Raw genomic sequence first — 1111624 nt, forward strand, 5'->3', positions numbered from 1 at the left:
AATCCAGGGAGGATCTCAAGGGAGTCCTGGAGAAGGAAAGTCCTTGGAATGAGGAAATCCAGGGCAGGAATATTTGAATTATACATCGAGATTTAAATATGGATGGGAATAAATCCAGCAGGAAATGGGAGGGGAAGGAAAGGGGGATAAAACCAAAATTTTTAGGGAGGGGAGACCTCCCCCCGCCAGGTACCCAACGCATCCCAAAATTCCTTCTTTTATCCCAATCCATTGGGATTTTAGCCCCATCTTGGAGCCTTCAAAAAAGAGAAATTCCCTTTTTTTGCCATTATTTTTCCATATTCCTTTTTCCCATTATTTGCAGCTTTTCCTTTTCTCCCTTTCCCCGTAAGGTCCTGGTTCCCAAATTTTCCCAGAAAAGGGGGGAAAAGGCCCAGGAGCTGTTCCCAAATGAAGAGACAACGTGGAGTGGAAAATCTCACCATTCCCTCTTTTTTTCCTCCCATGAAAGGGTTAATCCAGCTAAGGAAGCGAGAAGGGAATAAAAATCCACTCGAGCCAATCCATCCCATCCCTCCCGGCGGATAAATGCGGGAAAATTACCCGGAGCAGCTCCACGACCCCGAGTTATTTCCAGGCAATTTCGGGGGATAACGGTGATTTATGGACAAGAACAAGGAAGGGCAAACGATCGCGGATCCTGGATCCTGGATCTTGGATCTTGGATCCTGGAACTTGGAGCCTGGATCCTGGAACTTGGACCCTGGATATTGGATCCAAGATCCTGGAACTTAGACCTTGGATCCTGGGATTTGGACCCTGGATCTTGGACCCTGAATCCTGGATCCTGGATCTTTGGTCTTGGATCCTGGATCTTGGATCCTGGATCTTGGATCCTGGATCCTGAATCCTGGATCTTGGACCCTGAATCCCAGATTTTGGATCTTGGATCCTGGAACTTGGACCCTGAATCCTGGATCTTTGGTCTTGAATCCTGGATCTTGGATCCTGCAGCTTAGACCCTGAATCCTGGATGTTGGATCCTGAATCCTGGATCTTGGATCCTGGTGGGACACAGAGGAGCTGCCGGGCCTGGAGCTGAGCCGCTCCTTCCACAGGGAATTCCAAACCTCTGGAATTATCCCCTCCATTTAGAAACCTGGCACAAAAACCGAGCCTGGGCCATGCAAGGGGGAATTTCTGGAATTTGGGGGGTCCAGAGTGCTGGGAATATGTTCCACTCAGCATTCCCTGAGTGTTCCTTGGCCTCTGCTCCAGGCCCAATTCCCACTTCCCATAAAAATCAGCATTTATTTCAAATTTTCCTGGAGAATTGAAGATATCAGGGTTTGGGGGTTTTTTCCCCTGGAAAACCCCACTGTATCCAAGCCCAAGAGAATGGGAGAACGCTGGGATGGGACAGGAATATGGGAAGCCAAGAAAAACCTGGAATTTTGGAGCACTGCCCCCTCCCCGCTCCTGCTTCCTCCATGTCCCCCACAGGGCCTCTCCTTTGGATGGTGGAATTCCCTCGTCTCCCTATCCGAAGAATAATTTAATTAACTTGGAGAAACGTAATTAATTTTAATTGTGGGCGATAATTCATTGTTTCATGGGATATTAATAATTATATTTGGGAAATCTGAGTGCCTGGGAAGTGCCCTGGAACGTCCTAATTAACGGCTCGGATGGGAAGCGTTTAATTGGAAACGTTGGGAAATTGGTTCTGCTCCCCGGGGCCGGAATCCATGACCCGAGGACATGGAAAAGGAGGAAGGGAGGGAGATTGGGATTCTCCTGCTGTTTCCCAAATCCCAAATCCACCTGGGCTGGGTAATGATACACCTGGATATTCATTTTTCCTGGGATTTTTGGCTCCCAGCCCGCTGGCCCCCAGGAATTTTGCAGGTGGGAAAGGATCTTTTTCCATGTTTTCCGCTATTCTCGTAGCCATCTCAAGTACCTGAATATCCCATTTCCATCAAGGAATTACCGGCTCAGAATTTCCAGCAGCGTCAGAAAGCCGGGAAAGGACCCCCTGTGGAAGTGTTTGCGTTCCTGGAGTGGGATCAGCCCCGGGAAGGATTTGTGCTCTAATTGCTCCATCTGTGCCTCAGGAAGACGCGATCCCAGCCTGGCCTTGGCTCCCGTTTTCCCGTTTCTCCTTCATTTTTCTCCTGCCTGGGAGGAAAACTCGGCAATGTCAGGTCCTGATGTCCCCCTGGTCCAGGACTGGGATGCTCAGAGTGTCCAAATCCTGATGTCCTTTAATCCAGGGCTTGGATATTGGGACAACTCCACATCCCAGTATCCCCCTGGCCAGGACTGGGATGCTCAGAGCCCCCTGATCCAATGTCCCCACAAAATCCCACTGTCCCCACAATCCAGGACTTTGATGTTTGGACAACCCAGATCCCATAGACCCCCCCTGACTGGGACTTCGATGCTCGGAGACTCCTGATACAATGTCCCCCCAAATCCCAGTGTCCCCCCAAATCCCAGTGTCCCCCCAGTCCAGGACTTGGATGCTCAGATCCCCCAGTCCCAATGTTTCCCCTCAATTCCAGGACAAGGATGCTCAGACCCCCATGTCCCAATGTCCCCCCAAAATCCCAATGTCCCCACAATCCAGGACCTGGATTTTTGGACAACCCAGATCCCAGAATTCCCCCCCAGGCTGGGATTTGATGCTCAGATCCCCCCAGGTCCCAGTGTTCTCCCAAATCCCAATTTCCCCCCCATCCCAGGACATGGATGTTCAGACCTAAATGTCTGAATTTGGGTGGCTCCACCTGCTGGAAGAGGCTCATGGACATCTCCCAAATCCTCATCCCTGAGCAGGAGCGGTGGGAATGGTCCAAATCCATGGAATATTGCAGGGATGGGGTTAAGGAAGTGGGAAAATCCCTTAAAATCCAGTGACTCTGAAATAATGAGGGGGATTTTTTTCCTTAGGGAATGGGAGGAAACTGGGAGCAGCTGGACACTGAAGGGACTCAAGCCTTGTCCTCAAGCTCCTTGAGGAATTTCGACGTCCGCGGTGGGGATTGATGGATCCTCCAGCATCCAGACAGGCTGATTGATGCAGGACCAACCAGTGGCTCCCAACCCTTGGGAATTCATCAAGGAAATCTGGCAATTGCTCCATAAACTTTTGGAGCCCGCAATAAAAAAATTAACCACGGACGGCTCTGCTGTGTAAACACAGCCAAGAAAACCGGGATTGGGAATGGGGAGGGGGCAATGATCCCACAATGCTTTTGTTTCCCTGTTTTTTCCCAGAAAACTGCACCAAGAAACCCAGGAAAGCAGCGACGCCTTCCAGCCGCATTCCCGACTCATCCAAGGACCGGTGGCTCCGTCTCCCGCAGGAGAAGGGCGAGGGGGGTTTATTTTAAATCCCTTTCCTGCCCTAATCCATGTGACGCTAATCAGGGATCCGGCCCCTCGGGAATCAATGATTAATGGAGTTAAATTTAGCGGGAGCTTGCCGGAGTAAAATTAGGCGCCATGCATAAAACATCACAGCTCCTCGTTAGCACGGCTAATTACGCTAATGGGGGGCGCTCACGCGGGCCTGGAATTAGGGATGGACCTCCCGACCTCCTCCCAGCTGCCCAATTCTGTGGTGGAGCTGGGAAAGAGCCCGGCCTGGAGCCTTAATGAGAAGGTAATTAGCACACAATTAACGCTCAAGGGTGGGGGTGAAGGGGGGCTCGGGCATCCTGGAGGTGCAGGGTGTCCTGGGGATGGGTTTGTCCCACCCCAAGGGCTTGGGGGACTGAGGGTCCCCATGGAGCAACATTCCCAAGGGTTGGGATGAGGGGTTGGTGCAGCACATGGCCCCTTATCCCAGTGGGGTGGTTGGGATTGACATCGTTAGGGGTTTCCTCCACTGTGGGATTGCCATGGGGTCAGGCACCATGGTGGGCTGGGGTCTGGTCACGGATCCGGCATTCCCAAGGATTGGGATGAGCGTTTGCTGCAGCACGTGGCTCCTTATCCCAATGGGATACTTGGGATCAGCATCACTACGGGTTTGCCACGGGGCCACCATCATTATGGGTTGGCTTTGCCCAGTGGCATGGTCATGATTCCAACATCTCCTTCCAACGTGGCTGTAATTCCAACATCCCCTTCCAGAATGGCCACCATTCCAACATCCGTCATTCCACTGTGGCTGTAATTCCAACATCCGTCATTCCACCATGGCTATAATTCCAACATCTCCTTCCACCATGGCCATGATTCCAACATCTCTTTCCACCATGGCCACCATTCCAACATCCCCTTCCAGAGTGGCCAACATTCCAATATCCATCATTCCACCATGGCCATAATTCCAACATCCCCTTCCACCATGGCCACCATTCCAACACCCATGGTTCCAACATCCCATTCCACTGTGTCCATCATTCCACCACGGCCATCATTCCAACATCTGTCATTCCAACATCCATTATTCCAACATCCACCATTCCAACACTCATCATTCCACCATGGCCATCATTCCAACACCCATCATTCCAACATGGCCACCATTCCAACATGGCCACCATGCCAACATCCATTATTCCAACACCCATCATTCCAACATGGCCACCATGCCAACATCCATTATTCCAACATGGCCACCATGCCAACATCCCCTTGTAGCGCGGCCATCGCTGTTTCCTCAGCCCAGCTTCCCAAAATCCCCGGAATCCCGCAGCTGCTTCCCCATCATCTCCCAACCTCCTGGTCACTCACCAGCTCCAAGGGAAGCAATTCCAGAGCGCAAATCTGGTGGGAGAAGGAGGGGGAAGGCGAAGCCGTCATCGTTTCCGAGCGGTTCCTCCAAACCCGGCGCAGAGAACACAAATCCGCCTGTAATTAATCCCATTATCTTGGGAAGAGGGAGCCGCCGAGCACTGAGGGGGCTGTCAAAAACCAGGAATCCGGCCGGGATAAGCCTCTGGGGGAGTTTAAGCTCGGACAGGCACCAGCTCTAAGCTGGTTTTGGGGGAGATCAGAGTGACAGGGAAATAAAGAGCGCAGGACTCCGGCCTGGAGTGGAAAAATCCAGGAATTATTAATCCACTGCCCTTTTCCTTAAGGAATGAGACAAAAATAAACCCAAAAGGCCTCAGCAGCAGCTCCGTTGAGTTCCCTGCAAAGCCCAAGCCAGCGGGTGGGAATGGCATGGAATGTGGGATATCTGATGGAATGCGGGATACCCGATGGAATGCGAGATGTCCGATGGAGTGCGGGATGTCCGATGGAGTGCGGGATGTCCAATGGAATGCGGGATGTCCGATGAAGTGCGGGATGTCCGATGGACGTCCGTGTATCTCCCACCCAAGGATCCGCACCCTGCCCCACGGAGCTGCTCCACATCCAGAAGATCCTTCAGGAGAAGCGTTTTGGGGCAGGAAAGGCTTTCCCAGCGAGTCTGGGAGATGAGGTTGGATTCCAGAGGTGGAGCAGGGTCTGGAATATTCCCAGCTCCCTCAGCTTCTCCCTTGGCACCCTTTGCTGGCAGAGCCCAACTCCCAGGAAGAGCAGGGAACAATGATCCCTGATTGAGGCAGCTGCCTCGGACCTGGAAACTTGGAAAACTCTTCCCAGGAGCTCCAGGTCCCAGGAACAAGACCTGGAATGTTCCATGCCCATCTTTTCTGTCCCCAGTTCCCACCACACCTGGAATGTTCCATGTCCATCTTTTACATTCCTAATTCCCACCAGCACATGGATGGAGCCAGAGAGGAATTTGCATGTAAGTGGTTCCTTGGGAAGAGCAGCCAGGAGGAAAACGCTTGGAATTTCCTCTTTTTGGAGTTTTCCTCATGCCTGTTTTTAGCCCAGGAGAGCACGGAGAGCTGGAGGTGAGTTGGGATAAACGGGACAGGGACCTCCTCAGTAGGGACTGGAAAACATGGGAAGGGCAAATCCTGCTCAAGGAGGGGGAAAAACACATGCGAGGGCAAAATATTCCTGGATTTCTCCCATGGAATTGCCTCTGCTCCCTAGGAACCCATACTGGAAATCCTGGGAAGGTTTTCCAAATGGGATAAGCCCCCACGAGTCTGAGGTTTCCAACCTCTCTTTGTATGGAAGCTATGGAAGTTCTTCTGTAGCCCATTTTGGGGTGAAAGATTCCCAGATTTTTCCCCTAAAATTGGCTCTGCTCCCTGTTTACCCATACTGGAAATCCAGGGAAGGTTTTCCAAAGGGGATGAGCCCCCATGAGTCGTAAATTCCAGCCCCTTCTTGCATGGAAGGCAGGGAAGCTCTGCCCACCTTGAGGGTGAAATATTTCCAGATTTCTCCTCTCAAACTGGCTTTGCTTCCGGTGAACCCACACAGGAAATCCTGGGAAGGTTTTCCAAAGGAGATGAGCTCCCACAAGTCATGGACACTCCGGTTTCCAACCTGTCCATGCATGGGAAGTATGGAATTACCCATCCTTCCATGGAATACTCAGAAGCTCTGCCCACCTTGGGGGTGAAATATTCCTGGATTTCTCCCCTAGAATTGGCTCTGCTCCCTAGCTACTCATATTGGAAATCCTGGGAAGTTTTTCCAAATGGGATGAGCCCTCACGAGTCCCATTTCCAACCCCTCATCCCACGGAATTCCCAGGAGCCGCTGCCGCCTGCGGAACTCGTCAATCAGCCCCGAATGCAGCCAACGTTGATTATTTTTAGCCGGGGCCGCTGCAGTGTTCGTGCGCAGGAATCAGACCATGAAATCCCTGGATCCGGAGCATTCCCAGCTCTCCAGTGCCCGGAGCAGCTGAGCCGTGCCGGGATGAGGCGTTAAAAGCCTCCGAGTGTCACTCGATGCCACCTGATGTCCCCAAGGCGGCGACGCAGCCGGTGTCGAACACGGGACCCCCGGGGCAGGCGGGAGCGGGGCCTGCCCTGGAATCAACCCCCTGAGTCGAATTCCCAGCCTGGAATGGGAAATGTGGGAAAAGCACCGCTGGCCTCGGACAATCCGGCTCGGTGCCTGGCTCAGAGAGAGTGGGAGCAGCAAATCCGCTTTTCTTTGGGATCGTTTCGGCCGCCGGAGCTGGATCGGCCCCGCGGGGGCGGCGGATGCTCCGTGGATTCCAAGGATGCAGCAAGAGCTGGGACGAGGAGAGGGGAATATTCCTGAGAGGGTTGGGATGAGGAGGGAATATCAGTTGGGATGAGGAGGGAATATCCCTGAGAGGTTTGGGATGAGGAGGGAATATCCATCAGCACCTCCCATTCCAGGGCTCGGGAATATCCATCCTGTCACTGGGATGCTCCCCATGGAATTCCTGCTACAGGTGGGAATGGATCCAGTCCTGGGATGAACTCCCCACTCCCTGGGCTGGGATTTCTCTGGTGCCAATGGAAAGAGCAGAAGTACAGGAACAAGGGGTGGATTTTTCCTCCATCCCATCCCATTCCCAGTAGGAAAAGAGGAAATTTTGGGGGTTTTTACCTGATTTTTAGGATGTGCAGCTCCAGGGGGGTGCATCAGAATCCTAGGATTCCAGGATGGGCTGGAATCATCTTGAAGCTGATCCCATTCCATTGGAAACCTGCATTCCCAGGCTGCTCCAAGCCCCATCCCAGAGCATTCCCAGGGAAGCAGAACCCTTGGAATGCTGCCCCCAAATCCCAGAAAAGCCCCGAAGCCACAAACCAAGGAAACCACGGCCATTCCTATGGGATTTATTTCCACACTTCCCCTGTTTTCCTTTCCTCGGGAAGCCGAGCGGGCTCGGCTCCCAAATCCAGGGGATTTCAGTACCTCAAATTCCAGATCCTCAAATTCCCAGTCGGGAACAGGAGTGGATATTGCAGCCGGAGCCGCTTTTTCGGGAGCTGCTCCCGCTCTTCCCAGCATTCCCAATATATACAGATTCCTTCTTTTTACAGGTAATAATTTACAGCCTATTTATAATCCAGGGATTTCTATCTCTAGGGATTACTCACACACACACACACACACACACGCAGGGAAACCGGGAAAACCCCGCCGCTCCCAACTCCAGATCCGCTGGATCTGGGGGAGAATCCCGCGTTTTTCCCAGTTTTTTCCTCGCAGTGGCTCAAGCGCCCAGGGCGGCGCCGCTCCCGGGAATTCGGGGGACTCCTGAGGTAGGAAATTCGGGAATTCCGGGCGGGCTCACAGCGCCAGCGGGAGCTGCCAGATGAGCAGGGAGCTGTCGGCAGCTCCGGAGCGGCGCGCGGATTCCGCCCGGAAATCCCGGTACCCGCGGCCTCCGGAGACGATGGCCACGGAGGAGATTTCCTTGCGGGAAGAATCCCGGGAGCAGGGCCGGCTCCGCACCCACACGTCGGGATCATCGGCCAGCTCGTAGATGGATCCGTCCTCCTCGGCGTGTCCCGGCGTTCCCGGCGTTCCCGGCGCCGCTTCCCGCACGGAGAGCAGCTGGCCGGGCAGGTGGGCCGTGGAGCGCAGCCGGTATTGTAACAAAATCCCTTTTTTCCGCATTTCCCGCGGCTGGAGCCCCTCCGGATCCGGGGATTTCTCCTCCTCGGCCTCGTCGGGCTCGTCCTGCTCGGCCCGGAGGGCGTCGGGGGCCAAAGTGCTCAGAGCCAGCGCCAGGAACTGCACGGGGCCGGCGTGGCCGTTCAGGGACACCATCCCCTTCCCTGGAAAACAGCGGGATCGGCTGGGAACGGGCCGGGAACGGGAACAGCGGGATGGGAACAGAAACAGCGGGATTGGGACGGGAATGAGCCTGGGAATGGAAACAGCAGGATCAGGATGGGAATGAGCCTGGGAATGGGCTAGAAATGGGCTGGGAATGGAAACAGTGGGATGGGAACAGAAACAGTGGGATCAGGCTGGGAATGAGCCTGGGAATGGAAACAGCAGGATCAGGATGGGAATGAAACTGGGAATGGGAATGGAAACATCAGGATGGGAACAGAAACAGCCTAGGAATGGGGTGGTAATAGGAACAGTGGAATTGGGATGGGAATAAGATGGGAATAAACTGGGAATGGTTGGGAATGGGCTGTGAATGGAAACAGTGGGATTGGGATGGGAACAAGCTGGGAATGGGATGGGAATAGGCTAGGAACAGGCTGGGAATGGCACTGTTTTTTGGGAATGGGCGCTGTTTTTTGGGAACAGGTGCTGTTTTGTGGGAACGGCGCCGTTTCTCCAGGAACGTTGCCGCTTTCCTGGGAACGTTGCCGCTTTCCCGGGAAGGCTGCGGGGCTCACCGGTGATTTTCGGGATGCCCTCCAGGCGCGGCACGGGCAGCAGGACGATGATTCCCAGATCCGTCCCCACCCAGAGCGAGCCCTGGCACAGCAGGAGGCTGGTGACGCGCACGAGCTTCTGCCCTGCAGCGGGAAAAGCCGGGATCAGGGAGAACCCCGCGGCCCAAATCCCAGCCGGCCACGGGGTTTCCATAGGGATCGGCCTCGGGAAGATCCCAGCAGATCCGCACCGAGAGGGAGGCACTGGGAATAGAAAGGAATTAAAAAAGGGGAAAGAAAAAGTGGGAGAAAAGCGAGATTCCAACAAGAAATAAGGATTTTATGGGAAGGAGCTAGCAGGAGTTGGGAAAGTGATAAATCCAGGGAGAGAAATCCAGGGAAAGATTAACTCAGGGAAAGAGAGAAATCCAGGGAAATCGATAAATCCACAGCGCTGCGGCTCATAAAGGAGCTGCCACATTCCAGAGGGTTTAGGAGCAGGAGTTCAGATGGATTTAATCCCAACACTCATGCCCGGGAATGCAGGGATGGGAAAGACATTGGGATATTGGGTTAGGGACATGCCCAGAAAAAGAGGGAAAAGGGGAAAAGACAGGGAATTACACGAGTCTGGTGCTTGGAACCAATGAAGGAATTATGGAGCTGTGGAGTGGGAATGAGGCTGGGATAACCCAGAGAGAGAGTGGGAATGAGGCGGGATAACCCAGAGTGGGAATGGGAATGAGGCAGGGATAACCCAGAGTGGGAATGGGAATGAGGCAGGGATAACCCAGAGTGGGAATGGGAATGAGGCTGGGATAACCCGGAGTGGGACAGGGATGGGGGACAGGCATGGGATCACAGAACAAATTTGGGATCATGGGACACAGTTCCTGCCCAGTCCATCCCTGCCCTGCTCCTCGGGAAAGCCGCGGATCCTGGTGGGACCCCTGGGCTGCCCCATTTCCTAATTCCCCCTGCATCCTTTAATTAACCCCCCACATTAGCTGTTAATTAGGATCCAGCTGGGCAGCAGGAAGGTCCCATTCGCTAATCCCCCCTGAATCCATTAATTAATTGCTCTCATTAGTTATTAATTAGGATCTCACCAGGCAGAAGCAGGGTGGTCCCATTCCCTGATTCCCCCTGGATCATTAATTAATGACCCTAATTAACGGTTAATTGCTCACCGGGCAGCAGCAGGGTGGTCCCATTCCCTGATTCCCCCTGGATCCATTAATTAATGACCCTAATTAACGGTTAATTGCTCACCGGGCAGCAGCAGGGTGGTCCCATTCCCTGATTCCCCCTGGATCCATTAATTAATGACCCTAATTAACGGTTAATTGCTCACCGGGCAGCAGCAGGGTGGTCCTGGTGGCCACGTTGATCTCCTGGAGGTGCTCCTGGGTCTCGGTGTGGAAGAGGCGGATGGAGGAGCCCTGGGCGAAGGCCATCCACACGCCGCTGCCCGCCCGCACCATCAGCGTCACCGCCGCCGCGGGGTCGGGGTGCGCCTCGAAACAGTGCTGGGGATTCCCAGCATTCCCGGGGTTACCGACATCCCCGGAATTCCCAGAATTCCTGCTCTTGGAGTGCAGAGCTCCACCAGACATTCAGCTCCCAGCCCTCCCTGCCGGAATCCAGCTCCACTCCAAGCCCTTTCCAGGGCATTTTCCTATTCCTCTTCCATTCCTGTTCCCATTCTCCTTCCCATTCCTGTACCCGTTCCCAATCCCATTCCCATTCTCCTTCCCATTCCTGTACACGTTCCTGATCCCATCCCCATTCCCATTCCCACCCCCACTCCTGTACCTGTTCCCGATCCCATTCCCACTCCCTTCCTCTTCCACTTCCTGCTCCCATTTCCGTTCCTGTTCCCATTCCTGATCCCGATCCCCATTCCCGTTCCCGATCCCATTGTTCCCGCTCCCATCCCCATTCCTGATCCCGGTCCCATTCCCGTTGTTCCCGTACCTGGCTCTGCAGCTCGGGTGTTCCCAGGACGCTGACGAGGTTCTGGGAGCTGGCCCAGAGCGACTCCTCCAGCGCCAGCAGCGCCCGCACGGGGCCCGGCCCCACCCGCAGCACCCGCACCGAGCCCGCGTCCCACAGACCCTCTGGAACGGGATCACCGGGAATGGGGTCAGGAATGGGGTCAGGGAAGGGCCCTGATCCCATCCAGATCATCCGCACCGAGCCCGCGTCCCACAGACCCTCTGGAACGGGATCACCGGGAATGGGGTCAGGAATGGGGTCAGGGAAGGGCCCGGCCCCACCCGCAGGATCCAGACTGAGCCCACATCCCATAGACCCTCTGGAATGGGATCACCGGGAATGGGGTCAGGAATGGGGTCAGGGAAGGGCCCCGATCCCATCTGGAGCATCTGCACCAAGCCCACGTCCCATAAACCTTCTGGAATGGGATCATCGGGAATGGGGTCAGGAATGGGATAACAAGGAACGGGAAAACATGGAACAGGATAATGGCAGCAGAATAACAGGGAATGGGATAACGGGGAATGGGATAACAAGAGGGAAGGGGGATTGGGATAAAAGGGAATGGGATAACTGGGAAAACAGGGAATGCTGAGCACACATGGAACAGGATACCAGGGAATGCTGAGCACACATGGAATGGGATACCAGGGAAAAGAAGGAACTCGGCACACCCGGGAAGCTGCAGGTGCAGCTGAGCCCCACAGGGTCACCAGGAGGGTCATTCCCACTTCCCAACATTCCCAAAATTCCCTTTTCCCGCTGCACACGGCACTGGAGCAGGGAAGGAGTGGCCACCTCCACCGTGAGGGCTCCCTGGAAAAGCCCTAATTCCCTTTTATTTAACGGATTCGCTCCACTCCAGGCCAATCCCAAGGATCCGGGAGCAGCTGGATCGGGATGAATCCACGGCCAGAGGCTCCGATCCATCAGCACTTTCCTTCTTTTTATTCCCAATCCATGTTTTTGTATCCAAACCCTCGGATCCCAGGAATTTGGAGCCTTTGGATGCTCCAAGCCCTGCTCCCAGCAAATCCCAATTTCCAGGGAAAAGGAGTGATTCCAGGGAAGCTCATTCCTCCCAAAAAATCGGGATGAGGTTAAGAACTCCCCCCCGTGGCTGCTGTTTAATCAATTAAATTAATTAAATCCCTTTAATTGGCTCCCAGCGTTGCCATCATTTGGGAAAGGGGATGGGCACAATCCCAAAAATCCGTGTTTAGGGGGATTTGGTGGCTCGGGATTGAGCCAGGTGCTGCTTCCTGCAGCTTTTCCTGGAGACAACCCGGAATGGTGTCCGAAAATCTCGCAGGATTCCCGGCTCTTCCCAACCCCCTAGCGATGAAAACGGGGAATTTCCCAACCCAGGAATTCCTGCAGAACAGGGGTCGCAGCAGGATGGGACCACAGCCTGAGCCAAATCCCGGGAAAACGACCCCAAAATCCCGGGAATAAAGGGAATTTTCCACCTTGGGGGAGGGGGCTGGAGGGGACCAACGCCATTTCCAGCCCCAACATCGGGAATTTTGGGAAGGCAAAAATTCCCATTCCTTGTGATCCCACCCTGGATCTTGCAGCAGCCCCTCTCCACAACCATTTCCCCAAGGTTTTCCCCCAAAATGAGTTTGTTTGGATCCACCACAGGAAAATGGGATTTTCCTGCTCTGGGGCTGCCAAGGGAAAGGGAAAATATTGGGAAAATAAAGGAAAAATGGGGATTTATCCTAAATGAGGATTTATCCTAAATGGGATTTCTCCAGAGGGGACATCCTAAATGGGAATTTACCCCAATCCCAATGGGATATCCTAAATATAGATCCTATATATGGATTCATCCTGATGGAGTAGCCTAAATTTGGATCCTAAATACGAATTTATCCTGATGGGATATCCTAAATGAGGAATTATCCCAATGGGATATCCTAAGTGGGGAGTTATCCCAATCCCAAGAGGATATCCTAAATATGGATTCATCCTGATGGGATATCCTAAATGGGGATTTATCCTAAACGGGGATTTATCCTAAACGGGGGATTTATCCTAAACCAGGATCCATCCCAATCTTGATGGGATCCTAAAGGGATCCTAAATGGATCCTAAAGGGGTATTTACCCTAAATGGGGATTGATCCCAATCCTGACAGGATATACTAAAGGGGGATTGATCCCAGTCCCAATGGGATATCCTAAAATGGGATTTATCCTAAACCAGGATCCATCCCAATCCTGATGGGATATCCTAAAGGGGGACTGATCCTACATGGAGATTTATCCTAAATGGGGATTGATCCCAATCCTGATGGGATATCCTAAAGGGGGATTGATCCCAGTCCTAATGCGATATCTTAAATGAGGATCCATTCCAATCCTGATGGGATATCCTAAAGGGGGATTTATCCTAAACCAAGATCCATCCCAGTCCCGACGGGATATCCTAAAGGGGGATCCATCCCAGTCCCGACGGGATATCCCAAAGGGGGATCCATCCCAGTCCCGACGGGATATCCTAAAGGGGGATCCATCCCAGTCCCGACGGGATATCCCAAAGGGGGTTCCATCCCAGTCCCGACGGGATATCCTAAAGGGGGATCCATCCCAGTCCCGACGGGATATCCTAAAGGGGGATCCATCCCAGTCCCGACGGGATATCCTAAAGGGGGATCCATCCCAGTCCCGACGGGATATCCCGGGTCCCGGGGGATTGCGGGCGCGCTCTCACCGTGGTTGCGGGGGAAGGCGGCCACGCTCCCGTCCTGCAGCCCGGCCAGCAGGAAGCCGGGGCTGTTCCGCAGGCACAGCACGGGCACCGCGCCCGGCACGCGGCAGCACTGCAGCACCGGCGTCCCCGCCGCCACCGCCCCGAACACCAGCAGGCTGCGGGACAGCGGGACAGGGGGTCAGCGGGACAGCGGGACAGGGGGACAGCGGGACAGGGGGACAGGGGCTCAGCGGGACAGCGGGGTCAGTGGGACAGCGGGACAGCGGGACAGCGGGACAGCGGGACAGGGGGTCAGTGGGGTCAGCGGGGTCAGTGGGACAGCGGGACAGCGGGACAGGGGGACAGCGGGACAGGGGGACAGCGGGACAGGGGGTCAGCGGGACAGCGGGACAGCGGGACAGCGGGACAGGGGGACAGCGGGATCAGTGGGACAGCGGGACAGCGGGATCAGTGGGACAGCGGGACAGGGGGTCAGCGGGACAGCGGGACAGGGGGACAGCGGGACAGGGGGACAGCGGGACAGGGGGACAGCGGGGTCAGCGGGACAGCGGGGTCAGCGGGACAGGGGGACAGCAGGACAGCGGGACAGCGGGACAGCGGGACAGCGGGGTCAGCGGGACAGCGGGACAGCAGGACAGGGGGACAGAAGGACAGCAGGACAGCGGGACAGCGGGACAGCGGGGTCAGCGGGACAGGGGGACAGCGGGGTCAGCGGGACAGCGGGGTCAGCGGGACAGCGGGACAGGGGGTCAGCGGGACAGGGGGACAGCGGGGTCAGCGGGACAGCGGGGTCAGCGGGACAGCGGGACAGCGGGACAGGGGGTCAGCGGGACAGGGGGACAGCGGGACAGGGGGTCAGCGGGACAGCGGGACAGGGGGACAGCGGGACAGCGGGACAGCGGATTCAGCGGGACAGCGGGGTCAGCGGGATCGGCCCCGCAGCACAGGGACAGAACCCAGGATCGGCATCGGGATTGGCCCCGGAGCACAGGGACAGAACCCGGGATTGGGACTGGCCCCAGAGCACAGGGAGAGAATGGGGTTGGGATAAGGATTGGGATTGGCCCCACAGCGCGGGGAGAGAGCAGGGTCGGGATCATCGGGATCAGTCCCGCAGCGCGGGATTCAGGATTGGGGCTGGGATTTGGGATTGGAGCCAGGATTTGGGATGGGAGCTGGGATTCGGGATCAGAGCTGGGATCTGGGATCAGAGCTGGGATTCAGGATGGGATTCAGATGGGAGCTGGGATTTGGGGTTGGAGCTGGGATTCGGGATCAGAGCTAGCATTAGGGACAGGAGCTGGGATTCGGGATTGGGGCTGGGATTTGGGATCAGGGCTGGGATCTGGGATCAGGGCTGGGATTCGAGATCAGGGCTGGGATTTGGGACGGGAGCTGGGATTTGTTATCAGAGCTGGGATTCGGGATGGGAGCTGGGATCTGGGATGGGATCCAGATGGGAGCAGGGATCTGGGGTTGGAGCTGGGATTTGGGATTGGAGCTGGGATTCAGGATGGGAGCTGGGATCCAGATGGGAGCTGGGATTTGGGATGGGAGCCGGGATTCGGGATCTCACCTCCCGTCCTGCAGCCCCAGGCACACTGCGGGGTGGGGGGCGTTGGGGGCCGGGTCCGGGGCCATTCCCTGCTCCGCGGGATCCTCGGGCTGCGGCTCCGGGATGAATTCCATGCACAGCACCGGGGCCGGCACCGGGAAGGATTTGACGGTTCGGGGCACGGAGCGGTTCAGGGAGAAGATCTCCACCTGCCCCCCCGCCCCCTCCTGCCCCCCTCCCACCTGGAGGAAAATGGGAAAAGCGGGAATGAGCATCTCGGGATTCCAGCAGAGCCATCCCAAATCCCAGTCGCAGATCCCAAATCCCAAATAATCCCAAATCCCGGGATCCATTGGGGTTGTGCTCACTCAGAGAGCCCCATCTGCCCCCCACCTCCTCCCACCCTCCTCCCACCTGTGGGGCAGGAAAACCAGGAATGAGCATTCCGGGATTCCGGCCAGAGCCTCCCCAGATCCCAAATAACCCCAAATCCCGGGATCTCTTTGGGGCTTTCTTCACCCAGAAATCTCCTGGCCCCGCCTGCCCCCCTGCCACTGGCAGGAAAAATGGGAAGAGGATTCCAGCCAGAGCCATCCCATATGCCAAACCCCAAACAACCCCAAATCCCCAAACCCCAAAGCCCAAATTCCAAATAACCCTAAACCCCAAATCCCAAACCCCAAATAACCCCAAATCCCAAACAACCCCAAATAACCCCAAACCACAAATAACCCCAAATCCCAAACAACCCCAAATCCCAAATAACCCCAGATCCCAAATAACCCCAGATCCCAAAACCACAAATAACCCCAAATCCCAAACCCCAAATAACCCCAGATCCCAAATAACCCCAAATCCCAAAACCCAAATAACCCCAAATCCCAAAACCCAAATAACCCCAAATCCCAAAACCACAAATAACCCCAAATCCCAAACCCCAAACCACCCCATATCCCAAATCCCAAAGCCCGGATCCCCAGCGGGCTCTGCTCACCCACAGGAAGCCCTGGGGCAGGGAGGTGCTGACGGCCGAGAACCCCAGGAGCGAGGAATGGACGGGATTGTGGACAGCGGCTCCGAGCTGGGGGTGGGAACCAAAACATTGGGATTGGGACCCAGCCCGGCTGCAATTCCCGATTTCCCCCTCGGAATGCCCCAATTCCTGCCTTTTCCAGCCCCTCCGCTGAGGGGTTGTGGGATTTGTGCTTTTCCACCCCAAAATCACGGATATGAAGGGAAAGGGGATGGAGAACCCAAATCACCCCAAGCAGGCAAGGAATCAGTCAGAACCCCAAAATTTGGGATCCAGCTGCCATTCCCAACTTCCCCCCTTAGATTCCATCAATTCCTGCCTTTCCCAGCCCCTCCACCAGGGGATTTGTGCTTTTCCACCCCAAAAATCATGGATATGAAGGGAAAGGGGATGGAGAACACAAATCATCCCAAACAGGCACAGGATGAGTGGGAATCCCAAAACTTGGGGTCCAGCTGCCATTCCCAATTTCCCCCTTGGAATGCCCCAATTCCTGCTTTTTCCAGCTCCTCCGCTGGGGGATTTGTGCTTTTCCACCCTAAAATCATGGATATGAAGGGAAAGGAGACGGAAAACCCAAATCACCCCAAGCAGGCAGAATGTCAGTACATTCCCCAAAATTTGGGATCCAGCTGCCATTCCCAATTTTCCCCCTTAGATTCCATCAATTCCTGCCTTTTCCAGCCCCTCCACTTTGGGATTTGTGCCTTTCCTCCCAAAAATGCTGGATCAGAGGGGAAGGGGATGGAGAACCCGTTATCCCAAGCAGGCACTGCAGATCCCAAAATTTGGGATCCAGCTGCCATTCCCAACTTTCCAGGCTGGATTGCCCCAATTCCTGGATTTTCCATCCCCTCCAGGGTGGGATTTGTGCCTTTCCCACCTGGATTTGGGGTTTTCCATCCCCTCCAGGGTGGGATTTGTGCCTTTCCTGGCTGGATCCAAGGTTTTTCCAGATGCTCCAGAGTGGGATTTGTGCCATTCCCACCCAGATTTGGGGTTTTCCATCCCCTCCAGGGTGGGATTTGTGCCTTTCCCACCTGGATTTGGGGTTTTCCATCCCCTCCAGGGTGGGATTTGTGCCATTCCCGGCTGGCTCCGGGGTTTTTCCGGCTCTCACCTGCAGATCCAAGGCTTTGGAGGAGAAGGCTGGAATGTGGCAGGACAGGATGGGGCACCAGAAGGGAGCTCGGCTCTTCCTGTCCTCGTCGGGGCAGAGCCAGCCCGGCTGGTTCTCCTCCCCTGCGGAAAACCGGGAGCGCCGGGATCACCCCCACCCCAAACTCCTCCTCCGGGATCCATCCCCACCCCAATCCACCGTTTTCCATGGATTTGGGATGTGCCTCATCCCCTTCTCAGAATTACTGCAGCGTGGAGGAGAAAAAAATCCAAAAAAAACCAAATTTACAGGAAAAAATTCCGTCTTAAGGCGTTCCCCCACATCAGCCTGGGATGGGGTTGGGGTTCTGGCTCATGGATATGGGATTATCCCAGATTTCAAAAAAAAAATCGGGAAAAGCAAACAGGATTATCTCACATCTTTAAAAAAATAGGGAAAATCAAATGGGATTATCCCACATTTAAAAAAAATAGGGAAAAGCAAACAGGACTACCCTAGATTTTTTAAAAATGGGGAAGAGCAAACAGGATTATCCCAGATTTAAAAAAAAATGGGATTATCCCAGATTTTAAAAAAATGGGGAAAACCAACCCCGAAGTGTTAAAAACTGGAGAATCCCCAAAGATTCCAGCCCAGCGCTCCACGAGAATTCCAGATTTTTATCCAACATTCCCCAAACTTCCCCAAAACTTCCCAAACCTCCAGAACCTCCCCAACCTTCTCAGAAAATTCCCAAACCTCCACGAGCTTCCCCAAAGCCTCCCAAACCTTCTCCAGAACCTCCCCAAACCCCAAGAACCTCCCCAACATTCCCCAAACTTTCCCAAACCTTCTCCAAAAACCTTCCAAACTTTCTCCAGAACCTCCCCAAAACCTTCTCCAGAACCTCCCCAGCCTTCTCAGAAAATTCCCAAACCTTCTCCACAAGCTTCCCCAAAGCCTCCCAAACCTTCTCCAGGACCTCCCCAAACCCCAAGAACCTCCCCAACATTCCCCAAACCCCAAGAACCTCCCCACCATTCCCCAAACCTTCTCCAAAAATCTTCCAAACTTTCTCCAGAACCTCCCCAAAACCTTCTCCAGAACCTCCTCAACCTTCTCAGAAATTCCCAAACCTTCTCCATGAGCTTCTCCAAAGCCTCCCAAACCTTCTCCAGGACCTCCCCAAACCCCAAGAACCTCCCCAACATTCCCCAAACCTTCTCCAAAAATCTTCCAAACTTTCTCCAGAACCTCCCCAAAACCTTCTCCAGAACCTCCTCAACCTTCTCAGAAATTCCCAAACCTTCTCCACGAGCTTCTCCAAGACCTCCCAAACCTTCTCCAGAACCTCCTCAACTTTCTCAGAAAATTCCCAAACCTTCTCCACGAGCTTCTCCAAAACCTCCCAAAACCTTCTCCAGGACCTCCTCAACCTTCTCCAGGACCTCCCAAAACCTTCTCCAGGACCTCCCGCCCCCCTCCATCCCCTGGCTCCCGGTTTTTCCGCCTTTCCCGCTCCGGGGTGTGCGGAAGAGCAGGACTCACGCAGGCCGATCTTGGCCAGGTGCAGCCGGTTCACCCAGGAGATCTTGCTCAGGGGGCTGGGCGTGATGAACACCACCATGACACTGATGGGGCGCCCGGACCTGCGGGACACGGCGGCCTTCAGCCTCGTCCTCATCCTCACCCCCGTCATCATCGTTATCCTCATCCCCGTCTTCGTCCTCGTCCTCATCATTATTGTCCTCATCACCATCATCCTCCTCATCTTCATCCTCATCCCCATCGTCCTCCTCATCTTCATCCTCATCCCCATCATCCTCCTCATCCTCATCATCTCTATCATCCTCCTTCTCTTCATCCTCATCCACATCCCCATCTTCGTCCTCCTCCTCATCATTGCTGTCCTCATCACCATCATCCTCATCTTCATCCTCATCCCCATCATCCTCCTCATCCTCATCCCCATCCTCCTCCTCATCTTCATCATCCTCATCCCCATCATCCTCTTCCTCCTCATGATCTTCATCCTCATCCCCATCATCCTCCTCCTCCTCATCTTCATCCGCATCACAATCATCCTCCTCATCCCCATCCTCCTCCTCCTCATCTTCTTCTTCATTCTCATCCTCATCACCTTCATCCTGCTCTTTTTCCTCCTCCTCCTCATCCTCCTCCTTTCTCCTCTTTCTCCTCCTCCTCTTCCTTATACTCATCTTCCTCATCCTCTTCTTCCTCGTCATCTTCATCCTGCTCCTCCTCTTCCTCCTCATCCTTCCCCTCATCCTCTGCATCTTCCTCCTCCCCCTCTTCCTCCTCCTCCCCCTCTTCCTCCTCCTCCCCCCATCTTCTTCTTCCTCTTCCCTATCTTCTTCCTCCTCCTCCTCCCCTTCCTCCCCATCTTCTTCTTCCTCCTCCTCATCCCCATCATCCTCCTCCTCCTCCTCTTCTTCTTCATTCCCATCCTCATCATTTTCATCCTGCTCTTTTTCCTCCTCCTCCTCATCCTCCTCTTTTCTCCTCTTCCTCCTCCTCATCTCATCTTCCTCATCCTCTTTTTCCTCATCATCACCCTCATCTTCATCCTGCTCTTCATCCTGTTCCTCCTCTTCTCCCTTATCCTTCCCCTCATCCTCCACATCTTCCTCCTCCGCCTCTTCCTCATCCTCCTCTTCCTCTTCTTCCTTCTCCTCCCCATCTTCTTTTTCCTCATCCTCATCTTCTTCATCCTCCTCCTCCCCCTCCTCTCCATCTTCTTCCTCCTCCTCCTCCTCCTCCTCCATCCCACATTCCCAGGCTCACTTGTCCGGTTTCCCGGGCAGCAGCAGCCGCAGGCGGCACTTGTTGGCCGAGTGGATCTCCTCCTCCTTGACCTTCATCATCCTCTGCAGGGCCAGGCACCAGTCCTGCGCCACCGTCATGTTCAGGTTCTGGAGAACATCGGGAACGGTCCCTCAGAGCCGGGATCACCGCAGATCCCAGATCCCGGCCGGAGGAGGCTCCGGCGGCTCCCGGGAGCGCGGGCGGTACCTGGTAGGTGCCGTGCAGGGTGCTGACGAGCAGCGTGATCTGCTCCACCACTGCCAGGTCCTTCTGCAGGTCCTGCAGCTCCTGGAAGAGCCGCGGGGGGCCCAGGTAGACCTTATCTTTTGGGGGGAAAAAAACAGGATTTCAGGCACACGGAGCGCCACGGGATCCACCGCGTTGGAGAAGACTCCGAGATGGAGCCCAGCCCCCGACCCAACACCACCAGGGACGGCACCGCGGCCGCTGTTCCTCAAACATCTCCATGGGCGGTGAGTCCCAGAGTGGTGAAATCCCCTAAATCCAGCCCAGGGAGGTTCTCCTGCCAGGAATGAGGCTGGAGCTCTGCAGCCGTGACTCCACCACCTCCCAGAGCGGCGAAATCCCCATAACCCCTCAAATCGCATCCCACCAAGGTCATCCCGTCAGGAAGGAGGCCCTGACCACCTCCCAGAATGGTGGAATCTGCCTAAAATCCCCCAAAATCCCAGCTCAGGGAGGTTCTCCCACCAGGAATGAGGCCCCGAGTGCTGTGTCCATGACTCCATCACCCATCAGAGTGATAAAATCCCCTAAAACACCCCAAATCCCCTAAAACACCCCAAATCCCAGCCCAGGGAGGTTCTCCCACCAGGAACGAGGCCCCGAGTGCTGCGTCCATGACTCCCCCACCCCTCGGAGCGGTGGAATCCCCTGGCAGGCCCCGGGAGCTCACTGTGCGCGGCCTGGCCGGCGGGCGCGTGCCGGCGGGCGCCGGCGTTGGCCACGGCCGCGGCGCTGTCCTTGTCGCCGGCGCCGCTCTCCTGGCCCACCTCCACCACCTGCACCTGCGGGAGGGCCGTGCTCCACTTCAGCACGTACTTGGGGCCCAGGGGCACCAGGCTGCTGATTTCCAGCTGGCCTCTGCCAAGGCAAGAATTCCAGGTCAAGAGAACCCCCCGGGTTTTCCCAAAATCCCCGGGATTTTCCCCCCGCCAAAAAAAAACCACCCCTGTTTTTTTCCCCCAAAAATACGTGTCCTCCAAGCTGAGCACCCCACACCATGCAGGAACCCCCAAATGTGGGGCTGCTGATTTCCAGCTGGGCTCTGCCAAGCCAAGAGCTCCAGGTCAAGAAAACCCCAGATTTTCCCAAAAAACACGGATTTCGCCCCAGAAAAGGCGTCCCGCAGGCCGAGCACCCCACACCGTGCAGGAACCCCCAAAGCTGGGGCACACGACACAGCACAGCACGCCTGGCACCTACCCTGCAGGCACTGGCCTGGAGAGGGGAAAAAGGAGGGATTCAGTGGGATTTGGGGAATTTTAGGATGTTTTCCCGCTTGGAGCCATCAAATTCCGCCAACTCCACCCCAATCCCGGATCCCACAGCGGCTCTGAGACCCCACAGCACCAGGGAGGGAGACGGGCCAAAGGTGGGCAGGTAAACCCAAAACTCGATGGGATTTCCCAAAAAAACCCAAACTTGATGGGATACCCCCTCCCAAAAACCCCAAACTGGATGGGATTCCCCCCAGAAAACCCAAACTCCATGAGAATTCTCAAAAAAAAACCCAAACTCAATGGGATTCTCACCAAAAACGCTAGACTTGATGGGATTTCCCCCAAAAACCCCAAACTCGATGGGAATCCCCCTTAAAAACCCCAAACTCAATGGGATTCACCTAAAAACCCCAAATTCGATGGGATTCCCCCCAAAAAACTCAAACCCGATGGGAAGCCCCCCAAAAACCCCAAACTGGATGGGATTCCCCCCAAAACCCCAAACTCAGTGGGATTCCACTCAAAAGCCCCAAACTGGATGGGATTCCCCTCAAAAATGAGGATGAGGAGGATAAGGAGAATAAGGAGGATGAAGAGGATGAGAAGGATGATGAGGAGGACGGGAATGAGGAGGAGGATGAGGAGGACAAGGAGGACAATGAGGAGGATGAAGAGGACGGGAATGAGGAGGAGGATGAGGAGGACAAGGAGGACAATGAGGAGGATGAAGAGAATGGGAATGAGGAGGAGGATCAGGAGGAAGAGGAGGACGAGGAGGAAAGCAAGGATGAGGAGGAGGAAGGCAAGGATGAGGAGGCTGAGGAAGAGGAAGAGGAGATCTCCTGAGGCTTCTGGGGCCAGGAGGTGCCCGGCACGTACTTGAAGTTGACGTTGGCGCAGACCAGGAGGTCGCTGAGCAGGAACACCTTCCTCTCCTTGGACTTGAGCAGCTGCCCGCGGTCCCCGTACACCGTCTCGGTCAGCGTCTCGCACAGCAGCAGCTGCCGCTGCCCCGAGCTCAGCAGCTGCAGGACAACCCCAGATGGTGACTCCAGGCTGGAGACGCCACCCTGGAGCGGCCAGTCTCACCACGGAGCCGGAATCGCCAATTCCCAGCATCGTCAAAAGGTCCCAAATCTCCTCCAGAACCTCCCAAAAACTTTCTCAAGAACCTCTCCAAACCTTCTCCACTGCTCCCCAGAACTTCTCCAAAAGCTCCCGAACCTCCTCCAGAACTTCCCAAAAACCTTCTCCAGAGTCTCCCAAAAAACTTCTCCAGATCCTCCCAAAACCTTCTCCAGAGTTTCCAAAAGAACTTCTCCAGATCCTCCCAAAACCTTCTCCAGAATCTCCCAAAAACGTTCTCCAGATCGTCCCAAAAACCTTCTCCAGAACCTCTCAAAAAAACGTCTCCATATTGTGCCAAAAAATGTCCCCAGATCCTCCCAAAATCCTTCTCCAAAAGCTCCCAGACCTTCTCCAGGAATTCCCAAAAACCTTCTCCAGAACTTCCCAAAACTCCAAAAGCTCCCAAACCTCCTCCAGAACCTCCCAAAAACCTCCTCCAGAACCTGGAGACACCCTGACATGGAGTGGGAGCTCCAAATCCAAACCCAGCAGATCCCTGGGGAGGAATTCCCAAATTCCACCTTCAAGGCTCGGTTTGGATCAAGATCCTCTGGGACCTCACAGGGATCCTGCTTCCCAAAAACCCCGATGTGGAGAGGGAGCCACAAATCCCACCCAGCAGCAGCTCCAAACCCCGCTGAGGATGAGGATGGGGATGAGTTGGAGGACACCAACTCAAGGAAGATGAAGATGAGGAGGAGGAGGAGGAGGAGGAGGATGATGATGAGAATAAGGATGAAGAAAAGGAGGACGAGGAAGATGAGGTGAGGATGAGAAGGATGATGAGGATGAAGAAAAGGAGGATGAGGAAAATGAGGTGAGGACGAGGAGGAGGATGAAGATGAGCAGGAGGATGAGGATGAAGACGAGGGTGATGAGGAGCCCCCACCTTGTTGAAGCTGCTGCGGTCGCTGATGCTCTTGCTGAGCTGCTGCATCTCGGCCACCTGGTCGGCCAAGCGCTTCTGCTCGTTGAGCTTCTCGGCCAGCGTCTCCAGCTCGGTCAGCGCCAGCTGCAGGGACAGGCGGTCGGCGTGGCCACGCGGGGTGTTCTTCAGCATGTCCTGGGACACGGAAACACCGGGAATGGCCCTGAGGAACCGCCACGGCAACGCTTACGGAGCCTCCAACGCTGAGGTTTGGAGGATGACCCTTGGGTGGATCCAAAAATCCAACCAGGGTGTTCACTCCCAAGTGTGTCCCTGTCCTGCAGCTCCCAAAAAGGTGCTTCTCCAGAACCTCCCAAAAACCTCCTCCAAAAGCTCCCCAAAAACATCTCCAGAACCTCCCAAAAAACCTCCTCCAAAAGCTCCCCAAAAAGCTGCTTCTCCAGAACCTCCCAAAAACCTCCTCCAAAAGCTCCCCAAAACCTTCTCCAGAACCTCCCAAAAAACTTCTCCAAAAGCTCCCCAAAACCTTCTCCAGAACCTCCCAAAAAACTTCTCCAAAAGCTCCCCAAAAACTTCTCCAGAACCTCCCAAAAACCTCCTCCAAAAGCTCCCCAAAATCTTCTCCAGAACCTCCCCAGGACCTTCTCCAGAACCTCCCTGATGTCCTCCAGAACCTCTCCCTGCTCTCACCTGCAGGAGGAGGATGAACTGAGGGAACCTCTGGATGGGCTTCACCATCAGCCCGTAGAGCGTGACGCGGTCAGCGCTGGCCATCTGCCGCTTCTGCCACAGGGGAAACACCACAAAAACGGGGGTTTTGGGGAAATGCCACAAAAACGGGATTTTTGGGAAAAGTGGAGCCTGGAGGGGCCGCGCTGACCTTGAGGAAGTCCAGGAAGGCAGGTTTGGTCAGACAGGCCTTCTTGATCAGGGACATGGCCGTGGTGAAGTTGTTGACGTAGTCACTGTAGACGTCCAGCACCATGGACTTGGAGAACTGGGAGAGGACAGGAGAGCAGGAATGGCGTGGGGCTTCAAAAAAAATGGGATGGGGCTTCCAAAAACTGGATGGGGCTTCCAAAAAATGGGGTGGGTGAAGTGCTGGGGGTGTCCCATCACTCCAATCCTCCACCCATCCCTGGTGGGATCCCAAGGGACGTTTGCGGCCAATTCCCGGTTTTTCTTCCTACTGAGGTCGCAAGTCCAGCACCATGGAATTGGAGAACTGGGAGAGGATGGGAGAGCGGGAATGGTGTGGGGCTTCCCAAAAACCAGGGTGGGCAAAGTCTGGGGTGCTGGGGATGTCCTAATTTGGGTTCCATCACTCCACCCATCCCTGTTGGGATCCCAGGGGATTTTGGGGGTGATTCCCGACTGATGAGATCCCAGGGGGGTTTTGGGGGCAATTCCCAATCTCTAATGGGATCTCAGGGGAGGTTTGGGGCTGATTCCCAATTCCTGGTTTTTTATGGGATCTCAGGGAGGTCTGGGAGTGATTCCCTGTCTCTGATCCCAGGGGGGTTTTGGGGGAAGGTTCCCAATCTTTGTGGAGGTTTGGGGGTACGTCCAGGTTTTTGATGAGATTTTGATGAGATTCCAGGGAAAATTCCCTGGGGGAATTTTGGGAGAAATTCCTGTTTTTTAATGAGATCCCAGGGAGTTTTGGGGGTGATTCCCAATCTCTGATCCCAGTGGGATTTGGGGCCATTCCTGGTTTTTGCTGGAATCCACACAGGATTTAGGGCCATTCCCAGTGTTTGCTGGGATCCCAGGGGAATTTTGGGGCCATTCCTGGATTTTTATGAGAGGAGGTTTGGGGGTGATTCCCAATCTCTGATCCCAGGGGGATTTTGGAGGCTGTTCCCAGTTTCTGCTGGGACCCCAGCGAGATTTGGGGCCATTCCTGTTTTTTTATGGGATTATGGGGGCCATTTCTGGTTTTTGCTGGGATTCCAGTGCGATTTGTGGCCATTCCCCGTTTCTGCTGGGACCCCAGTGGAATTTGTGGCCATTCCCAGTTTTTGCTGGGACCCCAGTGGGATTTGTTGCCATTCCCAGTTTCTGCTGGGACCCCAGTGGAATTTGTGGCCATTCCCAGTTTTTGCTGGGACCCCAGTGGGATTTGTTGCCATTCCCAGTTTCTGCTGGGACCCCAGTGGAATTTGTGGCCATTCCCAGTTTTTGCTGGGATCTCAGCGGGATTTGGGGCCGTTCCCGGTTTCCCCCGCACCGAGGCCACGAAGAGGTCCCCGATCTTCTCGTTGGAGTCCCACTCGGCCACGCGCGAGGCCAGGGCGATCTGGAACATGGAGTGGCACTGCAGGATCTCCTTCAGGCGGAAGAACACCACCTGGCACTTGCGGGCGCTCAGCACCTTGGGCTCCATCTCCAGCAGCGGGTTCCGGTAATCCTGCGGGAATTGCGGCGCTGGGATCCCGGCATCCGCGCCGGGGGATCCCCATCCCACCCGAACGGGGCCCCCACCTGCAGGATGCGCTTCAGGGAGTCCACGTAGCTGCGCTCGCTCTGCACGATGGAGCCCAGGATGTGCCGGCGGAGCACCTGCGGGGCACGGACACGGGTCCTGATCCCAAAATTCCCCATCCTGGGATCCGGAAATGCAGGCACAGCCCTGATCCCAAAACCCCCAATCCCAGGATCCAGAAATGCAGGAACAGCCCTGATCCCAAAACCCCCAATCCCAGTATCCAGAAATGCAGGCACAGCCCTGATCCCAAAACCCCCAATCCCAGGATCCAGAAATGCAGGCACAGCCCTGATTCCAAAATCCCCAATCCCAGGATCAGGGAAATGCAGGCACAGCCCTGATCCTACAAATCCCAAATCCCAGAATCAGGGAAAGGCAGGCACAGTCCTGATCCCAAAATCCCCAATCCCAGGATCGGGAAATGCAGGAACAGCCGTGATCCCCAAATCCTAAACCCCAGGAAAAGGGAAAGGCAGGCCCAGCCTGTGGGGCTCAGCCGTGATCCCCCAACCCCAAATCCCAGGAAAAGGGAACCAGCCCCAGCCCTGCGGAAGCGCTGACTCAGCCCTGCTGGTTTTGCTGACTCAGCCTTTCCTTGTTCCTCAACCACAGGGCCCAGGGGACACCGTGAGCCCCCAGATCCCAGGAAAGCCCCAATCCCAAACCTGGGAAAGCCCCTATCCCAATCCCAGGAAAGCCCCAATCCCAAACCTGGGAAAGCCCCTATCCCAGGAGATCCCAGGAAAGCCTCGATCCCTGGAGATTCCAGGAAAGCCCCAATCCCCAGAGATCTCAGGAAAGCCCCCATCCCAGGAAAGCCCCGATCCCCAGAGATCCCGGGAAAGCCCCGATTGCCAGGGATCCCAGGAAAGCCCCGATCCCCAGAGATCCCGGGAAAGCCCCGATTTCCAGAGATCCCAGGAAAACCCCGATCCCCAGAGATCCCAGGAAAGCCCCGATTGCCAGGGATCCCAGGAAAGCCCCGATCCCCAGAGATCCCGGGAAAGCCCTGATTGCCAGGGATCCCAGGAAAGCCCCGATCCCAGCCGATCCCAGACCTGCTGCGGGCTCAGCCCCTCGGGCGCGGGGCCCAGCTCGGGCGGGGGGTGCCTCATGTCGGACACGGTGACCTCCAGGAAGCCGGTGTCCTCCTCCTCCGAGTCCCCTGCCACACGGGAACACCAAAAACCCCAAAGTGACCCCAAACTGCGCCTTCCGGGGCCAGAGGCGCAGCCCGGCTCTCCTGGTTTTCCCGGTATCCCGTGTCCTTCCAGAGCGGACACCGGGATGAGCCGGGCAGGAGCGGGGATGGGACCGAGAGGGGACGGGGAGGGTCCCCATCCCAAAAATCCGCCCGGAAACAGCGGGAACAGCGCCTCGTCCTCGCTCCGAGATAGCGGAAAACGGGAAAAGGAGCCGGGAAAAGGAGCTGGGAAAAGGGGAAGTGCCGGAGTGGGGACCAGGACAGCGCCACGGGGAGGGGACAGGGAGGGTCCCCATCCCAAAAATCTGCCTGGAAACAGCGGGAACAGCGCCTCGTTCTTGCTCCGAGACAATGGGATACGGGAAAAGGAGCCGGGAAAAGGAGCCGGGAGCGCAGGAAAAGCGGGAAGCGCCACAGCAGGCAGCCCTTACCCGAGGTGGAAGCAGCCGAGGAGGAGGAGAGCGAGCGAGCCAAGGAAAGCTCGGGATAAGCCAAGGAAAACTTGGGATGGGAGCGCGGCCGTCGCCTCCACATGGCCCCGGCCCCATCCCGGGCCAGAAATCCCGGGAAAGGGACGGGCTGGGGGGAGGGAAGGAGGAAGGGAAGGGAAGGGCTGCGGGGACCTTTTTCCTTCCCTAATTTCGGCTCCTCCTCCCCGGGGATGCTCTCCCGGGATTGCCGCGCCCCAAAGCCGCGCGGGCCATGCGGGAATGGCGGGACTGATCCCACGGGAATGGTGGGAATGGCGGGAGCAATCCCATGGGAATGGCGGGAATGGCAGGATACACTCAGCAAGCCCACAGGAATGGCGGGAACACACAGCCGATCCCATGGGAAGCTTTGGGAATGCTCATGGAATGGCGTGACACATGCAGCCAATCCCATCCCATGGGAAGCTTTGGGAATGTCAGGAACACACGCAGCTGATCCCATCCCAAAAGAAGCTGCAGGAAAGCCAGGAACACACAGCCAATCCAATGGGAATGCTGGGAACACACAGCCAATCTCATGGGAATGCTGGGAACACGCGGCCAATCCCATGGGAATGCTGGGAACACACACGGCCGATCCCATGGAAATGTTCTGGGAACACAAGCAGCTGATCCCCTGGGAATGCTCTGGGAGCACGCGGCCGATCCCATGGGAATGTCAGGAAAACGCAGCCAATCCCATGGGAATGCTGGGGACACACGCAGCTGATCCCATGGGAATGCCAGGAACACATGCAGGTGATCCCATGGGAATGCCGGGGACACACGCAGCTGATCCCATGGGAATGCTCTGGGAATGCTCTGGGAGCACGTGGTTGATCCCATGGGAATACAGGGAACACACACGGCTGATCCCACAGGAATGCTCTGGGAACACACAGCCAATCCCACGGGAATGCTCTGGGAATGCTCTGTGAACACACGCAGCCGATCCCCCGGGAAGCTCCAGGCGCTGGGATCCAGCGGGATCGATCCTACCTCCCCTGGATCCTACCTGCCCTCGGCTGCTCCAGGGAAACCCGGGAGCTCCGGCGGGAGCGCGGCGGCTTCTCCGCCTCGGCCGCGCTCCTCCTGCGCTCCCCATCCCCTGCGGGACAGGGAAAAGCCCCGGGAATTGGGAATTCAGGGGAAAACCCACAGGGAAAACCCAAGGACAGCCCCGGCGCTGGAGTGGCTGTTTTATCCCAAAATTGCGAGGAGCGAGTTGGAGTGGGAACAGCCGAAGGAAAGCTTCAAATGCAGGGAATAATCCAGGAAAAACGGGAAAGGGGAGCGGGATGAGGATTCCCTAAAAACCATCCTCTCCCAGGGCTTTGCTGGGCTGAGGGGTTTGGGTTTCCTGCTCCCCGTTCCCTACTGCTCTCCAGGCTCCTGGAAATTGGGAATTCGGGGGGAAAATCCTGAAGGGAAAAATCCAAGGGAAAGTTCCTGGAAATTGGAAATTCAGGGAAAGAAATCCTGAAGGGACAAAATCCTGAAGGAAAAGGGCAAGGACAGGGCGGGCGCTGCTGTTTTATTCCCGAAGGATAAAAGGAGGGAGGTGGAGCCTGCAGAGATCCTGGGAAGCTCCAGATCCATGGAATGAGGTGGGAAAAGGGGAAGGAGGTTCCATAGGGATAGGTTCCCCGGGGTTCCGGAGGGATGGGGTTCCCTGGGGATGGGATCCCCTGGTTCTGTGGGGATGGGATCCCCGGGTTCCAGAGGGACGAGGGACGGGATTCCCAGGGTTCCATAGGGATGGGATCCCTGGGGTTCCAGAGAGATGGGATTCTCTGGGGATGGGATCCCTGGGTTCCCTGGGGATGGGATTCCCGGGGTTCCATAGGGATGGGATCCCCGGGATTCTGAAGGGACAGGATTCCCTCAAGGACAGAATTCTGGGATGAGATCCTGGAGGTTCCCCGGGTATGGGATCCCCAGGGATGGGATCCTGGCAGGTTCCATGGGCATGGATCCCCAGGGTTCCAGAGGGACAAGATTCCCTGGGGATGGGATCCCGGGAGGTTCCACGGGCATGGGATCCCCGGGGTTCTGGAGGAATGGATTCTCTGGAGATGGGATCCTCAGGGATGGGATTCTCGAGGTTCCCCAGATATGGAATCCCCAGGGTTGGGATCCTGGGTTCCCTGAGGATGAGATCCCGGGAGGTTCCATGGGGATGGGATCCCTGGGGTTCTGGAGGAATGGGATTCTCTGGAGATGGGATCCTCAGGTCTCTGGAGATGGGATCCCCAGGGATGGGATCCTCGAGGTTCCCCAGGTATGGAATCCCCAGGGATGGGATCCCAGGTTCCCTGAGGATGAGATCCCGGGAGGTTCCATGGGGATGGGATCCCCGGGGTTCCAGAGGGACGGGATTCCCTGGGGATGGGATCCTCAGGGATGGGATCCCGGAGGCTGCCCGGGATCCCCGGGGATCCCCGGGTGCCGGAGCCTCACCTGGGCCGTCGCGGCGCTGCAGGAAGGTGACCCTGCGCAGCACGGCCATGCGCGTGCGCTCCAGCCCGTCCTTGGTGCCGCTGCGCGCCGCCCGCATCAGCTGCGACACCTGCAACGGGAACCGCCGTCAGGCGGGGATCGGCACGGGATCAACGGGATCACAGGGATCATCACCGGGATCTCAGCGGGCACAGGGATCACAAGGATCAACGGGATCATCACAGGGATCACCAGGATCACTAGGATTGCAGGGATCACAGGGATCATCACTGGGATCACTGGGATCATCACCGGGATTACAGGTGTCACCAGGATCTCAGGGAGCACAGAGATCACAAGGATCAACGGGATCATCACAGAGATCACCAGGATCACTAGGATTGCACGGATCACAGGGATCATCACTGGGATTGCAGGGATTCACTGGGATCATCACCAGGATTACAGGTGTCACCAGGATCTCAGGGAGCACAGGGATCACAAGGATCAACGGGATCATCACAGGGATCACCAGGATCACTAGGATTGCACGGATCACAGGGATCATCACTGGGATTGCAGGGATTCACTGGGATCATCACCGGGATTACAGGTGTCACCAGGATCTCAGGGAGCACAGGGATCACAAGGATCAACAGGATCATCACAGGGATCACCAGGATCACTAGGATTGCACGGATCACAGGGATCATCACTGGGATTGCAGGGATCACAGGGATCATCACTGGGATCACTGGGATCATCACCGGGATTACAGGTGTCACCAGGATCTCAGGGAGCACAGGGATCACAAGGATCAACGGGATCATCACTGGGATCGCAGGAGTCATCACCAGGATCCCTGGGATTGCAGGGATCACCAGGATCATCACCGGGATTACAGGATCTCAGGGATCACAAGGACCAGTGGGATCATCGCTGGGATTGCAGGGATCACCAGGATCACTGGGATCACTGGGATCATTGCAAAGACCACAGGAATCATCAGGAACACCAGGATCACAGGGATAACAGGAACAACATGGATCTCAGGGATCATCACCAGGATCACAGGGATCAGCAAGCTGCCCCGGGATCCCTCCCGGATCCAGCCCCTCAGGAAGATCCCTGTAGCGCCATTCCCTGTTTTTCCATGCAGCTGGGAGCAGCAGGCACACAGCCAGGGCTTCGGGATCCCCCCTGGATCCCCCCAGATCCCTCAGGATCCCTCCCGTGGATGTGCAGCAGCCGGAGCGGGATCGGGCAGCGCAGCCAAGCAGGGGCGGCTCCGGCTCTTCCTGAGCCGGGATGGGATGTGCGGGGCAGGGAAAGGGGGATCGGCCTTTCCCACCCCAAATCCTGGGCTTTTACCCCAAATCCTGGCAGTTCCACCCCAAATCCCAGAGTTTCTACCCCAAATCTGACAGTTCAGTTCTACCCCAAATCCCAGCAGTTCTACCCCAAATAACATCGGCCAGGATGGGATGGGGTGGGAAAGGCTTTGCCCTGAGGTTCCACAATTCCCAAAGTTCTCCTTCCTGAATTCCTGAATTCCTTCCTTCCCTCCCTCCTGAATTCCTTCCCGAATTCCTGAATTCCTTCCTTTGCAAATTCCTTCCTGAACTCCTGATGATCTTCCTGAATTCCTGAACTTCTTCCTGAACTCCTTCCTGAATCCCCGAATCCCTGAATTCCGATGGCTCGGGAAGCCCCGGGAGCTGCAACACGAGCGGCACCTCAGCAGCTCCGGGCTGATTTTCTGGGACAGGAATGGGATGGGCCCAGCCTGGATCCACTCCACGGGGGAATTTTATCCCCCCAGGCTGGGAATTTTGGGAATTTCGGGATGCGGGATGGGATCGGTACCTTCCAATCGGATTTGTGCTTCAGCTCCTGCATTTCCTTCCCCCCAACTCTCAGAGCCAGGAGCTCCCGCTTAGTCCTGGCGCATTTTTCCTTGAGTTTATGGAGGTCTGGAGAGAGCTGAGCCCAAAGCAAAGCGGGAGAGCAGCAGAGCAGAGATCCCAGGAAGCAGCAAATGCAAAAAAACAGGAGAGATCATCCCAAAGGAGCAGGGAACAGCAGCAGCAGCCCGGAATTCCGGCCGGGAGCAGGCAGGGAGTGCAGGAACAACAAGAAAAGGCTCAGAAACAGGAGGAATCATCCCAAAAATCCTGAAATGCCGGCTGGGATGGAGCAGGGAAAGGCAGGGAGAGGCTCAAAAACAGAAGAAATCGTCTGAAAAATCACGGAATTCCATCTGGGATGGAGCAGGGAGTGCAGGAACAGCAGGGAAAGGCAGCGAGAGGCTCAAAACCAGGAGAAACCACCCCGGAATTCTGGCTGGGATGGAGCAGGGAAAACAGCACAGAACAGGCAGCAGCATCCCAGAATTTCAGATGGGCGCAGGCAGGGAGTGCAGGAACAGCAGGGAAAGGCTCAGAAACGGAAGAAATCATCCCAAAAAATCCCATCTGGGAGCGAGCAGGGAGGGCAGAAGCAGGGAAAGACAGGGAGAGGATCAAAACCAGGAGGAATCATCCCAGAATTCCAGCTGGGATGCAGGAGAAGGGAAAGGCAGGGAGAGCCCCAAAAGGAGGAGAAATCATCCCAAAAATCCTGGAATTCTGGCTGGGATGCAGCAGGGAATGCAAGAGAAGGGAAAGGCAGGGAGAGCCCCAGAAGCAGGAGGAATCATCCCAAAGTGGCAGGAATGGGCAGCAGCATCCCAAAATTCTGGCTGGGATGGAGCAGGGAGTGCAGCAGGAGCGGGGAAAGGCAGGGAGAGGCTCCAGCAGGAGGAAAATTAAAAGGGAAGGAGGAAACCGGAAAGAAAATTCCAGGAAAAACGCAGCAGCATCTGCAGGATGCTCCGGTGCCTCCACGCAGCAGAATTCCGGAAAAAGCCAGGATGAGGATTCCAGGGGAGGAATGAGGATTCCAGGGGAGGAATGGGGGTTCCAAAGGGAGGGATGAGGGTTCCAAAGGGAGGGATGAGGGTTCCAAGGAGGGAGAGATGAAGACTCCAAGAAGGGATGAGATGAAGATTCCAAAGGGAGGGATGAGATGAGGATTCCAAAGGGATGAGATGAGGATTCCAAAGGGAGGGATGAGATGAGACTTCCACAGGGAGGGATGACACGAGCATTCCAAGGAGGGATGGATGAGGATTCCAAGGAGGGTTCTAAGGCGGGTTCAAGGAGGGATGAGGATTCCAAGGGACGGGTACCTTGGGCTGGAACGCCGCCCGGAGCTTGGCCGGCTCCGCGTCCCGCCGCGATTCCGGCCGGGATTCCTCTCCGGACTCGCCCTCGCTGTAGCTCTCGAACTCGCTGGAGCTCCAGCCCAGGTCCTGGCCCAGGCGCGTCCCCTCCCCGCGCTGCACCTCGGCGTAGATCAGCCCCGCGCCTGCCAAGCCGGGAATTCCCACTCCGTTCCCATCCCTGCTCCATTCCCATCCCTGCTCCATTCCCATCCCTGCTCCATTCCCATCCCCGCTCCGTCCTCGTGCTCCCAAGCCACGGGAATTCTGGCTTTTGATTGTCCCGAAGGGAGCTGGGAGCACGCCGGGATGCATGGATGGATCCAGGGGGGATTGATCCCCTGGGAGTGGTGGGAATGAGGAGGATAGCGGAAGGGAAAAGGGAAATTTTGACAATTGGGGAATCCTAGTGTAGAACTCCAGAATTCCCATTCTCCAGAACCCCATTCCCATTCTGCAGCCCCTCTGGGAGCGGCTCCATCCCTCCCAAATCCCAGGATCTCCCCAGTTATTCCCACCCACAGCCTCCTGGAGGATAGGACTCTCCTTCTTGATAGAAAATGGGATGGGGGGGCCCTGGAAAACTGGGAAGAGGCAGTTTCCTTATAGAAAATGGGATTGTGGGCCCTGGAAAAATAGGAAGAGGTGATTCCTGCTAGAAAATGGGATGGGGGGGCCTGGAAAACTGGGAAGAGGCGGCTCCCGGCTGGAAAAGCAGGAAGAGTGCTCCCATACCGTCCTGCTCCACATCCAGGCCCTCGCAGGGAACGTCGTCGTAGATGACCTCGTCCTCCACCTCCGGGAAGGAGAAACGCTCCCCTGGAAACCCGGGATCGGGACTGGGATCAGGACTGGGATCGAGATCAGCAGCCCAGGATCCCAACGGGATGTGGAAACCTTCCCCAGCCCAGCAGGGGCTATCCCGGAGTCATCCCGGCTTTTCCGCACCTTGGCAGATGCTCTCCCTCTTCCAGGTGCGGCTCCGGATCTGGGAATCTCCTCCGGCCTCGCCGTTGCTCACCTGTGGCAGGATCCTGCGGGAGCATTCCACGGAAAAATCCCTCGGGATCGGGTGCAAATCCCCTGGAATCGGGGGTTCCCAGAGCTCCCACCCGCTGTCGCCCCCATTCCCACGTCAGGAACAAAATAAGGAATTTTTTAAAAGGAATTTCCCCCCATCATCTGCTTCTTGGGATCCCAGGATTTAGGGTCATCCCAGATTTTTAGGGATGTCCTGCCAAGACGCTCAGGGATGATGGAAAAAATCCCAAAATCCCAGAGTTCTCCTGCTTGGAGCTCTTTGAAATACAGGGAAGTTGGGGGAAACTGAGGCACGGCAGCAGCTGTGACACCAAGCAGAGGGGATGGATCCCAAAGATCCACCACGGGACCCCAGATCCCACCAGAACTCCCAGAATTCCCACCAAAACCTCCTGAAGGCCCCCAAAATGCCAGGAAACTCCCTGAAATCCCACCAGAACCCCCCAAATTCCCTGGAAATCCCACTCACCCTTCCTTGGTCTCTGGCTCCAGCCCCTCTGCAAGGAAGGAAATCAAAGAGAAACGGCGTCAGCATCCCCGGGATGCACCAGGAATACCGGGAATTCCACACGGGGAATGAGCGGGAATTCCACACTGGGAACAAGGAGAATTCCACACCAGAACAGGAATTCCACACCGGAACGGGAATTCCACACTGGAATGGGAATTCCACACCAGGAATGAACAGGAATTCCACACGGGAATGAGCAGGAATTCCACATGGGGAATGAGTGGGAATTCCACATGAGGAACGAGCGGGAATTCCACACTGGGAACAAGGAGAATTCCACACCGGAACAGGAATTCCACATGGGGAATGAGTGGGAATTCCACACTGGGAACAAGGAGATTTCCACACCGGAACAGGAATTCCACATGGGGAATGAGTGGGAATTTCACACAGGGAATGAACAGGAATTCCACACTGGAACGGGAATTCCACACCGGAACGGGAATTCCACACCAGGAATGAACATGAATTCCACACGGGAATGAGCGGGAATTCCACATGGGGAATGAGTGGGAATTCCACACCAGGAACAAGTGGGAATTCCACACTGGGAAAGAGCAGGAATTCCACACTGAGTGGGAATTCCACACCGGGACGAGCAGAACGCTCCTCACCGGAGCTGGGCGGGCGCCGCCGGCGCGGAGGCGCCTGGAGAGCGACGTCGGCACCGGGATCAGCTCCGGGATCAGGGCAGGGATCAGCTCCTGAATCCGAGTCCTCGTCCTCCCCCTCCTCCTCTTCCTCCTCCTCGCTGTCCTCGAAGGCGAAGGCCTGGCCCAGCTCCTCCATCCCCGCGGGGCCGGGGGGATCCGGGGGAGATCCTGAGCGGGCACGGAAACATGGAATGGGGCACGGAGAGTGGGAAACGGGGATGGGGTGGGGAAAAGGGGGATGGAGGAAAAAAAGGGATGGAGGAAAAAAAGGGATGGAGAGGGGAAATGAAGACAAAGGAGGGAGAGGGAGGATGCAGGAGATGGAAAAGGAAGATGGAGGAAAAGGGGGTGGAGATGGAATAGAAGGGGGACGGAGAGCGGGAGGGAGAAGGGCGTGGAGGTGGAGGAGGATGAAAGGGGAGGGAAGAGATGGAAAAGGGAGATGGAGGAGGAGAATGGGGATGGAGCAGAACAGGGATGGAGACGGAGGGAGAAGAGGGATGGAAATGGAGGATGGAAAAGGGGACGGAGGAGAGGGAAGAGGAAGGGGATGGAGGAGGAAAAGGGGGATGGACGTGGAGGAGGGAGAAAAAAAGAGAACGGAGAAGGAGAATGGGGTTGAAAAAAACAGGGAAGGGGGATGGAGGGGAAAAGAGGGATTGTCACCGAGGAGTCAGGAATGACACGGACTCTGCGCCAGAAGTTAAGAGGCCCAAAGCTCTGTTTTTATTGGAACCCAAAGCCCCGTTTTTACTGGAACCCCAAAGCCCTGCATTTATTGGAACCCAAAGCCCTGCATTTATTGGAACTCCAAATCCCTGTTTTTACTGGAACCCCAAAGCCCTGTTTTTATCGGAACTCCAAAGCCCTGTGTTTACTGGAACCCCAAATCCCTGTGTTTATCAGAACCCCAAATCCCCGTTTGTACTGGAACCCAAATCCTTGTGTTTACTGGAACCCAAATCCCCGTTTTTACTGGAACCCCAAATCCCTGTGTTTATCAGAACCCCAAATCCCTGTTTTTACTGGAACCCCAAATCCCTGTGTTTACTGGAACCCCAAATCCCCGTTTTTACTGGAACCCAAATCCCTGTTTTTACTGGAACCCCAAATCCCTGTGTTTACTGGAACCCCAAATCCCCGTTTTTACTGGAACCCCAAATCCATGTTTTTACTGGAACCCCAAATCCCTGTGTTTATCAGAACCCCAAATCCCCGTTTTTACTGGAACCCAAATCCCTGTTTTTACTGGAACCCCAAATCCATGTTTTTACTGGAACCCCAAATCCCCGTGTTTATCAGAACCCCAAATCCCCGTTTTTACTGGAACCCCTTCTCTTACGCCCCCCCTATGGCTGGTCATTCAATCAGTGCATTTCACCTGAGCGGTTAATTAAGGTGACCTGGGGTAAACATCTAATGAGGAGAAGAGCTCGTTAAAACTCCACCTGCAGACAGTTCACCACTGCTGCAAACAAACAAACGGCACCCGCACGTTTTCTACCATTTGTTTATCGTTCCCTCTCTCTTTTTGTTTCTCATTCCCTCTCTCTTTTTGTTTCTCATTCCCTCTCTCTTTTTGTTTCTCATTCCCTCTCTCTGGCTCCCTAAAACTCCCCAGACCAATCCATGGGGAAGCTCGCCTGGCTTTCCCTCTCTGACCAGGCTGTGACACCCACAGGGGATGGACAGGGAGAGGGAGAAGGGACACAGGAATGGAGGAGGAAGGGATGGAGATGGAGAATGGGAGGGAGAGGGATGGGAACCAGAGAACCAGGGGACAGGGGAATAGGGAATCAGGGAAATAGGGAATCAGGGAAATAGGGACTCAGGGAAATAGGGAATCAGGGACAGGGAAATGGGGAAGCAGGGAAATAGGGAATCAGGGACAGGGAAATAGGGAACCAGGAAAATAGGGAATCAGGAAACCAGGAAAAGAGGGAACCGGGGAAATAGGGAATCAGGAAACCAGGAAAAGAGGGAACCGGGGAAATAGGGAACCAGGGAACAGGGAAATAAGGAATCAGGGAACCAGGGAAATAGGGAATCAGGGAAATAGGGAATCAGGGACAGGAAAATAGGGAATCAGGGAAATAGGGTAAGAGGGAATCAGGGACAGGGAAAGAGGGAACCAGGAAAATACAAAACCTGGAAAATAGGGAATCAGGAAACCAGGAAAAGAGGGAACCAGGGAAATAGGGAACCAGGGAACAGGGAAATAAGGAATCAGGGAACCAGGGAAATACAGAATCAGGGAAACAGGAAACAGGGAGCCAGGGAATCAGGGACACGGAAATAGAGAACCAGGGGACAGGGAAATACGGAACCAGGAAAATAGGGAAGAGGGAAATAGGAAATCAAGGACAGGGAAATAGGGAACCAGGGACAGAGAACGGGACCAGCACCCCCCAGCCCCCAGGATCCAAGAGCCCTCCATGTTTTCCCAATCCCAAAAGGTTCCAGCTGGGATATCCAGGCTCCCCAGGGCTCCCTCCTTCCCACCCCAGGCTGGCTGTCCCCTTCCCAAAATTCCCCAAATCCCCAAATTCCCGAAGCCCAGGCTGACAGTACCTACTGCGGGTGGGGGGGGCGAGGCCATGGCGGGGGGGGCTCAGCTGCTCCAGGGGCGTTCCTGCAGAAAACAGGGAATAAAGGGTTGGGAAAGGGGGAAAAATGGTTGGAAAAGTGTTGGGAAAGGTGGGAAAAGGGTTGGGAAAGGCTTGGGAAAAAGGGGTGGAAAAGGGGAAAAAAGGGCTGGGGAAAAGGATTGGAAAAGGGGGAAAACGCTTGGAAAAAAGAGTTGGGAAAAGGGCAAAAAGGGTTGGAAAAGGGTTGGGGAAAAGGGTTGGGAAAGGCTTGGGAAAAAGGGTTGGAAAAGGGGAAAAAAGGGCTGGGAAAGGAGGATCAGCCCCAGTCCCAGCCCTGGAAAGCACCGGGAAGCTCCGGCAGGATGGATCCAACTCTGGCTCCAGCTCGGCCAGGGAGCTGGGAATGGCTCAGGGAGAATTTATCCCGGGAATTGCGGCTCCCGCTCCCAGGGAAGGGCGGGAAGCGCCGGGATCCGGCCGGGATCGATGCAGGGATCGATGGAGCATCCGCCCGGAAAGCGGAGAGCGCCTGGAGGGCACCGGGAAGGGCGGCAAGGTCGGAGCCGTGGGATGGTCCCAAGGGATGATCCCGGAAAAGGCTGGGATCTTCCCTCCTGGAATTCTTTCCCTGGAGTGGGAACCTCTCCTGGGTCACCCAACCTGGAAATTTTCCCTGTGGATGCGATGCCGAGCGAACCCGAAATCCAGGACAAGAATCCACCGGAAACCAGGAGATCAACCCCCAAAAACTGGGAGAGGAATCCCCAAAAACCAGGAGGTGAATCCCCCAAATCCGGGAGACAGATCCTCAAAAACTGGGAGAAAAATCCCCAAAAAAACCAGATGAATCCACAAAAAAACCAGGAGATCAATCCCCAAAAACCAGGAGATGAATCCACCAAAAAAAAAAAAAAAAAATAGGAGATCAATCTAGAAAAAACTGGGAACTGAATCCCCAAAAACCAGGACAAGAATTCCCAAAATCCCAAGAGAAGAATCTCCAAAATCCTGGGAGAAGAATCCCAAAAACCAGGAGGAGAATCCCCCAAAAAGCCAGGGAAGCTCCGGAGCCGGCTGTTCCCAGGACACCGAGAAGTCCCCGTTTCTGCAGCGCCAGCTCCAGAAAAAGCTGCAAAGTTGGGAATCCTTGGGAAAAACAACCCCAGGATTGGGATTGGGATGAGGATCCGGCCCCTTCCCGATCTGGGTCCCTCTCCTGGCGGGAATCGTGGCCCATCCCAAATTTATCCCGGGAAAAGGTCATTCCCGTTTGGAGCGCTGAGCTCAGCCCAGCCCAGCCCAGATTTATCCCAGGCCTCCAAAATAATCCTGGGATTGGGATGGATCCAAGGGAAAAAGGGATTTTTCCCGAAGTTTTCTGCGCAGTCAGGGGTGGGAACATCCCAGGAGCGAAATGGATCCCATGGGATGAGGGAAAAACGGGATCTGTGGGAATGCACGGGGAGAGAAAAGAGTGGGAAGTGGGAAAATCCAGGGGTGGGGGAGGGGAGATCATCCCTGGGAATGGGGATTCCCAGGAGCTGCTGGGGATCCATGGAATGAAGTAGGAGAGGAAAATCGGGATTTAGGATAATCCAGGGATGTGGGGATGGGGAATCATCCCTGGGAATGTGGAACTTTGGGAGCTGCAGGGGATTCATGGAAATAAATTAGGAGACAAAAAACGGGAAGTGGGAGAGGAAAACTGGGACTCAGGGATCCAGGGAAATGAAGTGGGGCAGGAAAAAGGGGATGCAGGAGAACCCAGGGATGTCGGGATGGGGATTCCCAAGGAGGCCCCGGATCCAAACCCCGGCCCAGCCCGGCTCTCCCGTCCCGGGGTATTTTTATCCCGGGATATTTTTATCCCTGGCACCGGAGCTGCTGCCTGGGGGAGCTGCCCAGGGATCCGCCCCGGGATCATCCCAGGGATCCGGATCCATCCCAGGGATCCAGATCCATCCTGGGATCATCCCAGGGATCCGGATCCATCCCAGAGATCCAAATCCATCCCAGGGATCCAGATCCATCCTGGGATCATCCCAGGGATCCAAATCCATCCCAGGGATCCAAATCCATCCTGGGATCATCCCAGGGATCCAGATCCATCCCAGGGATCCAAATCCATCCCAGGGATCCAAATCCATCCCGGGATCATCCCAGGGATCCGGATCCATCCCAGAGATCCAAATCCATCCCAGGGATCCAAATCCATCCCAGGGATCCAGATCCATCCTGGGATCATCCCAGGGATCCAAATCCATCCCGGGATAATCCCAGGGATCCAAATCCATCCTGGGATCCTCCCAGGGATCTGGATTAATCCCAGGATCATCCCAAGGATCCAGATCCATCCAGGGATTGATCATCTCAGGGATCCACATCCATCCAGGGATCCTCTCAGGGATCCAGATCCATCCGGGGTCATCCAGGGACCATCCCAGGGATCCGGATCCATCCCAGGATCATCCCAGGGATCCAGATCCATCCCAGGGATTCAGATCCATCCTGGGATCATCCCAGGGATCCAGATCAATCCCGGGATCATCCCAAGGATCCAAATCCATCCAGGGATCCTCTCAGGGATCCAGATCCATCCGGGGTCATCCTGGGACCATCCCAGGGATCCGGATCCATCCCATGATCATCCGGGGATGATCCCAGGGTTCTGAATCCATCCTGGGATCCTCTCACGGACCTGGATCCATCCTGGGACCATCCCAAGCCCTTCCCAGGGATCCAGATCCATCCCAGGATCATCCCAACCCACTGGGATGGGATCAGGGATTGGGAATAGCAGGGGGAAATCCAGGAAGGATCCATCCCAGCAGGAAATCCGGGATCCATCCCAGCAGGGAATCTGGGATCCATCCCAAGGAAAAACCCAGGATCCAACACTGTGGGAAATCCGGGATCCCTTCCAGCAAGGAATCCAGGATCCATCCCAGTAGGATTGGCAGGGAATTGGCCCCGCCCCACTGCTAATCCCGGCAGTAAATGACTGGGAATAAACAACTGGGAATAAATAAAGAATCTTTTTAAAAAATCCCTTTCATTTGCCCCAAATTCCCTTCATTTGTCCCAAAATTCCCCTTTAATTGGCTCCGAAATCCCGTTTATTTTTCCCCAAAACTCCCTTTCATCGGGCCCCAAAATTCCATTTATTTACCCCAAAGAATTCCCTTTATTTGCCAAAAAATCCCCTTTCTCTTCCTCAAATCCCCCTTCATTTGGGCCCCAAGATTCCCTTTATTTTTCCCCAGAATTCCCCTAATTTTCCCCAAAACTCCCTTTCATTAAGGCCCCAAAACTCCTTTTATTTACCAAAAAAAATTCCTTTCACTTGTCCCAAAATTCCCTTTATTTGTCCCAAAATTCCCTTTATTTTTGTCACCGATGGGAATTTTCCATTCCCGGCTTTTTGTGAGTTTTAAATCCAATCCTTAGAGAAAAACTGGGAATTCTCGAGCGGGAATAACAGCGGGAAGAGCCGGGGCAGCGGGGAGGGAAGGGAAGGGCTCATCCCAACGGGAAAACCTCTGAATTTTGGGATTTGGGGGTGGGAGTAGGGATTTGGGGTGGATTTTTGGGAAGTGGGAGCAGGAAAAGAAGGAATGTCCTGACCTGGGCAGGGGGAGAGAAGGGCGGGCTCTTCCCACCGGGAAAACATCGGGATCCAGGAATTTTGGGGTGGGAATGGGGATTTCTGGGCAGATCCATGGATTTTGGGGTGGGAATGGGGAATTCCAGGGGGATCCATGGATTTTGGGGTGGGAATGGGGATTTCTGGGTGGATCCATGGATTTTGGGGTGGGAATGGGAAATTCCAGGGGGATCCATGGATTTTGGGGTGGGAATGGGGATTTCTGGGTGGATCCATGGATTTTGGGGTGGGAATGGGGATTTCTGGGTGGATCCATGGATTTTGGGGTGGGAATGGGGATTTCTGGGTGGATCCATGGATTTTGGGGTGGGAATGGGGAATGCCAGGAAGATCCATGGATTTGGAGTAGGAACAGGGAATTCCAGGGGGATCCAGGCACTTCCGGATGGATCCATGGATTTGGGGCTGGATTTTTGGGAAGCAGGTGCAGCAGGAAAAGCGGGAATGGCTGTGACAGCAGGGAGCACCGGGAGGGCTCTTCCTGCTGGGAAAACCTCTGGATGCGGGAATTTGGGGGCAGAAATGGGGATTTGGGGCTGGATCCGGGGATCTGGGGCTGGATCCGGGGATCTGGGGTGGATCCAGGGATTTGGGGTGGATCCAGGGATTTGGGGCTGGATCCGGGAATCTGGGGCTGGGTTTTTGGGAAGCAGAAGCGGCAGGAAAAGGCAGCAGGGAACGGCTGGGGCCGAGGGCAGCCGGGAAAAGCTCTGGAAGTTTGGGAAGGGGGGCGGTCCCGGGCTGCGGGGGTGGATCCCGGCCGGATCCCGGGATTTTGGGGAACCGGGAATGCGCTGACCTGGGCAGGCCGCGGCCGCCGCTCGGTGTCCGCATGGGCCGCGGGCCGGGAATCGCCGATCCCGGCGGGATCCGCTGTCCCCGGGATCCCGGGATCGTCCCGGGGCTCTCCCGGCTCCCGGGGCTGGGCCCGCAATTCCCGAATCCCGGCGGGGAGCGCCGGGCCCGGCCCGGAGCCGCTTCCAGCGGAGCGGGGGATGCCGGGATTTGGGAATCATCGCCGCTCCTCCTCCCCTTCCTCCTCCTCCTCCTCCTTTTCCTCTTCCTGCTTTTCCTGCTTTTCCTGTTTTTCCTTTTCCTGCTTTTCCTCCTCCCGCTTCTTCTGCTTTTCCTGCTTTTCCTTCTCATTTTTCCTACTTTTTTCCCCCACCTCCTCCTCCTTTTTCCTACTTTTCCTCCTTTTCCTGTTTTTCCTGCTCTTACTTCTCCTCATTTTCCTCCTTTTCCTTTTCCTCCTTTTCCCCCTTTTCCTGCTTTTCCTTCCCGGGATTCCCAGCCCCAGAAATTTGGGATTTCTCCCTTCAACCCCAGCCCGGAATTCCCGAGAAAAGTGGATTTTTCCCCAGAAAATTCCTTTTAAAACTCCCAAAATCCAGCCGGGAGCCGAAACCCCCCGGGATTTAAAGCGTCCCATGCATGGATTCCATATTTTTCCCAAAAAATCCCTTTCACTGGGCCCCAAAATTCCCTTTCTTTTCCCAAAATTCCCCTTTAATTGGCCCTAAATTCCCCTTTACTTTGCCCCAAAAATCCCTTTCATTCCAAGGCCCTAAAATTCCATTTATTTGCCAAAAAAACCCCTTTATTTAAAAAAAAAAATCCCCTTTCTCTTCCCCTAATATCCCTTTATTTTTCCCCAGAAATCCCTTTCATTCGGCCCCAAAATTCCCTTTATTTGGCCAAAAAAAAACCCCTTTATTTTCTCAAAAATATCCCTTTAATTTGTCCCAAAAATCCCTTTATTTGGCAAAAAAAAAAATCCCTTTATTTTCCAAAAAAAAATCCTCTTTCTCTTCCCCAAATTTCCCTGTATTTGGATCCCTCCCATCCCGGTTTTTGGGAGGGAAAACCTTTCCCAGATTATTTTTGGGAAGCGGCAAAAGCGTCTGTGGGGCTTTGTGAATTAAAGGGAATTTTCCTGGCTTTTTTTGGGATTAAAGTGAATTTTTATGGCAATTCAAGTGATTTTTCCTATTGTTTTCTTCCAAGAATTAAAGTGATTTTTCTGGAGTTTATTTTTCCTGGAAATAAAGTGAATTTTCCTCGGGTTTTTTAGTGGTGGGGTTTTTTTTCCCCAGAAATTAAAGTGATTTTTCTGGAGGTTTTTCCTGGAATTTACAGTGATTTTTCCTGGGAATTACAGCGATTTTTCTGGAATTTGAAGCGATTTTCCCAGAGATTTTTGGGAATTAAAGTGATTTTTCTGGAGTTTTTCCCTGGGATTTACAGTTAATTATTCTGGGAATTACAGTGATTTTTCCTGGGAATTTACAGCGATTTTCCCAGAGGTTTTTTTGGGGAACTAAAGTGATTTTTCTGGAGTTTTTTTTTCCTGGAATTTACAGTGATTTTTCCTGGGATTTACAGTGATTTTTCCTGGGAATTACAGCAATTTTCCCAGAGTTGTTTTGGGAATTACAGTGATTTTTCCTGGAGTTTTTTTGGGAATTAAAGTGATTTTTCTGGAGTTTTTTCCCTGGGAATTACAGCGATTTTCCCTGGGAATTACAGCGATTTTCCCTGGGAATTACAGCGATTTTTCCTGGGAATTACAGCGATTTTCCTGGAGTTTTTTGGGAATTAAAGTGATTTTTCTGGAGTTTTATTTACAGCGATTTTTCCTGGAATTTAAAACGATATTCCCAGAGATTTTTTGGGAATTAAAGTGATTTCCCCAGGTTTTTCCAGCCCCTATTCCCAGCCCAAAGGCCGGGAATGGCTCCTGGGCTGCGGGAACGCTCATCCCAAAACTCCTCCTCCGCAAAGGGCCGGGACTTTTGGGATCAGCCCCGATTTTGGGATGGCTCCTGCCCCTTGGGAATTCCAGACCTTGGATCCTCCAGCCCAAGGGATCAGCCTTGGGACCCAACCTTGCCCGGTGCTTTTTTGGGGTTTTTTTGGGATCCAACCCTTTCCCACCGTTTTTTTTGGGATCCAACCCTTTCCCACAAGTTTTTTGGGATCCAACCCTTTCCCACAGGTTTTTTTGGGATCCAACCCTTTCCCACAGGTTTTTTTGGGATCCAAACCTTTCTCACAGATGCTTTTTGGGATCCAACCATTTCCTGGTGCTTTTTGGGATCCAAACCTTTCCCGCAGGTGGTTTGGGGTTTTTTTGGGATCCAACCCTTTCCCACAGTATTTTTTGGGATCCAAACCTTTCCCGCAGGTGGTTTGGGGTTTTTTTGGGATCCAACCCTTTCCCACAGTTTTTTTGGGATCCAACCCTTTCCCACAGGTGTTCTTTTGGGATCCAACCCTTTCCCACAGGTGTTTTTTTGAGTTCCAACCCTTTCCCGCAGCTTTTTGAGGGGATTTTTTGGAGGGATTTTTTTGGGGTCCCAGCCTTTCCCACAGCTTTCTTCGGATCCAGCCATTTCCTGGTGGTTTGGGGTTTTTTTGGGATCCAACCCTTTCCCACAGTTTTTCTTGGGATCCAAGCCTTTCCTGGTGCTTTTTGGGATCCAACCCTTGCCCACGGGTGTTTTTAGGGGATCCAACCATTTCCTGGTGGTTTGGGGTTTTTTTCTGAGATCCAACCCTTTCCTGCAGCTTTTTGAGGGGACTTTTTGGAGGGATTTTTTTGGGATCAAACCCTTTCCCAGAAGTGTTCTTTTGGGATCCAACCCTTTCCTGGAGGTTTGGGGTTTTTTTTTTTGAGATCCAACCCTTTTCTGCAGCATTTTGAGGGGATTTTTTGAGGGATTTTTTTGGGATCCAACCCTTTCCCACGGGTGTTTTTAGGGGATCCAACCCTGTCCTGGTGGTTTGGGTTTTTTTTCTGAGATCCAACCCTTTCCTGCAGCTTTTTGAGGGGACTTTTTGGAGGGATTTTTTTGGGATCCAGCCCTTTCCTGGTGGTTTTTTTTTGGGATCCAAGCCTTTCCCACGGGTGTTCTTTTGGGATCCGACCCTTTCCTGGTTGCTTGGGGTTTTTTTGGGGCTCCAACCCTTTCCTGCAGCTTTTTTGGGGCGATCCAACCCTTTCCCACAGTTTTTCTTGGGATCCAACCATTTCCTGGTGCTTTTGGGGATCCAACCTTTTCCCACGGGTGTTTTTAGGGGATCCAACCCTTTCCTGGTGGTTTGGGTTTTTTTTTTTTGGTTTTTTTTTTTTTTTTTTTTTTTGGTTTTTTTGAGATCCAACCCTTTCCTGCAGCTTTTTGAGGGGATTTTTTGGAGGGATTTTTTTTGGGATCCAACCCTTTCCTGGTGGGTTTTTTTGGGATCCAACCTTTTCCCACAAGTATTTTTTTGGGATCCAACCCTTTCCCACAGGTGCTTTTTTTGATCCAACCCTTTCCCGGTGTTTTTTTTTTTTTTTTAGGATCAGGGATGTGCACACCCCAAATCCGCCCCTCCAGAGCCCCCCCCGGGCGCGCATTCCCGACCCATTCCCGGTTTCCCAGCCTCCCCCATCCCAAAGAAGCTCACCTGGGCTGGGAGAAGCGGGAGCGCGCCGGGAATTTCCCCGCGGAGCGGCCGCGGGGCCGGGCCGGGCTCGGGCGGGGCCGGGCGGGAGCGGGGCCGGGCTCCAGCCGAGCCTGAAATTCCAGGGGATCCTGCCTGGGGATCCTTCCGGGGGATCATTCCAGGGGATCCTTCCGGGGGTTTGTTCCAGGGGATTGTTCCAGGGGATCCTTCCAGGGGATCCTCCCGGGGGATCGTTCCAGGGGATCCTCCCGGGGGTTTGTTCCAGGGGATCCTTCCAGGGGATCCTCCCGGGGGATCGTTCCAGGGGATCCTCCCGGGGGTTTGTTCCAGGGGATCCTTCCAGGGGATCGTTCCACAGGATCGTTCCAGGGGATCTTTCTGGGGGATCCTTCCAGGGGATCTTTCCAGGGGATCGTTCCAGGGGATCCTTCCAGGGGATCCTCCCGGGGGATCCTTCCGGGGGATTGTTCCAGGGGATCCTTCCGGGGGTTTGTTCCAGGGGATTGTTCCAGGGGATCCTTCCAGGGGATCCTTCCGGGGGATCCTTCTGGGGGATCGTTCCAGGGGATCCTTCCAGGGGATCCTTCCAGGGGATCCTTCTGGGGGATTGTTCCAGGGGATCCTTCCAGGGGATCCTTCCAGGGGATCCTTCTGGGGGATTGTTCCAGGGGATCCTTCCAGGGGATTGTTCCAGGGGATCCTTCCGGGGGATCCTTCCAGGGGATCCTTCTGGGGGATCGTTCCGGGGGATCCTTCCAGGGGATCCTTCTGGGGGATTGTTCCAGGGGATCCTTCCAGGGGATCCTTCTGGGGGATTGTTCCAGGGGATCCTTCCAGGGGATCCTTCCAGAGGATCGTTCCAGGGGATCCTTCCGGGGGATCGTTCCAGGGGATTGTTCCAGGGGATCCTTCCAGGGGATCCTTCCAGGGGATCCTTCCAGAGGATCCTTCCAGGGGATCCTTCCAGAGGATCGTTCCAGGGGATCCTTCCGGGGGATTGTTCCAGGGGATCGGCCAGGTGTGCGGGGATCCACACCGGGAATTGTCCAGCTGGGATTTTGGGATGGAGAATTCAAGGGAATTGTCCAGATTGGGATTTTGGGATGGGGAATTCACAGGAATTATCCAATCTGGGATTTCGGGATGGGGAATTCACGGGAATTGTCCAGATTGGGATTTTAGGATGGAGAATTCAAGGGAATTGTCCAGACTGGGATTTTGGGATGGAGAATTCAAGGGAATTGTCCAGACTGGGATTTCTGGATGGGGAATTCAAGGAAATTGTCCCAACTGGGATTTCTGGATGGGGAATTCACAGGGAATTTTCCAGGTGGGATTTTGGGACGGGGAATTGTCCAGCCGGGATTTCTGATGGAGAATTCACGGGAATTGTCCAGATTGGGATTTTGGGATGGGGAATTCATGGGAATTCCCCAGCTGGGATTTCTGGATGTGGGATCCCCCCGAGAGCAGCTCCATGGCCAGGGCAGGGCAGAACCAGGAAATGATCCCAAAAAACCCTCGGGAGTGACTTTCCAGGGGTTTTCCAGGTGGGTCAGGGGGGTTTGACAGCTCCTGGCTTGGGAAAAAATTCCCAAAATGCTCAGCAAGGTTGGATCAGCCTGGAAAAATTTGGGATGGGGTCAGGCCACAGGGGTCAGATCCAGCCCATGGATCCTGGATCCAGGGAAAATTTGGGATACAGAGCCTGGGATCGGATACAGGAAAAAACTGGGGATGGAGAGCTTGGAATGGGGTCAGGTCACAGGGGTCGGATCTGGCCCGTGGATCCCAGATCCAGGGAAAACTGGGAATTCTCAGGCCAGGATGGGGTCACAGGGGTCAGATCCCACCTATGGATCCTGGATCCAGGGAAAATTTGGGATGCACAGCTCAGGATGGGGTCATTCCACAGGGATTGGATCCAGGGAAACAGCTGTGGATCCTGGATCCAGGGAAAGCCGGGAATGCTCAGGCCAGGATGGGATCACAGGGGGTGGATCCCACCCATGGATCCTGGATCCAGGGAAAACTGGGAATGGGATCGCATTGGGAATAGGGCTCCAGGGGCTGGATCCCACCAGTGGATCCCAGAACTCCCTGGGATGCTGGGAATGTGGAGTTCCCCAGGATGTTGGGAACAGGGTCCCAGGGCTGAGATCCTGGAGTTCCCCGGGATGTTGGGAAGGGGGAATTCCCAGGATTTTGGGAATGCGGGACTCCCCGGGATGTTGGGAACGGGGTCCCGGGGCTGGGCTCCCGGAACTCGCCGGGATTTTGGGTTCCCATCCCTGCCCAGCCCTCTCGCTCCCCCAGGGAGCCAATCCATGCAGACGAATGCAAATATATGCAAATGAGGGGCGGGGACCGCCCGGACCGGTCTGGGCGGGATCCGGGCGGGGCCGGGAATGGGAAACATCCGGGCGGGACCCGAACCGCGCCCCGGCTGACCCGGGACTCACCGGGACTCACCGGGACTCACCCGGGACTCACCGGGACTCCCCGGGATTCACCCGGGACTCACCGGGACTCGCCCGGGATTCACCCGGGACTCACCGGGACTCGCCCGGGATTCACCCGGGATTCACCCGGGACTCACCCGGGATTCACCCGGGATTCACCCGGGATTCACTCGGGATTCACCCGGGACTCACCCGGGATTCACCGGGATTCACCCGGGCCTCACTCGGGATTCACCCGGGACTCACCCGGGATTCACCGGGATTCACCCGGGACTCACCGGGATTCACCCGGGATTCACCGGGATTCACCCGGGATTCACCGGGATTCACCCGGGACTCACCCGGGATTCACCCGGGATTCACCCGGGATTCACTCGGGATTCACCGGGACTCACCCGGGATTCACCGGGATTCACCCGGGACTCACCCGGGACTCACCGGGACTCACTCGGGACTCACCCGGGACTCACCGGGATTCACCCGGGATTCACCGGGATTCACTCGGGACTCACCCGGGATTCACCGGGACTCACCGGGACTCACCGGGATTCACCCGGGACTCACCCAGGACTCACCCGGGATTCACCGGGATTCACCCGGGGCTCACCAGGATTCACCCGGGACTCACCGGGATTCACCGGGATTCACCCGGGACTCCCCGGGATTCACCCGGGATTCACCCGGGACTCCCCGGGATTCACCCGGGATTCACCCGGGACTCACCGGGATTCACCGGGACTCACCGGGACTCCCCGGGATTCACCCGGGATTCACTCGGGATTCACCCGGGATTCACTCGGGATTCACCCGGGATTCACTCGGGACTCCCCGGGACTCACCCGGGACTCACCGGGACTCACTCGGGACTCACCCGGGACTCACTCGGGACTCACCCGGGACTCCCCGGGACTCGCCCGTTCGGTTTTTCCCTCTCCACCTCTGCATTCCCGCTGCGTTTCTCTTCAAATTCCGCTCTGTGCCGTGATTGTTGTGTTTGTGTTTGCACGTCCACATTTCCACTTACAGGCAGAGCTGTCTTGGTTTGTATTTATTTTTATTTTTATTTTTGTTTTTGTTTTTATTTTTGTTTTGTTTTTATTTTTAAATTATTTTTATTTTTTTATTACTTTTATTTTTATTTTTTATTCCTATACATGCTTACTGTTATATTTATATTCGTACTTGCACTAGTTTGTGTTTATATTTGTATTTGTATATTGATTTTCTGTTTATATCTACATGTACACATTTACATTTATTATCTATAATTTATGTTTTCTATTCCTAGTACTGTTATATTTATAATTTATATTTGTGTTTGACTCATATTTATATTTATGTTTATATTGATATTTATTTTTATTATTTATTTTTTAATGTTTATATTTATAAGGTTATATTTATATTTATATTTATATTTGCATTCATATTTATATATAATATTCCTGGTTATACTTACAGTTATCTTTATATTCATATTTGTGTATTATTTCTATTTGTCTTTGTCTTTATGTTCAAACTCATCTTTAAATTTTGATTTTTGTGTTTAAACTTGTATTATACATGTAAAATTCTATTTCTCTTTACATTCCTATTTACACTTACTGTTATATTTATATTCCTATTTGTGTTTATATTCAAATTTATCTTTGTATTTTGATTTTGCATTTAAGTTTATGATCATACATTCGTATTTATATTTATTTTAAAATTTACATTTACAACTTTGCATTTATCTCAGAGATTATATTTGTCCTTTGTGTTCGTGTTTATATTTGTATTTCTATATTTTTCTTATATTTCTGCTTTATATTTCTATTTCTCTTTTCATTGTATTTATATTTATATTCCTGTTTAAATTCATACGTTTATATTTCTATTTATTTTAAAATCTATGTTTACAGCTCTACATCTATTTAAAAAATTCTATATTTGTGAATATTAAAATATGTTAATATTCAAATTTCCTCATTTAAATACCCATTGTAATTAATCCTTCTGATCCACCCAGAACTTTCACATTTATTAACGCTAATCATGAATATTAATTACCTGTGTTAATAGTGATTAATAATTCATGTTAAGAATTACACGGAACGTTCTCCATTCCCAGAAATTCTGGATTTTCCCGGGATTCCCGGGATGGGAGCCTTGGATCGCTTTCCCAGGAATATCCCAACTTTTCCAGAGGCTTTGGGATTATTCCCTAATTATGACTGGGATTTTCACAGAAATCCATGGAATTTATTGGCATCATTCCCACCTTTCCCAGGAATATCCCAGCTTTTCCAGAGGCTTTGGGATTATTCTCTAATTAAACACCGGGATTTGGACAGAAATCCATGGAACTGTGGGGTTTTAATGGTGACATTCCCACTTTCCCCAAGGAATATCCCAACTTTTCCAGAGGGTTCTGAAAGTGTTTATCAACTAAACACCAAGATTTGGGCAGAAATCCATGGAATTCTGGCATCATTCCCCCTTTTACCAAGGAATATCCCAATTTTTCCAGAGGGTTTGGGATTATTCTCTAATTAAAGACTGGGATTTTCACAGAAATCCATGGAATTTAATGGCATCATGGAATTGTGGGGTTTTAACAGCATCATTCCCACTTTTCCCAAGGAATATCCCAGCTTTTCCATAGGCTTTGGGATTATTCTCTAATTAAAGACTGGGATTTTGGCAGAAATCCATGGAATTGTGGGGCTTTAACGACATCATTCCCACCTTTCCCAAGGAATATCCCAACTTTTCCAGAGGCTTTGGGATTATTCCCTAATTATGACTGGGATTTTCACAGAAATCCATGGAATTTATTGGCATCATTCCCACCCTTCCCAGGAATATCCCAGCTTTTCCAGAGGCTTTGGGATTATTCCCTAATTAAACACTGGGATTTGGACAGAAATCCATGGAATTGTGGGGTTTTCATGGTGACATTCCCACTTTCCCCAAGGAATATCCCAACTTTTCCAGAGGGTTTGGAGAGTGTTTATTAACTAAACACCAAGATTTGGGCAGAAATCCATGGAATTCTGGCATCACTCCCCCTTTTACCAAGGAATATCCCAATTTTTCCAGAGGGTTTGGGATTATTCTCTAATTAAAGACTGGGATTTTCACAGAAATCCATGGAATTTAATGGCATTATGGAATTGTGGGGTTTTAACAGTGTCATTCCCACTTTTCCCAAGGAATATCCCAAGTTTTCCAGAGGCTTTGGGATTATTCTCTAATTAAAGACTGGGATTTTGGCAGAAATCCATGGAACTGTGGGGCTTTAACGACATCATTCCCACCCTTCCCAGGAATATCCCAGTTTTTCCAGAGGGTTTGGGATTATTCTCTAATTAAACACCGGGATTTGGACAGAAATCCATGGAATTGTGGGGTTTTAATGGTGACATTCCCACTTTTCCCAAGGAATATCCCAACTTTTCCAGAGGGTTTGGGATTATTCTTTAGTTAAACACTGGGATTTTCACAGAAATCCATGGAATTGTGGGGCTGGAGCCACTCCAGGGATGCCCTTTCCTGCCGTCATTCCCTGGGAAGTTTCGGAGCAGCTTTCCCAAGGAATATCCCAACTTTTCCCAAGGATTTGGGGCCGTTGAACAGCTGGAATTGGGCCCTGGAGCCCCCTTTCCTCCATCATTCCCTGGAAATCCCCGGAGCCCCGTTCCCAAGGGCGTTTGCTGGAATGGCTCCCATGGAGTGCCCGGGATCTGCTCCCCGGGAATTCCCGGCCTGGAGGAATCGAGGTGGATCCATGGGATCGGTGGGATCAGGGAGAGGGGCAGGGCCGGGCCTGATCCCTGATCCCCAATCCCCGATCCCTGATCCCCAATCCCCGATCCCTGATCCCCAATCCCCGATCCCCGATCCCTGATCCCCAATCCTGGATCCCTGATCCCCAATCCCTGATCCCCAATCCTGGATCCCTGATCCCCAATCCCCGATCCCCAATCCTGGATCCCTGATCCCCGATCCCCAATCCCTGATCCCCAATCCCTGATCCCTGATCCCCAATCCCCAGTCCCCAATCCCCAATCCCTGATCCCCAATCCCCAATCCCTGATCCCCAATCCCTGATCCCTGATCCCCAATCCCCGATCCCTGATCCCCAATCCCTGATCCCCAATCCCCAATCCCCAATCCCTGATCCCTGATCCCCAATCCCCGATCCCTGATCCCCAATCCCCAATCCCCGATCCCCAATCCCCGATCCCTGATCCCCAATCCCTGATCTCCAATCCCCAATCCCTCATCCTTGATCCCTGATCCCCAATCCCTGATCCCCAATCCCCGATCCCTGATCCCCAATCCTGGATCCCTGATCCCCAATCCCCAATCCCCAATCCCTGATCCCCAATCCCCAATCCCCAATCCCTGATCCCCAATCCCTGATCCCCAATCCTGGATCCCTGATCCCCAATCCCCAATCCCTGATCTCCAATCCCCGATCCCTCATCCTTGATCCCTGATCCCCAATCCCTGATCCCCAATCCCCGATCCCTGATCCCCAATCCTGGATCCCTGATCCCCAATCCCCAATCCCTGATCCCCAATCCCCAATCCCTGATCCCCAATCCCTGATCCCCAATCCCCAATCCCTGATCCCCGATCCCCAATCCCCGATCCTGCTTTTCCAGCCCCAAATCCCTCGGCACAGCTCAGAAGTTGTGTGGATCCGGAATCCCAGCTCAGCCCTTGCTCCATCCAAAGAAATTCCCAGCAAATTCCCAGCAGAACCCTACAAATTCCCAGGCAGTTCCCAGCCAGGCCTTGGATCCGGCCCATCCCAAAGAAACCCCCGGGGAAATCCCGTCTGTGTCACCCCCGGCCTCTGCAGCTCCTGGAAAACCTCTGGAGCTGCGGCCTGGCCGGGAAAGGAGCCTGGGAAGGGCCTGGCGTGGATCCCATCCCTGAGTCCCACGGATCCACAGATCCCATCCTGATCCCATGGACCCCATCTCTGAGTCCCACAGATCCCATCTCTGAGTCCCACAGATCCCATCCTGATCCCATGGATCCCATCCCTGGATCCCATGGATCCCATCTCTGAGTCCCACAGATCCCATCCCCATCCCACAGATCCCATCTCTGAGTCCCACAAATCCCATCCTGATCCCATGGATCCCATCCCAATCCCACAGATCCCATCCTGATCCCATGGATCCCATCCCTGAATCCCACGGATCCCATCCCTGAATCCCATGGATCCCATCCCTGAATCCCACAGATCCCATCCTGATCCCACGGATCCCATCCCAATCCCACAGATCCCATCCCTGAATCCCACAGATCCCACGGATCCCATCCCAACCCCACAGATCCCATCCCTAAATCCCACAGATCCTGCTCCAGCCCCATCCCAATCCCAGCCCCCATTCCCAGTCTGTTCCCAAGGTCTCTCTTTTCCCAGGATTTCCACACAGGGCCCTGCTGCAAATCCCCTTTCCCAGAGATCCCAATCCCATGGATATCCCAAATCCCATGGATATCCCAAATCCCTGAATCCCAGAGATCCCAATCCTATGGATATCCCAATCCCACGGATATCCCAAATCCCCTTTCCCAGGGATCCCAATCCCATGGATATCCCAATCCCATTGATATCCCAAATCCCATGGATATCCCAAATCCTATGGATATCCCAAATCCCCTTTCCCAGAGATCCCAATGCTATGGATATCCCAATCCCATTGATATCCCAATGCTATGGATATCCCAGTCCCACGGATATCCCAAATCCCACGGATATCCCAAATCCCCTTTCCCAGGGCTCCCAGTCCCACGGATATCCCAAATCCCACGGATATCCCAAATCCCCTTTCCCACGGATATCCCAAATCCCACGGATATCCCAGATCCCCTTTCCCAGGGATTCCAATCCCACGGATATCCCAAATCCCCTTTCCCAGGGATCCCAGTCCCACGGATATCCCAAATCCCCTTTCCCAGGGATTCCAATCCCACGGATATCCCAAATCCCCTTTCCCAGGGATCCCAATCCCATGGATATCCCAATCCCATGGATATCCCAAATCCCCTTTCCCAGGGCTCCCAGTCCCATGGATATCCCAATCCCATGGATATCCCAGATCCCCTTTCCCAGGGATCCCAATCCCATGGATATCCCAATGCTATGGATATCCCAAATCCCATGGATATCCCAAATCCTATGGATATCCCAAATCCCCTTTCCCAGAGATCCCAATGCTATGGATATCCCAATCCCATTGATATCCCAATGCTATGGATATCCCAATCCCATGGATATCCCAAATCCCCTTTCCCAGGGATCCCAATCCCATGGATATCCCAATGCTATGGATATCCCAGTCCCACGGATATCCCAAATCCCCTTTCCCAGGGCTCCCAGTCCCACGGATATCCCAAATCCCACGGATATCCCAAATCCCCTTTCCCAAAGATCCCAATCCCACGGATATCCCAGATCCCCTTTCCCAGGGATCCCAATCCCATGGATATCCCAAATCCCCTTTCCCAGGGATCCCAATCCCATGGATATCCCAAATCCCCTTTCCCAGGGATCCCAGTCCCAGGGCTCCGTCCCAGCCCGGGAGCTCCGGGGTTATCCCGGGTGAGCCGTTCCCGCTCCCTGGGAGCCGCAGCAGTTCCAGTTTTTCCGGTTCCAGCCGGCCTGCCCCGGCCTGCCCCGACATTCCCGGCTCCCTATAAATCCCGGCCGGCCTTTTGGGGCAAAATCCCCTTTTTAGGGACCCCGTTCCCATGGAAATGCTGGAAAATCCCTGAACAGGCCCCGATTCCCTGGAAGTGCTCCCGGGATAATTCCGTGAGTAAGGAATTCACCTGGGGGGTTGATCCCTTTTCCCTTCCTTCCAAGGCTTTCCTTGGGATTTATGGGGTTTTTTCCATCGGAATTCCGCGGGCTCGGGGCCCATCCCAAAACTGCAATAAATTCAGAGACATCCCAAATTTATCCCAGTGAAATATCCCACATAGATCCCAAATCTTCAAAATTTTATCCCAATTATCCCAAATTTAATCCCAAATTTGTCCCAGTGAAATATCCCAAATTTTCCAAATTTAACCCCAATTATCCCAAATTTATCCCAGTGAAATATCCCAAATTTTCCAAATTTAATCCAAAATATCCCAAATTTATCCCAGTGAAATATCCCGAATTTAGGCCAAACATCTCCAATTTATCCTAGAAAAATATCTATCCCAAATTTTCCAAATGTAATCCCAATTATCCCAAATTTAATTCCAAATTTATCCCAGTGAAACATCCCAAGTTTCTCCCAAATTTTCCAAATTTAATCCCAATTATCCCAAACTTATCCCAGAGAAATATTCTGAATTTATCTCAGTGAAATATCCCAAATTTATCCCAAATTCCCAAGGCACCACAAATTCCCCTCCTTGCTCTCATGGAAATTTTCTCCTGGTTAAAATAAAAACTAAAACAAGGGGAAGGAGCACCTGGAGTAAAGGGAATAATTCCATTTATTTCCTGGAAAAATGCACTTTTTCATGTGTGCATTCAGTTTTGGGCTGGAAAAGTTGGAATAGAGGGAATATTTCCATTTATTTCCTGGAAAAATTCCACTTTTTCATGTGTGCATTTCTTTTCGGAGTGGGAAAAACCTTTGGAATAAAAGGAATAAATTGATTTCTTAGGGAATATTTGCAAGATGAGCTTTTGTTTTGGGGGGAAATATCCTTGCTTAAATGTGACTTATTTTTTGGGGAAAAAAATTCTTGGAATAAGTGAATTTAATTTTGGGAAGAAAATCCCTTTGGAATATGTGAATTTATTTTTTGGGTGTAAAATCCATTTGGAATAAGTGAATTTTTTTTTATTTTTTTTTTTTTTGAGGGGAGAATCCATTGGAAGAAGTGGATTTAATTCTGGGGAGGAAAAAATGCTTTGCTAAATAAATATTTATGTTTTGGGGAAGAAACCCCAGGGAATCCCTGCATTTATTATTTATTATTTATTATTTATTATTTATTATTTATTATTTTTGGGAACAAACCCCATGGAATCCGTACATTTATTATTTATTATTTTTGGGGAACATAACCCATGGGATCTGTGCAATTCATATTATTTTTTGGGAACAACCTCCATGGAATCCATGGAATCCATTTCTCTTTTTTTTTTGGAACAAACCCCTTGAAATCTGTGCATTTATTATTTATTATTTTGGGGGGAACACACCCCATGGAATCCATACATTTATTATTATTTTTGGAAACAAACCCCTTGGAATCCATGCATTTATTATTATTTTTTGGGAACAACCCCCATGAAATCCATACATTTATTATTTATTATTTTTTGGGAACCATCCTTTTGGAATCCATGCATTTATTGTTTTTTTGGGAAACACAACCCATGGAATCCATGCATTTATTATTTATAATTTTTTGGAGATTACATCCCTTGGAATCCATACATTTCTTATTTTTTGGGGAACAAACCCCATGGAATCCATACATTTATTATTATTTTTGGGGAACAAACCTTTTGGAATCCGTGCATTTATTATTTATAATTTTTTGGGGATTACATCCCTTGGAATCCATACATTTATTACTTTTTGGGGAACAAACCCCATGGCATCTATACATTTATTATTTATTATTTTTGGGAGCCAACTTTTTGGAATCCATACATTTATTCTTTTTTGGGAAACACACCCCATGGAACCCATGCATTTATTATTTTTTTGGGAACAAACCTTTTGGAATCCATACATTTCTTATTTACTATTTTGGGGAACAAACCCCATGGAATCCATACATTTATTATTATTTTTGGGTGGCCAACCTTTTGGAATCCATACATTTAGTATTTATTATTTTTTGGGGAACAAACCCCATGGAATCCATACATTTATTCTTTTTTGGGAACAACCCCCATAGAATTCATACATTTATTATTTTCTGGGAACAAACCTTTTGGAATCCATACATATATTATTCATTATTTTGGGGGAACGCACCCCATGGAATCCATACATTTATTATTTATTATCTTTTGGGAACCATCCTTTTGGAATCCATACATTTATTATTATTTTTGGGGATTACATCCCATAGAATCCATACATTTATTATTCTTTGGGAACAAACCCCTTGGAATCCATACATTTATTATTTATTATTTTTGGGCAGCCAACCTTTTGGAATCCACACATTTCTTATTTATTATTTTTTGGGGAACACACCCCATGGAATCCATACAGTAACCCTACAGCCACTTCTCCTCGTGTGGATTAAAAACTAACCCTAAACCTAAAGCATCCCCTTTTAAAATTAAAAACTAACCCTAAACCTAAAAAATCCTCTTTTAAAATTAAAAACTAACCCTAACCCTAACGCATCCCCTTTTAAAATTAAAAACTAACCCTAAACCTAAAAAATCCTCTTTTAAAATTAAAAACTAACCCTAAACCTAACGCATCCCCTTTTAAAATTAAAAACTAACCCCAAACCTGACGCATCCCCTTTTAAAATTAAAAACTAACCCTAACCCTAACGCATCCCCTTTTAAAATTAAAAACTAAACCTAAACCTAAAAAATCCTCTTTTAAAATTAAAAACTAACCCTAACCCTAACGCATCCCCTTTCAAAATGAGAAGCTAACCCCACCCTGACGCAGCCCTGTCCTGGCCGCCGGGATGGCGGATTGCCTGTCCCAGCCGCGCGGGGAGGACGCGGGGCCGGCCCGGAGTCTTCCAGCCCTAAAGATGGAGCTGCTCGGCGCCGGGGCCGCTCCCTGGCGCCCGCCGCGCTCCGGCCTCTTCTCCCTTTCCCCCTTTTCCTGCCCATCCATGTGGTTCTGTTTTGTATTGTCCCGCTCGCCCGCGCTCCCGCTTCCAGGGGATTCGGTGGGTGGGATTTGAGGAGGGGGAAAAGGGGAAAAGAATAAAGGGGGGGAGAGGGAAGGGAATTTAAAAAAAAAAAAAAAAAAAAAAAAAAAAACGAGGAGGAGGGGAAAAAAGCGAGAAAAAAAACCCCCAAATTTACCTTTTTTTTTTTTTTTTTCCTGCAACAGGAACCGCCACCAAAAATAGTGCAAAGGCCCCGCGCCGCCGCTTTCTTTATGCTGCACCTCTCGCCCTAAAATCAGGTTTGGAATTGGGGGGCTCAAAAAAAGTGGGATTTGGGGGGAAGGGGAGAGGGATTTGGGGAGGGACGGGGGGGGCGGAAAAATGGTTTAAAAAAAAAAAAAAAGGCAAAAAAAAGAAGGCGGATCCACGTGGTGCGAGGGGGGCAGACAGAGATCCCATTGTTCCAGGGAAATCTGGGAATGGGAACGCGGGGGGGGGGGCGGGGGGATGGATACGGGGGAGACCCCCGGGGGGGCCCTGCCCCCTCCCCAATCCACAAAATCGCCCCCACCCCAAAATCCAGCGGCAGCGCCCCGAGAGCGGCGGGGCTTTGGGGTTTTAGGGGTTCCGGGAGGTTCGGGGTGGGGATAAAGGAGGGGGGACCCCAAAACCCCCCCGGTGCTCCCCTTGCCTTTTGTCTCCGGGCCCTTTTCCTGCCCCGGATCCCCTTTGGGAACCCCCCGGCACCCCAAAGCCCCGGGATCCCTCGGTGCACCCCCAAATCTCCCCGAGACCCCCCCGTGTTCCCCCTTTGCACCCCCCGGGCCCCCCTTTTCCAAACTGTCCCTTTGCACCCCCCTTTGAACCCCCTTTTCCAGACCCCCTTTTCCAGCCCCCTCTCTCCCCTCCCCCCGTGTCCCCCAAATCCCCCCGTGTCCCCTCACTGGGGGTCACCCGTGCCCCATGTCCACCAAATCCCCCCATTTTCCTCATCCCGTGTCCCCCAGATCTCCCCGTGTCCCCTCGCTGGGGGTCCCCCACGTGCCCTTGTCCCATGTCCCCCGAATCCCCCCATTTCCCCCATCCTGTGTCCCCAAATCCCATTTGTCCCATCCCGTGTCCCCCAAAACCTCTGAATCCCCTCACTGGGGGTCACCCATGTCCCCCTGTCCCGTGTCCCCCCAAATCCCCCCATGTCCCCTGGCTGGGGTTCACCCTTGTCCCCACATCCCCCACGTTCCCCCCAGTTTTCCCACACTGAGGTCCCCCCGTGTACCCCTCTCTGTCCCCATCCCAGGTCCCCCCATATCGCCCCCACAGGGGGTCCCCCATTTCTCCCCCATGTCCCCCAGTGTCCCTGTCACCGGGGGGTCCCACCTCCTATCCCCCCATGGCCACCACCGTGGGTCCCCCTTTTGCCCCGTTCCGTGCCCCCGTATCCCCCATTTCCCCTCATCCCGTATCCCCCATTTCCCCTCACCCCATGTGCCCCACAGCCCCATGTCCCCTCACCCCTGTCCCCCCATGTCCTTTCTCATCCCCTCTGCACTCCCCCCACAGCGACTCCCTCTGTCCCCATTTCCCCTCACTGTCCCCCCCTCACCCTACATCCTCCATTTCCCCTCACTCCATCTCCCCTCACTGTGTCCCCTCACCCCATCTCCCCTCACTGTGTCCCCTCACCCCACATCCCCCATTTCCCCCTCTGTCCCCATCTCCCCTCACTGTGTCCTCTCACCCCATTTCCCCTCACCCCATTTCCCCTCACTGTGTCCCTTCACCCCACATCCCTCATTTCCCCCTCTGTCCCCATCTCCCCTCACTGTGTCCCCTCACCCCACATCCCCCATTTCCCCCTCTGTCCCCATCTCCCCTCACTGTGTCCCCTCACCCCATTTCCCCTCACCCCATCTCCCCTCACTGTCCCCCCTCACCCCACATCCCCCATTTCCCCCTCTGTCCCCATCTCCCCTCACTGTGTCCTCTCACCCCATTTCCCCTCACTGTGTCCCCCCCTCACGCCGTGTCCCCATCTCCCCTCACCGCGTGTCCCGGTGTGTGTGGGTGTGTGTGGGTGTCTGTCTGTCGCTGTCTGTCTGTCTGTCTGTCTGTGTGTCGCTGTCGGTGCGGCGGCTGACGCGGCCCCGCAGCCATGCCCCGCAGGAAGGCGGCGGGGCCGCCCTGGGACGCTGCGGGCCCGGGCCCTCAGGGCGGCGGGCGGCGGCGGCCGGGCCCTCAGGGCGGCGGGCGGCGGCGGCCCCGGCCCAGCGGCGGCAGCAGCGGCGGCAGCAGCGAGGAGGAGGCGCCCCGGGAGCGGCGGCCGCGGGACGGCAGCCCCGGGGCCCGCAGGCCCGGCAGGCCCGGCGGGGCGGCGGCGGCGGCGGCGGCGGGGCCCGGAGGCCCCGGGACCCGCGGGCAGAACGTGGTGATCTGCGAGCCCGAGCACAGCAAGGAGCGCATCGTGAGCTCGGGGGGGAGGGCAGCGGCACCCCCGGGAGCCCCTGGGACCCTGGTGTACCCCCGTGCCCCACTGTGCCCCATTGCACATCCCCCCGTGCCCCCTGTGCCCCGTGAGACTCCCCCCAGTGCCCCCACTGTGCCCCATTGCACACCCCCCAGTACCCCCACTGTGCCCCATTGCACACCCCCAGTGCCCCCATTGTGCCCCATTGCACACCTGCACTGTGTCCCACTGCGCCCCATTGCACACCCCCAGTGCTCCCGTTGTGCCCCATTGCACACCCCCCGTGCCTCATTACACACCCCCCATGCCCCACTGTGCCCCATTGCACACCCCCAGTGCCCCCATTGTGCCCCATTGCACACCCCCCATGCCCCACTGTGCCCCATTGCACACCCCCCTGTGCCCCCATTGTGCCCCATTGCACACCCCCCATGCCCCACTGTGCCCCATTGCACACCCCCCTGTGCCCCCATTGTGCCCCATTGCACACCCCCAGTGTCCCCACTGTGCCCCATTGCACACCCCCCAGTGCCCCCATTGCACACCCTCACTGTGCCCCTACTGTGCCCCATGAAACACTCCCTGTGCCCCACTGTTTGCCCATTGCAAACCCCCCTGTGCCCCATGAAAAAATTTATTATTTATTATTCTTTGGGAACCATCCTTTTGGGATCCATACATTTATTATTATTTTTGGGGAACAAACCTTTTGAAATCCATACATTTATTGTTTTTTGGGAACGAACCCCATGGAATCCATACATTTAGTATTTATTATTTTTTGGGGAACAAACCCCATGGAATCCATACATTTATTCTTTTTTGGGAACAACCCCCATAGAATCCATACATTTATTATTTTCTGGGAACAAACCTTTTGGAATCCATACAATCCCCCACTGTGCCCCGTGAGACACCCCCATTGTGCGCCACTGTGCCCCATTACACACCCCCACTGCACCCCTTGGACCCACTGCGCCCCCGTTGTGCCCCATTACACACCCCCCATGCCCCACTGTGCCCCATTACACACCCCCCATGCCCCACTGCGCCCCATTACACACCCCCAGTGCCCCCATTGTGCCCCATTACACACCCCCAGTGCCCCCATTGTGCCCCATTACACACCCCCCATGCCCCACTGTGCCCCATTACACACCCCCCAGTGCCCCCATTGTGCCCCATTACACACCCCCCATGCCCCACTGTGCCCCATTACACACCCCCCATGCCCCACTGTGCCCCATTACACACCCCCAGTGCCCCCATTGTGCCCCATTACACACCCCCAGTGCCCCCATTGTGCCCCATTACACTCCCCCACTGTGCCCCCGTTGTGCCCCATTACACACCCCCAGTGCCCCCACTGTGCCCCATTACACACCCCCAGTGTCCCCATTGTGCCCCATTACACACCCCCAGTGCCCCCATTGTGCCCCATTACACACCCCCCATGCCCCACTGTGCCCCATTACACACCCCCAGTGTCCCCATTGTGCCCCATTACACACCCCCACTGTGCCCCCGTTGTGCCCCTTTATCCCCCCTCACTGCACCCCCAGGACCCCCTTGTACCCCCTGCACCCCCACACTGCCCCCCTGACCCCCATCCCGCCCCACTGCACCCCAAATTCCACCCCACTGCCCCCCTGACCCCCATCCCGCCCCACTGCACCCCAAATTCCACCCCACTGCCCCCCTGACCCCCATCCCACCCCACTGCACCCGAAATTCCACCCCACTGCCCCCCTGACCCCCATCCCGCCCCACTGCACCCCAAATTCCACCCCACTGCCCCCCTGACCCCCATCCCACCCCACTGCACCCCAAATTCCACCCCACTGCCCCCCTGACCCCCATCCCGCCCCACTGCAGCCCTTCAAGCACCCTGTCACTGCCCCCATGTCCCTGACGGCCCCGTGTCTCCCCATGGCCCTGATGTCCCTCATGTCCCTGTGTCCTTGATGTCCCCAATGCCCCCCATGTCCCTGATGTCCCCGTATCCCTCATGTCCCTAATGTCTCTGTGTCCCTCATGTCCCCAATATGCCCATGTCCCTGATGTCTCTGATGCCCCCCATGTCCTCGATGCTCCCGATGTCCCTGGTGTCCCCTGATGTCCCCAATGCCCCCAATGCCCCCTGATGTCCCCAGTGCCCCCAAGTCCCCAATGCCCTCCATGTCCCCAGTGCCCCCCATGTCCCCTGATGTCCCCCATGTCCCCGATGTCTCTGATGTCCCCATGTCCCCGATGTCCCCCCATGTCCCCAATGTCTCTGATGTCCCCAGTGCCCCCCATGTCCCCTGATGTCCCCGTGCCCCCCATGTCCCCTGATGTCCCAGTGCCCCCCATGTCCCCTGATGTCCCCAATGTCCCAGTGCCCCCCATGTCCCCTGATGTCCCCAGTGCCCCCCATGTCCCCTGATGTCCCCAGTGCCCCCCCATGTCCTCTGATGTCCCCAGTGCCCCCCATGTCCCCCCATGTCCCCGATGTCCCCTGATGTCCCCGTGTCCCCACAGAAGCTCGAGGGCTCCAAGAGCCGGGGGCAGCTCCTGATCTTCGGTGCCACCAACTGGGACCTGATCGGCCGCAAGGAGGTGCCCAAGCAGCAGGGTAGGGCTGCTAATTAACGGCTCTTAATTGGTCATTAATGAGTGGTGTGGGGCAGGGTAGGGCTGCTAATTAACGGCTCTTAATTGGTCATTAATGAGTGGTGTGGGGCAGGGTAGGGCTGCTAATTAACGGCTCTTAATTGGTCATTAATGAGTGGTGTGGGGCAGGGTAGGGCTGCTAATTAACGGCTCTTAATTGGTCATTAATGAGTGGTGTGGGGCAGGGTAGGGCTGCTAATTAACGGCTCTTAATTGGTCATTAATGAGTGGTGTGGGGCAGGGTAGGGCTGCTTAATTAACTGGTTAATTAGTCATTAATGAATATGTGGGGCAGGGTAGGGGCTCATTAATGGCTCATTAATTAATTGGTATTAATTAGTAATCAATGAATGATTTGGGGCAGGGCAGGGGCTCATTAATGGTTCATTAATTAATTGCTATTAATTAGTAATCAATGAATGGCTTGGGGCAGGGTAGGGGCCCATTAATGGCTCATTAATTAATTGGTATTAATTAGTAGTCAGTGAATGGTTTGGGGAAAGGTAGGGGCTCATTAATGGCTGTAATTAATTGCTATTAATTAGTAATCAATGAATGGCTTGGGGTAGGGTAGGGGCTCATTAATGGCTGATTGATTTGGGTTAATTAGTAATCAATTAATGTTTGGGGCAGGGTAGGGCTGTGTTAATGGCTGGGATTAATAGGTATTAATTTGAGGTTTATTAGTAATTAATAAATGTTTTGGGGCGGGGAGAGGTCCTTAATAGCTGATTAATTAATTGGTATTAATCAGTAATTAATGAATGGTTTGGGACAGGATAGGGGCTTGTTAATGGCTGGGATTAATTGGTATTAATTAGCAATCAATGAAGGGTTTGGGACATGGTAGGGGCTCACTAATGGCTGGGATTAATTGGTATTAATTAGTAATGAATGTTTTGGGACAGGATAGGGGCTCGTTAATGGCTGTAATCAATTGGTATTAATTAGCAATCAATGAAGGGTTTGGGACATGGCAGGGGCTCACTAATGGCTGGGATTAATTGGTATTAATTAGTAATCAATGAAGGGTTTGGGGCAGGGTAAGGCCCCATTAGCAGGTGATTATTGCTATTAATTACGTACTGGGGCAGAGCAGGGCCCTCATTAATGGCGGTGTGATTAATTGGTGTTAATTTGTAATTAACTTTGGGTCTCCAGCAGAGCCCAAAAACCAGGGCTTGCCTTGGCTTTAATGGATTTATAGTTTATTAATTTTCCTGTTTATTTGATATGCTTTATTTCATTTAATTAATTAATTAATTAATTACCCGGAGATGGAGGCACAGCTTTATTGCCCAATTTGGGGTGCACTGGGTCTCCAGCAGAACCAAATTAGGGCTTCATTTATTCCTGATGTATTTATAGCTTGTTAATTTTGCTGATTGTTTTTGTTTAGTTCTCATTAATTAATCAATTAACTGGGGGAGGAGCCAGAGGTTCACCCCTTAATTGGGGCAGGTTTGAGGGGCGCCAGCTCTGCTGCGAAGCCAAATTAAGATTTTGCTCATTTTGGATTCATTTTTAGTTCATTTTTATTTCTCCTTATTTCATCTAGTTGTAATTAATTAATTTAACTAATTAACTGGGGGAGGAGCCAGAGGTTCACCCCTTAATTGGGGCAGGTTTGAGGGGCGCCAGCTCTGCTGCAAAGCCAAATTAAGATTTTGCTCATTTTGGATTCATTTTTATTTCTCCTTATTTACTCTAGTTATAATTAATTAATTTAATTAATTAACTGGGGGAGGAGCCAGAGGTTCACCCCTTAATTGGGGCAGGATTGAGGGGCGCCAGCTCTGATGCAAAGCCAAATTACAATTGTGCTCTTTTTGGATGCATTTCTAGTTCATCAATTGATCTCCTGCTTTTCATGTGTTTATATTTAATTAATATTAACATCTAATTAATTTTGAAGTTGGCTAATTGGGGAGGAGCCACAGTTTGATACACTAATTTGGGGTGCACCAGACCTGTGGCACAGCAAAACGAAGGCTCGCTTTAATTGGAGTGCTTTGATAGCTCATTCATTTCCCTGATTATTTTTAGCTATTTCTAATTAATTATTTTTGTTAATTACCGGGGAGGAGCCACAGTTTCACCCCTTAACTTAATTGGGGCAGGTCTGAGGGGCGCCAGCTCTGCTGCAAAGCCAAATTAAACCCTTGCTTCATTTTTAGTTCATTAATTATCTCCTTCTTCTACGGGATATTTTTAACTAATATTAGAATTAGTGTTTCAATTAATTAATGTTTCAAATTAACGAGCTGGGGGAGGAGTCACACTTTCAGGTTTGCACTGGGGGGCTCCAGCTCTGCTCGTTTGGGATGCCTGAAAAGTTCATTAACTTGTCTGCTCTCAGCGGAACAGGTTCGTTAATTAACAGCTCGTTAATTGGGGCAGCAGGCAGGGCTGGCCACGCTCATTGGGGCAGGTTTGGGGTGCCCATTATTCCCCTGGCATTCCCTGATTTCCCAGATGATTTTCCCAAATTTTCCGGGATGATTTTCCCAGATGATTTCCCTGATGATTTTCCCGGTATTCCCGGTTTTCCCAGATGATTTTCCTGGATTTCCCCCAATATTCCATAATGATTTTCCTAGATTTTCCCAGTATTCCCAGATGATTTTTCCTAGTTGATTTTCCCAGATTTTCCTGGATTATTTTCCTGGAAGATTTTCCTGGATGATTTTCCTGGATTTTCCTGGATGATTTTCCCAGATTTTCCTGTATTATTTTCCTGGATTTTCTCAGGTGATTTTCCCAGATTTTCTGGGATGATTTTTCTGGATAATTTTCCTGGATTTTCCCAGATGGTTTTCCCAGATTATTTTTCCAGTATTCCCAGATGATTTTTCTGGCTGATTTTCCCAGATGATTTTCCTGGATGATTTTTCCAGATGATTTTCCCAGATTATTTTTCCAGTATTCCCAGATGATTTTCCTGGATGATTTTCCTGGATGATTTTTCCAGATGATTTTCCCAGATTATTTTTCCAGTATTCCCAGATGATTTTCCTGGATGATTTTCCCAGATTATTTTCCTGGATTATTTTCCTGTGCTTTCCCAGATTATTTTCCTGGATTCTCCCAGATGATTCTCCCAGATAATTTTCCTGGATTTTCCCAGATTACTTTCCCGGTATTCCCAGACGATTCTCCTGGCAGATTTTCCGGGATGATTTTCCTGTATTTCCCAGATGACTTTCCTGTATTTCTGGGATTGTTTTCCCGGATTGTTTCCCCAGCTGCTTTTCCCTGCCCGTTCTTTTCCCGGTGCTGACCGTGGTTCCATCCCGGTGTTTTCCAGCGGCGTACCGGAACCTGGGCCAGAACCTGTGGGGGCCGCACCGCTACGGCAGCCTGGGCGCGCTGCGCGTGCGCTCGGTGGTGTCGGGGCCCTGCGCCGCGCACAGCCTGCTCATCACGGCCGAGGGCCGCCTCTGGAGCTGGGGTGAGCTGGGGAGCCACGCTGGGGGAGTGGGAGCCACGCTGGGGGAGCGGGAGCCACGCTGGGGGAGCGGGAGCCACACTGGGAGAGCTGGGGAGCCACGCTGGGGGAGCGGGAGCCACGCTGGGGGAGCGGGAGCCACGCTGGGGGAGCGGGAGCCACGCTGGGGGAGCTGGGGAGCCACGCTGGGGGAGCGGGAGCCACACCGGGGGAGCGGGAGCCACACTGGGAGAGCTGGGGAGCCACGCTGGGGGAGCGGGAGCCACGCTGGGAGAGCGGGAGCCACACTGGGAGAGCTGGGGAGCCACGCTGGGGGAGCGGGAGCCACGCTGGGGGAGCGGGAGCCACACTGGGAACAGAACTGGGAGAGGGGGAGCCAAACTGGGAACAGAACCAGGGGAGCGGGAACCAAACTGGGAACCCGGCCAGGAGAGCGGGAGCCAAACTGGGAGAGCAGGAGCCACACTGGGAACAGAACCAGGATAACAGGCTCTGTCCTGGTAACAGAACTGGGAGAGCGGAAGCCAAACTGGGAACCCAGTCGGGAGAGCGGGAGCCAAACTGGGAACAGAACTGGGAGAGCGGGAGCCAAACTGGGAGCCCAGCTGGGAGAGCAGGAGCCAAAGTGGGAACAGAACTGGGAGAGCGGGAGCCAAACTGGGAACAGAACCGGGAGAGCGGGAGCCAAACTGGGAACCCAGCCGGGAGAATGGGAACCAAACTGGGAACCCAACTGGGATCCATCCTGGGAACCCCCCAGGACAGTGGGATCCATCCTGGCAACCTCCCCTGGGATAGAGGGATCCACCCTGGAAACATCCCCTAGGATAGCGGGATCTGTCCTGCAAACCCAGTCGGGAGAGCGGGAGCCAAACTGGAAACAGAACCGGGAGAGCGGGAGCCAAACTGGAAACAGAACTGGGAGAGCGGGATCCATCCTGGGAACCCAACTGGGATCTGTCCTGGGAACCCCCCGGGACAGTGGGATCTGTCCTGGGAACCTTCCCTGCGATAGCAGGATCTGTCCTGGAATCCCCTGGGAGAGTGGGATCTGTCCTGGGAACAGAACTGGGATAGCGGGATCCATCCTGGGAACCTCCCCTGGGATAGAGGAATTCCCCCTGGGAACCAAACTGGGATAATGGGATCCGTCCTGGGAACCCAACTGGGAGAGTGGGATCTGTCCTGGGAACAGAACTGGGATAGAAAAATCTGCCCTGGGAACAGAACTGGGATAGTGGGATCAGCCTGGGAACCAAACTGGGATAGTGGGATCCATCCCAGGAGCATACCTGGGATAATGGGATCAGTGGGAAACAAACTGGGATAACGGGGTCAGAGGGAACCCCTGGGGCAGCAGGGTCAATGTGAACCCCTGGGATACCGGGATCAGCGGGACCCCCATGGATACGGGATTTCGGGGGTCTCCCGCAGGGCGGAACGAGAAGGGGCAGCTGGGCCACGGCGACACGAAGCGCGTGGAGGCGCCGCGGCCGATCGAGGCGCTGGGCAGCGAGGCCATCGTGGCGGCCGCCTGCGGCCGGAACCACACCCTGGCACTGACCGGTACGGAGCGACGGGACATGGGCTGGATCCCGGGAAATGGGGCTGGATCCTGGGACATGGGCTGGAGCCCGGGACATGGGCTGGATCCTGGGACATGGCTGGATCCCGGGACACGGCTGGATCCTGGGACATGGGGCTGGATCCTGGGACATGGGCTGGATCCTGGGACACGGCTGGATCCCGGGACACGGCCGGAGCCCAGGACATGGGCTGGATCCCGGGACATGGGCTGGATCCTGGGACACGGCTGGATCCCGGGACATGGGCTGGATCCCGGGACATGGGCTGGATCCTAGGACATGGGCTGGATCCCGGGACATGGGCTGGATCCCGGGACATGGGGCTGGATCCCGGGACATGGGGCTGGATCCTGGGACATGGGCTGGATCCTGGGACATGGGGCTGGATCCCGGGAAATGGGGCTGGATCCTGGGACATGGGCTGGATCCCGGGACATGGGGCTGGATCCTGGGACATGGGCTGGATCCTGGGACATGGGGCTGGATCCTGGGACATGGGCTGGATCCTGGGACATGGGGCTGGATCCCGGGAAATGGGGCTGGATCCTGGGACATGGGCTGGATCCTGGGACATGGGCTGGATCCTGGGACATGGGCTGGATCCCGGGAAATGGGGCTGGATCCTGGGACATGAGGCTGGATCCTGGGACATGGGCTGGATCCCGGGACATGGGGCTGGATCCTGGGACATGGGCTGGATCCCGGGACATGGGGCTGGATCCCGGGACATGGGGCTGGATCCTGGGACATGGGCTGGATCCTGGGACACGGCTGGATCCCGGGACATGGGCTGGATCCCGGGACATGGGGCTGGATCCTGGGACACGGCCAGAGCCTGGGAAATGGGGCTGGATCCTGGGACATGGGCTGGATCCTGGGACATGGGGCTGGATCCCGGGACATGGGCTGGATCCTGGGACATGGGGCTGGATCCCGGGACATGGGCTGGATCCTGGGATATGGGGCTGGATCCCGGGACATGGGCTGGATCCTGGGATATGGGGCTGGATCCCGGGACATGGGCTGGATCCCAGGACATGGGCTGGATCCTGGGATATGGGCTGGATCCCGGGACATGGGCTGGATCCCGGGACATGGGGCTGGATCCTGGGACACGGCCAGAGCCTGGGAAATGGGGCTGGATCCTGGGACATGGGCTGGATCCTGGGACATGGGGCTGGATCCCGGGACATGGGCTGGATCCTGGGACATGGGGCTGGATCCCGGGACATGGGCTGGATCCTGGGATATGGGGCTGGATCCCGGGACATGGGCTGGATCCTGGGATATGGGGCTGGATCCCGGGACATGGGCTGGATCCCAGGACATGGGCTGGATCCTGGGATATGGGCTGGATCCCGGGACATGGGCTGGATCCCGGGACATGGGGCTGGATCCTGGGACATGGGGCTGGATCCTGGGATATGGGGCTGGATCCTGGGATATGGGGCTGGATCCCGGGACATGGGCTGGATCCTGGGACATGGGCTGGATCCCGGGACATGGGCTGGATCCCGGGACACGGCTGGATCCCGGGACATGGCCGGATCCCAGGACACGGGGCTGATCCTGGGACACGGGACTGGATCCCGGGACATGGGGCAGATCCCGGGACATGGGGCTGGATCCCAGGAAACGGGGCTGGATCCCAGGAAACGGGGCTGGATCCTGGGAATAGGGCTGGATCCTGGGAAACTGCACTGAATCCTGGGAAAACTGCACCAAATCCAACCCTTTTCCCCAAAATCTGTCCCTTGCCCCAAAATCCTGGGAAAACAGCCCCAGATCTGTCCCTTTTGCCCTCAAATCCGCCCCTTTTGGCCCCGAATTCTGGGAGAACGGTCCCAAAATCCCAGTTTTCCCCCCCAAAATTCCCGTTTTCCCCCGCAGAGAACGGCTCCGTGTTCGCCTTCGGGGAGAACAAGCTGGGCCAGCTGGGGCTGGGGAACCAGACGGACGCCGTGCCCAGCCCCACCCAGGTACGGACCCCAAACCCCGGGATTTGGGGGAAATCCGGGGATTTTGGGGCTTTTAGCGACATATTCCCTAAAAACCCCTCGGCGTGCACAATTCCCTCTCAGCCGGGAGCCGTTCCCAGCTGCGGTGGGAGAGGAAAAGCCAGGATTTGGAAATGGAAATTTTGAGGATTTTTAGAGATTTTCTGATGGAAATTCCTTTTTTTTCCCCCGTTTCCCAGATTTTTTGATCCTGTTTTTACAGCTTTTCATGCAGGTCAGGGATTTCCTGTGGAAAATTCCCCTTTTTTTCCTTTTTCCTGTGTTTTCTGATCCAGTTTTTCCTGCTTTTCCCACAGATCAAGGGTTTCCCATGGGAATTTCCCTTTTTTTTCCCCTTTTCATGAATTTTTTCAATCCCAATTTTTTTGCTTTTCCCACAGATCAGGGAATTCCCATGGAAATTCCCCATTTTTCCCTTTTCCTGGGTTTTATATCTCGTTTTTCCTGCTTTTCCTGTGTTTTTTCAATCCTGTTTTTCCAGCTTTTCCCACGGATCAGGGATTTCCCCTAGAAATTCACCTTTTTACCGTTTTCCTGCATTTCTGATCCAGTTTTTCACTTTTTCCCGTGTTTTTCAATGCCATTTTTCCTACTTTTCCCACAGATCAGGGATTTCCTCTGGAAATTCCCCTTTTTTCCTTTTTCCAATCCTGTTTTTCCTACTTTTCCCGTGTTTTTCTCATCCCTTTTCATCTGCTCTTCCCCTGTTCTTGATCCTGTTTTTCCTGCCTATCAGGGATTTCTATGGAAATTCCCCATTTTTCTCTTTTCCCAGATTTTTCTGATCCCATTTTTCCGGCTTTTCCTGTAATTCTGATCCCCATTTTTTCTAATCCCATTTTCCCATCTTTTCCCATGTTTCTGATCCCATTTTCCTCTTCTTCCTGGCTTTTCTAATCCTATTTTCCCAGCTTTTCCCATGTTTCTGATCCCCTTTTTTCCAGGCTTTTCTGATCCCATTTTTCTGGCTTTTCCTCTGTTTCTTATCTCCATTTTCCAGGCTTTTCTGATCCCATTTTCCCAGCTTTTTCTGTGTTTCTGATCCCCATTTTTCCCGTTTTTTTTCTAATCCCATTTTCCCATCTTTTCCCATATTTCTGATCCCCATTTTTCCCTTTTTCCTGGCTTTTCTGATCCCATTTTCCTGGCTTTTCCTGTGTTTCTGATCCCCATTTTCCCCCTTCTCCTGCATTTCTGATCCTGTTTTCCCATTTGCCTGTTTTTTCTGGTCCGCTTTTCCCGGATTTCCTGACCCCATTCCCGGTTTTTCCCAGATCCTGTACAATGGGCAGCCGATCTCCAAGCTGGGCTGCGGGGCCGAGTTCAGCATGGTCATGGACTGCAAGGGGAACCTGTATTCCTTCGGGTGCCCCGAGTACGGCCAGCTGGGTACGGGATTTGGGATCTATGGGATCACCCCATGGGATCGGGATTTGGGATCATCCCATGGGAACCTGTATTCCTTCGGGTGCCCCGAGTACGGCCAGCTGGGTACGGGATTTGGGATCACCCCATGGGATCGGGATTTGGGATCATCCCATGGGATATTGGCTGGTTTGGGATCACCCCATGGGAACCTGTATTCCTTCGGGTGCCCCGAGTACGGCCAGCTGGGTACGGGATTTGGGATCTATGGGATCACCCCATGGGATTGGGATTTGGGATCATCCCATGGGAACCTGTATTCCTTCGGGTGCCCCGAGTACGGCCAGCTGGGTACGGGATTTGGGATCATCCCATGGGATATTGGCTGGTTTGGGATCATCCCATGGGATGGGGTGGTTCAGGATGACCCCACGGGATAGGGGTAGTTTGGGATCACCCTATGGGATCGGGGCGGTTTGGGATCACCCTGCAGGATCAGGGTGGTTTGGGATCACCCCGCGGGATGGGGCAGTTCAGGATCACCCAGTGGGATCAGGGCAGTTTGGGATGATCCTGCAGGATCGGGGCAGTTTGGGATCACCCTGTGGGATTGGGGCAGTTGGGGATGACCCCACAGGATGGGGCAGTTTGGGATGACCCTGCAGGATGGGGCAGTTTGGGATGACCCTGTGGGATTGGAGCAGTTCAGGATCACCCCGTGGAATGGGGCAGTTTGGGATGACCCTGCGGGATCGGGGCGGTTCGGGATGACCCCGCAGGATGGAGCAGTTTGGGATGACCCTGCAGGATGGGGCAGTTTGGGATGACCCTGCGGGATCGGGGCGGTTCAGGATCACCCTGTAGGATCAGGGTGATTCAGGATGACCCCACAGGATGGGGCAGTTCGGGATGACCCCACAGGATGGGGCAGTTTGGGATGACCCTGCAGGATGGGGCAGTTTGGGATGACCCTGTGGGATTGGAGCAGTTCAGGATCACCCCGTGGAATGGGGCAGTTTGGGATGACCCTGCGGGATCGGGGCGGTTTGGGATGACCCCGCAGGATGGAGCAGTTCCAGATGACCCCACAGGATGGGGCAGTTTGGGATGACCCTGCGGGATCGGGGCGGTTCAGGATCACCCTGTAGGATCAGGGTGGTTGAGGATGCCCTTGCAGGATGGGGCAGTTTGGGATGACCCTGCAGGATTGGGGCAGTTTGGGATGACCCCACAGGATGGGGCAGTTTGGGATGACCCTGCGGGATCAGGGTGGTTCGGGATGACCCCGCAGGATGGAGCAGTTCCAGATGACCCCACAGGATGGGGCAGTTCGGGATGACCCTGCGGGATCGGGGCGGTTCGGGATGACCCCGCAGGATCGGGGTGGTTCGGGATGACCCTGCGGGATCGGGGCGGTTCGGGATGACCCTGCAGGATCGGGGTGGTTCGGGATGACCCTGCGGGATCGGGGCGGTTCGGGATGACCCTGCAGGATCGGGGTGGTTCGGGATGACCCTGCGGGATCGGGGCGGTTCGGGATGACCCCGCAGGACGCTCAGGCAGGCTGTGCCCCGTTCCCGTTCCAGGACACAATTCCGACGGGAAGTTCATCGCGCGGGCGCAGCGCATCGAGTACGACTGCGAGCTGCTGCCGCGGCGCGTGGCGCTCTTCGTGGAGCGCACCAAGGACGGGCAGGTGCTGCCCGTGCCCAACGTCGTGGTCAGGGACGTGGCCTGCGGGGCCAACCACACGGTACGGGAACGTGGGATAATGGGAATATGGGATCAGGATAACGGGAATGGGTCAGGGACATGGCCTGTGGGGCCAACCACACGGTACGGGAACGTGGGATAATGGGAATATGGGATCAGGATAACAGGAATGGGTCAGGGACGTGGCCTGCGAGGCCAACCACACGGTACGGGAACGTGGGAATGGGTTCATGGGATCAGGAGTGGGATCGGGATAATGGAAATGGGTCAGGGACGTGGCCTGCGGGACCAGCCACACAGTATGGGAACGTGGGAATGGGATCATGGAATTGGGAAGGAGATTGGGAATATGGGATAATGGGAATGTGGGATTGGGATCACAGGGTCATGGGATTGGGATAATGGGAATGGGTCAGGGACGTGGCCTGCGGGGCCAACCACACAGTACGGGAATGTGGGAATGTGGGATAATGGGAATATGGGGATGGGTTAGGGATGTGGCCTGTGGGGCCAACCACACAGTATGGGAATATGGGAATGGGATAATGGGATTGGGAATATGGGATAATGGGAATGTGGGATTGGGATAACAGAAATGGGTTGGGGATGTGGCCTGTGGGCCAACCACACGGTATGGAAATATGGGATTGGGATAACAGGATAATGGGATCGGGATAATGGGATTGGGATAATGGGAATGAGTCTGGGACATGGCCTGTGGTGCCAACCACATGGTACAGAATGGGATTGGGAATGGGAATATAGGATCAGGAATGGGAATATGGGAATGGGAATATGGGATCAGGAATGGGAATGGGAATGGGTGCACGAATGGGACAGTGGGGAGTGGGAATGAGACAGCAGGAATGCAATGGGAAAGGGGGAATGGACAGGAAAGGGAGAGGGCAGCTCTCAGCCCCTGCTGCCCCATCCCAGCTGGGGCTGCATTCCCAGGAATGTCTTTTCCTGGGATTTGGGGTCTCTGAGGCTGTTTTCCCCTGTCCCAGCTGGTGCTGGATTCCCAGAAGCGCATCTTCTCCTGGGATCTGGGATTTGGGGTCTCTGAGGCTGTTTTCCCCCATCCCAGCTGGTGCTGGGATGATCCCAGAAGCACTTCTGATACCAGAAGTTTCTGATCCCAGAAGGACATGTTCTCCTGGGATTTGGGATTTGGAGTCTCTGAGGCTGTTTTCCCTGTCCCAGCTGGTGCTGGATTCCCAGAAGTGCATCTTCTGGGATTTGGGGTCTCTGAGGCTGTTTTCCCCATCCCAGCCGGTGCTGGGATGATCCCAGAAGTGCTTCTGATCCCAGAAGTGCATCTTCTCCTGGGATTTGGGATTTGGGATCTGGGGTCTCTGAGGCTGTTTTCCCCGTCCCAGCTGGTGCTGGATTCCCAGAAGCGCGTCTTCTCCTGGGATCTGGGATTTGGGGTCTCTGAGGCTGTTTTCCCCCATCCCAGCTGGTGCTGGATTCCCAGAAAGGCATGTTCTCCTGGGATCTGGGATTTGGGATCTGGGGTGTCTGAGGCTGTTTTCCCCGTCCCAGCTGGTGCTGGATTCCCAGAAGCGCGTCTTCTCCTGGGATTTGGGATTTGGGATTTGGGATCTGGGGTGTCTGAGGCTGTTTTCCCCGTTCCAGCTGGTGCTGGATTCCCAGAAAGGCATGTTCTCCTGGGATCTGGGATTTGGGATCTGGGGTCTCTGAGGCTGTTTTCCCCGTCCCAGCTGGTGCTGGATTCCCAGAAGCGCGTCTTCTCCTGGGGCTTTGGGGGCTACGGGCGCCTGGGCCACGCGGAGCAGAAGGACGAGATGGTTCCCAGGCTGGTGAAGCTCTTCGACTTCCCGGGCCGCGGCGCCGCCCAGATCTACGCGGGATACACCTGCTCCTTCGCCGTCAGCGAGACGGGTGCGAGCCGGCATTCGGGATTCGGGATTCGGGAATAACGGGGGGGCTGGCAGCGGGACGGGTGGGAATGCTGGGATCTGGGATTTGGGAATGCTGGGGGCACCATCAGTGAGACAGGATTCAGGATCTGGGAATGCTGGGGCAGCTGGCAGTGGGACAAGTGGAGATCCAGGATTTGGGAATGCCAGTGGGGCCGTCTGCAGGACAAGTGGGAATGCTGGGATCTGGGATTTGGGAATGCTGGGGGGGATGGCAGCGAGACAGGTGGGAGCCTGGGATTTAGGATTTGGGATTTGGGAATGCTGGGAATGCCAGGGGAGCTGGCAGCAGGGTGGGTGGGAATGCTGGGATTTGGGATTGGGGAATGCTGGGGGCACCATCAGTGAGACAGATGGGGATTCGGGATTTGGGAATGCTGGGGGGTGATGGCAGCGGGACAAGTGGGAATGGTGGGATTTGGGAATGCTGGGGGAGATGGCAGCAGGACAGGTGGGAATGCTGGGATTTGGGATTTGGGAATGCTGGGAATGCCGGGGGGGCTGGCAGCAGGACGGGTGGGAATGCTGGGATCTGGGATTTGGGATTGGGGAATGCTGGGGGCACCATCAGTGAGACAGGATTCGGGATTTGGGAATGCTGGGGCGGCTGGCAGTGGGACAGGTGGAGATCCAGGATTTGGGAATGCCAGTGGGGCCGCCTGCAGGACAAGTGGGAATGCTGGGATCTGGGAATGCTGGGGAGGATGGCAGTGGGACAGGTGGGAATGCTGGGATCCGGGATTTGGGAATGCTGGAGGGCAGCTGGCAACGAGACAATTGGGAATGCTGGGATTCGGGATTTGTGAATGCTGGGGGGGGTGGCAGCGAGACAGGTGAGAACCAGGATCCAGGATTTGGGAATGCTTGGGGGCAAGTGTCAGTGGGAGAGGTGGAACTCCCAGGATCCCAGGATTTGGGAATCTCAGGGGAGCCTTCAACGAGACAGGTGGGATTCCTGGGATCTGGGATTTGGGAATGCTGGGCAGGCTGTGGGATTCCCAGGATCCTGAGATCTGGGAATGTTGGGGGAGCCATAGCCTGACAGCTGGGAATCCCAGGGATTGAGATTTGGGAATTCCGGGGGGAGCTGTTACCTGACAGGTGGGATTCCCGGGATGGGGAATTCCAGGACCCATGCCCTGACAGGTGGGATTCCTGTGGATCCAGGATTTGGGAATTCCGGGGGTTCCCTTGCAGGTGGATTGTTCTTCTGGGGCGCCACCAACACCTCCCGGGAATCCACCATGTACCCCAAGGCCGTGCAGGACCTGTGCGGGTGGAAGATCCGCAGCCTGGCCTGCGGGTGAGTGCGGCTCCGGGAATTCCCAGCCCAGCCCGGGCCTCGGGGCGCTGGGGCACTCGGGATCAGGGATCGCCTCCCTTGCAGGAAGAGCTCCGTCATCGTGGCGGCCGACGAGAGCACCATCAGCTGGGGGCCCTCGCCCACCTTCGGGGAGCTGGTACTGAATGACACCCCAAAAACCCCAAATAAAACCCCAAATCCCCCAAATAAAACCCCCAAAACCCCAAATGGAACCCCCAAACTGACACCCCAAACCCACCATCAGCTGGGGGCCCTCGCCCACCTTCGGGGAGCTGGTACCGAATGACACCCCAAATAAAACCCTAAAAACCCAAAACTGGCACTCTAAATACCCCAAGGAACCCCAAACTGACACCCCAAACCCACCATCAGCTGGGGGCCCTCGCCCACCTTTGGGGAGCTGGTAGTGAATGACATCCCAAAAACCCCAAATAAAACCCTAGGTGACACCCCAAATACCCCAAACCCTGGGACCCCACTGAGTGTTCCGTATCCATGGGATGTTCCCACAGGGATATGGGGACCACAAACCCAAATCCCCCAAAGGGACACCCCAAAACCCCAGTGACCAATCCCTGTCCATGGGATGTTCCCACAGGGATATGGGGACCACAAACCCAAATCGTCCACGGCGGCGCAGGAGGTGAAAACCCTGGACGGGATCTACACCGAGCAGGTGAGGGGACCCCACAGGGCTTGGGGTGGGGCTCATCCTGCCTGTGGGGTGAGGGGGGGACATGGGGGGAATCATTTGGGGTGGCTGAGGCCATACACAGCGCACCCCACCTGTGGGGTGAGGGAGGGCACCTGTGGGGAATCATTTGGGGTGGCTGAGGCCGTGCCCAGCTCATGACACCTGTGGGGTGATGGAGAGGGCACCCAGATTGCCCCTAAATAATTTGGGGTGGCTGAGCTCACCCCAGCTGTGGGGCCCTTCCCCTAAAATGAGCAGGGACACTGAGGCCATACACAGCTCACCACACCTGTGGGGTGAGGGAGGGCACTGTGGGGAATCATTTGGGGTGGCTGAGGCCGTGCCCAGCTCAGCACACCTGTGGGGTGATGGAGGGAGCGCCTGGATCCCCCTTACACCAGCGGGGACACTGAGGCTGTGCCCAGCTCATCGCAGCTGTGGGGCGGTGGAGCCAGGGCACCAGGGGCCGTGCCCTAAAATAATTTGGGGTGGCTGAGACTTCACACAGCTCATCACACCCATGGGGTGAGGGAGGGACACAAGGGGGCTGTTCCCTAAAATAATTTGGGGTGGGCGAGGCCGTGCCCTGCTCGTGACACCCATGGGGTGATGGAGAGAGGGCACGTGGGGGCTCTTCCCTAAAATAAACAGGGAAACTGAGGCCGTGCCCTGCTCGTGACACCCATGGGGCCCTCCTCTAAAATAAATAGGGAAACTGAGGCTGTGCGCGACTCATCACATCCATGGGGCCCTCCCCTAAAATAAACAGGGACACTGAGGCTGTGCCCAGCTCATCACACTGGGTCCATTCCCTAAAATAAACAGGGACACTGAGGCTGTGCCCAGCCCATCACACTGGGTCCATTCCCTAAAATAAACAGGGAAACTGAGGCTGTGTCCAGCCCATCACACTGGGTACATTCCTAAAATAAACAGGGAAACTGAGGCCATGCACAACTCCTGACACCGGGGTGCATTCCCAAAAATAAATGGGGAAACTGAGGCCATGGCCAGCCCATGACACCGGGGTCCATTCCCTAAACCAAACGGGAACGCTGAGGCCGAGCCCAGCTCGTGACCCCCGTGGGTGCCGGGCAGGGGGTGCAGGGCCCATCCCTAAAACTCCCCTGGGATGCTCCAGCCTGGACTGGATCCCGGCAGGTGGGAGGGATCCTGGGAGGGATCCCCAGGAAGGCTCCAGATCCCCTCAGCTCCCCATTTCCCTTTTCCATGGCCAGTGTCCGCTCCCGGGTGTCCCTTCCCAGTTCCATGGCCATTCCCAGTCCCAGCTGCCCCATTCCCAGTTCCATGGCCATTCCCAGTCCCAGCTACCCCATTCCCAGTTCCATGGCCATTCCCAGTTCCATGGCCATTCCCAGTTCCATGGCCATTCAGATTCCCAGCTGACCCATTCCAGGTGGCCATGGGCTATTCCCATTCCCAGCTGACCCATTCCCATTCCAGGTGGCCATGGGCCATTCCCATTCCCAGCTGACCCATTCCCATTCCCGTTCCAGGTGGCCATGGGCTATTCCCACTCGCTGGTGATCGCCCGGGACGAGTCGGAGGCGGAGCAGGAGAAGCTGCGGAAGCTCCCGGAGTACAACCCCCGCACCCTCTGAGGGGCCCCCATCCCGATCCCGATCCCGATCCCGATCCCGCTTCTCCATCCCGGCCGCCGTGCTCCCTCCCCGTTCCCGCATTCCCAGCCCTCGGGGGGGTCATTCCCACCCCCATTCCCAGCTTTTGGAATTCCCGACCGCAGCCGGGCCTCCCGGCACGTCCCGCCCCGGCTTTTGTAGGGTCTGGCCTTGAATTGTTTTTTATTTTATTTGTATTTTTCCGCAGCTTTTTTTTACTGTTTCCCATTTTTCCAGCCCCAAATCTCCGTGGCTGCTGGCTCAGGATCACTTTGGGGATCTGATCCCGGCTTGGGATCCCTTTAGGGATCTGGGATCCCTAAGGAGCAGCTGCCAACACCTGGTTTTTCCCCTGTATTCCCATTTTTCCCCCCAATATTCCCATTTTTTGCTGGTTTTCCCTACTTTGGGTGCTACAGTTTCTGGGATTTCCCCCTTCCCACCCCTCCAGCATCCGCAGGGATCCTGGATCCCATCCCAGCAGCATTCCTGGATGCCATCCCAGCAGCATTCCCGGGCTCCCCGCCCTCGCCCACCCCGGGGACATCTCAGGGATCACGAGGGGAGTCCCAAAGGAATTTTTTTCCCGGGAATTCGGGGTTTTTTCCTTCTGGCGGATGGTTTGGCCCGGGATCAGCCGGAATTCCCGCGTTCCCAGTTCCCTCCGTGCCAGGTCACTGTGCTGGAATCTCGAGGTGCCTTCAGGAGCAGAGCCCGGCTCTGCCCCGCGCCATTCCCGCTCCCTTCGGGCCGTTTTTAGGGATTCTCCTGGATTTTTCCATGGATTTTTGCTCCTTCCCATCTCCCCCGGGGCGGCGCTCGGGGAGTTTGCAGTAAAAAGAATGGGTTTTGGTCAATTCTTGGGATCGGGGCTCGTTCTCCAGGGGGTTTGGAGAGGGGAGATCCCAGCCGGCGGGAAAATCCCAAATCCCGCTTTTTTAGCAGTGTTTAGGATTTGGGGGTGGGGAGTCGGCAAAACCCCGCTTGGAGCCCCCCAGGCTGCGGGAGGGTCGTTCCTGCATTCCAGAGGAATTCCCAGGAAAGATCCAAGGGTGCCATTCCCACATCCCCATGGGATCATTCCCGAGGGCTTCCCAGCTCAGGAAGGATCCAGCGGGGTCATTCCCGCATTCCCAGGGAATTCCTGAGTTTGGGAAGGATTTAGGGGGGCCATTCCTGAATCCCTAAGGGTCATTCCCACATTCCCAAGGAATTCCCAGGTTCGGGAAGGATCCAAGGGTGCCATTCCCACATCCCCATGGGGCCATTCCCACATTCCCAAGGAATTCCCAGGTTCGGGAAGGATTTTGGTTGGGAGAGGTTCATTCCTGCATTCCCATGGGGTCATTCCCGCATTCCCATGGGGCATTCCCGCATTCCCATGGGGCATTCCCGGGGAATTCCTGAGTTTGGGAAGGATCTAGGGGTATCATTTCCATGGGGCCATTCCCACATTCCCGAGAAATTCCCAGGTTTGGGCAGGATCCAGGTATGCCATTCCCACATTCCCATGGGGCCATTCCCACATTTCCGAGGGTTATTCCCGCAATCCCAAGTTCCCAGGTTTGGGAAGGATCCTGGATGGGGAGAGGGTCATTCCCATGGGGCCATTCCCACATTCCCGAGAAATTCCCAGGTTTGGGCAGGATCCAGGTGTGCCATTCCCATGGGGTCATTCCCACATTTCCAAGGGTCATTCCCGCAATCCCAAGAATTGGGAAGGATCCTGGATGGGGAGAGGGTCATTCCCACATTCCCAAGGAACTCCCAGGTTTGGGAAGAATCTTGGATGGGGAGAGGGTCATTCCCATGGGACCATTCCCGCAATCCCAAGGATCATTCCCGCATTCCCATGGGACCATTCCCGCAATCCCAAGGATCATTCCCGCATTCCCATGGGACCATTCCCGCAATCCCAAGGATCATTCCCACATTCCCATGGGGCCATTCCCACATTCTCGAGGAATTCCCAGGTTTGGGAAGGATCCTGGATGGGAACAGAGTCATTCCCGCATTCCCATGGGGCCATTCCCACATTCCCATGGGACCATTCCCACATTCCCAAGGAATTCCCAGGTTTGGGAAGGATCCTGGATGGGGACAGAGTCATTCCCGCATTCCCATGGGACCATTCCCACATTCCCAAGGAATTCCCAGGTTTGGGAAGGATCCTGGATGGGGACAGAGTCATTCCCGCATTCCCATGGGGCCATTCCCGCAATCCCAAGGATCATTCCCGCATTCCCATGGGACCATTCCCACAATCCCAAGGATCATTCCCACATTCCCGTGGGGCCATTCCCGCATTCTCGAGGAATTCCCAGGTTTGGGAAGGATCCTGGATGGGGACAGAGTCATTCCCGCATTCCCATGGGGCCATTCCCACATTCCCAAGGAATTCCCAGCTCAGGAGGGCTCCAGGACGGGCCGGGGGAGGATCCCGGGATTTTTGTATCCCTCGGAGCCGCCCTCGCCTTCCACTGGTTGGAGTTTAAAAAATTCCCATTTCCCGCTTTCAGTCCCGGATTTTTGGCAGTTTTAAGTCTTTGCTTCTTCATTTTTCAATGTTTAATTTTTATTTTTACTTTTTTGTTGTTTTCTTACCTTCAAGTCTCATTTTTATTTTATTTTTCATTCTGTTTTTTGTTTCGTCAAAGTCTCCTCATCTTAATTCCTAATTTTTTATTTGGTTCTCATTATGGATTCAACCTTGAGCTTCATTTTTTCCTTTTTATTTCCTATTTTATTCCATCAAAATTTCTTCATTTTAATTTCTGCTTTTTAATTTGGCAAATCCAGCTTTGAGCTTCATCTTTTCCTTTCTATTTCTCCTTTTTCAATTCTATCTTTTAATTCATCTTTTCATTTCTATTTCTAATTTTAATTGCTTAAATTTCAAATTCTACTTTTAATTTTTTTAAATTCAATTTTAACATTTCTTTGATACTTCTTACTCTAATTTTCCATTTTAATTCAATTTTAATATTTATTTCTATTTCTTACTCTAATTTTCCATTTTAATTCAACTTTAATATTTATATTTCCCCTCTAATTTTTATTTTTATTTCTCTTTTTATTCTACTTTTCATTTTCTAATTTTAACTTTGCTACTTTATTTTACCTTCATTTTTTAACATTGGTATTTAAATTTGAACTTCAATTTTTTTCCCTATTTTTTCCTTATTTTTCCTCTTTTTTTTTTTCATTTGTAACATTTCATTTCTATTTTTTTCACTCCGTATTTTTCAATTCTCAGGATTTCCATCCCTTTTTTTTTTTTAATTCTTTTTGACTTGAAATTTTCATTTTTTAAATTTTTTTATTCCATTTTCTGTTTCCCTGTTTTGTTCCCAAAGGGCACTGGAGATGACGCTGCATTTTCCCAAATCCCAAATCCCAATCCAGACTCCATCCCACAGCATTCCCGCTCCTGTTCTGTTTTCCCTCTGGAATTCTTTAGGGACACAACTCTGGGATCGGGGGTTCCTGTCCTGTTTTCCCTCTGGAATTCCATGGGGACACAGCTCTGGGATTGGGGGTTCCTGTCCTGTTTTCCCTCTGGAATTCTTTAGGGACACAGCTCTGGGATCGGGGGTTCCTGTCCTGTTTTCCCTCTGGAATTCCATGGGGACACAGCTCTGGGATCAGGGGTTCCTGTCCTGTTTTCCCTCTGGAATTCTTCAGGGACACAGCTCTGGGATCGGGGATTCCTGTCCTGTTTTCCCTCTGGAATTCTTTAGGGACACAGCTCTGGGATTGGGGGTTCCTGTCCTGTTTTCCCTCTGGAATTCTTTAGGGACACAGCTCTGGGATCAGGGGTTCCTGTCCTGTTTTCCCTCTGGAATTCTTTAGGGACACAGCTCTGGGATCGGGGGTTCCTGTCCTGTTTTCCCTCTGGAATTCCATGGGGACACAGCTCTGGGATTGGGGGTTCCTGTCCTGTTTTCCCTCTGGAATTCTTTAGGGACACAGCTCTGGGATCAGGGGTTCCTGTCCCTGTGTGGGGTCGCTCCAAGGGAACAGCTGTGGATTCTGTCCCTCTGGAATTCCAGCAGGGCTCGGACACGGCCCCGTCTGGATCCCACTCGAACAGGGATGGATTCCAGGGGTGGGATGGGAATGGGAAATGGAAATGGAATGGGATCAGCTCCTGGGCTGGAGGCGCTGATTCCCACCGGGAATGAGCCAGGGATGGGGATGGGAATGGGAATGAGCAGGAGAGGGGGGATTGTGCCCCAGCCTGGGCCCGGCACAGGGAGGAGCTGGAGCCAGGCCAGAGGAGGCTCCAGGGGGATCAGAGGATGGAGCAGCTCTGCTGGGAGGAAAGGCTGGGAGAGCTGGGAATGTTCACCTGGAGAGGAGAAGGCTCCAGGGAGAGCTCAGAGCCCTTCCAGGGCCTGAAGGGGCTCCAGGAGAGCTGGAGAGGGACTGGGGACAAGGGATGGAGGGACAGGACACAGGGAACGGCTTCAAAGTAAAGAGGGACAATTTGGATCGGGATATATGGGATAAATCCTTCCCTGTGAGGGTGGGAAGGGGCTGGGATGGAATTCCCAGAGCAGCTGTGGCTGCCCAAGGCCAGGCTGGATGGGGCTTGGAGCAGCCTGGGACAGTGGGAGCTGTCCCTGCCCCTGGGAATGGATGAGCTTGAAGGTCCCTCCATCCCAACCATCCCATGATTCCGTAATTCCATGTTTCCCTGATTCCATAATTCCCTGATCCCACATGGATTTTGGCACGGGGACAGCGGCTCCAGCGCCCCACCCGCCCCCATTCCCCACCAGTTTAACCAGTCCAGCGTTCTCCCGGTGCCGGGAGAGCCCCGCAGAGCCCCCGCGGCCGCAGCCCGGATTTATTTCCGCCACCGAAGGCACTTGGCAGGGACAGGGCGGGGATTGGGGCGGGAGGGGACGCGGAGGGGCCGGGGCCACCTCAGGGCACCGCGTGCCACCACTTGAAGGCCAAGGGCTTGCGGCGCACGTTGGTGCCGCAGTGGACCTCGCCCAGCAGGACGTGGTAGGAGAAGAAGTCGTCGATGAAGGTGCAGGAGAGGCCCAGCGGCTCCAGCAGCTCCCGCACGCGCTGCTCCAGGCAGCAGCGCCCGCCCACCACGGGCCCGAAGGGCTTGGGGATGCCCAGGTGCCGGCCCAGCACCAGCATGTTCACCTGGAGCAGGGAGCGGCCGGGGACGTCCCCATCCCATCAGGGGACAGCCCAGCCCAGGGACATCCCGGCCCTGATCCCATCAGGGGACATCCCGGACCTGATCCCATCAGGGGACAGCCCAGTTCAGAGACATCCCGGCCCTGATCCCATCAGGGGACAGCCCAGCCCTGATCCCATCAGGGGACAGCCCAGCCCTGATCCCATCAGGGGACATCCCAGCCCAGGGACAGCCCGACCCTGATCCCATCAGGGGACAGCCCAGCTCAGAGACATCCCAGCCCTGATCCCATCAGGGGACATCCCGGACCTGATCCCATCAGGGGACATCCCAGCTCAGGAACAGCCCGGCCCTGATCCCATCAGGGGACAGCCCAGCCCAGGGACATCCCGGCCCTGATCCCATCAGGGGACATCCCAGCCCTCATCCCATCAGGGGACATCCCAGCCCAGGGACAGCCTGGCCCCGATCCCATTAGGGGACTTCCTGGCCTGGGGACAACCCAGCCCTGATCCCATCAGGGGACATCCCAGCCCAGGGACAGCCCGACCCTGATCCCACTCCAGGGAGCATCCCTGCCCGGGGAGTATCCCAGCCCCCATCCCATCAGGGGACATCCCAGCCCCAGTCCCACCCCAAGGAACTTCCCGGCCCTCATTCCATCAGGGCATATCTTGGCCCAGGGATATCCCAGCCCCGATCCCATCAGGGGACATCCCAGCCCCGATACCAGCCCCAGTCCTGCCCTAGGGACATCCCAGCTCCAGTCCCACCCCAGGGATGTGATCTGATCTCACCCAGCCCTGATCCCAATCCCATCAGGGGGCATCCCAGCCCTGGATCCCGACCCAGGGACATTCCAGCCCCAATTCCATCAGGGAATCCCAGCCCCGACCCCGATGCCAACCTGGGGACATTGCGGCCTCAATCCCATCACAGAACATCCCAGCCCCAGTCCTTCCCCAGGGACATCCTGGCCCCGACCCCGATCCCATCAGGGAATGTCCCAACCCCGATCCCATCAGGGGACATCCCAGCCCCAATCCCGGCCCCGATCCTGGCCTGGGGATGTCAGGGGTGCCACTACCATGTCCGGGAAGAAGGCCTCGGCCCCGGAGGCGGCGTTGTTCTGGAAGAGCTGCGGGATGTCCAGGATGTCCGGCTCGGCCAGGCCCAGCGAGCGCTTCAGGATGTCCCGGTTCCAGCTGATGCAGCTCTGGGGAGGGAGGGACAGCACAGGGACAGTGGGATGGGGACATGGAGGGACAAAAGGATGGAGAAATGGAGGGACAAAGTGGGGGAAAAGGGATGGAGGAACAAGGAGATGGAGAGTGGGATAGAGAGATGGAGGGACAAAGAGATGGACATTGGGATGGGGAGATGGAGGGACAGAGGGATGGACGTGAGGATGGACAGGCAGCTGGAGAGATGGACAGATGGATGATGGATGGATGGATGGATGGATGGATGGATGGATGGATGGATGGATGATGGATGGATGGATGGATGATGGATGGATCCATGGATAGACGGAAGGTTGGACAGAGGGAGGAATGGACGGAGGAGGGACAGAGCAATGGGGAGATGGATGGACAGGAGGGTGGTGATGGAGGATGGGTGGAGGGATGAAGGAGAGGAAAGAGGGATGGGGGGACAAAAGGAGGGAGCGATGGGTCGGAGCCTCCTGCTCCCGTCCTCACCTGGGCGTACTCATTGAACTTGCGGAGCTCCTCGTTAGCCAGGATCTCATTTATGGTTGGCTTGGGCACCCTGTCCAGCCCTGCCGAGAGGGAGCCAGGCTGGAATTCTGCCCCAGCTCGGCTGGGATCAGACTCCAGCTCTGACCCCGGAGCTCCATCCCAACCCGGAAATCCAACCCCTGCAGCTTTTAATTAATTAATTAATCAGTTCTGCACCATTCTACCGCCACTTCCCAGCCGGCTTTCAGGGTCCATCCACCTCCCCCATCACATTTTGCAGGAAAAAGGGGAAACCAACCCACGGAGCCCCGTCCTGCCCTACCCTGGAACATCGCGGCCTCGCCGAACCCCTCCTCCTGCTTCTCCTTCAGGAGCTGGTAGCAGGCGCTGGGGCTGGCCAGGAGCAGCCGGAATCCCTGCGGGGGACGAGGAGGACGAGGTCGGGGAGGGCTCTGAGGGTCTCATCCCGCTTTTTCCCACTCCCGGGATCCGTTACCTTCCGGTCGGGCGCGGGGACGAAGCTCAGGAACTCGTCCACGTGCCCGACGCTGAGCCAGTCCGAGAAGAGCTCCACGGGCGCCTGCACCTTCTGGGCCACCAGGAAATCCCGCACGGCCTTGGCCATCCTGCGGCCGCCCACCCTGGGGGAGCGCCGGGGGTTGGGGGCCCGCTCGGAGCCCACCCCGCTCGGAGCCCACCCCAAACGGGGCCGGGAAATCCTTTTTTTTTGGGGTTTTTCCTGCTCCTGGCTCACCTGGGGAAGCTGCTGCCGATCAGGATGCGCCCCAAGGGGTACTCCTTGCCCTGCACAGTCACGGGCGGGCTCACCTCCAAATTCCCGAAGGAATCCAGGCTGGAAGCGCCCTCTGCAGCCTGTCGGGCCACGTAGCCAAAATCAGGGCCCTGGGCGGGGAGAAAATGCTTTTAAAAATGCAGCTGTCGGCAGCGAGGCACTGCACCCCCAAATCCTCTGTGCTGGAGCTTCCCACGCCGAACATGCAGGAAATAAAGGGATTTATCCCAGGTTTAAGGGGATTTATCCCAGGTTTTAGGGGGATTTACCCCAGTTTTGAAAGGGATTTATCCCAGTTTTTTAAGGGATTTATCCCAGTTTTAAGGGGATTGCCAAGCTGGGCAAGGCAGGAGGAAGGGGTTGGATACCAGGATGCTCCTGACAGGAAAATCCTTCAGGCCACGGTCCCGGGGCGAGTCGAAGACCACGGGAAGTGTCTTGTGGGGGGCTTGGATGTAGCCGAACTCCACCTCATCCTGGAGGAGGGATGGAGAATTTTGGGACCCCCCCCAAAAGCGCTGCTGCGGCGAGGAGGGGCCGGGCGCGCCCTGCTCCCACCTGGATCCAGCGGTCCTGGCGGTTCTGCGGCGCCGGGCACACGGTCAGCGGGCACTGCGCCCGCTCGGCCAGCGCGCCCACGGCCGCCACGAACTCCTCGTTGCCGTCCACGCTGGGGGCAAAACGGGAAAATCGGGATTTGGGAGCGGATCCGGCAGCGAGGAGGGTGGGAGCACCCAGCAGCACCCACCTGCAGACAAAGACTTCGAGCGGCGCCGCCGTGTTGGGCGTCATGATCCAGGGAGCCACGCGGAACACCACGGAGTCCGTGAAGATTGGAGACTCCAGGAGGCCCTGGGATGGTGGGGATGGAGTTTGGGATCTGTCCCCATTGTCCCACACCCTTGGGACGACAGGGATGGAGTTCGGGATCTGTCCCTGCTGTGCCAGCCCCCTCTGGGGGACAAAAATCGAGGGAAAAGTGGGAGAATGGGAGTTCTGGGCAGTGGTAGAAATGGAAAATTGAGGGGAAAGTGGGAAAATGGAGGTTCTGGGATGACAGAGATGGAGTTGTGGATCTGTCCCCACTGTCCCAGCCCACCCTGGAGAGAAAAAATGGAGGGAAAAGTGGGAAAATGGGGGTTCTGGGATGACAGGGATAGAGTCTGGGATCTGTCACCACTGTCCCAACCCACCCTGGGAAGGCGGGGATGGAGTTTGGGATCTGTCCCCGCTGTCCCACCCCCCCGTGCCCCCCGGCCCGACCTTTTCGGGGCTCTCGAGCAGGGTGACGTGCAGGGACACGAGGCCGGAGAAGGCCACGTCGGGGAAGGCCAGGCCCTCCACGTAGAAGACGCTGTCGTGGTGCTGCCGGCTGGGCCGCACGGTGTAGGCCAGCTTGGAGCCCCCCAGGACGGGCTTGAACTTCTCCAGCTCCGCGCCGCCTGCGGGACACGGGCACCTCAAACCCAAACCCAGCCCCGTTCCCGCAGCGTTCCCCCTTTGTCCCTAAAGCCGCCCCAAACCCCGCGGGGACCAAACCCCGCCTGGATCGGCTCAACCCCGCCCGGGGCGCTGGGGAAGCAGCGCAAGGATTTGGGGTCGATCCCGGTGAGCCGGGGGTCCCAAATCCCCCCCAGTCCCCCAAGTTCCCCCAAATCCGGGCACTCACTGCCGCCGTAGAAAACCCTGATCTTGTCGGCGTCGCCGAAGTCCAGGTGCAGCAGCAGGCGGTGCCCGGCGAAGGTGGCGCGGGGGCCGCGCGCCCGCAGCACCAGCTGCGCCATGTCCTGCAGGTCTGGGGAACGGGCACGGCTCAGGGGAAAGGGGGAAACCCGGGAAAACTGCGGGAAAAGGGGGAACTGGGGGGAAAAGGGGAAAACCAGGGAAAAGGGGAAAATTGGGGGGAAAGGGGGAAACCCAGGGAAAAGGGGGAAACCAGGGAAAAGGGGGAAACAGGGAAAATGGGAAACTGAGGGAAAAGGGGGAAACTGAGAGAAATTGGGGGGGAAAGGGAAACTGAGGGAAAAGGGGGAAACCCAGGGAAAAGGGGAAAATTAGAGGGAAATGGGGAAAACTGAGGGAAAAGGGGAAAATTGGGGGGAAAGGGGGAAACTGAGGGAAAAGTGGAAAATTGGGGGAAAAGGGGAAAATTGGGGGAGAAGGGGAAAACAGAGGGAGAAGAGGGAAACTGAGAGAAAAGGGGAAAATTGAGGGAAAAGGGAGAAACTGAGGAGAAAGAGGAAAACTGAGGGAAAAGGGGGAAAACTCAGGGGAAAGGGGGAAAACTGAGGGAAAAGGGGGAAATTGGGGGTTCTGGGCTGGGGTGAGAAGGGAAAACTGAGGGAGAAGTGGGAGAAAATTGAGGGGAAAGTGGGAAAATTGCAAGTTCTGGGCTGTGGAAGAATGAGAATGTTGAGGGTGAAATGGGAGAATTGAAGGAAGAGTGGGAGGACAGGGATTCTGGGCTGTGGTGGGAAGGGAAAACTCAGGGAAAAGTGGGAAAATTGCAAATTCTGGGCTGTGGAAGGAAGGGAAAATTGAGGGAAAAGGGGGGAAATTGTGAGAAAAGTGGGAAAACAGGATTTCTGGGCTGCAGTAGGAAGGAAAATTTGAGGAGAAAGTGTGAATTTGGGCTCTACGCTGTGGTAGGAATGGAAAATTCAGAGGAAAGTGGGGAAACTGAGGGAAAATGGAAGGAAAACTCTGGAAAAGTGGGAAATTTGGTGTTCTGGGCTGTGGAAGAAAGGGGAAATGGAGGGAAAAGTGGGAAAAGGAGGGAAAAGCGGGAGCCGGGGGCTCGGGGCTGTCGGGACCGTTGTAGGAGCGCACGGCGCTGTCCTCGTTGTCCAGGCCCTCGGCGTCGGGGTCGTCGCGGTCGCAGTTGACGAGCAGCACGGCCCCGTGGCCCTCGGGGCCCCACGTCCAGCTGGCCTGGGGGCACAGAGCGGGCCGGGCTCAGCCGGGAATTCCCAATCCCATCGGGATCTGGGGCTCAGCCGGGAATTCCCAATCCTATTGGGATCTGGGGTTCATCTGGGAATTCCCAATCCCATCGGGATCTGGGGGTCAGCTGGGAATTCCCAATCCCATTGGGATCCGGGGTTCAGCCGGGAATTCCCAATCCCATCGGGATCTGGGACTCAGCCGGGAATTCCCAATCCCATTGGGATCCGGGGTTTATCTGGGAATTCCCAGTCCTATTGGGATCTGGGGTTCATCTGGGAATTCCCAATCCCATCGGGATCTGGGACTCAGCCGGGAACTCCCAATCCCATTGGGGTCTGGAAGCTCATCCAGGAATTCCCAATCCCATCGGGATCTGGGGGTCAGCCAGGAATTCCCAATACCATCAGGATCTGGGACTCAGCTGGGAATTCCCAATCCCATTGGGATCTGGGGTTCATCCGGGAATTCCCAATCCCATTGTGGTCTGGGACTCAGCCAGGCATTCCCAATCCCATTGGGATCTGGGGCTCATCCAAGAATTCCCAATCCCATTGGGATCTGGGGCTTGTCCAAGAATTCCCAAACCCATCAGGATCTGGGACTCAGCCGGGAATTCTCAATCCCATTGGGGTCTGGAAGCTCATCCAGGAATCCCCAATCCCATCAGGGCCTGGGGGTCATCCAGGAATTCCCAATCCCGTGTTGTTCCCGGCCCCTCTGGATACCTTGTCCAGCAGTGTCCGGCTCACGGCCCCGCTGCGGGTGACGTCAGCGTCCAGCGACACCTCTGTGGGACAGGGGTGAGATGGGAAAAGGGGAAATCCCGGGAATGGGGGTTGGGAATGGGGGTTGGGAATGGGGATTGGGAATGGGGGTTCAGGAATGGGGGTTGGGAATGGGGGTTGGGAATGGGGGTTGGGAATGGGGGTTCAGGAATGGGGGTTGGGAATGGGGGTTGGGAATGGGGGTTGGGAATGGGGGTTGGGAATGGGGGTTGGGAATGGGGGTTCGGGAATGGGGGTTGGGAATGGGGGTTGGGAATGGGGGTTGGGAATGGGGCATTTGGGAATGGGGGTTGGGAATGGGGGTTGGGAATGGGGGTTGGGAATGGGGGTTGGGAATGGGGCATTTGGGAATGGGGGTTGGGAATGGGGGTTGGGAATGGGGGTTGGGAATGGGGGTTCAGGGGGTTGGGGCTGTCCCCCCTTACCCACGCAGGTGAGGTAGAGCAGGGCCCGGCCCACGGGAACCCCGCCGGCCTCGCGGAAATAGGAGATCCTGACCTGCAACGAGGAGCGGGGCTGGCACCGAGCCAGCCGGGCGGGATCCCAGGATCCGCTGGGAATCCCGGCACCCACCCCAGCACCCAGCGGGAATCCCGGGATCCATGGGGATCCCAACAACTGGGGATCCCTGCAGGAATCCCAGCAGGGGATCCCAACACCGAACAGGAATCCCAGGATCCGGTGGGAATCCTGAGATCCAGCAGGAATCATGGGATCCCCAGGACTCCCAACACCCCGTGAAAATCCCAGGACCCAGTAGGAATCCCGGCACCCATCCCAGCACCCAGTGAGGATCCAGTGGAATCCCAGGACCCAGAGGAGATCTCAACACCCAGAAGGAATCCCAGCACTCAGTGGGAATCCCAGGATCCAGCAGGAATCCCAACAGCCAGCAGGATCCCAGGATCCAGAGGGAATCCCAACACACAACAGGATCCCAGGATACAGCAAGAATCCCAACACCCAGCAGGATCCTGGGGTCCAGAGGGAATCCCAACACCCAACAGGAATCCCGGGATCCAGCAGGAGTCCCAACACCCAGCAGGAATCCTGGGATCCAGCAAGAATCCCAACACCCAGCAGGATCCCAGGATACAGCAAGAATCCCAACACCCAGCAGGATCCCAGCACCCAACAGGAATCCCAAAACCCAACAGGAATCCTGGGATCCAGCAAGAATCCCAACACCCAGCAGGAATCCCGGGATCCAGAGGGAATCCCAACACCCAGCAGGAATCCTGGGATCCAGCAAGAATCCCAACACCCAGCAGGAATCCTGGGATCCAGCAAGAATCCCAACACCCAGCAGGAATCCTGGGATCCAGCAGGAGTCCCAACACCCAGCAGGAATCCTGGGATCCAGCAGGAGTCCCAACACCCAGCAGGAATCCTGGGATCCAGAGGGAATCCCAACACCCAACAGGATCCCAGCACCCAACAGGAATCCCGGGATCCAGCAGGAATCCCAACACCCAACAGGAATCCCGGGATCCAGAGGGAATCCCAACACCCAGCAGGATCCCAGGATCCAGCAGGAATCCGGTCACCCATCCCGGCACCCTGCGGGAGCGCCGGGATCCCGCGGGATCCATCGCGCACCTTCTCGTCGCCCACGTCCTTGCTGGGGCGGTCCATGGCCAGCAGCAGCTCGGGGCCGGGCGCCAGGGGCCAGCGACAGACGCTCGAGGGCAACTTCACGCTCTGGGCCTCGTGCAGCACCCAGAGCTTCACCCCCGGCGTGGCCTGGGCCTGGAAGGAGGCGGCGCCGCGCGGGGCCGAGCTGGAACAGGGAGCGGGGTCAGGCAACGGGAATTCTGCCAACATTCCCGGAAAACGCCACCTCAGCAAGGGCTGGGATGTGGAATTGGGGTAAAACCTTCCAAAGGGAACAAAGCCTGGGGTTTGGAATATCAATGAGTTGTGGAAAATTCAGATATTCCTGGGAAATTTAAATATTCCCGGAAAATTCAGATATTCCTGGAAAATGCGACCTCAGGAAGGGCTGTGCTGTGGAACTGGGGCAAAACCTTCAAAAGGGAACAAATCCTGGGGTTTGGAATATCAACAAGTTGTGGAGAATTCAGATATTCCTGGAAAATTCAAAATATTTCCAGAAAATTCAGATATTCCTGGAAAATGTGATTTCAGCAAGGGCTGGGATGTGGAATTGGGGTAAAACCTTCAAAAGGGAGCAAAGCCTGGAGTTTGGAATATCAACGAGTCGTGGAAAATTCAGATATTCCCAGAAAATTCAAATATTCCCAGAAAATGTGACCTCAGCAAGAGCTGGGATGTGAATTTGGGTAAAACCTTCAATGGGAACAAATCCTGGGTTTTGGAATATCAACGAGTCATGGAAAATTCAAATATTCCTGGGAAATGTGATTTCAACAAGGGTTGAGATATGAAATTGGGATAAATCCTTCAATGGGAAAAAAATCCTGCCATTTAGAATGACAGCAGTGGTGCAAAATGCAACGAATCCTGGGAAATGCAGCTGCAATAAATCCTGCAATATTCAGTTGCAGGAGATCCTGCAATATGGAACAAATCCTGAAACTCGGAATATCAACAAATCCTAAAAATTGCAAATAATACTGGAAAATGCAAAGGCAACGAGTGCTGAGATGTGAAACTCTGACAAATCCTTCAATGTGGAACAAACTCTGAAATGTGGAATTGTGAGAAGTCCTGGAAAATGGAAATAATCCTGGAAAATGCAACTGCAGCAAGTCCTGCAAGATGAAATTGGGCTTAACCTGTCAGTATGCAACAAATCCTGCAGTTTAGAATTGCAGGAAGTCCTGGAAAATGGAAATAATCCTGGAAAATTCAACTGCAGCAAGCCCTGAGATACGAAATTGTTATAAAATCTTTAATATGAAGAAACCCTGAAATGCAGAATAGCAAGGGGTCCTGAAAAACTGAATTAATCCTAAAAAATGCAGCTGCAGCAAGTGCTGCAAGATGAAATGGGGACTAAATCCTTCAGAGAGGAACAAATCCCGCAGCAAGTCCTGCAACTTGGGATTGCATCGATTCCCGGGATATGCACAAATCCTGCAACTTGGGATTGCATCGATTCCCTGGAGGTGCAGCAAATCCTGCAACTTGGGATTGCATCGATTCCCTGGAGGTGCAGCAAATCCTGCAACCTGGGAATGCATCGATTCCCGGGATATGCACAAATCCTGCAACCTGGGAATGCATCGATTCCCGGGATAGGCAGAAATCCTGCAGCCTGGAATTGCATTGATTCCCGGGATATGCACAAATCCTGCAACCTGGGAATGCATCGATTGCGGGGAGAGGCACAAATCCTGCAGCCTGGAATTGCATTGATTCCCGGGATAGGCAGCAAATCCTGCAGCCTGGAATTGCATCGATTGCGGGGAGAGGCACAAATCCCCCAAACGTGCGGGCAGCCGCTCCTGGAAGAGGCAATTCCCACAAATCCCCCAAGGCGATTAAAGCAAATCCCGCCCGAGGCTGCGAGCCCGGGCAAGGCGGCGGCGCCAACCCCGCGGCAGGAATCCTCCAAAAACCCCAAATCCGCGGATATTCGGGGTGCAAAGCGCGCCCCGTCCCGCCACGGGAAACGGGAATAAACGGGAATAAATCCCACAAAAAGAACCGCGGTCATCGCTCCGAAACGCCCCAAATCCTGGGATAGAACCCGCGAACCTCCCGAGGGCAGCGGGGACGGGCCGCGGCCGCGGTGCGATGGATGCCGGCGCTGCCCGGGAGGGATTTGGGCACGGATCTCCCCAAAATCGGCATTTCCGAGCGCTGCGGGGCAGGCCGGAGCTCGTCCCGCCCCGCCCCCGCTCGGGAGGCCACGGGCGATGGGCCCGGAGCGGATCCGAGCCCGGGAGAAGGGAAGGCGGCTCCGTGCCCGGGGAACGGGGGAATCCCAGCCCGGGGCAGCGGAGGGGACGGCGATGAACCCGGGGGCAGCGGGGGCAAAACCCCGGAGCTGCTGCGGAGCGAGATCCGGGAGCCGGGCCGGGGGCTCGCTCTCCGCCGGCCCCCGAAAGTGGGAAACATTCCTGGTTTCATCCCGCAGGGATGTGGGGCGGAGCGCTGAAACCCCAAAAATGCCCTGTGGCACCCCAAACCCGGCAAAATCCCGCTGGGAGTGTTGCAGTCCCGCTGCTGTGAAGATGTTCGGAGCGTCTGTGAGGGACAGTGGGATGGACAGAGGGATGGACAGAGGGATGGCCAAAGAGATGGACAGAAGGATGGACAGAGGGATGGACAGAGAGATGGACACAGGGATAGACAGAGAGATGGACAGAGAGATGGAGAGAGGGATGGACACTAGGATGGACAGTGGGGTGGACACCAGGGATGGACAGAGGGATGGACAGCGGGATGGAAAGAGAGATGGACAGCGGGATGGACAGTGAGGATGGACAGCAGGGATGGACAGTGGGGATGGCCAGCTGGGATGGACAGTGGGGATGGACACTGGGAAGGGGCACCGGGAATCCCACCCCTCCCCCCTCCCGGGACAGCATCCCCTGGGAAAAGCCCCCGGAGCAGCAGCATCGCCCCCGCCCCACCGCGCGCTATTTTGGGGCTGTGGTTAATGGGATCAAGGGGAAAGCGGATTGGTGCCCCGCGCTCACCCGCACACGTCCAGGGCCAGCTCGGTGCCCAGCACGCACACGGTGCTGCCGGGGCGCTGCGTGGACAGCTGGACACGGCGCTGCTGCGCCATCGCGGCCGCCCCGGGCACCCTCGGGTGCCGCGCCCGGCGGCCGCGGGGGATTTATAAAGCCGGGCTGCTGGGAGGGGATCAGCCAAAGCCCGGCCTAATCCCACCTCCGGGCTGGGTGTGCGGGCTGGGCGGTCGGAGCGGCCCGGGACGCCCACGGGATGTTCGGGGCTCCGGGGGGGTCCGGGCTCCGGTCAGCGCGGAGGGACGCGGGGGGAGCGGTCACCGTCCGGCCCACGCCGTGGAACATTCACCGCGACACCCGAGCCGCGCTGGGCCCGCGCCAGCGCCGGGCCCGGCCGGGTTTGATTTCTCCTTCTGTGAAAGGTTTCATTTGTTCGGCCGGGACAATGCGCTGGAATTCTTCCTCCGGGGAGGGCCGGCGGTGCGGGGAGGGCGCTCGCCCGGCTCCGCGGGCGCTGCCGGGGGCTGTCACCTGCGCTGGGGACAGCGGACCCCCGGGGGCTTTAATCGCCTTTGTTTTAATTAAACCCTGGGCTGCGCGTGGGAGCGGAGAGCCCTTTGTCCCTGCAGCTGTTCCCAAACCCCGTCCCCGCCGGGTCACGCGCGGCACGGATTTAATGTCGCTCCTCGGGGCCCGGGAATATCAGCAGGGACCCAGCCCCGGGGAACGGGGTTGGGAAATGGGGTTAGAAAGCCGCTTTTGGGGCAAAAAGAGGGCGGGGGAGTGGGATGTGTGGGAGCATCCCCCCGCCGGTTCTCCAGCGCCGCAGGAGTTCGAGCCGCAGGTGCAGCTGCACCTCAGAAACGCTGCCAGGAAAGCAAATTGCCCAAAATGAGCGTGTCCGGCCCCAGAACAGCAGCGGGGCTGCGCAGGGCCGGGCCGTGCCCGGGGCACGGGGCGGGTTTCGGTTCCCGGGGCGGTGCCAGGCGGGTGCCAGGCGGGCACGGGGAAGTGTCTCGCTCCGGTGGAGGCGAAGAGCAGAGGGAGGTGGAAATTCCCTCCTGGGGAATGCGTGAAAAGGTCCCGAGGAGGGCAGGAGGGGCCTCCTGCAGCCTCAGAACCAGGTTCCCCAGCAGGAAGCGATTTTTTTTTTTGCCGAAACAGGAAATTTTGGGGGTGTCACCAGCTGCAAAGCCGCGGGCGGGGACTCCGTGACCCCGCGGCCGTGGGATGGGCCCGCACCCCCCCAGAGCAGCCTCCCCACCCGCGCTGACCCCACCAGCCCCAAACCAAACCCCCGTGCCCAAAACCAGGCTCCAAACGACACCTTCACGCCGGGAGCGGAGGAAGGGAGGACGAGGGGCAGGGAAGCGCTGCCCCCTCATTGTCCGTGAAGCTTTATTGGCCAAACCCGTGCTTTCGGTGCTTTTCCAGCGCAGGAAATGCACCTTCCCCTGGGCTGCAGGAAATGCACCTTCCCCTGGCTGCAGGAAATGCACCTTCCCCTGCAGGACCCGGCCCGGGGGGGGGGTCAGGGCACCACGTGCCACCACTTGAAGGCGAAGGGCTTGCGGCGCACGTTGGTGCCGCAGTGGACATCCCCCGACAGGACGTGGTAGGAGAAGAAGTCGTCGATGAAGGTGCAGGAGAGGCCCAGCGGCTCCAGCAGCTCCCGCACGCGCTGCTCCAGGCAGCAGCGCCCGCCCACCACGGGCCCGAAGGGCTTGGGGATGCCCAGGTGCCGGCCCAGCACCAGCATGTTCACCTGGAGCAGAGCGGGGAGTCCAGCAGGGATCGATCCCGGGGGAAGCGGGGATCGGGGCAGGGTTTGCAGGGTCGGGGTCTCACCATGTCCGGGAACAGCGCGTCGGCGCGGGAGTTGGTCAGGATGAAGAGCTGCGGGATGTCCACGATGTCCTGCTCGCTCAGCCCCAGCTCCTGCTTCAGCAGGTCGCGGTTCCAGTCGATGCAGCGCTGCGGGAAGGACCCGGAACTGCCATCCTGGACCTCCACATCCCAGCCACGGGCCCTGCTGGATCCCATCCCTGTGCACAACCTCCCATCCCATCCCATCCCCATCCCAAATTCCCACCCCATCGCTGTGGACATCTCCCACCCCACCCCATCCTCTCTCTCCCTTCAGCTGCCCCCTCTGTGTCCTTTGGGGTATCTCCCTCTCCTTGCCCCCTCCGGCCATTCCCCAGGACCCCAGATCCCCTCGCTGCACCCCGGAACCGCCCGGAATGAGGAGGGGGAGCCCCCGGGTCCCACCTGCACGTGGCGGTTGTCGCTGCGCAGGGACTCGTCCGCCAGGATCTCGTCGATGCTCTTCTTCTCAGTGCCCTTCAGCCCTGGGGTGTGCGAGCGGTGAGGGACAGCGGGGGGGACAGAGGGGTGGACAGCGGGGTGGACAGTGGGATGGACAGGGATGGACACTGGGATGGACAGAGGGGTGGACAGAGGGATGGATGCAGACATGGACAGAGGGATGGACACAGGGATGGACAGAGGGATGGACAGCGGGATGGACAGAGAGAAGGACAGAGGGGTGGACAGAGGGATGGATGCAGACATGGACAGAGGGATGGACACAGGGATGGACAGAGGGATGGACAGCGGGATGGACAGAGAGAAGGACAGAGGGGTGGACAGCGGGATGGACAGAGGGATGGACAGGGATGGACAGCGGGATGGACAGAGAGAAGGACAGAGGGATGGACAGAGGGATGGATGCAGAGAAGGACAGAGGGATGGACAGCAGGATGGACACAGGGATGGACAGCGAGATGGACAGTGGGCGGAGACAGTGGATGGACACTGGGAATGCCGTTCCCTAGGGATGTCCTCAGCCAGCCCTCACCGATGAACTGCGTGGCCTCCCCGTGGCCCTGCTGCTGCTTCTCCTTGAAGAGTTTGTAGCAGGCGTTGGGACTGGCCAGGAGCAGCCGGAATCCCTGCGGGACAGAGACCGGGGGTCACCCCTGGTGTGGGGGGATAAAACACCCCAGAGTCCAGCTGGGAGGCACCATGGCCATCCCAAACCCAGCCCCGGGCCATGGGATGCCCATGGAGATCCCAAACCCAGCCCCAGGCCATGCAATGCCCATGGAGATCCCAAACCCAGCCCCAGGCCATGCAATGCCCATGGAGATCCCAAAACCATCCCCGGGCTATGGGATGCCAACACCAATCCCAAATCCATCCCCCTGGGCCGCCCCAAAGGGGCTGCATCCCCCAGAGCCCCCGGAAGGACAGACAGCTGGCAAAGGGGATTCTTGGGGCACTGGAAGAGCCCTGGGCAGGCTCCAGAGCCGGCACCTTCCTGTCCAGGGCAGGGACGAAGGTGAGGAACTCGTCCACGTGGCCCACGCTGAGCCACTCCGAGTAGACCTCGAGCGGCGCCTGCACCGTCTGCGCGAACAGGAAATCCCGCACGGCCCTGCACATCCTGCGGCCGGCCGCCCTGCGGGACACGCACGGGTGGCCACCGCTCCCCACCCCAAAACCCGCTCCCCAAAACCCCCTCCCCAAAACCTGCTCCCCAAAACCCCCTCCCCAAAACCCCCTCCCCAAAACCCGCTCCCTGCCCCAAAACCCGCTCCCCAAAACCCCCTCCCCAAAACCCACTCCCCACCCCAAAACCCGCTCCCCAAAATCCCTCCCCAATCGTCACCACAAGGCTCATTTTTATCCTGCTTTTCAGGGAAAATGGCCCAAGCTACATTAAAGACATCCACGTCTTTAAATACATGTAATACTACAAATTATAGATTGTTCTACTTTAATATAGATTTATCTGTCTAATGGCCCTATTATGTATCATTATATCTGTTATATATTAATATATCCCTGTGTTATATATAAAGTATGTTAATATCTACACGTTATTTGAATATATATTGCTAAATCCCTGTATGATATAAATATAGCAATATAAATACATATTGCCAGATCCCTAGCTTATATAAATATATATTACTAAATCCCTAGCTTATATAAATCTCCATTACTAGATCCCTAATATTACATAAATATATCAAGGTATCTCCCTGTATTTTAGATAAATACATCAATATATCCCTATATTATATATAAAGTGTGTTAATATACACGTTATATAAATATATATTGCTAAATCCCTATATTATATAAATATATATAGCTAAATTCCTATATTATATAAATATATATTACAAAACCGCTCCCTGCCCCAAAACCCCCTCCCCAAAATCCCTCCCCGATCATCACCACAAGGCTCATTTTTATCCTGCTTTTCAGGGAAAATGGCCCAAGCTACGTTAAAGACATCCACGTCTTTAAATACATGTAATACTACAAATTATAGATTGTTCTACTTTAATATAGATTTATCTGTCTAATGGCCCTATTATGTATCATTATATCTGTTATATATTAATATATCCCTGTGTTATATATAAAGTATGTTAATATCTACACGTTATTTGAATATATATTGCTAAATCCCTATATGATATAAATATAGCAATATAAATACATATTGCCAGATCCCTAGCTTATATAAATATATATTACTAAATTCCTAGCTTATATAAATATATGTCACTAGATCCTTATATTATATAAATATATCAATAGAAATATATACTACTATATATTATATATAGTATATATAATAAATATTTTGTAAATTATATATATATTATATTATATGTATTATATGCATATTATATAATTATGTATTGCATATAATATATATATTATGCATTATATATTAATACATTCTATATATTAACATATATAGTAATATTACTTATCTCCCTGTATTTTGGATAAATGCATCAATATATCCCTATATTATATATAGTGTCTATACATACAATGTTATATAAATATCAACTGCTAAATCCCTTTATATAATAATATATAAATACATATTGCAAAATCCCTATCTTATATAAATCTATATTACAAAATCCTTATCTCATATAAATCTATATTACTAGATCCCTAATATTGCATAAATGTATCAGCGTGTCTCCCTGTATTTTGGATAAATACATGGCTATATCCCCACATTTTCCATAAACACATCTGCCATCCATAGGATGGGATCATTCCGTGCCTGGCTCCGCTCGGGCACCTCTGGGTTGAGTTTTTCCCACCCCTGCCATTCCCAAATCCCGCCTCGCTTCGGTGTGAGGCCAAGTTTTCTTAGACAGAGCGGGCTGGGAAGAGGTTAATTAAATTCCTGGTAATGAGGGACAATTCGGGCCGCAGTGGGGCTGGGAGAATCCCATTTCCCTGCCTCTGGAGCGTCCCGTGGGTTTTTTGGGATCGGAGCAGGCGGGATCGGGCGCGGGTGTTGTTTTTCCCGGAAAATGCCCTCCTTTGTGGAGGCTTGGCAGGAGCTTTGTTCGCGGGGCTGCCAAGCACCGCCTGCCCCGGGCACAGCAACCCCGGCTGGTCGGGATTTCACCCTTTCCTGGGCTCCCCGCTCCTCTCCCAAAGAACAAACCCCGGCCCGGTCCGCGGGACAGGGGCAAAAGGGGTGAAAACGGGAGAAAACGGGAAAAAACGGGAAAAGGGGAAAAGGGAAAACAGGAAAATGGGAAAAAGGGAAAATGGGGAAAATGGGAAAATAGGAAAAAATGGGGAAAAGGGAAAAGGGGAAAAAGGGAAAAGGGGAAAAATGGGAAAACATGAAAATGGGAAAACAGGAAAATGGGAAAAAGGGAAAAGGGAAAATGGGAAAAATGGGAAAATGGGAAAAAGGGAAAAAGGGAAAAAGGGAAAAGGAGGAAATGGGAAAAGGGAGGAAAGGGAAAATGGGAAAATGGGAAAAATGGGGGAAATGGGGAAAATGGGGAAAATGGGGAAAATGGGGAAAATGGGGAAATGGGAAAATGGAAAACAGGAAAATGGGGAAAGGGGAAAATGGGAAAACAGTGGCCAGCTTTTGTGAGGGTCGGAGGAGCAGCTGAGGAGTTTGCCTGTAAAATCTGGGATTTGATGGGGATCAGGTCCGGGTTTTTTCTCTGAGAGGTTCCCGAGGGCGGGTTTTGGGATCTCCCGAGGAGGGGATGCTCACCAGGGCAGGGGGCTGCCGATGAGGATCCGCCCCAGCGGGTACTCCTTGCCCCGCACCGTCACCGGCGGGCTCACGTCCAGGTTCCCGAAGGAATCCAGGCTGGTCACGCTCTTCCCGGGGGGCTCCCGGGTCACGTAGCCAAAATCCGGACCCTGGGAAAGAAGGAAGAGGTGCCAAGGACCTCCCGTGAGGGGATTTTGGGGAGAAAAAGGGGGATTTCAATGCAAGGACACACCAGGATCTTCTTAAAAGCAAAATCCTTCAGGCCTCTGTTCCTGGGAGAGTCGAAGACCACAGGGAAGGTTTTGTGTGGAGCTTCCACGTAGCCGAACTCCAGCTCATCCTGTGGGAAGGAGACGAGGAGGAGGAGGAGGAGGAGGAGGAAGGCTCTGAGGAGTGATAGGAATCTCCACCAGGGATGTGGAGAGGGTGGGGCAGGAAATGGGGCGAGCCTGGCAAAGCCCAGCCTAAACCATTGGGGAGGCTCCTGCTCGGCCCTCCCGGGGTGACACCACAGCCACGGTGTCCCCCTGGGGTCCCCCTGGCAGTGGGACCCTCCTGCACAGCCCCACGGGGCCCCCTTTCAATGGGGTCCCCTCTTGCAATGAGGTCACTCTCGAGGTGTCCCTTGGGTCCCCTCTTCCAAAGCACCACGGGGACCCTTCTGCAAAAGGGGACCCCTCGCAGTGTCCCACAGGGTCCCTTTTGCAGCAGGGACCCCTTGTAATGTCCCACGGGGTCCTTCTTGCAATGGGGTCCCCTTTACAACGTCCCATTGTGTCCCTTTTGCAGTGGGGTCCCCTTTGCAATGTCCCATGGGGTCCTTCTTGCAACGGGGTCACCTTCGAAAGCCCCACGGGGTCCCTTTTGCAATGGGGTCCCTCCTGCAGCGTCCCATGGGGTCCCTTTTTACAATGTCCCCCACTGGGATCACCCTGCAGTGGGGCCCCTCTGGCACAGCCCCACGGGGTCCCTGTCCCAGTGCCCCTCTGTGTCCCTGGTGCCAGGCCATTGTCCCCATCCGTGCCACCCTGGCAGCGTTCCCTGTGCCTCAGTGCCCGCTCCCATGCCCGTCCCCTGGCTGTCCCGGGCTGTCCCGGGCGGGGCCGGGCGGGGCCGGGCGGGGCCGGGCGGGCTGACCTGGATCCAGCGGTCGCTGCGCGTGTCCTGCTCCGCACACACGGTCAGTTTGCAGTTGGCTTTCCGCAGCAGCGCCCGCAGCCCCTCCAGGAAGGCCTCGTTGGAATCCGAGCCCTGCTTGATGCTGGGGGGACAGCGGGGAACTGGGGCTGCGAGGGGGATCGGGGGGAGCCCCCAAAACCCCGACCCTGCAGCTCGCACCTCATTCCTGAACACCCTGAGCAACATTCCTGTGTGGGATTGGAGCTGGAGAGGGAGCTCCAGCCTTTGTGGGATTGGAGCTGGAGAGGGAGCTCCAGCATTTCTCCTTGGGATTTAACTGCCCTGGGCAGCATTCCTGTATGGAATTGGAGCTGGAGAAGGTCTTCCAGCATTTCTCCTTGGGATTTAAATGCCCCGGGCAACATTCCTGCATGGGAATGGACCTGGAGAGGGAACTCCAGCCATTCTCCTCGAGATGGAAATGACTCCCACAGCAACAGCTTCCCAAACATTCCCAGGCGGGACTGCCTAAGACTGGCTCATGTAGGGCCCCACACAGCCAGGAAGGGTCGGGAACTCCTCCCTGGAGAGTGCCCCAGGGCAGGGGACACCCCTGTGCCACGGCGGGGACACCCCTCCTACCTGCAGACAAACACCTCCAGGGGCTGCTGGGTGTTGGGCGTCATGATCCAGGGCGCCACACGGAACACCACGGTGTCCGTGAAGATCGGCGTGCCCGGCGAGTCCTGGCGGAGCCAAAATGGAGTTTGGGACCTCCACCATGGGGGGTTTGTCCGGGGAGGGGTGGGGCCGACCCCCCTGTACCTTATGGGGCACCTCCAGCAGGCTGGCGCTGAAGGACACGAGGCCGGAGAAGCCCCTGTCGGGGAACGCCAGCCCCTCCACGTAGAAGGTGCTGTCCCCGTGGCCAGCGTGGTCCAGCACGTAGGAGAGCTTGTCTGGGCCCAGCACGGGCTTGTAGAGCGGGTGGCCATCACCACCTGGAGAACCCCAGATCCCCACCCCAAACTCAGCAGCCTGGAGAACCCTGGACTCCCACCCCAAACTCAGCAGCCTGGAGAACCCACCCTGAGTTCAGCAGCCACCAAGTTCATTCCCACCCCGAGTTTAGCAGCCTGGAGAACCCCAGATCTCCACCCCAAACCCAGCAGCCTGGAGACCCCCAGATCCCCACAGCCTGCCCACAGGGGGACACGCCAGCAGCAGGAGGAGGAGGTGGCTGGTGCCCAAGGGTGGCAGAGGAGCCTCCTCCTCCTCCTCCTTCCTGGGGAACGTGCTTGATCTTCCCGGGACAAAGAGGGCTCCGTCCCCTCGGGTCCAGCCCTTTCAAGGTGTGTGGCTCTGGCTGAGGATCTAATGACACCCTTGGCTCCCCGGACCTGATTTTCGGCGCGGAGCTGCCGGGGATCCAACCGTTCAAAGGCAAAGGGCGCTGCCCAACGGGATGGGCTGCTTGGCTGCTTGGCTCCCTGCCCGAGCCAAAACAGCGCTGGGAGCCACGTGGGGATTCCCTTGCCATGGGAATGTCAAAATCCCAGCCCTCATTGGGAAAAGCCTCTTTGGATCCTTGTTTTTTCCCATATAGCCCCACCCTGTGCAACGGCAGAAGAGCTTTGGAGGTAAAAGGGAGATTACAGCAAATGGGGCACCCCAATGAACTAAACCTGTGGGGCTGGCTCGCCCTGGGGTCACGCAGGGGTGCTGGGGGCAGGGGAAGGCAGAGGTACTCACGGACGGCGTGGAACACCCGCACTTTGTCCGCGTCGCTCTCGGGGACGTGCAGCACCACCGGGTACTCGGCGAAGACGGCGCTGGGGCCCTGGGTCCGCAGCAGCATCACCGACATGTCCTGGAGGTCTGGGGGACACGGGGGACATGGAGGGAGGGCATGGCAGTGGGGAAGCCCCCAGGGAGCCCCTCGGGGTCGCAGCCCACCTGCCAGGGTCCGTATGTCCGCCTGGCCGCTGTCCGTGCCCCCCGCGCCGGGGCTGTCCCGGTCACAGTTGACCAACAGCACGGCCCCTTGTCCGTCCGGGCCCCACGTCCACTTGGCCTGGAGGAGAAGCACTGAGAGGGGACAGGAGCAGGAATTCCCCCCTCCTGGGCCGAGGAAAGAACCGCGCTCGGAGGAGAACCCGACCACGCCATGAGGAGACACCAGCGCCGCTCCAAACCGCCCCATCCCAGCGGCAGCTCCAGCAGGGCCTGCACGGACTGCTCCGAGATTTTATCTCCCAGCCAGGCTGGAAGTGCCTCCAGCCTCACCTGGACACGGCTGCAGCGCCTCTGGAAGCTCAGCCCATCTTGATCCCAATTTGCGCCGCCGATCAGGCTGAGGTTAATTAGCCGGGCTGGGCTGCGGTTAATTAGCCTGGCTTAAGGGCCAGGGCACAGGCAGATGTGTGGCCAAAGGGGGAAACCTCCTGCTCAACTCATACAGTGGCACCTTTAGGGCCCAAAAGGGAAAAGAAAAAGAGAAAGAAGATGGAAGAGAAAGGGAGGAAAAGGGAATAAAAAGGGAAGAAAAAGGGAAGAAAAAGCTGATAGTTTTCTCCTACAAGATCCTCAGGACCAGGCTGGAGCCGCAGGAGGTTTGGCGTGGAATAGGAAAATAAATCCTTTTCCTGCTCAATTAGTAGGCTGAGGATCTGCCGGGCTGTTTGCCCTCATGCAGACTCCACCCAGGTCCCTGTCCCTCCTGGAGATTTTCCAGGAAGAGGCCAGTGATGGATCCGCCCTCCCATGACGATCTCCTCACCTTGTCCTTGCCCTTGCTCTTCACTCGGCCGCTCCGGCTCCAGTCCACGTCCAGGGACACCTCTGGAACAGCGAGAGGGAAGGAAGCCAGGCAGGGGATGAGCTCTCAGGGCCATTTTGGACTCCTCCTTGGCACCCCACACCAACCCCACCTCACCCCCCCAAAAGCTGCTCCAGACCCAACAATTCCAACAAAGCAGGAGAAGAAAACCCAACCCAACGGCTTTGCCATGACTTCCCCTCTTTGATCTCCAGCTGTCTCCTCTCATTCTGGTTTCCCCCAGCAGGGACATCCCCACTTCATGGTAGATTTTACATTTTCATAGCATTTTTCTCATGGCAGATTTTGTTTTCATGCCATTTTTTAACTTTTCATGGCAGATTTTATGTTTTCTTGGCAGATTTTATGCGGCATTTTTTATGTTTTCACCCATTTCCTACTGGCTGTCCTGTTCTCCACTAAGCCAAAACACAGTGGAGGCACAAAAATATGTTTTCACTGTGGTTGAGCAAACACCCAAATAATTTCTAGGAAATCTGGACTTCTCCTCACAGAGCTCTTCTTGCCCCAAATTTCTGCCTCTGCTGCAGAGATTTACTGGTGACCTCATCCAAACCCCACCTCAGTCCTAACCCAAAACCTCCTCCAGATGGGACACACAAGGTGTGGAAAACACAGGGACTGAAGCAGAGATTGCTCTCCTTGGGGCAGAAAGGACAACGTGGAAAAGCCGGGAGGGAAACTCGAAATCCAACCAAGACAAGAAACATTTAGAAGGCAAAATCCCTGTGGCCAGTGGTGGCCCCAGCTGGCTCCAGCAAGGCCCAACGGCCATGGCACACGGGAAACCTTCAGCCTCTCCAGGGGCAATTTTGGGAGGCGTAGGCACGACTTGAGGACACAAGTCAGACTGTCATGTGAATGCTTCAGAAAATCCCAAATTTAGGGTAATTAATCCATCCAAGTGGAGACTTCTGCACCCAGACTGGTTGTCTAGACTCCCTTTGTAGTCAGCAGGGGAGAGCAGGCATTTGGAGGGAATGATTCACCTCACCCTAAACTCCTGAAACAGGTCAGGCACTGCTTCGGTGCCGATCCCTCTCCCCTCGCTGCCGCGGAGGAGGCGCCGGCCGGAGCCGGGTGAGGAGATCTCCCGTGGATCCTCTTTTCCCGAGGAATCACCTTGGCAGGCACAGGAGGATGCTCCTGGGTGGGGACACGGCCCGGCCTCCATCTCTCCCACACCATATAAGGCAGTGTTTAATTAATCATGGTTTAATTATTTCCCTCTTGCTCATCAGCATCAGTGAACACCCAAACCTTTATTGCCGGTGGCCCCCGAGGAATTCTGGCCTCGTGGATCCAGCCAGATCCCAAGAGACCAGGAATTCCCAGAGTCTTTGTGGGCACCTACCGACACAGGTGAGGTACAGCCAGGCCACCGCCAGCTCGCGGCCCTCGCGGTTGTAGTAGGAGATCTTCACCTGCAGAGACATCCCCACACCGTGACCCACACCCTGACCCACACCCCACCGGGCTGGTGGGATCTCCATCCCCACACCCTGACCCACACCCCACCGGGCTGGTGGGATCTCCATCCCCACACTGTGACCCCGCTGGGCTGGTGGGATCTCCATCCCCACACCCTGACCCACACCCCACCAGGTTGCAAGTTCTCCATCCCCACACCGTGACCCTGCTGGGCTGGTGAGATCTCCATCCCCACACCCTGACCCACACCCCACCAGGTTGCAGGATCTCCATCCCCACACTGTGACCCACACCCCACCAGGCTGCAGGTTCTCCATCCCCACACTGTGACCCCGCCGGGCTGGTGGGATCTCTGCCCTCCCAGGATCGTGTGATGAGCTGGGAAGGGCCCCACAAGGATCCCCAACCCAACCCCTGCCTGCCCACCCAGCTGGGCCCCACGAGGTCCATCCCAGCCTTTCTCTATTAATCCCGGTTTGTTGGAACACTCTGTGTCAGCTTCAGCCAAAATTGGGCATGGAAAAAGCCAAACTTGGGGTATTTTTTGCTGCCTGGCACCGACTTTTGCAACTGCTGCGATGTCGTCGTTAAGGCACCAAATGGGACCTTCTCCTTCTGGGTTTCATTTCTTGTCAGTGCCAATTACCCAACTCTGCTGGAGCTTTTCCATGAAAAACCACCCTGGTGTCAGCATTATTCGCAAATCCTCGAGTTTTCCTAGGAAATTTCACTTATTTCCACCAGTTTGGGCACAGGAACAGCGCCTGACCTGGTTGTCATCGACGGTCCTGCTGGTGACGTCGATGGTCACCACCACCTCGATGTCGGGATCCAGGGGCCACCGGGAGTCCAGGGTGGGCCTTGTGGCGGGGCTGTGGATCATGTGCACCGTCACCGCCGGCGTGGCGTGCACGTCAAAGGACGCCGCACCTTTCGGGATGGACCTGGAACGGAGCAACCTCGGGTCAGAGACCACGGGAGCCAAATCCCCAAACCTGGAATTAAACCCAGCCGTGACTGGGTGGGAGGGGCCCCGAGACCATCCCTGGGTGATGAAATGTCCCTGGAGTTCCACACGTGGGACCTCTGTGGCAGCATTGGGCAAGCCCAGCTCCTGCTGCAGCTCCGGCACGTCCGGCCGTGGTTTATCCCTCTGCAGCCACGAGAAATTCCCTGAATTTCAGCATCCTGTGACAAAACCCCAGCCGGGGAAGAATCAGGATGGTTTTCATGCCAACCACGCGTGGAGCTGGGGGTTGTGGAACCATCCCGTGACCTGAGGGATGCTGGGGCTGGAGCGGAGCCTGGATCCCGGCACGCAGCGCCCGCGCCCGGCTCCGTGACATCCTCGGGAGCCTTTGAAGTGCTGCTCCCTGCTCATTACAGCCCCGGCCGCTCCATCCCGCTCTGACCTGCTCCCGGCTCCCCCGGCTGCGTCCCAGGGGGAGCCAGGTGGGAACTTCAGCAGCGAGAACGTAAAAACCACAACATCAAAACCCCGCCACAGCAGGGATTTATCCCCGGTGTTGCTCTTGGCGCGGCATCCCCGGTGCCTCCAGCAGCTTGTGAGGAGATTAAGGCATTCCGTGGGCTTGGCATCCCCATCTGGAACACCCCATGAAGCTGCGGATTTGGGGAATGCTGGATCCCATCCCAAACACCCTGCAAAGCCATGGATCTGAGGAATACTGGATCCCATCTGGAACACCCCACAAAGCTGAGGATCCAGGAAATGCAGGATCCCATCCAAACACCCCGTGAAGCTGTGGATCCACGGGATGCTGGGATCCTGCAGATTTGGGGCTGTTTGCCGTGGGTTTGTGGCACTCCCACCTCAGCAGCGCCGCCCGATTCCCAACGAGCTCCACGTTCTGCCCCAAACAGCCCAAAATTGGTGCATCCACCACTAAATTCCCCCAGCCAGTGCTCCCGGGAATAAAATGATCCCATTTTTCAGCTGGAAGAAACAGCTCCACCATCTGCTGTTTGGGGCCACGGCTCAAATTTGTTACCAAGAAGCCAAATTACCCCATTTGGGGGCTCTGGCTCCATGTTTAAATAAGACTGAGAGGGCTCAGAGTCCAAAAGCAGGACAAAAAATTGCAGTTAATAGGTTTTCTACATTCCCATCTGAATGGGGGGGGGAAACGAGGCTGTTTTAGGGCAGCCAGCACTCTCTGAGGGGACGGCGGCACATCCTGGCCCAGCTCCAGCGCTCCATCCCAATAATTGCCTGGATGCGATGCCGACCGGCTGGGCCTGCGTTCTCTGTCATTATAAATGTGATTTATTAAATAATGACACTGTGACAGCAGGGCAGGGACAGCCACCTATCTTCCCAATAAAGCCACCCCCTATTTAATGCTGCAAAAATCCCTTTTCCTGACATTGCCTGTGCACGGCTGCCGCTGGATTTTTTCTGCCTGAGCCACACATTTTATTCCTCCTCCCGTTTTAGTTCCGAGTTGCTCGTCTTGAATTGCTCTTGCCCAATGTTCTTAGAGCCAGAAATAGACCCGGGGTGTGCTCGGGCTTTGCCTCCAAACCATCCTGGCCTGGCTCCGCTGCGATGCCTCGAGCCAACATCCCACCTTTGGATGAGCTCCCTGTGGGATACTGTCCCCAAAAATGAGCTCCCTGTGGGATATTGTCCCCAAAATCAGAGTTTTGGGGTGAGGTCCCCGTGGGACATCATCCCCTACAACACACACAGTGGGACATCATTCCCTAAAAAACACCTTCATGAGCTCCCCATGGACATCATCCCCTAAAGCACACCCAGCGGGACCCGTCCCTCCAAACCCTTGGGTGAACTCCTGACGAGCTCCGAGTCCCGCACCACCCGTTTCTCCTCCAAACACATCCCAAATCCCAGCAGCTCTGTGGAACATGCCAGGATGCCCCAATCCTGAGCAAACCCATCCCAAATCCCTGGCCTGGATACCCTGATCCTCAACAAACCCATCCCAAATCCCAGTGGCTCCATGGAAAACACTGGGACCACTCAATGCTGAGCAAATCCATCCCAGATCCCAGTGGCTCCATGGAACAATCTGGGATGCCCCAATCCTGATCAAACCCATCCCAAATCCCTGGCCTGGATGCCCTAATATGGAGCAAACCCATCCCAAATCCCTGGCTCAGGATGTCCCAATCTGGAGCAAATCCATCCCAAATCCTGGTGGCTCCATGGAGCAATCTGGGATGCCCCAGTCCTGATCAAACCCATCCCAAATCCCCGGCTCAGGATGCCCCAATCCTGATCAAACCCATCCCAAATCCCTGGCTCAGGATGCCCCAACCCTGATCAAACCCATCCCAAATCCCTGGCTCAGGATGCCCCAATCCTGATCAAACCCATCCCAAATCCCTGGCCAGGATGCCCCAATCCTGATCAAACCCATCCCAAATCCCTGGCTCAGGATGCCCCAATCCTGATCAAACCCATCCCAAATCCCTTACCGCCGCATGTCCAGGAAGACCTCGGTGCCCAGCACGCAGACGCCGCGGGCGGCGTGGCTGGTGGACATGGGCACGACGTGACGCGGGGCCATGGTGAGCCGGGCACGGCCGCATGGGCAGGGAGCTCCAGGCTGTGCCGGGAAACCAGCAGGACTGGATTAAAAGGCTCGGGAAGGTAACTCCTCCTTCCCAGGATGACGGGGTTCGGCCGGGGGACCCTGGTTCCACCTCCATCCCAAGATGAAGGTGATAGGGCAGCCCCGGGGCGGCTCCAGCAGGGACAGCAAGTGACAGCCAGCCCTGCTGGATGCTCCTCAGCGGGGCTTTGGGGTTTATTCCCTCTTTTTGTTTCTTCCCAGCTCCATCTCAAACCCCGCAGCTCATGCATTAAACATTCCCACTCCCCGGCAGCGCAGGGTGGTTGTTTGGGGTTATTACAATGCTGTCATTAAAACCGGGCATTTTCTTTAAAACACCCCAAATTTTCCAGCCGGCCTCTCTGGGCCGGGTGAGTCACGGCCCCGGCTGCAGCAGCAGGGCCATGCCTGAGTACAGCTGAACAAAAGGAAATGTTTGCTCAGGTCGGTCCTTCCCATCCCAACCATCCCGAGGACGGGAGGGACGGGCAGGGAGAACTGGTTATGGGGCAGGCGGGGAAGGGGAAAACACCAACAGCCAACAACCAGAGGCTTCCCAAGGAAACTCCAACTCCTCCGTGTCTCCTTGGACCTCGAGCTTCAGGGGAATGGAGGGTTTCCAGGCCGAGATCCCATGGGAAAAATCCCCTTTGCTGGAAGCTGTACCGCAGATATCCATCGCTCTCAGGGCCATCCCATCCCGGAGAATTTGCCTGCCTGGGAGTGGGGAAAGCCGGCTGGAGCAGGAGGGAGGGAGCCCTGCCTGTGGGGATGGAGGCAGCAGCTCCAGAGAGTCCCTTTTCTTTTACTTTATATATATTACTATATTTTAAAACTTTAAATTTTAAGTTTTCTGATCTGTGATATTATACACTTTTAATTAACTACACACCTGTAATCTTAGTGTTATTAATCAACCTTGGAAGCTTTCTTTATGGCTTTGGGTTAAATGCAGTGTTTTCTGGAGTTAGAGTTTGTTAGCACAAAAGTTTAAAATTCTCAGCACCTAGAACTCAAACATCTCATGGCTCATCCCCCAGGAACCGGGTGGGATGTGCCTGGGACAGGGAATGGGAAGGATGGGATGTGCCTAGGACAGGGAATGGGAAGGACAGGGCTGGGAAGGGCCAAACCCCTGTGGGGAGCAGCAGGAGAAGGCCCAGGGGAGCCAGAGCCAGCACTGCACTGAGCTGCACGTCCCCAGCTGTGGGAGCAGGGAATTCCCTGTGGGATCAAACTGCTGGGATGAGCCCAGACAGGCTCCAGGAAGGGGCTCAGGGAAAGGGATCCAGGAAAGGGATCTGGCAAAGAGATCCGGGAAAGGGATCTCTCCCACTTTAAGTGCAGCAACCACTCCCAGGTCCATGTCTCGTCCCCCAGAACAGCTTCAGGGATTGGAGGAACCCAGAGGAGCAGCCAGGATGCTCCAGCAGGGAATCCTGGTGGCATTTTCAGGCTCTCCCCAGCCTCACTCGCTGGAGATTTTGGATAAAAACCCATTTTCCACAGCCCAGCACCACCCAAATTCCTGCTGGGAATGGTGTTGGCTCTCCAGGCCTTCCTGGGGAGCACGAGCCCTGATGGATCCCTGGACTGGGAGCCGGAATGGTGGAGTGGCCCCGGAGCAGCGTCCCCGCAGAGCTGCAGGCCGGGCTCCCCACTGGAGGCTGCTGGTTGCACTGGTTTGTACTGGGCAGGGGCTGGAGCTGTGCCCCGAGCCTGCTCGGCTGGTTTGGGTCGAGGGATGGACAGGAGCACACCTGGGCTGTACAGGAGCACACCTGGGCTGGACAGGAACACACCTGGGGCTGGGACAGGAGCACACCTGGGGCTGGACAGGAGCACACCTGAGGCTGGGACAGGAGCACACCTGGGGCTGGACAGGAGCACACCTGGGGCTGGGACAGGAGCACACCTGGGCTGGACAGGAGCACACCTGGGCTGGACAGGAGCACACCTGGGGCTGGACAGGAGCACACCTGGGGCTGGGACAGGAGCACACCTGGGGCTGGACAGGAGCACACCTGGGCTGGACAGGAGCACACCTGGGGCTGGGACAGGAGCACACCTGGGCTGGACAGGAGCACACCTGGGGCTGGACAGGAGCACACCTGGGGCTGGGACAGGAGCACACCTGGGGCTGGGACAGGAGCACACCTGGGGCTGGACAGGAGCACACCTGGGCTGGACAGGAGCACACCTGGGCTGGGACAGGAGCACACCTGGGGCTGGACAGGAGTACACCTGGGGCTGGACAGGAGCACACCTGGGCTGGGACAGGAGCACACCTGGCTGGACAGGAGCACACCTGGGGCTGGGACAGGAGCACACCTGGGCTGGGACAGGAGCACACCTGGCTGGACAGGAGCACACCTGGGCTGGGACAGGAGCACACCTGGGCTGGGACAGCGGGATTGGGGCACTCTGTTGTCTGCGGGGAGGGGAGCTCAGCGCTGCCGGAGCACAGCAGGAGTTGGGACGGCTGTGCTCCCCAAAATCCAGCGGGATCGCACCCCTGGGCAGGGAGGGCCCAAACCTTTCAGGGCTGGGTGGGTTTTGCAGCTCAGTCCCAGCCCGTTCTGAGCCGCTGCGGATCTCGCCCAGCCCCAAGCACCGGCAGGTTTTGGGTGGAACCTGCGCTCCCTCCTCTTCCTCCTGCAGCGGCCACCAGCTCCGACGTGCCGTGCTCGGGGACAGGAGGGTTTGGAGCCACCCGGCGCGGCCGGAGCTGATTCTCCCTAATTACAGCCTGTCCTGGGAAAGTGGCACATGACAGAGGGATCCTGCCTGTCCATCACACCAGGGAGCTTGGGCAGCCTGCTCCGGGGGTGCCTTTGGCTTTCCCCCAATCCCAGACTCTTTCCTTCCCCAGTCCCAGCCTTTCCCCAATCCCAGACTCTTTTGCCCAATCCCAGCCTCTTTCCCCAATGCCAGCCCATCCCAAGCCCCCCCGAACGCCCCAGGAACCCCAGGAACAGCCGGATCCCTCCGGGGCGTTGCTCCCCGCCCATCCTGCAGCACCACTCTGCCAAGGAAAGTTCGATAATCTCCCTAAGCCGATAATTACAGCTCGTTAATTACAGCTGGTTAATTACCCCGCATGCAGAATTGCAGGCAGGAACCTTTACGAGCCGTGTCAGCCTAATTACCCGAGCAGGGCGAGACATCGAACCAGTTATCAAACCCCGCCGGGCTCCGCAGGGCTTGGGCTTCCTGAAGGTTTCTTCAGGTTTTCTTTAGGGTTTTTTTTAGGGTTTCATTAGGTTTTCTTTGGGCTGCAGCACCCCAGTCAGGCAGGGAGGACTTGCATCCCCCATTCCTTGTGAGCCAGGGAAAAAGGGTAGGAGGCAGGTTCGGGGCGGGAAAAAATTCTGGGAAAACCCGGACTTTGGGTTAGTATTGAGTGTGGAAAACAGCCGGGACTGCCCAAGCACCCCGTCCCTTCCTCTGCCGCAAACCAAGGCGGCTGCCCGCAGGGAGGCTCCGGAGCTGCCGATCCCAGAGCGAAGCATCCCGGAAAAGCAGAACAGCGATTTTCCCTGCGGCTGGAGCTGGGCACGGCCCCGCGCCCGTCCTGCCCCACAGATCTCCCGTCCTGCCCCACAGATCTCCCGCTCTAACCCAGCCCTGCCCCACACACCTCCCGCCCTGCCCCACACATCTCCCCCTCAGCCCCAGCACAGCCCCGGCTCTGCCCCAGCGCCTCCATCCCGAATTCCCGAATTCCGGGCAGGAACGGGCAGCGCCCGGCCGGGCACGGGCACCTGTTGGCACCTCCTGAAAGCGAAAGGTCAGCCCGGAGCGCTCCGGGGAACATTCCCCTCCCACCCCCGGAATTCCGAGCCTGCAGCGTGGAGCAGGAACGACCCCCGGAGCCCCGAGCGGGGCACCCGCGGAGAGCAAATCCCCGGGGAAAGCCTCGGGAACGGAGCGCTCCCAAACTCCAGGCTGGGACCTGCTCCCAGCTCCTGGGAATTCAGGCGGGCAGCGTTGCCCGGCAGAGGGAGGTTCGGGCAGAGCAGCTCCCGGTCCGGTCTGGGCGTTAAAAACCCCCGGGAATCCTCGGAGCGGCCCGGATTCACCGGGAAACCGCGAGACAGATCCAGGGATAAACCGGGATCCCTCCCAGTCCCGGCATAGCCGCGGGACAGATCCATGGAAAAACCGAATTCCAATTAAATTATCCCAATTCCAGTGGAAACGATCCCGATTGACTCCGATTCCCTACTTTCCCACCCCTGAACGTCCCAGCTCCTGGCCCGGATGCTCATCCAGGATATTCTGGAATATCCCGGAATATTTGGGCTTTAAATCCCACCCCATTCCCACTTCATTCCATGGGGGGATTCCAGGGGAAGGATGATCCATAAAAAGTCCAGGAATATTAATTCCCCAGCCCTTCTCACCCCTCAATTCCAATGGAAATTATCCCAATTCCAATGAAATAATCCCAATTCCGGTGGAAATGTTCCCAATTCCAGTGGAAATTATCCCGATTTAGGTCAGATTCCCTGAATGTCCCAGCTCCTAGCCTGGATATCCACCCAGGATATTCCTCAACACAATCCCGGAAATATTTGGGCTGGAAGGGCTTTAAATCCCACCCCATTCCCCGTTTTTCCATGGGGGAATGGCAGCGTGGAGATGATTCCTGTAAATCCCAGGGACTCCATTGCCACGGAGGGAAGCCAGGGCTGGAAAAGGGAAGCCCGAGAGGGATGGAAAGAAGGAACATCCACCTGAGCTCTGCTGCTGCTCGCTAATTGCTTGTGGCTTCCAGAATCTGGGGCAGCAGTTTGGGCTGGAAAATGAATATTTAGCTGGGTGTTAATAAACGATGCAAACCCCGCGTGGGCGGGAACCGCTCCTGACGCGCTCCGGAGCGGCCCGGGGGGACAAAACCAGCTCCGAGCTCCCTTCAGCAGCCACTGCTCCCCAGCTTCCCTTTGAAAATAAGCAGGGAACAAAAAAGGAGACTTCTGCTCTTGCCTCAGGGCTGGGAAAGCGGCAGCAGGCAGGAATTTTCCCTAGAAAGCAGGAGAGGGTGAAATGCACCCCAGGGTTGCGGCCAGGTCCCAAAACGCCGCAAATTCACGTTGGGGATCCCAGGCTGGGGTCAGGGGGGTGAGGAGGGACCGGGAGCTGGGGACAGCTGGGGGAGCTCCTTGCCCAGGACTGGGGCCAGCTGCCCTCCCTCCCTCGCTGTCCATCCCTCGCTGTCCATCTTTGTACATCCCTGCCCTCCCACCGTGTCCATCCCTCCCTCCCTGTCCATCTCTGTCCATCCCACCCTGTCCATCTCTGTCCATCTCTGTCCATCCCTCCCTGTCCATCTCTGTCCATCCCTCCCTGTCCATCTCTGTCCATCCCTCCCTGTCCATCTCTGTCCATCCCTCCCTGTCCATCCCTCCCTGTCCATCTCTGTCCATCCCTCCATGTCCATCCCTGTCCATCCCTCCCTGTCCATCCCTCCCTGTCCATCCCTCCCTGTCCATCCCTCCCTGTCCATCTCTGTCCATCCCTCCATGTCCATCCCTGTCCATCCCTCCCTGTCCATCCCTGTCCATCCCTCCCTGTCCATCTCTGTCCATCCCTCCCTGTCCCCCGCTGTCCCCCCGTCCCTCCCTCCCCCGGATCACTTTCAGCGCTCTCACAGGTCCAGCCCAGCCGCCCCCTCGCTCCCATTGCCATCCCAGCCCCGCGAGCCCCGCGAGGAGGAGGAGGGCGGCGGGGCCGGGGGAAGGAGCAGCAGCGGCCGTGAGGGCTCCGCGGGGCAGCTCCCGGTGCCGGTGCCGGTGCCCATGGCCGGGGAGATGCCGGGGGAGCCCCGCACGCTGCGGCTGCAGCACGGGAACCGCATCGAGGCCCTGTGCGTGCTGGGCGGCCACGTCCGCGCCGACGTCTTCGGGTGAGAGGGACCCCAAAACTTCCCTTCCTCCTCCTCCTCCTCCTCCTCTTCCACCTTTTCCTTCTGCAAATCCCTGCTCCTCATTTCTCCTCCTGCTTTTCCAAACCTCACGGCTGCTGGGCAGCCACATCCACGCCAATGTCCATGGGTGAGAGGGACCCCCACAAAACCTCCTTTCCTCCTCCTCCTCCTCCACCTTTCTGCTCACCTTTCAACCCTGTTTTGCCCTCTGGGAATCCCTGCTCCTCGCTTTTCCTTCTGCAAATCCCTGCTCCTCCTTTTTCCTCCTGTTTTCCCAAACCCCACACCCACATCCACGCTGATGTCCATAGGTGAGAGGGACCCCTAAAATTTCCTTTCCTCCTCCACCTTTCTCCTTGCTTTTCCCTCTGTTTATCCCTCTGGGAATCCCTGCCCCTCCTTTTTCCTCCTGCTTTCCCAAACCCCACAGCTGCTGGGCAGCTACACTGATGTCCACAGAAGAGTGGGACCCCCCCAAAACTTCGTTTCCTCCTCCACCTTCACCTTCCTCCTCACTTTTCCCTCCTGTTTATCCCTCTGGAAATCCCTGCTCTTCGTTTTTCCCTCTGCCTTCCCAAATCCCACAGCCCCAACCCCGTTTTGATGCAATTTGTGGGTAAAACCCTCCCTGGGCTGTGCAGAGCTGCACGAATCCCTGGAAAGCTTTGAACATCCCTGTATTTACCCCAGCCCACAGTGGCTCTGACCCGCCGGGCTCAGCAGATCCAGGGGCACCTCGGGGAGGTGAGGAGAGCAGAGGGACGAGCAGGAGCCCAGGGAGGGACTGCAAAATAAGGGAAGAACACAAAATCTCTTGACCAAAACCTTGGGAAAGTGGGAAATCCCCACAGTGCCAACCCCACTTCCCTGAAACAAACCCAGTGCTGAACTTTGGGATAATCGTTCTCCCTAAGGGAAAAAGAAGGTGAAAAGCTCATTCCAGGCTCAATTCTGGTCAGTGCTGCTGTTGCAAATCCCAGCCTCGATATTCAAGCCAAGCAGCGCAGTTCCAGCTCTCCTGGCACCTCTCCAAGCCAAATCCCTTCCCAGTGGGATCCCCAGATCCAAGGAACCAGGAAACCAAACCAGTTTTTCCATGTGTAATTAAAAGCAATTGAAGGATTTAAGGAACACCCAGGCGCGAGCAAAGGAGCGCTCGGATTTCCTCCCCCCTCGCCAAGGGTGCGGGTTTGGTGGGACCGGCGGCATCCGAGAAACCTGATCAATGCGAGGTCTCGGGTGTCGGGGCAAAGAGCCCAAAAATAATAACCTGGAAAGGCAGGGAAATTCAGGAAAAGGAGCCAGGAGAGGGAAAGAGCAAGGGCACATCGGACTGGGAGCAGGGCAGCACTGACAGCTTTGGGGCTGGATAAAATCTCCCAAAAATGAGAGTTTCCCATGGAAAACCCTCTCAGGGGGATGGCCACAGTGTTTTGAGGAGTTTAAACACCGTGCTGGAAAAAAACAGGGATTTCCCCAGGGAAGTGCGAGCCCAGGTGATTTGGGATTATTACAGATCCTTACCCACAGCAATGGCTGCAAACACTCACGAGGCTAAGCTGGGCCTAAACCCGGGGTAATTCCAGTTCCCAGGCAGGAGCAGGGCAGCAAGGTGCCAGCGGTGAGCGTGGAGACGCTGGCGTGCCCAGTCTTGGCCGCGCTCGGGGCAGTGGAATGAATCCCGGTGGGAACGCCGCACTGGCCCTGCACATCCCTGAGAATTCCCGGTGTTTTTTGGCAGAGCGGCCCCCGCCGGGGCCGTGGCCTTTGGCGTGAAGCACACGGAGGGGGTCAGTGTGGACGTGCTGTTCCGCGGCCGCGCCGAGCCCGAGGCCGTGTCCGGCGCTGGCGCACGGTGGCCGCTGGACGAGGGGACGGTGCTGAGGTTCAGCATGAGCCGGGCCAGCTCCGAGGTCAACGACAACAAGGTGAGGAGCGGGATCCCGGGAGCGGGACCTCCACGGAGGGAGAATGTCCTGCCCCAACGTAGGGTTTGGGGTTTGCAGGTCACCGTCAGCTTTTACGCAGAGGGAGGGAAGCCCATCAACCAAGCCGGGGTGTTCCTCACTGGCGTTGGTGAGTCCGGAGCTCGGGGAGTCCGTCCCTGTCCCCTTGTGCCTGGAGCGGGGGCAGGGATGGGGACAGCAGACCCAGGTCTGCTGGCTCTGGGGGTTTGGCACCCGATCCCCTCGCCGTGCCCGGGGATGAGGCAGCTCTGCCCCCACAGGAATCTCCCTGGACGTGGACGCGGATCGGGATGGAGTGGTGGAAAAGAACAGCCCCAACAAGGTACCCGGCCTCCCCCACCCACGGAAAATCCACGGGCTCGGTGAGTCCCGAGCCCGCTGAGCCCCAGGGGTGCTTTAGGCGAGCTGGGCCTGGGGACCAGAGGGACACGGGGCCATCCTGCTGGTCAGCTGTGACAAGGAATTCCCCTTCATCCCGCCCTCCGACTGCGACAGCGAGCAGGTGTTCAACAGGGAAGGTAACGGCTCCCCAAATGCCCTGTCCCCAAAATCCCCCCTCTGTGACCTTTCCTGAGAGGGACCCAGCCCAGGACACAGCCCAGGACCCAGCCCAGGACCCAGCTGCTCCCCACCAGCAGCTGAGCAAGCTTTCCACGTGGGAATTTCTGTGGAATTAACACTGCGCCGACCCACTGGAGCCAGGCAGGGCACGGTGGCCGGCCTGGGGAAGGGCTGAGGTTCCGGGGCTGGCACGGCTGCCCGGCAGGCTGGCACGGCTGCATGGGCCGGGGATGCTCCACGCAGGTGAGAGGAGCGCGCGGTGAGGCGCGAGGCCGGCAGCCAGGAATCCACCCACCCGTTCCTGGAAAACCCAACCCACGCGGGGCCGGGCCCGGCGGCGCTCCGAGGTCACGGCCCAGCTGTGCCAGGGCGCACAGGGAGAAGGGACGGGAAAAGGGCATTGGGGTCACAGCCCACGAGGCACCAGCTCTGGTTTGCCAGGGTGCCCGGGCTGGTGGCGAGGGAGGAGCAGGTGTCTCGGGAAGGAGATCCAAACTCCGGGAGGGAATGTAGAGAGCCCCGCCCGATTTGCTTTGCTTGCCCCCAGATTTGCTGGACATGGCTCAGATGGTGCTGAGGACAGAGGGGCCCCAGCGCCTGCCCCGGGGCTACGAAATCGTCCTCTCCGTTTCTGTCAGTGACGCCGACAAAGTTGGGGTCTTCCATGTGCAGAGTAAGGCCTTCCTCACCTCCTGCTCTGCCCCTTCCCCCTCTGCCCCTTCCTCTCCCCCTTCCTCCTCTTCCCCTTCCTCCTCTGCCTCTTCCTCCTGTTCCCCTTTCTTCTCTTCCCCTTCCTTCTCTCCCCCTTCCTTTTCTGCCCCTTCCTCCTCTTCCTGTTCTTCCTTTGTCCCTTCCTTTTCTGCCTCTTCTTCCTTTTCTTTTTTCTCTTTTCTCCTCTTCCCCTCTTCCTTCCTTTCCTCCTCTTCTTCCTCCTTTTCCCCTCCTTCCACTTCCCCTTCCCCCTCCTCCCTGATGATTTTGAGGTCCCCACAAGCCCTTTCCTTCCCATCTCTGACCTTGTCCTCTCCATGCTCCTCACACCATGCCCCAACGCTCCTTCCCCATTTACCCCCCATTTCCTCCCCAATTTCTCCCCCATTTTCCCCCTATTTCCCCCCATTTCCCCCATTTTTTCCTTCTTTTCCATCCTGTGGAAAACTCTGGGGATGGACAAGCAGAGGGAGGGGGACACAAAGCCATGCAGCAAAGGGGTGGCAGCCCGGTGTGGTTTTAAGAAGAGGAGGATTTAAATACAAATAACGTTTGTTTGGCTTCCTGAGAACCGAAATCCTCAGCTGCAAGAACTGGGAAGTGAAAATGGTGAAAGAGAATGCTTTCACCAAGAGAATGGTGAATGCTTTTGGCTCATTTTCCTCCCGCTGGGTGAGTTCAGCTCCATCTCCCGGCTCCAGGAGCGCCCAGGGATGTGAGGCTGTCCCTGCCCAGGCAGCTCCAGCTGCTGGCTCTGTTTTGGGGTAAAAAGAGGGAGAATAAATCTCAGGAAGTGCTGGGACACGGAGCCCACTGCTGCAAACTTCATGTGGTTTGGGTTTCTTTCTTTTTTCCTCTGTTTTTAAATTATTTCTCTTCCTGGTTCCTGCTTCCCCAGTGTTTCTTACTCCTGGTGGGTTAAACAAAGAGGGGGCAAAGAGATTAATTGGGATGGTTTTTCAGAAAATTGAATAATTTCTATTAAAAATAAGGATAAATAGAGAGAAAAATTGGGATATTTTCAGAAAATGGAATAATTCTCAGCTGCCAGCAGGGCTGGAGTGTTAAACCAGGGGTCATTCATCTGCTTTCTCCGTGTTGGCATCACACTCCAGAGCACACCCCCTCCTCATTCCTCACTGTGGCACCAGGATTTATTTTCTGGGAATGAAATCCCTCACCCAGCCAGGAATGTGCTGTGGAGAAGCTCGGGCTCGTCCCTCTGTGCAGGGGGAGCCTGGGGCATTGTCCTCCTGTGGAGCAGCAGAAACTCCATGAAAACACTTCCGAAGGCTGCTCCAGCCGAGGAAAGGCTGAGACATTTTCCCTCATCCCTCTTATCCATGACAAAATTTCAAGCCCCTCAACTCCTGCCTCAAGGTGCCTGTCACAGCTGGTTCTCCTCTGGGATCTGAGGGATCTGATCCTGGCCATCCCCCAGAAGTGCACCCCAAAAACACATGGGGAGCCTCAGGGAAAGCTGTGCTCCCTCTCCCCCGGCATCTCCAAACACCCTCGGTCTAAAAAGGGAATTTCTGCGGGGAAGCACGCCCAGGTTTCCCTGCTCACTTTTCGACCTTTATATTTGGGTTATCCCCATGGAAACCCAGCCCTCTTTCCCCGGGCACAGCAGGAGCGTGGGAGCTCCTTGCCAGAGGAAACAGGCGGGAATCCTGAGGAGAGAGGTGGGAATCCCGAGGAAATAGGCAAGAATCCCAAGGAAACAGGTGGGAATCCCAAGGGAACAGGCACAAATCCGGAAGAAAGAGGGAGGAATCCCTAGGAAACAGGCAAGAATATCCTGAGGAAAGAGGTGGGAATCCCAAGGAAAGAGGCAGGAATCCTGAGGAAAGAGGTGGGAATCCCGAGGAAACAGCCGGGAATCCCGATAAATGGGATTTTCCTGTTTCCTGTTCCCTGCAGATCCCTTCTTCGGGCAGCGCTATGTGCAGGTGCTGGGCCGCAGGAAGCTGTTCCACGCCGTGCCCTACCCAGGCGGGGCCGCCGAGCTCCACTTCTTCGTGGAGGGGCTGCGCTTCCCCGATGAGACCTTCTCTGGGCTGGTGTCCATCCACGTCAGCCTCCTGGAGCCGCTGGCAGAGGTCGGGAATGGCCGGGAATTCTGGGAACTCCCGGGAACGGGGAGACGGGAGGCTGCACCCAGCAGATCGGGATGGTGCCGGAATGGAGAGCGATCCCATTAACTGATCCCAAAAATGGCCTCAGGGGAAGGTGTTTGGCTGGAGTGGTGTGGGGAACGTCCCTGATTTCTGCTTGGCTCCCTCAGGGCATCCCCCACTCGCCGATCTTCACGGACACCGTGGTGTTCCGGGTGGCACCGTGGATCATGACCCCCAGCACCCTGGCCCCGGTGAACCTCTTGGTGTGCAGGTACAGGTGGTGCTTCCCCAGCCCTGCCAGCCCTGGGGTTGGGCTGGGAACAGGGAATTTCCATCCTTTCCATCCTCTCCTCCAGCATGAAGGACAACTACCTGTTCACCAAGGAGATCCAGAGCCTGGTGGCCAAGGCCGGCTGCAAGCTGAAGGTTTGCTTTGGCTACATCAACCGCGGAGACCGCTGGATGCAGGTAGGGGGGCTCCAAAAACCGGGAAAACCCTTCCCAGCCGATGCCCCAGGCGGGATTTCCTCCCTTCCTCAGGATGAGATCGAGCTCGGCTACACCCAGGCTCCGCACAAGAGCTTCCCAGTGGTGCTGGACTCCCCTCGGGAGAGAGGGATGGAGCAACTCCCCGTCAAGGAGCTGCTGGTGAGAGAAGGTTCCCTGCAGAGCAGCTCCTGGGGTCACGCCCAGCCCACGTTCCCATTTCCCAAATCCTCCTTGCCCTTGGCTCCGTGCATGGAATTATTGCCTGGGAAATGAGAGCAGAGCAGCTCCACGTGGAGATTCCCTCCCACCCAGCTCCAGCCTCATGCCCTCATCCCTCATCCAGCCTCACCCAATCCCAGCCCCCCAGGAACCCTCTGACCAGGGGGAAAGGAGGAGCTGGCACCCCTGGAAGTGAAAGGCTCCAGGCAAGCTCTGGGATGGGATTTCTGCCCCTTGAGCATCCCAGGACAGGCTGCTTTTTCCTTTCCTCCTCTGTGCCTGGGAATATCCGGCACCTTCTGAGGAGCAGGAGAGAGAAGGGAAGCAGGAGAGGGTCATTTTACTTCCTTGGAGGAGAACCGGATCCAGCCAGCGCCCAGAACATCCCTGTGGGCTCCTTGGCCGAGGAAAAGGGCCAGGGCAAGAAGGAGATGGGGCGTTTTGGGAGAGCCCAGCATGGGAAAAAGCTGGATTGGGCGATCCCTTGGAAATTCCCCCATGGGAGAAGGGCAGGACACCCCAGGCAGCCACGGAGTCGCCGTCCCCGACTCCCAGCCGGGCGTTGGAGCAGCCCCAGCCCTGGCAGGAATGGGAGACGAGGACAAATCCCAGCTTTTGTCCCTTTGGGGAAGGCTGGGGGCTTTGGGAGGGCTGAAATCCATAATTTATCATGCCTGGCATGGGAACATCCAGTCCCGGATTCATCCAGCGAATCCGCCGGGCGGCCGTGCGGATCTGCCCTCTTTAGGAATTGCTTTGCCTCATATTTAGAGCAGCAGTCTCAGCCTTGAGCTGCTAATACATTATCCTCCAATTTCTGCTTTGAAGCCTGCCCTAATCCCCAGCCCGACCTTTCCAATCTCATTTTCCATCTAGGAATACTTAGCCCGACGCCAAGGGCACGGGTCAAGCCCTGAGCCCCTGGAAGCCCATGCCAGGGAAAAAGGAGATGGGAGGGAATTATCCTCTCAAAATCAGTGTGGAACTGATAGGACTTGGATGTGACCTGCAAACCTGGGATGAACCAGAGCCCTGACAGTTGAAACCGGGCGGGCTCCATGATTTTATTAAACTGAAATTAGTTGGGAGCAGGTGTTTGGTGCTCAGGCCCTCCCTCAGCACCCAGAGAAAAAAGGATCTGATCCCGGCCATCCCCCAGAAATGCACCCCAAAAACGCATGGGGAGCCTCAGGTAATGCTGTGCTCCCTCTCCCCCAGCGTCTCCAAACAGCCTCGGTTTAAAAAGGGAATTTCTGGGTGGAAGCACCCCTAGGTCTCCCTGCTCACTTTTCCCGACCTGTATATTTGGGTTATCCCCATGGAAACCCAGCCCTGATAAGTGACTGGGGTTTAACTCAAACCTCTCGGACACTTGATCTCATCCCAGGGGCTGCGGGACCACATCAACTCCAACCAGAGAGAGGGGAAAGTGGGAATTTGGTCCCATCCCTGCCGGTTTTGCCCTGTTTTTAACCCTTCCTCTGGCTTTGGCACACAGAGCCGAGCGCTAATTACCCCTGCAGGCACAGCTCCTCCAATCCCAGATATGGTAAATCCTGGAAATGAGGCCTTAAGCAGGATTTAAGTGCCCTGCAGCCCTTGGGGTGGCTCTTAGCCCAGGGCAGAGCCACCCTCAGGGGCTGGAGTTCACCTCCCTCCCAGAGCCAGCCAGGAACTTGGCTCAGGGCTGCTTAATTAGCTTAATGTGGACACTTAAACCTTGGCTTAATGTGGATACTTAAACCTTGGCTGTGGGAGAACAGGGGAGATCTGGTCCTGCTTAATGTGGGCACTTAAACCTTGGCTGTGGGATAAGAGAAGATCTGGTCCTGCTTATTGTGGGCACTTAAACCTTGGCTGGGAAGAACAGAGGAGATCTGGTCCTGCTTAATGTGGACACTTAAACCTTGGCTTAATGTGACACTGGAACCTTGGCTTAATGTGGACACTTAAACCTTGGCTGGGAAGAACAGGGGAGATCTGGTCCTGCTTATTGTGGACACTTAAACCTTGACTTATTGTGGACACTTAAACCTTGACTTATTGTGAACACTTAAACCTTGGCTTAATGTGGACACTGGAACCTTGGCTGTGGGATGAGAGGAGATCTGGCTCCGGCTCCAGGCCTGGGCTCTGCTCCCGGGTTGTCCCAATTATTCCTGCACCTCCGTGACCCAAGACCTTTCTCCTGTCCCCTTTCCTGTCCCCTTGCCCACCCTGCAGGAGGATAACACCATGGCAGCAGTGGGGGCTCAGGGCATTTCCTCTTTCCCAGGGCCCCGATTTCGGCTACGTGCACAAGGAGCCCCTCTTCGAGGCCGCGGCCAGCCTGGACTCCTTCGGGAACGTGGAGGTCAGCCCGCCCGTGTCCGTGGCTGGCAAGGAGTATCCCTTGGGAAGGATCCTCATCGGCAGCAGCTTCCCCGCGTAAGAGAGGGGGGAACACAGATTTGGGAAAAACACGGACTTGGGAGCAGAGCCTCAATAAGCGCCCTGAAATACCACCAAAATTGGGGTAATTGGGTCAATCAGACACTGCCTGAGCAGCTCCTCCACCTCAGAGGCAATTTATACCCGAGGGTCCAGGCAGATGTTGATGGAATATCCACCCAGTCCCAGTGTCCAGGCAGATGTTGATGGAATATCCCCCCAGTCCCAGTGTCCAGGCAGATGTTGATGGGAATTTTCCCCCAATCCCAGTGTCCAGGCAGATGTTGATGGGAATTCTCCCCCAGATCCGCGGGCCGCAGGATGACCAGGCTGGTGCGGGATTTCCTCTATGCCCAGCGTGTCCAGGCCCCCGTGGAGCTCTACTCTGACTGGCTGGCCATGGGCAACATCAATGAGTTTGTCACCTTTGTCCCCACCTCTGACAAAAAGGTACCCCCAGACCCCTCGTGCTGCCCCAGGGTTCCTCCTCCGGGACACCGATCCCTCTGGGAAAACCCTGGAGCTCGTTCCTTTGGCACCCCCAGCCAGTGTTTGCTTGGGTTTCATTCCCCACCCCAAAATGATGGATCTGAGCACAAAAAAAGGGATTTGCTGGGCTATTAATGAACACAAATAGAAGGCAAAAAGTGCCTGTAAAGGTATCCAAGAAATTCCAGCCTTAAGATTCCTGGGGGTTTGCAGCAGCTCAGCATCTCCCAGAGGTTTGCAGAACATTTCTTTTCCCTTTGTTGTGGCTTTTCCTGGTTCCTGACATGGATTATTCCCCTCAGGGAAACCAAGCCTTGACCAGGATAGTTCAAAAAAACCAAAAGGAATATTTATGCCCACATGTTTTCAGATAATTTCTCTTCCCTCTATCATGCTTTTCCCTGCTTCTGACATGGATTTTTCCCTCAGGGAAACCAAGCCTTGACCAGGATGGCTCAAAAAAAAAGGCATATTTATGCCTACATCTTCCCAGATCAGTTCTCTTCACTCTATCATGGCTTTGGCTGCTTCTCACATAAGTTTTTCCCTCAGGGGAACCAAGCCTTGACCTGGATGGCTCAAAAAAGGAATATTTAGGCCCACAAACCCTCCATGGGTTAACCGAAACACTAGATAACAGCAAAGACTCCCAATGTTAAGAGTTTCAGCTCAGGTTTTTGCAGAAGTGAGTCCCTGGGGCGCTGCAGGGCTGCAGCTGAGCCGGCCGTGTTCCCGCAGCGATTCCGGATGCTGCTGGCCAGCCCGGCCGCCTGCTACCGGCTCTTCCGCGAGAAGCAGAAGGAGGGACAGGGAGAAGCCACCATGTTCAAAGGCAAGGGGACAACGCTCGGTGGCACAGCCGGGGCCACGCGGGGACATTTCCCCGCTGGGTGTCCTTCAGCGGGATGCCTGCCCGCCGCCCCCGGCCTCCTCCGGCCCTATTTCGGGAAAGCGAGTGGGATGGGAGAGATAAGGGCCTCTGCGTGGAGGGGATGTTTGCTGCCAGGGATGGAGCCTCTGGAAATGCCAGCAGAGCTCCAGCACGGAGCAGGACAACTGGCAGCTCTCATGTCCCCCCAGATTAGCACCAGGTTTCCCTTTCATTGTGATTTTGATCCATGGCAGGGATGGGAGAAGGTCTCCGTATCTCCAAGGATATGGAGCTCCTGCACGGAACAGGACAACTGGCAGCTCTCCTGTCCAGATTAGAACTGGGTTTTTTCCCTTTCATTGTGGTTTTGATCTGTGGCATGGCTGGGAGAAGGTCTCTGTATCTCCAAGGGTTCCTCTGGCTGTCCCCAGACCAGAGGTGACCCCATGGAGGGGGACACTCTGGAGAAATCCACTGGAGTCCCCTGGGCAGGAAGACGGATGACAGGACTTTTCTAATGCTCTTTCCAATGGGCAGAGATTTCCTCCCCTCAGCTTCCCAAGCTTTCACCCCAGCCTCAGGAAATTGGGATTTGGGGCTTTGGGGGCTTTTTTTTTGGGCTTTTTGGGCTTTCTCCATCTCTATACCCCACCTCAAGCCAGGCTCCTGCCAGCGCTGCTTCATTTTGAGGGCGTTTCGTGTGTTTAGGGTACTCGGGGACAGACACCAAGCGCGTCACCATCAACAAGGTGCTCTCCAACGACGTCCTGGCGCAGCAGAACCAGTACGTGCAGGTAATCCCCATACTCAGGGTCACAGCCCCCATTTCTGGCAGGGACCACCCTGGCGTGGCACAAACCCCACAGGGAGCGGTGGGATTTGGGCCCCTCTCTGCTCTGCTCCGTCCCCTGCAGCGCTGCATCGACTGGAACAGGGATATCCTCAAGAAGGAGCTGGGCTTGCTGGAGGAGGACATCATCGACCTGCCGGCCCTCTTCAAGCTGGACAAGCAGGGAAAAGCCGTTCCCTACTTCCCCAACACGGTAAGGGGGGGTTCCCACCCTGGGGTCCTCCACAAAAAACAGTTCAGTCAGCCAGGATGAGTCCCCAAAGTTTTCTTGAAAAAGAAAAATCAACACAGGTCTAACACAGCTTGGTGGCTTTGGGGTTTTGAGGCAAAACCATTTCAAAGCAGTGAAATTGCAAGGTGAGAGGCATGTTTAGTCCAAAGTTTTCCCAAAAAAAAACCCCAGCTGTCTAGCAAAAAGAAATATATCCAAGCAGGCATGGATAAACACTAGTCTAACACAGCTTTGGTGGCTTTGTGGTGCTTGCAGTGGGGTTTTTTAAAAAAGTGGTGAAATTGCAAGGGGTGAGGCGTGTTTTAATGATAAAAAAGGGGGAGTTCTGTTGGATTTGGATTTGCCCTGAGGGAGGGCAGCTCCAAAAAGAGGTGCTGGGAAGGGTAGAGGAAGGTGATCAGTGTCTGTTCTTTGTTTTCATCCACCCCGACACTGGTCATGTCACCCACAGGTCACCATGATCTGGGCATCCCCAGGTGTGTCATCCACTTCAATGCCAACATCCTCTTGGTGTTGCCCCACGGGTCACCACAGGTCCTGGCCAGGGACTTGGGCATCCCTAAGCCCTTCAGCGTCACCCATTCTGACACCACTGTCCCCATTGGTGTCACCCCACACGTCACCATGATCGACCTGCACATCCCCAAGCCCTTGGGCATCACCATTCTGATGCCACTGTCCCCATTGGTGTCACCCCACACGTCACCATGATCAATCTGGGCATCCCCAAGCCCTTGGGCATCCCCCATTCTGACACCGCTGTCACCGCGCAGGTCACCATGATCGTGCTGGCCAGGGACCTGGGCATCCCCAAGCCGTTTGGCCCGGTGGCGGGCGGCGAGTGCTGCCTGGAGCGGCGGATCCGCGCGCTGCTGGAGCCGCTGGGGCTGTGCTGCCGCTTCCTGGAGGACGTGGCCTCGTACCACGGCAGCCTGGGCGAGGTGCGCTGCGGCACCAGCGTCCAGCGCCGGCCCTTCGCCTTCCAGTGGTGGCACTTCACGCCGTAGCCGGGCCTCTTCTTCCTCCTCTTCCTCCTCTTCATCCGCTTCCTCCTCTTCCCCCTTCTTCTCCCTCCACCTTTTCCCCCAGTGTGTGTTGCTTGCAATTCCCTTAATAAATGAATTTGCTGTGAAGAAAAAGCTGGGGAATTAAATAGCCTAATAATTAATTATTAATTAATAATTCCATCAGTAGTAACTGGGAGTGAAAGAGAGGGAGTGCTCAGAGGGGTGGGGGAGTTACCAAAATCCTCCAAAATTTTCTCTACCACTGTTTTTGTGGTGTTGGCTAGTCAGGCGTCACGTTATTTAAACTCAGCCAGGGTTTGTGTGTGGCTGACAGAGCTCCAGCCTCCACATCAATACAAAATGTTTTCATTTATCTACACGTCTTTACCAAAGAAATTAGTGGTCATGGGTTCTAATAATACTCTTCATTGATTAGCATTCTGTCCACTATTGGTCATGGATTTCTTACTCTTCATGCTAAGCTGGGCCACCTTCCTCAGTTCTTTTATCATCCTTTTCTTGTCTTTTTCAGGCCTCAGTCTCCTCTCTATCTTCTTCTTACTCCAGGGTCCTTAAAGGGCCATAAATTTGAGATCCCACATGTCCAATCTTCAATTCCCTTTGGCTTTATTGAAGCTTGTCAGGGTCAGCTTTAACAAACTCAAGGTTTCAGTGATTTCATGATCAAAATGGAAGTAAGAGTCTGTGAAGAAGTTTTAACTTGTGCTAGCTAAAAGTTGGCACTGCTTACAAGTAACTATCATAATTAATTAAAAAATAATTAGGAAAGTTACATCATTTCTGTGCAAAACGCCAATCACTTGTTTTAAAATTTTAAAAGTTTAATAGTAATAGTTACAAAAATAGTAGTAAAAATTAGAGCAATAAGAATTTGTCAATCAGAGTTAGAAAAATAAAAAGCAAAGAATTATGGACGTCCAGCTGCTCTTGGGCACTAAGCCACAAAATCACACCTTGCTAACAAAGGATTACCCCTTAAAAGCAATAGCCTGTTGCATATTCATATATCTCATACATGATTCAAAAATTCTTTTTCAAACAAAGGATGTCTTCCGCTTAGTTTCTGCCCCTCCTTCATCTTATAAATCAATTTCTTGGCTCCTAGAAGTCTGGAAGAAGTCTGAACAGACCCGATAAGGAGGCAATAATTCTCTGGATTTTGGTGTCTTGTTGCTGTTATCTGTATATGAAGAATTTCTTGGTTCTCTTATCCATTCCTCAAGCTAGTTACAAAAAGTATCTTATATCACATAGTTTCTATTTTAATATTATGCTAGAGCCTAAAAACTATATTTACCGCACTACTTAAAAGTGATTAATACAGCATAACTTTCTAACATAACACATACAGTATTCATTTTAATATTTGCAAAAACCCAATCATATAATATGCATTTATAACAATTTCCAAGAGGGGGGCATTTTTTTTGGCAGGGGCTGCCCAGGGAGGTTTGGAGTGCCCATCCCTGAAGGTGTCCAAGGAAGGGCTGGATGAGGCACTCAGTGCTCTGGGCTGGGGACAAGGCGGGCATCAGTCACAGCTTGGACTTGACGGTCCTGGAGGGACCTTGGAGGGCTTTTCCCACCTCAGTATCTCTGGGATTCTTTGCTCCCCAGCGTCCACCATTTGCCCCATTGGTGTCGGGGCAGGTCCATTTGAGGAGGGGGGTGGCAGCACAGGTACCTCCATGCAAAATAACGATGCTGGAAATTAACGGAGAGAGAACAAGGGGAATTTAGGAAAGAAAAAGGGGAATTTAGGCGTCCTGCCCCCGCCACTCCGCTGTGTCCCACAGGGCGCGCCACACCCAACATGGCGCCTCTCCTGAGGGCGCCGCCACACTCAAAATGGCGGGCGCCCCTTCCCGTCAGCGCAGCAACATGGCGGCGGCGGGGGCGCTTCCGGGGCGGGCGGAACTGCGCAGCGCCAAGATGGCGGCGGCCGCGGTCGGAGTCTCCTTGAGGAGCGGAGTCCCCGCGCGGCTCCTGCGGGCCGGGCCGCGGGCGGTGAGGGGCCGGGGCGGCCGCGGGGGCTGGCAATGGAGGGAGGGGAGGCGTGGCAGAGGCGGCCGGGGGCTGCAGGGGTCCGGGATGGGCGTGGAAGAGAAGGGCGGTGAGCTGAGGGGGAGAGGAAGCTGTGGGGAGGGGGCTGCAACTGGAGTGCGGGGTCTGGAATTGAAATGTGGGATCTGGAATTGGAGTGCGGGGCCTGGAATTGAAATGTGGGATCTGGAATTGGAGTGCGGGGTCTGGAATTGAAATGTGGGATCTGGAATTGGAGTGCGGGGTCTGGAATTGAAATGTGGGATCTGGAATTGGAGTGCGGGGCCTGGAAGGGGCTGTGTGGGAATTGGGGCTGGACAGGAGGGCAGGGCTGGGGAAGGGGCTGGGGGCAGGAGGAGATGAGGTAAAAGGTGGGAAGAGTGGGTGGGAGAAGAGGGGGGAAGGGGCTGTGGGGAGGGGGCTGGAGAGGGCCTGTGGGATCTGGAAGAAGGAATTGTGGTGGGCAGGGTGAAAGGGTGGGAGAGAGGGTGTTGTGGGATCTGGGAGGGGCTGTGCGGGATTTGGGGTGGGCGGGGGGAAAGTTCCAGAGGGGCCGGGGGGACTGGAATGCGGTAAAATCTGGGAAGAGTGCGTGGAAAAATGGGGTGGGGTGCGAGGGAATAGGGTCAGCGGCTGGAGGGGTCTGTGGGGTTTGGGAAGGAATAGGGTCAGTGGGAGAGGAGCTGTAGGATTTGGGAAGGAATAGGATCAGTGGGAAAGGAGCTGGAGGGGTCTGTGGGATTTGGGAAGGAATAGGGTCGGGGCTGGAGGGGTTTGTGGGGTTTGGGAAGGAATAGGGTCAGTGCAGAGGGGCTGTGGGGGTCTGTGGGATTTGGGAGAGGGAAGGAGGAGCGGGAGAAGGGGATGGAGGGAGGGGGCAGGAGGGGCTGGGGGCAGCAGAGATCCAGGAGGAAGAGGTGAAATAGGGGAAGAATGGCCGGGAAAAGGGGGGGGCTGGGGGCAGAGAGCAGCTGCAAGGGTCTGGGAAGGATTTGGGGGAGATAAAGGATAACAGGGAATTTGGGGAGTGGCTCGGGAAAAGGCTGGGAAGAGCAGGGGGAACATTCCCGGAAAAGGCTGGGAAGAGCAGTGGGAATGGGAACATTCTAGGAAAAGGTTGGGAAGAGCAGAGGAACTCTCCAGGAGAAGGTTGGGAAGAGCAGAGGGAAGGTTCCAGGAGAAGGTTGGGAAGAGCAGAGGGAACAGTCCAGGAGAAGGTTGGGAAGAGCAGAGGGAACACTCCAGGAGAAGGTTGGGAAGAGCAGAGGGAACACTCCAGGAGGAGGTTGGGAAGAGCAGAGGGAACACTCCAGGAGGAGGTTGGGAAGAGCAGAGGGAAGGTTCCAGGAGAAGGTTGGGAAGAGCAGAGGGAACAGTCCAGGAGAAGGTTGGGAAGAGCAGAGGGAACACTCCAGGAGAAGGTTGGGAAGAGCAGAGGGAACACTCCAGGAGGAGGTTGGGAAGAGCAGAGGGAACACTCCAGGAGGAGGTTGGGAAGAGCAGAGGGAACACTCCAGGAGGAGGTTGGGAAGAGCAGAGGGAACACTCCAGGAGGAGGTTGGGAAGAGCAGAGGGAACACTCCAGGAGGAGGTTGGGAAGAGCAGAGGGAACACTCCAGGAGGAGGTTGGGAAGAGCAGAGGGAAGGTTCCAGGAGAAGGTTGGGAAGAGCAGTGGGAGCAGGGCCAAGGGTGATCCTGGGAAGAGCAGGAGCTGCTGGGGAATTCTGGGATAACTGGGCAGGGAGAGCCCTGGGGGTTGGAATTTCAGGAATATCGATCTGGCTGCGGGCAGGGGCAGCCCCAGGATAGATTTATATAAAATTTAAAAATTTATATATGAATACATTTAATTTATCTGTATATATAATTATGTACATAATATATGTAAGTCCTTATGTAACTTTATGTATTTGTAAATTTTATGGTTTTATATTTATCTATAAATTTATTCATATAATGTGTACATACACATTTATCTACAGACATTATATATAGACATATATATAGACAGACATATATATATAAGTAATGTATATAAAAGTGTACATAAAGATATATAGAAAGATATATAGATGTAAAATTATTGTAATTACACATACAACACAATGTACAAATACTTACAATTTACAAACACATCTATAAATACATGTAATTTATAAATATGCATAGAATATATAAATTCATCCCATATAAATGGCATTGTGTACTTATATATACATATATATGTGTATATATATAAATACAAATATGTGTTCCATGCAATATGTAATATACACTTTATAAATACATAGACTATATATAGAATCTATAAATATAGAAACTATAAATATGGAAACTATAAACGTAAACAGAACATATAAATAAATTAAACATGTGATTACATCATTATAATGACAAGTCAGTAGAATATACAAATACATACATATAATTTATAGACACATACATATAATTTATAAATAAAATCCACAATGTACAACGTGTTTGATACTATATAATGCAATATATAAATAGAAAATAATAATAATAATGTGAGTACATGCAGCACAGTGTGCACATATATATCCACACGTAATTCCAAACATATATATCATGTTTGTATATAGAGCTGAGTGGAAATATAAATGTGGTTATTATCTTTTTGTGTCTTTATGTACGTGTATATACAGCCTGGTGGCATCCAAGGCTGTTTTTCCCGGGATCCAGGATGGATCCAGGCTGGTTTTCCCCGGACCGAGGGTGGGATCTGAGTTTTTCCAGGTGGATCCTGTTTTTCCCCGGATCTGAGGCTGTTTTTCCCTGGATCCAGGCTGGGATCTGAGGCTGTTTTTCCCTGGATCCAGGGTGGGATCTGAGGCTGTTTTTCCCTGGATCCAGGGTGGGATCTGAGGCTGTTTTTCCCTGGATCCAGGGTGGGATCTGAGGCTGTTTTTCCCTGGATCCAGGCTGGGATCTGAGGCTGTTTTTCCCTGGATCCAGGCTGGGATCTGAGGCTGTTTTTCCCTGGATCCAGGCTGGGATCTGAGGCTGTTTTTCCCTGGATCCAGGCTGGGATCTGAGGCTGTTTTTCCCTGGATCCAGGCTGGGATCTGAGGCTGTTTTTCCCTGGATCCAGGCTGGGATCTGAGGCTGTTTTTCCCTGGATCCAGGTGTTCCGGCAGGCACAGACAGCGGCGGCGGCGCCGCGGCTGAAGAAATTCGCCATCTACAGATGGGACCCCGACAAGGCCGGGGACAAACCCCGCATGCAGACCTACGAGGTGGACCTGAACAAGTGGGTGTCCCTTGGGAATGGGGCTGGGAGCAATCCCAGCTCCAGGGAAGGGGCTGCTCACCTCTGGCACAGAGCAGCTCGTTGTGGGCACAGCCACTGTGGGCGTCATCCCAGGAAAAAGCAGATTTAAGCGGATTTTCCACAGGCACCGTGGGTGTTATCCCAGGAAAAAGCACGTTTTCCACATTTCTGGACCATCCCTGGGATGGGTTAAAGAGGTGCTGGTGGCTTTAATAAACTTGATTTATTTGGGAAGTTTGGGGGCTGCCAAAGAAGAGGGAGAGCAGCTTTTCCCAAGGCCAGGTGGTGGCCTGGCAGGTGTCAGGAACAGTGACAAGGGATGGTTTGAACTGAAAGAGGAGAGGTTTGGGTGGGATACTGGGAAGGAATTCTTCCCTGGGTGAGATTTAGATGGGATACTTGGAGGGATTTCTTCTCCATGATGCTGGCACAGAATTCCCAGAGAAGCTGTGGCTTCCACATCCCTGGCAGTGTCCCAGGCCAGGCTGGATGGGGCTTGGAGCCACCTGGGATAGAGGAAGGTGTCCCTGCCCCTGGGAATGGAATGAGAATGTCCCTCCAGCTCAGCCTGTTCTGTGATTGTGTATTCCAGAATGGAATTCCATGTGCAGCTCACAATTCCCAGGGAGAGATGGTGGGAGCTCTATCCACCCTTCCCGTGGTTTATCCACACCTGGCTGTGGTCTCCCAGAACAGCTCCTGCTTCCCTGGGATCCTGGGAAGGGGCTCAGAAACCTCCCTGTGGATGCTGGCCCTGGATTTCCCTGAGTTGCTCCAGAGGGATCCACCCCAAAACCTTCCCAGGAGCTCCTCTAGAGGAATCCACCCCAAACCCTTCCTGAGGGATCCACCCCAAGCCCTTCCAGGAGCTCCCCCTCCTACCCAGCCCCTACTCAAACCCCAGAGGAGCCACAGGTCTGTTTTTTGGGGTGGCTTTGCCCCAGTGAATAATCCCTGGGTGTTGCCCCGGGTGTAAAATGACAGAAATTGTCCCTGAGTGTTTGTCCCGTGTCCCTGACTCACGGGGCCAGGCAGGGCTGTCTCAGCCTGACCCAGGGAGGGGAAAAGGGGCCAGCACAGGTCACTGGGTTTGGGTCGGCCGAACCCTCAGTGCTCAGCACAAGAGTGTGACCCAGCCTGCCCCTGGGCTGCCCTGCTGGGCAGAGATCCCTGCTTGATCCCTGGCATTCACACAGAATTCGTGGGAATTGATAAAAACCCTTCTAGGTGCTGCTGAGCGTGGGTGCAGGGGTCAAACCCTGCCTTTGGGGGCTCTGCAGGGTCGGTGATTTGGGATTTCTGCCTCAGGTGTGGGCCCATGGTGCTTGATGCCCTGATCAAGATCAAGAACGAGATGGACTCCACGCTGACCTTCCGCAGGTCCTGCAGGGAGGGTAAGGACAGCACATTCCCACCTGGAATGCCCTTGGGATGCTGTGTGTGCTGTCTGTGGGACCCAAACAGCTCAGAACCCCTCCTCTCCCACATCTGGGGATAAAACACCAAGGAGTCACACTCCACAGAACCCCTCCTCTCCCACATCTGGGGATAAAACACCCAAATGAACCAGGGACTAAAATGGCTCAGAACCCTCCCCTCCCACCCATGGGAATAAAACACCCACATGAACCAAGGAGTAAAGCTGGAGTTGGTGCTCCCAGGGTGTAATGACACAGTTCTGAGCTGCCAGCTCCAGTAATTCCTTCCACAGCTCCCAGTTGTTCCAGTTTCTCTCCCAGTCTGGTTCCTGTGCTGCCTCCCAGTGCATGGGGAGATCAGGGAGAGATTCCAGCGGCGAGGCTGGGAGGGCAGGGCTGGAGTGGGAGCAGCAGGGGCTGTGCCAGTGCTGCTGTGGGAATCAGACTGGGTGAACTGGGAGAGAGAGAGCACTCAGGACTTCGAGGAACAGCTCCAGGAATCTTCTCCTTGGCCCTTTGGCCGAGGGCAGGGGTGGATTGAGGAAAAGGGCACTGGTGATTTGGGGTTGTGGCTGCTCCCAAATCTGGTCTGGGGCTGCTCTCAGACTTCCCCTGGGAAAAACTCCTGAGTCACGGGTCACGCTGGGCTGTGGGATTGCATTCCTGGCTGGAATGACTCTGGATTTAGGGTTGTGTTGAGCTGTGGGAGTGCATTCCTGGCTGGAATGACTCTGGATTAGGGTCCTGCTGGGCTGTGGGAGTGCATTCCTGGCTGGAATGGCTCTGGATTAACGAGCTGGGTCTGCAGGCAGGGGCAGTCTCAGGGCAGGCAGTGCCTGGGGATGTTTTGTCTGGGGTGTGAATGGAAAGCAGCACTCCCGAGGCACCTTTTCCTCCGGAATCTGCACGGCAGGGCAGGAATTCCACACGGAGTGGGGCTCCCAGACAGCCAGAACTTTGCCCCGAATATTCTCCCTGGACAGGACGGGTTTTCAGGCCGGGCTGGTTCCATCCTGCCCCTCTGTGGCTCCCCCGGTGCCACATTCCCGCTGCAGGCGCGTGCTCCCGGCCCTGCTGCCCTCCCCACCTGACTGGAAAATGCTTGGCAGCCTTTCTGCAGTGGGAGGAAAACCTCGTGGCAGTTCAGGGGCTGGGACACCCTCAGAGGTGTCATTTCATCCCTTTGTTGGGCTATTTTTGTGGCCCTGCTGCCTCCTGTCACCTTTGGGAGGGCAGTTTGTGCCCTGGGAACCGGCACAAGGGGAGGGGCCTCCTGCCTGGGGGGATGGGGTTACATTCCTGAATTTCAGGATGCTTTGGGCTGTTTTATTCCCCTTTTGTGAGGAGAGGCTGTGGAAGCTGGGCCTGTTTGTTTCAGAGATGGGGAGGCTGAGAGGGGATCCTGTCAGTCCTTACAAATATTTCCAGGGGGTGTCAGGGGATGGTGCCAGACCCTTCCCAGAGGTGCCCAGAGACAGGACAAGGAGCAGCAGCCACAAATTAAAACACAAAAATTCCATTAAAACACAAGAATTCCAGCTGAACCTTTAGGAAAAAGTTCTTTCCCTGGAGTGGAACTCCAGCTTTTAGAGGAAAAAAGGGTAGAGTGAGGTTTGTGAGTTTGCTGTCACTTGGATCCATCCTGTGACCTCCAAGGGTGTGGAAGGAAGAGCAGTGTCAGCCTGGATTCCAGGTTTTAGGGAAAAAAAAAGGGGGGATTAGCACCTCCTCTGACAGCTAATCCTATGAGTAGCAACATACTTGTGGGTTTACTACAGCTTGGATCTGTCCTGTGACCTCCCAGCACAGATAGGAAGGACAAAACCAGGCTGAATTGGGGCTTTTAGGGGCAGAAAAGGTTGGACAGTGCCCAGGGAGGTCCCAGATCTCCCTCTCTGGAGATTCCCAAACCTCCTGGACACATTCCAGTGCCACCTGCTCCAGGGTTGGACTGGATGATTCCCACAGGTCCCTTCCATCCCTGCCAGCCCCAGGATTCTCTGGCTGAGGAGGCTGCAGCAGTTTCCCACGTTTTAATGCCATTTTTTGTTGTGTTTTTTTATTTTTTATTTATTTTATGCCTCTCTCAGCTCCCACCTCGTGCCCCAAGCCTGAGAGTGAGGCTGGATGTTCTCCCCTCCCCGAATCACACCCAAGCCCCCTCATTTGCTGCTGGGGAAGGAGCTGCCCCATGGAAAAAGGGGTTTTGGTGCTAATGGAAGCAGCTCCTGTGTTTGATCCTTGTTAAAGTTAAAAAACATCCGACCCCGGTGGCGAATTCCAGCCTTCTTCTCGTTTGGGGCATTTGTGGGATGGATGAAGACCCTGGTGGAGCAGGAGGGGTTTTTTGGGGGGAGTCTGGTGGATTGGGAAGAGGTTTTTTGGAACCCTGGCAGGTTGGGAAGAGGTTTTTCCAGGGCAGGTGAAAACACTGATAGAACAAGAAGGGATTTTTGGGATGGGTGAGGCCTCTGGAGGAGGCTTTTCCAGAACTTGTGACAAGGTTTTCTGGGATGGGTGAGCACCCTCGTGCAGTGAGAAGAGATTTTTTTGGGGTAAGTGAGGATCCCAGAAGGTTGGGAAGAGCCTTTCCAGGAGCTTTTCTGGGATGGGTAAGGACCCTGGTGGGTTGGGAAGGGGTTTTCCAAGATCTTGTCAGGTTGGGAAGAGGTTTTTTGGGATCCTGGTAGATTGGGAAGAGCCGAGTAGAGTTTCCCCAGGACATCCCAGGGGGGTTTTTGGGGCCAGGAGGGAGAATGCCACACTTGGCTCTGCTTTTCCCCCTCAGGGATCTGCGGCTCCTGTGCCATGAACATCGCTGGCGGCAACACCCTGGCCTGCATCAAAAAAATCGACAGTGACCTCAGCAAAGTCACCAAAATCTACCCCCTGCCCCACATGTACGTGGTGAAGGACCTGGTTCCGGTGAGTGCAGGGCTGGCAGCGGCCAGGGGACACCCTGGGCTGGGACCAGGGCGTGGCAGCTGCCACCAAGGTCAGGGCTCGGGGCTCACGTGTGCCTGGGGTGGGTCCCAGTGACTAAAGGTGTGCTGGCCTGGAATGTGGCAGGTCTGGGGAGGGAATGGCACCTCCTGGCCGGGTGTTCAGGTGTGAATTTGGGGTGAAGCTGTGCCAGGAGGGGATTTGGGTGGGATTTTGGGAAGAGGCTCTGCCCCTGAGGGTGGGGCTGAAGGGAGGGGTCCAGGGCCCCAGGGCTTGGGCAGCAGGGGTGGGATTTGGGGTGGATCCAGCTGGGGATGTTCCCTGATTCTCCTCAGCCCCATAACCGGATCCCTGTGCTTTCCTGCCCCAGGACCTGAGTAACTTCTACGCCCAGTACAAATCCATCGAGCCCTACCTGAAGAAGAAGGACGAGTCGCAGGAGGGCAAGCAGCAGTACCTGCAGTCCATAGAGGACCGCCAGAAACTGGTCACTGCAATTTCAGTGCTGAAACCCCTGCCAGAGCAGCCCGGGCTCACAGCTGAGCGCTCAGACCCGACCCCGCAGTGTGGGACACGGCCCCACAGCTGGGGCTGCTGGCTCAGGGCAGGGAGCTGGGCTTGCCGGGGCGGGCTCTGATCCCATCCTCCCCCATCCCATTCCCCTGTGGAATTCCTGCTGCTGGGAGCACTCTGCAGCTTGCAGGCTGGAGCATTCCAGTGGGGAGAGGGTGTCTGGCTGTGCTCCCTGCTCGCTGGGGTTTTGCAGCCTAGAAATCTCCTGGGAGAAGCCAGAGTGCAAAATCTGGGGTGTCTGTCTTGAGCAGGGGGGATTCTGAGGGGAGCTTTTTGAGGGTGGATGAGGAACAGCTCTTTACAAGGCTGATGGTGTGGCCAAGGTTTGGGTGGATTTCCATGGCTGCTGCAGGCATTAGCAGCAGAGCAGGAGGGATTTTTCCCCTGAGCTGCCAGGATGGATCCATCATTCCAGGATTCTGAGCTCAGCCTGTCCCTGCTCTGCTGTGGAAGCACCAAATCTCTATTTTGGGGAGGGAGAGGTGGATGTGAACAGCAGGAAGGGAGGCTGAGCAAAGGGGATTCAGGGAAACGCTGCAGGTGTCTCCTGGGTGTCTGCAAGCTGACATCCCATAATAGCCCCCAGTGTGACACCTGAGCAGCCCCAGGGTTGGACAGGCTGCAGGAATCTCTGTCCAGAGGCTGCAGTTTGTTCTCCTGCACCACTTCCAGCTTCTCTGATCCCTGCGAGCTCTGAAGGGACTTTTCCCTGCCCTCGGAGTCCCTTTCTCAGCCAGGTGGGAACCAGGAAGCCCAAAAGCCACACCTGGAAAATGACCCTTGATCCCTTTGCTGCAATTCCTCTCCCTTTGGGATCAGCCTGTGTGCAGGAGAAACTTGGATTTGGCTGAAGAATTCCTTTAAATCCTTGAGTGTTTGGAGCAGTGCAGTTAAAAATTAGATTTGGAGTGAGGAGAGGGAGCTCTGCCCTCGGGGCTGGGAGCTCTTCCCTAAGGCTTGTTAGGAGCTGCTGGGAGTTCTGGCACCAGGAATCTTCCTGAACTCAAACTTTTATCCCAGAATAACTTTCAGGAATGTGAATTAAGCCAGGTTGGGCTCTGTCTGGGAGAAGTTGCTGGGCCACAGGGAGGCTCGGGGGACCCTGAGCTGCCTGGATCACTTCCATGTAGGACTAAACTCCTCCTGTGTCTGGAAGGAAATCTGCCCATAAAAAGGGGGAAGTGATCCAGGACCAGCCCCGTCCAGTGCCAGGGTTGCCCTCAAGGACAGGCTGCACCCTGAGCTGCCTCAGGGCTGCCAGGCAGACTCTGTGCTCCCTTCCTGCTGAGCACACCTGGGATGGTCCACTGGGGACAAACCCCTGCCTGTCCTGGCTGGGACGGGCTGGGAGGACGTGGGATGGAGGAGAACCGAGGTGGGAGTGCAGGAGAACCCGAGGTGGGAGTGCAGGAGCCCAAGGTGGGAGTGCAGGAGAATCCAGCAGCTTCCCCTTCCTCTCCAGGCCGTGCCCTTCCCCTGCTCTCGCAGATCCTGGTTCATTGTGTGGCTCCTGGAACCATGGAATACCCTGGGAGGGGAGGGGGCCACGAGGACCGTGGGGGCCGCTCCTGGCCCCAGTCTGGAAGGGTTGGGATTGTTCCCCTCAGGAATTGCTGCCCCACAGGCTCACATGGGAGCTGCTCACAGGGGTGGAGCCCCTGTGTCACCAGCCCCGCGGTGACAGCCTGCCGTGTCCCCTCCCTCGCAGGACGGGCTCTACGAGTGCATCCTGTGTGCCTGCTGCAGCACCAGCTGTCCCAGCTACTGGTGGAACGGGGACAAGTACCTGGGCCCCGCCGTGCTCATGCAGGTGAGGACAGACCCTTTGTCACCTGCCCGGTGTCACCTGCCCGGTGTCACCTGGCTGGTGTCACATGGCTGGTGTCACCTGGCCAGTGTCACCTGGCTGGTGTCGATGCCTTGGGGTGGCTGCCTGGAGCAGAGGCCAGACAGGGCTAAGAGAATAAAGTGGGTGTTCACTGAAGGCCTTCCACAGATACACCTTGGGCAGTCAGGAGCCTCCGAGGCCACACCCAAAATGGACGATGGGCACAAGTTTTTCAGACAATTATAAATTTTTAACCCCTTTTACCTATCAGGGGTTAATGCTCCAATTACAGCTTCAGGTAATGAAGTCATTTACCCCCAGTTTGCTGCCCCCGACTCATTTTGTTTATACTTTTCAGGGCCTGAGGCTGGGGGGTGTCTTTGAGTTTCAGGTCCAGAGAAATTGCTGTGTCTGCCCAGAACGGGGGAGCAGCAGCTGACAGGCTGTGTGGAGTTTAGAGTTAGGCACTAATGCAGCACAGGATCTGAAAAATACAAAATATAAAATCCTGGCCCAGCACTCCTGGGTGGGTGTTGCTGTGGGATCCCCAGCTGGTGCCAGCAGTGTCCCCAGCAGTGTCCCTGTCCCCAGCAGAGTTTGTGGTGTCCCCAGCAGTGTCCCTGTCCCCAGCAGTGTCCCGGTCCCAGCAGTGTCCCTGTCCCCAGCAGTGTCCCAGCAGTGTCCCTGTCCCCAGCAGTGTCCCTGTCCCCAGGCGTGTCCCTGTCCCAGGCGTGTCCCTGTCCCAGCAGTGTCCCAGCAGTGTCCCTGTCCCCAGGCGTGTCCCTGTCCCAGCAGTGTCCCAGCAGTGTCCCTGTCCCAGCAGTGTCCCTGTCCCAGCAGTGTCCCTGTCCCCAGGCGTACCGCTGGATGATCGACTCCCGCGATGAGTTCACGGAGGAGCGCCTGGCACAGCTGCAGGATCCCTTCTCCCTGTACCGCTGCCACACCATCATGAACTGCACCCGCACCTGCCCCAAGGTACGGGGGACACGGGGACACGGGGACATGGGGGCACGGGCTGCCATGGAGGGAGCGGTCAGGTCACGGTGGCAGTGCCAGCCCTGCCGTGGCACCAGGACATGGCGCTGCCCCAGGCTGCTCCAGCCAGGCCTGGGCACTGCCAGGGATCCAGGGGCAGGCACAGCCTCTCTGGGAATTCCAGCCCAGGGCCTCTCCCTGCTCACAGGGAAGGATTTACCCCAATATCCCACCCAAACCTCCCCTCTGTCAGTTCAAATCATGTCCCCTTATACTGTCACTGCCTGTCCCCATCCCTCCCTTTCCCAGGCTGCCTTGAGGTGGCAAGGCCACAGTGAGGTTTCCCCATCCCTTTTCCATGTCTTTTCTGAAATTCCTGGTGGTTTCCATAGGAAAAGATCCTGTTAGGCCTCAGTTTCCCCAAACTTGCCCCATTCTGCTGAGCCTGGAGCTCCCCGGTGCTGGGATCAGCTTTTCCTCCTCTGACCCCAGGATTTGGGAGCAGGGCCCTGCCAGGAGAGCTCCAGGGAATTTCTGAGCCCTTCCCATGGAGAACAGAGGGAGCTTTCCCAGTGTGGCTGTGCCTCTTCCCAGCCTCGCTGCTGGGAGTGAGGAGCTGCTCCCTGTCAGGGCTCCAGCCCACAGCTCTCATCATCCCAGAGCAGGACAACCCCTCAGCCCTGGAGCCAGGCTGTTCCAGGCTGCCTGCTGCCTCTGGAAATCCAGACGGCCGTAAAAACCTGGAATTGTGTCCTGTGTCTCCCTTTGATCCCGATCAAAGCCCAGCTCCCCGGGAGAGTTTGGCTCCAGGGGCAGGAGGGGAGCTCCAGCTCCGCGTCCTGCTCCAGGCTGGGCCGCTCTTCCCAGGGAAACTGAGGCTGGGAGGGAGCAGAGCTGCATCTGGACCCTCTGGAATTCCCAGCCTGCCCCCAAAGTGAGGCTGGGATGAGGCAGAGCTGCACCTGGAGCCCCTGGAATTCCCAGCCTGGCTGGAGTCAGAGCTGGCCCCAGGCTGGAAATGAGGGTTCATGTCAGGCTGGACTCGGATTTTTAGGGAAAAAAGAGATCTTGAGCAGCCCCTCTAACAAATATTTTTGTGAGTTTGCTACGACTTCAATCTGTCCTGCAGTCTCCCAGCACAGAAAGGAAGGACAATATCAGCCAAGTTCCAGCTTTTAGGGGATAAAAGGTGGGGTAGCAGCAGATTTGAGAGTTTGCTGTCACTTGGATGCAGCCTGACCTCCCAGTGTTTGGAAGGAAAGACATAACCAGCTCAGCTCCATCCAAAAAAAGGGATGCTGAGCACCTGCTCAGTGCAGAGAGGAAGGACTACAGCAGCTGGATTCCAGGTTTTAGGGGGAAAAAAGGTGGAGTAGCAGCAGATTTGGGAGTTTGCTGTCACTTGGATCCAGCCTGTGACCTCCCAGGGTTTGGAAGAAAGGAGAATATATGGCTGGAATCAGGGTTCTGGGGGAAAAAAGGGAGTGCTGAGCACCTCCTGTACTGAGTGTTTCTATGAGTAGCAACTCCTTTGTGATTTTATTGTGACTTGGATCCCACCTGGGGCCTCCCAGTGCTTGAGAGGAAGGACAGCATCAGCTCAGTTCCAGGATTTAGGGGGAAAATGGTGGAGTAGCAGCAGATTTGGGAGTTTGCTGTGACTTGGATCCATCCTGTGACCTCCCAGCTTTTTTAAAAAGGACAGAATTAGCTGAATTCCAGCTTTAGGGGGAAAAGGTGGAATAGCAGCAGATTTGGGAGTTTATTACAACTGTAACCCATCCTGTGACCTCCCAGGGTTTGAAAGGAAGGAGAATATCAGCTGAATTCCAGGTTTTAGGGGGAAAAAGATGGAATAGCAGCAGATTTGGGAGTTCAGTACGGCTGGGATGAGGAGGAGGGAGGGAGGGAAAGGGATGGAGAGGGAGGGAAGGTGGGAGAGAGGTGCTCCAGCCCCCCCAGGCTCTGACCAGCCCCTCCCACAGGGGCTGAACCCCGGCAAAGCCATCGCAGAGATCAAGAAGATGATGGCGACCTACAAGCAGAAGGCGGCGACTGCCTGAGGGCAGAGTGGCCCCGGAGTGACCCCGGAGTGGCCCCGGAGTGACCCCGGAGTGACCCCGGAGTGACCCTGGAGTGACCCTGGAGTGACCCTCACACCTGGGTGGCTCCAGCAGGGCGTTGCCTGTGCACCTGCAATAAAGGCTGTAAAGAACAGCTCGGGCTCCATCCTTTATTATTCATTTCTTATTCATTTCTTATTCATTTATTTATTAAATCCCTTCATGGAGCGTTTTGCCATCCCAGAGCTCTCGGGGCTGGGAGGCTCTGGGAATCCTGGGATCAGCTGGGAGCAGGGAATGGTGGAGGGATCCTGAAATCCCTGAGGATTTGGAGGGTTTGGAGCTCTTGGGGTGCAGGGTGGGGGCAGATCCACCAGGAGCGAGGTGTCCTCTCCCACCCCGTGGGATCCTGGTTTGTATTCCTGAGTTCTACTCCAAATCCTAAGAAAATTTGGTTTCTTAGGGGTGGGTCTTCCTCTTTTCTCCAAAACAAGTGCATTTTTTTACCTCCAAATCCACCAGGAACAAGGAGTTCTCTTCCCACCCCGTGGGACCCTGGTTTGTATTCCTTTTATTCCAAATCACAGGAAAATGGGATTTTTTTTTAGGGATGAATCTTCATTTTTTCCCTGTTATTTTTACCTGCAACTTTCTCCAGTTTGGGCTGTTTGGAGCAGCTCCTGAGGCTGAGAGAAAAGAGCTGCTCCAGCCTTGCTGATGAATTCGTGATTTTGGTCTGAATAATTCAAACCTCCTGGAAATGGGATGCTGCTCCTGTGAGGTCACAGGGACACCACTCCTGGGGTGTCACAGCCGGTTTTGGGGTGCAGACTCCAATTCCCAGCATCCCCAGGGTGCCACACTCCGGTTTTGGGGTGCAGACTCAAATTCCCAGCATCCCCTGGTGTGTCACACCCCATTTTGAGGTGCAGACTCCAATTCCCGGCATCCCCTGGGGTGTCACACCCCATTTTGAGGTGCAGACTCCAATTCCCGGCATCCCCTGGGGTGTCACACCCCGGTTTTGGGGTGTGGATTCCAATTCTCGGCATCCCCTGGGGTGTCACACCCCGGTTTTGGGGTGCGGACTCCAATTCCCGGCATCCCCTGGGGTGTCACACCCCGGTTTTGGGGTGCGGACTCCAATTCCCGGCATCCCCCGCCGTTCCGGGCCCGCCCCTTCCGGCGGCTCGCGGGGCCGCGCCATGAGCTCAGGTCAGGAACCGGCACCGGCACCGGGATCGGGATCGGGATCCGGGAATGGGATCGGGAATGGGATGAGGGGTCCAGATCAGGGACCGGGATCCCCAGAGTGGCCGGAGCCTCTCGGGCCCCAAAAGCGCCGCCGGGGGCTCCCGGAGCCGCTCCAGCCCAGCCCGGGGGGGGCGGGACCGGTGCGGCTCCAGTCCCATTTATTCCCGTTTATTCCCATGCATTCCCATTTATTCCCGTCTATCCCCATTTATTCCCGTTTATTCCCATGCATTCCCATTTATTCCCGTCTATCCCCATTTATTCCCGTTTATTCCCATGCATTCCCATTTATTCCCGTTTATTCCCATTTATTCCCGTCTATCCCCATTTATTCCCGTTTATCCCCATGTATTCCCATTCAGTCCCATTTATTCCCACTGATTTCCCTGTATTATTTTGCCTTTCTTCTAAAATTTTACTTTTTAAATTTGCCTTATTATGCTTTATTTTTTAAATTTTGCTTTATTCTGTTGCCATCTTTTAAAATGTTGCATTTTGATTTTGCTTTTGTATTTTGTTTTAATTCTCTTTATTATTCTGCTTTATTTGACTTAATTTAATTTTATTTTGCTTTTTTGCTTCCTTATTTTCCTTTCTTTTGTGGCTTGGCTTTTTACTTTCATTTTTTTATTTTACATTTGGCATCATTACTTTGCTGTAGTTTTGTTTCCTAACTTTGTTTTTCTGCTTTTTAATTGTGCTTTAATTTGCTTTTTTTCTTTGATTTGTCAGTTTTTTCACTTCATTTCTCTTTATTTTTTTCCTTTATTTTGTTTTTTAATTTTCATTTTTCTCCTTTTTTTACCCCAATTCATTTTGCCTTTTCTCTTTTGCTTTATTTCACTTTTTATGTTCCGTTTCTCTTTTATTTCACTTTATTTTGCTTTTTTATTTTGTTCCGTTTCTCTTCTATGTCGCTTTATTGGGCTCCACTTCCCTTTTTTATTTTGCTCCACTTCCCTTTATATTTCGCTTTATTTCCCCTTTTTTTATTTTGCTTCATTTCCCGTTTTTATCCCACTGTCTTTCCCGGTTTCCCGGCCCCTCTCCCATCCCAGGACCTCCTGGCTCTGCATCCCTCGGGAATTTCGGCCCTGGGAACGCAGCCGTGGGTCCGAGGGGAAGGAATCACAGGAAGGGCTGTGGGGTGCTCCAAACCCCAAACCCTCCAAACCCTCCAAACCCCACACCATCCAAACCCCCCAAACCCCCCAAACCCCAAACCCTCCAAACCCTCCAAACCCCAAACCCCCCAAACCATCCAAACCCCTCAAACCCCAAACCATGCAAACCCCAAACCCTCCAAACCCCTCAAACCCCAAACCTTCCAAACCCCCCAAACCATCCAAACTCCATAAACCCCCAAACCCTCCAAACCCCAAAACTCTCAAACCCATCTAACCCCCCAAACCCTCCAAACCCCTCAAACCCCAAACCATCCAAATCCCCCAAACCCCAAACCCCCCAAACCCCTCAAACCCCTCAAACCCCAAACCATCCAAATCCCCCAAACCCCAAACCCCCCAAACCCCTCAAACCCCTCAAACCCCAAACCATCCAAACCCCTCAAACCCCAAACCATCCAAACCCCCCAAACCATCCAAACTCCATAAACCCCCAAACCCTCCAAACCCCAAAACTCTCAAACCCATCTAACCCCCCAAAACCTCCAAACTTCCCAGACCCCAAAGTCTTCAAACCCCCCCAAACTGTCCAAATCCTTCAAACCCCAAACCCTCTAAACCCTCCAAAGCCCCCAAACCCCAAACTCTCCAAACCCCAAAATCCCCAAACCCCACAGCCGGATCCCCTTGGCCCTCCCAGAGCTGCTTCCCGTGCGTGGATCCCACCCAGAATTTGGGAACGCTTCCATCCCTCTCCCATGGGATTGTTGAGAACGGGGGTGGGGTTTGGGGTCGGAAGGACCCGTCACCTCTCAGATCCCATCCCGGAGCAGTCCCAGGGTTTTTTTTCATGGATGAACGGCGGGATGTGGTGCTGGGTGGGAAAAGGGCACCTGGGTTCTGGATCCTTCCGGGGCTCCCGGCTGGGATTCCCATTCCCGGGAATGCAGGAGCGGCGCTGCCGAGTGACCTTTGCCCCTTTCCTGCTCCAGGAAGAGCAGTGGGGCAGGGGGGACATCCCTGGCTGCTCCAGGGCTTCCGTCCCTGTGGGGATCCCGCTCGGATCCCCAGGGATCCCCCTCGCCCGCCCCAATCCCAATCCCGATCCCGATCCGCAGCCGAGCAGCGCGCGGGGTCAAAGCTCCCCCTTTTTTCCCTGAGTTCCTAATTCAAGGGTTGCAGGAGATGTTCCCACCCTGGTTCCTCACTTCCCGAGGGGAATGCCAGGAGCACAGCTCCTCTTCCTAAGGGAGGGAGGAGCCCTCATTTACCCGGAACTGGGGGAAATGTGGGATTGGGATGTGAAGCCCCTGTTTTCCCACTCACACCGTGATGTTCCCCAAGCCAGGATGTTCCTGGCACTTCCCTCCAGACTGGCAGCTGGGTTTGGGTGCCGGGGAGGATCCCCCTGTGCCAGAAGGGTTGGAATGCCGGGATCTCGGCCGGTATCGCCGGCACACGGCACAGCCAGCACTGCCCCGCTCCTCGCAGAGGATCTCTCCCAAAAACCCAAGCCACAACTGCTGCAGGCGGACAGGGCTGCTGGGAATTCCCAGGAATTTGTTCCTCAGCTGTCTCAAGGGTTTGATGCCCAAGCGTGGATTTCCCAGCACTGTGGAGTCCAAATCCCAGTTTTCCATGTCCCCAGCTTGGATCAGGCCCTTCTCAGCCTTTGTTCCTCCAGCCTTGGCCTGTTTTTCCAGAAGGACCCGACCGCCCGGTCAGGCGCATTTGCTCCGGAGGCACAGCATCTGTGTGTGGGATCCATGGGAAGGGCAGAGTGTCCTTGTCCGGCTGGGATCCGTGTGTGGGATCCATGGGAAGGGCAGAGTGTCCCTGTCCGGCTGGGATCCGTGTGTGGGATCCATGGGAAGGGCAGAGTGTCCTTGTCCGGCTGGGATCCGTGTGTGGGATCCATGGGAAGGGCAGGAGAATCGCCAGGATCTCAGCCTGGCCCCGCGCTCGGCCGCAGGATCTCCCATCCCGGAGCCAAAGGCTCTGGATGATCCTCCTGGGTTCAGTCTCACCCTCCATGACCCAAACACTTCCTGACGTTGTCTCTCCTTCCTGGCTTTTGCCTTATCCTGATTTTCTGTGTCCCCATTTCCCTGAGTTGGCCTTGGCAACCCCATCCCATCGGCCTCAGTGGTTGGAACGGAAACTTCCAAGGATGGAGCTTCCTGATCTTGTGTGCAGCTTCCAGCCAATGTGAAGGGATGGATGGATGGATGGATGGATGGATGATGGATGGATGGATGATGGATGGATGGATGAAGGCATGGATGGATGATGGATGGATGGATGATGGATGGATGGATGAAGACATGGATCCATGGGTGGATGGATGGATGGATGATGGATGGATGGATGGATGGATGGATGGATGGATGGATGGATGGATGATAGATGGATGAAGGCATGGATCCATGGATGGATGGACAGATGGATGGTGCTGCCCAAGGACTGTCCAGCAGGAACCATGGGTGCAGGAGGTCTCCAGGCCCCCTTGGGGTTTATTTGCAGCCAGAAAGGGGCTTGGGAAGGGCCAGGGCAGCCGGGGGAGCTGATGGAGGAGCCTCTGGGAGCAGCATCCTTCTGTTTTCCATGTGCATCTCCGCTGGGGAGGGGCTGCCACTCGGATCCAAACCCTGGGACAAGGACCCAGCATTCCCAGCTGATCCTCAGCTGGATCCCGATCGGGATCGTGGATCCCGATTCAAGATCTTGGTTCTCTTCCGGCTCTGCGCTCTGGAGTCCAAGGGTTCACCCACCCTGCCAGGATGTCCAGTGGCTGTGGGAGCATCCAGAGCAGCCTCTTCCCAAATTTCCACCAGAGAGGAGAGGGCAGGGCCTGGACTCGGAGCCGGGCAGCTGCAGGGAATTCCAGGTGGGATTTTGGCCATGCACATCCTTCATCAGTGCGGGATCTTGGCTCCCCTCTTCCCGGACCAGCCGGGCCGGTGCATCCTGAGCCCTCTCCGGGATTCCAGCCTCTCCTGGCCCTTATCCTCCCTCCTAATCCCTGTTTTAGTGGCGGAGAGGGAAGCAGAGAGCAGAGCTCTGTGCAGGGCTCCGGGGAAATTCCCGGGATCCGGAGGCAGAGAAGGAACATCCAGCAGCCCCCGCGCCGTGTTTGCCGACAAGGAGTGGCCTCGGGGCTGGGATTGCGGCGGCAGCGCGGCCGCTCTGCTCCGGATCTGCCCGGCCACGGCCGCGGGGCCGCCGGGGATGGCGGCGATGCCGGTCCCATCCCGACCGATCCCACCTTTCCCGACCCCATCCCGGCCGATCCCATCCTGACCGACCTCATCCCGACCGATCCCACCTTTCCCGATCCCATCCCGGCCGATCCCATCCTGACCGAGCCCACCTTTCCTGATCCCATCCCGGCCGATCCCATCCTGACCGAGCCCACCTTTCCTGATCCCAGCCCGGCCGATCTCGCCCCCACCGGGAGCGGCTCCGCTGCGCTCCCGGCAGGATGAGGCGGGGTGAGTCTGTGCCAGGGCTTCTCCTCACCTGCCGAGCTTTGGGAACAGCCGGGATGGGAGCGGGAGGGGAGGAACCCCACAGGAACGGGGCTGGAATCCCGCTAGGACGGGGCTGTGCGGAGCCACTTGGTTTCTCCCAAGGATTTGTTGCTTTAGGATCAAGAAAAGCCGGGATAGTTCCGTTCAGGAGAGGGGCGGGCCGGGCTTCCCATTGCAGAGGCTCCAGGAAGGGAACTGGGCTGATTTCAGGTTGTTGGATACTTTCCCCCCCCTCCTGCAGATCCCGGGAAAAGCCCTTGTGTGAGACCCATCGCCCCTGCCCTGTCCTTTGTCCTTCCCTTGGGAAGGGCAGCACTCCCGGTGTCCCTGCAGCTGGAATTCCCAATTTTTGCAGCATTTGCGGCTGGCACTGGGGACAGCTGACCCCTCCCTTCCTTTCCTTGGCTTCTGGGACAGCTTTTGTTTTGCTGAACCATCCCTCAGACTCATTCCCCAATTCCTCCCCTCCAAACTTATCCCATGGAGCAACACCGGCTGTGCTGCGGGAGCTGGAGATGGATCCCCCCCACCGGGATCACCAAAAACAGGGAATGGTTTTAATGAACGGCTTCTGTCCCCTGCAGAGGACAGGGAGCAGCAGGAATCCAGCCGGGGTGGTTTTTCCAGTGTAAATCCATGAGCTGGTCTCAGTGCCCTCCTGGAAACCCAGCCCTGGCCCAGGCAGGAAATATCCACGTGTTCCAGGAGTGGGAACAGCTCCCGGCTCTGGCTCCGTGCTTGTGCCACGTGTTGCCTCCCCGCTGCTGCTCTGAGATCCCAGCCTTGGGAATGCCATGATCGTAATCCATCCTGGATTTAGGGAATGAGCAGGCTCACTGACTCGTGATCCATCCTGGATTTGGGGAATGAGCAAGTTCAGCTTCAGGCAGGGAGGGTGATGGTTGAGATCCCACCTGGGGGGATCCCAGGGATGATCCCTGATCCCAGTTTCCAAGGCTGGGCTTTGGGGTGCAGCAGAGCCCGACGGGAATCGGAGCATGGTTAAAACTGGGAAATGCCAATTTTTTGGCAGCCAGGAGCAAACCCAGGGAGCAAACAAGGAGCAAACGAGCTGGAAAAGTGGCAGGGAGAGCTGTCCTGGCTCAGGCCCAGGCCTGCTCCCTTCCCGTTCCCGCTGAGCTCCTGGGGTAACGCCAGAAATCCCGGGGTTGCTCCGGCGTCGTCCCCGTGACCGTCACGTGCCGGGGGGGATGAGGGGGCAGCAATCCCGGCTGGATGGGCCAGGAGCCACCAGCTCCTCCCGGGGCTGGCCGGGGATGGCATCGCCGGGAGCCTGGCCCCAGGGATAACTGGCCCCTCTCCTGACCCTTCTCCGTGTTTCTGGTGGATTTGCAGACAGCAGCCGGCTGCTGGGGGCCCGGCGCCTGGGCTACGGGACGCTGCAGCCGGACACGGACCCGGCCCACATGGTAGGTCTGGCCTGGGGGGTCCCCCACACCCATCCCGGTGCTTCCCACACCCCCAGGTGCTGCTTTTCCAGCCCCTTGGTTTGCCCTGCCTGGGGTTTGGTCACGCTGGGATTTTGGGAGTTCAGGGTTTAATGGCTGGTGATCGATTTTAGCTGATGTTATGGCTGAGCAGCCCAGTGCAGGTGATTGATTCCCAGTGATTGATTCCCAATGATTGATTCCCAGTGATTGGTTCCCAGTGATTCCCAGTGATTGATTTACAGTGATTGGTTCCCAGTGATTCCCAGTGATTGATTCCCAGTGATTGGTTCCCAGTGATTCCCAGTGATTGATTTACAGTGATTGGTTCCCAATGATTGATTCCAAATGATTGATTCCCAGTGATTGATTCCTGGTGATTGATTCCCAGTGATTCCTAGTGATTGATTCCTGGTGTTTCCCAATGATTGATTCCCAGTGATTGACTCCCAGTGATTGATTCCCGGTGATTCCCAATGATTGATTCCCAGTGACTGATTCCCAGTGATTCCCAGTGATTGATTCCCAGTGATTCCCAGTGACTGATTCCCAGTGATTCCCATTGATTGATTCCCAGTGACTCCCAGTGATTGATTCCCAGTGATTCCCAGTGACTGATTCCCAGTGATTCCCATTGATTGATTCCCAGTGACTCCCAGTGATTGATTCCCAGTGACTGATTCCCAGTGATTCCCATTGATTGATTCCCAGTGACTCCCATTGATTGATTCCCAGTGACTCCCAGTGATTGATTCCCAGTGACTGATTCCCAGTGATTCCCAGTGACTGATTCCCAGTGACTCCCAGTGATTGATTCCCAGTGACTCCCAGTGACTGATTCCCAGCGATCCCCTCCCCTCCAGGAGGTGACGGGTTACCAGCGCAGGACGTGGCGGGTGCTGCTGTGCCACGCGGGCTCCGTGCTGAGCGCGGGGCTGCTCCTGCTGCTCTTCCACTGGAAGCCCAGCCTGGAGGTGCAGGCCAAGTGCCAGCCCTGCGCCCTGGGCCAGGCAGACTGGGTCATCATCAGGGTGAGTCCCCGGGGATCCCGGCCAGCGCTCCCAGGCTGCGAGCCTGGGAGTCTGGGGTGGGGTTCTGGGAGACTGGGTTGGGTTCTGTGGGTCTGGGGTTGGATTCTGTGGGTCTGGGGTGGGATTCTGTGGGTCTGGGGTGGGTTTCTGGGAGTCTGGATTGGATTCTGTGGGTCTGGGGTTGGATTCTGTGGGTCTGGGGTGGGATTCTGGGGGTCTGGATTGGATTCTGTGGGTCTGGGGTTGGATTCTATGGGTCTAGGGTGGGATTCTGTGGGTCTGGGGTGGGTTTCTGGGAGTCTGGATTGGATTCTGTGGGTCTGGGGTTGGATTCTGTGGATTGGGAATTGGAGTCTGTAGATCTGGGGTTGGATCTTGTTGGATCCAGGGTTGGATTTTGTGGATCTGGGGTTGGATTCTGTGGGTCTGGGGTTGGATTCTGTAGATCTGGGTTGAATTTTGTTGGATGTTGTGGATCCAGGGCTGGATTTTGTGGATCCGGGGTTGATTCTGTGGGTCTGGGGTTGGATTCTGTGGGTCTTGGGTGGGACTCTGTGGGTCTGGGGTGGGATTCTGTGGGTCTGGGGTTGGATTCTGTGGGTCTGGGATTGGATTCTGTGGGTCTGGGGTTGGATTCTGTGGGTCTGGGATTGGATTCTGTGGGTCTGGGGTTGGATTCTGTGGATTGGGAATTGGATTCTGTAGATCTGGGGTTGAATTTTGTTGGATCCAAGGTTGGATTTTGTGAATCTGGGGTTGGATTCTGTGGATCCGGGGTTGGATTCTGTGGATCCAGGGTTGAGCTCTGCCCCAGGTTCCCAACAGAACCCTGGGAATGTTTTCTCTCCTTGTCCTCCTGCCTGTGTCTGGCGTCTCGTTTCTTCAAGCACCAGATTATTCCAGGAATTTATTACCATTATTATTATTATCATTCCTAGAATTGTCCCATTCCAGGAATCATTATTATTCCTAAAATAACTCCACGTTTCCCCCTTCCATCCCAGCCTACCCAGCTCAGAATTTCTCTTCATTGTCCCCAGATCTCAGCCACCACCTGGGATGGGTGGCCAGGGCCTTCCCGGGTTCTGGAAGGAGCTGGGAACACACCGGGCGTTCCCAGTCCCCCCTGCCAGCCCATCCCTGTGTTTCAGGACCGTTTCGGGCAGTGCTTCACCACCAAAGTGCTGACGGAGCCGCTGGGCGAGGCCGGGTGAGCCGGGCTCTGTCCCTGAGGGCTCCGGAGCCGCTCTGGGGAGGGGGACTGGGCCCAGGTGGCCCTGAGGGAGGGTGACAGGCCATGGCTAACCCCCAGTGTCCCTGAGGGAGGGTGACAGGCCATGGCTAACCCCCAGTGTCCCTGAGGGAGGGTGACAGGCCATGGCTAACCCCCAGTGTCCCTGAGGGAGGGTCACTGAGCCCGAGTGTCCCCAGGAGAGGGTGACTGAGCCTGAGTGTCCCTTAGGAAGGGTGGCTGAGCCCAGGTGTCCCTGAGGGAGGGTGACTGAGCCCAAATGTCCTTTAGGAAGGGTGACTGAGCCCGGGTGTCCCTGAGGGAGGGTGGCTGAGCCCAGGTGTCCCTGAGGAGGGTGACAGGCCATGGCTGAGCCCCGATGTCCCTGAGGGAGGGTGGCTGAGCCCGGGTGTCCCTGAGGAAGGGTGGCAGGCCAGGGCTGAGCCCAGGTGTCCCTGAGGGAGGATGGCTGAGCCCAGGTGTCCCTGAGGGAGGGTGGCTGAGCCCGGGTGTCCCTGAGGGAGGATGGCTGAGCCCAAGTGTCCCTGAGGGAGAGTGGCAGGCCAGGGCTGAGCCCGGTTCCCCCAGCAGCCTGGAGCAGCACCCCGGGGCCCAGCCGGACCGCAGGAGCAGCATCGCCGTGGCGGTGCCGGACGAGGAGGAGAGCCGTGACACCGTGCGGCTGCACGACAAGGACGAGGTGGCACCGGGACCTTCCCCACCCCCCAAGCCCTCTCCCTGTCCCTGGACACCCCACTCATGCTTCATTTTCCCATCCCTGTCCAGCAGAAGAACCTCCTGAGGTATTACCTGTTCCAGGGAATGCGCTACGTGTGGCTGGAGCGGCGGCAGGCCTTCTGCAGAGTCAGGTACTCCCAGAGCCTGGCATTCCTGCTCCCTCAGGATCCTCCTGGATCCCAGCATTCCTGGCATTCCTGCTCCCTCAGGATCCTCCTGGATCCCAGCATTCCTGGCATTCCTGCTCCCTCAGGATCCTCCTGGATCCCAGCATTCCTGGCATTCCTGCTCCCTCAGGATCCTCCTGGATCCCAGCATTCCTGGCATTCCCAGCTCCCTCAGGATCCTCCTGGATCCCAGCATTCCTGGCATTCCCAGCTCCCTCAGGATCCTCCTGGATCCTGGCATTCCTGGCATTCTCAGCTCCCTTAGCTCCCTCAGTACCCTCCTGCCCCGGCAGCCCCAGCACCACCCATCCCTTGGTGCCTTTTCGGGGCTCCCTAAAATCAGACTAAATTAAGGGAATAAAATCACTTGTATTGTTTGAAGGCCTTCAGTCAGGGCAGTCAGAAGTCTTCGAGAGGGGCTACACCCAAAAATGGACCATGGCTCACGAGTTTTCACACTTTGATAACTCCGGTCCATTTGCATATTGGGGGTTAATCCTCCAATTCCAGCTTCAGCTAATGAAGTCATTTACCCCGAGCTTGCTCCCCCATCTCCCTTTTGCTGAATTTCTCGGGCCTGAGGCAGTGAGGTGTCCTTGATTGCCAGGCCTGGAGAGGAATTGTTGTGTCTGCCCAAAACGGGAGAGCAGCAGCTGACCCTGCGTGTGGAGTTTGGAGTTGTTCACTACAGAACCGCAGGGTTACAAACACACGGAACATAGAAAAGCTCAAACCCTCAGGCATCACCCTCAGCGCTCCCAGGCCTCGGGAGCCATCCCTGGTGCCCTCGGGGTGCTCCGGGCACGGGAACCGGCCGGGGCAGTTTGGCAGGGCCGGACGCTCCCGGCTCGCTCTCGGACTGTGCCCCTTTTGTTGCCTTCCCTTGGCAGCCGTGGGCCGCAGAGAGGCCAAGGAACAGGGCACTCTCCCTTTCCAAAGGGATGAGTTTGTCCCGAGCCCTTGGCCGGGCTGTTTGTTCCGCCGTTCCCGCTGGGTCTGACTCTCTCCCTGTTTTCCTTTGCTCCCCAGCGTCCTGGACGAGGGCTGGACCTGCGCAGAGCTGCACCTGTGCCGGGCCGGGCTGGATCGGCAGGAGCACGGCGCCAGGTGGGGGCTGGCAGCTCCTGGGAACAGGGACAGGGCTTTTCCAGGGAGCAGGGAATCCCAGAGCCTCAGACCCCAAACTGCCGGGCAGGATGGAATTCCTGGGATTGCTTTCTCCGCATAACCTGGCTCCTCTTGGGGGTCTGGGCAGCACGAGGGGCCCTTGGGTTGGAAATGCAGCTTTTCCCAAGGATCAAACTCCTTCCCTCTTTTCCCAAGGATAAAATTTCTTCCCTTTCTTTTCCCAAGGATCAAACTCCTTCATTCTCTTTTCTCAAGGATGAAACTCCTTCCCTCTCTTTTCCCAAGGGTGAAATTCCTTCCCTCTTTTCCCAAGGATAAAATTCCTTCCCTTTCCCAAGGATGGAACTCATTCCCTCTCTTTTCCCAAGGATGAAATTCTCCTTTCCCAAGGAAAAAACTCCTTCCCTCTTTTCCCAAGGATAAAATTCTTTCCCTCTCTTTTCCCAAGGATAAAATTCTTTCCCTCTCTTTTCCCAAGGATAAAATTCTCCTTTCCCAAGGACCAAACTCCTTCCCTTTCCTTCCCCAGGGATAAAATTCCCTCGCTGTCCTTCCCCCCCTACAGGAGGAAGATCTACGGCCCCAACCTCATCGAGGTGCCCGTCAAGTCCTACACCAGGCTCCTGGTGGAGGAGGTGGGTTCCGGGCTGGGCTTCCCAAGCGGATTTTCCCAGGACAGATCCCTCCCTGCTCCCTGTCCTTCTCTGGAAGTGCTTCCCAGGCCTTGGGAAAAGGCAGAGCCATGGAGGGGACCTTTCCTGACCGCTGGGCTTGGACAGGAGCAGCCTCTGGGGGCTGTGGAGGTGGCTGAGGGTCCTCAGGAGCAGCATCCATAGGGAATTCTGGGGGGGATGGGGGTTTGGATGCTGCCAGCCCCAGGGAAGGGCCTGGGGAAGGGCCGGGTTCTCCTCTGCATCCGGGAGCCTGGAGGGCTCACGATGGGCTGGAGGAAGCTTTTCCTCCTGCAAGGAGCCTGGAGAAATTCCTCCCACCTGGAAGTCCCATACTGGGCTGGGGGAAGCTCTCCCCACCCCAATGAGACTGTAAATCCCATACTGGGCTGGGGGAGGTTCTCCCCACTTCCAGGAGCCTGGAAATCCCATGATGGGATGGAGGAAGCTCTCCCCACTTCCAGGAACCTGGAGGTTCCATACTGGGCAGGAGGAAGCTCTCTCCACTTCCAGGGAGCCTGGAAATTCCATACTGGGCTGGGGGAAGTTCTTCCCACTTCCCGGAGCCTGGAAATCCTATGATAGGATGGAGGAAGCGCTCCCCATTTCCAGGGAGGCTGAAAATCCCATACTGGGCTGGAGGAGGTTCTCCCACCCCAAGGAACCTGGAAATCCCATGATGGGCTGGGGGAGGTTCTCCCACCCCCAAGGAGGTCTCCCAGTGAGCTCCCAGAAGTTCCCCCGCTCCCGAGCCTGTTTTTTCTCCTTGTTGCAGGTGCTCAACCCCTTCTACCTGTTCCAAGTGCTCAGCATGGTGCTGTGGGTGTGCGATGCCTATTACTACTACGCCGCCTGCATCTTCCTCATCTCCACCTTCTCGCTGGGGCTGTCCCTCTACGAGACGCGCAAGGTGGGTGGCGGCGGCTCCTTTGGGGTCACAGCCCCGCTCCGGGTGGGGACAGCCCTCTCCCAGCTCTCCCTGTCCTCTGTCCCCGCTTCCGAGCCCCCGAGGCTGTTTCAGGGGAGGGTTTCCCGTGGTTTGGGTGGATTCTGACCGCTCCCTCCCTCCCAGCAAAGCACCACGCTGCGGAACATGGCCAGGATGTCCGTGGGGGTCCAGGTCCGGCGGCCCGGAGGAGGTGAGAGGAAGGATTTTGGGATGGTTTTGGGATGACGTGTCCTTTGGGATCCTGGTTCTGCACCAAAGTAGCGTTGGGATAGCTGGGAATGATGTTGGGACACACCAGAATAATGTTGTTATAAATGGGAATAATGCTGTGACACACCAGAGTAATGTTGGGATATGTGGGAATAGTGTTGGGATACGCAGGAATAATGTTGGGATACATAGAAATAATGTAATGATATATGGGAATTATGTTATTTTACATGGGAATAATGTTATGAGACACCAGAATAATGTTGGGATGTGCGGGAATAATGTTGGGATACATGGGAATAACGATATGATATATGGGAATAATGTTATAAGACAAATGGTGTTGGGATACATGGGAATAATGTTGGGATACATAGAAATAATGTTATGATATATGGGAATTATGTTATTTTACATGGGAATAATATTATGAGACACTGGAATAATGTTGGGATACATGGGAATAACAATATGATATATGGGAAAAATGTTATAAGACAGGAATGGTGTTGGGGTACATGGGAATAATGTTGGGGTATGAGGGAGTAATGTTGGGATACATGGGAATAATGATATGATATATGGGAATTACGTTATTATGCATGGTAATAGTGTTGGGATACATGGGAATAACGTTATGCTATATGGGAATAACATTATTATACATGGGAATAATCTTATGAGACACTGGAATAATTTTGGGGTAAATTATTAGTAAAAGATGCCTCTGCCCAAATGAAGGTGCAGACAAGACCATATTCCAAAGCTGATACGGATTTGATTCAACAGAGGATTTCAGGGAAAGAGAGACATTGATTATAAGGATAATCTCCCCATGAATCCCTGCCCTGTCCCAGCAGCCCTTTTCCTCCTGCTCTTCCCCGTGCTGGGAATCCCTGGGGTTCCTCCAGAAGTTCCATTTGTCACACAACCCAAATCCTGGCTGTGCACAGGCGTTTGTGCCATTCCCAGTGCTCAGGATGCCTGGGAATTCTGGTCTGGATCAGCTATCCCCAGGCCTGGATCTTAATTTCCCACCTCCAGGGAATTAACCCCTTCCTGTTTGCTGCCTTATCCCACAGGGATTCCTTCCCTGGTGCCTGAGGATGAGTGCCCCCATTCCCCAGTCCCTGAGCAGGGTTCTTCAGGTGCCTGGAGATGAGTGACCCTGTTCCCAATCCCTGAGTGGGGCTCTCCACATGCCTGGAGATGAGTGCCCCGTTCCCCAATCCCTGAGCAGGGTTCTCCAGGTGCCTGGAGATGAGTGCCTCATTCCCAATCCCTGAGCAGGTTCTCCAGCTGTCAGGAGATGAGTGCCCCATTCCCCAGTCCCTGAGCAGGGTTCTTCAGGTGCCTGGATATGCATGCCCCATTCCCCAATCCCTGAGTGGGGCTCTCCAGGTGTCAGGAGATGCGTGCCCCGTTCCCCAATCCCTGAGCAGGTTCTCCAGGTGCCTGGAGATGAGTGCCTCATTCCCAATCCCTGAGCAGGTTCTCCAGCTGTCAGGAGATGAGTGCCCCGTTCCCAATCCCTGAGCAGGTTCTCCAGGTGCCTGGAGATGCGTGCCCCCATTCCCAAATCCCTGAGCAGGGATGTTTTCCAGAGGAGCTGGTGGTCAGCTCGGCGGAGCTGGTGCCCGGGGACTGCATCCGGCTGCCGGCGGCCGGGGCGCTGCTGCCCTGCGACGCCGCGCTGCTGACGGGCGAGTGCATGGTCAACGAGAGCCTGCTGACCGGTGAGAGCCCGTCCCTGCACACTGGGGTGGCTGCCTGGAGCAGAGGCCAGACAGGGCTAAGAGAATAAAGTGGGTGTTCACTGAAGGCCTTCCACAGATACACCTTGGGCAGTCAGGAGCCTCCGAGGCCACACCCAAAATGGACGATGGGCACAAGTTTTTCAGACAATTATAAATTTTTAACCCCTTTTACCTATCAGGGGTTAATGCTCCAATTACAGCTTCAGGTAATGAAGTCATTTACCCCCAGTTTGCTACCCCCCAACTCATTTTGTTTATACTTTTCAGGGCCTGAGGCTGGGGGGGTGTCTTTGAGTTTCAGGTCCAGAGAAATTGCTGTGTCTGCCCAGAACGGGGGAGCAGCAGCTGACAGGCTGTGTGGAGTTTAGAGTTAGGCACTAATGCAGCACAGGATCTGAAAAATATAAAAGCTAAAATCCTCAGGCATCACATTCCCACGGGATTCAGCCAGAGTCACCTTCCCACCCCGGCTGGCTGGCCCCTGACCCCCCTGGGGTGACAGTCCCCTGGGAATGTTCTGGGCAGGGGAGAGTGTGCCGGTGATGAAGACGCCGCTGCCGGCGGGCGGAGCCGCGTACTGCCCCGAGGAGCACCGGCGGCACACGCTGTTCTGCGGGACACAGGTCATCCAGGCCAAGGCCTACGTGGGCGGGGAGGTGCTGGCCGTGGTCACCCGCACAGGTGAGGGCAGGGGGGATAATCCCGGGATGAATCCCGGGTTAAATCCATGCCCTTGGGAGCGGTGCCATGGTGACCTCCTGCCTGTCCTGCAGGGTTCTGCACGGCCAAGGGGGACCTCATCAGCTCCATCCTCTACCCCAAACCCGTGAGCTTCAAGTTCTACAAGGACGCCGTGAAGTTCGTGCTGTTCCTCGCCATCCTGGGTAGGTGTGGGCCCGGAGGCGCATCCTGGAGCAGCCAGATTCCTCGGAATGGAATTCCATTCCTGCTCCCCTCTGTGCCCTGCTTTGTCACCGAGCTCCTTCTCCCCCGGCACAGCTCTCATCGGCACCTTGTACAGCATCCTCATCCTGGTTAGGAACCAGGTAGGGCTGGTGGAGCGAGCGGGAGAGCCCGCAGGGATCCATCGGGGGAGGGATGCCCACCCCTCTGCCTCCTCCTCCCCTCCCAGGTCCCCGTGGGACAAATCATCATCCGCGCCCTGGACCTGGTCACCGTCATCGTGCCGCCGGCGCTGCCAGCCGCCATGACCGTGGGCACCATCTACGCCCAGAACCGGCTGAAAAAACAGGGAATCTTCTGCATCAGCCCCCCGCGGATCAACCTGTGCGGGAAGATCCGCCTGGTGTGCTTCGACAAGGTGAGGCGGGGCAGCCGGGCGGGACGGGCGGGCACCGGGGCTGCCCGGACCCACCGCGCTGCGCCCGCAGACCGGGACGCTGACCCAGGAGGGGCTGGACGTGTGGGGCGTGGTGCCCCTGGAGCAGCAGCGCTTCCTGCCCATCGTGCACGAGCCCCGCTGCCTGCCCGCCGGCGCCCTGCTCTACGCCCTGGCCACCTGCCACGCGGTGTCACCGCTACAGGGACAGCTCATCGGGGACCCCGTGGACATCAAAATGCTGGAATCCACCGGCTGGGTGAGGCGGGAGCTGCGGGGCCAGAGAGGGAGGTGTTGGGAGTCTCGGCGGTTCTGGGCCCTCTGTGGGTGCATGAGCTCGGCAGGGTTTTGCCCTCTCGGTTTCAGCGCCTGGAGATGATGGAGGAGGAGGAGGAAGGGGAGCTCCCGGCAGCGTTCCAGCAGTTCGAGATGAAGGTCTTGGCTGTGGTGAAACCTCCACCAGAGGAGGAGCAGCCTCGGGACAGGGTAACGCCATGAACAGCTCCCCACCCTCCTGCCTCCTGGAGGAATTCCTGCCTCCTGGGGGAACTCCTGCCCGGCCCTGATCCCACTCTCCACAGAGGCACCAGGCCCCACTGGGGATCCTGCGGCGTTTCCCGTTCTCCTCCTCCCTCCAGAGGATGAGCGTCCTGGTCAAGCTACCTGGAGAGGCCTCGGCCCACGCCTACGTCAAGGGCGCCCCGGAGATGGTGGCCAGTCTGTGCAGGAAGGAAACTGGTTCGTACTGGGAGGTGGGCTCACCCCCAGTCCCGCTGGCTGCATCCCTGAGGCTCATCCCCCAGGGAATTATGCTCAGGAATGCCGTGGGGCAGATCCCAAAGGCTTTGGGGTGGCTCCAGCCACAGGAGGGAAAGGAAATGGGAGCCAGAAGATGGGGAATGGGGTTGGGGGCTTCCCCCAGCCCATGCTGGCATCTCCAGGCTGCCTGAGGAGCAGCTGCTTGTGAGCAGCCAAGCCAGAGCTCCGTGTCCCCTTCCGGAGCCAGGCTTCCCTCAGGAGCTGTTCTGGCCTCGCTATTCCAGTGCCCCCGGATTTCTCCCAGATGCTCCGGCACTACACCACCGACGGGTTCCGGGTCCTGGCTCTGGCCTGCAAAGCCCTGGGCACGGTGGCCACCTTTGAGGAGGCCCTGCAGCTCCCCAGGTCGGTGCCAGCACTCCCTCTCTCCATCTCCTCACTCGCTCCTGCGTTTCCGGGATGCCCTGCAGGGAATTCAACCCTAATCCATACAGAGGGAATCCCTGGTTGGTTCCCAGATGGGTTTTAGCTGCTCACACCCCTTGATCCTTTGTGCTGGTTTTGGGGGTGATGAAAGGCTCCATGTCTCCCACCAGGGACTCTGTGGAGAGCGGCCTGAACTTCCTGGGGTTCCTGGTCATGAAGAACGTCCTGAAGCCAGAGTCTGCCCCGGTGATCCAGCTGCTGAGGAGCGCCAACATCCGCCCCGTCATGGTGACAGGTGACCCTGGGAGGGAGCGGCACGCGGAGCTTGGGGTGGGACGGCACACAGACAGTCCTGGGCAGTGTGCAGGGAGAAAGGGCTTTCCCACCAGGAACCCCACCCCAGGAACCCCACCAGGAACCCCACTCCAGGAACCCCACCAGGAACCCCACCCCAGGAACCCCACCCTAGGAATCCCACCAGGAACCCTACCAGGAATCCCACCAGGAAACCCATCCCAGGAACCCCACCAGGAATCCCACCCCAGGAATCCTACCAGGAACCCTACCAGGAATCCCACCAGGAAACCCATCCCAGGAACCCCACCAGGAATCCCACCCCAGGAATCCTACCAGGAAACCCATCCCAGGATCTCCACCAGGATCTCTACCAGGAGTCCCACCAGGGTTCCCAGCAGAAACCCCAGCATGACCCCCAGCAGGAATCCGTGCCTGAAGCAGCTGTTGGGGCACCATGTGGATCCCTGGCTCCTGGCTCTGTGCATCCCTGCCCTCGGGATGCACGATCCGCTGCGGGGCTCAGGCCGTGGACATGTTTTGGGTGGAAGAACTCATTGTTCTGCTGTCCATCCCCCAAATATTGCTGTGTTTGACCTCCCAAATTCCGTGCCTAATGCAGGGGGTGTAGGGTCATCTCTGGGTGTTTTCCAGGCAGGAGAGCAGGGGTTGAAGCCACATTTCTTTGGGGCAGGGCAGGCAGGAGGTTTTGGAGAAAAGAAGAGGGAAGCAAAGCCACCACGTGGCTGTGGTGGCTGGGAGAGGGGACACGGCAGCTTGGAGCTGCTCCTCTTGGCCTGCACACCCCAAAACCTCCTTGCTGATGGCCCACGTGTCCCTGGCAGGGGACAACATGCTGACAGCCATGAACGTGGCGCGGGGGTGCCGCATGGTGGAGCCCAGGGAGGGCGTGATCTTCGTCACGGCCTCGCCGCCCGGCCACGACAAACCCGCCGCCCTCAAGTTCGTCCTGGCTGAGCATTCCCAGGGCGAGGAGCAGCCCGAGGTGAGAGCCCAGGACACCTTTTGGGAGCCCAGACTGCCCAGGCACCCTGCAGGGCTTGGTTTTTCATGGAATCCCAGAATTCCAGCACAGTTTGGGTTGGAGGGACCTTAAAGCTCATCCCATCCCACGGGCAGGGACACTTTCCACCATCCCAGGGTGCTCCAAACCCCAGTGTCCAGCCTGGCCTTGGGCACTGCCAGGGATCCAGGGGCAGCCACAGCTGCTCTGGGCACCCTGTGCCAGGGCCTGCCCACCTCACAGGGAGGAATTCCTTCCCAATATCTAAGAAATAGAGTCCCTCAAATCTGTTTTCTCTGCAGTCCTGGGAATCCCGGAATCCCAGAATGGGTTGGGTTGGAAGGGACCTCAAAACTCATCCCATTCCATGGGCACCTTCCACTATCCCAGCCTGGCCCTGAGCCTTCCCAGGGATGGGAAGGGGTTTTCCAGCATCGTTATCCTTAGAGGCAATTAAGGCTGTGATCCCTTTCCTCATAAATCCATCCTTCGGGAGAGGCTCAGCTGCTCCTGCCTTTCCCTGGAGCACATCCAGGGATCCAGGCTGGAATGGCAGCTCCAAACACCTGCCCATGGATGCTGCCGGATCCTGCTCCAGGCTGGGCATGGATGGTTGGGTCAGCCCAGCCCCGCACCCCAAACAGCCCCACTGGCGTGCCTGGAATTGGGATTTTGGGGAGCCATTCCCTGCTGCTCCAGGTTTGGCTTGGATAGCTGAGTCAGCCCAGCCCGGTACCCCAAACAGCCCCACTGGGAACTGGGATTTCGGGAGCCATTCCCACTGCTCCAGGCGGGTCCTGGCTCGGCCTGGGGGCCCTGCAGGGATCTGGGCTGGAGCTGGAGCTGTTTTCCTGGCAGGGCCTGCAGCAGCAGGACGGCTCCTCCCTCCCACCCCGGCACTGCCACTTCGCCCTCAACGGGAAATCCTTCCAGGTGGTCTGTGAGCACTTCTCCGAGCTGCTGCCCAGGGTGAGTCGGGCAGGAAGCCTTGGGGAACCTTCCAGTGCTTTGGGGAACCCTCCAGTGCCCCAGGGAACCTTCCAGTGCTTTGGGGAACCTTCCAGTGCTTTGGGGAACCTTCCATCCTTTGACCTCTGTGGGGTTCACCACTGCAGCCCCACAGCTCCAAACCAGAGCTCCCTGCGAGTGTTTCTTGGGCTGCTGTGAGATTCTCTATTCCCTGCTGGACATTCCCAGTGCCCCGTTGGACATTCCCAGTGCCCAGCTGCACATTCCCAGTTGGACATTCCCAGTGTCCTGCTGGACATTCCCAGTTCCCTACTGGACATTCCCAGTGCCCAGCTGGACATTCCCAGTGTCCTGCTGGACATTCCCAGTTCTCTACTGGACATTCCCAGTGCCCAGTTGGACATTCCCAGTGTCCTGCTGGACATTCCCAGTTCCCTACTGGACATTCCCAGTGCCCAGTTGGACATTCCCAGTGTCCTGCTGGATATTCCCAGTTCTCTACTGGACATTCCCAGTGCCCAGTTGGACATTCCCAGTGTCCTGCTGGACATTCCCAGTTCCCTACTGGACATTCCCAGTGCCCAGTTGGACATTCCCAGTGTCCTGCTGGACATTCCCAGTTCTCTACTGGACATTCCCAGTGCCCAGCTGCACAGTCGCAGTTGGACATTCCCTGTTCCCAGTTGGACATTCCCAGTTCCCTGTCCCCCGGGAATGCTGACGGATGCTCCCCGTTGGCAGATCCTGCTCCGGGCCACCGTGTTCGCGCGCATGCTGCCCGAGCAGAAGACCCAGCTGGTGTGCAGCCTGCAGGAGCTCAAGTAAGGCCAGGGGCTGGATCCCAGGGGATGGACCCCAGGGGAATAATCGTGGAATTACAGGGTGGGCTGAGTTGGGAGACACCTCAAGCATCACCTGGTGGCACCCACGCCGTGGGCAGGGACACTTCCACCAGGTCCAGCCTGGAATGGGGCACCCACAGCTTCTCTGGGCTGAGCCAGGGCTTTTCCCTGTTCCTTGAGGAATGTGGGATCCCTTGCCTGCATTCCCTGAGGAATGTGGGGTCCCTTTCCTGCGTTCCCTGAGGAATGTGGGGTCCCTTTCTCATTTCCTGAGGAATGTGGGGTCCCTTTCCCATTCCCTGAGGAATGTGGGGTCCCTTTCCCACAGCTACTGCGTGGGGATGTGCGGGGACGGTGCCAACGACTGCGGGGCGCTGCGGGCGGCCGACGTCGGCATCTCGCTGTCCGAGGCCGAGGCGTCGGTGGCCTCGCCCTTCACGTCCCGTGTGGCCACCATCGAGTGCGTGCCCAGGGTCATCCGGTGAGCGGGGGAGTCCCGGGAATGCGGGGGAATCCCGGGAACTCGGCACAATCCCGAGAAGAGTGCCGCAGTCCCCTCGGGATCGCTCCCGGGGAGGGGTGGCCGGTGGTGACGCCGTGTCCCCCCCCAGGGAGGGCCGGTGCTCCTTGGTCACCTCCTTCGGGGTCTTCAAGTACATGGCCCTGTACAGCCTGGTCCAGTTCGTGTCCGTGCTCCTGCTCTACACCGTGAGTCCCACCCCGAATCCCTGCTTTTCTCGGGAATTCCTGGGGCACCGATGCCTTTTGGAGCTACCTAAAAACAGAGGCCAGACAAAATTACGTGAATAAGAAGCACTTGTATTTACTGAAGGGGCTTCAGGTACATTTAGGGCAGACAGAGCCCTCCAGGGGCTACACCCAAAAATGGACCATGGCTCACGAGTTTTCACACTTTGATAACTCCAGTCCATTTGCATATTGGGGGTTAATCCTCCAATTCCAGCTTCAGCTAATGAAGTCATTTACCCCGAGCTTGCTCCCCCCATCTCCCTTCTGTTGAATTTCTCGGGACCTGAGGCAGTGAGGTGTCCTTGATTGCCAGGCCTGGAGAGGAATTGTTGTGTCTGCCCAAAACGGGAGAGCAGCAGCTGACCCTGCGTGTGGAGTTTGGAGTTGTGCACTACAGAACCGCAGGGTTACAAACACATGGAAAATATGAAAGCTAAAACCCTAAAGCATCAGTCCCACTGGGTCTGAGCCTGCCCCTTCCCTCCTCTGCAGATCAACACCAACCTGAGTGATTTCCAGTTCCTGTTCTTCGACCTGGTGATCACCACCACGGTGGCCGTGCTGATGGGGCGCACGGGGCCGGCGCTGGCGCTGGGCGTGCGGCGGCCGCAGGGAGCCCTGATCAGCGGGCTGGTGCTGGGCAGCCTCCTGCTGCAGACAGCCCTGCTCATCACCGTGCAGGTCCTCAGCTACTTCATCACCGTCTCACAGAGCTGGTGAGGGCCCCAAATCTGGGAACGGTGGGATTCCAGGGTTGGAAGAGGTCATCGAGTCCAACTGCCCGCCCCTGTTTGCCACTAAACCCCAAGTGCCATGTCCAAAGGGTTTTTGGACACTTCCAGGGGTGGTGATTCCACCCTCCCTTGGACAGGCTGTTCCAGGGCTTTGCAGCCCCTCCCATGAGGAAGTCTTTCCCAATATCCCACCTGAACCTGGCCTGTGTTTGGTGATGAGGACGGCGCCAAGGTTGTGGCAGAGCCCAGGGTGTGTCCTGGGATTTGGGGTGTGGCAGCAGACAGGGAACCATGAAATGTCCTCAGCTGGAAGGGATCATCCAGTCCAACCCCTGGCCCTGCACAGACACCCAACAATCCCAGCCTGTCCAAAGGGCCCTGGAGCTCTGCCAGCCTCAGGGCCGGGACCATTCCCTGGGGAGCCTGGGCAGTGCCCAGCACCCTCTGGGGAAGAACCTTTCCTGATCTCCAACCCAATCCCCCCTGGCCCAGCTCCCATTCCCAAGGGATCTGAGGATCCCAAGGGAGCAGAGATTGGAGCTGCCCCTGCTCTTCCCGAAGTTGTAACCAATGGAGAACAAGGGGTGGTGTCCAGCCCCCCTTGGCCTCTCTGCTGACCCTGTCCCCTGTCCCCTGTCCCCTGGCTTAGGTACGTCCCCCTGAACAGCACGGTGACAGCGCCCCAGAACCTGCCCAACTACGAGAACACCGTCCTGTTCTGCGTCACCGGCTTCCAGTACCTCATCCTGGCCGTGGCCATGTCCAAGGGCTACCCCTTCCGGGAGCCGCTCTACACCAACGGTGAGGACACGGGGACACCCACGGGGACACCCACAGGGACACCCATGGGACACCCACAGGGACACCCACGGGGACACCCACAGGGACACTCACAGGGACACCCACGGGGACACCCACAGGGACACTCACAGGGACACCCACGGGTACACCCACAGGGACCCATGGGACACCCACAGGGACACCCATGGGGACACTCAGAGGGACACTCACAGGGACACCCACGGGGACACCCACAGGGACCCATGGGACACCCACAGGGACACCCACAGGAACACCGAGAGCCACCGGCCCTCCCTCCCCTGCCCCTCACCCCGCCCCCTCTCACCCCCAGTGCTCTTCCTGCTCGTCCTCATCCTGCTCTTTGGCCTGATGATCTGGCTGACCCTGTACCCGCTGGGCTTCCCCAAATCCCTGCTGAAGCTGCAGCCCATCGAGGATTTCAACTTCAAGCTGCTCCTCTTGGGCATTGCTTCCCTCAACTTCTTCGCTGCCTTTGTGCTGGAGGTGGGTCGGGGGAGCTTTGGGTTGGAGCATCCCCCTGGAGCTTCCCCAGGTGGGCACGGGGCTCTCCTGTCCTCCCCCAACCCCATTTCCCTCCCACTCTGGCCCCAGACCGCCCTGGATCACGGCTTGCTCGGCTGCTTCCGAAGGCTGCGCCGGAAAAAGGCCTCCAAGAAGCTTTTCAAGAGGCTGGAGAAGGAGCTGAGCCAGCAGCAGCCGGCCTGGCCACCCCTGGACCAGCCCCTGTTTGCCACACCCAGAATGTCCCTGGCCGTGAGATAGCAGTGCCAGCTGTGCCTCTGCCCCAGCCCTCGGACACCTCCTTAATTTATTTATCCCGGAAAAAGCAGGGATGCGGCTGGCGGGATCCCTCAGCATCGCAGATGTGAATCCCATGGCCATGCTGATCCCACGGCCACGGTGATCCTGTGGCCACACTGATCCCACAGCCATGGTGGTCACATGGCCACACTGATCCCACGGCCACCCTGATCCCACAGCCACCCTGATCCCACGGCCACCCTGATCCCACGGCCACCCTGATCCCACGGCCACAATGATCCCACGGCCACCCTGATCCCACAGCCACAATGATCCCACGGCCACCCTGATCCCACAGCCACAATGAGCCCACAGCCACAATGAGCCTATGGCCACCCTGATCCCATGGCCACCCTGATCCCGTGGCCACAGCCCAGAGGAGCAGGAGGTGGAGGAGGAACGGGCGAGAAGATCCAGAGGAGGAGAAGGATCCGGCACAGCTCTTCCTGCAGGACTCCACCCACTCCCATGCTGGCCACCGGGGCCGTTTGAGCCTCTCGTGGCCAGCCCAGGCCACCAGGAAGGGGGTCCCTGATGTCCCCAGCGCCCCCAGCTGTGACACTGTGAAGCCCCAGTCCCCTCTAGATGTGTAGGGAGTTTACAGTCCCCGTTCCCAGCTTGCCAAGGCTGCTGCTCCATCCCCAGCGCCCAGGCCCCTTCTCCGCTTGGAATGCTCGGGCAGAGCACCTCTGCTTGGGGTTGGGACCTCTGTAGCGTTACAGACCCCACAAATTCTCTATTTTTTAACTCTTTCCCCGTCGGGAAGGCGATGGCGCCGCTCCCGGGTTCCGGACGGGGCTGTCACGGGTCTTGTCCAATAAATTAACACTTATTTTCTTGGCTGCTCGTCCGTGCTGCCCGCTGGGGGTGGGTTTGAGATGGCACGGGTGAGTATCTGTGGAGCAGGAGGAGGTTTCGGGGTCACCTCATTCCCAGCCGGGCTGGGAAACGTTTCCATCAGTGCTCGAAAGCAGGGCCTGGAGCCAGGGATGACACCGCTGGGATTCCTGCAACCCAAACTGGGCTGAACAACCTCTCTCCAGCTGGAATTTCCTAGAAAATAACAATAATCGCTGGAAAAGCCCAGGTGTCCTGGCTGAGACTCTGAAACCTCACTCCTTCCACCGAGAAAAAGCCGGGAGACAGACACCACATCCCCCAGGGAAGGAGCAGCTTCCCGGAGGGTCTGTGCTGCCCCGGCCCCTCCCGGGGTTTTCCAGCTGCCTCCCAGGATCCTGGGCTGCTTCCTGCAGGGATTCGCTTCCATGGAAAGTCTGAACCCCCTCCGAGCGCCGGCGGCGCCTCTCTGCCCTGGGGAGCCGGGATTAGGTCAGGAAATGAGGCACAAGCAGAGGTAAGAGGTTTCCTGAAGGCCCGGCCAAGGCTGCGGTTGTTAACCCAGGCTTCCCGAGCCTGGAAAAACCCTCCCCGCTCCGAGCCCTCGGGAGTTCTGCCCGTTCCTGGCAGTACCCAAAGCACAGGCACCCGGGAGCCGCTTCCCCTTGGAATTTCCGCGCGCTCCGGGCTGTTTGGCTTGGATGAGCCGGGAGGGTGTTCCCGGCCCCGGGGGGTGGAAAAGTTCATTTAATTATTGACAGGCAGCTCCTGCCCCGGATGGAGCTGAGCAGGGCTGGGATGAGGACAGTGCCGCAGCTGGGGGCGGCAGAAGCTCGGTGGGAGCAGCTGAGGTGGTTTTGGGGCCCTTCGGGTGGTTTTACCCATCCTTCAGCCTGGAAACTGAGGTGCTTTTTGGGCCCTTCGGGTGGTTTTACCCATCCTTCAGCCTGGAAACTGAGGTGCTTTTTGGGCCCTTCGGGTGGTTTTATTCATCCCTCAGCCTGGAAAACCAGAGGAGAGGAGATAGGAGCATCTTCCAGCCCCGTCTGCCTCTCATCCTGCTCTGAAAATCCCTTTTTTTTCCTGCGTTTTGCAGCTCTCAGAGCCTGTCCTGGTGCTCAGCCCTCGGCACAACCCAGCGTGAGCTGCTGGGAATCCAATCCCACGGGAGAAAATCTCCTCTGCTCACCCCCATTCCGGTCTCCAGAGACCTCCTCTTTCCACCCCAGCGCCCTCCCTCCGCTCCTTTCCTGGGTTTTCACCCCAAACCTGCAGGATTCACCCCCCAGCTCTGGCTCTGTGTCCCTGCCGAGCTCGGGGGGTTTGGGATCATCCCGATCCCGCTGGGATCCTCCTCCAGGAGCGGGGAAAGGGGCCCCACTCCGGCACCGGGGGCTGCAGAGCCTCCGGCAGCCCCGGCCTGGGTGGGAAAAGCGGCATTTGGGTGATCTGGGTCCTTTTCCCGCTCCGTCCCGGGATAAATCCCCCGCGGGGCTGCAGCATCCCCGCCTCTGGGGGGGAGTCGGAATCCACCCCTGCATCGGGAGGGATGCTGTCATCCCAGGATCCCAGATTTTGGGGGTGCAGTGATTTTTTTCCCAAGAGCTGTCCCGAGGTGACAGAAAAATCCCCGGAGCTGCTTCCTCCATCCCTCCCTCCCTGCAGCCCCACAAACCCCGGCCCGCTCCGCGCGGGATCCTCCCCCCTCCTCGCTTTTCCATGGATTTTAAACTAATCCCGCCGGGAAAAAAAACCCAAAAAACAACAATGCACCCCGTCCCCGGCGCCCCTGGCAGCGGTGCGTTCTCACGGATGGTTATTTGGGGTTATTTGTGGGTTTTGCCCCTCCCAGGCCGCGCGGGAGGAGGAAGGGGCCGGCTCAGGTGTGGCTTTAGGACCCAGCGGATCCCCCGTGCTGGAGGTAGGAGGTTTTTTGGGTTTTTTTTGTTTTTTCTGACTCTCATTTCAAGAGTTTTGGGGAAGCAGAGAGAGGAGACCGAGGCGGTGGGCGAGGGCAGAGCCGGCACTCACTGGTAAGGACCAGGCGAGGGAAACCCCCCCAGTTCCCGGGAATTCCGGGGACCCCCCCCAGCAGCAAACGGGGCTGAATCCCCATTTTGGGGACTTTGTGAAATCACCATAAAACTCCATCGGTTAAGAGCTTGGAAAAGTTGTTTTCAGCTTTTTAACCTCAAAACGCCAAACCCCCTTGATTTTTGGGGTGCTGAAGGAACGGCAGCCGGGGGGGGGAGGTGGCCCTTCTTTGAGGCCTGGCAGTTGTTGGAGATTTTTAACCACTTCCAAAAAGTCTAAAAATACCCCAAAGCCTGGAGGAAGCCGTGGGTTTGTTGGTTTTGGTTTTTTTGGTTTTTTTTTTTTTTCTTTTCCATCATGGAGAGAGATTGTAGAAAAGGGGTCTTTTATTCCAATTTATTTTGGGGGATGGGTCCCTGAGGAAAAAGTGATGTGTGAAAACAGGGATGGGGGCACCAAGTTCTTTACCTCTGGTTGGGGGCCAAAAAAATTAGAATCCTTTATTTTTCCCTTTGTTCTCCCACTCTCTGGCAACGGGTGAGCTAAAAAAAAAAAAAAAGAAAGAAAGAAAAAAAAAGTAAGAAAGAATGATAGAAAAAAAAAAAAAGAAAAAGAAAAGAAAATGGGGAAAAAAAAAAACGCTGAGGGAGGGGGGAAAGGCTGGAGGAAGGTGGGGTTTAGCAGAATGAAAGGCACTGTGGTGTTCTTTCTCCGGGGTTGATTGTTCCCAGATGTGCAGTTGCAAAAACATCTGGCGCGGTCGGAGCCGCCGGACCCCTGCACGGAGGGAGCGGAGCCTGGGGAAGGGAAGGGGGAACAGCGGGGCCCTCCCGGCGGGGGAGCGGCCGGAGTGGGGGAGGACGGGGGGGACGAGGGTGGAGGTGGCTTCATCCCCTCCTCGGGGCCTTGGTGAAGGGGGGACATCGTGGGGACATTGTGGGGACATTGTGGGGATGTCAGCGTCGCTCCGGGGTCGCCGTCAGGGGCCGCCGCTGGCGTTGCCATCGGGGCAGACGTGACCCGACTGTCCCCATCCCGCGGCCAAACCCTGCGAGCTCCGGCCAAGATCAGGGGAAATTCAGGGAACTGGAGCGCGGGAGAAGCTGTGCAGGCTGGAAACGGGGCTGGCAGGGAGGGCACTGCCGAGCCCTGGCCTTGGGAGGGTGGGAGGATGGCGGGGGATGGTCCAGAGATGGTGCCTGTCCCTCATCCATCCATCCATCCATCCATCATCCATCCATCCATCCATCCATCCATCCATCATCCATCCATCCATCCATCCATCCATCCATCATCCATCCATCCATCCATCCATCCATCCATCATCCATCCATCCATCCATCATCCATCCATCCATCCATCCATCATCCATCCATCATCCATCCATCCATCCATCCATCATCCATCCATCCAACATCCATCCAGCATCCATCCATCCATCATCCATCCATCCATCCATCATCCATCCATCCATCCATCCATCCATCATCCATCCATCCATCCATCCATCCATCATCCATCCATCCATCCATCCATCCCTCCATCCATCCATCCATCCATCCATCCATCCATCCATCCCTGTGTCCATCCATCCATCCATCCATCCATCCATCATCCATCCATCCATCCATCCATCCATCCATCCATCATCCATCCATCCATCCATCCATCCATCATCCATCCATCCATCCATCCATCCATCCATCCATCCCTGTGTCCATCCATCCATCCATCCATCCATCCATCCATCCATCCATCCATCATCCATCCATCCATCCATCCATCCATCCATCCATCCATCCATCCCTGTGTCCATCCATCCATCCATCCATCCATCCATCCATCCATCCATCCCTGTGTCCATCCATCCATCCATCCCTGTGTCCATCCATCCATCCATCCATCCCTGTGTCCATCCATCATCCATCCATCCCTCCATCCATCCATCCATCCATCCATCCATCCATCCATCCATCCATCCATCCATCCCTGTGTCCATCCATCATCCATCCATCCCTCCCTCCCTGCTGGGCTCCAGGCTCTGAATCAGGATGATTTGGATCCTCAGGATGCCGGCGCTGGTGTCCCACGGGATCCCGACACCTCCTGAACCAGCAGGGCTCGGGATGGGCACCCCCAGGGCTTGGGATGGGCACCCCCAGCCCACCCAGGCCCCAGGTGCCATCCCAGCTCCAAGGTCTGCCAGCCTGGCAAAGCCTCTGCAGGCGCCGCTGGTGCCGCTCATCCCCCGGTCCCTTTAATCCCGGGACATTCCAGCCCAGCTCAGTCCGGGGCCTCCTGGGCCGTGGGGAGCAGACAGGAAGGACCTGTCCCACCAGGGACAGCCGGGGCTGAGCGTGGTGATCCAGCCCAGGCAGGGACCGACTTTGTGGATTCCCAAAGCCGGGGAGGGTCTGGGGTCAGCACCTCCAGCAGCTCCGGTCTGGAGTGGGGAGGATGAGCTTCCCATGGGATGAGCTCTGTGGGGAAGGGGCTTTGTTTGGTGGGGCTGCAGGACGCGGTCCTGAGGGTGCTGTGATGGTGGTGGAGAGGACCTGGGGACCAGAGGGTGCCACACTCTGGGTTCGGGGCAGGACAAGGTCCCTGGAAGGTGCCTTCAGTGACTTGGGTGGCTGGGAAATGGGACTTCGGTGACGGAGTGGGATGGGATCCCTGGAGGATCCCACACTGGAGCTGGTGCAGGATGGGATCCCTGGAGGATCCCACACTGGAGCTGGTGCAGGATGGGATCCCTGGAAGGTGCAGGATGGGATCTCTGGAGGATCCCAGACTCCAGATCTGGTGCAGCCGGTCCCACTGGCCCCTCCCAGGTGCTGGAGCTGCGTTCCCTGGGATCTGGGCCGGGAAGCTCTCCTGACACGGGGAGTTGATGCTCCTGCTCTGCAGGGATGAGAGGGCACCTCCAAGGGCACCTCTCCCCTGTGCCTCAGTTTCCCCAGTCCAGCAGCAGAGCCTGGAGAGCCCGGGGAGGATCCCCCCCACCCGAGCGCCGGGAATGCCAGCGGGATTCATCCTCAAACCCCTTCCCCTGGATTTCAGAGGAGTTTTGGGGGAGAATTTCTCTTTTTTACCCCGATTTCCCCCTGGAGCTGGCTGGGGATGGGGGAAGGGCGGCCGGCATTCCTTCCCGGCCTTGGCCTCTCTTCCCACCGGGAGCAGCAGGCTTGGAAAACGCCGGGAAGCACCCGAGGCCGCCAAACCCCACGGGATTCCTCTCAAAGTCCGGAATCTTCTCCTCAAATCCGCACATTCCTTTGGATTTAGGGGATGCCCGAGCAAACGCAGCATCCCCTCAAAACAATTCCTTTCCCAAGGAATTGAAAACCTCGGGAAAGAAGCCCCAAAGTTCCACTCCGGGGGGTCCGGGCCTCTCCTCCCTCATCCCGGGGGTGATCCCAACATCCCAGGAATGGTTCCACATCCTGGGAGCGATCCCGCATCCGCATCCCGGCGTTTCTCCTCCCTGCTCTGCCCTCGGGATATTCCAGGGCTTGCAAATCCCCTGGGAACGGGCGGGAAGCCTTTTTGGGGAAATTCCTTGACTTCTGAGGATTGGGAGGGGGAGATGTTTTTGGAGCCAGCTCCCGGGGACACCTCGGGGCGGGGATGGGGGCAGTGTCCCCATGTGTCCCTGAGTGTCCCCTCCCTCTGAATTCCCTCTGCTCACATCCAGACTCCTCCGGCTGCATCCCGGCCGCGCTCCCGCCCTTTCCCGTCATTCCAGCAGGATGAGAGCGGCGGAGCTCCTGGTGCTGTGTCTGCCAGGTGAGTGTCCCCAGCCCCAGGTGACACCCCCAAACCCCTGGCACCGTTTGGATCAGCCAAATCCACACTTTCCAGCTCTATTTTTACTGGTTTTCCTCATTTTTAAACCCCAAGACGCATCTAGGAGGTCCAATCTCTCATTTTCAGGGTCTAAAACACATTTCTAGAGCCAAAACCCTATTTTTTTTTTCTGTCCCCAAGCCTCATCTTTGCATCCCAAAGCTTCATTTTTATGTTCCAAATCCTAATTTTTAAGTCCCAAACCCTCAATTTTGTGTCCGAAAACCTCATTTTTACATCCCTAAACCTAAGTTTTAGGTCCCAAATCTTCACTTTTGGAGCCCAAAGCTCTGATTCTGTGGTTGAAAACCCCATTTTTTTATGGTACAAATCCTCATTTCTAAGTCCCAGGCACCCTTTTTGAGGTCTAAAGGCTCTTAACACCCAAAACCTCATTTTTAAGGCCCAAAGTTCGGTTTTGAAAGTCCAAAGCCTCTGATTTAGAGGCCAAAGTTTTGTTTATAGCTCAATGTTTTGGCCCAAAGCCTCATTTTTACCTTCCAGAACATAATTTTGGGGATCAAAGCCTTCAAAAATACATTTTTAGGGTGCAAAGTGTCAATTTTTGGTACCAAAGCATCATTTGAGGGATGATCAGGGGGAGGTGGCCACAACTCCCAGTGATTTTTGGGAGTTCACTCATTCCCTGTTATTTCCCAAAATTCCCCAAAATCCCACTTCGGGCTCATCTTTAGGCTGGGAATGGCTCTGAGCTGGCACCAAGCGAGTCCCTCCAGCCATGGGGATGTGGAGGTGGCACAAAACTGGAACAAAATCCAGGGAAATGAGATTTATCACCCCCTCCAGGGGCTGCCAGACAGGATGGGAACGAGCAGGGAGGGGACAGAGCCGGGGCCAGGAGGAGTTCGGGTGAAAGCAGCTCCACACAAAGCTGTGGAGCATGTCCAGGAATCCCTTCCCGGGATGCTGGTCCCTTCCTGGGGATCCCTTGCCAAGGATTCTGATCCTTTCCTGGGATTCCGGTCCCTTCCCGTGGATTCTGATCCCTTCCTGGGGTTCCAGTCCCTTCCTGGGATTCCAGTCCCTTTCCCGGGGTTCCAGTCCCTTCCTGGGGTTCCAGTCCCTTCCTGGGGTTCCAGTCCCTTTCCCGGGGTTCCAGTCCCTTCCTGGGGTTCCAGTCCCTTCCCAGGGATTCCGGTCCCTCTGACTCTTCCACGCTGGATTTGGAGCCCTTTCCCTCCGGATCCGCGGCAGGATGAGCTCCCAGGGGATGGAGGGGCTTGGAGCATCCCGGGATCAGCAGGGCCATGACAGCCGGGATCCTTTGGGGTCACCTCTGGGGTCACCTCTGGGGTCACCTCTGGGGTCACCTGGATGCTGCAGGGACCCTGGGCTGGGGCTGATCCTGCATCCCTGAGCATCCCAAATCCTTCTCCTGCTCTCCTGGGGCCACGCAGCCCCGAGGACAGAGGGGTGGGATTGGGGATGGTGGGAGCAGGGCTCAGGCTGGGGGTGTCTGTGGGAACCCCAAATCCCAGTTTGGGGTGTCTGTGGGAATCCCAAATCCAGGTTTGGAGTGTCCCTGGAAATCTAAAATCCCAGTTTGGGGTGTCCCTGGGAATCCCAGATCCCGGGTTGGGGTGTCACTGGGAATCCCGGACCCTGGTTTGAGGTGTCCCTGGGAATCCCAGATCCCGGTTCGGGGTGTCCCTGGGAATCCCAGATCCCTGTTTGGGGTGTCCCTGGGAATCCCGGATCCCGGTTCGGGGTGTCCCTGGGAATCCCAGATCCCGGGTTGGGGTGTCCCTGGGAATCCCGGATCCCGGTTCGGGGTGCTGTGCCCCGCTGATCCCTGCCCGTGTCCCGCAGCGCTCCTGGTGCAGGGACAGTTCAGCCGGTTCGAGGGCATCACCTACCCCGAGCCAGTCCAGTACTCCCAGTACGACCAGCAGGCAGGTGAGAGCCCCGCGCCTCTGCCCCAGCCGCGGCTCCGGGACAGCACCCAGCCCTCCCATCCCCGGCTCCTTCCCCCTCTCGGGGCGCTCCATCCTCTTCCTCCCGCCCTGGAATTCCCAACCTTCCCAGCTCCTCCCTCTGCTTTCACTGACAATCCTTTATTAACCCTTTATCCAATTCCTTATTAACCCTTTATCCAATTCTTTATTATCCCTTTATCCAATCCTTTATTAAACATTTATCCAATTCCTTATTAACCCTTTATCCAATCCCTTATTAACCCTTTATCCAATCCTTTATTAAACATTTATCTAATTCTTGATTAAACATTTATCCCATCCTTTATTAACCCTTTATCCAATTCTTTATTAAACCTTTATCCAGTTGTTAAATCTTTATCAAATACTTTACTAACACTTTATCCAATTTCTTGTTAAACCTTTATCCATCTATTTATTAAAACTTTATCCATTTGTTCTTTGAACCTTTATTCATCCCAAATCCCCACCTGTGGGAAGTGGCCCAGGCTCATGCCTGGAGGGGCTGGAGGGAGTTTTCCCAACCCACCACAGAATTCCAGGGATCCCATTTCCCACTCCCAGTCCCCACAGGATGAGTTTTCTTCCTGAAGCCACCCTCAGCCTGTTTCTGTTTTATCCCCAGAAATTCAGGATTACTACGACTACCACGGTGAGTGTTTCCCTGTGGGATGCCGGGGTGGGGAGATCAGGATTTTGGGGTGTCCCTGCACGGGGTCTCTCCTTGCAGATGTCACCCCCCGAGCCCCAGAGGAGCAGTTCCGGTACCAATCCCAGCAGCAATCCCAGCAGGAAACCGTGCCAGCCCCGACCCCAGGTGGGTGACAGCCCCCCGAGGTGGGTGACAGCCCCCGGGATGAGTGACAGTCACCAGGATGGGTGACAGCCCCTGGGATGAGTGACAGTCACCAGGATGGGTGACAGCCCCCAGGATGGGTGACAGCCCCTGGGATGAGTGACAGTCACCAGGATGGGTGACAGCCCCCGGGATGAGTGACAGTCACCAGGATGGGTGACAGCCCCCAGGATGGGTGACAGCCCCCCGAGGTGGGTGACAGCCCCCGGGATGTGTGACAGCCCCCAGGATGGGTGACAGCCCCCCGGGGTGGGTGACAGTCCTGGGACTGGGGTCTCTCCGTCCCTTCCCTGCCCCCCAGCCCAGCTGTGCCCTCCCCCGGAGCAGCCAGTGGGTGCCAAGAGTGCTCCAGCCCTAAAATCCAGGGAAAGGGCAGGGAGGCGCTTCTCCCCCATCCTGAAATTCCCTCCCCCGTCCCCCTGTCCTCTGTCCCTCTGTACCCCTGTCCCCCTGTCCCCCTGTCCCCCTGTCCCCCCTCAGCTGCGGTGCCCGAGACGGAGCCCACGGAGCCGGGACCGCTCGGTGAGTGCCGATCCCATTCCCGTTCCCCGTGCCTGGATCCGCCCGCCCGTTCCCCCCCGGAGCCGGGCTGTGCCGTCGGGGGGGACAGCCGGGGCGGGGGGAGGTGACAGCCGGGGCGGGGGGAGGTGACAGCCGGGGTGGGGGCGATGCGGGTGAGGAATTCCCGGGAGTTGCCGGTTCCGCTGTCCGCAGACTGCCGGGAGGAGCAGTACCCCTGCACCCGGCTCTACTCCGTGCACAAGCCCTGCAAGCAGTGCCTGAACGAGATCTGCTTCTACAGGTGCGTGAGGGAGGGGAAACATCCCCTGATCCCTCTGACCTGGGAGTTTGGGAACCCCTCCGCTTTACATCCCCTTCCTTTCTATCCCAAAAAATCCCAGCCTCCGCCGCGTTTACGTCATCAACAAGGAGATCTGCGTCCGCACCGTGTGCGCCCACGAGGAGCTGCTGCGAGGTGAGGGGGGCACCCCGAGAAACCGGGACCGTCCCCATCCTAATCCCCCTTTGCCCTGCAACTCTGGGGAGGGAAAATCCCGCGGGACCGAAGCTCCCGAGACCCCCGGAGCAGAGCGGGGTCGCGCTGCGGGGTGGGGCTGGGCTGGGGGGCTTCCCTCGCTGCTCTCCCGGAGTTTTCCCGACATCCAGGGATAATCCCTCGCTCCTGCAGCCGACCTGTGCCGGGACAAGTTCTCCAAGTGCGGGGTGATGGCCACGAGCGGCCTGTGCCAGACCGTGGGCGCGTCCTGCGCCCGCAGCTGCGGCGGCTGCTGAGCCCCGGCCCCGCTGCGGCCCCGCTGCGGACCCGCCCCGCGCCGCTGCAGCTCCCGTGCATGAACGAGCAGCTCCCCGAAGCCCCGGGATTCCTCTTTTCTTTGTGCACATAATAATTAAATCGGGGGGGTTTGTTATTTCTGTGCCTTTCTCTGTTCCGCGGGAGGGGGAGCCCCGGAGGGTCCCGCAGAGAGCGGCTCCCGGCTCCTTCCTTTGGGATTATTCCGGATTTTGGGGGGCGTTTCTGACAATTTGAACAATTCCTGGTGCTGTACACGGTACGTTTGGGGGTTTTAGGCAGCTTTGGGATGTAAAATGGTCGATTTTAGGTTGGGGGATGTGGGGGCTCAGTTCGGGGCAGCTCCTACAGAAAGATGCACAGTATGGAAATGTTTGGGGTAAAGTCTGGGTCACTTACAAAGGGGTTTGGGGTGGGTTTGGAGCTGGCTGTCGGGTGTTGCCCGGTTCCCCTTTAGGAAGGTGGTGGGTCTCACAGTGAATCTCCCCTCTATAGGATGAATTTCCCCTCCATAGGGTGAATTTCCTCTCTATAAGGTGTATTTCCCCTCTATAGGGTATACTTCCCCTCTATAGGGTGAATTTCCCCTCCACAGGGTGAATTTTCCCTCTGTAGGGTGAATCTCCCCTCTATAGGATTATTTTCCCCTCCACAGGGTGAATTTCCCCTCCACAGGGTAAATTTCCTCTCTATAGGGTGAATTTCCCCCCAAAGCTTCTCTCTTGTCTTTATCCTCATCATTATTTGCTATTTATTACGATTCCTCATCCTTTACTCTTCATTATTATTAATTATTATTTTGGAGGTTTAAATATTGTTTATTTCTATTTATTATTCATTATTCTTATTATTCATTATTATTTAGGGACCTCATTCAGCCCAGCCCAAATCTGGGCATTCCCAAAGAGCCAACTTCCCCCAGAAAAATCCCTCAGAAGTCCCAGTTTGGATTTTCCACATTTATTTCCACGGAGACTGGGCAGGGGGGGTCAGACCCACCACCTCCCTTCCCACCCTCAGGCTGCCCCGGAGCACCAGTAAAAACCCCCATTCCCAAAAATTCCATATAAAACCCCTGCTAGTTCCTAAAAAAAATCCTTCAAAAACACAAATCCAGGGAGGTTTTTGTTAGAAAAAGGGGGAAAATTAGGATGAGGTGAGGGCAGGGCTTGGAAGGCTGGAAGGGAATAAATCAGTTGGGTTTTCTGGGGCTAAAAAAAAGGGAATATTCCCCATTTTTCCGTTAAAAACTGCAACAGGAAAATGGGTAAACCCTCCATGAGGTCCCAAATTGTATCAAAAATAGACAAATTTTGTCGGCTGGTGGGAAAAGTGCAGCTTTTTCCTGGAGAAAAGGGAATGAGTAAACAAAAATCGCTGTGGATTTGGAGCACAGGGATGGGGCTGGATCCCCCTCACCCCTGAGTGGAGCTGCTGTGGATTTCAGGATCGGGGATGGGGATGGATCCCCCATGCCGGAGCTGTGCCGGTCCCTGCGGATGTCCCGGAATTCCCGGAATTCCCTAAGTTCCGGGGGGATGTCGCTGCAGCTCCTGCTCCTTGAGCAGCGCGATCTGCAGGAGGGAAGGACGGGAGGCTGTGGGGTCGGGCCATGTCCCCCCGGGGCTGTCCCTGTGTCCTCCTGCGCTGTGTCCCCGTGTCCCCAGGGCTGTCCCCGTGTCCCCCCCAGCCGTGTCCCCGTGTCCCCCCTGGCCGTGTCCCCGTGTCCCCCCTGGCCGTGTCTGTCCCCCTGCGCTGTGCCCCCGTGTTCCCCGGGGCTGTCCCCATGTCCCTGCAGTCTGTGTCCCCATGTCCCCCTCCGCTGTGTCCCCCGGGCTGTCACTGTGTCCCTGCGGGCTGTGTCCCCGTGTCCCGCAGGCCGTTTCCCCATGTTCCCCGGGGCTGTCCCCGTGTCCCCCCCGGCCGTGTCCCCGTGTCCCCCCGCGCTGTGTCCCCAGCCGTGTCCCCTCACCTGCTCCTCCAGGCCGCCGCGGCCGAGCCGGAGCCGCTCCAGCTCCCGCTGCAGCTCCGCGGGCGCCTCGGGGAGCGGCCGGGCCCGGAGCTCCAGCGCCGACACCTGCGCCTGCGGGAGGGGTGCCCGGCACCCCGGACTGGGCACTGCCTGCGGCGGGCACCCCCAAAACGGCCCGGAGCCAGCGCCAGCACCTCCCCGGTGTGAGCCAGCGCCAGCCTCCCTGCCCCTGGAACGAGCCCGGCCCCTTCCCAGTACCAGGACCGTTCCCATTGGGATGAACCCAGACCCATCCCAGTACCAGCACTGGGACCATTCCCCTCAGGATGAGCTCCGAAAGGATCAGCTCCATCCCGTGGATCAGGATCAGCCCCATCCCCTGGATCGGGACTGGCCCCATCCCATGGATCAACCCCAGCCCCATCCCATGGATCGGGATTGGCCCCGGCGCAGGGACCCACCCGCAGCACCTGGATGCGCTTCCGAGCCTCCTCCAGCTCCCGCTCGGCCGAGCCCGCGGGGGGATCCGGCCCCGCGGGGGGATCCGGCCCCACCGGGAGCCGCGTGGATCCAGCCCGGCCAGGAGGGTCCCGCTCCTGCCCAGACACACAGATAAATATCTATGAAAGTATGTATAATAGATGGAAAGACATAGATAAACCAAAAAATATATTAGAGTAAAATATATATCTTTACATATATTTTTATATCTATAGCAATATATCCATTATCTAATCTAGCATCAGATAATTAGATGATTATATAGATATTAGATGATTATATAGATATTAGATGATAATTAGATAATGAATTAGCCCATAACAGTGCGGGGCTCAATGGGGAATCCACAGGGTCCTGTCTGGGGTAAAAGGTCAGCGATTTTGGGGTGTGGCCCCACTCACCTCCTGCTGTTGGTCCTGGGGGGGCATTCCCTGTTCCGGTGGCATTCCCTGCTCCGGCAGCATTCCCGGCTTCCGCGGTACTCCCGGTTCCCACAGGAACCCCGGCTCCCGCAGCATTCCCAGCTCCCGCAGCATTCCCGGCTCCCGCAGCATTCCCAGCTCCCGCTGCTCCCGCAGCTGCTCCCGCAGCATTCCCTTCTCCCGCCGCGCCTCCGCCAGCGCCCGCCGCGCCTCCTCCAGCCCCTCCTGGGACACCAGGGGACAGCCCCGTGACACCCGGGGACATCCCCGGGACACCGAGGCCTGGCAGGGGGCTCAGGGGAACTGGGAATGGGTCCAGGGAGAACTGGGACAGGATTCAGGGGAACTGGGGGAGCTGGGAATGGCTTCAGGAGTAGCTGAGGGAACTGGGAGGGGGATCAGGGGGAAGAAGGAGGAGTTCCAGTGGGAACTGGGGGGACTGGGAGTGGTTCAGAGGGAACTGGGGGGAGTGGGAAGGGGTTTAGGGAGAACTTGGAGGATTGGGAGGGGGTTCAGAGAATGAGGGGATTGGGAAGGGGCTCGGGAGGAGCTGGGGGGCACTGGGAGGGGGTTCAGAAGGAACCGGGGCATTGGGAGGGGTTCCGGTCCCACCTGGAGCAGCCTCCGGTCCGTCTCGCCGGCAGCCAGCGCGTTCTGGAGCTGCAGGAGCCGCTCGTGGAGCAGACACCCGTCCGGAGCCTCCCCCTTGGAGCCGCCCCCCGGCGGCACCGGGAGCGGCCCCGAGCGGGACTCGGCCTGAGCCAGCTGTGCCCGGAACGGTAACGGAGAGTGGGCAACGGGGGGGACTGGGATGGGGCTCGGGGGGAACTGGGGGGGCTGGGATGGGGCTCGGGGGGAACTGGGGGGACTGGGATGGGGCTCGGGGGGAACTGGGGGGACTGCGATGGGGCTCGGGGGGAACTGGGGGGACTGGGATGGGGCTCAGGGCGAACTCAGAGGAATTGGGAAGGGTTTCAGGGACAGATGGGGGACTGAGAGGGGTTTTGGGGGAACAACTTGGGACAACTGGGATGGGATCCAGGGGGAACTCGGGGGAACTGGGAGAGGGTTCAGGGAGAACCGGGAAGGCGTTCGGTAGGAACTGTGGAAAACACAAGGTGTTCGGGGGAATTGGAGTGGGTTCAGTGGGAGCTGTGGGACCGGGAAGCGCTTCAGGAGGTGCTGGGAGGGCGCTTAGGGGGGAACTGTGGGGCTGGATCCATGGAAAGCCAGTTCAGCCCCTGGAATTCGGCGGGAGCGGTGCCGGTACCTGCGTGCGGAGCCGCTCCGCTCGCTCCCGCGCCTCCCGCGCCTCCGCGTCCCGCTCGGCCAGCGCCCGCCGGGCCCGGCCCAGCTCCGCCTCCAGCGCCCGCCGCTGCAGCTCCAGCCGGGCGCTCCGGCTCTCGCACACCTCCAGCCTCTGCCGGGCCTCCTCCAGCTCGCCCAGCTTCTCCTGGAGCCGCCGGAACGCGGGCGTGGAGCGGGGCTGTGCCGGGCACACCGCCGTGCCCACCTGGACTGCCCCACGCTCCCACCCGGGCGGCCCGACACTCCCCGCGGGGCTGCCCGGCATTCCCACCTGGACTGCTCAGCATTCCCACCCCACGGGGCTGCCCGGCATTCCCACCTGGACTGCCCGGCATTCCCACCCCACGGGGCTGCCCGGCATTCCCACCTGGACTGCCTGGCATTCCCACCCCATGGGGCTGCCCGGCATTCCCACCTGGACTATCCCACATTCCCTCCTGGACTGCTCAGCATTCCCACCCCACGGGGCTGCCCGGCATTCCCACCTGGACTCCCTATTCCCTCTTGACCCCTCCGTTCCCCCCGGCCCCGTTCCCTCCTGACTCCCCCATTCCCCCCCCGCCTCATTCCCACCTGATCCCCCCGGTTGCCCCCTGGCCCCGTTCCCCCCGACCCCTCCCGTTCCCCCCATACCCCCCATTCCCCCCTGGCCCCTCCATTCCTCCCTGTCCCCGTTGCCCTGTCCCCGTTGCCCCCTGTCCCCGTCCCCCGGCCCCGTTCCCACCTGTCCCGCCCGCCGCTCCCTCTCCAGGGCGCTCAGGCGCTGCCGCAGCCCGCGGCATTCCCGCTGCGAGCGCCGCAGGCTCTCGTCCTGCAGCAGCAGCGAGGCGCGGGCCCCGCTCAGCTCCCGCCGCCCTGCGGGGTTCGTGGAGGTGCAAGGGTGTTTTACTGGGGTTTGTGGGGTGCAGAAGGGTTTTACTGGGGTTTTATTGGGCTTTGTGGGGGTGCACTGGGGTTTGTGGGGGTGCAATGGAGTTTATGGGGGTGCAGAGGGGTTTTACTGGGGTTCTATTTGGGTTTGTGAGGGTGCAGAGGGGTTTTACTGGGGTTTGTTGGGGTGCAAGGGGGGTTGTACTGGGGTTTTATTGGGCTTTGTGGGGGTGCACTGGGGTTTTACTGGGGTTTGTGGGGGTGCAGAGGGGTTTTACTGGGGTTTTATTGGGCTTTGTGGGGGTGCACTGGGGTTTTACTGGGATTTGTGGGGTGCAGAGGGGTTTTACTGGGGTTTTATTGGGCTTTGTGGGGGTGCACTGGGGTTTTACTGGGGTTTGTGGGGGTGCAGAGGGGTTTTATTGGGGTTTATGGGGATGGGAGGGGGTGTTACTGGGCTTTGTGGGGTGTTACTGGGGATTATGATGTTGCAATGGCATTTTCCTGGGGTTTATGGGGGTTTATTGCGTTTATGGGGGGTCACTGGGGCTTATTGGGGTTTAGGGGGGATACAGGGGAATTGCAGAGGGATTTACAGGGTATGGTGGGCGTTACTGGGATTTATGGGGGTTTACTGGGGGTTTTGGGGGCGCAGAGTGGTTTATTTGGGTTAATGGGGGATGCAGGGGAGTTACTGGGATTGATGGGTTTTTACTGGGGTTTTAGGGGTGTTCACTGGGGTTTAAAAGGATGCTGCAGGAGTTGACTGGGGTTTACTGGGGCAGCAGGGGGAGTTACTGGGGTTTAAGGGGGATGGATGCACAGGGATTTGACCACTTTCCCTGGGTTTCCAGAGGATCCACTGGGGAGTTTCCCAATTCTGCTGGGGTTTATGGGGGATGCAGAGGGCCTTTATCCATTTTATTGGGATTTATGGAGTTTACACAAGGGGGTTCCCAGTTTTACTGGGAATTACAGGGGATGCAGGGAGGTTCCCAGTTTTACTGGGGTTTCTGGGAGATTCGGGGGTGGGGTTTACCCACTTTATTGGGATTTATGGCATTTGCTCAGGGCATTTCCCAGTTTTCCTGGGGTGGTTGTGGGAGGTTTTGCCAGTTTTATTGGGGTTTTGGGGGACAGACTGGGAGGGGTTACTGGGTTTACTGGGGTTTAAGAGGGATGCACAGGGGTTTTACCCCTTTGTTGGGATTTATGGAGGCTGCACAGGGAGTTCACTGGTTTTACGGGAGTTTATGGGGAATTTTTTAATGGGTTATTTTTTTTATTACTATTTTTTAATGTTTTGGGTTTTTAATTTAATTTTATTGGGATTTCTGCAGTTTGCACAGGGTTTTTTCAGGTGTTTTATTGGGGTTTACAGGAACTACACAGGGATTTACCAGTTTTACTGGGATTTAAGTGGGGTGCAGTCAGGTTCTGCCCCACTTTATTGGGATTTATGGAGTTTGCACAGGGGGTTTTACCAGTTTTACTGGGTTTTGTGGAGTTTACCAGTTTAACTGGTATTTACATGGGATGCATAGGGGAGTTTACCAGTTCCAGTGAGATTTATGGGCATCCATGAGGGTTTTACCAGTTTTACTGGGATGTGTGGGGAACGCAGAGAGGGCTTTTACCCATTTTATTGGGGTTAAAAGGCTATATGGACGTTTTTACCGCTTATACTGGTGTTTAAAGGAGGTACAGAAGGGTTTTACTGGGATTGATGAGGTTTCCCACCAGGATTTTGGAGGAAATCCCGGGGAGCATCCTCTGCTCTGGGCAGCACCGCCCCCCTCCCTGTGCCTCAGTTTCCCTCCGAGCTCCCGCTCGCTGTGGCGGCTCCAGCAGCCGCCAGACCACCCCGAATCCCGCCGTTCCCAAAAAGCCCCATCACCTTGCTCGCTCTCGTCCAGCAGTTTCTGGAGCCGCTGCGCGCGGGCGCCGGCGCTGTCCCGCTCCGCCTCCGCCTCCGCCAGGCGCCGGCCCAGGCTGCCCAGCTGCCCCCGGAGCTCCTCCTGCCGGGAACAGGGCTGGGAACGGGCCGGGAAGGGCCCTCTGGGGATAACGGGGACGGGAGGGACAGGGGCACGCACCCGCTCCCGCTGCGCGTCCTGCAGCTCCCGCAGGAATTCCCGCAGCGCCGCCCGCAGCGCCTCGGGATCGGCGTCGGGATCCGGGAACGAACCGGGGCTGCTCGGCCCCTCCGGGCTCCCGCCTGGGGGGGACAGGCGGGGTGGCATGGGGACACCAGCCCGGGGGGAGGGGACAGAGCAGCGGGGGACACCAGGGAGGCAGGGGGTGGAAAAATGTGGGGATGCAGGGATGGAGTGAAAGGGGCCCCAAGGGTGCAGGGGGTGGAATAATGGGGTTTGGGAGATCCCTGGGCTGCAGGGGATGGAATAATGGGGTTTGGGAGATCCCTGGGATGCAGGGGATGGAATAATGGGGTTTGGGAGACCCCAGAGATGCAGGGGATGGAAAAATGGGGTTTGGGAGACCCCAGAGATGCAGGGGATGAAGCAATAGGAGACCCCAGAGACGCAGGGGATGGAAAAATGGGGTTTGGGAGAATCCCGGGATGTAGGGAATGGAGCAATGGGAGACCCCCAGAATGTAAGGGATGCAATAGCGGATTTTGGCAGAATCCAGGGATGCAAGGGGTAGAATAATGGGGTTTGGGAGACCCCCAGGATGCAGGGGATGGAATAACGGGGTTTGGGAGAATCCAGGGATGCAAAGGATGGAATAACGGAGTTTGGCAGAATCCAGGGATGCAAAGGATGGAATAACGGGGTTTGGCAGAATCCAGGGATGCAGGGGATGGAATAACGGGGTTTGGGAGATCCCTGGGATGTAGGGGATGGAATAACGGGGTTTGGGAGAATCCAGGGATGCAGGGGATGGAATAACGGGGTTTGGGAGAGCCCCGGGATGCAGGGGCCGGAGCACCGGTGCGTTGGAGATGCCCAGGGCTGGATCAAGGGGTGACACCTCCCTTCCCCTCAGCCCCCTCCGGTGCTCCCGGGGCCGCTCACCCTTGGCCCTGGCCACGGCCACGGTGCGGCGCAGGGTGGCCTGGAGGCCGCCCAGGCGGGACTCGGTGGCCCTGCGCTGCTCCTCGCCGCGGGCCAGCTCCGCCTCCAGCCCCTGCGCCCGGCCCTGCGCCGCGCTCAGCCGCAGCCCCAGCTCGGCCACCTCGGCCCGCGCCGCCTCCACCTTGAGCTGCAGGTTCCGCGCGTCCGCCAGCAGCTTCTTCTCATTGCCCCGCGCCTCCTCCAGGCTGCGGGACAGCTCCTGCTCCCGCCGCCCGAACTCCTGCTCCGCCGCCGCCAGGCGCTGCTGCAGCTGCTGCAGCTGCGGGAGGGCCGGGAACGCGAGATGGGAATGGCGGGTGGGAGGGATGGGAAACCGGGCATGGGAGACGGGAATGGTGGGTGGGAGCGATGTGGAACGGGGGATGGAGCAATGGGGTGATGGGGGACCCCATGGAGACAGGGGATGGAGCAGTGGGGCAATGGGAACACCCAGAGATGCAGGAGATGTAGCATGGGGTCACAGGGAACCCCAGGGATACAGGGGATGGAGCAATGGGGTCACCCGCTGGGACACAGGATACCACGGTGATGGCAATGATTTGGGACAACAGGCACCAAGCTACGGCCTGAGGGGACAGGGACACCTCCAGACCCACAGGATAGCCAGCTATGGGGGGCCAGGGACACTTCAGGATGTGGCACACCCACAGGGAGTCTTAGGGACCTTTGGGGACACCCTCACCTCCTTCCTGGCAGCCTCGGTGCTGGCCTCGCTCTCCACCACCTTCTGCCTGAGGCCGGAGGCCTCGCGGCGGCTCCGCTGCTCCCGCTGCTCCTCCAGGGCCACCCGCGCCTGCAGCTCCCCCAGCTCCCGGCCCCGCCGGCTGTTCTCGCTGTCCAGCTCCTTCACCTGCCCGCGAGGGGACAAGTGGTTCGGGGACACCCCGACGGCCGGGGAGGCTCCGTGCCACCCGCTGTCCCCCCCCGTCCCGGCTGTCCCCGACCTGGCGGCGCAGCTCCTGCAGCTCCCTGCGGCTCTCCAGGCGGGCGTGCTCCAGCCCCCGCAGCGCCGCCCGCAGCTCCGACACCTCCCGCTCGGCCGCCGCCCGCGCCGCCTCCAGCAGCGCCAGCCGCTGCTCCTTGTCCTCCCCGGAGCGCTTCAGGCTGCGGGCAGCGGGGGCTGGCAGTGCCCGGGGGGGCAGCATGCCCCCGGCCCCAGCCGTGCCCATCCCGGGTGTCCCCCCAGCCCCAAATTTCCATCACCTTGTCCTGAGTGTCCTCCTGACCTGGAGCATCGCCCCATCCCAAACTGAGCCCCCCTGTGTCCCAACACCGCCCCCAGCCCAGGCATCGCCCTCCAGGGTGGGGGGATCACCCCTGTAATCCCCAGCTTCTGCTTTCCCGAATCCCGAGCATCTCCCAACGCCTGCATCTCCCAACCCCTGCATCTCCCAGCCTGTCCTTCCATCATTGGAGCATTTCCCAACTCCTGCACCTCCCAATTCGGGCAGCCCATTGTCCCACCCATCACTCCGACTCCTGCATCTCCCAGCTTGGATATTCCCTTACCCTGAGCATTCCCCCAACCCCGAGCATCCCCTCCAAGGCGCTGCAGCCGCGCCCTGCACGCCCCTGTGAGGCCATCCCGCGTTCCCAACCTGATGCGCTCTCCCTCGGCGCGCCGCAGGGCCGCCCGCAGCTCCTCGTTGGAGCGCTGCAGCGCCTCCTTCTCCCGGGCCGCATCGCCCAGGGCCCTGCTCGCCTCCTGCGCCCGCCGCCGCTCGGTGTCGCGGCCCTCGCGGCTGTCCCGGGCCTCTCGCTGCGCCTCCAGCAGCTCCCGCCGCGCCGCCGCCCGCGCCTCGGTCCCCGCCCGCAGCTGCGCCCGCGCCTCCTCCGCCTGCCCGGAGGGGGAACTCCAGGGATTTGGGGATTTCAGGGGGCCGGGAAGGGGTTTCTGGGGGGCGGCTCACCTCCCGCAGGGCGCCGTCCCGCTGCTTGGCCGCCGCTGTCACTTGGTCCCGGAGCGTCCTCGCCTCCCGCTCGTGGCTCAGCGCCGCCTCCTCCGCCCGCGCCCGCAGCGAGCGCAGCTCCGCGGCCAAGGCCTGCGGGGCCACGGCACCCTGAGACCCCCCTCCCTCCCCTCGGGGGTCCCGGGGGGCGGCACCACGGGGAAGGGTCCCGGAGAGAGGGGACAATGGGGATGGGGTCCCAGAGACAGGGGGACAGTGGGGATGGGGTCCCGGAAAGAGGGGGGCAGTAGAGGTGGTGCAGGGATGGGGTGAGGGGGCTCAGGAACCACAGCTGAGCCCCACTGATGCACGAGATGGGGGGTGAAGTTGGGGGCTGCAAGAAAAGGGGACACTGGGGGGTCTTGCAATGGTGGGGGTGAGGCTCAAGCAGGGGTGTGCAAGGTGGGGGTACCCAGGAATGGGGAGCTGCAGTGGGGGGGGGGCACAGGGGATATTCAGACAGGAGGGGCTGCAGTGGGGGACGCCCAGGAACTGGGGGGTGACAGGGGGACACCCAAGCACGGGTGGCTGCAGTAGGAGGGGACACTTTGGCAACGGGGGTTGCAGTGAGGGGAGACACCTGGGCACAGGGGCTGGAAGTGGGGGCTCTGTGCCACCCTGGGGGGGTTCTGGGAGCCCCCCCAAACCCACCTGCTCCTTCTCCTGGTGGCCGGTGACCTCTCGGCGCCGCTGCTCCAGCTCGGCCGTGGCCTCGTCCAGGCTCCGCTGGAGCCCTGCCAGTGTCCCCGCCAGGGCCACCCGCTCCTCCTCCTGCAGCGCCAGAGCCTGGGGGACATCGGGGCTGGCACAGGGCTGGGGGACAGAGGGGTGGCACAGGACTGGGGGACAGGGGGGTGGCACAGGGCTGGGGGACAGCGGAGTGGCACAGGGACAGGAGGACATCTGGGCTGGCACAAGGCTGGGGGACAGGGGGGTGGCACAGGGAGAGGGAGGTGGCACAGGGACAGGAGGGTGGCACAGGGCTGGGGGGACATCGGGGCCACCACCTGCTGCTTCTCGCTCTGGCGCTGCTGCCGCGCTGCCGCCAGCTCGGCCACCAGCTCCTCGTGCTCCTGCACCATCCGGCCCCGCTCGGCCTCCAGCTCCTCCTGACAGCCCCAAAATTACCAGTGAACCCCAAAAATCATCAGCGAACCCAAAAAATCCTGCACCCCAAACACAGTTTCCCAACAATCAGTGGGAATGTCAGAAATCAAGGTTGCACCCCAAAAATCACCGCCATGCCTTCAACAATCAGCATGTGCATAAAAAACCAGCTCTGCACCCCAAAAATCTACATGTCACCCCAAAAATCACCACTGAGCCGCAAACCCCAACATTTCACCCCAAAACTCAACATTTCACCCCAAAAATCAACACTGTGCCCCAACAATCACCCTTAAAACACCCAAAATCACCATCACACCCAAAAAATCACCACCACACCCTAAAAACCTCCACCACAGCACCCCAAAATCCCACCACCGTGCCCCCAAAATCCCTCCCGCACCCAAAACCCCCAGGCCCACCTTCTCACGCTGGAGGTGCTCCATCTGCTCCCGGTGGGCGTCGCGGGCGCTCTGCAGGGCCGCTGTCACCGCGGCCGCCTCGGCCACCGCCACCGCCTGGCGCCGCTCCCGCAGCTCCTGCGCCCGCTCCCGCTGCGCCACGCCCAGCTCCGCTGGGGGACACGGGGACAGCCTCGGTCATGGGGACAGCCCCAGGCATGGGACACACCCGGTCATGGGGATACCCCAAGCATGGGGGCACCCCCAGTCATGGGAACACCCTGTCATGGGGACACCCTCCCATCAGCGGGGACACCCCAAGTCATGGAGACACCCCCTGTCAATGGGGGATGGAGCTGAGGATGAGGATGGAGATGGACAGGGATGAGGATGGGGATGATGGATGGGATGAGGATAAAGATGGGGATGGATGGGTGGGAGCTGGGCATGGCCGGGCTGATGGGACACACGGGTGCCTGGGACCCCTCACCCTCCAGCGCTTCCTTGGCTTGGGCCAGTGTCCGGCCTTGGGCCTCCAGCTGCTGATTGCGGGCCTGGAGCTGGGCCAGCTCCTGCTGCAGCTGGAACACGCTGCTCTCCAGCCCCTCCTTCTCTGACCTGTGGGACGCCAGGCACGGGGCTGGGCACGGGGCTGGACCCACCTGAGCCCGGCACCCCCCGCCCCAGCACCCACCTGAGCCCAGCACCCACCTGAGCCCGGCACCCCCCGCCCCAGCACCCACCTGAGCCCAGCACCCACCTGAGGCCGGCAGCCTCGCGGTCGCGGTGCTGCTGCTGGCGCTGGGCAGCCGCGAGCTGCACGGCCAGTCCGGCCCCGTCCTGGGCCAGCGCCGCCTGAGTCCGGCCCAGCCGCTCCTGCTCCGCCCGGAGCCGCTCCTGCTCCGTCCGCGCCCGCGCCAGCGCCTCGCCCGCCGCGCTCTGCTCCTGCACCGCCTGCGGCACACCGGGGACCAGTAGTGACAGCCCGGGGACCAGCAGTGACAGCCCGGGGACCAGCAGTGACAGCCCAGGGACACCAGTTACTGCATGCCCCCTCCCAACCCCTCTCAGTTACCCTTCGCACCTGCCTCACCCCTCCCAGTTACCCCAGACACTCCCCACCTCTCCCAGTTGTCCCTGGCACTCTCCCGTTTACCCCTGACACCCTCCCAGTGGCCCCATGCCCTCTCCCCACCCACCTCAGGTACACCTGACACCCTCCCCACCCCTCCCAGGTGCCCCCGTGGTGCCCACCTGGCCCAGGCTGTGGCGCAGCCGCTCGTGGAGCCCGCGCAGCTCCCGCAGCTCCTCCCGCAGCCCCCGCCCGTCGTCCCGGGGGTCCGCCCGTGGCCGCTCCAGGCCCCGCCGCTCGCTGCCGGGGCGGGGGCCGCTCTCCAGGCGCGCCCGCAGCAGCGCCAGCTCCCGGCACAGCTCCCGGCTGCGCAGCCGGCCCCGCTCCCGCTCCTGCTCCAGCCGCTCCAGCCGCCGGCCCAGCTCCGCCTTGTCCCGGGCCAGCCCGGCCGCCAGCTCGCTGGTCTTGGCCAGCGCGTCCCGCAGCCGCGACTCCTCCGCCTCCGCCGCCCGCCGGGCCTCCGCCAGCTCCCCGCAGCTGCCCTGGGCCTGCGAACGGCACCGGCTGGCACTGCGGGCACGGCGGGACGGGGGCAGGGGGAGTGCCTGGGGCAGGGGGACACGGGGGGCACCTGGGGCTCACCTGAAGCTTGGGGGCACCGGCTAGCACGGGGCAACAGGGGCATGGGGGCACTGGGGGTGACTGGGGCTTGGGGAGTACCTGGGGCATGGGGGTACCGGGGGTCACCTGGGACTTGGGGAGTACCTGGGGCATGAGGGGCACTTGGGGACACCTGGGGTATGTGGGGGCACCTGTGGAACCAGGCCATGGGGGCAGCTGGAGCACAGGGCTGCACCCACAGCAGGGCTGGCACTCCTGGGGGAGTGCACGGGGGTACACCTGTACCCACGGGGTTGCACCTGTATCCGTGCCCGGCCCCGCTGTGGGGCGGGTCCGGGTGCCCACCTTGCCCAGGGCCTCTGCCAGCGCCTCCTGCTCGCCCCGGGCCAGCTCCGCCTCCAGCAGTGCCCGGCTCAGCTCTTCCCGTGCCTCCAGCAGCTCCCGCTGCGCCTGCACCCGCTGCGCCTCCAGCTCCTGCACCTGCTGCTGGCTGGGCAGGGACAGCACAGCCCGCTGTGCCCACCTGTGCACCCATCTGTGCCCACCTGAGCCCCCCAGCACCTACCTATGTCCACCTGTATGCACCAGAGCCCACGTGCACCCACCTACACCCACCTGTGCCCCCAGACCCACCTGTGCTCCTCTGAACCCTCTTGGACACCCCCGCACACCCTGTAACCACCCTGACCCTGAACCCACCTGCACACTCCTGTGCCCTGTGCCCACCCGTGCCCCTCACACCCACCTGTGCTCCCCACGCCCATCCGTGCCCACCCGTGCCCCATGCCCACCTGTGCTCCAGCTGCTGGCGGGCAGCCTGGGCGTCGCGGGCAGCCTGGTCCCAGGAGTCCTGCAGCCCCTCGCTGCGGCGCCGCAGCTGCTCCCGCTCCTGCTGCAGGGCTCCCACCCGCTGCTGCTCCTCCGCCAACGCCGCCTCCGCACAGCACAGCTCCCTACAGACACACGGACGTGGGCACACGGACACATGGACAGGGACACATGGGCACACACACACACCGACACATGGGCACACAGACACATGGACACATAGACACATGGACACACAGACACTGGGAGACACGGACACATGGACACACAGACACATGGACACATGGGCACACAGACACATGGACACACAGACACAGACACAGGCATGGGTATATGGACGCATGGGCATGGACACACGGACATGGGCACATGGACACAGACATGGGCACATGGACACAGGCATTGGCACATGGACACGGGCACACGGACACACAGACACACGGACACGGGCATGGGCACACGGACATGGGCATGGGCACACGGACACGGGCACATGGACACACGGACATGGGCATGGGCACACAGACATGGGCATGGGCACACGGACATGGGCATGGGCACACAGACACAGGCACATGGACACACGGACATGGGCATGGGCACACGGACACAGGCACATGGACATGGGCATGGGCACACGGACACACGGACACGGGCACATGGACACACGGACATGGGCATGGGCACACGGACACGGGCACATGGACACAGGCATAGGCACATGGACACACAGACACACGGACACGGGCATGGGCACACGGACACACAAGCACACAGAAACATGGACACAGGCACACAGGGACAGAGGCACATGGACACATGGGCACAGGGACACACGGACGCACAGGGACAGATAGACACACAGGGACAGACAGCTGGGGCGGGGCCAGTACCTGCGCAGCCCCTCGGCCTGGGCCCGCAGCCGGAGCTCCTCCCGCCGGGCCTCCTCCTGCGCCCGCCGGCAGCTCCCGGCCTCGGCTCCCAGCTGCTCCAGCCGCTGCTCCAGCATTCCCAGCTCCCGCCGCAGGCTCCCGGCCACCTCCCGGCCCGCCTCCACCTGGCTCCGGGCCTCCTGGGGGTCAGCCTTCATCAGATCCCATCCTTATCCCCATCTCCATCCCATCCTCCTCCTCCCAGCTCACCTGCAGCTGGAGCTGGCGCCGGCTCAGGGCTGCGTGGACGGCGGCAGCGGCGGCGCTGGCAGAGAGGCTGCGGAGAGGGGACACGGCGGGACACGGAGGGGACACAGGGGGACACGGAGGGGGCACAGCGGGCGTGGGGGCCTCGGGGTCATCTGCCAGCACCGCCTGTTCCCAGGAAAATCCAGGGGAAAGTGAGGCATGGAAGGGAATGAAGTCACTGAAGGGGGGAACCAAGGTGAGAAAGGGGAAATGGAGTTCAGGGAAGGGGAAACTGAGGTGGGAAATGGGAAATCAAGTCAAGGGGGAAAGTAAGGGAAAAGGGAAACTGAGGCAGGGAGGGGAAAACTGAATCAGGGAGAGGGGAAACTGAATGAGGCAATACAAAAATTAATCAAGGAAGGGGACAGTGAGGCAGGGAGAGGACACTGAGGCAGAGAAGGGACACTGAGGCATAGAAGGGACACTGAGGATGGCAGGGGACACTGAGGCAGGGAGAGGCCCCTCCTGGCTGTGGGGGGCCCCGGGGTGTCCCAGCACCTGGGTGATCTCGTGCAGCGTCCGGCGCAGCAGCTCCAGCTCGGAGCGCAGAGCCTGCACCTGCTCCGACGTCGGCTCCCGGGTGCGCACGGCCTCCTGTGAGCCCCGGGACGGGATCAGGCCGGGAATGATGGACCTGCATCCCCAAACCCCCCACACCCTGCACCCACCAGCTCCCGCAGCTGCAGGGTCAGCGTTTCCACCGCCCGCTCCTTCTCCTCGTCCTCGCTCTGGCGCCGCTCCAGGGCCGCCGTCAGCTCCTCCAGCCTGCCCGGGACACGGCCAGCATCCAACATCCAGCACCCAGCATCCAACATCCAGCATCCAACTTCCAGCACCCAACATCCAGCATCCAAAATCCAGCATCCAACATCCAGCACCCAGCATCCAACATCCAGCACCCAACATCCAACTTCCAGCACCCAACATCCAGCATCCAAAATCCAGCATCCAAAATCCAGCATCCAACATCCAAAATCCAGCATCCAACATCTAACATGGATGCCTCCTGCTGCCTTCCCATCTGTGCCACAGCCCCAAAACCTTCCCCATGAAACATCCCCCGTGTCCCCACGGGGGTGCATCCTCCCCATCCTGGCAGTCCTGCACCCCTCCTGGCGCTCCTGCACCCCATCCCTCTGTCTCACTCCCTCCCCATCCTGTGCCACGTCCCCTGCACTTCCTCTCCTCCCCCTCGCCCACCGCGGTGCCCCCCAGCCCGCTGTACCTGGCTGCCAGGGTGGCTTTTTCCAGCTCCGCGTCCCGTGCCCGCGCCGCCAGCTGCTCCTGCAGCTGCTCCAGGCGCAGCTCCTGCCGCTCGCGGGCCGCGCCCGCCTGGCTCTCGGCCAGCCGCAGGTTGGCGGCCAGGTGCAGGCAGGCGGCGTGGGCGGCGCGGCCCGTCCGGGACACCTCGTGGCCCAGCTCCGACAGGTCCCTGCGCGGGCGGGAGGCGCAGGGTGGGATCCCCAGGGATCCCCGGAGGGAGGGATCCCGCCCCGCGCCCCGCTGACCTCTCGGTGGTGGCCTTCATCTCCCCGAAGTGGCGCCTGAAGGCCACCAGCTGCCGCCAGAGGGTCAGGAGCCGGCTGTGCTCGTTGCTGAAGTAGGTGTTGAAGGACTGGGGTGGGATGGAGCGGGATCAACTATCCACTTTTGGGGTCACCAAATTCCCAAATATCCCTCCTGGCCACACACATCACCCCCACAGTCCTCCACAGTCCACCCCAATTCTTGAGGGCACAGAGAGGGGTGGGGGGGTTGACACATCCCTGCCTCACATCCCCTTCCCATCACATCCCCCAAAACTCTGAATTCCTCTCCATGCAATATCCCCCATGGCCCCACATCCCTCCCATGGGTCCTGTGTAATTGTCCCTGACACGTTCCTGCATCCCTCTGCCTTATCTCCCTTTCCCATCCATGTCACATCCCCAAATCCTTCCCCATGGAACATCCCCTGCATCGTCCCTGACACATCCCTGCATCCACCTGCCTCATCTCCATTTCCTATCCCAAATCCTTCCCCACAGGACATCACCCATGGCCCCACATCCCTCCTCAGTGGCCCCACATCCCTCTGCCTTGCATCCTCTTCCCATCACGTGCCACACCCCCATACTCCCCAAATTCTGCTCTTTGCAGCATCCCCCACAACCCCACATCCCTCTCCATGATCCCACATCCCCCTGCTCACACCCCTCTCCCCACTGCTGCTCCCTGGTGTCCCCTGTCCCCGCCCGGGTGTCCCCCACCTCCTCCTCCCGCCTCCACTCCGCCTCCCGCTGCTCCAGCTCGTCCCGGGCCCGCGCCCAGTCCGCCGTGAGCTTCCGGATGTCCTCGCTCAGCGCCGCGTTGGCCACGTTGGCCTGTTCCAGCTGCTCCCGCAGCATCGAGTTCACCTGCACCAGGCTGCTGCTCCTGGGATCCGGGGGATCACCGGGGTCAGAATCCCCCAGGAATGCTGACATTCCCACCCACCTCTGCTGCTCTTGGGATCCCAGGGGATCACCGAGGTCAGAATCTCCCGGGAATGTTGATATTCCCACCCACCTCTGGTGCTCCTGGGATCCCAGGGGATCACCAGGGTCAGAATCCCCTGGGAATACTCACATCGCCCTCGGGATTCCACCCACCTCTGGTGCTCCTGGGATCCCAGGGGATCACTGAGGTCAGCATCCCCTGGGAATCCTCACATCCCCCCAGGTCCTGCTCACCTCTGCTGCTCCTCCTCCAGCCGGATCAGGGCGTTCTCCAGCTCATTGCTGCTCTCCTCATCGGGCTGGGAGCTGCTGGCATCCAGCTGGATCTGTGGGAACATCCCCCCGCTGGCCATCACCCCGATTTGGCATTTGGGGCAGGGCACCCCCAAAGCCTCCCTCACCGTCAGCCTCTCCTGCTCCAGCTCTGTCGCCTTCTCCAGCAGCTGCTGCTCCACTTCCCCGCATTTCTTCTTGTACTGCAACACCTGGGGGAGAGACAGGGGGTGACACCGATGGGGGGGGGACCCCAGATTATCCCAGTGCCCCCTCAGAGAGGATTTACCTTGGCTTGGAGCTTCTGCACCAGCTGGGCCTGGCGCTGCTGGCCCTCCTGGTAGGCCTGGAGCTTCCTCTTGTAGGCAGCCTGCTCCTCCTCCAGCAGCCTCCGGAGCTCGATGTTGTGCTGGGCCAGGCTCCGGCTCTCGGCTGCTTCCTCCGGCTCCAGCCGCAGGCTCTGCTCCAGCTGGGATTGGGGGGAACCCAGGATGGCACCCCCACACCCCTGAGCATCCCCCAGCCCAGGCTGGCACCTCCACACCCCTGAGCATCCCCCAGCCTCGCTTCTGAGAGTTCCACAGCAAATCCCAACCAGCCAAAGGCCCCGACTCCCACCTTCTCATTGCTCCATGCACAGGGAGGGGATGAATGGAAAATTTCGGGGGTGCTTTTAAGGATAACTCAACCTCCAGTCTGTGGGTTCAGCAAAGCCCCCTCCCAGTTTGCATGGAGGGGCTGATGGATAAAAGATCCTTGGGCACAGGAGTGGAAACTTGCCTGGGGATATTTTCCTGATATTTGCTTTTTTTTTAATAATGAGGGATTCTTCCAGTATGCCACCAGTCTGGGGCACACTCAGCACTGGGAGGGCCAAAGCCCTTTGGAATTCCTGGTTGCCAGGGCAAAGTGCTGGAAAACTGAAGGATTCCCACAGGGAGGGGGAGTTCCTTCCCAAAATCTAGTGGGACAAATGCAACAGGGATGGACAAGCCCTGGCAAGCCAGGACTGGTCTGGACAATTCCCACCACGGGGACACCACAGTTCTCCTTCCCCACATGGAGAATGCTGGGGCTGGAGCTGGCACCACCTGGAGTTTGGGGCTGAAAAGGGGATTTGGGAGAGCTGGCTGGGGGTGTTGTACTTGATGGCCAGCTCTGGATTTTGGGTTAAAAAGGGAGATTTGGGGGGGCTGGCTGAGGGTGTTGTATTTGATGAATAACTCTGGATTTTGGGGTTAAAAAGGGGGATTTGTGGGGGCTCACCCACTCGCTGAGGGCATTGTACTTGATGGCCAGCTCTGGATTTTGGGGTTAAAAAGGGGGATTTGTGGGGGCTCACCCGCTCACTGAGGGCGTTGTACTTGACAAACAACTCTGGATTTTGGGGTTAAAAAGGGGGATTTGTGGGGGCTCACCCGCTCACTGAGGGCGTTGTACTTGACAAACAACTCTGGATTTTGGGGTTAAAAAGGGGGATTTGTGGGGGCTCACCCGCTCACTGAGGGCGTTGTACTTGATGGCCAGCTCATCGCGCTCGGCCCGGCTCTGGGCCAGCAGGTCCTCGACGCGGGACAGCTCCTGCTGCAGGATCCTGTTCTCCTCCTGCAGGGACAGCAGCGAGGCCATGGCCCCTGCGGGATGGGATGGAAAGAGGTGGGATGGAATCTGGGATCCAGGATGGGATCTGGGATCTGGGATCCAGGATGGGATCTGGGATCTGGGATGGGATCCAGCCCGGAACACAGCCAGGGCATCCTTTGCCAGCACAAGCTGCTCTGTTCCCCTTGGGAAGGGGCCGAGCCCTCCCCAGGTGCAGCATTTGGATAAAGGATCCTCAGGGATAGGAACAACAACCTGCCTTGGGATCCTTCTCTGATATTTGCTTTGATTTTAATAATCAGGCACAAACAGGGGAATTTCCACCTAAATCCCACCACCCCTCAATTTGAGTCTCCTCCACCCCACGAGGAGCGTTCTGTCCCCTGGCCCAGCTGGAAATGCCACCTCCCACACTCAGACATTCCAAGGAATGCCTTTGTGAGGGAAGAGCTGCTGGAAATGCACAGTTGTGGTCAAAAACCCATGAGAAGTTTGCAGTTGTGACTGCAAGGACGTTCAGATCCACGCTCACAATCACAAAGCTGCCAGGGATTTGCAGCTGCAACCACAAATGGCCAAAATCTGGAGTTTGGGATCACAAAGTGCTGCAGATCAACGGCTGTGAACCCACTTCATTTTGCAGCTGCAACATAAAACCTCTGTAAATGTGTGCTTGGGATCATAAAATCACGGCAGGTTTATAGCTGCAAGAGCAAAACTGCTGCAGATTTGTAGCTATGATCCCCAAACTGCTGCAAATCTGTGTTTGTGATCACAAAAACCCTGCAGATTTACAGCTGCAGTCATAAAACTGCCACAAATTTGCATTTTGATCCCAAAATTGCTGCAGACTTCCAGTTACAATCCCAAAACATGCTGCAGATTTACAGTCGCAACCACAAAATGACTAAAAACTCATGTTTGTGATCCCAAACCTGCTGCAGATTTACAGTCACAATCCCCAAACTGTTGCAAATTCATAGTTGATCCCAAACACTATGTAAATTCGTGTTTGTGATCCCAAAACTGCTGGAGATTTCCAGTTACAACAACAAAACTGTTGCAGATTTACAGTTGCAACCACAGAATCACTAAAAATTTGTGCTTGTGATCCCAAACCCTGCTGCAGACTCTCAGCTGTGATCCCCAAACCGCTGTAAATTCTCATTTAAGATCCCAAACGGCCGTAGATTCGCATTTGCGATCCCCAAACCACCGTAAATTCTCATTTAAGATCCCAAACCGCGGCACTTTTCCATTCGCGGCCACAGACCCGCCCCCGATTCTCCGCCGGGATCGCGGAGCCGCCCCGATCCGCGATGTTCCCACCACAAACCCCCTTTGCCCTCCCAAACCCGCTGCCCCAGCGCCATTCCCGATCCCATTCCCGGTCCCGGTCCCATTCCCGGTCCCATCCCACGCTCGCCCCGCCGGGGGGAGGCGGTGGCCCCACCTCAGCCCCGGGAGCATCTCCCGCGCCCCGGGCACCCCCTTGCCGCGGCCTCCTCGTCCCCAGCCCCTTTTCCCCGGATTTGGGGCGGTTCGGGCTCGGTGCCCGCCCGCGGGAAGCGGATGCGGGGTCAGGATTAGCCCGAAATCCGCATCCCCTCCCCGCGTGACGGCGGGAGCGGGGACCCTCCTCTTCCTGGAGGTCCCGACAGCGGCACGGCCCCATCCTCCCCCAGAAATCCCTCGGCATTCCCGGGCTCTGCCGACAAACCCACCCCGAGGCTCCCGGCGGGAGCGGAACGAGGAAAAGGAAGGGAAACAGAAGCAAACGCCAGCCCCCGGCGCCGGCCGTGCCCGGAGGGGGTGGGGAGGTCCTTACCCGGGACGGAGCCGCTCTCCAGCGGGCACGGCGCTCTCGGAGGGCCCTGGCCTTGAGCCCCGTGCTCCTTAAGCTCATTAACCCCGGGAGTTGGCTCCGGCAGGAAAAGCTCCGGGGTGGAGCGAGCCGGGGTTGCCAAGGGGTGAAGCGGCTTTAACACCCCCGGGATGCGGGGATGGCCCCGGGACTCCGGATCATCCCCCCCGCCGGAGCTTTAATTAACCCCCGAGTAATTAAAGACTTTCTGTCCCCACCCTGGTAGGGAAAAGTGGGCTTAAATCCCCAAGCCGGGCCCCAAATCCCCCAGGACGGGGGCTGGAGGCGTCCCTGCCCCTGAAACAAGGGATGGATCCGGTCCCAAGCCACGCTCCGGGCAGGAGGGGCTCGCCGGGCCGCCCTCCCCTCGCCCCCCCCCCGGCAGGGAAAGTGCCCTTTCTCCCCCGGAGAGCCGGAGATTACCCGGGCTGGGGAGCAGGCAGATAGGATGGAGGATTTACGGCGTCTTGGATGCCAGGGGGCAGCTGCCTCCGATTCCACCCCCCAGCACTTGTGTCCCAAAACCCCTCCTTTTCTCCTCATTTCCTCTCTTACCTTCCCCTCCTGGTGTCCTTCCCAACAGAAACCACTGCTAAGCAACAGGTTCTGTTGTGCTCCGTGTCCAATCCCATTCCCTGGGCACTGACAAGGAATGGGAATCATCAAAGCTCATCCTGGCTGCTCCGAGCCCGCCCAGGGGAGGAAAAAAACTCCAGTCTGGCATCAAAACCGTTTTATTGTTCACTTGGAAGCGTTACATTCTCACCTGGGTTTGCTGCCAGGCCCAGGGGAAAGCTCTGAAAGCAAAATGCCCGTCATCCAGTTGGAAATGGAAAGGAAAATCCAAAGGGTTGGATAAAAATAAGTGGGATTTCGTACTTGAAAAAGCCTTAATATAAATAGGTAAGAAAATATTTATTTGTTTCAAGAGGAATCTCAACCCCAGCTCTGTCTAAGAGCCTGACTCCATTCTGTCCTTAATAAAATGTCCATGGAATTGAGTAAAAAAATCGTGTCTTCAAAATAAAGGAGGAGTAAAACAAACTTCCCAGAGTAAGAAACAAGGAATTTCAGCATGGAAATGCCAGGATCAGGCTCTCCACATCCCAGTTAAGTGCTCAGAAAAAAAATCCAGGCGGTGCTTGGCATCCTGGCAGGGACAGGTTTGAGTGGATCTGGGAGGTGAGATGGCTCCAGGAGGATGCTCCTCGCTGAGGGAAGGATTGATCCAGCCCAAAAGCACGAGCAGAAGGCAGAAGGAATCTCTGAGGAGACTCCAAGCTCTCCCTCCTTATCAAGGAGAGGGATGGAGCTGATGGTTTTTCCCAAAGGAGAAGCCTCCGAGGTCTCCCACGATCCAGGCCCTGGATGTGGAGTGTTTTAAGGCACGTGGTTGTTTCTTTCCAGCACTTATTCCAGCATTTCGAGGCCAGGTGGGTTTAAGGGCAGGAGTGAGGTGTCCTGAGGCTGCTTCTTTGGTCCCACAGAATCCCGAGGGTTCCAGCACCCACGTGGGGAAAGGTGGATCAAGGCTGGGATCAGAACTGAACCCAGCCAGTGTTCCCCTGAGCCTGGTTGGAAGACGACCTGGAGAGAGGGAAAAACAGGGAAAAAAGGGTGTTTAGAGATGGTAAAGGCATCCAGGGAGGAAAATGGGTCATCCAGGGGCACCCCAAAACTCTCCTGGAGCAGCAGAGCAAGAAGTGCCCACGGGCCCAAACTCAGGGAATTGGCAGCACAGAGGCAGAGCCAGAGGCAGAGCTGCTTCTGAACACCAAAGTTGGGACTGGATGGAGCAGAGCCCCCACCCCAGCGGGACTTTCCAGCAAAACCAGGTGGTTTTGGGGCATCCACATCCCCCCCAAATCCCTCTCCTGCTCACCCTGAAGCTTTGGCAAAGTCTCCCCAGACATCAGCAGCAGGAGCAGCAGTGGGCTGAGGCCAGGACAACAGGGAGTCTGTCAGAAAGTCGGGAAGAGAGAAAACAAAACAGCAGGAGTGATTTCCCACTCTCATTCCCAGATTCCCTGCTTTGATGGATGAAGCAGCCCCTCAGGAACTCTGTGTGAGCACAGACCTGTGATGGGGGTTCCCGGGAGCTGGGCAGGCGTGGGGAGCGAGGCTGGGCGCTCCCCAGAGCTGGATTTTCCTCCAGGGGGTGGCGGGAGCAAGCTCAGGCCCCCAGGCCCTGCAGGACGTGGCCTGGTGTTCCCTGTCCCTCCTTCTTTTTTCTTCATGTTCTGAAAGGAGAGCAGGAAGTTTGGGTGGGATCGCATGTAAATCCAGAGCTGGAGGGTGAAAACTCTGGAAGCCAAATTGTTTTAATTTGGGAATAAAATCCTTCACCACTGTGACACCCCACTGCTGGTGCATCCTTAGGGGTCACAGCAGGGGTGGATTTTACCCCAGATCCCACAGGCCTGGTTTTGGCAGCAGGAATTGATTGCACCACAACCCCGTGCAAATCCCTGCAGGCAGCATTATCCCCACGGGCTCTGCCCTGAGTCCACGCCCAGGGATTTTGGGAAAGAGCTGCTGCTTCCTCGTGCCACGCAAAAGAAGAGCTGGGATCAGCTGGGAAAGGCCCTCACAGCGATGTTGAGTTTGATGGTTTGTCCCTCCTTGAAGCCCAGATCCAGTTTGGGTCCCTGCTCCAGGTCCTGGGCCTGCCGGGCCAGCTCGCTCTGCTGCCTCACCCACCTGTGGGAATTAAATCCATGGAAAAGGAGACACAGCCCGCCCCAGGCTCCCCCAGACAAATAAATCCTGCTCAGGACCATCCCTCTGTGGCAGCAGCTCTGCAAAGGCCAAGGTGTGAGCCGAGACCTCACCTGAGGGAGCACCCAGGGGATGATTCCCAGCAGAGGCTGTTGGAGCCCCAGGGATCCCCCAGCCAGCACCACGTCCATCCATCCCTCCCCAGAACCCCAAAATCCCACCATCCCCAGCACCTGGAGCAGCCCCTCAGGGCACCTCCTTACAGGAAGCAGAGGAAGTAAATTGGGGAATCTGGATTGGGAATCTGGACACCCAGTTTTGGACTTGGGAAGCCCAGACCGGGACACTGCTGATCCAGGCTGGGAAATCCTGGAGAGAGAAGAGCTGCGAGTTTCTTCCTCTGCCCACACCTGCCCAGCCCAGCTCCCACTTCTCCACCTCTCCTAGAGGAGACCTGACAAAAACGGAGCTGAGAGGACCCAGGGAGAGGCAGAAACTCACTTGAAGTGGTCCTGGAGAGCCACATTGAAGTCAAAGGCATCCCCTCGGTCCACAAAGCCAACCCCGATGAACGCCCGGCGGCCTGGGCAGGAAGGAGGAGATTGGGATGGGATGGGATGGGATGGGATGGGATGGGATGGGATGGGATGGGGATGGGATGGGATGGGATGGGATGGGATGGGGATGGGGATGGGGATGGGGATGGGGATGGGGATGGGGATGGGATGGGGATGGGGATGGGATGGGATGGGGATGGGGATGGGATGGGGATGGGGATGGGGATGGGATGGGATGGGATGGGATGGGATGGGATGGGATGGGATGGGGATGGGATGGGATGGGGATGGGATGGGGATGGGGATGGGGATGGGATGGGGATGGGGATGGGATGGGGATGGGGATGGGGATGGGATGGGATGGGATGGGATGGGATGGGATGGGGATGGGATGGGATGGGGATGGGATGGGGATGGGGATGGGGATGGGATGGGATGGGATAGGATGGGATGGGATGGGATGGGATGGGATGGGATGGGATGGGATGGGATGGGATGGGATGGGATGGGATGGGATGCTCCATCCTGCACAGCCCCTGCCTGGCGCTGCCTCCAGAGGGAGCTGGGACACTGGAGACTGAGCCACAGGACTGGGGATCACAGAATCCCAGAATGGTTTGGGTTGGAAGGACTGTAAATCCCATCCCGTTCCACAGGCAGGGACACCTTCCACTGTCCCAGGCTGCTCCAAGCCCCTTCCAACTTTGGACACTTGCAAGGTTCCAAGGGCAGCTGCTCTGAGCATCCTGTGGCAGGGTCTGCCCACCCTCACAGCCAGGAATTCCTGCCCAATATCCCATCCATCCCTGCCCTCTGGCAGTGGGAAGCCATTCCCCGTGTCCTGTCCCTCCAGCCCCTGGCCCTTGTCCCTCTCCAGCTCTCCTGGAGCCACTTCAGAGACTGGAAGCCACAATTAGGTCACCCCAGAGCCTTCCCTTCTCCAAAGACATCTCCAGGTGTTTCACCTCTTTGGCTGCATCTAAACTTCAGTACAAACAAGCTTTTTAATTAACTGGCAGCAGGGGGGGGCTCCTGCATCCTGCTGCCAACGCTGAGCAGCCAAACCCAAGTGTTTTTGTTCCTGGCGAAGGTCAGAGCCGTGGGAGGGAGGGAGGCAGCTCCTCCCTCTGCCCTCCCCGTGCAAGAATGGAAAGCAGGAATCCTTCCCGAACGGGAGCAGCGAGGGCTCCGCGGGGCGTGCGGGACGCACCGTTCCCATCTTCAATCCGGATGACAAAGTACCGGCTGGAGTCCGTCACGCCCTCCACAGCGATCCCGGGGAACTGCTCCACAGGAGCCTGGGCAAAGAGCTCTCCTGGAACACAGCAAGGGGCCGGGTAACGCCGGGCCCAGCCCGCGCCGCTGCTCCCCGGAGCCCCGCGATCCCCCCTCACCCGAGGCCTTGTCCTCCAGCTTGATGAAGGCCGTGCTGCCCTTGGCCGTGATCCGCAGGCGGCCGCTCCAGGCCGGCTGGTCCAGCTGCCACTCCGCGGCCCTGGGGAGCAGGAAGGAGCCTGAGCCCTGTGCCGCCCGCAGCCCCTGGGCTGCCCCGCAGCTCCTGTGCCTGCCTGCTAACAGGGTCACGGTGGGGGCAGCGGCATTTGCCGTGAGATGGCTCGTTTCACCCCAAAACAGCTGCTGCGTTGGGGCGGGGAGCAGGCAAGAGCTGCGCGGGAGGTTTCGGTTCCCTTTCCGCGGAGTTTCCAAACCCGAAGTTGCGTTAGGGACAGGCGGCTGTGCCAGGACGGGCTTCGGCTGTGGGTCACTGACGGGATGGGAACCCCAAAACACACGGGGGGACGGAGACTGCCCTGTGGGGTGGGGATGGGGGCAGAGACACCTCCCGAGGGAACCCACGGGGGGCTGAGGTTTCTCACGAAAGGGCTGAGACACCCCATGAGGGGCAGTTCTTGCTGCCCCACGGGGAGGGAGAGACCCCAAACGCCTCCTGGGAACCACAAATCCCACACACCTCATGAAGAGGGGACCCCACAAACCCCGCAGGGAGGGGGCGAGCCCCCCCACGCCAGGAGGCGCTGACACCCCGCGGGCGGGCGCGGGCCCCACCTGTAGCCGCGGTTGGAGGCCCGCGGCGGTACCCGGTACACGAGCACCGCCGGCTTCACGCACAGCACCGACTCGTACTCCTCCTCCGCCTCCGCCGCCATCGCGGCCCCGCCGCCGCTCTGTCCCGCCGCCTCGATGGTACCTCGGTGATGCCTCGCTGCTGCCTCCGCGGCCGCCCAGGAGCGGGCGGGGCCCGCCGAAGAGAGGCGCTTCCGCACCCGCGGCGCCCCCTAGCGCGCGGGAGGACCCGGTGCAGGGCGCTGCGGGAACTGGTCCCAGTTCACTGAGGGAACTGGAACCGGCTCTGGGCTCCGAGCCACGGAACTCCCAGGTTTCACTGGTTTTATAAATCAGGTAATTTCATAAATCAGATAATTTATTAGAGTCTATTATTTCTATTTATTTCTATTATAGCGCTATATACTAAATATTATAGTATTGTATATGTTCTATAAGGTAGATACGGTATGTAAAATATATGTATTAGATACTGGGTTGTATAATATATATAATTATATTTTTATTCTATATTAATTTATGTATTGATATTTCTATATTATATATTAATATTATATGTTTATATTATTTCTATTCTAAATAAATAGTTAAAAGGCATCAGAATTCCAAGGGAGCTGCCAGCGCTCCCAGATTCCTCACCCCAGGAGCCTCCAGCAACTTCTCTGGATATTATGGAGCACAACACCCAGGGGGGAGCCCAGCATGGAGCAACAAAATAATCACATTAGATTAAATGAGTTCAATTAACTGATTTGTGTGTTCTTCTCCAGGGAGAGGCAGCACTTACATCACACTTGGGATCCACATCTCCCCTTGGAGCACTGCCCTTCCCACCCTCCTCGGACTACTCCTCTCAACCATCCTAAAAATGGGGTAAAATCCCCTGGTTTGGGGTAAAACTATGGGCAAAATCTCCCAGATTTTACCTTCCTGGCGGACTTTTACACACCTGCCACCACAAAGCCACCCCTGGCAGACACGGCGAGAAAAGGAGGGAGCCGTAAAGCCGTGAAAAGTTTAAAGACATTTATTTAAAATACAATTTATAAAACGTTTTCTTTCCGGCGCAGGTTTGTTTTTATTTTTTTTTTTGGGGGGGGGGGGGGCAGAAACACGCGGTGCCGCGTCCATCCTCCCCCTCCTCGGGATGAAGGCGCTTCCCACAGGAACGCCGCCGAGCCCTGCCCGCGGGCGGGACGTGTCCTGGGCACCGTGTCCTGGGCACCGTGTCCTGGGCACCGTGTCCTGGGCACCGTGTCCTGGCGCCGGGATGCAGCAGGAGCAGCCGGAGAAGGAGATTTCAGTGCTGGAAAAGGGGATTTCGGTGCCAGAGGTGGAATTTCGGTGCTGGACACGGAGGAGGCAGCGATGCGGCGCTGACCGGCCGCTCCAGAAATCCGGTGGATTTGGGAGGTTTTTGGCTATTTGAGGCTATTTTTAGGAATAATTAAGGAAAGGCGCAGTGACTACAGTTATTGCTGATGTCCTTCTCCCTCCTGCTCCCTCTCGGAGCTCATCCCGGCCCCCAGGCTGAGGGGGATGAGTGAGATCCTCCAAAAGTGCCCAGGATCCCAGGGGGAATCCCGGGGGAATCCCGGCCCACCCGGAACCAGCTGTGAGGAGCTCATTAAGGTTCCTGGGATCACTTGGATACACAGGTAGTTTCTATTTTCCCATTTCTGTGGGATTTCAGCCTCATTTTCACACAGGGCTTTTCGTTCACATCAAGATTGGCTCGTTCCCCCTCGAACCTACTGAAGGCAGCACCGGATGCAGGAATCCATCGGGAACCACCCGGGCCTCCAGGTCCTGGCCCCTCCAGGAAGAGCTTTTAGTGTTCATCCAATCCCTTGATATCAAGTGATCCTCAGCTTCATCCAGGGGGGAACATCTCCGTTCCTGGGGAGCAGCAGCCTCCCCGTCCTCTTCCCGGGAGCCTGAGCAGGACGATCCCTTCCCTGAAGCCTCGCTGCCTCCAGGGAGATGGGGGGATCATCCAGGCTTTCCCCAAGGCTGGTCTGGTTCCTGGTTCTGCCATTCCAGGAGAGCTCCTACCGTCCCTGCGCCGCCAGGCCGGCCCCTCGGGATATCCCACTGCCCGACGTCACGGCCGCAGCAGCGCCGGAGCCTCTCCTCCTCCTCCTCACATCTCTAATTCTTCACTGCCCGGCCCTCCACGGCCGGACAGCAGGCATTTGCACGGGGTCACTCTGCATTCCCTTCTCCCCAAACACAAAAGAACCCAAAAAGGATGTATTTTAAGCTTCTCCTCAAAGCCAGCAGGGAATCGGAGCCAAGCTTTAACAGGAGCAAGATGTGAACTGGGTCTGACTCTGAGGTACCTGGGGGTATCCAGGAGTTCGCTTCCATGGCAGTGGAAATGGAGAAGGAAAAGCATGAGCTTGTCATCCCCAAGCCATCACATTCATGGAAATCCATTGGAATTCCCTTTGTAACACTCAGCTACCTTTCTGGATTCAAACAAACGGCTCAAACCCTTCCCATGCACTCCGCCGATCCAAGATACAGAAAACAAAGAGAAAATCAAATAAAAGAACCTAAAATCCTTGGAAACAGAACTCGTTCTGGAAGTGATGAGGACAACATGCGCGGCTGGGGAGGCTTCCCATCTTTTTTTTTTTTTTTTTCCTTAAATGCCAGGTTTCGAGTACAACAAACGTTATTGCTGGCGCTTGCTCCGACCCGAGTGGGACACGCACAACTCCCTGCGCCCGGCCGAGTCCGGCACGGCCCCTCGTGTCCCCCGGCCGCGGGGACAGCCCTGCCGGGACGGCCGCTCACAGTGGGTGGAGAGGGGAGGTCACAGTGCGTGGGGCTGAAGGTCACAGTGGGCAGAGCAAAAGGGTCACAGTGCAAATCACCCCGGGAGGTGCCCTGGCCCGGGTCCGTGTGTCCGTGCCGGCGGAACGGCGCCTCCGCCTCTATCTGCGCTGCTTGAAGCCCTGCGAGCCATCGGGGCCCAGCGGCTGCCGGATCACGTTGTTGGGCTGCCGGCTGTCCTCGGGCTGCGAGATCCGCGGCGGCCTGCGGGGACAGAGGGACACAGCTGAGACTGGGGACAGAGGGACACAGCTGAGCCTGCGGGGACAGAGGGACACAGCTGAGCCTGCGGGGCACAGCTGAGCCTGGGGACAGAGGGACACAGCTGAGCCTGGGGACAGAGGGACACTGCTCAGCCTGCGGGGCACAGCTGAGCCTGCGGGGACAGAGGGACACAGCTGAGCCTGGGGACAGAGGGACACAGCTGAGCCTGCGGGGACAGAGGGACACTGCTGAGCCTGCGGGGCACAGCTGAGCCTGGGGACAGAGGGACACAGCTGAGCCTGCGGGGCACAGCTGAGCCTGGGGACAGAGGGACACTGCTGAGCCTGCGGGGCACAGCTGAGCCTGGGGACAGAGGGACACTGCTCAGCCTGCGGGGACAGAGGGACACTGCTGAACCTGGGGACAGAGGGACACAGCTGAGCCTGGGGACAGAGGGACACTGCTCAGCCTGCGGGGACAGAGGGACACTGCTGAACCTGGGGACAGAGGGACACTGCTGAGCCTGCGGGGACAGAGGGACACTGCTGAGCCTGGGGACAGAGGGACACTGCTGAGCCTGTGGGGACACTACTGGGACCTGCGGGGACACCAGGAGCAGGGCTGGGGCTGCAGGGGCACGCGAATGAGGGTGTGCAATTCCAAGTGCCTTGGGGAAACCCCTGCACCACGGGAATCTTGTCACGTGCTCTGAGGTCCCCAGCACAGGAAGGACATGGAACAAGTCAAAAGGAGCCTGCCAAGGGGATCAGAGGGATGGAACAGCTCTGCTGTGAGGAAAGGCTGAGGGAACTGGGAACTTGTTCAGCCTAGAACAGAAAACCTCTGGAGTGACCTAACTGTGGCCTTCCACTGCCTGAAGAGGCCAACAGGGAAGATGGAGGGACTCTGGACAAGAGCCTGGGGGAACGGATTCCCATTGCCAGAGGGCAGGGATGGATTGGATACTGGGAAGGAATTCCTCCCTGGGAGGGTGGGGAGGCCCTGGCAGAGGTCTCCCAGAGCAGCTGTGGCTGCCCCTGGATCCCTGGAAGTGTTCCAAAGGCACATGGATGTGGCACCTGGGGACACGTTTAATGGGGAACACAGCAGTGCCAGTCAATGGCTGGACTCTGTGATCCTGGAGGGCTCTTCCAACCTCACTGGTTCCGTGGTTTACGGCCTTACCAGGCACTTCCCTCGTCCCCACGCAGCTGAGGCTCTGCTAACAGAGCCCTCCTCTCTCTGTGCCAGCCCCGCTGCACTCCCCAAGGAACCCCCACCAGTGCCAGGCAGGAACTCCCCAGGCCCACGGGGCTGCTCTCACCTGTCCAGGATGGGCTTCTCCTGCTCCTCCTCGGGGCTGGCGCTGCCCAGGATGCGTTTCCTGGCCTCGGCGTACTCGGCCTCGCGCTGCGCCAGCGATTTGACGGGGAAGGCGGGGCGGCTGGCCGAGTGCGGGCTGCTGAGGACGCCGTTGGTCGTGGGCCGCTTGAGGATGCGGATCTGGGGCGGGGGCCCCGCGGGAAGGCTGTCGTCCTGGATCACGATCGGCACTTTGGGAGGAGATTTGGACTTTCTGCTGTTGGGAAGAAAAACATGGGGTTGGTGCTTGTTTTCCACGGGGGTTTGCTGCCTGGCGTGTGAATTCCTCGTGCTCGGATGGCCTTCCTGTGATTAAGAGCAGCCTGGAATAATTAAAGGCCTCGTTATAGTTGTAACTCTAAACTGGAGCAGTGGATTAGCTCGGAAAGAGATGGAAAATCAGTCCCTGCTGTGTGTGGCACCATCAAACTCTGCTGAAGGAAAGGAACAGACACTGGGTAAAGCTTTAGCATTTCTAGTTGAAGATATTGGTATAAACACCTTGATTTCATTCCTTGCATTCCCTCTCACCAGGACACCCAGCCTGTCACTGCCATTTCACTCCTCAGAGCCAGCCTCGGCCCCAGCTCACCATCTGAATGTTTTACAGTCCCTTTTCTGCATGGAACTCCCAGAGGATAAATCCCATGACTCTCTAATAATCAAAGGAGAAAAAAACCCCCAACAACAAAGGACTTGTCAGCAGCGATTAAAAACGTTTCTGGCAGGAGAAAATAACACAGCCCTGCCCAGGCCCAAAGGAAGCAGGAAAAGAAATTCTCCCTGATGCAAGACACAGCAAGTCAGTCCAGAGCCAGGAGCTGGGATTACCTGACTCACCCATTTCTTCCCCTCTTTCTCACACAGCTTCCCCCAAGCTGGAGCTTCACGCAGTCTGGAGGAGCCGGCTCTGAAATCAGAGCACTCTCAGCTTTCTGCTGCCCTCCCGCGGCTCCAAAGGGCCACCTAGTGGCACGGAGCCAGGGATTCCCCGATTCTCAACCCCAGCCCGGCGCTCCCTGCTCAGTTTGAAGCTGTTTCCCCACTGTTCCCACTCCCTAGGCCTTCAGCTGTCCAACAGCACCTCAGGAAAATCAGGATTTTACCTTTCCTTCTGTGTGATCTTCAGCTTCTTTTCCAACCGTCTGTCTATTTCCTTGAAAAAAAGGAGAGAAAAGTAAAACCACTAAGTTTTTAATAAAATGAAGACCAACGGAGGTTGGAGTTTGAGCCTCTCTGAGCACACATTTAATTTCACTCTTCCGAATACCAATCTATAAAGGGGGGAGGGAGTGTGTGATTCCATCTGAGGATGACTTGGGAATCAAGAGGCAGGGAAAAGCAAAGCCACCATGGATAAACCACGAGAAAAGCAGAACCACCAGGAGTATTTTGCTGTAAGCAGCAGCACACCCACAGCAGGCCGTGGATCCAGCACAGGGCGCTCATCGCTCATTTTAACCACTTCAGCAGGCAAAAAACCACCTGTGAGGGTAAAACCCCACCGATTCCACAGCGATTCCACAGCAAGTATTCCCGGATCCAGGCAGGGAGCAGGCCAAACCTGCCGGGCAGAGGAGCAGCAGTGGCCACGGCCGGGGCGATCCCGGGGGAGCTGAGCCCCGAGCCAGGGGCAGGGCTGGCCGGCAGGGCCACATTCCTGCCAGGAGAAGGCCCTGCCCTGCCCCACACGCACCAGGGAGCCTCCCTGGGCTGCTCCCTGCCTTTCCACACGCTGCAGTCACCCATGGAGTCACCCATGGGCACCGAGACGCGTTCATCACTGAGCGTGGCAGCCTCTGCCCGGGGCTGGCCTCCGCCTCAGCCGAGCTGGCCACGTGCTGCAACTGGAGCAATCAGGCAGAGAAACACGGCTGAGGAGGAGAAGGAAGCCAGCTTGCAACCCTCCTGCAGGTGACCTGCCCCAACCCCGCCAGTATTTTTAGATCCTCACGACAGCTCCCTTAAAAGAGGCTCCGAAACAGCTTTTTGTGTTTGATTTAATCATCAAGGAAGGGGAGAAAACACTACCTGAGAGTGTCCTAGTTTAGCCAGCTGATAACTGGCACTACAGAAGGAAATTCCAAACTTGTGGCAGGAGGCAGCTGCTGTACTTTGAGGCCTGGCTGCTTCCCCCTGCTGCCAGCAGGAACCACAGCGGGCACAGCTCGGGAGAGGAACGGGTCTGGACAGAAATTCCCTGCCCCTGTGAGCAGGGAAGGAGCACAAGTCACTACAAGATGCCAAACCACAGTGTTGGCTGTTGGTCATACAGGCCACGGCAGCCTCCACCTAGAAGGGAATAAATCATTTCAGGAAGATAAAAGGTGGGTGGGAGGTTGAGTTTCCTACCCAACCCTGTCCTGGGAGGTAACAAAACCAGGCAGAGCTTCACAAGGCAGGTCTCAGGCAGAGCCTCCCGGGGAGGGCAAACACCTGCAGCTTCCTTCCTCTTCAAGGGGACTGGGAGGGAGGAAAATCCCATCCAGCACTGCTCAAGAGAGAGGGAAGTGTGTAAGAGCTGCCTCCTGCCCTCCGAGAGCAGGGGGTGGATATCCCTGAGGATATATATCCCTCAAGATATTCCTGAGGATGGAGATGCTGTGGAGCAGCTGGTGGCAAACAATGGAACCCAAGTGAGGGGAAGGGGTTGGCTCCTCACTGAGCCAGCCCAGGTGACATCGTGGTTTGAAATCGCATTTTCAGCCTCCAAGAGTTCACCCAGGCCCTCCTGGAATATCCCCTATTAAATACTACAGCACACGGGGGAGAGAGACAACAGAAAAACAGGATGAAAAGGGGGCAAACACACTCAGGAGCTTCTGAAATCCTTTCACTCTGAGTAGAAACAGGGCTGCTGAGCCCCCAGGTGGCACCATGGGCACGGAGGGGTCACAAGCCACAGAGCAGCCCAGGGAAGGCTCTGTTCTGCTGCCTCCTTCCTGGCAGGGGAGAGGTGACTGGCAAAGGTCACACTCCTGCACTGCTGGGGGCTCTGAGCTGAGCTCAGGGCTGTTCCTGCACTGCTGGGGGCTCTGAGCTGAGCTCAGGGCTGTTCCTGCACTGCTGGGGGCTCTGAGCTGAGCTCAGGGCTGTTCCTGCACTGCTGGGGGCTCTGAGCTGAGCTCAGGGCTGTTCCTGCACTGCTGGGGGCTCTGAGCTGAGCTCAGGGCTGTTCCTGCACTGCTGGGGGCTCTGAGCTGAGCTCAGGGCTGTTCCTGCACTGCTGGGGGCTCTGAGCTGAGCTCAAGGCTGTTCCTGCACTGCTGGGGGCTCTGAGCTGAGCTCAGGGCTGTTCCTGCACTGCTGCTGTCTCTGAGGTGAGCCCTGGGGCTGCAGCCATGGTCTGACTGCGAGATGCTGCAATTGCAGGGCGTCACCTCCACCTCAGCACCCCAGAACAGGTGATTCATGGCACTGTCACCGAGCCCCAGTGCTGCCAGACAGCCCCACACACTCCAACCACAACCTGCAGCCTCCCCTGCCTGAGAAAAATGAAGCTCTTTGATCAACACAAAAACTTATTCCAAGGAACGCTCCAAAACCATCCCACCTCCTTCACAGCCTGTTTTGCTTTTCCCACTCTGGGGCAGGTCATTTCAGCAAAATTCTTGGTATCTGTCTCCAAGCCCCCAAAACTGCCAGTGGTCAGGGAGCAAACACGTGGTCCTGGACCATAAACCAGTGCTCCGTGCTTGGGGAGCTCCTCACCAGGGACCATACGGGGTCATGGAGGCTGCAAAAGACCTTGGATCACTGAGCCCACCTGTGCCTGATCCCACCTTGTCCCCAGCCCAGAGCACTGAGTGCCACGTCCAGGGATGGGCACTCCAAACCTCCCTGGGCAGCCCCTGCCAAGGCCTGAGCACCCTTTCCATGGGGAAATTCCTCCTGGTGTCCACCCTGAGCCTGCCCTGGCCCAGCCTGAGGCCGTTCCCTCTGCTCCTGTCCCTGTTCCCTGGAGCAGAGCCCGACCCCCCTGGCTGTCCCCTCCTGTCAGGAGCTGTGCAGAGCCACAAGGTCCCCCCTGAGCCTCCTTTTCTCCAGGCTGAGCCCCTTTTCTGCTCCCTCAGTCCCTCCTGGGGCTCCATTCCCTTCCCAGCTCCATTCCCTGCCCTGGACACGCTCCAGCCCCTCCAGGTCCTTTTTGCCACGATGGCCCAAGACTGGAGACAGGCCCTGCCCTGGGCCTGTGCCCACACCAGGCTGGCACAAGGAGCACAGCCAGGTGCAGCTAAAATATCCCCTAAATTCCAGCCTCAGCAGCTGATGGAAGCTCTGTGCTCTCTGCAGAATACAAGGCTTCCTCCACACATAGGGATCTTGGCAGAGTAACAGAAACCAACCATTCCCACCAAATACACATGAACTCCTCCCACCCACCCCAGCCACTGTCAGTCGTGCAGGATCCACGGAATTCCTGGTGCTGCTGAGGGGATTCCAGCTGCCTCCAGACATCCACTGATCTTTTGGGTACAAAAGTCTCCCTTTGTGTTTAAATAGATGGCCAAAAGCAGCTCCCCACCTCACACACCTCTTGGTGTGTCAGAAATTGTGTTTTCTTCTAAACACAGGGACTGACTGTGCATTTTCCAGGAAGCTCAGTGTTCATTACTAGGATGTTTGGAATTATAGGAATGGAGCGTTTGAACACCACGTGCAGACACAGCCCCAGCCCTGAGCAGCCTCACAGCTCGTGACAGGGATCACTGCACCAATTTAAAAGCAGAATCACCTTGGCACCGCTCACTTTTAATTAAAATCAAATCCCTGCTGCTGCTCCGCACGGATCCATCCGTCTGCTGATGTCACTCCTCTCCTCTGCTGTGTCACGCTGTCACCGTGTGGGTAAGGAGATAAAATTAGGAGCTGACTCGGAGGGCAAATGCCAGAGGCACTACAAGCACCACAGGCATGAGCTGCCTGCAGAGGCAGCTGGATGTGGCATCCGAGGACCTGGACAGGTCACTGTGGACAAACCCCAGGTGTCCATCACCTGAGGGGCTCTTCCAGCTCCCCCTTCCCACACAAACTTATCTGGATCACCAAAAACGAAGCCTGCTTCACGTCCCTGTGCAAAACCCCCTCCCCAAAGATTAGTAAGGAATCTCACCCACCTATTTTTAGGGCTATTATTTGTGGATGCCAAGCAGGACCCAAACAAACAGCCTGAAGAAGATTCTGTTCTCTGACATTTAGGCTGCATTTGTGGACAAGGACGTCATGGAAACTGAGCTCCAGGCCCACCACAGCCACCCCTCCTACCCCTACCCCTGAGGAAAACAGCCAAGAGGATCCATAACCCCCCTTGGAATGCAGACACGGACCCCAGGACACGAAGCTGCTGCTCAGATCCCACATTCCCGTGGCTTGGCATCCCAAAGAGCCACCCCAGCCATTAAGCTGACACCTTGGGGGTGCTCCTGGTGAGCTGGAGACCCTCAGCACCCCAGGAACGTGTCCTTCAGGAAGGGACTGCCCTGCAGAACCTCCATGGGATGGAGGCACATTCCCAGGCAAAACCAGAATGTTGGGAAGCACAGGGGCCCGAGCCAGCCACACTGTTGGCCAGAGAACCTTGTGGGAATAAGTGCAGCACACTGGGCACGTACAGAGCCCTGTCCCCCATCCCTGCCTGCAGGGACTCTCCAAACAATGAACACCAGCAGCTCCCAGCCCAGCTGATCCGGGCAAGGAATAACAGGATGGCTGGCTTGGATCCCAAGGTGAGTGACCATGACTGAAGGTGTGAGGAAGGCAGAGACTTTGTGTGGATCACTTATACTGGTGGCTATTTCCCCCTCTTCCTCCAAAATGCCTCTGCAGAAATCCAGGGGAGATCCCTACTGCAGCACAGGGCAGCAGTCCCAGTGCTCTCCTGGATCTCTGGTAACATTCCAAAGCCCTGGAAAACCATTAACCACATTCTCTGATCCCAGCACAACCTTCTACCCCTTCTCACCCCAATAACGTGGAATGTCAAACCCCGGAACGAGCAAATTTTGGCTGGAGCTGGATTCTAACAAAACCACGGCCTTGTCTGCTCCTTACAGCACCACTGGATGCTCTGGCAATTCCAGACAGAGACAAACTCCAAAGCCTGCCTGATGTTCTCTTCTTTAGGAAATAAAAACAAGTTTTAAGATCTGAGGTCACCAGAGCTGTTGATGGGGACCTGAACCTGGAACTGCTTCCCCAAAACACCCTCAGGAAAGAGCAGATGTGGGCAGTCCCTGACCTCCTTGTTATCCACCTATTTCTCTCCTCCAAAGAGAAATTAATCTATTAATTACTGCAACATTGCAATTCCTGAGGCTACTGGGGATCAGCCTGCTGCATTAATTAGTCCTCTCAGTCACTCTGCCACGCTCAGGCCTGGCAGAGGCAGGCCAGGACAGATCCTGCTCCTTGGCACCAGGCATTGAGGAACAGGACATGGAGTATTTTTGGGAACAAGCCTGGTGGCGCCACAGGACATTCCCAGCATGGATGTTTAGGGGTGAGGGAAGCACTCAAGGGGGCAGCAGCTCCTTCTCTCTTGCTGCAGTATCCCCAAACCAACCCTCACTTCCCACTGTTCATTCCCAAACTCCAAACCTCCCATTTCTAAACAAAAAACTTCCCTCTGCCCAAGCAACACCAAGCAGCAGAAACAGAAACTTCCATTCCAAGTTTGAATACTTTTTTTGACCCATTACAACACCTAAAGCAAACTTTAGGTTAAAGTTTGTCCAAAATCTTTTTGGTGTGGGAAGTTCAAATCCATCCTGGGCTCATGGCAGCACAATGGCAGCAGGAGGGGGGGGGGGATTGTGCCCCTCTGCCCCCTCAGGTGAGCCCCCACCTGCAGAGCAGCCCCAGCCCTGGGCCCAGCACAGGGAGGAGCTGGAGCCAGGCCAGAGGAGGCTCCAGGGGGATCAGAGGATGGAGCAGCTCTGCTGGGAGGAAAGGCTGGGAGAGCTGGGAATGTTCACCTGGAGAGGAGAAGGCTCCAAGGAGAGCTCAGAGCCCTTCCAGGGCCTGAAGGGGCTCCAGGAGAGCTGGAGAGGGACTGGGGACAAGGCATGGAGGGACAGGACACAGGGAATGGCTTCCACTGCCAGAGGGCAGGGATGGATGGGATCTTGGGCAGGAATTCCTGGCTGTGAGGGTGGGCAGGCCCTGGCACAGGGTGCCCAGAGCAGCTGTGGCTGCCCCTGGTTTCCTGGCAGTGTCCAAGTCCAGGCTGGATGGGGCTTGGAGCAGCCTGGGACAGTGGAAGGTGTCCCTGCCCATGGCAGGGGGTGGAGTGGGATGAGCTTTAAGGTCCCTCCAATCCCAACCATTCTGGAATTCCATGTCCCTCTCAGCTCTGACACCAAAACCCAGTTTTCCTCATGGACACAGCTCCTGCACACCCCAGCCTCGTTAGTGTGGCCTCTGACCACAGCAGTCATTAGCAGAGGGAGGTCACAGTGTCACACTCCAAAACGTTTCCCTTCTGACTCTGCTGGACTTCAACCCCATTCAGCACCTCCAGGTGACAGGAGGGGACACCTTCGGATCCAGTGACCCAGAGCCTTTGCTGGCAGGTGACACCCAGGCCACCCTCATGGGCTCATGTGGGTGACACACAGGAGACATTCAGCCACCTCAGGCACTGTGACACAAGCAGGGGACGGCCCCCAGGCCAGGCCAAGGTCCATCCCCAGCCTTTGGCTGCTCCGTCCTCCCGGGTGGCCGATGACCGCACACGGGGCAGGTTTTCCCCTCCTGGGGACACTGCTGAGGCACGGCTGGATCGCTGGGGGCACAGGGGAGGCTGCAGGCAGCAGCTGGGAGCTCAGACTGCAAACTCCAGGGGGAGAAGGACACGCAAGGAGGTTCATTCCATGGGGTTTTAACCTGTTTTGGATTGCCAGAGTAGAGTTTGACCTGCAGGGAACCAGGGAATGTCCTGAGCTGGAAGGGACCCACAAGGATCAGAGTCCAACCCCTGGCCCTGCACAGACACCCAACAATCCCAGCCTGTCCAAAGGGCCCTGGAGCTCTGGCAGCCTCGGGGCTGGGACCATTCCCTGAGGAGCCTGGGCAGTGCCCAGCACCCTCTGGGGAAGAACCTTTCCTGATCTCCAGCCCAAACCCCCCTGGCCCAGCTCCAGCCCTTCCCTGGGTCCTGTCCCTGCTCACAGGCAGAGATCAGAGCTGTCTCGCCCCTCGGGATGAAGCTGAAAGAGATTCTGACCTGAAATCAGTTATTAAGAGTCTGACACACTCAAATCTTAGTTGGCAAAGGAATAACCAAAGAATCCACCTGCCAAGCACCAATTCCAAGCTGAGGATCACCCACGACCATGGACACACTCCAGTTTTGGAGCCCAGCTTCCCACCTAACATTTAATTATTGGTTTAGCCAGGTAAGCAGGCCTGAGTGTCACCAACTGACCTCTGATTTGTGTTTGCCAGCTGGGCCACACAACAACACAGAAAAACAAACCAGGAATTAAGGCTCATTAGTGTTTTCTGACCCACACTGGCCTTGGAAGGCCTTTCCACCCTTACTCCTAACTCAGCCAACTCACACGTTACTCATGCCCTGGTTTTCCATCTGTAACTCCCATTCCACAGACATTCCAGGGCTCTAATTAGACACCAGGGAGGTGACAGGGACCCAGAGGCCCCACAGAGCTCTGCTGCACCCTGTGCCCCCTGTGATAGGGGACACTGCCAGAGCAGAGGGCACTGCCTGCCCTGGTCACCCAGGGGTGGCACATTCCCAAGGAGCTGCTCTGTTTCTGGGGCAATTCTGATGGCACAAGAGCAAGAGACAAACGGAGGCCACGTTAAACACCCAAACAATCACCTGAGGATTGGTTTTACAGCTCCCTGAGTGACCAAACCGAGCTGTGTGGGGTTTCTGGGGGTTTTCTTCAACCTAATGAGATTTTCCTGGTGCCTGTTTTGGGAGAGCTGCAACAGAGAAATGAGGTGAATTTTAATTAGGAGGCCAGGGGATCTCTGCTCAGCCCAGAGATGTCTCTTGCTGACAAACCTTCTTTAAGGCCTTGAGCAAAAGTTCTCAGCCTCACCAAAAACTACAAACAAAAACGCCCAGAACTAAAAATCTGATGTATTTGCTTTCCCAAGGAACACCCTGTGGGTGGAATATTAAAAAAACTACATGCTAGGACACAGATAATGTATCCCATAAAACCCAAAATCCTGCTACATCTCTACTGTTCCCTCATGTGCTGAAGGGTCTAAAAAACAAAGTAAGTCAGGTTCTCAGCAGTGTGAAGTATCAGCATCACAGAATCACAGATGCTTTGGGCTGGAAGGGACCTTAAAGCTCATCCAGGGGCATCCCTCCAGGGGCAGGGACACCTTCCACTGTCCCAGGCTGCTCCAAGCCCTGTCCAGCCTGGCCTTGGGCACTGCCAGGGATCCAGGGGCAGCCACAGCTGCTCTGGGCACCCTGTGCCAGGGCCTGCCCACCTCACAGGGAACAATTCCTAATTCCCAATATCCACTCATCCCTGCCCGTTCCCTGTGTCCTGGCACTGTCAGAACTGGGGGTGTTTGGAGCTGTTCCTTGGTGTCTCTGTTCTACTGCAGCCTCCTCCTGAGCCCCAGCCAGGACTGCCAAGCCCTGTGCTGTATGCTGGGATCCACCTTGTGCTGCCTTGGATGGAAGAAAACCACAGAACCAGGGAATGTCCTGAGCTGGAAGGGACCCACAGGATCAAAGTCCAACCCCTGGCCCTGCACAGACACCCAACAATCCCAGCCTGTCCAAAGGGCCCTGGAGCTCTGGCAGCCTCGGGGCTGGGACCATTCCCTGGGGAGCCTGGGCAGTGCCCAGCACCCTCTGGGGAAGAACCTTTCCTGATCTCCAGCCCAAACCCCCCTGGCCCAGCTCCAGCCCTTCCCTGGGTCCTGTCCCTACTCACAGGCAGAGATCAGAGCTGCCCCTTGGGAGGAGCTGCAGTTGCTGCTGGTGCTACAGCAGAGCCCCCTCCTGCCTCCGCTGCTCTGTCCCCACCTGCTGCCTCCTCTGGCTGTGACTTTGGGACACCTGAACGTCCCCAGCTGCACCAGCATCCATCAGGACCACAAGAACCACGGGACAAGGGGCGGCTGGGCTCTCCTGTGCTCGCTTCCTGTGGGTACCATCAGCAGCTCCAGGGCTCCTTCCTGCCAGGCACGGAGTGAAATCCCCTTCCTGCCCCCCAGGGATGGCCCAGGGCAGCTCCTGCCCCTCTCCCAGCTGCACAGGCAGCTCACTTCCCACACCCCTCCAACTGCTCCACAGGTATCCAGAGCCCAACAACTGCAACAGCAGCTGCTCCTCCTGCCAGGCCTACAGGAGCAGCTGAGGGAGCAGAAAAAGGGCTCAGCCTGGAGAAGAGGAGGCTCAGGGGGGACCTTGTGGCTCTGCACAACTCCTGACAGGAGGGGACAGCTGGGGGGGGTCGGGCTCTGCTCCCAGGGAACAGGGACAGGAGCAGAGGGAACGGCCTCAGGCTGGGCCAGGGCAGGCTCAGGGTGGAGACCAGGAGGAATTTCCCCGTGGAAAGGGTGCTCAGGCCTTGGCAGGGGCTGCCCAGGGAGGTTTGGAGTGCCCATCCCTGGCGGTGTCCAAGGAAGGGCTGGGCATGGCACTCAGTGCTCTGGGCTGGGGACAAGGTGGGGACTGGGCCCAGGGAGGACCCAATGATCCTGGAGGGCCTTTCCAACCTCAAGGATTGTGTGATTCCCCAGGGAATCTCCCTGCTCATCAGCACAAGCACCACTGAGGTTATGAGCACGAATTCCCAGCAGTTTGGACTGGCAAAGGGTGTGAGAAAGGACAAGTGACAGGGATTTCTCCTTCTAAGGAAAAGCACCTGGGAGGTACCAGCAGGAAGGACAAACTGGGAGGACGCTCCATGGCAGGATTGGAGCATCAGGACCGTTTTAAACCATTACTCAAAGCCACAGTCATGGGCTCCCGAGGCTCCAGCCGTGTCCCTTCATGGAGCGCTGTTATTAACTCCGAGCCGGGCACGAGCTCCCGCTGGGCGCAGCCCCCGGCCTTGGCAGGAGGGGCGGGCGAGCGGCTGCGCTGCCAGCCTGGCACTGGCCCCTCTCGGGCGTTCTGTTACAGGCTCTATTTTGCTCCCCTGGCTCTGGCCAGGTGTAACCCAATCCCTTGCCCACAGTCCCGTTCAGGCTCCTCGCCGAGGCCCTGTCCGGAGGTCCGTGTGCCCTCTGATCCCCAGGACCTCGCTGAAAGCAGAGTTTGCCTGCCGGAGTTTCCCCTCGCTGCGAGCAGCCCGCAGAGCACCCGCCCACACTCCGCCTGTATCTGCAAGCACAGCACTCACAAACGCTCGGGGTCCCCGAGCGTGACAGACACGATGCCAGCCGAGCTGCGGAGCCGCTGCTGAAGCGGGGCCGGGCCCCAGGGGCCGGGCCGGGACTCCCCGCGTTGTGCCCGAGTGACGGAGCACGTTCCGACCGGGGGAAAGGCCTTCGGGTGCGCGCCCGCAGCCCCCGCGCTGTGCCCAGAGCCCCGCCAGGGTCACCGCCACGCTGGGCACGCACATCGCGGCTCCGCTCGCCCCTCCTGCTCCACCCCCCCGGCAAGCGGAGCTTTGTGCGGGGCTGGGCCGCGACCCCGCTGAGCCCCCGCGGCCGCAGCCCCGCCGGGCCGAGGGGGGGTTTGGACACCGAGGAGCACACGGGGGGGCGGAGGACGGGCAGGGAGCTGCTCCGAGGACGGACCTGAAGCGGGACTGCAGAACCGGCGAGCAGCGGGGCTGAGGGCGACCCGCAGCCCCCCCGTACCGAGCGAGGCCGCGGTCCCTTTAAGAGGCCTAGCAGCGCCGCGGGGCCGCCGCGCCGCCGGACGCGTCCCGCCGCCTCCTCAAGCAGCGCCGCGCTGCGCCGCCCGCCCGCACCCCCCCGGCGCCCCGGGCTCGCCGCGCCGCCCCGCGCCGCCGCCCTCACCCCGCTGTCGGCCGCCTCCTCCCAGCTCTCCGCGACCTCCTCATCTTCCATTTTAATTCCCGTCCGCCGCCGGGCCCCGCGCCCCGCGCATGCGCGCGCCGCCCGCCGGCCCGCGCCCGGCAACGCACGCGCAGCGCGCGGAAAGGGCGGGAAGCGGCGGCGGGGCGCGGCACCACAGCGCCCCCTGGCGGCCGGGAGGACCGGGCTCAGGGCGGCTGGTGAAGACATTTTCTTTTAATTTTTGTTTTCCTTAAATTTTGAGGTGTTTTCCCTTCGTTTGGGCGTGCTTTCCCTTTGAGATATTTTCCCTTAATTTTGGTGTGTTTTCCCACAATTTTGAGGAGTTTTCCTTTAATTTTTAGGTGTTTTTCCTTGATTTTGGTGTGCTTTCTCTTAATTTTGGGGCCCTTTTTTTTGTTTGTTTTTCTATAGTTTTGGTTTCCCTTAATTTTTTGTGTCTCTCCTCTTAGTTTTAGGGTGTTTTCTCTTAATTTTGAGGCGTTTTCCCCTAATTTTGGGTTATTGGACAAATCTCTCCCCAAATTTAGGCTATTTCAGCCACCAATCCAGCCTCTGGTCCCTCCTGCAGACATCCAGGTGTCCGTGTGTCCCTTCCATCCAATTTGTGCCTCTTCATTTAAGCCCAAAGCTGCTCTTATGGAGCGCAAGGCTCAGCTCCAGCCTTCAGAAACATCCAAAATTCCCCAAGTCCCCATCATTTCTCTAAACCTTTCTCATCTCTATCCAAGATATTCACCACTCCAATGCTGTCCTTTGAGCTCCGAGCCACACAAAGGTTTTTGGGGTGGGATTTGCTTTTCCTTTTCCTCGCTCAAAGATTAACTGCCCCTTCAGCATCCTAAAAACCCCACGATTTTTGTGTGAGAACCTGCCCTTAAATCCGGAGCTTTTCCCCAGCTTCCCGCCCAAGAGCCAGAGTTTGCCGGCAGATGGCGACTGGACTCCTAAAAATATCCCAATAATCCTCCAGCTAAAACAAATCCTGATCCCTGTGCTCTGCCCTGACCCTGAGTCTCCCGCTCCTCTGCCAAGCCCAAAATTTGGGCAGGGAACCTCCGGACACCCCGCAGGTGGATTTTTGGGGGGCTGTTTATCCAAGGTGGAACTGCTGGAGGGGGTTGGGGGTTCTGCAGTGCTCCACGGGCATTAAATCCTTGGATTTGAGCTCCTTTGGCAGCTCAGCGGGGCGGCACTCGGCGTTTCCCCTCCTTGGGAATGCTGCCCACCAGGAGAAGCTGCAGCAGCCTGGGGCTGCTCCTGCCCATCCTCTGGGGCTTTCCCAGAAGCAACAGGAACTGAGTTTTCCAGCAGCCAGAGCCTGGCGTGGTTGGCTCGATCCCTTCCAGTGTTCCAGCGGCGCTCCCTGGGACGTTTCCTTCCATCCTGCTGTAAAAAATCCCCTTCCCAGCCATGTCTGGCGCCGAGCAGCGCAAAAAACCAAGCGGGATCCGTTGGGAATGAGGCATTGATGGCTGTGTCACACCCCAAGGGGGCTCACCTGGGGGGGGACAAACCCCACGTGTGTGCCCAGGTTATCCCAGCCCTGCACAGAGCTCCTGGGACATCCCACAGCTCCTCCTGGGTTATCCCAGCCCTGCACAGAGAGCACCTGGGACATCCCACAGCTCCTCCTGGGTTATCCCAGCCCTGCACAGAGCTCCAGGGACATCCCTCGGCTCCTCCCGGGTTATCCCAACCCTCTACAGAGCTCCTGGGACATTCCATGGCTCCTCCCGGGTTATCCCAACCCTCTACAGAGCCCCTGGGACATCCCTCGGCTCCTCCCGGGTTATCCCAGCCCTGCACAGAGAGCACCTGGGACATCCCACAGCTCCTCCCGGGTTATCCCAGCCCTGCACAGAGCTCCAGGGACATCCCACGCTCCTCCAGGGTGATCCCAGCCCTGCACAGAGCTCCAGGGACATCCCACGCTCCTCCAGGGTGATCCCAGCCCTGCACAGAGCTCCAGGGACATCCCACGCTCCTCCAGGGTGATCCCAGCCCTGCACAGAGCTCCAGGGACATCCCACGCTCCTCCAGGGTGATCCCAGCCCTGCACAGAGCTCCAGGGACATCCCTCGGCTCCTCGCCGTGGATCCCGGCTCCCCACGCGGCTCCTGGAGCACGCCCAGGGCAGGGCGCGGGGCCGGGATGCCGAGCAGGCTCCTCCATGCGGGATGCGGCTCTGTGGGACAGACAGGGTGGCACTGATCACCTTTTCCCTGGAGAATAATGTCCCCACACAACCCGCCAGCGGGATGTGATGCCAAAACACAGCCCCGCACAGGGCTGTGCCCGCAGGGAGTGGGCTCCATTCCCTCCCTCCCTCACCTCCGTGGGAAGAGGGGCGCCACAGCCCGGCGGGCACAGGTCACCTCCCGCCTCCCTGCTGAGCCCTCAGACGCTCCACGTCTCTGAGGGGTAGGCAGGGACATGGCGGGGCTGCAGCAGGCGCTGAGGAGCGCCCCTGGGCAGAGCGGGTCCCCGTGGCCCAGCTGCGCCTCCCGGGGCTGTGGGTGAGGGTGGGACACCGGGAGGGAGCGCGACAAGGAACGGGACCCGCCCTGGCACCTCCGCCTCAGCGCCGACCTCCCCAACATGGCTGCCTCGCCCGCCCGCCTCGTCCAACATGGCGCTAGGACCGTCCCAACATGGCGGCGGGCCCATCCAAACATGGCGGCCCCCGCGCTCCGCCGCGAAGAGAAGCCTTGACCTTCCCATCATGGCGCCACCATAACACCACCCCATGCCCGCCCCATCGTCACGTGGTGCAGGGGGCGGTGCCGCGCCTGCGCAGTGCGCGGCCGGCGCGGCCGGGGCAGCGGCGGGAGGGCGGGGAGGGAAGATGGCGGCGCCGGTCGGAGCCGTCACCGGGGCGACGCAGCGGCCCCGCCGCCCGCAGCCCTGAGGGCCCGGCCCGGCTCGGCCCGGCCCGGCGGCAGGTGAGAGCGGCCCCGCGGTGCGCCTTCCCCGGGCGAGGCCCTTCCCCGGGGAGCGGGGCGGCGGGACGGGCCCCTCGGGGCGGGACAGGCCTGGTGTGGAGGGGACCACATTTGAGGGTGGAGGGTGGGGAGAGCCCCTGTGCCAGCCCCTGTGCCGGTCCCTCACAGCGTTTTGGGGGTCGCTGCGGAGGGCAGAGCCCATGGGGGGGCTGTAGCCCCTTCTGGGATGGGGAAGCCCCTTCCCAGCTCCGGGGTGCGAGGGGAAGGCGGCCCCGGGGCTCCCTCAGGGCGGGGAGAAAGCAAAGCCTGCCCCCTGAAAGCCGGGTTGCCCTCTAAAAAAAGCCGTATTTCCCCGCTGAAAGCCGTGTTTCCTTCCCAAAAAGCCAAGCTTCCCCGCCGAAAGCAATGCTTCTTCCCCAGTATGTTGTGCTTTCTCCCTAAAATACATGTTTCCCCCCAAAAAAAGACATTTCCCCAGAAACCTCGTGTTTCCCCAGAAAAGCCGTATGTTTTCCCTAAAAGTCATGATTCCCCAGAAAACCTCGTGTTTCCCCCAAAAGAGCCACGTTTCTCTCCTAAGACCTCTATTTTCCTCCCTTTAAGCCATGTTTTCCCTCAAATGCCATGTTTCCCCTCTAAAAGCCAGGTTTGCCCCCCAAACGCCATCCTTTCCCCCAAAAAAGCCATATCCGCCCCCCCTGCCAAAAAAAAAAAAGAAAAGAAAAAGAAAAGCTCCATTTTCCCCCTAAAAGCCCCGTTACCCCAAAATTCAGTGCTGGCATGGGGCAGTGCCAAAGCACAGGCTGGCAGTGCCGGCGGTGGAGGGAAATGTTTTTTTTGGGGGGGAAAACACGTCTTTTAGGGGAGAGCATGGCTCTTCGGGGAGGAAACGGCTTGGAGAGGGGGGAATATGGCTTTTTTTGGGGAAAATACGGCTTTTGGGGGGGGTTAGCGCCTCTTTGCGGGGCAGACGTGGGTGGGGGGTGCCCCCCAAACCTCGGCTCGCGTTGGGTTCGTGTGAAAACAAAGGTGAGGCTCGGTCCCCGCTCGCTCTCGGCGTGAAGCCGCCTCTCCCCTCGCTCCGCGGGCCGGTTGTGTGTCCGTGCCCCGGTTCCGGGACGGGATCGCGGTGTGGGAGCAGCCGAGGTGCCCAGCCCGGCACCCCCGGCGGCTTTGGGGTGTCGCTCCCCGTTGTCTGCGCTGCCGGTGTCCGCTCGGGGCTTTGGGATTGATTTGGGGTGGTGTTCTTGTCGCGGCGGGGCTGGGCTGGGCTGAGCAGCGCTGCAGGGCTCGGCAGGAGCGTTGCATTATCTCATCCTCCCCAGCCTCTCGGCTTTTCCAGTCGCCTTTCCCGGTCACTGGGGCCGGGCATCACTCAGGAGGAGCGGGAGCAGGGCCGGGGTGTCTCGCTGTTAATGACCCGAACTCCAGGGAATGCTCGGAGCAGGAACAAAGGGGAGTCGGGAATGGGAGATAACCCCGGGATCGCCGGGAATGTCGTTTGTGCTCGGCTGGCTTTAATCATCCCTGGGAGCCGGCTCGGGTCAGCAGCTGGAACTCTTCCCCCGTGGCTGGAAGGGTCGGGAATTGCGGTAAATTCCCGTGGAGGAGCTGCTGACCTCAATCCACGCCCTGGATGGAAAGGGGCCTTTCCCCACCTGTCCTCCAGGAGCGGAGCCTCCCAGGGAAGCCGCGGCTCGGGGGCGGTGCCACGGTGTCCTGACAAAGTGCTTTATATCGCGACATAGCCCCGCAGCCGAGGCTTGGCCTTTCTGGAGAGCAAGTGCCAGAGTGGGAGGTTTCCTCATTCCCACAGCCCTGGGTGTTCCCACCACCATCTCTCCTTCCTTTTCCTTATGCTGATGCCAGAGAAGGGATGAAAACTGGGATTTTTCCCTCAGGTTATGTCCTCCTGGGCTTGGTATTTCCTTGGTGTCACAAGTGGGAGAGAAAAGAGCCAATTCTTGGGCAGAATTCCAGCTGTTTCATAGAATCCAGAAGGGTTTGGGTTGGAAGGGCTTTGCAAACCATCCCTGCCACGGGCAGGGGCACTTTCCCCTATCCCAGGTCCCTCCAAGCCCCGTCCAGCCTGGACACTTTTTGCAGGGCAGGGTTGTGCCTGCCTTGCACACGTGTTGTCCCATGGTGTTGGGCTCCATGCTGTTCTGCAGGAGTTCTGTGTCTCCGTGCTCGGGCGGCGGTAGAGCCACATCCCGTGGTTGTTTTGGCGTGGCAGGGATGTTTGTGTGTGTTTTTCCTGCTGTGCTCCCCAGAGTGTTCCCTGACAGGTGACTCCACCCTGGCAGCATTGCTTTTCCAGGGTGGCAGGTGAAGTTCTGGGACTCAGAAAGGCTCCGGACAGTTTTATCATTTTCTCTCGTGGCCTTTTACAGGCAGTGTGTATGATTTTCAATTTTAATTGGAGTTTCCTCCAGCCTTTATTCCTGGGACTCTGTTTCTCCCTGCGTTTGGCTGCGGGAGCAGCCCCTGAGGGGAGCTCGCCTGCAGGACACGTGTTCCTGCCCTGCCTGGGCTTGGAATGAAGGTGGGGTTGGTTTATTCCCACTGCTGAACGTGGGTGACCTGTGATTTGGGGATTGCAGCCACTGCGTCGGGCACCTCTGCAGAGGTGTTGGGATGTGCTCTTCATCCCAGGAAATGCAGTGCATGCAGCAGTCTGCACATCTGCCAGGAGTGACAGGTTTGGAGTGGGAGCTTGGGGATGGTGTGGCTGTGCATTCCCAGCTTGGGGATGGTGTGGCTGTGCATTCCCAGCTTGGGGATGGTGTGCCTGTGCATTCCCAGCTTGGGGATGATCTGGCTGTGCATTCCCAGCTTAGGGATGGTGTGGCTGTGCATTCCCAGCTTGGGGATGGTGTGGCTGTGCATTCCCAGCTTGGGGATGGTGTGGCTGTGCATTCTCAGCACAGGGATGGTGTGGCTGTGCATTCCCAGCTTGGGGATGATCTGGCTGTGCATTCCCAGATCCATGGAGTTGTGTTCCCAGGGCTTCCAGGAGGCACTGAGTTTAGACACAGCCCGCTTCCATCCCAGCCACTTCCACAGGATGTGAGCGAGGGCTGCTGGAAAAGGCTTCCCACTCTCTGTGTAAACAGAGCTGCGCCTCCAAGGGAAGTGATTTTTCCCTGTGTCTTCCGACAGGGCAGGCTTTGTTGGAAAACATCCAGTCAGGATTTTCCTAAGGCTGGAGGTGGGTAGGCTTTGGGCTTTGACATGGGAAAGGCAGCATCACCTGGAGATGGCTGTGAGGGCTTAAGGAAGGTGTTAGAGCTGGGAAGAGGCCTCTGGGAAGTGCTGGTGTGCTCCAGGGGTGTTTCTCCAGGTAGGGGCTCCCTCCAGAGCACATTTCCTGCCGAGTGGTTCTGCTGGCGTCTCCCCGGGCTGTCCCCAGCAGCATCCAGGCTGTGCTGCCAGGAGCAGCCAGCACAGCTTGTGATGGAATTGGGAAATCCAGGTCAGAATTCCTTTTGAACTCGCCTGTGTTGCTGGATCAAAGCAGAGCAGGGGTGACACATCCACGTGAAAACCGTGGCTCATGTCGAGCAACCTGCAGGAATTAGGGCTCTTCCCGTCAGGAATTTGCTGTTTCAGGAGCTGCTCTGGACTGCGTTCTCTCCCCCATTTCTATGGCAATCTTTAAATATTTATCTTTGCTTGCTGAACTCCCACTGCAACATCCGTGACTGAGGATCCTCTTTTTCCCCCCATGGGAAACGTGGATGCAGTTCAGGCACCAGCAATTGGCAATTCTGATGCACTGCATCTCTCCCTGGGTTCCAGATTCCTTTGGAAGCATTTCCCTGCCTCATTTTGTCTTGTACCTGTGCCAGTTTTATCATAATTGGGGGTTTTGGAGGTTTAAGGTAAGTTGGCAGAGCTGCTTTTATTTATTTGGAGCTTCTCTTTCCAGGCCAGGTTGGATGGGGCTTGGAGTAAGTCTAGAAGGTGTCCCTGTGCATGGCAGGGAATGGGATGAGCTTTAAGGTCCTTTCTAACCCAAACCATTCCATGATTTTGACTCCCATTAGGTTTCAGTCAGCAGAAGTTCATCTCTGGTTTGAGGAGTGATTTGGGGTTTTCTGGGTAAAAAGATCTCTGGTTTGAGGAGTGATTTGGGGTTTTCTGGATGAAAAGCAGCTCAGAAATGTCAGAATCTCGCTGTGAAGTCGGGGTGGCTGCAGGAAGAACTGTCCATCCCCAAACTTCTCACATCAGGGAATCTGGGACACAGATTAATCATTCCAGCTGGGTTTTTATCACTCTGGAGAGCCTGCAGTGTGATTTATTTGTGCTTTAAAAGAGACTCATGAACCCTTTGGGTGCCGTTATTCTCACGCTGAGCTTCCAGGGAAGGGGCTGGCCGTGGGAATCTCTGGCTTTTCTTGTCCCTGCTGCTGGATGCACACCAGAGCCTTTTGCCAGCTGCCCAAAACACCTGGAAGGAGAGAACCAGGTGCAGCTCCCTCTGAAGCAGCATCACTGTGGAATTCCTGCATTCAGTTCCTCTGAGCAGCCACCTTTAATCCGTGCTGCTCTTCCCAGGGCTGGTTTTGGGCCGGGCGTTTCCTTTCCCAGTCCCAGCAGCTGCTGGGAATTCCTGAAAGCTCCCAGACTTTTGGGTTTCTGCAGACACAGACTCGCTGGGCACAGGGGATGCTGTAGCCTGCTCTGAGCAGGACTCCTGGATGCTTTGAGATCCCAGGGTTCCGTAATGTGTGATGAGCAGGGATTTGCCCTGTTCTGCTCGGAATGGTGCCGGTTAATGGTGATTGTTGTGGTGACAGGATGGTAACAAAGGAGCATACTGGGGAGCTCATTTTGTCATTGAATGGTACAGATGAACTTGAAACTTGCACAATTTCCCTGAATTTTTGTTTGCTGGTGAACATAATATGGATTTGATTGCGCTTTTTTGTTGTGTCTTTCTTAGTATTTGATATTTAAGTCTCCCTAAGCACCCAGGCTTGAGGCATGGCACAAAGGATGGCAGGATAGCTCCTGCTTTCCTCATCCCCAATATCCAGTGCTTCTACTTCTCCATGCTTTGCCTTTCCTATTAGCTGAGGAATAAGAAAATCCTGTACAAAACAAGAACAAATGCTCTTATTTATTCTGCTCAAATCAGTGGAAACTGCAGCAAATCCTCCTCCAGCCCACTGGGTGGGTCAGACTCATGAAATCTGTTCCAAATGGAATCCCTGGGTTGTATTTTCTGGTCCTGGCTGAGTTGTAGTTGGGGTTTGCCTGGTGATTTGTGGGTGCTATTCCCAGCCCCTCACACCTCTCTGTGCCCAGATTCCCTGTGGATTTAGTCCCATTTCTCCCTCCTTTCAAGCCTGGGCTCCAAGGGCATGCAGAGCAATCTTTCCAGTTCTGTAATAACAGGGTTGCACTGCCACCACCCAGGGCTGGTCTGCACCTCACATCTGTCCCTTCCCATCTGCTTTACTCCCTCAAAGATTTCAGGCAATCCTCTGTTGCTCATTGCCTGCTGTTTGCTGGGAACTGCTTGAGATTTCCCCCCACTGAGGTGCTGGTTTTGGAGGAGAAATGTGGAGAGGCAGCTCTGATCTCTGCCTGTGAGTAGGGACAGGACCCAGGGAAGGGCTGGAGCTGGGCCAGGGGGGTTTGGGCTGGAGATCAGGAAAGGTTCTTCCCCAGAGGGTGCTTTCACTGCCCAGGCTCCTCAGGGAATGGTCCCAGCCCCGAGGCTGCCAGAGCTCCAGGAGCCTTTGGACAGGCTGGGATTGTTGGGTGTCTGTGCAGGGCCAGGGGTTGGACTCTAATCCTTGTGGGTCCCTTCCAGCTCAGGACATTCCCTGGTTCTGTGCAGTGTGTTTAGCAGGAGTGGAGCTCCAGGAGAGCAGCTCCCAGCTCCACTGACAGGGAATCCCAGGGATGCTGTCTGCCTGCAAAGCACCAAGTTCATGCCAGCTCCCTGGGGTTCTGAGCAAGGAGTTGGGATGCCACAAGGTCAGTCACATGGTGAAGGCTATGATTCCCTCTTTCCCAGCCTCTGACACTGCCCTTTGCCCACACCAACATCACCATGGACCTTTGTGCTTGTAGATTCTCCTCTCCATCCTCATTGCACAGCACAGTGCGAGCTCCACAGTCTGAAAGTTGCAGAGGCTGGTGGGTGTCTGCCCTCCCTAATTCACATTTTCTGCGAAAAAAGCCCAGCCATGAATTCCAGCACCTTTGGACTCCACACACTCCAGCACCTCCATGGGGGTCAAGGACACACTGTTTGCTTTTCAGGAATATAACATTTCCCATCACCTTTTGAGGTTTTGATTAGGGCAGCAAAGAATCATGGAATGGTTTGGGTTGGGAGGGACCTTAAAGCCCACGCAGTGCCACCCCTGCCATGGGCAGGGACACTTTCCACTGTCCCCGGTGGCTCCAAGCCCTGTCCAGCCTGGCCCTGGACACTGCCAGGGATCCAGGGGCAGCCACAGCTGCTCTGGGCACCCTGTGCCAGGGCCTGCCCACCCTCACAGGGAAGGATTTCTTCCCCATATCCCATCTGAACCTCCTGTCCCTCAGTGGGAAGCCAATCCCCCTTGTCCTGGCACCCCAGGCTCTGGTAAAAAGAACCTTCCCGTGTTTCTTGTCAGGTCATTTCTGTTTCCAGCTGTCTGCACATCCCTCTGAACTCTGGAGAGGCAGCAGCTGAGGACAGGGAGCTGCAAACCTCTGCTCCCTGAATCCTAGTGCTGCTGTTAACTCCAGCTTCTTGTGGCTTTTGTTCCTTTACCTGCAAAATGGGGTTAACTGTGGAATGTGGAAGGCTGGAATGTTTGAGGCATTTCAGGTTGTGTCTCTGTGGCCAGACCAGGTGTCTCTCTGTGATGGAAACTCCTTTGTTCCACCTGAGAGAGGGAAAATACCTTCCATATTGTTTTGCTGTGTTTAGCAAACAGATCTGCCTTTAAACCTCCTGCTCCTGGGCCCTGCTGGGGATGGTTAATCCCTGCTTGGGAGCTTCCATCAAAGGCCTCACCTCGGGAATGGCAGGGCTGGGTGTGGAGGGGGAGCACAGACAGGTTTGGTGTGAGACACAGACAGTGTGCATCCCAAAAGCGCTGTGTGGGTGTGTCTGACACATGCTGTGTCCCAGGAGTTCAGATCAGGAGGGGAGGGCAGTTTGGGGTGCTCATCCCTGGTAATGTCCATGTGGAGGTGGTGGTGGTGGATGTCCTGGTGTCCTGCTTGCTAACAAAGACATTGCATCAGTGCTGCCAAGTCAGCAGTGTGTCTGAAAGCCCTGGGCATCGATTCCAATCAAACCTTGGCCAGCCAGGATGCAATAAAATGGGTTTTTTCCAGTATGTCTTTCTCTTTTTATGGCTTGAAAGTAGCCTTGAGCTCATCTTTGGTTTGGGTGCAAGGTCTGGGGGCTTTCCATGACTTGTGTGTTTTGGGAGAGGAAAGGTGTAGCTGGTGAATCTGGGCTGAAGAATAACTTTATTTATTGCAAGAATAAAATTGTTACCACCCCCAAACTTCTCATTTGTCACTGCCCAGAGCTGGACATGAGCCAGGTGTGCCCAGGTGGGCAAGAGGCGGATGGCCCCTGGCTGGTCCCAGGATGTGGCACCTGGGGACATGGTTTAGTGGGGACATGGCAGTGCTGGGGGAGCAGTGGACTCGGCGATTGTGTAGGGTTTTCCCAGCCTTACCAATTCCATGATTCTGTGATGGATGTGTGAGTGCCAAAGACCACATCATGATGGAGAACTAGAGGTTGGAGCATGAGCACCCACAGCAGGAAAACCCTGACTTTGACCTGGCTGTGCTGGACTTCATTTTCCTGAAACTCCATCCTTTGTTCCCACTGCGAAAACGTCCAACCTGAGTTTGCAACAGTGTTGGACACCGGAATCCTGGTTCTCCCACCCGAGATTGCCTGGGTTCTGTGGACAGCACTGCACTGAGGTGTGAATCCTGGTTGTTCCCAGCCTCTGGAAGTGCTGGTGGTTTCTGAAGGGAGTCCTCTGTCCAGCCCTCGATGGATTTCTGGAAGCAAGGCTTAGAACCTTTGCTTTCCCTCTCACTGATTCCTGATCCTGCTGCCCCCTTCTGCCTGATTCAACAGGGGCAGGAAGGTCTCAAGAATCCTGCTCCAGGATCCAGTGGGTTCAGGTGGGATACTGGGATAAATCCTTCCCTGTGAGGTGGGCAGGCCCTGGCACAGGTTACTCAGAGCAGCTGTGGCTGCCCCTGGATCCCTGGCAGTGCCCAAGGCCAGGCTGGACACTGGGGTTTGGAGCAGCCTGGGATAGTGGAAGTTGTCCCTACCATGGAATGAGATGTGCTTTAAGGTCCCTGCCAACTCAAACCATCCCATGATTCCACGATCCTCAGTTCCCTCAAGTTCCATAAGACTGGAAAGGGACTGGGAGCATCCTCAGCAAAGGCAAGAGAGCCCCAAATCCCAGAGGCAGAGGAGAAAGAGGCCCGATGCTGCCATACCGAGCAGAGCAGGGTAGGAAATGCCATTTTCCTGCTCCCCAGCTGCCCGTGGGCTGCAGGACACGTGGGGACCGTGGCGTCCCTGGGAATGGCACTGGGAGATGCCCTGGGCATCCTCCAGTGTGCTCTGCAGAGAATGGACTTTAACAAAGTAATCCCACAAGCCCCTAGCACAGCCTGTCAGAAAATCCGGAATGAAGGCATTCAGTATCTTTGGGTGTTTTGTTAACAAGCCCTTTCCTAAGATATGTCCACATTTTTCATTTGGTTATTCTGCTTGGGCAGTTGGAACTGGGCATTGGGCTGGATGGAAATCCAGAACTTGCAGGAGATGTGTTTTCAGGCTGCTTTTTCAGCTGAGCAGAAGTGGGCTGGATTTGCGTCAGTAGCCGTGTTTTCCTTGTGGTTCCATTATAAGTTCCCTCCGTTTGTGCAGATGAACCAATTTTGGTGACTTTGGGAGGTTTCAGGTGTCGTAGGACTCAGAATGCTGTGACATTCTCACAGGCTGTCCTCCAGGCAATTCTCCACAGCTTTCCAAGAGCTTGTCCAGGAGCTCCTGTGCTCTCCTGGTGACAGCAATTCCCAGGATCTCCCAGTGTTCCCAATCGGGAATTCTTGCCAATAAATCATCCTGAGCAGGTTTGGAGAAATGTTTTTATCCTGTGAAGTTCATCCTCCTACAGCGGATGTTGCACCAGGAGGAGTAGCTGCCCTTTTCCTTGGAAAAAACTCAATTTTCCAGGCCCAAAGGCTTCTCTTTGCTTGGCTAGGGGTTATTCTGGGTTTTAGGACTCACAGGGAGTTCAGTTTGCAAATGGAGCAGGATTTGTTTGCTGGGAAAAGCTGAGGTGAGGATAACTGGAATTCAGGGCTTGGCGGGGGCCGGCAGAGGGAGTGTGTGAGCCCAAAATCCTCCTCATTTCCTACAAAATTCAGGAGATTTCGGGAGCACTGGAAAAGGGAGCAGCCGATTATTGCACCCGAGCAGCTCCTCTTGTGCTGCCAGGGCTTGGCAAGGCAGATTTTGGCAGGTTTGAAACAAATCCAACTCTTTTAAGGGTAATAATATTGTCCAAAACCATGGAAATTCTCCAAATCCATACATCCATAACAAGTGGAGGGTTTGGTGGATGGTGGAGATTTTGGCTTTTTTCATTACTTTCTGCAGGGATATTTAGGGATTGTCTTTCTTGGTGTGGAAAGGGAAATACAGAACTCACAGGAATTGTCTTTTTAAGACTTGTTTTTCGTGTGAGCAAAACCGGGCTGGATTTTGGGTCAGTTGAAGTGTTTACCTCATGGTTCCATTTTAAATTTCCTGCATATTACTTCATATTTATTAAGTTGTTTTTTTTTTTTAAGCTTTGGAACTATTGATGAGGTTTTATAGTAATAATAATAATAATAATAATAATAATAATAATAATAATAATAATAATAGTAATGAGGGTTTCCCTACATACACCTCAAGTGTGGTGTCATTAAACTCTGCTGCTTCCCCTTTTCTTGTGGACTCCACACCAAAAAGTCCCTCAGACAGCAGCTCCCTGATTTGTATTCCACCAATAAATCCAGGATAACCCCCCACATTTTCATTCTGGTTTTCAGTGCATTCATTTTGAGGGAAAACAGATTCAGCAGGATTTATTTGTAGGTTGCTGTGCTGTTTGTGCAATAAATCCTGCTGTGTAATGTCACACTGTTGCTTATTTTTTTAACTGAAGCCTCGGGAAAAAACAAGCAGGAATCTGGAATAGCAAAGGGTCAGCTCATCACTGGGCTGGGAGGAATTTCTGAGATCTTGGTACCTTTTTATAACAGAAATATCAACCAAAATTCAGCTGCAGTGGTGCTGTTCCAGGACAATGGGCAGCAGTAAAAATGATGTAATATGGAATTTTTTCCCAAAGCCCACTGTTCTAACAGGCAAAACCATCACAGGGAGGTTGTGTTGACAGAGAAATGGTGGAATTTTCAACCTTGCAGATGGAGTTTAGGAAGCCTTTCTTTTCCTGGATGACTTGTATGAAAGAAAAACAATTTTGTGTGTTATTTGAAGAACCCTTGGAACTGCCTGTTTTGCAGGGATAAGGAGCGTCCGTGGTGCTGATATTCCCGAGGTCTTACTCTGCACAGACAGGATATTGCTCATCCCATAGCTTCCCAGAGGCTGTATTTTCTTTTTTTTTTTGGACTAAAATCTGCTTTTTTCCCCCATTGTTGAGCTTGCCCAGCAGTTGATTTCCAAAAGGATCGGTTGCAGCTGCTGCAGGTTAGGGAGGACTGGGAATGTTGTTTTATTTAATGGTGTTTATCCCAGTCCTGAGTCCCGCGGTTCCCACGGACCTTTCATTCCCTGTGTTGCTGCTTTTATAAAATATCACGCTTCTCCTCGGAAATAGTGCTGAATTTTCCTCTTTTCACCCCAGAAGAGGTCTCAGTGCTTGTTTCAGGGCAAAACCAGGAGCAGAGAAAGCTGCAGGTGAAGTCCTTGATGGCACAGCTGGAGAGACAAACATGAAAACACTGAAAATCCTTCCCATAGAGATAAGATTTTTTAAAAGGAAAAACGAACCGTTTCTGTCTGATGGAAGAGGGTTTTTATTTGAACTGGGGCAGAGAATCAGCCAGAGGTGTGGCTGTCCCCAGAGTGCCCCCCTGGAGACGCTGGCATGCAGAAGAAGCCATTCCAAAGTATGAGGAAGAGTCTGGAGCAGGTTGGAGACAGTTGCTGCCCTCCACCCCTACATTACCACCAGGGCTCCTGGTTGCCAGGTGCAATGAAATCCCTCTCTCCTGGCAGCCCAAGCCCTGGGCAAGCCGGGCTGGGTCCTCTCACACACCTGGAATGTTTTGTTCCCGGCGGGAGCAGCACCGCGGCTCCTCCGCTGCTGTTTGGAGAGAGCATTCCTTGTGGCCTGTGGAAAGGAGCATTCCCTGTGTGTGCAGTGCTCTGACTCAGGACTGGTGCTCAGCCTCTCATTGCCATTCAACAGCTTGCCCTTGGAGGCTTTTTTCCATAAAATCCATAAAAAGAGGGAGGGAAAAGGCAGGTTAAAAACCCTGCAGGTTCAAGCACTTTCCTGAAGCAGCTGGAAGTTGTGGAGAAGAGGAGGCAGCTCGGGAGGGAATCACCAGTGCCACTCACACCCCTCTGATCAGGAGAGGGGCCTGCAGGTAGGAAAAGCTCCTTGGACCAAGAAGGGATTTGCAGGAGCAGGTTTTGAGCAGTGCTTCAACCCAGTGGGGTTATTTTTGCCTGCATTTAATATTCCTCATCTGTTAGTTCCAGATAATTACTTTAGGAATAAATAGCAGGTTCTTAACTAATTTCAGGAGGGGAGAGAGGGAAAATTGAAGTGCTCTGAAAGGAGGAAAAGGATTATGAAATGTTTTGCCAGCTGGCAGAGACACAGCTTTTAGGAAAGGGCAGGCAGATTCCATCGGCGCCGGCAGAGCTCCGCTCCCGCTGCCCTTCCAGCGCTTCCTGTCAGGCTGCTGGAGCAGCTGCCATTCCTCCTTGCTGCAGCTCCAGGCTCATTCCTGAAGGCCCCAAAACCTTCCTAGTGCTGGGATATACAGGCATTTCTCTGGGACCAACAGGGCTCTGGGGTGCAGAATATCATGGAATGTTTGGGGGATGTGTTGGTGTTTTCAGGGCTCAGTCCAATCCCGGAGTTAATTGGATTGCAGTTACTTTAGGATGAGATAAAACCGCTTAAATCTCTTGGTTGCAGCTTTTTGAGTGCTCAGAGATTCATTTTAGCCCAGGTACAAAGTGGAGCCAAGGATGGTGCAAGCAGAGAGCACCTGGAGAGGCAGGATGAGAGAGAAAGCACCTCTTGCATCACCCCAAAATGCAGGAACATTCAGTTCTGCTCCTGGAATAACTAGTAAAACCCTAGGTGTGGAGGTGTGGGATTTTCCCTCATGGATCTGCTGAATAACTGGCAGCAGGAGCTGCTGGGATGCTTTAGCTCTTTCTTGCCAGCTGCCTGGGTTCTTTTTCCTTTTTCTGTATTGGAGCAGGGTTTTGCGACAGGGCTTTGCTTTGCATTCCAGGGGTGGTTATTCCCAGCTCTGCCTTTCCAAACAGAATCCACATCCGTGGCAGGTCAAGCTTGGAGGTTTATTTTGACAGTGAGCTACCTTTTGGGAGCTGAGTTTATTGCTGGCCTTGTTTTCCTTCCGAAAAAGAACACGGCGTGGGTGTGAAAACTCTGAGGATGGTTATTCCTTATGCTCAAACGTTTAGGAAACAAGAATTTACCAAAGGAGATGCTTTGGAATATTTATAATATTATCAAGTGGCTTGAGAAGAGCAGACAAAACTCAGTGGAGCTTCTCCATCCTCAGATATGTTATTTGAGGCTCCTCCCGCTGTTTTAAAATTGGCCTTAAAGATGATTTTTGTTGTTTTGTGCCTGGGATCAGCCTGACATGTTGGGTTATTCCTGAGCCTGCTCCAGAGGATCCAAATTGGGATTTACTAGCTGGAAAACACCTCTTTCTAGTGGGTGTGCATTCCTGCACTTCCCATGACTCTCTCCAGCAGGATTTGGATATTATTTAGAGCACAAATAAAGGACAAATAAAAGTAGTTGGGATCACACAAGGTCTTGACAACTCCCCAGCCCATCACCATCTGCAGGGTCCTGCTGTCCCCAGGCCAGAGGCAAAAACCCTCCTGCTTGGGATTCTGGCAGGGCCTCAGGGTGGGGATGGAAACCTCTGCCTCCTGGGGAGCTGCTCCATGATCCCAGGCTGGGAGGAAGGGAGGGACAGACCCTCCTGCCCTTCTGTATCCTGAGCAGGAGCACGGCCCCATCCTGAGCAGGAGCACAGCCCCATCCTGAGCAGGAGCACGGCCCCATCCTGAGCAGGAGCACAGCCCCATCCTGAGCAGGAGCACGGCCCCATCCTGAGCAGGAGCACAGCCCCATCCTGAGCAGGAGCACAGCCCCATCCTGAGCAGGAGCACAGCCCCATCCTGAGCAGGAGCACGGCCCCATCCCAGACTGGAGCACGGCCCCATCCCAGACTGGAGCACAGCCCCATCCCAGACTGGAGCACGGCCCCATCCCAGACTGGAGCACAGCTCCATCCCAGACTGGAGCACGGCCCCATCCCAGTCTGGAGCACAGCCCCATCCTGAGCAGGAGCACCAGCAGCGCTGGCTCCATGCTGTGTCAGGATGGAAACCAGCAGAGGCACTACCCAGCCATGGATGCCTTTGCTTGGAAAAGGCCCAACCTTCCATTATTTCATTATTTTTTAGCTCAACTCCGCTTTTCCCTTCCCTCAGTCCCTGGGAGTTCGTGCCTGCTGGGCTGCGTGAGGCGGGTTCGTGGCAGCAGCAGCAGTGCCCGTGTCACAGTGTTTGGGTTCCAGCCTCCCCTGCCACAACAGTGACTCCAGCAGGGATTTCTGACACGGGAAATGTGCTGGCTTCTGCCGTGGTTCCTCCCACAGATTGACAGCCCTGTGGATTTTCCAAAGCTGCTTCATCAGGGAACCTGACAGCAGTGGGGACTGGTGCTGTCGCCTGTCATTTTCCTGGGCATGAATTGGTTGCCATGGAAAGCTTTCCCACTCCGTGTCTCCACCACCTGCCATTCCCACGGCATGAGAAAACCCTGGATTAGTAACAGCAGCTCAAGTTATTCCTGAGAAATGAACCTCATTTATAAATCAGGTCAATGACCCAAGTTGATGGTTTAACATGGGGTTTGTTACCAGGGTATTTCTGTATCAGGATATTTCTTTATCAGGATGTTTCTATATCAGGATGTTTCTGAATCAGGATATTTATCCTGCTAAGTAATCCATGTTAAACAATGACATCAATAACTTCAAATCCTTCCAGCTGTATTTTCTGGGTTAGGGTTTGGAAAAAATAATTATAATATTCTTATATTGGAGGATGTTAGGGAAAAGCTGTCTTGTCTTCCCTCTTGAGGAGCTAGTTTGCTTCCTGGCTTGCTGCAGGTTGGATTTATCCTATGGACTGTGTGGATCTGCCTCCAATAATCCTGGTCAGTTCAGGGCTGGAGGTGGCTGGGCAGCCTCTGCCTTGTGGACTTGTGAGGAACCCAGGCTGAGTGATGCAAGAACAGGGAGCTCACACTGGTTTGGGTGCTTTCCTCGTGCTAGGAAAGGATAAAAAGGGAATTTCTGGAAAAGAAAGCCCCGTGTCATCCCTGGGAGCTGTTACTGTGGTTTGGGCTATGGATCCAGGAGCACTCAGGGAGCAGCTGCTCCCTTGGTCTCCACTCAGCCACCTTGGGAGGGAAAAGTGCTGCTGCTCTGCTCAAGATAGGCTGGCTGCTTCCTGGAAATGGAGCCCAGGGGTTTGCCTTGCTGTGGCAGGCATGGATTTAACCTCACACGGTGCCAGGTGCCCAAACTGGACACAGCCCCTTGTTAAGGTGGATTTATGTCATGATACTTTTCTGTCGTCGAGGTGTCACCTTACACTTGGGATGCTGGGAATAGCTGGAGATACAACCTCTGCTATCCCAGCCTTCCCAGCAGTAAATCCCGGGGGGATTTGCTTTCTTCACCTACTGCCAGCCAGGGCTGTGTGCAAGTATTTCACAAATAAAAGGAAAAGGGTGGTGAAAACGAGGCAGGGCATTTTTCCCCCACAAGGAGTTGTTTGGGCTAAAACAGCCTCGCTGGTGGAACAGGTTCCACAGGGCGGAGGGACTGTAAATGTCACTGTGATCCTGTCTCACCTCGGGTGAGATTCCACAGGGATCCTTTCCCCATCCCAGCCGGGCCCCACGGTGCAGGGCAGGGCAGGGCGATGTCTCCTCGTGCCCAGCGAGGGAGCAGCAGCTCCAGGGGTTTGGCTTTGGCTCTCTGCTTCCCACTGGAGGCAGCAGCAGGGTGGGGAGAGATGGAGTGAGCTGGGAAAGCCGTTCCTAAACCCTCAGCTGCTGCAAAACTGCAAAACCACATCCTGCACTCGGTGATTGCTGTGCCAGAGCCCTCTGGTGTGTCACACACCTCTCGGTGCGTTCCTGGTGCTCCCTGTGACCTCCCCATTGTCCCTTTCCCAGCTGTGACGTGGGATGCCATGGCCAGCTCCTCGGACAGTGACGATGACGGGTTCATGGCCGTGGATCCAGAGGACGCCGCGGTGGAAGGGACGATGGAGCAGGAGGATGAGCCCCACGCCGAGCTGGAGGTGGAGGAGCCCAGGCCCAGCTCCAGATCAATGCTGGAGCTGCCAGAAGAGGTTTTGGAATACATCCTGTCCTTCCTCTCTCCCTACCAGGAGCACAAAACCGCCGCCCTTGTCTGCAAACAGTGGTATCGACTGATCAAAGGTACAAGTGATGGCAGCAGTGTCTAACTGTGGGGCTTGGAACCCAGATCTCTTTTACCTTTGCCTCTTGTTTTCCCCTCAAACTCTGAAATCTGGCTTCTGCGAAATCCTAGAGAAATCCTAACAGCCATGGGGTCCCTGGCTTTGCTCAAAGAGGCCCTGTAGCTGTGCAGAATTGAACCCCTCAGCCTCTCTCAGTGTAGAAAACCCAGAGAGGCCATGAATTCCCATCCTGGAAGTGTCCAAGGCCAGACTGGACAGGGCTTGCAGTGGTCTGGGGTAGTGGAAGGTCCCACCCTTGGCAGAGGTTGGAGCTGGATGAGTTTTGAGGTCCCTTCCAGCCCAAACTAAAACAAAGCCCAAGCCCCATGACAGAGCAGCTCCTTTGCTGCCTTTGGGTGCTCCCAGTGCTGCACTGGTGAACTTGGATTGCAGCCTTCTCCCCAGAGCCCCTGCCAGTGTCCCATGGCTGATGTGGCTTTAATTGCGCTTCGTTTGTGTCTTGCTCAGTAATTAACATTCCCAAAGCTGCTGCTTTCAACAGCCCTGGCTCTGGTTCTTACAGCTCTGCTGGAGATAAGTGCAATATAAAATCTGCATGAGTAGAGATGTGCATATTCCAGCTTCCTGGAAGAGTAGCCCAGAGACACAGATCCTTCCTTTGCCTCCGCACATTCATTCCAGAGCCTCGTGGGGGTATTTTAATGCTGGAGAAATATGATACAGCAAATAAGGAGGGAAAATTTGGACAAGGATACAAGCAGAACCTCCTGCTTCATTTTATTTTAATACACTGGGTGATTTCTGGTATGATTCTGTTGGGTGCATGCTTTAATCACGAGCTTTATTTAAAAACAAGGAGTTTCAGAGGAGAGCAGTTCAATCCTAGGGAATGGGACAGGTTGCTGCACAATGGGAATGTGTTCCTTCTGGGAAACAGGAGTGGGTGTCAGGTGAGGAATGCCCTTGGCAGATTGTGGGGTGATGGCTCATTTATGGACTTCTCATCTGAAGGATTCCAGGCATTTCCCACTTTGCCCAGAGCTGAACAGGCTGGGGGTTAAAAAACCACAGCTACCCCAGCAGGGACCGTGGCCCAAAAGAACTCTTTTTGTGCATCCTTTTGGGGCAGCAGCTGCCCACAGCCCTGGGGAAGGGCCTTTTCCAAGTGCTGCAGCCCCAAGTGGCTGCTTGGCTGTTTCCTGGAGTGGCCTGCAAGGGATGCAGCTGGGATGGACAAACACCTGGGATTCACCCCAAAGGGATGTGGGAAACATCCCTGGAGCCCAGGGATGAGCAGCCAGGGGCACAGCATGGCTTTGGGCTGTGTCACCTCTCAGGGGACAAGTGGTGCTGGGCAGCTGGGCCCTTCTGGGGCAATTCCAGCCAAAAAAAGGTCTGGAACCACCACCTGTGAGCTGTGCCCAGAGAGGTCACTCGAGGTAAACAATTGATTCGTGTTCTCCTGGTTAATTTTTCCTGTTTGCCAGGATACATCTGCCGTGCACTGCTGGAGCTCACATTCCCTTTCCCGTGTGACTCTCAGGGATCAGCTCCTAGAGGACTCCAGGCTTTATTTTTTTATTTAAAAAAACCCTTCCTGCTTTATATCCCGGAGTGGGATTTCTTGCTGGGGGTGTTCCTGGCACAGGGCTTGGGGAAGAACTCTTGGCAGGTTGTGGCATCCTCAGTGCAGGTGCCACCAAGTGTCTGCTGAGCTGCTGCTGCTGCCAGAAACCTTCTCCAGACCCTTTTGTCTCCTCAGGGAGCGGCCTCTGGCCCCTCCCAGCACCCTCACACAGAATTAGTGGCAGTCTTGGAGCATCCCTGCTGATTTTTATCACTGATATCTCCTTTCCGACTTTGTTCAGATCCCTGGCCAGTAGCTGCATTCACACTCTTAAAAATTGATTATTGCACTGAGCTTCCTCGAGGGAAGGGAAGCTGCCCCTCGGGGTGTGCTGAGGGAACAAGGGTGCAGCACAGAGGGCTGAACACAAGCTCTCCAAAGCATCCCAGTGCTTCCTTCCTTTCCCAAAGGCTCTGCTTCCCGAGCCGGAGCTGCCGGGATGTCATGACCCAGCCGGTGCACGCTGCTGACTTCCCCATTTGCAGAGTTCCCTTGTCTTTATTCCTTTAATCCCCTGCATTCCCAGCGTGTTTCTAACCCAAACACAGGGGTTTGCAGCTGTCCCCGTGCAGGCACAGTTTGTTCCCAGCCTTGCTGACAGTGTTGTTCTCTCCCCAGGTGTGGCCCATCAGTGCTACCACGGCTTTATCAAGGCAGTGCAGGAAGGGAACATCCAGTGGGAGAGCCGCACTTACCCCTACCCCGGCACCCCCATCACCCAGCGCTTCTCACACAGTGAGTATCCCAGGAATGTCCTCCCTCAGGGGCTGGAAGTGCCATTCCTGGGGGCTGGCAGTGCCACACGTGCCTCCCTCGGGGCTGGCAGTGCCACACGTGCCCATCGCCGCCAGTGTTCAACCCACGGCTGTGCCAACACTCGGCACAAGAGCAGGGATTTGGGAGCTGCTGGTCATGGTGGACTCGTTGGTCCTAGGAAATGTTGATGGAGTGGAAGGGGGGTGGGATTGTGGCTTTCTGGTTGTGCAGGGATCTTTCTGCAGCTCCCCAGGCTGGAAAACTCTCCCAGATCATGGAGTCAGCCCTTGACCAAAATGTGTCCCCAAGTGCCACATCCAGGGATGGCAACTCCAGCACTGCCCTGGGCAGTCTGTGCCAGTGCCTGACCCCTATTCCATGAATGGTTTTTCACAATATCCAGCCTAAATCTCCCCTGGCACAGCCTGGGGCTGTTGCCCTTGCCTTGTCCCTTCCCTGTTCCCTGGAGCAGAGCCCGACCCCCCCCGGCTGTCCCCTCCTGTCAGGAGTTGTGCAGAGCCACAAGGTCCCCCCTGAGCTTCCTTTTCTCCTGGCTGAGACCCTTTCCCAGCCCCCTCAGCCTCTCTTGGGGCTCCAGCCCCTTCTCCAGCTCCATTCCCATCTCTGGACACGCTCCAGCCCCTCAGTGTCCTTCATGTCCTGAGACACCCAGAGTTATCCCCAGGATTTGGGCCCGAGCTTTGCGTCCTCCCCAGCAACCCCTCCCTCAGCCCCTGGACTGGAGTCATTCCCAGCAAAGCCAGTGGGTTTTGGAACGTGCAGCACTCAGGGATGTGCACCAGCTGCTCGCACAGGTCCTCTACATCTGTGAGGAAAACTGGGAATTGTGCAGTGTGCTGGGCTCAAGTCGAGCAGAGCTGCAGGTGGATTTGCTGACAGAAGGGAGCGATTCAGTCAACAGCACCACTCAATGTTTGGGTGAATTCTTCCCCTGCTTCCAAGATTCTGGAAAAGAACAGAGGATAAAAGATACCTAAACACAGTGCCTTTGAGGGAAAGTTATTGAAATAAACCCTGTTCTTTGGAGTGCAGTAGCATTGAGCTGCCTCGGCTCCAACAAAAAAAAATTCCTTCCTGTGACTTCAGCACGGGGTCTGAGCCCTCTGGGGGACAGCTCTTCCAGGAAGCAAATTGCATTTTTCTGAGGGAAGATAAACACGGTGCAAGCCCTGCCATTCCAAGAGCAGCAGGCATCACATTTTCATCTTCCCAAGCAATAATTTATGAGGCAGCCGCGACGCTGCCTCCTGCCAAGACAAGCCCGGGAGACGCTGCGGGGAGCTCTGGTGAAGTCATTGTGCTCTGCCGAGATACCCTCGCCTTCCTGAAGGATGAAAAGGCTCCGCAGTTCACAGCTCATTTTTAGCAACGTTAGTGAAGTGCTTATTAACGGCTTCACATTTGCGTGTATTTCCCTTCAATTTTAGCAGTTTTTGCGACTGCTGGGTGCTCAGGCCAGCTAGAAATTGCCTGGAAAAGGCTCAGAGCGCTCTTTCCTTTATCCTGCTGCCTACCACGGGCTTCCTGGCTGCAAAGTGAGTTGTCTCCCTAAATCCACTGCCCTCGGAGCGTGTAATCCGTATTAGCCTCGCTCGGTGACAGGGCCCCGGCTCTGCCCGGCCCCGGTGGCCACGGCAGCGTTATTAATGCACTTTGTGGGCACAAAGCTAATCTGGATTAATTTGTTTGCTGACTTAAACGGATTGGTTTGTGAGCAGCTGCCCAAATCTGCAGCCTCTGCTTTCCCTGCAGCAGCATTCCGTGCCTGCGGGCGAGATTCCAGCGTTAAAGCCGAGCTACAAATCGTCAGTTCCGGAAAGTCAAACTCTGAACCGTCACCTAAAATCCCAAGGGATGACGGTGAGCTGAGGTGGAGGGAACAGGATTTTGGGCAGTGGGGAGGGAGCAGGCAGGACTCACAAAGCCCTTCTTGAGGGATGAGTGATTTGCTGTTTTTTTGTGGGAAGACGTCACCGCCCAGGCACGAGTCAGTGCTGCTATCAAAGCTCTGTCTGGGGCTCGCTCTCGCTTCCAGGAATTATTAGAACTATCCCAGAAGTTCTCACAGGGAGCACAAACGGCTAAGGAGGGGAATTCTAAGCAGCTGGAAGTCAACCTGTCTGCTCTCAGTCCTGAAGGGAGGAATGGCAGAAGTGCTTGATAAGGAATAGTGAATGGAAGGAGCTGCCCTGGGGAGGGAGTGCCTGGCAGGGATCACACCGCTGAGAGCAAACTGTGGATGGGCTGTCGCTTTTCCAAAGGCTGCAAAACTGCAGGACATGAAACATCAATCATGCTGGGTTTTAGGGGCAGAAATCCCCCGTGTTTGGGGTTTTTTGGATGATGTTTGCAGGAGTCACTGAGCTGTTTTATGTATGAACCTGCGAGGTCACAGCAGGGCGATGAGTCACAGGGTGAAATCACTGCCCGCAGTCGGAAAAAGATGTCAGGAGGCTCAGGAATGCAGAAACGGAAAAGCAGCAAAGGAATGCCGACCCTTCTGCCAGGGATATTGATCCTTTGCTGGAGGAGTGACTAATTTTAAGCACTGATTTATTGTTTTTGTTTCCAAGGAGCCTGGGGTTGGTGGCACCACCGGGATGAGTAATTACAGCAATTTGTGGGTTTGACGAACCGTTGGGAGCGGTGAGAGCTGGAATGTTTGTTTTACAGGATGGGCTGCTCCTGGAGCAGAGCTGCAGCTCCTCCCAGCACCCAGCCTTGCTCAATATCCCCGGATTTTTGGCTGCACCCAGGCCCTGCGCTGCAAGGAGCAGGACAATGGCATTTTAGAGAGTGAGGAGATAGAGGTGGAGATGGAGATAGAAAGAGATGGGAAACATGGGGCTATTCACCTGGAGAAGGCTCCAGGGAGACCTCAGAGACCCTTTCAGGGCCTAAAGGGGCTCCAGAAGAGCTGGAGAGGGACTGGGGACAAGGGCTGGAGGGACAGGACACAGGGAATGGCTCCCACTGGCAGGATGGATGGGATATTGGGCAGGAATTGTTCCCTGTGAGGGTGAGCTGGCCCTGGCACAGCAGCTGTGGCTGCCCCTGGATCCCTGACAGTGTCCAAGGCCAATACCAAAGGCTGTCACCCTCCAATCCATGTGGGAATGGGATTGACAGCCCAGCCAGCTCCTTCCCATCTCTCCAGTGGGAAATACAGCCCTTGAACTTGGATGGGTGAATTTATTTAATGTTCTCTGAGTTTCAGAAGTCCATGCTCTTGTTTATGGTGAAGGGAATGTGCTTTCCATTTGGTTGTCCCTCCCCAGTCAGCTCTGCTCTGGCTGTCGGCTGCTCCGGGTGAAAATCTCTTGCTCAGGACAGAGGAGTCAGGAGTGTGCTCAGAACCAGAACCTCTGCTCTTCCTGAGCATCAGTGTCTTCAAACACCAGAATTCCTGGTTCCTTTCCAAAGATAAGCCACTTCTGCAGTGCTGAAACTCTGGGGGTCACTGAATTTTGCTGAGACATAAAAAAACCCCAACTAAATCCATTCAGTGTTTTCCACCCAAAGAAACCCTAAAACCATCAGGGACATGCACAATTTCCCCCTGATTTGTTCTACACCTGGTATAAACTATATATAAACATATCATGGAATCCCAGAATATCCTGAGCTGGATCCACAAGGATCATCCAAGTCCAGCTCCTGACCCTGCACAGAGCAGCCCCCGCAATCCCACTGTGGAATTCCCACAAGCTGGAATAAACTCCACTTTTCTTTGTGCTTGCTTTTTCCTGGGTTTTCCTTTTTTTTTTTTTTTCTCAAGCTGCTCTGCCTTCCTTATCTTCAGCAGCTTAAAATTACTCTTAAAAGAAGTAGGAGAGCATAATCTCAGTGATTTTGCTGGGGAAGCATTCCTTGTTGGGAATGTTATTCCACATGGAATTTTACAGGAAACCCGGAATTCTGCCCAGCCTCTAAGGCAGACAAGCTGAGCAAGCCCTCCCTGCTCCATCTCTCAGTTCCCTCTTGCCAGAGGTACCTGGCTGCTGCAGACACTCCCTGCCAAAGTCAGACACTTCCATGGGTTTTGTTTTGCTGCAGAGCTTTTTTGGGGCCAAAAGCTCTTGGGTATCTTGGAGGAGTTGTCAAACGTGGTATTCCCTCCCTGTTCCCCACCTGGCTGCCTCATCCTTCCCCATGGGGAGCAGAGGGAATGCCCGTGATTGATCCTGAGTTTTAGTGGGACATTTAAATGAGATGGGGTGAAATCCTGAAGAGAGAACAAAGCCCAGGGCTGGGTGCACAGAGGGGTCTGTGAGCTGTGTGATCCAGCTCAGGGCAGGTCAGGGAGCTCAGTGCCTTAATCACAGCTAAGCTCATTAATTACAGGCCTCTAAGGCAGTTTTCTCTGCACTTTGAGGAGTAGCTCTGCCTGAGGGATAATCCTCTTGGGAAGGTTCTTGCTGGAGCTTCACTCTGCTCAGGGGTGTCCTGTGGTTCTGGGGAGCTGGGGCAGCCTGGCTGCTGTTCTCCAGGGAGGAAAGGGCCTGGCCTGGGGGTGGGACACAGGGCAGTGACAGTGCTGTGGGGACAGCAGTGACAGGCTGTGGGGCACAGGGCAGTGACAGGGCTGTGGGGACAGCAGTGACAGGGCTGTGGGGCACAGGGCAGTGACAGGGCTGTGGGGACAGCAGTGACAGGGCTGTGGTCACAGGGCAGTGAGAGGGCTGTGGGGACAGCAGTGACAGGGCTGTGGGGACAGCAGTGACAGTGCTGTGGGGACAGCAGTGACAGGGCTGTGGTCACAGGGCAGTGACAGTGCTGTGGGGACAGCAGTGACAGGGCTGTGGTCACAGCAGTGACAGGGCTGTGGGGACAGCAGTGACAGGGCTGTGGTCACAGCAGTGACAGGGCTGTGGGGACAGCAGTGACAGGGCTGTGGTCACAGGGCAGTGACAGGGCTGTGGGGACAGCAGTGACAGGGCTGTGGTCACAGCAGTGACAGGGCTGTGCTCTCTCACAGGTGCGTGTTACTACGACCCCAACCAGTCCATGTACGTGTTTGGGGGCTGCACCCAGAGCAGCTGCAACGCCGCCTTCAACGACCTCTGGAGACTGGACCTCAACAGCAAGGAGTGGATCCGGCCCCTGGCCTCAGGTGAGCCCGGGAGCTCCCCCACGCCCCTCCCTCCTCCCCACGGCTCGGGCTCGTGGTTCTGGATGTCTGAGCTTATCCCACCGGGATTGGGCTGCATCCCAGGGAGATGTGGGGCTTGTGGCAGAGTCTCAGTCCTCAGCCCCGCCTTGGGGGTGTTTTTGGGGAGCAGCAGGTCCCTGTCATGCAGGGTGAGGGACATTCCCTGCAGCCACCAGAGCCTGCGGTGATAAGGCTGAGAAAATCAGGATTGTTCAGCCTGGGAAAGGCTGAGAGAGTTGGAATTGTTCGTGCTGCAGTAGGCTAAGATGTGATGATTGTTCAACCTGAGGAAGGCTGAGAAAATCAGGATTGTTCAGCCTGGAGAGGAGAAGGCTCCAAGGAGAGCTCAGAGCCTTTTCCAGGGCCTAAAGGGGCTCCAGCAGAGCTGGAGAGGGACTGGGGACAAGGGCTGGAGGGACAGGACACAGGGAATGGCTTCCACTGCCAGAGGGCAGGGATGGATGGGAGATGGGGAAGGAATTCCTGGCTGTGAGGGTGGGCAGGCCCTGGCACAGGGTGCCCAGAGCAGCTGTGGCTGCCCCTGGTTTCCTGGGAGAGTCCAAGGCCAGGCTGGAGCACCCTGAGATAGTGAAGGTGTCCCTGCCTGTGGCAGGGGGTGGCACTGGGTGTGTTTAAGGTTCCATTCCGTGATTCCATGGTGAGAGTCATTGTCCCAAAGCTGAGATTTTCTTTGCTCATTCCAGTGGCTCCCACTCCAGTTATTTTGGTGGGTGGAGCAGACAAGCCCATGCAGGTGGGAGAGCGTGGGAAAGCAGGTTCATTCCTGCTGTCCAGGCACCCTCAGCCGGGCAGGAAAACACCACAGATGATTTCCCACACTGGTTTTTGTGCTGGAAATGTCACCCACAACAGTTTGGTTTTTTCCTTTTAATTTCTGAATTCCACTAAAATAACTTTGAGGAAAGCAGAAGAATTGGGGGAAGCTCTTGGGGCAGAGGGGAGAATGCAGTGTTAGAGCAGCTGTTTTGGCAGGAGGAGGAAGGAGAAAAGGAGCTCAACATCCACCAGCATTCCTTGTTGGGAACAGAATTCCCTGTCATGTGCCCCAAGTATTGTGGACTGCTCAGATATTGTTTATAAAGTATTTTCTTTTCTGGCACTTGAAGTACTCCAAAATCCAGGGAATAAGGAGATAGAGGTGGAGAAGGATATAGAGGGAGATGGGAAACCTGGGGGTGTTCACCTGGAGAAGAGAAGGATCCAGGGTGACCTCAGAGCCCCTTCCAGTGCCTGAAGGGGCTCCAGGAGAGCTGGAGAGGGACTGGGGACAAGTCCCAAGTGTTGGTATCACCTGGGAATTTCCAGCTGTGAACACCTCCCTTGGTGCTTGGACATCCACCCACACTTCCTTCGTGCTCTGGTTTTGTGCACACAGCCCCTGTGGGACTCCCACAAGGGAAGAATTAGGGAGTTGTGGATTTAAACAGGGAAAATGAACCCCAGCCCTCCAAAGGGGCTCCTGCCATCCATCCTGCCCTGCTGGGGCTGGAGAGGGGAGGATGCACAGCTCCTGGGCTCTGCAGAGCTCTCCCTGCCCCAGGGCACGGATTCCTGCAGCCCGGGGAGCTCTTTCCTGTCCCCAGTGCCAGGCACACAGAGCCCGGCGCTCCCGAAGAACGGCTCCTGTGGGAATGCCTGGCAGGGCTCGGTCCCACGGGAAGATCCCCCGAGGAGATGTTCCTGCACCCTGTCATGGGCGAGATGGGATCACAGCTGAAACTGGAGGCTGGGCCCGGGGAGTGCTCTGGTTCCTGCTTTTCCAAAGGGATGAGTCAACCCCGGTGGGATCCCACAGCTCCCGCTCTTCCTTTGGATGCCCCGAACTGGGGGTGGCACCGCCTGCCTGGGAAAGGAGAGCGGCTGGAGGGGGCAGAGCTTTGAAATGCTGGGATGTAAATAAGGCAGGAGAGGGCTTTTTAAAAGAAAAACCGAAGAGTTGACATTGATTGATTACCACTCATTGTGTGTGCAGGCTAATTGCTGTGGAGGAGTTCCCACACCTGCCCCACAGACTCCAGAACTATGGGATGAGACCCTGGCTCTTTCCCAAGGCCAGTCTTGCTCAGAGAGGTTCCCTCACACTCCACGTGTGCCCTTGTTAAGCATCTTATTTAACGAGCCCCGGGCAGGGAATGGGAGCACAATGTCTTCATCCCTTCCTGAGAGGCTTTTCCAGGAGAAGACACCCTTTTGTTGTTGTTGTTGCTGCTGTTTGTTCCTACCTGTTTTCATCCGAGTTTTCTGGCTCCCAGGCATGAGATGACATCAGAGCTGGATAATTCCCCTCCAGCCCAAGCTGCTTCATCTGGGAGTAAATATTTAGCCTTCAAAGAAATAATTGGCCTGGGTTTCTTTCGTCTCAGAGACGGAGGAGGGAGATAATTACTTCAAAAAACCCTAATTTTTGAGGTTTCAAAGTATTTTTTTGCTTAGATCTGAAACAATGGCTTTGACGTGTGACTGATGGGGCTGGAGCAGCACAAGAGAGTTGGTGCCTGGCTCTTCTGGAGAGCTTTTGGTGGGATTGGAAGCTCTGGAAAGGAGGGTGGCAGGCAGCAGGATCTCTATTTTCAGAAGGTGCCTCCCAGCTCTTCTCCCTGGAGCTCTCCTGGCCATTGTGGAGCTGCTCCCACCCTTCCCATCCCACGCAGGATCTGCTGGAGCAGGAGCAGGATAATTACCAGCCCCACGTGTGGGATGCTGCAGTGCTGTCCCAGGGTAGGTGGTCTCTGGCAAGCAGAGACCTTTTCCATGTGGTGGGGGTGCTTTCTTTGCCCTCATTTGCACAATTTACCTGGGCAGTTGTTGGAATTTGAGCCCATCTGTGCTCAGGGCATCCTGATGGAGGGCTGGGGGTGGTTTATTCTGGAATCTGTTTATCCAGCTGGAGGCCAGGGTGAGGCCCCACTCCTGTTGAGTCCAGCTGGAGCACACTGGTTTCAGTGGTGAGAGTCCCTGGTGCTCCCCAAAAATGGGCTGAACAGTCAGGAAAGAAACCAAACCTCATTTGAAACAGAGAGTTGCAGGACATTCAGTACCTGGAGGGGCTCCAAGAATGCTGGAGATGGACTTTGGACAAGGGCCTGGAATGCCAGAGGGCAGGGTCAGATGGGATATTGGGAAGGAATTGTTCCCTGTGAGGGGGATGAGGCCCTGGCACAGACTGGAAGTGTCCAAGGCCAGGCTGGACAGGGTTTGGAGCACCCTAGGACTGTGGGAGGTGTCCCTGCCCATGGTGGGGCTGGGACTGGGTGGGCTTTAAGGGCCCTTCCAACCCAAAGCACTCCATGATTCCATGACTTCATGCCATGGGAGCTGCAGGGGGTTGTGGTGAGGCCTTTGCTGATGCTTGGATTCATCCCTGGATCTGCTGCCCTGCTGGCAAGGAGGGTTTGTCCTGCTCCCATGCAGGTCTGTGTAACTCTCCTGGTGAGCTCCCACCCCTCCCTGTGCAAGGAAAGCTGCTGGAGGCTCCCAGAGGAGCCCCAGGAACTTTGGCACCATTTGAGCCTCCTGTCCACACATCCTGCAGGGACAACTCACAGGCAGAACAGGGAGGGTCCCTGGGCAGGCTCCTGCTGCCCCACCTGGGCTGTTCCAGGCTGTGTCCCTGCAGGCTTTGTCCCTCCTGGCATCCTTGGTTCCAGTTCCTCAGAGTCCTGCACTTGGCCTCTCTCGGCCAGAACCACACCAGAAAGTGCCTTTTTGAATTAGGGAGGAAAAGGCCAGGAACTCTGCTCTCCCAGGGGCTCATGGCACAGAGGTGAAGAGCTTTTCCCTTTGAAACTGAGCCTGTCGTGTTTGTAAAGCCAGGGATGGTGCTGGAACGACCAGGGCTTTGCAGGGAGAGGCATTCCTGTAGGATATGCACATCCTCCTCTCGGGTCTGTTTTCTCATCCCCCTTCTGCTCCCAGCTGGGCAGGCAGGAGGGCTGGGAAGGGCCCTGTCCCTCCTGTCCCTGTGTGGTTTCCCTCTGCCAGGCTGGGATATCCCTCTCTGATCCCACAGGGGTTCAGGAGCCCCGAGGCTCCACTTTTCCTGTTGCTGGGAGGAGAATCCAGCTGCTGCTGCCCTGGGCCATGCTGCCCCGGCACGGGCACCTCCCCAGGACCTGTTCCTGGTGTTTCCTGTCCCCTGCGGTCACCCTGGGGAGAGGGAAAGCTTCTCATCTTCCTCAGGACTTCGGGATCAAACCGGGCTTGGAGGCAGTACCCCTCCGTGTGAGGCTTTGATCCCTCTGTTCTCGGGCTATGGCAGATCCTCCCTCCTGCTCCAGCCTGGAGTTTGTGCCTAAACCTCCTGGGTGGCCTTAGCAGGACGCAGTAAAACCCCTCTGCCAGCAGCTCCTCGTGGCTCAGCTCTTCCCCCAGCCCCCTCCGTGCCCGGAGTGGGAGGATCAGTTTCCCTTTGTGACTGAGGGGAATGTGCCTTTGATGGTGTTGTGTCAACAAAAGCAACAGCCCCAAGGAGGCAGGAGAGGCTCGGCAGAGACTCCTGGTGTCAGATGTGGTCCTGGTGGAGAAACCTCCCCGTCGCTCGTGGAGCAGAGAGGTTTGGCCTTGACAAAGCTGTGCAAAAACCTTGCTCCGAGCTAAACAGCCCAGCCTTGTTTTCATCTGCCCCTTCTAGAAAACAGCGGCAAGTTTTCAAAACAGATTTCCAAATAGTCGCTGGAGTTTCACGGTGCTGAATTCCTCGGTTGGGATCTCCTCAGCTCTGGGAGATTTGTGGAGCTGAAGGAGACACGGGGAAAGGACTGAGTGGGCTTCCCGAGGAGGGGGGTGGTGCTGGATCCCACAGGATCCCAGAGGATCTCACAGGATCCCACTGGATCCAGCTATGCACGGCCACAAACCAGAGCCACACTTGGCACTCAGGGAATGAATCCCACTGGGACAGGAGCAGGGCTGTCCAAGGGCTCAGGGGGAATCTGAGGAATAATCAGAGGTGTGGGAATAGTGGGGAACTCCTCACGTGTTGATTTAAACCCTCTGTGACTGCAGACTGTGCAGCTCATTCAGTTCAGGGTCATGTTTTGCATCAGCTGTGTCCAGTCCTGGGCCCCTCAGTTCAGGAAGGACCTGGAGGGGCTGGAGCATGTCCAGGGAAGGGATCAGAGCTGGGAAGGGGCTGGAGCACCAGGAGCAGCTGAGTGAGCAGAAAAGGGGCTCAGCCTAGAGAAGAGGAGGCTCAAGGGGGCCCTTCTGGCTCTGCACAGCTCCTGACAGGAGGGGACAGCCAGGGGGGGTCGGGCTCTGCTCCCAGGGAACAGGGACAGGAGCAGAGGGAACGGCCTCAGGCTGGGCCAGAGAAGACTCAGAGTGGACACCAGGAGGAATTTCCCCATGGAAAGGGTGCTCAGGCCTTGGCAGGGGCTGCCCAGGGAGGTTTGGAGGTGTCCAAGGAAGGGCTGGACGTGGCACTCACTGGGCTGGGTGACAAGGAAAGCATTGGGCACAGGTTGGACTCGATGGTCCTGGGGGGCTTTTCCAACCTCAGGGAGTCTGGGAGTTTTTTCCTGCAGAGCAGTAACTGAGGTGCTCTGCCCTCACCCCAAACTGCAGCTCTGTTCCCCTTGCAGTCACTTCCCTCACAGGGATCCCAGGCACAGCCTTGCTTTGGGCATTAAAACCCCCCAAAATCCTGACCTGACCAAAACTCTGTCTGCAGAATACTCTTGGTGTCTCCCTGACCTCTGAGCTCACTCCGTGGTGCCCCACGGCCCCGTGTGACTGACAGCAAAGCTCAGTTTTATGAAAGGCTCAGGATCACCTTGAGGCCCCCAGCCATGTGTCCCTGTTGGCCTCCCAGGAGCCCGAGGGATCCAGGAGCTGATTCCTGGCACAGAACAACCTCCCTAATTATGGCTGAGTGCCTGAGCCTGCAAAGTGGAGCAGGTTAGTGGCCTGGATGGAAATCCTTCGTGCTGTGAGCAGTCTTGGTGAGCCTGGAAGAGAGGAAAGCTTTTTCCATCTCTTTTCCTGATCTGGGTGTTTTTTTCCTCCTTGCCCTTTGAGTTTGGTGGCAGTAGGGCCCGCTCCTGCCTCTGCAGAGCTGAAACATTCCATGTTATCCTCCAAAAATCTGTGGCTTTCCCACCACCATCCAAAGGCTCTTGGAGTCCTCAAGCTCAGAGTGACTTGACACCTTTTTCAAGCTAAGCTTTAATCCTGTGAACCTCCTGCCTGGAGCTTCCTTATCCTGCCCCTGATTTCTTCCTTTTCACACACCCAGTTTCCTCCTGATCACACACCTAAAATCTTCCTTACACACACTTCATTTCTTCCTTATCACAGCCCTCATTTCTTGCTTATGCCACCCCTCATTTCTTCTTTATCCCACCCCTCACTTCTGTCCTTCTGGAACAGAACCAGGACTTTCCAGGCTTTGTCCCATGCCCTTTGGGGCAGAGGCTTTCCCAGCACAGGTTGCTTGGTATTGCTTTCTCCAGTTTAAGCATATTGATTGTTTTCCTCCTTTTTTGGACTCCCAGTTTTACAAGGAGATGAGTGACCACTTCTGCCAAGCCTTTGACAAACAAACTCTCCAGCAGTATCCCTGGATATAGAGTTTGGACTTCATTCCTGCCCTTGCAGAGGGTGGCCTGGCAGCTCCAGGGTGGGAGCAGGGCTGTTCCCAGCCCCTGGATCCATCTGACGTTCATTTGTTCCTCTGTTCCTCTCTTTGCCTGGCTGGTTTTGCAGAAGGCCTCTAATGGAATTTGTGGTGTTCAATATGAAATATCTCAAGGGCAAGAGATGAAAAGTCAACCCAGATCAAGTGATGGCTTTTTGATTTTTTTTTCTGTGTCAGCTGACACCTGGTTGGGAAGGTGCTGCTGGTTTCCAGGAGATTAATCCATGGTTTAGGTTTACAGCACACACCTCCCCTCCCTTTGATTTGCCAGGCTCTGTCCTTCTGCAGCTCGTGGCATTGCTGGCTGTGTTCATCCTCTGGAAGGTTTTTGTTGTCTGGATCCAAACCACATTCCACTGGCATCCATCCTTGGATGGCCACCCCACCATGCCTGGCACGGATCAGTCCCAGGGAGTGCAGGTACAAAACCCACGAGCAAACTGAGCGCGTGGTGAGCTGTTTGCAGGGATTTATCCCCCAGGGCCCATCACTGAACCAGGCAGGAAAAGCCAAAAGATCCCTGTCTGGCATCCCTCCCCTGCCTGGGGATCTGCTCCCTGCAAACAAAGGCACGTGCTTGGAGAGCCCAGCGGGGTGACTGGTCAGTGGGATGGGGAATGGGTGAGGATCACCACCGCCAGGGGAAAACATCCCTGTGCCTCCCGGTCCTGAACCCTACATCTGAAATGTGGGATTCCCACATTCCTCCCTCCCCCCGACCCTACCTGGCTGCATCCTGCCCCTCCCTCCAGCTGGCAGCGGCTTATCCTTATCAATGCCGTGTTCCCACGGCTTTTCCAGCGCTCCCAGTGTCCGCCAAGGTCACCGAGTCACCCCGTGTCCCCTCTCTGCTCTCGGAGCTGCCGGCGAGGGGCAGAGGCAGCTCAGCCATTCCACTGAGGTGTGCCTGGGCCTCCAGGAATGCAGTGCCCGAGGCAACCGGGAATGGCTTTGAAGGAGCCATGGATCACCCGCCCAGGGAGGTGGGAATGTGCCCAGGAGCAGGGCTGGCTCTGTCGGGGGAGCTGCCGCGGGGCTGGCACAGGGGTTTTACCCCAGCAGGCCAAAGCACTTCCCCTGTTCCATTCCATGCTCTCCCTGCACTGCAGGACTTGGAAGTTCAGCCAGATTTTACCCGTGGGCAAAACGTGGGGGAAAAGCATTCCCTGCTGTGGGAAATGGGCTCCTGGGAGCGGGGCTGGGCTGCCCTGGGCAGCAGGGCAGGGAGGCAGCGGCCGGCTGTGGCTCTCCCTCAGGGAATGATCCCTCAGCCTGCGGATGCCCTCCTGCCCTGCCCGGACAGCTCAGCCTGACGTGGCAGGAGTCCTGTGGGAAGGGAACAGAGGGAAGGGCTGAGGGGGCTGGGAGAGCAGCAGCTCGAAGGGAAGTGGATGCTGGAGTGGGGATCTGGATTCCCTTTTCCCTCAGTTCCTCTGGATTCCCTCTTCCCTCAGTACAGTTTTGGGATCTCACCTTGTTCTACTGGCAGGAACACCTTCCACTATCCCAGGGTGCTTCAAGCCCTGTCCCGCCTGGCCTTGGACACTTGCAGGGTTGAGCAGGAATCCCTCCTAGTAGTAGAAGTAGCAGGTAGTAGTAGTAGTAGTAGTAATAGTAGTAGTACCTGCTACTCTCTCTTCCACCTTGGAAAGCTAGCACTTGGAGAACAATTTGCATTTTAATGATCCCAAAGTGCAAGACTGTCATCCCTTTAACCTAGGCAGAAGTTAGGCTGGATTTTCTAAGAGTGTTTTATTCTATCAGGATTTTTTTTTCTTTTTTCCTGGCATTTGATTTCCCAACCCTGCAGAGAATTTAATTTCTCGCTTGTCCGAGTTTGGTTGGAGCCGAGGAATTTGCGAACTGTGGCTCAGACAAAGCATCTCCAATTTATTTCCTTTTCAGGAAAAAGGCTCAAAAGCCCGGAGCCACACACGGGGTTGTTGACACTGGTGGTGTCTCACATCTCATGAATGTGTTGCACCCCAGAGGGAGCCGATCCCTCCTTCCCGAGGCGTGGGAGGCACCCAGGGGTGATGATTTCCCTGGACACAAATTCCCTGATCATTTCACACCCAATTATTCTGCTTTCCTGGGTCTCTGACAGGCCTTCCCTCCTGGGCAGGTAGCTCCCTGTCCAGTGTGGGGTCAGCGGGATAAACCCCGCTGCACTGTCAGCTGGGAAGGAAAGGTCCTCCTGGGAATTTCGGGCAGGCTGTGCTGACATCTATCGGCAGGAGCTCCTTCCAAGGCAGCCCAGCCTTTGCCTGGAGGACTCAATCCAGCAGGATTACGTGTGTAATCCTCGGGATGGAGCATTCCTGGGGCAGTGTAATCCGCACCCAGCACCGTGTGCCTTCCAAGCCTCTCGCATCCCGGCGCTCCGTAGCCTGATTGTAATCTTTCCCCAAAGCATCTGCTGTAAAACTCCTGGAGAATGGAGCAGGCATGCAAAATGATGGAGCCCTCGCTCATGCTTGCCTGCAGTCCAAAGGTGGATTTTGGTTCCTGCCATGAAATATTCAGGAGTTTGGCGTTCAGGGCTGGAATTACTGGAATGCAGGAGAAAAGTGCTTCCCTGGCTTGGAGGGAGCAAAGTTCAGGAACCAATGGGTTGAAAATGGGAGTGAAGGGGGAGACAGCAAGGGAGGGGAGTGTGGAGAGCTGCACTGAATTTCCCTTCCTGTGCTGGAAATTGCAGCGGGAAGATGCTGGGGTTTCAGTGAATTAACTGTTGTCCTTGCAGCAAATACTGGGAACAGCAAAGTCCTGGCTCTTCCCAGGCTTTTTGCACTTTCTCCCTCTGACTGCATCCAGAAGGGTTGTGGATTCCCCATCCCCAAAAGTGTCCAAGGCCAGGCTGGACAGGGCTTGGAGCAACCTGGTCAAGTGGAAGGTGTCCCTGCCCATGGCAGGGGTTTGAATAGGACGAGATTTAAGGTCCCTTCCATCCCAAATCATCCTGAGATTCTCTGGCTGTGCCTACAGGGTGCTCTTTAGAGGATAGTTGAGGTTTGGAGACCCGTGGTAGCTGTAACCTCACCAAATTACACAGCAGCCATTTCCTGGAACACCACTCATTTTGAGATTCTCCAAGGCTGGGGCACCTCCCTCGTGCTGTGGGAAACGATCCGGGAGCGAAAAGTGCGGAGCTCAGCAGGGCTGGACACAGCCCCGCTGTCCCACCCCCCTGCCCTGCAATTACCCCCTCCTCGGGGCTGAGCAGCCCGAGCCCAATTCCCAGCTCTTCCCTTGCCTCCTGCAGGGAACGCGAGCGGCGGGAGCCACTCAGCCCTTTCTGGGAGCGCTGAGCTCTTCAATTGCACAGGGGCTGATTTTGGGAAGGTGTCAGGCTGTGAAATCACTGGAGAAGTCTGCAGGGCAGCGTCACTTCAGGGGGAACAAAAACACCAGTGTGTTTTTACCAGGGCGAGGTAGATGCTGGGGATTCCGCCCACGGAGAGAGGGAACAGCGGCTTTTGCAAGAGCAGCTCCCCATGTGGGGCCAAATCTGCCTTTCCCAAAGGATGGTTGTGGAGGGTGACCTCACCCCGCGGAGCTCCCGGCACCTTGGGGTGCTGCTGCCAGGGAGAGGGGCAGGGTGTATCCCAGTAAAGCCTCTCCTGCAGTGCAGCTGCAGGAATTTGCGGCAGGAATTGCAGCGATCCCATCCGGGGCTGTTGGGAGATAAGAGGCCGAGCCCGCGGCGTTCTGGCGCGGTTATCTCAGCATTGTTTGCTCAATGCTGCATGAGGACATTTTTGCCAGGCATTAGCACAGAGTGACTCAGTAAATCCAGTTGCACGGGGTTCAGAGGGCATTGCCTCTCCTTCTCCACGGCTTTATCGGAGTGGCAGCACCTCAAAAATGCCGGGGTTAAAAAAATACCCACGGGCACCTTGCAACAGCGTGGAGGTGACTGATCCTCCCCGGGGCTTCTGCCTGCACCTCCCAGGGATTGCGAGAAACCAAACTTTGCTTCCACACCAGGGTTTGACTGGGCTTGTACCACAGTCTCGAGTCACTGCAGGGTGGAAATCCCACACTGGGAATTCTGTCTGCATGTCAACATCAGGGGGTTGCTGACCTGCCCCCCAAAATTGCACATAAACTCGGGATATTCCCCCGCTTCCTTCCCAGGAGGTTATTTGTGTCTGCAGAGGTTTTGTCTCTCTGCTGAGGAGACAAATCAGCAGAGATTTGTTTGGTTTTTCCTTAGGACTCCTGCAACGCTGAATTCCTGTCTGCTTCCCAGCATGGAATTTGGGGTTTTTCTGGAAGGGAACACTAAATTGCCTGTGGTTTTGGTAACAGAAGATGATACTTCTGTGGATTTTAGAGGCTCTAAGGTTTAGGCAGACCTGATCAGAACTAGTCTAGATCCCAGTTCGTAATCCCAGTGCTCTGTTTTAGACATTTTGGGGTTAAAACCAGGTGAATGTCAAATGCTGGAGCTAAGCCAGCTGAGCAGAGTGCTCAGTGTTGGGTTTGACTTCGTGAATGAGTGGGTGTGCAACAGGGATGTCTGCTCTTCCCATAGGATTGCTCCTTTCACATCTCCCCAATCCAGTGCTAGTGCTGGGATTGCTGGGATGCTCATCCTCTTCTGGCTTCTGGACTGCTGCTCACCAGCTTGTCCTCTTCCCTTTGGGAAACCTGGCAGGGATCTGGATGAATCTGCTGACTGCTGGCCTGGGAAGCAGAGGGATTTATTGGTTTTTTCCTTCTCTGGTTTTGCTTCTGGTTGAAGGGGAAGGATTTGGGGATTTCACGCTGTCACACAAGTTTGGGATGGAACTCTGTGGGATGGGATGTAGTCGGGGCCATCCCTCGTCTGGGATGGATGAGAGTTCCAGGTTGGAAACTGGGATTTGAAAATCCAGCTCCAGCCTAAAAGCCAGACTGAAAACCAGCCCCTGGATGTGGCTCTGCTGCTGCCCTGAGCATGGAAACACAAAACTCATGGTGGGCAGGGCTGGATCCAATTTGGGACAACTCAGAGTGCAAAACAGGCACCATCCTGCCTTGGGAAGAAGTGTCCAAGGCCAGGCTGGATAGGGCTGGGAGCATTCTGGAATAGTGGAAGTTTCCCTGCCCATGGCAGGGGTGGAATGGGATGAGCTTTAAGGTCCCTCCACCCAAACCATTCCAGGATTCTTGAGAAAGGACAGCCCTGAGCCCTTCCCAGGGATGGTTTCCTGTACCTCTGGAGTGCAGATTGCAGGTGGCATTTGAACCTGGGAGCTTGAATTCCTTTGCACCTTGAATTCCATGGGTTGTTGGAGCAGCTCCCTTTAATTTCTCAGGTTTGAGATGGGACACATGGCTGTGGTTATCCGGGTGTTCCGTGGAAACCTGATCGGCCGCGATGGTGGGAGTCAGCTCCCTGCAGGATCCACCAGATCCAGCAAAAACAGTTCCTGGCTGCAGCTCTCCTCCCATCCTTCCCCAGAATTAAAGCTCCTCAGTACCGATCCCCCGTCACAACTCTTTCCATGTGTTCCCTTCCCCCGGGTCAGTGCAGACCCACAAGCTGATCCTTCCACCTGGGCAATCCCAGCAGATAACCACGGGGTGATCATTGCTCTTCCCCACTCCAGCTGGTTTTTGGAGTCTCTCAGGACTGCCCCTTCCAGAGGTAAAAGGCTGGTCTGGCACTCTGTGTCCCAATGCCCTTCGAGCCAGGCTTTTCTTTTGTTCCCGTTAATCTACGCGTGTGCGGCTCCGGTGGCTTTAGAGGGCTGGATAACTGGGCTTTAAAAACTGCTTATAAGGACAGATCCAACACAGATAAAACAGCCAGAGCTCGTGTTGGGAGCGATCAGAGGCTGGCATTTCTTTTCCAAACATCTGTGGAAGCCGGAGATCTTTGGTTGGTTGGTGTTTTGGCTTTGCAAGCCAGGAAAATCCATCAGCTGGGAAAAAAATAGCGCAGCCCAGCTTTTAGCTCCTCATCCCAGCCAAAAGAACAGCGTCAGCTGTGCAGGGATGGAGCCTGCTGTGCTTAGGAGGAGTGAACTGTGCTACACCCTCAGCCTGTTCTAACCTTTATCCCCAGGAAAGATAACCTGGATGTTGGGCTGGGCAGTGTTATGCAGGGATAGCCTGGATATTGAGCTGAGTGGTGTTATGGAGGGATAACCTGGATGATGTTATGGAAGGATAGCCTGGATGTTGGGCTGGGTGGTGTTGTGGAGGGATAACCTGGATGATGCTATGGAAGGATAGCCTGGATGTTGGGCTGGGTGGTGTTACTGGGGTGAGGAGCTCGGGATCGCAGCATTTTCCCCACTGGGGCCAGTGGGAACCAGTACAATTCATTAATGAAGTTCTGATGGCTCCTCAGCCCGATCCATGTGCGATCCCAGAGAGGATCCTGTATGTTCCTGGGAGTCTTTGAAGGGCCGCTCCCACCTCCCACATCCTCCAGAGGGCTGGACTTCGAGCAGGTCCTCGGTCCCTTTGATGTCCCTCTGTGCTGGGCTGCTCCGCATGCCTGAGTCCTGAGCTCACAGAGCTGCCGCTGCCTTCCCGTTCCAGCAGCTCCCTTGGGACGTTCCTGCCCTTCCCAAGGACCCAGCACCCAGCAGCTCTCCCCTGCTTTAGGGATAAGCAGCATTAGTTCTCCAAATTTCCACACATTCCTGCTCCAGCACAAGGTCCTAGAGATGCTTGTGGTGCATCTCATTTGTGGAGAGCATCCACAGATATCCCAGTTTTGCTGTTGAAGAGGCTTTGAGAGGCCAGCACTTCTTTGACTTGTAAAATGCAGAGTTTTCCTGCGTTGCAGAATGAAACTCAGCTCATTTACATCCATACAATGTCCAATAACAGGCAAAGCTTCCTGAAAAACCGGGGCTGGCCTCTGCCCTGGGCTGTTTGCACGGCATTGACTCACTTGGGAATTGTCTCCTTGGCTGAGGCTGGGGTTGACCTTCAGGTTACAGCAGTGGGAGGGTGACTTTCCTCACTGCTCCATCCCAGACCTTTCCAAGCAAGGTGCCAATGTTTTTCCATCCTGGAATGACTCTAGCTGCCCCTTTTGGTTAAAAATAACCCAATTTAACCCCAGCACCTTGTGGCATCCCTGGTGATATCACCCAGCTGGGATTCACCAGCTCGGGTACAAATGTTTTATTGTGGTGCCAGGCTTAGGAGAAAAACTTTCTGCACTGCCAGGGAATTATTTAGGCTGGAAGCCTGCTGGTGTGGGTTAATGAATTGCACACATGGAACGAGCCAGGAAAACTGGAATTCAGGAACAAGGAGTAACCAAATGTGACCTTCACTGGCATCTTGTCCTCACGGAGACCTTGGTACAGCTCTGGCTATACGTTACCTTGCATTAAGTGCTTCTGCAGAGCTTTATTCCCATTTTTCCCTCATCTCCACGAGGCTGAGGGCAGCAGAACACTCTGTCCCTGGGGAAGGGCTCAGGGACGCCATGGCCATCTCTGCATCAGGCCAGGGGCTGCTTTCTGCTGGGCTCTTCCCTCCGCACCTGGAACCCATCACGATGGAATTGCTTCCCTCAGCTGTAGCATCCTAAAATAGCTGCTCTGGTTTCTTTTAAAAATAGTCTGTTCTGGGTGTCATTCCCTGCTAAAATTGTGTCTCTGAGTCCTGCTGGGACAGGGCAGGGGACAGGGGCCAGGTGGGAGCATCGGCTGTTTCGGAGAGGTGGCCACATGTGAGCCGTGCCCTTGAGCTGCCCTGCTCCTGGAGCCAGGCTCAGAGCCGTGAGGCTGGGCTGGGCATTCCAGGATTAACTGGAAAGGGCGGCTGTGGAGGTGGAGCAATGTGCTGGGTGCTGGTGGCCACCGTGGGAAGGAGGATGCTCAGAGTCAGCTGGGCTTCAGAGGCTTTAGCTGTTCCTGGGATGCAGCTCAGCACCTCACACATCAGCAGGGTGGTGACACAGACACAGCACCTCTGGCTCCAGGGCCAGGCAGGGATTGGGCTTTTGCAGCAGATCGTGGCCGATTTCCCAACACAAATTCAAAGCAATCGAATCCTTTGGTAGTTGCTCTTGCCAACAAGGTTCCTGCATTGAGGCTGCTCCTGCTCTAAGCGGGTTAAGAAACATAAAATCCCAGAATGGTTTGGGTTGGAAGGGACCTTAAAGTTCATCCTATTCCACCCCCTGCCATGGGCAGGCACGCCTTCCACTGGATCAGGTTGCTCCAAGTCCCATCCAGCCTGGCCTTGGATGCTTCCAGGGATGGAGCAGCCACAGCTTCTCAGGGATGTGGTGGCTGGGGGCCACAGGAGCAGCAGTAGGTTGAGAGGTGAGCTCAGGAAAGCCCTCAGGATCCACAGAATCATCTGAGCACAGCAAATCCCCACGGCACCAAGGCCAGGAGGTCACCTGGTCCTTGTGCAGGTCATCCTCAGGAGGCCCCTCACCCCTGTAGAGCCCTTTGAACCTCAAACAGGCCACACAAAAAGGTTTTCCACGATTTTTAGAGCAGAACTGTATCCTGCAGACTCGAGGAATGACTTCATTCACAGCCAGAGCGTTCAGGGCTTCCCTCTCAAACCTGGGGTTCAGTGAGTGCTGCCACTTGTGAGCACCCCACACATCTGCACGAGCCACTCTGGGTGCCTTGGAATTGTCTCCCTTCTCCCTCCCTCCTCTGGGAGAGACGTTAGGAGGTATTTGGAGGTAATTATTGCTTTTATTCGGCGCTAAAGCAATAATTTGGAGGGATAGCTGGAAAACCAGCAATTTCCTGCCAGTGAGTGACAGATGTTTTGCTGTGTTTGAGATGTGCTTTCAGGCTCCTACTAATTACCATGACATAAATTGGCAGGAGTTTTCTTCCCAGGCTCCCAGTTCTAATTTTGCCTTTTTTTCTTTTTTTCTTTTTTTTTTTTTTTCCCTGTTATTTTCATTTTTTCAGAGAGGTGGAGTCTCCACATTGTGACACTTGAGGAAGACACGATGCAGAGTTGGGGGCTTGTGCTCAAACGTGGTTTTCCTAACTTCTCCTCCCTCCCTGCCAGGTTCCTACCCCTCTCCCAAGGCTGGGGCCACGCTGGTGGTCTACAAGGACTTGCTGGTGCTTTTTGGGGGGTGGACCCGGCCGAGCCCTTACCCCCTGCACCAGCCCGAGAGGTTCTTCGATGAGATCCACACGTACTCCCCCTCCAAAAACTGGTAAGAGCAGGCTTTGATCCCGGAGAAATGGCTCTGGAATGCAGCTGGAGGAATGCCTGGGAAGCTGTGCGTGGTCCCGGTTTCCCAGGTGTGTCTCTAATGCTCTTTCTGAAACAAAAAAAAAAAGCCACACAAGCACAGCAGAGCTGAGGACAGGGTGCTGCCAAGCAGCTCGTGGGTGCTGTTGCTTCCATATAGTTCTGGACTTGTACCTAAATATTCCAGGCTGCCTGAGCATCCCCATCCAGATGGGAAACCTGGGTGTTTTAAATGCCTTATCACTTTGGCTGGGAGCACTGAGGTGTTTCTGAGATAAGCTTGAAGTGCTGGAGGTCTTGTTTTTAGTGATGATCCAAAATTCAGCTCCCTCAGGGAGATGTGATAAATCAGATTTCTCCATCATTTCAACCTCTGCCTTTACAGCTCCAGGACTGGAGCATCCAGCAGTGTCCATGGAGCTGGCAGGAATTTTCCTTTTCCCTTTAAACACCATTTGGCTGATTTTAGACCCAGCTTTTTCACTGATGGTGTGTGTGAGAAGGAGAATGCTGTATCAAAGAGACAGTTCCTGCTCCTCTTGCACTGAAAACTTTTCATCCTCCAAAGTATCAATTATCCAGTGCACTTTGGGCAGTGTTGTTACAACTCTGTAATTAAGATTTCCAATTCTCTTGGAAAGAATTTGAGGCAAACTTAATTGGAAGGGGAGCTGTTCCTAACTTGGCCATTAGACTTGGTCATGCCTTAAAAATGTTTAGCACATTGGGATTTCTAATTAGTTTCGTTGCTATTTGGATATTTGGAGGTTTTCCCTGTGGTTTTCCCCCTTGACATGTTCTTGAGGAATTTGCAGGCCACTGGGATTTTTTGTTTGGCCTTTCATCCAACATTTTCCTTCTCTGGGGCATGTGTTCCTGCCTCTCTTCCCAGGTGGAACTGCATCATGACCACCCATGGCCCCCCTCCCATGGCAGGACACTCCTCCTGTGTCATCGAAGACAAAATGATCGTTTTTGGGGGCTCCCTTGGATCCCGACAGATGTAAGTTTGGGGTCAGAGTGTCTGACAAGCACCCCTCTGAGCCACGAGGGGCTTGGGATGGTCTTGGGGTCCCCCATGATGAATTTTTTGGAGGATTTTGGGGTCTGCCTGCTGCCTTAGCACACCCTTCGCCTCTTGCAGCAAATCCCAAAGCTCTAGCCTGCAAAAATCCAAATTTTTGCCATAAAACCCAGCCCTGAGCCTGAGTTCCATGTCCCTGGTTGTATCCTCAGCCCATGTTGTCTCATCCCTGCAGGAGCAACGACGTCTGGGTGCTGGATCTGGAGCAGTGGGCTTGGTCCAAGCCCAGCATCTCGGGGCCCAGCCCTCACCCTCGTGGGGGCCAGTCCCAGGTGAGCTCAGCCAGAGGGAGGCCAGGCACAGCCTCACTCCCAGCTGCAGACAGCTCTGCACAGGTTCATTCATTCCCAAGTTATCTGTGGAGCCCTTGCCCGCCAGGCCCTCTCCCCCAGTGACTCAGAGCCCTAATGAACCCATCCCTGCTTTCCCCCACTCATGCCCCGTGGCACCTCAGATCAGTGGAGAGGCAGCACAGCCGGGTTTGGCTCCGGGCCCTTGTGACTGCTCCTCTCTCCCAATCCTGGGATTGACTCGGGATCGCTCCCGCTCCAAGCACGGCTCCGGCAGCCCCTGCCCAGGGCAGGGAGCTCATGGCTGTCACCTGGCCTGAGGCAGCTGTCCCCATGTGGGATGGTCAGTGATTCCCAGAGTGTGGCTGGTCCCACAGGGCACCCAGCAGGGCTCGGCTGGCTCGTGCTGGAGCGTGCCTTTCCATGCCTTGGGAAAGGAGCCCGCGGGGATCCCTCGCCCAGCAGCAGCACTGCTCAGACACTGCTGCCAGCACCTGCCCTCCCAAATAATTCTTCCCCCTTGCCTTTTTTTGCAGAGGAGTGTCAGGGCTTTGGTGCTTTGGGAAGGATGATTGTTCTCCTTGGAGAGAGGAACTGGTTTGGGACAAGGGGTTGGATGAGCCCTGCATCCCGCTCTGTCCCAGGCCCAGCAAAACCAGCTCCACTCCTCATCCCGGGGCACTCAGAACCCAGCAACACCCATGCAGCGAGAACCTGCCTCTGTCTGCCCTTGGAGGCCAGGCCAAAAATCCTTCCCAGGCTGAAACTCTCTTCTGTCCCCTCCAGATCGTGATAGACAACGAGACCATTTTAATCCTTGGAGGCTGTGGGGGTCCCAATGCAGTGAGTACCTGAGGGAGCAGGGACATCACCATCCCCCTGGCACCTGGGGGCTGGATTTGGGATGGGGGGGACTCTGCACGTTGGTGGCATTTCATTCTTCAAATCTGGGCACCCACCTGGTAGATTTTCCAGAGAAGCTGTTTAGCTGTTGCTGGAGCTGCTTTAATTAATACAAATCACCCCAGGAGCTCTCTGAGCAGCTCCCTGGGTTCACTGAAGCTCGTCAGGATGAGCCCTGAGTTTGTACTGGGATAGCAGATGGCAATGAAGGGATTTATCCATGGCCATAGTGGGGTGTAGTCACTCATGGGGGATCAGCTCCTGCTCTGGGTCAGCATCCTCTGTCTGCAGCAGCAAAGCACTGCTCCCACCATGGCCCTGATGAGCTGAGCCCAGAAGTAAACTGGGCTGAATCTCAGCCTGGGCTCCTAAAACTCAGCCTGGGCTCTTGAATCTCAGCTGGGCTCCTGAATGCCAGCCCGGACTCCTGAATGTGACCCTTCCCTCCCCAGCTGTTCAAAGACGCCTGGTTGCTGCACATGCAGGCCAACCCCTGGACGTGGCAGCCGCTCAAGGTGGAGAACGAGGACCACGGAGCCCCGGAGCTGTGGTGCCATCCCGCCTGCAGGGTATGGACACAGCGGGGTCCCTGCTCCCTCACACACATCCCTCCCTCTTTATTCCCTGCCCAAAATGCTCTGTAACCGCTTCTCCCCAGCACCAAGGCTCCTCCTGATGCCTGTTCCCTGCTCTCCCACAGGTGGGACAGTGTGTCGTGGTCTTCAGCCAAGCTCCCAGCGGCAGAGCCCCGCTGAGCCCCAGCCTCAACTCCCGCCCGTCTCCCATCAGCGCCACGCCGCCCGCCCTGGTGCCCGAGACGCGGGAATTCCGCTCCCAGTCCCCCGTCAGGAACACGGACGAGGCTCCCTGCGTCAACGGCCGCTGGGGCACCCTGCGGCCCCGCAGGCAGACGCCGTCAGGCTCACGGGAGGGCAGCCTGTCCCCAGCCAGAGGGGACAGTTCCCCGGTGCTCAACGGCGGCACCGTGTCGCCCGGAGCGGCGCCGGCCGGCGGGGCCTCCCTGGACAGCCCCGTGCAGGCCCTGTCCCCCAGCACCCCCTCGGCCGCTGAGGGATTCGACCTCAAGGTGGGGCTGGCCCTGGCGCCGCGCCGGGGCTCGCTGCCGGAGCAGAGGGATCTGCGCCTGGCCTCCGTGGAGCTGGGCTGGGAGCAGAAGCCCACGTCCCTCCTGTGCCAGCTGGACGGCGCGGAGGGCAGGACAGCGGGCACGCGGAACCCCCCGGAGCACACCAACGGCATCCACACCCCGCCCCACGCCGCCCTGCCCGGGGCCGTGTCCCCCGGCGCGCTCCGCCGCAGCCTCGAGGCCGTCAAAGCCCTCTCCTCCAAAGCCGCCTCGGCCTCGGCCGCGCTGAGCCCTCCCCTGGCCTCGTCCCCGGGGTCCCCGGGTGCCGAGCCGGGCTCCACGCGGCCGAGTGGCACCCAGGGCGAGGGGCACTCGCTGCCCCCCATCGCCCGGCGCCTCGGGCACCACCCGCCGCAGTCGCTGAACGTGGGCAAGCCGCTGTACCAGAGCATGAACTGCAAACCCATGCAGATGTACGTGCTGGACATTAAGGACACCAAGGAGCAGGGACGAGTCAAGTGGAAAGTGTTCAACAGCAGCTCCGTGGTGGGGCCGCCCGAGACCAGTTTACACACGGTGGTGCAAGGCCGAGGGGAGCTGATCATATTCGGTGGCCTGATGGACAAGAAACAAAACGTCAAATATTACCCCAAAACAAATGCCTTGTACTTTGTGCGAGCAAAGAGATAATGCGGCCCCCGCCCGCCGCCCGTCCCTCCATCCCTGCGGCTCTTCCTCCTCCTTCCCCAGCCCCTTCCCGACACGCAGGCGTTCAAACTGTGAATTAGGGAGCAGGAAACCAATAAAAGTCCAAGCAAACCCTCCAGCGCTGCCCCGGCAGTTCCCAGTAAGACCCCAGGCGAGCAAGTCGTGTTTACAGGCGGGGAAGGACCCGAGGATCTGAGGATTCGGGGTGAGCAGCCAGGGAATTCTGCCAGCCAGGATCCTCCTGGGTTCATTCTCCAAGTGTTTGCGAGTCTCAGTCTCTCCGAAAATCCTCGTGGGTTGTGAGTAGAAGTGGTTTTATAGGAATAACCCAAATTGCAGCGGGCAGGAGGCTGTTAGCTTGATTAATTCCATGCTTGACTCCGTCAGGAAAACAGCAATATCCCTCTGGGAATCTCCCAGCGCTGCCAACCTTTGCTCGACACAAACACGATGCCTTTTTATTTTGCCTCTCACCTGCCACTCTCGTCCCTGTCCTCCAGGCAGGACCAAAAGAAGGAGGAAAGGACATTTTTTTGTGTCAAAATGCCAAAAATCTTGATTGTTAGCATCCCACCTCTCCCTACCCTGCTGGATCAGGCTTCGGGATCAGCCCTGATCCCCTCTGACTAGCAAAAGTACTCTGAAAATCCCATTATTCCCCCAAAACTGAGATATTTGGCTGCCAGTTCCCTTCTGGACTTAAAGATTTCATTTCATTCAACGGCCCAATCCCGTTCAAGGCCGAAGCAGCCCCTTGGAGCCCGGGAGCAGGGTGGGTTTTCCAGGGAAAAGGACAGATAGTGGTAAATGTGAGGGCAGCCTCGATGCAGTAACTTCACCTCATCTTTGCACGTGCCTCCTTCCGCAAAGATTAAATCCAAATCCGAAGGGATTGAACCTGAGCGTCCTTCTGGGACAACCCCCTCCTTCCCTGTCCCCTCCATGGGGGGGAAACGGGGCGGATTCTGCCAGGTTTTGGTCAACCACCTCCAGCACCCTAAAACCAGGGAGCCCTTCCCAAGCCGGCAGCGCCATGACGTGGTCCCCTCTTCCCTGAATTTTTGCTCTCCATTCCCACTGAGCTTTTTGCCGGTCGGAGCCTTAAATCCCATCCCAGCCGCGTGGGGATGGGGAGGGATTTGCTTCACCCGCGGCGTTTCCACCTCTGTAAATAAATCCCTCGTCGAATCCCACCTGTCCCGTTCATCCCAGAATTATTTGGTTTGTCCTAAGGGAAAGCAAAATGCAATTCTTTCCTCCCAAAAAATCCCCAGACCTCAGGAGCACCTCGGGTGAGCTGTGGAATTTTCCTTCTCCACACGTGGCCGCGGGGAAGGCAGTCGAGGCTTCGGCATCGATCCCCACGTCCCCCTTGCATGTTTTCTGTCATCCGTCCCCAAAGAAGAGTCAAAGCCGGGGATGGATGGCGCCTTGATGTCCTTCTCCCTGCGGAGCATCCCTCCAGGGCTGCTCTCCCAGTTTACATCCTGCCCCGCTCTCGGGGTGATTCCCCGCCGGGAGACGCATGTTCTGTGCCCTTCAGAGAGATTCATCCCAAATTTGGGTCCCTGTCCCCGAATCCGGCGGGAGCTGCTGGTGCTGTGAGCGAGGTGTCCCCCCCCGCGACTCAGGTGTCCCCCCCGCCACTCCCGGGCCGAGCGCAGGAATGGGAAGCGATTCCGGTGATATTTAAAATCTTGTGTACACTTTGGGGGGGTTCATGGGGGTCCCTCCCCCCCCTTCCCGACGAATTTTTAGTGGTTTAACAAATAAAAAGGAAAAGAAACGGATGGTTGGTGCTTTTGGGGAGGGGAAGGGTGGGAGTGACCTGGAGGGGAAGTTCCTGCTGCGCTGCCACAAGTTTGGGGATGAAAGGGGGGATTTGGGATCTTTTTGGGTAAGAGAAGGGAAATACTTGTGCAAGGGGATGTTGGAACAGTAGAGGGAGGCAAAGGGGATAGAGGGAACTGGGGACACTGAAGCCTCTTGGAGCCACAAATTGGGGATGGGGACCCCAAAGCCTGTTGGGGTTGGAAACTGGGGCTCCCAAAGCCTGTTGGAGCTGGGAATTCAGGGATCCCAAACCCTGTTTTGAGATGGGGACCCCAAAACCTTCCAGGGCTGGGAACTGGGGATGGGGAACCCAGGTCCTGCCTGTGCTGGAAATTGTGGACCCCAGGTCCTGCCAGGGTTGGGAATTAGGGACGGGGACCCAAAGGCTCTCAGCACTGGGAACTGGGCACACCAAATCCTGTTAGGGATGGAAATTCGGAATGGGGATCCCAAAGACTGCTGGAGATGGTAACTGGGGATGCCAAAGCCTCCCAGAGCTGGGAATTGGGAACCTCAAAACCTGTTGTTGGGGCTGGAAATTTGGGATAGGGGCCCCAAAGCCAGTTGAGGCTGAAAATTTGTGATTTGAGGACTCCAAATCCTGCCAGTGCTGGGAACTGGGGATCCCACAGCCTGCTGGAGATGGGAATTGGGGGTGGGGATCTTAGGGCCTGCTGCGGCTGGCAACTGGGACTCCAAGTCCTGCCAGTGTGGGAGATGCTGGACCCCAAAGCATTCCAGTGTCAGTGATGGATGAGTGAGGGCTCCAAAACTTGGGAAAACTGGCCGTTGGGAACGCCAGATCCCGCCAGTGCTGGAAACTGGGGATGGAGACCCCCAGATCATTCCAGTGTCAGTAATTTGGGATGGGGACCCCCCAAAATCCGCAGGGTCACTGCACGTGTCCCCACAGGTCACCGCGCACGCGCAGCTGTAATCGGGCGTGGTCTTCACGGCGCCCCGCCCCTTTTCGTGACGTAACGGCGAGGCGGAAGCGGCCTCAGGTGAGCGGCGGGGCCGCGTCTTAAAGGGCCCGCGCGGGAAAATTGGTGTGGGGGGCAAGACATGGGGGGGGGTTTGGGGGGCAGCGGGTCCGGGGGGGGGACAGGGGGATGGGTCCTCCCCCTTCGAAATGCTGTGGGGGCACGGGGGCAGCACAGACCCCGCGGGGGTGGCAGGGACTCCGTGTGGGGCTGTGAGGGGCCCTCTGGGAGGATGAGGGACACTGAGGGGGGCAGGGACCCCAGGGGTGGGGGGACTGTGATGGGGTACTGGGCTGGCAGGGGGGCACAGAGACCCCCATGGTGGGGCCAGGAACCCATGGGAGGGTGCTGGGACCCCATGGAGGGGCGCAGGGACCTCAGAGAGGGCTTTGGGACCCCAGAGAGGGGTTAGCGACCCCATGGGAGGACGCAGGGACTCCATAGGGAGGGCACAGACCCCATGGAAGGGAGTGAGGCACCCCACAGAGGGGTGTCAGGGACCCCAGGGGTGGTTTTGGGGATGCATGGGTGGATGCTGGGATGCAGGGCGGTGTTTTAGGGACCCGATGGAGGATTTAGGCACCCTCGGGAGGGTGCCTGGACCGTGGGGTGGGGTCAGAAGGGGACGCCAAAGCTGCGGATGCAGTGACCCCATGGGGGAAGGGGGGCTCCTCCCTGTCCCCCCCCAGGTTCGGGGGCCCATGGCAGAGCAGGACCGGGCGCTGGAGCCGGGCTGGCTCCTGTCCCCCGCCGGCCGCCCCTACCTGGACTCCATCCTGCACAAGAACCAGCGCAGAGTGTTCGGTGCGTGCCCCCCCCGCGCCCCCCAGCCGGGGTCTCAGCCCCCACAATGACCCTGAGCCCCTCCCCAGGTCTGCTGGAGCGCCCGGCGCTGCCGCCCGCGCTGGCTGTCCCCACTGTCACCTACAAACTCTTCCTGGCGGGCAGGAGCGGCGTCGGCAAGACAGCGCTGGTGGCCTGGCTGGGGGGGACCCCCGCGCCCCCCGCCCACCACGAGACCCTGGGTACGGCCGGGGGGGAGCCGGGGTGACAGTCCCGCTGTCCCCGCAGGCATCGAGGCCACCTCGGCCACCTCGAGACCCTGGTACGGCCAGGGGCGGGCCTGGGGGTGACAGTCCCGCTGTCCCCGCAGGCATCGAGGCCACCACGGTGTTCTGGCCGGCCAAGCCCCGCGGCAGCGGCCGCCCGGTCCTGTTCCAGCTGCACCTCTGGGACTGCGGGGACGGAGCGCTCCGGAAGTTCGAGCACCTGCTGCCCGTGAGCGGGGGACGCGTTTTGGGGTGGGGGACGCGCTCTGGGGCGGGGGACACCCCCAGGACCCCGCGGTGAGGGGTGTCCCGTGCCCAGGCCTGTAAGGAGGAGGCGGACGCCGCCCTGTTCCTGTTCTCCTTCACGGACCGCGCGTCCTTCGAGGAGCTGCCGGCGCTCATGGGCCGCGTGCTGGGCCCCGAGGACCGCCACCTCGTCAGGGTGGTCGTGGGCACCAAGTATCCTTTCGAGGGGTCCCCAAAAGTCACCCCATGGCGGGGGCATTGCACCCCCGGGGCTCTCAGCGCTTGGCATCACAGGCGCTAAGAACGGGCACGCCTCATTGCACCGATGGATTCCCGACCCCTGCTGATTTTATCGGGGTTTTGGTTTTTTTTAGGTGTTCCTTGATCCCCCCCCCTCCACCCCAAAATGGGTTCGCACCCCCAGATCTCTCAGCATTTGGTGTGTCTGCAGGCTGAGACTGTGCGCAAATCATGACACTGATGGGTTCACAGCGCCTGCTTATTTTTAGGAGGTTTTGCTGCCCTAAAGGAGATTTTCAGGGTGTTGGTGTCTCCCTTGACCCTGTGTCCCCCCCCAGTCAGGTTTGCACCCCCAGATTTCAAACCACTCAGTACCTTGTTGGGCTGAGAACGTGAATACACCGATGGGTCCTCAACTCCCATTGATTTTTAGGGGATTTGGGAGCGGTTCTTTGGGTCACAGCTCCCACTTATTTTCAGGGGGATTTGGGGGGATTTTCTGGGTCTCCCTTGACCCTGTGTCCCCCCCCACAGTCAGGTTTGCACCCCCAGATTTCTCAGCACTTGTTATCTCAGCAGGCCGAGAACATGCAACACTTCATTGCACCAATGGACTCACATTCCCCATTTCTCTTTAGGCGTTTTTGCGGGGATTTTTCCGGGTGTTGGTGTCTCCCTTGGACCCCGTGTCCCCCCCACAATCAGGTTTGCACCCCCAGATTTCCAACCACTCAGTCCCTGGGCGGGCAGAGAACACTCCCACCTGGTTACACCGATGGGTTCACGAGTCCCGATGAACCTGGGGTGCTTTTGGGGGATTTTCCGAGGCATTGCTGTTTCCCTTGACCCCGTGTCCCCTCCCCACCCCAGATTCGACCTGGTCGCACACGCGGCCGTGACGGAAGGGGACGTGCGGGCCTTCGAGGGGACGCAGGGGCTGCGGGTGCTGCGGGCGGGGGGCACCGCGGGGGCCGGCGGGGCGCGGGCGGGGCTGGCCCGGGTCGCCCCCGTCCTGGACGCTCTGGTCGAGGAGCTCTGGCGGCGCGACCAAGTGACCGCCGGCGTCACCCCGGGGGACACGGGGGACACCCCCACATGAACCCCCTCTTGTGGGGGGGGTTGTGGGCGTGGGAGGGATAAAGGCGTTCTTTTGTTAAAATCAGCGATTTTCTATGAAAAAAGATCCTGGGTGGCCCGACTTGTCCGATCTGGGGGTGGGGGTTTGGGGTGACGGGTACTGGGGATTTGGGGTAATGAAGATTTGGGAGTACTGGGGGATGTGGGGTGCAATGGGATCATCAGGAGGCGGGTGCTGCAGGATTTGGGGTGCTGCAGGTGCTGGGGGATTTGAATTTCAGTGGGATCATGGAATGAGGGTGCTGCAGATTTGGGGTGCTGCAGGTGCCGGGGGGTTGGGTTTCAATGGGATCGTTGAATGGGGTGCTGGGCCTATTGGCAGATTTGGGGTGTTGTGGATCCTGGGGGTTTTGGGTGCTGTGGGATGTTGGGGGATGTGGCTGCAGAGGGATTATGGGAACAGGGGTGCAGCATTTAGAGTGCTGTGGGATTTGAGTTGCTTTGGGGTCCTGGGGACTTGTGGTGCTAGAGGTGAAGGGATTGGGGTGCTGTGGGTGCTGCAGTGGTTGGGGGTGCGGTGGGATTTGGGGCGCCATGGGTGATGGGATTTATGCTATTGTGGGATTTAGGGTGCTGTGGTGATGAAATTTGGGGTGCCGTGGGTGATGGGATTTGGGGTGCTGTGGGATTTGGGGTGCTGTGGGATTTGGGGTGCCGTGGGTGATGAGATTTATGATGCTGTGGGATTTGAGGTGCTATGGGATTTAGGGTGCTGAGTGATACAGGATTTGGGGTGCTGTGGGATTTGGGGTGCTGTGGGTGGTGGGATTTGGCGTGCTGTGGGATTTGGGGTGCTGTGGGTGGTGGGATTTGGGGTGCTGTGGGATTTAGGGTGCTGGGTGATACAGGATTTGGGGTGCTGTGGGATTTGGGGTGCTGTGGGATTTAGGGTGCTGTGGGTGATGCAGGATTTGGGGTGCTGTGGGATTTGGGGTGCTGCGGGATCATGAGGACGGTGGTGCTGAGGATTTGAGGCGCTGGGGCCCGAGGGGGCCGGGCAGCCCCCCCGAACCCCCAAAATCGAACTGGTGGGTGGGGGGCGTGGCCGGTAGTAACCGCGTGGCCCCGCCCCCTGCGGCCATTGGCTGCCGCCCCCCCGCCCTTCCCACGCCGATTCATGAATGAAAGGGGAGGGGGCGGGAGGGGGGACTCGTTCACCCCTTCGGGGCCGGCCCCGGGGGGTCCCCGCGAGGCTTTGGGACCCCCGAACCCCCTCCAGGGCCGTTCCCCACCTTGAGAGGGCTCCCACACCCCCCCTCCCCTCCACCCGGCCGCGTCCCACCCTGGGGCCCGCCCCCTCCCAGTGCCGTACTGGTGCGTACTGGGAGCGGCTCCTGCGCCTTTAAGAGCGGGCGTGGCCGGTGACGTCAGCGGGGCATGAATGAACAGGAGCGGGCGCGCGGCCCCGCACCCCACACCCCCCGCACTCCCCGCGGGGCCGCCGCTCGTGGGGCGCGCCCGGGACCCCCCAAAACCGCCCCGCCATGGCGGGCAGCCCCCCGGCCCTCACCCTCCTCCTCCTCACCGCCCTCAGCCCCCTGGCCGCCGAGGAAGGTGAGTCCCCCACTTTGTTTTTTTAGGGGGGGAGCACCCCGAAACTCCTTTATTGCGGGCACCTCCAAGGGTGGGGTGGTTTTGGGGTAAATTCGGGTGGCTTGGGGGGAGCTGAGGAGTTTGGGAGCGCTCTGAGGGTAAAGGGTGATGTGGGATTCCCCCTTCCCTCCCCACCAGTTTGGGGTGCGGTGGGGAAGCCGCAGGTGCCGGAGCGCGTTTTTTGGGGGGAAAAGGTTAAAATTAGGGGAAAAGTTGAAATGAGGGCGAAAAAGTTCAAATTAAAAGGGGAAAAGTTAAATTAAGGGGCGAAAGTTAAAGTAAGGAGTTTAAAAAGTTGTATGAGGGTAAAAAATACAGGGGGGCTAGCTAAAATGGGGGGCCAACTAGAATAAAGGAGAAATTTAAATGGGGAGAAAAAAAGCAAAAATTAGGGGAAACCCAAGAGTTTGGAGCAACTTTTCCCATGCCGAGCGTCCAACTGATGCATCGGAGCCGAGCCCTGCCGGGAGCCCCCAAAAGAGGCTGGCAGAGGGGTGAAGGAGGGGGGGATTAAAAAATAAACCCCCTAAAAAGGGGAAAATCACCTTAAAATGGAGCGTTTCCCTTGGGTGGTGCAGGGTCGGGTAGGATCCGGCCGGAGAGCTGGAAAACAATGTCAGGAAAATCCCAAAAAATTGCTGGGAACAAACAAGCAGCGTCTCGGCCTCCACCTCACAACCCTTCCCCCAGTGGTTTTGGGGCTTAGTTTGGGAGGGTTGAGCAGAAGAAAAGGGGGAAATTCACTTTTACGTGTATACCTGGAATTTTTTTAGTATTGAGTTTCTATAAACTCTGACGGCTTTAATCCGTCACTTTTCAAGGGTAAGGTGGAAGAATCCAGCCCCAAACGCAAATAAATCAGAGGCTGGGATGGAAAAGACTCCATAAAAACTAAAACGGGGTAAAAAACCCTAAAAGGAGGATTTTTGGAAGTGCTGGGGGTACAGCAGAGGGGGTGACCCTGTGGCAGCTGTGGGATTTGGGGTGTGTTCCCAAAGTGCTGTTTTCCCGGGAGGGAATGTTGGGATTTAAGGTTTTAAAAGTGCGTGGGGGGAAAGGGAAAGTGGTGGGATTTGGGGATTTTGGGGGGATTGGTTCCCCTCGGTGAGATCCAGTGGGATTTGGGGTGAGCTGAGGTGGGAGGCAGTTAAAGAGGAGGGAATGGAGCAGGATTGGGACTGGGATGGGATCAATTTTGGGATTATGGCTGGGGTTCAGATTGAGATTAAAGAGGAGATGAGGATGGAGAGGGGATGGGATTCATTTTGGGATTGAGATTCTCGTTAAGATTGAGATGGGGATGAGATTGTGGAGGGGATGGGATTGGGGTTCGCTTTGGGAATGGGATGGGATTCGCATTCAGACAAAGATTGGGATCGGGACGGGGTTAGGGCAGGGCAGGGGACTGGGACAACGCTGCAGCTGGAATGGGATTGGGACGGGGGTGCCGCTCCGGAGCGCGGGGGTGGCGCTGGGGGTGGTGGGGGCGGCCGTGGCCGGGTGACGAAGGCGACGGAGAATTTGATGATGATGATGATGACGGTGGTGGTGGCGGCGGTGGGTACAGGTGACTCCCGGGACGGGGCTGCGGCCCCGGCGCTGTCCCGGGAGCTCCCGCGGCTGCTGCGCCCCTGGAGCAGCCCCAGCCCCGGGACTGTCCCCAGAGCCAGCCCCGGGGGCACCGGCAGGGAACCCCCGCCCGCTCCGGCCCTGGCTCCGGCAGCTTTCCGCTCTCCGGAGGCTCGCGGGGGGGATTTCCAGCCTCAGGAAAACCGGGATATCCGCCCCAGCATCCTTCCTGACCCCGGGCACGGCGCGGGGGGGACGCTGCAGCCATCCGCGTCCCCCCAAGGCAGATTCTGGGGTTCCCCCCAGGCAGGTTTTGGGGTCCCTCCCAGACATGATCCTCCCGGGACACGCACGAGCCCGTCCGTGCTCAGCCGTGGGAGCTGGGGGGGCCCATCCGTCCCGAAATTGCCCCGTCCCGCCGGACCCATCTCGCCGCTGAACCCTGGCGTCCGGGCACATTCCTGGGGGGTGATTCACCGGGGGGCCCCGCTCCCTCCTCTTCCTCCTCTTCCTCTTCTTCCTCTCTCGGCGCTGGATCCGGCCGCCGCCCTCGGCGTGCCAGGGCAGGTCCCGCCGGGCCCCGCGGCTTCCCCGCCTCTGGGGGCGGCCCCGGGGGGCTTCGTCCAGCGGAGTCTGCCGGGAACGGGGGGATCGGTGGGTCCAGGGGACACCGCTGGGGCCTGGGACTGTTTGGAGGTCCTGGAGACGTCTGTGGGAAGGGGGTGGGTCCATGGGTCTTGAGGACATCCATGGAACCTCCTGGCATCTGTGGGTTCCAGGGATATCTGTGAGTGCCCAGGACATCCAGGGGTCCTGGTGGGATATCTGGGGATGGACACACAGGTCCCAGGGATATCCGTGGGTGCCCACGGCATCCATGAATTTTGGGGACATCTGTGGGTCCCAGGAGTGTTTGCACATCTGGGGGACAGGCATCCAAGGGCCAGAGGGGTGTGTTGGTGGCACCTGCAGGTCCCGGGGCCATCCCTGGGTCCTGGTGGCATCTGCTGATGTCCCTGTCCTCTCTCCTCTCCCACAGTGGTGCTGCTGGACTTCGCCAAAGCACACGGGGAGCTGGGCTGGCTCACCCATCCCTACGGAAAAGGGGTGAGCACCCATGGATCCGGGATTGGGAATGGGGACCTCTCCATGGGGATGGGGACAAGGACATCTTTGGGGACCTCCACAGGAATGGGGATGAGGACATCCATGGGGATGGAGAATGGGGACCTCCTTGGGAATAGAGACATCCATGGGGATGGGCCAGGGGGCATCCATGGGAATGGGGACAAGAGCATCCACAGGGAGGGACCTCCACAGGAACATCCCACAGTCATGAGGATCTCTATGGGCATGGGGACAGGGACACCCGACACCCATGGGGATGGAGACCTAAACTGGAATTGGGCTGGGGCCCTCCATGGGACCAGGAACATCCATGGGGATGGACATGGGGACATCCTTGGGGTTGGACACCTCTGGGATGTGTCTGGGGACACATGGGGATGTGGACAGGGGGAACGAGATGGGGACGAGCCCATCCCTGGGGACAGTGCCTCAGTTCCCCGCCATAGCCCCGTTTCTGTCTCCGGGGACAGTGGGACCAGCTGCAGAACGTCCTCAACGACTCCCTGATCTACATTTACTCCGTGTGCAACGTCATGGAGGGCGAGCAGGAGAACTGGCTCCGCACCAACTGGATCTACCGCGGCGTGGCCCAGCGCATCTTCATCGAGCTGCAGTTCACCGTGCGTGACTGCAACAGCTTCCCCATGGCCGGCGGCGGCTCCTGCAAGGAGACCTTCAACCTCTACTACGCCGAGTCCGACGTGGATTACGGCACCAACTTCCAGAAGCGGCAGTTCAGGAAGATCGACACCATCGCTCCGGACGAGATCACCGTGCAGGAGGATTTCGCCGCCCGCAACGTGAAGCTCAACGTGGAGGTGCGGTCGGTGGGGCCGCTCCGCAGGAAAGGCTTCTACCTGGCCTTCCAGGACCTGGGCGCCTGCGTGGCGCTGCTCTCCGTGCGCGTCTACTACAAGCGGTGCCCGGCCGTGGTGCGGGGCATGGCGCGGTTCCCGGAGACCGTGGCCGGCGCCGACTCACAGACCTTGGCCGAGGTGCGGGGCTCGTGCGTGGCCGAGGCGGTGGCCGAGCAGGCGCCGGCCCTGCACTGCAACGCCGACGGCGAGTGGCTCGTGCCCATCGGGGAGTGCCTGTGCCGGGCTGGCTTCCAGAGCCTGGGAGACACCTGCCAAGGTATGGACTGGGCTAAGCTGAGGGGGTGTCTGAGGATGGGGCATCTTAGTGAGTGCCTGGGGCGGGGTGGGAGGGAAGAGGATTGGCCCCAAAATTCCCAGTTCTGGATCCTCAGCCTTGAGTGGAGTGTGGAAGGGCTCAGCTGGGAGAAGGGTGGGGCAGTGACTGCAAAAATGAGGTGAAATGCCCTAAAAATTCCCAATTTAGAGTTGGAGAAATGAGGTTTTGGCTCCAAAATTCCCAGCCCTGAATCCTCATCTTTCAGCATCACCAGTGTAGTAAGAGCTCAGACAGGTGAAGGGTGGGCTGGGGGGATCCCAATAAAGTAGCAGCTGCAATATAAGATTAAATACCCTAAAATTCTCCATTTGAGCTGGAGAAATGAGATGTTGGACCCAAAATTCCCTATCCTGGATCATTCCCCTGCAGCATCACTCACACAGTGAGTGCAACAGGGCTCAGCCAGGAGGGGGTGGTTTTGGGGGGGCTCCCCAATAATAAATAAGCAGGAAAATGAGGCGAACCCCCCTGAACTCCTCACTGGGTGCTTGAAGGTGCTTCCCTGCCACCTGCCAGGTGCTGATCCAATGGATGGCGAGCAGGATTTGTGATCTCATGAGTGTCACTCTGTGTGTCCCCCCCAGCTTGTCCCCCTGGCACCTTCAAGGCTGCAGTGTCCTCGGGGGACTGCCAGCCCTGTCCCCCCCACACCCTTCCCGCCCCGGCTGCCGCCGCTGCCTGCCCGTGCGAGGATGGATTTTTCCGGGCCCCTGAGGACCCCCCGGAGCATCCCTGCACCCGTAAGTCACCTCCGGAGGGGGGACACCGCAGTGTCACCTCGCTGAGGTGACACGGCACCGCCCTGTCCCCTTACCCTGCCCTGTGTCCCCCGCAGGTCCTCCCTCGCCCCCCCAGGCTGTCACAGCCCTGGGGCTGGGGGCCGCGGTGCAGCTGCGCTGGGCCCCCCCTGCTGACCCCGGTGGCCGTGAGGACGTCACCTACAGCGTCACCTGCGAGCAGTGCTGGCCCGAGAGCGGCGAGTGCCGGCCCTGCGACGGGGGGGTCCGGTTCTCACAGCCCCCCCGGGGGCTCACGGGGACGGAGGTCACTGTCACCGACCTGGAGCCGCACGTCAACTACACCTTCACCGTGGAGGCCCGCAACGGGGTGTCCCCCTCCAGCCACCAGCGCAGCGTGGCCAGCGCCACCATCAGCGTCAACCAGACAGGTGAGGGGACACTGGCAGCTCCCACACCTTCCCTCCTTGGTGGGGACACATCTGTGGTGACCCTGTCCCCTGTGGGAACGCCTCAGTGACGTCCCTTTGTGTCCCCACGGCAGAGCCCCCCCGGGTGACATCGGTGAGCCTGGATGGACGGACGGCCACCAGCCTGGTCCTGTCCTGGCCGGTGCCACTGCGGCAGCAGAGTCGGGTCTGGAAGTACGAGGTCACTTACAGCAAGAAGGTGACACAGGCTGAAACCTTCAAACCCACCCCTCCATCCGTGTCACCTCCATCCGTGTCACCTCCATCCGTGTCACCTCCATCCGTGTCACCTCCATCCGTGTCACCTCCATCCTTGCCCACAGCTGTGTCACCTCTGTCAGTGCAATCTCCATCCACATCAACCCTCCATCCTTGCCCTGACCCACATCACCTCCCCATCCCTGTCACCTCCCCATCCCTGTCACCTCCCCATCCCTGCTCCATCCCTGTCACCTCCCCATCCACGTCACCTCTATCCCTGCCCCATCCATGTCACATCCCCCACATCACCTCCATCTTTGCCCCACCCTTGCCACTGGTCCCTGCACGTCACCCTAACGTCACCCTGCCGTGTCCCCAGGTGGATGAGAACAGCTACTCGGTGCTGCGCTGCGAGGGCACCTCTGTCACCCTGCCCAAACTGTCCCCAGGCACCGCCTACGTGGTTCGGGTCCAGGCTCTCACCGCCGACGGCCACGGGGCCTTCAGCCCCCAGCATGAGTTCGAGACCCTGCCTGAGGGTGAGGAGAGGCTGAGGGTGTCAGGAGTGCGGGGTGGGGGCTCCAGGGGGTGTTGGGAGCGAGGGCTGGGGGCTCCAGGGGGTGTCAGAAGTGCAGGGTGGGGGCTCCAGGGGGTGTTGGGAGCGAGGGCTGGGGGCTCCAGGGGGTGCAGGGCTCACCTGGGCGGTCCCCGCAGGTTCCGAGGCCATGGCATCGACCACCGTCATCGCTGGCAGCATCGCTGGCGTCGTCTTCGTCGTCCTCCTCTTGGTCATTCTCCTCTACGTCCTCCGGCGGTAAGGGGACAAACCCCCCGCCCCCCGAGACCCCCAGAAAACCCCAAAATGTTGTTGTCCCACCACCAAATATGGGTGATGGATGATCTTCTGGGACTAAATGCTCCTTTTCTGCAGGAGGAGGAGGTCACAGCCACGCCAATCCGCCGAGGACGTCTACTTCTCCAAGTCAGGTGAACCATGGGAAAGTGGGGACAACAGGGATGGGCAGGGGGGTGTGACAGGGGTGCTGACCCCCTCCTTGACACCCTCAGACCAGCTGAAGCCCCTCAAGACCTACGTTGACCCCCACACTTACGAAGACCCCAACCAAGCCATGCTCAAGTTCACCACCGAGATCCCTCCATCCTTCATCACCCGCCAGAAGGTCATCGGTGCCGGTGCGTGGCGTTGTCCCCCCAGAGACACCCCGAAATCGGGGTGGGACAGGGGGGCTAAGGGTGCCCACGTTTTTCGGAGCAGGTGAATTTGGGGAGGTGTACAAGGGCACCCTGAAGCGCGGCCGGAAGGAGGTGCCGGTGGCCATCAAGACGTTGAAGGTGGGGTACACGGAGAAGCAGCGCGTGGACTTCCTGAGCGAGGCCACCATCATGGGACAGTTCTGCCACCACAACATCATCCGCCTCGAGGGCGTCGTCTCCAAGTGTGAGTGGCCTCTATGTCCTGTCCGTCCCCCCCAAAAAAACCACTCCAATTTCCCAGCAAAACACCCCCAAAAAAGTGATACAAAAACAGGGTGTTTCTATAGAGCAACAGCGCAAAGGGGAATTTGGGGGATGAGGTTGGGGATTTTTTTGGGGAGGGAATTCAGGTTTATTTGGAAGGTTTTACAGGGAGGTTAGGGGATTTTTGGAGGAGTTGGGGGAGTTATTTTGGGGTTTTGGCTGTTGTGCTTTATTGGAGTCTGTAAGGGGCTCAAATCTTTTTTGTTGTTCTGAGAATGTTTAATAGAGCTGATTTTGGGGGAGTCAGGGGTCTGGGGTTTTTGGGGGAATTGGGATGGTTTGGGTTTTTGGGGGTGGTTGGGGTTTTTTGAGGGGCATTGGGCATTTGGGGATTTAAGAATTTTGGGAGGGCTTGTGGGAGGTTTAGGGATTTTAGGGGGGTCACTTTTTTGGGGGGATTGGAGGGATATTTTTTTGTATTTTTACCTATTTTGGGGGCTTTCTTTTGTACAGACAAGCCCTTCATGATCATCACGGAGTACATGGAGAATGGGGCACTGGATAAATTCCTGAGGGTAGGTGACACGTGGTGGGAACAACCACGGGGTGGTGAAACGTCCAACACCCACCAGAGGAGGTGAGACAACAGGTGGATTCCAGGCTGGATTCTCCTATTTTCCCAGGAAAAAGAGGGCGAATTTGGCGTCATCCAGCTGGTGGGGATGTTGAGGGGCATTGCTGCTGGCATGAAGTACTTGGCCAACATGAATTACGTCCATCGGGACCTGGCTGCCAGGAACATCCTGGTGAACAGCAACCTGGTGTGCAAAGTGTCCGATTTCGGGCTCTCAAGGGTGCTGGAAGATGACCCTGAAGCCACCTACACCACCAGCGTGAGTGTCACTGCGGCGGGGCGGTGGCCAGGGAGGGGTGGCTGCTTGGCCATGGAAGGGTGGCTGGCCGAGGTGAGGGCACGATTGGTTTTGTTGGGGTGATTGTCCATCACGGTGGCCATGTTGGGGTGGTTGAACACGGTGAGGTGGATTTTTGGGGGTGCAGGGTTGACCCCAATGTTGCTGTAGGGCGGGAAGATCCCGATCCGTTGGACAGCACCCGAAGCCATCTCCTACCGCAAGTTCACCTCTGCCAGCGACGTCTGGAGCTACGGCATCGTCATGTGGGAGGTGATGTCCTACGGCGAGCGGCCCTACTGGGAGCTCTCCAACCACGAGGTGAGTGCCCACCCTCCACCATCACCAGTGTTTTGGGAGACGTTCCAGGCCAGGTGGGACAAGGCTGGGATCAACCTGGGACAGCAGAAGGTGTCCCTGCCCAGGGCAGGGGCTGCAATGAGATGAGCTTTAAAGTCCTTTAACCCAAACCATTCTGGGATTCTGTGAATGAACACCTTTTCTGGGGGGACCATCCCTGACCCTTCTCCTCCTCCTCCTCCTCCTCACAGGTGATGAAGGCCATCAACGAGGGCTTCCGCCTCCCGGCGCCGCTGGACTGTCCCTCGGCCATCTACCAGCTGATGATGCAGTGCTGGCAGCAGGAGCGCTGCCGGCGCCCCAAATTCACCGACATCGTCAGCATCCTCGACAAACTCATCCGCGCCCCCGAGTCCCTCAAGGCACTGGCAGATTTCGACCCTCGGTGAGTGCGGGGAGCGCCAGGATGGGGTGGGGGGCAAGAAGAGGGAAGGGGGCAGTTGCCCAGAGCAGCTGTGGCTGCCCCTGGATCCCTGGCAGTGTCCAAGGCCAGGTTGGACAGGGCTTGGAGCAGCCTGGGACAGTGGAAGGTTCCCTGCCCATGGCAGGGGTGGGATGGGATGAGCTTTAAGGTCCCTTCCAACCAAACCAGCCTGGCATTCTCTGATTCTTGCACATCTTTGCGTCTTCTGTCATTTTTTTGCATAATTTTGTTTTCATCTTTGCATTTTGCACTCTCGTGTTGGATTTTGCATCTCTGCACTCCCACATTGCTTCTGACATCTCCATTTCTGCATCATTTTTTGATATTTCCCCATTTTCACGTTTCCACTCTTTGCAGTGTTTCATTTTCTGCATCATAATTCATTATCTCATTTTTACATTTATTTTTTGGCATCTTCCCAATTCTGCATTGTTTTTCCATCCTTCCATTTTCATATAATTTTTTGCATCCTTCCATTTCTGCATCATTGTTTTAACCTTCCACTTCCACATCATTTTTTGCATAATTTCATTTCAACACTATTTTTGCATCGTTCCAGTTTTCTGCATTATTTTTTTCACCTTTCCATTTCCACAGAATTTCTCATCATTCCATTTTCAAGTTATTTTTGCATATTTTCAACCCTGTGTTATTTTTCCATCCTTCCATTTTCACATCTCTATTTGCCTCCCTTTCATTCCTGCACCATTTTTGCACCTTTCCATTCCTGCATCATTTTTTGCATTGTTTCATTTCTGCAATATTTTTGTGTCCTCGCCTTTCTGCATCGTTTTTTGCAGCCTCCCATTTTCACAGTTTTTTGCACCTTCCATTGTCACATAAATTTTTTATACCCCTCCATTCCTCCATCATTTTTTGCATCGTTTCCTCTCTGCATCATTTTTACGCCTTTCTGGGTTTTTTTTACGCCCGTCACTTTTCCAGCCTTGCATTTCTGCACCACTTTTTTTGCATCTTTCTAATTTTTGCATCATTTTTCTGCCCTCTCTGCAGGGTGTCCATCCGGCTGCCCAGCACCAGCGGCTCCGAGGGCGTCCCGTTCCGCTCGGTCCCGGAGTGGCTGGAGTCCATCCGCATGCCCCAGTACACCGAGACCTTCATGGCCTCGGGCTACAGCACCATCGAGAAGGTCCTGCAGATGACCAGCGAGTGAGTCCCTGTCCCCCTGCTGTCCCCTTGATATTCCCAGACTGTCCCCACACCACTCCCCTGCTGTCCCTAGGATGTGTCCCCACACTGTCCCCAACCCTCCCCTCCAACTCCCGAGGGACAGGGATGTGCTGGGAACGGAAACCGCTTCTGTGGCCTTGGTGGCCTGAGGGACGGGATAAAATTAGATGTTCCTTGGCTGGAGAGGCCGGGATGAGCTGTATCCGTCCATCCGTCCCTTGGGATGAGCCATGTCCATCCATTCCTTGGGATGAGCCGTGTCCGTCCATCCATCCATCCCACCCTCAGGATGAGCCATATCCATCCATCCATCCATCCATCCATCCATCCCCCAGGATGAGCCATGTCCATCCATCCCCCAGGATGAGCCATGTCCATCCATCCCTCGGGATGAGCCATATCCACCCATCCCTTGGGGTTAGCTATGTCCATCCATCCATCCATCCCTCGGGATGAGCTGTGTCCATCCATCCATCCATCCATCCATCCATCCATCCATCCATCCCTCAGGATGATCCATGTCCATCCATCCATCCCTTGAGATGAGCCATGTCCCCCATCCATCCCCACCCCCAGGACGCTGCTCCTGGGTCCCCCCAAGCCCAGGGTGTGGCCGTGGCTGGCTCCAGCCCCCCCAGCCCCGTTCCCCCACTCCTGACTCCATGTTCCCCTGTTCCCATTTCCAGCTCCAGCCCCCCCAGCCCCGTTCCCCCACTCCTGACTCCGTGTTCCCCTGTTCCCATTTCCAGCTCCAGCCCCCCCAGCCCCGTTCCCCCACTCCTGACTCCGTGTTCCCCTGTTCCCGTTTCCCAGGGACATCAAGCGGATCGGGGTGCGGCTGCCGGGCCACCAGAAGCGCATCACCTACAGCCTGCTGGGGCTGCAGGAGCAGGCGGGGGCTGGGGGGGCCCCGGGGTGACCCCAAACCCCCCGAACGCCACGTGAACCCCCCCCTCCTCCCCGAGGGGTTTATTTATTATTTCTGTAATTATTAAGGGTTTTTTTATAGTGTTATTGATGTTGTCCCCATGCCTGGGGATGAAACGGGTGCTACCCCTTCCCTCCCCCCTAAAAAATGGAATTTCAAGCTTGTTTGGAACTGGGGGAGGGATTTTTCTTATTATTTTTCCCCCACATTTCAAGAAAAAAAGGGCTCAGTCCCAAAACTGATTTATTTTTGCTTTTTTTCTCCCTATTTATTCCTCTCCCACCGGGTTTTTGGGTGGTTTTTTTTCCCCTTTAACGCTGATCTGCCAGTGTTGCCTTGTATTTTTTAACCTAATTTATTCTATTTTTGTATATTTATTGCGAGAAATTAAAGGTCGTGTCAGGTTTGGGAGAGAAAAAAAGGGGGAAATAAAAAAAAACACAGCTCAGATATTTTCCCCCTTTTTTTCATGGATTTATGGGGATTTTTGTGGGGTTTTGAATAAAAATATGTGCTTTTTGGTTTTCTAGAATATTGTGTTTTCCCACTGGTTCACAGAGATTGAGGGAATTTGGGGGGCAAAGAGAGGGGGTTTCCTCTAGATTTTAAGGGTTTTATGGGCATTTAAAGGATTGTAAGAGGGTTTTAAAGGTTTTTTTTAAGGTGTTTTAAAGGTTTGGAGGGACATTAACAGGGAGTTAAGGAGGTTTAAAGTTTTGGGGGTTTTTAGGAATTTTAAGTTTTTTTTAAGGAGTTATCAGGGTTTGTAAGAGGGGTTAGGGGCTTTAAAGGGGTTTTAAGTTATTTTTTAGGGTTTAATGTTTTTTAAGGATTTTATTTAGGGATTTTTAGGGGGGGTTAAGGGGATTTTAAAAGTGAGGGGGTTTAGGTGTTTAATGGGGGTTTAAATGGGTTAAAGAGGATTTTTAAGGGGGTTTAAATGAGTTAAAGAGTGCTTTTAACAGGTTTACAGTTTTTTAGGGGGTTATCAGGGATTTTAAGGGGTTTCACACGGCTCCGGGAGCGTTTCCCATCCAGGGCCCCTTTCCCCGGCAAAACCCAGGAGGAATTTGGCCTTTTCATCCCCCGCCGCTCCCCCGAAGCCAAAGCCCGGCCGCGCCGGCTGCCCGGAGCCTGCAAATGACTGGGTAGGAAAACGCCGGAAAAAGGGGTTTGACATTTTTTTTTCTGCCCCAAACCATAATAAGGGACGGGTGGGAGCTGAGGGCGGGCCAACAGCGTGCTGCGAAAGCCGCGGGTTTGGGGGACTTTCACCCCGTTTCGGGCATTTGGGCCTGTGGGTGTCACGAGTTCTCGGGCTCAGCCCCGGCGCCGGCCTCGATCGCGGCTCAAAGTCCAGCGGCGCCCGGGAGGGGCCGGATCGGGGGGGACAGCCCGGGCTGGGCCCTGCAGCCCCCGGTCGCCTGTGTGCCAGGGCGGGGCCGGGCAAGGAGCCCACGGGCTGGGGAAACTGAGGCACGGCGACAGCAGGGCTTTTGGGGTGACGGGGGAAACTGAGGCACGGAGACAGCGGGGCTTTTGGGGTGACGGGCAAAGCTGGGAACGCTGCCCGCTGACCACCCCCCCCCCCCCGGGCGATCGGGGGTGCTGCGGACCCTTCCCCTGCTCCCCTCGTCGTCCCGTGGGTGCCGCAGCCCAGCCCCGCTCCCAGCGCCCAGCCCGGAGCCCAGCCCAGCTCCTGCCCCACTTTCGGGGTGTCTCCCTGGCGCTGACCCCACTTCACCCGTCCTGCGCCGGGCCCGGGCATGCCCGCCCTGCCCAACCTGCCCCGCCGCACCTCATTAATCCCCCAGGCTTAATTACGGCTTCGTTAGCGCCCGATGCGCCACCCAAACCCGCTGCGCCCCAGTCCGGGGGGCACCAAAGGGCTGGGGGGACTCGGCCCCCCATTCCCCCCGGATTTCGGGGTCACTAAACACCCACCCCCTGATTAATTGCAGTAATGAAAATGAGGATAATTATGTGCTGGTAATTTTAGAAGGAGGGCACAGGGGGGCTGTCGCAGAGACTGGGGCACTTCAGTGCATGTCCTGGGCAGTTTCGGGGTGATCTGGGCGGTTTTAAGCGTTGTTGTTGGGTTTGGGAGGGGGTGACCCCCCCTGAAAGAAACCGGCGGGGCTGGAGAAAAAGGAGGTGGTGGGGAGGAAGCACTGATGGGTCGATGTGTTTAATGCACAACACGCTCTGCAGGAGAACTGGCGCCCCAGCCCAGACCCCCCACACCAGCTGGGGGGTCAGGACTCCCCCTCTTTTCCTGGGGGATGTCAGTGGGGAGGGTCCCCTGTGGTCCCAAAGCGTCATCACTTGGGGTTGGCGAGGTCCTCAATGGCTCTCCGCAGCTGGAAGGAAACAGAGGGGGTGGGACAGGGGCTCTCCCCCCACTTTCCCTTCTCCTTTTCCCCCCTTCTCCCCCCATTGCCCCCCTTTTCTCTTCCCTTTTCCAAACCCATTCGCCCCTTTTCCCCTTTTCCCCCTTTTCACCTCTGCCCTGCTCACAGCTCCCACCAGCTCCCCGGAGCGGGTGACGAAGACTCGCTGCAGCTTCAGCAGCTGGAAGAGGTGATAGGCCTGGGAAAGGCACAACAGGGACACGTGGGGACAAAGCCACCTTCGCCGTGTCCCCTCAGTGTGACACAGACCGGGGGAGGCTCCCAGGACCGGGGGAGGCTCCCAGTTCCAGCCCCTCAAACCTGGTGCAGGGAGGTCCACGGGGAGAACTGGAGCATGATGGGCTCGATGGTGCAGTCGTCCCCAAGTGTCCCCATGGTGGCCAGCTTATGGAAGGTGACATGTTAATCTTGGGGTGGAAAAGCAGCTTTTTGGGTGTGGTAGGGTGTCCCCCACCCTGTTTACCTTCTCCCCTTGGGGGGCCTGAGGGTGCTCGTGGCTCTGGAGGAAGGTGACCAGCTGGGACCTGCTGACGGTGCCCACCAGAGTGGGGGACCCTGGAGAGGGGACAGTATGGGGACAGTGTGGGAGTACCAGGGGGACACCAAGGGAACAGTATGGGAATAACAGGGAGAGGTACTGGGGACACCAAGGGGACATCCCAGGGGGACAGCAGGGTGATGGTAGGGGACAGTATGGGAATATCGAGGGGACACCCCATAGGGACACCATGGAGACAGAATGGGAATATTGAGGGAACAGCATGGGGACACCAAAGAGGATGGGGACACCATGGGGATGGCATGGGGACACCATGGGGACAGTATGGGAATACTGAGGTGGCACCATGGCAATATTGAGGGCACAATGTGTGGGCATCAATGGAAACAGGACAGCCTGGGAATAACAAAGGACACCGTAAGAGCAGTATGGGGACACTGCAGGAACACCCCACAGGGACAGCGTGGGCAAGGCATGGAGATAGCGTGGGAATATCAGGTGGGCACTGGGGGGACACCATAGGGACAGCATGAGGAGACACAGAAGGGACATCAGAGGGCCAGGGACTGGCCACCCCCCATGGTGACAGTGACCCCCCAGGTCCCACATCCCACCTGTGCTCTCCACCACGGGGTACTCGGCATCGGCAGAGGCGTCCAAGGCCACCAGCACCTCCTGGAAACCGTCCCCCTTGGCCAAGGCCACCACCTGGTGCTCCATGAACTCCTCCACCACCACTCGGTAGGAGCTGGCGAGCACAAAACCACAAAACCCCCCAGATTTCCATCGTTTCCTGGAGAATGCCCCAAAAACGTGGGGTTTTGGGGTGGGGGCTTACGCGATGTGCCGGCTGCGGATGGGGGGCAGGTAGGGCAGCTTCTTGACGATGATGCCGGCGTCGTAGAAGGACGGTTGGTTCTTCTGGCTGATGGCGTTGGCCACCAGCACGGCCAGCACGGTGGGCAGGAGGTGGCCCAGGTGCCCGGTGGCCTCGCACACCAGCAGGGCCGTGGACACCGCGTGGGTCACCGAGCCCGCAAACGCGGCTGCGCCTGGCAGGGAAGGGGGGGGCAGGGGCTGGGGGTGGGTGTCCCCCACCCATGGGTGTCCCCCTGCCCGTGGGGGTGTCCCCCACCCCCAGACTCACCTGCCAGGGCATAGCCAGCAGGAAGAATGGGCCGTGGGGGTCCATCTGGATGGAGCCCCTGTGGGAAGAGCAGGGCCACCACCTCCCCCATCAGGCGCCCGATGGCTGCTCCTGAAATTGGGGGAGAAGGGAAGGTGGGGAGATCCCAGAAGCCCCCCCCAAAAATGGTGGAGGTAGGGGTGACCACCCTCCTGCAGCCATCCTGGAGCCAGATACCTCCCCTGTACCCCCCAGACTGGATGTACCACCCCTCCAGGGCTGGATACACCCCCAGTGTCCCACTCCAAGGGCTGAATGAGCCCCCTGAACCCCTCCCCCAGCCTGGCTGTCCCTCCCATGTCCCCCCAACCCCCAACTCACCATAGATGAAGATGGGCATGAAGTACCCGGCTGGCAGGGGCAGGGTGGTGGCCAGGATCAACATCCAGAACTGGGGGGACACAGGGGGTCACCCCATGGGGACACCGTGTTGGGAGTCACACCCAGAGATTGGGGGTCCATGGTTACCTTCATGAGCAGGAAGAAGGTCAAGGTGCCATAGATGGTGGCAGAGGGATGGTCCCACTCCTGCCAGAGCCCCCCAGGCTTGGCCACCCCTGAGGCGTTGGCAGCCAGTGAGCCCCACGTGCGGTTGTCAAAGAGGGAGATGAGATGTTCCTTCATGGTGAGCTGGACAGATGGACAAATGGACACCCTGAGCCCCTGCTGCGAGGTTTTGGGGTCCCCCAGGCAGCCCCATGTGTCCCCACTCACCCTGGAGGCCATGAACTGCCCCAGCCCGGGCGGGAAGGTGATGGAGGCGAGGAGCAGCACCGCCAGCACTGTGTACACGGGTTTGCTGCAGGGGGACACGGGGGCTGGGCATGTGGGGACGGACGGACGGACAGGGGGACCCAGGGACACCCGGGGTGGATGGGCAGTGTGCATGGGGGGACATTGGAGCACCCAGGGTCAGTGGAGGGACATGTGGATGCACAAGGTGGACACATCCATGCACCCAGGGTGGATGGGGTGGGGTGAGCAGGGTGCATGGGGGGCATATGGGGACACTCGGGGTGCAGGGAGGGGACACAGGGACACTCGGGGTGCATGGGGTGCATGTGGAGGGCGTATGGAGTGGATGTATGGATGGCCAGAGTGCACAGGGTGGACATACAGACACTGAGAGTGGGTGGGCAGGGTGCAGGGGGGGGACACAGGGACACGCAGGGGGGACAGGGGAGGACAAAAGGACACCCATGGGAAAGACACAGGGACACGCAGAGCCTGCACGGCATGGACACACGAACACAGAGGGTGCAGGGTGCAGACAGACAGATGGACGAATGCCCAGTACAGACTCGGTGGCCAAGAGCTTGGCCGTCAACCAGTTCCTCTTGACAGCCACCATCATCCAGCGCTGGCAGAAGAGATAAGCACAGGCCACGATCCCACAGATGGTCCTGTGAGGAGAGGGCAGGTAGGGAACAGGCAGGGCACAGGCAGAGCACAGACAGCACCCCAAAACCAGACCCTCCATACCCCAGAATTAGAAAAAAGAAGGTCTCCAGGAGGTCGAAGGGAAAATCAATCTTGAGGTCACTTTTAAAAACAGCGGCGATGGTTTCTGGGAGGGGGGACAGGAATGAGGGTGTGGGTTTGGTGGTGAGCACCCCAAAAATGTCACAGGGGGAGGGTAGAGGGGGCACATCCTGCCCGCCCTGCCTTGCCTTGCTCGCTGTTGAACACGGCCAGGAGCCGAAACATGAAGGCGCCGCAGGTGGCAGCAAAGAAGCCGCGCCAGTAATCCCGCACGGCGAAGTGGGGGGACATCACCTCGATGCTGAAAAGCACCCCTGGAAAAACGGGGGAAGGGATCAGGGCGAGGTTTGGGGGTGCCCAGGGTGGGATTAGGGGGGTCCTCACCACTGATGGGTGCCCCGAAGACTGTGGCCACCCCGACAGCTTGAGCTGCCACCAGCATCTCGTGCTGCTTGAACTTGTTCTGTAAGGTGGGGGGGGGGAGAGGGGGTTAGGCACGACCCCAACTTTTTGGGGGTAAAATCAAATCCTTCCATTCATTTTTTGAGCGGTGGCACCCCCACCTCATACTCCCTCGTGACCGTGGTCCTCATCTTCCCCAGATAGGCTGCGGCCATGGCGGAGAGGTGGACATAGGGACCCTGGGGGGACACAGTGCTGAGCGGCCCCCCCACCCCGGCACCAGCTGAAACCGCCGGGGATTTTGGGGTTCAGAAGGGGATCCCTCACCACTTTCCCAAGGAAAACGGTGCTGCCGCACGTCAGGGTGCAGGTCAGCCCCACCACCTTGGCTCCGAAGTTCTGGATGGCCAGGTAGTCCTCCAGCACCACGCCCATCAGGATGGTCTTCAGCTCCGGGATGCCGGAGCCTGGAGCAGGGGGAGGGGCAGGATCCAAATTTTAGGGGTCCCCCATTACCGAGGGGGCATTTTAGGGAGCCAGGGAGGTCGGGGTAGCTGGCTCACCTCCAGCATGCGGGGTGATGCTCTGGGAGAAGCCGGTGGAGAAGGCGGCCATTGCCGTGGGGAACAGGGTCCACGAGAGGTACTTGAGCACCCCGATGTCCCCGATCTCTCGGTACAGCCACGTGTGGGCTGGAGAAGAGGTGTCAGGAGCGGAATGCACCTCCCAGCACCCCCTTTTGCACCCCGAAAGACCCTCCCGTATACTCGGTGAACCACCAAACGCCGGTGGAGCCCCCCGGGCGCCCCTCGTTTACCCGCGTGGAGCCTGGTGGTGATGATGTCCATGGTGAAGCTGATGGTGGCCATGAGCACCCCCAGGATGAAGAGGAAGTACCAATCCTCCCCGACGCGGAACAGCTGCCGCCTCACCCACTCCAAGCACCCTGCGAGGGGGGAAACAGGGTGCTGACCCCCCAAAACCCCAGCCCCCAGAATCCCCCTTTTTGAGTGGGGGGTCTCACCTCGGACCCTTCTCCGGGCAGTGGGGCAGGGTCTCCAGCTGTGCTCCGACACCAGCACCCTCTCCTCCTCCTCCTCCTCTTCCTTCTCCCCCCGCAGCCCCCCGGGGACGGGGCGCTCCATCCCGGGGACGTTTTAGGGGACCGCACCCCCTTTTTTGTAGCACCCCCTGACCCGTCCTCCCGCCTCGGCCTCCGCTGCCCGACTGAGTTTGCAAACGAGCTCATTAAAAACGACCTTGACGAATCCGACGGACCCGCTCGGGCCGGAGCGAGCCGGGTTTCCTCCCCCCTCCGCCACCCTCCAGCTGCCAGTCCCAACGTACATCCCGCGGCGGGGACGATTTAATAAGTATTTTAATTAATTATCATGATTATTCCTTAATAATAGGCATCGCATTCCATGGCGTTGAGCTGGGGGGGTGGGGGGGGAACGGAGAGGGGAAAAATTTCCACCGTCTCCGGCGCAAGACCTAAATTTAGCCGGTTTTACGAGAGGTCTGGCAGGCGGCCGGGAGCCTTAACGAGGCTTTAAAAAGCTCGTCAAGTCGAAATATCCCGAAATAACCGATCCGGCGTCGCCTTCGCCGGGAGGAGAACGAGGAAGGGGGTTCCGCTCTTCCCCCCGGCGGGAGCTGGGGCTCGCAGGTGGGGGCAAGCGGTGGGTGAAGGGGAAATCCTCTCCCGCCGGCACCATGGAGCTTTTCGGGAGCTTTGTCCGGCCCCACGGGGAGACCTTGGGGTTCCCAGGTGAGTTTGGGGCGCACCCGGGAGGTATTTGGGGGGGATCCTCGGCAAGCCGTGGCTGTGACCCCCCAAACGCTGCCCAGCAGCTCGCCCCGGTAACACGGGCGTGGTGAAGACCCTGGGGAACACTTATCAGTTCACGGTGGACGTCAGCGACTTCGCGCCCGAGGACATCATCGTCACCACCTCCAACAACCAGATCGAGGTGCACGCTGAGAAGGTGGGTGCTCCCCCCTTTCCCTGCTCACCCCCAAAGCGAGGGACCCCAAAATCCTCACCGGCTGTGCGGGGACCACCCAGCTCCCACTCAATTCCCAAACAGCTGTGGCCACAACCCCAGTGGGGTTTAATTCACCATTAATTAATGGTGACCGCAGGGAATAATGAGTCCCCATTCCACTTGCACCCCAAAATCGCCTCTTTTCACACATTTTTTTTCTCCCAGTTGGCCACGGATGGCACCGTCATGAACACCTTCACCCACAAGTGCCAGCTGCCCGAAGATGTGGACCCCACGTCGGTGTCGTCCTCGCTGGGGGACAACGGGATGTTGACCATCCGGGCTCAGCGCCGGCCGGCCAAGCACTCCGAGCACGTCCAGCAAACCTTCCGGACTGAGATCAAGATCTGAGGGGTCGGGGGGCTCCTTTCCCCCCTCTCCTTTCCCTCCCTCGCTAATTAAATGGGTGATTTGGGAAGGAGGCGGGATGTGGGGTAGGGAATGGGAAGGCTCCCTCCAGAGTGGGGTCAGACCTGTGCTGAACGCATCCCGTCACCCACCGGAGGAACGCCGGAGGGGAGTCCCAGCTCCGGTGATTTTTAGCTGGCGCGTGTTGAGGGGAGAGATCCAGCGTGCCAGGAGTCCTGCTGGGAGCCAGGTTCCCTTCCCAACCCTCCGCCAGAGCTTGTCTTTGTATATAGAGCTTGGGATAAATTATTGAGAACGTCTGACTGCCGCCTTCTCCATTTTTTGACGTTTCCCTGATGCTTTACCCTCAAAAAGGGGTGTGGGTTCACACCGGGGGGGGTGCCTCGGTAAGGGATATTCCACCATCCCGACAAAAACCCGCACCAGGAGCCGCTCGGGCGCCCGCTGCCCTGTTTATTTCCAGCCCGGGGTGACTCATTTCTTCCCCGAAGCTCTATTTCGGAGCCATTCCCTCAGCTGCCCGGCTGCCGACCCACCTGGAAGGGTACCAAGCCCTCCTCCTCCCCTCGCCCACCCTCGCCCACCACCCTGGGGATGCCCCAAGGCCGGCACGAGCCGGGATGACGGCCCCGAACCCAAGGGCTATTTTTTGGGGGAGGAAGGGCCCGGCTGTGCGTCCCCTGTGTGTACCCACAACAGCGAGGCAGCAGCGCCTGTTTCTGGCTGCCCAGCCCGGCTCGTGTTGCTGCTCCGCCCGGGCAGCCCCGGCCACTCGTGACTGCCATCAGCACCCTGGCAGCGGCCCAGGCACGGCCGCTCCGGCCGGCGCTCGGGGCAGTCCCCCTGCGGGAAAAAGGGTTAAAAGCGATGGCTGAGGTTGGGAAGGCTCGGGGAGCTCGGAGGGGCAGCGGCCGTCGGGCCCCGGCCGTGGGACCGTCTGTCCCCATGTCCCCAAAGCCACCCCGGCACGCAGCGCCGGTCACTGGTTGCCATCTAGTGGCCCTGGCCCAGGGAGGTGCGGAGAAAGGAGGAGGGAAATGGGGGAAAACCGCTCTATTTCTGCCCCCATCGCTTTGGGACAGGGGAGATGTGCAGAGGGCGAAGGGCCAGCTCAGCCCGGCCCCAAACACACCCCACAGCAGCTCGTTCGTGGCAGGAAAGCTGGGGGGAAAAAACAGGTTTTTGAGACGTGTTAAACTCTACCAGTGGTCTGGACAAGGGGATCGAGGGTACTTTTGTAGCCAATACAAAACTTTTTCACTTAGTTATACATTGTCAGCAAACAAATAAATTAATGTTCATTGGTTCTAAGTCACATAATTCTCCTCATTAATTAGCATACTGTCCTCTATTGCTAATTGATTTCTATAATTCTTTTATCATCTTCTTGAAATCTCCAGTTTTCCAGGCCTTAATCTCCTCTCTATTTTCTGGTTACTCCAATGTCCTTGAAGGACCGTAAATTTAGGATCCCAGATGTCCAATCTTCAAATGCCTTTAGCTTTATAGAATCTTGTCAGGGTTAGTTTTAACAAACTCAAGGTTTTGGTGATTAATGATCTGAGTAACAAGAGTCTGTGTAGAAACTTAACTAGTACTGGCCGAAGGTGGGTGCTGCTTGCAATTAACTAAAACAACTCATTAAAAATTAGTTAGGAAAGTTGTATTATTTCCAACAACCGGGAACCTTCTCCCTGACAGAAGGATGGAGCCAAGAGAACAAGTGACAGGAAAAGAGGAACGGCATCAAGTTGTGGCAGGGGAGATTTATGTTAGATATACAGAGAATTCCTTCATGGAGTGGGTGGTCAGGCACTGGGACAGCGGCGGATTCGCCACCTCAGGGGTGTTTAAGCAGCGGTGATGTTGTGATTTGGAACACGGTGAGCGATGAACGGTGGCGCCGGCACCGGGACCTTCGAGCCTCACAGCTGTGCTCGGCCTCCTTTGGCCCCTCATGGCCCCTCATGGCTCCCCTCAGTCCCTCACAGCTCCCCTCAGCCCCTCTGGGTCCCTCATGGCTCCCCTCAGTCCTTCATGGCCCCTCTGGGCCTCTCATGGTTCCCCTCGGCACCTCATGGCCCCTTACAGCTCCTCTGGGCCCTTCACGGCCCCCCTCGGCTTCTCATGGTCCCCTGGGCCCCTCACGGCTCCCCTCGGCCCTTCTGGGTCCCTCATGGCTCCCCTCTTTCCCTCATGGCCCCTTTGGACCCCTCATGGCTCCTCTCTTTCCCTCATGGCCCCTCTGGACCCCTCATGGCCCCTTTGGACCCCTCATGGTTCCTCTCTTTCCCTCATGGCCCCTCTGGACCCCTCATGGCTCCCCTCTTTCCCTCATGGCCCCTCTGGGCCCCTCATGGCTCCTCTCTTTCCCTCATGGCCCCTCTGGGCCCCTCATAGCTCCTCTCTTTCCCTCATGGCTCCCCTCTTTCCCTCATGGCCCCTCTCTTTCCCTCATGGCCCCTCTGGACCCCTCATGGCTCCCCTCTTTCCCTCATGGCCCCTCTGGACCCCTCATGGCTCCTCTCTTTCCCTCATGGCCCCTTTGGACCCCTCATGGCTCCTCTCTTTCCCTCATGGCCCCTCTGGACCCCTCATGGCTCCTCTTTTTCCCTCATGGCCCCTCTGGACCCCTCATGGCTCCTCCCGGCCTCTCAGCACCGCCCCCCCACTGTCATGGCTGCGCCTCTGCGGCAGGAAGGGGCGGGAAGGTGACCAGGCCCCGCCGCGCATGCGCAGTGACGCCGCCGCCGCTGGGCGGGCCGGGGCGACGCCGCTTCCGCCCGGCGCCAAGATGGCGGCGCCCTTTGTCTGGTCGGTGTCACGGTGAGGGCCGCGGGCCGCGGGTGAGGCCCCGCCGGGCCCGGCATGGCAGGTGCGGCATGGGGGCCCCGAGAGAGTGCTGGAGGGGCTGGGGAGAGGGCTGAGTCGGACACGAGCGCTGAGAGGGGAGGAGGCTGCGGCCTGGCTCGCTGCCTGTGCGGTAACGGAGCCGCTTTGGGGGTCACCCCGGTGCGCGGCTCCCGGTTCTCTGCGGGCAGGCTGCGGTGGGTGCGGTCCGGCTGGCGAGCCCTGGGAAACGGGGGGCTGCTGGCTGTCTTGGGGGGGACGGGAGTTGTCGCGGTAGGAACGAGGGGCTGCCGGATATTGCCAGGGCTTGTTGGCCGCTGTGAGGGGAGCGGGGGGCTCCTGCTTGTCATGAGGGGAATGGGGGTCGGTGGCTGTCGTGAGGGGAGTGGGGCTTCTGGCTGTCATGAGGGGAGCAGGGGGCTCGTGGTTGTCGAGAGAGGAGCGAGCGGCCGCCGTGAGGGCCCCTGCCCGGGGTGTCCCTGTCCGCCGTGTCACCCCCAGCCGTGAGGTGCCTCGGGGCCCGGCCATGGACGAAGCCATGTGTGCCCCGGGCTTGGGGCATCGCCGTCCCCTCGGGCCACCCAAAGATCCTCCCGCTGCTGGGGAATGGGGGTCACAGCCCCGAGCCAGCTCCAGACACATCCCTGCCCCTCAGGGACGGGGAAAACCGCAAGGAAAACGGGATTTTCCCTTGTTCTGGCGAGGTGACAGCCCCTCCTGGCTGTCCGTGCCCTCTGCGGGCCGGCACGGGTGACACATTTCCTGCACCGGCCGCGTTTCCTTAGTTTTGTTTCTGCATCAGAGGCTTCTCCCGAGATTCCAGCCCTCAGCCAGCATTCCAAAGGGTATTTTTCCCCGAGGAGACAAGGGTTGGTCATCCCTGGGCGCTGCAGACACAGGAGGGGTTTCAGGGCAGATCTCAGGCTCAAGTGACGTCTTGGGGTCCAGAGCAGCACCAGCACATCCATAAGCCTGAAATCCAAATAGCCAAGGCATCCTCAGGATGTCTGTTCCCTGTGAGGCATCCAGGACGTCCCTCTTCTCGTGTCTTTCTCACTTTATATTTCCTTTTCACCACATTTTTTCCTCTTTGTGCTCATTTCCCCTCTCACAGCTCGCCTTCCGCTTCCGACCACAAGCTCTGCAGCCCTTCCCTTGTCCATGATCCATATTATTATTATTATTAATATTATTATGATGTGGAGCTGCTCTGCTCAGATCAGCTCCAAACTTTATTTTTTTCATGAAAACCGTTGCAGGATCTGTTCCTGGAAATGAGGACAGAGCCCTGTGGGCAGAGGCAGCGAGGGTTGGGGCCACGCTGTTCCCCGAGCTGACGCACGAGGCGGGAGATGACGGTGGGTAGGAAGCAAACCCCCTCTTCCCTTTCATCTTCCCAGCATGGATGGCTGGGTGGTGACAGCCTGGAAAGGCAGTGTTTAACTCACTGTTTTTTTCTAATTTAGGGAGGTTTGGGGGTTTTTAATAGGTAGATGTTCTTGTGGCAGGGAAGGGGAGAGGTAATATTGCTAATTAGCGAGAGTGCTTAGCAGAGCTCGCGTGGGAAGCTCCCTGGGACTGCAGCTGCTGTATTTATCTGTGTGGAGGACGTGGGTGGGCTCATAATGAACTTCTGCATGATTAATTGGATAATGAGAGACTCAACAACCTCGTCGGGGGAGAGGTCGGGAGGGGAATCGTCTCCCCTGAGGGGAAATCAGAGGATGCCCAGTCCTGCATCAGGGGTTTTGCACCTTCAGCACCCAAGACTGGAGGTTTAAAATTGAATTTTTCCATCCCATTTTTCCCAGGATGGCTGCATAGAGACTGACCTGAGCACTTGGAAAAGGGAAATCTCTGGAGGAGAGACGCAACCCTCTGGCCCTCGATCCTCCGGGTACCTCTGCTCCCCACAGCACAGGGGTGAGCTCGGGCACCACTCCTGGGGCTTGGGTCCAGGTGTTTGGGATTGTCAAACCTCAGAGTCAGGGGTTTTAGTGGGTAAAGGTAACATTGGCTGCTGGGCATAGGTATAGAGAGCTCATCCAAGCCTCTCCCTGCTGCGCTTCCAAGGGGAGCTGGAACATGACATTACAGGGGAGACTACAGAAAATAGGAAGTTTTTTTGGGGAGGAGTTGAGTTTCCTGGATTTTTACTTCCTTCTCAAAGCTGGGGAGCAAAGCTGAGACAAGTCCAATCCTGGAACGTTAAAAATCATCGTTCAGATGCAAAGTGCCTCCCACAAATTCCCCAAAATACCCTTTTAGTGCATGGAACTGTCAGGATTCCTCAGGTTCTGCTGCGCAGAGAGCTCTCCAAGCACGGACCACAGCCTTGTTTACCCTATAGGGAAAATGCTCCCCCTTTTCTCCAGAGCTTTGCAAACCACACTGGGCCATGCTGTGCAGTATCTTGACCCAAGTACTGTTTTTTCTGGCTGTCAGGGATGTATTTTGGGACAGGCTGGGGGAGTTTGGAGAGCTGGGGGAAAGCCAGGGCAGGGAGTTCATTGCAATGACAAAATGGAGTAGAACTTCCTCTCTGTGCGTGATCCGATGCTGTCAGAGAGGTCCTGGCCTCTCATCCACACTGGGAATGCCCATGGAAGCTGAAGGAATCCCGGGGAGGAAGATCCTTCCCCAAGTGTTGCTGGCAGTCACAGCTGACAGGAGGAGGCTCCCTCTGACCACTGATCACTGGAAGGAACCAGAGCTGGAAGTGCCTGGTGTTGTGGATCCAAACCTCTCGCTTGTTCCTGACTGGAAACTCCTGATTTAAGAGGTGATGAAATGGAAAAACAACTTCCATGGGCTGGAAACTTTCAGAGACACCGAGCATGGAATCCTGGAGTCCTTCCCCAGCCATAACCTTCCTGCTCCAGTGTCCAGAGCTTTGGAGACTTCCTGCATGAACAATAACTGGATAGTCCCTGTTTCCTTTCTGCTCCCTCCTTGCCAATCCCTTGAAACAATTCCCAATTCCCTTCAGCACCAGAATCATTGTTGGAAGACAAAGCCAAGTGAAAACCCTTCATTCACCCTACGGATGCAGCTCAGGAGAAAATCCACAGTGTGGCACTTTGCTGACAAGGACCTGCTGGAAAATTGGGGTTTTGCCATGTTTCCAGCAATTTGCAGCATTCCTTAGGCAGAGCTGTGCTCCAGGCGTGGAGAACTCCCTCCAAACACATAATAAAATATAAAAATTCCTCGGTATCGTGACGTGAGCAGCTGTAAGAGCAGGAGCTGGAAGGTTTGGATGAGCACTCCCATGCTGTGGCTTTGGCAGGAGCTGTGACACAGTGGAGGGACGATGGCACTTGTGTCTGCAGAGGTGACAAGGCTCCTACTCGCTGCTTGGACCAGCTGAGGAGCAATAGCTGTGTTCTGAATATTGTCATGGTTGCTGAAACCATCGTGGCTGTTCCATCAACTCCTCCTAGCCCAGTGCTGGAGTCGTGGCTGTTCTAGGAGAGGGTTTGGGGTTGGATTTAGCCAGGAGAGGAGCTGAAATTCACCTTTTCGAGCTGTATTTTAACCACGAGGGCAGTGTTTTGTGACCTCTCCTCCTCCACAAGCCCTTCAGTGGTTTCACCACACACCTCACCCCCACCCCTGTGGTGTTTTTTCCCTCCCACAGCCATGGATTTCCCGCAGCACAGCCGGCAGGTGCTGGAGCAGCTGAACCAGCAGCGGCAGCTGGGGCTGCTCTGCGACTGCACCTTCGTGGTGGACGGCATCGACTTCAAGGCCCACAAGGCCGTGCTGGCCGCCTGCAGCGACTACTTCCGCATGCTCTTCGTGGACCAGAAGGACGTGGTGCACCTGGACATCAGCAACGCCGCAGGTAGGCCTGGGGTTTTTATCCAGGATCCCTCCCAGCTCCTTAAACAACACAATTCCTCGCTCGGGTTTTGAGGGAGGTTCTTCAGCCTGTTATTTTGAGCATTTCAAAATGAAAGAGTGAGGGGTGAGGACTCATTTTTGGTTGTGTCACCTCCCCTGCAGGCCTGGGCCAGGTTCTGGAGTTCATGTACACGGCTAAGCTGAGCCTGAGCCCCGACAACGTGGAGGACGTGCTGGCCGTGGCAGGTTTCCTGCAGATGCAGGAGATCGTCAGCGCTTGCAACGCACTCAAATCTCTCTCTGTGCCCCCAGAAAATCCCCCTGGGGTGAACCAGCAGCAGATTGGTATGTACCCTTCTGGCTTCCCCTCACCCAGGCAAAGTCAAGATTTACCCACTTGTGCTTCATGCAGTCCAAAATTTATCCACTTATGCTCCTTGGCCACCTTGCAAACCCAGTTCCTGGGTGCATCTGGTGCGCGTGGATGGGGTTTGATCCTCTTGGGCAGCACCAGCAGTTGAAAAATTGCTACTTCTGTGAATTTTGTGGGATTTGGGAATCCTGCTGGCAGCAGCAGCTGGATGGTTTCGCCTGTTGCCTCGCAGGAGCTGACAAGGTGGCGGCCGATGACAAGACATCGGTGGTGGCAGAAGCTCTGGGGGAGCCTGACAAAGCCAAAGCAGCTGCTCCCGACACCGAGGGGAAGGAGGAGAAGCCAGAGGCCGCGGCACAGCCCGAGGCGCCTGCAGAGCAGCTGGCTGGCCAGGAAGGTGAGCCAGCGAGGGGTGACAGCCTGGGTCCTGCTGTCACCCCCAGCACACCCTGTCCTGACACTCCGGTGCTCACAGGGACTGGTGCTGCCATCCAGGAGGACCCCAAGGCCGACGCTCCCGGGCTCCCGCAGCCGTCGGAGAGCGCGGTGGGCAGCGACAGCCTCGCGGCCACGGACACCGCCGGGACAGGAGGTGCGTTGGACAAAGGGGCTGGGACAAAGCTGGGCGGGGCTTGAACCCTCCTTATCTGTGGAATTAATTGTGTGAGTTTTGTGAGGCATGGATCCTCTGGGAGCATAGTGAGGAGAGTTGGGAAATTCTCTTCTGCCTGCACAGGCTTTGGGAATTCAGGGCTAATCCCCTGCAAATGCAAAGTGATTCCAATCAAAGGTGATGATGGATGAGCTTTCACTTCCCTTCCAACTCAGATGTTTCTGTGATTTCCCTGGGGACAAGGGATACCTAATCCCAGTATTCTTAGGTTAGGAAATACAGGTGGATTTTGTGCCTCTGCCGCCACTCCCAAATTTGAGCATCCCCATTTTCTACCGTCCTGCAGAGATGAAGCCGGAAGGGAAGGAGGAAGAAGGGGAGATGATAGTGGAGGAGGAAGATGAGGGTAAAATCCCCGAGGAGGAGCCCACCCAGCTGGAGAACGGGGAAAACACTGAGGATAATGAGTCAGGAAGCACGGATTCCGGGCAGGAGAACACAGGGGAGCCACGCCTGCTGCGCTCCGGCACCTACAGCGACCGCACCGAGTCCAAGGCCTATGGCTCCGTCACACACAAGTGCGAGGTGAGGCAGCCAGGCTCCTGGGCAGCAGCTCCCAGATGCCACCAGGTGCCTCGGGGACAGCAGGGTGACAGTGCCTGTCTTTCCATCCCTAGGACTGCGGGAAGGAGTTCACCCACACTGGGAACTTCAAGCGGCACATCCGTATCCACACCGGAGAGAAGCCCTTCTCGTGCAGGGAGTGCAACAAGGCCTTCTCCGACCCGGCCGCCTGTAAGGCCCACGAGAAGACACACAGGTATGGGTGGAGCCAGGGAAAGACACCTGAAAAATGTGAGGTTTGCTGGGAATGGTTGGATCCTTTGCAAATTCATCGGTGTGTTGGGGTATCCGGGAGGAGATTTGTCTTTCTGCCTCTTCCACAGTCACAGGATAGTCCTGAGTTGGAAGGGATCCACAAGGATCAAGTCCATCTCCTGGCCCTGCACAGACACCATCAGAATCCTATCCTGTGTCTGAGAGCATTGTCCAAATTGTGCTTCCCTTTCGTGTTGTTTCATGGACTCCCCATCTCTGGAAGTGTTCAGGGTTGGATGGGGCTAGGAACAACCTGGTCAAGTGGGCAGGTGGGGTCTGGTGGAACAAGATGAGCTTGGAGATCCCTTCCAACCCAAGCCATTCTGTGATTCCTGGATCTGGCTGGGGCTGACACTCAGACTGGGGCAGCGAGACCCTGGTGCTGGGTGTAACGTTCCCCCCTGGTCCCAGCCCGCTGAAGCCGTACGGCTGCGAGGAGTGCGGGAAGAGCTACCGGCTCATCAGCCTGCTGAACCTGCACAAGAAGCGGCACACGGGCGAGGCCCGCTACCGCTGCGAGGACTGCGGCAAGCTCTTCACCACCTCGGGCAACCTGAAGCGGCACCAGCTGGTGCACAGCGGGGAGAAGCCCTACCAGTGCGACTACTGCGGGCGCTCCTTCTCCGACCCCACCTCCAAGATGCGCCACCTGGAGACGCACGACACCGACAAGGAGCACAAGTGTCCCCACTGCGACAAGAAGTTCAACCAGGTGTGATGGGGAGCGGGGAAGCTGGGCCACTGTGGTCCTGGAAGGGAGATTTGACCATGGGATGCAGTCCAGGGCTCCCAGAGCTGTCCTGGGATAGTGGTGTATCCATGAGGTGTAGCTGGGGGTCCCAGAGTGGTCCTGAAAGGGTGGATTATCCAAGGGATGCAGTTTGGGGCTCCCAGAATGGCCCTGGGATAGTGGTGTATCCATGAGGTGTAGCTGGGGGTCCAGAGTGGTGCTGAAAGGGTGGATTATCCATGAGATGCAGCTTGAGGGTCTTGGAGATTGGGAAGAGTGGTTTATCCATGAGGTGAAGCTTGGAGGTCCCAGAGGCCACTCCAAAAGGGATCCATGGGGATTTGGGTTGCTCCAAAGGGAGACGAGGTGGTTTTGGGCTCTCTCCATCCTGTTCTCCATCCCCAGGTGGGGAATTTGAAGGCTCACCTGAAGATCCACATCGCAGATGGGCCCCTGAAGTGCCGGGAGTGCGGGAAGCAGTTCACCACATCAGGTAACATGGAGGAGGGGGGCTGAGGGGCTGAGTGACAGGACTTAGATGGTCTGGGGGGAGCAGGGAGTATTCTGAGGCTGGATCAGAGCCAGAGGAAGGATTTCATCCCGGCTTTACAGTGCCATGGTTGTGCTGCATGAATTCCTGGTTTTCTCCATGGAGCCACACCCTGGAAAGGGGATCCTCATCCAAATGCTGGAGATAGGAATGTCTCCTCCCATCTTCTCTCAGCCTGCTGCAGAGCCAGAGGGTTGAAATGATCCCAGTGGAGTCTTTTGATCCCCTCAAACACTGGGTGCTTGTTCTGGCTGTCTCCACTTCCATGGTGTTGCCTGATCCCAAGCATGGTTCAGTCAACTTCCCTTGATCCCTGCGTGGTCCCTGCTCCCTGAATAGCACCATGCTTTCCCGAGGGAGCTTCTGGGGCTCTGGGAAGGAGGAAAAGGGGAGGGGGATCCGGTGTCCTTCAGCCTGCCCTGCTCCCAGGTAACCTGAAGCGGCACCTGCGGATCCACAGCGGGGAGAAGCCGTACGTGTGCGTGCACTGCCAGCGCCAGTTCGCCGACCCCGGCGCGCTGCAGCGCCACGTCCGCATCCACACCGGTACGGATACGCTCCTGCCTCCCCGGGGGTTCTCCTTCCCCTCGTGCTCCCCACCCACCTTCTCCTGTGGTTCCCCAGGAGAGAAGCCGTGCCAGTGCTTGATCTGCGGGAAAGCCTTCACCCAGGCGAGCTCCCTCATCGCCCACGTGCGCCAGCACACCGGGGAGAAGCCCTACGTGTGCGAGCGCTGTGGGAAGAGGTGAGGATTCCCCTTGGGAATACCGGGAGGGGCACTTCAGTGGTGGTGGAATATCAGGGGGCACCTCCACTCGCCCTCTGCAGCCAGGTGCTGTTCTCTGGAGGGAGGGTGGAGGTACCATGGATTGTGGTGACCGTGGCCTCGTTCCCCAAGGTTCGTCCAGTCGAGCCAGCTGGCCAACCACATCCGTCACCACGACAACATCCGGCCCCACAAATGCACCGTCTGCAACAAAGCCTTTGTCAACGTGGGTGACCTGTCCAAGCACATCATCATCCACACGGGTGGGTACCTCCCAGAACCCTGCACCGCCCCCGGGCATCGCCCCCTCACTCACACCCCGTTCCCTGTCCTCTCCCAGGGGAGAAGCCGTTCCTGTGTGACAAGTGCGGGCGCGGCTTCAACCGCGTGGACAACCTGCGCTCCCACGTGAAGACCGTGCACCAGGGCAAGGCTGGCATCAAGATCCTGGAGCCCGAGGAGGGCGACGAGGTCAACATTGTCACGGTGGCGTCCGATGACATGGTGACATTGGCCACCGAGGCGCTGGCTGCCACCGCTGTGACGCAGCTCACAGGTGAGCTGGGGGCCCGTGGGGTTCCCAAAGGGAGTTCATCCATGGAGGGCAGCTTGGGAGCCATGCAGAAGGGAAGGTTAAGAGACCTGGGAGATCTTGGAGTTGTCCTGAAATAGAACGTTATCCATAGGGAGCAGCTGGCTGGTCCCAGAGTTGTCCCCAGAGGGAGGTTCATTTATGGGGCTTCAGCTTAGGGGACTCAGGAGGCATCCCAAAAGGGAGATACCCATGGGAATGCAGCTTGGGGTTCTTGGAGGTGTCCTGTAAAGGAGGTTTAATCCATGGGGTGCAGCTTGGAGGTCCCAGATGCCATCCCAAAAGGGAGATTTTATTCCTGGAGAGGAGCTTGGGTGTTCCATGAGTCAGCCTGAAAGGAAAACTTGTCTGTGGGGAGCAGCTGGAGGGGCCTGGAACTGTCCCAAAAGTGAGGTTGATTTATGGGGGTGCAACTTAGAGGTCCCAGGAGCCACCCTAAAAGGGAAGATTGTCCATGGGATGCACCTTGGGCATCCCAGGACTGCCCTAAAATGGGGGTGGATCTCCAGGAAGCAGCTTGGGGTTCCAGGAGACACCCCAAAAATTAGATTTTTCTGTGAGGGGCAGCCTAGGGGATCCCTGGACCCCTTCCAAAGAGGAAACTTATCCCTAGGGAGCAGCTTGGGTGCCTTGGGGCGGTCGTGAAAGGGAGGTTTATCCATGGGGTGCAGTTTGAGGGGCCCGAGAGTCACCCCAAAAGGGAGATTCATTTGTGGGGGGACAGTTTGGGGCTTTTCCACGGGGTGCAGCTTGGAGGTCCTGGAGCCCCCAAAGGCACTGCAGATTTATCCAAAGGCACAGCACCCAGGTCTGGGCAGCCTCACATCCCACTGGAGACGCTCCCAACCTCGGCACTGGGCAGGATCCACGGCCAGGGGGGAATTCCTGCCCAGCCAGGCCCCCTGATGTCCCTGTCCCCCTGATGTCCCTGTCACCCCCGTTCCCACAGTGGTGCCCGTGGCAGCTGCGGTGACGGCCGATGAGACTGAAGCACTTAAAGCCGAGATCACCAAAGCGGTGAAGCAGGTGCAGGAGGCAGGTGAGACCGGGAATACCGGGAATACCGGGCTGGCTCCTCCCATCCCACCACCCCAGCACCTCTGGGAGTACCAGCACGGCCTGGCAGCTCCCATCCTGTAGAATTTGCAGATTTGTAGAATTTTCTACAAATCTATTTCCTACACCATCGCACCACCCCAGCGCCTCGCCCATGTTGGTGTGTGTTTCTCTCTCCCCCGGCAGACCCCAACACGCAGATCCTTTACGCCTGCGATTCCTGCGGGGAGAAGTTCCTGGACGCCAGCAGCCTGGCGCAGCACGTGCGCATCCACACGGCCCAGGCGCTCGTCATGTTCCAGGCGGAGCCCGACTTCTACCAGCCCTACGGCGCCGCGGGCTGGCCGGCAGAGCAGGTCATCCCCGCCGGGGAGCTCCTCTTCCGCCCCCGCGACGGCCCCGAGCCACCGCCGGCCGCTGCCCCGGCCCCCCCGGCCGAGGGGCCGCCCCCGCCCCCCGAGTGACCCCGCTCCCGCCCAGCCTTTATTTAAGAGACAGCTCGGAAATGGTGTAAAAAGTGTATTTCTGGAAGGAAAGAGATGGAATAAAATGCATTATTTTGTAAGGGTTGGTGCTCGGGGAGGGGGCTGCAGCTTCCTGCCCAGGGGATGTTTTGGGGTTCCTGCAGAGCTGGAGCCCAGTGGGGGGGACTGAAAGACTCCAGTCACTGCTGAGAGTGTGATGTGTTAAAAGAGATGAGAAAGGATTAAAACGGTGGTTTAAGGTTTTCAACCCCACCCAGAGCAGCAGATGGGGATTTCTGGGGTAAAGCCCAGGAAGACCCTCACCTGCTGACCCCCACCGAGGGAGGGGTGTGGAGGCAGGGGAGCTGCCCCTGTTTGGGGGTAAAAACAGGAAAAAAGGTGCTGCTGGATGGAGGTGAGGCATGGAAGTCTGTCCTGCCCCACCTGGTGTCTGGGGCACGGCTGGGCACACCCACAAGGTACCCCCCCAGGCCCTGCAGCTGGGAGGGGGGGCTGGGGGTGTCAGGGGCCATGTGTCCATCCTTATCCCTGTCTGTCCCTATCCCAGGAGGGAAGTGCTGGCTCCAATCTTGTCCCCCCCTGCTGGGGCTGGGGGGCTGCAGGACCCCCAGCAGGTGGGAAGGGCAGGAGCCCCAAAATCCGCCCCTGTCCGAGTGTCCAGCTGGACACTCCTCCCCTGCTCCCCAGGGTGGGGAGGGAAGGGAGACACGCATGGACAGGGGCACGTCCAGCCAGGACAGACGGACACAGAGATGGCTGCAGGTCCAGCTGCACACATGGAAAGCTCCGTGGATGGTTGGACAGTGGCAGAGACACATGGATGGGTCACCTTTGGGCTGGACACAGTTTCATGTCCAGTTGGACACCTGGACACGCGTCTGTCCATCCATGTGCCCACCTGTGCCACCATCCATGTGTCCATCTGTCCTCATCCCTGCTCCCCAGCCTGGGGGGGGCTGGAGGATTCAGGACAGGCTGCGCTGCCCAGCCGGACACATGGACAGGGCTGTTGGTGGTTGGATGTTCAGTGGAAATGGCTGGACGGACAGACAGACAGACAGACAGACAGATGGACACAGGGATGGTTTGACAGGCAGACACAGACAAGGACATGTCCAGCTGGACACATGGACAGTTCTATGGATGGACTCACGGCTGGTTACATTCACAGCCAGACAGAGGGACCATTGCATGTCCAGCTGGACAGACAGTTGTACATCCAGCTGGACACACAGCCATTGTACAGACAGACAGACACCTGCTCAGCCAGACACCTTCATCCTCCACCCATGGGCATAAATGCCCCAAAAATGCACTTTTCACCCCAAAGACCTCTTTCCAAAACCAGCAATTTCACACCCCACAGCCCCATGTCCGTCTGTCCGGGCCCATCCCTGTGTCTGTCTCCAGCCCAGGCTCTGAGAATGGGGAAGGCTCCGGCCCGATCCCGACTCCAAACCCATGGACGGGGGAATGGGGTGGGGGCGGGGCAGGGGCGTGAGGGGGGCGGGGCAGGGGCGTGAGGAGGGCGGGGCAGGGGTGTGAAATCGCTGGTTTTGGAGCAGGGCCTTGGGGCAAAAAAATGCATTTTTGGGGCATTTATGCTCATGGATGGAGGAGGAAAGTGTCTGGCTGGGCAGGTGTCTGTCCATCTGTCCAGCTGGACGTACAATGTCCGTGTGTCCGGCTGTACGTACAGTGTCCAGATGGACGAACAGCTGGACACACTCATGGCCCTGGGGATGGATGGACATGCAGCTGGACAGACAGACAGGAGCACATTCAGCTGGGAATGGGGATAGTGGATTTGTCAGATGGACAGAAGAACAGAGGAGTGTTCAGATGGACAGATGGACATTGTACATCCAGTTGGACAGTTGGACATTGTACATCCAGCTGGACAACTGGACATTGTACGTCCAGATGGACAACTGGACATTGTACGTCCAGATGGACATTGTATGTCCAGCTGGACAGTTGGACATTGTGTATCGAGTTGGACACACAGACATTGTACAGTCAGTTGGCCAGACAGACACCTGCCCAGCCAGACACTTTCCTCCTCCATCCATGAGCATAAATGCCCCAAAAATGCATTTTTTTGCCCCAAGGCCCCTCTCCAAAACCAGCGATTTCACACCCCTGCCCTGCCCCCCTCACACCCCTGCCCCGCCCCCCTCACGCCCCTGCCCCGCCCCCACCCCATTCCCCCGTCCATGGGTTTGGAGTCGGGATCGGGCCGGACCCTTCCCCATTCTCAGAGCCTGGGCTGGAGATGGACAGAGGGATGGGCCCAGACAGACGGACATGGGGCTGTGGGGGCAGGGCAGGGGTGTGAAATAGCTGGTTTTTGGAGAGGGGCTTTTGGGGTGAAAAGTGCATTTTTGGGGCAATTATGGCCATGGGTGGAGGAAGGTGTCTGGCTGGGCATGAACATATCCAACTATCCAGAAGGAAATACATTTGTCCATTTACATTTGTCCATCTGTTCGTCCATCCATCTGTTCATCTGTCTGCAGTCCAAGCCTGTGTGTCCAGCTGGATGTACGATGTCCGTGTGTCCAGCTGGACACTCCCCTGTTCTGTCCAGCTGACAGATCCATGGGACGGGTGGGTGAAGGGGATGGGCCTGGATGGACGGGCAGGTCCAGGCCCAGCTGGGTGGAGGGACATTGCATGGACAGCTGGACACACAGACAGTTCACACCTGGCCAGACACACAGGCAGTGCCCCCCAGCCCTTGCAGAACACCCCAGAAATGCCCCTTTTTACCTCAAAGGCACCACTCAGAAACCAGCAGGGTCGGACCCTTTCCCTGTGCCCTGGTAATCCTCGTGTCCGTCTGTCCAAGCCCCATCCGTGTCCGGGGTCTGTCCATCGGTCCTGCCTCAATCCCCCCTCCCTGGGGGAAGGGGGAAAGTCCAAGGCCCCACCCTGACCCCCCCAGTGGGACTTGGGGGTCACTGTGGGGTGTCCCTGGCCAGGCTCCCAACACCCACCTCCATCTTGGGGCACCAGCAGCCCCTTTTTGTCCTGGTTTTACCCCAAAACAGGCTCCATTCTGCCCCCCCACCCTCAGCCTGGGGGTGCAGGGTGAGGGTCTACCCTGGTTTTGGAGGCCACCCCCCAAATTCTGTCCTAAATGTCCTTTTTTACCACATCTGCTTGATTTTAACCCATTTACACCAGCCTTGATTAGGCTTCCCACTTGCACCTGGCAGGGATTTGGGTGGAAAAGCAGTGAAAAACATCAAGTCTGGCTCTTACATTTCCACGCATGATGAATGTCAGTAATGCAGGGATTTCAGTGAAGAGTTGGTGAGTGGTGAGATTAAAAGTGGGGGCAAACCCCGTGATTTCAGTTTTCACAAGTATTTACAAGACGGGAGGGAAAATCAAGAGAAATTGGATTTAGTGTGGTGAAATGACCGCTGTTCCCGGTTGTTTTTGAAGGAGGTGGGTGACCCCTCCCCGGCAGCCCAAGCTCCCCTTCCCCGCTCCCCCTCCCCACGCCGAGGGACGAGGTCGGGGCGCCGACGTGTTTTGTATTTTTTAATAAAGTTCGTAATCCAATGGACACACAAAACAAAACTGCGCTGAGAAAAAAAAATAAACCAAAAATAAACCAAAAAAAAACCAAGTTCCATAAATTAATTAAGTGTTAGGGGAGGCGAGGGGGGCCAGGGCAGAGTCTTTGTACAAGTGTATAACACTTCCACAGCTGATGAGACGAGGGGATGTTTAAATGAAGCGCACTTACAAATGAGTGACAATACAAAGTCTGAGTATGAAAATAAGATTTTTTTTCTCTGAAAACACATTTTTGGCACAGATTAAAAAAAAATGTATGTTGTGGGGATTTGATTTTTTTTTTAAAGTCAGTATTATATATATTTATATATATTATATATATATTTATATATACACACACCCACTGAGTTCTGCATATCCCACCAGGAAGGAAAAAAGCTCTCCCTTTTGTTTTGTTGTTTTGTATTCTCTTGTTTTTCAGTGTAAACTGTACATCCCAGATGAAGAGAAGACGGCTGCAGCAGGGGCAGGTGGAGGAAGAGGAAGGTTCACATCCGGAAAAAATAACCCCCCCCCAAAAAATAAACAACCCCAAAAGAAGGAAAAAAAAACCAACAAAAAACCCAACGAAACAACCAATAAAATAAAAAATGACTGTGAAATGCTCCTTGACCCACAAATCTCAGCAGAGTCCCTGCGGAACGTCCACGGCGCGGTCAATGTGTGTCAAGACATCCAGAACGTCACAGCGTCTCCAACTGTGCAAAGTCCGAGTCACTAATTTAGTGCAAAGGCAGTTCAGGTTCTTTTTTATTTTTTTCCTTTTTTTTTTGTTAAAAAAAATAAGCCATCCTTTTCTCTTTTTTTTTTTTTTTCTTTTTTTTCTTTTTTGTGTGTTTTTTTTCCCCAAAAAGGAGGCACGGGAACCCAAGCCCAGTCCACCTGCTGAGTGCATCAGTTGTCCATAAGCTAAAGCAACATGTAAACATCCAAGGTTTGATCGAGGCCGGTCGGGCAGGAGGCTGGTTTCTGGCAGCATATTTCTTGTTTCATAACCTTCTCTCCTTCTTTTGAATTAGTTTTATTTTAAAATTAATTTTTTGTGTGGTTTTTTTGTGGGCTTTTTTTTTTTTTTTGTTGTAGTTGTAGTTGTTTGTTTTTTGCTGCAGGGCCTTGGAAAAATTAAAAAAAATTAAAATTAAAATAATAAAAAGTCAGTAACTGGTAAACAGCTCATACCGACGCGATGACAATCATCAGGTGAGGAGAGATGTTGGAGATGCTGGCGAGGAGGTCTGGGGCCAGGCGGGACAGGTGGCTTTCCGAGAACTCGCAGGGTGGGAAGATCTGCAGAACGTAGGCAGGCTGCAGGGAGGGAAAAACCACAGATCAGAGACAACCCATGCCCACAGAGGTTTAAAAATGGGACATTTTGGTGATGTTAAAGGATCCTAAATCTTGTGTAAGGAAGAAGCCGTGGGTTTTGTTTCCCAGGTGAGGAGTTTTCCACACCACATGCTGATTTTTCTGGGAAAGGCAGAAAAATTGCCATTAATTATCATTTCAGTGGTTGCTCCAAGCACTGGGCTCATTCTGGGCTCTTTACACCCAGAATTAAATTACACACAGGTTAACTGCAATCAGTGCAGCAACACACCTGGAATAAACCCTCCACGGCACCAAATGCATTCTGCAAGGAAACACCAGCTGTCCTGGAAAAATCAGGATATGGGGAAGAGACCAGGACTCTACTTCAGAGATAAAAAGCTGGGAAATGCATTTGGGAAATGCTTTTCAGCCCAAGATGATGAACTGGGAACACACCAAACACACATTTGGGGTTCTTTTGGCTTTGGGGTCGTTTTCATAGATTCCATCAATGAGTATATTGATCCCATCAATAATTTATGGATCCCATCAATAATTTATGGATCCCATCAATAATTTATGGATTCCATCCATGTGTTTGATGGCTGATGGAAATGTGGGGGTTGTTTGACCAATAACCCCAGGCAGCTCCAGCAGAAGCCTGAGCTGCCTGTGCCATTAGGGACTGGTTGGTGTCCCTGTGGCACTGCAGGGGTTCTGTGCCCGTGCCTTTGGGACTGGTTTGGTGTCCCTGTGGCACTGCAGGGGTTCTGTGCCCGTGCCTTTGGGGGTGGTTTGGTGTCCCTGTGGCACTGCAGGGGTTCTGTGCCCGTGCCTTTGGGACTGGTTTGGTGTCCCTGTGGCACTGCAGGGGTTCTGTGCCCATACCTGGTTGGAGCCGGGGTTGGGGACGTTGATGATGCCTGCAGCCTGCTTGGCCTGCAGGTAACTGATGAAGGCGGCCTTGAGCGACTCCGTCTGACTGACCACGTCCTCCTGGTCCCGGCCGCAGGGCAGGGCCAGCAGCAGGCAGTAATCGCTCTCCACCTGCAAGGGAAGGACACGCTCAGGGAAATGCTGATGAGGGGGTGTTTTCCAGCCATCCATCCACTATCCATGGGGGAAAACCCTCACATTAAACTCCTTGATGTTACAATTTGTACCCCATCCCCAGAAGTGTCCAAGGCCAGGGCCATGCTGGACAGCGCCTGGAGCAACCAAAGATACTGGAACGTGTCCCTGCCCATGGCAGGGGGTGGGATGGGCTTTAAGGCCCCTCCAGTCCAAATCAATCTGGGATTCTGTGATTCCAATACTTGCTGAGAGCTCAGCCATGGTGGAAAAGACTAAAAATGGATTTTCATGGCCACCTGAACTCCCTACCCTACTCAGGCACACTGAAGCCAGGAGGAGTTTGTCCCCAGGCTCAGGGTGACTCAAAGGTTTCCCAGCTCTCATTGCCTTTTCCCTAAGTGCAGTCTAAGAGCTATTGTTCATCACGTGCAATCTGTGTTGCACTCCCTGGGTTGAAGGGATCAGTGTTAATACTAGGATCCCAAAACAGAATCATAGGGATCTCCTGGATTGGAAGGACTCCACATGGATCAAGTCTAACTCCAGGCCATGTACAGGATCCCAACAATCCTTCCCTGTGCATCCCTGAGAGCGGAGTCAAAACGCTCCTTGGGCTCTGGCAGCCTTGGGGCCGTGCCCATTCCCCAAGGAGCCCACATGACAGAACCCCGGGTTTTGGGGAACCCTGGTGGTTTCCAGCCCCACAGCTGGTGAGCCAGAGATTCCCAAACTCCGGCTCTGAGATTCCCAAACTCCCTCCCTGCCCCAGCCCGGGCCCTCACCATCATTCTGCGTGCGACGCCCTCGAGCTGGGAGGCCTCGAGCCGCATGCGCTGCGCGATGCGCAGGGGGGGCCCTCCCTCGGGCGCCGGCAGCGACCGGTGCGCCAGGACGTTGTTCCCGGACACGAAGTGCAGCTGCACGGCCGCCGTGTCGTTCTTGAGAGCCAGCAGACCCTGCCAGACAATGGGGTATTTCTGGGAAGAGAGGGAGAGAGTATTACAGGCAAAGCAAGGAGAGTGGGATCTGAAATGCTGAGCTGCTCAGCTGCCACCAATACTTCCACTGGAGGTTAAAAGGCTCAGCAGAGATGTAGCACCAGATCAACCCTCTACAGGCCAGGCTTGGGTTACATCCTGCTAAATCAGGAATTCAGTCCTTTTCCTTCCAGCTGGGTGATCCCATCATCCCAATTCCTCGGCCGCCCACCCAGCACAAGGCTGTTCCTGAATGCTGTGCTCCCTTTTACAAATGTACAAATTGAGAAATAACAGAAGAACTGCTCGAGGTTATATGGGAGACATTTGGTGCTGAACAAAACTCTCAGCTCCTTGTTGGCACCTGTTCCTCCCTCCTGCCTCCCTCCTCTTCCTCATTTTCTACACTTGAGTGTTTTTTCCTTTTTATTTAAATGAAATACACCAACACTCTCCTCTGCCTATGAGGAAACACTTTCCAGGAAAATGCTGACTTGTAAAACTAACTTGGAACACTAAACATGGCTAAAATCCATCAAGGACAAAACAACCCAAAACCCAAACAATGCCTTTCCTGCATCTGAATTTTTTGATGCAAGAAAGGTCAGATTTGGTGCTATGGCCGAGACAGAACCAGGTAATTTCCCCCTGGATCAGGGGCATGACACTCACTGTCAGCAGCTGGACCATGTCCACAGGTCTCTGGGACACAGGGTGAGGGGATGGCTCCTGCTTGAGCGTGGACTGGGGCTCCGGGCGGCTGAGGGGCGGCCCCGAGGTCGTGGGGATGAACATGGATTGCTTGGGAACTGCCTGCGGCTGGTGCGGCGATGGAAGCTCCTGCTTCATGGAGATGGCGACGGGCGAGGGGTAGGAGGTCTGGCTCGTGTCCCCTTGTGCCCTCTGCAGGTGGACGTGGGGGTCCATCTGTGCCGTGTGCCTGTTCACAGGGGCGTGGTGACTCTGCTCCGGCCCTGCTGCCGACGGGCCCTTGGGATCCTGTGGGATCTGAGGGGTCTTGCTGCGGACTGGCTGGCTGGGGTGCGAGTGCTCGCCCTCCGGCAGACCCTGGGAAGCAGGCAGCGGGGAAAGGAAAGATGTTTAGGCTGAGGGTGCATTATAAGGCTGCCAGGACACCATGAGATTCCTGGTGGAGCCATCCGTGCCACAGCAGCAGCCCTGCTGCCGCAGCACCTGTGACAGTCTCCCACTTCCAAGACCATCTGAGCTGAAACCCCACTCCTTGAATCCTACCCCAAGCCCATCCTTAGCCACACCATCCATCCAAGGACACCTGAACCAAGCACTACCTTGGTACTGACAATTCTCCCCGACACCACATACAGAAACCTGTGGGCACCCTCCCCCCTCCTGGGTGGAGCTCCAGAGTTGTTCAGGAAATGGGTTATTTTGGATTCCTCTAAGTAGCATTTGAACCCCATTTCCCATAAGAAACAGTTCAAGCCCCTCCAGATTCCAGGCAGACAGGTAAAGGGTTTTCCTTCTCACCTGGGACGGGGTCATGCTCCGGGAGGGCAGCCCAATGGGCGAGGCGCCCGGGAACTGCGGATGCCCAAGCTGTGCCGTGTGGTAATTCCTCATGTCGCCGTACACGGAGCGGTAATCGTGGAAGGAGCTCCCGGCGGGATGCATGATCTGCACCCCGTGTGGGACCACCACGGGCTGCGTCAGGGGCAGCCCGGGCAGCTGGCTGCCCGAGGGCACGCTGAGCAGCCGTGGCTCGCTGTGGGGAGAGTGGGCCATCTTGCCTTCCGAGGATTTGGGAGTCTCTTTCCCGGGCTGCGGGGTCTTACTGACCGGGGGAGTTTTGACGGCCCCTTCGGGCGTGCGGGATTGTCGCGTTTCCGAGTGGTGCTCGCCCACGGCGGCCATGTGCGGGTGCATGATCATCCTGACGTCCCGCGGGACGTTGTACTGCTCCAGCCGCAGGCTGCTGGGGTGCATGCGGTAGTCGGGCTGCATCACCAGCACGTCGGACTGCACCGGGGCTGGCCCGCGGCACACCGCGGTGTGGTGGAAGTGCAGCTCCTCCTCGGGGGGATGTTGGGAGGACAGCGGGGGCATGACGATGTCTCGGATGGGTGCTGGCTGGGGCGTGCTGGATCGCTGGGGTTTCATCTCCATCTGGGGTTGCAGAGCAGCTCGGGGGGAGTGGAGCGCTTCCGGGCGGATGCCGTAGAGAGGAGGGGTGTTCATCCTCACCTCACCTTGGGATAGATGGCCCAGGGACACAGTCTGTGTTACGCTGTGGGGGGGCATGATAACAGATTGCTCGGGATGCATGCTGGATATGTACTGAGGAACGGGAATTCCTGGCGCCAGCATGACTGGGGTGCTGCTGGACAAAGCCGGAGATGAGGTACTGCCGGGATGACAGGCCCGGGGAAACGGCGACGGCGAGTGCCCGCTGGTACGCGGCGAGTGCGGCTCCTGTTTGGTGACCCCCAGGTGGGAGATGGCCCGGTCGGTCGGGGTGCTGGGGCCCGAGCTGACGTGGTTCGCTTCCGAGTGCATCTTCCCTGAGAGGGAAGGGTGGTGAGGACTAACCCCAGGACTCAGGTTGGAGGGTTGCAGAGTCTTTGTCTCCACTTTCAGAGAAGCTGGGTCAGACAGTTTTTTGTTCACGACCATCTGGTTATGGACCAGCACAGGTGGAGTGTTCACGGTCTGTGTCAGGACCTTGCCAGGCTGTGATGCCGGGGTCTGGACAGCGAGGTGGGACGAGTCGGGCTTGTCCAGCACGGTGCGCTCCTGTTTGACGGAGGAGATGACGGGCGAGGTGTTGTAGGGCTGTGTTCCGAGTACCAAGGAAGAATGGGTGGAAACAGTCCCGTAGCCCGTCGAGGTCTGGGAGCCTTTTGGTGCCGGCTGGGATGGCGTGATTGGCTCCTGTTTAATCTGAGACTTGGATACAGACTGCTGGAACTCAATGTCCACAGCACTGGCTGGGGGAATCTGGCTGATCTTGGCACTGATTCGCTGAGGGCCTTCTGTCTTCTGCCCTGAGTAACTCAGGAGCACCACACCCTCCGAGGTGTTTACCCGCAGCCCTGGACTGGACCCAGTCTCCACAGGCCTCTCCTCGATAATAGACATCGATCCTGGATGAAACCTGCTGTTATCATTTGTACTTGTCCTCTGCTTAAATTTTGGCGAGGGAGCATTGACAAGGCAGGTCTGGGTTTGGGGAGCTTGTTTCACCAAAGTGATCCTCGGAGCCTCCTCCAGATCCACGCTGTGAGGCATCCTGCTGATGACAGAAGTGGCTTTGGGAGCAATCACAGTGTTGACCTTTTCCTTCTCACTGAACACTGGCGCTTCGGCCACCGGTGGGTCCAGGGCGTTGGTGACAGGAACAGCCGGCTTCTCCTCGGAAACCGGCTTGATGGCCTCCACGGCAGGGTGGAGAGGTGCCTCCTCCAGGCACGGCGCGCTCACCGGCTCCGTGTGCGTCGTCGTCACGTGTGTGGAGGTTATACTCGTCGCTGAGACGTATTTGGGCTCCATGAGTATCTTCCTCAAAGTGCTGGAGTTTGTGTCAATATCTGACGCCTTCGTGTCCGGTGGGAGAGCGGGTGGGGGTGTGGAACGGGCACGGGGCTCCTCGTGCCTGACCATCCACTCCGGCACCTTGGCAGCACCGGAGTGAAGGGGGACGATGGCAGTGGGCACTGGGGTGGGCAGCTTGGCTGCCGCCGCAGGGACAGCAGGAAGGGCTGCATTTGGGGCACTTGGTGGCGTAATGGCAGCGTTCTCCAGGGGCGACCGGATCTTAAATCCGCTCTGACTCCCCTCGTCGAGGGGGACTGGTGGGGCGCCCAGGTCCAGAGGAGCCGGAGTGGGCACCTTTGGAGAGGCGCTGCTCTCAGGGACAGCCTCATGTGCAGCCACGACATCAGCAGCCACAGCCTTGGTGACATCAGAAGCACTTGGCTCCATGGATGCTGTGGGTTTGATTTGCTTTTCCTCCTTTGAGACTTCTTCAGGTTTTGTCTTTACTTCGTTGGCCGGGGGTGATTTGCTCTGCACCCTCTCCGGCTCAAAGGTGTTGACTTCGGTGGCGTCGCCCTTCCTGCTTGTGCTCTTCTTGCGTCTCTGCCGCGTGGTTTTCTGACGGCCCTTTTCCTTACGAGCAACTTCGGCCTCCTGCAAGGTCTCAGCCTCCTGTGCAGAGTTGGAAGATTCACTGAAGCTGACTTCAGACTCCTTGCTCTCAGTCTCCAGCGCTGACGGGACAGAGCCAGGCACAGGCTGCACCACAGGCTCGACAGCAGCCTCAGTTTCTAGGATATTGTTCACTGCCTGATCTGTCTCAGGCTCCATCTCCTCCTGAGGGGACTGCAACACCAAGGGCTCTGTGGGGATTTCTGCCTCAGATTCAGCAGGATATGTTGGTGGTGCAGGGAAGCTTTCTGTCTCCCCAGAAATGTCATTGATGATGGAGCCGATGGCTGCTGCCAGCTCCGTTTCACTGGCCTGGTGTGCGGGTTTATCTGCCTCCTCCTCCTGACGGACTTCAGCCACATCTGTCGTTGGCTCTTTGTAGGCAGCAATTGTCGGAGGAGTTTCAGTGAGTTTTGCAATGTTCTCCACTGCCTGCTCGAGCTCAATCTGCTTTGCTAACTGGGCAGCTTCAGGCGACTGCTTGGGTTCCCGTGTCACCTCCTTTTCCATTTCTGTGAATGAATCTTCTACCTCATTCTTAGAGAAGTGGGGTGGCAGGATGTCCTCTTTTGGAGGGCTCTTCATCTTGGGTGGTGACACTGCCACTGACTCTGCCTCCTCTTCGGTGGGCCGCAAGGCACCCTTGACTTCATCGACGTTGAGGCGTATTTCTACATTTTTGAGACACACGGATGCCTTATCAACAACGGTTTTGGTATTTTTGTACCTTCCCCTTTTGGATTTCGTAACCTTTTCCGGCACAGGCTTCTTCTCAGTGATCTCAACTGTGGGGATTTCTAGCTGATTTTTCTCCACATCCAGTTCCTTCCGATCACGTTTCTGCTCACTTGCTGCTGGCTCTTTCTCAGTGGCTTTTGCTTTATTGTTGTTGTCACTGATGCTTGATTCCTGACCGCTTCTTTCAGCAGCATCTTCAGATTCAGCCGTGGTATCGGCTTTCGGTTCATTCTTCCCTTTCTTCCCCTGTTGGCTGGCAGCAGCTGACGAGTGAGTGTGCGTGAGCTTCTGGGATCTAGGAGACCTCCAACCCTCTGCAGGTTTAGGAGCTTCCACAGTATCTTTAGTTTCAGCCTCCTCCACCTCTTGTTGTACCGGTTCGGCCTTTATTGGAGAGATGTCCTCCTCTGGTTTACGGCGGGTTTTGGGAGGTCTTCCCCTCCTCGGGGTTGTGGGAACAGTTGTCACTGTTTCCTGTGGTTCCTTTTCCACTCTCTTCCTGGTGGATCTAGTGACCTCCATGGAGTCCTTCACTGGAGATGGGCCTTCGTTGTCCCCTGTGGTAGCATAGACTGACCTCACATTTCTGCGCCTGGTCCGGCCTATCGGCAAGCTCAGTTCCACGTTTTCTGGCTCTGCAGCAGAACTCGGGGATTTAGCAGCATTCCTAGAAACCTTTTCTGCCTCCACTTTCAATTCGGAAAGCTTCTGGGTCTCCCCACGAGGAGAGCTCGACCTTTTCAGTTTCTCACGGTCAATTCTTTCACTCTTCCTCGTGACGGGCTTTTCTGTGACATTAGCTGCAGCCGACTGCACGGGAGTCTTGGACCGTTTACTTTTGTAGGACTTCTTATCTTTTACAACAACCGGAGGTTCCACTTCCATATCATTGTCAGAAACGGGCGGCAGGACCTCAGCAGCCGCCTCCACCTTTTGACTCACACCAGCATCGCTGTTGGCAGAGGGTGGAGGATTTTCCTCTTTAGGTTCTGCAGCCTCATCTGACTTCTGAACTAGCTTGGGCGGAGGTGGAAGCAGCTGGGCAGCCTCAGGTTCTGGATCTACACTGATGTCTGCATCGGAAAACGAGGCCCCAGGAGTGGGAGGTTTGGTATCCAAGTACGAAGGATGCTCTGTTGCCACAGCATCTTCCTCTGGTGCCAGGGTTGTAGCAACAATTTCTTTACTCGCTTCTACAACTGGCGGAGGTTCTGTTTGCTCAGGAGGTTCCATTTTGACAGGAGCAGCAAGGTCAGGAAAAGGTTTTTGTTCCTCTGCTGCAGCAGCAGGTTCAGAAGGTTTCTCTTCTTTGACAGAAGCTGGTTCCGCCAGGACCTTTTCACTCACTATCTTCTCGGGAGCGATGGGAGCTGGTTCCTGTGGGAGGACGGTGACTGAAGAAGGACCAACAACTGAGGAAGGTTTATGTTCTGTTTCTTTACTATCAGGAACCATTTCTGGTGTTTTCGGCCGGTTTTCTTTATCTTCCTGTTTCTCCACTTCTTTTGGTTTCTGATCTTTCTCCTTTTCTTTCTGCTGCATTCGTGTCAGCTCAACAAACCTACTGTGGAAGAGAACCACCGGCTCTTGCACCAAATCAGCCGAACTGTTCGTCCCATCAGAGGAGGACTGTCTCCCATACAGCCTTCCAGAGATGAAGTCCAGATCATCATCCTTCCTCTCTAAATGCTGCAGGCGTTTGGAGTCCTGTTCAAAGATTGAACTGTGCAAAAACCGAGAAGCAAACAGTTCCTGCCGCTCTTGTTCCTCCTCTTTATGATCTTCTTTCTTATCATCCAGTTTTCCACCTTCGGAATCAGTTCTGATTTTTTTCTTTTTCATATACCAGGATGGAATAGGTCTTGGAGCAGAGTCAACCTTCTCTTTGTCTTTATTGTTTCTGAAACTAGCAAATCTTGAATCCCAGTCTAGAAAGGACCAGTTTTCCTCTCTGGAGGAAGAGAGGGATTTAGCCCTTTCAAGCAAGGCCTTTGTGTCAGGTGTGATTGTCTTGTCCAATGCAAAAGAGTAGAATTTGTTTCTTTCTAAGGAACTAGACTGGAGTCTTTCCTCTCTTTCACGGAACTTCTCTTCTCTGTCCCTTAATAAAAAAGACAACCTGGAACTCTCTAACAAGGACGAGGCTTTTGGGGAATGGGGTTTGTTTTCACCATCGTCATCTGAATCCGAAGGCACCTCCCCAGGTTCCAGGTCTCGGACAGACCGTTTCCGTATACTGTCTCTTTTCACAATGCTGCTTGGAAAGCTGATATCGACTCTCCCAGGCTCTTGTTTCACTTGGGTTTCCCACCTACTCGAGTCTTCCTCAGAACTCAGCACAGAGAGTTTTATTTTAGCCATTTCTGCCATCTGCTCCCTTCTGCTGGAATCATAAGGATTGAATTTCAGCGAGTCCTCCCTCACAGTCATGTTGGAGTATGAAAGACTCTTTTCTTCTATTTTAGGTGACTCTTTGGTTTCCTTCAATGGCATTAACCTTGGAGAATCGAGCGTGTCATCATCCTCATGGAACGGGAAGTGCCTGATGCTTGGGGAACAGGACATCCTTTCAGAGTCCTCACTCACCTGACGGGAACTTCTGTAGTTCCTTTCTCTCTTAGTGCTGATTTCGAAGTCAAACTGGTCAGTCTTTTTCCTTTTACTTGGTGGAGAGTCATCAGTGACGTCTTGTGGAGGCTTTCCCACCTCGTGAACCAGACTCCGCTTTTCATATTCATCCACATCTTTCTTTGGACTGCCAAACTTCTCTGACTTCGCTATCTCCATTTCCAGCTGCTGTTTCAACCTGCGACTTTGCTCCATCTGTTTTCGGTAGCTCTGCGTGTGGTCAATGTCGATGCTGATTTTCTCCTCCGTATCAGCTGACTGAGGTTTCTCTTGGCCAAGTTTATGGTCTGGTGTTTCTTCAGGAAGGCCGGTGTAGTTCTTCCTTGCGTCCTCTCTCTCCGTTCCCTGCTCGTCCAGCAGCTGTACCTGTTTATGCTGAGGTTTTCCTGGGTTCAGTTTTTTAGGAGGGAGTTCCTGAACTTCCACAGGTTCCTCAGGTGCCTCCATGAGCCTTGCCTGCAGATCTAGGGTGGGACGCATGCCAATCCCACCAACATTAAGAGTGTCCTGAATTTCTTTGGGACTAGTAACAGGAATAAGTCTTTCCAGTTTGAGTTTTTTAGATTCCCTTTTAAGCATCTCTTTCCTCAGGGGTTTTCTCTCCAATTCTCCTTCCCTTAACACTGGTGCTTCTCTAGACGATGCTGTTGCATCAAGCTGCTTTTTCAAAACCATGCGTGCATCCTCCTCATCTTGACTGCTCCGTTTTACATCCAGTTTTTGCCTGTCAGGTTTTGGATTCGCATCAGCAAAACGCCTTTTACGAGCCTCCAACTTGTCTAAATCCACTGCGTTGGCCCCCTCGGAAGTTTGCTCTGTCTTCAAGTGCTTTTTGGGTTTCATTTTTCCCTCCTTGTCCACTACTTCGATATGACTGGCAAGGGCTTTCTCCTTCTGTACCTTGGTTCTGACAGGTTCTAGTTTAGACTGCTCAGACTTGGCTTGCTCAGCCTGGGATGTCTGGGTTTTCTGTTCAAGCAGTGGGGATTTCAGAGTGTCGTTATCCAGCTTTGCCCTCAGTTTCTCCAGTGCAGGCTGATCGATCACTTTCCCCTCCTTTTCCTTCACACGGGTCAGCACAACACAGGGCATCAGTTCCAGGCGGTTCTTTGCTGTCCCTTCTTTGTCACCTCTCTCTTTGCTTTGTTTACTGTTGCCCTTCAATTTTTCTGGGCTGGGCTCTCTCTCATTCTCCTGATCCGTTTCCGAGGACTGAGAGCTGGGCGAATGGATTTTCGCTTTTCGTTTCTGCTTATCTGTTTTCTCCTTTTCTATTTTTTCCAGCTTTTCCTTCCTCACCAAGCGCTTTTCCTTGTCCACCCTCTCCTGCTCGAAAACACGCTCTTTCTCCACTTTCTCATTTTTTGCATATCGTTCCACGCGGGCTTTGTCCAGCTTGTCATATCGTGGAGGAGACAGCGAGCTGCAGCTGCCGCTGCGATCTGAGGACCTGCTGTAAATCCTCCTCTCCGAGTCGCTCTGCAGCCGTTCCGACTGCGAGGGGGACGCTCCGGGGCTCTGCGGGCGCCGGGAGTGCGTCGGGCTCTGGCTCCGCTCGATCGGTCTCCGCTCGTGGTCTCTGTCCCGATCGGATTCGAACCGTTCCCTCTCCCTCTCCCTCTCCCGTTGCCTGTAGCTGTATTCCCTGATGTCCTGCTCGTACGGATCTCCCCGGTAATCCCGGTACTCGCGAGGGTCGTCGTAGTATCGTGGGTCGTAGTAGTCTCCTTGGTAGGGATCCCACTCGGCATAGAATTCTCTGCCCCGAGCTGGGTATTCCCGCCGAGGATCTTCGGGATACGTCCCTGGCGTCCGAACGGTCTCGTAGTAAGTACGGTCAGGGGCGTACTCGTAGGATCCTCTTCGCTCGTCTCTGCTAAACATAAGAATAAACAGATTCTAGGTCTCCTTCTCAACCAATGTACTCTGTTACCATAGTTTTTTCTTAAGTAAAGAAACCATTTTCTGATCTTTTTTCCTACGTGCATCAAGGCAGCTGCACACAGAGGTTTGGCAAGGAATCTGTGTGCAGTGGACTAAATACTTTTGTTAATTTATCAAATACCAAATGTACTTTACGGGCAATGTCATAACAGCTCTTTCAAATATTGTTTCACCACCCTCACTCCTTTGTTTTTGTTAAATTCAAACCTTGCATGAAATGAAGGAAAAACCAACACAGCACCTGTGCACCCACACAAGGCTGGCAGAGTGAAGAAACCCCCTTATCCAGAACCTGTGACCTTCATTTGATTCTGGAAACATGAGTAAAATCAAAGTTCAGGCATGGAATCTCTCCATTACTAAGCAGCAAAGTGATGGTAAGATTTCTTTAAAAATCCTAAGCCCTGCAAGTGATCTTTTAATTCCAAAATTAGCTCTTTCACTGCATGTGACTTGCTGGCGTTGCCTGTTTACAGTAAAACCAAGTCAACAAATATCAGGCTGTTTATAAGATCAGGTGAATTCATTCAGCAAAGCAAGTCAAGCAATTAATGTTGTTATTTCAATACCTCCAAGCAGTAAAAATAAGTCATTTGTAAGAGTGAACATGGCAGGGAGGTGGAATAAAGCTGGAGTTCCAATTCCTCACCATTACAGAGTGTTTTGCACACTCTGTACTACGGTGGGGCTGGGCTCTGCTCCCAGGGAACACGGACAGGACAAGAAGAAACGTCCTCAAGCTGTGCCAAGGGAGGCTCAGGGTGGACATCAGGAGGAATTTCTGCATGGAGAGGGTGGTCAGGAAATGGAAGGGGCTGTTCAGGGAGGTTTGGAGTGCCCATCCCTGGAGGTGTCCAAGGAAGGCCTGGATGTGGCACTCAGTGCTCTGGGCTGAGGACAAGGCGGGGAGGGGACTGAGGTTAGACTCGAAGACCTTGGAGGTCTTTTCCAACCTAAATGATTCAGGGATTCCTCATAGGTTTATCTGGCTTCACAGACTATGTTTTATGTTAAAAGCTGGCAACTTGCAACTTCCACCTTTTAAGAAAAGTAAAAAATTGAAAAAGGGACAAAACACGGAAGATGAAAACCTGCAAGTGAAATGGGATGTTGTGAAAAGCAGCTGTGAAGTTAAAAATATTTATCAGGGATTTTGTTTGTTTTTTCATGTTTTTTTCCCCTTGGGTCCTATTTAGACTGGCTCTGACTACAACCTCGAGAGAAGGTGGTTTGTGCAGATCTCAGCACCTCTGCAAGGAGGAGCTTGGAGGGGCACCAGAAGCTGCAGAATTACAGGAGTCACTGCAGAGCTTGCTCCACTGCTCCATGATCCATTATCCCTATGGATCTCCTAATGACTGTGTGAGCAGAGTGACAGAGAAGGAAAAACCAGACTAACGTGTGCCCAAACACCAGAAATCAGGGTCCTGCTCAGGATCATTCCATGGGAAAGACAAGCCCACCTGAGTCCTGGGTGCTAAAGAACATCCAAAAATGCCCTTCTCTTGCCTGAATCCAAGTAAGCATTTCCCAGTTCTGAGGAAATGCTTATTGCTGGCACATCACAACATCTGGCAAGGCCTGGGGAAAGCACACTTGTATTTCCATTGGTCACCAATGTCCAAATCCTGCTTGCTTTTAAATCTGCTCATTTTGCACTATATCAGACCAGTTATTTTGCTGCAGAAAACTGTTGGGTATATCCAGCTCCCAGGTACACCCAGCATCATGCTGTGCTGACTCCTGGGCAGGCCAAGCCCTAACCATGAGCCAGGCTCTGGAGGGAATAAAACACACGTGTTTTTTCAGTCAGTGAAGGTAAAAAAGCCCAAAATGTGGAGTGTTTCTGTACCAGGTCTTCAGGGATAAACAAGTGGCTGTGCAGCACGTGGTGCCAGCTGCTGGCAAGGGGCAGCCACATGGGACACAGCTTTATTCAAAATAAAAATGCATCCTTATTCAAAATGTATTATTTTATCGAGTTACAAAAAAAAAAAAAAAACTATTGGAAAGAGGGAGATGGAGGATCAGATTTTACTCTCTGCTCAAGGGCTGAGCAGCAGTTTATCAGACTTTAGGTACACCCACCAACACACACATTTTTCTGTTACAGATAAGCTGCTCTTTGCATTCCTAAGACATGATGAATGACTCCCAACTGTGTCCTGGTGACCCACCAGAGAAACAGGATACTTAAATATGGATCACGCAGACAACTGAAACCTCCACCTCAGCAGGAATTCCACTAACTGGCTACGCCTCAGATGTGTGAAAGCCTGCCTGCTCTGATCTGCACAGCTTAAGTTTGCTCACCTATTTTAAAAATAGTGAAGAGGTTAAAAAAAATTAAAATGCAGAGGTGTTTTTAATGAAACTTAAAAAATAAGGATAAAGTTGAGAGGAAAAAACTTGTTTAAGAATTATGGCCTGAAGAAAGTTTGACTGTATGATGAGGAGGACAATGATTGTAAAAGGACTGTGTAAGGTGATGCTGGAAAACAAAAAATGAATAAGAATATCGATACATGCCTTCTTTCTGCCAGCATTTCGTAGAAGTCTCTGATATCTTGACCCGTTTTCTCCATGGAATGATAAAATGCCAACTGACTCTCCCGATTAGCAAAGTCCACCTGAAAAAGAAGAGAAAGTCACATTCAGTCACAGAAACATCTCACTCTGCTAACATTTCCCTGTCTGCTGAAGGTGGGAGCAGAACTGAAAATAGGGGTAAAATTTAACAAAAAATGTCAAATGCTTCCCAATTCTGGCCCTGCACTTCCCCAGGAATAAAGATGCTTCTCAGTAGAGCTGTGTAACTACGTCCTTACTGTGTTGTTATAGCTGCCATCCCAGAGGCTTCTGTTGGGCAAAGCAGCAGGAAAAATACACATTATTATCGTGGTATTGATGTTTTTACTGCCAGGACAGTTCCAAAGTCCCTTTTATCTCAGGGCTTTGCTACAGAGGGCCAGGATAACGAATCCATTCTGGACTCCACGGTGTTTGCCTGGGGTTATAGAGCAGGGAAAGAACCAAGCCTCCTGAACTGCAGCTCCCTGTTCCAGCTGCTCCAAGAATTGATGCTTTCTAGTACTTAGAAGTGAATGGCATAGTGAAAAAAATTAAGGATTAGAACAGATTTCATTATGTGTATGCCACACAATGGAATATTTTTAACATTCTAGTTCCTGTTATTTTTTAAATCAGCCCAGTCCTGTGTGTAACCACAGCAATGGAACACAGTCCCACATCGGGGTGTTGCTTATTCCAAAGTCATTAAGCAACAAGATCCACACAAATTGTGAAACTTTTAAGGGACCACACACTTTCCTGCACTGGAAGGTGACTGATATCCAACACCACACTCAGAAACTACAGAATATCCAACTCCCAGCCCTGGGTGAGGTAGGAAGCTGCTGAAACCATGCCTGACATCACTGCTGACTCTTTAGGAGAGGAGAAAGGAGGAGGAGGAAGATAATTCAAAGGGTTGGCTGACACCTCATGTCCCCAGTTAGTGGGACTGATGGGACAGTCAGGACAGGTATCACCACATTCACCCAAATCCAAGATATCCCTGTAAATGTTGCTCCAGGAAGAAAAGTACTTTCTGTGTGTTTTTTAAAGTGGTGTTTTCAATTATTGTTCAAAATCTGTTGCAAGGAAGGACAAGATATTCTTTAAGGTCTATTCCAACCCAAACCATTCCATGATTCCATGACTGCATGTTGAGGTTACTGTACCCCAGAGCCTGGACATCAGCATGGGGCAGCTGGATGCAGCCATGTGTTTTCCTGGAGGAACTCACACCTTCAGATTTCCCTTTTTTAACACAAAAACAGACAAAAGTTTGCCTTGGATTGGGGTAAACGAGGCAGTGACATGGAGACCAACACTCAGGAGCTCAGAGAGACAAGTTCAGTGAAACGAACAGCAGAATACTGGAAAAGGCTTTATAAGTAACAGTTCAGGATTCCCTGACATCTTGATAAGCCGAGCATAAAAATATAATTTAAGCCTTTGATATGTGGGACATGTGTGTCCCGCCAAGTATTCCTTGAGTCTGGCAGTCTGCACTGCCAGCATTTAAGGGGGAAGGCCTAAACACAATTTGTTCCTCTTTTTTTTGCCTGTTTTGCTTTGGTTTGGAGGTCATTCTGCACACCTTAATTTTATTCCCACCGATTTTCCTCCCCTTGGTCTCTTTTACAGCTGCTTGTGCATATTCAATCTCATTGTAGAGAACCAGGGCCATGCCTTTTAAGCGGTCAAACACCACCTGTAAAAAACAAAAAAACAAAACAAAAACCAAATAAGAGCCTCATCCACAGGACTTAATGTCAGTCCCAACAAAATCCTAAGTCATGAGGATACCAGGAAGGAAATAAATTTTAGCAAGGTGAATTTTCAGGCTTTTCTGATGAGGCATATTGGAATGAAGAGACAATAAAAGGACACGGGACTGCTTTGAATTGTGGATATTGTGGCTTGAGGTATATTATGCCTTTATTTTGTTTTTCTGTATTTTACTTTGAATATTTTTTCTTTGCTGACTGAGTTTTGTATTATTTCTTTGTTAAGGGTTTTTTGGTTTTGTTTTTTTTTTTTTTTAAATTTCCAGTGCATTTTAGGGGGGAAAAAAGGTAAAGGAAACATTTAATCCCAAAGTGGAACCAGCTTTTGTTATCAGTCTGCAGTACCACTCACCAGTTGTTAAACACCCAATTTCCAAATACTGCCTTCCTTTAGCAGCATAAAGGTATTATTCAAGCAACAACAGCTACAATAAAGAACGTCAAAGCTGCAACACAAACCCACAAAAATCCTTTGGAGAGGCCAGACACTGATCCTGCAAAGATTTATACACGTTGCTTAATTTTAAGCACATCCATGTCCAATAAAAATACACAGGACAACTCCCACACTGAAGTTTAAGCACGTGATAAATCACTTGCATGGGAGAGGCTCCCGCTGCGTGACAGGGGTGTGTTGCACCATTGTTGACTTTCTCTCTTCTTCCATGTACTTTTGATTGTCCTGACTGCTTTTAAAAAGTCTTTTTTTTCTCGGTCTGATGGAAAAAAACATAGTTATGTCTAATTATGTAATTAGCAAGTATGAGTAATTACATAATTAGACCGCTGTTCTTCCAAATAACATTTAAGAAGTTTTGCTGGGGAGAGACTGTACTGCACAAGAGCAACAAATGGTTTCCAATACTCAACATCTCGGCTCACTCAAAATAACTTCTTTCTGGTTGCTGTCTATGTTGACAGAGCCCTGTCAGCCGAATTCCACCCCAGGGAGAATTTTTTCTACCTGAGCTATAAAGCCCTGGACAGTGGGGTTGAAAGGACAGGATGGGAAGAAAGGAAGACAGTAACAACTTGGAAGCATATGCCAAAGCCTCCCACCTACCTTCACCACAGGCCCGTATCGGCAGAAATGTCGGGTCAGATACTGATCCGTAACGTTTGTGGAAAGCCCATCTAACCACACGCAGTTTGTAGGCATGCTCTTCCCAAAACCCAGCTGGACACAAAAGGGCAAAACTTCCATCAGTACAGTGCACAAGGGTTAAACTCACTGAACAGAGCCTGACTGATGAAAGACTTATTTGGAGTTTGTATGGATTGTCTAAAATTAGCATCTGGTGCAGGTGCAAGACAAAAATCAAAGAGCAATTAATGAAAATAATTCTGCTTGTTTAAACAAATACAGTGTTTGACAACATTGGGTTCTTCTACAGTTTGAATGTCTGAGAAGTGACAGGTTGACAGCTCTGGGGCCTGACAGGCCCCATTTGCCATGGGGAATGAGACAGATTCCCAGCACAGCCCTGCCAGATATGGCCCTTCCAGGCCAGGGAACGTCAGTCTCTGAGTGCTCAATCCCAGGACTGTGTGTGCACAGAGCCAACAAAAATGCTGATTAATCCCAATCAGGTGGTGGTTGAAACCATCACGCTCTGATACGATCTCGCATTAAAAACCATTTTACTTCCATAAACTACCTCGCTGTGAAACATCCCACGATGCGGCAGTGGAAGACACAAGAAGGATACAGTCCAGGGGAGGATTTCTTTACCTTGAGCCGGTTATTTCCAAGATATTCCCCATCCATCTTCTTAATGGCTTTGCAGACGCTGGCGATGTCGCAGTACTGCAGGAACGCGTACTGAGGGACACCGTTCACCTTCTTAATGTCGATGTCCTGGGGACAAGCACAAAACACAACAGCCCACAGTCAGCGGTCAATCCCATCTAAGAGGACTTGGCTTTTTTCAGGGACACGTGGCACAGCAAGCTCTTTAATTAATATTTTCTTCAGAGGGAGGATTTAAACAATAGTAGACAGTTAAAACTTTACTGTTCTGCTGCATCTCAAAACCAAATCCTTACTGAGCAGGGAAAGCTCTTTATCCCGCAGATTTAAAATGCAAGCCCGCAGAACTAAGCCTGACCTGATCAACAAACACCAGCTTTAGGCTGTTAATACTATATCAAGAAGAGACAATTCAGGATCAAAGAAATACAGATTAATTTTCCCTCACAAAGGCTCAAGAGAAAACAACCTGCTCCGATCCTCATCTCTGAGCCAAGCCGGGCTTCTTTTCCAAATAATCATGATCCATCCTGTTCCTAGAAACACAAAGTGATGCTGGACTCATCTCTTGAACCAGTCTGACTCATGGCAGAGGCAAAAAAGATTCTCAACTTCAGTTGCTGTTGCTCTTTAAAACCAAGCCACCACGGGCCCATTCACAAGTACAGCCAGAGGCTCAGAAAGCCAAATAAAGGCTGATTTTAATCGATTTTAAAAAGCCCAGCAAGCCACGAGCTGACATTTGGTTAACAAACAAGCTCAGCACTAGCACTGGAAATGTACCCAAACCCTCTGAACAAAGTCATGATACTGTGATTCATTCCAAGCTGAAAATAGGAGGTGGAGGGTTTGGCTTTATTTGTTGGAATAGCAGGAGCTGCCTTTGTGAGCCACACACGGATCTAAGCACTAATGTTCCAACATCCAGGACAGGCTAATTTCATGGTTAATAAATTTAGGGACAAGGCAGCAGTTTGACACAGTCTCACCCAAGAGCTCTTTATCTGGGAAAACAGAAGTAAACAGGGAGATTTACACAACTATTAGACTCCTACAGCCCTGGCCTAATGATTTAAGTGGAATATTAATAGAAAACTACACTTCCAAGTGTTTGAAGTAGCATGACTGCAACCACGGCAAATTATACTTGACCACTCACCCTGGGCAAGCAATTCCTTGTGACAGGCAAATAAAGTATCATTATTGTGCTCATTACCCCTCAGAAAGGTTATAAAGCTGGTCCCTTCTGCACCTGAGCTTGCAAGTTTTCCTGGAAACAGCGAGGCAGCGCTGCCTCCCAATTCTGAGCCATTAATAATGCTGACAGGGAGCACCACGGCACACAAAAGCCAATTTACACTAGCACTGATAAGCATCTTTATCAGGAGAGCTCTGCTGCTCTAACACTGGAAAAGGGTTCAAGCTACAGACATGGCACAAATTCATAAATCAGTATTGATGTCAAGGATACAGCAGAGTCTGCATACACAAGGGCTGCCAGACATCTTAAAATGGGGATTTTATATTTGTTCACATTGTACATGGAAGCAACCTCCTCTTCTTTTGGGGAGTAGCAGGGATGGGGTTCCTGGAATGTGTCACTGATTCCTCAGCAGTGATAAAGACATGTCAGAGCAGAGTGAAGGAGGCACAGCACATTCACAAGCACCCACAGCTGACAAGGAGAACACGAACCGTCTGAAGCCCAGACTCAACAGGAATCACAGAATGAATCCCAGAATGGTTTGGGTTGGAAAGGTCCTTACAGCTCATCCAGTTCTACCCCCTGCCATGGGCAGGGACACTTTCCACTATCCTGGGCTGCTCCAAGCCCTGTCCAACCTGGCCTTGGACACTTCCAGGAATAAGGCAGCCACAGCTTCCCTGGGCAACCTGTAAGGGCCTCCCCACCCTCCTGGGGAAGAATTCCTTCCCAATATCCCACCTAACTCTGCCCTCCTTCAGCTTAAGGCTTGTCCTGTCACTCCATGCCCATGTGAAAATTAATTAAATAGGATAGTTGCATGATTTTCGTGGAAAATCTCCCTTAAATATAACATTGCTGTGAATTGATAGAAAGTCATGAGCAGAGGAGAGGGGGCTGCTCTACCTCGTCTGGATACTCCCCCTCAGCTGAAAACCCAAATCCCTCATGTGCCATCACTGATCCATCTGCTCCAGTCCCCTCTGCCTGGGCACGGAGCTGCTTCCACACGCACTGACCAAGTCCCTTGTTTCAGGAATCGACAGGAAACTCGGATTCACACAGTTGCAGGAGTCAACACGAGAATATCACCTGGCACATTCATATGCCAAACACCCAGTCACCTTTGGAGCTACCAGGAGAGAATTACCAGGAGAAAACAGCAGGAGAGACATTTGTTGTAAACACTCCTAGGACCGTTTTTCCTGCTAAGCTACCCCTCAGCATTCATATGCTGAACTCTGAATACAAAGAAAAGCTTTCAGGTATATTCCAGCAAGATGAGTGACTCAGATTATTACAGAAAGACTGGATTATCTGTCGTTGACAGATTTAGCACCACTCACAGCATTTCACAGGTCTGTACAGAAAGGGGGGCAGCGCCACCCCACACAGGACACCATTCACGTACCACTATTCCCCCAAAGCGCTGGAAGATGTTGCGAAGGTCATGGTAGGTGGTTGTTTTCTCCAGGTTGCCAATGAACAGAGTTCTCGTTGCCTTTGGGTGAAACTCATCTATCCTTTCATCCAAAGGACGAAATTCATTCTCACTTTCGGTTTCTAGGATAAAAGAGAGCAGGAAATTTGTAATGACTGGAGTTTTGGTGCATGTTGGTTTATTCAGGTCTCCTTCTTGATCTGAACAAGAGTAACCACTGTTTTTGAGAAAAACACCCAATACTGCACCCATGACTTGTTATTTATGTGGGATTGGGAATTTTTATATTCCATGGAGGAATCTGAGCATCCTCAGGTGAAAGGGAGCTGCAACTGCTTCTCTGGAAATTTACTCTTACCAAGTATCAATGCTTGAGTGCATGAATTCCAATAAGGCTTCCCTGTGCTTGGGGAAGAGTACGTGGCATGAGTTTGTTTTCAGGAATCAATTTTTAAAGAAGCCATTGAAGTGCAGTCTGAGAACTTCACCACGTGCTCAGGGCTGCAGCTCTCACTGGTCGGTCACGTGGGCTGTGCTGCCACAGCCTCAAAACGCAGCACTCATTGGCTGTTTTAATTAAAAGGAGACGAAACGAGGCTGGGAGGACTCAGTGCTGTGCTCACACCACCCACTGGCAGCTGCTCCACCGAGACGTGGCAGATGAGATCGTTCCTTCCAGCAGATCCCACTCTTTGGGAGGATGGCAGCTTTCCTTCTCTCTTGCTGTTTGATCCAAGACCATCCATTCTTTTTGCTCTGGAGTTTATTGTAGCATTTTTCCCAGTTTCTTTCAATGTTTCTTATTTCTATTCTGCCTCTTTACAAGAGCTCCTGAACACACCCAGAGCAGTCCTGTGGGAGAAGGGTATGGACCTTACCTGGTCCTATCCAGGCTGTGACTTCAATCTGCATGCCAAAGAAGAGCTTTCCTTTGGAGGCATTCAGTGCTTTCTCCTGGTCCTCCTGCTGCCGGAAGAACACGAGCCCGTACCGCTCCTCGGACGCGCCGTGGATCTGCACCGACGTCACCTTCCCGTACTTCTTGAATTCGTGGAAAAGTCCATCTTTAAGGCTTGTATCTAAACCAACAAATAAACATTAATATTGCAGAATCATCACTTCTACCAGCTCAGCAGCACCATAAAGGACATGAAGAACTCTGACTGTCTTTCAGTTAAATGTGACTTTATCCCATTTAACTCTGTGCTTACACGAGTACCCTTTTAAATTTGGGGTGTTAATTTTGCCAATGTCCAAAGTTTCTTGCTGATCTTTCTCTTTTAAACCCAAGAAAATACACACATGAGGTTTTACATTGCTAAAGCTGGCAGTGGATGGTTTCTGCTTCTAAGAGATACCCAGTTCCAGGCAAAGAAGAAATAACAGGGATACTCAATTAAAAATCCCACAGGAATACTGTGCACAGCTGGGATGAGGTGTCTGGAGTGGAGGCTGGAGTCACACAGCGTTCAGTTCAGTCAATTCAGAAATATAACCAGGCAGATTCATCAAATTTTGCAGAATCTGACTCAGCCCCACACAATCTGTCTGAGATTTGTGGGATATCGACCTCAGCATCGTGTACTTTCAAGGAATATGACAGGCATTAAATCTATAGGAAGATACCAATACGTGAGGTACTCTGCTCACAAGATTAACAGACATTATTTTAGCTCAGCCAGTGCTTCTGCATCCATGAATTCTGTTAAAACTGTTTCACAAGTGATGCCATGCTAGTTTTTCCTGTGGGATCTCTCCTGTGCTCAGCACAGGGAACAGGGAGTAATCATGGGCACTCCTCAGCACATGGTTTCCTGGGTTATTTTCCATGCGATTATGCATTGCCTTTACAAATATGCTCAGGGGTGTTTTAAAGCACTCAAACTGCAACAAAAAACCCTCAACTTTTTGGATTAAAAAAGAAATTTAAGCAGGATGAGATAAAACAATCGAAGTTTTAAATTAAAAATGGAGATGTGTCAGTTTTTTCCCTGGGAAAGCCTACATTACTGTTAGAAGCACCAGTTCCAGGAGCTGGAAATGCCCAGTACTTGGAGCTGGGACCAGCAGGGTTTCTCACAGATGGTCACTAATTAAGCAATTTTCCCACTGTCACACAAGAACTGAGGCAGAAGCAGGGAGAGAATCCCGTCCTCAGAGGCAGCACGTGGCTGCCATGTGTCAAAGACTCACTACAGGTTATCCCACCAGTCCCACCCCCTTTTTCCCCTGTTGCCCTTTCCCGAGCGAATTTACCTGTTGAGCGCACTGGAAGATTTTGCACCTTGATCCCAAAACTCTTCCGGGGCTCATCCTTCTCCAGCGACGGGAGCAGCTGGGACGCGGGCGCGGGCACGGCCGTCGACTGCACCGAGCGCGCCGGGGACTCGTCGCTCGAGCTGCTGCTGGAGTCACTGCTGGGAATGGCATGGAGAGAAGGACAGGTGAGTGCACGGGGCCAAGTCACCCAGGAAATGGTTATCTGATTACAAAAGCAAAATTCCAGAGTTTCTGCTCGCCCACAGGCCTTCCTCCCTTTTGCGCCTGATTCTGTTTCTGTGCTGCCGCCCACTATTCACACGGATTTAAGCGTCTTCCTACCAATATCCCCCTCCAAAGCCCCCAGAGGAGACAGGCAGGGAAGTGGAATGTGGGTAAAATGTCAACGAGATCCTGTTACCCACACTGACAATGGTGGAGATTTAATTAAGTGTAATGCAATGTTGGACCAGCTCAGGAGCTGTGTAGAAGAGTGGAGAAATAGAGGGAGGATGCACAGGTCTGACAATGCCTCAAAACCCCTCCCAGCACTCTCATGTACAAGAAAGAAATGTTATTGTGCTCTCAGGCATCTTCCCTGAAAAGATCTGTATTCCAAAGAGACCACGTGTGAAAATCGTGGCAAGCATTTTGGTCAACTGCTTGGGAATAACCTGGATAGGTGGGGATGTCCATGTCCCTGTCCCAGCCCATGGCCCAGGGGGGAACAAGATGATCTTTAAGATCCCTTCCAGCTCAGACCATGCTAGGATTCTCTGTGAACCAGCAAATACTATTTCCAGGCTCAGCCTCAACCTCCAACTTCAGATACGAAGAATTCAGACCCAAGAACTCCTTTTATAAACAATAATTACAGCGGAAGAGGTTTTGCATATTAGATCACAGAGGGAGTCAATCTAATCCACAGACCCAGGATCATCTGATGCTTCGAGGAGAGGCAGAAATACAGAGAATATAATGTTATTAAAGCTTGCCCAGTGGGGACACGTCATCCTGCTTCAGTGGCTCATTTCTTCCCCGAGGCACGAGGGCTCAGAACAGCGCTAAAAATAATTTTGTCTGACATAACCCCGGAGACTCTCATTCTCCATTACACGAGCAGCCTTCGAAAAAATTCTGCTGGAATTTTAACTCGGAGGCTGGAGGGGGGGAGATGTGCCACATACTAAAATAATCCTGTCAGTCTGAAATTTGCTGCTTGATTGAATTTTTATATTCCTCTCCACATCGTATTAGAAAAACGATATGCAAGTTTATCTTTTTCTTATCTTAAATATTTCATACCCTTCTTACAAACCTTCTTGCCATTAAACCACTTAACTTTTCCATTTCTTTTCTCAGGGAAACCATTTCAGGCTTCTAGTAATTTCCAAGATTTGATTTTGTGAGCTCTTCTACTGCTTTTTTGTTGGTGTATTTCTTCAAATGTTCAAAAACCCTGGTTTTCTTTCTGAACATCTTCGTGTATGTAACGAGGACCGTGGCACATTCCCAAAAGCCCTTGGGCTCTGTCCCCATTATATTTGGAGGCGCAGAAGGGAAGACAATCTCTGTCCTAAAATACTTACAAATAATCCAGAAGGATATAAAAACAGGCCAGACCAAAATAAAATACAACAAAAAGGGTCAAAAATGCAGAAGTAAAAATAAACATGAGAAACTCTGCTGCTGGTCTCACCCTCTCATTACAACCCTCCCATCCCCATCCAGCCACTTCACACGTTGGTGCCTTTCCCACACATTCTCCTCCTACTCCTCTGGCCCTGGAGGAGGAAGTTCAGCATCACTTTGGGAGAGGAGTGAAAATAAAGCCATGCCAGGAGTGGAGTGAAAAACTGAGCCCTTCCCCCTGCCCTGCTCTTCCCAAGGGCAGCTGCCCTGCACCACCCAACCTCTCACTCATGGATAATAAATAACATTTCCCTTCCCAGCGACAGTTCCTTGTGCTTTCCAGCAACAAATCTCCCACCATCAAGATGTCCCTCACAGCCTCATTTTTCTACTAAATTGGTAAACTGCCTTTATTTCTGTCTCACCTGTGCACCCTCCTTTTGTGCCCTCTTCATTAATGAATTATTTAATCACTGAACGTGAAGAGTGAAGCATTTCTTCCTCATCTTTATTCCAATCCCCCTGCCTTTCCACTAAATCACCAAACTGAAGTTCTTCTCTACAGCATTTTGGAAAAAAACCAAACCTGACCCCACACAAACAGGCCCTCAGTGCTCTCTAGGGGTAACATCAGCCATCACCTGCTACTGGGAAATAAACTGGCAAAGAATAGAGGAACTTCTTTAAACACACAAATATAGGGCAGGGAATGTGTATGGGGAGAAACTGAAAATAATTCCCAAGCTGCCAGCAGCTCCACATGGTTCAGCAGCCCCTGGGGAAGGCTAAAATAGGACTTTAGGGATGCAGAACCCTCAGCCCTGTGCACATTTCTACTTTCCCTTCTCACATCTTGATGCTCCCAAAGCCTTTAGAATTCCAGTGTGCTGAGATTGTATCTCTAGAGCAAGAGGCAGCACTGAATTGATTTGAGCAGTGCTTTAGAATGGAGACAGGCTATTTTTACAGTTTGGGGTTTTTTTATGAAGAAGTTAAAAATATGGAACATACTGTTGAAATCACAGCATTCCACTAGAGAAAAAATATTATCTCGGGATAACACCGTTAGATATCCAAGTGATGACACAGCAGTGCAACAGAGTGATAATTTCTACAAAGCAGCCTGAATTCTGTGCAGCCTTGGGAAACAAGGATCATACTGGTAACTTCCACTTCCCCAGGGAGTTTTAAGGATATGTGTCCCTTAGCAAAGCAAGACTTTCTGAAACATTGCAGAAAAAAAAAAGAACACATTATTTCCTATTTTTAGACAAGAAAATAAAATGATTGCAAGAACAGTCCCCCCTTTCTTTAGGGAAATCCCCATCAGTTTTCCAATTGAAGAAACATGGATATAATAATTCAAAAGTAAGTCAAAGGTTTGATGTTCTGTGAATGGGAGAATGATGGAAGAGTTAATTATAGCTGCTGTGTCACCCAGTTATAGCTCACAGCACAATCAAAATAAAGCATCTGACAGGGAATTATGTGGAGTCTTGAGCAGCAAAATACAACTCTTTTTAGCTTTAAAAATATACAGATCTGAAGCCTGAAAGCTGCTCAAGGACAAGTTCCCAGAATATTAAAATGAGAATATGGCTTTGCTTTTCCCTGTGAGTAATTTTGAAAACAACCACCCGTTGCCAATGCAGAAAATAAGTTATTAAAAATTCTTCTGGCAAAAGTGGGTTCATAAAGCTTTTAGAATGAGCTATGGAAATTTTAACACGGGAGCATAAAAGGATAAAACAACAGCTCTGATAATCTCCTCCTTAAAAGTATTCCAAGTATCAATAGGTTTTGGGGCAGGTCAAAAATGGCACAAAACTTATTAAGTTCATTTTGGGTTTCCACTAGCAGCATTAAACCCAGGGTGATTTTTTCCAGAAGCAGAGCGTGCTCTGGCACTCAGCCTTTTCCCAACACGGGAGAACCTGCTCTTCCACATCGCTGTGAAGTCAGCGGAGCAGAATGCCAGCACGCCGAGGAACTAATCTCCTGAGCTGTCACAACACACGCGCGGCGCCGGGAGGGAGCTGGGAACCAACGCTCCTCCGCGCTGCTCCCGGAATGTGGGATCGCTGGGGAACAGTTTGAGTACTTAACCAGCATTTCAGATGCTCTTTTGTCCAGCCCAGATACTTCTAAAATCAGTTTCACTCTACGGCATCACAGCATTGAAGAAAAATGATTTTTGTATTTTACTGTCAGCAAAATCAGATGGGAAAACAGAGGAGTAAGAGAGATTGTTCTTAATTAAAAAAAGGCTGGACATAAAATCTTTCTCTTACACATGCACTTTACTACAGGTGTAGTTTACAAGCCCTTTTAAAACACTTATCTGCAGTCCATAATTACCTATGAGTATATAAGGATGTGTGCTCTTACACTATTTATGTACCCATTTTTCATCAATCATGATAAAATCTATTAATAACTTAAAAAATCTATTAATAACTTACAATATTTATCTATGTATCTATTTTCCATTAATCAAGATTAAATTTATTTATAATCCAATCTCAATTTCATCCACATGGGCTGATTCCCAAAGACTCAACACATAATAATCCAGCCATGGGGTTCAGACTCAAATACACCTGCTGTCATGGAATCATGGAATATCCTGTGTTGGAAGGGACCCACAAGGATGATGGGGCCCCATTCCTGGTCTCAGTACATTGCAGCTCATTTAGCACACATTTCCTTTGCTCAGTTCTAAATGCAAAGATGACAATTCAAATCCTGGTATCCCAAAAACCACTCCTCATTTCCAGAGAAATTTCTCATTTTCAGGCAATTACAGTTTGCAGGCCTAGTGGCGAAGAAGTTACGCTGGGTTTACGTGTGAGAAATGAAAGCACTGAGCGGAGAACACAAAGCCAGCTGTCCTTTGTTCCCACAAAAGGAGATAAAAGAGAGGCTCCAAGCCCATGGATGGAACCGGAGACCCGCTGCTTCCCCTCAATGGCAGCGGCGCTGAATCAAGGGATCTCACAACCTGCCCTGCACCCTCCTGCAATTCTAAAATGTGGCACAATTGTAATTTCTGCCCGTTGATTTATTTGAGAGCGGTGAGTCAGCTGCAGGCTGGGGACTCCCCACAAGCGGCAGGCGGGAAACAAAGCTGGAAACACGGCTGGAAACACGGCGGCCGCCACGGAGGATAAAGCAGAGGGAAGCTTTAACGTCCCGCGGGCGCCGAGCTGCCAATGCAGGTTTAAAAATGCAAAACAAAACCAATCTGCTGTTGCCCAGAAAAGCTGTGATTGCCCAGTTCCTGGAAGTGTCCAAGGCTAGGTGGGACAGGGCTTGGAGTAACCTGAGGCAGGGGTGGAATGAGATGGGTTTTAAGGTGCCTTCCAACCTAAACCATTCCATGATTCTGACCTCTGTTGCTGGAGCAAGTTAAAAACAAAGCCACCTAAAACCAGTTTAAAACCTTTGCATTTTTCATGCCAAATTTCAGCTGTGAAAAATGTAAAAATTAATACTTTAGAATTTTTTTATAGCTGCCTTCAAAAACTGTTTCACCAGACCTGGTGAAGCATCCAAGATTTTTTTTTATTTTTACAGGAAATATGCAGAATGATCACTTTTTCCCTGCCAAAATTAACTTGAAATCAGGAACTCTGCCTGGCTCAGCTCGACTCAACACCCTGTCAGAATAATCTCCAAGTGAAGATTATCTCCTAGAAAGATCTACTGAGGACAGGCTCCATCCCTGCTGATGGCGGGTTATTCTCACGGCTGATGTCAGCAGCAGATTCCCAAGCCAGGTCAGGAAATCCAAAGTTAACATACAGTCATCTCTGAACGGAAGCAAGAGAACCCTCGGGTTTTCTCTCTGTCCCTCCCTTTCCAGATTCGAGTTAAGTCACCGTAGGTGATCTCCATGCACAGAACACCAGCTGTGACAGTGCTGTATGATCAGCTCTATCCAGAAGACACAAATCCTTGGGATACTTTATAGGCTTTGGAAAAAAAACTGTTGGTTACATTTCCTCAACCTGGGAAAACAGCACCAGAAAATTGCTCCAAGTTTCCTGCATGTACTGATGTGTTGTTTGGGAATAAAAAGAATTAAAAAGACATGATTACTGCCAGCCAACACCCACAAAAATTTGATTGCAACTGCTTAAAATAAAAGCTTAAAAAATTCAATGTATTGCATTCTAGCAATGGACTAAAGGATCGTTGCCTGTGAAACACTTCGACTTCTGGATGGAGAATTATATATTGGAGCAATATACGCACAGGGCTATTACAGACTGGTATTTCTGACCTACTGATAACTATTACATGAACCTAAGAAGATATTTAACCAGAATTTCCCCTGTTCACACAGACGTAAGTCAAAAATGCACATCAATTCACACTTTCCTTCTAAAGAACAGCAGGCCGTTCCCACAAAACTCCTGACACCACCCTGTTAATCCAACAATCCAGGTGGCTATTCTGCCACACTCAAGCAGGAATCATAGAATCCCAGAAAGGGACTGAAAGAGACTCTAGAGATCATCTCACTCCAACAACCTGCTACGGGCAGGAACAACCACAATGAAAATTACAGAGGTCAGGGCACACAGACCTTAACTCCTTATCAGAGCTGATTCCAACACTGACCTAAATATCCGAGCAAGCAGCAGGCAGTTGTTCTTTACACATGACGTGTCCCACACCAGGGCATTTGTATGGGAAAAAAAACATTTCACACACCTGCGGAAATAAATACAAGGGGTTTTTCCCTCCTTCAAAGGAGTTGTTGAACCTGAAGACGTCAGAAAACCCAGTCCAACCTCTGAGGTTGGTTTGTATGAAGAGATCAAGAGGAAACAAGCCGTCGCCGCGTTTTGCCAAATGCAGGCAAGCGCTGAAGGGGCTCAGCCCACACAGGGAAACCACGAAGAACCTGAACCCAGCTCCTCCATGTGCAAACAAGGCTTTCCACTGGAAATATGGATATAAGAGGAAGGGCAGAGAAAGCCACCTAAACATTCCCTCAGTGTAATTACCCTGTGCCCATCACCCCAGCCTCGGCCCCTCAGGAGCAAAGCTCGCTGGGATGTGATTCTGTGACATTCTTGGCACCCGTTCAAGCGGCTGAGAACTTGCCACCCAAGGAACTTTGGTTTGTGCATGTCACACATTCTGCAGTATTTAACAGCACTCAGCTATGATACAACAATCCACTGAGAGGGGGGAAAGGCCAGTGCTGCACGGAAACAGAAACAGCCACAAAAAGCACGCAACAGATAAAACCAGCATTTACAACTCTAAAGAGAGATCATTAAATACTGCAGACTGATGAAACAAGGACATCCTCCTTCCCTTAACTTTTTCTGCTTTACCACAGCCAGAGAGAAGACTTCAATGATCTCCTGCTGGGCTGGAATCCTAAATCCAAAGAAATGAAATTAAATGATGTTTAAGGGCCATGGGAAAGCAACACAACTGTGACAACTCTATGTCCTTTACGTGGCCAACTAACACACACTACTGCTGTATTTATTTCAGTCTCTGACCAGCAAGTTTTTGAAGACACAGCCTCCAGGTACTATTTACCATATATTTATCCCAAGTCAAGTGAGTGGCTTATTAACATTCCATTTGCATTTCTGTGACAGGCCATGTATAAATATATATAAATGTATCTATGTCAGTTATTTTATCCTGATGTCTGACAACTGATCTTTGATGAAAGTCTGAAATGAATCATGGAGAAAATGGAGATGTAGCTCAGAAGGACAGACTACTCCCACCCCCAGAACCACCTTCCCCTGCAGCCCTCAGAGTTTCCAGACAGCCTTGGGCTCCTTTTAATTCTTCCCTGCAACTAAATAACCCATTATGATTGCTAAAAATATGTATGTTTATATTAGTAGCCGTCTGGCTGAGTACACTGCCCAACCCACAGTCGGTGTTGCCACCTCGCTCCCTGACCTACGTCCCCCTGTCCTTGGGCTTGAACTTCGTACAGCCAAGAATTAAAAACATTAACCTAGGGGAAAAAAAGTGTTGGTTACAAACACACTGGCCTATCTCTGGAGCAAAGAGCTGACTCAGCACTGACAACAGCTTCCCACTGCTGGGAAGAAGCTGCACAATCCCTGCGCTCCCCACGCTGGCTGGGTTTGGTGTTGAATTTGGGAGCAGCTGAGTTACCTGCCTGCCCAGCCAATGCCTCTTTGAACCATGGACGCTCCCTGGGAACAGTGGGATTGCTCATGCTCCAAAAGAAACCCTGGGAAGCTGGAGGAAATGCTTTCTCAGCAAACGGCCACAGTGACAGAGCTCGGTGCTGGGAAAGATAAAAGTCATCGAGGCCTTGAGGGTGAAGTACAAAGCAGCTCTTCAGCTCTGCTTTCCCACATTTAAACTTCCACCAATGCAAAGAGGGAAGAAAGAGGGTGGGTGTGAGAATGGGTGAGCAGGATGAGCCTCTGTTTAACATCACCTTCACAGAGCGAAGCCCTGGGTCAAGATCCCTCGTGAGAAGTCCTGCTGCAGCCACCCAGAACTCCCACCTCCTTCAGCCATGCTCCAAATAATTCCAAGCACTGCCAGCACATGCCTGAGGAAGAGCTGCTATTCCAGGCGTGGATCAGACGAAAGTTGGCCAAAAGCAGAGTAACTTTGTTAAAGGGAAGAGCTTTTGCCACCTATCTGCTGACGATCTAAATTAGTATTTTGTAAATGACACCTGAGAGCACATGAAATCTTTGGACAAAAGCCGTATTTTAGTACCAGATTCATGGGAGGCTGCCTTAACATCCTCTGCAGATGGGAAAGGAAGGTATGAAGAGGCCAAGGCTTTGCCCAAGGTCATTCTGTGAATCACAGAGGGAACGGGCTGAGGAATTTGATCTCCTGGCTCACAGGTGGCCAAGTCTTTCACAAAATACCAAGAAAGCAACACAGAATAATTTAAGCTGGAAGAGAGCTCCATGATCATCAAGCCCAACATTTAAAAGCAGCTTCCTCAACAACAGCACTGCTTTCATGAAGGGACCTACTCAGCATCCTAGAAAAAAACACCAAACTCTACTCCAAGTGCTGCCTATGAGCCAGGAGAGTAAAATGCCATTGAAAATGCAACCACCACTGCATCCAAGTAGGCTACTACGCATTTACTCAAGGAGCAAAAAGTAACCTCTTTTGCCTTAAGAGTCCTGTGAAATGAATTCCTGGGAATAAACACTTCTAAGTACAATTTTAAAACCATTTGGCATTGACTAAGTGTTGAGCACTGGGCATCTTTCAGAAGGAAAGCCTTTTTCAGACATATGCTAGAACAAAAAAAAGCTCTAGCACTGATTCACCTCCAGGTTACTGCAGTTACTTTTTAACATAAAGCTGCCTGAAGATCACAGCAGAAAGCCCCATAGAATTAATTCTGTCTTCATGTTTTAGAAAAGCATCAAACCTTGCCTTAAAAAAACCAAGCCAGGCACTATTTGCATGCACTGCCTCCTCCCAACCCAAGGCACTGGGTTTTTTTAGCAATACACAAAACACCATTTGTTGAAATTCCTGATTTGGAGCAGTTTTGAAATGGTGCATCCTCTCCTATAAACAGAATTGTTCCTGGGATGGGAGCTGCAATGGAAGGCATGCCAAGATACACAGCTGAGCTACAATGCCGCTTAAGTAAATTTGGGAACATGCAAAGCTTAATATAGAAATTCCCTTTATGGCAGATAACACCGTGGAAGTTTAGTGCTTCTAAAAATGGTCACTATTGTCCAAAGAGAGACATCCAAATGGAAATGGACAGAGCAACTCTAGCTCTCCATTCAAAATAAATCCATTTATCAAGGGTGTTTTTCAAAGAGAATTTCTATTCCCTTACATCTTAGAATCATAAAATACTCCTTCTGATCTAAGATTCTAATAGAATCTTCTACAGCCTTTCAAAGAAACACCAAAGAGATGAAGGGAAGAATAATTTTGGAGGCTTTTTTTTTCAATGCCCCCTTTTAGACCGACAACAGTGACTGGAGGAATCACAGGAGAGATCTGTAAAACCAGAATGGGAGCTGCTGTTCTGGAGTAAAGGACTACTTAAAATGGAAGGCCTGGGAAAAAAAAAGTCATTTCTGTGATCTCAGGCAGCATAAATTATAGAGAGAAGACATTTGATGAGTTCTATGCTAAGGATTAATTTGCCATTTAAAAATGCAGGGAACAGATGGATCTCTTGGCTAGGACTATATTTGGGAATTACTTCATTTTGCTGCCCACATGCAAATAAAAATACAACTAAAAGTAGAACTTTTTGTGAGCTTTCACATGGGTAGAAAACACTGAAGTAATGAAAATAAAACCAAAAAAGAAAATGTCTGTATGAAATAGGTAAAGTGACACAGCACCTACTGTGGATCTGCAGTAGGCTGGGGGAGAGAATGTGATTTTACTTTGTTGAACAATTATGGAGAGTAATGCCAGGCTTAGAAAGTAAATTTCAGAGAAAAACAATCCCAAAACCAACCCAGCAAAACCTGTATTACATGAAAGTGTTTGCCACTTAAGAGTAACTTCTGAGAAGGCACCTTGCTGTAACTTAATTCCACAGAATTTGCTAGGATTTAGCGATTACATCTCCACACATGGTCAGAAGTCCAGGGATTCTCTTTCCCAAAAGCCTGGGCCAGTTCCATCCAACTTACCAGGGATAAGCACGAAGCACGGATGAGAACTTAATTTGTGAGAAAAATGCATAAGTAGGGGAAAATCCAGAAGAAAATGCCTTACACCTCCCTGGACCGAGTGCCTGCACAGCCCTGGCCTCCACCCTGCATGGCAGCGGCTGGGAAAGGAGGAGCAGCGCGAGGCAATTCCGCTGGCACAGTGGAGAGGTCGGACGGAAGAAAAGTCCTCTGAGGAATTCCCACAGGCAAAGCCTGTGCGCTTCCCTTACGGGAGCCAGTGCTTTCAAAGCCCCAAACCATGGCAGCCACACGTACAGCGTTAATTAAGCACCTTCCTTTCTTCCATGTGATTTCTCCGAGTTCGAGGGAAACTGCATGTTAAGAAGCAAACCCAACATCAACTCCGGAGACAGCTGTTCCATACCATCTCTGTTTCTCCTCTAGCAACACAATGAGCCTTTCCTCCCTCTCTCCAGCTCAAAAACAAACAAACTGCAAATTTCACCCAGTAAAGCCCTGACTGATGCAGTATGTCCTCGGCGTATTCCCAGACTCTGGAACAGGGATAAGCACAGCTCCGCACACGTTTAGAAAACGAAGAGGAACAAAAAATCTGTACTAACCCGACAGCTTCCTTTCTGTGACTATTCATCCTTCACAATCCAACAGGACACACCAGGCAGTAAACAAACATGGAAGGGAGGGACCAACTTCAAAGCAAGTCTGTAAATCTTACATAATTTGAGGGTTTGAGATCTTGCAGCAACCTCTTACCCAACTAGGTGTCAGATGATCCAAGGAGGTCAGACCTGTAGCAGCCACGGTAAGTAGGACACTCTGCATCTCACTCAGCCCAGCCTGGCACTGTTTGTCCACAGGGACCTGGGGCCGGGCATTCTTGGGAATTCACTTTCAGGAGGAGGACAGTGCCTTTCTTTCACATCTTATCATGCCAGAAAAGCTCTGCTCTCAAACGGATGAAAGATAATAAATACGTGAATGCCCTTAGAGCCGAGATGTGCTGGAGATATGTCTTAATTAGTCTTGATTTTTAAACTGTTTGATGAGGTTCTCATATTTTTGCCCAGGTATAAAAATGATGATTTCTGGACATCTGCAGAGAACATCCCGCAACCATGGAAGAAATGAGGCTACAACCCTGAAAACCACTTCCCCCTCATAGAAAGGATTCTCTAAGAGGTACTTTTCCTGCCATCCATGGATTTCCAAGTGTCTTCTAGCCAAAATCATCGCTTTGAGCTAAATAAAGCAGCTGAGCACTGAAGCCCAGACATTTCTCAAAGAGAAGGAATTAAAAGGCTCCACGTCTCGCTTCTCCAGACAGCAGAGTGCACTCGTGGCTGGAAGGACCAGGAAACAAAGGAACAGGTCCCCTACCTTTGTTATGGGCCTCTTGCCAGGAGGGATCACAGAGAAGTCCTGTTTCTTAATGCCAAAGCTATTTTTGCTCTCATATTAGGCACTTAATGAATAATTATGCAAAGACTTTATTCACATGGCATCTACACAGTGCATGTCTCCCTGCTCCTCCTTTTGGAAACTCAGCTTCCCTTCAAGATTTAAACAAAATTTGGATCACATCCCAAAACATACATTTTTTTCTCCTCTACAGAACACATCAAAGCCCTCACCTCTCTGCCGAGCCTGTGATTTTCCACTCAAGAGCCAGGCTGCCCTCTCCTCTCCGAGCAGCATATGGAGCTGACCGCAAGGATCTGCAGTGGGATCCCTAATCTCCTGCTAAGAAGCTTTTGCATTTAAACCCTAGATGCCATCATTAGTGGTTTCGGCACTCGCGACGTCACGGCCGGACTGCGCTTGATGCTGGGATGATGGGGACAAAGCTAAGCGCATCAGGTACATGGTTAATTCAATGGGCAAAGATTAGGGGATGATACTATTTTTTATTTTTTCCCCAATAAGGCTTATTTACTATTAATTCCCATCCCTGTGACCTTATTTAAGTACAGCGTGTTACACCCAAGATTGTTTGTAAAGTTAACGCCCAAGTTGCATTGCTACGCCTCAAGGAGACCTGTTCTCCCAGCACTTAGGTTTTACAGGGAAGGTCCTCCTTCTGCATCCATGCCTCTGGCAGAGCCAGAAACATCCTCTTTGGGAAAAAAACAAAACAAAACAAAACCAACAAATCACTGTATTTGCAAGTCTGAAGGGATGTGGTGTCTAGGCTTTAATTGGAACATGTATGGCTGAGCCCAGGCAGTGGCTGGATTTTTCCTTTGATCACTGTAATGACTGGTATTTTTTCAAGAAGCGTTCAATACAGCCTTCCTCTCTCCTGCTATTCATCCCTCCACGTGAATATTCATCACAAATTATCAAACTGCCCTTTATTCCAAAGTCTGTGGACGGGGATGCTCTCCCCAGGCTCTGGTGCCTGTGTCTCTATCTGAGCTGTCTGACTCCACCATTGCTGCAGATAAGCACTTCCAGACTATGATCTTCCAATCTATTTTAGCCATGATTCACATCCGAGCTGTGTGTGTCTCCCAAAGAAAGGGAAATCTGGACCGCTCGTGCAAAGGGAGGCAGCCACCACAGCCCACGGCACCACACATTTCCCTGTTTTCCTTGGCTTTCTCGGGGCTGGTTTCCCCTTGCTCTCCCAGTGTGCAGCAGGAAGAGAACACATTTCTCTTCCTGCCTCCAGGATCCCTCAGACTAAGCCTGACTTCTGAGCAGCAACACGGGCAGCTTCAACTTCCCTGACCTCAGCTAATTCTTTCCTTCCCTCAGCCTACTCAAGATGATTAAGCAAAATACTTGGAAGGAAATCAAAGCCTTAAAAATGCAATTAGAAGTGACCATTTTGTTAATACGCACACGCACAACCCCAGAGTCAAACCCAATCCAACAGCACCTGACCTTTGGGAAAACAGCAATTTTTAGCAGCTCCCACGGACTTAAGGAACAGCCTAAAGTCTCCCACAATGCTGGTGGGAGCAGTGCTGTCCACATAGCTCAGGTTTTTCCCACTATTCCTAAAAAAGGAGGTTAAGAAGACATGAAATTGTGAATTCTCACACCAGACGCTGGCTCCCACAGACCTACAGCTGTCCAGGGGTGACTTAAAAATATCATTTTTAACACACATCCTTCCACACACCCAGATATTTCTCCCCCAGCTGAGGAAAAGACAAGTTTACCGGAGGTTGTGGAATCAGCTGCCACAAATCCTCATATTCTCTAGCAAAGATTCTGATCTCATTGCAGGAAACCTTTAAAGCATTGAAATAATAATAATCTCTTTAACAACAATAAAGTCGTTTGAAATCATCAAAATAGTTATCATAGTAATAAAACAGAAATGTTTTTCTTGGGCAATTTCCACTTCACCCATCCACAACATGTTATATTTTTAAGATTCCCTTCCTGAAATTAATTTGAAAAAAAATTTTTTTCTTCCTCTGCCTGTAAAGAAACAAATGCTCTTTGAGAAAGCAGCAGTTGAGCTTCTGGGCCCTGACACAGAAACAAAGCCTGACAGCCCAGATTTAGATAAACACCTACTTCTGCACATTTAGGAAGAGGCTTAATTGCTTTGTCATTTAGAGCCAGCAATTACCAACTATTACTGGAAGTGCGGCGGTGGTGGGGGGTATTAATTGCAGCCAAATGTCCACTCTTTTTTGGGCAGCTCATGCCAAGAAAATTAAGTACTAAATAAAAAAGAAATTTAAACCCCTCTTCGTTATAACGTTTTAAAGTATTTTATTGTCTATTCATATGTGAGGGGTGGGGGGTGGAGGTGGGTTCTCCCAGAGGGGCCAACAAAGATAAAATTTCTATTTAATTTTGAAACTGTGTCAAATCACGGCAGAGGTGATATCAGGATGTTGGGGCAGGCTCCAAAATCGCCCTTTTGGGGGATTTTTGGGGCTGATTCCTCCAGCGAGGAAACTAGTGCTTAACTTCTAGAGCGAGAAGAGCATTTAAGGTTTAAAACAAATAAATAAACAACCTAAAATAGGTTGAGAGGGTGGTTCTCCCCCCCTCAGAGCCGGCTCTGACACAGGCGCTACTTCATTTCTCTGCGCTGTGTGAGGGGAAAACCTTCACGCAGGAGCGAGAGCTGCTCCAGTGCTACGGTGGGGGAGGGATTCTCTCTCTCTCTCTCTCTCTTTTTTTTTTTTTTTTTTTTAATTTAAAAGGCTTTTTTGTGGCAATGGCGGTGTTTTTCCGCGGGGCTCGGGCGGCCCCGCCTCGGGGGCGGCGCGGCAGCCCCGGCCGGCTCCCGCCGGCTCAGACCGGTTCTCAGCGCAAACAACCGCCCCCCGCCCGGCGGGGCACCGCGGCGGCGAACCCCCCGCTTTCCTCCAGAAACACCCGCCTTTCCCCCGCAAAACGCCCGCTTTTCCCTCAGGAACACCCGCTTTTCCCTCAGGAACACCCGCTCTTCCCTCAGGAACACCCGCTCTCCCCGCCCCCGCCAAACAGCCGGGTCAGGCGACTCCACGGCCGCGCCGCCATTACAGCGGCGGGCGCGCTCCGCCGGCTGTGAGGCGAGAGAAAGCGGCGGGGTTTCGGAGCGAGATAAAAATCTTATTATGCAACGCACATTTTTAATAGATTATTGCCGGGTCCAGGGCTGAGGTAACGCGGGCTGTCAGCAGCTGGGGCGAGAGGCTGAGGGACAAGCGGGCTGCGGCCGCTCCCTGCCAAGGGCGCCGAGGCACCGTTTCTTCACCATCCGTGAGGAGAACTCAGACATATCACGTTATTTTTTTTTTTTTCCACAGAAGGATCTGTTTATGTGGTTACACATGCACAGGTACGTATTTTTCGCTATATCTCGAGCATAAAGGTTTGCTTTCTGTATTATAATCTTTCCAAAGCCATCTGAAAACGTTCTGCCTGTGCTCAATCTCAAGAAACCCGATACAGTCCCAAGGGTAAAAAAAAACACGTTTAAAGGATGGTCTCAGTTATATTTAGCTGAGCAGCAGCACCGGCTGACACGAGCAGAAACACAAGGAAGAACAAAGTGAAAACGCTCGACAGTTGTTAACAAAAACCTGCGAGTATCTGAGGTGGAATTTTTTCTAAATTTTCCTTTCCCTAATTCACATTTTGCAGCACATGGGTTTATGTGAACAAAAGGTAAGGATGAGGTGTTTCACCTGACTCTGAAAGGATTTACTGTTGCCTCTGTATAATGGAAAAGGCCTCTTATTCTAAGAAATTCTTTAATTTTTTTTTATAATTCTTAACCCAATTCTTTTCCCATACAAACACGAGCCTGCTCAACCCTGTTGTTCTACCAGAAGAGATTAAAAATTTTCAGCTCATCTCTACAGTACCAAATGTATGTGGAATTACTTAACCTCGAGAAAAGCCATCTCACAGATACTTCAATAAAGACTAAACAGCTACATTTAACCTCATTGTTCCTGATTTTCATCAGTCCTCAGCACAGGCATCTCCAAACCCACTCAAAATCCCAAATCCCAGCTAAATCAGTGATTCATCATTTCTGGCAGCAAACAACACGGGAAGGAGGAGATGAAGACAATGGTAGAGAAAGGTTTGCATTATGTAATGAAACTAAAACTCACTTTTTTCTACTTTCACTTCAGTTGCTGAAACAGGGTAGGAAAGTCCCTGACTAAATAAAATAACCAGGAGGTTTCAGGGAGCCTGTTTTTCCCATGATTAAAATTCTCTTGGCAGTATTTTTCATCAGTTTATTTCAATATTAAGACACACACATATTCCATTCCAATGGTAATTCCTTGCTCCAGAAAGAATTTCATCACAGAAAAATCTAAAATTAAAACCAATCTCTAATTACCTTATGCCTTGCCCACTTGTCACGAGAACTTTAAATATAGTTATCAGAATTACAAAAAAAATTCCCTTTTCAAATATCTGTAAGAGCAACTTCTTCCCATTTCTTGATTTCAGGAAGGCTAGAATAACTGTGCTGACACAGATCTTGGTGAATATAAAACCAGTGTTGTATCTAAGCTGAAAATGCTCTTTTAATTTCCCAGTATCTATTTCATATTACAATCTAAGAGAAATAGTCATCTTAGTAATTATTCATCCAACTCCAGCATCCTGGAGATGAGACAACCAAATAAACACTCTTAAAAATAAATTAAAGGTGACTACATTAGACATTATAGGAAATTATTCATTTAACTGGCAAATCCCCCAGCATCCTCCACATCAGACAACTGAATAAACACTCTTAAAAAATAAATTAAAGGCCAAGGGAAACCTCAGGTCGCTTATCTGCAGATAGAACACATGGGGTGTTCACGCTTTCACAGCCTGAACATCACCTACAGGAAATCAAACACTTCTGCCTGGGTTTTTGTAAATGAATTCAAACCCCATCCCAACAAGGATTTTAGGAACGAAACGCTCCGCTCTCAGTGCCGGGTGGTTCAGCACGCTGCTGCAGCAAAGCTTTAAGAATAATCACTAACACATGGAGCAGCAAGAGACATGTCAGACCATTTGACGTTACAAAACTGAATCAAAAAGGCCAGAAATTATTTTTAGCGCATTAGAGCACCTCAACAAGCAGCCTAGAAAACAGCTTTTGCTACAAAAGAAAAAAAGCAGGGGGGTGTTTCCAGGAGGTTGGGTAGGGCACAAACAAAATCTTGTTTGCTTCCTATGGGATCACCCAGCTTCCATCCAGAGCCAGCTTCTTCCATGACACAGTACAAAAATATGTTTGCTAATGTATCATTTGTAGTGCGTGTCTGAATCACCAGAACAGAGACAATGAAGCTTCTGGTGGTGGCAAATTATCATTTTCAAGGGCTTTTTTATACTTTCAAGGTGATAAAAAAATTCCATCAACCCTTTTCCACTACATAGGTGGGGGATGACCAATCTCACACTAAGAAAATTTCAAAACACAAATTCATCCTCAAATCCACGCAGGAACCATCCACATCCACCAGCTTCCTCAGCTCAGCAGGCGACTTCTGAGAGGCTACAAAACACCCCAAATAAAGCCTGGCTTCAGAGAATACTGGTTAATTTTAATGTGTTCTTTCCGGTTTTAGTTTCTAAATTACTCCCTTGCAGCAGCATTACCTGCAAAGGCCTCCAAAACAGCAATTTAAAGCAAAGTTGAGTGGAGACCCAACACAACAAACTCTGAACCTTTACGAGATAAAGGCTTTTTCAGGTTGTTTTTTAATTTTTAAGCAAGCAGAGTTTCTTCAGTATTGACCAGGAAAATCAGCTCCATTTAATCAGTGTTACTTACTTCACACAGGTCTTGAAAACCACAAGCAAGGAAACCCAGACTTCTCCTTCACCACCTTTCTGCTTTTTCACGGCTTCTGAAGGACAGTACCCAGCACAAAGTTCCCACGAGTGCTGAACACCCACCGTGTGCCCCAAACACCCCCCAGGGCAGGGAACACAACTCTGCCAGCTGAGACCAACAGGATGAGACTTGAGTGACCACGTTCTTAAATTTCAGAAGAATGCAGTGTCATAAAGACCTTAATAATACCATGGCCCCTCAAAATTGGCCATTTCCACTTATAAAAAAACTGTAAGAGAATCTCCAGTTGCTAAAATCCTCGAGACCACGGAAATTGCAGGCAATAATTATTCTCCAGACAAAAGAAACTGGATATATTACACAGCAAGTGGGAGCACCGAACCAGGAAAAAGGGGGTGAGGCAGCTTTCGCTCACCAACAGTATATGAGGGGCTTAATATTTACATGGCTAAATTTCAACTGTGTCGAAAATTAAATACTTGTGCTTTGAAAGACTTCAAGGCCCGGTGGGGTTTTGCTTCCCAAAGTAAAGAGAGGGTTAAATGTTTATTATTATCTAACTGATTGCTAAGAAACATGTAAAACTCTTTTCTGATCCTTCAAAATTAAATATACAATCCACCAGATTCCATTACTTGCTCGACTGAGTTTGATTTTCTTGTATTAATAAGAAAAAAAATGTTTTATTTCCTCCCAGAGTATCGTCTACTTTTTCCATTACTACAACTAGAAATTGCCAAGAAAATGAAATGCTCAAGCACAGCAGACGCTGCTTTTCTTCTCATTAAATCTTAAAACTTGGTTCCAGTGGGATCATATTTAGTCCTCTCAAATTCAGAACAGGATTTCATCCCGCCTTGACATCCCAACAATGACATTTTATAAATATTACGAGTTTCTTGGACGCCTTTCTCATTCCACAAGGAGCAGAGAAGCACCAGTAGAGATTTTTTTTCTTCTTCCCCTGCTCAAGATTTTTGTATTAAAACTTAAATGTAACCAGCCCTCCTTTCAATCCATTTTCTCTAGGATTTTTTTGAGACCCCTGGAAGTCTCAGAGATCTTTCTGAGCTGTAATAACTGTGAAAAATCTTTGACAAAGGATTCTCTTTATTCAAACATTAAGCTCTCATTGAGAGATGCTGGAAATAAACAAGTGCTTAAAAGCAGCCTAAAAGTTGTCTTAAATCTTCACCTGCTGTCCAACCAAGACAGGACCTGGATTTCTAAATCCAAGAAGAGAAAACAATAATTAAAAGAAGTAAATAAATCCTTGCATGATTCTTTAGACATGAGGGGGTGGGGCAATCAGAAGAGGAGACACTGATTTCCTCATCTTCCGTACACTCTCCGTGGGTGTCAGCCCATCTCACCCTTCCAGAAGGTTCAACATTCAAGGTAAGACTTTGTGAGAATAATTCCCTTGGTCACAGAGTTCTGACAGTGGTAAAATTCTATTCACAGTGATAAACACAGAATCCTGGAACGGGTTGGGAGGGACCTTAAAGTTCACCTAATTCCAACCTCTGCCATGGCCAGGGACACCTTCCACTGTCCCAGGCTGCTCCAAGCCCCATCCAGCCTGGCCTTGGACACCTCCAGGGATCCAGGGGCAGCCACAGCTGCTCTGGGCACCCTGTGCCAGGGCCTGCCCACCCTCACAGGGAGGAATTCCTTCCCCATATCCCATCTAACCCTGTCCTCTGGCAGTGGGAAGCCATTCCCCCTTGTCACTCCAGGCCTTTGCAAAATCGAACACTCTACTGATACACTTATTTACTTAATGAATATTTTCAGTTTTAGAAAAGACCTGGTATGCAAAGGAAACGCTGCCAACTCTGCAAACCCTCCCGAAGAGCAGAGATCTTGGCCAAAGAGCATAAAACATTTATGGGTGCAACGGTAGCTTTGTGGCTTCCACTCTTAGGGTGAATTTAATCTTAAAAAGCCAAATATCAGAGAGGCACTTCAACATGAATTTAAAAACTATTAAAAGAAATCAGTCATTTTCTAACACCTTCTTTTCTCCCCCATATGTATTTTGTAAAGCCATGCAAATACAGAGCTATTGCAGAACCAGGGCAACGCATCCCCAGGAATCACAAACTTGGATTATTTTCTTTTAATTCTTCCAAGTCTACAAATTTTGCTGTGAGGCAGCAGGGCAAGAAATAGGAAGGCGACAAATCAAACTCATGAATGTCAGCAGTGTCAGGGAACAAGAAGAAACAGAACAATACCACTCATCATTTCCCAAACTATGTTGAAGTGTGGTCTGTAAAAAGTAGCTGACCTTAAAATTTGCATTGTCTCTCACTGAAGCAAATAAAAGTGACCCTGTTCTCCACGCACACAGGAAGCAAGGCCTTGTGTTTGTACATCCCTGCTCTGCCCAGCCACCATCTTACACATGCTGCATGGATCCACCATGGAAAATGACAAACAACAGCACCAGCGTTCCCCTTGGAACCCTTGGTGCCAACTGAGCCTTTTGACATTTCACTGCAGTTCACTTCTACCTCAACGACCAAAGCTTCACCACGGAACAAGACCCGCACAGCCCACGGCACAGGGACCTACCTGTCGCTGCTGGTACTGCTGCTGCTGCTGAGGGAGTCGCTGCTGGACGATCTGCTCCGGGAGCCGCTGCCGCTGGGGGAGCGGGCGGGCCGGGCGGCCTGGCTGGCCAGGCGCTGCGGGGACTGCGTCCTGGACTGCGACGAGTGCGGCGAGCGGCTCCGGCTGTGCTGGTAGTTCCGCTCCGGCCTTCTGCCTCGTACCTCCCGTGTAATGTCATCCCTGTAGATATCCCTGTGTACCACACTGGGCAATGTAAACTGCTCCCGGGCCCTAGGTTCGTATCGGGGGTCGTGAGCGTCAAAGCGGTTTGGACTTCGGCTCCGAGAAGTGTAATAGAGCCCGTGTTGTAAGGTCCGCTCCCGAGGGTCTCTATAGTAATCCTGATCGTAATGTCTCGTCCGATCAAATCCGCCCGTCCCCCGCTCATGGTGTCCATAGGCACTATGTTCATAAGCACGCTCCCTGTTATCTGAAGCCCTGCATTTGGGAAGGGGGAAAAATATCGCATCAGAAAGGGGCAGGCACAACTAAAAGCAAATCATGCAAACATTCATGGCAGCACTCGACTTATTGTAGCGACTGCTTCTCCACTAACCAGCAATAACCTATCAAGCAAACAATGACAAACTTCAAAACATTTTACTTGACTCCAAAATTATATTTGTATACGATCAAGCTGAGCAATCATTTTGGTTTAATCACAATATGGGGCTTTCATGACCAGCAACTTGCCTGCACAGGAAAAAAAAATTCTGCTTTCCCATGCAGAATCCTCATTTCAATTGTTCTTTTTCTTTTAAATTCTGTAAACAAGAAAAACTTCATGTTTGTGGACATCATCAACTTCTTCCTTTTCTCTCCATTTTTGCTTAAGAGCTTCAAAATTATTTTTTTCAGAATTTGGTAATTACTGGAGCTCTTATAATTATCCTTCTGCAAAAATGGCAACAAATTGGGCTGTAGCCATGAAAGCCTCCATGCAAAGCATGACCCAGAGGTAAGAAGCTGCTTTCAAAAGGGGTGGCATAACCCATAGAGATTTCCCAGAAAATTAGGGGGTTTCTTGTTGCTGCTCTAAAATATTTCACCCTCTTAGAGGGAATTTTTGCTTTGACCAGATTGCCAAAATAATTTCTTGTAAAAGTTGTGGATGCTAAAGAAACATCTCCATTACTAATGCTGGAACTGCAAGGATGCAGGTCCCCAGAACATATTAAGACCCTACACAAGGACTGGGAATCCAATTTTTAGGCAGTGTTTTTGTATCGACAGCTGCAATCACAGAATTTCTATCTGCACAAACTGCTGCTTTCCAGCAGCTACAGTCCAGTTCATTTCAGTGTTTTGAACATTTTAAATTGAGAAAGGCTTGGTGATGTTCTGAGTTAGTGTGATCTCTCAAATAAAGAGATTGACAGATGAAGGAACACCACAAATAGTTGAGTATTCCAATTTAGACAAGTACCGGGATGGTACATCGTGGTTACATCCACAAAATGGAAGATCCAGAATGGTTACTTTGAACATTTAAAAAATACTTCTAAAATTCTAATTATGTCAGGGTAGCCAAAATTAATTTAAAAATTAATTAGCCATCTTACAAGGACATTTCAACCTTTTTTTCAGCCTTCTCTCTCATATTCTTCCTTTAGAATCTGCTATGAGTCACTTCAGTCCCCTGAATCCTGATAACCCAATTCTGCCTTGTGCCTCCTCCTCCTCTCCTACATCACAGCTCTAGTTCAAATGGCAGAAATATTTCAGGGATCTTTTATAAACTGAAAATGGGATTTGAATATTTTTTCGATTAGCATCTCAGGAAGTTCCTTCCATTCCTTCTCCAATGAATCACCAGACCCTTAATCTTCTCAATATATTCACTCTCTGTTGTTAAATTGTAACTCATATCAAGCTTTCTATAGGGCTCCCTCACATTTTGCCTGCAGTTTTTTTCTCTCAAATGATATATAAAAAAACTACTTAACAAGTGCAAGAGAATGTCATTATCTTCGACATCTGTTTGAAATTCATTGTTGCATTTCTATTTCCATTACCTCTTGCTCGCAACAATGAAATTTTGAAAGCTATTTCAGCATCTGGCACAGAAATGTGTCTCTGTTTTGGTTCTTTTTTCCCCCCTTTTGAAGGACCAAGATCAACAATTTTACAAATTATTGCATTTAGCATCCTACAAAGTGTTAATCAGTGAGAGCTGATTTAATGAGGTCAGAGAAAAAGCAGTATTTTCTAGCAGGTTACTGCTACAGAGCTGACAGAAAAACAAATCCTTATCCATGAGAAGGACACAGAAGACAGACAGAGGAAGCAGAGCTGAACAGCTACTGGCTACAGTGCTTTCTTCATTTATCTATTAGTACTAAGTGCTACTGGAGTTAGTGGAAAGAGAGGGTTTGACTTGGGTTAGGAGAGGGGCTAATATACACAGGGCAGGACATACCAACCTTTTCCAAGTGTGGAAACACGACCTATATTCCCAATTAAATCTAGGGAGAGAATTGTGAACATAACTTCCCCAATTTTGGCCCCTCTTACAGGGGTAATCCACCTTCTTAATGGGCAAGGGTGTCAAATGATATTTTAGATGAACCAACAAGAAAAAAAAAAATCTTAGTGACAAGACACAAAAAAAAAATTCCACTGGACGGAAGTAGTCCCAGACTGAAACCGTAACTCTGAAACCCCCAGACTTCTTTCTTGAGACAGAAGGCACTTAAATAGATCCATAATTTTAATTTCCAGCCCTAAGTCTGAATCAAGCAGCTGGTAGAAGATCCCCCGAGGCCCGAGGGCCCTCACGCTGCTGCCAGCAGGCATCCTCTGGCCGCCTTGGTAACCATCCAGCCCAGTCACTTCTCACTGGTGTATCCACAAACGGGTATTAGCACCACGTCCTTAAAGCTAAAGTATGTTTAATGTGGAGCAGCAGAGCTTTTTAAGAGACTAGATAGTAATCCACTCCCCATGGCTACTGGCGTCTTGACTGTATACCATCCAATAAATTCAAGGCAGTAGTTCTTATCCCAGCTTTAAAAAAAATAAACTATAATTTCCAAAATTTAGTAATGTCCGTCATCTCTTTTTGCCAATACCATCAGAAAGAATAATCCCAATAACTTGGAAATGATGTAGATCCAAAATGGAACCATCACAAGCTGCCTTCGGTCTTCTCCATCCAAGCGTTATTTCCATGGCTAAGAGTTGTCGGTAGAATCCAAGGGGCTGCATCATTAAAGTCTACTCTGAATTTTGTGGTGACAATCCAATTAACATACCCGCTGCATATAGTGAGAACTGAGAGCTAGGCATCAAGCTTTCACCGAATTCTAGGTTCTAGTATTCCGAAGATACTCCACAGAGAACTTCACCACATGTTGTAGAGTAAGATAGCTCCATCTGGCAGCAGGGATACATCCAGCAAGGCCTTAATATTATCCAAGAAATGGGATCGCTACTTCTAGAAAAGAGTAACTCCAATATCGATGCTGGCCAAAGGAAATCTTCCATCTTAAAACCACCTTATTTCAAGTGTAGGTAGATATCCAACCAGCTGCAGGACACATCCTCTATGGATCCACAAGGTACCAGCCACTGGGATAGAAATCACTTCCGTTTCCAACCCAAAATAGGAAACATAGATAATTCCCAAAATTTTAAATCCATCTGGGGGCCCTAGATACGAGTTTGTGTTTCTCACCATATCAAATACAAAATACCTGCCTAGAGAAACCTTGGAACTTACCCATCAAGTCTCCGCTCATAACGTCCTTCCCGTGCATGAAGTGATGGTGGGGGGCCATAAGTGGGCCCCCCACCACCTCCTCTGAACCCAGAAACCTCTCTACTACGAGATGCTATGGAAACTGTATCATCCAATCCCCGCGCAGCACTGGGAATGGTTCCTGGCTCATTATAATCCGTCCGTAGGTCTCTATCTCCCATTTTGTTGACAGAGTTGTGTGCCTTCTGGGCACTTTTGATGTCCACAAAATCCACAAATGCTGCCACTCCGCCTTCCGACCCCCTCTTAGGGAGGATTTTGACACTTTCGACACGTCCATATCTGGAAGAGAAGCAAAGCAGAGCACACATGTTAGTGCTGGTGGGAAAAGACCATGTTTAATAACATTGCTTCCTGCAAAATCAACATCCAACCCTTCACCCTTCCCCTGTGCCAGGAAAATCAATCACTGGGAGACACCAAGAGAGGAAAAGCCATTTGGAGAGGGAAAAAGCCATTTAAACTTTCCATGGTTACATTTAAACACCTTTCTGGAAGTGTGGGGAGCCTACTATGGGATCACCCTTTTTATAGCAACAGAGCAGCAGCAGCTGAAGAAATAGAAAGGTGTTCACAACCAGAGCACCCTGCACATCATTAGTCTGACACAATTAAAGAGGCACAATTAAAACAAAACCGTGTCACGAGGAAAAATACAGACAGCCAACAATTTTCTTAGGAGACAAATGACCTTGACACAGCAATTCCACTACTTCGATCTGTATTTAACCCGGAGTGATCCTCGCTCCTGATCCCAAACCCGTTTACTTCCATACTTGGCAGGACACACGGACCCCCAGACCCAGGTACCGCTGGGGTTCAGCCTCCCACCCCCACTGCAGACCCAGCTGCCCAACAGGAGCTGAGAAATGCTGGAGGGAATGTGACACCACCCTACGTAATGTATGTTAAGTAACTGCAACACTGGCACTTACGGATGAGTAAATGTCTATGCAAAATAAAAATAAACCCAAACATGTTTGTGTACACAAGGAAACAAGATGTAAAAACATATTTAAATAACTTGCATCCACTCACAGTAGAAAGGACAAGCTGGGCGGGATGAGCACAGTGACATTTTAACAGCCAACAACTGCAGGGTTTGGGTGCTCAGTTCTCTCTGCCAAAAGATTCTGAGCGAACCAGGGAAAAGCTTTGAACTGCAGTTGGTAATCCAGGACAAGAAAAGGCAAAAAGTGTATTTCTGAATGTGCCGACATAGAGGAAAGGGACGCACAAATAAAAAACCTAATCAGGAAGTATTTGTAAACTCCTTGAAGAATCATTGTGAAAAAATTTCTATGCACAAAGGCAGCACAAGGCCGGGCAGATGTAAACAGACCTTACGCAGGAAAAACTGTTCTCAGCCACACACGCAGGGAGAAGGGAATACAACCGCCAGGCTGAGGCACACACGCTGTCAGATCCCCGAGCTGCCTCGGTTTCATGCCTGGCTTTTCCTACACCTTACAATTTCATCATTGTTGTTGGATGACTAATCCTTAAATACGATCTGAAAACCTGCCTTGCTGACTGCTGCCTTCTCATTCCAGCCTGACCTACTACACTTATATATAACCTGGTTTGGATTTAGAGCCCTTTTTTCCCTGGTTTATACTCCACTGAACGTGGCTGTGCGCACAAACAAGAGCATCTTCCAAAAAAAAAAGAAAGGCCTTGTTGGGCATAAAGAGACACAGTCACACGCAAGACACGTTCCTGCCTCTCAGCTGTCCAGGGCTGAGCTTGTCACCTTTGTGCCCCTGGGTACAGGACAGGGATGTTAATTCTTGGGAGTTTCCTAATCTGTAATGCTCTGTTGGTTTTTTTTTTTTTTAATTGTTTCTTTGTATTTTATTTAATTAAAAGCTTTAAATAATGACAAATGGAACTGCAGGAAAGCTGCTTCTCAAAGCATGCTCTCTTTGGAAGCTGGGTTTGGTTATCTTGCCTTGCAAGTAAGATTTAGAAAGCCCAGAAGAGTAGATGAGATGGTTAAAAAAAAAAAAAAAAAAAGGCCTAATTGGATGTGGCAGATGTAGAGAGAGCAGGAGAGGGAACAGGAAAGGAAGGAGAGGGAAGGAAAACAGGAAAGAGCCTATTTGTGAAAATGTTCGTGCCATGAATGAACATGACAAAAATATGGAAAGTAATTAGGAATGCTAGTGAGGATCACCCTTTAACAAGTTTCAGTGCCAGTTTTCTGCAAAGATGGACTCCAACCCTCACATCTAAACCATGTAGCTCCCAAACTGACTGCTTAGAACACCCGCTTTCCTTGCTCATTGTGTTTACATGTTCAGTTTCTGCCAACATGAGCCTGTACTTGCCTTCAGTCTTCAGGGGGGGACAGGATTAAGATACTGTTGATAATGGTATCAATCTCCCTAAAATCCTAGCTGTCCTTTGACTGCAGCCACCATGGCCCACCTCACATGAAGCACTGCCTACCAGTGACATCAGAGCTGGCCTCTGAACGACTGCCTGCTCCCCACCTTGACAACTACTGCCTAATTCTGAAATCCTAACACATACATGTTATTATACATACACAGTCAGAACTGTCATTCTTTTGCTGCAGAAGATGCAGAATGTGTTTAAAATGTTCAAATATCTAAGCTCATGCTGCCCAGAAAGCAGACAGGATACAAAACACCAGTGTAATAAGGTCCCCATCTACCACAAAACCCGCCTAGCAAAGGTGTGACTCTTCCCAATATGAATTTTTATATGGGAAGAAGTGTATTTTGGCTATTAATTTCTTTTTCCTAAATAAGAAATGGATGGGGGAGGCTACTACTGTATTGCACTGCAGCCATGGTGCTAAATCACTCCACTCCGAGACGGCGCCTGTTAATCCCCCGTTATCCAGATACATAAATATACACTGTGCTTTGGTATCCTGCCCCGTACCCTTGACAGGCCCTGAGGATAATCTGTGGCAATCGCCTTTGCTGAAAGCAAGGGAGGCAGGCGGGAGAAGGAGAAAGGGAGCAGAAGGAGATGAAAGAAAACGGAGGAGGACAGAGCCCTGAGTATTGCAGGGGAGCTGCTGGAAGAGGAAGGTTTGCCTCGGTCCTGTGACTGCAGGCATCCTTCGATCCCACCGCCAGGATCAATGTGCCGAGTGATCTGGCCTGGCCGCACCCATTGGCGTCTCTCCGAGCTGCTCCTGTCTTGGCAGATGCTGCCGGGAGGAGAGCAGGGGGAGAGGAGGGAGATCTGCAGTGCTGCATCACCACACGGCTTCACTGCAGCACAGTAACGTTACAAGGAAAAAACCACGACACTTTCTGAAGGGCCGGGGGAGGAGAGGCGGCGAGAGCACCGCGCTTCCTTATGCCAAAGCAAGGCAAAATGGAGGTGAACATGCTCCGAGAAGCAACCTTTGTCCCGGCAGAGGGCTGGGAAGAGGGGACAAAAGGCCAGGGGAGGCATGGCCGCAACCTTTGGTAGCATTGGCAGAACAGCTCCTTTCAACCTTCGCCTCATATCGCTACACCTGTGCGTCAGCCCTTCCCAAGGCTGCGTTTTGCAATCGCTGCCAGACCAACAGAAACAAAGAGGTGCCTTCGCTCGGCTCCCACTCCGCAGACTCGAATGAAAACAAGGCCTTTTAGTGCCTCTTCCCATCCACAACTCCTGCTGATTAATCATTAGCTCCACATCGTAAAGAAGGCGGCCGAGGCCGTGTTTTCGGCAGGGTTTACAGTTCAACCTGAAGCGGAGGAGACAAGGACGTGCGGGAGCTGTTATGTCACCAAGCACCTCCAACAGCACACCACGACCAAAGCACCCGGCTGTAAACATACATTGAGCAGCCCTTGCAGAAAAAAGTTGCCCAATAATCACTGCTCGAACAAAGCCACGCTAATCCAGCTTTTCAGACAAAGAAAAGGAATTCATAATTTAAGCATTATCGGTTTATTCACTGTAGATCAAAGCACCTCTACATTCAAGCAGCTGAAATGTCTCTGGGCTCTTGGCACGGCTGCTCAGCATGTTTCCCTCACTCTCCAGCCCTTCCTCCTCCTCAGCTCTTCCTCCCAAACCAGGAGGCAGCACAGCCGGGTTGTGAAGCGCAGCATCTGCCAATGCAGGGCTGGGCTGGTTCCTCCTCCCCAGGAGCGACGTGTCACCCAGGCACTGCCGAAGTCATCCTGCAGCCTAAAGCCTTCCCTACCCCGGGGATCAGCACCTCAGCTTTCCAGCTCTAATAAACCATTCAGCTCGGCTGCTCACTCTGAACATTCTTCCTGCACGGTCCCTGCTGCTCCAAGCAGAAGCATTCTAAACAAAGCATGGGCTATAAGAACACCAGCCACTAACTGTGTAGTGAGCAAACCTTACTGTTTAGTTGCAATATTTTATAAACTGATTAGGATCTTTATAGGACGATCTGTACATGATAAGAAAAGGAGGGCTGAAGTGAGGGAGATTTGTTTTTAATATAAACCAAATCCCACTTTAAATCACGGTATCTTCCTATTTCTCTTGCTGTACTTCCCACAGGTTTGTGAAGACCTTTCACACCCAACTATCTTCAGCACTGCAGAGGTCTGCAGGTCAGCTACATTCCAGCCAAAGGAACTTCATCACATTTTCATTTATAAGCTGGTGCCATGCTCCATTCCTCCACATACTACTAAATGTAACAGACACTGCAGGACCAAAATAACGCAGGAGCTTTTTCTGTTTCTGCACCGCCCATTACCAGCATGATTTGACAAGCTGCTCCGATACAGCAGAACATCCCAGTATTTTGTATTCGCTCAGGTTCCCTTTGACTGCAGTCAGGTACCTTCAGCCATCTGAAAAGGTCGGCTGATTTTGCTGTGCCACACTCAAACTCCTTCCTCCTCTGTGATTATATAACCCCAGCAAGCCCCAGCCTGCATTATTCAGTAAAACACTTGCACAGCTTGAAGCTTTCCTCGGCCAATCACATTCCTCTGGCTTCGTTGTTATTTCATAACAAAATAATGTGTCCTGAAATAATACTTCACCAGATGTTTGTGCCTCTTCTGCCTCTTCTCCTTACCCCTGACACCAAATCAGTCCAAATACCCCACACTAGGGGTACTCCGGCTCTGCATTCCCCCTGCACAAAGCAGGGCTGCTCTAGGTACAGGGAAATCCAGGATGTGCAGCTACTACACCTCCATAAAGCAGGATGCCATCATCCTCTATGGGGGTTTTTAGCCAGGCTAATGGATGTCTGTTGAGTCCAGGAACATCAATTCTGGGTCTTCTGCTATCACGGATGCTCATTTCACAGCCTGAGAGACTTGGCCCACCACAACAGCACGTGCAGCCACTTCCCAGCCATAGAATACACAAAATAACACAGCAAATAGCAGCACCGACCACACTGGGATCTTACCAGCAGCAGGACACCGAGCCACAGGGACAGCTATTCTGCAGAAATCCTGTTTGGAGTTGAGCACCAGCCTCCAGTTCCACCAGCTCCCAGCAGGAATCGCACAGTGAGCGTCTCCCGCCCGCACCACTCACAAAAGGTGTTTAATATTCACCACTGAGAGAGTTCCTGAGCCAGCAACACAAAGGGAACTTGTGTCTCTACACGGGCGTTTGCAAAGATTACAGCACTACAACTGATCACAACAAGGGCAGCGATACAATAAATGAAATACACAGCAGTTCCAACACACTTATCCTAAGGAAATGACATCCCGCCATCTTCCAAGCTTCATATGCATTACAGCCACCTGCTTTACTGTCATAAAATTTATATATACATTTATAATGTTTTTTAGAAAGGCAATTTCATATGTAGAGCGATATAAGATGGTATTTCACCATCTTCAGACCTGAGCAGCACACGTCTTTGGAATTAAGCTGTGCCTCAAGTAATGCAGAGCATTACTCAAAATTTGACAGTATCATCACATGCCTAGCATGGAAGGAGACTGAAGACTGAGAGACACAGAAAAATCAAGGTATCTAAACAAAAACCACTCAAAATTGCACTGACTGTTTCATAAATACAGTAACTAATGTGCAACAGACAGCAAATCAGGGACAGACCATTGAGGAGAGTGTGCACAGGGCAGGGATGAAAATCATTCCAATTCACTGAGATGAATCTTGACAGAAACAAGCAAAATTCCACCATCCTGGAAAACTACACTTAATTTTAAGTCTAACAAATGTGGGGAACTGTCACCTGTTGAGCCACAATCATTTCACTTGGCAGGACTGCCTGGGTTGCAGCTGCACTCAGGGCAGACCAGGAAGAAGTATTCACTATATTCACTCGATACCAAGTCCTGGTTGGCTCCCTCACCAATTGTGTCCTTCACACACTCCAGGAACCTCCCAGACTGCTTCCTCTCTGCTATATTTCCAGCAGACATGTGGTAGGTTTAAGTCCCCCACATGAACCCCCCAAGACCTCTCAAGAATGATCATGAGACTTCTCCCAGCTGCTTAGAGAATATTTCATCTGTCTCTTCAGATGAAACTGCTCTCCTGGCTGGGTGGTTTAGAACAGGCTCCCATTGGGATATTTGCCTTGTTAGCCTTCCCACCATTCTTTCCCATAAACACTGAACCCTGTCATCACTATCATTAAGCTTTAGACAATCCAAACACTTCCTAACACACAGGGCTACCCCACCACCTCTCCTTCCTTGCCAGTTCCTTCTAAAGAAGTCACAGCCATTCACTGCAGAACTCCAGTAGCGTCAGCCATCCCCACCATAATTCCATAATGGCAACTCATACCATCATCTCCTGCTGTGCAATGGTTTCCAGCTCCTCCTGTTTCTCACCTGTGCTGGGGGCACTGGTGCAGATCAATTGCTGTGTCTATAAAGATAAGACACAGCAAGTGGCTGGGACCACAGTCCGGACCATCACAAATAGGAAAGCTCATATATGAGTGATAAATCCAGGAGATGTGCAGCTTTGAAATCCTTCATCTTCCCACTGCCAAGCAAAATAAAAGAGCTCCTTATATCACAAGAAGCTCTGGTTTTCCAGCCACACCAAGAACAGCCCTTGTGACAACAATGATTCAGAAATATGCCCTAATTACCAAGCTCCCATCATTTTCTAGATTACAATCTGAGATCCTTTAAAACCTGTTTAGAGTGATCTTTATTAGCTCTGTGACCTTTGGGGGGAGAAAAACAACGTTCTTCAGGGCATTCTCTGCAGCTCTTCTTCTAGTAATAAAGATCTTCAGGGAAACGTCAAAATCCAGGAACAGAAACAATCAACCAGGTTACAGAGCTCAGCCAGACAATCCTGGGGTGAATCCTGAGCACAATGCTCATACTTCTATGCTCCTGCCCCAACACCCAAACCACTCAAACCCGGACCCCTCTGCACTTTGCAGCTCCCTCTGGCCCCCAGCAGCACTCAACGGGAAATCTCCTAACTCCCAACTACAAACGGGGGTTTTGTTAATGAGATACAGCACGCGTTCCTGCCACGCACAGAAAACAGCCAGGGCTTTGTCTGCACTCGTAATCCCTCCCTAAGAGATGACAAAGTAGGAAATTAAAAAGCTAGCATAGGCACATTCACTGATACTCCTGATACCTCTGTATTTAGGAGCAAACACTCAACAGATCAGACAGTCAGAGATAAAGCCATGCTGGAACAAATGCTTGCCTCTTTCTTTACAGCTCAGCCAAATGCTCCATTTTAAGACCCCAAGTAAGAGTGATTCCTAACGAAGACATTTTATTTATGTCTTTACTGCAAAGTGACCTTTTGGATAGTGCTGAAGTATTAATATACAAATGGAATTATTACATACCATAGAGGGAAGAAACAGAATATTTAAACCTGGTTTTTCATAGTTCCCACTTTCAGTAGCAAGGATTTCATCCAAGAGTCAATACACCCAGAAATTTTTCTGCATCCCCCATGACAACCAGTTCTGCCACAGATCAGCTGTTGCAGCCAACACACATCAGGTCACATGTGAATATAGGTGCATCCATTCCTTAAAATACTGACCAGTTCCACTGCAAGACCCCAGGACACAGAACAGCCTCAAGGAGGAGTCCCGGCAACCTTTCAAACCAGGGCGAAGAGGAGGGCGGGGGAGCTGAACCCGTGCTTTGGACATGGGGATTACATGAAGCTGGATGAATAAAAATGCCTCTCAGCACTCCATGCAACATCTCACTGGGCTACATTTAATATCCTCCCCATCCTAGTCAGCAGTTCCGCTGCCAGCAGCACCAGGAGAACCCGGCATTGCATCAGCCCAGCCAGAGCTCCACCGTGCTGGAGCGAAGGGCCTGACACAACATCAGCCACTTTCAGCTGCCAGGGTAACCAGACAAGGCACAGCCACCTCAGCCAGCCAGGACAGAGAAAGTCCCTTAGTAAGGCACTTTTCCTAGTTGTTTCTTTGGAACAATCAAGGAAAAGCACAAAAGCACCCATAGCTTATTGGTGTATATATATTATTAAAAAAAAATAAATCAAAGCAGCTTTGTGAGCAGAACTAATGAAGACTCATTTCTTACAGATGCATGTCTTGAGGTCGAATTCTCTGGCGTCCAATAACTGCCAGTTCCCACTGCAGCTTTTCCCACGGTCAGGAACACCTCTCTCCCATGTGGATTCTTTAATGTCTAATAAGGGCTGTGCTCTCACTGCAGCTTTTCTCTCCATGGGGTCGCTAATCAGGTCTCTCTCCTCTATTAAAACCGCTTGTTTTCACAAAACTCAAAGGAAAGTCATGTCTCCAAGACTGAATATCCCCTTCGCCCTCAGGTTTAGCTGAAACTGGCAAATGGGTTCAAAATTGATTAGGGAAGATATATATACACATGGCAGGAATACCTCAATCTGGCTCTCCAAGCAGATCAGAATAAATATCACTATTTGTAGAAGCACAGAAAGGTTACAGAAATATGTAGGAACTCTGCATGTTCAGCTGTGTTGTCTCAAGCACGACGAGCTGTGGTTCTTTATCCCCAACCTACACAGATGCGCACCGTCACGTTCCTACACGCTAGACACAGAGCTGCCAAATACCATCTCCAGGGCATTTTTTTTCTTCCAGCTTAAAGCATAATCTGCAGATTTGCTTCAAAAACACCAGTGGTGATAGGCTACGTTCAACACTTTCTGCAGGGGAATTGCTCAAGCCTGTTCTTTTGCGTGACTGATTTTAGGATTTGTTTGGATTTGATGTTAAGAACATGCTGCATTGCAACTGTAGGGGAATCTCTTGATTAATCAAGTTTTTTTCATTCTTACATGAAAGGGTAATTCCCCATCTCACTTTTGCTTCTCCAAGCTCTGTTTTGCATGTATTTGGCAGCAGATGGAGGAAAATGCAGAGTCACAACATTATGGTCTCCCTGCCATGCTGCAGAGCACTTGAGATGTGGATCATCTTGAAGTTTAGAAGTCTTGGTCCCACTGGTACAGACTTCTCCAGCAACAGACATTTACAACCTCTTCTCCAAGGTTTTGCATACTTTCCAGAAAATGCTACTTCAGAAGAAAAAAAAATGTTTATCTGTCTGCAGTCTCTGAGACCACCTCAAGTGATGGAACTCCTCTCCCCCCTCAAACTTCAACTGGGTTTGAACAAGTGACTGGTATCAGTTCAGCCCACAGGTCTGACAACTTGAAATTCATTTCTGACAGAAATCAGCCACAGATCCAAGGACTCCCAGTCAAATCCCTAATCACAAAAGCTCACCAATGCTAAGAGGTTGTGATCTTGACATGAGGGAGGAAATCCAGCCAGTTCCCAGTCAGTCCAGCCACTCCCGCTCTGCCACACCAGCCAGTCACCAAACGCAGATGTGCAAATGTTATTTCATTGCTTCATGACTCACCGCTTCCATTGCCCTGGAGAAAGTGCTTGTCCCTGTGACTAAACCAACTGGCAGCACAGTCCTTGGCGTGAGCCAGGTGTCAGCCCAAGGAAAATAATATTCCCCACTGACAAGCGCCCGGCAAGAGCCTGGCACACACTCGGGTGTGTTTTGTCTGCAGTGACTACCTGCGCTCCAGGCACTTTCTCCACAGGCGAGAGCCTGGGACTTTCCAGAGCCGAGCTCCTGAACCAGCCAGACTTTACTGGCTTTCTTTTTAGTGCAACTCAAAGTCGAGGTTTTGCAAAGCTGAGCTGGAAACTTGAGTTTCATCACAACAACAGGCGAGGTTTCACACCTTGGCTTTATGAGCTGACTTAAAGGAGGCCTCCCCACACCAAAGACATGAGCAGAGCTGAATCTGGAGGTGAACATGTACTACCAGACCAAGAGGGCTCCTTCTGGTGTTCAAGGATACACCACACAACCAGATACACCAACACAACTGCTGGGAAAGCTGCTCCCTCATTTTATGCTGTTTCAGTGATGAACTTCACCTTTAAGCTGAAAAATCAGACTGACACAAGCTAGGCAAGAGCATCAACTGCAGCCAACCCAGGGGCTGTAAACTCTGAAAGGATGTAGAGGAAGAGATGCTTCCTGAGCTCAAATGCCGCCAAAAAATGGTGTATCCCACCATACCCACAACCAGCGTTATCATCTACAACATCAATCTTGAAGCCACTTCTGTTTTTTAAATGTGGCAAAGATTCTCTGCTACTAATTCTTCCAATAGGTTGTTTCAGAGTTAAGAAAAAGACCAAAGGTTTACTGAGACTTTGATTACAAGGAGGTGACTGTGCTGGCCATTGGCTGTCAGGATACATATCCAGCTGCCTTCCTAAGAGCAGCAGCTCACAGATCCCTTGAAATTAAATCAGATGTTGATTACACATACAAGGGAGATACTCATCCACCCTGAGCTTTTATTCCCCTCACAGTAAGGATGCTAATGAGGCCGGAAGACTTCTTTCCCCTCCAAAGATGACTTCTTTAAACATACAACTTGGCAATTTATTTTTCTTATTTTGCCCTATTAACTATTACAGGTCACCCGCAGCTGCCACAGAGAGCCTAAAGAGGGACATTTAAACGAGCCTCTGTGATCTCTTTGGCAGCCATCACTGTTAATGAGGACGGGAGGTATTCACCCGGCAGCAGGAGCAGATGGACCACGGCGAGGAGCTTTGTGCCGTGCGGAAGCCGTGAACACCTCAGCAAAGACACAGGGAAAGCTGTGACAGGAACACCAAGTTACTCTCAATGAATCCCATGGATAGCAAACACAACCAGGTCAGTTTTCTTCCTGGAGAAAAACTGTAGGTGATGCACCACTTGCTTAAATAAAATAATTTACAATCTGGCCTTTCTTTGTTGAGCTAAAAGACAGTTTCAAATCCAGTTCTGATTGGGTACCTGACCACCTTCATGACAGGAACTTGGTCTGAACATTGCTCTCATTTCCTACCACACTGGGAATAATAAAAGACATAGAAGCTCCTCCATTTGGACAGAGGGGCATGCAAGAGGAACACACACAGGTCAGAACTATCTCACCAGCAGTATCCAACAGACAGCCCTGTAGATCATCCATTCACCCTGCTTCCAGAGACATCTGGACTTCTCTGGCTTCTCAGTGGAGAGATGAGAGCACTCTCACAGGGCATTCTGATCAGATGCGGAAGCTCACGCTCCAGATCTAAGTGTGTTTATACAAAAAAAGTGCTTTCAGTTTTAAGTTGTTGAGCCTGATTAAAAAGGGGAAGAAAAAGGAAGCAAAAAAAGCACCCTTTTGTTCTTAAAGATGTCCGAGCTCTAACCAGTCTTGCAAAAGACTGCTGCTCTCCTCCCAAGATTAGTTTTTCTGAGCAGAAAAAACGGATGCTCCTTTTGCATCTGAAGTCTTCTCACCCAAGTCACCCCCAATGTCTGCACCTCGCACAAGGCACAGACACACAAACTCCAGTCCAGAGCCAGCCACACGCAACAGCTATAGAACACATTTCCAAAAAATCCATCCCAGGAACAATGTTGTTTCCACCAAATTCAGAGGTGCTGCCTTCAATCTTTCCTGCTGACAGACCAGACTGCAGCAGGCCCTGGGATGTATCTGGTGTATTTATAAAAAGCCTGGAACAATGTTTGTTCTTTTACTGAAGGATGTTATCGTCACACTGCAGGATTTTACAGATTGCAGGAGATGATTACAGCAGGTTAAACAGTAACTACTGAAATGCACAAACCAAAGCACTTGCTCTGTTTTATTCATGGTCCAGGAGCCTTCATCACCTCTGAATGCACTGCTGCAGAACAGTGATGGAGATGGGTTTCAGGAGATCTGAGCTGCCATTACTCCCCAGGCAGAAAGGTGAAACCTCCAAATAAGTGTGTGTGTACAGTCACCAGGAGGGAAACACTGCAGACTTGTAGCCTGAGCGATGAAAAAAGCAACTTCTGTCTGATTTTCATTAACTGTCCAAGGAATCTTCAGAACACCACAAAAACTTGAGCAAAGGAAAGCAGCAAGGCTGGTTGTACACTATGAATTTCCATCCTCAGGCTCCTGTTCCTCCCACAAGATCCCTAAATCAGCATGCCAAAGATGCAGTTAAACTCAGAATCTTATTATGGAGAGCAATCATTTTTCTAGTTTATTCCTCAATTCATTGTTTAGGAATGTTTCTCCTTGCAATCTTTGGTTTCAGGGCGTTCTCAGACCTCAGCAAGTTCAATGAACTTAATAAAAAACACAAGGGAAATATCTCACTGGTTCTTATTTTTGGTAGCTACAAATCCAGAGTGTATCCAACACAGTGGCAGCTTCACAACTCACACCCAACAGCAACTCTCCCAAAACCTTCAGCAGCCTAAAAGCAGCCAGGAGGGGTGACCCTCAGTTCTACCCCTTTGCAAACATCCTCAGAAAACAGTTTTGGTGTTTGTCATTTCTCATCTGCCTCTTCACACGCAAAAGTGCATCTCCTCCCCTTCCGCACAACCCAAGAGCAGTGTGAAACCACCACAACAGCAAGATGAGCTGCAGTTGTGACACATCAGCTCACAAAAACAAAGCTCCTGAGGAGTCCCAGGTCCACCCTGACTCATCACCTCATCCAGTATCTGCCTTCCACTCATTTGGATATTTACTTCCTTTTTTTTATGGAAAGCCAGCGAATGCCTCTTCGCTCTCAGCAAAGACAAGGACCTAATTTTGAACACGCCTTAAGGTCATTTGCCAGGGAACTTGGCATGACTTTCTGGCCTATGAAAAGCAAGGAGGAATAAAAAAACAGTAAACAAGGCTATCACAAAGTGAATTTAAGCCTTTATCATCTCCTGTTCTGACAGGATGAATGGATTTAATACCTTTGTATGCCTTACTGGACTGGGAAAGTTCTCAACATATGAATCTGTTTCCTTGTACTCTGCAGGGATTATTTTCCTGTTGTACCAAATGAATTTACAGTAAGGACATGAAATACCAAAAGCCAACATCGCTCTTGAACAGCTCAGCAACAACAGAAGCTGCTCAGCTGCTCACATCAAATCACAAATAATCACAACTAAACACAGCCTGGACCTTTGAAGAAACTTCAAGAAGAAACAATGCCAGCCAGGCTCAGCAGATGACAGAAATTTGTGACCAAGTGTCATCAACTTATCTTTCTACTACAGCTCAGCGTATAAAACCACTTAATAGAAGCTTAGTCCAAATCTACACTCTTTGTGGCTTTTCATTAAGTTTCTTTGAATAATTATCCAGCCATTTCCTTGGCCAGCGTGGCGTCAACCAGCTGCCACCTCAAGTGCAGGCACAGAGCAGAATGCGGAGCAGCCGTGGATCTCAGCCTGCTCAGGGGCCACCCTCCAGACTCGGCCTGGGGGAACCAGGAGGCAGCTGCAGGCAGACAGCGCTGGGTGCCAAGCCACGATGCCACTGAGGTGGTGCCTGTACTGCTTTAGGGCACCTGGGATCTGTACTAGGAACAGAATTATTAAAGATCTGATGGCAAACCACCACCAGAACTGCCACCACCGTCACCCCAATGAGCCACCTGAGTGACCAACCTTCGCTCCATGCGAGGCTGCCTTTCACTGGAACCCACCAAAAGAACTTGCCTCATGTACTCCCCTTCTGATTCTGGGCAATCCCCCTGCCCAGTCTCCCAGCCAAACATCCTACGGTCTCTGGATTATGTTACTGGAAGTGTTTGTAAAACCAGCACCAACAAGTTCTGACGCCGCCCATTATTCCAGACATCACACCAGTAAAACACAAGTGTAAACTGTACCATCCCCTCCCTCACAGCTCTGAGCTGGAAAAGGCAGTGCCTCATCTGTGAAAATACCTAAAGTGACACAAACCCAGCGACAAAACAGGAATAGTTCTGCAGCCTTACTTCTGTATTTTCCTACAATAAAAGTACACCTGGATAGAGATCTGTATGGGCTGAGCTGAGTTAGGATAACCATCCATGTGTTTGCATCCCAAGTGACATCCAAGGACTTATCAGTGATCACCAAAATAAGCCAGGGAACACATTTAAGAGCTTTACTAGAAAACCAGGAGCACCGTTCCTTCTGACTCAAGCCAATTCTTGTGGAAAAGCACTGCAAGACCTGCCAGTGTCTGATGTGAGAAGTTTTTCCTCCAAGTATTCAACACCAGCAGTGGCCATCACCGTTCTTGCCAGGTCACCAGAGCTACCAAAATTCCCCTACACCACCTCAGTCCACAGCAGTGACACGGAGCAGAAGGCACAGATTCTACCCTCCCAGGCTGAATTTACACTCCAAACCATTGAGACAAAACATTTACTCACAAACTGACCAAATATTCTCTAGGAATTACTGAAAACAGACACTTGCTGTCACAGCACATTTTTTGCAGTTCTGTATAAAATGCCAACCACTTCTCCAGGAGGTATCCAAAGCATCTCCTGAGAAACAGACACTGGAACACAGCGAAGCCACACAAAGCCCATTTCCCACCCCCAAAAAAAAACCTTAAAAGTTATTTATCTTCTCCTAGATTCCCTGATCTGCAATGTATCTGATTTTCATTCATTTCACTGATTTTCAAGGAACACTTTTGTTTCCTGAAATACAGGGTTTCTCCTGGACTTGGTTGCCACTGTGAATGTCTTAATTCTCCCCAGCACAGGAGATTGCACACAACAGTCACATGGTCCATCATTAAGAAGCTTTTACTCCTCTTTGCCCTTTAAAACACCAGTAAAGGGACAAAGCCATGTTCTTTCAGATAACTGGAAGAAAACACAGGGAGGAAAAAAACATGGAAGGGCAGCACTTGTGTTGGGGACAAGTGTTACTATATTTAGTCGCCTTGTTCTGCAAGCTGCTGAGCATCTGTTTCAGTGATGGTAAACGACGGGTTTTTTCCAGCATTAATTAGGTGAACCCAAACCACTGCTCCCACCACTTCCCCAGGCTCACATCTCCCAGATCATAGCTCGGATTTGCTACTTATTCCACCTGAACAGTGGATCTCCAATCCTGGCACTGGCTGCATTTCTATTTCAGGGTGCCTTAATAGCTCAGTTGAAAGGAAATATAGAGCATGAGTTTTTGAAAAGGGAGTATTTGGGTAAGAAACTAAAAGACAATTTCAATACATTGAATTGCATGGAAAATCTCTCCTTTGCAATCCCCTTTAATATCAGGGAAACAGATTTTAAAAAGGGCTTCTAAGGAAAAAAATAGCACTGCTCATGTAAGCCAGTGCTTCTCCAGACCAGCTTCAGTATTCTCTAATTTGAGAGAAGAATCCATAGCAGGGAGTGTTATTTCCATTCACCTCAATAAACTAAACAAACCAATCAGGAGCAATTGGGGAAAAATAATGAAAATATACATTTCTTCGAAATTCTTAATTCATCCCTTTATAGAATTCCTTGTGAGGCTGCAAATCCCAGCAAGGTTCCCACAGTCGGTGGTTAAGTGAAGGGGGGAGGAGAGGCAGCAAACCCTCCATACTCCTGCCGAGCTGTAAGTTTTAGGAGTTTTCCCTGAATTTTTGCTGCTTTGGAAACAAGATGGCTGTTTCTCAAACTCGTGCCTAGCAGAGACCGTGCATCAGCCCAGCGAACGGGCTTCCATCTGAGAAGGACAGCATTTCCCAAGCCCAGTGGAAAAACAAACACTCGGGTGAGCTGCGCAGAGGCTCCGGGGGCAAGGCGATTCCCGGCCGCAGCCCAGTTGAGGTTTCAGGCGGTTTTCCCCCAAACCTCGCCCCGCTCCCATGGCTCAGCCTCCCCGCACGCGCTTCGCCCTATTCCCAGGCTGGGGGATGGGTGGGAACTGGGCTCTGCCAAGCCCCGCTCCATCCGAAAAGACTTTCTCTCCCGACTACAGCGTTCTTTCCAAGAAGGGAGCCTTCCCCTTCCCACCTCCACAGCCGGGCAGCCGCTTCCCTTCCCTCTGGAGAAACCCACCACGCCGTGCAAGCCTTGTGCAGCGCCTGTCCCTTCCCCCAGGCGAGCACGGGCATACAAAGGAAGCCTCGCTCCATTGTCCACCTACAGCACCTACACACCGAGCCTCGGACCCGGCTCCCTGCTCACCCCCTCGCCCCTTTTCCAGCCACAAATATTCCAGTGGTTACATCCCACTAGCATTGGGAGGCGGCGTGTCATTCCCTCCCCTTGCTTTAGTACCTGCAGCCAAAGGGCTGAAGCGTGTTTTAACTGTTTACTGCCGTGAGATCAGCCTCATCCAAGCACACAAATCCCGGGCAAAAATCACTTTGGAAAAACGGGGGAAAATGCCTGGCTACAAGGCTCCTTCCCAAACCTCCGATCGCAATTTGCCGAGGTAAAAACCAAAAAAAGGTAATTAATTCAGCGCCTGCCATTTTTCCCATCCATCTCCAAGCAACAGTACCATGGCAACTTTTTCCCTCCTTTAATACATCTTATAAAAGGAGGAGGACTGGACAAAATAAAACCAAGGAATGTCAGACTGCCACTGTGGAGCACCTAGTCCCTTAGCTAGTTATGGCTGGAATTAACCAAATAACCCTAGAGCAAGGTTTTCCCCCCAAAACCTGGCTTTGTAAACAGCACTGGGTCACGTAACCTGGACTTGAGGGACACGACAAACCACCCTGAACACACATCCACCATCCCGCACCTTCACCAGGCGGCGAATTCTTGGCTCAGGGGGATAATAAAAGTAAAAAAAAGGTGAAGCTTAATTAAAACAGGGCAATTTCAGAGCGATGAGGATGCAGAGATGGGGTTTGGCTGCTGCAGCAGCAGCTGAGGCCAGGAAGATGGAGGGGGATGCGAGACCCCCAGTCCTTCCACAACAGACGACCAGAAACCAGGGAAGAGGCGCTGGGACCTTCCCTTCTTCCCCTCGGTGTCACTGCATCTATTTTTCCCATGGTGACTCATTATTAAGGACGCTCCGTCATTTTTCCAGCACAGGAAGATTAAAGGAAGCTTCAAAATCCATTTTTTTCTGCTGTTGGTGGGATTAAAATAAAGCGCCTGTAGGGGCCATGAGCTGAGCAGGGCTCGTTGCTCTCTTTTTCTTCCTAAAAACCAGCTTCCAGCGTGGGGTGCATCAACGTGAGAGCATTTCCACAGGAAAAAGGTGTTGCTGAGGCGGCGGGGGAGAAGCCTCTTCCTCCTCCTCCTCGCAGGGAAAGACGGAGGGAGGAGGAAAAAACCCAACCATGCAAACAGCTACTACTTCCTTATGAGCAGGATTAACCTATGCAATAAAAAAAAAAAACAAAAAAACCAAAAACCAAGGAAAAAACAACCCAGCATGATATAAAGAGTCCAGAGTGCTTCCCGCGTGCAGGATCCCGTGTTTTCTCCGTGGGTTTGTGTAATTTTTTTTTTTCCCCCAGAGTCACGTTTTCGCAGCTGCAGGCGCTTCGGTTCCCACAGCTCGCTGCACCTCGGGGGGACACGCAGCATCCTCCACGGATCCAGGTGGGAGGGAAACGCAGTGAAATGGGCAAAAATAAATAGAAAAAAGTCCGAGCGCTGAATAATTAAAAAAAAAAAAAAAAATGGAATGGAATGGAATGGAAAACAAGTCGGCCAGGCTCAGCGCTGCCTCCCGACATCCTCGGCATGGGATCCGCTCCGGGACGATCGCCGAGCCCCACTCGCTGCTGCTCCGTCGTTTCGGGTCCATTTTTAGCCATTTTTGTATTTCCCCGCTCCGGCCGCGCCGCCGATCCCGCCATGGCGCGGGTTATTTACAGCGCTGTTTTCCTCCTCCTCTCCACGGGAACCGCCGTCTCCGCGCACTCCTCCCCCCCTTTCCCACGTTTTTCCCCCCGTTTTTCCCCACACCGCGGGTCGGGCCGGACGGGCCCCGCTCGCCGCTCCCCACTCACCGCTTGAAGTGCTCGATGATCTTCTCCTCGCGCACGTTCTCCGGCAGGTTGCCCACCCAGAGGTGCCTGGTTTCCCGGACCATGCTGCGCGGCGCGGGGCGAGCCCGCCGCCCGTGCCCCGGCTCCCGGCCGCCGCCTGCCCCCGCGCCGCGCCGCCGGCCGCCGCTCGCTGCCCGCCGCCGCCTCCGCCTCGCCCTCCGCCCCTTCCGCCGCGGGGCCCGGCCGCCCTCAGCGCCACCGGCCGCCGGACCGCACCATCCCCGCCGGGGGGGCCCCCTGCCCGCCGGGCCGGCTGCCGGGCGCCGGGCTCGCTCTCCGCCGCGGCTGCGCTCCCTCGCCGGCTCCCCACGCCGCGCCGCCCGCTCGCTCGCTCCCGCTGCCTCCTCCTGCTCCTCCTCCGGCAGCGGCAGCGCGGCGCCCCCGCCGCCGCCTCCTCCTCCTTTCCCCCCCCCCCCGCGCTCCCGCTGCTCCGCCGGCCCGGCCGCGCTCGCTCGCTCGCTCGCCCCCCCTCCCCTTCCCTTTTCCCTTCCCTTGCCCGCGCCTCGCGCAGCGCCACACGGGGGCCCCCGCGCAGGCGCACTGCGCCCCGGGGCGCGCGCCGCGGGGTCGGCGGGGGGGCGGGGCGAGAGCGCGCACCGCCCCGCGCGGGGGGGGGGCGAGCTGGAGTGCGCGTGCGCGGAGCGGGCGGGGGCAGTGGGGGTGTGGGAAACGGGGATGAGAGAATTGGGGTGGGGGTGTGGGAAATGGGGGGGTGAGAGAATTGGGGTGGGGGGTGTGGGAAACGGGGGGATGAGAGAATTGGGGTGGGGGGTGTGGGAAACGGGGGGATGAGAGAATTGGGGTGGGGGTGTGGGAAATGGGGGAACAAGAGAATTAGGATTGTGAGACAGTGGGAGACTTAGACACACAGTGGGAGGTTGTAAGACAATGGGGGGCTCTGAGAGTCTTATTGGGGGGCTGTGAGGATCATTACAGGAGCTTTGAAAATTGCAATGGGGCTGTGAGAGTTGTGATGGGGGGCTGCGAGAGATTTAACAGTCTCTGCAAGAATTGTCATGAGGGGCTGTGAGAAATGTCCTGGGGCTCTGCAGGTTGTGATGGGGCTGTGAGAAAAGGGGCTGGGAGACTTGCCATGCTGGGCTGGTGGAGTTGGAACAGGGAGCTGTGAGAGACAGAACGGGTTGTACTGCAAGGGCAAGGTCCTGCTGGCACGGCTCAAAGGGGCTTCACCCAGCCAGGGGCCCCAGCTGACCCCCAAACCTACAGCTCCCCCAAATCCCATAAGGATTCCAAAATCCTGGGGCACAAGCTACCTTCATCCCCAGGTGAGCACACACCCAGCCGTGGCCACCAGGCAGAGAAGTAAAAAGTTAATTGAGGTGGTGGCAGGGAGGGCCCTGTGCTGCCCTGGCTCTGGTGTCTGCAATGGCTCCAAAGGCCAGAGCAGCAGGAACCGCGAGTGGGGCTGCAGGGGGATCCCCAAACCCCCCCTTGGCTGCTCCACATGCTCCCCTCCGCTGACACAGGGAGGATGTGTCACCCTGAGACACTCCCTCCACCCAAGCAGGGTGGCCATGTTGTTCTGAGGCACTTCCTCCAACAGAACACAGACCAGGCTGCCCTGAAAACCACACAGGAGAAACTCCCGCTGTGGGAAGGAATCACCTCCCACTCCCCCACGGGGGCTGGCACAGCTGCTCCTTAATTAACCTGGGGTGAAGAAATTGCCCAGTGCCAATATCACCCGTCTCTAGTTGCCTGGCATGTCACACCCCAGCTCTGCAACGTAGAACTAAACATTTTTTAACCCACAAGAGCTTCTTTTCCACCGAAACATGCCACTGCACTGATAAAACACCTATTTCTATGTCCCAAAAGGAAAATGCCCAACCAGTTCTCGCTGTGAGACTCCGAGCAGCTTGAGGTCAGGATAAAACACACACCCACAGCCACAAGTGTTGGTATTTAAAGCCTTCACTGCTTTCACCACAGCAAACCCGTATTTCAGTATTTTCCATGGCCAAAGTCTCCTGATGACGTTTTGGTATTGATCAAACCCATGTTTTATTTGTCAGAGCTGCCTTCTGCCACCCAGTCTGGCCGGACACCGTAACCTTCCGGCAACAAGTCCACCTCGCTACTGGTCAAAGTCACCAAGCAGTAGTTCCTTAACAAACATGCAAATCTCCTGATTTAATCAGATCTCTGACGCACGTGGACTCGATCCGTGGTGGCCCCGAACCTTATCCCCGACTCCAGCGGCTGCAAGCCCATCCTTTGGCAGCCCCGTGCCTCAGTTTCCTCAGCGATGATGGGCTCTGCCAAACTGGGATCTACTGATTAATTAAAAACCCCAACAACTCCTTGCACGCAAACCATCTATTATTCAAAACGTGTGATGGAGCCACGTGCGCAAAGAAAACGCGCTGCCAACACGCTCCACCGGCGTTTCCAGTGTGGAACTGGGCTCAGCTTTCCATTTTACCTGGTGGGAAGCCCAAGGAGCAGTTTGTACATGTCTCTACCTTTAAGGGGCTCTCCATTTCAGAGAGGAAAAACCCAAACCAAAACTGCCAAAAAATCAAACAACTTTTCCATGACAAATTCTCCCTCTCTGATGGAGTGTATTTGCTGTAACTGCAATCCCAGCTGTTCTTTCTCCTGCTGGGGTGGCATCTCCAAGGGACACAAGGAAACCACACCAGCTCCCAGCTCCTTCCAGGGAATCTCACACACCGATGGAGTCACTGCTGTCACCCGGCCATCTCACAGGACATGCAGGGGCTGGGAGCTGTCACAAACAAAGCCATTGACTCTGTTGACAGGAGAGGGTTCAGACAAGTGCCAGGAGGGTTCCATTTACACAACAGCCAGCTGGAAGAGGAGCACAAAGCTCGGCTGGTGACGCAAAACAAAGCTCTGGACCATGGTGACACTCTTCAAATGCTTTGCAGGGAAGCTGTTCCTAGTTGCAACTGCACCAGCAATGCTGCTGTAACCAGATCCCCCAGCTCAGCTGAAGATTTTAAAGAACACAGTCTCAGGCTGGAGAGCAGAGCAGGTATAACCCTCCCCTCAGCAGGCCAGAGGGGCTGTGACGAAGGACCAACACCATCCTTGTGTCTGCAGAACAGACACACATTGTGCCAGCCCAGTGTCCTGCCACAAGCGACAGCATCATGAGCACCCAGGGGTGAGACACGGCTGCACTGCCCTGTGTGCTGCCCTTCCCGGGGGCCAAACAGCTGAGCACAAGGGGACTTGAGCTGTTCTCCATGACCCGATGGCCCTTGGCCTTTGGGACACACACTGCAAGGAACAATTTATATTACTCCTGGGAGGGTGTAGCCGAGAGCCCAGCTATCTCTGGACAACTCAGCCAGCCCCACAGTTAAAACATTTGGATGTTTCTTATCAGTACCTGGAGAGGATTAAAGTGCCAGGCCATTTACTAGTGAGGGAGCAGGTTATAAACCCATCTCAGCTTGAACACCACCTTCACATCAGGAAAAGCAAGGCAAGAATAGGACAGATCAAAAGAGAGCCATTAAAGGCGTGAGAAAATGGGGCTGCCATATAAGGAGCTAATAAAGTTAGCAGCTCTCCAGCTTGAAGGAAAAAAAAAGGGCAGGAGAAACAGAAAACATCCTTGGGTCCACACAGCAGCCTCTCTTTGAGGAGGAAAAACCAATAAATAGGAGTGGGCAGACACAATGCTTCAAAAGGCAAGTTTATCCTTTTTGAACACGGCGCCTTTCCGGAGCGGCAGAGCTGCCACGCATCGCTGAGACTGCTCATAGAACGTTTCAAAAAGCAAAGATTAGATACTGAACAAGGACAGCAACCAGGACTCTGTTGGCTCAGACCATAACTTCCTACCCTCAGGTCTGGCTCAGCAACATCTCTGTGTGGTGTGCTGGGAAAGGGGGACATTACACCTCTCCCTGGCTACATCAGCCGGGATTCATGGGGATCTGAGCGGGAACACGAGGGTTCTCCCCACCACCAGGACACAGCCAGTTCTTTTGCTTTTTGTAAAAAAGCAGGACGTTTCCCAGCAAAGAGCCCCAAGAAACACTCAGAGTGTTCCTTTGTTTGAGCTAGCCAGCTCCAGCCACCATCTTGTCAGGATAAAATGTATTTACGTGTCTTCCTCGCTCATTGATAGTATTTATTAAAAGAACACTATGACAACTGAATATCAAATTCCCAGCTAGGCTTTTATCTCCTTTTTAAGACAGCCTGAATTATTGGCCTAATTTTATAACTTACCCATTCTGCTTTATGCTCGTTTTCTCCAATAAAGAATTGGTGCTGTTTGATATTTAGGCCCATTTGTTGCCAAGACAGAGGCTATCAGCTTAGGTGCTGAAAACACTTGGAGCACAGAGCTGAGTTCTGGAGCCTTAACCAACACAAAGCACAGGATTTATATTAATAGAGGTCTTGATTTTGGTTCTTTTCAAGGGTTAGTGCTCCAAATCTTCCTGATGAGATGACTCTGTGCAGAAAACTCCCTTCGCGTTTTTGAAATGCAGTATTTAGTAATTTGTTTTCTGACGCTCTTCCCCGTGGTGTTCTTATCCACAGTGCCAGGGACAGGAGCTGCCACAAAATGCCATCATTTTAGCCAGTGGCTTAGCACCAGTCACATCCCACAGCCCAGTATACAGGGGCCCCTGGACCTCAGTTGACATTGAACCCATTATTATCTCTATATAAAAGCACATTTCTGTTTTTAAAATTCCTTCTACAAAGAACCAGAGGTTTCTTCAGCAGCAGAACCCAGTGTGATGGTTAAGCCACACAACTAAAACCTACATGCCAACATAGGACTGCAAAAGAGTTTACTCTTGCTTATGGTACAGTAGATATATTAGAAATAATACTTTTTCTTTAGCTTGTTGTTGGGAAACAATCACAGGAATATCACAGTGCCAGCTTCTGCCCTGCTTCACCTTGCCCCCAAACTCCTGTATAACCACGTGCCAGAGAGTTGTGTCTGCTCACCTCACAAGGGTTCTCCCCAAACACAGGGCTTTCATCACTAGACAGGACTATGGCTTTCCAGGCTGCAAAAGATTACATTTTAAGGGAAAACTAAAGAAACCAAACATAAAAAAAGACAGTTCCATGTAATTTGATACCCAAACAGGACAACTGCAAAGGATATAAATCTCCTAGGACTGGTTACATCACCGAATCCTCTACTTTGCCATTTTTAACACCTAATTGTTGCATTAACTCTACGTCCAGATGTGATTTTTACCTGTGTGCAATGCCCAGGAGAAAAAAAAAAAAAATCTCAGAAATTACACTGGAAATGTTACAGGACAAGGCTTTAGCACAAGCCCCAAAGTCTAAACCTGCAAGCTACAGGCTGCTTTTCCCACATTCCTCATTGGATTGAGCAGCATACCCAGCACAAAATAAACACCGAGCCACCACCATCTGAGCTTTAGTTTCATCAAACACCATTTTGATACCACAGCAACATGAGGGTGTTTAAATGAAAAGGAGTGACCCCATGTCTGTGGAGTTACTGCTCCTTCACTCCAGAGAAAGCACAAAGAGAAATATTTGTGCATCAACACCTGCTGCGCTCTAAGCCATGGCATGGGACAAGTTCCTCATCTGCCTTTGGCTTTTATTTTCACCTCTGCAGATCTCACAGTGCAGCTTTTTAACTCCTTGGGCTAAGAGCAAAGCTTGAAAGACCATGGTTTTCTTCTGAACAGAGGAGGAGTGGAAGTTTGTATTGCTTTTTGGCACTGGAAATTCAGGTTTTGTTTAGCTTGGAAATATCATGGATGTAGCTCGAGTAACTCTTCAGGGTGGTAAAAGTTCAGCACTCACAAGGCAATTCTCAGTCATTTATCCTAAACTGCCAAAGGAAAGTAATTTAGAGTCCCACAGGGTGTGCCAGCCTGAAAAATGTGGAATCATCCCAACAGGCAGCTTCTTGCTCCTCCAAACCTCCCTGCCAGCAAAGGCCTATGAAGAGTACAAGGTGTATCTCCAGACCAACACAGCCCTAATGAGGGAATAAAATCCAAATCTCTGTCCACACTGGCTTATTCCAAACAAGGCTCTAGGCACACTGTTCACACATCTACCACAGGGAGCAGGGTATGAAATGTGGCCTGGACACCTCATCCCCACCCTGCGCTTAATTTTGGCCAAAAAGAAGGATAAAGCTGTAGCTGTGCTAGAAATCCCTACAGCAACCAGTCAGTGAAATAATTTCTCCTAAGGGGCTTCTCCAGGGCCGGGTCAGACAGTGGCATCCATGGAATCCTGATGCAATATCCTCATTAAGAGTAGCTAACGACCCCCCAGCACTCCCACTGCACTAATGACTGCGGGAAGCTGCGCCTCCAAGCCATGTGTGACCTGGCAGAGACCAGCACCAGGTCTCTGGTTATTACCTTTGCAACACAACAAAAGAAATGACACCCAGTAAGGAAGCGTTTCCCTTCTTCCCCGCGAGTGAGCAGGACTCTGAGGAATGGAGTAATAAACCAGCTGCATCTCACAGGAGCAAGTTCACAGAGGAAAAAAAATATTGTTCAAGGGGACCCCGATCTTCTTCAACACCATTTAAGATGTTCAACACTCCCTCCAACCTCCACTGCCTTTGCCTGAGCAAAATTAGGAGGAATAGACTATCCCACATAGGTCTGTGGGCTTGGAGGGAAAGGGGCCCCACAGTTCTGCTCCCTGGAGGCACCCGCTCTCCCCACCCCTTTTGTGTGTATTTTTTTTAACGTGCCACACATCAGCACAATGCTGACAAGGGCTTTGTATGTTTTCTGCCTATGCAGCAGTTCAAGACACACAACTCTGGATTTTTTGAAAGGGAAAGGGGGAGGGAGCTGCCCTTTGCTGTACTGTTTAATTGCACCGCTTGCTCTTCTGCATGACCACAGGGAAGGGAAAAAGCACCAAGGTTTAAAAACAGAACCATTTTTAGTAGCCAAAAGCGTCAAATTCAGTCTTCTCACAAGATACAGTGGAGCTCAGAGTAAAATCTACCAGAGACAAGAAAAAAAATTATAATTCACCAGGGTTTCTTCTCTGGAGTTGGATGTGACCCCAGAAAACAGCTCATCCATCCTCACTTGCTGCTGTTACAGTCTCCACATTTGCACACCTGCCAATGCAGATTCCAGCACTGAAAAAAAAAGGAGGGAAAGGTCTGGAAAGCTGGACTGTCAGATTTTCCACCTGCCAGGAGCAGATCAACGAAGCTCGGGTGGCTGAGCTCCAAGGAGCAGCGAGCAGAGCACGTTACCAGCCTTCTGGAGTTCCCATCTCACACGCACATGCCTGATTCGGACAGCGCTGGCAAACAGCTTCCTTCAAAAATAAGGATGACTAATCCACAGCAGCGCCACTTTATTTATTTATTTTAAAGGCCACAAGGCAGAGCTTTTTCCAGAAGCATCAGCCTTTGTGAACCAGCAAGCAGTGGGAAGGGGAAGCCCTGGGACCCACTCATGCTCTGCAGACAGAAGTAACCACAGGAACACTGTGGGTTTGTGTGGCCCGTGTGTGACACATGCAAACATGGCTGGAGTCTTGTCCCTCATGGTTCTGGCAAGGCCAGATCCCACTGCCTGGGTGACTCCTGGATCCCTGCGTGGTTTGTAGGGATCTGCTGGTGAGAGGGGTTACATAAACAATACAACGTTTCCCGTGGAAAAAAACAAACAAACAAAAACAGAGGACAAAAGGCATGAAACAGCTTCAACCCGTAACTGCAGCGTGAGGGGATGTGCTGGGAAAAAACGGGGTGCAGGGATTTGGAATCAAAGCAGAGCACCTGAATCACTCCGTGGGCCCAGTCCCCCCAGCAAGGTCACTCTGGCTCGCAGGGACACACATTTAGTGCTCCAGTGCAAGGCTGCGCTGGAACCGCAGTGGAGGCAGCGCTGCAGGAGGTCACTTAGGGACTGCACAAAGGGAATGGATTAAAAAAAAAAAAAAAAGCCTAAGCAGATGTTTACTGACATGCAGCAAATCCACAGCTCGGCTCTGGAAAGCTGCGTGGCTGGAGGGAGAACAGCCCAGTTCCCAGGACACAGCAAATACTCTGCATCTACAGATTTAGGTTACAGCTTTTAGCCAGCCCCACACCCGCTACCCCACCCACCACCCCCCACCAAAAAAAAAAAACAAACCAAACCAAATTTGTCATCTTTTTAAGCACTCAGAAATTGAGGTTTGCCACCGAGGTGATTTTGGGTGGTGGCATCATTAAATACTTACCCACCTCACAGCCAAGGGCTGCACAATCTGAAATTTTTGAGTGTTTGCAAATGGTTTGGAAAGCTTTCCAAGGAAGGTGCTGTAGGATTGTAAATCCTTCCCGTTATTAATAAAAGGGAGCTATTGTTCCAGCTCTAATCAAGCCTTGTCTCCAGCTGGGCAATTTTAAAATGCAATTCAAAACACACACAGGAAAAAAATAAAAGATCATGAGGAAGCTTCGGGGTAAAAAACAAAACAAAACAAAACAAAACAAAAACCAAAAAACAACAAAACCAAACCAAAACAGTGAAGGAGAAATGGAAGGAAGGAAAATAAAAAATAATACTCCTGCTATTTAAAATGAATTCCGAGCAGGAGCATGCTGGGGCCAGGGGGGAATCCCCTCTCCCATCGCCTGGGAAAGGTCACTTATGCCATCGGTGCCATGGCCACGCCGGAGCAGAGCTGCGGCGCTGCCAGCCCTGCCTCATCCATCTCCATCAGCGACAGCTCTGCTTTCCATTTATTTAGAGGAAAAAAAAATAAAAAAACAAAATACACAAAAAAAAAAAAAAAAAAAAAAAAAAAAAAAAAAAAGGAACAACCTCCAAGTTGCAAACACCTCCCAGCGCTCTGTTTTCAAGGCTGGGGGAACGAACGAAGCAAGGGGGAGCGGCTTGGAATAAGGCTCCCAGTCAGGGAGAGGTGGCGCATCCTCCGCATCCTCCTCCTCCTGCCCGGCGCTGCGGCAAAGGCGCCGCAGTGGGGGCTCCCCGCCTCCGTGGAAACTTCTGGAACAAGCAGCCAAGCTGGAGAGAGGAGAGAAACCTTTATACCCGCAGAGGGGAGAGGAAAAAAACAAACCCATGTAATAAAAGGGAGAGAACTGCACAATGCCGGGGGGAAAAAATAAGAGATCTCTCTAAAAGTGAAGCCCCCGAGCGGCTCCGGCAGCCCCGGCTCGGGGGGTGGTGCAGCCGCGTCGGCTCGAAACAAAACGCCCCAACAAAGCGTATTAAAAAAAAAAAAAAAAAAAAAAAAAAAAAAAAAAAAAAAAAGAAAAGGAAAAAAAATGGTGGTGTTTGTAGCGCGAGATGGTGGGATAAAGGAGCTGATCCCTCCTCCTGGATCTACAGCAAAGCCGGCCATTGCAGTTCCATTTATCCTTCTTTTGTGCAATGAATTGTCTGATCCGGACTATTCGGTTGCATTTGCAGCTTCACTTACTGCGGTTTGGTTCTGTCGTGCTTTTTTCCTTTTTGTTTCTTTTTCATTGTTTGTTTTGGTTTTGAGTTTTTTTTCTGGGTGTATTTTTTCCTCTTTTTCATTAAAAAATAATCCTTCCCAAATCTCCCAAGGAAAATCTACATCTCTGTGGAACAAATAAAACATTCAGGCACAAACTTCCATCATGGACTGTAAAAAAAAAGAGATGGGTTGGTTTTTGTAATTTTTTTCTTCTTTTATTTTTATTTTTGATGGCATTTTTTCTCCTGCTTTTAGGACACATTGTAGTAGGAAACCAATGGAGGAAAACAAAGGTAATATATATATATATATATATATATAATCAAATATATATATGGGCCAAAGTTATAGTGATTATATATAATTAAATTATAGTTTTTAGGTATGTGGGCTTATTTTATATTTTAAGTAGTCCCTAGGAAAAGGTCATATATATAAAAATCTGAAATATATAGCAGTATTTATATATTTACATTTAATAAATACATACAAGTATTTTTGTATCCATAGAAGTAAAAGAGCATCTGTATGGGCCTAAATCTGCAATTCTATGGGAAAAAAGCAGTATTTTTGGTACGTAGCTTTTAAGAAATAAGAGGCAATGTTATAGCCTGTAACAACACTCTGATGCATGAAAAAAGGGTAAGGCAACATTAAAAGAATATTTAAAACAATAAAAAAAACCAAACTAAAAAAAAAGAAAGCATGGTACCTTGGCTACAGCCTCCAACAACGAGTGTGTGGATGTTAGGGTATTTGAGGGGTTTTTTTAATGGTATTACCATGTCTGATCACACCAATGTATGATTTTAATTACGTGAATGGCAGGCGAGCTGTCGTGGGGAGCAGGCGAGCAGCGATCGCTTCTTCCCGTACCACTCCGGCTCCGATGATATATCAATCCTTATGCGTTTGGGATTTTTTTTTTTTTTTTTTTTTTTTTTTTTTTTTGTGGTTTTATGGGTTTTTTTTTTGTTTTTTTTTTTCTCCCGTAAGCATTTTTGGGGATTTTCCATGCCGCGATGAGACTGAGAGATGGCGGCTTCAACCCCTGCGAAGGAGAAAAGCGGTGGAAAAGCAAAGAATTAGGCATAAACTACCCACCTTGGGGTTGCCTGTGGTGATCATGAAGGAAGGGGTGGGGGGCATGTGGAAAGCGCAATTCAGAGCCAAAACCCCTCAGCTGTGAGGGGAAAAAAAAAAAAAAAAATTATTAGGGGTATAACTGGGGGAGCGGGGGGGGAGCTGAGGTGAGAAAACCGGGGGCTCCGCCATGGCCGAATGAAAATGCGCATTTCTGGCTATTTTCACATCCTTTCGCAAAGGCGGCGAGAAGAAAAGGGCAGGAGGGAGGGGGAATAAGAAGAAGGTCAGGTTTCACCCGCAGCGCTTTCGCCGCCCGCCCGGAGGGGATTCCCACAGGATCAGAGCCCCTCCGCCGTGCCCACGCCGCTCCTCGCCCGTCCTTCCCCCCGCTCTTCGCCCGCCGCCATTTTGTCGCCTCAGAGCCGCTCCCGCGGCCCCGCCGGGCGGCCATTTTGTGAAGCGAGCGCGGGGGGGGCAGCGCCTGAGGGGCCGTGAGGGGCAGCCCCGGCCGGCGCCGCCTTCTGTCACCCCAAACCCTCCTTTTACTCCTCATTTAATCTTTTTTCTTCACGAGTTTCTCTTTTTTTCCCCTCACGAAACACTTCGTGCTTAACTCCCCGCCTAGAGCCCCATCGCTTCAGCAAAACAAACAAACAATAAAATAAAAACACCACTATACTCAGACGAAGCAATCCAATAAATGAGATTAAAGCATATTCCACAGCTTGGCTGTGAGGAAAAGTTTAGCTGCACGGAGAATTAAGGGATATATTATTATATTTTATATATTTATTCCCCATCTCCACTTCTCTCCCCCCCCACTAATAAATCCCTGACATCAATAATCCACCTTGACAAAGAGGATAACCTCTTCAAAAAATATCTACGTTTTTATTTCAATAAAACACCTCACTCACACTGCTTTACTGGACATTCCATCAAAATAAAGATATAACTTAAACCACTCAAAGCCAAATCTGGATGAAAATTGTTAATTTTCAGGAAACAGGGCTGCAGGATGCTATAATCACTGATTCATGAAGGAAATCTGGGATATGAAATAGCAAAACCCTGCTCACAGGTGTGTGCTGTGCGTCTGTTTTCAGAAATAGGGTGGGTTGGGCTTTTTATCCTTTATTTTATAAAGAAGCCAGTATAGCACTTGCAGCCTGGTAACGCGCTTGCGCACTTGCCTCATCCCTTTCCTCTCATGCTATCAAAATCAATGTGTTTTAAAACTACATTGTGGCAGTGGGTGGTTCAGTTTTGCCAGGAAAATTGGGGATAAATGAGAATATTAGCATGCAAATTGTTGCTTTTTTTTTTAAATATATATCTCACCTGTGCTGCATGACCTGGAGAAATCCACACTTGGCCTGTTCCTTGTAGAATCCCTGCTGGTTTTTGCCTCTCCCAGAATCAGCAGGATCAGACTGCTTTTCATTTAAGAAATATATATTTTTTTTTAGGCTGTGTCAAAGGAACATGCAGAAAATAGGTCTGAATGCTCTGTGGGGAAGAATAACGCTGCAGGGAGCTGGCTGGGATGTGACTGCCATTAACCTGGGATCCAAAGGAAAAAAAAAAACAGTTTTCCTGCAGTTCTTTCTATCTTATTTGAGAAAAAACATCGCCAGCACCCAACCTTGCTCCCACCACTTTTTCCAGCCCCTTTATCATCCCACTTTCCTTGCACCACACTACAAATCTTGCATTTTCCAAAGAAACCTGCAGAAAGGGTTTTTGTTGGTTTTTTGGGGTTTTTTTTGTGAAGCAACACTTTAACCACTGATTTAAAACCGCTACAGCTGTGCCTGGCAGCTCCTTCTTCAATTTAAAACCTCTTTTTAAAAACCAGGCAGTCCTTTGAGTTGTAAAAAGATAACCTTTAGGCTTTTTTTATGGGACGCATGGTTGTATTCCTGGGAGTAAGTTGGCCTCGCAGCAGAGCGAGAGATCGGATGCCTTCTCTGGGAAAGCCCGAGGAAATTTTATCCGCGGGCCGCACCCAGCCTGAAGTGAGGAAATATTTGCATTTGCTGCTCCTTGGAAGGCAGCCAGGTCCTTCCCGCTCTCCTCAGCCTGCCAAGAGGGATTGCAAGAGCTGACAGGCGTATTGCAGCAGCCAAGGGAAGGGCTGGAGCCATCCGGAGCGCTGCCATCCTCTCTGCCCTTTGCTGCTGCCACAGGGACAAGAGGAGGGACTTGGAGTGGGGTTTACACCTGGGTGGTCCGGGGGGGGCTCCACAAAGCTGTGGAGCCCAGCCCCCCCCAAATGTTATTTTTCAAGGCAGGATGCGTGGTTGGTTTATTTCTGCAGACCTGGGTGCCTGCAGAAGTGCTCGTGACGGGGTGAGGAGCCCAAGGACAGGCTGAGCCTCTGCAGCCGACCTGGGTTTGCTCGGCAGTGGGGGCAGTGGGACAGGATCCAGCTCCTGTGGCCTCAGCCCTGCAGGATCTCCTGCATTCGGCTCAGAATTCCTCGAGCTCCTCCCAAGGGAAAACACGGAGCTGTGCTTTTCAGGCAAAGCAATGCTCCCCAAGCCTCAGCTGGTAGTGCTTCTCCCTTTATCCGGGAAGATGCCTTAAATCAGCCTTTTTGTCCTCTTACCTGTGTCCATTTATCCCCATCCCTTGTCACCCTCCGCTCCTGAAATACCACGTCAAATCTGACCACGCCACATCCCTTCACCATGCTGCCAAACTCTCCAGCGGTGCCTTTCCTTTCTCCTTGCTTTCCAGGACCTTCTCCAAGGCTGCCTGTAAATAAAAGCATTTCCCTGCCTGTCTCCGGCCAAAAATTCTGCAGTCCCAGTGCCAACAGCCCATCCTGGAAGGCTCCAAGGGGGAAATACCCAACTCCTTCCCACCATTCCTCTGTGGAAGGGTAGTGCAACTTGCAATAACACATCCAAAACACTGCTCAGCATTGCACTTCCATCCTCCCCAAAAACCTTGAGTGGAAAAATATCCATATTACAAAATGCAAACAGTCCTTTGCCCTCTGGGCCTTCTTTTTCCTGCTCCCTTTGGCCACTGCCACATCCTTTCACTTTTTTAGCATTATTTTGGTGCCAGATTTTCCTCACAGTGCAAGAAGCTTTGGAAAGTGAGAGCTGACTTGGAGCTCAGGAATTCCTTGGCATGGGACAAGGAGTTCCCACCCAACTGGACCCAAAGCCACCAACTTACGTGTCCGGGACAGACTACAACTTATTTATAAATACGTTTAAAGCAAGTTATGATCTGATTGATGGCCCAGAGATGCTCATTAAAAAACTAAGTAATCAGCTTTGTAGACAGGGAAGAGTCATCAGGAAATAGTTATTGATGTGATTAATTAACCATCATTAACCCCTTCACTCATAAACACAGCACACGCCGGAGCTGTTGTATGTGATCCAGGAGCTGCTGGTCTGGTGGTTTTTTCTTTGTTTACAGCTCACATTTTCCATCAGGAAATCATTAAACATCATCTCACATGCTCATGCTATTTTCTGCTCTTGATTTGTGGCTTTTTAAACACTTTCGGTCAAAAAGAAAGTTACAAAGTTTCTCCGCCTGGTTTGCAACGCCCTCGCAAACAAAACCACTAAGCACCGGCAACATCAGTTGTGCAGATGTTGGGCACGCCGAGAAATGGTCTAATTTCTGCTGGTTTGAGGCCTGGACTGAGAGGAGATCAAAAAGCTTCCACTGGCAGAGCGATATAATCTTGGATAATATGCAGAAAGTGGGCTGTCGGTCTTTCCCAGCGTTCCGGCCCTGCGGGATGCTTTTAGCTGGAGTTTTACTGCCTGATGGAGGAATCTGTGCTCCGGCTGCCCTCTGCCGGCTCCGGATAGATAGTCAGCAAAAAAAAAACCCCAAACCACACCAAAACCCCTTTTACCAATACCACAAAACATCGCCAGATCCCATATCCACCCCAAAAAACAACACTCGGCTCTCCCCAGGGTGACAGCAGCATCTGCCATATCGCTACACCCTAAAATCAACTGTTACGGACCAACTCTCGCCATGCCTAGAAAATCCAAAACCGGCTTTTTTCCCCTTATTTTTAAACTTGGATTTTATAGGTTTGGAATGCAGGGTGGATTAAAGGAATGAGAGTTTAAAAACTTGGGGTTTTATTTAACTGCAAGTAACTAAATCAGTGCCCGCTCTCCACAGAGAGAAACATTTCAGTGAAATCCCAAGGAAGCTTGAGAAGAAAGAAGCACCACCCAAGAAAACCAAACTGGCCTTTGGAAAAAGGAGTTTAAAAAAAGAAATAAGGAATAAAACCTCCACTCCTCATTGCTGCTCTGTCAGGGCATTTTATATTCATGATGAGTGCAGAGCTGTGCCAGGACATATCCACAGTTCTCCACCCCACCAACCCACCGGGTCAGGGTCCTGGGGACATTTTGGTGATGAAAACCCAGTTCTGCAGTAATCTGGGGGTGCAGCAGGCACCCAGGGTTGGCCACAGGGTACATCCCACTGGGGGCACTCCCTTTTTGGTGCCTGGCACTGGAAGAGCTTGATGAGCTGCAGGGTCTCAGCAGGACGACTCGTTGCGCCAGTGGATGTGGCAGGACTTGCAGAGGAGGTGGTCATCCAGGGGGTAGCACCCATTCTCTGTCAGCTCCGGTGACAGGGGCATCCTACAGCTCTGGGGGGCAGGAGGGGAAAAGGAGCTACCTTTTAGGGGTCCCTGTGTGTGTTACATCCTATTTTCCCTGCAAAACCCTCCAGCACTCTGAAAAAGTGACAAACTACATCAAAAGCATGCAAAGCTGAAGTTCTCCAAACACATCACCACCACCCAATTTACTTATTTTACCCCTCCCCATTACTCATAAGATAAACTGGGGGCTAAAAACCAGTCGTGGGGGCTGCCATCCCTGTGTCCATGCTCAGCTAAGGCTCAGTGCCACCCCCTTGGCTTTGGGGACCCCCAGGGCCGTACCTCACAGCGGTAGCAGCTCTCGTGGAAGCTGCGTCCCAGGCACTCGATCTTGTAGGTGTCTTTGTCCTCGTGGGGGACAATGGGGCACTCGCAGGCGCTGCACACTGCGGCGTATTTCCTGATGGGAGCCAACGGGAGCGGCGTGAGCCCTGCGGGCTTGAGGGGACGAGCCAAACCCAGCTCCCAGTGTGGGAGACACTCCCCCATGGCCAACCTGTAGTAGTCGGGCACGCAGTACACATCACCCTGTTTGTCCACAGCAAAGCTCTCAGTGCCCATGGCCCGGCCACAGGCAGCGCAGGAGAAGCAGCTGGGGTGGTAGCCCTTGCCCAGGGCACGGACAATGTGCTCTGTGATCAGCCCCTGGCACTTGGCACATTTCTCCAGCGTGGCCTGGAATTTAGGGAACACATGCCATGAGACACCAGCCCACGCCCCAAGGGATGTTCCGAGTGTGCTGGTTTTCCCTGAAGGAGGATGGGTACCTGGAAGCAGGTGTCACACGTGGGGCACCCATCTCTCTGGAAGTAGCGCTGCCCAGCCAGGAGTCGGTGGCATGTACGGCAGGTGAAGCAGTCAGGGTGGTACTGCTTCCGCATTGCCTCCACCGTCGGCTCCCGGGGCGCCAGCGCTTTGTGGCAGAAGGCACAGATGTCTGCAAGAAGCAGGGAGAGTGGTTGGGAGCTGCGTACCTCAGTTTCCCTAAGTGGGGATGAGACTGTGCACAGCTGGGTTTCCCCTTACCTCTGGAGTTGTCCCTCCCCGGGTGCCCATTCACATCCTGCCACTGCCTCTTGCCTGCGTGCTCCTGGGAAAATGTGGGCAGCTTCAATTCAGCAGGGATGGTGGAAGGGGCCTGGCAAGTGGGGAAGGGCAAAGCCATGTTAGTGAGGAAGCTGAGGCACTGGGGGAGGTGCACTCTTGTTATCCTCACCTGGAGGGTGGCAGGTGCTGCAAGGTCCAGTTGCTGCAGTGCCAGACCCAGCGGCTCCACAGACAAGGGCTGGGGCACTTCAGAGAGGGGCAGGACTGGTGGGGATGCAGGTACAGGGGCCGCCGTGTGGGTTTCTGCAGCAGCAGACAGATGTGGGGGATTTAGGGGATCAATAATGTCCAGTAGCACCCCATCACAATAACGCCCTGTCACAATAACACGCCAACAGCTTTGCAGCAGCACTCGCTGACCTGCCCCAAAAGCAAACGCCATCAAAGCAGGAGGGGACAAACAGCACCGATAAGCACCCAGCAATGGAGAGCAAACACAGCCCGTCCCCAGGAGCCGGATCCATGCCAGGATGTGTGCAGGGATTTGGGGAATAACTCCCCAAAACATACCCCCACGTCCCCTTCTGCATGCACATCCTTTAGCAAAGCATCTCCACAGCCTCCTCTGCCCCATCACCATCCTTCCACATCGCTCGCAGCCCCCCATGGACACCCCTCACCTCCGTAGGGCAACGTGGGGGGTGACAGCAGGATCTGGGGGTGATGAGTGCCGGGGACCTTGGCATCACCTGGCTGTGGCTCCCGTTGGGTTTTCTCCTTGGTAGCCACGTCCCTCTGTGGTGGCACGAGGGTGATGAAGATGGATGAAGCAATTCTCTTCTCTGCTTTCCCTGGCAACATTGCTGAAGCCATGGAAAGGCCAGATCAGGGGTTGATTCTAAGGAAAATAAGAAAGAAAGAGAGCAAAACTCGCAGGCACACTGGCAGCTCCTGCAGCCGTGCTGCCCTTCGGTATCAACCCGCCTCCCTCCTCCCGGAAAGGGAGAAGGAACAAGCGTCCCATCCCACGTCACAGCAATAAATGGTCTCATGCCTGGGAGGACACAGGGTACAGAGTCCTGGCAAGGCAGCAGCTGATATCTCCCATTTTCACACCTCTGTGGCCATATTGCACCTTTTCATAAGCATTTGAATCTCCTGTATTTCCTCTTATTGCTCCTACCCACCTGGGATTAAACTCCCCATGGGCAGCAGGAAGTACCCACCTTTCCTTTTAAAAAACAGGGCAGCTATAGGATTTTGCTTTTGCAACCCCTTTTTTGAAATCTTTCTACATCCCCATTCCCTCCCTCCTTACCCTCAATTCCCTGCCAATCACTTCCAGCTCTGCACATCCCCCTTTTTACTTTTCCAGGTGGGAAAACTGAGGTGTGGTGCTGTGAATCACCACATCCCCGACACTGACACATCCCCTGAGCAGCACCCGGCAGCACAGGCAGGACGCACCCGACCCCGAGAAACCCTGCTCAGGAAGGAAAAGGGCTGTTTATCCAACTTCCCAAGGGGAAAAGCAGCTGGGGCGAAGCTTCCCCTTCCCAAATGGAATGGATTGAGGGGGGGAACCCTGAGGCTTTAGTCAGGGCGCTGTGTTGGTGAAGCAGAATTCATCCCTGAGGTGAATTGGCAGCTTGAAAAATACCTGTGTGATGAGTTCCCGGTCTCATGCGGCTCTGCTCCCCCAAAATCCCACTCACAGGAGTCAGCACATCCTTTGAGGGGCAGACAGACTCCCCGAGGTGGGCAAAAAGCTTCGCGACGTTCCTGCCGGTGACTTCAGCCTCTGACTCAAGGGATTAAAGAGGAAGGGATTAAAGAAGAAAAAGAGCCCCGAGCACTTCGCTCCCTCTTTCCCTCCCTCCCCGCCGGCTACTGGCGATACCGGCCTTCGCCCAGCTCCTCACCCGCCGGAGCCGCCGCTTTTCCTCCTCCCCAGCAGAGCTGCGGAAAACTTAGGGGGAAAAAGAAAAGAAGAATCATGAAAAAAAAAAAAAAAAAAAAAAAAAAAAAGAAGAAGAAGAAAAAAAAGAAAAATAAAAAAACAGCCTAAAAAAAATTTCTCCGGGGTTAATGGGAACCATGTGCTCATCGCATTCCTCTTTGTGCCGGGGCTGACGGGATCCCGGCGGCCCCGTGGCGGCACCCCCCAGATGATCCCCCCGGCCCAGGGCTATCAGGCTGGTCGAAGCTCGAGGGGTGCATTAATGGGGTCTCCCCTCCCCATGTAGCTCCATCCTGGTTTGGGGTGGCAGAGGCCACACTGGAAAGGAACCCCCCTCGTTTCCCTGAAATCTCCTGGGATGGAAGTTCAGGTGGGATTGATAGGAATAAGGTTACTTATGGGGTATCCCCACAACCCCCAAAACTGGCATGGGACACAGCCCTCTAGAGCTGCACCTCAACTCTGCCCCAGGGACCTCTCAGAGGGTGCTCCGAGGACGCCCAAGGAAAAAGGGATGGGATGGGGGTACATACCGCTTGGTGTCCCATCTTCCCTCACCCCAAGTGGTCCCACTGTCCTCTTGTCCCTCACCTAGGGGTGGCCTTGCAGCCCCCCGGCATCCCCTGTGTCCCACCGTGCAGCCCCACCGCTTCCTGTCCCCTACCTGGCAGTGCCCTGTCCCCTGTGGAGCAGTGGTCCCACCGTGTCCCCCTGCCTGGGAGCCCCCATGCCCTCCCTGGGAGAGTCCCCAGTCCCCTCCTTGGGGGTGGCTCTTGGTCCCCTTGTCTCACCCAAGGATGACTTCGGTCCTTATCCCATCACGTGGGGGGTCCCGTGTCCCATATTGGGGTGTCCCCTGACCCCTCCTGGGGGGGGTTCCAATCCCACATCTGGGGCGGTCCCTACCTGAGGGTGGCCCCTGTTCCCTACCTGGGGGTCGTACCTTGCGGGCGAGGTTCTCTGCCCGGTGGGCGAGGGGTGTCGCCTGCCCGGAGGTGGCTCTGCAGCCTCTCGGGGGGTGACCCTGTCCCCGTCCGTGTCCCCTACCTGGGGAGCCGGTGCGGGTCCCTCCGTGCGCTCCGCGGGCGCGGCGGGGGCAGTGGGAAGGCAGAGCCGCCCGGCATCACCGCCCCTTCCTCCCTCCTCCTCCTCCTCTTCCACCTCTCTTCCTCCTCCCCCCTGCCTGCCCCACAGCCCCAGGCGGAGGAAAAGGGGGACACGTGTCCTTAGGGTGTCCCGTTCACCTCCCGACTGCCCCACGCTCCCCAAAGTGCTCCGTGGGGGCCCCATCTACCCCAGGGTGCCCCATATGCTCTGGGATTACCCCCTCCCAGGTTTTCCCACGGACCCTCTGAGAGCTCCACACACCCTCAGAGCACCCAACCCCAAAGGGTGCCCTGTGAGCCCCCCATACACCCCCGGGGTGCCTGTGTACCCCAATACAGCCATAATATCTCCATATACCCCCAGGATAACCCCTATCCTCCAATACAGCCCCAGTTACCCCCATGCAGCTCCATCCCCAAAATGCCCCATATTTCTTCTATGTACCCCCAGGACACCCATGTGCCCTCCTAGAGCCCCAGCATGCCCCATAAACCCCTACAGAGCGCCCGGTGCCCCGAACACCCCCAGACCTCCTCCTGCTCCCCCCTGCATTGGGGGGTCCATGCCCAGGCAGCCAGAACCCCCCCTCCCCACACTGCACCCCACCTTCACAGGGCCTGTTGTCCCCTGGCACAGCACAGCAAGGTGCAGCCAGGGGGAAACTGAGGCACTGGGGCACTTCCCAGCCAGAGGGTCAGCCCACTCAGTGCCTCAGTTTCCCTTCCCAAGAAGGAATTCTACCCACCTCCCTCAAAAATCTGCACCACCACCATTCCAAGTGCCTTTCCAGCACAATGGGACCCCAGCTTGCTCTGCCCATGGATTTTGCTGGAAAAAAACCTTTATTTTCTGAGATTTATAATCCCCTGGATGCCCCTGACAGTGTGGCCCAGCTGCCAGCAACGATGGGACATCCATCAGCATCCTGCAATCCCACTGGGACCAGAGAACAAACCCCAGCAGTGCTGCAACCTCACGGGATCCCCCCAAAAACCAGGGGCAACATGAGCCTTCCCCCCAACCTCCTCCATCCCTTGGGATGGGGTTGGACGCCTTCCAGGAGCCCTTTTTCCCTTATTCCCCATGGGAGATCTGTGATGGGGGGGATTCTGGGGTGCCCAGCGAATCCACCCTGAGTTTCCACTGTCCGGTTCCACCCCGCGGCTCATCGGGGCGTCTCCTCCGATCCGGATCCCGACAGACTATCCACGCGAGGCTGCTGGGCAAAATCCTGGGCGGGATGGAAGAGAGAAGCCGAAAGGCCTCTCAGCGTGGCCCAGCGTGCCGCCGGCCCTCACCCCGCGTGGCAGGGAGGTGTCCCCCCTCTCACCTGCCTCCAGCAGGACTCCAGCAGGACGCCGGAGCGGAGCAGGCACCAGAGCTCCCCCAGCAGAGACACGAAGATGTGCAGGATGTCGGTCCATCGGCCCACGGTGAGGAGGAGGATGAAGAGGCCGCCCATCCGCACCACCACGGTCCGGAACGCCGGCCCCCTGCCCGTGCTCTGCCGGGACTCCTCTGCGAGGACACGGCATTGGGGAGCCACCGCGGGGACGCTGGGACCTCCGCAGCCCCACAGTGGGGACACCAAGCATGGGGTGGCTTTATGTATAGCCCATGTAGCCCCTATACACCCCCAGTACATCCCTTGTACCTCTCATACAGTGCCAGGGTGCCCCAGGTACCCCCAGGACATCCCATGTACTCTCTGTACCCCCAATACCCTCTATGTACACCCAGGATATATATACACACACCCCCTACAGACCCCCAGGATGCCCCATATACCCCTATACACCCCAGAATGTACCATATACCCCCTTACAGACCCCCAGGATGCCCCATATGGGCCCTATACACCCCCAGCACATACTATATATACACCACCTATACAGCCTAAGGACGCCCTAAGTACCCCCTGCATACCCCCAGTACACCCCATATACCCCGCACTCCCCATCTGCCCCTATGCAGCCCCAGGTGGCCTCTAGTGGCCCCACACACCCCGAATACATCCCACATACCCCCACAGCACACCCCACTCGCCCCTCAGAGCCCCCCGTGGTGGGCCAGCCCCACCCACCCTGCATGTAGACGACCAGCAGGGTGTAGCAGATGGTCAGCGGGGTCCAGAAGCGCACGGCCTCGCCCGTGGAGAGGAAGTCGCGGTTGATGAGCTCCACGGCGGCCAGGTCGGCCACGGCGAAGGTGAGGGCCAGGGCGTTGCGCAGCAGGCGCGGGATGCCGTGCCCCGAGGCCAGCAGCAGGATGCAGACGCCGCAGTAGCGCTGCCGGCTGTGCAGCTCGTACAGGGCGCAGACGTGCCGGGCCAGGCGCCGGGCGTGCAGCGCCAGCAGCCCCGCCAGCCCCGCCGCCAGCGCCAGGTTCCAGCTGCGGTGCGGAGCCCCCTCCAGCAGGAAGCTGAGGCCGCAGGACACCCCGCAGCCCAGCGAGTACTGGCACAGCAGGTAGAGCTGGCTGCTGTGGGCGCCCTGCAAAGCAGCGGGGGGGGTCATGGAATCGTGGAATCGGTGAGGCTGGAAAAGACCTCCGAGATCAATGAGCCCAACCGTTCCCCCAGCATTGCCGTGTTCACCTCTACTCATGTCCCCAAGTGCCTCATCCAAACACTTGTTGAACCCTTCCTGGGTCGATGACTCCAGCACTGCCCTAGGTAGCCTGTGCCAGTGCCTGAGCACCCTTCCCATGAAGGATTTTTCCCAATAGCCAATCTAAACCTCCCCTGGCTCAGCCTGAGGCCGTTCCCTCTCCTCCTGTCCCTGTTCACTGGGAGCAGAGCCTGACCCCCCTGGCTGTCCCCTCCTGTCAGGGAGCTGTGCAGAGCCAGAAGTTCCCCCCGAGCCTCCTTTTCTCCAGGCTGAGCCCCTTTCCCAGCTCCCTCAGGCACTCCTGGTGTTCCAGCCCCTTCCCAGCTCTGTTTCCACCTCTGGACATGCTCCAGCCCCTCAATGTCTTCCCACGGAGGTCCCAGAACTGGAGGTGTCCCAGCAGTGCCAGCACAGGGGACAAGCACTGCCCTGAGACTGTGCCCACACCGGGACCAGCCAGGGGCCATCGGCCTCTTGCCCACCTGGGGACACCTGGCTGAGATGCAGAGGGACACATGGCCCCCTCCACCCACAGCCCCTCCATCTCCTGTGGGTGCTGAACAAATCCCCAGTTTCCCAGCTCCATCCACACCATATCCCACCGTGCCTCAGTTTCCCCCATGCCATCTCACCTTGCCAAGGGAGAGGATGGTGGAGACGGCGCGCAGGGAGAACTCCAGCACCACCAGCGCGGCCACGCGGGAGCCCACCAGGGCCAGGACAGCGGTCAGCACCAGCACGTGCAGCGGCTCCAGCAGCGGCCGCCGCGCCGCGATCGCCTCCTTCTCCGCCTGCCTCTCGGGGTTGCTGGGGACAGCAGGGGGGGAATGCTGAGCCAAGGGGATGTCACCCAAAATGGAGTGACAAGCCTTAGTGACATCCCCCTCTGTGCTTTGCACAGAGTGCAGCCCCTGCCCTGAACCCCTCGGTGCCAAGAGCCACGGCCCAACAGCAGATCCCAAAGTCAGATCCCCAAAACCAACCTGCCCCCAGGGGACAAAGGGCTGGCGCTTACTTCACACACTGGATGTAGAGATAAACCTTCAGGAGGCTGCAGAGCACCGAGACAGCGCAGGCACCCACCAGCCCTGCGGGGAAAGGCAGCAGTGGGTCACTGGTGTCCCCTGGGCTGTCCCCAGGCCACCCTCGGGGATCTCACCTTGCAGGAGTGCATCCAGCAGTGCCCAGCCCCACGCCAGCCCGGGAAACGCCGGGAGCCAGGACCCCAGGGAAAACATTTTCGATGGAGAGGAGCCACAGTGTAGCCAGGCCCCGGCTCCAAGGTCCGCGGGGTGGAGGCGGGGAGTGGCCCCCCCCGGCTAGTAAATCATTATTGGGGCAAGCCAGGGCAGCTGGAGCCCTGGCCGGATGAGGTGAACTCCAGCTGCCCCGTGGAGGTGAAAATTAGGAGAAGAGGGATGTGATGCACATGGAGGGGCTCAGGGACCACCAGCACCTTTAACCTCCCCCACGACAGCATTGCCATTCTCCTCTCCACCCTGAGGCATCGCAGCATTTCAGGTCCTGCCCCCCCATCTGCACCACCCCAAAGACCCCAAGACAACACCAAAAATAGAAAAACCTCTTTATTAACATCGGTGGTGGTGGCAGGAGTCTGTCCTACAGCCCTGGGGGCTGCTAGTGCTGAACCATGTTCCTGAGCTTGTCCCAAAAGAAGAGGCTGAGGACAGTGTGGGGACCAAGGCGGAGGTAGACGGCGCCGATGCCCTTGTACAAGCCCAGCAGCCCCTCTTTGCTGGAGATTTGCAGGATACAATCCAAAAAACCTCGGTAGAGCTTGCCCTGGGGAGAGAGGAGCCAGCTCTGCACCCCTGCCGGATGCAATCCTGGGCAAAGCCGTGTGTCCCCTGTGCCGTACCCAGAATGGCCTTACCGTGCCGTCGGCGTCCACCGGCTGGTTGTAGAGACGCGTGCTGATCACGTCAAAAGGTGTCATTGTCACAGCCACAGCCACACCACTCACCATGCCCCCCGCCAGCACCGCCGCCCAGCTGCCCTTCCTGAACCACTGCGGGAAGTGCCGGCATCAGCTCTTCCCAACAATGAAAGGGAGCACGGGGGGCCGGTGGCGGCCGGATCCGGCACACGTCCCGCTCACCTGGTGCTCGCAGACCCAGTCCTTGGCGGAGGCGAAGGTGGCGAGCTGCACGGCCGAGCCCACGGCCACGCGGGGCACGGCGCCCGTCACCCCCCGCCACAGCCCCACCACCCCGTGCTGCTGGTAGATGCTCTTGAAAGCGCCGGAGATGCTCTGGAGAAGAGAGGAAATTGGGGGAAATGGGAAAAATGGGAATGGTGCATCCCACCTGGCCAAAATTTCCCACCCTGGCAAAATATCCCACCCCTGCTGGTGGTGACATGAAGCCACTATTGGCTTTGGAGAGATCTCAGGGGGTCTGGATTCTCCGGATTTGGTCTCGCAGCCCCACGTGCCTGTCACACCCCCTCTGTTCTCACACTGTTATTTATAGCATCATTACGGGGCCAAGCAGCCAAACAACAGCTTTAAATTCCTGCTGACCAAAATAGCTTCGTCCCCGCTGGGGCCCGGAGCGTGAACGGACAAGGTGCCACCAAACCCTCTGTGTCCCCTCACCCCACCCCTGTCCCCACTCACCTCATGGTTGTGCTGGTGGCCCACGGCCATGGCTGACAGTGTCTGGGCTTGGAGGTGGGTCTTGACCTTGGGGGGGACAATGCCAGGTGACAAAACCCTCCAGTGCCCCCGCTGGGACCGGCTGTGGTCCCCCCATCTTCTTGGCAGATTTTGAGGGGAAGTTTCAGCCCCCCCAACAGACACGGGGGACACAGCTGAGCAGCCAAGTGGTAACTCCAGACTTTGAATCCCGTTCCTTTTACCCCTCTCACCCAGGGCAAAGGGACCCTGCAAACACCCACTGCTGGAGCTCTGCAACCCCAAAAAAACAGGGAAACCTTCTAAAATGGGAGGGGGGGAAACCCCCACAATTTTTGGGATAATTTCCTTATGGGGGAGTTCTCTGCTGGTTTCCTGAGGGGGATTTGGGGGAGAAGAGGAGGGGAAGAGCATGCACAAAAGCAGGGGAAGAGCATGCACAGCGCAGCCCCACATTTTGGGGGGAGTGGGGGGGGATGAAGCAAAGCAGCAGAAGAGAGAGTGCATTAAGCCAGTGTTTTTAGGATGCAGCCAAGATGCCGAACCTTTTGGGGGGGGCCCCCAAAACACCCCCTCGCCCCCACCCCACGGCCTTTGAGGCGGAGCAGCACTCACCAGGTACGCGGGGCTGCCCACGATGGCTCCCACCGCCCCGGCCACGGCCCCGGCGGCCACGGTCCCGCCGGGATACCCGGTCCAGCCGGCGTCCTCGGCGTGGGAATAGCAGTAGAAGCGGACGCCGTTCATGAGCCCCTGGTAGAGCAGCCCGGCCGCCAGCCCCTTCTGCAGCCCCCGCAGCCCGTCCGCCCGGCACACGGCCACGGCCGCCCGCAGCACCCCGCGGTAGGGCCGGGGGTACGTGCCCGGGGGCTGCAGCTCGCCCTGCAGCTGCAGCCGCGTCTTCACCACCTCCAGCGGGTTGGTGAGGAAGCAGGCCAAGCACCCGGCCGTGGCCCCCAGCACCAGGTCGGTGGCCGGGGGCACTCCCCCGGCCGGGGGGCTGTTTTGGGGGGGGTACTGGAATTCCTGCAGGGAGTCGGGAGGGCGGGGGGCGAGGGTCCCCGCCGCCATCCGGCACCTGCCCGCGGGGGTGGCCCCAGGCTCCACCTTCCCAAACAACCGCAGGGAAAAAAATCCGGGGGGAGCGAGAGCGAGCGAGCGCCGCCTCCTGCAAACCAACCCCCCCCCCCAGTCCAGCCCCCAATTTGGGGAAGGGATGTGGGGCAAAGGTCGGGCCTGGGGATGCGTCTCCGGCCGCCCCCCCACCCCCGACACCGGCGCGCCCCCGGCAGCCGCGTCCAGCCGGGCCCGCTCTCACGTGATGGTGCTGCCCCGGCGCAAATAGGGAAAAGCAGGCAAAAAAAAGGGCGGGTAACATTGAAACAGAAACGGAGGGAAAGGAATTTTGGGGGCGCACGCAGTCACCCCCGCCGCCCCAGCCAGCCTGGGGAGGAGGATGAGGACTGAAAACTCGCTGCGCTTGTGGCCGCGGTGCGGGGGGGACTTGCAGAGGGTCTCGCCCGCCTCTCCCGGTGCTTTGAAATTGGAGCTTCCCGCGGAAAAATGCTGCGGGGGGTGGGGAATGTCGGTGTCCCGCCCCCCGCCGTGGATTCCTATTTTTGGGGCTGCGCAGGCACCCCCTGGGACCTCCATGGCCGAGACTCTGCGGTGGTTACTGAGGGGCAGGAGGTGTGAACCCCCCCATACCCCAGGCTCCTCCCTGCCAGTGGCTGTCCCAATCCCAATATCCCCCAACACTTTCGTTTTGATGTCAGAAGTCATGGAGGGTTTATGGGGACAGAGGGTGATGCTGGCAGTTGGCCCCATGGCTGTTTCTTTCTTTTCTAGACTGGACTAGATCTCCCAAATCTAGCAGACTGGGAATATCTCTTGGATCCAGGGATAAGCAAGGACAAAGCATGAAGACTTTCTGTCCTGATGGGTAATTCCCATTTGAAGCCACAAACATGTCCCACCACAGGGTTAACACTTGGGGTTTAGGGAGGAGTTGGAGGTGCACATCCTCCCCTCTTTTCATCCAAATCCCCTTCTCCCTGCCCAGAGCCATCCCACAGGCTCCAAAATGATGGCAGGAGGAGCAGCAGCCCCAGTGGCAGAATCTGGCATAGGGCCAAGGCTGAGTTACCAAGGTCTATTTATTTGGGGAGGGGGGAAAGGAAGCAGATGTATGTACATATACATTCAATCACGTAAATCTCCTCCCACAAAAAGGCCCCATGAACTTATATTACATGAGAAGGTCTCCAGGTTATTATTATTGTTATTAATATTATTTAAAAGCTGGGGCTGTGCCCCAAAGTGCTCGTTGTGGAGCGCAAGTGGCGATGGGTCCTCGCTGGCCTCGGATGCAGTGAGCTGAGGAGATGGGGATGTGTTTGGTGGTGGCCACGTGACAATATCCCTCAGGACACCTGAAGAACGTGGGACTCCACCTCTTCCCCCCAGTGCACAGGGTCAGCATTCAAACCACAAACCGGCCACTGATATCTCCTAAAACCATATTTAAGCCAAATATTTGGCCCTGTTCCTTCTTCCTTAGCCTCAAATCTCCTGGACAGGCTGAGAGTGGCCCAGTGGTGTCCGGACGCTCCGGGCGAGCTCTCCAGGAGGAGGCGGGGCGGTGCCGACTCCTCCTCCCAACACAGCGGTGATTGTATGAGCAACAAAACATGCACGGTAGCGATTGAGCGTTCCCGCCTCGCCCCGACCCTGTTCGAAAATGAACAAGTCCTCAGTCCTGCTCCCCACCAGAATGGGGATGCTCGTCCCAGCTCACCTTGCTCCCACCCTCTCCCTCACTGGGACATTATTCTGTGAAAGGCAAATTATTTGCCCCGTGGCAGCTGGACAAGGAGGAAGGTGCAGGTGGTGAAGTGTCTGGCTGCTCCCCAAACCATTCTGGATGTCCCTGGCTCAGTGGAGAGCGTGGGGTCCTGCAGGCACGGCCCTGGTGGGGACCAAGCGATGTCAAGAGGGTTTGGGGTGCCAGTTAGCCCAATACAGGCCCTGATCCCCAAAAATGGGCTCCCGTGAGCTATCCTCCCCTGGGCAGGGTTAACACCAGGGGTCCCGCTCGGCCCGTCCCCGGCAGAGGCTGTCGCTGCGCTGCCAGGCGCTGTCGATGAGGCTCTGGGCATCCTCACATTTCTTCCTCACAGCAGCATCCAGAATGGCCTTGTGCTGGAGATCGACCTGAAACATGGGTGTGGGGTGTCAGGAGGGGAACAGACAACAGTCACTTCTCCCTCTCGCTATAAAACCACCTCAAATCCACATGGGCAAGCAGCCTGTGTCACGGATATAGTGACAGCGGGGCTGACCCACATTCCTCCCACTCCCCTTGCCAGCACTGGGTGCTCATGGCTTGTCTTGCCAGGCTCTAAATCCCACATCCTGTGATTATATGGACCCAGAGGAGCTCCCTGGCTCTCCTGCCCTTTGTGGGAAATCTGGGTTCACCCTCCAGGGACAAATTCATCCTTCTGCCCTCCCTCACTCGATGAGGGTGTGAGGCAGGCCCACATGCTCACCTGGTAGATGTTCCTCCACGCGACATTCAGTGCTGACAGGAACCTCTCCAGTTCTGTAGTGCAACTAAAATACAGGACCCAGGGGGGCAGGAACTCCTTGCTGTCCTGAGCAAACTCCTAAATCGAGAGAGGCCAGGTGTCAGCACTGGGTGCTCGCCCAGCCCCGGGCCAGCGGGTCCAAAGCCCTGCCCTCACCAGGATGCAGTACTCCTTGCCAGCCTCTGTGGAGACGGCGGTGATGTCGGTCAGCTCCGCGGTGCCCAGCGAGCGGAAGAAGCTGGTCTGGCAGTCCTCGTGGCATGTGAAAGCCTTCTCGTCCGTCAGCACCAGGCAGCAGGGAACGCACGGCGTCGGGGCAACACCCTGGGGGATCACCTGCGTGGGGTGGGGAAGGGGGGTAAAACCTGGTGTGATGGAGCCACACCTCTGTGGGGTGGCCTGTGGGGAAACCCTCCTGGCTCAGGATAAAGCTGCCTGCTCCATCCTGCCAGACATTCCTGCTCCCTTCAGCAGCGCCAAAGGGGCTCTGGGCAAAGGAGGGGGCCGAAGCACCCACGCTCGGGGCCTGTCCCCAGCTCACCCCTTTGGAGACAGCCTGGCAGAAGTACTGCATCCAGTCTGCCATGTCCTCCTCGTTCTCGGCGCTCAGCTCCAGGGAGGGCCGGTCCGTCAGGATCACCTGGAAGGAGTGGGGCCGGTCGGTGGTGTTGGAGCGCCGGCATCCCCCGCACTGCTCGCCGCTGGGAGAGAGGGGGAGGATGGAGATGAGTGGGATGGATGGGCCAGCACGAGCCTGAAAACAGCCTCTGACTGCCCTCCCTGGGCAGCACCTCACCCCTGTTCCCAACACTCATTTCCCATCTGTGACATCCCCTGGGATTGCTCCAAGGACCATCTCCAGGCTCTTGACATTGCAGGAGAGCTGGAGTTGAGCACATTGTCTCTCCCAGCAGGGCTCCTGGAGGGATGTATCACCCTTCAGAGACCAAGGCCCCATCCAAGGAAGGAAATGAGCCCATTTCCAGTGGCATGCCCTGGAGCCAAAACAAATGGGCACCTGCCCCCAGGCAGGAGCAGCTGGGATTCCTGCACATGGACCAGGTCATGATCCAGCCTGGAACCCCTCCTGGACATCCCAAGTAGCTCCTGCTCCCCAGATCCCCGTGGAGTCTGGGTGCTGTGTCCTACCAGCCACTCACCCCATGTTGATGGAGAGCAGAGGGGTGACGTCCGTGCGATCTGGGTACTGGTACAAGATCCCGTTGCTGCCATTTGGGAAGATGAGAGAGGGGGTAACTGGAGTCAGCCCAGCTCTGGTATCCCCTGCTTCTGATCCCACAGCCACCCCTGCCCTGCCCTCTACCCACGCAGCCCTGTGGGGTCACATTCCTGCTGCTGGGCACCCACAAATGGTGGCTTTAGCCACCAAACCAGCAGCTTGGCCCCTTTAGGTGGGAAGATGAGTCCTCTCCACCTCCCAGGCAGCTCTCAGGCAGCAAACTGCTCCCAGCACCTTCTCCCAGGAGCCCTGTCTGACCCCAGCCCTGCCCCACAGCCTCAGTGCCCACCTGAGCACCACAAAGCAGGGCTTCCACTGCTCCTTGCCCAGGTAGGAGGTGCCTGCCTTGTAGTGCAGGATGCCGTCCTTGGTGACAGCGTGCTCTGCAGAGGAGCAGCTGCTGCTGGCAGGTCCCAGTGCCTCATCCATGGGGTCCTCCCAGTGAACGAGGCCGTAGAAACGCACAACCACGTTGCAGGCCTGTAAGAACCAGGAGTAGTCAAGGGAGTCTCCTGTGAGCCTTTGTCACCTGCAGTGATGGCGGTGATATCCAAACTCACCTCACACTTGGACTCCTGTGCCACAAACTTGGCAAGTGCCAGTTTCTCCATGGTGGCATCCGTGAGGATACTGGGATAAGGGGGTTCCCGGCACCCTTTAATCATGGCTGACTTCAAGGAGACCAGGAAGAACCTGAGAGGGAGGCAGAGATCTCTGACAAGGCTGGGGCAAACAGCCCCTTATGTCCCCCATACACTCTGGTGCCCAAGGGGCTCCCTTAACCGTGGGCCTCTGGTCTTCCAGACCACAGAGTCGCAAAATCAACCTACAGACCAAAGGTGATGGGAGGCTGCAAAGGCTGAACTCCAGAAAAGAGAGAGGTGACACTGGGAGGTGGTCGCTCATCCCAGCACAAATCCCAGTATGACCTGATGGTCACCTCCCTGAGCTGCCAGCACACACAGAGACCTGGGGACATGCCCTGAAGCTCATCCCTACTCATACTAAAGTGACACAAGTGACACGTGGTCTGCATTGCCCAGAGTGCCAAAGCTCAGACTGATGGGTGGAGTTTATCCAGGGAAGATACTTTGGTTGTGTCCATGCCTGAGGCATTTCCAGCTATTAGCTGGGTTCAGCCAGTGGCATCAAACCAGCCCCCAACTCCTTCACAGGTGGCAGGACTGTCATGAAAGGCTGTCTCTGGAGTCTCCCACTGTCCCCAAGTCCAAGAATACCAGAGTTCCACACTCCAGTTCCCCACTCACTCGGTGAGAGCCACGTCGGCAGTGTCGAGCAGGAACTGCTTCCTCCGGTTGGTGCACACCAGGGTCACTGTCTGCTGATCCAGCCCAACCTGTGCCACACAACAATGGTTAAGGAGGCCAGGCACAGGATGAGGGGCAACAGAGCAGGGCTGACCAGACTTCTGGCCCCAGGGAGAGGGTCAGTGGTCACTCTGCTGCCCATGCAAAGACATGAGCAAGGTGGGCACCCACAGAGGTGGCACTGGAAGGGGCATCACTGCCAGCTCTCCCAGTCCCAAAGGTTCACTGCCCAGAACACTCTCCATGGACACAAACACATCCTCACCCGTGGACAGGTGAGAGCTGCCCCCCTGGCTGGACTCACCGAGATGTAATCCAGCTCATTGTAGGACACGGCCTCCTCCACCATGTACGGCTTCTCCGCTGCCCCTGGCACAGACACAGAGAGCCACATGAAGGGGGGCACAGCACCCCCTCTGCAGCAACGATGCACCTGCAAACCGAGCCATGGCCCAGGCAGCACGGAGCCACGGGACACGTGTCCCAGGGCTCCTGGGGGACAAGTCAATCTGAGCTCCCTGCTGTGACCAAGGGACTCAAGGGAACTGGCAGTGAAAGCAATGATGGCCTAATCCATGGACAGGCCATGGATGGAGCCTCCCTCCCTGCCACTGAGGGATGAGATACCTTTCCGGATCAGGTACACATAGCAATCTGTCAGCAGGACGTAGATCAGCTGCAGGTTCCCTTCCATGTGCCCCGTGCTCATTCGGATCATCTGCATGGAAAGAAAAGAGCTCTCAGCCCTGGGCTGATGCAGGCACAGAGCTGATCCTTTGACTGATGGAGATCCCTTACCCTGAACAACTGCTCCTCATTCTCCCGAAAGACATGGATCATCAGCAGGAGGAGATGGTTGTTATCCACCCTGCGGAGAGAGACAGCAGAGGATGGACATGGATGTGAGGCTGAGTGAGTCCAGGAAGGGCAATCCCCTTCCTTCTTGAACATGTCCATGATTTGGGCACTTGTTAGCTCCCCAAGGCCTTCTTTTCCTGACCCTTTGTGCCTCCTCTTCATCCTGGAGAAGGATGGGCTTTGCCCCCCAAACCGAGGACAAACAGAAAGGCGTCAACTTGAGCTCAAGATTGTTTCGAAGATGCTTTCCCTGCTGAGCAAACCCATCCTCACCTGAACTCAGAGGGATGGGTCAGCTCCGAGGGACTGCCCTGCCCTTCTTCCACCCCAGAGTCCTCAGCGCTGCTCAGGGAAGGGCTGGGCTGCTCCTTCTTGGGCTCACAGAGAGCCTGTGGGTTGGTGGTTTCTGTCTGGCTAGGTTGAGGTTCATCACTCGCCCTTTCAGACTCCTCTACTGCCCCAACTGCTTCTCCCTCTCTGCTTTCTTTTTCTTCAGGAGCCTCAGGGCTACCAGAAACATGTGGCGGTTGGCCAGGCCCTGGAGGGTCATGGTGGCCACCACCTGGTGCAGCAGTGTTTGGACTCTCAACGGTAAATCGGTAGAAGTCCATGGGGGCTGAAATCCCCTCGCTAAAGTCGCCAGAGGACGATCCATCCGGGGTCTCCCCTGGCGTGCCGGTCCGAAAGGGCTGCCCGGGGGGCTCCAGGGCGGCGTTCCAGCCCCCGGGGTCCAGCTGCCCATTGAGCCTGTCCATGACCTTGCTCAGGGGCTGCCCCACGCTCTCCATGGACGTGTCCTTCATCTCGGGGATGCGCAGGGCCAGCGGGCCGAGGGCAGCGCGCTCCCCGCCCTCCTCTGGCCTGCCCGGGGCAGCGGGGCCCGCATCCCTCGGCGGCTCCTCCCTGTCCCCCTCCCCGTCCCTCGGTGGCTCCTCCCTGTCGCTGAGCCCGTTGACGCCGCTGTCCCCGCTGGCCTCGGGCGCTGCAGGTGCCGGGTTGTTCACGGCCTCCTCAGGCTTCACTTTCTTCTTCTTGCCAGTCTTCTTCTTCTTGGCTAACCTGTAGGAGAGAAGAATGTCACCCACTGTGCCTGTTTAGACTCTGCAATATGCACAGGAGTCCAACAGCATTCCTTCACAATTTTCCCTATTGCAGAGAAATTCTTCTAATCAGGAACACCACTCAGTGTGCAGCCATGTATAGTCCCCATCTCTGTGCCAGTCTTCATAAGACAAGGTATGGGCACTTTCTCCTACCTATCCCAAACAGAGGTGTCACTGCTGACACAGCACCTTGGGCTTTCTTTCAGCTGTAAAGGGATCACAAATGGTTGTGGCACTGAAGTGACGTGGGAGAAATCCCTGGTTGAGATGAAGAAGCTGGGAAGGGAGGAGGTTTCTGGAGGTGGCAATACCATGTCCCCACCTGCCAGGAGAGGGAGATGCAGGTTGGAGCACACCAGGATGTGCTGCAGAAGTGCTCTGCACCTATAGCACCCAAACTGCTACCAGGTCACCCCTGTTTGGGAAGCGAGCCCAGTGCTCCCCTTCCCTGTGTCTCCCATGTGGGATGATGTGTAAAACCCAGCTGCTCTGCTCCAGCACAGCCCTGCTGGGCGGGTTTGGGGAGTCCCCATCGCTGGGTGTGAGCAGACAGAGCCTTGAGTTCTTTGTCTGGATTGAGGGCTCTGAGGGATCCCTTGGGGAATCTCCCCTGCAGGAGTCCAACACCCAAACCCCAGCCAGCAGCTCTGCAGAGGCATCTCCCATGACAGGTTTGGCCACAGCTCACCGACAAGCAGGAGGAAGGACAGGATGGGAGACAAGATCCAAGCCCCAGAGCTGCTGCAAAGCTGCCACCAGCTGGAGAGAGCTCCAAATAAATGCTCATGGATTACTCTGAGCCCTCTGACGCACACTGGCAGGGAAAGGGGGTGATGTGGAATCTGCCCAAGGGACCCAGCCCAGCCCCAAGGGGCTGAATAAAGGCTGCAGCACAGAGACTGTCCTCACTGGGATAGAAGGGGTGGCACATCCTCAACAAGAGGTACCACCTTGTCTGAGGCCAGCAGCTGTGTCCCTACCTGATGACCTCCAGCTCCGTGCAGCTCTCGGACTGGTCCGTTCCCTCGGGGGTGGCCTCTGCCTTGTCCCGGGAAGCCGCGTGCACCGGCGTGGTGTCGGTGGAGGACGGCGCCTCGGCCCTGTCCTCGTTGAAGGGGTTGTGGCGCTGCGTGGGGCTCCTCGCCGCGGCCCTGCTGCCGTTGGCCTCCGAGGCGGCGGAGCGCGGGCAGCTGAGCGTGTCCGTCAGGTCCCCGTCTGCAGGACAGGGTGGAAGAGCGGATCAGCGCCGGCTCGGGCTCCTGGACACAGCCAGATCAAGCCAAGCCACGCACCGGGGGCTCGGGGCACTGTGTGGGCACCATGCCACTGGCAGTGCCAGCAGCTCTTGGTGAAGATGGACAGGGAGGCCAGTGTGAGACCCTGCACCCCCTCTGCAGTTCAGAGAATGCCTGGACACAACAGCTCGGTCACCCAGGAGCCAGCAGCCAGATGGAGAGCAGAAGTGGTGTCTGCGGGAGGAGTCTGAGGGGTCCTGGGGTCATTGCTCCTGAGTAAGGTGACAGCGAGCCACGAGGCTGCTGCTTCTTCCCTGCAGTGGCCAAGGGAAGGTGCCCGCTCAGCTGCAAGGGCAGACACAGAGCCAGCCCATGAACCAGCAATCCTGACAGAGCTGGCTGCTCTCCTCTGCTCACATGCAACACACGTGGGGGCTGGAGCGTGCTGGAGAGGGGATACAGCATTCAGGAGGAGACACAGACAGGGCAGAGCACAAACAGCTGGGCCCGTATTAGTCTTCAGAGGGAAAAAGAGCAGTGGAGAAGGGCTGCAGGAGTCATGCTTGGACTATTATTATCTATTATTCATCCAAAATCATGGTTAGAGGAAAGTTATCCATGCCCTTCTCTTCTCCAGCACCATTCCTGGTCTAGTGGAAGGTGTCCCTGCCCATGACAAGGGATTGGAACGAGATGATCTTTAAAGTCCCTTCCAACCCAAACCATTCCATGATTCTGATTCCTTTCCACAGTCAGCTAAAAAGACTCCTTGGGAAGAGAACCACAGCCCTGGCAGACTTATTTGGAGTGTAGGATTTGAGGAGGAAAATGAAACCTCTTGTAAAACTCTAATCCAGGCAGTTTGTGCTGCATGATTTCAAAACTACATTTTGTTCTCACTGAAAGAGCTGCCCTGGAGCAGGGAGAGTGTGGAGCTCCACCAGGGAAGTTCATTGGGTTTTAAATCCTCAAATTCAGAGGGATCTGCCTTCCCCCAGCATCCCTGGGCTTCAGCCTCCACCCAACACCCCCACTGGAGCTGTTGGCTGCACCCTGGGTTTGGAAATCTGGTTTGTACCCTCCAGGAACAGGTTAAACCACCTCTGTGACATCCCTGTGCATGGGGTAAGAAAGAAGGTAAGAGGGAGCGTGTTAGAGCCCGAGAGCAATCCACATGGAATTCAGGCAGATTTGCCCAAATATTTGGGTGATCCCATCAGGCTCCATCCAGCTTTGAGCTGCAAAGGATGGAATGTGGGTGTGTTTCCTCTGGGGGTGAAGCAGAGAGGATGCTGCTCCAGCGGAGGATATGCGCAGGGGCTGCATACAGAGGAAGAACAAATTCCTTTAACTGGGCAAGTGTTCTTGGCCATAAAGGCCAGAGGTAGCTGGTAAGTGAGTTTTAAAAGTGGTAAAATTAATAAAAGTAACAAATGTAGTGACCCAAACTGAGCATGGCCATGTGCTGGATTTTGTGGCTTCATGGGAGAAGTTTTGACACAGGACAGGATGATCCAGGGAAAACAAAACCTCCCAAACTAATCCCTGCAAAATGCTCAAAATTAAAGGCAGCAGAATTAGTTCAGCTGTTTTCCAGGGCTTTCAGGAAACCAAGGATGGTGGATCAATTTTTCAGTCAGCACCCTGTGTGCTTTACCCCAAAGAGGAAATCCATGGCATGAGGGCAGCTGGCACATCCCACATTTTGGGCCTGTATGGAATTCCATCAGGACAGGGCAGTTGGTTGTTAAAGAAACAAACATGGGAACATGCAGCAAGCTCAGGGGGCAGCAATGCAGAGAGAAAACAAAAATGCTGTAAGAGATGAGCGTGTCCCACCTTCCCAGTCTCTGCTGGGCATGGTCTGCATTGCTGGAAAGACATCTCCAAAATCATAATCTACAAAAATGAGGGATAAAACTCAGGATTAGAAATACAGGTAGTGGGGAGGGAAGTGGGGAGAGGGGCAAGTGTGAAGGGGCTTTGGGGAGGGAGATGGGAATGGGGAGAAACAAAACAATCACCCACTGGTATCTGAAACACAAGAGAAAATAGGGAATGTGGATATGAATGGAAACCAGCTGCACTAATGGTTGTTCCTTCTGGAACAACCAGTGTAATGGGAGCTACAAAGGGACCAGGGAAGGGTGAAAGCCCCATTATTCAAGCTGCTGGGAAGCTAAACCAGATAAACAGTGCCACCTAGGACTCGATCCTCTCTGGGAAGCAATTTAATCTCTCTGTGCCTCAGTTTCCCCACTTCACACTTACCTCCCACAGATACTGTGATGTTTGATTCATGAATGTTTGCAAAGCCAGGGATCTGATTAAAGGGGAAAACTTGTCCTCTGATCCTACAATCCCCAGTTCCACCTACACTCTCAGGGTAGAGACATGCTCCTGTTGAAACGATGAGCAGGGTAATGGTTACAGGGAAAGGTTAAATTCCTCCACACCAGAGGAGCAGCAGCAATTCCTGCCCTCCTGGGCAGCATTCCTACATCAGCACCAAATCCCTCTGTGCACGGGGAGACTGAGCCACAGAACACAGCCACTGCCTGGACACATGGAATAGGCTGAGATGATGCCAAACCCAAAATCCATCTCCAAAATCTCCTGGATCTCTACTCCAAAGCTCTCTTCTCTCGAGCTTTAAGCAGCCATCCACCAGAAGGCCAGGGACACCCAGTGACAGGGACAGGCAGGAGATGTCTGGCACAAGACATGCTCTGCTGAGGGAGGAGCAGGAATGCAAACCCAGAGGTGCAGCACAACAGCTGCTTATGCCAAACCTCTGGGGACAGAGAACCTTCCTCTGTGGTTTTTATTTCTAGGCTCCTTATGCTGTCTCCAGCTTCCCTGGGATGCTGGAGACTTGGCATGAGCAAGTCCCTAAAATCAAACCCTTTCCTGAGTGCAGATGTGGTGAGACCAAGCCAGTGCTGTGCTTCCAAATTCTTTGTTAAAACACCACCAATGCCTATCCCAGGCTGTTCATTCTCAGCATCTTTAATACCTGCAGGTTCTGTCTTGCTCATAAAAGGCAACTGGTGACCCTTGTCTCGAGGAAACCCATCTGTGTGTGGGCTCAGTCCCAAATTCCCTGCATCCATCTAACAGTTCATTCCATTCCAATTCTATTCCACAATCCCTTTTGCTCAAACTGACATAAAAACCAGCACAGGGCCAATGCATTTTGGATTAGGAACAGCATCAGCAGAGCTGCTGCTTTATGTGAACGTGGTGGGTGCAGGACAGGAGCTCCCTGCTCTGGCTGCAGCAGATTCATGGCACAGACACAAGGTACATGTCTGCCCAGGTCATCAGGAACAACATCCAGCCTCTCTGAAGGGTTAAAGGGGTGGGTAAGACAATTTATCAGGCTGCTCAAGATGTGTCAAGAGGAAAAACCAACATGTCTGAGACCACTGGCTGTCTTTCTCCCAGACTGAAGACACAGAGAAGACTCAGGAAGCTACTCCCCTGCACATGTGGGTCTCTGGACTGCAAGACAAACAGTTAAAAACCTCCCCTGCAGCCCTGTGTCCCTGCTGGCCTGGAAGCCACTTTCAGATACAGGATTGGCCTTTACTCTGTGGGGAGAGTCCTCCAGTTCTTGCTAAAACCCCCAGGATGGGAATGTGGCCTGGGGTGCCTGCAGGGGATGTCCTTCTCTCCCAGTCCGAGGCATAGAATCAGCACAGAATGGTTTGGGTTGGAAGGGACCTTAAAGTTGACCTAATTTCACCCTCTACCATGGGCAGGGACACCTTCCACTATCCCAGGAGGCTGCAAGCCCCATCCAACCTGGCCTTGGACACTGCCAGGGATCCAGGGGCAGCCACAGCTTCTCTGGGTACCCTGTGCCAGGGCCTCATCACCCTCACAGGGAAGAATTTCCTCTTAATACCTAATCTAAATTTCCCATCTTTTTGTTTAAAACTCTTAGTTTAAACCCATTCCCCCTTGTCCTGTCTCCCAAGGATGTAAGACAGGAGAGACTCCCAGCCTGGCTGCTGCGTCTCCTGCTTTGGTCTCTTCCAGTCTAAAATCTGCTGCCTTATCTGAAGGGGATGTGGGAAGAACACAGCCCTGTCCACACTGTCCCCAAAACTCACTGACCCTCACTGGATGGAGCAATGGCACTGTCGTCCCATTCCAGGTTGGTGGAGGTGACAGAGTTGAAGGAGTTGAGGGAGAGGCTGTCGGAGCCGTGCACGGAGCTGGGCAGGCGCTCCTCGAAGTCCAGCAGGTGCTGAGGCTTGTAGTAATCCGGCATGTACGGGGCCAGATCCAGGTACGGAGCATCCTGCAGGGCAGGGAACGTGCTCAGAGTCAGGCTCCAGTCACTGTTACTGGCACAGCTGGGGGGAAATGCCACCCCACCAAAACGGTGGGGCTGCTCCTTGAAGGTCCCTTCTCAGTGTCCATCTCAGAGGAAACCCAGCGGTTTTACCAAGGGTTATCCAGTGGATTTGTGTTTTCTGGAGGGACACCAGGATTTTGTACCACACTTGCAGAGCTCAGCTCCTTTATCCCCATCAATCTGCCCTGCAGCTGCCTTGCTTCTCCTCCAAACAGTGAAGAACTGACCAATAGGAATAAATCCCATTGTTGGATCCCCAAAGACCTAAAAGTCTTTCCCAAAATCATCAGCATCATGTTTTCAGCTGAAGGTCCACCCTGGACCAAGTGGAGGGATCTGAACCATCCTGGACTTCCTCTGCTCCACATTCCCACTCTCCCACAGCCAGGAAAACAGATCAAAGACTCACCAGGTCCAAGTCAAAGCGGATGAACTCCAGTCCAGACACCAGTGTTAAGAACAAGGTCAGATGGTCGTGACTGCAGACCAGGGCGTTCCTGCCGCAGGAAGGAACAAAAGAGCTTTACAGATGAGGGAAAGAGGAGGAGCAGCTACAAGGGCCCTTCTGTTTCTTTGGGGGCGTCTCCGAGCTGCCATAGATAGCCCTGGAGCTGGCAGCCCACTCCTTGCCTCTGTGGGCAGTCACTACGTGCTGTCCCCAAACTGAGCTACAGCTACATTTCCAAGTGTCCAGCAAAGCTGGGTGCCTGGACAGGAGCTCAGCGGCTCCTTGGAAATCATGGAAAAATATAAAGGGGACTGCAGAGTAAAAGCAGGAACTAGGAGAAATGCTTGCAGGGCCTCATAGAGGTAAGAGGACAGTGTGTTCACATGTAGGACCTTTAAATTAACCACATAAATCCCACAAGGAAAAAAATCAAATCCTGATCAACTGCTTGTCCCCCACTGGCAAATTCAGGCTGGCTTCTGACAAGGAGGGATGTCAAACGTTGCCCAAAGAAGGAACTGGGATACTCACTTGACATAGTACTTGTGCAGCAGGCTGAGGTTCTCCTGGAACAGCCTCAAGTAGCTCTCCAAGGAATTTTCGTTGAGGGCAAGGTATAGCCAGGCCCGGCCTGGAAGCAGAGCAGCAGAGAGATTTATCTGGAAACACCTGAGAAGTGACACAAGCCTGGAAATAGTCACAAATTAGTTAAAACCCCTCAGATCATTTGTTCTTATCATTTGAGGGGAGCAATTATGAGGGAAATCTGCGGGGGGAAATGCCATTGAGAGATTAATGATTTGGAGTAAAATTGGTGAAGAAGTAGCCACACAACTGTGTCTCTCCAGCAAGATGGGAGCCCTGTCAGCAATGACGGGAGATGGGAGAAGCAGAGGGAGAATCGCTGTGAATCAGCCCAAGTGAGATTTGACACAAATTCTGGTGCAAAGAGAGGTGACAGTAGAGCCTGTGCTCAGCTCTGCTCTCACCAGTACAGGCCCAGGACAAGGCAGCTGTTTGGATAAGCAGGCACAGAGGATCTGGACACGGTCCTGCATCAAAAGTGGCCTCGATGTCCCAAACATCTGCTATGGACAACTCAGAGCAGGGAAAATGCAGAATCACACATATGACTGCTACAGCAAGATGTGGGGTGAGAGGGGATGCTCCCATCTGCCAGGAATCCTTCCCAAGAGCATGGCCCCACAGAGCTCCCATCTGCCAGGAACCCTTCCCAAGGGCATGGCCCCACAGGACTCCCATCTGCTAGGAATCCTTTTCCAAGGGTATGGCCTTAAAGGGCTCCCATCTGCCAGGAACCCTTCCCAAGGGCATGGCCCCACAGGACTCCCATCCTTCCCAAGTGCTACCCTCTGCAAGGAACTCTTCCTGAAGTCATGGCCCCACAGGACTCCCATCTGTCTGGAAGCCTTCCTGAGGGCACAGCCTCTTGGGTTTCAGGGCAGCAGAAGCCAGGCTACACCTCAGTACCCGACCCTGAAGCACAGTGACATTATTTCCAGAGACCTCACACGGTCATGGCAGGACTCCCACCTCCTTGGCACAGGCTTCTCAGGGAACTGGTGGAATCACCATCCCTGGAAATGTTCAAACTATGTGTGGATGTAGCACTTGGGGATGTGGTTTGGTGGTGGACATGGCAGTGCTGGGCTAATGGTAGGACTCAATGATCTTAGAGGTCCTTTCCAACTTTAACAATTCTGCAATTCCTTTGCCTGTGACCTGGATTCCAATGGCTCCCTCGACCCACCAGCAGCCCCAACTCCTCAGCACAACGTGGGCCTCCCCAAGTGTCCCCAGAGTGAGAGCTGGGGACACTGTGAATACTCACTGCGTCCCAGGTTGGTGGCCACGTGCTGCAGCACTTCAATCTGTTTGATGGCTTCCCGGCGCGTGAAGTGAACCACCAGCACCCAGTACCCCGAGGAAAGATCTTGCAGTCTGGATGAAAAAAAGTCCCAAAGGAAAATTAAGCAAAAGCTTCATTATCTCCACCCCAGTCCCTGCCTAGATGTTTTCCCCATGCTGAGGCTCCACAGCAGGCTTTTTCCATGGGGAAAAGCAGCACCCCAGAGGTGGGCTCCAGGCTCACCCGTACAGCAGAGCGTGGTCCAGGTGTTCACAGAGCCGCTGCAGGACCTTGTCATGGTTTCTGATGGCCGGTGTCTCATCTTCACAGGCAGCAAAGTAGCTCTGCAGCTGCAGAAAGAAGGGATGAGATGGCTGGAATGGCCTTCTCCAGCCCATGAGGAGCAGGTGGAGGTGCCAAAATGCTCATATCCAGCACTGAACAGTTTTTTGTGATCTCTCAGCTTTCTAAACCCTGTTGCAGGTTTTACTTATGGGGTGTAGCCGATGGTTTTGAGAGGATCCTAAAGGCAGTAACTACAGGGAGAACCTTGCCCAGGGTCCCCACATCTCACAGCCCAGCAGTGCTGTGGTGGCTGCACAACCAAGTTCCCCCACGGTGAGCAGCCTCTTCCCACCCAGCCAACACTGCAGCAGGGTCTGGTGGTTCCTCTGCAGCCACCACAAAGAGCAGAAATAAACACCAGCTCTGCTCTGTTTCTGGCTCTGACATGGATGAGGCCTCTCCTCGGTTTTGCTAGAAATCCCCTTGGACCCAAATCCTATATCCCTTCCCAGCTGACCCACAGGCCTCCTCCTGCCCCCAGAGCTTAGGGATCTATTTAGGTCCTGTCTCACACACCCTCGGCATGCAGGCAGGGAGATTACTCTCCTGGGATGTAATCTCAGCTGGACAGGCCATGGCTGTTTGCTGGCAACGCGCACGAACAGCTCAGCTGAGCCACAACAATATTAGAGACAATATATATGTTATTTTAGTGACCTGACATGTCTTTGCCAAACCTCACTAGGTGATAGATGCATAAAACCCAAAAACTTGACATTACTGTGCTTGTCAAGTCTGACCTGACCCCCAAAACAGGATTCTCCTCCAGAATCATTACTAGAGAAGCTCCTTTTGGAAAAATCATCCAGTCTTGATGTGCAGTTACCCAGGGGACAGAGAACACCTCAGGGCCCCTGGGAACTGATCCCAACAACACTCTTAAGAGTATGAACACATCGAGTTCCAACACCCTCCTGGCCTGAAGACCTTGAATCCCTCTGGAGCTCTTAGGTAAGATGGCAGAGCCAGACGTGTTCCTGCACGGAGCTAGTCCCAGCCCTTACGTGAGAGAAAACTGCTGAGCCTGGAGAACGGCAGCCAGAGCTCCCCTGTCCGATGGCACAGCCCTGCTCTGCCTGTCCCCGTCCCAGCAGGTGAGTCCCCTGGGGAAGCAGATACACAACCAGGTGCTGATTGCAGAGGCACCTGTGGGTGTTCTGGAGACCCTCAGGGGCTTTCACAACACCCAGGTGAGACCTGGAGCATTTCAGCTCAACTGTGCCTATCCATTTTTGGGAGGAAGCTTTTCCAGAAGATTCCCACTATTCATAGGCAGCTCAGACTGACACAGAGAGGAAAATGCCCTAAAATCCCACTATTTAAGAAAAAATTCAGGAGGTACTTGCAGCCAGTCTTTGAAGCTGCAGCAAGGACACCAGAGGAAGAAACAAACCTATAATTTAGAGCCATATCCCTCGGGTGATGGATAGATGGAGTCATGGGGATGATCTCCAAGAGCTGGAGCTCACTAAAATATCCCATTTTTGGGAAAACTGAGGCAGAAGCAAAGATCTCACAGGACATGAGCCAGCACTTGAAGGCAGAAATTCCCAACTTGTCCCAACCAGGCTGTGGGCTCTGCAGGGAGCTGGGGTGCCCTTGGAGGAGGTTCTGAGTGTTTCTGCAGCCTCTGTGCTGGATTGGGGAAATGCAGCTGTGGGGGACAGCTGTGGGGAACAAGAATAAATCAGGCATTTCGTTAGCCCACCACTGAATAAAAGGAGACACAGCTTGGGGAGGTCTGTTTGGAGGGAACTTGGAGCCTGTCTGTGCCTCTGACCAGAGGAATTCCTCGTGACAGAGACACTCCAAGCCTGGGCAGCAAAAGAGATGAGGAAATAGATGTATTTCCTCTTTTTTCTTTCCTCCTTTCCCCCAAAATAACTCAGAACTTCGTCATGCTCCTTCCTGCAGCCAGTGCACAGCTCCCATCCCTCTCCATAGACTGATCTGCTCCTGTCATCCAAGGGTGCAATCTATTAGCAAATGGTGGCTGTCTCCACCTCAAAAATGGATTTCTCTTCCTTGGAAAATCCTAATCTTCCCCCAGGAAGGGGTTTAGGTTTTGAATGGCTCGTTCTATGTTACACCAAGGGCTGGTGTCCCTTTTAGCTGCTCTGCAAGGAGCACTGAGCCTCCTGCTCTGCACAAACCAGCTCCCCCTACATCCCCTTCCTGGGGAGGCTGCTGGAAAACCTGGCCCCACAGCCATACCAGAGCAAACCCACCCCAAAAGGCTCAACCCCATCCCTGCAGCACATCAGGGACCAGAGGATGGGCCGTGTGACTGTGCTTTGCTCAGAGTCATGGGGTCACAGCAGCCCAGAGGGCAGGAAACATGTGCTCAGCAGTTTGGGATTGGGATTCTGGCACTCCGAGTCACGGCCTTTTAGGAGCTGTGGGTCACAGGGAAGCCACAAGGGCTCACTCCCCCTGAGATGTGCCACCGTGTCCCCATACAGCGCTGCACCCAAGGATGGTGCCATTCCCAGCATCCCTCCAAAATAAACATCAAAGGCTTCCAGTGCTCAGCCAAGGGCAGGCATGGCTCACTGGAGCACAATTCCCAAAAGACATCAGCCAGGTGAATCCCTGCCCAGCTACCCTGCCCAGGGAGGAAACAAGACACAGCAAGCCTCGGGATCTCCTGGGTGCAGTCATCCCTCCAGCCAGGGTGGGGAAAGACTTGCAAAAGCTGATGGGGAGGTGTTTCTGGCTTGGGAAGAAGGGTGAAGACACATGGAGAAAAGTTAGGATGAAACAGCTTTTCCAATTGGGAAACAAAGTCCAGCTGCACCATTTTTTCAAAGATCCAATGCCTAGATGAAAATTTGTAGGAATCATGACCATAAGCATCATGAGGGATGATCCCAGCACCTGCCCCTGAGCATGGTGATGGGAGCAGTGATGTGGCACTGCCCCAAAAAATGGCACTTAATAGAGTGTTTATGTGGAGTCTCCCGTAAGTTGTTATAAAACACACATGGATAATTGAACCAGCCTCTCCCTCCGCAGTCAGACCTGACTGGGAGGTGGTGACCAAATTTCATGAGGCATCCGAAAAGCAGCTCCCTGACAGAGCAATGTCACAGCAGTGAGCCAGGCTGGAGCCAGGGAGATCAGGAAGGAGGCAAATAATTGGGTCAAAAACACCATCCCTGGGTTTCCGGAGAGATGCTCTTCCCCTGTGCCTCAAATCCAGAAGGAAGGGCTGAAGACTGGCTCAGATGGAGGGCACAGCAATGCCTGGAGCCCTGACCTGGGACTATTTATAGACATTCCTGTGGCCTGCAGAAGGCCCTGCTGGCATGCAGAAGGCATCCCAGCCATTCATCCACAGCCCCAGCCAGGTCTGAGCACCAGCACTCCTGGGAGAGAACCTGCTCAGGGAGAAGGCCACAACAGCTCAGCCATGGGCTGAACACACCTGGGAGAGCCTGGAGTAGAAGGGCGTTTGTCCAACAGGAACAGACCTGGCTGCCACTGGGAAACGCTCACACCTCATCCCCACCGAGGAAGATGAGGAGGATTTAATTGCTGTTTATCAATTACAAGTTCATTTTTCTAGCAGTGACACACCCCACCCCACGCTGGCACGCACGAGAGAGGCTCTTCCTTGCACAATTTTATAACCTATTACTGCAGTGGTTCCCAATGAGTGTGAACATTTCCAGGCTGATCTGCAGAACTCCTGTGTTGCAAGGGAAGCCAACAAATAATCAGGGAGGTGTTCTGGAAAGCCCATTCCCAAATCTAATCATTCTTGTGGTGGTTTTGAAATCCCTTCAGTAATTCTAAAAACGCACTGGAATACTGAAATAGTCTCCTGACCTGTTCAGGGCTGGCCACAGCTCAACTGAGTCCACATCTCCCCTCTGTAAATCTGTCCTGCAGATGTTTCACCAGCAGCTTTCCAACATCAATTCCATTTCACTTATTCTGCTTGATATTTCCCTGGCAGGACAAACACGGTGGAAGAACAACAAACACCCTTTGCATTCCTCAGCTCCTTAACTGGGATGGGAGAGGTGAGAGGTGCTTCAAAACCCTCATTCCCACCCACAGCACATGGACTGAGGTGAGGGGTTTTCTCCAGCTGGAAGAGCTGAGCACCCTCAGGAGCAACCCTGGAGCTCCAGGGAGCACAAGAAAAGGCAACTGACCTTGTCCAAAGCAATGACAGCTCAAGGGAAGACACACGGGAAGGGCCAGGAAAAGCACCTCAGAACTGTCACTTTCACACCTGCTCAGGGAGTACAGACATTCAATGGCAAATGGATAAAGAGGAGGCTGAACTCCTGTGCCTGGAAAATTCCTAGTTTTCCATACCATCCATAAAAGCAGGCTGAATGCCATGGCAGGAGCACTAGTCTTTCTCATACACTTGTACAACAAAGCCCTTGTACACTTGTAAAACAAAGCCCTAAAACTCCAGCTCTAGCAGGACATTTTGGAGGTCACACACATGATCTGACTCAAAACTCCTAAAAACCAGCACTGGCCTAAGTTCCCAGGTTCCCACTTCCTGCACCTCACCTTGATCTTGGGTTTTTTTCCAGAAAAACTCACCAGGCACATTCAGAGCATCAGCACCTGGAAGGTACCACGAGTGCCAGTGGAGCAACCTGGAGATGTAGAGGGACAGGAGCCTGACTCAAGTGAAGCTGAAGCCCACAGCAAAGTTGCTCCTTGCTGGAAACACTAAGCTTTGAAGCATTCCCAACCCAATGCCAGCACAATTGTCACCTCCTGGGACACATACACAGCTCACACCCCCCAAAGCTTTTCTGTGGCTTTCCTTCACTGTTTCCAAGCAGCAAAGTGTGCAGCAGGCTGGACCCACATGTGGCTCAGACAAGGATAGGATTTTTTCCAGTGGGAATTTTTAGGGAGCATCCTGTTCCTCTGTCACAGCGAGCAGAGCAGGGGCTGAGTACAGAACTGGCTGCAGGGGAACAGGGGTCCCTGGGCTAACCAAAGGCAGGTGGGAAGGTCACATGCTCAGCATAACAGAAAAAATACATTTTAAGGGGAAAAAAACCAAACAAAACAAGTCCAGAGGCAAACACACCAGAAGCAAGCAAAGTGCTGCTCTCCCAGGGAGCTGCTGCTCCCTCACACGCCAGGTATCGCAGCTTTGAGTCCCTCCCCACCACCCATGGCCTCCAGCCCCTGCTTAACTCAGTTACACCTCTTGAATGAGCTCACCAGAAGTGGGGAAAGCTGAAATAACTTAACAGCCACCAAAATTGTGCAATCAGAGGTAGAGAGGCTTGGAGACTTTCCTTTAGCTCCTTGGGAAAACCACAGCCAAATTTACCCTCCTAAACTGGCTGCTCTTCCAGCAAAATGCTTTGTGTTAGAGGAGAACACATGAGATCTTTTAATTCCCAAAATGTTATCACAGGCTTGTCTGCCCTCAGCTCCAGACCTGATTTTGGGTGTTATGGAGGACAAACATCAGTTTAGGTACCTACAGAACCCAATCCCCTTGAAATTGTGGATGACGAACTCTGGATCATCACCAGCCCTGTGGTGGTGTGTGACTACCAGAGCAGCTCCTGGATGGCCAGGCAGGGAAATTTCCTGATCATTGGGATGAGGCAAGAGGAATTTCTAAAGAGATAAACCTTGAAATACTCAAGCAACCCAAGCTATACACAGCTGTGATAAGAGCAGAACCACAGCACCAAAGAGACAAAGCCCTTGGAGGCCCACCAAAACACACCTGTGGACTTGTTGAAAGCACCTGAGTGACCCCCATGTCTTTTCTTCATGGACAACTCAGGAGCTCCATGAGATTGCTGCTACTTCACCCCCAGGCTTTTGGCAGCTGGGAAACCTGATACACGTGGCAAAGGAACATGCAGGACTACCCTCTTCATGTGGTCCCTGCAGCAGCAACAGATGTGGCCTGGGGAGATGTGAGTGAACGAGAGGAAAGACCCTGGCAGAGATAAAACCCCTGTGGTCTTTGAGCCAGAGAGGTGCTTCTCAAAAGGGAGCAGAAGACAAGAGATTGCTTTGCTGTTTTCACATCTCCAGAGCTGCTGCCTCTGTGCTGGGCTAAATAAATGCAGCCAGGCAGAGATGAGCACATTCCCTACGTGATATGAGTAAGGATGCTCCACTCCAGCACTCCCTGCTCCTCTCCAGGACACAGGGGCTCTAAGCCATGCCCAAAGCCACCCTTGCCTTGCAGGAGAAGCAGAGGTGTCACAAGGCAGAGCTCAGCAGCTCAGGAGACTGCCAAGGCATTTCAAAGGTACAGGGATAAAAATCCAACCCAGAGACAGGCAGCAAAGGCTCTGCATTAACTTGCTGTGAGGGCAGTGGAAACCTTCCCAAAGTCATGCAGAAACAGAGCAGAGCCAGAGCTTTTGGCAAGAACTCCTGCAACGTCAGCAAAAACCACTGCTCCACCTGATTGACATGCACCAAGGATCAGCTGCTCCAGAGTTCATGGCAACGTGTGTCCTTCAAAGCCAGAAGAATGGTCTGAAAATCAGAGAGGAGACCCAAAATCTCTGATTCTGACCTCTTTTCTGGTTTTACATTCAGCTCCTGGAATTGTTAACAATAACACTGTCTAAGGACTTTGCATTTTCACCACCTAATCCCAGGTAGGAGAGCACTAAACCCCTCCTGAGCCCAGGGAATATTCAGGGAAACCCAAGAGAACACAAACCACCAGCTTCATGGACCAGGGAACCTGTGACAGCTCCTGGCTACTAGGAGATGCTTGGCCAAGGGCGGATTTGAAGTTGTTGGCATTTCTGGTATGTTTAGAGTCCACCTCGGCAGCACCAGGAAGCTGCTCTTATCCCACTGCCACCACACACAGCATCATCTCCTAGAAGGAAACAAGCCTTGAGTGAACAAGAGCCTGCGCACTGAGCCATAACATGCCCAACCCCAGCCTTCTGCCCCAGTAAAGCCCTAAATCTTCACAAAAAACAAGGGTTAGGCATCAATCTACGCAGTAATTTGAGCTGGAGCACAGCCCTCTTAGCAGAAGGAGAACTGAGTGGGAAAAGGGAAAATAAATGGTCACAACACTGTCCATGTGTGCAGAAAGCATCACACTGTGAATTAATCTTTAGCTCCCAGGGAGGACACAGAGGACAAGCTGTAGATGGGAAATCATAACCATGCTCCCAATTTTCTTGGAAGTGAAGCAGAGACCCAGCTCCCCGGTGCTGAGCTTTCCCAGCCTCTCCTGAAGCCACCAAGAACAGAAACCTCTTGACATCTCTCTGGTTAGAGAAGCCTATTTTGTCTAAGTTAGGTGTTTTGCCTCACTTTTTTCAATGGAGGCTGACTTCACACCTCCAACCTCACACCTCTGAAATCCACAGCAGAGCTACCACTGATCTCGCCCCCCACGCCCCCCGCGGGTACCTGGGAACCACAGAGAGAACCCCACAAGTTGGAATTACCCTCTCCAAGCACATCTGCCACTTTTCCATCTGTGCTCCATCCCTCAAGTCTTTCCAGGAAAATAAGAGGTTCACTGAGGTTTGAGGGATTTACTTGGAATTGAAGCATATTTTTGCTGTGGATTTGTACAAAATCCACACACTCATAATTCCAGTTCTATCATTCAATTTTAGAAGCCTTCTCCACAACCTCAAGTCAAATGCAGTGTTCTCTTAGGGATCAGTGCTTGTCAGCACAGAAAATCTAAAATTCTCAATAGCCAGGGTTCCAACATGCACCAATCCCCCACCCCTAAAATCCAGCAGCACCTGGTAAAAACTGAAATCACAGCCAGGTACAGTTGCAGCCTGAGTGTCAGACCCTTCCCAGGGCTGTGCTGCTCCTCTCCTTCCCCATCTGAGGCTGCTGAACACAGGGTGCCCTTCCTGGGCAGCTCCATGAAAATAAGGCATTGTTTCCTCCCCTTTGGCTCTGCAGCTGAGAAAAGAAAACCCCCACCATCACCACAGACACATCCAAATCCTCCATTGCACACCTGCATTGCTGGTGAAAGTAAGGAGTGAGCAACCCACACTGTGAGGAAGCTCCCTCCCGCACTGTGAGAAATCAGAGGCAGGATGCTTGGAAAACTCCTCCAAGCCCCATGACACAATTCCAGTGCCAAGGAGTTACTCAAGACGAGGATGACAGAGAGCAGGATTTCCCAGCACAAAGCCACTTGCTCCCTTATCCTAGTACTTTACTCTTGCCACTCACAGGGAAAAAGAGGACCAGGGATTTCAGGTTGAAGCGGGAGAGGAAAGCGCCGGGAAAAATTAGCAGCTCCGTAATGAATTTCCCTGAGGAAGGAGAACTGCATCCTGTGGGTAAAAAAGCAGGGTGGAATTTCACTATGGCCTGAGTTTGGTTTCACTGGGATGGTAGAAATTAATCCATCAGCCTAAAGTAGGCTCCTACACTTCCCTGAGTTTTGCTCTGAACAAGAATGAGCAGGCAGGATTAGAAAATTCCAACATTTTCACTGCTGGACCAAGACAGGAGTTGGCAGGGATTGGGTAGGCCAAGGTGTGCTGGCAGAGCTGGAGCTGAAGAGTCCTCTTCAACCAAAATAGTAGTTAAAATAAACAGGTTGATTTTTTAGCATTTCCAAACGTGATCTTCCAAGGATTTTCTGAATGCAAATAAATTATGTCCAACCAATCCTGTGTGGGAAGTTGTATTCCTTATATATACAGGGAAACTGAGGCAGGAGCGTTGCAGAGCATTGCTACAGAGCTCAGAGCAGGCTGAACATCCACAGATTTCCAGATAGATATAAGATTATCCTTAATTTTTAGAGGACAAAAAGGCAAGAGACCAGAGGTCAGGGTCATCCATGGAAGAAAAAAGCTGGGAGAGGTTTGCACATCCATCCTACATCCCAGAGGCAGTGTTCAGCCATCCCTTTCTTAATAGCACCAGGAATTCACTCATGCTGGTCTTCATAAATGAAGTTTTCATGGATGAATCTGTGTCAGGACACACTGCAGAGCACAGGAAAACTCCTATTCCATAAGGCACAGGAAACCAAACAACTGGAGAAACAACAGCAAGTCCAGACAGCCTTTGCCCCAAAACGTGGGACAAACACAAATGAAACTCCCGTTGCCTCCTCAAATGGAGCAGGGGGTCTTTTTCAAGGTTGCTTGGAGCTCGTGTGTGGGCCAACCCAAAACTTCCAGAATGTCCTTACAACTCACTCCTTTGGCCTTCCCAAAGATTTCAGCATCCCAGCCCCCTCTGTGCCGGCTCACGGATGTTTCCATCACCAGGATGGGCTTTAAGGAACTATCCGAGGAGAAACGAGGGGCAAGGAGAAGGTGAGAGGGCACATGTTCAGAGCTCTGTTTTGAGGGCACAGAGCAGGGAACAGGAATGAACCACACATCCCCTGTGTCCATGGCAAGAATGTCCCAGGTCCTGCCCCTCTATCCTGTGCCCCTCGCAGGACATGCCTGGCTGGAGGGAGAACCTCTAGAAAGATGGTTTTAGGCTGGACTCCAAATCCCTCCTGAATAGAGCCCCAGGAAAAAAGGGTCTCCCTAATCCTGTCCTTTGAAACGGGGAATCCCAGGCAGGAGAATCCCAGTATATCCCAGTCAGCTAAAACAGAGGGTCCTGGGGGTGACCCTGGCGGTGTCCCTTTGGCAGGGTGACTCCAGACATGCCACCCCCACCACCAGAAGAGCTGCGTCCAACCTCACACCCTCAGCACAGGGGGTCTCCAAGGACACTCTGAAAAGTGTCCACCTCTGGCAAAGGGGATGCTGTGTGCCCTTGACCCCACGTTCCTGTCCCAGAGTTCATCAGTATCCCTGGGATGTTTCTTGGGTGTGAGGGTCTGTAGGATTGTCCCCCAGCCCCATGCCTCAGGCAGGAGGTCCATAGGGACCCATCCTTCAACCCTACACCCATGGCAGTGGTGTGTGTCTGGGGGGGTGCCCAGGAGTGTCCCCCAGCCCTGCACCTCTGCAGACACAGCCCCCACGGCTGTCCTGGAGCCGTCCCCAGGCCCACAGCCCCACCCTCAACCACACGACAGTAAGGGGTCCCAGAGCTGTCCCCAGCACCAGCTGAGGGGCGTCCCCATGGATGTCCCCAGACCCAGAGCGCTTGCAGAGCAGGATCCCCAGGGCCATCCCCAGCCCCACAGCCCCGCAGAGGGAGTGTCCTCCCGGCTGTCCCCAGACCCAGCACAGGGAGGTCGCCACACGCACAAGGAGGGTCCCCAGGGCTGTCCACACCACCGACACCAGAGCACAGCACCGGCCTACCCGCCGGAGTCCAGGGCTGTCCCAGGGCTGTCCCCAACCCCTACAGCTCCAGCCCAGGGGTGTCCCCAGGCCTAGTCTTTTCAGCACCGCAGGTCGGTGTCCGCAGTCCCCGCCGTGCTCCCGCTCCCACCTTCTTGACGGAGAGGGAGATGTTCTCCAGGATGCGGTCCTTCACCTCCGCCGGCTCCATGGCGCCTCCGCCCACCGCCGCCGCCCGCCGCGCCCGCCTGGCGCAGGCCGAGCGCCGTCCCGCCCGCCGGGCCCGCTCCGTCCTGCCGGCTCCGTCCTGCCGGCTGCCCCGGCCGGCCCCGGGCTGGCGGCTCCGCGGCGCTCAGCGCGCCATGGCCGGGCGCGGGGGCGAGCGGGCCCCGCGGGAGCACAGCGGAGCCGAGCCGCGCTGGGGCCGCGCTCCGCCGGGAACTGAGGTCACGGGAAAGGAGGGAGGGACGGAGGGAGGGAGCGAGCGGCGCTGCCCGCCCCGGGCCGGCAACGGCACCGCCCTGGGCGGGCAACGGCACCGCCCCGCCCGGGGATGAGGGGCCGGCCCGGCCCGGCCGAACCGAACCCGGCCCGGCCGAGCCCAAGCCGGCCGAACAGAGCCGAGTGGAGCCGAACCCAGCCCGCCCCAAATGGCGCCCGCGGCGGCGGCGGAGGGACCCTCGTGACCCCGCGAGGGGACCCTGAGGGGAAATGGCGTTGGAGACAGTTGAGGGGACGCGAGGCGATGTGCCACTGCGGACAGTGAGGGAAGGTGTTCCTCACAGCCCGGGGCTCAGTGAGGGGACATGAGGGGACATGATGTTGAAGACAGTGAGGGCATAGAGGGAGGTGGCACTGGCTCACTCACAGCCCTGAGATTAGTGAGGGGATGTGGGGGGAGATGGCCTTGGGTCTGTCATGGCCCTGACCTCAGCGAGGGGAGATGGCATTTGGGACACGGCCATGACACAGTGAAGGGACACAAGAGAAGGTGGCATTGGTTCTTTCACAGCAAGGAGGGATGTGAGGGGGATAAGGGGAGATGGTGTTGGTTCCCTCACAGTCCAGGGGGACAGGAGGGGACAGTGCTGTTGGGTGCCTGATGAGTGGACACACAGTGGGTTTGGGGACATGAGGTGCACACCAGCCACCCAGCTCTGAGCCAGGGCCCAGCCTGCAGCTTTGCTGCACTTCGGGGTGCTGGCCTCAAAGGAAATTATCAGTGGTGAGGGAAAAATGAGGGATCCATATAGCACCCCACCACCTCGGGCTTCAGCAGTGCTTCCTTCAGTTCTGCTCCAGCAACCTGGAATGGGGGATCCAGCTCTTTGCTGGGGTCCCTGTGCTGGTGGCACCATAGATCCCAAAATGGGCCACATTGTTGTTCCAGCCCAAGCCTCCATTGGTGGGAAAAGTTCCTAAAAACCTCAAGTACAAGCCCCATTTGCCATCACAGAACAGAGTTCCCATTCATCAATGGGAGTTGATGAAAAGACTTAAGATAAATTATAAATAAAACCTGAGGCTGAGGTGAGGGGTTGTTAATTGGGGCTGGCCTAGCGCCTGCTTCACCTGACCCTGGTAACTGAAAATGGAACTGAAAGTAAAAGCAATTAAAAAATGTGAAAGCCAGCAGCTTCCAGGAGTGCATTCCCTGCCATTCCCACCCCTTCCTCCATAAATAACCTGCTGGCAGGGAAGGAAAGGGCTGAGCAAGGGCTTGGATGGAAAAACCATGCCAAGGCCAAGCCTGCTCTTTCCCTGCAGGAATCGCCCAGCCAGTTTAACAGCTTTGGAAACCATGGGGGAAGGGAAGGGAAGGGAAGGGAAGGGAAGGGAAGGGAAGGGAAGGGAAGGGAAGGGAAGGGAAGGGAAGGGAAGGGAAGGGAAGGGAAGGGAAGGGAAGGGAAGGGAAGGGAAGGGAAGGGAAGGGAAGGGAAGGGAAGGGAAGGGAAGGGAAATTTGGGTTAGAACTGAGCCAAACCAAAAAACTTTTCCCAGCTCCCCACCAGCCTCTGGAGATGCAGAAACCTTGCATTAAGGGGGATCCTAAGGATAAGAGCTTGATTTGCATGTGAGGAGGAAGGTGACTCCTGCTGAAGTGGGGGTGTGGGGGTTATTGGAGCAAATCCTGAAACACCCAAGCCTGATCCCCAACAAGTCACTGGGGAGACTAAAGTCAGCTGCTTATACAGCAGCCCAACAGATCCCACACACCAGTTTATGCTTTCCTGGTGAATTTTGGGATTTAAAGCATAAAGTATAAGGCAAACGAGCTGTACAGCACCAGCAGGTACGTGCATCCATTTGCATTCCTCCTTGTTCTGGAGGCACCAGGTACAGCATTTACACCTGTATAATCCCATGGGGATTGGACTGAGCTTTAAGGTCCCTTCCAACCCAAAGCACTCTGGGATTCTATGGTAGAACAGACTTCCTGGTGTCCTGCTGTTTTCCTGAATGCTTTGAATGCCCCAAGTGTTTGTTTTACTTCAAGTAAAATGAGTTGGTTATAATCCCTTAAAACACCCACCACACAATTATGGATTTACATGAAAGATTGCCTGCTCCCAGCATTTAGACAGCTCTCATTCTCCTCAGAAAAGCTTGGGGGGATCCATCCCACCACATGCTGGGTTGCTTCCCACCCTCTTCCAAGTTTTAATTCTTTCATCAATATTTGCAGCCCAAAAGTTGGTATGGAGAACATGATCCCCAAGGAGAAGAGCCATCAGGTGCTTGCCATGGATGGAGAGTGAGTGAGTCACTGAGGGGAATCCCCCCCCCTGCAGCAAGGGGTGTTATGTGCAAGATACTCCCAAGATACCACCCCATGCAGTGCAGTCATGGGGCACCTCAGTAATGCTGCCAGCGATCCCGGGGGAAATTAGAGGCACAAGAAACACTTCAGGAATTGCAGTATGGATTCCAGGAGGAAAAAAAAATAGCATTAGGAAAACCATGGAAGAAACTGCTGGGTTATAAGGATAAGTCAAGAGTGAGCCCATTTCCACAGGCAGAAGTGGTTTGGTTTTAAATTCCTTCCCATTTCCATTTGTTAACAAAGAGACTGGGAACCAGACATTCCTTTGGCAGTGGCTTTTGGGAGGGATTTCAGTCACCAGCCACTCACATCCTTGTGTTTGACTCAGTGCTTTATTGGCAAGCACACAGCACCTTGTAATTAGCACATGTGGTTGCTGGAGGTAATTATGTCATAGTGTAGTGGTTACACTTCCAGGGGTCCTGGCACCCCCAGCATACCCTCAGGGAATGAGGTACAGCAGAGAATCAATGTAAGGTCACAATGAATCAAAAGCCAGGTGGGCCAGCAGGATTTCCCAAATCCCATTCTGGTGAAAAACTGGCCCCAAAAGTGGTTACCTTGGCAAAGCCACACTAGGCACATGCTCAGACATGGGACTGCAGAGGGGCTGGGCAGGGGCTGATGGGAGGCACTGCAGAATTCCTGAGCAATGGCTCAGTCATGTTGCTTCTGCTGACCATTCCTTGAACTATTCTGAGGCAGGAAATTGCATGAAGGAACACTCACCTCTCTGCATCCCGCTCCTGCTCTCAATGCAGCCGCTGCATCCACGTGACTGCTCAAAAAACCTCCAGCTGTTATTTTTAAACTCCAGATCTCTGCAGGAAGTTTTTAGGAGACCTCTACTCCTAAAGGCCCACAAAAGATAACCAAGGAAAACACCAACTTGGAGTGTACATTTATTGCATGGGGCCTGACCCTCTCTTGGCTGTATAAAGGCTGCAAATTTCAGGGTGCCAACGCCCCAGTTTCATGGAATCCCAGAATGGTTTGGGTGGAGGGACCTTAAAGCTCATCCCATTCCACCCCCTGCAATGGGCAGGGACACCTTCCACTGTCCCAGGCTGCTCCAAGCCCTGTCCAGCCTGGCCTTGGGCACTTCCATGGATCCAGGGGCAGCCACAGCCTACCCTTGTTAAGCTTCAGGACATCAGGCCAATTCAGACTGGGGCAATCCCAAACATGAAAACAACTGTGTCATTAATCATAATTTTTACACATTACCAAAATAAAACCATCTTCATCAAGCAGAACAGACAAGGCCCAACTGCTCAAAGTAGTTTTGAACCAGAGCGTTCAATCCTTAAATCATCTCCCAGCAGAAGAAATCACAGCAACCCTTTGGCCAATGTATGATGAGGCTGTAGCAGCCCACACATCAAACCTTCCCTTTTCCCACCCTGAGAGCTGAATTCAAAATGTGGTTTTGCATGATAATTAATGACCTCACTTAGTGACACTAACAGTGACACCAGCATCACGTGCAGAGCTCTGAGCATGTGAGGAGGAAACCACTGCCCAGTTTGGCATGGTCACTGAATCATAACCCATTGTGTTTGTGTCTCTCTCACCTGGCACCAGCACCCACAGCTCTGGTTAGCAGGGATTTAAAATGGCCAAAACCTCAGTGCTGTCTCAAGGAAAAGTAGAAGTTTTTTTAGGTCTGAAAAAGGAACTGCCATGAGAGGATCTTAGGGTTAGTGACTATGCCCCAAGTTTCAGAGGAGGAATATCCTCTATGCCTCCCTTGTAAAACCTGTTTCTAACTAAAACTCTCATGAGCTTCGCAGGGCTTTAAATGCCGATTTTTTTTAATGTCCCAAGAAATTAGCTTCCAGCTCCAGAAAAATAAAACCATCTGCTAACTGAGCTGGAAATGAGGTATTCAGGTAGGAGACAAGGAGTGTCCCATTCACTTTCCCAGCACACAGTGCCATGGCCAAGTGCTACGCTTTATGTTTACTCTGATGCTTTTCCAAGTCCTCCACAAAGGACCCAACAGAAAAGAAAGGGAAAGGGAATACAGGAATTTCTCAAGTCTGTTCTCAGGCCCTCCCAACCTTAATAATTTTAGCCACAGATTTCTACTCATTCTGTTCAAAATGGCAGCATTTATGTTACAGAAAATCCATTGGCTTTGGGAAAAAAGGCAGTGAAGGATTTGAGTGCAGAGCTGCCAACCTCAGAAATACAGCTAAACCAACCAAGCAATATTATGATAAAGTGTTTATTCATTTTTTTTAAATATCAAATTTTTTTACACATAATTTGTTGATAAACAGTCCCCCAATATTAAAAAAAAAATCAAAAAATAATCAAGTGTGTATTACTTTGGGCAGAACCACATCCCATTGATGACACACCCACTCCTCTCTTCAGCCGCCTGCGAGGCCGCAGCGTGTTCGGCCCACAAGAGTCAATGACACAAAACGCAACCAGCTTTAGGATTCCTGAGTATTGATTCCCTCAAGTTCCCTAAGTGAGTCTGTAAAACTCTGAAGCATCAGTCAAAGTGTGACCCAAACTGCTGCGCTTTGGATCACGGACTAAGCCTCGTCTACACAGTGCAGGAAGAAATCTCGAGCGCTTAGAGGGGAATGATGTACATGAAACTGACCTCGTTTCCCAAGCTGACTTCTGAGAGAGGCAGGCAGAAATACCTCTGGATTTCTCCTCTTTGAATTTCTGTTAGAGTTCTGGGGAGCCATTTGGCAGGAAGTCCAAGTCTGGTGAAGAAACCTCTAGGACCTGTTCCTCCTTTTGTTCGTCAATGGCATAGTTTTACAGAAAACTGATTTGAAGTTGAGCATTCAGCAAGTACACTTAAATATTGCTACTTTTGAGAAGAGGAGACAGCAAGAGGGAGACACACAAGAGGAAAACATGGAGGACATACAAGGTTAACAGTCCTGGAGACTGAGCGTCTACATAGAAAGTTAAACATACACAGCAAGGAGGCAGAGATTATCACGGTAACAGCTTAGCTCAGCTCTGTCCTGCAGCAGGTAAACATGCCAGGGATAGTCACCAGGAATATTTCCTCCTGTTATCAGAATTACCCATGCCCAGAAGCTTCCAGATGTTGGGATTTCACTAAACATCACCTCTGTGTTCACCTGTGGCCTTGTGTACACAAACAAGCAGTCCCCAAGAGGCCAAGTGAATTCCTTCAGTATTTTTAAGGAAAAAAGTAAATCTCAGAAACCAGGACTGGCTCCAGGGCACACCCAGAAAGAAACTCTACAGACCCACATGGGTCCCCATAGGTGCTGGCAGCTTTACAAAGCAGCTTCTGAGCACTGCTTTACTCTCTAGAGCTGGACTGCCATGGTGAAATCCCTTTGTTAAGTGATGTGGCATTGTTAGGACACTACAGCAGTGATTAATGAAGAGGGGGAAGAGAAAAATAACAAAGTGCCTGATTTTAGGCCAGAACACCTGGCTCCTTAAGAAACCTGAACAGCTGTTGGTAGTACCTCTATCCCCTGCTGTAGCCAATAAGCCACAGCACTCTGCCATCCCTCCTTTCCTATAAATACTCCCCTCTATGGGCCAGGTCATTACAGGGACCAGCAAAGGAACTGCCAGAGGCTGAACAGAGGATGTGCGTGTGCATGCAGCAGAGAGGACACACACTGAAACAAAGACAACTTTTAGACAGCATTCGCTAAACACACATTCTATTACATTTTATTTTGACCTTAAGTACTCACTACTGCCCCAATTTTATACTAGATCTTGCTCCTAAAAAAATTATTCACTAATTTAGCAGCACTTAACCATTCACTCAAAGCAAGGTTTGGAAATGAAGAGATTTAAATCACCAGGCTTGGACCTACTTGATAAAAGAGTTTTAGAAATATTTATCAGTTGGGGGTCAGGGTTTGTTTCTAGCAGTTTCAAGAGAGTTACCCATGGAATTCTAGCACTATGGATAAATGCTTCCATACAGCTTTGGCAGAAGGGCGGGATTCAAAACTTATATTTGACAAGGAATAAAAGTGAGCATTGAAGCAGATTGGCTGATGCTCTAAAGCTTTTATAGCATAAATTCTGTATGTGCAGCCTAAGTCAGCGTGGCCATGAGAGCAGAGCCTGTCACCAGCTTGGTGCAGAGCAGCACCACTTGGGCCAGCTGAGCAACGGCTTCTAAAACAGAGAGAGTGATACAAGGGCTAACACTGAGTGGCCAACACTGAGTAGCCAACATCTGCTGCTCCAAGCAGCTGGCAGTACATCCACCCACAGGCAAAGGGTGCAGGTTCAGCTCTCCTGCATCCAAGAGAGCCAACCTGGCCCTGGCTCCTGTGTTACTTTGCTCCCAGGGCCACCTCACCAAGCCCTGCAGTGTGAATCAGGAGCAGATTCAGCCGTCTGAAGTCACTCTGGATCTGGGAGCCTTATTGCTGGTGCTTCTGATGGTGAACCAGATGCAGACAGGAATGGGTCTGATGGATCCTATTTCCTAAGGCTTCTAGAGACCTGCTGACACTGTACTCCTGTACCAGCCCAAGCTTGCCCTTCACAGAGGGGCTTCTGCTGATTTGAGGTGCTCATTGCAAGAATATTAAACTAAGCCTTCAGCAGGGGTAACTCTACCACCTGCCCAGTGAAGATGAGAAAGCTGCAGTCTGGCCTCAGTAACTCATTTTGAGCAGAGCCTCAAGTGAATCACTGGATGCTGCTCCAGACAGCCAAGCACTGCTTCCCACATGGAGCGGTGCCTGCTGCTGGCATCACAAGCAGAGGGATGTAAGCCAAACCTGTGTGGGAGCTCCAGGTCTGGGTGGTACCGTCCCAGCTCATGGAGAAGCTCCATTTGACAGCAGAATGCCTTGAAGCCCTTTATTACTCCAAAGGATCTCCTGGCTGCCCAAATGTCTGAGGCAAATCTGACACCAGCACTCAATGACAGCACAAACTCCTGTGAGGTGACAGATGAAACCAAATCGGTGCTGCTTTTAAATGCCACCTGCATCAAAACAGCCCAGCACACACACAGGAGACCTGCTAAAGCAACAGGGAACACAAACACCAGGACACAGGCCTGGGACAACCACAAGACCACATGGAAGCCATGAACAAAAATGTGTCTGGTGCTGCTGAGCCATCACTCCAGGTTTAGCTCAACGTGTCAAGTTCAAGACAAACACCTAACACAAAGCCACTTCTGAGATTTGCAAGTGGGACTGAATCAAAGCTCCTACTTAAAATTTGGTTTCAGCCACACCTTCCTTTCCCTTCCCCAGCCCTGACAGAGTTTTGGGGCTTTGCAGAGCATCACAAAGGAGTTCTTCCCCCTCAAAAAAGCATCTGGAAAGGGCTTCCTACAGCACAGCCTCGGTGAGGCCTCACCACTCAGGTGACTCACCAGAGGCATCCCAGAAGGCCACAGTGGTTGTAATGCAGAAGCCACATCAGTGCATTTGTTCCATGAACCCTGCTGGGGAGCCCTTGCTCTTGAGGAGGTGTAAGATCAGCACCCCCAGCCATGGCATTCACAGCCATGAGGCTGATCAACCCCAGACATCCAGACAAACCACAGCAAAGCAGATTCTTCCTTCTTCCAGTCACAGCCCTGCTTGGAGCCACTGAGATGAAGTTCATTCCTCCCCGGGCACAGGGAGATTTAGAGCCGTAACATACAGCTGGTTTGTTAAACAAATTCATCATTAAGGTTTAGCCTTAAACTGGTTGAGCTTGTTCTTTTTGCATGAGGAAAAACATGATGTGGGCAAGGCTAGAAAAAAATGTAAATACTCCTTTTCCCTCCCCCCTGTCCCTACAGTTAATACCAGCACATCTCCAAATAAGTTAAAACATATCTTATAAGTTTTGGTAGCACCAAATTCTATCCCTTCCCTTCTTCTATCCCCATGTTGTAAACTGGAACACACTGGCCCAAGAGCATCACAGAATATTTTGAGTTGGAAGGGACACACAAGAATCATTGAGTCCAACTCTAAATAAAAGCATAAAAGGGTTTGGCAAAAATAAGCATCAGTCTTCCCCATGCACACACGAAAACCCACGCTCCCAAAAAAAACCCTTGCTCCTCTGGCAAAAGCCTTACACATCCAGGAGCATCTACACACCTTTAGTAGCTGCCAGAATAATTTCAACAGCTGGATGTTGGGTTCCAAGCAGCTGCAACAAATCCAGAGTCCACACTGGACTCAGAGCGCACCTCCCCTCCTGTGCACGTGTGGCCAATTCCCATCACAAATTGCTTTGTGCCAAACAGGGCAGTGAGTGCAGTGGCTGCTGCTTTGTATTCGTAGCACTGGAGCTATTCTAAAATCATACATTTAAATAAAACTAGTAGTTTTAATCCAGTATGCATGATTAAAAGCTATCCTGTCCACACAATGCAAGGACATTTTCTTTCCTTTCAAAGCCCAAATCTAATGAGTGAAACAGAAGAAATGTGTTACTTTGGCTGCAAATAATTTAAAAAATCTGGCTCAACACTCTGCTTGTCCATTGTGGTGTGTAATTGAGATACTCCTGTAGAAGATCCCCCAGTCAGCTCCCTCTTCCACAGTTACGTGGGAACAACGATGCTCTTGGCTAGCAAAATGAGAAGAGCAAGATCTGCGTTTCCACCCGCTTGTTCCAAGGCCTGGAGAGCTTCCTGTGGGGTAAAACCAGCACCGAGGATCCGGTCGACATCAGCCACAGGGAAAGCAGGGGGTGGAGAAGCCCCTGTGGTCAGTCTGGTGTAGGCAGCTGGGGGGCTCAGCAGTGGTTCCTCACTCCCACCCAGCGGCCATGGACCTGCAGGAGCAGCACTGCCACTTCTCCCAGGTGCTCCTGTGAACAGGCGCCAAGTATCCTGTGGTGCTCCTTCACCCGAAGCAGGTGTGGAGGGAACAGGCGTGCTCTGCTCCAAAGCTGGACTAGGTGCACTTTGAGAACCTCCTGCCAAAACCTCCCTCTGCTCTGGGCTCTGCTGCTGGCCAGGGGTGGCTGCAGAACTCAGCACGACCACATCGCTCTTACCTGAACCCTTCTGCCTCTCTGAAGCGCCTCCCCCAAGCACAGGCTGCCCAGGAGCAGCAGGCCTGGTGCTTATGTGCTCTCTGCCAGGATCACAAGGCTGGCTCCCCTCTACCCCTCCACCCTCAGACCTCATCTCAGGGAAGGAACAGCTCTGTTCCTGGCTGGCTGGATCCGAGCCTTTCTGCCCACCTTCAGGAAGTCCTTTCTGCTGCACTGCTGGCTCTTTGTGAACCATTTCCAGCTGTGAGACTTCTTCTGAGGCAAGGATCTTGCATTCTCCTTTCCGACTGATAACCAAGAGTTTGTGAAGCTCTTTCAAGGCTGATGCTAGAGGGAAACATGGCTCTTCTGAAGGTCTTCCTGGATCTGTGTCCAGCTGTTGGGTACTGGAGGGGGAAGAGCCGTCTGCTGCCAAATTAGCCAACTCGTGATACTCTGCAGAAATTTCACTAGTGCTTTTAGACTGCAGGACATCACTGGTGGAAAGTGGATCACTCAAGGAGGACGGAGACTTCAGCAACTCCACCTCCATGGAGAAGGCCTCAGAGTTTGGGTTGGATATACATCTGTTCTCAGTCTGCTGCTTCTGCTGCCTTGCTGAGCTCTGCACTTCAGCTGCAGCCTGCTCCTCTGCATCTATTTCCATGGAGGCTTCCATGTGCACATGGCTACAGGAGGCTGACAGCTGGATACTCCCTTTCACACAGGAAAGACCTGCTCTCTCCATTCCATCTCTCATTTCCATGGGAGGATTTTCTGGCTGTTTGGCTTCTACCACAGCAGGTTTCTCAACCCCATCAACACAGCAAGGAGGTTCTGGGTCAGTTGTCTCAGTTTGCTCCTCAAGATGTTCCTTTTCTGGCTCTTTGCACATCCAGTGGTCTTTGGGAAGCTCATGTTTTTGCTCCTGCTTTGAAGACAGACAGACATCTTTATCCTGCCTGTGCTTGGTAGCAGTGTCATCCAAACAGACTTTTGTCACTTCCAGAGGATGTTCCTGACCATGATCTTGTCCTTTAGCATTACATTCCTTTAAAATGTCAGCACTAAAAGTTTCTTTGAGTGTCTTCTGTGAAAGGCAAGCTGGATTGGAGCAGGTTCCATCTCCGGTGTGCGGAGAGGGGTCATTATTTGCCAAGGAAGAGCTATTGGAATGATGCTGTAATACCAGAGCATGTTCTTTTTCTGGGGTTATCTGGTGTTCAGGTGAAGACTCAGAAGTCTTGACGGCTCTAGGATCAGTGGGCTCTGCAAGGCTGGATTCGGATGAGCAAATTGAAGCAGGGGCAGAGACAGAACGATCAAGTAACTGATTTGTGGGATTACAGATCTTGGAATTTAGTCCTGAAGACTGGACTGGATTTTGAAACCCATCAGAAGCTGGTAATGAGGGCATTTCCAGTGAGGTAGTTTCTTTGTCACTATTCTCTATGGAAGACAGAAGGAAAGGAGCAGTCAGGACACAGCAGAAGCACCGTTCGCACCATGGCAGCACAAACTGGAATGGGTGGCTCTAAATACCTGGTCTGTGGCCCACTCCAGCTGCAGTAAACACACACTACATGCATCAAGGCTTCCGACGTTCTGTTTGGATTAGGAAACAAACACACCAAACTCGTGTTAGCATTCAGAGCACACACCATGCATGGTTACAGTCCTGCACAGCTCCCCTCCTGACTGTCCGGCACTACAGCTCGGAGGCTGCAGGACCTCCTGCCTTCCAGAAAGATTCTGCCTGGCAAATTTGGCACATCAAGGCAAGAATAACTCAGCCAGAGCACAATTTAAAGGCTGTTCTGTATTGTCTATGCCACAGAGAAACTTTACACAGTATAACATGTGTCTAGTGCCTTACTCGTCTGTCCTCCCTTTGGCTGGAGATACTCAGGAGACACATTTCAGGAATATGGAGCTGAGATGGCAACATAGTTCTTGGGTTGTGGTCCCAGCTGTGCCATCAGACCCGAGAGAAGGTGTCCAAACACCAGCTGGCTGCAAAAGGGAAGTGTACAGACTGTAGGGGCAAAGAAATCCCCCAAAAGAGCTGCTGCCCAAGGCTGGGAAGAGCAAAGCAAACAAGAAGCACCCAAAAGTCAAGCCCAGCTTGCTCCTTCCTTGTCCTCACAGAGAACAGATGAATTGCAGATCTCTATCAGAAGCACCAAACACTGGCTGTGGTTATCAGAGGAGATTAAGTGACCTTATCTTGCTGACAGTCTGATATCGCTGATGCATCAGCGCTCTAGCACTCGTTAAATCACTCACACGACCTTTGCAGGAGTGCCTGTCCTGACACCACAGCCCTGTCTGCCCAGGATCACACACCCAGGCTCTGTGCTCTGTGATTTGCTGCCCTTTCCCTTCCCAAACTCAGTGGTCTTAAACACACACCACTGGTTTTCCTGGACAGGAGTACTGGGGCACAGCTTGCCATGCCTACACCTCCAGCCACCATTCCCTTTAAATTCCACAACATGACAGAAACCTGCCTTTCTGTCCTCAGCCTTTTATTCTCTGTTCCTTTTATTCTGTTAACTAAACCCATTGCAGTATCTGCTGTGACACCACCTCCCTGCTCATCTTTCCCAAGGGTGACAAGAGCTTTGTGACAAGAGGATATGAATGAAAGCCAGAGGGATCCTTTCTGTTTCTATGTGGAATGATTACATTCATGCTCTCTGCTCCCAAACCAACCCTTCAGGGAGGAAGCAGAACTGTCTTTTGACCTGCTGGATCATTAATTAGGGTCTGATCAGACACAGCAGGGATTTGCATTTAGGTAGCAGCAGGAGCTGGTTTTCCGCCAAGCTCTCCTCAGTGTCATCCTTCTCCTGGGGTAGGCACAGGAGCTGAGTCCCAGCCCCACCAGCGATATTGATCCAGCTAAAACCAGGAACAAAGTCTTCCCCACAGAGTGCACCATCAGGGATGAATTCCTCTCTGTACCAGGAGCAGCCTGAGCTGTTTGTGGTGGCAGTGACTTGGATGGAGGCTGCTTGGATGAAACGGTGTGTGTGGGATGAACTGCCTGCCTACACTTCCTCCTCAGCAAAACAGCTCCAGTTTTGCTGCCAGGTTTGTAAATTTTCCATGATCACCGAGTTCCCCAGTGATGGGAAATTGGCACAAAAGAGCATCTAGCCTTCAGAGGTAAATAAGGATGTGGAGGTCCTGGATCTCAGTGAAGCCCACCAGCACTCCACCACCACCTCAGCTGCCTTCCATAGATGCTGAACCACCAGCAAAGCAGCTGACAGAAATCATGAGGCTCCCTAAAGTGGACTTCAGGGAATTAAATAAAGCTCAAGGATAATCCAGGTGCATTCAAAACAAGCACTTTAATAGCCTCCAGGTGCAGGCAGCCATTTGTGTTGTACCATATCCTGGAAGCCAGCAAAAATTCCTGCTCTTATAAAAGAACACATGTGTTGTGGGGAGCTGAGCTTCTTTGGAGCTGCATCACATCCTCTTTCTGTCCTTCTTCCGTTTTCTTTTTTTTCCTTTCTTGGTTTTCTTGGTACCATCTAGCAGCAACTCAAGTTTTGGAAGAGAGAAAGAAGTAATGTGCTGACATTTTAGGATACAGCCAACAAAAGCCTATGGGCCAGAGGTTAGTACTGTGTCTAGAACTGTCAGGACTGTCACAGTCAATCTGAACAAGAGCCACTTTAGTTCTGTGCCTCAGTGTTCTATGGGCATTAAGTGAACACACAAAATGGATTTCCCATTCCCATAAATCTTTCACATTCCTCTAGAGCTCAGCAGCAACGGAAAGTGTCTGAGTGCTGACTAGCCTGAACAAAGCCTCATGGTCTTTAGAACCATATGTGCTACATAAGCAGCTTGATTTTAAGTCATTTCAGGCACTTTTCTGTTTTAAAAACTGTCTAAAATTATTTTTTTGTAAAGACTCATCGTTTGGGCTGAGGTTTGCTTGTTATTTAGTTCTCTTTCAACAGAGAACTAAATCCAACCAACCACAATACCTGCAAAGATTCATCCAAAGTGGAAATATATTCCAAAAGCTAACCCAGGCTCCACCAGGCTCCAGGTTTTCACGGGAAAAGAACTAATATTTACACCTTCCAGGCTGTGGGAACAGAAAGAGCCCAAGCTCCTGAGCCTGCCCTTCAGTGACATCAAAACCCAATCACAAGGTCAAACCCATGTTTGTGTTTCTCTCTACTGGCTGCAACTTCAGTTAATAAACATTCAAATTTGGCTATTTAAACTATTTCTTACTGATTCATTAAAGCCAGACCTTCCTTCTGAGATTTTTTACATTTCTGAAAAACTTATATTTTTAGGATATAAGAAAATTGGCCAAAGGGAGCAATAAGTGCAGTCCTGTGCTCCCCTTAATGTTATCAACTTCATTATTTGCATTATTTGTAACTAACTGCTTACTCTTTGGGTTGTCAAACAGTAACTGGGAGGTGTTAAAGAAAAATTTCAGTGCATTTCAACTATATATATATAGAGATATAGTTAAATAAATTTTAGTATCTAATAGATATATAAATAGACATTATATTATATGGTTAAATCTTTTTTTTTCTCATTTCAATTTTAAATATGGGCATGCTAGAGTCTTCAAAAATTAGCAAGAAAAATGTTGAAATCAACTCGATCAGCTTAAACCTGACCCAGCAAAGAGTTCTACATGTGTGTAGGAAGCAGAATTTACTGCATTCTTTCAGAGGAAAAATGAGCAGTAAAACTCAAAGGTCTCTAGAGAACTTTTGGATATAAAATGTTATCTTTTAAAAGTTTTGGAAAAGGCTTAAGGAATACACCCTGAGGTACTGACAGCTTCTCTTGAACAGCAGGAAAAAAAAAATTAATTTCCCCTTCAGCTAAAAGCTGAATTAAGGAAGGAGTTGAACAGAAAATTTGAGTTTCAGACTGGTTTTGGCTTATAGTTCAGCTTTCAGCTGTTTTGGCTGAAAATTAAATTTGCTAAATTTTGCAGCCACCAAAACTCCATGCGGCCATCACATCTGTGCAGCGTTTGGATTCCAGGGACACTGGGAACAAAACTGCAGGAGGGTGAAAGTTCTCTTTGCAGGTCATGTTTAAGGCTGAGGACGTGATTTTAGCTTTTGAACCTTAGAGCAAACTGCAAGGAGGCAATTCCCCCTCCAAGGGCATGAGCACCATTCCAGGGAAAAACGCTGAAATAGTGCAAATTCTAAAAATTGTCATGAACTTTTGTCACTGCTACAGCTGCTCTATTTTTACGTGGTGCAGCCAATAAGAGCAGGGTTTTGGGAGCCTCCCCAAAGCTGTGCTCACACGAGGCTGCAGCAGCAGTACAGCTGAGCCATGTCCCTGCCGGGCACTACAACGTGATCCTGGCCACAGACAACCATTAACCTCCACACCTTGAAAGCCAGGAAACCAGAGCGGGTGGGAAGCTGCAGGGAGAGCACCAAATAAACAGCTAACAGCTCTGAGTGCCTTTGTGCAGGTTTTGCAGCCCAGGAAGGAAGAGAGAAGTGCACTCAGAGGCCACAAGCAAGAATAAAACCCCTTCTCTCCACCATTAACTGGCTGGTGCTGCTCCCAGGAGCTGGAAGGGGAATTGCTCACAGACATCCTGACATGCAGCAAAAAAAAAAAAAAAAAAGCACATATTCCTATTTCAAGTGGGCTCCTGCTGGTACCTGCTTCCTCTACGGATTTCTGTATTGCCTCTGCGAGCTCCTGGTCGGCGATGTCCTCGGGCCGCACGTCGTCGCGGCCCGCGCCGTACGCCAGCCGCGCGCACTCGGGCAGCTCGCCCTCGGGCAGGAACGAGGTCTGCGAGCCCGTGGTGCCGATCACCAGCACGTTCTTCTTGAGATCAATGGAGCACTGCAAAAGAGCATCCACACGTCAGGGGCCTGTGGAGAGCCAGGCGGCTCCCAGGGAAAAAGGGAGACACGAGGTCAGGCAACCCGCCTCCAACAGAACGGCTCACAGCAGGTAAGGGTGGGCCAGGAAAATCTGCTCTAACCAAAGGGCCCTGTCTGACTCCATTTGTAATAAATCATTCCATTGGAAAGCTCTGAACATCTCTGATGAGAGCAAAAAGCTCCAGGCAGCAGCCAGACACCCTAGAGCTGTCCATGATGGATGTGCTTCCAGGCTGGAAGACAATCCACCATCACCTGTCCCCAGGAAAATCCTATGAATTCACAGGCCAGGCATTTATGTTCCACTTCTCACTAAACCTACAGGATCCAGGTAACTGTTTCAAAAGAGGTTTTGATACCTGATGCCTCTTAAGCATATCCAGTCCTAGGAGCATGTCCATGGGCTGCTCTTCAAGGATTGAGAAGGAGCACGCCAGGAAATCCCCTTCAATCTGCACCTGAGCTGAAACACAAGGCAGAGAAGTTCCTACTACAGCACAAAATATCTGCTTTCTGCTCTTCCACCTGGGAAGGGAAAGGTCTGGGAGAATCTGAAACCAGCACTCTGATGCACTGTTTTGGTGACAGAAAGTCTGGCCCTGTGCAAGCCCCAGGACTGCCAGGCCTGCCATGGTCCCAGAGTAATTATTTTAAAAGCTGATGTGCCTGAGAACCTCCAGTCCTGCTTCTCTGGCCCTCTAAGCTTGAGGAGCTGCAAACAGTTTATTAGAGCACAAGTCTAAGCAGCAGCAACAGCAAACAGAATTGATTTTTCAGTAATAAGGGCAGTGTCCTCCATCCACAAAAGCTGCAAAAGAGCACAGAGAGGCTTCTCTTTCCAAAGGAACAGCAAACACTGCACTGTGCAGGAACCCTTCCTGAGTAGCTCACCCTGCCCAGCAGTCCCACCCAAAACAGGGAAGGTCGTGGTGTTTCATGTTCACCTTGGGTTTTGCCCCCAGAGAACATGTCCTCTACCTGGGCAGGAGCTGGGACTCCCTCACCCCAAAGTGTTACAGCATTAAATGAAACAGAAAACAGAGTTCAGTACCCAAGACAAACAAACACACTGCAGATGCACTTTGATTTTACTCTGCAGGAGCTCCTAGCAATTACAGCACCAATCCTCAGTGCCAAGATTGCAGGAAATTCAGTCAAACCCCTGCTAAAGCTGCTCCAAAAATGCCAGTACTTACCTAAGTGCACTCTGCCAATGATTTTCTGTGTCCCAACACCCTTAGCAATGCCAGCCCACCGCCGATCCACCAGCCTCATGATGTTGCACCTTTCAGCACAGGCTTGGCTCATGATGGTCATCTGGGCACCTACCAGCAACAGAACTCATGTTAAATCCTGATGGCTCAGCACAAACTTTTATTTTTTCCTGGAAGAGCTTAAGATATGACACTCAGTGGCTGGGAAGCCAACCCACCTACCCCAGGGCATAAAGGCTTCCTGTGAATCCCATTGTGCTGACCTGGCTGCCCACACACGAGTCAGCACTGACCATTCCGTAGGCATGGAACAACCCCAAGAATTTCCCCTTGCAGGATGTGGATGGGAACCACCACATTAAAGGCATGTGAAATTCCCCTGTCTGTAAAATGAGATAAGACACATGCACATGGCAGCGACTTTCCAGGCACAGAAGTCCCAGAAACTCTCCTAGGAGCCCTAATCCAGGGTGTTCCCGCACTGCTTCTCCCAACAATCTGCTCTGTTCACCCAGGCTGTGCTCAAGGTTCAGTAAAGTGCTCCAAAATCTTGTCATGCAGTGCTTTACTGTAGGATATTTTGGGAAAACTACTGGAATGTTTACTGTTGCCCTCAGTGATGGAGAGTGTGGAGAAAGCACCTGAGTCCACAAAGGCTTTCACGGGGTGTCCATTGACTTTGCAGTTGATGTAGAGCATCACCACCTGCCCAAAGCTCTCAGGTGCCTCTTCCATCGCTATCGTCATGTTCTCTTCAATGTTTTGTTGCCTAAATTTTGTGAGAAGAGAGAGAAAGACCAAAATTTCTGTCACCCAGACCTTGTAACATCCCTCTGATTCACAGGCAGACCTGGAAATCCCACCTACTGCTGCTCACCTTACAAACACACATTTAAACCACAGCAAAGCCTGTTTCCTTAGTGAAACACAGACCTGGGAGCCGAAGATTGCTAGGAATGATCTCAGCTGAGTCCAGAGACACGGAGTGACTCCCCAGCAGCCACTACCCCTTTCAACCCCTGCCTAACTCACACCTCAGCTCCTGACAGCCTTGTGCTGCCAACAGGAACCTGACATCCATGTTAACCTGGAGAACTCGGAGCAAAAAACCTGTGGATTCATTAGTCATGCTGAGGGTACACGGAGGTGTTGCCAATAGCTACATCACTGGAATCCCACACAGCAGCTGAACATTAAAATCCTCAGGTTTCCGTGGTATCTTTCCTTTTCCAGGCATAGGAAAGGAGGGAGGTAAGCAAAATAGCAGAAAGAACATCACCATGAGCACCAGCCCTTGGTGCAAATTCAAGCCGACAGAAAAAAAAGCTCTTCAAGAAATCCCTCACAGCCCCAGGATAATTTTGGAAGTGATGAGCATCTGTAGTGACTGCATCCAAAACAGCTTCATCTCCCCAAAACAGGTAAAAAGGCTTCAATTCTGATGCAATTTCATTTTTCGCTGAGTGGGGTGTGAAATCTGGGGACGGCTCAGCCCAAACAGCTGCAGAACCTTGGGCACATCCCCTTTATCTGTCCCTCATCTAAGGAAGAAGAGAAACGTTCCTGTGCCTCTGAGCAATGTTTCACTACCTACAAATGTCTATTTTCTGCATTGCTGAGTGTTTATCTGGCACCAACACCTTGTCAGTTGTAATGTGAGAGCACTCCTATCACCAGTGAATTCTGGTTCTGACCAACAATGGGTCTGTATCAGACAGACACTGTTATCAGGAGAAAACCACCAGCCATGAACTGACTCCAGGATTTACCACTCAGCTGAAGAAATCAAGCCTCAGCCCAACACAATTACATCTGGAAGGCAGCAAGAGGGAGCGAGCTGATGAGCAGGATGCATTTCTGCAGAAACTCTCATCAGTGAATTAGCCAGACACAGAACAATTAGCAGGATGCAAAACCAAATCTCAAGGGCAGCTGGGAGGAACAACGCCGTGTTGCTGTGCAGAGCTCAGCTGGGAGACAGCACCAGCCCAGCTCTTGGGTTCAAAACGCGCCAGGCACCGGCCTCGAGAGGAGATGTGCTTTCCACAAGTGCTCCAGTCTCAAGAGTGGACCAGCTCAGGCAGCTCCAAGACATCACATGCACAGACAAGTGCTGTCACCTTGTATCACACAGTCCCAGAACGGTTTGGGTTGGGAGACACCTTAAAACCCACCCAGTGCCACCCCCTGCCATGGGCAGGGACATCTTCTACTATCCCAGGCTGCTCCAAGTCCTGTCCAACCCTGAACACTTCGAGGGATGGGGCAGCCACAGCTTCTCTGGGCAAGCTGTGCCAGGGCCTTGCACCCTCACAGGGAACAACACTCTGTGATCTCAGCAGGACAAAACTCAAGGATGGGGTGCACCTCCATGTTCCCAAATCCCAACCTTCCCACATGCAAAGGTGGCCCAGAGCATTGCCCTGCAAACACTCCTCGATACAAAGAAATGTGTTTAAATTCTGCCTTCTCTGAGGAAAAAACACCATGGATGGAAGCACAGAGGAATTTTTTTTCTCCCCAGAGAGGACCCCAACATCTACAAGCCACTTTGGTTTGTTACCTTATGTCTTCTTCTATCTTGGCCTGTGCCTCGAGATCAAAGGGGTCAGCGGAATAGAGCCGGATCCTCTCCTGCTCACGCCGGGCTCGGTCCTGCTGTTGCTCCAGCAACACCCTGGTGAATTTCTCTGTGGGAACAAGGAGATAAAGAAATGCTTTTTACTGGAAATTACTCTTGCAAATCAAATTCTGGCACAGCAAATGCTTCTTTTGATGCCAGCTGAGGAATAGACTCAGCAGCACACAGAAAAAAGATTCCTCTGAGGGCAGCGTGAATGGACCTCAGAGGATCAGTGGCAAACCTGGGAACCTGCTGAGATGAAAAGCAACTGGACAGAGCTGGCTCTCCTCATGATCCTACCCAAACACTGCACAATCAAACTCGATTTCCTGGCACATACATTTTTATAGGGAAAAAAAAATTTTAAAAGCCACACAAAGGTTAATGACAAAACTTCTCTCAAACCCAAGGAACACGGCAAAACCAGAGATTATAATCCCTAAAGCTGAATGCCTACCACTGGAACCAGGGGGTGTTAGCCAGGTCTAAATGCACATTTTAAGACCATAGTTTTTAGATTCCTACTTTCCAGATGGCCTCTGGCCATATTTTACTACTTGAATGGGATCACGTACGTCCCCAAAAGGACTTGGCAGTCTGTGCAGGTCTGCACAGAGGGAAGGTTTGGGTTTGCTTCCAGAGATGCCGTTCCCAGGAAGCAGCTCTGGCTCAAAGGCTGTTATGTGCTCAGGGAGGCATTGGGTATATTTGACTGTTGGATTTTTGAAATCAGGCTTCTGTACAGCAGGTGCCTTCATCCAGCACAGCCACAGGGCACGGATCTATGCAGATATTTGAGAATCCAAGCTGGAGCTGAGCTGGATCTGTGCCCAAACACTGCCAGCAGCAGCAGTGCAGCACGGCAAGGGAAAACCAGCCCTAACCACTTCCTCCTGACAGCCCAATGCGGCAATTTGGGACTGAAAATGCACATCTGGGTCAAAGCTTGATGTGCACAGACCAGGCAGAGCAGCAGAGGAGCCAGTTCTGGGTATCTTGGGCTTAACCTCTGGTTTCTTGTGCCAAGAACAGCACCCCTGCTTAAGGTGATGGGAAAAACTCCCAGCAAGATGTGTGAAAAAGCCTGAGAGTGCAAAGAAAGCTTCAGCATTGGATATGAACTAAAGGCAGAGTTAAAAACAGAACAAGCTGACAATGTCCATGGAAGTTCCTCTCTGGTTTCCTCTAACAGAGAGAAATCACTCAGATGTAACCCTGAGAGTGGATAAAATCTCCTGCTAGAAGTTCCTTCTCTTCATTTATTTCTCCACACTCAACTAACTATTTCCCATCTACTGCAACCCAAAACTCCTCTATTTTCACACCTAAAGGACACCAGAGTTCAAATCTTTCACCACAGGAAGAAAAAGGGACCAACATCAGCTGCAGAGGAAGGTTTCAGCTGAAGGATAATGTTTCAACTGTGCTCAAAACACACAGACACTTCCAAGATTAACAGAAACGTACACCTTTATGACTATTTCTATTGAGAAAGTTCCTAAAAGACACCATTTTCTTGTTCTTTTTCCTCTCCCTTTCTGCAGTTCACTTCCACAGCACAAGATCACTATGGACAGAGCTGGGTTTGGAGTGTGCTGCTCTCTGCTCAGAGTCCCAGCAGCATATGGGATGCAGCTAACACACCACCTTTATTGGAAAATGTGCAGTAAGGAGTGTCTTAGTGTAAAAATCAGGAGCCGAGTCACTTGTGTTCATAGACATCCAAATTATCTGTGCCTCTGATATTTCTGAGTAGGAGGTATTAAAAAGGATATTAAAGATGCCAAGCAGGAGAAATACACCCAGAAATGGAGGAACTCTGCCTTGAATGCTCCCAACTGGCACCTTTTATCTGCACCATCAAGGAACGTGCAGCACATCCCAGCTCATTAAACATCCAGGGCTGCCCCTGAAGCAGCTGACCCTGCCCAGCCCCAAGCCCCAAGCGCAGCTCACCAAGGTCCCCGCTCAGCAAGGCCTCAGCCAGGGGCGGGTTGCGCTCCTTGAGCAGGGACAGCTCGTGGGGGTTGGCCAGCAGCATCTCCCGCAGCAGCGCCGGGTTGTCCAGGCCCTGAGGGAACGAGGGCGCGTCCGGGGGCGACGGGCGCGGCCGCTGCGCCGGGGCCGGCGCCTGCTGCTGCGTGGATGTCCCGGGCACGGCGATGCTGCTGAAATCGATCCTGGGCAGGCCTGAAAGGAAGAGCACAGGTGTCGGTGCTTCATGGTTGCATTTCTGCTGGGAAAACCAAGGGAAGGATGAGCTGCCCTCAATGCTGCATGAGAGCAGATTCCGTGAGCAGCAGTTCGTGATGGAAGCGCAGCCACGTCCCCGGGTTACTGGGTTAGCAACGCCGGCGCATTTATGTAACTGGTCTCGTCTGTCTGCCCCATTTCTAATCCCCTGAAATGCACTTGCTGACTAGCTGTTCCCAGCTTCACAAACATGAATCCCTCATAGAGGAACTACAGGGCTAAACCCAGTGGCTCTGAGGCTCTTCAGAGTCTCTTGGGTTAAAAAAAAGCAGGGAAAAAAAAAAAAAGAAGTAATATTCCTGCAGACCTGCATTGCAGGTACCCATCCTCCAGCTGAGGCAGGACGAGGACCTCAGCAATGCTCCCACGCCCTTCTCAGCCTGTGGCACCTTTTCTAGGGATATTTTATGTCTGGGATTTGCTAGGAGTGGCTGTGGAAGGCAGAACAGAAGCGCAGGGCTCCACTCAGGCATTCCCAGAGGAGGCTTTGGCATGCACACATGATTAAGCCACTGAGTTTGGCAAGATGTGGCTTCTCAGGGAATCTGCCACAAGACAGGTTCAGGACACACGTCCATAGAGGCTGTTCCTGGGTCTGAGCCATGCACGCCTGTGCCATCACATCCAGCAGGAAGGGAACCAGTGGTTGTAGGGAAACTCGCACACCTTTACCAAGCCTGTTCTGAACCAGTCACCTCCTCACTGCCTCCACACTTCCCCAAAGGAACAGTAAAATGGTATTGGCTTCCTCAGAATAAAACACTGAATCAGAAGCCCTCTGGGTCATTTACAAGCCCCCCTGACTCACCCCAGCCACCTTCCCCCCCTCAGCACTTTGTGCAGAAGGTGCTAAAGGACACTGACAGAGCTGGTGTTGGGTAAGTGTTGATGAATCTCTGCAGGCTCAGGCAGAGCTGGCTGGAGCCTTTCTCACCTGGGAAGCGCATGGAAGGCCGTGGCTCCACCGTCTCCTTCTGGCGCAGGATCACCACGTCCCCGTCCTTCAAGCCATAGGAGGCCAAGGACCTGTTGTTGTCGGTCAGCGGCCGCTCCGCATAAACGATCTGTGCCAGGAGAGCCACCAGCACCAACAAGCAGAGAAAAAGTTAAAACAAAAAGCAAGATGTTATTTTGTTATAGGAGAAGAATAAAACCATTCCAATAAATCCCGTGGACCCATCTCAAGCTTCAGAAGGAAAGGTGTGATGTCCTCACAGGCCTGGCCTCAGGCATGGCAGGGCCTCAACATGTTCCTGGTTGGACAACATGGGGTTGGTCTTGCTGAAATCCAGCTGTGGTTTGACAGCTGGCACCACGGAGAAGGGCCGGTCTCCCCTGATCAGAGGCCAAGATCATTAGAGGGAAGCAAGTCTTGACCAGGACTGTCTGTCCACATTCCCAAACTCCACGATTACACAAGCCATGGGCATTTTCTGCAGCATTCTCTGCCCCAAGTCAGCACCCACTGACCCTGGACTACTGCAGACGTGCCAGCAGCGCTGATCCAGGGATGAGCCAGCCCAACATCCATCATTCTGCCTCTTGTCACAACACAGCTCCCCAGAATAACCAGTTTTACAGGGACCCCAATTATTAGCTCAGTGCTTTCCAGTTCACTCCAGTGATGCAACCCTCCAGACCCAGAGCACCCAAAGGCTCTGCTCCCAAGACTGCCATCAGTCCATGCAGGGAATTAACTTCTTATGACTACAAAACACAAAGTCATATCCATTTCTATTTTGATAACCTGGTTTAACACAGGGTCCACAGACTAAACATAAAAACACTGAGATAAAGGTGAATAATCCCCACGGAACAGTTCCATGAACATCAGACCTGTAATACCTACAGAGGTCTTAAGTTGTGGGAAAGCCCAAAATGTAAAAAAAAGCTGGAAGAGAAGTTCCCAGAAATGGCATCTGGCAACACAAAGGTTTCTGTGCCGTCACTGGAGCACAGCGAGACCAGGAAGATCAGCCCAGCCACCTCCTGCCCTGGCAGCAGCCCAGAGTATGGAGAACTTGGCCTAAACCCCTCACGCACACGATCAAATTTCACAAATACCACCTTGTTTAGTCAAACCTTGTCTCTTTGGGGTTGGAAAAGGCCAGTTCAGCAACAACATGTTTGCCACAGGTCAGGGCTGGCTGAGCCACGTGGGAGGAGCTTTCGCAGTCCTGGCGTGGATGGGCTGTGGCTCTGCCTGATGCTATCACAGGGAGCAGATCCAAGGAGGTGCCAAAAAATCAATCACTACCTGTCTTAAGGTCTGGCTGGCACTACAGACTTTCACTGCTTCACTCCAGCAACTCCAACATCTTACACAGACTCTCCCTGCGGCACTCAGCAGTGGAGACCCATCGTCAGCAGCAGTGCAAGGCAAGACAAGGCAGGAGGAACACAAACGACCAGAACCTCTGGGGCAGCAATCAGAGAACTGGGGAAACGCGCGCGATGGAACCGGGCACGAGCTTCCTGCCTCCTCCCCACCGCCGGAGTGTGCAGCCTCAGCGCTGCCTCACACCCCAGGGCCCTCCCAGGGCCCATGGGCAGCGATTTGAAAGTGAGTGGCCTCCACCCCACCCGGCACCACCAAGGTCAGCTGGTGCTGGCAGAGCCCGGCACAGCCTCTCACGTTACCGGCCTGAGTCGGTGCCACCGCAGCAACAGCCAGCGAGTCATAAATCCCAGCTGCACACCCAAATCTGAAATGGCACATTCCCTGCACAGACACTCTGGAAGAGACAAGTTAATCAGTTTAAGTGAGGCTTTACCTCCGTCATCTTGCTGGGATTGGATTTATGAGCGTTCGGCCTTACATCCCAGACAATGAATTAAGCGCCTGGCACTCGCCACATCCATTAGCAGCACAGATTAATCCACTCCTGACCCATTCTGCCCCAATCTCAAAACAAACTGATTGGATTTTGCTGCCTTTTGATTGTCTGGTTGGTGGCGGTTCTGCCGGCTGGCAGGCACCAGACACGGGCTCTTCTGGAGGTGACTCAGACAGGGATGCAGGCACCGATGGATTCATTGTGCACAATGCCAGCGTGTAGAACCTTCCTGTGGAGCAGGGAACCCCAGCCAGGAGTGCTGGATACCACCTGCAGCCATCAGTCAAGCCAACTCCTGGGCCCATCAAATATTCCTGAGCATGGCACAGATGGAGGGCACGCAGAGAAAATAAATGAAAGGAAGGAATGGAGAGTGTAGCTCTGCTGAGAGCCTCCTGTCCCCTCTCCCAGAAAGCCAAGGCCTTGGTGTGTGGAGGAGACTGGAAAGTCAGATTATTTCCCCTCGCCTCGCCCAGCTCCTCTTATCACCACAGCCACCAGCAGCTGCCTCTGTTATCTCAGACCTGTGCCCACAGCACCCCTTGGACACCTCACAGCTCCCTGCCCCACCCCAAACTGCAGCACCCAGAATTCACTGCCCAAACCAGCAGAAAACAAGGCTGGGATTAACCCTCTCCTCTACATACTGAGTGGTTTACTCCACTCTGCATGACCCTTACAATGAAATTCATCCTCTCTAGTGCCAACACAGCACCTTCAATGCAACATTCACCTTGGCTGAGGAAAAAGGGCAGAAAGCAGCCAAGTTTGGTAAATGTAAAACTGCCTATTTGTGATTTAACAATGCAAAATCCTTCCACACAAGAAGCTGCTTCTCTGCTAACTTGTATCTTTATAACTTTCATACAGAAAGTTGAGGCTGGAAAAAATCAATGAGGCTGGAAAAGCCCTCCAAGATCATCAGGTGCAATCCCCACCCTGTCCCCAGCCCAGAGCACTGAGTGCCACGTCCAGCCCTTCCTTAGACACCTCCAGGGATGGGCACTCCAAACCTCCCTGGGCAGCCCCTGCCAAGGCCTGACCACCCTTTTCCCATGAAGGAATTCCTCCGATGTCCAACCCGTTCTCCCCACTGAAGGTCCTCAAAACACCTCACAAACACCAGGCAGGAAGAGAAGAGAGAGGAGTGATAAAAAACAGCCTGGCAAGCACGGCACGACGCGGCACAGGATGATGCACGGGTGGCAGATGGATGAGCAGAAGGAAGGCAGAGGTGGCTACAAAAGCGCAGCGCTGCTCCCCTCGCCCGGGGCTGGCAGCACCCAAACCCCACACAGGTCAGCTGGGCTGGAAAAACTCAAACAAGGGAACTCCTGACAAAAAATACACGGAGAAGTGACCCCTCGTTACCCTGGACCAGACCCGGAGCTGCAGGTCACCCTAACACAAAGGACAAAGGTGACAGCGAGGAGTTTATGCTCCAGTTCACGCCTGGAGATGTCAAAGCCACTGCAGAGCCCCCCATGCAGGGGCTGTCCCCAGGCCTGGGAGCTCACTGAGGGCTGTGACAGCCACAGGAGGGTTGCTGAGAACCTTTGTGTGAGGTGGGTTCTCCCTTTCCACCTGCCCAAAATCAAGAGGTTTTTTCCTAAAAGAGAATCCACCCTACCTGGATTTCCTACCCCTGCTCTGAGACTGTTTCTGTGTCATCACCAACCTCCCATTCCAGAAAACAAGGCCCTCCCAAGACAGAGGGAAAGCCAAACGTCAGGAACCTGCTGGGCGAGGGACACCACAGCCCCAGGGCTGCCACTGCACCAGCTCTTCCAGCGCTGACTAATCTTGGCTTGGCTGGAAAAACACTTTGTTAATTTAGACTGGGAAAAGGCTCGGGAAGCAAAAGCCACCAACTCCACAAACTCTGCCAGGCACGGCCGGCGCCGAGGAAAGGAGCCGACACCGCCCTGCCCAGGACAAACGGGGAGGAACGGCCAAACACGCGGGACTGAACCCAAAACATGAGCAAAGCCCAGACAGATGGCCCAGAGCCGCCCCCACACGCAGCCTCCCCCATGTTTTGGCACACGAAGCCCTGAATCCGGGCTGGAGGGGGATATTTGCTGGGAAAACCACACGGATGTGCCTGTTCGGTCCCCACACCTGTGTGAAAAAAAGGGAGGAAAAGACTCAATGTGCCCTTTCCGCCCCCGACTGGGCAAGGGTTTGATGGGGGTAAATAAACACTTCCCCGAACATTTCAGCCCCGTTTCCCGGGGTTTGAGGATACCACGGGCCCCCACCTTCCCCTCGCTCCAATTCCTGCCCCGTTTAAGCATCAAATTCCTCCGAAACCTCAACATAAAACAAACCAAAACAAACCCACATTTTCTCCCTTTCAGCTGCGCGGCGGGCGCGGACCGAGCCTTTCCCAGAGGGACCGCAAGTCACCGGGGACTCGGAGCCCTCTCCCGAGCGGATTGTGAGTGAAAAGCGAGGTGTTCCTCCCCAAACCCCAAAGGTCCGCGAGGGGAGGGACCGGGAGGGACCCACCGCCCCAAACAACCCCAAACTCCGGATGGCCGGGGCGGATCCCGGGACCCGGCCCCGGGGGCGTGGGGGCCACGGCCGCTCCCAGCCCGGGAGACCCCGACCCTGCGGGAGAAGGGGCCACGGCCGCTCCCAGCCCGGGGGACTCGGCCCGGGGGCACCGGCCGGGCCCTCCCCGGCGCTCGGGGCGGGGGCAGGCCCTGACCTGGCTCTCGGCCGCCGGGATGCCGGACTCCAGCTCGCAAAGGGCGCGGAAGTTCTGCAGCTCGAAGTCGGCGTCCACCTGCAGGTTGAAGGTGATCTCGGAGCGGTCGCGGCGCAGGCAGAACACGGTGAGCAGCATGGCCGCCCCCGCCCGGACCCGCACCCGCCGCCGCCACCGCCGTCAAGCGCCGCCGTCGCAAAGCGCCCGCCCCGCCGGTCAGGCGCCCACGTCAATCGGAGCCGCCCGGCCAATCAGAGAGCGCCGAGCGGGAGGCCCCGCCCCACCCCCGCGCCGGCACGTGGGCGGGGCCGGAGGGGCCTGGGTGTCACCGCGGGGTCCCCGCGTCCCCGGGGCTCCCCTGAGGTCCCCGGGGCTCCCCTGGTGTCCCCGCGTCCCCGGGGCTCCCCTGGGGTCCCCGTGTCCCCTCTGGGGTCCCTGTGCCGCCAAGGGATCCCTGTGTCCCTGGGCGTCACGGGTCACCGGCGGTCCCGGTGTCCCCAGATGTCCTCCGGCCGTTCCTGTCTCCCCAGGGATCCCTGTGCCCCTGGCGGTCCCTGTTGTCCCTAGGTGACCCCCGGGGATGTGCCCCGCCCTGGGTGTGCCTGTGCCCTTGGCGGTCCCTGTGTCCCAAGGATCCCCATGGGTCCCTGTGCCCCACCCGCTGCCCCCCAAGGCCCTATCACCACCTCCATCCTTTCATTCACGCGCTCCTCGGACCCCGTCACTCCCACTGTCATTTCTCCACCTTCCATCCCAAAACAGCCCAGGTGCACCCCAAGAGCCACTCACTCCACCTCACACCTCTGCCCCCCCTTCATCTCCTCCACTCCAATTTTCTCGGGATCACATCTTCCAGCTGTTTTTTCCCCCCTAGACCCCTCAGTGTGCACTTGGGGGTGATCCCTGGCCCTTGCTGAGCCTTTGGTGTGCCACTCAACTCACGTGTTTGCATTATGGGGTGCAGAGGGAGTTTTGACATGCCCTGTCCTGCTCCAAGTGCCTTTGGTGACACCCCAGACCCTTTGTTGTGCTTTTTGGGGTGTCCCAAGTCCCCCTGTGTGCCCCAGACTCCCCCTTTTGCCTCTCAGCACTCTCCAGCCTCAGCACCACCCGACTGCTCCCTCCCGTCCCACCCTGGTGGGGACACAGCCCCCAGTTCTGGGAATGCATCCAAATGCCCCAGGCCATGAACTCACCTCACTCCCATCCAGGGTGAGAGGAACGAGACTTTATTTTGAACTGGGAATTAATCTGCAATCCAAATCATTCCAGCCCAACTCCAACCCAAATCATTCCAACACTGGAGCGAGCAAAAATCACAACTCATCAGTAAACATCCTGGTCCTGGGTTTGCAGATACTTTGGTAACAGATTCTCCCCCCAGAATTTAACTGTCATTCTCAATAACTCCCCAGGTGTAAAAATGAAAAAGACCAAACACAGCCCCACAGTGCACCCGGCACCCACCAGTCCTGACACGGATACACGGGAGGCTCTGAGCACTGCCCGGCCCTCCTGGTGCCGGGAAAAGGCTCCCACAGGGAGCTCAGTCAGATTTCTCCTTCTCCTTCATGTGCAGGAAGACAATGCTGAACATGAAGAGGCCGACCATCATGGAGAAGGCGCCGGCGTAGTAGGGGTATGCCGAGGGGATGAACCGCTCGTACTGCGTGTGCTGGAGGGGACGCACAGACACCTGGGGGGACAGAGCAGCCCTTGCAGTCCAGCAGCCTGGGGCAGCCTTTCCTCCCGGGACAGGGGGCATTCACTCCCCTATGCCTACCTGTGTGGAGGAGTAGAGGTGGGTGTACCCCAGCCGGTTGTAATCCACTTTGAACTGGAACACGCCGTAGACGTCCGGCAGCTTGAACTGCACGCTGTATTTGCCACCTGAGGGAGAAACAGGGGTGACACTGAGGGGACACGAGAAGCTGTGGAAGGTGAAAACACCCCCAGGTGTGGGACCAAGGCAGCAACGGGGACCCCCTGTTCCTCTTGAGGGGGACCCACTGCTCCTCTAGGGGGGAACCTCCCGCTCCTCGTGATGGGGACCTACCGTTCCTCTTGAGGAAGGTGCGCACGAAGGGGTCGATGCGCACGAACTCCAGCTGGATGTCGTCCCCGTCGAAGGGCACCCACTTGCCGTCAGCGAGCTTCTCAATCACGATGCTGTACTCCTGGGACAAATTAACCAGCGATGCCTGAAAACCAGCCCCGGCCCACTCCGAGCCCCAGCGCTGCCCAATTCCTCCCCGCGGGCGGCTCCCGCGTGCCCCGCCCTGCCCGGCGGCCTCACCACGAGGTCCGTGACTGTGTAGGCGTTGGGCGGTGCCCGCTCCCCGACGCGGTGGTGGGACACGGCGCCCACGCGCAGAACGCCCTCCTCCTTGAACACCCAGCGGGACAGGGCCACGGCCAGCTCGTAGTTACCTGTCTGGGAGTACCTGCGCAACAAGGGAGGCTGAGACAGCCGAGAAAATACCCCATGGCCCAAACCCAAACCAAACAGAGGTGAAAGCAACACAAACTGAGCTGAGGTTAAAGGAAGCAGCTGCTTTCCAAAGCGCTTTGTTCTGACACAGTAAAGGACGTGTCACCCCAATTCAAGCTTTCTGCTCTTTCCCAAAACGTAAACATTTGTTGCCTGTTTCCCAGGAGTTCTGCCCTCAAAGCGCTCCCCAAACACTCCTCAGCCAGGGAAGCCAACGCACCTCTTGGAGCCGGGAGTCGCTTTCTGCACGGCAGAATTGAAGAAGGCGTCGCTGAAGAAGTCGAGGGAGCCGCTGAAGACGACGCGGGCGTTGTTGCGCGCTTGCAGCCCCGCGATCAGCAGCGTGTTCTTCCCCACCGCGTGCGGGTACTGCGGAGCAAACGGGAACAGGGCTCAGCCCGCCTGGGGATGCACCCACAGCAGTTTGCTGCGGGGCGGGACAGTCTGCCTGTAGTAGCACCAGCTGCAATTAAGGAGTAACCATGAAGCTCAGAAAAAGCAGGAACAGGATTCTGGTACCACTCCAACCGGGATGGAATGCGAGAGATGTTTTGATCTAGGCTGGCCTCTCCTCCAGAGCATGGAGGACACGTGTCCCTCACACTGAACACCAGCAGAAAGCAGAGAGGAAGACAACATCAGGAAGCAGCCAACAGCCTAACCCTTTCAAAATCAGTTAGGAGATTGAACACTCCAGGATTTTCCTAAGCAGCTGAAGTTAGAGGGACTAACTAGCATAGCAGATGCACATCTCAACACAGGAGAGAAAGAAAGGGAGCATACCTGAGTGATGGGCTTATCTGGGAAGAAGGAGTAAGAGGTAGAAGAGCCAGTCAGGATATCCAGCACCAATGGGTTGTCGGGATCAGCCACCATCCTTGCAGGGAAAGCCACAGTGAGCAGCATGAACAACCCTGCATCTCCACACCCAGAGGAACGTGTGGCCACCCCCTCAACCTCATGAACCTTCTCACCCTTCTACCTGCTGAGAAACTAAATATTTCCTCCACTATTTTGTTAGCAACCATTCCTAAGTCAACAGCTAAACTACTTTGGAGGATTTCGTTCTATTTTTGTTTGAAATCAAGAGAGATTTGTTAAGGTCACGTTAAGAGCCCCAGGGGCTGACCCCACGCTCACCTCACAGCAACACCAGAGGTTCAACTGCTCTTCCCCCACCTCACCCCCTGCTGCTCACCCAACTCCTCGGAACAGGATGGGATTCAGTGCTGCTTTCCCCACAATGGTGGGGGCCTTCAGGAGGTTCTCAGTGTCGGCCACAATCAGCGTGTGCTGGGGAAACAAGAGAGATCCATGTGAGGTGAGAGGGGTCTAATGACAAACAACAGCTTCTCAGTTAAAAGTTTGTTTTTATGGACAATTACAACTATTGGGTGAGCATTGTAGTTCAATTAAAAAGCAAAACAACGGCATTTTTGTGTTTATGATCAAATTAGGTTAATACTAATCTTCAAGGAAATACAAACAGCCACTTGATAAAGACAGCAACACCTACAGTGTTTTATTTCCCTGCATTTAGCAACCTTCATTCTCAAACCAGGACAACATGCATGTACATACTGCTTCAGCAGTTTACCTTAAACAAAAATTACCAGAGTATATTTAGCTCAGACTTTAATATGTGTTTTAATTTTAAAATGCTGGATTACACCAAACAGGCAAGATTGTAGAAATGTTTGTGTGTTTCTACACTGATCTGAAAATCTGGGACTGAAAATCTCCCTTCCCACATCTGAAGCGTTGCACTCGGTGTCTGACACGTTTCACCCTCAGGTGAGATTCCCCCCCCAAGCTTCAGAGGGATCCAGAACCAGCATTAATCACAGCCCCACTGCCTGCACACGGTGACCATCTGAAAGCAAAGCCTGAAGCATCCTGACAGGAGCAGAACTGAATGCTGCAACAGGGATTATTTCCCACCTTCCTGGGAGGAGGGTGGGAGACAAGGGATAGAGGAAAAACGGGAGCACAAGGACAGAGGATTCACCCCTAAAGCTCTGCACCCACGTTAAAGCAGCCAGAAGGAGCAGGCAAGGCCCTCACCTGGCCGGGGTCGGAGATGTCGTAGTTGTGGTGGTCGATGACCGCTGTCCTCTCCTCATCAAACTCGATCCCACACTCGCTGCCCAGCTCTCGCAGGGGGTCACCTGCAGGGACACAAGGGATCCTCTGTCACACAACACAGGAACTCAAAAGTAAATTCAGCTGAGAGTCATGTGCCCAGCACTCTATGAGCCAAACCCCAGGGAGCAACATGACCTCCCCACTGAATTCCCACTGAACATGTTACTAAAGGCATGAATGACCCATTTCCTCCCAGAGCAAGCCCTGAGGTGCACAGGGAGCAGCTGGTTTTGCTGCAGTGAATTAATTCTCTGGAGGAACACCTGCACTCACCAATGTCTGAGCTGGCGGCGACGAGGACGCTGCCACCGCCGTCGATGAACGCGGTGATGGTCTCCACATTGATGTTCCCACCAAAGTCTGAAAGCAAATGGCAAGAACTCATGGCTAGAGCTCAGAAAGAGCCCCCTGGCAGAGTTAAACCACGGCAAATCACCAAATCAATGGAAGAACCACCAGTGAAGGCTGGGAGAGAGCTGCAGTTTGCTACTGAGTACATCCAAAGCATAGGACTTAACTAAAATTCACAGAACAGCTGGAAATCCCCTTCCAAAAATGCCATCAAGCTTCAGAGTTTTCCCCTCCACATTTACCTTCTATGGATGGGGAGAAGATGATGAGGTTGTCATACAGGAATTCCCCGTACTTTATCAGGGACAGGCTGGCATCATCTGCTGTCCGGAAGGTGAGGTCGAAGCCCCTGTCTGCAGGCAGGACACAAAAGTGACAACTTCTGCATGCCATGAAACCACACATGGAGCAGCAAAACTGCAGCAGGAGCCAGAGGTTTATTTCCCCAGTGAAGGATCATTTTGGAAAAACTGCCTTTTAAGAGCAGCACCTGAGAGTTCCCAAATAAACCCAAGGGGTGGATCCCCTGAAGAGCCCTGATGTCAAAGGATGCCTCGCTGTCATCCATGAAACAGGGATTGATGCTGCAAGGGACCTAAACACAGGCACAGCTGGGAAAGCAACCCCCATCTCCTGCCTCATTCTGACCAGGAGATCCCAAACAGTCACCCCACACCCCCCTCCAGGGAACCCCAATCTCCTCCCTTGGCTTGGGGTCTCCTTCTTCTCACTCAGCCTGACCGGGGAACTCCAACAGCACCCCCCTTGCAATCTCCTCCTTCAGCCTGACATGGGGACACAAATCTTCTTCGTTCTGACCAGGGGAACCCAAACAACCCCCTCTCCCCAGTAACACCCATCTCCTTTTCTGCTTGACCAGGGGATCCCGATCTCCTCCCCCGTTCTGACATGGGGAACCCAATCTCCTCTCTCATCCAGGCACAGAGTCCCCATCACTTCTCACAGACTGACCAGGAGACCTCAAACCCCCCATTCTCCCTCAGGGGACCCCGATCTGCTTCCTCAGCCTGACAGGAGACCCCAGTCTCCTCCTCCACTCTGACATGGGAACCACAAACAACCCCCTTTTCTGCCCGAAAATTCCAATTTCCTCCCTTTGCCCGGTGCAGCATGCTAAATCTCCTCCCCTCATCCTAACACCCCCCTCTCCCCCATCCTGAAGAGAGGACAGAGCCCCTTCCTGCAAGGGACCCCTGGCTGCACCCCCAGCCCAGCCAGGGGACTCCAATCTCCTCCCTCGGCCTGACCCGAAGACCCCAAGCATCCCCTTTTCCCTCAGGTAACCCCAACCTCCTCCCCCATCCTGACCCTGGGTCCTCAAGCCCGCTTCCCCCGCCCCATCCAACCCTTCCCAGCATCCCGCCGCGGCCCGCTCGGTACCCGCGAGGCTGCGGAAGAACATCGAGTGCGTGTCGCGCAGGTTCCCGTTCTCCAGCAGCACCAGCGTGCGGGGCCCGCCCTCAGCGCCCGCCGCCAGCACGGCCAGGAGCACACACACCGCCACAGCGGCCGCCGCCATCTTGCTCCCGGTCGCAGAACCACCCCATAGGCTGGCAGCCTCCAGCCAATCAGCGCTAGAGCCGAGCGGCCTCCAGCCAATCAGCGCCAGCGCAGAGCGGCCTCCAGCCAATCAGCGACAGACAGCTCCGCGAGGCTGGGACGCAGCGCAAGCGCCGTCCGCCCCGCCAGGGCCGCTGTTCGAGGGAGGGCCCCAGCGCCATCCCCTCGCTCCCCGCCCGCGCTGGGGCGGAAGCGGCGGGCGCTGGAGCTGGCGTCGCCCTCCCTGCGCTTGGTGTCGGCGCTGGGAGCCAAGGCCAGGGACTGCAGGCGGAGGGCCGGGCCTGGGGCATGGTGCAGGCGCTGCCCGCAGCCCCCTCGGAGCCCGCGGGAGCTGCAGGAGGAGAGGAAGGGGGTGTGGTGGGGCGGTGCAGGACCCCAAAATGCGGCTACGTCCTGCGAGAAACCCCTGAGAAGTCAAGGGGCTGCAGCAGAATTGATCCTGGGTGGGTCGCCGTTTGATTTCTCAAGGAAAAGGAGGAAAATGAAGAGTGCCGGCGATATCTGGGAAAAGGGGATTACCTCGGTCCAGGTGAAGAATCTGGCTGGCTCGCCGGGATCGGAAGTAGTTGCTGGCGATGGTCTCGCCGTCGCTCCTGTCCAGCACCAGCCTGTAGTAGTCCTCCTCGGGCTGCAGGTGCCAAACGCTGCGCCAACAATAAGGCAAAATTGGTAAAATAGGATAGAAATGGAGGAGGAATGGGCCGTACCGCTGGCTCCCTGCTCCCATTCGAGGGGCTTGTCCGGCCAGGTTTGGGCTGTGGGAAGAGATGGCGTTAAGGGTTGTTGTGTGTAGAACAATCACCACTCTGCTGGCTGCACTCCCTGATCCCGACACTGCTCCGGTTCCCGAGGGATCCGCACCACGTGCCACCTTTGTTGCTCACACTTTCCAGACAAACTTTGGAAGATGTTAGGAGTGCACGCAGCCCAAGCGCGGCAGAGCCGCGTGCCGTCGTCACCTCCCTGTCCCCCACAGCGCCCTCCTCTCCCCGGGCGCTGTCCCCTTACTTGCGGGCAGCTGGGTTCTTTGAATGACAGGCTCTGGAATTTTCCAGCAGCCGCTCTCCTCGTCCCACACGGACTCGCACCGGCTCCCCTCCAGGTTGCAGAGCAGCAGGTCTCGCTCCTGGCGCTGGATGATGCTCAGGTAATCCATCTTCTCCAGCCCAAACTCCACCTGCAGGTTTTGATCTCGGTCTCGGCAGCCCGGAGCTGGACACAAACCATCAGGGCTATAAGGCAGAGAGACCGATGGATACTATGAGTACAGAAATTTGCCAGGCAGAGAAAGACACTCAGGAAAGCTTCAATATTTGGAAAGTTTTCTAATTTAGGTACAAATTAGGATTAAATTCGTGTGGAGAGATTACTCCATGTCTGTTTTAAAGAAAGTTTTCTCATGTTTCTCCACAGGGATGATTTTTGAATGAACCTGAAGCTAATCTTACTGATGTGGTCTTAGAACTCCTGGAATTTCCTAACTTTGGTTAAAAAGGTGCAATATTTCTGTGATACCCTAAATACTCAAATAAAGCAAGTCCTTAATGTGCAGGTCTAGGACTGTACACACAAATGTCTTTTTTTTTTTTGCAGACCCTCTGATTCTGCCACAAAATATCAGAGCAAAACTGATTTTCAAGTGCTTTGAAAATGAAGATTTTTAAATGTAAAATTTAAGAGCATTACTTTTATATTTTGTTTCTTGCCCCAGAAAGCGTGCTCAGAACTGGCAGCAGCTGCAGCAGATCTGTAGGTCGGCAGAGGGAGTCGCATCCCCTCCCATCCCAACACACGCTCCTCCCGCCAAGTGTCACACACCGAGCCTTTACAACTGGAGGGGTTTGGGCTTCAAAAGCTTAATCCCCCACCTGAGGGATTTCATAAAAGCTCACACACACAATGTGGTGTATGAAATACCGACACAGCCAGAGTCATTCTCTAAACCCACAGCCCTGTAACATAAAAAAATGGGGATGTGGAGGAGGAAGGAGCTGCTCCCTCACCTTCTCCTGCACCTTCTCCAGCGCCTTGCTCTTGGCTTGAACCTCCTCCTGGATGGAGTCGTAGGCGTTGAGGAGAGCCTGCTCGCTGCTGTCCTCGCTGGATTCCTGCAGGGCAGCCACCAGCTGCAGCCTCCGCTCGTCCGCGTATTTCTTCCGGCGTTTGTGCTTTTCCTTCAGGTCCCTGTTCTGAGCCTGCTCCTCCCCGACCACCCGCTGCTCCAGCACCTGCAGCCTGCGGAAGGGAACACTGAGCTCAAGAACCAGCTTCACAAGCATGGAGGGTGCATGTCCTTCCATGGGTGACATTTGGGAAAACACAGAAAATTGAGAATTATAAGATTTTCTGCCCTGAGTAATCATAGCAGATCATACTTATTATTAACAGTTTCTGTCATAAAAAGAATCCCAGAATGGTTTGGGTGGGAACCCTCTGCCATGGGCAGGGCCACCTCCCGCTCTCCCAGGTTGCTCCAACCCTGTCCAACGTGGCCTTGGACACTTCCAGGGATCACGGGGCAGCCACAGCTCCTCGGGGTGAAATACTCCACAAAGGCAAGCATGTGTTACTCCAAGCACCTCAGTCAACAAGGATGTCCAGAAATCCATATCTAAGCTCATAAAATTATCTTTAAAACCCTTGTTTTGTGTACTCTGTATTTAAATTTTTATTTAAATAAACAGGGAATATATTATTATATTTAAGGTTTTTTTTCAAATATGCAAAAAATGCCAAAATTACACATAAAATTATTTTAAATGGTGGATGTGGGAGTGTTAGATCTGAAAGCCACAGTGTGGCTTCCATTTTGGGGCAGTATCAGCCAGAGCTGATTATTTGTGTGACCTCAGCATTGTTAATGCAGCACTGGCACAGGCCTGTGTTTGAAATCCTGCTCTGACATGGAAATAAAGCCATGCTCCAGAGCCGTTCCTTTGTCTGCACAGGATCTGGAGCAGAGCGGATAGCTCAGGTTGGCCAGCACTGGCTCAAACTGGCTGATAACCTCTTTTCTGATAACAGCCTCCTAATTATCTCCAAACCCTGTGAAATGGCTCATTCTCCCCCAGAACTGACCTGCTATTCTGCTGCACTGCTCCTGCCCGTTGACCTCCCCTTTCCTTTGCTTAATATACATTGAATCCAAGGATTCAATCCTTGCTCTGCTGAGCTGCCCCGATGTGTAAAGCTTGAGCAGGTGGCTTTGAAATCCCCACAGCTGTGGAACCAAACCCTCCTGCCCAATCTGCACAGAACCTGGATGCAACAATGTGATTAGAAGGGTATTTTGCCACAAAAGGAATAGGATTCATTATTGAAATATGACCACTAACATTTGATATCAAATCCAAATGAAAGGTTTCTTTGGAGATCTCTCCCTTAACAGACAGAATTGCCCACAAATTACAGACACTGCTGTTCTGCATTTCATAGCATCTCCTTTTTGAGCCAGGAGAGACCCAACAGAGCGAGCACACACCACAGGAAAGCTGAAAGACTGGTTAAAACCCACAGAAGGATTGGTTAAAGCCCACAGAACTGTTCAGAATCAGACTCTCTCACAGCTTTTCTAATTGTATATAGTTCCACACAATGGAGTAAGTGAAAAATCAGCAGAATTTGCTTCAATTGTGTATTTCTGGAGCAGCCCAAGCCCCCATGCTGCTTCAGTATGTGTTGGTGCACTCTGGCTGAGGGAATTCTCTCAGGACATCTCTCACACAGAGAAAACTTTGAGCCAGATTGATTTCGAGATGGGCCAAGCACCAGTCTTGAGCCTGCATCCCTCCTATCCCAGCCCTGTGCTCCAGGCCCTGACAGTGCCCCTGAAATAGGATTATTGGGAAATTTTGCTGTTAGTTGTGGATGATGTGCTGCAAACACTGTGAGATGCACGAGTTGGAGGCAAAAATGGCCTCAGTGATGGGAAGAGTCCATCCATGAACCACAGGACAGTTGCTGCCTTACCTGTAAGACATGAGAGGGCTCCAAGTGCCCTTCAAGGACCTTTTCCAAGAGGAAAAGGTGGCATCTCTATAACCTGTGTGAGCACTTAAGGCTCACCTGCCTGCAGCTCCAGGCAGGATTTGTTACCAGGAATGCACACGTTTTGACATCCACATTTGCTGACTTGAACATCTCCATTTTTCTCTCATAATTCTGGCGCTTGGCCTCACTGAGCTCTTCATCCACCCAAACAGGGCAAAGTTAGTTTTGGGGTAAAAACTGCCTGGAGGAGAGAAGGCTCCAGGCAGACCTTAGAGCCTCTCCAGTGCCTAAAGGGGCTCCAAGAAAGCTGGAGAGGGACTTTGGACAGGAGGCTGGAGTGCCAGGACAAGGGGGAATGGCTTCCCACTGCCGGAGAAAGGGATAGATGGGGTGTTGGAAGGGAATCCTTCCCTGTGAGGGTGGGCAGGCCCTGGCACAGGGTGCCCAGAGCAGCTGTGGCTGCCCCTGGATCCCTGAAAGTGTCCAAGTCCAGGCTGGAGCAGCCTGGGACAGTGGAAGGTGTCCCTGCCCAAGGCAGGAGGTGGAATGGGATGAGCTTTAAGGTTCTTCCCACCCAAACCAGTCCATAATTTTAACTCACATGTGCCTGGTTTGGGGCTGCACTGACAACTGGAGCTCAGCAGCTGTGGTGTCATGGCAGCAGGCACCTGCTGCTGCCTGAAGGTGCTGCCCAGGGGACAGTTGGCACCAGCAGGGATGTCACTGACCTGGCAAGGACCAGCTGCTGGTCTGCAGGCAGGGAAATCCCCGGGGCAGTGACAGCTCCTGCTGCTCCAGCACTGCCCCTGCTCACCCCACTGATGTCTGTGATGGTCCCAGGTGCTGCTGGGTCCTGGGGACAAAAGGAAAACGAAGGCTGTAGCTCAGAAAAGATGCAATGAGAGACCTGGGGGAGATGATGCACGTTACCCACTCAGGTTTATTCATCCCAAGGGGAGAAGGAGTCTGGAGGGTACCTGGGCTGATGTTGGCTCTTGTTGGCAGCAACTGCATGTTCATATGGAGGTGTGTGATCAGAGGTTGTTCTAGTCCCTGTGTCAGCTGAAAAGAGGAAATTCCCACAATGTTGGTAATGAGCTGTGCAAAACTAGACAGAAATCTGTGAAACCATCTCCAAAAGCCTTCCCCCCAAAGCTAGGAATGACGTGTCTGAAAGGAAAAGGGCTGTCATTCACCTGCTTCTGCTGGTCAGTAAAAACCATGAAGCACTGAGAGGGTGTATTGGGTAAGGAATGCAGATTGTACAGGGCTGGGAGAGCCTGGCTCCAAAAATAATCCATTTCAGAGGCTGGAGGTGCACATTTGTAATCAGAGGGGGAAGAAATAAAGAACCTCTTAACCTACACCTCAAAAAGTGATAGCACCAAAAATGAAGAATACAGGTTCAAGAATTACTAGTGGGTGATAAGTGCTGTATGAGCACATTGCAAACCATGCTCTGAGGCACTGCAGGTGTCCATGAAAAGCAGTAATGGAGAGGGAGAGGCAGAGGAGGCAGCTTCTAGGATGTGAGAGGAATATCTGCCTTGCAGTGAGCGATGGTGTGGATAATCCACCGGGAGAGCAAGTGCTGCAGCACATTTGCATACGGAGGAAGAGACTGCGGCAGCCACCCCGGCCTTGGGATGAGAGTCCAGGGGGAAGGGGACAGAGCAGTGACCTCTGCTCCAGAGACACGCTGCCCTCAGCAGGGGGAACTCTGCTACATGGGCAAAAAGCAGGTGTTTTACTCAAAAATGAGGCTTTTCATTGCCTCAAGGCTTACAGGGTTGGGTCAAGGTCAGGCTGGTCCTGTCAGAGAAAGAAGTCAGGGAAATAGGGAAGAGGACAAAGCTGGGACAGAGTCTTAAATCTGGTCCAGGAGAGGCAGAGTCCCTGCTCCTGCTGTGGATGAGAGTGGGTTGAGAGCAGGGACTGCTGCTGCCAGACAGCACTTGCTGCAGTGGCAGCACTTGCTGCCTTTTAAAGGCTGCAGTGGCTGCCACAGATCTGAGTGCAAAAACAGTCCCTGCTCCTGAGGGAACCTGAGTTGGGCTGCACAGCCTCCACACCTGCTTCCTCCTGAGGAGATCCTGGATTACAGACACCTTGAGATCAAAGTCATCCCTCAGGCTGCTGATGTCCTTCTCCAGGCAGGCATGGGACGCCTGCTCTGCTTTGTGGCTGGCCTGGAGCTGGGCCAGCCTCTCCTGGAACTCCTGCAAGGCACAGCAACAGTCCTGGGACTGTTCCCGAGGTCACACCCAGGTCCATTCCAGGTCACACCTTATGTCCATCCCAATACAACTCCACCACCAGTATTCACTGACTTTTTCTGTGACTTAAGTTGACACAGGAGTGATTGTTGTTGATGAAAGTGACTGTTCAGTCCTAAAAACGGCTGCATTGGCTGGTTGTGGTGCTCTGGAATGAACTTTCTAAAGAGCAAGGAGAGAGTTTTGTTTCCCTCTGACTCCTCCTGGCTCTGTATTCCTCTTTTTCCTCATCTCTCTACTGTTCCTAAAACCTTTGACTACTGCTTTCCTCAACTCTATTCCTCCCTTTTCTGACAATTTCACATATAGTTCCTCCAAAAAGTCTTCCTGGGAATCCATTCCAATCCATCCCCAGGGAGGTGGGAACAAGAAGTGGGTTATAATAAGGCACATGGCCTCCGTAACTCATGGTCTGTTCATAGGAGAAGTCCAAGGATTACAAAAGAGAGGAAAAAAAAAGAAAAAGAGAAGTGTTCTAGAAAGGCTGAACCATATTTGTAATGATTACTATGAAAAAGGTTTTAGTCAAAGCCACTCTGGGACATCTGTTCCCAACTTACTTCTCTGATCAGCTGCTTCTCTGCTTCCAGATCCACCTGGGGTTTGAGGGAGGGAGCTGGATTTGCTCCCAGGTGAGCAGCCTCAGCAGGCAGAAGCCCTACAAAGCACAGTAGAAATAAAAATCACTCACAGTCACTGGGTGGGATTGTCTGCAGAATTTCTGGAAAGAGAACAAAGAAGCTGGGTGCCAGGAAAGAACATGGCAACCCCTGCGCTCGCTGCCAAAACACCGCTGGCCCAGGACTCCAGAGGTGTGGGGAGAGAGAGAGGGGTTCCAGCTTCAGGAAAATATGGAATTGAATGCAACTGTATGGTATTTATAAATACAAGTATCTCTTTAAAGAAAAACAGGACTTGTTTCCAGGGCTATGCTACAGATTTGGGAGATAAAAGACACCAGGAAGATGAAAAGTGCAAGGAAATTACCTTCTTTGTTCACAGCTATTTCTGAAAGGGGGGGGAAAAATCATCCTACAGCCTTATTCCCCTGCTGAAAATTGCCCTTTTTAAGGGGCTAATTCTCCAAAGGTGATCAGCTCCCTAAAGACTGCTCTTGCCTACATTTGCTCCTACATTTCCTATTCCTGCTCCAGAGGACAGAGCAGGTGTGCTGAGGCAGGGCTGAGTCCTCAAGCACTGCCATAAGGAGGGCAAAACTTCTCTTGTAGTGTCAAAAATATACACTGTAGGAGAAAAGAGGCTGAATGCTTACTTTGAAAACATACATATATATATTTAATAAAGAATTTTACAGTATTATTTCTTTTGCAGCTCATTTTTGTTCTTCCTGCTGAAACCTCTCTTCTGCAACTGACCAAATTCTAGCCACAATCACAAAAAATATCCAAGGATTTGAATCAGGTCAGCCTTTTCTAACAGAATTTGTGACCATTGAAAACACTGGATTATTGAGATGGTTTTTGCCATCCCAGTAGAATAAGGTCAATTTGGCAGCAGTGAAGGAAAAGTCTGTAACCAGAATGGAGAATTCTTCCTCCAATAGGTAAGGGAAAGGTTGAAGTAAAATTTAACTAACATTTTATGTGTAAACCCCCTTTTCTTGGCATTTCTGCAATCAGTAAAGGCTCTCCTACCTGACAAGTCACTCGTGCCCATCTGTTCAGCCAGAATGGCCTTCGGCTTCTGAATCTCCTCCTGGTACTCCTTCAGCAGGGCATCCTTGGGGTCCTCATTGATGCAGGGCTTGTTCCTGATGTTCCTGGCCCGACTTGTGCAAGATGCTGAGGCTTTCCTCGTAGCTGTCATCAGCTGGGGACACGCACGCCACCATCCTGGCGTTCCCCCCCAGAGAGTCCTGGAGCAGCCTGGTCAGCTTGGAGTCTCGGTAGGGAATGTGTCTGCACCTGCCATCCACCAGGGCCGAGATGACATTGCCCAGGGCAGACAGGGAAGGTTGATTTTGGTGGCCTCTTTGAGCCTCTGCCCTGTGGCACCAGTCCTTGCCTGTCTCTCACTTCCTGCCAGACCCGCCAAGTTGAGTTTGGCAGCCCTGAGGTGATCCTGCCCTCGCTCATCTGCACAGAAACAATTCCCAGTCAGCTCTTAGAAGGAAGCATCTCAACAATCAAGAAGCAGGACTCTCTTGGCAACATGTCCTGTTCCAGCCCTGTTCTTTGTCTGCTTTGGGCCCTGACTCCCTGAAGTAAGCAAATATCTACTTAATCTAAACACTGCACATTTTAGTGTTTTCTCAACAGGATTCACAGTAAAAATTCATGCCTGTTCTTGCTCTCAGTGAGCTCTGAACACATACACACACACCCCTCTCCATATATTTCAACAGTATTTACAATTTCAGCTAAAGTTCTCTACAAGTAACATGATCAGACCATGAGTTTATACTGCTTTTTTCCTCCTCAGTTTGTTTCATGAGGGGAAATTTAGATGAGATATATAGAAATCCATCAGAAATCAATGTGACCCCTGACAGGAAGAAATGATGATGTCTGGATCCAGATCAGAAGGCTGAAGGATAGCTTTATTAAAACTGTACTGTAATACATTAATATACTATTTAAAGAGATACTATACTATTGTACATACTTACTTCTTACTTACCTAAATAACAAACTCGTGACTCTGCTGAGAGCACGAGCCACAGCTGGATCCAAACAACCTTCACCAGAATCCAACCCAGCAATCCTTTCAGGTAAACAATCTCCACACCACATTCCACATGGGGAAAACAAAGGAGCAGAGATAAAGATTATTTTCTCTTCTTCTCTCTGTGCTTCTCCTGAGAGACAGAATTATGTCTCTCTGTCCAGAGAATGGGAATGTCACAGAAATCCTTCCCTGTGAGGGTGGGCAGGCCCTGGCCCAGAGAAACTGTGGCTGCCCCTGGATCCCTGGAAGTGTCCAAGGCCAGGTTGGACGGGGCTTGGAGCACCCTGGGACAGTGGAACGTGTCCCTGGCCATGGCCCAAATCCCCAGATGAGGAGATGGATCCTGGTGAGGAGTCAAACGCAGTGAGCTGGTGCCATTCCCATCACTTTGAGGCAGGAGCAGATTGAGCTGAGGCTGCCCAGCTGCCTGGGCACACCTTACACATGGAATGCCTACTTCCTGGTCTGCATTTGAGGCTGGAACAGTGTGATGGTCCCTGTGAGGAACACAGAGTGCATCTGGTTCTTTTAGGAGCTCTGCACTTTCACTGGCTCCTTACCTTTCCCAGCCTCACACAGAACAAAGACTTGGGTACTAATTCCTGGAACTGCTGTCCTAAGTGCTGGACCACACTCTTGCATGTCCACATCCAAAATACTCCATAAGATTGCAACCCAAATTCAAGGGAAGAGCTCCTTTAGCATTCCAAGCACAGAAAGCACTGAGATTTTAACTGAATTCACCCTTTTCAAGGCAGACTTCCACAAATCCTGGCCCCAAAAGGAGTCAGAGTTCTGTTTTACAGCTCTGGACAATACCTAAACATGAGCAATGAACAATCTGATGCATGAGGGAAGTTGAAAGTTCACAGGTAAACACCAAAATCTCTAAAATCTGTTGTCTCAGGATATTTCTATTACAACAACAGATTGGTAACTGTGGAGTTTAATGTTTGCTGCTGAGCAAACTTGCTTCACTCCAGCTCATTCTCATGTGTCAAGACATGGGGAAACAGAGTAAAATCACATGGGGCTTAAAGAGAGCACCCTCTCCTTGTCCTTTCTGAGTGCTGGGGTGAGTGGGCAGCCACAAAAAGTAGGTTTCCTAACCCTTTCCTTTCTTCCCTTGGCTCATGTAAACGCTGCCAGGCAATCAAAAAGCTGTGTTGGTTCCTGCCAGTCCTTTTACCCACCGAGGCTATTTGTTTCCAGATCAGAGTTCATGGTTTATTTCCCATGGTGTGAGAAGATCCCCAGACTCTTACTAAAATGTCTGCAGCAGCCTAAAGATCTTCCCTAATTCCCTGTCAGTCCATTGCCTGGGCTGATGGCAGAAGCACACAACTAAAGGAATAAAACATCTGCTAATCTAATTAAAAATACTGTAAAAATAAATAAGCATAAAAAATAATATAAAATTTTTTAAAAGGTGTAAAAATATACATAAAAATACTGATGGAAATTTGCATATTTGAAACATCTGCAGCCAAGGGCCCAGTATTTTTCATAATTCCTGAACGTGTTACTTTAAAAAATGTAATTTTAGTCCCTTTAAAATATCAACTCCCTGTAAATTATTATTTACTACAGGCTCACCCGGAATAGAAGTTTGAACTTGTTATGAAGCCTAAAGATAACAACAGAAATACCAACTTCTTCAACTCTGTCAGCCAATGCTCACATCCAGTTTATGAGGACTGGCCAGTGCCCTCACCTTTCTCCTCAAATATTCCATCTGTTTTTACCTGCCATCTCATTCCATGTCATGTTTTCAAAGCTTTAAATTGGAGAAATTCAGGCTAGATTGAGGACCCTGTACCAATCTTGAGCACAGAAGAGGAGTGCAAATGCTTCTTACCTGTTGGGATAAAGTTGGGATTTCACAAACCCCCACAATGCATCCAGTATCTGTGCTAAGTGAAAAACTCTCCAAATCCCTCACTTACTGAGTGGAAATTGAGGTACTGTCATCAACATCTGGAACCACAGTTTTGGAAGATGTTGTGTAACTTTCCCCATGACTGAAACAGCTGAAGAAAGCAAAGCCAAGCTGTTCCCAGCTGGGGTCAAAGACAAAGCAAAGATTAATTCCTTTCTGCTCCCGGAAAAACCCTCTTCAGGCCCCTGCTCAGACTCAGAGAGGCAGCTCTTCCAACTAAAGAAATGCCAGTAAGATATTCGTGAAAGGAAAGCTAGTCACTAAACTTTATTAAAGGATTCTTTAATTCCATCTTTTAAAAATATGCCCTATGATTAAGCTCAATGAAGGAATTGTTAGGTGATATGACCTGAATGGTTTCATTTGGGAAGGACCCTAAGACTCATCTCATTCCACCCCCTGCCATGGGCAGGGACACCTTCCACTGTCCCAGGCTGCTCCAAGCCCTGTCCAACCTGGCCTTGGACACCTCCAGGGATGCAGGGGCAGCCACAGCTGCTCTGGGCACCCTGTGCCAGGCCCTGTCCATCTCACAGGGAAGAGGATTTTCTGCTGCACCTACAGTCATTTGGGATCTCAGGCTAGCTGTGGGATGATGAGTGGCCACACAGACCCTGTGCCCTGCCAGGCCTCCAGGTATGCACCGAGAGCGCAGATTCCCATGCTGGCAGTGAAGATGGAGTGGGAGCAGGAGGAGCCCTTGTTCATGAGGGTGAAGGCCACTGCTCTGTTCCTGCAGCCCACGTCCATCAGCTGCTCACACTGGGCCACGCTGTGCAGGGACAGCCCCTGCACGTCCACCCCCTGCTCCGGGTGCTCCTTCAGCTGCCAACAGGACAACGCAAGCCAGGTCACAACAAGGGCCACTGAAACCATGGAAAATTACACTGGGAATGGCTCGGAAGCTTGAGGGCTACGTGAAGTTAAACTGCAGTATGAGAAAAACACATCTGACTGCCACCAAAAAGCCTGATTTCTGAAGGAGGAATAAAACCACAGAAAAAGAGGGAACCACCTTCATGGCTCAGAGAAATCAAGTTAAAAGTTGCTGATTGCATCAGACATCCCCCAGGCCATGGGGAACCTGGCTTCTATCCACCCTCCACCTTCTCTATTATTAAGCTGCATATTTTAAACAAGAATCAAAATACATCTCACCTATTATGGCAAAGGCTGTAAGATCTCCTCAGCCATAGGAAGCTTTTTTTAATATCAAAGCACAGATACAATATTCCCAGATATTGTTCCTAGTGCTTTGCTGAACTCTCTGCTCTGAGTGGGTGGCTTGAGCTCACTGACAACATTCCCAAAGTACCACTCATCACACACAGGTGAACTGTCACCATTTTTCTCCACATTAATTAATTTTTAAATTAACAAAAATTGTCTTTGGGACCCTGGGTTGAGACAGAGCATTAAATACCCAACAGCATCTTCTCAGTAATTATCAATTGCACAAATGAAAAGTTTCATACTGAATGTTAATAAGCAATGGAAATATCCAAAATTTTGAGTTACCCATCAAACCTACATAAAAAATACAAAATAATCCAGAGATCCCTGCACTCCTACACCAGCCCCCTCCACACTGGGAATTTTAAATGAGCTAAATTAATTATCCACAGCTCTGTTACACCCCACATCTGCTAAGTTCATCACCAAAACTATCTTTATCATGTCAGCTGGGATATCGAGATATGGTTGCCACGATGGAGCAACAGAGACCACATTTGGCACTGTGACTTCCAAAGAGGAGGCTCAGATATTTCAGTGATGTTCACAAGAAATGATGTAAAACAGCGTTTGCTGTTAAAAAAATCCCACAGAACAGAGCAAAAGTGGCTGAACATTTAACTGGGTGGGATTTATCCTTGTTCCAAAGCCACGATGCCCGGGATGAATCCAGGTACAGTCACAGGCAGTGTTCAGACACTGTGGCTGCTCTGTGCTACTGAGAACCCCAGGACTGGCCTGGCTCTGTCTGGGGGTGTTGCAGAGTCCCTGAGGAGCACCTGACCGAGGACATGGCTGTAGTCACTGAGGTGAAAGGCAAAGGAATGAACGCAACTGGGGTTCTGGGGGAACTGGGGGGCTCAGAGGAATGCAGTGGGGCAGCCTGGGATTTATTTCGGCAGGACACACTCCCTCAAGTACTCAGTGGAGGCAGCAACAGGCAGCGTGACGGAGTTACCCTGGAAACTGCTCTGCCCAGCTCCTGCCCGCCCAGTGCCAACCGCGTCGCCATGGAAACCCGTGTCACCGCCGATGTGGAACAAAGGAAAGGAAACTGCAGCAAGAAGTCCCCTTCTCCCACTCTCCCTCTGCAGGAGACAGGCAAAGCACGCTTGGAACACGGAGCAGAGAGGGGTTTGCCTGCCTTAAAGCAAGAAACCTGTTAGAAATACCTGCCCTGTAAGGAAGTTTGGGTCTGTTGCCATCCCAGAGTGTTGCAAGCTGTTACTGCCTTGGTTTTTTACACCGGGGCAGTCCTGCAAGGAAGTAAATTGGAACAGATTTCTAGATCCCTCCAGGAATACATACAAAAGGATCTGCAAAGCTACCAGGAGGTAAATTTTATTAAGATCAGCCCCCTGGTTAGGATTTTTGGGAGAGTTTACCCTCCTATGGCCCTGTAAATGTCACATGTGTTCCCAAGGGGAGTAATATCTGCTGTGTGCCCTCAAAAAGGATCAGCCTTTTTGATTTAGGCAGATAAAGAGAAAATCCGTGGCTCCACTAGATCAGATTAAACATTTATAAGGCCCAGAATCCTCTTGTTTTAGAGACAAGCATAGGATGAAGAGGATGAGGAAGAAATTGCCCCATAAGCACTTTATTCCATCCTTGTCCAGTGAAGGATTTTCACAAAGCTGCTGCTGACCTACCAGCCACTATCATGTGGGATACACTGGACTTGTCTCCAATCCTGTTCCTAAACTTTCACTAAAGTCCCTCAAAAGTCCCTCTTAGCTTCCATATTCCCCATGTAACTTCATATTCTGGCATTCAAGCTTCTGACAGAGACTTTTGTTGCACTTCAGTAAGTCGTGGTAACACCCATCTGAGCTAATTAAAGCACTTTATTAAGACACATTGAGCCCACCTCACCTCCAGCTTCTGCTTGGTGTCAGCTCCTAGAAGGTCATTGTAGATCTCCAGGTAGGAGGCTCTCAGCAGGAACTTGGTGTTTTCAGCACACTGCAGAGCACAGGCAGGATTTGGGGTGAGGCTGCACAGCACAGGGAGCCCCTCCCACAGCTGGGTGCCCACCACCCTTCTGCACCTCATCCAACCTCCCCTGCCATTCACTCCAGATGGAACCGCTCAACACACTCAGTGCACGGGACTTCTGGTCCTTCCACACCTCAAGTCCACAATGTCATCTGGCATGAGGGTGCAGTTCATGACTTATGCACAGGCCTCAGCTTAAGGATGAGGAGCAGCACACCCCAAATCTGTCCCCATTTGCACTCCATGCCATCAGCACTCACTTCTTGGCATAGGACACCAAAGTCTTTCTAGAAAAACCTTATCAAGAGGATCTCTTTCACACCACACCCGCCTGTACACTCTGAAAGATGTGTTCAAATGCCCTGGGAATGATCCCTTTCTGTGAGGAAGGATCCACAACTCCCTGCATGGTGAAGGACTTCCCACTGCCAGTCTGGCCATAGGCAAAGATGGTGCCATTGTAACCTTCCATGACACCCTGGAAATGGGGGAAAACCAAAGAAAACAGCCATCTTCTTTGCCTAACTGGAAAAACATTGTCCAGATTCATTCCCAGCCCCTAAAAGTATTTTTAAAGGAAGAGCTGGAAGTAAACATCAAATGGCTGCTTAATCTTCACATGCCATCAGAGTATAGCAATTACAAAATTAGCATATAAATCAATGTTTTTCTCTCAAAACAGGGAATCTTGAAACAGTGCAGGTGTTGAAAAGCAGTTGACAACACCAACATGTAGCAAACTATAATATTTTTGCCATAGGGCATAAAAACTTATGAAATTCAAAGTGACAAATAGAACAATAGTTGGTTGTGGGGTGGCCAAAGGGATGGTCTCTGGCTTTGAATAATTTTTGCTTGACAAGCTGCTCACTGTCACTTGTCCCTGTTTCAGAGAAGTGTGGTAGGAAGAATAAATAACTGGATTTCTTAAGGTTTAAATAAGAAAAAAAATAACCTATTATTCTAATATCTACTGTTTCTAGCCCTGCTTGTTCTCATGATCAGGAACTTCCATCTTAACACCATCAACAAGCCATTTAATCCATGTTACTTCTTCTAGCAAAACTTTTGGGGGGGAGGTTGGTCTTTTTTTGCTTAACAAGTTCATTTCTCACATGGAAACAAAGGGATGCCCTATCCTTTTGCCAGTCTAAGCCAGGCTGAGGTTCCCACTTGACAGTAAAAATGTCCCTAAAATCATCAGTTTGGTACCAGAGCAGCTGTGGCTGCCCCTGGATCCCTGGCAATGTCCATGGCCAGGCTGGATGGGGCTTGGAGCAGCCTGGCAGTGGAAGGTGTCCTTGCCCATGGCAAGGGGTGGGAGTGGGATGAGTCTTAAGGTCCCTTCCCACCCAAACCTGTCTGGGATTCTATGATATAAACATCCACCTAAAACAATTAAATGTAACTCGCTCCTTGGTGCCCTGCTGGCTGCTAACAAAGTTTTGTTTCTTCCCAATTTCTCAGACTATTGCTGGGACACTGTCTGCTCTCCTCTGCTCCCCAGGCTTGTAGCTAAACCTCTTGAGGCAGTGGACAGGGCTTTCTACCCATAGAGAATCCCAAATGGTTTGGGTTGGGAGGGACCTTAAAGTTCATCTCATTCCACCACTCTGCCATGGGCATGGACACCTTCCAGCATGGGGAAGGTCAAGTGGATCCTGCTTCACTTAGGGATCACCTGTAAAACTCCTCAGCCTCTGTCCCAAGCTATGTGTTCACAGAATATCCTCAGCTGGAAGGGACCCACAAGGATCAGAGTCCAACTCCTGGCCCTGCATGGACACCCCAACAATCCCACCCTCTGCCTGAGAGCATTGTCCGAACGCTCCTGGAACTCCTTCTTCCATTGTGGTGCCCAATCCTGCCGCCGCCCCTGGCTGCGTGGGCTGCCCTGGGTGCCCACTGACCTCCCCCAGCGGGTAGGCGATCTCATTGTAGATGTGCTCGGTGCTGTGCTCCCTGCCGAACGCCCCGTCGAAGGAGAACTGCCGGGGGGGATCCGTGGGGGCCGCGGGGTTCCGCCCGAGGCACCGGCCCCGCACACTGTCCACACCGACAATGGCCCGGCGCCTCAGGGCCGCCCAGCAGCGGCAGCGCACGGCCACCTTCACCGCCTCCGCGGCCATCGCCCCGGCCACCCACACAGCGGGTCAGTGACAGACACGGGGGTCAGCGACACACAGCGGGGTCAGTCACACAGAGCGGAGTCAGTCACACACAGAGGGGTCAGTCACACACAGAGGGGTCAGTCACACACACACTGGGGTCCGTGACACACAGCGGGTTAGTGACAGACACAGGGGTCAGTCACACACAGGGGGTCAATGACAGACACGGGGATCAGTCACACACACACTGGAGTCCGTGACACACAGCGGGTTAGTGACAGACACAGGGGTCAGTCACATACACGGGGGTCAGTGACAGACACACACTGGGGTCAGCCCCACACACTCGGGTCAGATTCCCCCCAGAGGTCACCCCATCCATCCAGACCAGCCCCACACTCGGTGGGACTGGGGGACACCGCGGGCTGGGAAGAGGCTGGGCTAAGCCTAACCCTGGGCATCTGCACCCCTTGTGGGAGGGAAGCATTTACCCCTCACTGGGGGCACACAGCGAAAGGACCCCCGAGCGAGGGAGGCTGGGGGGGAAGGGGAAAGTATAGAGAAAGAGAGCTGGGGAGGGATGCAGGGAAACGGGGAAGCTGGGAACAGGTCTGAGGGGGAATTAGGGCAGGTCGAGGGGAGGAAACCTGAAGGGAGGGTTTGTGAGGGAAACCCTGAGGGGATGCCGAAGGGCGGGAAACCCAAGGATAAGGAACCCTGAGGTAACTTTTGGGAGCCGAGACACGCCCAAAGGGGACGGAGCAAGAGAAAACCTGAGGTGACCCCGCCGGTGCCGCGCTGGCCGGAGGCGCGCACAGACCCCGAGGGCACGGCGGCGCTGAGGCGGCGGGAGGCGGCCCCGCGCATGCGCGAGCGACCGCACGCGGTCGCCGCAGCGACCGGGGCCGCGCCGGGAGCGAGACCCCGCCCACCGCGTCACGTGACCGCCGGGGGCGCGCGGGGCCGAGGGCGCGCGCACGTGTCCAGTGGGGTGTGCACGAGGACAGGTGTGCACGAGGACAGGTGTGCAATGAGGGTGTGCACGAGGACAGGTGTGCACGAGGACAGGTGTGCAATGAGGGTGTGCACGAGGACAGGTGTGCACGAGGACAGGTGTGCAATGGGCTGTGCACGAGGACAGGTGTGCACGAGGACAGGTGTGCACGAGGACAGGTGTCCAATGGGGGTGCACGAGGACAGGTGTGCAATGAGGGTGTGCACGAGGACAGGTGTGCACGAGGACAGGTGTGCACAGGGCCATGAGTGTGCGATGGATGGCAGCAGTGCCCAGCTGTGACCCCTGCGTGTGCAGGTGGCGGTGAGTGACCGTGGGTGTGCAGCCTCCCGTGAGCACCAGTGCGCCGCCGCAGCAGCGCGGGAGCGCGCAGGAGCGGGAGCCCGAACGCGCGGGGCAGTCGCATGAGTGCGAGTCCGTGCGGTGCCTGGGCCACAGAGCGTGTGCACACGCGTGTGAGCGCACCGGTGTGAGCACACAGGTGTGAGCACGCCGGTGGGCGGGTGCGAGCAGCCAGCCGAGCCCTGCTCCGATGCACGAGAGCCTTTATTGCGGGAGGCGCCGGCCAGCCCGGCCAGGGGGATAAGGCAGGCAGCGAGTGAAAGCCGGGGGTGTCGGGGGCAGCCGTGCGCGGGGAGGGGGCCGGGCCTACCCCCGCTCGTGCTGCACCCCGGTGGGGGCGGCGGGGGCCCAGGCGGCCTCCCCCGCCCCGGCGCCGGCCCCGGCGCCGGGGTCCCGCTCCTCGTAGCCGGGGTTGCGTCGGCCGGGGGCCAGGCGGCAGAAGCAGCCCCCCGGTGGCCCGGAGTAGTGGGCCAGGAGAGCGGCCACGCTGGCGAACTCGGCGTTGGAGTGCTGCCGTCGGGAGAGAGGGGAGAGGGACAGATGAGCCCCCCCCCGCGCACACTGTGCCCCCCACACACCCCTGCACCCCTGAACTGAGTGTGCCCACGCAGCAAATCCCGGCGTGCCCGTGTGCCAGCACACCCACGCACCTCGCACACCCTGGGCTCTGCAGCAGGCACCCACGGAGCCAAGGCACCCACGCACCAGGGCACAGGTGAGGGCGTGAGTGCAGCACAGCCTGCACGCCCCGCACCCCGCGTGGGTCCTGGGGGCTGTGTGTGCCAGGTACACCCAGATACACGCACAGACCAAAGCACCCTGGCCTGGCTGGGGGACAAATGCACACCAGAGCACTCGTGCATCGCATACCTGGGCATTAGTGCACCCAAAACTCAGGCGTGTTACACACCCAAGGGTGGATGTGCCGGTGCACCCATGCCCAGGGGTACCTGTGTGCCGTGCCCAGGTGCACCTGTGGATCGATGTGCCCACGCACCCACACCCCTGTGTGCTCCCACACCTGCACCCGAGCCCACCCTGGTGCATCCCTGCGCCAAGGCACCAGTGCAGCCATGCACAAGCACAGCAAGTGCGCTTACACGGTGCATTAGGTGCATGCGCACAGCAGCGCATCCCTGCCCTGGTGCACCAACACACCGGCGCAAGGCACAAATGCACTTACAGCCCCCGTGCACCCGTGCATGGGTGCTCCAGACACACACAGAGTATCAAGTAAACGGTGTACGCATGGGTGCATCCGTGCATGGGCACACCAAACGCACCGAGGCACACGGCACACCGAGGCACACGGTGCACGCACAGACAGACCGCCTGCACCCCTCTGCACCCACACCCGATGCGCCTCCCCCGCGCAGCCCCCGCGCCCTCCCGCACCGAACGCGCCCTGACCCGCCGCAGCCCGGGCTCACCTCCACGCAGAACCTGCCCTGCTGTGTCCGGAGCACGCCGTAGCACACCACGCCGCAGGGCGCCCGCACCCACAGGCACCAGCGCTTGGGCAGCCCGGGCTCTGCGCGCAGCAGGAAGGAGCCGGGCACGTCCCGCCGCAGCAGCGCGACCCCGGCGGCCCTGGGGGCGAGGCGGCGGTGGAGCAGGAGCCGGGCTGGGGCAGGAGCCGGGCTGGGGCTGGGGCTGGTGCAGGGCAGGGCTGTCTGTGCCGAGTGCTCGCACACACGCACTCACCTGGCGATGCCGGCGAAGGCCCACACGCTCTCGGCGAGGACGCTCTCGTTTTCGGGCAGGAAGGCCAAGCTCCTCGCTCCTTTGCTTTCCCCTCCCGCCGCTCCTGCGGGAGCCCGTTAATCCCCTCTTCGCTCCCAAACACTCGTGGTACTGTGTGTCCCCGTGCCTCAGTTTCCCCCGGCACTCACCGGCGTCGCGAGGCTGCTGGTGGAGCTGTCCCTCGCCCCCGCAGTCCCGGTAGGCTCCCGAGCGCAGCACTTTGCTCCTAATGGCTTTCTTGCGCACCAGCACCGGCGAGCAGTAGGGGTTCCCCGGGCGCCAGGCTCTGCCCTCTGCCTCCGACCGCCGGTCCTGGGGGATGGACAGGCCGTGAGAGTGGCCTGGGGGCTCTGGCCGCGGGGAATGTCAGGTGAAACACCACGCGGGAAAATGCTGTCCAAAGGATGCGACACCAAAAAAGCTGTGCAAAACACCACACTCAAAACAAAACAAAACAAAAGTTGTGCAAAACACCGTGGGGAAAATGCAGTGCAAAAAATGATGTGCAGAAGAAATGCCATGCAGAACACTGGAAAAATGCCATGCAAAAAATCACCACGCAGTGCAAAAACACAGTGCCAAAAGAGCTGTGAAGAGCATTTTTACTGTGTAGACATTTCTGCCAGAAATGCCACACCAAAACAGCCATGCAAACCATCATGCAAAAAGTGCCATGTAGAAAAGTTATGAGAAATATTGCTGCGTAAAAAAGTTCTACAAAAGCATATCACGGAGAGTGCTGTGCACAAATGCCAAGTTAAAAATGCGCCGTAAAGCCTCCTGCAAAATCGCTGTGCAAGTAAAAGCTGTGCAGATTGGCCGATGGCAGGAAAGGCCCTCAGGGAAAGGCCGCTTCAAACAGGCTGAGCAGAGCAGCCTGTGGGGCCGGGCCGTGCAGGATGCGCCCTGCAAAGTGCGACCCTCGAAAGACAAGGTTGTGCAGAGCACTGTGCACGCAGCACTGTGCAAAGAAAGGCTGCACAAAGAAGAAATGCAAGGGAACCATGCAAGACACCAGGTAATGATGTGTGGTGTGACAGTGTGCTGCTCAAAATGCGAGAAAAGGCCGCACAAATGCTGCCTGGGAACACGCTGTGCAAAAATGCCTGTGCTAAAGCACTGTACACAGACTGCTGTGAGAGAAACGGGGCTGTCCTGTGCAGGGCCAGGAGCTGGACTTTGATCATCCCTGTCAGTCCTCTCCAGCTCAAACTGTTCTGTGAAACGCCATGCGGAGGAAAAGCCCCGCGAGACCCCATGCACAAACAGGCTGGGCCAAAGCACGCATGCAAAGTGCCAAGCCAGGAAACACCTGTGAGAACCCCAGGTGTGAGAATCCCAGGTGCGAGAACCCCAGGTGTAAGAATTCCGTGTGTGAGACCCCAGGTGTGAGAATCCTGGGTGTGAGAACCCCAGGTGTGAGACCCCAGGTGTGAGAATCCCGGGTGTGAGGACCCCAGGTGTGAGAATTCCGTGTGTGAGAATCCCAGGTGTGAGAATTGCAGGTGTGAGGACCCCAGGTGTGAGAATCCCGGGTGTGAGAATCCCGGGTGTGAGGACCCCAGGTGTGAGAATCCCGGGTGTGAGAATCCCGGGTGTGAGAATCCAGGTGTGAGGACCCCAGGTGTGAGAATCCCGGGTGTGAGGACCCCAGGTGTGAGGATGCCTCGCACGCACACGAGCAAAAGAGCAGCAGCCGGGCGGGCAGGGGCACCTACCGCGGTGCCCAGCGGGCCGAGGCCGCCGGGTGCGGGCAGGCGCCGGAAGGACACGAGGGCGTTGACATTTCGTGACACCTCCTCGGGGTTGAGGGGCTCCCGCAGCACGCCCGGCCCCGGGAGCTCCCCCTCGCCCGCCTGCTCCTCGGGGTGCGCCAGGAGGTAGCAGAGCTGGAAGGAGCGGCAGAGCAGGAGGTGCAGGGTCTGGACCTGGGGGAGGTGAAAGATGCTGCGTGCAAATATTAAAAATAATAATAATGAAGGTGTTTTGGGCACAGGGCGGGGCTGGGCCACCACCTCTCCCGGGAGCCCCACGAAGAGGTGGCAGAAGAGGGTGCTGGGGGGGCTGTGGGGGTTGCGGGCCACGAAGGCGAACTGGCGGTCAGGGAGCCTCCAGGTGCTGTACAGGATCCGGCGCAGCGCGTGTGCCATCAGCAGCGTCTGCAGGACGGGGCGGGGGTCAGGGGCACCCAGCACCCCTGGGCCCCCCCGGGGCACCCCTGCTTGCTCACACAAAGCAGCTTCTCGAGAGAAAAGCAGTGCTCAGAGAGGTACAGCCCCCCCAAGCACCTTTCCAGCAGAACACTGACACCTCCCCAGTATCCCTGACCCCCTCAGCACTTCTCACTCCTCCTCCCCGCACACCTGACCCCGCTCCTCAGCACTCGTGACCTTCCAACCCCAGCATCCTTGACTCCCCTCCCCAGCACTCCTGACCCTCCCAACACCCCTGCAACACTCCTGACCCTCCTACTCAGCTCCCCTGAGCCCCAGCACCCCTTACCCATCCCCCTTGACCCCCCCAGCCTCCTACCTCCCCATCAGCATCGTAGACCTTCAGCCCCTGCAAGCTGAACCTCAGCACCACCGACCTCCTCCTGGGACAGTCCTGTCCGGGGGAGATGTGGCACTAGGGGGTTGGGCTGTGCCCCTGTGGGTGCCCTGATAATTTGGGGTCCCCTGTGTTTCCCAGCGAGGGGAGCAGTGATCCTGACCTTCAGTGCCTGCAGCTGCTCCTCCACCCGCCCCGCTCGCTGCTGCAGGTCCAGCTCCTCCACCGTGAAGGATCCCACGTACTGAGGGGGCAAAAACCCCACCGGGTCAGCAACAGCCCCCCATGATGCCCCCCCCGGGCAACAGGCCCCCGCTGAGATGATGGTTTGAGGAGTCACGAGGGTCCAACAACACCCGAATCTCATCTCGGGGTGTCACCCCCCCACCCCCGCCGTGGGTAAGTCACCTCTGCTGGCTTGGTGACAGAGCGGGCTCGCTGCTGGGGGGCCGCAGGGTCCGGCCCCCGCCCATTCCCCGGCTTCCTCTTCATGGCAGCGGGGACTGGGGGTGAAGGCTGGATCAGGATGGGGTCAAGCAACTCCGATGGCACATCTCAGTTATCCGGGGCCTTCCAGGGTGATGGGCTGGAGCAAGCACGAGGAGTCTGGGTCTGGGCCCCGGTCACTGTCCCTGCGAGGAGGGAGGGGACAGACACAACCTGCCCCCCCGTCCCCTGTTTCCAGCCTGCTGAGCCCTGGGGAGGTGCTGCAGTCCCTGCACGGAGCTCTCCAAGTCCTGATGCCAATGCACATGTCCCCAAGTCCCGGTGCAGGTGTCCCCAGGTCCCGGCCCCAGTAAAATGGTTCCAACCCTAACACAAGGGTTCCAGCCTCCTGACCTCACGGGTGATGTGAGGGTCCCCATCTTCTGTTCCTGAGGTCCAGTCCAGGCTCCCATGTCCCCACTCCAAGCAGCATGCAGGCAGTCACCCACGTCCTGATCCCAACAGTGATGTGAGGGTCCCCAGATTCCCACCCCAAACATGATGGATGCAGTGCCCACTATCCACCCCCAAATGAAACCCAAGCAGTCCCTGCATGCCGAACATACACCCTGGACCCCAAGTGAGGTGCGTGCAGTCTCACATCCCGAACTCCAGCAAGGTTTTGGAGTCCCCCCACATCCGCCCCCTCCCATTCTCCATCCCACTTCCCGCCGGCCACGCAGCAGCACCGAGACCCCCGGGGCTCTCCAGGGGTGATCCCAAAACACCAGCGATGAGGGCAGCAGATTTGGGGGTGCTTTTTGGTCCAGAGGAGCCATGGAGGAGTGCGCCGGACCCTTCTCTGGCCACCCCAAGGGGGCTTGTGCTGCGCAGCCCTCGGCCGGGCTGGGACCGGCGCCGCTCGTGTCACAGAGGCCCCGCCGCAGCCGCCGGCTGCAAACGCCGTGACGGGGGGAGGGGGTCCGGCTGCCCCGCGCGCATCCGAACGGTGGGGGGGGGGTCCCTGCGGTGCCGTCTGCCCGTCACAAGCGCAGGTTGGCCCCTCTCCCTCCCGGCACAATTTGGGGGGTCTCCCCCCCTCCCCCAGCCAATCCGCGGACAGGCAGCCCCCAAGCCCCGCCCCCCTTTTCCCACGCTTCATTTCTCAATGGAGCCCCCAGCCCATCGACCACCATGGGGGTCCCCAAGGAGGGATGCTGACCCCTCCCAAATTTAGGTGATGTGTGACACCAGGCACCAAGCATCCCCTGGGACCTCCATCCCGCTGGACCCCCCGGCTCACGGGCAGCTCTCGCTTGGATGGCTCCGGAGAAACGCAGGTGAAAAATTCCCGCTGCTCCGGCTCTCGGCCTCCGCCGGTTGTTTTTCCCTCGCCGGTAGCTCCTCCGGCCGCGGCGCAGGGATGCTCGACCCGTGGGTGTCAGGCCCGCGCCGCCAGCCAGGCCCCGGCGAGCCCGAGCCCACGGAGCCCACGCCGGGCACGGGGCAGGCAGAGAACTCTCATTTCCTGCCTCCGATCTGCCCGCGATGAATCACCGCAATTTTCCTCCTCGGTTCTCTCCGTTTCTTGGAAGCGACGGCGAGCAGGAGCACTCGCTCGGGATTTTGGAAAACGCGGCGGCAACTGATTTTCTCTGCGTCTTTTCCCGTCTCCTCCGGCGTGCCCAGCGGAGCAGCGATTTCTAACCCTGACACGTACGCACGTGGTTGCTTGCTCGCCACCCCCTGCCCTGATGCTCAGACCCTTTTCACCCCAATTTCTACATTCCCGGTGGAGTTTTGCCCACTGCTGCCTGCTTTTGCTGGAATAAAAATGAAGAGGGGTGGCTCTGGCCTCACTGCAGAGCAACCACGTAACCCAGAGCCTCCCTCACACCCTCCGTGCCAGCTGAAGGAAGCTGCTCCCAGTCCCAGGGATGAGCTTGGCTCTTGGAATAGGAAAGCAGCAGTTTGGGGAGGAGATGGAGGTCTAACCCTTGGTGCTGCATCTAAAAATCCCTGTCTTGTGCCCCAGCAATCCCAAGGTGTGAGGAAAAGAGTCTGACCGGCATCATTCAGCCCTTGGGCAACTGCCAGCACCAGCTGCTTCAAGACATTGCGAGCTGCAATGGCAGAGCCATCCCATCATGGATAGCACAGAAACCGTGGAAGAAAAGGAAAAAAAAAAAGGACAGATGGGGCTGAAGAAACAACATAACAGAGCCCAGTCTGGCCAGGAAACGGAGACTGGGGAAGAGAGAGGGGCAGACCTGGCACAAACCCCCCAGAAAGCGTTTGCTCTGCTGGTAGTTAAGACCTCCCCATTCAATCCCAGTCACTGCTCCTGGGAAGAAAGGACCACTCCTTTGGATTAAATACAACCAACCCTGTGGCGTTTTTTTGGCTCGGTGTGCAGAAATCACTTAATTGAAACCACAGCCAGAGTCTGGTGATGACCAAGATCTTAATTCAAGGTGCTCCTTGATGTGAGAAAACTGTCATCCAGAGCAGTGTTTTAACAAATACCCATGGGACTACTGGTGTGGGGATGCCATTGGGAAGAGGGGTTGAGAAATGCCCAGCACCTGGGCAAAGACTCCTTGTCCCCATAGATATGCCAGCACTGAGAAGCTTCTCCAGTTTATCTCTCCACAATGGCAACGAACCCCATGGCTTTGGTACAAGCAGCCCCAGGAACAAGCCATTAACTAATGTTTCTAATTGCTTTACATTTCTGTGGATCATTCTTTGATCAGAGCTTTCACTCTGTTTCCCATCAGCTGTGATTTCTAACCTGCTGTTTGTACCCTTCTTACAGGGTTGGGAACAATTTAGGCCATTTCTACAGGAATTTTTTAGCTCCCAGTTAGAGGTAGCACACTGAGACAGCAGCTGAAAATAATAAATTCAATGAAGCTGTTTTCTCCCTTTCTGTGTAACTCCCCTCCTCACAGCTGTTTGCAGCAGCACGTTGGAGACTGTCAGGTCCCATTGGCATTGCTGCCCCAGGTTGGCAGAGCGGGGAGGTGCTCTGAAGGCAGGTGCTGCTCTGTGGAGCAGGGCTGGGGGAGAAGGTTTCAGCTGGGATTTTTGTCCTCACTGATCAGTGACAAGGGGAGAAGAGGACCAGCAAGAGGTTCCAACAGAGCTTTTTTCCTCACTCACCTTTGTCTCCAGAGAAACCAGGGAAGAAAAAGGTCAGGAGTTGGTCCAACTACAGAGCTTGGCAGTGGCTCAGGCTAAATCATGCTGGCTTTGAACAAAGATCTGCCTCTGCAGCAATCCGTGATGACTATATTCCCTCTTCTCTACCTTTCCAGGAGGAGAAGCTGGGATGAGGAGAGAATGGACATAGAAAGCAGGCCTGGAATCTAGTTTCATTTTATTTTAGCAAACCGCATGTTCTTCACTTATCAACATCTCTACATTAGCAATTGTATAGCTCTCCAACTTCTCTTTAAAAAAGGGTAAACAAGAGGTGACAAACTCAGGCTTTTCATCTCTTAAAAACATTTCAAAGTTGGATTCAAGAAGACTTTGATATATTTTGGTTTTAAGGTAACAGATGTGGTGTGGAAACACTAATTCAAATCACCCGCCTAACCAAGAGCTGCCCCTTTTGGAGCCCCTCTGGCACCAGACCCTCAGGAGACACCAAGGATCCAACTCAGCAGCCACCTCTGGGCCTGTGGCTGAGGAGAGCAGCACCTCGGGGCTCAGTGCAAGTGCTGTCTGTACACAGCTCCCTCACGGGAGCACCAAGGACCTCGGCATGCAGGGATCTAGGAAGGACTCCTCTGCCAGGGCACCTTTTCAGTAAAGAATCACATTACCCCAATCATCTTGTTCCTGCTGTCTAAAGATATAAAGATCTTCTCTGAAGAATTGTTTTAAAAGCCAACCCTCCCCCCTGAAACCCACGTGGAACACCATAAATGTACAGATTAGAGATGTCCTAGAAAAGTCCTAAAATTATTGCAGAAAGTAAAGATGACTCGTTCCAGGGGAGGGGCAGGCACGAGGCACAGCATCGAGATCTAATGAATGCTCGGGTTGGTTTGATTTAGTTTTCAGCTTTTCCCCATCATTCAAGAAAAAAAAAAATTTAAAAAAATTAAAGAAGTGTTTAAGCATCAGAACTAAAATACAAATGCACGTTGACTTATAAAACAAGATTGTGGATTTGACCATGGGATTCCCTGACACTGGAAACATTTTACTTTTTTGCCCGGAGAGATTTCCTCATGGTGGATTTGCCCTTGGCAGAGGGTTTCACTTCCTTCCTTCCACTGGCTGCTGGTTTCTTGGAAGAGCTGCCACTGGAGGCTTTCTTGATGGCTGGGGCTGCTGGTTTGGCTTTCTTAGCAGGGGTTTTGACCTTGGGAGGGGGCTTTGCTTTGCCCCGGCGGGCGGTGGGGGTTTTCCTTGGCTTGGGTTTGGACTCTCTTCGCTTCATCGGAGGGGCCCTGCTCCGGGATTTGGGGGGTGGTCTCTTCTGCATCCTGTCAGGAAGAGACAGCACAGGAACTCAGTGGAGGCACAAACGGTACCCAGAGCAGAGCTGCTGTCAGCAATTTGCATAAAGGAAGCACATCTTGGCATCCCTGTCCTTTGCCAGCACATTCCATGAGCTAAATCCCAAAGAGCAAGAGCTCTTCTGGTAGCTCTACACTGAGCACTTCCCATCTCCACAGAGCTGCCAGCTTCCAACCCCTTTGTTAGGCAAATAAACATATAAATAATGACAGTGAATCAGACAGCTGTCAGAACAATTAAGAGCCCTAAGCACTATCTCTTCTCTCTAAATGGGATTTTATTACTTAACAAACAACACTCATATTAAGTCCAAATTCTGAGTGAGGCTGGTCTCATATCTGGCTACAAAGCTGCAAATAATTACTGTAGGGAAGAATTCTTTTAAGGAAAAAAATAAATACAAAAAGTTCCATGTGAAACATCATACTTTCTAAAGCAGGAGACTAAAGGCAACACAAAGAATAAACACAGGCTCTCTCTCATCTGCAGGAGAAAAGGGAAGGCTTCAAATTATGGAATGGGGGAAGTCAGTATCTCTGGAATAAGGAATAATTAGAAACTTCAGCCAACACCTCTGGATAGGTGACCACACCAAGAACACACCTGAACACTCCACAGCTGTGACAGACATTTATTTCATCCAAAGGACCCCACTCATCTCTCATGCTGCCATACCTCTTCTTTGGTGGTGGCTCTTCCTCCTCAGACTCTTCCTCTTCAGATTCTTCTTCCTCCTCAGATTCTTCCTCTTCTTCCTCATCAGATTCCTCGGAATCCTCATCCTGCTGCTTCTCTGGATAGAGCACATCTGGGCTACAAGAGGGGTCTGGTCAGAGCATGATTTGCTTCTAAGGCACAGCTCCAGGGTAGGCAAGCCCTGGGTAACCCTGGCTCTCCTCTGGCACTGCAGCTTCCCCCTAAGGTTACAGCTTTAGCCCAATCCAGAATTCTGTGATTGCTGCTGTCCCAAACCAAAGTTATTTAGTCTCTGCAATGGCAGAAACATGACAGCCTGGGAATGTACCAGCTCTAAGCTGTCCTTCTCCATTTCTCCTATCCCTCATTGCTCCTTCCTGCAAACCCAGGGAGAGGAACAGCAAAGGGGCAGCTAAGCATGCTGAAGCTGTGGGGGCTCATGTGTGCAATAAAGGGAGCTGGGGAGCAGGTACTTCAATGACTGTGCTGCCATTTGGCTCTTCCTGGGACACCAAGGCCTCATCCTAGGGCTCCACATGGCCCAGTACAGTATCAGCTCACAGCAGGAGAAGAAAGGCTGGTTTAGACTCAGTAGCTAATCTAGGTCATCCTCCCTCCTCCCACCTCTCCACCCTTCAGGAAGGAACATCTGGGTCCTGCTCCTTAGGAGCATCCTGGCATGGAGAACCCACCCCACTCCCTGCTCAGGCGAATTGGTTTTAGCACAGAACACTTAAATAGCCCAACTTGCAAGAAAAGCAGCACAACAGACTACCTGAGAACACTGAGTCCAGTATTTCTACTGCCCTTAAAAGCTTTCCTTGCTAATGAAGTCAGCTTTCTGTTCACCCATGTAATGCCATTATCCAGAGCATGGGTGACAATGTGGCAGTTCACCAGTGATTAAACCCTCCACAACCTCCCTGTAAATAGGAGGTTGGCTCATGAACTTCAGCTCTGATACCTGAGCCGTGCAAAACTCCTGAACATTATTTTACAGACAAGATCTTTACCTGGGATAATAAGGGAAGCAAAGCTGAAAGGTTCCACTGAAGCCCTTCCCAGAAATTTGCTCCATCCAGCCATTCTTCTCACATTTCTGCAGGGTTCTCTTCAGTAGGTGCACTGTGAAAAAGAAATCAGAGAAAGGTTGTGTTACTATCTTTATACTCTTGTCTGATCTTACTGCTCTCTACTGTGTCCTCTGAAATCAGAGGTGGAGTCAGGATGGGAAATCCTCTCAGTCAATTTGAGCAAGATACAAGATATTGTTCCTGAGCACCTGAGTGGCTTTAAACTCTCCAAAGGAAGGAGTCGAGAACAGTGCACTTTTCTGATGTCATGATCATGGGATGCTCCTTCACAAGTCATTCGAGAGCACCATGTAACTACCACTGTCCAAATTTAACCAAATTAGAATGTCCTCTAAAGTGTGTTTTAAAACAAGCCTTTTACCCTGGTTTTGATCTCCTCATGTTCTAAATGTTGTATGTGCTGCATCTTTCCCCATACTGTGGTTTACTTTTTGTTTTGCTTTTTAAAGGGTAAAATATTTGTTCTAGAAATACAACAAATGAACTTCTTAGTCCAGTCTTTTATTCCAGACTTTTATTCCAGCCATTCCATTGTGTACTGTGTAAGAACTGAAACTCAAACTGTGCAAGTACAGGGGATCTTTGTCTCTGGCAAAGGGCTTGGGTTGTTTAGTCAGTTCAGAACCATTTTCAGCATGAATTAGAGGGGCCATTTACATATTGAGCTCCCAGGAAAAAACAAGGTTCACTCTCAAGTACGTTCCAAAGTTTTTATAACCACAAGGCTGCTTTTACTCTGGGTATCGAAGGTCAATAACAGCATGCAAGGGATTTGGCTCCAGTCAAGTCCAGTTCTGAGGTGAGGCATAAACTGGGGAGGAGAGCAGAGCTCTGCTCTGCAGTGTGTACCCCCCTGCTTTTTGCATCTCACCAGATCTTTCTCCAGTTCTCTCAGAATAAAGCAGAGATCATCAAAATTCTTTTTATGTAACGGAAGGAGAAAGAAAACAACAGATTGCAAGCTGAGATTTCCTTATTGGCCTTGCAGGAGCGACAAGCATTGGAGGCTGGCTCAACACAGGCCCTAAGGACCAGGGACATTTCCAAAAGCCATGCAAGAGCTTAGGAAGCCTGGAACCTATTTTCCCTGCCCCGAGATTAACAAGTCACACTCAACATCAATTTCTAATTGGCAGAAGGCCTCAGAGCAGCTTCTTCAGTCCTGGAACCTGTGCTGTGTGTCAGTAACTCTGCACCAAACAGCTGTGCTGAGGCTGTGCTCCAGCTCCGGGTAAAGACTGTGGGATCAGAAATCTCTCTGCTCCTGAGGAATGGCACCAGCTCAGTGATACCACAGGAACAAACTGATCTATGTTCAGGTTTGAGCAGAGACCACTGTGAACCCAGCCTGTCTCTATGGACCTCTAGCACCAACCAATTGCATGGGGGCTCAGCCCAAATAACCCAAATAAGCCACCAGAACATCTGCTTGAAAGCCTCTGCTCAGGCAAAAGTCAAACCAGATATTAGTGTCACTCCTGGGAACAAAGACATGCCAAATCTCCTATCCAAAAAAAACCAAAAACAATTGGCTTTTCTCCTTATTTGCTTGACCTTTTAAAAATCAGATGCAAAGTAGGGCCTCAAACAGATCAGTAAGAGGGGTGCTCATGAATTTTTAAAAAAAGTTAAACTACACAACTTCTCTAAATAAAAAGCAATTAGGAACTGCATTGATGCCAAGCTGCTGTCCCTTTCAAAGCAGAGAGATATGAAATCAACTTGGTGATTTAAGAACAATAAAGTACTTAAATACTATTCCCCCTTCCTGGCTATAGACAAGAGAATCATGCATTCTGTCTCAGGAACTGGCTTGAAAGCGACTGATGGGAACTAAAACCACAAAGCATCTCTGCAGCACAAAGGGCTGAGCAGCTGCAGCTCCCTGCAAGCTCAACACAGCAATTTAAAGGTGCTGCACAGGCACATCTGCAGCTGCAGGACTCTCTCAGCATGCAGAATAGAAGCAGTACAGGGATCAATACTTTACCCTGCAAGTTGGAGTTGGTCCCTGGGTAATTTTCCAGGATATACTTCTTCAGGGCTGTGGTGGAGCAGGTCTTCGGTTCATTCATGGCCGCAATAGCAGACAGGATGGCATCTTCCATCAGAGTCCCACCCAGCAGGGGCTTCTCCCCTGATTTCTTCAGCTATTTTCCAAGGAGGAAGAGAAAAGCATCAAGACAAAATTCTCCCAAACCAGGTCAGGACAAGCTCCTCTGCACCAGGTGGGTCGGCGCTCCTGCATTAGCACAGATACGTTTAATATTAAAACACTGCACAGGGAACGCTGCTCTCCCAGCTGTAGGTGGGAGGACAGGCCTAGTCAGTCAGCTGGCCTGGGGGGCTTTATCAGCAACACCTCACCCCAGCCCCCAAAGACACTGCAAGGATGTGGCAGTCTAAGGGCCTATTGCTCAGGGGAGGAAAGGAAGCGAAATAAATCACATCTTCCTCCATCCCACGGACCAAATGTACCCAAGAGACTTCCGTGGCACACACATGAGTAAAAGATGTTGCAGGCATCTGGGGTACCTGCTGCACTTCCAGTGAGGGATGGAAAGGAAAGCTTACCCCACCAGCTCCCTATTGTGCTGGTGAGTCAGAGCTGAGCAGTGCATGCAGCACGCTCAGCAAGGGAACAAGGGTCTGCTCCTGAAACGGAGACCAAGAGGAGAACAAGAGTCCTACTGCTTCATAGCTGGACAAGCACTGAGCATGCCAGACTGCTGAAGAAAGGGCTACCCAGGGAAACCAGGGGACAGGATGGAGTAACTGACATCCAAGGCTTGTGGTCAACAAGGATGAACCCAGTCTCTGACCTGGAATGTCCCAGATGCTCCCTTCCCTGTGATCTGCTCTAACTGGCCCTTCTCTACAGCTCTCTGCAGGGCGTTCTTCAGCAGCTGGGGTCTGAAACACAGGAGGAGAAAGCTTTACTGACACACACTGACAGCTCCAAAAACAAACAGAGAAACAGCGCTTTGCAGCGTGTGAGCAGAGCAGCACTTAGAGTGTCTGCCTACATGCAGACACTTTAAATGGAGACCTGTCAGCGAGGCTCGTTGCCCAGGCAGAAGGCGGCACCACGCTGGGAGCTGAGCGGCGGCGTGGGCTCGGTGTCACAGCAGCTCCAGGCATGCAGCCCTGGCAAGGGTCCACTCACCTTGAGCAGCACATTTGGATGTGGTGGGCACTCAGCTCACAGGCAAACGAGGGCTGACAAAACCCTGTTAGAGGTGACACGCAGGGTTTTCCTAGTTTTGCTTCCCAAGCCTCAACTCGCTCCATACAGGTCAGCTTAAAGATTGCTGTATGTATGTGCTGGTTAAAGCATCCAGATCCAAGGAGCATGAGACCCCAAGGAGAGCTCTTCACATCCAGGCAGTAAAGGTATGTGGGTATGGTTAAGGTGGGCAGAGCAGCGCTGCTGGTGGTGTCAGAACAAAGATGGGATGTGGAAGGATGCAGGAAAAGGCACAGCTTTTCCTCAAGCTTTCCCACAGGCCCTGCAACTTGGAGCAGCACCTGGCTTAAATACCAGATTGAATCGTTGTGAAGTGAGATAGAACCAGAGGAAGGCCCAGTTTCCCCAGTCCTCTGCTTGCTAAAGCAACTCCAGCACTTACCTTATATCTACTTTGAGTTTGGGGTAATACTGAGACACGTATTTCTTGATCAGGCTGTAAGAAGCTTCCTTGGGCTCACAAAGGCGGGTGAAGGCCAGTGGCAGGACGTCCTCCAGCTTCACCTGCTGCTCTGCGCTCGGAGCCGAAGTGCTTTTCTGAAACACACAGACTTGCATGCATCAGCAGGGCCTAAAACTCTGGGTTTCTGAACCAGCAATGCACATGTGGGGATAAGTGCTCCTGACATGGGCTGCTGAGCTGGAAACTCAGGAGCTGTAAGGCAGCTCTTTAACAACTTAAAACAGTGTGCAGCTTAAGAGATGTACAGAAAATCTGGCTGAATTTTCATAGGAGTTTTAGAAAGACTTTACGAATAAAAATTGCTGAGTACCTAACATCTGTATTTTTAATTATTTCCTTCCTCTTGCTACAGACATTTTCCTCTGCCACACTTCAGTGAGACAGAAGAAAAATTATAGAATCACAGAATTATTCAGTCTGGAAAAGCCTCCCAAGATTATCAAGTCCAAACATTAACCCAGCACTGACATATTCACCACCAGAACATCTCCCCAGGTGCAACATCTGCAGGTTTTTTGAAGACTTCCAGGGATGGTGACTCCCTGGATCCCCTGTGCCAATGCTTTACAACCCTTTTTGTGAAGATGATGATACATGCCGACACGAAACTTAAAACTCATCAAAGACAGAACCTGTTTACACAAATCAAGTCTTCCCCTTCCCCAAAACGAACAGCTAAACAGGAGTCTTTTTTTTTTTTCTTAAATAACACAATAAAATCTTGATTGAAGCCAACGTTCCCTTCTGAGTTTTTCTCCACCCCTTTTGTTACTATGAGAGGGGATGATCAGGGAAAAATGGTCTGTTCTTTATACAGAAAATGTGCTGAAGTTCAGTGATTTGATGCTGAACAGCAGCTCTGCAAACAGTGCAATGGGTGAGGGAGCTGCTCCCCTGACAGTCAAGTTAATCCAAAACATTTGCTTTGCTGCAACGCAGAGAAAGTAACTGGGAACAAAGACACCCATATGCTGCAGAGAGAGGTGATGTGTCAGCAGGTATCAGCTGCCTTGCTCACACTTCTTGTGGAGCCAGTGAGCTCTGTTTAAGAAGTTCCACTGCAATTAGTTTCCTCCCGGGCCCTATACCAAGTTCAGTTTTAGGGCTTTTGGTCTCACCAGGAGGCAAGAGAAGACCACCAAGGTGTTAAATGTCTAATGTCACCTGTCTAATCCCAAGGGATCAGCAATTCCAGCTAAACGTTTTGTAACTGCAGCGTTAGGAATGTGTTTCACACACTCAACACAGCATGGAGCAGAGATCAGAAGTGCTGGAACCACAACTAACTGTGAAGCTCAACAAACCATCCCCTTCCCCAACAACACCAAGCATCAGAAGCTTTCTTCCAGAAGCCTTAGGATATTTTCTTCTTCCTCCCACTGTCCTCACAGCTGATGGGAGACCATTCCCCTCAGTCCTAAAGGCTGGAGTCTTCCCTTTATCTATACAACACATAACACACACACAGCAGTAGCATAAAACTCTCTTCCAATACCTGAGAGGCACTTCTCTCTGCCTAGTAAAGACAGAAAAAGAGTTTCATGGTTATTCAGTTTTCTATCTCTGAACCAAAGCCTAGGGGGTTAATGTAAACATTTTAAAACTGAGATTTTGATCATATGACTTGGGTTTAATTCCTCACAGTAGCTTTCTGATATCAGTGGGATGAGTGTTTTAATTACTGTACTTGGGGAGAAAAAGTACAGGAAGGAGGAGAACACTGGGTTGAGAATGCTGGGTAAGGTACATGTGTTTCAGTGTAGTACATTTCAGAGTGTTGTTTAAAATGATCCATCTTACCTTTCTGTCTCTGGCTTTTGGAACAGTTTTTCCTGCATTAGACACCACCACAAAGCTCCCAGAAGCTCCCTTTCCTTTCACCTGGTTCAAGAGAAAGTAAATTTCAGTCCTTAACAGAGTAACTCAGGATACTAACAACCTGAGAGGAACTCATAATGATGCAGATTTTGAATGCACTGTCACCCTGCCGTGGGTTTTTACAGCAGAGGCCTGACTTGAACCCAATGAAACTTCAGTTAGATGAGAAACTGCAGCCAGACATTGGGACATACTCTGTTGTGCTGACCAGGAGATCCTGACAGATAACACAGGCAAAAATTACAGTGTTAAAACCAACACTGCTGCAGAAGTGACACTGCTGGACTCACGTGCTGCTGCAATGCTGTGTGACACAACACCCAGAAATGGCAGGAATTGCACAAAAACCAACGGTGCCAAGCATGCGACTGACACAACTGTGCTGAAATCCTGCCACTGTCCAACAAAGCAGTGACAGAGGCTGAGGAATGTCCACGATGGAGAACATGCTCATTCCACAGACTTTCTAATGGAGTTAAGGAATTTCTATGCAGTTCCCAGAATCATTGAATAGTTTTGGCTGGAGGGGATCTTAAAGATCACCCAGTTCTACCCCTGCCATGGGAAGGGACACCTTCCACTATCCCAAGTTGCTCCAAGCCCATCCAACCTGGCCTTGAACACTGCCAGGGATGGGGCAGCCACAGCTGCTCTGGGCAGCCTGTGCCAGGGCCTCCCCACCCTCCCAGGGAAGGATCATTTTCCAATACCTCATCTAACTCTGTTCTCTGGCACTCTGAAGCCATTCCCCCTTGTCCTGGCAGTCCAGGCCCTTGGAAATAGTCCCTCTTCAGCAATGCCATCTCCAGTGCTGCTCCACAAAGCAGCTCTTACCTGCCTAATGATTCCCCTCTCCAGCTCCCTTTTCAGTGCTTGCTTCAGGAGGTATCCCCTCCTCTCCAGCTCCAGGGAAGGGTATTTGTGGATGATGTATTTCCTTATTGCAACGACCGAGGCACCGCTCTTCTGAAAGCAGGCCTGAAACAGACACAAAACATTAGACACCACCTATACTGGAACTATCCTGAGTGGGGTGGAAGAACAGAGATTGGACTGATGCACACAGGCCACCACAGGATGCCAGGGCTGGCCTTTTCCTCACTGTGAATTGAGTATAAAACATGACTAACAAAATACTTAACTTTCCTCTTCTGAGTAGCTGAAGAGCAACACAAACAACACAAAAGCAGTACAGCAAGCACATATCTACTACTCCCCTGCTCTGAAGCCCTCACACAGAATGGCTTAAAATACAAAAGAGTCACCTTTTGGCAACACTGCACAACTGATTTACTAACACTTTATTAATGCCAGACTGAGTAATCATTAAGTCGGGACAACCTGCCAATTATTTTTTTTTAAGAAGATGGAGGATTGACATCAGTAAACTAGCAAAACCTAAGGTGAAGGTTTTGAAGACAGATGGAAAGGCCATCTTGCAATTAAGGCTGGTGGAGTCCAGGCCTCTCTGAAGGGAGTGACCAAGCCTTAGAGGGGGGCAGCAGCACAGCTACAACAGCAGAGATATCATCTCAGGAGGGATAGAGTAAACCAAGACCAAGTAAACCAAGACTTTGGAATGCAGGTTTACAATATCTCCGTCTGTACTGAGTTAGAGTAAGTTAATGCTAAAAGAAAGCACATGTATCAAATAGATAGATGAATCCAGGTAAATGAACTTAAATGTGGCTAGGAGGCACAGCAAACAAAATTATGACAGCAATCAAGGAGGTTATGCCATCCTAGCTGTTCCTCATAATGTAATTAGGGAGGGAAACAAATTCTAAACAAAGAAATCAGCTACAGGGCCCCTCATCATCCTCATGGACTCACATGTCAGCTCCATGGGCTTCCAGAACAAGCACGCCCATCTTACACATGCAGCTTCCTGCTAACACACAGCACTGTCACCTGCACCTCAGCAAGCTGAAATTGTGTGTTTCAGAACACAAATTGAATAAAAACCACATTTGTGTCCTGCTCACCTTGATGGCCTCAGTTAAAATCGCATCCATTTTGGGCCGGGAGGTGGCTGCCATCTGAGTCTGCTTCTGTGCCCGAGCCAGCTGGCTGGCAGAGAGCGTGGCCCACGCAGGGATGGTCTTCTTCACCTTCTTCTCTTTCTCCTTGGTCTGATCCTTCTCGCTTAGGGAAAATGCAGAGCAATAGTAAGACAAGAGGCACTAAAACAAGCCAACAAGCAGGACAAGAATAACAAAAAAAAAAAAAGCCCAGAACATCTGATGTTATTTGAATCAATGTAACTTAAGGACTACTTTGATGTTTCTATTAGTAAAAGAGAGACCTTGTATTGGTATTCAGCTTCACATGTTTGAGAACAGCAGCTCCACATGATCAGGAGCTTCTTCCTTGGAAGTATCTTAAGGAGAGGCACCTTATGGCACTCATTTTCCTTTTCTCTCTGTAGAGCCTGACTTCCTTCAGAATCCTACCCAAATCCCTGAATTCAGCACCAATTAAGCCTTACTCCTTTTTGGTTTCTTCTGAGGACTTTGTTTCCTCCTTCCCTTCATTCTCAGGTTCCTTTGGCTGTTCTGCTTCACTGGATGCAGCAGGCAAGGTTTCAGTCTCTTGCTCCTCTCCAACAGAGGCAGATTCCTCAGAGGTGACTTCTGCATCTAAAAGATGTGAAAAAACATCAAGTTACTGCCCAAAACCAGCTTTTATTCTTTAGGAAGGTAGAGGGAACAAAAGCCAAACTTAAGAAAGAACACACCCCACTAATTATTTCCCACCAATTTATTTTCACTAACTTAAATGTGTTATTTAAAAGCAATTTAAAAAGTGAAGAAAAGTACTGAAAAGAGATTCAACAAAGGTGCAATAACCCTCAAATGCCAGAATAATTGCAAACAACATCATGCAATATTTTCACAATTAACCAGTTCTAACAGTGTTCTCCTCTTAACTCCACAAGTTGCTGTGGATTCTAAGAAGTAGCTTTGCTTATGACCCAGTTGTTCTCAAACACAAAAGCACCTGAAGGATAATTACAATTCCATCACATTTTCCCAGACTTGGCAAAGCTTTGGGTGGCATGTGCATTGGCAGGAGCACTTGCATATCAGAAGGATCAAATCCAGTCAGAAATCAACTTACCAAGGAATTAAAAAAAAAAAAATACATTTAGCTGAGAACAGGCCTTAGAGACTGGGCTGCCTACTAGATAAAATGCATATAAACTGAAATTCCACACTTTTTGGATAAATAACTGCCCACCAACATTGCTCTGTGCAGCTTAAACATTTCTGATACATTCCTGTGCAGTTATCCCATGGAGGCCTTTAAAATACACAATGAATTAAGAGTCAGTTTTGTAGGTAGTTTTTTAAATTTGTGACACCAAAGAGGATAAAGTCAGTGAAACCAACTGACTGTAGTAGTGAAATGGCACATTCTGGGACACTGAGACCAAGCTGCTATGTCATGTTAATATCAGGCTAGATTGCATGACATATTGTGGTAAAACTTTTTTACTCAGAAAAATTGAGAAAAGAAAAGAATACTCTGTTTTTCCATTCATTAACTTCACCTTTTGATCTCAAACCATCTTTCTGACGCTACTGAAATTTCCTAACTTCTTTACCCTAAAGGATGTGCAAACTTAAAGGGATGGTATTTAGCCATATTTTCATGTCTGGAGTGACAGAGGGTATAAAAGACAAAACAAGTGGGTTCAGACTGAAAACAGTGTCTGCAAAAAACAAATCCTGGAAAAGCCTGTGACAGGGAGCCAAACATTAATAATATTTGCATCCTGGCTGCAGGGTTTTCCAGGAGTTTCAGAGCCAGCCTATGTTTGGATATATATGAACCCTCTAGAACCATGACTGTACCTGCTTTGACCTCTTCCCCTTCAGCAGGTTTGCTTTTGGGAGGAGTTTCCCGGGACGAAGCATTCACCGAGCGGCGGATTGGCATTGTGTCGTCTTCCACTTTCTACAAAAAGCATGTGAAAATCAGCACAGGTGCTGGAAAGAATCGGAAAGTTTTGAAATGGGATTAAAGTAAATCAAAGCAGCATAGGTAGAGATATTCTGGTTTGGATTTTTTAGGATGTTAAAAGACAGTAGCCCTCAAACCAGCTTCTTCAAAGCATACTAGGAGAGGATAGTTCCACATTTTATGGTTATAAAAGAAATAATTTCAATTCCAAATTAAATGAGATGAGCATTTGAGGATTTTGGCAGATACATCATCTCAGGGAAAGCAGGGAAGGGGAAGCAGAGTTTGTTAGACTCCCAGTCGAGTTTCCTAGAAGCAGGGGAGAAAGAGTACTGAGTAACCTTGAGCAGGACTGGAAGTCAAGGACTGATCCAAGGGCAAGCTTGGAGAAAGGGCCAGCCCCTACCTCACTTAACTTGTCCGTGTGGATCAGCTGAGCTCCCGTTAAGAGTGGAAGCGCCTTATGATGCACGGGTTCAGCTTCAGACAGATCAGTCGACATTTAAATTAATTTCTAGACCCAAGTGCAGGTAACTGTGGAGCCCCAGGTTTTAACCCCAAGGACTTTTTCCTAATGGTTTTCACAGTGCAGTGAGGAGTCAACCTAAAGTACAGAAAAGATGTGGTGTGAAAATTAACAAAACAAAAACATCTACGTCCAGGTAACTATCAAATTAAAGATTAAAAAGAAAAGGATAAATGACTTACAGCTCATGACTAACACAACTGACAAACAACACTTGCATTCAACAAAGGTGCTAAAACATGTGTGCAAACTGATGAACTGTAGGTGGAACAGAAATGGGAAAGGTGCAAGCCAGACCTGCTCCATTAGAAGATGGCTGAAAGATAAAAATGCTCTTTAAGTTAAGGGCAAGCATTGATGAGAAGCAGTCATTGCACTGTGCCCTGCATGAGGGAACTGGTCAGAGACTTTGGGTAAAAGCAGGGGCTGGCACTTGGAGCTAAGTCATTACACCATTACAGCTGTCAGGCAGAAGATACAAGCACTGGGAACCCAAGCCATGCCCCCTCAAACTAAACCCCATGCAATTTAAAGAAATTAAGGAATCTTTTGACAAAAAATGACAATCAGAAGAACAGTCTCCATGCCTTCTACCAGAAAGCATAAGCTTGCAAAAGCTCTGCTCCAAACACATGCACTGTCGTGGATAACAAATGGGTTAAGCTTAGTTTAACCCTCATCAAGTCTCACCCCCTACCACTATTATGCTTTTACAGCCTTTCTTACCTGCTGCCTGTCTGCCTGCACTGGCCTCTCCTAAGGAGAGGGGCTCCACTAATTCCTTCATAAAACCAGGATTCATTGGCTCATTCACTTCCTCTCAGCATTCCCTTTAAAAAGCTTCTGAGCATCCTCAAAGGCAAAGCCTCACCTCTAGCAGACCACGGCTGGACCTGTCCCAATTGCATCCAGAGATCAAGCTCAGCCTGGCCTCCTCCCCTCCTGACAGAGAGACAGCCAAACGCCCCTGTTTTCACCTCCTCTGGGTGTCTCCTTTTGCTCAGAAGGCAAGCACTCGCCACAAACCTTCTCTTTCAATAGGTATTTCTCCAGCCTGGGTGTTTTCCTCTTGAACAGTCCCAGCCCTGCTTTCAAGCTGACTTTCACCACAGTTTCAGCACTGCTCTCCCCATTGCACATCTCTGTACCACACCAACATTTTCTTTCCCAAAAATACAGTCCTGTCATTACTCAGCAGTGGGGATCCCTAATCAGTCAGAGGCACTTCTGACAGGAACTGAAGAGCCACTCTGAAAACCTATGGGGAACGGTCCTGCCTCAGCACCAGGGAAAGCAAAGCCCAACAGCACTGGATGTTTTCTTCTCAGGCCGAACAGAAAGATCAAAACACACCACATGCCAACAAAACAAAAAATGAGATTAATGAAGCTTTCCTGTGAAATGTCAAGATGTGGAAATATACTAAATTGCCAACTAGAATGTACAAAACTTAGCACAGCACTTAACAAAAAAATTTGGCCTGTTTTAAGGAACCTTTTTTCCTCAAGTGTGGAAACTGAAAGAAAAAAAGAAAATTTTCACCAGTCTTCAGCTCAATATCCAGTGTTTCCTCTAGCAAGCAGAGTCTAAAGTCCTTTAAGAAAATGCCAGAATTTTGAAGTGAGTCCTAAAATAACCAACTGCAGATTCCCCCTGAGGGAAATCAGTAGGGGGCTACAAAAGATGCATTCCCTGGGATTACAAACACACAAAAGCCACACTGTGGCTGACATGGTCCCGGGGTTTAAGTATTTTTAAGCTGTGTAACCTGCATGACACATGCATGAAAACAGTACTCCCAACTCTGAGTTTAAATTCCCCAAGTTCTGAAAACCCTTTTGTTTAGATGAGTGTATAAAGCATTGGAGTCTTTTTGCTCTCAAGAGTACAACTTAGCACAATTCCTCACTTCTGTGCCTACAGTACATGCAAACAAGCCAGGATCCAGCAGAAATTCAGGCTTGTTGATTCCCTCTGCATTCCCAGGCATGGATCATCTCTGCTCAAAAGCCCAGGGAATCAAAGGGGCAGGAGGACAATCTCCTCCCAACTGCAAGGCACTGATCTCCAGGGGCAAGGTCAGAAGCCCCACCTCGTGAGAGCATCCTCACAGGGACTGTGCCTGCTCAGCCCATTTCTTTCCACAGGGGCATCAAAAGTGGTTTTCTGCACTGAGCGTGAAGTATCAACCACATACAGGCCTGAATTCTGTTCATCAAAAAGATACAGTGAAAAAAGAGAAAGTTTTGCAACGACAAACAAACCAGATCCGTGTAAAGGAGAGATCAAGTCACCCAAACCAGCTGTTACCTGGACACAATATTTCAAAAGACAACTTTAAGCAGGAGCCACAGCTACAATCACAACCATCACCCAGTAAAAAAAATGAAAGTAACAACTGTGTTTTGCATTTACACAAACATCAAACAAACACTGTGCCTTAAAAGGCGGTAGAAACCACCAGCTGAGGATGCAGTTTTCAAAGTGGTTGTTGGGTAATTTTAATGAACATTTCAATCTGATCAACTGTCAGAAAAATATAATCACATCAGCAGTGAAAATACCTGCGGGATACTAACCTTAACCAAAGTACAGGAAGTCACTCCTCACAGAGTTACACCTCTTTTTCTACAGGAAAACTACAGATTTCTACAGGTTCACAGGCTCCCAGACTATCATGAACTGGTTATTCCAAAGGAGATAATCCAGCAAGGAGCCGATAAGCAACAAGCCCCCCCAACTCCTGGATTTCTAGATGAGCAGGAATGTGTCCACTCTCCCAGCTCAGGGAGTAGCTGCTAATGCAAGATCCAAAGATACAGAGAGTTTTTCAGGAACTACTCTGAACCACCCATAGCAGTTTCCTCCTGAACTATAATATCATTAGGAACAAATAAAAGGAGGCTTCAGGTGAGACACATATTTGATAATATTTCCAAAGTGTGGAGTCCCTCCACTAATGTAAGAGATACAAGAATTTAAAAAAAAAAAAAAAAAAAAAATTTGGCTGAATTCTTGAATTTCTGCTGGCTGTAAGATTTTTCAACTTAGCCTTCAATCTCCTTTGAGATAAAATGCTTCAGGACAAACTAGGTTTTGAATGTGGCAATCCAAGTGTCAGGCTGGCAGAAACTCCAACTGACAGGGACTCAGGGTAGGGTGAGCAGGCTGAAAACAACCATGCAATGGAAAAATGAGGAAGTGTGTCCAATCCCGGGCCAGTGGGGTGTCTCCTTACTGTCACACGACACCTACGGGTGATTGATGTACTTAGATGTGACTAGGTAGAAAGCACACGACACCGGCCTAGAAATGAGGTCAAAAAGGGCTAAAAAAAGGTTTTATGCACTTGCAGGTTAGAAAGCAGGGCATCAAGGGGTACAAATCCAACAACCTGACAAGTGATGCAAACAAGAACAACTGTTTGTTATCAAAAAGCCTTAGAAAGCAAAGTAAAACTGGGTTTAAAAATCAGGCTGTCAATTACTGAAAATTATTTACTACTCTATAATACACAAGAGTATTTAAATTACTTGCAAATTGCAGAAAAAAGCACAGGAAATGTTAATACTTCTGCAAATCCAAATCAAACATGCTAAAATGCATCACCTTCTAAACTGCAAGCTGTACAACTCTGTTACGTCTTTGTCCGCCTGAAATCCTCCAAGCTGCTCCCTAAAACCCAGCCCAGGTAGCAGCAGATACTTTGTCAAACCCTCAGTATCTACATGGTCACAGTATATCATCCAGCCACATCTCAGATACAATTGTGTCTGTCAGGAGTTCTCAGCTGGGGCTTCCACTGCCTGCCACTGAGGCATCCCAGCACTCTGCCTTTGGCTTTTCCAGCTCATGGAGCTGCCTGTGGGCTTGGCTAAGTCAGCCCAGGAGTACTTAGTCATTTAAACCAGCCTGAAGTCCTGCAGATTAATAAAATATGTTATTGAATAAAGAATATAAAGTTAGTTCCAACTTCTGATCCTTATTTGTCAACCCACTTGGAAACTCCCTCGCAAGTGCTGAGCACAGCTGGCATTCCCATCACTCCTGCTGCATCCAACAAGTTTTGTCTTGATCCTTAGGGCCACCATTCCCCAGGAGGTGTCCCAGCTCCCTGGAATTTCCCCTGATTGAGCCCCAAGGTCTGCATTTGCAGCTCTCCTGCAGTGGAGGCTCCCAGGGCTCTGCTCCAGGCTACCTGAGCCCTGCATGGAGCAGCTTGTTTCAATTAACCAGGAGCAGTGGTCCAGCACACACACCCAGAGCTCCCCACTCACCAGGCTGCAATTCCTCAGCCTTACAGTGTCCATTTCCATCCCCTCCTTCCCTGCATGGGGTATGGGGGGAACAACAAACCCCATACTTTAGGGTTCAGGGGAGCACAGCAAAAATCCTTCACACTTCTAGCATTCAACCACAGGAATTCCTACACTCAGAGACCCAAAGGAGGGGTTTTTAAGCCTAAAGATATATTTTCATTTGAAAACATTTTCATTCACTGTTGAATTTGAGCCTCTGACTTGGAATGCCACTAATGCAACCCAACTTATTTGTCCCTTGTCCAACCTAACCTGTCCTGATTTTTACAGAGCACAGCAAAAATTAAATCTTGCCCTTCTGCACGCACAGATGCTCCTTTCACAGAAGAAAAAAAAAAAAAAAAAAAGGTACATTACTAAAGTGAGTCTGATGCTCCCACCCAGGGCTGAGCTCAGCACTTGTCTCTGTTAGGGTCCAACACCAGCAATCCCAAACCAGCTCAATCCCCATGTAATTCCCATGAAGTAACCACCCATGCCTCACCTCTGCTGTTCTCCACACAAAGAACATCAGCTCAACAGAAAACCACTACAGGTGTCTGATTCTCTGTCCAACAATCTCTGACCTGCACAGATGGCAGTAAGAACAGATCATTTCCATTGCCTGGATTATTTTCCATTCCTACACCCAGAGGCTTTTCCTCATGTCCCCAAACAGCCACAGTCAGCAAGCAACTTAAATTACACCACCATCATACCTAAAACTCACAGAAATTTCAGCCAAGGGATTAATATGAAGCAGATTTTCTGCCTGTACAGCTGTCTGAAAATAATCCATCACCACACTGATGCTCAGGATCATGATGGTGACAAGCTCTGAGGAACAGTTACAAGTTTTGAACAGTTTTTGGCTAGAATGGCCCTTGATCCAAATTCTCCACACTCTATCTATGCCTCATGGCCACTGAGGGATGAAATCACCCCCATTAGCATGCACAGGGTTCAGCTTTAAGTTTAAAACAAGCTCAGGTCACAAAGTTAAAACAACTCCAACATGAAAATCCCCTGCTGAAAGTTTTCATAGCTTTGGATAAAATATCTTAATTCAGGATCCAACTTAATGAATTTTGACAAACTGCTGACACTTGAATGAAAATTTAGGCTGCAAGTGTTACATACCAGGGTTTGAACCTTTTATAGGCCATGTCCACCTTGCCTAGATAGATTAAATTTAAAACCACAGTATAAACCCTCCTCCCAACTACTACTTATTCAGCTATCATTATTCTACAGCCAAAACTATACATGATAAAAGCCATTATTTCATTGCAGTCTGTAAGAAATCTACCCACACTTCCCATTATAGTCCATCAATGTAACACTTTTATTCCCTCTCACAGAAGTTTAAATCCTCAGAGGACCCCAGGTCACTTGTAACAAAACGCTGCCAAAAGATTTACATGTCACTTTCTGCTGAAAGGGAAAAAACCACAGGAAAAGATATTCTGAAGACAAAAAAAGACAATTCAAGGAGTTTCTGCCTGACCAACATGCATGATGAATTGAGAAGATCATTAATTAGTAAGCTCACACAGGTAAACAAGAGAAAGCTTAAAAAGTCACCTTTTTGCAAGGTATTTATACCAGGTTCTTCCCACCAACAGGAATTATGTGTGTGTGGTTTTTTTTTTTTGTTTGTTTGTTTTTTTTGTTTTTTTTTTTTTTTTTGTTTTTTTTTTTTTTTTTTTTTTTGTTTTTTTTTTCTTTTTTTCTCCCTTTACTCATTCCTGATTTCCAAGGATCTCCCACTCTATCCAACAATTTTTTGAAGTCTCACCTGAGGAAAGTCTGTGCTCTCCTACCCAGATCATCAAACACCTCCCCTCTTGAACTGAACTCACCTCCCTCTCCCCTCACTGCTCTCATGGAGAAGGGAGCTGTTTACAAACACAAGCACTTCCGAACCTCTCCCGCCTCAATGGGAGCTGCTTGCCAAAGACTGCTGGCCAACTCTTTCTTGAAGATGCTAAAAATACTATTTATGGTCAAAGCAAACAAAAGTCACGTGCTGGGAAAGCAGAGTGCAACACTTAACAGTCAGTTAAGCACGGCGACACACTTGCTAACCCAGAAATAATTCTGCAGGGCTCCTAAGAAGTGAGAAATATCCGAGTATCTGAGAAATACCACAGCTATAAACAAACTATCCAAGCGATCAGTCCCTGCTACACTGTATAAAGGAAGGAACACACCCACAATCTCACATAATCCAACTTTTCTTCTGCAGCACAGGCTGCGCAGTTCCCCAGTGTTTGTAGACATTGGTTAGTGAGAAAACAGTTAAAATACAGAAGGATTTGTTCTGAATAGTGTTCCCAGTCTGGAGCTGTCCTCAGGTGGAGCAGGTAAGGTGATGGGGCCCCCTGACCTGGCAAGAGCCACCCCAGAAGCTGCTGCTTCACTCCTTAAATCTTTGCGATGTTTTACCCAAAAACAGCCTAGAGCGGCAAGAAGGACAACGATACAGGAACGGAAGCCTGCCTGGAACAGCCCCGCTCCAGAGTGGACTTTAACAGCCTTCTCTTTAGAGAACCTGTGCACTATGGGGGAGGAGGGTGATTAACATTCCTTAAGCAGGCTGCGAGCACCTGGGCGCACGGAGGCACTCGGAGGTGCCGGGAGCCTCACACGTAGGTCTGTATCCATCGCTATCAGCGCCGAGGGCGATTAGGGACCTCTTTTAGGAAGCGGAGACACACCGAGCCAGACTGAGGTTCCCCTCGAGCGGTGGCACTTGTCGGGCGCTGAGGAAGCGAGTCAGTGCGGGCAAAACCCCGAACAACCGCACAGCCGAGCAGCCAAAGGCGGGAAGGCCGCGGCGGGAGCCAAGGCGCTCCCTAAGTTTATAAATAGCGATTATTTATTGTGTCGCGGCCCTGCCAGCCCCTTCCGCCGCTGACCTTCCCCGGGGCTCGCCCTGCGTCGGCGGGACGGGAGAGGAGTGCTTGAGGCGTGTTTGAGCCCCGCAGCTCCTTTGTGAGGGCCCGCGGGCCCGCACCCCGCCAGGCCCCGCCAGGCCCCGCCGGGCCCGGCGACACCCGAGGCCCGGGGCCGCCTCCTCAGGCTTGTGCCGGGCCGAGCCCACCGCGACATCGAGCCGTGCCTGCGCAGCGTGTCGCGACTCCCCGTCACGACAGCCCCGCTCCCCCAGGCCTGTCAGGGCAGGGAGGGCGGAGTGGGGGGGGACGCGCTGAGGGCAGTTCCGGCGCCCCTTCGGCGGCGCCGCCAGGCCGCCCCCGCGCCTCGCGCGCAGCACCCGCGGCCTCCCGGGCGCGGCCCCGCGTCCCGCCCGGCGCGGCGCCGGGGGCGGGCGGGGCCGGGACTCACCGGGCCCGGCGGACACAAAGCGGCGGCGCCTCCAATGGCGGCGGCGGCGGCGGCGGGACCGGGGGGGGGGGCGGCCGAGGGGCGGGGCTGAGCGGGGGAGGCGGAGCCGCGGCGCGAGGCGGGAGGGCGTGGCCGGGTGGCGCCGCCGGCCAATGGGAGGCCGCGGGCATTTTTCGAATGCCGCCCCTTCCCCCCCCCCCGCGCCCTCCGGCCCCACCGCCTCCACGTCGCGCGAGAGCGCGCGCGTGCGCGGGGAGGGGCGGGGCTGCGCGCGCTTCCCGCCACTACGGCGCTGAGGCGATTCCCGCCGGGCGGGTCGCTGAGGGGCCAGAGGCGCCCCCGGCACCGCCTCAGCCCCGCCGGGCCCTCACCGCAGACCCCCCCAGGCTGCGACCACACCGCCGCCTCCTCCTCAGCCCTGCCAGAACCCGAGTGTACGTGTTCCTGTGTCACCTGCTCCAGGTGACCCTGCCTTGGCTGGGCTTGAACTGGATCTTCTCCAGAGGTCCCTTCCAACCCCAGCTATTCTGTGATTCTGTGTGTAGCCATGAATTCCCCTTGCACTCCAGCCTGTACATCACCTCCAGCCTCTTGCTACGTGCTCTTTCTCATCCTCTGCGGTATCCCCAGTGCCGTCTTCCCTTTGCCTCAGCCTCTTCACCCCCATCCCTCATTAGCTGTGTAATTATTGGCTGCTGCAATTACACCAGTCCCAGTGCTGAAGTCTGGCTGCAAGCTGGGAATTTTCTGTCACAACCCGCTCACAAGTTCTCCCATGTGGGAAGGATCCCTTTCCTGATGATGCTTTGCTCTGTTTCAGGCAGTTTTTACCTGTGCCTTTGCTGCTCGGGGTGAGGATTATCATGGCAAGGCAGAGCTGAGGTGTGACCCACACTTGTATCTTCACTGTCACAGTAATCTCAGCTGTGCAGATACACTGAGAGGTAAAACCCAAGCTTTTCTTGTATACCTCTTGCTACACATTTGCTCCAAGTTTACTTTATTTAGCTAGACCCATGGACGTTCTTTTTTTTCCCCTTCCTTCAAAACCGACTGCCTAAAATTGAGTTTAAGGTAGAATTCCTCAATTCCCTACCTATTCTTATTTTCTGCCATAAGCAAGCTTAGAATCACAGAATCATTAAAATTGGAAAAAACGTTAAGATCATTGAGTCCAGCCTTTCCAATGGCACTGCAAAAGCCACCACTAAACCATGTTCTCAAGTGTCATATCCACACATTTTGAACAGTTCCAGGGATGGTGACTCCTAGTACACCACAGCAATTTCATCTGCTGTCTCTTGTCTGAGCAGTTTTCTCATTTTTGTTTTCTGAAATAATCTTTACTCGTCTCCCGCCAACCTCTCTTCCCATCTGTGTTTTTACAATTTGAAGACCATATGGGCACTTACCCATTTATTTGGGCACTTTTATCCCTGCTGTGATGGGAAACCCCTCTGTGTGCACATTTAGAAGCATTTACACCATTCAAAGCACTGCAGAAGTGTCTTATTTCTGCAGTAATGCCTGTTTCTTGTCCAAGCTTTTCCCAACTCTTTCCCCTGTAGGTCACTACTGTAAGTTTACTACACCTGAGAATGTCACCTTCTAAAGGCTTGTGAGCAAAGCCTGGCCCTGTTCAGTCCCCTCCACTCCAGATGATCGCTGTGATGTGGAGCTGAGCAGCCCTGGGAGCGCTGCAGACAGATGGCTCCACTTTGCTGAACATTCCTGTCTTGCCCGTGAGTGTGAAATGAGCCCTGTGCAACTGCAGAAAAATGTGTTCCTTGGCTTTTTCCCCCTGTGGTGCCTCTCTGGCAGGAGGGGAAGGTAGAGCAGAGGGGGAGAAGAGGGAATGTGCTCCTTTACTACTGAGTTTTAAGACACCAAGAAGGAAAAGATGAAATCAGACCAGCAGCTCTCCCTTTGCCCACTGCAAGGATGTGCCCCAGCACTTGTGTTGCCTGAGCCACGGAGCTACAAGTGGACGAGAAAAGCTGTTGTCTCCTTCTCTGGTTTTTACCTCAAAATCCATCCCAGAGGGGAAGAGCAGACCCTTCACATTCCTTACAGCCACACTGCGGGATCACAACCCACTGCTGTGTCTCCTCTGCTCCACTTTTTGGGCAGGTTTGTGTCATTTGTGTCCCTCTTCCCATTCCCACAGGAATGAAGCAGTGGAAAGCTCAGAGCCAGCACAGGAGGAAGGAACAGGGAAATCCATGGCCAGGGAATCAGACTGCAGCAGGGAGCTGCTGCCAGAGTTATGTGTGATGGTGTCAAGCACTATCACTGTCAGGAATATTTCTAATAAGGATTCACTTTTAGTAAGTACTAAGCACTGTTAATAAGTCCTAAGCCTTCTCAATACTTTTCTTGCCTGCAGGTGCCATGGACTAGTAAGATTCCAGCTGTTTTTTTCCTTGAAAACAATTTCATTTGATTCCACCATGCTGTACCCTAGAGCTCTCCTGAGACTCCCCACAGCTTTGGGCTTGGGCTGTGCTGCTTGCAGATCATCCAGACATGTTGCTTTTGTTCCCAAGGAGTCACTGTACAATTTGCAGTCAAGGGTTTCACTGTTTCCACCCAGCGTCCAGAGCAAGTGGAGCAAAGCTTGTCTAGGACAAGCGTTTCTTGTCCTAGAAACATGGAACCTCTTGTGTTTCTGGTTTAGATACAGTTTTGAATTATGTTTTAAATCTGCCCATGGAAACTCCATTCCAAGGGTTATTTTGTTGACTTTTTTCCCTATACCAACTCACATTTTCCCCACTTTGCCACATTTTTTTTATCTAAAGTGAACACTTTTGAATTTAATAAGCACCCTTCTGTGAGGCTTAACATCTATCTGCCACATGATTATTACCTTTATTACCTCTGTCAAACTGTGCACCTGCTGAAATCATCTTCTGCCAATACATTCTCCATCCTGCTGCATCTCTGTTGCCAAATGTTGTTTCAATGTTGACCTGCAGCTCCAAACTTCAGCTCTGAATACATTCAGGCCTTGCCTTTGGTGTTGTCACCCCAAGTTTTTGTCGATTTTCTGCCTTTCCACTTTTACCTCAGCTTTTACATTTATCTTAGGAAGCCTTTTATCCCCTTCTGCCCTTGCAGTCCACCTGGCTCAGGGAGAATTTGAGCCTTTTTTCCAGCCCAGCTCATGTCTAGTCACCACCAGACTGGGAAGCTCTTCGCTGTCACTCTGCTCTTTCATCCCTAAAACTCCATGTTCTGCTGCTTCTTCAGCTTCTTGTGCTTTGAAAAACAAATCTAGTATCATAGACACACACAATCCAATATTCCTTGAGAAGGTCTTTACCTGCAGATCTCATTATGCCTCAATATGTATCCAAGGGGGTTGTTTTGGTTCTGTGCCCAGCCATGAGGGGATGGTCGCTGCTCTCTTCAGCTTGACCCTGTGTATCTGCACAGGGAGTGATGCCAAGCACAACAATCCCATAACCATCACTGAACCAAACATTTAATTCATGTGGGTCTCTCACTTGTTGAGCCACACACAAACTTCCAGAGGCTTTCTGCCCCTGGCAAAATAAGCATTACACAAGGAGCTATTACGTGGTGGTGTCACCTTTCCTGCAGACACACACCTAATTCTTGTCTTTATGCCTGAGCTGTTTTTTTAGTTCTACTTTACTTATTAAGAGATTTTTTCCCTTTTACATGTCCTGTAGAAATAGGCACTTTTAGTCCTTTAAACTGGAATTTTCCACTTTGTTGCTGATTCACGTCACCAAAGACATCTCTAATGATCACCAGAACAACTCACAGTTCTCTTCCAATTAATCTTTAGTTTTTTTCAGCTGCAGAGTCTTACTGTCATCCCTGTAGCTTCTTTAATTCTATGCAAAAATCAGTCATTTTCTGCTTTCAACCCCAAAATGCATATTCTCTGCCTCTTCATGGCTTTCAAGATATCACTTTTGATTTCTTTATTTCTTATCAGCTTCCTAATAATTAGTTCTCCATACTTATCCCAGTGTCACTCTACACCATCTCTCAGCTGGTCTCCCTTGCTGCCTCTCTCACACTTACTCTTAAGGTTCTACTTCCTTATCTTTTCAAACATTTCCCCCTTTCCAAGAGGTATCCCATTCCTCTATGCATTTTCAAACCAAACAACCTATTTTTTTTTTACATCAGATCTAGCAAGTGAATAAAAATACACTTAAACACACCAAAGTTGGTTTCATTCTGGAGCAAGTGTAGAATAGAAACACCACTGGAGCCAACAGGAATTTGGAGCAGGAAAATATTATGTACTGAACAGCCTCCACAGGCTGCTGCTTTTCTAGAAATACCCTAATTTGAAATAGATCCTGGGTGCTGTCATCACTGGAGGACCAGGGGCTGGAAGTTGTGATTCTTTTTCTACACCACTTTTGGCATTACAGTAATGACTGATTTTACCCAAAGCAGGCACATGAAGTGACACCTTCACTAAGCAAGGAGCAGCTGAAGACCACCAACTCAACACTGTACACAGGGACAGCTCTCCCAAAGCCACATATCCCCACAGTTAAGAGATCTGGCAGTGAGAATTTCCTTAACTCTGAACCAAACAGTGTTTTGGATGAAAACCAGCCGCAGCAGGGGCTGCTCCCGTCACCTGGGCAGGCAGTAACTTGCTGCCAGATCTCCTGGCTGGAATGGTTTTGCAGCCACAAAAGCTCCTTTTTGGCTGCCTGACCCCTGCCATAAGCAGCCTGGCTGGACTGTGGCCTCTGCGGCGTACGAGAGCAATGCCATACCTGTGAGCCTTGCTGGAAGGCAACTGAGCAGGAATTTAAAGCTTTTTTTGTGATGGCTCTTGCTGGAAGAACTCTAGAGCTGGCTCACTTGTTGCTCTGTGGAAAATCTTGTCAATTGGCTTTTCTTCAAGATGTCTGAGCTGCAGCTCAGGCTTTTGCTCAGAACATCCACCTTGTGATGCTGCAGGAGGCCTGGAGAATCAGATGCATTTCCTTGGAGAAAGATAAAACACTCAACTCCTGTTTTGCAGAGATGAGTGAAAGTCCCTGCATTTATGATCCTGGTGTATGAGAACACCCCGGACAGGACAGAGCTGGGACTGAATCCATGCTCATGAATTCGTGCAGTGGTGGTGCCGAGTGCCTGCTCCCTTCATGGGAGTGATTCCCTACACTCTCACACGAGTGGGAAGTGGCCAGCACCAATGGATTATTCACTCCAAGCCATCTGTAATGTCACAGAGCATTCGCATCAGGTGTTATTTCACAACAGCTCACCCTGCAGTGCTGAAATGACCCATTTCCCTTCACAGGTGAGACCTGAATGCACCAGCTGTATCTGCCAAGATGATCTTTGCAGCTCCTTTCCAGCTGTTCTCCAAAATGCTGTGATAAACCACTTCTAACAGGGCTTTGCTCCCCACTCACTAATGCTTTGTACCCTGGGAGCTTAGTAAAACTCTTACGGTAACATCTGCCATTAATTCTTGCAGGGGGCTGCAACAGGACAGCCAAGAGCTTCACTGCTCTCTCCTCTCACTCAGTAATATCAACATTTCCCAACCAACAGCATCTATTGCCTTCCTCATGCCTACTCTCCTTTCCCATTTGCAACCACAGCATATCCATCCCTGCAGCTGGGCCAGCAACTTGGACAAATTCCCCTATGGAAAGGACTGAATGGAGTGGGAGCTGGTTTTATTCCTGTTGCCATTTCAGCACAATTTAGCAGCTGGAAATAAGAAAGAGAAGCTGGTGCCACATGACAAAGCTTTCCACAGTCAGCATCCCTAGAGCAGCATTTAAAGAAGCAGGAGTTATTTCAGCAAACAACAGCTCCACAATACCTCACCAAAGGTGGCAAATGGAGCCCCTTGAAAAACAGAAGGGTAGACAAAGTGAGGTTTCCTCAGATACTGTGATTTAGTCATGCTGCTGGAAGCTGAGTTAATCAATCTTTTGCTGCTGTTCTTTGCCCATTGCTGGTTTTCCTCCAATGGAAACCAGGTTGTCTATCTGAGGACAGCCAAGCAGGATCCTCTGGACTGAAGCCTCCTGGTCCCCAGACTCCACCCTACAGTTGTTGCAGGTTGCACATGGCCCCAGGCACAGCAAACCTGGAGTTTCTGTCAGCGTGTGGGGCCTTGTGCAAACCTCTGGGCTGGCACCTCATGAAAAGCCAGTGGTGTTTGAAGAGCTCAGGCTCCTGCTGGTGCTGCTTGGCTTTAGATACTGCTCAGCTGGCAGCTTCCAGGCCAGCACCTCCCAAAGAGCAGAAAGGCCGAGTTCCAGTTCCCAGCCTGACTGGGAGAAGCAGGAGCTTGGAGCACTTGCCAGCCCAAACACCTTCCCAAAGGATTCACCCCCAGGTTAAAGCCCAGCATTCCTGGCCTAACTCCAACCATGCAGCATCTCACCCTCACATATGAGCTGCAGCCAGCAGCCAGCTCTCCTACAGGTGGTTCAGTGCCTCAGGGCCAGGGCTGTTGGATCTAAGGGCACAAAAGCATTCTGGAGAGGTTCTGATTTTGAGCTTCCTGCCCCCAGACTTAAACCCTCTAGAATCTGTGAAAGAAACCAAGCATACAGGCCTAGCTAACAGCTTCTCTGCTCTGCCCAGGACACTTCTGATAAAGCAACTAGGGGCATCTACCAAAAACTCATCATGGGACCAAATGCAGCAGAACAATCACAGCCACCCTCTGGCAATGAGATGCCAAAATCTGCAATTGGCTTTAAATGTTTTCAGAATGCTTAGCAAGTTAAGGGGACTTTTGATTGACCCTCTTTCTCCTTTATCAGTAAAAACGATCTATAGGGTTAGAACAAAAGCTCTGTGGGTCACAGCAACAACTGTTCTAAGTTACTACTGGATTAAACCTACCTTGTGCACACTAAAAACCATCCCTGCAGAGGAATCCCTTCTCCTGAGCCTCTCCTGCCACGTGGCCTATCACATCCTGCACCAGGGAGGGCTGATCCCAGGCAAAAAAACTCAGAAGCTGGACTCCATCATCCTGATGGGTCCCTTCCAACCCAGCATATACTAGGATTCTATGAAAAGACACCTCCATACACCAAGATCTGCTCCTGGACCTGAGGCTTTTTTGGAAAATAAGGTAAAACCTGAATATGTTGACATAAGCAGAGAGCACAGCATCTAAGATCAGTGTATTTCCTGACCTCATTCCCAGAAATGGCTCATCTCATTCTGAAAACCCTTTCCTAGAAAGAAACCAGCCTTAGGCAGACACCTGGCCTGAAAATGTGCTGTTTGGTGGCTTCAGGTTAGGGGACATTCTCAGTAATAAAGAGGGATGGAAGCAATGCATCTACTTGCTTGCGCTTCTGACAGTGCCCCAGCCTTGGGAAAAGAAGGGTTTCCAGCAGCAGAAATGGTTCTAATGCCATTTTTCCATGCTGAGCTGTGTTAACCCCCTGCCACAGTCAGGAGCCTGCACACAAGATGTGTTTCAAGAGTAGGAGAAAAAACCTCAGCATAACCTGCAGTATTCTTGGTGTAAACCTGCTGCCCTCCCTGCTGAGGCTTTGCTGTAACGTTGGGCCAATGACCACAGCTCATCTCACTTACACAAAATGAGGCTCCTGCAAATCGCATTCCACGGGAACCTGTTTTAATTAATAATTCCCTTTCTATTTAATATATCTTACAAGTTTTTTTTTGTATTTTAACACTCTTCACAATAAACTGGTTCCAAAGATCTTTCGTGAGCCGCATCCTGAGGAGCCACAACCACCTGCAAACCTGTGCTGATCTAGAAGGAAACTGGAAAGCAACTGGATGCAGTAAATGCATGGCAAAGAACACAAGAGGAGCAGAGGAAGGAGTCAGGAGTTCTGCTCCTTGCAGTGACTTTGTTGGGAAGCTGAAACTTCAGGCGACACACCCACAGCTGGAAACCTCAAGCCTTGTGCATAAACTGCTCACAGCATCCAGTGTGCAGCTGAACTGATTTAACTTCAGAGAAGCCAAAACCTGCCATGCTGCAAACCCAGCTTTGGGTAATTCTGAAAAACCCCTCATAAAAATCTCTGAGAAGACCCTTCCTGGCCTTTACAGGACACCAACAGGGCGAGTTCTCACCCCCTGGAACGTCATTAAAGGCTCTAACAAAAAGGGGAAAGATTTTCTCACCTTACCTCTATCCACCTGCTGGCAATTCCCATTCCCTCCAGCCAGTGGTTTTCCAACTCTTTCAGCCAGAAGGTTTAAGCTCTCCAGACAGACTTCCCAGCCCTGACACACTGGATTCACTGGGCTATTCAAAGGCTCTGCAGCAAGTCTGTCCTTTCCAATCCAAGGCAGTGAGAGAGAAATCAGTCCTTGCATGGCTCTGCTGTTGCACACTCATGTTCCCAGCAGGCTCTGCTACTGCCCACCCTGAGAGGAATTCCATCATTTGCCCACACCGACTTGGCAATATTTACCCTTATTTACATACAAACTGGCATTCATTTAATTCAACAATTTAACTGCTACAAACCACCATGTACCGCTCAAAAAAATGCCTTTCGGAAGAAGAATACCCACACGACCTTCTGCAGAGGTGTAACAGACACCCCTGGAGCCCTGGTGGGTGGGGATTCAGTGGGGACAGACCTTTTGGAGACCTTGAGAGCCCATCCAAACTTCTGGGCCCAGCGGCGAGGCTGAGGCATCACTGAATGTGGTACATGCAGATACATGAGCGTACAGTAACAGTGAGAATATTTTTTCTTTTTTTTTTTTTAACAAAACTTCAGAGAGAAGTGTTTTATTGTTACTAAAAAAAAAAAATAACCAAACAATGCTCTAGTGTTTTAGGCCATGGATTCTCTAGCTCAGATTCATGGGGTGGAACACGTTAGCAGGGAAAGTGTCTCATGGACCTCTCCCCTCTGGCCACAACCAGGCACCTCCTCCCTTCCCCGTGGTGATCAAATCACATCCTCAGGCAAGTACAGCAATTGTTTACATGTAAAAGTAAGATTAGGAAAGTAGCGTATTTGTAGCCTTTCTTCCCTTTCTTTTTGTTTCTTTTTGTTGTTGGATTTTTTTTTGTTGTCTTTTTTTTTTTTTTTTAAAGTGATTTAGCAGCTGGAAAGAAAAAGACAGCATCATGCGAGCAGTCAGTGCTGCAGACACCCCCAGCAAATGCTCCATAGGCTGGTTACTCACGGTCCATGGCCCACAGTTCATAAACCACATTTGAGGGCTTCCCCAGCTTTGCAGAGTCCTTGATGGCAGGTGCTTCTCACAGTGAGAGCCAGCGGGTCATCTTGGGTGGCTGCAGACACACGCGAGGGCCTTCCTGTCCTCAGCAGCAGCTGGGTCTGGAGCAGCAGCCCGGGTCCCGCTGGGCACGGGAAGGGCTCCCACGGCTGTGGCCGTGCCCCGGCCGCGCTGGCCCCGGCACGCGGAGCGGGCAGGCAGCGCCGCTCCTCCGTCCTGCACCCTTCCCTGGCGCTGGGCTGTCGGATCTCGGCTCTCACAGCTGCGGCCTCCGGAGCTGCCAGGGTCACAAGTCCCCGGATGACGCCACTGATCCAAGTCACACGAGACATGGCTGGAGAAACCCAGCTGGGGTCGGGCACCGTCTGCCCTGAGGTCACGTCCCAGCCTCGGGAACCAACTGCTCCCGCTTGGCCCCGCAGCCACTGGCTGCTCCTTGGCCAGGGAGTTTCTCGGCACAACAGCATCCCCTTTTTTCATGTTTTCCTTTTTTTTAAACAACAATTGCTCTCACCCTTCATTTTTGGTAGTCACACATACAGACACACACTATATGTACACAATTTGGGCCTGAGGACCTACGGCATGCCAAGGAAGCCAGCACCGCTCAGGATGGTGCACACATTCAGCAGCTGTCAAAGGAGAAGTCGTTTTACTTTCTTTTAAACTTGCAATGTTTGTCTTTATTTTGTTCTTTATATTTTGAAAGTGAAAAGAAATAGTATTGAGTCAATTTCTTTCTTTTTTTTTTTTTTTTTTTTTTTTTTAAATATTTGTTCTATGTATTTACAAGCCTTAAAGTTGCTCTAAAGGTTCTCAAAGTATCACTAGTACTTTTTTCCCCGGGGTAGCACGGTTTTCAGTGAGTTATTTTCGGAGCACTCTGGTCCTCAGCGGTTTTCTCAAATGCATTTTCCTTCTGATCCAAGGTTATGTATGGTTTGATTACTATTTTCTTTTTAAATTTCTGAAGCAAGCTGAGAGGCAGGCAGAAAAATCTGATGACAATAAACAAAAATTGATCTTGTCCTCATCTAGCTCACCCCAACCCCCTTCAAAGTTTTGTTGATTTATCATGCTTTGAAACAAAACTGAGGTGCATATGAAGGGGAGGGAAATTTATTTCTCTGCTTTTGTTCTATTATACAATTTGTTTACAGAAACTGCAAATTTAAAAATTACACTGGCATTTGCAGTCCTTAAAATAATAAATTAGAAGTTTTCAACTTGTTTTTGTTTTTGCTAAACAGATTTGTTTTGCTGTGTGTTTTCCTAAGTATGAGTCCTTGTTTAAAAAGAAAAGAAAAAGATTAAAACAGAAAATATTTTCTATAAATAATACATGTATTTTGGTTTAGTGCTCCCGCCCTCAGGTTTGAAGTTTACTTTTGTGGGTTTGTTTTCAAGTACCTTTTTGCCTCCATGATCACCTCGGTGTTTATCGAGTTTTACCTCTCCCACTCGTGCGTGTGTGGGGCAAGGGGGGTCTGCGAGAGAGAATTGGCCTTGCTGCACTGTGATTGGCGAAGACGTGAAACTTTTTAAAAAAATACTTAAATTGTTTCTTTTTTGTTTGTTTGTTTTAAATCTGTATTTTAAGTTTTAATTATCCTCTGACTCCTCTTCGGCCTCCCGTAGCCACGTGAAGAACGCCGTTACAGATTTTAGCGCTACTCCTTTCCCGTTCTGCTCCGCTGGGTCCTTGCTGCTTTCCCACTTGTAGAAGGCATCCTCCGAAATGACCTCCTCGTCATACAGGCAATCAAAAAACATCCGCAACAAATCTGCAGTAATGGAATAAAGCAGGGAACATCTGTCAGCCCTGGCTGCAGACAGAGACGGCCGCAGATAAGGGGATTAACGCGACCTCTTGGCACGGGAGATGGAGAGACAAGGAAAGCACAGGGCTCTTACTCAGTTATTGCTTCTGGCTGCTCACACTCGGGTGAGGGGGAAAACCGACCCCTCTGACACTGTCAGAGAAGAGGGAAAGCTGGGAAAGCAGCTGTGGGAATACATTATCTAGAGATTGGCTGGCAAGCAGGACCCACAGCAGCCCATCTCCTCTCCACCACACATCTGGATTCCCTCCAACCCCGGATTTTTGTGGCTCATCAGGAGAGATAATGCCCAACTAATGTCATAAAGGGCACTAAGGATGATCATGTTGAATGTTTTGAGGCACTCCTGGATTTTGTGCTGCAGATTCCCTGGGAATCCCTGTTTCTTTGGCTACTCCCTTGCCTCTTGTCCCACAAGGGTTTTCTGTAGCCTCTCTGGGACAAAACTCATCAGTTGAGCAACTCATTTTATTCCCTCCAAGCCCACAGATATCTGTAGAGTAGCAATGCAATAACAACACCCATGCTCTCACATGTCCAGGTACTGCAAACTCAACAGATTATTTTTTTACTGCTCTTTTTTTAATCTCTTTTTATCAACAGGTTTGTTCTTCCTTTTGTGTGGCTGCTTACAGGAGCAACCAAAAGAAGAGCCGGCCTCTGGCCAAGCATTTGGGAACCTGAGCTGCTCTAAAAATCTGGGATCTGGATAAGCTGAACCCACTCACACCAGCTTCTCTCATCTGCTACCTACAAAGGTAAGGAAAAGTACATCTTCTTCCTGTCTCCCACAGAATCCCCCTGCCCTTATGCGGGCTCAAATCCCCAACACAGAGGCAACACTTACTAGGAGGTTGATCAAGTTTTACTATTGATGCTTGTAGTGCATAAAGTGCTTGTAGTTCCTTCTCTGTGTCTGAGTCCAGGTACTTGAGTAAGATGGGCACTCTCTGTTTGATAACAGCAGTGTCCACTCGGAAGCTAGAAGAGTCCGCTGAGGGGAACAGGAGAAAGCAGGGTCAGCCTGGCACATGGCAACAGGGACAGGTCTTTGACTGCCTTTACTAATGCAAAGAGCAATCACAAACACAGATTAGAGTGGAGAGAAAAGGAGGATGAGAAGCCACAGAAGTATTTTTGGTTAATGGCTATTTCTGGAAGTCTTGGTCCTTACAGTTCCCCGAGTTCACTGCCTGCAGTGACCCCAGTTCTAATACACACAGAAGCAGCACAACCTTACTTTGCAGTGCAAATTGTGTCTCTACAGGCAACTGCATTTAGAAGGTTAGAAGGTTTTTAGAAAATTCTTTTTTTTTCTAAAAATACCAGGGCAGAAACAGAATCATAAGTTGCACATTATATAGGAAATAGTGAATATATAAAAATATGCATTAGAAGTCCATCAGCCGCAAGGATGAATTATTCAGCAGCCTTCAAGTACATCATGCAACCCAATTAAGTGATATTTTGAAAACAAAAGAAAAAACTCAGAGGCAAGGTCAACATTTAAACCAGAGGATGATTTTCCTTACACAACAGGGAACCCTTAGGCATTGGAAATGAAGTCCTGTGTCGTGTCTCTGTTAACACTAGGTGGCACGAGCATGGTTCTGTTCCCAGAGAGAGGAAGGAACTGGCCTGTCCCTCCCCTCCCTCACACGGTGGAATCCAGCCCGTTCTCTCCCCCAAATCACAGCTCAGAGCAGAACCAGACCCTTTACAAGCACCACTTTTTGCTGTGCCAGATGCCAACAATAAAGTTAAAGAAAACCAAGTAAATTGAGCAGATGTTTCTGGCTGCAGTGCTTTACTCAACCCCCCCTGAGGGTCTGAGGCTCACGTGTCTGACTTGGGAGCCCTCCCTTCCCTGTGTTTCCAGCTGTACAGTCAGGCAATCCACATAAACCATCTTTCCAAAACTGAAACTTTGGATATAAAACTCTTACAAGCCTGAGCCCCAGACTGGCTTTGTCCCGCAGCCCACGCTAGGGTGCCCACTCATCTTTGCTGACACAGGAGTGGATATGTTAATTGCCTTAACGATGATCTCAGTCATTTCCACCTTCGTTAAGAAAATCAACAAACAACCTGGCATTTCCCAGCGCTGTCTGAGACCCCTGCTCACACAAGGTCACTGGGACACACCAGGGTCACCTCAGGAACACCATACCTGGCAAAGCTCCTGGCTGTCACGTGGGGAAGGGACACCCTGCTCTTGGGCACAATCCCAAATGATGGGTGTGTGACAAAACACAGCCTTGGCCAGGGAAATGTGATATAAACCTCAAAAATACCAAAAATTCTTTGCAGGTTTGGTTTGTGTGGTGTTTACACTGCAAGTGACTCACCTATAATAGCTGCTTTACAAACTGCTGTCATTAAAGCTCTAAGGAATGTAGGTGAACTCATCTGGCTTTCATCTAGATTAGCCTGGAATCAAGAGTAAATGGACCAGTTAAAAACATGGTGCTGCAGGACTGCAAAACTCCAGTGCTGAACCTGGCAGCAAGTCCAGGCTCAGCTGCTGCTGTGGCACAAGCCCAGCTCACCCCTGCAACACTCGCTTCCCCACTCCCTCCTTGGAACTCCCTCAGGGACCTCAGCAGGCAACACCAGCTCCCATGGGATCCATGTGCCACTGAGCACCTCCTGCAAGGAGCTGTTTGTCTGCAGAACCAAACCAACCACGCTGGGCTCCTGCAATGCCCTCGCACAGTCTCAAAGAGTTTTAGGCTTTTCCAACAAACTTTACGGCGTGCTCCTTGGGTGGAGATTGTTTGCTTTGTGAAAGAAATTCAGGGAATGGCTGTGAAAACTGTCCAAGGCTCCAAAGAGCCTGTGGGTGATTCCAGATTTTCAGTGCTGCTTTCATTCCACTCTCAACTCCTCTAACGGCAGTGGAAAAATGACATTTCTAACACATTGCTCTGCCATAGAAATAACTGAACTAAAGCTGACCAAGATTTAGTATCAGCACAGATGTAACTGCATAGGTTGAGTATAATTTCAGACACTAAATATCTGAGTTAAAGAAGGCAGCCAGAGACTGAGAGCAAAGACCAGTGGGTTGACAGGCCTTTTCCTCTTTTTTTTCTTTATTTTAATTTTCCCTTCCAGTGCCTGGCCCAGTGCAGTGGGAAAGGTGCTCTCAGTGACTGCCCAGGGTGTTTTTACAGTGGGAAATTTGGAGAGGTCAAGTTGGAAAAAAGTAGTGAGAAACTTCTCTCCCCTATTTTATGAGGAAACAATGTAGCAGTCTACATCTAAAATGTACTAAGTGTCAGAAGCAGGATATTCAGTGTCAGAAAGTCTACAGTATTTAAAAGGCTACACAGTTAATATGGCTAAAAGCCTTCCTTCCTGAAACTCACTCTTAAATACTGATTATATTTTAGATTTTAATTCTTTGGAAGTGTTGATTGCACAGACCAAATCCTCGCAGTGTCCCATACCCTGACATGTTCAGACCAGAACATATTTACAAAAGCAGGTAAACAGTCTGCAGGGAGGGTGAAAATCTCTTTGTACCTCTACCCAGTCAAAGATTTGTTCATCATTCGCCTTGTCCTCAACAATGAGTTTTTCCAGCTGCTTGTTCAGCTCTTCTGCAGACAGTTCTTTCTCTGAAAGTGCTTCTGAGGAACTGGAACAGTCAGACTCCGTGAACTCCAACTTCTGCAACACCACACGTGATGATGAGAATTAGTGAAATGTACTTTCCTAGCCTGAATTACACCGGATCGAAGCAGGAAACTACATTTAATTCTGTTTCCTGGCATCTTTCAGCTACTCAGTTATTGTTACAATATCAACCTTCCCTGTTCCAAGGGTTAGGAAGCATTTTACAAACACATGGGAACTCCATTATCCAGCAAAGACAAAGAGGCACCTCAGGCAGCTCCAGCCCTGCACAACAGAGCACAAAATCAAGTGTGTGTTCCCTGGCTGGAGCTACAGGGGCTGGAATGCAACAACCAGAGCTGGCACTGGCTCAAAGGAATTGCAGCCAATGCCCCAATTCCTTGAAAACTGTGACAGAAGAGCTGCAGTCCCCTCAGCAAGGCCCAGGCCCATGGTAATAATTTCATTTCCTGCAGCAATTCCAAAGTGCCAGAACAGGGCAGCGGATCACTCAAAGCTCCAAAGGGAGCTTCACCAGCAAGAGGTGAGGTGCCTCCATCAGTCCTGGCTCCCTCCAGGATCATAATCCAAGGTGGGATGAGTGAATAACTCCTACCATTAATTGTGGCCCCTCTGCAATTGTCTGTCCTTGCTCCAAAACTCATTATTGAATGTTTTTTCCCAGCTGGAGAAACAGGTCTCCTAGAGGAAGCCAGGTGACTGGAGATGTGTGTCTGGGAGCAGCAGGGGCAGGCTTTCCTCCCTGTGCTTTCAGGTAGTGCTGAAATCTACCCCAGTGTGGAGACACTTCACCCCATATTCCAACTGCACATACAAATGGGATGGAAGAGGATGAAGAAATGGGATGATCAAAGAAATGATTTGAACTCACCTGTTCCATGAGAAAGGTATGTACATCTTCCCCTTCGGGCAAGTAGTCCTTCCAACTGAGGCCAGACTCCCTCCATAAGGCTCCCACTTTCTTATGGCTCTGAAACACAAGCAGTTTGTCCATTTAAAGAGCTGAGGGACACCCTGGGAACTCACAGGGGCCGGAATGGTGCAGCTGTGTCAGGAGGAATAAAGGACAGTTCAGCCACCCAACAAACGGCTGGCAATGAGTGAGAACATCTGGAGAGCCCGTGCAAGAGAAACCACATGTGCAATCCCCCTGGGAATGCACATCTTGTCAGGTGGGCAACGCCTCGTGACGGGTAATGGGCAAGGCAGAAGTGACACGGGGGGTTCGCAGCGAGCTCCGAGGTCACCCAGGAGCAGTGACACGTGGAACAGGGCACCTTCCCACGGCTGACTCAGACCCTTCTCCTGACTTACTCCGTCACTCACACTCCCTTGCCTTGACAGTAAGGCTCTGGCAAGCTGCTCCTTTGAGAAAACTCCTCATTTACACAGCTGTTTTCTGTGCAGAGACCAAGCCTCAAATTCAGGCACATAATCCCAAATTCTCTCTTCAGTTCCTAGAGTTTATGCAAACCTTGAGAGCAGTGCCTTTGAGCACAGACAGTTCAGCCTTTTGCAGCCTCTAATGTCACACTGACCTTTGAGCCTCCTGCCTCAGAGAGCACAGTTCTGACACACACAGTTCTGACAAGAATAAAAATGCTGAGCACAACCAGCTCTTTTCACCCAAATGCTTTGCCAAAGTTTCACCTTACAGCAACTGCTCACAGGAGAGCACTGAGTACCTAAGTCAAGCTGAGAAATGCTGCCTGATTTTAAGTTTACAAAGCAGATCACAATTTTCAGTTTACAATACAGGTTGTTAAGAGCCAACTGTGCATAGTTCCTGCTCTGAGCCACTAAGATCTGGATTAGATGGCTGATGTTACACTGAAATACCCGAGTCCAAGTCTTGGCCTGGACAAGATCTGATCAGAAAGCTGTGGCAGAAACAGAGACCCAAGGCTGTGCTTCCACACCCAGAGCACAGCAGCTTTTCTTTCACAGAATAGTTTAAAAAAAAAAAGGAAGCTGACTGTCCAAACAAGCACAAGACTAAAATAAATAAAGAAATAAATAAAAAGCCACTCTTTGCACTGTTGGACTGAAATGCTCCTGGAACATTCAACCTTACTTGAATGCATGCTTGAAAAAATAAAAAAAAAGGCAAGTGAGGGATTTTACAGGGTTGGAAATAGACACTATCCAAAGTGCAGGATTCAGCTGGATCAAAAAAAAAAAAAAGACAAAAAATGGAGATGAGTTATAGGGAAACCACCAAACTGGTTGGACACGCAGCTGTGAGGTGTGAAAGAGAGCTCTCGGAGTCACGGGGTGAGGAGGTGTCACTACCCCAGTGCTGGGTGAACCTCAAGAGTCGGCAGGTTTAGTTTGGATAAGCACACAGCAGTCTGAGGCCATCGGGAGCTTATCCGAACCCTGAGAACCTCTCCGGTCTGCAAGAACAGTTCTCTCGCAAGATTCCCGGCACTTGCTGCTTCTGGTCAGCCCAGAAATCCCTTGAGCATGTCCCTCTTGCAGTATTTCAGCACTCTAAGCTTCTGGGAGAAGCCAGGTGCAAAGGTACCTGCAAAAGGGAAAAGCGATGAGAAAACAAAAAGTTAACTCAACTTTTTGGAACCTTGTAAGGCTTGGTTGGAAACTGGGGGTGCGAGGCAGGTTTCCTAAGTTATCTGGACTGGCTGGCCCATCCCTAAATGTCCTCACGTGGGAATGGTGAAGGTTTCATGCATGAACACGGGCGCTGCATCCACTCCTCCCTCCGGAGGACAGGAGCACGGGGCACTCACCATTTGTTTGCATAGAAGGTGCAAGATTTCAGCAAGCAAGACACCGGCTCTTCCCACAGGAAGCAAGGGTTTGCTAAATTCTCTAGAATGAAAGAAAAACAGGTGTTTTTCCCGTTATAATTCGTTTTTGGAATGTAAATCCAGGGGTAGTGATCAAACTGAGGCAAGAAATCACCTTTAACTTCTGCCAGGGAAGAAGGATTTGATTAATCCAGCATTGCTGGATAAAACATTTAGTGATGCAGTGACCTTGTCACAACAGGGCTAATTACACAGTCTTGAATTTTACATCCAAAAAATGTTATATTTATGTCAAATCCACTCATTTTTGTGGGATGCTGCACTTGGGTAGACTTGGAAAAGACTGTTATTTTCTTAATATACTGGTAATAGAAATAGGAACCATTCAACTCAGTTGAATGAGGCTCACAATTAATCCCCAAATATATAAGGACATACAGAAAATACAGGAATTCTAGTCTAGGAAATGGTTCCTGGTCTTGCACACAAGGTTTTGTGCCCCTTCAAGGCAGTGCCCAGGTGGTAGAGAAATGGAATCTCATAGTTTGGGCAGGGACACTTCCCACTGTCCCAGGCTGCTCCAAGCCCCATCCAGCCTGGCCTTGGACACCTCCAGGGATCCAGGGGCAGCCACAGCTGCTCTGGGCACCCTGTGCCAGGGCCTGCCCAGCCTCACGGGGGGAATTTATTCCAAATATCCCACCTAGCCCAGTCTACCCTCACAGGGGGTAATTTATTCCAAATATCCCACCTAACCAAGCCCTCCTTCTGTTACCATCTGAGCCACGCAGCCCCTCTGCAATACCTCACTCTCTGCAAGTCTAATTCCCAGAGCCTCTGTGCTCCCAAATCTCTCCACTCTACAGCACTGGGGTATTTTTAAGCTCAGCTGAAACAAACAGCAGACTTATGGATAAAACTCTTCTCCAAGGGTGAAAGCACCAAGCTCCCTTCCCAGCAGAGCTCTCAGGCTGGTGTGGGCCCCTAAGGATGTGCAATGAGGGGGAGCTGTGCAGCTCCTGGGGGAGCTGAGCCTCCAGCACTGCTCATCCTTCCCCTACTGATGGGAACCACGCTGAGAAAACACTACAGGCCCAGCTGGGAAAGCATCACTTACTGTATAAGTTCTCTCATAGAGATTCCTCCTTCTTTTAACATGGGGGTCACCAACTCAGCCAGGTACAACCAGATATGGGGTATATCTATGGCCATGTCATCCGCCATCTCCAGGGTCTCGGAAAAACTTTAGAAGGAGGAAAACACACCAAGTATTAAATAACATTTAATTGGAGACATTTGCTTCAAAGAAATCTGCACTTTAAAAATGTTTTGTAACATAAAAGAGGAGTGAAGAGAGAGAGGAGTGAGGAGAATCACAAAGGTAACAAAAAACCTATTGCCATTTTATGTTTTCGGTACTTCCAAACTGCCAAGACTGAATTTCTCCATGCAGTAACAAGGAGAATATGTGGAAAAGACACCACCTTTTGTAGATCCAACAGATACATCCAGGAAATCTCCAGTTATAATAACTCTTATATTCCACTACCCAATCACTTGCTAAACAGTAACATCTATAAAACCAAAAAGCTTTTTTGTCTGTATATATAAACCATCAAGTAAATGGAACCTTCTTAAAAATATCCAAACATTTAGAGAGGGGGGGTTAATCCTAACAGAATTCCAAATGTAAGGTAAGCAGTGAAATGTCTGTAAGAGCGCAGTTCAGCAGAGTTTCTATCTGCAGCAGGAATTACAGGACTGCTCCCCAGTGATACACTTTCCAGAATGGCTCAAAACTCTTCTTTCCCATCAAACCCTTGCAGGTGGCTTCACTTCCCATGCCTGGGAAATGGTAATTTTTCTGCTCTCCTGCAGTTTCTATCATGGTTCGTTTCTCCCTGAAAACCTTGAATTGTCCGGTGTCCTGTTTAGTGACTATAAATCCACATTTTCTCTCATGTTTCAAACCAGAAACCATCTCCTTTGCTTTGTTCTTTGCATCCTCTGCTGCTCCTCCAGCCTTTCTGCCAGAAATTGTTTTCCTGTTGTGCATCTCCCCAACCATGGGCTGTGACCAGTGTTCATCCTGTGATCCCTCATTACACTTCTGTGTAGGTGAAGGAGTTTCTGGTGTTCTCCTCAGCACCCACTGAACACCACTTGACCTTTCCATCATCTTCAGGAGTTGTTTTGCATTGTTTATTCACATTCAGAGCACAGATCCCAATATTTCATCAAGATCCACTTATCCAAACTCCAGGAAGCTCGAGAACAGCTTTAATCACAATACATTTTGGATATGTATCACCTCAAATGAGTCCCTCTGACCATCAGTGCTGTGTGGACACAAGAGTACTCCCTGTGGATTTAGATTTTTTCAGCTGTTCCATACAGTTTTGAGCTCAGGCTGCCTAAACCTTTCCTGTGAGCTGGAAGAAGTTCAGGGACAGACATGGGCACAGGGAGTTTCCTGTTGGAGCGGTCGATGGTACCACAATGACAGGGACTCAGATTAAAGCCAGACAGAGTCAACTCCTCAGAAACTCAGTATACTTCATCTGCTCCTTCACTGCTGCATTTGTGCCTATCCCTGTTTTATCCCTCCTGCTCTGCATCACAGTGAGGACTGAGTGCCACCAGGGATCTCCAGGGGAACAGGGATGGTTCTAGGACTGGACACCAGGCTGGGAACACAAAACTCAGGGAGCTGAAATGAGCCAGGAGCTGAAACTCAGGTCTCTTGAGGCAGGTCCAACTCATCTGCTGCATGTTCTCCTCTTCAGCCCCTCGAGGGCTGAGGTGTCCTGGGAAGTGCCATGGTGTGGGTGAAGCCTTCTTCCCACTGGGAGAGTGGCTGAGGCTCTGGGTGCCCAGGAGCTCAGAGCTCCCAGGTACTGATATTGTGTGAAGGATTCTGACCGCCTCCTCTTCCAGTTACATTCAGGGATTTGCAAAAGGCAAACAGGGAGAAATGCAGCACAGAACAGGGATCTGAACACACATGTTTAAACAGACACCTAGAGATCTGCTTCAAAATAAAAGCTGGCATAAATATGAACATATTTATGTTCACTAAAGCATCTGAAACACTTTAAAATATATTACAATAATAATATTCCTTATAAATACACCCAAATGATACAGTCCTTCCAAAAGAATGTGTGGAGAGGGCAGGATACAAAAACAAGGTGGGAGATCATTTCTCTGCAGCACAGCATCCATTTGCAAGAAACACTGAGGAAAAGAATCTGTGGATTCTCTGTGCAGAATACCAACCCCTTGAAGAAATCCTGCTTGCTCAGCTTTCCCGAGTGCACCAGCTGATGTAACAACTGGCCCATGTGATCCCTGGTGATCTGACTCCGCTCCAGCGTGGACTCCACGCCCACGCGCACGAACACGGGCAGCAGGTTCTGGGCACTCAGCTCCTCCACGCACTGCATGGCCTCCTGTGGAAGGACACACAGCAGTCACCCTCCACTGAAAAGCAGCAAACACATGGCACAAGAGTATTTCCTACTGTAACACCAGGGATTTTTGGTGAAATGAGTACTTAATGAGGCTGCCAGGCAAAGTGCTGTATTAGGCTGTGAAACATCATCACATAATAATAACAAAAACAACAATAATTGAAATAATGGAATTTATACCACTCAGGTAACAATTTTTAAAATACACAATCATAGTCCAGGCAGGAGTTATCTTCTGGATGCCACCAAAACACCTATTACTGCATTGAACATCAAGCCAAGTCAAAAAAAGGGTATCAGATCAGATTTGTTACTCATCTGACCTGGCACAAATGCCTGTGTTACAAACCCACAGCCATAAAGAAGCAGAAAATAGCTGGGGAGCACTTGCAGGAAGATTTCCCCTTTGAGTCTGAAAGCTCCCACTTTCAGACTTAAGTATTTTGCAACCTAGACAAAGAAAACTCTCAGAGACATTGAGAGCAGCTCTCAAAGTCTCACATCAAAAATCTTCATTGCCATCACAAGGACCTTCCAGTGACCTTCTGGGTCCAGCCCACAGATCTCAGTGGCCTTCCTGACCACAGGCACCTGCTCTGTGACTGGTTATGCCTTGAGCTACCAAGGCCTGGCAGCCTCAGATGTGTTTCTCAGGCCCTGTAGGGCTTTTTCCTGCAGGTCAGGAGCCCAGTGGTCCCGGCCTGTGTGCTTGGGTTGGAGCTCATCACAGGATCCTGCTGTCCTGGGACACACAGGGAACCCTGCTGGCCGACCCTGCTGTCACCAGGGTCACAGCTCAGCAGTTTGAGCTCATGGTCAGGTCAGACTCTGAGGACCAAACACCCGCAAAGGGCCATTCCTCTGCTCTACACAGCAGGAACTCACTCACGGGTGGCTGCAGGAACACGAGTTTAAGCAGTCAGAGCTTTGCTGCACCTGAAGAGCACCAAGAATCCCCCAGTACCAAGTAATTCCTGATGCAAACAAGCTGCCTTGATTCCATGGACTTTTAACCAGCCCTGCCCTGTCTAATGCAATTCAGCTCCATTTCCAGCCAGCCACAGAAACACATTGCTGTACTTGCAAACAGGGAACCGAAGTGGCCCCTTCATTGCAGGCATCCAGGGGAGCCTTTGGAGTCCATCCTAAGCAGGAAAAAGAGCAGAGACTCCTTGGCTCACCAGCCCCTGGGTCCTGGGCCAGCTCACTGCCAATCAGAGCAAGGTTTTTCCTCTCCAAACCAAGTATTTAATAATTTATCCCAATAACTAGATGTGAACTCTAAACAATCCATCATGAGAATATTCCTCTTTCCAATTATTAATTGGAAGTCCAATGAAATGGAAGCAGCAACTCTGCTTTTAGGGTGCCAAACCAGCAACTCCCAAGTGCTGCCATTTCAAACTTGGCAGGTTTGAAAATTTATTTCAGTGAAAGATCAAATGAAGCAGCTTTGCAGCCAATGTAACACTTCTTGAAAACTCTGGGGACGAGCTAAAAAACCCATTTACAAGGGAAACAAAATTTCAACCTTTTAACTAGGAAGTGATGACAGCTGCTCAGTAATTTCCAATGTTTATTAAAAATCCTCTGGAGTGGTTTGTTCAATATTTAGTATTGCTTTATCTGCCTCCAGATCAGAACAGCACATGCTTTGATAACTAAATGAAAACCTCTGTTTATTTTCACACTAGCTTTCCTGCTTCCAAAATTGCTGGTATTATGGAGCTGCTCAGTGATTCATGACAGATACACATCCATCTTGCTACTTAAAACACACAGGCTGGGCTATATTTCCTATTACCAGCAGGGCAGAAAACAAGCTTGGGAGACAACTGTCCTGAAAGTGCCCCTGGAGCTGCTGCTGCTGCTGGGTTCTGTCTGGCCTCGCTGCCTCTGTGTGGGCTGGGTGCTCACAGAGACACATCCTGGAGAGAAATCACTGCTGCCCCTCAGAGCTGTCTGTTGAGTGAGGTTTTCATCTTGCTTACCTTAAAATCATTAATATGCAAGAACTCATCAATGATAGATTTGCATTTTCTCTCTATTTCCTCTTCTGATAGTGAAGGCTTTTCTTGCACTGGAGCTGGGGGAACTTCTGGCTTGGCTGGTGGAAATACAGCAACAAAAAATGTTTGGAAAAGGAAAATCAGCATTTTAGAGATTACATTCTGAGAACAGAAGTCATTAGGGCAGGTGTGTCCCCTGTCCCACCCTCGGGTACAGGGTAGTTCTTTGATGGGGCTTGGAGCAACCTGGGATAGGTGGAAGGTGTCCCTGCCCATAGCAGGGGGTTGGAACTGGATGAGCTTTAAGGTTCCTTCCAACTCAAACCATTCTGGGATTCTGGGATTCTTTCCTGGCTACCTTTCCCCCCATATGAACTCCCAGTATTTCTGTAACTTGACCTTGCAGGATCACAGCTGGCAGTGGCACAGGTTGAACACCTCCAAAGCCCTGCACGAACATTAAATAATTAAATGGGAGCTGTTGCAGCAAAGTTAAAATGTGCTGACTGTGATGGGCAGCAGTCCAAGGCAATCTCCCAGTCATATCCCGAAACCCTGGTCCCCAGGGACTGTCTGCAACATCCTGAAACTTCAGGATAAGCCTGTGCTGTGCTGTGGCAGTCGAGGTGTTTCCCTCACTGCAGCAGTTTCCAGATGTTTCCCAGGGAAAGAGCTGAACGCTGTCCTTACTATAAAGGTTCTGTCCACTGGGAACATCACCCTAATTTTCCCATTTTCCCACTAAGAGATCAGCCCAGGCTGGCAGGAGGGAAAAGCAGGAGCTGCAGGACTGACAGGGTGACAGATGAGTCACCCTGGTGGGCACCACCATCCTGCTGCACCAGGGCTGGCTTGGAAGGAGGGTTGGCAACAACACGCTGCTAAAAAGCTGCTGTGCACCATCTGTCCCAGACCCAAATCCCTGCCCTGACCCTGGGGAATGCTTGAAAAGGGTAGATATGGCTTTTACTGGGCACTGAAAAAGCATTCCTGAAGAACTGACATTGATTTGGGGGACTTTGTGTGCAGAAGCCAGTGGGACAGTGACAGGATAAAACAGGGCAGACAATGCCATGGGGTGGGGCTGTGCTGGCACCTGCAGCCTTTCAGCCCCGCTGGATCCTACGGAGGGGCTGCACAGAGGGAAAAGGTCCAGGCCTGCCTGACTCAGCTGGGTCACCCAGCTCTGGGAGGTGCATCCCAGCTGCAGCAGCCTGACAGTGCCCTGCACAGACACCTGTCACTGCTCCTGACAGGTTCTCCCTTGTGCCTCCCCACCCATTCAGCAAGACTCCCCGAGCACAGAGGAGCCGTTACCAGGTTCCTTGGCTTTGTTCCTCTCGGCCTCGGTGCTGTTCCTGTCCATCTCCATGCCTCCTGTCAGCTGCTTCACCGTCTCCAGCATCTCCCTGCGCTGCTCCTCCTGGGCCTGGTTGTCCAGCAGCAGCTCCTTGCTGCTGCTGCCCCGGAGGAAGGTGTTGGGCCGGGACAGGGAAGGTGGCAGAGGTTTGTCGTTCTTCTCCCTGCCCGTGCTCCCGCGACTGCCGAACAAAAACCCGCTCAGAGCTTAGAAAAGGGACTCGAGGGCTTCACTGCAGGAGAAAACCACCCCCCAAGCCCTGCAGGATTGTTCACTCTGTTTCTTACAGCTGTACCCACAACCAAAATTAACTGAATTTCAGAGACCCACAAACACAAATACCCAGAGTGGACAGAACAGCCAATGCTTCCTAGAGAATATATGGAAAAGCAATGCTCTACAGCACCCATTTTATACATGGAATAGTGAATTTTATAACACAAGGACTCTGTTTCCCTTTGAAATGGTATGAGAGCTTTAGATTAGACATAACAAAGAAATTCCTTCTGTGAGGGTGGTGAGGCACAGGGTGCCCAGAGCAGCTGTGGCTGCCCCTGGATCCCTGGAAGTGTCCAAGGCCAGGCTGGAGGGGGCTTGGAGCAACCTGTGATAGTGGGAGGTGTCCCTACCCATGGCAGGGGGTGGGAATGGGTGAATCTTTCAACTCTCTCCAACCCAAAATATTCCGTGATTCCACGAGAGTTGTATTTTTTACCCGTTAATTGAAAAATACCTCCCAAACATGAAGGCTCCCAACAACAGGTAACAACGATCTGTCCTATTAATTATTGTGTTAATGAGTAAAATGGGCAAAACGATGCCAAAATGGAGTAATTTCCAGCTAAGCCCAAGTTTTATTTGAAATAGAAGGGAAAACATTAGAGGCACAACCCAGCAAAACACTTCAGCAACTTGTGTGTACTGGAAGGAAGATTCAGTGACATTTTAAATGAACTGTACATTTATAAACTGTGTCTAGAGTTAATAAATTATTGAGGGTTAATACATGTTTCATGCTCCAAGCTGGAGTGGCTGCAGCCCTGAAGGAATTGGAGTGAGAAAGAGGCTCTGCAGTTTTTTGTTGGATGTGGGAGCACGGGCAGGTCACATCTGCTGGAAAGGGTCAGACACGATTTTATGCTGCATTTCTGCCAGGTTTTAGGTGTGTTTTCCTGGATAAATAAACCTAATGACCTGGCTCAATTCACAGCCATTAAATCCAACCTATTTATTACTACATTTTATCTGAAGAGTTTGTAATCTGTTAAACACAACTACCCTTGACTGAAGGGTGAAGTGGAAACTAAAACATTAATCAAAATGGTTTTAAAAATTAATTCCACCTCTCTCCCCTATGATACTATAAAATACAGGCATGTTCAAAGCTAACTCAGAGTGGGAAAAGGACCCAGCCATTCCTGGAAAAGCAAGGAATTCCCTTCTGTCCAAGTGCTGGTGCCAGAGCAGGGGGTGCAAAGGGCAGCAGTGAAGAGCAATGGAGCGACACTCACCTCGTTAAGGCCCTGCGAGATTCTAGTTCTGAAGATGCAGATGAGGCAGATACTGGGGACACTGGAGGCTGCAGGGCAGAAAATCTGTTCAGACTTGTGGCACTTGGTCGCAAGGAGTCTGGAGATGGTGGAGACAACACAGAGCAGAGCGACAAGGTCAGGAGCTGCTGACAGCTCAACATCACCGAGCAGTTCAGCCAGAGCCACGGGGACAGAACTGCAGGGAAAAGGCTGGGCCTGCCCCACTTCAACCCTTCTTGTCAGGAGGTCACACACAGAGGGGAGCAGAGGAGCCAGAGGGGAGCCCTCACTGGGGGCTGCAGCTCCTCCCAAGGCACAGCTCTGATCTCTGCCTGTGAGCAGGGACAGGACCCAGGGAAGGGCTGGAGCTGGGCCAGGGGGTTTGGGCTGGAGATCAGGAAAGGTTCTTCCCCAGAGGGTGCTGGGCACTGCCCAGGCTCCTCAGGGAATGGTCCCAGCCCCGAGGCTGCCAGAGCTCCAGGGCCCTTTGGACAGGCTGGGATTGTTGGGTGTCTGTGCAGGGCCAGGGGTTGGACTCTGATCCTTGTGGGTCCCTTCCAGCTCAGGACATTCCCTGGTTCAGTGAACCACCCAAACTTTTGGCAGCAAAGCCGAGGGTGAGGGTCCATCCTGACTTACCCATCTCGCTTGCCTTGGCTCCACCACTGCTGCCCTTCCCCCAGCTGCCCAACTGGGCTTTAGGCACGAGCTGAATCTTCTCATCTATTGTGGGCTGTAAAACACACCAGGATGTACAATTACAAGGGCAAATCATACAGTGTAATAATAAATGGGAGATTTTTTGGCAATAATCCCAGTGTTGTCTACACCAAAATACACTTCACATATTTTTGGAAGACTAAACTGTGGCCCAAGACAGGGGACACAAACAACAAAGGACATCACAAAGATTCTCTTCCAAATGTCAGTGAGAGGTGAGAGACATTCACAGTGAGCAGAAGCTTCTTTTTACTGGGAATTCTGAAGCTCAGGAAGGTGGAAAAGCTCAGTATATCCATATTTGAAAGATGTTCAGTTTGTTTGTGATGTGTAAGGCAGTTTCACTGTCCATCAACTCTCCAGTCATGGCTTTGGGGGGATCTGCAGGGCACCAAACAATCCAGAGGGCAAAGGACGACAACAGGTCGCAGAACTTGGAGGAAGAAGTGATGTCTAGCAAGAAGAGAACATTGATTTTACAATGTTCAGTAGGAGAATTTATTGACAAGGAGGTTGTGACCTCGCAGATCTCGGGGGAGCTCCTCTTTCCTTCCAAAGCAGCTGCTCCAGCAGCTCCATTTGTATGGAACAGAGAGGAAGGGCTTTTCCCAGGTGAGTGGTAAGGCCAGGCAGGAGGAGGCTGAACCTCTCCTGCTAATGAAGTTTTGGAGACTGCTTTATGACTTGCAGAAGGGACAAATTGACTGGATCTGCAGAAGGGCTGCACTCTTGTCCAGGTCCTGCTTTAAAGCTCTCCAAGAATCCAGGCACTGAGTGTAAAAATTCAGGGCAAGTGACATTAAGTGGGATAAGGGAATATTTAGGAGACAATGATTTATACAAAGGCCAGACTTTTCCTTGGCAAGAAAACCAGAGCTGTTCTGAAGTTTGACAAAGGAGAAATCTCCAACTTGCCCAACCTGCAGCCTGGAAAACTGTCCCAAATTCACCAGTTTAATGGTGAAATAACAGGAAGATTCTCATCTGGAGGATGAACATGAGAGTTTATCACATACTGGGGGATGCAACCATGCCACCAAGTCAAGAAACCTCTAAGAGCAGACACAGCTCTTCCCATTCTACTGGAGCATCCTAAGTCTGGAGTGCTGCTGTTTGTGACACATCAAAATGGATGTGGCCTGTTTTACTGAGGAGCAGCATCAGAATGGGGTCTTAAGAACTTGAGGCACCCAAGGATTTCCAGCAGGTGTTTGAGACCCATGGAACGTGCTGCATCTCTATCTCACACAATACCCTGGCTTACATTTTCATCACTGAATAAAATGCAGATTTTCTGACTGTGAGAGCTTCTGAATTACTAAAAGGACACTGTCAACCTGAGAAAGAAAGTCTGCACACTCCTTTCCCTCAGGACAAAACAGGAATATCCAGAAGATAATGCAGCTTGATTTGCTTACAGGATTAACTCTGAAGATTTAAAATGTCCCAGCCCCAAGTTTTGACCTGCCCACACCATCCCTGTCCTTCCTGGACTAACAGATTTTTTTGTTTTTTGTTGCCCTGAAGGAGGCTTGTACTGGCACCTACCTTGGTGATTTTAAGGAACTTGGTGGGGTCCAGCACTCTGCTGTTCTTTGCCCCCTGCACAGTGTTCCAGCCGCCTTCGTCGACCCGTGGGACACCTGAGGACAAACAGAGCCACGCTCAGCTCAGCTCACCCTGCTGCTCTGACGGGCAGAGTCCTGCTCAGAAATGTCTTTTCCTCTGACATGCCATAACCAGCCTGCCTGCCTGTGCTCTCACAGAACAGCTCTTGCTCTTTCCAGGGGCTGCTTTTGGAAGGGATGGTTCCTGGCTGGATTTCTCTGCATTCCTGTGGGTGCTGCACGCTCACGAGCTCGTGGAAGGAGCAGGTGAGATGCCTTCCCTGGCAGAACCTCACTCGCCCCACAAGTCCTGCAGCGCTTGGCTGGTCTGACACCGAGCCCCTCAGGCACTCCCAGGTTCCTCACCTTCCCCTGGTGTCACTTTTAGGATAATTAAGTCTACATGGATTTTCTTTACACCCTGTTTTCAAAGCACTTTCATTTGACAATCCTTAGAGAATCCCCCAATCCTTAAAGAATCCCCAAAATTACTTTCTCCTTGCCCTGCTCTGTCCCAGGCTTCATTTTCCCAGTCACTCCAAATTTGTCTTCAGACAGTGCCCTGAGGGCCAGGAGCAGTTTAAGGTGATGCCAAGACACTCCCTCACACAGAGTCAGCACCTCATGACCTTAACAACTAAAGACAACACAGTTACTCCTGAAATTAGAAGTTCTTCTCTTGAAATGAGACTCTGCAGTGCATGAGAATGGATGGCAAATCTGACTCCAAAGTAATAACTTGTTAGAACAGATTTCTGGCAGCCTGTCACAAAATCAAACATGGTTTGCATGAATGGAATGTGTAAGCACTGTTGGCCTGTGGTTGGTTATTTTCACCCATGAGATTTGCCCCTGAAAATCCCCACAGCCAATCCATGGCAGATCTGTTCCTTTTCCAGCCTCTGCCATATCAGGCCCCAATTCCCTTTGCTCATTACATTTAGGAAAAAAACTCACAGATTTTTTCCTTTAATGTGGGATTCCCTCTAAGACCACTGGATGTGAAATGAGCAGCCAACTTGGCTTTTACTTTACCTGGTCTCCTCTTGTCTTTGGTCATGAGTTGTTGCACCTTCCTCTGTTCTTCCTGCTCTTCAATCTTGGCTTCTTTATGGATCTGCTCGATGGTCTTGGGGCCCTGGTCTGCTCTCCGTGACACCCAGTTGCACTGGGAAAGAAGCAAAAAATACCAAACACGTGCTCAGGGAAACTTCCAGGGGAGCATCAAACGTGGGGAGCTTGAATATTGGGAAAGAGGCTTCATCCTCCCACCCTTGTCATGCCTTAGAGGGGCTGGAGGAAATCCTGTGGAGCTGGGACACATTATGGGCATGGTTATCCCAACACCCAAGAGCAGAGCCTTGTATTCAGGTACAGAGACTGCAGCAATTCACTTGACTGAATTCAGGACATGTTAATCCCCAGCCTCCACATTCCCAGCTTCTCTTTCAAGGCTCAGAGGAAAGAGAAGAGCTGCTGTCACTCTCTGTTTATGACTGATACTCTTTGTGGGAGCCTCTCCTCCAAGCTTGAGGGAAGAAATGAAAACTTGAAAATAAAAAAAGCAAGAAGTGACTGATTCTAAGTGAAGACAGTGCTTTGCACTCCAGGAATGGTGATGGCTGACACAGGAATCCTGCAGAGAGGAGCAGCTGTCACTCCAAAAACACTTTCCTTGCTTGATGTGTCTTTTCAGCCATGCAGTGCCCAGACCCCTCCAGCCCTGGAATGACCATGCTATCCCTTATCTTGCTGCAGCCTCATTACAGCTCTTGGGGTAATTATCTACCTGCAGCCAAAGTGGTGACTTCAGCCCCCACACAACCCAAAGCAGCTCCCCTGGGGGGGAATTGCAGGTGCTGGGAAGGTTTGTTCCACCCATGGTCACGTCTGCACAGTGTGGGCACCCCCAGCACCGCCCGTGTACTGACCACAGCACCAGGACAACATGGAGACTTTTCCTGGCTTTGGACAGCCAGACTTGGGGGAGAAGGAGAGCAGATCTCCCCCTAACATCCCACTTGAGCACTGAATCCCGGCTCTTGCATGAGAGCTTATCCAGCCTGGATATGGAAGGGGACACGACAGACTGGCATGAGAGCTGGGCATGTTCACCTGCAGAAGAGAAGGCCCCAGGGAGAGCACAGAGCCTCTTCCAGGGCCTAAAGGGGCTCCAGGAGAACTGGAGAGGGACTGGGGACAAAGGGGAATGGCTTCCCACTGCCAGAGGGCAGGGTCAGATGGGATATTAGGAAGAAATTCTTCCCTGTGAGCATGGGGAGGCTCTGGACTGGTTGCCCAGAGAAGCTGTGGCTGCCTCTGGATCCCTGGAAGTGTCCAAGGCCAGGCTGGACAGGGCTTGGAGCAGCCTGGGACAGTGGAAGGTGTCCCTGCCATGGCAGGGGGTGGAACAAAATGATCCTTAAAGTTCCTTCCAACCCAGACCGGTCTGGGCATCCATGATTTCACACTTTGACTCACTGGAGCTAGGACCTACCAGCCTTAGGTCTATTACATCCTGAAGCATGAACCGAATCCTTGAGGAGGTTTTCCTCTCTTTCACAATCTTCTCCATCTGATTAAAATACTGGTCCATGCGGGGCTAGACAAGAAAAACATCATCAGCACGTTGTGGAGAGAAATGAAAACACTCCCTCGAGGGGCACCCAGCGGCTCCTGCATTCTGGGATTTCTGTGCTAGAAACGTCAGGGACACAGGGCTGCTCCCCAGAGAGGTGAGTGCTGGGTCTTGTACACTCCTCCAGGGTGGATTTGAGGGTGCACAGCGCAGCGTGTACAGGAGATGAGGTACAACTGTGCAGGCACACACTTCCTCTGGGTTTTTAATTACACAAACCATCTATACCCTCTGCATGTACATGATAAACACTACATCCATTAAAAATATATCTCAATTTGAGCTTCCCTTCCTCAAATCAACTGTGTGCTCACCTCAGCCCAAGAAAAACTGGCTCAGGAAATAAAATGGGTACAAAACCAGCCTAAGACACATCATTCCATGGTTTATCCCCCGAGCTGAGCCAGGTCAGACTGAGCAGCAGCTCTGGGTCTCTCTCCAAGAACAGTTTAATGGGCTCAGCTGTGGGAAAAAAACCCACAAACTCCTCATCCACAAAATCATGATGTGGTGGAATCCCAATAAGTTCACACTAAGACATGACTTGGGATCAGCAGAGAAGCTCCTGTTAGGTCTAAATTTGGCTCACCAAGCTCTAAAAAGCCTTCTTCTCAAATTAGGGCCTCCAGTTGTTTCAAACAAAGAGTTTCAGAGTAGTTTTCTACCATGTTTCCCATTCTCTTCACTAAAAACCAGCTAAACTCTTGTCCTTGTAGTTAAACAAACAAGAAAAAAATCCATTAAAATTTGCGTTTGGCCTTGCCTTGGAAAGTTCCAGCTCTGGGAGCAAGTGTTTCCAAAGTTAGGCACGATGCGGAAATATTTCCAATGGACTTTGTTTAGAAGTTTTAATTAAATGATGATTAACAGTTCAGCTTCAATAAAAACACATAATAAAATGTCTACCCCATTAAGAAGGATCCTCTCAGTCTTGAAAGAAATAACCAATCCCAAAGAGAGGACAGAGGCATCTGGAATTGCTCCTTTGCTCCGTGCCCTGCCATGCCCCAGCTTGAGGGTGCAGAACCAGCAGAGCACCAAAATGTTGGTTTTTACAGCGCTCCAAAAGACCAAAACAGCATCCAGGCCTCGTCCAGCCTGACCTCAGCTTGGAAGTCAGACCTGGTTTTCCTCCCAAAGCACATGGAGAAACTGAATCCTGCACTGGTGCTGTGCTCACAGCACGGGGTGTTTGCCTTGGACTGCTGATAAACCACGCTGTTTTGGTCAATGCTCACAGAACAGCCTGGGAAATTCCTTCCCCCCAAGGCTCAGGACTGATCTGTTGTGATCCCTGAGATCCCTGAGTGGAGAGGGAACTCCCTGCCCGGGGCAGCTGAACACAATTAGCTCCGTTTGTTTCCAGAGCCCAGTCCCACTGATTCCTGGCAAAACCCTCGAGTTGTTCATCCCAAGCCTGGTTTTTGTGAAGGAGCAGCAGGCTGTCTGTGCCAAGAGAAGCTCTTGGACTGCGCAATGCTCCGTGCTGCAGATATATTTGCTGGAAAAGGGGGAGGAGGATGCAGGAGCACTGCAGAACAGCTGCCACATCCCAGCACATCTGGGGACAAGGATGACACAAAACACAGGCACCCCCGAGGCTCAGGTGGGGGTTTGGACTGGTTAATGAGGGTGGTATAGTTTTAACCTGAGCAACACATTTCATGGTGGCTTTTGTAGGTAACACAAACCTTCAACTGGAAATAATAATGTTTTGGGAACTACAAAGGAAGAGTGACATTCAACTTGAAAAAAGGAAACATTGAGCATTTTTGGGCTGTGTGTTTGGATAAAATCTTTGGAAATAACAACTGGATAACACAGTTGAAAATGATACAGAATCTATTACAGAGCAGGGAGCGAGGCCAGGTCATGACGAAACATCCACAGAGGAGTGGATGATTTCCTCATGCCACATGGAAATTCCAGAAGAAAAAACAAAACTTCAAATAAAAACACCCCACACCCATTTTTCCATCTCTGCCCAAAGAACCTCATCCCTCGCTCCCACTCCTGCCCCACCTTTGCCTTCTCAAAGTCCAGGTCCTTGCCAATGGTTGTGAGCAGGCGGCAAAGGCACTCGAGGGACTCCTCGTCGTGGTTTTTCAGCAGCTTCACCACGCAGTCGTGCATGATGGCCTCTGTCAGCATCTTCAGCTTGAAAAGCTCGCCGATGAATTTGATGTTCCCGATGGATCTCCGCCGGGCTTTGTCCTTGGCCTCTTCCAGCTCGTCGTGGAGCCGCGTCTTCTCCTCTGGCTGTAAAACAGGAAAACAGCTCTGCAAAACCACGTTCCCAATGCACAGAACTCTTTGAAAGGTCCAGTTTTATGTTCATAGACACTTATATGAACATAGACGTTTATGTTCCCTCTTTTTCTCCTAAAGCCCAGAAAGATGCTGGGATAAACCCACCGTCAAGGCAAGTATTTTTTATTATTCTCAGGCACAGTGACAGAATGAAAGTCTCAACTCCAAAATCCCCCCAAATCAACTGGTGTTTCAAAAGGAAATAATTTTCTGAGGGAGCTCTGAGAACTTATGGAGAAAAACACCACTTACAGTGGTGGCAGCTTCGAGTTCTTTCTGCTTCTTTTCAAAGACATCATCGTCAGCCTTGTCCTTTTCAAATTCCTTCTGGCAGCGATTTAACAGCAACTTACGGAAATTTACTGTGCTCCCAGGTTTGTCTGCCATGGGCACTTTCAGCTGGAGTGAGAAGGAAGAAAAACATCAGCAGAAATAGGGATAAACTCCACAGAGGAGGGGTCATCCATAACTATTTATTTTGCTCTTCATGTTGAGCTGCGCGGCTCCGCAAGGCTGTGAAAGTAAAGCCTCACATCAGGATTTCCAGTGGAGTTTTACATTGTGGATGTAAAGTCACACTCCAAACTTGGCTGACACCACCTCCGCCCGGGGATGAATTACATTTCCATCCATATTCTCCCTTAAAAACACCCCCTGCTTGAAAACACTCCTGTTCTGTGCTGAAGGCTTAAGACATATTCCTTCACTGCATGTCATGAAAGACCTGGGGAAAAGGGGGCTCTTTTGTCCCAGATTCACCATCTGAGAATAATCTGTGCAAAGCCTGGCTCACCCTGGAGTTCCCTTGGAACTGACAGACACAGAAGGCTGGTGAGGCCCTGGCACAGGTTGCCCAGAGTAGCTGTGGTTGCCCACCCCAGAAGTGTCCAAGGCCAGGTTGGAGGGGGCTTGGAACAACCTGGGATAGTGGAAGTTGTCCCTGCCCATGGCAGGGGGTGGAATGAGAAGGGCTTTAAGCTCCCTTTCCTGCCTGTACTATTCCATGCTTCTGTGATTCCATGAACTTCCCAAATACGACTCATCTTGTGACCAGGTGGAGCAAGGAACCCTCAACTCCCAACAACTGCTCCAAGCAAACCCTCTGCCTTGGGCATGGCCAACAAACCAAGACTCCACATTAATTATTCCTACTTACACTCAGAAGCTGCCATTTAACTCTGCTCTCTGCAGTTTCTTTGCTGCCCCTCAGCCCAGAGGAGCTCCCGGACGGCTCTTACCGTCACCAGGCAGCGGCACATGTTGGCGTACGCCACGGAGAAGCTGGGCTCGTCGATGGCCTTCTCAAAGACCAGGTCGATGACTCCCTTCAGCCTCTCCTCTGTGTCCACTGTCAGGTCTGTCACCTGCTTCATCAGCTGGTTGAACATCTGGGGCGTCAGCTTGTTCAAGATGCTTCGTACCTTGCGGAACAGCTCCTGAGTGACAGAAACACTGCAAGCTCAGGCACAAGTGGTGCAGGTGGATTTCAGGAATGAGCCAGGATGCTTTCCACAGGGAATGGAGATATCCTGTAGGAATGTCTGGGAAGCTGAGTGACACACCACACGCTTCTGCACAGCCCAGCCCCAGTCCTCACTTGGCTACCAAGACCAAGAATACAGAGCAGGAGTTTTGGAAACACCCAAGGGCTTTTGTCAAGTGCAACAGAGGCACAAAGCCCTCCCTGTCGGAAATACTCTTCTTTATATCAGTTTAATCCATGAAATATAAATTAACAGGGAGTGGCCTCTGTCTCCTTCAGACAGAGATAATCAAACTTTCCCATAATTCACTTTAAGGTACTTTATTTTTTCCTATCAAGGATGATAATGAGGTCAACAATGCCACCATTAGCTCCAAGAACAGAATCCCAGTGTCCTTCAAGACCATCCCAACTTATCCTACAAACTTGACCACCAGACAAACACCTCCTCCCAGAGCGAGTGCCCCATGGAGGAGAGGAGGGGGAGAAGGACAGAAGCAGCTTCTGACGGCCCTGTTGGGCTGGGCAGGACCAACTGAGGGATTTCACAGAGGAACCTCAGTCTTGCTGAGGATTCAGGGAAGAAATGTAGTCTAAAAGGAGATGAAAACCAAGTTCTGTGCTGGGAATGTAGGGCTCTTTGCTTTAGAACAGAGGCAGGAATATTCCAGTAAAACAGCAGTAAGAAAGCAATCCTGGAAGAGAGACAGGAGGTTGTCTGGTGTTCTCTGCTTAATATACAGGACTGGCATTTAAACACCAGGTCAAGAATAAACATACAAAAAATACCATCAAGGTAGGGGAAAGCTGGGATTCCAACTGGAATTCATTGCCCTTTTTCACTGTCTGATACAAGAGGGAAGGCAAATTACCATTACCTGGGGCAGCTGCTGCACCCTCAGACCTGCTTATGCTCTCACCTGGGTTTTGACATTTTCTGGGTCCTCAGTTTGGTTTTCCCTCTTCAGGCTTGGTTTCCAGGCATTCTCTGCCTTCTTCAGGTGCACATCCTCCTTCACACACACAGTGATGATCTTCCTGGGCTCCCTCCTCTGGCCCGGCTGAGATCTCCTCGGTCCAACATTCAACAACTAGGACAAAAACATTCCTTGTTATATCCCACTTTAAGCTCACGCTGGATAACACATCCAGGGCAAACGCCAACACCCGCTGGTGGCACCGCTGACCACCAGCACGTTCTGCTGGGACACCAGGAGTCCCCCCGACCCAACACTGCTCCGGGCTGCTCACAGGAACGTGGAGACACCCAACACATTTCTCTGGGCAGCTTTTCCCAACAGAGAGATGGGATGACTCTGCCTGCACAATCTACACAACTTGGCGGTGCTCCGGGTGCTGCTGCAGGGGGCAGAACTGACCCCGACTGGCCAAAAGTGCCTCTTGGGAGTCAGAAACTGTGTAACTGAGACATCACAGCAAGGTGTGGAAGAACTCAGCCCTTACAGGTGTATTTCAAATATGCCATCTCAAGCACTTAGACAATGACAAATTGGCAGCTCTGCCAGAAATGTTAAGTTTTACTGGAGATTGCTTCCAACAAAGCCATTTTGAGAGGGGAATTACATAAAACACAGTGAAAGAGTATCACTGCAGCTCCTGCACTCTAAAAATATGGATCCTAACAGATATGGGACGAACTCTGGGTGGTTTCACAAAAGGGAATCAGGGTGCTTTGGAACTGCCTAAGCACCTCTGCAATCCTGTGTAATGTGATGCTCCTGAACAGGAACAAAACCTGCCACAGCTGGGGAGTTTTTCACCAGATGTACAAGTGGTAGGGCACAAGACACCCCCAAACCTCCTCTTCATCATCTGGGGGCTTCTGATTAAGGACTAAAGGTACCAGGTACTGTTGGGAGGTTGCTCTTCACCCATGCTCTTTCACATTTCAGAACTCATTTATCACAGATGGCCAACCTCAAGGTACAAATTAAAGCAGCAAAACTCCATTATCAAACCTGGTACTTCCCACAGCAGTAATTAATCTGCTCAGCAGCCACTCATGGAAGATGGGCCATTTCAAAGACTGCTTTGTTCAACAAAGGGATTGAACAAGCATCAAAAAGGCCAGTGCAGTTACTTGAAGAGCTTCAATGAATAGGAGGAAAGGGCTCTTGGCTGGTGCCTCTTATGTCATACATCAGTCACAAACCTGGGTTTATGGTTACTGAAAGGCAAAATTCCTCTTAAAGGCAGGGGGGAGTTGAACCACTCGCCTTTGACAAGGTAAATGTGTGCAAATGAGCAGGATCACCAGCAGTGCTGGGGCTCTTGTCTGGGATAACAGCAACAGAGGAAGATGTTGTCAGAAAACAATGACCTCATGCTGTGACCTGCTCTGCCCAGTGGTGCCTGGGAGAGGGCTCAGAGGGGCAGGGTGTCACTGGGCTCCCCTCAATTTACAAAGACCCCTGTTCACATCCCCTGCCACGCACAGAAATAGCCCAGCAGATTATTCAAACTGCATGGGGCACAAGCCCCATGAATGCTATAATTCACAGAATCTCAGAATCTTGGAAAAGATCTCCAAGATCATCAAGTCCAACCACTTGTAGCGCAACTGCACCAGCTGATCACTCCTGAGGAGTCAACAGTGGAACAGGGAGCCTTCAGGATGTTTTTGTGTCAGGCACCTTCCGAAAGCAGACACTGATCTCTCCCTGTGTCCCCTCTCTGCTCCCACCCTGAGCCCTGACTGACACTGGTCTGGCTCAGCAAGGCCTGGCAGCAGCCCTGGCTTCACCACCTCTGGTGTTACACAGTTCTGCAGCCCAGGCTCTGACCACGCTGCAAATGTGGAGAGAAGAGACTTCTCTCCAGCTGCAAGACCAGACAATGATGTCACAGAAAAGTGACTGGCCACAGCCACACGTGCCAGAGCTCAGCACACACCTCCTGCCCGTGGACAGCTCTGTAATCAGAGCCAGGCTGGAGTGTGCCCTGAAAACCCAAACCTTTGAGCTCATTCCCCCAGAAGAGGGGCAAAGCCAAGGAGAGGTGACCTGCAGCCACCCCATCTCCTCCTCAGCTCTGGTCTGAAGGACCTCCCAAACACGCCAGGCTGTAACGCGCGGGGACGGAGCCGCAGAGGCCGGCGCTTCCTCGGACACGGAACCTCCTTGGGCACGGAACTTCCTCGGGCACGGGTCCATGCAAGTGTTCCTTTTCAGCAAACACCCACCCCTGAGGGAGGCGACTTCCTTGGAAAACTGAGGGATGCATGGAGCACCACCTGTCACCTCCTCACATCCGGCTGCCTTTGAGCCCAGACCTTTCAAGCATCAACACAATAAAGACTTTCTTTGAGACTGTATGTTTTTAATATCTGTGAATAAAATCAGTTCAAACTGTGTGATTAGGTTTTCAATCAGTGAACAGAAGCATCCTTTGAAGATGTAATAACATAATAGATGGATCTAACTTTTAAGAGAAATGGTCTAGGGGTCTGGGGTTTTTGGCTCCAGATTTATATAGCAAGTTAAAGAGGTGCCTGAGCTCAGGCCTGGCTTCCTTTAAATAATAATGGTTCTGGAGCATGGGACAAGTACCAGGTGTTCCTGCATTAATCTGAATGACCTCTCTTCCAGAGGAAGACATGAGGAAGGAAAGCAGGAAGACACAGGTACAAGACTCCTGCAGAGGAGCCAAGGACTCACAGCAGCATAGACTGGCCTGGTGCTCCCACTCAAGCCACAAGTCATGGAAATACTTTAGAGACCATACAAGGAATTAAGGAAGTGCTTCTCCCTCTATAAGAGGCTTTGAATGCAGACAGTGAAATTGAGCTTTGATGGTGGGAGGGGTTGTGTCTTCTGGGAACAAGAACTGAGGTGATTTCAGTTTCCATCACCTCTCAGGAAGGACAAAGCAAACACAGCCTGTGCAGGGACGGACCCATCCGCTCCAGCCCCACATCTCCGAGTTTGCATCTCCCACGCTCACCTAACCCTGCCTACACCAAAGAGCCTTCCCAGCTGCATTCTCCTCCTGTGCAACTCCACCCCGGTGCCGTCCGGCGCAACTTTGGTTAGTGCCAGAGACAGTCATAAAACATGTTCAAGCAAAAAGAGGGAAACAAAGACAAAAGCCAAAGAAGCAAAACAAAAGACTCTCAACGTGCCGGAAGCGGTTAGCGCTGAGCTGCTCGACGTTATTTGGGGCAAGGAAGAGGCAGTGGTTTGATGGTTCATGGCATGGCCTGTGCAGAGGTGGGATGGCAGGGGACAGGCAGCGCACACGCAGGGGTGGCCATGCGTCACGAGAGGGGAACGTCTGGCATTGCTGGGGCTCAGAACCCTCTGATCCTACAACCGCCGGCGTCGAGGACAGGCTGGTTAAACCACGTCACCTTCCAGCCCTCCTCCAGAACAAGGCAAGGAGAGGCTCTGCTCTGCAAAGGCGCAAATGTAAGATGTATGTTACGTGCTGAATGCTCCAAATGAACGGGGTAAGCGGGACTTACCTTTTCTCCCCCTTTCCACAGGTCTGCAAAGTGCAGACCCTCGCGGATCCCGCTCGGGCCAACGTCCCAGCATGCCCTCAGCTGGTGATGTCCCACCCACCACTGAAGACTGCCTAGAGGGGTACAACGCAAGTCTTGTTTCGGTTTTTTTTAAACAAGGTTGCACCTTTTTGTAAAGTTTTCTGCCAGTCGTTCTTTATCAACAGCGGGTGGTGGGGAAAAAAGGCAACTCTACAAAAAGGTGCAAAGTCTGGGGGGAGAGGGGGGGATTTGGCTTACCCCTATCGGCAGGTTCCTCAATGGTGGGTGAGGCGAGACCAAGAGAGGGCATGCTGGGGGCCCACACCGAGCCAGGGAGGGCAATCCAGGGGTGCTTTGCACTTTGCAGGCCTGTGGAGAGACAAAGAGCGACAGCCGCGTTACCCGGGCACCGCAGGGCTCGGGACACTCAGCACTGACAGGAGAGGAGGCGCCGCAGCAGAGCCGGCACGGCCCCAACGCGGGAAGCGCTGGCGACCTCACGAGGTTCTGTGGACCAGGTGGTGCTCCAAGAGAAACTGTGGCACCAAAGCAACTCCAAGACACAGGCGTGCAGCCCGGAACTGAGGCACCGGCCACGAGGCTGCTCCCAAACCAAAAATATTACATTGACCCAAAATCGCTGGGTTTGACTCCTGGAAAGCTGCACACTTGGAAGTTGGGGTGATTCAGGGAACTCTTCTGGAACCAGCGGATTTGAAAGCTCCACGATGGCTGTGTCATTAGACACATCCAGATGGACACAGCAGAAGCAGCTCAATAGCTGAAAATCAGTGACTGCCCCTAATGATGTCCTCCTCCAGTGGCACTGACGGGGTAGCACGTGCTGGGGGCACCTGTGCCCCAGGAAAAGACACGGCAGGGCAGGAGTGAAGAACTCACAGAGGGATTTCAGAGTGTGGGCAAAGCCAGACACAGGGAAAAGAAGGGAAAATGAAAGAAAAGCAGCAGAAAAGGTGGGAAAACAAGGAATGAAGTGACCAAAACAACATGTGGAAGCACAGAGAAAGCAGGAACACACAGGTGCTGGCTGTATTTTGCTTGTTAGTAAAATCTCTTTGCTCTGTGGGTGTGTTTTGCAGCACAGCCCCCAGGCTGACGCACTGACGCCGGGTTTGTTGTACGACGAACGCGCGACCGCACACACGACTGCCGGGTCCTGGTGTGGAAACGCTTCCACCTCTCACACAGGGAAACAGGAAGGAGACAAACCCTTCCCAAACAACAGCTACCTGTGACAAACATCCACAACCATTTCCAATTGTCCTACATTTTGTCAGTCAAGCAAACATCACCCCTGCATTCATCCTGACAAAACCAGAACTACCGGCGCATTGGAAGAGGCCCAAAAGCCTGAGGAGGGACTTCATTAGTGTTAAGGCCAGTCTTTAAATGAGCAAGTTGGGGTAAACTCACACTTCCAGACACGTTTCTTCCCCCGGGGGCTTGCCTCCCAAAATCAGCGAAGGCTGGTGTGAAGTCGGGGCCTCGTGGCAGGATCCGGGGGTCCAGAGTCCTCAGCGGCAATTTGGGCTGGTTGACCTGTGCCGTGAGCAGAGCACACAAACAGGGGCTGCTCAGAGGTCACACAATCTACAGACAGCATCTGCTAAACCAGGACAGTCATATTTAACAGACAAATTAAAGCTTTTAACAAATTACTCAAGTTTTAGGCATCCACACTTATGCTAAAAATAAGCATTTAATTTAAAATACATCTTCAGGAGACTATTGAGGAAACAGGTGGAGCTCAGAAACATTTCAAGGGTTATGGAGGATAAAATCATAGTAACGCGGCTCTGTCTTGGTTCAGGAGCATGAAACTGCCACCTTCCCTCAAAGCAATGGCTTTTGTGCCAACATGAGAGATGGGCAACTGAGCCCAGGAAGCTCAAACACAGAACAGTGAGAAACAATCATGGGAAAATAGAAGGTAGGTGAAATAATTTTGGCAATAAAGCTGCATTTTACAATTTGCCTGGGTATGAAACTCGGAGTGGAAATGTTTCTGCATGCAAGGATCACCCAAGTCCCTGAGTCTCAAGAGTGAGGCTGTCGTGGTTCCATCAAAGCCAAGGAACTCTCCAGCTCTCAGTGAGAGCAGAACGAGGCCTTGGTGTCAGCACTCAGAAATCCCAAGTGTTTCACTAAGCCCAGACCTCCAGCAGAGACAATCAGCTCTGAGATGAGGCTGGAGAGAAATCCCAAAACTGCCCGAAAATGGAGTTCTTTAGGATCTTTTATTAGATCCGCTTATAAATAGCGAAGAACCTGCTTCAGATCAAGAAACAGTTTGCCCAAAAGCTTCTCTCTGCTTTTTAATTGATCTAATAGATCAATTAATTGATCTAATAGAAGCAACTGCCTTTCCATCCAGCCTTGCTTGGATCCTCAACTCTTCATGGCTGGGTAATTTTAAATTTTAATAACATCCTGGTATAACTTAATCTAGATAAAGACTATCAAAAACGCTTCAGTTTTTAATCATCTGTGCACATTCATCAGGCACCAACACCTCTCTTTGTAGAATTTTGTGATGAGACCAACTATTCCCACTTCCCACTAAAACCTGGCATGGAAATGGTTCAGGAATGAGGCACTATGGATCTTTATTTATATCAAAACCCTGCACATACCTGTTTTATGGGCTCTCCTCTCACCTTGTCGAGCACCACGTCGCTGATGGGAGGCAGCCCCTCAGGCTTCTGGATACAGGCAGGCATGAACTGGATATCCAGCAGGAATTCCCGGTCGTATTGCTTCTTCCCCTCCGGGTCCAGGGGCTTCCACTGCTCTATAGGGAGAGAAGTCCCTGAGAGTCACACGAAACCAACCCCCTGCTCACCCAGATGTGGTTCTGATAAATCCAAAGGGATGAGGCTGCTGCACCAGCCTGGGACATTTCAATTTAATTTGATTTTCATTATGAAGGGAGAGAGAAGGGCAACACATGTAACATTAAAAGGACATGAACAACAGGGGCCAAGTCCAACCACACCTGGATCTGGTCACTAATTCCAGTTCTAACCCATGTATCTAACTTTGACTTCTGCTCTCCTATGGGATATGGCAGAATGGGGACAATTCCCTGTTTCTGTGTGAAAATAAGGAAGTTAAAAGGATTTGTCTGGTGTAAAAGGAAGCCATAAACATAAAGTCAAGGAGAGGAGAGCATGGAACAAAAACACCCTCTGAAAATGTGAAACCATGGAACTGTGAACAACCCAGGCTGGAGATAACAAGCAGAAACAAGAGAAGCCACAACCACAGGCCATGATCTGGGAATTACAACTTTCCATCTATTTTACGTGGGGCTTTTTGGGTGTGGAGGACTCTGCCTGGTGCAAATCAAAGCATAAACATACAGCCACTTTAGCACAAGGGAAGTCAGCCTCTGGTGGCCTGGAGATAGGATTTTCGGCACTGGCCACAGTTTGTTTGAAATTAGGGAAGAAAACATGTTTTATCTGAAGGAAAACATCTGTATGAGATGCTGCCTTTGGATCTCCCTCATGCCAGACTGCATTACTCAGCATTCATCAGCCCTTCAGGTATTTATTATTCCTTTATTTCACTCCCTGACCCCCGACTTTAGATCTCTGGGATTTCACCATCTACACCCCTGCAGAGGTCACGAGCAGGGACTTACTCCAACGATGGGTTTTAATAACTGGGAATGAAAATACACAGAAGTGATTGCAAACTTTAGCTCTTTATGTAGTTTTATTTCTACAGAGCTTCAGGATACAGGGGTGCAGAAATGGTTTGGCTGGATCCTGGCTGGAATTCCTGGCCTACTCACTGTACCTGTCATTTACCATGGAAAAGCTCCAACACAACAACAAGCAGTTTATGTGTAGTTTCCTTCTCCTGGAAAGCTCTCAATGAGCTGTTTTAATGTGAAGAGCAGCTGGGCAGCGTTACAAGAAGGATCCCCAATGCAGGGAGAGACAGGGATCAAACACACAGTTCCTTCAGAGGCAGAAATTCCCCTTTCTCAGAAGAGGAGAGCCAAAACTGAGGACTGTTGCACAAGTCTGATGTATGTTGCTTTCCCAGGGATCCATCCAACCCTTCCAGCTGAGTGAAAGGACATCTGGACACAACTGGGATTGTTCTGACTGCATCAGCTGATGAATTATGGATTAACTTCAGGAAGTGCTTGGCTAGTGAACTGCTCAGGTACCCTGAGTGTGATGAGCTATCAAGAGGCCTCTGTGTTTTCCCCTCACAATATGATTGTGCTGAATTAATAAAACCAAAGCAATTGAGGTCTTTGACAGAACAAAGAGGTGCACAAATAACCACTGCAGTGGAGTCCCTTAACGGTGGTACTCCTTGCCCACCAGGTTCTCCTTCCTTACTATTATTATACTCTTTAATTTCTGGGCTCTTAAAAAATGTCTACTTTATGTGGAGGGAGTTGCATTTGAGTAAGAAATTGCTTAAAAATTGGGAGCAACTGAGAAGTTGGTCTCAAGTTCTCTCCAAATGAGGTGGATTAACTGAGGTTCAGGTCTATAAATTACAAAATCTTCATAAATAATAAAAAGGTTGTGTCTTGATAAATAACAAAAACACTCCATAGATATCCGATACCCTAATCAATGGGGCTGAGTTGGGCAGTGCCTGGATTGAAAACCACAAACTGTTTCTTTTCCTTACTTTTCTAGAAATCCAAACATCCATGCAACTGTTTAGCCAGGAAATTAAATCTTTATGAACACACATATTTGTATTTAGGACCCAATGAACACTTTCATCGCTTATTTAACCACCTCTTATTTCAGAAGCATATTGGTTTATGTGGAATTTCTTGGATGGTTTCCAGCTGTGGATCACACAAGAATCAACTCTCATTTCCACTGTGCTGTAGCCAGCATCCAAATGCACAAAAATTTCAAGAAGTTAGGGATTTTCTCTTCTCTTGACCACGACCAGCAAGACAAAAACCATTTTTCCCTTTGGTCCCCGTGGAAGATCTCTTGGGGCCTGCTGGGTTGCAGATCTCGGCAGATCTAAATCCCCTTCCAGCCCCAGTGGGAACACCCGTAGGGATGGCACTTGGGGTGTCTGCAGCCCTTACAGGAGGGAGGCAGAGAAGCAGATGGAGCAGGACCTACCTGGTTTGTACTGGTACACGGGCCCCTCCCCGGAGCTCTCCGTGCAGCCGGAGGTGGCGTCGGTGCCCTCGCCCTCCGAGACGCTCTCGGCGCCGTTTCGCACCGGCTCTGCCTCCTGCTCCCCGTTCTCCTCCACGGCTTTCACTGCCTTGAGCTCTGCGGGTTCCCTCTCTGGTTGAAGCCCATGGCTCATTTTCTCCTGGTCGGATTCAAGTACTTTGTCCCCTGAAGGTTCCTCCTCCTCCTCCTTCGGCTGGAGCACGAACAGAAGCAGAGGTTTCGTTAGAAACACCCTGACAAACTCAGTGCACGTGAAATGGCTCTTCATGGATTCACACGGCATTTTTGGGAGCAGCAGGAATACAAATGCATCTTACACAGGGATGTGGAACACCACACTGAGCCACTGGGTGATTTATCAGCTCATTCCCATGGATAACCCACTGATAATTAAGGGTGCAACTGGAAAGACTCAGCATTGCCCATGAAATCCCCACAGGATTGGATGGAGGGAACTGTTAAGCCATGAGCAATCCCAGCCTGGAAACACAACTCTGCTTTCCTTTTCTCCTACCATCCATGATAAAGGGATGGTAAAAGGCACGTGGTGCTTATTTTGGGGAATTCTTCCTTTAAATGCCTGCTGCCAACTGGAACAGATGCCACTAAGGAAGGCAGTGTGAGATCCAGCCATGATTCCAGCATCTCAGTTTCAGGAAAAAGCATTAATAGTATCCCTGGCTGTTAATTTTAGAGCTCTCCAAGGACACAGCCTGATTGTGCATTCAGACGAGGAGGCGTCGGAACGCGCTTCTCCCGCGAGAAATCCCAGCCCCTCTTAGCACTGAACAAAGGAATAACTTCACTGAGGATGCTCCGGAGGAGGCTCCTGATCCTTTGCCTCCCTACTTGATGGCACCACATCCTTCTTTCAGATTTTTCAGGGGAATTCTCTGAAGAATTCCTCAGTGGAACTGCTGGGTGGTGCAGGAGACACGACTCCTCCAGGGGAGAATGAACCTCCTGGTGCAGCCCCTTTGCTCTCTGCTCTGCACCACATCTGGCCAACCTCAGCTTTTTTCCACACACTGGGCAGTCCGAACCTCTAAATTTTTACTCTCTTGCTCCCTTTCTGATTGATTCTAACCCCATACTGACCCAGGATATTAAGCATAGCCCCCTGCTGCAATATCCCCACCAGAACAGCAGTGAGGGAGGTTTTCTTTACTCATCTAATCACTCTTGAGGTGGTTTTGCCTGAAAACTTCAGCATTTTCCTTTGTCGGCTTCTCCATTGGTTGGTCATCAGGAAAACTATCCTTGGCCATGATATCCCTGTGCAAAATAACCTGCCAAATGTCAGGATGGTGGCCTAGGACCAAAATGGGGCAGTGCTGAGGGATCCAAACCGACTTTTCCCTCACCCTTCACTGAAAGGGGCTCCTCAGTGCTGGGAGGCTGGTGGAAGTTTAGTGGAATCTTCTAGTAGAAGGTGTTCCCTGCCATGGCAGGGGTTGGAATGAGATGAGATGAGTCTTTAAGAGCCCCTCCAACCCAAACCAGTCTGTGATTCTATGACTGTATTAGTCATTACATTAGGCAAACCCAAAGAAAACTGAAGAGCTTTAAAAGGGAGCAGACTGACACCTGTTATCTAAAGGATGCTGAGGAACAGCAGAGTTCCTCCCCAAAACTGCCCTGTGAGACAATGAGGAAGCAACGTCTCTAAAGTACAATTTCAAGACAGGAACAACATCTTTAAATTTGGGTAAAGCAGGACTTTGGTTCCCTCTCACCTCTGTTTCTGCCTCTGTCACCTCCTCAGTGGCTTGGGTCCGGTCTTTTGGTTTCTTCCAGGTCTTTGGTGCAGTTACAGCGGTTTGGGCTGCAATGTAAATGTGCATCTGTTACAACCCTGAATGACACGGAGCTGATGGGGCCGTGGCTGATGAGCTTCCCTCTCAGGGGCTGGTCTGAGGCACAGGACAACGAAGCAGTTCAGCCTTGTGGAGGATTCAGCTTGATTCAACCACTTTGGCTTTCAATGCAGCAATAACAATCATTGGAATGACATGAAAACACAGGAATTGTTTTACAAGTTGCTCAGTCAAGCTCCAAATGGCACTTGGGGTAGCAAGGAGGTCACTGCCAAGAGCACAAGGATCATGCAGGGAAAAAACCTTTAGGAAGTCAAGTTTTTGGAAGGACCAGGTGCTGGCTGGGAGAGAAAGTTATTCTCAACATATTTTTCTCAAGAATTATCATTGTTATAATATTAACCATAAGCAAGCCCAAATTTCCAGTATCTCATCCAAAAGGAAAACTCCTTCAATCCTGCAGTACTGCTCTGAGCTGGATTTATATTTCAATTTAAAAGCAGGTTCATAACTCCAGCATTAATGATCTCCCTGGCCAACTGAGTCAAAGGAAACACCACAGAGTATTCCCAAGATCAGCACTGATTTACTCCAATCGTGTTTTCCCCCTAAAGAGTAGAAGAAACCACACAATATATTAAGAGGAGACAAACCCATTAATCCAATCTGCTCCTAATTTGTGGCAAATGCTCCCAGCTTAAATTCGGATCCCAGGCACACATGCTCAGTCAACAGAGTGTAAATGGGATTGATTTTGTGACTGAAGATTACTGCAAACAGATTTCCAGCTTTGGCCTTTGGTTTCCAGCAGATGCTGTAGAAAAACCCAGTGTGCACTTCTTTTATCACAATAAAATAGAATTTTGAAAGGTTCTTTACTACGGATAAATAAGAAGAGTTAGTAACAACCAACTCTGTTCCTAAGGGCATGGAGCAAATGGGATTTGCTGCATTCCCACTGCCCTAAAGAATACATACGAGCTTCCATGGCTTCTCCAGAGTGTTTCTCTGTTTGGAGGGTGACCATGGACCTGCAGACACTCTGCAGATTCCCGTGGGAATCACCACATCCAGGCCCCAGCCCAAAGAGCAAGAGGAGCTACCGGTGCTGATGGAAGACTTTTACCTTGAGGCTGAACACTCCAATAAGAAAAGGAAAGTCTTATTTAAATATTCAAACATCATCTCCTTGTTCACAGAACCAATGGCTGGAAAAGTCACCCAGATCTCCCAAGCTCCAGATCCACCCCATCCCACCCATTGCCCTTCCCTATGGAGAGAGGCTTTAAGGGCAGGGCAGAGCCCCAGCACAAATCCCAAATTTTCTGGGGCTCAAAGGAGGGGTGAGGAAGGGCCAAGCAGGCCCAGACTGCAACACAGCTTTGTCTCCCCCAGCTGGTTTCAGCCTTTACTGCTGCTCCTGGCAGCTCCCTTGGCAGGAATAGCCCAGTTATTCCCAGAGTTCAGGGGAAAAACCAGGGCTGGGGATGATTATTGTCCATGCACATGGTAATTTTTTGGATTTCAGCAAAACACAGATCTAAGACAGGCTTCCCCAGTTCCCTCCATCACAAAATCTGCTAAAAACTCAGTGAAAACTGAGCCCTTTTCAAAGGGCTGCTTTCAGTCTTGTTTGATGATGTCACTTGCACTTCCAGGGGTTTCTCCAAGAATGGATTAGGCCTGCAAAGCAACAACCTCAATTTTGCCACAGCCAAGTCATTTAATTGATCAATCCCAAAGTTTTTAATCAGACAGAATTTCACTGCCCTCAAACTCAAACCATGGAAACCATCTATGGCGTAAAATAACATTTCATTTTAACTGCACAGAAATAAACTCAGGGGTCATGGATTTGGGGCTGGCAAAGGTCTGGGGTGTTTCCTTCCTCAGCTGTCAAGATGTGAACATTACTGCTGCTCAAGTATGCTTTTTTTCCACCTTTTTTTGGCAAAAGTAAGCTCTGTAGAGGCTGCAATCCTGCCAAGCCTCCCGAATGAGTCTTGCCTTAAATCCCACAACTTCCATCAGCCTGGGGGTTCCAACCCCCAGCCGTGTTGTGGAGCTGCCCGGGGTGGATCTCCAGAGATCTCTGGAGACACTGCTCAATCTTCCCTGCTCTTAAAATAGCAGACACCAGATTTCTTTTTTTCCTGTCAAGTTCATATTTCTGCTGCAGGAGCTCAAAGGAGAATTTGCACTGATGTGAGTTTGGGTGCCAACCTTCCCAAACCCCAAATCCAACAGGACAATAGCGTTATTCATCTGAAGATGGAGTTTCATCTGTGAGGCTGTAGGGAAATACAAAGTAATGTGTCCAGTTTGGCTCTTGGAAAGGGACAACTCCAGACACTTCTGGTCTTCTTTTCCATTTTCCATTGTCCCTAAGTTGAGCAATTTCATGTCCTCTCCAATAGTCTAAGTCCTGCCCAAATGCAGATTCATTTTTGCCACTATTCACACTTCCAGACCTTGCTTTCAGCTCATTTCATTCCTTTGGAGAAGGGACACCAGAAACCCAACCAACACTCTGAGCTCTTATCACAGCTTCCAGAGCCAAGGGAGATAACAGGAGGGACAACACAGATTTACTTTAGGACTGGAAAGAGGAACAAACAATTCCAGACTACCCCGGACACCACTCCCAGTGCTAACCCCACCCCTGCAGGGATCTGCTCAGCAGGCCCAACACTCCCTCATCCCTTTCTCCAGCTGTGTCACGTTCCCAGTGGAACATCTTCCCACAGGATTTACCCACCCACGAGCTCACGGCCCGTCCAGCGGGACACGAGGCCTCTCCTCTCTGATGTGGTGCCAACTGTGAAGCCTAAATTAATACCAGCTCTTGCATTTTTATTTTATTATCCAACATGCCATGAAAGACCAAAGCAAAGATTCACCATTGCCTTCCAGCTCATGGAAAAGAAAATATATTCCAGTGGTCATGGCAGCAAATCAAGAAAAAGGTGACACCTGATTTATGTTTCTGCCTCTCCAGGTTTTGGTGCTGGAGAAATGTCTCTAAGGTATTTCCAATTACAGACCAAGTCGCTTGTTACAACCTCCTCAGCTCAGAAACTCCAGGACTTGCCACAGCTGGGCTACTTAATACAGAAATATGTCTCATAAACGAGCTCTGCAAGAAACAGCCCTTTGAATTCCATGTGTATTAAGTTCTTTCAGTTTCCTGTGTCCCAAGGAGTTCTGTCTGTGACACACATCAGTCTCTTGTTTTCCTCTTTGCTTCTTTTAATAGCCATGATAGAATGGTGACATCAAAGGCCTCAGGTCTCTGGCAGCTCCTTCTGCAGAAATTCCACTCCACCAACAACACTTTTCCTGTTTTGCTGCCTGGAAAGTGCTGGTCTCTCAGTGTAGTTACAGAAATCCCAAAATTTAATAAAAAGCAACAGTCGTTGATGACCTTTAGCCATGGTGATGTTTTTATTGTGGACTGGAGCGCCCAGGTCCTCTCTTGATAAACTATTTTTCTCCTTGTAGAGCAGATGAGTAGGAATTAATTACTGTAAAAAGCATGTGCTCTTGCCCCTTGCAGATAACAGCTCTGCCTGTCCTAAAAACTTCAGGCAAAAATTCCTGAGGAGGCAGGAACACAGCCTGTGCCCTGAGAACGGGGGAATGTGTCCCCTTTGGATGTTCAGACCAGGAACATGGTCAGCAGCAAGAAACCACCCCTGGGTACAACACCCTGCACTGCTCAGTGCTTTAGTGCTCTGAAACCCACCACATCTTCCCCATTTCACCAGGATGCACAAGCAGTGATGCTGATGAGCAGGGAATGATGATCCAGTCACTCAGAGACACAGAGACTGAACCACCAAAGCTGCTGACTTCACTGTGAGGGTGTTCAGAGCAGGTAGAATTCAGTGTAAAATACAACAAGGGTCCTCCAGCAGAATTCCTTGACCTTGGAAACCTGGTAGAGACCTAATGCCAGTGGAAAAGGACGACTGGAGGTTCCCCTGGATCCCCATAGGATTAACTCAGCTTCAGCCCCTCCCTGCAAACACTGACAAAGTTCTTTTGTTGAGCTGTAAAAAAAGAACTGCTGCAGCATAAAGATGTTTAAGGGTCTGAATGTATTTTCTTTCTCGCCACAGAGCTCGACAGAGCAAAAATCCAGGTCTGGTTTCCCTGACTGTTGGACAGAAGGTGTGTCCTGCAAAACTCTGCAGGAACAGGCAAATCCCTTTGCTCATCCCCAAAAAGCTGCCACCTCCAGTGCAAAATATGGGATCCACCTGGGAGCCTCAGCAGTGCTGCCCCAGCAGCCCAGGGAGGAGGGGATGAAGGTCTCATTCCCAAAATCAGGCAGGCCAGGTCATAGCTATGAAAGTCAGGAGGAGCTGCTGCAGGAATGAGATTATCCTGAGAGGTCCAGCACTGTCCCAGCCAGCCCAGCTCGGCTCCCTTTAAAGGGAAAGCAGGAGCACGATTTGTGGCCAAGCTGCTCTGTAATAAAAACACCATTCTGCTGAAAACCCCAAAGAAATCTTGCTCAAAGTCACAGAGCTCACAGCTACCAGCACGTGCTTGAGAAGTTTCCCTTATCCCAGGTTTAATCCTAACTCCAGACATCAAAAAAAAAAAAAAAAAACAAAACTCTCTCAGCCTTTAGTCCAAGAAAAACACAACAATATAACCCTTTCTCCTTGCTCCTGAGGGTCAGCATCTGGATTTTCCAATGTATATGGCAGACAATGTATATGTTCCTTGTTCCTGAATTAGCAGGCAGCCTCAGATGATGTTATTTCAATCTCTCTTCCTCTCTTCAAGAAACAAGAAAGAACTGGAAAATTATTGCTGAAAAGAAGGTTGGCAGAGAAATGCAATAGTTCGGGATCATTAAAACAAGGGTAGAGCACAAAGAACCACTTGGAGAGCTTTGTGCTTTCTTTGAAGCCCTGAGCTTTTAATAGAAATCTGAGTTTCAAGTCATCTTTTACATGACTTGAGAACTCCTTGTTTCCGTGTTGCCAAAGCCAATGGCTTAGCTAATGTGTGCTCTGGAGCATAATGACATTACAGCATTAAAATTAATCTTCTGCATAATTAAAAGCCCAAACACTGTAAGTTAATTTTTTTTTAATTTAAACTACAGGCCATTACAGAGCCAGCAATAACACTGCAAGCTGGAACCTGCCTGTGCAAAACCTTATTTACAGAGTCACATTTCTTCTCTCCTTTTTAAGGAAATTAATTTGGATTATGAAGTAGCTTGGATTGAAAGAACAACAAGTGCCACAGCAGTGAAATGACCCGAGTGAAATAAAAATAGAAGAAGATTAACAGGAAAAAATCCTCATGGTTGGTGTAGTAAAGGGATCTTCTCATCTATAGATACTGGATTTTAAAATCAGCATATTGAGCATCACACAAACATGGAACAGGGCCAATCTCAGCCTTTCAGGGCATTTAAGAGCAGAGCCTGAGATTTCTGAGCCCATTCCCCATCTATCAAAGAAAAAAAAAAACTAAAAAAAACCCTAAATGAAATGTTACTTTAAAAAAATAAAACCAACATGATCCAAATCACAACAGACTGTTTGTCCTCTTTGTCCAAGCTTCACCATGTTCCAAGGAATTGAAATAACTGCAGAACAGGATGTAGAAAATGTGACACATGAAATGCTTTAACACTGCTGGGTGTGAAGAACAGCCCCCATTACACCCCTCCAGCAGCAAATACAAGGAATTGATCATTTAACTTCTTTTCCACAATTTGATCTCCAGGAAGTTCTGCAAAAAAAGCCATTTTCCACAGGAAACACAGAGTGTTAAAGCCACAGTGCCAAACCAGTGATGTGGCAGGGCTGAAACCAAAGGCAAGCAACAACACTTGGAGAAACAGGCTGGATTTTAAAAGGTGGTTTCAGAGATTGCAATTTTAGTGAATTTTAAATGTAAACTGCAGAATTTAATTGAAAAATTGTAAATTGTACATTTTGCTCACATGTGACTTTTGCAAATGAAAAGCAGAAGCATCACTAATGAAGGCTGGGCAGGTAGAGGTGTGTGATCCTGGTGTGACACTGGTGTGACACTGGTGGATGTCCCTGGTGTGACACTGGTTGTCAGTTGTTTGGGTGAGTGTGAATGGTCTATTTCATTTTCCCACATCTGGGACCACCGTGACACATTTTTTCAGCTGGAAAAGGCCCAACTCCAGCAGTTCCAGAAATTGCTGGCTCAGGGGCTTTGTCCCAAGAGCTTCAGGGTCCCAAACCCAGAGCCACAGGCCCTTGGACCGATCGCTCACCTTGGAGGGAAGAGAAGCTGTCCTGTCCCTGGAAGTGTCCAAGGCCAGGTTGGGGACACACTGGGGCTTGGAGCACCCTGGGACAGTGAAAGGTGTCCCTGCCCATGGCAGAGGGTGGCACTGGATGGGATTTAAGGTCCTTCCAATCCAAACCATCCTGGGATTCCACAAAGAGCAGTGTGCTCTGCACTCCCCCTCCACCAGCCCCGTGCTGCCATGAAAGTAGGAGCCCACCCCAGCCTGGGACACACGTGCCAGTCAGTGACCAACTATGAACAACCTGGAGGGATTTCTATCCCTGCCAACGAAGATCAGCATTTCACAATCACAGCAGCCCCACCAGGCTTTTTCTTTTGCAGATAGAAACAGAAATATCTATTGGATGATAGAACAGAAACAGAAACCTATTGGAAGAAGAAAAAGCCCCTTTCCTTCATCCTGCAGTTCACAACATGAACTCACAGAGCCCAACACTTACCTGGGACAGGACTCTTGCTTGAGTTCACAGTCAGAGCCTCCCGGCTCTCATCCAGCTGCCCATCTGCTTCTGTCTCTTCCTTCTTTTCAGTATCTTTTACCTCTTCACTAAGAGTAGTTCTTGTGCTCTCCTCTCCTTCTAAATCTCCCTGGACAACAGGGAGGGCACTCGGAGACGGGAGAGGAGGTGGGGAAGGAGTTGTAGTGGTGACAGCAGCGACGGGAAGCGGAGGGGACGGGGGCGGCGGGGTGGGCGGCGGGGTGGGAGGAGGAGAGGCAGCAGCGAGAGGAGCACTGGGAGGTGATGGAGCGCTCTCCACCTCTGCTGGGGGGGCCTCGGTGGGCTCCACCTCCACAGTCAACGCTGCAGCTTCTGCCTGGGCCGCCTCTGCCCCCGGCTCGGCCCCCGCGGCCCCGGCGCTGCTCGTGTCGCTGGTGACAGCGGGCCCGGCCGGCACCGCCACCGAGGCGTCACCGGGGGATGCTACTGCACTGCTGGGCTCTGTGCATGCCTCGGCACCGGGCTCTTCCGCAGGAGGAGGGGCCGCTGGCTCCGGGCAGGCTGTGGCACTGGGGGTAGGCATCGCCTCCTCTCTGGGGAAGGCCAGTTCACATTTGTCCTCCGGGTCAGCCGCGGGCGTGGCTTTGCTGGACACGGTGACAGCAGCGGTGGCCGCGGGGACAGCGGCGACCGGAGCGGCCGGGGCTGGCGACGGAGCACGAGGAAGTTCTGCTGAGGGTTCCACTGAGGTGGGGGCCTCGGTCGTCTGCCCAGCTTGATCTTTCTTCTCCCCAGCAGGTTCTGGTCTGAGGACTGGAGAAGGTGGTTTTAATACTGGATCTGGTTTTGGCTTCTCTTCTGAGAAAGGATAAAAAACCCATTAGCAACAGCAAGGCAACTCCATGTTCCTGCCCGGTGCCTTGGCTCCCTTGGTTCCCATTCCTGCATTCTGCCAAGGAGCTCTGGGGAAGACACCAGAGGCTCCTGCACCTCACTGGGAATCCAAATTTGAATATACAACCTCTGCCATCCTGAGATGAGGTGATCTGGAGAGACTCATTGCAGCCTTCCAGTGCCTAAAGGGGGCTTATAAAGCAAGGAGGGCAACTTTTTACATGGACAAAAACTTGCAGGACAACAGGGAATGGGTTAAACTGAAAGAGATTTAGATTGGGTGTTTGGAAGAAATGCATCAACGCAACGCCCAAAATCTTGTGCAGAAAGAAGTCTCTGCACTTTTCCCATGATTAGCAACAGACCTGGTGACCCTGTCCCTGCCATGACCATCACACAGCTCCCAAAGCTCTGCTGCAGCTCTCTGCTTCCCACTTCTTTGCTACAAAAGTATGAGCCATTATCATTCAAGATCTTGCAGGAACACTGGACTCCTTCATGACAATGTTACACCAGCAAAAATAATTCTAGAAAAGCCAGAGGCAGAAACCTGCTCTTCAGATTAGAAGTCAAAGACCACAACCAACTGCAAATCATCAAAATTCAGGTAGAACTGAACAGGTTTGGCTCTGTTGGATTTCCATTTGGGGCTTATTCAACAGCTCAGCTGAAGGGAAAGGGCTGAAGGAGAACCAAAGGGTTTTTGAAGGAGAACCCATTTGAAACTGCCTGGAGCATCAAATCCCACCTTTAGGAACAGCTGGAGCAAAAGTGAGCTCTGCTGGCAGCCGTCAGCAGCCCCAGCAGCATTACAGAGGCCCATGGCCAAGCAGTAGCTTATCAACCTAATGAGGCACCCAGGGACATGGCTTTGGAGGAGGATGACAAGTGAGGAAAGAGATGGGAAAGAGTATCCCAACAGCTGATTTTGATTCTGGAGGCTCAGTGGAAGAAAAAGGATGCGGGAATTGGTTTGGAGAAAGAAAACACGTCACCTCTGATTTCTGGAACATCCTTTGCAGGAACTTCTGGAGCATTCCTGACATTTGCAGCTCGCTATAAACAACTGCCTGGATATTCTCTCCCTGAGTCAAAGGAGAATGCTCAAAAAAACAAAAAAAACAAAAAAAACCCAACCAAATGCATTTGAAGTGTTAAGAAAATAATTCTGAGAGATAAAACCAGCACAAATCCACAGCTGCATTTGAAACCAGAGGTTTAACTCCCTTCCTTCAAACCACACCTTGTCTGGCCAATGTTCTCGTCATGGATACAGGTTATGTGTGCAAAATCCCAGAGAACAGTTATTTGAGGAGGGATTTCAGAGAATGAGAAGCAGATTTGGCTAATGAGAAGCAAATCTGAACTTGAACCCCCATCCCAGAGAACAAATCTCCAAGTGCTGGCAGAGGAGGACTCATCCTTGCCAACTGTTACAGAGAGTCACGTGAACAACTCACAGTTGGGGAGGGAAAACAAAAATCAACGCAATTCATCCCAACTGGATCAAATCCCTCTTCCTAAATATGCTGAGATCATTCCTCATGTTATATTTAGAAAGTATTTACAGGAAGCGCTGGCTGCTCCAGGGGAAATATCAAAAGATTTCTTTTTTTTAATTTCCCAATAAATACAATTTTTGCAAAATTATTCCTTAAAGATTCTTTCACATACCCAGTGGGACAGACCCCACTGCCTGCTTCACGAAGAGCCGTTGTTGGGCTGCTGGGTGGTCCCAGTGGCACAGACTGGCCAGGACAGTGGATGAGGAAGATTTTACTGGATACAGGAATGTGTTCCTGCTCTGTGGTGTTTATCTGACAATTACTGCTGGGCTCGCTGCCATTTTTCCATCTTTTGTCCTGATGCAAACATTCACGAGGTGGCACCAGGACTGACTCAGTGTCAGCAGAGGGGCTTTGGAGCTTTCCAAACTCCAGGGTCTGACTTAATAACACAAACCATGTTGTACATTCTACATGTCTGATACATTGCAAGATTTGGAAAGAGGTTTAAAAAGAGGATAATACTATTCCAAACATCCCCCTTAACCTCTGCAAGCGGAAAAAATGTGGGCAGCTCTGATTCCATGCAGTTCTATCCCATTGCACCTCCTGCACCAGCCTGGCCTGCAGCCAGGCTCCACAGGTTCAGCCACTGGCTTGACCTGGATTCTCCAGCAGAATCTTCCCCTCTGTCAGCCTGGCTGGCATGGACACATCAGGGACATCTCCAGGAACCATAATTTGCACCTAAAGAATGTGATTCTTCAAGGTATTATAGTAGCAATTCCTATACCTGGTCCAGTGGAAGGTGTCCCTGCCATGGCAGTGGGGTCAGAATGGAAGGAGCTCTAAGGTCCCTCCAACCCAAACCATTCTGGATTTCTACAAAATGCCAAAGGCTTGTCTTTACAAAAAACCCAGCCACAGATATAAATAATGCAATCCCAAATCCAGCCTCAGGAATGACTTCCAGACCAAGCCAACAGGGACTGCAGATCTTGGTGTGCCGGCAGAGCACACGGCTCCGACCCCGACCCCGAGCCGAGCCTGAGCCAAGCCCAGTGCACTGGCCAGATGCTGCTCACTGTTAGAAGCAGCTGCACAAGCAGCACTGGGTGTGACAGAATCACAATGAAAGCCTGATTCCAAACTTCAGCAGCTGCCAACAGGCACAGGAGAGGAAGGGCACAGGGAGAGCTGATCCACAGGATGGACAGGGCAGAGGGGACTTTGGAGAAACAACAACACTGGTTTGAATGAGCACTTCAGCCATGCAACCCCACCTGTCACTACTCTTGTTTTGGAAGCAAAAATACCCCAACATCAGAGTGAAAAATCATGTTGATACCTTGGCATGTATTTCTGAACAGACGTGCCCCCCAAAAGTCATTAGTTCAGTTTAAATATTATTAACGGGGTCTGTTAATTACTGACACCAACCCCTACACTGCTCTGGCCCCCAGCCATGGCTGGGTGCTATTCCAGGGCTTTCCCTGCAGTGCTTACATAAATGTGCTCTTTAGCAATTTTTGGACTGGAACAAATGTTTGACTCTTTCTGGGATGGAACAGAGATAAACACAGGAAAGCTCATCAGTGTTAAACCCCAGTCAAGCCCTGCTTTCTGTTTAAACCAGCACTGTCAGAGCTGTGTAACTAAGCAAACACACTTCCAGTTTACTCACAGTTGCCTACAAAGGGATTAAGTTAAAGAGAGAGAGAAGAGGGATAGGACCTGTTTGTCCTGGAAATCCACATTTTCATACACAAAGATGAAATACTGTGATGGAAAGTGCTGGATTTTCAGAGCTCAGAGTTCAAGGAGCTCCTGGTCATATGATTTAGTGGTAGGTGGTCCTGTGAGGAGCAGGGGGTTGGACTTGGTGATCCTTACAGGTCCCTTCTGGCTGGAGATGATCTGTGATTTCACGGTTTTACAGCTCAGCCCCAGCTCTGTCCCAAGGATGTCGCTGGCAGCAAGAGGGACTAGTGGATGTTGGCAGAGGGGATAGAGACAGGGATGAGCAGCTGTGCCAGAGCTGGGCAGCACCAAACAGCCAGGGGAGCTCAGGCAGCACAGCCACAGCAGAGCCAAAGGACGTCAGACCCACCCATGCCTTGTTCAGGTGACACTGAGGACATCGAAGGTTTGCACCAACATCTACACAGAGCCACAGCCCGCCTTTAAGTGCGAGATGGGACCAGACCAGCCCCCAAAGGTCCTTTTTCAACATTTCACAACCAATTTCTAGACACTGCAGCAGTTTAGAGGCACAGCACTGGAAGAGGGAGACCCTGATGTCCATGCTGTGGCTGTAAGAGCAACCCCAGGGACACCGTCCTTGGCTTCCCAGCAGTGACTGTGCTGGGATCCAGGGCATCTGCAGCACCAGAGATGTTGGTTTGTCCCCTTTTCTAGGGCTGTGCTCCTCTGGGGCTTGTTTTATCTCTAGCAAACCTCTCCAGGGAATACACAACAGGACAAGAGGAAACAGCCTCAGGTTGTGCAAGGGGTGGCTCAGGTTGGATTTTGGGAAAATTCCTTCATGGAAAGGGTGACAGGGCACTGACCTGGGCAGCAGTGGAGTCACTGTCCCTGAAAGTGTTAAAAAAAAAAAGTATGGATGTGACACACCTGGGGACATGGTTTGTACTGAACATAGTAGTGCTGGGTTGGACTTGAAGATCTGGGAGGGCTTTTCTGACTTTGGTGATTCTGTGACTCTGGATAATCTGAAATAAAAATCCCAGCAGCCCATGACGTCCCTGCACGTGCCGCTCCAGGCAGAGCCCGGAGGCTGTGATGCCATGGGTGAAACTGGGAAGCAGATGGTGGTGTCAGCTCTGTACCCCAGCACCCATCCTGCTGCCACACATCAGCAACTGCAGCTTCCAATGGCTGCCAACTGCAGTGTGGGAACAGCCTGGGCCTGCTCTGTCGCCTCCTGGGACAAGTCCCTGAACAGTTTTAAAAATCTCCATTCCAATGTACATTATGGAATATCCTGAGCTGGCAGGGAGCAATCAGGATCATCGAGTCCAACTCCTGGCCCTGTGCAGGGACCCCAAGGATCCCATCCTGTGCCTGAGAGCACTGTCCAAGGAAATGGAATTTTAAGAAACTCTTTCCATCTGTGCCATTTTTACCAAAGTCAGCAAAATCTGCTATGGGCTTTATGAGACACTTGGCACACTAATGGGATTTTTCCTCGTTAATGTTGCCCATTCCTACAGGACTGGACACACAAGCAGCTCTGGGGAAGCCATATGATCCTCTGGATCCATGCCACTGCTGTGGCTAATTATCCAAATGATCCAGAGCCTCTCTGGCTAAAGCGTTTCCCTGACAACACGCTGGGTTCTGGAGGATGGCACTTGGGTGAGAGGAGTTTCTTCCTTCTGTGTGCTCTGAAACAACGTTTAGGACACAGAAGACTGAGGACAATTATTTTTAACCAGTTCCACATTAGCAATTTCCAATTAATTGCCTTAGCAACACACTTAAAATGTTCCACTGGAGGAAGAGAAGTTCCTCCCCTCCTATTTCTGCTGCCTGCTGGTCTCCCTGCCAAAAATATTCCAACTAAAACAAGAAAGGAGGGGAAAAAATAAATGATTCAAAATAATGAGGGAGGAAATCTCCATGAACCGACCTTGTTTGGAGGCGGGGGCCGCGGTGCCGGGGGCGCTGCCAGAGGGGTGGGAGCTCTCCACGGCTCCCAACGCCGTGGGAACGGGCTCGGGGACCTGGCTGGGCACCTGCTGGGGGGGAGGGACAACAGGGTGAGCCTGGGGACATAAAAACAGGCAGCAAAGGCATGGGTGAGATGACACAGGGTGGGATAAAGAGGAGAAAACAAAGGTGGGGAGAACAAAGAGAAAAAATAAAGAGAAAAGATACACAGGTCAATTGGATAAATCCAAAAAGTTCATGGGAAAGGGAGGGAAAGGCAGCAAGAAAAGGGGAAAGGGATGCTCCCTGTTAAGAGCAGCAAGGAAGGGACAGCACAGCACCATTATCAATGTGCTTTGCTCTCCCAGCACCTCTCCCAGGAGCTCCTCCCTGCAGGACACACTCCAAGGCTCCTGGATCCCTCTGTGACTTCAGTTCACCTTTGGGATTTGACTCCTTTCTCTACTGATCCATTATTTCAACCCCCTTAGAGATTTAGATCTATTGATTTACTCTTCTGTGTACTTCTCACCAGCTGATGTGTGCAGGACGGGATGAATGGTGGACAGATGTATCTGCACACACATCACTCCTTATCCCAGGAGGAAATCATCCCAGACTGGGAGTGCCTGGATGAAAAACATCCCCCAGCCTGCCTGGGGGATGGGACCTGCAGGGCAAGAGGAGAATAAAACCAGCTGGGCAGCAATCTGAGGGAGAGCAGGAGGAGCAGATTCCCAAAGAACATGGACTGAGATTGTCTGTATGGAAGAACAAAACAAAAAGGCCTGCAAAGACTGAAGGAAGACTGAAGGAGCCCCAGCCTGTGGCAGAAACACGTATTTCAATGATCTCCCACCAAACACACACTTGTGCTCAAGGAAGTTTGATAAAATCCTTTAGTATTTAGTCTCAGAATTTAAGGAAGACCAAGTTAGTTCCCCAGACTCAAAGGTGAGACTTGCTGGGGTGAACACAGACAGGCCAAGGCAGCTGGTCACAAAATCCCCTTGAATACACACTGGCCAGGCACAGAAGAAAATGGGGCTAAATTTTAATTTCCTAACCCCAAGTGGAAAGCCAGGCAGCTCCCTGCAGGTGTCTGCTCTCACCCAGTTCCACATCCATGAACTTCTCTGAACATCTATGGGAAAAGGACTTTTTAATCACTCCTGACTGCAGACAGGCTCTCAGAAATCTATGCAAAACTTATTTCCCTCTAAAATGAAATGCTCTAGCAACCTGCTTCTCTTCCTGGGACTCCCATCTCCAGCTTTTTGCCTGTTGCATCTGAATAGTGCAGGATAAAGAGGGAATTATCTCCAAGACACTATTTTTCACCATTTCTGGAAGACCAGGAAAAAGCACATCTGGAAAAATAAGAATGAAGATTTAATTGGGGGTGAAGGGTTGAAGTTTTATTTGTGATTGCTTCTCTTTCAGGAATGAGCCTGACAAATTGGAGAATGGATGAATAACTGTAGCCCAGCCTCCAGCCAAAGAAAACCCAGCTTTACAAATGAGCAGGTTTCAAAAACATTTTCCCCTTGCCCTCAGTGATCAGGATTTTCCTTTTAGAAGAAAATTTATGGATGAAATCAGTGTGGAGAAAGAAAACTGTGATAAGAACCACAGGAACCTAAGCAGAGCAGTGAAGAAGAAACCTGAGTCCAGAAACTTCTTGGGTCAGGAAATGTATTTCCTTAAGAAATGTAGAAAACATTTATTTTGTGGGAATGATATTGCAAATGAATAAATGATCCTTATGCACTGAGCCTTGCAGCTGCAAAATAGAGCATTTAGAGAGTTTTTAGGAAAAAAATCCCACTGAAAATTGCTCCCCTGATTTATGATGCTCCAAGGGTTGCTCTGGGTTATTCCACCCCACCACGGCCTGGACACTGAGCAAACACAACTCTGACAAACTCACTGAGACTTGGAAGAGTTTGGCCAGGAAAATAAGAGCATTCACTCTTTAAAAAGTGATCTTCTGTGGAAGCCAATGCTGAGGCAATAACATAATCAGATTCTGGCCCCGGGTTTTCTTTCTCTTCCCAGCAAAAATCAGAGTGAAAATAGTGCCTGGCTAGAAATGGATAAATCATATCTCCACGTACCTCCAGCTTCTCTTGCAGGGACTTTAAAGCACTTTACTTGCTTAAAAGCAATTAAAATACACTGCAGAGGCACTGGGAAACTCCACCTAAAGCACTTTTTGGTCAGCACTGCTGAGTAAAAGGTACAGGAATGGCTCAAACCATGCAGCTCATCTTGGCAGCAATGCTCATCTTCTGCACAATTCCAGTAACTTTTTGATGTTAAGCACAATTCCAACAATTTTTTGATGCTCAGCACTTAATCTACTGAGAAAAGAGGGTGCATTGGGCTTGCATTAACTAAGTTTTGGTTTATTTGAGTCTGTTAATAGAGTAATTCAAATCTAAAGAAAAAAAGAAAATTTGGAAACTATTATTATTATAAAAGGGTTTCTTTTTCAAATGCAGAATTTGGGACAGGGAGTGGTCTCCAGCACTTCCTGAGGATGTTTCTTCCTCTGTGTTTGTACCATTTAAATAATGAGATAGCCGATTCAGAGAAAGATGTTTTATTAGAATTTGCTATAATTCTAAAAATCTCATTGGACTGGGAGTCACTTTCATGCTGCCTTGTCAAGCCCTGAGACTGCACACTCACATTTTGAGTGCTCAAGCAGTGACATCTGCCTGAGCACCCTGGTGAGCAGGGTTTGGTCCAGGGGGCTGCAACAAACAACAGCATCTCTGCTCTCCCTGCACTGTCCCAGGAGCTGCCCCAAGTCAGGAGCATCTCAAAAGTTATGGCTGGATATTGAAAATTTACTGACTCGAGCCTGTTCAAAACAGTACCACCCCCACTACTGCAATTCCTGAGCACAGTTATTAAGGCACTATTTAATTTCACCCAAGATATTAAACGTGCTCTGAAGACTTGATTTAGAGAAGCTGTTGGGACAATAATGTTGAATTTCCTGGCTTAAGTGGGCTTAAATTTTCAGTTATGTTACACTAATGAACTTATTCTGGTGAGCCCAATTTCAGAGCTCTTCTGTGATTACCAAAAGTGGTTCCAAGCACCTAATCAAAAGGAAGGCTGGATATTAAACAATGGAATATTTGCATACCTTGGAGGAGATGATTGGACATCACTGCTGTGCTCTGCATATAAATTACAGCTGATCAGAATTCAGGCCTAGTAACCTCCTCTTGAAACACATTTATTTCCTTCTGTTTGACTTAATTGTAGTGCCTTAAAATAGATTTCAGAATGTAAAAATGAGCAGGTAAGTGCCTGGATTCACTGCACTGTGCAGGAATACCACAGAAAATCCTGGCTGGTTCCAACTCTTCCCACTTCCACGAGGAAGGTCGGGTAGCAAGAAGAAATGGGGAGATGATCTCACCAAGATTCTCATGTTTGGCATCTCTACTGTCTTTTCTAATGGAAAGAAGTTTACCTGGTGCCTTGCTGCTGCTTGTCCTGGATGGGGACAGAGGAGACAAAGCAAAAGGTGGTGCCTTCAGAAGACACAAGGATTGGACTCAGTTGGGAATGGCTGAAAGCTGAAACCCTGCTGCTCCCAGGGAGAGATCTCCAGGCCAGGCTCTCACTTCACCTCAATGATCCCAGTTACATCTCCCTGGAATCCCGAGCTCCCACTCCAGCACAAGCTGTGCTCCCAGACAGGGCTGTGCTCCTGCCTCAGCACACGACTTTCAGCAGAAAATCTACTCCCACACGAAGAGGAAAGGAAGGTTTGAGCTCAGGAAAAGCTGTTTCACCTTAAAAGCTGCCAAAGGCTGGTGACATCAAGCAGAGAAAGTGGAAGAAGAAGAAATCACATCTCAGCACCAGCTCTGTTCTACAGCCCAGCCATGAGCTGGAGAACCTTCCTGACCTCTAACCAGGGACTTAAAGGGGTCAGACTCAAAGGTGTATGACAAGAAGGGATTTAAGAGCTACAGAAAATTATTTGGAGTATTTATAATTTTACTCTCACCAGCAAAACACACTGTAAATTTTGAACACCCAGAGACCAAATGTGTGATAAACTTATTTCAGTTCTGTGAGAAAATTCCTGAGCTCCAGATCTTCTGGTGACTCTAAAACAGCTGCACAAAGGCAGAAAGAACAGTGATGCAACTGAAGGTCTGTAATCAATCACCTGTGTGACATGGACTTTCTTCAGGTGCACAAGACTTAACAGAGACACTTCCTTTCCCCCAGATATTTTGGCTCCTCCTTTAACACTGAAAAGCTCTGAAAATCTACTGCTGATGGAAAACCAGGGAGGGGGAAGTACAGCAGCACTGGGACTCCACATCGACAAGCCATGGACTGCTAAGAATGATCAAACTTGGGAAAACATCATTGCTGAAGAACATTGGTAATTTGGGAGCATCCATGTCTCTGAGATGGTCAGAGGTGTGGTTGGAGGCGTGAGGGAGAGGCACAGCAAGGCAAAGGTCACAGGGGAGGAATGCAGCCCTTCCTTACCTGAGGTGGAGTCGGGGTGGAGGTGGGTCTGACGATGGGGGGGGTGGGGTTCCTGCTGCCCCCTCCAGACATGATTTCTTCTGTTATGTCTTTGCCTCCCTGGTTTGGATCCCGGATTCGGATCTACAGGATTGAAAGAACTGCAATAACAACAAAGGAATAATTCCCACAAGTGCTCCTGTTGCTGCTGTCCTGGTGGAGAGCAGCGTGGGCAGCACAAGCTCCCACCACACCCAGCAGGAGATGCTCTGGGATGAGCTGGTGCTCAGCAGCAACACTGGGATGTGGCTTGTTTCCATGGCTTGGAATGCATGGCATGTCATCCCTTCATCAGCACCTAATTTAATCAAAACCTAATTGAATAATCAACCACACCAGTTCAGTCTAAATATGTGCACCCTGCAATTCAAAATACAGGCTTTGCTGCTGGAACGTGAGTTTTCTGCAACTGAGAAAATGTGGGAGACAGTTTAGGAACAAGCTAAGCTTGCCCAGTAGTGGAAAGGGCAAGAATGGAGAAAAGGCTGTCTTTTACCCTGACAGAAAACTCCCTGACCTTGCCAGCCCAGCTTCTGGGAAAGGGGGAAAGCAAATCAGTTCCCAGTTCCACCAAAACAGAAGGAATCAAACAAAAGCACTGAGTGGAAGAAAGGGAAACTGAAAGAACAAACTCAAGTCCTTAGAATTCTGCAGCATTTAGGAAAAAAAGTGGGATTTTTGAGTCTCTTCACAGCCCCAAAATGGGAAGAAAAAAATATTTTCCAAAACAAACCACTCCAGAACACTCACTGAATCCTCAACTGACACTTGAGCCAATCCATGTCCATGAACAGGGGGAAGAGCCAGCATGTCTGGGATAATGTGAAACAGCTTTTCATCTCCAGTGGAAGAACTAGAGATTCTGATATGCCTGAAGACAGAGTTCTGTGTATCCTGCCCACCTTCTCCAAAGCTCTTGGCTGAACTCGAGATTAATTCCATGAAGAAATCCAAGCAAACAACTCCAAGCAAACCAAGAGACACCATCACCCTCCCCAGGGCAGGGGTTCTGCTGGAAGCCACCCTGTAATTGCCTCATGGCAGGGGGTGGGAATGGTCCTTCAGGTCCTTCCAAGCCAACCCTACTGGGATTCTGGGCTATAAAATCGTAACTGCAGAAGAGTTCTGTGACTTGCCAAACTCACTTTGGTGGATGGTGGCTTCACTCTGTTTGTGAACACACAAACACACACACTGTACTCAAGACGTGGAGTCTGGGCTTCTCTTATTTTTTTATGGATTTTTTTTTTCTAAAATATTTCATTAACTACAGCAACAAAGAACTAAGAGTTGGCACTAATTCCTGCCCTCTCCTCCACCTGACACAGAGTCACTGGCATTAAAAACAAGATTTCCCTGCCTGCAAGGGAAATTTGTAGTACTCAAATACTCAGCTCATGGTGGATGTGGGCATGTGCACATGAATACATTTAATTTTTCTCATTTCTCCAGTTGCAACACCAATTACTAAACTGAAACAGCACATTCAGAGAGAAACATCTCGGGCATTTAAAATCCCTTTTCTGCCTCAAAGAACGTAGCTTGGCTGGCATGGAACTGCCTTAATCCCAGCTGAGCGTGTCTGATCAGCTCTGCATTTCAATGGCATCAGGGATCTGGGCATGTCGTGTTTGGGATGCTGAAAAGAGACTCCTGGGGACTGAAGAGGTGACAAAAAGGCTGCTGAGAGCAGCCATCAAAAAGGCCTTTCCTGCAAGCACAGCTCACACATTGTTCAGTTCTTCCGGTCTCCCAAATCAAGTGTCACCCCAGATCACCCTCAAAACTCCAAAGATGCAAATATTCTGCATTTTGAGACATGTCCAAGTCCTTTTATTCTTTTCTACCCCCAGGAAACTGTTCTTTTAATGTTTCCAAAACACTCTCACACAAATACTGCTGCAATTTCCTTTTCAGTCCTTTACAAACAGTTAATTCACAAGTTCAAGCCAACATCATCTTTTCCTGGTTAAACCTTACATTCACCCCATACACCTTCACTGTTCCCCATCATCCAACTGTAGAGGAGTTTAAATTCCATTCATCTGCCTCTCAAATTCCCCCCAGTGAACTAGAGAAAAAGGGAATATGCTCTCCAAACCCATATCCACTTTGATAATGTGGTCAGGTTCTTTCAAGCCTGCAAATACATCCACAACTTTCTGTTTTTTCAGCTTTTTCAAGGCGTAATATTCAATAATTTCTAATTTGTCACTTTGAACCAATTCCCAACATTCTCCCAAACTGCTGAGTTCACTCATTCCCTCCTGGCTTTTTGGGAACACTCTAAGCAGCAGCACAGGTGAGGATTCCAGGTTTGGGGAGACCAGGCTGCTTTTGCTTATGTTTATTTAAAACCAGAAAAATTATTTTCCTTTTTGATTGGCTGAGATGTCACAAACTCAGAGAACGCCCATAGAAAAATGGAAAACAGCACTGTGCAATGTTTAATTACACTTAATCTCTTTGGGAATCACAAAATTACTGGTTTGGGATGGAAGGGACCTTAAAGCTCATCTTAAAGCATGGGCAGGGGCACCTTCCACTGTCCCAGGCTGCTCCAAGCCCCAGTGTCCAGCCTGGCCTTGGGCACCTCCAAGGATCCAGGGGCAGCCACAGCTGCTCTGGGCACCCTGTGCCAGGGCCTCCAGTGAAGGTAAAGCTCAGGCTTAATCTTAGGAACATTATTCATGTCCTTGCAGCTCCCACCCAGGACAGAGCCTGGGGCTGAGTCCCCCAGGGCCCCACTCACCGTTTTCTTCTCTCTCTTGGCAGGCGGCGGCTGCTGCTGCTGCGTAGGCACAATGATGGGTGCAGACTGGTACACTGGCTGGCTGGGGTAGAAGGGTGTTCCTGGGGCAGCAATGACACAAACCAGAGGGACAAGGTCAGCTCAGGACAGACAACCAACGCCAGAGGTGCAGCTGGCCAGAACTTCCAACATCCGTCTGGGAACGCTGCGTTTGCTCGGCTCCACTGCCACTGAACAGAAGCTGATGCTCCATCAAGACAAGAGATTCAGTCACCATTTCTTATGTGATTTCCATGACCCAAAATTGGCCAGGTACATCATCCATTTCTGAGAGGCTGTGGATACCACAGAGGCACTGCAAGACCATCCCTGGACTCCTGTGCCTGACAAACAGGAAGGTTTTCTGCTGGATTTGCTGCTGGTTTATCAGGGGTTTTCTGCCTTTGTAGAGAAATTTAGTCTAACCAATACAAACAATTTGTGAGGTCAACTGCAACCTATTTGGAAGCATAACCAGAAAATTTAATTATGAGTAATGCTCTTCTCATGCTGCAACACACAAAAAGCAGGACCACGGTGATGAGTGCAGGATTACACCATGCTGCTGATCACATTCCTAACAGCCAATGTGGTTCATTATGGTTTTCTCAGTGGAATGAGAGTGGCTCAATAAATACCCAAGTGCTTTAAGACCACGGTAGAGATCAGGGTGGCAGAGCAGAGCTGCCTCCTGCCCATGGATCAGATGTCAGGGGAATGTGTAAGGTGCTGCTGGGTGTTCTCCCTTCTAGGCAGGGATGCTGGATGAACTGAGTGCTTGCACTTGCCTCTGGCACATTCTGATCTATTCTTCAGCTACATTAACCTTTAACTGGGAATGAAAATCTGGATTGTGCCTGTAACCCAACCAGGAGGTCATTGCATCTCAGGCAAAGGGTGAAATCCCAAGAAAGCAAATTAAACCAGCCCAGCACAGCCTGATTTGCAACTTCCAAGGATGCATTCTTCCTGCTGAGAAAGCCCCAGCTCAAAGCAGGCTCCCTGTCTGCATCCTCAGAGAGGGAACTTTTTCCTGTCCAAGCAGGGAGCACTGCATGGCATCAAGGAGCTCAAAGTGACACTCCTGGGTGGGCTGAATCACTCAAGAAATGTCTCATTTTGAATGCCAGAGTCAGCAGAACCACTTCAGATCTGGCCTCAAAGTCTCTATCAGCATCTCTGCAGGCTGGGAATCAAAAATTATTGCCCAGAGCAGCTGTGGCTGCCTCTGGACCCCTGGAAATGTCCAAGGCCAAGCTGGGCAGGGCTAGGAGCTGTGGTATTCACATTCTCTGAAAAGAGAGAGACATGATTCTCACTCCCAGGATTTTTCCTGGGAAGCTGTGAGACGCAGTGAGAAAGCTCAGAGAAAGAAGAAAACAATTCTTATCTCTATTCTCTGCTCTTGTTGTTTGGCACATGTGGAATGTGTTATGGAGATTGTTTACCGAGGAGTGATTTGTTAATTGGACACTGGTGATGGCGGTTTGGGTTGACTGGGTCAGAGCTGTGTCGTGACTGTCTGGAGACAGTCACAGGTTTTTCTTTAGTATCTTTTTAGTATGATATAGTTCTAGTATAGTATAGTATTAATGTAGTATAATTTAGCTCAATAAAAGCAATTTATTCAGCCTTCTGCACCACGGAGTCAGAGCGCGTTATTCCCCGCACAGGAGGTCGCTTCGACAGTGAGCAGCTTGGGATAGTGGAAGCAGTCCCTGCCTGTGGCAGGGGGTGGGACTGGATGGGATTTAAGGTCCTTCCAAGCCAAACTATCCTGGGGTTTGGTGATTCTGTGAAGCCTGCTGATGAGCAGGTGTCCAAGGAGAGCCTGGGTAAGGTGAGGGAACAGGGGAAGCCTGGGATCCTGCAAGGTGTGAATTCCCTTCACTGGTAGTCTCCTAGAAACCAGATCTAACCACAGCACCTGCAATGTGATCCCTGCTGGAGAGACAGCTCCAGCAGAACTCAGGGAATGACTCTCCCTTTATGAAAAGTATTTTTAAAATCCAAGTCCTGAAAAGAGTAACTTCTGGGAAGAAACAGCTTCTATGACAAGTCAAGTGCATTTGCCAGTCCACACTCGCTGCTCTGCTCCCTGCCTTTGATCCCTTCCAGTTCTTCAGCACCCAACTTTTATTCTCTCTCCTACCCACTGATCACTTCAAGGTCTTTCCCAGTGTTGTACAGAAACTCCCTGACATCAGAGAATGAAAAACTGCAAAACTGAATTATAAAATTGCACTGTCCATCTTCACAAGTTTTGTCTTCCACTGTATTTTCCCTCATCACCTTCTTTAGGTCTTGACAAACTGCAATGATTTTGATATCCAGCAGCCACACTGGCTACAAGTCCTGTGATTGATGGAAAAGGCACTGCCAGCAGCATTATCCATGCCTGGACTGTAGATTTAGCTGTTCCCCAAACCTGGCAGCACCTGGAGAGAGACTGAGCATTCCCAGTCCCTATACACAGCAAGAGAGTGACAGGAGGGAAAGGTGGATAAGTACAGGCAAATCCCTGGTGAAACCTTCCCTGCCTGGAAAACTGCAGGACAGAGAGCTCTGGCTTCACCCACTGATGCTCCACACGTGCAGCAACCTAAAGCTGGGACTAAAAGATTCCAAGATTTTCTGCAAAAAACAGGTGCTTCCAGGAGAGGAAAGGAGCTGGAAATGAATGTTTTCCTAATTACAGGAATGAAGACAGATAAATGGCACCAAGCAAGCAGGAAGTAAGAAAGCAGACCTGTAACAGCACAAAAAATGAGGAATACTGGGTCATTTCCTCATCTAGTGGATCAGATTTGAAGAACCATTACAATATTTCTTCTATTTTCTCTAGGATCAACCACCAGGAAGTAGCTGCCCTGTAATTACCCTCTCTCCTATTCTGAAATTGCATTACCAGGTTCAAAGGCTTCATGACAACCTTTCAATAATTCCCATGAGTTCCACACAGACCAGATAAATAAGAGAAGGAAAAGAGGAAAAATAAAAGACCTTTCTGAATGCTGCACAGGGAAGCTATTGGGTTTTTCTTTCCCTCCAAAGGGATTTCTGTGTGTGAAGAGCAAACTGCAATTCTGCCAAGGGAGCAGGGCTGTTACTGGTTGGCCTGGAAGAGAAGCAGTCACCCCAAGGCTCCAAAATTCCAACAGAGAATTCCCATGGGAGCCTATCTCTGCCCCCAGCAGGCTGCAGAATGTGAGTGGGCAGGGAGCAGTGAGTGACCAAATGAATGAAAAGGCCAGGTTTTGACCTCTGCAGGGGTTACAGACTCTTCCACTGGACTAAATTATCTTTGCAGCACCAATCCAGGGCAAAACCCACATGGCTTGCTCTTATCCCCCAGCACACACCAAACAAGAAACACTGGGATAAGAACTGTTAACTGCTGTTAACTGGTAGTGCCAGGGCATGGCAGTGAAAACCAAGACTGCCAAATGTTCCCACAATACCTGAATAAATAATAATGACTGGACTACCAACCAGCCCCATTCCTGGTCACAGGCAATCCTGGGCAGCTGCAGCCTTTCCTGACAGCCTCACACAAACAATACTCTGGGATTTTTCAGGAGTGAATAATCAGGGCTGTGACACCACCAAATTTAGCAGCTATTTGAAGTTCAAACAAATGCTAATCTAGCTTGTTATTATAAATCTTCAGCTTGACAACAGAAAAACACACCAAGAAAAGACTGTAAGAACTCTCCAAGCAGAACTCACCGTAGGCATTGGGGAATTCTCCAGGACCTGGGCCTGGATAGAAGGGTCCTGGTCCTGGTGGCTGCACAGGATATTGCTGGGGTGGCCCAACGTACGGGGGGCCACTGTGACGATACTGGGGGGACAAAAACAACCATCACTGTACAAGGACTGGGGCAACCTGTAACTGAGCCCCCCCGATCAACAGGGATCTGATCCTCACATTGGTTAATGACAGCTTTGGGCATCACAGAATCATGGAATTGTTAAGGTTGGAAAAGATCTTTAAGATCAAGAGTCCAACCATCAACCAGCAGCACCACCAAGTTCCCCTCTGACCATGTCCCCAGGTGCCACATCCACACGTTGTCTGAACACTTCCTGGGATGGGGATTCCACCACTGCCCCGGGCATCCTCTGCCAGTGCCTGACCACCCTTTCCATGAAGGAATTTTCCCTAATATCCACCTAAACCTCTCCAAATGTTAGTGCCAGAAGTAAGGTAAAGCCAAGGCAGGGAGGACACAGGAGCTGAGGTAGAACAGAGTCACTCCCCTGACTGAACACTGTGTTATGAGGCCCAAGGTTCTGCAGTGTCTGTGGATTGATTAAGTCAAATTAAGTATTTTTAAAGCACTAAATATTTTCCAAGAGCCTGGTTTCCTACTGTGCTTGAGGGAGGCCTGAAAAAGGTGATTGGTTCCTACTGCCTCCATGCACAGAAGAACAAATACTTCATACAGAGAAAGGACAGAGGCTGAACCACAGAATCCTAAAATCATTTAGTCTGGAAAAGCCCCCTACAATCACCAAGTCCAACCATTCCCCCAGCACTGCCAAGCCCACCCCTAAACCTTGTCCCCACATGCCACATCCACACATTTCTTCAACACTTCCAGGGATGCTGGCTCCACCACTGCCCTGGACAGCCTCTGCCAATGCCTCATCATCCTCTCCATGAAGGAACTTTTCCCAGTACCTAATCTAGACCTGCCCTGGCACACGATATGCAACTACCAACCTGATTTCACAGACACATCCCCACACCCTCCTGGCAGCTCCTGAGACAACCCCCATGGAGCAAACGTTGCTCTGCAGCTCCTCAGGTGCCTGGATGCTGGATTTACCTGTGGGATACAGTACTGGGGGCCCTGAGGCATCGGGTAGGGCATTGGCAGGTGGTTCACCATCATGATGTGCTGGTTGGTTTGGTACACGGCAGTCGGGGTCTGCGCTCCGGGACGGATGGAGGGGCTGCTGTTCTGGATGGTGGCTCTTGGAGGCTGGATCTGAGGCCTCTGAAAAAACTAGGAGAGGGCAGGGAGAGAGGAGAGAAAACAAAGAACTGGTCAGACTTCCTGGGAAAGAATTGAAATATCCTTACAATATTATAGTTATGGTGTTAGTTTCCAGGGATTGCCACACTTCCAGAAAACTGCAGGACAGTCCGTGTTTCTCTGTGAACAGCAGGGCCATCTATGGCTTTCTATTTTACAAGGCAGAAACAGGCAAGACATTTTAAAAACTAATAATTACTAGTTTGTATCCTCTGAATTTTACAGCTGAACCTTCAGAGTCAACTTTAGAAAAATGAGTTTATCTAATTTTCTTTTTATATGGTGGGTTGGCTGCTAAAAAACCCCACCTTTATAAAAACCCCAGGGAAATAAAACATCAAGGCAACTGTTCCAATTTATCTCCAGAAGAGCTAAAAGTCCAGAATTTCACAGAGGCCAGAGACACCTCGTGTCTCTCCTTCACATCCAGGTCACTTGTCCTGCCCTGTTTTCCAAAGGGTGGCAACCTGTCCCGGGGTGGTCCCAAAGCCTCACACCACGCTGGCATGGGCCAGGCCTGGGCAGCCAAGCAAGCCCTGGCAGCGGCTCCACGCTCGCCCTTCCGCGCTGGGAGGGGGCTGGCAGCCCCAGGAGGGGCACAGGGCTGGTTCTGCACCCCAGGAGGGGCACAGGGCTGGTTCTGCACCCTGGGATGGGCACTGGGCTGGTTCTGCACCCTGGGATGGGCACTGGGCTGGCTCTGCACCCCAGGATGGGCACTGGGGCTGGTTCTGCACCCCAGGATGGGCACTGGGCTGGTTCTGCACCCCAGGAGGGGCACAGGGCTGGTTCTGCACCCCAGGAGGGGCACAGGGCTGGTTCTGCACCCTGGGATGGGCACTGGGCTGGTTCTGCACCCCAGGATGGGCACTGGGCTGGCTCTGCACCCCAGGATGGGCACAGGGCTGGCTCTGGCTCTGCAGCCTGGGATGGGCACTGGGGCTGGCTCTGCACCCCAGGATGGGCACAGGGCTGGCTCTGCACCCCAGGATTGGCACTGGGCTGGCTCTGGCTCTGTACCCTGGGATGGGCACTGGGCTGGCTCTGCACCCTGGGATGGGCACAGGGCTGGCTCTGGCTCTGCAGCCCGGGATGGGCACTGGGCTGGCTCTGGCTCTGCACCTTGGGATGGGCACGGGGCTGGCTCTGCACCCCAGGATGGGCACTGGGCTGGCTCTGGCTCTGCACCCTGGGATGGGCACGGGGCTGGCTCTGCACCCCAGGATGGGCACTGGGCTGGCTCTGGCTCTGCACCCTGGGATGGGCACGGGGCTGGCTCTGGCTCTGCACCCTGGGATGGGCACTGGGGCTGACTCTGCACCTTGGGATGGGCACTGGGGCTGACTCTGCACCTTGGGAGAGGCACTGGGCTGCAGGCTCTGGCTCTGCACCCTGGGAGGGGCACTGGGCTGCAGGCCTTGGCTCTGTACCCTGGGAGGGGCACTGGGCTGCAGGCTCTGGCTCTGCACCCTGCAGCTCAGGAGGTGAGGGATGCACCGCACGCTGAGGCATTCACTGACGGAGGAGTGACCAGGTGAGAGACACTGATGCCATGCAGAACCAGGAGTTAGAGTTACCTGTATAGGTCTGAATCCTCCCTTCAATAACGAAGCAAGAAAGCAGCAGGAAACAGAAAGAAAGCCAATGGAACAGCTTACAGATCAACAGGAAGGAATAGGATACAACATGCACCCTAAATGCACACAGTTCCAGTCAGCTTCTGCCCTGCTCTGACTCATCCCTTCCAGAAACAGCCAGGAAAAGACACTGAGTGGTACCACGGACTCTGCTGCCAGAATCCCACAGGGTCAGAACTCTCCTAGAAAAGTTTCATATGGAAGTATGAAAGTTAAAAAGAAAAAAAAAAAAAAAAAAAAAAAAGACAAACCAATCAAACCATGATTTACTGCATGAAACGTGGCACTACAGAATGACTTTATGTTTACTCTGTTCCTTAAACATCAAATATTTCTTCTTCTGGTCTCTTTCAGTGGTACAGAGAGAGCAGATAAAGCAGAAACCCTGGCTCCAATCATGGATTTCTCTCCTTTTCTGCACCAAGACTGGGAGGGGAAGAAATGCCACATATTTAACTGTTCAGTAAAAAGTAATTATAATAATTAGGCCACCACACATCACACTGATCCTGCTGGCTGCTGTGCAGTGATGTGTTACAGGGAGTAACTGTGCCAGGAGGACTGAGAAAAGAAGAGAGGGGAATGAAGGGATGAGCTGGGATTATCCACCCCAGGTTTGGGAAGGGTGGGAAGGACAGAAAGAAGTTGTGATGTCTCTATCCTCAACATGACAATGAGCTTAAAATGGCCATTCTGGTGCTGCTGAAGATTTCATGACACCTGAGCTGTTCCCCACAGCAAACAATCTCTCCAGGAAAGCCCTGGATGACTCTTTCAGATAACCAGACACTGTTAAGGTGAGCACAATGATTTTATGTCCAGCCCTGTCAACCTGGATGAAGAGCTGTCCCCAGCATGCTGGAAGTGGGAGAAGGGAACTGTTTGGGGAGAAAAGTTTGGAAGTGAGGGTGGAAAAAGCAAATGAGAAGAATACAATAGCCTGCCATAGTCCTGCTCTGATAAAACCTGTGGGGGAGATGCAGGAGCGTGGCGTGAACCAAGTACAGGTGCTGAATTTATGGTGAGAATCACCAGAGTTTGTGATTTTTCAATATCCAAAGACACCAAAAAGTGTAAAAGTCTTTCTTTTTTCACTGCAATTCACTGAGTAATGGTCATTTTTAAGCTGTAAGCATGTTGCAGCACATGTCTCACTGAGGGAGGGTTGGAAACACACCCCACAGGTGTGTGTTTATGCAGAGTGAAAAGGGCTGGAGGCAGAAGTGAGACTTCTCTCTATCAACAGCACCTCCACCCACAGGGCAGTGCAGGAAAACCCCCACTGCCAGAGATGGGGACACTCCACCCATGGGATCTGCTCCTCAGGCTCCTGCTGCACCTACAGAACCTGCTCACAACCAACTGGGAGCATTGGGGGAACACTCCCAGCACTGGGGACTCCTTGGGCAAGGACAGCTGCTCATTCCCAGAGCCTCCAGCTGGCCCCTGGAGGCTCCCGAGGCTCCCGTGCTGGGACACAGCCCAGGGCAGCTCCATTCTGTGGGACACAGCCTGGGGCTCTTCCACTCCAAACCTCCTGCCTACCCCTCTGCCCTTCCTTGCCATTTTCCCTTTAGTCACTGCTCACATACCCCAACCCTCCCAAATCCTTTTATTTACCATCATCTTCTTCATTTTCTTCCCCAATCACTCCGTGCCCAGAGTAATAAAATCAATGATCAACGTGCCACCTAGGAAAAGCAGAGATCAAGGAGAGCCCCAGCCCCCTCTGATCACCCAGCACTGCTTTTCATGGATCTGCCACGTGCTCTGTATTTCCAGGCCATGGCTCCCAGTGCCAGGAGTGCTCCCTTGGACCCCAAGGTGCACCTAAATAGAAATTTGGGGTAAGAGCCTGAAAACAAACCTATGCTAAGCTCAGCCTGGCAAACATGGGCATTCATCTGCTTTTTTCCCTAGGCTCATGGCTGGATGTTATGATGGGTCCATGGAGCCCTATGGCAGGTTTGGAGAATGGAAGCAAAAGGGAAGTTCATCAAGTTGTCACCCAAGCTCTGCACTTCACTCAAGCTTCTCGTGCCCCTGTTATTAATTTTTAGACTTTCTGCTGCCACCAGGAAGGCTGGTGGGATAACCTGAGCCTGACCTGGGGGAGGGAGGAGGAGGTGCCTGCATGAGCAATGCAGTAGGAGCTGAGCCCTGAGATGTGAAGATCAGAGAACTGTAGAATTGTTTAGGTTGGAAAAACCCTCTAAGATCATCGAGTCCATCTCTAACCCATGTCCCCAGGTGCCACATCCACACATTGTTTGAACACTTCCAGCGATGCTGACTCCACCTCTTCCAGTGCCTGACCACCCTCTCCATTAAGAAATTTTCCCAATATCCAACCCAAACCTCCCTTGGTGCAGCTTGAGGCCATTTCCTCTTGTGCTGTCCCTCCTCCAGGAGCAGGAGCTGCAGCACAAACCCCCAGGTCCTGCTTCCCCAGCACCTCAGTGCAGCTCTTTGGCTGGCTCATGGCAAGGCTCATTTCCTTCCCCTCTGACTCCCCCTGTTTTATTATTTACTAAATGATAAAATTAAGGGAAAAGCCCTTTTTGGTATTTAGATGTGGCAGCTCCTTCACACACTCATGGATGCAGACAGGGAAGTGACTGCAGCAGTTTCCCATCACTTTCTGACTTGAAACACTCCAAAAAAGTTACAAAATGGTCAGCTGGGTCAATTCAGGGAGTGAACTCCCAAGCTCTCCAAGTACCAAAGCTTTTCCACAAGAGCACGCAGCCAAGCCCATTCTCTGTTGTACCAGTTACACCCAGAGGAACTCAAGAAACCCCAAGCTAAAACTGGAATAAACTCCACCAGTAACCTCAAGTGAGAGGCTGAGCCATGAGCAGCAAACCCCTCTCAAACACAGTTCAAGTCAAAAGGAAACTACCACATTTCAGTGGGTATTTCTGATTTCTGTTTTTAATCACAGCAGCCTCTTCTGAGCACCCATTTGTAAAATAAACCCCATGCTCCCCAAGTCACTTCATAAGTGAAAGCGTTTTAGGCAGATTCAAATGTAACAAAAATTTGCATTTTGGATCTCGGTTTAGAAGAAAACTGCTGTTCTCAACAGTGCTTTGTGAGGATCAGAAACAACCAAGTGACTCCAGAGCCTCACTCAGAAAGAAAAAACAGAGAAAGTCCATGCAAAACACTGCCCAAAACACTTTGTAGGGGCTGTTTTCTGTCTCTTATAAAGTGAGGTTTTCCTGCAGATTCTCAGTGTGTGATTTCAGAATCAGGGATTACTGATGCACATTTAACTTTGAGTCAGAACTGCTGCAATTATTTAATTTTCCTTTAGCCACTATTGTTAACACTCGAAATCTCTGCTATTTTCTCTCACGCAGTGGGGTCACACTTCCTTCAGCATTAACTGGCTCCACCAACTCCCACTGTAACTGTCCAACTCCAGGGCAGGCATTTCCATCCAGGAAAAAACCCTGCTCATAAAGCTGTCATTCAACTTCAGGTGCTTAAATCATGCCCATTTGAGGACCTTAAAGATCTAATAATTACAGGCAGTAACATTGAAGAAGAATCCATTATTTGCCTGAAGGAGACCCAGAATCAATACAAAGCACATGTTAATAAAAGCTGGGATGGACACAGGGAATTGCAAACCCCACAGTGCTGCTGCTGCCTTCAAAGGGAAGGTGGAGTTGTTGCAGTAAATATTAGCCCTGCTGAGGCCAATTTACTTATTTAGCATTTTTCTAGCTTATGAATCTCAGTCTCAAAGCTCTCAGCTTGTGTTACACAGTTTAACCAAGTTTAAAAACTCTCCTGTGAGGATAATTGTTTATGTTGGTCTCAAGCATCCAGTGAGTGAGTGCTGGTTTAGGATGAACTTGCTCCTACAGTCGTAACCCTCCTGCACATGGCAGGGGCCAAAATCCCTGTCTGCACCCCCAGTCCACACCATGGGTGTTTTGGGTTAAAGGAAACAAACAGCTTGTCCACAGCCCAGGTTTCTCTGTGCCTGTCCTGGTGCAGCACATGACAGATGTAACTGGGAATAAAGCCTGGAATATTTTTCTAATGGTGACAGCTTCCCACAGATCATTATAAGCAGATTCAAATGTAACAGAGACAAAAATCTAACTGTGATAAAATCAGGAAAACACTCAGAATTTACAAGCACAGTAAAGGCAGGGCCATAAGTGGGTCCAAAGGAAAGTTCTGGATCCCATTCTGACAGATTGGTGGCCAAGTCCCACCAGTAAAGCCCCAGTCACGGGAATATTTCCTCCAAGGCTGTGCTGCCTCAAGACTCGTGGGCCAAAACCTGCTCAGAGAAAGCTCAGTAAATTTTAGGAGAACATGAAATGGCTCCCAGTGAATACATCCCTTAGGAATGACCTGTGAAGGAACTAAGGAGCTGCAGAGCAGTAATGCACTCCCTGTACTGTGCAGTATAAACACTGACCTGAAGTTCAGGTCAACAACAAAAGTATCTAAACAAGATCCTGATGCCCCCATCATTGCCCAGGCTGCCCCTGCAGTCATCCTGCAAACATTCCTCTGCCCCTGCCTGTCCAGCCATGCACACAAATCACTGTCCCAAAGGTCCCATGCCACTTTTGCCCATGAGCCAACAGCTGCACATGTCCCATTCTACTCCTTACACTTCTTTTTGTGCCCTACTCTGGGATGCTCCAGCTCCCCTGCTGCTCCCTGAGCTGGAAGGATCAAGGATGATGGGGATTTTGGGGTCTGTGCCTACCTAACACTTACCTGCTCTCCCCATGATGCTCATCCCACTGTTCAACTGCTCAGGAACACAAGTGAAGTGAGAACAAAATAATTCCCTGGAACAAACCTTCCATGCCTCAAGCCCCTGTCCTGACACCACAGGATTCATGGGACTTTTTTTCCTATTAACTTGTGGAAACAACCTGCCTCTTCCAAGCCAAGAGAGCTCTGGGAGAGCTTTCCTGCCTTGTCCTGCCTTTTCCCCTCTTTCCCACCAGCAGTGCCACCTCTGTTCCTTCAAAACCTACAAGAAGCACCAGAATCAGTTCCCAAGGATAAGCGTTTTGGCAAAGAGGAGTGTAGGAGCTGAAGAAAAGACAATGCCAGACACCCTGACTAGGACAGGTGGGCCTGTGTATCTGTCCTGACACTGGAGAAGTCCCAGTTCTGCCACCCCTGAGTTCCATGAGCCACAGCTATTCCTAGTTCTCCTTCTTAATAATGAAGTGGTTCCTTACAAAGTCCAAGTCGTGCAACAGGAACACTAAAAGTCTCCTACAGGTCTGGCTTTTGTGGGCTAAGTGAAAATGACATTAAGCAATGCAATGGTGACAGAGAACCAGGAGTATCACACAACAAAGGCAGGACCTGGGAAGTCATGTGCTTTGCTCCGAGCTGGAAAAGCAGGATTTTCTCAGGTGACATCTTCAGGAAACTGAATGCACCCATCATTTGGGAAATACTCAGAACAAGTTTCTAGTGATGTGAGAAGGCAAGGGAATCCCACACATCCCTGGCAATGACTCCTAGAGGTTCTGCTCCCCGGGGGTGTGGGGTGGTTAATGGGAGCGGTGACCCCGGGTGAGGTCAGTGCCACTCAGCGGTGCAGGCGGCTGTTAGCAGGGTTATGCACGTGCCAGGAGCTACTGCAGGGCTGCTTTCCTCCACTCGAGTTAGTGGGTGAGTCACCTCCACCCCCACCCCCCAGCCAATTAGTGCAGGGTGATAACGAAGGGGCAGGTACTGTACCTGGTGATGGGCAGGTCGAGGCCCCGCTGCAAACTGAGGAAAGGCGGGAGAAACAAACACAAAAGGAAAGGCACAAAGAGTCAGAAACACCACAACGAACCAAAATGTCACACTCTATGCAAAATAAACCCACAGAAAATAAAATAATAATGACACAGTCAAAAGCTTTGCTGCAGGACAGCGACACACGGGGACTGAGGTGTCACGATGGACATTGCTACGGGCACTGTGCTGGGAGCTGGGACAAACAGCCAAAGCTGCCTGGGATCCTAAAGGCACTCAGGGATGCAGGCATTCCTTACCCTGCCTGGGAAGAACACATAAAACCAAAAAAACAACTGAAAACGAGCAGCAGTGGAGATTCTGAAACTGTTTGAGGTGGAGGTCAATGGTTAGAGCAGCTGGGCCGGAGCCGTTCCGGGGCTTTGGGGGGAGCAGAGGATGGAGAGCCATGGCTGGGAAGAGCCAGGGAGGCACGGGGCCGTGGGACATCCCTGCGAGGCAAAGAGCAGCCATTCCTGGCACGGCCAGCCCTGCTACTGCATGTCCAGCTGTATTCCTCCACTGGGGTCACAGCAAAGCCCCCGTAAGGAGTGGCATGTGTCACCCTCTCTGAAAGCCAAGGATCAGCTTATCCCGGGGCCCTGAAGGCAGCAGCAGTGCAGCCTGGATGGAGAACAGGAGGTCCTGCTTCCCAGCCCTGAGCTCAGGCCACTGAATCATCTCCCACTCACTTGGGCCACACGCAGAGGAAGATAATCCCAATTTAACATGCTCAGTTGACATTAAAAGCACTTCCCAATAAGGAACTGATTGTTAAAATAGAAATAAAAATGAATGCAAGAAATGGAAAATATAAATAAAGATGACAAGGTACCCACTTCCAGAGCTGAGTTAGGTGTTGAAACCCATAATTCTTGGTGTAATGAGCAGAGCTCCACAATGAGAGCAGAGCATTCTACTGATAAGAGCTCCAATAATTAACTGCAGTGACCACAACTACATCCATAGAGGATTTTAGCCACCATGTGTGTCTGCTGTGATGGCTCAGCACAGCCACCTCTGCTCACTCAGGGGCTCATTGTGGTTTACTTTCTGCCTCAGAACAGTGATCAAAACTGACTACTAATTAGTGACTTCCTTAATAAGTTTATTTTCTATAAGGAAAAGTGGGCCTGGGTTCACTTGCAGCTCTTACAGCTCCTCTAATGCTATCAAACATGAAGCAAAGCATATTCACTGGCCCATTTGATCTTTTCCTTTATAAACACTTAAATTGCCTAGATTTAAAGATTTCCAAGAACTACTCTGCTAATCCTGGTGTTTATATACTCCTACCTTCACCTCATGGTGGCACTTGCTGACACTTGGATGAAAGTCATAAAAAACATCAGAAACGAGTAAATATGGACACACAGGCTGGTCCTGGGACAAGAGTTTATAAAGAATGACCTGCACTGGTTCACCAAATAGTTTTCTCACCCTGGAAAATTTTCTCTAAGCCTTACACTGAAGAATAAAAAAGCAAAGCATGGTCACCTTGTGAAACTGAAAAGCTGTAATTTCTATTTTAATAAAACAGAAGGACTCAGAGCCTCTTGGTATTCTCCCAGTGGCTCTGTGGATGAGGAGAAACAGGTACCTGGATGAATCTCTGGAGATAAAAGCACTTCAAGTCCTTATCTTCCCAAAGAACTTCCCTAAAATATCTTGTGTTTGGGAAAAGGAACTAAAGGTACCCTGGAAGGGCTGAGCCTTTCCATGGGGCTGCACGTTCTGTGTTAGACACCAATGAAAGAAAACAGCCAAAAAGAGAATGTTGGGATGCAGAAACCTTGTACTGCTTCACTTCAGGGCCAAGGCACCTCTCTCATCCCTGTTGCACAGAAAAGATTTGTTCTCACTGCACCTAAAACAAGAGCTGGAAGTTTATATCTGAAGAAGCCAAAATTTATTCCATGGTGGAAAGTAATGTGTGTTACAAGAAATAAAATAAAAGCTCCAAGTTAGTGAAAAATGCCCTCATCTATTTTGCACTGGTCACCACTGGCTCTTGATTTTTAAATTTTTTAAAAATAATTCTGTTTGATAGGAATGATTAGCTGTTAATAGCTGTAAGCAACAGAACAAACTGTAGTAGTCACTGCTTGCTTAAAATAGACACTTTGGGTTGTTTTTTCTCTGTTTGATGAAGACAGTAGATAGGAAAACCTTATAAATCCTGGGTCCAACCTCCCTGCCCCATTCCCCACTCCCTACAGTCCTGCCCACTGCCCCGTGGACACAGGAATGTTCTCTCCCTGCAGATGTTGGGCTGGCACACCTCACCCCTCCTGGACTGCTCCAGCACCCTCTCCAGCATATCCTTTTTTGGCAGAAGTCCTAAAATTGGACAGTTTGTGTTGAGATGGGGGCTGGCATGGCCAAGAGCTAATGGGGAATTTTCAGCAGTGCTGAAGGACCCAGATTTTGTTTTCCTTCCCCAGCTGGAGCTTTGCAATTCCTGCTGTGGGAGCGATGCTAACAGGGAGCAAACATGGATTGCAAAGGCAGCTGTCCTGGGAGGAACAGAAAAGCCTGAGCTCTGCACTTCCAATGGCCCTTGGATGCAGAGCAGGATGGAGGAAGCTCTGGCTCGAGGGAGGGGCTGGATCAGCCCTGCCTGCCCACATCAGCCATGGCACAGCACAACAGAAAACCCAGGGATGGCACAGCCACCCTGCCACCCTCCTCATCCCCTCCTCACCCTCCCCTCACCACCAAATGGGACGGTTGAAAAATAAACTGAAAAAAATAATAACTAAATTACAAATAAATAAATCAAGCAAAGAACCAAATGCAGGAGTAGCTCAGGCCTGGGCTAGTCTTGCATTTGCTTTGGGGTGGGAGGTGGAATGAAATGTGATGGGTGGGAGCAGCTTTTAGTCATGGGGTGAGATGGGCACTAGCAGAGCACATGGCAAAACCTGCACACAGGAGAGCTCAGAACAATACAAGCAAGGCTGACAGGTGCAGATAAATTCTTCCTCGGGACCTCCTCAGTTATGGGGTCAAAACCCTAAAAATTTGACATTTACTGGCCAAATTTCCTGCAGAATCTCTCTCTCCTGAGTGACAAAGCCCAGGGGGCCCTGGCCTCTGTCCTACCCCAGGTCAGACCCCCCAGCTGTAATTCAGCTTTGGACCCTTGTGGCACCACCTCACCTGGCAGAGGCTGCCACGGCAGCTTGTGCTTTCAGCAAAGAAGCAAAACCAGTGCATTTCTGTAGCCAACAAAAAAGGATGTGGTAAAAAAATATATATATAATAAAGAAAGGAAGAAGAAATAAAAACAGTGTCGTGGGCACAATTGCCTGCAAGAAGGAGTACAGTTTGTTATATTGCTTACAATGCAGTATTTTATCCAGCCTCTTCCAGCCAGGGACCTGTAAACCGGACTCTGTTCCAAAACCTTCCTCCTCTTCCAGTTTTCTGTGCAATGTATTGGCACTGTTCTGCTGGGCTGTCAAAAAAACTGGTTTAGAGATGCAGCTCTTCAGTCAAGTTTTTGCTCCAGTTCTAACCATACCAGCTTAGTTGTGCTTTGCAACAATTAAAGAGAAAGATGATTATACTTACTGAGGAAAGAGTTTTAACAGCAGTGTCCTGCATTACTGATCAGAATGGGGCACTAAGGACAAATTCCCAGCTGTCCACATCAAAGAACTTCAAAGTCAGCATTACCTGGCTCGTTCATCAGCAGAGGTTGAGGGGACTCAGAACAAACCCTGGCATGTCCTGGAGGGGAAACCTCCAGAGGTAGGCATGTGCCCCAGTGATGTTGCAGGTTTGGGGATCCTTGCCCTGTGTATATCTGTATTTATACCTGTTTTGTGGACAAACTCCTCTGCCTCAGAGGCTTTCAGTTTGTTCCAGGAGCGTTCACCTTACTCTAAAGAGAGAAGAGTGCTGGGAAGGCACCAGGGGGTTATGGGCAACCTGAAAGTGTCCTGACACAGAGGGGCAGGAGGTGCAGGATTGCTGCTCCCACAGCTGACAGAGCCTTGAGAAGTGGTGATGGGAAGCCACCATGCCTCCAGAAGCTGAGCAAAGCCTCTGATGCCCTAGGAGGGTCTTCTAACATCATGTGGAGCTGTGCTACAAGCAGAGAATCCCCAGAAAGTACCTGGTGTGGGGAACTGAAGTCCTACAACAGCAGAGCAGTATCACAATGAACACCCACCCCCAAAAAACAGACTGTGAAGGATGATCAAACCTGAAGCTGGATGAAAAAGGGGCTCAGCACAAAAATATCTGAGTACACAGATGGTCTAGGTTACATGTGAGCACCTCCAGGGTTAGAACTGATCGGTGGCATTGATTTGGGAGCAAAGCCCAGAGGCCACTGGAGACCGAGGGTTGCTGCAGAGAACTGCTTGTGTTTGATCTTTGGTCTATCCCTGCACAAAACATATCCTTAAAGAAAAAAATAAAAAGAGGAAAAAAAAAAAAAAAAGAAGAAAGAGAAAGATTCTGGCAATGAACCTGAACACTATAATGAAGTGAACCTGAAAGTAACTAGGCTAAAAATAAATGGTGTTATTTGAAGGTAGATGAGAATCCCTCCATCGCTTCTTTAGGAACTTTAGAAGGAAAATTATCCTACCAGGATAGTGTCTGAAAAACTCAATCAAGGTTTGCCATTCAGGATGTGCTTCCAGGTGAGTAAAATGGGCTTTCCAGAGAACCAGCCCCGTGCTACAGACACACACAGACAGAGAAACACACGAACAAGGAGGAGAGAGCAGCAGATGAGGCCAGCGTGGGCTCCTTACCGGCGAGCGGGTCTGAGGCTGCGTGCTCATTGTTTGAGGGGCTTGAGGGTACACCAGCGTGGTGGGAGCTGCATTCTGTCCTGAGGGATAAGGAGCCTGCCAGGGAACAAGAAAAGCCAAGTGAGTGGATCCAGTGAGTCATCCCCAAAAACCAAGAACAGAACACGTTATCAACTGGAGGGACTGACATGGAGATAAAGATGAAAAGATTGCAACAGAGAAACCATCTCTGTCGAGGACCAATTCATCAACTCTGCCTCTCATGGGAGCAGCTCGTAGCTCCACTAGAAAGTAATAGCTCCATCAGTAATTATTAGTCAGAGTTTACTACTATTTTATAAGTCAGAGTTTGCTACTATTTATCACCTGCGCTCCCCAAGTGCTGCAGTGGAAAACAACCCAGGAGACACATGACACAGTGTCACCAAAACCCTGCGTGTCCAAAGGCCTGGCCACCTGTTTCCAAAAGCCTCCCCTGAACCAGCTTCCAAGGAAAGCCAAAACTGTAGACAATGCCAATAAATCCTCCAAAATCAGACAAACAAAAAGAAACAACCTTGAGTGTGTTTAACAGAAGCTGCTGCTGCATTAAAGAATTTCCAATGCAATGGAACAGCCCAAAATCATCCAGATGGAAGGCAGGCCGTGGCTACAGGCTCTGCACATTTTTCCTACTTCCACCCATTTCCATGGGCTATAACAATTTATCCCACCAGATGCTCTCCCCAAGTGTTATTTGCCCAAAGTAACAATAAACTGGAGCTCTGCCGATGACGCATTTTAACGAGACATTTAGAAATAACTTTTCAGAGTGCCTTTTTCCTTATTCTTTTTGAACAGAAACATTATCATTTACATTATTATTTTTAAAAATTGTTTATTATTGTAATGGCACAAAAACCAGCCACCAGGCTGAAACAGCTTTTGCTCTCAAGAACCATAGGATCGTGGAATTGGTTGGAAAGCTCTCTGAGATCTTCAAGTCCAACTGTTCCCCAGTACTGGCAAGGCCACCATGTCCCCAAGGGCCACAGCTACACATCTTTTAAACCACCCCAGGGATGGGGACTTCACCACTGCTCTGGGCAGTCTGTGCTAGGGCTAGACAACCCATTCCATGCAGGAATTTTCCCAGTATCCAATGTAACTTTGAGGCCGTTCCCTCTGCTCCTGTCCCTGTTCCCTGGGAGCAGAGCCCGACCCCCCTGGCTGTCCCCTCCTGTCAGGAGCTGTGCAGAGCCACAAGGTCCCCCCTGAGCCTCCTTTGCTCCAGGCTGAGCCCCTTTTCTGCTCCCTCAGCTGCTCCTGGTGCTCCAGCCCCTTCCCAGCTCTGTTCCCTTCCCTGGACACGCTCCAGCCCCTCCAGGTCCTTGCTGAACTGAGGCACCCAGAGCTGTCCCAGGACTGGAGATGCCCCAGAAGTGCCAGCACAGGGGTACAGTTTGTGTTGTCTCTTTTTTCTGCTTTTCCATCTCTGTACTAATCACCTGCTGAATTAAGTGCAACACAAGGTAAATGAAAATACAGTTTGGAAACAATCCAACCAGGAATTCCCTGGTCTCAAGAAGAAGAAAAAAAAAAAAAGAAAGAAAAAAAGAAAAATACAACACATACAGCAAACACCCCTTCCCAAAATATAGTAGAGGGGATGAGGGGAATGAGCACAGTCCAAAAATAGCCCCATTCCATCCTACTCTGGGACCACACTGGAACTGCTTTTTCAAAAGCAAAACTTAGACACGACTCCACAGACACGTGAGGACACTGCTCCTACCACACAGTGTAACTAGGCAGGACCTTCTGTTAGCTTCTGCCCCATTTTCACAGCTTTTTGGGTCAAAATGATGATAAAATGTGTGTCTCCAAATACATCACTAGATCTTTACTATGATCCAGGACACCAAACACACTGGGCAGGGTATTTAGCTGGACAATGTTGTTCTGGAGGAGTTTATAACAATACAGCAGCAAAGCCTCTGGTTCAAGAGCAATTAAATGCTTTGCTCAGCTCCTGATGGCAGCAGCATCCTCTGAGGGGTGGGCAGGGCAGGCTTGCCCTGTCCCTCCTCTCCAGGAGCTCCCTGATCCAATCCACTCCAGCCAGCCCTTCCCTCCCTTTCCACCACTGCCAAAACCTAATTAATGTAAACAACTAAATGGAAAGAAATCTTCTAATTTTTTCTTTTTTGAGATGTCAGATGCAGCATCAACTCTTTTCCCCTTTTACTTGATGAGTGGTTCTGCTGGAGCTGGTGGTGTCAGTGTCATTCCAGAATGAATAACCCAAAGCTAAGGAGAAGTGGGGAAACTCTTCACCCACAACCTGGAGAAGTTGTCCTGCCTTTGCAGTATCCTGCTGCTGACTTTCTGCATCTGGGATCTTTGCCCAGTGTAAGATTAAGGCTTCTTCCACAGGTCCAGTTGCTGCTATTCCTATCATGGAATCATGGAAGGGTTTGGGTTGGAAGGGATTTTAATAATCCCCATCCCATTCCACCCCCTGGCATGGCAGGGGCACCTTCCACTGTCCCAGGCTGCTCCAAGCCCCAGTGTCCAACCTGGCCTTGGACACCTCCAGTGATCCAGGGGCAGCCACAGCTGCTCTGGGCACCCTGTGCCAGGGCATCCCCACCCTCACAGGGAAGAATTTCCTCCTAATATCCAACCTAGACCTACTCTACTTTTTAGTTTACAGCCATTCTCCCTTGTATCTCTCCACCAGCCAGCAGTGAGCACACAGGCGACTGTGTTGGGAAATATTATTAATAAGTAATACCAATAAATGAACCTGTTGATCACTGACTCCTTGTGCCTCCAGCTCCACAGGAGATGAGACCTCATCCCAAACTGCTGCTCTCACAGCATCTCAGCAACAAGAGAAGAAAATATCTACTATTTACCCCATCTTTAGGCTCATGAAAACATTTTATTCAGGCTTAAGCTGCATGTGACAGAGCAGAGCTGTGATAGGACTCCCAAAGCTAAGTCAGGTATCTAATGCTGCCCCAAAGTCTGTACCCACCTCCAAAACAGCCCTTGTTTACTCTTAATCACCCAAGCATACGGAGATGGGAGAGAAAGGGAGCACCTAAAAATCCTCTGAGTTTTGGCAGTAAAACTATAAAACAGGTATTTGGAAAGACAGTGCCAAAGGCACTTCACTGGTGACACACCACTTGTGACACAATCCAGGATTAAACTTGCTTTAGTATTTGAACCCTACCAGAATGAGCACAGCATGAAGTTAGAAATAAAGAATAAACATATAAAGGCTTAACTAGAGGCCACAGAAGGGTTTCTGCTATTAAGGTGTCATCAACCAAGGCAATTTTGGACAGATGACCCCCATGGGTGCGAGGTCACAAGTAAGGAACAAGTGCAATAAAAATCCCACTGGAGACCACAAACATCAGCTAAATAAATATGTTTTACAACTATTGCACAACAACAAATGCCTCTGCTCCATGTTTCCAACCAGAGGGACGTTGCCTTAACTGGTATTTGTGTTAAAACCATAATAAGGGGAAGAAAAGAGAGGGAAAAGTGGTTTATAAATTTCTGCAGGTACTGACTTCACATCAGCTGTGGGAGCCTAAATAAACTATCAAAGATCCAGCAGAATAAATCACAGCACTCTGCTGCTTTTCATATACATCAGCTGATTAAAGCATTGCATCTATTCATCTGCCAAAGGACTTTTTTCTGTGCCAAGCAGCTAAATGGGTACAGAAAGTGACGTGGTCACGTGCAGCCACACAGGGCTCCATGCACTGGGGCTGGAATGAGGGAATGAAGAGATCAGTGAGGAAATGCTCCAAAAATCCCCTAAATAAACCCCCAGGGAGGGGAAGGCAGGGAAGCAAGTATTGCTCTGCAGACAAATGTTGGTTCTGAAGCATCTAAAGGCTGGATTGAATCCCTGAAGTTCAAATAACTACTGGGAGAGGACAGAGCGCTGCTGAGCTGCTCCACTTTGAGACAGAGAAATTTGCTTCCCTTAAAGCTCTCACCTTCCTGATTTTATGTTTCAGCTGTGGCTGTTCAGGGGAGGAAGGTGATAATAGCTGAGTGTTTATGTATTCCCACAACTTGCTGGGAAAATCCTTTCTCTGGACTGTTTCCACCTCAAGCTGCTGCCTGTGCTAAGCAAGGAAAAATAATCACTATCAACAAAACAACTGAAAAAAGTTATTCTTAGCTCAGGCCTGAGCTGGTTAATAAACACTGAGCCTGCAGCGTAACATGACTCCCTTGGGACTGCCTGTCCTGGGAATAAACAGGCAAAGTACACACATCAGGCTCAAAAGAGCTGAGTCACCCAGCTCTGCCTCTGGAAAAATCTTTTGGGAACAAAACCCTTCCAGCCCCGAGCAGGAAAGTATCACTTGCTGAGCTGTGGCTGGCTTGGCTGGGAAGGGGTTAATCCCTGTGGCAGATTCCCGAATCCTCCCGGCTCAGGGAAGGCTGCTGGGTCTATATTTACTGAAGTTACACATGAGGAGGAGAACTGGACCCGCAGCTCCAGCACATGACCGTGACTCAGGAGCTGCGCGGCCGCTGCCAGCACCGTGACCTTGGGAGGAAACCTCTGAATTCCCAGTCCCAAACCTCTGCATTCCCAGTCCCAAACCTCTGCATTCCCAGTCACCTCCCAGTCCCAAACCTCTGCATTCCCAGTCACCTCCCAGTCCCAAACCTCTGCATTCCCAGTCACCTCCCAGTCCCAAACCTCTGCATTCCCAGTCCCAAACCTCTGCATTCCCAGTCACCTCCCAGTCCCAAACCTCTGCATTCCCAGTCCCAAACCTCTGCATTCCCAGTCCCAAACCTCTACATTCCCAGTCACTTCCCAGTCCCAAACCTCTGCATTCCCAGTCCCAAACCTCTGCATTCCCTGTCACTTCCCAGTCCCAAACCTCTGCATTCCCAGTCACCTCCCAGTTCCAAACCTTCACATGCCCAGTCACTTCCCAACCCCATAACCTCGGCTCCAGCTCCCCCTGGACACCAGCACCAAGCCGAAATCTCTTGGCAGGAATGGGACAGAGTAATCAGAACACTTCAGAACAACCCAGGGTTTGCCAGGGCCATGGGCAGCCCCAAAGGCTTTTTCTGCATGGCCACAGACCAACGTGGTGCTGCAGGTCCCTTGCCCAGGTGGTTTTACATCTTGTTATATCTTGTGTATCACTGCACTACTGATGGAGAGCACCCAACTAAAAACTCACCCAAGTGCCACCACACACATTTTCAAAAACATCTTGTTATTATTTCATGTCAAGATATAAAGTACCAAAAACTTGCACTGTCTAGAAAGAGGATAAAGCTGTTGAGAGATCCATCTCTTTCCCCAAACAACACAACACTCCCAGCCCACCCCAATTTCTCCTGCATAAAACCTGCACTGGTCTGTTCCCAAGCCATTCCCTGACCTGGTCAAGTGCTAAATATGGATTCAAACCCCCCAGCTGGGCACTCAGAGGCACAGTCAGTGTTCTTCATACTGTACCTTATAAGGGTTCTGTCTCTAGGTTTATAAATTCTAGCTCACACGAGCCCCTAAGACCAAAGGCAGCTGCCCCTGGAGCGAAGTACAGGAGGGGGAGGTCATTGCACAGGATGAGGAATCTCCTCTTATCCCTGTTTTTAACAACCAGACCTGGGTTTTCCTTCCAGCTGCTGAACTATTTTCATTGAGGAAAACCACAAAGGGAGCAGGGGAATGGCTGTGTTGATGCACCAGCCCTTGAGGCTGCTTTTGCAGAGTCTTCCCCTGGGTCACTGGCCTGGACAGCAGGAATGTGGCCTCAGACACAGGTGAAGAAATCCCCCACAGCAGCAGAACCCTTCACTTCAGTCACAAGTGTGGAGTGATGGTGACAGCAAGGATGTGGCTTTTAATTGTGAATCATCATTTCTTTGTGGAGCTGGGCTGGATCTGCCCTCCCACAGCCCCAAATCCAATCACTGTGACAACTCAATCACTGCAACCCAAATAACTGCAACCCTCCAATGAGGGAAATCTCTGGGCATTCAGCTCTGGGAAAGTAAGAGGATTATAATTTAAACCCTGTCTCTTCATTTCTCCCTAATGAACTCCCCGCAGGCAGTGCAGGCTGGAACAGCAGCTCCTCAGGCTGCCCCTCCTCACTCACACCCAGCACCTGATTTCCCCCAAGCTTTGGTTTCTGCATGCCCTGGATTTTGAGAAAGGTGCATCAGCACAAACTCAGTGCCAGGGGAAGAGGCTTTCCTGGCCTCCCCAAAGGCAGCTGCTCCCGTTCCTGCGAAAATGCACAGAACGTTTGAAGACTGAAGGTTACAGCGAGATTTTATTTTTTATCTGATGTGAAAAGCTGTGTTATTGAAGGCAGAGAGAAAGCCTCAGCCAGAGCATCCCAGAAGAGCCAGAATCTCCTCCTCCCACAGACACATGGCCAGTGAATGGCTCCTCTCCCATCCAGGGGCTGCCTTGGGAACACCAGCAGCATCCAGGGGAGGCACAAGGAAGTTCCTGCTCTCCCTGTCTCCCCTACCACACTCCCAGGGGCTGCAGCAGAGATCACTGAACACGGGGGAGAGCAGCTTTTGACCTAAAATCAGTATTAAGGGACAAAATGAACCACTTTGTAGCTATGTTACCGAGCTCTGGAGATGCCCAGGATCAGCCTCAGGTACCTCCAGCATGTGACCACAAACAGGACACTGCTTGCTCCTGCACCTCTTCTGGACACACCTGACTGTCACCATTATTTTGGCACATAATTAAAGTATACACACAATTCAAGTATACCTCACTTTTTTCCCTCCCTGGTGTGCTCTGCACTCAGCAGAACAGGCTTGGAAGCTGCTGGCAGGAAAAAGAGTATCTGTATCATAAGATCCAGCTCATCTGCAAATATTACAGATAGTGGAGAAACCTGAATTATTAAATTTATTCATTTCAGCCTTTTTTATACAGCATCCTCTCAAATAATGCATAAAGCATATTCTCCCACTATTCCTGTGAACTATTCCAGCTTTAAAAATAGCACAACAAATGATTAAACCACTAAACAAGGACAATTCCCCTCTAAATGTTCCCAGTTTGCCTTTCATTATTACAATGATATTTCAATGATCATCACACACACTCTCAGATCCCTCTGCTTGAACACAAGTCCCCATTCACAGCCACGTGTTCAAATATGCAAGTTTGAGGTACCCACCACACCAGGGATGCCACATTTTTTAAGCAGCTCATTTGCAAATGATCCAGAATCACTGAAATCAGCTCATCCTCACCAGGGCAATGCTGCAAAACAAAAATATGCAGCAGTTCTACTCTGCTGCCTCTCTAAGCCAGGGCTACTCCCCTGCAGGGTGCATCAGCACCTGAGAAACACTGTTTTCCTGAATATATTGGTATAATACCTGGAATATTCAAAGTCCCATTAAAATCAGTGACAAAAGGACTAGAGCTCTTCTCTGACACCAAACAAATTGTGCAGATGAAGAGCTCCACATAAAAAACCAGAATTAACACAATTCCAGTGCAAACACTCTGCTCCTGATGGAGGGACTGGGATGGCACCAGGGTGGGACACGGTCCAAATCTCTGCACATTGGATTTACTGGGAAGTTTTGAGGTTTGGATTTGGGTGGAGACACATAATAAACAGGAACTGTGACTGTTCAGTGAGTTTATTTAAATATGTAAGCTTTTTCTAAAGCTATTTCCTCAAAATGCCAAGACTTGGCTCCAGGTGTTTTGCTTGATTTTAGGACTTTAACAAATTGCAGACAAGTAGAAGATGCAGAGAAGAAGTAGCTGGCATCCCCACTGCCCTTCTCCTGACAAGTACACTGGTCTATTCCCTCTTTTTCCATAAGCCCAGCTGTCAGGGAATTCCTCTTGTTGGTAAATATTAACATTTTAGTGGAAGGTGTCCATGCCTATGGCAGGGGGTGGAACAAGATGAGCTTTAAGGTCCCTCCCAAACAAAACCAAGCTGGGATTCTGTGATTAAGCTCAGCCTTTAAAAGGATATAAATATCCTGACCCAGGAGGAATTACTCCTCTCTTTCCCCTTTTTCCTCTGCAGCAGTTTGTCTCAGGATACATCACCTGTGTCATTACCTGCACAGCCAAATTTGTAACAATCTTTTTTATGGCTTTACGTGTTTTCACCTCACACATCTGAGTCGGCAAAGGAGGAAGGCACAGGGAAACTGAGCCCCAAGTAACATCCACAGAGCTACAGGCACTTTTCCTACTTCAACGTGGATAATGAGATTGTCTCCAAGAGAAGATGGTGAAGGAACACGGTCTGCTGTTCCCTGGACAGGGACTGTTTGTGCCAGGGACCACAGAGACACAAAATGCACATTCTTGACCTGTTGGAGTGAGTCTTGAGGAGCCCATGGAGACACTCCAGGGCTGGAGCCCCTCTGCTCTGGAGCCAGGCTGGGAGAGCTGGGGGTGTTCACCTGCACAAGAGAAGGCTGCAGGGAGAACTCAGAGATCCTTGCAGGGCCTAAAGGAGCTCCAGGAGAGCTGGAGAGGGACTGGGGACAAGGCATGGAGTGACAGGACACAGGGAATGGCTCCCACTGCCAGAGAGCAGGGCTGGATGGGATATTGGGAATTAGGAATTGTTCCCTGGGAGGGTGGGCAGGCCCTGGCACAGGGTGCCCAGAGAAGCTGTGGCTGCCCCTGGATCCCTGGTAGTGCCCAAGGCCAGGCTGGACAGGGCTGGGAGCAGCCTGGGACAGTGGGAGGTGTGGGACTGGATGAGCTTTAAGGTCCCTCCAGCCCAAACCATTCTGGGTTCAGTGATTTTCTCCTCAGCTCCACTGGCTGTAGTGTCCCTCACCACAGTGCAAGGGCAAAAAGAACACCCAGCCTGAGGGAGGACAGAATCCTCTTCCCCCTTCCCAGGCACGGCTCCAGCCCGTGAGCCCATGGTGAACTCCAGTCACAGCAGAGGACCTGCAGTGCAAGACCAAACCAGTGATTTTGAGCCATAGGGGTGGACAGGGGTCCTGCTGGTGGCTGCTCCCTCCCAAAGCCATTTTTAAATCCATCAGCATGGAATCTGATGCTAACAAAAGTGTGAGGCCACGGATAACGTTGCAGGAAAACATTCCACAACATCTGGAAACACTGCTATGGCTTTACATGGCTCCTTCCTGAGGCTGAACTGCCAGGCTCTGCCCTGGCTGCAGCACCTGGCTCACAGCCTGGGGTGGTCTGCTAATGACCATTATGTAATTAAGTAAATTGGCATTTTCTGTAATAAAGGTACTCAAAAATATGGAGTGTATGTGTGTGCTGAGGGCAGAAATTCCACCATCTCCACTGCTGAAAGCAGAGCTGGGACTGTCTACAGAAACACCCTTGAGTTCACAGAGTGCCTTTCACTTGTTCTATAAAACTGCCTCCCATTTTAACAAAATAGACTTTGAGGACAAGTACTTGTTCCCAGGAACACAACTCCAAGCAGCCAAGACCCTATTCCACATCAAAACAGCATCAGTGGCTTTGCAGCTTTCCTCCTATTTTCTTACAAAAGCCAACAAGAAGCTCCAAAAACGTGTCATCTGGTGTCTCAGAGGATGCTGCCATCCTTGGAGACACTCAGAACCCAAGGGGAGGTGACCCACAGTTATCTCTCCACCTGACCCAGCTCAGAGCAGGCACCTGGACCTGATGAGCCCAGGTCTCTTCCAACCTTCACCTGTGTGAGGGCAGCAATCAGATAAAATATCAAAGTTTTACTGAATTCCACTGAAGCCCAGAAATACCCTACATATAAAGTGTCTGAATTTGCACAAAGTTAAAACAAGTTAATAAATTATGGGCTTCTAATGACACCATAAGAAGGGATCTGTGGAGAACACAGGCACAGCCTTCCAGGCTGCAGGAAGTGGAATTATGGCTCCAATATCTCTGTTGGTTCAATGGAAATCAGCAGAGTGAGGGTTCAGCTGGCAGGAGAACCAGGCTGTTTATGGATTCAAAGCTTCACCTCTGGAACGTGGCTGTCCCTGCTGCAGGTTAAATGGCTCCAGAGGTTATTCCTGTTTCCCAGTCTGACACCACAGCTAACAGTGGACTCCAGGGCTCCATCTCCCTGGTTTCTCTGGCTGCAGGGATATTTTATGCTCTTTATGCTCACAAAACACAGACTGTGTAAAGCCCTGACTTTTGTGCTGATGCTGGTGCTTTACAGAACACATGGTGTTTGTTTAAAATCTGCGTATTTTCTGGAGCATGCAAGAAAACATCCATTAAATTGCATGGAACAGAAGGTACTATTACAGAAGGAATTCCAGAATTGAAGTTATTAAATGCAAGAAAATGGCAAATTGCCTCATATTGTTTTGTCTTCTTATATTATGAATAAAAATGTGGTTCAACAAGTGGCTAAGTCTGAAAAGCACCAAAATAAAGCCCAGGGCACGTGACTGTGAGAACAGAAAATGCACGTGGAAGAAAGGGATCTGAAGAATTTTTAAACAGCTACAGAGAAGTTCGATTTTCTAATAAAAATGCTGTTTTATTCCACCCCAAACCAAGTTACTGGCAAGTTTAGAAGTGCCTTTGATTCCCAATAATCTGACAGGCCAAACAAAGCCGCTTCCGCTCGCGCAGCAGCCAGGATGTGCCGTGTGGCCAAGACACCCACAGAGAGCTTTCCCTTCCAAACCCCCGTGCCTGCCCAGGGTGGAAGGGCCAGGGAACACTCAGAGCCAGGTCACGGCTCCACCAGAGGAGAGGAAAAGCTTAAGCAGCAGTAGAAAAACACTCCTCTCCCCACTGGGCAAACCAGACCGCCTGGAGAAGGATTAAACACACCTCTCACAGCAGGAATTCTTTACAGTGCCAGGACAAGGGAATGGCTTCCCACTGCCAGAGGGCAGGGATAGATGGGGTATTGGAATGGAATCCTTCCCTGGGAGGATGGGCAGGCCCTGGCACAGGGTGCCCAGAGCAGCTGTGGCTGCCCCTGGATCCCTGGCAGTGCCCAAGGCCAGGTTGGACAGGGCTTGGAGCAGCCTGGGACAGTGGAAGGTGTCCCTGCCCCTGGCAGGGGTGGGACTGGATGAGATTAAAATCCTTTCCAACTCAAACCATCCTGGGATTCTATGATATGATTCTATGAGGCAGATGAGGGGTGGGTCTAAAGCCAGACCTAGTCCCAACTGTAATCTTTTCCTTGCAAATGTATATGATAAAATTGTAATTGGTCTTCCTTTCTTTCCTTTCCTCGCTAGAAAAAAAAATAAAGGCTCTTTCTGTCCTTCTTGAGTGCACAAATACTAAAACTAATTCATACATCCCTCCTACGTTGAAATTAATTCATATGTCCCTCCTATGAAAGCCAACTGCTTCTAAGGTTAAATAATTAAAATAAATAATGTTAATCAGCATTTGAAGCTACATTATGCCTTCCCAACTCTCCCTTCCTGCAGCTCTTACACCCAGATGCTCTCCCAAATTAGAAGACACCCGTGAAGCCCAGCATCCCCACACAAAAGCCCCCTGAAGCCCAAAGGCACTGAGACACAAGACATGTTTGATGTTTCCAGTCAGATTTGCCCAGACTTAACTTAATGAGTTAAAAAGCACAGTAATGAACCAAAAATAATGAAACACATTCTCCGAGGAAATATTCCCAGCATTATTAACCCAATCAAAAACCTCCTAATCCTATTACAAACCAGAGGGTTCAGCTGCACTTCCAGCAGGTCTTGAACACAAAGGCCAAAAGAAGATTACACTTCTGGATTTATCAGCTATTAAATAACTCGCAGTTTCAAATCTCCACCTGCAGTCACAGATTCCTGCAAGCCTGGAATTTGCAAAAGGCATTGGAAATGTGCTGGGATGAAGCCTGACCTGGATGTACAGAAGGGAGCACAAGGAAAGAAGTGAGAAGAAAAAGAGGTCAAACTCTTGACTGGTCAGAAAAAAATCCATTACTACATATTAATCTGGTTATTTAGGTAGGTTTATTGTTCACAAAACACTATCAGGAGCTGAGTTGTTTAAATATGCCTTATTCTCATTATCTGGAATGGACAGCAGATCTAAGAAACTGGAATCTGCTGCTTGGAGGAGCAGCACAAACAGGCAACGTTTTCCCTCAGCTAGTCCAGCACCAACTTCTTCATTTATACAAGGAGAATTTAATCTTTCATTCTGTGTCTACATCACAAATAAACTCCCTGACTGACAACAATAGAAGTTATGGGACTGCAGATGGGTTTAACCCATTGGTTAAATTGGTTAATTGGCTCCTTACACAGAACAAGGAGGTTCCTACACAGAGAAGTTCTCTGGGGGAAGAGCTTCCTGCAAAGCTTAGAGATCAACTCAGATCAAGGGATCCACAGCACTGCTCCTGAACACACAAAATGATGGACAGGGAGTTTGTCTGAATGAGACAGTAAAATTGGGAACCCCTTGTGTCCCAGGAGCAGTGGAAGTTTATTATCTGATTTTATGCTATTTCCTTCTAGCAAAGCACATGTGGACCTAAATAATGGGAATCATCAATCTGGAAGGGACCCACAGAATCAGAGTCCAACCCCTGGCCCTGCACAGACACCCCAACAATCCCAGCCTGTCCAAAGGGCCCTGGAGCTCTGGCAGCCTCAGGGCTGGGACCATTCCCTGGGGAGCCTGGGCAGTGAAAGCACCCTCTGGGGAAGAACCTTTCCTGATCTCCAGCCTGACACAGCTCCAGCCCTTCCCTGAGGTCCTGTCCCTGGTCACCAGGGGGAAGACGAGTTTAATGTGTAGCAACCAGACTCCAAAGGCAGCTGCCTCCAACACGAGATGAGAACAAGGAGTAACACTCCCCACGTCCCAGGGCACCTGACTGACCCCAGGGTACCAATGGGTAAGGTTACAATTAAATTACATCCCTCCTTCTGTTCCAATCCCCTAATAAACATCCCTTTATTAAAAGCATCTCAAATTGGGCTGCAGAAGATTGAAGCAGTGAATAAACATCATGGTTCTAACAGGATTATTCCAGCTCCTGTAGAAAGGATCCAAGATCATAAAAGAGGGGCTTGGGGATTGCCTAATAAACATGCCACAGATGGCAGGCAGACTTGCTTCCTGGCACACATTCCCAGACCTGAAGGTACTAAGGAATGTCTCCCTGCTATTACAAACACTAATTCAACGATGGTGACATTTTTGAGGAGCAGAATGAGACCACAAAACTCTCTTCACTTCAGGCACAGAACCAGATGGTAACAAGTTTCAGCTGGTGCAATCTGTTCTGGATTTAAATCAGCCACCTAAAAGTCAAGGTCTCCATGCACCAAGATCCAGAGAATTCAGCCTTCCTGCATTCTTGTTCACTCGGGTGTATCTCGACCTTTTCAGGAGCAGGTGAGGGATGTCCACAACTACAGCAGCTCCAGAGGAAGGTCCCCATCAGTGCTGTGGGATCCTCTGCTCCCTAGAGCTCCAGCGTCCCAGCCCATCCCAAGAGGCAGCCGTGGGCAGGCAGCACCAATCTGCTCAGTGCACAGCGTGTTCTTAATGAGAGCTGAAGCTATCCCTCATTACAGAGGAAATTCCTGGCAATTTCTTCCAAGCATGGTCGCTTAATGCTTCCAAACTGTGGGCCTGGACTAAGAGAATCCCTCAGCATCCCACTGGAGCCTGCAGTTCTAAAGCTGAGGCAGAGAAAGCTAAGAGTCTTTTCCAAACCATTCACCCTCACATGCCAACCCACTGCACTTGTTCCTTGGGATCCTCCAAAACACCCCCACGTCACGAGGGGGATGAAACTGCCTTCTCCTGGTGCCCCAAGCTCTGCACACTGCCTCTGGAGGAGCTCTCTCCTCCTCTGCTCACTCCATGGACAGCGGGAAGCTCTTTCCTGCTGCTCCCAGGCCAGCTGCTCTGGAAGTGCTCTGCTTTCCCGTTATCCCATCCTACCATGGCTGCCCCATCCCTCAGTGTAAGGCACTGCAATGGGGCAGATTTACAGCGTTTCAGCTGCTCTCTGTTAGGGACCCTGGGAATGCTCTCAGCCTGCTCTGGATTCTCCATCCATCAGGGGATGGTGCCTGACTGTCAATCCAGGTCCTACCTGAGCTCTGCATAACCTGGTCTGGGAGCCACATCCAAGGAGAAGCTGCTCTGCCCCTTTTCCAAGGGCTTCTCCTCTCTTCCACACACTGAGAAAGGGAATTATGTCAAACCAGCCCCTTCTGCAGCCTCAAGCCAGGAGAGGAGTCAGAGGGGCCGTGCCCCAACCTCCCTGCTGGAACAAGGGAAAAACACGCAAAACCCAACAGGAATATGAAATTTTATGTACTTGGGGCCACATCTGGCCATAACATCACTGCAGCAGCATGTGCTGCGCATTCCCCTGCGCCAGAGCTCAGCACATTCCCGAGAGCAGCACTATGACTTCAAGGCCCTGGAATTTGGGAAGCAGAGATGCTGCCTGTTGCTGCAAAGATGGGGGTGTGGGACTGCTCCACATCGCTGCCAAGGCCTCCTCACTGCTGCATGAACTAATCCTGAAGGGCAGCAAAGTGCCAGAGGGTGTCCGTCGGGAAAGCCTCAGAGGAGATGGAGCAGGGAGCCGTGCTCTTGTTTTGGCTATGTCAGATGGAAACGGTGGCGGAGGAAGAGAAAGGGCCACCCAACCACAGCACCACAGAACCAGCAGCTTCTGTCTGTTTAGATAAAGCTAAAGGAAACCAAACAAAGGTACAACGTTCACTTGCTTCTCAGGTTAAATACCCCATACATGCCCTGATCCCTGGTTCCCAAACTCTCCTTTCAGACCATTCAGCACAAATCACACACAAAGTTACAGTGAACTGCTCCAGCTCCTGGAGCTCCAGGAAAGGACAGCAATTCCTTTTATCACTTACTAGAATTCAAGATATTACTGCATCTTCCAGCCCCCAGATGTGCTGGGACAGGCAGCTCTGGAGCAGCCAGGACAGTGAGGGGTCACTGGTAGAACCAAAGCATTTGTTAACCTTCCTTCTCCTTTGGAGCATGGCTTCTGCCAAGGGTGAGGGTGAAGGGTCTGGAGGGGCCACACCAGGAGCAGCTGAGAGCACTTGGTGTGTTCAGCCTGGAGCAGAGGAGCCAGAGGGGAGCCCTCACTGGGGGCTGCAGCTCCTCCCAAGGGGCAGCTCTGATCTCTGCCTGTGAGCAGGGACAGGACCCAGGGAAGGGCTGGAGCTGGGCCAGGGGGTTTGGGCTGGAGATCAGGAAAGGTTCTTCCCCAGAGGGTGCTTTCACTGCCCAGGCTCCTCAGGGAATGGTCCCAGCCCCGAGGCTGCCAGAGCTCCAGGGCCCTTTGGACAGGCTGGGATTGTTGGGTGTCTGTGCAGGGCCAGGGGTTGGGACTCTGATCCTTGTGGGTCCCTTCCAGCTCAGGACATTCCCTGGTTCTGTGAGATCCCCTCTTCAAGAAAGTCTAGAGCCTGAGGAGATGCTGAGATCCCACCTGGGTAACAGCAAGGAGAGACTCTGCTGAGCACTTGGAGCAATCTGCCCCACCAGCAGTGACACACATTCTATCTCTGCCCAGACTCCATTTAGTACCAAATGACATCCAAACCCTAAAACACCCACCAGTATTTTCACTCACTACTGCCTCAAGAGCAGTCCCTACCTTGGAAAGACTCATTTTGATGAGTATTTATTAACTCAGGAGTCTGATGGAGAAATCAATGACCCTTAATCAGACTCTAATTCAAACTAAGTGGTCTTGTCCTTATCTTTTATGCACAAACACCCCCTCGCCACGTTAGGCATGACTGGACAAAGGCAAAGACAACCTTTGTTCAATGTTCAATCATCAACACAGTGTGGGTGGGTAAAATACAGTTATTTGTGGTTTATTGCTGTTAAAGGAATTAATAATAACACATTCATCTGAAACCCATATCAGCCTGGGTCCCTTTATCTCTAAAGGGAAACAGGAGGATTTAAGGTGCCCAAGAATCAGACAAAATTACACATAAATTACTCTCTCATCACTTTCTAAAAGAAAGCAAATGAATGAAAACATGACGGAAATTCACAAACTACAAGAGGTGTGGAAAGAGGAAACTTCCACTCACCTCGTTCTTAACACAAGCACTGTTCCTTGAAGCCCAGGGGAGACAAATCACAGATGCAATGAACAGGTTAAACTTTCATCCAAATCTCCATTTAGCTTGGGAATTTCTTACCATAACACAGACACTCAACTCCTGACAGGGGTCCAAGTGAGATACACAGAAAAATATTCAGAATTTAAATTTACCCAAATCTTTAATAGTTCAGGAGCACAGAAAACTGTCCCTGGAGACACGTTATTCTGTAAGGCTTTAATCCCCCTTACTGGAGGCCCAAATGCAGACACCTGCATTTTGACTCTTCACAGAACCCCAGAATGATTTGGGTTGGGTCAGCTTGCTCCAACTCTCCCCCAGCCATGGGCAGGGGCAGCTTCCACCAGACCAGGCTGCTCCAAGCCCTGTCCAACCTGGCATCACCACCCAAGCTTCAGCCAAAGGGGGGAAGGCTCCTGAGGGGAGCCCCGGCACCGGCTGGGAACGAGCAGGAGCTGCACTTGTGCTGCTGAATCCCACCTTGGCAGGGATCACCTGGGGAAAAGCTCTGCAGTGCCCAGGCCTCTCTGGCCCCAAAGCTCCACCTGCCTCGTACCCCTGGGCCTTGCTGCTCCTCCTTGTCCCTCAGCACACGAGGGCTGGCTCCTCACAGGGGGAGCACGGCCACCCTGGGAGCCCCCAGGGCCCTCAGCTGCCACCAGGGCTGTGAGGTCACTCCAGCAGCATGGCAGGGACACAGGCTGACCCTCACCTCCAAGAGCCAGCAGGACAGGAAAGCAGCATTATCCAGCTGGCTGGAGATTTGGCACAGAGCCCACTCCCTATGGATGCACTGACTCAATGGAAAATACTAAGGGAAGAAATCCCTTGATTACAATAGATTTAAAGAGGCTGCCCAGAATGCTCTCTTCTTCCCCTCTCCTCTGCCACAAGTAGCTTCCATGTGTTGATGAGGTTTACCAGGAAGGAATGTCTGGATCCATGACAAAAGCCAGGCAGCATCTGAGGGTTTGCTCTGCAACCCTGCTGTGCCCTCCCTGTTCCGTGAGCCTCAGTCCTCAGCCCAGAGCCTTTACCCCAGCAACCCTGCAGCCAGAGTGCAGGAACAGCTCCAACACCACCACTGCCTGCCACAGACACTGCAGCCTCTAATGTCCCACCCCTGGAGGATGAGCATCTGCACGCTGCCAAACACAGCCATGAGTTTCACTCTCCCCATCATGTTCTATCTAGAATGTGCATCATTCAGGTGAAGTGTTCCTTCCATGACCTGTTTCCAGGCATCTCCTGAAGGTCAGCTGCAGTTTAATGTTTCAGAGGCTGGCAGGGGGGCTCAGATCTACCTGAGGCTCTCCCCATCACTTCCCCATTCCCAACCCACCCTCAGCCTCCCGTCCTGCTCCCCCTCCTCAGAACAAAACCTCTCTCCTTAACAGCTGACCTGCTCAGGCCTTCCTGTTTGATCCACACAAGTATAAATCCATCAAGAGCAGAGGGAACATCAGGCTTTCCTCTAGTTCACACCTCATTTCTTACACATCCCACTTTCCCCATACCAGTATCTTTTATCTCCCTTTTTTTCTCACCCTATTATCTGCCTCTTTTGCCCCCTCCTTCTTCAGATAAGCTTCTCCACTCTCAAGTCAGCCCTGCAGAATATTTATCTAATAGAGGCTACAAAGAGACCAATTTATTCCACTTATCTCACTAAACTCTATTTCTCCATTCTTATTATATCGCCCATTTATCTCCTGTTCTGGACTTTTCTGTAACCAGCCCTTTGTCTCATCTCTTTTATGAGAAATCATTTGTGCAACTCGTTTTCCTGACCCATTTCTTAGAATTACAGAACTGCACCATCTTGTACAAAACTGCACCATCTTGATTTCCCCTCGGAAAATCCCTGAGACAGGACACAGGGCACTTTTAGGGTGTCAAACCTGGAAGTCAGGCTGTGCTCCAAAGTGCCTGATCCAACAGCAAAACACATTCCTCCTCATCCATATTATTTTTCAAGTTGTTTTTAGTTTCTATTACAGACTCCAGGAGGAACTAATGCCTAACAAACTCGTATTTAATTTATAAATACCAATTTATGGTATTGGTGTGCTAAGCTAAGTGCCGCTGATGGGTCACTGCAAGGTTCAAGCCACACCCTTTATTAACTTTATTTCTGCACTGGACACAGACAACACAACTCAGTTCCTTGCTGAGCAGAGAAGCTGAGAATGGGATAGGAGGGAAAGGGGGAGGCTGGGAATGCTCTGCTCCAACGCCAGGTCTTACCTGTGAGAGCCCAGGGGACGATGCATGTCCCGGTGGCGTTGCAGCAAGATTTGGGTGTCCCTTATTTATTTCATGTGCAGTGTAAGGGGATGGGGCAGGAGGACCCGGTTGTCTTGCTACTTGTGTTACCTGTGTGGAGATAAACTGTTAGTAAAACATTCCATTAGTAATCAGTCCGCAGAGACTCCACTGTACATATCTAGAGAGACAAAATAATATATATTTATCTAAGTCAAACACTGCACAAGTTATTTAACTATTTATGTGATTCAGGAGAATGTGGAAGGATCAAAAAATCAGAGCACCAGCTGCAGTCATTGATGGACATGTTTGGGATCCCTTTGCCTTCAGGCCTGAGACCTTCTGATCCCTCCATGAGAAGCTATATCAAAAATACTGGAATTTTGCAAGGGGATGCACATTACCAGCAACAAACTATGGGGGAAATTTGCATATTCCCCTCTAAAAAGGAAAAATAAAGGACTGCAGAGAAGCCATGGTATCTGCAGGGCTTGCCACAAGCAAAAATGAAACAGCAAAGCAAATCTTGCATATGTTTATCTCCTTTCTCAACTTCTATTAAAAAAGCTCAACGAAACACATTAAGCAAAATATTAGAAAAATATTTTCATGGCGTACAGATATTTGCTCCACTTTACTATCTCCACAATGGAACTGTTTAAAATATATTTTAGAGAGTGGCTATAGTAAAAAAAAAGGGGAATCAAAGGAAAAAAAGAGTCACAAAACTATTGGGTGACACCTCCAGCTGTTCAACACAACTAAATTTTGGCAGACTGGGTTAAAATGCACGCTACTGAAATTCAGCATTTGCTTCTCACTGACCTTTTCTCATTTATTTGTTTGCTGAAAAGAATCACTTAATAATGGAATGGTTTGGGTTGGAAGGGACCTTAAATCCATCCAGTTCCACCTCTGCCATGAGCAGGGACACCTTCCACCATCCCAAGTGGCTCCAAACCCTGCCCAACCTGGCCCTGGACACTGCCAGGGATCCAGGAGCAGCCACAGCTTCTCTGGGCACCCTGTGCCAGGGCCTGCCCACCATCCCAGGGAAGAACTGATCCCAGTATCCCATCTAACACTCCCCAGTCTGAGGTAAAGGCACCTGAAGCCCACACAGGTCACTGGCACTGCACAGGCCAATGTGTGCATAAATGTCCCCAGGAGGGTAAAGAAGGCAGAAGGAAATTCCTGGCTCCTTTAATGGAGTATTAGCTCCAAGCTCCCAGAGAGCAGAAGTCACAGAGTTCAGCACTTAAGTGCTTTTTCCAAGTCACTTTATTGCACCCAGAGTGTCCACGCCTGTCATTACAGTTCCTAAACCACCACAGCAGCTGCGCCAGCCCCGAAATCCCAGGAAATCACAACGTGCAACAGCTCCAGCAGGGCTTGGGAATGGGCCAGGAGCCTTCACTGTGGGAAGATTTACAGCCCCCGAGTGCTCATCAGAGGAAAGGGTGGGTCAGTCACGGAACCTCATCCTGTGTCCCCAACTGGATCCTTCCCTTCGCCACGGATGAATCATCTCTTTTTCGGGCTGATCTCTCTTGGCAGGTGTGCGCACGCAGCCTCGGTTGAATCAGAGCCAGCCTCACAGAGAGTTCCATAAAACTTTCCACAGCCCATCCCCGAGAAAATGAAAGTCTGTCCCATGACTCTTGTGTCAACCCTGAGAGAGTTGTCATGTCAGTCATGCAGCACTCGGTGCTTAGAAGTGACTACAGATTGTGATGGATATCAAATAATGCAGTCAGGAGGGGGAGGAAGCAAAGGCAACCCAAAAATACAAGGAAATCATTCCTGTCAACAGCCCCAGTGACAGGCTGCGCCCAAGCTCCTCACGATTCTCCTTCAATGGCACTTCTTGGGGGAAAGCTGAGGTTATTTTGTGACAGCTGTGGGACTTCAACCACTGTCAGTTTTCACCTCCCTACTCTCCAGCTAAGGCTGGAGCCATCCAAAATCCTCCGATCCAGGAGCCAAGTCCACACAGGGCTTTGACAACGGGGACAGGGCCACTACCAATACCCCAGGTCACTGTGAGCATCCAGCAGTCCTCCTCCTCAGAAACTGCAACATGCAAACAGAATTGTGGAATAGAATCCCAGAATCACTAAGGTTGGAAAGCCCTCCAATATCATCTAGTTCAACCATTAACCCAGCACTGCCAGGTCCACCCCTAAACCACATTCCCAAGTGCCACATCCCCACACCTTCTGAACACTTCCAGGGACGGTGACTCCAGCACTGCCCTGGGGAAAATAACCTAAGCTGGAGGTTACTGAAAGACATCAAGAAATGCTCTCATGATTGGATCTGAAATCTGGAAGCTGAACTGAGAGGAAAACTGCAGCTGCTTGAGTGAGTCCATGAGATACCCTCGTGCAGAGCAGCAGACACATGACAGACACAGGTCTGGACCTACTAAAATTGGCTTGAAAGCCTAAAAAAGGCAGCAGAACAATTATAAAATTGTACCAGCTTGACAGTTTGACAACAGCACACTTGGAGAGTATCCCATAGGAGCCTAGCACTGATTTTCGAGGACCTCCAAGTTTAGCCAAGTCTAGCTCAGTGCACCCAAACCAAGGACTGGTGTTTGTTCCAGAAGAAGGAAAAGCACAGAGAGCCTTTCTCAGCAGCTACAGCAATGTTGGTTTTTCCACACCTTCCTCTTCCTACAACAAATTATATATAAATAAACTGAATTATAAGATATTGATTTTAATGTAAACAGGTAGCAAAGGAAGACAAATTTGCTGAATTTGTGTGTTTTCTTCAGTAATTTTTAACAAAGGTAAAAGGTAGAGACTCTGTCTAAGCTCATCACTCCTGGGGTATCTGCCCCCATAGAGCTCACAGTGTGGTTTGCTGTTTCTTAAATGGTCTGAGATGACTATGGAAGCAAATATCCTCCTTAAATCCATAGGTTAAGTTGTTCTCTTAAAAATGCATGCACAAAATTACATACTAATTTGCTAGGGAATCACTTTGTATTTTCCCTGAGTAGCAAGAGCTATTTTTAGTTTTCCAGAAGCCTTAATCCTGTATTTTAAAGGAAGCAGGTGATGAAATACAAAATAAAAACTCAGTTTAGAATTCTTGCTTTTCTTTCTGAGATCTTTTACACCTTCTGGGTTTAATATCTTCTGCAAGTTTGGGATTACTCTTTACCCCACCCAAGTCCCTGGTTTCACATACTTCAGAAGCTGTGGCCACTCCATCCCTGGAAGTGTCCAAGGCCAGGCTGGACAGGGCTTGGAGCAGCCTGGGATAGTGGAAGGTGTCCCTGCCCATGGCAGGGCTGGCACTGGATGGGCTTTAAGGACCCTTCCAACCCAAATTGTTCCATGATTCTAGGCTGGAACAGGATGAGGAACTGAGCTTCCCTCCTGCACATTCCACAGCCTGCGCAGCAGGGACCGTGTCGGCCTCCTGACCCAGATCCTTCCTTTGAGCACAGGGTGGCTGGAGCAGCTAATCCTCCCTAATCCCTTTTCTACAGGATTCTCTTCACTGCAGGAAGATCCCTTCAGAGGACATGAAGGTGAATCACAGAACCTCTGCTGGGTGTGAAACACTCAGGGGGACCAATGGGCACCCCAGGACAGAAAACAACCAAACACCCCAAGAGTGAATGACAGAGTCAACCCTTAGTCCTTGAAAATCTGGGACAAGGGGGCTCTTCAGCACTTCACTTCCCCTTTGCCTTCTTTGCCCCCAGCTGGTGTGAGCTGAGCACCCTGACAGGACGTGGCACCTGCTCCAAAGGCACATAAGGACAGCAACTAACGAGTGCCTTCAATGAGTGTTGGATCCAGCCCTGCCACAGGGACCCTGCTCCAGGCTGCACCTGACCAGGTGACTTTTCCCCACACAAACACACCCTGTTAACACTCATTCCTAATCAGTTCTCATCCAGAAGTCATTCACAGAAGCACAGGATTGTTTGGGTTGGAAGGGCCCTTTAACTCATCCCATTCCTTGGGCGGGGCACCTTCCACTGGACCAGGTTGCTCGGGGCCTCAGTGTTGCTCCTCAGCTCATGAGAGTTTATCCCTGAGCAGTTTTGGTCCAAGCTTCAGCACTTCCAATCACCACTTGCTACTAAAGCAGTTAAAAACCTCCACCATAACCTCCCAAACCCAGTTATTTGTGCAAAACCAGGATGTCCATGAACACCATTATTCTTCTTATCCAACTCCAAAGCTGTGCCTTGTGCTGAATCTGAAGAGCAAGTCTTCTTCTGCTCATTAATCTCATTTTCCATAGATTCAGCCCCATTCCCCCTGGGCACAGGACAGGGGTGGCTGGTGGGATTCACACTCACCTTTTGTGCAGTTCCCTTCCTGTTAGAGGTCTACATCTTTAAAAAAACTCCAACCCAAAAAATTCCCTTGAATATGTTTCTTTGAAATAATTTCCAACAGAAACAGAATTTCATTCTTATGTCCCTTCTGAACTCTGCAGGTTTGGGATCTTTCAGAGGCCACACAAGTAATCACCCTCATTTCTTGCAGTGTAGAGGATTTGAAACACCAGGCAAGAAGCAGTTGACAACAACCCAAACTTTTATGTCCAAAAGTAGCTCTGCAATAGAGCATTCTCCATTATTGATGAGGAAAAATTGTTACAAGGTTAGTTCATGGAAATAGTTATTTCCAACTGTGGTTTGCTTTCAAATAATTTTACTGCTGGATTTATTTATTTAAAAACCCAAGCGAACAACCCATTCAGTATAAAATGTCATGATAAATAAATAAATAAAGATGACTTATGATAAATTTAGGTGGGTTTGGTTTAAATACCAGTAAGATTTCCCTGATAAAGAGGTTCTACCAAAGCCTTGTTGTGCATTTTGAGCATCTCCAAGTTCTCAGACAAACTTCATCCCACTTGGCCTCTTCCTCCTCTCCTACCTCTGTCCTACAGGAAAATTTGTTCCTCAGATTTAATTTTATTATTGGGGCTCATAGTGGAAGCCACATGATTTTCCATTCCCATTTCTGTAGTTGTGGGGGAAAAAAAAAAAGAGCTCTGGAATGTGCAACCAAGGTTCTAATAATGCATGTGGAAAGGCACAGAAAGGATAATTGAATTATTTTTTTCCCTTTACCTAACTAAAAATTGGGGGTTCATCTGTGGGTTGTCCATATCTCAAGTGATTTCTCCTCCCACCCCACGCACAATGTACAGGGCCAACACGGGGGCAGCTCAGAGTCACCACGTGGTGGTTACGGACCCCAAAACTCTTCCCACACCAGTCATGCTCTGGAAAAACACTTCTCTAGAAATGATGATCCATAATCCACGTGGAATCCCACAGAAGATGTGCAAGCAAATAAAATGCGGATGGGAAAAAGCAGCCCCTGGGTACTGAAGATGCACTTGAAGATCTTGGAGGCCTTTTCCAACCTTCAAGATTCTGTGACCTCACAGTGCTCTTCAAAATGCCTGTTTAATGCAAACCCAGGCCTCAAACACATGGTGCTGTTCCTTGTGTAACAAACCACTGAGACCTTTCATGAATGAATTTGTCAAGGCACTCCCATCATGTGATTTTTCCATCCCAATTCATTTTCCCCTGGACTCCCTCTGAATCTGAAATCTGCCTGGGGCTTCAAATGGAAGCCTGAAAGGAACCCAGCCGAGAAATTTCTCTCCTTTCCCCAAAACATGAAATTTTCTCTCAAACTTTTGCATTCTCAGATCCTGGAACTGAGATATTTCCAGTCCTGTCTTCTATTCCTGTAACATAGGAGTGGTATTTTTCCACACTGAAAAGCTATTTTAGGTCATTCTTCACAGTTACTTTTCTATTTTACATTAATTTAAATTTTTACAGTCATATTTTCCCCACAGGCATCTGCATTATATCTTGGGAGGAAAGAATTGAAAAAAATAACCTTCTTTAAAGGACTTCAGATATTTTTAAAGTGTTTTTTAAGTGTTGTATGGGGTATATAAAAGGTAATACAAACTGAATTATTTATTATAACTGTTTGTACATTTATGTTCACAGAATGGTTTGGGCAGGAAGGGACTAAAAGCTCATCTTGTTCCATGGCCAGGGACACTTTCCACTGTCCCAGGCTGCTCCATGCTCTGTCCAACCTGGCTTTGGACACTGCCAGGGATCCAGGCACAGCCACAGCTTCTCTGGCAGCCTGTGCCAGGGCCTGCCCACCTCACAGGGAAGGATTTCTTCAGAATTTGTTCCTTTGGTTTTGCTTTTCTGCACACAAACATTTCTATATCAGGTACTGAGAACAGAGGGTGCCCAAAGCCTGCAGCTCGGGTTTGTTGTTTCCCTGGTTTCAACGCCTCAAACCTCAGAATCTTCAACCCTTGCCAGCTGTACCCACCCATTCCAACTCACCTGGATGGGAATCCATGGCTCCCTGGCCACCAGACCACCCATGGCCACACCTGTGTCCTTCTGCCACTGCAGCCACCTGAGCTGCTGCATTTCTGGGACCAATGGGCACTTGGCAGCACTTTTACCCTTAATCCTGCCCAGAGCTCAGCTTAGCAGCCCTGACAGCCCCCGTAGAGGAGCCATCACAAAACTCCTCTACAACCCAAAAAAGAGAAGGGCTAAATATCATCATTATCATGGAACCATCATGGAATGGTTTGTGCTGGGAGGGACTTGAATCCTTCTCGTCCCGTTCCACCCCTGCCAGGGGCAGAGGCACCTTCCACTGTCCCAGGCTGCTCCAAGCCCCAATGCCCAGCCTGGCCTTGGGCACTGCCAGGGATCCAGGGGCAGCCACAGCTGCTCTGGGCAAGAGATGCTCCAGCCCCAGGTGCCCCCAGGGAGCCAGAGCCAAAAACCTCATCCCCAATCACTCCTGCAAACAGAGAAGGAGAAAACCTTGCACAGCAGCTTATGTTTTTCTATAATCAGCTTATGCTCCTGCATAAAACGTAATGAATTTATCCCATCTACAGCTTTTCTTCCTGTTTTCCAAATAATTAAAAGAGCAGCTTAAAAGCGGGGTTTTTTGGCATTAAAAATATTTGCACTATCCCAACCAGAAAAGCAAAATATGACTTTCCCAGGGCTGTGCTGATTTAGCAAAGCTTATAAATAACCCTGGGCTTCCAGCTATTGCCACTGGAAAAAAGAAATGAATAAAAGGAAAAAGACTATCATGTTCACAAATAAATATCACTGTTTCTAAGCTAAATTTCTACAATAATCAATATTATACATTAGCAATCATCTAGGACAGCGAGCCAAAGGCATCTATCCCAAATATTCTATTTACTATCAAAATATTTCTTCCTCTGTGCAAAGGAATGCTTCATGTGAAAACAAATCTTTCTTGATTATTTTTCTCATAAGAAGGTACTAGAAATGTGAAGCCACTAGTACACAAAAAAATCAGTCTGTGTGATGCAGGGGAAAGAGATGGAGCCACACAAGTGAAAATATGGCCAAAACACTGCCATTCCAGGGACACTCTCTCACTGGGAGAGTGGGAAAACCCACTCTCCAATATGCTAAATAAAACTAGAGACACTTAAAAATAGCAATGGACCCACAAATCTTTCAAAGACTTCTCCCTTTCTTGCTCCTATGCAACTAAAAAGGTTCTTCATAAAACCATAGAATGATTAAGGTTGGAAAAGACCTCCAAGATCAAGCCCAACATTCCACCAATATCCCAATGCCCACCCAACCCCTGTCCTGAGGTGCCACATCCACATATCTTTTGAACACTTCCAGGAATGTGACTCCACCACTGCTCTGGGCAGCCTGTGCCAATGTCTGAGCACGGTTTCAGCAAAGAGATTTTCCCAACATCCAGTGTGAGAGGTTCACATGGCACAGCTGGAGGCTGTGTCCCCTTGTCCTGTCCTTGTTCCCTGGGAACAGAGCCTGACTTCCCCCCTGGCTGCACTCTCCTGACAGGGAGTTGTGGAGAGCCAGCGGGTCCTCCCTTCTTTTCCTACTCACACGCCACCAAAAGAGTCTTTTTGAGCACCATTTCTTTCAGGGACAAAAGGAAGCTGCATTTTCTCCAATGCCTCATTTGTGGCTGCTGTGGAGTTTTGCCCAGCCCCGATCCCCGCGCTGCCCCGGCCCCGCGGATACTCACAGTGCTGTACACAGCCGAGACGGTCGGAGTGAAGATCCGATCCTCCAGGGGCTGCTGGACAGGACCTCGGGGGATTCTGCAACACAGCCAGTCAAGGAAAGCAGCGTGGAAGGCAGGGCCGTGCTTGGGGACCCCGCCAAGGACACCCCACCCTGGAACCACAGCCAGGCAGCTCCGATCTCCTGGGATCTCCCGGGCTCCAGAGGCAGCTGTTCCCACCCTAGGAATGAGGGAACCAACGCAAACTTGTCCCCGAATAATCCACAAAACCTTGGGCCTGTCGAGAGCGTCCCCCACCTCTGCTTCTGTTTGAAAGGGAAAAAGCCCCGGAGCCACAGGCCCTCGGCATTCAGCGGCCAAACCCTGCGGATCAGCAGGGCACTGCTGTACAATGGCAGCTCCTGTTCTGCCAACCACGCAGGAATCCTGCTGCAATTGTTTCCTTGTTTGCCTCTCTTCACCCAGCGACTCCTTTCCTCATCCGCCCACCAAAAGAAAGGGCTGGCAGAGTGATGGGAGGTTTCGAGGAGCTGCTGTAGGGTGACTTAAAGGCAAATTGAACGAGTTTTCTTACTTGTAAAGGCACTGTGAAAATCTAAGGTGAAAAAAGAAAGGGAAAAAAACTATGCACAAAAAACCCCCACAAGAGAATCTGGTTTATTTGTGGAATAAAACGGGGGCATGCAGGGATCCGAAAGAATAAAAAAGCCTGACTTGGGTAACACCTTGTGGCCTCACACAGATCTAGACAATACCCAATGCCCACTGTCAAGGAAAAGGCACTTGCTGAAATATTTTCCTAAATGCCATAATCAGATTTCACCTTTCTGCTGTTTATATTTTACACACCAAAATTTTATGTGAAATGAGAACAGCTGGATTGACTGAGGTTCTTGTACATATGGAAGGACACAGACCTCACATGTTAACATACTTAAAAAGAAAACAGTCATTAAAACACTTCTCAGTTTTATTCTAACAAGGAAAAAACACATTGCTAAGTTAAATTCTGAGCCCAGATTAGTTTGAGTCAAAATTTCAAGAGACTCTTTGCACCCCAAGTTTGATCCTTGGATTAATGCTGCTGCCTAAAGCTTTGCAGGGACCAACACCACAGTGACAGGACAGACCCTGTCGGCACTGACACAACTCAACAGCCACCCCAAGCTCCACAATCCCAGCTATTCCCCTTAAAATGGGCCAAATGTTAAGGCTGAAGTAAGGACTGTTCAGACACAACCTGCTCTGCCCCTGCCCACTGCTCACAGCACGTCCCAGCTGGATCAGCTCCTCCTCCAGCAGCGCTGAGGCAAATTTACAGCACTGGAAACACACACACAGAGTTAAATTTACAGCCTCACTCTGTTCTGGGTCTGAACTCGTCACTAAGAAGCTCCTCCTCACCAAACAGGCTTCTAAAACTTCTCAGTTCAATGAGAAGAATATATTCAATGTTTGAGCACCAAACACAATAAAAAGCTGCTTGATGGGATCATGCTGGGAAGAGCCCGGCCCTGACCTTCGCAACACCTTTGCAGGAAGGCCCTGGCCTGTCACCGTGGCAGGTGACAGAGGACAGCCCAGGGCCACCTCCAGGGCAGGAGAACCAGGAACAGGATCTGGCCCTGCTGGTGCCCAGGCTGGTGCTCATTCACCCTGCATCTCTTTTTGCCTTTTTTTTAACGATGGCAAGAATTTGTTTGCAGGGTCTAAAGCTCATCTGCACTTAGCTCATCTGCCAGCTCAGGCTCAAGTGGTGTCATTTGATAAACAGAGAGGTTTTTAACAACCAAATGGGATTTAAAGCCCTGACTCAGCCAAACAACAGTAAGATTTGTCACAAACTTGAACAGAATCACTCACAGCCTTCATCCCAAGGATCTTGCATTCACCCCCAAGTTTTGGAAAACAACAACAAAAAAAGCCAAAATCTGGGAGAGAAGGACTAAAAACACACTGGAAGATGGAACGGAATGAAAACTCAAATTTCCTGCTGTAGCATCATTCCCTCTCCCCCAGAACATCCCTATAACAGGGATGACAGCCCGAGGCGTGGGATGGAGCTGCCCCCCTTGTGTCACAGCTGAGATTTCCCTTCTCCAGGCACTCCTGACAATTCATTGAAGCAATCGCTGCTTCAAAAGGGATCATTCCTGAGTTTGGAAAAACGGTTTCATCTCTGACAAGGTTGGGATTTATTTTCTTATTTTAGAACTTATATAAGTCAGGAGGAAATAATCTCCTTTGAGCAGAGCAATCGTTCTTTTTGCACCCAGGAAGAGCTGCCTGAAGGAAGGAGCAGTTTAGATGGATTTGCAGAGTTTGGAGTCACTGTTTTAAGATCTCTCCTAGGAAGGAATGGTTCTCATCAGATCCAGAGGAAACCTTTTAAGTCCTTTTTGCAAATGGATTTGACCTGGACACAAGACTGATAGGAACAAAATTACTTAAATTCCAGTAAATCTTATTGAAATAATGGTTGGAGAAAGTGATTATTTCCAGCATCCAACTTGTGGCATCCACAGACTGACTCTCTGAAAGAAGCTGGGCAAGTGGAAAGGCTCCTGCTTCCCTGAGAGGAGCTGGACTAGTGGAGAGATTCCAGCTTCCCTGAAAGGAGCTGGGCAAGTGGAAAGGCTCTTGGTTCCCACCAAGCTTCTTGGAGCTTGTTCCTGCTCCCCAGTGGAAATCACCACCTTCCCTCTCCCTCCACCTGCCAAAGGAGCCTGTTCTGGGATAACAGCTGCTGTTACTGGGGGAGAAGCGAGCCAGGGTGACAGCAAAGTTCATCACAACTTGTGTTGATGAGGCTCTTCTAGGAAAGGGTTAAGTGACAGCATGGATACTCCATCAAGGGAGGTGAACAGGTCAGGGCAGGCAGGTGGGAAGCAGAACCTCATCCAGCAGCATCATTCCATCCACGTGCACATCCACACCCACACCACCCCCAGGGCACTCACTCATCTGCTCTCACACACAGATTTTAGTGCCACTGGGGCTGCACATCCCAAAATGCAGCACAAGCTTTGGGATCGCTGCCCTCAGGCTGCCCCAGCACAGCCAGGCAAGTGCAGGAGTGAGAGTCCAGCCAGCCCAGCCTCGCTGCAGTGCTGGATTCACCACAGCCAGGAACACCAGGATGCCCTGAGTAATTCAGGCAGCTCTTTTGTGTTACTACCCTACTGTGCTGAGATCCAATTCAGGAGCACCCTGTGCCCTCCCTCTTCCTCCCCCTCCTCCTCTCCTATATCCTGCCACCCACATCACTAATTTAGGCAACTATGCTCCAAAATCATCCAGGAGAGTGGCAAAGGAGAGGGAGCAGAGGAAAAGCAAAGATAATCCAAACCTCACACAGTTTTCACAGCTCCTTCCACAGGGAGAAAAGATGATGAGAGCAATGAAGCAGAAGAGCAGGAGCAAGAAGACCCTGCTAAATCCAAGAAGAACCTCTTAAAGTACCATCAGTTGGTAAAGTGGAACTGCAGCCTCTGCTTTGCTCATGTCAGGCTGAACGACTCCTCAGAGCTCTCCCTGCTCCATCAGCATCACGCCAGGATCTGGGAGAAGGATGGCAACCCTGGCAGTACCATTGCTGGATTCTCCTCGTCACTGTTCAGGGATCATTAACTCATGAAATATATATCTAAAATCTCACCTAAGTGAGATTCTTCTGGCAGATTCATAAATGCAGGCACAGATGCAATGGGTGCTCCACCTATTCCCATCTGGCTGCAGCAGTGATTACAAGCTGGGGAATTTCAGGAGCTATTACAGACCCAGTGGGAGAAGGAACGCCGGCTGGAAACCACACAGAATTTTTCTGGAAACCAAAAATCTCCCTAAAAAGAGGAAGATCTCTGTTAATTAGACAGCCATGGCCACACTCTGAGGAGAGGGGAATATGTGACTGCTCTGTAAAGCGATTAAGGAAAAAAAATCCAGCCTGGAGCTGCTGGAGCAATCAGTGACACTGCCAAATGCTGAGTGAAATGACAGTCAGCAGGAATTCCTTGCAGAAATCTCCTCCTTCTATCACATTTCTCTGCTTGTTCCAATCATATTACAGAACTGCAATTCTGTGAGATTTCTGTCTGCTGTTACAGACCTGGAAACACACACCAAAACCAGCCCTTCCAGCAGGAATTTGTACAGCTTTCTCTGCTCCACCGAGATTGCAGGAAGACAGAGAGAACATTATTCCATTTTCCCCCAAAATGGATTCACTTTCCCTCGAATGGTGCTTTTCACCTAAGCTCATTTCAGCAACTAGGAACCATTTTACCCCGAGCACCGCTGACCTCTCCTCCCCTTCCAGCCCACAGCTCTGAGGAAGCATCTCTTCCCAGGAATAAAAACACCTGCGGTACCCATGGGGCACCTTACACAAAACCAGTCCAGAACTCCTGATTTTCATCTCTGCCCAGAAATGGAGCCAATCTCCTACCGGCTTCCCCAGGGTTATGTAATCCCCACACGTGTCCCCACTTGTACCGAAACCGTGCATTTAAAATCCCAAGGAAAAACCGTCAAGCAAGATTACAGAAGGGCAAGAAACCACATCAAATCTGAGCATTTCTTTCAATTTTTTTGGAGCAAGGAATCTATAAAAGCCAAGCATGCAGGGATGTGATGGCAGGGAGTATTCCAGGAGCGTGTTTCTCCTCTGCAGCCTCTTCTCTATTCACCATACAATTAAAATGCAGGAGGTGAACATCCCAACAGCAGCAACACTTCATTGAGGTGGCTGGGTAACACAAAGCTCTGAAAAGGTTCAAAGGGAAAAGCTCTGCCACTCACAGCAACTGGAACTTCCCTGGCATCACCCCATCCTTCCCAGCTCCACCAGCCTCCACTCGCAGGGCCGAGCCTTTTGTACGGCGCGCTCAGTCCTACCTGGCAGGGAGCTCCAGCAGTGAGATCCAGGCAGCTCTGACAGTGAGATCCTAGAGAGCTCCAGCAGTGAGATCCAGGGAGCTCTGACAGTGAGATCCTAGAGAGCTCCAGCAGTGAGATCCAGGGAGCTCTGACAGGGAGATCCAGGGAGCTCTGACAGTGAGATCCTAGAGAGCTCCAGCAGTGAGATCCAGGGAGCTCTGACAGTGAGATCCAGGGAGCTCTGACAGTGAGATCCTAGAGAGCTCCAGCAGTGAGATCCAGGGAGCTCTGTCAGGGAGATCCAGGGAGCTCTGTCAGGGAGATCCAGGGAGCTCTGACAGTGAGATCCCAGGGAGCTCTGACAGTGAGATCCAGGGAGCTCTGTCAGGGAGATCCCAGAGAGCTCTGTCTGTCAGGGAGATCCCAGGGAGCTCTGTCAGGGAGATCCCAGAGAGCTCTGTCAGGGAGATCCCAGGGAGCTCTGTCAGGGAGATCCCAGAGAGCTCTGTCTGGCAGGGAGATCCCAGGGAGCTCTGTCTGTCAGGGAGATCCCAGGGAGCCCTGGCAGGGAGATCCCAAGGAGCTCTGGCCGTGAGCCGGCTCAGCGCCGCGTCCTCTCCCTGCATCCATCAGCGAAGCCCACGGCTACATCCCCTCACAGCCACATCCCATCCGTGCCACGCCGGGCTGGCTCCGGAGCTCTTCCTGCCCATCCCCGCGCAGGCAGAGCCTGAGCTCTTAAAGAGGCAGCACGGGGGGACCTCCGTGGGCTTTGGGACCCGAGCACTGCAACCCCGCTGTCATCTCGCTGCTTCCCCGACTTCTGTGCTGTGCACACAGAGGAAAAGGGATGGAAGGCAGCATCATGCTCCTCCTAGCAAGTTGATAGGGGATAATAATCAAGCCAAGCTTGTAAAAGAAAGGGTAAGGGAAAAAATACGAACTCCCCCATAGCACAGAGTGGTTTGGAAAGCTGCACGGCAATGAATGAGGAGTTCAGAAAGCATCAGTGCTCTCTATCAGAAGAATTAAATCTCAGCACAAACTCCTCAGCAGGAAATTTTGCAGCTTGTTTCCCCTCAGCTTTCATCTTGCTACTCCCAAATGTAGCACAACAGACTCCTTTACTTAGCAACTACTTCAGCAATCAATTTTCCCTTCTAAATCAATCCCTCTTTTGACAGATCACATTTCAGAAGCCCGAGGAAGGAATGCTGGCAAAGCAAACTACAGCCTTTAGAAGACAAAACAACAACAAAATCCCAAAGCAAATTCCACCAAGTGACACATTAACTGGGAAAAATGAAAATATATAAGATCAAAACAGTGTCATCATCTCTCCATGCTGAAATGTGACAACCAAACTGACTTCTTCCAAGGAAAAATAAAATTCAGGTTACAAAGCAAGTAACTCCAAACTTAGGGAAAGGCAGGATTGATGTTGCCTGGGTGACCATAATTCAATCCTCCTGTGTATCTGCAGAATCCAGCCCCTAATTACAGAAGCCCACGCTGATTTCCCCCATTCCCCGTCACCTCCACGTTTTCAGCTCTTACAGGACTCGAGCACCCTGACCCTTCACAGCTGAGCTGCTCTTGCTCATAACAGATGAGAGATAATTAATATTACAAAAATCAAGACCAACATAACTCAAGGACTTTGGAAAACATTTAAAGACCCCACCTAATAAAATGCCTACCCTCCTTAACCATCCCCTGCCTCCATCCAACGACATATCCCATCTCCCTTCCTTGCAGAGATTGCATTTTATTTTAGGGTGAGTTTGGGTGGGTTTTTTTGTCTATTCAAGGGGGTTTTTTTTGCTAGTGGATTCCCAACAAGGGGATCAGACCTTTTGGCTGAGTCTTAAGGAATGAGGTGGCCTCTGTATGAAAAGAGTGCTTTTATTTCCGTTTTCTCAGCTGGATGCAACTGCTCTTGCACAATGTGATGGGATGTCAAAACAAAGCACAATTCTGAGCCCTGACTATACCACAGGTCAAGCTCCAGTGAGGCACTGGTGTTTCAGTGTTTGGTGTTTATTGTTACTATACCAGGGAAAAACAAGTACAACTTGCTGGCATGAGCACTCAGGAATACGGTCACGGTTAAGAGCTGCAGGTGAGGAATTCCTTAAAAGCCCATGGCAGCTTTACACCAATAATTAATTCTGATCTAAGGACTATTTCTGGCAAGTAAAATGCTTTAAAAACAAAGGAACACAAAAGTGTTTGCAAAGTGGCAAAAATGGGGTTCATGGTTTAAAAGTATTGAGATTTTTAATAGAGCAATACATCATCCCTGTCAAGAGATGCAAACCTTCAGGGTCTGCCACTTTCCAGAACAACTTATCCCCAGAAGGATCCAATGTCAAAAGCCATTATTAAGCTTGTTTCAATATTTTATGGCCCAGTATAAAGCTCCTTGGTGCCACATGTGTAGTCAGTGTTCACAGCCCAACTGCCATTTATCAGACATATAAATTTTAAGTGGATCAATGAAGTGTTTGTACAAACAACCTCTTTAATCCTTCATGTGTTTTGTGTATTAAACCGCATCACTGAACTCTCTTTAAATTCTTGTTTATGGGCTATTTTATACTTGGAACAAAACCTTAAATAAGGTATTTATCTTCTCCTTTTGTACCAGAAATACACTTACATAAATATTGTTGATGTTTCACCACTCCTTTATTGCCTTGTTCAAAATCCCTGACTGCAGGACTCGTTCCTTGCTCCCCAACTGAACTCTGAGATGATAACTGGAAGTTATCATCCTGTCCATCCCTCTGCATTAAATGCTCCTCATTAAATCATCCTCCCCAAGCTCTGGATCCAAATGTTACAGTGAGGCTTTCCTTGCTTATCCCATGCTCTAAATGAAGACTCTCCTCGTAACAAAACTTGCCTTGAAATATACCTTGAGCTTTTTACCTAATTATCTGTCATTAATCCCAGCATCAACTTCTAAATAATCCCAAACACTGCCTTTCCCTGCTGTCTGCCACACAATGCACGGAGCTGAATGGGAACAGGGAGCGCTTTCCAAAGAGAAGGGGCACACAAATCCCGATGAACCTCAATGCCTGTTGGAAAACAAGCTGAAAACTGCAGCTTGAAAGGAAAATGTGACCTTCAAAAGCTCACTGAACAGCATGCTGTCCCCCTCCTGCCCCCAGCATCCTGCCGCTGTTCAGATTCCTGCTCCTCTCCCTTCAGGAGTCCCGCCACGTTTTGGGAATCTGCGGATGCGGGCGTTGGCACGTCTGAGTGTGCGGCCCAAGTTCAGGGGCAGAGCCCACCTGGCACATCCCCAGCCCTGCTGTCTGAGCAGCCACTGCAGCAGCCACAGCCACAGTGCACGTCCTATTTGTACCCAAGCACATCTCCAAATCCTCCAACTTACATCCCTTTAAATATCCATTCCACAAAATACCCCAGGATCCCAGACTGGTTTGGGTTCTGAAGGTCCTCACAGCTCATCCAGTCCCACCCCTGCCACGGGCAGGGACACCTTCCATTATCCCAGGTCACTTCCAAGCTCCATCCAACCTGGTCTTGGACACTTCCAGGGATGAAGCAGCCACAGCTGCTCTGGGCACCCTGTGCCAGGGCCTGCCCACCCTCAGAAGGAAGAGTTTCTGCCCAGTATCCCATCTATCCCTGCCCTCTGGCAGTGGGAAGCCATCCCCCTTTGTCCTCTCAGTATCTGCCTCTATAAAAAGCCCCTTTCCCCTCATCCTTTCCCTTCTGTCTTTGGTCCATGTGTGATAATCTCACAGTCAAGCCAAATGAGAATGCCAAAGGAAAGGTGGGGGCTAGGGGGAAGGTAACAGAAAAAAAATCCCTTTGTTGCAAATTATCCGTATTCCCAGCATCCCACTGAATCCATGATGCTTTCAAACACAAACCAGCAATATTGGGAGCACCAGCTGCAATAGTTCCACCTGCAGACAAGCACCTAATTAGCCAGAGCTCATTACTTCCAGGCTCAGTTTTACATCTCTAAATTACCCAGCACTGAGACAGCTCACCCGCACTAAATCACCCCAGACCTCGCCTCACCCCGCGCGTCTCCTGCTGGCACAGAGCTCCCGGGGGCTGGCAAGACCGACACACAAGCGAACGCCACAAAACCCCAATCAATTCTTCTGCCCAATACAAATGTGTTTCTAAGGGCAACCTGATTTTGTTAGTTTGTCTCTGTCTCCCTCCACTGCAACCTCAGCATGGAGGCAAACTGGCTATTTTCAGCTGAGACCTGGGAAGGTTGTTTGGGGTGGAAGAAACTGTGTCTAAACCCTGCTAATCCTGCTGGGATTTTCCTTGAGGCGGGGTGTTGGTGAGTGGGGACGGGTCTGGAGGTGATGCACTGAATATTTCTGTGACTGTGAACTTTGAGGTGTATTTTCAATGCTCACAGAAGTGTTCACAGCACAGCCTGGATAAGGTTAAATCCAGGTTTCAATCCAGCTATGAAATATTAGTAATTACCAATATAAAGCCACAGAGGCTCCATGGGTCGTGCCTGTGTCAGCTCAGGTAACAAGATGAAAAATGCAGCAGGAGAGCATCTCTTGCTCAACTAAAGACAACTTCTCACCAGCTGACTTGTCCTCTTTCCTCCATAGAACACCAGCTACTTCCATATTTTTTCAATTCACATTTTATTCTCAAAATATATGGACTCTTCTAAGAAATGAAAAAGTCAATACATTTCATCAGCTCCCTTCAGCTGGAAATCATGGCATTGCCACGGAGAGGCAACGGTATCACAGGGAACGGTGCCAATGAAGCCTTAAAATTCCATTAATTTTAGGAGGGTTATTTATTATTGTACTTGTCCATGTTAATTGAAACTCCCTTTAGGCTGCAGAAAACAGGCAATGCTCAGGAGCGTGGAGCAGCCCTATTTGTCTTCCAACAGACCCTGCTGCTCTGAGTGATTCCTCATGGATCTCTAGCCACAACTCCAGAACAGGCACCTTATAAAATATTAAGGTGGGGGGAAAAGGCTCAACAAGGTGAGCTCTGGAGACTCCAGCTGAATTCTGGAAAATCAGCTCTAAGTAGCAGAGGACTATGGTGGGCCAACAACCAATGGAGATATTCCAGATGAGGCCTGAACTCCAAAATGCACCCAATAAATTGGAAGCAGAGCTGCACTACACCGGCAGCATGCACACCCAGCCAGCTCAGAACAGCTTGGCCCCAAAAACAGCCCTCAAGTCCCAGGCACGGCAATACCAGGAAGTTGGGCTCATGCTATGTGATGTAGGGCTAAATACCTCCTAAAATTCCATGAAATTACTATGAATCTCTACTGGAGCTGTGCTGCTCTCAGCAATGATTAAGCTTTTCTTTGCTTTCTGCCCGAGGAGAGAGCCAAGGCGTGGGAACGAAGGATTTTGGTGCTGCTGCTCTTTACATTCACATATTAAAGGCAAACCTGGATTTTTGTTTGTCATCTTAAGGTGTACACCAAGACATCATTTCCTTACTTTTTAAAACAAGTACCAAGTGATCAAAACACAGAGTCAGAGCAGTCAGAGTGTGTTTGTAAGGATCCTACAATGTGTAAACGCACCTTTACAGGTGATTCACAGGCATATAAAGCAGGGAAAGAAAACCTGTATTTCCCTGTTGTTGTTTCAGAGGAGCTGCATGTTCCCAGGCACCAGCCATGTGTGGGAATAAATCACATCCAACATGCCCTAGGTAAGATCTTTGTCACCCTGTACCAAAGTTGGGGTGACGCTCTTGGAGAACCCATTTCCAGCTGTCTGGGAGGTCAGATTGAGGTTTCCAAAACCACTGAGGTTTTGCAAAACGGCAAGACAATGGGAAAGGAAATCATGGAATGGGTTGGGTTGGAAGGGACCTTAAAGATCACCCAATTTCACACCCTGCCATGGGCAGGGACGCCTTCCACTATTCCAGGTTGCTCCAAGCTCCATCCAACCTGGCCCTGGACACTGCCAGGGATAGGGCAGCCACAGCAACCTGTGCCAGGGCCATGCCACCCTCACATGGTAGAATTTCTTCTATATATCTAACCTGAATTTTTCCTCTTTCAGTTTGAACCCATAACTCCTTATCCCTACAGTTATCCTTATCACTACAGCTCCTGATGAAATTTTAAGCTTTTCCCTTCTTATGACACAGCAACTTCCCGTTACTCAGTCAGTCCTCTCAAACCTTTCATTCTGCCTTTTAAAACTCCAAATCCAGCCCTTGCTTTCTTTCAGGGGATGAGCTGATTGGGAAAGAAAGCAACTGCAGCAGCTGGATGCTCTCAGACCTATCCCTAGGCAATTCCTAGCAGAAACGAAGGAACAGACAAGCCTCTGCTCCCAAGGCTCCTGAGGGCAAGGTTAGGCACCCATGGCACCTAGAAGTTGTCAGGTGGCATCAGAGGAAAATTACTGTCAGGAAGGTGTAATCCAAAGGGCAGGCAGGGACTGAGAGGAAATGGAGGATTAAGCTGTCACCTGGGGGAAGGCTGCCCCATAAAATGCTCCTGGTGTAGATTCCCTAAGCACATCCCTGCACAGGACTGGGGGGATGCAGTAACCCCAGAGGCAGCTGCCGAGGCAGATCTGAACATAACCTAGTGATCCTAAACATTAGAATCATGGACTCATTAAGGTTGGAAGAGTCCCCCAAGATCACGGAGTCCAACCATTATCCAGCACTGTCATGTTCACCATTAACCATGTCCCCAGGTGCCACATCCACATATTTTTTGAACACTTCCAGAACTGGGGACTCCACCACTGCACTGAGCAGCCTGTGCCAGTGCCTGACCACCCTTTCGGCGAAGAGATTTTCCCAGTATCCAACCTGAACTTCCCCTGGTTTTCTCTCATCCTATCCCTTGTTCTCTGGGAACAGAGTCTGACCCCCCATGGCTGCACCCTCCTGTCAGGGAGTTCTGGAGAGCCAGAAGGTCACCCCTGAGCCTCCTTTTCTCTAGGAAAATTAAAGTGCTGAATCAGATGCCTTTCCAGAATGTTTTTGCACTCCCAAATGAGAACCAAGCAGATCCCCCTTGAGAAATCATTTTCTTTACTGTGTCCAGTTCTGGCCCCTCAGTTTGAGAAGGACGTTGAGATGCTTGAGCACGTCCAGAGAAGGGCAATGAGGCTGGTGAGGGGCTTGGAACACAAGCCCTGTGAAAACTGGGGGTGTTTAGCCTGGAGAAAAGGAGACTCAGGGGTGACCTCATCACTCTCTACAGCTGCTGAAAGGTGGCTGTGGCCAGGTAGGGTTGGGCTCTTTCTCCAGGCAGCACTGACAGAACAGAGAGGACACAGCCTTAAGCTGTGCCAAGGGAAATACAGGTTGGATATTAGGAAAAGTTTTTTACAGAAAGAGTGATAAAGTACTGGAATGGTCTCTCCAGGGAGGTGGTGGAGTCACCATCCCTGGATGTGTTTAACACAGACTGGATGTGGCACTTGGTGCCATGGTTTAGTTGAGGTGTTGGGGTTGGGTTGGACTCGATGATTTTAAGGTCTCTTCCAACCTGGTGATTCTGTGATTCCCATAGGAGATGGTAACAGTCTAAACCTTCAGTACCTGAATTCAGAGCATGAGAACCACCAGCTTCACACATCAGGCAAGTCTGGGAGGACTTCATCAGAGGATGGAGGTTTGATGGGACTGGGAAAGGAGGAGCAGGTACACACCCTGAGGAATGAGCTGAAGCAGTGCTGTGCTATACCATAACCACGTATCTACCTAAGCAATACTCTGACTGGAGGCCACAAGCAGGTTTTTGAAGATGCTGTTCCCCACCCCACATGTGCATCTCTTCTAGGAGCACAACCCACTAGGAAAGCAGCAGCTCACTCATCTGGAAGCACAGGGGATAAAAAGACCTCAGTAAGATAAAGGTAATAACAAACAGCTTTTAGTTTTGCCCTTCCCAGTTACAGAAAAGCCACCAAGCCATCCTTGGCGCACCATCCCCCAGGGGCTGACCAGACTTGACCACAGAAGCAATGAACAATCTGAAGGCTGCAAATACAGATACAATTGTTAAAATCATCCAACCTGAGTAAGTAACAGGCTTTCAGTTGACCAGAGACAGTGACATTTATTCTAAAATTATTCTTGTAGTTGGCAGCAGCTGCTATATCACCTTCTGTGCTCTGGGACGACCCAAACATCTGCACGTTCTCACAAAGGCAGGAGGTCTCCTATAGAAAATGCTAGAGGGGCAGCAGTTCCTGGCTCAGCTGCTCCAGACTGGGCTTGGAGCAACCTGGGACACTGGAAGGTGTCCCTGCCTATGGCAGGGGGTGGCACTGGATGAGATTTAAGGTCCTTTCCAGCCCAAACTATTCTGGGCTTCTATATAACCCATGAACTTTTTTTAAACAGGAGAAACCTTCATGATTCCTGATGAAGAAGCTTTTCCAGACATTCTCACATCCCAAAATAATTAGCATTTTAGTGGCAGTTCACAAGCCTAAATAGTTCAGCTGCTTCTTTTAATTAGAAGACTTTTATGCAAGTATTGGCCCCCTGCTATTCCCTGAAATGAGACAAAGCTCTGAAGCTCCCCTGCCACCAAAATACTTATTTTTGTGGTCCTGACAAAAACAACATCCCTTTTAGTGTCAGCCAGCAGACTGCCTACCTCTACAACACCACCTCACCTTACTGCCCTTCCAACACAAAAAATTCTCATCTGTCTACTCAAGCAAAATGAATGTAATAAATAATATTAATTCTAATAATAACAACAACAATAATAATAATTTATTGTGCAAGTGACTGAAGTCAGTAGCTGTTACTATTTTACATGGCTCTTACATTGCACATCTTATGATTTCAAAACACAAGGGACAATTCTGGATCAAAACCAGAAAAAGCTGGGAAAAAGCCCAAGTCCTCCATCCTGCAATTCCTCCATCCATCCATCCATCCATCCATCCATCCATCCATCCATCCATCCATCCATCCATCCATCATCCATCCATCCATCCATCCATCCATCCATCCATCCATCATCCATCCATCCATCCATCCATCCATGCCTGGGTGGCCAGGTAGGGAAAGAAACAGAGACTTCAAAAGTGCTGCAAGCTGTAGATCTAAAAGCTGATCTTCCCCTTGCACCCTCCACCTCAGTGGAGAGTTGTTTAGAAACCTTCTGGAGTACTGTTAATTAGAGGGGCAAGGGGGCATAATTCCAGGTCATGGGGTAGCCCCAGTGTCCCTGGGAAAAGGGAAGAAAACCAAGGCATGGCTTCCTGAGGGCACAGTGCTTCTCTTGCCCCTGCCACAGGTCAGCTTCCATGGGATCCTAAACCTACCCTCCTGCCAAACACCTTCTGCACACTGCCTCAGCAAGGAATAATGTTCCTCAGAAAGGACTAAGGATCACAAGATTCCTTGGTGAACCAGCTCAGCCTGGTGATTCAAGAGAAAACTATTTTTTAGCTTGGCTGGGTGAAGTTTTCCATGGATTCTGTGAGCTGATTTAAATCACCAGATGCTCACATGATCATCACATCTGAGACCAGGGTGCAGACAGCCAGTCAGCAAAGGCAGATCACCCCACTGCAGCTCAGAGGGACATCTCTAATCCCAACATGAAACCACATCCATGAAAGCACTCCCAGAACATCCTAAAACACACACTGTGAACCAGAGGCTGGTGCCTTTCTCAGCCAGGCAGAGCTCCCAGTCCTGCTCTGTGGCTTTGCCTCCTTTGCATTCCAATGGAGAGACTGGGTATGGCTACACACCAGGCTCTTCCTACACACTAGCTCTTCCCTTCTCCTCCTGTTTCCACACCTCCACTACAGTCACAGTCCTGTCGGAGCCAGGAGAATGCCCTGAGGTACCAAAGTAGATTGTGAAGCTATGAGAAAGGAAATAAAGCAATGGGTATGTTCACAGCAGCTGGAGTCACAAGGAGCCCTGTGATTCTCCAGGATTATTTTAGTTCTTCATGTGAGATGGCAGGGAGGTGAATCTTGGCAGGATGCAGCTTATTCCTGAGGGATGGGGTCTGTCTAGGTGAAGGGAAGTGGTGCAGAGCAAATGAGTGAGAACCAAAACAGACACCACAAGGACCACTTGAGCCTCAAGGCAATTCAGGCCACAGGACAGGACACAAAACTTGTCATGCATTTACCAAAGAAAAAAATAAGGACATGGGGAAAGCAACACTTCATCTGAGAACAGATTTCCCACTACTTCCCCTCAACACTGAGATTGTTCTCTATGCTACCACCTGATTTGAAGTCTTCTAATTCTTTAATGAGCAGTTCATTTCAGTGCCATTAGTTCATTATCACGCTGAAGCTTTCAGATGTTTTACATACCACCTTGAACGTGTCAACTCTTGCCTCCTCTGGAAAGACATTTTGGGAAGGGCACCCTTCCATCTGGAGCCATGTCCAGCAGTGCACAACCCCATCCTGTTCTGTGGAACAGATCCAAATCCTGCAGCTCCACCCCTGCAAATGCTCCAGTATTGTTTAAAAACATCAACCAAATGCTACAGTCACAAGCCAAGCTGCGATGGATATTTGGGACCTGTCCCTCTGGGATCTGTCCCTCCACAACCCCTTGACCAAACAGCAGTGCAGTATGACCCAAGTAATGACAGGAGGGAGTCTGGAAGGGAGAATTCCAAGGGAAGACAAGTTTATGCAGGGGTCAGCTGCAATTCCACATCATCTGCCAGGTGAGGGGCTTTAAATTGTTCCTTTTTCTGGTTTAGGGATTAAGTGCTGTGGGGAAGGAGATCACCAGCACTGGGAACAGGGAGCAAGGAGAGATCATGGACAGGGTCCAGCCTGGAGCTCATGATTTATCCCAGCTCCTACTTCTTAGTGTACTGGTGGGAATAGTATTTCTAGGAAGTGACACTAAATGGAGCACTGAGCACTAATTTACATCCAGGGAATCTTTTCAATGGACATGACAAGCAAAAAAACAGTCAACACTGGAAAAAAGTAAAATCAAGAAATCTACCATTGAAATCTAGGCATGAAGGTCTTGTAATTAAAGATATGGGGCATTCCCAGCTGGCACAAGGAGCTACACAGCACTTGTCTCAGTGTAGGCAGTTCCCTCCAGCCATCTGAGGACTTCAAAGCAGAAGGGAGGGGAGTGAGGAGGTGACCACTTGTGCTTATCTATACAGCTCTTCAGCAAAAATTCATGAAGGTTTTAGCCTAATGGAACTTGAGACAGAAGGCTGACACCCTCCCTCATCCCTGTACAAGGAAAACAGGAGATCATTGCTGTTTAGCCTTCCTCCATATGAGAATTATGCCCAGAAGATGCTGAACATCCACAGCACCAAACCTGTGGCTGCTCCCAAGCTCGAGTCCAACATAAGTCCATATATAATCTACCTATATAATAGAAGTGACCAAGGGATCAGAGTTTTTAAAATACCCCATAATACCAGAGATATGTGGCTGCTACTCATCCAGCTTCCTCTTTTTTGTGTTAATTTCATACAAAGGTCCTCAGAGGAAGCAATGCTGGTATTGGAGAACAAACTGCTTATTAAGGAAGGAGTTTCCAGCTCGTGCTACTTCAGTGCAGGAAGTTTTCTGGCACAGCTTGAGAAAGAGCAATTTAGCAGCAGCTTGTGCAACTGGCTGCACTCTGCTCTAAACTGATGAAGTGGTGGTGTTATCTGGGATACCGGGCCCATGCCTTCCTTAGCTGAGGGGGTCCCTCGAGGTGGGAGCCAGCTCTGAGGCCCGGGATCCCAAGGAGCAGCTTACCAGCACTAACACAGGGGGCAGCCATCAGGAAAGCTGCCAGGACAGGGGCAATTACACCAGGAGCTCCCTCACAGAACCATAGGAACAGGGACAAAGATCACCAGGAAGCATTCTGGGGTGTTTGTCCTCAGTGCAGCAAGCAACTGTATCCATCACTAGAGGGGTCAGGCACACAGATACCTACATCATCATGGGAAATCTCCATGCTGGAGGTGGAAGGTTTATGCCTGTTTTATTGGAGATATTAAAGCCTCTGAAATTCAGGAACAATTAAAGAACCCCCATGCTGCACAGCAAAAAATACAGAGTGATGTAGATTTTTAAGCAGATTTAACTGAAAACAATTTTCCTGGATGCCCGAAGCACCACATGTGGCTTTTCCAACAGTTATCACATCCCTATCAGCATAAAGAGCTCTCATTCTCTAATCCTCTGTAATGCTTCAAGATGAAAAGTATCCCGCCCTTCCCATTTCTCCTGAGTCATCTCACTCTTCATGCTCCTCTATTTTCCCAGCAAATGCCAAGGTCACTAAGATTTTCCTGGGCAAACAGTGTCATTTGATGGCACAAGAACTGAGGTGTAAGAACCACTTACGCAACCGAGTGGCTTTAACGTAAGCCAGGAGTATCCGAGGTCAGTGCTCACCTGGGCAGCACAAACACAGCCCTGATTTTCCAGGGGAGGAAAAGCTTCTCTGGATCAGACAGCAGCCCAGTACCCCCCCACTTCCAGTGCAGTTATGCTGCTGCTACCAGTAAAGCAACTTTTCATTTCCCTAGACATTGCTGAAGTATATACCTTAAATATTGTACAGGAACAGCAATTCAGGAGCATTTATAAGGTTTGCATCCAAGTTTGGACAAAGTCCTACCTGTATATTTGCATTATATCAAACAACAGGGATGGATTTATGACTTTTCCACCTGTGATTAAAACCCAATATTCCTTTTAAAAAATAAAGTAGGGGCTAATCATAAATACCTGCAGCATTTTTGCCCCAATTCTGCCAGCAGAAGTTTCACTAACCATATCCTCGGATTGATGTACAATTCTGTACCTGTTATGTAACATCAGCTGACATTTCCTGCAATTGGTGCCGAGTATGGACACAGTCAGATCTGCACCCCTGAATACTCCAATCCCCCAAAATCATCACATTTTTAGCAACAAATTATCAGAGTGCAGAAAAACCCCCAAAACCTAACTCCCTCAAAGCCAGGCAAATTCACATTTAATCTAAAGCACTATGGTGTCTCTTTGGCTGAGTTTATTTACTTAAAAAAGGAATTTTTAAGGACCCGTAGACAAGGAGTTTGCAAAACTGCAGAGATAACTGAGTTTTCCTTTAAGGAAAAAGAGAAAACAGATGCTGTAAAATTCCAAAGCATCCAAGCCCAGCTAACCCACAGAGCTCTTCAGAGACCATCCCCATTAATTAAAGTGTGCTGAGCTGAGCTGTTCACAACTTCTCACACACATTCACTGAATGGATTAACTGATAATACTGACAATGATAGAATCATTTATAGTAAATACACGTGTGATTTCAAGTTTACATAAGTAAATGTCCAAATTTTTATAAACTGCACACACTACCTGTAGATTTGTGTGAGGTTTCTTAGGGTCATGGATCAGAATTTGCTTGAGAGGTTGCTTCTCCAGTTAAGTGGAATATTAAGCATGCTGCCTCTTCATATTTTAAATACAACCAAGTGATTGTATCCATGTCCTGTCATGTGTTCCTCCATATTTAAGAGCACACAGCCAAGAGAAAGCATTTTGCAAGGTCAGCTATTTCATCAGCCACCCTTACTTTTACACAGCGCACTTTTTTCCCTTTCATCCCATGGGTTATTAATCTTTCCCCTATTCCCATATAACCAACGGCACTCTTGAAGGGGAAACCCAACTGGAAATCCCCAGCAGAAGCTCCACATCTTGAATGCTGATTCATTTAATCACACTTGCTATAGCCTGAAGTACCTGGCCTTGGCTACATAAAAAGGCTTTTTCCCCTGGCTGTTTAAGTGGACACTTCCATTTGGGGACTCACACCCAATGTGCTTAGAGACACTCCTGAACCACCACGGTGACCCAACACAAGGCCTTTTGGAAAAACAAGAAATCAAAAAGCTTTAGGGAGGGCAAGCGAGGATCTGTGCACAGATAAAGGACAGAAAAGGCTGTTTTCCAAGCAGGAGAAGTTGCTCAGCCAGGTGGGTAAATGTAATCCTCATCTGTACCTTGCAGTGACAGAGCCCTGCGGCAGCGGGAAGCACATCATGGCATGTAGGGCACTGCTTTAAGGACCATCTCTGCCACAGCTCAGGTGAGGTGAGCTGCTGCCACAGCACCCAAGGAAAAGCCAACATGTATAAACACTGGCTGATATGTACCATGGCAAATCCCAAAGCAATCCATGCATGATCCCACAGACAGCTGGGAGTTACCTTCTGCTATTTACTAGAAAATAAATACTGTGCTATGACAGATAAAAGTGTCCTGAAAAAAAAAAATCCTTTAGAAATCTCCTCTTAAATGAAGGGATCGGGGTAGTGAAACTTTGACTGTTATTGTTGCTTCAGGGTTAAAAACCCTCTACCTGAGGGAAGCCTTATCCCACTCAAACATACCCTACAGGCTTCATCCTCTCCTGTTTCCTTAAAGGAAGAGCTGGTACACATCCAGGAAAGCAGGGGCTCTTGAATGGAAAAATCTGAGCACTTTTCAGGACCCTCTGAGTGTCACTGGGAACCTAAGATGAGCTGAGCTATGGAAACACTCACACGAGGCCGTTTACTGCATGGCAGGCACTGAGCTGGGGCCAAGGGCAGAAGGAAACACTGAGGCACAGAACAATGCTCGAGAAAAAAGAGTTACAATTTCACTATGCAGCTCCTATGAAATAATGAAGAATTAATTTTATTATGGATAAACCGATTGCCACTTTGATTATTTTCATTTTATGTCACTTGGCCTGATCTCCTACTTTGTAAGGAGTTGCTGAAATCAAGACTGAACAATCAGCTTTTGCATGTTTTCCCAGCTCCTGGGTCTCTCGTGCTCTTGCTGCAGAAGGACAGGGACTCCCATATGAGCAAGAGATAATAATAATCATCATCATCATTGCATGTTTTCCTCCAGTGGCATTAACCTCCTTGGCTCTGGCCATCAGAAGAGCACTTGACTCCAGAACAGAGTTTCTGTTTCGTGACGTCTGCAAGAGCATCAGAACCGGTCCATGAGTAACAGCTGTGATGTGTCTGCCTCTGATTCCAGCTGATCCACACGGGAGCCAAGGTCCCACCTGGAGCTTCCAGGCAGCCCTGGAGCACCTCTCTCCCCTGTTCCCAGCCGACCCCTGAAGCACAGTGACCAACAGCATCCCCCAGACACTATTTCACAATTTTTGCAAGCACAGGGACATCTCCTCTGTAACCTCCTGGAGGTGGAGCAGGGGGAACAAGGCACTTTGGAACTTCCCAAAACTGCCACAGCAAGAACAGTGAGAAACAAGGTTTGAAAGCCAAGCTGAGCGAGCATTTGGTCTGTTCTCCTTACAGTGCAGTTCCTGCCCTTTCTCCTCCTCCATCATGAACCAAGTGACAACTAAGGCTGGGTTGAACACCACCACTGCTCCATCCAGCTCACTCCAGTCTCCACTCTGGAGCAGAGAATCCCCAAGACAGCCTTCACATCCTGCCCTAAGGAACTTTGGTGAAGGGCCTGGAGTGCCAGGACAAAGGGGAACGGCTTCACACTGCCAGAGGACAGGGTTAGATTGGATATGGGGAAGAAATCCTTCCCTGTGAGGGAAGGAAGGCCCTGGCTCAGGTTACCCAGAGAAGCTGTGACTGCCCCATCCCTGGAAGTGTTCAAGGCCAGGCTGGATGGGGCTTGGAGCAACCTGGGGTAGTGGAAGTTGTACCTGCCCATAGGATGAGCTTTAAGGGCCTTTCCAACCCAAACCAGAAGCCACTGCATTCCACATATCTGAAGCCTGATGATTTTTAACACTGCTCAGCCTCCAAGGATGAAGCATGTACATGGATTTGGGAGCAATCCCATGGAACGTGACAATGTTTTGTTGTTTGAATTAAAAGCCTCAGCACTGAGCCTGGCACTTACACACTTTGCAGGGTGAGTGAAGAGCAGCACTAATGACTCTTTGCTCATCCCCAGGGGCAGAAGAGCCCAGTGGGATCCTGCCTTCCCCTCATGGCCTGGGGCCTCCCAGTCACTGAATGAAGCACTCCTGAGCCAGCCTGCACCAGCTTCCGGGACTCAGGCTCTTCAATGCCTCCTTTGAGCAGGGACAGCTGACTTGCTCTTTCTTTGGAGAGATGTGGGTGATGGTAGAGCATAAGAAATGGATATTTATGGCATTTAGGAAGAAAAAAAAATAAATTTGGGGTTCTCATCCCCCCAAAAGCTTTTGAAATCCAGTAACTACTTAGTAGAAGGAACAAACAGCATTGCCAGATTTTCCTTAAGCATCTGAATTGTGGTTCCCTACCCCACTCCCTGCACTGATTTTGGTACAAGGTCATAACAAATTATCTGTATCCCCACAGATTAAATCTCCGTGTACCTATTTCCAATGATGTTCAGACTTTCAAAGGAAAAAAACCAACAATGTAAACAGACCTCAAGAGGACAAATACCTGAAACAGAACCACGTGCATGAAAAGTACTGTGACAATTAGTAAGAGGGTGTCAAAAAGCAGGTTAGTACCTATTGCCTAGTACAAGAGCTGGAGCTGAAAACACACTGATGGGAGGGGAACTTAAGGAAGAGAATGGAAGTACCCAAACAAAAAGGAGTTGATCCAATTCCCTCAAAGCCCAGCAGCTGGGTGCCAATGCAGCCACTCTCAATTCAAGCCCCACAGTAAAACAAAGGAGCAGCTCCTCTTGTCACTGTCTGACTCATCTCCTGCATTCCATGTCAGGGAAAGCAGAAAAGCTTTCTCCAAGATGAGCCCAAATCGGAAAGGGACCACTGCCCCAGCTCCTGAGGCATTTTCATCACCCCCAGGTCAAACAGACACATTTAATACACCGGGTTCTTCTGCTCCAGAGGCCTCTGCGGGTGCGTCTGCCAGGTCAGCTAAGCCAGTGTAACAGGCATGCAACGGGATTTTGTGTTTCTGGACAGCAAAGGCTTAAGGGACTAAAACAGAGATTGTGCCTTCCCATGGCTGACAGAGGGACAAACTCGTATACTTTAGAGGATCAAGCATCACACAAGTGTGGTCAAGACCCCTCCTAACTCCGCTGCATCAATCCCCTCCCAGCCATCCCGGAGCTGCTCCCTACCTCCACACTCTGACCACACTCCCACTGTAATTAATTATCTGATTTAAGAGTTCCAGGCTGATGGTTCTGCATTACAAAAATCTCTCTTTACTCAAACCTAATCAAACTGAGGCTGAGCACTGGTGTAGTAAGTCTGGAAGCACAGCCATGTCTGTCTGAGCACAGCACATGCCTGTGGAAATCACCACAAATATCCAGCACTCCAACATCAAAGACAGGAAAAGATGAGCAGTAAAAAGGGCACCCCAGGTCAAAGCCAACACCAGGGCTGCTAAACCCAAGGTTTTTATTAGAAGAAACCTTCCTGAAAGACTTGCAGAGGAAGGTGGCAGATTTCCTCCCAACAAAGAGAACCAAGATCTGAAAACCTGCATTTCAGCAGCCGGAACAAAGCCATTGGGTGGATTTGTGCCACAGGTGATGCTGAAACACACTGTGGTTTGTGTGGCTTTGGGGGTAGGGGGGATTAGAAGAGCATTCCTTGCTTCAGTCAGGGCTATGTGTGCCAAAATCCAGCTCATTTGGTCCAGTCCTGAGGTCTAAACCCTCTACCACTGAACCAAGAAGTGTTTTACTCACTGAAGATGCCAAGGACACAAGTAAGTTTTACTTTGTTGGGTAAGTTTGGGCATAAATTTTAAATAAACTATTAAGAAAGGACAATTTGAGTGTTGTCTCATGGACACATCTCAAACTTTCTAAGCAAAGCAAAAGCCCCAGGGGCTTCAGATTCATTTCCTTTTTGATTTACAAGCACCTACATTTATTAGCCTTCTGGACATGTGGTGAGGCCCATCCTTCATACAGGAAACTGTAAGGAATTCAGACAAGGCTTTAGTAAAAGTTCACACTCCCCCTATTGGGCTCCACTACCACACAGGGATTTTACCCCAGGCACTGAGCTCCAAAGCTAAAAAATCCCAAAAAACTAGAGCCAGACCCTCTGACAAGAATAACAGAATTAAGACAACGCTTACCAAGGCATGAGGAGTGTTTGCATTGCGTGGTCGACCAGTTGTGAAGTTGTTTCTGGATAAAGTAATCCCTTCTGAGTAATTAATGAAATATTAGTGCCTTTTTTGGTCACAGAATCCCAGAATGGTGTGGGTTGGAAGGGCTCTTAAAGCTCATCCTGTTCCACCCCCTGCCATGGGCAGGGACAGCTTCCACTATCCTGGGTTGCTCAAGCCTTGTCCCACCTGGCCTTGGACACTGCCAGGGATGGGGAGTTCACTCCAGGATGGAGTACACTGCAATCAGACAGATCCACATCCTTCCAGACACATGGCAAAGAAACATCAACCGAGGGGATTCTCCCACCTTCCATCCCCATGCTGCTGTACCTATCTGAAGTTGGTTTTATTTATTTCAGACTATGGATCTTCAAGCCGTCAAGTCCTTAAAAATAAATGCACGCAAGGATGAGTACTTTCTGTCGGCGAGGCACGAGCTGGCTGAGGGGGAGTGATGAGCAGTCGTGTCTGGGGTTACTTTTTCCAGCTTGAAAGTGTATGCTCAGCAGCCATCTATTGAAAAGTTTAAGCCGTTCTCCGTTTGGTGAATAAAAAAAAGTCAGTCATGCTCTCTTGACAAGGATTTCTTCCATGACTCGCTCACGCCCCTCCATGTGTCTGAACCCTGGCTTTCTCCCTGTTTGTCACATATTCACTACAGAGGGTTCTGCTATCCTTTAGAAGGTGCAGAGATACAGCCTCACTTCTCCCAGCTCCACAATTTATGTTCCAGTCAGGGCAATGGTAACCAAAGACAACACAGTTTTACATGCTATCAAAAATTGGTTCAGAATACCAAAACTCCAACTATTTCTAGAAAAAACAGCTTCACTGAGGTGCTTTGAATCCTGCAACAGCCTTTGTGGTCATCTCTCAACTGCTGACACTATCTCATTTGCACAATCAAATTCATCCCTGTCCTGTTCTCCCAGTTTGTTTCACCCAACAGTGCATTTGATTTTGGGGCACAACCCCTCCAAAACCTGCCCATCTTCAGGATAAGAAACAACCATTCCCCCTCCATCCTCACCCCCAGTAGCATTTAGATTTATTTTTGCATGCCTGCTGCGCACCAGTCCTCTCCATCAGCTGCTTCCTAACAGTTTATTTCCAGGAATTAATTCCATAGTGATGTCTCATAATGATCAGAGAGCACCTACCAGCTCCTTTCAAGTTTATTACCATGGAATTGGAAAAAGTAGCTTTGCTTTTGGTCTTCTCTATGCACTGGTAGGAAATGCTGACCTAGGAGATTCTCCCACCTTCCATCCCCATGTGGCTGTATCTATCTGAAGTTGGTTTAATTTATTTAAGACTATGGATCTTCAAGCCTTAAAGCCACTAAAATCACAACCCCCTTACACAACAGTCAGTCTGGGGTGATGCCGAGCGAGTTCCCAACTGTTGCACAGCACCTCCCGACTCGGCACTGCCACTTAGCACAGCAGCTGTTTTAGTAAGCTCTTACGTCTTCAGCTGCCTAATGCAGTAACAAAATTAAACAGGACAACATGGAGCCTAATCCAGCAGGGTGGGGGAAAGCCAGTTAGTGCTCCCAGGCCCTGGAACAAGGCGCCGGGCTCCGCGCGCAGGCACTGCCGCTGCCCCGCCACGCTCCGCTCGGGCACGGATTTGCCAGGATCTGTTTACACAATCCACTTTTTCCTGCGAAAGGCATGAAAGAAAATACTCTGCGGAGAATGTAAGAGGCAGAGTTCTCTCTGCAGCTTTTTGCAACTTTTCCTGCAAACTGAGCAAACAAAATGAATTCAGAACTATCAGTGCTGCTCCGGAGCTGCATTAACAATGAGTGTGAGGCTGCCTGGAGAGAAAGGGGGGACTGAGCGCATTAACAAAAGCCCAGAGTGCGCTGGCTGTGGCCAAAGCCGGAGCCTGAAAGGCTCCTTTGTCTCTCTGGTCAATGCAAACCCATTCAGTGGCCCATAGACAGCAGAAAGAAAGTGAGGGTGGGAGGAAGAAGAGTCCTGTCTCTTTAGGGGACATCTCCTCAGCTGCCAGGCTGTGAGGCAGAGCAGGGACTTACATGGACACAGAGCAGCGTTCCAAGCGCCTGCAACCCCGGCACTGTGCACAACAAATGCCCACGGAGGACATGCTCTGCTCGCACCCATCCTTCCTCCACCAAGGGACACACATTCCAGGAACTGGACATCTAGTCCCCAGAAAGCCTCCAAGTGCAATATAAATAGTAAGTTATAGAAAATAACCCCATTTCTGAGTCTGCTGGCTTTTCTGCAATCCCTTCCTCCCAACAATGAGCTATTGTTCCACTCCTGGGACTGAGGAAATGTTTGTGTTCCTTTTTTGAGTCCTTTACATTTAGAGACTTGCTCCTCATTCCAACATCATTCCCCACTGTGCTAAAAGCACCTGTCCTTTCACAGTTCAAGAGAAAACACATTCATTTGACTCCACCAAACAAAACTAATACCCCCTTCCTCGTTTTCTTAATGCTACCATAAAACTCAGCAGAGTTCAACAGCAAACCAAAATATCTAGAAATGATCAAAGGAGGAGGGTCCCAGTTGGTACTGGTGTCCCATTTAAACATGGACACATGTGACCACCAGTCTGAAAGGCAGTGATAAAGGTGAACACCACCTCCAAGGGTCTGATGCTTGCTAGGCATGTTTCTCCTCCCAATGTTGAAGGAAGGGTACACACACTCCTCACCTTGGCCACACAGCTGCCAACACCAGGAAGGTCCATGAGGCAAGATCTTCCATGTGGTGGAAGACGTGGCCATCATGGACCTCTTTGTGGCCCGCATGTCCCAAGGAACACAAATACTCTACTATAAAAACCCAAAGCAATGAATTCATGCTGGGCTGCTCCTCTTCTCTCCCAAACTGGGCTCTTGCTGCACATGGGAATCTCTGAGCAAAAAGCAAAGTTTGAACCCTCTGTGCTTCAGCAGAGCCAAGGTTTTGATGCAAACATAGACTCTAGGAAGATTTCTGCAGGGAGTCTCACCCATGTACAAAAGAAACATTTAAGTGAGCAAAACCAACAAAGTGTCTATTTCCACTGCTTTAATATTTATCCATCTCTTCACACCAGGCTCATCCTGCCCTAACCAGGGAGCTCCTGCATGTTTCACACACAGGACACACAAACTGGCTCTAAGGAAACTGACTCCATTTCCCTTCAGCAGCCTGTCTTGGGATAACCACACAAAAGGCCTTTTGCACCACCCCATGAGCTAATCCATATGCTGCGTTTAAACTTCACTTTCAGGGACTCCACATCTATTTTTGGAGATGGCCAAGGGGCAAGATATTTCTTTATACAAAGATGCAAGCTAATTTATTTTTGCCTAAAACACGAGGGTTTCTTAATTGCAATCACAGGAACAACTTCTGCAAGAAAAGCTGGTAAAGATAAAAACTTTCTTCTCCCTGTGTTGCAGCTGAACTAAAAAGGAGGAAAACCCCGCCATAACCACAGTTTTAATTAAACTGATTGACAGCCCATTCACACGGGCCACAGCTCGCGCAGGATGCCGTTTCCTTTCAGGATTTTTCAATATAGAAAAGACTTCTGCTCTTCACCATTGAGATAAAGATCTTTTAAAGGTGCTGATCTGTTGCTTCATTGGAAAATGAAGGAAGATCTCATTAAAAACAGCCAACTGTGCAAAAAAGTTACTGTTCTTCAGGCATCCAATGGGGAAATCCACTCAGAGGGACCAAGCCTGGAGACATCCAAACACACCCCTGTCAGCACAAAGAAGCATTTCAGACACACACACATGCTCACACTCACACACACGCTCCTGCCACTCTCTCCTCCTCCACTGCAGGAATATTTTTTGCCTCTTTTGTTTCCTCACAGGTGGGGAATGGCAATTAGAGTAGGCAGCTGGTGAAGAGGAACTGACAAACCAAGTCCCTTGCACAGTGAACAGCCATGGACCCATGGCTGCTGCAGTGGGAATTTACAGCTGCTCTTGCAGCATATCTTTTATTTTTCCCTTTTTGTTTTGGTCAGGTCCAATACTCTCAAGTCCAATTATCAGAACACTCTCAAAGGTGAGAAAGAATAAAGAAGCAGAAAAAAAAAATTAGAAAGTTATCCTTGGGGTATAAAAGAAAGTGATTCCTGTGGTTGTCTTGTCCAGGAGCTGGACTTGATGATCCTTGTGAGTGCCTTAAAACTCAGGATATTCCATGATGATCTGGCATGAAATAAGGTAATTCTTTGTGCACTCAAAACTCCTGTGAAGGCAGCAGCTGCTACAATACACAAGCTTGAAGCCAAAGTCTAAAGAAATGTGGAACTAGAGAACAAACAAAGAAAAAGTCCCTCAAACACCTATTGCTGATTGGCAATGACTTGGGTTTCCACTGGCAACTCTGGCATGATGAGCAGTGATGGGATGTAAATAGGAAATTCCTTTTCACCTTCCTAAGGTAGAGCTGCTGTGCTGGTCATTGAGAACAAACCCAGAGAGTCAGTTGTATTTATTTATATTTCAAATCACAACATGCACCACACAGCATTAAATACCAACTCCTTACTCCAAAGCTTTAGTGCTGGCACCATAGATAAGAGAACATCAATAATCTGCAGCAAAGTACACCCTGTTTCCAGATAAAGCAAGATGTATTTGTTCTACTTAATTCTGCTTTGTACAGTCCAGATAACAAAAGTTTTGAGATGCAATTATGAAATGCCAGCATTTAAAATCAATCTATGATAAAAGTTAATATAACAACCAAGGGGAAAAAAAAACAGTTCTCAAATACGCTACATTGTACCAAGATGCTGCTTATACATGAAAATTCATGTGGAACAAAATTAAGACTTAAGAAAAGCCACACAAAAACCTCATTAAGGTTATTAGGACCACTAGAAGAGCTCCAAGTGTAGATGCCATTGAGCAGGTGGACTTAAGTCCCAACTGTTGGGCTTTCCTGCTTTCAGTACAAACACTGCAGCCAACACTCCAGGCATAAACAGGCTTAAAGGGACAAGAACACAAGCAAAATGTGTTAACCAAATGAGCTTCTTCACAGCATCATCTGTAGAGGTTTCCTGGTTTTATGTTCTTTGCTTTTACTGAGTGGTAAACTGCAAAGAGGGTGATGCGTGTTTTGGGTATAGAGATACTACAATCTCTGTTCACTGATCTCACTGCATTTTGCAGCTGCCTGAGTAAACTCTGAGATTGGGATGATGTTAAAATATAGTCCTGTCCCCTGGCACCATGCAAAGTGACTCCAGAAACTGCTTTTCCCATGGAACTGAAAGCCTGCCCTCTGGTCCTACCTGCTCCTAAAGCATACATCAGGCAGCACACCTGAGGCGTCTCGAGAGGACTTTCTCTCATGGGTAACTTCACATCCTGACTGCTCCCACCCTGTGGTTACACTGACCCAGAAACCCAAACCTACAAATGGACATCCTGAGCATTGCAAAGGCAAGCCCAGCCTGGGAATAATGCAGAAAAAAGTCACAATTCCAGCTGACAGATGAACAACTACTAGCTTGAGGGCACCACGTGATGAACCATGCAAGCTTTGGCCTTTTCTGCCCACTGACACTGAAGGTTGCAAAGGGAAATCGATATTATTACTAGACATAACCAAAATGACAATATCATGCAACACCTGGAGCTGATCCTTATTTTTCAGTCCCTAGAAAGATTATTGTGTCACAATTCCCTTGTATCTAAGATGAATTTAGCAAGACAGCTGCTCTGATTCTCTCTGCAGTCAGGACATGTCAAGAAAGTGAGGAAGCTCCTTTAAAATAATCTTGATTCATTCACCTCCCATGCAAGTGACCCCACTTTCTTCCACTCAATCCTTCTGCAACCTGGCTTCTCTGGAACAGCACTGAACAGCAAACAGCCTCAGCTGTTTCACAGAACCACAGATTGGTTTGGGTTGGGAGGGACCTTAAAGACCATCCAGCCCGAACCCCCTGCCAGGGGCAGGGATGTTACTCCCCAGGGCTATGTTTCCACCTCTCCCAGTGCTGACTCTTAGGCTTTAATCCAGATAAACTTCCAGATTTCCTGAGCTGAAGATAGAAAGTTACAGTGAAGAAACAGCTTTGTTCTCATCTTTAAGCAAGAGAAAATATAATACTCAGTTGAACCTCAGTTACACCACCCTGCAAGATGACAAAGGATGGCTCTGCAGTGCACCACAGAGGGCCAAGGCCTCGAGCTGGACAAGACCTGCTTCCCTTGAGGCACCCACCAAAAAAACCAACACGGGCAAAAAGTTCAGGACCTCACACTATGATACCAGTGGCAACAAGGGCAGAGCCTAAACTAAGTGATCAAAAGGTGAGGTTTAAGTGCCTCACCAAATGTTTCTGAGAATCATGGAACACCCTGAGCTGGAAGGGACCCACAAGGATCAGAGTCCAACCCCTGGCCCTGCACAGACACCCAACAATCCCAGCCTGTCCAAAGGCCCCTGGAGCTTTGGCAGCCTCAGGGCTGGGACCATTCCCTGGGGAGCCTGGGCAGTGCCCAGCACCCTCTGGGGAAGAACCTTTCCTGATCTCCAACCCAAATCCCCTGGCCCAGCTCCAGCCCTTCCCTGGGTCCTGTCCCTGCTCACACAGATGAGATCGGAGCTGTGCCTCCACTGCCCCTTGGGAGGAAGCCAAATACAAAAGGAGATAAAGTCCCTCCATCAATAGCAGCTCAATGTTTTTGCTGATATATCTGAGCTGTATTTTGGGTGACAACCCTCAGTGCTGCAGTTGAAGCCACTTGCTCTGATTTGCCAAGCTTTGTCACTACACGTTTACCATGGGATGTAGCTGCCAGTACCAAACTGGAGCAGATCCTCTCTGTCCAATGGCATTTGGATCAGTCTGCCTTTGGAGCCATGGTATGGAAAACCTGGGGAGCAGCACATCCCCATCCCCACCTAAAAATAACTGCATTCCAGGAGCGACAGTCAATTCTAACTCCATTACTCAATCTTGATTAAATCTAACATTCAGTATATTTCTTAATCAACTTGCCTCAAGTGACTACCTTAAGGTTAATCTCTCAAAGCCTTTTTCAGGGGAGAGAAGATTCTTCTACCATCTGAACACACCAAGGAGCAGGTAGAACATGAAAATTATTATCCACAAAGCTTGTTCTTTCCAAAAATATTTGGCAAAGCACTGGGGTTTTTTTTGTCTGTTTCATATAAACACGATGTAAAAAGAAGTTAAAACAAAGTCTCAAAAATGCCCTTCAGCATTTAAAAAGGATCCAAACTCAGAGGAAAGAAACCATTCTGAACAAGGCATTTCACAGCATGGTGCAGAAAAAAAAAAAAAAAAAGTCCTTTGGATACTTTTAACTGCATTTATTATTGCGATTAACTACAACAGAAGGGAAAATAAATCCAGTACCTAACAGAGAGATATCTTTACAATGCTTTCCTTGATGAAGTCCTCCTAGAGCAGCCTTTGGCTTCCAAGCATTGGGTAAGTGTTAAAAACCATATTTATGTACGGAACAGTTCAGCAGGGAAATGGTATGCCAGCTCCCAAACCCCTAAGCACGCATGGAGGCACCTCTGCACACTGCAAACCTCCCTCTGGAGACCATGGAATGCAAAGGGGCTGCCAAAAACCCTCCAGCTGCTCAGGAAGGCATTTCTGCCCCAGCTGATAACACTCCCCACAAAGCCAACCACACCCACCCCTGGCCTGGCAGCTCAGAAGTCCTCCCTGACCTGCGACAGTAAAATGATCCTTGCTTGAACCAGTTAAATATGGAAGTGAACAGAATCGTGGAATCCCAGAATGGTTTGAGTGGGAAGCAACCCTAAAGCTCATTCCAACCCCTGCCATGGGCAGGGATACTTTCCATTATCCCAGATTGCTCCAAGCCCCATCCAACCTGGCCCTGGACACTTTCAGGGATCCAGGGGCAGCCACAGCTGCTCTGGACATTGCAGAAGGGTTGGGAGAAAAAGAGATGTACTAGGAGAAATTGCTAGGTCACTTTTTCAAGCAAAGCCACCAACCAAACTAATTTCAACCATCCCTGGGGAAAATGGAAGATGCTCATCCCAGATGGTGGTCAGAACCATCGCTCCCAGAGAATGAGAAGGAGTCTTCAGAGTGAAGAAACTACACTGTTCAAGAAATGAAGGAAAAGCAGGAATCTCTAATAGGAGACATGAATTCAAAGAAAAACATCACACACACGAAATTCCCAGGCAGTGGCCAAGGAAGGGCCAGGGGAGACAGAGGCAAATCTGACATGAGACAATATCAGAGTAAGATCTTGTGATGATTATTTCATTTATTGAATTTTCAAGCAGAAAAAAAAAAATAACAGTAGTAGTCTTACACTGAACAGTAGCTAAACAAGGCTAAGACAGAGCAAACCTCCTGGTAGATGCTGTAAAAATATCCAAAGCAAGGCTGTGAGCAAGCTGCCTTGATGGAGATGACAAGGAGTGACTGGGAGGAGACAGCCAGGGAGAACAAGGCTTTGATCTCCTGTCTGGCCAGACACACACACCAGCCTACTCCTTTCTGGAGTAACTTTGGCTTTCGGTCTATTCCGAAAGGAACAGGAATGGTTCTTCAGCTGTTCTCTGCACTTTTGGCTGTATCAGATGCTTGTACACATCTCATCTGGCAGAAAAAAAAATAGGTTTTTTAATAAAATGCCACAGAGCAGACAACACAGCTGAAGCCACACCCATCTTTCACCTTTCCCATTCTGAAATGCAGCTCCAGATATGCAAGTTATTTTCAAATACTCCTGAATTTCAATCATTGAGCTTAAATAAATTTACATCAAACAGCCAAACCAGGCACTATCTCACACAAACTGAATCACAATCCAACGAAAACGAAGGTTCCTAAATTCAGTGTAGCTGTCCCCTGACTAGCAGCTGAAACAGCAGTTTCTGGCCTGATACCAGCTCAGGGAGAGGGAGGCAACCTGATAACCACACTCTGGGTCTGGGTTGGGAAGCACAGAGCCACTGCCACTGCAGCAGAGGATGCTGATTGGGAAACACTCCAGTCCCAACAGCCTCACCAGGAAGAGAAAATTGGGATTGTCTGGGGCTTGCTTCCTTCAGAGCAGTTACTTAACACACACACAGAGAGTTATTTCTATACCAAGTTTGCCCTGCGCACACATAACCAGGTAAGAGCATTAAAAGCACAAGAGCCAAAGCAGACAGGGCCAGGTGACATAACTAAAAAGGCACAAACAGAGGGAGGCAGAGCAGGAGGAAAAGGATCCCATCACAGAGAAAGATTCACAAGCTTTTATCCAGCCCTTATTCAGCTTACAGCCTGGAATAAACTTCTGTGTGGGTATGAGAGTCTACCTTTCCCCATGCTGAATTCACAAAGTAAAACCTCCCAGCTCTGGCTCCCCTTTGGCACCAGCAATTTGGCACTGCAGCTGGGGCACGTTGTTACACCACCAGAGAAGACAGTTCCCATGCAGACATGAGCACTGCAGTGCTCATTCATGGCAATTTTCACCCAGGAGTCTGAATTGCTGGGAAGTACTAAAAACCAGCTGACTTTTCACTTCCTGTGCATGCCATTAACACAGAATTGCCCCTGCCCACTCACCTCAAACTCTGTGCCCTAAAACCACAAATAAACCACTCCAGCTTGCCAGGCTTTACCCCCCACATGTCTCTGCTCCACAGGGACAGCCCCTGTTTGTGTCCTGGGGGTTGGGGACCCTGCAGCAGCATCCATCTATTTCTGAGCCAGGCTCTCCCTCTGTATGATAAGCAGGACTATCAAACAGCCTGGTATTTTACCATCTCATTCACTCAGCTGGGTTTCCTGCGGTGTCTCCAATACTTCACACTGTGACCTCATGGGGAAATGCAATGCTCTGCTGGTCACTGTTGTGGTGACAGCAGTGTTGTTACCCAGAGTGATGGTCCTCCCATCAGCTGAGCAAGGAATTCTGGAAGGATGATTCTCCAGAGTGTTGATGCTCATTTCCATTCCCACTGCTGTAACTCCTCATAGTTTTTGGCCCATAATCTTTATTTCAGCAGTTTATCAACATGAAATGAAATCCTAAGTACCCTCTTGCCACATGTGGAGCTTACGACTTCACCTGAACTAAAATTCTATGTCATACAAAATGATATCCAGGGAAAGCTGGCATCCAGGGCAGACAGAGCAACACATCTTATGCTACTGCATGAAAACCAAAATTCAGAGGGCTGTAGGTAGGACGGGAGCCCTGAGTCTCCTCAGTTCAACCCTATGCACCTCTAATTTCCCCTCAAAGAATCTCAGGTGCACACTTCATACACACCTGTGCACGGGAATCCAAGAAAGAATAACAGCAATGATATATTCACCCCACAAGGGTGTGAAGATGAGCAGTAAATCAGTCTCTGAGCATTTCCCATTAAAATAAATCCTGGTTTTCTTCCACTGATTGAGCCTATTGGATCCGAGGCCAGGTTGGATGGGGCTTGGAGCAACCTGGTCTAGTGGAAGGTGTCCCTCCCTGCCTGTGGCAGGGGGTGGAACAGGATGAGCTTTAGGGTCCCTCCCAACCCAAACCGTTCTGGGATTCTATAGATTCAGGCCACAAACAGGGATAAAACACAGAGGGAAAGCTGCAGCTGCTGCAGTGCTCTCTGACATGATGCCACACAGCTGAACCAACACAGAGGCAGTAGTCAGTGAAGATGCACCTGATGGACTATCCCAGATGGGAAAGAAAAGGAAACTTCAGGATCTGTCCCTGCCTGGTTGCTGAGGCCTATTTGCACCATCAGGACAACCCATGCCCCATCACAGGCACCACAGTTCCTTTTCTGAGGAGCATAAACCCCAGCTGTGCTGATTTCAGACTGCAGTATCTCCACAGCCGCAGCAGGGCTTTAAGATTGAGCTTTCCACCTACAAACACTGCCCAGACACTTGGATTTCACCACCACCATGGCCACAAGTGCCATCACCACCTTAAACATGGACAGGGAAGCTCTGAGGACTGTGCTGGTGACCAGTGCTACTTTAGCAGCCTTTTTTCAAATTAACCATAGTTAAGACCAACGCTGTGGATGGGAAGAATAACAGAAGTATTTTTCCCTTAAATGCTGATGTTTTGGAACACTGCAGAATAGGAATGGATCAAATCAAACATTTCTGGTTATCCCTAGCACCTCTGACATCATCAGAAGCTGCAGTGCAATTTGGTTCCCCAAACTGGTTGGAACACACTTCATCTTCCTCCTTTTTCCCCGCAATCCAGAGACATTTCGGACCCACTCGCAGCCAGTGTGAATGACACAGATCTTTTGTCTCCCATTCCTAAGCAGAAACACCATCTTAAGCACAACATCATAAAAGCAAGGATAGAGTTAGACCACAAGAAAAAGCAATCCAAGCCTGAGGAGTGAATTCTCCTCCTTTGAGGGAATATTTGCAACCCTCTCCTCCCAATGGTGGAAGTTCAGCAGACTTTTCCAAGAGCTTCCAAAGCATCAGTGACCTTTAGGAGTTTTAGCTCAACCAGTGAGACCTCAAACTCCCTGATGGAGACCAAGAGTTATCCCTGCTTTCAACACTTCCAAGCCTGGCTGCATTCTTTCCCCAAAAACTCCTTTCAAACAACAAGACAGAGCTGACCTGACAATAGAGACGCAGCTCTCCCCACTCTCTGTGTTTGTCCTGCTCTCTTGTTTTATTGCTGGGCTCCAGCTCCTTTCTCCCCGCCCTTCCCAGGTTGATTAATACTCATCCTGGACGATCAGATGTCTGGTAATTCAAGCTTTTACAGGGCTCCACAGCATAACTCTCTGTAAGGCTCACACATTTCACCAGAAAGCTTTTTGCTGACTGTTCCTACTCCTGACATCCCGGGTATTCAATAAGACATTCTGGACAGGGGTCCTGGCTATAAAACTCTCATGTTCTTCAGCTGCCAGGATGGGAATTTGGTGACAGTACAATTCATTCATTTATTTAATGATCCTAACATCAGCCTGAGTGGATGAAGTGTGCTTTGGCTGCAGCAAGGCAGGGAGAGGGCTGTGCCAAGGGCCAATTGTTTCGGTGAATGCCGGTGACATCAGGTACCGCTGCCACGGCCACGAGATGGGGTATCTGGGGCAAAATGGGAATCATTGCAAGTTAAACGTGGTGCACAACCAAACATCAAAATATAAAGGAGTTTATTCGTGCAGATGAACTTTTTCAAAATTGAAAAAGTGTTTTGGAAAGGTAATCAATGGAATTAAGGCAAACAGCTTAAACTCATCGAAACTTAGGCTTTGTGATATTTGCATATCAGCAAAAATTAGGTCTTTTTTTCTTTTTGAAGAGACAGACATAAAGGGACTTTGAAACCAACTTTAAAACACAACACTGAAAGAAAACATAAAACTCAAGCTGGACAGGTTGACAGCTGAATTATTTGCATTCACAACTCTAAAATACGAAACACAGAGCCCACAAACACTGAATATTTGGAGAAAGACTGCCCAGTGACAAGTATTTATAACTCCGTGAGCACTAGTGAGAAAGGGTGACACAAATTGAAGCTGGTTTCATATTATACAGAGCAAGTAGAACTCAAGATGTCTCCCCAGCTCAAGAAATACTACATCCAAAAGCACCTTCCAAACAAGCCTTGCCATGCTAAAGCTGCTGAAATCTCCTTCCCAGCACACTTCAGAGTTCAAGGTGCACCATGAATTTCACATTAAAAATCACAATAAACAGGCTTTAAATGTTTCTTTGGTTTCAGTTCTTGAATTTCCCCCCAGATAACTGGTATAGGTTGCTCACCCTCAACTACAAGAACCCTGCTGAGTTCCCTTTCCAACATAATACATTGAGTCAGCCCAATGATTCAGCTGCACATTGCAAAACCCAGGGTCCAGTATGGAGCCTGTACATCACCCCAATCAGGAATTCAAGACTTCCAGAAAGTTTTCAGGCCAGATTTCAGTCTGAATTTCACTTCAGACCTGACAGTTCTGTGGAAGATCTCATGGCAGCTCCAGGACAGAAGGGCTGGGTCTCATCGCTCAGTAGAAATATGCTGGTTTTTTTGGTTTTTTTTTTTTTTTAAGGTCCTTTCCTCAGTATGCTTAGGAGCCTTCCCAAGAACACAGTTGATTAAAAAAACAAAGCTGAAAGTAGCATCACTAAAAAAGTCTTTCCCCTTGATGCACATAGAAAGAACCTCCTGCTTGGTCTGAAAGACCAAAGACTTCTCTCAGTTTTGCCTTTTGGCAAGAGAACAAAATAAGCCCAGGAAAAGCCAGTTTCAAGGCACAGTAATTTCTATGACTTGCTAATAACACATGAAAGAGCGAAATCAGTTTTCAGACCACCATTAGCAAAGCCATAGCACCAGCTCAAATGGATTTTCACCCATCACCAGTGACACAGACACTGCAATCAGACTCCTCTGACTGCTCTGAGTAACTCAGTAACTCAGAGTCACCCTCACGTGTAAATCAAACCAAACACGCAATCATCATCTGGCAATCCCAAACAGAGCAGCCCCGCAACATTTATTAGTTTCCACCTTCCAAAAGCTTTCCAAACTTAGGAAAATCTGTGTTATTTAAGACCTTTAACTGCATTCATTACTCCTTGCTTAGCGTTTTCACAGCAACAAGAGCAAACTCCAAGGCTGGCAGGGAAATTTCTGTTCCCACCACATTCAGTCCACTCCCCTGCTACAAGCAGGGATGGTCTTTGTGCTTCCAACTTTTACAGCTACTCCTGTGCAGATACTCTTACTCCAGAGCATGGGAGCCTCATTCCTGCTGAGCTCAAGCACTTGGAAAGGAGCAGCTGCTCACTGCACCTCAACAAGTCCTAACCCATTTCAACACTCCACCAACAGACTCACAGAGCGCTACCAGGATCGGTCGAGGACGGGGTAAGTTTTATTTCCAAGATACACATTCTGGAAGCCACTTGGCTTTTTTTTCAAGCCTATCTAAAGCTCTAGAAATATTTCAACTCTCACGTAGATAAAGGAAACACAAAGTTGTTACAACCAACAACCGAAACATTTTATTTTTGCTGGCAGAATTGATTTAAACCTGATATAATCTCGGTGTGGGGAAACTTGTCCTTTTCTCTCCACCTCAACTACAGAGCAAACAAAGGTAAAAACAACTCCTCAGGTACAATCGAAATACAGAGCAGGTAATTTTCCTTTCAGGAAAGAAAAAAAAAATAATCATGCTGTCCCATTAACCTAGTTACATGCCCAGCAGCAATTTGACTCAAGTCCCATCAGCAACAGCATGCCATCACCTATTCCAAAAAGAGGGAGTGCACCCTGGGACACCTTCCAAAGGTAAAGAATAAACCAGAGGAATAACATGCACCAAAAAATTTCACTCGCCTAAAAGCTGATTTTGCTCTCCTCCCTTTGATCCTTTTCTTTTTTAAGAACACATTCTATTTTCTTCTTCCAGCTGTTCCACATCATCAGCTCCTATTTGGGAGACAAAACGGAGTCCAGGGTTCGGGAGGGAAAGCTGTACAGAGAAGTGCTTGAAATTACAGCAAGTGTAAAACACAGCACCGTGAGAGTTTCATCAACTGTATTCCCTTAAAAAACAAGAAGAAAAATTAGTTTCCCCTGGTTTCTCCAGACCACAGGGCACACAACTCCTCCCCCCCACATGTTCATGCCTTGGAACAAACACCAGTTTTCTCTTCCCCATTCATTCCAGAAAAGCTTTTGCAATTGCCAGCAACCACATTCAAGTCACAGATAAAGTTTCCTACCAAAGCAATGCCTGTAAAACAGTGATACTACCCATCTGTAATTCCCCAGAGTAAAAATTCCAGCAACTCTAATCATATTAGTGGATTTACACACAACTAAAGTTGACAGTTGACTAGCCCTGAAATTGCTGGATTAGGGGAAAAATAAAATAGGTAGCTTACCTCTGCCTTCTAAAGGGAGATCTTCACTGCTAACTCCTATTACTAAACAGAAGTGGAACAAATGCACCAGCTCAACACATCCCAATGTTTGCTAACTACACAGAAAAGTCTTTCAGCCTGAAAATGATGGACAAAATCCATCACAGATAAAATAATAAAAAACAGAAAAATTCTTCTATGTCCCAACATCTAAAAGGGAAGTTATTTGTTCTGAGTCTCCTGTTACTCTCTCAACAACTTCTTAGACAAACTCTGCTCCCAAATCAGAGCTGTTCATTAAATACACATATATTTAAATGGATAAAGTAACCCTCTCCCACAGACTTCTGCCAGAGAACATACACAATCATGTCCTTGGATGTGAGAAGAAAATAAGCCACTTGAAATCACATTTTTAGAATGGTTTTCTCCAAGAGATTTCACCACAAAAATCTTACAAAGCTGGTAAAGTGACATATCTGCGCTCTAACATGATTAGCTTTTCTCATTAAATAAATTAAAGCTATTGCTCCTTGAAAGAACACTAAGATGTGCCAAGGCTGGGGAACATCAACAGGGGAGATGGCAGAGAGGGCTTAAAGCATTTTATTTTTTTGGCAACACGCTCCCCAGTCCGTGCCCGTTCCTCCCCTGCAGAGGAGCCACCACCACAGAGCAGCAGGGAAAGTCTCTTCTCCAAGCTCTTCTCCTGCTCCGATCCTCCCAAGATGTTTGATCTCCACAGCTTCAACACTTCTAAACAGAAACGCTTCCCAGGCAACACCTCTGCCCCCTTCCCTTCATCCAGCTGAGATCTCAGAACATTCCTCCTCAACTCAGAAACACAGAGAGCAAGGGACACCTTGCTCTGATCTCAGCCTGGTCCCTCCTTCCCTCCTCTCACCACTCCTTCCCTTTCAGGACCGTAATGCTCCCGACACCTTCCCCACACGTGGCTGCCACTGGCATCTGGAAGAGATTTCCAACTGCTCCTGGCCGGTGTCAAAGCCGCAAGGGGAGCGCTTCACGCCAGAGCCACCACCACGCTCTACAAGCTGACTTTTGTGCCCAAGCAGCTTCCAAATACCTTGTCCTCAACTCCAAACTCATGAACAGACAAACTCCAGAGAGCACAGAGCTGTTCCTTCACATCATCTGGGAAAACACCATTCAAAATGGAAGTAAGGGAGGGAAGATGGAATTGACTCCAAGCTTCTGGAGGGGATCACGGCAACCCAGAGACTCTGACCCTTTGGTGCATGCTGCAGATTCTCTCCTCGGCAAAATTATTGGGCACTTTCTCCTACAGTTCAACTCTTGGCTCATGGAGAGACAATAGAGAACCCCACGCACCCAGTCCTCCTCAAGAATCTTGATTTAACCAGATCTCCAAGGCAGGCCTGCATCCCGCCACTGGGCAAGCACTGCCAGGAACTCACCCCGACTTCTCACACAGCCTCAGACATTCCTCAATGCCATACTGTATTTCTTGCTGTCCTCCTGGGCTTTGGGGAAGCTGCTTGCATCAAGAAGATGCCACCCAACACAGCAGGAACCAGCACAGCACTTCCTGAAAGGGACTACAGCACAGTTAGCTGAACAATGCAGGAAAAACTGAAACTAAATTACTGAGGCAATGTTAGCAAAACACACATTTCCTTGTAGAGCAATGATGGAATTCACAGAGATCAGTCCCTCAAACACTGATCCTTCCTCTCTGCTTCTTGGAAAAGGAATTAACAAGGAGGAAGAAGAGAAAAAAAAATTAGTAACGGTCTGTTGACACCCACCCTGAGCCTGCCACAACCTGCAATAGCCTGAGGAACACCCAGTTTTTCAGAGATGCCCAATCCCATATGGAAGCAGCCACGGGAATAGATTAAAGTCAAGCTTACTGGTGCCTGCACATCAACAACCAGGAACTCCCTCAAAACATGAGGAAGTTGGGAAAAGAAAACAAAATCCTACTGACACCAGCCCTGAGCCACAGACAGCTCTGATTTGTCTGTGACTGAACAGTGTCACACTAACCAGCAGCCAGGGGATGTCACCCCAGGTGCCATCCATCAACCTGGCTGTCCCTTACAAGCCAGTGTTTGCCCACGTCTAGGCTGGGAAGAAACTGGTGACCTGATTATATTGATCCACAAAACTAATTCACAGCACAGGGACTTCTGAAAGAACAGCTTAATGCAAGACACACAAAAAAAATACTTCACTCTTCACAGAGTAAAGAACAGGGTGGAGTGTGACACGTGTCAGAAGTACCGCTGAGGTAAAACCACAAAGGCCCACAGTGCTGCTGCAGCACCTTTGTTACTGCACCTTTTTATGGAAAAGTCTCACTCCAGACTTCATAGGAACTTCTCCTGCAGAGGCAGTCTGGCAGTCAAAGCCAAGGAGGGCAGATTGGGATTTACTTTTTATAATATCCCTTCTGTGTGTCATTTCACCCTCGCTTGTCCTTTCCACCCAAATAAGGGTCAGACTCCAGCTGAAGGATTTATCCATACTGACACCTTTTGAGCACAATTTCTGCCTGAAATCAGGTTTGGCTGAGTTCTCACCACTACCAGAGCCACAAAATTATCCTAACTTACTTTTACACAGGAAATTTAACTTCTTGAAGCCACTGTGTTAAGGAAGTTCCTCACAAGTCTGTCTTGTCTTACAGGAGCTCCAATAACTTCCTATTTAGCAGGAAACAGAATGAATCTCACATCCAGACATTTCTGTTCTACATGTCCATCACTTTACAGCTTCTCTTTCTCTCAAAAAATATTATTTTCAAAAAAAAATCCTTCTTTCCCCTGTATTTTAATTTTCCCTCCCTCATGCCTTGTTACATGCACATGCTGAACACTTCTCTCTCACACAATTTTTTTTTCCAATTACACAGATATTGTTTAATTTCATGATACATTAAGTCTGAAACCACAGGTATTTCCAAAGTTACAAAGTTCACCAGTAAGAAACTGCTTTGGTTGAAAAAGCCACAGTCAGAGAAACCTGCAACTCTTTTATCTGCTGTGAGGTAACAGTGGCTCAACAGTTGTATCAAAACATAGAGAAAAAAAAAAAAGAAACCAAAGAGGGCTAAAAATAAGGCTGAACTCAGATGACCCCCTGCACTCCAGTAAATCAGGGATGAACTCTCCTCCCCGAGCCTCACTCAGAGCAGCACTGAGAGGTAACAGCTTTTGTTTATAATCAAACACAGGTTTTGGTGGAGGATAAAACCAGCCAGGGCACCTGAATAAGCTTCACCAGGACACCTGAATAAGCATCAAAAATAAAGTATTTGAATATATTCCAAATACAGATCAGTAGTTTAGGAGTTAAGGAGAGATATCGGTCAAACACAATGTTTTCAAAACAGGCACGTCTAGAAATAAAAATGAAACTGTGTCGTTTTAACCAACTTGTCATGACCACCTAACACCACGCACTCCCTCTCTCTGTCCCTCCTGCTCACGGTGTCCAGTTGGGTCCCCAGGACAGGACACAGCAGCCCCAGCTCCTCTAGGAGCTTCTCCAGGCTTTCCAAGCCCTTTTGTTTTTAGGCTGTGCTCAGAGTAAACCCAAACTTCATCCCTCTGTGCTTCATGCAACACTCACCAAAAGCAACAGCCACAATAGCACAGCCCCTCGTCAGACCCAGCAGGCTCCCCCCCAGCGCCCCCCGGAGCAGCACTCCGGGGAATAAAGTGCTTCGGACAGCCCAGCACCGCCCCAGAGCCAGGCAAACTGCAGCCTTCAACTGTCAAGGCATCCAAGTGCCACTTTCCCGGTAAAAAAGCCCCTTCCCAGACAAACCAGCACCTTGCTGGAAGATCAGCTGGGCACAGCCCGTGCACGCTGGCCGACATTCCCACTCCAACTCTTGGCACATCCCTCAAAACTGAAGCAAATTCTCCCTGAGCAACAGTTTTACTTACCACCACCCCGCTGACTCTACTGACAGAACCACCCCACTTTTTTTATTCCTAAAGCACTGGTTGAAATTACAGAATACCACAAATCAGGCAAGTATCAGCCAGCAAAGACAACGTCCAGGGGTTTTCACTTGACCCAAACAAATCTGTAACGTCAACAGTCTCATGATTTAAGCAATGAATTTGTTGTCATGGCAGGGGTGATTCTTGCCGGAAGTTCAAGAAAACAATGGACCTAAACTGATTATAAAAGGGCTGGGTTTTCCGACCTCCAAAATGAAAGTGAGAGCAGGAAAATGCTCATACACAGGGAACACAGTTCTGAGAGCACAGCCCTCGGCACGAAAACCACCCTGCGCTTCCACCTTAAAATCCAACACACCGCCAAACATTAATAGGAAAACACACTCCCGACCGTCCCTGCACCATTCCCGGACAACACAGCACGGAGATATTTCACAAAGTGTGTGTTTCACGTCACACTCCCCCCAAAACTCCAGGGAGGGGAGGGGAGAGAACAGCCACTTTGCCACGGGATGCTGTCGGACGCTGCAAACAAAACCTCAGGCCGGCAGGCACTTTCCTGCTGATCCCTGCAGTATTTCCCTCCTGACTCGGGGCCTACTCGCAGCACAGAACCCAAGACCTTTAAAAAACACTCGCAGCCCCCGCCGGCCTCTCTTTGTAGCAGCGGCCGCTTTGGTGGGGGGATTTTGGGGAGTGGGAGCCTGCTCCTCCTCCCCATCACGCGTGGCCTGGCAGGGAAAGCTGCTCAGTGAAACGTTCCACCTGAAATTTATTCCCACCAGCCAAGTAGGAAAAATAAAATAAAATAAAATAAATCACATTAAAATCGTCCCCAGCTGTAAATTAAAAAAAAAAAAAAAAAACTGGGCTTAAATTCCTCTGGAAAAACAACAAAACCAAAGCACTTACCTGGGTAGGACCAGAAGCAGAACTGAAGAACCATTTATAATTAAAAGTTTACCCTTGGGGTCACCGCTGCTTTGGGGGAGGGGGAAAAGGGACCCCCTGGAAAGGGCTGACCCTCCAAAGCAGCCCACTGGGGAGGTGGACGGCTCCCCTTTCCCGGCACCATCCCGGCAGGTGCAGCCCCCCTTTACAGGGGGCCCCACACACAAACAGACACACAAAAAAGAGCCGGGAACCCCTCAACAACCCCCACCTCACACACCCCCCGGCTCTGGGGGGCCCCGAGACCCCCAACCCTCCCCCGGTCTGCGGGGCCCCACGACCCCTCACCCCCCACCGCCCCCAGGCCTGGGGGCTCCCCGCAACCCTCACCCCCCCGGCTCCGCTCGCTGTGGGGAGGGGGTGTCGCCCCCGAGCCCCCGGGGCAAAGGATACTGCTGGGGCGGCTGTGGCGGCAAGGCCCTGATGTTGGGGTGAGGCGCCGGCGCCGGGTGAGGGGGAGCCGGGGGGGGAGGCGGCCCCGCCGCCGCCCCGCTCCCGGGGCCGGTCCCCGCCGCCGCCGCCGCGCCGGGTTTCAAAGCCGCCTTCTGCGGTAAACTCATGGCCAAGCGCAGCCACCACCCCGCGGCGGGGAGCGGGGCCGGGGGGAGCCGCGGAGCGGGCCGGGGGAGAGCCGGGGCAGCGCGGCGGGCCGGCACCGGCGCCGGTCTCCGTGACAACGCGCCTCCCGGAGGGCTCGGGAGAGGGGCCGGCGGGGAGGGAGGGAGGGAGGGGAGGGAGGGAGGGAAGGGGGGCGGCTCAGGCCGCGCTGCTCATGAGCCGGCGGCGGCGGGGGGTCGCGTTCGCCCTCGCCGGGGGCAGCGGAGCCGTTCGCGGCGGCGGCTCGGGGGCGATGCCGGCGGATTTTCCTCACTGGAGTAGCGGAGCATCAAACATGGCGCTGCGGCCGCCTCCAGCTGTCCGGCCGGGCGGGCGCTCGGGCGCCTTCGGGCCGCTCCGGAGCCGCTCGGCCCAGAGCCGATCGGCGACCTTCGGCTCTTTCCGGAGTCACTCGGCCCACCGCTGATCGGCAACCTTCGTCTCTTTCCGGAGTCGCTCGTCAGCCAGAGCCGCTCGGCAAACCTCGTATTCTTCCGGAGAGGCTTTCGCGCGCGCAAGCGCTCTGCCTCGCTCCCCCTCCCTCCCCACTCGGCCCAGCACCTCCCGTGACCCCCGCGCTCGGAAACTTCGGCTATTTCCGGAAGACGAGGGCGTGAGACAGTTCGGGAAGCTTCGGAGTGGCTCGGAAGAGGGAATCCCGCCCCGCTCGTAGCTCTTCGGATCTTCTCGGGAGATATTCGGAGTCCCTCGGGATCGGCGCGTACGCAGCTTCGGGCACACTCGGCTCGACTCGGCTCGGAGAGACTTCGGCAACGCTTGCGGTCGGGGGGTTGGCCTGAGGCTGTCATGGGTCCCTGGAGTCCCTCAGTAGCCACCCCACTGAGGGCTTCCCCTGCCGGAAAACTCACCCTCAGCCCCAGTTACTGGCTTCTGGAGGAAGGAGCAGCACCGCAGCCCCCCCGAGGCATCGTGAAGGCCGGCAGCCCTGAATGCAACATGGCAGCCTGGGACTCCTTGGACCCCCTTGGCTGTGGGGGGTCGTGCAGTATCCACCCTACCGTGGGCCCGAGGAAGGGGCTTACCTAAAAAACCTCACCCCTAGCTCCATTACCAGCCCTACAGCTCCCAGCCCCAGTTCCCAGCTCCTGGGGCAGCTGATAGGGGCCACACTGCTGCTCCTCACGAGGGCTGACAGTCCTGAGGGTGACAAGGTGGCTGTGAGGGACGCTGGGGACCCCCAAGGCAGCCCACCTGTGGCAATGGGGCACCTCCAGACCTGCCCTTGTGGGGAGACGATCACACCAAGCCATCATCCCCCCAGGGTTGCCACACCACCAACACCACGTTCACCATTCACACCTAACCTGCATTACCCTCCTCACGGCCACCACCTGAGCTTGGCAGCGGCCAAGGTGGTTTGTACCACCTCAGGGAGATAAAAAGCACCTCAGAACAGATGCGGCAGCTGCCAGATTGTCCTGACTTGTCCTGCCTTGCCGCTGGCTGCCGAGGGCTCATTCCAACCCGCTGGCATCTTCCAACGTTCCTGCTGCGCCGCACGTCCCAGGGAGACGCTCCCAGTACCTTCGCTGTGCCCACAGGTATTGCTGCCCCAGTCACCAGCCTGGGGTGCTGCTCTAGGAGACATTCCCAGAGCTTATTTGTGTTGTCCCATCTGCTGCAAATTCTGAGCAGCTGCAAGTTTAGGAGGAAGATAATGCTTTAATTCAATCACAAATAAACCCTTAAATGTGAAAAGCTTCTTTTACTGAAGTGAACATGATGGTGTATTCAGGCACCTAGTACAACCACAAGCTGAGAGAAGAGGTCTTGTGCACTAAAGAAAACCTACCTGAGAAGTCACATCCATCCCTGTCTGTGCAATGGTCCTGTTTATAAGTAGAGAAGTAATTTTGAATGTTAAAAATACATCTGACGGTGGAGAATCTGGACTGGGTGTTGTTCACCAGAACAGAACTCAGCACAGTGGGCAAAAGATAGTAGAAGGGTCTTGAGTACGTTTTCCCTTTGGAGTCAGACTCTGAGTTATCGAACAATGGGGTTGTGCAGGGCAGGTTTAGGACACCCAAGGGTTGCGGTGTGTCCACAAGCTCTCCCTCCTCTGAGATGTGTTCTCAGAAGGAAAGCTGGGAGCTGCCATGCAGGTCTCCATTAAAAGCAGCCCTGCAACTGGAATACTTTATTTCTTACTCATGTGCTACCCTGGAGGGTACAGCCACCTCCTGCAGTGCCAGCAGGCATTAGTGGAGTAGGGGAAGGTGATCATGTGCTGCTTAGTGTCCCTTTCTGTGCTCTTTGTTCTGCAGTGGGGTAAGGGAAATACTTGGGAGGAGGCGAGCTCATATATACCTCACACTGCCTGTGGGAAATGGGGGGAAATAGGAAACACTGAGATTTCTTTTTGAGGGGAAACAGCCCAACCAAGCCCTGCCAGCCTGTAAAGTAGTGCTGGCTGGGGAATATTTATATCTGAACCCAGGAACAAATATCTAGAGGGGGCTGTTGCTGTTTTTTCTGAGTCAGTTTTCCTCAGAAGTCTTCACCCTGCCATATTAACTAATTCCCTACCAGGAAAACTGAAGAGAGAAATAAGAATGACCAAAAAGAAAGGCCAAGTACTCCTCCACTCCCCAAAAATGGGAGTCAGAGGAGGAACTTCTCTCATGGTGTGGGATTTGCCCAGGTACTAATAGATCTCCCAGCATCCCAGAGAGCTGCTGTGTTCACAGCACACCTCTCCTGCTGGGAAGACATTCTCCCTCCACAGCTGGTAAAGATTTGGCTGTTATTACATGGAGGGTGCAAGTAGAGCTGTGTGTTCTGGGGGGGGTGGTGCCATTCCATGACCATCTCCTGGCACGGCCCCTCTCCAGCTATCCCCCTTTGCATGGAAGGAAATTAATCTCAAAAGCAAATTGACATCCATGGCTGCCTCTGTTCTACAGAAATAGCTGCCTGTAAACACAGCTGCGAAAGAGCTTCCAAACTCCAGGATCTTTGGATATAACACTTTTTGCCTGTTTAGAAAGGAAAAAAAAAAGGCATTTTCACCATATTGTCTGCTGAGGCTCCCAAAATGTGCTGGCCAGGTGATAGAGCTCCGCCTTAAAGCCCTTCCAGAGTCAAAGTCTCTCCCCAGCCATGTTTTTCCCTTCTTTTTGTTTTTTCCTGCGAAGAAAAAGCAGATATGTCTCCCTTCTACCCTATGTAGGACGATTTGGCCAACAAATCCTGCAGATTTTAGAGCCTGAGTGAGTTCCAGCTGGATTCACACCGTTCTTGCCACTTCTCCTTTTGGTTTTTCCTCCTCTTTTTCCTGCTAGCTCTGTTATCACCTGGGAACCGATGTGTCACCGTGGGCAGCTGGAGCCTACAGTGCTGAGCTCCTGTTTCAGAGCATCACCAGCCCTTTTTCCAGTCCCACCTGTCTCTTATGTACCTGCCACAGCAGAGACACAACCCCACAGCACAGAGTGTAGTAGGAATGCTGGAGCTGTTGGTGAACTTAAGAAAATACAGGACTGGGGTATCCCCTAAAGGGATGCTCATGAAGAGAAGAGCAGAAAGTGAGAAAAGCGTAAAGCACAAAGCCATGGTTCTGGGAGTGAGTGAGGAGATACAGCCTTGTTCACTCAGCTTGGCTCTGAGTGAAAACTCAGTGATCTGAATGAGCAGGTCCCAGCTGCAAGGTGGGATTTAGAAACCTGCTCCCCACCTTCCAGTCCCCATCCTCCTGCCTTCAGGAAGGTATGGTTTGTTCAGGAAAGCTTTTGGCCCTAAAATCTGGTCATCCCACTAGGTAACTTCAGTACTGTTGTGATGTGTCAGGGGTCAGATCCTACCTGGAGGGAACAAACCAGGAAGGAGAGGGGCAGTTCAGATGGTTGGGTTCAGCCTCTCACCAGCTGTCTTGGCCCAACCAAACCTATGAACAGACCCCATTTCCAGCTCTGTTTGTAGGCTCCAGCATGCTCCAGGTGCCTGCTTTCACCCAGCACTGCACAGCAGCACCTCCATCTTTTGGCTTCTCCTGCTTTTCCCGCACTGTTCCTCTTCCAATGCCCTCCAGCCAAAAAAACCACCCAACGTAGGAAAAAAAAAAAAAAGAAAAACAAAAAGGTCCTGCTTGGAGCTTTCCCCATTCTTCCCCCTGCCCAGGCTCAGCCCTCGGCAAACAACATCTCAGCCCTCCAGGGCATCACTGAACACAAAATAAAGAGAATACCACCCAGGACCAGGCAAGCCCACACCAGGCGCTGGCACAGAGCGGGATGATTCACCTCCTGCCCACTCTCCCTCTGCCTGCAGCCTCCCAGGGAGGAAAACTCCCTCCACCTGCACCCCGCACGGGCAGCCTTGACCACGGTGTCCCCTACTGGGACACAGCTCATGGTCACCCTCAAAGTCCTTCCTGCCCTGGGGCTGTCCCTGAGCTATCATCTGCCTGGCCCCTCCCTGCAACTAAGTCCCAGAGAGCCAAAGTGTTTCCTGTTTGGATGGTTAAACCACTTCTAACAGCATCTCCATGTGATGCCTGTGCTCCCTTCCTTGATCCTTTGCAGCTGGGAAAACACCCTCTCACCCCAGCCCCACTCTATTCCTCTTTGCCTTACACCCACGCTGTTCTTCTCTTTCCCTAGGAATGCAGGTATTCCACCACAATTTAAACACGTGGGGCCACATCCAGACCAAAATAGGACTCCGGTAACATCGCTGGTTCCTGCCAGCCAAGCACTGGAGTGTGCAGGCAGCGATTTTCTCGGCTCCACCGCCCTCTGCGGGTTTGCGCCATTTCCAGGCACATCTCAGGGAAAACAACAGCCACGGCCGCTCTCAGCGCTGCAGGAAACCGAGGGCCTCACACCGAGCCGTGCAAGCAGAAAGTGAGTGCTATTACTACATTTCAATTCCAGCTGGGCGAGAAAACACGGTAAAAACAGTCAGAGAGGTATTTTAATGTCTTATTTATGCAACACCAATGTCCCCAGCTCCCTGCTGGCTCAGTCCTGCCCATGCCAGCAACAGAAACACTCTGTATTCCCAAAAGTTTGCTACCAGTGGGCTGCAGCCTCCTAGTTTTGCCCCAAATCCAGCCCCCAGTAACAATTCCAAGGTTAAATAGCAAAGGAGTAGCCAGCACTTGGTGTGGTTAATGAACATCAGCCCTGCCAGGTGCTGGGCTGAGGCTTGCACAGAGCCAGCATTTTTTGGGCAAGCCTGATGAAGCCATGGAGCATCTGCTCAGAGTAAATGTTGGCCTGTTATGGAGCTGGCAGCATCCCACCAGCATCACCAAGCCATAAATAAGGGAGTTTGGAGGGAAACCTGCACGGGGCCTGTGCCACTGATCAAACCACAGCCCAACCAGCCAAAAACTCACCCGGAGGAGGAAGGAAAAGCATCTGGGAAAGACCTCCCTGCCAGGGAGCTGTGTGGGGCCACACCATAGAGATGGAAAGCAAAAACCCACCCGCAGTGAGAGTGAGGTTTTTGGGCAAAACCTCCTGGATTTAGCTTCCAAGAGAGGCAGCAGTCACCAGGCAGAGGCTGGGAAAAGCCTCGTTGGCTCAGTTTTGTCAGCACAGGACTGTCTCAGTGGTGTAGGCTGGGAGAAGAGCACAAATAAATGGATGCAGACCCTCCTGCTCTAAGAAAATTCGAGTCATGATCAGCTCCAAATCCAGTAAAAAGTATTTATTATTTCAATTACAATAAGCCTCATGCGTAGGGTGAAAAAATAGTTACAAAAAACCAGCCCCTTCCATCCCTCCCTTTACATATAAATATTAAAAATCCCTCTACGTCTCTGCTTTGTCTAGAGCAAGACAACAACATACAGCACCTGAGCTCCTGTCAGTGCTTTCCCCTCAAAACAAGTATTAAAAACATCCCTTAAAAAAGTCCCTCAGCCCCATCCTGATCACTTCTCACACTGGTGCCAAATCAGCTGTGGAGGGACAGAGTTTTGGGGGCACATGGTGCTTTTGGGGCTTGCAGTTTCCCGGGCAGAGGGCAGGCTTGGCATGAGAGAAGCAGCGGCAGGAACCGCCTGCACTTGTCTGGGAAGCTTTAGGGCCAGGAAATCCTGGCTGGCCTGGCTTCAGAGGAGAAAGGAGGGAGAACAGGATGCTTCATCCACCCCATCACCACCTTGGTTACATCTTTGGTTACGTCAATTTTTCCCTTTACACTCTGAAATTAAAGCTAATGCCAGGAGCTGCAGCATCCCAGCACAGCCTCTGTGACTTGCAGCATCCTCCAGCCCTGTCCCCAGGTCTGCTGTCCCTAATTTTCCCATCAGCATCCTCTGAGGATAGTCCCTCCCCAAGAAACACAGGATCCAAGACTGGAAAGTTATCCACAGCCCTACCCAGCTTCCCTGGCCAAGGGACTGTCACCACAGGGTACTGTACCTACGGCTGCACTAAGTAAAAAAAATTAATAAATATACTAATCTTTTACTAAAAAAAGGCTTTTAAATGCATTTTCCCTGAAAATTTCCAGTGTATTCCACAACACATGAAAAAAATATATGCATTTCCCCCCCCAAAAAAATATATCTTAAAATATTTTCCACCCTCGTGTGCGCATCTTTGGAGAGAAGGTGGTACATCATTTGTATTTAGACACGCAAACAAACCTGCTGCTGCTGGGGGTTCTCTTTATCACCTCCAAAACAGAGGGGGTTTCCGGGCAGTGGGTCAGGCTGGAGCGCTGTGTGTGTAAATACAGGCAGTGCCCACGGATGCCTGTGCCTCGGCACTCAGCCCAGTCACGGTGGGAAAGAAGAGACCCCCAAACTGAAGCCATTTCACCAACAAGCAGGGGGATGAGGAGTTTTCACAGTGGATTGAACCTTGGACAATGCCAGGGGCACAGACACTGCTCCGGTTGAAGAGTCGGGCTCTCCGTGGCATGGAGAAGTGGTTTGAGCCTCAAAGGACTGGGGAAGCCCAGCTGTTGGCAGAGGACAAAGCAACCAGCCGCTGGTTCCCTTGGGCACTCGCCCATCACCAGACTTCACACTTCTTGAGGGGGTTCATGGGGGAGCCCGGGGGGCAGCTGAAGTGCTCCGCAAACTCCTGGGAGTTGGAGACTGTGCCGATGACGCGGAAACGCGAGGGGCTGTGGGGGTCGGTGATGAGCCCCTCATGCGAGCTCTCTGGTGTGCGAACTGAGCACCACACCTGCAAATGGAGCACAAGGGGCCTGAGTACTGACACCCATCACCATGGGGCCAGCCTGGTGCTGAATCCAACCTCTCTGCCTGCGTGATGGGGGCCAAAGCAGCTCGAGCGGCAGCTTTGTCTTCCTTTGTAACCAGCATCACCCCAATCTTGTTCTCCACCCACAACACCATCTCTGGAGGACTCCGTTTTGCCATCACACCCTCCCAACCCCATCTGGGCATGCTCCACCTCCAAAACTCTGTGTGCCCACCCTCCCAAGGTCACCACATGACCTACCTGTGCAAAGCCAACGAAGAAGAGCTGGTGGTTGGTGAGGCCGAGAGTTGGGAGTGTTTCTTCATCCCCATTCTTTTTCAGCCAGTTTTGATATGCCTGAAAACCAGCGAGCACAGTGGGCTCAGGAGACAACACAAATCCTACCACACCATGCCCCCCTTCGAATCTCCCCAGCCCTGTGGTCCTACCCGGTAGGCAGCCTTGAGGCCCCCATTGTCAGCGATGTTCTCCCCGAGGGTGTGCTTGCCATTGACTGCCTCACCGTTGACAGTGTAGTTGCCATACTGCTCCACCATGCACGCTGTCTGATGCTTGAAGGCTTCCACGGAGGAGTTCTTCCACCAGGGACGCAGGTTGCCATCTTTGTCATATTCCCGGCCTGCAAAAACACAGTGGATTCTTCATCTAGTATCTGCCACCCCTCCAGCTGCCCACCCACCTGGCCATGGTCGTACCTTGGTCATCGAAGGCATGTGTCAACTCATGGCCTACCACCACACCAATCCCACCAAAATTCAGAGACCTGCAGGAGGGTAATGCAGAGGTTAAGAAAGCAGCTTCTGCTCTCCACAGCCATGAAACTTAGCCAAAAATTTGGATATAGGAGGAAAGCTGGGCATCCTGCCCTCTCTGTTTTCCCATGGCTCTTACTTGGGGGACGCACGGGTGTAAAAGGGGGCCTGGAGGATGCCGGCAGGGAAGACAATCTCATTCTTGGTGGGAGAGTAATACGCGTTGACCGTCGGAGGTGTCATGCTCCACCTGCAGGAACACAAACACGACCAACATGGCAACACAAACCATCACCAGTGTTTGCTCCAACAGCATCCACTTTTGTTGCAAAGCTGTTGTCCTAAATTTATCTCCCCAAAACTGGCACAGGCTGGTGGACACCAAATCCCAGTGCTCCAGATATGCTGATATTCCCCACTGAGTACAACAGGGAAGTGGAGCAGAGGACTTACTGGTCCCGGTTTGGCGGTTTCCGGAGCTGGTCAGCCGTTACCCTGGCTGAGAAGTTGTAAAACTGCATGACATTCTCAAAATAGAGGTCGGGCACGGCCTCGTACTGCAAAAGAACAAGGCGTGAGTGGTGTGTGGTGATCGCCCAGCCTCATTCTTCCCTTCACAGTCACGTCTGAGCGTCCAGAGCCAGCAGAGTTATGGCTTCTCCTGTTTCTCCTCCTCTCCAGCATCTGTGGAGTCTCTGGAGGGCAATGAATCACCATTACGGAAAACGGCTCCTCCTTTTCCCAGGCAGGGATCCCAAGAGCCCCAGCCACCCCAGGACTGGCTCACAGCTCTCTGAGAAGTCCTGAGAGAAGGGCCAAGGACATCAGTGAGACCCTTCTGGAGGAAACCTGGGTTTCAAGGCTGTCCTGAGGCCATGATGATACAGACACATCCTGTTCGTCCTATAGAAGACCCAGGGGACGAATCTGACCAACTCACGTCATTAAACACTTTATCCAGCTCCTTGGGGTCCATGATGAATTTGGGATAGCCAATCATGTTGTAGATGGCATCTGCCTAGAGGGTGACAAGGACCAGAGTGCTCTCAGTGCCAGGGATGGAGGACAGGCTCGCCCTGTTCCACCATCCTCCACCCTCACCCTCTCCCCAGCACAGCCACCAGCGCCTCACCTTCTCTTTGGCTGATTTCCTCGTCTCTTCATCCATCCACTGCAGGGTCTCCAGGCTTTCCTCGAAGGCAGTTTTAATCTCTGCAATCATTTCCTCCGCCTAGACAAAACAAAGCAGCACAGTGTCAGTCCAAAGAGCTGGCTTCCTGTCCCAGAGAGGTCAAGGACCTTCACACCACAGGGAGGAAGAGGCTGGGAGGCCAAGACAACACATGGTGAAAAACCCTGCACACGGAGATGCACGGTGAATGCAATAGGGTGGACAGAGAAACACTGTCTGCCTTGACAGTTCCACCATTGTAGAGGCTTTCCCAGCACCGGGACTCGCACGCTGCTGTCTTGGGGACGTACCACCTGCTTGCTGTCCTCAGCAAAGGTGGCCTTGACAAACATGGCCCCCAGGGCGAAGCCCAGGTTGTTGTCCGTGTCACTGATGCAAAACTTCCAGCGTGGGAGGCAGCTCTGCATGGGACAGGAGGTGGTCATCAGTGGTGGCATGGAACAGAGCCCTCCACATCCCCACCCCTTGCTCCATCTGGCCCATCCAACCCTCTGCCACCCCAAAAGCTGCCCCACATCTCTATTTGGATGCCGCATGAGAGGGCCTCGACATAAAAAGCCATCACCATTTTAGTGTGATTATGGGGCACTAGGGACTTCACCCTCACCTTCTTTGTCCCATACATCACTTCCATGAATTTTTCCTCAGCATCCTGGAAGCGCTGGTCAAGGAGTGGGCTGGTTTTCCGCACCAGGTTCCAGATCATGTAGTTGTTGAGGAGACTATGGTGAGAGGTGGTGAGTAGGCAGCAGCACATTCCTGCCCACCCTGGGTACCTGGGTCTTGGTACAGGCTGGGGATTCTCACCACTTATCCGTGGCCAGGATAAGGTCAGAGACCTGCTCCAGGTACTCCTTGGCATAGACCACAACGGGCTCTGACTCGTTGAGCTCCACGGGGTAGAAGACCGTGGAGAGAAAGGGCATCCAGTCCACAGCCGGTGCCAGCTCCTGCAAAAGCCACAGCGCTGCTATGGACCTAAAAACCATCGCAGGGGGTGGCAGCTGCTTCTTCAGCTGGAATTGCCTGTATCAATCCCCATTTGATGGATTCAGCTGATTTTGCAGAGGCCAGTTCCTGTAACAGCAGCATCCTTGAAAGGTTGAAGGGGAGTAAACAATTTCCTCCCACAAAGAAGGAAAATAAAGTGGGGTGGGTGTCAGATGTTGACACAAGTTACAGCCCTTCTGAGGACATTGGGACCAGGCTGACGTCCAGGGGCAGTAGTCCCAGGAGGATTGCTGCAGTAGACGGTTGCTAGCCCCAGGGGTGGTCCAGAGGCTGGGAGGAAGGGTCAGGGTAGGATTTCCCCAAGGAGGACATAGGCCAAGCTGTTGCACAAGAGCTTCCCAGGCTGTGTCAGCTGGTGTCAGGATTCCCAGAGGAGCTGCGTCACCTTCACCCATCCCCCCTGCTTCCCGAACCACAGCAGAATGGGGAAGCTCGCCAGCTCCATTCCTACCTTTAGGTCTCCCGCTGTCATTTTATGGTAGATGACTTCCTCATCTCGATGCTTCTCCTGCGGGATGGTGATGTTGGCCAAGGCCGTCTCAAAGTCCAGGATCTGCTGCATCTGCTGCCGTGTCGACTCCTCATCGGTGCCTCCCAGGAACATCCCCAGCTGCACCATGTAGTTCAGGTACCCAGCGAGCACCTGCACGGTGGGATCAGCATGGCAGGTGCCACCCACGCACTGCATCCCCCCAGCCAACCCACATTTCCCCTGACACCCTCACCTTCTCATTCTCCGTCTTGTTCAGGTAGTAATCCCGCGATGGCAGGCCCAGCCCCGACTGATCCACCTGGATGACATTGCTGTTGGAGTTCTTGGAGTCGGCGCTGACGTAGACGGAAAAGAAGGGCGAGGTGCGATAATGCGCCGTCACCTCCCGCAGCGTCTCGTTGAAGTTGTCACCGGCACAGGTACCTGTGATGTTCCAGCCACCCAGCTGGGGACAGACAGCAACCAACTTTTGAGTAAGAAACAGCCACCTGAAATTGCGTCGATATTCCCTCAATATCCATCCTGGGGGGAAACATCTTGCAAGGGGGCTAAAGAGCCCCATTATAGGATTATAAATCTCTGCCTCTGCCTGCCTGACCTGGGGGATGCTCTTCTGCAGGAAGCACCAAGAATGGAGTATGGACGGTGCTGGGACTGCCCATGACTGAGTTTTTCCCCACATTTTGAAGAGGAAAGATGGCTTTCCCACAAGGACTGGGACAAACCTTTTGGATGAGTTCCATGAGCGGGGTGGCACGCAGCTCCTCGATCTTGCTCTCATTCATGCAGGCTTGGTAATAGCGCTGTGCCTTGCGCTCTGCCTCGCTGGACACATTGGCCGTGGTGTTTTCTGTGGGAGGTACCCAGGGAGAATCACATGGGGCTCCAGGGATGGGCATCTGCTGGACCCAGAAGGATTCAGCCACATTTTGGGCAAGGCTAGGCTCCAAAAATGCACCAAGGATTGTCCCAATAGTCCCCACCATGCCCCCAAGGGCATCCCATTGGCCCCATCCCTTCCTGGCCTCCTGCCTCCCTCTCCTTTCCCACCCACAGTTACTGCTCCAACTCTTTGGGGACAAAAGACAAAGAAAGAAAAAACAAAAAGCATTTTTATTTTTCCAGCAGCTCTGATATTCCCAGCATCATCCAGCCCTGGGTCCTGCCCTTGCCTCTGTGCTGGTGCCCCCTAGACCTGTATTATTTATTCCTGCAAAAAGGAACAATAAACTCATTTTTCTCCTCTGCCTCCAAAACCTTCCTTTCATCTCCCCAGCTAAAATTCTGCTTCCCCAGAGTTTTTGGGGTTTTTTTATTTATTTTCCTGATGACACAGCTTGCACCTTTGGCTTCCCAGCTGTGTGGTTTTATTAACTAAAGGTCCCTCAGCTCCAAGGAATTCAAGGAAATGCCGACCACGACCACTTGGCTGGAGGCCCAGTCTCTTCTCCCAGTAAAACCAGCGCCAGATTTCTGCGGGAAAAGCCAGGGATGAAGCTGTTCCCGCACCACCCCCTTTCTCTCAAAAGACAACACTCTTCCCAAACCTTCTCTTTCCAGATAATCAGCTCTGGCGCAGTGGAAAGTGCTGATAAGGAGCCAGTTGTTTGCTCAAAGCTTGAACAAACCGTCCTTGCTGGTTGCTCGGATAAGCCGCTCGTTGCTTTGGCATTCGCACGCAGAGGCTGAGCCCAGGACCCTCCCTTTGCTGGGGGAGTTTTGGCCCCCAAAAATGGCCATACTGGCAGCCAGCCCCCCAAAAGGCTACTCACAAAGGCTGGAAGTTACAGAACAGGAAAAATACATATCCTTGGGATGATACTGGGGCACTACAGCCTCTGGGTGCAGTCTGGAGCGCACAACCTGAATTTCAGAGCTCCTGGGAATGCCACCATGGGGTTTACAGAGCAGAGGCCTTTTCCCTACTCAGCACCACAGACTAGCAACACCACAGTCAAAAATCTCAGGAGCATCTAGGAGAGCAAACACAGCCAGGATCCATTTCTCAATGTCCTCACAGCATGTGTGTCACAGACCGGTTTGACGCTGGAGTTCAGTTCCAACCTCGTATTTCCATGCTTATGTTTTTGGCATCCCCGGGACCCAACAGGGCCCCTGAGCATTGCAAGGTCCCACTGCTCCCATGCACTCACCCAGCAGGTGCTTCATGATGGCCTGGTTGTGCTCCCAGAGGTTGTTGAAGGTGCCCCAGCGCGAGTGACCATCGGGGAGGGGGTTGGCCTTGATCCAGCCCCCGCAGGCGTAGCTGAAGAAGTCCTCGCAGGGATTCACCGCACGGTCCAGCGAGCTGAGGATGGAGCTGGTGATGGAGATGCAGGCTTCCGACAGGCACACGGCGGGTGGCCCTGAGGGGGCAGGGACAGGTTCAGCTCCTCTGCTGCAGCAGGATGAGCGGCACCACAGAGCATCCTGCCCCGAGCTGAAGGATGCAGGCAAATACACCACTTGGTGCCTGAGCATCCCACCTTGTACATTACCACCCTGCTCTAGGGCAAGCAGTATGGACTAGCATGCTGACCCATGTCTGAGCATCCTGCCAATCACCCCTTCCCAGGGCAAGCATCTCATCTTATGCCCAAAGATCCTGCCCAGTGCCCAGTCACCCACCCTGAGGTGAAGGAAGCAGAGAAATGGTCCAATCTGTGCTCAGGCATCAAGCTCCAGAATAAAGGATCAGAGAAACACCTTATGCAGCATCTGAGCATCTCATCCTGGGGTGAAGGGGTGCAGGTGACCATCCTGTCTTGAGCCCAAAGATACCACCCCACACCTGAGCATCCTGTTTGATACCCAAGAATCCTGTCCTGGGGTGATGGGTGCAGGTAAGCATCCCACCCTTGCACCAAATTTCGCATTCTGCGGGGCAGATCCCCAGCAACCCACTCTGGTCAAGGGGGCAGGATCCCTGTGCAGTCATTTGCTCAAAGCTTGAACAAACCATCCCCACTGGTTGCTTGGATAAGCTGCTCTGCCTCGGTGTTCGCATGCAGAGGCTGAGCCCAGGATCCTCCCTTTCCTGGGGGGGCTTTTGGCCCCCAAAAAATGAGCAAAGGACTTACTGGCTCTGTACTGGAAGATGAGTCCCAGCAGACAGGCCACGAGCAGCACCGCCAGCACCCCCACCAGCACCACCAGCTGCTTCTCAGCACGTGTCCGCTCAGCCCAGCACGCCCGGCTGCCCCGTGAGCCGCGGAAGTTCACCTGTGGGAAGAGCAGCGTTGTCTCCCCACTGGCAGAAAAACTCACTGATGCAGCCCCCATTTTGCTTCCCACAGCCCACAGCAGAAATTTAGCCCCCACAAGGGATCCGTCACAGATTGGGCTGGGAAAGGCAGCAGCTGCCTTCCAGAAACCAGGCAGGAAGGGCGGCACAATGGCAGGAAAGGGAGAGGGACGAGCGCTTTGGAGGGCTCACCTGCTGTCCCGTGCCACCCTGAACTCTTCCTCGAGCACAGCATAACCCCATGGCTGTCCCTGTCCCCACTGCCAGCACTAGGACAGGGTGGGGGCTGCATCAAAAAGTGTCTTAACAGGATACTCCCACTCAGCCAAAAAACATCCCCAGGAAACATCTCGATGTGACCGCAAGCGGAGACGGCCCCGCCAGGAAAAGTAAAAACACATTTGGGGCAGAAACCACCATTCTCAAGACTGATGGAGATGGGACTGGGGCCACGACAGAGAGGGTCTCTCCAGCCCTGAACCTTCCCTGGTGAGGCTGGACACTGGCAGAGGTGGGGTTTTTTTCTTGCCACCCTTGGCCCTCTTTAAGCTGCTTTCCCACTGCTTGGGGAGGAATTAACCTAATCCCCTTTTGTGTGGGGACAAAACTCCCAGTGCTTCGATAATTGCTCACCCCAACCATGCTGAGAAGGGGTTTGGCAGCAGAAAAAGTGGGAGCTGGAGTGTTGAAACAGTGCAGGCAGGATATGGCCCTGCTGGCTCCCTGTGCCAGAAAGGGAGCGAAGGGCAGCAGTGGCAGGAGCCAACATGGCTCTGCCTGCACTGGACTTTACCCCCCAGACACTGGTCAAAGGTAGAAAACCCTTCTGCACCCCCTTTGCTGCTTGCCAGGACACAAAATCCCCTTTTTCCTCCCTAAAAGACACATGAAGCTGTACCTGAAAGCCATTGGGGTATCCATCACCATCACCAAGGGACTCCAGGGGGTCTTCATCGTCCAGCGTCGCCCGCTTGTAGGTCGACATCTGCACAGGGAGATCAGAGGTGCTCAGTGGCCCAGGAATGAGGAAGAAGATGAAGGACAAGGAAGGTTTACACACCTTTTAAAGCCACCTCCTCCTCCGGGGAGCAAAATCCCGAATAGCTCTGAGGTAGCAGAGCACTACACAAAGCCGGAGGATGGTTATGGAAAGCAAAGAGGGTCGGAGCCAAGAGCTGAGCAAAGCCCGAACCCGCCTCACTTTCCCCCGGGGCCGGGTTGTGCAACCTTCCCTTCAGCCTGGAATAAAGCCGGATCCACCTCCGCCCAGCAGCGGGGAGAGCGACCCCCCTGTGCCAGGGAACCCCGTAGTGCCAGGCACCTGGGAAAGGCTGGCAGCAGAGAAAATGGCTTTTCTCCCTGACTCTCCCGGCTCGCTCGTGCTCTACATCCCATCTGCGAACCCCACGCACCGTGAAACAGCCGGAGATGTCCCTGCAAGCACCCAAAGGCGACAGCACCAGGAATTTCAGCTGTGGCCGGGCTCCTGGCGCCGTGTCCTCCGGGCATTATCTTGTGCCTGTGCCCGGCTCTTATCTCATCCCCGGCAGAAAAACAAGGAAAACCTCACGGGTTGGCAGCCGGCCCTTATCGTGCCGCCGCCGCTTCCTTCCCCTGGCACTGCCCTGCCATCCAGCCAGATTGTCTCCTGATGGAGCAAACAACCCTCCACTCCCCACCGAGGGGCTGAGCACCCCAAAATCCACTGTGACTCTGCCACCAATGGCCCGAGCAGCACCACTCACAACCCTTCACCCACAACCAGCGCAGGGAGGGGGTTTAAACCCATCTGGATGTCCCCATACCGCTGCCATCAATCCCAAAGGGATGAGTTGATCCAAACCCCACACAGCCGAGCCTCAATTTCTCCTGGCAGAATGAAAGCACCGGTTCTCAGCCTTGTTTCCAATAGCAGCATTCCCAAACCTCCCTTTGCACACTTAATAACAAGTCTCATCCTCTCCCCGGATCCCAAATCCCAGCCTCAGTTTAATTAACCACAAAACCTACCTGGGGAAGAAAAAGGGTTAAAACAAAGAGGTGGTTTCCCTCCTTGGTTGTACCGAAATCTCTGTTTGCAGCCCCAAAATCTCCCCTGGGCGGCCGCCTGGAGCCTGAGAACCGTGAGGCGAAAGAGCCTCAACTGCAAGATTTTATCGTGGGGAAAATCTCTGTTTAGATCCTATTTTTTCCCAACCCCTTTCACTTTTTTCCACCTATTTTAGTACTTCACACATGGCTGAAATTGGCAGCTCCGGGCACAAATCCCCGCTCACACGGTGGGGGGGGATTCATGAAGCCTCCACGGCTCTGCAACACTAAATTCCTGGAATCCCAGCTTTCACTCCATTTCCTGAGGAAATGCAATCTTTTTTTTCCTCAGCGATCCCCCACCCCGCCTACCCCAGCCTGAAAACCAGGAAAAAGACAAAAAAAATAATCCCTTTCTGTTCTCCTTTCACAAGAGATGTGCTGGCTCAACCCTCAACCAGCCATCAGAGAATCCAAACTGAGCCTGAGTTCCCCCAAAAAAACCCCGAGAGGCACTGGGATCAACCCCCAGTATCCTTAATTTGAGGGGAAATCGGGCCCGGGAGGTATTTTTAACACTCATATCCTTCATATTGGGGGGCACAGTAGCACTTCGGGGTGCTCCCCACCCTCTCCAGCAGGTGAAGCAGGAGCTTCACCACTTTTTGGGGGGCAAAACGGGGCAGATTTTGTCATACACCTCCACCCTCCAAGCCGTTATTTGCTTCAATCCGAATAAAAACGCATTCTCCCCGCTCCAACAGGGTGGGGGGCACCCACACTTTAACCCCCCCCCCCCCCCGCGCACGGGATTTTCACTCTCTTTACAACTTACAAAAACCTCGGCATTAAATAGCCTGGTTTTACCCCAAATCGCTCCTTCGCTCTATAAACAATAAGCCCCACGTGCTCGGAGCCCGCACACCCCCAGGAAGGCCCGGGGGGCCCCCAGCGCCCGGCTCTGCCCCGCCGGGGGAGCCCCTCTCCGGTACCGGGCACCTCGAGCCTCCGCCGGCTGCTTTCAATTCCCGTCCGGGCGCCATTTCGGAGCAACCGCGGCCACGATCGCCATGGCGATTCCTCACCTCCCCCCAGCCCCTCCAACGCCCCAACTCCACCCTGAGCCCCCCAAGTCACCCCCGCGCCCCCAAAGCCCCGCCTGGCAAAGCGGTGCCCACCCGCCCCACCCCCAGCACCCATGGGTGCCCCCGTACCTCTACAGCGAGCGCCCAGCGAGGCTCAGCTTGCTAATTAGGATGTCCGGGGGTAATTAGCAACTCTTGGTGTTAATCAGGGGTGCTGGGAAAGGGTTTTGGGGGAGCTCCCAGTTGTGTAGGGGACCCTGACTGCAGATTAAGTAATTTTTTAAGAAAAGCTTAAAAAGCAGCCAAAAAAGGGTTAAACTTTACCGAAAAAAAAGAAAATAGGGAGGAGTACAACCCAGTTTGGGGGTGTTCGCGAACAGCCCCACAAAAGTGGGTTCAGTTGGGTGGGAGGCGCCCCCCTCCCTTTGCAGATGGAAACAAGGTGCAAACCCCCGCGGGTCTAGGTCAAGAGTGGATTTGGGGGCGGCGAGGGGGTTGAGGGGGCACCCAGACGGGAGCACCCACTTTGGGGTCCCCACATGGTGACCCCACTGGCCACAAAGAAAACGCTGGGGGGGGGGGGGCGAGAGGGGCACCCAGGGGTGCTCGGGGGGGCAGCGGGGGTCCCTGGGGGTGTCTTGGGGGGGTCCCTTGGGATGCAATGGGGGATCGCTTAAGGGTCCTGTGAGGGTCTCGCAGAGTCCCTCGGGGGTCCAAAGGGGGTCCCGCGGGGATGCCGGGGTACCCCGGGATGCAGTGGGGGGGGTCCTATGGGGTTACAAAGAGCATCCCACGGCAGATGCATCACCCGGCGCCCCGCCTCTGCCATGCGGCCCCTACTCAACCACCCCCAGATTTGGGGGTGTCGCTGGGCCCCCTCACTCACCATGGCCGTCACCCCACTCCCGCCAGCCCCGGCCCCGATGGGGCGAGCGCCCGCTGAGCCCCGGCACCGCTCGTGACGCCGCCGCGGCCTAGCGAGGGTGGCGAGGGTGACGAGCAAAGGATGTACCTGGGATGGGAAACCAATGGGGCCGCGGAGGGACGGGCTTCCCGCACGCCTCCTTTAACTCTTTCGGGGGGCCCCAAGCCCCGTTTGGGGGGCCCCACGTGGCCCGGCGCTGCCGGCAGCATCTCCCCGAGGCAGCCCTGGCTCGCTGGCCGGAGGGGATGTGGCGTCCCGGGGCGAGCGTGCAAGGCGCGATCCCGGCGGCGGCCGCTTGTGCAAGCGCGAAAGCACGCGGGGCCGCGGGGCGAGCGCACGGGGCCGCGGGGCGAGCGCGCGAGCGTGTCGCCCTCAGAGCCACGCGCGTGGGCGGGCGAGGGGGGGGCCACCAACAGCCCCGCGCGGGCTTGTGGACGGGCACGCGCGCAGTCGTGCGAGAGCGCGCACAGGGACCGTAGGAGCGCGCGTGTGCTGCTTGCACGCCTTGCACACACTCGTGCATGCCTGCAGCTGTGCGAGTGTGCCGGCTTGAGCTTTCCCACGCCAGAAAGCACCGGCGGCTGCCCTGCTGTCATCCCTGGTGACAGGGATGGGGACACGCGGTGCCACCTCCGCCCCCTGCGCTGCCCCGGCGGGCTGAGCACTGACACGCTCGTCACACCCACGGGCTGCAAAGCGCTTCTGCTGGGCTGCGAAAGTGCTGGGGGGTGCAGAGGGGTGAAGGGGGAGGAAGGGGAAAGGGTTCCGGAGGGATTTGGAGGGTCCGCAAGGGTCCGTGCCCGTCCCCTGGCATCGCGGCCGTGTTGGGGCTCCCTTGGTTGCACCCCGAGGCTCCCGGGGATTTTTGGGCTGAGACCGCCACCTTCTGGGAGGCCACGGGAGGCTCCGCGGGTCACGGAGCCCCCCGGGCCCCCGCCATGGGGAAACTGAGGCAGGGCTGGGAGTCACCCCCCCCCGTCACCGTGCCGTGATTATTGTAGGAGCTACAGTAATGCCGCGGGATCCCACCAGGGATCTCTCGTGGGCTGCTGCAGGAGCCCTTGTGGTGAAACTGAGGCATGGAGACCCCACTCATCTCCATCACCCCCACCCCAACCCCTCGCTGGTGCCGCTAGAAGGGTTTGAGTGAAAATAATGCAAAATCCGGCAAAACACACATCTACCCCACCAAGCGGTACCCCAAACTCCCACGTGTGAAGCGAGGGGGGGTTGCTCAGCACTTATAGCCAGGCTTGGTGCTCCCCAGTCCTCCCAGTCCTCCCAGTATAACCCGGCAGAGGGCACCAGTAAGCCCAGTTTGTGGCCTTTTCTCCCCCCGCCCCCCCCTTGCTGGCAGCAGGGGGAGGGTGGAGGAAGGGGAGGAGGAGGAGGAGGCGAAGGCCGGGTGCGGGGGGATTTAAGGGCTCGCGGTCCCCCCGGCCCGGCCTCCTCCCGCCGCCCAGAGGGACGTGGGTGTAGGGACCCAAGTTAGTGCGGGTACGTGTGTGACAGCCCCCACCCCCGGTAAGGACCCGCCCGGGGCCACCGCTGCCATCCCGGGGGAGGGAGGCTCTCCGGGGAGCGCGGGGTGAGGGGGCGTGCAGCGGAGGGGAGGTGCTGTGGGGATGTGGGGGTGATGGGGACAGGAGAGTGCCATGGGGACACCGGAGTGTGGTGGGGACGTGGGTGTGCGACGGGGGACACGGAGATGCTACGGGGACTTGGGTGTGCAGCAGGGACACAGACATGCAGTGGGGCCACGAGCATGTGGTGGGCACACAGACATGGGATGGGGACACGGACGTGCAGCAAGGACGTGGATGTGTCATGGGACGTGGTCATGTGGGGACATGGGTGCGCAACAGGGACACAGGTGTGTGATGGGGATGGGGACAGGGGTGTGTGGTGGGGACACTGGGGACATGGCACACACAGGGGACGCGGTGGGGACACGGGTGTGTGATGGGACTGCAGATGTGCGGTGGAGACATGGACAGGGGATGGGAGCACAGAGGTGACAGGAGCACATGGTGGGGACACACGGGAGGTACACAAGCACATGATGGGGACATGGCCATGTCATGGGGACCTCACTGTGCCACAGGGGCCATCCTGGCTTCCCCCAGCTCGGGCTGGTGACAGTGAGGTGACACCTCATGGGACTCATGGCTAGGGAGGCAGGGGGGAGGGAGGGTAAGCTGGCATGTCCCCAGGGGGGTCACATCGGTGACTGTGTAGGGAGGGGACATTTCTTTCCGTCCTCGCTTGGCTGACCCCGGGCCAAAGGTCTCGGTGGGGAAACTGAGGCACGAGCGGGTGCCACCCACCTCGCAGCTCTCTTGTGGCAGCACCCGCTCAGCGCCGCAGGATGAAGGCTCTGTTCGTCCTCCTCCTCGCCCACCTCTGCTCGGCATCGCTGGTCCCAGGTAGGTGAGGTTTGGAGGGGCAGCACCCCAAAGGTGGTGCCGTGGGGTGCTATGAGCCCGGTTCCCCACAGAGAGGGAGAAGGACCCCGAGTACTGGCGGCGGCAGGCGCAGGAGACCCTGCGGAACGCGCTGCGGCTCCAGCGCCTCAACCAGAACGTGGCCAAGAACCTCATCCTCTTCCTGGGGGACGGTGAGATGGGAGGGGAGCACCCACCCCGGGCAGGGGCAGCGGGGCTGGGGGCGCTGGGAGGGATGAAGTGGGTTCAATAAAGTGGGTGCTGGGATAAACTGGGGCTTTGACACATTTGGTCTTGTGGAAAAATAGGTGCTGTGGTGAGTTGTGTTCTGGGATAAACTGGGATTCCAGTAAGTTGGGTGCTGGTGTGAACAGGGTTTGCAAAAAAGATCTGTGCTGGGGTAAACTGGGTGCTGCAATGAATTGGATTTCCAAAAAATCGGTGCTATGGTAAATTGAGTTTACAGTAAACTCAGTTTATTTTGTGGGTGCTGGATAAACTGGATTTGCAAAAAATATTGGTTGTTTCAATCAACTGGATTTGCAAAAAAAAAATGGGTGCCATGGTAAATTGAGTTTACAACAAACTGGGTGCTGGATAAACTGGATTTGCAAAAAAATATTGGTTGCTGCAATCAGTTTGGTTTGTGTTAAGTTGGGTGCTGGGGTAAACTGGGTGCTGGTATGAACTAGATTTAGAGTAAGTTGAGTGCTGCAATAAATTGGGTTTCAAATGAATATTGGGTGCCAGGGCGAACTGGGTTGCAATAAACTGGGTGCTGGCATGAACTGGGTGCTGGCATGAACTGGGATTGCAGTAACCTGACGCAGGGATAAAGTGGATTGGCAAAGAATTGGGTCTCAGGTAAATTGGTTTTGCCATCATTTGAGTGCTGGCATAAACTGGGATTGCAATAAAGTGGGTGCTGGGATAAATTTGGTTTGCAAAAAAATTGAATGCTGGGATAACCTGTGTGCAGGAATGAATTGGATTTGCAAAAAGTTGGTGTTGCAATAAACTGGGCTCTGTGATAAACTGGCTTTGCAATGAAAAGTGGCTGCTGGGATAAACTGGGAGCTGGGATAAACTGGCTGCACGATAAACTGGGCTTGCAAAAAATTGGTTGCTGCGATAAACTGGACGATGGGATAAACTGAACGATGGGCTAAACGGGGTCTGCAGTAAGCGGAGATGAGCGGGGTTTGCGCGGAGCGGGCTGTGCTGCCCGGGGCCGCCGGGCTGTCCCTGCGCGGCTGACGCTGTCCCGCAGGAATGGGCGTCTCCACGGTCACGGCCGCCCGCATCCTCAAAGGGCAGCTGCACGGGCAGGGCGAGGAGAGCCTGCTGGAGATGGACAAGTTCCCCTTCGTGGCCCTGGCCAAGGTGAGCCCCCCGGGGCACCCACGGGGACACGACACCCACAGCAAGGTCACGGGCGGGCGGCATCGACCGAGCCGAAATTAGGTCATGGGCGAGCGAAGGCGGCTGGCTCCGGTGCCCGCTGGCCGTGCCAGGGGCCGGCCGTGGGAACGAGGAGGGGAGCAGGAGGAGCCCGCCGGCTGCGGGACACCACGGGACCCCCCTGCTTCTCCTGGGGGAGAATGTTTTGCTGAACAAAACATTTTAAAATAATAATTGAATTTAAAGTCAGCAGCCACCTCCATTCACCCCGTGGGGATGCCCGTGGCTGTGGTTTCCATCTCCCTGCCAAAAGGTGGACTGAAAAAAGGCTAAAAGCAGCAAAATGCAGTGAGGGGGGGATGTCCCACCACGGTGGAGGGAGTAGGGGGTAAAATGGGGAGCAAAGGACAAAAGAGAGGGGACACAGGTGGGATGGGGGTCTGGTGCAGCCAAACAGCACAGGGAGGGAAGCCGCAGGGTGGGAATGGTGGTGCTGTCAGTGGTACTGGTGGTGGTGGAGACAATGATGGTGGTGATAACGATGGGGGTTTATCCATCTCCCACCTTCCAGACCTACAACACCAACGCCCAGGTGCCCGACAGCGCAGGCACGGCCACCGCCTACCTCTGCGGCGTCAAAGCCAACGAGGGGACGCTGGGGGTCAGCGCCGGCGTCACCCGGGACCGCTGCAACACCACCAAGGGCCAGGAGGTGACCTCCATCCTCCGCTGGGCCAAGGAGGCGGGTAAGGCACTGAGGCACTCCTGGGCAGGAGGTCCAGCGGGTGGTTTTGGGGGTGTTCTCACCATTGTCCCCTGAACTGGTGGCGCAGGCAAGGCCGTGGGCATCGTCACCACCACGCGCGTGACCCACGCCACGCCCAGCGCTGCCTATGCCCACTCTGCCAACCGTGACTGGTACTCGGATGGAGAGATGCCCCCGGATGCCCTGGAGGGGGGCTGCAAGGACATCGCCCGGCAGCTGGTGGAGAACATCCCTGAGATTGAGGTAGGGATGAGGACACCGGGAATGTGCCCTGGAGTCAGGGGGATGGGACCAGGACAGACAGGGCCGTGGAGAGATGTGTGACCAAGACCACCAATGGTTGAAGAGCCTGGAGTCCCAGGAGATTCTGGGCTAGAGCCACCACTGGTTGAAGAGCCAGAACTCCCAGGAGATGTTGGGCTGGAACCACCGTGGTTGAAGAGCCAGAACTCCCAGGAGATGTTGGGCTGGAACCACCAAGGGGTGCAGGGTCAGGACTGTGAGTGGCTACAAGACAAGGACCACCCCTGCAAATGTGAGGCTGAGACCACCCGTGGGTGCAGAACCAGGATTGTGGGTGGATATGGGGCTAGAACTACCAATGGGTGCAGAGTTGGGACCCCAATGCAATGGTGGGCTGGGACCACCCATGGGTGCAGAAGCAGGACCACCCAATGGTGCAGAGTTGGAGCCCCAGCAGATGGGGGATCAGGACCACCCATGGGTATAGAGTTGGGACCCTCATCAAATATGGGACCAGGACCACCATGGGTGAGATACCAGCACTTTCGGGTGGACATGGGACCAGGAAACTCAAACATAGGTCTTGGACCATAAGCACCTGTAGGATCAAGCCCCAGACCCACAAATCCATCTTAGCCTCCTCCTTTCCCATACTTCCCAGACCCAAAACTCTTCCTTTTTCCCCCAGTTCTGCTCCTTACTGTGGATTTATGCAGAAATTCAGCACTGTAAATAAATCTTCTTCTGTCCTTCAAAATAGCCCCAAAGCAAAACATCCCAGCCTGTTATTTAGCTCTTTAATAGCCTCTTTTGATTTTTTTTTCCCTTTAATATAATTTTAACTCTGTCCCAGGCTGGAAATAATTATATAGTGGGGAAAAGACTTTTTTTTTTCCCTTTTTTTTTTGTTAATAATTTTGGCATTGGTGTTTTGCAGCTTTATAATTCACCTTCTACGCAGAGAAAGGGGGAAAAAATACAAAAAAGCCATAAAATCTCTGCTAGGTTATAAATAACAGAAGCCAAATAAATCAGGCTCCAAAGCAAACAGGGAGAGCCGCGGGATGGGGCTCCATCCCAGCGGGTTCATGTGGGGATCCCGATGTGGAGCATCCTTCCCACAGATTGGGGGAAAAAACATTCAAAAAGCCAAATCCCTGCTGGAAATGGTTATTTTTGTCCTGAGTTTTAATTAATAGGCAGATATTCAGAGTTATTTTGAGCGAGGTGAAATTCCTCGGGTGTTTTTGCCCACAACTCCAGGGCTTTCCTGGACACCCTGCTCCGCCCCTTTGGGGTCTTCCCCCATTAAACCCCAGCTGGAAGGGGAGATTTAAAATAATTTAAAAATATTTAAAACTACATTTCCTCCCCTCTTTTGCAGGTGATCCTGGGTGGAGGGCGGAAATATATGTTCCCCAAAAATGTCAGTGACGTGGAATATCCCCACGAGGAGAAGCAGCGGGGCACCCGCCTGGACGGCAGGAACCTCGTCCAGGCGTGGCGGGAGGCCAAGCCCCGCGGCAAGGTGACAGGGACTCTGGGGGGTGGGGGTGCACCCACATCACCCTCCTGTAACCCTGCAGAGCCATTCCTGGGGGTGGAATATCTTGGGGAGCGTCTCAGGGGTGGCAGAAGCAATGGAGAGGTGACAATGCCTGTCCCCTGTCCCCAGGTTGCTGAGTACGTGTGGCACCGGCGAGGGCTGCTGGCACTCAACCTCACCCGCGTCGACTTCCTGCTGGGTGAGTCCCTGCACCCACGGGTGCCCTGGCATCAGCTGGGTGCTTTAGGGGGACCCCTGTTCTGTCCTAGGGTGCTGGGGCAGCTGCAGTGGCCAGTTATCCTCCAAGGGTGCTGCTGCCTCCAAGGGATGGGGGTGCCCTGTCCTTGACGTGCCGGTAGCCCCCAAAGATGGTTCTATCCCCTTGGGGATGCTGGTACCCGCCCCCTCCACCGATCCTGTTACCTCCCTGGGGATGCTGGTACCCCAAAGGGATGCTGTTACACCCCCAAGGGTGGTGCTCCTGCTGCCCTGCTGCCTCCACCGATCCTGTTACCTCCCTGGGGATGCTGGTACCCCAAAGGGATGCTGTTACACCCCCAAGGGTGGTGCTCCTGCTGCCCCCAGGGATGCTGGTACCTCCCAAAGAGGCTGCAATTTCCCTGGCAATGCTGGTGCCCCCCCTGGGGATGCTGGTGTGCCCTCAAGGATGTGCTGCCCGCCAAGGACGATGTTACACCCCCAAGGATGCTGCTATTCCCACCCTGGGACACATCTCCCTCCTAGGGATGCAGTTCTTTTGTCAGCAGTGAAATTCCCATCCCAACTGGAATGTGGAATCCAGCGGGGCAGGAGGAAGGAAGGGCTGGGATTGTCCGGCTTCTATCTAATCTTCCTGGATCCAGTGGTGTGTGAAACACTTGAGTCAGCACGAGGAGCAGGATTTGGCCCCCCCCCTTTTTCTTTTGGTGGAAAAGGATGTCCCCAGCAGCGTCCCTGTCCCCAGGCCTCTTCGAGCCAGGGGACATGATGTACGAGCTGGACAGGAACAACGATACAGATCCGTCCCTCAGCGAGATGGTGTCCGTGGCCATCAGGATGCTCCAGAAAAATCCCCGAGGGTTCTTCCTCCTGGTTGAAGGTGGGGGGTTCATGGGGGTGCAAAAATAGGGCATAAAAGGAGGCTGGGGGGGTGCAAAAAGGGGGGGTGCAAAAAGAAGGGTGCAAAAGTAGAATAAAGGGGATGATAGGGATACAAAAAAGGGAGGAAAAAAGGGGGTGATGGGGTGCAAAAGAAGGTGCAAAAAGGTGGGGAATTGGATAAGGGGGAGGTACAAAAAGTGAGGACTGGAAGGTGGAAAAGAATGATAAAGGGGGTGATAGAAGAACAAAAACAGGGATTAAAGGTGATGGTGCAAAAAGGGAGGATAATGGGGAGATGGGAGTGCAAAAAAAGGGGATGACAGGGAGGAAGAATAAAGGGGTGGTGGGGAATGCACAAATGACAGATAAAGGGGATATGGGGGATGCAAAAAGAGGGGTAACGGGCAAAGAAGGTGCAAAAAGGGAGGGATAAAAGAGGCGGAGTGCTAAAATGGATAAAGGGTAGGGGGATGAAAAGGAGGAACAAAGGGGCTGATGGGGTTCAAAAAGGAGGATGTGGGATGTGAAAAGGGGGGATAAATGGGATGGGGGGGCACAGAAAGGGAAGAAAGGGGGTTCAAGGCTGGGAGGAGGAGGGCAATGCCGAGCGGTGCTGGGCTCCACAGGCGGCCGCATCGACCACGGGCACCACGAGGGGAAGGCAAAGCAGGCGCTGCACGAGGCGGTGGAGCTGGACAGGGCCATCGGGCTGGCCACGCGCCTCACGTCCACCCAGGACACGCTCAGCGTCGTCACCGCCGACCACTCGCACGTCTTCACCTTCGGCGGCTACACCCCCCGCGGGAACCCCATCTTTGGTGAGCTCTGCCCGGCCACAGCGCCAGGGACAGCTGGGGGGACACCCTGGGGACAGCTCGGGGACACCGTGGGGAGATCCCATCCTGCTGACTGTGCCACACCGCCAGGTCTGGCCCCGATGCAGAGCGACGTGGACCGCAAACCCTTCACGTCCATCCTCTACGGCAACGGCCCCGGCTATAAAATCGTGGCGGGCGAGCGAGAAAACGTCTCTGCCGTGGATTTTGGTGAGTATGTCTTGGGCCAAAACCCCTCAAAATCACCCCGGCTTGGCTAAAATGAGCTGGCTTCTTAAACGATTCTCACTTCTGTTTGCCCCCAGCACACGCCGACTACCAGGCGCAGTCGGCCGTGCCGCTGCGGCAGGAGACCCACGGCGGCGAGGACGTGGCCGTGTTCGCCCGCGGGCCCATGGCCCACCTGCTGCACGGGGTCCACGAGCAGAACTACATCCCCCACGCCATGGCTTACGCCGCCTGCATCGGCTCCAACCGAGGCCACTGCAACGCCGCCGCCCGCCCCGCCACCCCCCTGCTCCTGCCCTTCCTCGGCCTCCTCCTCCTCCTCTGCTAAAGTGCCTCTTGCAAATCACTGAGGGGGATTTATTTTTAATTCATCCTCCCTTTTTATTTTTCTGTGGACAGCAGCGCCCGGGAAAGAGGAGAGAGAGAACAGAGAGACTCAGCGGAGCAAAAGCAGCCGCCGGTGGTTTGGTGCTGGGAGCTGCCTCTGTAAATACATGGTTCCTTCCCTATAATTAGCAGCGTTCCCTGGCCTATCCCAAACCCACCGCGGGATTTGGGATGGCAGCTGGAGCCTCGGCGGATAAAACCCCCTCTTTGAGCGAGACGCGATGGGGCTGGGTCCCAGAATGCCTCTGCGGTCCCTTGGCTGAGGACTGACCCTGGTGCCCAACTCGTCACACGTGTGGGGAGCCAGGGACCACACGAAGATGGGAAAAAAAATTAACTCATCGGGTTAATTTGTCCCTAAACTTGGGTTTTGTTGTCTCCTCAGTGATTTATTTTGTTTTAAAATTCTTCGGGTTAAAGCAATTTGCTGCCCCGGGAGGGATTTGGGAGGGGTTGGGGCTGGGATTGTGGAAGGAGGGTAAAGGTAGCAAAGCGGGATGTGAGGGGTTGGATGCCCTGGGGCACGCCCTCATCGTTAGGGTGGTAATTAAGGGAGAAATTAGTAGGTGGGGCCACAAGGGAAAAAGGCTTGTGCAGCTGGAGCGGTGCTGGGAGCGACGCTGGGTGGGCAAAGGGGCTGGGAGTGGGCAAATGTCACTGTGCTTGTGCCAATGTCACCGTGCAAGTGGGTACAGTGCCTTGCACATGCAAATGTCACTGTGCCAGTGCCACTGTGCACTTGCAGACACTGCCTGAGCTGAGCAAAAGGTGTGTGCAAATCTCACCGAGATGTGCCTTGCACACGTGCAGATGTGTGTAGATGTCTCTGTGCCTGGATTCCCCTTTCCAGGTAGAAAAGGCACCGTGCACGTGTGACTGTCACTGTGAGTGACACACAGTGAAAATGTGCAGTGCAAACACGTGCCCACGTCCCTGCGCTTGTGCAAATGACCCCTGGCACATGCAGAAGTCCCCGTGCACGCAGGAAAGCCCCACGGTGCCCCTGAGTTCCTGTGCCTGGGCAGATGGCTGGGAAAACACTGCCCTGCCTCCCCCAAATTCCCCTAACCCCCTCCCTCGTTTTTCATTCATTCACCAGTTTTATAATTAAAGCTCCAGTTCGTCATTAACCAGGACCCTCCAGAGGAGGTGCAGTGCTGACCCCGGCAGGGCAGGGTTTTTGGGGGCTCTGACCCCGGCAGGGCAGGGTTTGGAGGGGCTCTGAGCCCTCCCTTTGCCCCCCCGGCAGCGCCGGATCCCGAGCGAGGCCCGGCTGCTGGCACTTCCCAGAACTCGGGCAGCCCCGGGCTATGTTTAACCGCTCCCGGGGTGCCGCGTGGTTTTGGGGGGTTCAGGGGGTGGGAACCACTTTCCCTTGGCCAGGGGCTTGGCAGGACGCCGGTGGCCACCGGGGCCGTGGCCAAATGCCGCTCCTGACGCCGGGCTGACCAGCAGAGCTGAAAGAGGCACTTTGGGGGGGTGGAGGGGGGCTGAGGGCATCGCCTGCCATATTTTGGGGTACTCGCAGCACCCCGAAAACAGAGACTATCAAAAGAAAGGCTTTGCTCGGCCAGGCTGCTGTGAAATCCATCCCAAAACTTGGCTAAATGACTCCCCAAAATGAGTGTTTTTACAGCCCCCACTGATGTTTGAGGTTTTGGGGACCCCCTAGATATCGGAGACCTCCTCCCCCCCCACCGTAGCGATAAATAAACCTTTATTTTATACAGGACTTACGGGAAACACAAACACAGTTTGGGAGGGTGTGAAAAAATATTCCTCCCCCTCCCCCCAGTTCCAGCCTCCGGCACATTCCGGAACTTTTGTCCCTTAAAATAAAGGGGGGGAGAGGGAGCTCCACTTTGGGGTTACCCTGGATTTGAGTCCCCTCTTTTTTGGGGGGGAGGGGATGATGCTGGGGTTGGACCCACTCTTCATTTCGGGGTCACGGCAGAGGGGAGGCCCCTTTGTGGTGCATCACCCCCTCACCCAAAGGGTTTTTGGGGTGACAGAGATTGTCTGGAGGGGGGGCACATCCCAATTTTTTCTGGAGGTCCCCCCAAATCCTGCACCGGGGACGATGGCTTCAGCTCCTGGCACGGGGGTGGCACACAGAGGGGGGTGAAGCGGTGACACCCCCGCAGGTGGGGGGGTGACTATGAGCCCTGTGGGAGGGACATCAGTGGGGGTGCCCCAGGGTGGGCACCCCCATACTGCAGTGGTGGAGGGGGGCAAACAGCCTCACCGGGTTATGGGGGGGCTGCTCCAGCTGGATTTTGATCTCAGGGCAGGGGGGGTCAGGCGGGCGGCGGCCTGGGGCAAAGGGGGGGGTCATGAGCACCCCGAGGGGTCCCCCAGCCCTGCGGCGCCCCGACCCGGGGGTGCTGGGCTACCTGGGGGGGTCCCGGGGGGGTCATCCGGCCAGGGGGTGTCAGTGAAGGCGTCGCGGTGGCTCCCCGAGGGCGAGCGGCTCTCCTGAGGGGGCGGGGGGGGGTCAGAGGGGTGCTGCCCACCCCAGACTGCCCCCCCGGACCCCTCCCCGGGCTCCCCGTACCCGTCCCGGCTCGCCGGGCTCCTCCGCGGCGCTGCCGAAGCTGCTGGCGCTGGAGGAGGAGCGGGAGAAATCCGGCGGCTCCGGCTTCTCGGCCCTGCCAGGGACAGTCCCCAAGGCCAGGGACAGTCCCCAAAGCCACAACAGGCTGGCACCGCGCCTCGTGGCCACCACCGTGGCCCGCTGCGATGCTGTACTGGCCCCGGGACACCCTGTCCCCACGCCACCCCATCCAGGACACTGGATCCTCATGTCACCCTAGCCCTGGCATGTCCCATTCTCATGTCACCCTGTCCCCACCCCATCCCATCCCTGGGAGGTCCCATCCTCATGTCACCCTGTCCCCATGTCTCTTGTCATCATACCAACCTATCCCTGTGCCATGTGTCCCTGTGCCACCCACCTTCATGCCAACCTGCATCCAAGCCACCCAAGTGCCACCCCACAGCCCCCTGCCACCTTGTCCCTGGGACATACAGACCCAGTGCCCCTCAGTCCCTGGGTGAACCTGTCCCTGTGACACCCTGTCCCTCTGGTGTCTTGTCTCTGTGCTGCCCTGTGCCAACCATCCTGGTGCCACCTTGTCCCAGTGTCACCCATCCCTGTGCCACCCCAGCCCGCGGTCACTCTGGTCCACTGCATTCCTTTGCTGTCCCATCCCTCTGGTCCCTGTGTCACCTTCACATCGCCCTGTCCCAGTGCCCATCCCTGTGCCACCCCATCCTGGTGTCACCCTGTCCTTGAGCTGCACCATCCCAGTGTCCTCCAGTCCCCGTGTCACCCTGATGTCACCCTGTCCCCATGTCACCTGGTCCTGGAGTCACCCCATACCGGTGCCACCCTGTGCCCTTGCCACACCATCCCAGTGTCCTGCAGTCCCCAAGCATTCCCAGCCCAGTGCCCTCCTGTCCCCGTGTCCCCGATCCCGGTGCCAGCTGCGGGACCTGTCGGGGTTCCGGCGGCTCTCGGGGGAGCTGTGTGTGGAGCTGGAGCCGTCGGCGGCTGCGGGGCCGTCCCTGCGGGAAGGCGACGGCAGTGAGGTGACAGCGGGAGGGGACAGCGGGAGGGGGCAGCGGCGGTGCCGGTACCGGCGCTCACCTGCCGGCCGGCGCCTCCTGGATGCTCTCGATGCCGATGGCGCTGGAGCGGCGGGAGCCGAGGGGGCCGGGCCGCCGCCGCGACGGGCTCTTCCCGGGCACCAGCAGCGCCTGCGGGGCGCCGTTAACCGGGGGGACACCGGGAACCGGGGACACACCGAGGGGGGACAGCGAGGTACCCACCTCTTCCACCGAGCCCAGCCCGATGGCGCTGCCGCGGCGTCCCCGGCGGCTCCCGGGCACCAGCAGCGACTGGGGGCGGCAGCGCGTCACCGACCGGGGACCACGGGGCGGGGGCAACCGGGCACCGGAGGAGGAACCGGGCACCGGGAGGGGAAACGGGCAGCAGGGGTGAACCGGGCACCGGGGGGGGAACCGGGCACCGGGAGGGGAACCGGGCACCAGGGGAGGAACCGGGCACCGTGAAGGGAACCGGGCACCGGGGAGGGAACCGGGCACCGGGAGGGGAACCGGGCACCGGGGCGGGGCGGAGCCAAGGGCGAGATGGGAGGGGGCTTGTAACAATGGGCGGGGCTTAAGACGCGGGGCGCGGGGCGCTACTTGGGCGGGGCTTGGGCCGATGAGGGGGCGGGACCTGCATGGGCGTGGTTTGATAAGAAAGGGGCGGGGCGTGCAGCCACGGAGCCGTTCCAGACCGTGAGGGGGCGTGGCCTGAGCTGGGCGTGGCCTCAGCCACACGCCCGCAGATCGGCCACGCGCGCAGGGGGCGGGGCCAAAGCCCGGGGGCGCGGTCACAGCAAAGAGGCGTGGTCAGAGCAGGGGCGTGGCCAGTACCGAGGGGGCGTGTCCTGGCTGGGGACTGAGGGGCGGGCCCGGGGGGGGACGCGGCCCCGCAGTGCTGCGGGCGGGGGTCTGGGGGTGCGGGACCCCCGCGCCCCACCTTGAACGACTCGAAGAAGCCCGGGGCGGCGCCGCCGTTGTCGGGGCGCTCGTCGTCGGGGCCGAGCCCCAGCATGGCCTGGCTGCGCGCCTGCAGCTCCTCGTGCAGCGTCTCCAGCAGCGCCGCCCGCGTCCGCTCCTGCGCACCATCCCTGCACTGCTGCGCCCACGCGAGACCACCCAGCCCGCACCCGCCCCGCACCCACCTCCGCACCCAGCCCCGCACCCACACCGCACGGCTGCGCCGTGCCAGACACCCACCCCCGCACCACACAGCCGCCACCCACGCAGGACCTGCCCCCGCCCTGCTGCACCCACGCGACACCGCCCACAGCACCCCGCATCCACCGCGAGCACCCAACCCTGCCCTGCTGCGCCCACGCGAGCTCATCCCACGCCACACGGCTGCACCCACGCGAGACACCCACACCCCAGCGCAGCGCTGCACCCACGCGGGGCCGCCCCTCGCAACCCCCTCCCCACCGCGCTGCTGCCCCCCCACGTGAGACCTCCCCACGTGAGATACCCCCTACCCCGGGCACCACCCACCTGCCCAGACGGGACCCAGCCCCTGCCCACCCACACGCAGCCCCCACGGTGTCTTCAGTTCCCACAGTGGGCACGGCACCCACGGCACCCACGGCACCCACATCCACATCCCACGGCTTGCCCAGCCCCTCTGGGAGCCCCCCAGCACCCCCTGCCCGCACCTCCAGCTTGGCGAACTTCTCAGCACGGTAGCAGGCGTACTCGGCGTTGATGAGCTTGGTCAGCAGGAACTCCTGGAACTCGGGGCCCTGCGGGTGGGGGCGGCCCGGGTGGGTGCGTGGGTGGGTGGGTGTCCCCCGGGGCTCCCCGGCGGCACCCACGGGCATTCACCTTCCTGAAGACGGCGGGGTCGGGCAGCGGCGGGCCGAAGAAGGGCACGTCGTCACGGGCCGTGACGGAGACCTGTGGCGGGTGGGGGGGTGACAGGGCACCCCAAGGGCCCCCACGGGCACGGGGACACTGAGGCACGGGAGGGTACCTTGTAGAGGGTGCCCTGGGCGCCCCCCTGCTCCAGCTGCACCACCACGAAGGCGTGGAGGAAGTTGGAGGCGATCATGTCGGGCACGAACGGTGTGTTCTCATCCTGGAAGACGATGGCCACGATGTCGTTGCCGATGTGACGCTTCCGCTGCAGCTGTGGGGACAGGTGGGATGCAGAGGGACAGGGAGGAGGACGTGGAGGATAGGGGAGGACACGAGGGACAGAGGGTGGTCACACCAGGGGCATCAAAAGGAATGAAAGCTCCTGTGCCCCATAGATGCACCCCAGCACCCATGGGTGCTCCACCAGCCCCCTGCATCCTACAGCTCCCCCCGGCACCCATGGCTGCCTTTACAGCCCTCTGCATCCCGAAGATGTTTCCCCACACCCATGAATGCCCTGTCATCTCCTGGGCCCCACAGATGCCCACCACCCATGGGTGACCCAGGAGTCCCCTCCATTCCATGGGACATCCCCAAAGCCCCAACAGCCCTTCCACCCCATAGAAGTGCCCCAGGAGCACCTCCCACCCCCTGCTCTCAAGCACCCAAGTGTCCCCCCCAGTCCCCCTCTTTTCACCCCCCGGCCCCCATGGGTGCCCACCTGCTGGGCGTCCCCCTCGGTGTAGGGCAGTTTGGTGGAGACGTGGAACATGATCTCCTTGTCACGGAAGTGGCAATAGACCGACTCGCTGCCTGTCTGCCCGTGGGTCACATCCAGCCCCCCTCGGAACCTGCGTGCGTGGGTGGGTGGGTGGGTGAGACAGGCACCCTGACCCCGCGGGTCCTTCCCCCCCAGGATCCCCTCACGCACCCCTTGAAGTCTCGCAGCTGCACCCGCTGACCCAGGACGTCGAGGAATTCGGCGAAGGCCGGGCTCTCCTCCGTGGTGCCGAAAAGCTCCTCCTCGGAGGTCTGCAGTGGGGTGGGGATGGGTGCCAGCACCCACCCAGGGACTCCCCTCACCCTAACCCCCACCCACCCCACCCCATACCTGCCCTAGTTTTTGGTAGATGACCCCAAATTTGAAGTGGTTGCTGAGCACGTGCTCATCAAAGGCGAGGATGAGGCGGGATGCCTGCGGGGTGGGGAGGGGTCAGAAGTTGGGGAGGGGCACCCACGGGTGCCCAGGTGCCCCCTCCCTGCAGCCCGTTCACCTTGGGATAGAGCACGGGGTAGAAGCGATCCACGTTGACGTCCTCGCACACCAGCTGTGGGAAAGAGGGGTGCTGCCATGGGGGCCTGGGGCTGGGGGGCACCCATGGGTGCTGCTGGGAGCCAGGGCCACACCCACCTTGGCCATCTGCACCACGTTGGGGAACTCGGCCAGGCAGGAGATGGGCACCACATCATGCAGGGTGCGGGCACGGGTGCTGCGGAGCAAGGAGGGGGTCAGGGGAGCCCCCACCCCAGGCAGCTCCCGTGGGTGCCTCCCGCAGCCCGCTCACCGCAGCAGCAGGTGGAGGTGCTCCTGCTCGTCGTACTTGAGGGAGAAGACGAGGTGTCCCAGCGCCGGGTCCAGGGAGTAGTAGTTGAAGTGCTCCTGTGGGAAGGAGCCGAGCAGCTGTGGCCAAGGGCACTCATGCTGGGGGCACTCGTGCCATGGGACACCCCTGTCCATGAGCACCCACATCCATGGGACACCCCTGTCCATGAGCACCCACATCCATGGGACACCCCTGTCCATGAGCACCCACATCCGTGGGACATCCGTGTCCATGAGCACCCACATCCATGGGACACCCGTGTCCATGAGCACCCACATCCGTGGGACACCTGTGTCCATGAGCACCCACATCCATGGGACACCTGTGTCCATGGGATACCCACACCCATGAACACCCATTCCGATGGAGCACCCGTGTCCACGAGCACCTGTACCCACAGGTACCACCTATGGGGCACCTACACTCAGTGAGCCTCGCACCCCTTGGGGCATCCGGGTCCTACGGACACACAAACCCCCATGTCCATGCAAACCTGTGGAGAACCCCTGTCCATGGACACCTGTGCCAGGTGCTCTCCTGCCCATGGAGACCCAACACCCACCTCCTTACCACCCACCCCATGGAGCACCCATGTCCACAAGCAGCCACGTGCCAAAGCCCCTGTGTTTAGGAGGTCTCCATGTCCTTCCATTCCCATGGAGAACCCACCCCAAGCACCGTTGCCATGCCCAGGGATACCCACATCCATAAGCCCCCACGTCCATGGCCCATGGGGCTCCCATCCCCGTGGACACCGCACCCACGTCCATGAACACCGAGCTTATGTGGTCTCCATGCTCCTGCCCATCCATACCCACGGGACATCGCCCCCACCCCAGACCCCACACCTGCAGCACCCCGGGGCCTCACCTTGCCCAGGAAGTGCTTGCGGTAGATCTTGGCCGTGTGGTTGCCCTCCAGCTTTGCCCGGGTGCCAGGTACCGGCGTGGGGGGCGAGTCAGGGGCCCCGCTCAGCTGGTGGTTGGTGCCCTCAATCCAGTAACCCCCGAACTGCGGCAGGAGGATGAGGGGGAACGGCCCCTCCCGGCCCAGCACCTGCGCCCACAGCTGCGGTGGGTGCTTTGGGCACCACCCAGCAACCCACCCAGCCAGCCACTGGCCCTCGCAGCCCTCTCGGCAGAGCGGGGTGCTCTACCTCGTGCACGCTGGGGTAGGGGATGTAGTCCTCCTCCGTCTGCAAGACAACGGTGATGGCCACCGTGGGTGGTGGGATGGGTGTTGCCCGTGGTGGCACCCCAGGGTGCTGGTTGCGTGCCCCCACCCCAACAACACCTACCTTGAGTGGTGGGGGGATGGCATGGCGCTGCTGGGCCATCCTGCTGCCCTGGGGAGAGAGGGGCTGTGGGTGCCTGTCTCCCCGCCTTGGGGTGGGCATCCTCGGGCGGGGGGCATCCACGGGCGCTTACCTCGGGGTTGGGAGGTGCTGCTGGCTGGAGACGCGTCTAGGTGGCGTGAGGGCGTCCAGGGGGGCCCATGGCGCTTCCTGGGGAGAGGAGAGCTCCCCCACAGCCCCTCTCCGGGACTCCCGGCCAGCAGCCTTGCCCCTGAAGCCAACTGATGGCAGCGAGCCCACCCTGCGGGTGCCCGGGGCCAGCGGGGCGGCGGCGGCGGGGTCACGGCGTGAGGGCCGCGGAGACCCCCGAGCCCCACCCCCCCCAAAGGGCGCCCTCTGCCGGCGGGAGGCGGCGGCGCGGGGCAGCACCACGGACAGCGCCGGGACCCCGCGAGGTGCCACCAACCCCGCGAAAGGGCCACCGACCCTGCGAGGTGCCACCAACCCCGCGAGGTGCCACCGACCCCGCGAGGTGCCACCGACCCCGCGAAAGTGTCACCGACCCCGCGAGGTGCCACCGACCCCGCGAGGTGCCACCGACCCCGCGAAAGGGCCACCGACCCTGCGAGGTGCCACCGACCCCGCGAGGTGCCACCGACCCCGCGAAAGTGCCACCGACCCCGCAAAGTGCCACCGACCCCGCGAGGTGCCACTGACCCTGTGAAGGTGTCACCGACTCCGTGAGATGCCACCGACCCCACGCCCGTGTCACCCATCCCGTAAGATGTGATCATGCCCGCGCCAGTGTCACTGACCCCGAGCCAGGCTCACCAACCCAGTGCCAGTGCCAACCCTCCTCGTGAAACTGTCACTGGCGCCGTGCAAGCACGGTCATTTTCGTGCCAATGCCACCGACCCCTCCTGTCCAGGGTCTCTCCCCGTGCAAGTAGGATCATTCCCGTGTCAGTGTCACCGGCCCCACGCCAGTGTCACCAGCCCCGTGCAAATGTCGCTCTCCCCGTGGCAATGTGACCGTTCTCGTGCAAACACTACCGTCCCCATGCAAATGGCACTGTCCCCATCAAACACAGCCCTGGTGCAAATGTGACCCGGCCCTGTGCAAACACAATGACGTGCAAGTACGTCCCTGGTGCAAAAGGGACCCTCGTGCAAATGTCACCGTCCCTGTGCAAAGGCAGCCCCCGTGCAGGTGTGACCTGTGCAAACACGGCGCTGGTGCAAACACAACCGCAGCCAAGCACAGCCCCGGTGCAGGTGTGACCCGTCCCCGTGCAAGTACGACCCCGGTGTCCCCGTGCCAATGCGACATTGCCACCCGTCCCCGTGCACACACGACCCTTCCCCGTGCACCCCCTGGGCCGCTGCGTGACCCCGCCGGGCTGGGGGTGACCCTGGGGGGCTCCTCTATCGCTCCCCACACCCCCCAGCATCCACAGTGCGGTCTGTCCCGGGAGGGTGGGGGGAGCACCGGGGGGACGGGGGGAGATGTTCTAAATGTGGGAGCCAGACTGGGGGGGCGGGGAGGGGGAGATTGGGTTTGGGGGGGACGCGGGAGTCAGACTGGGGAGACTGGAACAGGGGGAGGAGATGATGGGGGGCAGAAGAGGGGGGCAGCTTTTGGGGTATCCGGGAGGGGGGGCAGGCTTGGGTGGGGGGCAAGTAGTAGGGTGTAATTATGGAGGAGACATTTGGGGGGGACCGGTTGGGGGGTCAGTGGGGGACTCCTCCCCCCGCCCCCGCGCCCAACCCGGGTCTTTTCTCCCAGGCCCGGAGCATTTCCCCCTCCATCCCCTCCCCCGGTACCGGCGGCGGTGAAGGTCACGGGCGGACGGATCCCCCCGGTGCTGCGGCGGGGATGAGGGGACATCCCCAGAGGGGGGTCTCCGGGGGGACCGCGGTGCCCGGTCCTCGCAAGGCGGCACTTACCGGGGGCGGCGGGGCCGGGCGGTCCCGGAGCGGGGCCGGTACCGAGCGGAGCCGAGCGGGGCCCCGGCGCTCGCTGCCACCGCGCAGCGTCACGTGCGGCGGGGCGGGGCGGCCCCTCCGGGGGCGGTGGGACCGGGAACCGGTAACGGGAACCGGGCACAGTACCGGGGAATGGCCACGGGCACCGGGAGCAGACTACCGGCAACGGGCACCGGGAAAACGGCACCGGGAACTGAGATCCGGAACTGGGGATCTCCCTCTCCATCCCTGATGTCACCCCCCGGGACCGCCTGGGTGTCCCCTCCTTCCCCAGCGCCCCGGGCTCCGCAGAGCAGGGGACCCCCCAAACGTCTCCCTGTCCCCCCGGGACCCATCTCCGCCCCCCCGCCCGCAGTTGGCACCCGGGTACCGCTCTGCCCATCACCCACATCTCCTCCCAAATTCGGCTCACGGCGCTCCCCCCACGTCTCTCCCCGGGACCCAGAGCTGGCTCCCCCATTCCCCTCTTCCCACCCCTGGCTCCCGGCAGACCCCGCTCATCCGTAACCCCCACCCCTGGTACTCAGGGACCCCCATCTCCGTCCCTGGTGCCCAAGCCCCTCCTCCCATATACCTCTCCATCCCTGGTACCCGAGGAATCGCCCCCCCCATCCATAATTCCCCATTCCTGGTACCCTACCTGAGACCCCCACCCATAACCCCCCCACGCCCACAGCCCCCCCAGCACCCACCCCATTCCCATCTCTAATGCCCATCCCCAGTACCCAGCCCCCCCATCCCCCAAGGCTTTTCTCCTCCCCCCACCTCCAGCACCCATTTGCCTCCCCCAGGGGCTCAGGGGGACGCCCTGGCTCAGAGGGCCCCAGGGCGGGGCTGGCACTGGCACCCAGGAGGGGCAGGGACCCCCCCCCAGGGACACACCAAGTGGGGCCAGGGGTCGATGTGACAGGGCCAGGGCCACTAAATGCCATGCCCAAGCTCCATAAAATCTATTCCCTCCCTGTGCAAAGGAGGGAGGGGGGGGAATTCCTGCTCCAGCAGGGTCCCTTCTTGCTCCCACCCCACCCCGCAGTTCCTTTTTAGGACAGCTCCAAGTGGGATTTATGGGATAATCACCTCCACCTTGCTCCAACACCCTCGGCCCACGTGTCTGTACTGTAATGAGGCTGCCACAGCTCCAATGACAACTTTAATCCGATAATATTTGCAAATAACAGACAAAACAGGAATGGGGCCTTGGCTCACACCTTGTACCTGTGTCCTCCATAGGATCCGGCGCTGCCGGAACCGCCACAGCCCCGGAACGCCCCAGGGGATTCCTTCCCACAACAGTGTAAGCTCAAGGAAGAGACTTTTTTATATATAACATTAAAAAAATTAACAGCAACTTGAAAAGATGGAATTTCCAAGGAATATGTACACAAGCGAGTGCTTCAGGTTGGGAAGAAAAGCCTCCTTGGCTTTGGCATGGAATTTGCCATGTCTATATCTTGGGAAAGAATCCACGGGTCCAAACTGTCTCAAAATATCACTTTTTAGGAAATTTAGAGCTCCTCAAATGCTGCTGCTTAACCCCCAAACCCAGCAGGAACAAGGGAGGAAGGCGCTGGGCAAAAAGCAGCTGGAATTCTTTGCATAAAACATTGGAAATAAAACACTGGAAATCAAAACAAGTGGGGTTTTGGGGATGGAATTTGTGGCCCACATCCTCTTCTTGCAGCCCAAATTCCTGCAAACCTTGAAAAAATAAAACTGATGTGATCTCTGCATTGTATTTTTCCGTGGAAACAAAAGAAAAGGTTGGAAAGGAAGAGGGTCTCTAATAAAGAGATCCCTTGGCAGTGCCCAGTGTGGATCAGTCTGGAAGTGGGATATTATTTCCTGCTAAATACTAATGGGGAGAAAAGTTTTCTGGGAGATGTTTAAAAAAAGAAAAAAAAAAATGAGTGCATTGCTGAAAAATGAAGAGAGAGGAGTAAGAAAACCGCTTCCCATGGGAAACATGGCACCCACCTGCACCCCCTCGCCAGCTCCGACTGCCCTGAGCCAGGAACACTCCCAGCAGCGGCAGACTGGAGGAAAATGTTCTCCAGAATCATTAAAATATCCCAAATTTCTAAAAAACCCCACAATTCCCAGAGCCCAGGTGGTTACGGGATTGTCCAAGGTGTGGAAGTGACAGTGGAAGGACACGGAGAGGGGCAGCTCCCAGCCCCTGGGAGGGCTTGGGAGGCAGATCCCAGCTTCCATTTTGGGTTAAGCAAATGACGTTTTGTGGTCTGAAAGCGCTAGACATTCCTCACGAAGTCACAATTCCCGTACTTCCATGCTGGACTGAAAGCGTAAGAGTGGATCAAAGACAGGATTATCCTAAAGAGTTACTGCAGAATGATCAGGATGCTCTGGATCTACTGGATCACCACCCCTCTGCGGCCGGGCCGGGGGACACACAGAGCTACCCCTCGTCCCACACACACCAACTGCTGCTCAACTTCCCAACCTTCCTGCTCTTTATTAAATAAACCCGGGAACATTGTCCTGAAGCAGGATGTCCTTCAGTGCAATCTGCTTTGACATAAGGCATTTGTTTTGTTTTTTGGGGAGCAAACGTCTCATGATGGATTTTTGCCTTCTGGAAGAGTCAAAAAGAACTGTATCCACCTGTTTTTATTCTTTTAATGCCCTATCATGTGACAAATCCTCTTCCCTTCTGGTTGCTCCTCTTGGAAAACCATCAGTGGCCAAGTAAACCAGTCCCTGGGAAGGAAAGACACCACCAGCAGATGAGGAGGGAAATGGGATGGGGGTGGGATTCATGTGAGGGGATAAAAAGGGGGAAAAACACCTGGACTCACCTTTAAATCCCTCTTCAGGCATACAAACTGGGATGGAAAGGGAAGGAAGGCATTAGAAGTGGCTCTGAGGATTCCACAGCCGGTGACAAGGAAGCGTCACAATCCCCATTTTCCACCTTCCCAACCCCAATCCTTGGCCAGGAAGCCAAGCCCAGCCCTTCCCCACCTCTCTCACCTTGCATAACATCGTCCATGGCCGCGTAATCCGCGATGGGCTCGTCGGCCTGGAAAGGACACGGGAGCAGGGAATTAACCAGCACAGGGACCAGGGGCATGGATCATGGCTCTGCTCAGAGGAGGAGCAGGGAATGGCTCTCCTGCCCAAACACTGGCAACTCCATGGGAGGACTCACTCCATAATTTAGTCGTGTTTTGGGCTGGTACCCACAGAGCTCAGCAGCTATATCAGCTACAAAGCACTCTTGGAAATAAAAAAAAAAAAAAAAAAAAAAAGGGGGGGTTTTCTCCTCCAAAACAAAGATAAAAAGGATTTACCTCCTCCAAAACAAATAAAATTAAGGATACTCCTACTCCAAAACAAATTAATGAGGGTTTTTCTCCCCTAACATGAAAAAATTAGGGCTTTTCCTCCTCCAAAACAAAACAAAAGGATATTCCTCTTCCAAAAAAAAAAAAAAAAAAAAAAAAAAAAAAAAAAAAAAAATATTTTTTTTCTTGTCCAGAACAAAAAACCAAAACAAAATCCCCTCAAACACCCAAGAATATTCCTCTTCTGAAACAAAATAAGGATTTTTCTCCTCCAAAACAAAAAACAATAAGGATTTTCCTCCCCTAAGACAAAAAATACTGAGGATTCTCCTCCTCCTCCCAGGAGCTGGCTCCATTTGTCCCCATTTCCACACTCGAGCCCACTCGCTGCTCTGGGCTCCCTCGGATCCCGCGGCATTCCCGCCTCCCTCCCGCCGGTACCTTGAGCAGGATGACAGACTCGGGGATGACTCCCAGGCTGCCCAGCGTGGCCGTGTCGTCGCTCAGGATCTTCCCGTCCAGGGACAGGTTCTGGTCGAAGGGGGCCACGGAGAAGGCGTGCATGATCTGGGGGCACACGGACACCTCATCCCGGGAGCTGCGGCACCTCCCGCCCAGCACCCATCCCCAGCTCCTGGGGCAGTCAGACCCTTCCCCTGCGCCCCCACACTCCTCACTGGGTGTTTTCTTCCTCCTTCCTGGCAGGAGAGCCGGCCTCACCTGGATTTTCAGCTCTTTCAGGGTCTGGTTGGCTGATACAAGCAGCGCCTTCTCTCCCCGGACCTTCCGGTGCCGTGTGCTTCTCCTGATTCCCTGTTTTTGGTAAGTGATGTAGCTCTGGTGGGACAGCTTCTGGCGTTTCGTGCCACCGTTGGCCTGGAGACGAGGCAAAAAACAAGGAGATAGAGTTGTTTGGGGATAAACACAACCTTCCCAGATCCCAGAGAGTGTTTTGGGCCAATTGGTCACGCGAGGGAAGGCAGGAAGTGAAGGAAAACCCCTTGGAAAGCCAATTGAAGCATGCAAGTGTGGAGACGACCAAAGGCTTTGCCTTCAAACCTCAGTTCCTAGTCCTAATGCCAGCGTGGGGCAGATTTCCACATGCACATGAATCCCTATCCGTATTTAATCTCTCTAAACCCAGCACTGGTGTGGTTTGACCATTCAAACGGCAATTTAAGACACTTTTCCGCTGCCAGTGAGATGCAGAGGAGGAGGGTGGTGATCCCATCATGCTGGCTCGAGAGGATGATACAAAAATCAAGGAACCTGATGTGATTTTTCATCTCTACCTGGTTAAAATCAGGATCTTGCTCCCCCTCTGGCTTGTTTTCCTCCCTTTCCTCTTCAGCTTCCGAGCTGCTCACGTTCAGCTCTGGAGCCGCGTCCTTCATTACCTGGGGTCATAAAAATCATTCTCCATAACAAACAGCATCCACATGGCCTGTCCCACCATGGCAAACAGCTCCCGGAGACCTCCGGGTGCCACCTCCATCCAGAGAGCCCAGGAATAACCCCGGGAGCTGCTCCATGAGCTCTGCAAAGGCTCCTCCACCCTCCCCAGCTGTGTGGAACCTCAGTGGGATTCAGCTCAGGAATCCCCCTCTGTGGAATTGCAGGTGCTTCCTGCCCTCCTTTCCAGGCAAAGGAAAGTCTCCTGAGCCCCAGTTGATTCCTTTCCCATCAGCTGGCTATTACAAAAGCCTCAACATGGAGAAAGTATTTTCCGTGAATTAAGACATTTATCCGCCCCTGCAGCAGCCTGGCAGGGACATGCAGCACCATTACTTATGGGGCTGGAGGTTGCAAGCAAATGAAATCTAAATAAGTTACACAAATACAAAAATAAAAAGGTTGTTCAGGCCAGTGAAAGTCACTCCAGGCATAGATTTGCCTGGATGTAAATTCCCAGCTATGCTGTGGCTGGAACTGGGCTTTGCAGGAGCCCAGGAGATGTGGATGCCAAGAGCTCTCTTCTCCATCAATGTATTTGCAATTAACGATGCAATTCCGGCTCCCAAACATTCCCCATAGCCCTCTGAATTCCAGCAGAGCCACTCTACAATGATTTTATCTGGATGAGGCTTCCCTCTGCAGCATCATTCACCCCAAGGAAGAACCAGGTGGTGCAGAGGAGGGAGGAAAAGGGGTGAGGGGCTGGGACACACTCCCTGATTTTGCAAAGCCCAGCAGCAAGGGCACAGTGGCTCCCAGTGCTGACAGTGATCCTGCTACTCCCCATCCTGCCGAGGCTGCCCTGTTACTGGGAGAGCTCGTGGGCACGTTCTCACCCCCTCTCTCCAGCTCCAGCTGCTCCATAAAGAATAGCTCCCTGTTTTTCTGCCAGCCCCACGTGTGAGCACAGTCCTGTCCAGTGCCAGAAAAATACAACACCCAACCCTCTTGTGCACCGGAGCCAAGAGGGATTCAGGCTGAAAGCCCGTGGCTGAGGGCTCCAGACGGTGCTGCGTGATCCACATCTCACATCCAAGGCAGGAACCCATCCAGCCTCCAGCTCCCTGCGGTTCCCCAGGCTCCAGCGCCTCCCTGGGATTGGCAGGGAGGTGGAAATCAAGGAAAGACCAAAAAACCCCACCCCACACTCCAAAGGTGCAGAGATTGTCTTCATCTGAGCTTGCCCACCCTTGGCTCCCTTCTTAAGAGCCCTGAGGAGGGGTGTTTACCAGAACCACCTTGGGTACTTGGAAAACCAGTTCTAGAGCTGATCCTGACACTTAAGACCAGTAAAAACAAAATTCACAGCTTCAGGGGATTCTCTGAACCATCTCCAAGTTCATTGTCTCACCAGCACTGAGGGGAAGAGCTCGTTTCTGTTCAGGAATAAAAATGTCACTTGAGCAAGAAGAAAGGAAATGAAAAATATTGGAGGGGGAGGAGAGCAGGTAGAGCCTGGAACACAGCTAAGACAGAGAAAACAGCTGGGAGCATCCCTAAAAACACCAAGGATTTGGTTTGGCAAAAGGAAGCCTCGAGGAGATGGAATTTTTCAGACACAGAACGTCCCAGTTTGCTGGTTTTGCCGAAGTTGCCTGGAGCTGCAGAGCTGGGGATTGCTGCCCTCACCACCACCACGGACCAACAGGATCCCCACCAGTCCTGGGGACATGGGAGCTGTGCCAGCCCCCTCGGGGCATTCCTGGGGCACCTGGAGCCTGGCTGAGCAGGGATGGGGGAAGAGTCCTTACCTTCTTGTTGTCCACCACTTTGTGGATGTAGATGGTGGCCTGCGTGTACTCGCGCAGGTCCCGCTGCTGCTGGCACAGGAGCCCTTCCCGGCATTCGGGGCACAGTTCTGGGCAAACACCAAGGGAAAAAACTTCTCATTGCTCCAGCTCCTCAGAGGCCCCAGTGCAGGGCCCCTCACTGAGTGAATCACATTAAATCCCAGAGTGGTTTGGGCTGGAAGAGACTTTTAGGATCTCATCCACTCCCTGCCAGGGGCAAGGACACCTTCCACTATCCCAGACTGCTCCAGGCCTTGGACACTTCCAGGGATGGGGCAGCCACAGCTGCTCTGGGCAAACTGTGCCAGGGCCTCCCCACCTTCACAGCCAAGAATTTCTCTGCAATATCCCATCTAACCCTGCTCTCTGGCAGTGGGAAGCCATTCCCTGTGTCCTCTCCCTCCAGGCCCTCATCCCACATCCCTCTGCAGCTCTCTTGGGGCCCCTTTTCACCCTGGAAGGGGCTCTGAGCTCTCCCTGGAGCCTTCTTCAGACTGAACACCCCCAGCTCTCCCAGCCTAGCTCCAGAGGAGAGGGGGTCCAGCCCTTGGAGCACCTCCATGGGCTCCTCTGGACTTGCTCCAGTGGCTCCACATCCTTCCTGTGCTTAAGACTCCAGAGCTGGACATGGCATTGCAGGGGATATCCCCCTTGCCCTGGGTTTCCACAGGGGGGGAACCTGCCAAGCTCTGTGTTTCCCAGTGACCCCCTTAGACTGAAGTTTCTAGCCCCAGAGCCCTTGCCAGGAGCAGAGGTCACTCACGGGGCTCGGAGGTGTAGCAGACGCTCTCGGGGCCGGCCCCGGCTGCCTGTGTCCGGGTGATTTTGATGACGTGATCCACAACAAAGAGTTTTTGGATCCTCTCCCACTCGCTGGGCCATATCAGAGCTATACTGTGCAAAGGAACAGGCAGGTGCTTTATGACATTGGAAAAGACAAGCCCTAAACTCCCAAAAAATCCCTCCCTCTTTGGCTTGTTGGTCTGCCAATGAAAGAAAAACTGCAAGATCCGTCCAAAACCCAGCTACACGGGAGGGCCTGTACACCCAGATAACAGCAGCCTGTGATTAGTGACACTGTTGTGCTCCCGTCGTGCCGGAGGGAGGGATGGAGGAGGAAAGGAGTGGAAGATTTCCTACTTTTAGTGCTGCATCACTGCAGAAGCAAGGCTATGGAGCATGAAGTCCAGCCCTGCAGCCAGCACTCCGGGGGGGAAGGCTCACGGAAAGCAAATTGTAAGGAAGCAGAATGTTTCTGCATCCTGGCCAAATCCAGAGTGGTTATTGTCAGGAACAAACCAAGCTGAAGGAAGCTCTATTTTCCTGACCCAGCATCCTTGGACAGTTTAAGTCTTGCCTTGCAGGAAGGCTGAGGTGGCTCTGAGAAAGCCTTGGTGTTAATTTTGAGGGAAAGGATTACTCCTCATCTTGCTGTGGCTCAGCAGCAGAAGCATTCCTTTGGGAATGTTCTCCTGAGGCTCCTGGCAAAAGGAAAGTGTGTGAAGGGAAGGAACTCACTGTTTGGAGTCTTCTTTGGTCATGGAAGCAAAGGTGAACATGAGCCCGCCGTGGGGACAGAGCAGGACACTGTTTGCTATGGAGGACACGGGGCTGCAGCGCGTCGGCCTCCTGCAAAAGGGAAGAGGTTTGGAAAGCTGGATCAGGTTATCCCACCAAACCCCCCACAATTCTTCAGGAAGCCAGGAAGAAATCACAGGTGAGTATTTACACAAGGCATTCCAACAAGGAATAGGAACTACTAGTGATGAGGAAATCAGATCTGCATTCCTCTGCAGTGCAGAATGACTCTGACCAGCAGAGATTTCCATCTCCAGCCTGAGCAGTGACCTTTGGGATACAGCTCCAGACAGATGAAAAAACTAATCAGGTTACCAGCTAATCTGACCATCTGGTTAACACACAGCAAACAAGGAAATTCAGTGTCTTACACTGTATTACAACTGATACAAGTCCTGCAAAAATCAGCTTCGCTGTTTCCATGAGGTCACTGTGCTGGGAGTCAGAAGCAAAATATTATCTACAGCCCCCAAAATAAGAGATAAAAAGCACCAAAACCCTCCAGCCAAGTTACCTGACAAATTTCCTCCATTCTTCTACAAAGAACTGTGAAACAATATACAGCTCATCCGTCTCCTGGGGGAAAAGAGGAGGGAAAAGGATCTTTTTAATGAACCCAACAATGACTGTTCGGTTTTTCGGCAGCGCTCGCTCCCTTCGAGACCTCAGTGCTGCTTTACCATGACAACTCCATCCAAGTGGGCTGTGAAAGCCAAGCAAAATAATTTGGGATCAGGTACTAAGCACTGCCATTGCTAATCTTGTGTTTATTATGAAGTTACTTGAGCTTTTGATCCAATTACTTTTAATTCCCAGCGGGAAAGGGCATTTCCCTGGAGCAGCCAGGACTCCCCAGCGCTGTTTCTCTTGCTGCGTACTCAGCGTTCAGAGCTGGCGAATCCCTCCCTCCCACAGGCGTGGGGTGAGACCACCCCAACATCCCTCAATTGCTTCCAACATCAAAATCCACAAGTTTTTCCTTTTGGCAGCAGCAGGGATACAAAACCACAGCTGTGCACCAAATGAGACAGCGTTTTTGGGTAATCTGTGTTTTTTTTGTCCCAATCTTCCTTTAAATTGTTTGCTCCTGGACAAGAAACCACCCAGCCCCCAAGAGCTGGGCAATAAAATTACTTCTATGCTCTCCTTTATTCTCACTCATTTCCCAAAGACAGAATTAAGGGCTTGCTCCATCTTTCTATAGGAAAACCCAGCACACCTGAGGAATACACATATATACACATATATATACACTTTTTAATTTCCCTTCATCTCTTGATTTCTGCTTCTTTTCCTCCCCAAACCTCAACTTCTTTTGATCAGGAAAACTCCAAAGGCTTGAGGGGAAGATCCTCAGCTTTCTTCTACAAGGCTCCCTTGGGAAATTAAAGGGAAAGGAGGACAAAAATGGAAAGAAGGATGTAACCCTGCTGGTGGAGACCCTTCTGTGTCTGACCCACAGTGATGAGCTTCAACTTTCTCCAGCTCCAAAAGCAAATCCAACCAGATACAACCTTAACCACCACTGGCAGGACCTGGAGCTCTCCAGCTCAGCATGAAAGGAAAACTCCTTTTAAACCATTTTGGGTCTCCTTGGTTCTGAGCCATGGAGCTGTGCTGCCTCAGTTTTTATTCCCAGCGAGGGATGGAGGCAGACACCTGCCAATGCACCTTGGCAGGATTGTAGAGTCAGCCATTAATCAGCACCATGAGACTCCCAGGAGCCAAGGACTGGAGCCAACAACTCCTTCTGGGCACCTCAAACCCCCAAGAATTCCTGGAGAAGCTGCTAGGAGAGAGTTTGCACAGCCACCGCTGCTTTTTGGAGGGCTTCAGCATTTTGGGAAGCTCCCTGAGCTTTTGAGACACAGGACGATGCTGGAGCACACCTGAATTTTGCCCAAGCAGCAGCAAAAGGTGGTGGTGGGGCAAAGTTCAGGTGTGTTCCAGCATCCTCCTGCATGGGAATGCTGATGGAGAGCTGTGGGAAGCGGATGTGCTGTTTCCTCCTTCCAGGGACGGCTACAACCATGACAGCAACATTGTCACTGTTATCTCCCTGACTGCAGGCCAGCCACTGCTCCCTTGGCACACCAGCCATTCCCAGGGCTCTTCAGGGCCTTGTGCCAGCACAGCTAATCCAGGGAAGTCACACCTCAGCACAACACACGTGAGAGCTCTGCTGGCACGCACTGAGTGAATGGTTATGGAATGGTTTGGGATCTCCTTCCACCCCCTGCCATGGGCAGGGACACCTTCCACTATCCCAGGTGCTCCAAGCCCATCCAAGCTGGCCTTGGGCACTTCCAGATATGGGGCAGCCACAGCTTCTCTGGGCAGGAGAGAGATTAAAGCCAACAAAAACCTCTCCCAAGCCTGGCTGCATCCCCTGATCCCCCTCCTTCCCTACCTGAGGCCAGCTGCCCAGGCAAGGCCTGCATTTATCATGGAACAGGTTCTGGAGAGAAGTCTTCTGCTCGCTGGCCATCATCTTATGCAGAGCTTCATTTTCCTCCCCTTCACGCTCCAAAATCTGCAGGAAACAGTTAATTACATCCAGCTCCCATTCCCAGCTGCTACTAAAGGTGACTTTACTCTCCTCCATGGCACAGGGTTGTGTTAAAAAGGAAAACCAGAAATACAACCACTATTTACAGTCAACAAAAGGGGAGCATTTGGCAAATACCTTGCACTGGGAACAGCACTCTTTGTTATTTGGGAATTCAGGGGCTTTTGGAAAATATTGCTTGAGTTTCTCCCAGGCTTCCTTGGAAACCACCCTCCGCTCATTTTCAGAGATGCACAGGTCACCTGCAGGGAGAGAATCAAGGAAAGGCTTTGATCACAACATGCTCAGGGATGTTTTGCAGCCCTTGATTGAAGAGATTACAAGGAAGAAGCGTGGGGAAGAAATCCACACATTCATCAGCCAACACCACGTCAGCAAAAACCAGTAAAAGTCACCTTCAACTCCTTCCTTACTTTCTTTAGACAGAGAATAATAATATTAATTTAATTTATAAAAATGCTCTTTCGATTTCCAAGACCATGGCCTAAGCAGCTGATCAAACACAAGGAGGGATGTGGGGAAAAGCCAGAGGGCACAGGGCTACTGTTTTCTGATCCTGGCTATCCACAGCTACATCCTCATGGTGACTCCATTTGCTGAGCTCCAGGATAATAACCCTGTGTCCCAAGAAACCAGGTGCCTTCCACATCCTTGAAAACCCCAAACTCCCACTGCAGAATCTCAATAGAGTTTCACGTGCCCTATCCAAGCACCTGAAAATGTGGAAAGGGCAGATTTTGCACCTTAAATCTGCTCTGAGGAATAACTGGATGTGAAGCAAAATTTACCAGCTATCCCCCCAGAACTCTTTTTTATCCATCAGGATTATTTATCCTGATATCAGGATTATCTGTCCTGATGCTCAGGCAGCTCCAAGACCCCAGCAAGGATTTCCAGGATCCATTTGTGCCTGTTGTCTCGGGGTGGAAGCAGGAGGCACACAGGCACTGGGACACCACGTGCACATGGATGACACGTGCTGGCCGGATAAACAAGGCTTGGAAAAACGGGAGAAGGCTCTGGGATGTGACCAGCTGCCCACTCACAGGGCTGCTGATGGCCAAGGGGAAAACACAACCACATCTCCCTCAGAGACAGCAGCTGGGAAGTGCCTGTGCAGGGAGGAACGCGGGGAGCGGCCGTTGCGACACCGGGATGTGAACCAGATTTGAGAATATCTGTGCCTCGGTGGGACTGCACCAGCAAGAGGGAAGGAAAACAGCAACTGTGGTGTCCAAAGGGCACAATCCCTTATTATCTGCTTTTCTATAGCCTGGAGAGCTGCAGAGACAGGAGAGGAGAAGGAGAGAAACTCCTTCCTCCCCACCCTCCAGCAGCTCTTTAACATGACAAGCAGCTCCTCAGGCCCACGGACTCCCTCCAACCGAGCCTGGAATTTGGCCAGCCCTGAAGAGGAAAAAATAGCAATGCTCCCCTCCTGCTTTTCCTCTAATAAACAAAGGTCAGGCCTCGGTGCAGCACTTGGCCACTTGAGCTTCATCCAACAAGGCCAAATGGCTCCAGAGGCTGGCCCAGGATGCTGCCCAGAGCCAGCAAGGATGGGGAAAAAAAGGAGCTTGTACAAATAAGTGCCTTGACACCACATGATTAATGAAAACAAATGAATACGGTGAGTGAAAGAGGTGGAAAAATCAGCTCTGGGTGTGCAGGGCACAAGTGTTTTGCCATCTGGAAGATGAACCCAACCACTACTGACCCTGCTTCCCATTCCCACCATCCAGGGACATGTTTTGGGCATGGACATCAAAGAAGGCTTAACTTGATATCTGGAAAAAATTCCCTGGGATCAGGCAGCTACTGGAGAGCGAGGAATTGCAGCAGGGATGCAAAGGGAGCTGTGAAGGGAACGCCCGGGTGGCATTCCTGGAGGCCAGCCAGCCCTCCCAGATCCAGCAATGCCTTTTCCAGAGCCTACCATGGAGGCAGGAACCTCCTCCAGCACAAAATTAAGGCCGTAGGAACAAGACTACAGATTTGCTGATCCACTCCAGAGGGAGTTTTTCAAGGTGGAAAGCTTGTTTTCCATGAGTAATCAGAGGTTAACTCAAGACAACAAAACCTGCCCTGCCAGCAGCCCCCTTATTTAGTATTATTTATTCTGCTATGACCTCAAGTCACAGATCAACCAGCAATTTAACACCATACATTTTCCAAAGGCCTATTGGCCTATTTTTTATCGTGTCTGGCTCTCTAAATGTTCCATCCCCATGCTCCATGCTTTTACTGAACAGCAGCAGCCTCGAGGCAATGGGAAATGCAGCGGTTTCAAGGCACTGAGTAACAGCTAAAATCGTGACAAAGTGCTTAAACACTCTGCTTGAAAATGAGATTTCTCAAGCCTTACTCCAGGTTCTTGACTAGCGCTGATGACAGGAGGTGTGTGGCTAATTTATGTCATTTTTCCTTCTGTTTGAAATAAGATGGAGCCACCCCACAAACTGATGCCTACAAAGAGAAGCTTAAGTAAAACTGGGCTTTATGGCTGGGAACACAAGCTTTATAAAGTGAGATTAAAACAACAGGGTAGCCAAGGATGCAGCTAATGAGGCATCACTTTCAAAACAAGTGTTACGAGGTCAAAACCTTACGTAAACAGACACCAAAGCACAGCAGGTTGGGAAATCGATATCCAGGAGTGGTCCTGGCCCAGGTGCTGGTTGAGTGCTCCTGTTTTAATGTAAACCAGGATATTAAACAGATACTCTCAGCTCCCACCTGGACTGATTTACATCACCCCTTCCTCTCTTACTATTTTTAGAGCTTCCAAATGGCTGCAGAGCTTTGGTGCTGCCCATGCAAGGATGGGAAGCTCCTCAGCATCTGACAGCTCTGCTTAGACAAGTCCTTACAGGGTCTGCCTGCAAGGAGAACTTTTGAGTGCAAGAAACACCAGGAAAATGAGAATTAAGCACACTTTGGCAGCGACTCCTCAAGCTGGCTACAGTTGGAGCAAAGGCTACAAGGTTAATGTGTGCAGCAGTGGGCAACAACTGAGATATTCAGCTCCATCCCCCGGAGAGACTCACCATGTGGGCAAACGATGTCTTCATTAAAATTTAACTCCTCTTCCTCCTCCCTCTTCTCTTCGTTTGATTCATCTAATTAAAAAAAATAATAATACAAGAGGATTGCACAGAGTTCCTCTCCCAAGGAAAAAAAAATCTTACAGGGAAAGGAGCACGGTCGCCTTTTAAATTACAACAAACCCCCTCACTCAAGGGGAAATTTGGAAGGAAATTTGTTATTCTCCGACGTCTTGGCCTCTGGGCAGGCGGGATTACAGCCCCCAGGTCACGTAGGAGGGCTTTGAAGTGCATGGAGCACAAGCCAGGCCTTTGTGAGATTACAAAGGATGCATTTGTTAGGGCTGGAACACCGCAGGGGTTCCCTGCTCCCAGACATCCCCGAGTTTAACCTAAACACAAGCCTAGGTAAGAGCAAAAGGAGAAGAATTCCTGGCAAAATTCCTAATCTAAACCAGATGCTGCCTGATAAACTGAGGGGGAGCCTGCCAGGGGGCTGACAAGCCCTACATCAATCTCTAAATTAGTTAAAGTCAAGCCTTGGCCACTGAATGGAGCATCATCAAGACAATGACGTGTCAGCAAGAGCCTCTAACGAGCTGCCTAACGAGCAACTTGGCTTGTGAGCAATTCAGAGGCACTACTGGGAGTTGCAACCTGTTGTGAATCAAAGTCACCCCCGAGAAACTATGAGTGGTAACTCAGAAATACCCTTTTCTCCATGAGTACTCCTCCTTAACAGGGGGGCTGAGGTGCCCTCCAGCCCAAGATCAATGCCCTGAGCCATCATTCCCACTTTCATTCCAACAAGCTTCTTACCCAGTTCAAAGAAACTCAAGAAAATACGGTTTTCAAACATTTAAAAAAGCAGAAGGCAAATAAAACCTCCATCTATTCTCATGATATGGGCACACAATGGAGTGCAATTCATGATTTTTGTTCCTAGGCTGTGTTTTCCCAGTGCTGCCGCATCAGCTGTGCTGTTTTATCCCTCAACCTTCAAAATAAATATCATCATCATCATCCCTCCCCCAAGGTAATTTTCACGTTTCACGTTTTCACGTTTCCTCCTTCCCTGTTCTCACTCATTCAGAGAAAAGTGGATAAAAAGATCATGTGTCTGGGGTGGTAATTTCACATAGCTTTGTAAAACCACTTATCACCTCATCTCCCTCTCCAGCATGAAGATCACCCCGCAGTTTTCAAGCTTAGCAAAGAAAAAGCTCCTTAAATGAAGGCCTTTTTTTATTCGATTTATTATCCTTTCCTCCCTACTCATACAAGGGGAACAAAACAGCTACAGAAACCCCTGACATGTTTTTTGTTAGGAAAGATCAGGCAGAGCTGGTGGGTCTCTACAGCAGCAGAAATTAGAAGGAAATGGGGAGTAAATACCTTTGTTTTGTGCATTTCCATTCATTTTTCCATTACTGTGCTCTGCATCTTCATCCTGCTCGTTTAATTGCTCCAGAGCCAGCTGACGCCAGCTCCTCAAGGATGCTTTTCCAACCCAAAACCCGTCGTTCCTGCAGGGAGACAACACCACTGGTACCCCAAAATCACAGCTCCCTTCTTCAGAGCCCAAACAGGGAAATCTTTAGGAAAAAACTGTTTAAGCACTTCTAAGAAGCATCTTTGACAGCATTTGGGATTTGCATACCCCTTGACTGTCATCTTCAGCAGGTTGGTCACGGTTTTGTAGTCCTCGTTCAGCTGGTTCTTCAGCCGCAGGATTCGACACCTTTCCACCACACAGTCCTTGCAAAGTGCTTTGACTGGGATGGGGGGGGAAAGAAACACAGGTTTTTACACTATGAATTGCATAATTTATTGCACAGATAGTTTCCTGCTGGTTTGAAGGCCCTCAGACAGGTGTGTACCAACTATCCTGCCTCAGGATGGGTGATTTCATGTGTAATTGAGGAAATCCTGGGGGTTACAGCCACATCAAGTCACGTTTGAAGCTTAAAGAAGCATAAAATATTTCAAATGAGCTGTGATCTGTTCCACTACTTCACAGGCCTGCTCCCATAGCTCCTGGTATCCACAACCTGCAGTCACAGGGAGCCAGGGCAGCCCAGCACTCAGCCACAGGAGGCAGGAAATGCCAGGAAAACAACACCTGTATTGTGGCACTTTGCCAGTTCAACCCAGAAAATCCACCCTCTTGCAAGGCTGCCCTGGACCAAGGGAGTGGAAATCCTCTAGCTGGGTGTGTATTTAGATCTGCATCCTGGAGCAAAAGGAGAAGGGAAGCAGAGTGTCCATCCATCCTTTTACCCATCCCTCCCTCCCTGCCAGCCACAACCCTTGAGGCAATCTTCCACTTGACTAATAAACCTTGCCCTGTTTTTCCCCACAAAGGCTGCCTGCGTCACAAGCAGCTTCTTCCCTACAAGCTCCCAGTAGGAGCTGAGCTAATTTGGTCTCAGTGGGAGTTACTGAGCAACTTCCTAAAAGGAATGAAACCTAGGGCTTGATGAGGGGATGTCCAAAGCCTGGAGGGGCTGGGCTGACCCTGAAAAGCAGAATGTGTGGTAGATGCTTCAACAGGAGCATGCTAACAGGTAAGTGCTTCCTTGGATGAGGTGACAGACAGGAAGGGATATTTTTGGCCTGAATACTCCATGAAACCCGGCCCACACAGGAGCTGTGGGTGCTGCAGGCACAGAAAATAATTGTCAAGAGTTTGGAGTGTTGCATGTGCAAGTTTTATTTTCTAGAATTGCCTTCAAACCTTCCAAGTATCATGTTTTCTAAGCCAAGTACCCCATTCCTCCACAGCAATTCCTCCAGGAACAGCCCTTCCCCGAGCAGAGCCCAGGGCCAAAGCAGACCCCGTGATCACCCTAAATGGGTTTGGGAAATGGTAACAGAATTAAGTGGTATTAAAAAAATCCCCTGGAAATAAGGCAGCACTAAAGCCATGCACTGAAATAAAGTTATGATGATAAAGGATAGCTCAAAACAGGGCTGGGACCAGAACAAGGCTCCAAACCACATGCCAGGAGGTGACTTGGAGAGGATGTTACCGTTGAGCCGGGGCCCTCCTCCGTATCGCCGGTAGAAGAAGTCGGCCACGTATTCCGATATCCTCTTCATCAGGGATATTTTATCAGGATGGAGTTTGCCATGGGAGCACAGGCAGGCTGTGTTATCAATAGGTTTGGGAGGAGTGGACTCATCCAGCCACTTCTGCAGCCATTCCAGTGAGATGAAGTCGTAGGGGGAACCTGGGAGGGGAGCAACCACAAAGAGAAACAAGACCATACATGTCAGCTCCAACACCAGGTGGTATTTTATAATTACTCTTAAAAATTAACAGGCAATCACTGTTGATTAAATCTCTGAGGTACAAGTTTTCAAAGGTCTGATCCAGCTACTCCCACCCCATTCTGATCTCAGTGTCACAGATTTGGAAGACAGGAGCTACGTGAAATTAAGATGTGTAGATCATTTTGGATTCAGCAATCAATATGCAACAGCTCCAAGGAGGAATGGGAGTGCTTTCAAACCTTTTGGGGATTACTGGAGAGCAGTCGAGGAAAGGGGAAGGTTTTCCTATCATCCATCAAGGGACTGATACAATATTTAAATAATGATCATACATTACAGGCTTTTTCTACAACAGAGAGAGTTCACTGGGGTAATTTGAAAAGTAAAGGCAACAACAGCAGAGATGAAATCAGTGTTCCCCTTGTCCTTTCAGCACACAAATTTTCAGTGCCTCTTACAACGTTAGGTGAGAAAATTCTAAAATTTACAGTGCAAATAGAAACTTGCTTAGATTTTTTGCTGAAGCAGTACAGTAGGCTTGCCCTTGTTTGCTGAAAAAGAAATACAAAGCCAAGGTTCAGGAGCAGGTCAGTGCTTGTATGAGCAGGTTGGGGTGAAACCCCTGTATCTCAATATTGAAGCACAGTTTCACTACACAACTCTTCGGTGGATGACTGGGAAATTAGGACAAAATTAGGAAGAATTCAAACCCATTCTGTGCTGCCACGAGGGCAGCTCTGAAACTGTGGGGAAATGCACCCGTTGGTGACATTTATAACTGAGCACAAATCCTTTATGTTTCCTAGGAGGGAGCAACAGAGAAGCAAGAGGAAAATACAGAAGACAGGAAAACAGTGTCTCCAGTGCACTGGAGCTCTGTGAAGCCTCTTTTCCTCCACAGCCTCAATCCATGGTGTTTTCATCTTACGCAATGCCCTCTGCAGCCATGACCTCCAGAGAATTGCATCGCTGTCAGAACTGGTTTGCTAGTCTGGGATGAAACTGCCTCCCCCAGAAAGGAGGGTTTTCTGGGGCAGGCTCCACAGAGCTGGCAGAAAACGTGTCTGCACAGCTGCAGAGAGAGCCCCAAGCTCCACAGAGAAAGGACCCGGAGCAGTGCTGGAATGACGCTGCCTGCAGCTGTGCTGGAAGTGCTGTGCCCATGATGTGCCAGCAGCAGGCAGAGGGTGCCTCAGGGCAAAGTTTCAGGTCCTGTCATCTCTAAATTGGGGCAGAAGAGCTTCACCTGCACTTGTAAAAATTGTATTTTTTGAGATTTATTCCTCTGTCACATCAGAACTGCCGAGAGCAGGTCCTGCTGAGGAAAACCACACATCAACTGTGCTGCTGCTCCTTTTCACAGGTGACTCAGGGCAGGTTCATCCCTCCAGCACAACTCTGATCTCACAGTGACATGTGAGTGCTGCTCAGGCTTGTGAGGAGCTGTGAGACCTTCCTGCTCCAGAGTTAAGCACCTGCATTCCCAAACTGGAGAGGCAGATGTTTACAGGAACAAGAGTTTGCTGTTGGGCTACTCCAATCTCATGGTGGACTCTGAGCATCCAATAATAAAAGCTGATCAGTGAATTCTCTTTACAGGTCACACAATTAAACCCACTTTCAAGTCTTCAATTGTAATTATCCTGCAGTTTTTAGGAGAGGCACATAGTGAAGACAAATTCCCTGGGCTGGATGGATAGAGCAAGTTTTGCAGGAGATGGGCGAGAAAAACAAGGTGGGAAATAAAACTCAGTGTGCTGAGGCAACAAAACACGAGGAGGAGTCTCCCTACAAAAGTGAGACACAGAGCAGAGAAGCACTGGCAGGGATGGATCCAGTAATTTTCTCCTGGAAGTCAGGCATTCTCTTAGCCTGTTACCTGCTGATGAATCGGGCTCACCAGCTCCCAAACCTGCTGTGAGCTGGCAATTTGGGAGCAGGCAGTTATTCCGCCTCGATGATCCTAACGAGCTGAGCTGCTCACCAGGCAGAAGAAAAGAGTCACAAAGCATGAGGCTGACGATGGGGAAGGAGCAGGAGGGAATTAGCAATGCCAGAGGCCATGAGAATGAGCAAAGAAAGGAGAAAAATAGGTTAAGGCAGGAAAAGAAGCAAGGGAAAACAAATGTAAGCATGCAGGAAGCTCTCCCCGTGCAGAGGGTTGCAGGAATGCCTTCCAGCAAGGCCACAGGAGTTGGGAGTTAGTCACAAATCATTCCTAAGCTTAACAGCTCTACTACAGCAATACTCCACAATGTCTTACAGACCAGCTTCGGCGGGTAACCTTTGGTAGAGCTCCTTCACCTCCTCGTGCTTGATCTTGCCTCTGGCCACGCTCTGTTTGCGCATCTCGGCCATTTCGTTGCACCACTCCTCAAACTTGCAGTTATCCCGCTCTACCAGCTCCTGCAGAAAAGCTGGGAAAGGAAAAAAAAAAAAAAAAACAAACCAGGAATTGAAGGGAAAATGCCAGCTATGTTAATTACTATGGGTTATCTGGGGACAAGAAACCTAAAAATTCCCTCCCGCAGCCTTGCTGGGTGAGGTCTTTCCCCAAGCCAAGCACGTGGATGTTGCTCTCTCTGATACTGACGGTTGCAGATGATTAAATGCTAAGTTTTGCACCCAAGAAAATAATTTACTTGGGGTTGGTTGCAATGTTAAGTGCAGCTCCTCTGTCCTTCCTCGTCATTCCCGAGGGGAAACAAAAGCTTTTCACCCTCTGGATACACCTGAAGCCTGTCATGACCTGTGATCCAGCATGTTGCAAACCCAAGGGCAAAGAGCCCTCAGGAGATGGGAGATTAGCCAGGGCAGATCAACAGAAAGGTGAAGGAAGTTGGGATTTTTGCTGCCACTGATGGAAAAACCCCAAAAAACCAAACCTCAGCAGGGAAAAAAGAAGATAAACCACTTCCCTCAGAGGGCTGGTGTGAAGGAGCAGGGGGGAAGCTCTGCTTATCTGAGGCCTTTCCTATTTAGAATTATTCTGAAGAGCAAAAATATCTCCAAAAAGGTTAATTCTTGACCAAAATATCCACCTTGGGAGAATATCCAGTATCACAAAATAAGCAGCCTGACCTCCTTGAGATCAGAGCCAAGTTATGTCTCTCCACTGTCCTGGAAAAGCCGCTTTTTAACAGCATCAAAGCAAAATGCCTCAAATTTGCAGTTCCATGAAACCTCCCCACAACCGCAGAGCTCGACTGCTGCCCTTCACTCCCCGTTCCCTGGCAGGATTCCACGGGAAACAAAAGCAACCGCGGGGCTGTGCAGGAATTTGGAGCTGGGTGGGGAGGTTTTTGTTGAGTTATTGTTTTGGGCAGAGGGGTAGGAGGAAAGGGAGAGCAAGAAAGCTCAGGAAACAGGCTGAAAATACAAATCCAGGCAGGAATTAGAGCTAATTCCTGAAGTTTTATGTCTTGGAGGGTGTATTTTAAACAGGGGGGGCTTGGAAAAGGTTTGGGGTGTTATAAGGTGTATGATTTACCCCCTCTGCAGAGATCCAAAGGGACCTGCCACCTCTGCTGTCCCCACTCCACAGGAAATGAGGGAAGGGGGAACACACCTCAGCACCAGGGGCCTAATTAGTATTTCTAATCAAGGAGCAGCCGAACAGAATACATTAAACCAACAGGCAAAGCCCACAGGGAGTTCTGGCACCCCCATAATTCTAAAGCACAACACGAAGGCACTTGGCCCAAATTCCCACTGGGGGCTCAGAGCCTCTTTATTTTCACGTCATTCATTCCTGATGTGGCAAAGCTGAAGCAGTCGCAGAGGGAACCTGACATCTGTCAGGATTATTCACCTCCTCGTGCATTGCTGATGACATTTAACCACACTGCTCTCCTGCACCTTTGGAATCCAAGCTGGATGGCAGCAGTGAATCCCAGCGGGACGATCTCCTCCTGACCCCAGCTTGGCCAGGTGGGTAAGAAAGCAATGTCTGAGTGGGCACATGGGAGGGATTAGCAGTATAATGTTATTCAAGTGCTGGGAAAACCCAGGAGTTTCACTGGTCAATACATCTAGGTGCCAGACAGCACCATTGGGGCTCATGGCAAACAGTCAAAAATCATAGAATCCTGGAGTGGGTTGGGAGGGACCTTGAAGATCATTTTCTTTCACCCAGAGACACCTTCCACTGTCCCAGGCTGCTCCAAGCCCCATCCAACCTGGCCTTGGACACTTCCAGGGATCCAGAGGCAGCCACAGCTTCTCTGGGCAAACTGTGCCAGGTCTTCACCACCCTCACAGCCAGGAATTCCTTCCCAATATCCCATCTGACCCTGCCCTCTGGCAGTGGGAAGCCATTCCCTCTTGTCCTGGCATTCCATCTCTTGTCCCAGTTCCCTCTCCAGCTCTCTTGGAGTCCCTTTAGGCCCTGGAAGGGGCTCTAAGATCTCCCTGGGGCCTTCTCCAGCTCTCCCAGCCTGGAACCAGAGCAGAGAGGCTCCAGCAACTTCCTAACCCTAAATGGGGCTTCAAGCAAAATTCTGCCTCCTGACCCACCTGGAGCATTGCAGGATGAGCAGGATCCCCAGAGGATTCACCTGGCACCTGGACAGTGAGGGATGGCTGAGCAGGACCCAGGGACTCACCTGGACAGTGAGGGATGGCTGAGCAGGACCCAGGACTCACCTGGGCTGTGAGGGATGGCTGAGCAGGACCCAGGACTCACCTGGGCTATGGGGGATGGCTGAGCAGGACCCAGGACTCACCTGGACTGTGAGGGATGGCTGAGCAGGACCCAGGACTCACCTGGCACCTGGACAGTGAGGGATTTCTCGCGGGCCTGCAGCCTGTACACCAGCATGTAGGCGTTGCGGGAGCAGTGCGTGCCCTTCCCGCACTTGGGCTTACGGGTCTGGGATTTCGATGGCTCCGCTGTGGGAACAAAAGGCAAAACCTCAGCAACACACGAGCTCCTTCCCTGATCCTCCATTAACGGGATGAGTTTGCCACCCAGCCAGCTTCCCTGTGCCAGGCCTCTGTGCCAAGCACTCGGCTTGGCACGACTTAAAATTGTATCCCAAAGAAAGCCCCAAATCTCTCCAGTCTTTCTGGGTAAATCAAAGGGACTAAATTTAGGAGCCTGTTCTGAACCTCCCTTCTCAAGAGCCTTTCTTCTCTCCCCAGTGGAACTTCTCTGAGCCAAAAGCCACTCTTGGAAAAATATCCTTTCTCCCTTTTGCCTCTTGTTCTGCTGTCTTGACTCCAAAGAAAAGAGTCAAATCCTCAGGGAAGAAAAACTTATTTACAGGTGATTGTGGATATGAAAAAAACACAGCAAAGCTTTTAGGAAGCCAAGAGCCATGGAAAGGGTTGGTTTTGAGCAGCTGCTGGGGGGTGTAAAGTTGTGTTGCAAGAACTGCTGTTTCCAGATGGATTCTCAGGCAAGGAAAACACTTATCTACAGCTGCAGCTTCAAAAATCAAAATAAAGAAAAAAAATTAAAGGAACAACGTTCCATAAATTGAACTCTAAGTGGGCCATTGAATTATTAAGTTTCTTTCCCCCAAATTCTGATAAAATTCATGTGCCTTTCCCCCCACACCATCCAGGGGACTTCCCAGACTCTATTTATTTGCATTTTATCCAAGAATTTTCTGAATTGTTCCCATCTGCATGGCCAAGACTCTCCCCCCCCCCCAGACCTTCAGTTTATGTTACTGACCTTCTCCTGCTGTTACATGTATTTGTAACAAAGAAAGGCCTCAGTTTTGCCTAGAACAGGCAAATTACATCAAAACTTGATACAAACATTGAGCTTCCAGCCTTAAGAGGCTACTAAACACACTTTACTTCTATTCTCCAAACAGCCTTGAATTGAAATATGAGAAATAATAACATTTACTTGCAGTTAAGCATGAAACTTTATAAAATTGAGGTCACAGCAGTTTACTTGCATCTCATTTGTTGCACTGGGTGAGTGGGGAGGGTAAAAACAAAGGCTGAGCTGCTCTCGGTGCCGTGCAGGGCTCAGTTTCCCTGCGCACCACTAGATGTCCGGCCAGCTCCAGCCTGGGCCGGCAGCGAGCGGAGGGAGCCAAGGGGAATGGGACAGAGCTGCTGGCACAGCAGGATCATGGACTCACTAAGGCTGGAAAAGCCCTCCAAGATGATCAAAGCCAACCATTCCTCCAGCACTGCCAGGTCCATCACTAACCCATGTCCCCAGGTGCCACTTTTTGAACACCTCCAGGGATCGTGACTCTACCGCTGCCCTGTGCAGCCTCCTCCAATGCCTGACTACGCCTTCCATGAGGGATTTTTCCCAAGATCCCACCTGAATCTCCCCTGGCACAGCTTGAGGCCATTCCCTCTCCTCCTGTCCCTGTTCCCTGGAGCAGAGCCTGACCCCTCCCCTGGCTGTCCCCTCCTGTCAGGAGTCGTGCAGAGCCACAGGGTCCCCCCTGAGCCTCCTTTTCTCCAGGCTGAGCCCTGCCCCCAGCTCCTTCAACTGCTCCTCAGAAGTTCTCCAGACTCTTTTCCTTGTGCTCCAGACCCTTCCTCAGCTCCACTGCCCATCTCTGGACACATTCCAGCACCTCAAGAAGCATCGTGCAGGTGAGAACAAGGAAATGGGAGAAAGCTGATGCTCCATTACACCAAACCAAGGGAGCACTTAAATCTGCAGGTTTTTTCTTCTCTAAAGATGCCTTAAAGAAAAACAACATTCCATAAATTCTAACCACAGCAAAGCATCCTGGTGGGTAACAATTCCTGGGAATGGATTACTTGCACTGCAAGTGAATTTCTTCATAATTTCCCTGGTTTTCCCTGCTGTGAGCACCTGCACTACAGAACACTGAGCCACTACAAAACCATTTCAACTCCAAATGAGCTGCTCTTATTTATTGATTGTAGAGTAAGAAATCCACAGGTCCAGCCTCAGCCCAAGCTTTCCAAGAAATCTCCAAGAAATCCAGTCCAGGAACACAGTGATATGGGCAGCACAAGACGAGCCAGTAAAACAGAAAAGCACCAAGGAAAAAGCTCAGAGTGAAATGGCAGCTTAAGCTTCCAAGTTGTTATTTGGATCAAAATCTTTTTTACTGCCTCCAAGTAAAACACCTCAGTGGAAATAGAACCATAATGTGTTAAGGAAACTGAAAGCATTCTCCTTATCTGTTCCAAGGAAGTGGCACCCGCCTGTTGCTCCCTGATAGGAACCTGCTGCCCGTGTTATCAACGTCTTATCTGCCATGTGGCAGCCAGAGAAACACTAGAGCAGCTGATCATGAGGTGTAAACACTCACACGGGGCTGAAAAGAAGCAAATCTGGCTGCAATCACCAGGATTGCCGTTTCCCACGTTCCTCTGAGCCGTGACAGCCCTTTCTGGGGAGGAGCAGGAGGCTGCATCTGGGGACGCCCGTGGTTGTAGTAGAAAGAGTTATATTAAAAGGGCACTCGCAACTGAAAGGTTTTACCTAGATCTTCCTCAATTCCCAGCTGCAGTTTCTTCCCCTCCATCTTCTCGATGTCCTCGTCGTTGAACTTGTACCACTCACCCGTCTGCGGGTCCTTCACGTGGGCGATGTAGTGCCCGGAGTAGGCACTTACTCCACGGTGTATGAGCACAGCGCTCAGCTCGTACACGTACACACCGTCTGCAAGGCAAGCAGCACTTACACACAGCTCTGCAGCCAACAGCACTCATCCTTCCTGTCCTTAAACCTCGTGTTTTCACCAGGCACCAAAGCCTGCACTTGAACTCACAGAGCTTCAGGACATTGCTAAGAGGGTTGTGGCTCAATAACAAGAATGTTGCTTGAAATACGAGTTTCAAACAACTCTGGACAGAATTTTCAATTGAAAAGAGGATTCAGAGGAATCACTGAATCCCAGAATGGTTTGGGTTGGAAGGGATCTTCAAGCCCATCTTGCTCCACCTCTCTGCCATGGGCAGGGACATTTTCCACTATCCCAGGCTGCTCCAAGCCTCGTCCAACCTGGCCTTGGACACTTCCAGGGATCCAGGGGCAGCCACAGCTGCCCTGCTTCTCTGGACAGCCCATGTCTGTGCATCATCATCCTCACAGGGAGGGATTTCCTCCTAAACAGAATTACAGAGGAGATCTGCCAAGAGGCAATGGGCAAAGACAACAAAAAATTGCCCCAAACTCACTTTTTTGCTCCATGAAAGGCTCCATGTCCAGCAGCTCTGAGAAGCCAATGTAGGTGTTCAGCTTCTTCTTGTGGCCAGTTTGTCTGTGCGGAGGCAAAGTTGCGGCTCAGGGCACAGCAACAACAGCTCCCATCCCAAAACACCTCCCTTGAACCCCCCTGAGCACCCCTCGAGAGGCTCAGACACCTGAAATTAAAGCAGGAAGAGCAGGGTAGTGACTTCCCCAACAGCTTCCAGGGTGTTCCCACTCACCTGTCAAACACAAAGCGCATGAGCTGCAGGTTGAGGGTGCAGGGCAGGCTGAGCAGCCGGATCTTCCTCGTGGCATTTTGCTTGCTCTGACAAGTCTCACAAAAATAACGATTGTCCCCTTCTAATTTTTCCTCCTGAATGTGGAGAGGCAGAGGGAAAGGTCTTGAGAACAGCACTGAAACATCAATTGAGCTACTCAACAGCTGGAGAATGAGAAGCACCAAAGTTATTTTAACTATTTAAGTCTCTTCTCAGCTGCTTTCCAAATTTTTCTGAGATAAAGACACACTAATGACTGCATGGTCATAGCAGGCTGCTCTCACTTTAAGGCAAATTTTAGACTGAACCAAGCCCCATTCCAAGTTCTCAGGTCTCTTACTCTTGCTCCTTGCTTGACTGAGTTGGTTTATACCAAAGAAAATAATTAAATCTGGACCCAGTTAATGTAAAGCCACATTTTAGCCTGGAAACTATAACCCTCTGCTCAGCCACCCAAAATCACCCTGCAGGAGTCACTCACTGCCTAAGCAGATCCAAGGGTAGGGTTAGGCCAGAGGAAAATTCCAACCCTCCTAAAAAACGTCACAGGGTTGTTTTGTGTGAAGGAGGAGCAGACAAATGTCAAGTTCTCCAACTCAGGAATTTAATCTGTGCACCCAAACCAGTTTTTTTTCATAGCAGACCTTCCAGGCAGAGCAACTGGTTTGCTGAGTGCACCAGCAAGCAAGGAGCTCAGAGAAGGGGTTCAGGTCAGTTCTGTCCTAAATAGTTTGAGTGGAATCCACACCTTAGTGTGCCAGAGCTGAACTTCAGATCCACACAAATTTTCAAGCTGAATTGAGGGCACTAGCAGCTGTTCCTGCAGCTATTCCCGGCGCTGCCTGGTACTTCTGAGAGCACATTTTTCAGCAGGGAATGTCTCCTGTTGCTATGCAGATGAGCACTGACACAGAAAACACGGAAAGCAGCCGTTCTCCCAGTGCTATCCGTGACAAAGCAGGCAGAGACTTTTCCCTAACTTTCCTGGCTAAGTATTTTTGCTAAAAATGCAACTTTCAAGTGCTTTTTAAAGCTCTATCAGGAGCATGTGATATCACAGAGCTATTCCTTGCTCTGTGTTTCAATCCTCGTTTTTTGGGTCTGCAGAAAAAAACATTTTCACTTGGATTCATCTCCCTGAGCCAAGTCAGTGGCTTCACTCCGACACCGGCCTTGAAGGCTGTGAATTGGAGGAAGGAACTGAAATTCCTTGCTAAAAATAGCAGGACTCCAACCACAACAAGCTCATACCTTGAGGAATTCTGTTATACAGTCTGTCAACTGCTTGTGTCCTTGGATGTTTAACTCCAGCTCGTAAAATTTAGACACCAGTTTAGATTCTCTGCCACACTGGTTGCAGCTGGGATGGGAAAGAAGACAAAAATATATCTGAGGACAGGTCAGGGCTCACACACTGGGGCTTCCAAGTCTTTAGTAAAATATTCCTTGAATAAAACCAGGAGAAAAAGTGAAGTCAGGCCTAAGGAGATTCACAGCTCCACACCATAAAAACTCCAGGAGAAGGCTTAAGCAGCTTAAGAGCACCTACCAGGACTTGTCACAACTTGCATGTACCATTTTATATTATTTTAAAAGTGAAATTCACAGCTCTGAGAACACAGGAATGAAAATACAACACCTAGGATGCTGTTTTCTGGCTGGAGGACCTGCCACTCCATTAACTCACTGCAGGTTTAGTTGGTAAATTCTCATTAAAGGAGTAAAAGCAGCTGGAGAACTGTCACAGCAACATCGCACACACAGGAACAGGAAAGGAAAAGGTAAATATTTCTCAGAAGGTGTTTCTGCTGCAGCTTAACTGCCTGCTCTGGTTGTTAAGAGGGATCTTCCCCTCCTAAATCCTACTAAAAATTTAAATATTTACAGAAAGGGTCTTCCCAAAATTATTACTTACACCGTGACATAGGCATACTCTCCACAGAACTGCTTTTGCACAATGTTCCGGACATCTGGGTTTTTCTGTTTGGACAAAGTATCTTCCAGCAGGGACATGAACAGCTTGGAAAACTCCTGGGCATCCTGAAAGAGAAAACCAAGTTCATTAACAATCCACCACAGCACAGTCCCAACCCTGTCACTAATTCACTGCTAATTACCCCAAGCCCTCCACACAGGCTGTGCCGAGGCTTCGTGCACGGCATAGAAAATAAAGACCAGGCAGGAGAACTAAGGAAAACAGAGGAATTTGGCTAAAAGGAGCGTGAGGCCCTCGGTGTGGGAGCACAGCAGGAGTTGCCCTGGCTCCCTGCCAGCCCTGCCGGGGGCTTTGACTTCTGCCCTGCTCCTCCCAGGATTCTGGAAGGGATAAAAACCCTCCTGTGGAGCTTTCAAGCCCCTTGATCCTCCTTTTTGCAGCTGTCCCTGCTCAGATCAGAGTCAGAAGAGAAATAAAAACACCCCAAAAATGAGAAGCTGCCCTATGGGTGATCCCGGCGACGCTCCAGAGCTTCCCCACACCCAGCTCGGGACCTTTCTCTCCTGCCCTGGCTCTCCTCTTCCAAAAACAAACAGGTTTTGGCCTCTCTCAGCTGCCCTTTGGTGTCCCTGGTCAGCTTCCTTCCTCTCCTGACCCTCCCAAGGAAACACTGCCAGTGCTCCGCTCCTGCTCCAAAACCTCCCATTACCTCTCCAAGTGGATTTCCAAGCCCTGCCCCTCTCCCAGGCTCTCTCCAGCTGCAGCCCCACGGGGCCCTGCAGCACTCACCTCCCACGTGCAGCCCTGGGATCCTGGCTGGCTCCTGGTGATCCACCTCCCCCTGAGGATCTCCTCACCCTTGGGAGGGCCCTCTCACCACCCAACCCCCCCGGAGGAGCAGCCCACAGAACACCTGCAGAAGGACCCTCACTACAGCTCTGGCTCCCACCTGGCCCCCTCCCATAGCTCCTGGGCTTCATCCCACCACTCCCTTGGCTCCTCCCAATCTTCTGCATTCATCACTTCCTAGTCTCATTCCATTGCTCCCCGGGCTCCTCCTTGTATCCCTGTACTTATCCCATTGTTTCATGTCCTGATCCCATCACTCCCCGGGCTCCTCCTGATCTCCTTGTCTCCATCCCACTGCCCTTGGGCTCTTCCTTATCTCTGCATCATCATCCCATTGTCCCATGTCCTGATCCCATCACTCCAGGGCTCCTCCCTGTCTCCCTGTTCTCTTCCCATCTCCCCCTGGGCTCTTCCTGATCTCCCTGGCCCCATCCCATCACTCTGTTCTATACTCCCTATGCTCCTCCTGATCTCCTTGGCCTCATTCCATTGCTCCTTAGCCCCATCCCATCATTCCCTGGGCTCCTCCTATCTCCCTGTCCTCACCCCATTCCTCCTTGGGATCCTTGATCTCCCTCTCTCCATCCCATTGCTCCCTGTTCTCCTCCTGATCTCCCTGTCCCCACCACATCACTCCCTGGACTCCTCATCTCCCTGGCCTCATCCCATCACTCCCTGGGCTCTTCCCTGGGCACTCCTGACCTCCGGGTCCCCTCCTGTTTCCCCCCTGCACTCTGGCAGGGGCCCACAGCCCCACCTCCCCCATCATGTTGGCACCCAGAATCCAGACACAGCTGGGAGCTGCCCAGTGGCCACCCAAGGGTGATTCCCAACTTGTGGAGGTGCCAGGAATCCCCTCCCACACACCTGCTGCTGCCCCGTGTCCAGCCCCAGCGCCTTGACAAAGCCCGAGGGGTCGATGTAGCGCCGCTTGCTGTTCTGCAGCAGAGCAAACAGGTACTGCAGGTGCTCACAGATGGTCTGGGGCTCATAGTCTGGGAAAAACACAAAGCACAGCAGGAATTCAGGGCGAGAAGGGATCACTCCAAGTGTTTCACAACCACTAAAAGTGATGGGCTTGGAAGGTAGCTTGAGTTGTCAGGAAAACTGAAGTGGATCATGCAGATGATGAGAGCACATCCCAGCACAAGCCAAATAGAGAATAACTGATGTTGGGAAAAACCCTTAGGATCATCAAGTCCAACTGTAAATATTTACATTGTGTAACTTTCAGAAAGGAGGGTGGAGCCAGGCTCTGTTCCCAGGGAACAAGGGACAGGATGAGAGGAAATGACCTTGAATTGCACCAGGAGAGGTCTAGATAGGATATTAGGGAAAATTCCTCCATGGGAAGAGCAGTCAGGCACTGGACAGGCTGCTCAGAGCAGTGGTGGAGTCCCCATCCCTGGAAGTGCTCAAAAACCATCAGGATGTGGAAGCTGGGTAGGTGGGTTAATGATGGGCTTGGCAGTGCTGAGGGAATGGTTGGACTGATAATCTTGGAGGAGTTTTCCAGCCTTAGGGATTCCATCATACAGTGCCCAGCACCAGCTGTGAGTGAAGGGTTTACACAGCATGCACCAACTACCCCAAAAAGCAGCTTCTTATTTATCCCAGAAGGTGAAACATAATTTACAACCACCATGAAACAGCAGCAGAGGTGAGGTGGCTGCGCTGACCCAGAGCCTCCCTGGGGAAAACACCCAAGAGTAGAAAAAATGGGGAGCCTTAATCTGGGGCCCAAATTTCAGCCCTGCCATGGGATAAGTGCAGCTCTGCAACATCACAGACCAGCCCCGACCCACATATTCCACCCCCAGCATCACCAATAGGCTACTTTGGGAAGCAAGACCAAACCAAATCACCATTTTCAACCAGCTCAGATCACTCTGATCTAAGACATCACTTGGATTAAGGTCGGTTCATTCCCAAAATCCAGATGATGGCTCCAAACTAACAGTGCAACGACGGCACACACGGCTGGAGCTTCCCCCGTGAATCCTCCTGATAAACCTAACCCCAAGGTGGGGTTTTAGGGAAGGGAACAAACCCCTGTGTGCCACGCACCTGCATCCTTGGGAACGCCGTCCCCGCAGGCGCTGGGGCACAGGTAGAGCGCCTGCCGCAGCTCCAGGTTCAGGAACCACATCTGCAGGAAGGTGTTGACGTAGCACGTGGCGCCGAGGTTCGTCAGGCCCACGAAGGCGTTCTGGGGGGCAGAGAAAGGGCCAGCCAAGGTCACCTGCGCTGGTCCCCAGCGTGGCCCTGGCCCCTGGGGGCGCTGGGGGTACCTTCTTGCGGCGCTCGCAGTTGGGGTCGTCGATGTTGTGGAAGCTGTTCTCGTCGATCTCGCCCAGCCACGCGTGCTCCCCGATGCCCACCAGGCAGTTGGGGTTCCCCCGGCAGTTCCTCCTGGGGAGCCAGACCCCAGCTGTCACCCCCATGTCCCCTGGGGGCTGGCAGGGGTGACAGTGGGGGACATGGGGAAGCACATAATGTTGAACGGGATGAGACATGGAGCACACCCCCTGCCCCCACACCAAAAAACAGTGGTCATGGGTGAGGAAGGAGGTGGACAACTAGAAGGGTTTTCGGGTAAAAAAAGGGGACCCCAGGGGCAAGTATGGGACCAAGGGGATTGGGATTTCCTGTATCTGGGAAGCCAGGCAGGGACAGGGCTTGCCCCAACTCCAGGGTGAGTGCCATACATCCAGGCAAGGAGATGGGCTCCCTTCAGCCCACAGGGATCCCCTATAAATGGGGAGCCAGGCAGAGAGAGGGGTCCCTACAGCCCTGGGGCTGTTCCTTACATCTGAGAAGCCAGGCAAGAAGAGGGGTTCCCTAAAACCCCGGGGTTATCCTAAAAATGGGGAGGGACAAGCAAGGAGAGGGGCTCCCCACCACCCCGTGGGGGCTCCCCTGTATCTGAAGAGCCCAGCAACAACGGGTCCCCCGCAAGAGCAGGGTGGTGCCCTGTATCTGGTGGGCCAGGCCGGGAGGAGGGTCTCCCCCTACCCCAGGGGAGTTCCCCCACATCAGAGGAGCCAGAGAACGAGAGGGGCTCCCCACAGCCCGGGGAGGGTCGGTCCCCTGTGTCTGAGCAGAGAGGGACAGAGGTTCCCCACCACCCAAGGCAGTCCCCTGTATCTGGGGAGCCACACAAGGACACGGTGCTGAGGGCCCAGCCCCGGGGAACGGAGGCTTCCCAGAACGGAACACGAGGGAGCCTCCACCGGCCCCGCGGGACCCCGGCAGGGGCGGGGAACGCCCCGCGCCTCATGGCGGGAGGGAACACGGGGGTCGGAGGGGTTCGGTGCCCGGCCCGGCCCGCGGTACCGGCAGGCGCCGCGCTGGCAGGGCTCCAGCCGGACGCGATAGGCCGCCTCGATGTGCTCCTGCGCCACCGCCTCGGGCGGCACCGTCTCGGTCCAGCGCCACGCCGCCTTCTCCAGCTGCAGCCGCGGCGCCATCGCTCCCGCCGGCGCCCCGGGGCTGCCCCGGCCCGGCCCGCTCCTTGCCCCGCTCCTTGCCCCGCTCCTTGCCCCGCTCCCGGCCCGGTCTCGATCCCGCCCGGCCCCTCCCGCCGCCGTCAGGGCCCGTGACGCCACGAGTGCGACGCGGTGACGGCGCGAGGCGCTGACGTTGGCGGGCCGCGACGCGCGGGGCTGGGGGAGGGGCTTCCGCCACAGGGGCGTGGCTTGGGAGCGCCAGGTACGGGCTCGCATCCGCCAGGGGCGGGGCTTGAGCGCATCAGGGGCGTGGCTTAAGACTACAAGGGGCGTGGCTTGTATGAGCCGCCGGAGAGGGTGTGGCCTGTGCGCAATGGGGGCGGGGCTGGCGGTCCATGTGGGCGGGGCTGGCGCGGTGTGGGCGGGGCCTGAGCGGCCGGTGGGCGGGGTCCCATCGCCCCCTCCCGCCGTGCACCCCGCGCCCCCGGAGCCCCCAGCCCGGTACCCCCGCCCGGCCCCTCTGCACCCCTGCGCCATTGCCCCGCTGCCCTGTGCTACAGCCCCCCACGCCATTAGAGCCCGGGCCCCCCGAACTCCCTCAGCCCCAAACCGTATCCCCTATACCGCACCCCCCGCACCCCAATACCGTAACCTCGCGGGCCCCTGCAGCCCCACACCGTGCCCCCTAAATCCTCCCACTGTACCCCCTCTCCTCTACCCCCACAGGACCCCCCAAACCATCTCGCTCACACCATGCCGCCTGCAGCCCAACACCAAAGCCCCCCCTATATTCCCCACAGCACGTCCCAACCCTCGCGCTCCCCATCCCATCGCTGCTGTACCCCCACACTGCCCCGGCGCAGCCCCCAAACACGGCAGCCGCACTGGTTGTCTCTCCTTTAATAGCTGTCCCCGCGGGGGGGTCCCCGCCAGCACCCCGATTGTCCCTCGCGCCCCCAGCCCGCCGCCACCCCGGGGGGCACCCAGGCGGCCCGGCCGCCCCGGCACAGTTTCGGGGGGCCGGTGGAAGGGGGGTGTAAACATTTTTGGGGGTCCCGGCCCCCCCCCCCAGAGTCACCCCGGGGCAGCGAAGCACCGTTTCCTCCTGGTGGTTTTTTTTGGAAAAGAATAAAATTGGCCAAATTCCCCCCAAACTCTGTTTCGGGGGGGTTAGGAGGGGCAGGGGGGCACAGGGGAGCCCCCCAGGGCGCCGTGCCGGAGGTCGATGGGGTGTCGGGGGATCCCGGCGGACTCCAGCGCCAGTCCCCGCACGCACCCCGAGAGGCCGGAGCTGAACTTGCCAGCGGTCAGGGCGCGGGGGTCGGGGGCACCGCCTGCGGGGCACACGGGAGGCACTGGGCAGGGGCACCACCCGTGCCGGGCCTGGACACCTGCCCACCTCTATCTTCTGTCCCATCAGGTGTCCCCACCCCGTGTCCCACCATGTGTCCCATCCTGCATCCATCCCACGTCTCTCCCTGCCTCTCATCCTCTGTTCCACCCTGTCCCATCCCGTGTCCCATCTCGTGTTCCACCTGGTGTCTTATCCCAAGTGTCATCCCATGCCCATCCCATGTCCATCTCGTGTCCCATTCTGTGTCTATGCCATATCCCACCCCGTATGTGTCCCACCCCAGGTCCATCCCGTGTCCCACCCCATGTCCATTTCATGTCCCATTCCGTGTCCATGCCATATCTCACCCCATATGTATCCCACCCCCATGTCCATCCCATGTCCCATTCTGTGTCTATCCCGTGTCCCACCCCGTATCTGTGTCCCACCCTGTGTCCATCCCATGTCCCATTCCGTGTCCATGCCATATCCCACCCCATATCTGTGTCCCACCCCACGTCCATCCCCTGTGCCACCCCATGCCTCACCCCGTCTATCCCACATCCACCCCATGCCCATTCCACGTCCATCCCACATCCACCCTGTGTCCATTTGTGTCCCAACCCGTGCCCCCCGTGTCCCCCCCGTCCCAAGTCCCACCGTACCCACGTAGACGCTGCCCTCGGTGTTTGCCATGACGTTGGATCCGGGTGATTCCCCACTCACCGGCTCCTCTCCATCCACCTGGAGCTGCCCACGCCGGCCCTCCCTGTGGGGCACTGTCAGCACCTGCAGCCCACCCCACCCCACGCCACCCCATGCCCAGACCCCCGCCCACCTTGTCACTGTCACCCGGTGCCACTCGCCGTCATTGACGGGGTCTTCAGAGGTGATGGTGGCCTCGCCACTGCCCAGCTGGTAGCTGTGGGGGGGCACGGTGTCAGCGTGCAGGGCACCTCAGGGGGCACCTTGTGGGCTCAGGGGACCCCCGGTGCCACACGTCACGCCAGGGGACCCCAGTCCCCCCTCACCTGAACACCAGGTGCCCATCCTTCAACCCGAGGCCAAGGAAATCTTTGGCTTTGCCGCCCTCGCTGGGCTCCTAGGGTGCAGTGGGGGGTGAGCAGGGGGCACCCTGACCCCCAGCCCGAGGGGTCTCACAGCCTGTGCCCCCTGTCCCCCTGTCCCCTGTCTCACCGCGCCGTGCCACAGCAGCAGCCCGTGGGCGCTGCGCGTCCGCAGCTCCAGCTCGATGGTCTCAGGAGCCTCGGGGGGGCTGCCAGGGGAGGGGCGTGATGGGGGGCAGCACCCAAAAAGGGGGCGATGCCGTGGGGGGCAGTGCAGCACCCCAAAAACGGGGGGGTTGCCAAGGGTGGGGGGGCGCAGCACCCATTCGGGGTGTCCCGTGTCACTCACCCACGAGGGAAGAGGTGCCCGGGAAGGGCCAGGTAGGATCCGTCCTGGAATGCGGCGCTGAACTGCCCAGGGGCGTCTGGGGGAAGATTGGGCGTCAGGGGGGGATGGGAGGAGGGGGCCCCACCCGCATTTTGGGGGGAAAAAGGGGAAATGGGTGCAGGGACCCACCGCCACCCCCGCTGCCCTCCTGCCAGTCCTGCTCCAGCTCTGCCAGTGCCGAGCCTGCGGGAGAAGAGGGGGTAAAGGGGGGACATGTATCCCCCTGGTGTCCCCAGGTCTCCCCCCACCATGTCCCTGGGTGTCTCCAGTTGTTCCAGGTATCTCCAAGCATTCCCCAAGTGTATATCCTCAACAGTGTCCCCAGGTGTCCCCCATGTCCCCAGGTGGCTTCACTTATTCCCAGGTATTCCCAAGTATTCCCCAAGTACATGTCCCTGCCATGTACCCAGGTGTCCCTCTGTGTCCCCAGTCAATCCCCAAGGGTCTCCAGCTATCCCCAGGTGTCCCCCCATGTCCCCAGGTGTCTTCAAATGTTATGTGTCCCCATATGTGTCCCTCTTATGTTCCCAGGTGTCCCTAAGTGACCTCCTCCCATGTCCCCAAGTGTTTCCCCATGTTCCCAAATTTCCCCCATGTCCCCACATGTCCCAAACCATCTCCAAGTGTCCCCAGGTATTTTCAAGTATTCCCCAAGTGTGCATGTCCCTTGTGTCCCTGGGTGTCCCCATGTCTTTCCTTTGTCCCCCCAATGTCTTCCAGTGACCTGAGATTTCCCTCTGTGTCTTCAAGTGTCCCCAGGTGTCCCCCCCTGCCCCTCCATGTGCTCCCCCTCACTGTGCTGGCAGTGTCCCTGCATGCCCCCTGTGTCCCCAGGGTGTGCCCCCATGTCCCTGTGCTGTCCCCTCACGGTGCTGGCAGCGGGCCCCGCTGTGTCCAGGGGGGCAGCGGCAGGAGCCATGGACACAGGAGCCACCGTGCAGGCAGGGCTGGGAGGGGTGACAGCCTTCGGCCTCCTCCTCCTCCTCGTCCTCGCAGCGTGGGCCTGGGGACAGCGGGACACGGTCACTGCGGGTGTTGGGTCAGTTTGCACGGCATGCACCGGCACAGCCACGTGGGGCACGGGTGTGTGCAGTGAACAGGTGTGAACTGCGTGTACACATACATGGCACAGGTGTGTGCAGTGAACAGGTGTGAACTGTGTGTGCACACACATGGCACAGGTGTGAATTGTGTGTGCACACACATGGCATAGGTGTGTGCAGTGAACAGGTGTGAACTGCGTGTGCACACACATGGCACAGGTGTATGCAGTGAACAGGTGTGAACTGCGTGTGCACACACATGGCACAGGTGTGTGCAGTGAACAGGTGTGAACTGCGTGTGCACACACATGGCACAGGTGTGAATTGTGTGTGCACACACATGGCACAGGTGTATGCAGTGAACAGGTGTGAACTGTGTGTGCACACACATGGCACAGGTGTATGCAGTGAACAGGTGTGAACTGTGTGTGCACACACGTGGTATAGGTGTGAAATGTGTGTGCACACACATGGCACAGGTGTGTGCAGTGAACAGGTGTGAACTGCGTGTGCACATACAGCACACACACACACAATGCACACACAATGCACACATACACAGGTGCAGTGCACACCTGCAGTAAGGCACACGCAGTGCACACACGCACATGCAGCATGTGCAGTAATGCATGCACAGCGCACACACGTGCAGAACACACATGCAGTAATGCACACGCAGCGCACACACACACACACAGGTGCAGTGCACACCTGCAGTAATGCACACGCATTGCACACACACATGCACAGCACATACGCAGTAACGCCTGCACAGTGCACACACGCATACACACGTGCAGAACACACGCAGTAATGCACACACAGTGCACACATGCGAGCACACACATGCAGCACACACAGGAATGCATGCACAGTGCGCACACACACACAGAGCACACACGCAGCAATGCATGCACAGTGCATGCACGCACACACACGCAGCACACGTGCAGTAATGCACAAATGCATACACACATGTGCAGCACACACACGCAGTAATGCACACGCACTGCACACACACGCAGCACACACACAGTAATGCACATGCAGTGCACACACGCATACACACACGTGCAGCACACACACGCAGTAATGCACACGCACTGCACACACACACACACACGCAGCACACACAGAGAAATGCACATGCAATGCACACACGCATACAGACACGTGCAGCACACACGCAGTAATGCACACGCAGTAATGCACACGCACTGCACGCACGCGTGCAAACGCCCCCCATCCCAGCCCCCGTCCCCGCTCTCACCGCGGGTCCCCGGCCGACACGGGGCGCGGTGGCCGCAGGGCCGCACCCCCCGGCTGCGCAGGAACCGCTCCCGCAGCTCCAGGCGCTTCCCGCTGATGGACACCTGCGGGGACACCGCCCACTGTCACCGCCCTGCCGCCGGGTCACTTCCCGAGCGGGACACCAACGGGCCGAGGGGACGCCAGTGAGGGACACCTCTCCAATGAGGGGACACCAACAAGGGGACACCAATGGCACTCTCCAGCCACGGGGGTCACTTCCAACCAAGGGGACACCAAGGTGAGGCATCACCAACGCAGTGAGGGAACCCCAACAAGGGGATGTGAAGGGAAGCCACCTCCCCAACAACGGGGTTACCTCCCTACCAAGGGAATGCTGTCAATAGGGTCATTTTCCCCAGGGACACCAAGGGGGGTCATCCCCCCAACAAGGGGACATCAGTGGGGGTCACCTCGCATCCCACCAAGAGGATCATGTCCCCAGTATGGGGGAATCCCCTCCCCACCTGAGGGGGGTCACCTGCCCTCCAAGGGGACACAAGGGGGGGTCTCACCTCTCCAATGCAGCCGTGGAAAGAAGCATTGGTGGGGGGGCGCAGGGGGGGCTCGGTGCCCCCCAGGTACAGGGGGCTGCGCAGGTTGAGCCCCTGGCTCTTGCCAGGTGAGGAGCGTTTCACCGGGGCGGCATCATCCACCACCAGTGTCCCATCCTTGTGAATCCGTTCAGCTGTCACCCAGTGCCACTGGCCCAGGGCCACTGGCTCTGCGCTCCGCAGCACTGCCGGGCCTGTGGGGACAGGGGGTGGTGTTGTGGGGGCCACTGGGGGACGACCAGGGATACTCATGGACCTGAGATGTGCCCTGGGTCATGCTTGAGGACGAGAATGCCTCCCAAGGACCCCAGTGACTCCCAAGGATCCCAGTGACATTTGGGGACCCCACTGTGGCTCAGGGACCCCTTCCATGGCAGTGAACCCTGGTAATGCTGTGTCACTCCCTTACTCCCACGGTCCCCGGTGCCACCTGTCCACAGTGCCCCCTGCCCTGTGCCACCCACCTGAGCCCAGCTCGTAGCGGAACTCGAGGTGGCCACCGATCATGGCCAAGGCCACGTAGTCCTCGACAGGGGCGGCTTTGCCGGCACTGAAGAGCAGGAGCCCGTCGGGCGCCAGCGGCAGGAACTCAACCTCCAGCCGCAGCTCATGGTGCACGTTGGTGAGGGGCGGGTACGAGACGAAGGCTCCCTCCTCATCGAACGATGGCACGTTCACCACCTCACCTGCACATCCCAGTCAGTGCCCAGTGCGGGACCCCACCACCTCAGGGTGGGACCTCCACTCCATCTTCAGAGCAACATCCCATCCATAGCCTTCATCCCCAGGGTGGGACAACATCCATCCATCCATCCATCCATCCATCCATCCATCCATCCATCCCCAACCTTCATCCTCATGATGGGACCCCATCATCCATCCCTAGCCTCTACCCCCAGCCTCCAACCCCACAGTGGGGCCCAATATCCAACCCCATGGTGAGACCCAACCTACATCCCCAGGATGGGACACCAGCCTCCATCCCCATGGTGCCCATCTTTCCAGGCTGGTCTTGACCTCTTGCCAGTGTCCCCAAGGTGGTACCCAGCCCCACCCCATCCCCATCCCCATCCCCATGTCACCAGGGTGGTCCCAGCCATGTCCCCATTTCCCTGGGTGGTCCCCACCCCATCCCCGTGTCCCAGGACGGTGCCAGCTGTGTCCCTGTGTCGCTCACCCTCGGTGCACCTCTCCCCAGTCTTGCCCAGGTGGCAGCGGCAGGTGTAGCCCTGCCCGTCTGGCCTGTTGACGCAGGTGGCATCAGGCCCACACGCCTCTGTGGGGTGAGAAGCCATGAGCACCCGTCCTGAAGGGACCCTGGGATGATGTCCCCATGGAGGGAGTGGCATCACCTACCCGGGTGACAGTGCAAAGCCTGCGAGTACTCGCAGTTGCTGCCAGTGAAGCCGTGGGGACATCGGCAGACGTAGGTGCCACTCTCGTCGTCCTGGCACACGCCGCCGTTCTGGGTGAGGGGTGACATGGGTGTCAGCAGTGGGCAGGGATGGGTGGGCATCACCTCCTCCCCACCACCCTCACCTGGCACGGCCGGTCCTGGCAGGTGGGGCAATTGGTGACACCGTGTGCCTGCAGGTCCATGTCTCCAAAGGCCACCTCTTCCCCTTGGATGCGGAGCTGGCGCACGCAGCCTGTGGGGTGGTGGAGATGGGCAGAACTGTCACATGATGCCCGCGTCCCCTCACCCTGGTGTCCCCCAAAACCCCTCACTCACCCATGAAACCCCGGCTGAGCCCCGTCTTTGCCACAGCGCCGATGTCGGGGTACCCCCCCAGGTACAGCTCCTCGTTCAGATCCAGCCCTTGGAACTTCCCCTGCAGGCACACGTGGGTGGGCACCAGCTCCAGCACCCTGACCTGCTCCAGCACCCCGACACCCCACCCCAAGGTGATACCTGGGAGGTGCCGTTCACAGCGGGGTGCCCATCGAGGCCCAGCGAGCCCCAGGTGAGGTTGCGGAGCAGCCGCACGGTGTGGTACTCGCCCAGCCGCAGCGCTGTGGGGTGACGGATGGTGGCCATGCCCGAACCAGCATCAAACCTGATTTTTTGGAGGTACAAGGGGTGTGGGTGCGTGCTGGCACCCATCTCCCACCTCTCCCATACACCCGCTCATAGGTCTCACCTAAATTCGGGGCGTCCACCCACCAACCCGAAGGAGATGAAGTCGGCACCGCTGTTTTTCCGCTGCCCATTGTACAGGAGAAGCCCTGAGGGGTGGCAGGGAATCAGATGGGACGGTCCCCATCCTGAGATGGGGGACACATCCTAGAGGACCTCAAAATCCTCCCAGAATGGAGGAGAAATCCCCCATAAACTGGAGGTCTCAGATGAACAGAGAATGGGAGATAAAGTAGGGCAAGTGGAGCCTGAAGGGAGGGGAGGATGAAGGCAGGGAAGGGAGGGGGAAATGATGGAAGGGACATGAAGGGGGACACAGAGGACACTTGGGGCACACAGGCTCACCATCAGCAGCATCAGGTCGGAAGGTGATGACAATCTCAAACCTCTTGTAGGCGTCCTTGATGGTGGGCAGGGGGAGGAAGGAGCGGGGCGACTGCCCAAAATAGGGGACCACGTGTTCTGCAGGGATGGGAGGGTAAGGAGGAGCAGGGCACACCACCCCCAGTCCCATCCATCCATTCGTCCCTGTCTCTCCTCACCTTGGACCTTCAGCACGTAGTACGCTGTCTGCTGGCCGCGGTGGTTGGCGGCCACGCAGGTGTAGACGCCGGCGTCCTCGGGGCGCACGGCCGGCAGCGTCAGCACGTTCCCCTGCACCCTGGCACCTGCCGGCAGCTCTCCCTCCAGCTGCGGCACAGCGGAGGGGGGTCAGCCCCCACAAGCAGCCCCCACAACCCCTGCCACCCCCACCCCTCCATTGTACCTTGCTCCAGGTGATCTCTGGCACTGGGAAGCCAGATGCCAAGCACGGCAAAACAGCTGCTGATCCGAGGGACACCTCCTTCACCTCCGGCTGCCCGGCGATTTGAGGAGCGGCTGGGGACGGCACGGAGGTGTCACCAACCTGCAGCGACACGGTGGGCGTCCCCACCTCTGCGTCCCCGTGCTCACCTTGCACGTGGAGGATGACGTGGGACTGGACGGTGCCCACGGCGTTGGTGGCGGTGCAGCGATACTGCCCGGCGTCAGCCCGCTCCACCTGCTCGATGGTGAGGGTGCCGGCGCGGACCAGCACCCCTGGGCGGATGCGGCCCCCCACTTTGCTCCAGGTGACGTGGGGACGGGGTTCCCCCAAGCCCAGGCACTCCAACTCCACAGTTGTCCCTGCCAGCACTGTCTGCACTGCGGTCCGGATGTTGATCAGGGCCCTGGGGAGAGCTTGGGGGACAGTGGGGATTTGGGGTGAACCCCTGGCACAGGGAGGCATTGCAGTCTGGCACTGGAGTAGGAGACAGGGAGAAACAGGGTTCCTGAGGGCATGTGGGACAAATGGGGTGGCTGTAGAGGTGAGAGGGGAGGTCAGAGGTGTTGGGAGTCCTCGTGAGCATGGTGAGACATGGGGACTACCAGGGTGGTCATGGGTGTGGGAGGAGACAGGGGGCACTGGGGTGTCCACGGGTGTGAAGAGAGACTGATTGTGCCAGGATGTCCACAGGCATGGGGAAGGGTGGGAGGTATTGGGGCGCCTGTAGGCTTGAGGAGAGATTTTGGGTCACCATGGGCATTGGGGGCTATCAGGGTACCTGTGTATGTAGGGAAATGGAAGGTGCTGGGGGGTCCCTCGGTGGGGGGACATGGGGATCCTGGGGTGCCCTTGGTGGTGGGGGACAGGGCAGGGGGTGGACATGTCCCCTGGTGCTGGGGTGATGCTCCTACCCTGGACAGTGAGGGTGGCCCTGTCCTCTGCCTGTCCGCCCGGGGCACTGGCCCGGCACACATACACGCCCTGCGCCCCCGACGCCAGCTCCGGCATCCTGCGGGGACACAGCCAGGGTGAGGGACCCCACGGGGGACAGTGCGGGGGTCCCACATCCTGTGGGGGTCCCTGTCCCATGTTCCTTACCTCAGCACCCCGTCCCGCACGCTGTGGTTGGGGGGCAGCTCCCCACCTTCCTTCAGCCACTCCACACGGGCACGGGGGTCCCCGGAGACAGAGCAGGCGAATTCAGCAGTGCCACCCACCCCCTTGACGAGGCTCCCTGGTGTCACCCGCACCACCAAGGGACCACCAGCAATGTCCCCACCTTCACCAGCATCACCTGGAAGGGATGCAGAGCTCCAGTGGTACCCAGGAACACCAGGATAACCGGGGTGGGATGCAGACCCCCAGTGGTACCCAGCGGTACCACCCAGGGGGATGTGGAGCCCCAGTGATACCCATCAGTGCCGGGATTGCCTGGGCAGGAGGCAGAGCTCCGAGGGCACCCGGCAGCACTGCCAGCACCCAAGGTGGAGCACCAATGGTACCCGAGGATGGGCTCACCATGGACAGCCACACGGGCGAAGGCCTCGGCGATGCCAACGCGGTTGGTGACGAGGCAGCGGTAGGTGCCGGCGTCGGCCGGGGCCGCGGGGCTGAGGCGGAGGAGGGCGGCGCGGTGGGCCACGCGCGCCGAGAGGCTGCCGTTCACCTTGTCCCAGGTGTAGTGCAGCGGGGGGGTGCCGTGGGCCAGGCACAGCAACTGGAACGCGTCACCTGCCCGCACCGCCGTGTCCTCCGGGAGGATGGTGGCATATGGAGGTGCTGCGGGATGGGGGGAGCCGTCAGCCATGATGAGGCCAGGAATGGTCAGCGGGGCAAGGAGGGTGTTGGTGAGGGGTGTAGGGGGTGATGGAGATGGCCATGTGTTGGGATGGATGAGAGTTGGATGGATCCATGAGGAAGAGGTGGATAGAGGAGTGAGCGGAGATGGAGACGTGGATGGCTAGGATGGCCAGGAGTGATGGATGAATCCATCAGGAAGGAAGGGGTGTATGTGTGGATGGGTGGATGGATGGATGGATGGATGGATGGATGGATGATTGGAGAGTCTGAGAGGAGATGGCAAGTTGGGTGTGTGCTGGGATGGATGAGATGGATGATGCACAAGGAAAAGATGGATGCAGGAGACAGGAAATGTAGAGTTGGATGTGAGCTGGAAGGATTGAATGATGGATGAATGTACCAGGAAGGCAAGGATGGATAAATTTGAGGGGAGATTGAGAAACAAGTATATGCTGGGATGGATCACATGGATGGATGCACAAAGAAGAGATGGATAGAAGAGTTAGGAGATGGATGTGAGCTGGGGTGGTTGAGTGATGGATGAACCCACAAGGAAGAAGTAGGTATGTGGGTGGAGGGATCAATGACTGGCAGAGTTTGAGAGCAGATGGTGAGTTGGGCATGTGCTGGGATGGATGAGATGGATGATACGCTAGGAAGGGACAGATGGAAGGATGTGAGAGGAAATAGAGGAAATGGAGAGATGGCATGTGCTAAGATGAACAAGAGATGGGTGGATGCACAAGGATGAGATGCATGGAGGGGTGTGAGAGGAAACAGAGAGAGGAATGTCAGCTGGAGTGGGTGAGCAATGGATGAATCCACCAGGAAGGGATGGATGGAGGGCGTGAGAGGAGATGGAGAGATGGACATGAGCTATGATGGATAAGGGATGGGTGAATTCACAAGGACAAAATGGATGGAAGAGTAAGGAGATAGGGAGATGGGTGTGTGCTAGAACTGATGAATCCACAAGGAAAACACAGATGGAGAGGTCTGAGCAGAGATGGAGAGATGGTCATGAGCTGTGATGGATGAGTGAATCCACAAGGAAGAAAGGGATGTTAGAGTAAAGAGATAGAGAGATGGGTGTGTGCGAGGGATGAATGAGATGGATGGATCCATGACGAAAATTGGAAGGAGAGATATGAACAGAGACAGAGAGATGGGCTTGAGCTGGGATGGATGAGCCATGGATAGATCCACGATGAATGGTTAGATGGATGGATGAGAGAGCAGAAGTGGAGAGAGACATGCACAGGGATAGGACAAGCAGGGGACACACCCACGGGAAGGGTTGGTGACGGAGCTTGAGAGGAGGAGGATGAGTGCTGCGATGGAGCGAGGATGGTCCCGCGAGGAAGGGCTGGATGTAAAGGTGGAGGTGGCCACATGCAGAGGAAGGACAGCGGAGGTGGCAGCAGGAACCCAGGGGCACCCCAACCCCCTGCTGTCCCCTTCTTACTCTCTACATCAAGGGTGACGAAGACTTCGGTGGAACCGGCGGGGCTGCTGGCATTGCAGATGTACTGGCCCGAGTCCTGCTGCGCAGCACGAGGGATGACCAGGCTGCCGTTCACCACGCGGTGCTGCCAGGGCAGGGGTGCCCGCAGCTTCGACCACTCGATCCGGGGCACTGGGTCACCTACGACCACACCGTGCCCATCACCATGGTGCCAGGTACTGCTCAGAACATCCCTTCTCCACCATTGTCCTCCAGGCTCCCCATACCTCTGGCCACGCAGTGCAGTGTGGCGGTGTCCCCAGCCACCACGGTGACAGTGGATGGTGCGGTGACCTCGGGGGCCCCGGGGTGCTGCTGTGCTGACTCCACGCTGACATCCACCCGTGCCTGTGCCGAGCCCAGGGCACTGTGCGCCGTGCACACGTAGGTCCCGGCGTGCTCCGGCTTGGCCGGTGAGAGCTGGTGGGGACAGGGTGGGCATGAGAACCAGGCACTCCCAGGTGCCCCACGGTGCCCCTGGGTGCCTCCTCACCTGCAGGATGGCCTGGCTGTCCATGTGCAGCAGCGTCTGGTGCTCCACCTTCTGCCGGGAGCCCAGCCGGCTCCAACGCACCAGCGGCCGTGGCTCACCCCGGCCCAGGCACTCCAGGCTCAGGGATTTGCCCTCCTTCACTGCCACAGGGCCTGGTGGCATCACTGACACCGTGGGGGCACCTGGAAAAGGAGGAGGGCATTGTGGTGGGGATTAGGACACCACCATGAAGGGCAACTGGAAGGTGCCTGGCCATAGGGGCACCCATCACCCTGGGAGCATTGGGAGCATGGGAGGAAATGAGCATGAGTGTGGGGATGGGGACACAACATCTCAGGAGCTTCCGAAGCCCATGGAGGACATCTGCAACTGGGATGGGGACATCACAACTCCTAGGGCCCCTGGAAGGACACTAGCATGGGGACAGGGGCACCACCACTCCAGGAGCTCCTGAAGCATGGAAAGGAGATGGGGATAGGGACACCATCACCCCAGTGGTATCTGGATGACATGGAGGACACCAGCATGGTAACAGGAAGACCACCCTGAGGGCACCTGGAGCACATGGAGACAGGGCCAGGGTCACCATGGCCACCTCATACCTTGCACCACGAGGTTAACGACGCTGCTGGCGACGCCGAAGCGGTTGGAGGCCACGCAGTGGTAGGCGCCCTGGTTGCTCACGTGGGCACCAGTGATGGAGATGACTGAGCCGTTGGCACTGATCTTCACATTGTCTGGGCAAGGAGGAGCCATCAGCACCAGGGCCACCCTGGGGACCATGCCAGGACCACTCTGGGGATTGCCATACCTTGGAGGTGTTGGCCAGGCCCCATACGCCAAGTGATGTTGACAGGCCGGGCACCATCATGAACACGACACTTGAAGGTGGCATCTTCACCTGGTGCCACCGCCATGCTGTGTGGGTCGATGGAGATAATGGGGCTCTGCAAACCTGTGGGGACAAAGGCACAGAGAGGCCATGAGGTCACTCACATCACCCATCTCCCCTCAACATCCTCCCTCACCCTGTGGCCGCACTCACGGTAGCTGGAGCTGTCACGGGAGGTGACAGTGACAGAGACAATGGCCTCGCGGGAGGCGCTGCCCGTGTCAGCCCGGCACACGTACTCTCCTGAATCGGCCACCGAGAGCTGTGACAGCCGCAGCCGGGACCCCGAGATCTGGGGACATCATAACAGAAGGTGGTGGCATCACCCAGCCATGCACAGCAACCACCATTCCCCACCCCACCGGTGTCCCAAGCTACCTGGTGCTTGGCTGGGAGGGCCCCACCGCGCTTGTACCAGGTGATGGTGGCCTGTCCCTGGCCGGCCACCACGCAGTCCAGGTCCAGAGTCTGTCCCTCGGTGACAGAGGACGCCGAGGACTCAATGTGGATGGGTGGTGTGATGCTGGTGGCTGCATGGGCAGGGTTGAGGGTGAATGGCCCCAGTGGTCCCTGACACCAGTAGGAACCTGTCCCCTGGAGGGTGGCACTCACAGTGGGATGGGTTGTCTCCGTCATCGATGGTGACAATGAGGGACGTCTCCTGCGTGATGCCACCTGATGTCACCCGGCACACGTACTCCCCTGAATCGGCTGCTGTCACCTGGGGGATGCGCAGGCGAGTGCCTGACACCTGGAGGGAACAGTTAGGGGACAAGTCAGCACCATAGAGCAGGGGAAGGGACAAATTCAGAGTGATCCTCCCCTGCCCCCTACCTGGTGGCCAACAGGCAGGGAGCCACCACGCTTGTACCACGTCACAGTGGTGGGGCCGGACCCTGCCACCACGCAGTTGAGGTCCAGGGTCTGTCCCTCGGCGATGGCCGAGGACAAGGACTCGATACGGAGGGGCTGGGAGATGCCAGAGGCTGAGGGAGGACAGGGAAAGGGAACGTTTATCACCAATGTGACACCCAACTGTCCCCAAGCGCTGCCCGCTCTCACACTCACTGTAATAGCTGTCGGCACTGCTGGGCACTGTGACAATGACAGATGCCTCCTGGGTGACAGTCCCCAGGGTCACCCGGCACACGTACTCCCCTGAATCGGCCACTGCCACTTGGGCAAGGCGCAGGCGGGTCCCTGACACCTGGGGACGTGACAAGTTGGGGACACATCAGTACTTGATGTGGGTTGTGGCCTGCAGGGCAAAGCCACCTCCCCCATGTCCCACCTGGCTGTTTGGTGGCAGAGCCCCCCCGCGCCGGTACCAGGTGACATGGGGATGACCCTGTCCTGCCACCATGCAGTTGAGATCCAGTGTCTGTCCCTCGGTAACAGCAGCGGAGGAGGTCTCGATCCTCACTGGTGGTGTGACACCAACAGCTGGGGGTGGCAGTAGGGTCCATAGGGTCACCATTGTGTCCTCACCATGTCCCTATGTCACCTCTCACCCATCTCAGTACCGTAAGAGGAGCCAACGCCAGTCTGGATGGTGACGATGAGGGATGTCTCATGTGTGACACTGCCTGATGTCACCTGGCACACATACTCCCCTGAATCAGCTGCTGTCACCTGGGGGATGCGCAGGCGGGTGCCTGACGCCTGGAAACGTGACACACATGAGAATGGGGACATAAACCCCTCAACACCACCAAAAATGCCTTTTCCACCCCAAAACGCTCCTCAATGTCCCCCACCTGGTGCTTGGCTGGGAGGGACCCTCCACGCTTGTACCAGGTGACAGTGGCTTGTCCCTGCCCGGCCACGATGCAGTTGAGGTCCAGGGTCTGTCCCTCGGCCACAGAGGAGGATGAGGACTCGATGCGCACTGGAGGGGTGACACCAGCAGCTGGAGACAGAGACAGGAGGGTCACCCCAAGGACTGCAGCACTGCCCCCAAGTCCTCAGTCACCTCCTCCTGTCCCCACTCACGGTAGGTGCTGGCACTGCTGGGCTGGATGGTCACCATGATGGAGATCTCCTTGGTGGTGGCCCCGCTGGTCACCCGGCACACGTACTCGCCCGAGTCGGCCGCTGTCACCTGCAGCAGCCGCAACCGGGAGCCAGACACCTGTGGGGAGGGACACACGGGTCACAGGGGCCATCAGTTCTGGCAAGGGGTCATCTGGGATTGCACAAGGCCACTTGAGCTTGCACAGGGCCACTCTGGGCTTGTATGGGCCACCTGGGCTTATACAGGGCCATTTGGGCTTCCTTGTGGTCACTTGGTCTTCCATGGGGTCATTTAGGCTTCCACAGTCACGGGGCCATCTGGGCCTGCCCAGGACCAGCCAAGCTTGCATAGGGTCATCAGAACTTGCATGGGGTCCCCAGGACTTGAATGGGCCACCTGGTCTTGCCCAGAGCTGCACGTCATCCCTATCTTCCCCGCTTGGTGACATCCCCACTCCGTGTCCCCTACCTGGTGCTTGGCTGGGAGGGTCCCCCCACGCTTGTACCAGGTGACAGTGGCCTGTGCAGGGCTGGCAATGACACAGTTCAGGTCCAGGGTCTGTCCCTCAGTCACGGGGGATGACAGGGATGAGGACTCGATGCGCAGTGGGGTTGTGCTGCCTGGGGCTGGGGACCAAGATGGGTTAGAGACTGTGACCATCACCATGTGTCTGACCCTCCCAGGGACACTGGGAGCAGTGTCACCCCCCAGTGGGTAACCTCCCATGCTCCCTGTCCCCACTCACAGTAGGGACTGGCACTGCTGGGCTGGATGGTCACCATGATGGAGGTTTCCTTGGTGGTGGCCCCGCTGGTCACCTGGCACACGTACTCGCCCGAGTCGGCCGCTGTCACTTGCAGCAGCCGCAGCCGGGAGCCAGACACCTGTGGGGAGGGGACACGGGGATTACTGGGGACACTTGGGCTTCCATGGGGCCACATGGACTTGAATGGGACCACCAGGGCTTGAATGGGGACACCTAACCTTTCATGGGCTACTGGGACTTACATGAGCTACATGGGCTTCCATAGGTTACCTAACTTTTCATGGCCCCCCAGGGCTTGCAAGGAGCTTCCTGGTCTTGCATGGGGTCACCTGGCCTTATAGGGGCCACCTGGGCTTCCATGAGACCATCTGCATTCGCACAGGTCACCTAGGCTTGCCCAGGGCCAACTGGCCTTGCATGGGCCAACAGGATTTGTATGGGCCACCCAGGCTTCCCCAGAGTTGTAGGTCAGCTGCATCCACCCCCTTTGGTGACATCCCCTCTCCGTGTTCCCTACCTGGTGCTTGGCTGGGAGGATTCCCCCACGCTTGTACCAGGTGACAGTGGCCTGCGTGGGGCTGGCGATGACACAGTTGAGGTCCAGGGTCTGTCCCTCGACCACGGCAGAGGAGGGGGAGTCGATGCGCAGGGGAGTCGTGTTGGCTGGGGCTGGGGACCAAGACAGGAGGGTGACACCAGTGACCACAGCAGGACCTCACCAGTACGGGCACCTGAGCCACAGCTCAGTGCTGTGACACATAGGGACCCCCTGCTGGCACTGCCACCCACCCCCTGTCCCCACTCACAGTAGGCACCGGCACTGCTGGGCTGGATGGTCACCATGACCGCGCTCTCCTTGGTGGTGGCCCCGCTGGTCACCCGGCACACGTACTCGCCTGAGTCGGCCGTTGTCACCTGCAGCAGCCGCAGCCGGGAGCCAGACACCTGTGGGGAGGGAACACAAGGGCCACCAGAGCCACCTGGGCTTGCACAGAGCTGTGCATCAACCCCAGCCACCCTTCACAACATCACCCTCTGCATCCCCTACCTGGTGCTTGGCTGGGAGGGCCCCCCCGCGCTTGTACCAGGTGACAGTGGCCTGTCCCTGCCCGGCCACGATGCAGTTGAGGTCCAGGGTCTGTCCCTCGGCCACAGTGGACGAGGATGCCTCGATCCGGACAGGGACACCTGAAGCTGGTGGTCCTGCAGGGGAGGACAGAGCAGCTGTGACCGTCTGTTGGGAACCAGCTGTTCCTTGCAGTGCTCCTGAGCCGAGTCTCACCATAGGATGAGCCTGATGCGGCCACGACGGTGACAATGACAGATGCCTCCCGGACAGCGGTCCCCAAGCTTGCCCGGCACACGTACTCCCCTGAATCAGCTGCCGTGACATGGGGGACACGGAGCCGGGACCCTGAAACCTGCAGTGGGGGACATGCTTTGGTGTCACACAGCAGGGGACAGGGCAGCGTTTGGAGTGCTGCCCACCCTGCTGTGCCCTACCTGGTGGCCAGCGGGCAGGGAGCCCCCACGCTTGTACCACGTCACGGTGGCAGAGCTGGGTCCTGCCACCACACAGTCCAGGTCCAGGGTCTGTCCCTCGGTGACGGATGGGGACGAGGACTCTATGCGGACCGGTGGTGCCACCCCTGTGGGGGGCAAAAGGGGTGACATGGGTGGGTTGTAGTCCCCCAAAATCCATCCCCAAACACCACTGGTGTCCCCCACCCTCCTCACCTGGCACCACGGCCACCTCAATAGCAGCGCGGGCCGTGCCAGCGGCGCTGGTGCCCACGCAGAGGTAGATGCCACCATCAGCCGCCGTCACAGCAGGGATGACGAGCGTGGCAATGTCACCATGCTCAGCGCGTGACTGTGGCACAAGGGTGGGTGTCAGTGGCACCTGTGGTGCACCCACACCCCCTGGAGCACCCACGGGTGCCATCACCCCGCTCACCTGCGGCGGCAGAGTGCCCCCCTGCTTCTCCCAGGTGATGGTGGCAGTGGGGGACCCCGAGACCCGGCAGTAGAGCCGCACCGTGGAGCCCTCCTGCACCTCCGTCCGCTCCGGGCTCACCTGCACCTGTGGGGTGCCTGCGCCTGCGGGGAGGGGGATCAGGGCGGTGCTGGGGGCAATGGCGGGATGGGGACAATGGGGGTGACATGAGTGATGCAGATGATGAGGGTGAAGGGCACCAGGGGATGACAGAAGTGATGGAGGTGATGGGGGCGACGAGGGTCAATGAGAGTGATGGAGATGATGGAGATGATGAGGATGATAAGGGTGATGGGAACAATGGAATGATGGGGATGACAGAGACTGTGGGCGTGATGGGGGTGTTGGGGGCAATGGGGACAATGGGAACAGTGGGGTGGACAGAGATGATGGAGATGATGCAGATGATGGAGATGATAAGGGTGATGGAAACAGTGGAATGATGAGGGATGATGGGATGATGGAGCTGAGGGGACAACGGGATGAAGGGGAAGAAGAGAACAGTGGGGACAATGAGAGTGACAGGGATTGTGGGGACAAGGAAGGGTGTGAATGGGAGGTGACAGAGACAATGGTGGTGATGATGGGGACAAAGGGCATGATGAGATGATAGGATGGTGGGGATGAGGGGGATGGACAATGGGAGGTGACAGAGATGAGGAGGGATACAGGGATGATGAGGATTACGGGATGATGCAGACCATGGGGACAATGGAGATGGACAACAGGGATGATGGGGAGTGACACAGTTGATGGGTGATGATGGGAGCAAGAGGGGTGACAGGCTAATGGGGACAATAGGGATCATGTATATGACAGCAGCGATGGGAATGACTGGGGTAATGGGGATGATGGAAATGATGGGGATGGGGGTGATGGGGACAATGGGGTGACAGGGACGATAGAGATGATGGGGATGATGGGGAAAATGGGATGACTGATGATGGAGATAATGGAGATGAAAGGGACGATGCTCACCTTGCACATGGAGGAAGGCGCGTGCCGTGTGCTGCCCGGCGCTGCTCCGTGCCCGGCACTCGTAGTGCCCGGCATCAGCGGGCTCGACCGCGGCGAAACGCAGCGTCCCGCCCTGAACCACAGCCTGCGGCGGCAGCGCACCTGCAGGGACATGGCCTGCCATCACCCCTGCTCTCTGTGTCCCCCCACCCGCTCCCAGTGTCCTCCCCATCCACAGTGGGCACCTACCGAGCCACTCAAGGGTGGGCTGGGGGCTGCCGGTGACCACGCAGCGGAACTCGGCCGGCTGCCCCGGTGCCACGCTCAGCTGCGCCGGCTCCACGGTGGCGGTGGGGGCGCTGGCGGTGCCAGCTGCGGTGAGACCCGGGGGGGCTTAGGGCTCGCCAGGCCCCCCCGGTGCTGTCCCCAGGCAGTGGGGCGGTGGGAAGCGGGGTGGCGTGGCACAGCCAGCAGCGGGGTGCACGTGGAGCCCCGGCATGCAGCGGGTGGGGGGAGCATGCAGACCCCCAGGAACCCTCCCCTGGTGACTTACCCGGTCTGTGCCCCTCCATGAACTCAATGGGTCCATAGAACATCTGAGTCTTTGAGGCAGCTGCAGGAGGGGGTGGGTCTCAGGGGAGTGTGCTCATCACCCTGGAGTCCAGGCACCAAACCTGCCCCCACCCTGATGTGCAAGCACCAAACCTACCCATCACCTTGGCATCTAGGCACCAAACCTGCCCACTGACCTGGTGTCGGTGCACCAAGTGTCTGGGCTTTCAATGTCCCCATCACTCCAGCATCCGGGCACCGTCACCACAGAGCCAGGATGGTGAGTGTGCCCATCACCTGAAGGACTGGGCACCAAGCAAACCTATCACCCTGGTATCCAGGCATTGAATGTGTCCATCACCCTGGCATCTGGGCATCGACCTCCAAACAGAAAGTGTGCCCATCAAACCCAGCATCGGGGGGCCAAGTGCGACCACCACACCGTGCCTTGGCCCATCACCCTCGTGTCTGGGCAGTCAATATGCCCATCACCCTGGTGCTGCCCATCACCCCATCACCACGGGGTGAGCCACAGTGTGGGGGCTCACTCTGGACGTAGAGCGTGGCAGTGCCCTGGTCCATGTCCAGCATGTTGGAGCCGGTGCAGACGTAGACTCCGGCGTCCTGGGGCCGCACGCCGCGCAACGTCAGGATCCCGTTGAAGTCCACGGCGCCCGCCGGCAGCGTCCCATGGTTCTGCCGTGTCCACACCAGGGTGTAGGCGGGAGACTGGGGGGGACAGAGGTGGGGAGGCCTGAGGCCACTGGGATGGGCCCAGTGGTGGGGCACATGCCCAGCTGTGCACCCATGGGGGAGAGGTGGCACCCAGGGATGTCCCATAGAGCTACGTAAGGACCCAAGGGGGCTTGGGGGTCCATGTGGGCACAGCAGCTCCTGCGCTCTGGATGTCCCCATGAGTACATCCTTGGGTGTCCCTTTGCTCTGTAGGACCAGGTGGGCATCCAGGGGCATCTCCACACCCTGAATGCTCCTGCACACACCCAGGGGTGCCCTGCAGCACCCCTGCCATGCTGTGCCCCCTTCCCCTCACCTTGCTCTTGGCAGTGCAGACGAAGGTGACATCGGCGCCGGGCTGCACCCGCTGCACCCGCTTCTCCTCCACAGTGACGGTGATGGGCTTGTCGGGGGTCTCTGCACCCACACAGAGAGGTGAGCCCCGCTCCTGCCTCCCCTCCGTGCATGTTCCCCCCCTCTTGGTGACAACGACCTACCGGTGACGATGATCTCGGCACGGCTGGCGTTGCTGTGCCGGAGGTTGCGGCAGGAGCAGACGTAGACGCCGGCTTCAGAGGGCTGGATGCTGGGGAAGTGCAGCTCCTCACCTGGGAGGGACATGCAGGTGGCACCCCACACCTTGGGGACACCCCGATGTCCCCCCCGGAGCCACCCAGTACCTTGCCGGCGGCTCTGGGCGCCCTCGGGGAGGGGCCGCCCGTCCTCTCGCACCCAGTGGTAGTAGAGCGGGGGGTCCCCGGTGGCGTGGCAGCGCAGGGTGACGGCGCTGCCCTGCGGCACCGCGGTGCGCACGGGGTGCACGCGCACGGCCAGCGCGGGCGGGGGCCCCGCGGGGACGCAGCCCTGCCCCCGCACCGTGGGGTCACCCGTGTAACCTGGGGCGCAGCTGCGGGGAACAATGGGGGCACTGGGTTTGTGGGAGCCTGGTGGGGTGCAGATGGGAGGAAGTATTTTGGGGTGTGTATGGGGATGAGCATTCTGGGGTATATTGGGGTGAGCACATCACGGTGAGTACATCAGGATGAATATAGTGGGGTGGTGACTGTATCAAGGCGGGTATAAGGGTGGGCACTTTGGGGTATCTCCATTGGTGTGAGGCCATCAGGGTAGGTGCACTGTGCATTGGGGTGCTTATGTCAGGCTGAGCCCTTTAGGATGCAAAATATGGGGTGAGTTCATAAGGGTGAGTACATCAGGATGGGTGTAGCAGAAGAACATTGGGGTGGGTGTATTAGGGTGGGTATACTGGGAAGCATTTTGGGGTGGGTCTGTAAGGGGAAGGCCATCAGGGTGGATATACCGGGGTGCATAATTTGGGGTGAGCATATTGGGGTGCATGTGTCGGGGTGAGTATATAGATGCTCTTTAGGATACGTGTATTGGGGTGAGCTCATAGGGGTGAGCACACTGGGTTGGTACAGTAGGAGTATATTGGGGTGGGTACGTGTGGGTGGATGTATGGGAGTGAGCCCATCAGGGTATGTGAAGGTGAGGCAATGCAGATGGGTTTTGGGGATATATAAGGGTGACTCAGTCAGGGTGGGGTTTTGGGGTGAGTATATGGGGGTGAACCCATCAGGGCAGGTATAGCAGAGTGGGTATATGGGGGTGAGCCCCTGGAGTGGGTTTTTGGAGGGGTATATTGGGGTTGGTTTTGGCGAGGGGTATATTGGGATGGGGTTTGGGGGTGGGTATATGGGGGTGAGCCCATGGGGTGGGTTTTTGGGGCAGGTTTTGGGGTGCCAGCAGCCTCACCGCTCGCAGTACTGCCCAGTGTAGCCCGGCTCGCAGGCGGTGCAGCGGTACCCGCCGCCTCCCAGGCTCTCACAGGTCCTGGAAAACCTGCGAGGACAGAGCAAGGTGAGAGCACGTCCCTTCCCTGGCACCCCAGGCAGCACCCCCAGCCCAGTGCAGGCACCCACTGGTTCTCAGGGTACGGGAGGGGACAGGCGCAGGGCTGGCAGTCCTCGGGGGTCCCGGCGGTGGCGTCCCCGTAGAAGCCGGGGGCGCACTGGTCACAGAAGTCCCCTGCCGTGTTGTGCAAGCATCCCTGGGGGATAGTGGGGGCACAAATTGGGGGTGTCAGGGCTGGGCCAACACCACAGCTCCCCCCAGAACGTTCGGAATGTGGGGCCTTACGGAGCAGGCGCCGCTCTCGGGGTGGCAGCTCTCGGAGTGGCCGTTGCACTCGCACAGCTCACAGTGCCCCAGGTACAGCCCCCCGCCAGTGCGCGTGTACCCGGGGGCACAGTCCTGCGGGAAGGGACAGCGTTGGGACCCCCACAGCCTGGGCAAGGGGCTGGGCAGGGCTGAGGAGGGGGCTTGGGGGACAGATGGGTGATGCGGGTGCTGGGGGGTGACGAAGAGTGATGGGGGTGATGGGAGCAATGCTGGGGGGAGGATGGGGGAGTGATGGCGATGATGGGGGGGATGCTGATGGGATGATGGAGAATGATGGGATCAATCCTCCCTACTGAAGGGAGAATTGAGGGGTGATGGGGGTGATACTGAGGTGATGGGGGTCTGGGGACAGATGGGTGATGATGGGGGTGCTGGGGGGTAATGAAGAGTGATGGGGTGATATTGGGGGGATGCTGAAGGGGTGATGAGGTTGATGGAGAGTGATGGGGGACATCCTGGGGGATGGGGGTGATCCTGGGATGATGGGGGGACGCTGGGGATGCTGAAAGGTGATGAGGACATGAGGGAGGGGACTGGGGGACAGATGAATGATGATGGGTGTGCTGGGGAGGTTGATGGAGGATGCTGGGGGTGATGCTGGGTGGGAGTTGTAGGGGTGATGTTGGGGATGATAGGGAGGTTCATGTGGGGTCATGGGGGATGATGATGGGGCGTGATATGGGGGGTGATGGAGTGAAAGGGGGGTGCTGGGTGTACTGGGGGATGCTGGGGGCTGATGGGCAATGATGGGACTGCTGGTGATGATGATGGTACAGTGATGGAGGGGTGATGGGGGAGTGCTGCGGGGGTGATGGAAGGCGATGAGGGGGTGATACTGCGGGGAAAATGGAGGGGTAACAGGGATGAGGCTGGCAGCATGATAATGGGTTTGATATGGGATAAGGGGATGGAGGGATGATAATGGAGGGTGAAGGGATGACGATGGGGGGTGATGAAGGGGGATGCTGGAGGGATGATGGACTGCTGGGGAACTTAATGGGAGGATGGAGGGTGATACTGGGCATGATCGGGGGATGCTGGGGTTGATGATGGGGACAATGATGAAGGGAGTGATGGTGGTGATGGAGGGTCACCCCGGGCTGATGGTGGGATGCTGGGGGGTGACTGGGAGGATGATGAGGAGATACTGGGGAGGAGGGTAGGGAGGTGATGAGGGTGTTGGGGTGACACTGGGAGGGGCTGGGCTCACCTGGCAGGACAGCCCGTGGTATCCGGGGGGACAGCGACATTCCTCCACCTCGGGGGCTGGGGGCAAGCCGGGCTGGGGGGGCACGGCCGTGTCCATGGCCACGTCAGCGATGGCGGCCACGGCCGTGCTCGTGGAGTAGGTGGCTCGGATGAGGATCTCATCCAGGTCGGCCAGTGCCATCAGCAGGTGCTCCCGTGTCGCCGGCTGCCCGTCTGGCCGCTGCCAGTATTGCTGCAGGAACAGGGGGTTAGTAGGGGACACACTGTGGCAGAGGGGGACATCAGGGACAAAGGCTGCCCACCACCTCCTACCTCCCGAAAAATGATCTCGAAGGCCTGGGGTGTCCGCGGGGGCAGGTCAGGCTGGTAGGCCACCAGCGTGATGTCATTGCCCTGTGGACAAGGGGGCCAAGGGCGTCAGGGGGTCCTGGTGTCACCCGGTGTGTCCCTGTCCCGCCCCAGCTGGCACCCCTTACTGTGATCTGGACGTCGGCGTCGGGCAGGGGGGCTCCCTGTCCCCCCGGGGTGTAGGTCAGGGTGTAGCGCAGCCGACCGCCGTAGGAGCCCACCTGCAGCAGGATGGGATGGGCAAAGGGAAGAGGACGGGCACGACGGGGACAGGGATGGGCAGGGAGAAGGTGATGAGAGGAAACAGGGACGAGGAAGAGGAGAGGGAAAAGTGGAAGGGGAGAAGGGAAAGGGGAAAGAAAGAGGACAGGGATGAGGAAGGGAAGAGGGTGGGGAGGGGAGGGGATGATGATGGGGAAAGAGAAGAAAGAAAAGAACAGGGATGATGATGTGGACAGGGGATGGCACAGGACAGGGATGAAAAAGGCAAAAATTGTGAGAAAAGGAGAAAAGGGAAAGGAGAAGGGGCAAAGGGAAAAAAGACAAGATGAAAATAGGAAAAAGAGAAGGGAAAGGGAAAAAGGAAGAAGAAAAAGGAGAAGGGCAGAGACAAGGAGGCTGTGCCCACACTCCCCCCCACCCAACAGTGCCCAGGGTGCCCATGGAGAGGGGGTGCAGCCCCTGGTGGGGCATTCCCATGGCTCCCATGGGCACCCCTGTCCTCCCAGGGGTCACCCTGTTACCTTGTCCCCCTGGTAGGGGGGTGGCAGCTGCCAGTAGTAGGAGTCAGGGGGCAGCTCCCCAAAGCGCTCGTAGGTCAGGTGGGGCTGGGGGTGCCCCAGCTGCACCCCAAAGCCGCTGCCCACGCGGGTGCTGCGCTGGCGGTTCACCAGGGCGAACCCCTGGGCATCCCCCGGGGCAAAGGACGTCCGGATCTGCGGGATCGAGGGGTGAGAGGGGTCTGGGACAGGTGGGGACACCCTGGGGACATGTGGGGACAACAGGGTACACTCACGGTGCCACGGGCGTAGGCAGTGCTGGTGCAGTGCTGAACGATGCCCATGCAGAAGCAGGGCAGGCACCCAGCTGGCTCATCCCCGCTCAGGTGGAAGTGGTGGGGACGGCACGTGGCGCAGTGGGGACCCTCCACGTTGGCCTGGGGGGGAAGACAGCGTGGTGACATTGCCCTGTCACCCTTCCCGGGGTTGGGTACACACACACAGGACTCACCTTGCAGTGACACTGCCCGTTGGCATCACAGCCCTCACCGGTGCTGCCTCGTGGGTCACACTGGCATTGCCCACCGGGGACACCAGGCACTGAGGGGGGACACACAGTCAGCCACAACCCCCCTTAGTGCCACCACAGGGCACACCACTTTGTCCCTGCCCTGTGACACTCACCTCGGCATGGCTCTCCCCGCAGCGGGTCCCCCACGTACCCGGGCGAGCACCTACGGTGGGACAAACCCAAACGAGGCAGTGAGAGGAGCGTTCACCCCAAAAACAACCCCTGCCCCACCCCAGCGTCCCTGTCACCTCTCACAGAGGCGCCCGCTGTGCCCTGGGGCACAGGCACTGCACGTAGGCTGCCCGTCCGTGTCCTCAAAGCAGATCTTTGCCACCCTGTGGAGGGGACAAAGGGACAGGTGACACCCAGTCTGCGTCCTCAGGGATGTGACAGACCATGGAATGGCACCTACTGGGTGTCCCCATGGGGTCCATGGCAAGGACAGGGCTGGCAGTCGCCTGGAGTGCCCCGGGTGGCATCGCCGTAGTAGCCAGATTGGCACTTGTCACACTGGGGACCTTCCGTGTGATCCCGGCAGCCCTGTAAAGAAAGGGGGTGATGGCATCGGTGTCCCTGCCATGGGGGCCCCCGGGGAGTCCCCTGGGTGTCCCCAGCTGACCTGGCAGACGCCGGTGTCAGGGTGGCACTCGCTGGCATGGCCGTGGCACTGGCACGGCTCGCAGGTGCCCAGGTAGAGCCCGGCGCTGCTGCGGGTGTAGCCGGTGTCACAGTCCTAGAGGGGACAGTGGCAGTGGGGTGGGACACGGCTCAGCATCCCCACAGTGGCGGTGAGGGGACCCGAGGGTCTCACCTGGCACGAGGCCCCGCGGTACCCAGGGGGGCAGGCACAATCCTCCACCTCCAGCGCGGGCGGGCGGCCGGTGGCGTGTGGCACTGCCACGTCCAGGGTGACATCAGCCAGTCTGTGGGGCCGGAGGGGAAGTCAGCACTGCCCTGCCACCCTGCCACCCTGCTGTGTCCCCTCCTGACTCCACCAGGACCTCACCTGCTCTCCTCTGGCTGCTCTGAGTAGGACGCCCGGATCATGAACAGGTCCACGTCGGCCAGGGCCATTAGGAGGTGCTCGCGGGTGGCATCGTGCCCATCTGCGCGGCGCCAGGCACCCTGTGCCACACCAGGGTGACATGGGGGCTGCCATCCCCCACTGCACCCAGCCCAGCCCCTGGGGCATCCAGGGTGACCTCCCCATGGCAGCCAGTCTGACCCCTGGCACCTCCAGACCAAGCCCTCCGCAGCACCCAGTCTGACCCCCCACCATGGCCCCTCTCGCTGGGTGTCACACAGGGACCCCTCTCACCTCACGGATGGGCACAGTGACAGTGGTGGGGACACCAGCAGGGGGGGTGGCACTGGAGAAGTGCTCCAGGAGGATCCCATTGCCCTGGAGCAGGACGTCAGGGTGCCGGGGGGGCAGGGGAGTGCCAGCCGGGGCCTGGTGTGTCACCGTGTACCGCAGCTCCCCGCCATACGCTGTCACCTGTGGGGACACTCAGCATGGCTCGGGGTCACCTGTGCCCCGAACTGGGCAGCGGGGACACGGAGAGGCGCAGAGGGGTCCCCTGGAGCGGCTGTGTCACCTTGTCCCCGGTGAAGGGTGCAGGCAGCACCCAGTAGTGAACGCCTCGTGGCAGCTCTCGGAAGGTGTCGAAGCGCAGCTCCCGCGGGGACACGAAGTGTGGCACGGCCCCCACCAACCGTGTGCCCGACAGGTTGGCCAGGGGCAGTGGCGCCGAGTCCTCAGAGCTGAGCAGCACCTGGCAGAGGGATTGTGGTGGGCATGGCCTGGCATGGCATGGCACTACATGGCACGGCAGGACACTACATGACATTAGGTAGCACTACATGGCATCACTTGGCACAGCATGGCACTGTATGACATGACATGGCACAACATGTGTGTTGTACGGCATGGCACTGCATGGCACATCATGGCACGTGAGACGTGACATTACTGCATGGCACAACATGGTGCTACACGGCACTACAAGGCATGGCACGGTGTGACACCACAGACCATGCCATGGCATGGTGACGTGTGTCGTGACAGTACCTGGCACAGCATGGCACCATATGGCATGACACGACGTATAACGGCACGTCACGGCACGACACGGCAAGACACGGCACAACATGGCATAGCATGGCACAGCATGGCACTACTGTGGCATGGCATGGAATGACACATCGAGACAATGACAAGACATGGCATGCCACGGCCCAGGATGGCACAGCCTGTCCCGTGGGTACCTGGTGGCGGTGCCAGGCGGAGCTGGCACAGGAGCGGGACAGCCCCATGCAGAAGCAGGGCAGGCAGCCCGCGGGGTTGGCAGCGCTCAGGTGGAAGGTGCCAGCGGCACAGGAGTCACAGAGCCGGCCACGGACGTTGGGCTGTGGACACAGGGTGGGCAGGGGTGAGCAGGGAAATGGGTGGGACTGGCTGCAGAGGGTGGGAGGGATGCTGGGGGGGCTGGTGGGACTGGGTACCCCAGGGACCAGACTGGGTGCCACGGGGAGGTCAGACTGAGCGTTATGGGGGATTGGAGTGGGTGCCATGGGGGGTTGTCACTGGTGCTGGGGGGATCGGACTGGGTGCCCCCAGGGGTCAGAGTGGGTGTTATGGGGGGTTGGAGAGGGTCCTACTGGGAGGTTGGGCTGGGTGCCATGGGGCAGGGGGTGGGATTGGTGCTGGGTGGATTGGACTGGGCACCCCAGGGATTGGACTGGGTGCTATGGGGGTGGGACTCGGTACTATGGGGGGGTGGGACTGGTTGCCTCAGGGGATCTGGACTGGGTGCTATGGGACAGAGCTAGGATGGGTGCTAGGGCAGGGACTGGGTACCTGGGACCAGGCTGGTGCAACACCCAGTCCCCCATTGCCCCCCCCACTGTCCCCACCAACATTGCCCCACTGTCCCCCCAGCCCCCTGCCCTCACCTTGCAGCGACAAGTGCCACCCGCCTCATCTTGGCCCCCGCGGGCATCACACTTGACGAGCTCCTGGCCTGCAAGCAGCGAGGGTGAGGGTGGGGGCACCCAAGGGTGCAGGGACCCCCCCAAGCAGCACCCTCCACTCACCAATTGGGGTGCACTTGCCACCCGGCTGGATGGGGTCTCCCTCGTAGCCTGGGGCGCACCTGTGGATGGGTGGGTGATAGGTGGGTGATGGGTGGGGGATGCCAGGTGGGGGGGTTATGGGGAGGGACCTCCCACCCACCTCTCACAGCGGCGGCCAGCATATCCAGGGGCACAGGCATCGCAGGTGGCCTGGCCATCTGTGTCCAAAAAGCAGGACTCCGAGAACCTGTGGGTGACAATGACGGTGATGCCAGGGCGGTGACATCAGGGGCTGGTCCCTGGGGTCGGCACCCACCTGCGAGATGGCTCCGTGTAGGGACAGGGACAAGGGTGACAAGCAGTGGCTGTGCCTTTGGTGGCATCGCCGAAGAAGCCAGGCTTGCACTTCTCACACTGGGGACCCTCCGTGTTGTGCTGGCAGTTCTGGGAGGGGGACACATGTCACAGGGGAGTGGTGATCCTGTGCTGTGTCCCTGTCCCCTCATCACCTCGTCAACTCCTTACCAAGCAGTGGCCAAAAACAGGGTCACAGGTGCTGGAGTGGCCGTGGCAGCCACAGCCAGAGCAGGTCCCCAGGTAGGGTCCCCTCGTCACCCGCTCAAAACGGGGGGCACAGCGCTGGCACGACAGCCCCGTGTAGCCCACAGGGCACCTGGGGACAGAGCAGTGTGACAGTGGCATCACAGCAGCAGTGGCACTGAGCCCGTGACCTTGCTGCCAGTGCTCACCTGCACTCCTCGATGTCGCCAGCCGGCCCCAGGCCGGTGTCCGCAGTGCTGGTGATGTCCATGGCCACGTCGCTGAGCCCCACACTGGCCATGCGCCCGTCATACACCGCCCGGATGAAGATGCCCTCCAGCCCCTGCAGCACCAGCAGCAGCAGCTCCCGGCTCACCGGGGCACCCTGCTCGTCCTCCCAGTGGTCCTGCCAGGACGGTGACAGCAGTGTCACAGCAGGATGATGGTAATGATGGCATCACCCACCTGCCACCACTGGCATCAGTGACCATCATCAGCATCACTGCTATCAGCATCACCCACCCACCACCGGTATCACCCACCCTTCATCAGTATCTCCATCCCATCCCTGGAGTCACCCACCTGCCACTACACACTGCACCCATCTCCACTGGCATCACCCACCCACCAGTATAACCAGTGCCACCCACCCCCTACCTGCATCACCCACCACCACCACCATCATCACCCACCATCACCACCATCACTCATCCATCACCACCGGCATCACCTCCCTGCCACCACCATCACCATCCCTTCTCACACCCACCTCGGTGAGGGGCACGTGCCGCTGGTTGAGAATGTCTGGCTGGGTGTCACCGGCACGCGCCCGCAGCTGCCGCCCGTGGCCCCGCAGCAGCAGGTCGGGGTGGGCGGTGGGCTCAGGGGGCCCCCGGCCCAGCCGGTACCGCACCCCGTAACTCAGCGCTCCCCCGTAGGCGTCCACCTGGAACACAGCGGGCTGTCAGCGGCCATGCCACTGCTGTGCCCAGCCCTGACCCCACCCCGGCATCACCTTGTCCCCAAGGAAGGGCTCTGGCAGTGCCCAGAAGGCGTCTAGCGCCAGGAAGCGGCGGGACAGGTCCAGGAGCTGGAATTCCTCAGTGCCCACATCCACGTGGAGTTGGGTGGCCGAGAGCACCGGTGCGGATGGCGCTGCTGGCACCGTCACATTGACACCTGCAAGGAAAGCGCTCAGCCCCTGCTGTGTCCCCTGCCCCGTCCCCTGTCCCCACAACTCACCCTTGAAGTCGTCGGGGCGGTTGAAGCGCAGGTGGAGGCGGTGGCGGTGCCGGGTGGTGGCACGGCAGGAGGTGGTGACGCCAAAGCAGAAGCAGGGCAAGCAGCGGGATGTCCCTGTCACCTGGAAGTGGCCCTCGGGACATGGCCCTGTGGGAGATGAGACAGCGGGTGAAGGTGACAGTGCCACAGTGGCACTGGTGGCACGGAGGGGGGAGAGGGCGCTCACCGGGGCGGGTGACAGTGAGGATGCTGTCAGGGATGCCGAACACCATGCCCAGGGTGTTGATGGCCTCGCAGGTGTAGGCGCCTTGATCAGCTTCCTTCACGTCCCGGATAGTCAGGGTGCCCTGCCCAGCCTCGCTCACGATCGACACCCTGTGGGGCACGTTTGCTACCCAGAGCCTGGCACAAGTGGAGCCCGGCACACCCAGGAGCCACACACACCCCGTGCAGAGCACACGCAGCACCTGGCACACCTGGGGCTCTGCACATCCAGTACAAACAATAGCCTGTACACCCAGTGCCCTGCACACTCACACCACCTGATACCGGCACACCCGGTGCTCTGCACACCCAGTGCACCCAGTGCCCTGCACACCCAGTGCCCCGCACACCCAGTGTCCTGTACACCCAGTGCCCTGCACATCCAGTGTCCTGTACACCCAGTGCCCCGCACACCCAGTGCCCTGCACACCCAGTGTCCTGTACACCCAGTGCCTGTACACCCAGTGTCCTGTACACCCAGTGTCCTGTACACCCAGTGTCCCCACACACCCAGTGCCCTGCACACCTATTGCCCCACACACCCAGTGCCCCGCACACCCAGTGCCCTGCACATCCAGTGTCCCCACACACCCAGTGCCCTGCACACCTATTGCCCCACACACCCAGTGTCCCCACACACCCAGTGCCCTGCACACCCAGTACACCCAGTGCCCTGCACACTTATTGCCCCACACACCCAGTGCTCTGCACACCCAGTGCCCTGCACACCCAGTGCCCCGCACACCCAGTGCCCTGCACATCCAGTGCCCTGCACACCCAGTGCCCCGCACACCCAGTGCCCCGCACATCCAGTGTCCTGTACACCCAGTGCCCCGCACACCCAGTGCCCCGCACACCCAGTGCCCGGCCCCAGCACAGGAGCCCATTCCCTCTGACCGACCGGCTTACACCCCGGCCCCGCCCCAATCTCAAGTCCCGCCCATTGCACAAGCACCGCCCACTATGGACACACACGGCTGTTAGCCACGCCCATTTACCCCAAAGTCCGCCCACATAGACCACACCCTGCACAGAAGCCCCGCCCCGAGGCTTGCCCCACCAACTCAGCCCCAACAAACCCCGCCCACATAGACCCCACCCCAAACAGAAGCTCCTCCCATCACAGACTACACCCAATCACAAGTTCGTCCCATGGCAAGCCACGCCCCTTCCTCCAATCAGCAACCAGCACCCCTTAGGCCCCGCCCTCTGCCCCGCCCACCTGTGGCTGCTGGGGGTGTGTCCCCAGTTCAGGCGCCAGGTGACGATGGGGGTGGGGACGCCGGTGGCGACACAGGTGAAGGTGACGGTCTGGCCTGGCACCGCCCTCACCGACTCCCGCGGCAGCGTCACCACCTGTGGGGGCACTGCCACCGCCACCCAGTCATTGTCACCGCCACCGGCACCACCCACACCGCACAGCACCCCCGGGGGACAGGGACACTGCCACCGCCACTCCATCATTGCACCGCCACTACCACTGACACAGTCACCACCCACCCCAGGTGTCAAGGACACTGTCACTGTCACCCCTGTCATTCTGGACCGCCACTGCCATTGGCACCACCTGCCCTGCTAGCACCCCAGGGAACTGGGACACTGCCACTGCCACCCTGTCATTGTCACTGCCACTGGTACCATCTGCTCTGTGTGGCACCACTGGAAGATGGGGACACTGTCACCACCACCCCAGACCCACCCAGGGACGGGTTCTTTGGCACTGTGTCTCCAGTCCAGCTTGGGGACAAGGTCCCCAGTGTGATACCCAACCTGGTTCTGTGACATGTCCCCAGCATGGCACCACCTGGGGCCAAGCTCCCAGCACAGGGTCCCCAGCCTGGTGCCACGACACAGGCAGTGTGGTGTGGCACTGTCCCCAGTGTGGCGGCCAGCACCGTGCCACAGCACAGGGACCGGGACACAGTGTCCCCAGTATGGTCCTGTGGCACCAGCTCGGGCACAGAGTGCCCAGCCCCGTGCCATGGCACAATGTCCCCAGGCACAGTGTCACCAGCCTGGTACCATGACACAATATCCCCAGCCCTCTGCTATGGCACAAGGCCCCTGGGCAGTGTCCCCAGCCTGGTGTCACAGCAAAGGGTCCCTGGCACAGCTCTGACACAGCCCTGTATCCCGAGGACAGCTTGGGCACAGTGTCCCTGTCCTGGCGCCACAGCATCTCTGGCACAGCACCCCCGGCACAGCATCCTCAGCCCAGCCTTGGTCCCCATGTCCCCTGCCTGCCGAGTGTCCCCTCCGGTGTCACTCACCACATCCAACCTCGTCGCTGCGGTCGGGGCAGTCGGGCTCCCTGTCGCACTGGTAGCTGGCTCGGATGCAGCTCCCGCTGGACACGCACCGGAATTCCGCTGGCCCACACACCGCGCCGGGCGCCTTGGTGGCTGCAGGAGGTCACAGCACGGTGTCAGCTGTGTCCCCGTGTCCCCACACATGTCCCCGAGCCCCCGTACTCACGGCAGTCGCTCTCGTCGGAGCCGTCGCCGCAGTCGTTCTCGCCGTCGCAGCGCCAGAGCTTGAGGGCGCAGTGCCCGTTGTCACACTTGAACTCGTTGGGCTCGCAGGGGGACGGGGTGCCTGCGGGGCACGGGGCAGGTCAGCACCCAGAATCCCAGAATCAGTTAGGTTGGAAACTCTGAGATCATTGATGACCCAACACCTCCTTGTCACCCAGACCATGGCACTGAGTGCCACTTCCAGGCTTTCCTTAAACACTTCCAGGGACGGTGACTCCACCACCTCCCTGGGCAGCCTCTTCCAGTGCCAAGTCACCCTTTCTGTGTAGAGCTTCTTCCTAATGTCCAGCCTAAACCTCTCCTGCACACCTTAGGGCTGTGTCCTCTCATCCTGCTCCTAGACCTCTGGGAGTAGAGCTCAACCCCCACTGGGCCATCCCCTCCTGTCAGGGAGTTGTAGAGCAGTAAGGGCCCCCCTGAGCTCCCCCAGTTCCCTCAGCCTCACAGGACTTGTGCTCCAGACCCCTCACCAGCCTTGTTGCCCTTCTCTGGACACGCTCCAGCCCCTCCATGTCCTTCCTAAATTGGGGGGCCCAGAACTGGACACAGCACTCGAGGTGCTGCCCAAGCAGTGCCGAGTGCAGGGGAAGAATCACTGCCCTGCTCCTGCTGGCCACGGGAGGCCATTCCTCATCCAGGCCAGGAGCCATTGGCCTTCTTGGCCACCTGGGCACACGGCTGGCTCATGTCCAGCCTGCTGTCCATCAGTCCCTGCTGGTCCCTCTCTGCCTGGCTGCTGCCCAGCCCTTCTGTCCCCAGCCTGGAGCGCTGCAGGGGTTGTTGTGGCCGAAGTGCAGGACCCGGCACTTGGACTTGTTAAACCTCACATCGATGGATTCATCACTTGGATCCAGCCTGTCCAGGTCCCTGTGCAGAGCCCTGACCCTCCAGCAGATCCACGCTCGCACCCAGCTTGGTGTGGATCTCAATGCCCTCACCCAGCTGATCAGTAAAGACATTGAAGAGCACTGGGCCCACCACTGATCCCTGGGGGACACACCTGGTGGCCAGACTCCAACTGCACCATCTCCCAGCACTTCTGGGCCCAGCCATCAGCCAGTTCCCAGCCCAGCACAGAGTGAACCTGCCCAAGCCATGGACTGCAGTTTGCCATGGGACGCCGCGCCCGAGGCTTTGCTGAAGCGCAGGTAGAGCCCCCCAAAGCCTCGCTGCCCCCCAGGACCCACCGCAGGCGTCCTCGTCGGAGCCGTCGGCGCAGTCGCGCTCTCCGTCACACAGGTAGTCCCGGGGCACGCAGCGCCCGTCCCTGCAGGCGGCCTCGCCCCCCTGGCACCCCCCGGCCGCCGGTTTTGGGGGACGTGGGGTGAAGGGGCGCAGGGGGGACGCTGGGGTGGTGCCCGCGGGGACGGTGCTCAGCGGGCGCGTGGTGGCCGGGCGGGCGGTGCTGGGGGGTGGCCGTGGGGAGGGCTCTGGGGGCAGATAAAAGGGGGGTTATGGGGGGGACTTAGGGGGGAGTGGGGGTGAAGAGGGTGGGTCTGGGTGGGTCTGGAGGAGAGTGGTGCAAGGGGGTCTTATGGGGGGCTGTAGGGGCAAAATGGGGTGCAGAGGCATTATATGGGGGGAAAAAAGGGGGTGTGAGGAGTGTTTATGGGGGCATAGGGATAAAACTGGGGTGCAGGGGGATTAAAGTGAGAAATGGGGATGCAGAGTGGTATAGAGGGGTATACTGGGCAAAAGGGGTGTGGGAAGTATAGTATAAGGGGGTATATGGGAAAAAGGGGTTGCAGGGAATGTTCATGGGGGTGTAGGGGTAAAATAGGGGGCAGGGGGTTAAAGGGGGAAGTGGGGGTGCAGAAGGAGAGTATAAGAGGGTTATAGGCAAGAGAGGGGGTGCAGAGAGGGAGTGTCAGGGCCATGGGGTGGGGAATGTGGGCAGGGGGCGTTGGTGGGGACAGAGGAGGTTCTGGGGGTGCAGAGCTGCCTCACCACATCCCTCCTCATCGGAGGCGTCGTGGCAGTCGGGCCGGCGGTCACAGCGATATTCCAAGGCCACGCACTCCCCACTCCCACAGGAGAACTCCTCCACGGTGCAGGCGCGTGGCTGGGGGGTCACTGCAGCCGGGGAGGGGGCACACGATCAGGGGGTCACCCCGAAATATATACCCCCCCCCCGAATTTGGTCAGACATGAGAGCCAGCAGAGTAACATGAGTTGGGATGTGGTGCTCTGAGCCCCCCGGCCCCAAGCTGCTCCAGAGCACCCCAAAAGCCCCTCAGACTCCCCCCAGAGCCCCTCCCAGGCTCACCAGCTCCCAGGCGACGGAACTGGAAGCCCTGGGGGGAGGTGAGGTAGGAGGCGATGGAGCCGCCGGCCAGCAGGTCCCGCAGGACCCCCTCGAGCTGCGCCTCGTCCCCGTTCCCCTCTGAGCCCACATCCAGCTCCACGAACACGTCCCCGTCCAGCTGCCTGGGGGACAAGGGGTCAGCATCCCAAAACTGCCACACTGCACCCCCAAATCAGCCCTGAGCCTCCAAACCGTCCACACTGCACCCCAAGAAATCCTCATCACGTCCAATCCACCCCATCACCTCCAAATGACTCCGTCACCCCAAAAACTTCCTGCGCTCCCAAAAGCTCTTCACTGCACCCTGAAACATCCTCACTGCAACCCAAAAACCCCTCTTTGCACCCCAAAACATTTCCATCACCTCCAATCCACCCCAACACCCACAAAACCTCTCTGTCCTCCCAAAAGCCCCTCATTGCACCCCAAAACTTCCTCATTGCACCCCAAAATCTCGTCATTGCACCCCAAAAGCCTCTTCACCTCCAATCTGCCCCATCACCTCCAAACATCTCCATCATCCCCAAAACTTCCCTGCACTCCTAAAAGCTCTTTGCTGCATCCCAAAACTTCCTCATTGCACCCCAAAATCTCCCCAGATGATGCTTTGCTCCCCCAGGCCCCTCTGCCCCACCTGTTTTCCTGACCTTCCAAAACCCTCTTGGCCCTCCCAAACTCTATAAGCCCCTCTAGACCCCCCCAAGCCCCCCCAAAGCTCCCCAGGCCCCCCCACTCACTTGATGAAGACCACGCTGACCACCTGCTCCCCAGGCACTTTGTAATACTCTGACTCCAGCTGTTGGGGGGCAGAAAATGGGGGGTCAGAATGGTCCCATGGGTGCCCCCCACCCCAGCACCCCCTGAATCCCCACAGTCCTCACCGTATCCACCACGGCCTCAGAAATCTCCCGAAATTCCTCGGAGTCAGGGTCCTCCAGCCGTGAGCTGTAGTCGATGCTGCGGGTGAAGTTCACCAGCGCCCGGAAATAAACTGGGGGTGGGGGGTGCCAAAGTTGGGGGGTGGGGTGCCAAAACTGGGGGGGGGGGTGGGGGGGGCGGCACCTGCACACCCAAAAAATCCCCCCCTGTGACCCTCACCCAGCTGTGACCCTCCCATCCAGATGTTCCTCTTGCTCCCCAGCTGTGTGCCCCCCCAGTGATTGGGATCCCACCCAATAAAGCACAGGAGGAAGAAAAGTGGGGGTGCAGCAAAAGGGGGGTCCCCAAAAAGTGTCACTTACTGATCGGGGGGTTGTCCTCGGGCTCAGCCACCACCATGCCCGCGGGCGCGGGGCGGGGCCCGGGCGCTGCCCCCGAGGAGGAGGAGGAGGAAGAGGAAGGAGGAGGATGAAGAGGAGACAGAGGTTGAGAGCGGTGCCAGCGGGGACCAGCCCAGGGCCAGGTGCCATCCACAGTGTCCCCTTACCGGTGGGTGCCAGCCCGCTGCTGGGAGTCATGGCTGTGACTGCCGGTGGCCAGGGAACACCACTGCCATCCTCCCCGCTGCCATCTGCCGTGGGCACAGTGTGAGGGTGGCACCCGCCCGCGGGGACCCCCACATGTGTGGACACCCACCCACGGTGACACCCACCCAATCATGGTGGCACCCAGTGCCACATTTGCCACCAAATGCCACCAGATCCCAGTGCCATCCATGATGGGGATCATGTGTTGGCACCAGAGGGGCATCTACATGTGCCACACACACCCATGGTAGCCACCACTGGTGACATTTTACTGCCAGATGACACCAGGTCCTAGTGCCATCTGCCCTGGGGACGACATGGGAGCACCCAGGGTGGTATCTACCCACGGTGGCACCCACTCATGGTGACATTCACCCACGGTGATGCTCACCCACGTGCTGCCACCTTCCACTGGCTGCCACCAAATCCTGGTGGCATCTGTGATGGGAGCAGCACGAGTGGCACTCGATCACAGTGACATCCACCCACCCAGTGCCACCTTACCGCCAGATGCCACCAGGTCCAAGGACATGGTGCCTTGGACAGTGCAGGCAGCATCCAAGGTGGCACCCACATCTCCAGTGCCACCTTAGTGCTGGATGCCATCAGGTCCAATTCCTATCTGCAGCGGGGACAGTGGTGGCACCCACGGTGGCACCAACTGATGGTAACACCTCCCACCTGGTGACACCATTCATGTCAAACCACAGTGACATTCAGCCAAAGTGACTCCCACTCCTGGTGGCACCGACCCACCCAATGCCACTTTACCACCAGGTCCCAGTGCCATCCGCAGTGGGGACTGTGCAAGTGGCACCCAGGGTGGCATCAGGACCTACCCTCCCACCCACCCTGGTGCCCCCTGGGGTCCCCTCACCTCCAGAGGCCACCAGGTCCTCGTCATCTGACAGGTGCCGGTAGTAGCGCCGTCCCTGCGTGTCCCCGACGTGATCGGCCACTGTGTCCTCGGGGAAGGCGTCGGCCCAGCCGCGGGCACCGCCGGTGACCTGGGGGATGGGGCCACCATGGGATGGGGCCACCCGCGGGACACGTCACCCCGGGGGGGGACGGGGGTGGGGGTGCGTGGCTGTGCGGTGGCGTCACCGGGAAAAGGGAGGGGGATGAGCTCATCACACACCCTCAGCATTCCTGCCCCGACCGGCACCGGGACCGCCGGCACCGGGACCGCCTGCACCGGGATCGCCGGCACCGAGACGCGCGTGTGCAGGCACTGGGGCGTGTGCCAGGGAGCCCGGTGTGCACACGCGTGTGCAGCGGCACGGGAAGCGCGTGCACGCGCGTTTACACTGCTCCACGCGTGCAGTGACACGGGGACGGGCGTGTTCAGTGACACGGGGACACGCCTGCACTGCCACACGCAGGAGCCGACGCGGGGACGCGTGTGAGCGCGCACAGCGCGGCAGCCACCGACAGGTGACTGTGCGCGGACACCGGCACCGCCACACCCGCGCGTGTGCCCCAGCCGGGTGTGCCCCGGTGCCCGCGGGTCCGGGCACACGCGTGTGCGGCGCCGCGGGTGCCCCCGCCCCGGCCCCGGCAGGAATCCGTCGCAGCAGCACTTTGCTGTGCAAACAAGCGCCGGGGGATTAGGCGGGCGCTGGGGGGGACGGGACACGGGGGGACAAGGGGGGGACACCGGGCACGCGGCCACACGGGTGGGAGGACCCAACACCCCAAGGCTTCTGGCTGGGGAGGCCCCTCGTGGGTGTCAGGCTCCCCATGCACGGGGAAACTGAGGCACGAGGCCGTGTGTGCTTGGGGTGGCTCTGCAGCTCCCCAGATGTGCACTGAGCGTGTGGGTTCTCGGCCCCACATCCCCACACGTGTACCCCGCCGCGTGTGGGTGCTCTGCCATTGTCCCCACACGTGGGGCTGCTCAGCCCCCGCAGCCGCGCACACGCGCCGAGTGTGCGGGGGCTCTGCCACCGCGCCCCCCACTCGCGCACCGAGCCCGTGGGTGCCAGCCCCTGGGTGCCCTGGAATCGCCCCCTACTCGCGCACCGAGCCCGTGGGTGCTCGGCCCCAGCCGCAGCCCCAGCCCGGCCGGAGGAAGGGCAGCTGCGTGTCGGGTGTCCGGCGGTGTCCGCGCAGGGTCGGGGACAATCCCCCTCTCCGGTTACCGGAAGCCTCTCCGCGCCGCGGCCCCGCACCCCCGGACGCCTGGGCCCCCCCGGACACCCGGGTCCCCCCCGCTGCCGCCGGGGCACCGCGCCCGGCCGGACGCCACGGCCCCGCCGCCGCTCACATTTTCCACTCTCCGGCCCAAATCCTGCCCCGCACCCTGGGGAAAAGCTGGGGGAAGGGGGGCGAGGAAGAGGAGGTTGAGGAAGCACCACCCTGCCCACCTCCCGCTTCCAAACTGCACCCCAAATTCGGGGAACACCTCAAACCCCCTTTATTCGGGTGTGCCCCGCCAATCTGAATGTCTGCTCCCGCCAGTTTGGATGTTCCCTCACGAAAATCTGGATGTGGCTCCTCAAATCTTGAAGTGGCCCCCAAATCTGGATGTGCCCCCCCCGTTAATTCATCCGGGTGAGGAAGAGGAGGTGACGCAGCACAAGAATAATAACCGGGGGGGGATATTAATAGCAGTCCCCCCCGGCTTATTGTTCCCCCAAGGTCATGCTAAAAGGTATTTCCCCCATGAAAAAACCTTCCTCCCCCCTCCCGGGGGTCCCCAAGGACCGAGCCACCTCCAGTTTGGGAGGATGGGGTCACCCCGGGATTTGGGGGGGCTGCCAGCACAGCTGGTGGGATGTTGGTCCCGGGGGGGGGCAGAGGCAGCTGCTCTCCCCCTCCCCCCCCCCCCGCCAGCCGCCCCCGGGATTTGGGGGTGAAACAGCTGCAGGGTCAAAGCCACAGCCGGGCAGGCAGGGGGGCCCCAAATATGTGTCTGCCCTGCCCCCCTGCATTCCTCCCTGCTGGCATTGCCTAATTTATCCCGAAAGGACTCGGACTGGGGGGGCCGATCCCGGCGGTTTTGGAGGGGAGGCTTTGTTTTTGGGGGGGGTGATTTTCTGGGGGGATACTGATGGGGGGGTGATGGGTTTTTTGGGGAGGGAGATGGGTTTCGGAGAGTGGAGATGAGTTGTGGGTGGTTGATGGGTTTTGGGGGGGAAAATGGATTTTTGGGGGAAGGGTTACGGGGTTTTTTTAGGGGCAGAAAAGGGTTGGGGGGGACATGGATATGGGGGTGGAGGTGGGTTTTTTTGGGGGGCATAGACAGATTTTTTCGGGGAAATTTTTGGGGAAGTAGGTTTTTTGGTGGGATAACAAGGCTTTTTGGGGGAGTGTCGGGTTTTCATGGCGAGGGGGAAACCCAGAAGTCCTGGCAAAGGACCCAGCTGAGCTGACCTTCCTCCCCGCCTTCCTCCTCCTCCCCCTCATCCCAGCCGGGCCATCTTTGGCGATGGGAAAGAGCCGAAGGCAAGAGGCCATGTGCGCTGAGGGCCCGGAGGGTGCCCGAGTGCCCTGAGTACTCCCAGGCGGCCCCAAATGCCCCCAGGTAGCCCCAAATGCCCCTAGGTGTCCCCAAATGCCCCCACGTGCCCCCAGGTGTGACAGGAGCCTCCCCAGCAGCGCGGGGCCCCCCAAAGCTGCCGTGGCCGTGCCCCCCCCCATGCGTGCCCCGGGCACACGAGTGTGCAGGAGCGCGGGAGGTGTGCGTGGGGTGTCCCCCCCTTCCCCAGCCCTTCCCCCCGGGCAGGGTGATCTTATCGCACATTCCTGCTTCGCCCTCCCCTTCCCCCCCACCAAATTAACTCTTCGCAGCCCTCGGGGGTGGCGCCCCCATGCCCCACCCTACGCCAAACCCCTCCGTGGGCCGCGTGGGAACCCCCCCCCACACCCTGTTTGTAGGGGGATGTACGGCCCGGCATCCCGGCCAGGGGGGTTATTGGGGTGCTCGGTCCCCAGATCCCCCCATGTGCCTCAGTAGAATGGGGGATGGGGGATTGTAAAGCGGGGATCCCCCCCTTTGTCCCCGCCGGCCCCCCCGGACGTGGGTGGGAGCCCCACGGACAGCGGGGGGGCCGCGCTGCCAGCACGGCCCCGAGCACAAGGCCCCCTCTGTTCTCCACCCCGGGCACCCGCCCAACCCCAAACCACCCCCTGCCCCTCCACCTCGCCGTCCCCCCCGCACCCCACTGAGGGACCCCCCCCCGTAAATCGGGAGTGCGCAGCCCCACGGCGCAAACCCCCCTGCACCTCCCCGGGGGGTACCCAGAGGTGTCACCCCCTGCCCCACTGCCCCCAGCAGGGTGGGGACCCCCCCAGGGGCACCCCCAGACGCAGCGCCCCCCCCCGGGGGGGTATTTTGGGACGGTTATTTTTAGGGTGACCGGCGCCACCATCACCCTTTAAATTTAGCTGGGGCGGGGGATGGGGTGAGGGCGCGGACGGGGGGGGGGGGGCACCCCAAAAGCAGGATATAAGTGCCCCTATAAGTGACCCCCACCCATGGCAGGGTGTGGGGGCGAGGCGGGGGGGCTGGACCACCATGAGTGGCTTTATGGGGTGATGGGAACCATCCCCTCTCTGGGGTCACGGGGGACCCCAATTCCCTGAAGGAACAGGGTGGGGTGATGGAAACCCCCCCCCAACTGGGGCCCTGACATGGGGGTCATGGGGACCCCAGGGGAATAGGGATGGGCGCCCCCATGTACCCCCAGTCCCTGGGGGACCTCAAGCCCCATAGAGGACAGGCAGGGAGTCCCCATGCACCCCATTCCCAGATGGGACAGGGCATGGGGAGAGGGACCCCACCTCTCCTTTGGGGGGACACTGCAATTCCCAGATGGGACAGGGTGGGCTCTGGGGTCTCCACGTGGCTCTGGTACAGGGGGGACCCCCAGTCCCTTAGAGAGGGGGGCAGGGTGCCAGGAATCCCCTGGTACAGGGGGGACCCCCAATCCCTTAAGGAACAGGGACCCCCACATCTCCTTGGTGTCCTGGGGGACCTCAATTCCGTGGTAACAAGGATCCTCAAATCCTCCGAGAGACACAAACTCTGTGGGGGACCCCAACTCCTAGAAGGATCCCCAACTCCGGGGAGGGGTTGCTAACTCGTCTAGGGGACCCCAACTCCTTCAGGGGACCGCAGCTCCGTGGTACCCAAATCCTTTAGGGGATCCCAAAATCGTGTGGGGACCCCAACTCCTTTAAGGGCCCCAAGTACTTTAAGGAATCCCAAAACCACAGGGGGCTCACAACTGCTCTAAGGAATTCCCGCTCCGGGGACCCCAACTCCTGTAGGGGACCTCAGCTCCGACAAGGAATTCCAGCTCCGGGACCCTGACTCCTTTCGGGGATCCCAGCTCCGTGGGGGGACTCCAACTCCTGCAAGGGACCTCAGCTCCTTTAAGAGACCCCAAGTCCAGGGGTAGAGACCCCAGCTCCCTTCAGGTACCCCAAATCCTTTAGAGATCCCCAACTCCTTCGCGGGACCCCAACTCCGGGCCCCCCAACTCCTTTCCGGGACCTCCCAGCTCGGCGAGGGGACCCCCGGCCCCCCGCGCTGCCGGGCCCCCGGCCCCACTCACCCCCAGGAGGGTCCCCAGCAGCAGGAGGGTCCCCAGCGCCGCCGGGCCCCGCCGCCCCATCGCCGCCGCGGCCCCGCCGAGATCGCTCCGCTCGCTCCGCTCCGCTCCGGCCGCGCCGCCGCCCCGGGGCCGCCCCGCCCCCCCCCGGCCCCCCCGGCCCGCGGGGCGGGGCCGCGCAGCGCGCGCCCGCGGGGGACACGGCGGGGCGGCAACGGGGACACGGCGGGACAGCGTCGGGAGCTGGCGCTGGGACACGGGGACACCCCTGGGAACTGGCGCTGGGACGCGGGGCAGCGTCAGCGGGGACACGCGGGGCACAGGGACACCGCGGGACACCCCTGGGGACTTGTACAGGGACACGGGGGGGGACACGGGGGCGCAGGGACACCGCGGGACACCCCTGGGGACTTGTACAGGGACACGGACACACGTGGGACACCCCTGGGGACTTGTACAGGGACACGGACACACGTGGGACACCCCTGGGAACTTCGACAGGGACACGAGGGGACACGGGGAGGCACCCCCGCGAACATTTGCAGGGACACGGGAGGGCACGGGGAACACGGAGGGGCGCAGGGACACCGTGGGACGGCTCTGGGATCTTGCACTGGGACACAGGGGACACCCCTGGGAACGTTCACAGGGAGACGCAGAAGTTGCAGGGGGACACGGGGAGAAGCTCTGAGAATTTACGTTGGGACGTGGGATGCGTGAGGACATCGGGTGACACCCCTGGGAACCCCTGCAGGGACACCAGGGGGACACAGGGGGACACAGGGGGACACCCGGGCGTGCCGGGACACCTTGGGACACCCCTGGGAACTTGCACTGGGGTACGGGGATATGGGGGACAGCCCTGGAAACTTTTGCAGGGACACGGGGGGACAGAGGGGACAACTCTGAGAACTTAAACTGGGACACGGGGGGTGTGGGGACACGGGGGGACACCCCTGGGAACTTTCAGGAGGGCATGAGAGTGCGTGGGGACATGGGGGTACACGGGTCACCTCTGGAAACCTATATTGGGACACGTGGGTGCGTGGGGGCACCGTGGGACACTCCTGGGAACCTCTCCTGGGACACAGAGGTGCATGGGGACACCATGGGGCAGCTGTGGGAATTTGCACAGGGACACGTGGCTGTGTGGGGACACCGTGGGACACTCCTGGGAACTTTATGGGAACACAGGTGTGGGAGGAGAACGGGGGTGCACCTCTGGGAACTTTTATGGGGACCAAGGGGTGGGTGGGGACACCCCTGGGAACTTTTACAGGGACATGGGGTGCAGGACATCATGGAGCACCTGTAGGAACATTTACGGGGACACAGGGGTGTGTGGGGACACAGGGGCCACCTCTGGACAGTTGCAGGATGCCACGGGGGTGCGTGGGGACACTGTGGAGCACCTTCAGGAACTTTTATGGTGACACGGGGCGACATGGGAGTCACCCCTGGGAACTTTTACAAGGACATGGGAACACCTTGGGACACCCCTGGGAACTTTTACAGGGACATGGGAACACCTTGGGACACCCCTGGGAACTTTTATGGGGACACAGGGGTCACCTCTAGGAACTTCTACAGGGTCCTGGGAGTGTGTGGGGACACTGGAGGGGCATGGAAGACTCCTGTGGGAACTTCCACGAGGGTTCTGGGGTGCGTGGGGACCCCACAGCCCTCCAGGCATGTGAGGAAGTTTGGGAGCAATGGGGGACATGGTGGGGGGGTGGTTACAGGGCTCTGGGAGTACCGGGGAGTGTGGCTATGGGGGAACTATAGGAACTATGAAGGGGCATAGAGGGGAGCTATGGGGGTACCAGGGCTGTAGAGAGGGCACTATGGGGGCACAGGGGAGCTGTAGGGGCTATAGGGGTACCAGAGGCGAGGGGTTATGGGGACACTGAGGTTTGTAGGGTCTATGGGGGACAGCATAAAGTGTCATAAAATGATATGGAGGGGCCTATAGGGGTGTAGGAGGGCTGTGGGAGTTATTGGGGCACAGGACAGCATAGGGGGTATATGGGGAACACAAGAAGCATGGCAGATATAGGGGGGGTATGGGGGCACAGGGGTTTAAAGGGTCTAGGGGGTGATTGTAAGGGTTATGGGTTTGGGCATGGGGGCTGTATATGAGGCCAGGGGGGTCAGAGTGGGCTACCAGGGGCACCGGGAATGTGGGGGGCACAGGGACCATGGGCTCTGGGGGGGGTGTATATGGGGGCCACAGGGGCTGTATGGGAACATGGGCGATATGGGGGACACAAGGCTGGTTGGAAGGGGCTATGGGAGCAGCAGAGGTGATTGGGGAGCTCTGGGGGCACAGGGGTAGTTGGAAGTGCTATGGGGTCTGGGAGGAGGGATATATGGGGCCATACAGTCCATGGGGTCTATGGGGGCCATAGGGGCCATATGGGGACACCAAGGGCCTGGGGACTATGGAGGGCACCTGGGATGGTTGTAGGGGCTCTGGGGGTCCAGCAGGGGAGGATATATGGGGCACTGAGCCCATGAAGGCTATAGGGGCCATATGGGCACACCAAAGGCACAGGGAATATGGGGGGACAGGGGTGGTTGTAGGGGCTTGGGAGCTCAAGGGCCCAGGGGGTGGGGAGTGATGTATGGGGGCCAGAGGGGCCTGAGGGGGCCACCAGGGGCACAGGGAATAGGGGGGCTGTGGGGGGCACGGGGTGGTTATAGTGACTATGAGGGTACAGGGGGGTCGTAGGGGCTCTGGGAGGCACAGAGGTGACTGTGGGGGTTATGGGGGGCACAGAGAGGTATGGGGACTATGTGGGGCACGGGGGGTGGGTCATCGGGGCTAAGGGGGGCACGGGAGCAGTTAGAGGGACTGTGGGGGGCACTGGGGGACCAGAGGGTATGCGGTGGACATGGAGCACTCTGAGGGTACAGAGGCAGTAGCAGCAGCAGGGACAGGGGGTTTGGGATCTGTAGGGTCCCCACTGGCCGGGTGTCAGTGCCACGTCCCCCCAAAGCCAAGGTTAATGTTTAACCCCTCCCCAAGACCCAGCTGGGCACCGGGTGCCCATTCCCAGGGCTGCCCTTGGGGGCTCCCAATACCGGCGGGGATTTAAGGCCGGCAGGCGCCCGGGACAGCCACACTTGAGCCATGGCTGCGATGCTGAGCCTCGTCCTGCTGCTGGTGGCCGGCGGTGAGGTGTCCCCTGAGCCCCCCCGTGTCCCCAGGCTCGGCTGGGTGCCCGCTGGGTGACGGTGCCGTGTCCTGCAGGTGCTCACGCCGCGGTACTGCCGGACCCCCGGGTGGTCAATGGGCAAGATGCGGAGCCCTACAGCTGGCCCTGGCAGGTGAGGGGACAGGGGGACGGGGGACGGGCAGTGGCACCCGTGCGGGAGGACGGTGGCACCCAGCGGTGTCTCCCCCCCAGATCTCGCTGCAGTACGAGCGGAACGGCACCTTCCACCACACCTGCGGGGGCACCTTGATCGCCGCCAACTGGGTGATGACGGCCGCGCACTGCATCTCGTGAGGGCACCGGGCCGGGGGCTGCGGTGCAGGGAGGAGTGCAGAGAGCTGCATGCGGGGTGCAGAGATGGGTGTTGGGGTGCAGAAGTGGGCGTTGGATACAGGGGTGGGTGTGGGCTGCAGGGATGGTGCAGGAAGGGTGCAGAAGGGCGCCAGAGTGCAGGGAGGGGTGCATGGAGGGGTGCATGGAGGGGTGCATGGGGGGGTGCAGGGGTCAGTGCAGGAGGGGTGCAGGGAAGGGTGCAGGTTGGAGAGGTGGGTGTAGTGGAGTTCGGGGTGAAAGGAGTGCAGAAGGGCTGCAGGAGGAGTGCAAGGTGCAGGGATGGGTGCAGGAGGGGACGTGGGGTGCAGGGATGGGTGCTGCGGTGCACAGATGGATGCAGAAGGGTGCAAGGGTGCAGGGAGGTGCAGGGACAGCGCATGGAGAGAGTGCGGGTGGGTGCTGAGGTGCAGGAGGGGTGCAGGGGAATGCAGGAGTGCAAGACTGGGTGCATGGAGAGGGTTCATGGGGGTACAGGGGGGTCCTGGGAACAGGAGGGGTGCAGGGAGGGAGTCCTGAGTACAAGACGGGGTTCTGGGAGCAGGGAGGGCATTCACCGTGCAGGGAGGGGTTGCCACATGCATGAAGGAGTGCATGGATGGGGTGAAAAGTGCAAAGTGGGTGCAGGGATGACGTGCAGTGCAGGATGGGCGCAGGGAGGGGGCTCAGAGGGCAGGAGGGTGGGTTTGGGCTCAGGGTGGGTGCATGGGAAGGTGCAAGGAGGGTGTTCAGGGTGCAGGGCGGGAGCTTTGGGTGTAGGAAGAGGTTCAGGATGCAGAGGAGATGGGGTTGAGGGTGCAGAGAGGTGAGTTTGGGTGCAGATTTAGTGCATGGAGTGGTGCAGGGCAGGGATTTAGGGTGCAGGGCAGAACGTTTGGGTGCGTGAAAGGGTCCCGGGTGCAGGAGAGATGCCGAGGGAGGGCCGCACGCTCTGACCCCCACCCCTTTCCCGGCAGCGAATCCCTCACGTACCAGGTGGTGCTGGGCGAGTACGACATGAGCGCCGGGGAGGGCCCCGAGCAGCGCATCCCCGTGAACTCCGACGACATCTTCGTGCACCCCAAGTGGCTCAGCTTCTGCGCGGCCTGCGGGTGAGCGGGGTCCCTGGGGGGCTGGGGACGCCGTGCCCCCCCGGCCGCCCCTCTGACCCGTGTCTCCACGCAGCAATGACATCGCCCTGATGAAGCTGCAGCGCCCGGCCGCGCTCTCGGCGGAGGTGCAGGTGGGGCGGCTGCCGCCCGCCGGCTCCGTCCTGCCCAACGGGTACCCCTGCGTGCTCAGCGGCTGGGGACGGCTCACCAGTGCGTGCGGGCAGCGGGAGGGAGGGCAGCCACGGGCGGACACCCAGCACAGGCCGGGGTGGTGGACGGAGGGATAGATGGGGAAGTGGTTGGGAGGATGGAGGGAGAAATGGGGGACGGTGGGGGAGATGGAGGGAGGGGATGAGGGGTGGATGAGAATTGGTTGGACACAGGGGATGAATACAGGGATTGATAGATGGGATGGATGGGATGGGGAGATGGAGGGAGGGATGGTCAGGGAGATGGTTGAAGGGATGGTGCGATGGGGAGGTAAGGGAGGGTTGGGTGGAGAGATGGAAGAACAGATGAGGAGATGAATGGGGAGGTGGAAGGATGGTTGGAGGGATGGAGGGGTGGAAGGATGGAAGAATGGATGGATGGATGATGGATGGATGGATGGATGATGGATGGATGGATGGATGGATGGATGGATGGATGGATGGATGAGGGATGGATGGATGGATGGATGGATGAGGGATGGATGGATGGATGGATGGATGGATGGATGGATGTTGGATGGATGATGGATGGATGGAGGGCTGTAGGCACACCCCGGGGTGCTCTGATCCCACAGCTGGGGGGTCGCTGCCGGACCGGCTGCAGCAGGCAGAGCTGCCCGTGGTGGACTATGAGCACTGCACCCAGCCCGACTGGTGGGGGGCCCTGGCCATCCGCCAAACCATGATCTGTGCCGGCGGCGCCGAGAAGGCCGGATGCAACGTGGGTACTGCGCCAGGGGGAGGGGGGCACATCCCGGGCCCCCTGTGGTGCTGACCCAGCCTCATCCCACACCTCAGGGCGACTCCGGGGGACCCCTGAACTGCCAGGCTGAGGATGGCACCTGGGAGGTCCATGGCATCGCCAGCTTCGTGTCGGCCCTGGGCTGCAATGCTGCCAAGAAACCCACCGTGTTCACCCGCGTGTCTGCCTTCGAGGACTGGATTGCAGAGGTGGACACAGGCTGCCAGGGGGACAGGGAATGGGATACTGGGTTGTCAGGGTGCAAGGGTGCCAGAGAATTGGGACATCATGGTGTCAGGATGCCAGGGAACTTGGCTACCATGGTGCCGGGGAATTGGGATGCCATATCAGGGTGCTGGGTGCCAGGGCAATGGGGTAGCAGGACTCTGGGGTGCTGGGGTTCCAGGGCACCAGGGGGAAAAGGGGCAAGGCTGCTGGGCTGCTGGGCTGCCATGGTGCCAGGGTATTGGTGCACCAGGTTGTTGGGGTGCAGAGTGTTGGGGTGCTCTGATGCTGGGGTACCAGAGGATGGGACTGTCAGGGTGCCATGGTGCTGAGGTACCAGGTGTCAGTGCCACAGTGCCAGGGCAAAAGTGCTCTGGGGTGCTGGGAAGCTGAAGTGCCAGGGTAGCAGGGTGCTGGGTGCCAGGGCAGTGGGATGCCAAAGCACCAGGGCACAGATGTGCCACAGCACTGGTGTGGTTGGGCACAGGCACCCTGAATTGCTGGGATGCCAGGACAATGGAGAGTCAATGGCACCAGGTCCCTGGGGTGCCAGGTTGCTGGGCTGCCAGGACAACAGTTTGCCAGAGCTCGGGGGTGATGGGGTACCAGGGTGCTGGGTTCTGGGGTGCCAGGGAATTGGGGTGTCAAGGCAATGGGGTACCAGGGCTCTGGGTCCTGGGGAACCATGGTGCTGGGGTGCTGAGGTGCTGGGCACTGGTGTGCCAGGCTCTTGGGGCGTTGGGATGCCATAGGGCTGAAGTGATGGGGTGCCAGGGTGTTGGGTTATTAGAGTGTTGGGGTGTCAGGGTGTTGGGATCCTGTCCTCCTGTCTTAGAAGCTTCTCCCTTCCAGACCATGAGAGACCACTGAGCATGGCAGCGTCCTTGTCATCGACCCCCTGGCCTGGCATTGGGCAAATAAACCACCAACTGCTGGCACCAGTGTGTCCCTGTGCTGGGGAGGGGTCTGGGGGCAGCAGGGGCTGCACCATTACCAGTGGATAGTACTGGGAGCACCCCGATGTGCCCAATATCATGGGGATGGACGCCCAGAGACACTCCAGTGTCACAGGGATGGGCACCCAGAGATACTCAGACACAATGGGGATAGACACTGCGAGGTGCCCAGACACCCACAGGTGCCATGGCACCCTCAGACACAGATCCCATAGGGATGGGTACCCAGGTGCCAGAGGGATGGGTAGCCTCAGACACCGAGGTGACACAATGCCAAGCACCCCAAAGTGCCCCATGCCATGGGCATGGGCACCCTGCTGCCAAAGGCACCCCAAGACACATTGGTGCGGTGGCTCTGGGTGCCCTGAGGACACCGGGATGGCCCCAGTGCCACGGTGACGGGCACCCAGTGACGTCCTGTCCCCCCACGGGGCTGGGCCCCCCCGAGGCTGCGGGACAGCCCCCTTGGGGTGCCCCAGGGCTGGACGCCCATGCCCGTGGCCCTCCTGGCCTGGCCGTCGCTTCGCAACCGCCGGCACCAGCGCGTGACCAGCGAACAAAGAGCCCTTTCACCGGCGCCCCCGCCGTGACCAGCACCCTGGGACCCCCCAACCGGGCACCCCGGGGCCCTCCCCCCACCCAGGGACCCACAGCCATGGGTTCTGCAGCACCCCCCAATTCCCGCTGGGATCTGGGTGGAAAATTCCAGCCCCAGGGCTGTATAAGTTTTATGGGCCCCTTGTCACTGTGTCCTCAGGGACCTTTGCTCTCCCGGTGGTGGCCCCGGCGTCGCCTGCCCCGGCAGCCCCTCGCTATCGCCGGCCCTTTGCTCCAGGGGAGGGGGAGGCCGAGCTCCCCCAGCTCGTGACACCCTTGCACAAGTTGGGGCCACCTGGCACAGGTCCAGGGTGGCAGAAAAGGTGACCCAGCCCAGCACAGGGGGTGAGGGTGGGGGGCACCAGCCATACCCCTGGTGGCACTGGTGTGAATTATTGGTGGGATGGCACTGGGTGGTGACACCTTTTGGGTGCAATCACCCTGTGGTGGCAGTGGGGTGCAGGGACAGGAGTGTGGCAGTGCCGGGGGGCTGTGGGACTTGTGTGGGCATTGTGGGACTGGTGTGGGTGTCATGGGACTGGTGTGGATGCTGTGAGGCTGCCGTGGGTGCTAGAAGCACGGCACAAATACAGGTGGCACACACCTGGCAGAGGTCCTGTGAGAAAGGGAGGGGTGCTGTGAGTGTGGGATGGGTGCTGTGAGAGAGAAATGGGTGCTGTGAGCCTGGCATAGGTGCTGTGAGTGTGGGATGGGTGCTGTGAGTGTGGGGTGGGTGCTGTGAGTGTGGGGTGGGTGCTGTGAGTGTGGGATGGGTGCTGTGAGCCTGGCATGGGTACTGTGGGCCTGGCATGGGTGCTGTGAGTGTGGGGTGGGTGCTGTGAGCATGGGAGTCACTGTGAGCCTGGCATGGGCAATACAAAGCATGGTGTGAGTACTGTGAGCCTGCCGGGCTGTTGTGAGCAGGATATGGGTGCTGTGAGCCTGGCACGGATGGTGCAATCCTGGGATGGGCTCTGAGAGCCAGGCATGTGTTCCATGAGTGCGGGATGGGTGCTGGAGTGTGGGATGGGTGCTGGAGTGTGGGATGGGTGCCATGAGCTGGGTGTGGGTGATGCGAGCCTGCCGAAGGGGCTACAAAGCTGGCAAAGGTGCTGTGAGCATGGCGTGGGTGGTCCAGACCTGGAGAAGGTGAGGAGTGAGCCTGGAACTGGTGCTGTGAGACTGATCCAGGTGTTACCAGAGTGACAAGGGTGCTGTGAGCCTGTACAGGTGTTATCAGTGAGACACCCGTGCTGTGAGTGTGATACAGGTGCTATCAGTGCACCATGGGTGCTGCCAGCCTGGTCCTGCTCTTGCAGGCACGGCGTGGGTGCTGCAAGCCTGGCACCAGTGCTGTGGCTGGGCACGGGTGCTGCGAGCCTGGCACGGGTGCTGCGAGCCTGGCACCCGCGCTGCAGGGTTGGCACAAGCACTGCAAGCCTGGCACCGGTGCTGTGAGCCTGGCGTGGGCACCGGGAGGCTGGCAGGGGCGCTGGGAGGCTGGCAGGGGCACCGCGAGCCTGGCATGGTCCCCCGGCCCCCCGGGGCAGCTCCTCCCTCGCCGGTGGTGCCAAGTGGCTGCGAACCCCCCGTGTCCGTGTCCGTGGCCTCTGGCCGGACCCACCCCCGCCGGGTGACTCAGCCCGAGAGGCTTTTCCTTATATAACGCGGCACCGCGCGGAGCCCCACGGAGCGGCCCCTGCCTCAGTTTCCCCTCGCCGGGACGTCACTGTCACTGCTGCCACAGCCGCCGCTGCCATGTGGATGGTGTCGCCGCCGGTCGGTAAGTGTCACCTGGATGCCACTCGGCCCCTTTGCGAGGTGCCCTCCATACCTAAAAATCATCATTTGGCGGGGGTTAGTAGAAAAATTAGGGTAATCGGGGCAGAAAACTGTAAAATACAAGCATTGCCCCCCAAAAATAGGTTAACTTTGCATTTCCTGTGGCTAAACCCCTTTTCCCTGCGCCTTGGGGGGGGGTGAGATAGCCCTGGGGGCGCAGCCCCCTCGTAACACACCTGGGAAGAACCAAAATCACCTTGCTTTTCCCCCAAAGCAGTGATAAAAGCAGCGGGCGCGGCGCAGTGCTAGGGAATTCCCTCCCATCCCGGCACTTTGATTTTGGGGCGAGAAACGCCAGGAGCGGGCGGGCTCGGGAGCCCCGGCTGTGCCCGGGTGCTGTGACGCTCACAGGTGCCTGGATCCGGTGCTGCGACAGCTCCGGAACATTCCCGGTGCCCCGATCCTGCCTGGCGCCGGGAAGGGACGGCAAATCCCGACATTTAGTTTTCGAAGATCCCAAACTCACCCCAAATTAAGGGATAAAAGGTGGGGCGCAGCACCCAGCACGGCCTCAGCCCCCCCCCCCCAAAAAATCCCTGGTTCCGGCAGAGGCAGGAGCGCCCGCGCGGGCTCAGGGGGGATTTTCCCGGCTCAGCCCGTGCCGGCGGCTCCGGGCGCGGTGTCCAAAGGTCGCTCTCGCCGCGGCGCTCGGAGCCGCCGACCCCCGACACCTCGGCTCTCCCGCGGCTCTTCCTGGTTTTCCCACCTGGGGAGCTGTTCCGGAGGCATTCCGGCGATGAGCCCGCGCGGGCTCGGCCCGGAGCGGCTCGGGGGGGCTCTGAGGGGGCTCGGGGGGGTTGTCTTGCTCTGACGTCCTGTTTTCTTTCAGATGAAGGATCTGCCTGGCTTTGGGACACGGCAAAGGCGGGGGGCAAAGGACAGGACCCTTAAATTCTTTCCCTAAAGCTTAGCCCGATAGGTATATAAGATCCATAGAGCTTAAACCGGGGTTGGCTTTTAGTCTAAGCTTGGGTTTGGCTTAATTTGTCTTTATTTTGTTATATTCTATTGTTCTTTTATTCGTTTCTTTGCTTTTTTGGCCTCTTTTATTCCATTTTTTGGCCGCCGGTGGGGAGCTCAGCAGCAGAGCTTGCACAAATCAATCCCCTGCTGCTTCCTAAACAGATTTTGGGGGATTTTGGTTTGAGGAGGGGGAACCCCTGCACCAACCTGCTATGTTTTGGGGGGGCTGCAGCCCCTCCCTGGTTGGAACACGGTGGGGGGTTGTAGGTATTTTCCAGTCCACCAAGAAGCTGGTGCTGAGTGAGCAAGCGGGACGGGGCCGGGCACTGGAATTCCTCCGGAAAAACGCGGCCAACGGGCTCTCCGTGGCCAACCTCCTGGCTGGGCTCTCCTCCATCCTCTGCAGCATCAACAGGTGGGGGAAACTGGGAAAAACGGGGTGAAAAATGGGGCGGGGGGGGCGAGGGTCACCCTGGTTGTGCTCTCCCTGTGGCCAAGGTGGTGGCCAGGCTCCCCTTCAGCCTCTGCAGCTTCAATAGGTGGGGGAAAAAAACGGGGGAAATGGGATAAAAAGAGAGAAAATGTGGTGAAAAATATGCACAGAAGGGGGGGTCACCCTGTTTTTTCAGGAAAAAGGGGGAAATGGGAGGGCAAAGATGGCAGAAAAGCATAGTTTGCCCTGGTTTGCTGGAAAAAAGGGGGAAAGGGGAGGAGGAAAGACGGAAATAGGGTGAAAACTGGGTAGAAAAGTGGGGGCCAGCCAGGTTTTGCTGGAAAAACAGGGCAGTAGGGGGGAAAAGGTTGATGAAAAGTGGGGGACACTGTGGTTTGGCTCTTTCCATGGTCCTCACCTTTGGCCTCTGTATCAGGAATAGATGAAGGGAGGAAATGGAGGAAATGGGCTGAAAAGGGGTGAAAAAGAGGGTTGGAAGTGAGGGTGACCCCAGTTTTTCTGGAAATGGGGAAAATGTGATGAAAAAGGAGGAAATAGGCTGAAAAAGGTGTAAATGTGGTGATAAAGAGTTGGGAAGTGAGGGGTCACCCTGGATCTGCTCTGGCCATTGCCAGCCTCTGAGGTCAGGCTCTCCTCCATCCAAAGCAAGTGGAGGGTGGGGGAAAAGGGGAAATGGGAAAAAAAAAAAAAAGAAAAAAGAAAAAACAGGTTGCAATGTGGGGATCATGCTGCTTCTGCTGGAAAAAAGGGGAAAATAGGGCAAAGACAGGATGAAAAGTGGAGATCACCCCAGTTTTGCTCTCTCTGTGGCCAACCTGGTGGCTGGGCTTACCTCCCCCCTCAATAGATGGGGTAAACAAAGGAGAAATGGGGTGAAAAAGAGGGGAACAGGGGCTGAGAAGTGGGGGTTCCCCCTCAGGCAATACCAGTACTCCTGCTGGCTGCTGCTCCTGGGCTTCCTGCTGGATCTGGCCGACGGGGCCGTGGCCCGGCAGCTCGACGCCTGCTCGGCACTGGGTGAGTGCGTCCCCCCGGCCCAGGGCTGACCCCAGGGGTGTCCCCTGTGCCCGGTGCCCACCTGGCACCTGCCCCTCGCTGCCCCCACAGGTGCCAAGCTGGATGACTTTGCCGATTTCACCACGTTTGGGCTGGGCACGGCGCTGTTGCTGCAGCCCCAGGGTGTGCTGGGGGCTCTGCTGACTCTCGCCTACGTGCTGGCCGTCTTTGCCCGCCTCTGCTTCTTCTCCAGCGGTAAGATGAGGCCCTGGGGGTGGGGGGCTTGGGGTTGTACCCCCCCCCCATTGAACTCCTGACACCCCACAGGGATCCCCTTCACCTACCGAGGGCTGCCTTGCCCCTACGCCGCAGCGCTGCTGGCCAGCACCTTCCTGCTCACCGGGGGACACGTGGCCCTGCTCCGCGTCGCCGCCGCTGCCATGATCCTGTTCATGGCCGACTGCGGCTTCTACCCCCACGACAGGGTGCTGGAGTCACAGCTCTGGAAGAAACTGGTTTATGCTGGAGGTAAGGACGGGGATGAAGCTCTCGGGATGGCGGTGAAGGGGGAGGGAGAGCAGATCCCCAAGGACTCTCGCGCTCCGTAGGGGTGGTGGCTGTCCTGCTGGCACCGACGGCGGTGGCTGCGGTTTATTGCCTGGCCTGGGCCACGTCCTACATCGTCTTCCCCTTCGCCCTCTGGAGCTGCAAGGCCTGAGCCCTCCCTAGAGCCTAGTAAAGCCTTCCTCATCCTCATCCTTATCCTCCTCGTCCTTGCTTCGGGTGCTGCTTCCTCCCTTCGCTCTTCCCACTGAATCCGGGTGGCAGAAGGAGCCTGCTAAGGTAAAAAAAGAGAAAGGCTCAGCTTCAGGGAAGCCCCAAAATCCCTATCCTTGGAGGGAATGGAGGGAACCCCCATCCCCCCACACCAACAGCAGAGACCTCCGAATCCTTGGCAAACAGGAAATTCAGAGTTTGCCCTGACAAGAGACCCCCAAGCTCTTCTCTGCACAGGAAACTGAAGTTTAGGGATCGCTCACACTGCCCAGTGGGAATTCATTACAAAGGGAGGTTCACACTCCAAAAATAAGGAAGGCACTCCCTGGGTGGGAGTAGGAAGATGCTGATCAAACTTCCAGAGGGTTTCTGACACGGGATTCACTGGGAAAAGTTTGGAATTCACCACTTAATCCGTGGCTGCAGGGAAACACCATCCCAAATGTGGTTTATTTTCATCCCCCCAGTGCAACACCGCTGGGGCAGGGAAAGGGGGGAAGCAGGACTTGATCCAAAGTCTCTGGAAAGCCGGAGGCTGCCGGACAGCGGCGGCTGGAGCACAGAGGGTGTGGGTGGAGGAAGGAAGCGAAGGTCAAACCTGGTGCTGGAGAAACACTCAGGATCCCTGGGGAGGCTCTGGCGGCAGGAGCAGCTGCGAGATGCGGCTCCTGCTGTGTCCCACTGGGATAAACCCCAGCTCTGGGGGGCAGGACCCTTCCCTGCAGCAGGGAATGTCGGGATGGGGCCGTGGCTGGAGCTGGCACCCGGCACTGCAGCTGCTCTGGCATCGGCCCTGCTCTGGCCTCCCCCACGCCATCCGCACCCGGAGCAAGCAGGAGCCGGGAGACAGAGAACCAGCACAGATTTTATTGATATAAAAAGGACGATTTGATAATAAATACTGGGGTGTTAGAAAAGGGGGGCGCAGGGCAGAGGCCGGGCTGTCATTCCCCGGATCCCTGCATCTGCTTGCAGAAGGAGTCGAACTGCTGCTGCTCCAGCTCCGTCATCACCCGGTTCAGGGCGTAGATCTGGGGTTGGGAAAGGGCGGATGGCAAAGGGGGCTCGGCCGCGGGTTGGGCCGTGTCCCTCCCCATTCCCGCATTCCCACCTCCGCCCGCTGCCGCTGCTTCAGCTCCTGCTGTGCCGACCTCTGCTTGGCCTTCTCCAGGCGAGCCGCTGGCTCCCGCGGCTTCGGCCGCTCCTTCCGCGCCCCCGCGCCCGGATCCATGGCTGCGACGTGGGGGGGTCACCCGGGGACCCCGCACCCCCCGTCCGTGGCACCCCCACACAGCCGAGGCTCACATGGGGTGCCCCAATAGCATCCTCACAGGGGACTCCCCCAAATCCATCCTGGGGCGCCCAGGTGACCCCCCAAATGCATCCTAAGCCTCACGGGAGACCCTCAACCCCATCCGGAGCCACCGAGGAGACGTTCCCCCCACCCCATCCTGACCCCCGCAGGTGCTGTCACACCCCCACAGTTACGCTGAGCCCCACAGGGGCCCCCCAGGGCCTCTCCCCGTCACCCCTCATTCCCCAGCCCCCTCAGCGGCCCCATCTCCTCACACTTCGCCCCCCAACGCCCCCCGCCCGCTATCGGTCCCAGAGCACCCCCAACCTCACAGACACCCCATCCCAAAGCCCCCCACAGCCCTCTCTGTCTCCCCAGCCTCTCATAAATCACAACCCCCCCAAACACCACCACCCTCAGTGCCCCACAAGGCGCCCCCATGCCCCACAGCCTCCCCCAAACATCCCAGTCCCACAATCCCCACCCTTAACACCCAACAGGGTCCTTCCCAGGCCCACAGCGACGCCTCAGCCCCCTGAGTCCCTCAGCCCCCTCCAAGGCCCCGGTGCCCCCTCACTGCCGCAGCCGAGCCCCTCAGACCCCTCGCTCCCCCCCCCCGCGTTCCCCGGTACCGGAGGGGCTGCGCCCGGGGCAAGATGGCAGCGGACCCCTTCCGCCTTTCGGCGCTCGATTGCCCGCCCTGGGCGCACGCGCAGAGCGCGCGGGCCGCGCGCCACAGCGCCGCCTGGCGGGCGGGTGCGAGGGCGGCTCCCAGTGCCCCCCAGTGCTTTACTGGTGTGTGCCACCCCCAGTGCCCCGCAGTGCTTTACTGGTGTGTGCCACCCCCAGTGCCCCACTGCCCTTTACTGGTGTGTGCCACCCCCAGTGCCCCCCAGTGCTTTACTGGTGTGTGCCACCCCCAGTGCTTTACTGGTGTGTGCCACCCCCAGTGCCCCCCAGTGCTTTACTGGTGTGTGCCACCCCCAGTGCTTTACTGGTGTGTGCCACCCCCCAGTGCCCCACTGCCCTGTACTGCTGTGTGCCACGCCCTACACATCACCCCCCATACAGCCCACCCTTACATATCACCCCTACCTGGCGTTCCTATAGACAGCCCACCCCATATATCACCATACATCCATACACAGCTCAGCCCCTGCAGTGCTGTATATCTCCCCTATTATACCACAGTCCTGGCACAGCCCAGGCCCCTTACACCACTCGACTGTACCAGTGCCCCACACAGCTCACGCACCAGGTATCTCCCTCCCTACACCACACCCTTGTACAGCCCACCTGCGTATATGACAGCCCCATAGAGCGCGGCCCCTACATATAACCCCCATACACCATATCCTGATACAGCCCACCCCAACGTATCACAGAGCACCCCTCTGTGTCATACCCTGGCACACCGCACCCCCTCTGTACACAGCCCACTCCCCATCTATCAACCCTCTGTACAGCCCACCCTACACAGCCCAGCTCCCGTACACCCCGCTGTACATGCCAATACACGCAGCGTCCCCACACTGGCACACAGAGCCCTGCCCAGGGTGGGCACAGTGTGGCACAGGCTGGGCCAGCACAGCACCTATGGCGTGGCACAGCAGGGCACGGCGCTGTACGTGTGGCACACGTGTCGCAGTACATGTCCCATGGCATGGTGACCCCCGACACGGTGTGACACCAATGGTACCCCCTGGCATGGTGAGAGACCCCTGCCAGGGCACAGACCACCATGGCACAGTGCCACAGGCCAAGGCACAACGCCCCCAGCACAGTGTGGCACCCCTGGCATGGTGACAGACCCCTGCCGTGGCACCCCACGGTGCCCCCAGCCCAGCCCAGCACCCCCACCCTGGGGCTCTGCACCACCCAGCCCCTTCTCTCCAAATCCTTTATTGCCGTATCCCAGCCCCCCACACTGGGATTCCCTGGAAGCACAGGACCGAGAGAAGCAGGCGGAATGCCAGATCCTGCCCAGCACCGGGACCAGTTCCTGGAGTGGGAAAACACCCGTCAGGCCTGGGGGACACCCCAAAAACCCCCGCTAGATACGGACAGTGTTGATCCGCAGCGGCTGGACGTTCTTCCCATTGGCATGGCTCTGCCCAGGACTAAAATACGAGCACAGCTTCCCGGGAAACCTCTCCCGGAAGGTGTAGAGCCAGGACATGTCGTCGGCGTTGTAGAAGATGAGGAGCCCCTTGTCGTAGTCCAGGAAGACGCCCACCTTCTCCAGCTTGCCCTTGACGTTGAGCCGCGTCCAGGGCTCGGTGCAGGCGCTGTACTGGTTCCCGTCGTGCATGACGATGCAGTAGAACCCGCGGCTCGGCTGGATCTGGATGCTGCCCTTGCGGGTCACGGCCTCGTGGGCCAGGCCGATCATCCACTGGGTTTTTTCGGACACCACCACCTCCCAGTAGTGCACCCCTGCGCCAAAGGCCTCGGCGCCCAGCACCGACACCTCCACGTCAAAGCGCCGCGGCGAGTCCTGCAGCGGCTGCGGGTGCAGGTTGCCGTAGGCCACGATGGTGCAGTCGTCCGACAGGATGAGGCGGTGGTGGGCAGTGCCGGGGTCCAGCGTCAGCGCTGCTGGCACTGGGACAGCAGGGACAGGGGGAAGGAGGGTTAGCGCAGCCCTGGAGACAGCCCGGGTGCTCTGTCCCAGCGGGGGTGACGACTGGCATGGGGGGAAGGTCACCAGGGTGTCCCTGTCCCCATCCTTCACTGGGGTGTCCTGTCCTCATGCTCATCCCTTGTCAGTGATGTCCCCTGTCCCTCACTGGTGTCTCCCTGCTCCTCATCACTGCTGTCACAGACCCTTGGCAGCAATGTCCCCATCCCTTGTCATGACATCCTGTTCCCTCCAAGGTGATGTCCCCTTCCTGTCCCTCCCTGGTGACCTCCCCACCCCTTGCTACTCCCCCATCCCTGCGCCCTCACCAGGATGGATGTCCTGGAAGAGGGATTTCCAGATGGTGTACTGCAGTGGGCCCATGTACTTGGAGGTGGGAAAGTCCTCATAGGTCAGGTTGGTCTCGTGGATCTTCCCCTTCAGCCTGCGGAGAACACACAGTGCCGAGGTGGGGGTGACACCGGGGACCCCGCCATCCCCTCACTGCCACCCACCTCTCGGAGAGGGACGCCACGCCGGCCAGGAAGACGTGCTTATCCGCCTCGGCCAGGCGCTCCTGCAGGATCTGGGTGCCCTCCTGGACCTTGCGCAGCTGCTGGCTGTAGCGCTGGATCTTGTGCTCGATGTCGCTGAGCGTCCGCGCCGTGTCGGCCTCCAGCTCCTCCAGCATGGCCTTCTGCCGCTCCCGCAGCAGCCGGTGCAGCCGCTCAAACGCCTCCCCGATCGTCGCCCGCAGGCTCTTGGCTGAGGACTTGGGGTGCAACGGGGGGTTAGGAGCACCCAAAGCTCTGCTGGTCAATCCTGGAGTTCCTTAATCCCCAAAAAAATATCTAAAAGGGCATCAGATCAGCGAATTCTGGGGGCTACAAGGGTGGATTTGATCACGCACCCTTAAAAAATGGACTGAAAGGATCCCAGAAGAACCATCCAAAGAGCTTTCCAAAGAACCCTGGGAGAACCTCCCCAAAAATATCCTAAAAGAACCCTAAAAAAACCTCCCAAATAACCTTAAAAAGAACACTAAAAGAACCCCCCAAGAACCCTAAAGTAACCCTAAAAGAATCTTCTGAAGAACCCAAAAGAACCTCCCAAAGATCTTAAAAAAGCACCTTAAGGAATCTCCCCAAGAAACGTAAAAGAACTCTGAAAGAACTTTCCAAAGAACCTTAAAACAATCTCCAAAAGAACCTTGAAAAAACCTCCCAAAAAACTTCATAGAGCTCTTAAAGAAATCTTAAATAACCTTTAAAAAGTTCCTTTAAGAACCCTAAAAAAAACCCTAAAACCCTCCAATAAACTCTAAAATCCCTCAAATTACACCTTAAAAACCCCTAAAAAAGCCCCAAGAAACTAACCTAAACTAAAAAAAAAAAACACCTAAAATAACCTCTAAAACCTAAAAAAAAACCCACCTCAGTTGCTGGTGGGGACGGGGAGAAAATTGAACCTCACTGAACTCCTGACTGAGGAGATAATTAATTAAATTAATTAAAAAGATAAATCAAAGCAGCACTGCAGGAAATTACAGAGGGATGAGCAGCCCCATTGGGGTACCACAGAAAGAAAAAAAAATGGGGCAAATCCATGAAATTGTAGAGTTTGGAGCGCTTGGAAGTTCCAAAAGCAGGCTGGTGAGGGTCAGGGTTGGGGTGTCATCGGGGTGGCAATGAGGTTGACCCCAATTCTGCTTTGGGGGGCTGTGAAGGGGAAACATGGGGGTCCCCAGGGGTGACAGTGGTGTCCTCACACGTACCTTGGTCTCGGCCAGCTGCTTCTTGAGGAGCTGCAGGGCTTCCGTGTGGCCACGCTCGCTCTCCTGCAGCCCCTGGAGTTGCTCCTTCAGCTCCCGCTGGGGACAGGGAGGGAAAACCCATAAATAAGTGATTTGGGGAAAGAAGGGATCCCACATGGAGCTTTCCCACCCAAACCAACCATGGGGTTATGGGGCAGTGTGATGGCCAGGCCATGGGTGGCCCCTGTGGAATGAGGGTCCTGCCTGGGGTGGGGGATAACAGGTCTGGATTAGAAGGTCCTGCCTGGGGGGCAGCTCAGCCATGGGGTGATTTGAGGGCTCCCAAGGACTTCCAGTGGTGATGGAGAAGGGGGATCCCAGGGGGACAGTGCCAGAAGGGGCACACAGACAGATTGATGGGAAAAGGCATGGGACTGATCCCAACAATAAAAGAAGAGGTGCAGGGACACTGGGACAGACAGGAAAACAGCACAGGGATGACCCCCACAGGGACAGGAGGGCTGCAGGGACAGACAGACCAGAGGAAACCATGGGACTGACCCCTCTGAACCTCCATGGGGGCAGGAGGAGTGCAGGGACAGACACAATGACAGGATGCAGGCACAGGGCTGACCCTGAGAAGGAAAAGGAGTACAGGGACAGATGGACTGGAAGAAGCCACAGGACTGACCCCAAAGATGAGAGATGGGCTGCTGGGACAGACAGACATACAGAAGGAAGGCACAGGGCTGACCCTGAGAGGGACAAGAAGGAGTGCAGGGACGGACAGATGGGAGGAAGCCACAAGACTGACACCCATGGGCTCAGGACGGGTGCAGGGACAAAAGGGAAGGGCACTGCCAGGGAAGCGAGAGGGACCAGCAGGGTACAGCAGCCCCAAGGAGCCACCCGGAGCAGGGAATCCCACAGGGACCCACCTGCAGCTCCTCGAAGGCGTCGTCCACGTTGGTGACCTGGTGCTGCTCGTGCATGGCCGGCTCGTCACAGAAGAAGCAGACCACGGCACGGTCGGTGAGGCAGAAGAGCTTCACCTTCTCGTGGTCCTTGCAGGGGAAGGGGCTGCGCTGGGCGCCCAGGATAGCGTCCAGGGGGAAGGCGCTGTAGCGCTCCACGATGTTGGCCAGCTTGAGGCTGGGGGCCAGCGTGGGCTCGGGGAAGGTGCGGCGGCACTCGGGGCAGTCGCGGGTGCCCTGCGGCTCCTGGCGCACCCAGTGCTCGGTGATGCAGCGGCGGCAGAAGTAGTGCTCGCAGCCCAGCCCCACCGGGTCCTGGTAGATGCTCAGGCAGATGGAGCACAGCAGCTCGTCCTTGAGGCTGGATGCCATGGCTGGGGGCTGAGAGAGGGGCACGGGGTCAGGGGGGCTGGGGAGAGGGGCACGGGGTCAGGGGGGCTGGGAGAGGGGCACGGGGTCAGGGGGGGCTGGGGAGAGGGGCACGGGGTCAGGGGGGGCTGGGGAGAGGGGCACGGGGTCAGGGGGGGCTGGGAGAGGGGCACGGGGTCAGGGGGGACTGGGGAGAGGGTGAATGGGTAATTGTGGGGAGCGGGACAGGGTGAATGGGGTGCTGAGTGTGAATAGGGGGCTTTGGGTGGAGCAATGAGGATGAATGAGGGAGCCTCAGAGGGGAGAGGATAAAAGTGGGGCTTGGGTTAGAAGCAGTTGTGGGGGAGAGGGTGAGTGAAAGCCTTGGATTGATGGGGAGCAGGTGAATGAGAGGGTTTGAGGTGGGAAGGTAAAAGGGATGGGGGGAGGTTGAGGGTGGAGAGGGTGAGTGGAGGCCTTGGGATGAGGGTGAGAGGGTGAATGGGAGCTTGGGAAGGTGAGCAGAGGGCTGGGGGAAGGCTGAGGGGAAAGTTGTATGGGGAGAAGGTGAGTGAGGGTTTGGGTTGGGGGAAGTTAAGGGTGAGAGGGTGAGTGGGGGCTTGGGGTGGGGTTGAGGGGGTGAATGTGGGATTGGTAGGGGAGGGGGTGAATGAGGGGACTTGGTGTGGGGAGGAATGGGGGAGCAGGGGTGAGGATGATAATAAGGGGGATGGGGGTCAGGTGAGAATGGGGGGGTAATGGGGGGCAAGGTGGGGGTTGGGATGCAATGGGGGCTGGAGGGGCTGCAGTGGGGGAAATGGGAGTGTCAGGAAGCAATGAGGGGCTGGAGGATTTACAAAGAGGGGGAACGGGGGGGGGGGGGTCAGGATGCAACTGGGGGTGCTGGGAGGGTTGCACTGCGGGGAATGGGAGGATCAAGCCACAACAGAGGGATGGGGGGCTGCAGTGGGGGACCAAGCTGCAATAGGGTTGCAGTGCAGGGGGGCAGGATACAATGTGGGGGCTGGAGGGGTTGCATTAGGAGGATCAGGATGCAGTGGAGGGAATGGGAGCATCAGGATGTAGTGGGGCAGATTCGGGATAGAGGTGATCAAACCAGCACTGGGAGGGGACACAAGAGGGTTGCAATAGGGGTGAGGCTGGGGGTGAATCAGATACAGAGCATGCCGGCTGGTCTGACAGGGGACCTGGGGGTGCCAGGGATATTGGGGGGTGGGGCCGAGGCTGCATCAGGGGCCCGGGCTGAGCCTTAACGGTGAGGGGCAGGGATGGGGCTGGACTGGGGGCACAGGGGTGGGTGGGGCTGAGGCTGGACCTGGGGAGTCAGCACTGAGGCTGGATTTGAGTTGCTCGGGTTCAGGCCGGATTTGGGGGCCGCGGGTGAGGCTGGACTTGGAGAGGTCGGGGCTGAGGCTAGATTTGGGGGCACCGGGGCTGGGGCTGCCGGCGGCTGCACCGGAGCCCCGGGCTGGAGCCGCCCCCCGCTCCCGGCAGAACCCGGCTTCGAGACCGGTCCCCGCCAACCCCCGTCCGATGCCAGCCCGCGCCTCCCTCAGCCGCCGGCGCTGGTGCCCTCACCCAGCCGGTGCCCGGCGCTGTTCTGGTGCCGTGCCCCGCTCCCGGTGCCGGTGGGGTCCGCGGTGCCGGTGCCGGTGGGGTCCGCGGTCCCGCCGCCGCCTCAAGAGCGGCCCCGCCGCGACGGGCCGGGGGTGGGCCAGCAGGAGGGGGCGCGGCCGCGCGGCACTTCCTGCCCGCCCCCCCCCGCGCCCACAGTGGGCCCGCCCCCACCCCATTGTCCCCCGCGCGGCGCGGCCTCACCGGCGCGTACCATCACCGCCCGCGGGGGGGCGCTTAAAGGGACCACGGCCTCGGCCAGCCGTGTCCCGTCCGTCTGTCCGGACAGCCGGACACTGACCCTTCCCCATCCTGACCTTAGGCCCTTTTTCGGTCTCTGTCTGTCCTTCCGTCCATCCCTTTCTCCTCCACCCAGCCATCTCCCTGTCCAGCCCTTGATCCATCCATTTGTCCATCTGTCGTTCTGTCCCTCTGTCCTCTGATCTTTCCATCCATCCTTCCACCTACCTCTCGGTCCCCTGTCCAACCTTCTTCCCTTCCAGACCTTAATCTCTCTATCCATCCATTTGTCTGTCCTGTCCCTCTCTCTACCCATCTGTCCATGCACCCATCTCTCTGTCCATCCCTCTATCCACTCCTCCCTCCCTCCAACCCTCCATCCCTCCACATCTCCTTGTTACCCTGTCCACCCATCTCCCCATCCAGTCCTTAAAACCTTCATCCATCTATTTGTCCACCCTCCTGGATTCTCATCTCTTCACCCTTCCTGCCCTCCGTCCATCCATCCATCCATCCATCCATCCATCCATCCATCCATCCATCCGATCCTTGCTCTCCTATCCACCCATTTCTCTTGTCCAGCCCTTAATCCCTCTGTCTCTCCATTTGTTTATCCATCCTGTCTATCCTTCCTTGTCCCTGTACTCCTATCCCTCTATCCCTCTCTTCCTCCCAGTTTTCTGCACCCACCAGTGACCAGAGCCAGGTGACCCCACAGCTGACACCGACAAACCTATTGCTTTCCTCCCAAAAGTACTGATTTAGCCAAAAATCACAGAGAGGAGTTTTGGGTGCCAGGCATCTACTGTGTCATTGCGATGCTCGGCCATGGTGGGACCAGTCAGGACCAGTTGGGACCAGTGGCAGCATTGCCTGCCCCATAATGAGGTTTCCTCATCCTGGGATGCCCAGGGATCCTTCACTCCCCCCTTGAGTGACCAGAGAGACAAAGGAGGAACCCCAGGGTGGGGGTAAGGGGGGCTGGAGGATGGAGGGGGCACAGTTCCTGAGGGAAAGTTGAGCTGCATATTTGGGAAGAGGCGTGACTGTCTGGCCAACAGCCAAGAGGAACAAACTGCCTGGCTTTCACCGCTGGATCACCCCACTCCCACTGCTGGCACCCCCCTTTCCTCCCCCCAAACACAGGTACACCCCATCTCCTGGTTATCCCCATCCCCTTCCAGAGAATAACCATCCGCTCTGTTCCTCTGCCTGCTAGGCCCCAAAAGCTTGGAAACAGCTAAAAAAATATAACAAACCCACATGGTCTTGTTTTTTTTCCTGCTTGTTTTCCTGCTTTAGGAATTCAGGTCATGTCTCCCCTCTGGGACCCTCTGGGGACTGAGGAACAGCTGGAATGATATCAAATAACCATGGAAAGAAGGAAAAATCCTTTTTACACCCCAGATTCAGATTCAGGGCTAGGGGATCCCATCCCATGTAGCTAATGGGTTATTTAATTTTATCCTAAGCATTTGGCTGAAATTTCCAGGAATTTGGGGCAATGGAGAACATCATCCCACCAGAGCATGTGGCACTCAGCCAGCACTGCCAACACTCATCCTGGCAGCTCATTGGGCAACAGAGGGAAACCACAGGGTGGTTTGGGCAAACAGGGAAATTAATCCCAGTTAATTAGTAAATTGGCTTTGTTACCTCCCGGTAAACCCTGTGTGAGCTGGGCAGCTCCACCGTGCCTTGATTCCCAATCTTTTTATGGGATACACAGCCCTTCCCTGCTGCGGTTCCAGCAGGCTGGAGGATTCCACAATGTGGCAAGAGTCTGTGTGATCCGGCAAAGCCGGCGGGCAGGGAAAACCTGTCTCCTCCCCACGTGTGCTGCGTGTGCCGGGAATGCTGGCGGGAAGGGAGGGAGGCCCCGAGGAGCCGCAGTGCTGGAATGTTCCCCCTTGCTGCTGGCAGGATGGGCACGCTGGAACGTGCCTGCTCGGCTCTTGGCATGTGTGTTTCCATCCTGGCATGGAAACACATCCTTGCTGGAATGCCGGGAGCATCCTGCCTGCTCCCGGAGTGCACCATCCCACCGGGTTTAATCCCCACTTTGTTTACGGACCCCCTTCCTAAGGAGGATCCCGCACTCCTCCATAGAGGAAGCAGGAAGCTACCCCACACCGACAGATCTCATCTCTGCAGTGCTTTGCAAACAGTAACTAATTAATCCTAATTAACTCGTTACCTAATTAGAGCCCAAGGGCTCTCCCCTTTGCAGGGAGATGGGAAATTCTGGCACCTCAGGGGATTTTTTTTCCAGCCCAAAACCTCCATGTTTGCTTCACACCAGCATCAGACAGTGCCCTTTGTACTCTCCATGGCTGCCAATCCAGAGAGAAAATCCTACTTTTTGGGGTTGCTAATGCCAAGAAGCCTGGAATGAGCATTTTCCCTCATCTGGATAGCTGGCACTGGGAATACTGGCCTCCCCAATGTCCGGTGTGCCCACCCATCCTGGGGGAGCCCACTCTGGTAGGTGCTTTCAAGCATGTTTTTATGGAAAACAAGGGATTTTTGGGGAAGGAAACAAGTAGGTGGGTGGGATGAAGGTGCTTCCCAAAGAATTCCCTTTCCAGTGTGCCATGATCTGGGACACAGGCTTTGGGAATACTGGAAAAGTTCTAGGGGATCCCAGTGTCACCACTCAGGAACCACATTTCTCACTGGAAAATCCCAGTTTGCCATCCATAAAAATCTCCTTTTCTCTGCTGGGTCAGCTGGAGGTCCTGGATGGATCTGGTTTCCTGGTGCTGGTGGAATGGGAAGGATACACTGCTCTGTGCAGGTCTAACGGCCCTGTGGCTTTGCCAAAACCCTGTGATGGTGATTCCAGCATGATTTCCTTCCACTCCCACCTTCCGTTCCTTTTAATCGCGGTCGGATCTATCCTGGGAGCAAAACCAGCCTTGGAATCATATTTTTTCGGCAGGCAAGCACTAATTTCCTTCATTTTGCAGCCTGGGATGGAGCTGGGCATGGGTTTTGTTTTTGGTTTTTTTTTTGGTTTTTTTTTTGGTTTTTTTTTCCCTGCATACCAACCACCTTCCCAGGAAAGGGGCCCCTTTCCCACACCCAAGATTAATCCATCCAAAGTAGGGTCAAACAAAAAAAGCCTGGAGTGTCACTTATCCCAGCCAGTCCCAACAAGGAAAATCCCAGGAGTTGTTCACCAATCCTTGGTGGATCCCACAAGCCCAGCAGTGACCCACATCGTCTCCTCCCAATGCAGATTTGGGATTGGATAACTCCACTCCCCCTGCAAAAAAAATCAGAAAATGCCTAAATTGGTGCCGAGGTTTAAAACCACCAGTTTCTTAATCACAGGGAAAAAAATCCCACAGCAGAAGTGAAAGCCCTGATGGAAATTAACCCAGCAAGGGCAAACTCGGGCATCAGGGAATCTCTGGGGGGGATCCAGGCTCTCCGTGTTTCATTTTGGGGGGACACCAATGCTGGGCAGCAACTTCTGGGTGTCAATATCCGCAGATCAGATAAAAAGGGAGTTTTGGAGCTGCTGGCTCAAGTTCTCGGTTGAGTCATGGATAATTAATGGATCTGGGGACCTTCCAGGATGAGGAAGTGCTGGGTGATGGGGGATCCCAGCTGGAGGGCTGACAGAGCAGTGGGAATGTGGGGAGGGCCAGGGAGAGGCCCAGAGGTCCCACAGGGGATGGTTCCTCTATCCCAGCTCCATTGCCGTGGCCAGGACCTGTTCCAGGGGCTTCTGCCAGCCTGGGCAGCTGCAAAGTGATGTCCTCTCTGTGTTGGAGACCTCTTGGGTGCCCATCCCATCCCATCCCATCCCAAATCCTTTCCCATTTCCCACCTCTCTCAGAGGCACCATTTCCTTCCAGGACAGCCCTCTCCTCTCCATCCTCCTCTGTGACAGAACATTTTGGGAAAACATGAAAAATAGCCTTAATTTTGTGGGTTTTTTTTTTTAAGTAATTTTAAAAATGAAAACTCAGAAGCACCAAGGTCAATCCCCTGGACCTAGGAGAAGAGGAATGGATGGGATTTGCCGCGCTCTTTCTTCCCCTGTGGATTTGGGGGGCTGCAAGAGACCCACGGAGGAGCTGGGGGGACCCTGAGAGGGGCTGGAGACCCCCTGGGAAATGGAGGGATCAGGGCGATGAGGAGGTACAGGGAGGAGTGGGGGTGTCCCTGAGGGGGCTGTGGAGCCTCACAGAGGGGCTGAGGGTGGCAGAGGCAGAGAGAGGCACTGAGGGGGGAACTGAGGCACTGAGGAGAACTGGGGGGAATAGAGGAACTGGGGGGGGGGGCAGGGTATTAGGGGAACTGGGAAGGGCTGGGACCTGGAGGGGGGCTGAGAAGATTTGGGGGGCTAAGGGAGTTCAGGGGGATCGAGGAGAACTGAGAGGGGCTGAAGAGAAATCAGGAATTCTGAGGAGCTTTGTGTGGTCTCAGGGGAAATGGAGGGGTGACAGCTTCTGAGGGCTGAGAGGAATTGGGAGCATGAGGAGCTTTTGGAGGGTCTGAGGGGAATCAGGTGGAAGAGTTTTAGGGGAGAGGAGGAGAACTGGAGGTCTGAGCAGATTTTGAGGAGTCTGAGGAGATTTTGGGATGGTCTGAGGAGATCTGGGGAGGTGGGGACATTGAGGAGTCCTGGAGTTGCTGAGGGAACTGGGGGGGTTAGGAGATTTGGAGGGGCTGGAGGAGAATTAGGAGAATGGAAGGAACTGAAGGGATCTGGAGGATCTGAGATTTGGGGGGATCTGAGTGGAACTGGGAGTCTGAAGAGATCTGGGGGGTGTCTGAGATTTAGGGGATCTGAGTGAAACTGAGGGTCTAGGGGGACCTGGGCATTTGAGGATCTTTGGGTGGGCTAAGAGGATCTGGGGGGCTGAGGAGATTTGGAGACTCTGAGGAGATTTTGGGGGATTCTGAGGATATTTGGGGAGGTGAGGACACTGAGAAGTTCTGGAGGCAGTGAGGGAACCGTGCAGTTGAGATTTGAGGGATCTGAGACTTGGCAGGGTCAGAGGAGAACTGAGGAGATCCAGGGCATTGAGGAACTTTGGGTGGGCTGAGGAGAACCGGGGGGCTGAGGGAAAATGGGTGTCTGTGGAGATTTTGGGGGTACTGAGGTGAGCTAAGCAGGCTGAGATTTGAGTGGGCTGAGGAGATTTGAGGGTTGCAGAAATTTGGGTGAGCTGGTGATGCTTGAGGGAGTGGGGCGGGCTGAGGACCGGGGGGATCTGGGGGGTGAGGAGACTTGAGGCAGCTGAGGGAACCAGAGGGCTGAGGAGATTTGGGGGCCTGAGGGAACCAGGGAGCCCTGACAGGGCTGAGGGGACTTGGGGAGCTGAGGAGATTTGGGGAGCCCTGCCGGGGCCGAGGGGACTGGCCGGCTGAGGGGGATTTGGAGGTTGAGGGAACCGAGGAGCCCTGCTAGGGCTGAGGAGATTTGGGGGGCTGTGAACACCGAGGCGTTCTCCGGGGCCTGAGGGAATCAGGGGCTGCGGAGCTTTGGGGAGCCCTGCCGGGGCTGCGGGGAGCTGAGGAGCCTTGGGGGCCTGAGGGGGTTCGGGCCGCGGACGAGGTGTGGGGAGCCAAGAGGGCTTGCGGGGCTGCGGACACCGGGGACCCCTCCCGGGGCTGAGGGAACCGGGGCTGCGGAGCTTCGCGGAGCTCTCCTGCGGCTGCGGCGGTTTCGGGGGGCTGCGGGCCCCGGGGAGCCCTTCGGGCCGGGGTGCCCCAGCCCAGCTCAGCCCAGCCCGTCCCTGGGCGGGCGGTGGCGGCGGCGGGGCCGGGCGGGCCGGAGGCGGGGGCGGCGGCGGGGGGGCGGCGCGGGGCTCCATCTTCCTCCGTGCGGCGGAGCCGGCGGGACGGCGGGGCACCATGGCTGTCGGTATAGGAAGTGTCTTTTTTTTTTTACCTTCCCCCCCTCGCTTTATTTTTTTTTTTTTTTTTTTTTATATCCCTCATCCCTCCCTTTCCACCCCCCCCGTTCCCTCTCCAAAACACCTCAAAACCCCCCGAAACCCCGCTCACCCCGGGGGCGAGCGGGAAAAGAGGGACCTTCACACACTCCCCCCTCCCTCCCTCCCGCGCTGCTTTTTATTAATTTTTCATCTAAATCAATATTTTTAAAAAATTTCCCTCCTTTTTTCCCCCTCACCCCCCTTCCCCCTCCCCTCAGCCCTGCAGAACATGGCGTCCCCGTCCTAGCGTTTTAAAAATAAGCCGGGGCTGCCATTTTTGTTTGCCTTTTGTCTGCGAATTTTAATAAAAACGTCTGAGAATGTGGGAGAGGCGGCGGATGGAGGGGGGGTGGGGGGAGCACCCAGCCGGGCCACCCCCCCTTCCCCAAACCCCCCCTTCCACCCCCATCCCCCGGCCTTTTTGTCTGGCAAACCTCCCCCCCCCCCGCAAATCCCCTCCCAGGTTGAGGATTTCAACTTCACTTAACCAAACTTCGCCTTTTTCCACCTCTTTTTTTTTCATTATTATCATTATTCCACCAACCCCCCTCCAAGCAGGAAGAAGAAGGAAAGAGAGAGAAAAAAGGGGGGAAAAGCGGGGGGGGGGGGGGGGGGACATCGAGGAAAATACCCATTTACCAGGATTTTCCCTTTTTCTTTCCCTCTGGATGGTCTAATGGAAAAGTTAATTGCAGCCGAACGTACCTATTTTTGTGGATGTTGCATGTTTAGGGGGGGGTTGCTTTTTTAATGCATTCTTGGCTTTTTTTCTGACTTTTTTTGCTTACAGGAGGTGGCAGAAGCAGCGCAGGGGCTGAATATTATCATTACCATCATCATAATCACCATTATTATAATTTTCACCATTTTAATTCCTTTTCTCCTTCCTCTTTTCCTCCTTTTCTTCGCTGTTTTCTGCATTAACTGGTTTTGTCTAGAAAAGTGGTCTCGCTGGCTGGAAGGTCTAATGGAGGGGGGAGATATTTTTTTCATGGCGTTTTTGGCAGGAATGCGGCAGCTTTAGCGAGGGACCCAAATTTCTGTGGCTGTGTCCCAGAGGTCTGTCTGTCCCTCTCCAACATATATTTAGCCATATACTATTTATACATCCATAATCTCCCGGCCACGTCGGGGGGGCCTGGGGGGGGGGGAGCTTAGAGCCGGCATGGCCACAGTGATGGATTTGAACCCAGGAATGATGAATTTGATGATTTTGATTTCTTTTTCTCCCCTCAAGGTTGGAGGATGCTCCTTGTTGGGTTATTTTCCCTCCCCAAGCCTGCGGTCCTTCGGATAGCAGCCGGGCTTTTTAACCTGGGGAGGATGGAGCAGGTGAAAGCGGCTTCGAGTCCGAGGCCTTTGAGATTATAAAGTGATATTTTAGCAGAGAGGTAAAAAAGTTTTTTAAGTCCCTCACGGCGTGCGATTTGCCGAGAGGCGGAGGGTCCAGGGCGAGGGGATGGATTTCACCCCCAATTTTCCAGCCAGCTCCCCATCCCTCAGCTTTCCCAACAGCTTGGGGATGAGCGGGGCTATAAAAAAAAACCCACTATTTTTTATTTTTGTGGTTTTTTTTTTTGTTTTTTTTTTTTTTTTTTTTTTTTATTTTCCTCTTTTTTTTTGTTGTTTTCTCTCTATTTTCAGGCAAAACCCCACGTTCCCACGGGTCGGGTAGGTCGGAGCCGCTTCGCTTTTGTTCCTCCGCTGTGGGATCTCGCGCGCCGGGGGCTGGCGGGGGGTTCGGGGTGTGTGAAGTTGTCCTCCTCCTTGTCCCCCCGTAGAAAAACGCCCCACGTGCAGCACCCGGTCTCAGCTAGAGCTGGAGATGGACGCGGATAAGGGGAAGCAACGCCAGTACTCGCAGAGGTGGGCATGATGGCTGGATCGAGGGGATCACAGGGAGAGGAAAAAAAAAACCCTGCTTTTATACATTTACGTTTTAAAATAGCATCTAATGTAATGGTGTGCATGCATGTAATTATATGTGTGCTTATGGAAAGAATATATATATGCACACCAGAATCCAGGTATTATATGTGTATATATATATTTCTATATAAGTGGGGGCATGGTATTTTTTTGGGGTATTTTGGGGGTGTGAGGGACTCTTTGCCTACCCCCTCTGCAGGGAGGGGACCCCGCTGCTGGCATATGTGTGACCCCTTGATATTTCTCTTTTAAGAAATGTGCCTTTATATGCATAAAATAATAACGTTCACCCTCAAACCCCCCACCCCCCCCTTCTGCTTTTTCCCTTAAAAATGTGGATTTTTGGTCATTTGGCACGGTGTCAGGACAAGTGCATGTTGGATCCGGTGCTCTCACTCCCTCCTCAGGGTGATCCCCTGCCTGTGCCTCGGTTTCCCTGTGTGCTGTCACCCAGGAGTGACCCCCACCCTTGCTGCTGGGGGTGGGCAGTTGCCCCAGGCTGATTTGCGGTGCTGCCTTTGCCTTGCAGGGTGCCTGGCTGGTCTCTTTTTGGGGGGTGGGTGTATTTGAGGTCCGGGGGAGCAGGATCCCCCTCAGGCTGGGGAGTGGTGTGTTTTGTGGGGCATGTGTGCCCTGTGTCTGGTGTGTCACCCCATGGGCTCTGGGTCTCCATGTGGGCTGTCCCCGTGTCCCCTCTGCTGGGTCACTGGACCCAAACTGTGGATTTGGGGTCACACCGCCTTGGCCCCCATCTTTTGGGAGTGTTGCCACCCTGGTCCCCGCTCCTCCACCCCCGAGTTGGGCACTGCGTGGGGGTCTCCGGCGTGGCTTTGCCTCCCCTCCCGCTTGCCACTGGTGCTTGGCTCCTCACCCTGCCCCGTGCACCCCTTTTCCTGCACAGGGACCCTCGGTCCAGGCTGGGGCTCATTTTGGGTTGGTTTTGCTGGAAATGCAGAAGGAGAAGCCCCAGCCCAGGGCCCTTCGGGGGGCGGAAGCCGGGGGTTTAATTGGTTCCATCTTGGGTGAATTCTTGCGGCGTGCAGGCCACCCCCTCCCCGAGCCACAGGGGGCTCGCCCGGCGTTCCTGCTTCGCAGCCATGCCTGCCTTCTGCCCCCTTCGCCTTGGGGTGAGTCCTTCCTGGATGAGGCCCGTCTGGGCAGGGAGGGATGTGCGTTCCCTGAGGATGGTGCCAGATGCTGGTTCCTACCCTGGTGGCTTTGGGATGCAAGTTTTGTGGATGGGCACTTGCTTTCCCTCCAAAACTCCTCCTGCTCCAGGTGAACCCCAGGGAAACTTGTTCTTAAGAGGGGACAGGGGCCATGGCTTTGTGTTCTGGGGGGGAAACTGAGGCATGGTGAAAAGCAGAGCTGGGCTCCCTGGCCCAGGGACCATCCCTGGTCTGGCCTGTGTTGGGAAGGACGCGCTGGGATTTGGGTGGGGAACGCGCAGGGTACATCCATCCCCCGGCTCGGTTCTCCCCAGTGCGCCGTCTCTGGCTGCCGCCGGCTTTCCTGCACTCGCCGCTTGGCATGGGGGGGGAACCTCTGCCCTGATGCTCTTGCTGGGATACTTGTGGACACCAAACTCGGTGTCTTGCTTGGCCGAGGACACGTTTAGCTACCAAGTGCTTCTCTGATCACCCCAAATCCCTCCCCTCGCCTCCCAGACCCCCCACTTTCAGGCTGTACCAGGTTGGTGGTCGCTCGCCGGTCCCTGGGAGCTGCCCCTTTTCTCTCGGCGGTGGCGTGAAAAGAAATCTCTTGTTTCTTTTTATTTCAGCGAAGGCGAGACAGAGAGGGCTGCCAAGGTAGAGGCGTTCCCTAGAGAACTGTAGCTTGACTTAGCGGCAGTTGGGTAGGAAGTTGGAAGGCTCTAGTGAGCTCGTGCCCACCCGTGCCATCATCTACCTCCCATCAATCTGGAGCCTCAGCGACACGTCTCCCCAGGCAGCTGCGCCCACCTGGCTCCAGAGGCCACCCTGTGAGTACCAACCACCGCCGACCCCAACGGCCCCGGCACCGCCGCCCCCTCGCTGCCACCGCCCCCGCTCTCCCCTTGCCACCCCCAGCCCTGGCTTGCCGGCTTCTCCCGCTCTTCCCTCCCCGTGGGTGCGGAGGCCAGGAGGCTTTTGGTCTCTTTTTAGGGTGCTGCTGCTTCCCTCCTTGGCCCGGCTGAGCGGTGATGCTGGGTGCTGTGCTGTTCTGGGGAATTTGGGTTTCAGCCCATGGTTTTGGGGCTCTGTGCATCTTCCTGCTTGCTCTTCCCACATCCCTCTCCTCTGGCTGGGCTGCTTGGGTCTCCACCATGCTTTGGGCACCCACCTTGTCCCTGGGAACAGCCTTCAACAACCCCTCAGCAGCCAAATCTGGTGCCTGTGGAGGATGTCAGGGGCTCTTCCCACCATGGTTTGGACCACAGGACCCCATGCCACTGGAGATGTTACCCAAGAGATGCCTAGCCAAAAACTGGGGGGGGCACAGAGAGCCCTACCGCCCCCCCGTGCCCTGCAGAGCCGGGGGGAGACGTGCCGCAGCATTCCCTACCCTTCATAATTTCCATTTTAATGGATTTTCTTTTTTTTTCCACCTTTGCTGCATGTCAGCTTCCATTTTTCATAGTTAGCTGAGAGTAGAGAAAAAGGGAGTTTTAATATATATACGTTTTTTTTTTCCATCTGCCTTCTTCCCCCTCCCACTCCGTTTCCCAGCCCCAGAGAAGGGGACGCCGCTCCCGACGAAACACTGCACAATTTGTAACATTAAATCGGGACAGGAACAGGGATTTTTATAATTATTTTGGCAATGTCGACCATTTCTTCCCTCTTGTTCATCCAGCTCCGAGCGTGGTGGTTTTACAAATAATTTCTCATTTCTTTAGTAAGCCCTCCTCAGGTGGGGGTGGGGAAACACGTGATATTTATGCTTTTCTCCCCAAAATACCCTTTGTGCCTTTTCAGCCCCCTCCAGCTTTGCAGGAAGGATCCTGGGACTGATGTAGGGGTTGGTGCCGTGTCCTGGTGATGGTTTGGGGGCCACGCCGGTGGCTTTGATCCGTCTGGGTGCTGCTGCTGGCTCCGCTGGAGCCCGGCATGCTATCGGGACAGGGAGAAGGATGGACAGATGGACGGATGGGAAGGACAGAGGTCACAGGGCACCTGCTGAGATGGGGGATCAGCTCCAAAAAACCCTTTTCTAATCATAGCTCCAGTTTCCTGTTTTCCCACGGCTGCTCTGGGGTGGGGGATTGGTGCTGGGGCGCTTGGTCATGCCTAGGGGGCTCAGAGCCCTCCTGCCTGTGCTCCTGCTCCCTGCCTGCCTCTGTACAAGGGATTCCCTGCTGCCAGCTCTGCTTTTGTCCCTGGTTCCCGGTGTCCAGCCCCTCATGCTGGCACCGGCATCCCTCATCCCGTGCCCATCATCCCAAGAGATCTTATATATGTGTGTATATATATACACACACACACACGTAGCCAGTGGGTAAATGCATGCTGTGGGCGGCCTGTGGGTACATATATAATTACACAAAATAGCTGGCAGCGGCTGCGTCCGTGTATGGGAAGGTGCATGTAACATCCCCAGCGAATTCCTGTTCTGTGGCATGGAGCGGGACTTTGCCTCTGCCTGGGCCACTGGGATCCGGACCTGCTATCACTTCAAAACCCTAAAATTCGGTGCTTGAGTAGTCGGGAGGTGACCTGGAGTGGTTCAAGACTGGGAAGGGGAATTCCCAAAGCCGAAGCCTGGTTGGTGTCCTGGACAGTCTGTGGTGTTGAGGTCTGCCATGAGAAATTGCTCCCATTCCTTGATAGCCGGGAACACACCTTGTTCTCTGCCAAGCTGCTCCATAGTGCCAGGGGCAGGTGGTTCCTTCCTCCCTGCCTTGGTTTCCTCCCAAAATGGGCATGGTCCATCCCAAGCTTCTTCAGGCTGGGGTAGCTGCTGGGATATTACATTCTGTTGGGACTGGGATTCCCTTTCTCTGGGTGCTGCCCCCCTGCCTATGGGGAGCTCAGAGTGTATTTGAAACCTGGGGCAGCAAGTGGGAGGAGGAGGAAGAGCATCATCCCCAAATCCTGCCACCCCCAAAGCTTTTGTGGATGTACTTTTCTGGAGGCATCACTCTAGTTTCTCCTGGAATCCTTGCCATGGCCTGGTTTATTTTGAAGCTCTGGCTTCCCTCTGGAAGCTTCTGAAGCTCTGGACCCCCTCCCATGCATCCCATGAGGATCCTATAGATGCTTACCCTCATGCCCCCGTAATGGGATTTGCCGGGGTGGTGATGCCTGGTGATGCTGGGCTGCTCTGCCAGGATCATCCTCTTGCTGCCCCCTTCCAGCTGTTTCCCATTACCCAAAGATGGATTTAGAACGAATTTTCCCAACACTTTCAAGCGTCTCCATAAATCTCCCAGCCCTGCTGGTTCCTGGTGTTCCTGTTGAGCCGCTCCTGGGCGTTCACTTGGCTTTGGAGGTGTATTTTAGGGGGATTCAGCTGGGATTGCTGTTGAGTTCAATGTGCTACTGTGCTCGCCCTCTCCCATGGCAGCATCCCATCCACCTCTAATCCCTTCCTGGATGGGAGAAAGACTTCTAGAGCTTGAGAGACTTGGGGGCTTTCCCCAAATTTCAGCTTCCTTCTTTTTCAAATAATGTCCTAGTGCACTCACCAGTGTTTTGTGGTCTTGGAACAGGCAGGTGCTTGGTGTCCCCCTAATCCTACAGGAGTGTTCATCTGGGAAGATGCTCAGGGGGTTCCCCAGTCCTACCCCCCCTGCCAGCTCCCTGCCTTTGCTCAGAGTCTGGATCTTGCTTCTTGGGGGGGCGATGGTTTGTTTTGGGGGGTTCAAGGTGGAAGGGCAGGGGGATCATGTGGCAGCCAGTGATGTCCCATAACCGTGCCCCTCTCTCTCCCCAGGATGGCGGAGCCTCGCTTCAACAACCCCTACTTCTGGCCGCCCCCCCCCACCATGCCCAGCCAGGTAGGACCCCTGCCCCGGGATTTTGGGAGGAGGGAGGATGAATGGATGTGGAGAACGCTGAGGGGGAGGCTGGGAGTCCCAAGGATCCCAGTTCCTCTGCCCTCACCCACCTGTCTGCCTTCTCCCCCCCTCAGCTGGACAACCTGGTCCTGATCAACAAAATCAAGGAGCAGTTGATGGCGGAGAAGATCCGCCCTCCGCACCTGCCTCCCACCTCGGTGGCCTCGCAGCAGCCCCTTCTGGTGCCCCCCTCGCCTGCTGAGAGCAGCCAGTCCATCATGTCCCTGCCGAAGCTGCAGCAGGTGCCGGGGCTGCACCCCCAGGCCGTGCCCCAGCCTGACGTGGCCCTGCACGCCCGGCCGGCCACCAGCACCGTCACAGGTACGGCTGCTGGTCCCGCCAGTCTCGGGGGTCAGAGGGGGATGTGGCTCCCCTCAAAACCAATACTCTGTCACGTGGCCCACTAGGGTTGGGGCTGGCATCCCGTGCACCGGCCGTCAGCACCTCGGAATCCAGCCCGGGAACAGGGACCACCACCCCCTCGACCCCCACCTCCACCAGTCAGAGCCGCCTCATCGCCTCCTCGCCCACCCTAATCTCAGGAATCACCAGCCCCCCCCTCCTCGACTCCATCAAGACAATCCAGGGCCACGGCTTGCTGGGAGCGCCCAAGGCTGAGCGGGGCCGGAAAAAGATCAAGGCGGAGAACCCTTCGGGACCGCCGGTGCTGGTGGTGCCCTACCCCATCCTGGCCTCAGGGGAGACGGCCAAAGAGGGGAAGACATACAGGTAGGCACACCCCCGCCCGCTGTGGGGGCTGGGGGTGATGGCGGGGAGCCCCCCCACCCCAGCCCGGTCCCTGCGGGGTTCTCCCCCACACCCTCCAGGTGTAAGGTCTGCCCCTTGACGTTCTTCACCAAGTCGGAGATGCAGATCCACTCCAAGTCGCACACAGAGGCCAAGCCCCACAAGTGCCCCCACTGCTCCAAGTCCTTCGCCAATGCCTCCTACCTGGCCCAGCACCTGCGCATCCACCTGGGCGTCAAACCCTACCACTGCTCCTACTGTGAGAAGTCCTTCCGCCAGCTCTCCCACCTCCAGCAGCACACCCGGTGAGGGCCCCGCCGAGGGGCTGGGGACACTTGTTCCTGCTGGCCAGGGAGGGGCACCCCACACCCACCAATCTCTCCTGACATCCCTTATGGCCCTGCTCTGCTTGTTGGTCCTGCTGTCATCATCTCCTTCATCATCATCCACTATCATCTCCCACACCTTCATAGTCTCCACCACACTCAACTCCCACTGTGCTCATAGATTCCCCCCCACACTGGCTGTCCCCATTGCCTTTGTCATCCCCACCACACTCATCATTTTCAGCACTTCCATGGACTCCTCCATGCTCATCATCTCCACTATCTTCATCACCCCCGCCTTGCCAGTCTGACTCCACAGCCTTCATTATCCCCGACATTTCCGCCACCTTCATAGTATCCGGTACCTCCATTGTCTCCACTACCTTCTTTCTGACCACATTCACCATTGCCACCGTGCTCATCATCTTCATTACCTTTATTGCCCCAACCATGCTCAGCCATCTCCACTATGCTTTTTCCCACCACTTTCTTCATCCCCACCATGCCCTCATGCACCCACCACCTTCAGCTGACCCCACTGTGGTCATCTGTCCATGCATGCCAGTCCATCTCCTCCGCACTCATCAGTGTCCAGCACTGCCATCCTCTCCCAATCCCCATCTCTCAGCCCCATGTCTCCCCCCCTTCTCCCCTGTCACCTCCTGGGGCACAGATGTCGCTGTGTGCCACTCCAGTGTGACCCCATGGATGGGACTGGCACTGTCCCTGGTGGTGGAAGGGGAGGTGACAATGACCCAACGTGTGTCCCCAGAATCCACACCGGCGACAGACCCTACAAGTGCCCGCACCCCGGCTGCGAGAAGGCCTTCACCCAGCTCTCCAACCTCCAGGTCAGTGTGGGGGGACCCGGGGCAGGGGGCACAGGGTCGCCACGGTCCCCCCCTGACTCCCTCTGTCCCCTCAGTCCCACCAGCGCCAGCACAACAAGGATAAGCCCTACAAGTGCCCCAACTGCTACCGGGCGTACACGGACTCGGCCTCGCTGCAGATCCACCTGTCTGCGCACGCCATCAAGCACGCCAAGGCCTATTGCTGCAGCATGTGCGGCCGTGCCTACACCTCGGTGAGCACGGGGGATGCCCCAAAGGCTGCCCGCAGCCCCCGGCCCCCGCTCACCCCTGTGCCCCCCCGCAGGAGACCTATCTGATGAAGCACATGTCCAAACACACGGTGGTGGAGCACCTGGTCAGCCAGCACTCGCCGCAGCGGACGGAGTCACCCGGCATTCCCGTACGGATCTCCCTCATCTAAGCGGGGAGGGGACAGGACCCCCCCAGCACGAGGAGGAGGAAGAGGAGAAGGAGGAAGAGGAGGAGGAGGAGGAGGAGGAGGACGAGACCCCCAGCGCCGCGGGCCGCGCTCGGGCCGTGCTCCTGCCCGGCTCCTGCAGGTTTGGTGACATCCAAAGACGGTTTCAGAGCACTTTGAATCTCTGCGGTTTGGTTTCTTTGGGGGGGGCAGTGGGGTTGGGGGTGTCCCCCCTGCCAGGCCCCGCCCCCCCTTTTTGGATACAAATATATATATATATATTTATTGGCCAAGAACTTGGTGCTGCTAAAGACCAGAAATTCACCCCAAAAATGAACCGTGGATGGAGCAAAAAGCAGCTGGGGGAGGGGGAAAGTCCCACTACCCACCCCCCCCCCACAGACTCTGGGCCCAAGCGCCTCCATTTGGGGTTGATTTTTAACCATTTTGGGGGTCTTTTGTGTTCTCTTGGGGTCCCTTTCGAGGGCGAAGCCGCAGGCAGAGCTGCGTCCCCCGGTGACGGCCCCCCCATTCCTCAGCCCCAGTTTTGGGGGGTTCGGGGGTCCCCCTGCTTTGCCTTGTGCCTGCCTGTACATACCCCCTGTATAGAGCCGGGGGGCACTCCCCCCAAACTCATCTATATTCTGTACTTTTTGGTTCATTTTGGATATTAACTGTGTTATTTTTTATACACTTTTTAAGCCTTAACTCAGCGTTTCTTTGGGGTTTTTTGTTGTTTTTTTTTTTCAGGGTGTTTTATTTACCTTTTATTAATTTTTAACCCCTCTGTTATTTCTTACCCCCCTTATTATTTTTACCCCTGCCCCCTTATTTTTTACCCTCCCATAATTTCTCCCCTCAATGTTGTACGATATCAATATTGTAACCTTTTTTGTCAGCATGTTAATACTGTGTAAATATGCCTCTTATACACTTAGCCCCCACTTTTTTCTCCCCTTCCCCCAAATTTTGGGGCTTTTTTATTTTCCTCACTGCCCAGCCAGGCCAGGCCTCCCTAGAGCTAGTTGGTACCTTATTAAAAAAGGGAAAAAAAAAAAAAAAAAAAAAAAGAGAAAAGAGAAGGAAATGGACAAAAAGTTGTCCCTCTCCCTGTTGTCACCTCCCCCCCATCCTGCATTGTGGTTCCTGGAGAAGCTGGGCAGGCCATGGCCTCACAGTGTGGAAAAGGAATGAAACTCCCCCAGCCCAGCCCCTTTCCAAAAAAAGAGAATAAAAGAGAACAAAAAAAAAAAAAAAAAAAAAAAAAAAGACCAGAACAGGAATTAATGAAACTGGGGGGGGTTTGTTTGGGGGGGAGGGGGGGGGAGGGGACTCCCCTGTGGGGATGTCTGGGGACAGAGGTGGGGGCCTGGTCCCTGTGGGGCTGCAGGAGGGGGTGTGGAGCTGTGGGCCATCCTCAGCAGGTGCGTTGTCCCCAGAGTTTCCCCAGGGAGAGGGGTGGCACAGTGCTCCTGGTCCTGGTGGGGGGTATGAGTGACCCACTGCTGGGGACACCAGCTCTGGGGACAGTCCACTCTGGCCACCACTGCTGGGGACATTTCACTGTGGCCTGGAACTTCACCGTAGCCACGAACTCTGGTGAGACCTCAGTGTGGCCACCAACCCCAGGGAGAGCTCAGTCTGGGCACCTGGGGACCCTCCGGGCACCTGTCACCACCTCTAGGGACACCTCATTGCAGCCACAGCTCTGGGGTCACCACACAGTAGCCACCAGCCTCAGGGACATGTCACAGTGGCCACCATCTCCAAGGATATGTCACCACCGTGGCCACCAGCTTTGGGGACACCTCACTGCTGTGCTTATCAGCTCCTGGGACATGCTGCTACCAACATCAGTGCCAGGGCACCATGGCCATGTCACCACCACAGCCACCAGCTCTGGGGACCCCTCAGCTCCAGGGATGTGTCACCCCCTCCCACCGGTGACATGCCACCACCTCCCCTCCTGTGCCCCTCCCCACCTCACCAGCTTTGGGACCCCGTGTCCCCCTGAGCACGGGCCTCAGTTTACATGAGAAGAAATTTGGGGATGGGAACTGAAGAAAACTGGGAGGATCCCAGGGTTTTTTTTTTTTTCAGTGTTTATTAAAAACAAAAACAAAAAACAGGAAAAGGGGGGGTGGGACCATGTGTTTTTTTCAATTTTTTTTTTCCTTTTCTTTTCTTAAAAAGATCGTGCTGGCTGAGGGGGCAGCGGGGGGGTCCTTACCTGCCTGGGGGAGGACCCCCACCACTGTCCTCTGCTAAGGTGCCCCCAAAAACAGCCCAGTGTGTGGGGGTGTGTGTGAATGGGGGGTGACGCCTCCTCCGCGCCCCCCACCTCTCCCTGACCCCCTTTGGGGGGGAAGTCCAAGCCTCCCTGGGGGCCCCAATCCCAGCTGGGGGAGGGAGCACACGTTAAGGCAACCGTCCTGCTTGGCTCTGCTGACCTGGGGGGGACACGGGGGAACACGTGGGGACCCCCCCTCCCTGCTGGAGAAGGGGGGGCTCTAGAGCTACGGGCTATTTACACCCCCCGGGGGGGCAGGGGGGGCGGGGTGTGCTCACAAGTGTCTTCCCCCCCTTGCCCCCTCCCCGGGGCCGCGTGGGGGGTCAGGGGTCCTGCGGGGCTCCCGGGAGGGTCAGGGGTCCCACGGGGGGGAAAGTGGGGTCCCGTGGCCCCCCCCCTCAGGAGTCCTTGAGCATGTTGATGCGGGCGTAGATCTTGAGCGCAGGGCCCAGCTTGATGTTCATGGTGCTCATGAGATGATCCTCCTTGAGCAGCAGCAGCGCCTGCCCGTCGATCTCCTGCGCCCGGAACTCCTCCGCGATCTCCTGGCAGCCTATGGGGAGGGGCAGCATCAGCAAACCCTCTCAGAGCCCCACAAAATACACTGAGGGGCTTCTCTGTGCTTAAATCCCCTGAAAAATCTATTTAGGGAGTTACCATATGTAAATCCTCTCCTCCAATTATCCTTTAGGTTTATTTGTAAGCCCCCCTGCCCCCTCCAAAATATTAATGAGTTTGTGAGTAGAATCTCCCCTCCCCTAAAAATATTTATGGGGTTAGCTGTGAGTAAATAATCCCCCAAAAATATATTTATGGGACTATCTGTGTGTAAATCCTACTCAAAAATACGTCTAGGGGGTTCTCTGTGAATAAATCTCTCCCCAGAACCACAATTTTGGGGTTATCCTTGAGTGAACACATCCTGAGGGACATACGTCTTCCCAAAACCACACTGCTGGGTATCTATGGGTAGATCCCTGTCCATCCCAGGACGTTCCTCACCTGGCAGCGAGCGGATGAACTCGTAAACGTCCTCCACGTTCCACTTGCTGGGCTCGCTGGGCAGGAAGCGGTGGCCGAGGCCGGGCAGGTCGCGGCCGTGCACGTCGGGCAGCTCCATGTCCCGAAGCTCCAGGTCCCGCTCTCCCTGCCGGCGCCGGGACGTGGAGGAGCTGGCAGAGATGGGCGACAGTGGCTCCTCGTAGCTGGAGTTGTCAGAGCAGCGGCTGGAATCCTCCTGGCTGTGGTTGAGCTGCAACGACGCCGTCACCGACCCCGCTGGGACAGACCCCGGGGGCTGCGGGGGCAGTGCTGGCCTCAGCACCTGCCCCACGTCCCCAATACTCAGGGACAAACCCCAGCCTCAACGCCCACCCCGTGTTCCCAAAACTCAGGGACAGACTCCAGGCTCAGCACCCACCCCACGTCCCCCCCACTGAGGCCAAAGCCCGGCCTCAGTGCCCACGTCCCCGTAACTGGGGGTAAATCCTGCGCTGAGCGCCCACCCTGTGCCCTCAAAATTTAGGGACAAACCCAAGGCTTGGAGACCACCCCCCATTCCCAAAACTGGGAACAAATTCCAGCCCCGAGGCCGAACCCAGCCGGGGACAGACCCTGGCCTCAGTGCTCACCCATATCCCCCAGCTGGGATAAGCTGCTGTCCCCCCTCACCTGTTTCTTGCTGTCCTTGCTCAGGGGGGGCAGGGTCCCTTTGCAGCTGCGGCGCCGCCCGTGGGGGGGCCCTCCTGCTGGTTTCTGGAGTTTGCTGCGATCTGGGTGGAACAAGCCCACCCTCTTCGTGCAGCCCACATTGTACCTGCACGGAGCCATGGGTCACGAAGGGGCCCCCACTCCACCGGGGGAATTTTGGGGATACCTCTGCCCCACCGAAGAAGAGGGAAAGGGTGGATATTTTGGGGTTACCCCTCCCACGCTGAATGGATTTTCAGGTTACCTTTATCCTGACAGGTGGATTTCTAGGGTTATTCTACTCTTGTCAAGTGGATTTTGGGGTTGCTCCCACCATCCCAGGTGGATTTTTGGGGTTACCTCTACTCCATCAAGTAGGTTTTGGGGTACCTCTACTCCACTGAAGAGGGTCCAGATGGGTTTTGGTGTTACGTTTGCTCTGTCAGGTGGGTTTTGGGGTTACCTCTACCTTGCTTGGGAGGATTTTGGGGTTACCTCTACCCCACCACGGAGGGATGGCAAGGGTTTTGGGGTTACCTGTACCCCACCAAGGAGGGGATGGGTGGGCTTTAGGGGTTACCTCTTGGCACAGGCCATGGAGCAGAAGCGCTTGGAGCGCTTGAACTTGTAGGCGAAGTCAACGCGGCCACAGAGCTCACACTTCAACTTGGGGGGGTTCCCCTCCTCTTTGGATTCTGGGGGGCGTGGAGGGACACCCAGAGAGAGAAACCAGCCAGCTCAGCCGAGGGACTCCGGGGGAAATCCCGGGGGGCTCCCAGGGGGCTGGGCGGGTCGGGGGCCCGGGCGCTACCTTGCAGGTACGGCTCCTCCATGTCCGAGTCGGTGGTGGTGGTGTTGTCCTGTGGTGGGAGCTTGTCCGGCAGCAGCTCCTGCGCATACTGCTTGTGCAGGGCCCCCACCAGCAGCGAGGAGCGGCCCACCTGTGCAACACACCTGGCTGCACGCGTGCCCCAGCGCCACGCGGGCTCCTTCCTGTGGCCGTGGGGCTGCCAGGGCCCATCCCAACCCCCACATCCAGGGATGAGGGTAAGGAGAGGGGGGTGTGTTACAGGTACAGCTCTGCACCTTCCGGGGTGATGGTGACAAGGGTGTGGATTTGGGGTCCAACTATTCTTTGAGTGACCCATTCCTGACCCCTCAAATCCAGGAGATAGGATAAGGAAAGGAGGATACCTTACCAGGAATGATTCTACCCCTTCCCAGATGCTGAAGTGCTCAATAACAAGGGCAAGGGTTTGGGGGTTCATAATTGTCCAAGTGACCCACTCCCAACCCCCCAAATCCCAAAGCCCCCTTCCCAATCCCTCGGCTCCAGGAAGGACAACAGGTATGTTACCGGGAACAGTTCTGCCTCTTCCCAGATGATGGAAATCCTCAATAACATGGGTGAGGATTTGGGGGCTCACGACTGTCTGGACATACCATTCCCAACCCCCAAATGCAGGAGCCCTCTTCCCAATTTCCCACATCCAGGAACAAGGACAGGTAGAGGGGGATACGTTACTGGGAACGGCTCAGCCCCTTCCTGCACAGTAAGGAACTCAAAAATGTGAAGATTTGGGGGTTCACAGTGGAGTGGATGGCCCATTCCCAAGCCCCCAAATCCAGAAGCAAGGATAGGGAGAGAGGAATGCATTACCAGGAATGGTTCTGCCCCTTCCTGGACAATGAATTGCTGAATAACACATGTAACATTTGGGGGTTCACAATTGTCTGGGTGCCTCACTCCCAGCCCCCCAAATACACAAGCCCCCTCCCACACACACAAATCCAGGGATAAGGACATGGAGTGCTGGATACGTTACCAGGAACGGCTCAGTCCCTTCCTGAATGATGAAAAACTCAGTAATGTGGGGGAAGATTTGGGGGCTCACAGAGGCCTGGATGCCCATTCCCTACATCTCTCTGTCCCAGAAATAGGGGTAGGGAGGTGGGGATACCATACTAGAACATTTTTGCCCTATTCTCAGTCATGACACTCTCAATACATGGGTGGAGGATTTGGGGTGGGGGGGGGTCATGATTGTTTGGATGCCCCATTCCCAAAACCCCCAAATTCAGGGATATGGATGCAGAGAGAGATACATTACTGGGAATGCTTCTGCCCCTTCCTGGATGACGTCCTCGATGATATGGGTGAGGATTTGGGGCTTCACGATGGTGGGTGCTCCATTCCCAACCCCCCCAAATCCAGCAACAAGGGTAGGGACATTGGGATACATTACTGGGAAGGGCTCAGCCCCTTCCCGAATGGGAAAACACCCAATAACGTGGAGCGATGCAGAGCCCCCAGTCACGGGATAAAGCCACAGACTGCGGGACACGGGACCGGGCACAGCTCGGCCCCTTCCCGGATGACGAAGCAGGGGACGATTTGGGGGCTCAAGCCCGACCGTGCGCCGCATCCCCAAACCCCTGAGCCTTCCCACCGCGCCCAAGCCCGGCCCTGGCGGAGCGGGATACGTTACCGGGAAGGGCTCGGCGCCCTCCTGGATGACGAAGCCCTCGATGACGTGCGTGAGGATCTGGGGTTTCACGATGGCCTGGGGCGGTTTGTTCTCACCATTGTGGGGGGCGGCGCCGGCGACGGTGGCGGCAGCGCTGCCGGAGCCCGAGGTCATCCCGGGAATGCGGGGCTGCGCATGGAGGCGCTCGGGGGGCTCTGGGGACAGCGGGGGACACGCGGGGTGAGGGGCGGGCGCTGACGCCGCGCTGACGCGGGGCCGCGATTTCCATACAGCTGGAACGGGGAGCAGCTGCTGCCGCTCCCAGCGCCGCCCAGGGAGCCCCGAGCCGCCCCCGAGGGGCTGCGGAAGGGGTTAAAGGGCCCCTAAAACAACCGCAGGGGTCCGGACACACCCGAGAGCCCAGGAAGGAGCAGTAAAGCCCCGGTGCGCCGCTGTAAGGCACCAGTAAGGGCCCGTACAGCCCCACCAGGGCTCGGTCCCCGCCGGAAAGCCCCGATCGCCCCCAGAAAGGGCCTAGCAAGGCTCGATCAAACCCGGAAAGCCCCGACCTCCCCCAGCAAAGCCCAGTGCGAGCCCAGAAAGGCCCGAACGGCCGCACTAAGGCCCCAGCGCGTCCCGTTAGCGCCGCAGCAGGGCCCGATCTGCGCCCCGAAGGTCCCCGTAGGGCCCGGCACACTCCGGCGGAGCCGCAGCACGGCCCAGCGGGGCCCGATGGCCCCGGCCCAGCCCGCCCCGGCTCCTCTCCCCGCGAGGCCGCCCGGCGGGCCCCTGGGGCCGCGCAGGCCCCGGCAGCCCCATCACCTTTGTCCGGCGGCGGCGGCGGCGACCGCTGCCCCCGCCCCTCCCTCGCCCGGGCCGCGGGGCCGGACCGGGGCCGGGGGCGGATGCGGAAGTGAGGTCAGAGCCGCTGCCACCGCCGCCCCGGGCCGGGCCTGGCCCCCGCGGTCGGCGCTCACTTACCGGGCGCTCAGGGGGTCGGGGGGGCCATGGCGGGGGGCCCGGGCCGGGGCTGCGGCGGGAGCGGCGCCGGGAGCGGGGCCAGGGCCGAGCGGGGACAAAGGCGGCGGCGGGGGCGGGGCCTGCCGCGGACACGCCCCCGCGCCACCATTGGCGGGCGCTGCCGCCGCGCGCGCCCGGAGCCCCGGACACGCCCTCCCCGCAAGACCCCGCCCCCCGCCGGCGGGGCCGCAGCCTCGCTCCGCGAGGGGCGGGACTGCACGGCCGTGACCACGCCCCCCGCCCCGCTTGCACCCCCCCCCCACGCAGCTGGGGCGGAGCCTCCAGATGTGGCCACGCCTCCCCAGCCCGCGCGCCAGAGCCGCGCCTGCAGAAAGGGGCGTGGCCACGGCCCCGCCCCTCGGGTGCCCTCCGTGTGTGAGCCCGAGGCGCCCGCGCGCCCCCTGGCGGCAGCGGCGGGCGCCGCAGGCAGCCCGCAGCCCCGTGGCGAGCGCGGCCGCGCCGCGGGCACGGCGGGGCTGAGGGCGCTGCCCGGCCCTGCGGCCCCCCGCCGCGGGGCCTGGGGGTGCGCCACCCCACGAGTGGGTGCCTGTGGGAGCGGGGCGGGGGCTTACCGTGCGTGAGGGGCCGCTCGCCCTCGGGGGTGTCGGGGCCCGGGGGGGCGGCGGGCGGTGAGAGGGCGGGGGGCTGCGGCGGGGCGGCAGGCGGGCTCTCGGCGCTCCTCGGCACGGGCAGCGGGTCCCGGCGGGCGCCCTCGGGGACCCCGAGGGACGGCTGTGGTGGCAGGGACACGCGTGGGGCAGGGTCAGGTGTGCACACACATGGGCGGGGGTCAGGTGTGCACACGCGCGTGCGGGGCTCAGGTGCGTGTGCAGGCGGCACAGGGGCATGCACCTGCACGACTGGAGTGTGCACACCTGTGCAGGGGTCACACACAGGCATGTGCCTAGAGCGGGCATGCACATGCACACAGGTGTGTCGCAGTCGGGCACGCGTGTCCAGACACACCTGATCTGGCACACACATTTGTACATGTGTGCAAGGAGCCTGTACACACCCCCACAGACACACATGTGCACGGGTCTGGCGTGAGTGTGACACACATGCACAGGCCAGACACGCGTGGATCAAGCACATGTGCGCACACACAGGTCAGGCAAGCACGTCTGCAGTCACGTGCATGGACCTGGAGTGAGTACGCACACACATGCAGCGAGCAGACACACATGCACATATGCACACATGCATGTGCATGCATCTGGCAAAGCTGTGCACACACACACGTGCATGGGTCCAGTACACACATGCATGGTCAGACATACAAGCTCAAACACATGTGCACACACACACACACACACACACATCAGCCACATGCTCTCCATGCCACAGGACCAGGTACACACGGCCACATAAGTGCCATGGATGGAGCAAACCTGTGCGCACAGGCGTGCATGGAACAGGTGCACACACGCAGTGTGGCTCAAGCGTGCACACATCTGCACAATGACGTGACAACTGCGCCCCCGTGCACATTTCAGGAACACGCACGTGTGCGGGGACTGTGCACTCGCACACTCACACGCGTGTGCACACAGCTGACTCCCCAACATCCCCCACTCCCACTCAGCGCCCACATTCCTCTTTCCCTCCCCTGAGCTCCCCCCACCAAAGGGCTTGGGGGCCCCTCACCATGAGGGTTTGGGGGGAGTTTGGCGGGAGGCTTGGGAAGGCTTTGCGGGATGTTTGGGGGCCCCTCATGATGAAGGTGTGGGGGGAGGTCTGGGGACCCCTCACCGTGGGGCCGGTGGGCTGCAGCTGCAGGATGACAGCCGAGGCGTGCTGGAACTTGCGGGGGGCAGCGTGGCAGCCAGGGTGCCCGTTGGGGGGGCCACCCTCACCCCCTGCTCCCTGAGGGACCCCTGTTTTGGGCTGGGGGCCCGGGCTGGGGCTGGCAGGGGGCAGGGGCTGGAGCTGGGGGGTTGTGGGGGGGCCCGAGGGAGGCTGCCCACGGGGGCCCAGCTGCTGCTGCTGCTGCTGGATGACGAACTGCTGCTGCTGCTGCTGCGGTGGCTGCGGCTGCATCGGCTTCGGCGGCTGCTGCAGGAACTGGGGGGGCTGCAGCGGGGCATAGGCTGGAGGGACAGCAATGGGGACAGAGATCCCCCCTCATCACCAGCACCTCAGCCCCACAGGACCCATCCCCAGCAGCCCCCTCCAGGAGGCTGCTGCTCACTCTGTATCTGTTCCCTCTGGTGCCCTCGCGCAATCAGCTTTGCCAGCTCCTGCTGCTGGTGCGGGAAGCTGCACTCAGGCTGTCCCGGGGTGGGCGGTCCCCACTTTTGGGAGCCATGCCAGCGCAGCACCCCAGGCTCCAGCACTCCATGGAGTCCCCTGGCTCACGCCCTCACTGCCCCAGCCCCCTGCACCCCACAGGACCCTGGGATCCTATGGGTGCTGAGACCCTCCCGAGCAGGACCCCTGCCAGTGAGGGGATGGACCCACAAGGTCCCAAATACAGGCAAGGTGACAACGTACAGGACACACCAGTGTGGGCCATCACTAGGTTTCAGAGTGAACAGCCCGTGACTCCCCCAGCACCCAGGGGTGTCCCCCGCCCCGGAGCAGCCCCTTACCTGGGGTGACGAGCGGGTGGGTGGCAGCGGGGGCGGTGGTGCGGGCCAGGGCATGGGTGCGGCCCTCGTGCCCCTCGGCCTTTTTGAGGTGCTCGGCGGGGGGGTCGGGCGGGGGCCCCCGGGGGGGGCCAGCCCGGGGAGGGGCACCCCCGGGGGGCTTCATGGCCAGGGCAGGGAGGTGGGGGCCGGCGGGGCGCAGGGCCAGGCTGTGCACCTGCAACGGCAGCGGGTCAGGGGTGCCAGGGCAGATTTTGTGGGGCTGGCAGGGGTGGGGAGACTCACCTGAGGGGTGGTGGGTGGTGGGGCAGGTGGCGGCGCCGGTGGAGGGGCCGGCGCGGGGCTCTCGGGCCGGACAGCGCTGACGGGGCCCGTGGGTGTGAAGATGAGCTGGGGACAGGGAGAGTGGGTGCACGGCTCACCATGTCAGGGGTGGCACACCCCGTGTGTCCCTCCTCTGTGTCCCTACAGGGTGGCACATGGGTATCTCTCTATCTATGTAGGGTAGGAACAGGCACGCCCAGTGTGGGGGAGGGCACCCTATAGGGTCCCAACACCCCCCCAAAAGGCAAAGAGCGCCTGCTTGGGTACTCCCAATGGGGCTCTGGGTGCCCTGTGGGCTCTGGGCATCCCCAGTGGGATGGGGTTCACCCCATATGGGGGCCGGGTTCCCTCAGCTGAGTGAAGGCACCTCATGAAGTCTACACACCTGACAGCAGGGTGATAGGCCCCCTGTGGGGTCCTCGGAGCCCCAGGAGGGTGGGGGGTGCCCCGCAGGCTCTGGGCACCCTATGGATTCCCCACGGGTCCCAGGCATGCCACGCAGAGCAATGAGCACCCCTAGTGTTATAGCATGGCCATGGGCACTCTGTGGGTCCCGGTTACCCCACAACAGGATGATGGGCACCCTAATGGTCCTGGGCACCCCATCAGGATGCTGAGGCATGCCATGTTGCAGCCCCACCCTTACCATCTGTGCCCGCAGGTACATCTGGGCCTGGCTGGCGGTGAGGGCGGGTGAGGCAGTGTTACCCAGCAGCACAGCCTGCTGAGCAATGCCCGACGCCCCGGGCCCCACGCTCTGCGCCCGGTTCAGCAGCTGTGCCGCCGCCGGCGACGTCGCCAGGTTGATCTGGAATGGGGCACCAGGAGAAGGTCGGGGTGCTGCCACAGGTGGGCACGGGCGGGGTGGGTGGGTGCCGAGAGGCTGAGGGACTCACCGTGGGCTGCTGTGCCGGGGCCGGCTGGGTGCCATTGCTGCCCGAGGAGCTGCTTTGCCGGTTCGCCGCCAGGCTCGCCTTGGGGGAAAGCCGAAGGTGAGGGGTGTGCCAGCCCCGAGCGACCCCCTGTGCCCGCGGGGTGCCCATACCTGCTGGACAGCGGCCAGGCTCTGGAGCTGGGCGCTGGTGAGGTGCTGCTGCTGGAGCGCGGCCGTCTGCAGCATGAGGTGCTGCTGCTGTGCCGCGTACATCTGCTGCAGGTACTGCGCCGCCGTGTTGGGCTGCCGATGCAGCGCCTGCTGGATCACCTTTGAGGAGGAAATGTGGCCCCGGGCTGCGCCACGATCCCCCCCGTGGCCCCCAAGCCTCGAGTGCCCCCCAGCCCCATACCTGCACGGTCTGGCGGTCGGGGATGCCGCTGTAGACGGAGATCTGGGGCCCGGGCGGGCGCGTGGCCGCGGTGCTGGCGGGCGTTGGGGCTGTGCCACCGGCGCTGCTGGCAGGAGCTGGAGCTGGGAGCTGCTCATTCTCCATGGCGGGGCCGGGGCGGGATGGTGGAAGTGGGTCAGACTAGAGCTGGGGAGGAGTAACAGAGTGAGCGGGTATCCATCGTGTCCAGACAAGGAACAGGGGGCTGGAATCACAGAGGAGGAGGAAGAATGATGGGAGACCCTGTGGCTCATCCTCCTCCACTAAAGTGGGGGTCTGCACCTCAGGGAAAATGGGGAAAGGGAGTATGGACAGGAGGATTGACAGAACAGAGGGAAGGAAAGGACAGGAGGAAGGGTGGACAGAGGGAGGGCTGGAAGGCAGAGAGGTAGAGGTGAGGAGGTAGGGATGGATAGAAGGATGGACTGGAGGAAGAGACAGACAAAAGGAAATGAGGAAGGGAAGGAAGTAGGAAAGAGATGGATGGAGAGAATGAAATGAGGGAAGAGGAGGAAGGAAAGAGAGAAACCAAGGGAGTTATGGAACTAGGAAAGGGTAGACATAAGGACAGGTGGAAGCAGGAAAGGGATGAAGGATGGAAGGACAGAGAGACAGACAAACAGGAGAAGGAAAGAGATGGACAGAAGGATGGATGGAAAGGGAGGGACAAATGGAAGGGTGGATGGGCAGAAAGGAAAATGGATGGGAGGAGGGAGGGAAAAAAGGATGGACATAAGGACAGATAGAAGTAAGTAAGGAAGAAGAGACAAGAAGGACAGGAAAGACAGAAGGAAGGAGAGGTCAAGGATGGAAGGAAGGATGGAGAAGAGGACAGACAGAATGAACGACAGACAGAAGGAATGGCTCTAAGAACGGAAGGAAGGAATGATGGATGGATATAAAGATGGACAGAATGAGGAAAGAATCCAAGGATAGAAGGAAATGCTGAAAAAAAGCAGGACAGTGAGGGACCAAAGGATGGAGGGAAGAAAAGACCAGACAGGAGGGAGGAAGTATGGACAGATGAAAAGACACAAAAGGGAGAAAGGGATGGCAGAAAGGCTGGATGGACATAGGAGAGGGATGCAGGGATGCAAGGAAGAATGGACAGAGGAAACGGATGAGGGCAAAGGCAGACGGAAGGAAGAAGAGGGACGAATGGATGGCAGGAGGGGGATGGACAGCATGACAGAATTACAGGAGGAGGATGGGGACGGTGCTGTGGGGGCCAGAGAGGGGGGTTTGTGGGTGGCACCTCTGTCACCACGGCCACTGTGGTGGCCATGAGGCTCCACGGTCACCGACAGCCACCGCGCTCCACCCGTGTCACCCGTTTGAACCCCTGTGGTGCCACCACAGCAGGACCAGGGACAACAGTGTGGGACACTGAAGACTATGGCCAGCAGCCACTGAGGGTGGCCTTGGTCACTATGCCACACCAGGCCATCCCAGCCTGGCACATGAGGGCCGTGGCAGCAGTGATGCCCTGGCCTTGTGCAGCCCATGGGGCTTTGTCCCCTGAGGTGCCGCTGTCGCAAAGCACAGGCTGGGACATCCACGTGTTCATGTGGCCTGTGACACTCCCCACCCTCTGGTCTGCATCCATGGCACGCCTTCAGCATCAGCTGGAGAGGCTTCAGGCAGCACTTTTCCCACCAAACAGCCACAGACCTGTTTTTTCTGCTCTGGTGGCATCGAGTTGACATGGGGTCACCGCAGTGACTGACACAGAGGGATCACACCAGGCCCATCTGGAGTCAATCCTCCAAGGGTGGGCAAAGCCCAGGAAGCCCCCCACAGCTCCCACCCATTGTGGGTCCAAGCCTCCTGTCCTCACCCACACCAAACCCCACCAGGGAATCTGGGGTGTCACATGGGGATACCACACTTTTGACCCAGAGGACAAACCCCCAAACCATTACACCAACCCAAAATAACAAAAAAGGGAAGATTCTGAGTAGTGCTGGGACCCACTGGGGTGGGGGAACGTGGGGGGTCCCACAGCCAGGACAGGAAGAGCTGGAATTCCCTGAGCTGAGCCCAAAATGGAGGTGGCAAACGATGAGGGGGTAGGGAAATCTTGGAGGAATGGCCTGGAATGGGCATACAGACAGGTTGTGGGGGCAATATGGGATATAGAGGGGGAAGATGGGAGAGGAAGGAGCAGTATGGAGCAATATGGGGGGAATAATATGGGGCTTCAGAATAAGGGGGGATGCAAGGTGCTGGTGAAGAGTGGGATATGGTGGGAAGGTGGGATAGAAAAGAGTGGGGTCAGATAAAAGAGTAGGGATTGGAAAATGATGATGGGGTGGGAATAATAATAAGAGGGAGTAAAAGCAGAGGAGGGGTGGAAGATAATGGGAAAGAGGGGAAAATACTAATCATGGTGTTGGATAGAAGTGAGGGAGGTCAGATAAAACACTGGGGGGTCAGATACAATACAGGGGGTCAGAGGTAACAGCAAGCACTGGAATATGACTGGGGGTGAGCACAAATAACAATAAAGGGGTGCAGGATAGGGAGCAGCAGGATATGACATAGGGAATGGTAAGTGGGTGCAAAATAAGAGGGAGAATGCAAGATCCTGGTGAGGGGTGGAAAACACTGTGGGGGGGGTGGGACAGAAAAGCGGGGGTCAGATTTAATAAAGGGGGAGTCAGATAAAACAGTAGGGACTGGAACATGAAGGTAGGGGCTGGGAATAACACTAACAGTGCAAAATCAGAAAAGGGGGTGGAAGATGGGGAGTGGGATATGATGGTGAGGGGTGGGATAAAAGACAAGGGGGTCAGATATAGTATAGGGGGCCAGAGATAACACCGGGGCACTGGAATATGATGGTGAGCGGTGGGTAATAATAATAATAATAATAATAATAATAATAATAATAGTGGAGTCCAGAACCAGAGAAGGGGGCCCAGGAGAAAGGGAAGGAGGGGAGACACGGATAGGGGTGGGAAATGGGGGCCCCACGGGGGGCGGGGAGCGGCGGGGGCCACGGCCCCGGGTGGGGAAACTGAGGCACGGCGGGTGCGCATGCGCGGCCCCCCCTCCCCTCAGCCCCTACCCCCCCCCCCCCCCGGCCCAGACAAAGCCGCCGGGGCCCGGTAGCGGCGGCACGCGCGGTACCTGCGGGCCGGGCCGGGCGAGGCAGAGGCGGCGGGCGGGCTGTGCCATGGCCCGGGGGGCGCCGGGGGGTCCCGGAGCGGGGGGCGCGGGGGTCCCGGCGGGGCCGGGCCGGGCCCGCTCCCTCCTCCCTCCCTCAGGCGGCGGCGCGGCGGCGGCGCGAGGCCATCGCTCATTTGCATTCCTGCGCGCGTCACGTGGGGCCGCCCGGCCAATCGCCGCCCCGCCCGCCCCGCGTGCCCCGCCCACCGCGCCGCGCGCCCGCTGCTCGCGCTCGCCATGGCAACCCCGGGCGGGGGGGGGGGGGGGGGCGGTGAGCGGGGTCGCCATGGCAACGGAGTGAGGAGGGGGGGGCGCGGATGGGCCCGAGGGGAGGCGGCCGGGGCCAGCGTGGCGAGGAGGCGGGGGGCGGCGGAGAGCCGGCCGCCGGTGATTGCAGGAGTCGTCCCGGGGCTGCCCAGGGTCAGACCCAGCGGGATGCTGCGGCCTGGGGACGGTGGCAGCGGTCCCTGCCGTTACCGGGGGTCACCCCGAGGATGCTGAGAACCGGTTCGGGCAAGAGGACGCAGCGTGAAGTTGGTGGCACCGGTCGCCGCTGCTGCATGGGGGTCGCTCGAGTCACTCCGGCGCTGCCCAGGGCGGGATGCCGCAGCCTGAGCATGGTGGCACCGGTCCCTGCCGCCGCCGGGGGTCACCCGGGGTCACCCTGGGGATGCTGAGCGGCGATACCGAGGGCAGGCAGCGGTACAGGCGTGCTGGTACCTGTCCCCGGGGTACCTGTCCCCGGGGTGCCTGTCCCAGGTGTGCCTGTCCCCGGTGTACCTGTCCCCGGGGTGCCTGTCCCCGGTGTACCTGTCCCCGGGGTGCCTGTCCCCAGTGTACCTGTCCCCGGTGTATCTGTCCCCGGTGTGCCTGTCCCCGGTGTACCTGTCCCCGGGGTGCCTGTCCCCGGTGTACCTGTCCCCGGTGTACCTGTCCCCTGTGTGCCTGTCCCCGGTGTATCTGTCCCCGGTGTACCTGTCCCCGGTGTACCTGTCCCTGGTGTACCTGTCCCTGGTGTACCTGTCCCCGGTGTACCTGTCCCTGGTGTGCCTGTCCCTGGTGTGCCTGTCCCCGGTGTACCTGTCCCCGGTGTACCTGTCCCTGGTGTGCCTGTCCCTGGTGTGCCTGTCCCCGGGGTACCTGTCCCTGGTGTACCTGTCCCCGGTGTATCTGTCCCCGGGGTACCTGTCCCCGGTGTGCCTGTCCCCGGTGTACCTGTCCCCGGTGTACCTGTCCCCGGTGTATCTGTCCCCGGGGTACCTGTCCCCGGTGTGCCTGTCCCCGGTGTACCTGTCCCCGGTGTGCCTGTCCCCGGTGTGCCTGTCCCCGGTGTACCTGTCCCCGGGGTACCTGTCCCCGGTGTGCCTGTCCCCGGTGTACCTGGCCCCGGGGTGCCTGTCCCCGGTGTACCTGTCCCCGGTGTACCTGTCCCCGGTGTACCTGGCCCCGGGGTGCCTGTCCCTGGTGTACCTGTCCCCGTTGTGCCTGTCCCTGGTGTGCCTGTCCCCGGTGTACCTGTCCCCGGGGTACCTGTCCCCGGTGTACCTGTCCCCGGTGTACCTGTCCCCGGTGTGCCTGTCCCCAGGGTACCTATCCCCGGTGTACCTGTCCCCGGTGTACCTGTCCCCGGTGTGCCTGTCCCCAGGGTACCTATCCCCGGTGTACCTGTCCCCGGGGTACTTGTCCCTGGTGTATCTGTCCCCGGTGTACCTGTCCCCGGTGTACCTGTCCCCGGTGTGCCTGTCCCCGGTGCCACGCCGAGCCACCCCGGGGGATGCTGAGGGTCGGTACTGGCGGGATGCCGCAGCGCGGGGATGGCGGCGCCGGTCCCCCCGTGTTTCCAGGAATCCCCCCGGAATGTGCTGGGAACCGGGACGGGCGGGATGCCGCAGCGGGGCGGTGGTGGCCTGGGTCCCCGCTGCTGCGTGGGGTCGCTCGGAGTCACCTCGGGGCTGCCCCAGGACCGGCACCGGCGGGATGCTGCGCGGGAGGGATGGTGGCACCGGTCCCCGCCGCCACCGGGGGCACACCCGGGGATGCTGAGGGCATTTGCCGGCCGGGTGACTTGGCGGGGGGTGGTGACAGCCGTCCCCGCTGTCTCCCAAGGTCAGTCCGGCGGTAGCCAGGGCCGGTGCCGGCAGGAGGGGCCGCTGGGCAGCGCCGGCCCGGAGCTATCGGGGCTCGCCCGGGGATATTCCCGGAGATGCCGCTACCGGCGGCATGCTGCAGCGGGCAGGGGCTGGCCCCGGTGCCCGGTGTTTCCTGCAGCCACCCGGGGTCACCGCGAGGGTGTTCGGCGCCGGTACCGGCCGGGTGCTGCGGTACGGGGGGTGGCGGCACCGGTCCCCGGTGTTTCCCGTGTCACCCCGGGCAGGCTCAGGGTCGGCACCGCTGGCATGCGGTGGCGGGGCGAGGTTGGCACCTGTCCCGGTGCTCTCGGGGGTCGCGATGGGGCTTGTGGCTCACTCGTGGCTCACTCGTGGCCACCAAAGCCCGTCCCCCCTGAGGCCAATTGGGGTGCCCCCGGGCCACCCGGCTGTGCAAGGACGGGACCTGCTCCCTGCACGGGGGACACTGGGAGGGCCATGTGGAATGTTGGGGAGACTGGAGGGGGTTATGGGGGGGACACTGAGCAATTGGGGGGGCTCTAAGGCCTATTAGGGTGCTGTGAGGGCACTGTGGGGGCTGTGAGGGATGTGAGGGGGCACTGGGGCAGACTGGGAGGCTGTAAGGGCTGAGGAGAGGAACTGGGGGGCCATAGGGGACACTGGGGCGGGGCTGTAGTGGCTGTGTGGGGGACCCCGGGGGAGTCTACTGGGAGCACTGGGAGAGATCGGGGGGCACTCAGGGGCTGTGGGGGTACTGGTGGGCCATGGCAGCGCTGGGGGCACGGGGTGGGCTCTTGGCATACTGGGGGGATATGGGGGAGCTGTGGGGATATGGAGGTACTGGAGGGAGCTATGGGGGCACCGAGTGGACTTATGGGGCCAGCGGGGGCCTGTGGGGGCACTTGGGAGCTATGGAGGATCACTGGGGGATTCTGGAGGGACTGTTGGGGACCTGTGGGGGCACTGGGGGGTATGGGGAACTGCTGGAGCACTGCGGGGCTGTGGGGGCACTGGGGGCCTACGGGGGTACTGGGTGCTATGGGGACACAGGGGTGGCTTTGGGGTGGCACTGGGGGCTCTGGGAGAGCTATGTGGCCTCTGGGGATACTGAGGAGTTCTGGGGATACGGGGCGGGCTGAGGGGTACTGGGGGCTCTGGGGTGGCCCTGGGGGCTCTGGGGTGGCCCTGGGGGCTCTGGGGGCACGTCCCGACCCCTCGGGGACTGCGCGGCCGCTGCCGCGCGAGGGCGCCGGGGCTCGGGCAGGGCCGAGCGCGGATCCCGCCGATCCCGCTTTCCCTCTTTACCCCCGCTCTCCCTGTTTCCCCCCGAATTTCCTCTTCTGGATTTCTCTCCTTTCCCCACTTTTCCCCATTTACCCCCTTTCCCCCCCCCCCTCTATTTCACCCTGCTTTTTCTCTGTCTCCTCCGTTTCTCCCGTTTATCTCTGTTGCCCCCCCCACTTCACCTCTTTTCCCCCCCTTTCCCCTGTTTTTCCTATTTTTCCCCATTTTTTCCTTCCTATCATCCCCCTTCCCTTGTTTTTCCTGTTTCCCCTGCTTTTTTTCTCCTTTCCACCCCTTTTCCTCGTTTCTTATTTTTCCTCTTTTCCTGCTTTACCCCTCTTCCTCCCCCTTTTCCCCTTCCCCCTTTTTTCATTTCCCCCCACTTTTCCCATTTTCCCTTCTTCCTCCCCATTTCCTCCCTTTATTCCCCCTTCCCCATGTTTTATTTCCAGTTTTCCCGTTTCCCCCTTCCCCCTTGCTTTTCCTATTTCCCCATTTTCCTTCTTTTTTTCCTTCTTTATCTTTTTTCACCTTCTTTTTCTTTTTTCTTTTTTTCTTCTTTTTTCTTTTCCTTCCTTTTTCTTTTTTCCTTTTTTCCTTCTTTTCCCCTTTCCTCCCCTCTTTTCCTCTCTCCCTCAACTCTCTTCTCCCCTTCCCCCCTCCCTTTATCTCCCGCTTTTCCCCCATTCCCTCACTCTTTCCCCCCCTTCTCCTCTTCCCTTTCTCTTTGCAATCTCCCTTTTTTTTTCTTTTTTTCCTTTTTCTGCCCCAGCACCCCGTAGGATCCCAGATTCCCAGATCCCACCCCACCACCCCTCCCCACAACCCCCTCAGACCAGCGCATGGCCCAAATCCTGCCCTTTCCAACCCAAAAGAAGCCGCATCCGGTGACAACGTCACCCCGGGACAGAGGTTGGGAGACATCGCGGGGGCCACGGCGTGCTGGGATCCCTCATCCCGGAGCTGAGGCTTCATTTGGGATGGGATGGGATGGGATGGGATGGGATGGGATGGGATGGGGATGGGGATGGGATGGGATGGGGTGGGATGGGATGGGATGGGGTGGGGTGGGATGGGATGGGATAGGATGGGATGGGATGGGATGGGATGGGATGGGATGGGATGGGATGGGATGGGATGGGATGGGATGGATCCCCATCCCCATCTCACACTCCACCCTCAGCCCTGGATCCCTATCGCTGGTGGATGGGTCCCCCATTCTATGTCCCGCCCCTCATCCCTGGATCCCTACTATTTTGGGATGGGATTTACCCGCTGTCCCGCATCCCAGCCCCATCCCGGATGCGGCTCTCCGCATGGAACCCCCCGAAATCCCGCGCGCATCCCGCCGGCCCCGCGCCACGATGGTGCCGGCGGGCCGCGGCTCCGGATCGCTCCGGGGAACCGGCCAGGAAAACCTTTTCATCCCAAATCCATATTGTTCGCACCCAGCGGGGCGGCCATTCAGCCTCCCACCAGGCGCAGGGTTGGGTTTCCAGCCGGAAATTTCCGTCCGAAGGTACAAAAAGTCATATCTGGCCCCAAAAAATAAAGGTGGAGGCGAAGGGGGGTGGGTGGGGGGAGGGAGAGAAAAAAAATTTCTCGTCCTCCTTGCAGCGCGTTGGGGCTCTCCAAATATTTATGTGGATCCAAAGGGGTCCCGGGGGAACAAAGCACGGACGCGGCGCGGCTCCCCCGAACAATGGGGCCGGATATTTTCTGATGTGAGCGGAGCCGCGGCCGGAGCCGGATCATATCCGCCCTGCCCGGCCCCGCACCGCACCAATCCCAGGCGCTCTAGGGAAAAAAACTTAAAAAAAAAAAAAAAAAAAAAAGAATAAGGAAAAAAAAATTTGAATTTTCTGTAAAAAGACACTTGCTGGATTTTTTTTTTTTTTTCAATTTGCAAAAGTGTTTTTTGTTTTTTTGTTTTTTTTTTTTTTTTTTGGGAAAAAAATACTTTCTTTCCTTGGGATAAGGAGTTTTGCAGAAAAAAAAGATGATATTTCCCTGGAATAAGGTGCCTTAAAAAAAAAAAGCCTTTGAGGAGGGAAAAGGGGCTTTAGGATTAGGAAAAAGAGAAGGTGCTTTTATTATTTTAAAAAGAAGGCGCTTTTTTTTTTAAGAAAAAGGCACGTTTTTGAGTGGAAAAAAAAAGCGCATTTTTCTTTTTCTTTTTCTTTTTCTTTTTCTTTTTCTTTCCCTTTTTCTTTTTCTTTTTCTTTTTCTTTTTCTTTCCCCTTTTTCTTTTTCTTTTTCTTTTTCTCTTTCTTTAGTGGGCTTTGTTAAGAAAAAGCTTGGGGGGGGGAAAGGGCTTTTTTCTTGGAAAAAGCAGACTTTCTGGAAAAAAATAAGTGCTTTAAAAAAAAAAATAGCCAATTTTTTACAGGAAAAAGAAAAGGCAGGAAATGGTCTTTAGAGCTCTACAAAGAAATTCCCTACATACTACAAGAAAAAATGGGTTTGGAAAAAAAAGGTTTTTTTTGGAATTAAGGAGGATTTTTTGGAAAAGACATTTTCTTGAGAGAGAGAAAAAACCCAACTCTTTCTTGAGTAAAAAAAGTATTTTTTTGGAAAAAAAAACATTAAAAAAATTCTATGCCAAATTCTTCTTGGGAATAAAAGGTCTTTTTGGAGATAAAAACATGGGTTTTGGTGGAAAAAATAAAGCCAAAAAAGGCTTTAATGGGAAAAAATGGGGGGAAAAGTGCTTTATTTTTTTTTTTTTAATAATTTTTTTTGAGAAAAAAGAAATTTTGAGGTAAGGAGTATTTTTTTTTTTGGGAAAAAACCTTTTGTGGGAAAAAGAAGTGTTCTTTACAGGAATAGGGCTTTTTGGAATAAAACTGGTGCTTTGAGGAAGAAGAGGTGCTTTTCTGGGGGGAAAATGTGCCTTTTTGGGGAAAAAAAGCCTTTTTTCAGGAAAAAAAAAGTCTGCTTTTGGAGGAAAGAAAAGGCCTTTTTTTTTTTTTTGAGAAAAAAAAATGCCCTTTCTGAGAAAAATAAGCTTTTTGGAGGGTACAAAGGTCTTTTGGGGGGCAAAATTCTGACTTTTTCTGCGATCTGGGCTCCAGATGCTCGGTGTGCTGGGGGTGGCACCGGGCTGATCCCCAGGTGCCACTCCCCGGTGTCACCGTGTCCTGTCCCTGACACAGTCCAGGGCTGCAGTGTCCCTCCAGGACAGCAAGGGACCCGCAGCCATCCCCTCCATCCCTTCCATCCCGGGATGCGTTGGTCACTGCCACGACCCCAAACACCCCTGAGCCCCCAGCACCCCCATTCCAAGGCAGGAACTGTCAGAAAAGACATGACCAAGGTTACATAAATATTCCAAGCAGCCTTTGGGGGTTTATTCCATCTGTTTGCCATGGATTTGGGTACTTTTCCAAAGGAAATCTCATGCTGACGTGGTCTGTTCGTCCCATCCCATCCCGGCCCCCTCTCACCACCCCCGCCCCCCCCCCCCCCCCCCCCGTTCTTCTGGATGCTCCAAATTGCCTTTTTTACATAATTTTTTTTTCTGGTCTGAAGAGTGTTCGGGTTTTTTTCTTGCTTGTTTTTTTTTTTTTTTTTTTTTGCGAATATCCCTCGTTTTTTTTCCCCCCCAAATGTTCCGTTTTCTGCTCCCAGAGCAGGAATTACAGTTTCCATCCACTTGGTGTCAGCTCCGGCCCCACCATCTGTCCGTCCATCTCAAACCACCCCAACCCCACCAGCACTGGCTGTTTTCGTGGATCCATTCGCTTCCCTGCAGTTAAAATCCTTGATTTACCAGCATTAAAAATGACCAGCTCATGATTATCCTATGGGATCCATACAGGAATTCCCAGCTGGGTGCCAAACCAGCCCTGGGAATTCACTACCTTGCAGAGCTTCAAATCCGCACCATCGTTGGGTTAATTAACCCCCCCTCCCAGTTAATTTGAAAATGGATTAAACCCCGGGATGGGGGGGATATCCCCAAATGGAGTCTCTGATTTTGGTTGTGATGGGAATTTTTTCACGGGTGTGTTTGAAGCAGGATGAGCCGAAAGCTGTCGGGGCATTGAGCCGCGGGGAATTTAGTGCCTGGAATATTCAGTGCCTGAGGAATTTAGCGTTGGGGTATTTCGCTCTGGGGCATTTAACACCGGGACGTTTAGCCTCGGGGAATTTAATGCTGGAGCATTTAGCGTTCAGAGAATTTAGTGCCTGGGGAATTTGGCACCGAGGCTTTTGGCTCCAGGGGTGCTTTAAACACCAGGGCATTTAGCTCCGGGGAATTTAGTGCCTGGGGAATTTGGTGCCTGAGGAATTCAGTGCCTGGGGAATTTGGTGCCTGAGGAATTCAGTGCCAGGAGAATTTGGTGCCTGAGGAATTCAGTGCCAGGAGAATTTGGTGCCTGAGGAATTCAGTGCCTGGGGAATTTGGTGCCTGAGGAATTCAGTGCCAGGGGAATTTGTGCCTGAGGAATTCAGTGCCTGGGGAATTTGGCATCAGGGCATTTGGCTCCAGGATGTTTAAACATCAGGGCATTGAGCTCTGGGGCATTCAGTCCCCGGGGAATTTGGCGTCAGGACACTGAGCTCTGGAGCATTGAACTCCGGAGTATTTACTGTTGGGACAGTAAACACCCAGGGAATTTAGTGCCTTGGGAATTCGGCATCGGGGCATTTGGCTCTGGGACATTTAGCTCCGGGGTATTTAGCACTGGGGTATTTAGTGTTTGGGGAATTTAGTGCCTGGGGAATTTACCAACGGGACATTCAGGAAAAGGGCATTAAGGATCGGGACGTTTACCAGCAGGGCACTGAGCTCTGGGGCATTAAACACCTCGGCACTGAGCTCTGGCGGTTTCGTGCCGATGCATTCAGTGTCTGCGGGATTTAGCGCCTGGAGCACTTCGGGCGGGGGCGTTTAGCAAAAGAGTTCGGAACTGGTGTGTTTCCCAGCGGGATATTCAGCTCTGGGATGTCTTACACTGGGACATTCTCACACTGGGGCATTCAGCATCTATGCGGAAAGCACCGGGGAACGCTGGGCAATAGACAATGGGGTGTTTAGCTCTGGGGTATATAGGGTTGAGGCATCAAATATCAGGATGTATAGCTCTGGGTATTTAGGGTTGGGGCGTTAAACATTGGTGTGTTTAGCTCTGGGGTGTTTAGGGCTGGGACGTTCAGCATCAGTCCATAAAACATTGGGGCATTCAGGGAATGGACTTTTAGTGTTGGTGCATTTGGCACCAGGGCATTAAACATCGGGACAATCAGCTCTGGGGCATTTAGGGTTGGGATATTGAGCACTGGGGCATTTTGATCAACACAGAAATCATCAATTTAGCTCTGGGGCACTTGGTGTTGGGGCTTTTAGCACTGGAATATTAAGCATTTGAGCATTCAACCCTGGGACTTTTAGGGCTGGGGCATTAGCAACAGGCATTGAGCTCTGGGGCATTAAAATGGGGGAATGTAGCCCCAGACATTTGGTGATGCAGCATAAAAGCATTGGTGATTAATACTGGTGTGTTTAATCCTGGGGTATTTACCCTCAATGTTTAAAATGCTGGTGAGTGTTGCACTGGGGCATTTGGCTCTGGGACATTAAACATGAGGGTGACATAAAACATCAGTACATGAAATATTGGAGCATTTAGCACTGAGCCATTAAGAATTCGTGTAATTAGCACCAGCTCATTTAGCACTGGGGCATTTCCATCGATGCATAAAGGGGAATTTAGATCTGGGGTATTTAACATCAGGGCATTGAGCACTGGGGTGCTAAACATTGGGGCAAGTAACTTTGGGGTATTTATTGTTGGGGCATTGAGTACTGGGGCATTTAGATCAATGCTTAAAACATTAATGAATTTAGCTCTGAGGCACTTGGTGCTGGGGCATTAAACATGGGCATGTTTAGATCTGGGTTATTTTAGGATTGGGGCATTTGACACTGGAGCACTATGCACTGTGGAGCTTAGCTCTGAGATATTAAACCTTTGGTGTTTAACTCTGGGATGTCAAATATCAGGGTGTTCAGCTTAGAGTATTTAGGGCTGGGGCATTAAACATGAGGGTGTTGAGCTCTGGGGTATTTAAGGTTGGGGCTTTTGACACTGGGGCATTGAACATTGGGGAATTTAGCTCTGGGGTATTAAACATCTGGTGCTCAGCTTTGGGTTATTAAACATGGAGGTGTTTGGGTATCTAATGTTGGGTCGTGAAACCATTGGGGTGTTTAGCTCTGGGGTATTCAGTTTCAGGGCATTAAACATTAGGGTATTTAGCTTTGGGTCATTAAACATGGGGATGTTTCATTTTGGGGTATATATTATTAGGGTATTAAAAACTGAGGGTATTGCACTGGGTGTTTTGGGCTGGGCATTAAATGTCAGGGTGTTTAGCTTGAGTGTTTTTTGCTGTTGGGGCATTTAGCATTGGGGTGTTTAGGGCTGGGGCATTAAACATGAGGGTGTTTAGCTCTGGGATATTTAGGGCTGGTGCATTAAATATTGATGTATTTAATATCCTTGCAGGTCCTGCTGCTCCCTGGATGCTGCACTGCAGAACGGCCCTTGAGGCCCCAGTGAGGCCTCAGAGAGGCCCTGGAGTTCACAGACATGAGGGATTTGCATTTGAGGGATTTTCTCTTGAGGGATTTTCACTTGGACCCAGACTCCCAGAGAAATCCCAGCTCCAGGTTGAGCTGGACTCTCTCACCCTGTGGACTTGCTCCCAGTGCTCCCAGTCCTTTGGATGTCCTGAGTGTAAATAAACCTTCCCCAGTGGAGTCTGAGCCTGGGAACACACAGGGAACCAGGGAGAGGGTGAGAATGCAGGGGAGGGGGTGGCAATGCCAGAGAGAGGATGGGAATGCTGAGGAGAGGCTGATGATGCAGGGCTGAGGGTGGCAGCACTGCAGAGAGGGCAGGAATGTAGAAGGTGATAATGCCAAGGAGAGGGTGACAATGCCAAGGAGAGGGTGTCAGCACTGAGGAGAAGGTGGGAATGCTGGGGAGAGGATGGAAATGTTAGGGAGAGGATGGAAATGATGGGGAGGGGGAAGGAGTGGCAACACCAGGGAGAGGGTGGCAGTGTTGGGGAAAGGCTGACAATTCTGTACAGAGGGTGGCAATGCCAAGGAGGGGGTGGCATCTCTGGACACTGCACTGCTGTCCCCAGGGCCACGTGTCTCCCCCACCACCTGCTTTTCTCCGGCTGGGAATGCTTGGGATGGTGTTGCCTCAGCACCATGCTTCTTTTTTGTTCTTCTTCTCCTCCTCCTCCTCCTCCTCCCCGGCCCCAGCCGGGAAGTGCTGCCTCCGGTTGCGGGAAATGCAGCGGGTCCAGCAGAGAGCAGTGGTAACACACCGGCTTCCCGCCACCTCCCTCTTGCCCATCCCGGCCTTTCCAGTAAATCTTAATTTCCCTGGAAAGAGAAAAGTGGAATTTGCCAAAAACTTTGGGGCTTAATTAAAAAAAAAAACACCCCAGTTTTCCTGGTGGTGGAGGTGGAATGGGAGCGGACAGGGCTGGCAGAGAGATTTACGGGCTGAATCGAGACTGGTAATTGCAAAGAAAATAAAAAAACCTCGTAAGAGCGAGAAAAAACCCCTTGTAAAAATAAATTATCAGCTTCTCTATTAAATTATTCTGCCCCGCTGGAGCGGGACACCCGCGGCTTTTGATCCTCCCGCTGCCGTCCCGTTCCCAGCCCGCGGGACGGGGCCGCGGGGTCCCGGACGGTAATGGGCCCTGACAGCTTGGAAAAGCGAGACGGGCTCTTCGTTAATGAGCCCTAACGAAGCCAAGGGGCCCGACGAGCCCGGCGGCGGCTTCTGCTGAGCCGGCTGGGCTGGGAGCACCGGGGTGATGCCCCGGCGCGGCTGCGGGGGGCGAGGGGTGCGGGAGGGATGGGATCTGCTGCCTTCCTCCAGCCCCCGTTCTTCCAGCGGGGGAAAAGAACCATTAAAGAAAATTTAACGGGAGATTCAGATGGGGGAGTGGGGGCTTGGGAGGCTTCCTGCAAATGGGAGACAAGAAAAAAGAGAGACGAGAGCTTGACTTTTTGTGAACTTGCAATGCACCTGCAACAGGTTTGCAAAGGATTTACACAAGAGGGTTGCAATGCGGCTGAAACAGGTTTGCAGTGGATTTGCAATTAGTTTGCAATGGGTTTGCAAGTGGTTTGAAATGGACTTCAAAGGTCCCCAAAGAAATAGCAAAGAGCTTGCAAAGGGTTTCCAGTGGGTCCATGATGGGCTTAAAAGGAGTTTACAACAGGATTTGCAATGAGTTTGCAAGGGGCTTGCAAGGAGTTTGCAGTGGGTTTACAAGAGGTTTGAAATGGACTTTCAAGGCTCCCAACCTTGCAATGGACCTTCAGATTTTTGTAAGAGGTTTGCAGTAGGTTCACAATGGACTTGAAAGGGATTTACAAGGGGTTTACAATGGGCTTGCAATAGCCTGCAATGAGCTTGCAATGGGCTTACAAAGGGTTTGCAGTAGGCCTGTGACTGGCATGGGCTTGCAACGGGCTTACAAGGAGTTTGCAGTTAGCTTACAACGGATTTACAATCGGTTTGCAACGGGCCTGCAATGCCTTCTCTCCACATGGGCACGTCCCAGGAATCCGAACCCTGGTCCTGAGGTTTGTCCCTCATCCTGGGGACAAATCCTGGCTGTGCTGCTCCTGCTCGCCCAAGGCCGCCTCTGGATTCATCCCCCTATCCCACCCCGGGCTTCACTCTCCAGGATTTAAGGAGAAGCAGCTGCCCCGGTGGGAGATCAAAGACCCCACTGGAGCCCTGAGAGGGTGGAAAATCCCCGCAGCCCCGGGGGGATCCGAAGGGCCCCGGCCGCGCGGGGCTGTGCCGGTGACGCGCGGACGGAGCCGTGACGGAAGCCCTGGAGCCTCTGTGGAACTGGAACCAGAAGGGAGGGGAGTCCAGGCTGGGAAATCAGCCGGGAGAGGTTGGGAGCAGCAGGGTTCCTTTGATCCCAGCCTCGTGTCCAGGCTTCCTCCTTGCTGCTGGGATCGCAGGGAGCTTACAACAAGCTTGCAACAGGCTTGAAGTGGGCTGGGAATGGGCTTGCAAGGGGTGTACAGTGGGCTTGTAGTGCATTTACTGGGGGCTTGCAACAGGCTTGCAAGGGGCTTGTAGGAGGTTTACAATAAGCTCACAACAGTCTTGCAACGAGATTACAACGGGCAGTGGGCTTGCAATGAGCTTGCAAGGGACTTACAACAGGCTTGGGATAGATTTACAGTGGGCTTGCAATGGGTTAGCAAGTGGTTTGCAACAGGTTCGTGACAGACTTGTAATAGTCTTACAATGGGTTTACAACGGACTTGACATTGGGGTGGGACAGAAATTAAAGTAATAAATGAATATGCACATAAATTGAGGGAATTATTTGCATCTTTACTGTTTTGGGTGAATTTGATGCTCCTTTCAGCCTCTGTCACAGATTTGTAACACAGAGAGAGGAAGTCAGCCCCTACACCTGCCCAGACCATCTCATTCCCAAAGTTTATTCCATGAAAATGTCAACACAACCCCACCCTGGACCTTGTTGGATGAGCAATCCCACGCCAATTAAACAAATTTACATGGATTTGAGTTGGAGAGCTGCAAATATTCCATATTTCTGGGGTTTTTTTCTCTTACTGGGGCTACTCTACTGGTGGAATTTCACTTTCCTTTGGAGCTTTTTTCTATTTACAGCGGGATTTGAGGGTGTTTTTGGTTCCCATTTTGGACTGGGGAGGATGTTCGGTATCACCCCCTGAAAAAATGACATATATAAAGGCCCAAATTGCAACGGATCGGGGATGGAAATGCCTTTTACTGGAAATCTGCCTCTTTGCAATCCCAAATCTTGGAGCGAGATGCTGAGATAAAAACACAGAGGAGGGATCGCTTTGGAAAAATTGCACAACTGGTCTGAGAAGTTTCCAGCCCATCCCAACCTCTTGGTTTCATCCCTGTGATCCTAAATAAGGGAAGAGGAGTGGGGTCAGAGGATTTTCACCCACACTGATGATTCACCCAACCCCACAACCAGTCCAGTCACCCGTGGGTGTGTGGGAACCTCTGGCGTGGGTTTGTACCCTTGGAGAAACCTCCTGGAGAACCTGCTTCTGGTGTTTAGAGTTCTCCTAGGAGGAGGAAAGGCGTTATTACTGGTAAGTCCTGGAGAACTCATCTGGGTTGCTTCCCTCCAGCCAGGAATGTCCTCGAAATCAATCCAAGAAGGAGAAAATGCAGGGAAACCCCACCCTCTTACAGCAAAATACTCCTTGTACTTGTCTTGTGATGAGGATATAAAGCTGTAAACCTCCAAAATCCTTGGTGCACCAGCATTTCTTTGGGAAGCAAATGGATCTGTGGGTTTTTCCTGTGGATCCAGGGTGATTATCCCTCCACACCAGCAGCAAGCAGCGACCCGGTGCCTTCTCCACCCTCCTCACCATGGCTTGGGACACGTGATGATGCTTTGGCACTGCTGGAGACGCTTCCAGGCCCTTAAAAAGCTCCTGGGAATCTCCAAAAATAAACCACCAAAATTTGCAAAAATTTTATTTCCTTGAGTAGGGATGAAATGCTGCTGATGATTAACAATGAATTGGACCACTTGAAGCACCCCAGGAATCTGCTTGGCCATCTTGCCTTTGGAATACATTGGAGATCCCCATCCCCACATTCATCCATCCGTAATTTGGACAAGATCACCTCCAAAGTCTTTGCACACCAAGACTGGCTCTGATGAAGATGTTACAAACGTGATAGAGTTGCCCCAATACTGGGACTTTCTCTCCAGTTAACCCCTTGGATGGTCCCACCACCACTGGAAGTGATGTGCTTGGATCTTGGGAATGCTGGCAAGGAAAAACAGAGTTATTTATGTGGGAGTGAGCCAGGCTTGGCATCACCTGGACTGGCAGGGAGTGGATCTGGATTCTGGCACTCACGGGGCTTTGGGATGTGAGCTGCTCTCTGTGGGCTGTTCAGGCCGCTGTTGGAACCCTGAGGACAAAATTGGCTGGAAATTGGTCTCTTCTGACCAAATCTCGAGTCTTGGAATGGGTGACCAAATCCCAGAGCTGCCTCCAGTCTGATTCCACATTGCTTTTGGGGCACATCTGGCAATTTTGGGGAAAAGTGCGTGATGTCACCTCCCGTTACTTTACCCACATGCGCCTGACTCCAGATAAACACCAAGTTCAAGCTCTCCCCTCTGAGAGGTTCACGGATGATGCTCTGATGTCCTTCCCATGTCTCCTCTGACATGGGATGAAGCTGGGACAGGGCAGCTCCAGCCAGGTGGTTTTGAGACACTTTGAGCTCACCGACACGAAGTCTTCCACCAGCTCAAGCCCTCCTTGTTGCTTTGTCAGCGGATGTGGGACCGAGAGCTGCCTTGGTTCCTCTGGCATCAACTCTTCTCCTTGGCTTTGCCCAGAGCTGACCTGGCCCTGCTTGAGTTTCTCCTCTAGCTTTGCTTTCTGGCTGATATTGAACCCACATGGGCCACAAAGCCTCCCCACCCTCCTCACGTCAGGTGCAAGCAAGAGCCAGGAATGTGCAAAATGCCAAAGGAATGGACATCTCCAACTTGGCCTTACCTTCAGCATTTGCTCCAGCTCCTCCTTTTCATGGCTCTGGTTCTCCAGCCCAGCCTCGTTGCTTCTCTTGCAGGACCTTCATCCCCTGCCCTCCCCAAGACCTTCACCTCCAGTTCCCACCAAGAGCTGCCCAGGTTGGACATGTGATCCCAGGTGAGATCCTATTCCCACCATGGATCCCATGGGGTCACATCCTCCCTCTTTTCTTTCCTGGCCTGTGATTATTTATCCACCCCTTGGCTTCTTCCTTTTCCCACCCTTTGAAAGAGTGTTTTTGCTTCCTTTTGAGTCATCCTGGAGTTCCTGCTCTCTCCAGTGGAAGAGGTGAGTAATGTAAGGTTGGATGGACCATGCTGGTCCAGGGAGAGGGATGAGAGAGGAGAAGCTGGGATAACAACCAGGCTGTCTCCTCCGAGCAGGAGAAGCCACAGCTCCATGACCAGGGAAGGTGCCAGATCTCCTTGAGGAGTGAGATGTTAACGGCGTGGCAAGTCAAGACTTTCAGGCCTTGGGTTGGTGTCACCTTCTTGGGACACTGTGGCCAGTAGGGACCCTCCCAGTTCCAGTGAAACAGGCGAAGGAGCAGTGCAGGGTCACCAAGATTCCCAAGCCAACACATGTTGGGAGATGTGGGGGAGCTGGCCTGGGATGTGGTGAGGAAGAGGAGGGTGTTCCCAACTGGACAGAACCAATCCTGCCTGGAAGTGTCCCATTCCTGGGAGTGCCCAAGGCCTGGTTGGAGCAACCTGGGACACTGCAAGGTGTCCCTGCCATGGCAGGGAGTGGAACAAGGTGGGCTTTAAGATCCCTCCCAACCCAAACCTGACTGGGATTCTATTCCAGGAAAATCCAAATTTACCTCAATTCCACGCCCCAAAGCACCATTTCCATAACATGGGGCAACACAAGCCCTGGAGATCCCCAAACTCCCCCCTTTTCAGCCTCCTTCCCTACTTTGCGTTTTATAACTGGGGTAACCTCAAACAAAAACCCGGGGAATTATTTCGGCTCAACAGGTCGGAACGAGGCCAGGACGCTGGAGGAGCTGTCGCGTTGGATTTTCCAGCCCTTTGCACCAGCAGGAGAAATTTAATGTAAATAAGCCCCCACTTCCATCCTATGGCACGTCCAGCCTCTCCGTGGGTCGCAGCGACACCCAGCACCCGCCTCCCAATCCGGCTTGGCATGAAAATCCACGGCAAACGTGTTCACTGAGGGCTTTTCTCCTCCTAAACCCTTCCCAGCAGTTTCTGGGAGGCGATTCAGCATGGATTAACATCCCAGCCTCGGGAATATGTGGCAGGGGAAGATGCCCAATGGACTGGGTTCACCTTGGTATTTCAAATGAAGAAAAAAAGGGGATTTTGGGGTAATTATGATTTTCATAGTCCTAGGGAGGGGAGGTTTAAATCCCCCAGGCAGAGCTATCCCAAGGATTGCAAATTATGCAAAAATAGAATTTTTTCTTTATATATATTAATTTCTATATGAATAAAATAATAGAAAGATACAGATTACATAATGTATAAATTATATTTTATATATTAATAGTAATATTTCAATATAAATATACAGAGAGAGAGAGAGAGAGAGAGAAAGGGAGTGTTATATATATATTTCTATAAAATAGAAATATATAAATTTACAATCCCTATTCCTCACAAAGGAGCTGACTTGGAAAAGGGGAATCCAGCCTCAAGCTCAGCTGCCTCCAGCGTAATCCCCTGCCAGCTCCTGACAAAGAATAGCCCCATTATTAATTAAACAGTGAAATTAAACTATAGATGCCTGAAAATATTTCCTGCTGGGGCACGTGCCCCCAAATCCCATAGCCAGGTTTATGGGAATCTCGATCCCTAACACTGCCCTCAATCAGCCTCCTGCAGCTTTTAGGCTTGGTTTTAAGGGGCTTGAGGGGAAATAAGTGTTTGTTCCTGCCTGGAAATCAGAAAGTGTGTCCGGGAATGGGACACTAAAATCCATCCACAATTTAATTTTCCAAGGTAAATTGGAGTTTCTAGAGAGAAATAATGAGAAGCTGCATCCTTTTGAGTTTAAGCAAAGCATTAAACATAAATTTATCCCTGTTTTATCTGTTAAGATGCTCCCAAACCCTTTTTTTTTTTTTTTTTTTTTTTCATGACCAGGGACTCTGCTTCATGTTTGGATGCAGGAGGTTCCATGTTTGGGAAAAGGCACTCCAAGTTTGCACAATGGGGTGGTAAAATGTGCAAGAGGAGGTCTCAGGTTTGCAAAAGGGGGTCCCAGACTTGTAAAACATCACCACAGATTTAAGAAAAGGCACCTCAGGTTCCAAAAATGAGGCCCCAGGTTTGCAAAAAGGGATCTCAGGCATAAGAAAAATCCCCCCCCAGGTTTAAGAAGAGGAGTCCTGATTTCCAAAAAGACCCCCCCCAAATTTAAGAACCATCCCCAGGTTCTCAAAAATGGATCCATGATTTGCAGAAATGGGCACCAGGGTTGCAAAAAGGGCCTCCAGATTTAAAAAAACAAGGTCCCAGATTTGCAAAAAGAGGTCCCAGGTTTAAGAAAAGCTCCCAAGTTTCAGAAAAGGAGCCCTGATTGGCAAAAAAAACCCCCTCAGGTTTAAGAAAAGGCGATCCAAGCTCACAAAATTGGGTACTATTGCTGGAAAAAGTGGTTTTGATTTGGGCAATGAGGTTCCAGAGTTGCCAAAAGACACCCCAGGTTCCCTAAAATGGGTCCAAGCTTGCCAAAGAGGGGTCCCAGGTTTAACAAAAGTAACTCCAAAATTTAACAAAATGAGCCCTGATTCACAATTCTCCTCCCAAAATGTGAGAAAAGGCCCATGCTCCAAAAATGGGGTTGAAAAAAGACACCTCAGGTTCCCTAAAAGGGATACTAGATTCCCTAAAAAGGGTCCCAGGTTTAAAAAAAAAAAGGAGCCCTGCTTCACTAAAAGGGCCCCAAAACTTAAAAGATTCAAAGGTTCCCTAAAAAAGGATCCCAGGTTCCCAAAAAGGGGTCTCAGGATTGCAAAAAGCCCCCCCCAAATTCAAGGAGAGACACCCTAAATTCCCAATGTTTGCACCAGTGGGGTCCTGCTTTCCAAAAGCGCTTCCAAGCTCCCACAAAACCCCCCAGGTTTAAGAAAATGCCCTCCAAATTTGCATGTTGGGGTCCCAGGGTCCCAGACCCTGGATGGAATTCCCTCTCTGTTGCACGTGGGAATTGCCATTGAACCCCCAAATGGACATTGCCCTTCCCAAAGCTGAATTTTGGGAAATGATGGAGCTGGCAGCAGCTCCCTGGGGCTCAGGGGTGAGATTTCCCTGGATAATCCTGTAATTCCTTGAGCCCCACGCTCCAATCACTGCGAAAACCTGTGGAAAAAAGCAACAAAAATCCCTGTTTGGAGCAGAAAAGGTTTGGTCAGGGCTGGTTATGCCCCAAAACCTGTGTGAGCCCCAAAATTGGAATTCAGGGGTTCTCTCCCCAGAGTTAAACCCATGAAATTGCAATGGGGAGGATTGTAGGGCAGGATCCCCCAGTTAATCCATTTTAGTGTGGGGGTCCTGCAGGAAAATAAGTTTTGAAGCCTGGGCATTCCCCCCAAATTTTTGCAGCTCAGAATCCTCCATTGGGGGTCCCCTGTAGGATTGGAGTCCCCGAAAACACCAATTTTGCACTCCTGGACCGCCAAAAGACCTGTTTTTAGAGTGGGAAATCCTGCTGATAAGATTGGTTTTGGGCTATGGGGTTCCTCTAAAGATCCTTTGTTGAACTCTGGAGTTCCCCAAAAAACCCCATTTTTTCAGCACGGCGTCCCCAACAAGATCAAATTTTACAGCACTGGTATCTCCCCTAAAAAATCCATTTTTGCAGCATGGAGTCCCCCAAGAATCCCAGTTTTCACTCTTGGGGTCCCCCAAAAGACCCTTTTTTGTGATGTTGATATCCCCTCAAAAAGGTTAAATTTTTGCAGCATTTACTGATTTCTGCATCTTTTTGGGTTCCCCACAAACCCCAATGGTTTTGGCACCGTGGGGTTCCCCAAAATACCGAGTTTGCAGCTCTGAGATATCAAATAAACCTATTTTGGAGACTAGGGATCCCCCAAAAGACTCATTTTAGCAATGTGGGGTGCCCCAAACAAACAAATTTTCCATCTGAGGGTCCCCCACCAGATTTGTATATTTAGCACCATTGGAGTCTTCCAAAAATTCACTTTCCCAGCCCGACTTTCCCCAATAAACCAATTTTTACAGCAATGTGCCCCCCAATAAATCCATTTTTTTCCCTGTGTGGGGTCCCCCCACAGAGCTCCATCTCTGCAGCCTCCAGAATTTTTCACCTGGCCCAAAGATAAACCCAGCCTAAAATAAACATTCCCTGCTTGTGCCCCCCAAGTCCCTTTGTGTTCCACCCCCATCACCCAGGGATCCACTCTCTGCAGTAATAATAATAATAATAATAATAATAATAATAATAATAATAATAACAATTCATGATAATTTAAATTATTTGGGAACTGTTTCTTTTACTGGTTTAAATGGGTTTTTAAACTGGATTTCCCCCCATATTTTATTAAACTCGAAAGTAACATTCCCAGGATTGGAAGTGGCAGATGGAAAACGCCCCTTTAAATCTGGATGTCCTGAAAAGTGTTTGGGAAAAGGCAAAATTTAGTGTTTTGGTGGTAGAATAAAGGGGAAAAGGTAACAACTAATCTGAAAGTGAAGGACTGGAGAAGGAAAATGATATGGAAGTCAAAGAGTATAAAAGATAATGAAGGGAAATGAAAAAAATGGGAAAAAAAACCCAAGGAAAATGCAGGAGGGTAAAAATGGGAATAAGGACATAAAGAATAGGAAAGTAAAAGAATGGGAAAATAAAAGCAAGAAAAGAAGGAAAAAAATCACGTGAATGCAAAAAACAAATTAAAGGAAAGAAAAATAAAAAAAGTATAAAATAATAAAACTCCAAAATAATGCAGAGTAAAGTGATAATAAATAAATTTCAAATAAAGATGGACAAATAAGGTGGAAAAATGGAAAAAAGGGAAAAGAATGGAAATTAAAAATAATATAAAAATGATAAAAATGAGAAGATATAGGAATAAAATAAAATAATAAAAAATATTAAAATAAAATAAAATAATAAAAATATTAAATAGTATAAAATATGAATTAAACCCAAAATAATATAAAAATGCATTATACAAAAGAAAATAATGTAAAAATGAATAAAAAACCTAATAGAAAAATTATGAATTAATCAAAATCTAGAAAAAAAGATAAAATGAATGATAAATAAATGAATATCAACAAACCAATAAAAATTAAAATAACATGAAAAATTGTTAAAAGTAAGAGACTAAAATTAAAACAATATAAAGCTAAAAAAAAAAAAACAAAACAAGAAACCCACAGAATACTGAAATAAAAATATAGAAAAGAAATAACCTTAAAAACTGAAATAAACCAATCCCAACTGCGAGCGCATTAAGCTCCAGGGATGTAAAACGGAACCCAGCACAAGAATTCCAATAATTCGATTTATTATTTCCCTGCCCCCCCCTCCGCGCTTCCCTTTGCTGGGAAGGGAATTCCGGGGAGGGAAGGACTTGGCGCTGGAGCGGGTCAGGAGCGCTCGCACCTCCTCCTGCTCTTCTTCCTCTTCTTCTTCCTCCTCTTTTCCTCCTTTTCCTCCTCCTCCTCCTCCTCCTCTTCCTCCTCCCCGCGGGGGTTCCCGGCCCTTTGTTCCCCCCACAAAGCCACATCCCGCCGTCAATAGCACCGGGAGGGGTTTTTTTTGCGTTTCCGAAATTAAATAAACACTTTTTTCCCCCCCCCCCCCCCAGCTTTCTGGAATTTTCCTGCCCCGGGAATGGCCCCAGCCAGGCTTGATTTGATTACTTTTTATTTTATTATTTTTTTTCGTTTGTTCTCCAGCTGTTCCGGGAAGAGGAAAACAACGCACGCAGGCACTGAGCCCCCAGCATCCCCCTGGGCGGGGAATCAGAGCCCAAAAATACCTGGGGAAAAAATTCCATCGTGGATTAAACTTGTTAGAAAAGGTTTTTTCCCTAAGACAAGGCAGATTTGGGGATTTGAGAGGATGCTGCTGTTCCTGTATCCCTGCCCACATCACCTGTGGTACCCACAGCTGGTGGGATGCTGGAGGCACATCCCAAAAAACCTTCATCCGTGGACTGACCTCTCCTAGATGCTGGGAAACGCTCCCCCAGAAATCACAATTCCTCCCCTTGGTGGAGCTTAAGAGGAAAATTTGGGTAAAAGTTTGAAAATCTGCCCCCAAAAGTCACGATTTCCCTTCTTTGTGGTATCTACGGGGAAGTTTTGGGAAAAATTATGGGGAATCCACTCCAAAAGGTCACAATTTCTCTCCTCAGTGGGATCAAAGGGGGAAATTTAGGAAAAAAATTTGGACAATCTCCACCTTAAACCTCACAGTTTCCTCCTCAGTGCTATTTAAAGGGGAAATTGTGGAAAAGTTGTGGAAAGTTTTCCCAAAAATATTGCAGTTCCAGTGAGTGTCCCAGTGGGATTTGAGGGCTCACGGTCGGTCCCACGAGTGTCAGGAGTTTGTGAGCTCTCAGCCTCTCTCCAGACTGGTCAATCCACGGATCAAACTTTCCTAAGGCACGGAAAATCCACCCTAAAAAGTCACATTTCTCCCATTGCTGGAATTTAAAGGGCGACAATTCGGAAAAATTATGGAAAATACTCACAAAAAAAAAAAAAAAAAAAAAAAAAAAAAATCAGAGTTTCTCCCTGTCATGGGAACTTAGAGGGGGAATTTGGAAAAAATGATGGAAAATCCACCCCAAAAATCAGCTCCTCCAGTGGGAGGTGAGCGCTCGAGGCCGGTGCTGCTGGAGCCGTGGGCTCACCCTTCTCCCAGCTGGGAGCTTTCCTTGGGAAAAGAGGCTGAAGGATGAAGAGGTTTTTCCATGGGATTTGAAAGATTAAAATACGGAATTTTGGGAGTGTTTATGGAGTGTATGCAATTAATTATCTTTATTTTAGTGATCTTTAGGACACACTATATTAATATTGAAATGTGGATAATAATTCTATTATTTCTATTCTATTCTATTCTATTCTATTCTATTCTATTCTATTCTTCTGTATAATATCTTATTATAGATTTAATAAATCTTATATCTTTATTATCTTCATTATCCTATGTTATATCATTTTATCACACAATATTATATTGCCATATATTCATTGTACAACATATCCCAGTGAATGAATTTTATATTTATATTATCATTAGATTAATATATTTATATGACATATTAATGCTATTTTAATTTTTATTAAATATAGATATAATTTTGGAAATATAGATATAGATATAAATTAAATATAGATATAAAATTATATAGATATAAATTTTCCAGTGAAAAAGGCCCCTAATCCCTCATATATCATTATTTTTTAATGCATTTTTTTGTCTTCCTAACACAAAAAAGACCTCAAACCCTCCATATATTTAAATTTATGTATAATTTTTTGGCCTTCTGCTGCAAACCCCACCACAAACCCTCTTTATACTTGTATTTAATTTTACAATTTTCTAGTGCAAAAAAGACCCTCATATCTCTCTCATATATTTTTTCTATAGACTTTCATGACTGTCTAACTCACAAATACCCTCAAAATATGCTTTTTTTTTTTTTTTTTTTTTTGCAATCTTGCAACGTCCTAGTGGAAAAACGACCTCAACCCACCTTATATGTATTTTTAACTATATATTTATGTTTTTATTGCAAAAAAGACCTCAAAACCTCCATACATGTGTTTTGTTGTGGCTTTCTTGTGAAAAAAAAAAAATCCCAATTAACCTCCAAATATATTTATAATATATCCAATTTTGCAGCTTCTTAATGCCAAGCCTACCCAAATCCTCCTATATATTAATCTATAATAAATATTTTACTTCAATTTTAAATATTCATGTGTCTGAGCATCTCAGCCCCTCCTTCCACCTGGCTACCAGCCCCTGGCTCATCCCAAACCAGCATCCTCAGGATTCTTCTCCATAGGGAAAACACCCCTCCAAGTCCTTATGTCCACAACCCACGAATAAAAGCCTTTCCCTGTTCCCTGCTGTCCCAGATCCTGGTGTCAATCAATTTTTGATGGATGCAAAATGATAAATTCTCCCAAAAGTTTGGAAAATTTGATCCGTTGGGCAAGATCCTCCATGCAGAAAGGTATTTATTATACCTTTATGTTTTTGTTCTTTCCTCCAAATTTATTTTCCCACCTGGGGAAATGAATTTTCAGGACTTGGAGGGAAAATAAATGAGGGCTTGTGCCTACAAACCCCACAGATGTGATGGTTTTATTCACCGGGACAGGAATTTTTCAGGTGGGCAATGTGGGAATTCACAGATTTGGAGCCTCGATGGAAAATTACTGCCGGGCAAACAAAGAAATCTGGGATTTGGGAATAAACAGGCGGGCCAGGAAGCTGGGAGGAAACCTTGGGCAGGGGAAGGGAAGAGAGAGAAAAGCTCCCACCGCGGGGGGCGGCGAAAATAACCCTGGGGGGGCCAGGCGTGGGAAAGGGGCTTCGGTCCTTGCCAGAGGGACCCCAAATCTGGGATTCCACAGCCAGGGGGCAAAGCCCAGCTCCGGGCCTCGGGGGTCACCGGGCCTGCACCCCCCGATCCCGTGTTTGGGGGAGGGTTGGGAATTCTGGGGGCGACGGGAATAAATCTTTCCCTGGGTTTGTTTGGCCTCGTGGCTCTTTGTGAACGGCAGGTGTGCAAGCCAGGGAGTGTGCAAGGGAATGGGGGTGCAGAAGGGAATGGGGAGCGTGCAAGAGAATGAAGGGAGTGCAAGAGAACGAGGAATTTGGAAGGGAGGGAGTGTGCAAGGGAATGGGGAGTGTGCAAGGGGAGGACACGTATGAAGGACACAAATCAGCAAGGGAGGTGAGCGTGTACAAGGAGCAAGTGTGGGAGGGAGTGAGTGTGCAAGGAGAGCAATCCTAGGAGAGCACCAGGCTGCAGAAGGCCTGAGTGTGCAAGGGGAGTGCACAAGCAAATGGAGCGAGAGTGGAAGGGGAACAAGCGTGCGAGGGGAGCGAGCACAGAGGGAGAGCGAGTGGGAAAAGGGAGCGAGTGTGCGAGGGCGTGTTGGAACAAACACGTGGAAACGAGTGTGCAAAGAGACGAGTGTGCAAAGGGAACCAGCGCTCCAGGGGACCAAACTCCCAAAGGGAACAAGCATGGAAGGAGAGCATGAGTGTGCAGTGTGCGTGGGGAGCGGGCGTGCAAGGGAAGGGAGCGCGGACAGGGCAGCAAGGGAACAAGTGTGCGAGGGGGAGAGGTGTGCCAAGGGAGCAGTGCAGACTGAGGTGAGCGGGAAGTGAGAGTGTGGAGAGTGAGTGTGCAAAGGGGTGAGTGTGAGCAGGGAGTGAGTGTGAGCAGGGACCGTGCAAAGGGAGCGTGAAAGGGCCCCTGTGAGAGGGGCTGTGGGCCGGGCAGGCCGTGCAATGCCAGCCCCCATGCTCGACTCCCACTGCAGCCCCCGGCATTCCCATTCTCCTCTGGCTGTCCTGTGGAAAGGAAACTTCAAAATGCGTCCACCAAAAAAAAGGGGATCGAGCTGGAGGAGCTCCTGGCATCGCCACGTATGGATTGGGGGCTGGCAACATTTGAGAGGATTTTTGGGAGCAGATTCCCTGGCTCTGGCTCCCGAGCGAGCAGGTGGGATGTGGGGACGCTGGGGGACACAGGAGCTGGAGACGCCTCAGCCGTGGTTGCTGCCAGGGAGTGTGGCCTGGGAAAAGGTCTTGGACATGATGCTGCTCCCCAGTACTGGGGGATTTTTTTTTTCTATCATCCAGCTCTGGAGCATCCCAAAAAATGGGCAAAGAGGGGATGAGGAGGCAGGGAGGAAGCAGCTCCCGGGCAAGACAGTGCCCATCGCCTGTGTCAGGCTGGCACACGCCCACCCCGCCCTTGTGCAAGGGCTTGGAATGAGGAAGGAACTCCTGCTGCTCCTCCTGCTCCTGCTCCTGCTGCTGCTGCTCCTGCTCCTCCTGCTCCTGCTGCTGCTGCTGCTGCTGCTGCTGCTCCCACAGCCTGGAAGCACTGCTGGACCCTGGCCGGGGCCTCACCCAAAATCCAACCCCACCCCACAGTGACCTGTCCCCGGGTGTCCCCAGTGCAGGACCCCTCGGTGGGACCCTGCTCCAGGACATCTGCCCATTGTCACCCCATGGAATGTCTTTCATTCCTCCATGGAATGTCCTTCATTCCCCACACATGTCCTTCACCCCACGGAGGTCCTTTACCCTGCAGATGTTCTCCATTCCCTGAACTTCCTTCGCTCCACAGGTGCTCTTCACCCTGTGGATGTCCTTGACACCACGGGTGTCCTTCACTCTGCAGATGCCCTTGATCCCATAGATATCCTTCACCCCACGGATGTTCTTCATCCCATGAATGTCCTTCATCCCCCCATGGACGTCCTTCATTCCATGTGTGTCCTTCACCCCATGGGTGTCCTTCACCCTGCAATCTCCTTTGTCCCCCCTGGCCCCCATTCCCACTGGGAAATGGTGCCTATCCATGTCATGATCTTCCCTGGACTCAGACTTCCCTTGGATCCAGAGCAACGCTTCCTAGGCCAGCCTCGACTCCTGCAACACGTGGCAACAAGCCCTGACCTGACCTCACCCCCCAAATTTTGGGGCTCTGGTGGCCAAGCAGGGCAGGTCCCAGCAGCTCTGGGCTGGAGATGTTTTGGGAGGGTGTTGCCAGGATTTGACCTTGGATGTAGGAAGGGAGAGTTTTTTTGGCTGACCCGCATTTTTGGGAGGTCCATGGGAAATGGGGGTGAAGCCCTAAAAGGCTGATCCCCCTCAATGCACCAGGAGATGTGGAAAAGAGGGAAAAATCCATCTGAAATGCCAGGCTGGGGAACACAGAGTGAAATTCAAAAACCACAGGAATTTCAGAGACTGAAAAGTGCGGAAGGGATCAAAGTGGCTGCGTGGGAATGGGCAAGCCCCAACAAGATCCGGGGTGACCTCGCTTTGACATTCCCAAAAATTTGGATCCATCCCGCTGTCATTGCTCATCATCCCGGTGTGCATTGCTGAACCCCCTCACTCCCAAAATTGTGGCTTGGAGCACCCAAGGAACCCCGATGGGGGATGTTTCAGACATTATGGGATGTTCTGGGCATCCCCCAATCCCACTGGGCTGGTTGCAGCCGGGCCGGTTCCCCAGCGTGCCGGGACGTGCTGGGAAGCACTTTTCCAGCATTTTCCTATCTCCTTCTTATGCAAAGAATTCAGTGCTCGAAAGCAGCGCTGGGGGCTTTGCCCCGGCTCCAGCCCACCCTTCCCACAGGATGCTGCACAGCTGGGGGCTGGATTTTGGGGTTGCATGGGAAATGCACAGGAATAACACGGGATTTCGTGAGATGGCTGCATGCAATTTCATCATCTTGCATGGGGTTGCATGGATTACATGGGAATTGTATGGGATAATTGCAGGGGATGGCTGCAAGTTATTTAATGGGATCCCTTGTGGTGACTGTATGGGATCGTGTGGGATTCCATGGGATTGCATGGGATTGCATGGGGTGATTGAATGGGATTCCTTGGGATGACTGAATGGGATTATTGACGGGATTGCAGGGCATTTCATCAGGTGAATCCATAGGACTGCATGGGATTGCATTAGATTCCACTGGGATTGCATGGAATTCTGTGGGATTGCACAGGATTGCGTGGGAGGGGAGGCTTGGGAACACGGCAGGAGACGCTTACACGGGTGCGTGGTGGGATCAGGGGGCAGGGGGATCGTGGGGATTTTTGAAGGAGTTCTGAATGAGTTAGAAATGGGACTTTTGAGTTGTTTTTGATGATGTGGTTTATTTTCTCATTTTTTACGTAGGTAGGAAGGGTGAGTTTGGTTTACGTTGTTACAGTATGGTTTAGAAGGTTACAAGACTTTTAGTTACAAGACTTTTAAGGAGTTATTGACTAATAAAACACTGTTAATAAGGATATTTACATTTTTGACTTAATCTTTAAATATTTTGTTTTATGGACTTACATTATAGTGTAAGTTTTCTTAGTTAATTATGTTATGACATATAAACTTACAGTACTGTATTTTAATCTCTCTGTTTACTTTTGTGGCTACTTTACTTTTTTTCTATATTTTAAACTCTAAAACTTTAAACTGTCTTTTATTCAGCTTAACTTATCTCTGCTTTAAACTATAAACCTACATTTTCCTATTTAGCACTTAAGTTTGGAAATATTTTCTAAGGTTTCAGATTAAATCTTGTGTTTAATTCTAAGTTTTGGTTTATAGGTTTAAAGTTCTGAGAGTTCTTTGCATTTCAGATTCTAACAGGGGATATTTGGGATAGAGCTGGCCACTCTTGGCCACCCTTTGGCACATCCTCAGGGCTTTTACCTCCTCCCATCCCATTTGCATCCCTGGGAATGGGGAAGGAAAATCCACCTGGAGCCAGTTTGGCCACCAGTGAATTCCAGACCCATTTGAGCCTCAAATTTGGGTTTAAAATCCTTAAACCTGGTGAACTCCAGGATATGGCACAAAAAGTCTCTTGGTGTCTCCCTTGGCCAAATCCAGCCAGGAAAAACCCCAGCTGTGGGAATTTCATGGCAAACAGCATTGATCCCTCCTTTTCCACAGCCAGACCCTCCCGTTTCTGGGGGGTCTGAGCCCCCCACTCTGTTGTCTCCACTTCCATCTAATGAGTGGAGCCTTTCCCTTTTCCTAATTAAATCCTGCTCATTAACCCACGGGATTTAATTGCTCCCGACGAGGGGCAGCAGGAGCTGCATTTCCAATTTCCTTCCCTTAATTCTTTTAATTGGGAGAAGCAGGGGGATGGTGACCCAGCACCGCCAGAAAATCCACCCAGGGCAGAGTTTTTGGGAATATTTTCCATCACTTTCATCTAATGGCTTTGTATCACCCCCAAAAATAGGGAGAATATCCCCAAATCCACAAGGAAAGGGTTGTAAGAGCTGTGCTGTCACTCCCATTGATGCTGACAACAACAACAGTGACAGCAACAATGAAACCAGTAATAATAATAATAATAATAATAATAATAATAATAATAATGATGTTGATCTAACCTTTTACTCCAGATTATTTATAAGATATTTTTAGGGAGGTTTGGAGATTTTTTGGAAGCAAGACATCGCCGTGGCTTTTCTTCTTCTCCCACTTGGAAGGGAGTTTGTCGTCTGCCTCCTGGGTTTTTTTTGGGAGTTGCTGAATCATGAGTTTGGGGAATGGGGTCATGGAGAGGGCGGGTGAGGCTGTGGAAGGTGGAGGGGTGTTGGGAGAACCTCACAAAAATCGAGTTGCATTGCCTTGGGTGGGTGCTATTCCCAAAAAATCCGACTGCATCATCCTGGAACGCTGATAAACCCCCCCACCACCACTGAATTGAGCTGTATTGTCCTGGGAGGGTGATGATCCCCAAAATATCCAATTGCAACATCCTGGGAGGATAATGATCCCCACAAAAGTGAATCATACTGTCCTGGGAATCCACTAGGTCCCCCAAAAATCAATTTTCACCATCGTGGGAGGGTGATAACCCCCCCAGAAGTCCCAATGGATTGTCCTGGCTGGGCTATATCCCTGCAAAAATCGAAGTTCATCCCCCTGGGAGGTTAATGCAGCCCGCCCTGCACCCCCCAGATAAATCTGCATAGTCCTGGAATGATGATAATCCCCCAAAATTCGAATTTCATTATCCTGGATGGGTGGTGATCCCAAAATGGAACTGCATTATCCTGGGAGGATAATGATCCCCCCCAATCAAATTCTATAAGCCTGTCTGGGTGTTATCCCTCCAGATTTTCAAATTGTATTGTCCTGGGTGGGTTATGACCCACTCAGAGTTCAAATTGTCACTCCCCAAAAATTCATATTGCCCACACAAATTTAAATTACATCACATTGGGAGGGCAATATTCCTCAAAAAAACAAAGTTGTTTCATTCTGGGAGGATGGGAAGCCCCACAAAAATCAAATCTAGTCATCCTGGGAGAGTGATATCCCCCCAAAATAAAAAAAAAAAAAAATTGAATTTCATTTTCCTGGAATTACAATATCCCCCAAATAAAACCGCACCATCCTAGAAGGACAATGATCCCAAAAAGTTGAGCTGCAGCATCCTGGAGGACGGAGCCCCCGGCCCCACCCCCGGGGCTGCTCCCTGCCCGGGAAAATGGGGATCAGGGGAATTTTTAGCTCCTGGATTTGCTGAGCCGCGTTCGCTGTCTCCGACATGTCCCTGCAGCCGAGGGCTGATGACACACAAATACCTGACTCATTATTATTCAGGCAGTTAATTAGGTAATGGGGATTAATCCTCCTTCCTGCGGGGCGGGAATTGCCCATGGAGCCTGCTCCGACCCATTCCCAGCGCTCAAACCGGGCACTTCTCAGTCAGCAGGGATGGGGAGGCAAAGCCCATCTTGTCTGGAGCCCCAGGGACTTTTAATGGAAGAAATTAGGATTTTGGGGCTTTTCTTTCCCTTCCTAATGTTTCCCAGCTTGGGATGCCAAAGCCACCTGCACCCACATGCTATTGGTGGGCCCAGGGGGTAAAATGCACCTTGTGCAGCAAGAGGAAAATCGTTGTTAAATTAATTAATTGCAAATGGAGCATCCCAAAACATGGGGTCTCCTTCTCCATCCACAGTGGGATGCGTGGAACACCTCAGCTGTGCCCTCCGGCAGCACCCGGCTCACAGCCCGACAAACCCAACATTTATGCACCCTCTGACTCCAAATCCCCTAAAATCCATCCCCAAATTCCGCCTCCAGCCCTTCTCCAGGCTCCCCATGAAGCATTCCAGGGATGCCGAGGCGCGGAAGGAGGATCCCTCCGTGGCGGCAGCTCCAGGGTTGTCAGAATGCTTAACGTTTGGCAAATCGGGCTGTTTTGAGTGAAAAAATCAGCATTTAGGGGTTTTCCAAGGCTGGCAGGGAATATGGGATTGGAAGACCAAAATCTGCCTGTAAAGAAATTCATCACTCTGGCAACAAGCGCTGGATTTCTCTCTGGGATGCTCTGACTGGGTGCTGTAAAATCCCCCCTGCACCTGGAAAATTCCTAAATCTGAGCAGGTATGGGTGGATTCCCGCCGGGATGGTGCTGCCGGAGCGGGCAGATGCTCCTGTGGGGTACCGGGGGTGCTGGCACACCCCACCCCCCTTGCAGGATTCCCACAGCCCCGAGTGTTCCGACCTCGGGCCAGGGCTGGGACCTTGGGAATGTGCCGGGAGTGGCAGAAACAGGGGGAAACGGCCTAATTCCGCCTTTTTTTTTTTTTTTTTTTTTTTTTTTTTTTTGCTAATCCACTAATTTTCCCCGCCGTGTTCCACCTTTTTTCTTTCTCTTCCAACCTATTTTCACCGTGTTACACCCATTTTCTCCCTATTACACCTTTTTATTTCCTCCTTATTCTACCTTTAGTCTCTCTGATCCAAACTTTTTTCTCAGTCCCACCCTTTTTTAAACACTGTTCCACCCTTTTTTGTCTCTAATCTTCCCATTTTTCTCCCGATTCCACCCTTTTTCACTCTGTTCCACCCATTTTCTCCCTTTTCCACTTTTTTCTCCCTATTCCACTTATTTTCTTCATTCCACGCTTATTTTCCTTCCACTCTAACCTTTTTTTGTGTTCCAGCTCTTCTCCCTATTCCACATTTTTTTTGTCCCTGTCCCCTTTTTTTCTTACAATTCCATCCTTTTCCTCCCTTTTCTTCTGTGTTTTCTCCTTTTTCCACCAATTTTATCTTTGTTTCCCCCTTTTTCTTGTAATCCGTCTATTTTTTTCTCCCCATTCCACCTTTTTTTTTTTCTCCCTATCACCTTTCACCTTTTTTTTCACCCTTTTCCTCCCCAGGTGGAGAAAATCCCAGTGACTGCATCCCAAAACCTCAGCAACTCTCCCAAAGAAGCTCCCCCATGGCATCCTGTACATCACGGCAATGGGATGAAATAAAATCAAATAATTAATCCAAAATGAAAAAAAATTAAAAGGAACATCCCTGTAAATGAAGCCACAGGAGTGGCCATTATCCACTTATTATCATTAATGATTAATTATTGCCATTAAGAGCCTTTGACTTCAGAAATAGCTCCCCAAGGGGAAAATCATAGGCAAATCAGAATGAATTAATCATAATATCATGGAAGGGGGGGGGGGGAATCCCCTTTTTCTGCTGTTTTGGCTGTTTTAGGGGTTCTTTGGGAAATCCAAGGCAGTTTTATGGAAAGGGAAAAGTGGGATTAAAAAAAAAAAAACAAACAAATAAACCCCACATATCTCCCTTTTTCTTTCCTCTTGGAGAAGGACTAGGAATCCTCATGCATGAACGTGTGAAGCCGAAGGGAACGTGGATTTTTCCCTCCTCTCCTCTCATGGGTTTCAGCTCTGGCACAACGCTCTTCGTGCCGGCCGTGACTCACACGGTTATTTTTAGCCCCGACCTCTTTTCTCCCCATGTTTTCATCCATGTTGTGGTGCCCTAAAAATGGAAAATAAGGGATGAAATGGAAAACCAGCCTTTGGAAGAGCCAGAACTGGGGGGTAACTTGCCCCTTTTCATGGATAAACCAGAAATTCCCGTTGTTTTCACATCTTTACTGTGTTTGTTGAGTGAAAAGCCAACAAAACCAGGTCAGTTTAGGACAACAAAGTCGCTGCCTGGGCTGGAAAACTTTTTATTAATTGATTGGAATACATTAAATTATAATAATTGGTTTTATTTGGATCAGCGTTCCTGCTTTTTCAGACACGGAACTTTTCTCCATTCCACTCTAACCCTAGGACTGGAGGGTTTAATACACTTTCATCCCAGCTTTACTAATCCTGGGGTTTAACTAATGCAGGTTTAAGGATAAAAAGTGAAATCCAAGGAGCTTCAGCTGTTAAGTCCAGACACTAAGGATATTCAGGAGCTGTGTCGCATCCCCAGAGCTGGACCAGGAGGCTCCAGGAGCATCCCCCAGATAAGGAGCCAAAAATCTTATGGGAGCAGCTCAAAATCCCAATGGAAAAGCCAAGCCAGGGCATTTAAAATAAGGCTGAAATCCCTTTGGAAGTTGTGTCGATGTTACCCAACCCAACTTTATGACAAATCCTATTTCCGGACGGACTTTATCCTCAGTTTGATCACCTGGGCTGAGGCTTTCCAGGTGACCCAAGCCCGGCTCAACCCATCCCTTCAAAGAGCCTCGTGCCAGGAGAAGCACCTAATTCCTGGAATGCTGGCAGGATCACCGGGATGTGGTGCTGGGCAGATGTTGGCAGCTGCTCCAGCTGTTGGAGGCTGGGGTTGTTGTACCAGAATTATGCACTCCTGCATATTTTTTTTTCTGTAATTTTTTGGGATTTGGAGGAATTGGGATGGTGGAGGTCTGGAAATCCCTTTTTTTTTTTGAGATTTTTGGCTGGGCTTTAAAAGGATAAACCCCAATTTTTTGGCTCAAGGAAATATTTTAAAGTTTCTTGAGGCTCAAACATGCTGGAGGACGCTGGGAATATTGAGATAAATTCCCCCCTGGAGCAGATTAACTCCATCCCAAGGATGTTCAGTGCTGGGGGACAAATTCTTTGGTTTCCTCATATTCTAAGGGATAATCCAGGAATTTTGGCTTACGGCATCAAGTCCCAGCAAAACCAAATTCTCTCCCATGATCCATCCTGTGAGGGCAGCTTTATTTCCCCAAAAAACATCCCTGGAAAGGTGATTCCAGCCTGAACTTCGCCTGAAAAAATGGGAGCTGTGTCCAAATCCCCTCCCCAAATCCCGTGTGTCACCAGGATTTGCGCGTCCCTGATGCTCCGGAGCGTGGCCCTGGCTCGGGATGGGAGAGGCCGTGAGATAAGGACTCGATGTGAGGAGGGGATGGCAGGGATGGGAGCCAGGATTTCCTCCTCTGCTGGGAGTGGGAGTTCATGGGGCACGGCCCCGGGGTGGGCGTGGGGGCTGTGCCGGGGGCGCCAAAGCCGAAATCTCTGGTGGGGAAGGAGGCGAGGAGGGAGAGCTGAGCCCATCCCTTTGCTCCTGTTCTCCACACAGCCCGGATCCATGGAAAAGCTGATCCCATCCTCCACGACCCCTTGTCCTCAACAGAACCCCGGTCCCTCGGGAAGGCTGATCCCATCCCTTTGTCCCTGTCTCGGCACCGCATCCCATCCCTGTGGGTCTCCAGCAGCATTCCAGGCCCACGGAGCGGCGGATCCCACCCTCGTGACCTGTCCTGGGCACAGGTGGACCCCCCGAGCCCACCCTTGTGCCCTTGATCCCCGATCCTTGGAACGGCTGAGCCCTCCGGCCTCCCTCCCGCCCTCCCCCCGGTGTTATTTTAACCCTTTTCCCGGGAGCAAATCCCCCTAAATCCCCTCCAGCCCCTCGGCCCCGCCGGGATTATCCCGCTCCGGCCCTTTCCCTCCATCAGCATTCCCGCGGCGCCGGGAGGGTCCCGCCGGCAGCGCCGAGTCGGCAAAACCCCAGCGGAGCCTCGGGATGGGCACAAAGGGGCAAAGGGGGCTGGGCTGGGTCCCGCGGGGATTCGGTGGAATTCACAGGTGAGGAAGTGCCTGCAATGGCCAAATCTGGGGCAAAAGCCGGCAGCTTTAGGAAAGAAAATTCATATTTATGTTGGTTTTTCTGGGTTTTTTTTTTTTAAGCGCGATTTCCGGTTTTGCTTTTCTGGTGCCCTTGGGATTTACTCTTTAGGTGCCTTTTCTTTGCATTTTTCCCCAGGCTTTTTTCTTTTATTTTTTATTCTTTTTTGGTAGATTTCTGTTCTTTATTTTTCTTTTTCTTTTTTTTTTTTTTTTTAAGTTTTTTTTCTCCATTTTCTTCAATTTTTGTGTACTTTTGGTGCATTTTTTTTTCATTTTGGGGACTTTTTTTTTTCATCTTTTTGGTCGCTTTTCCCAGCATTTTTGCAATACTTTTCTTTTGTTTACAGGAACAACAAGGCGAATTGCATTTTCCACCCACTTTTTAGGATTTTAGTGGTTTTTAAAGGATTGTTTAATACAAATTTGAGGGGGAAATGGGAGTTTTGGGTGGAGGTGGCAGAGCCGGCCACGTGTGGCTGCGCACTCACTCGTGCACGTGTGTACAGCCATGCATCCCTTGCACGTTCGTGTGCACACAGACACGCCCATTGCACACTCAGCAGGTGTGCAAACCCTGCACCACGCACAGAGCCCCTTGCACACTCACACACGTGGGCAGGAGCCGCGCCCTGCACACTCACACGTACACACACACGGCACTCACACGGCACTCGCACGCTGTGCACACACAGTGACACAAAAACATTGGCACAGTCACACACGCAGAGCTGTGCACGCTCACACTCACAGAGCTGTGCACGCTCACACTCACACCCTGCACTCACACTCACACAGCTGTGCACGCTCACACTCACACCCTGCACTCACACTCACACAGCTGTGCACGCTCACACTCACACTCTGCACTGACACTCACACATACCCCCTGCACTCACACTCACACAGCTGTGCACACTCACACACACCTGCACTGACACACACCCTGCAGTCACACTCACACACCCTGCATTGATGCTCTCACACACCTGCACTCACACACACACCTGCACTGACACTCACACTCACCTGCACTCACACTCACACACACCCTGCAGTCACACTCACACACCCTGCACTGATGCTCACACACACCTGCAGTCACACTCACACCTGCAGTCACACACTCACACACACCTGCACTCACACTCACCTGCACTGACACTCTCACGGTGACACCCACCCCCCATACCCCCCATAAGTGCAGCTGCACGTGGGCCTGTGCTTGCACACACACTCACACGTGTGTGCACGGTGACACACACACTGACACACACACACGTGTGCACAGTGACACAGACACTGACACACACACACGTGTGCACAGTGACACAGACACTGACACACACACACGTGTGCACAGTGACACACACACACTCTTACACACACAGACACAGACAGACAGACACAGACACATGGACACACACACAGACACACACGGACATTCTCACACTCTCACACATAGAGACAGACAGACACACGGACACAGACACATGGACAGACACACGGACACTCTCACACGGACAGACACAGGGACACTCACACGGACAGACACAGGGACACTCTCACACAGACACACGGACACTCTCTGTCACACGGACTCACGGACACACAGACACAGGGACAGACAGACACAGGGACACTCTCTCTCACATGGACAGACACAGGGACACTCTCACACAGACACACGGACACACGGACACTCTCTGTCACACGGACACATGGACATTCTCTCACACGGACACACGGACACACAGACACGGACAAACACACGGACACTCTCTCTCTCACGGACACACGGACAGACACACGGACAGACACACGGACACACGGACACACGGACAGACACACGGACACACGGACACACGGACAGACACACGGACAGACACACGGACACACGGACACTCTCCCTCACACGGACACACGGACAGACACACGGACACACGGACACTCTCACACGGACAGACACACAGACACACGGATACTCTCTCTCACACGGACACACGGACAGACACACGGACACACGGACACTCACACGGACAGACACACAGACACACGGATACTCTCTCTCACACGGACACACGGACAGACACACGGACACACGGACAGACACACGGACACACGGACACTCACACGGACAGACACACAGACACACGGATACTCTCTCTCACACGGACACACGGACAGACACACGAACACACGGACAGACACACGGACACTCACACGGACAGACACACGGACACACGAACACACGGACAGACACACGGACACTCACACGGACAGACACACGGACAGACACACAGACACACGGACACACGGACAGACACACGGACACTCACTCACACTCACACTCACACTCACACTCACACTCTCTCTCTCTCCCCCCCTCCCCCGCCGCCCACGTGCAGCCCCGCACGCGCCGCCGCCCCCCGCGCGCCCCTTCCCACGCCGCCCCATTCGCGGCCCCCTCGGCCCCGCCCCCTCCCGGCGCGGCCCCGCCCCCCGCGCCGCCCGCCGCCCAATGGGCGCGCGCGGCCTCGCGCCGCCCCCGCCCGCCCCTTTAAGCGCCGCTCCGGCCCCGCGCCCCGCGCAGCGCCCCGGCCCCGCCGCCCTCACGGCCCCGCCGCCCGCACGGCCCCGCCGCCCGCACGGCCCCGCCATGGACACCGGCAGCAAGGTGAGCCCGCGGCCCCCGGCCCCGCGATACACAACCGCGGGCCGCCCCCGCACACACACACGCACACACACGCGCGGCGGCTGCCGCCGCCGGCCGCGATCGCCGTTTCGCTTTATTTTGCGCCCGAAGCCCGAGCGGAGCCCTCCCCGGAGAGCGGCCGATGCCGGCTCTGCCGCTCGCAGCGCGCCCGGCGGCCGCTTTTGGGCTCCCGAAAGGCGGAACCGCGATGGACCGACCCGGTGCTGTCCCTTTTGACCCCGTCTGGGTGGCCCTGGAGCCCAGCAAGGGCCGAGGCGGCTTTTGGGGGCTGCGAGGTCGGGGGAGCCCCCCCGGATCTCCGCAGTGTTTGGGGTCGGTCCGGCACATCCCGCCTGGAGCTTCTGACCCAATTCCTACCGATTTATGGCAGACTGCGAGTTATTGAATGCTCTGAGCTCTCCCGGCCGCTCGGCAGCAGCCGGGATCCCCCAGCACCCTGCCCATCCCAAATTAATTAATTGAGATTTAATCTGGGGGGTAAAAGCCCAGAACGATCCTGGTGGTTAATTCTAACAGGTCACTGACATCAACCCCTATTTGCTTCATCCCAGCCACCAAAATATTCCCGTCCCCCCAGATAACTCCCATCTGGAAATACAAATAAATACAACTGGTTTTGGATTTTTTTTTTTTTTTTTTTTTTTTTTTTTTGCAGGGGGGGGGAATGTGTTAGGAAATTGGCTGCGTGGCGGCACGAAGTGTAATTAACCCCAAAATCGTGATTTTATCCGAATTAAAGATGCGACGAGAGCGATCCCTCTTGGTATTTCCCCCCCTGGAAAACTCTCCTCTCTCCTCCTCCCCATTTTGAGCACGAAATACACATTTTTCTGGAATTTAGGGATCTATATCTATGCCCCCTGTCTCTTTTGCGGTTCCCCCGGGGGCCGCAGCGCCTGTTTTCCAGGATGAGTGGTGGGATTGGGGGTGGGAGCGGGAACGTGCCGGCCGGCAGCGCGGTGATGGGGGCAGGAATTAAACGCAAATTTGGTCTCGTACCCAAGAAATCCGACGCACTTAACTCCCGGCTTCCCGAATGGAGCCGGAGTCGCGTTCCCGCTGCTTTTCCAGCTCTGTAACCCGCCCGCCTTGGATGGATTTGGGTTAGAAATGATTAATTTTTGTGAAGGTAATTAATTGTAAGGTTGATTTGCTGAGTGCTGATGGGTGACGCTTCCATCCAGAGTGTGTTTTGCATGGAAAAAAAAAAAAGGTATTTTTCGTGGAATCAGCTGGCGGTTGGGAGGTGGGGGACAAACTCCCCTCCCCAGCCCCCTTTAGATTTAATAATTAATATTATTAACCCAGGACGTGTGTCTGTGCGTGGGGGGGCGTTGCACATTCCGTGTGTTTTTCCCAGCTCATTCCATGCAAAAACGCCTCCCGTGCTGGTCGCAGTTGCAAAACTCGCCGGGATTGTGTCGTCGTCCCTGGATGACCTTTGAGTAGGGAAGCAAAATAAACAAAAAACCAAATTCCGCCACTCCGGTGCTCCCTCTCTTCTCTCCCCCAGCCCAGATCCCACCCGGTCCCCACAGCGTGACCCCCAGACGCTCTGCCTTTAAATCCCCTCCTGTGGGTTTGGAGTGGACCTTTCCTGGTTTTCGGTGGGGGTGTGAGCTTTTCCCGGGTTGGGAGGTCGCTGCAGCCCTGTTATCCATGTGCCCTTGCTCCCGGGATTGTGCAAATGAGCGTGCAAGGGGCCGCACCGACTGCCCACAGCCCCTCTTCCATCCCCCGATGGGGCCACTCGGGAGCAGCCGCTGGGCTGCTCCTTAAACCCTCATGGGTCATTTTAGTGGTGTCTTTGTCATGTGGATTTTCCCCAGATTCCCTCCTGAGACCCACTTCGTAACTATCATTTGGATTTTTAAGGAATTACTAAATTTTCTTGCTCCACGGGACAGACAGCATCCCAAAATCCTCCACGATGGAGTGAAAAAAAACCCCGGGATGTCCTCCTGGGACCTTTGGTTTTTTTTTCATGTTATTGCTAATTTGCTTTTAGAGAAATTATTAATACACTGGATCCATGAAACAATCAGCGTCCCAAAATTGCCCAAATCCTCCTGCACTGGAGTCAAAGAAGTTGAAATTCCCTCCTGGGACACTCTTTAAAATATTATTTAGAAGGAATGATGAATTCCTTGTTTTTCATGAGGCAGCAACATCCCAAAATCCTCTGTGCTGGAGTGAAAAAAGTTGGAATTCCCTGCTGGGCTACTCTTTCAATATCTTTATATTAATATTTTAATATTATTGTTTTGCTTTTAAAGGGATTATTCATTCCCTTGATCCATGAAGTGCTTCCAGGCTGAAGCATAAAAAATAAAGGGTTAAATAGAAAGTTGTAGAGCCGAAGGCAGCGGATTTGGGGGGCCCCTGTCGCGCCCCCTGGATCCTCCTCAGAGCGTCCTGGCTTCCGTGTTGGAGCTGGGGAGGAAGCAGGAAGCAGCTAAAAAGAAAACAAATAGTATAAATTTATTTAAAACCTGTCTTTCCTATAACATAGAGGAATTTATTAGGGATAAAACCAGGAGTTTGGGGTCTAGCCAGGCTTAAATAAGTTTATTTTATGGAAATAAGAGGGAATTTGTCCCAAAATTCCTGATAAAGATGCTTTTTCCTGCAAGGAGTTAAAAAATCTCACAGCCCCACGTGGGATTTGGCAGGAGCTGCCTGGGCAAAGCTGCCCTTAAAAATCGACTTTTCCCTTTATTTAATTATTTCCCCCCCCCATTAAACTTGCCTTTAATGGCGAAGTTGAAGTTCAAGCCGAAAGGCTCCCGGATCGGAGCCGGGGCAGCGTGTTTGGACTGGGAAGGGAGCGAGGAGCTGACTCACCCTGACCCTGCTAATGCCGAGGAGCCTCCAAAAAGCAAACTCCCTGCCAGTTTTACCATTTCATATCTTCAAACTGCTGGAATTTAATGAAAATACATTTCTGCTGGAATTTAATTTTTTTTTTTTTTTTTTTTTTTTTTTGTAGCTATGAAATGTTCCCTTCTTCCAAATGTTAAAATAGAAAAATGAGTTTTCTTTTTTTTTTTTAATTTTTTTTTTTTTTTTTTTGGTAGTGGCTGGTGTGGGTGCATCAAGCTGTTGTTACCTCTCACCTTCCTGGAGCAAAGTTCATCTGGCTGCCGCATCCCCATCCCTGGAGGCATGACTCACCTGTGCCTGCCCTACCTAGGGGAGCGCCTGGCAGTTCCTGGGGTGCCCTTTAGCCAGGAAAAGGCAAAATCGGGACACAAACATATCAGGGTGATCCCCCAAAACCAAAGGAAATTCACTCCATCCCCCAAACCTCCCAGTTCCCTCCAAACTCACTTAAATCCCCCAAATCCCTCATTTTAAAATAAGGTTTCCCCAAGTAACAGGTGCTTTTAGCATTCCCATCCCAGGTTTTTGGGGGATGGATAAGGTCCCAGTTAGAATTGTGGGATTTTTGGGGCTTTTTCTGTGTTTTCTTTTTTTGGGACACCACCAACTTCCCAGCCCGTTTGTGCCCTCCCAAACACAGAGGAGGTGTTTTCTCCTCGGGGTGGATTTACTCTGAAGCACCAACCAAATCCAAGTGCCAAAACCTCCCTGATTAGTTGTGCTGGGGCCAAGCCTAATTAATGAGCTTCATTAACGGGCCTGGCTTCATTCCCTCTGCTTTTCCCCTGGGAACTTTCACGCGGAGGGAGGCGGTGGCCGGAGTGGCAAGGTCAGGGAGCAGCGTTAAATCCATTATTTATTAAAAGAAAGAGGAGAATGGTTCTTAAACATAAAACATATCCTTCTTGTGGGGGGAGTTGGAGTCACCTCCCCTCATTTAGATGGGATCTGAGGCATTGATGCCTTGGGCATATTAATCCAAGACACCCTGGGAGCATCCTTGGGGTGACATGTTGGTACTTAGGGAGAAACCCCTCCCACCCCCCTCAAATTAAGGAGTTTATAAATTTCACGTGGCTCATCCCAAAGCTGATTAAGCGGGAATGTCGGATCCTGGTTCTAGTGCCGGGAAAATCTCCTGCCTGGGATAATTGGGCCGCTAACGAAGGTGGCCCAAGCGCTGGCCTGCCCTGACCCTGCTCCCAAACAAGGCTCTGATTGTTGCTCTGGCTCAGGCAGGAGGAAGAGGAGGCCTGGGAAGGCTTTGCCAGCTAACCAGGGTTTTGCTCAGCGACTCTTAATGAGGCTCTGATGGCTTCCCAGAGCATCCTCGGCCGGCAGCGCGGGGCTCCTCCGTGCCTGGGAGTGGCCGGTGCTGGCCCGGAGCCTGATGGTCACGTAGAGCCTCCGAGGGGACCCTTGGAGCCCTGATAAAACCTCTGGCCCCCTCCAGGGCTGAAATTCCTGGAATCCCCCAAACCATGGGGTTTTTTTAACCCCCAAAATGACATTTTTGTCATTATTTTTCCCCCTTGGCACCAAAACCAGTGGGTTTTCTCTTTTATTCTGAATATTTGTACTCGCCGCCTTCCCAGTGTCCCGTGCAGCACCCTGGTGTCGCTGTGGTGGGAGAGACGGGGCCGTGGGGATCACAGATTGAACCCCTTTTCCCTGTTTTCTGGCAGATGACGGCTCGCCTGATGCTGGCTGTGGGAGGAGCGGTGCTGGGCTCCCTCCAGTTCGGATACAACACCGGCGTCATCAACGCCCCGCAGAAGGTGAGTGCTCCCAGAACCCTCCGCAGGGAAATTCCAGCCCCTCTGTCGCAAAATTCCACCCCCCTCACCCCGTGTCCGAAAACAAACCAGCCTCTGCTGCCAGCCTGGCTAAAATAGTACATCCCACTAGGCAGCTTAGGGCCGTAATGGGATTTGAGAGGGAGTTATTTAGCTCCAGCCTTCCCAGGAGAATTTGTTTCCTCCTTGCTTGGCGCTTTTGTTGGGAAAAATCCCAGCAGTGCCTGCAGGATGCTCTCTGGGTGTGGCCGGTGGAACTTTTCACCTCGGCTCTTAGTGAAGGTCTGGGAGTTAATTAAAGTTTGAGTCATCCCGAGTGGCTGCTCTGACCAAGAGCTCTGGGTTTTGCATCCCTGGCACGATGTCTTGGGAGGAGAGAGAGTCGGCTGGGAAGTGCTCTAAGTGGGATGGAGTGCAGGAGGTGTTGGGTCCTCCCCTCATGTACTGCCAGGACCCTCCTGCTGCTGGTAGATACCGGTGGTCCATGGAAAACATGACTTTTCCCAGATTTGGTGGCTGTTTGAGGTGTTAAGCACTTGGAAAATAAGCTCAGAATTCCAGTGTGGTGCTTGCAGTGTTCCCTGGGCACAGCTCTTGTGCTGGGATAAGGTGTGGAGCTTGAGCTCTGTGGGAGCAAAGCTGTCCTCAAGTGTCATCACCCCAAAGAATTCAACCCACTGGGGCAGGATCCCACTGCCAGAGTTTAATCCCGTCCCAGTGAGTGCTACTGGAATGTCACCACGAGCATTGAGAAAACTCCTCGTGGGATAGAAGACCCTGTGGAAAAACTCCCCAGGCCCCCTCAGTACGGGAAGAGGAAAAAAGCCAGGGATTTGTTCAAGGTGTTGCATTACATAGTATTGAATCCTACGTTCAGTTCCTGGGGCTCAAGGCTGCAGCTCCCCCCCAGAGCCTGCAGGATGCTGCTGAAGGCCTCCTGAAATATCCCGATGCCTCCTTGCCTTCACATGCACTGGTCCCACATGGGGGACGGCCCTGAGCACACTGCCTGGGAGATGGAGCAGCGTTGGAGCTGCTGGAGCTGGGAATCCCTGGGATTGCACTGAGGAACTGCTCCCTGGCATCTGCCCTCGCTTTCCCGAGCTCTGGCACCGTGGCAAGAGGGAATGCTGTGATCACTACCTTGGTCAGAGCCACATCCCAGGAGGAGCTTTGGTTCCCTGGACTGAAGGATTTCTCTCCATCCTCTCCCAGCTGGCTGCTCTGGGTGACATGGATGGTCAGGGATTAGCCGTGCGCTTCCCGTGGGACTCGGCTCCGGTGCCTGCAGCCCCCAGCAAATCCAGACACTCATGATGGGTGTTGCCACAGTTTTCCTCATGATTTTGGGGATGAATCCCTTGGGCTCAGGCCAGGAGGAGTCACATGGTGCAGTACAAGTTACCAGTGTTGAGGGGAAGGATTTGGGATGCTCCGTGTGGGAGCATGAAGGGAGGTAGGATGATGAGGGTTTTCCTGGGCAGCAGGATGTGCTGGACACAGGGGGTCATCCCAGCTTTAAGGATGGGAACGCATAAAGTGTGGTGTTGGGATAGGGACATGTGACTGTGCAAGATGGAATGCGCTGGACTTGGAGTGGGGGTGCATTGGGATAAACTGGGGCAGGTTGGGATGCAGGATGGGCATGCATGGAGGTGCAGGACTGGGACAGGAATGCCTCAGGATGCATTGAGGCACAGGATGGGGATGCAGTGGGGTAAACTGGAGTGAAGGGTCGGGATGAGAAGGCCCAGAGATGCAGAGTTGGGATGGGGATGCATTGGGCAGAGGTTTGGGATGCACTGGTATTGAGATTCATGGAGCTGCAGGGTGGGGATGCATCACAACACTCAGCTGAAAAGGGGGAGAAAAGCCCCAGTTTTGAGGAAAACAATTTTTTTTTCTTTGCCTTTCTCCCTTTAAGCCCATTTTTTCACCTCTTCCTCTACCAAAAAACCATTGGGTTCTCCAAAGCATCTTTCCTTTTTTCAGGAGGAAGGGGCAGGAGGGGCTGTAATTTTCAGGTAACCCCTGGGCCTACTGAGAGCCTGAGCCAGCCCAGACTTCTCCAATAATCCAAACATTATTTTGGAATTATTTTGGGAATACTGGTAAAAGGGGGAAAAGCATCCAAACCCCTGGGTGAAAGAGAAGGGAACAAAATCACTTAAATATGAAAATTCTAATGGTTTACATGCTTTGGAAGAGGAACGACTTGGCAAAATAATGATATTATTGGGACCTGTACCCAGCCCAGTGTATATTTCTTGTGCTGTCTCTGCCAGGGCTCCTGTTTGGGCTTGGATTGATGGGAAAAGTGGAAAGTGAAGCACAGTGGTGTAAATAGTGAACTGGGAGTGAAGCCATTCAGAGCAGCAAAATCTTGGAGTCACCTGAGGCCCAGCAAAGCAGGGAATCTCTGGAATTTCTGCTCCTTCCAGCTGGGCTTGGTGGGGTGTTATGGAGCCCTTTGCTGTGGTGGTCTGGGGATGGGTGGCCCTTAAATCCTGGTATTACGAAGGATTTGGGTTGGAAGGAACCTTAAGGGGGTCATTTAGGCCACTTTCCCAGCCATGGGCAGGAACAGGAACTTGGTGAAGCTACCAGTGATGGGCTAGCTTTAAAAATACCTCAAAAGTATACAAAAAGTATATATTTTGTATATAAAAAGATGCAAAATTTGTATAAAACCACCTAAAATTCACAAACTAGGCTGTTCTTGGTGTTTCAAACCGAGGCCTGTGCTGGGTGTTGGCATCATGGTCCTGCAGAACCACGGCAGAGATCTCGTGTTACGGAATTCATGGGGGAAAAACGTGGAAATGCAACTCCACGAGTACCCAAGGGGATGGGAGCTGCCCTGTGTTCCTCCCCTTCCTCTGCAGGGCCAGTGCATCTCTGGCTCCTGCCCTGCCCTGGGGAGCAGCGTGACCTCCCCATGCCTGCCCAGCGAGTTTGGCGCCTCTCCCGCCGTCTCTCTCTGGGCAGGGCGAGCCCAGAACCCGTCCGGCTGCATTTCCCCCACGTATCCCAGCAGGTTCCCTCCCTTGGGCTGGAGCCGAGCCCTGGCCAGCAGCTCCGGCTCCGGTGACGCATGGTCTTGTGAGCCGCGGTGGCCGCGGAGACTCGTCCCTCCGGTGGCACGGCTGGAGCGGGGGCGGGCTTGACGCGGGGTTGGGTTTCTCTCCTCGTTCTCCAGGTGATTGAGGACTTCTACAACCGCACGTGGCTGTACCGATACGAGGAGCCCATCAGCCCCGCCACCCTCACCACGCTCTGGTCCCTCTCCGTTGCCATCTTCTCTGTCGGGGGCATGATCGGCTCCTTCTCTGTGGGGCTCTTTGTCAATCGCTTTGGAAGGTGAGCTCCGAGCCTGGTGGGGAGATTGTGCTGCCTCACCCTGCCCTGGCGTTCCAGGACTGGTAAGGGCTGACCTTGGTGTTCTCCTGGTGCTCCTCACCTCTCTCCTCCATCCCTCTCCAGACGCAATTCCATGCTGATGTCCAACATCCTTGCCTTCGTGTCAGCTGTCCTCATGGGCTTCTCCAAGATGGCTTTCTCCTTTGAGATGCTCATCCTTGGCCGCTTCATCATTGGCCTCTACTCTGGCCTCACCACGGGTTTTGTGCCCATGTATGTGGGTGAGGTGTCCCCTACTGCCCTGCGGGGAGCCTTGGGGACCTTCCACCAGCTTGGCATCGTCCTGGGCATCCTCATTGCACAGGTGAGCACTGGAGAATTTTTGGAAGGGTTCCCCCTTTCTTTGATCCTGACACTCCTTGGGATGCAAGGTGCTGTGGATCTGAAAACCTGTCACGTGGAGCTGGGGTGGGAGGGGTGAAGCTGGAGCTCAGTGGGAGTAGCGATGCTGTGGAATCTGAAGGTTTGGGATGGGTAGCATTGTGATATTAACATCTCTTGGCCGCCTGGAAGTAGCACAGCAGTCCCTCCAATGGCTGTTCCAGCTTGGAGCACACCATGAGTTGCAGAGTTGTGTCTAACCAGGACTTTTCCAGCTGGGAATGGTGGCTCAATCCCTCTACTCCTCCTCAGGTGTTTGGTTTGGACTTGATCATGGGAAACGACTCTCTCTGGCCGCTGCTGCTGGGCTTCATCTTCGTTCCTGCCCTGCTGCAGTGCATCATCCTGCCCTTCGCCCCTGAGAGCCCCCGGTTCCTGCTCATCAACCGCAACGAGGAGAACAAAGCCAAGAGTGGTGAGTGACCCCTCTGCAGGGCCCATCCTGGCACTCTGGAGGGTCCTCGACATCTCCTGACCCCACCTCTCCCTCTCAGTCCTCAAGAAGCTGCGAGGCACGACGGACGTGAGCAGTGACCTGCAGGAGATGAAGGAGGAGAGCCGGCAGATGATGAGGGAGAAGAAGGTCACCATCATGGAGCTGTTCCGCTCGCCCATGTACCGCCAGCCCATCCTCATCGCCATCGTCCTGCAGCTCTCCCAGCAGCTCTCAGGGATCAACGCGGTCAGTCTGGGTGGGGTCTGAATGCCAGGGGTCAGCTCGGTTCACCTACAGCTCCAGGGCTTGACTTGGGGCACCTCCCTGCCCTTTGCAGGTCTTCTACTACTCCACCAGCATCTTTGAGAAGTCGGGGGTAGAGCAGCCTGTCTATGCCACCATTGGCTCTGGCGTGGTGAACACAGCTTTCACGGTGGTCTCGGTGAGTTTTGGCTCCCCCAGAGTGGGGGGTGGGAAGGGAAAGTGGGAGAAGGTGCCTTTCCTGCAGGCTGGGGAGGTGCTGATGGATCATGTCCATCCCACAGCTCTTCGTGGTGGAGAGAGCCGGACGCAGGACCCTGCACCTCATTGGGCTGGCAGGGATGGCCGGATGTGCCATTCTCATGACCATCGCCCTCACGCTGCTGGTGAGTGCTGGGGAGGCTGGGAGGAGGAGGAGGAGGGATGGTTGGGGAGGAGGAAGGACTTATTCCTCCTTGAAGCGATGGCTGAGCACTCAGTCCCCATTGTGACATCTCTCCTGAGCTCCTAGAATTCCAGTTTCCAGCTCATGGCTCCTGTGCCAGCACCAGCTGAGGTGTCCAGGTGCCATGTCCCCTTCATGGCACCAACCTTCTCCCTCTCCCTTGGCCTAGGACCAAATGCCCTGGATGTCCTACCTCAGCATTGTGGCCATCTTTGGGTTTGTGGCCTTCTTTGAGATTGGCCCAGGCCCCATCCCGTGGTTCATCGTGGCGGAGCTGTTCAGCCAAGGCCCCCGTCCCGCTGCTTTCGCCGTGGCTGGGCTCTCCAACTGGACCTCCAACTTCATTGTGGGAATGGGCTTCCAGTACATTGCGGTAATAACGGCTGGGGTACTGGGGGCGTGGGGGATGTGGCTGGGGACATGGGGATCTGGGAGTCCCAGAGGATCCCAGCAATCCAGGGGAATCTCAGTCCCAGCCTGTCAGACTGTGTTGGTTCAGGGTGGATCCAGATCCCAGTTCTGGATCGGGGATGGAAACAGTGTCCAGCTACATCCTGATGCTGGATCCCCGTGTGGGATCCCATTGCTGGATCCTCCTGCCAAATCCCGGATCTGGCTGCTGGTTCCTGGTGCTGGATCTCAGGTGTGGAGCCCTGGTGTCAAATCTTGGTGCCAAATCCTGCTGCTGGATCCAGTGTTGAATTCCAGGGCCACATTGTTGAGCCCTAAAACCTAGGCTGAGGTGGTTTGGTTGGGTTAAGATCCCTTGGGAAGAAGGACTTGGGGCTGGAGGAGGATCTCAACTCAGTGTTTCTTATGCAACTCGAGATGTTCCTTGAAAAGGAGGACCTGGGTTTTGCATGGTCATGGCAAGGTGTGGGCAGGGTGGTACCAGCTGGTCCTTCAACTATGGCCAATCACTCTATGTCCAGAGATGGGAACAGAGCTGGGGAAGGGTCTGGAGCACCAGGACCTGCTGGGGAGGCTCAGCCTGGAGCAAAGGAGGCTCTGGGGGGACCTTCTGGCTCTGCACAGCTCCTGACAGGAGGAGGCAGCCGGGGGGGGTTGGGCTCTGCTCCCAGGGAACAGGGACAGGAAGAGAGGACCCAGCCCCAAGCTGTGCCAGGGGAGGTTAAGATTGAATAGTGAGAAAATTTCTTCATGGAAAGGGTGGTCAGGGAGGTGAAATCACCATCCCTGGAAGTGCTCAAAAACATGTGGATGTGGCACCTGGGGGCATGGGTTAGGGGTGGACCTGGCAGTGCCGTGTTGGTGGTTGGGCTCAGTCTTGGAGGGCTCCTCAACAACTCCATGATCCTGTGACCTCCATCCATGTGCTCACCTCCCCTTTTCCCTTCAATCCCAGCAACTCTGTGGCTCCTACGTCTTCATCATCTTCACGGTGCTGCTCGTGCTCTTCTTCATCTTCACCTACTTCAAGGTGCCGGAGACCAAAGGCCGGACCTTTGACGAGATTGCCTCGGGCTTCCGGCAGAGCGGGGGTGGCCAGAGCGACAAGACCCCGGACGAGTTCCACAGCCTGGGCGCTGACTCGCAGGTGTAACCTGGACCCCCGGCGCCACCGCCCCCCGGACCCGGGGGGACTTTTTAAAACACTTTGTACAGACCCCAGGCAGGAGGGAGTGGTGGGGGGGGTCTGGCTCCATCACCCCTTCTCCAGCCTCCCCCAGTGGTTTACTGGGGACAGACTGACCTATTTTATTATTATTATTATTATTTTTTTTTTTTTTCTGCTAGGAACGAGTTTTATTTTATTTAATTTTTTAGTTGGTTTCGCGTCCAAGATTTCAAAGCCAATAGGTGTTTTAAAACCCAGCCACGCAGCCCCCACCAGCAGGAGGGCCATTCCCTGTTTTTTATTGACGACGCGATAGTTATTTAACGGAAAATCACGTAGAGGAAGTTTTTAAAAAGCTGGAAACTTATTATTTTTTAACATTCTAATCGTAGAGGAAAAAAAAAAAAAATCACATAAATTGACTAAATCTAATATTTTTTTAAAAAAAAACCTGCCAAGAAAATGAGTCATTTTTTTAAAGTCTCCTTGATTTCAAGCCCTGCGGTGGGTTCGTGGACGGGGACCTCCCGCCCGGGGCAGCGCGGAGGACGGAGCCGTCCGGATGGATCGGTTGGAAAGGTCAATCCGTTGTCGCAGGCTCCTCTCCTTTCGCCTGAATTCCAGCTGGGAGGGGAAAACGGGAGAGGGGGGGATGTGTTCTTGTTGAATTTTGGGATTAATCTCGGCAATATTTGCCCGACAGTGAAGCGCCAGCGGCAGCCGCACACGACAACATCCCCCTCCATCACCACCCCCATGCCAGGACTCACCAAAATCCAGCACCGCATGGATACAGCTGTTTCCTGCTCTGTGTATAGACTGGAAGATATTTATATTATATATATTTTTGTTCAATGGTTGTTAATAGTAGACATTTAAGTTATAGCGTTTCTGATTTGACAAGCCAAGTACTGTAAATATTCTTGGAGTATATTCACACTGTATAATGCATACAAAAGGTACAGAAAAAGGTTATAGTTTCTATAGCAACTAAGAAAAAAAGCTTGTACATGGTTAGGATGACTTTTGTATAGTTCTGCACTGTAGTTGTATCTATTGCACTGAATTTCAGGCTGTAGTATATTAAAAAAAATACACATGAAAAAATACTGTCCTTTTCAAACAAAACTGAAAACACACACAAAAAAAAAGCATTTCCCTGAGTGCAGCTGGTGTGGGAGCTCCTGGCACATTCCCAAAGCCACAGGGAGGGTTGTTTTTTTGTGTTGTTTTTTTGTTTGTTGTTTTTTTTTAAATAGTATCTTTTTTAAAATGTATTTGTTTGGTTTGGAAGTGATGACACTTGACCACACATGAAAGAAAATAAAGGGGGTGGGGGGTGGGATAAAATAAATCTCTTTAAAAATGCCCATTCTCAGTTGGTTGTGGCACAGCCTCACCAAGCTGTGGGGGGGGGGGGGGGTGTGTGGTTTTTAAGCAAATCCCTGCAGTGAAGTGCCAAGGGGAAGGTGTGTGGTGTGAACAATAAAGGAGAATGTGAGCAGCCACCCAGCCCCAGTGTCCTGTGCCTTTATTTCTCCGAGCCAAACTTTCCCTGCCCTGCCAGGGGGTGGGGGGGGGGGTGTCTGGGAGTGCGTGTCCCTGCAAGGCTTTTCCACCACAGGAACGACTCACCTGGTTGCAAAATACCTGCTCTGGGTGTACAACCAGATTTTAATTGCCTGGAGCAGCCTGGGCTGGGATCACGGGGGGGACCTGGCTGGAGCTGTTGTGCCCTGTGGATCCCAAACCTGCTCCTCTTACCCAGGACAGAGCCTTGGTCATGCTGTGAGCAAGGGGAGGGAGGGAGGAGGTTGCTGCTGCTCCATGGATTTGGTTTTTTTCCCCTCAAGCTGGGAAGGGGTGAGAGCTGCAAGCCCGAACACTTTCAGGCAAAGAAATGCTGATCTTGGTCACTTCAGGCTTTTTTCTATTTATTGAAGCAGCTTTTTGCCCTGCAGGGTATGGCTGTTGTAGGAATCACTCTTGTAGTGTCTTTAAGAGCTCCCCCAGAATGTTCTTGCTATGCCCAGGGCTCCTCTCCTCACTCTGCTGTTTTGTTCCTGGCTCCAGGAGATGCTCAGCCCTGCACAACCTTCATTTCCAGGCTGGGTTTGTTGTCGAACGTTCGGAGCAGCCGCACGGCCCTGCAGGCTCAGCCTGGGAGCACTGGAAGGATTACAGCCATGACCAAGCTCCAAATCCCTGGTGACCCAAATCCTTGTGCCCTGGGGCACTGTGCCAGCAGGCACAGCTCCCCAGCATCCCCCACCCCATGGCGGTGATCATTCCAGCCCCTTCCAGCGCCCCCCACCCCTTGGAGATGATCGTTCCGGCCCCTTCCAGCATCTCCCACCCCATGGAGGTGGTTATTCCACACCTGATGAGGTGGAGAGACCACCAGCATCTCCCACAAGAGTGTTGGGAGGTCTCTAGCCCTTCCCCAGGCCTGTGCCGTGCACCCCGAGCAGCCTTATCCCACCCTCTGGAATGGAACGTGGCTGAACCTGCGGTTTTCCCTTCCCCAGCAGCAGCAATCCCTGCTAATTGCTCAGGCCCCAGCTTGACGAAGCGTTTACAAAGCGCACTTGACTCCAGCCCAACTCGGCAAGGCAATTAAACACCCTCATAAATCCTCCTGCAGTAAATGAGCCTTAATCGGAGCTCAGGGCTCAGCCCGGCACAGGCCGAGATTCCCTTCTCCCCTTTCCCAGCCCTGATGGATCACGAACACGGCGGCTGCACCGCGCTTCCCACCCTCCCCACGGCCTCTGGAGCCTTCTGGCATCTGGCCCTGCTCTGGTGTCCCTGTCCCTTCCCCCAGCTGGGTCACTCTATCCCGAGGGGTCTCGCTGTTCCCTGGGGCAGGAGCCGGCTGGGAATGGGCCTCGGGGCTGGTGGCAGATCCAAGGGGGTGTCAGCTCTCTGCCAGGAGGAAACTACATCTCCTTTAGGTTAGAATCCCCTTTTCATTCTTTCTCTCAAGACTGCTTAAGAGTCCCTCATGCCTCCCGTGGTCCCTCCTGGATGGAAGTTCTACCCATGGAATTGGAACAAATGAGTCTCTCAGTGCTCAGAGCTATGAGAAGCTCTGCAGAAAGAAAATTCTGAGCACCTGCCATAGTGGAAGGTGTCCCTGCCCATAGCAAGGGGTGAAGTGGGATGAGCTCTAAACCAGGCTGGTTTTCCAAAGCAGGCTGGGATTTTCTGGAAATTAGTTTGGAGATGGAGGGGCTCTGCAGGGAGCTGCAATGCCTTGTCAAGCCCAACCAGCTCCCCAGGCACAGGTGTCCAGCACCCTAGCCCTTCCCTGTGTCCCTCTCCTATCCCTCCATGGGATCTCCCTCACCAAAATGGCAAAGCAAAGCCAGGAAACCAATAAGAAACACACCTGAGCTCGTCTTGGCTCCTGGATGACCACCATGAGGCTGTGGGAGGCTGTTTGCTTATTCCCAACCTGGCCAATAAATGATTTATTCAGTGTGTTCGTGGTGCTTTTGTTTCTCACCCTGGCGCTGTTACTCTCTCAGAGGTTACAGAAGTGGAGCAGCACATGAAGACTAACTCAGACCAAAATGTTTATTTTCCAAACAGTTTGGGACAGCCACGGACGCAGCTGCAAAGAGGCAGCAACAGGAAGGACCAAGGACTTGTGATGCTCGTGGTGTCCTGGAACCTGGATAAGAGAGAACCTGGCCAAACAAACTGGGTCTGGCAGAGCCAGTTTTTATGTGGTGTGGGAAAACTGGGCATTAATCAGCTCCAGCAGGTGACTGATGGTTTCTAGAGAGTCTTGCTGGGACAGCTGCTTGGCCAGGTCGAAGGCTTTCATCCCCACCTCCCGGGCCTGGAATGGGACAGAAGAAACACCCAGGAATTGTCAGGAATCTGGTTTTTCTCATGGGATAGCTAAATACCTGCTGAGGTTCAGTGCAGGAGCAGCCTGGAGCAGATCCAGGCTCTCTTTCCGAGGTGACCTGTACAAGCTGCTTTACAGGAGAGCCTAAAGCTGCCAGCAGATCCCATATTTAGGATCCAGTGGTGCAGACAGGAGATTACTGACCCCAGCCCCCCATGCTGGACATCACCTGTCTAACACAGGAGGTTCTCCTTTGGGAGAGGGAGAGGAGGTTCTCTTTTGGGAGAGAACAATCCTTTGGGATTGTTCTCCTCTGAACCATCCCAAAGCCATGTCGGGGAATAAAACCAGCTGTACTGACTCTGAACTAAATCCTTAATTTCTCTTGATAAGGAACTCAAGAATTTCCCTTGGTAGCTTTTCCAGGGATTAGACACTCTCAAAATTATAAAGCTTTATCTTTTTTTTCCCAACAAATTCAGATTTGTTTGTGTCTCCCAAACACTCCCAACTTGTGGCTTTCTATAATACAATGAAGACACCATTAATATTTCAATACAGAATTTTTCACCACCTGTATTTTTACTCCTCAAAACCCAGGCTGAAGAAACTCAGGGTTTTGAGCTCTGATCCCAAACAGAAGGGCCTGATTTCCAGATGGTATCTGCTCAGCACTTCCTGAAAATCAGTTCTTGGTAAGGCACAGAAGTTACTAGTCACCTGAATTTTTAAGCCATAAAGACACAGGAATGCAGATTCCAAACTGGAATTACAGACCCCAGTAGACTGAACCTTGAACTCAGGGGAGTCTGGCTCAAGGATAGGTCTGTGAGCCCCAGATCTTGCTCTGTGTAACCACTGAACTCAGGTCTAAAGGCAGCTACACTGCCAAGATAGTCCAGATAAAGGAAGAACCCAGAAAATGTGGATAACTGCAGGGTCTGCTGGCCCAGCAGAAACCAAAACACATCCCCCAGGATTGTCAGCCTTTACAGAGTGCAGGTCACAGAATCATGGAATAGTTTGGCTTGCAAGGGACTTAAAGGCTGATCTCATATCCCATGGCAGGGACATCTTCTACAAGACCAGGTTGCTCCAAGCCCCATCCAACCCAGCCTTGGACACTTCCAGGGATGGGGCAGCCACAGTTGCTCTGGGCACCCTGTGCCAGGGCCTCACCACCCTCACAGGGGAGGATTTCCTCCCACTATGCCACCTAAGCCCTTGGTTTGAGCAGTATGAGGCAATTTGTTCTTGGTCACCAGCGCTGTGGGCTCAGGAGAGGTGCTGGGGAACAAGAGGACCAGGAGATAGGAATGATCCCCAGAGCAGCTGGCCAATTCTCCTGAACCCTTTCAGACACAACCTACCTTGGCTAAATCCATGCCCAGGTAGTGGATCATGGCCAGGGCATGCAGGACTCGGGCTGTTTCCCCAGGGTGCTGCAGAGGTCCCTGCTCGCGGACCTTCAGCACCTCGCACAGCACCCGCGTTCCTTCCTCACGCCGGGCTTCGGCTGCACGGAGAAAGAAATGATCCTGATGGATGGATTTGTGCAAGAGAACAGATTCAAAACTGCCCAGCTGGCTCTTCTAGACAGCAAAGCATTTCTACTGCAAACATCAACATGGTCTGAGGGTGGGGAGGCCCTGGCACAGGCTGCCCAGAGCAGCTGTGGCTGCCCCATCCCTGGAAGTGTCCAAGGGATGGGGCTTGGAGCAACCTAGGATAGTGGAAGGTGTCCCTGCCCATGGCAGGGGGTGAAATTGGGTAAACTTCAAGGTCCTTCCCATCCAAACCAGTCTGGGTGTCTATGGTCCCAGCTTCATGCAAATTCCATGCCCATGAACAGGACTCCTTTAATCCAGTCTGTGCTTGTGTTGATCAGTCTTCAGAGAGGATGTGGAGTCACAAGAGCTACAGGAAAAAAACTATTTTTCTACTCCTGTCACACCAAAGATGGTCTCCTGTAGCCCTGCCTTAGTGTTCTTCCTACTCTGGGAACTCCTGGTGGAGGTAGTGCCAGGAAATGGGATTTACAGAAATGTTTCTCTTAAAATCACAGAATCCCAGACTGCTTTGGTTTGGAAGGGATCTTAAAGACCATCTCATTCCAATCCCTGGCCATGGGCAGGGACACCTTCCACTAGACCAGGTTGCTCCAAGCCCTGTCCAACCTGGCCTTGAACATTTCAGGGAGAGAAATTTTTATTCCCTTTCCTGACAATGTCCTTGTTAGCACAGATGGTAGAAAGGAGCCGAGAACCAGGGTCCAGTCTGGTTGCAGGGAAGCCTGAGGTAGTACCAGGGGCACACTGATGCTTTCTGCACCTTTATGTGCCAGTGAGAGACTCCCCAGCCTTTCTCCCAAGAGTGCTCTCCTGATTAATACATCCAATTATCTGTACAGGCTATTCCATCATGTCCTGCTGCTCCAGGAGGGAGCTGTACCCTCACCTAAGTGAGCTGTCACATCCATTATTAAAGGGAGACGAAGAAGCTACAGAGAAATGTGAATGCTCAAGTATCAAATTGCACCAGGGGAGGTTTACCTGGAATATTAGGAAGAAATTTTTCATGGAAATGCATGTAAAGCATTGGAACAGGCTGCCTAGGGAGATGGTGGAGTCACCATGCCTGAAAGTGTTCAGAAAGCACATGGATGTGGGTTAGTGGTGAACAGGACAGTGCTGGAGGAATGGCTGGACTTGATGATTTTAAAGGTCCTTTCTAACCCAAATGATTCCACGAGTCCATGAATCAGATTTTGCTTTGCTCCAGTCAGTGCCAAGGGAGCTGTGAAACGGAGAATGCAACCAGCAAAGGCAAAGCTGGGTTTCCATGGAACACCCTCGTTCCTGAAGCAGCCTGTGGCAATCTGCCAAGCAGTGACATCAAGAGCACTTGGCATTGCCATTAAATTCAGCCTCTGGAAACACCATGCCAGCATAACCTGTAGGGTGCAGGGACTCTTTAACCCCCCCACTTCCCAAAGGTTTTGGAGCAATAGCAGCTCTTACTCATCCCATCCTCGATGCCTTCCTCCTCCTCGGAGAACGGCGATGCTTCTGCCTGGGCCTGGAGCGCTTGCTGGTGCCTGTGAAGGGAGCTCAGCAGCCAGTCATGCCAGAGGCTGCTCACCTGGCAGGAAGCATGGGAATTATTTCACTCCTGTGAATCCCTGGTATTCAGTTGTTCTCCAAACAATGTCCCTGCACGGCCCGTCCCCTCCGCGTGCCTGCGGGTCACTGAGCTGGGCTGGACGTTCCCAGAGGGATCGCACCGCTCCTTTCCCACACAGCCCCAGCTGGAATCGCCCACTTCTCCAGCTGATCAGGGATTTTCACCTAACTTGAGCAAATCTAACCAAAATGTTCACCAAAAGCTAGTAGAGTTGAAGTTTGGGACAGGAATGGGGGTGGATTTTGCAGCTCCCAGCACCTTATTTCCACAAAAATTGACTTAAACAAATAAAAGTTAATTTTCTTCAGTTATTAAATCAATTAGATAATTATTACTTTCCTTGCTTGATCAATCAGTTTTGAAAATCTTTTATCAGTGTGACTTTTTACTGATTCCTAGTGTAAATTTTAGGTGGCTTGTTTGTATGCCACTCTTCCCTGGATTTAGGAACTCCTCAGAGACTCTCTGTACTGGTGGGACTCTAACCCCTGGCACAGGAAATTTGGTAGCAAAGCTGGTTTTTAACAAGGCTTGGCTGCTCAAACTGAAGACAGTTTATTAAGAATTTTAAACTGATTACAGGATTAATATCTCATGGTTTTAACTCAGATATTTATTTAGGTACAAAAAGGGTTTCTGGGACTGATCCTAAAAGGCAACACTGACACTTGATATGGTCATCATCCCATTGAAAGGAAACGGAAAAAAACTTGGAAAGAGCATCAAAAAAAGTGAGAAAAACTCAGAGGATGATTTTTGGTTCTACCAACCTCAGTATAGAGTGAGTTTGCTGCCTCCATTTTATTCTGGTGAAAGAAAATATTGGCCATGTGGAAGTACCCTCCAGAGACCTCAACAGAATTTAGTCCAAACTCAGCAGTCGCCAGGTAAACCTAAAATCAATATTAAATAAAAATTAAGCCCCAAAGGGTTCATGTTCATGTCAAACCTGGGAAGTTTTTCACCGTGGATTAATATTGCAAATGCTGTTTTTTTTTTTTTTTAATTATGTAAATTATGCCTGAGAGTGATTGGAAAATGTGATTGGAAAACTTAAAAGCTGTTTTTTGGGAGTTATGTAAAGGAATGACGTGCTAAAAACTCTGTTTGGGGGTTATCCATAGGAATGAGACACTAACAAGCTGTTTTTTGGGGGTTACCCATAGGAATGAGGTATTAAGCTGTATTTTGGGGATTTTGTAAAGGAATAAGGTTTAAAACCTCTATATTTTGTAGTTATCCATGGGAATGAGGTACTAAGGAATTGTATTTTGGGGGTTATCCATAGGAATATACCTAGTTCACAGAGTTTATCCATAGGAACGTACTAAAAAGCTGCATTTTGGGGTTGATCCATGGGAATGCAACACCCTAAATCCCCCCTGGCTGGGGCAGAGGCACCTGCTTGGTTCATTCTCTGAAGGTTTCCCACCTCTCCCCCTCTCCCTGTGCCACCCATCCATCCCACCTCTCCCAAAGCCCATCCTGCTGCTTTCCCAAAGCCCATCCTGCTGCTTTCCCAGCCCCCAGACTGTTATTTGTAAAGCCTGTTTATTGTAAAATGCAGGCAAACCCAGTGGGAAGAAATGCTGATGTCTAACTCTAGTTCAGAAGGCTGAGTGGTATCTTTATTATAACTATGCTATAATACATAAATATACTATATATAGGAAGATACTAAAATTACATACTTTTTCTACTTACTGTATCTAACTACTCACAACTTGTGACCTTTTCTGGAGAGTCTAGACACAGGTGGATTTGATTTGCCACCAGGCTCAAACAATTTTCACCAGAATCTAATCAAGCAATCACCCCAGGTAAACAATTCTCTAAACACATTCCACATAGGAAAAACAAGGAGCAGAAACAGAAATTGTTTTCTCTTTCTTTCTTTCTCTCTGTGCACCTCTATGAAAAATCCTGAGAGAGAGAGAACTGTGCTGCCACACCTGTTCTTCCCCCAGAGCCCTGGAGGAGCAGTGAAGGCAGTGTAGCATTCCAGCTATTCTGAGCTGGTGTGTGACTCTCAGCAGACCCCAGACATGCAGCCAAGGTCCAGGCAGGTCCTGAGCTTGCTAAGAGTTAAAGACTTCTTACCTGGTGCCCTTTCAGGCACCACATTTAGGGAATCTTAAAAAGAAAAAAAAAAAAAAAAAAGGCAGGGGGGAGGGATTTTGGAAATCTCCAAAGACTTTTGGGAGATTCTTTTGTGGGATTCTCAAATGCCCAAAGGGCTTCTAGACTAAGCAGAGACATGGTTGTGTGTTATAATAGAAAGGGTCTAACTCTTCTCCCTTTATGTCATCATTTACACCCACACAAAGCCACTATCAAATTCCACAGGAGTGGGTATACATCACTCAGCACTGGATAAATTTAGTCTACATGGGACAGAAATAGGATGTGGAGAAGTTCATCTGGCTTTGGAGGATCAAATGACAGGCAAAGCATCCACAGGAACACAGGTGGCAATGACCACTTCCAATGTAACAAACTATTTTCATGGCTGAAGAGGTGGAATTGGAGAAAAATCATTGAACCAGATACTGAAATAGGGAAATAAGGCATTAATTAAATAATGGGTGACAGAGCTGGGAAAGTATTGAGGGAAATAACAGCCAAAATGTAAATTATCTGTGGAATAAAGGCAAATCCATCAGCTCGGGGCAGGAATGTCTGGGCATCTCTGCACTGAAATGAAGCTGATGGAGAAATTTATAGGGAGAAGCCATAAAGACAAGGAATGTGAGGAACCTATGAGGAGTGTCTGAGGGAGGCTCAGCCTGGAGCAAAGGAGGCTCAGGGGGGACCTTCTGACAACTCCCTGACAGGAGGGGACAGCCAGGGGGGTCGGGCTCTGCTCCAGGGAACAGGGACAGGAGCAGAGGGAACGGCCTCAGGCTGGGCCAGGGAAGGTTTAGATTGGATATTGGGAAAAATCCTTTATTGGAAGGGTGCTCAAGTATTGGAACAGGCTGCACAGGACAGTGGTAGAATCACCATCCCTGGAGGTGTTCAAAAACATGTGGATGTGGCACATGGGTTAGTGGTGGACCTGGCAGTGCTGGGGGAATGGTTTGACATAATGATCATGGAGGGCTTTTCCAACTGCAGTGATTCCATGATTCTGTCACTTCACAGGAATAGGGATAACTGGCAAAACACATCTTCAGCTCACACATGGATCCACATGTGTCTCAGATCTATCCAGTTTGGGTGTCTGTGATGTGAACCCTCTCAAGATCCCAAATCTGCCTGTTGGCATTTCCATATTGATCTGGGAGGAGAGAAGGATTAAAAGTGAAATGTTCCTTGTTCCTGTATTCCAAGGGACTTACATCATTGGCCAGGTGATACAAAGCCTGGTCCAGGTTTCCTTCAGCAACAGAGAAAAGCCCCAGCCCACGGTGTAACTTAGACTGAAGAGCAGCACTGCAGTCTGGGGTTTGGAGGACGATCCACTGGGCTTGGGAGAGATATCTGGCTGCCTGTCGGAGACGGCCAGCACCTGGAACGACATGTAGGGATAATCAGGGAAATCAGGAGGATAGGGAGCATTTTTTATTCTGGAAAGTCAGAGAATACTACTGGCTGTCCCTTTGGGGTAGCTTGATATGGAGATGCATCTTGGGGATTCCCCGCTTCTTTCTCAAGTGCTTCTGAGTTACCCAGGTGTCTAAAGACTCATTTGCAGACAGGTGAATGTGTAGAGAGCTCCAAAAGGAGCCAGAAACCACAGAATTCCACACTTATTTGGATTGGAGGGGAGCTTCAAGCTCATCTAGTTCCAGACCCTGCCACGGGCAGGGACACCTTCCACTATCCCAGGTTGCTCCAAGCCCCATCTAACCAAGCCTTGGACACTTCCAGGGATGGGACAGCCACAGCTTCTCTGGGGAAACTGTGCCAGGGCCTCCCCACCCTCACAGGGAAGGATTTCTTCCCAATATCCCATCTGACCCTGCCCTCTGGCAGTGAGTGGGAAGCTGTTCTCCCTTGTCCTGGCACTCCAGACCCTTGTCCCAGTTCCCTCTCCAGCTCTCTTGGAGTCCCTTTAGGCACTGAAAGGGGCTCTGAGCTCTCCCTGGAGCCTTCTCTTCTCCAGGTGAACACTCCCAGCTCTCCCAGCCTGGCTCCAAGGCAGAGGATACATTGCACACAATCTCTCTGGAGCATGTGGCCTAAATAGGCTCACACCAGGCAGGGACTGATGACTCTCACCTTATCACACTGGAATTACTCACAGTATTTTTTCTCCCTCCTCTCACCACACCATTTACGACAACCCCTGAGCCAGCTCCGTTGTGCCAGCAGGGCATTGTGTGCGCTCCTGGAATGGCAGTGATTTACAGGGTTCTCTCTTGCATGGAGAGCAGCTCCCATGCCCTCATTTGCCATGTTTTCCAAAGCACACAATGAGAAAAAGCTCTGCTCAGGCAGAGCAAGATTTGTGAATGAACCGGGAGTTCTTTGGGTGCAATGGCCTCTGAAATGTTTGCTGGTTCCCTGAGATAAGAGCACAACTAACCACCCTCTGGAATTTAATGCTTTGGAGAGTCATCCAAGGGCATGGAGGTAAAGAATAGACTTTCATACAGCTTCTCCTGTGGGAATTGGTGTAAAGGAAGAGAACATTTCATTTGATTTCATTGATCTCCTGAGTGCTGAGAGATTAGTTTCCCCGGAGCCACAGAAAAGGGGTGTGAGGGGGGTGTGTGCGTGTGGGACGGCTCGAATCTCTGCAATGCCCTTGAGGCAGAGCAGGGCCCAGAACTGCTCCTTTCCAGATAAATGGCAAAAGGAAACCAGAAACCTGAGCCGGGAGGCCTTGCCCTTGCCAGCATTCCCATGTTGACAATGCTCACCCGTGGAGGCCTCAGCCAGGAGCAGATAAATGGGCACGAGCTGCGCGGAGCCAGAGCCGAACACTCGGGAGCTGAAGCGCAGCGCCTGCAGTGCTGCAGGAATTGCTTCCAGGGGCTTCCCTGCCCACACAAACCCCTGGGCTGTGCTCAACGCCACGGCAATGAGAGATTCCTGCAGGGAAACAGAGCAGGGGCAGAGTGAGAAAAGACAGGGAGAAAAGAAATCACAGAACCCCACTCTCCAATTTGGGTTGGAGAGACCTTAAAGCCCATCTCAACACATCCCCTGCCGAGGGACACATTTCACTAGACCAGGTGGTTACAGATGCACAGGCTCTCTTTAAAATTGGGTTTTCAAACTATAAAGCAGCAATTGTAATGTAGTTTGTGGCTGTAATTAATAGACAGACATTAAAGCTGTCATATTAGAACGTATTAGAGTCTGGCTCCATTCCTGCTTTGAGTAGGAACAGCTTTGGACGTCCTCACAGGTCATGTGGTGTCTTCCCGGACGAAGAATCCTTTACGCCTCCTGACAAGGTCTCATAAGGCTGCAGCAAAAAAAGCTGTGAAGCACAGAAAATGATCATCACAAGACCAGAAAGGAGATTAGAGCCAGGGGCTCCGGTGTGACTCAGAGCCAGCCAAGCCTCGTGGTGCCAGCATGGCACAGCTCCAACTGCTGGAGACACAGCCAGGGAGCGAGGAGAGAGCTCCTCACAGGGAACTGCAGCTTCATCCCACCCTCACCTAGCTGCTCCTGGACGGGAATTTTGTGTGCAGACTCTGAAAACTGGTGAAAATCAGAATGTATTACACTCAGCAAATCCATCCCCAGCCGGGGTTGGTGGTGCAGCAGCTTCTGCAGTGTTTGGGTTTGTCAGAATCCATAATTTATCCTGTATTTATCCCTTTTGCTGTTCCTACCAGTCCACACCATTTGGCCTCTCCAATGTTAGCAGCAGCTGATGTAATCCCCAGCTCCACAAACACATCTCCATCCCAATTCCTGCTCCCTGCCAGGAGCTCTGCATACTGTGCCCTTACAGGGATGGCAAGGAAAAAGCACCAGGATCCTTGTAGAATGACAGGATTCCAGAAAGGTTTGGGTTGGGAGGGGGCCTTAAAGCTCATCTTTTGCACCCTGTCATGGAAAGGGACACGTTCCACTAGACCAGGTTGCTCAGAGCCCCATCCAGCCAGCTACTAACACTTCTCCATCAGCTTTTCCTAGCAGTGGTGCAGCAGGAAAGCTGCCTGGGAATCAGTGGTGCTGCTGGAGAGTGCAGCAGTGCTACTCTGGTTTTCTCAGTGAGACACTGAGGAAACACCAGTTCACCCCTTTACCACCCTCTGCCTCCAGCTGGGGCTGAGCTGGAGTAATCTCAGAGCCAGTAATCTCAGAGCTCCTGGAGGCCAGGCTTTGGCATTTTGCTGAGCTTGAGCTGCCTGGAGTGAGGCAGGGTTATGCCATGGGTGAAGGAGCCACAGAGAGCTCCAGGACAGCCTGCAAGTGTTTCCTGGAGATGTTGGCTGAGGTAAAGAGACACCTTTTTGGATAAATGGGATCACCAAAGAACACAGCCTGGAGCAACAGCCCCTGGTCCAGTGAGGAGAGCCAAGAGCCAGAAAACACAGCGCCCATTCCTGAGCTGAGGATATGGAGAGGGGAAAGGCAGGTTTTCCAGAGAAGCTGTAGCATCCCTGGAAGTGTCCAAGGCCAGGCTGGATGGGGCTTGGAGCAGCCTGGGATAGTGGAAGGTGTCCCTGCCGTTGGCAAGGAGTGGAATGAAATGGACTTTGAGGTCTCTTCCATGCCAAACCAGTTTGGGATTCTGTGAAACACAAACTGTGTCCAGGGAGCAGGTGGTGCCCAGGAGAAAACCAGCACATGCTTGGGGCAGCAGCAGGAAAAGCTGGTATTTCTCAGGCTGCTTTTTCTGTCTGTGCCAGTCTGGTGCAAGCAGTGTGTGGGCTTTGCCCAGATTGGCATCTGGGAGGTGCTGGAGATTGGGATCATTCTTTTTTTACTCCTTGTCAATGGTATCATCGCTGCTTCCCATGGCCTGAAACATCTGCAGCGAGGACAAAGCTGGGGGTTGGACTCTGGCACAGCTTCCAGGAGCAGAAGGAAGGGCAGGAGGCAAGAGGAGCCCTGGAGCAGTGAATATTTCCAACCACAGTTCCAAGCCTTGGAGGATGGTTCCCTTTGGCCCTGAAGAGCCCTGGGGGAATGGTTCCCTTTGGCCCTGCCCTGGTTTCCCCCTTGCCCTGGCCCTGTCACTTTGGGCTCTCTCCATGTGTGTTGCAATTTGAGGTTTCTCTGAAGATGCCCCCACACAGTTTTTGGGGTGTCAGGGGGCTGAGGACCCCAGCTCTGCTCCAGGTGAGAGCAGGGGGTTGGGAACACGCTCAGGGCTCAGTGCCACATCCTTTATTCACTCCCAGGCACCAAAATCTATGGTGTGTCTGAAGAAATGAGGATTTCAGGAAGAGGGAAGGCTCCAGTGAGCTGGAGCTGAACCTGCAGCCAGAGCAGTGCTGGGGCTGGCTGGGCTGGATCTTTTCCCATGCCCAGGGGCTGTGGGGAGCTGACATCACGCAGGCAGGTGAGGCTCTTCTCCAAACAGAAACCTGGAGTTCTGTCGGTTTGGAGGTGCTGTCTGCAGGCACCCCCCTGGCTATGTTGACAGAAGCAGATTTCTATCAACAAAGCTTTGGAGCACAGACAAGGAATGAAACTCATAAAACCTCCTGGCTCCCAGCTCCCTGCTCCTTGAGCCACAGGGCATTTGGATGTGCCCAGGTTTCCCTGTGTCCTGACTGATGCTGGAGCTCTGTGTTTTCTAAACAAACACAGGGCAGGAGTGGGTGAAGTACAGCAGAAATGTTCAAAAAGCAGCAAACCCAAGGCAGGCTTTGGGCAGGGTTTTTCTCTAGTTATCATGAGACTGCAGAGCTTTTCCCTCGACTCCAGAGGCCTTTTTTTGCATAGAATCCCAGGTTGGTTTGGGTTGAAGGAAGCCTAAGGCTCATCTCATTCTGCCCCCTGCCATAGGCAGGGACACTTCCCATTATCCCAGGCTGCCAAGCTCTGTCCAACCTGGCCTCAGACACTTCCAGGGATCCAGGGGCAGCCACAGCTGCACTGGGCAACCAGTCCAGGGCCTCCCCACCCTCACAGGGAAGAACCTTTTAAGAACTTTTGTTGGATCTGGAATAAGAGTGTGATGCAGGCAAGGCACTAAATAACCTCCCCCTCTCCCAACACCTCTGAGCCAGGCCAGGCCCAACTTGGCTGTTCCAAATCCTGCTGGACATAAAGGAACTTTCCCTCTTGCTGGGAAAGCCAGCAGGTAACTGAGGGATTTCCAGTGTCTCCCTCCTTTCTTTGGAGAGAAGGAAAGCAAAGTGTCCCAGCACAGACCATTCTCAACATCTATTTTATTTAAATAGGCTGGAGACAAAGGTCAAAGAACAGATGATGTTAAAGGTTGTTAAGGAGCTTATAAAAATCTCCACTTCAGAAAAGCCCAGAGTCTTCTCTCCCTGCCTTGCCCACGGAGCCATTCCCAGCCCAGGCTCCAGCTCCATACTGCTGTTTGCTAACCCAGTGTGAACCCCAATAAAGAGTGACTTTCTCTCCACCAGCCCCATCTTCCTGCTGTCTAATTCCTTCACCTAATTAAACCAGCAGATTACCTTCCAGCTAATGAAGGAGCACTTCCCTCAGCTGGCAGCCACATGGCCTGTTGGAATGTATGGGGATAATTTTAGTTGCAATAAAGACAGTGATGTAATCAGTGTCAACATCAGTGTTCAATAGCAGGGGAGTTTCTTGGAACAGCTTCAAGCACTTCTGGATGCAAAATCCTGCCACACCCCCATGACACCCATTTTAACCTTCCTTGCAGGTTTTATAAAGAACAACTTGAACAGAACCTGGAATTAAGGAAGTTTTGCATTTTCCCTCTGGGACACAGTGGCCTGACACACCTTCTGTGGACTTTGCTCAACAGTCTCACCTGGGATTTTCAGCCAGACAGAAGTTTCCAAACCAGCCTGTGATGTCACTGCCCAGTTCCTGTAAAACCAAAAGGAATCTGCTGCCTAAAGCTGGTCACGAGCTCTCACCAAGCAGGACTTTTGCCTTTGGACTTCATCTTTCTGGAAGCTCTCAAGGAAGGTGACAGCAATGAGCTGGTCCCCAAAGCCCCAGAGCTGGGCCAGAAACACCTTAGAAATAATAATTCATGTAAAATTCTAAAGGTTAGGGATGTTCTCCTCAGTGGCACCATTGGATTGTTCCAAACCCACTGAGTGCTGCCCTATTATTCTGTGTCTGGGGGTTCTTAGAGAGGGAAAATTTATTTCCATAGGGAGAGTTTTCAGGAGCAGAGGCACTTGGGTGGGTTATTTTAGCAACAATGTAGAACAGCAGCTCCTGCCACTCCATAAACAGAAACAGAAGGAGTTGCAAACCACTGAGGCTGGAAAAGGCTGCATGTCCCTGAGGCCTGATGGAGAAAAAAGGCTGCACTTAGTGGGAAAGGGAGTTCCAAGGTGGCTAGGAAAACAAAGGGGGGGACTTGGTTTCTTTGCCCCTTTGCTCTGGGAAAGGGGATACCCTCCCATCAAAGAGCCTGGAAGAAGCAAATCTCAGCTGGAGCCCAGACTAGCCAAGGTGATGGACCAGCCCACTGGCAAGGTGGGAAATCCAGACTGCTGCTGCCTGAGGAAGCTCAGGACGTGAAGTAAACACTGTGGAAAAGGCTGGAGGCTCAGGAATGACAGAGAGGATGCTCCTACTCCCCTTATTTTTGAGGTTTTGTTTAAAAAAAAAACAACCCCCAAACCTCTGCAACCAAGTCCCAGATCAACCAAGGAGGTGCCACCCTCTTCCTTGGGAGCACCCAGAGGGAGGAATTCTAAAAGGATGGATCCTGTGAAGGCAAAAGCCTTGCTTGGTTTTAGGCAAGAAACTCCTTTCTGTTTTATAGGGATCGGGCAGTGACAGCCAAGGCTGCTTTGGAGACTCCTGTGTGCTTGAAAATTCCAGGTGAGCCCAGTCTGCCCATGGTGTGTCCCACCATGGGCAGGGAGAGAAGCTGGAATTCCTTCCCTGGAAGCACTTTGGAGTTGTGCTTGCTCCTCCTGCACCCACCTGCCTCCTCAGCAGCTGCTCCTTGCCATGTTTCCTGTCTTTTTCGGAATGGAAGCAGGGCTGGGGCCCGAGGACTGGGATGAGCAGGTGGCAGATGTGGCTGTGGATGCTGATCCAATCAGTTCTCTGGTGGGAGACATCACTGGCAAAAGGGGGGGAGAAAGATACTGGTATTTGCTGGGATATTATGGAAGGGAAGCTTATTCCCTGCTGTCTTGCAGGGTTTTCTCCACAACAATTACCCAGAGCCCATGGGCTGCCTACAGGGTACCCAGTAAATGATATTTCCAAATGTCTCCATTTCACAGCACCGTCCTGCCACATCCCCACAGTTCTCTGTGCTAAAGTCCTTATTTAAATCACTCCCTGAACTCCTGTACAGCTAACTTTGAACAAATCCCTGGATTCCAACACCGGAAAAACAAAAACCAGTTCAAACAAACCAACCCATCCCAGGTCACTGTGGGAACGGGGAATGTTCTGGAACTCAGTGACTGCTCTGAGGGCGTGTGAGGGATCTTTGTGTGACACTCCAGAGCTCTGCTCCCTGCCTGATGCAGGAGCTGCTGGAAGGCAGCAGGAGCATCCCAGGTGAGTGTGCCTGCTCCAGTTCCTGCTGCCCTGCTGGCTGAGCTCCAGCCTGGGCCCTCTCCAGGCTCCCAGGCTCCATGCTGGGTCTGGCCCCTGCCTCCTGAGCCCATCCCTGCCTGCTGAGCTTTGTCCCAGGTCTCATCCCTGTGCTGGGCTTTGTGAGGCTCGTCTGTGTGTACTGAGCCCCGTGCAGGGATAATCCTGCCTCTTGCTTGTGTCCCAGACACACCTCAGGCTTTGTCCCTGTCTCTCTGTCCTTGCTCTGGGCCTGTTCCTGCCTCCTACGTTTCATCCTGGGCCTTCTCCACGTGTGCTAAGCCTTGTCCTGTGGCTGGTTCCTGCTTCCCGGGCCTCTCCCTGGGCCTTCTTCCCATGCCCTGTGCCTCATCCCAGGCCTCGTGTCCCGAGCCTTTTCGTGGGGCAAGCCCTGCCTCTCGCCCTGTCCCAGGTCTGTTCCTGCCTCCTCCTTCCTGGGCCTCATCCTGAGCACCGAGCCTTATCCTAAGCTTTTTGCCTGCGCCTCGAGCCTCGCGCTGGAGCTGATCGCTGCCTCCCGCCCTGTCCCTGTGCCGCAGGCCTCATCCTGCCCCCAGCCGGGATCTCTCACCAGTAGTAGGTGAGGCGGCAGCCGGGGCAGCGCAGCGGGGCCGCTCGGGCCCCGCACAGTTCGCAACGCGGAGGCCCCGCCATGGCCGGCCCGGAACCCCCGCCGCGTCCCCGGTTGCCGGGGTGACACTTCCGCTGAGGCGAGAGGCGTCACTTCCGACAGGCGCGGCCGGCGTTCTGTTGCCGAGGCAACACTTCCGCTACGGGGAAGGTGACGCACGTGACTTCCGGCGGGCCGGGCCGTCCCGGTCATGGCGGCGGCGGCGGCGGCGGCGGCGAAGGAGGAGAAGGACAAGGACAAGGACGAGGACAACGACGTGGATGCGGCGGCGACCGAGGGCCGGGTGCGGGCTTGGGCGGCGGCGCAGGCGGCCCGCGGGCGGCGCGTGGCGCTGGTGACGTCGGGCGGGACGCAGGTGCCGCTGGAGGCGCGCGCCGTGCGCTTCCTGGAGAACTTCAGCAGCGGCCGGCGCGGGGCCGCCTCGGCCGAGCGGCTCGTGCGGGCGGGCTACGGCGTGTGCTTCCTGCACCGCGCCCGCTCCGCCTTCCCCTGGGCCCGCGCCCTGCCGCCGCACGGGCCCGCGCTGCTCGACGCGCTCCGCCTCACCCCGGGGCCGCCGCCCGGCGTGGCCGCCGCCCCCGCCGCGCTGCCCGCGCTGCTGCCCGCGCTCCGCGAGTACCAACGCGCCACCGAGGCGGGCGCGCTGCTCGCCATCGAGTTCACCGGGCTCGTGGAGTACCTGGCGCTGCTGCGCGCCGCCGCCCGAGCCCTGGCGCCCCTCGGTAGGCGGCGAGCCCCGGCGTGAGGGGACGGCGGGAACCGGGGGGACGCAGGAACGGGGGACGGGGTGGCCACCGGTTCGTAGGGCGCAAGGCGAGAGAGGATGAGGCCCCCCCGGGGGTGTCTCCAGTGTGAGGGAGCAGGATGGTCCGGTGCCAAGGTTGAGGATGAGGAGGGGTGAGGCTCTCATGGGGGTCTCCAGTGTGAGGGGACGGGCGGACCGGGGACGAGGGGGGGTGATGGTTATGCGAGAAAGGTCGAGGGGTTCTCGGCATGTGGTAGATGATAGAAGCCCCTCACGGTGGCCTCAGGGCTCAGGTATGAGGTGATCCCGGCACGTGTGGGGCTCTGGCGTGAGGGGACAGGGGGGCCCCCTTGCTTGGAGGGCTCCTGCAGCCCGGCGTGAGGGTCTGGGCTGTCCCCGGAGGCTGTTGGGGCTTGGGAGGAGGGGACAAGACAGACCCCAGGGTGGGCTCAGTGCTGCCCTGCTCAGGGTTGTGCTGGGGGGATCCCTGGGCTCCCCGCTTTGGTGTGTGTGGGTGGCAGCTCAGCTGGCTCTGGGGTGACAGGGACAGGCCGTGGCAGTGGGGGACAGCAGTCGTGTTCCCACAGGCTCCAGTGTCATGTTCTACCTGGCGGCCGCCGTGTCGGATTTCTACATCCCGGTCTCCGAGATGCCGGAGCACAAGATCCAGTCCTCGGAGGGGCCCTTGCAGGTGAGGCCCCCCTGGGCATGGCCCCCTCTGCCACCCCCTCTTTGCTTCCAGGGTCCTTCTCCCGAGAGCTGGCTGTGGATAAAACCTGGGAAAGCTGCAAAGCAGCAGCAGCAGTGGGTGTTGTCAGAGGGAACGGGAGGGTGAGATCCCACAGGGACAGAACCCTGTGGAAATCCTGAAGTTGCATTGTTTTATTATCTTGCACTGAGGGGCCCAGATAAGAGGGCAGGGCAGGATCAGCCCTGCTCTCCTTTGATCCGGGTTTATTTTTAGGTGGGATGAAGGGGTGAGGGGTCCCATGGGTTATCTGCAGGGAGGTCAGCGCTGCTCTGTCTGATTGGAGCAGCTTCAACACGTCTGCAGTTGTGGTGTGGCACATGAAGAGGGCCCCCTGAGGTTCCTCCTGCTTTTCTGGCTTTGTCCTTTAAAGCTGCCCGTGCTTCCATGGAGATGAGGAGAGGGTGGGTCTCAGAGAGCTGAAGTGCTCCAAGAATAGCTGCTGGAGTACTTGAGTTGTTGCCTTTTGTCTGGAGAGAGGCTTTGGAGAAGGGCCTGGAGTGCTATGACTAGGGGGAATGGTTTCAAACTGCCAGAATGGATTTAGATTGGATATTGGGAAGAAATTCTTCCCTGGGAGGGTGGTGAGGCCCTGGCACAGGTTGCCCAGAGCAGCTGTGGGTGCCCCATCCGTGGGAGTGTCCAGGGCCAGCTTGGATGGGGCTTGGAGCAGCCTGGGTGGTGGAAGGTGTCCCTGCCCATGGCAGGGGCTGGAATGAGATGGGATTTAAGGTCCCCCCCAACCCCAAACCATTCCATGCCTCTGGGATCCATCTTGCTTGTACAAATGACAGAACAACACTGCAGCACTGAGGTCTGAGGTCCCTCTCAGCAATGGGAGCAGGTGGCTGTGGAATTCTTTATATAACAAATACCAAATTTATTTAATTAATTACTTTCTGAGAGGTTGCTGGAAGTCATTCTTTAATGTTAGCATTGGAAAGATGAGACCTGGCCTGATTCCCAGTGGTGGAACCAGAGGCTGGGAAGCTGGAGAACAGTCTCCTACTGTTTTTCTCCATGCTTTAGCACTTCTATGCCTCATGCTTGTTAAGGAGTTGATAGAAGGAAAGGTGAAGATGGGATGAGCTACCCAAACTCTGGAGAGGTGAAAACTCAGATTTATGCAGTTACAATGCTGTTTTTAATCTGCTCTCCTCATGTTTATATTCCCCCAGTGTGGTTAGCTCTGGGAATGCAGAGTTCCTGTGGCCTGGCCTCAGAACCCCCTGACTGTGAGCACAACGTGGATCATTTAATTTAAATTTAGTGTCATTTGAACCTTGTTTGGTGAGAGCTGCTCAAACACTGCCTTTAAGAACTTCCTGGTGCAAATGGAATATGAAACAAAGCTAGATTTTCCCTCTTTCCCATCCCATCTCCTATTAAAACTCCCTGTAATGTTTTTATTGATTTTTTTTTTCTTTTTATCTTTCCCCACTGCAGATCACAATGAAGATGGTGCCAAAAATGCTGTCACCCCTGGTCAGAGAGTGGGCCCCTGAGGCCTTTGTGATTTCCTTCAAACTGGAGACAGATCCCCAGATCCTCCTGGATAAATCTCGGCAGGCTCTGGAGAAATACCGGCACCAGGTGGTGGTGGCCAACGTGCTGGAATCCCGGAGAACCTCCGTCATCATCGTCACCAGGGACTCGCAGACTCCCTTATCCCTGTCCGACGAGGAAATCGCACGAGGCGTGGAAATAGAGGAGAAGATTGTGAGTTACCTCCAGGGCCAGCACACGGCCTTTATAGAGAGAAAAGGCTGAGGGGCAGCTCGGAGGAAGAAAGGGAATGGTGCTGCAGAGGGAGTGGGACTGGAGCAATCCCCACGGAGCGCTCAGCGCGGCCGTCCAGCGCTCCGTCACCTCTGTGCAGCTCGGCCGCGGCTGCTGCGGCTTCGTCAAAGAGAAACACACAAAGGGAAACCATCCCAGAAACACACAAAGGGAAACCATCCCAGAGGATCTTTGTCCTGGTGTCCAAAGGAGGAAGGAAGCTTGTTTCTGTCCCGTGGGCTGGGAGAACTGGGAGGACGAGAAATGGTGAAGGTCTCTGTATATAAAGAATTTCTTGAATCTCCCTCTTTGAATTTTCTTTTAGAATGGCAGGAGGAAGGAATGGGGCTTCACAGGAAAGATGTGCTGGTTTTATGACTGGAGTGGGGAATCTCTGGTGTTGAGAGTGGATGGTGAAACCAGGGTAGCAAAAAGGAAAATGAGGGGACAGCAACTTTGGGGAAGCAGCTCTTGTGCCAGGAGACATCCTGGGAGACATCCCATGTTCCAGCATTTCAAGTGCTGCAGCAGCGTCCCTAAAGGATCTGTTTCAAAGGTTTTCCTTCCATCCCAGGCATTTGAAGGTTGCTTTGCTTCATATTCCATTTACACCAGAAAGTTTTCCAAGGTAGTGTTTGGGCAGCTCTCACCAAACAAGGCTCAGGGGTCACTGCAGAGCTCTGTAAACAAAGGCAAGGCCACATTTGGCACAGACCACAGAGGGTGGGTCCAAGCTTGAGGCCGAGGTTGGAGAAGGGGGAGTGGGCTCTGAGGGGGGTGGTGTCCTGGGAATGGAACGGAGCTGGGGAAGGAAGGGTTTGGAGCACCAGGAGAAGCTGAGGGAGCTGGAAAGGGGCTCAGCCTGGAGCAAAGGAGGCTCAAGGGGGACCTTGTGGCTCTGCACAGCTCCTGACAGGAGGGGACAGCCGGGGGGGATTGGGGTTTGCTCTCAGGGAGCAAGGGAGAGGATGAGGAAACAGCCTCAGGCTGTGCCAGGAGAGGTTCAAGGTTGGATATTGGGAAAATTGTTCATGGAAAGATATTCAGGTATTGGCACAGGCTGTGCAGGATAGGTGGAGTCCCTCTCCCTTGAAGTGTTTGAAAACAAGTGTGGATGTGGCACTTGGGGACAGGGTTTAGGGTAAACATGGCAGTGCTGGGGGAATGGTTGGACTCAATGATCTTGGAGGGCTTTTCCAGGCTTAGTGATTCCATGATTCTCTGACAGCAGAAGGGGTGGCAGGGATTGACCCTGGCAGGGGAAGCTTCCTCTTGGCTGTGTGGATTTAGAACTGGAATGTTCCTGGTTTTATCTAAACCCTCTTTGAACAGTTACCAACTTCAAAGTGTGTGTTCCTCATGCCTGCAAGAAACTGAAGGGCAGCTCTCCTGCTGTCCACTGTGTGTCTGCTCATGGGCTGTCCTCAAAATAAATTCACTGGGATCTGGGAAAGGACAGCAGCATGTGGGAATGCTGGAAACCTTTCCAGAGGCAAGACCATGGAGTGTTCAGGAGGCAGCAGTGATTTTGTAATAGCACCAATCCTCTGAAAGTGAGGGGTGCTCAGCAAAGAAGGAAAATAAACCAGAAGAGCAAGGAAAGAGCATGAGGATGGGATCAGTGGATGCCATCAGTGATGGGAGAAGTCCAGGTTGGTCAGGAGGGGAGAGGTCCAGCTGGTAACTCAGTCAGGAGAAGGAATGCACAACTTACCTGTGGCCAGGACTAATAAAGAAGGTGAATAAGCTCCAAGAATTGCCTGTCTTCATCTCCCAGTATGTAATTGGTGGGAATGTCGAGTCTGGGATTTCTCTTGTGTTAGTTTGGAGCCTCTGTAGACAGCATGGATGGGCCAGCAGGGATGAGAATACAAAAACTTGTGTAAGGTGAAAATGCCCTTGCAGGAGTGTTGGGACAAGGGTTGGGAGAAATGCCACCAACAGTCTTCAGAGTGTCCTGGAATTCCTCGGAGGTGGTTGGGAAGGTGAGGAATAATCAGAGCTTTTTGAGGAGCAGACTGGGGCAGCAGGCCCAGAGACTCTTGGGGTTTCATTGGACTTGAGAACACACTGTGGGCTTCCAGCGTTGTACCTGCCCCTATTTGTGAAGTGCTGGCTGGGGAGATTCCCTAGGCTCAAACTGAGCCCAGCCATCCCCATCCCACGTCAGGGACGCACCTGGTCCATGTGGGAGGTTAAACCAAGCCCAGGAGTGCTCCCACCCTGGCAGTGTTTGGGCACCAGCACTCTGGGAATGCTGGTTGTGGTACCTAAGTTGGAAGTGGCTCCTGCAAGTCCAGGATCTGTCCGTGGCTTTCAGAGGATCTCGGAGGGCTCAAAGGAAGGTCCTCACTGGACTCTGCCGTGTACCTCTTCTCCTCTCTCTACTATCCCCTTGTGAAGTGTCTGCAGCCAGTGAGTTGCTTCTGCAGGGTGGACCTACTTAGCTCTTCAGTTCCTCAATCTCCTGGGGTCATCTTTGGGTTTCAAGGGGCTTTAAAGCTCATCTCATTCCACCTCCACTGGCTGAGGTTGCTCCAAGCCCTTTCCAACCTGTCCTGGAACACTTCCAGGGATGGGGTAGCCACAGCTTCTCTGGGTGGCCCATGCCAGGGCCTCCCACCTCACAGGGAAGAATTTCTTCCCAATATCCCATCTAACCCTGCCCCTGGCAGTGGGAAACTGTCCCATCTTGTCCTGGCACTCCATGTCCTCGTCCAAAGTCCATCTCCAGCTCTCTTGGAGTCCCTTGTAGGGACTGGCATTGTTTCTGAGTTCTCCCTAAAGACTTCTCTTCTCTAGGCTTTGTTCCATGTACTTGCCCTCTTCCCCTTCAGCTCCAGCAGATTCACTTGGGGTTTAGAAGAAAATCGGGAAAACTTGGTGACCCCGGAGTGACCCCGGGGGCGCGGCGCTGCGCCCCTCTCGGCCGCCAGGGGGCGGCACTGAGCGAGGAGGGGGCGTGGCGGGGGCGCGGCCTCTCATACCGTGGCGCAACAGGGGGGCGTGGCCTCACGCGGCCAATTCACAGCAGCGCTGCGGGGGCGCGGCCGCGGCAGGGGGCGTGGCCTGTTGCCATGGCGCCGGGGTCCGTCCCGCCGCATGGACGCGGCCGCCGCCGCCCCGGTGGGTGTCCGGGGCCGGCCCGGTGGATGTCCGGGGCCGCCCCGGTGGGTGTCCGGGGCCGCCCCGGTGGGTGTCCGGGGCCGGTTGTACCCCCGGGACCAGCCCAGGGGGGCTCGGGGCATTGGCTGTGGCACCGGCCGGCCCGGGGGGATTTCGGGGGGTCGGGCCGGTGGTAGCCCAGGGTCGGCCCGAGGGGATCGGGGTACCCGCGGCCCCCCCGGTCCCTCACGGCTCCTCTGGCTGCCCCGCAGGCGGAGTCCCCGGTGCCGGCGGACACCATCCAGCGCTGGCTGCGGGCGGAGGGCGCCGACCCCGCCGCCCCGCCCGAGGAGCAGCTGGGTCTGGCCTGGCGGCTTCTGCGGCGAGCGGAGACCCGGCTGGGCGAGCTGGAGCGGCGGCGGGCCCAGGACATGAGAGACGTAAGGGCCGGAGAGCGGGCCCGGCTGCGGCCTGTCCTGGGAAGGGAACGGAGCTGGGAAGGGGCTGGAGCACCAAGGAGCAGCTGAGGGAGCAGAAAAGGGGCTCAGCCTGGAGCAAAGGAGGCTCAGGGGGGACCTTGTGGCTCTGCACAGCTCCTGACAGGAGGGGACAGCCAGGGGGGGTCGGGCTCTGCTCCCAGGGAACAGGGACAGGAGCAGAGGGAACGGCCTCAAGTTGTGCTCGGGGCGATTCAGGTTGGACACGAGGAGAAATTTCTTCACTGAAAAAGTTGTCAGGCATTGGTAGGGGCTGAGCAGGGCAGTGATGGTGTCCCCATCCCTGGAGGTGTCCAAAGACCAACTGGACGTGACACTCAGTGCTCTGGTCTGGTGACAAGATAGAGTTTTGTTGCAGGCTGGACACTGGGGAGCCTTTTCCAACCTCAGTGGTTCCGGAATCCCCCTGGGGTTAACCCACCCTGTATCCCCTGATCCCCCCTCTGTGCTGCAGCAGCTCCAGGTGTGTCACTGCCATGCTGCTGCCCTTGGGAACTTGGGGTTTATATCCCCATTCCTCATATGGGGCATCCAAAAGCCCCTGGTGAGCCCAGCAGCTCCCACATCCCAGCGCCCCCATAGCTGCACCACCTCCCAGTCAAGCTTTTGCCATTCCCAGGTGTCCCAAAGGCATAAGACATATTATCCTGCAAATGTTTGAGGTTATCCTGTAAACATGATGGGGTGGAGAACTTTTTGTGCTGCTGGCTCGCCGGAAGCACCAGCAGGCATGGGAATAGCAGGTTTTTCTTTATTCCAGGTGGAAAGCTACGTGGGCCATGTCCGTACCCTGACGGAGGAGCGGGATGCCATTGCCTCTGAGTATGAGAAGGAGAATGAGCAGCTCAGGTTGGAGCTGGCCCAGCTACAGCTGCAGCAGGGTAATTCCTTCCCTCTGGAGTGTGGGCCCTGGGAATGCACTGGCAGGTGTTTGGAGCTTCATGGAGAGCTGAGCAGCATTTTGTGTTTTTTTTTTTTTAGAGTTCTCAGTGGTTGCTTGAGAAGTTTCTTAGTGTTAATGAGCTGTTCAAACAGATTTGTAATTGATTTAGAGGTTCTTGCCTGCTTTTACTGCCTTTATTCAGGGAGTTTGGCAGCTTCTCCATGTAGCTCTGTTGTTGCACGAAGCATCTTCCAGAGGCTGTTTGAAGACCAGAATTGATGGTGCTCTTTGGTTTCCAGCTCTAAGTTATCTCTTGCTCCCACCAAGTCAGTGAATTTGCTCTTGGCTTTGATTTACACAAACCCCACATTTTTTAAAACAATGAGGGGGACAGGAATTGTTTGTTCTGATGATTCAAAACTTGGGTGTTCATTGTCACGGAATTCCAGGATGGTTTTGGTTGGAAGAGATCTTGAAGCTCATCCAATTCCACCCCCAGCCATGGGCAGGGAGACCTTCCACTAGACCAAGTTGCTCAGGGCCCCTCAGAGCTTCAGTAATTTTGTTTAAACAAATGATTTCCCTTACTTAATTTGAAATAATTTATTTTCAAACTCTAGGGTCACTTTTACTAGGTTAATTCTTGATTTTCTTCAGTCTTCTGTTGCACTTTCAGTGGTGCTCATAGTCCATGTCACCATTAACTCCTTTAGTGTGCTGTGTTGTTCTGGTCTTAAGATAAAATTTGGGGTGATGGCACAACTTAAAGAGTTTCTTTGTGATTCAGGCTTTGGGGCAGCAAATGCAGAAGTTTGGGGGAAATTTTGAGCATTGGTTGGGTTTTCAGGGAGCACATCTGGTGGTGTCACTTTCCAAAGATGGATTTACCTAAAAATTTGATGTCTCTGGTCACTTAAAGCCGTGGTTTGTGGTGAAAAGGCTGCTTACAAAGGTTGAAATGAATAATGAGCTCTTGGGAGCCTGGCTGTGGCAGAAAACTCCGTTCCTGGTTCTCTCCCTTTCCACGAGGTGGCAGGACACAGACAGAATGTCCCCAAAGCTGGAATGCACTAATTTCGTCCTGCTGGATCTGCTCCTCTGGCCTTTCTCCATTTCTTAGGGGTTCCTGAGGCTGTTGAGCAATGATTACCCCTGGAATGGAAGCTGAGAACCTTGTCCATGGATCTCGGTGTGTCCGGGAGGGATTGCTGGTTGCCATCCAGTTGTTCCCAGTGTGTTGTCCCTGAGGGGGTTGTGTGGCTTTGGTGCTGTAGAGTGTTTCTGGAGGGGTTTTTTTTTGGGATATCACTCAGATTTTGAGGTTCAGGACTTGTTGTTGACTCACTGCTGGCATTGGCTGCTATCCTGGGATGTGTGTGGATAAGTTAAGAATCTGGAAGCCCTGCTCACTCTGGGCTGTCACCTGCAGGGAGAGGTGCCAGCACTGAGATGTTTTGGGTCCTTGTAGAGCACTTTATTGAGTGACTGGTCCTTTTAGCCAGGTTTGTTCAGCTGGAGCAGGGGAGGCTGAGGGCTGAGCTCATCCCAGGCTGTAGCTCCTCTGGAGGAGGATTTTATCTCTGCTCTCTGGGACCAAGGAAAAGACATAAGGGAATGGCTGGAACTGTTCCAGGGGAGGGTTAGGCTGGGTGTCAGGAAAGGCTCTTCCCCCTGAGGGTGCTGGCACTGCCCAGGCTCCCCAGGGAATGGTCCTGGCCCCAGCACTGCCAGAGCTCCAGGAGCCTTTGGACAACGCTCCCAGGGATGCACAGGGTGGGATTGTTGGGGTGTCTGTGCAGGGCCAGGGGTTGGACTGGATGATCCTTGTGGGTCTCTTTCAGCTCAGGATATTCTGTGGTTCCATGGTTCTAGATCATAAAAAAGTCCCCCTGGCCATCTCCAGTTCAGAGTGACTGGATGTGCTTGTGCTGGAGATGCTGCACAATCCCTGAGGCCTCTGTTGGGCTGCTCCAGGTCTCTCATGTGTCCCTGCTGCAGGGTTCTATGCTGCATCCCTGTGTCTGTTCCCCAGGCCCCTGCTTTTCATCAGAGTTCTTGGAGCCATGGGAATGTTTAGGTTGGAAAAGCCCTCTAGGATCATCAAATCCAACCATTCCCCCACCCCAAGTGCCACATCCACACGTTTTTTGAACAATGCCAGGAATGGTAACTCTACTGCTTCTCTGGGCAGCTGTGCCAGTGCCTGACCAGCCTTTCAATGAATGTCTAACCTGAACCTCCCCTGGCACATTGTGAGGCCATTTCTTCTTGTCCTGTCCCTATTCCCTGGGAGCAGAGCCTGATCCCAGCTGGCTGTCCCCTCCTGTCAGGGAGTTGTGCAGAGCCACAAGGTCCCCCCTGAGCCTCTTTTTCTCCAGGCTGAGGCCCCCCAACTCCCTCAGCTGCTCTCCATAGGGTTTGTGCTCCAAGTCTTGCTCCCCCTGTTATTTCTGCAGGACACCCACGTGTCTCAGCAGGCATGGGAGAAGGGGCTTGTGGAAAGACAGACGGTGGTCTGCTGGGATTGTTAAAAATGTGGGCAAGGCAAGAGGACAGGATGGTGGTTGGTAGCTTTTGGAAGCACTGAAAAGAGAATGGGAAGGGGCAGCTGGGGACAGTGGCTGGTTCAAGCCAGCGATACAAAGGAGGAGCCTGAGCTGTGAATGATGCAGGGTGAAGGACAGGATCTGTGCTGATACACCTGAGCTGAGAGCTGGGGAAAGGAGCCTGGAGCCCCCCGTGTGGGCTCTCAGGTCTGAGCACACTCCCTCTTCCAACAGCAGGCAAACAAATCAGAAACTCTGCTTGGTTTGGGATCACTTAGAGCAACTTGATCTGTTAAAAGCTGTTTCATAAAATCGTGTAATTATGGAATGGGTTGGGTTGGAAGGGATCTTAAGCTCATCCCATTCCACACCCTACCATGGGCAGGAACACTTTCCAGTGTCCCAGGTTGCTCCAAGTCCCATCCAACCTGGCCTTGACACTTCCAGGGATGGTGCAGCCACAGCTGCTCTGAGCACCCTGTGCCAGGGCCTGCCCACCCTCACAGCCAAGAAATTCTTCCCAGCATCCCATCTAACCCTACCCTATGTCAGTGGGAAGCCATTCCCCCTTGTCCTGGCACTCCAGGCCCTTGGTCAAAGTCTCTCTCCAGCCCTCCTTTAGACCCTGAGGATGGTTACTGCTGGTGACCATCAGAGCAGTTTTTGAAGATGAAGAGTAAATCTGTGCTTGCACATTTGCTTCCTGCCCGTGCCGGGCTCGCAGGTTCCTACAGGGAGCAGCCAAGGCTGGTTGATGCTGGGCCATCGAGCTGAGCGTCACCTCATCTGATACCTCTGCCCAGAGTGACATTTTTCCTTCCCTCCAGGCAGTTCCTGATCCGCTTCTGATGCTCTCGCTGAATGCACTGGGTGTTGTTGGAGGGCAGATCGATGGTGCTCCCAAAAGCCTTCCTGAGAAACAACTGGAATGGCACTGGAACACAGCACTGGGGGAGCTGCCTGGATTTATTTAAAAGTGGAATAAAGAGAAGACACAGTCATAGTCTGAGCTTGTTTGTTGTAACAGCTGGGCAGGTTAAACACACCCAGCAGGGCTGGAGGATGTAGGGCTGTGGTGAGGTGAGGTGACTGCTGTTTCTCAGAGTATTCCTGGGGTAGGAAAATACAAATATTAATGTAAAATTTGCTTCCAAACAAGCATGGACAGAGGTGGGAGATGCCAGTGGAGCTGTTGTGTGACAGTGCCTGGGGCAAGGGTTGGCTTTTCCCAAACACTGGATGAGGGAGGGAAGGGGTTTGTAAGGAGTCAGTGGGGTTTACTCGTAGGTAACCTGTGTTGTGTGGGCAGACCCCCCTCATCCTCACAAATCCTTTTTCCTCTCCAGCCTCTGGAATATGTCTGGGATCTAAAATGATGCCACTTCACCCTGCATTGCAGGCTGGGGACAAGGGGGACACTGGCAGGTGAAGGTGGCTCAGGGCACAGGGGGTCCCATCCTGGGCATAAACCAGAGCAGTTTCTGTTCATTTCAGCTGGGATTTGGCAAAATCGTAGGAGGAAGCTGCCAGGCAGGTTGGGGTTCAGTTTAGTGTGATCCATGGGCTTTTCCCAAGGCACAAGGAGCAGTTTTGATCCTGCAAACTGCCTTGTGTGCTGTGCTGCAGCAGGAAGCTGCTGGGGAGCCCTGTTTGACCCTGTATTGACCAGGCTGTGCTTTGTCTCCCTGGGGAAGACGCCTGGGAAACCGCAGGGTGTTTTCCATCCACTGGACTGGATGGAGCCGGCTGCGAAGCGCGGAGTGGAAACATGGGATCGATCGGGGCCTCGGGACGTGGTTGTGCTGGGTCTGTGTTAAATCAGTGCATGAGAGTGAGGGACACGCTTGTCCAGGGCTCTGCATGTCCTGTGTCTGAGGAATATTTGCTCTGCTGAACCTCTGCTGTCCAACTCCAGATCCCTGAGCAGGGAAAGAGTGTGAATATCCCTCCTACCTCTATGCAGCTCCCTGCACTTCCCATCTTACAACACTTGGAAGCCTTTACAATCTGGTTTGGGCTAGAAATTTGGTCTGTTGGCTTTGGTTTTAATATGAATTACACAGGGAGTGTTTGAAAAGCCCTTCCCTAGCTCCACAAGCTGCTGGATCCAATGCAGGAGTTGCTGCCCTCATCATGCCAGACACCAAAGGTTCCTCATTTTCTCCTGGCAGGTAAATTCCAACCACACCAACCAGGGGGTCTTTTTAACAAATGTTGTTTGCACAAACACAACGGTGCCCAGCCATAAACTGACTCCTGCAAGTCTTCTTGTCACCTTTCTGCCTTAGAGATCCTTGAGTCTGGAAGTTTTTCCCAGTACAGAGTCTTCCTGGCTAGAATTTTTGGATAAATATTGAAGCACTGGCAGTTTAATTCTTAAAGGGGTTCAGATCTGCCTCCTTCCTAGACGTTCCTTGGGAAAATAGTGACACTCTCTAGGAATGATCTGGTGGTTTGTGTGTCTCCTGCCAAAGAAAACATCTTTGTTTCCGTGTCTGTCTGTTTGGTTTTTCTCCAAGGTTGGAATTGATGATCTGAGGGTCAGAACTGATGATCTTGGAAGTCTTTTCAACCTTAATGATTCTCTGGTTCTCTCAGTATCTGTTTAATCTGGTGTTTAGTTTCTACCAAGCTGTACTTGGGGTTGAAGGGGCTGAGGATAAACCAGCTTGGGAGAACTCTGCCTGGGGGGAGCAGGTGCTATCACATGCTTAGCAGGCAGGGAAGGGTATGTGAAGAGAAACCTTGGGAGAGAGGGAATAAGGCTGAGATAATGGATAGCAGGGAATGGGAGTGTCACGATCTGCCCGCAGGGACAAAGGAATCGTGAGTAGGAACAAAGGAATCGTGATGGTTCTTTTCACCAATCCCAAAAGTGCAAAAAGGCAAACAGCAGGGGACCATCAGTTAATCACAACAAATGCACCTTTATTAGGGGCCAAAACAGTAAATGTGATAGTGGGGGATCAGAAAGGAGATAGAAGGATAGAGAGAGAGAAGAGGGGGATGGGAATAGCTACCAACACAGGCGAGATCCTCAGTGCTCCGGACGATGGGGATCCATCTGTCGTGTCGGGGGAGTCTCCGAAGTTCTGGTCAGCTCAGGGGTCCAGTTATAGTCCACAGAGGAAAGAGGGGGGAACATGCAGGACAATGAGAGTCTGTTGTGATTGCTGAGGGGGGAACGGGTGAGTCCACTGAAACCACCAAGGCAGGACAAACACAATGGAGAATAAGTCCATTGGAGCTGCTGAAAGAGAACAGGTCATGTCATTAGTGGTCACACCATCCTCTTCCCCACTTCCTGTGGCAGGGGTCTCAGTCTCAGTCCTTGGGAGCAGGGTTTTCCATCTCCATCTGTCACAGTGGTAATGAGGCAGGTGAGGGGTCTTCAGTGAGAGACCACTAGAGTCACCCCAAAAGTTCATTTGGCTTAAGAGTGGAGAGTGGGCAAATATGCAGTGGGCCGTTCTTTGCTGAGTCCATGCCAGGTCCTTGCCAACTCCTTGCCAATTCCTTGCCAATTCCTTGCCAATTCCTTGTCAGGCCTGGTTTGGAACAGCCAGCATGAGGGTACAACAGTTGCACCTGCACTGCCGCTCCCTCCAAGCCAGAACTGCAGAGGGGGAAGGGGTTTCTCCTCGTGGCAATTGGAAGGCATAAGGAGAGTAAGGGGGGCTTCAGACGGCCTCTTACAGGGAGGCAGTGGAGGAAGTGGGAGGCAGGAGAGACGTGAGGAGCTGTTGGGCTCCAGGAGGAACGGGACTGTTGTGGTGAGAAATGTTCAGAGGAACTGGGACAGATCTCCGGGAAACCCTGCCCTTTGTTTCTCCTCTGCTGACACCAAGCCTTGCCTTGCAGAAACCCAGCTGAAGGAGGTGGAGGAGATGCTGGAGCAGGAAGGTTTATCCCAGATCTCCTGCAGTGCTGCCAGTGAGCAGGTGGCGTATTTCCTGGTGGAGCGGGCGGCGCTGCTGGGAAAGCTGGAAGTGGCAGCCCGGCAGCTGGAATCCCACAGCAGGATTGATGGGCTCCAGGTACCTCCTGCTCCGTGGCAGGCTGCGGGAAAGGAATATTTTGGGGATATTTCTGTAATGAAAATTGTTTCTCCTGTCTCTAAGGCCACTGTGGAGTTTTGGGTCTGAAATACTTGAAAGAATTACAAGAAAGATGGAGTATTTGTGAGAGTCTGGAATGCCAGGACAAGGGGAATGGTTTCAAACTGACAGAATATGTCTAGATTGGATAATGGGAAGGAATTCCTGGCTGTGAGGGTGGTGAGGCCCTGGCACAGCTGTCCAGCTCTTATGGGCAGGCCAGGAAATCAGAGGTCTTTAAAAAATAGTGAACCCACAGAGCTCCCAGGAGGAGCTGGGAAAACTGATGGATTTTCACAAGGGTTTGGGATAACTCTGGTGGAAACATTCCTCCCAAGTATAAGGCATGGTAACCCTAACCCTTGTAAGTCAAGATATGTTGGAACTGAAAATCCCCCTCATGACCCTGAGGGACACATGGCAGTGCCAAGGGACACATGGCAGTACTGAGGGACACATGGCAGTGCCAAGGGACACATGACAGTACCGAGGGACACATGGCAGTGCCAAGGGACACATGGCAGTACTGAGGGACACATGGCAGTGCCAAGGGACACATGGCAGTACTGAGGGACACATGGCCCTGGGCTGGTGGTGCTGTGATTCAGGAGCATCTCTGTGTGCAAGGCTGGCTCTGCTCACACCTGTCAGGCACTGGGAGCTGAATTCCCACAGCAGCAGGAATGCACACAGCTTCCTGGGGAGACAGAAAGAAGGAAATACATGTTTTCCTGCTGGCTCCATGGTTGGGATTTCATAGAATCACCGAGGTGATTGCCAATGCCCTCCAAGATCACTGAGTTCAACCATTCCCCCAGCACTGCTAGGGCCACCACTAACCCATGTCCCCCTAGTGCCACATCCACAGGGTTTTAGAACACTTCCAAGGGATGGTGACTCCACCACTGCCCTGGGCAGCCCATTCCAACGTCTGACCACCCTTTCTATGAGGAAATGATCCCTAATATCTGATCCTAACCTCCCCTGGCATAGCTTGACACCATTCCCTCTTGTCCCATCCTTGTTTCCTGGGAGCAGAACCTGATCCCCTCCTGGCTGTCCCCTCCTGTCAGGAGTTGTGCAGAGCCACAAGGATCCCCCTGAGCCTCCTTTTCTCCAGGCTGAGCCCCTTTCCCAGCCCTCTTAGCTGTTCTTCATCACACTTCTGCTCTCCCTCATTTCAAGTTTGTCCTTAAGCAGATTGGGAGGGTTTTTACTGGGTTTAGAGTAAAAAACCCAGAGTCCAAACAGTGTCACAGCCTCATCCTCACACTGTGTCCAGCCTGGGCAGGAAATAATCCCTTCTTCTGAGACCCAGGGAACACCTCACATTTCGGGGCAGGGCATCGCCTTTGCTTTGTCCCAGAACTGGCACTGGAGATGAGGAAATACACATTTTCCAATGGGACCAGCGTGGAGGGGGTGACAAACAGCTCTGCCTTGGTCACATCTCCACAGAGTTCCTCATTTCCATTGGCACATTAACCCTTGTGCTTCAGTTCTGCAGGGAAGAGCTGGAGGGGGAACGAGCTTTGCCTGCAGGAGTTGTGGGAGATGTGGATGAGGCCCCACAGAGGCTGGTGGTATCCCAGGAAGATATCCAGAGGCTGGCAGAAGGGCTGGATACACAAAGCAGAGAGAAGAGTGGAGCAGGTAAGTGCTGCTCTGGTGGCCACTCCTGGCATGCTCTTAGCCCTGGGGAGGCAGGGGCAGTCTGTCCTCTGTCCTCTCTGTTTGGAATGTGGGAAAACCAGTGCCAGGAGTCAGCCTGCTCCGTAGGAGGTGGGAATGCTGTCGTTAACAGTCACAAATCCATTAATTCTGAGACTGGGAATCTCTGATCTGTGATGCAGCTGCACAGTCTGGATGACTTTCCTGTCCCTGGGAATTTCCTGTCTCCTCTCCAGGGAGAGCTTTCTGCCCTGGGAGGGGATGGGGAGGGAATGATGACTTGGCCTGGAAGCAGAGTAGCTGAATTACCATGTGCACAGGGTTAGTTAGCAGAGCTGGACCTCTTATCCCAGGGCTCTCCAGGTACAGTTTGGGATGTTGCCTCCATAGGATCCTTAGCAAGTGCAGAGGTGGGGAAGTGATTTGGTACATTGTCCTTGCTGAGAATATTCCTTTTTACCTCCTTCTTGAAATAACTGTTGACCAGCCCTGAAGTGTTATTTATTAGAAGGATTTTTTAATAAATTCTCACTGTAGAAATAAACAGTTTTCTGGAGGGACACATGGTAAAGCTGCTCTTGGAGTGAAATGTCCATGGAAAATGTCCTTAGTGACACAGGTCTGGATGCTCTTTTGGGGGATTCCTTGCATTGTCCCCAAATCTGTGATGCAGAATTTCATTGGAGAACAGCAACTGGGATGAGGTGACTCATCCCAGCCCCGTGTGCCTTTGCAGGGACCAGCTACCTTCAGGAGACTGGCACTATCTGGGGCAGGTTTAGAGCAGAATTGCACATCCTGGGGCTCCCCTTGGTGCTCACACACAGCACAAGGACCTGAGAGTTTCTCTCCAGCCCCAGCAGCTCCTCTCCAGCCCCAGCAGCTCATTTCCAGCCCCAGCAGCTCCTCTCCAGCCCTGCCAGCTCCTCTCCAGCCTCCAGTCCCATCATTCCCAGCCTTTTCATCCCTGTACTGGGTGGGGATTGATCCATAGTCCCCAGGGATGGGATGAGTGATGTGGCAGCTTCAGTGCTGACTCTGGAGCACGGACAGCTCCAGCCTGGGACTCCCATGGATTGTAGCCTGCGCAGGGAAATCTGTGCTTTATGAGGTGCTAGATGAATACAAAGCTTTACAAAATGTGAGTAAGGGTTTAATGCTTGTTTTGTCTCTGGGGTTTGTCTCTGTGTGTGCAAAATGAGGGTGACAATGTCCCAGTGGCTGCCCTGGCTCTGTGTCTCTGCACAGCTTCTCCTCCTGGCGAGCTCTGAGCCAGCTGCTCTGGGAATTAATTGATTTGCTACTAAAAACCTAGACTGGGGTCACTCATCTGTAGTAAAACCCCTTAAACAGAATATTTTGGTTCAGTGATAACTTGTGTGCATTGGAGGGAAGAATTCCTGACCAATTTGAGCCCAGTTAGTGGGATTTTGGTGAGGAAAGGCTTTAAATGGTATTTAAAAAAGTGCATAAGGAATGTTGTGGGGTTTTTCCAAAGCAGAACTGGGCTGCCACATCCCAACACTGTTGTCCTTGTGGAATCACCCCTGTGGTCAGCCCCAAAGGCTGACCCTGAGGGGGAAAAACAGGAGAAGGAATGGGAAAATAGGGGGTGGTCAGAATTTTTGCAAGAGGAAAAGAGCTGGAATTTTATTATCCTTTCATCAACCTTTTAATCATAATTTTATCATAATTTTATAATAAATTTGTGTAGTAGTCAACAGGCTTTTGAGTAAAATTTCCATTCTGGTGGAAGATGGGGGTTGGAATGAGATAATCTTCAAGGTCCCCTTCCAACCCAAGCCATTCTGTCATTCTCTGGAGGTGGAGATGTTCTTTGCTTTTTATTTTAAATGACACAACTGAAAATCCTTGTTTGAAAAAGGAATTTGTTGCTTTTTCCAAGGTAGAACCAAAAAAGTAGATTTTTTTTTTTGCCTGAATAGAAGACAAATTTAAGTTTCAAATTTCCTGTGCCTAATGTTAAGCTGAAAAGGGAATAATGTTTCTTCCCTTTTCTCTAAGGAAAAATTGTCTCCCCAAGACAGGAGGATACCAGTGTGTCCTCAACATGTGCTAATAATGCAAACACCTCTTCCTATTTCTGCCCTGGAAGTATTGGGAATGTGCATTAATTGGTGTTGGGATTCATTTATTTATTGATCCATTGATCCATAGAAAAATTGGTGCACAATTTTTTCAGTTGTAGCCATTCCATTCAATTTTAGTATGTGGACAGCATGGATACATTGGCTGGGATTGTGTTCCTGCTTGTGGCAGTGATGAATTTTATGGTGAAAATGTTGAGGTTTCCCATAGAGAAAGTGAAACCTATATTAGATGAGGTGAGTGATTTAAATGAGGTTTACCTCCATGATCCAGAGGTAAACTGAATCCCTGGAATAATGATGGAGAGACTGCTGTTGAGCCTGGATCTCCAGGGACATCAACCTTTGCTATGAGAGGGAGAGGGCATGGATGTGGGATGTGTTCCCACGAGGATGTGTCCCATGAGGATGTGTCCCATGAGGATGTGTTACCACGTGGATGTGGGATGTGCTGCCACGTGGATGCAGGATGTATTCCCAGTGGATGGAAGATGTATTCCCCTGTATTCCCAGTGGATGCAGGATGTGTTTCCAGTGGATGTGGGACATGTCCATGCTGCCTCCCACCTTCCCACGTGTGGGATCAGCCTAGAATCCATGCTTGGACCAGTGACCACGTTCCTGGTGCTGCTGTCTCCAGACAGGACTGAGCTCCAGAGGGCCATGGAGCACAACAAGCAGCTGGACAAGGAGATCCTGGCGCTGCGGGCACGGGTCCAGACGCTCGACCTGGAGAGGAAAGCGTTCCTGGAGCTGGTGAGGATCCACCAAGCCAAGCCAACAATCCTGGGCTGGCTCCTGAAAATCATCCCTGCTCCCAAACCTGCCCTGCCTTCCCCTCTCCCCTCCCTGTTCTATGCCCAGTCTTTCCAGAGGTGCAGTTTGGCTGTGTCATGGAGCAGTAGAATTTGGGAAGTAGGCAGAATGCAGCTCTGGGAACTTCCTTCTGTGCAGGAGGAGTTTGAGGGACTCCAACTGAGTGGTGGCTTGAAGACTTTGGGACGCATTTTCCTGTGCCCATGGAGAGGGATCAGCTCCCTGCTATCAGTGTTTACCCCAACTCAAGTGTGTAAATAGAGTAAGGAACATGTGCCTTTCCCTGGACTGGATTAAAGAGTTCAGTTTACCTAAGTTTAGCCTAAAACCCCCACCAGATGGTTAGAAATCCATTTGTAATTTATGGTAATTTTTGATTCCTCTCAGCCCCTTTGGTTTTTAACTCAGCCACATTGATTGATTTGCTTATTTTCTGAGGGTTCTCTAAATGGAGTTAATTACATTACTATTAGTTAAATGCTTGGTGTTATACAGCCAGGATCCTCTAAATGCCACCTAGAATTAAGGAGCAATTAAGGAACTATCAACCAGATAATTCCTTAATGAGGTTGCCAACAAGGAAGGGATAGAAGAGTCTGCTTCCTCTTAAAATGTATGATTGGGCACAAAATCTACTGCTGTTCTTATCTCCTGATTTCCTTATATCAGCCTCTGAGAGCCTGCCTCTGCCATCCCAGCACTGAGAGCTCGTGGCTGTCTTGCAGTTCTCTCATGTCCAATGAGTATTGCTAAATTAATAGAAGTATCTCTGAGAAGATACTTTTCAAATAATATTTATCAGATTATATCTTGAATGGGATTTATTACCATTTGAGGTGTTCAAAATTTTACAGTATTTATTATAGTACAGATTGTTTCATAGTTTTGTTCTTTGCATTTAAAAAAGTTGCTGGTTTTTCCATGTCTGTCACCTCAAGCCTTGTATTTACAGCACAGCCTCTTTCTGGAGCTGCAAAAAACCATAATTTAGTTCAAATTCCTCTGTTTACTATTTTTTATTACAAATAATGTTTTCCTTTCTGTAGGTAATTGCTTCTTTCAGTTATTCTGGATACAGAAGTGTATGAATAGCTTATAAAAAAGTAGAAATAAAATATTAAAAAAAATAATATATGTCTATATAGACAAAAACCATACAGATACATGTAATATATTTTGGTCACTGAACAGGAAAAAATGTAGCCAGGTTGAGATCAGTTCCAGCCACATGTTAAGCTAAAAGGAAATTCCCTTTATTCTTTAGGATTGGGTTTTGACTGTTGGCACAGAAGTTGGGAACCCCCCAATTTTTAATTTACAGAAGTAGAAAATGTGCTTTATTACTGACTACAGCATCTTGGTGTCCTGAAAGGTGCTTTCTTGTCTGTGGGTTATGAAGAGTAGGGGAGGAACAGGCTGGGCAGTTGGTCTGGGATGAGCTGTGACTGTGGGGTGAAGAGCTACTGCTGGTAATGGAATTCCATTGATCCCATGGATGGAAGACACTGAAAGGTGTCCTCAGAAACAGCAGTTGGAATCTGACACAATGTGGGTGTGGTCAGGAAGTGAAATAAATTCAGAAAAATCATCCCTTAATGGATTGGAGCAGCAGCATTCCCACTTTTGCTGCTCCTTATCTGAGGCCACTCAGCAGCTGGAGCATCCACAGGATCTCAATCAATCCCTCAGGATGAGGAATAGTAATGCATAAGTAATAAAGATGAAAATGGAATGTTCACCAAAACTCAGTTCAGGTGCTTTGTGTTGCAGGTGGAGCAGCTCAAGGAGGAGATCTGTGAGTACCAGCGGAGCGAGAGGCCAGAGCCTGCAGCGGCAGAGGGAGTTGGAATGGCCTCACTGCAGGTGTTTCCAAGGGCTGTTTCTTTGTCATTCCAGAAAAACATGGTCCCCTCTGCATCCCAGACCCTAGCTGGCCGTAAGAACCTGGGTGTTCTGGGGTTGGAGGATCTGGCTCCTAGGGCTGAGAGATGAAGCTGATGTGCTCTTGTGTTTTATTTCTGAGAGACGCGGGTGGCCTTGGACTCACTCAGTGCTCACATGGCAAAGATGTGGAGCTGCTGGAGCTGCATGAGGAGGCCAGGGAGATGCTCTGAGGGCTGGAGCCCCTCTGCTCTGGAGCCAAGCTGGGAAAGCTGGAGGTTTCACCTGGAGAAGAGAAGGCTGCAGGGAGACCTCAGAGCCCCTTCCAGGGCCTAAAGGAGCTCCAGGAGAGCTGGAGAGGGAACTGGGGACAAGGGATGGAGTGCCAGGAGAAGGGGGAATGGCTTCCCACTGCCAGAGGGCAGGGTCAGATGGGATATGGGGAAGGAATTCCTGGCTCTGGCAGTGGTGAGGCCCTGACATAGTTTGCCCAGAGAAGCTGTAGCTGCCTCTGGATCCCTGGAAGTGTCCAAGGCCAGGCTGGATGGGTCTTGGAGCAACTGGGGATAGAGGAAGGTGTCCCTGCCCATGGAACAGGATGAGCTTTAAGGTCCCTCCAACCCAATCCATCCTGGGATTCTGGGATCTCAATCCTATTTCTGTGCTAATGTTGATTTTCTCTCAGGCACAGGGCACCCAGGAAGAAGCAGGACCTGATGGAGGTGCCCCATATCAGGAACATGGAGATCAAGGAGTTGAAACTCTCCACAAAAGGTGAGAGGTGTAGAAATCCTTCACCCCTTGTACTTCCACTGGTTCCTGGTGCTGTGTCACTGATGCTCTCTCTTGAAGGATTATTTGATTATTGAATTGTTTTAAATACTCTTTAGGACTTTGTTCTTTTACTCCCAAATGGGAAAATTTGGAGGAGATGCAGTCCTGAGGAATCACTTCTTCCAGTTAAATGCTGATACTTCCTCCAGTTTGTTGATTTCCTAAAAAAAGAGAGTTGGACTTTTAGGGCTCTCCACAGACAAAAAAACTGTTGTTTAAAAATCATGTTGTTTAAAAACCTTGATTTTAAACCTGTTTTAGTGCTGGGAAGTTTTCTTTGCATTTGGTTGCTCTCCAGGCATGCACCAAAAAACCTGCCTTTCAACCATAAATAGGCAAACAGGGATTTCTAAGGGAATTCAAAGCTTTGTTCTCCCAATATCTGCTCAGGAGGTGCTGCACCTCGTCTGGCAGGTTCAGGGAGGAAAGGGGAGCTGATCCTCTTCAAAAAGCCCTCTGACCCTTTTCCCTTCAGATTCCCAAGCCTGTTCTCCACCTCAAGCAGCTGAATTTGCTGTTATCTCTTTGCTGTTGGCAGCCTCGTGCCTGACCTGTTTCCTGCCCAGACCTTCATCATTCCTTGTGGAGATCCCATCACCCCTAATTCCCATCTAAATAAGGACAGGCACAGGCCATGCTGGATGTGAGACTGGAAATCAGCAGGAGAGTGTGAGGAAAACCTTGGCTTTTCCTCGCTGGTGGGGAGCAGTTGGGATGCAGTTCCAGCCTTGGTGATGCTGGCTTTTGGTGTGCAGGTGCCGGGAAGCCATGGAGAGCATTGAGGGCAGGAATTCCCAGCTCCTTCACAAGCTGCAAAAACTGGAGCAGGAGCGCAAGGGTTTGGTTGAGCGCAATGAGGAGCTGGAATCAATTCTGGGAGAGACACAGATCCAAACCAAGCAAGAGAAGCAACAGCTGGAGAGCGAGGTGGAGGGACTGCACCAGAAAGTGAGTAAGGAATAGGAGAGACAAGGTTTGGGTTTCTTTCATTCCATCTACTTTTCTCTCTGATTGGAAAAATAGAATGATGTTTGACCTGGCCCTGCACTCTGCTGTGTTTAGTTTGACAACAAAAACAGCCAGAAAAATCTGCTAGTTTGGCAGAGAGGGGGAAGGAAAAAGTACCAGCAGGGAGTAAATGACTCTTGGTTGGAAGTGCAGATTCCTGTGTTATGGCAGTGTTGTATTTTCCATCTCCTGTTCCCCCTCACAGAATCCCAGCCTGGTTTGATTGGGAAGGGTCCCTAAAGCCCATCGAGTCCCACCCCTGCCATGGGCCTTGCTCTATCCCAGGGTGCTCCAAGCCCCATCCAGCCTGGCCTTGGGCACTTCCAGGGATCCAGGGGCAGCCACAGCTGCTCTGGGCAGCCTGTCCCAGGGCCTGCCCACCCTCACAGGGAACAATTCCTTCCCAATATTGCATCTGACCCTACTGTCTGGGACACTGATGCTCCTTGATCCCAGGAAATATCACCAGTTAAGTGCCCTGGTGGCAGAAGATTGCACTTTGGCTTTTCCTGAGGGTCAGGATCTTGGAGATGTGTCAAATGGTGCTGAGTGTGAAGGCCCAGGATCTATGGGAACATCCCTCTGAATGCACAAATTGAGGGACAGGGAATTTTTCCTATCTTGTGGTGCAGCAGCTGCTGTGAGTGGGGCTGGTCACCTCTCTTGGAAGAGCTCTGAGATCCATCTTGAGAAGCTTTGCTCAATTTTGATCAAAATGTGACCTCAGCAGTATCTTCCTAACCTGGGTCCTACTTGATTTTGGGTGTCCTCATCCCAGGGTTACCTGGATCTATTCCTGCTGATAGGACAAGTCCACTCAAATGTGAGGAGCACTGGCACTACAGGCTGGGTTGGCATTGCTTCCCCAGGGAAAATTCTGTGTGGAACATCACTGCCAGGGCACCTGATCCCTTTTAGAGGAAGCAGCTGGGGAATTTTCAGCCAGAGAGAACAGAAGAAAACAGACTTTGGTCTGGCCAGGTGGGTAGGTGGGATTCTCCCCACAAAGACTGGTCCTTCCCATGGACTGAGGCTCTGCTGCCTGGCCAGGAGCTCTTCCTTGCTGGGGCTCTTGCCATCTGTCTGTGCTGGAAATTCTCTCTGCAGCTGGCCTGGATTGATCCACCTTTCCTGACTGGCAGCTGCACCAGTCCAGAGTGTCCCTAGGGGATTTCTGAGGTGAGGTTTTAGCACTCCCCCCAGTTTTCAGCGGGGAATGATGTGTCCTAACAGCTGCTGCTGGGTTAAAACATGGTGTTGGAGTTGGTGGTGGCGTATCCCACATGGACACACGACTCCAAGCTGGATTGTTTAAGGAAGAGATGTGGAATTCCCAGCCAGTAGCCTCTGGAAAAGCCTCTAAAAACTGGCCAAAGGCAAGTTCAGATACCTTAATGAGGGTGCCAGTGGCACCACGTTTGTCTCCTGTCATGGAGGAGCCACAGGCCAGTTCTGGGGTGGGATGGTACAGGGTCTGTCTGTCCCCCATGGCAGTGCTTTGGTTTAACTTGGGGCTTGTTCAGCTCACACCAAACTCTTCCCCCTTGGACCAGAGTGAACACAGCCCTCCACAAATCAAGCACGATGTGTTTTCAGTTTGGACAAATCCCTGCTTTGCTCTGTGGGTTGTCACAGATCCCTGGGAATGCCATGCTTGGAGCCAAGGAGATGTGAGGCATTTTGTCTGCAGAGGCTTGGCAGCTGCTGCAGCTGGGAAAGAACCATTTTGAGGGATGCAGGGCCAAGGAGCAGAGGCAGGATGGATGAAGAGGTGGGTTTTAACCCGTGGATAGATCCATCTACTTAGCTGGAGGTTGCTGTGTCCTGCATTCCCAGGGGGCTTTAAGAGCCCTGGAGATGAGGAGGGAAGGGGCTGGAGCTTGGGCAAGGCAGTGCTGCTGGGTGTTTTCCAGTCCTGCCCTGGCTGGGAAGGATTTGGGAGGGTTTTTGGTCCTGGCACAGCTGCAGAAGCCTTGGCTGGTCAGACTGTGACTCAGGACCAGCACAGTGGAATACAGAGTGAGGATTGTTCTGCTGCTGGCATGGGATTTGGGAGCACAAATTAAGTGCTTAAAAGTTAATGGCTTGGATGGAGACTAAAGAAATGCATTGCTGGATATCAACTTCTGACCAAAGGCTGACTGAGATGAGGAGGGGAGGTGTGTTTTGCATTTGAGATCCCTTTTGGAGCTCCAAAGTCTTGCTGAACCCCAAATTATCACCCAGTAATGCAGAAGGAGAGGGGTTTGTTGACCTTTAGCTCTTCTGTGAGAGGTCTATGTGTTTCACCCCACTTTTAATACCTTTTCACACATTGGTGAGCTCATATCTTTGATTTAAAAAGCAGTGTTGCAGCAGCTTTCCTGTGTGTTGGAGACTATTCCCTTCTGGGAGCCCCAGCAGACCCAGGTGGTGCCAGGAACTCATCAGGGAGAGCAAAGCTCAGGGGCTTTGAGGTGCTGCTTTGGAAATGGACTGGGATTGGCAGGGACTTGGTACTTCTTTGGCTTTGAGATTACATATGAGGAAAAATTTCTTGTCTGTGAGGGTGGGGAGGCCCTGGACAGGTTGTCAAGAGAATCTGTGGCTGCCCCACCCCTGGAAGTGTCCAGGGCCAGGTTGAACAGGGCTTGGAGCAACCTGGGATAGTGGAAGGTGTCCCTGCCCGTGGCAGGGGTGGAATGGGATGGGCTTTAAGGTCCCTTCCAACCCAATCCATCCTGGGATTCTGGAATCTCCAGAACCAGTCTGGGGTTCTGTGGAGCTGGATTTCATCTCCCTCTAGTGTCCCAGCTCATTTCAGGAGAGCCAAGCTCAGGCAGTTAGACAGTCCAGCTGGGGATTTTAGAAATTAGCCCAAGCTGGATTTCAAGCCTAAGGAAAGGGAAGCTGTCCAGGCTCCTGCTGGCAGCAGAGCTGGGGGGCTGCCAGTGCCAAGACCTGGATTTTGGAAAAGGGTCTGTGGGATACCTAATGGGGGAGAGAAGCTGAGCTGCTCCTCTGGGATGATCCTTACCTGGACTGCTCAGAGCTCCTTTGAGGCCTTTATAACTTCAGGACCAATAACTTTCCCCCAAGAGCAGATGCCCTTGGGGGTGATCCAAATGCAGAGTGAGAACTTGTCCAGACTCCCACCTGCAAGGAGGTGCCAGGAGGAGCAAAAGTCAGTGGTTACAGAGATCAGTGCTCTGCTGTCCCAAATCCCAGGTCCTTGGAGCCTTTCAGGAGCGACTGAAAGCTTCCTATGAACAGTGAAGGGACCAGGATGAGTCCTGATGGACCAGGCTGAGCATCTTGGATAGGATCAGCACCCTGAGCACAGGGAACAAGGATGACCCAGCACCTAAACTGGGGTGTCTTGGGGTCCTCTGTGTCAGGGGAGCACCACAATGTGGTGGAAGCTTTGAGTTTTCACCACGTGCCTTGGTGGTTCCACTCCTTTTGTGGAGCAGAATTCCATCTTCTTCTGGCTTGAGTCCAGATGGCTCCTTCCTCCTTGGAAGCAGCAGGATGAGGGATGAGCTGGAGCTGGCCATGCACATCCCCTCCTGTTCCTTGCTTCCAGCATGGGCCTTATCCTATAACAGCAGCACCAGGAGCACTCTAGGGGTAGTTGTGCATTTAATCGTGAGTCCTGGTTTGGTTTTAACTTGGGATTTGTCCATGTTCAGATCACCAGTTTGGAAACAGAGTTGTTTGAGGTGCAGAAGAACAAAAGTGAGATGAATGGGAACGAGCAGGTGACATCTGGAGCTCAGGAGATGCAGGAGGTGAGAGCTTTTCCTTGGGAAATGAACTGTTCTGTTTAGAAATGTTTTAAATGAGCATCTGAAGTGTCTCTTTCTTGGGGATGCTCTTTGTCACCCTCTCCTGAGGATTTTTAGCTCCTCAGCTCATGCAGGTGGGTGGATTATTGGAGGAAAGCAGCCAATGTGATCTCCATGAAAACTCTCCCCTTAGGAAGTTGTCTTGCCTTCAGCTCTGCCAGCTGAGGAGTTTGTTGTCTCCCCATGAGTGTGAAGTTTTTACCTGTGTGAAGGTGCTCAATTCCTGTTTAGGGTTTAGTGAAACCAGGGGCTGTGTAGGTACATTTAAAGCTGATACCCTTCAGGTTCTGGGTTAACTTTCCTGTCTGTTTGTTCCTTGCCAGCCCAACAATTGGATCTGCCTGGTGTGTCAGGCAGACAGAGATGGGAGAGGAGCTTCCCAAGGTGTTTTGGGTCAGTGGAGGTTCTGTGAGCCCTGGATAAGAGGTGTAGGAATTCCATTGGAAACATTGGAGAACTGTTTTTCTCCTCTCCTTGTTTCCTAGAAGACAAATACCCTGCAATCTGCTTCTCTCTGAGTAGAAAAAATGTTGTGGAAGTGACTCTGAACATTTCTTGTTGCAGATGTTGGAAAGCTGTCAGGAAACGATAGACAAGTTGGGAAGTCAGCTTGGAGAGAGGAGAGAACGGAGAAAGCAACTGGCATCTGAGCTGGAGCTGCTGCGGGAAGATTTGAAGGCTGAGAAGGTGGTTCTGGGCAGCCAGGTATGTCCAGCCCCTGTGGGGGGGCTCCCTGCAGGAGCCAGCTGCCTTTGGATGCTCCATGAAAACATCCCCAGGTGCTCCCCACACTCATTGCCTGGCACCTCTTGATGCATTTCTGCAGCCCAGCCACTTTCAGACCTTTGGTGGAGGGTTTTTAATCCAGCTGATCTCATGGCATCACCTCTAGCTCCAGAATTTACTTTCCTTTCAGTGAATCTAATACTGAATCAGTAATTCCGACTTTGTAGCCAAACCCTGATTCTCCAGAGGGCAGAGTGGGAGTTTTCAGACTCAGGCATTAATTTCAGGAATTGAACACCCCAGAGCAAAGTGAGCATCCTGCCGGGATCCCAGCACTTCTGGGATTTCCCCAAGGGCCTTGGCACACTTGGCTTGAACCAATTTAGGTGCTAAATCAATTCCTGGGGGTTTCCCTGCTGGGAATGTTGCTGGAACTCTTGTGTTCCAGCTGGGCCACAGAGGAGAGACAGTGAGTGGTGCCAGCAAAATTGTCCAAGGGCTGCCAGGACAAATGCTGAAAATTAGGGTAAATATTTAGGAGACTGACAGATCTGTGGCCTGGACAAAGGGACCTGGCAATGGGAGACTGGCAATGGGGGGGGGGGGGGGGCACAGCCATGACAAATCCCATTTTTTATCACTCTGAGAGGCCTTAGATCAGTTTGTGAGTCCTGTCACTTCCTTGAATCCAAGTGAAAATCCATGGAAGTCCTGAGCTGTTGGCAGAACTCCGCAGACTCAGGCGCTGCTGGAGGAACAGTGGCATCTAGAGGCCAGGGCTTAGTTGTGCTGCAGCAAATCCACACTAAAACTCGGGATCAAAGCTTGGGATGAGCACAGCCTGGCTGGGAGGAAGAGGCTGGGTCAGTCTATCAATACACACATGGGAAGGAATTGTCTGATCTGGGGAATGGTGGGCAGAATGGGAAGAGTCCTTTTTGAACTCTTGCCTCCCAGTACTTCAGCCTACTTGTGATCCAGGGATCTTTGAATCCAAATCATCCATCCCTAAAAGTCTGGCTGGAATTCAGCCATCCACTGGCCAGTGGTCTCCCTGAAGGAGGGACTGTTTTCTCATCAGAGGGATCAGGAGGAATGGACCCAGAGCCCTTTGTTAGACTGAAACAGCCTTTAGCATAGAGACCTTTGCATGTATTTGGTGAATTCCTGGCTCCCCACATGGGCTCATTCCTTTTGGATGGAGCAGCTGTTCTGCAATGAACCATTTCCCAACGGTGCTGGAAACAAGATTTGCATGAAATCATTGGGTTCTGTCACCTGGAAATCTCTCCTTGTTTTTAAGAGATTTTTGGACACTTAAGAGGAGAAATCTTTTCCTGAGCTTGTCCTTTGGGGTATGTTTCATCCACTGACTCTGTTGTTACCTCTCCAGGGTTTGCCTGACTCCCACTCAGAGCTCACAAGCCACATAAACACCTTCCCAAGTCTCCAGAGAACACCAGCCAGCAGGGATCTTGTGGATGTATCCCATGAGAAGCTACACAAAGACAGTGCTTTGCTAGACCCAGAGGTGAGACATGGAAAGAATTCCCAGTTCTTGTGGTACCTGGTGCAGGCAGGAGCTGCTGGGGTGTGTTGCTCAAATATGAGCAAATTTGTCCTGGTGTAGATAAGATGCCTTGGGATTGAAATACCAGGAGATAACCTGGGATTGAAAGCTCAGGAAGAGCTGTTGATTAAAAAGCTTTAGCAGTCAAAGTAGGTGTTTAGTGAGGATAATGGTGTTTGTGCCTGAAGGATTTGGGTCCATCACAGGTGAGCAGCAGATCTGACACTGGGCAGACTCCAGGTGTGATTCAGCTGCGAGTTCTTCTGTCCTGATGCATTCCTCCTTTCCTGCCCCTCTTATTTTCTTGCCATCTTCTCCTCAAGTCTCCTGTTCGGGGTGTGCTGTTACCTGGTGTTACAGGGCTAGGTGACACTGGGAGTGGAGAAGCCATCCCTAGGGAGGTGTTTGGGGTGGAGCTGGAGCACCTCTGTGAGAGCCACCTGAACCCACACTTTGTGCCCCTCCTGGTTTGCCAAGAGCTGCTGCTTTTGTAAAGAGCTTTGGCATATGCTGTAAATCCCTGGGAGCTGCAGCTGTGCCACAGTAGGATGAAATCAAATAAAGAACCATGGCTTGGTGGTAGTTTAGACACAGCTACTTTCCATGCAGGAAAAAGGACTCACACGTGTCTTTGAGGGGGAAGAACTGCAATGATTTAGCCACAGAACCACAAGCCATGCCTTGCTGGAGTCCCCAGATTGCCCTGTATGGCTCCAAAGATTTCAATCAGAGCAAAGGAAATCCAAGTCATGGTGTTTTCTGACCTTACAGACCTCTGAAGTCCTGCAAGACAGAGAACAGAGTCCCAAAGTGGAGCAGAAACAGGAAGATCCCTGTGCAGATGCAAAGACCTATGAGGAACAGATGGCTAAAGTAGTGTTTTTGGAAGAACAGATCAAAAACCTGAGGAAAGAACAAGAACTGCTCTGGTAAACCTTAAGAAAGCCTGTGGTATTTTCTGCTCCTGTCTTTGCTGAATTAAGTTTTGAGCCTTTTCCAACTCCCTGTGGGGCTGCTTCTGGCAAAAATGGGCCTGGCATCTTCATCTGGTCCTTGGGTCAGCATCTCTGATTTTGGTGACTTTCCTTAGTCAGGATCAGCCAGGATTAAAGATTTTTTCTGCAGCTCTTCCAGATTCTGAGCAGCCTAAATGGGAGCTGTCCTTAGGAAGGAGGATTCTTCCCTTGAAGTTGAACTAAGGGGGTCTCAAAAATCTCCTGTTGTGGGTTTGGGCTCCTCAGGGCTCACTGCTGGCAGCAGCTGGTAGTCCAAGTCCCACTGGAGATAGGGGTAGCCCTTGGAATTTGGGTGTCTTTGGAGAGGAGGTGTCAGCAGGTGTTGGTCCAACCCCCTTTTGAGTAGAGCAGGAGAAATTTGGAGCTGGAGCATCTGGGCTCAGGTGTTCATCTGTCCTTAGTAAATAAAAGCTTGGATTAAATCCAGTATGGTTATAGTGACCTGTGTAACTGGTACTGGGATAAAATACCACCAGGAGAAGGCAGCAGGGAGCTGCTAAGGAGTCATGGAATCATTCAGGCTGGAAAAGCCCTCCAAGATCATTGAGTCCAGCTGTTTCCCAACACTGCCATGTTCACTCTTAACACATGTCCCCAAGTGCCACATCCACAGTGTTCTGAACACTTCCAGGGATGGTGATTCCAGCCTGGACAACCTGTGCCAGTGCCTGGACATCCAGGACACAGAATCACAGAATTCCAGACTGTTCTGGGGAGGGAGGGATCTTCAAGCTCATCCAATTCCACCCCCTGCCATGGGCAGGGACAGCTTCCACTATCCCAGGTTGCTCCAAACCCCGTTCAACCTGGCCTTGGACACTTCCAGGGGTGAGGGAGCCACAGCTTTGATCTTGGATGGAGAAAATGGAGATGGAGTTTGGGTGAAGATAAGTCAGGCAGCTGGACTGGGACACCTGAGCCCCCATTCCAGTGCTTCCCTGTGACTTTAAGTCCAGGGCAGCTCCTGTGCCTGTGTGAGGATTCCTTAGCCAGCCTGTAACCTCTTCCTGGGGAGAGCTGAGCCTTTGGACACACGTGGTTTTGTGGGAAGTGTCCCAGGGAGACTGACCCTTGCCCAGAACTGCTGCACCCGAGATCAAATCCCCTTTGGAGCCTCCTGAAGTGCTTGAGTGTTTCACTGGACTATCATCTCCCAAGTTTTTCCCCTTTAAGGGTGTTTTCCCTGGATTTGTGTAGTTATCTCTCTCCTTTACTATTTCTCCTTCAAGCTCTGAATTACTAGAGAGCAACAAGAAGAAGGAGGAGCTGGAAAAGCAGCTCAAAGAGAGCAGTGAAGAGAAACGGATGTTGCTTGAAGAAATTGCCCAGCTCAAATGTGACATCCGGAGTGCCTGGGAGCAGGGCCCCAGTGGAGACACGAGGAGGATGACCCCAGGCTTGGAGCAGAGGGAGAACAGATTTCTCCCATGGCAGAGCTCGGCAGGCAGTTTAGAGGGGAGCCTTAAACAGGTATGGGCAGCTTTGCCATCTTCACCCTGCTTTTTGTTATTAATTGAGTGGCAAAACGTAATTAAAGTGGGCTGGAAGCCAGCCCTGTCGATGGTTGGAAATTAGGGATGTGTTAATTGCCTTGTGTTGTGCTTTTGGGTGTGGTGGGGACTTGGATAAACTGAACTGATTACACATGGCAGAAATAAGTTATTTAAGTGGAATTTTTTCACCTTTCTCACCTTGCGAGCTGAAAGAGAAAGGGAGGTGCAGGTGTCCCTGCCAAACAGGGAGGAAATGATGGAAGAACTTGGGATGGGGGGACTGAGGAGGAGCTCAGCTTCTGTGCAAAGATTTGGGAGAGAAAAGAGGACAGGGTGGTCTGTACGGCCAGGGTGGGAATGAGAAGTAGAGGATCAGAGTCCAGCTGTATCCAAGAAGCAGCAAATCATCCGAGCAGAGCAGGACACAAGGAGTGCACTGGATGTGGGAAGGGATCCTGATAGGAGGAGGTGGGGAAAACCCCACAAAACCAATGGAGCCAATGGACCTCCAGGACGACTGACTGCCAGATCCCACAGTGCTGGATCAAGACTTTTTCCAGCTTGGGGAACTTACCTGGGGATTATCTGAGAAGGCAGATTTGGTCTCCAGTGAATTCCGTCTGGTTCCAAGAGCAGAAGGTGAAGATGCAAACTGGGAATGCAGATCAAGAGATGAAAGTGATGCTGGAAAGAAAGGCTTTGGTCCAACCCAGGCTTTGGTGTGTGTGCTGGGAAGGTGAGTGAGCTAAGGAGATCAATTACCTCCCAAGAGCCATCGCAGACCGTCGGTGACACCTCCCAGTGTCCAGGCTTTGTCCTGTTGTGTTCCTGTCCCGCTGCCAGGACTCACCTTTCTCCTGTTCCTGATCCCTCTGGGAGCTGGGCTGGCTGTGTCACTCCTGCTTGGATGCCTGAGTGAGACTCTGGTACAAGAATCCAAAGTGACCCAGTGGCTTTGCTTTGACTGGACGGATTTGTTTCAACAGGGATTTGTTCCCTCACCCGGGTTATCACCTCTTCCCCCTCAGCCTCAGGAGTTGTATTGGTTTCTCTGAGGTGATGGAGAGAATGTTTGAATCACTGAGCTTGGAAAAGGCCTCTGAGATCATCAGGTCCAACTATTAACCCAGCAATACCTGTTCACCACAAACCATGTCCCCAAGAGCCACATCCACAAGGCTTTTAAAAGCCCTGCAGGAGCAGAGAAGGGAACAGGACATAGTGCAGGGACACAGAAATGCCAGCATCATCTTCCTGCCCAAATGCCCTTAAATCTTACTGGCTTCTGCCTTCCTTAATCACCTTTATCTTGCCTTAGACTTAATTTCTGTGTCACTTCTGCTGTTCCTGCAGGGTCTGTCTGAGGAGAGGTTCCAGCAGCAGGAGGAGAAGCTGCAGCAGCTGCGCCAAGACCTGCGGCGGGTGCAGAACTTGTGCAGCTCCGCTGAGAGGGAGCTCAGGTATGAGAGGGAGAAGAACGCCGACCTCCAGAGGCAAAATCTGCTGCTCCAGCAGGAATGCACCAAGGTAGGGACAGAGCCAGGCTCCCCAGTGTGCTCTGCCTCAGGTCCATGGCAATTATGGCCACGAGGGCTGAAGCCCATCTCCCCCCAGGCTGGGAGAGCTGGGGGTGTCCACCTGGAGAAGAGAAGGCTCAGAGCCCCTTCCAGGGCCTAAAGGGGCTCCAGGAGAGCTGGAGAAGGACTTTGGACGAGGATCTGGAGTGCCAGCACAAGGGGAAATGACTTCCCACTGCCAGAGGGCAGTGTTACACAGGCTATTGGGAGGAAATCCTTCCCCGTGAGGGTGGGCTGGCCCTGGCGCAGGTTGCCCAGAGCAGCTGTGGCTGCCTCATCCTCAGAAATGTTCCTGGCCAAGTTGGATGGGGCTTGGAGCAACGTGGGATAGTGGAATGTGTTCCTGCCCATGATGGGGGGCTGGAATGAGGTGATCCTTAAGGCCCCTTCCTACCAAAAGTGCTCTGGGATTCTGTGACAAATTTCACTGCATCCAAATAAACCATGCTTTACTTCCTCTGTGGAACAGGATTCCTCTTTCTGGAACCCTGTTCCCCTTCCCTAGCCAAGCCATTCCAGCTGATTTATGCTGAAGTATAAATCTGATTTCTTCTCTGGGATCTCAGGTCAAAACTGAGCTGAAGCAGGCCCGGGCCAAACTCTTGGACACCACAGAAACATGTTCCTCCCTCTCAGCACAGTGGGACAGGAGCCAGCAGAAGGTCAAGGAGCTGGAACTGGAGCTCTCCAAGTGCTCCCAGGCTGACAAGCTCCAGAGCAGCCTCCAGGAGAGGCTGGCCCAGGAGAAATCCAGAGCAGGAGAAGCACAAAAGAAGGTGAGTGTAAGCTGGGGTATGTTTGACACTTCTGTGTAGCTCTAGTGCAGAAAGCAAGCAGGTTTGCTTCCCCAAATTCCTTTTTGTGATCCCTTGGCTTAATATTGTAGGAAGAAAGCCAGGAGCATAATCAAGGCAATGGGTTACCCCAGCCATGTCTGGTAACCCAATGTCTCTGAAATACTGATAGTGGGGCTGACAGGCACAGGGAACCCCGATCTTGTTCTTACTGAGAAGATTTCCTACTGTTTACTGGCTGAAAAGTTCCAAAACCTTATGTTTTCCATGGCACTGATACTGCCATGCTCCTGCAGGAATCACTGGGTTCTCTTTTGATGTGTGCAGGATCAAATTGGGTTGAAAAAAGATTGTTGGGAATTCATGACATAGTGTTGGTCCAAAATCTAGTAGCCAGTCCAAAAGCTTTTCCTTTTAATAGACTTAGAGTCAAAACAAGGACATCTTTCCTTCCCATGCCTCAGACACTGGGGAATCAGAGGGATCTGATTCAGACACTGGCCTGTACATTCAGAAAGTTTAATCTATGTCCCAAGGTTTCAAAACTCCAGCAAAAGCTGAAGGATTCCCAGCACCAGCTGCTGCTGGCAGAGGCTCGTGTTTCTGATAAGAAGCTTCTGGAGGAGGAGCTGAAGGAAGCTCGGGAAAATGAAGCTCGAGTGCAGCAGGAACTTCACGAGGAGCAGCTGAAAAGGTCTCTGTGCTGTGCAGGGGCTGTGCCAGCCCTCCAGCAGCTCCTGTCTGCCCTGGGAGGGTTCAGGGAGACCCAAACTACTGCTTTCACCTCTTGTCTTCCCTTTGGACCTGCCTTATCCCTGGAGTTCTCCAGGGATTCCCCCTTCCTGAGATTTAAAAGATGATTGGAGGCTTCATCTGCCTTGGAAGGGCTGTGGCCTCTCCTGTCAGTGCAGTGATGCCAACAGCCCCTTCCCTGTGCAGCTGGGAATGATCCCAGTACATCATCCCCCCTTCCTGTGTCACTGGGACATGACACAACTGGGATGTGCTGATCCCTTTGTCCCCTCCGTGTCAGCCGGGGCAAGAGGAGCAAGGGGCTGTTTTGGGTGACAGACAGACACCTTGGGGGCAGGAGGCACATCCCCCTCTAGCTCTCACTGCCACCCCATCATGTTTCCAGGAGGCTCCTGGAGCAGCAGGTGGAGGAGCTCCGGCAGCAGCTCCGGCATTCCCGGGAGACTGAGGCGTCGCTGGCCAAGATGCACGTGGAGCTCCAGGCCAAGACCCTGCATGTCCTGGAGGATGAGAAGAAGCTGGATGCTGGTGAGGTGAGTGACAGTGAGGGGGTTCCTCATCATACAAGGGGCAACAGGACCATCAGGAGCTGGGATCTGCTCCTGGGAGCTGCTGGAATTGGGAACACCTGATCAGGGGCTGAGCCCTTGCAGATCTCACTGATTTCAACAGGAGTGGAGGAAAAGCAGAGTCCCATTGCCAGCTGGTTTCCTGGGATGCAGCTCTGAGGGCACAGGAAGGGTTGGTGGTTTCTTCCTTCCATTTATCTTGCAGGAGTTTTTGCTTGGAAATTCTGGCAGAGTCCATTGTCTGGGAGGGTTCATTGCCTCTCTCTGCAACAAAATCCCACTAATTAGGGGGAGAAGGGAGTGGTCTGGGGGGCTGGCTGGCTGGCTGGATATTGGCTGTAGTGGGAACCACTGGGATTGGTGAGAGAGAAGCTTTGGAGACCAGGCAGATGGGAGGCAGAGGGGCCCCTCCAGCTGGGGCCACACACAAGTTAAAACCAGCCCTTTTCCAGCATGTGCAGTGCCAGAAGGAGAATCAGAAGCTCTCAGAGCAGCTGGCACTGCTGAAGGAGGAGAACAAAGCCCTGTATGAGGAAGGTGTCCGACTCTTGAACCAGAAGGATCTCTATGTCAGGTAATGCCCAAAAACCTGCCTGGGCCTGCTATTGGATTTGGCTCTGGTGTGGACTTTCCTGCCCAATATTCAGGCTTTTAGCACTAAATCCACTAGGCCTGTGTGCAGTGAGCTCCATGTCTGCTGTCAGGGAATTCCAGACAGGTTTGAGTGGGAAGGGACCTTAAAGCCCATCCCATCCCACCCCCTGCCATGGGCAGGGACACCTTCCACTGTCCCAGGCTGCTCCAAGCCCTGTCCAACCTGGCCTTGGGCACTGCCAGGGATCCAGGGGCAGCCACAGCTGCTCTGGGCACCCTGTGCCAGGGCACCACCCTCAGAGGGAAGGATTTTCTTCCAGTGTCCCATCTGACCCTGCCCTCTGGCAGTGGGAAGCCATTTCTCTTTGTCCTGGCACTCCAGGCCCTTGTCCCCAGTGCCTCTCAGCTCTCTTGGAGTCCCTTTAGGACCTAGAAGGGGCTCTGAGGTCTCCCTGGCACCTCTTCTTCTCCAGGTGGACACTCCAAGCTCTCCCAGTCTTCCTGCTCTCCTTGGTGGCTGAAGGCTGCACAGGAGGATGGTCTGGGTGTTGGTTTGGGTCTGGTGTCAGCAAAGACTCTCCCTGGAGCTGCTCCCTTCTCCCCAGAGCCCTTTTGGTTAATTTGAAGCAGAGTAGCTTTTTTATCATGAATTTTGAGCAAACATGGGCAAATATCCCTTATATGGTAGAAATGTGTCTTCTTTTTTGGTATTATTTTCCCTTCTATCCCAAATGGATAAAAATAAACAAGAACTTTGCCCAAATTGACAAGAGGGAAAGAACAAAAATCAGAAGTGTCAGGAAGGAAAAATACTTGTCCCCAGTGTCCTAACTCAAAGAAGCTCCCACTGAAGTGGTTCTTCTTGCTTCTCTTGACCTGTCCACTGCTGTTTATAATTCTTAATTTTCCAACCAATGTGTGGATGTGGTACTTGGGGATTGATGGGTGGGTGGCCCAGGCTGTGCTGGAGGAGGAATGGTGGGACTTGGTGATCTTAGAGGGTTTTCCTAAATTTTCTTCCCATTCAAACGTCATTCCCTTAACCATCCACATCCTCACCCACAAAACCAACTTATCTTTGCCTTGGAACTTCCAGTTTTGGTGCCCTGTTTGTTTTAAAGAGCTGGGAGGGATGAGCACAAGGATTTGTAAAGCTTGGGAGTCACTTTTGGAAGTCCTTTGGGTCCTTTTCCTTTATCAATTTCCATTTGGATGACATTAAATTTTCCAACAAAACCACCCTCAAAATGATCAGTGAAAGCATCCAGACAGTCCATGTGCTCATTCTGGGCAGGAAGGAGAAGCTGGGGCATGGCTAAGCCTCTGAGTTTGGACTTGGAAGAGCCTGAATAAACCTGGGACATTCTTGCCTGGATGGTGGCCCCGAGCACAGGTGCCTTTCACAGCCTGCTGGTCGTCCCTGTTTTCCCAGGAAATACAACGAGATGCAGCTCCGGCACAAGGACAGGATTCGCAGGGCCAAGGAGACCTTCATCCATGAGGTGAAACAGAGGGACAGCAGGATCAAACAGCTGGAAAATGAGCTCAGCGAGTCGAAACTCCAGGTGGAAAAGGTGAGAGGACACATCCAGGGCTTCTCCTGCAAGGGGAGGCTGCAGAGGCATCGCTGCTTCCAAAAGTATTCCCTGGTGGCCAAGAAGGCCAATGGCATCCTGGCCTGTGTCAGGAGCAGTGTGGCCAGCAGGAGCAGGGAGGTCATTCTCCCCCTGTACTTGGCACCTTGAGTGCTGTGTCCAGCTCTGGCCCCTCAGTTTGAGAAGGACATTGAGATGCTTGAGCACGTCCAGAGAAGGGCAATGAGGCTGGTGAGGGGCTTGGAACACAAGCCCTGTGAGGAACGACTGAGGGAACTGGGGATGTTTAGCCTGGAGAAAAGGAGACTCAGGGGTGACCTCATCACTCTCTACAGCTGCTGAAAGGTGGCTGTGGCCAGGCAGGGTTGGGCTCTTTCTCCAGGCAGCACTGACAGAACAGAGAGGACACAGCCTTAAGCTGTGCCAAGGGAAATACAGGTTGGATATGAGGAAAAGTTTTTTACAGAAAGAGTGATAAAGTACTGGAATGGTCTCTCCAGGGAGGTGGTGGAGTCACCATCCCTGGATGTGTTTGAAACAAGACTGGATGTGGCACTTGGTGCCATGGTTTAGTTGAGGTGTTGGGGTTGGGTTGGACTCGATGATTTTAAGGTCTCTTCCAACCTGGTGATTCTGTGATTCTGTGGGAGTGGTCATGGATTCAGGGAATGGTGTGAGTTGGAAGGGACATTAAAGCTCATCCCATCCCACCCCCTGCCACAGGCAGGGACACCTTCCACTGTCCCAGGTTGCTCCAAGCCCCATCCAGCCTGGCCTTGGACACTGCCAGGGATGGGGCAGCCACAGCTGCTCTGGGCAACCTCAGCCAGGGCCTTCCCACCCTCACAGGGAACAATTCCTTCCCAATATCCCATCCATCCCTGCCCCCTGGCAGTGGGAAGCCATCCCCCTTTTCCTGGCACTCCAGGCCCTTGTCCAAAGTCCCTCCTTGCAGGAAGGGACCAGGGGCACCAACCTGCAGTAACAAAAAGCCAAAAGGAAATTCCTGACTCAGGAATGCCCTTGGGGGAAGCCACATCCTCAAATCCCAGTCTGACACTGGCTGGGCTCCATGTCCCTTTGCCTCAGCAATTCCTGCTGGGAAGTGACCCCAGAGCCTCTTTTTGGGGTATTTTACCTCGAACAGGGTATTGCATTGCAGAGTCACTGAGGATGGAGAAGACCTTTAAGGTGAGGATCTTCATCAAGTGCAACCATCCACCCACCATCACTAAACCATGTCCCCAAGTGCCACCTCCACACGGTTCTTGGGCACTTGCAGGGGTGGTGACTCCAAGCTTTTAGGAGCTGGCACCCTTGATGGTGGTCCCTTGGGAAAGCCCTGAGGTTTGAGAGCACAGAAGAGTCAAGAGTAACTGGTGGTTGTTCTTTCCTTCTCCACCACCCTAAGGGGAAGATGCTGATTGCCCAGATCACTGCTGAGAATGAGAAATTACTCCAGGAGAGGCGACGGCTCCTCCAAAAAATATCAGACCAAGAGGAGTCCCCTTGGAGCCTCCGGTCTGGGATTCCCTCCCTGCAGAGCAGGTAGGCCCTTGCTGATGTCCATCCCCTGGGATTCTCCCTTTTCCTGGTTTTGTGCCTCTTTCTCGTAAGAATTCCAGAGGAAAGTCTAGACTGTGCCCCAGCCATTGGTGCAGTGCTTTCATGGCTGTAATTAGAGATGTAATGACCCCGTTTTCCCATCCAAGACCTCGCCACTGAGCTGGAGGCTGTGGAGAAGCAACAGCTCTGAGGCTGGAAGAGAAAATTCCCTTTTGAAAATGGAACATGGCTGGAAGGAAAATAACTTGTGCTTTGTGCCATGCCCAGAGGGAAGATCCTGGAGGAGGAGAATGCCCGGCTGCAGGACAAGCTCCAGCTCTCCAGCCACGTGGCCTCCTCCCAGCGCCTTGCCAGGAGCAGCCCCACTCCCAACACTGAGGTGAGACCCCAGGAGGGCTAGGATCAGCAGGAATCACAGAACCTGATGTCTGAGGGGCTGAGGAAGAGCTGGATCCATCCCTTGAGATGGAAAAGGTGGTGACAGATATGGTGAGGAGGGGCTTTGTGAGGAGCTGAAGGCTCCTTACACTCAGCCTCTGCTCATCCCTGAGCTGCTGGCCATGGGAATCCCCTTCCACAGGGACAGGAATCTCACCTGGCACATTTAGAGCTGTTCAAAGGCCTCAGTTGTAAAGTTGGCTCTAGGAAAGAAGAACCAGCCCTACAAGTGAGATTGAGAATTTTCCTCCTGCCAGGAGGAATGTTCCCTCCTCAGGCCAAGCTGAGCAATAACTCCTGAGCTGAGTGGAAGTTGGCCATGTTAATGAAGAGCTTTGGCAGGAGAAATGGAGAAAATCTAGGAAATCAAAGAGTTTTCAAATCAACCAGGTGGATTTAGGAGTTAATTGGGACTTTTAATTTGGAGAGATTTTTAATTTCCAGGTAGGCTGGAAATGAGCTGTTGAGGGGGAAAGGGCTGTTTGGGGCTCACCTGGCCTTGGTGGGGCTTGGTTTGGATTTTTTAGTATAAATTTACACCCAAAGGACAACCAAATCCCTGATTAGCACCTCTGTGGGGCTGCAGTTGGGGGAGAGGACTCTCAGTGAAGCTGGGGGAGAGCTTGGAAGACCAGGAATTGTTGGAATTCAGCATCTGACCTGTACCTCCTCCTTTCAAAGTCTCTGTTCCTCCTTCCAGGACTCGAAGATCATTCCTGGCTCTGAACGCCAACCACAGAGTAAGGTGTTGCCACCTCCTCGTGCCAGGTACCGTGGGGGGGAGGGGGAGCCAGGGATGAGCCACTTGAGCATTTTGGCTGCTCCACCCTGTGCTTTCACCTCCCAGAGGCCTTTCTTGTTATTTTTTGGTCAAATTTTAGGGAAAATAGTACTAAAATGGCATTAAAATGGTATTGAAACCTGTCAGCTGATGGGATGGAGAAGTCCAATTGTCAGAATATTTTGGGGAACACTCTGGGATTTAGGAATCTTGGTGCTCAGGGGCTTTGGAGGAGTCTTTATACAAGAGGTGGTGAGACTTGGAGTCCTAGTCTGGCCAGAGCTGTGTCCCACATCCCTCTGGGATGTGTTCCTCCATTCCAATCCGTGCCAAACCAGATGAGGGGAAGGCAGAGGGGCCCTGCAGCTCTGGAGATGCAGCTCCGGGGGTTTGGTCACAGCCCCAGGCACTGTTGGGGTGAGGGATGGTCCAGGCAGGTTCTGGGCTGGCTGAAGGTGTCCCTTCCTTGCCTGGAGGAGGAGCCTCGGTCCAAGAGAAGAGCATCAACGTCATTCTGTGCTGCTCAGAGGTGTTGGTAAGGCTTACTCAGACTCCACAGAATGACAGAAAATGGAAATTTATTTCCAGCTTCCCACCCCGAGATCTCCCCGAGCCCCTCGGCGCCCTGAAGGCCCCGCAGAGCACAAAGCCTGAGGGAGAGGCTGAGAGCCAGGATTCTTCCTTCTGCCTGTCCCCCTGGCAGCCGTCGGAGCTGGGGTACCTGAACGTGGCCTCTCCCGGGGAGAGCGCGGCCCCCGCGGCCGCGGCCCCGCAGGACGGGAGCCGCGGGCTCGGCTGCGACGGCTTCTGAGCCGCGAGCGTCGGTGCAGCCCCCCGGCACTGCAGGGCCACGGGACACAGCCTGCAAAGAGGATTGCCAAAGGGACTGACCCCGCCATTTCTGGGGTATTTCCAACTCAGTGATTCCACAGCTTTTTTTTTTTTTTTTTTACTTGTCCACCTGTGAATGTGTGTGTGATTCCAGGTCCACCGGAGGCTGGAATTTGTAGATAAACTCCTTACAGTGGTAGAGGGGTCTTCCCTCAACCCTGTCCAGTCCAAATGTATAAATTTTATAAATAAAACTTAGAGAAGTTCCCTTTTACCCTGTGCCCACAATCCATGCACACAAACTGTCATTGCCCTTTTTCCATGCTCTCAGCATTCCCTTTGTGCAGCTTTGTGCAGAGGTGAAATGGATATCTGAGCACTGGGGAGAGGATGGGAATGTGTAGGGAAGGAAGATGGGAGGAAAGAGAAGCTCTGGGGGCAGGATGTGATGGGCAGAGGGGTCAGAAATGAGATTGAGGGAGGTGGAAGGGCAAAGGGACATGGAATAGGGGCAGAAGAGAGGAGGGATATGAGCATCCAGGAGAGAAAAGGAGAGACATTTGGAATTCATTGTCTCTGAGGATGCTGGGGTGGGAGTGAGAGAGATCAGGCCATGCAAAACAGGGAGTGGAGGGAGCCTGAGGATGCCAGCAGCAGGATCAGAACTGCAGATCAGGTGGGAACAGAGCGTGGCTGTGCATCTCCATGGGCCTTTCTGTGCTTCCTGGGCTCTCCCTGTGTATTTTAGGGAGCTCTGGACCCCTCAGTGTGCCCCCTCTGCACCCTGGCTGTCCCTTAGAGAGTATCCCAAGCCCTGGTGTCCATTTTGGGGGGTATCCCCAGCCCTTGGTTTGTTTTGTTGGCACTGCCTTTGGGTGTCCCCGGCCCCTGGCTGTGCCTGTTTGGGCTCCCCACAGCCCTCAAGGAGCCTTTTGGGGTGCACAGAACCTGTCCATGGGATTTTCTGTGTCACAGAGCCCTGGGCTGTGCACACCACAGTGCGTGTGAGCATTGCCTGGGGGAGTTTAGTGCATCCTCATCCCTCTGCCTGTGCCCTGGGCTACCCCAGAGCCCCCCACCGAGCCTTTGGCTACCCCAGACCCCAGGGCAGGTATCAGGAACACTCCCATGGAGGGGCTGTGGGGTTTCATCCCTTCTGATGGGGCAGAACTGCCTCAGCCGCACTCAGGGAGAGGCAGAGTCAGGTCTTAGAAGGGCACAAACCATCAGAGACCCCGAAGGGACCACAGACTCATTTCTAGGCCTTCGAGGACTGGGCATGACCCCAGTGTTACACTGGACAATGTAAAACTGCTGACCCAGGGAACACCTGGCTGTTCCCACTGAGCCTGAGCCTGTATTGACCCACTGAACTTTGTATTTTTGGAGCTTCCACCCCTGATGGAACCAGACTGTGACCATCACTTTGACTGTGGACACTGAAATTGCAATAATCAAGTCTTGACACTGCACCCATGGGTGGTGAGACCTTTCCTCTCCACTCTCTACTCCAATCCTTTCTTTTTTCCTTTCCTTTCCTTGTGTATTTTCTAAAGTGTTATTTTTATACTTTTATATTGGAATATTTCTAAAGGGAATAACCAAAATGGCTACATAGGTGACTTCCATTGCAACCAAAGTGTTAAAATAAATGTGACAGATATATAAAAATATGTATGTATGTATGTATGTGTGTAAACACCAATCATTCAGTGTCCTTTCATCCATTCCAAGGGATGTATTAACCCAAGAGCCTGGGTTATCCCACCTCAGAGATGCCTTGGAACAGCTGCATCAGTTCTCCCTCACCTCACAGCAGCTCTGTGCCCACACAACAGGATGGGCAATTTTCCACAGCCCTCCAGTGCCTCAAGCTCTGTGTTGTAGTGAGGGGCCCAAAACAACCACAGTACTTGAGGTGGGACCTCCCCAGTGCTGGAAGCATAAAACAGGGAAGAAAATGCAAAGCTCCAAATGTGACAGGGCCCAGAAATGGTGCAGATGCAGAACCAGAGGGAAGTCCCTTGGTTTGTGTGGATGTGGCATTGAGAGGAACATGGAGCAGGGCATGGCCTCGTTCTTCTGCTTGATGCCCAACAACTCCTACCAAGGAATATTCTGTGCACTGGGACCACAGAGAACAGGAGGTTTGACCACGATCCTTCCCACAGCACTTTGCACAGTCGTGGTTATGAAGGTATGAAATATACCCCGATTTTGTACCTACCTAGGGGATGAGAGTTCAACCTGCAGTTTGGAGGGGACAGATTGATGGGCTTGTTCCCTTCATCCTGCCCAGAAGGGATGTCCCTGGGTAAATCCCTGCTTGAGGCCATGTGGAGTGGTTTGACACAGGAAATGAATCTGTGATTGTAATGGCACCGTTGGAGCTCTCTGGGGCTGTGCTGCAGGTTTGTGCTCCTCAAGCCCAGCCTAGGAATGGATCTGGTATGGGGTAACTGGGATCCCCGTAGCTGGTAACAGCAGATCCAGGTAAGTGGGATCAGTTCCCCTGTATGTCACACTCAGTGCACCCTGCTCTGGGTGAACCCCACCAGAAGTACACTTCACAGACTGTTTGTGCATCCAGCATCAGCCCTATGGCTGTTTCTGCAATAACCTATTGTGGTGCATCCTCCTCCCCCTGCTCTACAGGAGCTCCTGATAAGCACCTGGTAAAGTGAGGTGTCCCCTGACCGTACCAGGAGCTCCTGAGTGTAACAGGAACAGCAGCTGCCTGTCCAAGGTGAGGAACAAAGGATAATCAGTCATTCCCTGATGACAGCCTTGGAACACCCCCTGCCTGAGTCAGAGCCTCAGTGGAATGGCACCATTGTTGCTGGAGTTTTGAAAACTATTTCCAAATGTTTCGGATAACTTGGATTCTGGCAAGGATGGAAACTTACTGATGACTGAAGCCTGTCATCTCCTGACCCTGCAAACACCAGTGCCTTGGAGGTATCCTGTGCTGCAGTTCTGTGCCTGTGTAGGAATGAAGCCCACAGTGTGAGATAAGGGATTTCCATGGGATATGTGCTGATGGGAGTAGCTGGGTGTGATCACCTGCTGAGAGGGTGATGGGTCATCAGGCAGAGGCTAGATAATCCCTATCCTTGGAATCTGTCAGGGGGAAGAGGGAGTGCTGCTCAGGTGCCACGTTCTCTTCTGCCCTTGCCAAGACCCAGACCTTTGTAATTTTCCTCATTATGGCTCTTGATATCCCTCATTTCCAGATAAATTGGATGCTCCTCCCTCCTCCCCAAAGCATGGACACCCCTTAGTGAAGATTTGTGCCTCCAGATGCATCAGAGAATTCCTGGGAATGTTCATCCCACACAGCTTTTGTGGGCCCAGTGCATTTATCACTCTCAGTCTAACAAGAGTCTGTAACCTGCTCCAATAAACTGCACTGCTGGTGAATTTCTGTTTGTGAAAGTTCCCACTGGTTGTGACCAGACCTGCCAAGTGGAACAGGCTCCTATCAGGAATTCAGCCCAGCTGCTCCCAGCCCCTCTGATCCCTCAGGACGAGCTGGGAAACTAGGTTTGTTTTCTGCCAAATTCCTAACTCGTAACACAGCAGTTATCAGTGTAACAGTATCTGTGTAAAGCATTCTAAATCCATTTCCATCCGATTTTCCAGCTGCTTCAGCAGTGGCTGTGGGAGACTCCTTGGAAAGGGCAGTGGCTGGGTGGGGGCAGCCCCTCAAAACGAGGAGTGCAGCCTCCTTCCCCTGTAGGGTGAAGCCTGGGGGCAGGGGGGTGTCTGTGTGGGGCTCTGCAGCCCCTTGATGACACATGTGAGGTCACAATGGGACATTCTGCCTCCATGGAACCATACCAGCACTTCCCTGAGAGCCAGAGACCAGCACAGCTGTGGTGCCTCCCATCCCAAGGCCATGGTGGGATGGACAGGAGGAGAGAAAGAGGTCGGGCAGGAGGAGCTGCAGCCATGACAGAGCTTTTCTCTAGCTTCCTCCTCGCACTGTCTCCAGATCTTGTGTACTTCAACAAGGATGGTAAAGCCTGGAGATCCCCGGGGTCCTGGCATCCTCCTGCCCCTGGGGGTGGGAATGTGTTGGTGGCTTTGCCCAGGGAGAGGGTCCCTTTGGAGAAGGGGATCTGACATTAGGGAAAGTGAAGGGAGGATGATGAACTTCATAACTTCAGCACGGCTCTTTCTCCTGACAGAAATCACTAAAGTTTGGGACTGTGTGTCTGAGTGCTATCACCAAGACCTGCTGCTGAAGAAGGTGGGGCTGGTTTCCTCATGGTCCTCCCTCAGACCATGGGGGTTTCCTGATCCTTCCCCATCCTGTCTGGCCCTCAGCCAGCCTAGAGGGCAGAATTGTCCCAGGCAGACCCTGCATTTTAGTCAGAGACCCATTGTGAGCACAGGCAAGAAGTCAAGCGACGCTTGAGTAGAAGAACATTGGATTTCCTCTTTGGGCTCTTCCCCAGGATGGCTGGAAAGGAGGGACATCCTCATTTCCAGCCATCCTGGGCCTTCTGCACTCCTTGGGCCTTCCCAGGCTCCAGGAGTTTCTCCCACATGTCTTGCACCCTGCAGATCCTGGAGAGGAGGGAGTGAGGAACCATTTGGAGTTAAAGGCTCTTCTCCAAAGCTTTTGTGGGGACTCCATCTCAGGCTTTGGAGCTGCAGGGATGGAAAGGCCACAGATCACCCTTTGCCTTCCCTGCTGTTTGCCCTCTGATTGCCTGCTTTTGCTTCCAGAGAGTTGGGCTGATGGGCCTGGGTACCATCCACATTATGAAAAGACCCATCTGGCACGGAGAAGGGGAAGGTTTCATGGCAGACAGTCCGGGGTTTGATCTGAACAAGCTGTTTCTGGTGGGGAAGAAGCTCCTCCATGGGAAAAGCCCCATGCCTGGTAAGACGAGCCCTTCAGCCCTGTGCTCCCTTCGGACACCTCCGGCAGCCCCTCCAGGGCTCTCTGGGTGCCCGCGGTGTGCTGGCTGCTGCTGGAGAGCTCCTGGACGTGTTTCTGAGAATCTCCTGGCACCGAAGGGACTGATGATCCCCACCAGCTTGGGAAGGCAGGAACCAGCATTCCTGCTGGCTCCTGCAGCCCCCTGAGAGGTTCTGTGGAGCTGGAGCGTGGTGGTTGAGCTGGCAGTGCAGGGACCGGGGCTCTTGGCACAAAAGCAGGACGTTTGCTGCTGGGTGAAGAGTCACTGTGGTGGGAGGGGGTTGGTGGGCTCTCAGGGGGCCGCAGAAGGGCTGAGGGAGTGACTTCGTGTTGGGTGCTTTCTCCACAGGGCTCTCCAAAGCTGACGAGTTGGTCTGTGCTGAGGTGGCCTTGCGCCTGCACAAGCCCAAAGCCACCATCGTTATGTGCATCAAGGCCACGCTAAAGATCTGTGAGTGGGCCTTGTCAAGTGGCCAGAACTTTGAATTTGTGTTCAAGGACATCGGCGTCCTGGTCTGCCGGGGAAAGCACGTGGCCATGAGGTTCTTTGAAGACTTGGTCCGAGAGGTGGCTCAGTCACAGAGCGTGGCAGACAGTTTGCTCCAGGTGAGTCTGGCATGTATTTCATGTGCCCTCAAACTCCTGGGGACACAGCCGTGGCCTTGGGTGGCTTTCCATGGTCCTGGGAGCTGAGCCTGCCATCCTGCCCCCAGGGAATTAGCCCTGGGCTTTGTCTCCTGTGGAGATGCTGCTGGCGTGGCCTTGTTGTCCCAGAACGCTGAGGTGGTGGAGCTGTTCATGGATTTGGGACGACGTAGGGGCACAGGGTGGTGGAGACAGAGCTGGGGCTGGGTGTTGAAGTGGGGCAGCTGGGGCAAGGAGTGGAAGAGGGGTTTTGTGCCTTGTGAACAGCAGGTAAGTTCCCTGTGGATCCTGCCATGTCTCTGTCCCTGTTGCAGTCACCAAATCTGAAGCCGTTATTCATAGCGCACACGGAAAAGGACATTTCCCAGATTCCTCCTGGAGGTGTCCTTGTGCTGCCGCAGTGAGTGCAATTGTTTCTGTACATGGCGGGGTGATAATCAGCAACACCTTTGGGTCCTGGCTTCTCCCATGTGGGAGGAATCCTTGGATGTATTTAATTGAAACTGTGCAAGGTCCATGGCCATTCTGGCTTCTTTGGGGAGCTCTTCAGGTGTATTCCCTGGGAAGAGGGCCTGCTTTACCTTCCCACCTCAGTGGGAAAGACCACTGGAGGCACAGCTGGAGGCCATGGAGCACTCAGCTTCACCAGCCCCTTCCTTTTCTTTTGAGAAAAACTGGGAACCAACAGGCCCCAGAGCCTGGGATGTTCTCAGTCACTGCGGGTTTGTTTTCTCTGGAAAGCCTCTCTGACAAGTGGGATCCCAGACCTGGCTGAGAGGAGCCCTATGGAGGGAGACTCTTCTGCCCATGCTCCAGTGTTACATTTCCCTTGGAAAACTGGTAACCTGGGAACAGCTTCTTCCCAGAGGCTGCCATGGACTCCGCTGCCCTTATTCAAACTGGTGTCCCCACCTTCTTTGCAGCTTTGTGCAGGCAGATGGGAAGTCCCAGCCACATCCTATAACTGTTTACCTACAAGGCACTGGCACAACACACAAAACCAACACCAAGCACCAAACAACTCCAGGTATGTTCCCTCCTAGGAACTGACGTCCTCCATGCCAAAGGGAATTCTGTGTCCTGCCAGAAAATTGTCCCAGCAGGTCCCTCTTTTTCTGAATGGGGACCCAAGGAAGCAGTGGGACAGGCCCATGGAGCAGGACAGCCCTCAGGGAAGGAGACTGGGCTGGGACAGGAAGGCTGGGAGATCCCTCATGTCCAAAGCATTCTGGAGATGCAGTTGAGAGGAACTTCCTCTTTTTCTTCTTCAGGGAACCTTCCCAGCCAACGCCTCCTTCTTCGTCCGAGTCTTTCTCCAAGTCGGATACGTGATGTGAAAGTGACAGGAAGAGAAAAGACAAAGGCTGATGGTGGAGTGCAGAGAGGGAGGTGAGAGTCTGGGAGAGCTGACTTTTGGTAATTCCATGCTCCTGGACAGGTGTGAGGAGCTGTCACCTTTGGCCATGCTGCCTGTACTTATGGAGAGCAGATATGGGCACGTGCCCTAGGCCTTGGCCCTTCCCATGGCGTGGGAAGTGGGCAGCAGTGTTTTGGAGAGGCCTGGAAAAAACACCGGAGAGGATGCTCTCACTGTTCTCAGAGAAAACGCTTGTGTGGCATCTTTGCAGTTTGCTGCCTCCAATTGAGAACTCTGTGAAGAAGGGCAGAGCCACCAAGGAGATGGAAGAGCCCAAAGCTGGGCTGGCAGCTCCCACCAGGCAGGGAAAACATGTCCAGGTATGTTACGTGGATGTAGGATCGTGTCCTGCAGCGCTGCAGGGAGGCTGTTGAAAGGATCCCTTTGGGTCTGTCCATTCTGGGATGTCTTTTGAGTCCTCCATTCAGTCCTGGGAACAACTTCATCATTCTGTACTGTGTTGCCAGGAATCTTTCGCTGACCCAAACCTCTATGGTGTCCAGACTTCTTCAGGAAGCAGAGGGTCACTGCCAAAAACTCTGGGGGACAGAGGAGGGATCCAAACTGTCCCTTGGGTCTGCAGGATGGGACTCTTATTGTTGCCAAAATGTCTGAGCTGCCTTCCCTTTGCTTCATGTAACAGCTTCCACCCCTGGCAGAGGAGAGGAGCCTGGAGAAGGCTGCTGCATTCTCTCCTGGAGGATTTGAAAAGCTAAGGAAGGAGAGAGCAGCTGCTGTGGCAGGAGTGGCTGCTGCTTTGTCCCCAGAAGGGACAAAGGAGAAGAAGACACTGTCCCCTTGGAGAATAAGACCACAGCCAAGGTAGGAGTGTGGAAGTTAGGGTCAGGGGGGTTGAGCAGCTAGGAGGGACCCCTTTAGGATCAAGGAAGTGGAGCCCTGAGCTCTGGGCTGGATATGGTCCCTTGGACATCCCCTGACATGGGCATGCCCTGGGGTAGCCCCTGACCCTGGTGTGGACACAAGAGCAGCAGGAGCTGGGCCAGGCAGGACCCCAGCCAGGGAGTGAGAGGGAATCTGTCCCTGCCTTGCAGGACCCCACGAGCCAAGCAGGTCCTGCTAAATCTGCAGCCATACAAAGTAGCCCGGGAGCAGTGCACGAAGGCCTTGCAGATGAACAAGTTACGGAAATGGTCCAACGACGATTCCCTCAGTAAGTATCTCCAAGCAATGGGTGCATTTTCCCGTGGCAGCACATTCCTCCCCTGCCTGGCAGCAGCCCCGGGAAGCACTGTCTGTGCTGCTGGCTGGGTGTGGGGGCTCCTGGAGCTGTCCCTGAACCAGCCCCAGGTGACAGCCGCAGGCAGGATGAGCCTGGGGACACAGGTGGGTTCCTCTGCTCTCTGGCCTGGCCTCTCTCAAGTCTTGGGCTGTCGGGGCTGGGTCTGCAGGGCAGGGGTGTCTGGGAGACTGCAGAACCTCCAGGAGCAGACCTGGTGAGCAGAAGGTCTCTGCCCTTCTCCCTGTACCTCCTGAATCCTGAACAGCTTCTGGATCTAACCTGAGCTTGGTGAAGAAGCTGGAGGTCCACGAAGAGGCAGCAACAGAACTGAGACATGGGAGCAACCTCATGGCACCATGGAAAAAGGAATAAAGACCTAGAAATCCATCACCTTAGTGTGTAAATTGCTGCTCCACACCAGGGATTGAGTCCCTGGTTGGGACAACAGTGTTTGGTGACCCAGATGGGACTGGTGGACATGGACAACTCCAGTCACAGAGTCCCAGGACGGGTGAGGTTGGAAGGGACCCCAGTGGCTCATCTGGTCCTACCTTCCTGCTCTAGCAGGGCCATCCCAGAGCACATGGTACAGGACTGTGTCTGGATGGGTCTGCAATATCCCAGAGAGGGAGACTCCAGCCCCTCTCTGGACCACCTGCTCCGGGCTCGATCACTGCACAGCAAAGGAGTTCTGCCACGTTCAGCTGGAACTTCTGGGCATCAGTTCCTGCCCGTTCCCCTTGTCCATCGCTGGGCCTCCTGCAGCAGAGCCTGGTCCCTGCTCTGAGCCCTCCCTGCAGACAGGGACAAACAGGGGTGAGGGCCTCTCTCATCTGTGTCTCCTCTGAGGCTGAACAGCCCCAGGTCCCTCAGCCTTTCCTTGGCAGGAAGATGCAGGCCCTTCATCATCTCCACAGCCTCCACTGGCCCTACTCCAGGAGCTCCATGTCTCTCCTGTCCTGAGGAGTCCAGAAGTGCACACAGCACTCCAGATACGCCTCCCAGGACTGACCAGAGTGGCAGGAGCACTCCCTGACCTGCTGACAATGCTCTTCCTGATCCCCCCTGGATCCCATTAGTCTCCTTGGCCCCCCAGGACACTCTGCTGGCTCAGGGACAGCTCATTGTCTCCTGGACCTTCAGGTCCTTCTCTGCAGAGCTCCTCCAGCAGGTCACCCTCACCCTCAGCCTGTGCTGGTGCCTGTGGTTGTTCCTCCACAGATGCAGACCCTGCATTTCCCTTGTTGAACTTCAGAAGGTTCTTCCTTGCCCACCTCCCCAGCCTGTTCAGGTCCCTCTGAGGGCTGCACAGCCCTCAGGGCTGTTGAGGCTCGGCCTAAGGATGGACAAACAGGGCCAGGTCATCAGTCCAAGGTGCTCACTCTGTGAAAGGTGATTTTGGCAGGAGGGGATCATGACAACCAACTCACAGCCACTGACTCCAGAATCCCACTGACTCCAGAGATGGACATGACTGGTGGACTAATTAGTGTGAGAAGGGAGACAGCCATTTAACCAATAGAAGATAGAATATTAATTAGAGAGCTCTGCAACATGCAGCCAATGAATGTTGAGGCCTTTGTTTGCTAAAATGTATAAATAACGTAAAACTTCGCTGAACGGGGAGCCAATGTCCCTGGGAACCACCCAGGTCCTGCTGTGCACAAACTGGAATGAAGGTACAGAGGCCTCTCACCTCGGGGTGGGAACTGGCTCCACACAGCAGGGAATGAGCCTGGGACTGGGACAACCAGACCCACCTTCCATCCCCAGCATGGCCACAGGCAGGACGGGGCAGTGGGGACACGGGAAGGTTCCTCTGGTGTTGGCCTTGGCCTCTCCCAGGTCTTGGGCTGGCAGGGCTGGGTCTGCAGGGCAGGGGTGTCTCAGAGAGCACAGAACCTCCAGGAGCAGACCTAGTGAGCAGAAGGTCTCTGCTGACCTCCTGTACCTCCAGCTGAACAGTTCCTGGTGCCCCCAAGCTTGGTGAGGCAGCTGGAGCTTCACAACCCTGGAGAGAAGTGGAACAGGGACGTGGATGTGGTGTGCGGTGGTGGCCCCACTCAGACCTCCATTGTGACACTGAGGAGCAAAGGGGCACAGCAAAGCCACAACACCCTTCTGTCTGAATTGGAATCATTCAAATTTCATGGACGGATTGCTCGGTGGATGGCAACACACGGGGTAGTGGTGAAGGGCTTAGATGGAGCTCAGAGACAAAGGGGTATCCCTCAGGATCTCTACTGGGACCAGTGCTTTCAATGTCTCCATCAACGACACAGACAGTGGGGTCGAGGGCATCCTCAGCACACTGGCAGATGACCCTGAGCTGAGCAGTGCAAGTGTGAGACACCTGGGAGACAGGATGCAATTCAGGGGCACCTGGACAAGTTCCAGAAGTAGGCCCATGGGAGCCTCAGGAGGACCAAGGCGGCCAAATACAAGGTCCTGAACATGGGCTGTGGTAATTTCAGTATCAGTCCAGAAGTGAGCTTGTCCCGCTCTTCTCTTTCTGCTCCCAAGTCTTGCTATCAAGCCCTTCACTCCCAGCCTGTATTGAGACTGGGGGTTTTCCCAGCTCATGTGTAGGACCTCCTGAGATTCCCATGGACCCACTTCTCAAGCGTGGCCAGGTCCTCCAGGATGGCCCCATCCTTTAGGTGTGTCACCAGTCCTGCTCAGCTTCCTGCCACCTGCCAAGGGGCTGAGGGTGTGCTCCACCTCACCGTGCCCTTGCTAAGGTGTCAAGGAGCACTGGTCCAAGGCAGGGCCTGAGGTACACCACGCCTCACTGGACACAGAACCACTGACTACAGCTCTGTCTGTGTCTGTTGGTTCAGTGTTCCTGTGACACCTCTCCAAATCTGCCTCTTTGGGTTCTCTCCAAGGGTGGATTTCATAATCTTGTTTAGTTTCAATCTTACCAATTCTCTGGTTCCCTCAATGTCTCTTTAATCTGTTGTTCAGTTTCCACCAAGCTGTACTCAGGACTTAACAGGTTGAAGATAAACCAGGTTTTGGAGAAGAAAATGGTTGTGAAAATTCCCAAGCATGTGGGAAATGAAATGTTCTCAGAGGAGATTTTTGCTCTGCCCTTTGCTGTTCCACCCTTGACCCACATTAAAGTAATTAAGGGCAGAGGCCTGAGCTGCTGTGGGGTTGCAAATGCTGTTGGCTGCTAGCCACAGCAGCAGAAAGCAGAGAAATCATTACAGGAGAGGAAACAGACTTGTTTTGTTGGAATAAAGATCATTCCAGGGCTTCAGATTTTGTGTATGAGGCTGGTGGAGAGGAGAGAAGCAAAGTCTGTCAGCTCACACTCTGCACTGCCAGCTCAGCTTCAACTCTACAGTAATTTTTGGGTTATACTGAATCAGAAAAGTCCCATTCCCTCCCTCCAAGCCCCCTGACTAGGGACATGGCTGCTTTGGATTCTGGAATTTTACTCCAAGCAGAGAGATGATTTTCACTGCAACTTGAACAATAATTTGGGTTACAGCAAGAACTGGAGCCTTTGGGGCATAAAACACTGCTGAGTTTTGAGGAAGGTGCTTAGTGGGTGACTGTTGCCCTCTTCTGGGGGATCAGGAATGCTGTTCTCCTGGTGTCTGTGTTAATCCAAACCCACAAAATTCCAGAAATCATTTACAGATTTGAGGACCTGAGCTTGATGTCAGAACCGAGCTGGGGCACGTTGATCCTTCTCCATCTGTGTGACATCCATGTGTGTTTCCATATAAGCAAGGAAGTCATGGAGAAATGGATTTGATTCCTGGCAGCTTTTGCCATTAATGACACCCCCCGTGCCTTTCAACACACGCCTTTTAATTAGGGGCTGCAAAGAGCAGAGATGACATTTCATAGCTGGGCATGTGCAGGTGCAGCCTAGGGTTCTCTGCCTTGGTCCTTAGCTCTCTCCAAAGCCCTGACAGGAGTGGGATCACAAGGGACAGGACCAGGGGAAAGGGCCTCAAGCTGTGCCAGTGGAGCTTTAGGTTGGATGTTGGGAACATCTCTTTGTGCAAAGGGTGGTCAGGCACTGAAAGGGGCTGCCCAGGCCAGTGGTGAAGTCACTGTCCCTGGAAATGTTCAAAAAAGGTGTGGATGTGGCATCTGGGGACAAGGTTAATGGTGAACAGCCTACCACCAGATCCTGGGTTGATGGTTGGACTCAATGATCTTAGAGGGCTTCTCCAACTTTAACAATTCCATGATTATGTGATTACACTCCACGTTCCTGGGACTCCCAGAATAAGCAACTGTCTGGGACAGTTTTGGTTTTTTTTTTCTATCTTCTTCCAAACTTCTTTTTTTACTTCCAGTTCTGCAGGAAGTGGCCAGAATTATGGGGACTTTCAGGTGTTGCCTGAGCTCAGTCTCCACCATTTATTTATTGCAGTTTGGAGCATTTTGCCCGCCTGTGTCACAGCCAGTGTCTCAAAGTGGGAGCAGTCATAAATCCCAGGATCTGCCTGGGTGTGACTGGCCAGCTGTACTACTGAGCAGATAAGTGAGAGTCCCCTCAGGGTTTATGATATGTCAATAGAAAGTCTGGATTAATGGATTACCAGCATTATGCTGTATGAAGTCTTTATAAAGCTCTGACTGCTGGGCAGTCTGAGACCTCAGGAGAAGAGGGAAAGTCTGAGAGACACAAAAAAGGCAGAGAAAGGCCAAAGGCAGAGGAAATAAGATCTGTCCAGGTCAGGAGAGGCTTGGCTTTGCAGGCACTATGAAAAGCTTTCTTTCCTGGACAGTCCTGGCAGTCCTTGTCCTGGTGCACATCTCCCAGGCAGTCTATGTTCAGGTAAGTTTTTTCTCTTTCATTTGCTGTTATTACAAATTCAACAAAATGCTGATATATTTTAAACTTCTGGTTGCAACAGGAATCTTGAACTCAATTAATAGACCTGAATTTTTGCTTTGCTCTGCCTTGATTTCCACCTGTATCTCCCTGTACTCTGGGTCTTCCTTCTGTAAAACACTTCAGGAATCACTAAATGCTGCTGCTGTTTATTTACCTTCTCCAGCCATATCTCTGCTCTGAAATCCCTTAGGGACTGAGGTGTTTCATGCCCATAATTTTCTCCTAGACCTAAAGCCACATGTGGTGAAGGTGCTGATTTAGAGAGTGATGCAAACAAGGAGTGATAAAGGATAAATTGTCTTGTGTTACCTGGTTCTAGGCAGGAAGTTCTTTTTGGAAATGATCTGTGAGTTTATGGGATGGAGCCTGTAAAAAAAGGGCAAAGAAGAGCTTAGCTGGATCCAATTAAATATTAATAGGCAGAGAAGTGATTAAAGGAGCCTCTGTGAAATTTTCCAAGTACACAGCGCCTATTGCTGATACTCCATGCAATGTGGAAGGGGTTAAGAAGGTGCTTCAGGGCCCTGGTCTGTTTTTGGGAAAGCTTTGGATCTTTCTGCACTCCTCCTGAGAGACAATGTGGAGATTTCAGTCTGATTGCAATGCAAACAACTTCCTCTGGGGACCAGGGAAATGAGTATTTGTTAAACAATTATTGACTCTCTCTGTGTGTGGACAGCAGGTTTCCAGGGATAAGGTGTCTTTGTGTCCTGGACTAGCCTCTTTTTTTGTCCTTTGGATGACAGAGATATCCAGAGGTAGCAGGTTTAAGCTATTCCTTTCTCTCAAACCATTCTTCAACATTTACAGTCTCCAGAGGAGCAAACAGCTTCCTACCCAGTGAAAAACATCCTTTTTTTTCCACTTGTAGCCATAAAAAATATTAATAAACGAGAATGGATGCTTCTAGGTTGTGTAAAAGAGTAGGAAGTGCATCTCTGGAGTCTGGGCTGGAATTCTTCTCTCATTAATCATTAAATTTATGCTTTCCCCACTGTACTTGCAGCGAACTCTGAGTGCATTGCACTCCTTTCACCTGAAGTCTTTGAGGTCTGACTGATTCTTTGATTCTTCACTGCACTCTTGGCTTGCACTCTTCTTCTCTGAAATTGTTCCCGAGACTTCCCTTCCTTGTCCCATAGTACATCAAATTTAGCTCTCTCTAATACATCTTTCTTACTTGAGGTGGTTGAGTTTTGTCTCTATTTTGCTGTTCCTTTGTTCTTTTTTGTCCCCAGGACCTGCAGATCTCAGGGTTTCTTCCCAGTTCCTGATTTCTCTGAAACTGTGCCTGCAGGATTTTTTTTTTAGTTCTATGGATTTTGCTTCTCAGTTGTGTGACCAACAGCTGAATCTAGAGCTGCCTTTATAGGAAAAGTGAATTTTTCATAGGCAGCCAGGGCTGACCACAGAATGAGAAAGTTGTTTAGGTTGGAAAAGCCCTTTAAGACTATTAAATCCATCTGTTCCTCCAGCACAGAGAGATCCACCATTTCCCCTGGTGCCACATCCACATGTTTCTGGAAGACTTCCAGGGATGGTGACTCCACCACTCCCATGGGAAGCTGATGCCAGTGCCTGATTAACTTTTATAGATCATTAAGATCAGAAAAGATCTCTAAGATCATTGAGTTCCACTGATAAATTAACCTAAGATCATAAACTGATTGCAAAAGAAAAGATTTTGACTCAGTAAATGCGTATCCAAAGTCTATCTGATTGGATTTTTAAAACCTTTAACACCAAAATAATGTGATACTGTAAAAACCCCTCCAAAACCCCAGCCACAATCAAATCCCCTCCCCACTTATCTCACACCATTCCCCACTGGACTCATGGGGATGTGAAACAAATGCTAATATTTGGTCTTCAGTATCAGAGTCACTGCATTTTATTTCTTTGGATGAAGAGCTTGATTCTTGATTGATGTTACTTGATTCCAGAGTCCCAGGATGGTTTGGGTTGGAAGGGACATTAAAGTTCATCTCTTTCCAAACCGTGCGTGGGGTTGGAACCTCCCACATCCCCTGACTACATGAATACATGAAACCATGTTAAAACAGCAGATATACATCTGTTTGAAAATGCTTATTTGTTTTCTAGGCCAAACTCTGATTATCTGCAGATGGGCACAGACTTTGTGCACTTGGTTAAACAGCTGCAACACCTGCAACTTAAATTTATGACCTCAAAAAGGGGAAATCTCTTGAAATTGAGGGTATGACCCTTAACCAATGAATAGGGAGAAGCAACTAAAACATAGAGTAATATTTCTCAGAGTCCTGTCCCAGCTTCCTTAAGTTTCTGGTGTGAACTTTGAGTCAGAAGTGTTATATTTATGCTTCCAAAAACTTGTTCTTCAAGGATTGTGTGAGCAAGTTTTAAATGGGCAGAGGGTGGGATTGGTGGGCATCTGTGCAGGGCCAGGAGCTGGAGTCAATCATCCCTGTGGGTCCCTTCCAACTCAAGAGATTCTGTGATTCTAAATGAATGGAAACGTTCCACAAAGTCTTGGGGTGAAGGGTTTAAGCCCTCAGCAATGTGTGGTGTGAAAGAAGAGCTGCTTTTGTGTGGCCACACCCTGCCAGGTCACAGCCCACACTTGACACTTCCGCTGCTGTGTTAGGAGAAACAGCGAGCCAAATAAATTCCCATTTATCCCCATTCAAGTCACAATTTTGTAGATCTCTACCAGCATATCCCTGGAAGTGCTGGATGGAGCTTGCAGCAACCTGGTCTAGTGGAAGGTGTCCCTGCCCGTGGCAGGGGGTGGAATGAGGAGAGCTTTAAGGTCCCTTCCAACCCAACCCATTCCAGGATTCTGTGATATTTCCCAGTCCTCTCTTTTCAGGCTAAAGATTCCCAGCCTGGATCTTCCTATCCCAGATTTTATGGGTCTGTCTCGTGGGGATGAGCCAGGACCGAATTCTCCCTCTGTCCTTTATTCAACACAGGTTTTATCTTGGCTTTCTTTCAACACCGTCTTTTCCCTCTGCTATATTTTTTTGGGAGAGCTCTTGGTTGAAATGGAATGGATTTGCAAAAGGCCTGACTTCCTGACACTTCTGTTTTCTGGTTCTTCACAGGATGGAGACTTGAGATTCCCCCTGGAGTCCGTGAAGAAGCTGAAGGAGCTCATGGATGGCAACAGACGCATCAACCCTCGCATGATGATTCCCATGGCCAGCTATTCCCCCTGCCAAGAAAAACACCTCCCTGAGGAATTCCGGCCTGTGTGCAAGAGGGAAGATGCACTCATGATTTTTAGGAGGCTGAGTATGTCGTTCATATTTCACAGTTTTAATTCTTACCACAATTTTCAACCTCAAACATTTCCACAGCAGGAGGCAAAGCCATGGAATTACTTCTGTGTCACTTCTAGGGCAGCTGGGAGGGTTTGTGCTGCCTTTGTGCTGCCCTTTCTCCCACAAAAGTCAGGCTCCATGAACCACCTAAGGAAAATTCCTGCAGTGCTGAGCTGAGCTGTTCCCTGGGCACATCCCACTGCTATGACCAGGGAAAAGTTCATCCAGAGTAGAATAATGGAATCACTGAATAGTTTGGTTGGGAGGACATTAAAGCTCATCCCATTCCACCCTCTGCCATGGGCAGGGACACCTTCCAATGTCCCAGGCTGCTCCAAGCCCTGTCCAGCCTGGCCTTGGGCACTGCCAGGGATCCAGGGGCAGCCACAGCTGCTCTGGGCAGCCAGGGCGTGCCCACCTTCCCAGGGAGGATTTTCCTCCCAATATCTCATCTAAATCTACCCTTCTCTAAGCCATTCCTCCTTGTCCAAAGTCCCTCTGCCATGGGCTGCTGCTGCAGTGTTTGCTTTTTTAAGTTATTATATTGCAGTTATCTACTGTCCAGTACAAGGGACACTTTAGGATAAAATGCTGCCATGTCCTGTTGTCCTCTTGCTTCCACATGTTCCCATGGCTTCGCAAGGAATTCAGGTTTGATTTCATTCCTTCAGCCAGATTTTAGCATGAGCTAATTTTACTTAGAGCAGTTCTACCTACAAGGGTCTTTCAAATGATAAAGCAGGAATGCAAATGAGTCTCCAAATGCTTTGACAGGTGGCTCTGCCCTCCTGGCATCTGACTGAACCCCTCCTTTCTCCTGGACAGGCCTGGCTGCTGAGGATGACCTCTGTGAGATCTGTGCCAATGCTGCCTGCGCCGGCTGCTTCTGAGAAGGTGGGAAAACCCACAAAAGACACGTCCAGCTGGGAAGTTTGTGCATTCCTGTGGCAAGATCATGTACTTTCACCAATCAATATTCCTGGGCTTCATCTCCCACTCCAGCCAAGCTGGAGCTGCCTGCTCGTGAGGACATCCCTGCAGTCTTGCAGCACCTGGATCAGGTGCCACCAGCAGAGCAGATCTGCCAGCACAGAGGCTGGGACTCCTCTGAGAGGTTCCAGTGCTGCAGGAGTTGGGTGTCACTGGAATGGAAATGCCCTGGGTTTCATTTCCCACTATTTTGCCTGGATTTGAACAAGCTGTGTGAAACTCAGCATCCCCTGCAGCCTTTTTAATGGCTGATATCTAATATTTAATGTCCAATAAGTAGTATCTAATCATTAATATCTGCCTGTGATTTGGCCTCCCCTACACACAACATCACTGGGTTATTCCCTTTCCCAGTCCCTCCTTCCCAGTGTGTTGGATCCCTTTCCCTTCCACCTGTCTGCAGGTGACACCTCTGAGTTTGTAGCAGAACTGCAATAAGTAACTCGAGCTGAATTCCTGGTGTTTAGGAACACTCTGACAGCCAGAAATCAGCCTGTTCCTTGTACTGATTGCTGTTGATTTAGGGAATGGGTGTAGAGCAGCACAGGAACACTTCTTCACTGGCTGGAATATCAAGGTTCTTTAAACTCTCTTTGAGAGAAAGGAATTCCAAAGTGCAGTGCTAGAATCACACTGAAATGAAAGCATTGCCTGTTGTTTTATTTATTGGTGGCAAGATTGTGAAGAAATTATCTGTCCATGTTTATATGCTGTATAGACAATAAAAAACTAGTAATAATTTGGATTTTTTTGTTTATTTTGTTTTGTTTTGTTTGTTTTTGCTGGGTTTTGGGGTGGATTTTGTTTTAGGATATTCTCCTTGCCTCCTTACTTTTTCCCCATATAAGGCATTTCATGTCTGCGGCTTCCCTGAATAAAAGATATCTTTTAACAATGTCCTGAACTTAAAACCAATTTGTAGTCACAGAATCACAGAACTATTTGGGTTGGAAAAGCCCTCCAGGGTCATTGAGTCCAACCTGTGCCTGGTCCCTCTCTTGTCACCCAGCCCAGAGTGTCCTGCCCAGCCCTTCCTTGGACACCTCCAGGGATGGGGACTCCACCACTGCCCTGGGCAGCCCCTTCATATTCCTGACCACACTTTCCATGAAGAAATTTCTCTTGATGTCCAGCCTAACCCTCCCCTGGCACAACTTGAGGCCCTTCCCTCTCATCCTTTCCCTGCTCCCTGGGAGCAGAGCCCTTGGCTGCACTCCCCAGGGAGCTGTGGAGAGGCAGAAGGTCTCCCCTGAGCCCCCTTTTCTCCAGGCTGAGTACCCCCACTTGTCATGTCCAAGTCCATATCAGAGATTTTACATTTTTTCCCTCCTATTTGTAACTGTTAAACTATTTTGTCCCCATTTTTATACATGGAGCCCTCAACTCAGCAAGTTCCACCAAGACTCTCAGTGCACCAAATCTGTATCCTTAGCCCTGGAATTTGGAGCCTTAATCCAGAATTGATGTTAGAAAATTATCATGAGGTGCATAAATTCCTACTTCATTTGACAGGAAATCTGTGAGGGTGTAGAAGAGGATTCCTTACATCCACTATTTTGACTACCTCAGGACAAAATGCACCCAGAGCAAATTCCAAATAGAGAGTTCCTCACTGAGGCTCTTCCTGCTGCCTTGAAGTCGGGAAATGGGATTTCCTGACTTAAACACTGCAGGGGCTTCTTTTAAACCTGAAGTTATTTCTCCAAATAGAGGAGGGACTTCCTATTTTCCTTTAAAACTAATGTGACAAATCCTCAGGTCCCAGCACAGCAGCTTGGACCAGCTCCTGCAGAGAAGGAGGTTATGGATTTTGTTGGAAACAGGATTAGAACCTGGCTGTCAGGGAGCTGAGAGCAGGTGAGAGTAGATAACACATATGTCTGATCTTCGTCCTTGCAGATCCAGGTGCCAGGACCCCCCAGTTCTGCAGGTCTTCATCTGAGCAGGGAGGAGCAGAACTGGGAACACCTAAAGGACATTTCCTCCCAAATTTTCCTCCCAGTGCTTCACTCCACTGAAATGTACAGTGTCTGTACATGTCTCTGTTCTTGCTCTGAAATAAGGAACTCAGAGCAGCAGAGCTTTTCCCCCTCAACCCTGGCTGCCCTTCCCTACAGGACTGTTAGGGTTGGAAAGCTCTGCTGGCATTCCCTGTGGGGATATTGAGGGTTTGGAGGTCAATCAGAGAAATACTGTTCCACACAGAGCTGTTATCTGCAGTTATCTGTTATCTGCCAGGGCAGCTCTGCAGGAGTAGCTGTGATTAAGAGAGTCACAGAATCACACCACCAAGCCAGCAGCACCACCAGGTTGGCACGGGCTGCTCCTGGCCTCAAAGAGCAGCCTCTGATGGTGCTCCCCACAGCCCAGACTCTGCGCTGCATTTTTAAGGTTTTTTGGTGATCAGCCTTGAGGGTACTGAGGGAGCTCTAATGGACCTGAGGTCACCTGAGTCCCACTGCTCTGGGCTGTGTTGGAGGGTGCAGCTCTCCACCACAGCCAGGTACTGCAAGGGTCCTGGTCCCCACTATGGGCCTGCCCATAGGCCAGAGAGCAGGACCCCAGTCCACATACCACCCCTCTGGCTTGAGCTGGCATCTGTCTCTTCATCATGGACCTGCCCGGTGGTCACAGGTGATCTGATCCTCTTTACTGTCCCTGCACCCCAGCTGGTCCCTGACTTGCACACTGGCTTCCCAAATTAACTTCAGATCTGCCTCATCCAGTGCATCCTTAAAATTTGAACTCTTGGCTGAACGTGATGACAGTGTTTGTCTGCCCTGCTCAGCTCACCCAAGTGCTGGGATAGGATTGCTCTCAGCTCCCAGCCCCCATCCCACAGGGAGCAGATGGATCTCACTGCTTTGACAGCACCTCGTGATGTTTATAACCCAAATGCTGATTTGAGTGAAATCCCACATCAGAAAGAACTGATTTTGGTACACCTGAATTCTGAGCATCAGGTAACAGTGCAAAGCCTTTCCTGAGAGGTCCAGGAGGAGATGTCCCTGCCAGGGGATGGAACTAAATGATCTTTGGGGTCCCTTCCAACCCAAACCATTCTGTGGTTCTATGATTCTTCAACACCTCAGTCCCTGAAAAATGAGCTACAATAAATTGTCTCACTGGCAATTCAATTGGGTAATTTGTATTATGAGAAAAGATCATGTTGATTCCCTTATTTTTCACCAAACCATCAGGCTTGTGTTACCTCACACACCCTTGTTATTTCTAAATCCATTATTTTCCCCATTCCACTTATTATTTTCTTCACTTGTGTTTTATAAGTGACGCCTGAATCCCAGAGTTTTGTGGGGATGGGGAGCCAAGATCAGGTTGGATGGGGCTTGGAGCAACCTTGGAGTGGAAAGAGTCCCTGCCCACAGCAGGGAGGGGATGGGATGGGCTTCAAGGTCCCTCCCAAGCCAGACCAGTCTGGGATTCTCTGATATGATTGATTCTCTGATTTGCTATTAATGTTTAATCACTAATGAGAGGACAGACGTCAGCCTGGTGCTGATATCTTTATCCTCTCCTCATATGAGATTTCACTCACCCTAACACTCCTTTATTGCCAGCTCCCAGCAGCGGAGCCTTTTTGCAGCTGTTGAGCACTGAGATGACAAATTCCATCAGTTCTGTAATTCCAAGAGCTCCTTGGAACGCTGGTCAATCCAGAGACTGGCAGCTCTTCCCTGTGTCCAGCACCTGCCACTCCCAGCCCCTGATTCCCCTCATCCCTTTGTCACTGTGTAATTCTGTGTTATGATGTCCACAGTTATCAGAAAGGTGGGGTTTTCCCCTTTCTCACCATTATTGGATGCACAGACTTTTGTGCCTGTTCTTCCTTAAATTTGCCTCACATTTCCCCCTAAATTTCTCTTACCTTTCTCCTCACTTTGCTTGGCTCTTCCACATTTCCACATTTCAATTTATCCAGGTCTTGGCTGATACATCCATTTATTCTATTTATTGGCTGCCAGTTCTGGTCCTTCCTACTGTCACAATCTCTAGTCTCTTAGCTCTAATTTTTGGAGTGCAAGTTGTTTGTTTTCTCCTTGATTCTACAATGTGGCTCTTTATCCAGCTTTCATTATTCCTTCCCTTCCATTCCTCCCCCATGACTGTCTTGGTCCTTATGGGATTTCCTTGCCCGTTTCTCCCTCTATTCTGCTGAAGCTCAAAATTCCCTGGACTGATAATTTTTTTTCTTAGTTTAAAATATATAATTTCTACGTATTGCTCATATTTTTACTCTCTTCTCCAGTTCTAGCCACCAGTGTTCTCAGGCAACCAGCTTTAGATCCTATTAAAATACTAATCCCATCACCTCTTTCAAATTCCTGCCCTGTATCCCTTCTATCCAGAAATGTTGTGTTTATCTGCTTCTATTCCCATTAACCACTGGCTTCCAACCCATCTGGCAATTATCATGTCCTAGTTTGCCCATTTTCTTCCTGCATGTCAGAATGTTTCTTAACCCTTGCTTCTTTCCTCATCCCCCCGCCTTTGTTTATTTATTTATCTATTTATGTACTTATTTTAATTTTCCATAAAGGGATAAATCCAGACAGCATTTGAGGCAAGCAGGAAAAGAAGTGTTTTTAACAGCAAAAAAACTTTCTTCCTTTCAAATGTACAAAAATATGAAGGCTGAAACCCATTTCTTCACAGAATCCTGGAGTAGTTGAGGTGGGAAGGGACACTGGGGGTCATCCAGGCTTATCTCCCTGGGACCTGAGTGCCCAGGATGGTTTCCAGATGACTTCTGGATGTCTCCAAGGATGGAGAGTCCACAGCCTCTCTGAGCAGCCCATTCCAGTGCTCAGTCACCCATCTTTTTGTCTTTTTGTTTAATATCAGTGAAATTCTGACCTGCCCCCACCTAGGAAACAGAAGAACACAAGTATTTGCTAATTTCAAATGAAGCACTTTTTTTGAGAAAATTTCAATACTTTTCGTGGAAAAAATGCAGAATGATTGCAGGAAGTGTTGATGGGACTGGTCTTACCCCTGCGTGGGCCTCTGCTCCCACCCCACACAAATCCAAGGATTCTGGAGTGCTCAGCAAACACTGGGCACACAAAGATGTGATTGTCCTTGGGGTAACATTTTAACTAAAGGGTCAGAGAAAGTACCAGTGATGACGTGATTTGGTTTATAAGCAATAAAAAGTCCATAAAAGCAATGGCACACCCAAGGAGAATTTGCATTAAATATTGTGCATGTTCTGATAAAAAATATCAGGGTGGAGATAGAAACACTCTTAAATCTTTCCAGGAGCTTAACTTGTTATGCTTTTCCAAGAATCTGAAAGACAAATGCCATGTTCTCCTCTGCCTGGGATATTTGCACTGTCAGGCGCTGGAATCAGAATTTCTGATAAAGTTATTTTATTGTTGTTTTCATTCCTGTCATGGTGAGACACTTTTTGACCAGATCAGTATATGTTCTGCTTTGCTATTCCACAGGATGAGGTGACACAGTGAATCCCAATATCCCTGTTAGCATTCAGCTGCTTTAAATAGCAAATGCCCCACAGTTTGGTGTCTGGGAATCGTCAGTTGTCCCAGGCATCTTTGACTTTTTGATATCTCCTGGTAGATGTCCAACCTCTCTCCTGGGACATACCTGTGAAAAAAAACCTGGAAAATCCTATGCAAGGTGACCAAGGTGGTGAGGGGTCTGTGGCACATCAGGTCAGGGGGGAGATGAACTTTAATCTGGGGCAACTGTGAGGGACAGGTTAATCATGGAAGGGTCTCTTATTTCCAGATCCTTCAGAAAAGCACATCCAGTGACACTTCTATGACACTTCCAAGGATTCATGTCTCAGTTTGCTCATGAGCCACATTGGCTTTTTATAGCTCTGGAAGAACTTTTAATTTTTTTATTATTTTGGAAGCTTGTACCAAGTGTGGTGCATATTTGTTGGTAAAAAAGAAATATTTATGATTATTCTGAACCCACTGCCCGATCATTTAGCTAAATTCCCCTTGTCTGGTATCATTTGGCTTTTGTGTGCTCTAAAGCTGCATCTTTAATCTCTTGTTGACTCAGACCTTCAGCAGAGCTCTTGTGATGGCTCTGAATGAAGTCGGCAGATGTGGCTGAGTGAGCACACAAAGGCACAGAGAACAGCACGGAACTTGCAGGAATAACAAAGGTGCCACTCCAGCAATCCAGCTGCTGAACAGATTGTTTTTGGGGAGGGTGGAAGAGCTGAACCCTGATAAGTCAGCAGCAGAGATAACTGATCACCAGAGAGCGGGGAATTCACAGAACATCACACAGAGAATTCTCTTCCTGTTGCATTCCAGGAGCAAAACAGGTTGTGCCAAGGGAGTGTACTGTGGTAACTCTGGACATCTCATGCACATTGGAGATGTGACCAAAACCTTGCCATTGCCAGTCAAAAGTCCCTAAGGCACATGGAGATGCTTCACAGGCTGGAGCCCCTCTGTTCTGGAGCCAGGCTGGGAGAGCTGGGGGCGGACATCTGGAGAAGAGGAGGCTGCAGGGAGACCTCAGAGCCCCTTCCAGGGCCTAAAGGGGCTCCAGAAGAGCTGGAGAAGGACTTTGGACAAGGCCTGGAGTGCCAGGACAAGGAGGAATGGCTTCCCATTGCCAGAGGGCAGGGATGGATGGGATATGGGGAAGGAATTCCTCCCTGTGAGGGTGGGCAGGCCCTGGCACAGGGTGCCCAGAGAAGCTGTGGCTGCCCCTGGATCCCTGGAGATTTCCAAGGCCAGGCTGGACAGGGCTTGGAGCAGCCTGGGATGGTGGAAGGTGTGGAAGGGGGTGGGACTGGATGAGGTTTAAGGTCCCTCCAGCCAACCTCTCTCTTCTGCCTTTCTCTCTGCACAGGAATATAGGGAATATTATGAATGCAGGGGAAGGGAAGTACAGGATCCTATTAGATTTACTGTAGGAAGCTGAGGAGGAGAACCAAAGGTGGGGAAATGGAAGAGTTGATGAAATTTGAAGAGAAACAAACACAGAACAAAAATAAGGCTCAGAGGACAAGAGTGGCCAGTGCTGTGCTAAGAGCTTACTGGGTAGTGTGATCCTGATCCTGACCAGCACACCGTGACCTGCCTTCTCATCAGCCTCCATTCCTAAATCCTTTCCTGGGTCAGGGACTGTTTATTCCCTCTGCAGGGAGGTCTGAGAGCCCCCCTGGAGGGCTGGTGTGCCAGGGGCTGGAGCTGTGTGGGGCTGTGGGGATGTGATCCCAGGGAGCGTCCAGGCAGAGGAGCTGACCAGCTGGGTGAGAGCCTTGGGAGCCAGGAGTCTGCAGGCGTGTGAGAACCAGAGGATTTGGCTACCAGAGCTCAGAGGGCCCTGGCCAGTTGCTGGAGAGGTCTTGGAGCCTGAAGGGGGCAATGGGGAAGATCCAGGAGCAGCTACTGGGTCGATGTGCAGCTACTGGAGATACACAGTCAGTGCTGCTGAGCCTGGTGGGCCTGTGGCAGCCTTGCCTCTGTTGGGGTCCCAGATTCTGCACCTCTCCATGAGAAGCAGCATCAAAAACCAGAATATTCTGCCCCAGCTAGCTACAATTCCTCTCTGAGTTTAGATTAGTAACGTTGAGTTCAACTGAAATATTTTGGGAACAGCAACTTCTAAAATTCCATTTCCACAGCTTGTTTGTGCTGCAGACTGACTGTTCCCAATGGATGTTAGTGATTAAATTTGATAGGAATGGGAATTGAGAAGTCCAGAACAAGCTGTGGTAAGCCCTGAGCTGGCACTCAGAGGGAAGCAGGGTTTTGTGCTCTTAGGAGCAGGTATCCTTTGGAAATGTCGGAATGTCTGACAGTGGTGTTTTTCTTTGTGGCTTCTGGTACAAAACAGAGCACGAGCGGATCCTCAGATTTCTTGGGGAAGGGCTGCGTGACAAACATTGCTGTGAGCTTTATGTCTACCAGAGAATTTTCCAGGTCATTCTTTCCTTTTTCAGCAGTCCTTTGTGTGACGAGGGCTCCCAGGTAAGAATTTAAGAAGTACCAAAAAACCCCAAACCACAAAAGCTTGTATGGCTTTGAGATCTCAAGTACAAAACAGAAAGGATCAGCTGTCTCTGCCTTGGTCCTCTTGAAAATCTGTTGCTTGTTGGTTTTGTGTATGTGTGGAGGGGGAAATAATTTTGCTTGTGTCTAAACCAGTCCCATCCTTATCCCCTGAAACTGGGACCGGTTCCTGCCGTCGTGGAGCCTCACGGGGGTGCCGTGGTTTTGCTCCTGCAGTCGGGGCCTTTTCTTTTTGGGGTCTCTATTTCCCCAGCCAGCACGTTTGTCACCTGCACAGTGCTTCGGCAGGAGGGAAACTCGCCTGCCGGGAACTCTCAGGTTTGGGAGCATCCACCCTGAGGATTTCAAGTATCAAAACCTTGGACAAAAAGAGAAAATTGTCTTGCTACCTGAATACTTCTTGTAAGAGCAGCACCTGTGGTGTGAAGCATTGAAGGGAGAATGTCTTTCCTTCTCTGGAGTTGCTGAGAACAGGCAGTGTTCATTTTAGCTGGGAGTTGATCAGATACCAGCCAAATTGCTCATTTTATTTTAGATAATCAGATCTTGGCTGTAAAAGAGCAAGTTGCATTTTCTGTTTCAGAGTCGTATTCTGGAGATATCACAGAGTGCTGCCCGTGTCACCTCTAGAGCTGCCCATGAGCTGATGGAGGATCACAGCCTCCTCTCGTGGGTCCTGCACGGCTTAGAGAAAAGGTAACCAGCCAAGTACGGGAGAAATGGGGACAATTTCCTGTCCACGGCTGAAGAATGACGTGGCTGAGGATGAAAGCAAGGGGGACAGACCTGGAGACGGGGGCACCGAGGGCTGCACTGGCAGAACTTGCTGAACTCTGAGGTGTCCCTTGTGTTTTTGAGAAGAGAATCAAGAGGCTTTCAGGTGGTGGTAGGAGGGACGATGGTGGGGGGGCTGTGTGATTTGGGAATCACTTCCTTGACAAAGCAAAAGGACACCTTGTGCTGGTGTCTTTAGCTTTTAAATTTCAAGCAGCCTCAGTTCCCATCCTGTCACAGGACCTGCTGCACAGGAAGTGGCACAGTAATGGATTTGAGCTGTCTAGAACGTTATTTCTCCTCCCCTTGCTTCTCCCTCACAAAAAATCTCTTCTGCAAGCACAGAGTGCCCTGACAGGTTCAGGCAAGTGCACCAAAGTGCACTAGAAAATGGTCCCCTGTAGGAGATGGACCAGCTGCTGGTGAGGATCTGCCTTCCAAATGTGATTTTCTTTTTTTTTTTTCTTCTTCTTATTTTTGTTCTGTTTTGTTTTGTTTTTCAGGTTTCTGGAGAACAAGGTGATAAATAAAATTATTTACTCTGTACTCTATGGCTAACAAATTTAGGAGACAAGAGAGAAAACAAGAATCAATTCCCAGGAGGAAACTTCTTCCTATTCAGCTTGTAAATGAATTTCTGCATGTTTTGGTCACATTAATCAAACATATTTGGTAAGTCTTTTGTTTTGTTTTTTTTTTTTTGGTTGGTTTGCATTTCATCCTCTGTCCAGTTTGAACTTTACTGAGGCCAGGAGGCTTTCTTTATCTCTGCTAGATGGATGGCTTTTGTCACCTTCAGTTTGTGTTGAGTAGTGAATTTGGATGAGATTTCTTTGACAGGAAGATTTAGGATTTTTTGAATACATGGGGAATAAAGTAAAATGTGATGCAGGGTTGCTGTCAAGACCTTCGTCCCTAATTCCTGGCCATTCTGACAGTAGGGATTAAGAGCTGCAGTGATGAATTTGCATGCATGGCACTTGTGTTTCCTTTGACAGGACTCATGTAGATCTGGCCAAGCCGAGTGAGTTGTTGGCACCCTCAGCTCTGGAACACCGTGCTGTTGTTGTGGAGGCTTTTAGGGAGATGAGGCATTTCACAACGACAGTGTCCTCTCCAGCAGGGAGCTGCTGCTGCTGCTGCTGCACAAGTGGAGCCTTGTCAGCAAAGACCTGCAGCTGCAGGAGGACCTGCAGGCCCTGGCTCAGCAGTACCAAAACAAAGAATTGCTCAGTAAGTGCTGAAATACTTCAAGGAAGGCGTATTTTGTTGTAGCTGTTACAGACCAGCAGTTCAAGTGAGGCAAACCTCTGTGGAAGTAGTACTAATACCTTCTGTCAGACTGATGACCTTGAGGGAGGAGGAAAGGAAATGGAAAGGCATTTTTCAGATCTTCCTTGTGGTGATTTTGAACCTTAACAGCTTTGGAAGAAGCTTTGGAGAAACACAGTTTATGAAGGGAAAGAGCTTTAACATGAGACTTAGCTGCAAATCTCGAGTCAGGCTTTGAAAAAGTGTATTCTTTAATGAAATCTTAAAAGAAAAAGCAGTGCCTGGAGGCTCTGTTCTCAAAGGTGTGAATCATTCTGAGTGTGGATGGGGATCTAAAAGCGCTGTGTAAGTAAAAACAATAAATAAATAAAGCAAGCAAAAGCTTGAACACCGGCCCTTTTCCCTGGGAAAGAAAACTCCCCAGCCCAGGTTCCTGGTGTCAGTTTGCAGGGTGCTCTTGGGACTGCCAGGGCAGCACGAGTTTGAGTTGGTGGCAGATTATGTCTGGGAGCATCTTGTGCCCTATGGGTTTTTTGGAGGCAGACACCGACTCAGGGTCACAGGCCCCTGGGCACAAACACCGGCCCTTTTCCCTGGGAAAGAAAACTCCCCAGCCCAGGTTCCTGGTGTCAGTTTGTAGGGTTCCCTTGGGACTGCCAGGGCAGCACGAGTTCCAGGTGGGGGCAGCTTGGCTCTGGGACACATCCTTTGCTGTTCGGATATTTTGGAGGCGCTGCCCACTCAGGGCCACAGGCCGGTTGTGGTGTGATTTCATGGTTCACCCCTGAGCCCTGGTTCCTCCCCTCAAGGTGCCCTCCCAGGTGTGTCAATCACTGCTCCTTTCCCCACCCCGACCCCTGCCAGCACTGTCTGTCACTCCGGGCATTCCAGAAGTGGTCGAGTGATTGGCAGAGTCAAAGGATGCCCTCCACCCCCGGGGGGCATTGGGCCATCCAGGTGTCCTCTGTCCCCTGACACCTCCTCTCCCGTACCTGGTTGGTGGGGTCTGATCCCTTGCCCCCTCCCCCAGGTAAAAGAGCGAGCAGCCATGCGGTCCGGGAGTTCTGATGGAGCTGTGACCAAATTCAGAGGCCTGCAGGGAGTTCTGATGGAGCTGTGACCAAATTCAGAGGCCTGCAGGGAGTTCTGATGGAGCTGTGACCAAATTCAGAGGCCTGCAGGGAGTTCTGATGGAGCTGTGACCAAATTCAGAGGCCTGCAGGGAGTTCTGATGGAGCAGTGACTGAATTCAGAGGCCTGCAGGGAGTTCTGATGGAGCAGTGACAGGATTCAGAGGCCTGCGGGCCAGAATAAAAGCTCTGGATTAAACCCTCCATCAGAACCGACTCCTTTCCTTCACCATCGCCTTAAAGGATTCCCTGGCAGTGGGAAGCCTGAGGAGCAGACCCTCTGTGAGGGAAGCTCCATCCCACCCCTCCTGAGCTCCAGCATGCCTGGACTTGTCTCCACGCGCCCAGCTGTGACATCCAGCTAGCCAAAGGTGTCTCTGGGGTGAAACACCACAGTCCCCACCATTTGGTCCAGCAGCAGGGGCCAGAGAAGCCAGGGCACGTCCCGTTCACAATATTGGAGCCCTCCAATACCTGTGGATCTCCTGCCTCAGCAGCCCTTCAAGCCCCATTAGCCATGGAGCTGTTGTCCTTGAAAGGCCTGCACTGACACCCCGAACATTTGTAATAACACTTCCATCTGTGTCTGCTTCACACATCACTGTGCTATAACTGCAATTCCCTGGCTCCCGCTCCCCATCTTTTGCATATTTTAAAAGCAGAAAAGTCCATCCAACAGATGACTAGGAAAGAGCATTTCCCAGACTTCTTGGTATTTCTCTTGGTTTGATTTCTCATCTTACTTTTTAACAGGCTTTCTCTAGCTCTTCTGCTAGACCTGAGCTGTCGTTTCCTGTTGTCCACACTTTTCCCTCTTCTTCCCCCATCATTTTAACAAGGGAACTTTCCTCTACCTGAACCTGGTGGCACTTTTTAATACTTTTTTGACTGCTTGCTTACTGAGACTGCGGTTCTGATGAATGTTATTCTTCAGCAGCCTCCTGCTCCAGCCAAGCTCCATCAATAATTCAGCCAGGCCTCAATAGCATTAGCTCTGGGTGAATATGACACTCAATTAACTGTCTGAAAGGGCTCAAGAGATACAGGCAAGAGGTTTCTCTCAATTTTTTGAAACTCTCTTCTGAGCTTCTAAAAACGGAGTTAGTTCAATGAATAAAGCTCAGAGCAGTTTGACACAGTTCAAAAGGTGCCAAGCGACTTAAGCAATGATGTGCTAAAGGCTCCATTCCCTTGCTTGTCTCCACCTGCTCTGACACTACATTTTATGTTACCTGGGACAAAGCCTATCCCTGTTCATATACTCCTGGCTTAATGATGCTGGAACATGACTGCAGCATGTCTAGGCAAACATCATCGTTGTGACTCTTTGCTTATGAACAGTCTTGCTTAACTGGCCTTAGGCAAAAGGCAGCTAAAACTCTGAAAAAGGTTAGTATTTTAGTTGCCCACCTAGAGACACTGCAAAAGTGGTCAGTGCTCAGTTCTACATGAGACCCCACAGTTTCCTCCTGCTGACCATTACCCAAATTTCCAGTCTCTCTTCAACCCCCAGCATCCCTTGGCCAGCACATCCTGCAGCATAACAGCTCAGACAGAAATTTGTGGAAGGGATGATCCATCTGTAGACACAACTGCCTTGCAGGTGCCAAACACCATCCCAGCAGCTCACAGGGCACGTAGACCTGTGGCAGTGCTCAGCACAGGGGTGGTTTTTAAGTCCTGAAACTCACAGCTGCTCAGGTGGAATCAGCTATAGCTGCACAAGCCCCTGCTCCCTCTCCTGCTGCTTTCATTTGAGTGTTTGATTCAGGCACTGATCTCTGCCTTCTCACACTGAAGTGTTTGGAACTGTCTGTGGGGAACAGTGACTTGGAATCACTCAGGAACTCTATCTAGGGCCTTGTGGACAGAGTATGTGTGACTTGGATGGGAAACAGTCTGGTCTTCTGTTCTCATCACTGGCCACTCACTGAACTCACATATTTGGAGGAAGCTCAAATACCCAGAAGGAATAATTAGCTGTGTGGAGTCCAACAACAGGTTTGAGGAAGCTCTTTCCCTCCTGGGCATTGTTGTACTCACCAAGGATGGGTGAAAGGCTTGAACTTGTTATTAGTTGGCTGCTGCTCTGAGGCCTTCCCGGACTATAATCCTGGTCTTGGTTCCCACTCTAGGGGAAAGTGCCAGAGCTACTGTTCTGTCAAGGATGAAGGGCTAAGTGAGGTTCAGGTCCCACAGGAATTTAAACAGGAGGAGCTAGAAGTAGGCTCCATTACTGATCTGCTCCTTATAGAACACAGGAGTTGAGCAATGAAAATGCTTCATTAACCCAAACTATTTGTGTGAGAAAGAAGACAGTCACCCAGACAATTAAGAGAAAAATAGGTGTTATCTTCTCAACACAAGAATACAGAGATCTAGACTCAGCTCTGCAGCTCAGCAATGCTTTGCAAACCCTTGTGACCACAAGGAAACTGTACCAATACTGGTGGTAGAAGGAGACACTGGGAAAGAAGTGCTAAGTCATAAGAAACAGGAGAAAGCAGGAGGGTACTGACCCTACAAATCCGTTGCTGTGGGCACATAGTGGCTGGACCACCTACACTGTTTGTAGGGTCACTATTATGGCAAAGCTCAACCCCAACCCTTGCTAAAGTCTGCTTCTTCCAGTTCTCTCTTACCAAGCCGAAAAGCCTCTCAGAAGGAGCATTTTTGTCTTTTCCTGATGCCACCTAGTGCCTTTCCCCTGCATGCTCAGCTGGAGCTCAGGGGTTCAGCCCTCAGAGCCACCACCGTTTCTGCAGAGGAAAAGAGGGTGCAGCTCAGTGGGGCCAGGACTGACAGGAACTACCTGATAGCAACAGGGAGATGGGCAGCTGGAAAAACACCTGGAAGACTGTAACAGAGGCAGCATTTGGACTGCAGGATAGCTTGGACAGCAGGTACCGAGTCTGCAGCACAGAGGATGACAGAAGCTGGAGGAGCTATTGGGCAGCTACACTACAATACAAAATATGCAATGGGATCTTCAGTGCTTAATTTTGATGAGAACTTATCATCCCTAAAGATAAGTGAGAGAGGAAGCCAGACCAACTAGAGGAAGCACAGCAAACCTTCAGGATCTCTGTTTTCTCCCCTCCATTCTCTCCCCAAAAACACTGACCCACACTGATGTCACCTTAACCCGAGCCACGTGTTTAATTGAGTGCAAGGGAGTGACAGTGGCACAGTGGTTGTGCTGGGAGGGTGATTCCCATGCTGCAGGGGTACAGAATCTTCAGAACAGAAGAGGTGAAGGCAGATCCATCTTACAGTGTACAATGGAAAACAACTTATGCATCTGGGGGCAGCATTGGAAATCATGATGCCTCCTAAGGACTTGCAAATACCCAGACCTGAGGCATCTCAGCATGACTGAGATGAGAGATTTGTCAGCACAACCGACTCCCCAACATCAGTACTGAACGTCAGGCAATGGAGCTAAGGTTTGCTTTTTATATATATATATATATATATATATATATAGTGCCAGTCACCATATTGATAAACATTCTTTGGAACCTCTCTGAGGGCAGAGATAAGAACAGCAGTCAGCCTGTTGGCACCTCAGCACTTCTGTTTCTAACCAATTTAAAAAATTAACAACCTTAACAAAAAAAGCCACAAGACTGCTGCCAGCATGCCTGGCTGGTGTTTAATACTGCTACTCCATCAGGGTTGGAGGGAGACCTATTGTGAATGGCAACAGTTTGCACTGTGACTTCTCCAGCTGTGCTGCAGAGCAGTGCAGGAGTCACAGGAGGGCAGTGGGATGCAAAAGCTCAGACCCGTTACCAGTCAAAATGTGTCAGCAGCAGGGAGCTCCCACGAGGAGAGAGTGAGCTGACTGTGCACAAAGCTCTCTCTCTCTCTCTTTCTCTCTCTCTGTGCTTAAGGCTGAGTCAGGGACCCTTTGGACTCTTCCCAGACCACCAGACAGAAATATGTGTCAGTTTTAAATACAGCACGCCAGCTGGGGGGGTGTGGGGTGTGGTTGGGATGGGAGAATTTAGAATGGGTGCAGGGAGGAGAGAAAGGAAAAAGACATCTTACATTTCCAGTACTGGAAAGAACAGTTTTGACTTCACACAATAAGTCACTGGACCTTTGCAATAGTCTTATCAGGCTTATGCCCCATCATCCTTAACACATCAGAGGGAATGTTGGCTGGCCAAGGGTTAAACAATCCCACACAGTGGAGAGCAAATCTGCAGTCTGCTGAGAAGATCCCAGCCACATCACTGATGATCTCAGAGTCCAACTTGAAGGAAGGAAGCAGCGTCTCGGTCTCACACATCGCTCAGGGCCTGTCGAGAGCCAAAGACAAACTGTCAGGATGGACCTGCCACAGCTCCACCAGTCTGCAGTGGAAATATCAATCACCACCTCTGCAATACAGTTATGGTATTTGCTTTCATCCCTACGACGCTCTAAGGATTTTTTTTCTGGAACCTGCAGCTACAGCCCAGTGGGCATATGATGGAATAATGTGGAAATACAGACTATCCTTCAAGAAGCAAGGCTGAACTATGCTGGAGCATCCCTTCTTTACCCTCTCGTTTGTGCTAGAAATCACAAGCACATTTTATCCAAGACTTTTGAAGCTTTCCAGAGGGAAACACCAGCTCTGCAGGCTCTCGGACCTGGCTTTGCTAGGTGAAGTGGGAGTGATCTGTCATCAAGGCACGACACATCAGCCCAAAGAACAGCTCCTAAAATGAACTCTTGTCTTCCCTGACTGACTCATACTCTGCTCTGTCATACAAAATGCTGTCCTGCTCTGACTTGCCCACAGAAGTCCTTGGGACTGCAAGAAATCCTCAGTCCTGTCTATTCCCACTCCTACCTCATCCTGGAGGGAGGTGTTGTGGCACAGTCTGGCTTACCTTCCGTGCAAACTCTGGCAGGATGAATGCTGCCCGGTGAATATCAGAGTTGTAGTATTTCAGACTCCTCTCCTCTACCTGCTGCTGCGAGAGCTGCTGCACAGGCTCCCGGAAATTTGTGTTCTGCAAAAACAAGGTCGGTAGCTCTGACTATTTGGATAAGGAGCCAAAGGCTGCGAGACAGGCACCCTGAAGCATGGCAGGGAGCTGAGATGACTCACAAGAAAACAAATAACTGTCTGTTCTAGTATGAGGTCAAAGGTTCTGCGCAGCCCCAGTACCAAGGGCTGGGGTTTGTGCTCTGTAACTCCTGTGACCAGCACTTATGCACAGATGTCAGTGCATGAGGTTGGAATGCATGAGCCACGTGCCAGATGAAGCTGTGAGAGTGCCTGAGCATCCAACAAGGCTTTGCTCTTCAGAGGAGAATCCATGTTTGTGTTAAGTTTGGCACAGTGCATGCTGCCAGCATCCCAGATTAATTGTGTGCAGCAGCAGCAATGCTGGCACCCCAAACCCATCTGACAGTCACACTGAAGCAGACTGGGAGAAGAGTAAACTTCAGTGGTCTGATAGAGTTACCAGCCGAATCCTGACACCAACTCTCACTTGGAGGCCTCTGTGAGCAGATGACCAGTCACAGGCTGATTCTCAGAAGGTGCCTACTTCGTAACAGTCAGCATCAAATAAGCCAAACCCTTAACATGCTCTGGAAATTGGTAGTGACTTCCTCCCTTCCAAGTTTGTTGTACTAGACAGAAAATTATGAACATTTCTAAAGCAACCGGTCGATTCTGCACTTCATTCAGCACTGAGCAGGCTGCATTGCAGCTCTGGAGCTCTGGGCTGGCAGAGCCAGGCCCCATCAAGAATCTTGAGGCCCCACAGCTGGGAGAGTTCAGTGCCATAGCTCAAGTTCTGCAAGGGACAGCCTCAGGCAGGCTTCCAGGGAATGGAAAAGGGCACTTGAGGTGCCTGATACTCACTGGGTTCTTGCTGCAGAGCATGAAGCCAATCTGCCCGCTGGGATATGTGGGGATGGTGCAATAGGCATATTCCACAACTGGGAACAGAGACTTGCAGAACTGACGCATCTCCTTAATGAGATCCAGGTGCAGCCACTGGCACTCACCTACAGGGAGAAAGTCAATATGTGAGAGCTGCCCTTCTTCTCTGCACAGAACTGTGCCAGGTTAACAGTGGTTCCAAGTCTCAACCTGTACAGCTCATGTAGTTTCAAAGACGAGACAAGACCCTTATGCCAGTTTTGCTAAGCCCAGTCCGATAATTAATGAGCTGACATAGACAGATCAAAACCTGGGAGATGTTTCACTCCCTGCATCACATCTCCCCAAGAAGAGTCCCCTCTGTGCCTCACACTTGGTATGTAAAGGTCTGGCATCAGCCTCTGCCCAGGGACAGCATCCTCACCTTGGCAGCAGAGAATCCCATCTTCTCGCAGGGCTGTCTTCATCAGCTGGTAATAAGATTCTTTGAACAAACTTTCTGCAGGACCTGGGAGAAGGGTGAATAAAGAAAAGTTTTGAGCCTAGGTGAACCCCAGCCTGCACCTAGCAGGGCAAAACAGTCAGTACTTTAGCTTTGCTAAATAGCAAGCCCAGGTCCCCCATTAAACAAAGTCTTAGCAGCTGCCTCTTGCTTCACTGAGCATTTTTTAAGCAGAACTCCTGCTCCAAACTGCCTCTCTCTGTGTTAAGACTGAAGGTGACTCAGACTTGTTGATGGGTTCCTAAAATAAGGTACCATGTCTACATTTAGGTTAGGGGCTGCACCAACAGTGTGTGAGCCACTGCTTTATCAGCAGGCACGTTTGCAAAGCTGCCCTTGCCAGCATGGTGCTGTATCCCCCATGGGATTGCTGGACTCAGGGAACAACTCTGCCAGAAGAAAGTTGCTGGAGCTGAATTTTGAGGAGAGAAATGTAACAGCTGGCTTGAAGGCCTGCTAATACAATTTTATGGTTTCCATCCTTCCCTTTCCCTACTAAAAGAACCAAGTCAGTAACAGTCTTTTCACTCGAAAGGATCCTCAGCAGACTGGCATAACTTCCAAGAAGTAGGCAGAAGGAAAAAAATGAAGGAGGTATGTGGAAAACAGTGCCCTTTTATGGCTAGAATTCTTACCCATGGGGTCAGACGAGTCTGTGATAATCACATCAAAGGCTTCTTGATTTTGTTTCATGAACTCAAAACCATCTCCCACATGCAGTGTCAGCTTAGCACTGGAATACCCCACTGCCATCCCTGGGAGGTATTTTTTAGATACCTGGATCACATCCTGCAATACAGAGAGCACAAGTGGGTCAGAGGCTTACACGAAGCTGCTTCTCAGACTACTGTGCAGTTGTGACTGAAGAACAGCACAATGAGTCATTTCCTTCCGTACCTTCAGCTCAAGTCTGACTCGCCAGTGAAATCCACAAAAGCTGCCAGCATCTTCAGCCAGCAAGCTACTCTCAGCCTTTTCCTACAGCCTCAGGGTTCAGTGACATTGTTGGTCTGTCTATGCCAAACTCAACAAAAACCTGGAGCTTCAAAATCTCCCTGAGGAACTGAGCAAATATGATTACAGGTCAGACTGCTCTGTGCTCCTTTTTCCTACAGAACATCACTTGCATAGGTGACCTCAGCTAAATCAATTTATTTTTCTTTCTAAGTAAAACCATGCCAGCAGGTCTCTGAATGCAAGATGAGAAATATCCCCATCTCTGCACTACAGCCATTATATCAATCCCCCTGTAAGATAAAGTTTTCTCTCTAAAATCGTTAGACAGCCTCTGCCCTGGGCCCAGCAATTGTACTGAACACGACCAGCTTCTCACAGCTGCAAAAACAAAATATGCTGGTGTCAGGCAGTGCTTGCTAAAACCAGGGACGTTTGCCTACTTAGCTGGCAGACAGAGCACATAATCTCATATAGCATATTTCCTGTTCTTAATAGACCTTTACTCTGAGCAAAACTTTCTGAGAAAGTAAAATATCAGGCTGACTACAGTAAAGTAAAATAAAACTGGCTGAGAGAAGGACTGGGAAAAGAGTAAACTTCAGTGGTCTGACAGAGTTACCAGCCCACGTCCTAACACCGACCCTCACTTGGAGGCCTCTGTAAGCAGACAGGTTACCAGTCACAGGCTGATTCTTAGCAGATGCCCACTTCGTAACAGTCAGCATCAATAAGCCAAAGCCTCAATATGCTCTAATTGGTAGTGACTTCCTCCCTTCCAAGTTTGTTGTACTAGACAGAAAATTATGACCATTTCTAAAGCACTTGGCCCATCTAACACAGAAGCAAATCCCTGCTGCTTATTTCCTGATTTTGGTTGCAAGAGACTGCTCAAGAAAGCAACCCCCCATCCTCCTCTCCCAGGAGCCAGGAGTTCTCTGTTTGGCAGCGAAGGAGAGGGAAAAGCAGCACCTCCACAAAGCCAGGGCACCCCTCCAGATCCTGTGCTTGGCCCACGTCTGCCTGGAAGGGCCTCAATCGTATGTGTGTGAAAGAAATCACATGGAAGAGGCAGCCAGCTGCCACGTAGATGACTTGTAAGGCAAAGAGAGGTGGCGCTGTCATTGTCACGCCAGCAGAACCAGCAGCAAACGCGCCCGGTGCTGACGAGAGACAGCAGGTGAAACCGCAGCTCCCGTGGATGCTGAGAAGTCGGGCTCGCTTTGCCGGGCAGCCCGCCCGCCCCGAGGTCCCGGGGCTCCTGCACGCAGCCGGAAGCCCAAACGCACCTCATCGATTTCGCACTGCACCACGGACTCCACGGTCGGGTGTTTGACCACCTCTCGCAACACTCCCCCATCGCCGCCGCCGATGATCAGCACCTGGCAGAGAAGAGGGCAGAACGCAGGCTGTCAGCGGGGTCGGCTCGGGGGAACTTTCGCTGTACGGCCAAAGGAGAACGGCGTGAAATCCCCGCGGGCCCACGCTGCCCGGAGACGAACTGCGGGGCCCAGGAGCCTGGCGGCCCCCCTCGCCCGAGTGGCCCACGACAGGCCCCGGCAGCCCTGCAGGGGGCTGCGGGAACCCCGAGGCGGGGACCGGGGACCACTCACCTTGCGGGGGTCGGGGTGGCTGCAGAGGGGCAGGTTGGCGATCATTTCCTGGTAGGAGAATTCGTCCCGCTCCGTGCACTGGATCACCCCATCCAGGACCAGGACGTTGCCGTACGTGGTGCTGGGCAGAGCGGGGAAGCGGGGTTGGAGCCGGCCTGGGGCCGCGCTCCCCCGCCCCCTCTCCGCGCCGCCAGGCCCCACCGCATGGCGCTGACCGGCCCCGCCATCCACCCACCGCCCCGGCCGGCCCTCCCGCACCTGCGGAAGACGAGGATCTCCTGGTAGCGGGAGCGCTGGTGGTGCAGGAGCTCCTCCACCTGCAGCGACATGGCCTGGCCAGGCCACAGCCGGCACGTCTCGCGGAACCAGCCCTCGCGGATCAGCGCCGCCGCGCCGCGCTCCATCCCGCACAGGAGCGGAGCAGCCGCCCCCGGGGCCACCTGCGCTCGGCCGCCGCCGCCGCCCGACCGCACCGGCGCGGGAGCCGCGCGCAGGGCCCCGCGCCGCCCCCGCCTGCGCGCGCCGCCATTGGCCCGGGGCCCATGACGGCCGCGCCACGTCGGGCGGAGCGGGCGGAGCGGGCGGAGCGGGCGGAGCGGGCGGAGCGGGCGGAGCGGGCGGAGCGGGCGGAGCGGGCGGAGCGGGCGGAGCGGGCGGAGCGGGCGGAGCGGGCGGAGCGGGCGGAGCGGGGCCACGGGGAAGGGCGCGCCCGAGCCGCGCCGCCGCGGCCTCCGCTCCGCCGGCACCGAGCGCTCGGCACGGCTCCGCCCCGCCGGCGGAACCGCGCGCCACCGGTTCTCGGGAAAGCGAAAGGTCCGATTTGGGTGTTTTAAGGGTTGGACGTAATGAGCACGCGTTGTGCTGCATTTCACGAGGACGATTGGTGAGAGCATCTCTCAGGAAGAAAGGCTGAGGCAGTTGGGCCTGTTTAGCCTCGAGAAGAGACGGGTGAGAGGGCACTCGTTAATGTGTAAATATCTAAAGGGAAAATGCCGAGAAGAAGGAACGAAGGCTCTGCTTAGTGGTGCCAAGCACTGCGACACAAGGCAACAGGCAGAAACTGATGCACATGAAGTCCCAGCTGAACGTTAGGAAGAACTTTCCCATGTGGGTGACCAAGGACAGCAATGGATTGCCCATAGAGGGTGTGGAGACTTTTTCACTGGACATATTCCACCTGGAGACAATCGTGTGCCACGAGCTCTAAGATGACCCTGCTTGGGCAGGGAGATTGGACCAGATGACTTGCTGTGGTGCCTACCAACTTCACCCATCCTGTGATTCTGTGGATATTGCAAAAGCAGATTCAGTTCTAGTGCTGGTGAGGGCTCAGTGGCCTTACAGAATGTGGCGTGTTCTGTGAGAAGCAGACTTTGGGAGAAATGCACCAAGGTTCTACCGAGAGTAGTTCAACAACTAGGTTACACAAAGACCTCCAACAACTGCTGCACAAGAGTAAAGGGGACTCACAGTAGGGGACTCCAGTGCTACAAATCCACAGGCACAACCAAGTTAATAAAGCATGTATGTAGTTGCTAGTCACTCCCATTAAAGAAATTTTTAAAACCTTTTGCAGTTCATAAAGGGAAAACAGAAAAAGACTAAAATTAGGATCATCCTTGAAATGTCACTTTCCTTGGAATTTAAAGTAGAGGATTTAAACCATGGAGATTTTAATATCCCCTGGGCCAATGGGGCTTTTGCTAACACTTACTTGTTCTTCAAGTTAAAGAAATAACAAGAACTGGTAAAGCTGACAAGGAAGGAATTGGCAGCCCCTGCAAATGTACTTTGGAAACAATTGCTATTTAACTGCCTCTTTACAAAAACATTCTCCAATATTCAGCCATGAAAGCGGATTTTATAAGAAAGAGACTCTGTCCTACCATTACAATGCTTAGTCAGCACTAAGATACCTAAGGAGGAAAACTCCTTCTCTGTTCCTTCCACTCCCTATTTCCCAGAAACAGGGAAGAAGATTGAAAACAAACTAAATCTCAAGCCTCTTCATAGTCTTTGTAAAATAAAGCCCTGTTAAAATGTCATGCTCCCTACCTCTCCACAGCTGTCAGAGGTCTGCATTAGAATAAACTCTGTCACTGACCCATCCAATACTGATGATATTGTTTCTGATACTCTTTCTACAAAGACTTAAAGATAACTCGCTGTAGGTATTTAAAACTTGGGACATGTTAGTTTAGCTGTAGAGATTCAGCTGCAGCACAGAACCCTCTACCTTTTTCCCACAACAGTGCCAATCCATGTTCTTCCCTTCTGCCTAATGCTCTTTGTTCTTTCTTTCACTCTGGAACTTCATGGTGAAACCATTGGTCTCCTATACCTCCTTTTTGTTTTTTTTTTTCCTTAAAATACAATCTTTCCATTAAAATACACCAACACTGTGAGGTGAACACTCTCTTTTTCTGTATTACCTTGTATTGTAAGAGATGAGCTGTGCAGTTCAATTTGTAAGCAAGGTCTATCATGAAAGACACTCTTGCTTCATTTTCTTCTCTGAACTGCTGGTGTTTGAGTCACGTCTACTGCATCTCTATTATTTCTGTGCTACCTACAGAGATGCCAAGAGATTCCTCCTGTGCTCCAATGCTGGTTCTGCACTTCAGGCAGCACCAAGAAGGGACAAGTTTAGCCTAATTGTGTTTGAGGAGACAGGATAAACTTTCAAAATTATAAACAAAGCAACACTGTGAGTATAATTAGAAAAAAAAAAAAAAAAGCAATGTGAATATAACAAAAGTGACATCAATTAAGATTTTTTTCCTTTTGGAAAAAAAGGATTTTAATGGTTTTAAAAACTTTCCTGTACAAAAACTGCTCAATGACTGGCATTTGCTTTCCCATGGTGGCAACACTTCTAACACTTCTGTTTCATTCAGCAGCGACTCCCACAGGTCCTGTACCAAAGATTATCTCTTTGGCCAGTGGTGTGTCGAAGCCCTGCAAAAGAGTTTAACAGACACTTTAATTCTTGCCGTAAATTCACTCAAGATTGAAAACTGTGACCATGTTACAATGATTCTATCAAGGCATTCCTGAGGCAGAGAGCACCCTTCTCCCTCCAATGCTGCCCTTAGGTAATGTTGCTCTTTTATGACTAAGTAACACACAATAATCACACCTGTAAGTTAAACACTTAGTATCTATTCAGAACAAGAATGTTCATACTTGGCAGTACTCTTATTCCTCCCAAGCTAGGCAGATGCTCTTCTCTACTTCCACCTATCTCTGATCAAAGAAAGCAACTCCCACACCCTTTAAACACAAACTTTTACCTCAGCATTTCAAACCTTCCACTCAGACTTGTCTTTGATTGCGTTAATCCTAAATTGTTGGGGTTTTTTTCTTTTTAAACTGATGTCAGGGTATGATGCAACCTCTTCCATTAAACATATGCTAAAGCTCCCACAGCAGGAGAGGACAATAGCTAAGGTCTGCCCATGGTTCTGGGGCAGGGGTGTGCAAACACTCCAGATGGATGACAGCAGGCTAAAACCACACCTTTCAGCTTTCCCCACCAGGTAGGACATGCTCCGGTTTCCAGACTGTTGAAGTTTGTTAGCTCCAGCAAATTTCTGCACAAAGAAACAAACAAACAAATAAAACACCACCACAGCAAGGTTCCTCCCAAGTATACTCCATGACATTTATGTGCTGCCAGATCTTTCCAGTTTCACAGAAATCTGCTTATTGACTTCCCTGTGCTGGTCACAGACTTCCCGAAGTGTGCATAAAAAGGCAGCACAAAACATTGTGTCTGTTCCTCAGCAAGCCATGGTTTGATTGTTTATGGGTTTTTTATTCTTTTCAATCTCAATTAGCAATAAGTTAAGTAAAAAATTTCTGAGTTGAGACTGTTCCTAGTGTACTTGGAGGGGTACATGAGCAACACGCAAAGCTGATGTGTCCTGGAACCACTGGAATGCCTGTGATTTTGAGAATTTAATTTGGAACTGGAATTTGTGGTGGTTTGCTGTGGTCCAGATGTCATGCTTGTGATGTATAGAGGCATAGGTGTGAGCAATGTATGAATAGGAGGGAAACAACAAGAGAATCTGAGGGATTCCAAGAAAGCTCCTCCTGAATGAGAAGAAATAATAACACAAAGCATGAACTTGGGATTGGAAGCTGCATCTCAGCAGCTGTTAGGGAACATTCTGCAGATGCACAAAATATCATGTGCCCTTCCCAGAGAGGCCCTGGCTGGGTACAGTCTCCCACATTTCTGTTCCTCTTTGCATGACAGGTCCATACCTTGCCTGTGTAAGCTTGCTTGGCAGGATCAAATTGTGGCGACTGTTTTGATTTGCTGCCTCCTAACAGAGAGAGGAGAGAAGCTGTTACTAAAATTTTCTATAAAGAACAATGCATTCCACAGTGTTCCTCTGATGATATGGAGGTTTCAGTACAGTCTCCCACACATTAAAATCCAGAACAATCTTTTAAGGGCAGGAGATGTTTTTGAATAGCTGCTTTTTTACAAAGGAGTCAAATCTCTTTTGCCTCTTAGTTCCCAGGTCCAATTAAACAGATAAGAGAAAAGAAACAAAATCCAAATCCACAACCCACTTGGCCAATTGTTTCAGGATTTTGTTTCCAAATCAGAAAAGGAATACTAAAGTGTACATTCCTCAAGTCAATTTCTTGAACTATTTCCCCACTATAAGGTGAGCACGTTGTAACAGTCTGTACTGCATTGGCACCCACATTCACACAGCCTTCTCAAGGCTCAGCTGGTAACATTTTCCACACTGTGCAGCACTCTAGCAAGGGATCAGATCTTACCTGCAAACACTTTGAAGCTGGAATTGCTGTAATCAAAGGGGGTAAACTGCCTTAGTGCTTCAGGCTCCTCTGGTTGCTGGGTTTTTTTCTGCCGTTTCTTTTCTTGCGTTGGCAACTCTGCTCCTGTTTCTGCTCCCATTTCACTTGTGCCTCTCTCCCTCTTCCTATTAGCTTGCTCCTGCTATGAAAACAACCCACAGAACAGAAAAAAGGATAAGCTGAAGAAAGAAGAATGAAACATCTAATTGGACAAATTAAGTGCCCCATGGAGCCAGGCTCCAGTGACTGCTCTTGCCTTTGGCAATAATAGCATGGGGAGAAATCTCTGTGCTCTTCCTGGGGCCTAAACTGCCTTTTTTATTTATTTATTTATTTTTTTTACCTCACAGGAGGGACTTCTATAAAAAGCTGAATTGTTATTTCACAGGATATGAGAAGCTGAGGTCTGCTGTGGCCCCACTGGCATATCTGGGGGAACCTATGCAGAACAACTGAGGAACTGAGGAACCTTAAAGGAAGTGAGGAGTAGAGGTGCATCGGTGGAAAACATCCCCTACTGGACACATGGGGGGATGTGATGATGTGCACAGCACAATTAACAGGGGCCTGTTACACCCAGGGCAGCACCACTGAAAGACTACTATCAAAACACTGGCATTCAGGTATTTCAGTTACAGGGCTCAGAGTTCCATTCTGAATTATAACAGTCAAGATGAGCAATGGCTGGAAGGAGGAATTCTGTGACATACCATGGCTTGCTGACGAACAGATACAACGTTTTCTGCTGCCTTTTTATGCAACTTTTGCGTCTGGACATGGGCAGCTATGGAGACAAACAAGCATTACTGTAAAAAGCAGGAGTAAGTTAGCCAGGGGCTTAAAAAAAGCAAGCAAAGCAGCTTGTATCAAGTCTCAAGACTTGATACAAGGAAGGGAAGAATGGCTCTACCTGACTGCTGAGCTGCTTTTCTATTGGTTTCATTCTTGGACTTCTTCTGTACTGGTGCCTGACTCATCAACTTCCATCGATTGCTGATCTGCAGTGAAAAAATATTACCTGGAAACACTTTCTTTTATGGCAAGAATTTGTTTATAAACTTGCTAACACATGCTGGTGCTCATTAAGAGTACAAAAGTTCAAATTCAACTGTAAAAGAGACTAAGATCTGCTGCACTATGTGAAGTAAAAGCAAATGTTTTAGAAGTTCAAAGCTACAAACAAGCATCAAAAACAAATGCACATACTTTCAGTAGAGTTTTCAGCTTTGACAGACAGGGACTATACAGCAGAATTGTCTCCAATCCCTGGTTCTTCAAAGGATATGAATGTCACAGAAACATGTTAAGTTTCTCAAAAAGTATCCAAGGAGAAAAAAAACCCTATATTGCTGAGGCTCCCAATGGAAAAGAAACTACTTATTTGTTTCTTTTGTACTACTTGGCAGGAAATTTTAGCACAGGTCTTACTTCATAAATTTTTGATGATGGGTCAAACTTTGCAGACTGTGAGACATAGGCAGAATTCTCCTCTGGAGGTAGATACTGTAGAGAGGAAAAAGATTTGGCTTTAAATAGCTAAATGCTCATTGCTAAAATGCTACTTGTTGTAAATCAGTGAGTTCATTTGATTAAATATTCTACAGATAGAACACCTTGTGGAAAAAAAGTAGTCACCACAGCTACTGCCAAGAGAAATACTACAGAAAAGAACAACTAAAAACCCCTCCCCACAAAACCAAAACACCCCCAACAGACCAACTGTCAACTGCACACCAGAAAAAAATTTGGTATTGTTTTCTGATAATTTACAACTCCAAATGTATAACAGCATTCTATTGTCCTTCTGATTCATTACAAGAGTAGAATTAGCTTACTAATCCTAGCCATAAAAGACAGATGAAAAACATGAAAAACCTAAAACTAGCTTTAAAAAACATGGTGAATGGTCTGTTTACTGTGTAGAAAGACTTGTATCCAAGAGGTATTTAAATGTATTTTGAAAACAAGTCCACACAAGTGTCTTTGCAAGAACAATCCCTTGATTTCAGTCAGAGAGCAGCAGCTGATGCTCTGTCAAGCCCTTCTGATATGCCTGGAAAATTAGATCCTCTGCACTGGGTAATGTGAATCCCACTGTTGGGAGCTTTTACCATTTTAAATGGATTTTCAAAGGACTCCATTATTAGCTGAGCTTTCCGCTGTGCAGTGGTTAAAGTCCTCTTATTTCCTTCGTTTTCATCACATTCCTTAAAAGAAAAGAAAAAAAGGAAGAAATATTAACATGAATATTCTTTTGGTTTGGCTACTGCCATTTCATGCCATGCTGCTTCTCACTCTGAAATCCTACTGACAGCAGTGACCCTCCAGAGACATGGAAGTAACCTTGCTGGCCTCCTAACCCAGTAGGCCTTATGCCTGTCAAAAGTCAGTACCATTGCCATGCATTCCCACCTTATTTCTTTCAACACTTCCACACAGTTTTATCAGATTATTAAGTCTGTTTTCTAGTATTTCAACACTGACACTGTCACAAACATACTGCTTACACTGAATATGCTGACAGTGGTAGTAGCAACAAGACATGTTGACTCTGGCTGACTATCTTGAATATCCACTGTCCTCTCATTGTCTGAAAAGAGACAAGCATCTTCCAAAACCAGTGCAGGGTCTGCATGAAAAGGAGACAAAAGGAGACAAAATAAGAGTCTTGTGTATTTTACTGCTCTTTTGTGTCATGAGGTTTCCCTGAAAGTTTTTTCAGGACTGCTTATTTTCCCCATGTTAAAGCTCCATCACTGCATTATTAGCATGGCTTTTAGGTTAACTCTAAATTACCCAAGGCAGAGTTATTCTGAAAATCATCCGTAGGAATCCGTGAACTGTCATGTGGTCCAAAGAGGGCATTCTCCAGCTTCTGCAGAGAGATTCAAATTATAAACACCATTGATATTCTATCTATGATATATCTATGAATCTATTATTTTCACATACTGCAGAGACACTTTAATGAAAATTCAGAAAAAAGTGATGAAATTCAGAGATGGAATATTCTCAGTGTAGCTCATGTGCTAGAGCACATTGCACCTGGCACCAAAAGGCTACCTCTGCAAACACCCATGAGCTAATGAGATACTGTACTTCATGCACATGACAAGAGAGAACGAGTCAGCCTTAGAAACTTATCTGAAACCTCTCTTCTTACAGCTCAGTCAATATATCCCAACATACATGAAACTGTCCAGCAGCCACAGTGTTTGCTGATGAAACCTTAAGTGCTGCTTTATGGTGGTTTGTAAAATATCAGTTAACAACTGGTAATATTATGAGCCTGGCACAGATAAGTACCATTAAGCTAAAGCAGAGAAACTTGTAAAATGGATGAGAGAAGAAATTTACTAGCAGGTAGAATTTTTATACATTTGTTTCCAAGTTTAAGGCTTAAGTCACTAGGTAAAAATACAATGCAAACAATACCTCAGGGCTGGGTAGAGGTGCTCTCTTTCTGACTGCCAAAGTAGTCTCTGACTAGAATGGGAGAGAAAGATAAGTCACTTAAAAGCCCTGTTTCTTCTAGGCTGGCCACCTTATCAATGTTTTCATCATATTTATTACAAGCTAGCAGGTTAATAAAATTACTTTCTTCTTCTCCTGCAGTCTTTGCACTTGGCTATACATTCAAACACCTCATACAAGAGAGGGCACATTCTTGCTCACATAAGTTTTTTTCACTACAGATGAAAGCTGTATTAATATCAACACGTTGCTGATATATTTTAACTAATTAACTTCTTACACCTAGGTTGGTTTTTTTGCCTCACCATAGCTGTAAAACATTTATGACTCCATTTACATGGCCAGCAAATTCCACAAGGTGCAGTTCTTCCTCACACAGGCAAATGTGATGTACAGTGCAAGACAAACTGCATTCTGTTCAAGGAGTCTGATCATTTACTGCTCCAGTTTTCCAGGAAACTACACTGTATGTAAGCCACTACACAGCAGACAGGCAAGAGGTTACAACACATCTTTGTGCTCTACTACAAAATTCAGTGTTCAAAAAGCAAACTTCAGTGTACACATCATCACAGGTCACCATTCAGCCCCAGGGCCTGGCTTAGGGAATGCCAGTGATTAGTCTCCTGTGTGGTACAAGCTACTCCTACCTTGACAAGAGGCATCTCTCGGGCCTGCTGAATGAGCAGATGCAATTCATTAATCTGCTGGCGAACAAGTGGTGGGACAGGGTTACAGCAAGCAATGATACCCTGGGATTCTCTGGAGAGAGGAGGAAAATTCAGTGAGCTGTATTTATGGCTGGTATGTTGGGCATTTGCATTCAAAGGATGTGCAATTCAAAGGATATAACCACTATCCTGACTGTGACAGAGCAAGACAAGTCAGATTAATCTCTGTGATGAAATTCTGCACCAGCTTTGTGCAGATGAGAAGCCATCAAGTCAGCTCTCCTCTCACTTCTGTGGTCTGTCCTCATCATCATATCATTCAGTATTCACCTATGAAAGCTGAGCCAGGCAGCAGACCTGCCTTTAAAGATGTATTATTTTTATTCTCAAGTACGGCTGTTAGGTGATGAGTGCCAAATGTTTGAGGAAAATATTGTATAAATTGGGTGTTTTAATGCATCTGTCCCTTGCCCTCCCCACTCCTTTAGGAACTGCAATACAAATCCAAATAAGTTTTGGGGGCACTCACCCCTCTCTTGGCCTGTAAGAGTGAAGGAATGTCAGAGGGAATGTGTGACACAGAGCAATGCAAAGGAATGTGGTTTATTAGTGCAATACAATCCAAGTGATGTATCCCAGACGTCTGGAGCCTTCTGAAGGAGTACTGCTATTTATTTCTCTTCCAAACTGAACAACTATAGAGAAAAGCAGTATTGACAGGTGGAAGGAAGGGACCAACTGCAGAAGTAATTACACACTTGGAAGTGACTTGATGGATATTAAGATCAAGTAAGACTCCTTCAGTGTGAACAAAACTTACTTGGGTAGCTCCTCTGCAATCTTCAACAGCATATGATTTGGTAGCACATACCTACAACACAAAGAGGTGGTATGAATGTAACAGAATGTTAAAAATAATTAAAAACACCTTCAAAGTACACAACTCTGCCCCCATTACAAGGTTTGAGACAATGAAATAATTTAAAAAGAAAAGAAACATAGCAGAACTTCTGTGTAACAAGCAGCTTGATGCAGTACAGTCATTTCTACAGGTAACAAAATAGTCCCATGTCAGGGGTGGAAGGGGCTGAGAGAGATCCAAGAGATTTACTAAAGCATTAAGCCAGTGACCATAACAAAAGACTTCCTACCCTGTACTCTCATCCTGTTGTCGTGCTATCTTGTCTCTCCATGCAAACAGCAGCCTAAATGCTGCCAGCTGTTGGGTATCAAGGTGTTTTTTCTGCCTCCTGTAGAGATCAAGGTAGGATTCATCTGTAAAGAGGGGCTTGATGTATTTCTGGACAGGAAAAAAAGAAGCACTCATGAGCTTTCTGTTCTGCCTCTCCCAGACACAGAATCTCACACGGACATCAGGGGACTAAATTCACTCTGGTACAATGTGTCTTTGAACTTTTTATCCTAAACTATTGGTAGGAGCCTATTCCTGAAAATCACACATCTCATCCATTGTTAGGGGAAATCCACCCTCATCAAATCCAGGAGCAGCTTTACTATCTTCAAGCTTTACTACATCACACAAAGCCTACTTTCATAGACAGTGTTTTCCACAGGCACAATATAGTTGTCTATGAATGCAACTCCAGTGAGGCTTTGAACTTCTAGGAACATGCAGCAGAACCAGAAATGTAACATCTCTTAGAAAAGACACACCTGAATGCATTGTGAGGCCAAGGAATACTAGCATTCAAGAAAGAGCAGGAAGGCATCTGAATCCAAGGACCATAGCTAGTGAAAGTGAGTGCACGTGACTGAGTCAGAGTATATACAGATGTTTTCAGACACACACACACAAAAGACATAGACTAGGCAAAGGACCTTTTCTCCTAATCCCATGTTCTGATCCAGGTGATCAAACCAGGTGAAGCTTTACCTTCAGGCAGATATCCCTGCTGCGCTGCCACACAACCTGCAGCTGTGTGGGCTGCTCCTTCCCTCTCTCCCACAGCAACTCCCTCACTTTATCATAGATGTAGAGCAAGTAGTGAGTGTCATCACGGGCATACCGGATCATTTCTTCTGGCAAAGGGCTAGGAAAAGAGCCACAATTACACCAACACGTTTCAGTTGTCCTGCCAAACTGTTCCTTTTCTCTTAAAAGGCCTATTAGGGCAAAATGCATATGAGACATGCCAAGAACTAACATGGAAAATCTGTTTTCTTACTGAAGGATTGGTGAGAGAACAGCAGTAAAATGCTGTGCACTATCCAATTCATATTCTTGTTTGTGTGCTGGAGAGCAGGACTGCTGTGTAACTAAGTCATGTGGCAGAACTGCTTGCTATGGTATTTGTCATTGCTCTCTTCTCTCTGCAGAGCCTACAAAAGTAGACTTGAGATCTCTGTGGTGTGCAGGGTGCACCTGCACAGTCAAGATCACTGCTCCAACACCATCTGCTCTGCCTTGCACAGGTGATTAAATGTTTTTGTGGGGGCACTAGAGGAGCAAATACTATCTCTGTAACACTGCAGTGATTAAGAACTGCTCCTAAGAAATGGGCTTCCAGATTTTCATTACTTCATCTTTGCAGATCTTTCCAAAAAGAACTCATTTTCTAAAAAAAACATGGGAAAATGTAACACTCAAAAGCTTTGGGCACAGCCAGGTAAATGCTGTGCTCATTCACTTTGAGACCAACTCATAACTGTGAGTCCTGCAAGTAGAAGCTCTAGCAATGCAAACAAGGAGAAGTGCTACCTTGAAGCTCCAGCCCATTTAAGGGTCAGTTTTTACCGTATTCTCCAGTCAGCCAGCTGGTACTTCTTGTCAGCATCTACACTGCAATACAGCTTTAGCAAATGATCCAAAGAATGTCTGCCAAGATTGAGGAGACGAGCAGCTTGGTGAGTATCAAACACATTCACCAAGTACAGACCAAAGTCTCTTTGCAGCCATTCCACGTCTGAATCAGCACCGTGAAGGACCTTGAAAAGCATAAAAATTTGGGAATGATATGAAGAACATTTCTACTCCAGGCTGGTAGTGCTGTGCTTTCAAACTCATGTGTCTAGGACCAGATTTCTTTTCTCTATTTTTTACTGTTAAGTATAGAACTACTAAATAAGTGCATCTGGCAAGCAATTCACTACTAACATCAAGGAAAAAGGCTCCTGAACAAATTATAATGAAAGCAGAATTAAGTGATCAAGACCGAGCACACAGTGTGATTTTAACTATAAGAAAGCTGAAACTAAAAAAACAATAATAATTTTTTAAAAATCTGGTGAATTTCACAGCTGACCTTCACAATTGCAGGGTCTGTGAAGGTCTCATTGAGGATGTTCATGTCACTGCGCAGTTCCAATGTATCAATAATGAAGTCTTCTGTTCGGGTGGAAATCTGCATCAGACATGTCAAGCCCAGGAAGCTCCTGTAGGAGTGGTGCTGAAAACAGGGAAGAGAGATGTAAGCTAGGATTCATTACAGAAACAATACTATAAAACAAACAGCATTCTAAATGAGGGAAGAAAGAGCAACAAGGACTTCTTTGAGGAAAAAGGACACTGGATGAGCAAACTTTCTCTTTGCAGTGACTAAGATGACATTAAAAAAAAAGATTAATTGAAAGAAGATCAAATTCACTAAGAAGTGTGCAGCCAGCCCTGCCATTGGAAAACATCTAATAGTGACACAGTTTAATTCAATCTTATAGATAGTATCAGACAGATCAGGGGTCAGGAACTGTCTTTTCATGTCAGGGAGTACAAAAACCAGGAGAAAACCACCCCCACCCACCCTCACCAGAAGAATATAATGGTTTCCTAGCTCCTAAAAGTACATGTGTAATTTCTAAATATAAAAGGCAATTGGATTACCTCTAAGTCCAAGGCAAATTCTTTACAAGTCATAAGCTTTTCATTTAGTTCTACCAGCTCATCCAGTGTGGTGATAAAATGACAGGGCGTTTCCTCAATGGGCCTGTACATCTGGCAGAGCAAATGAATTAGGCATGATATGTTCACTGTCAACTCCTAATCCCAGCCTCCACCCTCAAACCTGAAATTTGTCAAGTATGGCTTTAAATGTACTGCATCTGTAGTTTAAAATTAAAGTGGGCACCAACCTGGAGTTCAGGTTTCTTGAGAACTTCATCTGGTGGAGAAAAATGCTCCAGTTCATACTGGTAAGGGTGAGCAAACCTGTGGAAATTAGGAAGAGACAAGCACAGACTAAATTCCAGTCCTCTTTTTGAGGACAGAGCACAGAGGCTTTGAGAGCTATGGTAGTTTCCCTATTCTGTCTCTTTTTAAGCAGAGGTTCAGTGTAACTGCAGAGGTCTCAAGCAAATCACATACAACGTAGTGTGGGCACAAACACATGCAGAACTGTTATACATGATGAGCATCAGCACAATCCGACCACACAGGTTCACCCAGGGGACTCCAAGCATCTTGCTGTCAGGTTCATTTCTTACATGTCTTGCTCAGTTTTCTGCGTCCTCTGCTGATGTATGAAGTCTGCCAAAGCAGCTGGCACATCCAAGTCCTCAGGGCGCTCCTTTCTCTGCCGTCCACTTTTTGTGAGGGCTGAACAACCAATATATATAACTGGACTAGGTCCCCCACATAACATGTTCTCAGCCTACTACTATCTCCCCCTCCACCCACCACAAGAGTTTACAAAGTATCAAAAATCATAACGATTTAGTGCTGCTGCTTTTGCTGTGATTTTGTACCTGAAATAACAACTCAGTTACTTGGCTGTTTTTAGGCAAGACACAAGGTGGTTTTGGCTCAAAAGCTTGGATGGAAATTGAAAAATCTTCAGAAAAACTTTTCAATCATTCCTGGTTACTGAAAGTACAACTGCATCAGTGCAGAATACAGATGAACTGGCAGCAGCAGAATGTGTTACTGAGACAGGATGTTACCAGCAGCTTTGATAAAGCACCAAAACCAAAGGTAGGTCTCCCCACACACCTACTGCAGCTCACTCATCTGAAGAATATCTGTAAAGCCAACTAGACTAGTCCAGACTTCTCATACAAAAGTGACTCTCATGTATGTTCAAGGTGGTAAAAAGCAGCAGCACATTATCTGTTTGGAACAGATTACTTGCTGTGTACCAGCAAAAAGATGCTGTTTGCTGACCTGCCCTGACATCCCACATATGGAAACAACAGTGTCACCAAGAACACTACACCCAAAAGTTCAACATCTCCTGCTATTTGTTTTTATAAAGTCCGTGATTTCTCCTCTAGACTGTGAGGACAGGTTTGTGTCAACAAATTATCCCCCCCAAAAATAAACCCCTTACCTTCAGGCAAAGGCTTCAAAGCATTTGGTTTGATAAAAAGTTTAGGTACAAAGGGAGTGTTGGAATTGTCAATCTTTTCACGAAACTTAAGCTGTGGTCGAGAAATATTCTTGGCATGAAGCAGTCGAAATGTTTCAGACTGAGTTCTCTTGTGGAATTCTCCTGCCTATTTAAAAAAACAAAGGTAAAACTAACATGACTTACCAGACATTCTTTTCCTCAGTCTGATCCAACATTCAGAGGAGGAGTTATACCCCACACTAAAAATTGAGTAACTTTTTTTCAGTAAGGAAAAAAAGTTGGGACTCAAGATCCTGAATTCATAAGCACAGGAAAGGCTGTTGAGCATGTGAAACTGAAATGGCAATTGAAAACACAAAGATTTCAGAACCAAGTTTGAATGAACAGGAAAAAGAGAAAAAGAGAAAGGTACTTAGAATGTGTGACAAAACACGAGGGAACATTTAACTACTCAACTCCACTGGAGAACTGGTAGTGCAATGGCTGGAAGAACAGCTGAGCTAACACAGCAAACTGAGCATGGGGGCCTCACCTTACGGTTCCAGCTGGAAACAATCATCTGTGGGGGCTGTAACCCAGCTGGCAGGACTGGCTGCTGGTTTCTGTTCACTCCTGATGCTTCATCTAATAAAATACTCTAAAATCCAGAAAAACAATGTGAAACACCTGTTAAATCACCACACCCAGACACTCTAGTCAAACTGAGTAAAGAAAGTCAGGTAGGTAGGTACCTCCATAGCCATCTCCCCCAAATTTTGTGCAACACAAAGACAGACAAACATGGGAGGAGTATGTTGAAGATCAGGGGTGGGAAAAGTTTCTTCAGAGAAGCACTCTAAAATGTACAGACATGTTCTCAGGCTGTGAGTATTTTATTTTTTATTATATATTTATCTGTTTAGTTTCCTCACACATCCCATATTACCTTCCCCACCTACCTTAGCTGCTGCGATCTCTGGCCTAGCATTTGAAAGGGTTTTTAAAATAAAAAGGGAATACATCAAATTGAGGAAATAGTGACTAATTGTGGGAGCTGTGCCACTAAAGTTGTTGCAACAAAAGAAAGAAAACTTGTGGCAACTGAAGACTTTATAAGAACCACATCCAGAAATAATTTGCTTACCACTCTTTCAAGAATGACATCATTGGAGTCAACCAGCATATCAAATTTATCTTCCAGCCCTGTCACTTTGCTGGAATCTTTCATGAGGCTCCGGCAGCCATGGTACTGCATCACCTGGCTCATGCTTGCAAGAGAACAGCACAGCTGTCAGCAATCTGAAAGCAGGCTATCTAAACACTAAAACATCCAATTCTCTTACACTTTCTACCCTTAAAACTCTGAAAAGAAATCAAATTATAGATATCATCACATGAGCAGTAAATAGAAAAAGCAACTATACAGTATTAAAGTGTTAGAATTAGTTTCTCACAAACATGACTTTTAAAATGTGTTCAGTATCAGGTGCTCCTCTCTGCACCTTCATGGCAATCATTTCTTTAAGCTTGCCACTTCAGCTGCCACGTGCCAGAGAAGCAGCTGCAATTAGACGTATGAAATAAACCACCTCTTTACCTGTGGCAAGCATGAAGCTGTCAAAGAAGGGGGGCTACCTTCTGGTTTGGATTGACAGCTGTTAGCAACAGCCCAGAGAGGCAAAAGGGCCCTTACCAGCGGAGCAGGCGGTCGCTCTGCGTGTTGCAGAACGCGCGGAACCCGGGGAAGCTGCAGTAGAAATCATACTCGTCACCAGGCTGGGGGAGCCCATTAGATGCCTTTGTTGCAGCCACCACGGTGCCGAGAGCGTACTGTGCAAGAACACCGTTATCAGCATTTTGTTTCTGTGTACTCAGGATACTCTGTGATAGAAAAGTGCTTTGCCTGGCCCGGAACCGCAGGGTTCTAACGTGTGGTGTTGTGGGGCTTTTCACCAGGAGCAACTTCATATAGTTATTTAGACAGCTTTAAATAATGAAAGTCTAAAAACTAGCGATCAGGAACTGAATCTCCCCAGGGAATAGTCACAGCCCCAAGGCTGTCAGAGCTCCAAGAACATTAGGACAATGCTCTCAGGCACGAGGTGGGATTGTAGGGGTGTCTGTGCAGGGCCAGGAGCTGGACTCGATGATCCTCGTGGAAGCCTTCCAACTCAGAATATTCTACAGCTCAGCAGGAACGCAGATAATTACTTTATTACTCTAACAAAACACCCCAAATCCCTGCAACGCTTCCTATTTGGGATGTGGCAGCCATTCCCTCTCCGGAAGCAGCACCGTGCATAGGTAAAACACACGGGGGCTGACGCTGCCATTTATAAGGCCAGGGGCAATTCTCACCACGGCAAGCCCTCATGAGGGTCCTGATTCCTTGGCATTTCCAGGAATCCCCGGTGGCTGACAGGGCCCGACCCAGGCCGGTAACAGGTCCCGATACACCTCTCTGGGCCCCGCACCCGCCGGCCCGGCCCACACCCTCCTTCCCGCACTGGGGGACACCCTAGGGGTGTCTCCCGCTCAGGCTGGGATCCCCACGCGGCCCCCGCGGGACAGAACTACAGCTCCCGGCATGGCCCGAGCGCACACGGCACGCCGGGAGCGGTAGTGCCTCGCCCGCTCTCCCTGCCCCCCTCCGACCGCACCTTGACGAAGGCGTCGGGGCTGTCGAACCCGGGCAAGGCCGACATCGTGCTGCTTCCCTCAGTGTCCGCGGGCGTCGCGGAGCTGCCCGCCCGCCCCAGCGGGCTCCCCTCAGGGGCGGCAGCCGCCATGTTGGCGCGCGGCGCTGTCGCGAGCCGCGGGCGCTGTGGCGAGGGCGCAGCACTGCGGGCCGGAAGCGGGAGAGGAGAACCGCGCGGACCGCGGGCGCCCCCAGCGGCAGGGCGGGGCAGGACAAGCCCCGTGTGGGCGGGAAGGCCGTGAGGGGAGCCGGGAGCGCCGCGCGGCTGGGCTGCCGTGCGGCACACTCGGCCTCCTTCCCCCCACAAACACCCACCGGCGGGACCCAGGACCAGCAGCTCCCGAGTGGGAAGGGAGCCGGAGGGATCGTCAGCTCTCGTCCCTGCGCAGGACACCCCAACACCCCCACCTTGTACCTGAGAACGTTGTCCAAATGCCCCTGGAGCTCTGGCGGCCTTGGGCAGTGACCATTCCCTGGGGAGCCTGTTCAGTGCCCCAGCACCCTCCGGGGGAAGAACCTTTTCCTGACATCCAGCCTAAAACTCCCCTGACACAACTCCAGCCGTTCCCTGGGGTCCTGTCCCTGGTCACCACAGAGCAAAGATCAATGTGTGCCCATCCTCTTTCCCTCAAGAGAAGTTGTAGACTGCCATCAGTTTCCCCTCAGTCTCCTCCGGGCTGAACAGACCAAGTACTCTCAGCGGCTCCTCCTCCCCTCCAGGCTCTTCACCATCTTCGCGTCCCTTCTTTGTACACTCTAGGGGTTTAATAATCTTTCTTGTATCGTGGTGCCCAGTCCCCTTGATAGCCACACCAATGCCCAGAAAAGGGCAAGGGCCAATACCCAAATTTGTGACTGCCACCTCCCCATTTCCCGTTTTTGGAGGGCAGCATTTGCACAAGCAGCTGGGGAAACCCAGGGAATCCTGTTCATGCTGTGCCTGGAGCTGTGGCCGTGACCCTCAGCCCAAGGAAGCTGACGTTCTTATCACACAGATGATATCACAGCTCCAGGAAACCAAAAATTTAGGGGTTGCATGGTCACAGTTTGTTTATACAACTGACAGACTTCATTCAGCTGCTATCAGAAGGGAAATAAAGCCAATGACCTGAACTGATGCACAAAAAGACAAATCAATGGCAACAGGAACCTTAAAAAAACGGTAATCTGCTTCCTTGACCCTGCCTAATTAAGACTTAGGAATAAACAAGAACACAGCTGAAATGTTTACATTTTGATGTAATTTATTGGCACAAAAATATGCAAATACAACATGGCATCTAAACATGGCTACTCTGTTGTATTTTGTGCATTGTTTTTAATATTTTTAATTCATAAATCATAAGTTCATCTTCAATCTCATGTTTAATAACCATTATTTTCTGTTTCAAGTTACAATCAGTTCTCCCCCCAGTCTGCCTCCTGTGCCAAACCCTAACTTTCCCGTTATTTCCCAACACTGCTTTTTAACCCAGACACTGCTGGAGGCTCCTAAGTGATATTTATTTGTACCCTGCATCCAGTTTGCCACCGATCACTCTGCACAGAGGCACCCTGACTTTGCTCAGGCTCAAGGTTTTCAAATCTTGGATGTGCTCAAAACCCTGATCTAGTCAGAAACACAAATCCTGAACTAGTGTAATGAGCAGATAGACAATTTCCAATTCTGGGGCAAAAATCAAGTTTGAAAACAAGGTACAGGAGGAAACAATGGCAAAATTCTACTTATCTTTCTTTCCAGTTACGCAGCTCCCCCAAACCTAAATGAAGCCTCCTCCACAAGTGCATGTAGCTCACTGCCCCCACATCAACAGGAATGACCAGGTTACTTAGTTACATTGCAAGTTACTTAGTTACATTGCAAAGTGAGTGAAACCCGTATAGTTATTTTCAATGGATCTCCAGTTCTCCAAAGACAAAGTGGAACCATAGACGTCTGTGGTACAATCAGTCTTCACTGTCCTGGAAACCCAAATCAAGTGTTTTGTTTCAGACAGCTTGTTTTTCCAACAGCAGCTATACATTGGCTTACACCAACTTTTAATATACAATAACTCTTTTCATTTACATTTAAAAATATTTGACAAAGGCTGTGTTTCAGTCCAACGTTCAATTTGTGTTTGTAGAAGAGCAAGTTTGGAGTGAAAAAGCCTCCAGAATAAAAGGCTGTGCATACTCTGGAATCTTCTGTTACCAGAAAGGACACCTAAAGAAAATAAAGATATTGTAATAATGTTGACTTGCATGTAGTTTCACAAAGACAACACTGAGAAGCACTGAGATTCCATACAGACTAGGCACCATTTGAGCACAGGCAAATTTGCCAGGTGATCTTTAGCACTTTTAAACATTAGCAGGAAAGAGATCTATTTCCTTAAGCATAGCTCTAAGTTATCTAACTCTCAAAATGACACTAAATCATCTTTGCTTTATCCTTCAGCGTAGCTGAAAGCACTGACCACCACATTCCTTATTTCAAACATTTAAAATGTAAAATCCTTGTCACTACTTATAACTGCAAATTTCCTAGAGGACTGTCTTTGGCATTGCCATGGGTTTGCAGAATCTACCAGAACAGATGCAGTACGTGGTACGGCTCCTACAAATAACAAACTGCTCAAGTGAGGTTCTCTTTAGCAGTTCCCTGCCCAGACTATTCCAGCAGAGTTTTGCCAGGTTAGCTGAGTGACAAACTCACCATCCAATGTAGCACTGGCACAGATTCTCATGAGAAGTTGCTTGTTTGATGAGCAGTTCTACTTGTGTGGGTACATCGAGAGTTTCGTCATGAGAGAAGTCTCGACCTTTGAAATTAAAGGATGAAAAAAACCACGAAAGGAGTCACAAATCCTGGTTCTAATCCCTTCAAGTACATTATCTGGCAAGTGGGGAGTAGTTTCTTATAAACTTTAAAAGAGTAAAATTTTGCAACTAAATGCTGCGAACTATGACACCAGGACAGTAGAAATTCAACTTCCACTAACAAGCTAAAACATGCAAAACATTAAGTCTTTGTAGCTACAAACACCTCTGTACTTTTCAAATCAGACTTATTTGTATCTAAATGCAGACACAGTACTTAGGTTTTGGACAAAACCAGGAAAATGGCCTCATCCACTTAAGCAGAATATGTTAAATTAAAGGTTTAATACAAAATACAAACACTAAGGATAGTGCTGATCCATCAGATTTTAAGTTTCCTTTATATAAACATAACTAAACACTCACCGGTGAGCTTATCTCGAACCCTGTTGATGATCTGAATTGCCTTCTTATTTAGGGCTTCTGGCTTCACCAGACCGTCTCCTACTAAAAGACAGAAGTAGGACACAGAATTAGCATTTCATCTGAACAATAAAGGCATTTGTACTGCTGTTAGATGTGCCCTTTCCAAATACCATTTTGAGAGCAAACCTAGATGCATTTTCTACAGATACAACTCTTTGTGGGATTTGAAAACACAGATAATTTTTATGCTGACAAGAGACTGTATCTGTCCCATCTCATATAATTGCATTTGGATCATGATGAAATTTTCTGATCGAAGAACAGTTTCTGAATCAGTATAGAAACAACAATGAAACTCACTGAAGGAATGGATGGATTCAGGCACTGTGGTTCCAGTTTTTTTATGAGCTGTCTCACCCAATTCCACACTGTCCAACATTTCTATTGAAAACAACATGAAAACACAAAAGCATAAATGTGAAGCTGAAAAGCAGCTGAAATATTCTTCTGGAAACATTAGCAAGACTGTTAATCAGCTAATTTGAAAAGCATATTTGTGACATCTGCCATCTTTTCTACTCACCTACTGACTGACTGGTTGAGTAGGAGTCTGTTCTTGTTCGTGAGCGCTTATTGCCCTTCGTATTTGCTGCAAGAAAACAAGGAGTTGGAAAGGATGAACTGGAGTTTCAGTGTTTCAGAGCAAATTTGTCCACAAACAATACAGATCTGGTTGCCTTTCTCCTTCTCCAGATTTGATGTCACCTGAAAATAATTTCCATCTCCTGATCACTGCTGTAATTTCATATTAAAATCCCTAAAACTGTGTGCACACAGCAATAGCACATGCAAACTAACAGTTTGATCATATTGTACTGGATTTCAGGCTTCTGGATTTCTTGTATGCATATTCTCTTGCTGTCACTAATTTATCAGAATCACTTACTGTCCATCAATCTCCAATTCAATAAGGGATCATACACAAAGGCTTCCAGCACAGCCATGACGCTGTCCTTGTGTTCACGCAGCACTTCCATCACTGTATGACAGGTGATTCTATAGTTCCCATCGAGGCCTGTCACCTTTGCAAGAAAAAGAATGAATCAACTGCTTTGGTCACTCTGCAAGTACAACCCCAACACTCAGGGAGCAGGAAGTAGCTTTGAACTGTACTTCTCTATGCTTTTTCCATTAAGAGAACAAAACACACATTAATTACAAACTAAGAAGCTCTCTTCTCCATGAGGATGATCTTTGTAAAGTACCATGCACCCGACTGTGTCTGGTTGATATAAACAGCTATTTGAAATGGGGAAATTAAGGAAGGCCTAAGAAATTGGAGGAATTTCAGTGTAGTTTATTTTCTAACTAAAAAGTTGCTTTCCACTGGTAATGTACTGCAGATATCACAGGTGATATTTTAACTCACAGAAAATGAAGCTGAAATATTAACACCTCGGGCTCTTAAGGAGTGGTAAAAAACAAAAAATAGCCACAACAAAAAAATACAGGAGAAACTGAGAAATGGTTGTCATTTTCCCTGGGAACAGTCCCCTCCAAATCAGAGGGAATGCTTACCTCCATAGCATTTGTCAGCATCCTTGTTAATCTAAATGGAATCTTCTCAGGGAACTTTTCTCTTGTCATTGCAACCTAAACACGTGATGATGGAGAACAAGTAAATTAATAGCTAACTTACTTTTTAAAAGTTATTAAGTACTGGGATTTTTTGCTACAACCTTGAAGGTTTTATTCCAAATAGGAAATAAAGTCACAGCTTTATGTTCCTCGGTTTTCACAAATTACTGGGAGAAACCAGATGATTAACTTGATAACAAAGGGAAAACTCAAGCATGTGCCCAGCAACACAGATGATTAACTTGATAACAAAGGGAAAACTCAAGCATGTGCTCAACAACTATTAGCAGCTTAAATTGCTCCAAGCAATTGCTCCACTTTCATGGCAGTGATGTTAACACTTCTTTGCTTGTTCCAGTGGTCAGCTAATCCCCACAACATGCTTCCAAGATAAAGTGCCTACCATTTTCATCCTGCCTGTAGATAGATAAAAGGAGGCTCATAAGAGAGCCAAAGGATTTGTCCAGGATCAGACTCCAAGGTCAGTTTGTTCTGGCTTATAGATTAATTTCTGTTCCACCAGAAAATGTGAAATATTACTGAAAATGTCATGTCCAAATACAAAGACTTACCTCAAAACAGTCCCCAAAGTCGATATGCAGGATCTTTCCACTCAGTCTGTCTAACATCAAATTGGAAGGGTGTCTTTGGTGAAGGAGTGGGAGAAAAAACAGACCATCAGTGACAGATCATTACAGAAACCCAAAGTAAATCACAGCAGCTCCACTCTGAAAATATATTTATCTTCATGAACAAGAACAGCCAGTGGTAGCTTGCTTGTCTGAGATCTTCAATCTCAGGATGAACAGGAAACCTTCCTGACAGTGTGTTTTGTAATTACCTCTCACAAGTAAGAGATCTTTTCACCTTGGAAGTTAAATAACCTCCTGGACAAGAACAATCAATACATTTCTTGGATATAAATGTTTATTTTTCAGTTAGGATAAGTTTTTCCACTTGTTTTATGCTTTTTCATTTCTTTTAGTGTAGAAAAATGTAATGCATTATGCTGCACTTGAAGCAACACAAATCTTTTTACCACCAATAGAGAAGAAAATCAATCCAGACTAGCAAAACTACAGTGCTGTATTCATGCTTACATGTTCCAGTTTTGTTTTAATTCAATTTTCAAAGTTTTATAACTTCATGTTAGAGACTTTAAAGTTCAGAAATAAGAGCTCTTGTTATTAAAACATTTAAGGGTTTAGTTGTTTTTGCATGACAGATTTTAAATCCAATACACATTGTCTTTTAAAAGTATTTTGGAAGTTACATTGTTCATAAAATGGATGGAGAAGGATTTCCCATTCTGTGAAAGGGCAAAATTAGAACTTGTGGTCCTTAATGTACTTCCATGTGTATTCATTTCAAAATGGAAAAAAGTCTTATTTGTACTCAAGATACACAAACTTTATCTCATACATGCAGCGCTGAAAATAACAGCAGCATAATTAAGACCTGAAAGATGGTATCACTACAACTCAGCAGTAACCACAATGGAAGATGTTATCACAAGAACAGATTCAGGAATGAACTGATAGGTCTTCACAGTCTGTGCTTTTAAATAAAAGAAACCTTTACAGCTGTACTTACCTGTCCCCGAGGCCCAAAATGTACCCAACCATTGACATCACAGCTAGTGAACGGGTGTAATTTGTTCTTCTGTCAAACCATACCTACAAGTGGAGACAAAACAGAAAAATCCAGGCAGGTATGTTGCATGTTTCAGTTTATATTATAATTGAGTCATTAACCATTTGCATTTTGCACAAAGCAGAACTGTGACATGCTTAGATTCAGTACTCTGTAAGTTTCAGAGGGTTCAAACACCCTGTGCCCTTGGATTAGATGTCTAAGTCATTAAGAGAATATATTCTGGGGCTTCTGCTTTTCTCTCCCCTGCAGAGAATATGGAGACTAAAATGTCCAGTCTTGTGCTTTGCACTTCACTTGTGCTCTGAGCATTGTAAGCCCCTCGTGTGGGGATACATGTGTGGATACATGTTCTGCAGTGATTCAGCTGGGGTTTAGGATAAATAAACTCCATCTCTCACTCAGTCTTGCAGAGAAGATAATTACACACTCTGCCAGTACTTGTGTTGAACTCACCTCTGAGCTTGGACTTTTCAACCACAGCAGTTTGGCAAGATCATCCCCAGCTGTGTTATTGACAGCATGTTCAAATACTTCTACTTTCTGCATCAGAGTCAGGTGGTCATAGTCTGGAGCCATCTATAATTCAGAAGTGACATTCAGCAAATTAAAAAGCCACCTTCAGTAGCTTCTGGTTGTACTGTGAGAAACACAGTAATCATAAATAATTTCTTATCAAGTTTATAGTTATTTGTAGACTGACCAGTATATTTCAAACACAGCGAGATAATCACACAACAGTGAAGAATTGTTTTTAAATGGGATAGCAAATGATTTAGTATCCACAAAGTCAGTAGTACACAGCCCTATTTAACTAAAAAACTGCACAGGTAAGTATTTTTCAAAAACCATTATCCAAATAAGTCTTCTGGGCTGGCAAATGCCTTCCTTTTTGGCACGAAATTTCAAATTTTCTATTAGTGTTCAGTTTCTCTAATCTGTCCAATTTTGATCCTGCTGCTTAGACACAATGTTTGTAATGCCAGCAGCACAGCACCTTGTATGAGACACATCAAAGTCATGCAAAATTCCAAACACATATCAGTTACCAAATGGCAATAACTTGTGGTCACTGCTAAAACTGGAAAAGAGAAACAAATAAATGTATGGCAACCCTTATCTAATATTTTTTATTTATGGTAACAATCAGAAAAGGGGCAGAGGAAGAAGCCTTGCACCACGTTCCTTCACTAAGACACTGGTGTCCTAAAAGAAGGTACCAAAACCTCTGCCAGCTTTGCCCCTTACCCTCAGCATGATGCGATGCTCAATGTTGAGCAGGATCTTTTTCTTCTCTCTGTAGTCTCGGATGAGTGCGTGCAGCGTGTCACAGTGGGGCACCCAGCCAATTAAGCCTGAATTTGTAGACAGTGGAATAACAGCATATCTCTGGATGCTATGGGAAAAATGGAGAATCACAGCTCAAATTGTTGTATATTGTAACTTAATACTTGAGATGCTTAAAACAACTACTGTTAAATCTGATTCTGGTCCAAATTGTCAGTAGTTGCTCTGCTTGTTTTTTCAAACAGACTTCGAATACTCATTTTGCACAGATTGTTGCCAGGTAATCTACAGACAAGCTCAAAGTTTATGTGGTTTTCACTGAAAGGCTGCTTTCAGACAGTACATGTTATGTCACCCACAATGATCTGTTATTTGCACATGATATTTGATGTGTTCTTGCTTGAAAGACACTGCAGAATTGCACTCAGTGACTCTTCACCAAGCTATTTAATGACTATAGTAAAAATCTTTGGCAAAAATCCATTCTCAGGCTTCTAAGGCAATGCTCAAGGTGTCTTGAAATAGGCATTGCTTCAAAGACCATAACAATTCACAAGATAGGACTTCAATTAAACGAAACAAACAATCCCCTCTGATACATTTCCTCCATGTTTGAATTCTATGAATGCTGTTTTTCTTTTTAATTAACTTAGTTCCAAGATTTGCCATTTCTTCCCAAAACAACTGCTTGTGCCAAGCTTTACTTGCAAAGCTGCACCCGCAAGGAGTCACATATGCACAGGCATTTTCAGTGATCACACAGAGCACACACCTGAGGTTTTTACGAAGAGAAGTTGGGTCATTTGCTAACAGAGTGTTGACCAACCCAAAAAGCTGCATCACTCTTTCATCTTGGCGAAGGTCTTCGTGACCTTTCAGAAGGAATACAAACTCATGCCCATTGCTTCCTGCAAAAGAATTAGTGCACAAAAGTTTATTCTCATTGAATAAACAGACAAGGGTAAACACACATGCACCCAAAACTGGAAAGCGTGGCAGTCAGACTGATTAAGAAAAACCTCACCTGAAAGGAAAGGTTGTACAGGTTTTACCAGGTAAATATATAGTTGGAGCTAAGAGCAACAACTGTTTAAGTACTGGAATAGCAAAGTGAAAACTGCTCTCTCTTACCCATTAATGTCAGCTTCCTGGGTCGCTGCTTGGAGGTGATGACCTGCAGTGAAGGTGCGATGGACTGAATCCGTATGATGGGCTGGTTGGGATCATACGTTCCTGGCACTGCCAGTTCCAGATCCCGGCACATTAAGAGTTTTGGTGACACATACTGTAGCTCCAAAGAAGTGAGCTACCAAAACCAAAAGAAATACAACCCCTTAGAATTTCAGTTCAATCTCACAGAAGCAGCTGAAGAGTTCATGCTGTCAAGGGACCTACAACAGTTCAGGCCGTGACCAATACTTCAGGTACTTGCAGGAAGTGCTGCATAAACACCAAACCTGCAGCAAACCCTATGCAGTTATTTCCAGAATACTTAGTATGTTGTGAATAACCAGAAAACATAAAGCAAAGGTTTCTATTGACAACTTGCACTGTATGACCCACAAAAGATCTGAATCTCCCTCCTCACCTGTGGCAGCTGCTTTGAGATACGTCGGAACACGTGGTAATAGAGATCCCAAGCCTGAGTTAGGTCTTTGACATTTCCTGATTTCATATACTTCCTGCACCACTCTTGAGCTTCCATGAGATCTCTGCCATAGGCCTAGGGATTAAAGCAACAGAAAAATGAATTTCAACAGACTGTAGTGTAACAGGTGGAGACCACTTAACACTTACAAAGAGCATCAGAGTCTCTTTCCAAGTTTCACTACAAATACTTGATCTCACATTTTTATAGCAGATCAGAATTTTATAGCATTTTTTATAGCAAATCCAGAAATTTCTGGATCCAAGATCTGCATTGAATTTATCAAACACCATTGCTCACAAGTAGACTTCACTATAGGAGGAACTGAATGCTTAGAATCACCCTTTAACAGTAGGCTTACAAGCTCAGTTAATTCTCTGTTATCTGTGCTAGTGCTTACTGTGAACAAAGCAGAATAATTAACAGCAGAGCAGTCATCATTTTACAGTCCCTATCAGACACCCTGCCAATACAAGACTCCAGGGCAGTTCGGACTACCATGGCCTCTTATAGTCACCAAAAGTGACACAAATCTGAAGATAAACGTCAATAATGAAATCTGCAACTAACAAAATGAGTCCCAAGAGATTCACTTTTTGTGTTAAATGGCAAAGGTTCTCGTAACACATCTGGGACAGGTGGCTGTCCTAAAGAACAGCCTCTTGGCCATTTGCTGATACCTGATTGAAGGATGTCTCCTTTAAAGTCTGAGGCCCTCTCTCCATCATTGCATGAAGTGGTTCCAGCACCTCAAACATTCCCTTTACATTTCTTTCTCCAAAATACAGACGAGATGCTTCTTCCAACCCTTCATGCCACATCTCGTGCCATAGGATGGCCACACGAATTAGCTCTTCACTCACCTGTTTTAGGAGAGAAAAAAAGATTAAACATCTGAAGAAATCCCTGGGACTGGGTCCTGACTTAAAATTGCAAAACTCCTTTCTTCTCTAATGTTACGAAATATTTGTTCCTGGCAGCCAGAGGGAGCCACAAGAACTACCACAGTGATGGCACAATTTTTTCTGGCTTTTCTCACCTTTCTCACCTTATTTGCTACCTTTGAAATTTTCTACATGCTTGTGCATCTTGGCCTGAAAGCATTATTTTTCATTTGTTCATAAAAACCTTTATCAAATTGATTACATTACTCTTTCTATGCTATGCTCAGTATGTTTTGTTTCTACTTCCCATTAAGCAAAACCACCTCTTAAAGGAACAAAGGTTTTTCAGGTATTTCTTCTCTAAATTTATTCATAAGGAAACACAAAAACTTAGTGTGTGAATTACTGTAAAATGGAAGCATTCTCTGGAAATTACACTAATACTGTAACTTCTACCAGCGGTTGCAAATTATACCCCAAATCAATTATACTTGAACTGAACCAACATTGAATAGTCATTTTGTGTTACTATAACTGACATCCATCCATCCAACATAACATACTTAATGCTACACTGAGCACTCACCATCATTGCCTGCTGCACCAGAGTGTTGCTATGCTCACACATGTTTTTCAAGATCTTATTTGCAGCATTGTGCCGAGCAGTGGTCGTAGATTTAGAAGCCACAGTCAAAGGATAGATCAAAGCCTGCAAGGGACAGCAGCCAATACTACTTTAGAACCCCACAGAAGAGCTACATAAACTTAAATAACTGGCAAAACATTAACAAACAGCAGCCTTAGGAATCAACAGGAGGAAGCAAGCTTGCTTCTGAAAAGCAGTGATAGGAATTTACTACTGAAAGTCTTCTGATCCAACAACAGGCTGTCAAGACCTTAATTCACTGAATAGCAGAACAACATGGAGAGTCTCTTTCAAACTGGAAGAGCAAAAATAGGTTTTAGGATTTTGTGATATTCCACACTGTGGAAAGAAATTTAGATAAAACCTGTGAGGTAGGTTCTTAGTAGTCACGTACAGACATTTACGGTGATTTGTACTGCCCAGTAGACATTAAATTACATTACACAAGGAGTTCTTCCCAGGCTGCATGGCTCATTCACCTCCTTCCATTTTTATGTGAAGTGCCGAGGTGAAAGCAGCAGCAGCAACAGAGATTGTCCCCATCCTGACTGTCATCATTTGCTGTGACTTCCTGCGCAGGCATCGGACAAGCACGAAAACTCCTCTCAGCTGACGCTTACCTGGGGATGGTACCGACCAATGTCCGTGAGCAGCTGGTGAATGAGACGTCCTACCAGGGGTCGAGGGGTGTCAATTCTGGCAATGAGCTGAGGGATAACCTAGTAGTAAGGATAAGGAAAAGAAACACTCCTGTCATCTCATGTGTTCAGTGCACCAGCTGTTCTGCCCTCTCCTAGAGACCTCACAGCCTCTAAAAGAGACAGGGAAGCCCACCACTCATTTTTGAGTTGGTCAGAGGGTAACACAAGGTTCCAAACAGAAATGTACAACAGCTCAATGAGAGCACAACTGTTCTGTGCAAAACTGATACAGGATCCTACTAAGGAAAGATGCTTCTTGATGTATAATGCTTAAATAGGAAATAAAGTATTTTTACATTTAATTACAAGAATCATTCTACAAGGCAATCCTGAAATAGATTGTGAACTACATCAGAGCAGGACAGTGGTGTTTTATACTTGATCACCACTGAATGCATGTCATCTCTAATTTAAGAATTTTCATTCTTTCTCATTAATATGCACTAATCTGCATATAAATACAGAAACATTTCTCATTTTTCTGTTCAAGGTGCTGGTTAAATCAGTTACAGACTGCACTGCACACTGCTCTCAGCACTCACCTACAGAGTATTGTTTAGCAAGGGATCATAATGGATATCATGCAGCAAATACCCAAACTACCCCCCAGAACTGTGATTTCTCTTTGTGTTATTTACCTGCAGCCAAGTGTCTATTTGGATTGCCTTGACTCCTTCTACCAAAGCCTCATTCACATCAGGCCAATGACCATAGTCAAACCACAGAGTAAGGACTCTGAAAAAGAGAAATATTTCTGTTAGGAACAAACAAATGAACACACAACCAAAACAAAACAAAAAACACCAACCAACAAATAAAACCCCACCACAAAAACCCCAAACAAACAAACAAAAATCCCCCAACCCAAAACCTATTTACAAGTAACTTTTCTTCCCAGAGCCCTCAGATAGCAGGGATAATCCATCCAACAAAAATTAGCCTGGACCAAAGCATTCACTTAATTCAACCATAACAAAAAAAGAGCAGAAATGTGTTCTACCTAAACTGAAATCATGTGTTTTTATCAGCTGGATTTCATTTACTATGTGCTTTATTATGTACCTTAGAGTGTCTTGTAGGTTGTTTCCTCGAGACAGAGAAATGGATCGGAAGAAACCCTGGACAGCAGGGACTGTGTACATCAAGAGGGTCTTGGATAAATCCTTTTGGAATGAAATTGCTGCATTAGTTCTGTGCAAGCACATCAGCCCACATGAATCCTAAACTCAGGAAGGGGAAAGAGGAAGAAATACCCCATTGTAGCTGACTTCTGCTCCTACTCTTCACAGGACATGTTGCTCCTAGAATTTTATGTTTTGCTTGACTACACAAAGGTCTTTCAGCCTGGCAGGGAAAATGCTGTGAAGTGGTTTTATACTTCAGTTTGTTTGCAAAGCTATGGACAGCAAAGCAGCCTAAAAACTACCACCTTACTGTAACTGGTAAATGAAAGAGATTCCTCAGAGTCTTCCATAAAGGGCCTAAACAGCAGAATTTGTTAATGCACTGTAAATCCCCTATGACAGTAGGTCACAGCTAATAATCTTTTGTGTTAATTTAGCCCATAATTTTTTTTCTGTGTCTAAGCAGTAAGTACCAATCTCTCAAGAAGAAGAGGGAGGAAGGAGGGTACCTCAGTGACTTTTTTCTGCACTGGGGATGGGATGGGACTGTTCTCAGTGCTCTCTGCATCACTCTCACTGTTGCTGCCCTCAGTGTTAGCGCTGGTGATGCTGGCTCCGCTCGCGTGACGGAGTTTCTTCTTCTCGTCTCTGGCCTGGTTTTGATGTTTATAGTGAAGCACTGCTTCAAAGTTCATCACTGCCCAGGCATGCCAGGCCTGCCAACAGGAGAGAACAGAAGTCAGACTCCTTTCTGCAACTGGCACTTCCGAATTGTTAGATATAACCCAACCTTTCTGTGTCTGCAAACAACAGCAGTAAGTCATATCCTGCAGACAACGCAATGCTTTGATTTCTCCAATTGTTTGTAATTCGAACTGTCTTATTATCTTAAATAATATCATGTTGAGTTATTGGCCTGGAACTCCCTGTTGAATATTAAAGCAAATGAGCTCTGTACCAAAAATTAAATTATATTTGCCTATAGCTTAATTTTTCAAAGACTAAAATGAAAATTATTATGTTAGGACTCAGGGATGTGTAATGGGAAATATACAGGAGATGTCTGCCCCAAAGAAGATCTGGCACCAAATATTAATTGAAATATCACAACCATGATATCAAAGGCTCTTTGGAGAATTAACAACAGGGCTACTTTCCTTGTTCAAGTATACTGACTGAGAACAAGTTAAATTTTTCCATTTTCTTTCTCCTTCATTGCTAACTGACAACAGGAGAGAGTCTCAAAAGCAAGAACAAAAACTGAATTGTGGCCTAGTTTTACAAACTAGATAAAATTCTAAACAAGAATCTCATAGTTGCCTTGGGCCACTTTCTCTGTTTTTTGGTTCTGTTTTGTTTTTTTTTAATCCTACTGGCAGTAACAAGGCATATGGTTATAGGAGATCTTCCAATGAACACCTTCCTTTCCTGTGGGATTTGATAAAATTTATCTGGAGACATTTCTGTAATGACCTTGTACCAGTTGCGATCATGCTCCGTTGCAGCACTGTAGTATTGCAAGACTTTGGGGATGGTGCTCTCATTGATGCCTTGCAGGTTCAGCTGCCACTCACCCAGTTTCAGGAAACACCTAGTTAAGCAAAGGGATTATTGATTCAAAATCTAAAATGAAAAGAAAGCCTCTGGATTAAAGGGCAAACTTGCTGTCTGGAGTCTAAAAGGCATTCCATGTGGTGAATCCAGTCAGGTAGCCTCTCCTGCAGGCTGGATGCAAGATTCAAAATATCTCCATCTTGCTTGTAGTGTGGAACTAACTAGCTGAAGGTTTAATTTAAGAGGAAAGGTGGGGATCAAACTTTTTTCCCTCATCTGTATAAGTTATAAAATAAATGTAAGAAGTAGGTAACAGCAACATTGAAAGACTTCATCAGTGTGTGCTGATAAAATGCACACACACGTGCTGCTGAGCTGGACTGAGCACCATATGAATGAGCCTTCTGGGAGAACACTGACAAACAAACAATGGAAACACAGAGGAACTGTTCTTCCCCCAACCAGAACCCCATTAAGTCATTCCCTCCTAGAGGAAAGGAAAAACAACATATTTTTACTGCAGCAGGGTGGGGTTGTCAAGGTTTGCACAAAACTTAATACTTTGCTCCCTCAGCAGGCTTTAAATGCTGCAGTTAGGACATGGCTGTCCTTTCTGTATTTTGAGTTTTCCAGAAAGCATTGTGCAAGACAAATACTGTATGCAAATCATTACAAATTTGTTTTCCATTCCTGAGAAATTAAGACAAGGGTTCCAATCCTCATAAAAGCAAATTGAGTGCACACCTCCCTTCAAAACAAGCAAACCTTCAATAGAAAGCACTATGCAATTTTCAATTTAAACTGGAAAAAACTCAGATCTGGCACCTACAGATCCACAGAGAAAAATGGAGAAAGGGTTTTTATGCAACAGGATTGTAAGAGACCATCACATGCTAGGCACCTACTGCCCAAAGCACTGCTGTTGTGCTTGGCAGCCTGGGTACTTAATACAGATATGCCAGGCGTGTGGGAAGTGTTTCTTTCCTAGTGACCGAATCTCCTGAAAAGCAAAGAAACAGACATGCTGAGAGCTCTGCCTTCTGCCAACGAGCCACAGTGCTGGAAAAATACAACCAGGCACCAGCAAGAAATACTAGCTTGTTTAGGCTGATGCGTGCCAGTAACATTTACTGAACATTACGTGGTAGATAAGAATGCAATACCAAAGCAGCTAAATGAGAAATCCCGTTCTTTTAATCAAAGCATGAGCTTTGTCTGAAATGTGTCACCTCCAGGGACCCTGCACCTCAGGAAAGCCTTCAGTTTCAGTCTCTAGCTAAAGGGTGTCCCAGGACCGTGTGCTGACCGTGCCATGAGCTTATGGAGCTCCTGTTTGTGCTGCTGGTCCTCGGTGGCGATGGCATGCTGGGCCTGCTGCTGCATGGTCTGCACAAAGTGCTGCATGTGCTGGAACGCATCGATCTGCAAAGGCATGATGGAGGCAGTGAGCACCACAGGGCTTAAACACAATTTCTCAAGGGAGAAAGACAATGTAGAAATGATTTTCACAGAAATAAAAATATATGGTTTTGTTTTCTTTCTAAGCTTTTCAGTCACTAACATCCCTCTAAAGTCACTTCACACTTTAAATATGTCCAAATAAATGAAGAGGTTAGAGATTCTTATTGTCTCTGAAATTGCTAAGCTGGGGAACAAATAATTGCATCCTTCTGATGCCAGGCACACCTTCACTGTCATGCAGACAGAGAGCCAAAGGTATGGCTGACCATAACACAAGTTAACACCGTGCTCTGATGTGCAAGAACCTCACCCTGACGAAGCAACAAGGTCACCTGTACAGCAGGGAGAAAGCTTCAACAGCAGAGAATGTCCTGTTACTGAGATACCTCGTTTTCAGCTGAGCATGAAATTAGCAATTGCAACAATTCTAATTAGCAATTAGAAATTGGCAATTGCAACAATCAAATGGTTATAGCTTACAAACTGTATCTGATCAGGACAATACTGAACAGACAGGATCACAAATCCAGAGAAGCCTACCAATAATATGTTATGGGCAGACCAAAAAAAACAGCAACAACAAAAAAAAACAAACCCAAAACTACAAAAAAAAAAAAAAAAAAAAAACAAAAACAAACAAACCCAAAAAACCCCCCACAAAACCAAAACCAAACCAACCAACCCAACAAACAAACAAAAAACAATCCCATGACAATTTGAGAAAATAATGCCTGAAGGAAAACTTGAAGCTTCTTGATCTTCTCTCCTAACCTTTCAGCTTTGGCTAGGCTTGAAGTACACAGCATGGAATATTAACTTTGAGTTGTTTCAACAAATTAAATTCTAGATGTCTCCTAAGGTTATTGAAGAAGTACAAATGTGCATTACTCCTTTGCCAGAATATTATACAGGCCAGTAGTACTAAAGCAACTTTCACTACCAAATTCTGAGGGAAAAAATATTTTTAAAATTCCTTGGAAAGTATTCTGGGGTAGGAAAACCCAAGAATAAATATTTAAGAAAAAAGTATGCATGCTTCACTGGAAAGAATTAAGAGTAAAGCTCCTGCAATCTACAAGGTCATTTCAGGTTAGGAACTGCAGAATATGCAGTTAGAAGCCTAATTTACATCTGTGTATCTATAGGAATGAGCCATGCTAGAGACAAAAACCACTTGAGCTCAAATGCCTCATCTATCTTGTTTAAATATCAGCATGCACAACTCAGTGGTGAGGAAAAAGGGCACTAGCCCAGGATGAAATAAAAGAAAGGATCATACTCATAACATTAATGTGGTGCATTCCACAGCTGGTAACCTAGACATAGAGGGGGGCATAAATAACAGTCTTATAAATAATTATGCTAGACATCCACTAAAAATAGACAAAATATATTGCCAAACAGAATTACTACAGAATCTTTTTATGTGCACCTCTCATATCTAGATACACCCAACAATCTGGTCTTCAGTTTCCACTAATATTGAAAACTGATGGCCATAAACTGACAGAGCATTTAAGACTGAACACAGAAAGTTTTCCACACCAACTGAATTGCTAAGTTTGTATGCATCCTTTCTATGGGATATGGCTCACAATACAGCTGCTGGCAAAGGTCTTTGTTAGAAGAAATGTAATAGGGTTTACATATCAATTTTTATCTGTTGTTTAAGAAGACTGTTGTGGAGCTCTGCAAGTGCCATATGGCTGGTTTCCCTCTAGATGCCAGCTTTCTTCCTGCTGGATTTGACAAATGCCAAAATGGCAGTACTGAAAACTGCCATTTTAGGTCAACAAAAGAACCCTGAACTGCTGAGCCAGAAAAAAATGGTCATTTCCCACCATACCAGGCCTACATCAGCAGCTTATTACTTAGGATACCAAAGGAAGTGAACACACGCAGTTACATAAAACTACACACATCACCAGGTGTAACTGTGTATTATTTATCTTTTTGGTATCAGTTTTCCCCCATTTTCAAGGGCTCCACTTATTCTCCCATCAGTTAATTTTAGACATGTTCTCCTACCCCTTTAATCTTCGTGCCTTCTCTCATTCTGCTTTCCACCACTGCACCAGTGTCCTGCACCATGTTCATCTACTTCTTGAGCACAAGTCAAACACCCCAAAACAGAGTTTCCCTCACAGAGACAGGCAGAGACCCCCACAAACTTCTGGGGTCATTTACTGAAGATGGTAAGAGGCAATTTCACTGTTTTACAGAGCCAACAGAACAGGGCCTCAGCAACAGCCCCTTCTGCCTTTTTAATTCAAATGAAGAATAGTTAGTTGTGGCAATGTTCCCACAGCAATGGTTCTGCTCCAGTGCTGGCAATCCCAAGGCAGAAAAAATAAAGTAGATGTGGCAGAATATGAGGATAAATTGAGGCTTTAATGTATATTAAAAAAAAGATAACTTATCCAGTCTGAAGATTATTGGATTTGATTACGTAAATTCTCCCTGTGTTGCAATGTCAAAAACATTCAGCCTGGGCTCTCTGGTGCCAAATTGTTCCCATGACAAAACTCTATGTACTTTTCAGCTGTCTTTCAGTTAGAAATTTCCAATAATCTCTTTACTAAAAATCAGTTCTGCTCAGTAACTAAGTGCAAACTGTTCAGGACACTTCTAAAACTGGCAATAAATCCCCCTTTACTTCCCTCTTTCTGCATGCGACCCTGACCACAGCTGCAGTGTAGAGACCTGGCAATCAAAACAGTGGATGAAAGTCAAGCAGCAAACCTACACAGGACAAAAGAGCTACTAATGACCATGAATCCTGGCTGCATCCTTTGGGTACCAGCTACTGGTTTAGCAAAAATAATCTTTCCATATATGAAATAAAATTAGGGCCAGGTTTTCTCTGCGTTAGAGAGTTTTAAAGGAAATAAAAAGCTTACAATCTGAATAACAATAAGGAAAGTAATCAGTTACTCTCTTTTAGGGGAGCAAAAGTAAAACATCCAGCTTTGCCTTTGTTCTGTGGGGAAGATGAAGAGCTAACATGTGTGGCATTGCACAAAACCTGAGCAGTGGAACAAAGCAGCGTGTTCTCCTGTACCTTACGGGCGCTCTTCCACATGTGCTTCATGTAGGCGTAAGTCACTTGGGGATGGACTGTTGGCAGTGGGTGATCCAGCTGTCGAGATGGATCTACTCCCAAGAGCAGGACAAGGGTCTTATGGGCCAAAGCCTGGAGAAGTGGCAAAGACAAAAAGCAGGTTAAAACATAATTGTCATTGTTACCTCCAGCTCATATTGCTTCAGAATTGCTCAACACTAAAAAAGTACATCTGACCCTCCAGATACAACACAGACACAGCAGACTCCCTGGACTCATAAGAATGCCACATGATAAACCATATGCCTTCCTCTGGATCAGAGCATTAGATTCTCATTTCAGAATACCAGTAGAAAGTGTAAAGTCTCAGTTTCAAGTATTTGCTGATAAATTTTGTGATGAATGTTAAAATAGGACTGTAATGTTCAACAGTAACATCACATTCTAGATTTGACTCTCTGCTCTAGCAGAGAGCTATTATCAATAATCTCCAGTAGTGCATAAAAACTTCCAGTTATAGCATGCAATAAAAAATTGGCCCAGGGGCTCTCAGGTATAATATCAGTCCCACAAAAATAACCTTGGCTATAAGCATGAACTTTATGCTGGTTACAATTTCAGCATTTCAACAATTTCTGACTAGTTTCTTCCTCAGAGGAGAGCCCATCCCACTTGGGCAATGAAAGCATTTTAGGAATGCTCAAGGCTGAAGCAGCACAGCAAAGCCAAGCATCCAAAAACTTGCTGAAGAGGACAGAGCCTGACAATGCTCACCAGCCTCCCACTCTTGCCACATAGGCTGGCATACTTGAGCCAAGTTCTCATGTCCTCATGAGGATTCACAACAAGAGATCGGACCATCAGTATCCTTTGCCAGTCTTCCACGATTCGCTGACAGCCCTGACAGGAAAAAAGAGAACTTGTTAGTGTTTGCTCTCCATTGTACTGTGCAGAACCTTGATTCAGAATTTGAAGGGACTTCCATCAAGATAGAGACTTCTGTGCCCATAATTCACAGCAGACTGCCATTAGGAACTGTCTATTTCTTTGACACTGCAGTGTGTGAAGAAGGTTCAGCTCCTGACTCTCACAATCTGCAGGCAGCTCAGTGCTTGCAATCTAATGATATCCTCTAATGGAAAGAGGAGAAAAGCTCCTAAAGCTGAAACGCATCCAAGAATCAGAAAAACTCTTCATACAATTTCGAAGTGAGTCAAAGTGCCTTCCAAAGTGCCTTCTCCACCTATTTTTGGTTTAAATCTCAACATGGAGATGGTAGAAAAGCAAATGGTTGCAAAGATATTTTTGTCATTGCCCTTTTTCTTTGCCTTGCATGTATTGCTTTTGGAGGCTGGCACCTCTTAACTGGTTTTCTGCCAGAAAGAGCAGCTTCAACTGCTGTGCTGTTTGTGCAAGCATTGTCTGGTTCTTGTCTGTCTGATGGGAGAGGCACAACACTGTCAGAGCAGGATGAGTCTGTATTTCAAACATTCAAGGATACTACAGAGAAGTAGAATTGTGGAAGGGACCATAACAGCTAAATCCATGGTGCTTGATCTAGTGGCCAAGTACAGGGTAACAGCGATACTCCAAAGTTTCTATTCAGCCAGAAACTACTTGATTTTGAGGTAAACAAAAGATTTTCCAGTGACAGCAAGGACCTTAGCGCCAAAGAAGTTATTCTTTCCCTTTTTCTTTTCTCCCAAGTTGAGGACTGGGAAGTTAGGCAAAGCTTGTTCCCTAATACCCAAATAAACTTCTTCCAATAGGCATCTAAAAACTATTAAAAAACACCTATAAAACATTCAAGAACTGTTTGTACTGCTTTCAGGACTATAAAAAGCTGTATTCAGACATTACACTTCCTGCCTCTTCAGTTTCTCTACCCCAGTGGAATTCCAGACAGGAATGCAGATGGGAGACTAAAAGCTTTGTCACAGTTTCCCAAACAGCAAAAAAATATACAGCAGGCTTTCATAAGGTGGCAGATTATAGCACTGCCAGTGAAGAACTCTGCATAGGGAAAAGTTCTTCCTTCAGGCAGCATTTCATCTTAGTTATCCTCTTTTTTTCTTTTACCCCCTTCTCTTGCAGGAATCACCCACCTCTATTTAAACAGTATTCTTGTATGTACTGCTGCACCTGAGGATATTCACTTTCACTGTAGGGATGCCTCTTGTAAGGAAACAGTGTCAAATATTTGTCTGATTTAAATTTTCAGAGGTACTTTGGATTTTTGATGTTTAGTGTAAGAAAGGCACAAACTTCTCTTTCAATACTGGAAAATCAACATTGCTAAAGGTCTCTTCTGAAAGGTCAAAGTTAATCATAGCATCATTTAGGTTGGAAAAGACCTTTATGATTATCAAGTCCAACCATAAACCTAACACTTCCAATTCTACCCCTAATTAATGTCCCTAAATGTTACCAATCAGCTGGAAATGTTCTTGTAAGAGGTCCAAAAGGAAAAGGATAATCTTTTATTTTACAAGCATGTGAATTCTCTGACCAGTTTTCCATCATTTGGAGAGAATTCACTTCTTAAAATCCAGCCAACCAGGTCAAACTAGCTTGATCTAAACCAGTATTTCCAGATGTAATCCAATACTGAGATAAGCAGCCTTGGGGATGTTACTAGTGTCTCTCTTCTGTACACATCTATTTCAAGGCTTAGTTCACCCTTTTAAAGTGTCATATGAGCTGAGACCTCAGGAACATTAACCTGAAAAAAAAAAAAAAAGCCCAAAAAGCAACAGGACAAGCACAAAGGAGATGGAGCACACAGCCATGTGAGCATGGACGTTACTGGGATGGAAAGAGACGTGGAAAGATTTGCTGAGCCACCACACTGACTCAAAAGGAAGCTGTTCATGCCAGCCCATCAGCATCTCCATCCTTGACCTTTCCATGGATGTACCTGCAGTCTTTCCCACCAGATCTGGCGGATGATCTCACGGCGTTCTGGTACAAGTTTATACTGGATAACCTCTTCCAGCTCTGACAGCATCTGGCAGGATACCATAGCCTGAAGGAAAAAATCACATTCCATCCCAATCACTACAGAACAAATCTGTAATTAAGGAACAGTATTTTGGCATCAAAATCTTAAATACATAGGCTGCCCAACAGATGAAGGACCAACTGCTATATACTGGTACCTTGATGACCTACTGATTCAAACTCCAACTTCCTACATGTCAATTCTTATTTCTTTTGAGGGGGTGGACCTCACTTCACTCACTTTTAGTTTGTCCCCAAGCTGCTCCTGCAAAGCTGTGCTTTTTATCTGACAAAAGACATTTAGCTTGTGGGCCTAAATAGGTGTTATGTTTGAGACAAGCACTACTCTGAAATTTTATGCAACTTTTAGAGACAGTCTGAAGCAGCAATGAAGGAAGGGAATGAAGGCTGAGCTACACTTACCCCATAGGCTCGACTGTAACTCTCTCCTGCCATGGCAGTCAGCTCAGCATCCAGCAGGTCTCTGGCTTTGTCAATGCACTGAAATAGAACAAGATATTGGGGCAAAGGCAGTGTGCTTTGTCTAGAGTCAACTGTTGAAGCTGCTGTTCAGCTCTTCCATCTCATGAACAAAGCTGGCATTGTTCTCACTTTCCTCTCTCTGGGAAAGGATTCTATAAATAGAAAGATTTGACAGGAAAGCAGTGTCCAGGGCATATATAAGGGAAGTCAAGGGAACTTCATTCATCACCTGCACAGTTTGAAGTTTGTCTTCCTAGAAAATCAAAGGTTGCAGTATTTCTAATCCTACTGTGATTGTAGAGATCATCATTAACAACACTTGTAGAGAAAAGGTTCACATTTTAGTGCATAAGAGTTGGTTACAAAAAAGAGCCTAAAGAAATGTCTCTTGATACCAACAAAATGAAAGAAAATAGCTTTCACTGTTTTACATAACCCAACAGGATTTTATGAATTTTACAGGACAGCAAATTTAATTTCTCATCCTCATACTAAGACAGGCTCTTCAAGCATGAAATAAATCCTGCTCTAGTTCTAGTCATTATATAATCTCTCACCTATAGCTTTTCCTGTTCAAAATGTTAAAGGTTAATCACAAACTCTACCTTTTTGAATGCCTGGTTAATTTTACTGTGCACATCATCCAAAAATCCATTTACGGGTTTTGACAGCACAGATTGAATTACTCCTTTATCTAAGCTGGCAAGCCAGTACAGAATTCTGAGAAATGGGACTTGAGCTTCCTTGGAAAGTAAACAACAAGTTTCACATCTACAGAGTCACTCTGCAAATCTCCTCTGTGACAAACAAGCATTACAAATACAATAATTACAAATACAAATTACAAGCTCTGTTTAATAGACTCATTCCTTGCCTTGGTACCTTAATCTAAGATTTGAGATTTATCAGTGCTACCAGAAAAATGAAGATTATTGTATATGATATATATGAGCACTTCACTGAAAAAGCTGTAAGGGACAGAAGTGCACAAAAAATCCATTAGGAGTCTTACAGGTGTCTCAGGCATTCCTGGAAATTTACAATCAGTGCCTTGTAGAACAGAACCTCTGCTGAGATAATCCTTGTGTCCTGCCTGTCTAGAAAAGAGTCACCGAAGTAAAAGAAGCCAAAAAATGACAAAGGCATTCTAATGTTCTACAGCACTGTACCACTACTATCTGTCAATACATTCACTGCTATGGTTCTGGAAATACAAGGTAACATCTATCACCCAGGTCTAATGTATCCATGGAAAAACATTATTGGGCAATGCATAGGTTACAGCCAACTGCTTTACTACAGCCTGTTTTCCCATGAAACTCTGTAGCCTAGAACATCTTAAACCAAATTTTGGGAAACCAACAAGGAGGATAATTACTTGCTGAGCCAGTGAGAAAAGGTCTTGATGCAGTGCCAGTACAGCCCTGTAGAAAGCACCATCATGGGTGTCCCTGGGGATCATGCAGGTATATTCTTCCATGCTGTCCCACTGACCTGCAGAGACACAGAAATCCTCAGGAACACAACAGCCTTCTCTGCAATGTGGGAACAAAACAGAACTCTGATGTAGTGCTTAGACATCAGTGCCTAGGCCTGAGTGCTGTGTGGTACTTCTGCATTTAAGTCAGCTCTCCAACAGCTTGTCTTTGGTAGGGACACTATTAGATACATAAACATACACATAGCTGCAGACAAGAAAAGCATAGGCACTTTTCTTCTAGACAAATTGTTATCCTTGTGGAAAAGGTTCTTTCATTGTTTGTGATGAAACAATTAAAATTCTGACACTTCCAGAACATTTGAATGAATTTAATGCCCTACAAAGCAAAAGATGATTTTTTCTCAGCAAAAGCTGGCAGAGAGCCAGTGATTAATCAGCTTCTCTAGTAAATATCTCGCTAACAACACAAATGGACATTTGGACCACCACAGATTTATTCACTTCAGACTGTCTACTCGGCACACACAACCTCTAAAATGTTCAACAGATACTTTTCTTGTTCTAAATAAGAGTCTGCCACAAATCTGAGAAAGTCTTTCTATCTTATTTCCTGCCTGAGTTCTGTTCAGTGTAAAGCCAAGCAAAAGCAAGCATTTAAGCAATCACCTGCTCAGACCCCTCTGTTACTGGAGACCACACTGGGAGACTTGATATAAATCCAGGTTTGCCAAAGGACTTCAATATGGAATGACACTTACTTCATTTCCCAGTGTAAATAATGTAGTTACTTGATGTTGCTGTTTCCTGTATTCTGCAGCTCTGAAGTAAGTTAAAACTACCTGCACTTGCACCTCATGGGCTGCTGCACACCAGCACAGGAGGATACCTTACCCAGGCCCCAAGCAGCAGCAGCAGCCATCCTGGCCATCTTCGCTTGAGTTTCATCATTCACCTGGGTCCACTTTTCACAGCATTGCTGGTGGAGTTGCCCCCTAAGAAGAATCCACAATTTCTGATCAGCAAAAAGGCTCTTCCAAGAATTCTGCCTCATTAAACAACCACTTCCCACTGATAAGACAACAACCAGCCCCACTGTTCTTTTCATACTGAGTGGAGAATAGGATTTGACTCCTCTGGCCAACTCAACCATGCTAGTCTGATGACAAATATCTTATAATCAGAAAATCATTTTAAGGCACACTATGTTTTGAAAATACACATCCAAAGAGAAGTTTGCATTTGTTCCTCGGTGACTGTTAATGCCTACTTTAAAATTGGACTGATAATGCCAGTTTATAAATACAGAAAAAAAAATTCTCAAGAAAACAAACAAACTACCACCGAAAAAAGGATGCTTAAATTTTTGCAAGTGTCAGTAGAAGAAACATATGATCTGGATAGCTTGGGCATGACTCCTACTAGCAAACATTTTGAATTAACACATCAAGCCTGAAGACAAAGACTGAAGAATGAAGGTTGCTGTAACCTCATATGAAGACTTGTCATGGCAGGATCTCAGAGGGCATGTGAATCTTTCATCTCCAGTGGAGAGGAAGCATCAGGATTTTTTTATATTATTTCTTTCAAATCAGCTGTGAACGCTGCACTAATAGAACCAATTACCCTGCGTGTTGCAGTTCCAGGATTTCTCAGGCTGGATACTCTGTAGCAGTGAAACAGCTGCCAACTGTGAGGGAGAACAACTTGCTCTCCCTAGTGTTATCCTCTCCCCTCCCAAAAGGGAAGATGAGTTAGTCAAACAGAACCAATGGGCTGCCACAGGCAAGATAGTAATTCTGACAGCTTAATGGCCCAGGAGGGGGAAAAAAAACCCAAAGCAAATGTAAAAGCAAGCCAAACCTAGCAACAACAGTAAATCAGGACCTCATAGATGCTGATAAAACACTATGGGTCCTACAGGAATAATTATATGAGGAGACAAATGGCTAAGAATGTTTTGGCTGTACTCTAAAAATATCACAGCAGAGTACTGAAATAGTGATGCTGCACAATATAATTCTAGATTATCTGCCTCATCCCAGACTCCAGCAGCACAGTCAGTCAAGTTGAACGCCACTGAAGAGTATCAGCAGCCAAACTATGGAATCCTCAGCCTGACATGCCTAGAGTCAGCTGCAGGGCAGCAGACAGCACTTTGCAAAAGCACTTCTGAATTGTAAAACACCTGCACAGAGTTGGAGTCCAGTCCCACTAGAGAACCTGGAGACTCTGACTGCTCTTGTCACTACAAACTATCAATAGATCCATAACATCTAGCTCCAACAGAAGAAAACTGTCCTTTTGTTGTTCCATAGATTTGCTGCTGATATATGAATAAGTAGGAGGCTCAGAAAGGACACTTAACACAAATACACATCCTGCAGGAGAGAAAAATTCTCCAAATCCCTGGTGAGAACTGCCTACTTGTACTAAAGCTGATTGAGGAATGCCCAGTAAGAGGATCTATTTTCCTTGCTAGAAAAGCTACATCCTGTATGTCTCACCCTTGTTTAGAAACAGAAAGGGCAGAAAAATGCTGCTAGAATTAGGTTTCTCAAGCAGTTCTGTTTCTAGCAGTCAAATGATTTTAGTGGAGAGGAATCTCCTTACTGTGGTGCCATCCCCTGGGTTCATGTCAGGACCCATCAGGAGAGAGCTTGTCATATGCAAAGCTCAGTAGAAAGGAGGAACGTGGACGAACCCACACCTGCCCCTGGGCAGAGCTGCACGCCACAGTGAACAGGGTGCCTTCTCCAATTATCTTCTTGGAATTGAACAGCAAGAAAAAACAGCAGCCCCCAGTGAAGTAGTAAGCTGTAAGCCACCAGCAGCTCACCCTGTCACAAACACTGATTTGAATCAGTTATGTGTTGACAACAGACATTTGACATGAAACTTGAAATACTAAATGTCCACAAAGACAAGGCTTAAGAAATGATGAAAAAGACTAATAAGGAAAACCTCATCCTTCCACAAGGTGTAGGTCTGACACTGAATAAACACAGAAATCTCTCATGTTTTAATCTGAGTTTAAAAAGGAGAGTTGCAATGAGCTCATTTTATGACTGTTTCTGACAAGTTCTGCTCAGTTAATGTTTCTTCTATCTACAATGTCTTTCTCTGCTATAAATGGGGTTGACCTGATTATAAGATTGCAGATTCTCTTCCTGAAAGACCTTAACTCACCAGATGGCCAGCCCCAAAAGGCTTAGATGTCATTATCAATTCAACAAAGTGAGGTGCCACACACAAATGCTCAAAGTAAGCAGGAGCAAATAGGAATTCAGGCAAAAAAATTGCACCTGAATGACAGCATCCAGAGAAAAGAAAGACACAATTTTCCTTAGTCTTCAGGCAGTCCCCTCTTACCATTCACCAAGTGCTTCCAAGCAACGCATCCGTCCCAGCATCAGCTCAGGATCATCTTTGTTTGTGTCCATCTTCTTGTCATAGGCCACCAGAGCATCTTCCCATTCATGAAGCTTTTCATACCAGGTAGCTTGAATTTCCTAAGGGAAGGGAAAAAAAAAAGTAAAAATAAACAGCAGGATTAACGTTGATCATTCTATATTAACTACCACAGCTTTTCCTAGAAAATTCTGTGTCTATTCTGTGTCTGGTCACTTCACCCTTTTATCATTCTAAATAACCTTCTGTGATAGAGAGAAGAGCCTTGAGCTAGTGTGAAAACTGGAGAGCTGGCACTGCTCCACCTGCCCAGAAATGAACTCAGGTTTACCAGAGGGATTAATCCAACATCACCCCCTTACTAAGTGCCACTGAAATACCAGATCAGCAGCTGATGCTTTTCTTTTTGGAGAGGTAGAGTGGAACAAGAGAAAGGGTAAATCTGTAACATATTCCACTTCCCATTGTTGCACATACCTGCATTCAAGCAAGAAAAACAGCCTTGCGTTCAGGAATGGAATGACTAACTAGAAAAAAAGGCCAAACTTTGCATCTGGCTACTGCTAGGCAATTACTTAATATAGCAGGCAGTATGAAGTTGGGGCCCAATCACACCCTTCACAAGGGAAGGCAATGGTTTGTAACAAAGCCATTAAAAGTTACCCAAGCAGTGATCCCTATCAGCTAAACCCTTTTCTTCAGTCTTTCTTTCTAGATTTTGTTTCTCATTTTCAAGAAATAAAATACCTTAATATATTTCCATGCTTTTCTCTGCCAGTGTTTTTCTGCTCAGTCTTTGACATAGGCTGCAGAGCAGATTTTTTTCCCAGACCTGTGGGCAGGGTCACTATAAACCACGATTTGCATGCCAGGTCTTCCACTTAGCCCTTTAACTTCTCAGTTAAGTCATTAAGTCCCTGAAAGTAGAGCTCACAGCTCCTCTTAATTTCTTTTCATTGCCAATTCTGGCAAGCTCTGTGCTTTGACCTACATTTACTGCTAGACTGTTTTGCTGCTAAAGAGTGAAGTCAGAATTAGCTAATGCAGAACTTTGCTCAATCCACCCAAGAATTATAAGAAGCTGCAAAGATGTTCTGAAGTCTGTACTTCTCCCAGAAAGGACTTATTTTCCAGTCTAGGTCAAAACCACACATAATACTACAGCAGAGGATTTCCACCATTTTGTGCTAATTCCTGGTTCCCACTTTCTAGTGGTTACTACTTAGAGAGGCTGGTCTACTGTGCTTCCATGGCTGCCTTCCTTTTCCTAATTATCCTAAAACACTGCAACAATTACCACTGCAATATCATCTTTTTTACCAGTAGAACTGTCAGGAGAGCATAGGTGGTTTGGTCCTTGAACACAAATTAAATGACTCATAAAATGAGAAGAAATAATAAAAGGTACATCATTCTGAGAAAGACACACAACAAATACATAATGGGATTACTTGATTTTGGTGAGCAGTCTAAATTGTAAGGGACTGGTTAACTTGCTATTCTAAATAAAACCTGGGAACACTTTTGGGAGAGACTAGAGGTTAACTTCCATTAAATCCTTATCTTGAGGGTTTTGATGCAGTTTCTCAAATCCTTTAAGCTTAGAACAAGAACTCACTCCCTCCCTTCCCAGCTTATCCTAAATGAAAGGACTTATGTCATGAAGTTGCTAGTTGCTCACAGCTGCATTTAGTATCAACAGTAGCTGCAAAATTCTCCTCCAAATCAGGTTCTTGAAGCCCTCCCTATACTCAGCATTTGCTCTGAAGTGCCCACTGAGCATCCCACTGAACAATGAAATATTGTAAGCAGGGATAGAACCTCGATGTGATTGATTGAGAAAACACACCACACCCACCAAAAAACTAAGTACAGAAACCATAAAAACATAAGACATGAAGAAGTGGAGTATCCAGCAGGACTCACCAGCTCCCCAAAGTGCTTCATGGCATATTCCAGCACGCCAGCAGCTGCTTCTGGCTGTTGGAGTTTATTGTTAATGCTGGAAAGGGAGGAAAAGAAAGATGATTTAACACAACTGGCATATTAGGGGTTGGTAGAAGCTTCTACTTGATGATACCAAGCTCTATCATTTAGAAATACCAATGGAACATTCTTTTTGTTTAGACTTGCACACGAACAATTAAACTACATAAAGCACACAATGACCATGTATTTTCAAAACAGTAGGTGCACACGTTCTGTGCACATAGGCTGAAGATTTGTTACACAAAACAGAGATAGTATATGATTATCAATTCTATGTAACAGCCTGCATAGTGAGAAGAATAGTTGCCAATAATTTTAAAGGCATGATTTTTCAAACATCTGTACTTAAGAGTTATACAGTACTAACTTTTTTCCTCCCCATTCTCTTAAACAGACCACCAACTCCTCTAGAAATCAAAGCAGAGAATTTAACAATGCAGGAAACAGTCTGTATCATTAAAACAGCTGACAAATGTCACCAGGAAATAACAAAAGAGGTGTGTAACCCTAATTTCAATTTCACATTGCATACAAAGCCTCTGCATTGGTACTGACCAGCACTGGCACTTTTCTTTTGCTGGTTTTCAAGAACATGCCAGAAACTGCTGCCATCACAACCAATCCTCAGTCTGTACCAGCGAGGCACTTGTTTTGCAAGGCCTGCTGAATTTTATGAAGCACAAGCAAATAGGCTACTCTTGATCCTGATTCTCTAGTTCATGATGTACAGCTATTCTCTGAAATAATTTCTATTTCACATTGGTTTTCTTATTTTACTATCAGAAATGGGGTACTCAGTGAGTAGCACTACTCTTAAACATCAATTTAATGAGGAAATTAACTTTTTATTAAGCTGCTGCTATTTTATAGAGCTTGTTTATTAACAGCCTCTGGCTCATTGCCTTTTTCTTTCCCTACTGACTCTGGAGAACCAGAAGTGCAAATTGTTCAAAGCAACATCACAACACTTGAGCACCTACAACACATCCTAGAGCCCAATATTAACATTAGTTAATGTTTGGAATGGAAACAGCATAATTAACAGAACAAAACATGGCAAGAGAGAGCAGTGCAAAGAGACTTTCAGTGGTCTTTGAATAGGACCACAGACACAGGCAGCTCTCAGAAATGCTCTTTCTTGCCTGCCATCATCAGAATGGCTACATGACTTCCCCCTTCTAAGAGGGCAGGGGATCAGTAGAGAAGCAAATGTAAAGTACTAAATGGAGTAATACAGACAAAAAAAGGGGATTTTTTTTTCAAATGAATGCTACCTTTCTTACGTCTCTGGAACCCTCCTTTCCTGACAAGTAAAGAATCAAGCTCCCAGACATACTCTGGATACCTGTGAAGGTTAAGTAAAATATTCCTGGATATTGGGCCTTCAGATTGGTGGAACTAAAATCAGATTTAGCCAGACTAAGAATACACCATAATCACAGTTCAAGATGACTGGCATCCAACAATAGGAAGCACTTAAAACAGACCCATGTCATTTCTTATAACAAAGTAGTCACAGACCATACTAACTCCAGCTAGCTTCTCAAGGGAAAGCTTGGCAGCAGCCTCATAACAGTGATAAATGGCTGTCACATTTCATGACCTGATGATTTAAAGAGCCATTGGCAGACACATTCCAGCATGTCAGACAGTTAATTTCTTCCAAGTTATCTTTCTTGACAACACTTCCTGACAAAATTGACCATTTTCTTTTATTATCTGATGATTAGCATTGCTCTTCTGCCACTTCCTGGTGCACTCAATTACTCCTTTTGTTTCTTACTTTCTTGACTGTCCAAAGCAGAATTAACTGTCTCAAATCTATTTATAGTTAGGTTTAAGCAAAGGGAAGGAAAAGATGGGGAGGGAAAGGAGAAAGTCTTTGATTTACAAGAATACACAGCAGTTGTTAATAATCATAAATTACTCTCCTGTAACAAATGATCTACAACACAGTGAGCAGTGACAGGTAATTTTGTGGCTAGGATAAGCCTCTGGCTGGGATAAGCCTCTCCTGGCAGCTGCCCTTCCCTGTGCTTAGGACCATTTCTGTGAAAGCAGTAAATGCTGTGACTCCCTGCTCCCAGCCTGTTTTGTATACACTCTATTTTAACCTGGTACATTCAAAACACACAATTAGAAAACACAACATTCTGTGCTTTCCTTCTCTTTCACCTTCATTCCATGAAGGCACTGCTCCTCTCCCTGCAGACCTGAGGAGTCTGTGCTCAAACAGAATCTTCCTAAATGTTTTAACACCCTTAAAAGCACTACAGAGCTGTTTTCTAGCCACCACGCTGGAGACTGAACAGAAACAAAAACACTGCAGAAAAGCATCCAGGCATTCAGAAAAGGCCCTGAGGGCGAATATTCCAGCCAGGCAGAGTTGCCAGGAGTTTTTAGCCACAGTGCTGCTGCTGGAAATCAGGGCAGTTTACTGGATTAGAATCAAGGGGATGGGCTTCTCCTTCTATCTGGAAAAAGATAATTACAAAATCTCTCTGGAATAAAGGAGAAGGTGGGAAAACATCTCTCAAGATATGAGAGCCAATGCTGTTGGCTAAGCTGTTGGACAGTAACTTAAGTCTTTGTTTACTGGCAGATGTCCTTGCAATTATTCCTAGTTCAGAATAATGGTAAATTTAATATTAAAGCAAAAGATCAGTTGTTCTCCATATCCACTGAGGGAAGAACATACTCCACCCACTATCTCCTACTTGAAGACTTGGCAGGAGGGCAAAAAAGAACATTTTTAGGGCATTTAGAACATTTTAGAAGTTTTTAGGTATAGGTTTGATGGGTCACTGGCAATATCTCTCAGGAAAGGCCCAAGTATTCAGCTCCACTGCCTGCTATAGGCTGGCAGAGCCTTCTAGTACTAATGCTCAAGGAAAAGATTTTAAAATTATGTGTTTTCAATGCTAACATACTTACTAAAATATTCTGAAGCTATTTCAAGACAGAGCTGTCCCATACTTGCAAGTGGGAGAAATAACAAGACTTCCTAAGTCATACCAACTAGACTTTTATATACTTTGAACTAACGCACTAATTTCAGTGCTTAATACCCACCATTTCATTTCACATTTTATTCAAGAAACAAAGTGATTAGCAAAACCAATAAAATAACAGAAGACCCTTATATTTTCCCTCTAAATGTGCATAAATCAGTTGCAAAACTAATTCTTATCAATAAAGCTTGGTATGAGTTCAGCTCACCTGGGCTCACTGCATAATTAGATTATGCAGAACAATATAATTTAAATTTCCCTCCCTGTTTATTAAACAATATCTGTACTGTAGTCAGAATCATGTCCAACCCTGACCTATTTGGAGCACTTGATCATGATGAGTGGGATATTAAAATGTAAACAAGCCTTCTGATGAAAAACATTTTCCAATTGCTATGTCAGTCTTTCCCTACAAAAAAGTGACTACCCTTCACAAACTTCCTAATATAAAAATCTTGGTCAAAAATCTTAAATCTTCAAATGTTATTAGTAGTGAAAAGCTACATAAACATACTGCTTGATTATTAAGATATCAAAACTGTAGGTTTAACATGTACACTGAGCTAGAATCACAAAAAAGGAACAATACTTAAGAGAAATATACTCCTATTGCTTGTATATTTTAAAGGTTATTTAAACAGAAACCAGACATGAACTGGGAATCAAAATCCTACCTCACAGCAGGAAGTGAGTGCATTGGTGATTAACCAGCACCGAACCCACCACACTCATCAGTGCATTGGTTGGGAAATCTTAAAATTGGAGAAATCTTAAATTGGCAAACTAAAACCACTACACCAACGTTACTGTGTTCAGTGGGAAGAGAATGCAAATGATGGGCTTTTCTCCCCTACAAACACAAGGCATAAATGTGTAATGTTTCCTAGAAATGTCCTCTTTTATACAATCCTGGGAGCCTTCCAGTCTTCCATTATCTTTCATATTGACAATATTCTCTGTCACTCAAAATATATTAAATTTTCAAGAACTCAGAAGCAACCAGACTTTCCCCATCTTCTCATAAAAAATTGAAGAAGAAACCCTTTATTTTAATAGAGCCTTTTCAAGCGGTCCCAAACTTATCCATAAGGGAACACACACATTTCCTATTGCCAGAATGCATCCCAAGCATAATAGAGAAACTTGATTTTTGCAATAAAGCAGCTTGTATGCCAAATCTAGACAAGATAAACTCTTATTTTTTTCAGTCTCTTCATGTTTGCTTAGAAAGATTCTGTATATGACAGATTTTACCAGCCTCAGCCAAGCTTGTTTTTCCTTCTGAAGAAGAGCTGAGAGTTGCTTCTAGGATTGGAAAGTGCTGCTACTTTGTGGAGACTTGGGGGAACAGATAATCCACTGGCAAAAGGAATTGGCTTTGATGGCCATTTTCCCCAGGTCTATGATTTATTTGTCTTGAAGCATCCCCCAGTCCTTGACTCCAGAAATCTCAGAAAACCAATGCATGTCCATCATGCCACTAAAAAGTATTAGCATTCTGGGAACAAATATGTTTGAGAAACTGACAGCAGGAAAGAACTGTTTTCAATAAAGACTTGTGATGATTGAGTGCTTCCAGGGCAGAGCAGCCCCTTTGGCTTCCAACAAGAAGACACCACATTGCTCACAGGCATCAAAACTGGCCAAATTCCCAATCTTGGTATAAATGCTTGCAAATCAAATAAAAACATTCATCAGTTTTGGAAGAAAAAAAATCAGTGAAAAACGTTACAATAAATTTCTTAGCTAACCCTGCTGCTTAGGCTGCAAAAGGTTTTGTATCACCTATTTTTTATTAACCAGAAAGCAGAGAAGAAAAAAATTGCTAAGTAGGATATTTAGCAAAAAAAGGTGAAACATAGAGCCAGTCTTTGTGTATTGGTTATGCAAAGAGGGGATGCCTTAAATAAAAAAGAAATCACAAATCACTAAAGAAAGCAGGAAGTAGCAGTGTTTTGTTTCTTATAGAGCCCTCTCCCCTGTTCCATATAATTTCAGAGATTAACAACACAATCCCGACCATATAGTAGAGTAAATGTTGGAGCATTGTGAACATCTCCAAAGCCAAAGGTGAACAGTTTCACACTTCCTGGGAGGGAAAAGCAGTATTTCAGAGCTCCAAAACAGTGTGGACTCCACAATGGGCCAGCTGAGAGCTGATGAGAGCCTTTGCCACCTCGGCAAGCAGCAGGAATTCCAGGTTCTAAGCATTTCCAGATGCATATTAAGGGGTTTGCAACGAATGGCTACCAAATAAATAGCCACAGGGCACTGAGCTTTTCTTCTTGCCTCAGCTTTGCATACACCTGCCAGAACAGCTTCCCAGAGAAGGCAATCATTTAAACTCACCTCTAATTTAATCTGCCCCTCCAGGGACAGGAGATAACTGGTTCTAATCAAGTAATAATGATATATTTGAATTTAGTAACATCAATTAACATTATAAACCTATGGCACATACAAATTGAAACCATGATTAGCCTCAGTTCTCCCAACCACTTCAGAACTATATTATGAATAAAGTAAAAAAGGATTTGTCTCATGTTCTTGAATTTATGATCTTGTCTTTTTAGCTATCATGTACCACAGTACTTCCACATACAAAAGATAATGGAGGAAAACTAGGGTGATGGATTTCAGGGCAAATGATGCTCAATTTCTCCATCAGTATTGTGGAAAGGAAAGAACAGGACCCACTCAGTAATCATGGAACGCATTTCTCCAGAGCTATACCCCAAACTTTACCTCTTTACAAAATGTACCAGGATCCTGAATTCAAACCATAAGTAGAACAGTACAGAACAGCAGAACAGCTTTTGTCAGCTCCAGCTCCTGACCTAACCTGGCAATGACTACCATCTGTAGCTACTGCCACCTCAGTGACCATATTCAGTTCTCCATGAAACTGGGAAAGACCCATTTTTCAAATACTCATAAAGAAGTCAAATTCCACTAAGGCTGATATCTCTGCCAAGGGATGTCTCTGCCCAAATCTCTTTTAATGCTTTCTCTAAAATAATGACAGATGGGAAGATTTGTGCTTTTCCATTCCTGCACAATATGTCTGTTGTCACCCTCTTACACAGAACAAAGTATTCTCTCTTAAAACAGGTAAATCAAAGTACCTGGAAGAAAGATGGTTTGCATTTGGATATACAAATTAGAAGCTGAATCCAAAATAAAACCCTGTCTGTCTTATTTGCAATTAAATATTCCAGTTGAGAGAAGGGATTTGGAGGCCTTTTTGTGTGTTTTGTAACATGCGTGTTCAATTGAATCTTGGATCCTTTCAAATTTTATATAAAGAGGAAATGCATGGACCTGCAAGTGGCTCCCCTCTTCCACATCTGTCCAAGACAGTAGAGCCATGGTGAGTGGGAGCAGCAGCTGAATGGATTGAAGTCCTGTGTAACACAATGGGGGTGTTGGCTTTTTGGGGCAGAGAAGCAGAGTCTGGCCTGTCCTATTTTCTGTTCCAACTTTGACAAAAACATGTTTCTCATCTCAGGAAGCCAGTGAAGAATTTGCCCCTGGGAATCACAGAAGCTCCAGCTGGAAGAGGGCTCAGACAGGATTAGAGGCAGAACAAAAAGGTCAGGCTTTCATCTGTGTGCAGTGGCACTTTCTTGTCTGAAGTAGAAAGAGCAATTTTGCTATGGAAGGTTTCTGGAATGTTCATGACAAAAATTGACTGAAGCCTATGGTCTGCTATGGAGGTTCCCTCTGTGCTTTAAACAAATTGTACTTGCATATCTCTGGCAATATCTCAGCTCACCAATCCCACACAGTGGCCTCACTAGCTGACACAACAGACTCAGTTGTTTCTCTTGAGCACAGCACACAGGCAGTCAGTCACCCACAAGACAACTGCTTGTTTGGAGACTCTAACTCTGACCTCCTCATAAAGATGCCCTTTTCCTTTTCTATGAAAATTCAGGCTTAAAAGACACCTGCATTCATATTCCACTCCTGCAGTGCTTTGATGACTTCATCTCCCAGCATCTTCACACTCTTGTGGGTCTGTTTTGGAGAAAAATTATTAGCCAGCCCCAGTGAAAATCAGAGGCAATAACAAAGCATCAAGCAACAAGTGTATCAGAGCTGAGGGGGAAGAGAAACTGCATCAACAAGCAATTGTGCTTTCTATTTCTTTAAAAGCAAGTGTCAGGTCAGCAAGGCTTTTCTAATGGTTCCTAATCAAGCAGAAATCCTGCAGCCACTTTGGATCAGCAAAAGAAGCCAAGATGGGATAGTGTGTGTCAGTTGGGTTTGTCCTAATGTCCTTTGTAAGAAGTGCAAGATTAGCTTTCTTTTGTTTCCTTGGACATCAAGAAGCTTTCACAGCACTTATGCAAAGAGCAGATACATGAGGCATTTAATCCTTTATTTCATCTTATTTCTGCCCATTATCATAATCAGAAATTTCGCAGGAAGATGCAAGAACCCACATGCTAGGCAATTACAGAGCAGCTGGCCTGAGGAGCAAAAACTTATCCAGAAGGATCTAGAAGTAAGCCTGCAGACCTTTGGGAAAAGGCTGCACCTTTGCTGAGATGGTTTTATTTGGAGATCAAGCTGCTATAGTAAAATTCGGAACTGTTAAAGATATAAAAGAGATGGGGAAGTTGCCATCTCAGCCAGCTGAGACTGGACTAATACTCTGAACATCTAAAAATTTAAGATTTACTCTAAAATCTACTGTTTATGTAACTACGGGTATTTTAATTAACCATAGATTTTCCTCTCAAAATCCTGTTAATAAACTGGCCTCCCTAACTGGAGTTAGATCACATTGCCTGTAAAAACAACCACCCTGTGTCAATTTTACATAGATTCTCACCATTACTTAATGTCCTTTCACTTGCCCACTATGAATAAACAGAGGAGTGAGTTTTTACTTACACATTCTGCAGATTTCATTTCATCCCACCCTTAGATATCCCATTTCTAAAAGAACAGCAGTGGATTTTACAACATTAATAGTGCAGAGAAACCAGTATCCTGAGAGAAGATTATTAGATGCTTTACTAATTAATTTATTAAAACACTGTCTAAATTAAGAAATAATGCAATCATAGAGTTACCCCTACAACTTCTGGGGTTGTAGCAGGACTTGTAGCAGCCAGGGCTACCTTCCAGGGAGTTACCTTCCTTGAGCTTCTATAAACTCACACATTTTGAACAGCCTTTTCACATTCTGGCTCTCTAATGCTCTCATGTTATTTAAGTGCCAGAACTAGTCACCAAGAGGGCTCCAATCCAATAGGCAAGAATTGCTGGAAATTCTTCTCATTTCCTAGCCCTCTCCTACACCCCTTCAAGACAGAACTGAGGGAAGTCTCTCCTGCTCTCCTCAGCCTTTCCTGGCTGAAACCTGCTCCAATTTCACCCTGTAAATACCTGATATGAACAGATGAACTGGGAGGGGCCAGCAAGCTCTTCATAGTTTCAGGGGGGTGGAGGTAAACAGAAAAATAGTATATAAGATGCTTTGAGACAGACTTCTAAAGTGCATTGACTCTGACAGGAGGTGTCTGAAAAAAGCCGCTTCCTCAGGCTCCACCTTCAGAGACTCACTTCATTGGAAGCAAGGAAGGTACCAGGCTGCTGCAGGAAATTTTATACCTATCCCAGCTGCATTCAGACTACTGCAGTCAGCTGGAAGGTTTCTGTTGCTGTAAGCAAAAATGCCAGCAAGACCCACGGTTCAGCTGGCATGGCTCTGCATTGTCACTGTGTCTGTGACGATCTACCCAGCACTGCTGCAGAAACCTCCCAAGAGGAGAACGATCAATGGGAATGCACAGCTGAAGATGCCGGGCTGCTGTGAGGAGATCAAGGAGCTCAAGCTGCAGGTAGCCAACCTGAGCAGAATGCTGCAGGAGCTGAGCAGGAAGCAGGAGGGGGACTGGGTGAATGTGGTGATGCAGGTGATGGAGCTGGAAGGGAGCGCCAAGCAGATGGAGTCCCGCCTCATCGACGCTGAGAGCAAATACTCCGAAATGAACAACCAGATAGACATCATGCAACTCCAGGCTGCTCAGATGGTCACACAAACATCAGCTGGTAAGGAGGGAGTCACCAAGCTCCCAGATACACCTCTCAATGCACAACTAATGACAAGTTCCTAGTGCTAGCACGTCCTGCTAACGTGGTTAGCAAGCATGCACACTGAAAACTGCTGCTTAGGCAGTGACCCTGAGAAAACTAGCTTGAATTTCTTCATCTGTATTTCTGTATCTATGTCTGTTTTTAAGAAGTGAAGAAACTGAACAGGTATTGCATTTCTATAGTGAGGAATTCAGTCTAATATTGCATTTTCTGAGCACTACACTACTAAAAGAATGGGAGCTGGCTTGGTAAGGGAATGGCTCTGGCAGTAATAACCTCGGAGCTCACAGTGCTGACAGGAGACTAGAAATTGTTAAAACAATTAGAAATGCTCTCCAGGAATTACTAAAGATTTGTAGTTGTATCTTTATGACTATCTCTGAACCAGAGTAAAAAAAAGAGTCCATTATTTTTGAATGATAATTCTTAAAAATTCAAGGCTGTAGATTGAATACAAACTGTGATATAGGATACAAACTGTGATTCATACCTAGCCAGACCACAGTTAAATTTTTCAAAATTCTCTTCCCTGAGGGAAAATGTCATTGCACACAGTGATTGCACAGGCCTGTACTCAGTGTGGAATGCAGGTGCATTTTTAGGTCAGCTACCTGTAAAGGCACTTCTAGAAGAAAGCATCCTCTTTGCTGACTTTTCTCTTCAAATGAAATTCACTGCAAAGAGCTTCAATTGTCTCAGTCTCAAGTGGATTTGCCAAAGACTTCATTTGGATTTTTTTTAACATTAAGGAAAAACTTCTAAATCTATTTACTTACTTCTTCCTCTAAAATAGTTGCACCTGGTTAGTTTTGACACATCACTATTTACAAAATGCCTTAAAAAAGTTACACCATAACAAGTCTCTTCGAAGCTGAAAAAAAACAGTTACACACAGCAGAAACTGGCCCAGAAGGTATTTAAGACAGATGTGTCTCACCTCACCAGGTAAGAGACGTTTTTGAAAACTGTCAGACATTATAAAGCCTTGCTTCAGCTCATTTATCCTCCTCAAAACAGCTATGCATTTTACCATCTTCAAGTCAGCTCCTGCACCAGGAGGAAAAGAGGCTTTCACAGACTGACTGACTGCAGTTAAAAGGCATCTTCTCTGTCACAGATGCCAGTGCAGAAAAGGGCTGAACAAATATCCCTCATCCACAAACTTGGCCAACCTGTTCACTCACTCAAAACAGACACCTGGCAGCAGGCCTGGCCATTTCATTGGATGAGTCTTTATTACTTGGTAGGGGGTCAGCAAATATACTTTCCAGCACAGACACACAGTGGCAATGTGATGAGAAAGCAGAGGTGTCTTTTTTGCAAAGCAGAGGTTAAAAAAAAATCAAAATAAATAAATTCATAGAAATCACAAAATCCCAGTTTTACAAGACCTTTTGCCAATGCATACACTACTCATAACAAAGCCATTTCAGGAAAACATTAGACTTGTGGAAAGCCTTCCTCATTACTCCTTGTACTACAAACTACACTTTGCAGAAAGCACCTTCACAGAAGAGGAGTTCTTGCTGCTCAGATTCTCACTTTCTGGTTCTGATTCAAGTAGATGCTGTTTATGACTGCTCATCACTTTACCAGAGGAACTACCGAATTTCTGGTGTTTACAAGCTACCTCCTGATGAATTTTTGGGAATTCCAGATCTGGAGGTAAGGCTATTCAATACACAATGTATATTACATGTCTTTTAAAATATAAACAAGAAACACCTCTCTACAGAGATGAAAAAAGCACACACAAGTTTTGGTACCCTGTACTGCCATCAGCATCTTTATGTAAGCAAACTTAAAGGATGGAAAGAGTGTATGTACATTTAAGAGAGAAAATAGAAAAAGGGTTTATCTAATAATTTTTTGCCATAGAAGTTTCTTCAGGTGGTGAAATCTGGAACAATGTCTTGTGCTAAGAGAACTGAATCTTCCTAAGTCTACTGACAAGTAACCAGTGCCTTTTTTTTCCTGTTCCAGGTGTTCTGTGACATGGAGACAGATGGAGGTGGCTGGACTGTCATCCAAAGACGTAAAGTTGGTTTGACATCATTCAATAGGGACTGGAAACAATACAGGGAAGGATTTGGCAATATTAAGGGAGATTTTTGGCTGGGAAATGAAAATATCTACCGGCTTTCACGACGCCCCACTGTTCTGCGAGTAGAGTTGGAGGTAATTAATAAGCTCTTAATTTCAGCAGCAAAAGGCTTTTTTATTCCCCAGTACCAGATACCATCTCCTATCTCTACAGGAGGCCCAAAGAATTTGCATGCTTTAATTACAAGAGAAGGAAGTAGGATCAACCTAGGAATACATTCAAACACAAGACAGAAGTGTGTTCTCCCTTGTGCAAAGTCTGTGGCACAACCTTCTGTCTGCACACACATTGTGTCTTCGGAACGTGTGGGGTTCTTTGCAGAAGCCACTGCAGGCAGAGATCAAACTGCTGATCATCTCAGATTTAAAAATTCAAAAAGAGATGTCCCATTAAGTTTTCAAGCCTCTGAGTCTTTTCATTTTACAGCACTTCCTTCCAGCCTGGCTACAAGAGTTTGCATTGTATTATCCTCAATTTCTTCAGTCGGTTAAAGGCTTGGATTTGACTTAGACTAGTTTATAGTTGGTACAATAGCTTTGAGGGATGGGATATGTATAAACTGAAAGGCTTAGTATCTAAAGAGAGGAAAAAAATTACTTGAGGCAGCAAGCCGACACAAGGATATTGAATGCAAGAGCTGCACATCATGTTTCCCACATATTGTACAATACAGGGCAGATAAGACTTGGAAGTTTCATCTTTGCTCTAGAAAGTTCCTTTGCCTTAACAGAGCAGTTTTTGCAGTCTTGAGACAGTAAAAATGTATGTGTATAATCATGGACGTTGGAGTCTTTTCCGTAACCGTTCTAACAGGAGTGAGTTCTCCCCTGTTCCGTGCAGGACTGGGAAGGCAACACACGCTATGCCCAATACCGGCAATTCACCCTGAGCAATGAAATAAACAGCTACCGCCTGTTTGTGGGGAATTACACCGGGAACACCGGCCGCGATTCTCTGCGCTACCACAACAACACAGCCTTCAGCACAAAGGACAAGGACAACGACAAGTGTGTGGATGACTGTGCCCAGTTCCGTAAAGGTAAAACACACAAGCCCCTTCCTGTCCCGAGAGAGCTGCTTGGGTCAGTTGTAGGGAGCCCAAAACTCCCTCCTTCCATGCAACTAGGGACACCTGAATGGCAAATCAAGGGAGACGTGGCCAGTTCCGGAAAATACACTTATGTGGGAAATCTGGCAGTTAAAGCTGATTTACAAAGAGCCAGACTGTGTATTACAGACATCAGTACTCTTAAAATAACTGTGTGCTCTCCCCTACACACAGTTACCCAGTCCATTATAGTATCTGCCAGACTATTTCACATGTTTGTGAAATAAACATAATACATAAATACATAAAATACAGTGATACAGGAAGTTATTTCTTAATATCTATCAGGTTCTTATTTTTTCTTATATTTTTGTAAGTTTTCAAAACCTAGTATTAGGCACCTGTAATTCTTCTCCTGTATTCACCTCCACAATCAGCTTAACCTGTGATTTTTATTACAACCCTAATACAAACCTCTAATGGGGTTACTCTCTTAATTTAATTTAGTATCTTTGAGTTCTGTAAAAAATAATTATAGTCATTACATCTTGCTCTTTAATTTCCCCATTGTGTCCCACACAACATGCAAATAAAACTGTTGATATCAGTCTCAATAAATACTCAGAGAGTTCAGGAACTTTTTAAACACCTTTGAATTTAAACACCTGTGAATTACCCAGATTAATTTCCTATGCTAATTCACTGAGTCAGAAACACGTCAAGGAAATATTCTAAGAGGAATGAGCAACTAAATGAAAAGCTACTGGACTAATTTGACTATAGAGCTGTAATGCCTTTAAATTCCTAAATATCTATGTTAAGTTTTAAATCTACCTGCAACCTCAACTATCAGAGCCACGGGCTCCAGGGATTAAATGCTGCATTCTGCTCACCGTCCTCTGGAACAAGTAGTAATTGTTAATATAAATGACTCACCAGGAATCTATTATGTTTCCTGACAAGGTGGATATTGGTACAACTGCTGCACAGATTCCAACCTGAACGGGGTTTACTACCGCAAAGGAGAGCACACCAAGAACATGGATGGCATCACCTGGTACGGATGGCACGGCTCCACCTATTCACTCAAGAGAGTGGAGATGAAGATCCGGCCAGAGGATTTCAAACCATAGGAGAAATCAACGTTTGATTGTACAGCTACATGACATCACCACGCAAAAGGTGGGCAATAAACAGCCAAATAGTGTTTCATTTCACCCAATACATGCAGCAGCTATGCACTGGTGATGTACACAAACACTGCGACACCAGTCACAGCCACCAGTATTATCAGGACTCGGGCTTGTTTCCTCCTCTTCAGGCTCTTTCCAAAGGGAAAAATATTGTGTTAGAGTAGCTTAGAACTGAATGCACTTATAGCACCTTCAGAAAACCTATGGCTGTGTTTTCACTAGCAGTGTGATTACTGGGTTGCCTTAGTACTATTAACCAGATAGGCAGGGACTGAAAAGCAAAAGCCTCTTGGCTTCCTTTCCTTCAGTGTCTGGAGCAAGCACTGCTAAGCAACTTCTTTCAAGAAGTACTCAAACCACAAAAGTTATAGACTCATTTCAAGCCAGAGGAATCAATCAGAAGTGTCCTCGATGCACCTTTCTTTAGTGTATAGTAAGTGGCTTACTTTCCCACAGATGAAAGAACAAAGCTCAAAAGTGTTGTGTTAATTAGCATTGTCCAGATTCTCCCCTGAAGTTTTACTGCCACCTCCTGCTGCTGCCTCAAATAATCCCCACTGAAGGCTGTCCTAACAGATAGCAACACTGGAGGAGGATTTGTCCCATGGGCCCTCCAATGTTTATTTGTACTGACACAGATCACCTAAATGCTGATAAACTAGAAAAGCAACTTTCTAGGCTGTCCCTAAACTATGTTCAGGTTAGAATACAAACATGCTGTATGTCAGTAAGGTTGAGTGAGCAGCAGGTTAGCAAAAAAAGTCCAGATGTAGCCAAAGAACTCAGATCCAACACTTAAAACCACTGTATTCATGAGCAGAACACTAGTACACACCAGAGAATCCTTAAGTGCCAAAAGTAAGGGAATGTTTGCTAGCACAGCAGACAGAGTATCAAAATCTGTTTTGAAAACTACCCCAGTTGGAAGTTACCTAGAGATAGTCTGTCAAAAATAGTAAACTTCTCCCTCACATAACACAGTGTTAAAGATAACAGTTAAAAAAGAATGAGACTCCTCCTATAGCCCTACCATTGTTTGAATATGTTGGAAAAGATCATTATAATTAATATATCTATTTTTATTCACCTTGAAGAGAGTTTGAATCTAGATTAGGTTGTTCAGTCCTGTGTGAAATGGAAGATAAAGGTGTCTTGGGAATTTACATATGTTCATAAGGCAATTTTCAACTGTGTGGAACTATAATTGGAACTATTTTAACTGTTGTCTATAATGGATTTTTAAAAGTTTCTAAAACTTTTTCATTTCTAATAAATTGTTTCATTTTTAAGTGTGCTTTACGTCAATTCTTTGCTCCTTAACTTGCTTTTTGATACACAAAAAAACAACTGTATGAGCAACTGAGACCAAGAAAAAAATACACTGAATTCTGTATTTATCTCAATAACATGAGGCAGAACGAAGGGTGAAAAAATAATAGAGGAGAAAAAAATTGGAAAACACAATTCCAAGGAAGTAGAAGGGTTGAAAAATTCACTGCATAAAGACAAAGTTAAGTTTTTGCTCAACCAAAATCAATTTGCTCATCTCAAATAGCTGAGCTAACATTTCTGTGATATAAATAGAGATTTACATTTTAAAACATCAAATCCTCTGCAGGTATTTCAGGCTAACACCTGTGTCACTGACCAAGCTCAGAAACAACACATAATTTATAGTATCTTCTGTTTGACATCAGAGCAATGAGACCTATCTAAGCTAAATCAGCAGAATGCGATGAGAAATTTTAATTAAGAACTTCAACTTTTCTGACTTATTTATATGCAGGTGTAGAAAGCTGTCTCATTTAACCATTTCATGACACTCCATAGTGAACTGGAAGGGTGAGAGAGGGGAATCATAACTTTTTCCTGTACTTCTTCCTGCAAAACTTCCCTGGGCTTCTATCATAGTTTTAACCACACAGTCAAAGGACAGAACTCAGCAGTTAAAATTGCACATTTGCAAGTAGTTTAACAACATCTTGTGACAGAATGAAGTCCTAAGAACTGCCTAGATTAATTCTAGTGGTATCTTAAATTGTAGCTTCTGCAAGAGCAGAAATCTCACCAGTTGTGGTCCTACCTGATGAGAGACTCTAGAATAGCTGGGGTGGGACCTTTTTGAAATTCCAGCTCTTTGTAGTGAAGGGCCTTAGCATATGCTCGACATTTGGCAGCTCTTTCCCCCAGAAGGACAATGCCATTGTCATCTCTCAAAGGCAGTGGGCCCTGGGAAGGAGCACACACATCCAAAACAGGATGAGCATTACAAAGCAGTCATGAACTCCACACAGAATAGCCACAATAGCACTAAAAGGCATCCCAACAGCATCTCTACCTTGTCACTGTGCTCCATGAATTCTGCCAAGTTCAGTAGAGTCTGAGTGACTTCTGCAATATCCTGAGAAGTCAAGGCCAACTCAATGCTTCGGATCAGCTCATCCTGCTGGTCTTCATTCAGTTCAGACCAGCATGAAACAAAAGCAGCATTGAAGAGGTCTCTGGGGAGGAACACAAAAGACAGTGTGAGGTGGGGGTTCATGAGAAAAAGTCTCTTTGACAGTAGGCTCACCTTCTTACCCAGAGAAAGAGAGCTAAAAAATACACTTACATGCCTACCTGCAATAAACAGTGATTAGTTTTGATAAAGCTAACTTCTGTGAAACCTTCATTTAAAAAATACAGAATAGGCTGGTATACTACAATAATAGAAATACTGTACTATCATATGCTACTCAAAGTTTCTCCAAACATGCTGGTTGTAAAAATGCACTGCAGTTTATTCCACTCAGAGGCATTTTTAATCCCCACAGTAAATACTCAATACAAATACTTCATACTCTGCTGTTTTTCCAGCTTCGCTTATGGGCATTATTTATTTCTGCACTAACATGCAGAATTTCAAGATGATTTTGTGCACATCATGGAGCAGCCAACTAGGAAGAGTGGAAATGAAATCAAGCTGTTGGCTCTTTGATTTGTGCCAAAGCAGGAACTATATTTATGAAACCTAAGAGCTTCTAAATAACTTTCTTTTTTTCCTTATAATATCCGGCTTCCATCTGCCATTTCAAGTGAGATAAAAATCCAGAAATACTGTACCGAGCCATGGGATTATAGGCTTGAGCCAGGGCCCAACATGAGCGCAGGGATGGCGAGGAAGAATCTTTCAGCAGCTCCAAACTCAGTCTCCTTAACCATTCCAACCAGTCATCCTTGGAAACTCTTCTTGCTGCTCCCCAGGCCTGCAGTACAAAGGAAGACAATTCACTGACCAAACAAAGCACTATCCAAGAGCACAAGAAATCCTTCAGCAGGCAGCATTACTTCTTTACAGCTCCAAACCACATGCTGAGAATTCCTTTTCAATTTCCTGAAATCCATTACCTTTACCAGATAATCTCATGTCTAAGAAATCTTCCCTAAATGTATTCCTACCATTACATGGCAAGTATTTAACACGAACAATCCTTTTTCTACAAAAATACCTGTAGAGCTGAAGACACTGTTGAAACACCAGCTTAAAAATGCATTTAGAATTACATTTTTAAGTCCAGCATTTTCAAACCAATCCATCCCATTACTGAACTGTGTGCTGCATGCATGTACTGTTCAAACTAGCCAGTGCTTAGCTATTAAGTTTTGCTTTCAAGAAAATATAAAACTAGGATATAAGAGGAGCAAAAGCAAAAATACAAAAAACGGCAGAGGCTCTGAAAAAGATGTGTCTATTGGTGAGAGATTATTCATTGTGATCTAGAAAGTCTTGTTCATGCTTAACAAGCAAGTGTAAAGGTTACTTCACAACCATTCACTCCTGTCTTTAAAGTTGCTCAGCACCTTCTAATTTTGAAGAGTCTCAGACACTACTATGACCTCAGTTTTGTACAGAATAGAAAAGCAACATAAAAGCAACAGAAATAAATGTAGTTCAGATGCATCAGACAAAACTCCTTCAGTGTGACACATTAGCTCCCTTTAGTAGCAAATTCACACTACGAAGGCTCTAGTCTTACCTTCTGCAGGTTGATGGTGCTCACGTGTAATTTCTTCATGGGACCCGTTTCCACAGGACCACTGGGCAAAGTTTCTCCCTGGTTGCTTCTCAACATTCGATGCTGATAAATCAGGGGATCCTCCTCTTCATCAGCAAGAGTGTAACCCTACAATAATTGGTTTACAGTGAAGATCACAGCCACACATACAGAAGCAATTCTTGACAAAAAGAAAGAGCACTTGCAGCAAAATCTTACAGCAAAATCTGTGAAGCAAATAACCATGTTTCATTATAAAGATTACACCTTATAAGCCAGAGAACTCTAAACAATATCTCTTTGCTACTCAAGGTAATTGTCAAGAACTCTTAGCTCCTAGTATAAAAAGCCAAAATAATGTACATTGAAACAAGCACTATTGCCTATTTGACTTGCTAGTTGCTTGTTCCACACAAATTGTAAACCAGTTACTAAATTTTTAAAATGTAGGACATTCCACAGAAAATACTGAGATAACAAGGTCTCCTCAAGTCCTGAAACCATGGGAAAAATAGGATAAATCCACATTTAAGAACTACCAAGAAAAAGAATAGTAATGACACTGGCTACAAGTCTAAGTTCTTCCCTAGAACTTGCCATGATTTTTCTGTAGGAAATATTTAATATTAGTAGACAAAAAAATTCTCATTGCAACCTCAAAGTTGGATTAAAAAGCTGCACTTTTTAACACAGAAACAGAGCAACACCACTCCTTATTTTATGAGTAGATCCAAGTGAAGGTTCCAGCTACATCCATTTCAACATGACAACATCCCAAAAGTGCAAACAACTGTACATGTGTCAGCTTACCTTTACAATTCTGCAGATGAGAACATCATAGCGTTGATGGTTAATTCTGTGTCGCACCAGGACTTTGTTCACCATCGGGATAAAAATTTGGTACTGTAAAAGGGAATGCATCATAAACTTGTTACTCAGTGGCACCAAGAGCAGTAAAATTCCATTACATTGTTTCATTGATGGGAAACCAATCCTGACAGTTTGATTTCAGTAACTCCCAGAAACAACTAAGAGAAGAAAAATCAGTTCTCTTGGAAATCCGTGAGTACATTACAAACTTCAAGTTTAAAGCCTTGATCTCTGGGACAGTCACACCTTCTGTGAGCTTTCAAGCCAAAGAACAACATTACCTTCTTTCCCAGCTGGAATACCAGAGAGGAGAGGGTGTCCATTGCGGTTGTTCGTAGCTCAGGGCTCTGATCTAGTGTTCGTACGATGGGATGAATAATCCGCGATGCATAATCCGTGAAATCCAGGGACTCTGTCAAGCGGTCCACTGTTTCTAGAGCAGCTCTTAAGTCAGAGCAAAAAGAGGGAAGAACTTATCTCTGAGTGTTATGAAAGAAGAAATAAGAAAAATTACTAAAGTGCTCAGTCCTCCTAGGATTAATAATAGTAGGAAAAACAGGCCACCAGAACTCTGTAAAATCAGCTATTACTTGCAGGACAATTCGCAAAACCCACCAACAAACCCAAACACCGGGTAACACTGCTGTAATGCCCCAACAAAAACAACCTTCCACAATGATTTAACACAGAAAAGCTGAAAAAGGGACCAAGTGGTATTTAACTGTAAACGTTCAGCCACTGCAGAACTTGGTATCACAGGTAAAACTACAAAGAGAGAATGCAAAGTCACCAGCACTTACTTGCGAGCCACCACAGGGACATCTGGGGCATCAAATAGCTTTACAATGGGAGGTAGTAACAAATGAAGGTAGTCATCCAGGTTAGCTCCAAAGAGCTGGATCGCATTAAGTAGCTGGAGAGAAAAATCATAGAAGACTAGAATGTCAAGGGGTTCGAACAGATCTTAAAGATCATCTAGTCACAACCCCCCCTGCCATGGGCAGGGACACCTTCTACTAGACCAGGTTGCTCAAGGCCATATCCAAGCTGACTCTGAACCCTGCCAATGCTGGGGCATCCACAACTTCCACATGCAACCTGTTCCAGTGTCTCACCACCCATGCAGTAAAGAATGTCTTCTCAATATCTAACCTAAATTTCCCCTCTTTCAATTTGTGCCTGTTGCTCCTTTTCCTGTCACTACAGCTCCTGACAAAGAGTCTCACTCTGGCTGCCTGATAGCTCCTTTCATATAGTGGGTCTCCATACAATCTTTTCTTCTCCAGGCTGAAGAGCCCCAACTTTCTCAGCCTGTCTTCACCTCTTCAGGGGAGGTGCTCTAGTCCTCTTATCAACTTTGTGGCTTCCTCTGGACCTGCTCCAACAAGTTTCATGTCCTTCTTACATTGAGGACACCAGAACTGTACATAATGCTCCAAGTGGGGTCTCACAAGAGTAGAATAGAGGGGGAGAATCAAATCCTTCAACCAAAAGGACCCAGTGTGACTCAAAGTCATGGATGAGTTTCATTTTAAACAAGACAGTATCCAGTGAAAATTTTCTTCAATGCTGCACTTTAAACAACTGTCTGCATCATTTCACACCAAGCCACTGCTGAACTGCACCTGTCCCATTTGATTGAGAAACACACAAGCAAGGAGCCCTGCTGAGCATGGCACGCTGGGAACACACCTGCCTGGGCAGTGCCCAAAGCACAGCAGTTACTGCAGCCCCACTCACCTTCACAGAAACAATGCGACCCTGACTGTTGTCGTGCATGAAGACCCGTAACATGTGAGGAATGAGCTGAGGCAGGTAAAGTTTGAATTCACCTCCTAGAGCTACCACAATCTGCTCAATAAGTAGGATAATTGTGCTCTGTATGGAGTTGTTCATAACCCAGAAGTCCTACAGAAGAAAGAAAAAAAAGGGAAAAAATATCCAGCAGTTCTTCAGCTGAGCAGTACCAACTACAAGAAAAGCAAACTGTAGGAGACGGTCTGTACATAAATTCAAGATTGCAGGGAAGGACTATACTTTCTGTTTTTAAAACACTCTGCACTTCCAGTACATTGATAGTTGTTGAAAACAACCTCTGGAAAACTGATTTTTTTCCTAATCCTTCTAAAAGTTTGTAAACATTTAATGAAAATTATGCGGAATTACACCTATTTATGAACTCCAGATATCTCTTGCTAAAACTGTGTTTCTGAAAGTAGTAAGTGTATAAAATCCAAGAGCTGAAAAGAACTCAGTCACTATCAGAACCTGAAGCTACACTTACTTCAGTTACTACCAATAATGTATATTGTAACTTCAAACAAATGGTATTTCAAAATACAATTATTACTTCAAATATATGCAACTCTGCATTTCCTATGAACTTTTGAAGTAATTGATACTTTTAATAAGTTATTTGAAAAAGACTGTCCACCTTTCTGTGACAGTAAAGTACTGGCATAAAGATTACACTCACTCTCATCAGGGTGACAATTTCATCCATATAGGGCCGAATATGACTTCTCACAAAGGACACCAACATTCCTAGCTGCTGGAACAGGAACTGGAAGGAATAAATATGTAATAATCAGTGTAGCTTATCCAAATATCAAAGCCACTGGGTAAAGAGTTTCACAGGCAATTGCAAGCTCATTTACCAAACAAATAGCATGCATAGCTCCCATTTGCTCAAAATCTGGGGCTAAATTCTTGGCAGCTTTAGCTCAGCAGTTTGGGTTTTGTGGGTTTTCATGGGTTTTGGGTTTTTGATTAATTTTTATTGTTGTTGGTTTTTAAGAGGGCACTGGGGAAGAAAAGTGATTTTGGGTTTATTGGTTGGGTTTCCCCCCAGCTTGCATAAACAAAGAACATTTGTGAGCTCAAAGCCTCAGACAGTCAAGCACACAAACAGGGGTTTATAAAGTGCCAGCAAATCTATAGTGTCAGAACAGACTTGCAAGCACAGACACCTCAATTACAGAGTACTGCAATTTATGTTTGAAGGATGCTTCCAAAAATTTAGCCCCTAGTCTTTTTCCCCCTGCCTGAAAACCAAAGTGACACACATTTTAAGATACTCCTTCTGTACTTTTTCCCATCCCCACCAAGATATATTGATGAAAAGTTACTGGGGAACGCAGTTAGGTCCTTGCCAGAAACACTGCATTTTTTAAAAAGATGGTTGATTATACCATTCATTCTTCACCACTAAGAAGAATTTTGACTTAGACAATTTTATTTGGATACACTATGACAGTTTTGCAATTCCTTCCACCACAATACAATCTTAAACATCCAATTGTGACAATGAATTTACTCTTTAAATTGGTATGAAATCACATGGGCTAAATTGCTTTGATGTTGATAGACTATTTTCTCTACAAAAAGTAGGAAAATGTAAGTTATCGTCTACTAAATTTCATTTCTTCATGCAGTTTTTGAAGATTACAGTCACAAAATACAACATGGAGCTCATAAAAAAAGATAACACTTTCATGAAAACTAAGGAAGAAATAATCTCAGCTTCTTTAGTGAGAACAGTACACACATTTACCAAAGATGAACTCTGAGCTCCTGTACTGTGCCCATTTTTTGGCATAGTGAGAGGATGCTTACATACAGGACAAGGACCTTCCTCTTTTAGGCTTTATGTCACGCATACCCACCTCAGCTCTTCTCCCCAGTACACTTTCACCATCTTCTTTTACCTGAAAATTTTTAAACAGAGTGTGCACAAGTGCATAGCTTTCAAGCAAGTTAGATCAGTCAGGTCTAGAACCTCAGACAACCCAGACACAAGATGTTTTCCTTACAATCTGAGTAGTAGTTCAGGCTGGGAGAAAACAGCAGTTCTATAGCAGAGCTGGGATTCTGCTAAGGGAGCACCTGCCCCACCTATAAAACACAGCAGCAATAACGAGTACAAACTGTCCTTCACACCCCAGAGCGTTTGGCTGCCTGAAGAAGAGCCTTGGCAAACAGCAGCCATCTCTGGTTGAGTGAACCTTAAGCCCATCATCATCTTCACACAATTCTCATTTCCTTCTATAACTGTAACTTAAGTGGGAAGGAAGAGAAAGCATTGCTGTGGAATCACCACCCTTGTTGCTCTAAATGTTAGCAGACTGTATCAAATTGATTTTTCCTTCTCAGAGATGAGCCAAAGTACATGACTGCACAGAAATTTGAAGAATATACCCCTATTATTTAATAATACTGTTTGCCAGAGTATTAACAGAGATCACTGAAAGATTTGGAAGCTGCACAGATGTTTTCCTGAACAAGAACAGCTTGGTGAAAACACAGAATCAAATACTGGCCTTCCAAGGATTATGCTCAGAAGCAGCCGTTTCAATAAAAAGCAGAGAATTTGTTTGCACTGGGCATTCCAGTAATTGCTCACAGAAGGGAAAAAGCAAAGCTGAGCCTCACTTCTGCAATGTGCTTGGCATCGACACATAGCACAGCAATGCCCAAAGCCAGTCACAGACTCTTCAAGGAAATGGATTCTTCATTTCATAGAGTGGAAGAGGAAGGAGTGGTCCCTAGCACACTCACCTCTCGGATGGCACCGTCACACACCCGTATTACATTAAGGAACGTTGGCATGACCTGGGGCAGGAACTGCACACACTTCAGTCCAAGAGATTTGAAAATAAAAGTGATGGCCTGAACTACCATAGTGTGGTGTTGAGACAAGGATTGGTCTCGGAAAATTCTCATCAGTGCCACCATAGAGACAGCTGGATAGAACTCATCCAGAGGGAGGTTGCCCATGTTCACCAACATCTCACTGGTGCTGTAGTCGGCTAGGAGAAAGAAGGCAGTGTCATGAGCTAGGTATTAAAAGGTCTTGAATATGAGTTCAGGAACACCTAAGTATAAGTTGAAAACATGTACACTAACAATTCTTTAAGAAGAAGAGACAAACTGGTAACAAAACAGTCAAGATCTGTTTGTAAATCATAAAGCTATCTATCTGAAAGAAACCGAGCTGCTTACAAGAATCCTGGCTGGATTTGGACTCCGAGAGGCTAACAGCTGAAGCATCTCGTGATTGATCGATCATGCCAATGTTCACTTTGTGTTTGTAAGGGTCCAAAGCACCCAGCAGCCCTAACACACGGATAGCCTGAAAAAACACAAAGAAAATTCACCAGAACTTCATCACTGAGGCCAAAGACAACACTCAAACCCCCATATTTGAAAAGATCCTGATAATTTAGGAGGGAAGATCTGGAACTGAAGTGAGTGCCTGGGAAAAACAGTGCTTTTCATCCAGCTTCTGGAAGCCATTTCATTGACTTAACACATGCACTCTCTTATTTCTGCTTATTGCATTTTGCTCAGCCACAACAATGATGTCTCCCTCCCTGCCTCAAATCTATGCAGGCACATTTATTTGGCACCTCTCCCTTCCCAAAAAGCTTTGCTAAGTGGTTGTGTGATAGTTTGATGCTCATACCTCTCTGCGGGTGCCCTGGTTCTGCTCAGTCTTCAGGAAGTTCAGAAGCACCTCCAGCAAAGTTGGGTACTTCCTGTATGGTTCTACCACATAACCAGTGCTAGCCACAAGCTGCCCCAGTGTCCAAAGAGCCACCTACAAAGATGAAGCCCAAAGAAGATTAGTTTTGACCAGGTAATTTATTATGCCTTCTGATACATCAGTCATTCAACTTCTGTAAAGTTTCTTTGAGCATTTTAGATCACTGCAAATCACAGTCCATGGTTGGAAAGCCTCTATAAAGAGCATTTCTCTATAAGCAATAGTAAAGAAAGTAATAATCAACAATATCTTAGGCTGTCACAATTGCCCTCACTCTGAGGTACAATTCAAATAAACATTCAATTTAGTGAGTCCAAGCCTTCCAATAAAAGCAGCTTTCTTTTCCTTCTTGTTTTTCCTCTAACAGCTCTGAACTACAGGCACTGTAAAACCTCACCTGTATACCATGACTAACTCCACTAGAGACTTGAGTGATTTAAAGTTTCATTTTAGCAGCTACAATGGGATGTGTGGATATTTTGTTACAGCTATGGTCACAGCAGCTGTCAGTTTAGCACAGTTGTAAACACTTACTTGTCTTTTAGCCAGCAGGGAGGAGTCCTGTAGCATGTCCATAATTATAATGAAGAGCTCATCCACCCACTTCCTCATCTCCAGCCCACTGACCTATTGAAAGATAAAAATTCATCCTTCATCTAGCACTCCCAAAACCTTAACAAGCATAGCAAAGAGGTATCTGCAGTATATCCCTACCTGTGCAAGCTCCCCTATCGTAGCCAGGACATTGTTAATCACTCCTGGATTGGGATCTGGATCAGGATCTTTCAGTTTCACAATCAGTGCCTGGTGGGTGACAGTGGGACAAATTATAATGTGTTTAAAGCGTACTGAAAATTATCTTTCCTTTTGTTTACACCTGAAATTGACCCTACAGTCATAGTAAGAATTTCAACAGTAAAAAGACACTTGGGTGTCTTAAACATTATGCAAATCTGGAATTAAATTGGGCTAAACTGTCACCCATGTGCATTCCTGTGAGTAACATCTACACCAATTTGTTTTCTTTCCTGCTATGATGAAGCAAAAGAACTGTAGCTCCTGAGGGCCAGGTAACCACTTGCTGTGTCACTTCATTCCAAAGTCACCAGGAAACATAGGGACTCTACCTTAAGGATAGGCTCCATATAGGGACGGATGAGGCGTGGAGCATTAGAAACCAGGTGACCCAACATCCTGGCACTTTGCTCTTTGATTCTGCCAACACCACTGTGTTCCAGCTCTGTTAGAATCTGCACAACAGACAATGGAAGCAAGCAAACCGGGAAAATAAAGGCAGGTAAAAATTCTTTGCATTTCCTTCTGTCACATCTCAGTACTTGTAAAAGCTGTTCTACATTTCACTCTGTTATCATTTATCCTAAATTAAGGTAAAATTAATTAGCATAAAAATGACGGCTCCAAAATCTGTGTTTACAAAGAGGTACCATGCATTCACCTAAAAGCACCACACAACATTCTTCCTCAACAGAGATGGAAAGCACTCTGGTATGATGACTAGGGGTGAAATAACTGCTATCCTTCCTTTCCCTTCTGATACATCCAGAGAGCTTCAGTGCAACCATCTATCATGAGAAAGATCTGCTGAAACCCACTAAACTGGGCAAGAACTACTTTCCAAAAGAGATTGATTCCCCCACTCTCCATGCATTTACAGCTAGATAGCCCAGTTCTTTAACACCACCTTAGTCTCAATATCAATTACTCTGTTTTACCTGCAGGCATCCCTCCTCCTTACCTGGATTAACATCTTGCGAAGGAAAGGCATGACAAAGGCAGGGTTCATGCTGCTCAGGCGCCCCACAGTGCAAATGGCCAGCTCTCGGATTTCAAACACTTGATCATTCAGGGCCACAAAAAGAGCTTGCAGGTTTTCAGCCTGGGCAAGGTGAGCATCAAACCGCTCATCCAGAGAAGCCAACACACAGAAACGTATATCAGGGTCTGCAAGAACACATTTATTTCTCTTTAAATGCACTAAATTCCTGTCACCTTTTTTGCCTTTGTTCACAAAACAGCCTCAAAAATTCTTCACAAGAGCTTCCCCAGAGCAAGACACTATATCAGTGTTTCACACACAAAAAACACAATGGGTCAGCCCAGAAACCTCTGTGCTGCTCAACATGCCCCAATAACCAAGTTAGTACAGTACCAATCTCTTGCACCTGCAAGTGTCACTTTTGGATGCTAAGTGGCAACCTGAGATGAGTTCAACTGAAAGAATGAAAGAAATCAAGTACAAAGCTTCAACAAGAAGGACCAATTCCTTTCCGAACTACAAATTTAAGGCTGTGACCCAGAACAGCAGCAAAAGGAGTCTCAGTGTTCTACTTAGCTCAAAGGATTACCAAGGGCACATCTGGAGCATTTTTCACTAGTGTTCTATTAATATCTCAAAAATCAAGATATGGAAAAAGAAATTGGGAGACTTTTTCTTTCTAATTTACCGAGAGTGACAGATTAAGTTAAGTGGCAAATATGTTCAAATTCTATTACAAATTCTATTTCTGTTCATAACATCATCACCCGCTCACATGATAAAATTAACATAAAATTTCTTCTGAATCCCACACTAACCTGGGTCAGTTATTCCAACTACAAGCAGTTTGCTGAGGACATCAGCCACGACCTGCACTGCTGTCTGACTGACCACATGGGCGTGACCACTGATCAAGTGGATGGAGGGTGTGAGCAAGCGAGAGCAAGTGCGGGCCGCTTCCATCCGGATCTCCTTGTGCTCGCTGTTCAGGAAGTGATCTGCGCAGTGCCGAACGAACTGAGTCAGGGAGTGGCCTGAAAAGAGGAAGATGGGTAGTTAAACACAGGTTTACACCTCAATTACCAGTTTTAACAGAGAACAAGAGTTTAAAGAACATGCCCCCAGAATTTTTCTGCTACTTGTACTCTACTCCAATGCCCCAGTTGTTTCTATCCCCTATGCCCTTGCCCCCTGCTTCCTTATTTCATCTCACCTTCAAACTCAAAGCTGCCGAGTGTACGCAGGGCAAGGGTGATGCTCCCCACATCACTGGCCTCTGGGATGTTGGTGAGACTGGGGGAGGCCAGCTGGTGGGCAAGGCCCTTTGGCATGCCTGGATGTCGCAGAGGCTTGTGCATCAGAACAAGAGAGAGCATTTTCAGCAGCCCATCCTGGATATCCTTCTTCAGCTGTGGGATCTGACGGCTCAAGTCGTACAGCACAGCTGTTAGAGCAGGGCTGAGGGCAAGATGCAAGCAAAAGTCATTAGAAAAGAAACAACTATGTGCATATTTCACCTTTTTGTTTATTTATGCCTTTGCCAATCAGAACATAATTGTGGGCATTCACACATGAGAGCAACACCTGCAAGCAGAGCACAGGGTCCTTGTGTTAACTGAGGTACGAGGTGACCTTCCTGTATGAACTGGGTGAGCAAAGTCTCAGGACTGCTGCACACATCACTACATTAGCCAGTGTTGCTGTAATACTGTTACAAATCTAAATGACTTCTTACACTTAGGTTTTTTTAAACAAAAAAAGCAACTAAATTCACTTCCAGATGACAATATAATTTAAACAGCCTTGTGCTACCTGAAAACTTTCTCCACACCTTTCCATAATAACAACTTAATTAATTCCTCCAATAAGAACTGTCAGCTACAAAGGTGAAAGAAGCCAGGAGCAAATATTTAGCACTTCAGCTCTCCTTCTCTGCCAGTTTGATATGGCACAAGTCTGCTGGCTGTCAGATGCTTTCAAAAATTTCGCAGGTTACTGTCAAAGGTGTTTGAATAGTGGAAAATAAAGGAGACTGCTTTTGGACTAGCTGTTCTACAACAAGATTTCTTTAGTGAGATAGGAATTCTCAAATAAGACATATTAACGGTTAAAACATACCATTCTTCTGAAACAGCTATCGTGATCTTCTGAAAGATCAATTTTATCAACTTAAAAGCAATAATCTTCCTTACCAATCTGAAAACTTTAAGATCTCACTCTGTATGGTTGGCAATGCCATCCTGCAGCTAACAGCAAAACAGATTTATACTTACCTCAGGCCCACAGCCAGCATAGGCTCCAAAAGCTCTTTGATGTCCTGCTGGATACTGGGTCCCATGGCTCGTGCCAGCATACTAATGCAGGTGAAGACTGTGGCATCAACCTGCACAGACTTCTGTCTCCTGGAAAAGGACCACAAAATTACTAGGAGCTGCTATTTTTCAAACATCTTTCCTCATCCTCCGTCTGTGTTATCAGTCTTACAGAAACACTTCTGATTTTACTACAAGAATTTGATCCCACATTACAAAAATGATATAAAGAGCAAGTGTTTCCATTTCTTCCTCTAACTTTCACATACTTACTTGTGGGCAAAGTCCTTTGGGGGAAGAGCTGCTTTTATGATTTCAAGGACTTTTGGTAGGTAAGCTTGAAACTCAGACCTCACTGCCACAGAAAGCAAACCCAAGGCCTGGAAGGCTGCTGTTCGCTCCTTCTCTTTCTTCACACAACTGAGAACATGATTCATGGTGTCTGGAAGATACTGATCAGCTGCCCATAAGAGAAAACAATACAGATATTAGAATTCATTTAGGCTTATACAGCTGCATAACATTTCCAACTAAACCTTTACAAGTGTAAAACTAGAAAAAAGACATAGTAATGTTAAATTTGCTGATGTGAGTGGCAAACATGTCACCATATAATAAACATTTCAAACTACAGAAGGCTTTGTTTTTAAAAAGAAAAATCACCAGAATAAAAGAGCTATAAAACACCCCCACTGCAACAGTTTTTATACACATATAAGATCCAAGCATCTTGGTTTCATGGTGATTGATTGATTGATTGATTGATTGGAAATCTGGAATAATTAACGCAAAAATTGTTACTACCCACTAAGAGCAGCTGGGTGATTTGCCTCCAACTCTGATACTCTCCTAAACTTGCTTGATAAATCAACTAATCTACTTTAAAGCTGGCAGGTATTTCCTAGCACACGCAACAGAGAAAAAAGAAGAGAACTCTAATAATATTTGGCATATACTGAGTCAGAGCATGAGAGAATTCTCCTCTAAGTCTGACATATTGAGGAGAAAACAAAAAAAGGAGGTGTTTATGTCTTATGGTATTGATCACCAAATTCTGACAATAGATTTCAATCTATTTTCTTCATCAGAGCAACATTTTGGCATCAGCTATCAAGTCACACTTATTAGAAAAAAAGACTGTGTTCCCACAGAGGAACGTGCTCATCAGACAAGCACCACATTTGGTGCGCTGCACAAGTTCATCTGGACCAAAGAGAGCTGGATAACTTCCAGCCCAAATTCACCAATATTTCTAACATCCAACCATCCATCTTGTCACCTGTGAATGCTGAAGGACGGAAAGCTGCCAGTCGTGGTAGCAGATTGAGAACCGTCATCTGGATCAAAGAATTTTTGCTGGTTCTGCACTTGAGAACCCACTGGCAGACCTGGAAGGAAATAGATTAGGCTTTAAAGGATGGCCACTGGCAGTAATGCACAAATGTTTATTACCTGTGTGCTTTTAGGCATTCTACTGACATTTTGCTTCAGAGTCCATCAAAGAAAAGAATAATCAAGACTGCTTCCAAAGGAAATAAATCATTTGCCCCAAGACAATGACAAAGCCATGATACATGTAAATATTGAGTTTTGAAGGCTCAGTTCAATACTAGCTGGTATTGCCTGCTAAGTAAAAACACAGAGGACAATTCTTCTGCAAGAACAGATGTTGAGAATGCTGGGAGACAAGGTGAAGAATAAATACATACTTGATCAAATTTCTCTTCCATTAGATCCCTGCAGCATCGACTTTCTACCAAAGTAGATTTTACTGGGACAGGTGAGGTTGCAAAACCCATAATTCCTTGGTGAGCACTGTACCCCAGGAGACCAGCCAAAGCATTTGACTGAGAGGGCTGAAGAGACTGAAAGCTTGTGAAGGGAGTGATGTGGCGAGGCTTGGTACTGAAGCCCATCAGGTCTTTGCAGTACTTGTCATGCACAAGCTGCTGCTGAGTGATCTCTTCCATCTCCTCTCTAAGGCGCTGGACAAAGTAGAGAAACATTAAAAAAAAAAACGTAACTAAGGTACTCTGAGTACAGTGTTACCCAAATCTCCTGAATAGCATCCTGTATAATCAATAGTCAAACAGCTGTAAAACATCAACTGAGTAAAATCCAGCAAAAATATTTGAGTATCTAACACGCAAGAGAGTCCTCATTCCATAGAAAAATATTTTTCATTGTATTTAATCAAGGTAATAGACTTTCCACCAGAGCTTATTACCTCCTCAGCCCAAACCTGCCCCTTTTATTTCTCTAACACACTTTAATACTCAACACCATGTTCAGATGAGTTTTCCACTCAACAACCCCTCTGCAACACTATGGGATATTTCCACAGACTGCAGAGTTGCTATACACTCTCAATCAATCCCCACAATTGCCACCTTGTTCCTTTGCTCACCTCTCCCTCCATACTGCTGATTCTCACTAGCTCATTGAGGATCAGTAAGGCACCGTGGATTCGGTCATCACGATTCATTCCTTTCTCTTTGGCCAAAGTCTCATCAAAGCCCTTCTCAGCCTCTTCATATGTATGCTTGGGGGAAAAGAAAAAAATCTCAGTGACAAGGCAGAAACAAAGTCTGTGGAAATGAAGTAGTACTGTCAGTCAAGAGTTACTGACATTCTGAATTTTCCAAGAGTAGCCACAAACCACAATTCAGTAATAAAAGAAATATAAGGCAATAAAATTCTGATTCACCCAAAAGTTGTGGACACTGCTGTAGAGCATTTTCAGCAGCACTAATCAACAACAAGGTATGAGCTTCATCGCTATCTGCAGCACTTATTTGATTACAAGAAATTCAAATTCATAACATTTGACTGCACTGCCCAAAACTCACTTGATATCACCAAGTTTGAATTCATGTGACAATGTCAGCAAAGGTTCAGACATAAGAATTCCTACCTTTCACACTTATGTTTTATCTACACTAATAAAACCTTCTACTAGTAAGAGATGACACTGGATAATTGCATGGCTATAAAACCAGGTCAAGTTCAACAGCTGAAGATAAGGTGCAGATAGAACAATGTAATCTTGAAGGAGTTAAATCTTGCTTACTTTTGCAGCAGTAGACTAATGGAGCTACTCACTTTGGAAGCCATTATATTTTCAACCCTTTCAAGGAGAGGCAGTTTTTTACTGACAAAGGTGACAGGTTCTTATCTTAGCCAGCTCTTCTGAAAACTGGCACTTCAACATCTGTATTGCATTATAAGGGGCTGCTTCAAAACAAAGTTATTTTCTTACTCTGTACCACTGGGGCTTCTGCATCTCTTTTGGCTCCCGTTGCGTGGTAAGGATAAGGCAGGCTCTTAAGGCAGAGACAGCTCCCTCTCGGATGGCCTGTTTGGGATCCCACACAGCCACAAATATATTGTCAAAGAACGGCTGCACTTGTTGGAAGAAGAAGGTAGGCACGCTGATTGCCAGCTCACGCAAGACAAGAACCTGGAGGTGGGGAGGGAAACAGTAACAATCTGAAAGATGAGACACACAGAGACAAACCTCATAACTTTTACAGTGTAGTACCATTTGTTTAGACCATCAGTGTCTGTGAGCTGTTTCCATCCCCACACTCTGACAATTCCTAGTATAACAGTGTCTTGGTCTTCATTAGTCACTGAGCTAATGGAGAAGCAATGAAGCAGCACGCTGTCTGCCATGAGAGCATTACAGATTCTCAGACATGGACTGGCAACCATTCCCATCCTGACCAAAGCTTTTCTGCAGATTTCTGTGCATATTTCCTACCACTGTTCACTAATCCCAACTACTTCAGGAAAACAAAAAAGGCATCACTTACAGCTGCATGTCTACGACCTTCATTCCTGTCAGCTCCCAGCCATTCCAGAGCTCGTTTCACCTCAAACTCCACATACTCAGCTGTGAAGGTGTCACCAGCCATTGCAAGCCGCCCGATAGCCTTGGAAGCCATCTCCATTACAACAGGGTCATTGGATGGCAAGAGGTTCCTCAGGTAGTTGGCAAACCTGCCAATACGGGTGGCATTACCTCCTTCAACACCGATAAGACTTGCTGCAGAGAAAGGGAGCAACGCTGTCGTTTTCATGTGCTGCAGTTCTCCCCAAGAGTCAGTGAGGCAGACAGTAGGTAATCCCTGGATGACAGCTAGTATTCCCTACACATTCCTTAAAGATTCCCATTAAGTCCCCCTAAACTAAAAATTCACAGGGGAAAAAAAAAAAAAAAAAAAAAATCAAGCACAGGGAAGGGCCACCATCCTTTTGAGCCTGAACTTTTTAAATGAGTGGAAAAATGCATCATAGATTTTCCCCATTTTTAGAAGAGAAAAAAAAATAATTCACCCTGGGATCATAGACCTGTTCCTAATAGAAAGACATCCATCTGCAAGTAACTGCTATAGCTAGTCCACCTCAGAAGAGAAGTCAAAGACTGAAGGGACCAAGGAAATGCTCTCCTCCTCAGTCCTAGAGACATTCTCTCCTGGCGAGGGTGGAGGCAATTCATCAGACACCAGCATGGCAGAAGCTTTTGTTGCCAGTGCCTGGCTGTACTTGTTCTGTAAATAAAGAGGCCATCAGTGTCCAGGGTTGTCAAGCTGGCAGCTTTCAACGTCACTAAATTCACAAAACAATTTGAATGTGATACTGTAAGCTTAAGACCTGATGTTATCAATATAGATTTCTCTACGGGATTTACACTGCCTTCAAACACATTGGGACTGGATAATTATGTCTATGAGCCTAAACCATAAGCATCTCTTTGGCTATTTAAGAAGTAACTGCTACAATACAGGCTACTTGCCTGGAAGGCAAAGTATTTATGCAAGCTGGCTTGCCAAAGAGCAGGGATTCGGGCAGCTCTGCAATCTCACAGAGAACACAGCCAGAGTCACTAATGGAGAGGCTGATCAGAATCAAAGCAGAAGCTATGTGAGCCCCTCTTGGGGATGCAAGTTGCTGTTATGGAGCCAGGTAAATTTAAATAACAAGAATCAATCTCTCCAGATGGAAGAAAGTTGAGAAAGTCAGCCTACCCTGAAACACATAAAGGGGCAGTACAAAGTGTTCTCAGCTGAGCTCCAGAACAGACTTTTCATGTGCTCAGCATTCGCATTTGATGCTCAGCTCCCAGAAGAGCTCAGGGCCCATTAAGTACCAGGTTTTCAGCCACTCTCAGTAGCTCCCATGCTGACACTTCACACAGATTTTCAGAGCCAGCAACTAGAACACAGTCAGTACCCTGAGCTGTCAGACATCAGGCCCCGACTATAAAAGCTCATTCCTTTTGAAAATCTGTCCCTAAAGATAGTTGCATGAAGAGAAAACTCAGCAGAGGCATTATGCACTTTCACTTACCTATAGCCAGAATGCCACCCTTCCTTTCATTTGCATCAGAGCTAGAGACCAGCTCAAATATGTGATGGTTCAGCTGATCGTAAAACCTGGTAGATTCTTCCTGACTCATCTGTAAAAGCAAAAAGTTCAAATCAGCTTTCAGCATTCTCTCCCTCCCTCCTGCTCCAAAACCTCCATAAAGACAATGCTTCTTATGCCACTTAAACAGAAAGAAATTATATCAACCATACATTACAGGCTCAAAAAAGTTTCTCTTATTTGTGAGAGCAAGTTTACTTATTCTGGTACTTGACTACCCATTTGTGCCACCAACTTGCTCACCTCTCCTACATGCCAGGGGGCAAAGATAAGCTCTCCTCTGTGCCCCATCTCCTCCCTAAGACCAGCTTCCATATTCCAAAAATCCCCATTGCCAAGGCACCCAGCCCATTACTCTACACTCACATGATGCACAAGGATAAACAATCCCACTTGTAGCGCTCACCTCACGCAGCTCCATGGTGACATAATGCTGCAAGTCCTTGGCAGCTTTCGCCCTTGTCTCTTCACTGCGACTCTTCAAGCCATTGGCAAATTGCTGGAGAATGGACACAGTGCCCGACATGGTGGCACTATGCTGGGGCTCAGGGGCATCAAGTCCTGTAAATTCTTCAGAGAGACACATTTTTTACTGCTTGAATTGAAATCTCCAAGCTTCTCTCTTAAGGCCGTCCCTCCTGACTGTTCCCAAAATACCCATAAAGATGCTGTGTTGGTAGACGATAAAATGACAAATAATGACTATATTCCTTAGGCATTACACTCCATGACAAAACTCTATCACCACATATCATGACCCCCAGCCTATTTGCTCTCTAGTTCCTCAAATACCAAAATACATTGCAGTAGGCCAGGTCCCCTAGGGTGATCTAATCCTAAATCAAGGGTAATGCAACAGCTGAAAAACAGCAGGATGAAACTAGAGTTTGCAATTACCAATAATAAATAAGCACAGCCATTCCCAGGATTATATCACTATTATATACAACTCCTTCCTGGACACTTTCATCCAAGTTTTCTTCACAGGAATCTCAGTGTTACACCAACACAAGGAAGACTCAGCAATGGCAAGTGTTACATCCTCCAACAGATATTTAGAGACGGGAGGTCCAGTTATAGCAACACCAATCATTGCAACACGGGGTTTCCTAGCATAACACATAAACAAACTTTCTCAGGAGCCTTTCTTTATGTCAAAAACATTTCAGATACTTGACGCCCCCCCCCCCCCGCCCCGATATTCAGATTACGTAAGACCAAACCAAGCACTAACACTAGAACTTCAACTGCTTCTCCCCAAATATTCCACACGCGGTCACAGACATCCAGCGGGACCATAGGTGAGGTGGCTGCTGGCAGGAGCCCAGGAGAGGCTCCCCGGATCAAAGAGCAGCGGCGGGGGGTTGGCACTGCCCATCAACCCAGCCCGGAGTCAGTTCCCGGGATTCCCTCAGGGCCACAGAGCCCAGCGGACAGGACCCGGCAGGCCCGGGCCCGGGGGGGAGCTCCGCAGGCCGAGAGTGAGGGAGGGCTGAGGCGGGGCAAGGCGAGCACGGCCGGCGGGGCCGCAGGCGGCAGCGCCGCGCGGCCGGGGGCTCGGGCAGGTCGGGCCGGGCAGGAAGCGGGAGGTCAGGGGAAGGGGAGCCGATGATGATGAGAGACACGGCCGCTCTCACTCACCCGCCGCCGCCTCCCCTACTCCGGGCCCCGGGCCCGTGCCTGCCCCGCCGCCGCGCCTGCAGCGCCGGCCAGCCGCTGCTGGCCAATAGGCTCCCAGGAACGCCGTGATCGGCATCACTGCTGACCAATAGGAAAAGAGAAACGGGGAAGACGCGCTCAAAGCTCCGCCCCTTCCCCGAGGAACCCCAAGGACAGCCGCCTTTTAACCAATCATCAAGGCAATACCGTCTGAGTGGCAGTGCGTCTGACCAATAGAATGGCTGGGCTTACTCAGTAGGCCCGCCTTCCCGATGCCGGCTTCCGCCCTTCCGTGAGGTGCCGGCTATGGCCGGGCTACAGCATGGCTAGATGGGGTAGGACAACCGGCATCGTCTGCTTGAGCTTGTGTGAAGCGTTTGGCACTGTTCCGCATGACATCCTGGTCTCTCAGCTGGAGAGACGTGGATTTGATGGACAGACCACTCGTTGGATAAAGAACTAGCTGGATAGACGCGCGTAAAGAGTTGCGGTCAGCGGCTCTATTGTCCACATTGAGACCAAGGACGAGTGGTGTCCCTCAGGGGTGGTACTGGGGCTCATAGTATTCACCAACTTTGTCGGCGACATAGACAATGGGATTGAGGCACCCTCAGCAAGTGACACCGAGCTGTGTGGTGCTGTTGTGGAAGAAGAGAAGGTTGCGTGTAGATCTCAGAGCAGCCTTTCAGTATCAGGAAGGGCATACAAGGGGGAACGGGTTCAGACTAAAAGAGAGGAAATTTAGTTTAGCTGTTAGGAAAATGTTTGGGGAGGTCCTGGCATAGGCTGCCCAGAGAAGCTGTGGCTTCCCCATCCATGGACGTGCCCAAGGCCATGTTGGGCAGGGTCTGGAGCAGCCTGGGGCAGTGGAAGGTGCCTGCCCACGGCGGGGGCTCAAAGGAGAGGAGCTTTAAGGCCCTTCCCGGCGCACGCCACGCTCCGCGGGCAAGCCCCGAGCGCGCCCTGCGCATGCGTAAAGGGAGCAGGGCACCGCCGCGCCGTGCCCGGTGTGCTCCGCTGAAATGCGTCCGGCTGCCCGTGACAGCAGCACGGTGTCTGCGCCGGGCTTCGGGCGCTCCGTGCCGGCTATGACATGAGTCGTGGTGCTGGCGCGTGCTGCGGGGTGGCCCCCTCGCCGCCGCGCGTGACGCCGTGGGCCGCTTAATTTCCCCTTTAATTTCTACACCGGGAGGTGCCGGCAGGTGCGGAACTCTTCGCACAAGGCCGCGGGGGTGGCGAGGCCGGGCAGGTCGTAGTAGGGCGGGTAATGGCGGCGCCCTCGCATCTCCCGCAGGCCGCCATGGCGGCGGCGCCCCTCGCTCCCCCCGGGCCCCGCCGCCCCGCTAACGCGCGGCCCTTCCCCTTCTAGGTGCTGCTGCTGCTGCTGCGAGACGGCGGGGCGAGCATGGGGCCGGCAGACCTGGTGCAGAAGATCAGTATCAGCGCCGAGAGCCCCCGCGGGAGCGAGAGCAGCGGCACGGCGGTGGCGGGCGTTGACGGGGCCGCCCCCGGCAGCTGGAGACACAAGTGCGCGGCCTACGTGCTGGCGCTCCGGCCCTGGAGCTTCAGTGCCTCGCTGACCCCTGTGGCGCTGGGCAGCGCGCTGGCGTACCGGGCCGAGGGAGCGCTCGACCCGGGGCTGCTGCTGGGAAGCGCCGTGACCGTCCTGGCTGTGCACGGGGCCGGCAACTTGGTGAATACCTATTATGACTTTTCCAAAGGCATCGATCACAAGAAGAGTGATGACAGGACATTGGTGGACCAGATTTTGGAGCCGCAGGATGTAGTCCGGTTTGGAGTCTTTCTCTACACCGTGGGCTGTATCTGCGCTGCCGGGCTCTACGCTATCTCGACGCTCAAGCTGGAGCACCTGGCTCTGATTTACTTTGGAGGACTTTCCAGCTCCTTCCTTTATACCGGAGGTAAGTGCTGCATCCCGTTACTTGTGAATCTGAATGTAGAAGTGATAGAATCAGCTGAGTTGTCAAGAGGTTTCTAGAAGACACACGTGATCTAGCCAGTGCACTGCCATAAAATATTTGTGGTATTTCCTGAAGTACTGGTACGTAAAGTTGTATTCTTTGCAATTGAATCTTGTGGGAAGAGTCATACTAGGATCTTCAGTTGAATAGAGGTGTTGAGGTGTTACTGACTACATATATGGCTTTAGATGCTTCTCAGAACTGTTGCTGAATCTTTTTGTGAAGTTTATCTCATATCCTTTAGCAGTGTAGCTAATGGCATATTTTCTTTCCTTTGGTGGGAATGTTACTTTGTTTCGGAATGTTTTGTTGTTATTCTTTAGATGGAGCTTCACTGTGAATGCTGTACAGTTTGTGATTCCTCTTAACAAGACAAGGATATTTTAGTGTCTTCCTGTGTTGGATAGACAGATAGATACAAAAGTCATTAGTAGGAGAAGAAAAAACAGCTTAGTTTCTGTCAGACTTTCAGTTATGTGGGTTTCCCTGAAAGTGTCTTGTCATTTTTTGCATTTTGTTCTGAGCATTTTCTGTATTTCTTTAGGATCAGGTTCTAGTATGCATGATCACACTGAAAAGTACCTTATTTCTATAGGTTTCTGCAGAGACAGGTGTTTCTAGATGGGTATTAAAACCTGGCCCTTAGGGTTTTTTTTATATTTTTTGTCTGGAGAAATTTGTATCTTAAAAAAGAAGGAGGAGATAATGTGTTTCTTGCCCATACCTGCATGTGCTTTGGTTGTTTTGTAATGTTTCTATGGGAAAGGCTGGATATATAGGAATAGGAATATTCCTATGGGAACTGTTATGTCATCCATTCTCTTCTGTCATTTGAATTATTTAATAATGCTTGATTTTATCCTTGTGTCTTGCCACAGGAATTGGATTTAAATACGTTGCGCTTGGCGACGTGGTGATCCTGATCACCTTTGGGCCCCTGGCTGTCATGTTTGCCCATGCAGTGCAGGTTGGTTACCTGTCTCTGTCACCCCTGCTCTACGCTGTCCCTCTGGCCCTCAGTACTGAGGCCATCCTGCACAGCAACAACACACGGGACATGGAGTCGGACCGGCAGGCGGGAATTGTCACCTTGGCCATCCTCATTGGCCCCACCTTCTCCTATATTCTCTACGCTGTGCTGCTCTTCTTGCCCTACCTGATTTTCTGTGTGCTGGCCACACGCTATACCATCAGCATGGCACTGCCACTGCTCACCATCCCGATGGCATTTTCACTGGAAAGACAGTTCCGGAGTCAGAACTTCTGCAAAATTCCTCAGCGGACAGCCAAACTCAATCTGCTGCTGGGGCTTTTCTATGTTTTTGGCATTACATTGGCACCAGCTGGTGCTCTGCCCAAACTGTGAAAAGAGCTGTAGGGTCAAGCCTCATAATTCACTATTCATGCCAGTCAACAGTGGATGTTATGAATAAATGGCCCATTATGGACAGTGAGAAGAATGGAAAGACCACCTTGCACTGTTGATAGTGAATGTTATGATTTCTGATCTTGGATAGCTTATACAACACAACTTATACTTTCAATAAAGTGATTTATCAGTTCTTCAGAAGGGAAGAACTGTGTGGCTTTGCTGTGAGGAACAAGGTGACGTAAGGTCGAGGAAATGTTTAAAGAATCTCATCCTTCTGCCACCTAATTTTTTCACTGTCAGTTCACTCTATGGAAGATAGAGCCTCAAATCACACTCTCCATTCACTTCACAAGCACAAAGATTTCTCTTATCACTTCTTTTCTTATAGTGGTGTAGGAGTCCAGTGGCTCCCGTGTGGGAATCAGAAAACACTGCCAAATGTTTAGCATCACTACATAGGTGTCATTAATTCACTGTCTTTTAAGTGTGTTTCATCTTCATCTGTAGTATGTTTTATTTTTTGTTTTGCTTTTCCTAGCCAAATGTTGAGCTTTTATTTCCAAGCCCCCTGAAATGCACTAGATACTGATTCATGAACTATTGCTTCTGCTTCTCCCATATAGTCTAGAAATTTCAAAGTTATAAATCTCTGTGGATTGTAGTGCTAAAATGGGGCACAAATAGCCCACTGCACAAACTTCAGGCCAAAACCAGTAAATCTGTATTCTGCTACAAAAGCTGAAGCTGTAAGTGCAAACCATGCAACTGGAAATCCCTTAATGGGTAGAAAAACAAACGGTTTCCATTTTTGTATTTGCTTAGAATTTACTCTCTGAAATGGCACTTTTTGAGTTAGGGGGAGCTGACAGAGTGCCAAATTTCTCTGAAAAGCTATGGATTAATGGATACATAGGTGGAAAACAAATTCTTGATTTTAAAAAAGCTTTTATTTTTTCAATTTGTTTTTTTCTCTTTATTTAGAGTATTATTCACAGTATTATAGTGAAATATCTTATAAGAAGCCCAGTTCACCAAATAAGAAAGTTCTAGTGCTACAAAAAACAAACCTGGATTATTGCATTGGCTCTGCATAAAAATTAGGACTGGAAATGGGAAGAAACCAATTTTGTTAACAAGATTTTTCCTAATGGAGTCCAGAGTTTGTGTCACAATTAAGTGATCTCTGAGGGGAAGTTCCCCACCTCTTTTCCCCACTCTCTACCTTACAGCATTGCTCTGTTTTCTCCTGCAGATCTTGCCACTTGCTGTTCACGTGGCCCTTTGGAGAGTTGATTGTTTCAGCAGCTATGTAGCTGTGTGAAAAACATGCCAAACGTAATGGAGAAAATATGTGCCTTGCAGTGCAAAGATGGATTTGACCCATATGATCCCTAACATAGTGGCAACTTAGTTCTTAGTATTACTTAGTGGCAACTGAATTCTCTTCTGTGTTATTTAGTACCTGTACACAGGTTTTTGTGAAAAGCTTCTTTGCAGGATCTCTGATAAGCTCAGAGGAATTAGCACAGGTGTTGGACTAGAGCTCCTGGTGCCAGGTCACAGCCTTGCTTTTGAACAAGTGTGTGTGTGTGACTGCAGGGTCAGGCTTTTACACACGAGCAACAAACTAGCAATAAACTCACATGGTGTTACCCTGCATCTGTCATAGGTAAGTTATGCCCTCGTGGTGCAAATCTGAAAGAGCCAAGTGTCCCTTTAGTGGGTTGTACTGACAGCAGTAAAGCTGAGTTGATGGTACCAGACTACAAGGTATTTAGAGACTACTTTCATGGCTTCATGTTTTCCAGCAGTTATATCTGAGCTGAAGTTAATGGGAAGGATCTTTGCAGGCCTATTTAAGGAGCCACAGTTTGATCTTTTTTTTAATTAAAATGGGCAAATGATCTCTCTAATCTGGCTAGGCACAGGACAAGAAGAGATGGACTTCAGTGGCTGCTTTCTACAGCAAAATACTTGTTAGGATTAAAAGCACAAGGAGAAAAGGCAAGAGTTCAGCTCCGAGGGAGGGGGATATCCAAAAGGTTTTGGAAACTGTATTCAATGCAAATATACACAACAGAGTTTCTACTGTTGTTGCTTTGTGGACCTACAGAATGAAGAAGAGCTTAGCTCCAATACCCATTTCACATTTCTGCAAACCAAAAGCTTTTGTCGGGATAAGTAAGGGCTGAGCTGACAAATCTGTTAACCTTGCAACTGGGGATATGCAGGTTTATTGGTTAATCCTTCCCTTTGTAGCAGCTGTGTGCTTCATTTTAGGATAGCTTGGTTTTTAATAGCTTTCCATTTCAAAGAATGGTTAGCTATCTTTTCTCTACTTTTTTTACAAAAACCAGAGTACTCCAGCTAAATTCCTTAAAGTAACTTGGCCTGTATCTTTGATAACTGTAATTGTAATAATGGGAAGATCATTGGTGCTGTGGAGTTTGTAACTTACTGTATCTTGACTACCCTTTCTTGGGTGGGATGTCTACTTAGGGCTGGAAAGGACCAGTGCTTTTTGTTACTAAGATGAAACAGCTCATTACAAAAATATATATGTGGAACACTTTCCAAGGTAGGGGGAATTAAAAGTATTTTAATAGTAAAACTGAGATGAAAATTTGGTAATTCCTTACTAGCAGATGCTGGTTGTCTCCAATTCCCTCTCTTTGAAAAACAGTATCATTCCAGGTTCTTAAGGATATAACTAACATATTCTTCACCATGGTTTTGAGGAAGTCATTTAACTTCTCTGTGTCTCAGAAAACAGCTAAGTTTTGCCTAACTTAGAGAGTTGCTGAGCTGACATCATTGTTATAAAGAGCTTTGAAAGTAAAAAGTGCTTTATTTCTGTGCTTTCCAAAAAGCTTGTTAGTACTAGAAAACATTTTAGATATGAACTAACATAAAGGGTGAGTTAACCAATGTAATGAGGCCAAAATAATCTTCACATATAATCAGTCAGTGGTAAGAGAGGTTCATTTATTGGTTTGCTTTGTGATGAAGACACTGGGTCTCTTCCCCTACCCCACTTTTCCCTGTCCCATGCTACTTTCCCTGAATATAAACTTTAGAAACTTCTTTCAGGTCACTCTTGATGAGCTGTATTGCAGTGTGATGAGTGTGCACTGGTAGATGAACTGATCTGTAGCCCATCTGTTAATGTGTTCTAAAGCACCTCCTGGCCTTTCTTCTTACCCAATAAACTGTCTGAATGTTACTCAGTTAATTATGCTGTGTTTGATTCTTTTTTATTACTCAAGTTGTATTTTTGCACATGGATTAAAACATGGTCACAAAAGAAAGAAAGAAGGTCTTCATCTGCCTTGTTTATAGTGTAGGTGCCTGAGAAATCATACTTTTTTTTTGTGTAGAAGTCCTTTTATGAATCACATAATCCTGTCCTTCCCTATCACAAGGCAAACAGTTCTGTAGCAGTGATCGTTTCCTACTAATGGCAGGCTTAGAATAGTTCTGGTGTATTAATCAATGTGCAGAATTTTCTCTGATGCAGTTTTCTGTGCCATGTACTGTTCAGTATTTGTAAGGAGGTTTCAGCTAAACTTTAATACCTTTAATAAAGATGAACTTTTAAATCCTCACTAATATGTTCTGCCAGTTTTCCAGTGCTGTGGTCACTGTTCCATACAACTGTGACAGCATAATGCCTCCCCCATGTGTGTCATAAATGAGCCTAAAGCAAGATTTGAAATTATCCTGCCTTGGCCAGTGGCACAGTGTGCTTCACAAATGCATTTAGAGATAGTTATAAAGGATAAAATGCAGGATGGCATGACATCAGTACATGGCTGATCTTTCCAAATAAGGACACTTCAATTCCGAGCATCTGCAGATGGCAGCGTTGCTCTTCCACTGCTGCTGCAGCACCTTTTCTCTAGAGGAACCTGTCTTGGTTTGGAAAGACAGGTGTCTGCTAAGGAAGGCAGGAGCCTCCCCTGAAATGGAAAAATGTAGACCCCTCCCTCCAAATTGTTATAAATTTGAAACTAAGGGGGGATCTCAGGCAAAAATATGGGAGCAGGAATAGCAGTTCTTTATTAGGAAAGAAAATAAAAAGGTAAAATAAACAATACAGTGAACTAAAACAACACTGACAGAGTCAGAATACAACCTGACACCCTGTTGGACAGGGTGTTGGCAGCAGTCCAATTGGAATTGTGGCTGCAGTCCTGGAGTGTCAGGTGTGGTTCTGTTGGAGCAGTGATCCTGTAGAAAAGGGTGCAGTCTTCCTCTGAAGAGGCAGTGGAAGAGGCAGCTGTTCCTCTGGGAAATCCAGTGCAGGAAAAGCCGTGCTGGTGTTCCAGAAACTCCAGATTATATCCAGGTAGGAATGCTTGGCTCCTCCCTCTGGGCTGAGCATCTCCCAGTGGGATGTTCCAGCTCTTATCAGCCATGCAGTGACATTCAATAGCCCGTTATCAGCAGATGTCTCCCCTGAGAGAGGACTGGTTGTGGAAGAGATAAGGAAAACTGCCCACTGAACAGAAGACAACTGCCATACAGATGGCAAATGGATACATCTTGCCTTTCCATTCCAAGGGAGGCTTCTGCCTTCCTTAGCAGACACCCGTTTTTCAAACCAAGACATGGTTGTTGTAAGATGGGCCTAGAGGTAAAGAGAGCAATTAGGGATTATTCTTTGCTGAAATACACTGAGAAATCTCTAAACCCAAGGTGTTTGCTGCTGCACTGTTCCTATTGCTTGGAATTCCTCACAAAGGAAGCAGCTGTCCAGAGTTGCTTTGAGCATCTGGCCAAGGTGCTTTGGATTTAAGGAAAGCATGTTGTATCCCCTTCTTGTAATGTAATTGAATCCAACCCTCACAATGCCAAATCTTTTTATTGGCCTCTGGTGCCCAATTTTAACAAGTTCTGATGGAAAGATTTGTGCTGACAGCAGAGGAAGCCCAAGTGCTTTGCTGCTACAGGTAATGAGAAATCAGTTTCCCTCTGGCTGCTCTGTCAGTGTGGTTCAAGCAAATCCACAAGATCCTCTCTGCAACAGCAGGAGATCAGCTTATTCTGTGTGTGACTGCTGAAAAGGCACTGCTCCAAAAGGATTAACTCCTGACAGATGTATCAGGAAGATGCATCTGTGGCAGGAGATGTGTCTCATTGCAGACAGTTGCCAGGACCTGTCTGGGATGGATATGGAGGCAGTCCTCTCTGAAGCTGCTGGGCCATGTTTCCCCACTTTCCTCTAGCCTTCTCCCCAGCTGACTGCACTGCCTGCACCACACAGCAGCTCTTGTAGTTACTGTTCTCTTTAAAGAAATTCCAGTAGGCAGGAAGGCTTTTTATCCTAGTGTTGTTTAATTCCAGATCCCTTGTGTCTAGCACAAAATACCTTGCATGCACTGTGAAGATTGGCTGGAGAGAAGGCTTCAGTTGCATCACCAGATGGAGCTCACAACATAAGAAATTATTGACTTAGAAGAGCCAAATGCTGTTATTAACTAAACTGTCTGGTTTAGAAGGAGCTGCTGTGAGAGATGGCAAATTAATGTATGGGGTAAAGATGGAATGTGAAGTGAATGGAGGGTACTGAAGAATGGGGGATGAGGAAGCACAGAGTTGAGAGCTGTTACTTTGTGGCTGCAATTCAGTGAGACACTGCCCTGAGGATCTGCTCTATCCCACATTTCTGGGCAGTTTGGGCACCTGTCTTAAGAGTATGTTGTGGAACAGGTAAAGACAGCTGCTACAGGACAATGACATCTTATCAAGCACAGGTTTATGTGAGCACATTGTCTCTTCAAGCACATGCCTGTCACAGAATAAATAGACAAATCTGTCTGCATCAGTTTATTTTGGCCTTTCTTCCACTCCAGGCAAGTTGTCTCACTGACATTACTGTGAGAAACATTCTTCATGAGGAAGGCATTCAGATTGATTCCTTTTTGTCTACTTTCTGTAACATTCATACCATCCAGTCATATGAGGCAGGATGAAAAAAGGTCTTACATTCAATTTCTGTCAGTATCAACATCAGAAACAATCAGAGATCTCATCATTTGTCAAGTAACAGAGCAAAAATAATTCCAAATGACAATTGTAACTAAGCAACCTAGCGTGACTAGTGGGCAGGAATGAAAATGAAATTAGTGAAAGATTTTAGTAACTGATTACAAGTAACAAATCTGCTAGAATCTGTTAGAAATCTCCCTCTCTCCAGAGACATTTTGCAAAAGAAGGAAGAGAAACTTACTGAAAGTTATTTGTTGTGATTTGGATGCTTAGTAAACTCTTTGTGGCAGGGACCATCAGGGGCCTCATTTTCTATGGCTGCATTGCATTGAGCACATAGACTGCCCTCTGACATTATGAGTATGCAAAAAAACACATTCAAACAAATATATTCAAACAAATAACATGTCTAGAGTCTCAGTATTATAGGTTAGGGTTTGGTATAAGGCGCTTGCATAATGATAAATGTGTGGCAAAATCTCCCACTCACTTATTAATGGATAGATCTTTCATGCTTGGTAATCACATTATTAATGCACTTCCAATATAAATGGTGATGAAATGTTGATGTCAGCAGCATCAGGACAATTGTGCCAAAGCTCAGCATCCTGATGGACTCCATACAAAACCTAGCCCATGCCTGGGGAAATGGCACTGGAGTTGGCTTCACATTTGAATAATATTGTCTTTGCTAGGTATAAATCAAGATGGAAACCTCATGGACCAAAATCATTTTTGTCATGCTTGAAATGACTCAAGCAGAGTGATACGAAGGATGAATTTGTTCTTTCCTGCTGACTCTCAGCATTCCTGGGACTTTAAAGCCAACATGGGAGAGATGGTATCTCTTGCTTCCCTCATATCTCTTTGAAGTTGCATCTTTCTTAAGCCTTGGGCATGAACATCCTCCTTCACAGCCAGACAGTGACAGCAAGCAGCATGTAGTGGCTGTAGTATCATTCTTTAGTTTCTTTAGCAGAATATAATCACTAGCTCTGTTACCATATCACTGACACAGAGCATTACTAATTATGATGATTAATGGGTTTAATTTACTTAGAAAGAATAATGTGCAATAATTCCATTGTCAAAGCTGAAAATCTGGAGTTCCAGCTTCAGATCCCGTCAGTATTGTTCTTACAAACCCTTTTGTGCTAGGCAAAAGTCATCCAGAGATGTTATTTCCCATATGTTTTAGAATATAAGCTGCCTTGGGAATTTTCCTTTCCACTGACAAGTCTGTTTTGCCGTTAGAAACGCTTTTAGAAAAAATTCTGCCTTACTTTTTCTTTACTGTGCTTAAAATTTTCTGTAATTATGCTTCTATAAACAGTAAGAAATATTTATTATCTGTTGTGTGGAAGTAAAGGAGTCTGCTGGGTTTTTTGGTAGTGGTAGGTGAAGAGACAGCTCTTGGTGGCATAGAATATGAATGGTATTGGTTCATTTGAGGCTGGACAGGCCCTGCAATACTTTGTTTCCTGGCTCCCAGGCTACCTGGGACTGACTAATGCAGGTCTGCCTGTCTCCTAAGCTTGAAGGAGCAATATTGGAAGGAATTCTTACACCAGGAGAGTTTCATGCTATCCCTGTTGATGGGCAGTTTGGAAAAAACATTACAATTTCTTGCAGTATCAAAGTCTCTAAAGATGGTTTGGGCTCCAGTTGAGCTGTCTCAAAGGTGGTATAGTCCCTGTACACCTCATATCTCTCTAAGACAACCTGGCTGCTTTTCCAGTTTCTTCTCACTACCTAGGTTTGGCTGGCTGTGATTTCCATGCACCAGTTAAGTTTCTTAGATCAGCAAGGCCAGTTCTTTGCTCAGTAAGCAAGGCAGAAGAGGTGAGATACAATGCAGCATTCTCTGTGATTCAGGAATATTTATGTCTTTGTTGATTTAATTATGTCTTCTTGTGAGCAAGAAACATTTGCCAGAGGTAAAATATTTTTTTTTTAAATTTACATTTCCTTCCCCAGCTGTCATTCTGAGATCCAGGGACTCTGTGCTCAGAGCAGCTATAAATAAGCTGTACTTAAACCCGAGGGAATATTGTGATCTAGTGAGTCACAGAGTCAACACAGCTTAATCTGTGTATCTCTGCTTCTCCAGGATCACATTTTGTGATCTGTGCTCATGTCAGTGCTTTGTGTCAAGGTCTGGCAAACAAATAGCTCACCTGTCCACAGCTCTGTCTGGTAAGCCTTAGTGGTGCTGAAGCACCAACAAATTAATTGTTCCATGATTGAGGGGAAATTAAGGCAGGGAAATGTTATCCAAGGCTTCCCAGCTGATTGTTGACAGGAATAGCAGCATGGCCCCTTTAGGCATTGAATGCAGCTTTCTAGCTTAAACCTTGTCTAATCTATGCTGCACATGACATAGGTGTTTGAGCTTTCTTCCACAATCCCCTCATAAAATGCTGTCCAGAGCAGTTGCTGTTTAATACTGATGCACATGAAGGTCACAGTTGCTTGATCATGATCCTTGATAGGAAGATGCTATTTTTCAAGTACACTTGAGGAAGGAAAACAGAGACTCATTTAAAATATTTAACAAGGAGTTGTCAGAAATCTCTAAGTTTCCAGTGAAGTCTCACTGAAGCCCATACTTAGATTTTTCTGGCTTCAACAAGAGTTGTATGAGGTTGTTATGCTGCCAGCTGTGTTGTGGTGAGGTATGAGCTTAGAAGCCCACTGTAGTCCCCTGTATGGCTTGGCCAGGAGGAGCTGGCTAAATAAGAGGAATGGGAAATGATGGTCTAGCCCGGGAAATAAAAACTTTAATAATGAAAATAGCAAATCTGGAAACCACAGAGTACAGAGACTAGAACCAAAGAACCTTTGGGCAGGGCCAACACAGGTACAGGGGCACAATGCCCAAAAGGTGAACTCGGGTTATGACCTTATAAGAAAAAAGTCTTGACCAATGGTGAAGGGAAACTGGGAACTTGACCAAATACAGGAAGGTTCTATTAGCGTGCTACTAACTCCCATGACCCCATGGTTCCCACTGTGGCCTGGTCAAGTGTCCCCTCCCCTCAGTGCTCTGCCTGTCACGGTTTGAGGTCAAAACCTTCTGTAAAAGCATCTGAGGTAAGGAATCCCAGCAGGACGAGATCCCACAGTGAGGTGCTTAATGCATTTAAATAGGTTACATTTCTCCCTGCTCCCTGCCTGTTGACAGACCAGTGCCAGAGGCTTGTTGAGGTGAAGGCTGTGTATCAGGTGCCTGATGTCCTCTGGAAGGCACCTCTACATTTTTTTCTTTGTTTTAAGGTAAAGTCTCTGAGGTGTTGATACAGAAGGAACACAGTGCAGCGGGGACCTGGTTTAATTTGAGATCTTTAAGAATGCCGTAATATTCAAGGGGATATTTCATGGCAGAAAAGAGGGCACTGTTGAACTCTATGTGATCACCTACTGGCTCAGCTCTTATTCAAGTATCCATTAAATCTGTCTCCCCTCAAATAAAGCAGAATCTTCATCCTTTCCCTCATGCTCCACTGAAAGAGTTAATAGATAATGCTTATGTTTATAGTCCTGCCAGGATATTTTTCATTACCTGCATTGTTCTATTACATAATGGTGATATTTGCTCTGTTAGGCTATTGGCATCTTTGCAGGAAGCAAGCAAACCTACTGGCATCCATCAGGCTGAGTAATTACAGGGAGTTTGTTTATTTTTTACAGGTTTCCTAATCAATACTGGCACTGTCTCTGCAGGCTGGGTTCCAAGCCTGGCTGCTCATGCAGCCAGCTTATCCTGCTGCCTTAGCAGACAGCTATTTGGGAGATGATGAGGGTTTGATCATCCTGAAAAAAACAGGGGTGGGAGAGGTAAATGCTATAGGATCATCCCCAAGAGCCTAGGTGCAGGCAATGAATACCCAGACTGTGCCCTGAACTCTTCCTGTAGGATTTTACAGCTCATGGAATCTAGTCTCTTGTACCACAGAGCGCTGGAAGGTGCCTTTGTCTGCTTGTGTTTATTGGTATCTGTGGGTATTTTTCAGTGAAGCCTCTTTGGTGTTTCATGTGAACATGTTTCAGGTGCGTCCTCCATTATAGGAAGCCAGGTCCCCTCACCCAGCTCTTGCCTTTCAGGTCTACGTTTAGAAAAAGAAACTTGAAAAATGAGAGCCCAAGTGTATTCCCCTTCATCTCCTCAGCTTCACATGCTCAATTATACTTGTCCAAATCGGGTGTCAAATGCTGCCTAGCAGAAGGGGAGCTTTTTGTATTGTAGTAGCAAGAAGGTGCCAAGTGGGAACAGCCTAATCCAGGCATGGACACAATATCACTCTATTTTTCAATCCTTGCAGTGCATTGGCGGGGATTTGTGCCAGCCATCCATCTTTAGCTGTGAAATACTTCAATGACAGACCAAATGCATCCTTAGGAGTGGAAGAGATAGATCCTGGTAGGAGTGGCATCTCGTGTGTGTGCACTCCTTTCATGGCTTGTTCATACACATGCTCCAGAGTGGGTGATTGCTGGCTTGTGGAGACTGGTAGAAGCAGAAGACCCTATTCAGGAGAAGGAATAGGCTAGGGACAGCAGAAGGCTCTGACTCCCTTTCTAGTGAGTGTAGAAAGGGAAAGAAAGGACTAGATATTGAACTAAGTGGTTTCCACGGTAGAAATAAACAACTTCTGTGTGCAGAAACAGAACCTCTTCCATCTGTGTTAGAGTTTTTAACTGGCAGGTCTTGGACTGTGTAGCCTGACCCTCAACTAGAATGTGTTCATTACAGGACAGCACAGTGTCATCACTGTTGGAGCAGAGAGATGTGGTACAGCGTAATAACAGCGATTTCCTGGAGACAATGGAAGATGCAGTGACCTCCGAAAGGAGGTTGGGAGACTGAGCAAGGATGGCAAAGGAAGAGAATAATTCATATAAATGGCAGTGATTTAACCCTCCTCTCCAAGGTGTGATGAGGCTGATGCCCTGACACAGGAACACGTCTGTGGAAATAACTACAAAAAGTCATATATTCCCCCTCTCAGTGGCTGTCTCCTTTCTTTCCCACAATGAGAGCCTATGGAAAGGGGAACAAGGCCTTATGTGCTGACTTGCTGTTGATCTGAAAAGTGCTGTGTCTTGGAAAGTTAGAGCAAAGTTCATAAATTAATCCAGAAGAGGCAGGAACCCAGCTTGAAGGCTGATTGGTATTCTGTTCTGGTGCAAAGTGCTTAAGAAAAAAACTTATTAATTTCTCTTTCCACAAAGAGCAGAAGTGCAACAGTAATCACAGTATCAAGTCATAAAAATAAAAAAACTCCATGAAAATAGATGTTAAGACTCTGGAGGGTTCAGCAGGGGAAGATTGTGTTAAGATAAAGTAGATTATAACACCGGTGGGCATTAAACGTTGTCACTGTATGGTAAATCATATCAGGAATAGCAGCTCTTTACACAGTCAGGGATAGAACACTCTGATATAGCACTTGATTTATTCTCTGTCCCTGTTACACCATCAGCAGCAAACACATAGGTAGAAAGAGGAGAGGAAGAAGGGAGAGACTTGCAAGCTAGACTGGATTTCTGAGCTGTGGTTTTGGGGAAGCTGGATGGGACTGGAGTGATGCCAGACAGATTCTTCCCTTCCCCTTCTGCCAGATGCTGGGGCTTTGCAAATGTCCTGCACTGCAGAAGCACGGATTGAAGCTTTCCCTAAAACACTTATCTCCTGTGGGGTAGCAGCAATAGCAGCAGTGATCTGAGTAGGATCCACATAGTTCTAGAGCCGTATTTTCCACAGGGAGCAGCCTGCCAACTGGGCTCCTCCACTATGCAGACTGTCTCACTGCCCCCACAAAGGCAGCATCCCAGCAGCAGCTGCCAGTCCCAAATATGTGCACGTGCAGCCTGGAACATTCCCCAGCCCAATCCATAGCATCCCAAAAGAGTCCCAAGCACACCTACATACCTCTCAGCTGTCCAAACACTTAAAACTTGCCCTCTCCCTTCTCTGCCCAAAGTAAATTGCTGAAATCTCTTTATTCCTTGCTTAGAAGTTACAATCCAGGAACGAGGCAAGAACCTATTTAAATCTGGCAGAAATCTCCTGACGGGACTTTACACATTACACAGCTTGAGCAAGTCCTTTCACTGTTGTAAGTATGTTGGTAAATGGGCAAGACAAGGGCTACTCTCCTCCCTGGCCAGTGCTTTATGTGCATCTTCCCAGGAGTGTGACCCAATTCTGTCTCAGATATGGATTAAACTAATGCCAAGAATCACCTCCATTCCCATTTTGCAGCTGAGTGCTTTCAAACTCCTGCCTATCATAGTTCTGTATCCTTGATAGATAGGCAGTTGAAAGTCACTTTGTATTCTGCCCCAGATCTAAATTGTCTACCAGATAGCTTTACCAGCAAGAGGTGGGAAAAATCATAGACAAGTCTTGTGGTTTTCTTTTATACAGACACTACTGACACCTGCAAAAAGCTCTTTTTCTAGTGCAGCTTGTGTGGCTTTTGCAGGTGGTTTAACTGAATTCCTCCCAGTTATCAGAGAAGCACTGTACCTTCCAGGAGCCTTGGCAAAGGTTGGAGCACTGTTGTCTTCCTTGCACATGGACCGTGACCTGCTCTGTCACCATCAAAAGTGTTCTGGACACACAAGGTGTTGTCCTTTTAAACTCTATGACTGACAGCAAGGTCTGTTAGAATCTCAGACTGATCCTCAAGTGAGGCAAGAGCATAACAGCCTTGGACTTTTTGGGGTGCAGTTACATTAAAAACTTTCCCTAAAACACCTTTTTTTTTTTTTTTTAATCTTGCTTTTTCAGATCAAGCAAATGTTTTCACAGTTTTCCCTCCAAACATTGTTTGGTGTGGAAGGCTGTATGGAAGCTGTGTCTCTCCATCTTTGCTAAATTTGCACAAATGTCTCTTGTATGAATGTGCTTCTAAAACTAAAATGTATGTTTTCTTCTGGTCTTGGCACCCTACTCTCTCTAGTTCCAGATCAAGAGTCAGTATGTGGTTTTCATTCATATTTCTGAGTATTACAATCCTGAGAAATTAAGGCAAAGGCATATAAAGTATAATAGGCTTTTGCTGAGATGAAATGTTACCTTGTGTAGATTAACTAAGTTCTTTCACTAGCTAATAAGCACATTTAGAAAAAATTTTAGAGTGTGAAAGCATTTAAAATGAATGCTAATTTCAAGCTCAGAGAAGTATGTTTGTTTAGAGAATATGAAAGCCAGGTTTGACCAGGTAAGAAGTGAACTGAGTTAATTCTGATTCTTCTGGTTCAGCTACATTGCTTTGTTCATTAAAGTATTTCAGATCTTTTGCTCATTGCACTGCTTTATGAGCTCTCATGTGGTGGAGGGGTGTTATACATAGCTCACCAATAGTGTGAAAGGTTTTCCTTTGAGACCAATCATATTTCACCATTTTCAGTGAGTCAGACTATAAAAAGACGCGCTACTTTCAATAAACTCTCTTTTTTGCCTTCTGTGACTTGGAGTCATTTCGTCCCGTCCCTCAACAGCGTCAGAGGGGGAAGAGAAATAAGTCTCAACTTTCCTAAAGGATGTTGGAGGACATAACGAGAAGAATGGAATAACAGCTGAACAACAGCCAAAGAGCTGGAATGAGGATAGAATAGCAAGCTGCGTATTATAAACAAGCCACTGTGATTAAACTGCATGATTTCAGCTAACTTGCTAAGGTATGGTTTCCCAAAGAAAAGCCTGGATTCACCCGAGTGCTGAGCTGTGTTCAGAAGACTGTTGTGGGTACTGAGTCTGTTTGCATGTTCTGCCAAAATCATACTGCCTCTCCTGTTAGAAGCAGAAGGATGTTAGGGAAAACCTGACTCTCAGTTTGCCCCGATACTTATTTTCACAAATATTTAACTAGGTACATTTTGCTGGTACAGAGGTTTCTTGAGGTAATTTGAAGCTTCATGCACAAGCACTCAGAGGAGTCAACATGAACAGCTACACACTTCTGCGCCCTTAACTGAAACTGTTCTGTGACTTATGTGGCCAACAGCAAAGTAATAACTGCTCAAGCCTGTGAATTTTTATCAAAATTTTATGTCCAGTACAGATAAACTCAGTAAACAGCTCTGAATAATGACTCTATTTCTGTAAACTCTGTTTTCCATCATGGTAGGATCACAACTTGTGTATATTTATTCTTATACAACTCTGTGAAATGTGGCAGTGCCAAGAAATTGCATCTTCCTTTATACAAAGGAAGCTAAAGAGGTGACTTGATCACAGTCTGTAAGTACAAGGAAAAGATTTCTGATAATAGAAAACTCATTAATCTAGCAGACAATGGCCACAGTGAGATCCAGTGCCTGGAAACTGAACAGCTGGAAGTGTACGTCTGACTCAGGCTGCGAATAAAACGTAAACAAGGAGATAATTAGGTACTGGAGCAATTTGCCTCAGATCGTGGTGGATTGTCTCTTATTAGGAGCTTTTGAATCAGGCTGGGGGCTGTTCCAAAAACTGTATGTGTGGCAAGTACATTTCTCTCTCTCTCAGGATTTCTTATTGAGGTACACAGAGAGAAATGAAAGAGAAAACAATTTCTATTTCTGCTTCTTGTTTTTCTCTTGTGGAATGTGTTTGGAGAATTATTTACTAAGAGTGAGCGCTTGGTTGGACCATGGTGGATTGTTTGGGCCTGACAGCCAGTCGGATCTACCTGTGTCTGGACTCTGGAGAACAGGGTCACAAGCTGTGAGTTGGTTAGATATGATAGTTAGAGAAAGTAGCATGTAGTATTTAGTATCCTCTTTTATATAGCATATTAATGTATTATAATATAATTATAATAAAGCAATCATTCAGCCTTCTGAAATGGAGTTAGACATCATCATTCTTCCCATTGGGTTCGCTGACATCTACAACATGTATGATCCCTTAGGTGGCCTGGCTTGCTGAAGGAATGTGGTCGTCTTCAGGCTGTAGTGGCTGGGAGCCTTGCTTTTGTTTCCACATCACCTCTGCCTTCTTCTGGCATTATACAGGGTGTTATAGAGGGACTGTGGGTAACACTCCACAATATCCTTAAAATCAGTGGTGGGTTGGTCATCAGCATCAAAGGGATCAGGATTTTACTCCTTGTTTTACTGGTGAATTTGGTTCTCCAGCCTTTGTCTATGGCACGATGGTCCCGACAGGAGAGCTGTGCCTTATGTCCTTGTACTCTTCTGCTGGCTGGGCAGGGACTGGTCTTCACCTGTGTGAAAAACATGTCTAAGCTTGCAGCTAATGAGACTCTTTCCATGCAACTCCAGTGTGTCCTTAACTGGACTCTGGTTATCCATTACAGTTCTGTTTCTCTATGAATATTTTTATTCGAAATAGCAGAGAAGCTTCAGGTCAAAATCTTAGGGTGAAAGAGAAAAGCGAAAATCTAGAAAAAAATATCCAGAAGTGTTTCTTTGAAGTTTCTCTGACAAAAGTGACCTCTGTATGTTTTCCTGACATTGGGAAGCTGAAGAAACTGTCTAGTCTAGGTTATCTCTATCTGCTTAATGTTAACTATTTTCCAGTTTTCTGAGCATTCTGTCTTGCTCCCTCAGGGGGATTCCTAAATGATTTTCATAGGAAATTTCCCTCTGAATCTTAGGCCAGACCTGTGTTCCTCACATGCTGGGAAGTATAGCATACCCAGCCTAAAGCTGTATATGCAAATAAAATCATGAGGCTGTGTGTTTGAGGCCTTAGTTCCACCATCCCCTGTTTCAGAAGCCTAATGAGCTGTGTTATTAAACAGCTCCAGATTGTTACCTTGTGCTGGTGATGAACATGGCCAGTGGACAAAGAGGAGCTAAGCTTCCCAGTGGTATTGATTTCTTCTCTGCTCACAAATCTGGATTGCATTGCTGACAGGGTGTTGGTTTAGCACTTTAGTGACTGCCCAGGGCCTCATCCCACCCAGGGAAGGCAAACGTGACTACAAGGGTTGCTACTGACTAGGCAAAGGAAGGAGCTCACCACATCTGCCTTAGAGACAGTGCATTCTGTGTGTTTTGAATCCAGTCTAAGAGCTCCCTAAGGTGGTGAATTTCTCTGGAGATGCTCCCCTTGCTCAGGCCAGGTTCCTGCTCCCTTGGACACTTCCCAGAGTGTGTGGTTCAGGTAGGGAAGACGAGTGGTAGAGAGGGGTCACTATTGAGTCAGAAATGACACAGACTCGACCAGAAGGGTAAGTGGCATAAGCACCCCGACTTTACTGAAACCACTTATTTTATACACTGGTGGATCTGATTTGTCATTTAATCAATACATTTCACCTGACTGGCTAATTAACAAGACACCCATTTATAAACAATCTTATGAGAACAACAGGAAAACAGATATTAGAAAAACAACACCTGCAGGTTGTTTTTAGTAACTGGCTATCATTGTTTATCTCCAGCTCCCTCAAGCTTCCCAGGCCAATTCTGGGAAAACTTATCTAGCTTTCTCTCTCTCTGATGTCACATCCACAGAGAGGTGGAGAAACAAAGCTGTACACTGACTTGTTTGTCCATTTTCTCTCACCTTGGGTGGCTGGAGGGTGGTAATTCCAGCTCAGCTGTCATTATATTCTTAAGCTGCAATTCATTACATGTCTGAATGCCAGGGTGTGCTGCGAGGCAGTGACTGGGAACCTGAGGCTGATGAGGTGCTCATAGTAACACCCAAGCACATATCTGATTATTGCAGCCCTCCTGAGAAGAACTAGCCATGAAAGGGACATGTCAGATCCTGCTCAGAGGGCAAAAGGTATGAATCAGCACTTGGAAACAGAAAAATTAACAGAGTTGGCCTCATTACTGAGTAGCAGGTCTTTGTTAACTCCTATTCCTGGTAGCTCTGAGGGAAGGAGGCAGTGTTCAAATATTTCCCTCTTCTATGGCCAGTTTTGATTTAGGAGAAAGGAGCAGGAAATAACAGTAGTGTGAGAGACAGGTAATGCCATTATGATGATATAAAACTAACAAGAGGCACATCCTGAGTGACAGAATCAGGCTCAGCTGTGTCTGGAGTGTGGCAGAATGGTACCTAACTTTCCATTTGCCTCCCTTGCCTCATAGTGGGATGTGCTCTAGGAAGCTGGAGCACCAGCAAGGGGGTGACAGGGCTGGGAAGGAAATAAATGTACCTGTACACAGTGCTGCCCTCGGGAATAGCTGGCTATTAATAACAGTAATAACATATGCCAGGATGTGGAAGAAGCATATTTTGTAAAGTGCTGATCACTGCCACTATCTGGGATAGAAACAAATTAGAAAAAAACCCAGCTTCATTATTTTATAATGCACAGTAAGGCCACTTTTTTTTAAAAAATTGTTTTTATTGTTTCCTTGTGTTTACAATTTGTGTGTAGGAGAGCTGTTTGTTTTTAGTAGGCCATGCTGCAGATTAGCAGGTAAATTGGGGTGCTGTGTGTGGGAGGGTACTCAGCAGCCCCGGGCAGCCATCACTAGAGTTAGCCAGAACAGAAAGCTGTTAAAAAAGCAGAGAACGGGATGCCTTGTTTAACCCTGTAAAGCCTCTCTTACATGCTGAGTTGTACCACTCTGACATGTAGACTTTAAAATAACCCACTTTATTCAACTGTAAGACTCCAGTTTGCAGACATGGGAAGAGAAGCAAAGACAGTTGAAGAGATGTCCTCAAATATGAAATATGAAGAAATAGGTTGTGGATCACTGGAAGAGCCAGGGGCAGAATTCAGTAGCCCCAGCTCGCTTGCGTGTGCATGTTTAAAACACTGAGAGCACTGGCTATGCTCTCTGCAGTGGGGCAGTTGTCTTGGTGTATCTTTGCACCTTGTGTAGCCCAGAGGAGTCTTGGCTCGCTGGTTAATGCTGCTGCTGCTGCTCCCACAGTGTGAATAGCAGTATTTCACCAAGCCAGAGCTATTATTGTTTGTCTGAGCAGCATATTTCAGAGCAAACTTGGGTCTGAGGGAAGGGTAAGTGTCAGTGCTTCATTTCTCTTGACCCATCATTTAATCTTTCTGGTTATGAGCCAGACATCCCCTTGTCCTTGCAGTGCAATTTTTAGAGGGTGAACAAGGCCATGCAGCCTTCAGTGCCTCTGTCTCATTCTATTTCTCTAAGCTGTGAGCAGCCTGAGACTTTATGTAAGGCCTTTATGGTGCCCAAGCAAAGGTTGACTTAAAAAATTCCTTTGTGATCTGTGCTGTAGATGGAGCAACAACTGGATAATAAAAGGGCTGGACACTGAAGGCAAATCCTCCCCCTAGGTTAAGGAAAATTAAATCCCTTGGGGTGATGTGTAATGTATGAGGCTTCGTTATTCTTCTTGGGACAAGCAGTGTATAATCCCTTGGTTAGACAGATAAAAGGATCATAAACTGAAATGGCTCCACACAGTCTGTGTGACACAGATGGCACCAGAGAAAGTGCTGGCAGTAACTGGATGCAGCTCAGCCTGTCTTGTGCTGGGAAAACAGTTCCTGTTACACTGGTGTCTTGCTTTGAAAAGACAGAAGGCAGGAGCCTCCCTTGAAACAAAAAATGCAAACCCCTCCCTCCAAATTATTATAATTTTGAAATTAAGGGGCTCTCAGGCAAAGATATGGGAGCAGGAATAACAGTTCTTTATTAAGAAAAAAATTAAAGAAAATATAAAAATAAAAATGCAATAATACAAAGCAACACTGCCAGAGTCAGAATAGAGCTGACACCCTGTGGGTCAGGGTGGTGGCAGCAGTCCCATTCCATGGTGGCTGCAGCCCTCCTGGAGTGACAAATGTGCTTCTGCTGGAGCAGGGATCCTGTAGAAAGGTGGAATTTTCCTCTGAAGCTCCAAGGGTGGTGTGGATGGGCCTGGTCTTCTTCTGGGAATGCAGTGGGGAAGAAAACTGCTCCTCTGGGAATGCAGTGGGAAAGGCTGCTGTGGTGTTCCCAGTCTCAGATTGTATCCAGGTAGGAATGCTTGGCTCCTCCTCTTGGGTCGAGCATCACCCAGTGGATGATGGAATTTTATCAGCCATGCAGGGACACTCACTGGCCATTAACAGAAGATATTTCCCAGAGGGAGGATTGGCTGTGGAAGAGATAAAGAAAGCTGCCCCATCTGGTTTTAACAGGTGGCCCAATTAACAGAGGATAACTGCCCCACATCCAAGAGATGGCAATGGAACACACACCCCCAGCTACACCTTACATTTCCAATTTAAGACAACTGGTAATCATATTGTCCCCATACTGTCTCGTGTTCTCAGGGCAGGGAGGTACACTCTTGTGGCAGCAGCTCTCTGGGCACAGAAACACAACTTTCCCAGGCATCATTCTGGGAAAGGCTGTGAGAAGATCAGAGAAAAGAATGAGAAGCATTTCTTACCTTCACTTGCTGCACCTGGTGTTGTGAACATGTGGAATGTGTTAAGGAGATTTATTTACCAAAGAGTGGTTTCTTAATTAGCCAGTGGTGATGGTGTTTGGATTGAAGGACAAATTAGGTCCACCTGTATTGTAACTGTCTACAAAAGCAATGGGTTTCTTAATGAAAAGATAGAGATTTATCAGCCTTCTGTGAATCGTGGAGCCAACGCTAATTATTACCCAGCCTGGGGCCTATTGTGACGACACACTGCCTCTCCTGTCACTCTGTCATGGATGGCTTAGGTAGGGAGAGCGTCTTCTGGAGGCAAGTCAGGGGCCCCAGAAGAGACACATATCAGAAATACACCTGAGTCAGGAGGTCTGTGACCTCTTCTTCCCAGTCTCAGGTACTCGCTCTTCTCCTGTGCAGTCATTCCAGCTGTTCCAGCTCATGCTCACCTCTGCTTTCTTCCCACAGATGCCCTGACCCTCACATAGCTCTTGTACCTACTGAGTCTTATCCACCTTGTGATGTCCAAATACGTTTGTTGTCTCTATTTCCAGCTTCTGAATCCTTTTGTTCATTTGATATTAGTTTTTTGCTAAATTTTCTGCTGTTCTGAGGTGTCCCAACACACCCTCCATCTTTTCTGAGCTTTGGGAGCACATGCTTAACCTGAAATCAGCATGACTGAAAATAACAACAGTGTCTCTCCATAAAGCAAAAGAAATAATGTGCTTTGTTCTGCTGCTCTCTACTCAAAGCTAAATTAATTTTCCTTCCTCTAAGAGCAGAATCTCACTTCTTTACTTTAGCACTCTCCCTGATGCTTAACACAGATTTAGGACAAATCACATTCTCTGTTTTTTTTTAAGAGAGTTTGGGATGGAGAGAAGTTGTGTTACTGGGGAATCTGATGTATCTCCTACCACTGAGTTGTAGATCAAAGACAGACAGTGTACGCTTTTGTATTTGTACTGGCACTGCACAGATGAGTGTGTGTCTGCATCTTCTAGGTTTCTGCCAAGCCTGTAGATTCCATACACTTAATCTGTGTTTACCCCTTCTCTTTGTGTATGCTGGCCTGTTGCACGTGCAATTTTCTGAACTGGGGTGTCTCTGTAGGCTTTGTGTAAGGTCTTGTGTCCTTGCTGGTCTGGGGTACTTGTGCCTGTGTTTTTTGGACAAAGAATGGCTCAGCTTGGCTCTTGCTGAAGTGTCAGGTTTAGGTCAGAGTACAAACTCCAGTGCTGTATAGTGACATGCTGCAGCTTGTTTTATATTTCTTGAACTACAGGGCATCACCTTTCTCCTCTGTAGTGGAGCTAGGCTTGATTCCTTCTGCCAGTGGCAGCTTCTGAACAATAAAATATTCTTGCCTTCAAAACCATGCAGTTGTCCTACCTGGAGGTGAGTAACACCTACCACAAAGCTAGCCAGTGGGAAAGCAATTCCTGAATACTGCTGACACTGACAAGCGCTGCGCAGCTGTGTGAGGCATTGTAACTTGTGGCTTTTAAACAGGACCACCTCAATCACTAAAGACCCAAAAAATGTCTGTCACCTTGCTTTACTTCCATGGCTTTGAAATTCTGAGAAATCCTGCGTGGATTGTCCAGTCCCTGCTCACTCTGTCTCCGTCTTTTTCCTTTGTTTCTCCTTCTGCCTCTGCAAAGATGTCACCATGATGAAGCTCTTGATGGATTCCTGAGTGATTCTCAGCTGGTGCTGATGGATTGCTGTGCTCTTTGCTGCATGCTCCAGTTGTCTCTGCACTTCAGTCTGCTGGACTGACAGGGCCCATAAATCATTCTTGGAAGGAAAGGTGCTCCGAGAGCTCTGGCCCCATTTGGGATATGCTCAGGTGACACAGACTCACATGTGCCACTTGCACATGGACAGTAGATCTGTGTGGATGGGGATCTCAGCTCTGGCTGCCAGGCTCTCATCTGCCACAATCTGGTTTTGAGACAGCTGGGTTAGAAGGGTTGGGAACTTGCTGTTTTTCCTTCTGCTGTTTCCTTTCTGTGCATAGAATTGAAAAAGAAGGAACTGTGATCTGAATAAATTGTAGAGGAGAATTGGGTCAGTTGGTTATGTGTCATGCAGGCAGCTGTGGAACCTTTTCACAGAAGATGTGGACAGCAAGCAGGGAAAGGGAAGAGTTTGGGGTTTTTTTGTTGTTGAGGCTGTTTTTTTTTTGGTTTTTTTTTTGTTTTTTTTTTTTTTTTTGTGTGTGTGTGTAATAGAAGGAGCTGAAAAGCATAAGAAGAAAGACCCTTGGGGGAAAGAACAAGGGAATCCTAGCAAGGCAAGCAGGTGAAGCTGCACATTTGACTATCCCAGCATGCAAGAGATACTCGATCATTGCCTATGTCAGGAATTTGCCAAGGATGTCCTTCAAAGCATCTGCAGCAGAGGTACTTAATCCTCCTGGTACACCATGGGGATGGCACAGGTGCCACCAATTGCTCCTGTAAAGCATCCAAACATCTTCCATGCAAATCCTGAAGTTATTTAATGGTAATTCCCTGGTTTGTCTACCTCTGGGTCTCATCAGGCTAATGAAGGCCTCGTATACCTCTTTAACCACCTGTGGTCTTGTGAACATCTGGAGTGGTCCCCAACAATTCAGGGCCACCATTTCCCACAGGGTGGCAGTAGCATGCTTTCAATTTCCATGCTGAGGGATCCCCCTTGGGTGCTTCTCTGTCAAGGTTCTGGCTGGGATTAAACCTGAAAAGAGAAATGTTTCTAGAAGGGAGAGAAGGAATTTGCACACACTCCATGCAGGCAGCATACACCCAGATGAAGCATCCTGGCAACGTTAAAAGACAGCAGGCAGAGCTACAGTGAAGGATGTTCCCACTTCTTTCCAATGCAGCATGAACTTGCCTTTCCTTATTAACCCTACTTTGTTCCACCCTGCACAGGAAGCCCTCAGGGCAGGAAGGAGATTTAGTTTCTCAGGGCTTGAACCTGTGAAATGACAGATGAAATTTTTATTTTTATGGCTGGATTTGAAATGATGGTGAACATTCTGAACAAAAATACCTCATGAATATTCAATTACAGTGCCAGCAACATTTTGCAGTAATGGATTATTTATATATGAAATAACCAAAGCTTCATAAATAATAGAGCAGCAGCAGTCTCCACTGTGTTTTATGTTCCCCATATCCAGCACGGGGGTGGGAAGGATGTGTCTTTGTAGCAGATTTACATGCTGTCTCAGCCCCTTGCAGGCTGGGTGCATTTGGGAGGACAGAGGCAGCAGAACAAAGTGTGCAGGTGAGGTCACTGGAGCTGTCCATGTGTACAAGGAAACATTTCCTTTGCTCCAATGCTTGTGAGTGCCCCTGGCTGCAGAGGATTTATGGTATAGCATGAAACATAACTGAGGGCATGGGTGGGAGCATGTGCAGAGGGAGAAAACTTTCATCCAGGACATGTTGCTTGTGGGCAAGAAGATCAAGAATCTGTCTGCCTTTGGCTTGGTGTAGCTTGATTGCAGCTGTCTGCATGGCCATAAACATATGGGATATCTGTGAGGACTGACTGACATGGACTCTACTCAAGCCAGCAAAGCAAAGCCAGTTTATTACACAGTTAACCCATATTTATAGTCACTACATTTGTACAAAATTTTCCATTCCAACCCCTTTGTCCCAGTCCCCTTAGAAACACAATCTTCTGATTATTCTTCTTAAGCTAGAAATGTCCTTTGTTAACTCTTTCACCAGTAAAGTCCTTGTTGCATCTCCCCTCATCAGAGCGATCAGCATCAAAGGGTCAGAGTGACCAGACATGATGTCTTCACTTCTGTCCTTGCCTTGAGTTTCTCTCTGCCTCAGCTTTCACTGTACCAGGGCCAAAAGGTCTGTGGTGCTACCCAGCTCAGCTTCTGTAGCTGTCTGATCTCTGGCAACATCTCCAAATTGGACTGCTAGCACTAGCAGGATATCAAGTGGTTTAAGGAAAGAAGCCCTCATTTCTTAGACTAGGCCCTAATTGATCCATGCTCAATGGTTTCAAATCAGCCCAAAAGCTCCTTTTGGCAGAGCTAATGATCTCCTCTTGGGAAAGGCTCGTGTTGTCCTAAATGGGAATGGGTAAAGGACAGGGCATCCCTCTAGCCAGAGCAGCACCCACTTGCACCCTTGTCTCATTTAAGTAAAGCTGTGCTTTAATTCCCAGGACAAATCTCTCCCTCCCGTTGTCCAGATGAACAATGGAATGCTGCACATTGTTCTGCACAGCTTGTTACTCCAGAAAGAAGCATGATTCTGGGTACTGTACAACGGAGCTCCTCTTCTCCAGCCCAACCCCTCTGTTCAGTCAATAATAAAGCAGAATAACAATCATTTCATTTTCACCAAGCAGCAGCATGAGCACCTGATCTTTGCAGACTCCACTGCTCTCAGAAGAAAGGTTCTTCTGCCCAGACACCTTTACTGGGTACTCCCCAATCCTATGGGAATGAAGAGAACTGAGCCCTCCACTCCCCATGATCTTCTCTCCTTTCCTGAAGGTTTATGCTGAAGTCCTTCTTCCTCTTGCTGCCACTAGGAAGGACGAACTGCCAAATCACTGAGGGATGATTCATCACTCTCATTTGGTGGCAGCATATTTATTCCCCCACCAGCCCACCAGCAAAAGAAAAGAGATAAATTCCTGTCATCTCTTTTTATGGGACATATAATCAGGTGGTAACGTGGAGCATTGCCTCAGCTGAAAGTAATTCAGCATGAATTAATCATTCCCTTAAAATTTTCCTAAAAGAAAGGGAAACTGTCTCCCTCTCACAGTGTCTCTTCCTGGCATTGCTGCAGCTGGGCTTTGGTTGAGGAGTCTGAAGCTTGGCATGGGGTATGGAGAGTTTCCCACCAGGTCCCAGGACCTTCTGCAGCTCTCTAATGGCTGACACAGCATTTCTGCACTGTTCCCAGGGAGGAAGATGAATCCCCCTGCTTGAAGTTTGGGAACAGGTTTAAATGTTTCTCAGCATCCTCCTGAGGGCTTGTTAAGGGGGCTTGGAGCGCATCTGGTCTGGATCTTTGCACATGGGAGAATTTTATCTCCTCTTTAGGGTCCTCGTTGATTATCTCCCTGGGAAGACTTGTCCCATGAAAGTTGTCCCCTCCACAAAGAAAACCTCCTACAGTAGCTCAAGAAGGCCATGGTTCTCTGAGAAAAAGGACTGGGGTGAGCTTTTCTGAGGTAGCCTGTTTTGGTTTTGCATGGCCTGTTTTCTGGTAGTGGAGGGCCATGGAGGTGGTTTCTGTGAGAAGCTGCTAGAAGCTTCCACCATGTCCAGCAGAGCCAATCCCTGATGGCCACTGGCCAAGGCTGAGCCAATTAGAGATGATGGGAATGCCTCTGTGATAACATATTTAAGAAGAAAATCAAAACAAAAACAGTGGCACAGTTTTAATTCTAGCTGGAGAAGAGGAGGAGGTGAGAACATGTGAGGGAAACAACATGGAGACACCAAGGTGAGTGGAGAAGGAGGGGGAGGAGGTGCTCCAGGTGCCAGTGCCAAGATTCCTCTGCAGGCTGCTGTGATGACCACCGTGAAGCAGCTGTGGCCCTGCAGCCCATGGGGATCCCCGGGGGATGCAGAGATCCACCCCCAGCCCATGGGGATCCCCAGGGGATGCAGAGATCCACCCCCAGCCCGTGGGGATCCCCAGGGGATGCAGAGATCCACCCCCAGCCCGTGGGGATCCCCAGGGGATGCAGAGATCCACCCCCAGCCCGTGGGGATCCCCGGGGGATGCAGAGATCCACCCCCAGCCCGTGGGGATCCCCGGGGGATGCAGAGATCCACCCCCAGCCCGTGGCAGAGGTGCCCACACTGGAGTGGATGGATGCCTGGAGGAGGCTGTGTTCCAGTGGAAGACCCCGTGGGGAGAGAGCCCTGCTTCCAGGCTGGAGCAGCCTGACCTTGGAGGACTGCACCCCGGGGAAGAGTGACCCATGCTGCAGCAGTTTTGGGAGGACTGTGTGCCCACGGGAGGGACTCACATTGCAGCAGTTTTGGGAGGATGCTGCTGGTGAGAGTGGAACCATGCTGGAGAAGTTAATGGAGAACTGTCTCCCCTGGGAAGGTGTAGCAGCAGCTCTTTGGCCACAGAGAAATGCAACTTCCCCAGGCATCACTCTGGGAAAGGCTGTGAGAAGATCAGAGAAAAGAATGAGAAACAATTCTTAACGTAACTTGCTGCACCTGGTGTTTGAGAACATTTGGAAAGTGTTATGGAGATTTGTTTACCAAAGAGTGGTTTCTTAATTAGCCAATGGTGATGGTGTTCCAATTGTAGGACAATTAGGTCCACCTGTAGCAAACTAGGGTATAAAGGTATGAGTTTCTTGATAAAGATTATTATTAGTCTTCTGTGGTGCATGGAGTCTGTGTCACTTAATACCTGTCTGAGAACCCTTTGCACTGACAGGAAGGGCCCCCATGGCCTCACAGGGGAACAACTTCTCTCCCTGAGCCAACCAGGAGAAAACCTTGGATGATGACCAAGACCCCCATGCCCTGTCTCCCTGTGCTGTCTGTGGGAAGGAGGGAGGGGCTGGGGGACAAAAAGATGTTTTTAAGGGCTTCTTTTCCTTCTCATTATCTGATTTTGTTAGTGATAAGCTCAGTCTGTATCTCTGAGTTGGGCCTGTTTTGCCCTTGGAGTGTTTTCTCCTGGTCTTAACTCATGAACCCTTTGTTAAATATTTCTCTCCTCTGCCCAGCTGTGGCTTTTGTGAGTGCTTGGTGTTTGGCCAGTGTCAAACCACGAGAGAGCCTCAGAAGCAATTGTTTAACCACGGCTGTGCCTCTGTACTGCAGGGACAGGGAATATTTTCAGGGATTGTCTTCCCGCTACTTCCTTCTCTGTATATGAGGACAGGTCATAGCTTCTGATACCTTGAATTTTAATGTCCTTGTTTTGGGTTCCTCAGTGGGAACTAACCAAAGCTTTGACTATTTTTTCCCCTAAAGCATCTTATATAGTAAAAGGTTTCTTGAAGAAGGAAAGGTTTCTATAATATGGAAAAACAACGAGCAGCTTGGAAGCATGTCTGGTGCTGCTGAGTCACTGGAGAGGAATCATACATCTCCCATGGACCAGGTTTTCTACTGAGGTTTACTTGTTTTGCCAAAAATTTTACCCAAGACTTTCTCACTATTTTCAGCATTTTGCTGAAAAGTATGTTGTTTTTTTTTTACCCACTGGAAAATGGCTTTTAGTTAAAAACTTGCTGAAATATGTTGATAATTGACAAATATGCACTTTTCATAATTCTCCATCTGGTTATCTGGAGTAATAACCAGCTTTTTATATTTACCAAAACAGAACTTTTCAGGGTAAAACATGGTTTTGTTTATTTGTGTATTGAAAAATATTGGTTGTGATTCTGTGCAAAATTTTGAAAGAACTGTAGATTAGCTTTTTCATTTTACCTTCTCAGCTAGCAAGGAAGAAGAAAAATGCTCCTTATAGAGAGAGAAATCCTCTGTATCCACTTTCTCCATGTAACTGATTTGATGTGCATCTTTTTCCAGAGGAATTATATTGGGAACCAGAAGTTGCTGGGAAGGAGAAAGATTCTGTATCATTATTACTTGGATCAGGAAGAGAAAAAGAATCTACATATATTCCAGTGGCTTTCAGGTAGGAGATACAGCACACAGCACAGGTGCTTCTGGGATTTCATCATGGTTTGGCTTGTGCTGTTCATTCTTTTGGGGGAGTAGCTATTTTTTTAATCTGCTTTCCACTCATTTATCTTCACTTTAAATCCAATAATAGAAAAAAAAAATTCTTTCTGCTAAGAGAAAGGCCACGTGTCCGAGTTCCACTCAGCAGCCTGCAGAACTAGGGCAGTTCCCTTTTGCCACACAGGTAATTCAATTTATGAAGACTTTGTAAGGAAACGGTGAATGAAACATGAACTTTTTACATCCATGGAGAAATTAGTTCTCAAAAAATCATGGCTGAAAGAAGAAGGGAAAATGAGCAGAGCAAAGTGAGAAATACTGTAAACATATTAAGCTGGGTTTCTCTATTTTGGTGTTTGGAGCTGTCTCTGCTATAAATGGTATTGATTCAGACACTTATTTGAGCTACCTGCTGCTATCAGCTACTTTTTGCTTACTGCTTTCTTTACCTGCTGGGCAGCTGATGGTCTGACACACCTGAAACCCCAAGTCTTCTTAACCTAGAACTCATGAGAGCTGGAAACCAGAAAAAAGTAATTTCTACTACTGCTGTTTCCTACTGGAAAGACAAACAACCCACATGGCTCATATGGGTGGGCTTTTTCTAATGTCTTGAATTGGAATGGGAGAAGTCTGTAGCCTCCAATTCCTGACCCTTCCTTCAGGTGCTCTGATGAGGAAATTATTGGCTCATTTTGCTGATTCTTTATAATGATCTCTCTCTATATATAAAGATGAAAAATAAAGTCTAGCTTCTTTTTTCCAAATTCAGATCTCCCGTATCAGAGCAGCCCACAGGATTTTCTTGGCTACAATCCAGTAAAATGAAAATGAACATTCAAGTTGTTGAAAAGGCTTTGAAAACCTCAGTCTAAGCCTTTAAATGTCCAATTACTTTCTCACCGCCCTGACTTCAGGTCAGCTTGGTCTCTTGACTTCACTAACTGCTTTAAAACTACCCTGAATTTTATTTCTCATCTCTTTTATTCTATGGGAGTTCTCTTTCTCTACCTTTTTCCTCTGACCCTTTATGAATCCTTTTTTCCCAGTTCTTGCACAAAACCCGACAGGCAGAGATGCAGGGCAGGGGTAAGGCGAGCATGTGAGGCCTGGTTCAGTGTCCTGCAGCCACATCACCTCAAGCTGTTGTCAGTCCTTGTGTACTAAGCAAAATTGGGCTGGATGGTAGATGCTGAAAGAAACCTGATTTTACAGGAGACAGTGTTGGAAACCTGGGAGCTTTGTGCACAAGGCTCTTACGTGTGACACCAATTAGCTTGGTGTCAATGTTGCCATGTGGTATGGGAGATCAGTTGAGGAAGCAGTGATTTTGCTCAAAGGCTGCCCATTTCTATAGCATTTATTGTGAACTTTGCATGATTTCATCTTCTGGAGACCCCAGAGGAACAACATGCCACAAGCTATTTTGTTGTGCTCAGAAGTCAATTCCAGTCTCACAGTTGCTGTGAAAAGCTTGAGCATTTGACCCAGGTATGCTTAAAAAAGTTTCTTGTTTTCTAAGCCAATTTCATGAGTTATAAAGTGTTTGTCTTAGATTTGAATTCAAGAGACTTAAAGCAGCTCTAAAAATACCTGGCTGTCAACAATCCCTGTGCCTGTATGTATTGAGTGACCTTGGTGCCCAGACACTGATACCACAAAGAGGGAGATCTGAGTACTTTCTAGAAGTGAATCCCTCAAAGGCATTTGTCAGTAGGATCCTGAACTGCTGAGCATGTTTGAAAGATCAGGGTTTCTGCTGACTATACAAGTGCTAGTGTCAGTAGTATTTTGGAGGATGCTTCATGAGCTGGAAAATGTGGTATAATCAGTAGGGCCTGACTGAAGCAGTGCCCTGGCAGCCTCCTGGAATGTGCAGCTGGAGCACACTTAGCAGGGCTGTGCAACTTCATTCTTGGCCTGGCAGGCCAGACATCTCAGGGCATTTTTACTTTTGGGACACTGGTTTTAATTTCTTGTGTTGTGACCATAGTTCAATCTGGTGCGAAGGCACTAGCAGTCCTTCTGAAATCTTCTCCTTCTAGCTGAATATGTGGGTCTTGTCACATATAGGTAAAACCTTACAAAAGAAAGGCTTTGTAAAATCATGGTTCAAGCCTTGTTACTTTGGCTAAGTATAGCTAACAGCTAGCCTGATAAGTTCCTGTGAGAAAAGAATTGTAACAGTGAGAATCAGCTTGCATATCAGTCTATTCCTGCAGGGAACTGATTGCTCCTGTGAGGAGAAAGACTCTTATCCATGAGAAATTGTTTTTTTACCTAGGAGACAAATGTGTAAACAACATTAGAGAGAAAAGTTTTGATGGACACGTACACTAGTCATTACTAACCAATGAACTTTACAATAAGTTGCTGACAATTGGAATTAAACACGGTGCCTTCTGGTAACCACATAACTATGAACTGTGTGCAATAAAGATTGAGCATGGTGCACCAAGAAACAGGTGTCTTTGTCCATCTCTATTATGACATTTACTTTTTTCCTGGTCTTTTGTACAAAGGGCTCTTGTGCTATTTTCTGCTGAAGAGACAGCTGCATTGTGTTTACATGGACAAAAAGAGATTTTTTAATGTAAGAAGCTTAAAATGACTTTATTTTGCAAAGAGATATTTGACATGGTAAAAGGAAGACAGTCTTATGTCTGGAGTGATGGTAATTTATTTTCACTTGTTAAGAGTGCAATATGAACTTGTTAATTTGATAGTGTATATGAGTGCTATTTTAAATTGTGACAAATTCACCCCAGACATCTCACAGTTACTGCTCAACATCTTTTCATCTTAAAAAATCATTGTGGCAAAGGAGATTTGACTCGGATCTGTCTGGTGTAGAATTCATCTCTCTTGGTACATCATGTTAAAGGAATTTGCTGAGGTCCTTTATGAGCAAGGCACAGGTACAGACTGTGTCATTGATTAATGTTTCTGAATCTGCCTGTCAAGGAGCAATGAAATTCTCACTGGAGCAGTACACTGGCACATGCACAGGTCTTCTGCCAGTTCATTTGCCTGGGGTGTATATCTCTCAACTGCCACATTAGAATTGTAATGCCTTTAACAAGTCCTGAAATTACAACCATGGGCCATATTCTTTTTGTATTCTCAGTGTTCTGTTTGGATTCATTCCCTCTGCCAATGTAGCCAGGCAGCCAGAATGTAAATAAATGCTCCCTACCTGGCAGGTGCAGAAAGGTTACATTTGCATAAAGGGGCCAGTGTAAATTTCTCCTGTTTGTATTCACCTCTCCAACTGGGAATTTCAAGGCAGAGATAAATGTCAGCTGGAAATAGCACTTCAGTGTTAGCAGTTAATCTCCTCCTGCTCTGTCCCTGTGTGCTGCTCTTTACCACACAGATCAGCCAATCTCCTCTTGTGTGAGCCTCTCATTACTGGCTCTTCTGTTGTTGCTTTGCTTGCAATCTTGACTTTCCTTTTATGTTTTCTGTTCGTAAATTAAACTCTTTTCATCTGGTAAGTCACTCTACTGAAATGGTTGTGCTGAAACAGCCTGCTACTGGTTTTGTTCCGTGAATGGTTCAGTGTGTCTCTGCCCTCTGTTCCTGAGCCTACATGGGTGAAGAATCAGAGATTCTCTTTTGTGTGGTTTATCACACAGCAGTCTTGCTCAGGAGCTGTTGGCTAACTGGGGATGCTGCTGCTGAAAAGAAGAATGAGTGCCTCATGGGGGGATCAAGGTTTTCAAGTCTTTGATCTGGACACTCACTCAAGGATCTGCTGCTGGTGCATTCTGTTACATGTTAGGCTCTAATGGTGGAAAACACTGCAGTCAGTGAGAGCAGGGACTCCCTCCCCACTCCTGCTTCCCCACATCCTCTGCTTTAAGTCCCCCTGGCTGTTAGTGCCTGGTAGGAGGCAGAGGTCTCTTTAACAACTCTATTCTCCATTACCATCTCTTTGACATTTTTTTTCAAGTTTCCCCTGCTTATTCTGACTGTTCTTGATTATCTGCTCTGGCTCTGGTTATTTTTTCTTCATCTTCTTCCGCCTCTTCTCTTTCACAGACACACAGCCATCGGTCTACAGTAAAGCTGTATCACAGCTCAATTCAAATCAACCCTTGTCTTTCTTTGAGCAGCCTACATTGCTTTATTTGTACCAAACAAAGACACGTTTAAGTGCTCCTTGATTCAGCTTGACTCAGAGACAGCTGCTCTTCTCACTGCTTCCAATGAGATTTAAACCAGCCCATAACAATGAGGCCCATGTTGCCATCTCCCTTCTGCTTTGCCCATGTGCCACAGGGATCCTGTCTTCCAAGCAGCCACTTGGCCCCTGTTTTTTTTCAGCTGCCTCTGTCTGTTCTCAGTAGAGTCCCCAACTCCTCAACAGTTGTCTCCTGGCTGGTCTAAACCAGACTCTTCTGTACCCTTGGAATAAATTGTACAATTGTTCCAGCACTTCTCCAAGAACAGTTTAGCCCCTTCGTGTTGGCCTCTGGTGGAGGATGGCATTCTGCTCTCTTTCTGCCCTTCTGTAATGTGTTAGAAGTATGCTGTTTCAGGCAGCCTCTCCTGGGCTGCTATTGCTACTTTCAGTAAGAGGGAGGAGATGAAAGAAATGTATCAGTAATTTGGTTCTAAATCACTTCCCCACAAAAGCCAGTGCTGAAGGTCACTTGTAATGAAGCTGTCATACAGGTAAGGCTCACAATCAGGCAGAGGAAAAGGAAAATGAGGCTGGAGATGAGTTCATGGCAATCTTGATTCAATTTCATTGAGGTGCAGGTGTTTGGATTGGAGTGTGGGATATTAGCAGGAAGGTCAGGACAGAGCAATTACTTGTGTGGAATATATCTGCAGTGCTAGGAAAGACTGCAGAGCCCTTTGGTGGTGCTCAGGCCAGACTGCATGGAAACCTGTGAGCTGGGTCACTCTTTGTGGGAAGGGTGAGATTGTGCCCTGCCTGCAAAGCATCTGGGCATAGATTCACATCCTCTGAGAATTGCAGGAAGGCTTGCATGGAGGTTTGAATCTCCAGCTTGGAGACTCCAGATCCCTTCCCATAGCAGTGTGTTAGTGTGCAGAAAAGGAGCCCTGATTTGCAGTAAAATGAGCAAATAAGATTTCTTAATAAAATCATTATAAATTGTTAAAAGTACTTTTTCTTTTCACATTTAGAATTTATGCTGTCATAAAAGAAATTCATTTACGCAAAAAAGTAAACACATTGTGTTGGTTTGAAAGTAAACCAGTGGGAGGAATTAACCCCACACAAATACCTTGCAAGAAATTTCAAGTTGGGGTTACAATCAATTAGAGAGATTATAATAAATGCAACAATACTGAAAAAAACTGGCTTAAAATCACAAAGAGTACAGCCTGGCCCCTGTAGGTCAGGGTGGTATTCACAGTCCAATTAAGCAGTGGTTGCAGACTTGTTGAAAGTGGTGGTCCTGTTGAAGGTCTGGTAGTTCTGTGGAAGGTCTGGTCCTCCTCTGGATGTCCAGTGGTGCAGTTCTAGGAGCCAAAGTGCCTAGATTATGTACAGGCAGGAATGTTCAGTACCTCCCCCAGGGCAGGGAATTTCACAACAGAATGATATAATCCTATGATGTTGAGGAAGATGAAATAGGAAAGCCTTATAAATATGATTGCCTGGCAAGAGATTTAGAAAATACAGAAACTATAAGCGACATTGAAATGAGAACAAGCTTTGAGATTCCAAACGTTGGTCACTGAACAACTAGAAAACAGCACAGCTGTAGGCAATTAAACAATGCCCTGTACCTACAGACAGGTCCAGGGGTCAGAGGGAATGTTCTGCCTCACCCCGCAGTGTGTGGCTCATCCCACACCTGTAGCCCTCCCCTGAAGCATCAGGGATCTGTGATCCCATTGGGCCAAGTCTCGTTCCGTGCCCACTCTGAAGCCCCGATAAGGTGTGCCCGGGGGCCGGACGCTCTCTCGGAACCCTCTCTCGGAACCCTCTCTCGGAATCCTCTCTCAGAACCCTCTCTTGGCATCCTCTCCCATCCCTGCCACCCCTCTCTCTCTCTCCCTGTCTCTCCCTGCCCTCTCCCTGGGGCCAGCCACGAGCTGCGGCCGGCAGCTCCGAGCAGGGCCCCACGCCCTTTACAATATTCCAAGACCTGACTTCAGAGATCTCTTGTCTCCATCCGTCCTGGCTGTCCAGGAGTCCAGCGCTCCCCACGCTGACTCATAGGACATTTTGGGAAGTCCTTGATGGCCTAGCTTGCTGTAGCTGCCCGTTGGAGCTGTTGAGCCATGTTGGCCCATTGACAGAGATGACCCCCTTAGGCTGGGTGTAGCTATCACATGAAGACAAGAAAATCCTACATCGAGCTCATAACCTGGGGGGTGGGGTGTGCACTGGACAGCTGTTGCAAACAACCCACCATTAACAATTCATCTGGACTAATGCAGATGGGGGTAGAATACACAGTTTGGTTACACCCATATTGGTCTCCTTCTTCTGTAACCATGACACACATCTTTATAGCTTGACATCAAATGACCTGATTTACAATTATTGCAAAGAAACCTATTGATTGACCCAACTTGAATTATTTAGACTGGAAGTTTAGGTTCAGGAAGGTTTTTTGTGGCATTTTTATCTTGTTTCAGGATGGAAAATATTGTTTGTCAAGTTTAATATTCTCTAGCTTCCATCTCAGGGCTAGCACTGTTTCTGGCTGTGGGCTGCCCACAGCTTTGGTGTCCTGATTAAATTTGTTGCTTTAAAAAAAATTATTTCCCCTGGGGTTTCCCAGAAAATCAGTGGAGCAGAGAGGAGTGGGAGTGAGGAGAGGAAAATCAAACAATATACAGCCTTGAGAGTTCCAGTGATGCTCAAGAGAGTGTGATGGGATGATTTGTCTTTCTGGTGGCCCTGCAGGGTGTGTCATAATAACTGTTCATTGAAACCTATAGGAGGAGGTGTGAAATTTAGTGTGAAAGTATTTCCTGTTGGTGTCCCTGGACCAAATCCCCACTCCTTCTCACTTGCCATCACAGATTTCTTGTGATCTCTGGAGAAGCCAGATCCCCAGACCAAAGAGAGTATTATTTTAACTTGGCATTTAGCCCTTAATTGAGGGTGATGCTTATACTGGCAGTGGTGGGAAGAGAAAGAGAAATAGTGCACTTGCTGGGTCTGCAGTGCCTGCTATGTTTGCCATAGTGGAAGTTCATTGGAAAGAGAAGCAGTAAGTAAATATCTTTCTTCTCTGGGGATGCCATTTGGATTGTGAGAGACTTCCACAGCTAAGCTCAGAAGGAACTTTTTGAACTGCCAGACAGGGAAATTTTCTAGCATAACCATGGATTTCAGGAGGCATCCTCAATAAACAGTAGTGTATCTTTTGTGTGCAGTGTCCTTTGGGGAGGGCTTGGGCCACCGATGATGAAAAGGCATCAGTCATCCTTTATAGCACTGTTTGACAATTGCTTAACTGTGGTGTCAGAAACTGCACAAGGAACCAGGCATGTTGAACTAGACTTCTAAATATCTTTCAGGGCTTCTGGAATGAAGCCTAAATAAAAAGTCTTGAGGGTGTTTTGTCGTGGACTTTTGTAGGGGGATGTTATCATGTGTCTGTGCTTTGGACATCACAAAGCCAGCATCTTTAGAGAGCTTATTATCACAATTTCTTGAACAACAGCCACTCCCAGAGGGCTGCATGTAGGATAATATAACAAAGAACTGCTTGCTAGAGCTTTTCTTCTATACCCCCTGCCTCTTTGTACAGCTCTGGACACGTGGCCTTTGCTTGGCTAATCAAGGTGTCTGGGACTTTAAAAGCTCAGGAAGCTCATGGTGGTCATTACCAGGTTCCTACAGCAGCAGCCTCACTTAAATATCTGATTTTTCATAAGAGGCAAAAGGGTCAATGCAATTGGGAAAGTGAGCTTGGACATGCAAAGTAATTTCATGGGGGAAACAGCACAGGTAATTAGACTTGACAAAACCTTTTGATGAGTGACTACACTGTAATCTCCTTTCCCAAGCATTGTGTCTACACACTTGTGAAAAACACGCTCATTCTCCTATGAAAATTTAAAAAGTTTAATAAAGAACAACAGGAGACCAAGACCATAGAGCAAAGGTTAGTACAGACTGGTGCATCTTGGCACTTAGCCAAGACCACACTTATCTACAGAGATACCCCTTAAATAACTTTTTCCTTACATCAGCCTGTTGCATATTCACAGACCCTATGCATAGTAAACTTTTTTCCCAAGCTAGGTTACATATTCCAAGAACTGTTTAGCATGGTGCCTCCTCGGGTTGCCTTCTTAGAGCATGCAGATTCCTTGGTTGTGGTTTTAGTCCATTCTTTTCACCTCCAGTTTTTGGGCCCTGGCCCACACTGTCTTCAGATGGTGAATGCTGATGGTTGGCAGATCTGTACAGGTGTCCTCATCCCGTGTTCATTGGGTGTTATCCCATCCCAGCAGGCATTTTAACACAAGCATAACTATCTCACTACTATGTCTAAGCTTAATTAACAACAAAAATAAAAACTATATCAAAGTGGCTTTAACACTGACGGGGTCTGCTTTGCTTGGAATGACCCCAAATTGTAAAAGTCCTTGTTCCCCTAGCCCGGCAGCTGAAGAAGGAGCCTGGAATGTGTCAGATTGCTTTTTCAAGGTTGTTTATTTCTTCTTATCTAAACATTCTTTCTCTGACCTGCCGAGCTCCGGCTAGCAAGGAGGCCATGGCAGTCTGCCCCGAGCCTTGAGCATCTCCCACATTATGTACTCAAAACTATGTGTGCCATGTTTACAGTTCCCATACCAATACCTAAGATCTGTGTTGAACAGTGTGTCTCTACCTTAAACCAACAGAAAAGTGTCACCATCACAGCAAGACATGGAGAACAAGAAGAACAAGAAGAAGGTCAGGACACGCCCAAATCCCTCCATCTTGTCCCCTGAACCCCTTATATCTTAAAACCCCCAAAATTCTATTTTTCACCCTGTGTTAATTTCACTATCACATTACTCAAACCCTTGTGGCTTGTAATCCCTCATATAACATTGACAACTTTTTCCACAGGCTGAAATTGAAGCCACAGATGTTTTTGACTTTGTGCCAGGGTCTCTGAGCCCCCTGCCAGGGTCTTGAGACAGCCAGGGCAGCCAGAGAGATGTCCTGGACTCCCACATAACACGACACACATAAATTAATTTTAATATTTGTGAAAAGCCAATATTATAATGTTTATATTTATAGTATTTATAACACCCTGGTGAGTATCCCATGTGCATCTATAGACCCGGTGGCCCACACACATGCACGTGTCTCATGGCAATGTATGTGCACTGTACACAGCTGATATGCAATATCGTGCAAGAAATATTGTTCTTGGTCATAATACACAAAACACTGCCCATGTGTGTAAGTGGTGATGTGGACACATAACAGAGGTTTAGAAATCTTAAATAGTTAGTTAATAACTCCTGTGCATTTTCTGCTTGTATTTGTAACTGCTTGTGTTTTCTGCAGATGCAAAAGATGTTGGTTTGTTTGCTGGAATTTTCCATCAGTGTTCCTCTGTCCTAAAGGCTTGTAAAAATTTTTATATTTATTTATTTGCATGTCACACCTGTGTCTGACAATGCCTTTGTTAGCATCCCAAAGAAGCCTTTCAATGTATTGGATGAACAAATAAACCTCTGGGATCTAACTTTGCATGTTCAGGTAAGTAGATGTCCCAGAGCCTGCTTCTGAGTGGTGTTGCCTGGTGTTGTCATGTGGCACAGCAGTGATAATGGATCTCTTCCAATATTTTTTTTAAACTTGAAATTTTCCTGCAGAGGTTTTGTATTAGAAACTCATGTCCTTGGTTGCAGGCTCATCTGTTAGCCAATACACCTTGTACTGTCTACAACACACCTAGACATCTCTGCTCAGCCAAGCTGTGGTCTGGTCATTTCCTGCCAGGACATGTCCTGGCACATCCTACCAGACATAACTGGGTTGGGGAGCAAAGAGAAATTGTGGGATACAAAACCAACTCTCCACGGGACCCTTAACAAAGATTTTTCACAGTAAGAGCTGGTCACATTCCCCTGAGCTACACAGATGTTTAAAAAGGAGGCTTGAATTTCCATGGCAACAGGCTGCATTCTGCTGACTCTGGTAGTCTGTCACTCTCCAGATCTGTTTGTCACCCCTGGTACTCCGGGTTTCAAGGCCAACAATGTGTGATGGACAGAGATTGTAGTGGGGTTTTGTTGGGTCAGACATCCTGGTCGAGGGAGTGTTCCAGAAATGCCCTGCAGGAGAGGCACTGAGGAGCTCAGATGATAGTCCAGCCTGGTTTATACATTGGTTACAACAGGATCTTTCTGGTTAAGCCACTGCCTGGTTACTAGGAAGCTCAAAGGCATCACATCACAGTAGGACTGTGACCCTGTCTAGCTCCTCTTCTCTGAAAAGCTCAATTTTTTATGTACGTCAGATTATTAAATCTCACTGTGTCTCTGTGAGGCACTGTGGGGAAACAGAGGCAGCCCTAAGCTGTAGCTACTTTTACAGAAAATGCCAGTGCCAGAGCTAGGAGCAGGATCGAAAAGTTCTTGTTTCCTTTGTTTCCCCATTTCATCATGAGGAACTATCACCTCTCATGCAACTGAGAAAGTAGAAGGTTATTTCCTGAATCACTTCTTTGAAGAAAAAAACCTTTAATGTGCACATACACGATGGAATAGGCAATACATTATAGTGGAATAAAGGACAGTAGATATGGCCAAATCAGAGGGAAGGGAATTGTGTGCTCAGATATAAGGATGAGGTGGGCTGGGACATTTTGTGTTTCTGGGTGATTGAAACAGAGGAAGAGGGCAAGTGCATCAACAGTGGTGTGAGGCTGAATATTAACCCAGAGGGAAAGAAAAAGTTCTGTTGTGGAGTTTATCCTGAGTTCAGTGTAGGCTCAAAGGCTGGCATGAAGTTTGTTTCCCGTGACCCTTGTATTTCCCATGTTCTGCAGGGAAAACATGGATCACAGTCTGCAGGAGAATATTTACTTAAAGGCCTGTGCATAGCTGGAGCCAGAACTGGGGGAGGGACCAGAGAGGCTCCTTAAGGGGCTCCTGTGATGATTTTGGAGATCTTTGCCGAAGCTATGTGGAAATGTCTTCTTTTGTCATGTGTATGAGCAGCCTGTCTTTCTGTTGTCACAGAAGCCACTCCAGCACAAGCACTACACGTGGCAAGCCGGACTGGAGGAGGAGCTGAGGGAGAGGGATGTGGTGATGATTTTTCCATTATGTGGGAATATACTGGTGTGGCTGTGCTGCAAAATGAAAGGCTGGCAGGCAGAGCGTTAGCCTCAATTAAGTGGAAAAAAACTGTCTTTGTCCTTCTTGGGACACCACACATACTGTGAATGAGATATCCAATGAAGATACCACTGCTGTGTGCAAATGGGAGGGGAGTGGGGTGGAGAAAGCTGCATCCCCTTGGATAATTGGGTTATCCTTGGTGAATGCATGGAGGCTGAGCAGCTGGAGGCTGGCAGGCAGCATTTGCTTCTGCTGAGCAAGTGTGTTTATCTATAGAGCTCACAGAGATATTTATGGCTGAGGAAGGGTGTAAATCTCATTGGATTCAAGTCCTGGGTGGATAATTATTTCCTCCTTCTTCTGTCTCCTCTCCCCATGCCCTCCTGCCCCGTGTATGAGACAGGGTTCACAGACTATAAATGGATGCAATGCTGTGCTTAATGTGGAGAGACACCTTATAATCAGGTGAGGCAGAGAGTGGGAGGTGAGGCACAGGTGGGAGGCAGCTTGCCAATTCTGGCTCCTTCCCACTGTAGTCAGTCCCTGAGTCTCCTATCACACTTGTCTGTGGGAAGCTCATTTCTTCCATTTCCCCTTAAAATGACTTGTAGCCTATAAAGCCTGAAGCAGGACAGCTGCGTGCTCAGAATCCTAAGGTGCTGTTCCTAAAAGGAGAGGGTGGCAGGATGCAGGGAGGGAGCCCATGCTACTGTAATTCCACGTGACTCCAGTTTGGCTCTTACAGCTTATGAGGCTATCAAAGCTCTCAATTACCTAGCAATCAATCTTTCTTCCTGTTCCTTATGCTTCCAGCCAAGATTAGCAGTATTTTTATTCTTGAGGCCTCAGGAGAATTTCCAACTCATAAGAAATCACAGCCAACCCACAGTAACTGGTACAGGTTGTGTGTGTAGGACTGCATTCCTGCTGCATGGTTGCAGGAAAAGTGTGGGGCAGTAAAGCTGGGGACATCTGCCCTTACAAGGTTTTGTTTGGTTTTGCAGGATGAAGGTTCATTGAAACATCCCTGAGCCCAGAGAGGCAGATAGGGACCATGCATTGACTGACCACGACCAGCTGAGTTGACAGAGCTGAGCATAAACATACTGAGTCATGATGGTATTATCTCTTCATTACCCACAAAGTGCTGTTGTAGGTGGGGAGGAGCACGGGAGAAAGACAGAGAGAAGGGAAGTGGCTCATTAACTGCCCAAAGGAATCAAGCTGAATATCTCATTCTCTTAGAAGAGGCTCTGTCAGCACCCAAAAAGGACATACACCTGCACCAACTAACACATATGCAATGCACATCTTGGATGCCCCCATAGTGCAAGAACAATCATCCTTCCTTCCATCACTGTCCACTTAAATTTAGAAACACATACACTGAAACATGCTTTGTATCTGCAGACCAGTTCATCTGCTCTATAGGCACTGTTTGCAACCACATCCAACCCAGTCACATCTAACAATCCCACCCTCCTAGCAGAAAGCAGGCAGAGCAGTTGTACCAAGCTTGCTTCCAATAGCAAAGTAATCAAATTTTGCACAATTGCTATTCTGGATTAGGGGCTTTGGTTACCACCACTAACTGGCCAAGACTCTTTTGCTCCTCAGTAGTGCACATTATTGTTAGCTTTTTCTTTTTCCAGTGGGTTCCTTCTTTGATGAATAACTTAATTAAATACTCTTAGAGTCTGCTTATCCAGTGTCAAGTGTTTTGTTTCTAACTAGGTCATAATTTATACCAGGATTGAACATACCATACAGCCTGTACATATCCCATTATGTCCTAATAAATCTCTAGAATGTGGACTATATGGGCTAAATTTTCACATGGTCACAAGCTAAGAATAAACTATTTGAAAGAGATATGCACTCCCTTGCTACCACAAATGCTGTTGTTTGGGAATTCTGATCCATGCAGTGATGAGCTGCATCTCCCCACTACAGTGTCCCCTTACTTCTGCCCTGCTCCTTCCTCAATCTGTGCTTTGGAGATCACAGACTCTTTGATAAACATGCAACAAGACCAGTCCCCATGGCTCTAAAACATTCTTAACATTTTAATACAGCAACTGCTGCAGAATAGGGAAGTGGCATTCACATAAAGCATTCACTGCCAGTCAAAGGTGGTGTGTGAAAGACAAAGCAAAGAACCCTTAAAAACAAAGGAAAAGAGGTGAAAAGGCCACATTGAGGGCAGTAGTTTCTTGTTTGGCCAAAAACTGGTTTTAGTGAAAAATGCTTTTATTTCCCCTGGTTCTCCTTATCATCTCCCACATGGTATCTCCCACTCTGATAAGGAGCCTGCTCTGGGGTTTATTCTTTACTATGCAAGCTTGTCATGTCTGTGTTTAATGAAGTTTAATTATCTTCTGAGATTCAATGAATAATTATAAATCTCCTCAAGATGCAATCACAAGCACTTCATGGTTCATTAACAGTGGAAAATCCATTGTAATTCACCTAATTCCTCTCTCCTGACCAGCCATATGCTTGTCACTCCTGTGCACCTTGTTGTTTCTCCCTTATTTCAACACCAGGGAATACATTCATCTATTTTTCTATGAAACAAGGTATAGTTTAGGGTAGGGGAAAAAAATTGTGGAATATAGGAAGTGGGAGTTTAGACAGCAATGTTATATAAGTGTACCAGTGAGCTTTGTCCCATGCTGAGGGTGCTTTGGAGATGTCAAGAGCTCCAGTGTCCTCAGTTGGAGACACCTCTGAGAGTGTAGTGCCCCCCCAGTGGGAATCATCTGACTGCTTACATTTGGCTTTCCTCTCAATCTGGTCTTCAATTTGAACTCAAATTGCAGTTTTCCCTGTTGAAAGCCTCCTGAGATCTGTGAACCTTTGCACTGTTTGAAGAGTAAGGTGTGAAAGTTTATTTTTGTTGGGACTAAAAAAGCTGGAGATGTCAGCCCTGGCAGAGGAAGCTACTCAGTGCTATCTTAAACTTTCCAAACAGCAGGCAGCATATGAACCCAGCTGCACAATCATCCTGGAGTGACCTTTCTAATTGAAATCTTTAACCTTTCTGCACAGTTATAGATATAAATTTTTACAGAATGCAGAAAAGGTGGTTTAAAAAAATTAATAAAGGTTAAAAGATTGAAAAAGAAAAGAAAATGAGACAGAGAAAGAGGGATGGAAATTAATGCAGTTGAGTTGTAGTTTCCAGCAGCCCCAGGAGAGCTCTGCAATGAAGATGACATTTCCATACAACTGACATTTCCCGGCTGGAGCAGTCTTCTAATTTGCAGCTGCTCATGTGCAGAGACCACCATGAAGAGGATCATTAGTTTTTCATATTCATCAAATGGGATCTAATTTTCCTCCATCCCACGTACCCCACATCTCCTTCCCAGAACTGGCACAAGCTCTGAACTCTGCCTTTTCTTCACCTTTTGTAGGGGTGATCTTTGCCACACCTCCTGATTTTTCATCTCTCTGTGGAGTTTAGTGGAAACAAGAACTTGCATTTTACTGGAAAGATGGATGGGAGCAATGGCTCTTGTGATTTCTGCTTCCAGTTTTGGGAGTGAGTTTTTTGTGTCTTTCCATTTATTTCTATTGTTTACTCTTTGTAAACTCTTCTTGGCAGAAACTCTTGCTCTTCTTGGCAGAAGCTGCTGTACAGCACTACAAGGACTCCTGGCAGAGCAAGGTTTTGTGGCTTTCAGGGTCTGCAGGCTCATAATTGGCTTCCAGCATCTTACACTCAAGTCCTTCATGGGTGATACTTCCTCCTCGTCACAGGTTGCTGTGGAACAGAGCAGCTTGTCTTCCAGATTGTAGAAATTTTTCCGAAGTGCATGTAAACTGGAGATGACTGCTCAATGACACTTCATCGCTTTCAATCTGCTTGATTCAATTTAGATGAATGGAATATGCATCTTCAGCTGAATTATTCCTCTTTAATAAATATGTTGCTGCAGTAATCAATTGGCACATACTTAACAAACAATAACTATCTTATTAAATCAGAATGAAATGCAAATACAAACCAGATTTGTTTAGATCTGCAGTGATGAGTTCTTTGCTTCCCCTTCAGCCATTGCTTCTCCAGAGCAAGAGCTGCTGCTGTGGCTGTCACTGGGTACAATTATTGATGTACTGCCCTCTAGGGTAGTGTTGAACCGATATTTCATGTGTGCCTTGAGCCTGCACTGCAAGTCACCATAGGCAGAGCTGGATCAATTCTGGCAGCAGCTGGTGGCCAAAAGGCACAAGTGCTTTTATTACCCTCTAATCCTGGAGCTTTACTACAGGAGCACTTCAGAGAACAGAGATCAAGGCCAGCCCTTTCTATTAACTTCTTGCCACCAACACTGTGTCTTCTGTCTTTGCCCGAGGCCATTCCCAGCCTTTGTCCCAGTCCATCTTCAGGCTGAGTTGGTGTTGCTGCATCACGTCCCTGGACAAAAGGCACAGCTGATCTGTGCAACTCTGTCCAGTCAGTGCACTGTCCTTCACTGCAGCTGTCCCTGGGACAGGAGTTCAGATGGCTGGATGGAAGTGAACTAGAAATGCCAGCAACTGGCTTTGCCAGCAGTTGGAAAATGTCATTGTCCTGTTCATTTGCACCGTGGAACAGGATACTGAATTAGATAACAGAGATTAGAGACAACATCTAAGTCACAGTTGTCCTGAATTGCCATGTAACATTGAGATGCAGTGATCAGTTTCAGCTGGGAAATGGTTGTGTTCAGCCGTGAATGAGCTGATCTTTACCTGGTGTCATCTGGGGCATCAAAGCAACACTTGAGGCACTTGAATTTCCTTCTGGCTTGGCCAGTAATCTTCTTGAACGCCTTTAGCAAGTCATTTAATCTCTCTGTACTTTCATTTTCCTGTTTCCTATAGTGACACACACTTTCTGCTTAAAAAGCTTCAACATCCTTTGCTAAAAGAGCTGTGCAAGACTAGATGTTTTCTTTAGTATTGTATCATTTGATGGCTTGCTAAAAAAAAAAGACACTACAGAAGAGATTATTAGATACAAGTTTGATAAGCGCTGACAGATAATTATTAGCAAAAGAGCCACTGGAAAGCATTGCTTGCAGATTTTGACCATTGGGGTAAATTCATTCCTATAAATGTACCACCCAAATCTTACTTGAGCATGGGTTACCTTTTGACCCTGTTTACACTGAGAGACTTGATAACTGACATGGAATGTAATGATTTAAGAGGGAAGCTGCAGGTAGGAGTGGCATGCTGGTAGATATTTGTGCTTCAGTTACACAGAGTAACAGGAAGAATTTGATGAGCGGTCTTCCTGTCTCCTTAAATGTGTCTAGAAAAGAAGGCTACTCCTGTAAAACTAAATTGCCTCTGAATTTCCTTTAGAGCAGAGATAGACCTTCATAGGACAGCAGCCCCTGGGCCCATTTCTTTATTACTTTTTACCTGCTTTCAGCATTTTTAGCAGGGTGAGGTAAGTGTGACACGGTCTCACTTCCAGTGGTGACAGTTCACACCTGCTTTGCACTGTTATAAAGTGGGATGTAGAAAGGTGAAAAGCTTACAAAAGCAGTGCCTGGTAGAAGTTTGCTGTACATCCTGAAATTTGCCTGTCCTGCAGGTTCCCATCCTGCTCTTCCGTGGGGAGTGGGGGCAGGGGATAGCTTGTGTTACAAGGAGCTGCTGTTTGGGAATCGTCTCTATTACAAAGGACCTGAAATTGCAGCAGATCAATTTATTCTTAAGTAACTAATGCGTTCCCCTCTCTTTGAGCAAATTATAATCTATAGCTCAGGAATTAACACAGCTCAGCTCTGTTCAGCTGAGAACACAGATATTTCTATTCCTTGTGGTACTGCACATACTATTGGGAGCATCATCTTCTACTGCAGAGACCTTCCTGTCTTGTGTTGGAATCCCTGGCAATTAACTTCTGTGTGAAATGGAGCATTTCCTTCTGTAGATGTTGGAGAATTCTGGTTTGAGCTGTTTAAATGGATGAATCACCAGCATGCCCCCTCAAATACTGCAGCTGTCTTACCTTTTGCCAGGTACTGTCACACTCAGTGTGTTGCCTGTGCAGAGTGAGAGAACAAGAGAGGCTTCAGATCACCACCAGTGCCACTGAGATCAGAACTGGATCCTTTGCAGCGTTACAGCAAATGCTTTGCAGAACTTTCCAAGGTAACAAAGGCTGGTGTCTCCCTCTTTGGAGACCGAGGCACAGCACCAGAGGTGGGCTTGAGCTCTGTGTGGGTTTCTGTATCTTTCAGAGGAGCATCAGGACTCTCCAGATGTGCACCCAGAAACAACTTTTCCCAGGCTATAACACTTCTGGTATCAGAGTAAGGAAAAATAAAGTTTTCTTTTAATTTCTGATCATAAACAACCTGCTCATGGAAGTGGTCCTGATATGAGAACAGATGAGCCACATAAAACAGCAGCCCCGCCGTGTGGTCCAGTGGGTGGTGCAGTTCCTGGGAATTCCAGTGGTTTTCTCTCTGCTGCAAGGGACTGTTAGGTTAAAGGGATACAATAACATTAAAAAGACTTAGTCTGAGTTACCACAGCTTTCTGATCTTCTAATATCCTGAAATACTGTTTCAAACTATTTGGGCATGCAGTAGGGATTGAGCCTTGAGCATGAACTAGACAAAAAGGGACCAGATTCGTAAAATTTCTAAGGCCTAAAGGAATATTATTATTTTATTTATTGTTAGCAGTCACTTCAAACACTAATTAGCAGCCTCCAAGTGGAGTCTGCTAGCTGTGCATCCTGCTGGGCTTGATATCTACTGCATTCATTTTAAGTTGATGTTTTAATTAAAATGCCCCCTAATTATTTTAATTAGCTTTTAAGTAATAACTTTCCACAGAACCACTCGGATCAGCAGCTAATTGGTTCCCTTCTGTTTACATAGGTCTGGCTGTCTCAGAAAAATGTGGCAATGGAATGGCAGGTAGGTTTGGGAAGGGACTCCACTCCCTTTCATAGCCTGTGCTTCTGCTGTTTGCCTTCAGGATAATGAGTCACCTGCCAGGGTGGGATGGAGACAGCTATGCTGGCAAGTGCTTCTCCATTTATTCATGTGCTGTGCAGGATGAGGGTACCCTATGCTCGTGTTTCAATTACTCCATCTTCTGATCACTGGCCCAATGGCAAGCTATTCTGTTTCTGTGTTCATACAATTTGGACTAGTTCACAGCATATAGTCAATGGACCTTGACCCTGGCTGGGAGCAGGGTCAGTCCTTGGCACAGACAGTGGCATTATTAATGTATGCAGTGCCTGCTGCAAACTGTACAGGTCATCACACAAACTCAATAGTTCAGGGCTTGCTGTGCCTTGTACTGAGTAGGACTGGAAGGAAAAGCAACACATCCATAATTCCAGGCATCCCTCATCATGCTGCTGTTCTGCCTCCCATCGGGCAGTATTGCCTGTGCTGGGAGAAGGCTGGTGTGCCCTGCAACCCACAACACCCTTTCCAGAGATGTTCAGTGGTGCCAGTCACACTCCTCCTCACCTGCAGCTGAAGTGTGGACATGACACCTGATGCAGTGGTACAGCAAATGTGTCTTTGGTTGAAGCTGTGTGCTGAGGTTTGGGGCTGTCTGTGTGCTGTTGGATCACTGCCTGCAGGACTTGGGGGGTGTGTGTGGGTTCATATTCAGTGAGTGTGTGCCTTGATGTGCTTGCACACAGACCTGTGTGCCTGCCTGCAAACAGCTGCATGTTCCTGCCAGCTGGTCATTCAGCCACACTGCTCAGCACATGGGCATTAGATTCAGATCTCTATGGTCATGTTATTTAAATGTTTCCTGCTGAAAAGCATTCCTGAGGTTCTGATCTATATATTTTATCTCATGCAGTTTGTCAGTCTGATCTTTCCTTCTTGTTTTACTGTGTTTATTGAAAACCTCTACCACAAAACCCAAAAAACAAGATAAGAAGAAAAGTAGAGGTGAATGTGTATTATCCTTCATTACTTGTCACCAATGTGAAACCATCCTAGGTACCACCAGCTCCATTTGGAGATGTGTGCTAATTAGACTTTTATTACAATGTGTATTTGAAAACAATTAGAACTGCAGTGCCAGCATGTGGCTAATTCAATCTCACAATATTAATTTGGTTAAGTCAGCAACTGCTGACTTAGTTTGATTGCCAGATTCTGTGTGTGTGTGTGTGTGTGTGCAGCCTTTGATCAGGTGCCACTGCAATTACCTGCCTTGAGAGAGTGACACGTACTCTCCAGTGCTCCTGGAGTACCACACATCTCTGTTACCTTTCTTTTGAGCCAAAACTCGAGAAGTGTTTTAGAAGGGACAGCCCTAAAATTACTGCCATGTGCTTGTTTCTGTGGTTTCCTGTACCTGGAATGAGAATGAGATAGGACCAAGGCCAGCAATTTGTCTGCCCTCAGGCCATCAGCAAACCTCGGGCAGTGATCACTGCTGGGCAACTGGAACTGTCACCTGAAAGAGAAGGGCTTTCCCTTCACTGCCATTTGCCTGGTTCACCTGGCATTGCTCCAGATCCCCATTGCCAGAGGACGCCGGGTGGAAAATATTCCTGGAGATAAATGATTCTTCCCCCTCGAGGAATTTGCACTCAGCAATCCTCATCTACTATTAATTTCCATGTCATGAGGCAAAATAAAGGCCTCATTTCCAAACAGCAGAGTCTTGCCTGCCTTATAGGAGAAGCCTTGTTTTGCCATAAACACTATCTGTTTTCAAATTAATTGTCTGGAAGTCAGGTTTGGTTTTGGTTAAAAGGGAAGACTTGCTGTTTTTCTAGAAATCCTTTTCTCTGTGTAAAGGCAGCACTGTTTCACATCATAATTTTGATAGGTTTAACTTCTGCAGCTCTACTTTCATGCTTTACATCCTATGTGTATTTTTTCTGAAAAATTAAAATCTGAAGCTGTTAAAAATCTGTTCAATCTGGAGCTCTGGAAATGGGGGAGCAGGGAAACAGTAGCTAATGTAGCTAGTGCTTATGTGCATGGTGTCCTTGGCCTCCTCTTTTGGATGCACTGGCAGTGTCACCTCTGGCAGGCTCTGCCTGACTTCCAGGCTCAGTGTGGGTTCATGCAGTAGTAACGTGGCTTTTAAGCTCCTTGCATGCACATCAGTGGCTGTTAAAATCAGTTAAAATTTGCTATTTTAATAGCAAATTAAAATAATAGAAAAAAATTAAGTTGGAGATAGATTTTATATTGACTTTAATTCCAAGATTGGAAGAGGAACATAGTTTTTTGCCATTTGAGCAAAGTCTTTACGCACCAGAAAGGAGAAAAAGGCAGAGAGAGATACAAAGATTGATGGGTGAACCAGAGGAAAGTGAGAAGGATGCACAGAAAACAGAGTGGTGAAAGGGATGGTTTCAATTCTGTATTAACAGACATTAAGTTTCTTCTTCTAAGAGCACGTTCACAATTCCAGGGCAGGGCAGATGTGAGCACAGTGGCCCTTCAGCATTTTGCTGGCACCTACGGGGAGCCTGTGGGCCCTGTTTAACAACACACACAGATGTCTGATCTACCAATTGCTGCATGCAGGCAAGAAGATAAATGGGACGAGCTCTGTTCCCCCTTTATGCATTTTCAGCAGAGCAGAGTAAGACACGTCTTTTTCAATGAGGTTTTTTTGTCAAGGATATGAGGAAACACGAGGCTTTGATCTACTCAGTGCTCACCCTGTCCCTACTGATCCCAGAGCACAGAATATAGCCCAGAGCTAGCTGGAAGTTGAGAGCTAGGGCAAATTGTTTTACTTAGAGTAAAACAAGACTCAAGTGTAAGCTTTGCACTGAAATGACTGAACATTTTGGCACCAGATTCAATACCATGGGGGTTTCACCTTAGCAGTCTCTCTGAAAGGCATACTTTAAGCTAACCAAAAGCTCTTGGACTCTGTGCAGCAATATCTGGCTAAAATGCTGCACACTGCCCTACTTGTGTTAGATTACTGCAGGATTTTAGATCTGATAGCATCTCAAAATAGCCCAGTCCATACCATCTTCCTGTTTATCAAAATGCCACCTTACTATTGCAAGTATCCGTGCCAGTCCATTTGAATGTGCTGTTTGAATTATACTGCCACATCAGCTGGACCCCATGATTTCCTTCCCTCTCTCACCATCCCTGTCTATTTCACATCTTGGTGTGGCTGGAAGGCAGAACATGCTGAGAGCCTCATTTTTTTAAAGACAAAACCCTCACATTTCCCCTCCTTTTCCAGGGAGGCCAACAGAACTGAATTATACCATTCAACTTTCTTACCTTTATGTAAGACAAGCTGTCTTATTTTCTCTGTTGATCACTTTGAGCTACTAACCACTAGTTTACCACAATATGGAAAATGTGGGACTTGGTGCCTGGACAGGAGTCAAATAATGCATGCACTGGAGCTATAACACAAACAAACCTTGCCATGAACACAAACCTTGTGAGAGGTCATGTGAGTGCCAGGTGTTATCTAATGCTCTGCTATCCTGGAATGGTTGATATAGAGAAGGCTCACTGGATTTTGCTGTAATGGAGAAGTGGTTCTTTGGGAATCATTTGATCCCTTTACAGCTTTAATATTAGCAGAATTTACTCATTTTGGCCTGGCTGTTACACTCCTTGTAAAACAGCTTTGCTGTTAAAATGTTTTAACTGGTGGAAAAAAGGGAGAAAGGAAAAGATTGGATTTTCTTGGTTACACATTTTTCTCTTAAAACAATCAAACCATTTTCCAGCTGGCAGGATTTATGGGGCTACTTAATCTGAAGTAAATCATAATCTCTAAAAGTGCAGCTTCGTGGGAGCTTATAGAATAAAGTTTATAATCAGTGCAGCCAGCCTGGGACTCAGAGAATCATAACACCCCAGTTCCTTCAGCTGAGAAAAGCAGCTTGTTTCCTTTTGTGACATTCTTCCACTCTTTCAACCTCTCTTGATTACTGTTTTCTTGAAGTTATCTCCTTAAAATTCTTACAGCCAATCTCCCAGATCTCCCAGCTGACACATCCATCTTATGATGCTCTTCTCCTCCTTCACAAAAATTCACACAGATCATGTGAAGTACTTCATGCTTTGTTTGCTAATAAAGACCATGAAGGGATGTTAAATGAATAGAAACCACCTTGCAAGAAGATGGGTTGAAAAACATTATACAGTCATATCCCTTCTTTGAGTCATAAGCTCAACTCCCAGTCTGGCAATGGTTTAAAGCTTGATGTTCCTGGGAAACTCAGGTATCAGAGCTGTGGTTTCATGGTGAACTTGGCACCAACACTGGCACCAGCTCAGCCTCAAACATGCAGTGTTTTCATTTTTCTGTGACACTGTCATACTGCTTTTTACTTCCTTCTCTCATGGTAATCCCTTCTCTCAAGTATTTGTGGTATTTTTATTCAGTGCACTTAGTAAAGCTGTAGCATGCAGACCTGTTTTAGAAGTTGAACTACAGTGGAGATGATTGGGTAATGTCTTGCTGTATTTTATCTTTTATTCAGGACTCCAGAGTGAAGCATCTTCTATTCTGCTATGCTCTGGTCTCTTCATTGGGTTTATTAATTAAATATTTATTTCTTTACTTTGCTATTCCAGATTTTTAGTTGTCTCTCACACAGAGGAAATGAGAAAAATATATAATTCATTGTCTCCTACATATGCTGTTTCTTGAGGAATTCCTTCTGAAAGTGCCAGGCTTCTGTGGTCCTTCATTGAGTTCCCATTTCTGAGGAGTTTTATATTTATTCTATGAACCAAAGGCAATTATTTATTCAACTGGAAGGAAAAAAAAAAAAAAAAACAGCTGGGAAGCTTTATTTGTGCTTGGGTTTGGTTTTTTTTGTCTCAAATCTGCAGTTTTTAAAACCTGCTGTATGCATATTTAACAATAATTTTTTCCCTCATGCATGCCTATTTATGAGAGGAAAAATAGACACTGATTGCACAGTGTAGCTGATTAGTCAAACAAATGCTCTTCAAGCCTCACCCATACTGGAGCTTTCCATATAGACCCTGTACACTATTTCTCTGCACATAACACATGTCAGAGTGGTCTATATTTGCAGTTGCTATAAATTGGCATAGCAAGTGTTGCTGATTTATGCCACCTAAAGATGTATTTACCCTGCTAATAACAATGGATCTTGTCAAAACTCCTGATGCTGGTAGCAGAGCAGAATGTAATGAGATGGGCTGGGATCAATAGAATTTTGACTCCCTTAGGTCTACAGTCCTGTAGCAAGCACTTTTTTTCCCCCATTATTATTCTTTCAGAACTGTGGCCAACAGCCAGAGTGGTTCCATGAGCTGCACTGAGACCTCTGAGGTATTAAGCTGTGTCTCTTGGTTACTGACAATGGCATGTGAGTCTCTGGTGGGACTGTACAAATTCACTGCAGGCCTGAAAATGGATAAAAGACTCCCTGAATACATTTTCCTACTTCAGAAATGCAGTAGAGTCAGAAGCAACAACAGAAAACACATTCTGCTGAGTCCTAACAAAGTTTTGCCTTTCCCATATCCCTGGGGATGTGGTATTCTCGTTATCCCCAAAGTGGTGGTAGCAGGCACAGCATGACTGGGTGAGGGGTGTACTCATGTGTTTTTACAGTGGAGACAAATATGGAGTGAGCAGATGGGGGAGATGCAATGCTGCCATCCTCAGCTGCTGCAGCTTCTAGATGCATCTTTAAAAGAAATTCCAAAGACACAGCTGGGGAGGTCATTAGATAATCCTGTCAAGAGCATCCTGGTAGCCAAGCATATTGCAAGGAGCTGAAGAAGTAATGTGCTTCTATCCATGGCAGGAATGGGCCTGAAAACCATCTGTTCTTCCTGCCATTGAAACAATTTGTAAAGTCCAATTCCATAAGAATCGAAACAGAACTAAGGAGAATCATTTTGAAAGGGCTCTTCATACAAAGGACTTCAGGCAGGATAAAGGGCTTGTCAAATCTGAGTTCTTGGATTGCCATTATATCCCAGTGAACCTGGCACTTGCATCTTTCATTTAGCTTTCCTAGGTAACAACAGCAGGTGGGAGGCAATGGGGGGGCAGCCACAGGGAAGTGAAGTGCACTGGGGTGGATGTAAGCCCAAGTGAGCTGTACACACCTGGGACACCTGGGGAAGCTTGTGCAGCCCAGACTAAAACCTGTGCTTCTGTTGTGACTCTGAGGTTGTCTGAAGCTGGCTGAGGCACTCACACTACAGGCAGACTCCAGCTGCATGGCAGGAGAAGGTAATGGGATAAATCAGTTGCTAGTACTAACTTTTATAGGATAAGGGAATGTGGAATCCTGCAATGATCACATCCAGTGGGAATAATGTCAAGGCATTGGCAGGACTATTTCAGTTTTCTGGGTTACTTTTCTGTCAGGGGACCTGAACACTCTGAAGTTGATGTAGTTACTTGACAACGTTAAATATCATTAAATGACTGATGTAAGGGAACTTGCAAATGACCACGTAGTTAGGCAGTATTTGCAGCATAAATACCAATTAACATTGTAACTGTAGCTGTTTGTACTCAGAAGATTCTATCAGGGAATCCTACAGCGTAGGAAGGAGTGTCAAATGATTTAAGGCAGGAGAGAATGGTGATAATATGGAACTTATAAGGAAAATCTTGGTCTTCTCTGTGATACATCTGCTAAAGCAATAGGGATGCTCAGGAGTCACAAGCAGAAACTTGAAAAGCAATATGTATGTGTCTACACTTCCATCCATCTGTTCCTACCAAATTAGGCAAGATTAAGGAATTGCTCTGGCAGTGTCTCAAGGAATTTTGCTTAAGCATTAGCTGCAGATGCTGTATTTTTGGACTGAAAGGCTTGGGACTCTGGATTTTACTCTGTGATTTACACAGAAAGTGCCTGCAGAATGCAGCAAATACATTTATTTCAGCAGGAATCTGCAATGTTCTCAGTGCAAAGATAATTCTGGACTCTCTCCAGAGCCCCCAGTAAAGACCAGTGATTCTGTCACAGTCACAAGCCCCTGTGCTCTGGGAGCTCCAAAATGATACACGGGCTCATCAACTTTAGCAGCATTTTCTCTGATGCATTTGTCATTACTGGAGTTTTGTCACTCTCGTGAAAAGAGAGAAAGCAGCCAGTTAGCCAGGGCTGGTTTCACAAGGAATCTTGGGAAGAAGAGTTTGTATTTCATTGTAGACAGAAATTACTGATGCTGTTTCTTTCCCCTTCCCTTGGCTATAAATGAGACCTGGAGAGAGAGACAGAGAGAACAAAGAAAAAGAATTGCTAAAATGCTCTACTGATCTTTGTTCAATAAAACTATTTCTAATGAGAAACTACAGCAGCAGCAGCAGGTGCATGGTGGATGTGCTGCTGCAGGGTTCTCATCTTAACAGTGAGAAATGGCATTTTAATAATATTTGCATCAGCATGAATGTGAAGTAATCCCAGGGAAATTGTGGTGTTTATCCTGGATTTGTACCAGTATCAATGAAAGCAAAATATGTGTGATTTATGTCAAGAAGCTTCTTTACTGTAATGACTGAATCAGCCCTGTATTGCAGCTTCACTTTTTGCAGGCTTAAAGAAGCTCATCTTTTCTTTAGAACAAGATTTGGAGATTTCATTTCTTAGCCTAATGGCAGACACTCTCTCCTTCCCATCAGAGATGGTGTCCACTTTCCTAATTGGAATTCTTGATTTTATGTTCCATCATAGGAGTATAGGAGTAACTCCACCACAAGTGCTGGAGGCATCATCTTTTATACCTGGCCTGGTATCCCTATTTCCTGCTGGGGTTGGCAGTATTTAGCCACCTGTATTTGAAAGAAAGATGTTGTAAAATGAATAAACAAGTAAAAGTGTGGAGAGAGGGTTCGAAGTTGTATGGAAGAAGCAGAAAGAAGAACAGCAGAGAAATGCAATGAAAAATTGAAGTGGCAGGATGGGACATTAGGTGATGCAGGTGGGCATTCCATCCAGATCACATCAGAAAAGGCCCTGTCCCAGAACTCCCACCTCAGGGGCTGCTGCATTAAAAATATGTCTGGCTAATCATTCTCAAGTGAATGCTGTCAGCAAAAGGCACGTTGTAGGATAAAGTCAAAAGACCTATATTGATAGATGTGAATATCAAATGCACATAGGAGATGGAAAAAAGCTTTAAAGTGTGGGACTAGGACATGAGCATGGGAGAGCAGAACAAGAGAGAGAAGCACAGAAAGCACTGTGCTCTCGCAGTGTGTCACTCCCAGATGACAGTTGTCACGATAGGCGACAGCCTGGTAGATTGTTACCTGCACTGACACCCAAATGAGCTCTGCTTATTATGTGAGATATTGTTTTAATGGTGTGCTGCTTTCTTCCTGTTTTCCAGAGTCAGAGAGAGCTGGTCTAGATTCTGATCTCTGTTAGATGCTGTTGGTGGTTTCCACTGAAATTGAAATTCCTCTTGCATCTCATCAGAAGAACAATTTGGCACTAACTCCACTGCTCTCACTGCAGCTGCTCCTCTCTGACTGGAGCTGGAAGAATTCTGTAGGCACAAATGCATGCAAGACCAGGGAATGCTCACAGAACCTGGGTATAGCACTCAGGGGCCTCAAGTTAGTGTAATATAATGGTTTGGAGAATCCATTAATTTTTCTTCTCTCTTTTATTCTTTCTTTGTGGAGTTGAGAAGAGGTTTAACTGCAATGTTGACCACTAATATAGAATACATTATCTATACCTCTGCTTTGTTAAAACATTCAGTTTTGCACAAGGATTAAAAAAAGTCTCCCTGCCAAAACATGCCTGACAGGCATGAACAAAGACCATTGGGAATGTCTCTGTCATTGCCAGACAGGCCAGGCAGTGAGACACCTCCTGTCCCCAGCAGATCATAGGGACATCAATGTCATGTTGATCTTGTGTCTTTTGTCCTTGCCAGAGAAATTAAAGCAAGGGAGGGCCTGGTGACTGTTTAGGTCTGTCCCAGTTAGGAAGGGATTGGAGCCACACTTCATTCTTGATTCATTATCTTAAGTTCACTCAGCTCGTTGTTCTAGTATGTTTCTTTTTGTGTGTGAATCTAGCCCTCAAGAAGTATCAGCAAATATTTCAGCACACCTGCAGAGTCAATTCACAATGAATAGCATCTTATCTAGGTTTTGGCTCTGTCCTGGAAAGATGTTCTGTAGCAGGAAGAATTTAGGATTTATACCTGGCCCGTTCCCCATTTAGCAAGCATCTTGAGGTATTATCTGCAGCTGTCATTCCACAAGCATTGTAAAAGATCAGTACATTCTTCTGGCAGGACAAATTTTATTTTTGCTCTCTGTAACAGATGGCTGCATTTCAGTTGGATTAGCCCGTGCCTGAAGCTCAGACTTTAAGCCAGTTTACACTTTTATGGCAGCTTACACACTGGCCAGGGGAGGACAAGCAATACCTAAAAATATAAAGTCAGAGCAGGGTAGATAGATAGAGTACACGTTCCTCAGGATGTTTTATCCAGGACTGTCCTCCCAGCTGGGATAATACAGAATTTGAACAGAAGGGACATTGTAGAAGATACTTGGAAAGGGAGAAGGGGACTAACTAAGTTTAAAAAAGGCAGAAAGAACTCTAGACAAAAAGTAAGCAGGACCTAATCCTGTACTTTACTGAGTTCTCTTTAAGAAGCAACAAATGCTCTGAGTGACAGCAGTATTTATATCACTTTTTATTATTTTCACTCCACAGTTACAGACAGAACTAGGATGGAGGCTGGAAATGCTCATTACCATGCTGGACCTGACTGTTGGTGTAAGGGTCTGTGAAGGTCTGCTCAATGTCTGTGAAGAGTCAGGATCTGCAGACAGACAGGAATTCTGTTTATCAATAGATTTATCAATATTTATCAATCCTGTTCCTTGACCTCTTACCAAACATCAGTAAAAATACCTTCCTATCTCCAAAGAGCAGAAAGCCATTTTAAGGAAGTGGAAACAGAGACAGGGAGAGAAGAAGACTGTATTCCAAATGAGGCTATCCATTTTGGAATAATGTGTTTCCTCCTCGTCCTAGGGTGACGTTTTGATGCTCATATCCCCAGCTGTGTGTTCTGTTTAAGCTGGATATTATATTCTGTGCCTTCAAGACGGGCTCTGGGAGCGAAGGTGGGGAGAAGAAGAAGCATGGAGTTTTGTTATCATCCTGCACTTGCTCCTCCACACTCTGCTGGAACACAGAACTCCACTGTGGTGTCTGGGCACGGACGGGGCAGAACAGGGCCCTCCTTTGCTTTTTAGCTAGTTCAGCTAGCTGAGGCAGCCCAAGTTTTCCCTGGACTGTTTTTTTTTTCCTTTCCCTTTTCTTGGAATTGTTCAAACCTGCTCCAGACTGGGACCCATGGAGCACCAAGAGCTCGCACTTTGTGACCTACTCTGGGCAGCAGCTCTTCCCAGTGCCAGAGGGACTGAGAACAGAGTGAGCAGCCACAGGAGAGAATTTCTGATTTTGTCATCTCTTCAGAGCAGCAAATGAGCTTTGTCATCTGTCATCATTAAGTTTTTGTGCTGGGGAGTGCTTTGCCTGTTAAATAAACACGTTTTTTCCCACTTCCCTCTGAGGAAATTCTTCCTGAACTGATTGTGGGGAGGGGCTGTGTGGGTTGGTTTTCGGGGGGGGGGGGGGAGAGGGCCCTTTTTGGAGGTTTTCTCCCAAATTTGCCCTAAACGGAGACACTCCTAAAACATGCACCAGGTTTCTGTGAGATCCTAAATGTTGCCAGAAGAAAGCCAGAAATGGAACCCAAGAGACCAAATTGCCTGAACACGGGTGCAGTGTCCCACCCCAAACCAGCTGAAGGTATGATCCCTCCACTGAAGGCAGAGAGAAACCAGCTGAAACAGTTAATGGAAGGAAAGATTCACCTAATCCTTAGTTATTTAGAACCAGAGTTAATTTTGCAGTTTCTCTGGCAGGTTTTTGGTCGTTAGGGCACTGGCAATGAGTCTTTTCCAGCAATTGATCAGTCTCTGAAGGCTGATATCACTAGGAGGCTGGAGATAGCTGTGTCTCAGGGCAGAAACTGAGCAAGGCAAAATTTAGCCAATGCTCTTAAACTTTACTTTTCTTTCTCTCTTCTCCCTTGTCTCAGAGAGATTCTAAAAATAAAGACATATAAACTCAAAAAGAAAGAATAATGGCTTCATCCTGCTGAGGGACTACATTTAGAGATTTTGGCTAGTTTTCCTCTTAAGTGCTGCTGACTTGAGGAAATTCTTTTGATCATCTAAGCCTTGGCTAGAGTAAATTGCCAAATCCCTTTAGATTCCTTGGGATTTACAACAGATGTTGAATGAAAGATTTATCTGTGGCCCACAGGCCTCCATGGCCATTCAGAGCTCTGCTTTCCCCAGAGGCAAAGGGCAGCATCAGAGGAATCATCTTTAATCTGTCATCTGTTGTGCTGAGGTCTGAGAAGGTATAGGGATCACCTGATCCTACCCAGGGCACAAGGATAATTTCTAATGAAAGGAGGTCTTGAACACTGTTTGGAGAGAGGTGTTCCCTGGAGGATCAGGGTAGCTGTGTATAGAAAAAAGGAATTGAGTCTACATCACACTCAGTAAGATTTGTTTGCATTACTTTGTTTTTTCTCCTCCTGTCTACACTTTTGACATTACACAAAAGTTTGGGAGTAGTGGGAACAGCTTATATGTTATTAATACTTATAACAAGTGACCAGCCTTATGAAGTCAGCTCTGTTTCATGCCCTCTTTTCACATTCTGTGCCTTGACTTTTCTGTTCTGTTTGTCTGAAATGAACAGATGTGAAGTGGAAGTGACTTACAGCCTCTTCCTGTTTCAAGCTCAAGACCTAGAGGGAGAGTGTTACTGTGTTTTGCTCACAATTTGTAGCTCCACTGCAGTGCAGCCTTTCCCTTTCAAGTGCAAGCATGTCCAGAATCCTTCCCTCCCATTCCAAACCTAACAGGCATTCACCACCACCCAGCTTTCCTGCTCTCACTATCCCTATACTTTGTACACTCTTCTTCTACAAGTTCCAATCTGCCAGATGTTGAATGTTCCCTGAGAATTCCAGCAGTGCACAAGACTTCACACAGGGAGCCCAAATGTGGTAAGTGAACTAACAGTTATGTGCTTCCTCACTTGTACCCAGAGGGATCTTGGGAACCCAGCAGGACCCTTGCTCAGCCTCCAGGGAATCAGCAAATAGGCTACAAAGAGAAAAGGACAGGGGCATTCAGTTTGACGAGGCTTTTTCCCCTGGGATGCAGCTCTAGCTTGCATTGCAATGGTGAAGTGGACACACAGCATCCCTGGCCTCCCCTAAAAAGAGATTTTAGAGTGTTGCTGCTGTTGAGGCCTCTGCTGGTGAAGGAGGTAGGAGCTCTGCCTGGAGTCAGCCAGCAGTGGGAAGGCACCACACACTGGGATTGCAGAAAGAATACCCACTAAGTGTGGGACCCTTCTGCTCTTTGCTGGTTGGGAATTGTTCCGGCTCTAAAAGCTTCCAACTGGTACAGCTCATTCTTCCTGCTTAGCTCAGTGTGTTTTCAAACACAAGCCTGAAAATTAGTGGATGGTAATTACACTTTGACATTAATATTTAAACCACAAACAGTTAGCACACTAATACCACCCCCAAAGGCTACTGCTCATTTAAGTTTCATCCTTATGAGACTTAATTATTGTCAGAGATGAATCCTAAAAGGCAAGAAACATTACAGCCCAAAGACAAAACATTCCCTTGGTTATTAGAGCTACAGATTTGGGCACAGACTATGCAAAGGGCCTTGGCCATAGTGGTAATACTAATACTGCTACTAAAATCCACTGAGTTTTTAAATTCTAATTTTAAATAGCCACTGAGATTTATCT

General features: G+C 52.0%; 50 protein-coding genes and 4 long non-coding RNA genes across 151 annotated transcripts; 22 read left to right on the plus strand and 32 right to left on the minus strand.

Moving 5' to 3' along the window:
- Positions 1-7633: 7633 nt before the first annotated feature.
- On the minus strand, positions 7634-43074 carry ARHGEF10L (Rho guanine nucleotide exchange factor 10 like). Of its 5 annotated transcripts, XM_053997383.1 has the most exons (29): positions 42984-43074; positions 38504-38564; positions 35894-36100; positions 35238-35265; positions 34676-34761; positions 34463-34546; positions 33695-33873; positions 32332-32448; positions 30487-30595; positions 29042-29134; positions 27411-27517; positions 26349-26426; positions 26095-26274; positions 24745-24861; positions 24555-24647; positions 23865-24038; positions 22727-22872; positions 21301-21488; positions 20592-20707; positions 20364-20491; positions 19107-19207; positions 17580-17701; positions 16421-16507; positions 15448-15668; positions 13872-14026; positions 11133-11275; positions 10510-10684; positions 9177-9299; positions 7634-8597 (listed from the first exon to the last, which is right to left on the minus strand). In XM_053997383.1, exons 2-29 carry the CDS (start codon positions 38529-38531, stop codon positions 8107-8109), a joined length of 3876 nt encoding a protein of 1291 aa, XP_053853358.1. In that variant the 5' UTR covers positions 38532-38564; positions 42984-43074; the 3' UTR covers positions 7634-8106. The 5 variants fall into 5 exon arrangements, with proteins under 5 accessions (XP_053853358.1, XP_053853360.1, XP_053853359.1 ...); XM_053997385.1 differs by lacking the exon at positions 32332-32448; XM_053997384.1 differs by lacking the exon at positions 29042-29134.
- LOC128818248 (uncharacterized) lies at positions 42441-43707 on the plus strand. Its single transcript, XM_053997400.1, has 2 exons — positions 42441-42470; positions 42550-43707. Exon 2 carries the CDS (start codon positions 42685-42687, stop codon positions 43705-43707), a length of 1023 nt encoding a protein of 340 aa, XP_053853375.1. The 5' UTR covers positions 42441-42470; positions 42550-42684.
- A 12873-nt stretch (positions 43708-56580) lies between these two features.
- LOC128818249 (uncharacterized) lies at positions 56581-61062 on the minus strand. The gene is made up of 3 exons (XR_008440423.1): positions 60979-61062; positions 59132-59224; positions 56581-56739 (listed from the first exon to the last, which is right to left on the minus strand). It is a non-coding gene; the product is annotated as an uncharacterized LOC128818249 (long non-coding RNA).
- RCC2 (regulator of chromosome condensation 2) lies at positions 58888-79857 on the plus strand. 3 transcript variants are annotated; one of them, XM_053997393.1, is made up of 14 exons: positions 58888-58992; positions 59160-59234; positions 61086-61396; positions 63920-64013; positions 67359-67502; positions 68934-69065; positions 70976-71064; positions 72378-72492; positions 74055-74221; positions 75906-76086; positions 77322-77427; positions 77512-77584; positions 78047-78124; positions 79660-79857. In XM_053997393.1, the coding sequence occupies exons 3-14, from the start codon at positions 61088-61090 to the stop codon at positions 79762-79764; spliced, it is 1593 nt and encodes a 530-aa protein (XP_053853368.1). In that variant the 5' UTR covers positions 58888-58992; positions 59160-59234; positions 61086-61087; the 3' UTR covers positions 79765-79857. The 3 variants fall into 3 exon arrangements, with proteins under 3 accessions (XP_053853368.1, XP_053853369.1, XP_053853372.1); XM_053997394.1 differs by lacking the exons at positions 58888-58992; positions 59160-59234 and having other exon boundaries at positions 61016-61396; XM_053997397.1 differs by lacking the exons at positions 58888-58992; positions 59160-59234; positions 61086-61396; positions 63920-64013 and adding an exon at positions 65829-66418.
- Positions 79858-83316: 3459 nt separating this feature from the next.
- Positions 83317-96014, minus strand: LOC128818242 (protein-arginine deiminase type-3-like). Its single transcript, XM_053997391.1, has 16 exons — positions 95802-96014; positions 92770-92950; positions 91596-91668; positions 91111-91172; positions 90253-90370; positions 89109-89234; positions 88703-88881; positions 88188-88291; positions 87998-88109; positions 87808-87915; positions 87401-87549; positions 87143-87287; positions 86969-87062; positions 86647-86726; positions 86034-86162; positions 83317-84948 (listed from the first exon to the last, which is right to left on the minus strand). Exons 1-16 carry the CDS (start codon positions 95891-95893, stop codon positions 84715-84717), a joined length of 1986 nt encoding a protein of 661 aa, XP_053853366.1. The 5' UTR covers positions 95894-96014; the 3' UTR covers positions 83317-84714.
- A 1166-nt stretch (positions 96015-97180) lies between these two features.
- On the minus strand, positions 97181-110811 carry LOC128818244 (protein-arginine deiminase type-1-like). The gene is made up of 16 exons (XM_053997392.1): positions 110720-110811; positions 108027-108201; positions 107181-107250; positions 105767-105828; positions 104944-105061; positions 104740-104865; positions 103813-103988; positions 103630-103733; positions 103006-103129; positions 102101-102208; positions 101866-102017; positions 99114-99258; positions 98656-98749; positions 98067-98146; positions 97644-97769; positions 97181-97560 (listed from the first exon to the last, which is right to left on the minus strand). Exons 1-16 carry the CDS (start codon positions 110809-110811, stop codon positions 97327-97329), a joined length of 1986 nt encoding a protein of 661 aa, XP_053853367.1. The 3' UTR covers positions 97181-97326.
- Positions 110812-116561: 5750 nt separating this feature from the next.
- Positions 116562-144045, plus strand: LOC128818241 (succinate dehydrogenase [ubiquinone] iron-sulfur subunit, mitochondrial). 3 transcript variants are annotated; one of them, XM_053997390.1, is made up of 22 exons: positions 116655-116764; positions 118527-118713; positions 118792-118861; positions 119013-119074; positions 119153-119270; positions 119861-119986; positions 121948-122126; positions 122312-122415; positions 122501-122612; positions 122685-122792; positions 125128-125279; positions 125588-125732; positions 126510-126603; positions 127351-127436; positions 127557-127685; positions 133943-134067; positions 135397-135482; positions 138295-138431; positions 138820-138936; positions 140731-140832; positions 141706-141828; positions 143814-144045. In XM_053997390.1, exons 1-22 carry the CDS (start codon positions 116658-116660, stop codon positions 143889-143891), a joined length of 2547 nt encoding a protein of 848 aa, XP_053853365.1. In that variant the 5' UTR covers positions 116655-116657; the 3' UTR covers positions 143892-144045. The 3 variants fall into 3 exon arrangements, with proteins under 3 accessions (XP_053853363.1, XP_053853365.1, XP_053853364.1); XM_053997388.1 differs by lacking the exons at positions 133943-134067; positions 135397-135482; positions 138295-138431; ... (2 more) ...; positions 141706-141828; positions 143814-144045 and adding an exon at positions 128498-128846 and having other exon boundaries at positions 116562-116764; XM_053997389.1 differs by lacking the exons at positions 116655-116764; positions 118527-118713; positions 118792-118861; ... (10 more) ...; positions 127351-127436; positions 127557-127685 and adding an exon at positions 130586-130759.
- Positions 144046-145071: 1026 nt separating this feature from the next.
- Positions 145072-168729, plus strand: ATP13A2 (ATPase cation transporting 13A2). Of its 9 annotated transcripts, none has more exons than XM_053997408.1 (29): positions 145072-145106; positions 151156-151229; positions 152111-152278; positions 153430-153488; positions 154098-154209; positions 154296-154378; positions 155444-155521; positions 156072-156177; positions 156989-157123; positions 157286-157352; positions 158977-159108; positions 159655-159810; positions 159903-160013; positions 160129-160175; positions 160262-160450; positions 160521-160727; positions 160835-160954; positions 161050-161206; positions 161512-161632; positions 161824-161948; positions 162793-162953; positions 163830-163940; positions 164682-164761; positions 165111-165263; positions 165394-165490; positions 166025-166248; positions 166916-167067; positions 167399-167571; positions 167680-167950. In XM_053997408.1, exons 1-29 carry the CDS (start codon positions 145097-145099, stop codon positions 167848-167850), a joined length of 3579 nt encoding a protein of 1192 aa, XP_053853383.1. In that variant the 5' UTR covers positions 145072-145096; the 3' UTR covers positions 167851-167950. The 9 variants fall into 9 exon arrangements, with proteins under 9 accessions (XP_053853383.1, XP_053853380.1, XP_053853381.1 ...); XM_053997405.1 differs by having other exon boundaries at positions 145080-145106; positions 163839-163940; XM_053997406.1 differs by having other exon boundaries at positions 145080-145106; positions 156108-156177.
- A 409-nt stretch (positions 168730-169138) lies between these two features.
- On the plus strand, positions 169139-178847 carry MFAP2 (microfibril associated protein 2). 3 transcript variants are annotated; one of them, XM_053997411.1, is made up of 9 exons: positions 169139-169243; positions 174455-174546; positions 176437-176523; positions 177187-177213; positions 177292-177378; positions 177898-177939; positions 178132-178219; positions 178320-178393; positions 178607-178847. In XM_053997411.1, the coding sequence occupies exons 1-9, from the start codon at positions 169155-169157 to the stop codon at positions 178708-178710; spliced, it is 690 nt and encodes a 229-aa protein (XP_053853386.1). In that variant the 5' UTR covers positions 169139-169154; the 3' UTR covers positions 178711-178847. The 3 variants fall into 3 exon arrangements, with proteins under 3 accessions (XP_053853386.1, XP_053853388.1, XP_053853387.1); XM_053997413.1 differs by lacking the exon at positions 169139-169243 and adding an exon at positions 170599-170647; XM_053997412.1 differs by lacking the exon at positions 169139-169243 and adding an exon at positions 170691-170759.
- A 731-nt stretch (positions 178848-179578) lies between these two features.
- Positions 179579-198438, minus strand: CROCC (ciliary rootlet coiled-coil, rootletin). Of its 5 annotated transcripts, none has more exons than XM_053997795.1 (33): positions 198304-198438; positions 197099-197278; positions 196938-197021; positions 196771-196835; positions 196309-196474; positions 195568-195674; positions 195285-195491; positions 194728-194824; positions 194558-194653; positions 194021-194185; positions 193772-193950; positions 192842-193003; positions 192396-192540; positions 191612-191977; positions 191118-191311; positions 190848-190975; positions 190379-190530; positions 189857-189958; positions 189501-189635; positions 188811-188942; positions 188499-188737; positions 187845-188004; positions 187583-187750; positions 186841-187159; positions 185899-186020; positions 185700-185820; positions 183657-183787; positions 182895-183077; positions 182237-182389; positions 181604-181849; positions 181163-181321; positions 180702-180812; positions 179579-180074 (listed from the first exon to the last, which is right to left on the minus strand). In XM_053997795.1, the coding sequence occupies exons 1-33, from the start codon at positions 198436-198438 to the stop codon at positions 179973-179975; spliced, it is 5211 nt and encodes a 1736-aa protein (XP_053853770.1). In that variant the 3' UTR covers positions 179579-179972. The 5 variants fall into 5 exon arrangements, with proteins under 5 accessions (XP_053853770.1, XP_053853769.1, XP_053853768.1 ...); XM_053997794.1 differs by having other exon boundaries at positions 181163-181297; positions 196771-196862; XM_053997793.1 differs by having other exon boundaries at positions 196771-196862.
- A 2555-nt stretch (positions 198439-200993) lies between these two features.
- On the minus strand, positions 200994-205964 carry NECAP2 (NECAP endocytosis associated 2). Of its 2 annotated transcripts, none has more exons than XM_053997415.1 (8): positions 205618-205964; positions 204945-205045; positions 204761-204865; positions 203495-203576; positions 202867-202975; positions 202353-202515; positions 202158-202233; positions 200994-201862 (listed from the first exon to the last, which is right to left on the minus strand). In XM_053997415.1, the coding sequence occupies exons 1-8, from the start codon at positions 205716-205718 to the stop codon at positions 201814-201816; spliced, it is 786 nt and encodes a 261-aa protein (XP_053853390.1). In that variant the 5' UTR covers positions 205719-205964; the 3' UTR covers positions 200994-201813. The 2 variants fall into 2 exon arrangements, with proteins under 2 accessions (XP_053853390.1, XP_053853391.1); XM_053997416.1 differs by lacking the exon at positions 205618-205964 and adding an exon at positions 205523-205604.
- Positions 205965-206646: 682 nt separating this feature from the next.
- On the minus strand, positions 206647-222240 carry SZRD1 (SUZ RNA binding domain containing 1). The gene is made up of 4 exons (XM_053997243.1): positions 222013-222240; positions 211149-211198; positions 210005-210259; positions 206647-208680 (listed from the first exon to the last, which is right to left on the minus strand). Exons 1-4 carry the CDS (start codon positions 222238-222240, stop codon positions 208578-208580), a joined length of 636 nt encoding a protein of 211 aa, XP_053853218.1. The 3' UTR covers positions 206647-208577.
- A 2624-nt stretch (positions 222241-224864) lies between these two features.
- Positions 224865-270083, plus strand: FBXO42 (F-box protein 42). 3 transcript variants are annotated; one of them, XM_053997553.1, is made up of 10 exons: positions 224865-224975; positions 240542-240811; positions 243059-243175; positions 248196-248330; positions 264034-264187; positions 265118-265228; positions 265485-265581; positions 266386-266442; positions 266955-267071; positions 267203-270083. In XM_053997553.1, exons 2-10 carry the CDS (start codon positions 240559-240561, stop codon positions 268277-268279), a joined length of 2118 nt encoding a protein of 705 aa, XP_053853528.1. In that variant the 5' UTR covers positions 224865-224975; positions 240542-240558; the 3' UTR covers positions 268280-270083. The 3 variants fall into 3 exon arrangements, with proteins under 3 accessions (XP_053853528.1, XP_053853529.1, XP_053853530.1); XM_053997554.1 differs by lacking the exon at positions 224865-224975 and adding an exon at positions 228719-228859; XM_053997555.1 differs by lacking the exon at positions 224865-224975 and having other exon boundaries at positions 240542-240669; positions 240760-240811.
- Positions 270084-271085: 1002 nt separating this feature from the next.
- On the plus strand, positions 271086-286502 carry EPHA2 (EPH receptor A2). Of its 3 annotated transcripts, XM_053997516.1 has the most exons (21): positions 271086-271134; positions 271777-271917; positions 271986-272138; positions 272267-272391; positions 273287-273353; positions 277987-278054; positions 278546-279209; positions 279854-280009; positions 280105-280437; positions 280551-280675; positions 281057-281216; positions 281392-281491; positions 281609-281664; positions 281746-281871; positions 281954-282136; positions 282670-282731; positions 282840-283049; positions 283239-283388; positions 283619-283812; positions 284866-285021; positions 285856-286502. In XM_053997516.1, the coding sequence occupies exons 2-21, from the start codon at positions 271815-271817 to the stop codon at positions 285959-285961; spliced, it is 3297 nt and encodes a 1098-aa protein (XP_053853491.1). In that variant the 5' UTR covers positions 271086-271134; positions 271777-271814; the 3' UTR covers positions 285962-286502. The 3 variants fall into 3 exon arrangements, with proteins under 3 accessions (XP_053853491.1, XP_053853489.1, XP_053853490.1); XM_053997514.1 differs by lacking the exon at positions 271086-271134 and having other exon boundaries at positions 271573-271917; XM_053997515.1 differs by lacking the exon at positions 271086-271134 and having other exon boundaries at positions 271573-271917; positions 280551-280657.
- A 1594-nt stretch (positions 286503-288096) lies between these two features.
- Positions 288097-293299, minus strand: LOC128818155 (chloride channel protein ClC-Kb-like). The gene is made up of 20 exons (XM_053997244.1): positions 293147-293299; positions 292975-293050; positions 292768-292896; positions 292514-292642; positions 292278-292417; positions 292112-292189; positions 291933-292011; positions 291737-291862; positions 291549-291633; positions 291368-291469; positions 290781-290865; positions 290535-290696; positions 290388-290457; positions 290028-290138; positions 289719-289932; positions 289495-289628; positions 288845-288936; positions 288682-288765; positions 288473-288559; positions 288097-288330 (listed from the first exon to the last, which is right to left on the minus strand). Exons 1-20 carry the CDS (start codon positions 293297-293299, stop codon positions 288292-288294), a joined length of 2175 nt encoding a protein of 724 aa, XP_053853219.1. The 3' UTR covers positions 288097-288291.
- Positions 293300-293506: 207 nt separating this feature from the next.
- HSPB7 (heat shock protein family B (small) member 7) lies at positions 293507-294666 on the plus strand. Of its 2 annotated transcripts, none has more exons than XM_053997821.1 (3): positions 293507-293721; positions 293802-293938; positions 294164-294666. In XM_053997821.1, exons 1-3 carry the CDS (start codon positions 293667-293669, stop codon positions 294347-294349), a joined length of 378 nt encoding a protein of 125 aa, XP_053853796.1. In that variant the 5' UTR covers positions 293507-293666; the 3' UTR covers positions 294350-294666. The 2 variants fall into 2 exon arrangements, with proteins under 2 accessions (XP_053853796.1, XP_053853797.1); XM_053997822.1 differs by having other exon boundaries at positions 293805-293938.
- A 2448-nt stretch (positions 294667-297114) lies between these two features.
- ZBTB17 (zinc finger and BTB domain containing 17) lies at positions 297115-307187 on the plus strand. Of its 3 annotated transcripts, XM_053997724.1 has the most exons (17): positions 297135-297242; positions 298477-298575; positions 299029-299140; positions 300858-301064; positions 301226-301408; positions 301669-301833; positions 301912-302028; positions 302396-302634; positions 302727-302869; positions 303340-303640; positions 304064-304151; positions 304638-304754; positions 304833-304953; positions 305107-305237; positions 305315-305530; positions 306516-306605; positions 306809-307187. In XM_053997724.1, exons 2-17 carry the CDS (start codon positions 298570-298572, stop codon positions 307084-307086), a joined length of 2514 nt encoding a protein of 837 aa, XP_053853699.1. In that variant the 5' UTR covers positions 297135-297242; positions 298477-298569; the 3' UTR covers positions 307087-307187. The 3 variants fall into 3 exon arrangements, with proteins under 3 accessions (XP_053853698.1, XP_053853699.1, XP_053853697.1); XM_053997723.1 differs by having other exon boundaries at positions 297115-297193; positions 301669-302028; XM_053997722.1 differs by having other exon boundaries at positions 301669-302028.
- A 3702-nt stretch (positions 307188-310889) lies between these two features.
- SPEN (spen family transcriptional repressor) lies at positions 310890-376901 on the minus strand. Of its 3 annotated transcripts, none has more exons than XM_053997302.1 (15): positions 376779-376901; positions 358482-358802; positions 354722-355198; positions 334559-334719; positions 333181-333381; positions 332273-332424; positions 329640-329765; positions 328971-329084; positions 327718-327831; positions 326082-326182; positions 315567-323481; positions 314730-315125; positions 313863-314057; positions 312895-313053; positions 310890-312003 (listed from the first exon to the last, which is right to left on the minus strand). In XM_053997302.1, the coding sequence occupies exons 1-15, from the start codon at positions 376859-376861 to the stop codon at positions 311872-311874; spliced, it is 10647 nt and encodes a 3548-aa protein (XP_053853277.1). In that variant the 5' UTR covers positions 376862-376901; the 3' UTR covers positions 310890-311871. The 3 variants fall into 3 exon arrangements, with proteins under 3 accessions (XP_053853277.1, XP_053853276.1, XP_053853278.1); XM_053997301.1 differs by having other exon boundaries at positions 315567-323484; XM_053997303.1 differs by lacking the exon at positions 327718-327831 and having other exon boundaries at positions 315567-323484.
- Positions 349123-352775, plus strand: LOC128818197 (uncharacterized). The gene is made up of 3 exons (XR_008440412.1): positions 349123-349479; positions 349626-349657; positions 352127-352775. It is a non-coding gene; the product is annotated as an uncharacterized LOC128818197 (long non-coding RNA).
- A 1911-nt stretch (positions 376902-378812) lies between the features above and the next one.
- Positions 378813-388957, minus strand: LOC128818307 (uncharacterized). 11 transcript variants are annotated; one of them, XR_008440446.1, is made up of 5 exons: positions 386259-387933; positions 383843-384733; positions 381789-381850; positions 381051-381383; positions 378813-380087 (listed from the first exon to the last, which is right to left on the minus strand). It is a non-coding gene; the product is annotated as an uncharacterized LOC128818307 (long non-coding RNA). The 11 variants fall into 11 exon arrangements; XR_008440445.1 differs by lacking the exon at positions 378813-380087 and adding an exon at positions 380377-380568; XR_008440449.1 differs by lacking the exon at positions 378813-380087 and adding an exon at positions 388707-388957 and having other exon boundaries at positions 380980-381383; positions 386259-387330.
- A 2535-nt stretch (positions 388958-391492) lies between these two features.
- On the minus strand, positions 391493-396152 carry FBLIM1 (filamin binding LIM protein 1). Of its 4 annotated transcripts, none has more exons than XM_053997783.1 (9): positions 395988-396152; positions 395007-395053; positions 394745-394885; positions 393765-393982; positions 393254-393387; positions 393064-393175; positions 392805-392974; positions 392320-392712; positions 391493-392022 (listed from the first exon to the last, which is right to left on the minus strand). In XM_053997783.1, exons 4-9 carry the CDS (start codon positions 393955-393957, stop codon positions 391909-391911), a joined length of 1116 nt encoding a protein of 371 aa, XP_053853758.1. In that variant the 5' UTR covers positions 393958-393982; positions 394745-394885; positions 395007-395053; positions 395988-396152; the 3' UTR covers positions 391493-391908. The 4 variants fall into 4 exon arrangements, with proteins under 4 accessions (XP_053853758.1, XP_053853762.1, XP_053853761.1 ...); XM_053997787.1 differs by lacking the exon at positions 395988-396152 and having other exon boundaries at positions 392320-392437; positions 392534-392712; positions 393834-393982; positions 395007-395652; XM_053997786.1 differs by lacking the exon at positions 395988-396152 and having other exon boundaries at positions 392320-392437; positions 392534-392712; positions 393064-393127; positions 395007-395652.
- Positions 396153-396726: 574 nt separating this feature from the next.
- On the minus strand, positions 396727-400217 carry TMEM82 (transmembrane protein 82). Its single transcript, XM_053997788.1, has 6 exons — positions 399920-400217; positions 399776-399848; positions 399393-399567; positions 398235-398643; positions 397482-397669; positions 396727-397382 (listed from the first exon to the last, which is right to left on the minus strand). The coding sequence occupies exons 1-6, from the start codon at positions 399996-399998 to the stop codon at positions 397317-397319; spliced, it is 990 nt and encodes a 329-aa protein (XP_053853763.1). The 5' UTR covers positions 399999-400217; the 3' UTR covers positions 396727-397316.
- SLC25A34 (solute carrier family 25 member 34) lies at positions 399778-402721 on the minus strand. 2 transcript variants are annotated; one of them, XR_008440484.1, is made up of 6 exons: positions 402032-402721; positions 401399-401464; positions 400880-401032; positions 400655-400789; positions 400343-400563; positions 399778-399848 (listed from the first exon to the last, which is right to left on the minus strand). XR_008440484.1 is itself a non-coding variant. In XM_053997789.1 (5 exons), exons 1-5 carry the CDS (start codon positions 402485-402487, stop codon positions 400399-400401), a joined length of 975 nt encoding a protein of 324 aa, XP_053853764.1. In that variant the 5' UTR covers positions 402488-402721; the 3' UTR covers positions 400317-400398. The 2 variants fall into 2 exon arrangements, 1 of the variants encoding a protein (XP_053853764.1); XM_053997789.1 differs by lacking the exon at positions 399778-399848 and having other exon boundaries at positions 400317-400563.
- An 833-nt stretch (positions 402722-403554) lies between these two features.
- Positions 403555-428323, minus strand: PLEKHM2 (pleckstrin homology and RUN domain containing M2). Of its 3 annotated transcripts, XM_053997713.1 has the most exons (21): positions 428183-428323; positions 417698-417804; positions 417437-417546; positions 416116-416215; positions 415546-415633; positions 414893-415079; positions 413042-413170; positions 412610-412669; positions 410516-410750; positions 408706-409491; positions 408373-408442; positions 408202-408292; positions 407879-407943; positions 407515-407603; positions 406807-406939; positions 406536-406726; positions 406167-406232; positions 405548-405707; positions 405163-405342; positions 404968-405084; positions 403555-404629 (listed from the first exon to the last, which is right to left on the minus strand). In XM_053997713.1, the coding sequence occupies exons 1-21, from the start codon at positions 428240-428242 to the stop codon at positions 404492-404494; spliced, it is 3162 nt and encodes a 1053-aa protein (XP_053853688.1). In that variant the 5' UTR covers positions 428243-428323; the 3' UTR covers positions 403555-404491. The 3 variants fall into 3 exon arrangements, with proteins under 3 accessions (XP_053853688.1, XP_053853689.1, XP_053853691.1); XM_053997714.1 differs by lacking the exon at positions 413042-413170 and having other exon boundaries at positions 428183-428322; XM_053997716.1 differs by lacking the exons at positions 412610-412669; positions 413042-413170 and having other exon boundaries at positions 428183-428322.
- A 424-nt stretch (positions 428324-428747) lies between these two features.
- Positions 428748-431743, plus strand: LOC128818404 (uncharacterized). The gene is made up of 3 exons (XR_008440476.1): positions 428748-428803; positions 430718-430786; positions 431561-431743. It is a non-coding gene; the product is annotated as an uncharacterized LOC128818404 (long non-coding RNA).
- A 1326-nt stretch (positions 431744-433069) lies between these two features.
- Positions 433070-439444, minus strand: RSC1A1 (regulator of solute carriers 1). Its single transcript, XM_053997717.1, has 2 exons — positions 439382-439444; positions 433070-439288 (listed from the first exon to the last, which is right to left on the minus strand). Exon 2 carries the CDS (start codon positions 439254-439256, stop codon positions 437403-437405), a length of 1854 nt encoding a protein of 617 aa, XP_053853692.1. The 5' UTR covers positions 439257-439288; positions 439382-439444; the 3' UTR covers positions 433070-437402.
- DDI2 (DNA damage inducible 1 homolog 2) lies at positions 439382-456652 on the minus strand. 3 transcript variants are annotated; one of them, XM_053997721.1, is made up of 9 exons: positions 455398-456652; positions 450782-450911; positions 449551-449784; positions 447535-447661; positions 445613-445740; positions 444954-445082; positions 444117-444220; positions 443527-443716; positions 439382-439444 (listed from the first exon to the last, which is right to left on the minus strand). In XM_053997721.1, the coding sequence occupies exons 1-9, from the start codon at positions 455533-455535 to the stop codon at positions 439428-439430; spliced, it is 1197 nt and encodes a 398-aa protein (XP_053853696.1). In that variant the 5' UTR covers positions 455536-456652; the 3' UTR covers positions 439382-439427. The 3 variants fall into 3 exon arrangements, with proteins under 3 accessions (XP_053853696.1, XP_053853695.1, XP_053853694.1); XM_053997720.1 differs by lacking the exon at positions 439382-439444 and adding an exon at positions 441180-441384; XM_053997719.1 differs by lacking the exon at positions 439382-439444 and adding an exon at positions 441180-441394.
- Positions 456653-456727: 75 nt separating this feature from the next.
- Positions 456728-461968, minus strand: DDOST (dolichyl-diphosphooligosaccharide--protein glycosyltransferase non-catalytic subunit). The gene is made up of 11 exons (XM_053997718.1): positions 461786-461968; positions 460627-460737; positions 460307-460393; positions 459953-460056; positions 459087-459181; positions 458672-458765; positions 458109-458257; positions 457694-457841; positions 457454-457574; positions 457181-457287; positions 456728-457093 (listed from the first exon to the last, which is right to left on the minus strand). Exons 1-11 carry the CDS (start codon positions 461922-461924, stop codon positions 456944-456946), a joined length of 1305 nt encoding a protein of 434 aa, XP_053853693.1. The 5' UTR covers positions 461925-461968; the 3' UTR covers positions 456728-456943.
- A 237-nt stretch (positions 461969-462205) lies between these two features.
- On the minus strand, positions 462206-478398 carry KIF17 (kinesin family member 17). Its single transcript, XM_053997245.1, is given in 16 exon segments — positions 462206-462593; positions 462673-462728; positions 462962-463150; positions 463153-463177; positions 463969-464200; positions 466684-466808; positions 466886-467017; positions 468028-468174; positions 468792-468889; positions 469887-470026; positions 470028-470205; positions 470208-470327; positions 473503-473683; positions 475967-476056; positions 476421-476567; positions 478000-478398. Coding segments are annotated over 16 exon segments (2244 nt in total). The 5' UTR covers positions 478219-478398; the 3' UTR covers positions 462206-462428.
- Positions 478399-479743: 1345 nt separating this feature from the next.
- On the minus strand, positions 479744-486045 carry SH2D5 (SH2 domain containing 5). Of its 9 annotated transcripts, none has more exons than XM_053997528.1 (10): positions 485580-486045; positions 484259-484436; positions 484014-484094; positions 483833-483907; positions 483316-483459; positions 483019-483228; positions 481450-481612; positions 481262-481364; positions 480988-481147; positions 479744-480067 (listed from the first exon to the last, which is right to left on the minus strand). In XM_053997528.1, the coding sequence occupies exons 2-10, from the start codon at positions 484340-484342 to the stop codon at positions 479864-479866; spliced, it is 1224 nt and encodes a 407-aa protein (XP_053853503.1). In that variant the 5' UTR covers positions 484343-484436; positions 485580-486045; the 3' UTR covers positions 479744-479863. The 9 variants fall into 9 exon arrangements, with proteins under 9 accessions (XP_053853503.1, XP_053853499.1, XP_053853500.1 ...); XM_053997524.1 differs by having other exon boundaries at positions 484259-484482; XM_053997525.1 differs by having other exon boundaries at positions 484259-484510.
- A 1596-nt stretch (positions 486046-487641) lies between these two features.
- HP1BP3 (heterochromatin protein 1 binding protein 3) lies at positions 487642-508391 on the minus strand. Of its 3 annotated transcripts, none has more exons than XM_053997605.1 (13): positions 508329-508391; positions 500563-500760; positions 500048-500150; positions 498679-498829; positions 498176-498335; positions 497025-497168; positions 496113-496193; positions 494232-494386; positions 493425-493515; positions 492593-492752; positions 490522-490633; positions 489488-489625; positions 487642-488778 (listed from the first exon to the last, which is right to left on the minus strand). In XM_053997605.1, exons 2-13 carry the CDS (start codon positions 500656-500658, stop codon positions 488493-488495), a joined length of 1677 nt encoding a protein of 558 aa, XP_053853580.1. In that variant the 5' UTR covers positions 500659-500760; positions 508329-508391; the 3' UTR covers positions 487642-488492. The 3 variants fall into 3 exon arrangements, with proteins under 3 accessions (XP_053853580.1, XP_053853578.1, XP_053853581.1); XM_053997603.1 differs by lacking the exon at positions 508329-508391 and adding an exon at positions 500865-501034; XM_053997606.1 differs by lacking the exon at positions 500563-500760 and having other exon boundaries at positions 508329-508386.
- An 8691-nt stretch (positions 508392-517082) lies between these two features.
- EIF4G3 (eukaryotic translation initiation factor 4 gamma 3) lies at positions 517083-661855 on the minus strand. 3 transcript variants are annotated; one of them, XM_053997729.1, is made up of 36 exons: positions 661590-661855; positions 618408-618483; positions 610276-610404; positions 591892-591987; positions 590466-590579; positions 587078-587110; positions 579492-579671; positions 578386-578500; positions 574618-574718; positions 571827-571949; positions 567274-567382; positions 561223-562080; positions 554384-554472; positions 552588-552840; positions 550101-550258; positions 548881-549006; positions 547705-547815; positions 543863-544033; positions 542698-542895; positions 541712-541858; positions 541172-541408; positions 539009-539113; positions 537547-537679; positions 536453-536547; positions 534824-534917; positions 534164-534281; positions 532610-532833; positions 531275-531390; positions 529090-529262; positions 526928-527053; positions 525790-525871; positions 523911-524009; positions 522926-523072; positions 521746-521827; positions 520245-520391; positions 517083-519340 (listed from the first exon to the last, which is right to left on the minus strand). In XM_053997729.1, exons 1-36 carry the CDS (start codon positions 661754-661756, stop codon positions 519159-519161), a joined length of 5514 nt encoding a protein of 1837 aa, XP_053853704.1. In that variant the 5' UTR covers positions 661757-661855; the 3' UTR covers positions 517083-519158. The 3 variants fall into 3 exon arrangements, with proteins under 3 accessions (XP_053853704.1, XP_053853705.1, XP_053853706.1); XM_053997730.1 differs by lacking the exon at positions 590466-590579 and having other exon boundaries at positions 610276-610419; XM_053997731.1 differs by lacking the exons at positions 587078-587110; positions 590466-590579 and having other exon boundaries at positions 610276-610419.
- Positions 661856-667454: 5599 nt separating this feature from the next.
- Positions 667455-679766, minus strand: ECE1 (endothelin converting enzyme 1). Of its 4 annotated transcripts, none has more exons than XM_053997732.1 (18): positions 679696-679766; positions 676592-676678; positions 675530-675671; positions 674603-674815; positions 673175-673299; positions 672682-672894; positions 672408-672599; positions 671753-671895; positions 671553-671667; positions 671236-671346; positions 670886-670984; positions 670694-670771; positions 670207-670310; positions 669893-670003; positions 669697-669764; positions 669430-669620; positions 669242-669337; positions 667455-668962 (listed from the first exon to the last, which is right to left on the minus strand). In XM_053997732.1, the coding sequence occupies exons 1-18, from the start codon at positions 679696-679698 to the stop codon at positions 668786-668788; spliced, it is 2268 nt and encodes a 755-aa protein (XP_053853707.1). In that variant the 5' UTR covers positions 679699-679766; the 3' UTR covers positions 667455-668785. The 4 variants fall into 4 exon arrangements, with proteins under 4 accessions (XP_053853707.1, XP_053853709.1, XP_053853711.1 ...); XM_053997734.1 differs by lacking the exon at positions 679696-679766 and adding an exon at positions 678724-678742; XM_053997736.1 differs by lacking the exon at positions 679696-679766 and adding an exon at positions 677106-677198.
- Positions 679767-681127: 1361 nt separating this feature from the next.
- Positions 681128-689051, plus strand: ALPL (alkaline phosphatase, biomineralization associated). Of its 4 annotated transcripts, none has more exons than XM_053997464.1 (12): positions 681128-681258; positions 682069-682160; positions 682232-682351; positions 683449-683561; positions 684151-684325; positions 684413-684588; positions 685973-686116; positions 686264-686333; positions 687099-687233; positions 687862-688053; positions 688162-688281; positions 688377-689051. In XM_053997464.1, exons 2-12 carry the CDS (start codon positions 682103-682105, stop codon positions 688625-688627), a joined length of 1554 nt encoding a protein of 517 aa, XP_053853439.1. In that variant the 5' UTR covers positions 681128-681258; positions 682069-682102; the 3' UTR covers positions 688628-689051. The 4 variants fall into 4 exon arrangements, with proteins under 4 accessions (XP_053853439.1, XP_053853440.1, XP_053853437.1 ...); XM_053997465.1 differs by having other exon boundaries at positions 682094-682160; XM_053997462.1 differs by having other exon boundaries at positions 681128-681231.
- Positions 689052-690386: 1335 nt separating this feature from the next.
- RAP1GAP (RAP1 GTPase activating protein) lies at positions 690387-699079 on the minus strand. Of its 5 annotated transcripts, none has more exons than XM_053997461.1 (22): positions 698992-699079; positions 697178-697254; positions 697048-697095; positions 696907-696945; positions 696621-696806; positions 695712-695806; positions 695558-695636; positions 695421-695474; positions 695258-695341; positions 695078-695178; positions 694868-694997; positions 694262-694417; positions 694114-694185; positions 693945-694031; positions 693236-693373; positions 692518-692586; positions 692336-692445; positions 692182-692253; positions 691241-691334; positions 691080-691161; positions 690932-690999; positions 690387-690851 (listed from the first exon to the last, which is right to left on the minus strand). In XM_053997461.1, exons 3-22 carry the CDS (start codon positions 697084-697086, stop codon positions 690843-690845), a joined length of 1764 nt encoding a protein of 587 aa, XP_053853436.1. In that variant the 5' UTR covers positions 697087-697095; positions 697178-697254; positions 698992-699079; the 3' UTR covers positions 690387-690842. The 5 variants fall into 5 exon arrangements, with proteins under 5 accessions (XP_053853436.1, XP_053853435.1, XP_053853432.1 ...); XM_053997460.1 differs by having other exon boundaries at positions 696621-696818; XM_053997457.1 differs by having other exon boundaries at positions 692336-692586.
- A 1088-nt stretch (positions 699080-700167) lies between these two features.
- Positions 700168-730786, minus strand: USP48 (ubiquitin specific peptidase 48). Of its 5 annotated transcripts, XM_053997313.1 has the most exons (27): positions 730596-730785; positions 729551-729671; positions 729327-729468; positions 728127-728254; positions 726390-726514; positions 725726-725834; positions 724436-724569; positions 724184-724266; positions 723486-723665; positions 720812-720937; positions 718315-718464; positions 715804-716004; positions 714432-714546; positions 714167-714297; positions 712775-712846; positions 709845-709969; positions 709569-709691; positions 707673-707734; positions 707099-707209; positions 706344-706474; positions 705542-705648; positions 703628-703732; positions 703056-703211; positions 702777-702902; positions 702022-702070; positions 701847-701873; positions 700168-701748 (listed from the first exon to the last, which is right to left on the minus strand). In XM_053997313.1, exons 1-27 carry the CDS (start codon positions 730727-730729, stop codon positions 701726-701728), a joined length of 3096 nt encoding a protein of 1031 aa, XP_053853288.1. In that variant the 5' UTR covers positions 730730-730785; the 3' UTR covers positions 700168-701725. The 5 variants fall into 5 exon arrangements, 4 of the variants coding, with proteins under 4 accessions (XP_053853288.1, XP_053853291.1, XP_053853289.1 ...); XM_053997316.1 differs by lacking the exon at positions 703628-703732 and having other exon boundaries at positions 706344-706469; positions 730596-730786; XM_053997314.1 differs by lacking the exon at positions 703628-703732.
- Positions 730787-731590: 804 nt separating this feature from the next.
- Positions 731591-773151, minus strand: HSPG2 (heparan sulfate proteoglycan 2). Its single transcript, XM_053997518.1, has 93 exons — positions 773092-773151; positions 768408-768537; positions 767491-767574; positions 766946-767055; positions 766802-766860; positions 766026-766186; positions 765707-765832; positions 764947-765189; positions 763701-763820; positions 763496-763627; positions 762448-762592; positions 761188-761336; positions 760962-761108; positions 760735-760898; positions 760489-760665; positions 759929-760125; positions 759705-759852; positions 759496-759623; positions 759340-759426; positions 759201-759259; positions 759060-759127; positions 758373-758513; positions 757703-757879; positions 757423-757602; positions 757111-757229; positions 756916-757027; positions 756724-756837; positions 756517-756644; positions 756353-756439; positions 756218-756267; positions 756045-756133; positions 755830-755970; positions 755558-755749; positions 754943-755035; positions 754779-754859; positions 754468-754698; positions 753216-753329; positions 752999-753126; positions 752832-752918; positions 751736-751962; positions 751553-751663; positions 751372-751472; positions 750869-751049; positions 750322-750381; positions 750018-750140; positions 749790-749930; positions 748773-748915; positions 748553-748688; positions 748319-748464; positions 748098-748236; positions 747864-748018; positions 747622-747760; positions 747333-747484; positions 746795-746933; positions 746518-746675; positions 746028-746166; positions 745793-745944; positions 745559-745697; positions 745327-745478; positions 745104-745242; positions 744870-745021; positions 744648-744786; positions 744414-744565; positions 744189-744327; positions 743955-744098; positions 743746-743880; positions 743144-743325; positions 742878-743070; positions 742612-742791; positions 740865-741125; positions 740445-740640; positions 740258-740355; positions 739493-739759; positions 739305-739417; positions 739081-739228; positions 738884-739000; positions 738543-738627; positions 738314-738458; positions 738134-738233; positions 737941-738050; positions 737758-737866; positions 737579-737677; positions 736866-737087; positions 736363-736595; positions 735810-735912; positions 734365-734499; positions 733626-733679; positions 733458-733533; positions 733239-733317; positions 733073-733143; positions 732880-732963; positions 732707-732810; positions 731591-732042 (listed from the first exon to the last, which is right to left on the minus strand). The coding sequence occupies exons 1-93, from the start codon at positions 773149-773151 to the stop codon at positions 731879-731881; spliced, it is 12519 nt and encodes a 4172-aa protein (XP_053853493.1). The 3' UTR covers positions 731591-731878.
- A 3054-nt stretch (positions 773152-776205) lies between these two features.
- Positions 776206-779818, plus strand: CELA3B (chymotrypsin like elastase 3B). The gene is made up of 8 exons (XM_053997538.1): positions 776206-776264; positions 776342-776418; positions 776499-776596; positions 777593-777727; positions 777801-777937; positions 778512-778657; positions 778735-778887; positions 779756-779818. Exons 1-8 carry the CDS (start codon positions 776222-776224, stop codon positions 779771-779773), a joined length of 807 nt encoding a protein of 268 aa, XP_053853513.1. The 5' UTR covers positions 776206-776221; the 3' UTR covers positions 779774-779818.
- A 2270-nt stretch (positions 779819-782088) lies between these two features.
- Positions 782089-785467, plus strand: TMEM269 (transmembrane protein 269). Of its 2 annotated transcripts, XM_053997623.1 has the most exons (7): positions 782089-782239; positions 783128-783169; positions 783529-783676; positions 784635-784732; positions 784823-784966; positions 785039-785239; positions 785320-785467. In XM_053997623.1, exons 1-7 carry the CDS (start codon positions 782215-782217, stop codon positions 785427-785429), a joined length of 768 nt encoding a protein of 255 aa, XP_053853598.1. In that variant the 5' UTR covers positions 782089-782214; the 3' UTR covers positions 785430-785467. The 2 variants fall into 2 exon arrangements, with proteins under 2 accessions (XP_053853598.1, XP_053853597.1); XM_053997622.1 differs by lacking the exon at positions 783128-783169.
- An 866-nt stretch (positions 785468-786333) lies between these two features.
- SVBP (small vasohibin binding protein) lies at positions 786334-787514 on the minus strand. The gene is made up of 3 exons (XM_053997709.1): positions 787415-787514; positions 786600-786721; positions 786334-786519 (listed from the first exon to the last, which is right to left on the minus strand). The coding sequence occupies exons 2-3, from the start codon at positions 786717-786719 to the stop codon at positions 786433-786435; spliced, it is 207 nt and encodes a 68-aa protein (XP_053853684.1). The 5' UTR covers positions 786720-786721; positions 787415-787514; the 3' UTR covers positions 786334-786432.
- Positions 787515-788668: 1154 nt separating this feature from the next.
- LOC128818301 (E3 ubiquitin-protein ligase TRIM62) lies at positions 788669-794229 on the minus strand. Its single transcript, XM_053997517.1, has 6 exons — positions 794077-794229; positions 792094-792510; positions 791177-791272; positions 789918-790174; positions 789732-789847; positions 788669-789386 (listed from the first exon to the last, which is right to left on the minus strand). The coding sequence occupies exons 2-6, from the start codon at positions 792499-792501 to the stop codon at positions 788836-788838; spliced, it is 1428 nt and encodes a 475-aa protein (XP_053853492.1). The 5' UTR covers positions 792502-792510; positions 794077-794229; the 3' UTR covers positions 788669-788835.
- Positions 794230-795574: 1345 nt separating this feature from the next.
- Positions 795575-810555, plus strand: ZNF362 (zinc finger protein 362). 7 transcript variants are annotated; one of them, XM_053997765.1, is made up of 10 exons: positions 800374-801868; positions 801909-801980; positions 802091-802175; positions 807153-807216; positions 807351-807597; positions 807684-808005; positions 808104-808328; positions 809122-809200; positions 809275-809433; positions 809505-810555. In XM_053997765.1, exons 1-10 carry the CDS (start codon positions 801769-801771, stop codon positions 809619-809621), a joined length of 1470 nt encoding a protein of 489 aa, XP_053853740.1. In that variant the 5' UTR covers positions 800374-801768; the 3' UTR covers positions 809622-810555. The 7 variants fall into 7 exon arrangements, with proteins under 7 accessions (XP_053853734.1, XP_053853736.1, XP_053853738.1 ...); XM_053997759.1 differs by lacking the exons at positions 800374-801868; positions 801909-801980 and adding an exon at positions 795575-796836; XM_053997761.1 differs by lacking the exons at positions 800374-801868; positions 801909-801980 and adding an exon at positions 800193-800236.
- Positions 810556-811685: 1130 nt separating this feature from the next.
- PHC2 (polyhomeotic homolog 2) lies at positions 811686-824563 on the minus strand. Of its 8 annotated transcripts, none has more exons than XM_053997557.1 (15): positions 824455-824563; positions 821284-821469; positions 821043-821189; positions 820894-820971; positions 820644-820805; positions 819959-820063; positions 819677-819890; positions 818838-819175; positions 817658-817817; positions 816087-816280; positions 814409-814538; positions 814178-814292; positions 813580-813724; positions 812911-813205; positions 811686-812461 (listed from the first exon to the last, which is right to left on the minus strand). In XM_053997557.1, exons 2-15 carry the CDS (start codon positions 821425-821427, stop codon positions 812307-812309), a joined length of 2382 nt encoding a protein of 793 aa, XP_053853532.1. In that variant the 5' UTR covers positions 821428-821469; positions 824455-824563; the 3' UTR covers positions 811686-812306. The 8 variants fall into 8 exon arrangements, with proteins under 8 accessions (XP_053853532.1, XP_053853533.1, XP_053853531.1 ...); XM_053997558.1 differs by having other exon boundaries at positions 812911-813160; positions 821043-821201; XM_053997556.1 differs by having other exon boundaries at positions 821043-821201.
- A 36220-nt stretch (positions 824564-860783) lies between these two features.
- SLC2A1 (solute carrier family 2 member 1) lies at positions 860784-873606 on the plus strand. Of its 2 annotated transcripts, XM_053997791.1 has the most exons (11): positions 860784-860854; positions 865462-865554; positions 868772-868932; positions 869056-869296; positions 869626-869788; positions 869868-870055; positions 870147-870251; positions 870355-870456; positions 870685-870888; positions 871882-872073; positions 872798-873606. In XM_053997791.1, exons 1-11 carry the CDS (start codon positions 860837-860839, stop codon positions 872798-872800), a joined length of 1470 nt encoding a protein of 489 aa, XP_053853766.1. In that variant the 5' UTR covers positions 860784-860836; the 3' UTR covers positions 872801-873606. The 2 variants fall into 2 exon arrangements, with proteins under 2 accessions (XP_053853766.1, XP_053853765.1); XM_053997790.1 differs by having other exon boundaries at positions 871882-873606.
- Positions 873607-875655: 2049 nt separating this feature from the next.
- ZMYND12 (zinc finger MYND-type containing 12) lies at positions 875656-890526 on the minus strand. Its single transcript, XM_053997308.1, has 8 exons — positions 890367-890526; positions 889169-889310; positions 884005-884176; positions 882478-882647; positions 879907-880029; positions 878974-879094; positions 877324-877469; positions 875656-875941 (listed from the first exon to the last, which is right to left on the minus strand). The coding sequence occupies exons 1-8, from the start codon at positions 890447-890449 to the stop codon at positions 875822-875824; spliced, it is 1077 nt and encodes a 358-aa protein (XP_053853283.1). The 5' UTR covers positions 890450-890526; the 3' UTR covers positions 875656-875821.
- Positions 890527-890540: 14 nt separating this feature from the next.
- Positions 890541-894002, plus strand: PPCS (phosphopantothenoylcysteine synthetase). Of its 2 annotated transcripts, none has more exons than XM_053997310.1 (3): positions 890541-891148; positions 891759-891862; positions 893366-894002. In XM_053997310.1, exons 1-3 carry the CDS (start codon positions 890617-890619, stop codon positions 893687-893689), a joined length of 960 nt encoding a protein of 319 aa, XP_053853285.1. In that variant the 5' UTR covers positions 890541-890616; the 3' UTR covers positions 893690-894002. The 2 variants fall into 2 exon arrangements, with proteins under 2 accessions (XP_053853285.1, XP_053853286.1); XM_053997311.1 differs by having other exon boundaries at positions 890632-890709.
- Positions 894003-896749: 2747 nt separating this feature from the next.
- On the plus strand, positions 896750-931254 carry CCDC30 (coiled-coil domain containing 30). The gene is made up of 24 exons (XM_053997246.1): positions 896750-896824; positions 897076-897243; positions 898061-898181; positions 904591-904766; positions 906326-906479; positions 909246-909361; positions 911192-911284; positions 911988-912076; positions 912892-913084; positions 916816-916914; positions 917536-917676; positions 919091-919228; positions 920039-920196; positions 921513-921753; positions 923130-923303; positions 923920-924129; positions 924684-924841; positions 925286-925433; positions 925922-926043; positions 927496-927637; positions 929070-929206; positions 929492-929603; positions 930363-930430; positions 931032-931254. Exons 1-24 carry the CDS (start codon positions 896801-896803, stop codon positions 931252-931254), a joined length of 3405 nt encoding a protein of 1134 aa, XP_053853221.1. The 5' UTR covers positions 896750-896800.
- A 3852-nt stretch (positions 931255-935106) lies between these two features.
- Positions 935107-939893, plus strand: LOC128818202 (coiled-coil domain-containing protein 81-like). Its single transcript, XM_053997307.1, has 11 exons — positions 935107-935292; positions 935465-935526; positions 936009-936165; positions 936554-936810; positions 937164-937249; positions 937773-937876; positions 938121-938238; positions 938478-938586; positions 938910-939088; positions 939319-939437; positions 939772-939893. The coding sequence occupies exons 1-11, from the start codon at positions 935181-935183 to the stop codon at positions 939876-939878; spliced, it is 1410 nt and encodes a 469-aa protein (XP_053853282.1). The 5' UTR covers positions 935107-935180; the 3' UTR covers positions 939879-939893.
- Positions 939894-941677: 1784 nt separating this feature from the next.
- Positions 941678-949413, plus strand: LOC128818476 (guanylin-like). The gene is made up of 3 exons (XM_053997873.1): positions 941678-944313; positions 947460-947649; positions 948504-949413. Exons 1-3 carry the CDS (start codon positions 944239-944241, stop codon positions 948566-948568), a joined length of 330 nt encoding a protein of 109 aa, XP_053853848.1. The 5' UTR covers positions 941678-944238; the 3' UTR covers positions 948569-949413.
- A 12795-nt stretch (positions 949414-962208) lies between these two features.
- Positions 962209-969335, minus strand: SRM (spermidine synthase). Its single transcript, XM_053997792.1, has 8 exons — positions 969098-969335; positions 968840-968960; positions 968516-968608; positions 966908-967061; positions 966195-966278; positions 965750-965895; positions 964764-964886; positions 962209-964184 (listed from the first exon to the last, which is right to left on the minus strand). Exons 1-8 carry the CDS (start codon positions 969241-969243, stop codon positions 964167-964169), a joined length of 885 nt encoding a protein of 294 aa, XP_053853767.1. The 5' UTR covers positions 969244-969335; the 3' UTR covers positions 962209-964166.
- A 2271-nt stretch (positions 969336-971606) lies between these two features.
- EXOSC10 (exosome component 10) lies at positions 971607-985932 on the minus strand. The gene is made up of 25 exons (XM_053997602.1): positions 985766-985932; positions 984799-984935; positions 984250-984373; positions 983659-983763; positions 983106-983271; positions 982264-982375; positions 981913-981988; positions 981665-981775; positions 981090-981233; positions 980582-980772; positions 979721-979877; positions 978978-979126; positions 978647-978697; positions 977806-977917; positions 977117-977167; positions 976478-976556; positions 976189-976310; positions 975793-975888; positions 975110-975184; positions 974592-974679; positions 974392-974465; positions 973643-973823; positions 973112-973173; positions 972359-972432; positions 971607-971797 (listed from the first exon to the last, which is right to left on the minus strand). Exons 1-25 carry the CDS (start codon positions 985892-985894, stop codon positions 971767-971769), a joined length of 2697 nt encoding a protein of 898 aa, XP_053853577.1. The 5' UTR covers positions 985895-985932; the 3' UTR covers positions 971607-971766.
- A 1097-nt stretch (positions 985933-987029) lies between these two features.
- MTOR (mechanistic target of rapamycin kinase) lies at positions 987030-1050151 on the minus strand. 3 transcript variants are annotated; one of them, XM_053997433.1, is made up of 59 exons: positions 1050086-1050151; positions 1048851-1049014; positions 1048367-1048475; positions 1046830-1047062; positions 1046274-1046474; positions 1045422-1045556; positions 1044724-1044999; positions 1044294-1044402; positions 1043288-1043474; positions 1042976-1043104; positions 1041916-1042160; positions 1041521-1041736; positions 1040682-1040887; positions 1040053-1040175; positions 1039640-1039729; positions 1039460-1039552; positions 1038845-1038979; positions 1038382-1038511; positions 1037938-1038188; positions 1037046-1037087; positions 1035857-1035943; positions 1035121-1035288; positions 1034181-1034293; positions 1033662-1033824; positions 1033321-1033413; positions 1032493-1032639; positions 1031579-1031721; positions 1030815-1030977; positions 1030560-1030705; positions 1014947-1015022; positions 1012982-1013121; positions 1010504-1010604; positions 1009550-1009665; positions 1008112-1008189; positions 1007606-1007713; positions 1005463-1005588; positions 1004689-1004820; positions 1001473-1001588; positions 1000086-1000203; positions 999122-999328; positions 998551-998651; positions 998127-998223; positions 997408-997506; positions 996728-996850; positions 995938-996120; positions 995198-995332; positions 994741-994915; positions 994382-994517; positions 993571-993718; positions 992779-992901; positions 992263-992345; positions 991242-991314; positions 990610-990684; positions 989978-990113; positions 989615-989680; positions 989392-989472; positions 989032-989112; positions 988502-988607; positions 987030-988009 (listed from the first exon to the last, which is right to left on the minus strand). In XM_053997433.1, exons 2-59 carry the CDS (start codon positions 1048968-1048970, stop codon positions 987994-987996), a joined length of 7608 nt encoding a protein of 2535 aa, XP_053853408.1. In that variant the 5' UTR covers positions 1048971-1049014; positions 1050086-1050151; the 3' UTR covers positions 987030-987993. The 3 variants fall into 3 exon arrangements, with proteins under 3 accessions (XP_053853408.1, XP_053853409.1, XP_053853410.1); XM_053997434.1 differs by lacking the exon at positions 1050086-1050151 and adding an exon at positions 1049679-1049827; XM_053997435.1 differs by lacking the exons at positions 1037046-1037087; positions 1050086-1050151 and adding an exon at positions 1049679-1049827.
- Positions 1023350-1029765, plus strand: ANGPTL7 (angiopoietin like 7). 2 transcript variants are annotated; one of them, XM_053997436.1, is made up of 5 exons: positions 1023350-1024086; positions 1025693-1025796; positions 1026115-1026309; positions 1027076-1027274; positions 1028247-1029765. In XM_053997436.1, the coding sequence occupies exons 1-5, from the start codon at positions 1023708-1023710 to the stop codon at positions 1028414-1028416; spliced, it is 1047 nt and encodes a 348-aa protein (XP_053853411.1). In that variant the 5' UTR covers positions 1023350-1023707; the 3' UTR covers positions 1028417-1029765. The 2 variants fall into 2 exon arrangements, with proteins under 2 accessions (XP_053853411.1, XP_053853412.1); XM_053997437.1 differs by having other exon boundaries at positions 1025696-1025796.
- A 952-nt stretch (positions 1050152-1051103) lies between the features above and the next one.
- UBIAD1 (UbiA prenyltransferase domain containing 1) lies at positions 1051104-1056689 on the plus strand. Of its 3 annotated transcripts, none has more exons than XM_053997745.1 (3): positions 1051104-1051305; positions 1051473-1052025; positions 1052964-1056689. In XM_053997745.1, exons 2-3 carry the CDS (start codon positions 1051509-1051511, stop codon positions 1053449-1053451), a joined length of 1005 nt encoding a protein of 334 aa, XP_053853720.1. In that variant the 5' UTR covers positions 1051104-1051305; positions 1051473-1051508; the 3' UTR covers positions 1053452-1056689. The 3 variants fall into 3 exon arrangements, with proteins under 3 accessions (XP_053853720.1, XP_053853721.1, XP_053853723.1); XM_053997746.1 differs by having other exon boundaries at positions 1051130-1051206; XM_053997748.1 differs by lacking the exon at positions 1051104-1051305 and adding an exon at positions 1051325-1051367.
- The last annotated feature ends 54935 nt before the right edge of the window (positions 1056690-1111624 follow it).

Source organism: Vidua macroura, chromosome 23, assembly GCF_024509145.1.
Source record: "Vidua macroura isolate BioBank_ID:100142 chromosome 23, ASM2450914v1, whole genome shotgun sequence".
NCBI lineage: Eukaryota > Metazoa > Chordata > Aves > Passeriformes > Viduidae > Vidua > Vidua macroura.

Excerpts from the sequence above, each read along its gene's own strand:
- SLC2A1 (XM_053997790.1), top strand. Across the intron at positions 865,555-868,771 it reads TCATCAACGCCCCGCAGAAG|GTGATTGAGGACTTCTACAA; the intron begins GTGAGTGCTCCC and ends CTCGTTCTCCAG. Across the intron at positions 868,933-869,055 it reads TTTGTCAATCGCTTTGGAAG|ACGCAATTCCATGCTGATGT; the intron begins GTGAGCTCCGAG and ends ATCCCTCTCCAG.
- HP1BP3 (XM_053997605.1), bottom strand. The coding sequence starts at position 500,658 with ATGTCGACTGATCTGTCTGAAGCTGAACCCGTGCATCATAAGGCGCTT. Across the intron at positions 494,387-496,112 it reads CAAAAGCCAGAGACAGAAAG|AAAAGCACTTCGGCTCCGAG; the intron begins GTAAGATGGATC and ends TGTGTGTTTCAG. Across the intron at positions 493,516-494,231 it reads AAACTCAAAGTAGATATAAG|ACCCCAGCTGCTGAAGAACG; the intron begins GTAAGTGCTGGA and ends CCTGTGTTTCAG.
- UBIAD1 (XM_053997745.1), top strand. The coding sequence starts at position 1,051,509 with ATGGGGCCGGCAGACCTGGTGCAGAAGATCAGTATCAGCGCCGAGAGC. Across the intron at positions 1,052,026-1,052,963 it reads CTCCTTCCTTTATACCGGAG|GAATTGGATTTAAATACGTT; the intron begins GTAAGTGCTGCA and ends GTCTTGCCACAG.
- DDI2 (XM_053997719.1), bottom strand. The coding sequence starts at position 455,535 with ATGCTGCTCACCGTGTTCTGCCTGCGCCGCGACCGCTCCGAGATCACC. Across the intron at positions 447,662-449,550 it reads CTTGCTGAGCGGGGACCTTG|AGAAATTCACCAGGGTGTTG; the intron begins GTGAGCTGCGCT and ends TTGTTCCCACAG. Across the intron at positions 444,221-444,953 it reads CATTGGCAGAGTGCACTTAG|CTCAGGTGCAGATTGAAGGG; the intron begins GTAAGTACTGGC and ends CTTGTGTTTCAG.
- ANGPTL7 (XM_053997436.1), top strand. The coding sequence starts at position 1,023,708 with ATGCCAGCAAGACCCACGGTTCAGCTGGCATGGCTCTGCATTGTCACT. Across the intron at positions 1,025,797-1,026,114 it reads TGGGAATTCCAGATCTGGAG|GTGTTCTGTGACATGGAGAC; the intron begins GTAAGGCTATTC and ends TTCCTGTTCCAG. Across the intron at positions 1,027,275-1,028,246 it reads CTGTGCCCAGTTCCGTAAAG|GTGGATATTGGTACAACTGC; the intron begins GTAAAACACACA and ends TTTCCTGACAAG.
- CROCC (XM_053997793.1), bottom strand. The coding sequence starts at position 198,438 with ATGGCCTCGCTGCTGTCCCTGCAGGAGGAGAACAGGATCCTGCAGCAG. Across the intron at positions 190,531-190,847 it reads AGCCAAGGAAGCGCTGGAGG|CGGAGCTGGGCGTGGCGCAG; the intron begins GTGAGGGGTCCC and ends CGTGTCCCCCAG. Across the intron at positions 188,943-189,500 it reads GCCACCAGGAGAAGGAGCAG|GCCTTGGCCGCGGAGCTGCG; the intron begins GTGGGTTTGGGG and ends GTGGCCCCGCAG.
- EIF4G3 (XM_053997729.1), bottom strand. The coding sequence starts at position 661,756 with ATGAGTTTACCGCAGAAGGCGGCTTTGAAACCCGGCGCGGCGGCGGCG. Across the intron at positions 541,409-541,711 it reads AACTCGAAGCTGCCACCACT|CCAGAGGAGAAGACGCGGCT; the intron begins GTAAGTGGTGTT and ends CCTGTTTTACAG. Across the intron at positions 520,392-521,745 it reads TTGTAAAGCAGCTATTATAG|CGGACTCTTCTAGCTTCCGA; the intron begins GTGAGTCACTTG and ends TGTTCCCCTCAG.
- MTOR (XM_053997433.1), bottom strand. The coding sequence starts at position 1,048,970 with ATGTCGGGCACTGTGTCCATTCTCCAGCAATTTGCCAATGGCTTGAAG. Across the intron at positions 1,005,589-1,007,605 it reads TCTGGTGGGAAAGACTGCAG|GGCTGTCAGCGAATCGTGGA; the intron begins GTACATCCATGG and ends TTTTCCTGTCAG. Across the intron at positions 1,004,821-1,005,462 it reads GTGGCAAGAGTGGGAGGCTG|GCTTTGGCCCATAAGACCCT; the intron begins GTGAGCATTGTC and ends CCACTTCTCCAG.
- EXOSC10 (XM_053997602.1), bottom strand. The coding sequence starts at position 985,894 with ATGGCGGCTGCCGCCCCTGAGGGGAGCCCGCTGGGGCGGGCGGGCAGC. Across the intron at positions 984,374-984,798 it reads AGCGACCGCCTGCTCCGCTG|CATGAGCCAGGTGATGCAGT; the intron begins GTAAGGGCCCTT and ends TTCTCTTGCAAG. Across the intron at positions 978,698-978,977 it reads CAACAGGATGAGAGTACAGG|GTATGTGCTACCAAATCATA; the intron begins GTAGGAAGTCTT and ends TTTGTGTTGTAG.
- DDOST (XM_053997718.1), bottom strand. The coding sequence starts at position 461,924 with ATGGCGGCGGCCGCTGTGGCGGTGTGTGTGCTCCTGGCCGTGCTGGCG. Across the intron at positions 458,258-458,671 it reads CAGATAAGCCCATCACTCAG|TACCCGCACGCGGTGGGGAA; the intron begins GTATGCTCCCTT and ends TTTGCTCCGCAG. Across the intron at positions 457,094-457,180 it reads ACCTCTACTCCTCCACACAG|GTGTCTGTGCGTCCCCTCCA; the intron begins GTAGGCATAGGG and ends CTGTCCCCCCAG.
- RSC1A1 (XM_053997717.1), bottom strand. The coding sequence starts at position 439,256 with ATGCCCTCATTACCAGCTTCTGATGGGTTTCAAAATCCAGTCCAGTCT.
- USP48 (XM_053997313.1), bottom strand. The coding sequence starts at position 730,729 with ATGGCGCCGCGGCTGCAGCTGGAGAAGGCGGCGTGGCGCTGGACCGAG. Across the intron at positions 726,515-728,126 it reads TGGACACGGGGCAGCAGCAG|GATGCCCAGGAGTTTTCCAA; the intron begins GTGTGTGGGAGG and ends TTTCTCTTTCAG. Across the intron at positions 714,298-714,431 it reads CTGAAGATGACAGTCAAGGG|GAACGACGGGTTTTGGGTTG; the intron begins GTATGCAAATCC and ends GTCTCCCTGCAG.
- NECAP2 (XM_053997415.1), bottom strand. The coding sequence starts at position 205,718 with ATGGCGGCGGAGGCGGAGGAGGAGTACGAGTCGGTGCTGTGCGTGAAG. Across the intron at positions 204,866-204,944 it reads GCTGGAGGACAAGGCCTCGG|GAGAGCTCTTTGCCCAGGCT; the intron begins GTGAGGGGGGAT and ends GCTGTGTTCCAG. Across the intron at positions 201,863-202,157 it reads GACTTTGCCAAAGCTTCAGG|GTCGTCTTCCAACCAGGCTC; the intron begins GTGAGCAGGAGA and ends CCCTCTCTCCAG.
- PLEKHM2 (XM_053997713.1), bottom strand. The coding sequence starts at position 428,242 with ATGGAGCCGGCGGAGGTGAAGGACCGCATCCTGGAGAACATCTCCCTC. Across the intron at positions 417,805-428,182 it reads TCTCCCTCTCCGTCAAGAAG|CTGCAGAGCTACTTTGCTGC; the intron begins GTGGGAGCGGGA and ends TTCTTTCTGCAG. Across the intron at positions 405,343-405,547 it reads GCCAGGCTGTCTCCAAAGGG|GTGATCCCCCAGGGTGTTGC; the intron begins GTGAGCTGGGGA and ends CACCCCACGCAG.
- LOC128818248 (XM_053997400.1), top strand. The coding sequence starts at position 42,685 with ATGCGGGAATTTGGGGGCAGAAATGGGGATTTGGGGCTGGATCCGGGG.
- HSPB7 (XM_053997821.1), top strand. The coding sequence starts at position 293,667 with ATGGAGCTTTTCGGGAGCTTTGTCCGGCCCCACGGGGAGACCTTGGGG. Across the intron at positions 293,722-293,801 it reads GGAGACCTTGGGGTTCCCAG|CAGCTCGCCCCGGTAACACG; the intron begins GTGAGTTTGGGG and ends AACGCTGCCCAG. Across the intron at positions 293,939-294,163 it reads TCGAGGTGCACGCTGAGAAG|TTGGCCACGGATGGCACCGT; the intron begins GTGGGTGCTCCC and ends TTTTTCTCCCAG.
- RCC2 (XM_053997393.1), top strand. The coding sequence starts at position 61,088 with ATGCCCCGCAGGAAGGCGGCGGGGCCGCCCTGGGACGCTGCGGGCCCG. Across the intron at positions 71,065-72,377 it reads CCGTGCCCAGCCCCACCCAG|ATCCTGTACAATGGGCAGCC; the intron begins GTACGGACCCCA and ends GGTTTTTCCCAG. Across the intron at positions 74,222-75,905 it reads CCTGCGGGGCCAACCACACG|CTGGTGCTGGATTCCCAGAA; the intron begins GTACGGGAACGT and ends TCCCCGTCCCAG.
- SPEN (XM_053997301.1), bottom strand. The coding sequence starts at position 376,861 with ATGGTCCGGGAAACCAGGCACCTCTGGGTGGGCAACCTGCCGGAGAAC. Across the intron at positions 332,425-333,180 it reads CACAGCCTGGATAGGACCAG|AAACCGAAAGTGAGAATGAA; the intron begins GTAAGGTCCATA and ends CTTTTATCCTAG. Across the intron at positions 313,054-313,862 it reads GCGTCGCACGCAGAATGATG|GTGGAGAGCGATTACTGCCT; the intron begins GTGAGGGCCCGG and ends CTTCCCTTGCAG.
- LOC128818241 (XM_053997390.1), top strand. The coding sequence starts at position 116,658 with ATGGCCGGGGAGATGCCGGGGGAGCCCCGCACGCTGCGGCTGCAGCAC. Across the intron at positions 119,075-119,152 it reads AAAAGAACAGCCCCAACAAG|GCGAGCTGGGCCTGGGGACC; the intron begins GTACCCGGCCTC and ends GGGGTGCTTTAG. Across the intron at positions 119,987-121,947 it reads TGGGGTCTTCCATGTGCAGA|ATCCCTTCTTCGGGCAGCGC; the intron begins GTAAGGCCTTCC and ends TGTTCCCTGCAG.
- HSPG2 (XM_053997518.1), bottom strand. The coding sequence starts at position 773,151 with ATGGGGCGGCGGGGCCCGGCGGCGCTGGGGACCCTCCTGCTGCTGGGG. Across the intron at positions 751,473-751,552 it reads TGCCGAGATCATCGTCACCG|AGACCCCCGACAAGCCCATC; the intron begins GTAGGTCGTTGT and ends GTGTGGGTGCAG. Across the intron at positions 743,881-743,954 it reads GCCTGGCCAACACCTCCAAG|ACAATGTGAAGATCAGTGCC; the intron begins GTATGGCAATCC and ends CTCCTTGCCCAG.
- ZBTB17 (XM_053997723.1), top strand. Across the intron at positions 299,141-300,857 it reads CTGCTCCCCACAGCACAGGG|CCATGGATTTCCCGCAGCAC; the intron begins GTGAGCTCGGGC and ends TCCCTCCCACAG. Across the intron at positions 303,641-304,063 it reads GCGACAAGAAGTTCAACCAG|GTGGGGAATTTGAAGGCTCA; the intron begins GTGTGATGGGGA and ends CTCCATCCCCAG.
- ECE1 (XM_053997732.1), bottom strand. Across the intron at positions 675,672-676,591 it reads GATACCCCAATGGCTTTCAG|GTGAACTTCCGCGGCTCACG; the intron begins GTACAGCTTCAT and ends CTCTTCCCACAG. Across the intron at positions 669,765-669,892 it reads TACACCCGTGCGTCCCCCAA|GTCTCTGAATTTTGGTGGGA; the intron begins GTAAGAGCCATG and ends ACCCTCCTGCAG.
- PHC2 (XM_053997556.1), bottom strand. The coding sequence starts at position 821,427 with ATGGAGAATGAGCAGCTCCCAGCTCCAGCTCCTGCCAGCAGCGCCGGT. Across the intron at positions 820,972-821,042 it reads GCCTGGCCGCTGTCCAGCAG|GCGAGCCTGGCGGCGAACCG; the intron begins GTATGGGCACCC and ends CTTTCCCCCAAG. Across the intron at positions 814,539-816,086 it reads AGGGCGCCGAGCCCTTCCCG|GTGGGCCGCTCCTCGCTGCT; the intron begins GTAACGTATCCC and ends TGTGTTGCACAG.
- FBXO42 (XM_053997553.1), top strand. The coding sequence starts at position 240,559 with ATGGCCAGCTCCTCGGACAGTGACGATGACGGGTTCATGGCCGTGGAT. Across the intron at positions 243,176-248,195 it reads CACCCAGCGCTTCTCACACA|GTGCGTGTTACTACGACCCC; the intron begins GTGAGTATCCCA and ends GCTCTCTCACAG. Across the intron at positions 266,443-266,954 it reads GCTGTGGGGGTCCCAATGCA|CTGTTCAAAGACGCCTGGTT; the intron begins GTGAGTACCTGA and ends TTCCCTCCCCAG.
- LOC128818242 (XM_053997391.1), bottom strand. The coding sequence starts at position 95,893 with ATGGCGCAGCAGCGCCGTGTCCAGCTGTCCACGCAGCGCCCCGGCAGC. Across the intron at positions 88,882-89,108 it reads CAGGGTTTTCTACGGCGGCA|GCGGCGCGGAGCTGGAGAAG; the intron begins GTGAGTGCCCGG and ends CGTGTCCCGCAG. Across the intron at positions 88,292-88,702 it reads TGCTCGAGAGCCCCGAAAAG|GGCCTCCTGGAGTCTCCAAT; the intron begins GTCGGGCCGGGG and ends CCACCATCCCAG.
- EPHA2 (XM_053997514.1), top strand. The coding sequence starts at position 271,638 with ATGGGTGGATGCTGGGATGCAGGGCGGTGTTTTAGGGACCCGATGGAG. Across the intron at positions 281,492-281,608 it reads CTCCTCTACGTCCTCCGGCG|GAGGAGGAGGTCACAGCCAC; the intron begins GTAAGGGGACAA and ends CCTTTTCTGCAG. Across the intron at positions 281,872-281,953 it reads CCAGAAGGTCATCGGTGCCG|GTGAATTTGGGGAGGTGTAC; the intron begins GTGCGTGGCGTT and ends TTTTCGGAGCAG.
- SRM (XM_053997792.1), bottom strand. The coding sequence starts at position 969,243 with ATGGAGCGCGGCGCGGCGGCGCTGATCCGCGAGGGCTGGTTCCGCGAG. Across the intron at positions 965,896-966,194 it reads TGGGATTCTCTGCTGCCAAG|GTGAGTGCCAGTGGCTGCAC; the intron begins GTGAGGATGCTG and ends TTCTCCCTGTAG. Across the intron at positions 964,887-965,749 it reads TGCTCTGCAGCAAGAACCCA|AACACAAATTTCCGGGAGCC; the intron begins GTGAGTATCAGG and ends TTGTTTTTGCAG.
- SZRD1 (XM_053997243.1), bottom strand. The coding sequence starts at position 222,240 with ATGTCTTCACCAGCCGCCCTGAGCCCGGTCCTCCCGGCCGCCAGGGGG. Across the intron at positions 210,260-211,148 it reads AAGATCACACAGAAGGAAAG|CAGAAAGTCCAAATCTCCTC; the intron begins GTAAAATCCTGA and ends TCTTCCCAACAG. Across the intron at positions 208,681-210,004 it reads GAGAAGCCCATCCTGGACAG|GCCGCCGCGGATCTCGCAGC; the intron begins GTGAGAGCAGCC and ends CTGTCCCCGCAG.
- ATP13A2 (XM_053997408.1), top strand. Across the intron at positions 161,633-161,823 it reads GAGGCCCTGCAGCTCCCCAG|GGACTCTGTGGAGAGCGGCC; the intron begins GTCGGTGCCAGC and ends GTCTCCCACCAG. Across the intron at positions 166,249-166,915 it reads ATCACCGTCTCACAGAGCTG|GTACGTCCCCCTGAACAGCA; the intron begins GTGAGGGCCCCA and ends CCCCTGGCTTAG.
- ARHGEF10L (XM_053997383.1), bottom strand. The coding sequence starts at position 38,531 with ATGGCCTCGCCCCCCCCACCCGCAGTAG. Across the intron at positions 35,266-35,893 it reads GCGGCGCCCGCCCAGCTCCG|AGGGGCTGGAGCCAGAGACC; the intron begins GTGAGGAGCGTT and ends CCTTCCTTGCAG. Across the intron at positions 34,762-35,237 it reads GAGCCAGAGACCAAGGAAGG|GATCCTGCCACAGGTGAGCA; the intron begins GTGAGTGGGATT and ends ATGCTCCCGCAG.
- ZNF362 (XM_053997765.1), top strand. The coding sequence starts at position 801,769 with ATGGATTTCACCCCCAATTTTCCAGCCAGCTCCCCATCCCTCAGCTTT. Across the intron at positions 808,006-808,103 it reads AAAGAGGGGAAGACATACAG|GTGTAAGGTCTGCCCCTTGA; the intron begins GTAGGCACACCC and ends CACACCCTCCAG. Across the intron at positions 809,201-809,274 it reads CCCAGCTCTCCAACCTCCAG|TCCCACCAGCGCCAGCACAA; the intron begins GTCAGTGTGGGG and ends CTGTCCCCTCAG.
- CCDC30 (XM_053997246.1), top strand. The coding sequence starts at position 896,801 with ATGGACGCGGCCGCCGCCGCCCCG. Across the intron at positions 909,362-911,191 it reads GGAAAGCGTTCCTGGAGCTG|GTGGAGCAGCTCAAGGAGGA; the intron begins GTGAGGATCCAC and ends TTTGTGTTGCAG. Across the intron at positions 925,434-925,921 it reads AGAAGCTGGATGCTGGTGAG|CATGTGCAGTGCCAGAAGGA; the intron begins GTGAGTGACAGT and ends GCCCTTTTCCAG.
- LOC128818476 (XM_053997873.1), top strand. The coding sequence starts at position 944,239 with ATGAAAAGCTTTCTTTCCTGGACAGTCCTGGCAGTCCTTGTCCTGGTG. Across the intron at positions 944,314-947,459 it reads CCCAGGCAGTCTATGTTCAG|GATGGAGACTTGAGATTCCC; the intron begins GTAAGTTTTTTC and ends GGTTCTTCACAG. Across the intron at positions 947,650-948,503 it reads CATGATTTTTAGGAGGCTGA|GCCTGGCTGCTGAGGATGAC; the intron begins GTATGTCGTTCA and ends TCTCCTGGACAG.
- FBLIM1 (XM_053997783.1), bottom strand. The coding sequence starts at position 393,957 with ATGGCTTCAGCAATGTTGCCAGGGAAAGCAGAGAAGAGAATTGCTTCA. Across the intron at positions 392,975-393,063 it reads GGGGAGGGACAACTCCAGAG|ACATCTGTGCCTTCTGCCAC; the intron begins GTAAGGGGAAAC and ends TGCTTCTTGCAG. Across the intron at positions 392,023-392,319 it reads AGAGCTGCTACCGCTGTGAG|AGCTGTAGGATGCCCCTGTC; the intron begins GTACGGCCCTGG and ends CCTGCCCCCCAG.
- ZMYND12 (XM_053997308.1), bottom strand. The coding sequence starts at position 890,449 with ATGGCGGGGCCTCCGCGTTGCGAACTGTGCGGGGCCCGAGCGGCCCCG. Across the intron at positions 882,648-884,004 it reads CCTGGCTGAGGCCTCCACGG|GTGCTGGCCGTCTCCGACAG; the intron begins GTGAGCATTGTC and ends ATGTCGTTCCAG. Across the intron at positions 877,470-878,973 it reads AGGCATCGAGGATGGGATGA|CCGAAGCCCGGCGTGAGGAA; the intron begins GTAAGAGCTGCT and ends TTCTCCGTGCAG.
- LOC128818202 (XM_053997307.1), top strand. The coding sequence starts at position 935,181 with ATGGACAGGAGGAGAGAAAGAGGTCGGGCAGGAGGAGCTGCAGCCATG. Across the intron at positions 936,811-937,163 it reads TGGCAGACAGTTTGCTCCAG|TCACCAAATCTGAAGCCGTT; the intron begins GTGAGTCTGGCA and ends TCCCTGTTGCAG. Across the intron at positions 937,877-938,120 it reads CAAGCACCAAACAACTCCAG|GGAACCTTCCCAGCCAACGC; the intron begins GTATGTTCCCTC and ends TTTCTTCTTCAG.
- ALPL (XM_053997464.1), top strand. The coding sequence starts at position 682,103 with ATGAAGGCTCTGTTCGTCCTCCTCCTCGCCCACCTCTGCTCGGCATCG. Across the intron at positions 683,562-684,150 it reads CCTTCGTGGCCCTGGCCAAG|ACCTACAACACCAACGCCCA; the intron begins GTGAGCCCCCCG and ends CCCACCTTCCAG. Across the intron at positions 686,117-686,263 it reads AGGCCAAGCCCCGCGGCAAG|GTTGCTGAGTACGTGTGGCA; the intron begins GTGACAGGGACT and ends CCCTGTCCCCAG.
- PPCS (XM_053997310.1), top strand. The coding sequence starts at position 890,617 with ATGGCGGCGGCGGCGGCGGCGGCGGCGAAGGAGGAGAAGGACAAGGAC. Across the intron at positions 891,149-891,758 it reads CCGAGCCCTGGCGCCCCTCG|GCTCCAGTGTCATGTTCTAC; the intron begins GTAGGCGGCGAG and ends GTGTTCCCACAG. Across the intron at positions 891,863-893,365 it reads CCTCGGAGGGGCCCTTGCAG|ATCACAATGAAGATGGTGCC; the intron begins GTGAGGCCCCCC and ends TCCCCACTGCAG.
- TMEM82 (XM_053997788.1), bottom strand. The coding sequence starts at position 399,998 with ATGTTTTCCCTGGGGTCCTGGCTCCCGGCGTTTCCCGGGCTGGCGTGG. Across the intron at positions 399,849-399,919 it reads GCTGGATGCACTCCTGCAAG|GGCTGGTGGGTGCCTGCGCT; the intron begins GTGAGATCCCCG and ends CTTTCCCCGCAG. Across the intron at positions 397,670-398,234 it reads GCTGGTCGTCTACATGCAGG|AGGAGTCCCGGCAGAGCACG; the intron begins GTGGGTGGGGCT and ends GTGTCCTCGCAG.
- MFAP2 (XM_053997411.1), top strand. The coding sequence starts at position 169,155 with ATGGAAAGTCTGAACCCCCTCCGAGCGCCGGCGGCGCCTCTCTGCCCT. Across the intron at positions 177,214-177,291 it reads GGATTACTACGACTACCACG|ATGTCACCCCCCGAGCCCCA; the intron begins GTGAGTGTTTCC and ends CTCTCCTTGCAG. Across the intron at positions 178,220-178,319 it reads AACGAGATCTGCTTCTACAG|CCTCCGCCGCGTTTACGTCA; the intron begins GTGCGTGAGGGA and ends AAAAAATCCCAG.
- TMEM269 (XM_053997623.1), top strand. The coding sequence starts at position 782,215 with ATGTGGATGGTGTCGCCGCCGGTCG. Across the intron at positions 783,170-783,528 it reads GGACACGGCAAAGGCGGGGG|GTATTTTCCAGTCCACCAAG; the intron begins GCAAAGGACAGG and ends GGGGGGTTGTAG. Across the intron at positions 784,967-785,038 it reads CCTCTGCTTCTTCTCCAGCG|GGATCCCCTTCACCTACCGA; the intron begins GTAAGATGAGGC and ends GACACCCCACAG.
- CELA3B (XM_053997538.1), top strand. The coding sequence starts at position 776,222 with ATGGCTGCGATGCTGAGCCTCGTCCTGCTGCTGGTGGCCGGCG. Across the intron at positions 777,938-778,511 it reads CGGCTGGGGACGGCTCACCA|CTGGGGGGTCGCTGCCGGAC; the intron begins GTGCGTGCGGGC and ends CTGATCCCACAG. Across the intron at positions 778,658-778,734 it reads CCGAGAAGGCCGGATGCAAC|GGCGACTCCGGGGGACCCCT; the intron begins GTGGGTACTGCG and ends CCCACACCTCAG.
- SVBP (XM_053997709.1), bottom strand. The coding sequence starts at position 786,719 with ATGGATCCGGGCGCGGGGGCGCGGAAGGAGCGGCCGAAGCCGCGGGAG. Across the intron at positions 786,520-786,599 it reads AGCAGCGGCAGCGGGCGGAG|ATCTACGCCCTGAACCGGGT; the intron begins GTGGGAATGCGG and ends TCCCAACCCCAG.
- LOC128818301 (XM_053997517.1), bottom strand. The coding sequence starts at position 792,501 with ATGGCATCCAGCCTCAAGGACGAGCTGCTGTGCTCCATCTGCCTGAGC. Across the intron at positions 790,175-791,176 it reads AGCAGCTGGCCGAGACCAAG|TCCTCAGCCAAGAGCCTGCG; the intron begins GTACGTGTGAGG and ends TTGCACCCCAAG. Across the intron at positions 789,387-789,731 it reads CTTCCAGGACATCCATCCTG|TGCCAGCAGCGCTGACGCTG; the intron begins GTGAGGGCGCAG and ends CTGCTGTCCCAG.
- LOC128818244 (XM_053997392.1), bottom strand. The coding sequence starts at position 110,811 with ATGGCCCCGCGTCACGTCGTGCCCATGTCCACCAGCCACGCCGCCCGC. Across the intron at positions 105,829-107,180 it reads GCTGTACCTCACCTGTGTCG|AGGTGTCCCTGGACGTGGAC; the intron begins GTAGGTGCCCAC and ends TCGCTGTTCCAG. Across the intron at positions 103,734-103,812 it reads TGCTGGAGGTGCCCCATAAG|GACTCGCCGGGCACGCCGAT; the intron begins GTACAGGGGGGT and ends TGGCTCCGCCAG.
- RAP1GAP (XM_053997457.1), bottom strand. The coding sequence starts at position 697,086 with ATGGCCCAGCAGCGCCATGCCATCCCCCCACCACTCAAG. Across the intron at positions 694,032-694,113 it reads ACCCCGCCGTCTTCAGGAAG|GGCCCCGAGTTCCAGGAGTT; the intron begins GTGAATGCCCGT and ends CCCCACCCGCAG. Across the intron at positions 692,254-692,335 it reads CAGGAGGCGCCGGCCGGCAG|GGACGGCCCCGCAGCCGCCG; the intron begins GTGAGCGCCGGT and ends GCCTTCCCGCAG.
- SH2D5 (XM_053997528.1), bottom strand. The coding sequence starts at position 484,342 with ATGAAGAGGAAGCCGGGGAATGGGCGGGGGCCGGACCCTGCGGCCCCC. Across the intron at positions 483,460-483,832 it reads TCTACGATGCTGATGGGGAG|ACGCTGCTGATGGCACACGC; the intron begins GTAGGAGGCTGG and ends CCCGTCCTGCAG. Across the intron at positions 481,613-483,018 it reads TCGGCCCGCTGGGCACCGCG|GACCGGCGGTCGGAGGCAGA; the intron begins GTAGGTGCCCCT and ends TCCATCCCCCAG.
- SLC25A34 (XM_053997789.1), bottom strand. The coding sequence starts at position 402,487 with ATGGCGGCGGGGACCCTCGCCCCCCGCCCTCCCGACTCCCTGCAGGAA. Across the intron at positions 401,465-402,031 it reads TGGGCAGCCCCGCGTACCTG|GTCAAGACCCACCTCCAAGC; the intron begins GTGAGTGCTGCT and ends GTCCCCCCCAAG. Across the intron at positions 401,033-401,398 it reads GCCACCAGCACAACCATGAG|AGCATCTCCGGCGCTTTCAA; the intron begins GTGAGTGGGGAC and ends TCTCTTCTCCAG.
- LOC128818155 (XM_053997244.1), bottom strand. The coding sequence starts at position 293,299 with ATGTACGTTGGGACTGGCAGCTGGAGGGTGGCGGAGGGGGGAGGAAAC. Across the intron at positions 290,866-291,367 it reads GCCAAGCTCTTGGCCACCGA|CAAACCCGTGTACACAGTGC; the intron begins GTCTGTACTGGG and ends GTCCCCCTGCAG. Across the intron at positions 288,766-288,844 it reads AGGCCCCCCAAGGGGAGAAG|CTGGCCACCATGGGGACACT; the intron begins GTAAACAGGGTG and ends ACCTTCCATAAG.